The 1013998-nt window shown below is 50.7% G+C and overlaps 17 protein-coding genes, 1 long non-coding RNA gene, 2 other non-coding genes and 2 pseudogenes across 81 annotated transcripts; 13 read left to right on the top strand and 9 right to left on the bottom strand.

Annotated features, from left to right (window-relative positions):
- Positions 1 to 20409: 20409 nt before the first annotated feature.
- Positions 20410 to 20837, top strand: LOC132597347 (small ribosomal subunit protein uS8-like; annotated as a pseudogene).
- Positions 20838 to 25869: 5032 nt separating this feature from the next.
- NOP14 (NOP14 nucleolar protein) lies at positions 25870 to 46731 on the top strand. Its single transcript, XM_030876766.3, has 18 exons — positions 25870 to 26176; positions 28896 to 29030; positions 29529 to 29670; positions 32797 to 32939; positions 33768 to 33902; positions 34835 to 34957; positions 35730 to 35861; positions 36589 to 36847; positions 37711 to 37841; positions 38381 to 38466; positions 39348 to 39483; positions 40886 to 40987; positions 41488 to 41641; positions 43275 to 43434; positions 45362 to 45509; positions 46018 to 46136; positions 46279 to 46434; positions 46597 to 46731. The coding sequence occupies exons 1-18, from the start codon at positions 25982 to 25984 to the stop codon at positions 46694 to 46696; spliced, it is 2556 nt and encodes an 851-aa protein (XP_030732626.2). The 5' UTR covers positions 25870 to 25981; the 3' UTR covers positions 46697 to 46731.
- Positions 46732 to 48395: 1664 nt separating this feature from the next.
- On the top strand, positions 48396 to 53517 carry MFSD10 (major facilitator superfamily domain containing 10). Of its 5 annotated transcripts, XM_030876764.3 has the most exons (13): positions 48830 to 49491; positions 49922 to 50139; positions 50241 to 50337; positions 50577 to 50680; positions 50965 to 51123; positions 51208 to 51369; positions 51691 to 51799; positions 51918 to 52029; positions 52288 to 52396; positions 52489 to 52579; positions 52705 to 52752; positions 52831 to 52920; positions 53126 to 53382. In XM_030876764.3, the coding sequence occupies exons 1-13, from the start codon at positions 49221 to 49223 to the stop codon at positions 53236 to 53238; spliced, it is 1683 nt and encodes a 560-aa protein (XP_030732624.2). In that variant the 5' UTR covers positions 48830 to 49220; the 3' UTR covers positions 53239 to 53382. The 5 variants fall into 5 exon arrangements, with proteins under 5 accessions (XP_060154889.1, XP_060154887.1, XP_030732624.2 ...); XM_060298906.2 differs by lacking the exon at positions 48830 to 49491 and adding an exon at positions 48396 to 48506 and having other exon boundaries at positions 52489 to 52752; positions 53126 to 53343; XM_060298904.2 differs by having other exon boundaries at positions 48554 to 49491; positions 52489 to 52752; positions 53126 to 53343.
- A 512-nt stretch (positions 53518 to 54029) lies between these two features.
- Positions 54030 to 130664, bottom strand: ADD1 (adducin 1). Of its 9 annotated transcripts, XM_060298903.1 has the most exons (17): positions 130507 to 130664; positions 95122 to 95336; positions 91943 to 92105; positions 85345 to 85496; positions 77698 to 77778; positions 77304 to 77453; positions 75101 to 75244; positions 74898 to 74996; positions 73770 to 73946; positions 69202 to 69546; positions 66548 to 66649; positions 65783 to 65872; positions 64974 to 65066; positions 60516 to 60672; positions 57998 to 58096; positions 57268 to 57301; positions 55819 to 55959 (listed from the first exon to the last, which is right to left on the bottom strand). In XM_060298903.1, coding segments are annotated over exons 2-17 (2082 nt in total). In that variant the 5' UTR covers positions 95317 to 95336; positions 130507 to 130664; the 3' UTR covers positions 55819 to 55958. The 9 variants fall into 9 exon arrangements, with proteins under 9 accessions (XP_030732600.1, XP_030732602.1, XP_060154884.1 ...); XM_030876740.2 differs by lacking the exon at positions 57268 to 57301 and having other exon boundaries at positions 54030 to 55959; XM_030876742.2 differs by lacking the exon at positions 57268 to 57301 and having other exon boundaries at positions 54030 to 55959; positions 69295 to 69546.
- A 5984-nt stretch (positions 130665 to 136648) lies between these two features.
- On the bottom strand, positions 136649 to 177958 carry SH3BP2 (SH3 domain binding protein 2). Of its 6 annotated transcripts, none has more exons than XM_060298897.1 (13): positions 177845 to 177958; positions 152624 to 152763; positions 151367 to 151469; positions 149750 to 149867; positions 149324 to 149394; positions 148369 to 148457; positions 148040 to 148108; positions 145630 to 146281; positions 144124 to 144247; positions 143906 to 143961; positions 143392 to 143473; positions 142662 to 142721; positions 136649 to 142306 (listed from the first exon to the last, which is right to left on the bottom strand). In XM_060298897.1, the coding sequence occupies exons 2-13, from the start codon at positions 152757 to 152759 to the stop codon at positions 142169 to 142171; spliced, it is 1698 nt and encodes a 565-aa protein (XP_060154880.1). In that variant the 5' UTR covers positions 152760 to 152763; positions 177845 to 177958; the 3' UTR covers positions 136649 to 142168. The 6 variants fall into 6 exon arrangements, with proteins under 6 accessions (XP_060154880.1, XP_030732615.1, XP_060154883.1 ...); XM_030876755.3 differs by lacking the exon at positions 177845 to 177958 and adding an exon at positions 159282 to 159510; XM_060298900.2 differs by lacking the exon at positions 177845 to 177958 and adding an exon at positions 159296 to 159316.
- A 30424-nt stretch (positions 177959 to 208382) lies between these two features.
- Positions 208383 to 241347, top strand: TNIP2 (TNFAIP3 interacting protein 2). Of its 5 annotated transcripts, XR_009563896.1 has the most exons (7): positions 208383 to 208958; positions 228438 to 228722; positions 230589 to 230678; positions 231427 to 231693; positions 231799 to 231918; positions 233218 to 238305; positions 240867 to 241347. XR_009563896.1 is itself a non-coding variant. In XM_030876733.2 (6 exons), the coding sequence occupies exons 1-6, from the start codon at positions 208383 to 208385 to the stop codon at positions 233479 to 233481; spliced, it is 1602 nt and encodes a 533-aa protein (XP_030732593.2). In that variant the 3' UTR covers positions 233482 to 241347. The 5 variants fall into 5 exon arrangements, 4 of the variants coding, with proteins under 4 accessions (XP_030732593.2, XP_060154877.1, XP_060154879.1 ...); XM_030876733.2 differs by having other exon boundaries at positions 233218 to 241347; XM_060298894.1 differs by having other exon boundaries at positions 208590 to 208958; positions 231799 to 231903; positions 233218 to 241347.
- Positions 241348 to 243389: 2042 nt separating this feature from the next.
- Positions 243390 to 416432, bottom strand: FAM193A (family with sequence similarity 193 member A). 3 transcript variants are annotated; one of them, XM_030876723.2, is made up of 21 exons: positions 416387 to 416432; positions 343151 to 343396; positions 317923 to 318068; positions 317417 to 317584; positions 313900 to 314134; positions 308159 to 308283; positions 303247 to 303394; positions 293292 to 293369; positions 291590 to 291702; positions 291213 to 291455; positions 288714 to 288867; positions 288419 to 288598; positions 282878 to 283129; positions 271608 to 271806; positions 270369 to 270641; positions 268570 to 268843; positions 267779 to 267962; positions 266521 to 266751; positions 263041 to 263887; positions 252934 to 253015; positions 243390 to 244146 (listed from the first exon to the last, which is right to left on the bottom strand). In XM_030876723.2, exons 2-21 carry the CDS (start codon positions 343376 to 343378, stop codon positions 244053 to 244055), a joined length of 4254 nt encoding a protein of 1417 aa, XP_030732583.1. In that variant the 5' UTR covers positions 343379 to 343396; positions 416387 to 416432; the 3' UTR covers positions 243390 to 244052. The 3 variants fall into 3 exon arrangements, with proteins under 3 accessions (XP_030732583.1, XP_030732586.1, XP_060154876.1); XM_030876726.2 differs by having other exon boundaries at positions 317923 to 318065; XM_060298893.1 differs by lacking the exon at positions 291213 to 291455.
- A 13685-nt stretch (positions 416433 to 430117) lies between these two features.
- On the bottom strand, positions 430118 to 472467 carry RNF4 (ring finger protein 4). The gene is made up of 9 exons (XM_060298892.2): positions 472134 to 472467; positions 467921 to 467962; positions 452988 to 453148; positions 449310 to 449424; positions 447158 to 447237; positions 434105 to 434114; positions 433623 to 433782; positions 432874 to 432922; positions 430118 to 432301 (listed from the first exon to the last, which is right to left on the bottom strand). The coding sequence occupies exons 3-9, from the start codon at positions 452994 to 452996 to the stop codon at positions 432152 to 432154; spliced, it is 573 nt and encodes a 190-aa protein (XP_060154875.1). The 5' UTR covers positions 452997 to 453148; positions 467921 to 467962; positions 472134 to 472467; the 3' UTR covers positions 430118 to 432151.
- Positions 472468 to 475054: 2587 nt separating this feature from the next.
- On the bottom strand, positions 475055 to 518584 carry CFAP99 (cilia and flagella associated protein 99). Of its 8 annotated transcripts, none has more exons than XM_060298887.2 (16): positions 518560 to 518584; positions 512658 to 512784; positions 502707 to 502851; positions 502266 to 502360; positions 498673 to 498785; positions 496999 to 497164; positions 494047 to 494127; positions 493817 to 493891; positions 492853 to 492924; positions 492552 to 492643; positions 491699 to 491903; positions 478877 to 479018; positions 478609 to 478760; positions 477590 to 477795; positions 476485 to 476664; positions 475055 to 476346 (listed from the first exon to the last, which is right to left on the bottom strand). In XM_060298887.2, the coding sequence occupies exons 2-16, from the start codon at positions 512766 to 512768 to the stop codon at positions 476082 to 476084; spliced, it is 2100 nt and encodes a 699-aa protein (XP_060154870.1). In that variant the 5' UTR covers positions 512769 to 512784; positions 518560 to 518584; the 3' UTR covers positions 475055 to 476081. The 8 variants fall into 8 exon arrangements, with proteins under 8 accessions (XP_060154870.1, XP_060154867.1, XP_060154869.1 ...); XM_060298884.2 differs by lacking the exon at positions 518560 to 518584 and adding an exon at positions 517628 to 517737; XM_060298886.2 differs by lacking the exon at positions 518560 to 518584 and adding an exon at positions 517346 to 517472.
- Positions 517050 to 629831, top strand: ZFYVE28 (zinc finger FYVE-type containing 28). 19 transcript variants are annotated; one of them, XR_009563879.1, is made up of 14 exons: positions 563153 to 563301; positions 567547 to 567687; positions 575861 to 575998; positions 577241 to 577443; positions 578566 to 578655; positions 582519 to 582608; positions 588781 to 588882; positions 595704 to 596990; positions 622789 to 622922; positions 624461 to 624577; positions 625624 to 625728; positions 627878 to 627981; positions 628553 to 628912; positions 629658 to 629831. XR_009563879.1 is itself a non-coding variant. In XM_030876711.2 (13 exons), exons 1-13 carry the CDS (start codon positions 517131 to 517133, stop codon positions 628682 to 628684), a joined length of 2682 nt encoding a protein of 893 aa, XP_030732571.1. In that variant the 5' UTR covers positions 517050 to 517130; the 3' UTR covers positions 628685 to 629831. The 19 variants fall into 19 exon arrangements, 3 of the variants coding, with proteins under 3 accessions (XP_030732571.1, XP_060154866.1, XP_060154865.1); XM_030876711.2 differs by lacking the exon at positions 563153 to 563301 and adding an exon at positions 517050 to 517169 and having other exon boundaries at positions 628553 to 629831; XM_060298883.1 differs by lacking the exon at positions 563153 to 563301 and adding an exon at positions 548371 to 548565 and having other exon boundaries at positions 628553 to 629831.
- Positions 629832 to 638960: 9129 nt separating this feature from the next.
- On the top strand, positions 638961 to 653247 carry MXD4 (MAX dimerization protein 4). 2 transcript variants are annotated; one of them, XR_009563878.2, is made up of 7 exons: positions 638961 to 639160; positions 639269 to 639368; positions 642931 to 642960; positions 648409 to 648523; positions 649462 to 649624; positions 649937 to 650594; positions 651226 to 653247. XR_009563878.2 is itself a non-coding variant. In XM_030876709.3 (6 exons), exons 1-6 carry the CDS (start codon positions 639097 to 639099, stop codon positions 650089 to 650091), a joined length of 627 nt encoding a protein of 208 aa, XP_030732569.1. In that variant the 5' UTR covers positions 638961 to 639096; the 3' UTR covers positions 650092 to 653247. The 2 variants fall into 2 exon arrangements, 1 of the variants encoding a protein (XP_030732569.1); XM_030876709.3 differs by having other exon boundaries at positions 649937 to 653247.
- Positions 653248 to 657567: 4320 nt separating this feature from the next.
- On the top strand, positions 657568 to 673541 carry HAUS3 (HAUS augmin like complex subunit 3). 3 transcript variants are annotated; one of them, XR_011377462.1, is made up of 7 exons: positions 657568 to 657699; positions 658465 to 658520; positions 658893 to 659946; positions 660908 to 661347; positions 662889 to 663117; positions 669558 to 671778; positions 673203 to 673541. XR_011377462.1 is itself a non-coding variant. In XM_030876706.3 (6 exons), the coding sequence occupies exons 3-6, from the start codon at positions 659038 to 659040 to the stop codon at positions 669789 to 669791; spliced, it is 1812 nt and encodes a 603-aa protein (XP_030732566.1). In that variant the 5' UTR covers positions 657568 to 657699; positions 658465 to 658520; positions 658893 to 659037; the 3' UTR covers positions 669792 to 673541. The 3 variants fall into 3 exon arrangements, 1 of the variants encoding a protein (XP_030732566.1); XR_011377461.1 differs by having other exon boundaries at positions 673168 to 673541; XM_030876706.3 differs by having other exon boundaries at positions 669558 to 673541.
- Positions 671640 to 827964, top strand: POLN (DNA polymerase nu). The gene is made up of 24 exons (XM_030876705.2): positions 671640 to 671778; positions 684029 to 684108; positions 686038 to 686541; positions 693269 to 693465; positions 696860 to 696972; positions 707555 to 707712; positions 710227 to 710295; positions 711521 to 711581; positions 712278 to 712342; positions 725297 to 725380; positions 725693 to 725788; positions 733857 to 733913; positions 734808 to 734861; positions 735476 to 735541; positions 766780 to 766837; positions 767791 to 767865; positions 768762 to 768876; positions 805681 to 805763; positions 810540 to 810671; positions 815567 to 815677; positions 817922 to 818000; positions 824062 to 824129; positions 826549 to 826610; positions 827683 to 827964. Exons 1-24 carry the CDS (start codon positions 671640 to 671642, stop codon positions 827860 to 827862), a joined length of 2706 nt encoding a protein of 901 aa, XP_030732565.2. The 3' UTR covers positions 827863 to 827964.
- Positions 827965 to 829612: 1648 nt separating this feature from the next.
- Positions 829613 to 838445, bottom strand: NAT8L (N-acetyltransferase 8 like). Its single transcript, XM_030876704.2, has 3 exons — positions 837976 to 838445; positions 836479 to 836643; positions 829613 to 834421 (listed from the first exon to the last, which is right to left on the bottom strand). Exons 1-3 carry the CDS (start codon positions 838349 to 838351, stop codon positions 834054 to 834056), a joined length of 909 nt encoding a protein of 302 aa, XP_030732564.1. The 5' UTR covers positions 838352 to 838445; the 3' UTR covers positions 829613 to 834053.
- A 2777-nt stretch (positions 838446 to 841222) lies between these two features.
- Positions 841223 to 842640, top strand: LOC132597331 (uncharacterized). Its single transcript, XR_009563877.1, has 3 exons — positions 841223 to 841589; positions 841918 to 841997; positions 842139 to 842640. It is a non-coding gene; the product is annotated as an uncharacterized lncRNA (long non-coding RNA).
- Positions 842641 to 843438: 798 nt separating this feature from the next.
- On the top strand, positions 843439 to 886382 carry NELFA (negative elongation factor complex member A). 3 transcript variants are annotated; one of them, XM_060298878.2, is made up of 12 exons: positions 862698 to 862824; positions 872457 to 872548; positions 878074 to 878245; positions 879535 to 879696; positions 881367 to 881456; positions 882872 to 883002; positions 883092 to 883161; positions 883337 to 883425; positions 884200 to 884311; positions 885022 to 885305; positions 885395 to 885494; positions 885601 to 886382. In XM_060298878.2, exons 2-12 carry the CDS (start codon positions 872498 to 872500, stop codon positions 885783 to 885785), a joined length of 1446 nt encoding a protein of 481 aa, XP_060154861.1. In that variant the 5' UTR covers positions 862698 to 862824; positions 872457 to 872497; the 3' UTR covers positions 885786 to 886382. The 3 variants fall into 3 exon arrangements, with proteins under 3 accessions (XP_060154862.1, XP_030732560.1, XP_060154861.1); XM_060298879.2 differs by lacking the exons at positions 862698 to 862824; positions 872457 to 872548 and adding an exon at positions 843439 to 843684 and having other exon boundaries at positions 885601 to 886381; XM_030876700.3 differs by lacking the exon at positions 872457 to 872548 and having other exon boundaries at positions 862512 to 862824; positions 885601 to 886378.
- On the bottom strand, positions 844533 to 848136 carry NICOL1 (NELL2 interacting cell ontogeny regulator 1). The gene is made up of 5 exons (XM_060298881.2): positions 847973 to 848136; positions 846551 to 847119; positions 846106 to 846267; positions 845818 to 845906; positions 844533 to 844897 (listed from the first exon to the last, which is right to left on the bottom strand). Exons 2-5 carry the CDS (start codon positions 846621 to 846623, stop codon positions 844832 to 844834), a joined length of 390 nt encoding a protein of 129 aa, XP_060154864.1. The 5' UTR covers positions 846624 to 847119; positions 847973 to 848136; the 3' UTR covers positions 844533 to 844831.
- Positions 886383 to 886815: 433 nt separating the features above from the next.
- Positions 886816 to 963201, bottom strand: NSD2 (nuclear receptor binding SET domain protein 2). 8 transcript variants are annotated; one of them, XM_060298873.2, is made up of 22 exons: positions 962495 to 962615; positions 939214 to 939762; positions 936676 to 936838; positions 928953 to 929119; positions 927972 to 928454; positions 919746 to 919890; positions 917306 to 917424; positions 915716 to 915797; positions 914363 to 914487; positions 904394 to 904525; positions 904115 to 904238; positions 903473 to 903673; positions 902517 to 902696; positions 901977 to 902133; positions 901640 to 901845; positions 900592 to 900695; positions 898982 to 899251; positions 898013 to 898129; positions 892477 to 892618; positions 892083 to 892189; positions 891109 to 891313; positions 886816 to 890245 (listed from the first exon to the last, which is right to left on the bottom strand). In XM_060298873.2, the coding sequence occupies exons 1-22, from the start codon at positions 962588 to 962590 to the stop codon at positions 889944 to 889946; spliced, it is 4176 nt and encodes a 1391-aa protein (XP_060154856.1). In that variant the 5' UTR covers positions 962591 to 962615; the 3' UTR covers positions 886816 to 889943. The 8 variants fall into 8 exon arrangements, with proteins under 8 accessions (XP_060154856.1, XP_060154860.1, XP_060154857.1 ...); XM_060298877.2 differs by lacking the exon at positions 962495 to 962615 and adding an exon at positions 963111 to 963201 and having other exon boundaries at positions 889937 to 890334; positions 939214 to 939833; XM_060298874.2 differs by having other exon boundaries at positions 889937 to 890334; positions 962495 to 962614.
- On the bottom strand, positions 892725 to 892851 carry LOC115863770 (small Cajal body-specific RNA 23). The gene has a single exon (XR_004043663.1). It is a non-coding gene; the product is annotated as a small Cajal body-specific RNA 23 (non-coding RNA).
- On the top strand, positions 950265 to 950337 carry TRNAR-UCU (transfer RNA arginine (anticodon UCU)). Its single transcript has one exon. It is a non-coding gene; the product is annotated as a tRNA-Arg (tRNA).
- An 8597-nt stretch (positions 963202 to 971798) lies between the features above and the next one.
- On the top strand, positions 971799 to 972273 carry LOC115863756 (small ribosomal subunit protein uS12-like; annotated as a pseudogene).
- A 5242-nt stretch (positions 972274 to 977515) lies between these two features.
- LETM1 (leucine zipper and EF-hand containing transmembrane protein 1) lies at positions 977516 to 1010672 on the top strand. Of its 2 annotated transcripts, none has more exons than XM_030876687.2 (14): positions 977516 to 977821; positions 982006 to 982066; positions 988051 to 988462; positions 992237 to 992380; positions 992998 to 993135; positions 993782 to 993985; positions 999235 to 999354; positions 1000854 to 1000985; positions 1001299 to 1001442; positions 1001855 to 1001986; positions 1004896 to 1005030; positions 1005833 to 1006023; positions 1007097 to 1007235; positions 1008173 to 1010672. In XM_030876687.2, the coding sequence occupies exons 1-14, from the start codon at positions 977743 to 977745 to the stop codon at positions 1008320 to 1008322; spliced, it is 2181 nt and encodes a 726-aa protein (XP_030732547.2). In that variant the 5' UTR covers positions 977516 to 977742; the 3' UTR covers positions 1008323 to 1010672. The 2 variants fall into 2 exon arrangements, with proteins under 2 accessions (XP_030732547.2, XP_030732546.2); XM_030876686.2 differs by having other exon boundaries at positions 977518 to 977821; positions 1001852 to 1001986.
- Positions 1010673 to 1013998: the final 3326 nt, after the last annotated feature.

Below are 1013998 nucleotides of genomic sequence, written 5' to 3'. Positions count from 1 at the left end.
AGGCGGGTGGGCTACGGCACGTGAGCTCAGTAGTTGTAGCTCACGGGCTCTAGAGCTCAGGCTCAACAGCTGTGGCACACGGGCTCAGTTGCTCCGCGGCATGTGGGATCTTCTGGACCAGGACACGAACCCATGTCCCCTGCATTGGCAGGCGGATTCCTAACCACTGCGCCACCAAGAAAGTCCCAGAAACCTCCATTTCTGACAACTTCTTCCATTCATGTATTCTGTTGGAGTAGCTTGGGTACCTACGATGAGGGATCTGGAAGGCACCCTGATGAAGTGTGAAAATCCCACCGAGGCAATCAGTCACTGGCTCTGTCCTTTAGAAATCAGGTAACCTGGACCTTCGTAAGCAGCTCTGCTAAGCCTATATCCAAGTTTGTAAAGCGGACCTAATATCATAAAGGGCTGCTTATAAATATCCGTTCAACAATTATTTACGAAGCACCCACTATATACCAAACACCTTCAAAGTGCAGGAAATACAGTGGGAAAAAAAGACCATTCTAGTGAGGGAGAGAGATTAAAAATCACTTAATGACAAGTGATAAGAAAAAAATTAGCCAATCATATCGTGATAAACGGTGTGAAACAAAATCAAGCAAGGCACAGGCGCAGGCTGCTCTTTGGGCCGAGGTAGGACCAGGAGAGACCCCTCTGGAGGGTCACGCTTAGGCAGAGACCTGGGGTGTGAGTCTCGGGAAGGTCTGGGAGAAGACGACTGTCCCTAGCGAGACAAGAATGGTGGGAAAAGCAATTACATGATATTTTAGAAAGAGGTTTTTAAACAACTGACCTTTAAAAAAAGTTTAACTCCGAGAAATTAGAACCTTCGATTTTAAGCATTCTGAGGAACTGAAGTTTTACTGAATTTTATCCAAGAGAAGACATACAGTTTTCTTGTTTTGGTTTGGTTTGGTTTGGTTTTGTGATTATTTTTTTAATTAATTTTTATTGGAGTGTAGTTGCTTTACAATGTTGTGTTAGTTTCTGCTGCACAGAAAAGTGAATCAGCTATATGTATACATGTATCCCCTCTTTTTTGGATTTCCTTCCTGAACCCTACTCAGAGCACTGAGGAGAGTTCCTTGTGCTATACAGTAGGTTCTCATTGGTTATCTAAAAACATCACAGTTTGGGCCGGTGACTAAAGCCTCCAGGACTATTGGGAGGAACAGGGAAATCAGGAGGAAGGTCCTGTTTCTCGGGGAAGTGACGCGCTCCCAGTTTGGAGAGGAAGACACCAGAAGACGGGGGGCTGTTTTAGGCTCAGGAGGGAAGGCCTGGCTGCAGACAGAGATTTGACAGTGGCTGCCTAGTGGGTGCAGGTGGGAGACACGGGGCCTTCCTCCTCAGCCTTCCTTTCTGCTCCACTACTCCCCCCATTTCAACTGAGATCGTGAGCCCTGGACTTGCACCCACTCTCCGGACGTCCCAGAGCACCTCAAGGTCAGCTTCAAATTAGACTCATCACCTCCTGCAATCCAGTCCTCTTTCCACACTGAGATTCCTGCCAACAGCTACCATCTACCAGGCCAAGGAAGCAGGAAACTGGGGCACCATCTACCTCTGTCTGCTAAGCACCGCTGTCAGTCACTCAGGAGGGGTGCGCTGCTGTGGTCCTGCGTGCAGGGCCCTGTCAGGCACCAGGCACACCGTGCAGAATCACGGAGGCCAGCCCGGCCTTCAGAGGCGCTCCTGCCCCCCCCCCACCCTCTCTACTGTCCTTTCACGCCAGGGCCACCACTCTCCTCCACCTCCCTTCTAACTGGCCTTCCAACCTCTTCCTCCCTTCCAGACCCTCCCCACTGCTTCTCAGGGTCACCTTCCTAACATGCATATACAAGCTCACTTCTCCACCGCCTACAGACCCTGAAGGTGTCGCGGAGTCTGAGGATGAAGTGAGAACAGAGCGCAGCCCTGCCTGACACCATCCCCAGGCACACCGTGCTCAAGCCACGCCACTTACAAAACCTCCACTCGGCTCAAGCGGGACCCCCTCCAGGAAGCCCACCCTGAGGGCTGAAAGGAGGAGGAGAGTTAGGACAGGTCCAGAATACCCTCACCTCTCTAGGACCTTCCCACCTATGGACTTGTTCAATCGCCCCCTCGGATGTAGGTACTGCTACTAGTTAGTCCCTTTTCTCACATAAGGGACCCAAGCTAAGAGTAAATAACTTGCCACTGTCACACAGCTGGCGAGAGAAGAACCGAGACACACTCGGGCCTGCCTGACTCCAGGAATCCCGCTTAAACAGTCCTGTCTATTAAGAAGCAGTAAAGCTGCAACCAAAGCCGTTTTGGTTTTGTTCTTTTCTCTTGAAGCGCAAAAGCATCGAAACTAAAGATTTGCCATGAACACGTTTAGAAGTTAAGGTATGTTGGGACTTCCAGTAGTAAAGGTGGTCCAGTAGTAAAGAATCTGCCTTCCAATGCAGGCGACGCGGGTTCGATCCCTGGTCAGGGAACTAAGATCCCACGTGCAGTGGGGCAACTAAGCCCACACACCACAACTACTGAGCTCGCGCGCACCTCAACTAGAGAGAGAAAACCCACGCGCCAACTCAACTAGAGAGAAGCCCGCGCGCTGCAACGGAAGATCCCGCGTGCCGCAACTAAGACCCAATGCAGCCAAATAAATAAATATTAAAAAACGAAAAAGATATTAAGGTATGTGTGAAATGAAAATAAGAGTAAACCAAAACTCCCAAGATGTCAGAAATGGTTATGGTGATGGCCATAATAATGAGTAGCCCTTATTAGCATTTACTAAAAGCCAGATACTTTTCTAGAAGTTTCACAAGTCTACTCTCACTAAATCTTCCCATCAGCCCTACAAGGCGACTACTGTTGCTGAGCACTTGTTATAATCCTCGTTTTACAGGTGTGGAAACGAGGGCACAGATGTGTGGAATAATCGGCCCAAAGCTTTACAGCCAGTAAGCAGGGACGCTGGGATTTGAACCCAAGTAACTGCCCTGGACAGATGGGGACGCCACCTTTGTCACAGCAGCTGTTTTTCCATCAAGAACCAGGACTGCCAAGATAAATGCGCAATGTGAGGAAGAGCCGGCCCCAGTGGGTCCTGGATATTGAGGGGCTTGTGACGTGGTTTTATACCTTGAATGCCATGATTATTTTTATAACATATTTTGTGACGTTACACACCATCCAACTACAATCATGAATTTAGTGTGTATTATTCCAATCCATTTGTAGATATCTGCGTGTGTGTGTGTGTGTGTGTGTGTGTGTGTGTAGCCATGAACAATATCGTATTGTTTTAAAACAAGATTCTTAAACTGGGATCCACAGCAGATATCAGGGTGTCCCTGAATTCAAACTGGAAAAAGAAATCATCTTTATTTTCACAAACTTCCAAGCAAAATTCATCACTTCCTTCGGCTATAAATATAGACAAAAGTACAATCATATTAGCAGTGTCTGCGACTTTATCACCAGAATTCAGATTTTCGTGTCGCATCATCGTTATTAGAGGTAACTCAAAATATCTCGTATCTCAAACGACTTTGAAATTACAGTATAGGTGCCAGGCCAGCAGCCAGACTGTCTACAAGCACTCATGCAACACGGCCAACCGACTCGTAGGCAGCTCTGTGCCGGGCAGTTAATCGTTCAGACTGCGAGTGGCCAGGTCCCAAGTTCTCACATGGGCGGTCTAGCTATGTACTTTACTCTCTACAATTCCCTACAACTGTATTGATCAACGCACAGAAGGAGGTAAGTCAAAGGCCATCCCTCAGTTTACAATCCCCATTTGAGCTGATCAACAAGAGTCCTCACGCTGACAGATCTTTAAAAGACGACACCTTAACTTGCCTATGTTCTACATGTATTGCCCTGTCACTTAATGCTCGAATAAGAAAGCACATATTGTAACACGAATCCATTAAAAATTTTATAATTATTTTAATGTAATTGGCTTCCTTTACAACTGTAGGTAATTAATTTTATTTAGATTAAGAAGCCCTATTCTAGAGGTTGTTAGATTAACAGGAATGGTGTGTTACTGCATACATCACTCTACAATTTAGTATTTTTTCAAGCAATTCGGTCCATTTTGACACAACTGGCTTACTCCGTCCCAGTCTGTTCCTCCTCGACCCCCAGCCTCAGGCCTTTATTCCTGGTCACCCCACCTAAACTGTCATGCCCCACCTCACGTCCAACCCTTAGCATCTCCCTTCTCTGCTTCACTATTTCTTCTTAGCCCTTAACACTATCTACTACACAATCTATTTTACGTACCTTGCTGAGGACCTGTCTCCCCACTAGATTATAAACTCCTTGAAGAGAGGGGTTTTACCTGTGTTATTCGTAACTGTACCCCCGATATCTAGATGAGTATCTGGCATAAAATAACCACTCAGTAAACATTTGTTGAATGAGTAAATGAATTCGTTTTCATTACTATACAGCAATTTACTGTATGAACATCCACCCAATGTGAGAAAACAGCTACAAACCATATATCTGGTAAGGGATTATTATCCAGAATATATAGAGAACTAAAATTCTACAACAACAACAAAAGGCAACCAACTCAAAAATGTGCAAAGGAGTTGAATAGACATTTATTCAAAGAAGATATACAAATGGCCAATAGGCACATGAGGAGATGCTTAACATCCATAATCATTACAGAAACGCATATCAAACGTTGTACGACCTCATACCCATGGAGAGGCTAAATCAAAAGAAACAGAAAATAGCAAGTGTTGATGAGTGTGTGCAGAAATCTGAACCCTTATGCACTGTTGGCGGGAGTGGAAAACAGCACGGAGGTTCCTCAAAAAAATTAAAAATAGAACTACCATAAGATCCAGCAATTCCACTTCTGGGTACATACCCCAAAGAACTGAAAGCGGGACCTCGAAGAGATATTTGTACACTCACGTCCACTGCAGCACATTCATAATAGCTAAGATGTGGAAGCAACCCAAATGTCCATCAGCAGACAAATGGATAAGCAAAAGAAGTACATACTTAGAATTATTCATCCTTAAAAAGGAAGGAAATTCTGACACATGCTACAATGTGGATGAACCTTAAGGGCATTATACTAAGTAAAATAAGCCAGTCAGAAAAAGACAAATATTGTACAATTCCACTCATAGGAGGTATTTAGAATAGTCAGCATCATAAGAGATGGAAACCAGAATGGTGGCTTCCAGGGGCTGGAAGGAGGGGAGCATGGGGAGTTATTACTAATAACGGGGACAGTTTCAGTTGTATAAGATGAAAAGGGTTCTGTGGACGGATGGTGGTGATGGTTGCACAACAATGTGAATGCACTTAATACCACTGAACTGTACACTTAAAATGGTTAAGATGATACATTTTGTGTGTATTTTACCACAATAAAAATTTTTTTGAAAAAAAAAAAGAGAGATCTAGTCAAACAACATAAAGTCATTTGCGGTTTAAGTACTGAAAAGGTATCACCCAGCTCTCCACTTCATACGCCACCGGAAGTGAAGATGATGTGCAGATGCAGCAGCCTTGGTGAGGGAGTTGTTGGCTGTGACGACTAATGCCGTAGAAAACTCTCCAAGCACAGGGCAGAACGTGACCAGAACTGCTGAAACGGCAGACCAGGCCCCAGCTTCTTCCTGGACGCCGCTCCGGGGTTATCTCTCTTCCCTTCCTGCATCCAGTGTCAGTGTTTACCTTAGCACAGTCACTGCAAAGACGCAGGAAAAAATGCCTCTCAGTCCTTCCTCATCCCGTGAGAAAATCCCAGGGGGGATGAGAGAAGATACATCAGATTTCCCTCTAAGTACCTTACCTGGCCAAGTGAGGGGAAAAGAACACCTCGCCTCCGGCCCATTCGTTATCACAGTACTTCCTGAGAAAGGCGATTCTGATGCAAAAGAATCGCTGTACAATCTCAGAAGAAAGGGTGGGCTTCTTACTTGCACCCACTACACCGTTTGTGCTCTGGCACTTCTGTCCCAGGGGAAATGGAGCTGACAGACCCTCTGCTCCTTTTGCTTGTCTACCTTTATTTGCTTGTCCATACGGGGCTTCCCTTGTTTGAGCGCTTTCACCATCTTCTGGCTCTGAAAGAGCCCCTTCCCCTCATACCGCCCAACAGTAATCCTTTTCCTTAGTGTTTCTCTAAAACGCCTGCAAAGAGGAAGGAAGAGACCAGCAAAGTCACAGCCCCGGTGTTCCTGATGCATAAAAGCCAGTGAAGTGGACAGGCTCCTCCCAGGGAGGGTCACAGGCCAGAGGTGCAGGTGCTGCAGAGCGGTGGCCAGGACTCAAGGCTCTGCTTGGCCTCTGACTTCTGGGCCAGAGCACAGGGTGACAGTAGGTCATTTCCAGCTCCACATACTGACGAGGAGGCAGCCTATACCTGCCAGGCCGGGTCCTCCCTTTGCACCTGAGAAACCTTGATCACAGGATATCCGCTGACTAGTAGCAGCAGGGCTGTGACAGAAACGGAGCTGGCACAGAAGGTAAGCATCTTATTTGTCATTTTCTTAGGAAAGGCCCCGAATTCAGACTTTCACTGAGTCATACTGGCTTGATAATTCACGTGAACTCAAGTTAGTGAAATTCTGATGTACTTGATTTAATGCTGATGTACGTAAAGTCTTCGGAGAAAACATAAAGTTGTGTTTCAGTAAAAAGCTATACGTTGTATTCACCTGGCACCTCCGGCTAGGTTATCCAATTCTAGGCTTCCTTGTCTCTGAGCTGTCGTGCAGCTGTCTGTAAATCACAGGTGATGACGGGCAGACATTCGAGCCATCTTATCTGGTAGTTTCCATGGTCTTCTATAGAAAAATCATTTTGCCTCCATTTGCAATTCAATTCCTTTACTCCATAAAAACTTTAGCCTTTTTTTTTTAATATAAACTTGGTTTTTATTGATTTTTTTTTTTTCCCAGCCACGTGCAGCATGCGGGATCTTAGTTCCTCGACCAGGGATCAAACCTGTGCCCCCTGCAGTGGAAGTGCAGAGTCTTAACAACTGGACCTCCAGGAAAGTCCCAAATTTTAGCCTTCTGACTTTTTCCTTTGAACGGATCATAATATCTGCTTGGTTCACTCACATATGAGGAAAATAAAACGCATGTTCATTTTATTTTTTTAAATTTTTTAATTTTACTTTCCTTATTTTTTTATACAGCAGGTCCTTATTAGTCATCCATTTTATACACATCAGTGTATACATGTTAATCCCAATCGCCGAATTCATCACACCACCACCCTCATCCCCCACTGCTTTCCCCCCTTGGTGTCCATACATTTGTTCTCTACATCTGTGTCTCAATTTCTGCCCTGCAAACCGGTTCATCTGTACCATTTTTCTAGGTTCCACAGATATGCGTTAATATACAATATTTGTTTTTCTCTTTCTGACTTACTTCACTCTGTATGACAGTCTCTAGATGCATCCACGTCTCTACAAATGACCCAATTTCATTCCTTTTTATGGCTGAGTAATATTCCATTGTATACATGTACCACATCTTCTTTATCCGTTCGTCTGTCGACGGGCATTTAGGTTGCTTCCATGACCTGGCTATTGTAAATAGTGCTGCAGTGAACATAGGGGTGCATGTGTCTTTTTGAATTATGGTATATACCATAATTCTCTGGGTATATGCCCAGTAGTGGGATTGCTGGGTCATATGGTAACTCTATTTTTAGTTTTTTAAGGAACCTCCATACTGTTCTCCATAGTGGCTGTACCAGTTTACACTCCCACCAACGGTGCAAGAGGGTTCCCTTTTCTCCACACCCTCTCCAGCATTTGTTGTTTGCACGTTTTCTGATGATGCCCATTCTAATTGGTGTGAGGCGATACCTCATGGTAGTTTTGATTTGCATTTTTCTAATAATTAGTGATGTTGAGCAGCTTTTCATGTGCTTCTTGGCCATCTGTATGTCTTCTTTGGAGAAATGTCTACTTAGATCTTCTGCCCATTTTTGGATTGGGTTGTTTGTTTTTTTAATATTGAGCTGCATGAGCTGTTTATATATTTTGGAGATTAATCCTTAGTCCGTTGATTTGTTTGCAAATATTTTCTCCCATTCTGAGGGTTGTCTTTTCATCTTGTTTATGGTTTCCTTTGCTGTGCAAAAGCTTTGAAGTTTCATTACGCCCCATTTGTTTATTTTTGTTTTTATTTCCATTACTCTAGGAGGTGGATCAAAAAAGATCTTGCTGTGATTTATGTCAAAGAGTGTTCTTCCTATGTCTTCCTCTAAGAGTTTTAGTGTCCGGTCTTACATTTAGGTCTCTAATCCTTTTTGTGTATGGTGTTAGGGAGTGTTCTAATTTCATTCTTTTACACGTAGCTGTCCAGTTTTCCCAGCACCACCTACTGAAGAGACGGTCTTTTCTCCATTGTATATCCTTGCCTCCTTTGTCAAGGATTAGTTGACCATAGGTGCATGTGTTTACATCTGGGCTTTCTATCCTGTTCCATTGAGCTATATTTCTGTTTTTGTGCCAATACCATATTGTCTTGATTACTGTAGCTTTGTAGCGTAGTCTGAAGTCAGGGAGTCTGATTCCTCCAGCTCCGTTTTCTTCCCTCAAGATTGCTTTGGCTATTAGGGGTCTTTTGTGTCTCCATACAAATTTTAAGATTTTTTGTTCTAGTTCTGTAAAAAATGCCATTGGTAATTTGATAGGGATTGCATTGAATCTGTAGATTGCTTTGGGTAGTATAGTCATTTTCACAATATTGATTCTTCCAATCCAAGAACATGGTATATCTCTCCATCTGTTGGTATCATCTTTAATTTCTTTCATCAGTGTCTTATAGTTTTCTGCATACAGGTCTTTTGTCTCCCTAGGTAGGTTTATTCCTAGGTATTTTATTCTTTTTGTTGCAATGGTAAATGGGAGTGTTTCCTTAATTTCTCTTTCAGATTTTTCATCATTAGTGTATAGGAATGCAAGAGATTTCTGTGCATTAATTTTGTATCCTGCAACTTTACCAAATTCATTGATTAGCTCTAGTAGTTTTCTGGTGGCATCTTTAGGATTCTCTGTGTAGAGTATCATGTCATCTGCAAACAGTGACAGATTTTCTTCTTTTCCCATTTGTATTCCTTTCATTTCTTTTTCTCCTCTGATTGCCGTGGCTAGGACTTCCAAAACTATGTTGAATAATAGTGGTGAGAGTGGACATCCTTGTCTTGTTCCTGATCTTAGAGGAAATGCTTTCAGTGTTTCACCATTGAGAGTGATGTTTGCTGTGGGTTTCTGACATATGGCCTTTATTATGTTGAGGTAAGTTCCCTCTATGCCCACTTTCTAGAGAGTTTTTATCATAAATGGGTGTTGAATTTTGTCAAAAGCATTTCCTGCCTCTATTGAGATGATCATATGGTTTTTATTCTTCAATTTGTTAATATGGTGTATCATATTGATTGGTTTGCATATATTGAAGAATCCTTTCATCCCTGGAATAAATCCCGCTTGATCATGGTGTATGATCCTTTTAATGTGTTGTTGGATTCTGTTTGCTAGTATTTTGCTGAGGATTTTTGCATCTATATTCATCAGTGATATTGGTCTGTAATTTTCTTTTTTTGTAGTATCTTTGTCTGGTTTTGGTATCAGCATGATGGTGGTCTCGTAGAATCAGTTTGGGAGTGTTCCTTCCTCTGCAATTTTTTGGAAGAGTTTGAGAGGACGGGTATTAGCTCTTCTCTAAATGTTTGATATAATTCACCTGTGAAGCCATCTGGTCCTGGACTTTTGTTTGTTGGAAGATTTTTCATCACAGTTTCAATTTCATTACTTGTGACTGGTCTGTTCATATTTTCTATTTCTTCCTGGTTCAGTCTTGGAAGGTTATACATTTCTAAAAATTTGTTCATTTCTTCCAGGTTGTCCATCGTATTGGCATAGAGTTGTTTGTAGGAGTCTCTTAGGATGCTTTGTATTTCTGCGGTGTCTGTTGTAACTTCTCCTTTTTCATTTCTAATTTTATTGATTTGAGTCCTCTCCCTCTTTTTCTTGAAGAGTCTGGCTAATGGTTTATCAATTTTGTTTATCTTCTCAAAGAACCAGCTTTTAGTTTTGTTGAACTTTGCTATTGTTTTCTTTGTTTCTATTTCATTTATTTCTGCTCTGATCTTTATGATTTGTTTGTTCTTCTTTCTCTAATTGCTTCAGGTGTAAGGTTAGGTTGTTTATTTGAGATTTTTCTTGTTTCTTGAGGTAGGCTTGTATTGCTATAAACTTCCCTCTTAGAACTGCTTTTGCTGCATCCCATAGGTTTTGGATCATCGTGTTTTCATTGTCATTTGTCTCTAGGTATTTTTTGATTTCTTCAGTGATCTCTTGGCTATTTAGTAACGTACTGTTTAGCCTTCATGTGTTTGTGCTTTTTACATTTTTTCCCTGTAATTGATTTCTAATCTCATGGCGTTGTGGTCAGAAAAGACGCTTGATATGATTTCAATTTCCTTAAATTTACTGTGACCCAAGATGTGATCTATCCTGGAGAATGTTCCGTGCGCACTTGAGAAGAAAGTGTAATCTGCTGTTTTGGGATGGAATGTCCTATAAATATGAATTAAATCTATCTGGTCTATTATGTCATTTAAAGCTTGTGTGTCCTTATCAATTTTCTGTTTGGATGATCTGTCCATGGGTGTAAGTGAGGTGTTAAAGTCCCCACTATTATTGTGTTACTGTCGATTTCCTCTTTTATAGCTGTTAGCAGATGCCTTATGTATTGAGGTGCTCCTATGTTGGGTGAATATATATTTATATTTATAATTGTTATATCTTCTTCTTGGATTGATCCCTTGATCATTATGTAGTGTCCTTCCTTGTCTCTTGTAACATTCTTTACTTTAAAGTCTATTTTATCTGATATGAGTATTGCTACTTCAGCTTTCTTTTGATTTCCATTTGCCTGCAATATCTTTTTCCATCCCTTCACTTTCAGTCTGAATGTGTCCCTAGGTCTGAAGTGGGTCTCTTGTATACAGCATATATATGGGTCTTGTTTTTATATCCATTCAGCAAGCCTCTGTCTTTTGGTTGGAGCATTTAATCCATTCACGTTTAAGGTAATTATTGATATGTATGTTCCTATTACCATTTTCTTAATTGTTTTGGGTTTGTTTTTGTAGGTCCTTTTCTTCTCTTGTGTTTCCCACTTAGAGAAGTTCCTTTAGCATTTGTTGTAGAGCTGGTTTGGTGGTGCTGAGTTCTCTTAGCTTTTGCTTGTCTGTAAAGCTTTTGATTTCTCCATCAAAACTGAATGAGATCCTTGCCGGGTAGAGTAATCTTGGTTGTAGGTTCTTCCCCTTCCTCACTTTAAGTATATCATGCCCCTCCCTTCTTGCTGTGGAGTTTCTGCTGAGAAATCAGCTGTTAACCTTATGGGAGTTCCCTTGTATGTTATTTGTCGTTTTTCCCTTGCTGCTTTCAATACTTTTTCTTTGTCTTTAATTTTTGCCAATTTGATTACTATGTGTTTCCGTGTTTCTCCTTGGGTTTATCCTGTATGAGACTCGCTGCACTTCCTGGACTTGGGTGGCTATTTCCTTTCCCATGTTAGGGAAGTTTTCGACTACAGTCTCTTCAAATATATTCTCGGGTCTTTCTCTCTCTCTCTTCTCCTTCTGGAACCCCTATAATGCAAATGTTGTTGCGTTTAATGTTGTCCCAGAGGTCTCTTAGGCTGTCTTCATTTCATTCTTTTTTCTTTATTCTGTTCTTCAGCAGTGAATTCCACCATTCAGTCTTCCCGGTCACTTATCCATTCTTCTGCCTTAGTTATTCTGCTATTGATTCCTTCTAGTGTATTTTTCATTTCAGTTATTGTGTTGTTCATCTCTGTTTGTTTGTTCTTTAATTCTTCTAGGTCTTTGTTAAACATTTCTTGCATCTTCTCGATCTTGCCTCCATTGTTTTTCCGAGGTCCTGGATCATCTTCACTGTCATTATTCTGAATTCTTTTTCTGGAAGGTTGCCTATCTCCACTTCATTTAGTTGTTTTCCTGGGGTTTTATCTTGTTCCTTCATGTGGTACACAGCCCTCTGCCTTTTCATCTTGTCTTTCTGTGAATGTGGTTTTTGTTCCACAGGCTGCAGGATTGTAGTTCTTCTTGCTTCTGCTGTGTGCCCTCTGGTGGATGAGGCTATCTAAGAGGCTTGTGCAAATTTCCTGATGGGAGGGACTGGTGGTGGGTAGAGCTGGGCATTGCTGTGGTGGGCAGAGCTCAGTAAAAGTTTAATCCGCTTGTCTGCTGATGGGTGGGGTTGGGTTCCCTCCCTGTTGGTTGTTTGGCCTGAGGTGACGCAACACTGGAGCCTACTGGGGCTCTTTGGTGGGGCTAAAATGGTGGACTCTGGGAGGGCTCACGCCAAGGAGTACTTCCCAGAACTTCTGCTGCCAGTGTCCTTGTCCTCACAGTGAGACACAGCCATCCCCCGCCTCTGCAGGAGACCCTCCAACACTAGCAGGTAGGTCTGGTTCAGTCTCCTATGGGGTCACTGCTCCTTCCCCTGGGTCCCAATGTGCACACTACTTTGTGTGTGCCCTCCAAGAGTGGAGTCTCTGTTTCCCCCTTGCCACCAGGGAAGCCCAAGACTCCTCAGCATCTTAAGTCCTGATGACTACAGCCAAATAATCAATGCTTTATGCCAGAGAAAAGCCAAATATGTGTATTTTCCCTTGTCAGAAATTAGTAGAGGGACTTCCCTGGTGGCACAGTGGTTAAGAATCTGCCTGCCAATGCAGGAGACACGGGTTCGAGCCCTGGTCCGGGAAGATCCCACATGCCGTGGAACAACTAAGCCTGTGCACCACAACTACTGAGCCTGTGTGCTGCAACTACTGAAGCCCGTGCACCTAGAACCCGTGCTCTACAACAAGAGAAGTCACCTCAACGAGAAGCCCGTGCACCACAACGAAGAGTAGCCCCCGCTCACAGCAACTAGAGAAAGCCCACACGCAGCAACGAAGACCCAACGCAGCCAAAAAGAAATAAATAAAATACATTAAAATAAAAAGGATTAGTGGAAATGGCACACTAATGTGAATATAGGCTGTATTGGTTTTAGGGTAATTATAAGATACCTAACATGAAACCATTTTAAAAAATCAATTGCGGTATGAGTAATAGAACATTAATTAAAATGGAGGCTATCACCATATGATTTTCAGATTAACTTCCTGGTATTAACGTCCCAGGTTGATCTTTCTGCTTTGCAGTTTAAGTTAAATATTTATGAAGCACTAGGCTCCAACTCAGAGTGTGAGGGCAAAGTAAATTCATGGGGAGTAGACGCTTTCATTAAGTCCTGTCATGGGCCTGGGTCAGTCTGGCAGGCATATGGAGACTCAGCAATTATTAAATGACTTGTTGGTGTTTGCTTTGCATACAAAGTTCCCCAAGAATATTACACCCTTTCATCATGGCTTCACTTACTTAACCTGAAATTTTATGTCTGACACTTTATATTGGGTTTGCCAAAAAGTTCCTTCAGTTTTTGTGTAAAAATAAAAGACACATTTTTCATTTTCACCAAGAACTTTATTGAACAATGTATTCATCATTTTGTTCCACTACCTTCTGCCAATTTTCAGGCAACTTCGTAAGTCCATCTTTCCAAAACTTTTTATCTTTTTGAGCAAAGAACTGATCCAGGTGCCTTTTACAGTCTTCCAGGTAATTGAAATTTTTTCCATTATGAGAACTTTGTAAAGACCAAAATAAACAGAAATCTGAAGGTACAATGTCTGGTGAATAAGGCGGATGAATCAGAACTTCCCAGCCAAGCTGTGACAGTTTTTGCCTGGTGATGAAAGAAACATGTGGTCGTGCGTTATCCTGATGGAAGATTATGCGTTCTCTGTTGACTAATTCTGGACGCTTTTCATCGAGTGCTGCTTTCAGCTGGTCTAACTGGGAGCAGTACTTGTTGGAATTAAGAGTTTGGTTTTCCAGAAGGACCTCATAACAGAGGACTCCTTTCCAATTCCACCATATACACAACATCAACCTCTTTGGATGAAGACCCGCCTTTGGTGTGGTTGGTGGTGGTTCATTTCCATCGCCCCACAATCTCTTCCGTTCCACATTACTGTACGGTGACCACTTTTCATCACCCATCACAATGTTTTAAAAATGAAACGTTTTCATTACGTTTCAGTAAAGAATCGCATGCAGAAATACGGTCAAGAAGGTTTTTTTTCATTTAACTTACATGGAACCCAAACATCAAAGCGATGAACATAACCAAGCTGGTGCAAATGATTTTCAACGCTTGATTTGGATATTTCGAGTATGTCGGCTATCACCCACATGGTATAATGTTGATTGTTCTCAATTAATGTCTCGATTTGATCGCTAACAACTTCAACTGGTCTACCCAACCATGGACCATCGTCCAGCGAGAAATCTCCAGCACGAAACTTCACAGACCACTTTTAACACGTTTGATCAGTCACAGCACCTTCTCCATACACTGCACAAATCTTTTTCTGCCTTTCAGTTGCATTTTTACCTTTCTTGAAATAATAAAGCATAATATGCTGAAAATATTGCTTTTTTTCTTCCATCTTCAATATTAAAATGGTTACACAAAAATTCACCAATTTTGGTAAGTTTTTTTTAATGCACGCTGATATGATAACTGTCACAATACAATCTAACAAAATTGGTTTTTTTGTTTTTTTGGGTTTTTTTTGCAGTACGTGGGCCTCTCACTGTTGTGGCCTCTCCCATGGCGGAGCACAGGCTCCAGACGCGCAGGCTCAGCGGCCATGGCTCACAGGCCCAGCTGCTCCGCAGCGTGTGGGATCTTCCCGGACCAGGGCACGAACCCGTGTTCCCTGCATCGGCAGGCGGACCCTCAACCACTGCGCCACCAGGGAAGCCCACAAAATTGTTTTGAATGAAGTTAAAGACAACTAAGCACTACTAGAGCCATCTTATGGAAAAACACGAATGAACTTTTTGATCAACCCATATAGCTTTTGATGGTTAATGGCCTGAAACCTTTTATGATTTAAATATTTTAATTTGACTGATTTGTTCCCATCTCTGCTGTTCTGTGTGTCAGTCACTTATAAGTTTAGGATCTGATATCCTGTAAGTTAGAAATTATTTCTGTTTGTGGGTGGATCTGCTTTGGAAATGAAATTTGGGTTGAAGGTTAGAAGATGGCATCACAGCCAGGGAACGGGAATTTTGTGGGGGGGAGATCTGTTATAACCAGAGACCCAGGAGGCTTCCTGGGTCCTGCTTTCTCACTCACACCACATCCCATCTGTCACCAGGTCCTGTTGATTCTGCCTCCAAAATCTTCTTGCATCTGTTCCCTCCCCTCCTCATCGTGTTGTTCCTTTTGTCCATACTCTCAGCAACTCTAAGCTGAACCGGGCAAGAGCCTCAGCCCTGGTTTCCTTGCCTTCAGTCTGGTCCTCTTCATTTCATTTCTCAAACTACAGTCAAAGTGACCTTATCAAGCATGAACCTGATGATGAAGCACCCCTACTTGTCTCTGTCTCACCTCTCCTCTCCCTGTATTCTCCTTCTGCACCACTTATGCAAACGTCCACAGTCCCCTGAGTGCTGCCAGCATCCTCCACCCTTTGTGCTTTGTAAGCATACTTTTCTTCTGGCCACAGTGCTCTCTCCTCTTCTGTTCATCCAGAAAACTCCTGTTTATCCTCTAAGACGCAGCTCCAGTGTCTCCTCTCATGTGAAGTCTTCTTCCGTGTTCCCTTCACTTGTTGAAGCAGCCCTGGCCATTGTCCTCCTTATCACGTTGTCCTGCATGTCAACTATTCATTGTCAGGTCTACTCCTTCACCAGACTGTGAGCGCCAAAGAACAGGGATAATCTTTACACTTCCCACACTCAGACAAACAGTGGGTGTTAGAGAATTTTTCTAAAAATCTAGGGTACTAGAATTTATTAGATTGCTAATTGTAATTTATATTGACATAAAATAATTTAGCTTAGAAATTAATACTTACTCGTTTGGAGGAAAGACTTTACTTCTTCGGCATTTTTATTGCCTCTAGAAAAATATTTTCCAGTTTGTGAAGGAAACAATTTATTTAATGACCTGTGTTTCTCCTCATCTGATAAGCTCGTCAACATGAACAAATCGGTTTTCTAGAATTGTGCTGTCCAGCATAAGCACTACATGTGGCCGTTGAGCTCTGGATGTGTGGCCAATCTGAATGGAGAAGTGCTGATTCAGATTCTGACTAACTAGTATGACAATGAGAATTTTTGTTTTGTTTTGAATGAGTTAGTTGAATACATTCAGATGTGTTTCATTTGAAACATGGATCCCTATTCTCTGGATAACAGAATATGATTTGATGGGGTTTTTTTGTTTGTTTTTTAAAATATTTATTTATTTATTTATTTAATTTATTTAGGCCGCACAGGGTCTTAGTTGCAGCATGCGTGATCTTTAGTTGCGGCATGCAGACTCTTTAGTTGCAGCAGTCAGGCTTCTTAGTTGCGGCATGCAACTCTTAGCTGTGGCATGCATGCAGGATCTAGTTCCCCAACCAGGGATCGAACCTGGGCCCCCTGCATTGGGAGCACAGAGTCTTACCCACTGGACCACCAGGGAAGTCCCTGATTTGATGTTTTATGCACAAAAGTAAAAACACTTAAAAATGTCAATTGGGCTAAAAGTGAATGTTCACAATATAATATATACAGTGAGAAATGGAAGGGAAACAGAATTTCCACAAGCTGTGAAACCACATTACTGTACTGGTGAGAAATCTTAAGGGTTACTTCAACCATAAGGTTAAGGTGAATGTTAACATAGCTGACATGGCTGTTGGTCTGAAGAGGTCAAACAGTAAAATGACCTGAACAGCTGCAGGTCTGGAAACTTTAGCACTTTAACACTTTAGCACTCAATCTCTGTTGTTATTCTGTCAAAGGAGAGCATTTAAAAGCCACTCCCCAGCTCGTCAAGTGCAGACAGAACACAGAAGACCCAGGGTGCTGAGATTCAGGGAAGTCCGAGGGCTGCAGGGTCCCTCGCCTGGAAAGAGGACCATTCCCTAGTGACCAGTGGTGGGCAGTGGAAATTGTGCAGAGGGTACTGGAAAGGGGAAAAAGCCCTGACGATGCAGGTGATGATGACACAAGCAGAGGCGGAGGACAAAGCCTGGAACCCAGGAAAAGAGCCAACATGAAACAAGAATGATGACCGTCTCCAGTGAGGGGTCAGTCCAGGCAGAAGAGAAATAGCAACTAGATCTGAACAGGAGCTGGAAATATATGTATGTCTATGATTGCTGCCTAGTCTATAGACCTGTGTTTAATTTAACCAAAAAGTAAACTGTATTAAGTCTTAGTTCATCTAACAGTTATCAGTAAGAACAGTACACTACTCACAAAGTTCTACTAAGTAAGAGACTGACAAATATGTCTAGGCATGGGTGACCTGATGCAGAAGCTTATTAGTTTCTGGTCTCAGTTCTTTTTTTTTCTTTCAGAGATCATTGAAATTTAGTTAATCACATTGCATTTAGTCATAAGATACTTGTTTCCTCCACTTGCCTGTCACCTCATCAAAGGCAAATTTTCTGCCGAGTTCATGGTTCACTCCAGTACCTCCCACAGTTCCTAGCACAAAATAAATGGCCAATAAATTCTTGATGAAGGAATGGAAAAAAAGAAAAAGAGATATGGATTAAGCATTCAACTCAAGGCGGCAGAAGCCAATCAAAATAGAATAATAATGTAAGCAGAAATTAATAAAACAGAAGGCAAACATACAATAGCATATGAAACCAAAAGCTGGTTCATTGAAAAGACTAATAAAATAGAAACATCTTTTGCAAGTCTAATAAAAATGACAGGCACACACAAATAATACTCCAAATGAAAAAGATCACAATTGTAATTGTAAAATAGTAAGAAAACGTTACAAATAACGTTTATGCCAAATAAATTTGAACACTTAGAGGAAAATATTTTTCTCAGCAACCACACATTACCAAACATAGCTCAAGAAGAAACAGGAATCTTGAATATCACAATAACTATTAAAGAAACCAGACAGATAATAAAAAGAACCGTTCCCATCCCTTCTTCCAGAGAGGAAAAGGCACCAAACCTAGGCATTTCACAAGCAAGTTTCACCAATCCTTTAAGGTACAGAGAGTCACTATCTAATGAATTTTTTTTTCCTTTAAAAACAAAACTTTTACCAGATATAATCTGCACAATAATATGCACTAATCTTAAGGCTATTTCTTGATGAACTTTTACAAATGTATGTATGCACACAGTTACCACCTGGATCAATAAATAGAACATCCTCGCTGTTCCCCAAAGCTCCCTCCTGCCTCTTTTGTGTCACACCCCCCTTCCTGGAAGCAATCATGACTCCCATTCAGATGGCCGCGGGTTAATTTCACTTCATGCTCATGAAATCACTGAGGATTGTACTGAATAGTTTCTTCTGATTTTCCCCTCAACATAAGGCTCTTCAGATTTGCCCAGGCTGTTGCATGTGTCAGTAGCCAACGCTTTTCTATTGCAGTGTAGTATTATACTGTTTCATTATGTGTTGATCCATTCTCTTACTGAGAACACTTGGGCTGTTTCCAGTTTGAGACTATTAGGAATAAAGCTGGTATAAACCAGACTTTTTGTAGACGTCTGTATGAATTTCACCTGGGTATATCCTGAAGGGGAATCACTGGGCCATAGCATAGGTGTGTGTGTAACTTTATTAGAAAGTGCTATTTTCCTGTACTGGTCCGACCATTTTACACTCCAACAAGCAACGTGTGTGAGTTCTAGTTGCTTCTACTCGGCATCTTTGCTAACACCTGATATATTGTCAAGGAACGCAAGCAGCCTCTAGAAGCTGGAAGAGGCAAGAAAATGGATGGATTCTCCCCCAGAATTTCCAGAAAGGAACGCAACCCTGCTGACACCTTGACTTTAACCTAGAGAGACCCTTTTCAGACTTCTGACCTGTTAGATAATAAAGTTTTGTGGTAATTTGTTACAGCAGCAACAGGAAAACTAATACGGCAAGTCAGAAAATGGGAGACTTGTGCAAGCATATTTAGTATCCAGATTATATAAAGAGCTGCTACAAATCAATGAGATACTCTCCCCTCACTGGGCAGAAGATGTGAAGAAACAATTCACAAAGAGGAAAGCTGAATCACCAGTCAATGTGAAAAGATGTTCAATCTCCCTGGTAATTAGGAAAACACAAATTGAAACAGTGTTACATGGACTGACCTGTATCCGCCCCCTCCCATTCACATGTTGAAACGCTGATCTCCAATGTGATTGTATTTGGAGATGGGGCCTTTAGGGTAGTAATTAAGGTTAAATGAGGCCAGAGGGTTAGGACCCTAATCCCATAGGTGTCCCTGTAAGAGTAAGTTACCAGATCTCCCCCTCTCTCAGCCAACACACAGGAAAGGCCATGTGAGCACACAGGAAGAGAGCCCTCACCAGAACTCAACCATGCTGGCACCTTGGTCTTGGACTCCTGGCCTCCAGAGTTGTGGGAAAATAAATTTCTGTCATTTAAGCCACCCAGTCTGCGGTATTTTGTCATGGCAGCCCAAGCAGACTAATATACATGTAAGATAACATTTCATGCCCTTCAGGAACAAAAGTTTGAGAGTCTGATAACTCCACGTGCTAGCAAGAGTGGAAAGGAAGGAAGATGAGGGAGGGAAAAGAGGAGGAAGGGGACTTATACATCAACAAGGATAATAAAATCATACACACACACAGAGCAACAGCACCGACCTGAAGTTTAAATCACGTAAAACAATACACTCCATATTGTTACCTACAAACCTAAACAGCCAAAGTGCAGAGAGACCTTGGTTATCTCCGGGGAATGCGGGAAGGGCCTGGGACCTTGGAAAGATACACAAAGTGTCTCCAGTATATCTGCATGTTTTTTTCTTAAAGAAATGAAATGCAGCAAAATGTTAAGGTCTGTTGGCAGTGGGCACTGGGGTGCTTGTTATACTATCTTCTACACTTTGAACTCTTACACAATTAAAGAAACCACATTCACATTAAATTAGGAACGTTTCTCAAAACAGAAACAGATTCATAGACACCGAGAACAAACTGGTGGTTGCCAGGGCGGAGGGGGTGCTGGGGGGATGAGTGAAATAGGTGGGGGAGATTAAGAGGGACACATTTCCAGGTATAAAGTAAATAAATTACAGGGATGTAATGTACAGCATAAGGAATACAGCCAAGAATATTTTAATATCCTTGTATGGTGACAAATGGTAACTAGGTCTATCATGGTGATCATTTTGTAATGTACAGAAATACCAAAGCACTATGTTGTACACCTAAAATTAATATAATACTGTAAGTCAATTATACTTCAAAAAAAAATTAGAAATGCTCTCTCCGCCATCTTTCCGCGCCACCATAACAGTGGGCACGAATGCCCCGGCCGATGCTCTCAAGAGCATCAACAATGCCGAAAATAGACGCCAAAGCCAGGTTCTTACTAGGCTGTCCTCCAAACTCACTGTCCACTTTCCAACTGTGATGATGAAGCATGGCTCCACTGGAGAATCTGATCACCTGTGATCCCATGATCACAGAGCTGGGAAAATTGTCGTGAAGCTCTCAGGCAGGCCAAACAAGTGTGGAGTGATCAGCCCAGATTCGATGTGCAACTCAAAGATCTAGAAAAACGGCAGAGTAACCTGCTCCCGTCCCGTCAGTTTGGTCCCTTTGGACTGACAACCTCAGCTAGCAACATGGTCCATGAAGCAAGATGAAAACACACAGGAGGGAAAATCCTGGGATTCTTTTTCTAGGGATGAAATACATTCATGCAAATAAAATGCCTCAATGGAAAAAAATCAGAAATGTTTATCAATGTTTCAATTGTCAAAAATGAAAATACTTTTTCCCTTTTTTTTTTTTTTTTTGGCCATGCCACATGACTTGTGGGATCTTAGTTCCCCGACCAGGGATCGAACCCGTGCCCTCGGCAGTGAAAGTGCAGAGTCCTAACCACTGGACCGCCAGGGAATTCCCATACTTTTTCTTTTTTATTGGAAAACATTTTGGCTAAAATTATCATTACCAGAAGAAATCAAAGATGAAAAATCTAAGCTTATTATTTTTTAAATTTATTTATTTAGTTAGTTTTGGCTGCATTGGGTCTTTGTTGCTGCGCGGGCTTTCTCTAGTTGCAGTGACCAGGGGCTACTCTTCGTTGCAGTGCACGGGCTTCTCATTGCGGTGGCTTCTCTTGTTGCGTAGCATGGGCTCTAGGTGCGCGGGCTTCAGTAGTTGTAGCACGTGAGCTCAGTAGTTGTGGCTCGCGGGCTCTAGAGCGCAGGCTCAGTAGTTGTGGCGCACGGGTTTAGTTGCTCCGCGGCATGTGGGATCTTCCCGGACCAGGGCTCAAACCCGTGTGCCCTGCATTGGCAGGCGGATTCTTAACCACTGCTCCACCAGGGAAGCCCTAAGCTTAATTTTATTTATTTATTTATTCATTTATTTTTGGCTGCTTTGGGTCTTCATTGCTGCGCACTGGCCTTCTATAGCTGCAGCGAGCCGGGGGCTACACTTCGTTGCTCTGCAGCATGTGGGATCCTCCCGGACCAGAGCCCGAACCCGTGTCCCCTGCATTGGCAGGCAGACTCTCAACCACCACGCCACCAGGGAAGCCCCTAAGCTTAATTTTTTAAGTTATAAAGATAACCAATACAAGAATTAAAAACAGTGATGTAATTATATTGATAAGGGAAAAGAAGATGGAGTTGGTTTAAGTGAGCTATCTCCTCATGAGGCTCAGAAAAGTCTGAATTTGATCAACACTATACTTTAGAAACGCAGCAGTAATCAGGAAGATAACTAAAATAGAACCCAAGAAAAGGATCAATGTGGTGCACCTGGGGAGGTGTCTTTGTTTGGGCCACTATAATGGAATACCACAGACTGGGTGGCTTATAAGCAACAGAAATTTATTTATCAAGGCACTGGCAGCTTTGGTGTCTGGTGAGGACCTGCTTCCTGGCTCATAGACGGTGTCTTCTGTGTCTTCACGTGGCACGAGGGGCAAGGGAGCTCCCTGGGGTCTTGTTTAAAAGGGACTTGTAGCATTCCGAGGGCTCCACCCTCATGACTTAATCATCTCCTAATACAATCACACTAGGGATTATGCTTCAACATATGCATTCTGCAGGGACACAAACATTCAGTCTATAGTAGAAGGAGTAGAATGGAGAAGGTTAGGGCTCTTTATCAAAAGTCCTTCTATTCTCTGATTTTCAAAAATTATTGGTTATTTGGAAATGTGTTTTTAAACACATAGAACAGAAGCGGTGGAGCTGATTTTGTCCTTGGCTCTACGAGAGGCACTCCTACAAGACTGCACCATGTTTAGCCCACGTGAATGTGGGAGCATTGTTTTTCAAAACAACACTCAGAAAAAGAGATGTAGGTTTACAATGCAAAAGCTCAAGCACAGTGTCTCTGCCAGGAAGTGAGACTAGTTAGCACAGCAGTAAGGGGGCAGCAAAGGTAACACTGTCCTGTGTCCTCTGAACTAGGACTCTCTTTCAATTCGGTAGAGACAAAGATTTACATTCTGAAAGAAACGCACGCGTGCCTGGCCTTTGGCTAACCTCATAACTAGTGCTGGCTGGCCCTGCTGTCTTTGCTAGTGATGAACATGTAAACATGGAGAGGGAACCTACCGGCTGCACTGCAGATACAATTAAACACTTAATCCTGACTTAATAAGAAATTAACACAACACTAAATCATCCATACTTCAATAAAATTTTAAAAAAATGAATAATAAAATAATACTGATTTAATAAAAACAATAAAAACGTTCATTCAAAACAAAATAAAAAGCACTTAGCATTTACAAGTATGGAGCCAACTGACATCCCAAAGTTGAATAAAATCTCAGGTTTTGCTCCCTATTTCCAGACTGCTAGTCTAAAAAGATAGCTTATTTTGAAACTTCAATTTCCGGTTATCACCAGTACTGAGAGACTTCCTAAGATGTGCTCTTTTGTCCTTCAGCCAGCATTTGGAATTTGCAGAGAACAGACTGAGTGCCATTACAGCGCTGGGTGCCAGTGACACAGAAGGGGAGACCCAAAGCTGCCCCGGGGGATGCCCAGTGCAGCAAGAGCTCCTCCTGGGCACAGCAGTGGCTCAAGGGACGGAGCTCAAGGGATGGAGTGACCAGGCCTCTTGCAGGAATGTGGACGTTCCCCAGAAAAGACTCTGGAGCTGGAACAGGAAGGAAGAAGACGACTGCAGGCAGAAAAGAAAAGCCTGGAGGCGTGAAGTGGTGTGACACGCTCAGCTGCTGTGGACAAGGAGAGGAGAGCAGGCCAGTGGTCAGACAGGACCCTGTGGGCCATGATGAACTAAGGCGTTTGTTCTTGACCTGGAATGAAGCTCCAGGGCCAAATTTTAAACAGAGAACAAATCTGGGTTTTAGAAAGTGTTCTAGCAGCATTGGGGATGATAAAAGAGAAGCAGCTCTGGAAGTAGAGAGCAGCTAGGAAACCACTGCCCTCAGTCAACTTACGAGGTGTCGAGAACCATCTAAGGGGGTACTGGGTGAAGACAGAGACAAAGAAATGGACAACAGAAATAATGAAGCTTAAGGATAAACAAGATTCAAGGACCTCCTGCATGTGGGAATTCAGGAAGAGAAAAGCTATGCTTTTGGAAAGTCTAAGAATGAGACAAGGAATCAGGTTCAAGGTCAATTAAATGATCACAACTGCAATGTTAAAATGCCAGCTTTTCATCATGACTCTGGACATGATAAAATCTACAACCACAACTACTATGCTTATTTACTGAGCACTTTCTAAGCGCCAAGCACTGTACCACGTTATTCCATGCAGTCCCCTCGTCAACACCATGAAGCAGGATGGTTGTAAGTCCAGCTTTACAGAACAGGAGAATTAGGCCTAGGAACTAGCTGGGATAACGTCCATAAAGAATTGAGCACGATGCCTGGACAAAGCAATCCCTCATTAACGGTAGCTATTCTTAGCTATCAATCATGAGGCTCTGCAGCCATACTTGAACATGCTTTATTCCCTCCGTATCAAGCCAATCCTAATCAACACCTTTCCTCTTGAAAGGCACTTGGGATACAAACGGGAAGGGGGGGAGCTTAAAAAGAAAACAAACCCCCCAAATCTGAAATAGCTGTGTTCCAGGTTAATTTCTCTCACAGAACGTTATACACTATTCTAAGCACAAGATGAACTTATTGATGCTTCTCAACAGCATCCAAGTCACCAGGAGCACCACTTGGCCGACATCTGCGCCCAGGAATCCTGAAGCCCTGGGAGATGGAGCATAAAACACTTCTTCCAGGTTGTCTTAAATATACATCCTTCGGTGGGCACTTACGCTGTTCTCAGCACAAACATGAAGCAGCTGCTCCCACCCGGACTCCCTAAGAGGGAAGCTGCGGAAGAACTACGGGTGGTCCCTGCCGCCCGCTCTCCCATCTCTCGGGAGGCCGGAGAGGGGACGCTCGGTATTCCACAGAGAACTCTACTCCTGGGGTCTCTGAGCAGAAGGGCTGCGCCAACTGCTGCTTCTACGTTGCTATCAGGGTGTATTGTAACTAACGTGCTCAATCTATCTCTAAGTCGGGCTAAAACCCACTCCACACACCGTAAAGTCTCGGACACCACTAAACCTCAAAACCAAGAATCGATGTTAAAGTAACACTCTAAAAACACTAACGGAAGGGTCTCCCGGGTTAGTTTACAGGATTTTCTTCTTGGTCCTTTAAAGAGCACAAAGGCGCGGTTCTTGTTTGCTGGCTTCGCTCGCCGGTCCGGCTTCCTCCCTCGGGGACAGAACACGGCTCGCCTGGTGCTGAAGCCACACTGCGACCCGAGGTTCCGGAGGAAGAGCAGGACAGGGAACAAGCTCACACTAACAAGAGCAGAGCGCAGGCCACCTTCACCTGCGTCCGGAGGCGCCGAAAGGGGACGGGGCGGCTTAAGCTTTACGTGCCCAAGCTGACCACTCGCCGACTGACCACTGCTGAGAGTGAGGCTGCGCGGACCCCGGGTCCGGATTCCACAGAAAATTTGGGGTCCGCAGCAGGGTCGGGGTTCTGCTTGGGACCAGGGTTCAGGTCCCAAGGGGATCAGGACTCCAGCGGGGGTCGGGGCGCCGCTGTGCACCCACCTTGGCGCGCTTTCAGCAGCATCGAGTTGGCCAAGAGGTTCTCGAGCTCCATGGACGACCGCCGCCGCCGCGACCAAGCTTTGTGGACTCGAGGAGGCGAGGTGGCGACCGGGGGCGGCGGTGGGGCAGCCTCCGCGCATCGCTCGCCCAACGCCGGGTCCGGTCCCGCACTGGGCCGCCGCTTCTCCTCGTCCTCCTGCTGCTGTTGCTGCTTCTGCCGCTGCCGCCGCCGCCGCTGCGTCGGACGCTGCCGGCGCCGCGACGCCTCGCCCTCGGGACCCGGGACTGCGGCCCAGGAGGGGTCGGGCCGAGCCCCCGCGGTCACCCCTGCCGCGCCGTGGCCCGGGCTGTCGGCCCCATCGCACGGGGAGGCGCTCACTGGCCGGGGAACCACCCCCCGGCGACGACGGCTCCGGTCAACGGTTCCCCAGACGAGGGAGCCAGAGCGCTGCGCTCCACGGACCCCGAAGCTGGGGCGCTACCGCGCGGGCCGGGACCGCTCCCAGAAGGCCCCGCACGGGGCGGAGGCGGTGGGGCGCGAGCGCGGCCTGCTGGGAGTTGTAGTTGCTCAGCCTATGGGCGGGAAAGCTGAGCGGGGGCTTGTCAGTATTTTACCCAACGTTCCTACGTCTCGCTGGCTCAGTTATCGCGAGACGGGGGCGGGACTCCTAGGCGGCTGGGCCGCGCGGTAGCTCCGGAGGGAGCGCGCGCTGTAGCTGCCACCTCCTCGTCAGCGCCCCGAGGTGCAGCGCGTGTTGCTATGGGGAAGACCAGGTCTGCCGGAGCGCGCGGGAAGGCCCCCGGGGCCCCGGCGGGCGCGCGGGGCTGCCGGGCGAGGCCCAGCGCCAACCCGTTCGAGGTGAAAGTCAACCGGCAGAAGTTCCAGGTCCTGGGCAGGAAGACGCGCCACGACGTGGGGCTGCCCGGGGTGTCGCGCGCGCGGGCCCTCCAGAAGGTGAGCGGGGCGCCGGGCCCTCCGGGGTGGGTCCCCCCGGCCCCACCTGCCGGCCGGGACCACCCACGGCCCTGCTCCTCGAACCCCTGCGGCACCGAGGGGCCGCCGGCAGGCTTGGGCGAGCTACGGACTTACTTTCCGGTGCCCTTTTTCCCTTCTGTAAATCGGCCATGATGGTGGTACGTACATCCTAGGGCCGCCGGGAGAATGGGAAGCGTCCACTTAGAGTCCTCGGGACAGCGCCTGGAGTAGTGAGACGTCGTGTATCGTGTATGCCATGTGTCAGCTGGACTGTTTTCATCTTCGTGCCTCTGCTTCTGCGTGGGCGGGGACGACATTCCCCCGCAAAACCGCCGTCCCTCCTTGGAGACCCACACACAAGTCCAGCTCAGGCAGAGTTCGTCACTTCCGCGCTGCCGCGGCCCCTGTGCGAACCTCTTAAAACCTGCCCTCGTTGAGACTTTGAGCTCCGCTGGTTAGGGACAGGATAGGGGATTACATGCTCAGTAGATGTTTGAAGAAGGAATGTATCGGTCCTTTGAAGCGCACAACCTCGTCCCTTGCAGGGTAACTGAAATGCTGCCTTCTTGGAAAGTCTCGTAGCCTCCAGCTTTCCTGTGCTTACGGTTCCAGAGTATTCTGTACTTTGAAATTCAGTTCGGGTGGCATTCTCTCTGCAGCTTCTGAGACATGCTCATTGGTTTGTTTAACGATATTTATTGTTACTCTGAGGAGGAGACATTAGTAAGTTAGTGAACAAATTAAAGCACAGAAAGGTCAAGTAAATTTCCCAGGGTCACACAGCTGGTAAAGGCTGGGGTTTGCACTGGGTTTGGACACCTGTGAAGCCTTTATGTGCCACTGAGCACTTAACGTTTAAGCTGTGTTCTAGCAGGTGGAGAGGTAAAGGTAAAGTAACACCTGGCCCTGCCTTCATGGGCTCATAATCTGTGTTCTGTCCCACAGCATGTAATCCAGTTGATCTTTTTTTATATATAAATTTATTTATTTTATTATTTATTTATTTTGGCTGCCTTGGGTCTGTTGCTGCACGCGGGCTTTTTCTTGTTGCGGCGAGAGGGGGCTACTCTTCTTTGCGGTACGCGGGCTTCTCATTGCGGTGGCTTCTCTTGTTATAGACCACACGGGCTCTAGGTGCGCGGGCTTCAGTAGCTGTGGCATGTGAGCTCAGTAATTGTGGCTCATGGGCTCTAGAGCGCAGGCTTAGTAGTTGTGGCACACTGGCTTTGTTGCTCCACGGCATGTGGGATTTTCCCGGACCAGGGCTCGAACCTGTGTCCCCTGCATTGGCAGGCGGATTCTTAACCATTTCACCACCAGGGAAACCCCAACTGATCTTTTCTTTTTTTTTTTTTTTAATAAATTTATTTATTTATTTATGGCTGCATTGGGTCTTCGTTGCTGTGCACAGGCTTTCTCTAGTTGTGGTGAATAGGGGCTACTCTTCGCTGCAGTGCATGGGCTTCTCATTGCGGTGGCCTGTCTTGCTGTGGAGCACAGGCTCTTGCTGTGGAGCACAGGCTTCAGTAGTTGTGGAACACAGGCTCAGTAGTTGTGGCGCACGGGCTTAGTTGCTCCACGGCATGTGGGATCTTCCCGGACCAGGGCTCAAACATATGTCCCCTGCATTGGCAGGCGGATTCTTAACCACTGCGCCACCAGGGAAGTCCCCCCAATTGATCTTTGAATTGAATCAAACATCGTCCTTATTGCAAGGAGCTGGCAGTAATAGTAGACAAGACAAACTTATAGCCGACTCCGATGCACCCCTGCATCACACACCCCAGGGCAGGCTTGTGGGGGCAGATGTGGGGATGGGCATTGCATGGGCTCCAGACTAGACATGTTTTCCTTTATCATGTAAGCCTCAGTTTTCTCATTTCTCCTTAAGAGCCTGAGGTAGGAACTGCCATTCTCTCCTTTTTACAGGTGAGGCTGTAGGCGCTTCCCAAAGTCCTTGCTGGGAAGTGGTGCAGCTGGTGGGGTTCTGAGTCCTCACTCTCGACTGCACCTCCTGGGCATCACATGCATGTCCATGAATGACCCAGAAAGTGCTGAGAGTATTGGTTTGGGGCTACACGTAAATTTTACCAATAGACAAATACATAAATACGGAATCTGCAAATAGCAAAGAGTGACTGTATATACACATAATGGCACGTATGTAACAAGCAAAGAGCAGATAGGCAGTGCTGCTGCAGTCTGTGTCTGTAATTGATCGTGACGTCGTCATTGACATAAATGGCCTCTCAGATCATTGTTCCCTGCTCCCCTTACTCGGCTAGAACCTGAACTCCTCTGGCTTCTTCACCTGGGTGGAGTGACCTCTGCTCGATTGTCTGCTTTTTTTTGGTTGCCATCATTTTACTTTAACCTTTGGTATTAGGCATGGAAGTACTAACACACACCCTAGAGAATCCCCTGGGTTCCAGACATCATCCTCTTTGCTGCCGTTGTATGGCAGCGACCCAGTTTCTCCTTGGTAATTGAGATCAATCTTTCCAGCCAGTAGATTGGCCTTTTTTGGACTGTTTGTCTCAGGGGCCTGAGGCATAGAAAATGGCATTTTCCAGTTCCTTAGAGCCAGCGTTGTGTCCCCTTGTGGAAGCACCTCCCCTTTGGTGACTAAGACTGCCAGGCCGTCAGAGCTCAGAGTTGCCAGGACCGGTGAGAGATTGTTCTATGATCTGTTTTTCAGCGCACCCAGACTTTGCTAAAGGAATACAAAGAAAGGGATAAGTCCAACGTATTTAGAGATAAACGCTTTGGAGAATACAATAGCAACATAAGCCCGGAGGAGAAGATGATGAAGAGGTTTGCTCTGGAACAACAGGTATGGAAAACAGTCTTTTGCTGTAGTTTTACACAGAAGTCAAATACAAAGAGAAGGCCGTTTCCCCCTTGTTTGTTTATACTTTTGTGAGTGCACAGTGGATGGGTCTTCAGTCGTGTATCTTGCCTGTCTAGACCAAGGGGGAAGCAGCCTCTTGCACATACCAGTTAGGTGGATAAATATCTTAACCAGAGTGCCCGGCAGTGATGCGTCCTGGGGTTCTGGACTAAACTGCTGCCTTCAGCTGGGTCGAGTGGATTGTGGAGCATTCCTGGTGGGTAGAGCTGCACGATTTCCCAGTGCCTTAGGGTGGCGCATTGATTTATTTACCTTCTGTGGGTTCTGTTTACATCCGAATCATTGCTCAAATGACCCAGAATAATCTTAAAGCTACACCGTCACATTGCACAAAAATGGGGGAAAAAATCATTCTTTTTTTGATGTTAAATGGATGTGGAAATTTTAGGAGACTGATTTTCATTTTTTCTATTCTGTCAGCGACAACACGAAAAGAAAAGCATCTACAACCTAAATGAAGATGAAGAACTGACTCATTACGGCCAGTCTTTGGCAGACATTGAAAAGCATAATGACATTGTCGATAGCGACAGCGATGCCGAGGACCGAGGAGTGCTGTCGGGTGAGGCCTGGGATCAGGGGCAGTCTGCTTAGCACTGACGTTCTTTCTGCCCTGCTTGCACACCTAGAAAATGCAGGTGTAGATCTCTAAGAATGTGTATATGTAGATAAGATAGACAGCCTGCTGTCTGTCTGTCACAGAAAGCACCTCAGTGTCCCTCCTCTTGTTTGAACTTCACCCCAGCTTATTTTACCCGGTGAGCTCAGAGAAACAATATGATTTGACCAACCCGTGAGTCAGAGTTGTGGATAAAACCCACCTCGCTAACCCCTAGGACAGCTCTTCTGTACTAACCCACAGTGCTTTGCTACCACTGTTACCAGTTCTGACCCAATGTGTGCACTAACAGTGTTTACTTAGTTCTTTTAGTCTTTGTTTTCTCTGGAACCGCTTATGACAGTTTTGTGGGGGAAGTAACATTGAGCTGCTTCTTTTTAATTTCTTTTTTAAAATTTATTTATTTACTTATTTCATTTTTGGCTGCGTTGGGTCTTCGTTGCTGCGCACAGGCTTTCTCTAGTTGCAGCAAGCCAGGGCTACTCTTCGTTGCGGTGCGCAGGCTTCTCATTGCGGTGGCTTCTCTTGTTGCAGAGCACGGGCTCTAGGCGTGTGGGCTCAGTAGTTGTGGCTCACGGGCTTAGTTGCTCCTCGGCATGTGGAATCTTCCCAGATCAGGGCTCGAACCTGTGTCCCCTGCATTGGCAGGCGGATTCTTAACCACTGGGCCACCAGGGAAGTCCTGAGCTTCTTATTTATAGATAATAACAAAGCAGGTTAAACCGTGGCATTAGTTAACACTGATATACAACTGAACTGAGTTAGGACTCGGTTCAGGTCTGATCATCTTGGGCCCTTTTGTAAAGTTGCGGTCATGTCGTAAGTTAGCATCCTTATGATTTAGAATATCCTCTAGTCAGCATCTTCAGAACAAAGCTGCACAAAACTGAAACTGACTCAGCGGTTTTTCTGGTGTGTGGAAAGCCAAGCCGTTAAGCCCATGACTGCTTTTTGGTATTTGGGTGATGCGGGGGCAGAAGGCCTAGGAATTAGGGCAGCCCGTGGTTCTGTCCACAGCACCGGGAGGCGGACCTCAACTCTGCTGAGGCTTCGTGGTTGAGGAGGGGACATAGTTCACCTTGAGGGCCTTTCTCTGCGCACTTTCCATTGTTCAGGACTTTTTATGCACGCCTCGCTTTAAACACGTTCACCTTCACTGTCACCGAAGGGGACTGCCGTGGCACCTTAACGTTTGGCGGCCTGGTCATTCATCACAAGGTGTCGGCCTCGGCCTCGTTGGTATGATAGGCTGTGACGGTTGGCTGACTAGAGGAGAAGTTGGATTCCCATTCTGCCAGGTGTTGGGTCCTGGGGACTCAACTGTTTATTTGAGGTTTCCTATCCTCCTCTGATGTTTAGTATGAGCTCATGAGAATCCAGGGGACTTGCACATTTCCAGGTAACCTCTTATATTTGAAAATAAATATATTTGCCGTACCTTTTAAAATGAATCATTAGGAAACATTCTGTTTTGTTCAACTACATAGTTTATATGTTCTCCTAGATTAGGAGAATTTCATCTTAAAAATCAACCCTAGTTTTCTAATTAAATCCTATCATCAGTATAAACACACTGATGGATTTTTTTTTTATCTTTTCTCCGAGAATCCTTTTTGGAATCTTTTATATACTACCACCTCGTTAGTTAATGTTTTGTAAATTTTATTTTCAGAAAATATTGTAAACAATCTTGAATTAGTAGAATGCTAAATGATAGTGTTTTCTAATATGCTGAACTTTGCAGGAAGCAGAGGAGTCACTCATTCACTGATTCATTTATTCAGCATGTGCCAGGCAGTGCGCTTGGTTCTGGGGAAATAGCAGTGAGTAAAACCTACCTGCAGCTCAGTTTTCTGGGGAGACCCAGACAGTAAACTAAATAATCACTAAATCCCGCAGGCCGGTCGGAAGTAGAAGTGCTGTGGGGGAAATGAAGTTGGAGCGGTCTGGGACACGCCAGGCAGTCCTGATTAGGGTCACGAAGGAGGTGGCTGTCGTGCAGGCCTCTGGTGGTGTCACAGTCTGGGACCAGCCAGGAGCCTGGCAACTGGAGGGGGCGATGGTACAGACAGGTGGGCTGGGCCCCCGGGGCCACGGGAGCAATTTTGGCTTTTACTCAGGAACGGGAGCCGGAGGGACTTGAGTGGGGAAGGACAGAGTTGGCTAGGGCAGGCCAAGAGGTCTTCCTGAAATTCTCTTGTAGGCGAGGGTGGTAGAGAGGAAGCAGGATGCGCAGGGGTGTTTGGGGTACCTGTTAGCCCAGGGGAGGCATCAGGAGGGCAGTGGGCGCCCAAGTCCGCAGACAGCCTTGCCTGGAGGAGGGAGCTGCTGCCCAGAGGAGTGAGCGTTGGCCTTTAAATCGGGCCAGAGTCTACTGCAGGGAGAGCGAGAGCAGCTTCCAGAAGGAGGCATGATGGGGGTGGCGGAGCGCAGGCGCAGACGGCGGGTTGTGGGCCTGACGGGGTTAGAGGGCCACAGGCAGGAGCTGTTTCTCTTACTGGATGAGATCTGAAGTCAGTTGCTTAGCATCTAAGCCTCTGTTTTCTCTTCCAAGAAATTGGATTTTTTTAAAATTTCTTTCTCTTCCAAAATCGACGATTCCCAATGTTTTCTTTCTCTCTTCTTCCCTGGTAGCTCAGGCAGCCTAGGAATCGGTGACTCTAGTAGCTGGCTCCGCCCCCTGCCCCCGGGACTTTCTGTGAGACACAGGGAGGGTGTGAAGTGGCTCTGGTCCTGGGCACGCCCGCTTAGGACTCAGGCACGAGCTAGTTTGCGTTTGCCCATCTTCTGTGAGACGTTAACACATTGGAAAACAGGTTCTTGGTGTTTCCAGTCACTTGGATCACAGCTGTTTGGTCTTTTTATGCCTCTGGGTTTTCTCGGAGGGGCTCATCTTGGGGGTTTGTGTCGCTGTGCCTGTAGTCTCACCTGCCGTGGGTGAGAGTTTTCTCTTAAACGTGGAGTCTGCTCTTAGGACCGTGCTTGGAGAAACGTTGGCAGAGCGACTGCAAAACCCACTTCGCAGCCGGGCCTGGCTTCACAGAGGGGTTTTCTGCTCTCTGTCTGCAGCTGAGTTGACGGCGGCCCATTTTGGAGGAGGTGGTGGGCCGCTTCACAAGAAGACCTCTCAACAGCATGGCGAGGAGGGGCAACAGCCGAAGTCACGCAAAGAGCTGATCGAGGAGCTCATCGCCAAATCAAGGCAGGAGAAGGTGCGTCCGCTGCCGTTCTCGCTGCGGAGCAGCACCGCCCGCAGCCTCGCTGCTGAACACTTTCAAGTCTTTCCTCCCTGTGCGGTTTAGGCTGTGTCTAATATTTTCTATGAATTCAATAAAAGCATTCACTTTGAATAGGAATACAAAATGCATTTTAAGTTTCATCAAGCATGTACTTCCTCTTTTTTTTTTAATTTTATTTATTTATTTATTTATTTTTGGCTGTGTCGGGTCTTTTCTGCTGCGCGCGGGCTTTTCTCTAGTTGTGGCGAGTGGGGCCTACTCTTCGTTGCAGTTTGCGGGCTTCTCATCGCGGTGGCTTCTCTTGTTGCGGAGCACGGGCTCTAGGCACACGGGCTTCAGTAGTTGTGGCACGCAGGCTCTAGAGTGCAGGCTCAGTAGTTTTGGCGCGGGGGCTTAGTTGCTCCGTGGCATGTGGGATCTTCCTGGACCAAGGCTCGAACCCGTGTCCCCTGCATTGGCAGGGGGATTCTTAACCACTGCACTACCACGGAAGCCCCAAGCATGTACTTCTGATGGTTTCTTGGGGTTTTGGTTTTGGTTTGGGGGGAGGGTTGGTTTTAGTGTTGTGGCACGTATCAAGAGTCGCAAAACATCACTGCTTCTGCTAAAGGCAAACTGCTCAGAGCATCTAGAAGAGCAGTTTTACAGCAGGAAGTTCGTTCTGCGTGATGGGATCCTGAGATGCTGATTTCTCGTGGTCTCTTTCCCCGTCGGCATGTTGGGCTGAGCGGTTGTCCAGTGGGGCCTGGACGTCTGCTGGAGGCCGGCAGTAATGGGGTGCCTTCTGTTCTTTTTCCCCAGAGGGAGAGACAGGCTCAACGAGAAGACGCCCTTGAACTCACAGAGAAGCTAGACCAAGACTGGAAAGAAATCCAGACTCTCCTGGCCCGTAAAACACCCACATCCGAGAGCAGAGGTGGAAAGGAGAAACCCAAGGTGGGGTCAGCACCTCACAGGCAGCCTGGGCTCACGACCATTGACCCAGCCTTTCTCTGCAGAAGAGGGGGAGCCAGACATCTGTTCTCCCTTTTAGGACTTAAGTTTTCTGTTAAACTTTTATATTGAGGTATCTGACGTGTGTTACATCAGGGTGGAAATAGACTAAAAGTTACTTCACTATCTACTCCAGAATAATGAAAGTAAAGAAAATGGTTGTTTCTTGGTATGAGAAGACTTGGTATGTGTATTGATATATACATTTATTTATTTTTCCCCCTGGACAATATTTGGTTCCTACCACATTGCTTTTAGTCTAAATTGTCAGAGAAGGTGCATTCGTTTGAGTTGCTGGTTTCTAGAAAATACTTGGATTTCACCAGATTACCTTGCCGTGTGGCCATCTGCACATCTGTGAGTCGACCTTACTGTTGCTTCCCCCAAAATCCCATTTGGAGGCTTAATGCCTAGATGAGCAAAGTTTAGTTTTCTTTTTTTTTTTTTGCGGTACGCGGGCCTCTCACTGTTGTGGCTTCTCCCGTTGTGGAGCACAGGCTCCGGGCGCACAGGCTCAGCGGCCATGGCTCACGGGCCCAGCCGCTCCACAGCATGTGGGATCTTCCCAGACCAGGGCACGAACCTGTGTCCCCTGCATCAGCAGGCGGACTCCCAACCACTGCGCCAGCAGGGAAGCCCAAGTTTTAGTTTTCTTAAAGCAGACATACTTTAAGAATTTTCGAGGAGCAAATAGTTGTATATGACCTAAAGGCGTCCTCGAGACTGATTAGAACAGGCCTCTGTCACACAAGAAGAAAAGACTTAGGCCGTGGTTTAGCTTCTTCCATAAAGATGTCCAGCCACAATTGGGATGTGCAGGAAGCTCATTATGCAGGTCTTTTCTTTAAAAAAACAATTTCTTCTTTCTGCCCTAGCCTGACGCATACGACATGATGGTTCGTGAGCTCGGCTTTGAAATGAAAGCGCCGCCCTCTAACAGGATGAAGACGGAGGAGGAGCTGGCCCAGGAGGAGCGGGAGCGGCTCAAGTGCCTGGAGGTGTCTAGGGGGCGGGGCGAGGCAGGAGCAGGGGCAGGGCTGCTCTGGGAAGCTGCTACTACCGGAAAGGCCCTTTCCACCTTGTTGTGTTCAATGGGCTGGAGGTGTGCTGTGTTTTACCAGTGAAATCTTTTTAGTCTCTAAACAAGTTTGTTTTATTTTTTTTAACTATAAAAGGAAAAATAAATGCAGATAATACCCAATATAACAAATTAAAAATGACTTTCTTTCTAATCCCTTTACCTCAGAACAGCTGCTAGCGATATAGTGCACTACCTTTTCACTTCTTTTCTCTTAAAGGTTTTTTAAATTTCCTTACGTCACAAAACAAAAATGAAGTGGAGGCATACTGTCGTGCATCTGGCCTTTTCAGTACCCCCTCGTGGGCCGTCTCCTGTGGCCATTGCATGGCTCAGAGGGACAGAGTAGCTGAGCTGCTTGTTAAATGGATGCAGACCTCAGTGTAAGGTGTCCTGTTCCTCTTCTGGGGCCTGGTGGTGAGTGAAGCCGATGGTTGGCCACCATCATTTGGCCAGAAAGCCCCCAGGGTGACAGCTTTTCCTTCCTTGTGACGGGAACATGTTTCTGCCGCAGTATTTTTATTTTTGTTAAAATAAGTCTTCCACACGCTGCTTGCCAAGGGTTTGCGTGTCTGGTTGAAGAAAGCAGAAGGCAGGCCTGAAGCAGCTGTGATGGCCGAGGGAGCCTGGAGCGTGCGTCCCTGCCACGTGCTCACAGCACGGCAGACAGCTTTTCTGTCTTTCCTGCTCAGGCTGAAAGACTCCGGAGGATGCTTGGAAAGGAGGAGGACGAACGTATTAAGAGACCGAAACACATGTCGGCGGATGACTTAAGTGATGGCTTCGTACTAGACAAAGATGACAGGCGTTTGCTTTCTTACAAAGTAAGATGTTTGCCTTCGTTTCCTTTTTTTTTTTTTTAATTTAAAGCAACACATTTCCTGGTTTTTCACTTGATAGGTTTACCACAGGTGGAAATTGTGAGTCTTTTTAGAAGCAGTTTCTCTGGGGCTCTTTCTAAAGTTGGTGAGGTTTTTCATCCGCGAGCCCCATTAGCTCTATACTCCTCTCCCCTTTCAGAGCATCAGCCCCACTCGGGGCAGGAAGATAGGAGAAGGCCAGGGGTCTCGAGCAGAAAGGGTTCCAAGACGGGAAACCGGGTGCTCGCAAAACACTGGGTTATCTGGGGGAGTCGTCAGGGGTCACCCTCCGATGTTGAGGTCCCACCACCTCCGTGTGCAGCCCACATGCCAGGAAGCCCCAGCTTCCTGGGGCTGCCAGACACTCATAGCAGCCGGAGCCTGTCCGCTGGGGCGCCTTCCGCATCCTGGACCCCCGCCGCTCCCCAGCAGAGACAAGCCCTGCCCAGAGTCCTGGCGGCAGGGTGTGGGGACTGCGGTTCCCAGGCCTTTAGCCCCGTGACGTAGCAGCCCCGAAGGAGGTGGGAGAGAGGCCCCACGCCCGTGTACGGTGCAGCACCGGGCCGCGTGTTCCTGGCAGACAAGTAGCATAAAGCGTCTGCACGTGCACGGCCCTCAGACACGGTCACAGGCTGTGCCAGCTGCTGTCCCCTGAGGAGTGATGCCGCTGGTTCCCACACTCTGTTCCCAGGATGGAAGGATGAACGTCGAGGAAGAGCCAAGCGGGGAAGCCAGTAGCAGTGAGAGCGAAGGGGAAGAGGGCAAAGGCTCGAGCGAGGGGGACCCAGAGGAGAGCGATGGCCCGGACGGCCCCTCAGGCCTGGAGTCTGACGTGCAGAGCAAGGACGGGAGCGAGAGGACCCAGGAGGAGCAGCGTCCGAATCCCGGGGAGCGATCGGCAGCCGACGACCGGGAGGCTGCCAGGGCCGAGCTGCCCTATATGTTCGCAGGTAGACAGACAACTGGGGAGTGACCGCAGTGACCTGGTGGCGTCTGCCTCACGGGATGCGTCATGGAGTGGGACAGGGTACGGGCCTGGACACACGGGCACAGCCCGTCTGTGCTGTCCTGGCTGGCAGACAGGCACGGTCATCCTTCTCCGCGACGCCCCTGGGATCTGACCCGAGTGCTCTGGGCAGCACGTCAGCCTCTGCTATGTGGCTGCAGCAGTTCTGCAGGCCGCCGGCGGAGGTCCCTGCCGCTTGACAAGTCAGCCCTTTGTGGGCAAGGGTGGCCGCGGAGTCGGGCTCAGGCCTCGTGACATGGCATGTAGCACACGGTGGGCTGCTCTGTCCCACGTGCAGACACCCCATCCGGTTCCAGTCCGCAGGCCTAAGCTGTCCTGCGACTTAAGGGCGTTTCCAGAGCGGTTGAACCGGCGGGTGGAGCTGGCTGCCGGGGGCATCTCAGGCGTGACGCTGCACTGCTCGCGGGGCTCCTTCCAGCTTCCAGCCTGTTCTGAACGGTCCTGGCGGCCACCCCGCCCACGCACTGTCCCCTCCTCCCTCCCCGTGTCGGGCATTGGCGGGATTCCTCCTGGAGGGGAGCTTGGGGTCATTTCTTCGTCGAGGCTTGTTGCAGGCAGCCCAGTTTCCTCGAGCCTCACCCTTGGCGGGCACGCGGGCACACGTTAGAAGCAGTGTGGTAATTACACAAAATGAGTGGTTCTATAAAACAGGCGGAAGTATTTCTTTGGATGAAGTAAAAGAAGTTGTATTATTTAATTTGTGTTCAGTTTTTATCTCTGTTACCAGAAACGTAATTCTCATTTGACAAGTTAAGCGTGGAGTGTGTTTTGTGTTTATTTTGATAGCTCCCAAATCCTACGAGGAACTGAAGTCTTTATTATCGGGAAGATCGACGGAAGAGCAGCTTTTGGTTGTGGAGAGAATTCAGAAATGCAACCATCCAAGTCTCGCAGTGGGAAACAAAGCAAAACTAGAAGTACGCTGAGTCGTTTGTCTGCAGTGTTGGGAGTGTCAGGGAAGAGCCCTGGGTCTGTGTGGGCGTCGTAACCGTGAAGCTGGTGGTCCTGAAGTGCACCCCGTGCTTACGGCCGCGAGATTTCACGGTGGGGTGTGGGTCAGGGGGCAGAGAGCCAGGCCTGGGTGTGCGTCAGCTCCAGGGCCACGGCAGGCCCAGGAGGAGGCCGAGCTGTTGACCTCAGTTTACACTGAGTCCACCGCGCACACCGTCACGCAGCAAAGCCAGGCTTTGGGGAAGTAGATAGCTAGGAACGTGCCTCGTCCTCTGGCGCCCGGCCGGCGCGCTCCTGGTCTAGGACTGAGGCGTTGCCCGCCAGCCAAGGCAGCACCCAGACCCTGTGCTCTTCGCCCGTGTGCCTGCCTTGGGTCACATGCCCCCTTCGCTGGCCCTGAGGCCCTCGCCCCAGCCGGTGCGGGGGCACAGGGGGCAGGGCGTGCTGTGCCGCAGCTCCGTTCTGGGCTCAGCCCTGAGCTCTGGCCCCAACCCTGTTCCTGCAGAAACTGTTTGGCTTCCTTTTGGAATACGTCGGAGATTTGGCTGCAAGTGATCCTCCAGACCTCAGCGGAATCAACAAGTTGGTTGTGTAAGTGAAAACGGGGTGCCTTATCTGGAACGTGGGGCTGAGTTGAACAGATTTTGTGCCCTTTAGTAAAGTTGTAGAGTAACTTCGGAGTTATTAAGGCAGCCTTGCCAGCGGGCCCACAGCTCGCACAGCTGCGGTGACTTCCGTACGCCATCCTGCTCCTAAGTCGTGTTGACGCGCTGCTCCCGTTGCCCTAGAGATGGGATCTGCTTTTAACTGCAAACGAATCGACTTTAAGACAGTAGGGCCCCGTCAGTTTATTAATATTTGACGGCAAATTTTCTGTTTCATTCGCCCACCTGCTGCTGTCCTGCGCGGGGTCCCCGGGCCGGGCTCTGCACCAGGCCCCGTGAGAGCAGAGCAGCATGGTGGCTCCTGGCCCCGTGGTGGCTGGAGCAGGGCGCAGCGGGCAGGGTGCTCAGTTGGGAGGGTCCGTGAGAGCAGGTGCCTGGTGGTACCCTCGGGCTGGCCACCTGCACACGCCTCCACCCCGTGCCAGCCTCTGCCCCCAGGAGTGCTTGTGAGGTACCACTGGGTTCAGGACTGTCAGCCACGTCTGGCCCTTAGAATATGCCTCCCGTGCTGTTACTTGTATAAACAGAGCTACTTCTGCCACCAGTACTGAGAAGTTACGACCAGGTTCTTAGCAAATAGCAAAAATGATTATAGGTTATTATAAAACACTATTAGAAAAACTACCTGGATCACCGAGACGGCCAGCCAGGTGTCAGTAAGGAAAAGTGCATTCATCCAGGGGCTTCCAGCTCCAGCTCAGCCGGCAGGTGACTTCACAGGAAGATGATAAACGTGGGTGGTTTGAGGGGGTTTCTATGTTTTTGTTACCTACGGACATTCTCCCCTGACATGTCTCTGATGAACAGGCAGTTGTATAACCTTTGCCAGATGTTTCCTGAAGCCGCAAGCAGCGCCGTGAAATTTGTCCTCCGAGATGCCATGCACGACATGGAAGGAATGGTTGAGACCACAGGCCGGGCGGCCTTCCCGGGCCTGGACGTGGTAAGCCAGGGGCGTGTCTCATCTGGCCGTTGACCCGCGGCCGCCATCTGTCCAGTGTGCTGCCATGGCACGGAGGGGCTGGGGGCTTCAAGAGGGTGGTCTGCCCCAGAGCCTCCGCAGCCATCTGGAGGGCACGCTGGGCCAGACCTGGAAGGACTGCTGACCTGTTAACAACTAGCTAATGTGGGCTCAGGAGCAAAGTTCCTGGTTTGACTTCTCCGTGAACGGTGCCGTGTTTAGTCTTGATGGCAGACCCGGGGTGTGTTTTCCTGAGGACCTGAACCTGTGGGCTGGTTGCTCCACCTGCTTGTGCACAGCGACCTCTGACCTCTCTGAGGTTTCTGACCGTTTCACGACAGCCGTGGGCCGTGTCGTCAGCTCTGGTCACTGAAGAAGTACTGCTCAGTCCGTTCCATTTTCTGGTCTTCGTGTTGAAATGAGCTAACGGCGACGGGCAGGAACTTAAAAGTTCGGCTTTAGGGCTTCCCTGGTGGCGCAGTGGTTGAGAGTCCGCCTGCCGATGCAGGGGACACGGGTTCGTGCCCTGGTCCGGGAAGATCCCACATGCCGTGGAGCGGCTGGGCCCGTGAGCCATGGCCGCTGAGCCTGCGCGTCTGGAGCCTGTGCTCCACAGCGGGAGGGGCCACAACAGTGAGAGGGCCGCGTACCGCAAAAAAAAAAAAAAAAAAAAAAAAGTTCGGCTTTATGTCAGTGGGTCAGTAGACTCCTTGGGAAGGCATCTGAGCCAGTGTCTGTGGCCTCGGCCCCTTTCTCTGTGTGACCTGGGGTAGGTGGGTGCCCGAGCTGTGGCCGAGGGTATCCAGCCTTGCCTCCCCGGAGCCTGTCCCTGGCGAGGAGTAGTGGGGAGGCCAGGGGGGTTGGCGGGCTGCCCGGGCTTCCATCCTGGGCTGCGCGGGCCTGGCCTCTCCCGGCTGTAGGCGGTAGTGATGGCTCAGTGGTACCTGTCCCGTAGGCTGGCGTGAGGATTCATGAGTTGATGTTGGTACTGAACCAAATTGGGGCCCACCCTTGCCCGGCGCACAGCAAAGCCAGCCGACTGGTGCCAGGTTGTGGGGAAGAAACGTGCAGCGTTCACTGCAGGCAGCTCGTGCCCGAGAGACACGGACTCCCTGAGGGCCTCGGGAGGGGTTTTAAAGGCAACATCGAGGGTGAGGGTCCCAGGGTGTGTGACCAGCTGGTGGGCTTTCCTCTGAGTGGCTGGTGGTGAGCTGACAGGGTGATGTTCGGCCACTTGGCTCCCAGCGTCTGGGGCCTGGTGCTCGCGGGCAGCCTGCAGTCCCCGCCCCCGGCGGGTGGTGGTCTTGGTCTCCGCAGAACAGCCCAGAGGTGCGCGTCAGGCTGTCTCCCTTCTTTAGCCCGTGTGGTGGCGCTTTCTTTCCAGCTCGTTTACTTGAAAATTGCTGGGATGTTGTTTCCAACCTCTGACTTCCGGCACCCGGTGGTCACGCCTGCGCTGCTGTGTCTGAGCCAGCTGCTAACCAAGGTACGTCAGGGCCTCCCCATCGGAGCCAGCCCTCCCAGGGGCTGAGCGGGGCCGCGGAGACTGGCGCTCCTTGGGGCAGGAGTAGGAAAGGCTCGTCAGCGAGGCCTGCGTAGCAGCTCCTTCCCAGAGCTCCCGGGCGAGGTGGCAGAGGGTGTGACCCCAGAAAGCGCATGAGGGCATCGTGTCTGATCTGGGGTTCTGTTCCCCTCTTGGCTTTAAAAGTCCAAATAGCTCCGTTTTCCTTGAGGGGGCGTGTGATCGGTACCCACTTGCTGTGGCAGTTATCAGCGTTCCGCTCCGAAAGGGTGGGACCTTACGGTCACAGGGCTCTGTGCCTGATTGCATGCCACGCGCCTCGATCCTGCCGTGGGGGCGGTGCTCCCCTCCGTGCAGAGGAAGGTCGGGGCCTGCGGCTTCCCGCGGAAGCCAGGCTGTCTGCTTGGCGCAGTGTTGTGAATGTTGTTCCCAAGTGGACACTGTGCCCTGTGTTCCTTTGCCAGTGTCCCATCCAGTCCCTCCAAGACGTGGTGAAGGGGCTCTTCGTGTGCTGCGTGCTCCTGGACTATGTGTCTCTGTCCCAGAGGTTCATACCTGAGCTCATCAATTTTCTTGTTGGGATTCTTTACATCGCAACTCCCAACAAGCAGAGCCAAGGTGAGTTGATGGGAGGCAGCGTTTGCAAATATACTGTACTTTAGACTTTTAATAGGAATCGGTATTCATTGTAGAAAGCTTAGGATGTGGGGAAGTTAGAAAGAAGACAAGAGTCTCAAGTCTCATCCTCCAGAGTAGCATCCTTTTTTCCCTCTGTGTGGATGTGTGTAAACCCACATTTTGAAAACAATCAGGATCCCACTTTATCTGTCCAGCACAGTAGCCCATTTCCACGTGTGGGGAGTCTGAGCTTAGTGTAAAGTACCCCCCAGGTGGCAAGACTACCTACCAGAAATATATAAAATACTGAGGTTTACTGTATTGACTGTGTGTTGAAACAGTATTTGGGGGGGAGGGTAAATAAAATACATCCATTAAGATTTACCTTTTTGGGGGCTTCCCTGGTGGCGCAGTGGTTGAGAGTCCGCCTGCCGATGCAGGGGACACGGGTTCGTGCCCCGGTCTGGGAAGATCCCACATGCCGCGGAGCGGCTGGGCCCGTGAGCCATGGCCGCTGAGCCTGCACGTCCGGAGCCTGGGCTCCGCAACAGGGGAGGCCGCAACAGTGAGAGGCCCGCGTACCGCCAAAAAAAAAAAAAGATTTACCTTTTTGTTTTTACTCATTTTATGTGGCAACAAGAACACTTTAACTGGCGTAGCTCACGGTCTATCTCTAGTCAGCAGCACCGCTCCTGTAGTTCCTACAATGTTCTGAATGTTGGAAGGAGATCGTGGACAGCAGTATTCTGACAGGGTTTCAGCAGTTGTTGCTCTTCTGAACTATCACACCCTCCCCTCCCCTCCCCCACACAGGATGCTGACACTCTTCCCCACGCTTCTGCCCACTCACGGCTCCCTCGCCCTCCAGGAGCTGCCCACCTTTGTCCCCTCGCTCCTCCGTGTCTAGAGGGGCTGCTTTCCCGGCCTCCTTTTCCCTTCCCTGCCCTTCCACTTTCTCCTCGTAACCTCACATGGACACTTGCCTGATTTCTCTGAGCCCCACGCTGTGGGCTCCTCTCTGCCAGCCGTGGGGATGGGCACGGGGGGGACAGCCACACCCCAGGGAGACGTCAGGGTGGCTGCAGTGCTGGAGGAGGGGCCCCGGTGGAGGGCACTGGACGCTGGAGTCGGGACTGGTCAGCAGACTGGCTGTCACCCGTATGCCCCCCACCCTCTGCCCAGCCACCGCCCACTCTGCCGTGCCTGGACCGCACCCGGCCTGGCACCCTCCCCGGCAGTCCCTTCCGTCTGCTTCGACTGCTCCTCTGAGTAACGGTGGGCTTAAGTCCTGCTCGCTCCCCGGGTCTCTGGAGCAGGCCTTCTCTGGCCTGGTGAGCTCTGCACCCTGCCCCACCGCCCCAGCTCTCCTGACAAACCCACCTCACCCTCCTCTGCTTTTCCTTTGTCCGTCGTTTCTTACTGATACTCAGTCTAGTCTGCCCACGAGGGCAGGGGCCTAGTCTGAGCTTGGACTTGGCCCACACACCCCTGTCAAAGCTGTCGCTCGTCTCTGGTGGTAAGCACAGCACATGTTTGTTAGAATGAACTTCCAAAGGCTTCACCCTGCAGAGCCTGCCCTGCGAGCCCGGTAGCCTCAGAGGCCGACTCTGTCCCTGTCCCACTTGGAATCCAGGTTACACTCTGGTGCACCCTTTCAGAGCACTTGGGAAGAACTCGGAGTTGCTCGTGGTTTCTGACGAGGAGGCCATGACCACGTGGCACAGGAGAAGCCTCCCCCTCCAGTGGGCAGGAAGACTGAAAGCCCAGACTGAGACAGAGGCCAACCACACCAGGTACGTGCGGGCCTGGGGCTCCGGGCCGTGGTGCCAGCTTAGACCTCCGAGGGGCCAGGCTGCAAGCCAGACGTGACCCAGCACCCAGCCTTGAAGATGCACCCGGGTTATCTCTGTTCGCAGATGAAATGATTTTATATGTGGAAAATCCTAAAGGTTCCACAGAAGAGCTATCAGATCTGATAAGTGAATTCAGCAAAGTAGCTGGATACAGAGTCAACGTACAAAAGTCAGTTGTATTTCTACACACAAACAATGAACAGTCTGAAAGGAAATTGCAAAAACGATCCCATCTACAATAGCATCAAAAGGAATAAAATTACTTAAGAATTAGCTTATGCAGGGAGGTGGAAGACTAGTACGATGGAAACTACAAAACATTTGTTGAAAGTACTTAACAAAGACATGAATGAATGGAAACACGTCTGTGTTCCTGGACTGGTAGACATAATCACCTCCAAATACCACCACGATAGGGGTTCGGTTTCAACAGGGGGATTTTGTGGGGTCACATCCTTCAGTCTGTAGAAGTAGAATGAGGAGGGGACTAGGACTTTTTCTCCTAAGTCCTCTGATTTTTAAAAAAATTATGGTTATTTGAATTTTTTTGTTGACATTTATTTGTTGTGTTAAAATGCAGATAACATTTACCATCTTAACCATTTTTAAATGTATGGTTCGGTGGCATCTTAAGTACATTTACACTGTTAAGGAACCGTCACCACCCTCCATCTCCAGAACTTACTCATCTTCCCAAACTGAAACTCTGTCCCCATTAAAGACTAATCCCACGCCACACCCCAAGCCCCACCATCCTCCTTTCTGTCTGTGGATTTGACTCCTCTGCTGCATCTCATATAGGTGGAATCGCAGGATTTGTCCTTTTGTGACTTATTTTATTTCACTGAGTGTAATGTCCTCAATGTTCATCCATGTTTAGCAGGTATCAGAATTTCCTTCCTTTTTAAGGCTGAATCATACTCCGTTGTGTGGATGGACCACATTTTGTTTATTCATTCATCCATCAGTGGACACTTGGGTTGCTCCCACTTTTTGGTTATTCTGAATAAGGCTGCTGTGGACATGGGGGTACAAGTATCTATTCCAGTTTCTGCTTTCAGTTCTTTTGGGTTTATACCCAGAGATGGAATTGCTGGGTCAGATGATAGTTTTATTTCTAACTTTTTGAGGAACCTCCATGCTGTTTTCCACCACAGCTGTACCATTTTACATTCCCACCAACAGCGTATGAGGGTTCCAATTTCTTCACATCCTTGTCAACACTTAGTAATTTCTGGATTTTTGATGGTAGCCATCCTCATGGGTATGAGGCGGTGTCTCATTACGATTCTGCCTTGATTTTCCTAATGATTAGTAATGAGCATCTTTCCACGTGCTTTTGCACGTTCATAATCTTTGGAGAAATGTCTGTTCACATCCTGATGGCCGTTTTTTTCCATGAAAACCTAACTTTCCCAGAATGTGTGTGATTTTCAAAGTGTATCTGCTTGATACTGGAAATAGTTTTAGTAATTTAAAAACTACAACGGGGTTTATTTAAGATGAGGGCTCCAGCCATTGTAGTGAGTGAGTCAGTTTTCTTGGGTCTCTCCCAAGAAATGTATATGTGTTACTAAACTTTTTCTTCTGTTTAAAAAACAAAAAACACCGAGTACTCTTTCCAAGTTGTTGCTGCATTTCCCGCAACGTTCTTTCCTATTCAGGGAAGCAGGATGTTTTCTTTAACTCCTGATCCCATCAGCCATCGGGCTGCAGCCGTTGCCCAGGGCAGATGTTTGACCTCAGGGTCCTGCGGCCCAGGCCCACGAGTGGAAGGTTTTCATCTTTGCCAAGATGATGGGCTTTGTTGGTGACGGGGAGGGGCCCTTCCTTCCTGTTTGCCTGAGGCCGGGTGTCACCCATGCAGGCTGTCCTGCCTGGCCGTGTGTCTGGCTCTGGTGCAGCGCTGTGTGACCGTCTATGGCACCCTGCCCTCCTTCCACGACATCGTGCAGCCCCTGCGAGCCCTCCTGATGGAGCACCTGGCAGCCCGCAGCTGCCCGCCCGAGCTCCAGGTGAGGCCTCCCATGGCGCGGCCGTGTCCCGGAGTTGGGGCAGGCTGGCGGGCGTTTCTGTCACCGGGGTTCTGGCGCTAGGAATCAAGGCCAGCCGCCCCCCTCAGCCTGGGCAGCGGCTCCAGGCCCCGCGCCCCTCCCAGGTCACTCGGGTTCTGAGGATGGTCCCACTGCCCTGCACCAGGCGACAGGAAGCCATGAGGGGCACCTGCCTTTTGGCCTGGGGGCTCCCCTCTGTACGAATGGGCTGGTCCCCATCGTGTGCTCCCCACATTCCTCTGGGAGAGACCGTTCTGTTGCTCGATGGGTCTGGGGGTCTGAAGTCCCACCAGGCCAGATGCCACGAGGACGCTGCAGGAAGGTGGAAGCTTCGTGAGAGCTGGGCCGTCTGGGCACAGTGGCTCTGCACCTGCAGCCGCCGGGCCCAGGGGAAGGGGCGGCCCGGAGGGAGGAGCTCCGGAGGCCACGGTGGGCAGGCCCGGCGGTGTCAGCTTTCCTCACGTGTCAGGAGCTGAGTCGGAGCATTTTGACGGAAATGGAAAAGCAGCCGAAGCACTATCGGCCGCTGGTCTGTGAGAAGAGCAAGCCGGTGCCGCTGAAGCTGTTCACCCCCCGGCTGGTCAAAGTGTGAGTACGGAGGCCCCCCAGCACCCCAGCCCCAGAGGGGCCTGGGGAGTCCGGGGCTGTGGCTGGGGGCGGCCCTGACCGGGGCCTGGCAGGCTCTGGGTGCGCAGACCCTGCGCCCTCAAGGCCGGCTTTGCACCTTCAGCCTCGAGTTTGGGAAGAAGCAGGGCTGCACAAAGGAGGAGCAGGAGAGGAAGAGACTGATCCACAAGCACAGGCGAGAGTTTAAAGGCGCCGTCCGGGAGATCCGCAAGGACAACCAGTTCCTGGCCCGGATGCAGCTCTCGGAGATCATGGAACGGTGAGGGGCGACGGGGTCTGGCGGGGGCTGGTGTGGGTGCTGGGCCGGGGTGAGGGCGGGCCACGCGGATGTGAACTGCTATTGGGTCAGATAGGAAAAAGGGCAAGATGTCCTCCAAAATGTATCCAAAAATGGGCTTTTTTTTTTTTTTTTTTTTTAAAGGGACGCGGAAAGAAAACGAAAAGTGAAGCAGCTTTTTAACAGCCTGGCCACACAGGAAGGTGAATGGAAGGCTCTGAAGAGGAAGAAGTTCAAAAAATAAATTATGTTTTATGAATCAGACAAGGAGATGCTATGTAATGAATGCCGTAAGGGGTGCTGTAACGTCAAGTTATTTTCCTGTACTTCGCTTCATGTTAAAACGCCTCTCCTGACATACTGCACTTTGGGAACACGGCCAAGCTTCTGTGGGAGCTACATGCGGATAAACTGAGAATCACCTCTCTTCCTCACTTCCAGACAGTCCTCAGTTAATCACGAGGCTTGGGACTGATGGGATTCAGGCTAATGTTTTTGGTCAACCAAGCGTATTTGCCTTGAGGTGTAGAATTCAGTGTTACTTAATGTTACATGAATTTTCAGTCATCAGTGAAACAAGTTTGCACATAGTTTAGAAATCACCCGTAATCCCGGCACCCCAGCAGCCATGATCGGCTTTGCCCCAATCCATACCCAGTCTTGATTAATGCTTTGGAGTGCCAGGCCGCTTTCCTCACGTGTCAGGAGCTGAGTCGGAGCATTTTGACGACTGCAAAATGGGGTTGGGCTGCATCTGCATTGACCCAGGAGGCTTCATAAAGACACAGGAGCCACCTGCCCGCCCTCGCGGCGCTGGGGGCTACGGCCTTGCACAGAATGCTGCCTCCCTGCGGGGGTGCAGAGGTGGGCAAGTCCCCCAGCCCCTGTGCCCTGCCCCCAGTCTCTGAGAGTGAGGCACTGGTCCTCACACGCCAGGTGACCATGCGGCACGTGGCAGAGGCCTCACCCTCAGCTGGCAGCCCTGCCGGGTGGCCCTAACACTCACATCAAGAAACCCATCCTTGGGACTTCCCTGGTGACACAGTGGTTAAGAATCCGCCTGCCAATGCAGGGGACACGGGCTCAAGCCCTGGTGCGGGAGGATCCCACATGCCATGGAGCAACTAAGCCCGTGCGCCATAACTACTGAGGCTGCACTCTAGAGCCCACGAGCCACAACTACTGAAGCCTGCGCGCCTAGAGCCCGTGCTCTGCAACAAGAGAAGCCACGGCAATGAGAAGCGCATGCACTGCAACAAGGAGTAGCCTCCGCTCGCCGCAACTAGAGAAAGCCCGCGCAGCAACGAAGAGCCAACAGAGCCAGAAATAAATTTTAGAAAATGAAGCCCATCCCTGAGGTCACAGCCACAGAAGTGACCACGGAGAGATTGAAGGATTAGCGAGACTGGACATGTGGGAAGAGGGTAACTGATTCTGGCTCCCCCAACAGGGAGGCTGGTGGGGAGAATCGGGAGTTTGATTTGGGGCGCTGTTAGGCCGTGTTGGGGCTCAGAAGGGCAGAGGGACAGGGCCAGAGCGCCCCCTGGTGGCAGGCGGAAGGGACAGATGAGACCACGTTGGACGAGATTTCTGCATCTTTACCTTTTTTCTAGGATTGTTCAGAGATAGGTGTTTGCCAGGTGCGTGGCTCCACAGATCTCGAAGGCCCTAGCAGGTGTCGGGGCCACAAACGGGGCTGGCTTCACCTCGCTGTGTAGGCCTGGCTTGCTGTTAACATCGTGCAGACTCAAGACTCCACCCTCACGTAAACCCTCCTGCAGCTGTTGCTACTTAAATTCGCCGAGCCGCTGATCCCGGGTGGCGGTGGAACGTGCCAGCAACAAGCTGATAAAGCCCCAGCTTTGGGTCCTGGGTCGCCCGAGCACACCCACCTCTGCCCACCCTGGCCTCTCCACTCCACTGCAGGGACAGTCCTTGGAAATGTCAGTATCCATGTGGATGGCCCGTCCCAACCCTGCCTCCTACTCCTTGCCAAGGGGCGTGTGTAGAAGGGGTCGTGGAAGAAGGTGGTTATGAAGCCAGAGTGTTTCCATGTGAGTACATCTGCCGACATATTGCCCAGCTCTTCCTCCCCTCTGCCGCGCGCCCACCAGCTCTTACCTCCGCTGTGTCACGTGCAGGCTTCTAAGGGGGGGTAGCACGGCTCAGGTGGAAGAGGCGAGCATCCCCTGAGCCTCCATAAAGGAACGCGTGTCCTCAGGGAGAGCTAACACGTGTTCTCTTTGGTCGTAGGTGGAACAATTATATGTTAGGCAAAGTGTGACTGCTTGGATGTTTGAAATTTAGTGTCGTTTTCGGAGAGGTGCATGAGTGCTGAGCTGACGGGGTGGACTGTCCTTCGGGATAGTTCGGCCACAGACGCCTGAATTTCAAGGGACGGAAGGGAAGCAGGAGGTGCTGGCAGGTCCAGAAGTCCAGAACCTCCAGCTGCCGTGGGGTCTCCCCCGGCGCGGCCCCAGGACCGAGCGCGCCCTGGGGGCACCTGCTCCTCCCCGCTGACCCCGGGGCAGGCGGGGCACCGGAAAGTCCTGACCTCACGCCCCCTCCTCCTCGCCGGCCCGGCCGAGGCCCCAGGGTGGGCGAACCCGCGCCCCCGCGCATCTGCGGGCGTATTTTGGACGGGAGTGGACGATGTGAGGAGGGTCCGGTCAGGGTGGACCCCGCCCAACGGCCCTCCAGACGGAGCGCCCAAAACCCCGAGGTCCTCAGCGGGCGGGTCGTCACTCGGGCGCAGTGTCCGGGGGCAAATGGAACTGTGGCCTGTCAGGCGCCTCCGGTTGGATCCCTTCCCACCGGTAAGCCGCTGCCGGACCCGTTATAGGGCCAAGTCGCGCGGCCTTGGAGGACCGGCCGAGGCCCCGCCCAGCGGCCGGAAGAGGGCGCGCAGGGCCGCCCCCTTCCGACTGGGAGACACGCCCACTTCCGGGCGGGCGTGGCGTGGTCGGCGTGCGCTGTCCGCCCGCCGGTCCATTCCGCTTCCTTCCGTCCGTCCGTTTGTGCGGAGCGCGGAACCCGCAGGTGCAGGACGGGACGGGGCGCGTGACCAGGGATGGGCGGGTGTCTTGTTCTCCGGCTCGCGGGGCCGCCCCCGCCGCTCGCCCGGGCCTCAGTTTCCCCAGCCGCTCCGCCCGGGACCGTGGGGTGGCGGCGGGGGCGGGGAGGTACCGGAGCCGCGATGCCCCACCCCGGCCCCTGGGACGGTTGGCCTCCGGGGCTGCGGCTTCTTTGCGTAACGCCCGCAGCCTGCGTTTCCTGCTGCCCAGGGTCGGGGGAAGGGTGCACAGAGGGACTCCTGTGTTGGGTCACGGGGCAGGCAGACCCTTTAGGCGCTCGCTAGCTCTTCGCGGGTTTGGGGCACGGCGGGAGCTGGGGTCTGTTTCCCCCCCAGGTAGGTGGGTGTGGGGCTGGGGTACCCAAACGTGCCCTCGTGCGACGTGCCGTCTTGCAGAGCCGCCACACGCTCAGCCAGGCCGGATCGGAGCGGCCCCCATCATGGGCTGGGGAGCCGGCGGGAGTTGCACCCCGCGCCCGCCCATCCACCAGCAGCCGGCACCCGAAACCCGGGTGGTCGCTGTGGTGTTCCTCGGCCTCCTGCTGGACCTCCTGGCCTTCACCTTGCTGCTGCCCCTGCTGCCTGCGCTGCTGGAGAGCCACGGCCGTGCGCAGGTGAGCACCCCCGGTCCCGATGCCACTTCACCCCCGATGGCTGTCCATTGCTCCAAGCCCCTCAGGGACTCCCCAGCCCGTCACACTTCCTTGTGCCCTAGGATCCTCTTTATGGCTCGTGGCAGCGCGGGGTGGACTGGTTTGCTTCAGCCATTGGGATGCCAGCCGAGAAGAGGTACAACAGCGTCCTGTTCGGAGGTATGGTTCTTGAGCCGGGGCTGGGGGCCCATTCGGGTCCTGCCTTCCTGGTCCCTCCCTTCTCAGTCCCAGGTCTTGGTTCTCATATTCTCGCTCCTGGGTACTGTCTGTTCTTTCTCCAGGTGGGCGGTTTTGGGGCCGTCTCAGCTCAAGGTCCACGGCCTGGGGGTGCAGGGCCCAGCATGGTCCGACTCTTGGGGACTGGGCAGTGTGGTGACTGTGATCTCTGTGTCTTCCAGGTCTGATTGGCTCCATCTTCTGCTTCCTGCAGTTCCTGTCAGCGCCCCTCACGGGGGCCATCTCTGACTGTCTGGGGAGGCGCCCGGTGATGCTGCTGTCCCTGGTACGGGTGCCCACAGACAGGAGCTTCTTCCCGCCCACCAGCAGGGCCCCTCGTTGGCCCTCGTTGCCCCCTGGGGGTGGTGTTTGGGGGGGCAGTGGCTTCTGTGGCTAAGTGAGGCTGTGCCAGAGCTGCTCCTGCCACGGGGACGTTGGGAACACAAGTGGCCCTTGGATGCTGCAGAACAGGGCAGGGTCCCAGGGCACTGCTTGGGCTCGCTGGCCCCGCTGTGGGCTCCTCCTGGCCTCCAGTGACCATGCCTGCCCTTGGTCCCCGCCCTGAGGCAGGCAGGCCTGGCCACCTCGTATGCCGTGTGGGCCACTTCCAAGAGCTTTGCGGCCTTCCTGGCCTCCAGGATGATTGGGGGCATCAGCAAGGGGAACGTCAGCCTCTCCACCGCCATTGTCGCCGACCTGGGCTCGTCTCCTGCCCGCAGCAGGGGCATGGTGAGTGCACTCTGGGGGGCTTAGCGGGTGGAGGGGCTCCGGGGCCTGGGTCTCCCTGCTTGGCTCAGGCAGTCTTCTCCCCAGGCAGTCATCGGGGTGGCCTTCTCTTTGGCCTTCACGCTGGGCCCCATGCTCGGCGCCTCCCTGCCCGTGGAGACGGCGCCCTGGTTGGCCCTGCTCTTCGCGGTCTCCGATCTGCTGTTCATCTGCTGCTTCTTGCCAGAGACGCTGCCCCCGGAGAAGCGGGTAAGGTGGGAGCCAGACAGGCACAGGGGCTCGCTTCCGGGGCCTGCGGGGAGGCCCGTCGCGGGCCCAGGTGCTGGGGAGGCCGAGCTGCCCGCTTCTGGTGTCCAGATGCTCTTGGGACCACAGTGCCTCCTGGGGCCCCTGCGTTCCCCAGACCCCCTACACCTCCAAAGCCTGGCAGGTAGACTGGGGGCCGGGCCTGCCAGGGCCTTGCAGGGGGCAGGGGCCAAGCAGGTTCGGGTCAAGCCCCCTCCCCCCAGGCTGCGAGGCCTGGGGACGCCACCAGCCTCGTCACAGGCTCCTCAATCCTGTCCCCTCCAGGCACCGTCCATCACGCTGGGCTTCCGAGCTGCTGTTGACCTGCTCAGCCCTCTGGCCCTGCTCTGCTTCTCAGCTGTGGCACGTGGCCCGGACCCGCCCACCGGAGTCAGTAAGGAGCAGGCCCCCCTCGTGAGGGTGGGGCTGTGGCTCCCTCGGGCTGCCCAGCGTCCCCCCGCCAGCTGCTCGGGGCCCCCTTTCCGCTGACGTGCCTTTCCGCTGCTCCGCAGGGCTGGGCAGCCTGCGCCTGCTGGGCCTGGTCTACTTCCTTTATCTTTTCCTGTTCTCGGGCCTGGAGTTCACGCTGAGCTTCCTCGTGCACCAGCGCTTCCAGTTCAGCAGGTGGGAGTGTGGGGCCCCTGCCAGGACCCTGCCTGGGCACGCCCTGCCCTCTCCCCATCCCGAGGCCCCGCAGCCCCGCTGCTTCAGGGCTGACTCCCACCTTGGCCTGTCCCCCGGGGCCCAGCCCGGGATCCCGGGGCGGGCGGTGCCTCGCGCCGAGGACGGGTGACGCACGGGCCGTCACCCAGGCTGCCTGGCTCTCCGTGTGAGCAGCACGGGCGCAGCAGGGAAGGGGTGCTGACAGCTCGCCCCTCCCAGCCTAGAGCAGGGAAAGATGTTTTTCTTCATCGGCCTCACGATGGCCACCATCCAGGGCGCCTACGCCCGGCGGATCAGCCCTGGCGGGGAGATCGCAGCTGTGAAGCGGGTACGGGGGCTCCCCTGGGCGTGGGGGCAGGCGGCGCCCCGAGCTCTGCAGAGGCAGCGGGGTGGTCCTGAGACCAGCTGTGCCGCCCGCAGGCCATCCTGCTGCTCGTCCCCGCCTTCCTTCTCATCGGTTGGGGGCACACGCTGCCCGTGCTGGGCCTGGGGCTGCTGCTCTACTCCTTCGGTGAGTGGCCCTGCCCAGGCTGGCAGGGGTGCGGTCAGGGGCCGGCGGCCGGGAATCCTGGAGGGTCGCACCCCTGTCGGCCCCTCCTCCAGGCTGACGGGCGCCTCCCTGATGTCCCCTACCAGCCGCTGCCATCGTGGTGCCCTGCCTGTCCTCTGTGGTCGCCAGCTATGGTGAGAGGCCCTTCCCTTGCCTGAGGTCACCCTGGGTGGCCCACAAGCACCTGACGGCCTCTCCCCTTTCCCCCACAGGCTCTCCCGGGCAGAAGGGTGTGGTCATGGGCACGCTGCGAAGCTTGGGCGCCCTGGCCAGGGCTCTGGGGCCCATGGTGGCCGCCTCAGGTGAGGGCCGCGCGACAGCACTCGGGGCGTGCTAGGCGCTTGGAGAGGCCCCGCCAGGCCAGGGGGCTGCTGGCCCGAGCTGGAGGCCACACAGCCCCTGCTGGCGGCCTTGGTCCCAGCTACTGAACCCCTGGCTCAGCCCCACTGTCCTGTGGGCAGGGACCTGGGCGGGGACCGTCGCCATCACCCCTTGCTGTCTCCACAGCGTACTGGCTGGCCGGGGCGCAGGGCTGCTACACCGTGTGCGCGGGGCTCTTCCTGCTCCCCTTCTCCCTCCTGCGGAAGCTGAGACCGGCAGCAACGCTCAAGGCCGAGTAGCTGAGCCACGCCTACCCCAGAGCGGGGCAGCCAACGCAGGGAGTGGGAGGCCTGGGCCAGGACGGCTCCCCACTGCCCGCCTGACCCCTCCCTCCCCGCCCCCCAGCCTGGGGCGGCCCAGGACTCGCACTTGTGCCTGTGACACTCCTGTGTGGACCTGCCTGCTGGGATCAGACTCCGAAACCTTCCAGGCTTTCTGTTCACTTGTCTTTTATACTTAGTGACACACAGCGTTCAGCCAGGCCTCTGAATGACCAAATAAAGCAGCTGTTTGTTTTATACCCAGTGCCTTCCTCCAGTGCACAGCTCTGCCTCGACACACCCACTGCCCAGGGAGACCCCCCAGGCACCAGGAGAAGCAGCTTGAGCTGAACACACATTACAGCTCCACGGTCCGGAAGAGCACGAGGCTTTGCCCAGGCCCGTTTCCCTCCCTTCTGCACTGTAGGGAGGGGTGGACAGGCAGATGAAGGGCTGCCCCTGCCCCCGCCCCGGGGTCAGCGCTTACCAGGTGGTACATGGGGGGTGTCCTGCACCCTAGCAGACTGGGGAGGAGCGACCCTTCCGCTTGCCCCCCCCCCACCTCGCCTGGACCCTGCCCTCCGCGCCCTGTGGAAGAACAAGCGGGCACTGGGGCAGGGCACTTCCAGGTAGAGAGTCCTCCGTGGTCCAAAGTGACAAACTGCGTGGGAACTTTTTTTAGAACATAAGATAAACTTCTGAAGTCCTATTTTAAAGGAACAAAGAAAAGGAATTAAGATGCAAGACTGCTTCCCAAGTTTAGACAAGGAAACTGCTTAAAGAATTTTATTTGTGAGTAAAACATGTTACAGTGAAGAAAGGCTGTAGAAGTTGTCCTCCCGAGCCTGTGTCTGTATATGCAACTAAACTTCATGTTGTAATACAAAGAGTTAAACTACAAAAATGAAATTAAAGTCATTGCATACCTGGGGTCGGTCAGAAGAAGGGATGAAAGGAAGAGCCCATGGTTAACTGAGGTGCAGGGTGAGGGTGGAGAGCTCTACCACCATCTTGGCAATGGAACGATACACAGGAGAGAAGTGGCTTGCCTGCCAGTAAGCTCAAAGCAGAGGTCAGCGCCATGCAGCCGCTTCAGGTCCTGCCTGGGTGTCGAGTGTGTGGGACCTGAGCCCACGTCGGGCACTGGGTCCCCCGAGGGCCCCTCCCCCCTCCTGGGGACCTGTCTGGGAGACAGGCTGGCACTGGAGCTCCTGGGACAGGTCACTGTCGAAGAGACACCTGGCCACCCACTAGTTCCCACTAAGCAGCTAGCCGCTATCTTCCAGGGATGTGAGTGCAGTGAAATTCACCGTGGCGCTGGAGGGCAGGAGGTGGGCTCCACTAGTGACTGCACAGGGCGTCAGGTGGGACCCCTGGGGCCAACTCCTACCCCGAACTGCCTTCTGTCAAAGTGAGGGTACCCTCCAGGCCGAGCCGAGCCGCGGTTAAGAGCAGACCCCCCAGGACAGCGCGTGGAGCCCTGCTGCGCTCTGCCACAGGCCCTGGGGAGAAAACGAAGCACAACGCAGACCGTTCGCTCACAGTGTGTAGGGTGAACTGCAGACTTTCTGAAAGAACATCTAGAAAGCTCTCTTCCCCTCCTGATGCACCTTCCCTATGACAGGGAATCGAGAGCCCCCAGTGAGTAAGGAACGGAGCCCCAAGTCTGGCTTTGGCTGCGGGGGGCCGGTGAGACCATGCATAGGTTACCTGGGTGTACACAGGCCTGTCCGCTGCTGGGACTGCCGGCTCAGCCCAAACCCACCTCTCAAAAAGTCCGCCACGGTGGCCTGGGCCATTGGCGGGGACACGAGTGTTCTCACAGGACCAAGGCTTTGTGTATCCGAACAAATGAGATCACTGAGCAGATAATGCCAGCAAGAAGCTACAGGTGTGATGCAGTCACCCGAGACCTCGGGCTGAAGGGAGCCTAGCAGAGGTGGGCCGCGGATTACTCCACAAGAGAAGGACAGCAAGAGCGGTGGAGGCCAGAGCTGGCAGGGCCACCCCCGACCCAGCCAGAACCCGGACTTAGCTAAGCCCCTGGGGACAGCGTGTCCCCGAAGGGCTCATGAGATGGGCCGAGATGCTGGTCCCTGCAGGGCAGGGCTCGGAGGTGGACGCAGAGACCAAGTCTCCCCCAGCACCTGAGGCTGCCGGCTGGGCCGCTGCGCGCGCACAAGGTTAGCACCGGTCTCCGTGGGGATTCGGTCACGCCGCGAGGGGAGCGCTAGCTATGCAGGGGTGGGCCTTTTGCATTCCATTACACAAGAAGACAGGGCACAAGACACAATCGGGGACAGCCTGGTGGCATCGGTTTGTGCAGGAAGGGCCTTCAGGAGTCACTCCTTTTCTTGCTCTTCTTCAGGAAGGAGGGAGTGCGGAATTTCTTCTTCTTTTTGGAGGGGGACTTGCCCGGAGACCCATCACTGCCAGGGTCCACAGCAGCCCCCTCCTCGGCAGCCGGGGCGGCGGCCTCGTCAGCCGCCTGAGCTGTGACTGGCTCAGGGATGGCCGCTGAAGGGGACCTGGTGGGGCCCGCAGGGCCCCCGGCTTCACAAAGCCCCTCTTCCTCCTCCTCCTCCTCCAGTGTCGGGAAGCAGAGCGCTTCTGAAGGCTCCTCAGGGGACAGGTCAGGGAGAGTCTGCGTGAAGGTGGCGGCATCGCTGTTGTCTCCCGAAGCCGGCTCCTGCGGCAGGTCTGGGGGAGGGGTGGGAGAGGCGGGGTTAGAGGGCGACTGCCTGGACCTCCCAGGGGGATGGCCAGCGCCCTGCACCAAACAAGAGTGAGAAGCTGTCAGCAGGATCTACTCTGCTTCAGGCTGGCTGCAGCTTACAGTGCAAAACGGGGGCTCAACCTCAGGGTGGTTTTTAGCTCCTTCTCATGGACAACGTGCTGACAAAGCCAGACACCGTCCCAGGGCTTCGGTCCCCGGTCACAGAGACGGTGACGAAGGCAAGTGGAAACATTTTCAGTATTGCAACGTCTGCGCTAAACACCTGAACGCTTTTAAAGGACATGTGTTAGTAATCCTGAAATCAAGCCTAAATTTGTATCCACACCTGGTCTCCCCCAAGGAGACAACTATGTAAAGCTGCGGCAGCTGGTAGAAAACTACGAGCTGATTCCCAGACCAACATCAACACCAAACAAAGGCCATTTTAGGCTGGAGAGTTAAAAAAGAGATGAACGCTAAGGGAAGGGACAAAAAATTCAAGCCCCCTTAACAATTTGAACATGGAAACATAAAAGAACCAAATGGAACTTACTTTAAAGAAACAGCCTGAGGACTGGTTTCTAACTGACCCTGGGGGAAACCAGTTTTGTAGATTTTTTAAAATAGTCCACCAGGGTACCAGCCACTGGCAGGTTAGGCAACAGCAAACCTTCAGTGCCTGGAAATCTAGCCAAACGCCCGGAGGTGACCAGAGGCTGGGCTGAGCTGAGCTGCGGAGGCGCGGCTGCACGGGACTGGGCGGGAGCAGTTAGGACTCACTCCGCGAAGCATGCAGAGGTGGCCTGTGGGTGCTCAGGGGAACTCTGACCATCTGACAAATGTCACATTGGGAAAACAGCACTAAATGTCACTCTTCCACCCCCTCAAATTAAGCTTACGCACCCAGTTTAAGCAGAGATCCAAACACATGCGACCCCCGTGCAGCAGGTGGCAAAATCCCAGCCTGAGTCTAGTTTAGACTTGTCCCGAAGGCTCAGCAGGACCATGTGGTCCTTCTGAAACTTCTGAGACCCAGGGTGCTTGGAGCAGTGCCACCTCGGCCCTGGGGGGACTCGAGGACAGGCTGCCCACCGCACAGCTCAGGGGGACCCAGCCCCTTCCAGGAAGGCCACTGCCCAGAATGGAGGAACTGGGTAGAAGAAGGGCCTTTGTTTCTATTTTGAATAAACAAAAAACAAAAATTAATAAGCAACAAAGAAGCAGAGGAATGAGGCAAAGCACAGGGAAATTCCAATTAAACAGCAGAGGGCCAGGCAGCAGGCGGTACTTACTATGGTAACAGGTACTCTTTAGCACATCCACCTCCTGTTTGTAACGCAGCCACAGGAAGAGAAAAGCACAGGTAGAGAATCTATGCATTCAGTCACAGCCATCGGGTTACAGAAGGAGAATGGCCAGGCCATTCTTGTGGACACAGAAAAGGGCAGGAGGTGGGCCACAGGCTCCCGACAGGCACGGGAAGCACAACGTACAAGACCGAGGGACAGACACGCAGGCCACACGTCACAGAAACACGGTGGGTGGTCTGGGAGGCCAGGGGAGGCGGGCACTCTCCACGGACTGGGAAATATGGCCAAAGAATGCAGCCCTGTGGCCCAGACACAACAGAGGACGTTTCCGGGGCTGATCCGAGCACAGGAAGGTTTAGGAAACGTGCAAGCAGTGGGCAAAACTGACATCGAGAATGAAGGCAGGTTCCGATCCCCAACGACTGTCCTCCCACCTGTGACGTCACGCTAACGAATCTGTGTGGCCTCAAGTTACCCCGGACAGAACCAACACGGGAGCGGAGGAGGCTGGGCAAGCTCAGAGCGGATGATGTACTGGTTTCCATGCAAACGCACTCGGCTGTTACGTGTCAGTTCAACTACTGCCACACTCAGCTGCTTTTCTTACACAAAGCCACGAAGTTCGGCCCCTCCTGGCGATGCCGCCCCAGGCGGCCGTGCACCACCCTCCCACACGGGGCAGCCGCACACCCACCTCCACCCCAGGGCTCACCTTCCTCCAGCTTGATGGGGGCGCTCGGGGGAGCGTGGGGGGCAGCAGGGGGCTCTGGAGGGCTCTCTTCTTTGTCTTCTCTAGTCTCGTCCAGATTCTCTGCAGGTGCACAGAGGGCGGAAAGAGCACGGTGAAGGCCTTTGGACACGGCGGGCCTCCCCTCGCCCCCTCCTGGGCGGACGGGCCCTCCCGCCCTGCCCATCGGGCTGCCTCGGGGAGGGCGGGGGGGCGGGGGCGCTGCTCAGGCCGCAAGCAAGAGCCCAAGAAGGGAAGGGCTCGCAGCCGCTGGCCTCAACCTTTTCCCCATCCCTACCCAAGAGGACAAAGGAAGCCACTCCTGACTGGGCTGTGGATCTCGGTTTGAGAATCTGCCAGAGCTGCCTCTGTGACGGGCTGTGACCCGTGACCGCCCGCCTGTCCTCTCCTGTCCTCTAGTGAGGGGCCCCTCCCCATGTCCTCACCATCCTGCCTCTCCCACTGCTGGGCAAGAGCCCAGGGTCCCAAGCACCCTCGCCCTACTTGCCACCTCAGGCAACATTACAGGAGTGTGACCTTGGTTTTAATTTGTTATTTAGAGCATTTTCTACCAATAATTTAAACTTGGCAGTTGTAACACGTATTTCTATTTTCTATAGTGAAGTATGCTAAGGACCAGAGGAAAAATTACAAGAACTAGGTAGGACTCAGGACCCAGAAGATTCCAAGTCCACCTCTCATTTAGGGAAAAATATATACCAGTATTATCTTAATGCCTTAAATCTCCTTCTCTCATTGAAACTTTTCATGTTAATAGCTTCGGACCAACTTGCCTCCCCAAGTCCCCCAAGCCTGCAGCTCCCTTCCTGAAGCCAGGTGTCTCTAAACAGAGGCATTCACACCTCCTGCCTGAGGGAACAAATTCCTTCAGCCGGAAAAGCAGCCAAAGGCCAGGGGCTTTCTTCCTCGTGCCTGAGGTGCTGCCTCGCAGACAGCCTGCGATCACTGCGGCACACACTGCCCGCCCCCCACGCCGTGCCCAGAGCCAGCACCAGTGCTGGGCAGGGCTTTCCTGGCAGTGGCCCCTGGCTGCCACTCCCACTGCTGACAGCTCTGTGATCGCACAGCATGATCACAGCTGTCCCCATGCACATCCACTCACTTGCTGTGACATCACTCCTCATGGAGCCTCACATATAGAGGAAATATTTGTATCTTGTGGTTTAACTCAAACAAACAAAAAAAAAATCCAGGTTTCCCAGACACTGGAAGGGTCTGAGTCCAAAGGGAAGACACACATATATGTGCCCAGGAACTGGGATTAGGCTACAGGACCAATAGCTCAGGCCCACACACCAGTTCTTACTCTAAGGCAAGTAATTATGGCCACAGCTCAGACAGAGCTTTCTGCAGGGCTGCATGCACTGCTCAGGAGATGATCAGAATCAGTGCTGTGACCAGAAGATCAGGCTCACTCTGAATCTATGTGCAGCAAGCCTTAATTTTAATGTATATATAACCAAGCGACAGGCAGTGATGGTGTAACACACTGAAAAACAATTCAGCAGCAGTTTTTTTGCACAACTCAAATTCCAATAGCAGCTATGTGATGCATTATGTAATCGGTCTAAAACAAGACTAAAAAAAAAGTTAAATTGGGGCAAATCAGAGGTTGCGTTTGAAGCAGGAATAGTTCCCAGGATGGTCCCCCATCGACCTGGAGGGTAACTGTGGGATTTCCATTCCAGGAGGGCTGCTCCCAAGAGGAAGAAGCGTGGTCCATACTAAGGTCCCGGGGACAGCAGCATGAACTTCCTGGAGGGGACGTCATGCCCCAGGGTCTTCGTGGTAACCAACCCAGGGCACTCAGGGACAGTGATTCAGACCCATGAGCCTTCGTGTCAGAGGCAGTGGGAGGCTGGCTTCTCTCTTAGTTCTCAAAATGTCTGGATGTGCTTTTAAAAACCTGAAGTATACACCACTGTAAAGCAATTATACCCCAATAAAGATGTTAAAAAAAAAACCCTGAAGTTTGAAACAAGCTGCTCCCAGAGGTTCTGGCTCTCAGAGCCGTTTACTTTCCTTTGTTGTAAAATAGTCCCAACATGTTTTGCAAAAATATGACCTCCTATGTCAGTGAGCTACCGAGAGAAACAAAGGCTGCACCAGCATTGGCCACACCCTTCACAGGGTTTCGCTCGTCCCTGGGCCTGTGACCAGGCCCAGCCAGGGAGCTCTCGGGCTTATGGAGGAAAGGAGTCCGTCAGAAAACTCCAAGCCGTGACTTCAGCTGAGATGAAGGTGGGAGGAGACTGCGTGCAGGGGCGCAGGTCACAGACCCGGGCCGGCCTCCGCCACACGCGGCCTTGTTCTTGGGAACAGACTGCTCTATTCCGCTCTCTCCGGGAGCAGAGCAGAATGCGCACGGAATGGCGTGCTGCGCTTATCTTCCATGGCCACCTACAGTCGGCCCAGGACAGAGGAGCCCGCGGAGCACGTCCTCCTGCCTCCTCCTGCACCCAGGACCCACGGGGCTGCTCACCTTCGGGGCCCCTGTGCTTGCGCTCCACCGCTCTGCGGTAGTCGTCCAGCTCGCGGTCGGTGAGCGTGCTGAAGGGGTTGGGGCCCGTGGTGCTCACGATGACGTGGGGCTGGTACTCCTTCTCAATGATGGCCTTGGAGGCTGTCACCAGCTCGCCCTGCGGACAGAAAGGGACGGCTGGTCTACAAGAGCCCTGCCGCTCCAGGACTGTCCCTCCTCCCGGGCAAGGGTGGGGCAGGGCGCACACACATCCCTGAGAGGCCCTGAGGCTCAGGCTGAGCGGCAGCCTTCAGCAGTAGAAGACTGAGCAACACATGCAGCTGGGGAGAGACTCCTAGGAAAGTCCTTCAGATTTCAGAAGCAAAGGCACCAACGTGCAGATCTAGTGTGTAGAGCACCCCAGGGAGAGGCCCATCCCCTCACAGACAGACAGGGATGGATGGAAAAGGGGACTTTTAAAGTCGACTACCCTCCTCCCAAATGAGCAAACGGCATGACCACAACGCTCAGGTGGGTGTGCTCGGAAACGTGCTCATGCCCCAAGAGCGCAGACAAGTTCTGTCCTTTTGACTGTGCCTTTGATCTACAGCTAGATCCTGGTAACTTACCGCAAAACATTCAGAGGTAACAGAATGTCACAAAACGCCAGCACTTGTCTGAGGAATTTGGAAAAGTGTAAGAATGTATACAAAAGAAAAAAGAAAGCTTAAGCAAGGCGAAGCACACAGGTGGCCCGGCCCTCGAGGAGGAGGCCAACGCAGCCAGGCCGCACAGGCAGGGAGCAGCGGGCAGCCCTCGGGCGCTACGCCCGCCCACCCTCGCCTGCCCAGCACAGCTCGGTGCCCCGCAGCCCGCCAGCTTGGCCCCCACACCCTCTGGGGCTCAGTTTTGAGAAAGTTAACCAGAACCCAAGCACGTGCCCGTTACTTAATGAGAACTCCTGAAAGCCAGTGAAAACGGGAGAACCCACAATCATTTCGATGCCGGGCCTGGCCCGGCAGCGCTCTCCTCGGTGGGCGAACCCCAGAGGGAGAGGGCGTGCCAGCGACGTGCACGAGAGACAGGGCCAGGCCGAGTCCCAGGAAATTCAGCCCACCGGCCAACTGCTCCCCTGGGAACCTGGGCTGAGCAGTCACTGTCCAGCGACACGGACCCCAGGGGAGAGAAGGAAAAGGCTGAAGTCCGCAGCCTGTGCTCAGAGGAGCCTCGAGATCGGAAGTCAGCTGCCTAGATGGGGAGGGGGCTCCTTCTGAGCGGGCCCGACCCCAGGTCGACCGGCTTTTCCTTCAGAAGTAGCCCAGCCTCCCCGGACAGGCATCGGATCCTCGTCTGCCACGAGTTAGCTCTGTGGCCTAAGACAAGCGCCTTCCTGTCCATGGGCCTGTTTTACAGGCCTCAAGAGGGGCCTGCCGGGCTGACCACAGCTAAGACGTGCTGAGCACTAACATTCTAGGATCTACGGCAACTAGGGAACTGCGTTTGCATCCTGGTATCACCGCCAGTAAAATGAGATGGAGATTCGAGCTTTCAGAGAAATGTTTACATCACTTAAATCAAATGTTCAGTCAACTGCCACAGAGATGCCCTGTGGTCAAGCAAGGTCCTTTCTGTCTGGAACACCTGGCCCTCGAGGTGCAGCATGGCCGGCTCCTGCCCCCACCAGCAGGGAGCTCCCTCCTCCAGATTCCTCAGCCGAGGGCCGAGCTGCCTTCCAGACCAGCTCTTAACAGATACAGGGACACAGGGACCCTGCTATTTGGAGGGAAGGAGACACAGATACGCTTGAGATGCAGAGGGACGCAGGCCCGCTGTGGAGCAATCGAGGCCGAGAAACCAGGACGCGCAGCGGCTGCTCCCGCCAGCAGGCCCCGCGGAGACTCTCGCTGCTGCCGTCACTTGGAGCCACCACCACGGGCTCTAAGCAGGACAGACGCCCAGCAACTACGTCTGCCCCGACTGACACCACCTGTGTGGGATAACAGCTCCAGCTCCGAAGCTGTGCAAACCTGGTCTAGTGCCCTGACCTCTCTGAGCATCAGGTTTTCACCTGTAAAACCTACTCAGGTTTGAATTTACACTCCAGGTGCCGGGCCACACACACACTAGATGCTCAACACCAAGTGCACCGGGCGAGTCCACAAGCTGGGCCGCAGGCCTCCTTGCATTTCTACCATGCGGCAGGCGGCTGCAGGCACACGCACCAACAGGGACGCTTACGCTACACAAATCGCACAAGAGTTCTCCCCCGCGCTGGACAACTTTCGGCGTAGACTTTCCCACCCTGGTCTCTAACGACTCGATTCAGTCGTGATGAGGTCCAGAGGGCTGCATGCTGGCTTGTGCGGCACTGGAGCCAAGCGCGCCTGCAGCAGGGCTCAGCGTTCCTTTCAGAAACGGAGTGTCGGGGTGTGGCTGGCGACGCACTGCCCCTCCTCCGTCAGAAGACACCCCCTGCCCTGTGTGAACAGCTATCACCATGAGGGAGAGATGGAGGCAAAGCAAAGTCCTTCCAGAAAAGCCCCAACTTCCCGAGTCCCAAACACCTGTTCCTCAAGTTCTCCAACGGGCAGCACGTATCCATACACTTGCCTTACCGGGAAGAGGACGCGTTTAGGACATTAACAAGCCCAGGCCTTCCCCGGTCGAGTTAGAACTCAACTCGCCAGCAAGCAGTGCCATCTTCCAGGAGTAACGCCATCTGCACTTGAGGTCCACACGAAAGGACGTGGACACAGACCCGGCCCAGGACGCTGGTGGAGTCAAAGCACACTCTCACCGCTGGAGGGAGACACCCGCCGCGGGAAGAAGACCAAGGCTGCGAACGCGAGCGCCAGGAGGATGGGGGAGGAAAACCAGGGACAGAAGCCTGTGTCTGGGGATGTCGACATCCCCCCAGCTGGGAGCAGTCTCCTCGGCTAACCTCACTGGACACGGCACTCACAGCGGCACGCCGCTCAGATCTGCTGCGGGGAGGACGCCGCAATCTCCACGAGTCTCACTCCCACAGACTCTCAACTTCCCAGCCAGGCGTGAGGGGGGCCCTACGTACACCTCTTCGGGAAGCGGTCGCAGGTGACTGTGACGCGCCCCCAAATCCGAACACCACTCGGCAGAGCGAGAGCCAGACTGTAACTGGAGCCACGAGAGCTCCCTCCAGTGCAGCTCCCCGGCCCACCCTGCATACAGCCCTCACAGCAGCACGCAGAAACCACCAAGTGCAGTGTAATGCCGGAGAGACTGCACAGCAATGGCTAGGAATTTGGCTCGAGCCCACAAAGCTGGAGGTGGTTTGGGGCTTTCACAGTAAGCACCCTGGGGTCATGGACTCAACACACTTGGACGCATCTGAGAGAAAGAATTATGAACTAACAAGATCACAACAGCTTCTGGTCCAAAGGAGCAACATGAGAAACAAGCACCAGGGGTAAGAAGCCATCTTTCTCCCCTGCTCTGAGCAGTTCCTCTAAGAATGGCAGCTGGAAGTACTCTCTAAGGACAAGGAAAAATGGGGCCCACTGATTTAATATATAAATGTGCAAGAAAATTTTATCAGCAGGGCTTCCAGACAGGAATGTAGGATCATTAGTGCAAATCTGATTTCTCTGGCAATGGGAACATTGATAAAATCATATTTGCCTCTCACTGGGGGTGTATTAATCGAAAGAGACCCTGAAAATTCCCTTTGAACACAGGGTACACACCACTAAGACACTCAGCCACGTGGGCAGCCACTCTGGCTCTGCACATCAGCAGCCTGAGTGTGTAGAGGGTTTCCTTCCACCTGGGCAAGTTACACCAGATACATTTTCCACCTATTGTACATGTCAGGCACCCACGTACACAGAGAAATTACAATTCTGGGTTTCAAATTTTCATAAGTATTTCTTCCCCCTTGCAACATTTAAAACAATCTAGGTTTTTATTATTTTCTATTTTTTTAAGGTAAAAATACATTTCCTCAACCAGGGCTGGCAAAGACTGTCCTGTTTCATTTCCCATCCCTCTGAAACGACGTCTTTCAATCCTACATCCTCTGACTGCCACGCTCATTTCACCCGCGGTCACAGCTGAGAAGCGAAGGCGGTAGGTCTCGCGGGGGAGCTGACACGCTCGTGGCCCACCCGTGAGCCTTCTGCAGTTGGCACCTTGGAAAAGGCAAACTCCTCAATCCCCAAAGCATGCACCAGCCAAAGTCACATGCAGAACTTCAGAAACATCCCTAAGGTCAGCCATTTCTCAGCACAACATAAAAATGCTAAAAATTGTAAAAATAACCTCATACAAAATGCTGTATTTAAAGAAGCAGAACCTTTTGGACGATCTCACAAATAACTGAGAGATCTGTTTAAAGCTCCTGCGGTACCTAAGACAATACCTAGCGAGAGCAACGGGTGGGGGCGGGGGGGGGGTAAAGAGCAGGGTGTGCCGACAGGTAGCTGAGGACGGGGCGGTGAGTACCTTTCTAAAAGAGACAGACTTAGCGGGACTAAAGGTCTGCTCTGTACGCTCGAGCCCTTCGATTGTTTCCGTACAGTCAGAGAGGGGCGCGTCCTGCAACAGTAAACTGAGTCGTCAGAGCCCACCAGGCCCGGCTGTGGAACATCAACGAGAGCACAGGATGGAGCCAGCTGAGAGCATGCAGCGGGACAGCCGTCCACAGCGATGCAGCGGTGATGGCGGTGCAACGTGCAAACACGGGCCACAGAACCAGGACCACAGCTGGCCAACGTCAGAAAATGCAACAACAATCACCAACCCCGGTGAGTCATGTTTAAAACATTCGGTGGCAACTTCATTTTCAGAGATAACTACTTACACAATTATCTTCAATGTGCCATGAGGTACAATCCTTTTACAGAAATGCGTGTAAATGTGGACCACATTTACAGGAACCCTCTGCACTTTTCCCCAAGCAGCACTTTGTTGTGGACAGCAATCTATACAAGAACCAAAGTCCACGACATCCACCCTCTTCCAGCGTTGTACACAGTTCACCGCTAACACCGGGCGAACCCAGGCCCTGAGCCAGGCATGCACGATGTGGAGCTGGGCTGGAGGGGGACACGGCCCTGGGCATGCTTATGCTTGGTCTACCACTCAAGGAAAAGTGGCTGGGTTACTTCTTATCATGAAGACTTTGAACAAAGAAAACTGGTTGCCTAGGACACTTACCTCATAGTCATTCTCTCCCAGCTTAAGAATAATTTTGGAGCAGGCAGTCATTAGAGCCACCACCCACTACCGTCAGAGACATTCTGAGCTCTCACCTGGACGAGGCTCCTGTCCATCACTACACCACACAACACCTGGGACTGGGGGCCCGCGGTCTTAATGTCCTGTAGGTTCTGCTCTCGAATCTGAGGATTGCAAGAAGGGAAACACACATCAACAGTACAGAGAAACCTCGCTGTGGCTGAAAGTCACCGTTTGTGCTCTTGGGCCCCCAGCACAAGCTGCTATTCTGTTCTGCCCTGCACCCCAGTGGGTCCTGCGTGACCACCGTGCCCGCTTAACGGTGCTGGTCCAGCCCGATTAGTAATTCATGGGTCTGAGGAGATGGAGGGCCCCTTCCAGATGACTTCGGCAGGCACAGACCTCACTGAACTCACTAACTTGAGGGGAGGCACCCCCTGTGTGCCCATCTTTTAGTGACACTGTGAACACTGGTGGATCTCATGTTCCAATATACCAAACGTTCTAACTCTTCAAATGAACGCTGCAAGGCAGGGGGCAAAGGCTGTTCTTGCCAGGAACAGGCTCTGCACCTTCAATTCTGCCCTGCTATGTGAGCAGGTGCTGGTTCAACAACGAGGGCCAAAGCGTCTGCTGCTCACGCACTGCCACTGCACTTCGTCAGCACGGCAGCAAAGCAGTGTGAAGGGAGGACCTCGGCAGTCACGTGGTGGCAGCAGAGGTCCTCCTGGAGCTACACCCTCTCCCCCTGCAGCCGCAGGCCTCCTGCCCCACCCAGGGCTGCCTCCTCCCGCACACATGTCAGCTTCCACCGATTGCTGGTGGCAGTCAGTGCACACCTTGTTCCTCATCTCCTGGACCTCTTTTGGGTTGGTGTTCAGTGGGACGAACAGGTTGGGGACGGCAGAGGCGGGAGTCCTGTGTCCATCCTCTTTAGTCCACTGTAATAGCAAGGACAGTTGAAAAGTCAGAATCGTGACAACAGTAAGTGACACCACAGCATCCAGTCTGTCCAACTCCTCTCACATCTGGTCATGCACCGAACTTCACAGAGAGTGAACCAATGACCACACCGCCTGGGTCACTGCAGTGGCTGGAAACCAGTAATGCTGGAAGCCAGAGCTGTGACTGACTGGCAAGTGCCAGCCAGAGTGCCCAGCTGACATCTAGGGCGCGACACGGGCTGACGACAGAGCTATGCCCCATGACTCCCTCGGACAAGCCGTGGGGGACCCTTCAGAGCACACTGGTTCACCACTCTGAGAGTCCTCAACACCAAAGCCAGCTGGAAGCATGAGATGACAGGGTCATGAGAAGCGGTGTGATGCTGCTGTCCAGGTGAGGGGAGACTCTGTGCGGTGAGGCAAGAGTGGGCATCACCAAAGTTTTGCATTAAAATAAACTACCGCACCAGAATGTACTGTTTGCGTAGCTATTTCAACCCAAGAAGATTACTGTGTGAAGACTTATACAGCAGCTACCTGCGGAGGAGTTTGGTGATGTCAACACTTTATATAATTAATACTTTTGAGTGTTACAAAGGTGTCCCAAACGAACGTAAAGCGCTCATGGGCCCTTCCTGGAAGGCTGTTTTAGACGCCAGTGCGCGTTACACCAGCATGCTGCACCTTTCACGCGTACTGTTTTCGGACCTCCAGCCAAGTATGAGATTTTTAATCAAATTCTAATTCTTAGGCATGAGTAGGCACTGAACACTAAAACAAGCCCATCGTAGAGAGCAAATGTTATGCCTTTCAGAATATTTTCAAGAGGCAATAAGATAGCCATAAACCGAGACTTTAAAGAAAGCAGCAAAACCGTCCAATGCTGGGCCGCTGTGAAGGCAGCGTGGGATGGGCATGAGCTGCGAGATACTCACTGACGCTTTATCTCCTCAGATAGAAATAACTCCAGCTTCTTATTAAAAATAATTTTTAGTTAAAACATTAAAACAACAACCTCAGAAACTTGAACAAGTTTGAAAACTTAAGAATAATTATTATAAATTAATATACCAACCTGAAAACAGCACATGGAATTCGTATTACTCCAGAACAGTAAGAAACAAATTTAGAAGTTGAACAAAGTCTCCCCTTCAATGCACACAGTGACTAAAATACCTAAAGCAATTTAATATTTTTTTCAAGCTAATAGTAAATAAGGCTCAAAGCTGCTGCTACACATACACTTTGGAAAAATTCATCACAGCAATTCAGCACTACATATGTATGTGGTCAGCAGAAGTTGTTTTTAGGCCCACTCCCTTTAACAAGTGAAATAAGTTACAAACTAAACAAATAAAATGAAAAAAGAAAATAAGGGACAGAGGGAGAGAGAGAGGAAGTGGGTGAGAGGGAGCAGGAAAGGGGAGACGGGCTCAAACACCGACCGACCCCGGCCATATTCACGCAGAGTCTCTGCCACGTGACACATTTCCTTAGGAGCACAGAGGCTGTCTCAACAACTGTGCATCAGGAAAACACCAGAACCACCTGGGGAAGACAGAACTTATTTCTTTTAAATAAATCTATAAAGCAAAAGCACTGTTACAAGGGAAACAGGAAGGCCCGCTTTGCTTACTTGGTGTCCTGTTTCAGCACAACTAGGCTGATCTCTCCTCAACTCCTATGGAACTAATCATGCAGAGACACGTGCGTCCCAGCCTCCGTCTCTTCACAAGAGGCTCCACTGAGGGCCTCTCCTACTCTGATGCAGGGGCCAGTGGCCTGTCCAGGTCTAGCGCTGCCCAGGGACGTCTGAGCACCAGACGGCAAAGTAGCGTTCAGGGCAGCGTTACTCCTGACACGAAGCTCGCCTCAGCGCCTGTCGCTGGTGCCTGCGGATAGCCTGGCTGCACTTGGGTCATGCCACACCCAGCAGGAGTCAGAAGACTCTCCACTATGGCCGTCTACTCACATGCAACAGTCCATGCAGAAAGTAGCTGGCTGAGAGCGTTCGGAGGCTTTGGGACAGCAAACAGGGGAGGAGGCTAACGAGAAAGGACGAGGGTCAGCTGAGAAGATGCCCACGAGCCACGAGGGAAAACTGCTTAAGAAAACACTAAGACTTTAAAGAACAGACTTAAGTTAGTGACTTAATGAAACAGCTGAGTTTACGACATTAAAGTAAGAGGTTATGCTTCACCCATCTTTTTGTCCTGAAGTATTAAAGAGTCTTCAAATACAATTTGAACTGAATGACAGCTCCTACTTTTAGGTTAATCCATGTAAGTTATGTAGCATTTTTGCTGTGTACGGAGTTAGGTAATGCTGGAATGACTGCAGAGGAACAACATATCTTAAGCAGTTTCAAGCAGACAGTATTACTTGAATTATATCTGATGCGAAAGTGGGTCTGGGTTCAGGCTAAGGAAGGTTACTGGGGAAGGCTCGCCTAGCCCCGGGTCAGAGGGCCAGGTTCCCAAAGCCTCCGAAGCCCCAGCTGCCAGACGTGCTCTACATCATCTAACTATGAACAGTAAGTAGGCACAGACCAAGCAGTTGGTAATACAGCTTGGCACGCAGACACCGGACGAGAGAGACTGCAGCAAGGGTTTCACGTGATCGTGTGTAATGTTCGTCCACACCTTAGTCTTCGACTTGGGACTGCTTCCGTTCTGCCCTTCCTCAGAAGCATCGTCACCCCGGCCAGAGTTCAGCCATCTTGTCTTCTCTCGTTGCTGCTTCTGAAAACTGTGTCTGAGAGGAGAGCAAGTGCCCGAATCACCGTCACTCGCAAAGGGGTAACCTGTGACACTGGCAGGAACCTCCACGTCGCTGTATTTTTTAGATTTCTCTCTCAGAGCAGGGTATCGATAAGGGTAGCCAGTTCTGTAACCCTAGGGGCCAGAGAGAGAGACACAGTCAATATTTCAGATCTGAAAACAAGAGTTTCACTTTGGAAAATCGTGTGGAAATATCTACAAAAGCTGACTATATGCACACCCTATGTACATGCACGCCCAGGAGAAACGCAAATATGTTCACCAAAAGACAGGTATGAAAATGCTAACAGCGGCACTACTCCCAAAGCCCCAAGTAGAAAAACCCGAAGTCCATCAACAGTAGAATGGATGAACGGTGGTGTATTCACATAGCAGAGCATGACACGGCAATGAGAATATTACTAGGACAAAATGTGGGTGAATCTTCACAAATACGGTATTGAGTGAAAGAAACCAAATGTGAGAGAATATACTGTATGATTCCATTTATAAAAAGTAAAAAAGAGGCAAAACCAATCTTTGCTGTTAGAAGGATGCATAGCAGTCACCCTTGGGATGGGGTAAGAGACTCAAAGGGGGATACGAGGTTCTGAGGTGCTGGTATTGTTTTCTGATATGGGTGCTGGTTACACAGTGTGTTCAGTTTTTAAAAATAAACTGAACACTTAAACAGGTACTCTCTCCTATTCATATACATATACATATATATATATGTATATGTATATATATATATATATATCAACAAAGAGTTAAAATTTAAAAGACCAGGGTTTACTTGCTGCTGGTTACAGTATAAGTTATATTAATCAGCCTACTTAACATTTTTTTTTAACCTGTTAAGTCACAGTGAAAATCTTTCAGGAAGACCAAACAAGTACACCTCATGACAACTGGTACCTGGAGAAATTACTTTACTTCTGAACATAACAATATCTGCATTAACCTTCAACCCTGTTTCACGACCATTTGCTGTGCTTTAAAACACCTGCCCGACTAATTCCCGCCTCTGTAACGGCACTGAGCCCACCGTGCTGACCCACCTGCGTGCTAATAGCCCACAGACAGCATCTCCAAGGCAAGGATGATGTCTCACTCATCCTTCCTCTCCAGAGCTGAGCATTCAGAAGCTGTGACGGACAGACATTACAGTGGCCCCCCAAAGGCCCCCACCTCCTGTAAAGCCCTTCCCCTGCAGTGTGAGGGGAACCAGCGACCTGCTTCAAACCAGCGGAACTGGGCAAAGGTGATGGGATATGTTACATAAGAGTGTAGCACCCGTCTTGAGAAAGTCTCTCTGCCCATCGCTGGCTCTGAAGAAGCAAGCTGCCATGACTCCTGAGCTGTAAGGACATGAATTCTGCCCATGATGTGAGGAGTTTGGAATTGGATCCTCCACCAGTAGAGCCTTCTGATGAGAACCCAGCCCAGGCCAACACCCTGACTGCAGCCTTGTGAGACCCTAAGCCAAGGACCGAGCTCAGCTGTGCCTGGACTCCTGACCCATAGTTTCATACCTCGACCAGGTCACTTATGGCAGCTTCACAATGAATGACAAGAGAATTAAGATTTGAAAGGATTACACAGGGCTAGTCACGTAGGATGAGTCAGTGGCGGCGCTCTGCTTGCCAAGTACTGTAGAAGCATTCCTCTCAATTCGGGAGTTCTCCCCCTCTGGGTGATTGCCCTCTATGGGGGGTCACCACCTTTATTACCAATCATTCCCTTAATACATTCAAAAAAGGGTAGTAATAACCCCTGAATGGAGTTGGTTGTTGTTTTGTTTACTCTTGTTTCGTAACTACCCTCAGGAAGACAGGTAAATGTCTGCACTGGCAACTTCTCCATTTATGAACATGCTTTGCTGAAGAATAATAAAAGATAACCACTCAGCTATAAAGACAATCTTCAGAAAAATACAGTTCTTATTAACTGAAGTGTCCTCTTGCTGAGAGAGCTGGGACTCTTGAGTAATCTTCATGACTTCAGAATAAACCATCCAGGACATCACAAAATTTTATTCTGAGGGGGGATGGGCTTTTTCTTTATTCTTCTCCTTTAAATGCCAAACCAAAATCAGAAGCAATACTCAGCCCTCAGACCTCCTATATGGCTTATAGTTAAAAATATGGATTCATCCCTTCTTTGAGAAGCTGGAATGATATCCTGATCGGGAAACAAACTAGCATTTCTTCTGACTTTCTATGTCAGAAATGTTCATGGACTTTATATGACCTACTCCTTATAGTGTGAGAACCCTCAACTATTCTCTACCCTACTCAATTATTAGCAAACACATACAGTTGATCAGAATGTTAAATTAAAACAGGGACTAGCATCAGTGACCGCCATCCAACTTTACTTCTTATAAACCACACAGCCTTCTAATGTCAGAAATAACCTGTGCATGTTAAGCGCACTGAATAAAACACCCTTCCTGTCATCTCGCTTATTAATCTTTCATCCTTTATATTCCTCCCCTATCAAACTGGAGTCACTAATTTTAATTCTCTCTCTCTCCACCTTCCAGAATGTACTGAGTGCACAAGATGTGGCAGGCTGGTGTTCCTGATTTTTATTCCTCCCTCCCGCTCCCCGCCTTTTAGGTATAAGCGCAGTGAACGTCAAAGTATTTGCTAAGAGGACAGAAGAAGGGCCAGTAAGCCTGGGTCACCCCAGCGTTCCTCACCTTGCCGGGCCCCTTGGGGTATCGGACTCCGGATACAGATGCCTCAGCGATCACCACCCACTCTCAAACCTTCTCCGGGTGTGACCTCCCTGAGACTGCACTGTCCTGGCCTGCCTCTTTCAGCGTCTCGGTGGGCTTTCTTCCTCTTGGCTGCTTCCCTGGAAGCAGTCCCGGCTCACGCGCCCCCTCCGCCCTGCAGCTGCCTTCGTGCTCCGTCAGTGCACACGTCACAGGTGCCGGACTGCATCCGGGACTTGTTTGTCCATCTCCCTGACTAGGCCATGAACTCCCTGAGGGCAGGAACTGTGTCCTGGTCACGGCTACAGGCTCAAGACTAGGTGGTCAGTTAATGCAACCCACTTACTGAGCAAATGAATGCAGAAGTTATGGGAGGTTCACCCCTCCCCCACTGATCAAATCTACTCCTGTGACCATCACTTCTAGGCAGTTAACTCCCAGCTCTCCCTTTCCAGCAATGAACATTCTCCTAAGTCCAAAGAATTTCAGTGAGAAGAACCCTCTGAGGACACTTAGCATACCCTGAATCAGATCCATGAATTCTTTTTCTTCCAAGATCTTCCTGAAGCCACCCATCCCACCCGTGACCTGGTCCAATTGTGGCGACTTTCTTAATGTGAAGCTGGCAACATGCCCTTCCAGTGTCTTCTCTGTCCCACATGCCCACGACAGGTCTTTTTTTCCTCCAGCACCTAACATCATGTGGCAGTAGGAGACTCTCTTGAATCCTATTGAAGAGGTATGACACTGCAGCAGGAAAAGGGCCCCATCACAGAGTCATTTGTCTTTTAATGTGATTGCTTCGACCCTAAGTGCCTTGTTGTGAATATTTAGAGAACTTGGCGAGATCAGAGATGGACCTAAAAGACATGACCCTGTCGTGCTGCCATGTCTCCAGCCGTGCCCTCACCTCTGCTACGGATGCTTTCCTTCCCCCAACTCAGCCTGCCATGCTTCTACCTCTTCTTTGAGGTCCTTCTCAAGTGCCACCCTCTACATAAATTTCCTCCCTGATCCTTGCAAAAGGATGACATCCCTCACTGCAGCCACCTAACAGACCACATCCTGCCATGTACTATTAGAACGTTCTTATTATGCTAAAAGCCCCGCAGCCATGCTCCTGTACCACGTTGGGCTCCACGTCCCCGCAGGAAGCAGCAGAGGGTCTCCCACGCAATAAATTGGCAGCAAAGTGTGTGGAACGCAGCAGTCAGGCCCCGAATAGCTAGAATTTACTGTTAAAACAAAAACAAGACACTCGGCTGACTGATTTAGAAAGTCCCCTCGACAGCTTGCTTGCGGGATGACGGGTACAGGGCTGACCCTGCTACTCGAGGAGTTACTCATCCAGCAGAGCAGAGCATTCTCTGTGCTCCTGACCCCACACAGTCCAAACAAGATTACCTTTAAAAAACAAAAGGAGACAAGAAACCCTCACCTGTATATTCCATCGTAGTTTAGCTTAGAAGTTAAATTGCCCTGGTGCTTCTTCATGACTTGAGGGTGAAAGCATTCTGATGAATGAATGCATGAAGACAGCAATTTCACAATACTATTTCACTCACTATGAAAACACTAACATTTGTGCTGCTGGGATGAGCGCTGTATCATCAAGTGGTGGCAACATTCTTACCAGATTATCCAGCATCCGCATGAGCGCTTCAAACTCCTGCTCACCAATCTGCCACTTGGGAGGCGATCCGCTGCCCTCCCCTGCCGGGGACCCGGGGGAACGGGATTTGGCCTTGTACTTCCCAGGATCCAGGAGGACTAAATTGTCTGGCCCTCCCGCACTGGCCAGAGTTCGAACCTTTTCCAAAACAAGCAAACACTACAGTTGGAGTTCCTTGCTGATCAACGGGGTCAGATGCCCATGAGAGATCACTTCAACAGAAATGTAGGTTTCAAAAGAAACCAAATCATTATAAGAATAAAAAATGTGAGACAGACACTGATAGACAAATCACAAGGTAATCTTCAGAAGGTTTTCTTTAGCATGAAAAAATATTGGGCACTCATACTAGAAGGACAAAAGGGAAGACAAAGCCCTCCCAAGGCCATATGAAGGGGACTGGGGGCTGCATCACCACACAGACACAAGCCAGAGTGACAGTGAGGAACGCACATAGGGGCCGAGCAGACTCAGCATAAGCAGAGCCCACTGCTGTGAGACTGTGGGCACATCTCTACACCCTGCACCCACTTTTTCAAAAAGAGTGTGTGGAGTTCAAATGAAATGACATGTAGTTAACATAAATAAAGCACCTGATAGCAGGGCTGGCATATGCTAGTACTCCATCAATGGCAGTGACTTATGTATTTGAAAAATTAAAAGTTAGAAATGAAAAGCCCAATAATCATTTGCCAACTTAAATCAGTGAAATGGCATTTTCCCTGGTCATCTTCCAAATCCATGAGCTCATCTTTAGCAAAGAAATCGCTCACAGACTCACTGCTGCAAAACAAGTATCAAAAATCTATGGGAGGGCTTCCCTGGTGGCGCAGTGGTTGAGAGTCCGCCTGCCGATGCAGGGGACACGGGTTCGTGCCCCGGTCCGGGAGGATCCCGCATGCCGCGGAGCGGCTGGGCCTGTGAGCCATGGCCGCTGAGCCTGCGCGTCCGGAGCCTGTGCTCCGCAACGGAGAGGCCACAGCAGTGAGAGGCCCGCGTACCGCAAAAAAAAAAAAAAAAAAGAAAATCTATGGGAACCCCACAAACACCTAAGTATACTATAGACCAAACGGAACGGCCACCACCTACCTGGATCTCACATGCAACCACAAGGTTATGGATGTAATAGAAGGCCTCCTCAACACTCTCTCCAACGGATACAAGCCCGTGATTCCGGAGAATAAGAACCTAAAGGGAGGAAACAGGAAAGCTCTATGGACCTAGGCAAGAAGACAGATAACGTTTTTCTTCTTTCCTCTGTAATTTAAATACCAGATTAGATGCCTACTGACCTTGCTTTTAGGCCCCAAATTTTTCTGAATTAAAACTTTTTCTTCCTCATCAACCAGAATCCCGTGATAATCATGATAAGCCACTTCTCCAAGGGAAAGTGCCTCTGGGGAGATTGGCAAGAGGCCACATTTCATCGCAGAGACCTAGAGAACAAGCAGCACCATCAACGAAGACGAATCAGGAGCTCCACTGACGACACGGCAAATGCTTTCCTCAAAAACGTAATGGGGGGAACATATTTTACTCTGTTCTCCTTTCAGAAATGAATGAACCCATGAATTTAAGATAAACCTTACTTCTGGGGCTCACCACCAATCTATTTTTAAAAATCAAAGCCACCACTGTCAAGGAAGGCCTCAAAAGAAATTCCACATATTTCTGGATTTCTCCCACACTGACTGTAAACACCAAGTGAGCTCAGATTTAATAAGATGAGTCCTGGATCTACTGCAAGGAGAGACAATGGCTTCCTCTGAATGAGTCACAACATTGCAAAGAGGGGTTTCTGAAGAGCTTTAAGGTTTTGTGTACTTTTCATCTTAGGTTGTAGGTGAGATAGGAACACCTGAAAGTCAGATAAAAGGAGATTTATAAAGATTTAGGATATTATACTGTATAAATTCTCTACATTTATTTAAGTGAAAAATCAAAGTGTCCATATAGCCCTTTAATTTCCTTAACTTTCCCAAACTGACTTTAGAATATGCTAATGTTAAAGGTCTTCTACCTAGACTAACAGGCCCCAAAGATTTAAATAATACATATGTAAGTGTAACAATTTCTTACAGAAAAGTTAATCTAAAAAGACAATACCACAAAAAAGGCAGTACCATATTTAATTCCTTTCACAATATCAGCCTTTCTATAAGAAGTTATTTCCTTACAAAGTAAAGTTACTTTGATAATTTTTAAAACAAATTACATGCTATTTGTGATAACCACAGTCTCAAAGGTACCTCTAACGGTTCTTTAAAATGCATGGATTTTTCTTTTTTTTTTGGCATGGATTTTTTGGGGTTGGAAGAGCATGCATTCTTTTAAGAAAAAATTACATCATTTGGAGAATGATATAACTAATAAAACTGATGCTGACATCAAGAACCATATCTTCAAAGTAAAACAAACCAACCAGATCCAACATTCATCCCAACAACCCAAGATCTATGATATTAAAACATCAAGACAGAGTGAAATTCAGTATTACTTAATCAATGAGGTCATCTGTCAAACAAATAAGCCCAGGAAGTCATTAAAGTATAAAACTGGTGATAAAAAAGACAATTCTAGACAGTTCTTGAGTGCTTCGCTTTCACATGGCTGTGCCAACAACCAGAAAGTACACTTTCATACATACTGAGGGGTCCGAGGCTTGGTCAGGTGGCCTGTGTGCACCAGCAGGGTCCAGGCTTGGTGATCAGAATGGGGCAGGCTCCTGGCAAGCTCGGGGCTCAACGGCCAAGTCTCCTAAGAGTCTGCAGCGTCTGTGCCCTCTTCCCCCTTCTTTTTTTATTTTTTGGCTGCGCCACACGGCTTGAGGGGACCTTAGTTCCCCAACCAGGGACTGAACCCGGGCCAGGGCAGTGAAAGCGCCAAGCCCTAACCACTGGACCACCAGGGAACTCCCTTCCCCGGTATTACTCTCCCCAGTCACAATCCAGCCTGGGTTTCGCTAAATCCAGGCGGATCATCTGTGGAGGCTGGCCGGTGTGTCTCTCAGCCTCAACCTCTCCATCACAGGCCTGGCGCCTTCCCCTCAGACCGTCAAGCAGGTTCAAGTCTCCTGCATCCCACAAACCCTTGCCTGAGCCCAGCGTCCCCCACTTACCACCTCACTTCACCCTCCCTCCTCTTCCCACTTCTCTTCTCAACCAAGGAGTCTCAATTCACTGTTGTCATTCTGCACTTCCCAGTCTCCCATACGCTGAAATCTCACTCCCCTCTTCAACACTGATTTTTCTAATCGTTGAGTCTTACAACATTTTCAGACTTATTACATGTTTTTCAAAATCAGATAGTAAATGGACCCCTTAAAATATATTCTTTTAAGAAAGTCAAATGTAGTGAGGAAAAAAGATTTTTCTAATCCAACAAAATGAGGTTTGTTGACTTGGTGCAACAAGAGAGGGCAATTTGGAGGAAATGTGAAGTGCCGCTCACTGAACGGCTTTAAACTTGAAGTCTCTACCAGGGCAGCGCACTCACCGCGGCCCCTGCTGGTGTGTGAACGTGCACAACGCACTTCGCGTCTGGGCGTGCAGCGTAAATGGCAGAATGTAACGTGAAGCCAGCCTGATTTACCCCTAGATTAGTACTTCCACGGTCCACTGCCTCTCCTTGTAGACTGACTTTAACCTGAAATAAGAAAGCAAAATCTTAAATATCAAGAGGATTTCATGTTATCCTAACTAGAAATTACTTAAACCAAAGTTTAAAGTGTTTATAACTAATTATAAAAGTTTTTCCCTGAGTTAATCACACAAAACATAGAGTTTTTCCTCTTTCTTGGGTTTTACATGTCTAACGAGATTAGACAGTATTTAATTACCTAACATGACCTACATATACTTGATGCCCAAGAAGAGAAGGACATTCTTACCAAACTGGATGCAGTCACTTCGCTGTAGAGAAGTCCAAAAGGTACAACGAGGAAGTGTTCCTGCTCGGAGCTCACTCTGGTCTGTGCGGAGAATTACTGAGTTAGCTCAAAAATCCTATTGAAATTATTTGCATCTCTTTCAGTCCACAGACTCACGGTTTTTTTGTGAGCATTAACTGAGCTACATAGGGTCTCACTTAAATACAGTGCCTATCACAAAGCTAAGGGGTACTGAAAGCTTTCTGTTATTATGTTGTAGTAACTTACTGGGTACATGAAGTGCATCTTGGTCACATTCATGATAATTAACTTTATAAAGAAAAAACCTTCTGGTGGCTACCAAGCCAGTATCACGTGCAAAAAGGTGACACTCCTCAAGGGTGTAATAATGAAAACCAAACCTTACTTTTTAAAAGTCAAAATGTTTTTTTTTTTTTTAAGTACTCAAAACCTATAGGATAGTGAACAATCATAAAAATCACAAATAAGAGAGCGTTCTTCCTTTCTGCCTGACCAAAAGTCTCTACACATCACATCCTTACTCCCCTGGTATCTTTCTTCCTTCCACAATATAGTTTTCTTTCAACAATACAGATTTGTCACATATGATGGATATGTGCTAGATGCTAGTCATGTAGTGCGGGGTCGGGGGGAGTCCTGCCCTCACAAAAATTTAGTCTAATTTTTATCAATGTAATGATTTGGGGATAGACTCAAAAGACTTCCCAAAGCTATTAGGACGGAACACATTTACTACTGGGCTAAGAATTCTAACTAGGGTCAGGTAGGTGGAATTCAATGTTTGTTGAAAAGGCCTTATGCTGTTTAGTCCAACTTCCTAACCAGCACAGTGACTTCTATAGTGGCCCAAAAGAAACACACACGGGGCGGAGGGGTGTCTGCTTGGACAGTGCAGTGATGCCCTCACACGGCCGGCCTCGTTCCTTCATTCAGCAAATAGTCCCGGAGGCCTTCTGCACCTGGAGGCTAGGGTACAGCAGTAAACAAACAGAAGCTGGAGAGGCCTAATCATTGAACACTCTCTCTTACACTGAACAGAAATCTGTCTGTGGTGTGCAACACAGAACGAGGTCTACCTCTGCCCTAAACTGTAGTTTAGTCCTGGGACATCTGAAACTATCCCATCTCCTCCATGTCACCTTCACGCGAAACTCACTGGATTTCCTCAGCACACTAGAATGCGGACCCACAGTCATATAAGACCTGAGTTAGAACCCAGAACTGTCTATGTTGCTCTGGGGACCCTGGGCTCCTGGCCTCCTCACCCATGAAGTGGGGATGAAAGGGGCTTGTGCTCACAATAAAGCTTTCAATAAATGGCATCTCTTAACTATTACACTACTGCAGTATTATTAATGGTGGTAGGAAAGCCATCTCTACAATATCCATTCTCTATAAATCTCTACTACTAGGTCTCTACTCCTTTTTAGTTGTTTCAGAAATGCTGGGAATTCCCTGGCAGTCCAGTGGTTAGGACTCCACACTTTCACTACCGAGGGGCCAGAAATATTTGGGCCTTTCCATAATTTTGGGCCTTTCCCCCAAATATTTTCCCATTAATTTTAAGTTAGCCAGGTTTTTTAACGCTGAAGTCAGTTCTTTTATTTTATAAAAGATGTTGATCTTTCTAACTATCTAAATCAAAACTATGCAAATTCCCCAATTCCCAAACTGGGTCAAAACAAAACTTAAACAAGGAATTACTGTGTATTTATTGGCTGGGATGAAGAAAAATAAGGTTGGAAACAGGGAAAAATTAAACGTCAGATATTTTTAATTTCATTTATTTATTTTTTTGGCTGCGCTGGGTCTTCGTTGCAGCGCGTGGGCTTTCTCTAGCTGCGGCGAGCGGGAGCTACTCTTCGTTGCGGTGCGCGGGCTTCTCATTGCAGCGGCTTCTCTGTTTGCAGAGCACGGGCTCTAGGTGCGCGGATTTCAGCTACTGCAGCACGCAGGCTCAGTAGTTGCGGCATATGGGTCCTAGAGTGCACGGGCCTCAGTAGTTGCGGCGCATAGGCTCTTAGAGCGCAGGCTCAGTAGCTGTGGCACGCGGGCTCAATAGTTGTGGCTCACAGGCTCTTAGAGCACAGGCTCAGTAGTTGTGGTGCATGGGCTTAGCTGCTCTGTGGCATGTGGGATCTTCCCAGACCAGGGATCGAACCAGTGTTCCCTGCACTGGCAGGCAGATTCTTAACCACTGTGCCACAAGGGAAGTCCCAAGTCAGATAATTTTTCCTTATTTTAAAAGTTTTTATTTTGAAACATGCATGTAAAAAAGTATTTAGCAGGTATACGTACAACTTAAGTAAAATAATAAATCAAATGTCCATGTACCTTTCAACCAGCTTCAGAAACAAAATAAATCTAATATTTCTGAAGCTGTTTCTTTCTCCCCATATCCCATAAGTAATCACTATCCTGAGTTATGTGTTAAGCATTTTCTTTCTTTTCCTTACAGTTTTACTTTATATATATTCATCCCTAAGCAATACATTGCTTAATTTTTATCTGTTTGTGAACTTCATGTAATTGCAATCATACTGTATTTTTCGGTGACTTTTTTTCCTCAACACTGTTTCTGAGATTCCTGCAGATGATATACAACATGGCAATAATTTATTCATCCTCATTGCTGTATAGTGCCTATTGGATGAATATACAATTTATGTATCCACCTTCTGTCAATGGACGTGGTTTTCATTTTGCCATTAAAAACAATGCTATGAACATTCTTATACCTGTCTCCTAGTGTACATGGTACAAGTTTCTCCAGGGTAACAAAGTAGGAGGTGAAGCCAATTATTTTCCAAAGGGCCTAATTAAATGTACACTCCTGCTAGTAGTATATGATAGTTCTGTGCTTCTACAACCATCTTTCCTAAAAATTAAAATCTGATGTCTGTGAAATGGTATTCCATCGTGACTTTATAATTTCCCAGTTACAACTGAGTTGAGCAACATTTCATATTTTTATAAGCCAGTCTCATTTCCCCTTCTGTGAAATTCCTGTAAATTGCCTTGTCTTTTGTCCATTTTATACTGGTTGCTTACTGATAGTTCTTCATCTATTCTGGATACTAATTTCTTGTTGGCTAACCGTGAGGCAAAATCTTCTAGGTTGTAAGCTTTTATTTTCACTCTCTTTATGGTGTCTTTTAATGATGAGAAATTTGTTTACTTTAATGTAGTCAAATGATTTATTCATCTTTTCTTTTATGATAAGTGCTTTTGTGTCTTAAGACAACTTTCCTTAAGTCAGAGGTTAAAGGTAAGTGATTTTCACTTATACAGATCCTAAAATTTTTTAAGTATTATCTTTCACACTCAATGCTTAATTCATTGGAATTGCTTTGTGACTCTATACAGTATAAGGTAAGAATCCAATACAATTTTCCAATTCTGATTTTTCAATCTAATTGTGCCAGCACCAATTACAGCCTGGTCCATCATTCTTCCCTTGATGATCTGCAATGCAGACTCTTTTGTATATCTGATTTCTTTTTTTTTTTTTTAATATTTATTTATTTATTTGGGTGCACCGGGTCTTAGTTGAGGCATGCAGGATCTCCACTGCAGCATGCGGGATCTAGTTCCCTGACCAGAAACTGAACTCAGGCCCCCTGAACTGGAACCGTGGAGTCTTAACCACTGGACCACCAGTGAAGTCCCTGTATATCTGATTTCAGTACATAAAGATCTAGTTCTGGGCTCTGTCCCACTGGTTTATCTGTTTCTGCCTTTCCCCAAAGCACACTATTTTAGTTACCATCACTTTATAAGTTTGACACTTGATAGGAAAAAATATCTCCTTACCTAGTTCTTCAGGAGTTATCTATTCTAGGCCTTTTTTCCTCCACATAAGTTTTAGAAGCACGCTCATGCTATGAGGTCCCACATTAAAAAAATACTACATAGCCAGTTTTACTCACTTTTTTCTTTGTCTATGTGTGTGTATATATATATATATATATATATATACACACACACATAATTCATATAGCTATAAACAGTATACATTTTATATTTTCTCTTTTATAATAATTATTTTCCATGGTTTCAGATGGTCTTTATCAATTATTTTTCATAATATGTAACATTCCCTCAAGCTGATGTTGAATAACTGAGCCATTTCCCACCTACTGATGGATATTAAGACTCAAATTTTTTTATTATTACAGATAATGCTATAATAAATATATTTATACATCATGTTTTCTTCTTTGACTTCTTTCTTTAACATATATTTCCAAGAGTGAGCTTAACAGATCTACATATTATAATGGAAAAGCTTAAAATATACAATCTTCAGAATCTGAAACAAAAAGGAGAAAGTGCTAAATACTGATGTAGACTGAAAAAAGAGAGGACATTTCAAAGTAAGTTTTCTAGTCCCTGATGGCGTAGCACTGGTCTAACTGCGAGTCTTCCCACATGTAATGCCCCTTCTCTGTGCACAAGGAATGAGCGCTAACGTCATTCACCGAAAACACAATACACCCGACTCACTATCTCTGGCAGAGATCCCTATCATGTCCTCAGAACACAGTCACTGTGGACCCGCTGCCACCTCTGGAGCCCACCACCTCGGAGGGTTAGCATTCCTTGGAATCCAGAATGGAGGTGAACCTAGCATTCCACTGACACCCAGAGGCATTTAGGGATGGAAAGACCCTGCCATTGGCTAAGAGCCACCAAGAGAGGAAGCCCACCTCATGTGCCAACTGGGCTATCCTGTCTTTTGACACCCCCGCTCAAAAGCTTCTCTAAATCCAATGCAATCTTAAGACAGAGATTAATTCAGACAATCATCTCCAATCCTCTAACACCTGTTAGCACTTTTAAATCCCTTTAGCAGAAAATCCCTATTGCCCTCCTTCAAAGAAAGGGCACGATGACCTGTTGGCACTTTTTGGCTGCACTGATACTATTAATATTTCTTTTCTGTTAAATCTATATATGATAACGCCTAGACTGTGAAACCAAAATATGGATGCTATAAATAGTTAAAAAAACAAAAACTTTCTTCCTCAAAGATTTTCTAGTTCACAAGATATAAGAAATATGTTTTGTAACTTGAATTTCTTTTTTATTCAGTGTTAAGTCCCAAAGAGATCACTTACAGAAAAGTAAACACCTAACTAATGTTTTTTTAATTTTTTTTTTGCAGAACACAGGCCTCTCACTGTTGTGGCCTCCCCCGTTGCAGAGCACAGGCTCCGGACGCGCAGGCTCAGCGGCCATGGCTCACGGGCCCAGCCGTTCCGCAGCATGTGGGATCTTCCCGAACCGGGGTACGAACCCGTGTCCCCTGCATCGGCAGGCGGACTCTCCACCACTGCGCCACCAGGGAAGCCCCTAACTAATGTTTTAATTCTGCCAAGTCCTAAATAATTAAAGGGGGAAAAAAATGATCAATTTAAGCAATTCAAACTTATTTAAATAGCATTCATAATAGGACTAGTAGTAAACAGCTTTTAAAATCCCCAGAGAATGTAAGGCTGGCATTAAGCCAAGGATTACATTTCCTCTTAGCGATGTAATATTTTCATGGAACTAATTTTTAGGCAACCATTTAGCATTAAATCTCTACACAGGGGCTTCCCTGGTGACGCAGTGGTTGAGAATCTGCCTGCCAATGCACGGGACATGGGTTCGAGCCCTGGTCTGGGAAGATCCCACATGCCGCGGAGCAACTGGGTCCATGAGCCACAACTACTGAGCCTGCACATCTGGAGCCTGTGCTCCGCAACAAGAGAGGCCGAGATAGTGAGAGGCCCGCGCACCGCGATAAAGAGTGGCCCCCGCTCGCCGCAACTAGAGAAAGCCCTCACACAGAAACGAAGACCCAATGCAGCCAAAAATAAATAAATAAACTTATTAAAAAAAAAAAATCTACATAGACGTTCTGTCAAGTATAATTAGCCACAGAGGCCAGCAATTTCCACGCAGGCACAAGGAAGAGAGCCAGCTCTTGTGGGAGGCTAACTGGATCCACTGACCAAATATCAAAAGGCGCCTCCTCTGTGCCCAGCACAGGAATTCTTCCCAGGACACAGCCGGAGGCTCCTTTCATGGAGCTGATGTGGACGACGAACAAACGTACAGTATGGATGATGGTAACTGCTGTGGGGGAAATAAAGCAGGTGTTCTAGGGTGGAAGTGACATTCCACAGGCAAGACAGCATAGATACAACAGGGTCAGGTCTGCGTTTTGAAAGGTTCACTTTAGCGGCAATGTGGAGAAAAGAGGGGAGGGTAACTCGGTATATCTGGCAAAGATCCCTACCACATCCCAGAAGCACAGTGCACTAGTCACAAAGGTGGGCTTCAGACTACCATCAAAGAGCATTCCTTGGAGTCAAGAATGGAGCTGGGAACCTCCCTGGTGGTCCACTGGGTAAGACTCCGTGCGCCCAATGCAGGGGGCCCGTGTTCAATCCCTGGTCAGGGAACTAGATCCTGCATGCATGCCACAACTAAAAGCATGCCTGCCGCAACTAAGAAGCCCACATCCAGCAACTAAGATCCTTTCACAGCCAAAACAAATAAATAAATACTTAAAAAAAAAAAATGAATGAAGCTGAACTAAGCACTGCTGGTTATGAGTCCACAAGTAAAAAACACCTACACATGTGTATTAAGTACTGTGTGTACTGAGTGTGTTGAGTATGGAGAAAAGGGTAAAACGATTTAAACGTCTGTTAATGCTGGTTATCTCAAGGGGGACAAGAGTATTCACAGGATTATGATTTCTTCTTTCAACGTCTGTGTAAGGGACGCTTGCCACAATAAGCACACACTATATTAATAATTTAAAATATCCAATAAGGGGCTTCCCTGGTGGCGCAGTGGTTAAGAATCCTCCTTCCAATGCAGGGGACACAGGTTTGAGCCCTGGTCCGGGAATATCCCACATGCTGCAGAGCAACTAAACCCGTGTGCCACGACTAACGAGCCTGTGCTCTAGAGCCCACGAGCCACAACTACTGAGCCTGCGCTCTAGAGCCCTTGAGCCACAACTACTGAGCCTGTGCGCCACAACTACTGAAGCCCATGTGCCCTAGAGCCTGTGCTCCTCAACAAGGGAAGCCACCGCAATGAGAAGCATGCACACTGCAACCAAGAGTAGCCCCTGCTCGCTGCAACTAGGGAAACCCTGAGCGCAGCAACGAAGACCCAATGCAGCCAAAAACAAATTAAAAAAAAAAAAAGAATGAATTGAAGAAACTAGAGGTCCTGATAATGTTGAAAAATGGCTAAAACTGGAATATCTGAAGAAATAAATATGAGAGATAGAAGGCTTTGGTCCAAGTAGGAAAGAAAACATCTTCATTCTTGATTTTTTAGGCATAAAAAGAACTTTAGGAACTGCCTATAATTTGGTAAACACTCATTTATTAGGTGAGCAAGCAAGAAAGGAGTTTTAAAGAACTACTGTTCTCATAATTTTTAATTCAAACTGGCTAATTCTCAGATTATTATACTCTGCAGTCAGCAATCAGAAGGAAGGTGTTCCAAGATTTACTTCAGCTCAGCCAGATTCCCTCTCCCCCTAAATGAAAACAGGTGGTGCCAGACACATACTACTCCACTTATCATTCAGTTACTACCCCATTTAATACTCACTGTGATGTGATTGTAGATAAGCTGAGACCATCCAAAGAGATCTGCTAGTCGGTAAAACGCTGCCAGTTTACACCGCAATAACTTCTCCCCTTTGTCATAGGCAATAGAATCAGATCCTCTAAGGTCATTCACAGGAGTCACCATACCAAGACCTGAAATGAAAAAAGAAACAAGACTCAAAGATTTAATATTTCTTGTCAAATGTAAATCAAATAATAGTTGAGATATTAATCGTCCCACAATGGGCCATAAGGTAAGTCTTGAAAACGTCAAAGACTATTTCATAAAGACCAAGTTCCCCAACATTAATACAATTAAGGTAGAAATCAATAACAGAAAGGTAATAAAATTTGTAGCATGCAGTAAAGCAAAACTTAGAAGGACATTTACAGTATTAAACATATACATTATGGGGCTTCCCTGGTGGCGCAGTGGTTAAGAATCCACCTGCCAATGCAGGGGACACGAGTTCAAGCCCTGGTCTGGGAAGATCCCACATGCAGCGGAGCAACTAAGCCCATGCACCACAACCACTGAGCCTGCCCTCTAGAGCCCACGAGCCACAACTACTGAAGCCTCCGTGCCTAGAGCCTGTGCTCTGCAACAAGAGAAGCCACCATAATGAGAAGCCCACGCACCACAACGAAGAGTAGCCCCCGCTCACCGCAACTAGAGAAAACCTGCATGCAGCAACAAAGACCCAACGCAGCCAAAAATAATAAATAAGTAAGTAAATAAATTTATTACAAAAAAAAAAGAGGGGAGGGGAGGAGAGGGGAATATGGGGCTGGGAACGAGAGAAAAGAAAAGAAGAAAAGAGAAAAGACCCAGATAAAAGCAAGGGAGGAGAATTAAATAAGCTGCCATATTTTTTAGCACTTCACAAAAACAACAGAAGAGGGAGCTCTAGAGTCAGGATTCCTGAACTGGACTCCTCCAGGAAAACTAATTTCATGTAAAAATGAACAGAAAAATATCATGATCAAATACCACACAAAAATTATTCAAAGAGGGCTTCCGTGGTGGTACAGGGGTTAAGAATCCGCCTGCCGATGCAGGGGACACGGGTCCAAGCCCTAGTCTGGGAAGATCCCACATTCTGTGGAGCAATTAGGCCCATGTGCCACAACTACTGAGCCTAGGCTCTAAAGCCCACGAGCCACAACTACTGGGCCCACGCACCGCAACTACTGAAGCCCATGCGCCTAGAGCCTGTGCTCCGCAACAAGAGAAGCCACGGGGGCTTCCCTGGTGGCACAGTGGTTAAGAGTCCGCCTGCTAATGCAGGGGACATGGGTTCGTGCCCCGGTCTGGGAAGATCCCACATGACGCGGAGCGGCTGGGCCCGTGAGCCATGGCCGCTGAGCCTGCGCGTCCGGAGCTTGTGCTCCGCAACGGGAGAAGCCACAACAGTGAGAGGCCCGTGTACAGCAAAAAAAAAAAAAAAAAAAGAGAAGCCACGGCAATGAGAAGACCACGCACCACAATGAAGAGTAGCCTCCACTCTCCATAACTAGAGAAAGCCTGCACGCAGCAACGAAGACCCTATGCAGCCAAAAATAAATTAATTAAATAAATTTTAAAAATAAATTATTAAAAGAAAAAAGAGCAAAATCACATTCCTACACATAACAAAAGCACAAAAAACATATCCACAAAACAAATGAAAACTATAACCTATTATTTCATAAAAGATAAAGAAAGGCATTAATAATAAAAGATAAGAAAAATGTTTAATATAATTAGAAAAATTCAGAAATGAGGGCTAGAATATAAAAGGAATTAGATATAAATGAAAAATAATTTTAAAAATAAATATTAAAAACAGCGTAAAGGTGAAAGAGGAGAAAAACTTTTTAAATCATAAAGAAATGAAGAAAGTGATAAAAAGAACTTGAGAAAACGTTGACAGTTAAAGAAGTCAGACAAGGAAAATCCATCATGTGCATACCAGGAAACAAAAGCAAGGGAACAGAATGAATATTAAAAACCAATTCAAGAAAACACTCTGAAAATAAAAAAGGTTTGGAAGGGCACATCATCTGAGAAAACTGCCCAGAAAGACAAACACCAAGACATATTCTGGTAAAATTTCTGGACTCTAAAGAAAAAGGAAAATAGATTATGAGCATCAAGGAAAAGAAACCAAGTAACTTATATGGAAAGATTGTCTTCAAATTCTAAGAAAATGAATTATGCATTTAAGATACACAAAATAGGAAAATGTGAGCCAATGATTTTATACCCAAACTAACTAAACCAAACATATAAAGGCCACAACGCAAGAATGAAGAAATCCTTTCCACAAGTGTTTTCTGGGAAATCTACTATAAAAGCAACTTCAGACAACCAAATTGACTAAAGGGGCACTGATACAAGGACTGGTGGTGAGCATTAAATATATATTTATTACAGAATTAAGTTATTAATTGTAACACAAAATGAATGTAAAAACAAGACCATAACATATATTGGTTATATGCTCTGACAACAGAGAATATAACTATTTTAAAACATGAAGAGAGAACATATTATTGGTATAGGATTGATACTGTGTGGGGTATGTGAGAGAAAGCAAATGAGTTATTAATATTCTAGTTTTGTTATTCCTGGTGTCCTGGAGAACCAGAATTCTTGTTGTAGAAGAAAGAAAAACAAATGTTAGATAGAAGAGGTTAAGTAAAAACCCCTTAGACCTGAATTTTAATTGGAATTATAATTCCAATATATTTATAATTATACTTACAATTCCAATTTATCAATATAGTATACAAATCACAAGGTAATTTTTAAAAATAAATTTATTTGTTTATTTTTGGCTGCATTGGGTCTTCGTTGCTGTGCGCGGGCTTTCTCTAGTTGCAGTGCGTGGGCTTTCTCTATTTGCAGTGAGCAGGGGCTACTCTTTGTTGCAGTGCGCGGGCTTCTCACTGTGGTGGCTTCTCTTGTTGGGGAGCACAGGCTCTAGTTGCGCGGGCTTCAGTAGTCGTGGCTCGCGGGCTATAGAGCGCAGGCTCAGTAGTTGTGGTGCACAGGCTTAGCTGCTCCGCGGCATGTGGGATCTTCCCAGACCAGGGCTCGAACCCATGTCCCCTGCATTGGCAGGCGGATTCTTAGGAAATCTCCAAAAGGTAATTTATATTTCCTAGCTCTATCCACTAAAAAGGTCTAAAAAGAATAACTAACCAGTCAGTAGCAAAGAGCATTTCTAGCACCCAGACTAAAATTTCATTTCTCACAAAAAGAAATCAAGGTTTCTTAGAGAAATGGCTGACTCCAGATCTGGGGCAGGAAATGTACAAGATGAGCCTAGAACATCTCCTACAGGAGGTGGCCTGGAAGCTGTCAAAGACTACTAGGCTCAGGAGTCAACTTGGAGAGGTTCTCTTTAGTCAAAGGTGGGACAATGTGAGTAGTATCAAAAAGGATAACTGCAATGTTTTGAAACACATTAAATATATTTAAATCTCTGCAGGGACTTCCCTGGTGGCGCAGTGGTTAAGACTTTGTGCTCCCAATGCAGGGGGCCCGGGTTCGATCCCTGGTCCGGGAACTAGATCCCACATGCATGCTGCAACTAAGAGTTCTCATGCCACAAAACTAAGGAAGCCAGCGAGCCGCAACTAAGGAGCCCACAAGCTGCAACTAAGGAGCCCACAAGCTGCAATTAAGGAGCCCGCATGCCACAACTATGGAGCCCATGTGCCGCAACTAAGGAGCCGGCGAGCCACAGGAGCCCTCGAGCCTCAACTATGGAGCCTGTGAGCTGCAACTAAGGAGCCTGCCTGCCACAACTAAGACCCGACACAACCAAATAAATAAATTTTTTTAAAAACCTATGCATTCAAAATAATATTAAAGAAATAGTAACTGGTCACTTTAGAAGATGACAGGAAACCAACTTCTCGTTTTGAATGGTTACCTTTATACAAACCGTACCACGGGGTAAGCAAAAGAGCTGAGAGGAAGTTTCTTTTTGTGCGTGTGGGTTGAGGGCTGACTTCCAATAGATCTCAGCAAGGAAGCTGCTCTGCTCCGTATGAAACCCTGACCAACAAGCAGGTCATCTATGAATGGTTTAGCACCAGCCTCCCTGCAATCATGCGTTGAGTGACAGAGAATGAGGCGGCCCCCTTTCTGGTCATGCCCCATTTCCCAGAGAAGTTTCTCTTTACAGAAATGTTCTAACTAGTAAATACAGAAGAAGGAATGACAAAATTAAAATATCACCATCTTGGAACCTTTGTTAAATTAACGGATCTAGGCATTGAGCAATGATGGCTGCTACAGCACAAATGGCAACAAGCAGGCTTATGTGCCTGCGGGTAGAACACAGTGCCACCTATGCAGTGAGCTTGCCAAAGAACAAAATCCAAATACAGCCAAGCTTCTAGACCCAGCTACCAATTTACTGTAAATACAAAAGAAAAAAGAACATAATGGGCACCATGGAGATGGCATCAGTAAAATTCAAGACTGTAGCAAACTCTACAGGTCAACAAAACCCATTTCCTTTAAAGTGCGAGGAGAAAAAGAGAGATGGAGGGGCAACTTGTAGCTTTAAAAATGCTGAAGAGACAGTAAGTAAAAAAAGACAAATACTAAACCATAATATATTTAAGTATAACCATTTGGATGATAAAACTATAAAGAAAAGCAAGGCAGTGATACCATTCAAGTCAAGACGGTGATTCCTTTTAAGAGGGCAAGCAACTGATAAAACTTTATTTCTTAACCAGGGTGCTGGTTATAAAGGCGCTCACCTTAAACCACTCATACGTTATATATCTTTTTGTTCTATGCCATCTACATACATTATATTCCACAACAAAGGTTAAAATTCACATTAAAATTTTTTATATGTGAGAAGTAAACTATTAGATACAATTAAAACTAGATTTTTTTCTTCCTTCTTTTTTTGGTGTGGCACTATTAAAATTTCCTTTATCTCTGACTAGAAAACAATATGTGAGTAAATATATTACATTGTCCTTTATTATCTAATTCATATAAATATCACTAGAATCCATTCAGAATCCATGTGAGGACTTCCCTGGTGGTGCAGTGGTTAAGAATTCGCCTGCCAATGCAGGGGACACGGGTTCGACCCCTGGTCCAGGAAGATCCCACATGCCGTGGAGCTACTAAGCCATGCGCCACAACTACTGAGCCTGCGCTCTAGAGCCCGTGGGCCACAACTACTGAACCCACGCAACACAACTACTGAAGCCCATGCGCCTAGAGCCTGTGCTCTGCAACAAGAGAAGCCACTGCAATGAGAAGCCTGTGCACCACAACAAAGAGTAGCCCCCGCTCGCCGCAACTAGAGAAAGCCCGTGTGCAGCAACAAAGACCCACTGCAGCCAAAAATAAAATTAAATAAATAAATAAATAAATAAAAAAGAATCCATGTGAAAACATGAAAACCTAGTGACTACCATTCAACTTCAGGATGGAAGTGTGAGCTAGTAAATTACATGTGATTTTTAACACTCTCTGGACATTAATGATATTATCACTCAGGTGAATGTCAATCAACTTCTAAGAATACCAGAGAACAGACAGGTAAATAGCACATGGCAGGTGATCTAACGCAAACCAATACCTTAAGTTGGTAGTCAGAAGCTGATTAACCAACTAGAAACATCAGAGACTGATCCAGGGCACAGTACACAGCAGGTCACATTAGCTGATGCTCAAGGTACCCTGGGCTCCACCTTGTCATGTTAACGTTTACAAATTCAACAGCCACGGCAAAGCGTCATCTCTGCACAACTATCTTTGCTAACTAACTTTGCTCACATTCACCCACCCAACAGTTTTCTTCTAGCTTTCTTTTGGAATTTTTCTGTTTCTCATTCATTTGCGAAGAGCAGTGAGGAATGGTGGATAAGAAATGTTGGCTTGGGGCTTCCCTGGTGGCGCAGTGGTTAAGAATCCGCCTGCCAATGCAGGGGACACGGGTTTGAGCCCTGGTCCGGGAAGATCCCACATGCCGCGGAGCAACTAAGCCCATGCACCACAACTACTGAGCCTGCGCTCTAGAGACCATGAGCCACAACTACTGAACCCCGTGCGCCTAGAGCCCGTGCTCCACAACAAGAGAAACCACCGTAATGAGAAGCCCACGCACCGCAACCAAGAGTAGCCCCTGCTCGTCACAACTAGAGAAAGCCCGCGTGCAGCAACGAAGACCCAACACAGCCAAAAATTTAAAATGAAATAAATAAATTTATTTAAAAAAAAAAAAGAAATGTTGGCTTGACTGAAATAAGTTCAGGCAAAATCAAAATCAATGTGCTACTCCCCAAGCATTATTTCTAATTAGTTTTTTTTTTTTAATTCATAAAGGGTCTGAGAAGCCACATAAAAAGTTACCTGCCTGAGAAATAACAGTCCCACTGGCTCATAAAAAAGGAGCCCTCTATAGTCAAGACATTTTTAGGCCTATCTTTTACTACAACTAAAACTCGATTTTTAAAAAAACCTCAATTCTATGTATTACATAGTGTGTGCTCATCTATTTCACATTGGAAAACATTAGGAAATTTTACCCGGAAAATGACAAAGAATGTATACCAAGTCAGGAACTACTCACTCATGTTTAAGGCAGCCATCCCTCCCTGCGGAGCTGCCGGGTAGACATTCGGTACATTCGTGGTCATAAAATCTGCAATCTGCTGTAATGCCAATAGGCCTGTGGGATTCTTCCCCTTCTTAAATTGTTCCTGTATCATTGATTCCAATTCTTCACAGAAAGCCTAATAAAAGGCAAATTAAAACAATGAGATATCGTTTCTTTTCTGTTCCTTGGGAAGGCAAGGGTAACTATCGCATAGACTAATTTTCTGTTTGTTTTCATCCAGTGCTGGAAAGGCAAATGGATAGTCTCAATATGTCACTACCTGGAGCATAAATAAGTACATTCTTTTTGGACAGTAATTTAACAAGATAAAAGCTTAAAAATTTGAACAGGCATCCTATTCCTAGGAATCTTTTCTAAGGAACTCATCACAGATGTGCTCAAAGACTTATTCATAAGGATGCTCATTCCAGCATTATTACCAATAAAAGGGAAAACAGGTAACAGTCTACATTTTAAACAGTAGGGGACTGATTAAATACCCTGAGTCACCTTACAACACCTGACACTGTTCTAGGCACTGAGGACACATAGGAAGAAAATGGCTTTGCCATCAGGAACTTAAAACTTAGTAAGGAAAACACAAAAAGAAAAAATCCACAGTACAAAGGACCCTCTGTATCAACAGCATTCCAGATGACCTATATGTGCACAGTATGGAGCTGCGCTTAGCAACTACCAGTGAGTGAGGCCTGGAGCCACCCATCTGGACCCCAGACTCTTTCCTCAACCAGCAGTCACCAGCCAATGACCTTGCCTGCTTGCTTGTTTGGTCCTAACTCCGGATGGTTAAATATCCACACCCTCCCCTCTCAGCTCCCTGATCGCCTCTGCTCCGACGACTGTGTCATCCAATTCACCCCGGCCTCCTATTTCCATGGTCATGCCCTAGAGACCTGCTCATTTCTAGTAACTGGGCCCCTCTTCAGTCTCGGAGCCAAGCACATGCTCTCCAAACACCCTCTCCTAGTGTCCGTCTTGATCCTAAGACCTTATCACCATCCCGTACCTTCCCTGTGTCCTGACCTCTCTCACTCAGCTTAGGCCCTTGGTTTAAAACTATAGCCATTCCCTTGCTTACAACTTCAACTCTCTACCATTTCATCTGGCAAAATCCCAACCCCATGTTAAGTTCAACTCTTCACACCCTTTCTATTCACGCTGCTGAAAGTGGCTGGGGGGCAAAAACGAAGACCGTACCGCACTGTCTCACTGTAAATCCATGACCACTGACCTGAGTGCACCCTTGACATTAACCCAGGGATCATTCCTGACCTTTCTTGCCCATTCTCTCGCCTACTCTCCATGCCTTCTCTACACCACGCCCCGTGCCCATTCTAAGCAGATGCCTCCACTTGTTATTCCACTGAGAACAGAGAATCAGTCTGAAGGAAACTTCCACAGGTTCCCTCGCACATCTCCCAACTGTCAGCATCTGTACACACAGGGTGGGCCTTCCCACTCCTTACTGCAGTTGAACGATCCACGCTCCTAAAACCAAAAAACCAACACCGGGTACATTCTACTCAGTAAAGCCCAGGCCTTACCAGTCTTTCCTCTAGGGTTCTTTCTCTGTTCCCAGACCCCACAGTGCATGTGGATCAGTAACATTTTGATGCTGACTGTGTTCTTGACCCCTGTGGGTAGGGACTTGGCATCCCCAGTGCCCCCAGCACAGTGCCTGGCACATACTCGGTACTGAAAGTTTAGCTTCTTCACTCTATCCTTAGTGATTTTCACTTGGTTTCTTGTTGCTTTTACACAGGAAAACTGCTCAAGCCAAGTCTAGATGTTATCCTGATTCTTTTTTTTTTCCCTCACCTCTTCCTCCCCATCCATCAGCAAGTCCTATTTATTCCACCTTCAAAACAGAACACAAATGAGTTTACCTCTCTCCACCTCTACCACCACCACTCTGGCCCAAGCTACCACTACCTCTTGCTTGGAAAGACACCTTATTCTCTTGCCCTTTACGGTGCTCTCTGTATACCAACCCAGAATGAGTTACTCAAAGACTGAAGCGTGCCGTTCCCATCTGCACCGTACCCTGAGCTGGGCTGACACAGCCTCTGAGGCAACTGCCCCTTCCTCCCTCTCCAATCTCACACACCCCACACTCCCGCTTCCTATGCCCAGACCACACTGGCTGCCCTTGGACTCTTCAAGCTCATTCCTGTCCTGGGAATTTCATGTCTGCTTCTCCCCCATCCCTGCATGGCCGGCTCCTTCCTGTCATTCAGAGTTCAGGTCAAATCTTCCTCACTCAGAGAGGTTTGTTCTACCCAGTCACACTCAATCTAATCATCCAGCTGTTTCCTGCACTGTGCTTCTATTTGTTGCTCCTTGGTTATCTCCTTCGACTACAATGTAAAGTCTGAGACTTGATCTGGGCGTTTACACAGGTGTTATACATATGTCAAAATTCATCAAGCTGTACACTTAAGACTTGTGTACTTTACTGTAAGTTATATTATTGAGGAATAATATATGAATAATAATAACAACCAAACAAATAAGCTTTGTATGCTAAGTACCCAGTTCCTTGCAGACAGAGATGATCAACATTTAAAAAAATAACTCAAATGAATTATCTGCCAAGTGATACCCCAAAATATTAAGGAAATAAAACAAGAACAGATTAAAAGGATAAAAAGAATGAAGCACACATAAAGACAGCAGCATCAACATGAAAAAACTATGAAAACAGCACTACTTTACCTAAAGATGCAAACAGAAGACAGTTGGGCGTGACTGTGGTTCAAATGCCGACCATAACTAAAGGTAGAATCAATCAACAATCAGGTGTTGCTGAGACCTACTAAGTGCCCAGCACCAAGCTAGGTGTTTTGGAGGAAAGAGTAATTTTCAAATGGTCGTTATAAAGACTCTCTGGCGAAGCAGTGAGAGAGTGAAAAGGAGAAATGAACACCTCCTATCCTTTACGATAAGGAAGATTTTTCATTTGTGTGTCTGATAACTTGAACTAAACTGAACTCTTTAACAGCCATACATATATACGAGGCACTGATTTCCTGTGTTAAGGTAAACGGACTATGACACATACAACAGAGCATAAGAGCTGAAGTAGTGGAAGAAGGAAGAGGACACTTGGTCAGAGACAAAGCTTCTCTTACGGGACTTTGCAGAATCATGGACACCCTCTTTTTTTGCTCCATCATATTGAAGTCCTGGCGAAGGTCTGGTGCCATGTTCCTCTCTCGCAAGTATTCTGGATTGTTCTCATCCACTCTGTCGAAATACCTCTCTTTGTGAGGGGCTGTGGTCGGGGGTGGTGAGGTCACCACTGCAGCCCGAGTATCACCATTCATTGCACAATCTTTCTAGGTTCCTACAGAATCAAAACAAAAGACAGTATTGTTTTTGAATCAATGTCCAGTAGCATTTCATAATGAGAACATCAGCCTGATAAATACAGTCTCCAGCATGAGGATGCCCTGACTGACTGACCAGTCAGAGCCATGACGTGTGATGCTTCTTTGTGGCTTCTGAGGCATGTGGCTGGTCAGCCATCGCCCACCTGTCCACCAACAAGGGCAGTTTTTGTCCTTGCCACTGTTCTTCAGCAGACAACAAGAAAACAATAACAAAGCTAGTATATCCTCTGACAAACTGAAAAAATATAATTAGATATGAAAATTTTGACCACAAGATAGTTTCAAGTCAACATATTGTCCCAAACAGACAGGATCTTCTAAAAGCAGCACAGTTCATTTCTGGAGAAATGTGATTCATGATATTGTCCCCAAAAAGTACTGGTGGCAACCCTGCAAAGGATTTGCCACACAGGTCAAAGGAGAGAAGCCGCTCACACATCTGTATTCATGCAAATGGAAAATGCTCTTCATCAACATCACCTTCTTGGTTCAAAGAACAATAATAGTAGGCTCAGAAAATGTCAGCATGTCCTTGAGTTTGTGAATAACCTGAAAAGATGCCCAAATGGCTCAAATTTAAACATCTGCTAATATGGCTACTTACTTTACAGTCTTTTTTTTTTTAAAAAAAACTTATTTATTTATTTGGCTGCGCCAGGTCTTGGTTGCAACATGCGGCATCTTTGTTGCAGCGTGCGGGATCTTTAGTTGCAGCATGGGGGAATCTTTTAATTGCGGCATGGGGGATCTTTTAGTTGCGGCATGCAGGATGTAGTTCCCTGACCAGGGATTGAACCCAGGCCCCCTGCCTGGGGAGCTCAGAGTCTTAACCACTGGACCACCAGGGAAGTCCCACTTTACACTCTTTTTAATCCCAATCTTTTATTTGAAATGCTGTTTTGAACACACTAAATTATATTCATCTTTTAACTATAAATCTCTAAATAGCACCTTTACTAATCATACAAATAGTTCATTCTGCTTTTATAACCCACTGAATGACAGCTTTAACAATATATATATGCAATGTTTACTGAGCATCTTTTACGTCCACTGTGCTGGGCACAAAATTAATCAGATGTAGTCCTCACTCTAAGGAAGCTGGACTCACAGTCCAGAAGTGGAGACAGACTCACTGAGAAAGGCGGAGGTGCTGATGTGGAAGTCATCAGCACAGAGGTGGGGCCAGGAGAGGAGAGGAAACTGGCCAGCAGAAGCATGTAAGTTGAGAAGATGGAGCAGAACCAGCACCCAGAACCGATTTTGCCATATAGCTGGTATGTAACTAAAAAGTCTTGAATAAATTAAGAACAAGAAAGAAAGGATAAAGACACAAGGTGAGAAATAGTCTCAGAACCCACCGGCAGAGAGTTTTAATGGCGAGTGAGTGAACAACAGTTCCTCAAGCCACAGAGGATAAGCAACGTGGGGATTTAAAAGAGGTGATTAAACTAGCAACTAAAAAAGTAAATGGTGCTCCTTCTTACACCGTGTACAAAAATTCAGTCCAAACCGAACACAGACCTAAATGTAACAGCAAAAACTACAGAATACGTACAAGAAAGTAAAGGAGTGAATCTAAGAGACCCTGGTTTAGGCAAAGTCTTATGTGACACCAAAAAGATAGCAACAAAAGAAAAAAGATAATCTGGACTTCCTAAAAATTAAAAACATTTGTGCTTCAAAGGATACATAAAAAAGTGAAAAGACAACCCATAAAATGGAAAAAAATTTACAAATCATATATCTGAGAAAAGGTTTACATCCAGAATATACAACTTAATTAAAATAACAATTAAAAAACTTGAAAGTCATCAAGTGACCTCAGTAGATGCCACATAGAACAGAACTGCCCAGTTGTGCCTTGCCTAAATTCCTGACCCACAAAATCATGAAATATGAATAATAAAATAATTATTTTAAGCTGCAAAGTCCTGGGATGGTTTGTTATGCTGCAATAGATATCTAAAATAATGTTTGTGATAAGGGGAAGGAGAATGAAAGCAGCCAGAACTGTACGCTAGACTTCGTTCTTTACCTGTATTTGATCCTCTCATCTCCCCTATTTGTCAATATACTACTGTTTTTCTCACTTTACAGATAAGGGAACTTAGGTCACCCAGCTAGGAAGTTAACATGTCTGGGATTCTAATGCAGCCCTCCTGGATGCAGAACTCCTGTTCCTAACCTCTAAGCTATGTTGTAAATGATGATGATGGTGACAGTGAGAGGAAACAATGTTCCCAAAGTGATGGAATTGAGGGCATAGATGCCTTGAACAGGAGGATCCAACCAGGAATCTGGGGCTGGCATTATTAGCTTTTTAATGTGCATATGAATCGCCTAAGAATCATGTTAAGATACAAATTCATACCCAGTAGGTCTGAGATGGGGCCTGAGATCCTGCATGTCTCATGAGCTCCCAAGTGATACCAATGCCACTGGACTCAGACAGCAATTTGAATAGTAAGGCTTTAAAGAATAGTTTATTAAAAATATATATTTTGTGGTACCAAAAGCCAAAGAATCAGTTGAACATTTTTTTAAAGAAAAAGATCGATTTGGATATTGCTTTTCTGAAATCTAAAGATATGATAGAAGAGCATACTTGAAGTGACACTATTTCAAGGACTTAAAGACAAAGTATGAAAACAATCAGTGACTAAAAGGCAATAAAACAGAATAAGTGAACCAATGACCTAAAACATAGTCTTTAAAACTTACCCTTCTCTGAACATATCCTTTAAAATGTTTAGTGTCATCTGTTTACTTTAACCTAGTTTGTTCTAAAAGAAGGACCCAAAGAACAAAAACATTATTAATGGTTATCTGACATTTCTTCATTAGATATAAAAGAAGCTGACCATTCTGAGCCCATGATAAAAATGTTCCACTTCAGCATTTCAAAAAAAACAAAAAAGGGACTCCCTGACGGTTCAGTGGTTAAGACTCCACTCTTCCACTGCAGGGGGCTCAGGTTCGATACCTGGTTGGGGACCCGCATGCCATGCGGTGTGGCCAAAAATTAAAAAAAAAAAAAAAAGACAATAGGATATACAGTATTATGAGTTCTCTATTATCAAATGAGTCCTAATTTTAAGCTATTTTCATCAGTAAATAAGGACACAGGGGAACATTTTAGAGGCAACTATAGCTTCTTCCTGGTTCCCAGAGCTGACTGAAAGAAAAGAATCTTTGTAAAACCAACATGCTGATGATAAGGCAGAGATTTCTCTCATTTTATTACAAATTGCCATATGAATGGGAGAAGATAAAGACTGAAGACCAGATATGCATGTGGTCTCCCTTCAATAAGGAAGTCTATAAACTTAAATCAAAGTATACATATTCTGAGCCCAATAACCAAGAATAAACATAATTCCAACTTTTAACGTACAAAACCTGTACTTGGGGACTTCCTTGGTGGCGCAGCGGCTAGGACTCTGCCCTCCCAATGCAGGGGGCCCAGGTTCGATCCCTGCCCAGGGAACTAGATCCCACATGCATGCCACAACTAAGAATTTGCATGCCACGGCTAAGGAGCCCGTGTGCCACAACTAAGGAACCTGCCTGCCGTAACTAAGAGACCCAGCTCAACCAAATAAATAAAGAGAGAGAGAGAGAGAAAGAGAGAGAGAGACACTCTTTAAAAAAATAAAAGCCTGTACTTGGTTTTCGTCAATTACGGCTTCAGGTTTCATTGATGTCATTTCTAAGTGTGTGTTAAGACAGCAAATTTTTCTAGGAAGATCTCTACAAAGAAGTCATTACTTAATCCAGATTTTTAAAAAAGAAATGGAAAAAATACAGATGCAAAAAAACTTCCTGCAACATTATTTAGAATAATTTTAAAAGATCAACATCCAATAATACATGAATGGCTATAACATAATCTGCTCAATACAGTATTATGAAACTATGAATATTCTTTAGCAGAATACACATGAGACTGTAACATGTTTAAGTGAAAAACTATAAATTTCCTATTATATAAAGTTATCAATATTATCACTGTAGTCACATATAAACAAGATGATAATAATGGCAAATAAGCTGTATTAAAGTTGAATAAATTGATTCAAGAGAAGTAGGGATTAATGTTCCTCTATCTCAGCATTCCATAAAGTTGCTGTAATTTAACCTGTGTAAAAATGTTAAGATTTCACTAAACTTAAAATGTTGATACTGAAATCAATGAAATCTCTGGGAACAATACTTTCAAATAAACAAACATACACACCCAGCAGAACCCAAAAGTCTGGCTGAGCCATGACAAACAAGCTCGGCCTGCCCGGGTTACATCTCACATTCACCCACTTTTCTCCATCTCCACCACATCACTCTAATCTAGATAATTACGACTCACCTCCTGGACACACAGTAGCCTCCTAATTAGTTTCTCCACTTCCAGTCTCCTAGCAACCCCCACACCGATCCATTTTTCACAGTGAGGCCAGAGAGAGTTTCAAAATATAAGTCAGATCATGTCATTCATTCCCCTGCTTAAAACCCAACAGGTAATAGGAGGATCTCTGCCAGATCCTGATTCAAGTAAACTGTAAAATAAAAATCTAAAAATGACATTCGAGACAATTAGAAATTTGAACACCAAGTGGACTTGGATGGCATTAAGGAATTACTGTTAAAAATTTTAGGTGTGATATTATTATGGTTGTATTAGATACATACAGAAATATTTATGGATGAAATAATATGACATCTGGAATTTGCCTAAAACTTATATGGGGTCGAGGGAGAGTAAGGGTTACACAAAATAAACAAGACCAGCCATGAGTTAATAACTGCTGAAGCTGGATGAAGGATAAAGCAGGGCTCATTATACTATTCTATTTCGTATGTGTCTGAAATGCTCCATAATTTTCCTTGCTCATAGAATAAAGTACCTCCAGACCTTTCATAAGCTGGTCTCTGTCTGCCTTCAGATGAACAAATTTCAGCATGTTCTTTCAGACAGATATGACTGATACGGGATGAAACGATATTTTAAGATTAACCTCCCCTTTCTACTAACACCACAGAAAATACCACTCTGCCTAGAATGTTATTTATTCTGGAAATAACAAAAAGCGTGCCCTGGAATATTCTTTCTTAGCAAAGGTATTCCAGTCCCAGGACAACGCACCCTCACTAACATGTAACTAAACCTCAGATCAGAACCCAGACAAATTTCTTTTCTCTAACGTATCTAATGAGCTAATTCTAAAGCTCTGGGAGCAGATTCAATTATTTCTTGGCATCTCCCTTCTGGCACAGACATTCCGCTAACTATTCCAACCATTCACATGATTTACTTTGGAATCCCTAAAAACAGCACACTCAAACCAAAGGCTGAAGCAAGAAGGTGGCCGTTAACAAAATTCTCTGGGTCAGGCGAATGCTGAAGACCTAGAGGGTCTTCTCCGTTTCTAAATGTTCTTCAAACAATCTCAGAGAGCATAAAGACTGCCAGGTGATATTGAGCTATCACGCCATGGAAAATAAACCAGGAGGTATCAAACATGCTCATACGGTAACAGAAGTGGCAGCCTCTGCTGGTGTCCCTGGCCACCTCACAGCCAACTCCAGAGAGCCTTTGGTACCGTCAATAGGAAAACAAGGTAAGAGGTGACCTCTGCAGTATCTTCCTCTATTTCTGTAACCCCAGGTACTTAATATATCTCCACCAGAGCTACTTTCCACATCATGTACAAGGCAGCAGAGATAAAAAGTCACAAAATGAGTAGGAGACCACAGATAAATAAATGTAACCAGATACTCTTGGTGCCATGAGAGAAATCTACTTACATATCAGCAGGCCAAAAGTGTCCAGGGGGAGGTAGAAAAAGCAGAGAGAGGGTATTATGGGTTGAACTGTACGCCCCCAAATTCATGTTAAAGCCTTAACTCCCAGCACCTCAGAATGTGACCTTATCTGGAAACAGGTCACTGCAGAGGTAATTAGTTAAGATGATGTCATACTGGAGAAGGGTGGGCCCCTAACCCAATATGACTGGTGTCCTCATGCAAACAGGGCATCTGGACACAGACAAGACTACAGGGAGAGGCCATGTGAAGATGAAGGTAGAGATGAGCTGAGGTGAAGCATCTACAAGCCAAGGAACACCAAAGATTGCGAGCAAACCAGCAGCCAGGGGAGCGGCCTGGAACAGAGGCTCCCTCACAACCTCAGAAGGAACTGGCCCTGCTGACACCCTGATCTTGCACTTCTGGTCTCCAGAACTGAGACGATAAACTTTTGCTGTTCAAGCCGCCCAGTCATGGCAGCCCTGGGACACTGATGGAGCGGGCTGCCCCAGGACGCTGATGGAAAGCTTCACGGAAGTGACGCTTAGAGCTAAGCAGGTGCTTCCAGGTTGGCTTGGGGCAGGTGGCAGTCACCTGGTGAATGAACATCTCTGGGAGGGCTCCATAAGGTTTGCACCCAGAATGAAAGGGCACCATCAGGCCACACTTAATTAAACAGAAGGTGGTCTCACCAGAAAAAATAGAAATAAAAAAGCGCAGCTAGGTGAGGTGATAGATATGTTAAATAACTGGATTGTGGGAATCATTTCACAATATATACACATATCAAATCATCACGTTGTGTGCTTTAAACATATTACAATTTTATTTTTCAATTATACCTCAATAAAGCCAGAAAAAAGCGTAAAAAATAGAGTGGCGCCTTTGCTGGGAAGAGTGACAAGATTTTCTACAAGCTTGGCAGAGCTAACAGTGATGGCCAAGCCTAGGCAAAGGGCTGGGAACAGTGCTGCAGAGACAGTCCACACCCCGTCCAGCACCTCAGGTAGGAAAGTGGAAGAAACAAGGAAGTCCCCGCCAGAAATCCATTACAAATTCTCAGAAACCTTCAATTGTGGAAGGGGTGCCCAGCTAGTCAATGAAAGGGGAGTCTCTAAATCTCCTGACAAAGGAGCCCAACACTGAGCCCTCTCCCAAATAAAACAGAATACAACCATAATGTGTTACAACCCTCACTGCCAACATTACTAGCCTAGTTCTCCAGTTCCCCTAAAGGACAAACACCTACCTTATGTTTAAGACTCCTCTTCACAGCTTCAAGCTGAGTGTGCCCTGCTCAGGACTCACAGCTCAGTAAAAGCCTTTAATTGCTCTGATCGGATCATTTCTATTCCTGTGTCTCCAGATGTTCTCTTGCAGATGAAACTGCTCAAAAGTTCCCTTTAAGATAAGCACTGCTTACTAAGTGGTAATTACTGATCTAAAGCTCATCTTTTACATGTATTAACTCATTTTTCCGAAGGATAAGGAAACTGAGGCACAATGCAGTTAAGAGCCTGTAGTGGGGTTGCTAGGATCTGAACCCAGGCTGCCCAGCTCCAGAGCACCTGCTCTTAACTCTGCCACACACTACCTCTCACCATCATATGTCCAGGAAGCTCAAATTAGAAAAGAAAGAAATAAACAAAAAAGGTAAAATTGAATCAAAGCAGTGCTTCCTAGCCTTGTCGCCTGCTCTTATGCTCCTTTCATTGAGGAATTATCTGGGTGGGTCCTCTTGCTTCCTCTCCCCTTTAGGATAAATGATTTGTTAACAGATTCCCAGCCTAAATCTTCCACATTTTATGTTTTTATATAATTATATAGCAGCTGTTGTTTTTCTTTTACTATAGCACTTAATCAATCTTCTGGTGTATTATTACAGAGATTCCAGTTACTTGCTTAAGGTTACACAGCCATAGTGGAGAAGCAAGAATCTGAAATTAAGACTGGTTTAGACACAGGGAACTCTACTCAATGCTCTGTGGTGACCTAAATGGGAAGGAAATCAAAAAAAGAGGGGACATATGTATACATACAGCTGATTCACTTTGCTGTACAGCAGAAACTAACACAACATTGTAAAGCAACTACACTCCAATAAAAATTATTAAAAAAAAAAAAAGACTATGGTTTAGAGACTGCACTCTTAATTGCTTCTCACCAGATGGTCTTCCTGTGCTGATGAGAGGATTCTCCAGTCCAAGGGTCAGTACTGGGTAGTGGACAGGCCCTTGGGCTAGGTATCAGTGGTTAGTCCCACTTGTTCCACTGTATAATGTCATCACTTACGAAGTCCTCATCTATAAAGTAAAAATATCTCCCTAACCTAAGGATTAAATGAGACAATGTATCTGAAAGCACCTTAGGGAAAACATGATAAAACAGGATAGAGGCATAGTCATCATCTCCATGACTCACAAACTCCAAACCAAATATTCCCCAAATCCAGTTGAGGAGAATGCAACTAGCAAATGCAAAGGATCAGAAGAGTGACCAACACGTGAATTTTATGAGGACAGTACCACAGGCCACTGTAGAGTACACGCTTCCACACAGACTCGTTCACTCAAACAACCCTGCGAGTTCCCAACCTGCAGAGGAAGAGCTGACTCTGAGTTTCAAGTTCCTGAGGCCACAAGATAAATAAAAGGCCGAATCAGGACCTGAACCCAAGACCGCCTAAACCACGCTCATCCATCAACTGCCACACAGGAAGTCAAAATGTGGATACTGGCTGAGAGCAGGTAGCACACCGGGGTCTACTGTCTAACTCAGCACCATCTCCCCACTAATTAGCACATTAACAGGCCTCAATAAACATCGGGTAAGTGGGTGAATGGTAGAAAGGAATACACAATCATTCTCCATTACTAATTTCACAAAATTCTGCTTTCATCCAAAAAAAATGTATCTGAAGTAACATCCACTACTTTCAGATAGCACGTGAGCAAATATTGATCAGTATACTCTTAAGTGCTTTCAAGAAGAAATTCCACAAAGGAAACTGCAATTCAGATTTCAGGAGAGGAATCTGGGAGAAGTAATTTTATACATGGTGTCTCACAATTTAACAAATAAGCACCACAACACAGGACGGTCTCCACTATAGTTACTATACTGATGCACATATTGAGTTACCCACGCCCAGAACAGCTACATGTAGAAAAAAAGTAGAATTCAACTTTATCCTCTGACAGCATCAACCACTTTCTCTATTTTAGATCCTTCATGATACTGTTACTGTCCTTCAATTACTTTACTATTTTTATTTTTTTAACTATATTTTTGCTGAACTAATGAAGACTTTCAAAATTTATGGTTTTATTGAAACAAAACTTTTCCTGAATTTCATTCCATGAGGGTGCTTACAATGTAAGGGTTTGAGTTGGATTTTTGCTTATTTTTCTGGGAAGGAGGAAGGGGGGAAACCTTGGCAGGGCTGTAAGTAAGGAAGATTAAAACACCACAAAAACAGACTTCCCTGGTGGCGCAGTGGTTAAGAATCTGCCTGCCAATGCAGGGAACACAGGTTCAAGCCCTGGTCCAGGAAGATTCCACATGCTGTGGAGCAACTAAGCCCGTGCACCACAACTACTGAGCCTGCGCTCTAGAGGCCACGAGCCACAACTACTGAGCCTGCACTCTACAGCCTGCAAACCACAACTACTGAGCCTGCGCTTTAGAGCCCGTGAGCCACAACTACTGAGCCTGCGCTCTAGAGCCCGTGACCCACAGCTACTGAGCCTGCGTGCCACAACTACTGCCCGCACGCCTAGAGCCCGTGCTCTGCAACAAGAGAAACCACTGCAATGAGAAGCCCGCGCGCCACAACAAAGAGTAGCCCCCGCTCGCCACAACTAGAGAAAAACCCGCATGCAGCAACGAAGACCCAATGCAGCCAAAAATAAATAAATAAATAATAAAATAAAATGAAATCACAACAATTAGTCTAAGTAAAAATCTGCCAAAGGTAAATTTCTCTGAAAAGTAATCAGGTCAGCTGATGGAGACTGAAAACCCTTTATGCTATGAAATAATTATGAGCACACAAATTCTTAGATGGTCTCATTTTCACAAAAATAAAGACATACTATCAAGTGAAAAAAAGCAAGATACAGAGAATGATGTATTTATAGTACCACTTGGTGGGGAAAGGAGGGATAAGAAAAATACTCACATTTGCTTGTATTTGCATGAAGAAATGTAGGAAGAATGTACAAGAAACTTAAAATGTTGGTTTATACTTGTAAGGAATGGGATCTGGGTGAATGGAGGACAGAGATGGCCAGGAGACTCTTTACTGTTCATATATACTTTTTAAAAGTTAAATTTATAAAAAAAGAAAAATTTAAAAATAAAACACCATTAAGAACATAAATAAAATCATAAGCATCCTTGAAGGTATAAATGAACAGAGTACACAGTACCTTGTACTTCCAGCAGCATGATGACATCGAACATTTGTTTAAAGTTTAATATATATTCTGTTAAGTACTTTACTAGAGTGGCCCTATCCTGATTTTACAGGTGAGAAAATGTAGGCTCTAAGAGACTGTTTTACCCTAAGGCAGAGATAGTAAGTTAACCAAACTCTCAAGTTGAGTTAAGAATGTATAGGGTTAATGAGCCCCTCATAGTCAGTCCTCCAAAATGATTCTGTTCGTATCAGAAGCATTTACGGCTGAATATTTCCATAAATCAGTACTGGCTTTACTGTGCAGCCGCTACGTACTTCCATCTTACAAAAAGCAGTGGAGTTCCTGGCTTCTAAGCACAACAGAGCACTTCATCCTATAAGTAATCAAGGGGCTTTGATGCACTTCCCTTTGCACGTGAGGGTACGACAGGCAAGGTTTACTACTGAAGAACAGGGCACTTAGCACACTGGTCTCAAAGTCTGAAGCTATTAGGGGAACACACCATCCTGCTAATTCCAAGAGGCAGACCAGGTTTTCTGCCCTTCGTCGTCTGAGCATCTTACACTGCTGTCTGGTGCACAGGAGGTGCTCAATAAAAGTGTGATGAACTAAAGAGCTGCCAGCAGCAGAGCAGCCATGAGGACCCTTAGAGCCCTTCTGAGTCAGTGCTGTAAACATCTCCATCGTAGTTTAAATCTAACCCCTTCATTTGAAAAGTAGGAAAACTGATGGGACTTCCCTGGCAGTCCAGTGGGTAAGACTCCGCGCTTCCAATGCAGGGGGCGGGGGGGCGTTCGATCCTTGGTCAGGGAACTAGGATCCCACATGCCGCGTGGTGCAGCCAAAAATTAATTAATTAATTAATTAATTAAATTTAATTAAATAAAATTAGGAAAACTGAGGTTTGGAGAAGGGAGAAGACGGCCCTGGGCACACAGGGAGTATAACAGGCGGAAAGCAGCAGCCTGGTGTGTCTGGAGTCAGGCTGAGGCCAAGTCTGATGTCCACTGCGCTGCTTACTACTGTGATCCTGAACTTCTGAAGTTGTTTAACTTCTCTCTGGACCGCAGTTTCCTCACCTATGAACGGGTGTTGTCATGGCAACCTTGAGGGTTATCGTAAGAATCAGAAATGCCATTTGAAGAGCATTCAGCTGAGTGTCTGGTAGACAGTGGACACACATTAAAGGGTGGCTATGATTCCTGGGCAAGGCTAGGGCCAAAGTGTCCTGGCCAGGCTTATGGACATTCCACAACACCAAACTGCTTCTTGCTAACATGGTTTTTATTGTTTGTGACAAATAATTAAAAATTTCTGATCTCTGTCACAACTGCAACTGGTTTCAAAAATATATTAAAACATATTTTCTAGGGCTTCCCTGGTGGCTCAGTGATTGAGAGTCCGCCTGCCGATGCAGGGGACGCGGGTTCATGCCCCGGTCCGGGAAGATCCCACATGCCGCGGAGCGGCTGGGCCTGTGAGCTATGGCCGCTGAGCCTGTGCGTCCGGAGCCTGTGCTCCGCAACGGGGGAGGCCACAGCGGTGAGAGGCCCGCGTATTGCAAAAAAAAAAAAAAAAAATTTCTAGTATATATAATTTATTTCTCATTATCACTACCACCATAGAAATTTCCTATGTTAATATCGAAATAACTTCTGAAGCCTTTAAGAATTCCAAATGATATTTGAAGGGGAAAATTATGGAAGTCTTAAACCATATGAAAAAAATGGCCAAAAACAAATTGAGACAAAGGAAAATCATGCCTCAAATTGCATATATTAGTTTTTTTTTTTTTTTGCGGTACGCGGGCCTCCCACTGTTGTGGCCTCTCTGGACGCGCAGGCTCAGCAGCCATGGCTCACAGGCCCAGCCGCTCCGCGGCATGTGGGATCCTCCCGGACCCCGTCACGAACCCGCGTCCCCTGCATCGGCAGGCGGACTCTCAACCACTGCGCCACCAGGGAAGCCCCATATATTAGTTTTTACTTAATCAAAATGGCACCATTTCAACAAACATGACACTACTGAGGTAGAGGGGAGAATTCAAACTCTAAAAGGCTCCATCCACACTTGGGCCACAGACAGAGCGACAGATCCCACATAATTTTTCAAATGTAACTGAAGTAGAAGCCAAAGGATAACGTCATCAAATGCCTACTGCGCTCCTACCATGAAGCTAACACAGGCCAGGCACTGTTCTTCAATCTGGATGCTTGGGAGACGCAACGCACAGAACAAAGATTTCTGCCTTCAGGAAATGTATATGCTGGCAGAGGGGGCCAGGCAATAAACGTGCCACATAAGTAAATCACATAGTGCCATGGAAGGGGACTGGGAAGACGCGGGGGGGGGGGGGGGGGTCAGTGGCAACATTAAGAAGGAAAGGCTCCCAGAGGTGACATCACAGGTGGCAAGGGCGAGAGGCACTCCAGCAGAGGGACAGCTAGAGCCAAGCCAGGAGTGAGGACTGGCTTCTGTTTGGAGTGGGAGAGGGGGACAAAACTAAATCCGTTTATCATCATTTTCTTTAAGCACTGAGATATTTCAGTTATATTTTGGTAAATAAGCAAACAAAGATACAAGGAGGGCCACTCATACCTTACGTCCAAAACAGAACTCCTAATCTTCCCCCAGCCTAGTCTCCCTTTTTGGACTCAAACCCTTATAACTCATTCTGCATAAAAATGTAATCAAATCAGGTCCTGCCCCTGCTTAATTCTTATCAAGGACTTGCCATAGTCCCCAGAGTAAAATCTGAAATCTTGATCACAGCCAGCAAGGACCTTCCCAGTTTGGCCTCCAGACACCTTTCTGCCTTGTTGTCCCAGATACACTAGCCTTCCTTTGGTCTGCAAACACACCCAGCTCCTTCCTGCCTCAGAGCCTTTAGACCATTCTCTGCCCAGAACAAACTTATTCCAGCTCCTTTGAGCGCACTACTCCTTATCGGTCAAGTTCCAGGTCAAATTTCACCTCCAAATTCTGAGACCAAATTTTGAGATTAGGTTCCCTTACTCCCCTATTTAGAGTAGCCCCCACTCCCAGCCCTCTCAAATCACCCTGGGTTTTCTTTCCCTTCAAGGATTTATCCCTACTTTCAGAGCACAGACTCTGGAGCCAGACTGTTTGAGTTCAAATTCCAGCTCAGCCATTTACTGGCTCTGTAAGCTTGGGAAAATGTCTTAACTCCCCTGGTCTCAGTTTCCACATCTGAAATCATGAGGCTAACAAATGTACCCCCTCAAACAGTTAATGAATGTAAAATGCTTAGAACCAGTGTCTGACACACTAACTACACACACTAAGTGTTAGTTATTAGTACTACCTTCAGAAATTCACGGTCGGTCTCCCCTAGTAGACTGTAACCCCCCAGAGGGCAGCAGACTCACCTGTCTCAGTCACTACTGTTTTCACAAGGCTAACCCCTAGAAGTCCCTCAATAAACACACACTAAGGACCAAATACACATCCAGGTCTCACATCTTGGACTGGCAATGCTAATCCAAGTTTGGATTCCAGAGGCATCTGACTAAGAAAAGCCATCACTTTGCCTCTTTCAATCACAACTGACGTACAACTGAAGAGACTCTGGGGGTACAAGCAGCTACTGAACAGACTCCAAATCCCAGTCTACCACTCACAAGGTGGTTCCAGACTGCACACCAACAATCTGTATATCAAATTGGGTTTTGTGTTTTGAGTTACCTGGGTATTACGTTTCCAAGAATTACGTCAATTCCCAAAGTTGGTACACAAAGCTAAAGGTGTATCTGTGTCTAGCTGACTGCTTTTGGAGACTCAAGCACGTATAACTCCCAAAGGTCAGGAAGTAAGAAAAGGAGAATTCTAGACTTAACGGTACTAGAGTCAGGCCCAGAAAGACTGCAGAGACCCAGCTGAGCAAGTAGGAAGCACAGGTTGACCAGCCACATGTGAGTACAGAGAATTCTACGCAGATTTGATAAGGAAGAAAAAAGCCACTCTGCAATCTAGTTAAACACATCAGGAGGGACTAACAACATTAGCCTAAGATGAGAATGTTTTTACCTTGAATTCATACTTAGCTAAGCAATACTGTCACACCTAACCAGAACTTGATCCAGTTTTGAAATGAACAAATAATTCATTCTTTCCCAAATATAGTACACTGTGTGTCTAGGAAAATCTTGGCGCTTTGGCCTTGCAGCCTGACCTTCTGGGGTTAATACAGGAAAGAAATGGTCCATCTAGTCAAGTGTCCAACCCCAAGCCTCAAATGAATAATAATGCTTCATTTACTTAGGGGAGGTAATTCTCCGCTGGTGCCAAAGCCATGACATACTTCAAAATGATCTCCACACAGTTCAGAACACTTCTGAAAAACTACAGCATATCTTATCAAGCCAATAAAAATGCAAAGCACACTCTCAAATAACTGTAACAGCACGAATAAAATAAATATCCCCCAAAATGTGACCCTTTTAGAAAATCCTAGTTGCAGGACCTTGCCTAGAGTGGGAGCTCAAACAGCAGTTGCTAAACGAAACAGTGGAACATTGGAAAGGAAAGTTTACAGTATAAGAAACCCTCCAAATGGGTTAGGATTAAATATAAAGTTTCACTTCCTTTTTGGCTCACATACTCTGAAAAGAAAGCAGAGGTATCAGAAAAATTTCCCTTCTTTGATGGATCGGAAGTGGCTGCTTTATTTGGTATTTCTCTGATTAGTAGGTAAGAATGAATGTTTTTTATATGTTTATTTACATCTGAAATTTCCACTAGGGTCTATTAATTTCTCTGTCTACCTATCTATCTATTGAAATCTTGATGTATTTATTCCTACAAATGTGAAAAAAATAGCATACCTACACTGAACCTTTTATCATATTTGACATTCCCAGACTATTACCTTCTATAATTTTATTTTTCAATTAGCAAATATTTTAACATTTTACATATTTAGGTCTGCAGACCTTTTCCTTTGAATTCTTCTGCTTTTAAAGAGAAAGTTATCATTGCTTCCTAGGCACATGTCTAATAAAATGTTCCAAGAAAGTTTTAGGCATTACTCTGAAAAACATTTTACTTTGCTTTTTCTCTACAGTCTCTATAATTTTAAACATTTCTCCTGAATCCATCTGGAATTTATTTTGATGAATGTCTTCCAGTTATCTCATTGCCAATAATCCCTTCTCCCTGGAAACCTAGAGGTGTGTTTCTTCACCCCCCACCAGGCCCCACTGATGAACCTTCCAACTCTGCACCAGCAGCACCCCACGACTGCCTTGTCATCTACCCTATCACCTTTTCCACCTCAGTTTCCTCATTTGTAATAAAATACACTCCAGTCATGTTCCACGGTTGTTGGGGCAATCAGAAATAATAAGTGTGAAATATCTAGCACAATGTCTGGCACATAGTGGGTACCCTATAAACAGGAAATATTTTAATTATCTAGTATCTGATGAGGATGTAAAAGTAACATGCTAAACAAAGTTCATTTTAAAAACTTCAAGAACATTAAGTTTAACCAACTAAAAGTTAAAAAACATCATTTTAATTAAAAATAACATTTTATAAACACTATCGTGTTCTATCAACACATGGAGCACAAATTAATAAGTGAAGTTTCTCACTCTAACTCAATCCCTAAACCACTACTGCACTGTAACTTACTGAAAGAGATTTGGATGTGGTTTTGAAAACAACTCTGGGTGAGGCAACTAAAGATAAGTCAACCAAACATCTGTTCAACTGAACAAATTTAAGTGAACTTTAATGCACCCTATCCTGTTTATATTTCCAAAATATGTGAGATAACACTGGTACAGAAAGAATCTGGCTTGGGTCTTCATCAAAATCCCATTAGCCTCTCAATGCTAACTGATTAATAAATGTGCTCAATTCGTATCTAGAGTTTGGACCCTAAAGCCAAGCCGCCTGGGTTCTGATCCCAGTTTACCATTTACTAGCTATGTAACCTTAGGCACATGTTACCTCTCTCGATGCTTCAGTTTCTTCATCTGTCAATGGGAATGATATTATTAGCTACTTCCTTGGTTTAAGACTAAATGAGTTGGGACTTCCCTGGTGGTCCGGGTCTAAGACTCCACACTCCCAATGCAGGGGGCCTCGGTTCGAGCCCTGGTCAGGGAACTAGATCCCACATGCTGCAACTAAGAGCCTACATGCTGCAACAAAGATCCTGCATGCTGCAACGAAGACACGGCGCAGCCAAATAAATATTTTTAATAAATAAATAAAGTTTAAAAAAAGACTAAATGAGTTAATTTATGTCAAAAGTTTCATACAATGCTTGGCACACAGTAAACAATAGAATAAATGGTAGTCGTTATTATTATAAGCAGCAGCAGCATCTTTAAAGACTGACTGAAGCTCTTTCAAAAGAACCCTGGAAGAACATTCTATGACGGGCACTAATTAACTGTCTTCCTCAACGTGCACAGGGAACACACAGCCGCACCACTTTTTAGAGTTCCCTCTCACAGACTATATCACTGCTCTTTATTGTCAGTTTTTAATACAATTCCTAGACTTCAAGCTTACTGAGGCAGCAGCTATTACAATGCTTTACCTTCCAAAATTCCTAACACAATGCTCTGAACACAGATCTTAAATAATGCTTTTTAAATTAATATAATAGAAATAAAAAGCAGTAAGAAGAAACCTTGGCAGTATACATTTTTAGCACCAGAAAGAACTTGAGAAGCCACCTGATCATTTTACAGATGACGAAACTGAGCAAATGACTTTAGCCAAGTCTTATATGCTGGCCAACCTGTAGCCAGCTCCTTCCTGTACCAAGAACATCAACACCTCACTCACTCCACTGAACTCTAACTGTGCATTTTAGAATCACCTCATACTAAACATGCTTTTCTTAAGTTTTAAACCAATGCACAACCACTATTTCCATTACTAATAAATACCACTTGGAGATCTCAAGTAAGAAATATGCGAGGCCCTACCACTCAAATAAGATTTGCAAGTACGAAATACATAAAACCTCCAAGGGCTAAACAACAACTACAACAACAACAGCCAAAACCTTGAGACTAAAACTAGAACTCTGAATTGGAATCACTCACAGAAAGTGACACTACCAGAGGTCAAACAACAAAAATCTGCATTGGTAGAGGCAAAAAAGGAGGAGCTGACGAGCTGAACTCTGCAAGGGGATGGAAATGGTCTCAGGCTGAATAACCTTGGCTCACAGTAGAAGTAAATACAATCTTCTCAGGAAAAAACATCCTCAGTGTTGACTCCCCAGGTTCTTCCACAGGTTAAGATCAACCAAATAGAGGTCCAAGTCAAAAATTCAGTAAACCCAAAAACAATCTCCATGAGTGACAGGCACTGAAAAAAATAAATTATACGTCCAAGCCCTCAAAGACTTCAAATACTAGAATTATAACACAGAACACAGAATAACTATGTATGAAATGTTTAAAAAACAAATTAGTCATAAATACGACAAGTCACAGAGACTACCAAAAATGAGCAGGCAGAGCTGAAAAAGAAACCACAGAGAACTTTTAGAAATGAAATAATTTGAAAAAAAAAGTTTAATCAACTAATGAATTAGTAACAGCTTTGAGAGAGATTCCTGTTTACATACAGGAATCAATGAATTAAAAGACAGGTTTGAAAAAAATTATCCAGAAACCAGCACAGAGAGACAAGGAGATGCAAATTATGACAGAAAAGATATGAAGGACAGAATAAGAAAATCTACTACACATTTACTGAGTTACAAGCAGAGATAATAAAGAATAGAAAAGAGTCAGTATCCAGAGAGAATGGCTGACAATTTTACATAACTGAAAGACACGAATCCACAAATACCAAGCAAAATAAATAGCAATCCATGCCTCATAAATACTGTAACAAATCTTCAGAATAGCTAAGGCAAAAAATTTTTTTCTAAAAGCAGAGGAAGAGTGGCATGGACATATATACACTACCAAACGTAAAACAGTTAGCCAGTGGGAAGTAGCCACATAGCACAGGGAGATCAGCTAGGTTGTTTGTGACCACCTAGAGGGGTGGGATAGGAAGGGTGGGAGGGAGGGAGACACAAGAAGGAAGAGATATGGGAACATATGTATATGTATAACTGATTCACTTTGTTATAAAGCAGAAACTAACACACCATTGTAAAGCAATTATACTCCAATAAAGATGTTAATAAATAAATAAAAGCAGAGGAAAAAAAGACATCACCTACAAAGGAATTACAATTAGACTGTTGGCAAACCTGTAACAGAAACAACAAAAGTAGAGAAACTACTGAAAGGGAAATAACTGTCAATCTAGATTTCTATACCAAGCAAGCCTATCTTTCGAGAATGTATGTGAAATAAGGTCATTCCAGATAAACAAAAACAGAGGTACCTCCTACAGACCTATAGTAAAGGAGCTTTTTTTTTTTTTTGCGGTACACAGGCCTCTCACTGTTGTGGCCTCTCCCGTTGCGGAGCACAGGCTCCGGACGCGCAGGCTCAGCGGCCATGGCTCACGGGCCCAGCCGCTCCACGGCATGTGGGATCCTCCCAGACTGGGGCACGAACCCATGTCCCCTGCATCAGCAGGCGGACTCTCAACCACTGCGCCACCAGGGAAGCCCAGGAGCTTTTAAAGAAGAAAAAATGATCCCAGGAAGAAAATGAGAAATGCAATAAGCATTGTGAGTAAAGAAAACGGGAAAGTAAATCTAAAAATGTTTTTGAAAAACATAGTGATGATGCTGTCCAATTTATGAGGCTAAAAAAAAAAAGGCTAGACTAAAATACTGGATCAGAGTAGCATGTAACTTGATCATTGAGTTTAATTGGAATTAAAGTATTTTAACATCTTTGTTTTCTCTTGTAGTGGAATATGAAATTAATTTCACTTTGTTAAATATGCATGGTAAAACTTCAAGGGCAACCACTAAAAGAACATAATAGAGTATGTAATTTCCAAACCAAACAAAGGGAGTACATAATGAAAAACAAACAAAACTACTTGGTTGTTCAAAAAGGCAAGAGTGCAGGGAAAAAAATTACAAATAGAAGACAAATTGTAAGATGACAGAAGAAGTACAAATTTATCAGAATCACAATAAATGTAAATGTATTATGCCAGTTAAAAGCCAGACATAATACCCACTGTAGTAGGCTGAAGGATGGTCACCAAAGAAATCAGTCCTAATCCCTGGAACCTGTAAATGTTACTTTACATTGCAAAGATTGTGGAAATGTGATTAAGGTATTGGGAATGGTGAGATTATCCTGGATTATCTGGGTGGACCCTAAATGCAATCACCAGTATCCTTACAAAAAGGAGGCAGAGGGAGATTTGGCTACACAGACATAAAAGAGGACAATTTGATCAGGGACACAAAGATTGGAGTGATGCAGCTATAGCCAAAGAATACTGGCAGCCGTAGGAGTCAAGGAACAAATTCTCTCCTCTAGAAGGTCTAGAGGAAGCATGTTCCCTCCAACACAGATTTTGGCTCAGTGATTCTGATTTTGGACTTCTGGCCTCCAGAACTGTGAGAGAAGAATTTCTCTTGTTTTAAGGCACCAAGTTTGTGGTAATTTGTTATAGCAGCCACAAAAAAGCTAACATCCCCATAAAACGTAAGAACAGAACATAGAAAGTTTGAAAGCTAATGGATGAAAATAGGTATACCACGCAAACAACAACAAAAAAAAGCTGGAGTATCTATATTAATGTGAGACAATAAAGACCATGGAAAATAAAAGCATTACTTAAGAATGGAAGTGCTATCCTAAGTAACGAAAAAATATTTCAATTCAACAGGAAGATACATATATATGCCTATTAAAATGGTGTCAACACATATGAAGCAAAAACTATAAAAACTCAGAGAAAAATTGACAAATCTACCATCATAATGGATAGATTAACCCATAATGGGTAGATTAACACCAAAACATTGCTCAATTATGAAAACAGGCAAAGCAGTCAAAAAATTAGCAAACAGTAAATAGAAAAAAAAAGAATAATGTAATCAAAAGATCATTATAAGTATAGAGAACCTTGCACCTCCCTGCTTTCCAAAACAATTAAATTTTATGGGAGTTCCCTGGTGGTCTAGTGGTTAGGATTCAGCACCTTCACGGCTGTGGCCCAGAAATGAATGGGGAACTGAGACCCTGCAAGCTGTGAGGCATGGCCAAAAAATAAAAAATAAAAGCACAAACCACATGCTCCTTCACGGGAAAAAAAAACATACATCACATACGATGTAACTCATGTTTATCTATTCTTGCAACTATCATTCAGCCTTGATTTTTACTGAGAATAAAGATGATGTCATGGGGGACTTCCCTGGTGGTCCAGTGGTTAAGAATCCCTCTTGCAATGCAGGGGACGCCAGTTCAATCCCTGGTTGGGGAACTAAGATCCCACATGCTGCGGGGCGACTAAGCCCACGTGCCACAACTACTGAGCTCGCGTGCCACAACAAGAGAGCCCACACGCTGCAATGAAAGATCCTATGTGCCGTGACTAAGACCCAATGCAGCCAAAAAATAAATATTAAAAAAAAAGAAAGGCAATATACCCAAAACTGGATTTTTCCTTTTTGCCTTTAAAAAAAAAAAAAAGATGATGTCATGGCTGTTTTCACAGCGCAATAAATCTGGGGTCAAGAGCTGAAATAACGTACAAGTAACTCATTTTATGAAAAAGGTACTGGCAACCTGCCATAGTTGTAGTCAGCAAAATCCGCACTATTTTCATGAGGATTCTACTTCACCCTAGTGCATCACAAAGCAATCAAAATGAAAACTATCCACCAAGAAAAAGTAAAATATACTTTAAAACTGCTAGTTTGATTTTTATAAAATAGAAATGGTAAAAATAACTGTGAGTGAGTGATATGAAACATCTCAGTGATCTGGACACCTCTAACAGAGATCTACCTCGTGTCCCTACAGAGAAGGCCCTAGCAGGAGTTCCTGTGTACTCATCCTCATGGGCTTGCTTCCTCTCTGTCTGACCTGAAGAGCCAAGAGCCCTTGAAGTGGGACCTGTGTTCTTGTTATGTTTGATTCCCAATGCCCAGTGCAATGCCTGGCACACTAAAGGCCTTCTGAAAGTTCAGTGAATTAATAAATCTCCTAAATGTGACTACTGTCATTTACAAACTAGAGAAAAGAAAAGTCATACTATTATCGCTTGATGAAATGCTGGAAAAGAAATGTTTCCCTGAAGAAATTCCCTGCTTTCCAAAACAATTAGTCAAACACCCTATGCAGAAAACGGAGCACATTCAATATTCCAGACATCCTGGGTCAGAGACATTCCCAGTGGTTACATTGTCAATGTACGTTGTGCTTCAGTTCCTGAGGACGATTCTCAGAATAAACTGAGATAGAGAGTATCTGGATGGAGGGGTCATCTAGTTCCCCTAAAGATGGACGGACTACCTTCACATCTCTCCTACTGAAGTAGACACTCAGTCTTAAAAGGAGTTCATTCTATGAGACTCAAGAATCATTTCTAGGGCTTTCCTGGTGGCGCAGTGGTTGAGAGTCCACCTGCCGATGCAGGGGACACAGGTTCATGCCCCAGTCCGGGAAGATCCCACATGCCGCGGAGCGGCTGGGCCCGTGAGCCATGGCTGCTGAGCCTGCGCGTCCGGAGCCTGTGCTCCGCAGCGGGAGAGGCCACAGCAGTGAGAGGCCCGCGTACCGCAAAAAAGAAAAAAAAAAAAAAAAAAGAATCATTTCTATCCTCCCTTCTTGCCTGAAGCTCTATACAATAATAACCTGATTAATGGTATCACCTGGGAACAAGGTTGGCCTATTAACTAAAACATTTTCTAATCTTGGAAAGCATGGCTTAACCACAAAGTTCTTGCTAAGCTGCAAATACATACAGCTGTAACAAAACAAAAATATCTCTGCACATAGCTTTATTAAAAAAAAAGAGTGGGAGTAGCTAGTAAACAGGACTCTTTATTGCCTTTCTGTGCCTTTCCCACTTAACATCTGCTTCTCCCTGGTCTATACACTGGAAAAGGAGGAAAGGAGAGGAAACGCACACTGACAGCATACCTATGTACCATATGCATTCAGAAGTTCTCTCACTGTGGCCTCACAACACTTCTAGTTAGACAAGACTGTTACTATTACTACTTCTGTTTCAACCAAAGAAAAAAATGAGTTCAGAGAATTTCACCAGCTTGATCCAGGGCTACACAGTTTGAGTGGCAAATTGCATCCAGACACTATATCCCTAATACCCAGCACTATACCAATAGTTGACAACTAACTTACTTCAGTGAGAATAAAATGCCTAATGCAGCATTCGCATTTTTACAGCTTTACTGATATATATTCACATATCATAAAATTCACCGACTTAAAGTGTACAGTTCAGTGGGTTTTAGTATATACAGAGAGATGTGCAACCATCATCACGATCTAATTTTATAACATTTTCAACACCCAAAAAGAAACCCCACACACATTAGCAGTCAGTCCCCAATCCTATTCCTCCCCTCCCCTACCACCTCTGATTCTCTGGCTTCTTTCATTTAGCAAAACCTTTTCCAAGTTCATCCATTTGCAGCATGTATCAGTATTTCATTCTTTATTACCGGGTTTGTTTCCACTTTTCAGCTATTAAGAGTAATACTGCTACGGACATTCACATACCAATTTTTGTGTGAACATATATGTTCTTCAGCATTTGCATTTTCAAAGGGTTTTCGCAACATTCTCTCCTTTGCATCTTATAACTGTTTCATTTTGTGAGAGAGAACTGAGGCTGGGAGCAGTTAAGTGACTTTGCCACCCACTGCTGGGTAACCCTCAGTGAACCTGCAGTAAACTCGCACCTTCTGGCTGAAGACCTGCTCATTCCTTACCACCACACTGCTTTGTTTCCTCCACAAGACATTTCAAGCAACAGCATGCGGATGAGAAAAACCGCCTGCTTTGCTGAGGAGCTCCCTGAATCATTCTCCGTAAGTCAGTGCAAAAGGCAAATTTAAACTAAGCCTTATCAGATGAAGAGAAGGGGAGAAAAAGGGTTTGAGACACGGTATTCTACAGGTGCCTCCCAGCGCTGGCCTCCTCCCCCCCATGGAAACACTGAAGGTTGCTACTGCAGGGTGCTGCGGAGGCACACGTGGAGTCAACACCCACTGTGCGCTGCCTCTGAGGGCACCCCGGTCCTGTCTGCATGTGCCTGCGGGCTCAATTCCCACATCAGCCTGAAGCTCCCAGGTCCCCACAGCTCCCAAGGCCTTGACGCAGAGCTAAGCTGTTCTGAAACGGGGACAGTATTTGGGGAGCATATACGGTCAGTCGTATAAACCCCCTTTTCCAACCTCCTCAAACAGTTCCTAGGCTTATAATATTTTTGGTAATAAGGTTCAGAAACACGGTTAATAATTATATTAATAATATATAACAGCCACTTACTAGGTAGCTTTTATGCATTTAATTCATTTAATCTTCACAATAACTGTGTAAAATAAGTACTGTGATTACCTCTATGTTACACGTCAACACTTTCTTATGTGGGGAATACATGTAGTTGGTGGGAATATAAACTGGCATAACTCCTTAGGAGGGTAATTTGGAAACAGCTATGGAAACTAAAAGTACAAATATCCTTGAACCAGGCAATTTCACTTCTGAGACTATATCTACAGATATACTTCAGAGTGCTCAAAGACAAAGAATATTAACTGAAAAAGTTTACAACAGTAAAAATCTGGAAACTAATACCTATCAATACAGCAGTGATTAAACAAATTGTATTGTTACGACGAAATACCTGAGACTATTAAAGAGAACGAAATAGATTTATCTGTGCTGCTACGGAGTATTCGCCAAGATGTATTAAGGAGGAGTAAAATCAATATCATTATGCGTAACAATTTATTTTTTAAAGGAGGTATAGGTACACACCACCACTCTGGCTGTGTGCTCTTGGACAAGTTGTAATACTTAACCCGTCTCACAGCTCCCTCATCTGCAAAATGGGACAACAACAATACTTCCCATGGAGTGCTCAATAAAAATTAACTGTGGCTATTATTAAACTTCATGATTTAATTATGACACTACTAATAATAACAATAATTTTGTCATTATTACATGGGCTCCACCAAAACAATCAATGTCATATCTACACTACCCAGCGCCAGGCCTTACCCAAGTATAGGGAAACGGGCAAACAGCACATGCTCTGCTTCCCCATCGAGTTCACAGCCCACGAGGGTTTTCTTTTCCAGATGTCTAGCCTACATGGCCTGCCCCCACCAACAGGCAACAAGAAACCATGTACAGTGAGACGGGTCTCTGCTGCCCAGATGCCTTCCCCCAAATGCACACAGATTCGATCTCTGATCAAACATCACCTCCTTAGAGAAGCCTACCTCCCTCCCCAATCTGGAACAGATCCTTGCTGCCACCATTGTCCATTCCCTTATCCTGTTCCCTTAACCAGTTACATGGTCTTCACAGCAGTTGTTACTATCTGACATTACAGTATTTCTTCATTACATAACCTCTCTTTCTAGAATATAAGTTCCCAAGAAAGGAAAATGTGTCTCATTCCCTGCTCTGTTCAGTGCCCAGAATAGTACCCAGAGTACAGTAGGTGCTCAATAACTATAGGTGAAGAGATGGGACTGCAAGTTAATGAAAGCTACAGAATGGAAAACATGCTTGCAAAATAACATTTTAAAAATTACTGTCATTTTATCCTGGCAGACTACGTTCTCAAGACACTATTCAGTTAAAAGTTAAGTGACTTCCCTGGTGGCGCAGTGGTTAAGAATCCGCCTGCCAATGCAGGGGGCACGGGTTCAATCCCTGGCCCGGGAAGATCCCACATTCCGCGGAGCAACTAAGCCCATGCACCACAACTACTGAGCCCGCGCTCTAGAGCCCGTGCTCTGCAACGAGAGAAGCCACGACAATGAGAAGCCCACGCACTGCAACAAACAGTAGCCCCTGCTTGCCTCAACTAGAGAAAGCCCATGAGCAGCAACGAAGACCCAATACAGCCAAAAATAAAAACAAATTAACTAATTTAAAAATAAGTGTCCTCCACACTCCAGTCCTACTGTATTTAAAAATGCTATTCTTCTCCTATGTAGCTTAAATTCATACAAAATCATGTCAAAATATGCTCAACACTTTGAAGCTAACAGATATCAAAGACAATATTATACATTAGTCATAACACTTGTTTAAAAAGGTACTTCTGGAATAAATAAAGCTCAAAGGGCAAAACTGAGTTAAACTTGCTTCCCTTCATTCCTTCCAACTCAAGTTTCCTGCATGTAGGTCAGAACAAGCATTAACTATTAAACAGTTTTGTTAAAGTTTAACATTATGCTATGTTAAGATAACCTAAATATTTTAAGGAGCCATGTGTTAACCAGCAAGCACTGAACAAACTAAGCAAGTATTAGCATGTTTAATCTGTCTGCTACTTAACCAAATCTTAGATTCAATTTTTAAAACCTCAGACGATAGAAAATTCAAAAAAAGACATCCCTTCTACTTGCCAAAATAACTTGCCAAAGCATGGGGGGAAATAAAAAACAAAAGGATAAATATGATTCAAGGTAAAGTGCTGTTGTTGTTGTTTCACTAACTTTAGATTCTCAAGGAAGCTAGGAATTCAATATATTAAAAAGAAAAAGAAAATGTTGCCATTCACCATCTCCAACGCAGGAAAAATTCTGAAGTCCTACTGCTAACATAACAGAACAAAGCTTAAGAACGTTTATAGGAAGAAATAATGATTCAGAACCCAACAATGTAAAATTTACGATGTCTGAAATCCAATAAAAACTTACCTAACAAGCAGAGAAGCAGGAAAATATGACCCATATTGAAGAGATAAATCAATCAAACCAACCCAGGACTGAAAGAGGAGTTAAAATTAGTGGACAAGGCCACTAAAACAGTTAGTACAACTGTATTACATATGTTCAAAATCTCAAGTAGAGAGATGAAAACTATAAATATGATATGAATTGGACTTCTGAAGATGAAGGCTACACCATGTAAGATGAAAAATTACATTGAACAAGATCAATGATAGATTAAACATTGTAGAAGAGAGAGTAGTGAATATAAAGACAGAGCAACAAAAAACAACCAGAACAAAACATAAAGAGAAAAGACAAATAAATGAACAGAGCATCCGTGAGCTGTGGGGCAACTTTAAATGCTCTAACATGAATGGGACTGGAGTCCTCAAAGGCAACATGGAGAAGGAAACGTGAAAAAATAATGGCCAAAATTTTCTCAAGTTTGACAAACACTATAAACCCACAGATCCAAGAAAGCAACTCAATGAACCCCAAGCACAAGAAACATGAAAAAAACTACTGAATACAAAAGCACATCAAAATACTATAAAATTGCTCAAAACCAGTGATAGGGAAAATCTTAAAAGCAGCCAAAGAAAAACACATGTTATGTAGAAGAACAAACATAAGGATGACAGCAGACTGCTTGTAGGAGGTGATGCAAGCAAGAAGACAGTGAAGGGCTTCCCTGATGGTGCAGTGGTTAAGAATCCACCTGCCAATGCAGGGGACATGGGTTCGAGCCCTGGTCCGCGAAGATCCTACATGCCGCGGAGCAACTAAGCCCGTGCGCCACAACTATTGAGCCTGTGCTCTAGAGCCCGTGAGCCACAACTACTGAGCTCATGTGCCACAACTACTGAAGCCCACATGCCTAGAGCCCGTGCTCTGCAGCAAGAGAAGCCACCACAATGAAAAGCCCACACACTGCAGCGAAGAGTAGCCCCCCGCTCGCCGCAACTAGAGAAAGCCCACGCACAGCAACAAAGACCCCAACACAGCCAAAAAATAAATAAATTTATTAAAAAAACAAAAAACAGACAGTGAAGCAACATCTTTAAAGTAAAACTAAAAGATTTTACCCCAAGGTTTTGAGCTTCCAGACCTTTGGCTCAAATCTACAATTTTGTGTAGTAAGCTTCTGTGGCAACGGTACCTCTGAATTACAAGCATTACATTTTCTCAAACAGTATCATCTCATTTGGCAAGATGAGCTACAATATGCATAGCATCTGCTTTTTCAGTACAATGTTTCACACGCAAAAGGCATGAGATAAATAATTGTTGGGGGTGAATTTAAGAGAAGTTACTGCACCATCAGCAATGGTTCCTCTCTCCTTTTTGCCCCCAAGTATATTCTAAATATGTGATAATAAATCACACACTTGAGCAGCACCTATCACTTACAAAGTACTTTTTCATTTACTCATCATACAAATTCTTTGAAGTAGTTAAGGAAGGTATTATCATCACTGCACAAATGGGGAAACTGAAGTTCAGAAAAAGGGAAGTGATGTGCCCAAGGATAAGAGGTGGAGGAAGTGATGGAGGTAAGGATAGGAAAGGGGCTTTGCCATTTCTTGGGTTCTTCCTCTGGGCCAGGTTTAATGCTAGCTTAAGATTAATTTGGCAAAATTTACAGCAATATGGATGGACCTAGAGATTATCATACTAAGTGAAGTAAGTCAGACAAAGACAAATATATGATATCACTTATATGTGGAATCTAAAAAGATGATACAAATGAACTTATTTACAAAACAGAAACAGACTCACAGACTGCAAAAACAAACTTAGGGTTACCAAAAGGGAAAGGTCGGGGGAGGGATAAATTAGGAGTTTGGAATTAACATATACACTACCATATATAAAATAGATAATCAACAAGGACCTACTGTGGCACAAGGAACTCTACTCAATATTCTGTAATAACCTATATGGAAAAAGAATCTGAAAAAAAAGGATATATGTATATGTGTAACTGAATCACTTTGCTGTACACCTGATACTAACACAATATTGTAAATCAACTATACTCCAAAATAAAATAAAAATTAAATTAAAAAATATTAATTTGGCAAAGAAAGTTATACAGCTAGGTGTAACCAGGTGTTTCTAACTCCAAGTAGCTGTTACTATGGAACCACAGCTGAAATACAGTAAAGGACAAACATGAAATATAAAAATTCATTCTGGGATAGAACTAGAATAATGAAGTTGAAAATTCTACTCAAAGAAGAGTAAAGAAGATTTCTTGAAGAATGAACAGTCTTTATTTCATTTATTATAATGGACAAAGCCCCCAGTGATAGCCCTGCAACCAATACCATGTGGCATCTCAGGACAGTATTTCTCCTACATAGTTCCTTACTGTAGACCAAAGCAGGATGCAACGAAAGAAAGTCCACTGGCAGACAAAACAATTAAGTCCAGGAGGCAGATGTCTAGTTTGATCTAATGATAAAATTTAAACTCCGGGCAGAAATCAGCAAATGATGCCCCGCCTGAAGCCAAATCCAGCCCACTGCCTGTTCTTAAAAGGGTCACAAGCTTTGATTTTTAAAGGCTAAAAAAAATTGTATGAAACATAAATATATGATAGACACGAAAATCAATTCAAATTTCAGCAACCATAAATAAGGTTTTATGGGACAGTCATGCTCATTCACTTACATATCATCTATGGCTGCTTTCATGCAACAACAGCAGAGCTGAGTAGTTGCAACAGAGATCATACAGCCCTCAAAGCCTAAAATATTTATTATCTGGCCCTTTACAGAAAGTCTGTTAACCCCTGCTTTAAGGGAACAGATGAACCTTTAATAATTTGCCATGAACATTATTTCTCACAAATAAGCTCTTAAAAAATTAGGGCTTCCCTGGTGGCACAGTGGTTAGGAATCCGCCTGCCAGTGCAGGATACACGGGTTCAAACCCTCGTCTGGGAAGATCCCACATGCCACAGAGCAACTAAGCCTATGCGCCACAACTACTGAACCCACGCTCTAAAGCCCGTGAACCGCAACTACTGAGACCAGGAGCCACAACTACTGAAGCCCATGCACCCAGAGCCCGTGCTCCGCCACAAGACAAGCCATCGCAATGAGACGTCCGCGCACTACGACGAAGAGTAGCCCCTGCCTGCTGCGACTAGAGAAAGCCCACGCACAGCATCAAAGACCCAATGCAGCCAAAAATAAATAAATAAATTTATAAAAAAGAAAAAAATGCCATTATCAGACAAGATATTTGTGTTGAATGTTCATTAAAAAGCAGTCATATCTTCTTGAATAAAGTATGGTACAACCACATAAAGGAGCACAATGCAACTGGAAGAAGGAATGAGAAATATGTCTATATTATAGTCTGGCATGGATGCCAAATGGTAAGTGAAAAAAAGCCTGGTGGGATTAGGGAAATGCACATCAAAACTACATCAAGAGACCACCTCACACGCATTAGGATGACTATTATGGCTACTATCAATAAAAAGAAAACAAATGTTGGCAAGGATGTGAAAAAACTGGAGCCCTTCTGCTCTACTAGTGGGAATGTAAAATGGTACAGCCACTGTGGAAACCAGTACAGTGGTTCTCCCAAATTTTTTAAGCAGAATTACCATATGATCCAGCAATTCCACTCCGGGGTATATATCCCAAAGAACTGAAAGTAGGGTTTCAAAGAGATATCTGTACATCCATGTTTAGAGCAGCAGTATTCACAACAGCTGAAATGTGGAAGCAACCCAACTGTCTACTGAGGGATGAATGAATAAACAAAATGTGGTATTTACATACAATGGAATGTTATTCAGCCTTAAAAAGGAAGAAAATCCTGATACATTCTATAACATGGATGAACCTCGTGAACATTATGATAAATGAAATAAGTCAGACAGAGAAAGACAAATACCGTATGGTCCCACTTATACATGGAATCTAAAAACAAAACAAGACAAAAAGCAATTCCTTAGTCGGTATTTTATAATAACTATAAATGGAGTATAACCTTTAAAAATTATTTATCACTATCTATAACTTATATAATATTGTACATCAAATTACTTCAATTAAAAAAAAAGAAAAAAGATCAAAAAAAAGCAATTCCTAAACATTGAAAGCAAAATAAAAAACGAACACTATGCATCCAGTGGTGGCAAAATCATGGAGTAACTATTCAAAGTGACTTTAAAACACGGTAATTTGACTACATATTCCAAATAAGGATGCAAAAAAACCTCTTAAATACTTTATATCAGTTGGTGGTAGTGTTCATATTACTCTTCTGATACTGAAATATGTACAGTGTGGGATAAAACAATGAGTAGTTAGAATCAAGATGTTTGTCTTAGAAGAAAAAAAGGTACAGGTGCAAGATTAAGAAGGTTAAATAGAATTCTGTCCTCTTGCTTTACAACTAGAAGTATCAGTAATCCATGATGTGTGCACTGAAAAGACCTAGAAATAATGATCAACTTAGTAGCAATGAACAACTCCAGGGCACAGATTGTGATTACTAAATACTATTTTTTCATTAAAAGAAACCAAGGCCCATTGGAGAAATGATGATTCCAGGGCTGGGACAGAAAATGTACAAGGTGAGCCTGGTGCAGTTTGTCATACCAGAAAGAAGAGCAATCAAAGACCATTAAGAGTTGTGTCTAAAGGATTTAGGAGCCGATTTGAACAGATTCCTATTGGACAACGACGGAACAAGTTGAGCCTCAATAAGGGTCTACAATGAATTGAACCATATCAAATACGTTTAAATCCATGAATTCACAAGAACACAAATACATATACACAATTCATTGGCTATTTTGGGGGGACACCAACTCATTATTTTGAAAACTAATAAAAAATGGAGCAGAATTAAGCATTTATCTTGCCTTTCCTTAAAGAGTTATAATTCAAGATAACCAAATTACGAAGGAGGGGAAATTACTCTTTATAGAAATATTCAGCTAATCAATGATGAAGTTATATAATTAAATTATCAACATTTTTTAATGCCTCATGAAATAATGACTCTAAACATTGAGCATCAAGGGCTCCTAACAAGAAGAAAGACTACTTACAGCAACATGGATGTACCTAGAGATTATCATACTAAGTGAAATAAGCCAGACAGAGAAAGACGTATGATATCATATATCACACATATTACAGCATATGATATCACTTTAGTGAAATCTAAAAAAATGATACAAATGAACTTATTTACAAAACAGAAAGAGACTCACAGACTGAGAAAACAAACTTATGGTTACCGAAGGGGAAAGGGGGATGGGGTAAGATAAATTAGGAATTTGGGATTAACAGATAGTACTATGCATAAAGTAGATAAACAAGTGCCTACTGGATAGCACAGGGATCTATATTCAGTATCTTGTAATAACCTATATTGGAAAAGAATCTGAAAAGTACATGTGAATCACTTTGATGTACACCTGAAACACTGTAAATCAACTATATTCAATTAAAAAAAAAAGACTACTAATCCTTACCTGCCTACTAACCTATGAAGTCTTCTTGCCAAAAATAAATCAAACCTGAATCTGACTACTCCTTCAGCTCTAACTAAATTAGATTACATTTACAGCAAATTCTGTGTAAACTACAGAAGAATAAAATCCAGACTGTGTGTAATTCCACAGGACAAACCACCAATTTCAGCAACAAATAAATTACAAGAGATAACAAAAGATGGAGGAGCCTATGGATTAAAATAAGCCACAATGTATGAAGAGCATTTGGATCCTGATTCAGACTGTTAAAATCAAGAAAATTTCAACACTAGTTGGATATTTGAAGGTAATAAGGAATTCTGTGATAGTGATATCTGTATTTATCTTTTTAAAAAGATGTATATAGGGCTTCCCTGGTGGCGCAGTGGTTGAGAGTCCACCTGCCGATGCAGGGGACACGGGTTCGTGCCCCGGGCCGGGAAGATCCCACATGACGCGGAGCGGCTGGGCCCATGAGCCATGGCCGCTGAGCCTGCGTGTCTGGAGCCCGTGCTCCGCAACAGAAGAGGCCACAACAGTGAGAAGCCCGCGTACCGCAAAAAAAAAAAAAAAAAAAAAAAAGTATATAGATATACATACAGAAATACTTAATGGCTAAAATGATATGACATCTGGGTTTGGGGGTACAGATAAAGCAAAACTGGCCATGAGTTAATAACTGCTGAAGCTGGATGAGGGTAAAGAGACGTTTACTATACTAGTCTCTCTACATGTGTGGGAAGAATTAAACATGTAAAAATAAATAAACAAGTCCACATACTCAGCAATAAAAAGGAACAAAATTGGGTCATTTGCAGAGACACAGATGGATCCAGAGACAGTCATACAGAGTGAAGTCAGAAAAAGAAAAACAAATATCGTATATTAACGCATATATATGGAACCTAGAAAAATAGTACAGATGAACCGGTTTGCAGGGCAGAAACAGAAACACAGAAGTAGAGAACAAACGTATGGACACCAAGGGGGGAAAGTGATGGGGCTGGTGTGATGAATTGGGAGACTGGGATTGACATGTATACACTAATAAGTATAAAACAGATAACTAATAAGAACCTGCTGTATAAAAAAATAAATACAATAAAACTCAAAAATTCAAAATAAATAAATAAATAAACAAGTCCAGTTAAACTCTAAGTTTCACATAATAAAAATGTCTTTTTTATATTAACTGTCAAACTGTTAAAAAATTATGATGATCAATAAAATTTTAACACTGGCTGGATATTTGATTATTTTTAATTTTTTTTAAGTATCTTTTAAAGCATTTCAGTATTTTCTGATTCAATACAAGGACTACTTGAAAGAACTAACTAAAAACTAATAACCGATCTAAAGAAACAGTTTTTATAGTAAAATCAATAACAAAAAACTGAATACCAAACAAAACCTTACCAATATCGGATAGCATCAAAGAGTTAAAGGAGAAACGGTGAGGAGTATAAATTATATTTTAGAAAGGAAACTATCCCACCTTTTGGAGACTGGGTGGAATTTAGATTCCTGTCATTCAGTGAGCCTCTGTAACTAAAACCACACAAGCAGTAAAACAAATCATACCATTTGTCCTGCTGTAACCCACGTCAAAACTCTGAAAAGGGCTTCCCTGGTGGCGCAGTGGTTGAGAGTCCGCCTGCCAATGCAGGAGACACGGGTTCGTGCCCCCGTCCGGGAAGATCCCACATGCCGCGGAGCGGCTGGGCCCGTGAGCCATGGCCGCTCAGCCTGCGCGTCCGGAGCCTGTGCTCCGCAACGGGAGAGGCCACAACAGTGAGAGGCCCACGTACTGCAAAAAAAAACAAAACAAACAAAAAAAAAACTCTGAAAAGCAGTTGGGACTGCCAAAACCATCCACTTCTCTAAATAACAACTTTACTATGGAATATTACTCAGCCATAAAAAGAAACGAAACTGAGTTATTTGTAGTGAGGTGGATGGACCTAGAGTCTGTCATACAGAGTGAAGTAAGTCAGAAGAGAAAAACAAATACCATATGCTGACACATATATATGGAATCTAAAAAAAAAAAAAAAAATGGTCATGAAGAACCTAGGGGCAAGACGGGAAGACGCAGATCTACTGCGCCTTCTGCGAATGGACTGGAACAGATCTGCAAATGGACTGGGAACAAAGTGAGAGAGTGGCACGTACATATATACACTCCCAAATGTAAGACGGCCAGTGGGAAGCAGCCGCATAGCACAGGGAGATCAGCTCGGTGCTTTGTGACCACCTAGAGGGGCGGGATAGGGAGGGTGGGAGGGAGACGCAAGAGGGAGGGGATATGGGGATATATGTATACATATAGCTGATTCACTTTGTTATACAGCAGAAACTAAAACACCATTGTAAAGTAATTATACTTCAATAAAGATGCTAAAAAGAAAAACCAACTTTACTATTCTAGTTTAACCCACAGTCAGAATACTAAGATTCTGGATTTTAAAAAGTAATTTACACGTGGGCTGGCACCTGCCCATTAACTAAAGACTGCAGTTATTACAATCCCACCCTCATACAATTCACCCTCTTTGCCTGGGATGCCTGCCCTCCCCTCTTTGCTGCCTGCTGAACCCCAGCTCACTGACTCCGACTCGTTTTCACTGGGGGCTTCTACTGATGTGTTCAGCAAAGAGGACAGCAGCCTACTTCCTATCCCCATTAAGATTTAACCTATTTTTCACCCGCAAAAAAACCTTTCTGTAACAACTTATCAGCACTGCACACCGCTCTCAGCTATGTTTTTGGTTCTTGGGGATAGGACAAATTGCTTTATGTCATTTAGGCATAAAATCATATGGTCACACCACCAGCCGTTGGAGGTTAACCAAAATACTTTAAGGTAAGACTGCATGAAGTGAACACAAAGACCTGGTAAATATCTTGAGCCATGAATTACAGGAGCAAAAATAAAAGTAATTGCTAAAGGCAGAGACCCTCTGACACCCCCCCCCCCGCCCCACTAAAAGAAACGAAAAAGAAAGGAAGGAAGGAGAGGGCGAGATGACCAACAGCTCCTTCTCTAATAAAGTTGCAGGACAACCCTATTACCATCCGTAGGCAGATATGGCTTTTGTTTGGGCAGAAGCTGTCGTTTTTTCAACAACACGAGAGCAGACGGGCAGAACCCGGATGCCCGCGTCTATCTGCGTCTGTGCTCGAACCCTGGAGCCGTCAGCCCTGCGGGCCACTGACCCGGCGGCCGCGAGCACCGCGCTGACCCAACGTCCGGCCCGGATCCTCCTTTCCCACACGGGCGCCCGAAGCCCACCACCCAGTCCACCGACGAGCTGCCCAGGCGCTCCCACAGACTAGCCCGTGCGACGAAGGGTCTGCAGGGCGTCGGCCCCTCTGCGCCAGTCAAGGCCGACGGCCGAACGACGGGGACCCCACCCCCGCCCGCCCAGGACAGACCCCCGGGGCCGCCTCCACCCTCCGCGCCGCCGCCACAGGCCCCGCCGCCCGGCCTGGAGCCCCGGGCCTGCCGCCGTCCTGCACACGGGCCTCACCTCAGAGTCGAATCGCGGGCAGCGGACAGGCTACCAGCTCTGAGCGCGGCCGCCGCCCGTCGCTCCGGCTCCGCCCCCTGTCCGCCGCGCGTACCCTGCCGGCTGCCCCCACCGGCCTGCCCGGCCTCCCGCCCCCTCAGCCCTCCGCTCAGCCCCAGAAGCCCGAGCTGGGTGCGGCCTGAGGCGCCGCAGCCCAACAACGCACCACCCCATAGGCCCAGCCCTTGCTGCACCTCCCAGCAACGCGTGCTGCTATTGGCTGAGAGAGGGCGGGAGAGGTGGGGTGGGGCCTGGGCGGGAGGGGTTACAGCCTCTGGCCACCGCTTTTCCGGGGACGGACTTCGGGGGCCGCGCCCTCCCCCTGCGGACGAAGCAGGGTCCAAAGAGTGGGGACGGCCAGTTGCAGCCCCTCATGCCTCGTCGCTGAAGCAGGCCGGGCCGTCGTGCCAGCGGCGCCCGCTCACCCAGAGCCGCTCCGTCACTCATTCATTGTTGCTGGTCAGGCTCGTGGAGGTCTCCTGCGGGCCAAATTCGTGCGATGCGCAGGAGAGCTTACCAAAGGGTAGTTTGCAGGCCCTGCTCAGCCTGAGGCTGGGGGCCTCTCCCTGCCCTCCTCGCCCACTCCTCCAGCGGACGGACCCTGCCCCCTGCCCCCTGTGCCCAGCCCTGTGCTGGTCTGCATCCAGAAGCCCTTGCCAGGGTGCCCGGGACCACGGGCAAAGTTTGGGGTCGGGCTGGCAGCCAGGCGGGGCCCGAAGAGCGGGGCCTGTGGATCCCGATAAGGCTCCATCGACGCGGCCGCTGCCTGATGCCTGGAGCCTGGCCTGCTGATGCTGCTTGAAAGAGCACAGTCACTGCTGCAGAACCAGGGCATTGGTGAGACCAGGCCACCTGCCAGTGACCTGAAGGCAAGACTAGAGATCACATCAGCACCTGCCCCAAAACTGCCCCTCCTTGTCTCATCCGAGTCCCCAAAAGACCCGGGAGACATATGGGCTAGCTCCCTTTATACCCATAGAAAGTTGAGGCCCAGAGCTGAGCAATGGAAGAATAGTGTGGAATCCAGACCTTCCCTCCCAGCAGGGTCCCCTTTGGCCTTATCCACAGAGGGTCGGGGATACTGTCTATGGATAATAGACAGTAACCTCTGATCTCCTGGACACTGGCTTTTCTCAGAAGACTTTTCTGACAAGACTCCACAATTCTGCATCTATCACTTCTGTTTCCCTTGCAGCCAGCAACAAGGCCTGGCCCACAAGAGGTGTCAGTGGGGGCTTGCTGGAAGGAGGAAGGGAGGAGTAGAAGACGACTGAGCATGTTAAGTAGAGACATAGAAGATACAAAAAAGACCCAAGTCAAACATAAAGGTGAAAAACAATGTCAGAAATGAAGAATACACTGGGTGAGATCAACAGCAGATTAGACCCAGGGACTTCCCTGGTGGTACAGTGGTAAAGAATCCGCTTTCCAATGCAGACTCCGTGCTTCCACTGCAGGGGGTGTGGGTTCAATCCCTGGTCAAGGAACTAAGATCCCACATGGCCACGGGGCAACTAAGCCTGCGCACCACAACTACTGAACTCGCATGCCTCAACGAGAGAGCCTGCATGCTGCAAACTGTAGAGCCCATGCACTCTGGAGCCCATGCACCGCAACTACAGAGCCCACATGCCCTGGAGCCCACAGGCCACAACTAGAGAGAGAAAACCACGCCACAACTAAAGAGAAGCCCACACGCCACAACTAGAGAGAAGACCATGCGCCACAACCAGAGAGAAGCCCACGCACCACAAGGAAAGATCCTGCGTGCTGCAACTAAGACCCAACGCAGCCAAAAAAAAAAAAAAAAAAAAACCAGAAAAAAAAACCCAAAACAAAACAAACAACAGATTAGACCCAGCAGAAGAAAATCTTAGTGAACTTGAAGACATGAAAAAAGAAACTAAATGAAACAGAGAGAAAAGAGCTTGGAAAAGAATGAACAGAGTACCAATGAGCTGTAGGACAACTTCAAGAGGGCTAGTATAGATGTTAATTGGAGTCCCTGAACATAGAGGTGAGTGTTGGGAGGACAGAAATACTGTTTGAAGATATAATGGCTGAATTCTTTTAATTTCATGAAAACTACAAACCCACCCAGATCCAAGCAGCTCAAGAAGTAACTGGGGACTTCCCTGGTGGTCCAGTGGTTAAAACTCTGTGCTTCCACTGCAGGGGGTTTGGGTTCAATCCCTGGTCGGGGTATAAGATCCCACATGACATGCAGCATGGCTTCCCCCATGCTGTAACTTCTGGCTTGCTACTGAGCTCCGGTAGAAATGCAGTGTTTCTATGGGACATCTGAGGCCAGAACTGCCCATCACTTGGTTCTGTCAGACCACCAAGGCATAAAGCCAGGTAGATAAATCATCATCTGAAAGCATCTGATCCAGGATTGGATTCATGTACTTACTCTTATAGCTGTGATACCTCTCCCTTAGCTCTCACCTGTGGTCTCAGGGGATTCCCTGTGACACAGTGACAGAGGAGGAAAACGTATATGCTTGGTCCATGGGAAGGTTGGCTAAATATGTTGGTGTGGCCTGAAAATGGCCTAATGCTGCACTGTATCCCCATTCAGTGGTCACCCTGAAAGAAGGTGGCAAAGGGAAATCATCCCGATAGGCAAAGCTTGCAGTAGTGAACTTGACCACTCACTTTGTGGGAGGGAGACATGGCCTGAACTCATGGGCAGTGAGAAATGATTTAGCTGGACGGAGCCTGGACGGAGAAACATGGAAGTTCAGGGACAAGAGGTATGGGGAAGAAGCATTTGGATGGACCTGTGAGAACTGGCACAAAGGATGGAGATCTTTGTATGGCATATTAATGTCTACCAGTGAGCATCCACCACAGAGGCTCTAAACACCAAGCAGATGGAATGGCTCAGCCAATGGGGATCAGCTGGGATCTGTCCTCTGCCACCACAATTGTCTCATCAGTGAAGTAGCCATGGTGGCAGGGTGGAGGCTATGCATGAGCCCAACAGCACAAGCTCCTCATAACCAAGGCTGATCCAGCTACTGCCACTGCCAGTGTCTAACCTGTCAGCATCAGAAACCAAGGCTGAGGCCCCTGGAGGAGCCAACCGGCCACTTGGTGGCAAGTTGATTACACTGGATCCCTTCTACCCGAGAAAAAGCAATAACCCATACTCACCAAGATAGATTGCCATGTATCTGGGTGTGGATTTGCCTTTTCTGCCTGCAGTAATTAAGCCAGCACCATTATCAAGAGCTCACAATGTATCTGGTTTGCTGACCTGAAATCCCACATAACTGCCTAGCACTAAAGGACCTGCTTTATGGCAAAGTAGGTATGGCAATGGGCACATGACCTGGGACCCACCATTTCTACCACAAACTGTACCATCTAGAAGTTGCTGATCTACTAGAGATGGACTAGGCACATGAAGGCTCAAATGAGGCTCCAACCTGGAGATGGCATCCTGGGAGGACAGAGCACTGTCCTCCAGGAAGTGGTACATACTCTGTACCAATAAGTAACCACTTGGGACTTCCCTGGCGGTCCAGTGGTTAAGACTTCGCCTCCCAATGCAGGGGGTGCGGGTTCGATCACTGATCAGGGAGCTAAGATCCCACATGCCTCGCAGCCAAAAATGCAAAACATAGGGCTTCCCTGGTAGCGCAGTGGTTGAGAGTCCGCCTGCTGATGCAGGGGACACGGGTTCGTGCCCTGGTCTGGGAAGATCCCACATGCCGCCGCTGCGGCTGGGCCTGTGAGCCATGGCCGCTGAGCCTGCGCGTCCGGAGCCTGTGCTCCGCAACGGGAGAGGCCACAACAGTGAGAGGCCCGCGACCCCAAAAAAAAAAACATAAAACAGAAGCAATATTGTAACAAATTCAGTAAAGACTAAAAATGGTCCACATCAAAAAAAAATCTTAAAAAAAAAAAGAAGTAACCACTTCACGAGGCTCCGTCCCTAACAGGTGGACTACCCAGTCACCGCCTTGAGGAACTTGCACTTCCTGCTCTGCGACATTAGGTACTGAGCCTAGAGGTTTGGATTACCAAAGAGGACATTTCTACCCATGGACCTAGTAAAGCTGAAGCTATGGCTGCCACCTGGTCACGTGGGACAACTTATGTTAGTAGATCAGTAGGCACAGAAAGAAGTGGCCACGTTGGCAGGGGTAACCGACCCTCGTTGTTGTATGTAGGGCTGCCAGCCTCATGATGGGGGCAGGCAGGAGTGCCTTTGGCACTCAGGCATTCCGAGGGGCAGGGTAGCTCTTGGTTCTCCCATACCCAGTGACTGTAAACAGGCAAGCATGGCAACATGGCCCAGTGAGCACAGGCTCCCAGGGACTCGAAGAGCCAAAAGCCTAGCCATCAAGAAGAGAAATCTAGAAAGGGTGGTGGAAAAGGGAGGTGTTGGGTATCATTTGTGGTTTTGAGTCCAACTGCAGCAGTGGGGGCCACACAGTTCATCCCTCTACCCATCTCTCGGAAGTTCTCCCAGATACTGGGACCAGTGAGAATACTGAAGAGTCTGTGTCTGAATGGACTGAACTTAATATGAGAAACAAGTGGATCTCAGCACTTCAAGGGGTGGACTTGGTAATTGCCATTGATGCCCGGTCCAGACCCCCGTTCCACGTTGGTGCTAAAAGTGGCCCCCTCTCCAGGTGCTGTGAATGTTAGCTACTAATTGCCCAGAGAGCCCCTTTTGCCAGAGTGCTGCCCTTGCCCAGGAGATTATCTCCCTACCCAGACAACCCCTGGCCAATAATGCTGATCCAGGGTCACACAAGTCTGGTCCCCTCAAAGCAAAACCAACTCTGTAGGACAAGGCGCATTCCAAAGCTTCCTGTAGAACCAGGCTAAAGCTAGTCTCCAGCTGAGACCACCTCTTTCCTGTGTTTTTTCCTTTGCACTATCCTGATTCCTCCATTCAGCTTATCCTGAGACTACTTGCACAAGAGCAATAAATCACTTGCACAAGATCCCTGTTTCAGGTTTTCCTTCTAAAGAACCCAATCTAAGAAAACTGTATATAAGAAATACTGTCGGGACTTCCCCGGTGGTCCAGTTGTTAAGACTCCGCGCTCCCAATGCAGGAGGCACAGGGTCAACCCCTGGTCGGGGAACTAGATCCTTCATGCTGCAACTAAAGATCCCGCATGCCACAAGGAAGATCCCACATGCCACAACTAAGACCCGGGGCAGCCAAAAATAAATAAATAAATAAATATCTAAAAAGCAACAACAAAAAAGAAATACTGTCTACAAGTCAACACCAAAAAAGCAAACAACCCAATTAAGAACTGGGCAGGGCTTCCCTGGTGGTGCAGTGGTTGAGAGTCCGCCTGCCAATGCAGGGGACACGGGTTCATGCCCCGGTCCGGAAGATCCTACGTGCCGCGGAGCGGCTGGGCCCGTGAGCCATGGCCGCTGAGCCTGCGCGTCCGGAGCCTGTGCGCCACAACGGGAGAGGCCACAACAGTGAGAGGCCCACGTACCGAAAAAAAAAAAAAAAGAAATGGGCAAAGTGGAGTTCCCCAGTGGTCCAGTTGGTAAGACTCCGTGCTCCCAATGCAGGGGACCAGGATTTGATCCCTGGTCAGGGAACTAGATCCCACATGCCACAACTAAGAGCCAGCGTGCTGCAACTAAAAGATCCTGCATGCCATAACTAAAGATCTCGCACGCTGCAATGAAGATCTGGCACAGCCAAATAAATAAACGTTAAAAAAAAAGAAAAGAAAAGAAATGGGCAAAGGACTTGAATAGACATTGCTCCAAAGATATACAGATGGTCAATAAGCACAAGAAAAGATGCTCAACATCACTAAGCCTTAAAGTGCAAGTCAAAATCACCATGAGATACCACTTAACATCCATTAGGATTGCTATTATCTTTTAAAAAGAAAAGAAAAAATAAGTGTTGACAGGGATGTGGAGAAATTAGAACCCTTGTGCATTGCTGGTGGGAACATAAAATGGTGCAGCCACTGGGGAAAATAATATGGTGGTTCCTCAAAAAGTTAAAGAATTACCATATGACGTAGCAATTCCAATTCCTGGTATATACCCAAAAGAACTGAAAAGAGACTCTTAACACTTATTTGTACATCCATGTTCATAGCAGTGTTATTAACAATAAACAAAAGATGGAAGCAACTCAAGTGTCGTTGACAGATGGATAACAAAATGTCCATCCATAAAATGGAATATTATTTCTTTCCTTAAAAAGGAAATTCTGGGGCTTCCCTCGTGGCGCAGTGGTTAAGAATCCTCCTGTCAGTGCAGGGGACACAGGTTCGAGCCCTGGTCTGGGAAGATCCCACATGCCGCAGAGCAACTAAGCCCATGCGCCACAACTACTGAGCCTGTGCTCTAGAGCCCGCGAGCCACAACTACTGAAGCCCACATGCCTAGAGCCCGAGCTCCACAACAAGAGAAGCCACCGCAATGAGAAGCCCGCGCACCACAACAAAGAGTAGCCCCTGCTCGCCCCAACTAGAGAAAGCTCTCACGCAGCAACAAAGACCCAATGCAGCCAAAACATAAATAAATAAATAAATATTTTTTTTAAAAAAGAAGAAATTCTGACACATGCTACAACATGGATGAATCTTAAAGACATTATGCTAAGTGAAATAAGCCAGTCACAAAAGGACAAATGATGATTCCACTTGAATGAGGGAACTAGAATAGTCAAATTCATAAGACGGAAAGTAGAATGGCGGTTGTCTGGGCTGGAGGGGGGGAATGGGGAGTTACTATTTAATGGATACAGAGTTTCAGTTTTACAGGATGAAAAGAGTTATGGGGATGGATGGTGGTGATGGTTCACAACAACGTGAATGTACTTAATGCCACAGAACTGTATGCTTAAAATGGTTAATTTATATTATCTATATTTTATCATCATAAAAAAGTTTAAATGCTATTAAAGTACACCTTCCTTTTCCAAGAAAAAAAAGAAAAAAGAAATACTGTCTTATGTAGGAGTTTAAAAAAAACCCCAGAAAACTAGACACATACAACAATAAATATCAAGTAATGAGGAGCTCAATGAAGTTAAAAGTCACCTGAAGGGAATTCCCTTGCGGTCCAGTGGTTAGCACTCTGTAATTCCACTGCAGGGGGCACGAGTTCCATCCCTGGTCAGGGAACTAGATCCCACATGCATGGCACAACTGAGAGTTTGCATGCTACAACTAAGGAGCCCACATGCCGCAATTAAGACCCGGCACAACCAAATAAATAAATTAATTTAAAAAAAATAGTGGGCATGGTGTTATTTGGGTGGTGTCATCCAATAAACTAAATTTGAAAAGAAAAAAAAAGACATAATTAAGCAACAGTAAGTAAGAGAGCTTGGCACTGGTATAGAAACAGACAGACAAATAGAACAGAACAAAGAGTCCAGCCACAAACCTACACATATATGGATATATGGCAAGTGGCGTTGCAGATGGTTGGGGAAGGGACAGGTTATAAATAAATGATGCAGGGGTAGGTGGGGTAACCCTATGGGGGGAAGATGAAAGTGAATCTTTATCTCTTGCTATGTGCAAAAAACAATTATACAGTTGGAGAAGATATATATGATACATTTCGCTGACAATATTGAGGCTATATAAAGAATTCTTATAGACTAATAAGAAAACAACAGGAAAATAGGCAAAAGATTTGAATAGACACTTCACAGGAGAGAAAATCAAAGTGGTTAGTAAATACATGAAAATGTGCCCAACCTCATTAGTAATTCGCTAAATGCAAATTAAAGCCATAATTAAACACCCACCAGACTGGCAAAGATGAAGAAAAGTCTGACAATACCAAGTGTTAGCAAGGATGTGGAACCAAGGGAAGTCTCTTTTACTGCAAAATTCTTGGAAAACAGTGAAAGGCCCTAGAACTCAGGAGTGAGACTCCTAGGTACATACCCTAGAGAAACTTGTGCACACATGCATCACAAACACAGATAAGACTGTTCCTAGTAGCACTGTCTGTGATTGTCCCAAACTACAAACAAACTAAACGTCCATCCACAGTAAAATGGATCCATGAACTACAATACAGTCAATGGAACAGTTTTCAGCGATGAATCTGAACAAACTACAGCTACGCACAGCAACCTGGACAAATCTCGAAGATGTAACGAGCAGAAGCCAGACGCCAAAGGTTGCATCTGTATGATTCCATTCACATAACGTCCGAAAACAGGAAAGCACTGTGATGGATGAAGCCTTCATAGCAAAACAGGAATGTGAGCCTCCCCAAAGCGAGGGCAGGGGTTGTGAGAGAGGAAGGGGGTGGCGCTGAGCTGGGGAGGGCACACGGGGCCTGGTTCACTTCATAGCAATTTGTTACGCTGTACATTTGTGTTCTGTTCACTTTTCTGGATGTGTTTCATTCCACCGGAAATGAAAGGAGAAAGGAGGTGCCTCAGCTCTGAGTAGCTCAGAGCGTGACCAGGGATGCAGCTGGAGGGCGACGCAGGGGCAGCTGTCAGGCAGCCTCTGCAGTTTCTGAGGAGCAGTCTGAGGGAGGCAGACGGGTCAGGTCTGCTTTGCATCCCACAACTCTCCCTCGCGAGAGAGTGCTGGTGGCTTGATGCGGGATGGCCACTAGCAACCATCTCCGGGGCACAGACAGGGGGGCCCGATGTGTGTGCAGGTTGCCCAGCCAGGGGCTCCCTGCTTCTGAGTCACAGGCAGAGACAGGCTGCGGCCTGCCCCTCACTGCCTCTCTAGAGACACACAGATTTCGTTCAAGGGCCAGCTCTGCCTGATATTCCCCGGGTGGCCTTGCTGTCCTCTATGCCATGCCCTGCAGAGGCCAGCCCAGTGCAGCCCAGCGGGACGAGAAGCCCCTTGGGCCCAGGCCTCTGGTGCTCAGCCTGGGGTGCCAGAAGTTCCCCCTCGGACCAGCAGGGGGCGTCCATGCAATGGGACCCAGAATTGGCGTGGGGACTGGAGCAACCCTGGCTTGTTTTGTGAGGTCTCTTCTGGTTCTAAAAACATCTTTTGACAATAAAACTCTCTATGAACAGAAGGTACAGAGGCTCACTGCACTCCTTCCGATGAACTGCAGGAAAAGTACAACCATGTTCAGGGCTCAGCTTGGAGAAGCTTCCCAAAGCGTCCAGGGCCCTCTTCCCTGGCACAGGAATTGAACCATCTCTGGACTCACCATCAGGATGGGCAGGTCAGCGAAGCCTCTCTGAGCCTCAGTTTCCCTATCTGTAAGGTGAGGGAGCAGCACAGCACCTCGGGTGGGGCCCCCATCAGTTTACCCACAGACTGCGGCTGGGAGGACAGAACAGTGAGGCAGGTCAGCCTTGTCCCCCCCACCCCGAGCTGTGGCCCCCTCGCTGGGTGAAGGCATGCCCAGAACCCCGGGAGGCAGGCTAACCAGACACCCTAAAATGACTGTCCGAGGCCACGCGGGTGGCAGGGAGCTAGGCGGGGGCCAGGGTCTGGGCTCAGCAGCGAAGGACAGATCGCAGGGCTGCGTCTGGAATCCAGGCCTCCCTGAGCCTGGGTTTTCTCACCTGTAAAACAGTTCGCCTGGAGGGCAGCTGCTATTAGACCTAAGTCAAGTGTGCAGCTCAGCACCTTGAGTACAGGAAGTGCTCAGCCAGTGGTAACCACCCTCCAGCCCTACGTGAGGAATAGAACACTCATGGCAAGTCTCGGGGGAGTGGGACCCCTTCCAGCCCCTCCTGTGTGCTGCAGGACCGTGCCTGGGGCCCCATCCACTACCCTCCACACACACACTCTAGCAACCGAGGCCCTGGGCCTGGGGTGTGAACTCAGAGGAGGGCAGCTGTCCCGTCAGGCCCTGGGCTGGGCTCTGGGGTGGGCCTCTAGTAGCGACAGGTCTCATCTGTCCAGGTGGCCAGAAGGACCTATCACCTGGCTCTGGACACCAGAACCCCCCAACCTTCCAGCTCAGGGGTCTTCAAGTATGAGCTGGCTGCCAAGTGGCTGCGTGTCAGCTAAAAGCATTAGTGTCATGTGTCCTACAGCAATGAGCAGCACAGCAGACCCCAGAAACTGCTGGAAATGCTTCTCTGATTTCACAGAAAGGGAAACTGCAAGCCACAGTGGGGACTGGTGTGCGTCACTTGGGCTCAGGGCAGTGGACTGCAACTGCAGGAAGGAGGAACTGCTGGTTTCCCACAGATGCTGCGGAAGGAACACCAGGGGCTCCGGTATCCCCAACTCCACCGGGTGGCTGAAGAAGAAACATCTGTAGAGGTGGTGCTGGACACTCGGTTCCTGGGAGGAGACGGCTGCTGTCTTCCCTGCTGCACCTCCAGGAGCCTCCCACCTGACTGGACTTCTCTCTCCTCCTCCAACGACCTCACCCCGGGACACGCCCAGGGCAGAGGAGGGGACGTCCAAAGGGCCTTCCTCTGGGACCATTAATCAATGGCTAGTGGGCACATAGGCTCTTGTGGCTTGGCTTTTACATCGCAAATTCCTCATTCCCAACACAAAGTGCAGTGAGGAGCAAATGACCCTGGGTTCCCTGGCAGCCCTGACACCCAGTTGAGTCTGTTTTTATGAGGAAAAGAAAACATTCCAGCCTGGATGGCCACGCCAGGGAGAGCAGGCTGCTGGGATTCCGTGACAGGAAGCAAGGGGATGATCGGTGCTGGGCCTGCACCAGGCATGAACCAGACGACTTGGGCATCTGGGTACCACTGTCCCCACCCACCCCTGGCCGACACAGGGCCTACTCTTCCTGCAGCACTGTAACCATCACTTCCTCCAGGAAGTCTTCCTGGAGCCCCCAGCTGCGTTGCAAGCTCCCAGCCCCTGCACACCCCGCTGCCACAGACGGTGGGCGCTGTGCGTACCTTCTGCCCGGTTGTCTCCCAGTAACCACTGGTTAAGCCAACGAATGACCCGGTTACTGATGTGAGGGGCCTCTTAGCTCTGTAGCCTCACTGCCCTGGACCTGACTTCTGGCAGCAGAACCTGGCATTCTGGATACAGGCTCTGGGCCCAGATTGTCCAACTTTTTGGGTCCTGTTCTGTTACCAGCTGTGGACCCAAGGGTAAGTCATTTAGCGCCCTGTGGCCTAGAAAACAAGACCACCTCCTAGAGGTCCCGTGAGCTGACCTGCTACAGTCAACACTTGGAGGCTGACGTGCCCCCTTCCCAGTGCAGCCCTGGCCACCGGGGCAAAGGTCATCTGCGCTTTATTGTGCGGCACCGGCCCCTCTCGGAGCCTGTGTTGTAGCGTTCCTGGGGGTCCAGCCCCTGCCCAACCCCAAATACCTCAGCCCTGCCCAGCTCCCAGCCCAGTGCCGGGGGGGCGTGCCGGGGGGTACCAGAATTTCTGTAAATCAAGTCCAGACTGGGCTCAGTCCTAGGCTCCTGGGAGGTGGGCGGGGTGAGACAGGAGAGCCCCACACAATTCCCTGGAGCCCAGGGCCTGGCCGAGCCCCGGGGGACCCAGCCTGCTGGGCGGGGCCTGGCCTGGCAATCTCTGTGAGGTGTCCACCGGGGAGGCCCCGGGTCAGAGCACGGTGCTGGCTCCCGCGTGTTCTCCCGTGCAGGCCGGTCTCCTTCTGCGTGGCCCAGGGCTGTGGCCCCGTGGCCGTCTCTGCCCAGTAGCGTGCAAGCACAGGCGTCACCTGGGCCTGGCGTAACCGTAGGGGTGCCGCAGCAGCAGGCTCTGGTGGCCAGGCAGCACGTGAGTGTGGTAATGCTCCACCAGGCTGCCCACGCTCACAAACAGGACCTCGCCCTCCAGGTAGAACTTCGCCTCCTGGGTGGGGAGTGGGGCAGGGTCAGAGGGGCCGGCCAGCCCCCTGAGCTGTAAGACGGGGCGGTCGGCAGTAACGCTCTGCCCAGGGGACGCAGGCCAGGTCTGTAAATAAGCCTAGGGCCGAGGGCTGATCATCCCATCTCCTCTAGGGTCAGTGGAGGACACAGAGAAGCCAGGAGCGGGGGGAGGTGGGGCCACGGAGAGAGGGGACGGCGGAGGAGGAGTGTTTGGGGGTGCTGGCCTCAGACCACCCACTACCTATGCTCTCCCAGGGAGACTCTGCCCCGACCCCAGCCGAGCCCCGGACCAGGGCTCCCCTCCTGCCCAGGGCCCTCGGGTAGGCCAGCCCGCTCACCTTCTCAAAGATGCGGTAGTTCCTCACTTTGCTGGAGGTTTCGTCCCACACGACCAGAACCTGCGGGGAGAGGAGCGGGCAGAGGACGGCTCACTCCCCTCAGGAAAGACACAGACTCGGGGTGCGGGGGCAGCAGCGTCGAGGCTGGGTCCCTGGGAGAGGGTCCCCCTGCCCATGGACAGCAGGGTCAGGATGGGCGGCCCCTTGCCCCGGGACTCCTGCCCTCAGAGCGTCTGCTAAGACGCGAATGACAGTAGCAGGTGCCTGGTCCACACTAGGACCATCTCCGACACTCAAGGGGAAACAGGCTCAGTGAGGTCACACGAGTCACCCTTGGAGGGGCCCAGGCAGAGCCAGCAGACCTCCTAACGTTCCCACGGCCCCAGGCAGCCTCCCCTTCAAAGAGCAGGAAGGGGAACCCCCTACCCCGTCAGAGCCCCGGGCCCCCCAACCCTTCCTGTGCCTCACGCCCGTGCTGGGGAGTGGGCACCACTGCAGACGGTGCTGAGTTCCTGAAAACGGATGGGGAGAAGGGGCTGTAGACCTCAAGGATGAAACCTGGTTGAGAAGCCAAGTAAGAGGCTGCGTGGGGAAATGAGCTGCGAACTGTAGAGTTCTGTGCTCGCCTGTCAGCCCGGGTTATGTAGAGGGCGGCAGACCCCACCACGCAGCCGTCTTGGGGGCCTTTGCACAGCAGGGTGGCGGCTGAGCACCCTCCCTGGGTGCCTACCTTCCCCGCCTTGGTGGAGGAGTTCCGGATGCAGTAGAGGCCGTCCAGGGGCTCTCCCCGGGGGCTCGTGGCTTTGAACAGCCTACAAGAACACAGCCGTGTGAACAGGTGAGCCCCCCTCGGACAGCTCTCTCAAGGACCCTCCAGCCCCCACCACCACGTGGCTTTCTGTCGTCCCAGATTCTGCAGTTCAGGTTCCGAGAGCACTGGGGACCACGAGGGCCGGCCGCACAGAGCCCAGGGCGAGGCCAGAGCAGGGGCTGAACTGGCAGGAGTCATTCTTTCGCCGGGTTTCTCGTGGCACTCAGCTGTGTTCTCGTGCCAGTAACTGCCCAGCACCGAGGCTGGAGAGGGGGACCAAAGAGCAGGAAGACCAGAGGGCGTGCATTCATGCGTGTGTGTGTGTAGGTATGTGTGTGTGTGTGTGTGTGTGTGCAGGTGTGTGGGGGGGGGCGGCAGAGAACCTCAGGTCTGCCAAGACAAGGCCTTGGAGAAAGAAGGGCTTCACACTGACCTTTCCACTTCACAAGATTCCGTGGTGTTGATGAAAACGGAGCTGGGCAGTGGCACCTGGAGGGAGGCCGGCATGGTCAGCGTCAAGGCCCGGGTGGGGCTCTCCCCGCTGGCTGCCAGCCTGTGCCGGGAGCCAGGGCTGCGCACCGTGTCCCGCGCCCCCAGCTCCCCCGCGGCCGCCCATCCCGTCGGACATCTGGGCGCCCCACACGGCCTTGCCTTCTCGTAGTCCTCATCAGAGTCCTCCCCGCCAGCGTCCGCCTGCGGCGTGTCAGCCTGCGCGGGTTTCCGGGGTTTTTCAAAGGAGAAGCTCCTGAAGCTCTGCCCGTCGGGGGGTGATCTCCTGGACGGGAAGCAAACGGAGGAAGGCCGTGTCGCTGCCAGACGTGGGACAGGCCCCCTCTGCTCCCCCCAGACGCTGCTCCCCGCGCCTCCAAGTGACCACACCAAGCCTGGGGACCCATGAGGTCTGGCGCCTGCGGCCCTGGCGGCTGTCAAAGGCCCAGGACCACAGAGCTCTGGGGGCTCCACGCTGACCGCCCTGGGGTGGCAGCAGTCGCCTGAAGCCTGGCCGCCTGAGCCGGCATCACCGGCAAGGGGGGTCCTGGGCTCCAGACGCTGTGGGCAAAGGGCCCAGTGCTGCCATGGACCAGCTCTGTGACCTCAGCCACGTTGCACTCCTCCCAGAGCCACGGGACGGATGTGAATGGGTCGAGCCAAAGGGACACGCCCCTCACTGTGGCCACATGGTCCGAGCCTCCAGGGCTTCAGGGAGAGTTAAAGGAGGCCACCCTGGGATGGGCTGCCAGGCTGTGGGTGAGGCTGTGCTGTGGACGATCAGCTCTGCCACACGCAGCCCCGTGGCACTCAGGTCCAGACCCAGAGCACGAACACATGAGCCAGCCTACAACTCTGTGGCCCCTCACAAAACAGAACCATGAGTGTGCCAAGGGGTTCTCCCAGGCACTCCCGCACGGGTGGCAGTGCTAACAGAGCCCTAGGGAGAAGGGTGCCGTGGTCAAGAGTACTCAGGAGGAACCGTACTAGTATGCCCACTCAGGCTCCCCGCTGGGGCTCCCGGAGCCTTCCCTGCTGAGGGCCCTGCGGGCTGTGGGTGTGAGGACACACCAGGCTCCCGGCACTGCCCAGCAATAAAGCGGAAAGTGTTTCGAGCAGGCCTCGAGGTGAGTCACACACACGTCCCACATTCCACTGGGAACTGGCAGGTTCCCAGTCGGGAAGGGCACAAAGGCAGCCTAGGTGGCGTCAGAGCCAGGGTGGCATCTGGAGCCCCAGACAGGGCCAGGAAGGGCACTTCTGGCTCAGGAGGGCTCAGTCCCACACCTCCCCAGAGCGCCCGTCCCTGGGCAGGCTGGCAGCGCCCGGAGGGCCCTCACTGCACGGCAGGGGCTCTGGGAGGCTGGGGTGCCCAGAGTCCCGCCTCGCCCACTGCTCCCCAAGGCAGCCACGGGCTCCAGGCTCACCACCCACAGGGCTGGACCTCAAAGGCCAGGCGGGACACCCCTGGGAACCCCCGCGTCAGGTGTAGGGGAGGCCATTCAGCCTAGGCAGCCCAGGGCCATCAAGGCGCCTTCCTCCCCCCACCCAGGCCAGGGCCGCCTGGTGCCTGTCACGGGCTGTGTGCCAGAGGCAGGGAGGCTGGGTCACCGGTGGGAAGACAGGCTGGGGGGGTGTCCCAGTGGCACCAGTGCGGCACAGACTCACTGGAGGTGGGGGAGGGGCGGCTTTTCTGGCCTGGGCAGGATCGCGGGCCGGGCTGTGGCCTCGGGCGTGGGCAGCTTCAGTGCGGGAGGCCGGGGGGCCACGGCGGGCACGAAGAGTCCGGGCTTGGCTGCCTCCCTCGGGGGGGCCACTTCAGCCACCTTCAAGAACTTGGGCTTGTTGGCCGGCACGGGAGGGGGCTCAGGTGTGGGTGGCCCCCGAGGGGACAGGTGGAAGGACTTGAGCTTGTCACAGTTCCTGGAGGTGGTAGCAGCTGCGCTGGCAGAGCTAGAGGAAGAGCTGGCGCCGTGGCCAGGGACCCGGGGCTCTGGGCCGGAGCTGGCGTCCTCGCGGAAGCAAGGTGGCTTCCGGCTGGGCACGGCGGGCAGGCCGCCCGGTGGGGGTTCACTCACCCTCCGGGAGGGGGCGGGCACCCTGGGGCCGGGCTCGAGCCACCTCGGGCCCAGCAGCTCCCTCCTGGAGTCCTCGGGGGCCGGGCCGGCATCGGGGAGGCTGCGCTTAGGGGGTGCAGGTGGCAGCAGAGGGCCTGGACCCTTGGAGGAAAAGGAGTGGGCCCGGGGCACATCAGAGAAGACGGGCTTCCTGGGCGTGGGCACCGGAGGTGGGGGGTAGGCCGGTGGGTGGATCAGGGCATCTGCAGAGCGAGGAGACCCATCTGGTGAGCAAGTGTCCCCTGCTGGAGGCCAGAGCAGCAGCACCTCTGCCGGCAAGGGCCGGCCAGGGCCAAGCAGGCATGCAACCCCCCAGCGCCCAGCCCCCCAGCCCGGCCACGCGGCCTACAGCCCCGATGCAGCCTTCCTTCTGGGACGCTGGCCCACCCCAGGCCATCCGGCCCTCCCGATCTGTCCCCCATACGGCAGCCTGTGCAAACTTCCTGAAGCCCAGGTGTCACATCAGGAGCCTTCAGCTTCCGGGGGAGCGGGTCGGGGCGAGAAGGACAAAGGGGCAAGGAAGTCTCCCAGGACCGGGCCTCAGCTGGGGCGGCTGGGAGTCCCAGTAACAGAGGTGAGGAGGAAAGGCGGGAGCAGGCTGGGGGAAGCTGGGGGTTGGGTTTGCTCCTAACAAGTTGACAGTGCCCCGAGACACCTAAGGGACGTCGAGTGGACTCCAGGGGCCCAGGCCCAGTTCAGAGGAGGGGCCCCGGCTGGAAATGTCAGGAGTCAACAGCCTGTCGATGACACTGGCCGTGGCCCAGGAGTGACGGGAGAGGAGCGGGCCAGGCCTGAGCCCCGGGGTCGTGCGCGTGGGCACCCCGGGCAGCACAGGGCTGGGCGGGAGGGGACCTGGAGCACGAGGTGTCTGGGGCTGGCGAGGCAGGTGGGGGCAGGGAGGGGGCCCTGGGCCAAGTGCCACCCTCGGGCGCTGGGGTGGGAACCCTGACGAGAGGCGTTCTGGGTGAGGAGCTGGGAATGCGCAAGCAGGTGTGCAGGGGCACTGGGCCCCTGGAGGTCCAAGGTGGGGATGAGGGTGAGGCCTCCGTGGGCTCTCTCCAGCCAGGGGTGGGGCAGACGAGGCAGGGCTTCACCAGGGCTGTGGTCACAGGCCCGAGAGATGAGAGCCCGAAGCGGGCGAGCGAGGGCGCAAAGACCAGAGAACGGATGAGGGTCTGATGTGGGCTCGGTGCTGGCCTGCAGGTCCTGGTGGGCTGAAGGCCCGTGGGAGCTGGGGCCCCAGAGGGAGGGAGCCAGTAGGAGGGAAGAGGGCTGGCACCGGGCGCACTTGAGGGAGGCAGAGCTAAGAGGAGGCCACGAGGAGTTGGGGGGGGCAGAAGACAAGGTGGCTGGAGAGGAGGCCAGGGAACAGGGAGTCCCGGACCATGATGAAATCAACGAGAACAAGAGGAGCTGGGGGAGGAGAGCTGGGGGCGGAAGGAACAGTGAGTGATGCGACAGACGCAGGACAGAGGCGTGGCCCTCCCCCACCCGTCCCTGCGCTTCCCTGGGATGCCTGGTACAAGCCTGTCCCCTTGCCTGGCCGAGGGCTCTGGGGGGTGGGGGCAGGGTGGGGCAGTTGAGTGACCATCTGGCCGCAGGTGCTCACAGCGAGCTATCCTCCTTCCCTGTTCTCAGCCCCCAGGGCCAGCCCTGGCTCAGCGTCCCACGTGTGGGGCTCCCCCTCACCTACCTCTGCACCGCCCCTCCCCCATCCCAGGCGAACTGGAGGAGGTCAGAGGAGCAGGTGAGCAGAGCCAGCCTCTTCTGCTCCGTTCCTCCCAATATTTGGGTTGAAGGAGGAAAACTGAGGCCCGAGGTGGAGACGGTCAGGCCTCAGGCCACCCGGAGCCATACCCAGGCTGACAGCCCCAGCCCAGGGTGGGGGAGCCTCTGCTCCAGGCCTCAGCCCCTGTTCTCTACTCCCAGCGCTCCCCAGGCCCACCGGGTGCCCCACCCACCCTCGGGCTTCCCGGACTCGGGGCAGTCGGGTTCCATGTAAGAGTCGTCCTCATCGTCGTGCTCGTAGTCTGTGGGGCAGATGGAGGGTCGGACTCAGGGCCACCCAGGCCAGCTGCACCCAGGCCGGGGTGGCCGGGCGGGGCTCTCAGGACCTCGCTCCCTCAGGGGGGTCCAGGGCCAGGATGAGGTGGGCAGGATGGGAACCCAAGACCCAGGCTGGCTGGGGAAGCCGAAGGGACGGAGCAGGGAGGACAGCCAGCTACGTCTCCCTCCGGGGCAGCAGCCAGGCATGGAGAGGTGGCGGGCAGAGGATGGGGACGCGCCTCACCTTCATTGTCCGTGGGGTACGGAGAGAGGCTGATGTCCACGGGCCGCTCAATGGCACCGTAGAAGCTGTCTGTGTCCGAGCTGGAGTCGCTGAGCGCAGGGCGGGCAGGGCCGTGAGTACCGGGCAGGGGGTCTCCTGCACTCACACCCTCGGACACGCAGACAGACACACACACAGACAGACAAGGACGCAGCCACACGCACGTGCACACTCAGACACGCGGATGCAGACACACACAGATAAACACGAGAACACGCACGGAGACGTGCGGACACAGAAAGATCTAGACACACGTCTACACACAAAACAAGGGCAGACAAGGGGACTGGAGGCTGTGGTGTCTCCCTCCTCAGCCCCACCGTGGTTCTCGCTACAAGTACACCCCGACCGCCCAGACGGTGCCAGGCCTCAAGGCTGGGCCCACGTCCCCACCTGCTCCTGCCCTGGGGGCTGAGGCAGGGGCCTGCGGGACCGCCTAGGTGTACCCAGCCCTACCTGGGCCTCCCTATTCTCATGTCTGAAAGGCCCAGATGGATGCAGCTCCTGCCCAGAGAGCCCCCGCTGCTTGTTGAGCCACCTTCACCGTGCAGTCATCAACGCCCAGACAGGCTGGGCCACTGCCCCGGGCACTCAGCCTGCTCTCACTCCCTAGTGAGGGGCGCTGGGAACCCGAAGGCCTGAGCTGCTAGAAACGCCGGGCTTCCTGGGTGCGCAAGTAGAAGCACGTGTAATCCCCAAATAGGAACTACCAGCGGGGTGCACGCACACACATGCTTACACACTCGGGTGCACACACACAGGTGCACACCCCGCACACACGCGGCCCAGCTGGCACCTTCAGAAAAGCCTTCGAGGAGGGGATTCTGGGCCAAGCCCCCAGGGGTCAGGAGGCAGGCACACGTGTCAAGTCCAGGGCCCTAGTGACACCCACCCACCATCACACCCCCAGGCCCACCTGGCATCCAGAGGCAGCTCCTTCTTCTCATGGAAGTGGCCAATCTCCCTGCGCAGCAAGGCCATCCAGCTCTGCGGGTCAGTCAGGCCCTCAGCGGGCACGATGCTGCCCAGGGGAGGAGCCCCCCCTCATCCCTCCTCCCCTGCCTGCACTGGCTGGTCTGTGCCGACCACCAAGGTTGGGGAAGACGACCCTGGCTGGCCCTTCTGGGGCCGCGGCCCCCCTTCAGCCAACCCAGGGTTCCTCCTGAGACAGCGTGCTCTGAGTGTGAGGGGGCTGGCGCCAGGCCCTGGGCGTGAGGACTGGAGACCGGGGGACGGCACCCACCCAGCTGCCCATGCCCCAGCCACGGCCCCTCAGGGCCTGGACGGGGGCCCTGACAGTTCCCCGTCCCCACAAGGCAGGTCCAACCCGGCCCCCCATCACCTTGCGCTCGTCCTCAGAGGAGGCAGAGAAGAACCACGTGCGGTGCTTCTTGCTGATGTGGACGATCTTGAAGGGGAAGACGTTGCTGGACGTCGTCTCCTCAGCTGCCCGCATCACCCTGAGGGCAGTGCCAGTGGTCACCATGCGGCCCATGCCCGCAGGGACGGCCCAAGCACAGCCCCGCCCCTGGACAGGTCTTGGCACCCAGCACCACGCCCCGAGGGACATGGGAAGATCTGGACAGTTGGCCCATCGATGCTGCTGGCTGAAGGCCTGGATGCGTCAGGCAGAAGGAAGCGTGTGGGCAAGGGTGGGCAGTGAGCGGAGGGCACAGGGGTCCAGGAGGGCTTCCAGGGAGCAGCGCATGCAGGGCTCTGAGACGAGGACATGCCACCCTCGCTGCCCACCAATGCTACTTTACTTGGATGCCTCGGGCCCCGCCTGGTCCCTGGCCTACCTCCTGGGGACCCTCATGGGGCTCGTGTCACCCTCAGCCCTGCCCCTGCTGCCAGGTGGCTGGCCTGAGAACATTTCAGGGAAGTGACTCACTGCGGCCGCTCCTGCAGCCAGGACATGGAGTTTGCGTAGAGATCACAAACTCTACCATGGGGGGCGCTGTCAGGCTGGGCGCCTGGGGCAGGTGTGTCCCTCCGGCCCATCAGACGGCCTGGACCATCCCCTGCTGCAAGGCTGCACTCCCACCAGGCCAGGGGTGGTGTGTTTGGGGGAAGGAAATGTCCCTCCCCAGGGGACCCCAGAGTCTGACCCACCAGTGCCTGCTGGCAGCCACAGGGCCCTGGAGCCTCCCCTGACCTCCACCTGGGGGATGGGCACTGGGCTGGGTGCTTGGGGGAAGTTTCCCTACAGAGCTTGCGGCCAGCATGTGAGTGCAGGCCTAGAGTCACCCCCCCCCACGGGCGCCAGTCCTGCCACTGACACCACGGGACCCTCAGGTTCTCAGAGGCAGGAAGGGCTGGGCCCTCCCAGGGTGGGCAGGGGCACAGACTAATGCCATTGGGTGCAAGGCCTGGGTGGTGTGACACCAAGACCTAGAGTCAGGAATCACACTTGACCCCCCCCCGGCCCCCGTGCGTGCAGGCGAGGCCGTGGGTGGGCCCACACGTGCCAACATGCCCCATTCCCCGGGGAGGGGGGGAGGGGGAGGCCCAGTGCCCATGAGTCAGAGAGCTCCTTGAGGGCAGGCTCCTGGCCAAATGATAGACTGGCAGCCCGCAGCAGGGAACTGGCCCCAGCCTGGGAGGCCCCGGGAACCAGGGGGCCTGGGGCAGGGCCTGGGCTCTTGGCCAAAAGGAGGCGGAGATGGTTGAGGGGGAAAAGGTGGAGAGGAAGGAGGGACGCAGAAGTCACTGGGCTGAGACCGAATGGGGACTCTGCAGAGCAGGCTGTTGCAACCCTTGAGGCTGATAAAGCGGCAGGATGCCCCAGCCTCGACCCCAGGCCCTCGGCAACGGCCTGAGGCTAGGATGGAGCGGCAGAGGCTGGACCCATCCGAAGGGCTGGGGGTGTGAACCATCTCAGGAAAGCCTGGACTCGCCCTGGGTGGGAACCGGGGGCGAACCCACTGGCCGTGGGGCTGGGGGTCAGTGGGGCACTTACCGGTTGTAGCCACTCAGCGAGAAGGCGCCCTGCGGGGAGGCGGACGTGCTGCTCTTGAAGTAGTAGATGCAGCGCTTGTGGATGATGACGAAGCGCAGGGGCCCTGCGGAGCGGGGTGAGGGCAGGGGCTGAGCCTCCGGGCAGGCCCCACTCCAGGGACCACGCCTGGAGGCCCTGGGCGACTCCAGGCCAGGCCTCCTGCCCCCTCCCCAGGAGTCTACCACGGGGCCAAATGCTGACAGATGGATGGGCATGCTGGTCCCTCCAGGGCAGGGGAGATTCAGGGGGCTGTGTGGCGCTACCGCAGGCCCTAGGGACAAGGGACTAAAGTGGCTCAAGGAAGGGCAGAGCCAGGGCCAGAGGCCCAGGGAGGCCACAGAGCCGCCTTGCTGGGTGGAGCGAGGCTGGGGGCAAAGATGCCCAGAGATCTTGCCAACAAGAGCCACTGGTGTGGAGCCAGTTAAGGTGAGAACCCCTGGGGCTACTGCCCCATCCCCGAGCAGCCCCTCCCAGGCCTGGAGGCGGCTCACTTACAGCCCCTCCTTGGAGGCTCCCTGTTCAAAGAGGAGGGCAGACCAATCGGAGCCCACAGAGAAACCAAACCAGTCAGCCTGGGGCACCTCGACCAGGCAGCACAGGGCCAGGGAGTCCCTGGCAAAGGGCACAGCTTGAGCAAAGGCACGGGACGCTCGTGGCTGGTCAGAGGGGTGGGCGAGGCCCTGATGCTCTTGGGCTTCAGCATCTCCTAGGCCTGGGGGCTCTCTCCCTCTCCCAGCCTGCTGTCCTAGGCACCAGAGCCCCGGTCTCGTGAAGCTCTGGAGGTCCAGCACCCAGATGGCTGTTGGCCTGGTACGTGGGTTCATTGCAGACAGAGTGACTGCCTGACTCACTGAACACACACCTGATAAGGCGAGGGCACCACCCAGGGGCCAGACCTACCAGGCCAACGAGGGCTCCCGCCCCTGGCCACAGGCTGAAGCTCTCTTGTCCAGCTGGTCAGCACTGTGCACCAAATGCCCTCCTATCTCCACCCGCTGCACCACCCCAGACCCTTCCACAGTCCTGGGGGCTGGGGAGGCCAACCTCAGGGCCCCGAGGGGGTGCCGGCAGGGAGAGAAGGGAAACTCTGGAGGGCCCACCAGGTAAGGAAGGAAAAAGAGGCTCAGAAAGGAAGGGTGCTTGGCCAAGAAGGTCCAGTGGGGCTCAGCCCTGTCCCCACGTCCTCCCATTATGTTCCCCACCACTCAGGGGACTCACACTTGAGCAGCTGCAGCTGGGTGCCGCCCTTCTTGTGCAGGTAGCCAGCCTTGGCCACACCCCCAGGCATGGTCAGCAAGTTCTGAGCACCAATGGCCTTCATGGGGACGGGCCAGTGCATCTCCTCGGCCGCCATGAAGCTACAATAAAAAGGGAAGGGGACATGTCTCAGCCAGGGTTGGGGGCCACACCCTCGCCAAACAATCGTTTGGTGGGTTGGCTGGGATCCACAGTGTCCCAGTCAGCCTGGGGCATCGTTCGGGCAGGGGCCACCCAGTGCACGGTCTCCAGGGGCAGGCTGCCTGCCTCAGGGTTAACCCAGGCCCTCAGGGCCCTACATTCCAGGCCCGGCTGTAAGGCCCCGCTGCTCAACAGCCTCTTACTCATGTTCCAGCTGCTCTCCCAGAAACCTGGCAGGCTCTTTCAGTTTCACACTTCCGGCCTCTGCCTGGAATGACTGCCACCCCTTCTCACATAGAGAACTCCTACTCGCCCTTCAAGACCCAGATTCAGACTCCCCTCTTCTGTGACGCACCTCAATGCCCAGTCACATTCGGGGCCTCCCGCACCGCACCCCTGGTCCCTCTGAACAGCACCCACCCACCCCGCACTGTTTTATCCAGTGCCTGCCCCCACCCCACCCGGGGTATGGTCCGTCCGGGGGCCCCAGTGGAGTTGGAGGAGCAGTTCGGGTCAGACCCAGAGGCCCAGCCTTGCTGGAACTCCTGCCCCATCCCCAAACACACACACACACACAAACCCACTCCGCTTTCAGCAAACTGGCAGGCTCCAACAGATGTTTACCGTCTCCCGCCTCCCGCCTCCCCGCACGCCTGCTCCTCGGCCCCTGCCCAGGTCGCTCGGGCTGCCCGCTCCAGCTCCACCTAAGCACAAAGCCACCCCTCTGGCCTGCGCCCCAACCAACAGTGGAGCCTCCGACAAAGCGCGCCACCCCCGCGCCCGCCCGGCGGCCCGCACCGGACAGAACCCCGCGGGCGTAGGGAGGAGGGGGCCCCGCGCCCGCCCGCCCCGGGAGGTGCTGACAGACGGACAGGCCCCCGCCCCGTCCGAAGCCCCCAGACCCGCCGGAGCCGGCCCCCGCCCGCCTTTGTTCCCGCCGGAAGCGCCGGCTCGGTCCTCACAGCGTCCACGCGATGGGCACGGCCGGCTTCGGGGGGTCGGCCCGCGCCCGCCTCCCCTGCGCGCACCGACAGGGCATCGGGCCGCGCGCCCGGGCCGCCGCCTCGCCTGCGGCGCCCTCCTCCCGCCAGCCCCTGGCCCGCGGCCGCGGCCCCTCGCCCGCCATGCCGCCGCGCCCCCCGCCCCGCCCCGCCCCGCCCCCTGCCCCGCCCCGCCCCGCCCCCTGCCCGGCCGCCGGCTCCGCCCCTCGCAGGTGAGGCGCCGCCCCGCCCGTCAGCCCGCGGGGCCTCAGTTTCCCCGCCGGCCGCTGCGAGGGTGGGGCTGCGGGGGCGCGGGAACGCGGGGGCGCGGGGCGGACGCCTGAGGGGCCGCCCGAAGTCGGGAAGCCACGGAGGTAAACGGGCAGCCGGCCTCACGACCCCGCGCGGCTGGAGGGCTCCCGACCGCCCCCACACCCGGGCCCCAGCCCCTCCGGCTCCTGGCGGCCGAGACCTTGGGAAAGTGCCTCCTCCTCCTCCTCCCGGAGCCCCGGCCCGCAGCTCTGTCAAGGGTGGTGCGGGCCGCCCCGCCTCCCGGGGCTGAGCTGGAGTTGAAGCGGGGCTGGCTGGCGAGTTTCCCCTCCCCCCGGCCCCCCGGGGCGCGAGCACTCAGGCTCCCGGTCGGGGCTGCCGGTCCTCCCTCGTTCCTCCCTCGTTCCTCCCCCGTGGCCCACTCTGGGCGGGCTGCGTCGCCTCTCTGACCCGGGATTCCTTGCAGGGGTCAGGGCTCCGGTCCTTGGCAGCTCCTTCTGCCTGGAAGGATGTGGGCACCTCTCCCAGGAGCCCCCTAGGCTGGCTACAGGCTGGCCTCCCAAGCGTGCTGCCTTCTCTACCTCCACTTGCATACAGGCTGCCACCGAGATGGGCCACCTGCAGCAGAGGGTGGGTCTAACAGCTTCCGCCCTGCTCCCACCCAGCGGGAGGTCCCTGGTTTCCAGGCCTCTGCCTCAGGCCAGGGCTCTGGCCCCTTCCCGCTGCAACCAGCCCCTGCCTCTCACGCCTCTACAGCAGCCTCCCTACACTGAGGCTCCAGCCAGCCTCTGTGCCTGTTCCCAGTGCCCTTGCCAGCCCCACGCCCCCAGCATTCCCAGCCCTCTAGGCTGCCTCCTCGCAGCCCCCTGCCTGTGCCCCCCTCCACCACCTCCGGGCAGCCCCACCCCACCTCCTCAAGTCCCTCCCTGGCCTCCAGTCTCTTTCCTCCATCACCCTCCCCTCAGCACAGGCTCCAGCACACACGCCATGCCCATCACTGCTCTGTTCTAAAGCTCCAGGACCTGCTCATGTCCAGCTGGCCCTTCTGGATCCAGCCCCTGTGGACCTTTCTCACGGGCTGTCCTCCAGCCATCCACCTCCCGTGTGTGTGCCTGCACCAGCCAGGCCCGTGGCTCCTGTTACTCAAATCCACTGCGCTCCCCCCTTCAGGCCTCTGTCCACACTGTTCCCACTGCCTGCTGTTACAACTGAACTAACTCACCCTCAAGAGGTGGTTCAAATGAACACCAGTCCTTCACAAACTCTTCCCCAAACCGAAGAGCAAGGCACTCAGAAATTCTAAGAGGTCGGCGTGGGCTTCCCTGGTGGCGCAGTGGTTGAGAGTCCGCCTGCTGATCCAGGGGACACGGGTTCGTGCCCCGGTCTGGGAAGATCCCACATGCCGTGGAGTGGCTGGGCCCGTGAGCCATGGCCGCTGAGCCTGTGCGTCCGGAGCCTGTGCTCCGCAACGGGAGAGGCCACAACAGTGAGAGGCCCACGTACCGCAAAAAAAGAAAAAAAAAAGAGGTCGGCGTTACCTTGATACCAAAACCAAAGACCTCGCAAGAAAAGAAAACTACAGACCAATATCCCTATGAATGTCGGCGTAAAGTTCCTCACCAAAATACTAGCAAACTGAATCCAGCATCATATAAAAAGGATTCTACGCCACGTGGGATTTATTCTAGGAATGCAAGTTTGATCTAACATTCAAAATTCAAAAAATGTAGGAAATTGCGTGGTGGTCCAGTGGTTAGGACTCAGCGCTTTCACTGCCAGGGCCTGGGTTCAATCCCTGGTGTGGGAACGAAGATCCAAAAGCCTCACGGCACAGCCAAAACAACAACAACAAAAAACCCAAAAAACAAAACTCAAAGCAGGTAATACATTATGTCAATCTAATAAAGAAAAAAAAAAGAACATGCTTATGCTGACAGATGCAGAAAAAGCATTTGACAAAATTTGACAATCCTTCATAATGAGAACACCCAACCAACTAGGAGTGGGAGGAACTGCCTCAACCTGGTAAAGGACATCTACGAAGAACCGAGAGCTAACGTCGTAAACAATGGTGAGTGACTGAAAGCTTTCCCCTACAAGCAGGGACAAGGCAAGGACATCAGCTCTTGCCACTTCTATTCAACATTGTACCAGAGGTTCTAGTCAGGACAATTATGCAAGAAGAAGCAATAAAAGCTATGCATGGGCTTCCCTGGTGGCGCAGTGGTTGAGAGTCTGCCTGCCGATGCAGGGGACGCGGGTTCGTGCTCCGGTTTGGGAAGATCGCACATGCCGCGGAGCGGCTGGGCCCGTGAGCCATGGCCGCTAAGCCTGCGTGTCTGGAGCCTGTGCTCCGCAACGGGAGAGGCCACAGCGGTGAGGGGCCCGCGTACCGCAAAAAAAAAAAAAAAAAAAAAAAAAAGCTATGCAGGTTGGGAAGGAAAAAGTAAAACTATTCAAAGATGAGATGATTAGAAAATCCAAGGGATCCACTAAAGAAAGAATGATTAGAACTGCTAAACAAGCTCAGCAAGGTGGCAGGATACCAGATGGATACACCAAAATCAGTCCTATTTCTCTACACTAGCAACGAACAATCCAAAAATGGAAGAGGGTTAACTCAAGTGCCCCTTCTTTCAGGTGGTCCCACCAGCTCAGGCCCAGCACACAGGGGGCACCCAGGCAGTCCCAAAGGAGGTGTAGAATGCTGACCCCGCTGGGTGCGGGAGACTGCACGTTGCCTGGAAGGCGCAGGAAGCTGGAACAGCCCCACCCTGCTCCATTGCCTCCTCCCCCATCTGTAAGGAGACCTGGCATCTGTGTGGGGCAGGGGGTGCCAGAGGCAGAGCTGAGGATGATGGGGCCCACCCCTCGTCCTGGCTCCACACCTGAGCGAGCATGGGGAAGGAGCCGGGGTGGCGCGCGGTCCCACCCTGGTCAGCTCGGTGGCCAGGCAGGTGCAGGCCTGTGAGGGGCTCAGTCTCACCTAGCCTCCGTCCCTCTGCGGGCAGGAGGAGGGCTCTTGGGTGTCCACGGGCTGACCTTGGGTGGGGAAGGTGGGTTGTAGCAGGCCTGGTCGTGTTCCACCTTCACCTCCCCTGGGAATGTCCCTGCTTCAGGAACAGACATCCACCGCCCTTCTCCAGAAAATGGACCATCGAAGGGGAAGCTCATCCTGATGGCCGGATATCCTCTGGCCGCCCGGCCCTGCCCTGCACCACTGGGTGAGCTGGGTTGGGACCTGCCCAGGAACACAGTGCTAGGCACGCTCCCCAGTCTCTGCTCCGTGCCCACCCCCACCTTCTCTCCCAGCTGCGATTGGTCTGTGTGACCCAAGGCCCGAGGCTGTAGGGGTGAGGGCAGAACAGGCCGGAGAAAGCTGCTCTTTCCCACAGAGAGAGACAGCTCCGTTGGTCTCCAGGAAGCGCAGGCTCTGTGGCTTCCATCTGCCTTGGAGCTGCGAGCCTCTGGGGCGTGTGGTCACATCCCCTGCACAGGCCCACACAGGAGCCGTGGCTCCGCACACTCGGTCATTGTCACACACGGTGCACCCAGACAGGATGTGTGTATGAGCCGCACGGCCCGAAGGCAGAAGGTTCTGTGTGTGCACACGCGTGTGTACCGGTGTGAGCCTGTGCACCAGGTTGCCTGGAAGGTGCATGAGGAAGGCGCTGGAGGGCAGGGTTCCCTCGGCTCTCCTCTCCTGCACCCGCAGGTGCGGTCTCGGCTGTGGTGAGGGAGCTGGCACCTCGTGGGACCACAGGGTCGGGGTTCCGTCAGTGGTGACCAGGCCGCCCATGTGTGGGAGCTGCAGGGTGAGGAGGGTCTGGGGGGTCCCAGCCCCGAGGGAGAAGAGACCAGGTCCCCCAGTGCACTCACTCACACCTATGCACACACTCATTCGTCACAGGCCTGCATGCACGCTTATACACTCACGCCCGAAGACACACTCTCACATACCCACCTGCATATAATCATACGTGCACACGTACACACATGCACTCGCACATACACATGTACTCGCTCACACAGGCTCACACGCATACGTATGCACACACTCATCGCACATGTACACGCTCACATTCATTCTTATACATGCACTCATTTTCACACATGCCTGCTTGCACTCAAATGTACTCATACACACACACTGACTCACGTGTATATTCACACACACACACATACACACACACAGCCTCCAGGGGCTAGCAGGACCTTTCATGGGTGGCCCCAGTGCCCTGGGCAGGCAGCTTGGGCACAGGTCAGAGTAATCATCACTACCCCGCAGCCCTGCACTGGTGCAGAGCCAAGTCTGACTCGACAGCTCATTAAACCCCACAGGCGTTGCTTTACCTCCATCTCACAGACTAGGACAGTAATGAACAAGCTCAGCGAGTCGTCAACTCGCATGGAGCGCACCGGGCACTCACCGTGGGGACCAGACTCTGTGCTTCTCGAGGACCACCCCACGTCACCATCCTAACACCCCCTGACGTGTGAACCTGTGTCACCCCCACGACACTGATGAACACACCAAGGCTCGGAGAAGCTGAATAACTCAGAAGTCACACAGCCAGTGAAGAGTGGCGCGCTCAGCCTGTCCCGCCCGGCACAGAGCGGGCGCTAGGTGGCGCTGGAGGGGCGGGGCCGCAGCGCCTCTTGGTTCCGTCTCTCCTTTCAGTTTCTCCTCCCCCTTCCTCTTCCCAGAATCTTTCTCCATAAAAGAATGAAAACCAAAAATCTCCAGTGAAGGCCAGTGACGAGCCATGCCAGAGGGAGGGAGGGAGGCACGACCTGGGCTGGGGTCCCTGAGACCCTGAGGCTCTTCGGCTCCCTGCCAGGCCCCCCAGCACTGCGCTCCCAGGGCAGGCAGGCAGTGGGAGCTCACACAGCTCTCCGTGTCCCCGCAGTGCAGGCACGGTCACGCTGACACATCATCACACTCACACACGCACACACACAATGTGTGCACCCAGGACCCAAACGCCAAGGCCACCCAGGCAGGGCAGCACATGACCAGGGGGCGGGGTTGTCCTCTCTGGGCTCCCACTTGCCCCGTCCAGCTGAGGGCTCTCCTCTCCGCGGCTCAGGGCCAGCGTCCTGTGCGCCCCACCGCGGGCCCCGTTGAGGGGGGTTCTGACTCGTCACGGGGACTCCCTGAGCGGCTCTACAGGTGCTGGGCCGGCACCACCTCCCGAGCCCCCCAGCCCCAGGACCGCCCTGCTGACCTGGTGGCACTGACCCAGCACATGACTGTCTTCCTGCCTGGCGACGGCTTGGGGGCAGGTGTCCTGGGGCCCAGGAAGGCCATGTGGCTCAGGGGCCACGAGGCGGGGCTTCAGCCGGCCTCCCCTAGGCAGGCGCGGTGCGGTGCCCCGCGCAGCCCAGAGTGCTGGGCCGGCTACGCCCGCGGAGCCTCCTGCTGACAGCCGCCTGCTGCATCTGGGGCCCGTGGCCTCCAGGGCTTCCTCCCCGCCCAGGGCTTCCTGTTGCCGGGCCCCTGGGCAGCCCCGGGTAGCCAGGACTTCCTGCCTTCCACCCTTTGAGGTCCTGAGGCCCAGCGCTGTGCCCAGTCAGTGCCGTGTGGCCTGCTGGCTTTGGGCCACGCCCACTGTGGCCAGAGACCACAGCTCGCCAGGCCCCGGGATGAGGCCAGCTATGCCCCCGGGAGGCAGCTCCCTGCCGGTCCCCCCCAGGGCCACCTCTGTACGTTTGACTTCTTCCCAGCAAATCGCTGAAGCCCCAAAGCCCAGGGCGCCAGGCCTGGCCTCCCTGACCCCAGAGACAGCCACACAAGAAGTCGGTGCTTATGCCCCGCACGGGGAGCTCACTACTACCCGGGCGTGCTCCCACCACCACCACGGGCGCCGCTGCCCAGTTCTGCCTTCCGAGGCTACACGGCGCAGCTGTGCCTCTGGCACCAGAGCCTTCTGCGTTTCAAGGTGGCCACCTCTCTGCCCTTTGACACCAAGGGACCAAGGGATGGGTTCCGAGCCTGGGCCCAGGCGTCGGCCCGTCACCTTCCCTCCGTCCCCCAAGCCTTCTGCCCCACCCCATCCCCCCATACCAGGCACAGCCTCTGTGACACAGCTGCTGTGACAGAGCAGTGATCGCCACTCTCTGCTGCCTCTGTGAACACTTGGCTGGCTAGAAAGCACTTACAGCCCCAGTGGCAAAGCACAGTCCTGTCACTCCCTGGTCCCTGATCGGGTCCCTCCCAAGCCTGCTCTGCCCCACCAAGCCGGTCTTCCTCCCCCGCCCGGGTCCACAGCCAGGAAGCTGGGAGCAGGGATTCAAGCCCAGGCTGCTCGGTGCTGAGCCCCCAGGCCCCCTGCCTCTCCTCCCCCGAGCTTGGGTCTCAAGGTCACACCTCGCCCAGGGAGGACAAGACCAGCTGGAGGAAGGAGTGCTTTGGGGCCACGCCACGGCAGGATTTGAGGGTGACACAGGCCGCAGACTACGGGCGTTGCAAAGGCCTCGTCCTGCCCGCCAGGTTTACCAGGGCATAGCCCCACAGCCAGCTGTGCCAGTGCCTAGTCAGCCTGCATCCCTGTGTGTCGGGGCCTGAGGGAGGCCGGCCCTGGCTGGGGGGCCTCCATCTCCCAATGTGTGCACAGCCCCAGACCCCTGCCAAGGTCCCCGCACCACCTGGGGGCCAGTCTGGGGTGTGAGACTACCTGCTATCTCCTGGAGGATGGGGCTGTTGTGTACGAGCTGTCCTCAGGGCGGGACCCTGGCCTCCGCAGCCTCAGTGCCCTCGGCGGCAGTGGGCAGGCCATGCCTTCAGGAGAAAGCTGACCACAACAGATGGACGGGTGGTGGCAATGGGGAGGTTCAGTGGGGCCCCCTGCCCTTCCCCTTCGCAGCCTGCCCAGAGTGGGGAGAGGGCTCCCAGTCAGACTCAGCTGGGCACCCCGCCCACCTCTATCCTCTGCCAACTGTGGGCCTCAAGCTACTGACTTAGCCTCTCTGAGCCTTAGTTTCTTCATCAGTGCTGAGGGTTGAGATAAAATAGCAGGTTAGGAGCCCCTGGGGCTTGGGCAGCCAGGACAAGCCAGTGGAGCAGTTCTGGGACGGGGCAGGGGCTTCAAGGGGCCGTGAAGTCCAGAGGAGGTGCCCAGCAGGCACTGGATCAGGGGAGGCCTCCAGACGAGGGGCCAGGTTTGACTGAGAAGGAGTTTGCTGGGGCAGGGGTGGCCTGAGGAAGTCAAAGTCCAGCAGCAAGTGGCCAGAGCCGGGGGAGGCTGGGGGGGCGGGCGGCAGGGGGGGAGGGGGAGGGTGTGGGCACAGGCCTGCAGATGAGAACTGCCCGAAACGGGAGGCCGCCAGGCTCTCACTGGGACATCCCATCCCTCACTGGAGAGACAGAAGGATGGATCAGGAGGCCTGGGGTCTAGGAGCCACAGCCTCCCCTTGCCCCTGCCCCAGGAGGGCCACCAAGTACTATCCACAGCAGAGGCAGAGTAGGCAGAGGGCCACACCCGCTGGAGCCCCGGCTCAGCACTAAGAGGCCTAGGGGCAGTCACGCCCAAGCAGAGGAACAGGGGTCTCCGTGGAAGTCAGACCTGCGTCGACTCCTTCCCCAGCCCTACTCCCTCTGGGAGTCTGAGGTCAGGATTCCCGGGGTTGCTTTGCGACCTCTGAAGGCCCCGCCACTCCAGGCCTCTGTTCCTCCCTGTGCCCTCCCGTCTCCCGAGGCAGCATTTCATCCCTGCAGCAAATAACGCAGCGATTCACATTCCTCAAACAGAGGACATTCAGGGTCCCTCCTTCAATAGTGGGAGCTCCACGACCTTTCACACTGTGCTGAGAATAACCAGCCCCCAAGCAGCAAGCTGTGTGGGGCTGGGGCCCCTGCCCTCCGCAGCTCTGGTCTTCCACCCAACCCTCCCCAACTTGCAGCTCCTCCCCCAGCTCCCAGGGCGGCTGCCTCTAAGTTCCAGGCTTGCGGACCACCCACCATGCCGGACGCAGCACACTTAGCAGGGTGGGTGGGACTAGACAGCGGCGGGGCAGGGGCCAAGAGTCGGCCTGAAAAAGTGGAAGGGAGAGCCTTCTGGGTTCCAGGGGTCCTCAGCCTGCCCTGGAGCCAGGCAAAAGCCCAGGCAAATGCCCACCACCTCTGCAGCAGGCCATGGAGCCTGCCCCACCCTGATGCTCACAGCCCACTCACCTGCGGTGACCCTGGGGATGCTAGGGTTCAAAGAGCATGGCACTGGCCGGGCCAATGGTCAGGGAACAGAGGTGTGGGGACTGGAACCACGTCCCTGAGAACCCCAGCCCGGTGTCTCCCGCAGTCTCCCAGAGCCTTGTGCCCAGTCCAGTGCCCACCTGTCACTTTCATGCCAAGGAGGGCCTGCCAGGCTCAGGGAGGGCCCTGGGGCCAGGGAAGGGTGGCTGGCACCTCCATTCGTGTGAAAACCTCAAGCTCTCAAAATAAGACGCTTTGCATCAGTCCCTCACAAAGGAAGGGCCCAAGGCCACCCACAGCCACCCACCTACTTAGTCCCCACCCTCCGGGGCCAGGGCCACCAGCCTTTCCCCTGTCTGAGCCTCACTCCTCCCTGCACAGGTGCTGTAAGCTGCCTTCCTGCGCAGGGCTGCAAGGATTCCCGGGTATTTGGTCCTGGGTGCCATCCAGCTGGGCAGAGGGAGCGGGTGGCATAGAGGGCAGGGTCCTGGTCACGCCACCCAGTGTAGTGGGCTGAGTGGGGGCCCCCAGAGACATATGTCCAAGTCCTAGACCCTGGGAACTATGACCATGACCTTATTCGGAAAAAGGATCTTTGCATATGTAATTAAGGATCTTACCATGGGCCCTAAATCCAACAACAAGCATCCTTGTAACAGACAAAAGAGAAGGGGGAAAAAAAACCCGGAAAAAGAGATCAGACTTGCGGTTACCAGAGGCGGAGGGTGGAATTGCAGGAAGGTGGTCAAAAGGTACAAGCTTCCAGTTATGAAATAAATAGGTCCTGGGGGTGGAATTGCAACACGGTGACTGTAGCCAACAGTGCTGTATGATGTGCAGGAAAGTTGTAAAGAAAGTAAATCCTAAGAGTTCTCAACACAAGGAAACATTTTTTTCCCTTTTTTCTTTTCTTTTTATTGTCTCTGTATAAGAAGGTGGATGTTAGCTGAACCCTATTGTGGGAATCATCTCACAGTATATGCAAATCAACCATCATGCTGTGTGCCTTAAACTTAAAAATAAAAAGAGAGGGCTTCCCTCGTGGCGCAGTGGTTGACAGTCCGCCTGCCGATGCAGGGGACGCGGGTTCGTGCCCCGGTCCGGGAAGATCCCACATGCCGCGGAGCGGCTGGGCCTGTGAGCCGTGGCCGCTGAGCCTGCGCGTCCGGAGCCTGTGCTCCGCAACGGGAGAGGCCACAGCAGTGAGAGGCCCACATACCGCAAAAAAAAAAAAATTATAAAATAAAAAAAATTAAAAGAGAGAGAGAAAAGACACAGAGGAGAAGGTGATGTGAAGACAGAAGCAGAGATTGGAGTGATGTGGCCATAAACCAAGGAAGCTGAGGGCTGCAGGCAGCCACTAGAGGCTGGAAGACAAGGGAGGAAGGAAGGATTCTCCCCTGGAGCCTCCCGTGGGAGCGTGGCCCTGCTGACACCTTGATTTTGGAGTCTGGCCCCAGGACTGTGAGAATAAATTTCTGTTTTTTTCAGCCCGCAGCTTGTGGTACTTTGTTAGGGCAGCCGTGGGAAACTATTTTACACGGGGACTGGCTGAAGTTCTTGCCCTGGCTGAAGTTCTTCCCCTGGATGAATTCACAGTCAGTTTGAAGTCCTGGGCGTGCCAGCAGGGCGAGGCTCGCTCTGTGTGAGGCATCCAGCTGGATAGGGTAAATCTGAGCGCGTTTCCACAGCCTCACCACCTCCCACCCTCCCCGCGCACGGGGTCGGAGGCCACACCCAGCCTACACCCACCAGACTTGCTGGGCCCACCTCCGGACCCTGGTTCCCACCCCCGGCCAGCCCTTCCTTGGCTCTGTCCAGCCGTTTCCACCACGAAGCAGAGGCCAGGCTGGTTCCCTGGCTGAGTGTACGGGGTCTGGCCCCTGCTTGCTGCCTTGAGCCCTCGACTCTGGGCCTGTCACACAGGACCACCGTGCCCCACCCTGAGTACGCGCAATCTTCTCCACCTGGAAACTATATCCTCTCCAACAAATGCTCCCTCATCCTCTGAAAACAGAACCATCTAGAACCTCACCCCCTCCTCTGCAATCTCCAAGTCAGTGGCACAGCCTTGCCCACCAGGGTGTCACATGTGTTTGTATCCCTAGCACTCCCCATGGGCCTGGGTCCCACTGAAGCCCCAGAGCCCGGTGCCTGGCCCACAGAAGGGGCCAAGAGCCCGATGGATGGGTAGACAGGTGGGTTCAGCGTCACATCTACACACACAGCCATACCCCTGACGTGGCTATACAAGCACATGCCTGGACCTCAGAGCCAGAGTGAAGCACTAATCTGACCCCCACCAAGAACTGACGCCCAGTGGCTGTGGCAAAGTCCCATGGCCCAGGACCCCCCCACCGCCTAGTGAGGTAAGCCGCCAGCCAGCACTGGGTGAGCACTGGAGTCTGCTCATTGCAAAACAGAGAACAGGCCAGCATCCCCCGAAGACAGCAGTGTGCTGGGGTCTAGGAGGCCCCCAGGGGCTTCTCAGGGCTACCCAGGGTGGAGGCGAGAGGCAGTCCAGCCACTCCCGTGTCGGCGGCAAAGGGAATTAGGGGAAGCAGAAAGAGGCCCACATGCACAGCTGCCCACATGGAGCCTGGGCTTCAGAGGGTGGTGGCCAAATGGGGTTTCTACTCTGGGACCCTCGGCCCTCGAGCTCTGTCCCCATAGAGGACTCGTAGAGCCCACGTATCCCTGGATGCCCCCCACCCCGCCCCGTAGCAAGTTGGGGCCCTCCTCTCCAGGCCTGGCGTCTCTGCCTCTAGCAAACATTCCCAAACTGAGCAGCATCTCTCAAGGGCTGGGGTCGAGGGCTGGATTAGCCTGGGGAGCAGAGCTGGGGCCCCTCAAAGAGTCGGGGCTGCTGCGCACCGCACACCAGGTGCGGGACACACTCAGCAGAGCCCTGGGGAGGAGGGAGCTCGGGGCCTGGCCAGGAAGGAGCAGCACGTGGGTGGGAGGGAGGATGGCTGGGCAGGGGCTCCAGGCCCAGGGTCCCTGTCCTTGGATATGGCCATGGTGGGCAGAGGTCGGTCCGGGGGAAGCATAGGTTAGCATCGTCACTCTCTTGTCTCAAACCACAAGCCAGCAGAGGCGTTTCAGGATTCACACTTCAGTTCATCATGACACTGACAAGTTTCCACTTTTTAATTGCTTGAGGAAAAAGCTCTCCAGAGTGCTGACGTGTGGGCCAGGTCCGCCCCCGTGTTCCTGGCCCCTCGCCTGCCCGCAGAGGCTCACTGCTGCGCATCACAGCCAGCAGGCACCACAGGTTCCCAGCCCTGCCCGCCAGGACGGGGCTGCTCCACCATGGGACCTCGCTAGGCAGGACGGCGCGGTGGTGATGGCTCAGGCTTCCTTGGGGACAGGATGGGCTCAGTCCTAACCTTGAGGCCCACAGCTCCTGTGCGGGGCTGTCCTGAGGGCCACCGGGCATGGCTGGGGGTCAGGGTGACTCCAGGGATTCCGTGGGCCACGCCGTCATCACCGTCGCGTCAGGAAGGGAGAGCGCTCTCCTGAACCTCCCCTGCACAAAGCCAGGCGACACCTTCCTATCCTGCCCCCGTGGGTCTGGAGCCCCGAGTATTCCCGCCTCCTTGCTCACCACTGGCCCCATCTGAGCCAGGCTTGCAGGGTTGAAAATTCCACCTGAAGGTGACGGATACCTTTGCCCAGTGCTGTGCTCAGCCTGGAGCGACATCTCCCTTCCCCTTGGTCCCACCCCTGCCACCTCCGCCCCACGTCCAGACCCACTACCTGCACACACAGCCCCTGCCCTTCTCCTGCGTAGGCTCCGCCCACGTGCAGGGCCACACCGACTGCGGCATTTTCAGCCTGTCTGTTGACTTTCTGACCCTTCTTCGATACAGCTCGATGGGGGGTGACATGACAGCCACTCCTTGTGTCTGTCCCCTGCAGTGTCCCCAGCATGAAGCTGCCCTGGGCACCTCCCGCAGCATGAACAGATCCCACCTCCTTAGCTGGACACTCCCGACTCCACATGGGGTCCCATCACGGAGCTCGTTCACTGAATGAAACTGTTCATCTCTCCCTAAGACCCCCACTGCTCTGTCCCTGGGGGGGCCTCTGGCTGCAATGACAATGCCTAGTGCGGGGGCTCTGCCACCCACGAGCAAGGCCTGCACACCCCGGGAGTGACCTCGGCCAGGCGCTTGACCTCTCCCAGTCTCACTGTCCTTGTCCACAAAGCGACCAGCAGGCACCGGCAGGGCAGGTGTAGGGCCTGGACAACGCACCCTCACACCCCGAGCGCCCGGTGGGCTGAGCCCCAGGCAGACCAGGCTGCCCGACACTGCTGCCCACCCTCCAGGGGCCAAGGGGGTGTGGCTGGGCTGGAATCTGCAGAGCCCCGTTGTCAGGTCGCCCAGAAGGGGACAGACCGTCTCCTCTGAGGTCACTCCTGGCAGACGAGGAACACGCAGACGGCAGGACTTCCCCAAACCCAGCCCGCTCCACCGTCTTCCCAGCGGCCACCGTGCGTGCTCCTTGGGTCACGTCACCGTGCCTCCCTCAGCACTCCAGAGCCTGGCCCTCAGTGGAGGGTCTGGGCTCCGACAGCAGCCCCAGGCCTCAGGAGCACAGGCTACCACCAGCCAGACCCTCCTGGGGACACATGTACATGTCACATCCTGTGGGGCCACGTCCCCACTTGCTGAAGCCAAGGCAGGGGGGTCACAAAGGCTGGGGGTACTTTCCTGTCTACGGTCCACCTCTCGTGACAGGAGGGCCAAGTCAGTGCGCCAGGGCAGGGGGCACCCTCCGGGAATGTCCGCCCAGTGCCGAGCCGTCAGCCCCCATGGCCCACTCAGTCCCCGGCGGCCCGTCTCCTGCTCTCCCGATGAGGAAGCTGAGGCTGAGCGGGCTGCAGCAGTGGCCACACAGCCAGCACCACCCATGTGGCCCAGAGCCAGGGCCACTTCACCCGCCACATGCAGCCTGACACTTCCCACCAAGCCTGGGTCTCAGGGGCATGAGGAGGAGCCCCAGGGCCTACTGTCAGGAAGGATGCCAGCTCCCACCCGGCAGAGAACCCAGCAGCCCAGAGGAGGGCTCCAGGCTCCGGCCAGAAGGCTGGGGCACACGGGGCTGGGGATGCGGCACATGCCAGCCTGTCCTCGTGAATTCAGAGTCTGCTTCTGTTTTACACGTATCTCCGGAGCCCAGGGGGAGCTCGTCAGGAGACTGTCCCGGCCACAAGCCCCCACCCTGAACCCTGTTCACCGCTGTCCCCGGTGCTGGGACAGAGGGAGGCCATCAGGGCATCGCCACCTGTCAGCAAACGCCGCACCCTTCACCCCCGGATCCAAGCTGGGCTCCCGATCTGCTGGGGAGGCAGCCACCTCTGACTCACATGCTTGTGACAACGCTTCCACCCAGATGGGGTGACACATCAGGCAGCGTCCGCACGCCATAGCCAAGCAAGAAGGTTACACGGAAAGTGTCTTGAGTAGCAAAGAGCTTGTGCAAAGGGCCTGGGGTTGGGGAGAGAGGAGGTATCCAGAGAGACCTGGCCCCACTGCTCCTTGCAGGAGCCGAGGGTGGAGGCCAGAGGCTGGCCCTGACAGGCACGCTGCAGGGACACTTGCTGTCCGCTGGTGCCAGGCCAGGGCAGCTGTACGAGCCCTCCACACTGGCAACCACCAGCTGGGGCGTCCCAGCGTAGGCCACCAGGGGCACTGACCTTGACACCAGTAGCATCTGTTCTTTTACTCATCTCTTTAGGGTCTTTCGTGCCATGGTGGCCTCCCTCAGACCACAGGAACCAGAAAATTCCTGAGTGCCTTACAGCATTTCACCAAGTCAGGGCTCCCGGGTCAGGACAGGACAAAGGGCATCAGGACCCAGGGGCATGAGGTGTGGCCCCGCATATCAGCTGCTCCATATACCTCTGGGGGTCCCTGGACCACTCACTCACCTAGGAACCTGGTTCACCAATTGTCCAGCAGTATTTTGGTCTCCTGCCCACCCTGCCACAGGCTGGAGCCCGTCAAGTCCAAGTCCATACCACAAGGTCCCTTCCCTCCTTCTTCTCACTTCAGCAATTTAGGGTTTGGTGTCTCTTCAGTTTTAATCCATTTATTTTTATCCTTTTATCACTAATGTTCATTTTTTTCTTGGCCGCACGGCCTGCAGGATCTTAGCTCCTGGACCAGGGAGTGAACCCCGCGCCCCCTGCGGTGGAAGCGCAGAGTCTTAACCACTGAACCACCAGGGAAGTCCCCCTAATGTTAATATTTTTAGGCTGTTTTCAAACATTTTTTTCTTTGACGCTGTAGATTAACCTTCACTCTCTGAGTTTTCTATTTTTATATATATATATATTTTTTTAATTAATTAATTTTTTTTTGCGGTACACGGGCCTCTCACTGTTGTGGCCTCTCCCATTGCGGAACACAGGCTCCGGACGCGCAGGCTCAGCGGCCATGGCTCACAGGCCCAGCCGCTCCACGGCATGTGGGATCTTCCCGGACCAGGGCACGAACCCGTGTCCCCTGCATCAGCAGGCGTACTCTCTACCACTGCGCCACCAGGGAAGCCCCTGAGTTTTTTATTTTATTGCATTGTTTCTGCTTTTGCTCACCTTTTATTCCTCGGTCAATTTTAAGTTGGCCTCAGGAGGGTCTTGCCCTCTCACTGGCTACTTCCTGGGGTTCCCCACAGGCTTGGGGGGGGCGCCCCGTGACGGGGCAGCCCCTCCGCCGGGCTGCGGTGGATGGGGGCTGGGGGAGCAGGCCGCAGCCACTCCCAGGCCTGGGTCTCTGGCTGGACAGAGGCAGGGGGACAGAGACACACCCAGAAGGGAGGGAGCCAGAGAGAGGCCACGGGAAGAGGCACGGACTTGGGGGGGGGGGCAAAAGATGGAAGGAGGAGCAGGCCGGCTCCCCATGCGGTGTGGGGACCCGAGAACGCTGTTCCTCCTCAGCCTGGGAGCCCTGGGCCGGGCGCTGGATGGATGACTCACAGCCCTGGCTCCCCTCCGAGCCCCTCAGCTGGGCCCACAGGGGGCCTGGCTGGCCTGACTGTTCCCAGGCGCCCTCACACTGCCCCATTGTTCAGAGGCCCAGTGAGGAGAAGGGTCTGGCGGTGGGCCCAGGATGGCGGGAAAGGGGCCCAGCCCCAGCTCTCCTGCCCCTCTTGGGCAGCCTTGACAGACAGGACAGGGGACAGGAGGGGGTGGGGGAGGGCTGTCTCCATCCAGCCACGCTGCCATCCTCCCAAGGCCGGTGGTCCTGCAGGATGCTGCGCCCCGGCCCCTCTCTCTGAGCCGCTGTCCCAGCCACAGCTGGGAGGCAACTCTCAAAGGCAACTGGGCTCAGTCTCAGGTTCAAGGCCGTCACCCCGTTGGTGCTCAGCCACGATGACGGACGGCTCGCACGCCTTCCCTGACCGCCTTCCCTGACCGCCTCGTGCTGTCCCCACCCTGCAAACTGAGGTCACCCCGGGACACCCTGATGCCCCACAGTCAGGCTGGGGAGTGGTGCCCTCAGGGGACCTCAGAGCCCAGTGCAGGGCTGGAGGAGAGGGCCCCTGCTGAGGCCCATCCCCCCGCTCCCTTCCTCCAGGCCCACCCCTTCCACTGGCACAGCAGCCTTAGAAAGCGTCCCCAGATCCCACAGGCAAAGTGCCCGCGGGGCCCCTGTGGACAAGGCAAACGCTCTCATCTAACCCTCAGCCTAACTAAGCCTCCCAGAGGCAAGGTGGCTTCTGATGGTCAGCAGAGCCAGGGGTCAAGCTCCCGAGTGCCAGCCCCTAAGGCCTCCTCCTGGCTGGGGACCTGCCACCGGGCTGGGGACGCCTGCACCGGGTGGGGGAGGGGCACGGCTCGGTGGTGCTATAGGGACACCCTCCCCTCCCCAGGGAAACAGCCATGGGGTCACACCACTCTCGCCAGAAAAGCCAGCAATGAGGACTGGGTGTGCGGGGGACGGAGGGCAGAGGCAGTACGACCAGAGCCGGGTGCTACCCCACGTCTGCCTTCCCCCGGCCCTGGCGGCCCCTCAGCGAGAGTCACTGACTCCACCCTGGTCAGCTGAACCCCTGCGCCCACGGCACACCTAGCCCTCCTGCAGGTCCAATTCACCTGCTTTTGCCCAAGCTCCTACAGCCCCTGCTGCGGTGCGGTATGTGCGGTGGGGGGCAGAAGGCAGTCTTAAGACCCCAGAGTGAGCTTTCAAACCACAAACCAGCCCCTGCTCAAAACCCTCCCACGGGGGCTTCCCTGGAGGCACAGTGGTTAAGAATCCTCCTGCCAATGCAGGGGACACGGGTTCGAGCCCTGGTTCAGGAAGATCCCACATGCCGCAGAGCAGCTAAGCCCGTGTGCCACAACTACTGACTGAGCCTGCGCTCTAGAGCCCGTGAGCCACCACTACTGAGCCCACACGCCACAACTACTGAGCCTGCGCTCTAGAGCCCGCGAGCCACAACTACTGAGCCCGCAAGCCACAACTACTGAGCCCACGTCTCACAACTACTGAAACCTGTGCACCTAGAGCCCGTGCTCCGGTGGCAAGAGAAGCCACCGCAATAAGCCCCCGCACTGCAACAAAGAGTAGCCCCTGCTCGCCACAACTAGAGAAACCCTCGTGCACAGCAACGGAGACCCAATGCAGCCCAGAATAAATTTAAAAATTTATAAATAAGTAAATTTATAAAAAAAACCCTCCCATGCCTGACCTCTCAGCCTGGCCCCTCCTGCCCCCTTCCTGCTTCCAACCCAAGAAGGCCCTACCCCAAATGGCACCTCCTACACCATTCTTGGGGGCCGCCCCCCTGCAGGGCGAGAAGATGCCTGCTGCCTCTGCAGGGCTGGGCCTGGGGCTGCCTGTGGGGGGGGCCCCCGCGGGTCCTCCAGGCAGCAGGGGCATCAACACGGAGGCCACTGGGGTGGGGCCATCCCCTCCTGCTTCCCAAGGCCTCACTCTGGAACAACTTCCTGTTGGTGCCCGGCTGGCAGGAACCTTGGGCTTGGGGCCTCCTAGGTCCTGCGTGTGTGCGGGGGATCTCGTTCTCAACGCTCTTCCTTCCCCCGCGACTTCCTGCCCCAGAGCAGGCACGGCCACCACTGACCACAGAACTTCACCCTCCTAGTCACATTCTCGAGAGAACGGAAGGCTGATCTCAGAGAGCTCCCGTCCCAGGTGGCAAACCTTCCAAGGCTGGTGCCCAGGAACCCCAGGATGTCTGGGCAACTCAGGGATGGGCTCCATGCCTCACTCCATTTTATAACAAGTGGACACCAGGGCCACCGGCGCTGAGGCCCAGCTGGGCCAGAACCCGGGCCCTGAGCGCAGCCTGGGGCTCCCCCTTACCCCACCCTCAGGCCCGGCACACCTCCTCTGACAGAAGGACCGGGCATCGGCCTCCTCTGGCAGCTGCAGCCCAAGGTCTGGAACCAAATTAGGCTGGGTCCTGGTGAGGCCCCGAAGGGAAGTGATTCCAGAGTCTCCTGCCCCCGTGGCCCACCCCTGAGCAGCTCCCCTGTGTGGCAAGGAGCCGGCACTGGGGGCCCCAGCCCTGGTGCAGCAAAGTGCAGGGTGGGGTCCCCTGGAGCAGCACATCCTTCCCCCTGGGTGAGCTTCCAGAGAAGTCAGGAGGTGGGGGTTTGGGGGAGGACTTCGTAGGGTCTGGCTGCTTAGTGGGGCTGCAGCACAGCATCGACGAGCTCCCGAGGTGGGGGCTGTAGGGGTACGTGGTGGTGATACCTCCTGTGGGAGGCTGAGGCTCTATCCCCAAGTGCCTTCGGCCCCGCCCAGATCTGGGTGGGTCAGCAGGGAGGCTGTAGTGGCCTGGCGCTGACCCTGGGGGCTCTGAGGCCCTCTCGTGCATCCAGCTCACAGCCGGGCACCACCATGGATCCCGCCCAGCACCCGACGGCCACCCTGCGCTCCTAGAGGTCTCGGGCCAGATGGCGATGGCAATGGGAAGCCGCCTCTCGTCCTGTGCTGAAGGGCAGGGGGCGCGGTCACTCCGTCCTCTGCCTACCGTGGTCAAACCCACCAGCTGATCACTGACCTGCCTGCCAGGGCCCGGCCCCCAGCACTGTGTCTGCCTGGCCATCAGGGGACCCAGCGGCTCTGTGCCAGCTGCCCCTTGAGAAAGGGTCTTCCTTTTCTGGCCTCAAATAGGAGGAGAGGAAGCAGCTGGGGTTACGGAGGACATTCCTCAGGAGACAAGGTGAGTTTCCTGGCAGGCCTCCCTCCCCCTCCCACCTGTCCACGCAGGGCTCCGGGCCCGCTTTTCTGGCTCCTTCCCCACCACTCTCCTACTGGTGGCAGATCTAATCTTGCCAGGCCCCATCTGGGGCACGGGGTCTCTGGGACCCACAGACCAGGTCTCCGCAGTGGCCGGTGGGTCAGGGGAGTTCAGGCTGACCCCAATCTTGGCCCCAACATGTGTCTCTAGGAAAGAACAGCCACGGAGAAAGGAACAGCTTCCACTTAGGGTGGAGCGCCCCAGACTCCTCGCCTGTCTCCTCGTCTGAACCACTGCTGGGGCCCCTGAGACCAGGTGACCTCAGTGGTGACTATTAAGGGCTGTGGCTGCTGCAGCCCACGGCCTGGGGCCGTGATAGAAACCTGGAGGGGTTCACACAAGGCCAGAGCACAACTACCCACTGTGATCTGATTGGAAACGTCACCAGCCGGGCGGCAGACTCCTTCCAGGATAACGGGGCACCTGTGTCTCTGATGTGGAAGCAGGAGGTAAACACGCCAGGCTTCAGGTCTCTGGGAGCTCCTGGGATGCTCTACAGGGGGTCGTCCCTCTTCTGGGCCAGACCCACGTGGGCACCGCTGGGCAAGGGCACTCAATTGTGTCCCTGTCCTTCATGAGTCCCCGGTTGGGCAGGGAGAAGCAGATAAGTAGACAAGGTGACCAGGGAACGGGCTGGGGCTTGTAGAAGGCACCTAGCTCCGGGAAGCAGGGGCAGGGGCCAGGGAGGGTCCCTGAGCACCAAGCAGGACAGACACTTATGCCTTTTATTAAACTGCTTCCGAGGGAGAGAGTGGCAGGGTGGGCCAGACAGGCTGAGCTGCTGCCTATCCACGCCTGGCCCTGGGCTTGGTACACAGGGCACCCAGCATGAACAAGAGGAGCAGAGGTCTGGGGGCAGCAGCTTTCTGAAGGGCACAGGGGCCTAGGCAGGGAGAGCTGCCCCAGGAGCGGAGCTCGGAGTGGGGTGGCACGGGCCCAGGTGCCCAGCCAGGGCCCTAAGTGGACTGTGGGTGCTGCCCCTGGCTCCCAAGGCTTTGGGGTCAAGCCAAGGCCTACCCTGGTATTCCAGGCCCCTAGGTCGACCCCTGACCCCACATCACCTTGCAGGGGGCATCCAGCAGTGAGGGCTGGGGCCACAGGGGCAGCCGGGGTATGAGGACACAGAGCTCTCTAATGCCACAGAGCAATGTTGCCAGATTACAACATCCCCTTGGGCAAGGCTAGAGGAAATCCCCCAAATGGAGCTGCAGGGCCGAGGGCAGGGAGGCCCCGCCTGGGACAGGGCTCCGGATCCCACAGTGGGGGCTCCTCTGCAGCATCTCGTCTAACTTTTCCGAGGACACCATGAGTTGTAACTGTTTTTAACCCCATTTCACAAGGAGGGACGTGAAGTCCAGAGAGTCACTGAGACTTGAAGGGGACAGGCTGCTCCAGTGCTGGGAATGCGGCCCCCGACTACTTCCTGGGAGGAGCTGTGCTGGCTCCAAGAAGCCCCTGGGAAGCCTTCCCTGGGCCGGCCCAGCCCCCAGCCGTGGGGCAGCCCACCCTCCTCCCAGCAGGCACGGAGCCAACTCGGAGTGCTCACCCGTCAGCCTGGCAGCTCCTGGGGACAGGGACCTCCCCTGCCTCTGCAGGTTCCAGCAGGCAGACGCCCCACACCCAAACCAGCGGCCTGGAATATGGTTGGCAGTGGGCCGCCCCTACCCTGTTTACTGCAGCCAGCATGCAATAAACATCTGATTCACAAGGAAGCAGAGAGCACTTCTCGGAATTGCAGCACAGCTGCAGGGGAAGGAGTACGGATACCAGGAGGGTGCCCTGCCAACCCCTCAGGCCCCGCGACCTCCCCAAGCCAGTGTCTCGGCCACTGAGCCCACACCCTTCCCAGAGGCCGGCAGGCAAGGATCACTGACTGGGACCCGCTGTGCCTAGCCCACGGGGGCCAAGGATCAGTCGCCTCTGGACCTGGAGACTGGGTGAAAGAAGCCCAGTCCTGCCAGCAAGTTCCAGCATGGTTCATGACCTGGGACGGGGACGGGCAGGGGCTAAACTGCAGGTGGCCCCAAAGCTGGAACCTCAGGGCTTCCCTGATGGCGCAGTGGTTGAGAGTCCGCCTGCTGATGCAGCGGACACGGGTTCGTGCCCCGGTCCGGGAGGATCCCACATGCCGCGGAGCGGCTGGGCCCGTGAGCCATGGCCGCTGAGCCTGCGCGTCCGGAGCCTGTGCTCCGCAACGGGAGAGGCCACAACAGTGAGAGGCCTGCATACCGCAAAAAAAAAAAAAAGCTGGAACCTCAGAAGTTCTGCTGCCCAGGGAGAAGCTGGGCAGTGGGGGGACCTCAAGCACCGTGAGGCCCTCTCCCTGATGAGGGCCCAGACTTGTTTCGCACTTCACTGGGATGGCGCCTGGAGTTCAAGGGCAGCTCAGGAGCCTGGCTCCCGAGCCCAAATCCTTCAGTGTGGCCCAGAGCCAGGGGCTTATATCACTAAGGAGGCTCAGGTCTCCTGGCCGTGGCTGAGAGGCAGCTCCATTTCTCTAGGCATCATCCTGGCTGCCCTCCGGTGCCTAGGCCCAGGGGTCGTAAGGAGGCACCACGAGAGTGCCCTGCCAACCCCTCAGGCCCGGCCGACCTCCCCAGGCCCCCGCCTCAGCTACCGAGCCCACACCCTTCCCCCTTCCCGGAGGCCAGCAGGCAAGGACCAGGAGGTGGGCGCTGCTGAGCCTGCCTGCCTGAGGCTACAAAGAGCCCAGAATGCTCCCCCTCCCCACCTCTGGGACTTAAGTGGCCCACATGTGGGACTGTCCCCAGCCCTTGGATGACTGGTCAGGGCCACTGGAGAGATCCAGAGGCCTTTTGGAGACAGGCCACCTACCTGTGGGTAAGATTCCAGCGTCCTGACAGCCCCCTCTCCCTGCCTAGGCCCCTGTGCACTTTCATCCATGCCCCCATCCACACTCTCACCACATCCGGTACACACCAGGCCACTCTGGTCAAACTGGTCTGCCACTCTCCCCGCTGCCAGCCTCTGGCTCAGTCTCTTCCTACCTTCATGGTTGTCCGCCTGGCTCAGACAGCCCTCCTTCTGATTGCAAACCCTACTTTCACTGGCCACCTGCCGCCCACCTCCCTCAGCCAGGCTGCCGACTGCTGACCATGCTACCTGGGATTATTAGAGAACCACATATGTGCATGCCCAGGCCTTACTGAGGCCATCTATTAGCCAGCCAATGAGGGGAGAGTGGGGCCTGCCAGTCACTGACCCTTGGTGTCCCATGATAGAGCTTCAAGGACAGAAACCAGGAGGACCCAGGTGGTTCCCTGAGCACGGCCACTCCTAAGACACTCTAGCCTTTGCCATGAGACCCAAGCGGGCAGGGACCTAGGAGCCTGCCCTTTGCTCCAGATCTCTCCAGGCCCAGTCCCACCCCCACTCCCAAGCAGAGGTGGCCCAGCTATCCCTGCTCTCCAGCCCTGAGGGCCAGGGAAATCACCCCCAGTGGCTCACAGTTACTGAACACCAATCATGTGCCACCACCAGCCCCTGGACATTCAAAACCACCTATAAGGCAGAAAGTGGTTCTCTACCCCCATTTTACAGATGAGGAAACTGAGGCTCAGCAGTGTGAAGCCCCCTGGGCAAGATCACACAGCTAGTAAATGGTGGCAGCCGGATTCAAAGCCAGGACCCAGCCACTCTGTGTGTCTCTCTGTGCTCCCTCAGGCTTCCCCCATGTAGGCCTGCAAGCTTGCGGGCAACCATGGAAGGGGAGGGATGGTGGTGGCTGACTCAGCATCTCACTTTCCTCTGTCCATGTGAACAGGAAGGGCCAAGGGAGGTTTGGAGCCGCCCACCCTCCTATCTCTCCCAGGCTGGCCTCCTTGTTGGGCTCCTCCCTGACTCTGCAGGCCTGAGGGACTCTCCAGAAAGGCCAGGCCCTCTGTCAGCACCCCTCTTTCCTGATGGCCAACAGGGACTAGCCTGGGCCATCTACCCATCTGTCCTTCTGCCTGCTGCCTCTGGCCAGGGTGTGCCCCAACACGGGGAACAGAGCCAAGTAATGGAGTGGTGGCTGGGGGGGGGGTGGGGGAGGGAGGGGGAATTTGACAGAATTCTCACCTTGGAGCCCCCATCCTGGCCTCCTGGTCTACCTGGAGTGGAGCCCTGACTCCCAGAGGGCCCTCTGCGTGGGTGCCCTGGGTATCGGACACAGTGGGAGGAGAGCCAGGAGATAATGGAGCCCAGCCCCCTCCTCTGGTCTCGCAGAGCCTGGGCCAGAGAGGGCAGAGGGCCGACCCAGGGTTACACTGAAGTCAATGCTGGGCTAGACTTAAACCTGGAAATCTCCGCTGACTCCAGGACTTGCCATGCTCCCTTGGCTGTCAAACTGTCGTGAAAAAATTCTACACATCATCATCACGGCAAGTAACGTTTCCTGAGCCCCTCTGTGCTAGGGCCTGGTTACCTGCCTCGTCAGCAAGATCACATGCGTGTCCTCGACTCGGCAATCCAGGGGGTCCCACACGGAACCCCGCCCCAGGCCAGGGTCACTTAGAGGGGCCCTTTACTCCGCGTGACCTGACCAGCAGGCACGGACGTCATCAGTGTTGACAGGTAGGCAAACCGCGGCACAGAGAGAGGATGTGAGGCGCTCAGGCTGCAGCAGGGCGGCAGGGGGAGTGAGCTCCAGGCTCTGCAGCGGGGCTCAGGCCCCCTCAACACTCCCAGTGGGAACACTGTGTGCACTTCACCAGGGGAAGCGGAGGCCCAGAGCAGCAGGAAAGAGCCGGGCTGCTGGGAGGGGCCGGCCCACATGTGGAAGGACAGCTGTCCCTGACCCCCAACTCTCTGACACTCGCTGTCCCCCAGAATAAGAGTCGCAGACACCCCCAGAGCCACTGGGCTATCAGTCACTCACACTTCAGTGTGAGTCAGCTCCAACAGGCAGCTTTTCTCCACCCTTCGTTGCGCGGCTTGAGGGAAGGAAAGTTTGGATTACCGGGAGGAGGTGGAAGCAAATTCCCCGCCCGGGGCCTTCGGAGGCCGGGATGTGTGGGTCGTGTAATGCGGGCCTGCGGCGGTCTGCGAGCCCCAGGGGCCTGGGAAAGCGGAGGCCAGAGGGACGAGGGGGACGCGGGACAGACGCGACGCCTTCGCCCCCGCCCCTAGGCCTCCAGGGTGCACCCCGCGCACCCTCGAGCCCGCGCGCTTCCTCAGGCAGTGGCGCCGCCAGGCCTGGCGCGAGCTGGAGCTGACCGCCCCCCGCCCGCCCTACGTAGATGACCCCGGCCCCGGGGACTCCGGCCAGCCCGGAAGACTCGATCGCGCCCCGCCCGTCCGCGCCCCGCTGCCGTGCCTTACCTGCCGAGGCTCTGCTCCCAGCCCACGGGTCCTGCGTCCCGGCAGCGGCTCCCGGCTGGGCCGCCAGGCTCCCGCCCTCCCGGCGGGTAGCCAGGAGCCAGGTCCCGCCCGGAGCTGTGCCCGCCCCTTCTGCCTGGCCCCGCCCCGGCCCCGTGCCCCGCCCCGTCCTCCCGGCCCCGCCCCTTCGACCTGGCCCCGCCCGAGGTTCTGGGCCGCGCCCCTTCTATCCTACCCCGCCCTTTGACTCCCCTCCCAAAGAACCTGGCCCCGCCTCCTCGGACTCCTTGGGCCCATCCCACCAACTCCTTTTGCAATGCGGAGGTCGCAGACGCAGCCTGCCGTCCTCGGAGTTCGAGGTTGGGTGCGGGGTGGGGGGTCAAGACGTCGGAGTCCGGGGTATCCCCACCTTTCCCCACTCCTGGTCCCGTGGAGAAGGCGGGAGTTGGCTGCGGGTGTGGACAAGCCATCCCTGCACGGCACAGGATAGATGCGCCGTAAATAAATGCAAGTGGCACCTGGTGGCCCCACTGGAGAAGGCGCTGCCCCCCCAACCCACTGATCCTGATCCTGCAGCAGGAGGCGGCCTCTGACTCAGGTCAGGAGGCCAGGGGCAGGGGCAGCGGATGACCCCTCCCCCGCCCCCGGCAGAAGAGGGCTCGCTGGGAACCGAACCTCTGGAACCTCGCCCTTGTTTCAGAAGGGTCTCTAGGGCACTTTTCAGCCACTTCCAAACGGGGACACAGCCCTTGTACCAGGTCTGGACTCCCAGGGCCCAGGGTTCTGGTTCCAAGAGTGCAAGGCCCAGAAAACAGGGTACTTTAAATTTTACTTCCTGGGAGGTGCCCATCCAAGGCCCTTCCCCACAGCCATGGGGGGAGGGGGGACATAAGTCCAGCTTTAGACCCAGGTTACCCTGTTTAAGGGGCAGGGGCCTAGGGAAAAGGGGGCTTGTCAGATCCTGTAGGGGAAAGGGCTTTCTGGGAGGAAATGGCTTCCTGAGGGGAGCCCCAAGGGGTGGGGTAAGTGGTGGAGATAGAGTGAAGGTATTCTTGGGAGAGGAAACAAGGCCAGCAAGCTTGCAGGGGACTGGAGCCTTCCAGGGCAGGGGTCAATGGCTTGCGGCACGATGCGGTGGAGGGGATGGGATCCCTGGTCCCAGAGCCTAGGAAGCTGTGAGCAGGGGAAGGACAGGATCTGGCTGGGGCCTGAAGGGGCTGGGAGAGAGAGCAGAAGGCCAGCCCAGCAGAGGCTGAGCCTTGTCCGGGTGGGAGGCCAAGGTCTGCCCCTCTGTGCTGCACTGGGTACAAAGGGCCAGAGTCCAGCAGGGCAGCAACGGCAGGGGCTGGACCAGCTACTCCAAACCAGCAGGGTGGGGGGCATCCAGGGGCTGGACTTGGGTTATGCTGAGGCTGAGGTCCCTGGGGGGTGCTCAGAGTTGCAGCTGGACAGAACTTGGGCCATGTCACTGTCCACCTGTCCCAGAGCTGCCCAGCAACGGGTCCCACACCCCAGAAAGAGGAGACCTGGCTGCAGCAGCACACTCGGGGTCAGAGAAGTTAACTGAGGGTGGGGGGAGGTGGGAAAGGCCAGACCAAGTGGCTGTGTCCACTGGGAAAAGACACCACTGTACCCTCTGGCAGCTTGCCCGCTTGGCTGGGGACAGCGGGAAGCGAGTTCCCACCCACCCCAGACCCTCCAAGGGGAGGCCACTGGGAGTTGCCCTGGGCTGGGGCTCTGGCTCCACAGCCCAGCTGGTGAGGGAGGGGAGTGAGTGAGGCTGAGGGGCTCTGCCTGCTGCGCCGTGGGGAGGCCAGAAAGGCTGCTGCGGTGGCTGTGAGGCCGGGGCCCGGGGCTGGGACCCGCTCCAGGGGACTCGCTGCCAGTTTGTGCCCTGGCAGGGAGGACAGGCTGGGCAGGGGCCGTCCACCTTGGGCTCCGGGCCATTCCCACATCCCAGCCCGGCCCTGGTGCTCTCTTGCACCGCCTTGCCCTGTGCGGGAGGTGGATGTGTTTTGCCTTTGCTGGAACCAAAGGGGAGGGCAGCAGAGTGGGCACCAGGGCCAGAGAGTGGGCAGCGGAGGATGGCTCACAGGATGACCGTGCGCTGGGCTAGATATGGGGCGTGTCGTCCAGCCTCCGTCCGAGCCATAGCTCCTGCCGCTGGTTTCCCCTCTGCTCCCCGGCCTCCTCCCTCTTGCATCGCTTCTGGGCGCACCTGTCAGCCGTCTCTGGGTCCCAGCACAGGGTCCTCCTTCCTGCTCGGAGGCCGCCCTCAGCGGGTGGTGGCCCAGCCCGTGGGCTTGTAGTCGGTGGCCCGCTGTGAGCACCCGGAGGGCAGGGCCTGCACCCACCTGCCTGCTGCACCTCCTGCCCAGTTCCGGCCCGGCCTGAGTGCGTGGGTCAGCACCTCCTCGCCATCGGCCAGCGGGCCTGAGCTGGCCCTGGTGACCTGGAAGGGCTCCCCCGGCCGGGGCCCAGCCTCTGCAAAGCCCCAGGGCAGGAGAAAAATGGAGTCATGGGGCTGTAAGGCCAGCTCAAGGGCTGGCCAGTGCCCCCCCCCCTTTCCCCACAGGCTGCACCCTGACTGCGGGCCTCCATCAGCACCCCCAAGCCCGGATCAGCTGCTGCTTTTACTCTCTGAGAGGTTTGTTTGGGTGAATTTTCTACCTACCAGGCGTCAGGCAGGCCCCACTAGGAAGATCTATTTTAAAACACCAGCCCCGCAGGTGGAGGATGCGGGGCCCACGCAGACACTCGTGTTTCTATTTTTACTGCCTCCGGAGCCCAGTTTGGAGCTTGAAAGCAACCCATTCTATTTCGGGTGGCTTCCGCCCTCGTGGCGGGGAGGTGGGTGTTTTGTACACAGGAGCCTTCTCTGCCCTCCTCCCTCCCAAACACTCACGTCCTGGCAGCCCCTGCCCCCCCACCCCGTGGACCACGTGACTTCCAGGAAGGCACTGGGGTCGGGAAGGGGAAGCCCATGTGGGGCTTGGGAAGGGGAAGCTGTGGCCCTCAGGATGCAAAGGCCTGACGTCACCCTCAGGGGGCCCCAGTGGCCTCCCCAGCCCGGGGTCAGGGGCAGCCAGCCCTTCCCTGGACAGTGCTGGACACTGGGATGAGGTGCCTGAGGTGAGAGGGGGTGAGGTAGCCTCTGCAGCTGTGAAGCCCGCCTGGACCAGAGGTGGGAGGAACAAGGGTAAGCCTGGGCGGCTCCCAGGAACACGGACCCCCAGGAGGGACTCAGCTCCCCAAGGCCTGCCCTGCAGGCGACGTCAGGCTGCCTGGCAGGAGCCCACCAGGCTTCCGGAACCCACTACCTGGCTGGCCCCCTCTCTGGTTCTGGGTGGGTGTCCCCAGACTTTCAGCCAGTGGCTCAGCCCAGGGCCCCAGGGGGCCACCCCCTTCCCACTTTCCCTCGTCCAGCCTCAAGAGTGGATTTTGGCCTCCATTCCCACTCCTGTGGGTCCCTCAAACCACAGTAGGCCGCTTGAAGGCCCCCAGCTGCCGCCCTAGGTCACTGCCCTATTAAACATGCCACCATCTGGCCCATCAGCCCAACTTGTGAAAGGCAGCCTGACACCACAATGCCCGCCTGTGCTTCCATCACCACCCGGACTGAGCTGGGGGTCCCCTGTGCCCCAGCTTAGTACCCGGGCCAGCACCCAGCCCAGTAGCTGAGGATGGCTCGGTCCAGCCTGCCCTGCTTCTGAGCCCCTGCCCACAGCCCGCCTCCTCCTGTCCTCTGACGGTGGGATGAACAGGGTCCACCCCCAGAGAACTTGTGAGCAGTGCCCAGCCCGGGACCGGCCTGGCGGGGGGAAGGAGGTGCAGTCCTAGGGTGTCAGGGGAAGTGGGCAGAGTCTGCCTGACAATGAAGACTCGGGAGCAGAGAGGTTTCCGTCACAGGGAAGCTGGGATCAGCCTGTGAGGAAGGCCCGGAGGGGAGTGAGGTGGGACTGAACTGGGCCCAGTCTGGGGGGCGCACCCATGGCCTTCCCTGGGACTCCCGTGGGGGAGTGGGGCTTTAGCCCAGCAAGTCTGTCTGCAGAGCCTGTGTGCAGCTCCCACAGAACCACTCAGAAACACAAGGTCGCCTTTTTTTTTTGTTACATGTTTCAAAAAATTCAGAGCCTGCTTATCTCAAGTTGTGCCTGCTTAACTCATCTGTAAATAGTGTTGGAACGCCTGTTGATCATTAGGTAGAGAAAGAGACCTACCTCACATCTTATGCCAACATAAACGTCAGCCACACCAGAGACTTAAAATGCGAAGGGAAAAAACCCCAAAAACTTATTAAAAGAAAATGTAGATGATTCTATGCTATGGAGATGAGGCAGGATTTCTAGGTACCAAAGATAAAATAACTAACATTTGAGTGTATAAAGGAAAGAACCAGTAGGTATGGCAGCATAAAAGTGACCCCAAAAAGGTGAATGTCAAAAACACCACAAACAAAATTGAAGGGAAAACTGTAAACTGGGAAGGAATACATGCAAAGTGCATGCATTAACCAGGGGTAAATCTACAAAGCATTTTTATAAGTTATTTACAAGTTTCTACCTTGACTTGAAAATGGGCACAAGTAGCAATTCATAACAAAGAGCTATGTGTGACCAGTAAGACACGTTTAAACAGGTTCTACCTCGCTAGTAATTAAATAAATACCAATGGGAAAAATGAGATAGCATTTTTTGTTTTTGAAGATAAAACTCTCACGTGGCACCTCAATAGCCCACAGCAGCATGAATATACATTCACGTATTCCCCTATTATAAGGAGAATCTGTATTCACTCTTTCCAGGGCTGCCCCAGAATGAGTCCACCCTGAAGCACAAGTTCACATCCTGCTGATTTACCAACAAGGTAGAATTGAGCGCGTAACTCATGAGAGTGTGTGTGTGTGTTTGTTTGTTTGCTTGTTTTTGCCATGCAGTTTGCAGGATAGTTATCGAACCTGGGTCCCCAGCAGTGGAAGCACGGAGCCCTAACCACTGGACCGCCAGGGCAGTCCCTAGGGGGTGTGTTTTAAATTTAGTTTCTACTCATTATCCGAGTTATACATGCATGCAATTTAAAGAGCGAGTTTTACAAGCCTTCTTACAAAACACAGCAGTCCCCCAACCCTCATCTTCCAGTGCAACTTTTAACTCACTCTTTTGGTTTCACCTTTGTATCCCCAGACCACACACTTACACTGCGACTTCCTGACCTCGAAAATCATCATACCTTCATTTTGTTCAGATCAATGGCCATGGCTGACATCTTCATGTTACTACATAAACACTGTTCATGTCTGAGCCACATAATGTATTGTGATAACTTTTCCTTCCTTGCTCAACTTCTCGTTTCCCTGGAGTTAATGTCATATTTTTATTTTGCTTAATTCTCAGTACTAATTCAACTCCAAATTCTGCCAAAAGTTCAAATCTCCCCAGAGGCATCCCGGTGTATCAGGTATTCTATCACCTGGAAGTAGACTCTGCTTTCTCAGCGGGGGCACAGCCTGCAGTCTGGGACCACCACACCAGCACCCTGAAGTCCCCTTCATCCTTTGCTCCCCGGCAGGATCCCCTGCTTCCTGCTTCCTACGACTTCCTCTTTCTTGCTTTCCTCCCCCTGTTTGGTGGAACACACCAAGTAGCTTCCTGAGAAAAGGTGCAGGGCTGTAAATTTTTTGAGACCTTATCGTTCTGAAAATATCTTTCTTCTACCCTCACTCTTAATGGTTTGGCTGACTATAGCATTTTGGCTTAGAAAGCATTTAACTTCAGAGTTGAGAGATTTTATCCGTCGCCTTCCAGCTGTGAGAAGTCTGAACATTCTGATCTTAGTCATTTGTACGTCATCTGTCATTTCTCTCTGGACGCTTGTACAGTCTTTTCTTTTCTCTTTGTGTCCAGTGTTCTGAAATTCCCCTTTGCTGTGCCTTTACTGTGCATCTATTTTCGTGTTTGGATCTGAGCATTCAGTGGCTCCTTTCAATCTGGAAACTCAGGTTTAATTTCTGTGAAATCTTTTGGCCACATGGCTTGTGGTATCTTAGTTCCCTGACCAGGGATCGATTCCGGGCCCTCGGTGGTGAAAGCATGGAGTCTAGCCACTGGACTGCCAGGGAAGTCCCAAATTTCTGTGAAATCTTTTCCACTGTTTCTTTGATTGTTTTCTTCCCTCCAGTTCTCTTTCTAGAACTCCTATTGTAGAGATGTCAGATCTCCTAGACCAGTTCTCTAATACTTCCCTCTCCTGTTTTTCTCTTATTTTCAACTTTTTTCCCCCAGCTTTTTGCTCTACTTTCTTCAAGACTTCCTTAACCTCATCTTCCAACTCTTCTACTGAGTTTTCAATTTCCATGATTGTATTTTTTTTTTTTTTTTGGCCGCGTTGGGTCTTCGTTGCTGCGCACGGGCTTTCTCTAGTTGCGATGAGCAGGGCCTACTCTTCGTTGCGGTGCGCGGGCTTCTCATTATGGTGGATTTTCTTGTTGCGGAGCACGGGCTCTAGGCATGCGGGCTTCAGTAGTTGTGGCGCACGGGCTCAGTAGTTGTGGCTAGAGGGCTGTAGAGCGCAGGCTCAGTAGTTGTGGTACACAGGCTTAGTTGCTCCGCGACATGTGGGATCTTCCTGGACCAGGGCTCAATCCCGTGTCCCCTGCACTGGTAGGCGGATTCTTAACCACTGCACCACCAGGGAAGCCCTCCATGATTGTATTTTTAATTTCCAAAAGTTCTTTATATTCCGTAATGTTCCTTCTTTATAGCACCTGGTTTTTGTTTCATGAGTACAACATTTTCTCTTTTCTTCCTGGGGATGTTAACGACGGATTTTCTAAGTCGTCTTCTCCCAGCCATCTCTGTTTCCTCCCAGTTCCCATTTTCCTTGTTTTATCCCGATCTTCCATGTTACAGAGGTCCCTCAGACGTCTGCTCAAACTGGCTGGCTGCTCAGGCTGGAGGGTTGGGCCCGCTGACTGTGAGCTTTAGCAAGCGGTGACCTGGTAGGACCTCCTGGATGATCAGGTTCCCCCAAGAAAACCCCTCTGACATCCCGTCTCGAGGCAAGACCCGGTTTCCAGGGTTCTGGACACTGAGGGTGGGTGGCTGGGACACAGCTGGTGTCTCAGCGTTATGTAAATGTGCACTGATGTCCGCCAGTCCAGAGACCCTCTGTTGGCCCACCCAGGGAAGGAGCCTTCAGTGCGTGGCCTGGGGGTGGGGGTGGTCGAGAGGCCTGGCTGTGGATGAGGGCTGTGGGAGGATCTGGCTCTCTGCCCTATTTCCCACCAGCCCTGCTCATTCGTGTCCGTTTCACTCAACTTATAGAGGCTCCCAGGGCCATCAATTCTGAGCCTTTTCCAGGGGAGTGTGAGGCGCTGGGGTCATGGGGACATGGGGAGCCCTGCCTCTACCCTGGCGTCACCGAGGCTAGAGTTAGTCTCTCCCTCTGAGCCCCAGCTCCCCAGGTGCTCACGAGGATGGTATTTTCCTGGGCTGTTCCCTCCAGAAGGGACTTTACAGCCAGGGAGGAGCTTCCCCAGGAGCCTCAGTGAGCACTGCGGAGCCCAGCCTGCTGTGACCTGACTCGCCACCCTAAGAGCTTCCCTCCCTGGGTTTGCCTGCCCTCGTCAGACTCTGTCTTCAAAAATCTCTTTGTTATGGATAACTCCAATCAGCGTTAAGCTTTAACATCAAACATCTTAACTCAAAGGTAACACTTTGCTGTCACTCAGCACCAGAGTTAACAGGTAACAGCTTGGTTATCAGTGGACACCTCAAATATTAGCCAATACCCTTGCTGATAACCAAGAAAGAGGCTCTATCTGGGAATGAAATACAGACATTCCCCTGTGTGGGCGGGTGGCTCCTGGGAGGAGGAAAATGGCTCCAACAAGGAATAGAGGCAACAAAGACCTAAGAGGCGGGCTTCCCTGGTGGCGCAGTGGTTAAGAATCCGCCTGCCAATGCAGGAGACACGGGTTCGAGCCCTGGTCCGGGGAGATACCACATACCGCGGAGCAACTGAGCCCGCTGAGCCACAGCTACTGAGCCCACGTGCCACAACTATCGACAGGCGCCTGGAGCCCGTGCTCCGCAACGAGAGAAGCCACCGCGATGAGAAGCCCACGTACTGCAACCAAGAGTAGTCCCCGCTTGCCGCAACTAGAGAAAGCCCACGCACAGCCACGAAGACACAGTGCAGCCCAAAATAAAAAAATTTAATTAATTAATTAAAATAAAAAAAGAAGGTTTGTTTAAAAAAAAAATGCCTAAGAGCTACCATCACCATGTAGCCCAGGGACCACGGCACTGGGAGCTCTGGTGGGTATCACCCTCGCAGGTGAGGTCACCTCCAGTGTATAGGCACATTACTCTCATCCAGATGGGACGGCCTCTTTGGGAGCAGGGGCCACGAGCCACACTGTAGGCCCTCGATACAAGTGTGTTTAATAAATTATAAAAGCGGGCTGCACACGGCTTCTCTCCGTTGAACAGATGCAAAAAATGAGGCCAGAGAGGGGAGAGATGTGTCAAGGCTGCCTGCTCCAGGGCTGCGATGGTTTCCCGCCCTGCCCATCCTCCGTTGCCACGTCCCGTACCCACCCACCCCTGGAGGCTGCCAAAGGTGCCCAGCCTGCAAGTTCCCCGCTGGGGTCCTCACTTCTTCTCCTGGCCCTGGGGACCCTGACGGGGAGATCCCTGCCTTGCTAACCCCTTGAGAAGACTCCTACTGCCCAGGACTGGAAGGGCAGACTGAGGGTCCCAAGAGTGGGCTTCTTGGCCCAAGGTGGGGCTGTGCAGGCCCCTCTGCTCCCATAGGAAGGCTTAGAACCTTCCTGAATCCTCTCTCCAGGGCCAGAGGGTTCGGGAAGATGTCCCAGCACTAAACGTGTCTGGAAAATGGAGCAAGATAGAGACAAGTGATGTTCCCAGGAGGACTCTCAGGGATATAGTGCGTGTGCTGGGCAGGGCGGTGCCTGCAGGACCGGGCTAGGAGGCTGCCTGCGGGGGAAGGCAGCAGGAGGGGGCAGGCCACACCTTCACTGGGCCTAACCCTAACCCTGCGGTCCAGCCCGGGGATGCCTATCATGCTGGCTGGACAGGACAAAACGGAGGGAGCCCCAATCCTACAGGGGCCACTAGAGCTTGCTTGAGCTCCAGAGACTGGCAAGACCCTCTCCCGTCCCCCCACCCCCAGCTACCCCTTGAGCCTGGGGGTCCCAGGTCAGCCTCATCAAATCATTACTCAACCATGCATGGTATACGTATTTACTGAGCGCCTAAACATTCATTCATTTTGCAACCGAGAGCTGGCAAGGTGGCTACCTCCCACCCCACTCCCCCGCCCCAGGCGAGGGCAGCGCTACCCTCCTCGCTCAGGCCCATGAACCCAGGTCCTCCTCCAATTTCCCTCTCACCCCACCCTAGTCTGTATGTGTTTCCTCTGGCTGCTGTAATAATTACGTCAAACTCAGTGGCTTAAAACAACACAAATTTGTTATCTTACAGTTCTGGAGGGCAGAAGTCTGACACGGGTTGAAATCAAGGTGTCTGCAGGGCTGCATTCCTTCCGGAGGCTCTGACTTTCCCAGATCCTAGAGACTGCCACATCCTTCTGCCCTTCCTGCATCCAGGAGGCCAGCAACAGCGGGCTGAGTCCGGGCCTCTCCACAGCCGTTCCCTCTGCCTGGAGCGCTCTTACCCCAGAAGCTGCATTCCTCGCGCCTTCGCGTCCTACAAGTCCTTGCTCAAAGGTCCTCCTTCATGTTACCACCAACCTCTGTTCCAGCACCACTATCCCTCTTAGCCTGCTGAGGAGGGAGCAAGTGCTCCAACACCAGGGCGTGCTGCAAGGCAGCAGCCCCGGGCCTGCCAAGGCCTGGGGAGTAACTGTTCACGCTCCTTTCTCGCCCCCATTAGTGAAGCCATAGCTGAGCCAGGGCAGAACGAAGACTTCTCCCGTGGTGTGGCCGGGATGCTCTCAGTAGCAGAGCATCAGGAAAACAAAAGGTCACGGATTGTGGGGGGAGAGAGGACAGCTGAGGGGAGGGAAGTACCAGAGGCGTGTCCCACCAGGCTGCCCAGGGAGAGCCACAGTCCACGTGTTTAAGTATTTCAGAGCGACACGTCAAGCTCTAAACCATGAACTAGACATACTCTCTCCTTGCTTAACAGCAAATCCAGCTTGCAGCACCCTGCAAGGCCAGGTCTGTGTTCAGTCTTGGGCTCCCTGAGTTCTTTGCACGAACCTCCAACAGAGCAGGAGAGTGGGCCCTGTTCTGTGACCTTCAGGCTCCCCACTCTACACCCCCAAAGTGTCCACCCCAGCTCCCTGCTGAGCTCTGCCTACAGCTCACCAGGGCCACACAACCAGCGGTGTAATCCACCTTCAGTGTGACAGAGCTGGGGACGAGGCCTGCCCAGGGCCATTTGCCCAGGGAATTCCACGTCCTGCCCCCCAGAGGGTGGTCTAGTAGTGAAAAGCAGGCTCTGAATGACCATATGGACCCCTCGCATAGAGGGAGGGCATGGGCAGAGGAAGGCAGAGTGGGGTTCAGGGCAGAGGACGCCTGCAATCGGGAGGACAAGTGTCATCACCATGGAGACCAGTCAACACAAACCAGCTCACCCAAGGTCTGCGCCACGGCAGGGGCCGCCTTCCCCAAAGCCTTGGGACCCGTGAGTTCCCCTCCCAATCCTCCTAGACACCATCCTGGAGGGAGGAGCAGGGGAGCGGGGGGGCAGTGTGCCAGGGCCTGTTTCTTTCTTTTTTTAAAAAAAATTAATTAATTTATTCATTTATTTAATTTTTGGCTGCACTGGGTCTTCGCTGCTGCACGCGGGTTTCTCTAGTTGCTGAGAGCGGGGGCTACTCTTTGTTGCAGTGCGCGGGCTTCTCATTGCGGTGGTTTCTCTTGTTGCGGAGCACATGCTCTAGGTGCGCGGGCTTCAGTAGTTGTGGCACGTGGGCTCAGTAGTTGTGGCTCGCGAGCTCTAGAGTGCAGGCTCCGTAGTTGTGGCGCACCGGCTTAGTTTCATGTGGGATCTTCCCGGACCAGGGCTCAAACCCGTGTCCCCTGCAGTAGCAGGCGGATTCTTTTTTTAATGAAAACTGATATGTGAAAGCCTTTATCTTTTTAAATTTTATTCAATTAATTAATTAATTTTTATTTTTGGCTGCGTTGGGTCTTCATTGCTGTGCGCAGGCTCTCTCTAGTTGTGGCGAGCAGGGGCTACTCTTCGTTGCGGTGTGCGGGCTTCCTTTTTTTTTTTTAACATCTTTATTGGAGTATAATTGCTTTACAATGGTGTGTTAGTTTCTGCTTTATAACAAAGTGAATCAGTTATACATATACATATGTTCCCATATCTCTTCCCTCTTGTGTCTCCCTCCCTCCCACCCTCCCTATCCCACCCCTCTTGGTGGTCACAAACCACCGAGCTGATCTCCCTGTGCTATGCAGCTACTTCTCACTAGCTATCTATTTTACGTTTGGTAGTGTATATATGTCCATGCCACTCTCTCACTTTGTCCCAGCTTACCCTTCCCCCTCCCCATATCCTCAAGTCCATGCTCTAGTAGGTCTGTGTCTTTATTCCCGTCTTACCCCTAGGTTCTTCATGACCTTTTTTTTTTTTTTTTCCTTAGATTCCATATATATGTGTTAGCATACTACAAAGCTACAGTAATCAAGACAGTATGGTACTGGCACAAAAACAGAAATATAGATCAATGGAACAGGATAGAAAGCCCAGAGATAAACCCACACACATATGGTCACCTTATCTTTGATAAAGGAGGCAAGAATATACAGTGGAGAAAAGACAGCCTCTTCCATAAGAGGTGCTGGGAAAACTAGACAGGTACATGTAAAAGAATGAAATTAGAACACTCCCTAACACTATACACAAAAATAAACTCAAAATGGATTAAAGACCTAAATGTAAGGGCAGACACTATCAAAGTCTTAGAGGAAAACATAGGCAGAACACTCTATGACATAAATCACAGCAAGATCCTTTTTGAACCACCTCCTAGAGAAATGGAAATAAAAACAAAAATAAACAAATGGGACCTAATGAAACTTAAAAGCTTTTGCACAGCAAAGGAAACCATAAACAAGACCAAAAGACAACCCTCAGAATGGGAGAAAATATTTGCAAATGAAGCAACTGACAAAGGATGAATCTCCAAAATTTACAAGCAGCTCATGCAGCTCAATAACAAAAAAACAAATAACCCAATCCAAAAATGGGCAGAACACCTAAATAGACATTTCTCCAAAGAAGACATACAGATGGCCAACAAACACATGAAAGAATGCTCAACATCATTAATCATTAGAGAAATGCAAATCAAAACTACAATGAGATATCATCTCACACCAGTCAGAATGGCCATCATCAAAAAATCTAGAAACAATAAATGCTGGAGAGGGTGTGGAGAAAAGGGAACCCTCTGGCACTGTTGGTGGGAATGAAAATTGATACAGCCACTGTGGAGAACAGTATGGAGGTTCCTTAAAAAACTACAAATAGAACTACCATACGACCCAGCAATCCCACTACTGGGCATATACCCTGAGAAAACCAAAATTCAAAGAGTCATGTACCAAAATATTCATTGCAGCTCTATTTACAATAGCCAGGACATGGAAGCAACCTAAATGCCCATCGACAGATGAATGGATAAAGAAGATGTGGCACATATATACAATGGAATATTACTCAGCCATAAAAAGAAACAAAGTTGAGTTATTTGTAGTGAGGTGGATGGACCTAGAGTCTGTCATACAGAGTGAAGTAAGTCAGAAAGAAAATAACCGTAAGTTCTGAACCACACTTTAGATCAACAGGACCGAGGTCAAATTCTCCCCCTAGTGTACCTGGGCCCACGAGGGAGAGCAGGTTGGTGTCTCTACCTCTGAGGTGAGCTTGGAGATGAACAAGATTGTTGAGTGGCATGAGGAGAGGTTCGGGGCCAGCAGGGGTGGATTCCGAGTGCCCAGCCGCAGCCAGGAGTTGGGGTGCGGGCCCCAGTGCTCAGGCGTGGGGGAGGGGTGTTCACACACACTCTGGTTCTGTCTAAAGCTCAGGTCCCCAGTCCGCTGGCCCCTGGAAGTGCTGGGCCACATCACCCCCTTGTGGACACTCGCGGGAGGGCCCCTTCCCGCCCTCAGGGCTGAGGGTGCCGCCCCAGGCCTCCTGGGGCCCAGAGAGTGGTCTCAGGAAGGAGGTGGCCCAGAGGACAGCGGCCCTGGGTCTCCTCCACTGCGCCTGGCCCCTTCCTTGGTGTCAGATGGCCCTGAGCTCTGCCCAGGAGCCGGGTTGCCCTGAGGCACCTGTGCCCACCGGAACCGAACCGGAATCCCTCAGAATTTGCATTCTGATCACTCAGTCGAGAAACGACTGTGGGCACCTGGTCAGGGGTCGTTCCTCCAGGTGGGCCGTTGGTGGGCCCCTGGGCAGTGTGGCCAGAGGTCAGGTGGCCGGAGGGCCCTCCCAGGGCCTGTACCCACCCTGAGGGTCCTGTGCTCTCAGGCCTCCGGCTCTCCCTGCTGAGTCTCCACTGCCCACTGCCCATACCCACTGATGGGGAGAGGGGGTGAGGTCAGAGAGGTCACGTGCACAGAGGGGGCCAAGGGGACAGAAGCAAGAGGCCGCCTCCGGCTCACCGATGGTGCTTCACCCAGCTCAGCTTCAGGGGCCTAGACTCTTTAAGCGGCTGGCATTTCCTCTCTCTTGCCGGCCTCTCAGGGGCAAATGAGACGGTCACTGCAAGCTGCTCAGACACGGCACTGGGGTGACCTCCGTGTCCTTCCCCTGCTGTCCTGGTTCCATCGGCAGGACAAGGAGAAGAAGCTTCCCTCTGGAGCCAGGGGCGGGACAGCGGGAATTAGACGACGGAGCCCTGTGTGCACATGGCTTGCGGAGGGCTTTGGGGAAGACCCAGGCCCGGAGCCTAATGCCCACCCTGTCTGGTCCCTCCCACGCCCCTCCCGCTTGCTCCCCGCCAGCCGGCCCTTGATCAGGCCCAGCACTGGCCGCTGAGGCCTTGCCCTGGCCGTCCCCTTGCCTAGAAGTTTCCATCCCCAGATCCTGCACAGCTCCCTCCTCCCTTTTGGTGTCCAGTGACAGGTCACCTGCCTGTCCTGACCTCTCTGGACAAAGGCCGGGAAGAGTGGTAGGGGTAGAGCTGGGAGTCCTGGCGGGGGTCAGAGAAGGAGGGGCGAGGGACGTGAAAGGGTGGGTGCGGTGGGGACCCCGCCTGCCCCTAGTGCAGTCTCCCTGCTGAGCGGGACCTGGGGAGCCCTGGGGTGCTGTGGGGATTGTGGACGGGGGCGGGGACGCTGGGCCTGGAAGGGCCTTTCTTCTGGGAGCTGACCCAGCACGGTCAGTTCTGTGAGGCCCACCCCCTGGGCGCGCCACCCCTCCTTCTGCGCCCCCAATCCCAGTGTGACACACGTGCCAACCCCACGGTCTGCCACCACTTTCCGATGCGCGAAGATCCCACGCATCAGGGCAAAACAATACAAAACGGTGAACAAAGCCAGTAGCGCGGAGGCCGAGGCCCCTCCCCCTTTCACGGTCACACCCTGTGACATGGGCACAGGGCACCTGGGATCCAGGGGCGCGTGGGGAGCTGTGGGCGGAGGAAGGATCGCGTCCTCTGGGACGCTGGGTGACGGAGGGGGGGGCTCTTGAGCTGTCATTCTCAGCAGGGGTCTTGACAGAGTGGGGAGGGGTGCCACGCCCAGGCGGTGGGGCTCACGAGTGGGCCCGAGGCGGGCAGCGCGGACTGTGCCGGTTGAGCTGCTGGTGTCTGCCCGCTTCCGCGGTTTGTGGCCGCATCACTCCATGACGTTGTCTTCTCACGGCCTTCTCCTCCGTGTCTGGGCTTCTCCTCTCTGTTCCCTTATGAGGACACCCGTCATTGGATTTAGGGCCCATCCAGAAAATCCAGGATGATCTCATTTTGGGATCCTCAAATTAAATCCCATCTGCAAGACTCTTTCCACACAAGGTCCCATTCGCGGGTTCTGGGGGTCATAGGACGCGGACCTGCCTTTTGGGGGGCCACTCCCACCCACTGCAGAGAGGACCCACGCTGCTGCTCAGAGGACGCATCGTGTCATAGAATGCCTGCTGCTGGCCAGGAAAGCTGGACGAAGGGGGATCCACGACCTCATGGGAGAAACATTTCAAGCTGCAAGAGGGCAGGGGGACCAGGGTAGAGGTGGCAAGAAGCATACTCCGTCACCAACCAAACACGGAGGGCCCGGGCCAGCCTGGTGCAGGCTGGGTGCAGCTGCCTGGCCCACCCCTAGGTTTTCAGCCGCATCACCCAGCTGCCAGCCCGGGGAAATCACCCGGTCTCGATGCCGGTGGGCAGCGCTGATGTGACTGGCCCTGGCTACTCAACCTCCAGCCCCTCCGGAGGTCAAGATGATACATCATGGCCCACAGCCCCTGCCATACATCACACTGCTAGCACAGACTATCTGATGTGACCCGAGGCCTCCAGGTGAGCAAACATACTCTTGCCAGGCAGGATATTCCCGGGGCTTAGGGGCTGTCTCCCAGGAGCTGGTCCAGGGCCAGTCCTGAGAGCACTTGCCCCCCAGATGGCTCTGCTTGGTGGATAGGGTGTCTTGATGGGAACCCTGTTTCCTGCTCCCCACGAGGCTCTGGTACCCCAGAAGCTGGAAGGCGGTGTTACACACTAAGAAGTCCGTCTATAAAATTACATCCAGGGGCTTCCCTGGTGGTCCAGTGGTTAAGAATCTGCCTTCCAGTGCAGGGGACTTGGGTTCAATCCCTGGTGGGGGAACTAAGCCCGCGCACTGCAACTACTGAGCCTGCGCCCTCTGGAGCCCACGTGCCACAACTAGAGAGAAGCCCGACCACCGCAACTAGGAACCAATGCAGCCAAAAGTTAAAAAAAAAAAAAATTACATCCAAATCACCCAGTTTTTGTGTGGATTTTGAACTTGCTAAAAACAAGTGGACTTCACCTATTTGTGATTTGGGCTAATGGAAATCATGTAACAGTCTGCTAAATATAATGGATATGGGGAAGCTGATGGTGAAAGTCTTTTTTTTTAAATCTTGTAAGGCTGTCAAAGAGGGAACCCAAGTAGAAAATCAGCAAACGAGAGAGATGAATTGGATTTCTAAAGAGGTAGTGTGAAAATTGATAAAGGGAAACCTCACTAAACTGGAGTCAGAAGGCCAGAAGGGGGAGCTCTCAAATGCAAACCACTGGACATCCATACAGATCGCAAGGGAAGAGAGGAATCCTGAGTCTCCTGCAGGAAGGGACGCTACTTTACCCCCAGCAGGAGGAAGAAAGATTTTCTCCTTGCCCTGCAACACAGCCAGTGAGAGGCTGTCACAACCCAGCCAATGAAAAGCAACCATGCTGTAAAGCAATTATACCCCAATAAAGATGTTAAAAAATATATATATATATATTTTTTAAAAAGTCAACTGTTTAAAATAAATAAATAAATCATAAAAGAAAAAAAAAAAAGAAAAGCAACCATGCTTTGATCTCCCAGTTTCCTCCAATGGACTCTTTGTTTAGAACAGCCCCTCCCAGCTTCCCCTTTTCCTCTATAAAAGAGTTTCCTCTTTGCTCTATTGCACCTGCATGTAGTTTGCCAGGTTACGTGTCCTGAGTTGCAATTCCCTGTTGCTCCCAAATAAACTGGTTTTGCTGGTAAAAATAACTGGCGGTTTCATGTTTTGGGTTAACATGATACGGAGGCCCCAGGGCAACTCAGAGGCGGACGAGCAAACAGGTGCGGTACCCACAGAGCCCAAGGAGCTCACAGCTTTCTCGCCGACCCCCGAGTTGGAGGGTAAGTTTCTCTTTTGGATTTGAGTCCGTTCTTGCTGTGTTTTGAAGCTCTCCAGGTGTTGTTCGGGATCTGTTTAAAGGCTTTGTCTTTTCTGTTAAGGCCTTGCTTTGTCCGTAGCTACTCGTTTGGTACCTTGGCCTCTTTTTTGTTTTTTTTTTAAATACATGTATGTATGTATGTAGGTATTTGTTTATTTATTTTTAGCTGCACTGGGTCTTCGTTGCTGCACGTGGGCTTTCTCTGGTTGCGGTGAGAGGGGGCTACTCTTTGTTGTGGTTTGTGGGCTTCTCATTGCGGTGGCTTCTCTTGGTGCGGAGCACGGGCTCTAGGCACACGGCCTTCGGTAGTTATGGCACTTAGGCTCAGTAGTTGTGGCGCACGGGCTTAGTTGCTCCTTGGCATGTGGGATCTTCCCAGACCGGGGATTGAACCTGTGTCCCCTGCATTGGCAGGCAGATTCTTAAACACTGTGCCACCAAGGAAGTCCCTGGCCTGACTCTTGAAATCAGGCTGTTTTTACTGGAACTGTGACAGCCTTCGATCCGACTCCTTTTGGAACTGGGTGGTTCCTATTGGAACTGTGCTGGTATTCAGCCTGCAGGCTAAGAACTATTATTATTATTTTATGCTCTAGAGAAAAACCTCTGAAAAATGGGATTCCAGTTATTTAAATGTTTTGAGAGCACCCCTCATTCAGGGACCACAGCAAGTTTTGTTTTCTTTTTTGGCTGCACTGCACAGCTTGTGGGATCTTAGTTCCCTGACCAGGGATCGAACCCATGCCCCCTGCAGTGGAAGCGTGGAATCCTAACCACTGGACCGCCAATTCCTCCAGCCAATTTTATCTTCAGAAAATGCGGTCCCTCCCGTGTGCATTTCTAACTAAATTGACTGATTTAACCAAAAGTAATTTAAAATATCTGTGACCGAATCAAACTTGGGTTCGCTTGCCCAGGCAGTAAAGCCAATCTACTCACACCGGGTCATGGTGAAGGAAACTGCAGCGTTCATTGCAGGGCCAAGCAAGGAGTCTAGGGCAGCTGGTGCTTAAAAGACCTGAACTCCCCAAAGGTTTTCAGGGAAAGGTTTTTGAAGACAGAGTGAGGGAGGCAGGTCGCAGGAGTTTGTGATCAGCTGGTGGACATTCTTCTGATTGGTTGGCGGTGAGGTAACTAGGAGTCAACATCGTCAACCTTCCTGTTTCAACTGCTCTGGGGTCTACGTGATTATGAGAAGCGTACAGTTAACTTCTTCCACCTGGTGGGGGTTCTGTATCTGCAAAACAGCTCAAAGGACATGGCTCAGAATATTATCTATAGCCCTTGAGGAGGGACTAAAGGTCCTTGACTTTGTTTAATGGCTAAACTATTATTATTTTGTCTTGCTTGACTGATTTCCTTTCTCTACATTTCTCACTTCTGTGATTAAATTTATTCTTTGGAACGCGGGGGGGGGAAGGCCTACGAGGCTAAAGTTTTTCTACAAACAAGAGGCAGGTTGAGGACACGGGGGTGGGTGTGTCCCAGGAAGGCCCCACAGGATCTACTCGGTTACACATCAATGGCTCTTATGAGGAACTTTTGAACTCCCCAAACTTAACTTTCTTAAAACTGTGTTAGATAGCCATGGCTCGGAAGGAGTCAAAACTGAATTGGATGCCTATTTTGATTGTATTTTGAGGCTTCCAGACGTTATCAAGAGTTTAAAATGGACTTTCTATAAAATGCCGTAATTAAATTCACTGAGGCAAAGAAAGAATTAAAGAAAGACAAGGGCTTCCCTGGTGGTGCAGTGGTTGAGAGTCCGCCTGCCGATGCAGGGGACGCGGGTTCGTGCCCCGGTCCAGGAAGATCCCACATGCCGCGGAGCGGCTGGGCCCGTGAGCCATGGCCGCTGAGCCTGCGCGTCCGGAGCCTGTGCTCCGCAACGGGAGAGGCCACGGCAGTGAGAGGCCTGCGGACCGCAAAAAAGAAAAAAAAAAAAAAAAAAAGACAAAATGGCTTTTCATGTTCAGCTCTCCAATTTCTTTGCCTCAGGCTCCACTCTGGTGCCGTCTTCCTCCTCGGAACCTATCAGAACCTGCCTTTAAAGTTAAATCTTCTTAGGATCCAAATAAACCCGAGATTACTTACATCCCCCGGCCTAAGGCTGAATTGCAAATCATAATTAAAGTTTCCTAAAGTAACGGAGGACCCTATAGGTTTGCTGAAGATTTTAACATGGTTATTCAAACCTACCAACCTGGTTTCTCAGATCTATATCGGGCAGTCCACGTGCTTTTTGGTGAAGGTCAAGTCAAATATTGGGTGAAATTAGCCCAAAGGAAACACTCTGGAGGGGATTTAGAAGAGCAAACCCCTAACTTCTGGCAAGAGGCTGGAACCCTTGCTGGAGAACTCCACCAGCACTTACAGTAACTATTCCCAAGGCGGTTGATCGGAACCAAATTCAGGCTTGCACACAAAAATCTGATGAACCTTCCCATGACTATTATAATCAACTTCAGATTACTTTTAAAGAAAATTCTGATCTTCCTTCAGATGTTGAGTCCCTTAGGATAGCCTTTAACGCCATGTTTATTAACGGGCTGAACTGGGATCATTTCTAATAAAAAAAGACCAGGGTGGAATGGGAAACTAAGTACACTCCAGATTTAGTTAATTTGGCAAATCAGCTCATTCCAACACTGGATGAGTCACCAAAAGGAAAGACCGCCAAAATTCTTAGTGTTCAACACCAGCAAATGAAGGCTCCTAAATGAAACCAAAATTCTAGTTTCTGCTGTAATTGCAAAGAACCAGGACATTAAAAAAAAAAAAAAAAAAAAGATTACTGGGGCTTCCCTGGTGGCACAGTGGTTAAGAATCCGCCTGCCATGCAGGGGACATGGGTTCGAGCCCTGGTCCGGGAAGATCCCACATGCCGCGGAGCAACTGAGCCCGTGCGCCACAACTACTGAAGCCCGCACACCTAGAGCTCGTGCTCTGCAACAAGAGAAGCCACCACAATGAGAAGCCCGCGCACCACAACGAAGAGTAGCCCCCGCTCGCCGCAACTAGAGGAAGCCCACGCACAGCAGCGAAGACCCAATGCAGCCCAAAATAAATAAATAAATAATTTATATGTATAAAAAAGATTATTGTTATAAATTAAAGCATTTCAGGCATCTTCAGCCCTTTAACCAGCCTTTCCAGTGGCCTCCTAATGAAGGGGGTTTTTGAGGAAATACAGGGGCTCTTCTCACCCCTCCCTCTTAATCAGCTCAGAAAAACAACTCTCCAGATTGGGGAGGAATGTCTCTGTGTCCTTAGTGACACCAGAACCACACTCTTGGTGCTCAACCCCCCTGCTATAAAACAGTCCCTGCCTTGAAGTACTAAAATGACCCAAATCGTGGGAGGTCTCCAATACGCATCAACAGGTTCCTGCGTGTGAACCTATTCCCTTTCGTTTAGGCCCTTTGAGAGAGATGCATCTTTTTCTCCTTAGCTCCTCTGCCCCTATTCATTATGTTGGCTGAGACTTCTTGGAAAAATATCATGCTAGAGCTTCTTTCTCCCAAAAGGGGAAAACAATTGTAGAATATGACAATAGCCATCCAAATAGCCCACCAGGTGAATTAAATGACCCTTCTACCTCTTTTACTTGCTCTGTCTCTGATGGCCCCGGAGCCGCTGGGAAACACCGATCATTTATCCCCATGGAATCTGTTACCACCCTCCTTATGGGCAAAATCCACAGTGCACCTTCCATTTAGGCTCGAATAGATCTCTCAAAACTAGAATTAATCAATACCCTATAAGAAGTCCTTCAAGGTATAAAGCCTGTAACAGAAGATTCCAAGGCTCAAGGTCTCATTATCCCTGTACGAGTCCCTGCAACACTCGTACTTTATGTGCAAGAAAACCCAAGGGCCAAGGGTGGAGGTTTGTCCAGGACCTCCAAGCAATAAACAACATTGTTTTCCCTCAACAACCTGTTTTTACCAACTCCGACACACTACTGACGTCCATTCTCACTGGAAGCAAATTTTTCACTCTAATTGATCTAGGCAGTGATTTTTTTTTCTGTGTTCCAGTGGATAAGGCTAGCCAGTATCCTTTCACCTTCACCTGGAAAGGATAACAATACACATGTACAGTAATGCCCCAGGGTTTCACAGAAAGCCCTTCCTACTTTCCACAGGTCTTGAAAGCTGATTTGGATGATATAAAGTTTTCTTCAGGTTCTATGTTCTTACAATATACAGATGATTTGCGTCTATGTTCACCTTCTCAAACCTCCTTGCAGGAAGACGGCATCCACCTGCTAAAACTTTTGGCTTTAAAGGGACATAAAGTCTCCAAAGAGAATTGCAGTTTGCTCAAACTCAGCATGGATATTCAGGGCACTTGATCTTGGAACAAGGACGACATCTGGATCTGGACAGGCCTCGTGACGTCCCGAACTTCCCCAAACCTAAAACTAAGTGCCGATTACAAGGTTTTCTCGGGCTAGCGGGCTACTACTGACGGCTTTGCCCCTGTGTGCCTTATTAAGACCCAGCAAACCTGACCCTAATTAAGGGATCAAGATGACACAGCTTTTGAAGCCTTAAAGAAAAGCTTAATGAGACCACCTGCCCTTGGGTATCCTAATTACCAGCTTTGCTTTTTCCTTTTTGCATGGGAGAGGGAAGGCCATGCCCGTGGAATATTCACCCCAAAACATGGGCAAGGTCACCCACCCATCCATTTCTGATTAAGGCAGAAAGACAGTGACAGGAATTAGGCCTTAATCAGAAAGGCCACCGAATAGTTAATCATGGGATCCCCTTTAGCCATCTTCGCACCCCATGCAGTAGAAACCCTCGTGAATTCTCATCACATCTAACACTTGCCGGTCAGTTGCCCCAGCTCCTATGAAGTCCTGCTGCTAACAGCTCCTCACATGACTCTTTCACGTCGTAACAACCTCAACCCTGCTATTCTTCTCCCCCCCTTCTCTGACAAAACACCTCAGGACCGTCTAACACTGACAGGTCGCCTTCTGACTCCCCGTAGTAATTTACAGGGGACTCTTCTAACCAGTGCGGATTCTTCACGATTTACTGATGCCTCCTATTGAAGATGACGAAGGTAAACACCAAGCTGGGTGTGCTGTTACGCCTCCCCTTGAAATTGTCAAGCCGGCACTTTTATCCTTGGCTACTTCAACCCAGCAAGCTGAACTATACGCTCTCATTTGGGCTTGTACTTTAGCCAAGGGCAAAGCCGCCAACGTTTATACCATTAGTCAGTATGCCTTTGGGGTAGACCGTGAGCTTGGGATGCTGTGGAAACAATGAGATTTCCTTACCTCTAACGGGGAAAAGATTAAAAATGGCTCTTATATCCAAAATCTATTAGATGCCACGCTCTTGCCGGCAACCTTGGCTGTTATTAAGATCCCTGGCGTATCAGCTTGACATAGAGGATAAAAACCTACGTCACTGATAATCCTACCAAAATACTACTCTCAGGAATTCCCTGGCAGTACAGTGGTTAGAACTCAGCACTTTCACTGCCGGGGTCCGGGTTCAACCCCTGGTCAGGGAACTGAGATCCCACAAGCTGTGCATTGTGGCAAAAACACACACACAAACAAACAAAAAACAACAAAAATGCTACTCTCAAAGGAAGTAGCCAAACCTCTGTCATCCAAAGAGATGCTCCCCAAGATAACAGACTAGGAATGCCCAAAAATTGGCCCCAGAAATGGAAAAATGATATTGGAGCTCTAGTAACTGTTGGTTTGATAAAAAAAAAGAGAACTCTGGTTCGGGCCAAATAACAAACTGGTCCTACCAGAAATTCTAAGACTCCCACTCCTTGGCACTGTTCATGCATTGAACTGTTGGTCCACTGACAAATGATGGCATGCATGAACTAATATTGGTGGGAAATATATATATTTTTTAATATTATTTAGTTTTGGCTGCGCCCGGTCTTAGTTGCGTCACGTGGGATCTTCGATTTGGCATGCGGGATCCTTTAGTTGCGGCATGCACGCAGGATCTAGTTTGCAACCAGGGATCGAACCTGGGCCCCCTGCATTGGGAGCACAGAGCCTTATGCACCGGACTGCCAGGGAAGTCGCTGGTAGGAAATATTAATAAGGTCAAAATGAGTGCCGGTCTCACCTGCCCAAGTACAGTCCAGGGCAACCTGCTCTCATTTTGAATTGCCTTATGGGTCATTCGAGATTTGGCAAATGGAATTCATTACAGCTGCCCCATCTCATGGATGTACAGTCATACCTTGTTTTATTATGCTTTGCTTTATTGCACGTCACAGATACCGCATTTTTTACACATTGAAGGTTTGTGGCCACCCTGTGTCAGGCAAGTCTATCAGCGCCATTTTCCCAACAACATTATTTTTTAAATTAAGGTATGTACATTTTTTTAGACATAGTGCTATTGCACACTTAATAGATTATAGTATAGTGTAAACGTAACTTTTATACGCACTGGGAAGCCAGAAAAATTCATGTGACTTTATTGTGATATTTGCTTCAATTGTGGGGGTCTGGAACCAAACCCAAAATATCTCCAAGGTATGCATGCAAACATTTCAGTCATAGTCTGTATATTTTCTGATTGGACTAAAGCTTTCCGTTGTAGACAGGCCACTGCTTCTCTGTGGTTAAATTTTTGTTAGAAAAGATTATCCCTACCTGGGGAAACTCTTTTGAATTTCGTAGTGATCAAGGAACCCATTTTACTGGTCAAGTACTTTGGCAAGTTTGCGATGTTTGGCCGGTTTTATAATACTTTCATTGTGCTTACAATCAGCAATCCTCAGGGTTAGTTGAACGTGCTAACAGTGCTATTAAGACCCAACTGGTGGGACCTCCCTGGTGGTTCAGTGGGTAAGACTCTGCACTCCCAATGCAGGGAGCCCGGGTTCGATCCCTGGTGGGGGAACTAGATCCCCTATGCACGCCGCAATTATGAGCCCGCATGCCGCAACCAAAAGATCCTGCATGACACAACGAAGATCCCGAGTACCGCAAGTAAGACCCGGCGCCGCCAAAATAACTAACTAACTAACTAACCCAATTGGCAAAATTTGTAGATACCCTCCAAAGACTCTGGCCAAAGCCATTGCTGTTGGTCCTTCTAAATCTCAGAGCCACCCGTTTCGGAGCTCGTAAACTCTCACCCTTTGAGATAGTCAAAGGATGCCCAAAGTACCAGGCCCCTCCCTCTTTTGACCTGCAGCTGATAAAAGGAGATATGCTTCAGTATTGTAAAGGCATAATTGCTTCTTCTGAGAGTAGCCATGCTCTTGTCGAGCAATCTTTTCAGTCTCAGGAGACGAATACCTTCAGCATCACACCGTGCAACCTGGAAATTTCTTCTATTGGAAAAGGCATCTCCAGAAGGACTCTCCTCAGTCTCACTGGAGAGGCCCTTAGCAAGTACTGCTAACCCACCCTTGTGCCACCAAACTCCAGGGAATAGACTCCTGGATTCATGCGACACATCGAAAGAAAGTATCAAGCCCTGACTGGACCCATACACTATTTGGTGACCTGAAGGTAAAGAGTTCCTGGAAGTGAAGCAGATGATATCTGATGAGACAGCTTTCCCAAGGTGTCGAGATCAAGCCTGTTAGAAAGGTCAGAATTCACAGAAGTCTCTCTCTTTCATCTGGACTATAAACTGACTCTGGATTTTTATCCCAACTTATAGTCTTTGAATTTGCAAACTACAGGCTATATTCTCTGATAGAACATTTAGTTCCAAACAGTGTCTTTTGAGATAACAATACTGTTTACTCACTCCATGTTTATTCCGGCATTGTCTTCCCAAAGTGCTTGTTTAATTCCTGCAGTTTTGGTGTGCCCTTGCTGTATTCACTATTCTAAGGTACAGACTTTAGATGAGAAATGCCCGAGAGATCTCTGTCCTACCCATCCTTGTTACTAAAATGTAACCACAATAGGTTTCCAATCTGTGCACTTTCACTCCTACATGGGACACAACACCAGGAAAGGTCCTTCCTGGTATCAATGGACAAAAGGCCACTGAATGTTGGTAAAAAACAAACAAAACCCCTGATTCTTTTTTTTTAATTTAATTAATTAATTTATTTTTGGCTGTGTTGGGTCTTTGTTGCTGTGCGCCGACAGGGCTTTCTCTAGTTGTGGCGAGCGGGGCTACTCTTTGTTGCGGTGCGCGTGGTTCTCATTGCGGTGGCTTTTCTTGTTGTGGAGCACGGGCTCTAGGCGCGCGGCCTTCAGTAGTTGTGGTGCACGGGCTCAGTAGTTGTGGCTCGCAGGCTTTAGAGCCCAGGCTCGGTAGTTGTGGCGCACAGGCTTAGTTGCTCTGCGACATGTGGGATCTTCCCAGACCGGGGCACGAACCCGCGTCCCCCGCATTGGCAGGCGGACTCCCAAGCACCGCGCCACCAGGGAAGCCCCTCAGAGAAAGATCTTGATCAAAGGGGGGAAGTGGTGAAAATTAATAAAATGAAACTTACTAAACATGGAGTCAGGAAGACAGAAGGGGAAGCTCTCACACACGTAACACTTAACATCAATACAGGCAGACCTAGGAGATATTGTGGGTTTGGTTCCAGACCACTGCAATAAAGCATATAGCACAATAAAGTGAGTAACATGAATGTTTTGGTTTCCCAGTGCATATAAAATTCCGTTTACACTAATTATAGTCTATTAAGTGTGCAATAGCATTCTATCTAAAAAAATAATGTTGGAGAAGTGGTGCTGATAGACTTGTTCAATACAGGGTTGCCACAAACCTTCAATGTGTAAAAGGACAACATCTGCAAAGTGAAGTAAAGCAAAGCATAACAAAACAAGCTATGAATGCACAGAACCCAACAGAAAGAGGCTTAGCTTGCGTCTCTGGCAGGAAGTGACACTGTTTTTCTACTGCAGGCAGGAGGAGGAAAGATTTTCGCCTCACCTGGCAACACCTCAGCTACTGAGAGGCTGTCACAGTTCAGCCAATGAAAAGTCACTTTACTTTGAACTCCCAGTTCCCTCCAATGGACTGCTTGTTTAGAACAGCCCCTCCCAACTTCCCCTTCTCCTCTATAAGATAGTGTCCTTTCCTTCGTTTCACTAGACTCGCATGTGGTTTGCCATAGTTGCGTATCCTGAATTGCAATTCTTTGCTGCTCATGAGTAAACCCATTTTACTGGTAAAAATAACTTACTTTTATTGTTTTAGGTTAACAGTAATTAATCCATTACTTCTGATGTACAAAAGAAAGTTTATTGGTGGGTAATTTTTAAGTAAAATATATTTTGTTGTTTAAAAACGGGGGGGGCCAGTTTTTTCTTTGGAGTGAACAGGGTTTGAACACAACAAACCTGCAGAGTTGACGCTTTACTGCACAAATCCAAACACCGCAGAGGTGTAGGATGTGGAAATCCACAGCTCCCACCCAGCTTCACTCTGGGTCCCTTTGTGGAGCAGGCTTCTCATATCTTTGTCTCAGGTTATCTGAGGAAGGACAGTGGATTTGGTTCTGGACGTAGGAGAACCTGGGTAGCAGGTGAGGAGTTGGAGAGGGTCGGAGAAAGTGGCTGGACTGGGAGGCCAACTCACAGAGAGGGTAAGAATGGTGGGCAGTGGCCAAGCTGCCCCTAGAACTGAGGACTCTTTCCTCAACCTGGTGCCCTTTCTAACGCTCCAGTGCACCAGAAGCAAGGACATCACACACAAAAAGCAAACGGTAAAAAGAGTACCCAGTGGAACAGCTCATCACTTGTGCCGTCTTGGCTGGGAAGGCGTGGAGACACTTGGGAGACTGAGGTTTGCTTGTTCTTCCATTTGCCATGGCAGGTATGTCAGTTCCATACAGGAGCTGGAATGGGCTCCACCCAGGCTCTCCAGGACCACCCTCTGTCCCCTAGTCCTTCTCTGTGTTCCACCTCTTCCAAGGGCAGAGGGGACATACCTTCATATGTCAGAGACCTTACTAAAAAAATCTTTGTGCTACTCAGCAGCAACCTCTCTGTTAGGGACTGAATTGTGTCCCCCACCCCCACCCCAAATTCATATGTTGAAGCCCTAACCCCCACTGTGACTGTATTTTGATGTATGGCCTTTACAGAGGTAATTAAGGTTAAATGACATCATAAGGGTGGGTCCTAATCCCATAGGACTGGTGTCCTTGTAAGAAGAGAGACACTGGGGATGTGCACAGAGAAGAGGCCCTGTGAGGACACAGCAAGAAGGCAACTGTCTGCAAGCCAAGGAGAGAGGCCTCAGGAGAGACCAAACCTGCTGGCACCTTGAACTTCCAACTTCCAGACTGTGAGAAAATGAATGCCTGTTGTTTAAGTCTCCTTGTCTGTGGCATTTTGTTATGGCAGCCTGAATTGACTAATCCATTCACTTTCCTACAACTGGGAACTTTGCATTGTGAATACCTTGGGACCCATAGAAGGGAAGAGCTGGGTAGGGGAACATGACAGCAGGTACATGCATGTGTGAGGGTGGTTGCCGGCATAGGTGTGCCAGGGGTCAACCTCACTGGCTACTATTCAGTGGATGGGCTTGGCTCCTGGGGAGGCCCCTGGCCCCTCCACCACCTGCTTCTTGGCACAGCTGCTTCCAGAGGCTGATCACAGCAAGGGCTGAAGTCCCAATATCCAGACAAAGTGGGGGAAGGAGGCCAGGAAAAGGCCGCAGGCCCCGATAGGACCCAAAGTAAGACGCCAGGGGAGGGAGAATTTTGGAGGAATTTATATTTAGTAGTTTTCCATCAGGGGAGGAACCAGAGTTGAAGAAGCAACCCATCCCCAGTCTCTTCCTGTACTTTTCACCCCTCTCCCTCCTTCCTGGTCACCTCTGCAGGAAACCCCGTGGTTCTCACTGTTCTTAGAATAAGACCCAACCTCTGTGTAGGGCCTGACCCCTCCAGATCTGGCCCCTACCCCCTCCCTGCCCACCCTAGGCCGCAGTCTAGGGCATCAGCACCAGCACTCCCCGCCAGGCCGACTTACGTGTCCTCCCTCTGCTCAGGACCCACTGACTCAATTCTGTGTGGGCTCCTTCTCATCATTCTGGTTGCAGCTGAGAGTCCCCTCCTCTCTGTTTCTGTCCCATCGTCCTGTTTCTCCTCCTAAGCCTCTTATATGCTTACTTAAAAAAAAAAAAAAATTATTTATTTATTTTTGGCTGCGTTGGGTCTTTGTAGCTGTGCATGGGCTTTCTCTAGTTGTGGCGAGCAGGGGCTGATCTTTGTTGCGGTGCACAGGCTTCTCATTGCAGTGGCTTCTCTTGTTGCAGAGCACAGGCTCTAGGTGCGCGGGCTTCAGTAGTTGTGGCATGCGGGCTCAGTAGTTGTCGGGCATGGGCTTCGTTGCTCCGCGGCGTGTGGGATCTTCCTGGACCAGGGCTCGAAACTGTGTCCCCTGTATTGGCAGGCGGGTTCTTAACCACTGAGCCACCAGGGAAGCCCCTTTGCTTACTTTAGAAAAATATTTATTGATTGATTGATTTGGCTGCAATGGGTCTTAGTTGAGGCATGTGGGCTCTTTGTTGCGGAGTGCAGGCTTCTCTCTAGTTGTGGTGCACAGGCTCCAGAGCACAGGGGCTCAGTAGCTGCAGCACGCAGGCTTAGTTGCCCCAAGGCATGTGGGATCTTAGTTCCCCGACCAGGGATTGAACCTGCGTCCCCTGCATTGGAAGGCGGATTCTTAACCACTGGACCACCAGGGAAGTCCCAAGATTCATTTATTTCTTAAAGAATTTTTACCCCCTTTCTTTCCTATACAAAGTTTCCTTATCGTGTAATTTTTTTTTTTTGAAGGGAGGTCTGTCTCTGCCCCTAGAATGTTTGTTTGCCCATTAACCCCGTGCTTGATTCAGTCCCTGGATATTAGTTGAAGGCACAGGCATGTTGGGTACTTCCTACCTTAACTTACCGAATCCTCACAATGTCCTGTAAGGCAGATGTTGTTTGAATTCTGCCATCTCTCATCCATAATTCTGAAATCCAAAAAGCTCAGAAACCCAAAATGTTTTTCTCAAACTGGGTCGACATCTGACTTGAACAGCTGTAAGGCTTTTCATGGTCTTTATCGCACTTAGTTTGAATGGTCATCCTGTCTTTGCAGCAATGTTAATGTATCTGGTTTTGGGGTGCTGTCCAATGCCCCAGTGGGAGCACTGAGCAATATACTATTTGCTGGTTGCCTATTGCTGTGTAAAAAACGACTCCAAATGTTAGCAGCTTAAAACAATAAACATTTATTATGTCAGACAGCTTCTGTGGGCCAGGAGTGTGGAAGTAGCTTAGCTGGGTGCTTCTGGCCCAGGGTTTCCCATGAGGTCGCGGTTAAGATGCGTGCTGGGGGTGGTCCCAAGGTAGCTCAGTTACTATGGTGGGGAAGTTGATGCTGGCTACCGGCATGAAGTCTCATGTCCTCATCACATGGACCTCTTCACAGGGCTACTTGAGTGTCTTCACGATACGACGGGTGGCTTCCCCCCAGAGGGGACGATCTAAGAGAGGGCGAGGCAATGTCTTTTGGGACCCAGCTGCAGAAATCACTCCATCATTTCTGCAGTATCCTCTTGCTTACACGGGTCAGCCCTATTCACTGTGTCAGAGGGTGAGATCACAAGAGCACGAATCCCAGGAGTGGGATCCTTTCTGGATGTTGGCGACTCCAATTATATGTACCTATCTCAAATCCAAAGATTCTGAATTTCGAAGTACGTGTGACCCCCAGAATGTTAGAGGAGAGACTGGGATGCCCATTTTACGGGTGAGAACCAGGTTCAAGAGCAGTTGAGTGACATGTGGGAGGTTACACTTACATCAATAGCAATGACAACTCACCTATCTCTAACAGCTCTGGGGCCAGTGCTACTTGGTTTTCTCCATCACTGCTCCAGCCAACAAGAGTGTGTCATTCCTAACCTTAGTCACGTGGACTGTGGGCTCGCAGGGGCAGGAACTCTGCACTCCATCCTCTAATCCCTACAGCACACCTATGGGGTAAGCAGGGCAACTGCCTTTGACCTTCCCTCTGCAGCGGAGGAAGTGTGAGCTGTCTTCGCTTATACTTGTCTGATTCTACCAGTCTGCGGGTGTCTCCCCGGGCTCAGCCCAAGCTTGGTATGGGTTACAAAAATGGGAAAAAACGCCATGCTGCTCTCAGGGGATCTGGCGAGGAGGGCAGCTCTGGGTAGGGGCCGGCAGAGGAGTCTGTGGGAGGGAACCTTTGAAAGATCACACGTGTGCTTAGGCATCATTGCCGAGGACACTCAGACTTTGAAAAAGAAAATAGCCGTGGAGCCACGGAAGAACCCTCGGAGTTGGTCTGGGGAGCTGGGGGGAAGGAAAGGGATGGAGAAACGAGGACGGGAAAGGGCCAGCTCCCTCCTGCCTTCCGCCCTAAGAATAGTTCTTGCGACCTTAGACAGGGGATGCGCGGTCTGAACATGCTCAGCGCCTCGCTGGGCTCAGCTCGTGGAAGGTCGCCGTTTTCCTGGTGCTCGGCGTGGCCAGCCGGCCTGCAGCCCGGGGATTCGGACCTACGCTCGGGACTAACACTTGGGGTCGTCTTTGGCCCCTTCTTTCCCTTCCATCAGTAACTACATCGCAGGCCGTTTGACCCCTCTCCTCGCCCGGGCCCGAGTCTCCGAAAGCTCCCCGACTCGAGGCGATGGGGCCGGTGGGACACGCCAGTCACCCGCGGGCGGAGAGGCCGCGGACCCCGGGCGGGATAGGACTGGGGCGGGGCCACGTTCCCGGCGGCGGGCAGGGCCTGGCATCTCGGCGAGGGGCGGGGCTTGGCCTTTCGGCGGGGGGGCGGGGCCTGGCCTTTCGGCGGGGCGGGCGGGCCCGGGATCTCCGCGGGGGGCGGGGCGCGCCGGGAAAAGTTCCGGGAAGGTGGGCCTCCCGCCCAGGCCCGGCGCGGAAGTTGCCGGTGGTCAGTACCCTGTCGGCCAGGCCCGCAGCCATGTCGTCTGGGAACGCGGGGTCTGGCGGGCGGGAGGGCGCCCCGCGCGCCGCTGCCGCGCTCTGCGGCCTGTACCACGAGGCGGGGCAGAGGCTGAGGCGCCTGCAGGACCAGCTGGCCGCCCGGGACGTCCTCATAGCGCGCCTCCGCGCCCGTCTGGCCGCGCTCGAGGGGGACACGGCGCCGTCGCTCGTGGACGCGCTGCTGGAGCAGGTGGCGCGCTTCCGGGAGCAGCTGCGGCAGCGGGACGGCGGCGCCGCGGAGGCCGCGCTGCGCCAGGTGCGGGGCGGAGGGGCCGCAGGCGGCGGAGAGGCCGCAAGGGGGCCGCGCGAGCCACGCTTCCTCGGCGCGCGGGCCGCGTGCCCGCCGTGTCCCCGGAGTGCGTGCGCCCGTCGGGCGTGAGGGCTGTGTGGTCTGGTTGGGTCTGAGCGGTTTGTGTCTGGGGGGTTCTGGGCGGGTGCGCGCCGCGTTAGGCCTGAGTGTGTCGTGTGGGGTTCTGAGGGTGTGTGTCTGGGTTGTGTTCCGAGCGGTCTGCTCCCGCGTTGGGTCTGAGGGCTGTCTGCCTGTTTGAATTCTGAGGGGGTCGTGCGCTTGTGTTGGGTGTGAGGAGTGTGTGCCTGTTGGGTTTTGAGGGGTCTGACCCTTGTGGCGTTTGAAGGGGTGTGTATTGCTGAGAGGTGTGTGTGCCAGTGTTCAGTCCGAGGGTTGTGTGTCCTTTCCGGTTATAAGGGAGGTGTGTCGAGTTGAATCTGAGGGGCGTGTGCGCGTGTTCGTGTGTGTGCGGTGTTACCATGTTGGGTCTGAGGGGTGGGTGCGGCCACGTTGGGTTCTTAGTGTTGCGTGTGTCTGGCTTCGGAGGGGTATGTGTGCCTGTGTAGGGTCCGCTGGTCGTGTGTCCGTGAAGGTTCTGAGGAGCGTGTGTGCCCGTGCTGGGTTCTAGGGTGTGCTTTGCACCTGTCTTGGGTTCTAAGGGGTCTGTGCGCTTGCGTTAGTTACGGGCTGTGTGTCATGTTGGTTCTGAGGGGTGTGTGTTTGGGTTACGTAGAGGGTCTGCTCCCTCGCTGGCTTCTGAGGGTTGTGTCTGTCCGTGTGGGTTCTGAGTGTCGTGTGGGCTCACGTTGGGTTCTGAGGGCTGTGTGTACCTGTGGGTGTGAGGCTTGTTTTGCCATTGTCGGTTCTCAGGGGTGTGCCTGTCGGTTTTGGTTCTGCGTTGGTTCTGAGGAGTGTGTGTCTCTGAGTTGCGTGCTGGAGGGTGTGTATGCCCATTTCTGTTCTGGGGGTTGTGCACCTGGGTCTAAGGGTTGCTGTGTCCGCGTTGGTTCTCGGGTGTCCGAGTGATCTGCTCCCATGTTAGGTCTGAGGGCTGTGTCTTCCCGTGTTCAGCTCTGAGAGGTTTGTGCCTGTGTGGCTTCTCAAGGGTGTGTGTCTGTATTGGGTCTGAGTGGTGTGTGTCTGTGTTGATCCCGGATGTGTTTATCCCTGTTGGGTCTGAGTTGTGTGTGTGCCCCTGTGTAGAGTCTGGGGCTGTGTCTGCGCCCATGGTGGGTTCTGAAGGGTGTGTTTCCTCAGTCGTGTTGAGGGGTGTGTGTATGTGTTGATTCTGAGGGTTATGTGCTCACTTTGGTTCTGAGGGCTGTGTGCCTGTGTTGTGTTTGAGGGTTACGCGTGTCCATGTTAATTCTAAGGCGTATGTGTTTGTGTTGGTTCTGAGGCATGTTTGTGTGTGTTGGAGTCTGAGGAGTGGAGTCCTTGTTGGTTCTCGGGTGTGTGTGTTCATGTTGTGTCTGCGGGTTATGTGTCTGAGTGGTTCTCAGTGGTGTGTCTGTGTTGGGTGTTGAGGGTGTGTGTCTGCTCTGAAGGGCATCTCTGCATGTGTTGGGTTCTGAGCAGTGTGTTCCCGTATGAGTCTGAGGAGCGTGTACCCCGCTGGTTTCTGAAGGGTGTATGCCTCCATGTTGGGTGCTGAGTGGTGTGTGGGGGTGTGTGTGTGTGTGCGCGCGTGCGTGCACGCCTGTCTTGAGTTCTGAGGGTATGTGTGCCTGTTTGGACTCTGTGTGTATGTGTGTTGGGTTCTGAAGGTTGTCTGTCTGATGGTTTTGAGGGTTGTGTGTGTGCTGGTGTTAAAACTGATGGTTGTGTACCAGGTGAGTTCAGAGGGGTCTGCTCCCATGTCGGGGAGGAGGGGAACGTGTACCTTTCTTGGGTCTGAGGGTTGTGTGTCTGTGTTGGGTTGTGGCGTGTGTACCTGTGTGGTATATGAGGTGTGTGAGCACTTGAATTGGGTTCTGAGGGGTGTGTTCACCTGTGTTGGGTCTTCAGTTTGTGCCCGTTTTGGGTTCTGAAGGATGTGTGTGCATGATCAGTTCTGAGGGGTCTGTTGCCGTGCTGGGTTTTGAAGAGTGCGAGTGCCTACATTGGGCTCTCAGGGGTGTGTGTGTGTCCATGCTGGGTCTGAAAGGTGTGTGTACCTTTCTGAGGGGTGTGCGCCTGTGTTGGGTCTTAGGGATGAGTGTGCATGTTATTTGTGTTTGGGGCGTGTGTGCACCTGGAAGGTTCTGTGCACGTGTGTGTTCGTGTTGAGTTCTGCATTGTGTGCGCAGACATTGGGGCTGGGTGTGTGTGTAGGACATGCGTATAGGCTCCTGGTGTGTGTGTCTGAGTTGGGTTCTTGGGTGTGTTTGTGTTGTGTTGGGTTCAGGGCCACATGAGCCACAGTTATGTTCTGGATCTCCTTTAGCCCCAGCTGTGAATGTATCTTTCAGTAGTAACACTCCTGCTCTGCTGGGAGTGGTGACAGAGTGGGAGCCTGCCAGAGTGTCTGATAATAGACTTAAATCCTTACTTTTCCTCCTTCATATCCTTGTCAGCGATATTATGTCTATCTGTGTGAAATATTAAACACCCAGATCAGGAGTGAGAGTAACAGTATTTTTCTACAACAGTTTGGAAGTGCCCCAAACATTTTGGTGAACTCTGGTCTGTTATCCCATTCGGTGCATAGCTATTATCTGGGTTTTCCCAGGAAAGGAATTAGGCCTGCAAAAGACAATTTTCACTTCCAGGCTTGACCCTGCAGCCGGATTTTAGAGTGAAAAAGAGGCACGCCTTTTTTTCTTTTAATAAAAGTAATTTTGAATATCTGAAAAATAGAGGAAAGAATAAAGAATAAGATAACCACCACCATCCCACCACAGAGAGATGACCACAGAGCATAATCTCGTGGCCTCTTCCCTGCCTTTCATTTAACCGTAGGGTATGTATCGACTTGGCGTGTTAGAGTTCAAGCTGTCTATACAGTTTTACTTAATGTCATGTCAATATTTTCTCATCTGCATCATTTTAAACGCCTTTAGAAGCCAGATGTCTTCCTCGCTCCAGCTGTCTCCCTTTTCCTGGGCAAGGTGGATTATTACTCATCAGGGCAGAAGGAAGTCACCTGGTCTGCACCCCTGATCTTAGTGTCATGGACACCAGGAGCCATAGATGAGTGTAGATTGGGGACCAGAGCACATCCTACCCAGAACAGGACTCCGCTTGCAGTCTGGTGGCCATTGGTGCTCAGTTGACATGTGTCCCCAGCATCCTGTGGCCCCAGAGCCTCTAACCAAAACCCAGACAGAGCCAGGTCTGTCATCCTAGTACTATTGGTCCTTTCAGCGTAGGTTTTTTTTTTTTTTCTGTCTGCGTTGGGTCTTCGTTGCTGCGCGCGGGCTTTTTCTGGTTGTGGCGAGCGGGGGCTACTCTTCGTTGCGGTGCGCGGGCTTCTCGTCGCAGTGGCCTCTCGTTGCAGAGCATGGGGTCTAGGAGTGTGGGCCTCAGTAGTTGCAGCATGCGGGTTTAGTAGTTGCGGCATGCGGGCTCTAGAGCGTGCAGGCTTCAGTAGTTGTGGCTCATGGGCTCCAGAGCGCTGGCTCAGTAGTTGTGGCGCACGGGCTTAGTTGCTCCGCGGCATTTGGGATCTTCCCGGACTAGGACTCGAACCAGTGTCCCCTGCATTGGCAGGCAGATTCCTGACCACTGCACCACCAGGGAAGTCCCTCAATATAAGTTTTGTTTTAGGATTTTAAATTATTTCAGGAGCAATTTAATATCTGATGTCTTATGCAATTAAATATTTGTTGCTTACCCCTACATCTTTCTGGGGTTGGTCAGAGAACCTGGGGAGGAATGGAGATGTTTATCACCTCCCAGAGGCCCTGGATTCACTGAAGTAGCTGTGCAGCGTGAAAACAATGAGAGGAATTGGTCAACAGGTTGGTCTCATCAGTGGCCATGTCAGCCAGCTGGTTAGGAGCAGGGACCCTGGATTGGTGAGGACTGAGGGCTCCCAAAGAAGATGCTGAGGCTCACAGGTGTGGATGGACTGCCAGGTGACCAGTGCATCTGTGGCCAAGGTGTAGCCAGTGTGTGATGGGACCAGATCAGTCTTGAGAATTCTGGTCTTTTTTGCCACCACAGTGGGACTCAAGACGTTGCCTTATTTGTACCATGAGGCCTGGATGGATGACTCTGCAAAGCTCTTCCAGTTAAGATTTTCTGGAATGATGGCACTGATTCGTTGTGCAGGCTGTAACTGCTCAACCCCGTCTCACCACTGCCTTGGGGACTAGCCTCATGGACCCTGCTTGGTCCTGATGTAGCAACTTGTGGCTTTTCTTTCCCTATGCTGCCATGCCCTCTGTAAGTGGAACAGCGTACACTCTTTACAGTAGGTTATATTAGGTTTTGCGTGCGTGTGTGTGTGTGTATGTATTGTGTGTTTATTGTGTGTTTGTTTTTACCATCTATCGTCATACCTCTTTTGATCTGTACAACTGAAGCTCTATACCATTAAACATAATTCCCCACCTCCCTACTTTGTCCCCTACCGACCCCTCCCCTCCCCACCCCCCACTGGCAACCACCATTTTACTCTCTGTCTCTATGATTTTGACTACTGTAGATACCTCCTATAAGTAGAATCATGCAGTATTTGTCTTTTTGTGACTGGTTTATTTCACTTAGCGTGATGTCCTCAAGGTTCATCCATATTGTAACATGTGTCAGAATCTCCTTCCTTTCTAAGGCTGAGTAATACTCCATTATAGGTATAGACCACATTTTGCTTATCTACTCATCTGTTGATGGACACTTGGGTTGCTTCCATGTTTTAGCTCTTATGAATATCACTGCTGCTATGAACATAGGTGTGCAAATATCTCTTCGAGATCCTGCTTTCAATTCTTTTGGGTGTATACCCAGAAGTGGAATTGCTGGATTATATAATAATTCTATTTTTAATTTTTTGAGGGACTTCCATTCTGTTTTTCCACAATGGCTGTACCACTTTACATTCCCACCGACAGTGCACAAGGGTTCAAATTTCTCCACATCCTCACCAATATTGTTATTTTCTGTGTTTTTGATAGAAGGCATCCTAATAGGTGCATGGTAATTTAGTACAAAATGATTGTAGTGTTGATTTGCAATTCCCTATAATGATTAGTGATGTTGAGCATCAATTCATGTGCTTACTGGCCATTTGTATATCTTCTTTGAAGAAATGTCAAGTCCTTTGCCCATTTTTGAATTGGGTTATTTTGTTGTTGAATTTTATGAGTACTCTACATTCTGGATACTAATTCTTATCAGATATATGATTTGTAAATATTTTATCTCATTCTGTAGGTTGCCTTTTTGCTTTTACTTGTCCTTTGATGTGCAAAATTTTCATTTTTATTTTCATTAAAAAACTTTCCAATTTGTCTGCTTTTTCTTTTGTTACCTGTGCCTTGGGTGCCATATCCAAGAAATCACTGCCAAATCCTGTGTTATGAAGCTTTTGCCCTGTGTTTCTTCTAGGAGTTTTGTAGTTTTGGGTCTTACATTTAAGTCTTGGATCCATTTTGAGGTAATTTTCATGTATGGTTTAGATAAGGGTCCAACTTCATTCTTTTGCATGTGGATATCCAGTTTTCCCAGCACCATTTTTAAAAAAGACTGTCCTTTCCCCACTGAATCGTCTTGGTACCCTTGTCAAAACCATTTGACTATCTATGCAAGGGTTTATTTCTGGGCTCTCTATTCTGTCTCTCTGGTCTGTATGTTTGTCTTTATGTCAGTGCCACAGTGTTTTGATTACTGTGGCTTTGTAGAAGTTTTGAAATTAGGAAATGTGAGTCTTTCAGCTTTGTTCTTTTTTTTGTTTTTTTTCCTTCTAAGATTGTTTTGGCTATTTGGGGTCCCTTGAGATTCCATATGAATTTTAGGATGAGTTCTTCTATTTCTGCAAAAAAATTGAGCTTTTGTTTTGTTTTTGTTTTTGGGGTTTTTTTTTGGCTGCACTGCACAGCTTGTGGGATCTTAGTTCCCCAACCAGGAATTGAACCTGGGCCACGGCAGTGAAAAACGCCAAGTCCTAACCACTGGACCACCAGAGAATTCCCTGGGATTTTGATAGGGATTGCATTGACTTTGTAGATCACTTTGAATAATATTGACATCTTAACAATATTAAGTTTTCCAATCTGTGAACATGGGATATGTTTCTATTTATTTATGTTTTCTTTAATTCCTTTTAGTAGTATTTCATAGTTTTCATTGTACGAGTCTTTCACCTCCTTGATTAAATTAATTCCTAAGTGTTTTATTCTTTTTGATGCTATTGTAAGTAGAATTGTTTTTGTGATTTCTTTTGCAGATTCTTCATTGTTACTGTATAGAAATACAACTGTTTTTCATGTGTTGATTTGTATTCTGCTCAATTGCTGAATTCATTTATTCTCTCCAACAGGTTTTTGTGTGTGTGTGTGTGTGTGTGTGTGTGTGTGTGTGTGTAATCTTAAGAGTTTTCTACATGTAAGAGCATATCATCTGAAAACAGATACTGTTTTACTTCCTTTCTTATTTGGATGTGTTTTATTTCTTTTTCTTGCCTAATTGCTCTGGCTAGAACTTCCAGGGCTATGTTGAATAGAAGTGATGAAAGCCAATATCCTTTTCTTGTTCTTTTTTTTCCCCAGCTGCGCCATGCAGGATCTTAGTTCCCTGACCAGGGATTGAACCCATGCCCCCTCCAGTGGAAGTCCTCCTTGTCTTGTTCTTGATCTTAGAGGAAAAGCTTTCAGTCTTTTACCACGGGGTATGATATTTGCTATGGGTTTTTCTTATGGCTTTTGTTATGTGGAGGTAGTTTACTTCTGTTCCTAGTTTGTTGTGTGTTTTTATTATGAAAAAGTGTTGAATTTTGTCAAATGCCTTTCTGCATCAATTGATATGATCATGTGTTTTTCCCCCGTCATTCTGTTAATGTAGTGTATTACACTGAACAATCCCTCCCTTCCTCCCTCCCTTCCTTTTTTTCTTTTTGATGAAATATGTTTGTGAACTTAACCACAGCAGAGTAGTATATTACCTAAATCTATGTGGAACAAATCTGGTGAAAAATTTTCTGATTAGAAAAGTCTAATATCATTTTCATTTCATTCCAAGGGATTGATGCTGAGTCATAGAAAACAAACATCAAACACATAATTGTGCTTCATGTCCCTCAGAAGGCCTCATTCTCCTATCATTATTGTTTACTAGATATTTATCAACAATTATCTAATTGTCTTCAGATATTGTAAGTGAGACTCTAATGATAAAGTTAGGAATGTCAAGAACATGATCAATTTGCAACATCTAGAAAGTAGAACCAAAGTACAGATGGAAATAATTCAAGGCCTGTCATACATAATGAAACTGATGCTCAAGAACGGCCTAGTCACTTTGCTAAAATTGGTCTCTGAACCTTCTATACGGCTGCCCAGAAGATAAATATGCTGCACCTCTTATTCTTTTAAACAGCCAAGGATAACCTTAGTCATGTATTTAGTATTACCTTTTCACTGTCTTTAAGAAGAAACCATGATGAAGCTTGCTAAAATTTTCTTGTGAGAAGTTCACAGGGGTTTGTAGAACTACTTTGGGCAACAAAACTGGCTCTTTATTAGGCACCAATGAAAAGCAGATATTACACTGAATGTTGAAAAGCTGTGCACTTAAATCTGGTTCTGCCACTTTCTTAGCCATGTTAATTTGGGCAAGTCATTTAGTATTCTAGTTTTGTCACCAGTAAAACTGAAGTAATAATACATAGCTCATAGGGTTATTTATTCATTCATTCAGCCAATAGTTATTTGTTGAATGCCTGTTGTATGCCAGATGTTTTGGTAGGCCCTGGAAATGCAGAAAGGATTGAGAAAGGCAGATTCCTATCTTTATGAAGCTTACATCTTAGTTGAGAAAATAGACATTGGAGAAATAATCCGTTGCCTTTGTGGAAAATAGGACATAGAACACATGTATGGGATATTGTGAGGAACACATGATTTAACAGGTATATATGTATATATAATAATCTCATGCACATAATGGGGACTCAGAAGATGTGAATGTCACCTACCATAGCCACTCAGGTGTTTATTTACTGAGCTTGCATTTATTGGGCATGTTCCGTATGTAAGGGGAATATGTATAAGCAGGCATCGTGGGTTGTATTTTTCCATTTCTCCCAATAAGTATAGTACATTCATTTCACAACGATGTGTACACTATCAGGGTTGCACCAGTAGCAGTGTTAATCTATAGCAGTGTTAATTCAGTGTCATTAGAGTGAAGAGTGCGTAGAGAATAACACAGGAAGTGGCTATAAAATTAGATTGGGGGCAAATTATGATGGCCTTTACTACCTTATAAAGTTGTTAATTGCACATTCTATTAACCACTAGGCTAGGGGAATGCAAAGATGATCAGTATCCAATTCTTGCCCTCAAATTGTGGAATCATACATGGACATACATGATCACTGCTTGAAGCAGGTTGTAAAAGTGCTGGAGGGATGTGTAGTGGGGAAATACTGAACGTAGTGTAAGTATGGAACTAAGCCAACTTAAGTCTCCAAATCAGAACACCGGTATCATAGCGTCAACTGCTATTTTTTTCCTTTAGCTATAATTGACATATAACATTATATTAGTTTTAAGTGTACAGCACATTGATTCAATATTTGTATATATTGTGAAATGACTACCACAATAAGTCTAGTTAACATCCATTGATCATGTTTTGTATGTTTAACCACCCTTGCAGTCTGTGAAAAAAATGCCACTTGTTCATGGTGTATAATCTTTTTAATATGCCATTGAATTTGCCCGCTAGTATTTCATTGAGAATTTTTGCATCAACATTCATAAGGGATATTGGTCTGTAGTTTTGTTGTAGTGTCTTTGTCTGGCTTTGGTCTCAGGGTAATGCTGGCCTCATAGAATGAGTTAGGAAGTGTTCCTTCCTCTTCATTTTTTTTGGAACAGCTTAGGAAGAATTGGTATTAATTCTTCTTTAAATGTTTGATAGAATTCACCGGTGAAGCCATCAGTTCCAGGACTTGTTGTTGTTGGGAGATTTTTAATTACTGATTCAATTTCCTTACTAGTTAGAGGTCTTTTCAGTTTTTATATTTCTCTGTGATTTGGTCTTGGTAGGTGTTATGTTTCTATGAATTTGTTTCATCCAGGTTATCCAATTTGCTGGTGTACAGTTGTTCATAGTACTCATTTTATAATCATTTTTATTTTTGTAGAATTGTCAGTAATGTCTCTACTTGCATTTCTTTTTCTTTTTCTTTTTTTTTTTGGCCATGCCACGTGGCTTGTGGGATCTTAGTTCCCTGACCAGGGATTGAACCCGGGCCCTGGGCAGTGAAAGCGTGGAGTCCTAACTGCTGGACCGCCAGGGAATTCCCTCTACTTGAATTTCTGATTTTAGGAATTTGAATCTTCTGTATTTCTTTTTGTAGTCTGTCTAGCTAAAGGTTTATCCATTTTGCTGATCTTTTTGAAGAACCAACTTTTGGTTTCATCGATTTCTCTAGTAGTTTTTCTGTTCTCTATTTCATTTGTCTCTGCTCAAATCTTTATTCTTCCTCCCTTTTGCTAGCTTTGAGTTTAGTTTTTTCTTCTTTTTCTAGTTCCTTAAGTTGTAAAGTTAGTTGTTGATTGGAGATTTTTCTTGTTTTTAAATGTAAGTTTTATATATATATATATATATATATAAAATTTTTTTTTTTTTTTCGCGGTACGCGGGCCTCTCACTGCTGTGGCCTCTCCCGCCGTGGAGCACAGGCTCCGGACGTGCAGGCTCAGCGGCCATGGCTCACAGGCCCAGCCGCTCTGCGGCATGTGGGATCCTCCTGGACTGGGACACGAACTCACGTCCCCCGCATCAGCAGGTGGACTCTCAACCACTGCGCCACCAGGGAAGCCCGTAAGTTTTATATCTTTAGATTTCCCCCTTAACACTGCTTTCACTGGATCCTGCAAGTATTGGTATGCTGTGTTTTCACTTTAAGTATTTGCCTTTAAGTATTTTCTAATTTCCTTGTGATTTCTTCTTTGATCCATTGGTTTAAGAGTGTGTTTTCTAATTTCCACAGTTTTGTGAATCTTCATTTTACTTCTGTTGTTGATTTCTGACTTCATTCTGTTGTGGTTGGGGAGGATATACTTTGTATGATGTCAGTCTTTTAAAATCTTTTGAGACTTAATATGTAACCTAACACATGGTCTGTCCTGGAAAATGTCCCATGTGCATTTGAGAAGAATGTGTATGTTGTTGGGTAGAGCGTTCTGTAGATGTCTGTTAGATCTAATTGATTTATTGTGTTAAGTTCTCTATTTCCTTACGTATATTCTGTTTGGTTGTTCTATCATTGAGAGTAGGCTTTTGAGGTCTCCAGCTGTTATTGCAGGATTGTCTATTTCTCCCTTCAGTTCTGTCAGTTTTTCCTTCATATATTTTGCCTGTCTGTTATTAGGTACGTCAGTGTATATAATTGTTATATTTTCTTGCTGTATTAAAACTTTTATTAATGTATAACATCCTTTTTTGTCTCTTGTAGCGTTTTTTGAAAAAAAGTCTATTTTGTCTAATATTAGTATAGCTACTCCTGTTCGCTTTTAGTTACTAATTGCATGGAATGTAAATATTTTTCCATCCTTCTACTTTCTTTTTTCTTTTCAAAATTTTTAAAATTTTATTTTTGGCTGCGTTGGGTCTTCATTGCTGCACGTGGGCTTTTCTCTAGTTGTGGTGAGCAGGGGCTACTCTTTGTTGCAGTGCATGGCCTTCTCATTGTGGTGGCTTCTCTTGTTGTGGAGCATGGGCTCTAGGTGCATGGGCTTCAGTAGTTGTAGCTTGCAGGCTTCAGAGCTCAGGCTCAATAGTCGTGGCGCATGGGCTTAGTTGCTCCACGGCATGTGGGATCTTCCCAGACCAGGGATCAAACCCACGTCCCCTGCATTGGCAGGAGGATTCTTAACCACTGTGCCACCAGGGAAGTCCCCATCCTTTTACTTTCAATTTATATATGTCTTTGGATCTAAAGTGAGTCTCTTGTATATAGCATGTAGTTGGATCATATGCTTTTATCCATACTGCCAATCTCTGTCTTTTAATTGGAGATTTTAATCCACTTACATTTAATTAGTGATATGGATGAAATACTTGTTATTTTGCTATTTGTTTTCTGTATACCTTATAGCTTTTTTTGTTTCTCATTTTCTGCATTACTATGTCTTATGTTTTGTTTTTTTTTTCTGGTATGCGGGCCTCTCACTGTTGTGGCCTCTCCTGTTGCGGAGCACAGGCTCCAGACGCACAGGCTCAGCGGCCATGGCTCATGGGCCCAGCTGCTCCGCGGCATGTGGGAGCTTCCCAGACCGGGGCACGAACCCGTGTCCCCTGCATCGGCAGGCGGACTCTCAACCACTGCGCCACCAGGGAAGCCCCACTATGTCTTAGGTTTGATTTTTTAAATTGTGAAATATTTAAATTCCTTTCTCATTTTTTTGTGGGTATATTCTGTAACTATTTTCTTTGTGTTTACCATGTGAATTACGTTTAACATCCGAAAGTTGTAACACTCTAATTTGAATTTATACCAGCTTAACTTCAATAACATACAAAACCCCTGCTCCCTTATAGCTAAACCCCACCCCTTTTGGTTGTTGATGTCACAGAATTAAATCTTCATACATTGTGTGCCCTCAAACATAAATTAATCTTTTAAATGCATTAGTCTTCTAAATTATGTAGGAAATAACGTGTGGAGTTACAAATCAAAATTACAGTAATACTAACTTGTAGACTAAAAATTTAAAAAATATATATTTATATTAGTCTCTTAAATCATGTGGAAAACAAAAAAGAAGAGTTATAAACTGTTGTTACAATAATACTAGCTTTTATAATTGCCCAAGTCTTTACCTTTATTGACATCTTTATTTCTTCATATAGCTTTGAGTTACTGTGCTTTGAGTTAGTGTCATTTCATTTCACGCTACAGGACTCCCTTGAGCATTTTTTGCAGGGTAGGTCTAGTGGTAACAAACTCCCTCAGCTTTGGTTTATGTGGGAATGTCTTAATTTCTCCCTTGCTTTTGAAAGACAGTTTTGCTGGATATAGGATTCTTTCTTTCTTTCTTTCTGGCTGTGTTGGGTCTTTGTTCCTGTGCGATGGCTTTCTCTAGTTGTGGCAAGCAGGGGCCACTCTTCATCGCGGTGCGCGGGCCTCTCACTGTCGTGGCCTCTCTTGTTGCGGAGCACAGGCTCCAGATGTGCAGGCTCAGTAGTTGTGGCTCACGGGCCCAGTTGCTCTGTGGCATGTGGGATCTTCCCAGACCAGGGCTCGAACCCGTATCCCCAGCATTGGCAGGTAGATTCTCAACCACTGCGCCACCAGGGAAGGCCTGGATATAGGATTCTTGGTTGACAGTATTTTTTCTTTTTTAAAGTATTTATTTATTTATTTATTTATTTTATTTGGCTGCATCAGGTCTTAGTTGGAGCACGTGGGATCTTTGTTGCAGCATGCAGGATCTTTTGTTGCAGTGCATGGGCTTCTCTAGTTGTGACGTGCAGGCTTCTCTAGTTGCGACGTGCGGGTTTCTCTAGTTGCAGTACATGGACTTCTCCCTAGTTGTGGTGCACGGGCTCCAGAGTGCGTGGGCTCAGTAGTTGTGGCACGTGGGCTCTCCAGTTGTGGCACACAGGCTCTAGAGTACATGGGCTCAGTAGTTGCCGCGCGTGGGCTTAGTTGCCCCACGGCATGTGGGTTCTTAGTCCCCTGACCAGGTATCGAACCTGTGTCCCCTGCATTGGAAGGCAGATTCTTAACCACTGGACCACTAGGGCAGTCCCCAGCTGTTTTTTTTTCTTTTAGCACTTGAATATATAGGCCCACTGCCTCTGGCTTCCAAAGTGTCTGATGAGAAATCTGCTAATCATATTAAGGATTTCTTCTATGTGACATGTTGCTTCTCTCTTCTTTCAAGATTCCTCTTTTTATCTTTTGCTTTCTAAAGTTTGATTATAATGTGTCTTGGTCTTTTTGACTTCATCATACTTAGAGTTTATTGAGCTTCTTGGATGTTTAGATTCATATCTTTCATCACATTTGGGAAGTTTTCAACCATTATTTCTTACTTACTTATTTATTTATATGTATTTCTGTGTTGTGTCTTCATTGCAGTGCACAGGCTTCTCATTGCTGTGGCTTCTTGTTGTGGAGCACAGGCTCTAAGTGCATGGGCTCAGTAGTTGTGGCTCACAGGCTCTAGAGTGCAGGCGCATGGGCTTAGTTGCTCTGTGGCATGTGGGATCTTCCCGGACCAGGGCTTGAACCCATGTCCCCTGCATTGGCAGACGGATTCTTAACCACTGCGCCACCAGGGAAGCCCCAGCCATTATTTCTTCAAGTATTCTTTCTACCCCTCTCTCTCTCGCTTCTCCTTCTGGGACTCCCACAATGTGTATGTTGGTCTGTTTAATGGTGTCCCACAGGACCCTTAGGCTCTGTTTACTTTCCTTGAATCTTGATAATTTTCATTGTCCTGTTTTCAAGTTTGCTGATTCTTCTACTGATCAAATCTGCCTTTGAGTACCTCCAGTGAATTTTAAAATTTCAGTTAATGTACTTTTTAGCTCCACAATTTTTTTGGTTTCTTTTTAGGTTTTCTATTTCTTTACTTGTATTTCCATTTTATTCCTACCTTGCTTTCTTGACTTTCTCCATATCTTCTTTTAGTTTTCTGAGCGTCTTTAACATGGTTGTTTTAGAGTCCTTGTCTAGAAGATCCACCATCAGGTCTTTTTCAGGGACAGCTTCTGTTTTAGTTTTTCCTTTGAATGGGCCATATTTTCCTGTGTCTTTGAGTGCCTTGTGCTTTTTTTGTTGTTGTTTGTTTAAAACTGGACATTTGGGTGCTTCCCTGGTGGCACAGTGGTTGAGAACCTGCCTGCTAATGCAGGGGACATGGGTTCGAGCCCTGGTCTGGGAGGATCCCACATGCCGCGGAGCAACTAGGCCCGAGAGCCACAACTACTGAGCCTGCACGTCTGGAGCCTGTGCTCCGCAACAAGAGAGGCCGCGATAGTGAGAGGCCCATGCACCGCGATGGAGAGTGGCCCCTGCTTGCCACAACTAGAGAGAGCCCTCGCACAGAAACGAAGACCCAACACAGCAAAAATAGATAAATTAATTAATAAACTCCTACCCCCAACATCTAAAATAAATAAATAAAACTGGACGTTTGGATCTAGTAATGTGGTATCTCTGGAAATCAGATTACTCTCCTTGCCTAGGATTTGCTGTTTTTGTTTTTCTTTGGTTGTTGTAGATCGTCTCTGTACCAAGGATCAGCCTGAGGCATAAATTAAGGTTTTCTCAGCCTGTAACTGGGAATGTGTGGTCACTTTCAAGTTTTCCCCTTTTATGTAGTTGCTTTTGAATATCATAATCTTTAATGTCTGGCTCCCTGAAGCAGAAAAAGAAAAATTAAAAGGGGAAGGAAAGGGCACTGGCCCATTAAATCCAGTAGCACTTCAGTTGGAGGGGGAGGGTCCTATAGCAATGGGGGAGGTGCAACAATGGCCACCTGCCTGTTTGGCCACACCTCTGTGATCGGAAGTGGGACGCAGAGGTCAGAGCAGATACCCAGTATTTGGAGGACAGGGTCTTTTTTGCCCACCTTGGCTCCTGCAAGCTGTGTGTAGGCTGTTCCAGAAACAGGTGTATGGCCTCCAGTGGCATGGCTAGGGGTGGGATGGGTAGCTGCTACTGTAGGAAGAGCTGAAATTGACTGAAATTAACCTCAATTTACTGTCCAAGTGCTCAGATGGAAGTTGCAAGTCTTTAGGACTTGAGATCCAAAACAGTCACACTAGACAGATTTCTGCCAGTGCACTGTTTTTCAGGTGAGGAGAAGATTCCCGGTGCTCCCTCCTCTGCCATATTCCCAGAACCTTCCAGGCCGTGCTCGTTTTTGTCCTACCTGTTTGCCTGCCCCCCCCTGCACTCTTCCAGTGGGGAGGAGGTGTGCTGCGTCCTCATCAGTGCCTCCCCTGCTACACCTTCAGCGCATGGCACTTGTGGTGAAGGCCCAGTGAATTGACTTTTCTTAAATTCCCTGCTTGCCCCTGTTATCTTACTCCCCCTTCAGCTGCTGCTGCAGTCTGCACATGGCCAGCCACTGAGAGCTGCCCGGGGAGGAGAGAGGAGAGGACTGTGCTGGGCTGGAGAGTGTCTCCCCCAGATTCCTTTCCACCTGGAGCCTGTGATTATGACCTTATTTGGAAGTAGGGTCTTTGCAGGGGTAATAAATTTAAATGAAGTCCTACTGGCCTGGGGTGGACCCTAATCCAGTGACTGGTGTCCTTATAAGACAGCCATGTGAAGTTGGGGGCAGAGATTGGAGGGAGGCATCTACAAGCCCAGGGTTACCAGCAACCAGCAGAAGCTGGAAGAGACGAGGAAGCATTCTTCCCTAGAGTCCCGGAAGGCACATGGCCTGCTGACACCTGGATTTTGGACCTCTAGCCTGTGAGAGGATACATGTCTGTTGTTTTAAGTTACCTAGGTTGTGGACTTTGTTACGGCAGCCCGAGCAGACTAATAAAGGGATGAAGTCCAAGAGGCTATGCCTCCTTTTTTTTTTTTTTTTTTTTTTTTTGCGGTACGCGGACCTCTCACTGTTGTGGCCTCTCCCGTTGCGGAGCACAGGCTCCGGACACGCAGGCTCAGCAGCCATGGCTCACGGGCCCAGCCGCTCCGCGGCATGTGGGATCTTCCCGGACCAGGGCACGAACCCGTGTCCCCTGCATCGGCAGGCGGACTCTCAACCACTGCGCCACCAGGGAAGCCCTGAAATCACAGCTTTTGATTTGAATAACTCTAAAATGTAGTGAAAGTCCACTCTCAGGGCAGGTCTCTCTTTACCATCCGTGTCTACTCCAGGTACACTTCTGAGCCACTGTGGAGGGCGACTAGGTCCAGCTCGGGGGAGTGTGGCGTGTCTATCCCACCAGTAGTGACAAGGCCACCCCAGAGCTGTGATGCTGGCAGGGGGAGACAAGTCCAGGCGAAGGGTGGGCCGTGGCGGGCCTGGCATCTTTGACACTGGAGGGAGGGGCTCCTGCTGCGTTTTCCATGGTAAGGACGTGGGACATGGGCCTTGACCAGCTGGCACTGCCTTCAGAAGCGGCCAGTTTTTAAAGAGAACAAATAAATCCAAGGCCAGGAAACAATCAGCAGTGAGAGCCTGAGCTTTCGTTGGGGTTTGGTGTTCTTTTTCCTGTTTATGGTATTTTATGCTAAGAAGGCTGTAGTTGGTTCTCAGCTCTGTGAATGCCCCATCGCACTGTGTGGACGTGGCTTCACCCAGACCAAGTGACTTTGCACCAGCCGGCAGCCCCAGCTATGTGGACAGGCTCAGAAGGCCACGCGTGGTGGCCCCCAGCGCCCCCTTCCCAGTCCTGCAGGTGCAGCCTGGCGCCGAAGGGCCGTCTGCTGGGAGGAGGTATGGATGCCGACCGGCCAGCTTGCAGAGAGACGCCTCTTCTCCTCCTTTGGTTCAGGGGTGAGGTCGTCGGGGCCAAAAGGTGGAAAAATGAAAGTAATGACCTTCCAAGAGTGGGTCTCACCTGGCTTGACTGGTACCCCTGAGATTGTGACATCTGTGAGTCGAGGGCAGGGAGGTGTGATGGCGTGATGATGGAGTGCCAGCGCCACACGCCTTGGAGCGGAAGTCCCAGTTGACAGGCTCATTCCCAGTGATGTGTCACACCCGTCATCACCAGTCCTGCTACTTCTTCCGCACTCAGTGGTGGACATTTCCCACTTGCCGGGGCCTGACCTCCTCATCTCCCCCGCCGCCCTCACGGTCTGCCTCGCCATCTGCCAGGCCTCTGCTCTTTCCTGTTTTGAGTCCCTGTTGTGAAGTGCAGATCTAGAACAGCCTCTTCCTCTAGGCCTTTGCTAAGAGAGCCAAACCGGTCACTCTTACTGCAGTTTTTCTTCTTTCCTCTCTTTCTGTTCATTTCTAGAGCGAAGTCCAAGGAAAATGGGAAGGAGAGGAATCTTACACATTCCCTGAGGGAGTTCCCTGGCGGTCCAGTGGTTAGGACCCGGCGCTCTCACTGCCAAGTGCCTGGGTTCGATCCCTGGTTGGGGAACTGAGATCCCGCAAGCTACACAGTGCGGCCAAAAAAAAAATTCCTGAGAGAGGGAGAGGTTTCCGGAATGATTTCTGGGTCACCTGGCTGGAGTGGTTCGGTCACACGCTGGGCTTATCCATGGATTGGTTATCACAGGTGCACGGGGTGTCTGGGTGCAGGAGCGCGGGGAGCGGCCCTTGCCTCGTGGATGCGTGCGGGCCCAGGGAGCCGGGCTGGGACCCGGAGACTGGCTGTGTTCCTGAGATCCACCACTTGTTGTTTTATTAATTTATTTTGTTGAGGTATAGTTAATTTACAATGTTGCATTAATTTCCACTATACAGCAAAGTGATTCAGTGACACACACACATGCATCTATACATTCTTTTTTGTATTCTCTTTCATTACGGTTTGTCACAGGATATCGAATATAGTTCCCTGTGCTATACAGTAGGACCTGGTTGTTTACCCATTCTCTATATAATAATGTGCACCTGCTAATCCCAAACTCCCAATCCATCCCTCCCCCTTGGCCACCACAAGTCTGCTCTCTACGTCTGTGGGTCTGTTTCTGTTTCGTAGATAAGTTCATTTGTGCCATATTTTAGATTCCACATATAAAGTGGTATGATATGGTATTTGTCTTTCTCTTTCTGACTTTATTTAGTATGATCATCTCTAGGTCCACCCCACGAATTATTTCTTAACCCCAGTCTTAACCCAGCCATGTGACCTCTGGGCATTTATCCCGTGGCTGTATTTGCATAAGGGCACAAGGAAGCAGCCACATGTCTGCCAGCTGGAGGTGTGTGTTCAGTAAATCTGGAATCTGTCGTGAAGCTCCAGGCTGTGGTTGAAAAGAACAAGGCAGGTTCTGTGCTGCTGTGGAATAAGGTATATTGCTGAGGAGGAGAAAAGCGTGTTGTAGCATCCGTCTGTGTAAAAGTACGTGTGTTATAGATGCTTATAAACACTCTGGAAAGGTCCGTGCCCAAATAGTGAGTAGTTGCCTCTGGCGAGTGAAGCTGGGGGCAGAGGAGCTGCTGGGAGAAAGGAATTGAAGTTTTCATTTGCTTTCCTTCTGTATGTTTGAATTTTTTATAACCATGCACATGTTTTCATTTTAAAGCAGGTAAGAGAGTAGTAATTCAGGGTTCCGTTAGTAATGTTGGCCCTGTATTCCATTCCACTGTGCTAAGAAGCTTCTCGGTTCCTGGGGTCCATCCCTCCTCGTGAGCACGCAGGAGGTGAGCTTGAGCGCCTCCCTGAGTGGAGCCCAGATCCTTCTCCTGCCACTTCCTCACGTGGAGCTCAGGCTCAACCCTGACTTTTCTGAAGCTGTTTTTTCATTTGTAGGATGGACTGGTTCATCCTGCTTCACCCCTCTTATGTACTGTTTATGCTGGTGATTACTTTGAAAATGGGAAAGCACAAAACTAAGGCTGGGTTTAAAGTAAATTGTAATTTTAAGGACTTTTTAAAAAAAATTAAGTGGGGTTGGGTATCTTAGTTTCCTAGAACTGCTGTAACAAAGTACCATAAACTGGGTGGTTCACAACAGCAGATGCTTCATCTCTCGGTGTTCTAGAGGCCGGAAGCCCCAGATCAGGGTGTCGCTGGCAGAGATGTGCTCCCTCCGAGGCTCTGGGGGAGGGGCCTTCTTTTTGTCTCTCGGCTTCCGGTGGCTGTCGGCATCCCTGGTTTTCTTTGCCTTGCGGACACATCACTCCAGTCTCTGCCTCTGTCGACATGTGGCCGTCTTCTGTATCTGTGTCCATGTTTCCTTCTTCTTATGAGGACACCAGTCATTGGATTAGGGTCTATTCTAATCCAGTATGACTTCATTTTAGCTCAGTGCATCTTCACAGACCCTAATTCTAAGTAAAGTCACATTCCCAAGTATCGGGGGTTAGGGCGTGGGCATATCTTTTGGGGGGCTACCCGCTGCAGTGGAGTTTCTACCCTTCTCATCAAGAAGTATTTGGAATTGCCGCACTTAGTAATTTGATGATGTAAGATCTAACATTATGAATTTGCTCATGAAAATAGAATTTTAGATGAAGTTTCAGTTAGAACTTTATGGGCTGAAAACTCCAAAGTTAATTATTCGTTCAGAAGCCAACCTCCAAATGAGCGCGTTTATCACCTCCTGATGGGTGTCCGTGCTGGACTTCTGCTCTAGGAATGTTTGTTCCTGATATTGCTTCTTATAGTCAAATCAACTGTGCTTTTAAATCTGCCCCTTAGGAAATCGAGAGACTTTCCGAGCAACTAGAAGAAAAAGAGAGGGAGACGAAGCAGCTGATGAGCCAGCCGGAGCGGGAGCAGAAGGAAGTGGCCCTGCTGAGGAGAGGCGCGGCCCAGAAGGGGCGGGCCCCGGCTGCCAGCGACATCCTGTGCCGCTCCCTGGCCGACGAGACGCATCAGCTGCGCAGGACGCTGGCCGCCACCGCCCACATGTGCCAGCACCTGGCCGAGTGTCTGGATGCACGCCAGCGCGCAAAGGGGGACGCGGGGGAGAGGAGCCCCGAGGTAGGCTGCGGTGTCAGCACGCCACGGTGCGGACCGAGGTGCAGCAGGAGGCCTCGTCTCGCGCTCAGGATCCCTCAGCCGTCATGGAGGTCGAGGGGCGCCCAGGGCCCCCCCTGCTCTCCATAGTGAGGGTTGCAGCAAAGCCCGCCCATCCGGGGATTTCTTCTAGCACGGTGGGAGGTGCAGAACGTGACAGGGAAGCAGGTGGCCTGCGTCACCAGCTGCCACCCCCAGACCTGCAGGTGACCCTGGTCCTCGTGGGGAGATGGCACTGTGGTCTCATCAGCCTTCGCTGAGGACGAAGCAGTCAGAGCAGGGGCGGGAGGGGTGTCCTGAGCAGGTGCTGGCACGCGTGCAGGCGGGCGAGGGGCAGCGCCTCCAAAGGCCGCAGGTGGTGAGGAATCTGCTGGGCGGGCCGGGGCGGGGGAGGGCTCCATGTGTCTCAGCAGGGCTGGCCTCGCCGGGGCCCTCCTGCAGTGAAGGGAGGACACGGAGCCCTTCTGTGTACCTGGCGCTGTGACCCCTGGCCAGGCCGTAGGCAGGGTGGGGCCAGCAGGGAGGGAGCCGGGCAGGGGGCGGGGCCGGGGGGGCCCGGGGTCAGGGGCAGGCGGCCTACAGGACTGCGTGGAGCTGGGCTGTGGCTGTGTGTGCGGTCTGGTCGGGGAGGGGACAGTGTGGTTTCAGCATCAGGAATTCCCTACCTGGGAGATCAGGGGGCTCCTGGCTGGGGGTGTTGGGAGCACGGGGCGAGGCTGCCTTCCCTGCCTGTCTGATTCCACGCAGTGCACACCCTGCCCCGCCCAGCCCAGATTACTCTTTTCTAGGCAGTTCTCTGATCCTCAGGGGCTGCAACCAGGCTGACTCAGAAACGCGGGGGAGGCGGGGACAGGCCCTCCAGCCCCTTAGCAGCAGCTCCACTGGGAAGCCCGCTGGGGAGAACCTTGGTCTGAGAACCGGTCTGAGAACTGCCCGTCTCCGCGGGTGGATTCCACGAAAAGGGAACCTCAGAAAGCACACAGGCACATTTCAGATACCACAGTGCTCTCTGGGGGCAGGCTGTGACTCTGGGATTTTGAGTCACTGTGTCATTTCCCTCTGGGGATTTGAACACAGCCGCACGTTGTGTTTGGCCCGGGCAGGGGTGGGGCCGGAGCTCTTAACAGGCTCTACATCCGCGTCACTTCTCAGCCCTGGACTCGGCTGAGTCACCGGGGTTTCCCGGTGCCCGCTGGGTTAGGACGTGTAGTTCCCTTGTCATTCGAGGGGAATTCTCAAAAGTACTGGCACCAGCATACAGCCCACCGTACTGTTAAATGCACTGGATTCCTAGGATTCAGATGGACTTTTCGGCTAGCTCTGCCCACCGCCGTTAGGGCTGGTTTGGCACGTGGGTTTCCAGGCATGAGTCCCAAGACCCCGAGTGAGGCACGGGTGGACTGCCGTGTACAGAATCACTGAGGTCAACCCTGCTTGCGTGACGTGACACGACAGTGTGGTGGGCCCAGAGGGAGGGAGCCAGGTCCCTGGCCGGGCCTGCTCCTGGCGGCCCTGTGGCCCTGGGCTGGAAGGTTCTCTGGTTCTCTGGACGGTGAGATTAAGCTTCCTGCCCTCCCGACTCCCGTGATGATGGAAAGTCTCAGGCATGAGAAGATTGAGCAAGGCTTGGCCCCAGCGTGGGGTGGGCTCGGGCGGGGCGAGGACCACCCCTCCCCCACCCTCGGGAAGGGGCACGTCCCACCTGCCGCAGTGCGGGCTGCAGTGACCATCTGCACCCTCAGTCTCCAGGTGTGGCTTCCTACCCTCTTGCCGCACACGACAGTCACATTCGGTGACACGGTGTCTGCTCTCCGTCCCTTTCTTATGCAGCCAGCGTGTGCAGATGGGGACGGCTCTGTCCACGCGGTTGTTGCGAAGTTACAGGAGGAGAATCGACTGTTGAAGCAGAAGGTGACTCACGTGAGTGTCTGTTAGATGCCCCTCGGGAAGAACTTCCCCTCACGGCCCGCAGATGAGGGTCCTCTCCTCGGCTGTGCCCAGGGGTTGCCCCTGCCCTCAGGCCACTCCGGCTGATGTGCGCAGTCCCTGTAGGCCCGACATATTTGCCTGAAAGGACACGTAGAACACGCCTGTCATTCTCCGGCCCCAAGTTAATTCACATGTGGATAAATGAGGTACAAGAATTACTGTCAAGTACAGCTTTTACGGTGGGAAATTGTAGCAAGTCTGCTTCTGTCTACGGCAGTTGTTTGTGGCCATTGTTGCCACGTCCTAGTGTCCCCTCTGCACAGAGCAAACTGAGACTTTTTTTTTGGCCTTCATTCCTTTTATTTTTTTAAAATTAATTAACTAATGTATTTAGTTTTGGCTGCGCTGGGTCTTCGTTGCAGTGCGCGGGCTTCTCATTGCTGTGGCTTCTCTTGTTGCGGAGCACGGGCTCTAGGCGCGCAGGCTTCAGTAGTTGTGGTTCATGGGCTTAGTTGCTCCGCGGCACGTGGGATCTTCCCGGACCAGGGCTCGAACCCGTGTCCCCTGCGTTGGCAGGCGGATCCTTAACCACTGTGCCACCAGGGAGGTCTCCTGAGGCAACTTTCATTTAAGGGGAGACTCACTCTGCTCCTTGTTGCTAGTGAATAGCTTCACAGTTCAGGTTGGCTTGAGAGCAGGTTCTCAGCCGCTGCCACCGTGAGCGTTCCGGCCTCCTCAGGTGGAAGACCTCAATGCCAAGTGGCAGCGCTACGACGCCAGCAGGGATGAGTACGTGAGGGGACTCCACGCACAGCTGAGAGGGCTGCAGGCCCCCCTCGAGCCTGAGAGGCCCTCCCCGCCCGAGCTGATGAGGAAGGAGATCTCCCGGCTCAACACACAGTTGGAGGAGAAAATCAACGACTGTGCAGAAGCGAGGCGGGAGCTGGAGGCCGTGAGGAGGGCCCGGGACGCCGCGCTGGAGCGCGTGCAGATGTTGGAGCAGCAGGTGCCCCCCACCCCGGGGCCGGGTGCTGGGGGGCGCTGGGGGCCTTTCTCTGAGCAGAAACGGCGCTGCCGTCTGACAACCGGTTGAGTGTCTGTCTCCTCACAGATCCTCGCGTACAAGGATGACTTCACGTCGGAGAGGGTTGACCGGGAGCGGGCTCAGAGTAGGATCCAGGAGTTGGAGGAACGGGTGGCCTTGCTGCAGCGCCAGGTACCCTGCAAACAGGTAGAACGGAGGCCCATCTCCCCCGGTCCAGGCTGGGCGTTTTCTTTGTGTTTCTTTCATCGGTTTCAATCCCTTTCTGCGTCTGCCGAGACCCTGATTCTGTGCTCCGGGCAGAGCCGTGGTGCCCGGTGCCTGGGGCCTGGTGGCAGAAAACCTCCCTGTCGTACCGTGTGTGTCTGTAGAGGATGTTGGCGTGGTGGCGTGTGACCTCAGGGGTGGCTGTCGTGCCTGTCCTGCACCCAGAGGGCGCGTCCCGGGCCTCGGGCTCCCTACTGGGAGCTTCGTGCACGTGTGTCCCCTCCTCGCTGTGCTGCAGGGACCCTGGTCGCCCTGTCACACACACGCAGCCCCTGAGGCTCCAGGCGTCTGCTGGCGCCCCCCAGCTCACAGCCCCCGTGCACGGAGATGGGCCGTGCAGGCGGGCAGGCCCCGCAGCTCAGTCTGGGCTCCGTGCCGCCCCGCCACAGGGGGTGCTTCTTGGGAGGCCGGGCCTGGGTGGGAACTGACGGTTTCTCACTGCAGGACCCGGGCGCCCACACGCCTCTTCCCTGTTCCTCCCTGGTTCCGCCCAGAGCACCCGATACACATCCTCCTGAGGGGCTAGCACCCTGGCAGGGCGGGGATGCCGAGCTTACCCCGGAACCACCCTTCGTGGTTGGTGGGCGCCATCCTCAGTGCCCCATCCTGCGTGGCTGTGGACCCCACTGGTGGACAGAAGGGTGGCCCGGCCTGCCGAGGCCCGGGGCCTGTGCACCGAGTGGCCTCTGAGCCCCTTTCAGCTGCGGCCTGTGGCCGTCGAGCTTTGGGAGCACTGCTCGGCCCCTGGGCGACACCCCGGGGCGGGCGGTGGTGAAGCTGTGGGCCAGGAGCCAGGGTCCCGCCGCCTGGGCTGCGGCTCCCACACGAGGCGTGATGAGCACTGGGGGTCACGGCGCTTCGGGGCTGACGTCGGGGGCGATCATATCGGCCGTGCCACGGGCACCCCTGCTGCCTCCAGAGACCCCCCCACCCACCCACCCAGGAGGGACGCAGTTTGCCAGGCTCCCTCTCTGCACGGCGGCGTGTGGGGTGAGTCTGCTGGGGCTGCGGCGGGGGTTGGGGGGAGTGCCGCCCCCCACCCCCCCAGCTCGGGCCTGTTCCTCTGTGAGCACAGGCAGGAGGCTGTTCACGGAGCACGTCCTCATTTGGGCCCCAGCAGCAGGCAGAGCGAAGGTGCACGTCCCACTGTGCAGCAGGTGTATCTCTAGTTGCTGGAGCCCGAGGCCAGCCTCGTAAGCTGACCCTTTGCCTTTTTTCCAGGATCCTCGAGAGCCAGGCTCTTGCCGGGTTCATACTGGGGGCAAAACTCCCGGGTACTTAGAGACTGACGCTTCGGAGCTCGTGGCACCCGGTGGCTGGAGGCCTGGGACGGGATCCCAGCGGCCAGAACTCCCCGCAGAGGCCGGGAGCCCCGGAGCGACCCAGAGAGGCCAGGGGGACCTGCAGTGCCCTCACTGCCTGCAGTGCTTCAGCGACGAGCAGGGGGAGGAGCTCTTCCGGCACGTGGCCGACTGCTGCCAGTGAGCCCTGCTGGCCGGCGGCCCGGGGCCCGGGGGTGCTCCCAGCACGCAGCAGCGAGACGCGGGGCCCCCAGAACAGGCTGGGGGTGCTTCTGAGCCTTCCCCTTGGTCCCCCTTGGGTCAGGGGGCACTTCCGGTGGGGCTGGAGGGAGAGGTGGGGTTGGGAGCATTCGTGCCCAGGAGGGCTCAGCCTCGCCTCTGGTGTGGAGTTTGACGTCCGAAGCTGTCAGTCAGGCTGAGGCCGTGCGAGACATGGCGCGGGGTTCTCCCGGGCCCGCAGGACAGACCTGTCCCAGCCGCACCTGGGGATGCTGCAGGTCACTGGGACAAGGTGGCTGCCCGTGGGAAGTGCGCCCACGCCCACCAGGAGGCGTGCACAGCTGAGCACTGTGCCTGCGCCGAAATAAGGCTGCACTGCAAGAGTGGGTGCTGCATATCCGGAACTTAAACGTGTTTATGTCACATTACTTATTTTTGTAATAAATGCACTTGCTACAGCGACTGCTGCGAGTGTGCGCTGGGGGCTGGGGTGCAGGCACCCGGCACCACTTCCATCTGGGCCTGAGTTACACCAGCCGGGGAGGAGAAACACACTTTCTTACTGTTTGTCACCTGTTTGTTTGTTAGGGCATCCCGAGGGGGTGGTCAGCGGGAGGCCAGCCTGCCCAGCACTCTGCCGTCGGCCTGTTTTAGCTCCAGCCAGGATGTGAAGCGCTGGGGGTGAGGCGGGAGGAACCAGGCGCCTGGCGAAGGCAAGAGAGAGGCTTGCAGGGCAAGGACTGCGTGCATAGTCCTGGTGGGGTCAGGGCTGTGTGACTCAAGTTAACCTTCAGAACGGTCGCAGGAGGTAAGTACTTCTATCGATCATCCTCAACACAGGTGTGGAACATGAGGCACAGAGGGGTAAGGTCACTTGCCCAAGATCACAGTAGCAGGGGACAAAGCTAGGATGTAAACCCAGGCCATCTGGCTCCTGAGCCCACATTCTACTTCCCAACGTGCAGGAGCTGCCGGCACGGTGAAGGGCCAGCATTGGGTGCATGTGCTGTCCCTCCTGCCTGGAACACTTGCTCACCCTCTCCGCTGGCTAAGTAGGTCCTCCTCCAGTTGTAGTTCAGGCGTCAACTCCTCTGTAGGATCCCCGCGCACCCCACTTTCCAGGAGCCCGACTGGAAGGGATCAGTCGCTGCGGCGTGGGTGCTAGAACGTCACAGGAAGCCTCCGTCTCACTGTCCTGAGGAGTTGGAGGAGTTTGGAAATAGATGGGGACCTCCCGGAGAGAAGGGAGCTGCAGAAGGGGGAGCCCTCAAATCCTTGGCTGACCCCTGAACTGTGCGAGCTTAGCGTAAGACTCCAAGAATCCTGGGGCAGGAACAGCGGCTGGAGGGCAGGATGTGCTGAGGAGAGCTCCCAGCGGCTGTCCACCATAGGGTGGCAGTTCCGAAGTTGAGTCCCTTGGGGTTAGAGGGGCTGGAAAACCTTGGTTTTCCTTTGAAACCCTCAAAGGGCCACATTTTAGGAGTAAAGTTGACATCTTAGGGCCAAATCAAAACAGCCCTGCTCTTCCAGGCAGCCAACCAGTAATTCACTGGCCTGTTGGAACAAAATCCGGCTTTCTTCGGAGCCAGGACCTTGTACTATATTAACCACAGTCCAATACACAGTAAAAAATACTAGACATATGGGAAAAAAGGCATAATGAAGATATATTCACGCACACACACAGATATATTCACACAAGTACAAGCTAACAAAAATTTATATCCAGCAGATTGTAGGACAAGAAAAAAGTATACTGTGGAAATTACTCAGGCTAGAGGGAAATGATTCTGGATAAAAACAAACATAGAAAGGAATGAAGAGCATGGGAATGGGGACTTCCCTGCTGGCATAGTGGTTAAGACTCCATGCTTCCAATGTAGGGGGCCCGGGTTTGATCCCTGGTCAGGGAACTAGATCCCGCATGCATGCTGAAACTAAGAGTTCGCATGCCACAACTACGGAGCCCACGTGCCGCAACTAAGGAGCTGGCAAGCTACAACTAAGGAGCCTGCGACTAAGACCTGGCACAACCAAATAAATAAATATTTTTTTAAAAAAAGAGCATGGGAATGAGTAGATATGAATGAATATTGACTGTTTAAAACAATAATGTTGGGACTTCCCTGGTGGCGCAGTGGTTAAGAATCTGCCTGCCAATGCAGGGGACATGGGTTCGAGCCCTGGTCCGGGAAGATCCCACATGCCGTGGAGCAACTAAGCCCGTGCGCCACAACTACTGAGCCTGCGCTCTAGAGCCCGCGAGCCACAATTACTGAGCCTGCGTGCCACAACTACTAAAGCCCGCACGCCTAGAGCCCGTGCTCTGCAACAAGAGAAGACACTGCAGTGAGGAGCCCGCGCACCGCAACCAAGAGCGGCCCCCGCTCGCCGCAACTAGAGAAAGGCCATGTGCAGCAACAAAGACCCAACGCAGCAAAAGAACAACAACAACAAAAACCCCCAATAATGTCTTGAGGGTTTTAAAACATGCAAACGTGACCACAAGAACTTTCTAGGTGAGGGACGGGAGTGTTTAATGAACTTATACAAGTGTAGGGTTTTTGCATTGATTTGTGGTGGACTAATGAACTAAGGAAGCATAATCTCTAGGGTAACCACTAAAGAAGTAATGAAAATATCTAATTAGAAGGTTAATAGAACAGAAAAATGTTTTTATTAATCCAAAGCAAGACAAGTTAGGAGAACCAAAGGGATAAAGGAGAGACGAGACAAAGAGCAGCTGGAAGATGGTAGACTTAACCAACTGTATCAGTAATTACATTAAAATAAATGGACGGTGGGATAGGGAGGGTGGGAGACGCAAGAGGGAGGAGATAGAAATATGGGGATATATGTATAACTGATTCACTTTGTTATATGGCAGAAACTAACACACCATTGTAGAGCAATTACACTCCAATAAAGATGTTAAAAAAATAAACAGACCAAACACTCTGATTGAAAGACAGTGACTGTCTTACTGGATGAAAGTCTCACCTGTGTGCTCATTAGAAAAGATACACTTATGCCAACATTAACCAAGAAAATGAGAGTGATAATCAGACACAGTGGACTTTTAAGACAAAAAATATTACCAGAAATATAGAGCAACAGTGCATAATAAAAGGGTGAATTTATCAGGAATATACAATATACCTAAATTTGTGTAGAGCTAATAATATAAAGCAAAAGAACTAGACAAATGCATAATCATCGTTGGAGATTTTAGCATACCTTTCTCAGTAACTGATAGAAGCAGGGAAAAAAGTCAGTAAGGATACAGAAGATTAAACCTATCTACTTGGCCTAATTTCATATGTAGAACCTAAATTACACCCAAGGAAAGTTAACTATAATTCTTTTCAGGTGTACATGGAATGCTTCCAAAAGAGACAAATCTGTGGACCATAAATCAAGTCACAACATACTCCAAAGAACCTAATCATTGAATTCATGATCACTGACCACAGTGAAATTAAACCACAACTCAATAACAGAACGATAACTACTAAATTCCCAACACAGTTCTAAATGACCCATGGGAAAAATAAACGCAATGGAGATTAGAAAGTATTCTGAACTGAGTTAAAAATGAAAATACAACTTGCTAAAAATTATGGAATGCAGCTAAAGCAGTGATTAGGGGGAATGTATTAGCTCCAAAGGCATATATTGGAAATGAAGAGAGGTTAAACCTCAGTGATCCAAGTGTTCATCACAAGAAGCTAGGAAAAGAACCACAAATTAGGGACTTCCGTGGTGGTCCAGTGGTTAAGAATTCACCTTCTAATGCAGGGGATGCAGGTTCGATCCCTGGTCAGGGAGCTGACGCCAGCCACATGCTGTGGGGCAACTAAGTCCCTGCGCCACAACTACTGAGCCCACGTGCTCTGGAGCCTGCGCGCCACAACAAAGACCTGACGCAGCCAAGTAATAAAATTTAAAAAATAAAAAGTGCAAATTAAACCCAAAGAAAATGGAAGGAAATAATAAAAGAGCAGAATCAATGAAATGGAAAGCAGACAAAAATCAACAATGCCAAGAGTTAGTTCTTTTAAATAGTAATGAAACTGATAAACCCACAGCATGACTGATGAAGAATAGAAAACAAATTGCTAATTATCAGGAATGAAAGGTGGGCATCACTGTAGATCTCTCAGATCTTGAAAAGAGTATATACTATGAACAATTTATAAGACTGATAAATTTGACAACTTAGATGAAATGGATAAAATCCTTGAAACACACCACTTACTAAAATTGACATAATTAATAGAAAACCCGAATAGCTCTATGTCCATTAAATTGAATCTGTAATTAAAAATCTTTTCACAAAGAAAATTACAGTCTCAGATGACTTCACTGGTGAATTCTTCCAAACATCTAAGAAAGATATACCAATCTTACACTCAGGAAACAGAAAGTGGGAATGTCTCCCCATCTCATTTTATGACACCAAAACCCAAGGACAAGGCAAGAAAGAAAATGACAGACCACTCTCTCTCCTGAACATAGAGGCAAAAGTCCTAAACAAAATATTAACAAATTGAACCCAGCAATATAAAATGGATAATACGTTAATAACCAAGTGGAATTTTTATTACAGGAATACAGGATTGGTTGACATAAAACAAAAACAAACAAAACCCACAAAACTAATTTGCCAGAGGAGAAACCATAGGATCATCTCAACAGAAGCAGAAAAAGCTTACGACACGATTTAATACCCACTCATGAGAACACTGAGCGAACTAGGAATAGAAGGGATTTCCTCGATCTGATCAAGGTATGTGTCCAAAAGACCTATGGCCAGCTTTCTATGTGACGATGAAATACTGAGTGCTGCCCCTGCTGAATCCCATCAAGGCAAGGTGTCCACTTTTTAAAATTTTTATTTACTTTTTGGCTGCGTCGAGTCTTCGTTGCTGCGTGCGGGCTTTGTCCAGTTGTGGCGAGCGGGGGCTACTCTTCGCTGCGGAGCTCAGGCTCTAGGCATGTGGGCTTCAGTAGCTGTGGCTCGCGGGCTCTAGAGCACAGGCTCAGTAGTTGTGGCACACAGGCTTCATTGCTCCGCGGCACGTGGGATCTTCCCGGACCAGGGCTCGAACCCGTGTGCCCTGCATTGGCAGGCGGATTCTTAACCACTGTGCCGCCAGGGACGCCCCAAGGTGTTCACTCTTATTGCTGCAATTACACACTGTACAGGAGATACCCAGTGCAATCAGGCAATAAAAGGGAAAAAAGGACAGAAAAATTGGAAGAGAAAAAGATCAAACTATCGCTATTCACAGATGACAGACTGTGGATATAGAAAATCCCTAGGGGATCTTAAGAAAAAAGTTTAGAATTAGTCAAGTTGACCATCTCAAGATACAAAGACAATGTATGAAACATCTACTGTATTCCTGTATATCTGCAACAATTGGAAAAGAAAACTTATAAACCTGTTGTGGGTTGAATTGTGTCTCCCCCAAAAGATATGTTTACCAAAACGATGCTGAAGTCCTAATCCCCAGAATGTGTGAATGTGACCTCATCTGGAAATAGGGTCTTTGCAGGTATAATCTCAGGTGATGTCCTGCTGGATTAGAGTGGGCCCCAAATCCAATGACTGGTGTTCTTACAAGAAAAGGACAAGAGACAGACACAGGTGAGAACATACCGTATGAAAACAGAGGCAGAGATTGCAGTGATGCCTGTATAAACCAAGGACTGCCAGCGACCACCAGAAGCCAGTAGTGAGGCACGAAGAAATGTTTCCTCACAACCTCTAGAAGGAACCAGTTCCACTGACACCTGGATCTTGGATTATATCCTCCAGAACTGAGAGAATAAATTCCTGAGCCACCTAGTTTGGGGTGCTTTTTTATGGGAGCCCCAGGAAACTAATGCATAACTCTACTTAGGTAATGTCAAGGACCTAAAATGCTTAGGAGAAAATTATCAGAAGTGTGCAAAACCTTTACAATAAAAGCTGTAAAATATTGCTTAGAGAAATTCAAGAGCACACAAATAAAAGATACCATGTTCATAGACTGGGAACTCAGTAGTCCTTAAGATGCCCGTTCTTCCCAAGTTGATCTATAGACTCAGTACAATCTCAGTCACAATCCCAATCGGCCTCTATGACAAACTGATTTTAAAATGAGTACTCCCCCCCCCCCATTTCTTGGACTCCAGTTACATGTGTGTTAGAATGCCTGATATGGTCCCACAGGTCTTTATTTTTTGGCTGCGCCGCACGGCACGCGAGATCTTAGTTCCCCGACCAGGGATCGAACCCGTGCCCCTGCAGTGGAAACTTGGAGTCCTAACCACTGGACTGCCAGGGGATTCCCTCCCACAGGTCATTTTTTTCCCCCAGTCTCTTTTCTCTCAGTACTTCATTTCTGGTCGTTTCTGTTTATATGCCATCAAGGTCACAGGTATTTTCTTCCAGCGTTTCTCATCTGCTGTTGTAGTGTTTTTCATTTCAGATATTGTTATCTTTTGTCCTTTGGATTTGGATCTTTTATACATCTTCCAGTTCTCCTTCTTGTTCATGTTTTCCTTTATATCCTTCAGCGCAGTCGTAAGATTTGTAATGGTCGTTTTAAAGTCCTTGCCTGCAAATTCACCATCTTTGGTTCTGTTTCTATTGCTTGTTCGATGTTTCTTCCGATTTATGGTTTATATTTTCCTTCTTCTTGGGATGGCCTGCTAATTTTTTGCCTGGATTCCAGCATTTTGAATTTTACTTTAGTGTGGGATGGTTTCGTATTTCTTCTAAAAGAATGTTGGACTCTGTTCCAGCAGGCAGTTAAGTTACTTAGGACCAGTTTGATCCTTCTTAGGCTTGCTTTTAGCTTTAGATTCCATACTAGGGTAAGAGAAGCCCACTGCCGAGCTGAGACCCTTCTGAGGGCTCCACGCCAATACCCGTGTACAACCAGGTCTCTCCACCCTGGTTGGTGGAAACTTTCCCCCTGGATTTATGGAACTTTATGCCACACGTGCACAGATGAGTAGATTCGAGGGGGTTCCCTGCAGACCCGTGGAGCGCTCTAAGTGCAGCCCCTCCTGTCTGCATCTCTGCCCCACACACTCCAGCCACCCCACATGCTGGTCTGGTCTCTGCTTCCTCTGCTCAGCAACCCTGCTGGGCTCCTCCCAGTGCTGGGGCCTGCAGGCTGCCTCCAGGCCGGAAGCTGGGGCCCTCAGAGGCTCACCTTGTTCCCTGCCCTTCACTCAGGAAACACTGCCACGTGCTGCCTCTGCTCCAACATCCAAGAACACCGTTAAGAAAACGTCCTTGGCTTCACAGTTAACAGCAGGAGGACGGTTTCTGTAGCCACTCTTCCTCCACAGACGCTGCTGCTGCTGAGTTTAACAGTCCAGGCACATGGTTCTCACTCTCCAGACGACACCGCATTCTCCACCGAAGACAAGCCGGGGCTCCCAGGACGCAGCTGGCTCCACACTCAGCTACGTGAGTGGTCCTGACAGTTAAGTTCTTCACAGTCCTGAGGTGTCTGAAATCTCCTTCCGTGCTGCGTGTCTCCACCCCGCAGTGCTGTTTACTCTTAACACTTAGTAGTGGATCCAAAACCTGTGACTGTCAAGGTGAAGCAGCAGAACGTCACTTGCATTCTGTCATTCTCTGTGATGACTTGGAGGTTTTATTTTTGTTTAAAACAGTATGAACTGTGGGTTAAGTTTTTTCTTCTCCTTTTAAAAGATATGGTAATGAAATTGAGAAGTATCAATCCTTTCTGGTACCGTAACGTTTTGATTTTTTAATGGCATGAGTATGTGGGCAAACTTCAATAAAAGAACATTTTGCTGTTTTTTTAGCTACTGTTACTTCATCGTAAGATTACTTATCAACGTGATCTGAAGAGGCTCCCCCAGAGGCTGACCCCAGGTCGGGGAGTGACCTCATCGGGAACCTGAGGGGCTTGCCTGGGGCTTTGGTGTCCCCACCTGTCAATGTACGGACCGGGGCGAGGGCCTGGCTCACACCTAGACCACAGTAACAAGTCGCCAGAACCCTTGACCAGGGCCTGGGCCTCCCGGGGCCTGAATCCATCCTCTCTTCTGTTCCCGAGATGCCCCCCTGAGGAGTGATCCAAAGGAACATCAGGGTTGGTCTTGCAGGTTGGGTGGAATTTCCAGGGAACTCGGGAAGTGCGTCCCGGCAAGGAGAGAGGCCGGGTGGTCCTAGGGGCCAAGCGTGCAGACTCGGAACCAGGTGTAGACGGCACGCCCGCGTGCTGGGCGGAGCGGGGTGTGGAGGCGGCAGGGGCCCCTCAGGAGCCGTGTGGTGGGGCGGGTGGTGCTCAGTGCTGGGGCACACAGGGCTCCCCTCACCACGGCTCACCTCACAGCAGGGAACCTGTAGCTCTCAGCAGCCAACGCGGCCCACAGGGCAGACGAAGCGGAGGCTTACCTACGGGTGGCTCTGCCCCCGACGGCCTCAAGACTTCCCCGGGAGAACAGGGGTGGGCACAGGCGGGTCTCGGGGCCCGAGCGGGCAGCTCCCCCTAAGGGGTCCAGCCTGGACTCGTCCCAGGGTTTGCTCCCTGGCCCTGCCTGTGCTCTCACCAAGTGCCCGGCCTCAGCAAGGCGGGGATGAGCCCAGCCCTGGGCTTGGGGTCCCGGGGGAACGTGGGGGGGGGTCTCTGCCCCTCCCGAGGACACCCTCTGGCGTGGTCACAGCCCGGCCTCAGTTTCTTCCTTTGCTGGATCACCCCATCACCCAGAAAAACGAACCGGCCTCTTGACCCCAAAGCCCCTCTGCCTCCTGCCCCTCCCCCACTCTCCTGTAAACCAGCTTCCACTGGGCGCCGGCCAAGGTCACCTCAGCATCAGAGCCACGTGGCCAGTCTCTCCCTGCCCCACGGCCTCCAGGCTGCCCTCATCCTCACCTGCTCTTGAAGCCTGGTTCTGGGGCTCGAACCCTGGTCCCGTCCACACAGGTTCATGAACATTTCACCAGGTGCCTGATGGGCACTGCAGACGGGACCCCTCCAGGGACCGCAGCCCCTCCTTCCCAGAGCTCAGACCACAGCCTTGGGGTCCTCCTTGCCCCCTCTCATCCTCCTACCTGCATCCCGTCTGTCAGGAAGCCCTGTGGGTCCAGCCGTCAGAGTAATTCCGCAGGCCAGTCCCACTCACCCTCTCTCAGGCTAAGAGCCAGGCCGGGCACGGTCTCCACACAGAAGCGGGGCCCTCGCCGCTCCCCCTTCACTCAGGGACGAGCCATATCCTTGTATGTGCACAGAAGCAGCTTCACCAAGAGGCCGGGAGCAGCGGGAGCTATGGAGTGTTCTAGGGGGTGAGTGGAAGCCAGGCTGCAACCAGGCGGCAGCTCCACGCCAGCTTTCTGCACACTGATGACAGAGCTCAGAAGAAAGGGACCATGCTGGGATTCCTTTTGTTCACTCTAAATGCTATTAGCACATTGTTGCCAGCGTATACCCGATTAAATACTTGTAGTTCTTCATTGCTGTCTCAGAGGTCACCCTCCCTGCGCTCCCGAGACTGGGTGGGGGCACCCGCCTCCAAGGCCATATGGAAGCCCAGCCCACTCCCCACTCCCCTCTGCTGGGCCCCCCAGCCCCTGCTCCACACCCCTGCTGTCCTCTTGGCACTTACCACTGTGGCCCACCGACAGCGCTGAGTCCCTGGCTGGGCTGTGTCCTGGGCACGCGAAGGCCCGGGTGACCTGCTAGGTGGAGGAGGGTGAGGGCACCAGGAATCGAGAGCTGCCGCCGCCGGCGACCCTAGAGGTGCTCCAGGGCCAGGGCCCGGGGTCCCCTCGGGGGCACAGCCATCAGCTTGCCCGCCCCCTCCCCGCCGCAGCCCATCACAAAGCAACCAGACGAGGCCTCCTGCTGTACTAATGTATTCCATCTTTCAAAAAGAAAGACATGATTTTAATATTACTTAACAATATGTTAAAAAAGTAGCCAGGCAGGCCTCCGTGTTAATACAGCCGAACACTCTAACAGACTTGATGGTGTGAGTACTGGGTGGGTGCTTTGTGTTTGAACTTTCTCATTCTGCAAGGGATCTTACACAAGCTGGCTACAAGTCAGGGGGATCAGACACGGACAGCGCGACGTGTACACTCTTAAACAGTAGATTGTGGAGGAGAACGGAGAGCCCTGCCCTGCCCGGCCGCCTCGGGTGGGACGCAGGGCACAGAGAGCTGAGCGCAGCGACACCCCGGCAGGACAGGTGGCGGGACAGGGCGAGACACAGAGGCAACGGGCCACGTGGGGATGCGAACCCGTCCGGCCGCGGCCCAGGCCTCCGAGGCCGCGGCGGTGGAGAAGGTGGCAGAGCTACTGTTCCGATCCGACGGCAGAGCTACGGTCAAGGCGGCTCACTCACAGACTACACGCACACGAGCTAACAATGCGGGTCGAGCAGCGAGTTCTCGGTCGGGAGGGGGCTCGGGTGCGGCGGCCCACCCGCACAGCCCGGGGCAGGCACGGCAGCTCCGGGCCCGGCCCACCGCCCGCGTGTCCCTCTCCAGGCGGTCCCCGTTCAGTGGGCAGCAAAGGTGGCTTTTTTCAAGCTGAAATTGGACCAGTTGATGGACAGTCTCTGTCGGGTCTGCCTAGCGGAATCCAAACAGAACCTGCGAAGAAAAGAAGCCCAGCGGTCACGGGAGGAAGAGGCCCACACCCGGTATGCAGCCGGAGAAGCCCAGCACCCAACGGGGCTCAGCGTGCGGGACCCCGCTGGCGTCCACCGTCTCCCCACGCCTTGCTGCCGGAGGAACAGGGTCCCACCTTCAGGACACTGGCCAGCACCCTGGACATCTCTGGGGCTTTATGTCCTTTTCTCTCGTTCTTTAGGAAGCCGCCCGTCCCAGCCAAGCTCTGCCCACGGCCACCAGCCTGCCCTCATTTACCCACGAGGTCACAGTGAGTGTGATGTGAAACAAGCATTTGTATGAGACACAGTTACAACACTGGCCGGCCCCTCCCCCCGCCCCCACCCCCGCCTTCAGGGGCAGGTCGAATGCCCACAGGCCTCCAAGGCCAGCGCAGCCTCGCCGTCGTGCTGCCCCCTGCTTCCCAGGCAATGATGGCCGAGTTCCGTACTAGATGAAGCAAAGAACATTTTCTTTCAAAAGCCTTTACTTTTGCCTAATTTCTGAAATTCTCACCCTTCCAGCACTAACGTGGGTAGCAGGAATTTGGATTAAACTAGAAAATGGTGTTGTTGTCACTCGTGCAGCAGGTGAAATGAAGTGTTTCTGCTTCAGCTGTGGTTAAATCGCTGAACCAGTCATCGGTGCTGTGTGCCTGGAGGACTGTGTCCAGGTAGATGAAGCCCCCGGCCACCCTGCCCCTCGGCGAAGGGCTGCACCGTCTCCCAGGATCCAAACTCTCTTTCCCTGGACACGGCTGGTCAACCCCAAGTCCTAGTGGTGTCACCTTTTAAACCTTCTGGAAGCTTCCACCTCCTCCTCCACTGTCTCTGCATCAGCACGTGTGTGTCCCCACCCTTCACGCTGCAGCCAGAACGCTCGGAAGCACCAACCACGTCCCTGCTCCAAGCCGCTGAGAGGAGCTGCAGCCCGAACCAAAGCAGGGTCTCCACGGGGCCCAGGCCGCCTGGTCTGCGTCCTCCCCACACCCTGGCTCCACTCTGGACACCATCTCCCGTCAGGCCTCCGTACTGCCAACCGTGGACTGGGTCACGCACACTTACATACACGTGTACAGAGCACGTGAGTACAGGTAACTATAAGGCAAAAAAAGCCTGGGTACCCGCCCCCCGGGTCAGGAAAACCAACATTGCCAACCCTGGGGCGCCATGCTGTGCCCTCCCAAGCAGGGAGCCACCACCCCAGCCTTTGCAACCAGCAACCCTCATGGTTCTTTGTAGTTTCACGACTCGACGGTGGCTCGTGCTGATTCCTTTCTTTCTTTTTTTAACATTTAATTAATTAGTTACTTAAGGCTGTGTCAGGTCTTTGTTGCGGCACGCAGGATCTTCGTTGAGGCACGTGGGATCTTTTGTTGTGGCGCACGGGTTCCAGGGCACGTGGGCTCTGTAGCTGCACCACACGGGCTCTCTAGTTGAGGCGTGCGAGCTCAGTAGTTGTGGCACGTGGGCTTAGCTGCCCCGCGGCATGTGGGATCTCAGTTCCCCGACCAGGGATCGAACCCGCGTCCCCTGCATTGGAAGGCGGATTCTTTATCACTGGACCTCCAGGTAAGTCTCTCATGTTGATTTCTAAACACACAGGAACAGAACCGTACTGTATGTTTTCATGTCGCTCCTTTCATCCAACAGTACGTTCATGCGATTCCGCCGCAAGGCCACAGGCACGGTGGGACTGTTTGCTGGAGTATGTGGGGCGCACAACTTGGCCGCTGCAACTTCACACGAGCTCTTCTCCAAGGTGGTCTGACCTGCCCTGCTGCTCCTCGCCCGCGGAGGGAGTCGGGCCCAGCTGCTCCCCAGTGCCAGTCGGGCTGAGGCCGCCACAGTTAACTGGTCACAGGTTTTCTGCGACACCGTTTCATTTGCCCACTTGTCCACAGGTCTGTCTTTCCTTAATGGTCTGTAATGTTTACACATCGTGACACTAATCCTCTGTGATGTGCTGCAAATATTGTTTTCTCACTTTCTTTAAAGCAAACTGTTGATTTTAATGTAGCTCAATTTATCAATCTTTTGTTTTATGGTTGGTGTTTCTAAGAAATCTTTCCCTATGCTCAAAATTAAAAGGTTTGCATATGACACTTAAAATCTTAACCCATCTGAAGTCGACCCTGAGTGTGGTGTGATGCAGGGACGACACACCTGCACAGCTCCATTTATGCACACCTTCTTCCCACAGTGATCAGCCGACCCATCTTCTGTCACACACCAAAGCTCAGTGTTCGTACAGGCCTGTTTCTGGGCACCAATGTCACCACATTTTAATAACCAGGACTTTCCAAGTCCTTACAATGGGTAGGAAAAGGAGCCTTCCTTATTCTCCCTATTCTTCTAGGAGGATACTAGCGATCCTTGACAATTTTTTTCTTTTGTGGGTCAATGTAACACATTATAGCAGGGTGAATAAAACAAATGTATGACATGAAGAGTCATTATAAAGCAAATAGTGTGGATCACCAGAGTCAAGCTGGGGACCCCCTGCCTGGTGTTTCCTCTCCTCCGAAGTAATCACCATTCTGGCTTTTTACGTTGATCACTTCCGTGTCTTTCTTTCAAGTTTTAATGCCTACGTACGCATCCCTGAACATAGTTCACTTCTAAAAACATACTTTATTTAGGTATAATTTATGTACAGCAAATTGCAGTTAGTGTAGAGCCCACAGTGCTGACAAACATATACGTCTGGGAAACCATCACCTCAACCAGGACACAGAACGTTTCCGCGAAACCCCCAAGTCTCCTTGCCGCTCTAGCCCCAGGCAGGCAAACAGGGACCTCTTGGCCTGTGACCACAGATGAGCGTGTGTGTTCTGGGATTTCGCGTCAGTGGAGCCTCCGCACGCATTCTGTCTGGCTTCTTGCACTAAGCAGGCGCCTCTGAGGACTGGCCGTGTGCTGCGGCGGCAGCCTTTTACTGCTGAGTGGCATCCACTGGAGGGACAGAGCACCGTTTTGTTTATCTGCTCATCTGTGTGGACCTCTGGGTTGATCCCAGTTTTGGGCTACAAATAAGACTTCCAGGAACATTCAGGAACAAGTCGTCGTGCAGGCATCCACTCTGCCTTCTCTTGGGCTTTTGGGCAGCCCCCAGCAGTAGAGCTGCTGGACTGAACAGCAGGCATATTAAACAATGTACTTTAGTTCTGCCCAATTTTTAGTTTATGTAAACTGGATATCGCGTCCATTCTTGAGCACCGGCTCTTGTCTAACGTCCAGTCTGTAAGATGCATCTGTGCTGCGGACTGCTCTGGTTTGTTCCTTTCTGTTGCTGTAACACTTCTCCTTTGACTGTACCACAATGTGTCCAACCCAACCAGTTTTAGAAACACTGTGTTAAGTTCCACAAAACCCTTCTTGGGTTTTAAATCCACAGATAAACTTGCGGAAGCTGGAGAGCTTAAAGGTACTTTTTTTTTTGCTATGTAGTTCCATTTGTATGAAGTTCAAAAATACGCAAAACTAATGTATGGTGAAAGATCACCTTTACTTTGGGGGCGCTGGTGATGACTGGGGACGTGTGAAGCAGGCTTCTGGGTGCTGGTAACGCACACCTTGGCCAGGTGGTGGTTACCTGGATGTGCTCACTTTGTTAAAGTTCACTGAGCTCGAAGGCACTAATCTTCTACGCATGAACACGAAGAACCTGTGTGACCCGGGTCCCTCAATGCTCTCCTGTGAAGTCTCATCGCCTTCTGTGCACGAGTCTTGTGCAACTCCTACTAGCTTTATTCATGGACGCTGCACAGATCTTGCTGCTGTGATAAACGCTGTCTTCACGTAAACTACACTTCTGAATTATTGGTGGCGTAGAGGAAAATAACTTCCGTACACTTATCCTACAGCCAGGCTCTTGCTAAACTGTCCTGTTTTCTTCCGTCGTTTCCTATGTAGACAATGAGATCGTCTGTAAAATGAAATCCTACTTCCTCCTTTCCGTGCCTCATGCCTTTAATGTCTTGTCTGTCTTACCGTGCTCGCCAGGAACCGCGATTTAGGGTGGACCAGAGAGGACATAAGAGGGCGGCAGGGCGGCTTTGTTTTTGCACATGCTTCCACGTCTTTCCCGTTTTGGAAGACGTTTCATGTAGCTTTCTTTTCTCTTCTTTCTCTCCCTCTTTTGGTAAATTCCTTTTTTAGGGTTAAAGATATTTTCTTCTATTGCTTACTATTTAAAAAAGTAGTTACAAATGGGAGCTAAGACTTCAGCACAGGTTTTTTCTGAACTCACTGGGATGACCGCATGACTCTCCGTCACTATGTTAATGTGCCAGATAACACTGCGGAGTTCCTAACGTCAGAGACTCCTTGCATTCAGTCCTGGGGCAAAGCCGGTTTGGTAACAGGCTGCTCTTCGAAAACACCGTACACTGTTGGATTTAGCATGTGAATATTTTCGTGACGATTTTTGCACCTAATACTCAGGAGAGAAACCAATGTCTAATTTCCCATTTCCTTCTGGTGCTGTTTTTGGCAGATTTTGGTCTCCACATTTTACTTCTCTCATAAAACAAAGAGGGGAGCACGCTCCTGTGCTGCCTCATTTCAGTTCTCCGGTAGAATCTACAAGACCGAATAATCTTTCTTTGAAAGTCTTGGACAATTCTCTGTGAAACTGTCAGAATGTAGTTTTCTCACTGGGAAGACTCAGAACTGCTGCTTTAATCTAATAGTTACTGGACCATTCACGCTATTTTTCTATTGGGTTAATTTTGTGTCTTATTTAAGTTTTAAAGTTAATTGTTGTGAAGTTGCTTCCAGTCTCTGGAGTTACGTCCTCCTTTTCACTTACGTACTCACAAAATCAAAGAAACCTTTTATATTACAGAGAATTTCAAACACACCCAAAAGCAGAGAATGGTAAAATGAACAGAGCCACCATCCAACTTTGATAATTATCAACATTCTGTTTCTCCTTCCACCTAATTATGGTATTTTGGGTGTCTTTTTTCTACTTTTCTTGACTAGTCTCTCAAAGGTTTATTTATTTAATGTTTTCAAAGAATCAAATTTTGGCTTTGATGATCTTCTCTTTGTTTCCTATTTCATTATTGCTCTTATGTATTATCTCCTTTGTTTCACTTTCTTTGAGTTTATTCTATTGCTGTTTTCCTAATTTCTCAAATTAAATCCTAAACTCATTAATTTTCAGGTTTTTAATACTTAACTCCAGCATTTAAGGCTTCAGTGGAAGTGCTCCCAAGGGCAAACCTTTTCTTTTTTTTAAAATTTCCTTGAAGTGCAGTTGATTTATAATGTGGTGTTAATTTCTGCTGTACAGCAAAGTAACTCAGTTTTATATACATATGTATGTGTGTGTGTGTGTGTGTGTGTGTGTCTGTGTGTGTGTCTGTGTGTGTGTATCTGTGTGTGTATATATGTGTGTGTGTGTGTGTATATATATATATATATATATATATGTATATCCCTTTCCACTGTGGTTTATCATAGGGTATTGAATCTAGTTAGTTCCCTGTGCTCTACAGTAGGACCTTAGTTGTTTATCCATTCTCTATATAATAGCTTACATCTGCTAACCCCAAACTCCCACTCCATCCCTCCTCCCCCAACCCCCTCCCCCTTGGCAACTACAAGACTGTTCTCTATGTCTGTTTCTGTTTCATAGATAAGTTCATTTGTGTCATATTTTAGATTCCACATATAAGTGATATCATATGATATTTGTCTTTCTCTGACTTACTTGATTTAGTATGATAATCTCCAGTTGCATCCATGTTGCTGCAAATGGCATTATTTCGTTCTGTTTTATGGCTGAGTAATATTCCATCGTGTATATGTACCACATCTTCTTTATCCATTCATCTGTCGACGGACATTTAGGTTGTTTCCATGTTTTGGCTATTGTAAACAGTGCCATTACGAACATACGGGTGCATGTATCTTTTTGAATTATAGTTTTTTCTGGCTATATGCCCAGTAGTGGGATTGCTGGGTCATATGGTTGCTCTATTTTTAGTTTTTTGAGGAACCTCCATACTGCTCTCCATAGTTGCTGTACCAATTTACATTCCCACCAACAGTGTAGGAGGGGTCCCTTTTCTCCACACCCATGAGCAAAACCTTTTCTGCATTCCACAGGTTTTCACACTGGGTTCTTTCAAACATAATGTCAGTTAGATATTTACCTAGATTTATCAGGCTGTTTTTCATTCCTTCCTGTGTATGTTACAGTGATCTTCTGAGATCAATTTCCTTTTTCTTTTCTTTCTTCTTTTTATTTTTTTTGGGTCACGCTGCGCAGCTTGCAAGATCTTAATCCCCTGACCAGGGATTGAACCCATGTCTCCTGCAGTGGAAGCATGGAATCCTAACCACTGGACCACCAGGGAATTCCCGATTTCCTTTTTCTTAAAGTATACTTGTAGATGTTTCCTTTTAAAACAGGTCTCTTTGTAGCAAGCTCCTACACTTTTTCTTTATTATGGGAAAGAACAGTTTTGTGGGATACATAATTATAGACTGACAATCTTCTTTCAACACTGTAAAGATCACTCCATGGTCTCTGGTTTCATATGCTATGTCTAGAAACGGATTTTTGTTTGTTTATCCTACTGGTATATGTTGTGCTTTTGAATTTGTAGATTCAAATTTCCCATTAGTTCTGCAAAATCCTCAGGCATCTTATCTCTTTAAATCCTGCTTTTCTGTGGTCTCCATTCTCTCTCAGAGGGGCTTCCGTTAGGTGTATGTCAGACTTAGCCACTCCTCCATGTCTCTTAAGCCCTCTTTCACATTTTCTATTTTCCTTATAATCTTGGTGCATTCTGGGTACACTTTCCAGTTATATCTTCCAGTTCATTAATTCCCTCTTCAGCAGTGTCTAATCTGTTTATCAGGTATCTATCTACTGAGGTCTTGACTTTAATAATTCTATTTTTCATTTCTAGATTTTTATTGTTGGTCTTGGGTGTTTGATAATCTTTGTTTATAAGGTCATGCATGATTTTAAGGTGTGTGAATCCTGCAGGTCTACCTTGGGAAAATATTCCTCCAAAGCTTTGCCTACATCCAAGAAATGCCCCTGTTCCATCCCCTGCTCCCCAGAATCCAGCTTCAGAGCAAACTGTGTTAATAATTCAAGTAATTTAGGGACCTCCCTGGTGGTCCAGGGGTTAAGAATCCTCCTTCCAATGCAGGGGATGCGGGTTTGATCCCTGGTTGGGGAGCTAGACCCCACATGCCGCGGGGCAACTAAGCCCACGCGCTCTAGAGCCTATGCACCGCAACTAGAGAGACCGCGTGCGACAGCTACTGAGCCTGTGCGCCAAAACTAGAGAGCCTGCGCACTGCAACGATAGATCCTGCATGCCACAACGAAGATCCTGAGTGCCACAACTAAGCCCCGACACAGCCAAATAAAAAAATAAATAAGTCAATAAATAAATATTAAAAAAAAAAATTGGGGACTTCCTTGGTCGTCCGGTGGTTAAGAATCCACCTTCCAATGCAGGAGATGCGGGTTCAGTCCCTGGCTGGGGAACTAAGATCCTACATGCCGCAGGGCAACTAAGCCCCCATGCCACAACTACTGAGCCCGCACATACCACAACTAGAGAGAAGCCCGCGCTCCACAATGAAGAGCCCACTCGCCACAACAAAGATCCCGCAGGCCGCAACTAAGACCCAATGCAGCCAAATCAATCAATCAATCAATTTAAAAAAATAATTCAAGTAATTTAGCTACAGGTTCTTTTGGACTTTGTACAAACATATTCACATCATCTGAGAATGACAATGCCACTTCTTCATCTGAATCCTTATCCCTTTGTTTCTTTTTATTTCTTTAGAAATAGAAGTTGTGATAAGGGGCATCGCTGTCATCACTTCTTTAATCCCAAGGAATGGCTTGTAACGTTTCACCGTGACGTATGTAACACCTACTGATTTTATGGACGCCCTTCACCACGTTTAGGAGAGGCCCTTCTCGTCCTAGTTAAGGGTTTTTACTATGAATGCTTAACTTTAGCAAATGCTGTACCATCTGCTAAGATTTAAACACACACACACACACACACACACATACACACACATTATAAATGTATTTAATTTTAAGAAACATTTAGAATTTTACAATACTTCATTTATGAATTAATGACTTTTTGTACTGCAAACTGCTTTTGTGAGTGTGTGTGTATGTGTGCGTGCTTTCTGAAACCAAGAGATTAACGTACTTCCAAAGAGAGAACAAGGTACTTTAAAGAAAAATTTTCTTGTCATGACTCACATAGTAGATATTATTGAACATATTATGACAAATATTATTAAACATGTACTAATAAAGTCTGCATATCAGGAAAGCTGACTAAATTAACCGAAGTGTTACTTTTCTCCTCTAAAGCATGCCACATCACTGTGTCCCAATGCCAGCGCATATAAAGCTCAGCTGGGAGGCTTGTGAGAACACGGATGTCGGGTCCCAAGTTCCTAGGCGGTGCTGCTGGTCCAGGACCACTCTGAGATACGCTGCTAGAAACCAGTCTTTACACACACGGGCAGGGACAAGTGAATGAGGTGTGAGAGTGTGGGCGAGGAGGCTAGTACGTGTGTGCCCGGGCTGTGGGTGGGATGTGCACGGCAGGCCTTCACGTGCTAGAATGCTACAAGGCAGCCAGGCTGCTTGGCTAGCTGACACAACTTCTGTCCCAGACAAGCAGCCGTGCTATGTGGGAGGGTCACGCGTGGTAACCACGAAACCATCCCTTTTTCGGACCACACTCCTAACAATTACCTTTTGAAATATTCCACTTCCCTCTCTGTCTCGTCCATGTCCACACTGTCTAGGTCGATATCTTTAGGCAGAAAGACATCATCTGTAAGATGAAAGAAAAGAGGTAAGTCAGCTGAACAGCAGGCCATCTTAGCGGGACACAGCAAAGCATTTGGTTTTACTTAATTTCAACAAGTTCACAAACTAAAGATCTTTTCTAAAATGAGATCTTGCATGGGACTTCCCAGGCGCTCCAGTGGGTAAAACTCCGCGCTTCCAACGCAGGGGACGTGGTTCCATCCCTGCTCGGGGAACTAAGATCCCGCATGCCGCGGGGTGCGGCCAAAAACAAAAAAGAAAAAGAAAAAAAGAAAGTGAGAACTTGTCTAATAAAATTTTTTAAAAAATTTAAAAAATGAGAATTTGCAAATGGCCACAGGTGGGCAGACCTCTCTCATGCACTTGGGAACATCCAGGTCACGTGGAATTAGCGAACTCCTGTGCTGAGTGAAGGAACCACTGCTTCAGGTCCAAGAGAAGAGACATACCTGCTGCCGCCACCGGGAGAGCCCTTGAGAAGACAGAGGCTGTCTGCCCCAAGGCCCCGCTGGAGGGAGGGCAGGGGGGTGGGGGGAGCAGGGGCACGGCTGTCAACAGACGCCGCGGACGTGTCTGTACCCAGGACCCAGATGTCAGCCTCTGGAGGAAGACGGCTCTTCTAGGCATTCAGTTTATCCAAGCAACATCCAGAGACTTCACCAAAAAGCTTTTCCGGTTGTCCCTACCAAACGCAAGGCTATATTTCATTTTGCAGTTGAGCAACCCTCTTTGAAAATAGGCTACAGCAGGGAGACGACTGATGAGGGAGCCTTGGCACCTCTGAGGGTTTTAATTCCCTCCTCTGCTCTGCCCACCCTGTTTGGTACCTGCCCGGCGCTCAGAGGCTCCATCCGTGCACACCTAGGTGCTGGGGGGCACTGGCGGTGTACGCACAGCACCCGGCTCCACTCACGGATGAGTGCAGACCACCGACAGTGCTCTGTTAAAGCCAGTCTCCATTCCCTGTCCCCACCTTAGCAAGGGACAATTTTTCGGAATCCTCAGTAAAGGACCCCCGTTCCTCCCATCACTGGGCATTTGCACAGCGGTAATGAAGGTGTGGTTTACCTGCATACCAGCGGCTAACACTGCCGAAGACTCCCAGCGCCATGCGGAGTGCCTTCACATCCACCAGCTCAAGGCAACGCCGCGGGCACCGAGGAGCCCCCGCACGGCCCCCTGCACGACCACAGCCCCTCCGGCACAGACAGCTCGGGGCCTGGGTCTTCCTCGACTCCGCCCCTTGCCGCTGTATCCCTGTGGTTTCAGCCACACCTGGATACCAACACCACCAAACCAACCCCGCCCCAGACCTCCTTCATGAGCGGCTCGTCCATAAAGCCACCTCCTCTGTACATCCACCCTTCAGGCAGCCGACCCCCAAGGCGGGCAAAGCCGCTGTGATCTGCTGCGGCCGCTCCCTTTCTGACAGTGATCTAGAAATGATCCTCCCCCCACCCCCTTCCTCACACTCACGTCCCACCTGTCGCTCCGTCACCATGCTGGGCACGTTCCTCGTCAACAGTTGCAGATGCCTGTCTCCATCCCACTGCTGCTGCTTCTGGGATGCCCCCCCAGCCCCCGCCCAGGCTCCCTGGTCCAGGCCGCCAGCCCGCACAAGTCACCCTCACAACACGCTCCTTCCCAGCCACTGAGACCGTTCGTTCATCAGGCCTCCGCTGCACACCTACCGCAGGCATCTCCTGGAGGCCCACCGGCTGACCCTGATCAAGGAAACAGTGATGCACGAGGAGAGGAGAGGTGAGGGGGGCCAGGAGTGTTTACAGGTGTAAAGAAGGTAAAGTCTTAGAAAGGCCAAACTCAAGTTATTCCATAAACAAGTTCTAGAAGCGGAGTTGGTTCAACCACAGAAGCAAACACAGAGCAGACACGTCTGCTGGGAGTGCTCTCATTATAAAGCGATTTCTAATACTCTTCTAATTAGAACTGATAACCGGTATTAAAAATCTTGGCACAAGAAAAAAATGGGACAGAACTATAACCAGATTCAGTATCAGACAGACATTTTTCACAACAAAACTGTTATTAACCAGGGTGGAAAGAAAGAGCGACCTAAAGAATTTCGTACCCGCCGGGCTGTCTGTTCACTGTTCAGACCACAGGAAACAGTTTGCTTCGCCAGAGCTTGGAGGACTCTGCGCCCCTGACCCCTACTTGAGGACACGCGCCTGGGAACACCGCTACACGAGGACCAACACGGGCACCTAATGTATTCACGCGCAAACCTACAAATACTATGCGCTCTGACAAAGCAGAAACAAACGCAGCTGAAAAATGGGAAGAGAAAGGCCAGCACAAGCAGGCAGAGGAGAGAAAACAGGGTCCGTGCACGGCTGTCCCCCAGGCAGTAGGTGGTGCCACAGGCCCCCATCTGGAGCAGGGATGGGGCACTAAAGGTATAAGTGCAGGGGCAGCACCGGTACAGAGTCGCAAACGTTCCTAAACACCAAGGATATACAGAAAGAAAGGCAAACATCTCACACAGAGAGAGAATCAGCGAATATAAAATATAAAACAGAGGACTTCCCTGGTGGCACAGTGGCTAAGATTCCACGCTCCCAATACAGGGGGCCCGGGTTTGATCCCCGGTCAGGGAACTAGATCCTGCATGCATGCCGCAACTAAGAGTGCTCATGCCACAACTAAGGAGCCCACAGGCCACAACTAAGACCCAGCAGGCCAAAAAATACAAACACACACACACATAATATAGGTATGTATTAAAAAACTGATCTAATAATTACAAAATAATGTCAGGGCTGTCCTATCAATACATGGAAACAGGCTCACCTCACCTGTAGATAAGACTGTCAATGTGGCTCACACAGCAGGACTGAGGTGTCTCGGCTGTATGCAAGGGAATGACCTAAAACCAAGTGACTCAGATAGACCAGCAATGAAGGAATGAGGACAAAGGTGCCCCACCAGGCAAACAGAAACAGAGAGAAGGGGTAGCAATCACCATCTCAGACAAAGGAGAATTCGAGCCAAAAGTGTGAAACACGACAGAAAGGACATTTTTAAACAATAAAAACCAAATTCAATATAAGAAATTAGTTAGGAATATGTACCAAGTAACAAAGATACCACCTTTTTAAAGCAAAACTACAGGAAATGCAAGAAAACACAGAAACTCAATAATAAATAACAATATATGTCAAGAGGACAAAAAACAAGTAAGGATACAGAAGACCTAAACCTAAACCTAAATCAAAAATATATCATGGATATAAATATATATTTAGTTTAATACCATGATAGCAGAGAAAATACACTTGTATCTCAAGTGAACACAGAGCAGTCACAAAAACTAGTCACAAAGAAAATACCAGTAAGTTTCATGAAGCAGAAATATTACAAACAATACTCTCGGATCACAGTGTACAAAACGTAGAAATTATTAACATAAACGAGGCTCTCCCACCTGGAAACCTAAAAGCCACCTATTAAACTACTGGGTGAAAGAGGAAAAGAAAACCACATGGAAACTGCTGAATTTCTAAAAAAGAAACCAAACGGAAACATTATCATACACTGTGGGATATACTTAAAGGAATGATCAGAGAAAATTCAAGGTGCTAAATACTTTGATCAGTAAAAATGAAGGAATGAAAAGAAATGAACTCAATTCCCAAATCAAAAAGTTAGAAAGAACAATGAAGTAAAACAAAAGGAAGCACAGGATAAAAAGATAAAAGTAGAGATTAAGGAGGCAGAGAGACAAACAACAGTATACACCCAACTGATAAATCAAGAGCCTGGCTTTTGAAAACATTATATAGATAAACTATTAACTTTAACTGAGTCAAACAGAACAGGGAGAAAGAAAGCACAAACATACAAAATAAGAAATGACAAGAGGAAAATAACCGCTGAAAGAAATTTTTTAAAAAGTACGTACTCGGGCTTCCCTGGTGGCGCAATGGTTAAGAATCTGCCTGCCAATGCAGGGGACACGGGTTCGAGCCCTGGTCTGGGAAGATCCCACATGCCGCGGAGCAACTGAGCCCGTGAGCCACAACTACTGAACCTGCGCGTCTGGAGCCTGTGCTCCGCAACGGGAGAGGCCGAGACAGTGAGAGGCCCGCGCACCGCAATGAAGAGGGGCCCCCGCTTGCTGCAACTGGAGAAAGCCCTCGCACAGAAACGAAGACCCAACACAGCCATAAATAAATAAATTAAAAAAAAAAGAAGTATGTACTTCGCAGACATCTATGTGAACAAGCTGGAAAACTGGCTGAAAAGATAATTTACTACGGAAATACAGTTTAGCAAAATTAACCTCAGTGAAGAAAGAAATACTTAAATAGACCAATTACCATAGAGGACAGAGAGAATACCATCAGGCAACTTCTCCACAAAAAGCACCGGCCTGGGGGGCTGCACAGGAGATTCCTGTCAAATCATTAAAGCCTAAGTAGTCCCAATGGAAGGTGAATTGCTCTAGAATACTGAAAATGAAAAACAAGCAAAAAAAGCCTCCTAATTCTTTACGAAGTATAACAGGTCTAAGAAGAAAAATTATGTTTAATCTCCGTAGATACTAGAAAACCTTTGACAAAATTCAACACTCATTCCTGATAAAATACTCAAGAAAAATAGGAATTGCTGGATATTTTCTTAACATGATAAAATATATAAACCCTACCCCAAAGCCAGAATCTTAATGTAGAAACACCAGACGTTTCCATTAAGTTCAAGAATGATGCAATTAAACAAGAGAAAACAAGAAGCATAAGAATTGGAAAAGAAGTAAAGCTTTCTCTATTTGCAAATAGATGATAGAGTAGCTGGAAAACCCCAGAGAATCAACAATAAGACTCAAACAATGAAATAATCTGCTAAGGTAGGAGATATAAAGTTAACATACAGAAAGCAACAGCTGTCATACACACAAATGACCAGTTAGAGGAGCACCATCCAGTAGAAACACAACATGAGCCACATACATAACTTAAGATTTCGTAGTAGCCAGCTGAAAAAAATTAAACAACTGAAATTAATTTTAGTAATATACACTTTAATTAAATATGTCCAAAAGATTATCATTTCAATACGTAATCGATGTAAAAAATTATACTGGGACTTCCCTGGTGGCACAATGGTTAAGAATCCACCTGCCACAGAAGACCTAAACAGACATTTCTCCAAAGTAGACGTACAGATTGCCAACAAACACATGAAGAGATGGTCAACGTCACTAATCATTAGAGAAATGCAAATCAAAACCACAATGAGGTACCACCTCACACCGGTCAGAATGGCCCTCATCAAAACATCTACAAACAGTAAATGCTGGAGAGGGTGTGGAGAAAAGGGAACCCTCTTGCACTGCTGGTGAGAATATAAACTGATACAGCCACTACAGAGAACAGTATGGAGACTCCTTAAAACAACTAAAAATAGAGCTACTATACAACCCAGCAGTCCAGTCCCACTACTGGGCATATACCCAGAGAAAACCATAATTCAAAAAGATACCTGTACCACAATGTTCACTGCAGCACTATTTACAATAACCAGGACATGGAAGCAACCTAAATGTCCATCGACAGACGAATGGATAAAGAAGATGTGGCACATATATACAATGGAATATTAGCCATAAAAAGGAACGAAACTGAATTATTTATAATGAGGTGGATGGACCTAGAGTCTGTCATACAGAGTGAAGTAAGTCAGAAAGAGAAAAACAAATTCCATGTGCTAACACATATATATGGAATCTAAAAAAAAAAAATGGTTCTGAAGAACCTAGCGGGCAGGGCAACAATAAAGACACAGACGTAGAGAAGGGACTTGAGGACACGGGGGGTGGGGGGGCGGGGGGAAGCTGGGATGAAATGAGAGAGTAGTGCTGACATATATAAACTAGCAAATGTAAAACAGACAGCTAGTGGGAAGCTGCTGCATAGCACAGGGAGATCAGCTCGGTGCTTTGTGACCACCTAGAGGGGTGGGATAGGGAGGGTGGGAGGGAGGGAGATGCAAGAGGGAGGAGATATATGGATACGTATAGCTGATTCACTTTGTTGTACAGCAGAAACTAACACAGCATTGCAAAGCAATTATACTCCAATAAAGATATTAAAAAAAAAAAAAAAGGAATCCAATGCAGGGGACACGGGTTCAATCCCTGGTCCAGGAAGATCCCACATGCCGTGGAGCAACTAAGCCTGTGTGCCACAACTACTGAGCCCGTGCGCTGTAACTATTGAAGCCCGCACACCTAGAGCCCGTGCTCCGCAACAAGAGAAGCCACCGCAATGAGAAGCCCGCGCACTGCAATGAAGAGTAGCCCCCGCTTGCCTGAACTAGAGAAAGCCCGCGTGCAGCAACGAAGACCCAGTGCAGCCACGCCCCCCCAAATATATATACATATATATACTGAGTTATTTTACATTCCTTTTTTTTTCATACTAGGTTTTCAAAATCTGGTTATGTTTTTACACTCATAACCCGCACAATTTGGACCTTCCACACTTCGGTGCTCAGGGGTGACATGTGACTGGCTACTGCACCAGACGGAGTTGGAAGGTATGATTGCAGAAAACACCCCGTTAAAATTAAAAGCAAGGAAGATTAAATACTTAGGAATAAGCTCAATAAGAAATGTGAAAAACCTGTAAGAGAAAATTTAAAACATTCCTAAAAGACATAAAGTAGACTTGAACAAATGGAAAAACTCCCCTTGTTCTTGGGAAGGATGAACAACATCACAGACACCAATTCTCCCTAAATTATCTTATAAATTTAATGCAATACCAATAACGATACCAACAAGGTTGTTTTTTTCTTTTTTTTAAGGGAGCTACGCACACTGACACCAAAGTTCTTATGGGAATACAAACATGAAAGAACAGCCAGGAAAACTGAAAAAGGCTGTGAGGAGAGAAGAGCCCTTAAGTCATTAACATGTACAGAACCCCTGAAGCAGCAACTCAATGCAATAATGGCGAGTGAATGAACACAGAGGGAAAGAAAAGAGATTCCAGAACAGACCTGAGGACACACGGTGTAGCACGTGGTGGCATCCTGAGTCGCTGAGGCAAGATGAGCTTTTTAATAACTGGTGTTGGGACAACTGGTTAACTATTTGTAAAAGATAAAGCTGGATTCATGCATCACACGATACAAAAGAATAAAGTCCAAATAAAGGTATCGGGAGCTAAGTGAAAAAAGTGGAACCACGCTAATACTAGAAAAAACTTGGCACATTCCTCCTTAACCTTCGTGTTAGTATAAACAATCACACCTAACAACTACTTAAAATCCAGAGTGAACTGTGTATAAAGTAAAAGAGAAAACTTGTGCTTGGCTAAAAAGCACTGGAAAGAGTCAAAGACAACTTAAGGACCTGGGGTAATATCCACGATTCACAAGGAACTCTTAAAAAATGGAAGGAAAAGAGCAAAAACCCAATTAAAAAATGAGAAAAAGTTACGAATAGAAAATTCACAAAAGAGATATAGAAACAGCCCTTAAAAATATGACCTCACTATAATTAGAGAAAAATGCATATGACCACTTCAGGAATAAGTGCGCCTAACAGATGGGCTCAAGTTACAAAGCCTGACAACACACTCTCCCGGTGAGGCTGTGGCCAAACAGGGGCTCGACAGGGTGGGAGCAATGCAGGCTTCAGAGGAGCAGGCCACATCAACAAGCCCTGTCTGCACTGACCTCTGTGACCCAGCGCTCCCGCAGAAACACCCACGCACAGCACCTGCGCTCCGCCCCGCTGTGTGTCATTACAAACCCCGAGAGCGGGGCAGTGTCCAGCGGAGCCCACTCAGCACCTGAAAGCACAAGGAAGAGCTGCGGACGCACACGGAGGGCCTTTGGAATACAGGATGTGGGGAAAAAGCCACGGGGAAAGGCGTCTCTAATATGCCAACCTTCTGTGTAAAGAACAGAAGAGCAAATAAGAAACTAAGTAGGAATGGGATAGGGAAAAAGAAATCAGGATTAAGGAGGGGAAACAAAACAAAACAGATACAATCAGAAACAAAGGAAGCCGGCTGCACTTCCTAGGAGTCCCCGTGGCTGTACTAAACGTGCCGCACTAGGTCCTGTGGGGGGAAGAGACCTGCCAGCCCTCCGGCTAGAGAAGGAACCCTGAACAGACACGGAGGGCAGGTGCGCCGGCCGGTCTCCCACCGCGGTGGGAGCAGGCAATTCTGAAGCCACCCGTGTGTCCCCCCAGGACCGCAAGGCAGGAGACACACTGTGGACCGCGGGGAGGGGGCTGCAGGGAGCGCAGTGTGGTTGTTAAAATCAAGAAATTAACACTGACGCAAGACTGTTACCTAGCTGTAGGCTTATGCGTGTTTCTCCGTTCATCCCTTTAACGTCCTAGGAAACAAAGTTTTCTCCTGACACAGGATCCAACGCAGGGTCACCGTCATATCTCTTTAATTTCCTTTAATGGGTCAGTTCCTCACTTTCTCACAACCTGACATCTCTAGAGTATGACCCACCCATTTTTTAGAGTAAATGGCTATCTAGAGTAATTTCAGTTTGGTGCTGTCCCTTCACAGCCAGGTTCAGGTTACGCAGCGTTGGCGGCAGCGCCTTGGGGGTGACGGGTCTGTGTTGGTGGGTGCCCTGCCGTCAGGAGGCACACTGCCCGGTGTTGGTAACTCTCCTCCTGGACCGTGGTGCGTGCGGTCGGCCTGTCTCTCCTCTGCCAGGCTGACACCTGACCTGTGCTCACCCGGAGTGTCTCATGGGGAGACGAGTCCCTTACGCCACATCAGACATTCATCCACTACTTTTAGCATCCGTGGACGACAGTGTTGCCCAGGGGGATTATTACTGTGCTCTTTGCCTACATAATGGTGACTTTTCTGATGCCATTCCTTCTCCCTTTCTTACTCAACGTTCTGTAGGAAGAGCTCTTCTTCCCCACGTATTTTTTTCATTTACTTCATTATTTATACAAGGGCGGGTTAGTAGATGCTTTCTTTATGCTATAGGTTATAATCCTTTACTAACACTATTTCGATGCCCCCAGATTCAGTCGGTGGGAGCCCCCTCTGCATGGCTTCTGCACCCCGTTGTGCTTTGAGCACTTCTGTGCACAGTTAGATGTCCCGGCTCTGAGACCCAGAGCTGGTGTGTGGTTGGCAGGGCCTAGGAGGGGGAGCGAGTGTGTGTACGCAGGCAGGTGTGCACTCCTCGTGCCCCCCCCCCACACACATCTGTGTCTTTCGGTATCTAATCTCTGCAGTAAAAACCACCCGTTCACCCTGACAACTGCAGTCCGGCTCCGGTGCCACTGCGCTCCCTGCAGCCCCCTCCCCGCGGTCCACAGTGTGTCTCCTGCCTTGCGGTCCTGGGGGGACACACGGGTGGCTTCAGAATTGCCTGCTCCCACCGCGGTGGGAGACCGGCCGGCGCACCTGCCCTCCGTGTCTGTTCAGGGTTCCTTCTCTAGCCGGAGGGCTGGCAGGTCTCTTCCCCCCACAGGACCTAGTGCGGCACGTTTAGTACAGCCACGGGGACTCCTAGGAAGTGCAGCCGGCTTCCTTTGTTTCCGACTGTAACCATTTTGTTTTGTTTAGTTGTTAAAATCAACAACGACATCGTGCCCCCCCCCATCTGTATCTTGCTGTATCTAATCTCTTGTTTCGAGGAAATACACACAGCAGTATTTCAGGGTAAAAGGGCACTCTCATTTGGTTCAGAAAAGTAACCAAGAGGGAGAGATAGGGCACAGCAAGTGTGGTGACACGCTGAGCTGACGGGAGTATGTGGGAATCCTTCGTGCTCTTCCCTGTAGTTTGCGGGAAGTCTGAAATTATTTCAAGGTAACCGAATACAACCACAATGCCTACGCGTCCCTCACGGCTGGTGCAGAGGTCACACAAGGCACGAAGCCACGACATGGACGGCAGCACCCCCCTCCAGGAGGGGTGGACCCTGAGAGGCACCCGACCCAGCGCCCTCCTCGCCCCACGATGCCCCAGCTACACAGGCGCCCCCTTCTGCTCTGTGTTTATTTACCGATTGAGCCGCTGCCTCTGTCTCCCTTCTTCTTCTTGCTTTTCTTGCTCTTGCCCTTGGGCTGCGGAGAGTCTGCTGGCACCGGCTTGCCACTCTGCGGGTGCTCGCTGGGCGCGGCGGGCTCTGCGGGGCCCGGGCTCGGCTTCTCCTCCCGGACGTGGTTCAGCTGCTTTCTGTTGTTGTTGTTGCTGTTGACTTTCCTCTCCTCCCTTCTGTGCTCCGCCAGGGGCGTGAGGTCAAGCACTCTGGCCTTTGACTCAGCCTGGGGCCGGGGCCGGGGCTGGGCCTCTGAGGCTCTGGGGGGCTCCAAGGGCTTCCTCGCCGGCTCGCCGCCCGCTTTACTGCTGTGCTTCAGCTTCTGTTTGCTGTTTCCCTCCTTGTGCTGATGCATCATGTCCAGGAGGAAGGACAGCGGCTGCTGCTGCTTCCCGTTGACCCCCTTCGGCAGAAGGAGCTTGGAGTCTCTGGCGGCCACGGGGTCGGGGGTGTCCGCGTCGGCCCCCGGCCCCGGCCCCGTGTCTCTATGGTCCACGTGTCTGGAGGGGGAGCGAGAGGAGGTTTCCGGGTCTTCGCTCGGCTCCAGCGAGCCGTTGTGCATGCTCTCAGAGCCGGGCACAGCCTCCGCGGCCGCCTGCAGACTCCGAGCGAGCATGTCCAGCTCGGGACAGGCCTTCCTTGGCCTCTCCTTCTTCTTCTTCTTCACGGCCCTCAGCTTCTGAAGCTCCTGCAGCCTCTGGAGCTCCTCCTGCAGCCGCTGCTGCTCCTCCTCCCGCCGCCGCTCCTCCGCTCGCAGGTGCAGGTGCTCCCGGGCCCGGGCCTCCGCTTCCAGGCGTGCTTTCTCCTCCAGCTGCCGACGTGAAAGGAAAAGGCAACTTAGGACAACAGTAAGTGCTCTAAAAAAAGTAAGACACGCACACAAAAGTGAGATAAAACTGAATCGCACGATAAGAATAGAAACACTGAAAGGGGCTGTGACAGGTCAAAAGCTTAAAACACACCTCCATCAAAGCAGGGGGTGGCAGTCAACAGAACATCCCTTGTAGCCTCCGACCTAGCCCCGGGCACAGAGGACGAGGTCAGAGCAGCCGCCGTGCTCCTGCCCTGCGTGGGCTCTCCCGTCTGTGCGCGGCGGCAGGTGGGGGATGAACTGGACAAGAACAAGACTGATCGCGAGGCAGCAGTTACACAGCCGCACAGGTGCCGCCAGAACCTTTCCAGGTGGGGAATGCTGCTGATGCGTTCATGTGGGTCAAAGCGACATTCAAGAAAATGTGTACTGAAAAGCTCGGAATTTCTTTTTCCCACCCTAGCAGGTAAAATTCCCAATATATTTTCACTAGTGTGACAGAGCAAATGACTTCCTAAAATATTCAACATGACGTGGCAAATAGACAAAGGTTATTTCTGCTGTCCAACTGGCAGGAAATTAATTTTCAACTCAAGCGAAGATTGTATTTTTTTAGTGACACACATTGCAGGAGCACAAATGGAAAAGATTCCTTCTGATTAGAAAACAAACGAGGGACTTCCCTGGCGGTCCAGTGGTTAAGACTCCGCACTCCCAATGCAGGGGGCCGGAGTTCGATCCCTGGTCAGGGAACTAGATCCTGCGTGCCGCAACTAAGACCCGGGGCAGCCAAATAAATAAATAAATATTTTTTAGAAAAAGAAAAACAAAAACCCAGTGAGAATAAGGAGAACGGCTCCTCCATCACTGGGCTCCAGTAAGGCTCACGATCGTGAGAATCTCTGAAAAAAACATTTTGCATGGGAAAATGTAAAGGTCCTTCCGAATTTAAATATTCTTCATTATGTTTCAGAAGGCAATATTTTTTAAGAGACAACTTGCTGGTTTTGCTAAATAACTTAAACATAAAATTAGGTTAAAAATTCAATGACAGGTTTCAGAAAAATGTAACTTGCCAATTCAAGTAAAGATCATTTAAAATTCCTGCTCCATCTGTTAAAGGAAAGCTTTGCTGGAGGCAGCGCCTGACAGACGAACTCCCACCGTGTCTCCCGCAGTGGCCCCTGCAGGCACTCCAGGGCCTCCAGTCTGCAGGCCTGACCTGCCTCAGGACAGACTCTACAGCGAATCCAACCCCGGTGTGTGCTGCCTTCATTTCAACAAGAGACAAGGCAGCTTTGTGGGTCCCCCTGCAAACCAGGTGCTCGGCAGAGAGCACGAAGGGTGAGAGCGGGTGCCGAGGGCGACCCGGGATGCACCTGCAGCGTGGTCCGGATCCAGGCCGCCTGCAAGGACAGAGGATAGGAGTCCGGGTGGGGGCAGCCCTGAAAGCACCTGAGCCAGTCCAGAGGCTTCCGATGAAGCCCAGTGGCGACGGTCTCCAGGGCCTCGGACCACCTGGGACCCCGGGTGCTGAAGCACCTCTGGGTGGAGAACACACCTTCTCCCCACACCAGGTCTGGGGCAGAAGCAGGCCGCCCCCTCCAAGCCCCCTAATTAGACCTGTGGCCAATCCAGACCTATCTCAGGACCGGGGGTGGGTACAACAGCGGCAGTGAATCCACTCAGTTCAATCACAGCTACCTTAAGAGTCACGGCAACTAAGTTGGAAGCAACACCACACGACAAGTGGCCCGACCCTGGGTCCACTGTGGGCATGTCTCCTCCTTCACAGGGGCCTCACGCCCTCCCAAAGCAACCCATCCTACAGTCAGAGCCCTGTGGTCCTGACGAGTCCCCTCTGGGCACAGCCCACACCTGCCTGCTGAGGCGGGCTCGTGGAGCCTGACACCTTCAGGGAGCTGAAACCGGGAAGAACCTCCAAAAGAACTGGCGGGGGTGGGGAGGAAACCCCAGAGGAGATGCTGTTCCCATCACTTTCAGCGTCGCAGGAAGCAACGGATACAATTTCTCGCCTAGCGGCACAGTCTGCGCACCACGCTCCCGCGTTGAGACCCGCTCAGTCCGGCCGCAGCTCCCCACTGGGCCAGCCTGGCCAATCTCAGCAGCTACTTGCCTTTGTGGCAGCCCCTGCCCTAACGGTGTGGGGGCCTCCTTACTCTCGACGTCACTGCCACGTGCAGGCCCTCCTTCGAGCAGTACTCCCTGATCCTCCTCTGCCAGTGGGGCCGCTCGGGGCCCTGCACCAGCCTCGGGTCAAAGGCGCTCCTTCAGCCCCAGTCTCCAGAAGCCCACAGTGCCCCGCCCTCGACAGCCAGGGCTGCTTCCCCTGCTTTCCTGGGAAAGAAGTTCCTTCGACAGACAAGAGGCGGAGGGGCTGCTGCTGCCCCGACGCTGGCCAGCACAAGAACCGCAGGCCTGTTTTAGAGCCATTAACAAACCCCTGGCACGGGGGGGGCTCCACGGCCTGAAAACACAACCTGGGTCTTGAAGCAGCGTCCAGTTCAGGCTGGCAGGCGGTCAGGGGCTCCTGAAGCAACACTGGGAGGCTGTCGCCCAGCCCCGACCTCAGAGGCCCCCCGGAGGCCGCCTGGCGCAGACCCTCTGTTTACCTTTCTCTGCTTATGCCGTGCACGCTTGGCGGCCCGCGTGCTGCTCACGGGCTTGGTCTCCGAGCTGTTTATGAACTGGAGCAGGTCCTCCACCCTGCGATGGTCAACCACACTCTCCCTTTCTGAGAGCTGATCCGTTTTCTTAGGCTGCTCTTCCTTCCTCTTGGTCAGCCGTAAACGAAGCTTTTCCCTCATTTCTGCATAATTTCTACTTGTTGGCGCAGCGGGAGGCTAAGACCAACGGAAACATGACGCAATGCAAGTTTTCATGATTTTGAGTATACCAAATTTCAGACCATAGCATTAAAAGTGAAATTTTTATTGCTCAAGTGACACATGCTCATCCGGAAAAGTAACTAAATAGAAGAAACAAATGGCGAGAAAAAGAAAACCTTTCATCACCAATTACCCAAAGGTAGTATTTTGGCATTGACCTGTCAGGCTTTACATATTCACGAAAACCTCTGGCAGAGGATGTACAACTACGTACACAAATGGTTATTTTTAAACTAAAAAGAAACTATTATACGTGCTGTAACTGATCTACTTTTTATGTAATGCGGTGTGACTATCTTCTCGCATCAATAGATGTGTTTATAGCATTTTTCCATCCCCTCGCAGGTTTCCTCTTCAGAGCCGAAAAGCCTTCTCACTGACTACTAAAAACACCTGCATGAGCTGAGGAAACACGGAGAGACTAAAGCAGAAAAAGAACAGCTCCCGGCCCTGCTCTTCTCGCCGCCCAGCCCCAGACACCACGGCTGACACCTGCTTGTACGGATGGAATGACTGTCCTGGCACACCACACAGTGCGGATGTGCCTCAATGCACTGTGCAGTCGAGCAAGAGGAACCCGCCTGCACAGGCCGTCCACTGTGTGGACTCAACAATTCCCACGCCTGGGGAGTTGGTAGGTCCTATCTAATCAAATGCAAAAATGCAGAGATGAGATACTCAAAACTACGTGTCATTATTTCTTTACGACAACTACAACCTAGAAGTGGAACCACTGTTTTAGAGGGTATCTTGATTTTAATTATGCTCGCAACTAACGCTTTACACACAGTGTAACCATACCCTGAATTCAACCTGGTACATTATTCTTGCAAAGGAGTTTGCACATTTTACAATCCTAATTTAAACACGCAATTTACAAACACCCATGGCGAAACACTAATTTTACGCACTTAAGTGCGCGCTCCGGCACCTGCCCCTCCCCCGAGGAGGCCCTCGGCAGAGGAGAGGCCAAGGCACTTACCCCGCCATGCCCGAAGAACTCACAGTAGCAGCAGTCACAGTACTTGCCCTCCTTCTGGTTGGTGGAGGTGGAGGTGCTGGAGCTGTGCTCGGAGCAGCTGTCCTCATCCGCAGTCTCGTCTCCGTCGTCCTGCTGCGGGTCATAGACGCCGTTCTCGCAGCGATGCCCTTCACAGTCGGGGTCGCTGCAAAACCCCGCAGGGCCCGTCAGCAAGCAGCCTGCCCCTCAAGGGGTGCGAGCATGGCGAGCGGTGGCCGAGGTGGTTCTTTCCGACCAGCCTGCCCTCACCAACGAGGCGCGGGGCCTGCACGACCCAGGGGCCGCGCAGGCAGGACAGGCGCAGGCCGGCGGGCACACCCAGAGGGGCTTCTCAGGTGCACACACACGGCCTCTCCACTGTCCCTCCCACCACCATTTCATCCTGGGGGATGTCAGGGCGGGGGAGTGGCGGCAAATTCAAAGGTAACGAACACTGACTTTTTAAAGAAAGCTGTTGAGTGTCCGTTGCATTGTTCTTTGCTCAGTGTGTAACAAACACGACTTCAAAACACCCACGGGCCCCCTGCCGCTGCCGGCGGTCCGCGCACAGACCCACAGTGGCCCTGTGCTCTGCGGAACCGGCCGAGACCGGAGCCCGCCCCTCCCCGCTGCCGTCCCCCGCTGGTGAGCTGCGAGGCCCTGGGCGCCGGAGTGTCTCCGGCAGTCCTGCAGGGTTAGGTCGCACAGCACCCATTCTGAAGCGCGCCGGCCTCCCCCCCCCCACCACGCAACCCGCCCCGCCCCGGGCTCACCTGCAGACGCTGGGAGGCGCGCTGACGGAGCCGTCTGTGGTGGGGGCCACGGGAGCAGGACAGAAGCTCTTGCGTGAATCCGCAAACCCGGGAGAGGTGGCGGCCGTTTTGGGGAAGGACGGGGCTGCGAGACTGGCAAGGTGAGGCGCGGAAGCTGGAGAGAGGGCGGCGGGAGGGAGGGCAGGAAGCGGCACCAGACCCGTGGGGCTGTTCCTCGGGGCCGCCGGCACCCCGTGCCTGTGATCCTCCTTGTTGATGCCGTGAAAGACGTCACCTGCGTTCAGAGATGCCAGAGTCACTGCCAGTGGCCAAGGTCAGGCAGACGTTCAGGCTTCTCTAAGTTAAAACTTTTTTTTTTTTAAACCAACTTTTGGTCTGAAAATGTTCAAATCTATAGAAAACTTGAAGGAATAGTACAAAGAATACCCATACACCCTTCACCTAGACTCAAGAGTATTTATTATTTTGTTATATTTACTTTGTCTGTCTGTCTGTCTCTCTCACACACACACTTTATTGGTGGCTTAACATGTGGAAGCAAAGCTGCACTCACTCCTGAACATTCCAGCCTGGACTCCTGAGAACATGCACGCTTTGCCGTAAAACCTCGACACCAGCGCCAACTACAGACAATTAACCTCATGGTGACATTCTCATCTCACGTACAACCCCATCCAGACTTCTGGCCTCTCCCACAGTCCTTTGCGGCTTTCCCCCGAACCCAGCATCTTTTAAACTTTCTTTTTTTCCTTCCACAATACTGACATTTTTTGAGTTGAGGCCAGCTGTCCACAATTCTGGATTTACAGTCTCATGTCCGATTTAGCTGAAAATATTCTACGCGTGAATCCTGCAAAGGTTACGTTGGATCTTCCCATCTGATTGCACAGGAAGCACCTAACGTGTTTGCTGCCGTCGGTGAGGCTACATCTGATCAGGTGTGCAGGGGGGGCAGTCGGCACCTTATCTTCCCTTTGCCATCTGCCAGTCACCTGTGGGTGCTGCTCCCAGACACCGGCACTACTGCATTCCCCAAACTGAGATCCAACGTCCTGACGCCCATGAGGACGCTCACCGGGCCCCCTGTCACCGGCTGGCTGCAGAGTGGCCTTCTATCTGTACGTCTTGCACACGTCTTGCACACGTAGTCAGCAGCGAGCTTCCACCCAGACAGCTTCCCACCCGACTCCCTCTTTTGAGCGTCCCGAAGGATTCTCGACTTTAGTTGCGTGCTACAATCCGTTCCTTCATTCTTTCTGATGCTCAGACAGTCCTAACTTTGGCTAGTGAGGCCTCTCTGATCCGGCTCCCGTGTCCCTTTGACATTTGCCCCTGGTCTCTGACTGCCCCCCTTGCTTTCAAGCCCCCTCTTCGCTGTGCTCAGGGCAGAGTGTGACAGCGACACCACCTCCACACCAGTGACCTGCACGGCAGCAGGGGCTGCATCTCAGGCTGGTCAGCAGCCCCATCAGCTGACTCTCCGTGAGGCTTCTACTTTCAGATGCCTAAAAATTACTCCACGTGTTCAGGAAGCAAAGACCTCTCCCCACCACAGAACAAGAAGCGCAGAGAGGAAAGGCAGGACACAGTGTGGCAAAGCCCTGGAGGGTGTCAGTGTGACAGTGAAGTTCTCATCAGAGCCCTGGAGGACACGCTCTTTGTGCACGAGCGTTCTTAGGTGTTAATTACACTGACATCCCTGGCCAGGCCGAGTGAAAGGGAATTACAGAGCTGCTGAGGAAGAAGGAGCGAATACGCAGCGCCCACCCCGAGGGCTCCTGGGGGCTGGTGGGCCTTACCGAGGGAGGGCGGTCTCTTGGACGACACTCTGAACTGGCTGTTGCTCGACTGCACCGTGGTGGCCGTGCAGGACACGGAGGAGGTGGCTGACGACGTGGCCATCACAACTTTGTTTGCTTCCATAAAAGCATCTTGGAAATTGTACAAACATTTCTTTTTCGCAGCGTTTTTTTTCTCTTTGCTATCCGGAACTGCAGGCGTTTCATTGCTAGATGGAGGTGGAAGAGCTTCAGGTCTTGTTTCTGAGAGTGTTGGCCCTAATATGTCATTCCCTTCAGAGAAGAATGGGAAAATTAAGGCTTCTAAAAGAAAGAGCATTTAGCTAAAACCTAAAGGACATCTGCTGAATAAACTATTAACACTGGGGCTGCTACTTAAGTTAGGATTCCAATGGGATGACACTAGTCAACTAGTTTTCATCTCAGAAGAAAAATTTATTGAGCACCTACTATGTGCCAATTCCTGTGCTAGGTGCTTTCCAAAAGTTATTTAATGTCTTAAAATACTTTCTGAGCTTAGTACTATCATTCCTATCCTGAAGATGAAGAAACTGAGGCTCAGAGAGGCTAAGCAACTTGCCCAAGGTCACACAGTTAGAAACCCTTTCTAAGCACAGACCAGATGTCAAGTCTAGCTTGCTGTTCTGAGCACATGCAGGGGCGAGGGTGTGGGACCACCAGGGGCTCTGACCACGTGAAGACAGAGATGAGGCAGAGGTACCAACCCCTCTTCAGGCGTGCCCTGCCCTGCCACTGAAGAAACAGCTGCACCTCAGCAGTTGAGGCCGCAAGGAGGAAGGTGCTTGTTAGAGGGGACAGGTCCCATGTAGGGTCAGTGCAGAAAGAGAGAAAAGGAACGTAAGTCATAGCATTCAAGCCACACCACCCTGCTGCACCGGGTCGAGGTCTGCTGGTCACCAGTGCTCAAGAACCAAAGGCCCAACACTGCACCCTGGAGCCAAGACGCTCAGCAGCCCTGGGGCGGGAAAGACCCAGTGTCCGAGGCCCGTCCGGCTCCTGTGCCGGCAACGGGCCGCCAAGCCCAGAGCCTTGCTCCGCTCCTGGCGGCAGACATGGGTGGCTGGAGCAGCCTGAAGGGGCCAAGGGGCCTCCTGCTAGAGGTGGAGGTGAGGGGAAGCAGCAGCCCGGGCCCCTACTGGGGAACTGCAGCAACAGAGAGGGCAATCCACTCAGCACAGATCATTTTAAACTTTAAGAAAGTTTTAATGAGTTCCTTACCAGAAATTGTATCTGGCAAGAAAGTGCCAGGATTCCAGTTCTTATCATTCATCACTTCTGATCCCCAAAGACTTATAAATTTAGAACTATTCCACTCTGGAGTATTCCCAAAACAGCTCGGATAAATATGGTCTTGAAGAGATGCATTGAATACCTGATGTTTATTTGTGTGATTCTGAACAGGTGCTGGCGGTAAAGCCTACAAAAAAAAATGTTCTAATCATATATCAAAATTAATATTCTATTTACCTAAGTAGTTAAACTACAAACAGACAAGTCATTACTGAAACCCTGTGGGACGCGCCTGCCGTGAGCAGGTGTCCCGGGAGCACGTCTTGCAGAGGCTTACTTGAGTATTTATGAGGCTGTACGTGACGGGGCAAATCTGAACCAGAGGTAGATTTTAAAAGCAACTGATGCTCAAGGAATGTATCAGACAAACTTTAGACAACTCGGTGACTTCTCACATTCCTCCCTAGTCACATTTTATTTTATTTTTTTAAATAAATTTATTTATTTGTTTTTATTTTTGGCTGCCTTGGGTCTTCCTTGCTGCGCGCGGGCTTTCTCTAGTTGCGGCGAGCAGGGGCTACTCTTCGTTGCAGTGCTCGGGCTTCTCATCGCAGTGGCTTCTCTTGTTGCAGAGCACGGGCTCTAGGCGTGTGTGCTCAGTAGTTGTGGCTCGTGGGCTCTAGAGTGGGCTCAGTAGTTGTGGCGCACGGGCTTAGTTGCTCCGCAGCATGTGGGATCTTCCCGGGCCAGGGATGGAACCCGTGTCCCCTGCATCGGTAGGCGGATTCCCAACCACTGCACCACCAGGGAAGCCCCCTAGTCTCATTTTAAATGAGGCCCATTTGCATGAGATCTGTTCCTGTGGCTTCTTCTCATCTGACATTTTAAAAATCACCGTGCACCGCAAGGAAGAGTAGCCCCTGCTGGCCGCAAAGTCAACTTTGGAATCACTCATAAAAATGGTCAGCTCTTACGCTGTTCCCTCACACTTGGACAAAGTGCAGTGTAAGTGTGAAGAAAAGATGGATTCTACATTGAGCTCTAAACCACCCTCCCCGGGGCGGGGAGGGGAAGACCCTTGTCTGAAGGTGCCAAGGGAGGGCGCTGGGTCCACACATTTATGGGGTGACTGGCCGTCAGCTGCTCCCTGCACACGTCCTGGGCCGTCCCTCCCCTTGGTCCCCCTGCCCCCGCCCCCCATACTCGCAACAGTCTTCCCCACCGCAGCCAGAGTGGGCTCATGGAATGTGAGTAGGAGGGCGTCACTCCCACACTCCGGCTGTGCCACTGGTCTCCCACTGCTCTGACGTAAAACCCAAAGTCCTGAACGTGGCCGGCCGCCCCCGTCCTTCCTGATCACGAAGCCCCTGGACACACGGGTCTTTCCTTGGTCCTCAAACTCCAAGCTACTTCTTGACCCACAACTTGGCCCACACTGTGTCCACTTTCTAGGAGGTCCTAATCTCAGCTCAGACCTTGCTGACTTGCATTTATCCTACTGGCCACAGCCTAGATGTCACGTCCTTGGAGAAGTCATCACTGCCTTTGCTCTCACCACCCAGCACCCAGACCACGGGGGGCCTTCCCATCAAACACACTAAAGTCCATCAGTTTTCCCTCTCAGCACTTACCACAGTCATAATTCAAGACTTATCTTTAACCTATTGGTTTAACGTCTGCCTTGCCTCGAGTTACATAAACTGCAAGGGGATGGGGCCGCCTGGATCCTGGCCCTGCCGCCCCCAGCATCTCGCTGATGCAGCACACGGCCTTCCCTCTGCAGGTGTGTGCCCAGGCCCACCCAGACGAGCTACAGGTCTGTGCTGGGAGCGTCCCTGAGGACACAGGAATGAGCAGTGAGTGCTGTGAGCTCAAGTGGGAGGGTTTGGGGATGATTCCCAGGGCGGTGATGGTCTGGCAGAACCCTGAGGGCCTGGCTGGGCAGAGGGTCGAAGGGAAGGGTCAGAGCACGGGGATGGCCAATGTCCAGGGACAAGTGTGCCACCACCTGACGGGCTGCAGGGGCCACAGCAGAGACAACCCCGTGTGACTTCCGTCCTGAAGGGGCTGGGAAGCCACAGAGGTTTCTACGCAGCAGGGTGAGACGGTCTGGTCAGCTGATTAGAAACATGGATCTGTGGCAACCTGGTGAAGGAGCCAGAGGGGCAAGGATGACGCAGAGAGCAGTTAGTAAGGGGCCGGGGAGGGCTGGAGCGCTGGCGGGGCAGGTGGGGAGGAAGGGGAGGGTTTGGGAGCTCCAGGCCGGCCACGTCTGAGCTGAGACTGTGCTCAGGTCAGAGCTGCTGCCTCTGGCTCCACCCCTGGGAGGCGTGGCCAGTGACGGAGCTGGACTTCCGGGCTGCCCAGTCTGAGGGTGTTCAGGGCCAGCCCGCCCTTTACTAGCTGTGTGACCTCAGGCAAATTACTCAATCTTTTTGTGCTTTAGTTTTCTCATCTGTAATTTGGAAATACCTACCTCCAGGGGACGCGGTAAGAATTAAACCAGACAGTGCATGTCAAGGGTTTAGCATATGGCCGGGCCCAAAGGAGGCATTTCCCAAGTGCTAAGGTGGGTCTCCCTAGACACGAGCCAGGCCCCCACCCCACCCCCGCCCCCGCTTCCCTCCCTCAGCTCAGGCCGCTGAGCAGCTTAGCGCACCTGCTGAACGGGCTCAGAGAGATGAAGGTGGAGGGTGAGGCTGGAGCGGACTCAGGATTTGAAAGTGGGAAGAAACAGGGCTAGACTGGACGCCCAGGACCAAAGCAGAAGCCTGGACCAGTTGTTCTGGCGGAGCAGCCCCAGGGGCAAAGGGCGAGGACAAGAAACCTGTATTTCAACAGATGTCAGTTTCCACAAAGAACTGACAAACTAAGAGCTGCTTTGCTGAGAAGGGACGGATGAAAACTAACGATCAAATGGAAGAAGGTTTCTTAGTCTTGAAGACCTTCTGCTAAGGGCAGACATACCTGACAGGTGGGAAGCAGCCGCTTGCTCACCACGTCAGCTCTGAGAAGCAGCTCGGAACAGCAGAAGCACGTTGAGGGCTCGGAAGCTACTCAAGAACTTCGGAGACCCTCTGGGCACGGCCAAGCGTTGCTGGCTCCTTCCTCCCGGAGAAAGCCTGGCTGACCGCCGGGAGCCGCCGCCTGCGTCTTTCCAGAGAGCCTTTGCTCACCCTTCAGCACTCTGGATACCCGAGCATGACCTCTCTGCAAACCCACCCCACAGGCTCGGGGAGTTCTCCTTCAGTGTTACTTTCCTACTCCGCATCTACAATTCCTATTAAGGTACGTCATAGTATTTTGAGTTTTCAAATTTGACTGACTGTGTTTTTGTCTTCTCTTTAGACCGCGAGGTCTCTGAAAACAAGCACAAGGACTAACCAGTTTTATTTTTCTAGCATGTAGCACAGGGCCTGGCACATACCGGATGTTCAATAAATGGGCAGAATTTAACTTGGCGGAATAAGGGGATGTAGCCATGGAACTGTTATGCTGGAGACATAAGTCAGCGATTCTATACATCTGACTCACACACTTCTTCAGAAGCCTGTCTACTCAAAACAGGAGGCCCAGCTGTAGAGAGCAAAGGGAGCAGGGGTCTGTAACAAGCAAGCTGTATTTGTACGAATGCTTCTGCACAAGACGCCTACTAACTTCCATAGCTACGGGTTTCCTTCAGGGAAAGAACAGGCACCTGTCACCCAGACCATTCTGGGGCCAGGCCTCCATAAAAAACACTAATGACTTAAGCACCAAATCAGCCTCTCAACATGTGGCTAACGCTATTAAGTTGGAACACTGCTTTCAATCTTTACACAAATCCACATGGCTTCAATTAACAGAAGTTCTCAATTGTTCTCCTCTTTGAGACAAAACTGACTCACGGGAAAGCAAAATTTTGCTTTCAGTGGAAGCTCCGACACACACACTAACTGATGCCCTCACCACGCATGCCTCTGCGTTTATGCAGGAACCTAAGACCCAGCCCGTCTCACACCCAGATGTCATCCCAGATGCCATGAGCACGGAGCCGAGAGAGCACAAGGCTGAGCCACTGAGCACGGCGGGAGAGGCCGCTGACGCCCAGCGTGCAAACAAAAGGGTCCACTTATATCCCAGCAAACAAGAGAGTGACGACCCCTCTACTCTGCACTTCTTCTCAGAGGCTCTTCAGTACTCCTGCCAGAGGAGAAGAGGCAAGAGCCCCACCTCTGTTTCGCTGTTTCTTAGCGTCAGAAGAACTGAACTCTGCCTCTGAAATAAAACGCAGATCACAGGTCACAACATGACCCCCAGATGGCAATCTATTTATGTCCCTATTTTCCACACAGCATTTTTCTCCGTCGAATTCCAATTGATCTTACACTTGTACCACGTTTAACTTTATGAGATACTTCTGCAGTGGTTGTACACAAGTAACCCGGTGAGGAGGTGACAGGTTCACAGGCCCACAGCCACGTGGGAGTCACGTCACCAGGCTCCACTCAATGCACTGAACTCACTGACCATTTCCAAATAACCCTTATGCTCCCGTGGAGACTTCAAGACATGTGTCCACCTTCAGCTCCAGGCCCTCCCTAATGGGGCAACTGCTTCACAACACATTCTCCAGATGGAAAAGACACAGGACTTAAAGCTGGAAGCCTCGAGCACCGCTCCCGGGCCACGCGCAGCAGGGGAGCCTGCTCTGCTGGGGAGCAGGAGGTGTGGCCCATGCGCTCGTCTCCAAGGCCGCAAGTTCTCCCTCCCAGGCGGGCGTGGTCCAGTGAGGGGGGACGCTTCGCTTGACGTCCCAGATAACTGGCACCAAGCACTTTTGTAACAAAGGGCTGAGCTACGGAGAAAGCAAGGGAAACGGTCCACAAAGAACTGACAAGAACATGGCAAGAAAAACAGGACCCAGTGGAGGGGCGGGAAGGGATGGCTGCCCTGGGGACGTGTGCGCCATCGTCACCGTGAGGAGGGGATGGGTCTGTGGTCCCACGGGAGGAAGGAGAGCTGGAGACAAGGGGAGCTGGAGGGTCCCAGAGGGTCAGCTCCCTGCTGGCACCTTTGCACCAGCAAATGCGAACCCTCTCTTGAGGAAGCGTCCCCTATTCAGCACCTGCTCAACAAAACATGATCTCATGATAAAAACAGATTTAGGTCCTCAAGGTTTCATTCAAACACAGAATAACTGTGTGTAAAATGCTTAAAGAGAGGAAAGATGAAAGAAAAAGTGATCAAGGAACAAGAGAATATAAAAAGTTTCTAACACATTTGAAAAATAAATAAATTAAAGCTTAGAAATAAGAATTACAGGTGGGATTAAAAACTCAAACTTAAGGGGCACGTTAGACCCAATTATAGAGAACCACTTAACTGGAAGACTGATCCAAAAGAAGTTCCCAGAACAGACTGAGAGACGATTTCAGGTACAGAGAGACCATCAGGTGTGACGTGCAGGATGAGAAGGTCTAACCAGAGGTGCAGGGAGAGACAGCAGAGCGGTTAAGAGGGAATACAAACAAGATAAAATGGCTGAGAATCATCAGACGGGGGATTTAAAGTTACTCACACGCTGAGGGCTCTGACGGGAAAGGTACACAACATGCACGAACAAATGGGTAATGTGGGCAGAGAGATTCTAAGAAAGAATCAAAAAGAAATGCCAGAAATAAAAAACACTGTAAGAGAAACTAAGAATTGGTAGACTGGACACAGCCAAGAAAAGAATCAATGAGCTTCAAGATAGGTCAGGAGAAACTTTTCAAACTGAAATGCAAAGAGAAACAAGAATTTAAACAAACAAACAGAACCCCCCAAAAAACCACCACCAACAATGACCAAAAAAGTAGAACAAAATGTCCAAGAGCTGTGGCGCAATTTCAGCAGCCATTTCAGTGTGGTGCCTGGAGTCTGGAAGGAGGCGGAACAGGCAGGAGGGACATCCGAAGGACGAACAGCCAAGCACGTCCCAAACTCACAACAGGCACCAAACCACAGACCCAGGAAGCGCGGAGGACACCAAACAGAACAGATGCCTGCAAAACCCACACCAGGGCATATCACATTCAAGCTGCAGAAAACCAAAGACAACGAGAAAAGCTTGAAAGCAGCCTAAGGGGGTGGGGTTGGGCGGGGGGAGAAACCCCTGTACCTACAGAACGAGGAACACAATCACAGAGGACATCTCATTTAAAACCATGCAAGCAAGAAGCGTGGAGTTAACTGTGTTTTAAGTGTTCAAAGAAGAAAAAAACCCACCAACCTAAAATTCTGTATCCAGCGAAATTATCCTTCAAAAGTGAAGGAGAAATAATGACTTCCTCAGACAAACAAAAACTGAGGGAACTCATCTCCAGCAGACCTGCCCTGCGAGAAATGTTAAAAGATTCTCTTCAGGCAGAAGGAAAATAATATAGCTCAGAAATTTGGATCTACATAAAGAAAGGGAGAGCAATGGAGAAGGAATAAATACAAGTAAAATAAAATCTCTTATTTTTCTTATTATTAATTGATCTAAAAAATAACTTTGTTTGAAGTAATAATAACAGTGTACTAGGTGGTTAATATATGGATAAATGAAAATAATGACAGCAATGTCACAAGGGATGGGAGGGAGGAATTGGGAATCATCTGTTAACAAGTACCTATGCTACACAGAAAGCACAATGGTGGTCTCTGAACAGGGACTTAGATGAGTTAAAACGTATGTTCTAATACAACTGCTAAAGTTGAAAGAAAGGCATAATTAATATCTAAGAGAAGAGATAAAATGGAATCAGAAAATGCTCAATTACAAGTGGAGAAGGCAGGGCTTCCCTGGTGGCGCAGTGGTTGAGAGTCCGCCTGCCAATGCAGGGGACACGGGTTCGTGCCCCGGTCCAGGAAGATCCCACATGCCGCGGAGCGGCTGGGCCCGTGAGCCATGGCCGCTGAGCCTGCGCGTCCGGAGCCTGTGCTCCGCAACGGGAGAGGCCACAACAGCGAGAGGCCCGCGTACCGCCAGAAAAAAAAAAAAAAAAAAGTGGAGAAGGCAGAAAAAGAAGCCTCTGATAACAAATAGAAAACAGTTACAAACATGGTTGTTATTAATCCAAACACGTAAAAGAATCACTTTAAAAGTGAATGGTCTAAATACACCAATGAAAATACAGAGATTATCAGAGTATATTAAACAACAAGAACCTTCCCCCCTCCCAAAAACCCCAAGATCCAAGGATACCTGTCTACGAGAAACCTACTGTAAGTGGTGGGTGGGGAGAGATACACCATGGAACACTAATCGAAAGATGGTGGAATGGCCATCATCAAACACTCTAGAAACAATAAATGCTGGAGAGGGTGTGGAGAGAAGGGAATCCTCTTGCACTGCTGGTGGGAATGTGAATTGGTTCAGCCACTATGGAGAACAGTATGGAGGTTCCTTAAAAAACTACAAATAGAACTACCATACGACCCAGCAATCCCACTACTGGGCATATACCCTGAGAAAACCAAAATTCAAAAAGAGTCATGTACCAAAATGTTCATTGCAGCTCTATTTACAATAGCCCGGTGATGGAAACAACCTAAGTGCCCATCATCGGATGAATGGATAAAGAAGATGTGGCACATATATACAATGGAATATTACTCAGCCATAAAAAGAAACGAAGTTGAGCTATTTGTAATGAGGTGGATAGACCTAGAGTCTGTCATACAGAGTGAAGTAAGTCAGAAAGAAAAAGACAAATACCGTATGCTAACACATACATATGGAATTTAAGAAAAAAAATGTCATGAAGAACGTAAGACAGGAATAAAGACACAGACCTACTGGAGAACGGACTTGAGGATATGGGGAGGGGGAAGGGTGAGCTGTGACAGGGCGAGAGAGAGTCATGGACATATACACACTAACAAACGTAAGGTAGATAGCTAGTGGGAAGCAGCCGCATAGCACAGGGAGATCAGCTCGGTGCTTTGTGACCGCCTGGAGGGGTGGGATAGGGAGGGTGGGAGGGAGGGAGACGCAAGAGGGAAGAGATATGGGAACATATGTATAACTGATTCACTTTGTTATAAAGCAGAAACTAACACACCATTGTAAAGCAATTATACCCCAATAAAGATGTTAAAAAAAAAAAAAAGAAAGCCGGTGGAGCTACACTAACTGCAGACGGAGCCGACTGCAGAGCGAGGAAAGTTATCTGGGATAAAGAGGGCCATTACTTAATAATAAGGGGTCAGCTCTGCATGAACACGTAACAATCCTAAACATGTGAGCACCTAACAGAAGAGCATCAAACTACACGAGGCAAAGCCCGACAGAGCTGCCAGGAGAAACAGGTGGATCCACTATTACAGCTGCAGACCTCAACCTTCCCCCATCAGAAATGGGGAGATCCAGCAGGGAGGGATCAGTAAGGACACACCCGAGCTCAACAGCACCATCAATCAACTGCTACTTCATCCAAAACCAGCAGATTACACGTTCCTCTGAAGGAACATGGAGCATTCACCAAGGAGACCACATTCTGGGCCACAAAGCGCACTAACAAATTTGGAAGAACAGAAGTACAGTGTCTGCTCTCAGACCAGAATGTAATTAAAGTAGAAATCAGTAACAGAAAGATAGCTAGAGAATTCCCAAATATTTGGAAATTAAATTCCCTATCACTTACAATTTTAATTTTTTCTCTAGTATTTCATCACTATATTTACCTCCTGCAACTACTTTTAACTTTCAAATAACACATGTGAACACACAAATGAAATGTATCATTGGTATGAAGACATCTGAAAACAGAAATAGTCTTCAAGTTTTTCTAATTTCAGGAAAATAAAATTTTAACACTGCTCATTCCAAGCATTTTAGGTCTTAAATATATTTGCCCACGATGGCAAAAGTATGAATTAGAAGAATTACAACTACAGTGACATAAAGTCTTCAAGGCGACAGCTGTCATTTCACCAGACCAGAAATTTCTAAAGGCCCTGACAACACAGAAACACCAGCAGGTCAGAAGAGCCTCAATGGGGACGGTGCCCGCCACACTCAGCAACACCTCCCTCCTCCCAACTGTGTGTGGACCATCGCGCTGAGCCGTGCTGGCCTCTCTGAGAAACCTGCTCTGACGGAGCTGAGGGTGAGTCTGTGTCCTCCTAATACAGCACATTTCTTCTCTACCATCTCCTACGGGGCTGGGAACACACGACGCATTTAGGTGTAGACGCAGCCACAGTACTCAGGTTAGTCAAACTAACTCCAATAACACAAACCAACTTTGCAAAACCTGGTTTAGTGACAACGTAAGATTGTTTAGAAAAGCAAACATTTTTTTTTTGTTTGTTTTTTGCAGTACGTGGGCCTCTCACTGTTGTGGCCTCTCCCGTTGCGGAGCTCAGGCTCCGGACACGCAGGCTCAGCGGCCATGGCTCACGGGCGCAGCCGCTCCGCGGCATGTGGGATCTTCCCGGACCGGGGCACGAACCCGCGTCCCCTGCATCGGCAGGCGGACTCTCAACCACTGCGCCACCAGGGAAGCCCAAAGCAAACATTTTTATACCAGGTACAAATGAAGTATTCTGTCAAATGCATCTCAGTTTTCCAAATAAAAATGGCATCCAACTAGTGTATTTTAAATGTATTTGAATAATCTTGACATTAATACTAAACTGGCTGAAATACAGCTTAACAGCTTGTCCTCCACATTTGCCTTTCCAGCCACGAATCTTTCACATCTATCTACTGGATTACAGTTTAACGTATCAAATAAATAGATCTCGATACAGATGATGCTCCCCCGAAATGTTCTCCTTCCCCTTTACCTTCTATAGACTACTTACAACGTCCTGAGAAAAGGCCAAAATTCGGGGCGGGGCGGAAATCAGTTTTAACTAGAGGTCCCAATAGCCTTTGGGGATAATCAATTTCACTACTTTACTTGAAGATTTTTAAGAACTAATTCTTGAACAGCTTCCACCAGCAAGAAAGTATGAGAGACCATTCTATACTCTTTTCTCTGGGTCGTTCCCTAGGGACTAGAAACTGGAGCTCTATTCAGGTAAGAACGGGGAGCCAACAGCTTCCCGAACTCATACGTTCACCCAGAGGGCAAGGGCTGTGGATCAGGGAGACCATGAAAATAGCCTGGCCTTGAATACATACCTGAATAATGCTACTTAAAATCACCCCATTAACAAAGGTATCATTAAGTGTTCAAATTGAGCAATTCAATCTAATAAAATTTAAGCATAAATGTGAGTGGTCACCAAGCACCTATCATAAGAGAACATGACAAGCTGATTACACTCTGTTATAAACCAGTGGTTATAATCTCTCGCCTGTGCCCCTCCCCAGCTATGGCAACGTGTGGCCTTCTTGAGAAAGCCCCTTTCAGGCCACGTCCTCCCTTTCTCTCCCAGTGGAGAATCACTGCTTTAAGTAACGTTATCAGTAAAGCTTGGGGAAAATTCTACTTTTGACTGACTAGAACTAATAACACGAGGCAGAGTAAGTGACCAAAAAATAAAAATTCGCGATAAGAGTCAATAAAGGTAAGTTCAAAATAGCTAGAGAGGCACAAAGAACGAAACTAACCTGCAAATCTCACTGCAAAGTCTAAGATACTGAACATAAACCTGAGGTTCTCGGAGAAGGAATGCACGCAAATCACACTGTCCCAGCCCCTCACGACTCTCCTGGCCAGGCCTCCCGGTCTGCCCCCAGCCCCTCCCACTCATCACCTGCCCGGCACACGGGCTCGCACCGCATGGCACCCAGGGTCCCGCCTTCAAGCTTGTTCCTTTCTACATAAAAGTCCTCAGTCTCGTGCTTAGAGGACACTCATTTTAGACCCTGTAGAGCCCAGCCAGTGTTAGAGGACTCATGTCACATTCAAATTATTTTACCCACCACACTGAGAAAAAGAGCCAGGCCTCCAAAAGCTGCGGGTAGAGAACTGACCTGCTCTCTGGGTGAGGAGAAGCCCTGTGTGGAAGGTCCCCGAGCACAACCCGTCACCCCGGCACCATCTGAAAAACTCTTCACGTACTAGTTAATTCTGGAGGAATAAACCATGACTTTCATGATTGTTTTTACAAGTGTAAAGGTTGAAAATTCTGAGTTTAAGGTATTACGGTAAAAGGAAACATTTACAGACCCTCCAATCAAGCGCGGATGCTGTCCTACACAAGCTGCCAACTTATGGGTTTCCGTTTGTTTCAACATGTACCCCTCAAGGTCTGCGTGACGGGTGAGCTTTCCAGCCCTTTCTGCCCTGACTTACCTTACTGTGTGTGAAGGGGGGCGCTGTGTACAAGGTGGGGTGGATGAGAGGGCGAGGCAGGTGTGGGACGGCGTGCAAGGGCACATGTCCATGGATGTGGGGGTAAAGATGCAGAGCGGGGTGTGTGGGCTTCTCGGGGCTCAGGAACTGGTGGCCAGGAGGAAGGGCTCCAGCGGTCACTGCCGACGGCGTCAATCCAGACGCCTCTTGTTTACAGACGTGACATTCACAAGTGTTTGGAGCTTGCTCTGCCTAAAGGGAAAGAAAAAAGAAGTATTTAGTAAATGAGTATTTAGGGAAACAAAGAATTGTACGGACTGAATTAGAGCCAGTCACACGGCAGATACAAAGGCAGCAGGGCCCGTCCTGACACCCCAGGTTGACGGGTCCCTCCTTGTGAGGTAAACGAGGGCCCCCAGGACTGGGACTGAAGAGACCTGAAAAGAGAAGGGGGTGCGCACCTCCCCCCAGCTGGGTGTCTGCTGAGGCAGCAGCCACATCCATCTGCATCCCGCGCCTGTCTGAGCAGGGGCAAGGGGACTGGCAAGACGGCAGAGCGGAGAGAGGGAGCTGGGACCAAGGACAACAAGACCACCAGTGAGTGCCATGCTCCGCCGGGCTCACACTGCTTAACGGACGGTTACACAGAGATTCTTCAAAATGCACCAGAGATGGGACTTCCGGCTAAGGTGGAATGAAGCAGTCGGTGACTCTTCTCCCTCAAAACAAGTGTAAAACTGAACACAATTGTCAAAGGCAATCGTTTTGAGGCTCTGGAAATCAACCAAAGGAAAATAACAAATTGAGAAGCGTTTACTCATGCAAATCTGCTAGAACTTTCAGGTGAGAACAGAAGGGGTCTAGCCTTCTTGCCCAGGGCTCTTCCTGTTCCCAACTCCCCACACTCCTTAAAAAATTAAACTTTAAAACAAACAAACAAAAAAACGTAACTCAAGAATAAATAGCAGAATTAAAATGGTACACTAAAATTTTCTTTGATATGAAAAAAGGAAGTAAAGGAGGGACAGAGGTACAAAAAACATGAGACCTACAGAAATAACCAGCAAAATGGCAAATGTAAATATTGTCAATAATTACATTAAATGTAAATGACTCATTTCAAACAAAAGGCAAGGACTGATGGACAGGATAAAAATATGAGACCAAACTAAAAGACTGGAAGGCAAATTTTAGACTCAAAGACAGAAAGAAGCTGAAATTAAGAGCTGAAAAAATATATAACATAACAGTACTCCGAAGACAGGTGGAGTATTAATATTAGACAAAATAGTCTAAGATAAGAAGTATTAGCAGGGAAACAGTTCATAATGACAAAAGGGCCAATATGTTAGGGAGATAGAACAATAATTACGTGGATACACATTCAACAACACTGCCCCAAAATGCACGAAACAAAAACTGGCAGATTTGAAAAAGGAATAGACAACCTAAAAGGCATACTTGAAGACTTCAATATGTCTCTCTCAAAAATTTTCAGAACTAGATAGAAAATCAGGAAGGATATAGAAGACTTGACTAACGCTATCAATCAACTTGACCCAACTTTCATTTACAGGCCGCTCCACCTAATAGGGGCAGAATACAAATTATTTTCAAGTGCACCTCTAGGACAGACCACATGTTAGGCCATAAAACAAGTCTCAATAAATTTGGAAGCTCTAAAATCAGTAATCTAAGCTTTAGATTCAACCAGCTAGAAACAGAACAAACCAAACCCAAAGAATATAGAAAGAAATAATGGAGATCAGAACAGAAATCAATGAAAGAGAAAAGAGACAAACAGAGAAAAGTAACAAAACCAAAAACTGGTTATTTACAAAAATGGACAAACCTATAGCCAGACTGACTGAGGGGGTTAAAAAGGAGTAAACAAAATTACCCAAATCAGGAATTAACATTACTACAGACTCTACAGAATTAAAAGAGAGTATAATAAACAACCATATGATATCAAATTAGACAATTTAGATGAAATGGATAAATTCCTAAAAAGACACAAATTATTAAACTCATCCCAAGAAGAAACAGAAAATCTGAATAGACCTGTAGTAAGTAAACAAAATTTGAATTAGTAATTACAAAATTTCCCACAAAAAGAGACCAGGCTCATGGGATTTCACTTGTGAATTCTATCAAATATTTAAGAAATCTCAATCTTAGACAAATTCCTTCAGAAAATATATGCAGAACAAACAATTCCCAACTCATTCTATGAGGCAGGTATCACCCTGATACCAAAGCCAGACAAAGACATCGTAAGGATGGACAACTATAGACCAGTATCTTTTATTAGCACAGATGCAAAAACCCTAACAAAATAACCAATCAAGCAACATATGAAAAAGGGACTATGCCATGAGCAAGTGGAATTTATCCCAGGAACACAAGGTTGGTTTAATATACGAAAATCACTTGATGAGATACACCACGGTAACAGAATAAAGGATGAAAACCACAGGGTCTCAACAGATGCAGAGAAGGCATATGAAAAACCCAAAGCATGTTCATGATAAAACTCCCAAAAAACTAGGAGTAGAACAGAATTTCCTCAACTTGACAAAGGACATCTATGAAAAACCTACGGCTAGCATCATACTTTACTGGTCAAAGACTGAATGCTTTCCCCCTAAGACTGGGAATAAGCAAAGACATCTGCTTGCACCACTTCTACTCAACACTGTACTGGAGGTTCTAGCTAGCTCAATAAGGCAAGAGTAGGGAATTAAAAGAATCCAGATCGGAAAGGAAGAAGTAAAACTGTTTATTCACAGACAACATGATCTTGCATGTATAAAGTCCAAAGTAATCTACCAAAAAAAAAAAAAACCAACCCCAAAAACAACACCACAAAACTTCAACCCTTCTAAAACAAGTTTATTAGCAAAGCTGCAGAATTCAAGATCAATATATGAGAATCTATTGTATTTCTATATATTACCAACAGTCAATTGAAAATCGAAATTAGAAAACACCTTTACTATAGAATCAAAAGACATCTAATACTTAAGAATAAACTTAAGAAACATGTTCGAGAACCACAGACTAGAAATTTTTAAAAACCGCTGAGAGAAATTAAAGATGACCTAAATAAATGGAAGCAGCATGGTCACTGACTGACAGATTCAATTTTGTTAAGACTGTATTTTCCCAAAATTGATCCTTATCATCCCACAAATAAAAGATTAGGCCCAGAGAAGTTTGCTGATGAATTCTATCAAATATTCAAGAATTCAATGCAACCTCTATCAAAATCCAAGCAGGTCTTTTTGGAGAAGGTAACAAATTGTTCCTAAAATGTATACAGGGAATTCCCTGGTGGTTCAGTGGTTAGGACTCGGTGCTTTCACTGTGGTGGCCCAGGTTCAATCCCTGGTCGGGGAACTAAGATCCCACAAAGCCATGCAGTATGGCAAAAAAATAAATAAATAATAATAAATAAAACAAAAAATAAAATGTATATGGAAATGCACATAGATTTTGAATGCATTTAGACTTTGAAAAGGCTAAACAATTTTGAAAAAGGCCCACCAAGCTGCAGGGCAGATCCTACCCGATTTCCAAGCTTACAGTAAAGCAACAGTCAAGTAGAGTATGGGTTTAAGGACACAGAGATCAAATGAACAGGATCCTGAGTACAGACATTAACCCATACATTTATAGTCGACTGATTTGCAATAAATAGCCAATGCAATTCAACAGGGGAAAGGATGGCCCTTTCAACAAATGGTACTGGGACAACTGGATACCCAAATATGCAAAAGGTGAATTTGGACCCTAACCTCAGACCATAAGCAAAACTGAGTCAAATGGACCACAGACCTAAGTAAGAGCTAAAATTATAAATATTATAGAGGAAACGAGAGTTTTGTATTAGGTAAAATTTTCTTGGATATGACTTCAAAAGCATGATTCATAAAAGAAAAAATTTATAAACTGGAATGCATCAAAATTAATAACTTCTGCTTTTCAAAAAACACCATAAAAATACTAAGACATACCACAGACCAAAAGAAAATATTTGTAGATCACATACTTGATAAATGACTTGTACCAATATACACCAATATATACAGAACTCTTTTTTAAAAAAATATTTATTTATTTGGAGGTGCTGGGTCTTAGTTGTGGCACGCAGGATCTTCGTTTCAGTATGCGGGATCTTTAGTTGCAGTGTGTGGACACTTCGTTGAGGCATGCAGGATCTAGTTCCCTGACCAGGGATCGAACCCGGGCCCCCTGCATCGGGAGTGTGGAGTCTTAGCCAATGGACCACCAGGGAAGTCCCCACAAAGAATTATTAAACTCAAAAACAAGACAGAGAAGGAAATGCAACCCAAACGGCCCCTCAATATATGACAGAATGAGCTCAACTTTGCCCATAAAAAATGGAATGAAAACTGAAACCTCACGGGGTTACCACTTCTCATCTACCAGACTGGCAAGAGCTCAAAACTCTTCCAGGGGGAGGGGAAGGCATCACGCTGACCCGGTAAGGCCACTCCTGGTGACCGCTCCTAGGGACAGAACTGCCTACGTATAAAATGTCAGATATGTAAGGTTACTCACTGAATAGTTTATGATGGGGAAACAAACGGAAGCAAACACAAGTGTCCGTCAGCAGGGACTAAAAAGAAAAACAAAACGAAACTATGACACGTCCACATGATGGAATACAAAGAGACCAGCAGCGGAGCAAGAGGAAGTGCGCTCTGTACAGGTGAAGCTGGTCAGGACACACTGCTAGGCAGGGAAGAGAGCAGAGTGTGCATTAGTATAAGCCTTTTTCATGAAAAGGCGAAGAATAGTTGTATTTGCATAAATAAACACTGGAAGGACCTAGTTTTAAATAGGTAAAACTGGTTACGTATTGGGACTAGGGGGCTGGGGGTGAGCAGGCGCTGCAGCCGGTAGATGAGGAAGGAGGTGGGAGCGAGACTTCTCAGGGTAGTAACACCTTCTGGTGTCCTTTCCTGCAGATTTACACCACCTACTAAAATGGTTTTAATCAGCCTGGACCTTCATCTGTTCTTCCTTTCATTTAAAAACTGCTTGAGCGCCTATTATAAAACTCTGAGTCTCTAAGAAAAAATAACAGTCTGGTAAGGTACCCGCACCTCTGGCTAACAGAAAAACAGACACTATCAGGAAAGAAAAGCTCCCTTACAAAACCAACCTCTTCTGAAATTTTAACATTCCACTCTTTCATTTTATTAAAAAAAAGCCCTTCCCTTGCTTCCCAGACAAGAAAACCTCCCCAACACTTAAATATCTGGAGCCACTCTGCGGTGCCACAGAGTCAAGACGACACTGATCACAGATTCAGGAAAGAGGAACAGGACTGAAGGGAGGGAGCGAGTCACGTCTGCTTATTTGCAAGGATGTCTCGACTCTCTCCAGGCCTAATCTTCAGAAGTTTTTCGAAATAAAATAATTCTGTGTTCAATAACGCTCATGTTTAGAGAAACCAGAGGCAGAAAAGAGACCTCTGGCAAAACAAAGTTCGAAAAAATAAAATCATACCTGCTGAGTTGAGTAAGACGGGGGTGGACTGTCCACTTTACTTTCCTCCTTCCCAGGGCTCCCGTCTCCTAGAGCTGTGTCTTCCTTCGGGGCTCCCGGCGGCTCCCCACTACTTTCGCCGTCTGCCTCCTCGTCATCAGCCTCTGAAGAACTACTGCTGGTACTGCTTACCTGAGGGGACTTTAAAAACAACCGTTTGTAATTTACACTTTTTGAAACAGAAGAATGGAGGCAACTGACACACCAGACACCGTCTGATGTCACTTACTGTCACTATGAAGACGCATGCCCATACCTCGTCCTTCAGGGCCATGTTTTCCCCGCCACCGTTCAGTTCACCGTGGATTCCATTCATGCTGGCCACCACCTCGGCATCATCATAGTTACTCAGCGGATAAATATCAGCAAACTTAGCTGACAACGGCGCAACATCTTCATCGTCACTACAACTGAGAGAGCAGAGACGTCACCAGGGGGCCGCTCTCCGCGAGCACAGCGAACGTACCACCCGCCAAGCAGACACCGCGCTCGTTCACAGGAGTGCTGCACTGAGTGCCACGCATGCCCCTCAGCATCTCCTCGTAACCTGAACGCACGAGGAAACGCCTGGAAGATTACCATTTGTGCTGTTTGGAAGAACGGAAAACAAGACTCCAGAAGGAGAAACATTAAGGAAACCACAAAATTTAATCAGATTAATTGATGTTGCACATCTATTCAAGTTGAAGTGCCCTGGTGTACAACTGTTCTCTCCGCCATTTCCAAGCAGACACAATTTTTGATTCTAATTAAAGGGGTACGGAGAACAACCGTAGGTCTTCACCGTTTGTTTTTATAACCGCCAAAATTTCAGACACAGCCAGCTGAACAAAACATTAAAGGCACTTATGTGACAAAATACTACAAGATTTTTCACTACAAGGCCAGCTGTGGCCAAGTCCAGTCATAATCTTAATTACCAGCTTTAGCAAGACATCCAAGCGATGGGCAAATGGAATATCTACCAAAAAGAAGTAAGAAGACTTCAAGGCTAGAGCCTATGAAGACCACTTAAGACGTATGACCTTCCGGCACACGGAAAGAGCTGGTGCAGAGCTCCTGGCTCAGTGTGCACGGTTCAAGGCACGACTGCAAACGGACACCCCACGGGCCCACGCAAACATGCCACCGCGCCCGCCTGGAGCCTCAACACTCAATGGCCTCCAGAAGGAACAAGCCTAAGAACTGGAGACCTTTTGGCTTTAGGGAAGAGTGTCCAGAATTGCCAAACTCAGGTTCTTTCCCACTTTTAGGAAGACAAGAGTCAATAGACTACAATGTGCTATCATCCGGAGCTCATCACAGCAAGCACGGACAGTGCCCAGCAGGCCTCCTGGGGTCCCACTGCACCTGAGGTAACAGCAGGCTTTGCCCTGGGCTGCACCCACACCTGCTCCTGAGGTGTTAGCATCACCACGACCCAGAGGAGGAAGCCAAGGTGCAGAGATGAAGGAACTAAACCACGTGCTCCATGCAATGGAGGCGCCCCCAGAACCCGTGAAGTCCAGACAGCACTGCAGCCCAGCGACTAAACCGCCACGCTTCTATTTCACCAACTTAGAAGCGGCACCACGAGAGACAACACGAACCAGCGGCCACATGGAGCTCCCTGGATCACAGAGTGTCTACCGGGAAGACACGGATCACAAGGTGCTGGCGGCCAGATGCCCAGAGCATCCGCACATGGCCCTGGCTCCGCCACTCAACGCAGCATGGGAGACCACGGCTGGCGCCAGCCGCCAGGACACAGGAGCGGGGCAAACTCTTCCAATGTAAGTTCTTATTCGACTGCACACGCTGAACTGCGGGATGCTCCTGTGATGAGCTAGCTGGCAGCTGGCTGTGAAGCCCTCAACACTCTGCACCGGCTCCGAGAGCACAGGGCTTCTACAGCTACGAAGCACCTTGAGTTCAGTGAAAGGAGTCACGGGGTGCTCAGGCCAATCCCTTTACTATTCTTCTGTGTTTGAGACCAAATCCATATTGAGAATTGAAAGACTCCGAAGGAAAGCCTCAGAGTCACCGTGCGAAATCCAGACGGGGGAAGCGAGAAGTCTGAGAAATCCGGGGCACCATCCGTCCACTGGGAGCCATGGCCGGGGGGCCGGCCCCCTCCACAGGGTTCCCGGCACCCACACACACTGTGACATGCAGAAGGCACGTTTTATTTCTTCAAACATATACCCGCGTGCAGCCTGTCCAGAAGCTAGAGCAGGTAGCCTCAACACGAGACACGGCCACAAGTCCGAAGAAACATGGGCCCACTCCCCTCCCTGTGAACTGGCGACAGCTGCACAGCCACCTCGCTTGTACAAAACATCCTTCTAGGTAATGTGGGAACACGGAGAACAGAACCTTTCAGTCACGTGCTAAAGTGATCATCTGAGTTCTTAGCAAGACATGGAACAAGCATGGATGCTGGGCTGATGATGAGGCGGAATGAGCAGCGGGCTGGCCCCCCGTGATTCAGTGAGCGCGGGCCAGGCCGGCGCTGGGAAACACTTCCCTGCAGACCAGCATGTGTTTGTTTGCCTTACTGCAGTTATTCATTCACCTTCTTTTAGGCAGGTCATGAAACAGTGTCAAAGTTTGGGCTTACTGATTCCATGTTTTAAAATCTATTTAAAAGAATGAAGGGTCCTTTTTCTTGAAAAGCACTATAATGCTATCCATACTTCTGCAGACATTACTGTCTCTATTTCTCATCATTGGATTAGTTAAATTTCTGAAACCTTATGACAAAGTCACGACTTACAAAGTTGGTGCAGAGCCATTGTCTGTGAGGATGAGTCTGGGATGTTGCTGAACTGTAATGGGAGAGCTGGAACCTGACCCTGAGCTTGCTGATGACACGCTAGGTGGGCGCATCTCAGAGAGATAGTCGGGAGCAGAGTCCACCTGGAGTGGTAGCTGGTGAATGTGGATGTCGCCAGTGACGGGGGGGTCCATGATACCACAAGTGAGGATGTGTGAGAGGCTGCAGTCATCGCAAGCACATCTGATTGGGAATTAAGGACAGTTACCGAGACAGCCAACAGAGAAGGGCAGACCGTGCTCTTTAGAGGTTGGTGCCGGCCCTCTGTGGGGTCAGCGAGGGTCCCGCAGGCCCGCTGCGCGTACACGCAGGCTCACCTCCTCCTGTAGTTGCAGTTGGGGCAGTCGGGCATGCTCAGTCGCGACGACAGCACGTGCCTCATGGTGTCCGTGAAGCTGTTCTCGCCAGCGACGGCCTTCTTGTTCGTCAACTGGAGGAAATCACGAGACAACGGGTTAGTTTTACAAGACGCGCCGCCCCGTGACAGAGCTTATATTTTCCAGTAATTGTGGTAGTGTGTGTCACACTCAGAACCAATGACCACAGCTTCCTAAGGTGGGGCAGGGCCAGGAAAAGGGGCCGCAGATGTGTGAGGCACACAGCCGTGGGGCTGGGAGAGGCCCTGACACAGGCCAGGGACCAGTAACCCCTAACAGGCTTCCTCACCAGCAAACACGCCGCAGCGTCCCTCACAGCAGACACCCAGCCTTTACCCTGAATCTGCCGTGGGCTTGGTACTTGCTAGGTACCGGGAACATAGAGATAATCACTGCCCTCAAGGAGCTTACATTCTGGAAGAGGGGACAGGCAAGAAACCAAATTTGAAGACCGTGACGTAGAAGGTGCCCTGGGAGACCTGCTCAGCATGCTGGAGGGGTGGGGGAGCTGCTCGGCAGGTGCCAAGCCTCAGCAAGGCCCAGGTGCAGTCTGGTGATCCCATCAGAGGCAAGGAGGGCGTGCGGGCCAGCGAAGAGCACTGAGCCGGGCATCCCCTCACGAGACCCTTGGCCGCCGCTGAGCCTGGGCTGAGCAGGGGTGCGTCTCGGGAACAGCCTCCCCGCCATCGGGCCTGTGCACACAGAGCTGTGGCACCCAGCGCCCACGAGTTACACAGACGCTTATGAGGCACGATGGAAGCTGGACAGTCAGCACGAAGGCGGCAGTGGGCGGGTGGGAAGGAACGCAGCAGTGAGGAAGGCCAGCTGGAGAGGACGCCAGTGGAGCATGGAGGAGGGGGGACCTGGGAACCACCTAGGAAGCGGCCCCTCAACCTCCACTCGAGCGGGCGAGCCTCTGGATTTTAGAGAAGGAGCCTGTGGACTGGCTTGGGCAATGGGATGGGTGGTGGCCAGAAGAGCCATGGGACAGGACAGAAGCCACACAGGTAAGCGAGCGGAGCACGGCTGCCCTCTGTCTACCTGTGGAGCCCAGAGGAGACCACGCGTGCGGGCGAGGCTGGGGCCACCGACACCTAGGGAAGGCCAAGGGAGAACGCCCGGCAAGGGAGACTAACTGGGAGAGAAGCCAGCACATGCACGGGAAGCAAGCTTCCCAGTGAAGTCCAATGCCCTGAGACCACCACACCGCAGCCCCCGCGAGTTCTGCCAAAGCGGCAGGCAGAGGGGTGGGGGGAAGAGCCGCTGGAGGAAGGGGTGCGCTGGGGCCGCCAGCAGCCACGGCGAAGGCATGGCCCCTGGCACACGTGGCGCGCACCAAGTTTCAGCCCTGCGACTTCACTGTATGCACCCTGGCGAGTAAACTGGGGACACGCCACCCGCCTAGGAGGAGTCCGTGGGGACTCAGGGGTGGCTGTGGCCCGAGCGGGTGGCTCTGTAAACGCGGGTGTCCCCTGAGGGATACAGGAGAGAAGGAAGTCGGAAGGAAAACCAGTTTACACCACTGCCACGCACAGTGAGCAGAACATGCAGTGTGGTGCTGAAGCGCCGGTCTTTTGGAGCCGTCCACCCGCAGGGAGCAATTCCCATTCCTGTGAACCGCCCCTCCGGCCCACAGCCTCACCTGCTCTTCCATGAATCGCCTTTGTTTAAAAAGCTCCCAGTCTTCTGTTAGCATGCGCTGTTTGGTTTTCATTGTCATCTAATTCATGGGGGATGTAAAAAACAAAAAGTCTTAGTACCAGCAAGAGCTACCCCGGACATTTTCAAGGGGAGACTTTTAAAACGATACATACAAGAGACCGCGTCTGCGGACAGAAGCCACAGCACTACAGAAACGCTACCTTATACTCGATCTCAGCGCCTCACGTGACTCGCTCAAAATCATCGCAAATACTTTTCTTGCATGAAAAACACAGCGAGGAGTTCAGATTTTAAAGAGAAATTAACGTATCAGAGGCGGATCTGTCAATACGGTGAGTGGACAGTCACAGTTCACTGAACAACCGCGAGGGGCCCTGCACGTGAAGCGTGAGCCCTGGGGAGGTCGCCCTGAGCGCCACAGCAGGCACCAGGGGCTGCGCAGGGAGGGGCGGGGGCCGCTGTTTAAGCACGAGCTTCAGCTTGTGAAGATGAGAGAGCTCTGGAGCTGAACAGCGGTGACGGTCACAGCAATGTGAGCGCACTCAGTATGAATGAACTGTAGACTTAGAAACGGTTAAGGTAGTAAATTTTGAGTAACGTAGATTTTCCCACAACTAAAAAGAAATTGAGGGGAATAGGGAATTAAGAATGGGCTCAAGGCACTGCCTTATTTGAAGGAGGAGGCTACGAAATGATTAAATCTTGGTGTTTATATAAATGTATTCTTGTAAATTAACCACTGAAAGGATATGGGATACGTATCTTCAAAATTATTAGAAGAAAAAAAAAAACGGAAAAGGGTGTATATTCAGTCCTACAGGGAAGGACATACTACAACCAGCAGCGCTCCCAGCTGCTGGACGGAATGCTGCTCGACTCACAGACCACCTAATAAATAGCCTATTACATCTTCAAATTAAAACAAACAAACAAAAAACTGCCCGTTAAACCCTCCAAAATAAAACAAGAGTAACTTAATAAAATCAAATTCATGCACTTAAAATTTTTTAATAGTTTAAAAGTATCAGAGAAGAAACCAAAGTTGAAATTACAGTCTGTTTAGAAACAGCTGACAAGGAAAGCCCCACACATCAAATTTTATAAGATGAGCCCAAGACGCAGAAGAAAATGTACAGTTTAGTGGCGTTTATGAGAGAACAGAACAACAAAAAAAGCCTGAAAAGTATGCGTTCAATGGAAGAAGCCCAAACAAAATTAAACAAGAAATCAACTGATAAGCAATTAAAGGTAAAAGCTGAAATTTGGAAAACCAAGAAGTAAATGTGATCAATAAACCCAAAAGTTGGTTCTCTGAACTTCCTCCCAGGCCGAACAAGGGAAGAAAAGGAACAACAAAAATAGCGGGAGTGAGAAGGGACACGGACACATACAAAGATTTTCTAAAACCACAAGAGAAAACCCCTGTGCAATTCACGCCTTCCACATATAAGAGCAGCTGCCAACAGGTGGCTCGCGGCTATCTTGTCGGTCCTGCACAACGTGTTTTACAAGCTGAGCCAACGTGAAAAAGCCTTTGAGATTTCACCTAACAGTCTAGACTCCTGGCCTCTCTCGACGCTGGACAGCTCAGAGGGCAGGCTGTGGGCACAGCTGGGACGCCAGGGGCACTCCTTTTAGGGGAGCAAGTGCTCTCATTACAGTGCGAAGTTAGAGGCAGGGGAATTCTCCTGTAGCCATCACGCACCCATTTTCATCAGCTGCCCTGTAAGCACAAGCTTAAGCCCACCCCTTTATATGAATGATGTGGATAATTTCCCAGGCAAATATCAATTTGTAAAACTCACTTAAGAAGTAGGTTCATGAACACAATGTGTACTGAAAAGGCAGTAAAAGATACTGAGTCCTTGTTCCTTCCCCTGCAAAAATGAACCAGGCCCCAGAGTTTCATGGTAGGGTCTATGCAAACCCTTTGTAGATTAGGAAAGTTGAACTATTCCTAAAAACTGGAAAAACATGGAAAGTTCTCAATTCATTCTATGAGATTAGCATAATTATCCTTTATATAAAACAAACAAGACCTCAAAGATGAAAACTCAGTAATACCTCAGAATACAGATATAAAAATCCTAAATAAAATGCCTAATAATGGATTAAAGAATAATATATTATAATCTAGTAGGGTTTAATTCCAGGAATGCAAGGATGTTTCAAAATTAGGAAGCCTAATCTAATTCATACAAAAACACATAAAAAGAGAAAAAACATACAAACTTAATGTCTATTCCTGCTTTAAAAAAATTTTTTTTAATTAATTAATTTATTTTTAGCTGCATTGGGACTTCACTGCTGCACAAAGGCTTTCCTAGTTACAGCGAGCAGGGGCTACTCTTCGTTTCGGTGCGCAGACTTCTCATTGCGGCGGCTTCTCGTTGCACAGCACGGGCTCTAGACGCACGGGCTTCAGTAGTTGTGGCACGCGGGCTCAGCAGTTGTGGCGCACGGGCTTAGTTACTCCGCGGCATGTGGGATCTTCCCAGACTGGGGCTCGAACCTGTGTCCCCTGCATTGGCAGGCAGATACTTAACCACTGCGCCGCCAGGGAAGGGCTCTTTAATTTGCTAAAAAGTATCAAAAATTTGTATGGCAAGCATCAGACTTAATGTGAAACCTCCAAAGCGTTCCACAAAAGCCAGGAACTGAACAAGGATGCTGCTGCTAGTAACACTCTTACTCATGACGCTTTGAAGATTCTAGCTGAAGTGAAAAAACAAAACACAAAGTTCAAATGCTAATAAAGAGGATAAGACAAAACTATTATTATTTGTAAACGATGTCATGGTCTCCTAGAAAACTCAAAGCAATCAATTCCAGAACTATTTGAGAGATGATGACACGGTGGGATGACTGGACACAAAGCAGAACTCAGCTCGCCTATAAGGACCAGCAATAACTCCTTAGAAAATGTATTCCACCATCTAAGATGCCACTCGTGATAGTCCCTAAAACTGTGAAACACCTACATATAAATTCAGTAAGAAATGTACAAACTATAAGACCATAATATAGGCTATAAAAGACAACCTAAAAAAGGAGATATATACCATAGTTTTGAATGGGAAGATTCAATATTGGTGCTAATTCTCCCTTTACGTAACGTGGGTCTGCAGTTTTCAGGAGAAACATTTTTCTTTCGTGAGTAACTATTACTGTTGCAAATTTTAAAAATGATTTAAAATGAGCTAAACATTAGAAAAAGTAATCATTTCTTTATCTTATTACAGAGCTCAGTACAGAGTTGTTTGATAAATATAATCAACAGAAACCTCCTCTTTGACCTTCTCTTCGCAGCCTCTGGGATTAATTTTGTGGAACATTTGGGTACCTGTAGGCTTATATATGCGTCACACAACAAACAAAGGATAAATCTTTAAAAGCAAACAAGAACAACGGATTTCAAAGCTGTCAACTGTCTCCCCATGGCCATACGTATTTGTGAATGCTAATTATTTTCCAGATGTGCAACGTTTTGCAGTCTTGAATTACTACGTAGTTTCTAAAATGCTACTTGATGAGAAGAGACTGACATCCATTCCAAGGATTCTAGAATGACTGGTACCCTCTGGATGCAACTAAAATTGCTCGATTTCCCTAACTGGTATTAATGGCATCGTAGTTCCTTGACAGGTGAATGAAAATAAGAATGCACCTTTGGGTTGCTTTAATGAAAGAGGATGGCTTTCCACTGTGAAAAGACAGAGAATGCTTTCTTTTTTTTCCTTGTAAAATACGTGTAACCTAAAATAAACCATCTGAACCATTTCAGTGGTATCCCCTCTCTCTTCATCTTGCAAAAGTGAAACGCAGTCCCCGTTAAACAATAACCGCCCGCCTCCCCTGGCCCCCGGCACCCACCCTCCTACTCTCTGTCTCTATGGATTTGCCTACTCTAGGGACCTCAGGTGAGTGGGATCAGACAGGATGTCTTTTTGTGTGTCTGGCTTATTTCACTTAGAGTAATGTGTTTAAGGTTCTTCCACGTTTTTAGGTCTTCCACGCAGGTCCCTGATTCACTTTGAGTTCCCTTTTCCATATGGTATTAGATAAGGGTACAACTTCATTCTTTTGCAGGTGGATACCCAATTTTCCCAGCACCATTTGTTGAAAAGACTGTCTTTTCCCCATCGAAGGGTCTTGGCACCCTTGTCAAAAATCACCTGACCATATACGCAAGGGTTTGTTTCTGGGCTTTCTACTGTTATCCACTGGTCTGTATGCCTGTCTTTATGCCAATACCACGCCGCTTTGATCACTGTGGCTTTGTAGTAAGCTTTCAAATCAAAAGTGTGAGCCTCCAGTTTTGCGCTTTTTTTCCCCAAGACTGTTCTGGCAATTCTGAGTTCCTTGAGATGCCGTATGAATTTTAGGGTGGGTTTCTCTATTCTTCAAAAAACATCGCTGGGGTTCTGACAGAGACTGCACTGAATGTGTAGGCCACTTTGGGTGCTGCTGGCGTTCCCACAGTGTTAAGGTGTCCAATCCCGGAACACGGGAGTGTGCCTCCATTTATTGGTGCCCTCTTTATTTTCTTTCAGCAACGTTTTGTAGTTCTCACTGTACAAGTCCTCCACCTCCTTGAGTAAGTTAATTCCTAAGTATTTTACTCTTTTCAATGCCACTGTAAATAAAACTGTTTTCATAATTTCCTTTTCAGATTGTTCACTGTTTGTTTGTACAAATGCAACTAATTTTTGTGTGTGCACTCTGTATCCTGCTACTTTGCTGAATTCACTTACAGTTTTTAAATTCTAACAGTTTTTTTTTTTTGCAGAGTCGTTAGGATTTTCTACATATAAGATCACATCATTTGCAGAGACCGTTTTACTCTTCCTTTCCAATTTAAATGCCTTTTATATCTTTTTCTTGCCTAACTGCTGTGGCTAGATTTTCTAGTACTATGTTGAATAGAAGTGGTGAAAGCAAGCATCCTTGCCTTGTTCCGGATCTCAGAGGATTAAAGGCTTTCTTTTAAACTTTCACTTCTTTTAAAATTAATTTTTATTGGAGTATGGTTGCTTTACAATGTTGTGTTAGCCTCCACTGCACAACAAAATGAATCAGCCATACATATACAGATATCCCCTCCCTTTTGGACTTTAATCTTTCATTATTGAGGATGATGTTTGCTATAGGTTTTTTATACTTGTGGCTTTTATTATATGGAGGTAGTTTCCTTCTATTCCCATTTTGTTGAGTGTTTTTAATCATGAACGATGGTGAATTTTGTCAAATGCTTTTTGCTACATCAACTAAGATGATCATGTGGTTTTTCCTTGTTGATGTGGTATGTTATATTAATCAATTTTCATACCTTGAAACACCTTTGCATTCCAGGAATAAGTCCTACTTGATCATGGTGTATAATCCTTTAAATATGCTGAATTCTGTTTGCTAGTATTTTGTTAAGGATTTCTGCATCAATATTCATAAAGGACACTCACTGGTCCGTCGTTTTCTTTTCTTGTAGTGTCTTTGGCTTTGGTATCAGACTTAGGCTGGCCTCATAGAATGAGTTAGGAAGTGTTCCCTCCCCTTCAGTTTTCTGGAAAAGTCTGAGAAGGATGGGTATTAATTCTTCTTTAAATGTTTGCTAGAATTCACCTTTGAAGCCATTGGGTCCTGAACTTTTCTTTGTTGGGAGATTTTTGATTACTGATTCAATCTCCTTACTAGTTATAAGTTACTAGTTACTAGTAACTATTCAGATCCTCTATTTCTTCATAATTTTGTCTTGGTTGGTTCTTTGTTTCTAGGAATTTGTCCATTTCATCTAGGTTATCCAATTTGTTGGTGTACAATGGTTCATAGTACTCTCTGGTAATTCTTTTCATTTCTGTAGGACTGGTAGTAATGTCCCTACTTCATTTCCGATTTTAGTAATTTGTCTTTTTTCTTTTTCTCTTAGTCCATAAGCTAAAGGTCTGCCAATTTTGCTGTTCTTCTTGAAGAACCAACTTCTGGTTTCACTGATTCTCTCTTCTGTTTTTCTATTCTCTGTCTTTGTTTACCTCTGCTCTAATCTTTATTATTTCCTTCCTCCTGCTAGCTTTGGATTTAGTTTATCTTTTTTTTCTTTCTACAAGTTGCAAAGTTAGGTTGTTGATTCGAGATCTTTCTTTTTTAATGTAAACATTTATAGCTATAAGAACAAGTATTTTTAAAGAAACAAATTCGCTTTCAGTCTTACTTTTTAAGACCGTATTTTCCTTTTAGAAACAACATGTATGTTGCTATTTTTACACCCCCCCATTTTATCACAATAGCAGTGATAACACTGTGCATTATATTCCTGATTATTATATTCCTCGCAGCAAGGAGGTTACTGCTTAGCACAGTGCTTAGCACACTGCACAGCAAGCCACCATTTATCTTCTTTCTCTTCACCTGAATTATCATTTTAGTTACACCGTTTTTCTGAAATCATCTAAATAAGATCACAAGTTATTGATTGTCATCAGAAGCTTACACTGACACAGCATGATGGAAAAGTCAGGGATAAATCAGACCCCCACTCTAGCGCATGGCACCAATCTCTGCAGAAGGAACCACCAGCTGCAGTGGAAGCCCCTTCAGATCAACTCCAGACTGAAGGCTCCTCTGCGACAGACGGCGAGCCCCTGCTCGACACAAGGACCAGCGCTGCTTACATGCCCGCAGGCCTTCGTTTGCACTTGTACTCACGAATGAGCGTCTCCCCACTGCCACTACGCAACTCTGCAAACTCCCCGAGTAGTGCTCAGCATCAAACACAAAGTTCAACAAGCCCCACTGTCAGGGCCAGAGATGCAGGGGACCTCACAGGTCACCTACTCCAGCCACATCTAAGATTCCGATGTCAGGACTCCCCTGGTGGTGCAGTGGTTAAGACTCCACGCTCCCAATGCAGGGGGCCCGGGTTCGACCCCTGATCAGGGAACTAGATGATCCCACATGCGTGCCGCAACTAAGAGTTTACATGCCACAACTAAGGAGCCCACATACCACAACTAAGGAGCCAGAGAGCCGCAACTAAGGAGCCCGCCTGCTGCAACTAAGACCCAGTGCAGCCAAATAAATAAATATTAAAATAAATAATTAAAAAAAAAAGACTGCTGTCAATTCACTTCTGCACGTCTCCTCTCACAGGGAGGGGGCAGCTCTGTCTTCCTGTGTTTCTCCCTGGGGTCAGACTTCAATCGCTGGGCTGGAGGCCTCTCTCTCCAGACCTCCTCACAGCACTGAGGACAGGGGCTGCCCCAAGTTCCTGAGGCTGCACTGCCATTTCCTGTTGGGGTCTGGCCTGTTCGTAGATGCCTTGAGGACAGACAGCGCAGCCCTCACATCTGGACTCCAGAACTCTGTCTAGGACCCTCCCCAGCACAGGCTTCCAAGTGACAGTCTGTTTACCGCTGCCCATCAACGTTTCAGCATCTGATCCGCCCTCCAGTTGATTCGCCAGGACCCAGCTTCTCTCTACACGTCTGTTACTACTGTAGATACTAACGGGGTGGCAGAGGGGCCCAAGGCAGAGCTGCCAATGTCACTGTCCAGGCCCACAGCAAACACTGATGGGGGTGCCGTCTGGACAGACTGTCTGCTGTTGTCCTTGCAGCAGTTTATTGCCCACACGGACCCAGAAGGTTCTCAGGGGACGCGGCACATGGCTTGTGAGGTTCTAGGGTGTCCTCCCTCCTCTCCTAGTCCAGGGACCCTGAAGACAAACTGAGGCCAGTGTAAGCAGCAACCCTTGGTGAGGACAGACTCATCCTCAGTCTGCTGGACAGGGGGTATTTTCTTCAGCCTGATGTTGGGGACAGGGGTTCCGTGACCTGATGCAATCCACCCTTCCTGTAAGCCGAGACGGCAGGACAGAGACTTAGCAGGTGGCGTAACCTCGTGAGTTCCCACAAAGCAGCCCAGACCAGCTCCTGTTTCTCACACGTCTCTCTCCCTGAGAAGCCTTCGCACATCACTCGTTCTTTTAAAGCAAGAATGGCTCATCAAATTTCTTCTATCGTCAGCTTGGACCCCGACGACGAGAGTTCAGCCAGCGAGAGGCTGGCGTCTAGTCTTTGACTTTTTTCTGAAGGTCCCTCCTGCACAGAGAACTGATGCCCCAACGTCCCGGGAAACCAGGGCTCCCAATTCTCCCCTCTCCTCTGTACTCTGGATAAACCACCGCACTTAACTGATGTGGGGTTTCCTCTAAAGGTAACCCAGTAACCGGCTCGGTGCAGCTCAATTCAGAACACAAGGGACTGTTTACTGCGGTCCTGCTTTTTAGTAACCACACACACACAAAACTGATTCAGAATTATATAATGCAAAGGCTCAAACAGAACCAAAATGTCATCTAATCTGATCCTGCCATTTCACAAGTGGGAGACTAAGTAAGGCCCAGGGAGGGGAAAGGCTTGAATGAGGCTCACAACCAATCTGGAGCAGGGCCTGGCGCCAAATGCCCCTCAGGGTCCTCCGCAGGACCTGAGTCCAGAACACCCCGAGGAACAGGCAACAGCCCCCGTCCCCTGCAGCAGTCTCCCCTCCGGGCGCCTGTGCCCTCTGCTGCCCGGACAGCAAACTCCTGCAAACGGGCTGGTGCACGCGCAGGCGGCAGGGGGGAGGGAGCTGTCTGCTCCCCTGCCTCGGAGTGACTCAGCTGCCGGCCGCCTGGCTGCACAGGCCTCAGGGGCCGAGCTGGCTGCAGGTCCAGGTGGAGGATGCACGGCTCCCTGACCCCGTGCCTACATTTGCCAGCCTCAGGCGAGTCACGCAACCTGGGGCCAGCCCTGCCCCCACAGCGGCCGAAGCTGAGGCGTCAGTGGTCAGCAACGAGCCACAGCTGGAGAATTCGAGTGCCCCGGGGGCCCCAGGACAGCGGGGAGCGTGGGCCAGGCACAGAGTGGCTCCCGAGGCCACGTGCTACACGTGCAGCAACTGTGGAAGAGGCCAAGCGCATGGCGCCGGCGGGGCCACCTGCCCAAGACAAGCTCAGCTCAACAGCGCCGAGCTGTCGCGTTGCCAAGGCGCACCTGACAGAGGGGAAGGCCAGGATCACGCGGGAGAATATGGTCGGAACCGCTCCCCTAGCTTCTGAATGAGGGACTACTTAGAGTAACGGTCCCTGAGGCTGCAGAGGGAGAACTGCCACACGAAACACGGAGTGAGGCTGGAACGAACAGTGACGTGGGCACACGCCTGCCCCTTCCTTCTTCCCAATCCCTCACCACGCTCAGGTGGCAATGCCGAGACGAAGCGTCAGAGCCAGCGGCCAGGCGGCACCCAGGATCCCAGGCAGACTGCACCAGCACCCGCCTTACGCCAGAACCAAGGTTCTGTTTTCCTACAGCCTCAAAAGTACAACACGGAGCTGTCACTGTTCCCTTATTACTCCTCACACCCTGCAGTACCCTGGAAAAGATCCATGCTGAACGCCTCCCCTGCCCAACCCTCCTGGGGGTTTTAGAAAGGCGGGCTGGCCGGCCGGGATGCCGGCTGGAAGCCCTGCCCGTGGGCCCCATCCCCACAGCAGCGCCTGCCTTCCACCCTCCTCCACCCCTGCAGACCACCTGCCCAGCACAGCCGTGTGTGTTCGTGTCTGCACTCCCGCTCGACATGCTTAGGGACGGGGGGAGAATGGGCTCTGAAGCTCACGTGTGGCCAGTGTTCAGTAAACGGGTCCTGACACGGCAAGGTTCAGCCGTTTCCAAAGGCCTCAGAGGCCCCCGCCGGCAGCACCGAGTCTGGGCAGCAGCCTGTGCCCGTGACCGTGGCTGTACCCAGGCCAGCAGGGACCTGACCAGCAGCTGACCCTGCGGGCATGGCTGGGCGTCCCCTCCGGAGCAACAGCAGCTGGGAGCCCCCGCTCGCACCCCTCCCCTGGGCACGTGGCGCCTCGCGGTGGGCTCCTTGCGGCCGTCCCAGCGGTGCACACCCACCTGCTCGTCCACGTAGGCGTCGATCCTCTTCTGGCACTCCAGCCACTCCTCGGCCACCCCGCGCAGCTCCTCCTCGGAGCGCTGGTACCGCTGCAGCAGGGTGCTGTACGTGTCCTCGTTGCAAGTGTCGTGCGTCGTGGTCCCCAGCCTGGGGAGAGAGGCCTTTCAGCACCCTGGCCATCATCTCCCCTCCCGAGGTGGCAAGTGGGGCACCACCACACACCCCACGAGGCTGCTGTGCGGGATGAGTTAAGCACACAGCCCAGGCACCCACGACAGAGTCTGGCCTAGAGAAGACGCTCCAGGAAGCAACAGCTCCTAAGAAAAAAATGAGTGGTGAGTCACGCTGTTCTACAAAGACTAAGGGCCAGAGATTCAGTTCACTGGATGTGGGGTCGTAAACTGTTTTTCCCTACTGAGATTCACTGACACAGAGAGAACAAAACATTTAATGAGAAATACAAAATTTGGACCTGGTTTTCAAATCAAGTAAAACAGGAAATTCAGTTCAATAAAAAATATAATCATAGTTTCATTTACTCTGTGTATCTTGCTAAGAAAGATGGTAAGATGGCAGACGAGAAACTAAACAGAAAACAAAAGTCACAAATAGAGGTAAACACCTGGGCTTCTCAAGAGGAGGGTGGCAGGGGAGAGAAGGAGAGTGGGGGAGGGGTGCAGGCTCACAGGCAGGTTATCTTCAGACACCGTTCCTTTTCCTAATACCTAAACGTGTCAACATTTGAACCAAAGCAATGGTGATAAAGACCTCATAACACAGAATTTCAAAATCAAAGGCCACGTTTATAATCGCTGACGAGCACAAAGATGACGCGCGGGCTTAATAATCGCTGCTGTTCACACGAAAGAACTGGAAGTGACCCGCTGGGATCAGTGATACCACACCAGACACGCCTTCTAACCACACACTAAGTTACACCTATGCGCTCACACTCAGACTCAGACACACATGCATTTACAGACACATGTTCTGAAATGGAGATGCTCCCATGTTAAGTGAGGAAAGGACTACGTCACCACGTGTAAAGATGCACATGTGTGGGAGGCGTGGACACTGGAAAAAATCTGGAAGCAGCACCCAGTTGTTTATGGTACCTACCTTACCTACCTCTTCAGGGTTTCCTTTGCTTTCAGAATTGTATTGCAATGACAATCTAATAATTTTATAATGAAAATAAACAACAGCGATTTAAAAACAAGAACTTTTCCATGGGTGCAGACACCTTCCTTTCCACCCTGGTGACCACTGCACAAAGACGCACATCGTGCGAATGGACTCATTCTTGCCGAAGCCGTCTACACCGGCTCCATCACTTCAAGGAGGGAGCACGCGGAAAACAAGGTCACTGAAAAGCTGTGCAGGAAAGCCCAGAGCCAGGAAAGGGCACGACGCGACCCACGTGGTGATGGGGCTGGCTCAGACACCGAGGCTGTCCCCAGGAAACAGAAGTCCTCAAGACCCAGAATCCAGGGCCTCTCGAGGCCCCCCTGGCTCCACCCAGCACGTGGGTGCCTCCAGGCCTGAGAGCACGGCAGCCCACGAGGCAGCGGTCTTCTCCTCAACCCCTGCCTCTGCAACCCTGCTTGTCACAAGCTGATTTCCACTCTTCGTGCAAACCCCACCTTGCCCGTTAGGCCACCCAGAAGACTGGGGTGGAGGCGGAGGGGACTCATGCTCTCCCCCGCTCCTGCCTGAGGTGAGAACCGCTCCCCTCCTGTCCTACGCGCAGACTCTACTTAGAGCCAGTGGAGGGCAAAGCAGCCGGGGGTCCTGGGACTTCTGTGGTGGGGCACTCAGAGCACAAGCTGTAGGCACAGGGCTGGAGTCCAGAGAGGAAACAGGGAGCTGCTAGACTGCAGAAAGTGTCCTCAGGGTCAACAGCATCAATGGGTCAGCAGACAGGTTACTACCTACATATTCACTCTGCAAACACATGACAGTTAACAGCTGGTAATATCTATTATGAATATTGTCTATGTGAAACAATAAGTGATAAGGAAAATGAGATAAAATCAGTTCAGGTACGTTTACTTACAAGCCTAATTAAACATTCCCCTAACAATGAATATATCAATATACTTAAAATAAAGACCAAATTGGGCAATAGCTACTAAAACCACCACAACAAATAAGGAGAGACAACGGGGCTCCTGGTCTTGCCAGAGGGATGGAAGCAGACTCGGACAGAGCTTCTGGTTTCACACGAACTCTCAGGCAGCACAGACAGTGAGTGGCCTGCTGGAGGAACCAGACCCTGGCATCGCTACACGACAAACGGAGCTGGTTCCTTAATGGGTAAGTTGTGAGGGAAAGTGGATAGGGGTGGGGCCTGCATGTTAAAGCATCTCAAAAGGCAGGGAGAAAAAGGGGCCAGGAGTGGGGGTCAGTGTTTAACGGTGACACAGTCTCCATCTGGGGTGACATCCAAGTTTTGGAAATAGTGGTGACAGTTGCCCAATGTTATAAATGTAATTAATGCTACTGAATTGTACACTTTAAACTACTGAACTATATGGTGTGTGAATTCTATCTCAATAAAGCTGTTAAAAAGCAGAGAGACATAACTTTCCTAAATTAAGTCAGTTCCTTGAATGAAGTCAACCTTTGGGTAGATCATTTGTATTTAAAAAAAGAGAAAAAAAAAACGACAGCAAATAAAAATCAGGCAAGACTATGAAAATGCACATGAGTAATAAGAGAATAAAGAACGGGGGACTTCCCTGGCGGTCCAGTGGTCTAAGACTCCACGCTTCCACTGCAGGGAGCACACGTTTGATCCCTGGTCGGGAAGCTAAGATCCCGCATGCCGGACAGTGTGGCCAAAAAAAACAAAAAGAGAGAGAATAAAGAAAGGGAGTCACAGGATCGCTGTGCAAGACAACCGAGCGACAGCTCTGGGCGAGGCTCCTGGGCCCGGTGGGGCATGCAGACGGACTTGCTTCTAGGCGAGCACGCTGGGTTGGGGCTAAGGGATGTTCACCTGCTATCAATCCGTTCAGCTTACATTTATTTTGTGTAGTTTTCTGTATCTGTATTTTACTTTATAATAAAGTTAAACAAAATGCAGGCCCAGAGACAAAGTGTCAGTGTTACGATACTCACAACTATGGATTTTGTGTGCCACGGACACAGTTATCACTTTAGGGGGTAGTGTTTGTATATAAGTTGTCACAAAATTTTTAGGAGTTGTTAACTAGGTATCTGTAAACTAGAAGTTCAAATCTGAATTGTTCTTGGGTCCAACAAAGGTGTCCCCTGGGGAACTTGAAGGAATGGCTCCTTCTGGCGCCCCAGACTCCTGGGGAACGCCCTGCTTGCCTTCTCCCCAGCTTCCATCCCCATCTCTATGCACCCTGTCCCTCACCCGCTCCTGGGAGCAACTCTGCAGCTTGGCCCCAGGATTAACACTGAAGACTCTAAACCACTGCTGATCTTTGGAGACTGACCACCATTCACAACGAACAAGATGAGAAATCCAGAGCCAGGGCACAGGAAAAAGTGGGGTTCTACAACACGTTTCAGGTTTCTGCCACCCACCCATGGTTTGATGAGAGGCCCATCAAACTCCCTGGCTCACCAGAAAAAGAAAAAACAAGGCTAAATACCCTGGAATGCTGCTATAAGGACCCCACCCCCACCCCCCCCCCACGCACACACAAGATGCACGTCTTTTTATAAGAAGTGCTCTTGCTGGATTTGAGCATCGTAACTGGGCACAATCTCCATGAGGGTCGCTCACGTCTCATGGAGACATGGACACTCGTACAGGACACGCATGTCTCTGTGCACCCACCATGGAACGTAACGGCGCTGTCGGAGTGGTGCGGGAGCTGCTGGAAGCAGGGTGCGGGCCACACCAGTAACTCTTTGTCCTGACCACCTTGGCCCCAGTCCTCCTTCCCCAGCTGCTTTTAAGGTTATTCTTGCTCTGGAGGTAAGGGTGAGAAGTGGGAATAGCTAGGACCCCTCAAATAGGAGTTAGGAATACAGGAAACAAAGACTGGATTGAAACATGGATTTCAAGAGAAAAAAAAAATAGGTGACTATTGTGTAAGTTAACTACAACAATAATATACTGACGTAAAAATAATTCCCCTTCTTTGCGAATCTGGCCCAACCATATTTTGGTGTGGACCTTTAAACCAAGATGACTACAGTCTGTGCTGTTCTATGATGCGTCTACAGCCTGGGAATCTGTTCACAGGTGGTAAGCAGATGAGGAACAAAATGACCCGCTGCAGGGCTGAGGTAGCTCACACCTGGCGCTCTAGCACAGGGACAGCAGATCCAAGGAGGGGCCCAATTTGTCAAGCCACCTCGGAGCAAACACCCCCGGCTGCACTTTCCCCTTCCCCCTCACCAGGGCAAGCGACCTGAGGCTATACTTGGGACTCCGGGCTTGGCACACCTGATGAAGCCCCACGGAAGCTCTACAGCAGTAAGAAGAACCCAAGCCATGAGCCACGATGTGGAGCGAATGCTTGAGAGACCTGACAGCGTGTCTAATACCTCCCCTAGCGCCCCAGAGCCCCTTAACACCACCAGCCCTCCCCCGGCCCCCCAAGTGCCCCAGCACAGACCACACCACAGCCACCTGGCAAAGCCTGGGACTTGTCAAGTGAACTGCTATGTTTACCGCAGCTTTTCCTTATTCAGGAGAAATCTGTGATGCTAAACCTTAGTAGCAATGATACTGGGTTTATTATTTTAAAGTTCAATCGTATTACTCTTTGGGTTTTGAGCTTTCAACCAAACTGTATTTTCCCCAAGCCCGGTAATTTTCTGGCAAGAACTGCCCCTGCAGTGGCATTCAGGTGCGCACCTGCTGCACCCCAGGGACAGGAGCACGCCGTCACGCCAGCAGGACACATGCAGGTGAAGACCGAGTACCTGATCTGCGACACCAGTGCCGGCAGGCTGCTCTGGAGAAGTGGCTCCGAAAAGACCAGATCTTCAAAGAGGTGCTTATTGTGCAGCTCCCACGTAACCTGGAACTTTTTCAAGTGTTCATTTTCCTAGTGAGATAGATACACAGAAGATACATCCAATCAAAGACTAAAAAATTCCCAGAAGGGTTTCTCCCCCCGCCCCCAAACCCACATCCTCTGTCCAGGCCCAGAACATTCTGCTCATGAGGGGCTGCTACTCCCTGTGCATCCAGCCTCCCTTCCAAATGACTCGACACAAAACAAAGGGGTGGCGAGATGCACACAATGAGGGGACAGAAGAGAGAAACCAGCGTACACGGCCAGCAGCCACTTCTCATAGCCATGCCTCCCAAACGTACTGCAAGCCCTACCTCTCAAACAACTTGAGTAAACGCACACAAATCCTCTGATGCCGAAGGACAAGCACTTCCGCACCTGTCTCGAGAAGTCTCCCGTTCTGACAGACACAGTAACTTCCCTGCTAGTGACAATGCGGGGAAGGTCAGCTCTTTCTTTCCCTGCTAAACATGGGCAACCTCATCAGTTACTTTCGACAACAACTTTTGAACATTTGGAAGCATTCTGGCCATCACAGCGAGTGACCTCCAGAGAGGACAGGGTGACCGGGGCAGACAGCGCCACGACCTCCCCACGTGCAGCGTTCATATTCAACAGCTCTGGCCGCAACCACGCGTGTGTGAACCCACACGTCCATCTGTCAGTCACACGTACACTACTCGTGGCGCATCGCCTCGCACCTGGGGAAACATTCCTCACCTGAGTGACGGACGGTCTGGAGAGGCTTCACTGGGCATCACACTCCAGTCCCCTCTGAACAGGTGACGCATGCCGCCCCATGTACTGGTCTGTTCCTATTTACTGTGTAGCCCAACTGAGCTGAAATTATGACACCTGGAGACGTCAGGACACGATCTACACGTGGAGATCCCATTGCTCTGTGCCCTGATCACCAGTGGACGGAGGGGCTGAACGAGCAACTCAGGGTGAGCACACACCTGCAAGACGCTGCTGAGCACGTGTGCTCCTGCCCTACCATGCACGCACACCTGCTCTCGAGTTGCACGCAGCCCTCTGCCTGTACTCGAGACCCGCACAGAGACTCGGCAGGGCACCTATGGCATCTGCAGGAGGGCATCTATGGCAACTGCAGGAGGGCATCTATGGCACCTGCAGGAGGGCATCTATGGCACCTGCAGGAGGGCATCTATGGCATCTTCAGGAGGGCGTCTATGGCACCTGCAGGAGGGCGTCTATGGCACCTGCAGGAGGGCGTCTATGGCACCTGCAGGAGGGCGTCTATGGCATCTGCAGGAGGGCATCTATGGCACCTGCAGGAGGGCATCTATGGCACCTGCAGGAGGGCATCTGTGGCACCTGCAGGGAGCCTCAAGCCCTTGACTCTGGCAACGTTCCCAGTGCCTGTCCTCACTGCACGTTTAACCGAAACACCAGTGCCTCCCAGGTCTAAGTTTTATCATTCTTGTTTCACACGCAGCATCTCTCGGAGCAATTACGATACAGGAAAGCTGGGTGGGGCAGAAGACCAGGGCCTGGGAACCGAAAAACTAGGCCCAAGGCCTGGAATGAGGCCTGATTACAAGCACATAATTTTAAGAACGTGCTTGTAATAATGACATAGCCACCGAGGCAGTGAGGAAAGGACATGTGTCACACACTTCAGCAGAGACCACTCTGCACAGGCGCTGTGCCAGCACGAGGACACAGAGACTAGCGCAGCAGGTCCCTGACTGCCGCGAGTCCCCAGGGGACAGAGGATTGGCGACGGTCTGATTTATGATTTGTCTCCATGACAAAGGAGCTAAGGCAGCAGCCAGACTAGGCCCTCAGCCAGATGACAGAGGGTCCAGGGAAGGCGTCCAGGAGAGCCGAGGGCCTGCCTGGTCTCCCCTGTCAATCTCTGGGACAGAGTCAACAGTCCCTGCCCGCCAGCCTGTGAGCAACCCTGGGCACTGAGTTACAATACTTGCAAGGGTGGGACCACAGCGCTGGATTTGGGCTCACATTAACTAAAGGTAATAAAGGTAAAGACCGATTTATGAGGAAGATGTTTGACATTTTTTATGAAATCTGAAATTACACTTCCAGGTGAGTCATGCAAGAGAAACAGCAGACCCCAAGCTCGTTTCACAACCTCAGACCAACTTGGGACGACAACACATGCTAGTAGTGCGAGTACTTCCCGTGGGCCACCCTGAACTTGGTGCTGCCGCGCCCCATTCACAGGCCAGAAACAGTGTGCAGAGGCTGAGCAACATGCCCTGGGCCTGGGGGCACGGGGTGTGCGGGGGGGGGGGGGTGCTGCCACAGCTGCTACGAGAGACGAGACCCGGGGGTCGGCGGAGACTTGGTGCTGCCCCAGCCGCAGGCCAAAGAAAAAGCTCCCGGATGGCCTGAGCCTAGGCACTTCCACCCAAACCACTCTCACTTCTCACTTCACCTGCAGGGAGGTGCTTGGGGGTTGGAAGAAGAGGAAGTGTGTACAGTCAAGTCCTACAGCAGAGCTTGAGAAACAGCTGGAGATCCAAGATTCTTCTGGCCTTGTAAATGGAAATTCAGATTTCACAATTCTTACAGCCTGGGAAGGCATTTCCTAGGTGAACTGAGGCCTAACTTTGGTCCCAGCTTTATTTCAGTGTGTACAACATTAGAAAACCTGTGGCTGGTTTGATGCCCAGGACACGAGCACATTTCCCAGGAAAGGCATGTGTTTGAAGACACCTCTCTACGCCCTGACACGGTCTGTGGCCCTGCGGCGGCAGGAGGGCCGGAGGGGCTGTCTCCAGAGAGGCTAAGGGAGTGAGCACAGCGTGAGCCGGCAAGTGTGCACGGCGAGGGGGCTTGCCGCTTCAGGGACAACTGACCCCACTTGTGGCCAAGCCCAAAATCCGAGCTCTCAAGCAAACATCAGAACTTTGGAAAACTTACATCTGCCACTGTGGCCTTGAAGCTTCTCCACATTTAAAGATCTTTCTGAGGAGGGTCACAGGGATGGTGACAAAGGCCATTTTTTATATTGAATATCGTGTTGCCTAACATGACACTGAATATCTTCAGCAAGATCTGTGTAGCTCACTCGGTGAACCAGTGTTTTCAAAATGACCGACGTCTGATGCTAGAAAACGACCTGAGCCACACGAAGCGTGAGCCACACCAGTGGACTGTGACGGAACAGAGCCGGCTCAGCTCAGTGACCCGGTTTCAGGTTCTACACTGCAGCTAACCATTAAGAAGCACTGGGACTCCGGTGTATTCTCTCAAAGAAGAATTTCCACAACAAACTGAAAAGTCTATTAGACTATTCTTCCAAATACATATCTGTGGGAGGCCCAATTTTCTTCAAAAACTTCAACCAAAACAACCTATGAAGATACACGGAGCACAGAAGCAGATGTAAGAACACATATGTCCTCCGTTAAGCCACACTAAAGAGATGTGCAAACATGTAAACGGTGCCCCTCTTCTTACCAAACGTTTTGTTTTGGAAAACAGTTTTTTTATTTAGAGATATGCTGTCTATGTTATGCAATGAGCTGTTATTTTAAAAGTGATTTAATGAATATCTTTAAATTTCTCCGTTTTAATTTCACCACAGTAAATATTGATAGATAATATCTGCACAAAAAATGCTATTTGGGGCTCTCCGTTTTTAAACGGAAAGGCGTCCAAGTCCAAAAATGCTGAGACTCTGAGACACGGACTTGGAAGTTAAGCTCACCTCGGCTCTGTCAACTCCTACCCTGCTCAGATCACGGGGTAGACCCGGAAAGACGCTGTTATAAATCTGTGAACTGTTCTCAATCCGGTTTGAACACCCCAAACACAAAAAGAGATTTTTGAGATAACTGGGACATTTTTCTGAGCGCACAGAAATCACCATCAATTTTCTCAGGTGTGACAACGGTACAGTGGTTACATGGGATGAAGTGAGCTCGCAGAGGGGATCTGCGTGTTGCCCGACTCACTGACTTCTAGGTTTGGGGGTTTTCACATCACATCAACAGCCCCCCACCCCTGCCAAGGTCACCCTAGGCACAGGCCCTTGCTGTCCCTCCTGTGGGCAGGGTCTCTCCTGCCCCCTCACAGAAGCTGTGATCATCTGTGGTCCCAGCATTACGTGCTGGACCTAGGCTGTACCTCCTTTCTCCCAGGACGAGAAGAAATCTTTGGAGGGAATGCTGGCTTCTGAGCACATGACTTTCTCAGGATTCCACCAGCTTTCGATTTGTTTTTCCCTCCAAGGCTTCTTGCCTTTCATGCCAACTCAGCAATGCGTTTTAAAAGGTTCTACCTTGATTTAGCCTGTGTTATCCAGAGTTCAGCTGTCTCCCCTGGAGGAAGGAAGGGTCCAGGTTACTGGTGTGGTGTCTCACTGGAAACCAAAGTGAGCATCTCCACGTGCAAAGCCAAGTGAAATAGATCACTGACCAAACAGCTGTATTCTGAGCTTAGAGCTTATGCTCAATAAGCACGGTTCAAATTATTTTCCGGTAGCTGAGTAAGATGGCGTGCACTCTAACCGGCCGAGGAGGGTGAGGCTGAGCTGGCCCTGGCTGGCTGGGGGGCAGCAGCAGCTCTCCGCACCGCTCTGTGCACCAGGCTCAGGCCAGTGATGGCACAGGGGAAGCGGCAGGGGAGCTGGACTTCTGGAGGACGGGGAGACATTCAGTGAGCCAGGGGCGGGTGCTGCTTGGGACGCCCGGGGGTCAGCCCCTCAGGCTCGGTGCTGAAGAGGGTAACCGCCCGCCCATGCATTCACCCGCTCATTTTCTCACGGTGGGTGCTTCCCTCGAGGTTTTCGGGACTCACCTGCGGGAACGGCAATGCTCTACTGAAGTGATGCCGCTTGAGGAGCTCTGTGAACCCCCCGAAACTACCTGCAAAATGGTTAATTTTTCTATCGAGGTCTATCAACTTTAGAGTCACATAAAGACCTTATGCTTAAAACCTTCGGAACCACTGGTTACTGCATTTGTTTCAAAATGCAGTTTTACCACTAAGAAAGCACCCAAAACCAGCCCAATGAACTCTCACTTAACAGTAAAATTTGAGTGATGATGAGAAACTCCACAGACTATTAGTAAGTCGAGAAAGCAAAGACGGCTTGTCCCTCTGTCCAGCCGGCAGGTGCGCCTGAGGCTGTCGAGGACCAGGCCCAGGAACTGAGTTTCTACCAGAGGCCTCCTTCCACCCCGCTGTGGTCATCTCCCTTCTGAGGCAGTCAGAGACCGCCCACAGGGGGTCAGCGTCTCACGTGGTTCTATGACCCTATCCTCAGTCCAGCGCTGGGCTGGTGAGTAGATCAGTAATGGTGAGCCGGGGGGCCGGACACAGGTGCCCTGCCGTCCCCCATGCTCTGCACTCCACCTGAGAACACAGCCCCCATCTGCAGAATTCACAGCACAGCCACTCCTCTGTCTCCTTCCTACTGTCACCCACTCCGGCCCTCACCTCACACGGTCCCCACACCGTGCCCCCAGGACCCAAGGTCCCCGAGCAGTATTTCCGCTTTCATCCAGCAGCCAAGTCCAGAGGGGAGAGAAAGAGGAGAGGAATCAGGCCCCCAGCCCCGCCTGCACATCTCGGAGGAGGGGAGGGGCGTGACGGGCCTCCAGAACCCCCGCTCCTGCCCCCCGTCCCGGGCAGGGGACATAGCCGACTCACCAGGGTGCCGAGGAAGGTGCTGATGGTGCGCGCCGCCTGGCACAGGGCACCGTACTCCTCGAGGAGCAGGGAGATGAACTGGTGCGCTTGCGGGGGGCCCTGCAGGGCGGACGGCGACTTCACCCTGGACGCGGCCGACAGCTGCCGCAGGAGCCGGACCTTCATCTCTAGCACGTACTCTCTGGCCTGCTGCTCCAGCCGCTGGTACAGCTGGTAGGGGTCCCGCTCGCAGAGCCTGCACAGGAGAGAGAGTCACCACTCGCCCGCAGGGGGACCCTGGGAGCCTGGGGGTGCCCACCTAACAACGACCGCCATCTTCTCACAGTCAGCCTGCTTGACAGAGGGGGAGCCCCCAGAGTCACTGGCCAAACAGCAGTGACCGGCGTCCACTGAGAGCTCGCTGTCAACCCCCAAGGCGACGCCGGGTCAGACGCGAAGCCACATGGCTGGGCGAGTCCCCGGACTCAGGCAGCCAGCAGGTAGCAGAGTGGGCACAGCGGAGCCGCGCGGGGGCCAGAGAACTGCCAAGCCCGGGAGACCCCAGCACTCATCTCTGACCGCTTATATGCGGACAGCGGAAAAGCCACGGCCCCCAGAGGTGACACCTGGCTGCAGCACGGGAGCGGGCTGCTCTTCCTTCTTCCTAGGAATTCAGTATCTGATCCAAATGGGCTGCTTCTACTATTTTCATAATCCGAAGAAACTTTACAGACAGTGTATCTCCTTTTAAATCATCCCACCAAAAGGTACTAAAGGCGGTAAGAGAAAATGTGTAAGCTGAAGGTCAGAGACAACAAGTCAATACACGCCCCATCAGGCCACACAGCAACGACCATCTTCACGAATTTCTTCCCTAACTTGGAGAGCATCAGCTTTTACAAACTTGTTCTATAGTAACTGGCATGACTATGTTTCAAGTGACCACTCGTTTCAGCTGTGCACTTCTGAGGAGCCTCCAGATGGAAACCTACATCCGATGAAGCGACAACTACAGCACCCGCCTGGAGCCCGTCACCAGGAGGAGCCGCTGGGACAACCACAGCACCGGCCTGGAGCCCGTCACCAGGAGGAGCCGCTGGGACAACCACAGCACCCGCCTGGAGCCCGTCACCAGGAGGAGCCGCTGGGACAACCACAGCACCCGCCTGGAGCCCGTCACCAGGAGGAGCCGCTGGGACAACCACAGCACCCGCCTGGAGCCCGTCACCAGGAGGAGCCGCTGGGACAACCACAGCACCCGCCTGGAGCCCGTCACCAGGAGGAGCCGCTGTGACTTCCGCACCCACGCTGTACAATACATTAAGCTGTAGCTCCTGGATTTGGGTAGTGGATCCTTTCACCTCTGGGCACCACGCTGGGTCAAAAGAGAAGACTGTAAGTTGTCACCTATTCCACTTTTAAGTGACCACACTACCTAGGTTGTAAAAGACAAGAGCCGAGTGAAAATGGAACTTGTGTAGCCTTACAAAAAACGTGGCCAGAGAAACAGTAAGAACCGATGGGACTCCCACTGTGGTGAGTCTACTTCACACAGATATATTGACTTTCTAGCTTAGCATGACAATCATAATTTTAATTACCAGTATAGCAACTGTTCTCTGAAACAGAAGGTATTTCATCTCTTAAAGGAAAGTCACAGAAGACTCAAAATGACACAGGGACAATCGAACTTACAAGGAGACTGGATGCCTCCTTCTTGGTTCTCTTCGCCTGCTGGAATTAGACATGCGTTGCATTTTATTTCTTTGTCCATTTCTGTATCTTATAAATTTAATGACTTGACCACATGGTACTTTTGCAAGTAGACTTGTAAAAAGCGCTATGGCCAAGGGGCAGGAAGATGAAGATGCTGTGGAAGCTCACCCAGCTGTGCGTTCAACAAGCACTGGGCCCAGGCGGCTGTGTCAAAGCCACAGCAGGAAGACGCCAGGAGAACAAACTCTCAGGCCGCTGGATGCTCGGAGCACACACACATACAGAGCGTAATTCCAGGTAGTGGCGGCAGTAACACGATAAAAAAGAAGGGAAGGGTTGATAAAGAATGATGCGGGAGGCCCCTCGGAGTTTAGGTCAAGTGGTCTCTTTGAGATGGTGACTCTGAAGTTTAAAGTGAAGGATGGAAGGGAGGAAAAAGAACCCTGAGCAAGGAAGAACATTCCAGACCGAGCGAAGAGAAGAAACCAGCAGGTCTGTGGAGGACGGCACGAGAGCCAGTGTGGCTGAACGCAGTGATGATGTGCGAAAATGGGGGGCGGTGGGAGGGGGAGGCAGAGCGGCAGGATGCCAAGGGCCATGGAAAGGGGCAAAGGAGAATCGCCGCCAGCTGTCAGGTCCTAGACACGGCCTTTACAGACGGCCCTTCCCGGTGTGTGCTGGCGTTCAGACAAGAGAAGGGTCCTTAGACATGGAGACGAGGAAAAGCGTAGGACGTGGAAAACATGTGGAAAACACGCGACATATATATACCCGGACCTCAAATGGCGGCGTGGAATGTTTCCATTCTTAACGGTGTGTTTCGTTACTAGAATACTGCTGTTTCCCGAACCTCTCTGCCGTTAACGTCCCATCTGAACAATCGTTTACTGAGCATTTCCTTCCAACCGCCTCTGATTTTACTCTGGCCTCTTCCGAAGCATTCACAAGCTGTGAAGCTCCGAGTGTGACATGCAGGTTATATGTGCGTTCCTAATATTCACTAGGAAACCTAACTTCTAAAAAAGGCACACACCACCCAGAGCCATTTCACGTAGTCAAACCCTAGACACACCGGCCGAATCACTAACTAGTTAATACAGCCCATAGCCAGCCACCACCCCCATCTCCAGGAGGAACTCTACAGTACAGCGAACAAGAGGTTGCAGAACCCCAAAGGGGCTGCATTCAAAACATGAAAAAAGGACCAAAATGAGAATCAGTTCATGGACCGTCTCGCTCAAATTTACTGCCTTTATTGGGAACATCTCCAAACAGAGGAGACAAATGGTACAAACTCTAAGGGAGAATAAAAACTACGCCCACTTCAAACTCCGCGCCGGCACTGAGCACAAGGTCCCCGCCTGCGCGAGCGCCCTGCCGGAGCCCCGCCCAGTGAGGAGCACCTGTGTGAACGGGCCTGCGACAAATGGCTCTCCATCCGCCACCGGACCTCACGGGGCCTGGGTTTCCTCATCTCCTAAGCGGCATAACTGCCTCTCCTCCGCGGGGCAATAGAGCAGGAGTGCCTGAGAAAGTGCTCAGCGCCATCGCGGGCACAGCAAGTGCCCAGAAGGAGTCTCACTGTCAGCCTCAACACTAAGGAAGGAGACAAGTACGTTCGCTTTCATTACACAGGTAATAAGCCTTTCATCAGAATGAGAATCTGAGAGTTCACCCAGCCCGTCTGCTGCAGGCCTGCCACGTGCCCGGGGCCGAGCCCGCGGGACAAGCTCTCCCAACCCCGAGAGGGGAGTCCCCCCGAGCAGAGGGGAAGCCCGGGTGGGCGGCTGGTGGGGGAGGGCCGCGCCTGGGCAACACGCACCTGTCCACGAGCTCCTTCACCCCCTCCTTGTCGGGCACCAGAGACTGGTCCTGGTCGTCCGCCAGCGGGGTGCCCGCCTGCCGGTAGATGCAGCGGACTGTGTAGCGCACTTCCGACCAGTAGTTCTGCAGCTGCTGAGGTTCCCGCTCCGCCTCTGCCGAAATCTCCCTGAGGACAAACGCCCACAGGACCGGCGCCATCAGCCCCGGCACAGCCCCCAGGGCCCTTGGCTGTCAAGGCTCCCGTGGGCCCTGGTCCGCCTCGGCCGAGCCGGGACCCGAGACCAGTCAGGACCCGCGCGTCTGGCTCCTCTTCCCAGGCCTCTGGCAGCGGCAGTGACGGCCTCCCCAGCCTCCAAGTCGGAGGCATCCATCGACCTGAGACCCTAACTGTTTCGGGGAGGCTCCCGCCCTCTGTGAGGACGTGCCTCCTCCCACCAGTCGTCAAGGGCAGCAATGAAGGAGGACCCCACCCCCCGCAGGCGGAGGGCCCCCCCATACCCGTACCTGCGCTCGCTGCAGGCCTCGCAGGCGCACGCGGTGTCCGAGGGGGCGGCTGTGGGTAACGGCTGAGCGCCCAGGGTGAGCCTCCCGCCACCGGCCTCGGGCTGCGAGCTGCCGAGCGGGGAGTGAAGAAGGAAGTCTTGACCCTGCTTTAGAGAAAAGAGAACAGACTCATTATGAGTAATGCTCACGGCCCAAATTCGTTACTAAGTATTCAGGACAATGCCTTTTAGAAAAAATGGAAAACCTACACATCAAAAAGAAAATATTTCAACCGACACTACATAGGAAACTTTCTCTCTGACACCCAAGAATTTTGTCTGGAACCGATTATTTTTCTACCTTCTGATAGTCACATCATAACCCCACGAGGACGGTCCACGAATCTCCTTCACACATTAAAAAAGAGCGATTCTACTCCCAGTGCCCTAACTGGTACCTGCAACCACCATCCCGGGGGACGCCGCTCGGCAGAAACCTGAGCCTCTGCCCCACAACGTCCAGGAGGAGGTGGGCTCAGACCCTGACACCCCGCGGCCGCCATGGAGATCACGACCCCTTACCTCCCCCTGCCTAAGAACATGGTCCCATGACCCGCACAGCCGCCACCTGGTCCCTCGGGGACGTGGGCTCCAGGTTTAGGGCTGAGGACCCACACACAGTGCAGGAAGGTGCTTGCACGTCCCCCCAGGGCTCGTGAGCAGGGCAGCCAGCTCCGGCCAGCGCCCCAGTGGCCTGAAGAGAAGGGCCAAGTCACAGGAAAGGCTCCTGAAGGGAGGACAGCATCGCTCCTCCTCCCGTCACCGTCAGGTCAAGTGCAAAGGCTCTGAGACAAGCCCGGCTCAGCCCTCAGCCGGGTGCCAACGCCCCCGCCTGCAGCCCCACCCCATCCACTGCTGGATGAAGCGCAAGAAAGTCCTCCAGTGGAGGGGCTGGGAGCAGGGGAGCCACTCCCAAGCCACGGGTAGGGCTTGCGCCATCATTAAAGAACACCCCCAGCCCGAAGACGTTCCTGCTGGGTGAGCGGACCCCGGAGTTACACCGGGGGCAGAGCGGGGACGGGGGTGTCACACAGTCCCCAGCAGGCAGTCAGTGCAAGGGCTCGACTGAGGCCTAGGAAAACCTCGACAGGGCCTCCTATGGGCAAGAGCCACCTGCCATGGACGACCTGTGAGGACCGCAGGGCCTGGGCACCAGAGGGGACCACAGGGAGACCAGCAAAGAACGGAAGAGTGGGGGGCGGGGGTGGCAAGGGGAAGGCCGCAGGACAGGCACCGCTGCCCTCCAGCCCCGCAACATGCCCTTGGGTGACGCCGACGTCACTCATGGAAGCTGGGGGAGAAGCTCTGAACCAGATGAGACACTTGTGTTTTCTGCAGATGGGACATGCATTCCTGACAATGAGACAATGCGGATTCTAACTGTGCCTGGAGAGGCCACGGGTCTGACGGACAAGTCAGCGAGGGGCAGGAACGGGAGGTCAGACGAGACGGGTCTGAGGCGGTGGTGGAGGAAGCAGGCTGCTCCCCGAGAGCAGCGAGGCCGCGCGCCCTACCTCCACCCCCCACGCACCCACACTCCACCCCACCCACGTGTCCAGCCCAGCCGAGGCCACTGTCACCCACCCCAGGCCTGGATACCACAGTGCTACAGCCGCCTTGCACACCGAGGGTCCGTTCTCCAAGCAGCAGCCAGAGTGGTGTTTAACGCACGAATGAGACCACACAGATCCCTGCAAAGACCCGCCCACACCATCTGAACAGACTCTCATGTCTTCCCGCTGTCTTCAAGGTTGGCCAGGACCAACGTCTGCTTTTATTTCACTGCACTTGCTCCCTTCACCCAGAGGGCTAATCTACTAAGCCTTTGAATGGCTTCCGACAAAAGAAGAATTCTCTCCATCAATCACACCTCAGCTAAAAGATACCTACTCAGGGGGGCTGGCTGAACCAGTTCTCAATTCTTGCGTCTCAGCTCCAAACCCACCACCTTCTGCCCTGCAAACACTGCTCCTCTGCTGTGGTCGGCACCTGGCCTCTTCGGCAGAGGCCTCCCTCCTGGTCCCCGGATGCACTGGCCCACTCCTACCACTCGGAGGCCGAGGGACCAGGTGCAGCCCCTGCTCCGGCGAGCCCGCCGGCCGCTGCTCCAGCCTCCCAGCAGCCCCTCTGCTCCAAGCGTGTCCTCGAGCCCTCCCCTGACCCCGAGTGGCTGCTCCCTGGATGCACCACGACTGTATCCTTAGAGCTCCCTTCTCGGGTCTGGGCATGGGTCTCCCGTCACTAGCTCACCACCCTCCACATTCAAGTGACCCTGTTCACATCCGTGGTGCGCTGCCGCCTCCTGACCTTGGTCACCCTGGCTAATCTCTGACATCACAAACTGCTATCTGAATTCCTGGGGTTTTCCTGTTTTAGACCTGTCTCCACCACAAGAAGATCAGTTCCATGAGAGCAGGACCCGTTCTGACCCGCCTGCCACTGCACACGAGCACCAGCGACGCTGCCTGGTACCCTGGGAAGACTCGGAACAGCGGCCAAGAACCTGAAAAACCTTTCCTACTGACATGGGAGGAAGCTTCAGACCTTTCAAAACGGGGCGCGTGGCTACCATATGGTAAATCCTTAAACGTGTCACCTCACGGTGCACATCTTACATTTAACTTCAGTTACTGTGTTATGCCCAAGTCCAACACAGTTTAAAAGAATACAACAAAATCCAACACTTCAACAATGTGAAATATACAATGTCCAGCATCCAATAACAAAGCCAAGAGGCAGGAAAATACAACACATAACCAGGAGGGGAACCAATCCATAGAAACAGACCCCAAATAACAGAGACGATGCGACCAACAGGCAAGGACCTGGAACTGGAGACTATGAATAAACTCCATATGCTCATGAAAGTAGAGGAAAACAAACATGGTGAGCTGAGAGACCAAAGATGCAAAAATACGCAAATGGAACTTCTGGAGATGAAAAATAAAAAATATCTTGAAAGAAAAAAATACATGAGATAGACAAGAGCAGATTACACCCAGCGGAATATCAATAAACCTGAAGACAAGTAATACAAATAAATATCCAAAATGAAGCACAGCGAGAAACAGGATTGAGAAAAACAAACAAAGCATTTGTAAGACAAAATCAAGATGTCTAACACACAGGTAATTGTGTCCCAGGAAAAAAGGGGCTGAATCATTGACGATTTCCCAAATCTGATGAAACTGTAAACTGCCGTATCTTAAAAGCTCCTGCAATCCCAGCACAGTAAACCAAAGCTAACAACCGAGTCACACAGAGCAAAACTGTTAAACACCAGTGAGAAGCACACAGCTGAGAAGCAGGCAGAGGAAATCACCCCTTCGGTCTACAGGAGCAAAGAGAAGAACAACGACGCCACTGCGCATCAGAAACAGGGTGGGCAGCAAAGACCTGACCTACAGCCTAGAATTCTGAACAAAAGTAACAGTTAAAAATGAGGGCAAAATAAAAGCTCTCAGTCAGACAAACAGAGGCTTCCCTGCAGGACAAGAAATGTTAAAGGCAGTTCCAGTTAAATGGCCCCAAGTGGAGATGTGGGGCTACACATGATGAAGATGTGGGCCAAAGACCCCTCTCATTTGTAAACTCTTTTAAAAAGATAACTAACCTGGGGGGGTGGGGTGGGTGGGGAGAGGGATAAATTAGGAGTTTGGGATTAGTGGATACAAACTACTATATATAAAATAGATAAAAAACAAGGTCCTACTGCATAGCACAGGGAACTATATTCAATATCCTGCAATAAACCATAATGGAAAAGAATGTGAAAAAAGAATATGTATGTATAACTGACTCACCTTTGCTGTACACGAGAAACTAACACAACACTGTAAATCAACTCTACCTCAAAAATAAGAGAGAGACTAAGCAAACTATGATATCAGAATGATGGAATACTCTGCAGCCATTAAAATATGTATAGAGTCTATACAGAGATATGAAAAAAGCAAGTTAACTATTTAAAGCAAAAATAATAAAAATCTATGGTAAAGTTTACAAGAGATATGCAAAAAATATATGACTACACTAACACAAAAAACGGTGGTGCTCTGAGTACAATATTGAAAGGTTCTTACACTACATATTAAGTACATAATATTCTTTGAAAGTAGAGGCTGAAAAGTTGAAGATATATACTGTAAACTCTAGAACCATTAAAAATTATGAAACAAGGTGATATAGGTAATTAGCCAAGAGGAGGTAAACAGGGTCATAAAAATATTCGGGGACTTTCCTGGTGGTCCAGGGGTAAAGAATGCACCTTAAAATGCAGGGGACGCGGGTTCGACCCCTGGTCAGGGAACTAAGATCTCACATGCCACGGGGCAACTAAGCCCACGTGCCATAACTACTGAGGCCACGCACCTCCACTAGAGAACCCATGTGCCGCAACTACAGAGCCCACATGCCCTAGAGCCTGCACGCCACAACTAGAGAAGAGAAAACCTGCACACTACAACTAGAGAGAAGCCCATGTGCCTCAACGAAGATCCTGCATGCTGCAACTAAGACCCGATGCAGCTAAAAATAAATAAATAACAAATCTTAAAAAGAAAAAAAGAAAGAAAAATATTCAATTAATCCAAAAGAAAAGACGGAAAAGAAGAACAGCAAACAACAGATGGGAAAAATAGGGGGGGGGGAAAAAAGCAAGATGGTATATTTAAATCCAAACTACCAATAATTACATTAAATGGAAATAAATATTCTAATTGTTAGCAGAGATGGTCAGACTGGATTAGAAAGCAAGAGCCACTATGTTTTCTACAGGAGATTACAAAGACACAAATAGGTTGAAAATAAAGGTTAGGAGACAAATTCCATGCAAGCACTAACCAAAAAAAGCTGGGTGGTATTAGCATCAGCAAAAGTTGGCTTCAGAACAAGGAATATTGGCACCAGTGAAGGGGATGATGAATATGATGATGATAAAACAATAATGACAACAAGACTGATTCAACAAGAAGCAATAACAATGCTAAACGGGTAAGCACTCTAATAACAGAGCTCAAAATACGTGAGGCAGGAATTAAAAGGATAAATGTAAAAGTCCACAATTACGTCTGGAAATTTCAACACTCCTTTCAATTACTAGACCAGACGGAAACGTCAGAAAGGGTGTCAACGTGACCACCACCGTCAACCAATCTGATCTAACACTCACAGTACACTCTTCCCAACAACAGCAGAACACAAATTCTTTCAAGTGCACATGGAACATTAACCAAGACTGAACACAAAACAAATGTCAACACGTTAAAAAAAATTCAATCATATTAAGTACGTTCTCTGATTACAATGATAATAGTAATAAAGAGGTCAAAAGGTACAAACTTCCATTTATAAAATAAATTATGTCAAGAGGATCTAATGTACAGCATGGTAACTATGTTAATAATGCTCTACTGCATATCTGAAAGGTGTTAAGAGAGTATATCTTAAAAGTCCTCATCACACACAAAAAAACTGTTTTTGTAACTATGTATGATGATGGACGTTAACTAGACTTACTGCAGTGATCATTTTGCAATCTATACAAATACTGAATCATTATGTTGTACACCTGCAACTAATAGAATGTTGTATGTCAATTATACCTTAATTCTGGGAACTCCCTAGTGATCCAGTGGTTAGGACTCAGCACTTTCACTGCCAGGGCCCAGGTTTGATCCCTGGTCGGGAAACTAAGATCCCGCAAGCTGTGTGGCACAGCCAAATTAAAAAATACATATATATACATATACCTTAATTTAAAAAGACATCTAGAAAACACACCAAATTATAAGGAAGTTTAAAAACACACTTCTAAATAACCCATGGGTCAAAGGATAGATCATGCTAAGAGTAAGTATAAAATATTTTGAACAGAATGAAAAACACAACATATCGAAATTTGTGGGATGCAGCTAAAGGAATGCTTAGATAGAATTGTCGGGAATAAAACACACATCAGAAAAGAAGAAAGGTCTCAAATCAATGATGTAAACTTCTACCTTAAGAAACCAAGAGGGCTTCCCTGGTGGCGCAGTGGTTGAGAGTCCGCCTGCCGATGCAGGGGACATGGGTTTGTGCCCTGGTCCGGGAAGATCCCACATGCCGCGGAGCGGCTGCGCCCGTGAGCCATGGCCGCTGAGCCTGCGCGTCCGGAGCCTGTGCTCCACAATGGGAGAGGCCACAGCAGTGAGAGGGCCGCGTACCGCAAAAAAACCCAAAAAACAAACAAACAAACAAACAAAAAAAGAATAATAAATTAAGTATAAAGTAGAAAGAAAGAAAGAATAAACCTAAGAGCAGAAATTAATAAAATAGAAAATGGAAAATCAATTAAAACAAAATGTGGTTCTTTTCCCTTTTATTGAAAAGATCAATGAAAATGATAAACCTCTAGCCAGGCTCTCAGGGAGAAAAAGAGACAAAAACAAAACCCAAACAACTGATATCAGGAATGAAAGGGAGGGCACACAATCACTACAGATCCTGTGATAAATTTAAAAATAACAAGGGAATATTCTGAACAACTTCACACCAATATATTTGACATAAAAAGGGCGAATTTCTTTCTCTCCCCAGTTTTACTGAGATACAACTGACATATATCACTGTATATGTTTAAAATGTACAGCGAAACGACTTGACTTGCATATACTGTGAAATGATTATGCAAATTTCTTTAAAGACAAAAATTAACAAAGCTCACTCATGAAGAAAGACAATCTTTACTAACTAAACTGGACTCACAGTTCAAAACCTTCCCAATAATGCCAATTCTAGGTCAAGAGAGCTTCATGGTGAATTCTACCAAACATTTAAGGCAGAAATAATACCAATTCTACGCAAACTTTTCCAGAAAATTAAAGAAGAGAGAATACTTCCCAGCTTATTCTAAAAGGCAAATATTACCCTGACACCAAAACCACACAAAGATATTGTCAGACAAGAAACTTAGAGACTAATATCCTTCATAAACACAGATGCAACAATCTTTAGAAAAACAGTAGCAAATCCAATACAGCAATCTATAAAAAAGATAATACACCATAACCAAGCGTGGATTATCCCAGGAATGCAAGGTTCATTCAACATTTCAAAAATCACCATGATTAAAAAAAAAAAAAAAATCACCATGATTAATTTTGTTAACAAACTAAAAAAGAAAAGCTCTATGATCATCTTAATAGATGTAGGAAGAGAATTTGTCCAAATTAAATATCCATTCATGATAACTCTCAGCAAACTAAAAACAGAAGTAAACTTTTTCAACCTGATCTACAAGATTCTTCTTCTATACTTAATGGTGAAAAACTAAATGCTTTCCCCTTAACACTGGGAACAGGGAAGGATGTCTGCTCACACCACTTCTATTCAACATCATACTGATGGCTCCAGCCAACGGAATAACGAAGAAGAAAAAAAAAGACATACAGATTGGAAATGAAAAAACACATTATTTTTAGATGATGTGATCAACTACGTAGAAAACCCTACAGAGTCTACCAAAAGACCACTAGAATTAATAAATGAATCTTGGGACTTCCCTGGTGGTCCAGTGGTTAAGAATCGGCCTTCCAATGCAGGGGACACAAGTTCAATCCCTGGTTGGAGAACTAAGATCCCACATGCCGCGGGGCAATGAAGCCCAGGCGCCACCAACTACTGAGCCCACGCACCACAACTAGACAGCCCGCATGCCACAAATTACAACTCTGCAACTAAGCCCGTGCGCCATGACTACAGAGCCCACGCGCTCTGGAGCCCGCGTGCCACAACTAGAGAGAAGCCCACGTGCCGCAACAAAAGGTCTCGTGTGCCGCAACTAAGACCCAATGCAGTCAACAAATAAATAAATAAATAAATGATTTTAAAAATAAATGAATCTTCACAGGATATAAGGTCAATATACAAAAAACAGTTACACTTCTATAGACTAGCAATAAATGATTGGACACTGAAATTTTTTTAGAAGTACTATTTAAAATAGCAAGAAAAAGATGAAATGCTTTGGAAATGTTTCAATACACTGTGTGTAAAGCCTACATACTGAAGACTACAAAAGCACTCTAAGAATAAACTTAAAAACTAAATAAATGAAAAGTCATATCATGTTCATGGACTGGGAGACTCAATATTACTTTGATGTCATTTCTCCCCAAATTGGTCTACAGACTCAACACAGTGCCAGTTAAAATCTCAGTGGGTTTTTCTGTAGAAACTGGCAAGATGATTTTAAACTTTATATGGGAATGCAAAGGACCTAGAACAGCCAAACACTTTTTAAGAAGAACAAAGCTTGAGGACCTTTACTACCTAATTTCATAACTTACTATAAAAAGCTTCAGGAATCAGGACAGTATGGTACTGCCAAAAGCATGGGTATACACGTAGAGTGGAAGTCCAGAAGTAGACCCACACATACAGCATCAACTGATTTTTGACAGAGGTGCCAAGGTATTTCAATGAGGAAAAACAGCATTTTCAACAATAGTTCTTGAACAACTGCATGCCCATATACAAGGATGAACCTCAACCCTTACTTCACAAAAGATACAAAACTTCACTCAAAATGGATCAAGAATCAAACGCAGAAGCTCAAACTGTAAGACATCTAGAAAAAAACACAGGGCAAAAAAATCTTTATAAACTTTGGGTAGCAAAGATTTCTTATACAGAACACAAAAAGCCCAAATCATTTAAAAATTGATAAACTGGACTTGACCAAAATTAAAATTTTTTGATGTTCAAAACACAGTGTTATTGGGACTTCCCTGGTAGTCCAGTGGGTAAGATTCCACGCTCACAATGCAAGGGGTCTGGGTTCGATCCCTGGTCAGGGAACTAGAGCCCGCATGCCGCAACTAAAGGATCCCACATGCCGCAACAAAGATCCCACGTGCCACAAGTAAGACCCAGTGCACCCAAAATAAATGAATACATAAATATTAAAAACAACAACAACAACAGTGTTAATGTAATGAAAAGGCAAACCACACTGGGAGAAAATGTCTGAGAAACATACCTGATAAAAGGCTTGTATTCAGAATATATAAAGATTTCTGGCAACTCAATAGTAAGACAAACCACCCAATTAAAAATATGCAAAAGGTCTGAACAGTCACTTCACTAAAGAGACAGAAAATAAGCACATGAAAAGATGCTCAACAAGTCATTAAGAAAATGCAATTTAAAACCATAATGAGATAACACTACTAGCCATTATCAGACTGGCCATAATTAAAGGCTATCAATATCCAACCTTGGTGAGGATGGAGATATAAAGGAGAACTCTCACACGCGGCTGGGAAACAGTATAAGCGTTTTGGAAAACAGCATGAGAGGTCCTTATAATGTTAGTCACACACTTACCCACAACCTAGCAATTCCACTCCTAGGTATTTACCAAAGAGAAATGAACTCTGTCCAAACAAAGACTTGTGCTCACATGTTACCAGCAGCTTTATTCATGATAGCCCAAACGAGGAAACACCACTGTCCCTCTATTGGTGAGTGGATAAACTGTGGTTCATCCATACAGCGGAATACTGCTCAGAAATCATTAACTACTGATACATGCAAGAACATGATAAGACTTAAAAGCATTATATTAAGCTAAAAAAGGCAAAGACTACCATTCAGATTATCTTTCTGTGAGGCTGACTCAAGTTCTGCCCTCTTGATCTGACAATTCGTGGTAGCAGTGACACGTTTTATTAGCACAACCACTTTCATGAGGTTCATTACAAAGGAATTTTATATGTTTGCATTATGAACCAAGACTCAACAGAGCAAACATTCGAGATAAGGACGACTGTTAACAAACTCTTAAATGGTTGGTTTCAATTGGAACTACATGCCTTTGATTAGAACTGTGGTCATGGTAACCATTAAGAGAACCTGGCTACTTAGTGTAAAACGCAAGACTTACATTTTAACAATATATAGGTGAACGCAGACACAAATGCTAATGTCCACAACCAAAAGCCTTTATACATCAGTCAACCCTGAAAACAGGAAAGTAGAATATTAATTTGCTAAGTAGTCATCCTTGTGGCAGGATGCCTGAGGGCTACACAGGCCCCTTTAAAGAAAAAATAGGGACTTCCCTGGTGGAGCAGCGGTTAATAATCCACCTCCCAATGCAGGGGACAGGGGTTTGATCCCTGGTCCGGGAATATCCCACATGCCATGGAGCAACTAAGCCCGTGCGCCACAACTACTGAGCCTGCGCTCTAGAGTCCACGAGCCACAACTACTGAGCCCACGTGCCTAGAGCCCGTGCTCCACAACAAGAGAAGCCACCCCAATGGGAAGCCCACGCACCGCAACAAAGAGTAGCCCCCGCTCGCCGCAACTAGAGAAAGCCCGCGCACAGCAACAAAGACCCAACGCAGCCATAAACAAATAAATAAATAAAATAATAAATAAATAAAAGAAAAAATAATTCTCCAGAGTACCATCTCCCACTCCCCCACACCAGACTTAAAACTATTTTTGTTACTTAAACAAACACAAATGTAAAATGCAACATAATTTATGTTTTTAAGGCCTTTTTATAACTATAAAAAACCAAGCTGGTCTACAACTTAAATACAAAACCCTCTGAAAATCATTAAAATTCAAATTAACATTATTTTAAAGACACAGATGGGGGAATTCCCTGGCGGTGGTCCAATGGTTAGCACTCAGCACTCTCACTGCTGAGAGCTGGTTCAATCCCTGGTCAGGGAAATTAAGATCCCACAAGCCTCACAGCAGGGCCAATAAAGAAAGAAAAAAAAAAAGGATGATTCGTTGAAACCAAATTGCTAAATTCAACACAGCCTGGTTCTGACAACTAAGTGCAGGCAGGCTCTCCTGAGTGGGTCTCTGCACAATGTCTCCACCATCCCACCTCTTTGCCTGTCTGAATTTCTCCTGCACAGAGCGGGTCACACCTTTGATGGGTCTTTGCTTGGCTTCAGCAGAGAATGTGAATATCAAGACAACTGCTGCTGCTGCCTCAGTAACCCTGAAAAGCAGTGCACCCAGGCCCACAGAAGTCAGGGGCAAAGCCTTCCACACGATCTGAGCCTGCCTGCCCCATTATCAGAATACAAGCCATCAGAGAACTCACAGATCAGGAACACACGTCCACAGCCCCAACAAGGTGTGAACTCTACTGTACAGGAAGCATACTGTAAACATTCTTAAGTCCTGAAACATTACCTGTGGATACAAATCAAAGGAAGGCTCGGTCCTTCATTCAAAAATCATTCCCAGGTACCTGCTCTGTGCCAGGCCTGTGTAGACACCCTGAGATGGGTGAGACAGGAACCAGGGCAAAGGAGCTGCAGTAGAAACTCGGCGTGGGGTTAGGGGGTGCCAGCAGGTCGGAAGGGCTGAGGCGCATGCCGGCGGTAAAGGGTAAGCGACTCTGCTCTCAGTTACCCTGGGGCCAGGCCTCTGCTGAGCCTGTTCAGCCGAGCCGCCCTGCCTGGCTCTCTCTCCAACACCGGACGCTGCTGAGGGGGAAGGTCCTTGCCGATGGGCAGTGATGTCTCCACCTTCAACAAGCACCTCAGGCTGTCCAGCAACCCGGATGCCCCGTCAGCTCACTGTTCTCACTGAAACCTCACCCACTCCCTTGCTCCTTCCCAGTCCCCTCAATCCACTCTCGCTCTCAAAAACAAGTTTATAAAAAAATTCTGGCAGCAATTTTCTCAACTTCTACACTCCTCACCCGACCTTACTTGCATCCTCTACAGGCTTGCCTGCAAATCTGTCTCTTCCAGAATCAGGCTCTCCTGTCTTAGTGGGACCTCATGAGGGCACCATCTGTCTACCTTACTGCTCCCCCACCCCAGCCTCAAGCTCTGCCTCCCTGACGCCAAGCCGAGGTGAGAACACAGGCGACCGGGGCTCAAGTGCTGCTGGCGCTCACTCCAGAGGCTGGGGCTGCCTTACGAATGTGTCTGAAGTAGCTGTGACCCAGCAACTCCACTCCACAGATAAACACTCTGTGATGCCTGGGCTCAGGGATGCCCGGAGAGCTGGTAAAACATCCCTTCTGGGGGTGTCTGTGAGGTGTCTCCGGAGAGACCAGCACTGGAATGGGCAGGCTGAATACCGAAGCCAGCCCTCCCCAGTGAAGATGGATATCGTCCACTCCTCCGAGGGTCTGAACGGAGTAAAAAGGCAGAGAGATGTCCACCTTCTGCCCTCGGACACCAGCGCTTCCGGTCCTCCGGCTTTGCAGAATGTGCACAGTGAGACTTCTGGCCTCCATAACCACTTGAGCCAGTCCCTAGGATAAACCTCTTCTTTTCTTTTCCCTATCTATCTAACTATCCATCCATCCGTCCATCCACCCATCCATCTCCTGTTGGTTCTGTTTCTCTGGAAAATCCCGACCAAAACACACCCTAACAAAACTCTTACAAACGAGTACCAAGAGATGGATATATAGATGCCCGACGGCATTTTTTTTTAAAATAACTGCAAAACCCAGAAAACAACTCTGTATCTTCCAACAAAATTTGTTTAAGTAGTATTTTTTAATGGGCATTTTGTTTTCGATACTGGGCTTCAATATTTTCCCCCAGTTTTATGGAAAGATAATTGATGTACATCACTGTAAACTTTAAGGCATACAGCATGATGGTTTGATTTACCTATATTGTGAAATGATTACCACAATGGGTTCAGCTAACACCCATCTTCTCACACAGATAGAGGACAACCTTTTTCCTTGTGATGAGAGCTGTTAGCATTCACTCTCTCAGCAACCTGCCTATGAGTCATACAGCACCGTCGGCTACAGTCACCATGTTGTACATCACATCCCGGGGACATGCTTATCTTGTAACTGGAAGTTTGCACCTGTTGACCACCTTCTTCAATTCCCCATTCTGTCACCCTCTGCCTTTGGTAACCACAAGTCCGATTTCTTTTTCTCCAAGTCTGGCTTTGGGTTTGTTTTTTGTGTTTTTAGATTTCACATGTAAGTGAGATCATACAGTATTTGTCTTCCTCTGTCTGACTTACTTCACTAAGCAGAATGCCTTCAAAGTCCATGTCTATCCATGTTGTCCTAATGGGAAGGCTTCCTCATTTTTTATGGCCAAATAACATCCCATTGTTTTTATATGTATGTGTGTGTACACACACACACACACACACACACACACACACACACACACCCCACATCTTCTTTATCCATTCATCCAACAATGAACACTTAGATTGTTTCCATGACTCGGCTATTGTACATAATGCTGTTATGAACATGGTGCTGCAGGTACCTTTTCAAGTTAGTATTTCACTTCCTTTGTATATATTCCCAGAAGTGGACCTGCTGATGCGTATGATAATTCTATTTTTAACTCTTTGAGGATCCTCCATACTGTTCTCCACCGTGGCTCCACCATTTTACAATCCCACCAACAGTGCACAAGGGTTGCTTTTCTCCACATTCATGCCAGCATTTGTCATCTCCTGTCTTGCTGATGATACGGCCCTTCTAACAGGCCTGGTTCTGATTTGCATTTTCCTAATGACAAGTGATGTTGAGCATCTTTTCATGTACCTGTTGGCCTTTTACATATATTATTTAGAGAAATGTCTATGGGTCCTTTGCCCATTTTTTCCCTGGCTTATTTGGTTTTTTGCTGCTGAGTTGTATAGAGCTCTTGAAATATTTTGGATGTTATCCTCTTATCAGATATATGGTTTGCAAATATTTTTTCCCATTCTGCAGATTTTCTTCTTTTTTTCTTTCTTTTTTTTTTTTTTTTTTTTTTTTGCGATACGCGGGCCTTTCACTGCTGTGGCCTCTCCCGTTGCGGAGCACAGGCTCCGGACGCGCAGGCTCAGCGGCCATGGCTCACGGGCCCAGCCGCTCCGCGGCATGTGGGATCTTCCCGGACAGGGGCACGAACCTGCGTCCCCCTTATCGGCAGGCGGACTCTCAACCACTGCGCCACCAGGGAAGCCCTGTAGATTTTCTTTTTCACTTTGTTGATGGTTTCTTTTGCTGTCAGAAGCTTTTTAATTTGATGTAGTCCCAGTTGTTTATTTTTTATTTTGTTGCTTGTGCTTTAGGTGTCAAATCCAAAAAGTCACTACTAAGACCCATGTCAAGGAGCTTTATTCCTATATTAAGTCTGTAATCCATTTTGAGTTAATGTTTTTGAGTGGTCTAAGATATGGGTCAAGTTTCATTCTTTCACACGCGAATATCCAATTATCTCAGAACAATTTATTGAAAAGATTGTCTTTTCTCCACTATTCAACAAAATTATTGATGAATAAATTACAGTATAGCAACATATTGGATTATATGTGAATTGTATTATGTGAAAAATGAATGAATTATATTAGGGAAAATGCACAAACTGCAGCTACCCAGACAGCATGAGGAATCATAAACAGAGAAGACAGCATAAGCACACACTTTCATAGAGGTCAAAAACAAACAAAAATAAATAATTTATTATTTAGAGATACACATATAGGCAGTGTAACTTTTTTTTAAAGGGTTTAATAAAGTAAGGGAATGAGCAATACAAAAGGACAGCATTTACCTTGGAAGGGGAGAAACAAAGATGGAGAAGGGAAGAGCACCCAGGCACACAGGTGTTAGGGAGGGCCTGATTTTTAATGCTGACTGGTGTTCATTTTATCATCCCTCACAACATGTATACTGTAGACATAATTCATATATATATCAAATATCACATAGTAAAAAAATAAAATTTAAATGGGAGGAAAAACCTCTCCCCACTACGAGCTCTTTTCTTCATTATTTCAACATTTCCAAGTCCCTCCTCCAGCTGTGTCTGTCCTCTCCTCCCCTCACAGTCAAGCATCTGAAAGATCAGCCCCTTAACTGGACTTGCTCAGCTTCCTCTCCACTGAGTTATTGTTCACACAGTTCAGCCGGGCTTGTGCTCCAACTGAACACAGACCTATCTAAGGTCAGATACCACTTCTCTGCTGCCACACCAACACTCTGTGTCCTCTCGCAGCTAACTTTTCTCAGTGTCTGTCAGGACTGCTGGCAGAGTGTCCTCCAGGGACCTCCCAGGCTCTCCTCGTCCTGCTGATGTACCAAAGCTACAAGGCTCTGTCTCCCCTGCCCACTCCCCACGGGCCACTTCTCAGGGCTGTTTATGCAGCTGAGGACCCTGAGACAAAAGGCAGGCTTGCTTACTGCTTACAATAAAAGGGCCAGATCCCCACCCGCACCACCACCCCCAGCCCGTGCTCCTGAACTGGGACACAAACCCCCTGTACCCCCTGCACCGATGTGGGCCTTGGGGAGGGGAGGGGGTGAGGAGAACGGGATGTTTCTGCTGTGCCGAGTAACAAAGTCCTTCGTCTCTGACTCAGGATTCTCAAGTCTTCTGCCAGCACCCATGCAACAGGAACAAGCCAGCTTATTACCTTCAGGTAGGGTTAAAAAAAACTAACCCCAGACCCAACGACGACGACCTTGTGCTTGTCACACTCCCTTGCTTTTCGTTCTACTTCTCCGCCGTCTGCTGCTCAGTCATCCCTACCTCCACTGTCAGGTGTTCTCTAGAACTCCTCCTCAGGACTCCACTGCTCCCTCCACCCACTGACTTGGGTATCGTGCCAGGGACCAAGGTTGAGAAGAGGAGTAAAAGCCATCTGTTTGCTTGTTTTTTAAACTGAAGTATATAGTTTTGATTTACAATGTTATGTTAGTTTCAGGTGTACAGCAAAGTGATTCAGTTACACACACACACACACACACACACACACACACACACATATTCCTTTTCAGATTCTTTTCCATTATAGCTTATTACAAGATATTGAATGTAGTTCCCTGTGCTATACAGTAGTTCCCAAAAGCCGCCTGTTTTAACGACTGTTGCATGAATGACCAGCAAAGGACATCTGAGACAAACAGCCTGTAACCTAAAATTGCAGATCTTGAAAAAAATTTGGGATTCCACTGACAGAAGTAAAGTCAAAAGGCCTGTTTAACGTATATTCAGATGGGGGGTGTCTAGCAACGTCCCATTAACAACTTAAAAAGAGAAGTCAATTACACCTATACCAATAAAGTTAGAGGAAGAAAAATTAAAAGATATCATTTAAGTAGTATAAATAAGGGACTTCCCTGGTGGCGCAGTGGTTAAGAATCCGCCTGCTAATGCAGGAGACATGGGTTCGAGCGCTGGTCCAGGAAGATCCCACATGTCGCGTAGCAACAAAGCCCATGAGCCACAGCTACTGAGCCTGCGCTCTAGAGCCCGTGGGCCACAACTACTGAGCCTGTGTGCCACAACTACTGAAGCCCGCGTGCCTAGAGCCCATGCTCTGCAACAAGAGAAGCCACTGCAATGAGAAGCCTGCGCACCGCAACGAAGAGTTGCCCCCACTCACCGCAGCTAGAGAAAGCCCACACACAGCAATGAAGACCCAACGCAACCAAAAATAAATATAAGCTAATAAATAAATTTTAAATAAATAAATAAATAGTATAAATAAAAGTATGTATAGGTAAATGATTTTTTTAAAAAGGTGCAATGGGGGACCTCCCTGGTGGTCCAGTAGGTAGGACTCCGTGCTCCCAATGCAGGGGGCCTGGCTTTGATCCCTGGTCAGGGAACTAGATCCCACATGCCGCAAAGAAGATCCTGCAGGTGGCAACTAAGACCTGGTATAGCCAAATAAACAAATAAATAAAAGGTGCAATGGCATAATACAGAAAAATATGAAACACTTATAAATGGAGAAAGACCCCATACTTACGGGATTAGAAAACTCAGTATTCATAAGAAGTTAATTCTTCTCCTACTGACTTACAGTCAGTGCAATCCTGGTCAAATCTTAACAGGGTTTTTTTTTTTTTGGGGGGGGGGGAGGAATTGAGAAGACAATTATCATTTATACAGAAATGTAAGGAACCAAGAATAACCAAGACATTTTTGATGAGTACAAGGTAAGAGGGCTTTCTCTCTGAATACATTTGTTACAGAGCTACAGTAATTACCACAATATACACAGCAAAGTAGACTTAGTAGCCACTGTGTTCTTCACCACCACGTGCTTAGTTAAAAAAAGGCCAGTGCCACTTAAGAGTGTCCTAGATGCTGCAAAATCATGAACTGTATTAAATCTCAACCTTTAAGCACATGGCTTTTGAATATTCAATGTGATGAAACGGGAAGTCTGCATAAAGCATTTCTGCAATATTCCAGAGAAAAGCACTGTGCGCTGTGAGCTGAATGAGCCACTCCGTCCATGAAACATCAATTTTACTTGAAAGAATGCCTGACAGACCAATCTATGTTTATTCAGACTTGGATACTGTCAGACATCTTCTCAAAAATGAATGAAATAAGCCTGTCCCTTCAAGGAGAACAGCTGATGCTACTTGTGGCCAATCATAAAATCTGAGCTTTCAAGCAAAAATTGGAAGTTTGGAAAACTTGTATCCATCACTGTGGACTTGAACACGTATCCACATTTAGAGACCTTTCTGATGAGATCGGTGGTGGCAGTGACAAATGTGACTTTAATAACACAACAACCTGAATAATGTAAGGTGTCACTATCTCAAAGACCTCCCTTACTCAGTAAACAGCTATTTTACAAATGACCAATGTGTGGTGCAGAATCACGTGTGGGTAAGAGGTTCATTGAGAGTGCAAGATAGACAACGGATTTCAGTTTAACAGTGTAGGAAAAATCCTCTGATATCATTTCAGATTCTACATTACAGCTAACCATTAGGAAACTATTACCTGTCATGGTTTGGTGTGGTATCAAAGAATATCCAGTTATCTGAAGAAGCCATTAAAATATTTTCTTCATATAACTTCAGTCAAAACAACCTATCACCCAGAATGAACACAGAAGCAGGTATGAGAATTCAGCTGTTTTCTATTACCCAAACATTAAGAAGATTTGCAAAACAGTGCTATTCTACTTACTATTTTTGTTTTGGAAAATAGTTTTCATTAAAAAATATGCTATTAATCTTAACCCCATGACTCTGCAATTCCTTTCCTACATGTATATACAACAGAATGTGTGAACGTGTGCTCCAAGAGCATCATTCATGATAGGAAAATTTGGAAAACAACCAAAATGTAGTATAAGTTCACAAAGGTGAAGAGTATATAGTAATGAAAATGAAAAAACTACATTTATGAATCTCAAACATAATGCCGAACAAAATAAATCAGACACAAAATAATGCATACTGCATGATACCTGTATAAAGTTCAGAACACCAGAAGAACAGAACAACACTGCTTAGGGACGGAGGTGTGGGTGCTGTAACTAAGAAAGAGGAGCTGGAAAGACTGCAAACTCTGCAGAGAGGTGGGGGGGGCGGGAGAGACACAGAGGGGACCTAGGTGAAGGGCAGTGCTTGACTTGTGACCTGCACCGTAGCAGAAATAAACCCAAACAGATCAGCAATCACAGGAAGTGACAAAGATTAATTTCACCATTAAGAAGTAGCTTCTCGGGGCTTCCCTGGTGGCGCAGTGGTTGAGAGTCCGCCTGCCGATGCAGGGGACACGGGTTCGTGCCCCGGTTCGGGAAGATCCCACATGCCACGGAGCGGCTGGGCCCGTGAGCCACGGCCGCTGAGCCTGCGCGTCCGGAGCCTGTGCTCCGCGACAGGAGAGGCCACCACAGTGAGAGGCCCGCGTACTGCAAAAAAAAAAAAAAAAAAAAAAAAAAAAAAGTAGCTTCGTGCCGCACACTAGAGACTAAAGATACCACACATAGCAACGAAGATCCAGCACAGCCAAATAAATAAATAAATAATTTAAATTAAAAAAAAAAAGAATCAGAAGAAGTAGTAGCTTCTCAAATGCAAATCAAAACCACAATGAGGTATCACGTCACACCTGTCAGAATGGCTATTCTCAAAAAGGCCACAAATAACCACCACTGGTGAGGCTGTGGAGAAAAGGGCAGTCTTGTGCACTGCTGGTGCGAATGCAAACTGGTGCAGTCTCTGTGGGAAACAACGTGGAGGTTCCTCAAAAAACAAAAAATAGAACTACATACAATCTGGGTAGACAGCTGAAGAAAATGAAAACACTAATTTGAAAAGACACATGCACCCCAATGTTCACTGCAGCACTGTTTACAACAGCCAAGACAAGGAAGCAGCCTAAGTGTCCATCGACAGATACTGGATAAAGAGCGTGCGGTACATAGATATACACGTATACAATGGAATGCTACCCGGCCATTACAAAAAAGAAATTTTGCATTTGCAACAACATGGATGGACTTGGAGGGCATTACGCTGAGGGAAATAAGTCAGAGAATGACAAATGCTGCATGTTATCACTTACACGTGGAACTGAAAAATAAAACTACCGAATATAACAGAACAGAGAAACAGACGCGCATACAGAGAACAAACTAGTAGCTGTCAGTGTGGAGAGGGAAGGGGGAGGGGCAAGGTAGGGGCAGGGATTTAAAAGATACAAACTACTATGTATAAAATAGATAAGCAACAGGGATATAAGGATATATTGTATAGCACAGGGACTACAGCCAATATTTTATACTAACTATAAATGGAGTATAAACTCTAGGAATTGTGAGTCACTATGTTGTACACCTGAAACTTACTGTGTATCAACTTTACCTCAATAAAAAAATAAATAAGTGGCTTCTCAAAGGAGACCAAATTGAGTATACTTCTATGCTGACTGCACAAGGACACTTACAAGATGCAGCACAGAGCAAACGAGAACAAGAGGCTACGAAAAGCAGAGGAAGGGAGGGGGGGAGAGAGCTCAGCGACCTGCACAAACAGTAAACAAAAAGCCCTGAGGAGGGGCCACCACAACCAAAGGAACAATGTACTGAGATTTAATCAATCAACCTGTATTCATCCAGCACAGCCTTAAAACCTAGAGAGCAAAAATGGAAACATTTACAAGAAAAAGGGACAAATACACACGCACAGTGGGAGGTGTTAACTGACCTTACTCAGAAATCAGCAGATTAAGCACAACAAAATTAGTTAAGAACACAAAAGGATCTAAGAACACAATTAACAAGGGGTTGATCTAATGGGAGTACACAGAGTCCTCTATCTAAACGCTGAGAAAACATTTTCAAGCACACATGGAACTTTTATAAAAACCTAACCACATATTAGTGTAACTGACTGATAAGGGGTCACTGTAATACATGCCATGATCTCCAACTGTAACAGCATTAAATTAAAAGTCAATATGATTAAAGGTGATCCGAGAGATATATGTTTGGATATTTACAGATACTTCAAAACAATTTATGGTTAAAAACAGAAATAATCAAAATTGGATAACACTTAAAATTGAGCCAATACAACTAGCAATTCAAAATCTAGAGCAGTAATTAGAGGTTTCCAGCACACATCAGGGCAGAGTAAGAAAAACTGATGAGAAGAACTGCAGGTAGAGAGACAGAAGAGTGGCCACAGAGAAAGAAGAGACGAGACCTGTGGTGGCCTCAGCAGGGCTGTGTGGTGAAGGTCACCTGGCAATCAGTGAGTGGCACTGGGCTGTCTCCCATCCGCCCCCCAGCAGGCGGGCTGAGCAAGGCCAGGTTCCCGCCAGGTCTCTGGGGTGAGATAAGTACAAGAATGCAGCTCCCAAGGCAGCTGGTACCAAGCTCAGGCTCCCCAGACACTTGTCAGCAGCCCTGAGAAGAGGCCTAGAAAATGGAGAGTCCCCCACACTGACACGCACCCCACCTTGTCACAGCATCTGTACCCTGCTCCCAAGAACAAGAAACTGGGAGAACCACATGTCTCAACTTACTGACAGCGTCTGTCTGTAATTCGGGACCCTGTGGTGCTTGCCATCACTACCTTTCAGCACACTGAACAGAACAGAACATCTGTGGAGGGATAAACAAGAATCTGCCCACAAGCGAGCCTCTGGGAAGACAGAGAGGATGGTGAGGAGACACGGTAGAGGGATGGACTCTGCACCAGTCTCTCTGTGCTCCGGAACTTCTATCAGAGGCACCACAGCGTTAACCAAATACTGCCGTGTGCGCGTGTGTGCGTGTGCGCGCACACACACACACACAGAGTAGTAATTAATGAAACAGACAAAGTGAAAGAGATTTTAAAAATTAAAAAAAAGTTCTTTGAAAAGACGAAATCAACACACTTCTAGAAAGACTGGTTAAAAAAAGAGAAAGAAAAAGCACAAATATGAGGAATGAAAAGAGCTGTATCTACAGGTACATCACTACCTGGTGATGGTACCAAGTAGGAACTGAAAACAGACCACCCACACACAACTTCATACCCCAAATGACAATTTCTAAGAATGTAATTTACCACGACTAACTCGAATAGCAATGGAAAATCTCTTATCACTTAAAGAAACTGAACCAAAAGTTTAAAAGTTACCCAGAGACATGCCTGTCTGTGAAGGGAACAGGAGGAGGCTGACAGCAGGAGGCGCGAGGCCACAGGCAGACGACGCTAGAGCATCTGCACTCTGCTGGGCGCGAGCCGGACGGGAGCAAAGAGAGGGAATGAACAGCAAAAGCAACAAGGCCCTGCAGAGGATGGACAGGGGTGGGCACCTGGGAGGCAACTTCCCTCGGCCACAGGGGTGACCAGCCCAGCAGGGCCAAGTGGGTGGGGGGTGTTTGGGAAGAGAGGAGAAGGAAGGGAGTGCTCCATCTCTGCATCTGGGGGCGCAGTGACAAAGCCAGGGCGGCACGCTGGACGCCCTTCCACGACCTGGCACCTCGCAGTCGGGAAGCAGGACCCCAGCGGTGCTTTTCTCCAGTCACGTCTGCCAGCCAGGGGCAGCACTGAACCAGGCCCCAGGCAGACGAGTTAGCGGCTTTCCAAGAGAGAAATGACAGTGAGCTCAGAGGGACCTGACGGTGGGAAAGGGACCGAGGAGGTCCAAGAACTATGGCAACGGAGGACACTCAGGCAAGTGACCTAGAAAGACAGGATCCAGTTGGACGTGTGAACCGAAGTCCTCTTAGGTGTGTGGGCAGGACAAAGGTCTAGGCACAGAAGAGGAGGTCTCTGGAGAAATGGACAACGTGGAGCTGGGAGGCACAGAGCAGGGAGAAACATCAGTGCCCCACCACGACTGCCGGTAACAGAATGTGTATCTGCAAGAGAGCAATTCAGCTCCGGGTCCACTGTCCGTGCTCAGAGCCCTTACCCTGAAGATCAGAGACAGCGGGACACACACAAACTCGTAACTCTGGGCCCACCAGAGAGCACAAAGGACCGGCTGAACGGGACAAGTGTGACAGGCCACCTGGGGACAAGGCGAGGAAGGCAGGCAGCCATGAGTGGGTCGGAGGCCACAGCGCAGCATGTGACAAGTCCTTAAAGGTTGGGTGTGGCCGGTGGGACTTGCCAGGCCGGGCCCTTCTCTGGGAGCCAGCAGAAGCCTTCACTGCTGAGGTGGTGGGCGGTCTGCACCCGAGGCCCAGGCTGATCCTCCGAGAAGAGGGGACCGAGCCCTCCAGGAGACAGGCCCAGGACCCACACGGACACGAGCACAGGCCACACCCCGAGGCCCCTACAGATGCAGGCAGAGTCTGGCTGCCACGCGGCAGGGGCAGCATCACCAGGAAAGCTGCACCCCGAAGCCCGGGCACAGGACTGCCCAAGGCTCAGGCCGGACAGGGGAACCGAGGAAGCACCAGGCAGGAGGCTCTCGCCGCCGGCACACGGCGCGGGCAGAGTGTGGAGAGAGACCCCGCGGCCCGCACAAGCACAGGGGGCAGCAGCCGCCAGGGGGACGAGCCACAGCAGCCCCAGGGCCCGTCAGACTGGCCGAGCGGGCCCCCTGCATCTGCACGTGCTGCCTGGCACTGCCCCCAGCGAGAGCGAGGAGCAACAACACTGAAGGGAGAAGCAACACCAACACTACACAAACTCTTCCAGAAAAGAGGAGCAGGAACACATCTCAACTCACTTTACGAGGCCCTGAAAGACACAAAAGACAAGAAGACTTTAATGAGCCTCCATGGGCAGACCCTCTTCACAAGCACAGACGCGCAGTTCTCAACCAAACGTGACACGGACAAAGCATGTCCACGGAAAGACATGTGCAAGGACGTTCACAACAGCTTGACGCAAAGAACAGTCCAAATCTGGAAACAACAGAAACGTCCATCAACAGTGAACAGGTAAACAAACTGTGGTATATCTCTACAAGTTATTCAGCAATAAAAAGGAACAAACGACTGATGCACAACTCTCAAAGCACAACACCAAGAAGTCTACGGGACACCCCAGAAAAAGCAAATCCACGGGGACAAAAATCACGTCCGTGGTTATTACAAGGGGTTGGGAGGAGGGGAAGGGCTGCCTACCGAGGTGAACAAGGGAACACCTGGGGGTTCTGTATCTTAGCCGTGGTAGTGGTGTTTACACAACTGTATAAATCTGTCAAAACTCAGTGAACTATATACACTTTAAAATGAGTGAGTTTTACTAGGTGTAAATTACATCTCATTAGTTTAAAAAGTTCAGCAATTTTAACCAGCTTGAGCAAAGAGGCCAACTGTACAATAGCAACAGAAGGTTTACGTCTACAAACATAGGTCAACATTATACCTCTGTGGTCCCTGGTGTCACTTTTTTGATGAGGAGAGAAAGCCTCGTGTGTTGATCCATTATCCAGGACAAACTGGGAAGTCAGGAGATGAGACTCCCCTCGTGGCAAGACTAGTTATGGGAAATGACAGGCAATTTCGCTTCTGCCTCCAAAACCAGGATGAGCAACAGCAACCCTTCTCCCAAAGGCACAGTCAGGCCAAAACACAAGAGCAGGACTGGAAACAGGAAGAAGAGACGGCAAACTTCAAGAAGCAAAGAAAATGCGCTAGCCGGGGGAGACTCAAGAATGCTGACTGGAAGTGAGCAGGGAACAAATGGGTATCAGTAAGCTACACAGCCTTCCATTAGAAAATGGAAAACAGACCAAATACTTTAAGTGGACACAGGAAGAAAACAAAAGTAAAATCAAATGATAAAAGCACAAAGATCTGAGGGTGAAAAGACTTCAGACCGACTATGCCATCTTTTTAATCCCTAATTCCCGATTTATCCATTGCTTTGTTCATTCATTTATTTATTCATCAATTCAAATATTTTGGGTACCTAAAATATGCCAGGCTAGCACTGTTCTTGGTAAGAAAATACACAAAAAGAGCTGCCCTCTTGGAGTGTATAGTCCAATGAAGGAAAAAGACAACCAAAATGAAGAAGTAAAGTGCACAGTGTATTAGAAAGAAGTGCTGAGGGGAGAACAGAGCAGGAAAAGGGGTGGGGGGAAGAGGCTGAGTGAGAAGCAAATTTCTAGTTTGATAAACAACAGATTTTGAGTTTTAGCTACTAAAGCACTACTATAGAAACTGGCACGTGAGCTGGGGTGCTGCCTTCAAGGAAACCCTAAAACAGAAGCCGCTGGCTCGGTGGCGGGCAGCAAGGGGGCTCAGGCGAAGGGGCAGCAAACTGCCGGCGACCAGTGTGGAAAGCAGTCCCAGGTCAGGAAACAGAATGTGGTGCTGGGTGCTGCTGTCATCGGCCACGTGCAGAGTGGCATTAGCAGAAAGACAACAGCTCAGAAAACAATCATCAAGCAGAAATCAAAGGAACGGAAGAGCCCTAGAATGCGGGGCCTCAAATGGCTGCAAAAGCCAACTCCTTCCAGAACCCAAAGAGCAGGTTTGCAAGCCCTTTCAGAACCAGGGCCCATGCAGACACCGTCTGGGCTAAAGATCCTGATGTTCTCAAGAAGGCCTCATTTAGCCGAGGCAGGAAATCAATGGAAAAGGGGTGGGGGGGAGTCCGACTTGAGAATTGCATCTGGGAAAGAATTTCAGGCGAGTTACCAGCGCATGGAATTGTCTAGCACTAATAAGCACACGAACGCCTCTAGCTTTTCACCAAGCTACACTGCCAAAGACACCCTGAGAGCAGACTTAAAAAGCCAAAACCCACCCTGCGGGCCCCCCAGGCTTGCTGACGGGGCTGTCTGACCGAGGAGGGCAGGGCCCTTCCTACTGACTGCAGGTGTCATCAGGAAGAGGGGCGGGGACCCCAGCCGCTGGAGCCAGGGACGAGGAGATGGCGCGGGAGGGACTTCCTCCAGAAAGCAGACCCAAATGAGCCATCTCGCGCGCCGTTCCGCTCCGCCGGGCCGGGCACTCACCGCCGGCGGGTCGAGGCTGCCGTGCCGCTCCTCGTTCTCCACGGTGCGCCGGCAGTCCGGGCACACCCACAGAGGCAGGTGCAGCACGCTGTTGCCCTTGGGCGCCATGGACAGGGCCAGCTTGCTTGCAGTCTTTACTCCACTCTCTAAGAACGAAGAGTCTTTCCGCTCGCTTCTGCACAGAAGACAGTAATCCCCAGCGGGGTAGGGTGGTGTTCTATGATTCATGCCAAAATTAAAAGGAGTCTGGAACAGAAAAAAAATTTGTATTTTCAAAACATGAGCCCGAGAAGGGTCGTCTGCACCGCAGAGAAATCATCCTGAAAATCCTGAAGATAGGTTCGAGAGAGGGACACCTGGGCAACAGGTGAGCAGGGAAGCCAGAGTACACATGGGATGGAGCTGTCAGGACCCCCAGGCCTCTCTCCCATCTGGAGTGCCCCTACCGTGAACCCATCAGGTGGGAAAGTGCACCAGGACCCATGCCAAGCCTATTCTGGCTGGAACGTTGCCCAGATGCTCCCCCAGCCCTGCCCAGCCAGCAGCCCAGCTCTTCCCTCAGCCCATGGCTCTCTCCCTGTCTTCCTGTACCCAGGCTCGCACAGGCCATTGGCTGTACTCGTTACCTGGACTACGTATAAGCATGTACACGACTGGTACATGTCAGCCACAGCTGACAGAGTGCTCTCAAATGGGCCCCAGGCTCCATTATCAAAGCCTGGAATGACCAGGTATCAGGTGCTTAAACAAGGGGGCTGAATGGATAAATGAACAAATGAGTGATTCAAAGAATGAATAACGGGACTTCCCTGGTGGCGCAGTGCTTAGAAATCCGCCTGCCAGTGCAGGGGACACAGGTTTGAACCCTGCTCCAGGAAGACCCCACATGCCACGGAGCAACTGAGCCCGTGCGTGCCACAACTACTGAGCCTGAGCTCTACAGCCCACAAGCCACAACTACTGAAGCCTGCATGCCCTACAGCCCACGTGCCGCAACTACTGAACCCATGTGCTGCAACTATTGAGGCCTGCGCGCCTGGAGCCCGTGCTCCGCAACAAGAGAAGCCACTGCAATGAGAAGCCCGCGCACTGCAATGAGGAGTGGCCCCTGCTTACTGCAACTAGAGAGAGCCCACGCATAGCAATGAAGACCCAACACAGCCAAAAATAAATAAAATTAAATTAAAAAAAATTAAATTAAAAAAAAGAATGAGTGACAGCACCATTAAGACGCCAAAGACTTGCACGTATATTCTTACCTGCTTTCATAAACCAGTGATCAAAACTGCTTACACCTGTCACATCCACAGGGTTCCCTGGATTTAACCAAACCCAGCTCAGCAGCCATCTGAATGTCTGGGGTGCAAGGGGAGAGAACTGAGTACTATCTCCCATGGAAGTAGCTGTCTTTCTCTGTCCCAACAAATCCAAGCAGCCTGTCACCGACAGAACAGCCACAGCCTTCAAACCTCTCTAGGCCGCCTTGCTTACCCAGAGCAGAAGATGATGGGCCCCAAGGTTAGAAAGGTCCCCGAGCAGAAATCATAATGCTAAGAGCCAGAATTGTCTTGCGAGCACCCAGTTCATTATCCACTCATCTGTCTGTCTGTCCATCGTCCATCCATCCAGTGTTTACCGGAAGCACACCGTGTGCCAAGGCACAGGCCCAGGCACTGGAGACACAGTGGTGAATAAAACAAAAATCTCTGCCGTTAGGGAGGTAATTCTTGTCAAACACAAAGACAAAGTAAAAAATACAGAACATTAGATAGTGGTAACTGAGAAGGAGAGAAGAGCAAGAGAAAGTGTCTGGGGCCGGGGACGATGCCCTTCATTCACCGTGGCCATCAGGGCCTCCCTGAGGAGACATCTGAAGTGTGGGGCTGCTGGAAGCCGCACGGACACCTGAGAGCAAGCGCACAGGCCCCGGGGCAGAGACGGAGGGGAAAGGGAGCAGGGAGCCAGGCACGGCCTGGCCCCACTCGTGTCCTAACGGGGAGACAGGATGTGCGTGGAGAAGAGATGCAATGGCAGAAAGGAAGGGGCCCAGGAGACCGGGGTGAAGCCGCTGTGAAGGCAGAGCCCATAGGACGACCGAGGAGCCCGACGTCAGGGGAGAGGAGAGAGGCCAGACAGCCCCCCCGACTGTGGACTGCGCGTGTGGAACAGCTCCGAGGTGAGGAGGACCTCGGCCGTAGGCATCTGGAACACACTGCATGTCAGGCATCCTTACAGGTCAGGTGACTGGGTCCTGCTGGTCCCAGAGGGACACCAGACAAGCACAGACAGAACTAGCCAGCGCCCCATGGCAGTAAGTGCTCCTCCACCAAGAGGAAGAAATGAAGTCTCCAAGGGTGCAGAGTGGGACCAGCAGGAGAGCACGGCTTCAGCGAGAGCAAAGCTAAGCTGAGACCCAAGTGCTAAGGAAAAACAAACGGAAAAGAGCCGTGTGAAGACCCTGGAGAGGAGCGCTGGCGCAGGGAACTGCTGCGAACGCGGGCCTGTCCGGGGCAGGATGAAGGCCGGAGGCTGAAGCTCGTGCCCCGTGAGGGGCTGGAGATTGCTCAGAAGGGGGTGGCGTGACCCAATTTTCATCTTACAGGGAAACCTGTTGTGTGAACAATGGACTCTGAGGAGGTGACCACACGTGAGGCAGTTCCAGGTGCAGGCGGCCCTGGAGGAGCAGAGCGGTCAGGCTCGGGGGCTCGCCCGCCCGGGCAGTGGACCCACCAGCAACGGGGGGACAGGCTGCAGCGGTGGAAGGAGCAAGGGTTGGTTTTGGCCGCTGTGCGGTCAAAGTGTGCGTCAGCCACCCAGACAACGTGGAGCACGGCACCTGCTGGAGCAGCGACCGGAGGGGTGCAGCCGGATATGCAATTTGGGGTCTGTAAAGCCAGAGCCAGATGGGATGATCTGCGGAGGGCATGCAGCCAGTGTCCTGAACGGAGGTCAAACTTCTCGAGGCTTGACCACTATGCTCAAGAAGGAAGCGAGTCCTCTCGGGAGGTGAAGCTCTACTCTGCGAACCTCTTTCAGACAAAGCAAGTGACACTCACACAACAGCAAAGCCTGACTAAACCTCAAGCTAACCACATACTAGTGCTTGCCACATGGTCACCCTCCCGTGACTAAACGTGAGGGACAAATATAAGTCCCACTGGTTCTCGTAAAAACATTTTACAGGTGCACTGAAGTATAACTGAGGAACAATAAGCTGAAAAGATCTAAAGTATGGGACGTGAATAGTTCGGACACGTGAACACGCACGTGAAACCATGCGACAACCAAGATAATAGACATCGTCCTAACCCCGAAGGTTCCAGGAGGCCCTCTGCTCCCTCTTTCTCCCCGCTGCCTCTTCCCTCCACCCTTCAGAGGCCACCACTGCACTGAGTTCTGTCTCTGCAGATCACTGGGCAACTTCTAGAACTGTTTATAAATGACGTCACATAACATATTCTCTTCTGTCTGGCTTCTTTCACTGAGTGTCATTACCTGGAGATGATTCCATTCACAAGTCTGTTCTAGTCCTGAGAGTAGTCCATTGTGTGGGTGAGCCACAACTTGCTCATCCATTCTTTTTTTTCTGCCCTTAATTTGTATTTATTTATTTATTTTGCTTACCCATTCTGCTGCTTGGAACCATTCAGGTTATTTCCAGTTTTCAGCTATTACAAATAATAGTGGCTATGAACATTCATGTATAAATCTTGCTGTGAACACATGTTTTTGTTTCTCTTGCATAAATACCAAGGAATAGAATGACTGGGTTGTCTAACTTTTAAGAAAATGCCAGGACTTCCCTGGCGGTTCAGTGGTTAGGACTCCATGCTTTCACTGCCAAGGGCCTGGGTTCAATCCCTGGTCGGAGAATTGAGATCCCACATGCCACGTGGCACCGCCAAAAAAAAAAAAAAAAGAAGAAGAAATTGCCAAACCTCTCCCAAAGAGCAGTGTTAAAGAGTCCCGGCTAGCCTATATCCTCATCAGTAAGTTTTTAAATTGCAGCCACTGTAATGTGTATAGTATTGTCTCAGTGTGGTTTCCCTAATAATACGTTAAATATCTTTTCACAGGCTTATGCAGTATCTATTCAAACTTTTGGCCTGGCTCAAGGTCTATCAATTTTATTATTCTTAAAATAATCAGCTTTTGGTTTCATGGGTTTTTCCTTATTAAAAATCTTTCTTTCACTGACTTTTGCTTTTACGTTATTATTTCATTTCTTTGAGTTACTTTGGGTATAAGCGGCTTCTTCATCTTCTATTTTCTTAAGGTGGAAGCATAGGTCATCAAGCCCTTTCTCTTGCATAAAAAGGTGGTTAATGCTGTAAATTTCCCTAGTAAGCACTGCTTTGGCAGCATTTTACAAGTTCTGATGTGTTGTGTTCTCATTCTCATTCAGTTCAAAATACTTTCTAACTTCCGTCTTGATTTCTTCTTTGACTCATGAGTTGTTTAAAGTGTGGTTTAGTTTCCAAATATTCGTAGTTTTCTAAATATCATTCGGTTACTGATTTTTTATTTTTTTATTTTTTTATTATTTTTTTTGTGGTACGCGGGCCTCTCCCGTTGCGGAGCACAGGCTCCGGACGCGCAGGCTCAGCGGCCATGGCTCACGGGCCCAGCCGCTCTGCGGCATGTGGGATCTTCCTGGACCCGGGCATGAACCCACGTCCCCTGCATCGGCAGGCAGACTCTCAACCACTGTGCCACCAGGGAAGCCCTCTGTTACTGATTTTTTAAAATACAATTCCACTGCAGTCAGAGAGGATATTCTGTACTATTTTAATTATACCAAATTTATCAATACTTTTTTATGGCCCAGAATATGGTCTATTTTAGTAAATGTTCAATGTTTACTTAAAAGAATGTGTATGTATGCTGCTGTTGTTGGGTAGAGTGTACTATAAATGTCTGTTCAGTCACGTTGGCCAATGGTGTCATTCAAGTCTTCTTTAACTTCACTGATTTTCTATTTACCTTTTCTATCAATTATTGAGAGAGACATTAAAATCTCCAAACACAACTATGATTTGTCTATTTTTCCTTGAAGTTCTATCAATTTTTCCTCCATATATTGTGAAGCTTCATTATTAGGTTCAAAAATGTTCAGGACTGTTATGTCCTCTTGATGAACTGAGCCCTGTACCAGTATGACGTGACTGTTTTTACCCTGGTAACATTCTTTATTCTTTGCTCCTGTATTGATTTGTCTGACACTAGTACAGCCACTCCAGCTTTCTTTTCACATAAGCAATGCATATCTTTCTTTATAACTTTTTTTTTTTTTTTTTTGGCTGCACCACAGGGCATGTGGGATCTTAGTTCCCCGACCAGGGATCAAACCCGTGTCCCCTGCAATGGAAGCCTGGAGTCTTAACCACTGGACCGCCAGGGAAGTCTATCTATGACTTAACTTTTAGCTTACCTGAGTCTTTATATTTAAAGCAAGTTACCTGCAGAAAGCATACAGTTATGTCTTGTTTTTTGTTCCAACCTCACAATCTTTTAAAACTGGGATGTTCAAACCATTTACATTAAATACAATTACTGATATGATTGGGTTTTTTAAATCTACCGTCTTATTCTTTATTTTCCTACTGATTCATTTTTTTGTTTCCTTTTTCTTCTTTTTTAGCCTTAAAAAGTTGAATAATTTTTGTGGTGCTGTGTTATCTCTTCTGCTGGCTTGTGAGCTACTCCTCTTTTCTTTTTGAATTGGCTGCTTTAGTGTGTACAGTATACATTTTGCCTTGTCACAATCAGCGATCAAATAAAACTTTATCACCTTACGTTTCCCATCTCCTGGTCTTCTTTATGCTATTGTTGTCATACCTTTTACCTCTACCTAAAACCCCCATAACTCATTGTTATTTTTGCTCCAGACAGGAAATTATATTTTAAAGTAATTTAAAAAAACACATTTACCCATATATTTACAATTTCCAGTGCTCTTCATTTGTTTGTAAAGATTCAGATTTCCATCTGGTGTCATTTTTCTTCTGCCTGAGGACTTCCTTTAACATTTCCTGTGATGAAGAACCCCTGGTCATGAATTCTTTCAGCTATTTATGTATGAAAAATCTTGATCTCATTTTCTTTTTTTTTTTCATTTTCATTTTTGAAACATTTTTACTGGTTTAGAATTCTAGGTTACGTTCTTCCTCCTTTTACTATGTTAAAGCTGTCCTCCTTCTATCTTCTGGCTTGTACTATTTGCCGTGAGAAGTCTGCTATTAGTCTTATCGCTGAAGTTTTCTTTTAATCACTATTTTCAGCATTATAAAATTACGATGTGACTGGGTGCAGTTTTCTTCATGTTTCTTGTGCCTGAGGCTTTTTGAACTTCTTGGATTTGTGGCTTAGAGTTTTCATCAAACTTGAAAATTTTTCAGCCATTATTCCTTTAAATATATAAATTTTTATTCCTCATCCCCACTCTTTCTTTCTTTCTTTCAACATACATATAGTGTGCTGTTTGAAGTTGTTTCACAACTCATTGATGCTCTGTTCTTTTTATTTTGTCTTTTTATTTTTATTGTGGTACGCGGGCCTCTCACTGTTGTGGCCTCTCCCGCTGTGGAGCACAGGCTCCAGACGCGCAGGCTCAGCGGCCATGGCTCACGGGCCTAGCCTCTCCGCGGCATGTGGGATCTTCCTGGACCGGGGCACGAACACGTGTCCCCTGCATCGGCAGGCGGACTCTCAACCACTGCGCCACCAGGGAAGCCCTGTTCTTTTTAATTTTTTTAAAATTTCAATCTTCCAACTCTCTCATGGTTCTTTTTGGGTAGTTTCTATTCCTAGCTCTTCAAATTCACTAATCTTTTCTTCTACAGTGTCTAATCTGTTGCTAATCTTCACATAATGTATTTTTTATCACAGACTGTAGTTTGCAACTCAAGATGTTCATCTGGGTTTTCTTATATTCTGTTTCTTCTTAACACACTCATGCTTTCCTCTATCTTCCTGAATGTGGAGAACATCCAATAGCAATAACAACTGTCCTTATCTAGTAATTCTATCATATGTGTCATTTCTGAGTCTGTTTCTATTCATTGATTTTGCTCCTCATTGTGGACGGTATTTGCTTGCTTCTTTCTCTGCCTGGTAATTTTTGACTAGATTACAGTTTTATCCTGTTAGGTACTATTTCATTCCTTCAAGTATTTCTGAGCTTTGTTGGGGGCCATGGTTAGGTTATTTGGGAAGAGTCTGGTTCTTTGAAGGCTCACTTGTAAGCTTTGGGAGGTAGGATCAGAGCACCTTTAATCTTCCCCACTACTGAGGCAATACCATTGGGAGCACACACTGACTGCTGGGAACACTAACTACTTGGGGCCCTATATGAGCTCCAAGGATTGTTCTACTACTCACTTCCAGGGTTCTTTTCCTGTGCTCAGAGTTTCCACATGTGCACGTGCTCATCAGTACCCACATGAAGATTTGAGGGGAACGCCGTGTGTCTCCAGAACTCTATTTTTCTCTTTGCAGCTCTCTCTCTTCTCTGGTATTCTGCCCTGCAGATTCACTTTGGCCTCCCCAAATTCTCAGCTCGGTCTCCTCAACTCTGTTTGGGCTACTCCTCCTTCCTCCTCGAACCATGGCCTGCAAATTCTTTCCAGGTAGTAAGTTTGGCCAATCCTAGGGCTCATCTAGCTTATCTTCACTCAGGGATCATGGTCCTGCACTGTCTACTGTCCAATGTTGGAAAACTGGGATGTTTGTGTCCTTCATTTAGTTAAGGTAGGAGGATAAATCCAATCCAATTACACTGATCAAAATATCAATTTTAAAAAATGTACCAGAATGAACATAACCAAACAAGCGCTTTCTCCCAAATCCTATACAGAGAAAAGATATTTATACAAATATATAAAATGTATATATATTAAAGTAAGGGACTAAGGTAACCAAGAAAGTTTTCCCTAAGAGCATGTACATATTCCTAAAATGGTCATACTGCTGAAAAAACTTGAAAATGCACTACAACTGAGTCCCTACACCTACGGGGTAAAATATTTTACCCTTTCTGAGTACACGGATTTTCTACTCTGAGGTAAAAGCTACCATTTGTGGCCAGCGTTTGTGTGTACCAAATCACAAGTATTCACTTTCTTACTAAGCTTATACTCTAGCTCTGAAAGTAATTTCCAAAAGAAATTCCAAATTCAACATGAAAAACTCAGATTTACTCTTTAAAGACCTTACAGGTAAACTTCTTATAGACAAAAAGGAAACATGGCATTTTAGGGCATTAAAGACACTAAAAAGCCACAGCTTCGCAGGTGATAATGGCACATCTCAGATCACACAGCCAGTGAGGGCTAAAGCCAGGACTCTACTGTACACAACACACAAATGTGTCTGTTTTCACTGCATTATCATCTCCTGCCTAGAACACGACACGATTATCTCCTCCTGACTGGTCCCCAGCCTGCAGGTCTGTACTGTCTGCCTTCCACACATCCTTTGCCCCTTGCAGAGTGACCTTACACACTGCACATGTGACCAGAACATTCCTCTGCTTTGAACCCTCCAGCAGCTCCTACAGCCGAAAAGGATCAAGTATGATCACTGAGTCTCTGCCTCATTACCCAGATGAAATTCCTTCCAATTCTACTGGGTGGGCCAAAAGGTTCCTTCAGTTTTTTCCATAAGATGTGGCTCTAGTAGCACTTAGTTGTCTTTAACTTCATTCGAAACGTTGTTAGACTCTATGTGACAGCTGTCATATCAGCATGCATTTAAAAAAAAAGACCTATCAAAACTGGTGAATTTTTGTGTAGCTATTTTAATACTGAAGATGAAAGAAAATAGCAACATTTTTGGCATATTATGCTTTATTATTTCAAGAAAGGTAAAAACGCAACTGAAACGCAAAAAAAGATTTGTGCGGTGTATGGAGGTGCTGTGACTGATCAAACGTGTCAAAAGTGGTCTGTGAAGTTTCGTGCTGGAGATTTCTCGCTGGACGATGCTCCACAGTCAGGTGGACCAGCTGAAGTTGATAGCCATCAAATCGAAACGTTAACTGAGAACAATCAACATTATACCATGTGGGTGACAGCCGACATACTCAAAATATCCAAATAAAGCACCGAAAATCATCTGCACCAGGTTGGTTATGTTCATCGCTTTGATGTTTGGGTTCCATGTAAGTTAAGCAAAAAAAAAACCCTTCTTGACAGTATTTCCACATGCGATTCTCTACTTAAACATAATGAAAATGTTCCATTTTTAAAACAAATTGTGACAAGTGATGAAAAGTGGATACTGTACAATAATGTGGAATGGAAGAGATCGTGGGGCAAGCGAAATGAATCACCACCAACCACACCAAAGGCCGATCTTCATCCAAAGATGGTGATGTTGTGTATATGGTGGGATCGCAAGGGAGTCCTCTATTATGAGCTCCTTCTGGAAAACCAAACGATTAATTCCAAGGAGTTCTGCTCCCAACTGAAAACAGCACTCGACGAAAAGCATCCAGAATTAGTCAACAGAAACGCGTAATCTTCCATCAGGGTAACGCACGACCACGTGTTCCTTTGATGACCAGGCAAAAACTGTTATAGCCCGGCTGGGAAGTTCTGATTCATCCGCCGTATTCACCAGACAGTGCACCTTCAGATTTCCATTTATTTTGGTCTCTACAAAATTCTCTTAATGGAAAAAATTTCAATTCCCTGGAAGACCGTAAAAGGTACCTGGAACAGTTCTTTGCTCAAAATGATAAAAAGTTTTGGAAAGACGGAATTATGAAGTTGCCTGAAAAATGGCAGAAGGTAGTGGAACAAAAGGGTAAATACGCTGTTCAATAAAGTTCTTGGTGAAAATGAAAAATGTGTCTCTTGTTTTTACTAAAAAACCAAAGGCACTTTTTGGCCCACCCAATACACCCCTGCCCCGTTCAGCTATGGGGCCTTAGTACATGCCATTTCCCGCCCCAAAACACCAATCCCCCTCCTTTAACCAGGCAACTGTTAGGCATCCTTTCGAACCCCACTGTGGTATCCCTTCTTTTTCTTTTTCCCAGTCTCCTCCAACATGCTCTCCTCAGCCAATACAAGCCACCACATAGCTAATCACTCCAACTCCTGTAAACCTTTATGCTTACACAGGTTTTCTTATACTTTCACATGTCCATCTTCTCATTAAGTCCCATAAAGCACCCAGAATACAGAAGGCATCTAATAGATACTCACTAAAGGAATTGAAACTACTCCAAATCAGTAATTCACATTTTGTCTTCCCTATTTCAACTACAATTTTTCTTTCCTTATTTCACACACAATCTTTTATTAGCTGCCTGTGCTGAAGTCCAGGGATGACTCCATGTGTGGTCAATCCTTTCTGCTGCTTTCCTGAACTCTGCTCTCCCAAAGCACATGCAAATGCCTTGAGCAAGTGGCACTGCCTGGGAATAATTACTAACATTAAGACTTAAGTTCCCTCCTAACTGGTTACAAAAAAACTGTTAACAGAATCATACCATGAGTTAGGTGCAAAATTACCTTAAGTATTTAATGCTTTGTAATTTATGCAATCTTACAGAGTAAATATTTAGCAATTTATAGATTTCAAAGTTGTTCCATTTAAATTCAATAAAATTCAATAAACATTAATTATTGATTCCATATTATTACATTATTATAGCATCCTTCTTATAGTTAATGTAAAAATGAGTTTTCTTTAGGATTTTTCATTTCAGTTTTTATGTTAAAAAAAAAATACAGAAAGCCTACAGAAAACTGCAACTATTTTTTCTTACTGCTGCAAGTTAACTTCCTGAATTGGCCCAGCTCTTAACCACTAGTGGGCGTACAGAAGTAAATAGGGTGGTTCTGTGAACTAATGAGGCAAAGTGGTATTTGCTATCTGCCACAACCATGGTTATAGAAAATGATTTTATGCATGTAACTGTTATTAACATGGCTTTCCTTTACAAATGTAGTTATGTTTAAAGTCTAGTAAACAATGTAATTACTGTTACTTTTTTTTTTTTTTAAAGAATGGATCATTTTTATTTTATTTTTTGGCTGCGGGGCACGTGGGATCTTAGTTCCCTGACCTGCATCCCCTGCATTGGAAGCACAGAGTTTTAACCACTGGACCACCAGGGAAGTCCCTACTGTATGTTTTGATGCTACTTATCTGGAAGAAAATAAATGTCTGAGTAAGCCTCAGGATGCCAGGACAAGTTTAGTATCACTCACTGCTCCTTCATCTGACGGCGCAGCAATTCATCCATTCAAATATTTACAAAATACTTCAGGTCTCTGCATTCAAGTTCCACATGGCAAAAGAGGAACATAACTTGAATTTATTAATAGCAGCAAATCAGACAGTTAAAAGACTTACAGCTCTGGAAATATGTATTTCTTACACTTCTCTTTACCAATCTTTAAAATACAGCTAATCTACTACAGTTAAATGAAAAATTGATTATCAGAGTACTACTAATTTCTCAGACTGCAGTCTGCATCCCCTTATAAATCTGAAGGTACCTGAAAATCACAGCAGCCAGTCATTTTGTATAGGATGTTAACAGTGTTTACAACAATACATCAGAAGGGAGGGGAAAAAACCCACATAAATAGAACAGAGACTGGGGAAGGCTTTTGGTCAGTCCCTAAACGGGTCATCCACGTTTGAAAACTGAGTGACCTGGAGTAATTCCAAAGGTAGCCACTCACATGTTGGTGAACCCCAAGTCATCAACATGGCCCTGCTGACATGAGCAGAGAGGCCAGGGCCGGAACCCTTCATCCACCCCTCCCCCCCACCATCACCACCACTCACTTGGCCACAGGGAGGCAGCTGGCTCAAGGACAACCGAACCAGAGGCTGGCCAGGGACCTTAAGTACTGATGCCCACAGATGGTGCCTGCAGGAATTATGGTCCAGGGACTTTCCTGGTGGCACAGTGGTTAAGACTCTGCACTCCCAATGCAGGGGGCCCGGGTTCAATCCCTAGTCAGGGAACTAGATCCCACGTGCCGCAACTAAAGATCCCGCATACTACAACGAAGATCCCGAGTGCCACAACTAAGACCCAGAGCAGCCAAATAAATAAATAAATTCAAAAAACTGTTATGGTCCCAAAAATTCACAAGGCTGGGAGATGAGTTAGGGCGAGGGGCACAGGAACTGCCATCAGAGGGTTAAGAGTGTTAAGGGAACAGGGAGGGGTGCCTTTGGGCAGGAGCTGGAGAGAATGGGGAGCAAAGATGCAGACACCCAGCTCCGGGAAGGTGGAGCAGAGACGTACCCATGAACCACGGGCAGGGCACACACGTGGGCAGCAAGGGTAGGTGGGCTGGGCTCTGGGCCCCTATACAGACTGGGTGTGTCTGCTTCAACAGGGGATCCTGGCCAGGTGAGTAGGCGCCCGCCAAAACATTTGGTCTCCTCCAGTTTCGGAACAAGGGGAAACTCTGAAAACATTTACTGAAGATTACAAGGGCTCTTCGTGCTAGAGAGGGTGAAGGAAGATGGGTGTACTCCATACAGCTGATGGTGGCATGAAGGTGCAACAACCTTTGTGGAAAAATCACTTGGCAGTATGTTTCCACAGGCTCCCAGCCGTCTACCTGCACCTGTGCCCTCGGGCATGCCTACGCTACACGTGCCTCCTCACTTAGGTGAAGCCTTCTGCTCAGGCACCAGACTCTGCCAGCTGCCTGAGGACTCTGTTCCACTAATCGTCCCCTCTCTTTTTTAAATCATCGATTTTTCCTTCTTTCCTGCATCGTTTCCATTAGGATAAACAAAACACCCTCCTCTTAACCTCACTTCCACCTCCAGCTACTAAGTGCCTATCTTTTCCTTCCTTTTCAGGAACACTCCTTCAAAGCTCTCCACCCCAGCTCTGTCTAAAAGAAGTATGATGCAAGTCACAAACACGAGCCATGTAGTAAGTTAAAAACAACAACAAAGGTAAAAACAACAAGATGATAACACTCCACACTGGTCAGTATGGCCAAAATCCAGGACACTGACAACACCGAATGCTGGCTGCCGAGGGTGTGGAGCAGCAGGGACCCTCGTCACTGATGGTGGGAACCAGAATGGTGCAGCCACGCTGGAGGACAGGTTGGTGGTTTCTTACAAAATTCAACATACTCTCACCATACAACCCTGCAATGTGCTCCTCAGAATTTACCCAAATGAAATGAAAACTTGCATCCACACAAAAACCTACACACAGATGTTTATAACAGTTTTACTCATAGCTGCCGGAACTTGGAAGCCACCCAGGTGTCCTTCAGAAGGTGAATGGATACATAAACTATGGTACCTCCACGTAACGGAATAGTACTCAGTGCTAAAGAGAAATGAGCGATCAAGCCATGAAAAGACATAGAGGAACCTTCAATGCATAGCACGAAGTGAAAGAAGCCAGTCTGAAAAGGCTACAGACTGTATGATTCCAACTATACGACAGCTGGAAAAGGCAAAACTATGGAGACTGTGAAAAGATAAGCAGTCGGCAGGGATTGCGAGGGAGAGAGGGTGCATAGGCAGAACACAGAGGATTTTTAGGGCAGTGAAACAATTCTGTGCGATACTACAAAGATGGACACACGGAAAACCCGGACTTTGGGTGATGATGATGTGCCGGTGTAGGTTCACTGACTGTGACAAACCATGGTGGGGACACTGACACTGAGAGGCTGTGCACATGTGAGGATATATGGGAACTCTCTGTACTTCCTGCTCAATTTTTCTGTGAACCTGAAACTGCTCTAAAAAAAAAAAAAAGTCTATTAAACCCCCCCAAGAACACAGGTGAATTCTAGTAAGATTTTATTTAACTCAATATACGCACAACATTATCACATCGAAGGTAACCACGCCCACTCTCCAGCCGCCTACCTCCAGTAGGGCTCTCGCTCCCCACCAATCTTCCAGCATCACACTGCTCTCCATGGACATACGACACACAGCTCACCTCCTCCTATCTGATATTCTTTCTTAGACTGGCCTCCCAGCTGTCACACCCTCTTGGTTTTTCTGAGAACCCACTCCAACCCCAGAGGCTGTGCCCTAAGCAGAGACGGCAGATGTGCTTCTCCGGACGGGATTCTCAACTGCAGGGTCAGTCCCAGCCGAGCTCCTCGCTCTCTCTTCAGAGTTTGCGCCTCGTTTCCCTTCCCTCCCTGGTAACTTTCAAGGGAGAAGAGAGAAGAGAAGCCTTCCCCTCAAGTCCTCGGGGGTCTACAAATGGTGCCGTGGATCGGGAGGTGCAGGACGGGGGCCCACAGAACGCCCGCTTCAAGTCCCAGCTACATCTCAATGAGCGTCAGACAAAAAGCAAACTATCCTCAAAAGGGGAGTTCTAGAAGCTGAAAGGGCTAGCCAGCTGGTGACCTGACGAGTCCTGAGCTCGATGCCCTCCTGCCAGGAGGCGGCCACCTCCCCCGTTCAGTCAGGATCAAGATACCAGCTCCTGTGAGGAGGCGCCGGAGGGGACGGGGGCCAGGGGCAGGTCTCCAGAGGACAGCGTCGCGCGGACAGCAACACACCTGCACCCGGCAGGCCCTGACCTCGGCCCGCGAGTCCCCCCCGCGTGGACCCCAAGCCCACAGAGAACGACGTCTCCCATTGCCGACAGGGCACACAGGCCACCTGCACCTGTGGCTCCCAGGCTCAGGGAACAAACTCCATGGACTGACAAGCAGTGACAACCAGTAAGGGCCATCAAATGAGGAATGCGAAACCAACCTTCCCACAGGCAAGAAGGGTCACCACACCCTTACTTGAAGCCTGAGGCACAGACATTGTTGCAGGTAGAGTGAAAAGCTAGTATATCAGAATTTCTAGAAATGTACTGTATTTCATTTTCGGTATTTTCCTAACTATAATCTCATATTTTGATTGAAAAACACAGACTGTATTTCCTGTTACTATATGCTTAAGCATTTTTTCTGGCATTAAGTATGAGATACACAAGGTTATACATAAAATTGTACCTACGACATACAATGCTCACTATTATATATAAAACAATAAAAAGTTTAACAAAAATCTACTCCAAAGAACTTCTGAAATCTGTTTTTAACCCTAATGATCTCATCTCAGTTACCAGTAATAGCTTATTTCGAAAAGAGCAGAGTTATCATCTCACACCCGTTAGAATGGTCATCACCAAAAGACAAGAACTAGCCAGTGCTGGCGAGGCTGTGGAGGAAGGGGAGCCCTCCCTCCTGCACCGTTGGTGGGAATGTAAACTGGTGCCGCCACTACAGAAAACAGTACGGAAGGTCCTCAGAAAACTAAAAATACAGCTACCATATGATCCAGCAATCCCATTTCTGGGTATTCATCAGAAGAAAACGAAAACGCTAACTCAAAAAGATATATGCATCCCCATGTTCACTGCGTTATTATTCACAATAGCCAAGAAAGTTATGGAACAACCTAAGTGTCCACCAATAGATGAATAAAAAAGATGTGTATATACATACATATCTGTATCCACACAAACAATGAAATATTACTCAGCCATAAAAAAGAATGAAAGCTTTGCCATTAGAGACAACATGGATGGACCCTGAGGGCATTATGCTAAATGAAGATTACATCAGACAGAGAAGGACCAATAGTGTATGATCTCATTCATATGTGGAATCTAAAACAAACAGACAAAATCGAGCTCATTCATACAGAGAACATACTGGTGGTTGCCAGAGGTGGGGGGGGGGTTAGAGGATGGACAAAAGGAGTGAAGGGAATACAAACTTCCAGTTGTAAACTAGCAAGTCATGGGGATGTGATGCACAGCACAGCAGCTAGTTAATCCTACCTGCATATTCAAAAGTCACTAGAGTACCCAGGAAAAGTGCTCATCACAGGAAAAACATTCGGTAACTGTGTGAGGTGATGGGTGTCAACCAGACTTACTGTGGTGATCGCTTTGCAACATACACAAATATCCAGTCATTACATTGTACACGTGAAACTAACAATGTTGTGTCATTATACCTCCAAAAAAATTTTAAGAGCAAAATCAAAAGAAATATTAGATAGCTTTAAGATAATCGCCAAACTAACACAAGACTAGAGGTGCGCATCCAACTTAGTAGCCACCGGCCACAGCTGGCTACGGAGCACTTGAAACGTGACAAGTTCAAACTGAGACGTGCCGAAGTATAAAGTGCACGCCAGATTTCACAGACTTAGCATGAAGAAAGGAATCAATTCTTTAGTAATCATTTTTATACTGATTCCATGCTGAAATAATCTTGAGGCTACTTGGGCCACAAGTAATAGATACTAATAAAATTGATTATACCCGTTTCTTTTTACTTTTGTAATATGGTTACTGACAAATTTCCAATTACATACGTGGCTTACGTTCCATTTCTATCGGGCAGTACTGGGTTGGAGTGTCACTACTCCGCTCTTTTCCCATCTTCTGTGAGTGCTATCCAACACTGGGCACAGAAGGGAAGGAAGCCACAAGGAATAATTAATTTACAAACAGGAAGAACAGCTAGAAAATCAGGAGTTGACTACAGTCGACAATAACTCTATACACCATGTTGGTTTAAACCCCAAAGTCTTTTAACACAGAACCGTAAAACTTCTGTAAAACAAAGTTTTTTTTGTAAATACCAAACTTAGACAAAATATCTGCAACACAGAGGCAACAGGCCAATTTCCTAAATATGTACAGCAGCTTCCAATCACCCCAACAGCCCTACACTGTTAGTGTAATTATCATCCTCATTTCACTGAGAAGGAAACTAAGGCATGGAGTTTATGAGACTTGTTCAAGCTAGTAAGTATCAGAGCAAGGATTCAAACCCAGGCAAACTGGCTCCAGACCACTGGAGGGTGTGCTGGGGTCACTTCCTGGGCGAGGCAGCTTATTGGATGAAGGTCACCTTCCCAGAGAGAATGCAGCTGTGAACCCTAAAGCTCATCTTAGCTGGGACACAGGCACCGCAACCAGGTAAAGGAGGCTGAGCCTAAGCGGGCACCAAAGTCAAACACACGTACATTAGAGAAGATGAACAAAGCCAAAAGCTGCTTCTCTGAAAAGACCAATAAAATGGACAAATACCGGTAAGAATCATTAAGGGAGAAAGTACAAAACACCAAAGTCAAAAATGAAAAAGACATCATTACAGACCAAACGAACACTTAAAATAATAATAAGGATATTACCAGCATCTTTAGGTCAAACTTTAGGTGAGAGTTTGATGAAGTGCTCAAAGAATTCCTAGAAAATATAACTTTCCAAAATAAATAAATAGAAACTAGAGCGATATTATAATTATTAAATAAATTCAAACATATGTAACTCCAAGCCTAGATGGCTTACACAAAAAATTAAGTAAGAAAGCAATCTAATTTTAGACAAACTATTGCAGATAATAGAAAAGAGTACACACTAAAAACTAACCATAATCTGTATACCAGAATCTGACAAAGAGAAAGGAAAATCCCAGCTTACTCTCACTCATGAAAACAGATGAAAAGTTCTAAAGGAATTTATGAGCAAACCAAATCTAGTAATATGCAGAAAAGGATACTACTATTACCAAATGGGTTTACCCAAGAATGCAAAGTTAGTTTAACACTGAGCTGATTTTCTAATTACTCTGTCATACTACAGAATAAAAGACAAGTTATCATGTAATTAAAACAGATGCAAAAAAGGCTTTTGATAATATCGAACATCCATTCATTAGTAAAGAGCATTCTAGGAAATCAGGAATATAAGGTAACTTTCTTAAACTGATAAAGGCTGTCTTAAAAAAAAAGACCCTATTAACACTAAACACAGTTAAAGATGAAACAATGAAAGTTTTCCTCTTGAGATCAGGAATGAGATGACGGTACCTACAATTGTCATTTCTATTCAGCATTATAACAGAGATCCCAGCCAGCAGAGTAAGGTAAGAAAAAAAATAAAAGGACTAATGATTAGAAAGGGGGAAAAGAAGTGCCATTATTTGTAGATGATGCTATTGTACACACAGAAAATCCAAAAAGATGTAAAGATAAATAAGGAGAAGTAATAGTTTTCAAATGCTGACTTTTAAAAAATTTCAGATACCACTTAATTATAACATCTAAAAGAGAAAACTCAAGCACTGCCCTCTCCCCCTTGGAAGCTTTGGCCATCTTAGTTGGTGTGAATGAGTGGTGCTGAGGGGGAAGGACAGTCCTGGGTAGGATGCACCTGTCTGAGGTGCACCAGGGCTGGGAATGTGGCTGGCAGTTGGAGACTGGTACGCACAACAGGATTGAGTAAATAAGTAAACATGTTGAAGACAATGTAGCCAGGTTTTCCCTGTAGGAGAAGAGAGGTACAAATACAGAAAGGAGGAAGACAAATAATAAACTCCAAATGTTGGACTGGAATTGAAAAGATTCAGTGTGAACTCCTGGTTTCAATAGATTAAAAAACCTGATGAGGAGTGTGGGTGTCCACACACACACACACACACGCCCACCTACTTCCTAGCTCTTATACCTGTGAGGACATTTAGCACCCAAATTTTTTTTTTTTTTTTTTGTGGTGCGCGGGCCTCTCACTGCTGTGGCCTCTCCCGTTGCGGAGCACAGGCTCCGGACGCGCAGGCTCAGCGGCCATGGCTCACGGGCCCAGCCGCTCCGCGGCACGTGGGATCTTCCCGGACCGGGGCACGAACCCGTGTCCCCTGCATCGGCAGGCGGACTCTCAACCACTGCGCCACCAGGGAAGCCCAGCACCCAAATTTTTACTTGTAAATACTACTGTCCATTAAAAGGAACCGGGGCTCCTTGATTGCATGGCTGATTTCAGGACTTGAGAAAACTCAAGATGAGAATGCAACATCTGGTACCATAAGTAAGGAAATATTCAAAGAACGATGAAGACATGTCAAAAGGATTCGGCAGCCAGCCTGAAGGGGCTCCCACTGACTAAATCTGATATACACCGCATAAAACAGGAAACCACACCAAAAAAAACACCAAACAGGAAGCCATAAGTCCATACTTACACAGGGGATATACAAATAACAAGGAAGAAAGGAAAGTTCTAGCTCACTACAGAATTTCAATAAACGTAGAAGGAATAATGAAATTAGAAGATCACCATTTGGCTACCACTGAACTAATGGATTCAACCAAGAATTATCGATGGATGCTAAATTAGAGGGAGAAAGTTTGATGAGAAACAGGATATTTATGATAAAGTACTTCTCTACAAAAGACATATTAATTACTTATTATTAGTAAGCACAAAATATTACTAATTAACTTTACAGTGAAAAAGCTGGTCAGACACCACCTTAACCACGTGGTAAGAGTTACCACCACCTGTAACGGAACACATCAATGTCACAAACTCCTAAGATGATGTGCTGCAAAGAATACAGCATGACTTGTGTGGAATTCCCATCAAAATGCAAAATTTCAGTCCAATCATGAGGAAACATCAAATATACCCAAATTGAGGGTCATTTACAAAGTGCGTGGCCTGTTCTCATAAAAAATGTCAAGGTCATAAAGGACAAGAAAAGACGGAAAAACTCTTCCAGATTCAAAGGAGACTAAAAAATATGGCAACTAAATGCAATGAGTGATCTTGGAACTTATTCTGGACTATAAAGGAAAGGGTTGAAGCAAAGGTCTTTTGTTTGTTTTTGCTTTTAAGAACATATTTCAGACAAATGGCAAAATCTGAATAGAAACTTTGGGTGAGATGCTAACACTGTAATAAAGCTAACTGTCTGATTTTGACAGGTATACAATATATATAGAAAAGAGTGTCCTTGTTTTTAGGAAATACATACTGAGGGGTAATAGGCATTATGTTTGCCATTTTTCTTCAAGTAGTTCAGAAAAAAATTAAAAGATATATGTGGGGGAGGAAGGAGAGAAAGAAAAGAAGTGGGAGAGAGGAGAGAAAGAAACAGAGACAGAATAATAAAGCAAATGTGATAAAATGTCAAAAAACTGGGGAACTGGGGTCAAGGGTATATAAAAGTTTTGTACTATTTTTGTACTTTTCTATAAATTTGAAATTATTTCTAAGTTAAATCATTTAAAAAGTTATCAAGCACCAAAGGATAAATCTAAAGCAAGAGAGAAACCATACATACAGAGAAGATTATAAACCTTTATTGAGAAACGATGTTCCAAATAAATGGAGAAAAATACACAGACTAAAAAAACTCAAGGTGACAAAGTCAACATTCCTCAGAATGATCTATATATGCAATGCAATCTGAATCAAAATCCAAACAAATTTTCATGTGGTAACTGAGAAAGAATCTAAAGTTTATATGGAAATACAAAGGGCCAAGAGTAAGGCAGCACTCTAGAAGTGTAAGGAGGACTACTGAGACTTACCAAGAAGCTGCAGTAACTGAGAGAGTGTGGTGCTGGCCCAAGGACAGACAGAGGAAGGAACAATACAGAACCAAGGTACATATGGACTCTAAAACTATAACAGAGACTGCATTCCACAGCACTGGAAACAGTCTTTTTACATCATGATGCTGGTTCAACTAGGTACCTAATGGGGGAAAAAATTAAATCGAACCCCCATCTCACACCATATACAAAACTCAATTTCAGAATTATAGATCTGAATGTGAAAGATAATACTGGTATCCTCATGACCTCAGGGGAAGAAAAACATTTTTAAGCAAGATATCGAAAGCACTAAGACATAAAGGAAAAGATCAACAGATTCAACTCCTTAAAATTAAAACTTCTATTCAAAAGACAACATTAAGAAAGTAAAGGACTTCCCTGGTGGCGCAGCGGTTAAGAATCCGCCTGCCAACACAGGGTACACAGGCTCGATCCCTGGTCCAGCAAGACCCCACATGCCACAGAGCAACTAAGCCCGTGTGTCACAACTACTGAAGCCCGCGCACCTAGAGCCCGTGCTCCACAACAAGAGAAGCCACCACAATGAGAAGCCCGTGCACGGCAACGAAGAGTAGCTCCTGCTCGTCACCACTATAGAAAGCCTGTGCGCAGCAACGAAGACCCAACACAGCCAAAAATAAATAAATTTAAAAAATAAATTTAAAAAAAGTGAAAAAGCAAGAAAAATATATACAACCCAATAGAAAAAAATAGGCAAAAGACCCAAACATCACAAAAAAGGAAACCCACATAGTCAATTAACATATGAAAAGGTAGGGCTTCCTTGGTGGCGCAGTGGTTAAGAATCCACCTGCCAGTGCAGGGGACATGGGTTCAAGCCCTGGTCCGGGAAGATCCCACATGCCGCAGAGCAACTAAGCCCATGCGCCACAACTACTGAGCCTGCGGTCTAGAGCCCGCGAGCCACAACTACTGAGTCTGAGAGCCACAACTACTGAAGCCTGCGTGCCTAGAGACTGTGCTCCACAACAAGAGAAGCCACCACGATAAGAAGCCCGCACACCACAGCAAAGAGTAGCCCCCACTAGCCGCAACTAGAGAAAGCCCGCGCTCAACAACAAAGACCCAATGCAGCCAAAAATAAATAAATAAATAAAGTTATTTAAAAAACCAAAAACCTTGTTTAAATATATGGAAAGGTAATATTTACAGTGAATCACCACCATAAACCGAGCAGAGTGGCTAAAATGAGAAACTGTGACAAAACCGTATTTAGTCAAAAATATGAAACAATGGGGACTTACAAACTGCTGGTGGAGTGGCAATGTGTATAGCCATGCCAGCAAGTAAGCGTTATATTAAGACTGAGAACACACACACTGTGACCCAGCAACTTCTCTTCTAAATATATACCCTGCCTGATACGAAGTCTTACGTGAGCCAAAATACACGTACAAGATTATTCATACGCGCTCCAAACTGGAAAGAACCCAGATAAATTGTGGTCTATTCATGCAGTGAAATACTATTCAGCAATTAAAATGGACAAACTGTAGACCTGTTCAAAACAAATGTTAAAAATACTGAGTAAAAGGAGCTATACGCCAAAGACTACACGTAGTAAGCTTCCATTTATGTAAAGTTCAAAAACAAAGACAAAAAATCCCTATAGTGCTTGGGAATGTATGTTTAGCAGCTATCCACGAAAGGAAAGAAAGGGAACTGTGATCAGGATGTAGCCTTCGTGGGCTTTTGGAGTCCCCAAAATGTTCTATTTCTTTATCTGAATGGTGCTTATACCACGGATCAAATTAACATGACCTGCAGAGCTGTAAATTTTGTATGCACTTTTATGATATTTAACAATAAAAAAGTTCTGAAAAAAGAGAAATAAATATTTGACAAAGGAACAAGGTAATCCCATGGGGAAAGGAGAGGCTTCCCAATAACTGATACACAACTGGATATCCATCTGGGGGGGACACCTCCAACCTTACCACACACACCATACATAACAACTAACTTGAAATGGATAACAGACTTACACATGAAAGCTAAAATTATAAAACTTCAATAAGAAAACAAAGAATAAAATCTTCCTAATCTCAGAGTAGACAAACATTTTTTCTACTTAAATTAGACAAGATTTCAACCTTGGGGTAGAGAAATTTTGGGGGACCCCTAAAGCACTAAGCATACTTGATAAACTGGACTTCATCAAACTTAAAGATATCTGTTTCTCAAGACATGGTTCCTTTGGCTTCAACTCCAGGATGGAGACGGCCGGGAGGAGCACTGCTCCCACCTGTACAATAAAAACCAACCAGCCATGCAAATCCATGACTTTTTTGGGAACCTATCAGGAAACTAATGTCACTGAGCAAACTGCCCAAAACCTAAGTGCCTGCAAGAAAAGAGAACACACACTCAGCCAAGGTAGATGCAACCACACACTGGTAAGAAGAGTTCATTGAGAACAGATGACATACTGGTGAAGGCTGAGTGCAGGCTGGCAGGACAATGTCTGGGGTAACAGAAGTTGGGGGAGTCTGTACCCTTCTGCAACCCCCCTATGAAACCCCCCGGATGGTCGCTGGGAAGATCTGCAAGAGCCCTAAGAAGCATCGAGGGCGGTGCAGAACTGGGGAGGGGAGCAGCAGCCATGTGTGAAGGGCAAGCAATGCCACCCCATCCTTCTCCATATCCACTAAACCCACAAAGGAAAAAGCCCTTCCCTGTACAGATCATACAGGGAAAGGCGTTGGTGAACACTCACTGCAAGCTGGGAAAGGAAAAAGGGGACTGGGGGAAGTACTCCTGGAGAATGGGCAAGATTACACAGTGAGCCCACAACTACCGCCAAGGAAGGGCAGGAGAGCTGAGAGGGCTGTACCCCAAGACTCAGGGGCCCCATACACACCTAGGACTCAGCCTTACTCAGAATAAGGAGCCAGCACCACACCACTACCACACATGTCCAAGTCAAAAGCTTCAAGTAGGGAGTTCCCTGGTGGTCCACTGGTTAGGACTCCGTGCTCCCACTGCCAAGGGCACGGGTTCAATCCCTGGTCGGCGAACTAAGATCCCACAAGCCACAAGGCATGACCAAAAAAAAAAAAAAAAAACCTTACAAAAAGCTTCAAGTGGGACTTCCCTGGTGATGCAGTGGTTAAGTTGCATGCCAATGCAAGGGATACAGGTTTGAGCCCTGGTCCAGGAAGATCCCACATGCCACAGAGCAACTAAGCCCGTGTGCCACAACTACTGAGCCTGTGCTCTAGAGCCCGAGAGCCAAAACTACTGAGCCCGCACACCTAGAGCCCGTGCTCTGCGACAAGAAAAGCCACTGCAATGAGAAGCCTGCGCACCACAATGAAGAGGAGCCCCCGCTCGCCGCAACCAGAGAAAGCCTGCGCACAGCAACGAAGGCCCAACGCGGCCAAAAATAAAAATAAATAAATTTATTAAAAAAAAAAAAAAAGAATGCCCGCTCTAAGGCCAGACTGCCCGGTTTCACTTACTAGCACGTCAACATGGGTGTTACTTAACCTTCTGTCTCAGCTTCCTCATCTTCAAATACCTGCCTCACAGGCCTGCCATGAGGAGTGAGTGAGTGAACACAGGTAAGGTGCTCAGAGCCCCTACCTGGCACATAGTGAAGGAACACCACGTGTTAGCTAGCGTCACACAGGAGCACAGAGGTCTGCTCCTCGAGGGGGAGGTCACTGTCATCTGACCAAAGACTATCAGACTGAATTCTGAAAAATGACTGTGAAACAGGGAACTCCCTGTCACTTCAGCTCCAGGATGGAGACGGCTGTCACTACTGAGGGCCTGGGTTCAATACCTGGTCAGGGAACTGAGATGCCACAAGCCGCACAGTGTGGCCAATTAAAAAAAAAAATCATTGTGAACCAGAGAGCTCAAAAACATTCCACCTAGGCACTGTATTCATATTCTCTCAAGATACATACATTTTTAATTACTCTGTTTTGGGAGTTAAGATACAATTAACTTTTAAAAATATTCACTGCGTTTACGTTTCTCTAAGTGAAAAGAAACTAGATGATCATGAGCTGAGAGCCCTGGAAGCACCCCCTCAGAGAGGCTGGCTCTTCTGGAAGCACGTGGTAAGGGGCTGGGGCTCTAGGACTGAGCACTACCCACTCAAACCCGTGCCTGAAAGGTGTGGGCCACGTCCCGTTGAAGAGCAATCATAATGGTGCAAAACGGGCGGCCAAGCAATCACCCAGTGTCTGTTCGCACCTAATGGTCTGTGGTGAATGCAAGAAAAGGTAAATGCAAACAAAGCACATCACCAGAAATACACTCACAGAAATAAACCTCAGGGTTAGAAAATAACCCCCTTCTCCTACACTCCTACTTCTTCTGTGCAGTACAGGCAGTATTTACTGAAGATGTACAAGGTGCTGGAGACGGCTCCAAAGACCAATCTATCCTCTGGCCCTTGGGAAAATGGCATGGGAATGAACTGTTCCAGGAAAATGAAAGCCAGAAGAAGAGGAGATGACTCATCAGGCCACACAGCTAAGTGCCGGGCACTGTGCTAAACGCACTCAGCTGCTTCCTCCCCTAACTGTTACAAGGACTCCAAAGGGAGGCACTATTACCTCACTCTAAAGTCCTTAAAGCTTAGTAACAGGACCATAAAGTAACCGCACCTAACATCACAGAGCTAGGATTCAAATCCAGGCAGTCCAGGGGCTTCCCTGGTGGCGCAGTGGTTGAGAATCTGCCTGCCGATGCAGGGGACACGGGTTCGTGCCGCGGAGCAGCTGGAGCACAGGCTCCGCGGCGGGAGAGGCCACGGCGGTGAGGGGACCGTGTACCGCAAAAGCCTGCCGCAACTGGAGAAAGCCCTTGCACAGAAATGAAGACACAACACAGCCATCCATCCGTCCATCCATCAATAAATAAATAAAAATTAAAAATGAATATCTGCTTTAAAAAAAAAAATCCAGGCAGTCTGAATCCAGGACCTGAATTCACAACATTGTGATTAACTGCCTCTGCTGGTCTACTTCCTGGGAGGGTCAGGGAGGGCTTCCTCCTCTCATGACCCACCTGGATAATGGCTCTCATCTTTCAATATAATTCATGCATCATCTTCTCTTTAAAACCTGACTCATTTGACTCCCATTCTCTCCCAGTCTTATCAATTAGTAATATCCTCTGTCTGCTCACACAACTTTCTCACTAGGTGTGCCTGCCTCTCTCTCCCCCAGTGAATTGACGGCACACTCCTTGAGACCAGAGAGTTTGTCCCAATCACATTTCTTCTACTAACACCTTCCATAACATCGCTCACAGGGCAGGCAATGTCCACGGAATGAACAAGCAGAAGAAGACCCTTCAGTCTTCTTGGGCTTATCATCCATCACACCCAATGGTTTTCAAAGTGATGGCAGCAGATAGGAAAAGGTTGACTGCCTGACATGAGAGTTACCTGAACTTCCCATCAGGATAACTTATGCAAGAAGATCCTGAAATCACATGTATATTGCACAATCAAGTTGCTACACTGCAACTTCTTTAAAAATTACACCTAGGGCTTCCCTGGTGGCGCAGTGGTTAAGAATCCGCCCTGCCAGTGCAGGAGACATGGGCTCGAGCCCTGGTCCGGGAAGATCCCACATGCCGCGGAGCAACTAAGCCCATGTGCCACAACTACTGAGCTGGCACTCTAGAGGCCGCAAGCCACAACTACTGAGCCTGCGTGCCACAACTACTGAAGCCCATTGCCTAGAGCCCAAGCTCCGCAACAAGAGAAGCCACTGCAATGAGAAGCCCGCGCACCGCAACGAAGAGTAGCCCCCGCCCGCCGCAACTGCAGAAAAGCCTGTGCGCAGCAATAAAGACCCAATGCAGCCAAAAATAAATAAACCAATTAAAACAAACAAACAAACTACACCTATGGCCTCCTGGTGAGTTCCTTATGATCAGTAACGAAGGAAGAAAAATTTCAGTCCGTGTACAGAGAGTGGTAGATGATGTCCTGGCACTAGTCAGCAGTGGATGGCTGCAGCAAGACGCTGCAGCTCAGAGACGGTCCTGAAGGCTCCGATGAGGACGTGAGACCCAGCCAGTGAGCAGACACTCAATTAGTATGCGTGGCTGTACCCCTGGTCAGGAAGGAGAAATGGCCAGAGAGGCAAATCCACACCGACGCACTGACAGCAGTTAATGTTTGGCTGGAGGGTCAGCAATCTGGAAAGAACAAGGAGGGATAATCAGTGACAAAGAGATCTAGAGAAGGCTCTGAGAATGGGCAGGGAGTGCAAGGATAGTTGTGTCCTACACGAGTGCCCACAATGACAGCCACTGCAGAAGCAGGTGGACAAGATGACCTGCCCTGTGTGTCTCTCTCAGCCTCTCTCACCAACTCTCAGTGAGCTCACGAACAAAGAGACATGGCAGCAGGGACTGGAGTGATGAATCTGCTCAACGACATGAACTTCCACCAAGGATGACCTGGATTTTCCAATGTTAGGTATCCATCTGCAGGGCATAGCGTCTCGGGTATTTGGCATTATGTGCTTTCTCCAGCTCTGGACTCGGGAAGCAGCAACGTAGCTGGGAGCCCCAGAGAGCTGGGACCTGTGCCCCAGCCTCAGTTACTGCTTGCCGCACCCTCTCCTGGGTGCCACGCCTCCACACGCCAGGGGTCCTTCAGGGCTGGCTGTCTAGTGAGCCTGCTGCCCAACCTCTGTCCCACACAGAGCCCTAGAGCTGCCCTGGCCCGAGCGATACACAGAAGTGTAGGAGTTCCTGGAGAAGGGGGCTACTGCACCAGCAAGCAGCTCCAGCAGTGCTACCCTGACCCTTTCCGTGTGCCTGCCCACCAACCTTGGCTCACGTGAGCCCTAGAGGTGCATTTCCTGTGGCCCATCCAACACAGAAAACACACACCCCAGGACTCACTGAAAGGGTATCCTAGCTGCCTCTGTACGCCCACCCACCAGTCTCAGCTCACCTGAGCCCCAGATTGCTTCTGTGTGCCCAGTAACTGCGAACTAGCCGTGGCCCAGGCCATCCAGATGCAACCATACCTGCTCCAACAAGGTATGACCTCCAACCCTGGGAAGCAGTCCCCTTCCCAATGTGTCCTTCTTTAGGTACTATCCCTGAGCTCGAGAGTATAGAGTTCTCTTTCCAGTTTACAGTTATTCTGGGACTTCCCTGGAGGCGCAGTGGTTAAGAATATGCCTGCCAATGCAGGGGACACGGGTTCGAGCCCTGGTCTGGGAAGATCCCACATGCCGCAGAGCAACTAAGCCCGTGCACCACAACTCCTGAGCCTGCACTCTAGAGCCTGCAAGCCACAACTACTGAGCCCATGCACCACAACTACTGAAGCCTGTGCACCTAGAGCCTGTGCTCCTCAACAAGAGAAGCCCGTGCACCGCAACAAAGAGTAGACCCCGCTCACCGCAACTAGAGAAAGCCTGCGTGCAGCAATGAAGACCCAACGCAGCCATAAGTTAATAAATAAATAAATTTACAGTTATTCTCCTATCACAGCTTAGTAATTCCTTAATATATTAAATTTGCCTTGTTTAAATTACTAGTATACGGTTTTGTCTCCTTGTTGGGCCCAGACTGACACACTGTGTCTGCTCCCCAACGTCACCATCTATGGACTCGCTGCATACGCCTTATTCACTGTCATGACACCACAATGACCAAGGAGTTTGCTTCAGGGTAAAAGTGAGGTGATGAGCCCATGATCACTGGATTCACTCATCCATCACATACCTCACCATTCAGAAGCAACTGGCTCCAGAGTATGGTGGAATGGCCTACTGGGAACTCACCGCACCGAAGAGGGGACCTTGGGGTTAAAGAGCTGCCCCACAAGCTGCAGCTGTATACACTCTGCACAGATGGCCAACAGACGCTGCTACACCTCCTACTGTCCAGGAAAGAGGGGTCCTAATGAGAGCAGCATCTCACTGACACCTAATGACCAATCCAGGAAGTTTTCCTTCCGGCCCACTCAACTCTGGTTCTGACAGGTTAGAAGTCTTAGTACCCAGAAGCTGAGTGCTCGCCCAGGGTGACACAGTCTCAGGACACCAGAAGCCTGCCCGACCAGCTGGACTCCTAATGCCTTTGAACCACCAGACTAAAAAAAAATGAACAAACAAAAAAACAGTGACTAAGTACAGTGATGGTCAAGGATAAAGAGCACGTGAAACAAGCAGTGAATCCCAAAAAATATGTCTTTAAAAAGTATATGTATTTCTAGGGCTTCCCTGGTGGCGCAGCGGTTGGGAGTCCGCCTGCCGATGCAGGGGATGAGGGTTCGTGCCCTGGTCCAGGAAGATCCCACGTGCCGTGGAGCGGCTGGGCCCGTGAGCCATGGCCACTGAGCCTGTGCGTCCGGAGACTGTGCTCCACAACGGGAGAGGCCACAGCAGTGAGAGGCCCGCGTACCGCAAAAAAAAAAAATTAAAAAAAAAAAAAAAAAAAATATATATATATGTATTTCTAAACTAAGCTTCCTTCTAAAATGTTAACATGTCTTCCAAGAATAGTAACATTAATGCTGATAAATTTTTTCCAACCCTCTGAATTCCTCATGAAACAGAATGAAGAAAAATTAATAAAACATCACCCCAGAACTCCCCCCAAAAAATTCAGTCAGCTATGTTTTTGTTTTTCTACATACACATGCTTCTAAATAAAATATACCTAAAAACCTATGAAGAATGTAATGGAATAAATCAATGGGGGCAGACTAACAGAATGCCTTCAGTGTCTCCCTCAGCACCATCCACTGTCAAGGGCCGACCAGCACAAACGGATGAAGCATCGGTGTCAACTAAAGAAGAAATGGCAGGAAGACAGTCTTTTGGTATGAAGAGCCTGGGACTCTGGAGTCAGAATGCCTGGATTTGAATCCCAACTCTATCTCCTAACAAGCTACCTAACTTTGAGAAGTCACTCAACCTTTGTAGAACTCCTTTTTTTTTCTTCTGAGAAACTGACACCCCATAGGTGTTAAAAAATATTAAGTTTATTTTTTAAAACAACACTGAACTCTAAAGCTGCTTAGAAAATATACATGCAAAATAAAATATAGTACAACAGTGATTGAAGGCTACTCACTGTTTACCCTTAAGCAAGTCATTAAGGCCTCCAAGCCTCAGTCTCCTTATCTGTAACTGGAGGATTTTTAAAAAATCCACTCAGAGGGTTGCCATAGAATCAAATGAGATATTACAAGTAAAGTACTTAATAGAGAATCTAGCACATAGTAATCATTAAGTCAAATAGCAGCTATGTGTTACCATAAAATGACAAAAATTTTAAATGGGCAAAATAAAGCAGGTAACTGCAAATAAAATAAATGCACGGGTAGCAATATTAAAATCAGAAAAAATATAAGTAACAAAGATTACTCTGTTAATAGGAGGTAAAGTTTTAATGAAGACATGTTTATTTTCTGTATCAATATAAACATGTTGAAATACATAATGCAAAAACCATTAAAGTCTCCAGATAAAAATTAACAGAATTTACCAACAGTCATACAGGGTACCTATCAATATGTAACAAACCAAGTAAACAAAAACTTAAATGACAAATTTAAATAAGGCTTAACGGTTGGATTTATGTCAAGATTTAAACTCCATGGAATACTTCTTTTGTTAAGCTCCAGAAATACAAACCAATCAAACAATATTCTACCAAAAAAACAAACAAACAAAAACCTACATTTCAAAAGGCACAAGCTGTAGAGGCCATATTCACTTAAAAACAAAAAAAACGATGAAATATAAAATTCATAAAGTTGAAACCATATACTTCAAAATCCAATTCACTTCAATATTCAAAGCTCTCTCAGATAAATACTGTAACAAAGAATAAAATCTGTAATTACAGTCCCACCAATAATTAATACTAGAGAACAGAGATCATCATTGAATTCTCAGTAACAGCTGTAGTAACTAGCAAACAGTAAGTACTAAATGAACATTTGCTGAGTGAACAGATTTCGAGTAACAACAAAACTGAGAACAGTGTATCTCAACACTTTAGTTGTTAAGTTCACGGCTTTAACCACCAGTATTATTTTGAAGGAAGGGAAAGAAAAAAAAACTTTGGCTAAAGATTAGAACCAATTCAGAAAGGCCCAAAAGAAAACAAGGACAAGTTACTTTAAAATATGAAAAAGTTAATGACATATAAAAGAGAATTGTTAAACAGTAAAGAGTAGTTAAAACCTGGCAGTTCTCACTGAATTCTATACTTAAAAATGGTTAAAAAGGCAAATTTTATGTTACATATATATTTTACCACAATTAAAAAAATAATTTTTATACCTGAAACTAACACAGCATTGTAAATCAACTGTATTTCAATAAAATTTTAAAATAAGGACTTCCTTGGAGGGCCAGTGGTTAGGACTCCACGCTTCCAATGTAAGGGGTGTGGGTTCAATCCCTGGTTGGGGAGCTAAGATCCCATGTGCCGTGTAGCACAGCCCCCCAAAATTTTTTTTTAATTAAAAAAAAAAAAAATCTAAAAAAAATTAAAAAAGAGGGAATTCCCCTGCTGGCCAGTGGTTAGGACCCTGTGCTCTCACTCCCGAGGGCATGGGTTCAATCCCTGGTCGGGGACCAAGATCCTGCAAGTGCAGTGTGGCCAAAAAATCAAAAAATAAAAATAAAAATCTCGCGATAAAACGAAAAAATATAAATAAAATTAAAAAAATATTTTTTTAAAAAGGGCAAGTCTAAAGGGGGGGAGGTTATTGAAAATAAAATAATATTAAAAAACAAAGAGCACAAACATTAACTAAGCACCAAGTCCAGAAATAAGTCCCATTATATCAAGTCAATATATTTAAAAGGAAAATGAAAGGAATAAAGATTTTTACATTTTAATTAAACGAAGGATCAAAATTGACTCAGCCAGAAACATTAAACCTAGACCAATGACCATGAAGAAACTGAAAAATTTGCAGAGAATCACCTCCTTTAAAAGTTCCAGACCTGGAAAGTTTAACAAGTGATTATCCTTTAAGAAACAGAATATTCCTGGGGACTTCCCTGGTGTCCAGTGGTTAAGAATCTGCCTTCCAATGCAGGGGACGCAGGTTCAATCCCAGGTTGGGGAACTAAGATCCCACATGCCGCAGAGCAACTAAGCCAGCGTGCCACAACTACTGAGCCCACACGCTCTAGACTCTGTGCGCCACAACTAGAGAGAAGCCCGCACTCCCAACGAAAGATCCTGCGTGCTGCAACTAAGACCCAACGCAGCCAAATAAATAAATGAAACAGAATATTCCTGAGCACAAACAACATGCTTACTTAATGGAGTTAAAGGTTAAATACTCTTAAAAACGTCTTCAAGTTATGAATGGCACAAGATAATTAACATTTACTGAGTCCTTCTAAGATTATCACTCTCTCATCTACCTCAAACTACCAGAGCCATGGTTTTAAATAAATTTCTACCACTGTTCCACTATTTATGGATGTTCTGAAGTCAGTTTATCTTGTACAACAGACTCCTGACATTCTCAATGGACACATCAGGACCTTCAAGAACACATGATAGGGCTTCCCTGGTGGCGCAGTGGTTGAGAGTCCGCCTGCTGATACAGGGGACTCGGGTTCGTGCCCCGGTCCGGGAAGATCCCACATGCTGCGGAGCAGCTGGGCCCGTGAGCCATGGCCGCTGAGCCTGTGCGTCCGGAGCCTGTCCTCCGCAACGGGAGAGGCCACAACAGTGAGAGGCCCGCGTACCGGAAAACAAAAAAAAAAGAACACATGATATGACAAATAACTAAAACATTTAAATGACCTCATCAGACCTTTTAAGAAATATATAAGATTAAACCACGCACTGCTCTTTTTGACTTTACTTATTAATCTCATAAGATGGTCACTGTTCACAGGGCAGAAGAATCACAAAAAAGCTAAAATGAAATAGGTGTGGGGGGATGAGCAGTCCCCAGATACGTGACTTTCAGGAAAACCTAGGAACTTCAAGGTCTTCTCCATTCAAATTCATGCCTTTGTAAAATTAAGAACAGAATGGTACCAATTAGTTACACCCAAAATAATGAACATCTCTAAGAAATATTACATGGACTCCTTATATCCTCAATATTTTGAGGTATTTTAGTCTTCACATTAACTAAAAACCTTAGGTAATGTAACAGTGAGATGAATCCCTATACAAAGAAGTCTAATAACACTCAAGCAACCACATCAAGAAAGCTGTACGGAAATGACCCTCCAAACTACAGAGACTGCTCAGAGAACAGCGCATCTCCAGCCTAGGTTGCCCACACCTGTTACAGTACCTCCCCCAGGTACTGGACAGGTACAGGTACAGAGTCAGCTCCCAAAGCTCAGGTACTGCCTGGCTCTGGCCCCTCACCCCTAGCTGTGCAGCTGGCCTTGAACTAACCCTTAGGCTTTCCATGCCTATTTCGTCAACATAAAACGGGGATAACAGCACCTCCACTTCAGACTACTGAGGGCAAAAAAACATACAACCTAAATGGTTAGAACTTTGCCTGACACAGAGTAGGTGCTATATAAATGCCAGCTAATGTTTCCGCTGCTGTTGTTTTGTTTTCGGCTGTGCCACACAGCATGCGGGACCTTAACTACTTGACCAGGGATCAAACCCGTGCCCCCTGCAGTGGAAGCTCAGTCTTAACCACTGGACTGCCAGGGGAGTTCCTAAATGCCAACTAATGTTAATATATACTAATAATTGGGTTTGTGGCAGAGCTACTCAGCGATTACTAGATACACTGTAAATTAATGCCAACAGACCATATAAACTAATTTCTGATCTGTCTTCCATTATAATCCTGGACAGCTGCTACTTCTACCTCTCACTGCTGTCCCAACTCACCTAAAACATAAGCCTCCTGGGAGTTCCCTGGCGGTCCAGTGGTTAGGACTCAGCATTTCACTACTGAGGGCCCGGGTTCAATCCCTGTTCGGGAACTAAAATCCCGCAGCCAAAAAAAAAGCGTCCTGAGAGCAGAAACGGCTCCACGTGACACTTGCTTGCAACCTCGCCACGCCCAGCAACACCCAAGATTTATACATGTTCCTCCAATGTTACAATCCCAGGATCTAGCATGTACCCAACACATCAAAAAGCCTCGACAAATGTTTGCCCAGTGAGTAAATTTGCATTCTTTAAACTACACCAACTTGCAATCCAAGCTCCTGACTTGGCGAGTCTGGCCCTTGTTGCCACTGACCAGATTCTACTCATTTGTTGGGCATCAACCCTGACTTTGCTCACTCGGTACACTCACTCCAAAGCTGGCTCCCAGATGGTTGCTGTGGTTCGCTGCTCCCACAATGATGCGCTGTCCTTGCTCCCTCCCCTCCCGACAGGTCAGCCATCTCTAACCCAGGGCTCAAGCAAGAGGCAATGCAAGTGTTTGGGGTTGGGGCGAGGAGCATGACCCAGCAGACGGAGGGGGTGGGTCATGAGGCCTCCTTTCCCACAGGTGGGTCATGAACCCAAAAGGCTAGAAAGCTTTTATTCCTCATATTTTTAAAAAAGTTTAGTTCAGGGCTTCCCTGGTGGCACAGTGGTTGAGAGTCCGCCTGCCGATGCAGGGGACACGGGTTCATGCCCCGGTCCGGGAAGATCCCACATGCCGCAGAGCGGCTGGGCCCGTGAGCCATGGCCGCTGAGCCTGCGCGTCCGGAGCCTGTGCTCCGCAACGGGAGAGGCCACAACAGTGACAGGCCTGCGTACCGCAAAAAAAAAAAAAAAGAAAAAAAAGTTTAGTTCAGCTTCTCAATGCTTCCAATAGGGCAAAAGGCCTACTTCCTACCCAAGTAACTAACTGTTCAGTAGCCAGACTTAAATGATGAGTTAATATTGCTTCTGATTTTAATGTTTGTTTCTAAATTAGTGCAAAATAATTTATATAGTAAAAGATGCCGTGCAAGTAGTATTTTTTTAATATAAATTTTATGTATTTATTTATTTATTTTTGGCTCCGTTGGGTCTTCATTGCTGCACACAGGCTTTCTCTAGTTGTGGCGAGCGGGGGCTACTCTACTTTGTGGTGCGCGGACTTCTCATTGCAGTGGCTTCTCTTGTTGCGGAGCACGGGCTCTAGGCACACGGGCTTCAGTAGTTGTGGCACGTGGGTTCAGTAGTTGTGGCTCGTGGGCTCTAGAGTGCAGGCTCAGTAGTTGTGGTGCACAGGCTTAGTTGCTCCGCAGCATGTGGGATCTTCCTGGACCAGGGCTCGAACCCGTGTCCCCTGCATTGGTAGGCGGAGTCTTAACCACTGCGCCACCAGGGAAGTCCCTGTGCCTGTAATATTGAAAACTCCCGTGTTCAAATTTATTATGGCGGTTTAGATGTAAGCATTAATACTAGGAAAGAGGTCTCAGCTTCTGAACGTTAGAGAACCCTGAGGCCCTGGTCTTGGCCTCTGCTCACTCTATGCTGTCCCTCCGCCAGCCACATCCACTACCATCAATACACACACAATTCCCAAAAGTTGGTTTGCGGGGGACTTCCCTGGTGGTCCACTGTTTAAGCACCCAGCTTAAACGCAGGGGATGCCAGTTAAATCCCCGATCAAGGAACTAAAATCCACATGCCGCCGGGCAACTAAGCCCATGCACTGCAACTACCGAGCCCACGCACCACAACTAGAGAGCCCATGTAACACAACTACAGAGCCCACACGCTCTGGAGCCCGTGTGCCACAACTAGAGAGAAGCCCACGCACCACAATGAAGAGCCCACGTGCTGCAACGAAAGATCCCGCGTGCCACAACTAAGACCTGGTGCAGCCAAAAACTAAATTAATTAATTTATGAAAAAAAGAAAAAGAAGTTGGTTTGGGGGCTCAAATGTCTATGGTACAACTGTCTAATCTGCACTGCCCCCGCTTGGATGTCTCAAGGCACTTTGAGCTCAACATGTCCAAACCCAAATCTACATGCCTCGGCCTCTGTGGCAATGGTGAGCCAGAGCCCCTGGCAGCGTCCACCGCAAAGAAAACAGCAAGAGAGCAAAGGGACAGCCCTGCCCAATACAAGGAAGACCTGTGCCCTGATGAGACACCCACAGCCCGTTCTCCACATCCATCCCCCCATTTTCCACATCCCATAAGCAAAATTCAAGTAGGCACACCACATGCCCTGTCAAATGCCCACCCATGCCTGACACCAGGCCACTAACTAGTCTTCCTGCTTCAGCCTCTGCCCTTACATCCATGATGCATCTGCAATCACTCTTTTAGAACCTAAGTAACAGCACTTCACTCTTCTGCTCAAAACCCTCCCATGCTCCCATCTTAACAAGATAAAAACCGATGTTGTCAGAGAGACAGACAAGACCCTCTGTCCAGAACAGAGCCCGACAAGCAGGCACTCAGCAGACACTGGTGGGACGGAGGGACAAGCGTGACGTACACATGGCAACATCGGAACCCCAAAACGAAGCTGCGGGCCAAAGTAAGAGTAGGACCCGCACCCTACACCATTCGGTAATAAACACACAAATACATACAAGAGAATGAAGACCTGTCCCCCAGACATAGCCCTTCTGCAGTATCTCCTATCAGGAGAAATCCTTTCTGAAGTCAGACTCCTAAGAATTCGCTTTGGCCCTCCCACATTCAATGCACCTCATTCGCCATCTCCACTGCCACCGCCACCTCTCACGTGGGTTACTGAAGTGCCTTCCACCCGTCTCCCTGTAGCCACTGTCACCAAGCAAACAAACCATTATCCTCACTGCAGCCAGAGAGCTCTTCTCTGCTTTTCAAAGCCCACCAAGTGTCTCCAGGTGCTCTTAACCAAAAGAGCAAAACCGTCTGGCCCAGCCCTGCAGGCCCCACCCAGAGCTTCCCAGTCTCCCCCCCAGGCCCCTTGCTCCAGCACACCTGGAGGTGAAGCTGGGCATGGCACAAGGCTTCCCTCCTACCTGGCCTAGTGATAGTTCTAACCCACAGGCAGCCGCGAGGCCCAGCCTGAAACCTTTCATCCCACCTAAATCTCTCATTTTACATACCAGAGGAGGACAAGAGACTCTCTGGGTCACACCGAGAATTCCTAGCAAGGCTAGAAAAATGCCCAGGTCCCCGGTCCAGCCAGTGCTTGGAGGCTACATCCTCAGACAATCTGGTTTCCAGTAGGTGCCGTACAGGACCTCATTCAGGGGGAAAAGGTATTAGAAAGAAAGCTTGAAATGTTACTTTCAGCTTAACTTTTAGCTGAAACTCAGTCTTCATACTCTGTTTTGCTGTCCTGACCAAGATTTTAGAAAGTGGTAAATCAACAGTTCTGCTCTAGAATTTTACTTCTAGAGGTAAATTTTACTAAAGTTTACCTCAAAACTTTCTTCCGCCAAGACACCTTTAAATAAAATTAGGTTTTCTGCCTCGAGACCACTAACTTCCAAACTCATATTGCACATGTGAATTTTTTACAAATAACTCAACACAAGCGCACTGTCCTATCAGATGTGCATCTCCAAGCTTGCCTGCAAGGTGGCCCTCATCAGGGAAAGTGTCCCCACAGTCCCCCTGCCCTGTACTTCAGGCCCTGCCCTCTCCTTCATGCCTCAGAATGGATAATAAACCCACGGGGGAACAGGCAGCCCATCACAGCACGGTCGGGGACCCACAATGAAGCCTAGCATAAAAATATGATCTGGTCCACTTCTGAGAAACGTGAACCAAAATACAAAGCACAATCAGCCAGTAGTCATCGAAGGCTACCAGGAGGAAGAGCTGCGGCCATGGCAAGCAGAATGGTCCAAGAGCAGACTCTATGGGTAAGGTGGGCCAGGCCAGAAGAGGGAGGGGCTCAGGGAAGCTGCCCCACAGCAAGAAGGACCTACAGGACAGGCAGGGTGCCCGTGCGTGGCAATTCTTATCTTAAAGTAAGCTGAGCGGAGCAACTTTCTGTTTCGTGCAATCTAAAGATCCCTAAATACAACAGAGAGTGGGGGGAGGAGGGAAGGGTCAAGGTGAGGAAGAGGCACTGACGTGGCAGCACTTAGAGCACTCGACTTCCATCTGGGAAGCACGGCCAAAGGCAGCCCACCTGAGACTGAAGCCTAACAGAAACAATGATCCTCCTAAACCGGCAGCACAAAAGCTCCCAGCCCTCAGAGTGAGGGCTGAAAAGTAGCCTGGGCTCCTCTAGCCAAGCCCTGCTCTAAGCAGGAGCTCTCCAAGTGCTGCACCCATGGGGTAATTTGCACACCTTCTTCTAAATGGCACACAGCCTTACATCTAGATGTGGGAAGGTTTATTTCCTGTGTCACCATGGTATTTCAGCGATGAAGGGGAGAAAAGAGTTTCAATTATTCCAGTCACGAGAGAGGGCTGGAAGGCCCTTTAGTGCTGTGTGATACACCAAAGGACTGTGTGGTGACCCCTGCAAGAAGGAATAACAGGAGGTGACCAAGAGTATTACTGTTCTTCCCCAGTACATGAAATACTTAGGAAAAGTTTAAAATGTACTGAGAAAAAACATAGAGATTTCGTTTATTCTGATACCTCCTAAGCGTATCATCAAAGTTGTTTAAAAGAGATTTACAGAGATGCTTCTTCAGCTCAGAATGACCCTCTCAACTTAATAAAATGCCTTAAGAAATCCAGATGACCAAATCCACGATGGCTCCCAGAATGTACTACCTTCTTACAAATGGAAGATCTGAACACACTGAATCCAACCCTGCAGGCAGAAATAAGGCTAAGGTGATTTATCCAAGGGAGCACAGACCCAGACTGGTCCCAGGTCGAGCAGATGGCAACCAGAGACTCCACTCAGTGCTGCCTAAACGCCCAGAACTAATTCTGAAGAACTCCTGGGCTATTTCGTGGAAGAGGGTCACAAATACAGAAGATATTCCAAAGTGAACATTAGAAGTCATGCTTTAAGTTTCTGTTGCTTAAATATTACTTGTGAAAACCTCCAGATGTATGTGAATTATCCAGCATCTGACTCTAAGAGTACGGCTCCACTTTCAAGGGCATCTGAATGAGATGAAATCAAATTATGACAATATACCAGTCCTAAAATTTCAAGGATGAATGTATGAATCCCAAGACCATCCAGAAATTTCTGTCATCTTTAACTTCTTTTATCAGTGCCTTATAGTTTTTTTTTTTAATAAACCTCTTATTTTTTTTATTTTTTAAATTAATTAATTAATTTATTTATTTTTGGCCGTGTTGGGTCTTCATTGTTGTGTGCGGGCTTCTCATTGTGGCTTCTCTTGTTGCAGAGCACGGGCTCTAGGCACGTGGGCTTCAGTAGTTGTGGCACGTGGGCTCAGTGGCTGTGGCTTGTGGGCTGTAGAGCTCAGGCTCAGTAGTTGTGGCGCACGGGCTTAGTTTCTCCGCAGCATGTGGGATCTTCCCGGGCCAGGGCTGGAACCTGTGTCCCCTGCATTGGCAGGCGGATTCTTAACCACTGCGCCACCAGGGAAGCCCAGTGCCTTATAGTTTTTGAAGTACAGGTCTTTTGCCTCCTTAGGTAGGTTTATTCCTAGGTATTTTAGGATACCTTTTTGATGTGATGATAAATGTAATTGTTTCCTTAATTTCTCTTTCTGATCTTTTGTTATTAGTGTATAGAAATGCTGTGTATTAACTTTTTTTTTTTAATAGGAACTTTTTTGTTTTTTGGCTACATTGGGTCTTTGCTGCTGGGCAACGACTTTCTCTCGTTGAGGTGAGCAGGGGCTACTCTTCGTTGTGGTGCACGGGCTTCTCAATGCAGTGGCTTCTCTTGTTGCGGAGCATGGGCTCTAGGTACACGGGCTTCAGTAGTTGCTGCACGTGGGCTCAGTAGTTGCGGCACGTGGGCCCTAGAGCGCGTGAGCTTCAGTAGTTGCAGTGCACAGGCTTCAGTCATTGTGGCTTGCGGGCTCTAGAGCGCAGGCTCAGTATTTGTGGTGCACGGGCTTAGTTGCTCTGCAGCATGTGGGATCTTCCCAGACCAGGGATCACACCCATGTCCCCTGCACTGGCAGGTGAATTCTTAACCACTGAGCCACCAGGGAAGTCCCTGTGTATAAACTTTGTATCCTGCCACTTTACCAAATTCATTAATGAACTCTAGTAGTTTTCTGGTAGTGTCTTTAGGATTTTCTATGTATAGCATCATGTCATCTGCAAACAGTGACAGTTTTACTTCTTTTCCAATTTGGATTCCTTTAATTTCTTTTTCTTCTCTGATTGCCGTGGCCAGGATTTCCAAAGCTACATTGAATAAAAGTGACAAGAGTGGACATCCTGGTCTTGTTCCAGATCTTAGAGGAAATGCTTTCAGCTTTTCACCCTTGAGTATGACGTTAGCTGTGGGTTTGTCATACGTGGCCTTTATTATGTTGAGGTAGATTCCCTCTATGCCCACTTTCTGGAGAGGTTTTTTTTTTTTTTTTTTGCGGTATGCGGGCCTCTCACCGCTGTGGCCTCTCTTGCTGCAGGGCACAGGCTCCAGATGCACAGGCCCAGTGGCCATGGCTCACGGGCCCAGCCGCTCCACGGCATGTGGGATCTTCCCAGACCGGGACACGAACCCGTGTCCCCTGCATCGGCAGGCGGACTCTCAACCATTGCACCACCAGGGAAGCCCAGGAGAGCTTTTTTTTTTTTATCATAAATGGATAAAATACCTAGGAATAAATCTACCTAAGGATGCAAAAGACCTGTACTCCGAAAACTATAAGACGCTGATGAAAGAAAATGAAGATGACACAAACAGATGGAAAGATATACCATGTTCTTGGATTGCAAAAATCATTACTGTCAATACTGACCCAAGGCAGTCTACAGATTCAATGTGATCCCTATCAACTTACCAATGGCATTTTTCACAGAACTAGAACAAAAAGATTTTAAACTTGTATTTTTATGGAAACACAGAAGACAATGATAGCCAAAGCAATCTTGAGAAAGAAAAATGGAGCTGAAGGAATCAGGCTCCCTGACTTCAAACTATACTACAAAGCTACAGTAATCAAAACAGTATGCTACTGGCACAAGAACAGAAATATAGATCAATGGAATAGGTAAGAAAATCTAGAAATAAACCCACGCACCTAAGGTCACCTAATCTATGACAAAGGAGGCAAGAATGGACAAAGGAGAAAAGACAGTCTCTTCAATAAGTGGTGCTGTGAACACTGGGCACCTACAGGTAAAAGAATAGAATTAGAACATTCTCTAACACCACACATAAAACATAAAAATAAATTCAAAATGGATTAAAGACCGAAACGTAAGATACTACAAAACTCCTAGAGGAAAACACAGGCAGAACACTCTTTGACATAAATCACAGCAATATATTTTTGGATCTGTCTCCTACAGTACTAGGAAAAAACCAAAAATAAACAAATGGGACTTAATTATACTTAAAAGCTTTTGCACAGCAAAGGAAACCATAAACAAAATGAAAACGCAACCTACAGAATGGGAGAAAATATTTCCGAATGATGTGACCGACAAGAGACTGATCTACAAAATATACAAACAGCTCTTACAGCTCAATATCAAAAAAGCAAACAACCCAATTAAAAAATGGGCAGAAGATCTAAATAGACATTTCTCCAAAGAAGACATACAGATGGCCAACAGGCACATGAGAAGATGCTCAACATCACTAATTAATAGAGAAATGCAAATCAAAACTACAATGAGGTATTCACCTCACACCAGTCACAATGGCCATCATCAAAAAGTCTACAAGGACTTCCCTGGTAGCACAGTGGTTAAAAATCCACCTGCCAATGCAGGGGACATGGGTTTGAGCCCTGGTCCGGGAAGATTCCACATGCCGTGGAGCAACTAAGCCCACACGCCACAACTACTGAGCCTGCACTCTAGAGCCCATGAGTCACAACTACTGAGCCTGCGCACCGCAACTACTGAAGCCCACGTGCCTAGAGCCCATACCCCACAAGGAGAAGCCACTGCAATGAGAAGCCCATTCACCACAACGAAGAGCAACCCTGCTCACCGCAACTAGAGAAAGCCCGTGCACAGCAACGAAGACCCAACGCAGCCAAAAATAAATAAATACATTTATAAAAACCAAAAATCTATAAATAATAAATGCTGGAGAGGGTTTGGAGAAAACGGAAACACTGATGGTGGGACTATGAATTAGTACAGCCACTATGGAAAGCAGTAGGGGGATTCCTTAAAAAACTAAAACAGAGCTATTATATGATCCTACAATCTCACTCCTGGGCATCTATCCAGAGAAAACCATAATTTGAAAAAATACATGCACCTCTATGTTCACTGCAGCACTATTTACAATTGCCAAGATATGGAAGCAACCTAAATGCCCATCGGTAGATGAATGGATGAAGAAGATATGGTGTCTTTATGCAATGGAATATTACTCAGCCATAAAAAAGAATGAAATAATGCCATTTGCAGCAACATGAGTGGACCTAGAGATTATCATACTAAATGAAGTAAGCCAGACATAGAAAGACACAAATATCACAAAATGTCGCTTATATAAAGAATCTAAAAAAAAAAGGATACAAATGAATTTATATACAAAACAGACCCACAGACATAGAAAACAAACTTATGGTTATCAAAGGTGAAGGGGAGAGATACATTAGAAGTTTGGGATTAACATATATACACTGTTAATATAAAACAGATAACCAACAAGGACCTACTGTATAGCACAGGGAATGATACTCAATATTTGGTAATAACCTATAAGGCAAAAACATCTGAAAAAAATAGATATATATGTATGTATAACTGAATCACTTTGCTGTACATCTGAAACTAACACAACATTCTAAATCAACTACACTTCAATTAAAAAAAAAATTAGTGGGACTTCCCTGGTGGTCCAGTGGTTAAGACTCTGCACTTCCACTGCAGTGGGCTTGGGTTTGATCCTTGGTTGGGGAACTAAGATCCCACATGCCACGTGGTGCAGCCAAACAAACAAACAAACAAAAATTTGTGATTTTGTGAGCAGATAATATTTGAGTCTAACTGATTATGAAAGCATATTCATTTTAATTTTAATGGAATTAGCTAAAATAAAAACTGGGAGTCACAGGGCCTTGATTGACACTTGCTGTTCCCTCGGCCTCTTACCCAGATGTCTGCACAGCTTTGCTCTCTCACTGTCGTTGGGTGTCTGCTCATTGTTACCTTCTCAGGGGGGCCTTCACTGACCCCGCCCCCCACCACTTAACACTGCAGGCATCATGCGCACATGCCCCACCCCATCACCCACCACCCCACCCCACCCTACCCTAACTTACTGTCTCTTCCCATGCAAGGGGGCAGGGGGATCTTCAACTGCTTCGTCCACTAATGTATTCTCAGTGAGAAGAACAATCCCTGACACATAACAGATGCTATAAATATACGGTGAATGAACCAGTGATTCAATGACGCTAGATCTCAGGTGTGCCTCTCAAGCTCCCAAGAGTATTTCAGGATGGTAAACACCAAAATTTGCACTATTAACACTGACAAAGAGCAGTAACCTCACACCTGCACAGTTATGTTTAAATATGATGGAATAAACTACCTCTGGACTGGTTTTGTTTTACTGTTAAATAAAACCTAGTTTTTAGAAAATTATGTTCCACCACTCTTAGCAACAGAATTTCCATTACAATTTCTCAAGCCCACACATGGATTTCTAATCAACCTGGCTTTTTACAAGAGTCTGGATGAGTAAGCCCATGAGTGTTTCAATAAATAACTAGGATGATATTGAAACAAACTGTGTTTAACTTCCTGAACAAGCTAAAGACTTAATCCTACCAATCATGAGCTTCCATGCAACAGGAAAGGGAAGAAAATGATCTTAAGATTCTCCTATATTCCAGAATCAGAATTAACTAAATCTGGAATCAACTTTGCACACAAGGAAACATATTCGAGGCATTATCTCCTAAGACCTAAGTTCTAACTCTCCAAATAACCAACCCCCCCCTTTTTATTCCCCCCTCCTGTTTTGCCCCTTACCCTGTAGTCGATATACCTGGTAGTAACACACACTCCTTACTGCAGGAAACGCTGGCCTAGAATGCTTTCCTGTATCTTTCTCTTTAGCACTTTTGAACGTCTGGACTAAATTGGCTATACTGTCTAAACTCACATCATGGAAAATTTCTGCACTTCAAATGTGATACTGAAATTTTCAGATATCTTTCTAAAAATTTCTAATTCTACATTTCATTTGATCCGTTCAACAAACACCTATTGGGGAGGCGGAGTCAAGATGGCGTACTAGGAGGACGTGTAATTCGCATCTCCTCACAACTAGGGCATCTACCAGGCACTGGTGGGGAACCACAGACACTTAAGCGGCCGGGAGGAACCCCCAGCGACAGGCTTGCGGGATCATGGTTCCCAGGCTGGAGGTCAAGCCCGAGCTCTGAGTGGGAGCTCCAAGTACAAACCGCTGTACTAATAGAGAACCTCAGACCCCAGGGAATATCAATCGGAGTGAAGTTTGAACAGGTCCTCATCTCAGCGCCAAGACCCAGCTCTATCCAACTTCCTGAAAATGCCAGTGCTGGATGTCTCAGGACAAACAACCACTAAGACAAGAATTACAGCACCACCCGTCAAAAAAAAAAAAAAAAAAAAAATGAAACGACAAAAAAAAAATGTTACAGATGAAGGAGCAAGGTAAAAACCCACAAGACCAAATAAATGAAGACGAAATAGGCAACCTAACTGAAAAAGAATTCAGAGTAATGATAAGAAAGATGATCCAAAATCTCAGAAACAGAATGGAGAAAATACAAGAAACATTTAACATGGATCTAGAAGAACTAAAGAGCAAACAATGATGAACAACACAATAACTGAAGTTAAAAATACTCCAGAAGGAATCAGTAACAGAATAACTGAGGCAGAAAAACAGGTAAGTGAGCTGAAAGATAAAATGGTGGAAATAACTGCCAAGGAACAGAATAAAGAAAAAAGAATGAAAAGAATTGAGGACAGGGCTTCCCTGGAGGCGCAGTGGTTGAGAGTCCGCCTGCCGATGCAGGGGACGTGGGTTTGTGCCCCGGTCTGGGAAGATCCCACATACTGTGGAGCGGCTGGGCCCGTGAGCCATGGCCGCTGAGCCTGCACTCCGCAACGGGAGAGGCCACAACGGTGAGAGGCCCGCGTACGGCCAAAAAAAAAAAAAAAAAAAAAAAAAATCCTAGGGGTCCTGAAAGAAGAAGAGAAAAAGAAAGGGTCTAAGAAAATATGAAGAGATTATAGTTGAAAACTTCCCTAACATGGGAAAGGAAATAGTCAGTCAAGTCCAGGAAGCACAGAAAGTACCATACAGCATAAACCCAAAGAGAAACACGCCAAGACACATATTAATCAAACTATCAAAAGTTAAACACAAAGAGTGATTATTAACATTTATTAAAAAATACACACTTCCTGAGTTTGCCTGAAGATGGCGGAGTAGAAGGACATGCTCTCACTCCCTCTTGCGACAGCACCGGAATCACAACTCACTGCTGAACAATCATCGACGGGAAAACACTGGAACTCACCGAAAGAGATACCCCCACATCCAAAGACAAAGGAGAAGCCACAATGAGACGGTAGGAGGGGCACGATCACAATAAAATCAAATCCCATAACTGCTAGGTGGGTGACTCACAAACTGGAGAACACTTATAATACAGAAGTCCACGCACTGGAGTGAAGGTTCTGAGCCCCATGTCAGGTTTCAGTCTCTGGCAACAGGAGGAGGAATTCCTAGAGAATCAGACTTTGAAGGCTAGCAGGATTTGCTTGCAGGACTTCGACAGGACTAGGGGAAACAGAGACTCCACTCTTGGAGGGCACACACAAAGTAGTATGCGCGTCGGGACCCAAGGGAAGGAGCAGTGATCCCATAGGAGGCTGAACCAGACCTACCTGCTAGTGTTGGAATGTTTCCTGCAGAGGCGGGGGATGGCTGTGTCTCACCATGAGGACAAGGACATTGGCAGCAGAAGTTCTGGGAAGCACTCCTTGAGGTGAGCTTTCCCAGAGTCCGCCACTAGCCCCAACAAACAGCCCAGCTAGACTCCAGTGTTGGGTCGCAACAGGCCAAACAACCAACAGGGAGGGAACCCAGCCCCACCGGATCAGGAGACTAGTGGATTAAAGTTTTACGGAGCTCTGCCCACCAGAGGAACAGCCAGCTCTACCCAGCACCAGTCCCTCCCATCAGGAAACTTGCTCAAGCCTCTTAGATAACCTCATCCACCAGAGGGCAGACAGAAGATTCAAGAAGAACTACAATCCTGCAGCCTGTGGAACAAAAACCACATTCACAGAAAGACAGGCCAGATGAAAAGGCAGATGAAGGAACAAGATAAAACCCGAGGAAAACAACTAAATGAAGTGGAGATAGGCAACCTTCCAGAAAAAGAATTCAGAATAATGATAGTGAAGATGATCCAGGGCCTCGGAAAAAGAATGAGGCAAAGATCGAGAAGATGCAAGAAATGCTTAACGAAGACGTAGAAGACTTAAAAAACAAACAAACAGGGCTTCCCTGGTGGCGCAGTGGTTGACAGTCCGCCTGCCGATGCAGGGGACACGGGTTCGTGCCCCGGTGCGGGAGGATCCCACATGCCACAGAGCGGCTGGGCCCGTGAGCCATGGCCGCTGAGCCTGCGCGTCCGGAGCCTGTGCTCCGCAACAGCAGAGGCCACAACAGTGAGAGGCCCGCGTACCTCAAAAAAATATATATATATATAAAAAACACAAACAAACAGAAATGAACAATACAATAACTGAAATGAAAAATACACTAGAAGGAATCAACAGCAGAATAAATGATGCAGGAAAATGGGTAAGTGACCTGGAAGACAGAATGTGGTGGAATTCACTGCTGTGGAACAGAATAAAGAAAAAAGAATGAAAAGAAATGAAGACGGCCTAAGAGACCTCTGGGACAACATTAAACAGAACAACATTCACATTACAGGGGTTCCAGAAGGAGAAGAGAGAGAGAAAGGACCCGAGAAAATACTTCAAGAGATTATAGCTGCAAACTTCCCTAACATGGGAAAGGAAGTAGCCACCCCAATCCAGGAAGCACGGAGAGTCCCATACAGGATAAACCCAAGGAGAAACACGCCAAGACACACAGTAATGAAATTGGCAAAAATTAAAGGCAAAGAAAAATTATTGAAAGCAGGAAGGAAAAAACGACAAATAACATACAAGAGAACTCTCATAAGGTTAACAGCCGATTTCTCAACAGAAACTCTACAAGCCAGAAGGGAGGGGCATGACATATTTAAAGTGATGAAAGGGAAGAACCTACAACCAAGATTACTCTACCCGGCAAGGATCTCATTCAGATTCGATGGAGAAATCAAAAGCTTTACAGACAAGCAAAAGCTAAGAGAATTCAGCACCACCAAACCAGCTCTACAACAAATGCTAAAGGAACTTCTCTAACTGGGAAACACAAAACAAGGAAAGGACCTACAAAAAGAAATGCAAAACAATTAAGAAAATGGTAATAGGAACATACATATAGATAATTACCTTAAACGTGAATGGATCACATGCTCCAACCAAAAGACACAGGCTCACTGAAAGGATACAAAAACAAGACCCAAATATATGCTGTCTACAAGAGACCCACTTCAGACCTAGGGACACAGACAGACTGAAAGCGAGGGAACGGAAAAAGATATTCCATGCAAATGGAAATCAAAACGAAGCTGGAGTAACAAAACTCTTATCAGATAAAATAGACTTTAAAGTAAAGATTATTACAGGAAACAAGATATGACACTACATAATGATCACGGGGTCAATTCAAGAAGAAGATATAACAATTATAAATATATATGCACCCAGCATAGGAGCACCTCAATACATAAGGCAACTGCTGACAGCTATAAAAGAGGAAATCAACAGCAACACAAAAATACTGGGGGACTTTTAACACCTCACTTACACCAATGGACAGATCATCCAAACAGAAAATTGATAAGGAAACACAAGCTTTAAATGACACAACAGACCAGACAGATTTAATTGATATTTATCAGAAGTTCCATCCCAAAACAGCAGATTACACTTTCTTCTCAAGTGCGCACGGAACATTCTCCAGGATAGATCACATCTTGGGTCGCAAATCAAGCCTCAGTAAATTTAAGAAAATTTAAACCATACCAAGCATCTTTTCTGACCCCAATGCTATGAGATTAGAAATCAATTACAGGGGAAAAAAACATAAAAAACACACATACATGGAAGCTAAACAATACGTTACTAAATAACCAAAAGATCACTGAGGAAATCAAAGGGGAAATAAAAAAATACCTAGAGACAAATGACAATGAAAACACGATGATCCAAAACCTACAGGATGCAGCAAAAGCAGTTCTAAGGAGTAAGGTTATAGCAATACAAGCCTACCTCAAGAAACAAGCAAAATCTCAAATAAACAATCTAACCTTACACCTAAAGGAACAAGAGAAAGAAGAACAAACAAAACTCAAAGTTAGCAGAATGAAAGAAATCATAAGGATCAGAGCAGAAAAAAATGAAATTGAAACAAAGAAAACAATAGCAACGATCAACAAAAATAAAAGCTGGTTCTTTGAGAAGATAAACAAAACTGATAAACTATTAGCCAGACTCATCAGGAAAAAGAGGAAGAGGACTCAAATCAATAAAAGTAGAAATGAAAAAGGAGAAGTTACAACAGACACTGCAAAAATACAAAGCATCCTAAGAGACTCCTACAAACAACTCTATGCCAATAAAATGGATAACCTGGAAGAAATGGACAAATTCTTAGAAAGATATAACCTTCCAAGACTGAACCAGGAAGAAACAGAAAATATGAACAGACCAACCAATCACAAGTAATAAAATTGAAACTGTGATTAAAAATCTTCCAACAAAGAAAAGCCCAGGACCAGATGGCTTCACAGCTGAATTCTATCAAACATTTAAGAGCTAACACCCATCCTTCTCAAACTCTTCCAAAAAATTGCAGAGGAAGGAACACTCCCAAACTCATTCTATGAGGCCACGATCACCCTGATACCAAAACCAGACAAAGATACTACAAAAAAAGGAAATTACAGAGCAACATCACTGATAAACATAGATGCAAAAACCCTCAACAAAATACTAGCAAACAAAATCAAACAAAACATTAAAAGGATCATACACCATGATCAAGTGGGATTTATTCGAGGGATGAGAGGATTCTTCAATATACACAAATCAATATGATATACCATATTATTAAACTGAAGAATAAAAACCATATGATCATCTCAATAGATGCAGGAAAAGCTTTTGACAAATTTCAACACTCATTTATGATAAAAAGTCTCCAGAAAGTGGGTATAGAGGGAAACTACCTCAATATAATAAAAACCACATACTACAAACCCACAGCAAACATCATTCTCAATGGTGAAAAACTGAAAGCATTTCCTCTAAGATCAGGAACAAGACAAGGATGTCCACTCTCACCACTATTATTCAACATAGTTTTGGAAGTCCTAGCCACGGCAATCAGAGAACAAAAAAATAAAAGGAATCCAAATTGGAAAAGAAGAAGTAAAACCGTCACTGTTTGCAGATGACATGATACTATATACATAGAGAATCCTAAAGTTGCCACCAGAAAACTACTAGAACTAATCAATGAATTTGGTAAAGTTGCAGGATACAAAATTAATGCAGAGAAACCTCTTGCATTCCTAAATACTAATGATGAAAAATCTGAAAGAGAAATTAAGGAAACACTCCCATTTACCACTGCAACAAAAAGAATAAAATACCTAGGAATAAACGTACCTAAGGAGACAAAAGACCTATATGCAAAAAACTATAAGACACTGATGAGAGAAATTAAAGATGATACAAAGAGAAATACACCACGTTCTTGGACTGGAAGAATCAATACTGTGAAAATGACTATACTACACAAAGCAATCTACAGATTCAGTGCAATCCCTATCAAATTACCAATGGCATTTTTCACAGAACTAGAACAAAAAATCTTAAAATTCGTATGGAGACACAAAAGACCCCAAATAGCCAAAGCAGTCTTGAGGGAAAAAAACGGAGCTGGAGGAATCAGACTCCCTGACGTCAGACTATAGTACAAAGCCACAGTAATCAAGATAATATGGTACTGGCACAAAAACAGAAATATAGATCAATGGAACAGGAGACAAAGCCCAGAGATAAAACCACGCACCTATGGTCAACTAATCTATGACAAAGGTGGCAAGGATATACAATAGAGAAAAGACAATCTTTTCAGTAAATGGTGCTGGGAAAACTGGAGACCTACGTGTAAAAGAATAAAATTAGAATACTCCCTAACACTATCCACAAAAATAAACTCAAAATGGATTAGAGACCTAAATGTAAGGCCAGACACTATAAAACTCTTAGAGGAAAACACAGGAAGAACACTCTTTGACATAAATCACAGCAAGATCTTTTTTGATCCACCTCCTAGAGTAATGGAAATAAAAACAAAATAAAACAAATCAGACCTATGAAACTTAAAATCTTGTGCAAAGCAAAGGAAACTACAAACAAGACGAAAAGACAACCCTCAGAATGAGAGAAAATATTTGCAAATGAATCAATGGACAAAGGATTAATCTCCAAAATATATAAACAGCTCATGCAGTTCAATATTGAAAACACAAACAACCCAATCCAAAAATGGGCAGAAGACCTAAATAGACATTTCTCTAAAGAAGACATATAGATGGCCAACAAGCACATGGAAAGCTGCTCAAAATCACTAATTATTACAGAAACGCAAATCAAAACTACAATGAGGTATCACCTCACACCAGTTAGAATGGTATCATCAGAAAATCACAAACAACAAATGCTGGAGAGGGTGTGGAGAAAAGGCAACCCTCTTGCACTGTTGGTGGGAATGTAAATTGATACAGCCACTATGGACAACAGTATGGAGGTTCCTTAAAAAACTAAAAATAGAATTACCATATGACCCAGCAATCCCACTACTGGGCATATACCCAGAGAAAACCATAATTCAAAAAGACACATGCACCCCAATGTTCACTGCAGCACTCTTTACAATAGCCAGGTCATGGAAGCAACCTAAATGCCCAGCGACAGACGAATGGATAAAGATGTGGTACACACATACGATGGAACATCACTCAGCCATAAATAGGAATGAAACTGGGTCATTTGTAGAGACGTGAATGAATCCAGAGACTGTCAGAGTGAAGTCAAAAAGAGAAAAACAAATATCGTATGTTAACAAATATATGTGGAACCAAAAAAAATGGTGCAGATGAACCGGTTTGCAGGGCAGAAATTGAGACACAGATGTAGAGAACAAACATATGGACACCAAGGGGGGAAAGCAGTGGAGGGGTGGGGTGGGGTGGGGTGGGGTGGGGTCATGAACTGGGAACTTGGGATTGACATATATACCATATGTATAAAATGGATAACTAATAAGAATCTGTTGTATAAAAAATTAAATAAAATAAAGCTCAAAAACTCAAAATAAAATTAAATACAAAGAGAAAATTTTAAAAGCAGCAAAGGAAAAGCAACAAATAACATAGAAAGGAACTGCCATAACGTTAACAGCTTATTTTTCAGCAGAAACTGCAAGCCAGAAGGCACTGGCAGGACGTGTTTAAAGTGATGAAAGGGGAAAACCTACAACCAAGATTACTGTACCCAGCAAGGATCTCATTCAGATTCGATGGAGAAACCAAAACCTTTACAGATAAGCAAAAATTAAAAGAATTCAGCACCACCAAATCACCTTTACAGCAAATGCTAAAGGAACTTCTCTAGGCAGGAAACACAAGAGAAGGAAAAGACCCACAAAAACAAAGCCGAAACAGTTAAGAAAATGGTAATAGGAACATACATATCGATAATTACCTTAATTGTGAATGGATTAAATGCTCCAACCAAAAGACACAGGCTGGCTGAATGGATACAAAAACAAGATCCATATATATGCTGTCTACAAGAGACCCACTTCAGACCTAGGGACACATACAGACTGAAAGCGAGGGGATGGAAAAAGATATTCCATGCAAATGGAAACCAAAAGAAAGCTGGCACAGCATTTCTCATATCAGACAAAACAGACTTTAAAATAAAGACTATTACAAGAAAGAAAGAAGGACACTATAAAATGATCAAGGGATCAATCCAAGAAAAAGATATAACAATTGTAAATATTTATGCACCCAACATAGGAGCATCTCAACACATAAGGCAAATACTAACAGCCATTAAAGGGGAAATGAACAGTAACACAGTAATAGTAGGGAACTTTAACACCCCACTTTCACCAACGGTGAAATCATCCAAAATGAAAATAAATGAGGAAACACAAGCTTTAAGTGACACAGTAAACAAGGTAGACTTAATTGATATTCATAGGACATTCCATCCAAAAACAACAGAATACACTTTCTTCTCAAGTGCTCATGGAACATTCTCCAGGATAGACCGTATCTTGGGTCACAACTCAAGCCTTGGTAAATTTAAGAAAACTGAAATCGTATCAAGTATCTTTTCCGACTACAACGCTATGGGACTAGACATCAATTACAGAAAAAAAACTGTATAAATACAAACACATGGAGGCTAAACAATACATTACTAAATAACCAAGAGATCACTGAAGAAATCAAAGAGAAAATAAAAAAATACCTAGAAACAAATGACAATGAAAACACGATGACCCAAAACCTACGGGAGGCAGCAAAAGCCATTCTAAGAAGAAAATTTATAGCAATCCAATCCTACCTTAAGAAACAAGAAAAATCTCAAATAAACAACCTAACCTTTCACCTAAGGCAATTAGATAAAAAAAGAACAAAAAGACCCCGAAGTTAGCATAAGGAAATAAATCATAAAGATAAGATCAGAAATAAATGAAAAAGAAATTTAGGAAACAAGAATAAAGATAAATAAAACTAAAAGCTGGTTCTTTCAGAACATAAACAAAATTGCTAAACCATTAGCCAAACTCATCAAGAAAAAAAGGGAGAAGACTCAAATCAACAGAATTAGAAATAAAAAGAAGGAACAACTGACACTGCAGAAATACAAAGGATTATGAGAGATTACTACATACAACTATATGCCGATAAAATGGACAACCTGGAAGAAATGGACAAATTCTTAGAAAAGCACAACCTTGCAAAACTGAACCAGGAAGAAACAGAAAATATAAACAGACCAATCACAAGCACTGAAATTGAAACTGTGAATAAAAATCTTCCAACAAGGACTTCCCTGGTGGCGCAGTGGTTTAGAGTCCGCCTGCCGATGCAGGGGACACAGGTTTGCGCCCTGGTCTGGGAGGATCCCACATGCCGCGGAGCGGCTGGGCCCGTGAGCCATGGCCGCTGAGCCTGCACGTCCGGAGCCTGTGCTCCACAACAGGAGAGGCCACAGCAGTGAGAGGCCCGCGTACTGCAGGGGAAAAAAAAAAAATCTTCCAACAAAGAAAAGCCCAGGACAAGACGGATTCACAGGCGAATTCTATCAAACATTTACAGAAGAGCTAATAACACCTACCCTTTTCAAACTCTTCCAAAAAATAGCAGAGGGAGGAACACTGACCAACTTGTTCAACAAGGCCACCATCACCCCAGTACCAAAACCAGACAAAGAGATCACACATACACGCAAAACCACAGGCCAATATCTCTGATGAACATAGATGCAAAAATCCTCAACAAAATAGTAGCAAACAGAATCCAACAGCACACTAAAAGTGTCATACACCATGATCGAGTGGGGTTCATCCAAGGAATGCAAGGATTCTTCAATATACACAAGACAATCAATGTGATACACCACATTAACAAATTGAAGAATAAAAACCATATGATAATCTCAATAGATACAGAAAAAGCTTTTCACAAAATTCAACACCCATTTATGATAAAAACTCTCAGAACGTAGGCATAGAGGGAACCTACCTCAACACAATAAACGCCATATATGACAAACCCACAGTTAACATTGTTCTCAATGGTGAAAAGCTGAAAGCATTTCTTCTAAGATCGCGAACAAGACAAGGTTGCACACTCTCACCACTATTATTCAACAGTTTTGGAAGTTTTAGCCACAGCAATCAGAGAAGAAAAAGAAAAGTAATCCAAATCAGAAAACAAAAAGTAGAACTGTCACTGTTTGCAGATGACATGATACCATACATAGAGAATCCTAAAGATGCTACCAAAAAACTACTAGAACTAATCAATGAATTTGGTAAAGTAGATACAAAATTAATGCACAGAAATATCTTGCATTCCTATACACTAATGGTGAAAAATCTGAAAGAGAAATTAAGGAAACATTCCCACTGACCACTGTAACAAAAAGAATAAAATACCTAAGAATAAACCTACCTAAGGAAACAAAAGACCTGTATGCAAAAAACTATAAGACACTGATGAAAAAAATTAAAGATGGTACAAACAGATAGAAAGATACACTATGTTCTTGGCTTGCAAGAATCAACACTCTGAAAATGACTATACTAACCAAAGCAATCTACAGATTCAGTGCAATCCCTATCAAACTACCAAGGGCATTTTTCACAGAAGTAGAACAAAAAAATTGCACAATTTGTATGGAAACACAAAAGACCCTGAATAGCCAAAGCAATCTTGAGAAAGAGAAACGGAGCTGGAGGAAGCAGGCTCCTGGACTTCAGACTATACCACAAAGCCACAGTAATCAAGACAGTATGGTACTGGCACAAAAACAGAAATATAGATTAATGGAACAGGATAGAAAGCCCAGAGATAAACCCATGCACATAAAGTCACCTTATCTTTGATAAAGAAGGCAAGGAAATACAATGGAGAAAAGACAGCCTCTTCAATAAGTGGTGCTGGGAAAACTGGACAGCTACATGTAAAAGAATGAAATTAGAACACTCCCTAACATCATACACAAAAATAAACTCCAAATGGATTAAAGACTTAAATGTAAGACCAGACACTATAAAACTTTTAGAGGAAAACATAGGCAGAACACTCTATGACATAAATCACAGCAAGATCCTTTTTGACCCATCTCCTAGTGTAATGGAAATAAAAACAAAAGTAAACAAATGAGACCTAATGAAACTTTAAAGCTTTTACACAGCAAAGGAAACCATAAAAAACACGAAAAGACAACCCTCAGAATGGGAGAAAATATTTGCAAACGAAGCAACTGACAAAGGATTAATCTCCAAAATATACAAGCAGCTCATGCAGCTCAATATCAAAAATACAAACACCCAAACCAAAAATGGGCAGAAGACCTAAATAGACATTTCTCCAAAGAAGATATACAGACTGCCAACAAACACATGAAAGAATGCTCAACATTACTAATCATTAGAGAAATGCAAATCAAAACTACAATGAGGTATCACTTCACATCAGTCAGAATAGCCATTATCAAAAAATCTACTAACAATAAATGCTGGAGAGGGTGTGAAGAAAAGGGAACCCTCTTGCAATGTTGGTGGGAATGTAAATTGATACAGCCACTATGGAGAACAGTATGGAGGTTCCTTAAAAAACCAGTATGACCCAGCAATCCCACTACTGGGCATATACCCTGAGAGAGCGATACTTCAGAATATATATGCTCTAGGCAATCCCACTACTGGGCAAATACCCTGCGAAAGCGATACTTCAGAAAGAGTCATGTACCACAGTGTTCACTGCAGCACTATTTACAATAGCCAGGACATGGAAGCAACCTAAGTGTCCATCGACAGAAGAATGGATAAAGAAGATGTGACAGGGCTTCCCTGGTGGCGCAGTGGTTGGGGGTCCACCTGCCGATGCAGGGGGCGCGGGTTCGTGCCCCGGTCTGGGAGGATCCCACATGCCGCGGAGCGGCTGGTCCCGTGAGCCATGGCCGCTGAGCCTGCGCGTCCGGAGCCTGTGCTCCACAACGGGAGAGGCCACAACAGTGAGAGGCCCACGTACCGCAAAAAAAAAAGAAGATGTGACACATACATAGAATGGAATATCACTCGGCCATAAAAAGAGACGAAATTGAGTTATTTGTAGTCAGGTGGATGGACCTAGAGTCTGTCATACAGAGTGAGGTAAGTCAGAAAGAGAAAAACAAACACCGTATGCTAACACATATATATGGAATTAAAAAAAAAAAAGGTTCTGAAGAACCTAGGGGCAGGACAGGAATACAGACATAGACGTAGAGAAGGGACTTGAGGACACGGGGAGGGGGGAAGGGTAAGCTGGGATGAAGTGAGAGTGGCATGGACGTATACACACTACCAAATGTAAAATAGATAGCTAGTGGGAAGCAGCCACTTAGCACAGGACATCAGCTCGGTGCTCTGCGACCACTTAGAGGGGTGGGATAGGGAGGGTGGGAGGGAGACGCAAGAGGGAGGGGATATGGGGATACACGTATGCATAAAGCTGATTCACTTTGTTATACAGCAGAAACTAACCATCACTGTAAAGCAATTATACTCCCATGAAGATGTTAAAAAAAACAAAACAAAACACTTATTGGTCTATGAACAAGGTTACGATGCCCTTAAAACTTTTCTGCATTTAATAAACTTCCAACCTAGTAAAAGACAATAAATGTGCAGGTACACACAAATGTGTTACATGTCATAGAGCTAACGGCTGTAGCTGAGAGAGGATCAGGTACACAGAATGGAGAAGGCAGCATCAGGTTCACCCTGAAGGACCACAGGAGTCTTCGGAGGCAGAACTGGAAGGAAGGGTGAGGGTGAGAAAAGAGAGGAAGTGAAAGAAAAGCTTTCCTGGAGAGCAAAAGCGGGGAGCCAAGATCCAAATGAGGTGTGAGAAAGCACAGGATGATGGGAGAAAGGAAGAAGGGACCCAGCTGGCGAAAGGTCCTGCCTGGTCACCAGCACGTGGCACTCCTGTGGAAGGAGTCCAGTCAGGAAGACCTGAGCAGCCACATAACAGACTGTATGTCCAGGAAGGGCACAGGGTATGGCTTTGAGGTCATCCTGCATCTATTACCAGAAGCAAAGAAGGCACTCAGACTCAGTTGATGAATGTAATTTACATGTAATAAAAAATACACTCAAACCTACAAAGATACAATAACATAAAAACAAAATTGTATTTTTGCAAATTTGTCTTTCTTATTAATACTGAAAACATTTTATATCACAAAAACTCATGAGAAAAAATTTTAAGAAAACCAGTGTGACTGAATGTACTTTATTATGTTTTAAAATCTTGGTATGTTTGTGTTAAAACCAGATTTCTGGAGCACTATAAATTCAATTATTTAGAAAGCTAGCTTTACTGCCAGTCTTCACTGAAAACGGTGCTTCTCCTTTATTGACACACAGATCTAAAGGGAAGAAATACACTGCTGGCTGTATTTACTAAATCATGTTAGTCAATTTTCAATCCTATCAATCAACTGCACAAGGATTTTTGTTGAAATTCAGCTAGTCAATTTCCATCTTAATCACTGGAGTTCTTTGTTCTTAGAATCAGGAAGCAAAACATTCTTGTATTTTTAAAAAATAAGGTTAAAATTAAGTGTTAACAGGAAATTTTAAAACAGGCTAAAAGTTCATTTCCAAGTTTGAGGGTGCAGTAAAATGACTATTTACGTTATTCTTAGCAAAACAAAACAAATAACGAAGACAACTCTATATATCCAATTTCTAAATGCTCTCTAAAGCAAGAGTTTCTTTCAAAAAGCAATTTTCTATTCATTGTTAAAATGTCACCTTTACTTTGAGAAAGCAGATTAAGTATTTATTTTCTCAAAAATACTAAATTTGCTAGGTAGCTTTCTACTGACAGCCGCTCATTACAGAGGAGGTCCGCAAATCTGGACCACTTGTCCTTAAGTAAAAGAAAAACACTCAGTTCACCTCAGAATAGGCAACGCTTTCAATTTTGCCACAAGATAACCAGCAAAGCTCTGTGTCTTGCCAAGTATTTTCATAGTTACTCCCCATCTCATCATAAACATTGTGAAGATTTACTACTTTGTAAAGGTCTCAGGCTGATCCCTTCTGTGCTTCTGGCTTCAATTCGTTGCTTTAGGAACTTCTCTATGCATCATGCGCTGAATAACTTTCACGTGTGCTGTTCTTGCTGCAGTCCTACCCTATCCAAGAATTTTTTTTAAATTACAGTGGCTGCTCCATCACTGGTTATAGCTAGTTTTCGCACAAAACCCTGTTTATTAAAGAAGTCGTTTCAGAATATATATGCTCTAGGCTATTCAGCAGCTCACACACACACAAAAGTACTCAATCTGAATCTACCAAAAAGCATAAGCTGAAAACTGTTAAGAAACAACGGTGTTTGCATCATCCCAGGGCAAACCCTCCACACATCATTTATTCTAATAATTTACTTCTTGCAAATCTTCTGCAATATATTCTGTGAATACCCGCAAAGTATTTGCTATCAAAGGAATGTGTTTATTTTGTTGCCATTTTGCTTCCCGGGAATTTTTCAACCCTTCTGCCTACTTCCTCACTCCCAGCTAGAAGAGCTGGATTTCCCAGTGCGTGCCTGTGGCCCTTTTGTCTGTTAGTATTAGACAAGTACAGAAGATGCTGTGGATTAGCTTGACCAGCTCCATGGCTGAGTAAGGTACTTTTGTTCTGCAAATCATTCTCAGCAGCGCAGCCTAGAGACCCTGTCCCACCAGCCCTTTCCAAAATGTTGTATGTTCCTGATTCTCCGTATTAAATGCCTGTCTGTGCAAAACTGGCTGCAGTTGCTCCTGCAACTGAACCTTATAGAAATGTAAGTTGCCTCAGAAGGAGTTTATCCTTAAGCTTAATGAAATTTTATAAAGTCCTCGATGGAACATTATATGACTCTAAACACTGCTGCAAAATGCATAGGTGCTGTTTCTCTTCCGGATGCTCAGTCTGTACCTATTCTGCTGACTGTGAAGGCTATATACTTCCCTTCTCTAAATCTCAAGACAAGATAACCACTTTGGGGCTTCCCTGGTGGCGCAGTGGTTGAGAGTCCGCCTGCCAATGCGGGGGACACGGGTTCGAGCCCTGGTCCGGGAGGATCCCACATGCCGCGGAGCAACTAAGCCCGTGCGCCACAACCACTGAGCCTGCGCTCTAGAGCCTGCGAGCCACAACTACTGAAGCCCGCGCGCCTAGAGCCCATGCTCCGCAACAAGAGAAGCCACCGCAATGAGAAGCCCGCGCACCACGACAAAGAGTAGCCCCCGCTCACCGCAACTAGAGGAAGCCAGCGCGCAGCAGCAATGAAGACCCAACGCAGCAAAAAATAAATGAAATAAATAAATTTTTAAAAAAGATAACCACTTTGGACATGATTAGTCATTAATAAAAGTGGATATAGGGCTTCCCTGGTGGCGCAGTGGTTGAGAGTCCGCCTGCTGATGCAGGGGACACAGGTTCATGCCCCGGTCCGGGAAGATCCCACATGCCGCGGAGCGGCTGGGCCCGTGAGCCATGGCCGCTGAGCCTGCGCGTCCGGAGCCTGTGCTCCGCAGCAGGAGAGGCCACGGTGGTGAGAGGCTCGCATACCGCAAAAAAAAAAAAAAAAAAAAGTGGATATAACTCCACACTTCTAATAATCTTTGCGAGTCAATTATCAGTTCTGCTGAGATCATTTTCTCAACCTCATTACAGGGTTAATAGTTTGTGCAGGAAGTAGTAGCGGTGGCTCTGCCATCAATGTCCTTGTTGTTTCGTATGCTTTCGTTATGGGCAGTATCTCCAATCCAGGGTTTCTTTTAAGACTGCCTGTTTTGTGAGGACCAGTTTAATTAAAACTAGACAGCAGAAGTCATGAACGTACTTAATGAACACTCATTAACTGCCATGGGCGGCAACACTCCGTTAAGTGAACAAACATCCTCTATTGACTCCAGGTACCTCAGAAACCACACAAGACTCATGATTCTGAAGTACAGATCAAGTGAGGGTGTCAGTCTCGACCCACATACTAAATATCTGTGAAGTGTAATGTCTTACTTGAAAACACAAGGACTAATATGCTCTTCCTGCAGCACCAAGGAGCACCTTACTTACTCCGCGTGGGCCTCTGACGTATGCCACACGTTAGAGACCCTTGCAGGGGGCAACGCGTGGCCTCCCAAAGCGTGTGACCAGAGGGGTGGCGACCAGAGAGTCATAAAGTTGTAAAGGACGTCAAGGTCATCTAGCACAAGCTTCCTACCTGAGAGATGTGTCCAATGTACAACCACATACAGCTGGCCTGAGATCTTTAGAAAGAAGCTTCTCTTGATAAACTTTCTAGCAAACAAACCAGTAATACCTAACCACTACTTTGTAATGTGGAAAGAAGAGTTTAGTCTAAACGTGGACAAGCTGAGTTCACTTGGCACAGACGAGGGGAACACAGGCCTCCACCATCATTCTAGTGAGCACAACCATAGTGGCAGACTTAACCAACCGTGTGAGTTTCTAACTATGATCAGAAATCTCTACCAACACATGGTAAAAATATCAAGTATAAGTCTGAACTTGAGAGGAAGAATGGGACATAGACTCACCTGTAACAAGGTGAGTGCTGTTAAGTGTGGGGGGAGAAGAACCAGGACACGGCCATACAAAGAAAGGCAAAAGAGAGTTCCAGAAAGGCATGTATGATCAAGGTCAGATGCAACAAGCTCAAAGGGTATCAGAATTTAAAAACAACTACAGGATTTTTTAAGTATGATCACTTAATGACCTCTGGGAAGGCTGATTAAAGTGGTAGATGAAAGAGCTAGATCAGGGAGGAAAACAGGAGTTGAGGGTGAAGGAAGCAGAAGCAGTGTTAACCAGTATCATTATCCATTATTTCAAGTGATTTGACAGCAATGGGTAGGACAACGCCAGACAGAAATGTGCCTAAAATGGTTAAGCAAGGTCAAGAGACAGACTGAGGGGAAAGGGAAGATGGTAAACTCAAAATCTGAATGGAAAACAACCCAGTAGAGGAGGAAAGATTCAAGACCCAGGAGAGAAAGGACAAAGAGCTTTGGAAAAGACCCTCAAGTAACACATTCACACACAAATTTTGCCCTGAGTTCCCATGGGTTAATAGACTCACTCAAATCTATCAGTTAAGAACCTCTGGAGTATAGGATTAACTTTGAAAAAAAGGACAAATGCTTTCTTCCAAATTAGAAGACAAGGACAACACATTTCAGAAAAAAGGGAAAGAGGGAGAAATCGCAGGAGCTCACATCAGCTGGCCTGGATCCCAGAGCAGCGTTTTCTGAGTATGTACTATATACCGAGTAAGCCACAGAGCACGGTTTACAGAAAACATTCCAATAACCCAGGGAGTGCAATCCAGCCTAACCCAGGGTTGTGGCCAAGCTAAGGACAGGTACCAAGGGAACCCAGAGGGAGGCAACAGCCTGGCCTAGGGTGCTGAAGGCAACACTTCCCACACGGACGGACGGCACATGACCTCCTCCTGGAGAGATGGCAGTTAACTGGGCAGTGAAGGCAGAGAAACACTGCGCAGAAGCAGCACCGGGAAAGGCACAGCAGACACGGCCCGTTCATGCTATGCAGGCCGCACCGTACAGGCAGAGCAACATGGCTACTGTGGTGCCAGACAAAGGTGGTGGCAGCAGCGGAACAACAAGGCAGAAGGAAGCTAGCTAAGAGCAAGAAGGATGAGAACCTGTCCGTCAGCCAGTCTGGCAGACAAGGCGCCGTAGGAAGAACAAGTGAAGGTGTCATCAAAGAAAAGGGAAGGCTTCCAGCTACTCAGGCCAGCGGCAGGTTTATGTGTAGAAACGGTGAAGAAAGTAGCAGCAGAGCCTGACTTAGAGACAGACAAGACGCACAGACTGGGATGGGAATAAGCAAGACTAGAATAACAGGAGGATTTTATATCTTGGGTGACTACTGGTAAGTAATGAACGCCACCAGGAGCTGAAAGGTACAAGAGAGGACCCTCGCTAGGACAATGCAAAGAAGTTTTCAAAGTCAACTCTTTGGGCCTCACTTTCCTCAGCTAGCAAATACTGTCTCCGCAATAAATGTGTGTTCTGCTGTTGTCCCGCCCAGTTCTAAAGTTCTATGAGTCTATGATTTGCCAATCCCAGCATTCCAACCGGAACACTGGTGCGGGCACCAGTAAAGGTGCAAACGCATAAAGGAGCATCAGATCATGGTTTGCAGAGAGGCATGTAATTGGAATGACTGGTTGACAGATCCAACCTTGCTATTTTTCTTTTTAAAAGTGAGATACAATTGTTCTTTTAAAGGAAAGGAGTATATTGGGGAGTTCTCTGGTGGTCTAGCAGTTAGGGTTCGGCACTTCCCCTGCTGTGGCCCGGGTTCAGCCCCTGGTCGGGGAACTGAGATCCTGCAAGCCACCCAGCGCAGCCAAACGAAAAAAAATAACAACAGAGAATATTGACAGTAACTACAATTTAAACCACTTAATGAGTAATGCTGCTTTTTATGCTTTTAAAAACAGAAACCAACAACAATATTATAAAGAAAGTCAAGAATTCACTTATGGAATGTCTTTATCCAAGGCAACCAAACAGCTTTGGCAAAGGGCTAGTAACTCCCTTCTCTAAGCTGTCCTGAGCATCAACTAGGGATGTACCTGCACTGACAGGTCACCCCCTTCAGTAATCTCTAAAGAGGGGGCTAAGCTCTCAGCAGGAACTTGTAGACAGTGTTTCCCTTGCTGGGCTACTTTCACCACAGTGGAATAACAGCCAAGCACCTCTAGAGAAAAAAATTAGCTTGTCGCAAACTATTAAATAGTTAACGATCTCACTGAATTTTAAAATAAATATATAGGGACCTCCCTGGTGGCACAGTGGTTAAGAATCCGCCTGCCAATGCAGGGGACAGGGGTTCGAGCCCTGGTCTGGGAAGATCCCACATGCCATGGAGCAACTAAGCCCGTGCACCACAACCACTGAGCCTGCGTTCTAGAGCCCGCAAACCACAACTACGGAGCCCGTGCTCCACAACAAAGAGAAGCCACCGCAATGAGAAGTCCGCGCACCGCAATGACGAGTAGCCCCCGCTCACTGCAACTAGAGAAAGCCCGCGTGCAGCAACCAAGACCCAATGGAGCCAAAAATAAATACAATTTAAAAATAAATAAAATTAATATAATATTACTACTATATTTTAAACATAAGTACTAATTAGCTTTTGTAGAACATTCTTGAGGAAAATAAAAATCAATATTCCCATTCATAGATGAGGCAGCTAAAAATAATTAAAATTCTAAATCACTAAATGCAATGTGGTGTCCTGAATTCAATCCAGGAACAGAAATAGGTAATTTGTGGAAAAATCAGTGAAACCCAAATAAAGCCTGTAGTTAACAATATTGTACCAATTTTAATTCCTTAGTTTTGACAAATATACAAAGGTTAAGGGAGACGTCAACATTAGGGAAAGTTGGTTGAAGGGGCTATGAGAACTCTCTATACTAACTTGGAAACTTTTCTGTAAGTCTAAAATTACTCCAACATAAAAAGGTTGTTAAAAAAGTCCTGGGTCATCGGAAGTTAAATTCCTTAACTTCTCATTTAGTTTCAAGATGTAACTAATGTGCTCAAATCAAGAGAAAAATGTTCTCTGTGTTCTATGAATGAGAAAAAGTTAGTTTCCACAGGAGGTGTGATAGATAATTCAATGCCACAAATATTACTGGAATTACTCTAAGATAACCTAGAAACTAACATTGATTTGAACTGTTAAAAAAAAAAAAGTCTCGTAGGCTCATGAAATACAAATTATTCAATTTCAGCTCATTCTGGTTATATGGTCTCTAAAATAAAGTCACCTTGTGTCTCCATCTGTATTCAGAAAGCCTATAGAGTCAAAAAAAGTCCAACAGAGAGTCATACAATGCAGAGAAGCACCCCACACTAGCACCAAATAGATATTCAATTAGTAATCAAGCCAGGAAAAAAGGCCTCAAGTTAATAAACATATTCCAAGTAAATGAAATACAAGTAAAGGTGCAAATATGAATATGAATGATTAATGAAAATCAAGCAGCTGTCTATAAGAAACCCACTTCAAATAAAAGTATATAGGTAGGTAAAAAGGAAAAGAAGAACATATACCATGCAAATACCAATTAAAAGAAAGCTGGAATGGCTATGCTAGTATCAGACAAAGCAGTCTTCAGAGCCAAGAAAATTACCAGGGACAAGAGGAACATAAATGAAAAATAGGGTCAAGTCACCAAGAAGACACAACAAACATAAACGTATATGCACCAAACATGAGATCTTCAAAGTACATGAAGCAAAAACTAAACAAACTGTAAGGAGAAATGAAGACATCCACAATTTTAGCCAGACTTCAACACTCCTCTCTCAGCAACTGACAGAACTAGTAAACAAAAAATCATCAAGAATATACAATTAATGTATAACTGATCACTCTGCTGTACACCTGAAATTAACACAACATTGTAAATCAACTATACACCAATACAAATTTTTAAAAGGAAGGAATATAGCATTAAACAAAAAAATCTAGCTGACATTTGAGAGATCACTCCACTCAATAATAGCAGAATAGGGACTTCCCTGATGGTGCAGTGGTTAAGAATCCACCTTCCAATTCAGGGTACACAGGTTCGAGCCCTGGTCCAGGAAGATCCCACATGCCGTAGAGAAACTAAGCCCGTATGCCACAACTACTAAGCCTGCGAGCTGCAACTGCTGAGCCTGCGTGTCACAATTACTGAAGCCCGTGCTCCGCAACAAGAGAAGCCACCACAATGAGACGTCTGCGCACCACAACGAAGAGTAGCCCCCACTCACCGCGACCACGGAAAGCCCACGTGCAACAATGAAGACCCAATGTAGACAAAAATAAATAAATAAATAATTTAAAATAATAATAGCAGAATACACATGTTTTAAGTGCATAAGTAATACCAAGATAGACCATAAAAACCTTAAAATTCTTCAAATAATTAAAATCATAAAAGCATGTTCTCTGGCCATACTGGAATTAGACTAGAACACAGAAACATGATAACAGGAAATTCAAGAACATACTTTTAAATAACCTGTGAAACAGAAAGATTCAAGGGAAATTAGAAAATGTTTTAAACTGAATGAAAATGAAAGTACAACATACCAAAATTTATGGGATGAAGCTAAATTATGGCTAAGAGGGAAATTTATAGCATGTGTATATATACATATATATATATGTATACACACACACATATATATATAAAGATATGTATATTGAGAATATGTATATTAGGAAAGAAAAATAGCTTCAAATCAATAATCTAAGCTTCTACTTTAAGGAATTAGAAAAGAAAAATCAAAATAAACCCAAAGAAAGAAATAAGGCAAAGAATAAAATATAAAATTAAAATTAAAAAAAAATTTTTTTTTTAATAGTGAAATCAGGGCTTCCCAGGCGGCGCAGTGGTTGAGAGTCCACCTGCTGATGCAGGGGACACGGGTTCGTGCCCCGGTCTGGGAGGATCCCACATGCCGCGGAGCAGCCAGGCCTGTGAGCCATGGTTGCTGAGCCTGCGCGTCTGGAGCCTGTGCTCCGCAGCGGGCGAGGCCACAACGGTGAGAGGCCCGCATACCGCAAAAAAAAAAAAGAAATCAAAAAAGAAAGATAATAGAAAAAAATCAACAAAACTAAAAGTTGGTTCTTTAAAAAGATTATAAACTTGAGGAACTTCTACAAGACTGGCAGAAAAGAGAGAAGACAAATTGCCGATATCAGGAATCAAAGAGAGGACACAGACCTCCACAGACATTAAAAGGATAAAAGGAACACTACCGACAATTCTGCACACATAAACTCAGCAACTAAGTTGAAATGGACCAATTCTTTGAAAAGCACAAACTACTAAAATAGAAGGGAACGATTCTTAATTTGCTTTATGAGGCCAGCATTATACTAACACCAAAGCCAGGCAAGGACAATATAAGGAAACTACTTACGTATATCTTATAAAAAATAGATACAACAAAGCACAACAAAATATTAGTAAAGTGAATCCAGCAATTAATTTAAAACGAGTAATATACCACACTCAAGCAGGGTTTATTCCAGGAATGCAAAGCTGGCTCAATATCCAATAATCAAAAATGTGATCTACCACATTAACAGACTAAAAAAGAAAAAACACACAGTTATATCAATAGATTCAAAAACCACTTGGCAAATTTTAACACCTATTGAGAAAATTCTCAGCAAACTAGAAATAGAAACTTCCTCAACATAATAATGGGCATCTACAAAAAAACTACAATAGACATCACACTTTATTGTGAAAGACTGAATGCTTTCCCCCTAAAGTCAGAAACAAGGAAATTGTACTAAAAGCCCTATCCAGTGCAATAAAGAAAGAAAAAGAAATAAAAGGCATACAGAATAGGAAACAAAAAAATTCACTATTCACAGACACAATTACCTACACAGAAAACCTAAACAAATCCACAAAAAAACTCTCAGAATACATGATTTTAGCAAGATCAACAGACAGAAGTTGAACACAAAAATTAATCACATCTTTATATACCAGCAATGAATAAAAAGAAACTGAAATTCTTAAAAACACCATTTACAAAAGTTGAAAAAAAAATGAAATAATTTATGAATCTAAAAGACATGTACAGGATATGTATGCTGAAAACTATGAAACACTGATGAAAGAAATCAAAGATGTGCTATACATAAATTCTATCTCAATTTAAAAAAGAATCAAAGATAATCAAATAAATAGAAACACACACAATGTTCACAGACTGGAAGATTCAACACTGTTAACATGTCAATTCTCCATCAAATTGATCTACAGATTTAAGGCTACTCCTATCAAAGCCCAGCAGAATTATTTGTAGACCCAGACAAGCTGATTCTAAAATACATGCAAAAGCAAAATGACTAAATAGCAAAAACAATTTTTTTTTAAGTTGGAGGAATCACCTTGTTAATTTTTTAAGGCTCACAGTAATTAAGACAATGTGACATAGGCAATGGGATAAACCCACAGATCAAAGGAACAGAATACAGTCCAGAAATAACCCACACAAATAAGGTTAACTGATTTCTGACACAAGTGAAAAGTCAATTCTATGGACAAAGGGTATCCTTTCAACAAATGGGTTTGGAACAAACCTGACAACTATATGGGGGGAGGAAAAAAAGAACCCCTACCCAAATCTGATACCTTATACAAAATTAACTCAAAATAAATAATAGATCTAAATGTACAACTATGGCATTTTTAGAATATAGGAATAAAATCTTTATGAGGTTTTATAAAAGAAAGAGTTCTTAGACGTGATACCAAAAAGTATGACCCAAAAAAATAACTAGGAAGCCGAACTTCATCAAAATTTAATTTTTTTTCTTTGCAAAAAAAACAAACAAACCCAAAAAACAGTTAATAAAGTATAAAAACTAGCTACAGGGACTTCCCTAGTGGCCCAGTGGTTGGAACTCTCTGCTCCCAATGCAGGGGGCCTGGATTCTATCCCTGGTCGGGGAACTAGACCCCACATGCATGCCGCAACTAAGACCTGGTGCAGCCAAATAAATAATACATATTAAAAAAAAAAAAAAGACTAGCTACAGACTGAAAGGAAATGTTTGCAAATCACAAATCTGACATAGGACTCATAACCAGAATTATAAAGAACTCTCAAAACTCAAAACTAAGAAAATAAAACAACTCAATTAAAAATAAGCAAAGTCCTAAAATAAATAAATAAATAAATAAAAATAAGCAAAGTCTTAAACACTTTACCCAAGAGTATACAAGAATGGCAAATAAACAAGTGAAAAGTGTTCAATAACGGTAGTCACTAGGGAGGGACTTCCCTGGTGGTGCAGTAGTTAAGAATCCACCTGCCAATGCAGGGGACATGCTTCGATCCCTGGTCCAGGAAAATCCCACATGCTGCGGAGCAACTAAGCCCATGCGCCACAACTTCTTAGCCTGCACTCTAGAGCACGAGAGCCACAACTACTGAGCCTGCGCACCTAGAGCCTGTGCTCCGCAACGAGAAGCCACCGCAATGAGAAGCTCACTCACCACAACAAAGAGCAGTCCCCGCTTGCTGCAACTAGAGAAAGCCCGCGCAAAGCAATGAAGACCCAACGCAGCCAAAAATTAATTTTTAAAAAATAATTGGCACTAGGGAAATGTAAATTAAAACCACAACACCACGACACACCTATTTATTAATGGTTAAAATAATATCTACTGACAATAACAAGTGCTAGCACGGATGCAGAGCAACTGAACTCTCATCATTGCTGGTGGGAAGTCGAAATGGTGCAGCCACTCTGGAAAACAGTCTGGCAGTTTCTTACAATGTTACCACATGACCCTGCTCCCACTCCTTGGTATCTACCCTAGAGAAATGAAAATTTACTGTCACACAAAAACCTGTACACATATGTTTTACAGCAGCTCTATTTATTATCATCAAAAACTAACAGAAGCCCAATGTCCACCAATAGGAGAATGGATAACTGTGGTACATCCATACAACAGAATACTACTTGACAGTAAAAAGGAACAAACTACTCATACCTGCAACAACCTGGATGAATCTCAAAGTGACTAAGCTTAGTGAAAGGAACCAGCCTCAGGAAGTTACATACTAGGGACTTCCCTGGTGGTCCAGTGGTTAAGACTTCGGGTGGGGGTTGATCCCTGGTCGGGGACCTAAAATCCCACATGACTTGTGGCCAAAAAACCAAAACATAAAACAGAAGCAATACTGTAACAAATTCAATAAAGACTTTAAAAATGGTCCACATCAAAAAAAAAAAACTTTAAAAAAAAGTTACATACTGTATGATTCCATTTATATGACCTCCCCAGAAGACAAAAGCACAGTAAGTGGCTGTCCAGAGTTTAGGGGTGGGGGAAGAGTGTGACTGCACAGGAACAGCAGGAGGGAGCCTTTCTGGGTAATGAAATTGCTCTGTATCCTGACAGTGGTACATGAATCCACGTGTGTTAAAGTCCAAACAACTGCACATCAAAAAATATAAATTCGGGAGAGTTCCCTGGTGGCCTAGTGGTTAGGATTCCAGGCTTTCACTACTGTGGCCCAGGTTCAATCCCTGGTCAGGGAACTGAGATCCCACATGCCACAAGCCCAATATACATACATACAAAATATATTTTACTACACGTTAATTTTTTTGATTAGCGTACAGTAAAACCCCTTAGAAAACCTCTCTGGCAGTATCTACTAGAGTCAAACCACATGTATACCTAGCAAATCCACTTAGGGCATATGCTCAACAAAAAGGAACACTCTTATCCACCAAAAACATGTACAGGAATGTGCATATCAGCTTGATTCATATCAGCCATAAAATAAAATAAGCCAAACGTCCATCAACATCAGAATGGATAAATTGTGGAATATTCACGCAACGGAAAACTGCACGCCACGGAAGAGAATGACGACTTGCTACATCAACAACACGGATGCATCTCAAATATAATGTTCAGCCAAACAGCACCAGCACAGAGTACCTTTAAGTGAAATTCAAAAACAGGCAAAACACGTGAGAAAGTGGTAGGGATGACGAGGAAGAGAACAAGGGCACATTCTAGCATACTGGGAATATTCTTTATCTATATTCTGTATGTTGAAATATTGGTCCCATGTGTGTACACATACATAGAATATTGTATCACAGAGATGCTCTCTGCAGCTTTACCCACTGTCAAACTTAGCTAAATCACATAAGGTTCTAGATCTTTACTTCCTCAGGTCACTAAGGCAAATGTGCACTAGATAGTAATGACTAAACCTCATTTCGTCAGGGCAGCTATTTCTACAACACAGGGAAAGCCTCTAAGTGCATCCCAGTATACCCCAAGATATATAATCATACCATCTGACCACAGGATACACTGTATGGTGGCCTTTAAACATTAATAACATTATCTCCTTCTTGCCACCTTTTCAGCAATGAAAGAGGATTTACGTTATTACAAATGCTCCCTATACTACATGTTTCTCTGACTTTAAAACTGTAATATCACTGTTCGAAATGTACTTTGATCCCTACCCCAAACAGTTTCCTTTTATAAACCTCTAACAGCGTTACAAAAATAGCCCTAAATTCCCATTTGAGCTCTCCAAAAGTGTAAATTTTATGTAATTTGATATCCCAACAGCTAATAACACGGATCAATTTCCACAATACAAAAATTTTGGTAAATAACATGTGTATGACTTAATTTTGCACACCGATTCAACTACAGAATTCTGATGGTATAGATATTTTTATTGTGTGTAAATTCCTAAATGTTTAACTGTTAAAGAGTGGGAAAAGGCAAAATCAGTTTTATTTGAAAAAGCAAAATTATTGGTAATATAAGGTTGTAAAAGTATCATTCACCTTTTTGTCCATAAGTAATATTCATTGTAGAAAAGTCTTAAAGCTTGAGGCATGTGCCAAAAGGAAAAAAGAAAGCCATCAGAACTTCCACCACAAAATATTTTGATGTGTATACCCTATCAGACCTTCCTATGCAAATATATATACACACAGACACTTTACAAAAATGGCCATGCCATGCCGCCTGCAGGATTCAGTTTTCTTTTTTTTTTTTTGGCCATGCCATGCGGCTTGCAGGATTTAGTTCCCGGACCAGAGATTGAACCTGGGCCCTCAGCAGTGAAAGCGTGGATTCCTAACCACTGGACCCCCAGGAAATTCCCACAAACACTGTTTTCTATTTTGTAAGCTTTTCTCTTTCTTAATACATCATGAACACTATGCAAATTACATTTTAAAACAGAAATGCAAAAAAGTAAGATATTTTCATGATATCCTTCACCTACCAAGTTTTTACTCAGGGCTAACGCTTTATTGTCACATTAGAGCAGACCAGCACACTAGGCTGTTAAGAGCGGGACTTGTCCAAGCCGCATATCATCATTTTTACATCATCATTTCACAAGTGGGAACGCTTCATCAATAACATCCTGCAGCAGAGTCCTATAAAGCAAGCCAGGTCAGCCTCCTGAAAACAGCCATCAAGCACATGCACAGCACTGAGTGCCACTAGGCACTGTGTAAGCACCTTCCAGCCTCCACGCGTTTAATTCTTCCAACAACCCTAGGAGCCGGAAGCCACACCACCTAGAAAACACCGCCTGTGAGGCTCTGCCTGAGGGCACAGAACCTAACAAATTTGTGTCCCCTGAGCTTTGTACACCAGAGTTTTGTTGTGGGCCAAGAACTCTATAAGCTAAGTTATGTTTTCCTACTTATCCTACAGCCCTCATTTCTTTGTAGAAGCCACCTACATGCAAAAATGCCCTCTTTGCCTCAGAAGCCGCCTCTGATGAAGGTGGTCCTGGGTCTAACGCTCAGTGCTGTCCCCAGCACACTGGGCAGTGGGCCTAAGACCCCTCCTGAGAATCAAGACAGTCCTTACACTCTTACTTCTCTTAGACACCTTCTGCCCCGGTGACCCAATATGAAATGGAAACATGCACCCCAAGAATCATAAGCCTCTCTGGGAAACGGAGGGCCAGTACCCATTCACCATTACTTGTTGACAAACGCTGTCTTGGGTGCCTGTTCTGCCCTAGATAAGGTGTCCCAAAAAGCTCACCATCTGTAGGGAAACAATTCAGAGGTTTCAGAATTACATGAAGAATGTTTGTGATTGGCATCACCCTGTTACCATAAAAAGTATCTTTGATGCACTATTACTAAAACACTTGTGAAGAAATTTTAAAACTAAAGACATAGCTTTAAAACTTTAAAATATAGTAAAAGAGAATGTTTTTAAAGGTTCAGGTCACAACTCAACAGTACATAAGTAAAATAATATTAATAATTCATTAATAAAATACAACCAGCATTTTATTAATGAAATTGAACGAAAAAGAAAAGATCAAAAAGTATCAGAGTATTGTTTTGTAAAACCTGCTGTGTGAGTGTGTGTGTGGTATATTTTATTGCTGATAGTGGGTCATGGTCAAAACTCTGGATTCATAAGTTTAATAGAAAACAGTCTTGTCAAACAAAAATAATACTAGGTGTATGGTTGTGTGAGTTCAAAAGTGTGATTAGAATAATAACTGAGGGCTTCCCTGGTGGCGCAGTGGTTGAGAATCCGCCTGCCAATGCAGGGGACACGGGTTCGAGCCCTGGTCCGGGAAGATCTCACATGCCATGGAGCAACTCAACCCGTGCACCACAACTACTGAGCCTGCACTCTGGAGCCCGTGAGCCACAACTACTGAGCCTGTGCTCTAGAGCCCATGAGCCACAACTACTGAGCCCGTGTGCCGCAACTACTGAAGCCGCGCACCTAGAGCCCGTGCTCCACGAGAGAAGCCACCGCAGTGAGAAGCCCGCGCGCTGCAACGAAGAGTAGCCCCCGCTCTCAGCAACTAGAGAAAGCCCGCACACGGAAATGAAGACCCAACACAGCCAAAAATAAATAAATAAAAGGAATTATGAAAAAAAAATAGAAAAAAGAATAACTGAACGGTTATTTTAGCCAAATATTGCAAAGTAATGGCGAATTATTAAACCTGAAATAATGGTATGAAAGGCTAGCATAAGAATTTTTACTAAATCAATAAAAATGGGTGTATTTTACACCCAACTACAGCCAATATTATAAACACTTTTGTAAAGCATTTGTTTGGGCAGACCTCCCAGCCTCCCCTCCCCAGCAGCAACAAACACCGCCCTTAATTTACACTCCATCGATGCAAATGCATAAGCCTCACCCTGGATCCCAAGAACTACACCTGTTTCACTCTCCAGTGTACTGGAAAATGGCAACCTCCAGGGCTACAACCCAGCACCCAAAACAAATCTGACAACATAATCTAAAGGAAGCTCCAACTGCAGAGAACACTGTGTATTCGTATAATAGTATAAGCATCAGAGAGCCATGCCATATGCAATGATTTCTTATCTGCTCTCACTACATATCGTTTCCAACACAACATTTAGAATCCCGCATAAAACAATTTCTGTCTCGGAATTTGGTACACAAATAAATACTCCTGATGAGGCTTTTGTTGTTACTGTTGCAAATGTCTTTAAAACAACTTAATTTAACAGTCCTAACAACATAACTTTTGAAAAAACCCATTATCTTTCAGGAGACAACTGAATGAGTGGAAATGACTGCCAACTGCATACCCACGTACCAGTACCGTGTCTTGTAAAGTGTTGTGACCAAGAGCGGAATAAAAGTGGCAACAATCCACAACTGGCAGAGACAGTGTGTGCTAGCTGCCTTCAAAAGCAAAACAGAAAAAATTACTACGCAAATTCCTTAAGTTCAAACCCTAAATATATACCTGGGTAACCAGACGACCAATTACCTCTAAAAACTTTTTAAAAGCAGAGGTGAAGAGCCAGGGCCGCCACCTCCGAAGACTGTCAGGTATCTTTCAAATGACCGTTTTGGAGAAGAACAAGAAAACTTCTAGGAGGCACTTCCCGATGATCATTCGCCAGGCGTGGAGGAGGTGGGCACCGCAAGGGAAGCCCCGCTCGTCACCTGACTCACAATTATTCTGGAATTGCACCCGAGTAACCTCAAGGACGACCTCGGCGCGGGGCGACACAGCACCAGCCCGGATCCGTGACAGCGCCGTGCAGGTGGGCAGGCGGCGCCGCGCTCCCGGGAGATGCGGCACCTGGCGCGCTGCAGTCTGGCCCGAGGCTCGGGGCGCGGGTCGGCGGCGCCTCCCACCCCGGCCCGCGGTCCCCGCCGGCCCCGCAGGAGGCTGTCAGGGCGCCACCCGCCCGTGGCCCCCGCCCCCGCCCCACCGCCGCTTACCTCGAAGTAGCCTCCGGGGGCGGCGCCGCCCGCGCCCGCGCCGAGGGGCCCGTTGGCCGCCGCCGCGCCGCCCGGGGCTGCCAGGCCCGTGGCCTGGGAGCCGCGCAGCGCCGCCGCCGGGCCGGCCTTGCCGCCGCCCGCGCCGCCGTTGCCACCGCCCGAGCCGCCGCCGCCGCCCCGCTTGTTCTTCCGGCGCTTGGCCCCGCGCTTGGCGTCGGCCGGGCTCATGGCGGGCGGGCTGGCGGGCGGGGAGGGCGCGGAGCGGGCGCGGGGCCGCGGGCGGCGGCGGAGGGCGGGGAAGGCGGGGAGGCTGAGGCAGCGGCGGGGCGCTCCGGCCGGCCGCGGGCGGGGGGCGCTGCGCGGGGTCGCCTCCGGGCGGGGAGGGCCGGGCGGGTGGGAATTGCGGGGCGGCCGCTGGGCGGGAGCAACGGCGAGTCCACCGGGCCCGGCGCCGCCGCTGACCAGAGTTAGAGTCCAATATGGCGGACACAAGGGGAAAGGGATCCCAGTTTACGTCGGGGGAGGGGGAAGGAGCGGCGGGGAGGGGGAGGGGTGTGGGCGCCCTCCCCCCCCGCCTTACTCCGCCCTCCCGAGCGCCGCTCCCCCTCTGCCGCGCCCTCCCCTCCCGCCGTTAACTTGCGCCGGCACGCAGGCACGCCGGGAGCTGGAGTCCGCGCGCCCGCTCTGCTGCTGGGGGCGTCCGGCGCGGGGACCACGATTCCCGTCAGGACGCGCGCGACCGAGCGCCCGGACGGCGCGAGGGGCTGCGGCAGGGGAGCTGGATGCGGCGGTGACGTCACCCCGCGCTCGCGCCGCTCGGCCCCACCCGAACCGCGCGGCCTTCTGGGACCTGTAGTTGGGCGGAGTGGTCTGGCCAGCTCAGGGCCGCGTCGCCCGCGGTGGATGAACTACAAGGCTGGCGGCGAGGAGTTCCGCCTCTTTGACAGCCTCCCAGACGCCCCAGCGCCCCGCGTCCCCGCCACCGGGTCTGCAGGCCGGTCCTGTCCCTGGGATGCGCCGGGCGGGCAGCTTCGGCTCTGGCCCGCCAGGAAAGGCCCGGTGACCTTGGCCCTGATCTGGGTTCGAATCCGCCTCCTCCACTGGCTGGCTCTGTGATCTTGGGCCGGGCCCCTCGCCCGTGTCCAGGTGACTCATTGGGACGAGAATGACCCTCCTCGTGGGTTAGGCTGTTCCGGAGGGCGCCTGGAAAGCGCTGGCCCGGGCCGCCGTCGGGTCGGGGACCGCCCTGGGCGCTGGGGCTGCCGCGAACCGGAAGACCTTGCCGTTAGCTTAGAACCCCTGGCCCGGAGGCACCCTTCTGAGCTCGCCCTCTCCCTGAGGTCCCGTGCAGCCGTCGCCCGGCCTCCCGGTGCCTTCCGACCCTGCACGGTCCCAGGGTGGTCCAGCCATATCTCACGACCTCGCAATCACCCCACTGCAGAGGCCACGAACCCCGTCAGACCCTCCCGGGCCTCGCAGTGGGGCCGCTCCGTCTGGACCCTCTTCCTCCCCGGGCCCCTTGCCCATCATCAGCAAGCCCCAGGTACAGTTTTGCCCTTAGACCCGGACCACAGGAGTCCCTCGCCTGGGTCCCACCCATCGCAAACACCGAGACACAAAAAACATGTATGTGTTCCCCTCTTTGGTTCCATGGCTGGTTACGGGACCGAGATGCAGAGAAACTTGGTGCTAGGATGTGTAGTACGAGGGCCTCCATTTGCACTGTTTCCTGGGCCCCGCACCGTTAGCTCTGGGCCTGCCAGGTGCCACTGCCTGGCCGTTACCCTTGCCCCAGCTGCAGCCGCGGCCTTCTAATCTCCTGACCCATTCTTCGTTCCACAACCGGAATGAGTCACTGTGATCAAATTAATCCTCTCTTTAAAGCCTTTCAGAGATTCCATGTTATGTAGGCAGAATAAGACCCCTCACCCCTCCTGGAGTGTCTTGAATGACCCTGCTGCTGAAGGTAGAGTTTGAGAAGGTGGGTGGGGTGCCTGCCTTAGCACCCCACTGGGTGGGCAGTGTTTTGGGCTGCCCCCTTCCCCATACAGGCTGCGTCAGACACTCCCCACTCGCACAGCCCCTGTGACTTCGCCTGTCAGAGCACATTGCGTTGGATTGGGGTTCTTGGTGCTCACCAGTATCCCCAGAGAAGTCAAGTCTTGGGCCGGGGGGAGCATGGGAGTGTCTGCATCCTGCGCCTCTGAACCCCAGCTCCTGCCAGGCAAGGGCTGGGCACACATCAATCCAGTATTTGCTGGATGAATGAATGACATAATAATGACCATTTGTCAAGCAATTATGCACCAGCCACTCTGCCTCCTGCTATATCATCTCATCTAATCCACACAACCGTTCTCGAGATAGGCACCATTAGCCCTATATTATGGATGAGAAACTAAAGTTCAAAGATGGTGAGGGATTTGCCCAAAGTCACCCAGATAGTCAGAGGCAGGGCCCAGATTCCAATTCAGATGTGGCTCAGGTGTGACTTTTGTGTTCCAGCAGAGCACAGGGTGATACAGTGAAGAGTCCTTCTGGCGCCTGGGGACAGGAGCAGCCTCTCTGAGGAGGTGAGCTGAACCAGAGCCAATCACCGTCAGAGCAAAGAACTTTGAGCAGTGCGAGACTCAAGCAGGGGGAAGCTCAGCATGTCCCAGGAACCAACAAAAGCAAGGTTGGGTTTTATTCTAAGTACAGCTGAGAGCCATGCAGCGTTTTGAGCAGGGACTGTCATGGTAGGATGTATGTTTCTGAGAAAACTCTGGCTGTTATGTTGAGAATGGATGTCAGGGTAGCAAGATTGGAGGCTGGCGCAGCAGGTGGAGGGGGTGCTCCTGGCGGACAAGTTACGAAGCAAAGGCATAAAGCAGCGGTTCTCAACCTTTGTTTTTCATTATCTCCCCCCTAAGGAAAAATTAAGATACTAAGGAGAAAATACTAAGGAATAAGATTTTGTCTGGTAGAGTTGAGCTTTGGGAGGGCCACAAACCACTGTAATATCTACGATTTGTTTCTCCTCTTAAGAATCAGTTTTCACCCCCTTGAGAACCAATAGGAGATATATATATATACACACACACATATATACATACATATATATACACACACATAAATACATACATATATATACACACATATACATACATATATATACACACACATATATACATACATATACATACCTATATATACACACATATATACATACATATATACACACATACATATATTTATACACACATATACATACATATAAATACACACATATATAAATGTATAAATATATATATATATATTTAAAATAAGGAATTGGCTCACACAGCGATGGAGGCTGACAAGTCCCAAGACCTTCAGTCAGCAAGCTGGAAGCCCAGGAGACCCAATCGTGTAGTCCAAGTCCAAGTTCAAACGCCTGAGAGCCAGGAGGGCCAATGGAGTTGTTCTAGTCCAAAACCCAGCAGGTCTGAGACCCAAGAAGAGCTGATGTTTCAGTTTGAGTCCAAAAGGTAGGGGAAAAAATGATCCAGCTTGGAGGCACTCAGGCACCAGGAGCTGGCTTTTTGTTCTATCCAGGCCTTCAGCTGATGGTATGAGTCCCACCCACAGGTTTGTTTTTGTTTTTGTGTTTTTTAATTTATTTACTTTTGGCTGTGTTGGGTCTTTTGCTGCGCGTGGGCTTTCTCTAGTTGCAGCGAGTGGAGGCTACTCTTCCTTGTGGTGGATTCTCTTGTTGCAGAGCACAGGCTCCAGGCGTGGCCTTCAGTAGTTGCAGCACGTGGGCTCAGTAGTTGCAGCACACGGGCTTTGTTGCTCCTCAGCATGTGGGATCTTCCCGGACTAGGACTTGAACCCGTGTCCCCTGCACTGGCAGGCAGATTCTTAACCACTGCGCCACCAGGGAAGTCCTCACAGTTTTTTTCTGTTGTTGCTGTTTTTTGTGGGGTTTTTTGGCTGCCTGGCATGTGGGATCTTAGCTCCCCAACCAGGGTTTGAACCCATGCCCCCTGCATTGGAAGCATGGCATCTTAACCTCTGGACCACCAGGGAAGTCCCCCACCCACATTGAGAAGGGCAATCTGCTTTACTCAGTCTACCAATGCAAATGTTAATCTCATCGAGAAACACTCTCAACAGACACATCCAGAATTATGTTTAACCAAATGTCTGGGCACCCTAAGGCCCAGTCATGTTGACCTAAACTAACCATCACAAGGGAGAATGCAGGACATAGGGCCAGAAAGGTCTATGTATACTGTTAAAAATAAAAGCAGCTCAGTCTGGCAGGAGCACAAGTGGTCACAGACTTGTGGGCAGTGACCTTGGAGAGGATTTAGGCATGGAGATGGCCACTCAAAGCACCCTCATGCTCTGGAAGGCTCTTAGAACCACTTACAGGAAAAGGCAGCATGTGTTGGATATTTTTGTAAAAGTCAAGCTTTATTACTTTCATGTGCAGTAAATATTAACCAAGATACGAATATGTACTACTACACTAGTAACACCAAACAATTTTATAAGAAAAATTAGATATGTTCATTATCTCACAATTTATAACCAGGGAGCATTACATAATAATGAATCATTACCTAGAAAGCCTTTTCTAATTTCTGGCTTTATTAAGTCTGCAGAAAGAACAGTTGAGCACCTTTGCTCAAGCCATTTCCTTGCCCCAGGCAGAACTACGGCAGCAGGCTTCCACCCCCAAGCAGAGCACAGGGAATTCTCTGTAGAAACTATTCGATGCAAGAACAGCAATGGGCATATTAATGTTTGGGGATCCCAAAGAATCAGGCAGTCCTTGATGCTCACCCAGAATTGAAGCCCACAGCTCAAAAGCTCTGCCCACCTGGAGCTTCTAATCAGCTTTTAAAACATGGCACTTGTAAACATGAAGGGACAGTGAAAGATCACCAGTCATTTAAGAAATGGCTCAAGTGTGGATAGAAAAAATGTGTGTGCGGGGGGGCAGGCCAAGAAACGGTTAATGGAAGGAATCAAAAACTTTTTCAAAAACTGCTAATAGCCTCAGAGATGTTTAAGAAAGGAAGCTTGAAAATTAAAAATACAGCGAAAATTGTGAAAGAAATTCAATAGAAGGGCTGCAAGATAAAGGAAATTATTCAGAAAGCAGAACAAAAGACACAGAAAATCAGAGAGAAATTGAGACTTAAAATCTCAATCAAGGCGGTCCAGCAACTTTCCAATAAGAATTCTAGGGGAAAAAATGGAGGTAAATAACTTTTGAAAGAAATAATACAGGGACTCCCTTGGTGGCTCAGAGGTTAAGAATCCGCCTGTCAATGCAGGGGACACGGGTTCGAGCCCTGGTCCGGGAAGATCCCACATGCTGCAGAGCAACTAAGCCCGTGCGGCACAACTACTGAGCCTGCGCTCTAGAGCCCGTGAGCCACAACTACTGAGCCCACGTGCCACAACTACTGAAGCCCACGGCCTAGAGATCATGCTCCGCAACAAGAGAAGCCAACGCAATGAGAAGCCTGCACACCGCAACGAAGAGTAGCCCCTGCTCGCCACAACTAGAGAAAGCCCGCGCGCAGCAGCGAAGACCCAACGCAGTGAAAAATAAATGAATAAAAATGTTTAAAAAGAAGTAATACAGTTTACCAGAAGTAAGGTGTTGAATGTCCAGATTGAAAGAGCCCACCAAGGAAGATGGTTAACTGTAGAAAACCAGAGATGAAAAAAAAAAAACCAGCCTAAAATGCTCAGGAAGAAAAACAGAAGTCACATTAAAAAAAAAAAAAAAAAAAAAAAGGCAGGAAAAAAGAACCTCACTAAATGTTTTAACAGTAACATTTGAAGCTAAATAGTGGAGCAGGGCCTTCAAAATTCTGAAAGAAAATCAAATATACAATAGAATTGTATAGCCAGCCAAACTGTCAATTGTGTATGGAGACAAAAAACAATTTTGGATAAACTATATTTTTCAGGTAAACAGACTGCACCATAGTAAAAAACCCTAAAATACCAGTAGGTCTGTTTCTCACATACGGCCTAAGGCTGTTAAGTAGCTCTCCTCCACCTTTTAACCAAGATGAGGACTAACCAGGGACAGGTGCTCCAGTGCTCAGTGGGAAGCCCTAATGGTATCCTAAAGGTGGAAGTGAGCCAGTGGTGAACAGAACCTTACCAAACCACAATACCGCCCTGACGTAGCTTGGTGCACAGCCAGATGAAGGTGGGGAGCACCTGCTCCATTTGCCTAGCAGAGGAAAAGAGCACCTGCAGCCTCTATGATTTTTTTTTTTAGCTGCACTGGGTCTTCATTGCTGCGTGTGGGCTTTCTCTAGTTGTGGCGAGTGGGGGCTACTCTTCTTTGCCGTGCACGGCTTCTCATTGCAGCGGTTTCTCTTTTTGCAGACCACGGGCTCTAGGTGCGTGGGATTAGTAGTTGTGGCTCATGGGCTCTAGAGTGCAGGCTCAGTAGTTGTGGCACACGGGCTTAGTTGCTCTGCGGCATGTGGGATCTTCCTGGACAAGGGCTGGAACCCATGTCCCGCCTGCATTGGCAGGCGGATTCTTAACCACTGGACCACCAGGGAAATCCCTGATTTTTTTTTTTCTTATGCACAAGTTCAGCTTTCAATTAAAAATTTCTAGGCATATCAAGGCACATGGCCATTTTACTGAAAATAAAAAGACAAAAGGCTACAAAAACTCATAGGTGAGTCACATATTGGAGTTGGTAGGCAAAGACTATACAATATAATTAATATGTTCAAGAAAATAGAGGAAAAGGTGTAAAAAAAGACGAAAAAATTGATAATTGTAATCTATCAGGAAATTAACTAGAACTGAAAAAGTAACTGAAATTGACTTCAATAGATTAATAGCCAACTAGACACAGTACAAGAGAGGATTAATGAGTTAGAATTTAATATAAAACAGCACAGAGAGAAACAAAACAACTGATAAAACAGAAAAGAGAATAAAAAGTACATGAGACACAGTTGAAAGTTTAACATATGTGTAACTGGTGTCCCAAAAGGCAAGAAGAGAGAATGCCACAGACAGAAGCAGATTCTCCAAAATTGGTGAGATATTCACCCAGTTTCAAAAATCTCTGTGAACACAAAGCAGAATAAAAACAAGCAAAACCACACCTGAGCACATCATTACTAAACTGCTGAAGACAAAGAAAAAACTCAGCCAAAGAAAATATTCACGTATCTTCAAAGGTATGTGACAGCTGACTGCAAGAGAAATGAAGCTAGGAAAAAATAGGATGACAAAGAGTAATTGGGGAAGAAAACTGTCAACTTATAATTTTTAAAAATTGTAACGTATTTAACACAATATATTCAAAATATCATGACTAACACATGTAACCAATATAAAATTACTAACAACATATCTTAATACTCTTTTTTTATACTAAGTCTTCGGAACCCTGTGTGTTTTATACTTGCGGTCTCTCTACATTTGGATTCATCGTGACTCAAGTACTCAGCTGCCACGTGTGGCTCGTGGCGACCATATTAGACAGCGACCTGTAATTTTTTACTCAGAAACAAAAATATCATGCAAGAATGAAGGTAAAATAATGGCATTTTCAGATTAACAAAAACAGAATTTATTGCCAGCAGGAATTCACTAAAAGAAATACTAAAGGAGGGCTTCCCTGGTGGCGCAGTGGTTGAGAGTCCACCTGCCGATGCAGGGGACACGGGTTCGTGCCCTGGTCCGGGAGGATCCCATGTGCCGTGGAGCGGCTGGGCCCGTGAGCCATGCCGATGAGCCTGCACGTCCGGAGCCTGTGCTCCGCAGCGGGAGAGGCCACGGCAGTGAGAGGCCCACGTACCGCCAAAAAAAAAAAACTAACAAACAAACAAAAACAAACAGAAAAAAAGAAATACTAAAGGAAATTCTATGGGCAGTAGGAAAATTATTCCAGATTGAAATGGAGGAATAAAGACCAAAGACATACAAATGGGGTGTGTGTGTGTGTGTGTGTATATATATATATATGCATATATATGACTTTATATATAGATATATGAATGATAATAGTATGCTAGTATTTTTTTCATTTAAAAAACTTTGGTAAAATAATACAAAATTTACCATTGTAATCCCTTTCAAGTGTACAATTCAGTGGCATACCTACATTCACAATGCTGTACAACCATCACCTTTATCCACTTCCAGAATGTTCCACCATCCCAAGCAGAAACTCTGTACCCATTAAATAACAACCCCAGGCCCCGGTAACCTCTACTCTACTGTCTCTATGAATCTGCCTATTCTAGATACATCATGTAAGTAGAATCATACAGTATTTGTACTTTTGTGTCTAGCTTATTTCACTTAGCATGATGTTATCATGGTTCATCCATGTTGTAAGTATGTATCAGAATTTCATTCTTCAGGCTGAGTAATATTCCATTGTATGGATATAGCACACTTTATCCATTCATCTGTTGATGGACATTTGGGTTGCTTCTACCTTTTGGCTGTTGTGAATAATGTTGCTATGAACATTGGTATACAAGTACCTGAGTCCCAAGTGTCTGAGTCAATTCTTTTGGGTATCTATCTGGGAGAGAAATTGTTGGAACACATGGTAATCCTATGTTTAACTTTTTGAGGAGCCACCAAACTGTTTTCTAGATCAGCTTCATCATTTTATATTTCTACCAGTAATGCACAAGGGTTCTAATTTCTGCACATCCTCACCAACACTTATTTTCTGTGTTTCTGATAATAGCCAGTGGGTGTAAAGTGGTATCTGTGGTTTTAATATACATTTCACTCATGACTAATGATGCCGAGTTCCTTTCATGTGCTTATTGGTTATTTGTATGTCTTCTTTGGAGAAATATCTATTTCGGTCCTTTGCCAATTTTTAAATTGGGCTGATTTTTTGTGCTTGTTGAGTTGGAGAAGCACTTTATATATTCTGGTTATTAGGCCCTTATTAAATAGATGACATGCAAATATTTTCTCCCATTCTGTGGGTTGTCTTTTCACTCTCCTAATAGTATCCTTTGATGCACAAAAATTTTTAATTTTAATGAAGTCAAATTAATTTTTCCTTTTGTTGCCTGTGTTTTTGGTATCATGTATAAGAAAACTTTGCCAAATCCAAAGTCATGAATATTTACCTTCATGTTTTTTTCTAAGAATTTTATAGTTTTAGCTTTTAAATCTAGGTCTGTGATCCATTTCTTCATTAATTTTTATATACTGTTTAAAGACCCAACTTAATTTTTTTAAATTAATTTATTTTTATATTTATTTTTGGCTGTGTTGGGTCTTCGTTTCTGTGCGAGGGCTCTCTCTAGTTGCGGCAAGCGGGGGCCACCCTTCATCGTGGTGTGCGGGCCTCTATCGCGGCCTCTCTTGTTGCGGAGCACAGGCTCCAGCTGCGCAGGCTCAGTAGTTGTGGCTCACGGGCCTAGTTGCTCTGCGGCATGTGGGATCTTCCCGGACCAGGGCTCGAACCCATGTCCCCTGCATTGTCAGGCAGATTCTCAACCACTGCGCCACCAGGGAAGCTCCACCAACTTAATTCTTATGCACGTGAATATCCAGTTTTCCAAGCACCATTTGTTGGAGAGACCTTTCTTCATTGAATGGTCTTGAAACCCTTGTGAAAATCATTTGGCCATAGAAGTGAGGATTCATTTCTGTGCTCTCAATCCTACTCCATTGGCCTGTATGTCTGTCCCTAAGTCAGCACCACATTGTTTTGTTTCCTGTACCTCTATGATGTTCTCAAATTGGGAAGTGAGTCTCCCAACTTCTTTTTCAAGATTGTTTTAGCTATCCTGGGTCCTTTAAAATTCCATACAAATTTCTATTAAAATTGCCATTGGGCTTTGGTAGGGACTGCATTGATTCTATACTATATTGCCTTGGGTACTATTGCGATCTTAATACTGTCTTCCAACCCACAAGCATGGGATGCCTATTTATTTAGGTTTGCGTCCTTCAGCAATGTTTTGTAGGGATGTATGTGTCTCAGTGTACAAATTATGCACCTACTTGGTTAAATTTACTCCTTTTATTTTTTTTGACGCTATTGAAAATGGAATTTTATTTCCCTTTCAGATCGTTGACAGTGTATAGAAATACAACTGATTTGTGAATTTATACCCCAGAACTTTGCTGAATTTGTACTGTAACTGTGCGCTAACTTTGGGTTTAGTTTGTTTTTTTTTCAGTTCCTTAAGGCATACAGTTATTGATTTGATCTTCTAATGTAGACATTTATAGCTATGACTATCCCCCTGAGCACTGGTTTCACTGCATCCCATGTTGTGGTATGCTGTGTTCTCATTTTCATTCTTCTCAAAGTATTTTCTAATTTCCCTTGTGATTTCTTCTTTGAACCATTGGTCATTTAAAAGTGTGTTGTTTGGGCTTCCCTGGTGGTGCAGTGGTTGAGAGTCCGCCTGCCGATGCAGGGGACGCGGGTTCGTGCCCCGGTCCGGGAAGATCCCACATGCCGCGGAGCGGCTGAGCCCGTGAGCCATGGCCGCTGAGCCTGCGCGTCCGGAGCCTGTGCTCCGCAACGGGAGAGGCCACAACAGTGAGAGGCCCGCGTACCGCAAAAAAAAAAAAAAAAAGTGTGTTGTTTAATGTCCACGTATTTGTGGGTTCTCCTAAATGTTCATTCCCTATAACCCAGTAATTTCACACTTAAGTATATGTCCAACAGGTATGTGAGCAAAACTGCACCAAAAGATATACAGAATGTTCACATTTGGCTACTAATAGCAAAAAACATAAATCAATGAAAGAATGGATAAACTGAAGCATATTCATCTAATGAAATACTATACAGTACGGAAAATGAACAAACTACACAACATGAATCTCACAAATATAATATTGAGCAACAGAAGCCACCCCCCTCCTCCACAAAATACACATTGAGTGATTCCATCTATTTATTTTTTAATTTGGCCATGCCGTGCTGTATGCAGGATCTCAGTTCCCTGACCAGGGATTGAACCTTTGCCCCCTGCAGTGGAAGCACAGAGTCTTAACCACTGGACCACCAGGAAGTCCCCAATTCCATCTGTTTAAAGTGCAAAGAAAAGGCAAAAGTAAAGTACGTGAGTAGGATTGTGTTTTGGTAATTAAACTATAATTATAGTTAAAGGAGTGATTTTCATAAAAGTCAGAATAGCGATTACCTTGGAGGAAAAGGCAGACTGTACTGACCAGGAGGGAGGACAAGAAGGGGCTTCTAAGGTGTTGGTAATAGTTTCTTGTTGCAGTTGGTTGTTTCACAGGCTTTTGCTTTATGGTAATTCACTGAACTGTACTTTTGAAGTAATTCAGTGAGGTGTGCTTTTTGTGTGGTATATTTCACAGTATAAAAGATAAATAAATACAGTGGCCTTGAGTTCGTAACTAAGCCTTAAACACCTCATAAAAGCAAGGGTAAAAAATTAAAAAGCAAGGGTAAATACTTTCTGGAGGAACCCACCTTCAATTCAGGTCTCAAAGAATTTTCAGATAGTTACCAAGTTACCTGGGTTCAAAGTAAGGGAGAAAAAAGTTTACAAAACACACAAAGAAGGAAGTCATCATTAGTGAGAGCCAGCCGGAATAAAAGGCCTCAGAATTAGACCCACAAAGACTTTGGGTACTGGAATTAACATAAATAGAATATGAAACAGACAAATCTCTAAAACTGATTAAAACAGAAAGCATAAATTAGTATTAATGATAAAAAGATGCTGCAGAGACTAATTAGCTTACAAGAGAATATTTTGAACTTTATACCAAAGACTTGTAACGAGATGAAATACACAAATTCCCAGAAACCTGTAACTTAACTGACTTAAATGTGAATAATTTGCAAACATTAAAAAATCAAATCAGTATTTTAAAATCTTTCCTTAATAAAAATAATAGCCCAGAAATTTTATTGCTGAGTTCTACTAAACATTCAGGGAACAAATAATTCGAATCCAGGGTAGAGAGACAATTCTCCTTAGTCTCACTGTAGGGAACTTACTTTGAAACCAAAACCTGGCAAAGACAGTGTAAGAAAATGATAGGTCAATGTAACTCATGAACATGGGTATTTAGAAACCCTACACCAAATACTGGCAAAACAAAGTAAGAAATGTGTAAGATAAAACATCATGAACAAAGTAGATTTACCCATGAAATATGCTGGTGAGCACTGAAAAAAAATCACTGTGATACACTACATTAACTGATCCAAAGGGAGAACATCCTGTGTCTCAGTAGAAGTAGAAAAAGAACCAATAAGGTGATACATCCCTTGTGACAAAATAAAACAAATAAAATACAAACTCCTATCTCGTGGTTGGAAAAGGAACCTCTGTTACCTGTTATCTAACAAGTTCATAAAGAAGAAGAAAGTTCCAAGAATTAGAACATTCCATTGCAGATGATATGGTTGTGAACGTACAAAATTTTAACAGAATCCAGATTCTTAATTAGAATGAGACTTTGGCAAGAATGCTTACACAATTTACAAAACCAATTAAATTTCCATATGGCAACAACAAAAAAAGGTAGTTAAGATGCCACTTAAGTTTCAAAACTAAGAAACCTAGAAACAAGCCCCTTCTGTAGCCAGCTACAGAGGATGTTCTGTAGGACATCCTCTGCTAGTACACACCTGTGGTACACACTCCCCGCCCTTTCATGGGACTCTGCTCTCCTCCCTGGGCTTGCCAAGGGTGGAGGCCTCACCTGGCTCCTGGCTTCAGACACTGCTGGTCTAGGGGGGCCACCAAGGGAGTGTCTGGTCAATCACACCCTCAGGTCTCGGGAGGCCTGTACACTGCGAGGGCGCCAGGCCTGGGATCTGCACTCAAGGACCCTCTCCTCTTCTCTTTACCTAGACAAGTTTCAGACCTTGCGGAGCACAGCTGAGCATCTCTTCCTGTTCTCTTGGACTCCCATACCTCACCTTTGCCAGTTTTATTTCCCATTGGCCTGGGGAGCTGTCTCCCTCGATGATGTACGGCCTAGCAGGGCACGGGAGTTGGGTTTCTCAATACCCACCAAGCCAAGTGTGGCACCAGGAGCATGGCAAACGTGCAACGAGCATTTGAATAACTGTATTTTTTGTCTCTGGTGGTCTCCAACAGAAGGCAGGCAGGCGTCTGAAGTTCAGCACCTCTGTGCCCCCGAGCACCCAGCACATTAGCCTGTTCTGTCTCTGGGGACCACTTGACAGGAATGGAGAAGAGCAGGCAGGCAAAGGCCAACTCTGCCATCACTTACTCTCTGGGAAGTAAGCCAAGCCCATGCTGTCTTTTCAGCTTTCCCCGCACAGCTTGCTTGGGGCTCTAACGGGCCCGCCATGCACTCCTGGGCCCCCACTCCCACGCAGAGGGCAAACTGTATACAGTGGTTGGGGCAGGTGCGCTGCACTGCCAGGACCCCAGGTCAGTCCGAGTCCACACTGCTTGGAGCTCCTCTCCTGAGCTGGCACTGGCCAGACTGAGCAGACAGCCCACAGCCAACCTTGCTCCTTCAGGCCTGAGGTTAAGATTCTGCTCGTTTAGGGATTCCAGGGCCTGGACTTGGGGTTCTGCTCCAAGGATGACCTCTTACTTGCTGACTTCTGGGTCAGCAGATGACCAAGCAACTTTCTTGCACACATACTGTCACAAAATACACCAAACACGAGGCAGACAGGATCCCACACCTTGGGCAAGGGTGGGGGGTGATACTGATCCAAAAGAGCAAATGAATGCACACACGAGATACCTGGTTCAAACTGGTTTATTTCCGCCTGTAACACTAGCAGAGGAGAGTCCAAAACAGACTGACATACATGGATATAGTTTAAGTGTAACAAAGAAGATCTGAACTATGTACACGGAGGGAGGGAAAGGATTTTTCTTATCAACCTTTTCCTGTTTTGCAACTTCTGAACAGTAGAAACTAAACATTTTTTCCCAACTTAAGTTAGTATGAAGGAATACAACTTTTACGATCAACCATTTGTCCTTAAGCATAAAACGTGAGAAATTTTGGCTGCGGTTGTCTTGGCTCCTGAAGTCCGGGTATTGTCAGAACATAAGAAAAGAGATTCCATGAAGCCCAGAAGGAACTTAATGGCAACGATGTCCAATCGAAGGGCAGACACGCTGCACACCACGCAGATGACAACTGATGTCGGCCCTCCTCGACTCCAAGTAGAAAGCAGTACTTTCATCAAACGAACCGGAAGTGAGCCAAACAGTTAAAACGTCAGAATGAAGAATGAAACAATTCTTTTCACACAGAGGAGGGATACTCCTTCAGCCCCATTTAAAGTGAATTCTGTGCTGAGTCCCTGCTCCTCCAGAAGGAGAAACTGAAGGTCAGTTATTGCTAGCAAAGCCAGAGGTGGCCCCTTTTCCACCTCGAAGATGTTTCACACGAAAAGGCTGTTGGTTTGGCTTGAAGGCCTCGGAGGAAGGAGGGGTACAGAGGTGGAGGCAAGCCCTGTGCAGCGGGGGGCAGTTCAGGTCAGCTCGGGCCACCTTCTGCCTCCTTGAGACCAGAGGCTTTTACCCACGTGGAGTCGAGCAGAGGGTGTTATCTGGGCCCCTGGGGAGGAGAGGCCACCGTACTTTGCCAACCAAAACCTAAGGAGCAATCAAAGCCCAAAGGATCAAAGCCCAGTGGCCAGAAGAGCAGCTTCGGAAATGAATGTCAATTGCAGGGGTGGGGGGTGCCCAGCTCAAGTCTGGAGAGCCGAGGTCTTTGAAACGCAGGTCAGCTGTGACTTGGGCAACAGCATGGACACGGGCGGCTAATAAGGCCACAATTACTGCCACCACCGCCCAGGGTCTATGCTTGAGTAGACATGAGGCAGTGGGAACTGAGGACCGGAGGGCACGTGGTAAACAAAGGATGGATTTTTATCAGAAAAGAGAGGATACTCGACGACGTGCCTGCCCCACTGACCTTGCACAGCCTGCACCAGGTGAACTCGGGCATGGGTAAGGTTCCTGAGAACAGGTGGTGAACCAGACGGGGCGAGACAGGCACTGCTCTGTAGGCAACATGAGGCCTCTGAAGGACACTAATAGTGCTACATCTCCTGGGCTGCTGAAAAGTAGGCAAAGAACAGGCTTTATTGCACATTTCGTTCTTAGAAAACTGGGGATTGCCCTGCAGAGGTCCTTGTGATCTGCAGGAACCCGACATCAATGCAGATGGAATCACGGGTGACCTCTGAAACTCAAGGGAAGAAAAAAAAGTCCAGTGGTTGGTCTTTCCGGGGCCATGCTTGCACCTGGGATCCTCAGGCCACATGGACCCTTGTCTGGCTTGGTCACTGTGGTGGGCAGATGCCTGGGAGGAGGTAGCGTGCCCAGGAGAGCTGGGTGGACCTGTTTGCTCTCCGACCGGGGCCAGCCCTCGACACACTGCCAGCAGGAAGCTGGGGCAAACTTTCCAAATGGGGAAAACTTCTTGGCAACGTGCAGGTTCCGGAAAGAGGCTGGAACCACGATTCTCAATTCCAACGGGCCTGACTCCCTCTCTCCTTCCCTGGAACCAGACCACCCAGAGGAGCAGATGTAGACCCTGGGCTGGGAGGGCCCTGGGCCCAGCTCCACAGCATCAGACTAGAGGTAACAAAAGGATCAAAGACGGGGTGGGAAACGAGAGCAGTTTACATTACAGATGCTGATTCTGAAATAGTCTTTCTGAGCTCAAGAAACTGGCGGCAGATAGCCCACGTAAGGCCGTAGAGAACCCAGTCAGGCTCTGTCTGTCCATCCGTCCCCCGAGCAGCCCAGCACTTCATATATAAATGGGGTGGTACCGCTTGTGGCTGATCTTTTTCCTGCAAGTTGGGCAAGTGTTAGCATTCTTAAGGGAATCACGGAGGCACTGGCTACAGAAGACGTGGCCACATTCTGTAGAAACAATGAGACGTCCATTCTGCACAATCTAGAAAACATAAAAAAGAACAGGCTTCATGTCTGGCCTTGTACCAGAGCAGCGGGAGCCCCCAGAGAATCCACTCCCGCCCGTCTCTAAGATGCCGATTGAGAGGAGGGGGCCAAGGGCTGCAGCAGGAAAAGCAGGGAGATGGTCTGAAGAACTAAAGATGCTGCTCTGTAGGCTCGGGCAAGTATGAGCGGTGTCTCTGAAGCCGAGAGCAGAGGCAGCAGCCAGTCTCTGGCAGCGACAGTGCAAGGGGGTTTGACGAACCTCCAGGCACCCAGTGGGGCAGTGCCCTAGGGCCTGGGGCCACAGTGAACACTAGCAGCTTCCAATTAGGCCAGGTAGGGAATACACAGGACTGATGCACAGGGCAGCCCAGAGTTCAAGACTGTAGGGCCCAAGAAGATGGTACCCTCCCCCTTCACAGAGGTGTGCCAAGCCTTGTGCCAACCCAAGTGTGACTGCAAAACAGAGGCATCAAAAGCCCACCCAGTGAGGAGTGCTCTCTCATCTAATTCTTTCACTGAAGCAGTTTGAGAACCAGAATCAGGGAAGACACAGCTAAGTTTGCTTACCTCCGAGTACCCGTCCATGCAGATGGGACAACTGACAGTACCAGAGGGCCTAAAATCACAGTGCTCATGTCAGTTCCTCAGCAAACGCAAACATCGATTACTCTTAAGTGGCTTCATGTAAGCAGCCCACACCCCCTCACAAAAGCCTCCTCTGGCCCTGCCTTAGCACAGGCACCCGGGACACTTCCAAGATGGCCGGCTGCCCCGATGGGGTGGGGGGCTATGAGAAAGGGGAGGACAGAGGTGGGGGCAAGAGAAGCCACGAGCAACTGCAGTCGCCCTGTCCCCGCCCCGCACCTCTGGCCTCTGCTCCCTCAGAGCCCCCTTGCAGCCTCCCTGTCTGGGGCAGGGGCTGCGCCTAGCACCCCCTTCCTCCAAGGAGTCCTGCTGCAGAAGGCCGGGGGCCGCTGGGTCTGTTCTCCACCCAGGTGGCGGGGCTTTGCCTTCAGCCTGGAGCTATTCACACCCGCCCAGCCAGTGCCTGGCACGCCCTGGTCACAGTGGGAACAGCTGAGCCCAGCTCCAGATCCACCTGCCACCCAGATGCTACAACAAGCCCTTCTTGAGCCCAGGGCTGAAGGTCAGTGTCTCTAATACCCTGCTTCCTGCCCCAACCTCTCCACTGAAATATGGAGAGGAAGGAAGAGGATCCTCACTCCAGGGACGATGGGGTCCCACGGATCCAGAAGCTTCCCGGCAGAGAGCCTGTCCCCAGCACGGCAGCAGCAGAGCAGCGGGCACGCTGGTACCTGAGTCCGGTAGCGGCCTCCTCCCGGGCATTTCTGGGGGTGTGGGTGGTCACATACACGTCCTTGTCCCTGGGCAGCTCCTCGTCATCACTGCTCAGCACACAGCTGTCGGCGTGCTCCTGGCGCAGCCTCCTGCCGTTCCTCCTTGGCCGCCTCCTTTCTGAGATGTGAGCCCACGTTCAGAGCAGGGCCTCCCAGTCCTACCACCCTCACCACCCACCCTCCTTTCTGACTGGGAAAAGGCCAGTCCCAGCTGCACGGAGACCACCCTCCCATCTTCCCAAGAGAAGAAGCCCCCACCCCTGCTGCGTGCAGATGCCCAGGGGGACGTCTCCTCAGCAGGAAGGGGACTGACTGCAGGCGTGAGCAGCAGCATCCCGGGAGTGTTCCCACACCTACACGGCTGGCAAGGCCCGAGGCCCTGCCACCGCACCCTCGTCAGTCCTCCACCCAAACCCAAGGAAGGAGAGGAAACCACTCACCTTCAACAATCTTTGAAAAAGGAGAAAAACAAAAGAGAAATACACAATTAATTTGACATAAAATATTCTGTATTCTTTGAAACTCTTAAAACAATAAAATTGAAGCATTTGTTTCAAATGCAAAATCCTCGGGAGCAGCAAAGCCTCCCAGCAGCTGACACACTGCGCCCCAGCCTGCAGGTGTTTAGTGAGTCTCTGGGAGCTGCGTGACCTGGGGAAGTTCCATACCCTCAGGAACTGCCAACTTCCTCTTCTGAAAAACAGCGCCCCCTCGCTGCTGTGAGAACTAAGTGAGATCACAACGATGCCACAGGGCACCAGTGGCCTGAAGCTCCCAACCAGCTCCACCCGTTCTCCTTGTCTTCACTCCACGTGGGCTACTGCCGGAGACGGAGCCTTTACTGGCAGAAGGGTTTGCAGTGCTTAGTACTTTATTAAAAATAATTAAACAGCTGAAGTAGGCCATGCAGGGACTACGGAGAGTAGCATACACCAAGGACTGAGATCAATCCAATCCTGTGTTCGAGGCCTACAGAAAGAGCTAGTGAGAACCTGACAAGCCCATCGCCTGACTACAGGCACACCTGTGCTTTGCTTTACTGCGCTTCACAGATACCGCGTTTCGTACAAATTAAAGGTTTGTGGCAACCCTGTGTCAATCAAGTCTATTGGTACCATTTTTCCAACATCATTTGCTCACTTCGTGTCTGTGTCACTTTTCAGTAATTCTCACAACATGTCAAACTTGTTCATCATTATTATATTCGCTATGGCTATATGTGATCGGTGATTTCTGATGTTACTACTGTAATTGTTTTGGGCACCGTGAACCTCACCCATACAAGGCGATGAACTTCATTGATAAATGTGTGTTCTGACTGCTCCACAGAACAACTCTTTCATGACTCCCTCCCTCTTTTTGAGCCTCCCTACTCCCTACACACAACAATATTGAAATTAGGCCAATTAATAATCCTACAATAGGGACTTCCCTGGTGGTCTAGTGGTTGGGACTCTGCCCTCCCAAAGCAGGGGGCCCGGGTTCGATCCCTGGTCAGGGAACTAAAGCCTGCATGCTGCAACTAAAACAGCCCGCATGCCGCAACTAAGACCCAGCACAGCCAAATAAATAAATGAATAAATAAATATTAAAAAATATATATCCTACAATAACCTCTAAGTCTTCAAATGAAAGGAAGAGCTGCACATGTCTCACTTTAAATCAAAACCTAGAAATGATTAAGGTTACTGAGGAAGGCATGTCAAGCTGAGACAGGCCTAGAGCCAGGCCTCTTGCGCCAGTTAGCCCAGTCGTGAATGCAAAAGAAAAGCTCTTGAAGGAAATTAAAGTGCTACTCCAGTGCACACACAATGATAAGAAAGTGGAACAGCCTTATTGCTGATGTGTAGAAAGTTCGAGTGGTCTGGATAGAAGATCAAACCAGCCACAACATTCTCTTAAGCTGAAGTCTAATCAGAGAAAGGCCCTAACTCTCCTCAATTCTATGAAGGCTGAGAGAGGTGAGGAAGCTGCAGAAGAAAAGTCTGAAGCCAGCAGAGGTTGGCTCATGAGGCTGAAGGAAAAAACCCGTCTCCATAACACCATATTGCAAAGGTAAGGCAGCAAGTGCTGGTGCAGAAGCTGCAGCAGGTTATCCAAGGCTCCAGCCAAGACCATTAATGAAGGCGGCTGCACTGAACAACAGATTTTCCATGTAGACAACAGCCGCTATTGGAAGAAGATACCATCTAGGACCTTCATAGCTAGAGAGGAGAAGTCAGTGCCTGGCTTCAAAGCTTCAAAGGACAGGCTGACTCTCTCCTTAGCTGGTGACTTTAAGTTGAGGCCTTTTAAGTGCTCATTTACCATTCCAAAAGTCCTAGAGCCCTTAAGAATGGTGCTAAATCTACTCTGCCTGTGCTCTACAAATGAAACAACAAAGCCTGAATGACAGCACATCTGTTTACAAAATCGTTTACTGAATATTTTAAACTACTGAGACATACTGCTCAGAAAAAAAGATTTCTTTCACAATATTAGTGCTCACTGACAGTGCACCTGGTCAGCCAAGTGCTCTGATGGAGACGGACAATGAGATCAGTGATGTTTCCAGGCCTGCTAACACAGCATCCATCCTGCAGCCCCATGGATCAAGGAGTCATTTCAACTTTCAAGTCTTATAATTTAAGAAATATATTTTGTAAGGATAGCTGCCATAGACAGTAATTTCTCTCATGCATCCAGGCAAAGTAAACTAAAAACCTTCTGGAAGGGGTTCACCATTCTAGATGCCATTAAGAACATTTGTGATTTCACGGGTGAGGAATTTGGAAGAAGTTGATTCCAACCCTATCAGATGACTTTGAGGGATTCAAGACTTCAGTGGAGGAAGAAACTGCATATGTGGTGGAAAAAGCAAGAGAACTAGAATTAGAAGTGGAGCCTGAAGATGTGACTGCACTGCTGTAATCTCAAAGTAAAACGTGAACAGATGAGGAGTTGCTCCATACGGATGAGAAAGTGGTTTCTTGAGATGGAAGCTACTCCTGGTGAAGATGCTGTGAAGATTGTTGAAATAACAGAAAAGAATTAGAATACCACATAAACTTAGTTGATAAAGCAGCAGCAGGGTTTGAAAGAAATTCTGCTATGGGTAAAATGCTGTCAAACAGCACTGCTGCTACAGAGAAACTGTTCATGAAAGGAAGAGTTGATTAACTTCATCGCTGTCTTCTTTGAAGAAATTCTCACAGGGCCCCCGGCCCTCAGCAGCCACCGCCCTGATCAGGCAGCAGCATCAACATCGAGGCCAGACCCTCCACCTGCAAAGAGATTACAACCTGCTGAAGGCTCAGATGATGGTTAGCACTTAGCAATAAAGTACTTTTAAATTAAGGAAGGCAAGGGCTTCCCCGCTGGCACAGTGGTTGGGAGTCCGCCTGCCGATGCGGGGGACGCGGGTTCGTGCCCTGGTCCGGGAGGATCCCACATGCTGCGGAGCGGCTGGGCCCATGAGCCACAGCCGCTGAGCTTGCGCGCCCGGAGCCTCTGCTCCGCGACGGGAGAGGCCACAGCAGTGAGAGGCCCGCGTACCGCAAAAAAAAAAAAAAAAAAAAAATTAAGGAAGGCAAATTGTCATAATGTGCGATTGCACACTTAATAGACTGCAGTATAGCACAAACAACTTTTTTACATGCACTGAGAAACGCAAAGGTTTGTTGTGTCTTGCTTTACTCACTTTACTATGGTGGTCTGGAACTGAGCCCACCATCTCCAAGGTGTGCCTGTACTCAGAACTTGTTAAGATTCTTTTCTGCAACAGTTTCAAACCTGTCAAGTCAGCTCTCTCACTGAGCTACTACCTGTCTGTCTACACCATCACCAGTAGTACCCCTTTTCCCTCTCGCTTGTGTGTGTGATCAGCTACTTCAGGAGAGCTCTCAGGATTGCTGTTGAAAGCCCTGCTGCCACCTCTCCTTGGCTGCCCCCGTGTTAGGGGCACAGAGGCTGACCCTTTTTGGCACGCCATCCTGCCCCGCAGAGATGGGAAGCTCAACTCTATTCCAACTCCCTTGCAGTGGGGATTCTAGACACGAACTAAATTCCCTCAGTGAGATACACTCATGCTATTTGGAGGGCAGAAGGGTAGAGGACAATTTCAGCTGCTGTAGGTGGACACAGATGCGGGGATCAAGAAGCAGTCGTGGCCGAGGCTGCAATGTCCAAAGCCCAGGTCTGTCCTCCCAAGCAAGAAGACACAGTAGCATTTCCTTGAGCCCAAAGAGATTAGTACAGGTGGTAGCTGCCCCCTCCCATCCTTCTGCTTGGAGCAGAGGTAGCAGATCCCATGGTGCGTCAAGGCTGAGATGTCCGGAGTTATTCCTAGACACCTGCTCCTCCAGCCTTTACAACACCACGAAGCAACTCCTCCCGTGTATTTTTTTTAATTAATAAATTAATTAATTTATTTTTGGCCGTGTTGGGTCTTCATTGCTGTGTGCGGGCTTTCTCCAGTTGTGGCGAGCAGGGGCTACTCTCCGTTGCCGTGCACGGGCTTCTCATTGCGGCGGCTTCTCTTGTCGCGGAACACGGGCTCTAGGCACGCAGGCTTCAGTAGTTGTGGCACACAGTCTCAGTAGTTGTGGCTCACGGGCTCAGCAGTTGTGGCTCGCGGGCTCTACAGCGCAGGATCAGAAGTTGTGGCGCACGGGCTTAGTTGTTCCCGCGGCATGTGGCATTCTTTGCGGACCAGGGATCAAACCCGTGTCCCTTGCACTGGCAGGTGGATTTTTAACCACTGCCCACTGCCACCAGGGAAGTCCCCCTCCCATGTATTAAAATCCATTTCTGCTCCAGAATAAGTAGAGCGGATTTCGGTTTCTCCAGCCTCAACCCTGCCAAATACAAATGGCCATCACAGGAAGGAAGAAGGTCTGAGCATAAAGATCTTCATTTTGCAGATGAGAAGCCACTGAAGACACTTCCCCTTCCCCCCAGAAGAAGCTGGAAAGTGTGACTATGAAACTGGCGACAGTCAACTTCATCACCAGGACCATGAACTGGAAGACAAGCTTGGGCTGGCAGAAGGTGCTGTTCATATGAAGTCTATAAGGGGAGCTCTGAAGTTAGCCAAGAGCAGAAGGAAATTCTGCTGTGGGCAGGGAAGACCCCAGTTTTCCTCCACTCCAACACTGCTTTTACTGCCCTTTGCCAAGAAGGACCACTGACCAGGTGTGGATGCACCTGGAAGGAATGTGACGCCCCTGGGTCCCAGGCCACCAGAATGTGGCAACCAGGTCTCCACAGGCTCTTGTGAGCCAGACCCAGCTCGCCTCTTGGCAGTGCCAAGCTGAGGCCGGACCTGAACACTGAGCCCCCAGGAAAGTCCCAAGGCCCAGGATGCTGCTGGCACAACGGCAGGTGCTCCGTACTTAACTACTAGGTAAATGAATACACGGTGGCCAGAGAGCCTCCTTCACTGGTGATGACTCTGTCCCCATCCATGTTCAATGGAAGAACAGCTCAGAGATGAGGCTTCTTGCCCAAAGGGCAGAAAAGAATGGCACCACAGCCTGGCCTCCAAGCTCCATGACTTCCGGTGACCTGGAGCCACCTCCTAGCTGATGGAGGTGAGATACTATCACTGGTATTCCCTCCACCCAGCAGCCAAGTCACAACAAATCGAGAACTCTGGACTTCCCTGGTGGCGCAGTGGTTAAGAATCCACCTGCCAATGCAGGGGACACGGGTTTGAGCCCTGGTCCAGGAAGATTCCACATGCCACAGAGCAACTAAGCCCGTGTGCCACACTACTGAGCCTGCGCTCTAGAGCCCGCAAGCCACAACTACTGAGCCCACGTGCTCTAGAGCCCGCAGGCCCAACTACTGAAGCTTGCGCGCCTCGAGCCCGTGCTCTCCAACAAAAGAAGCCACTGCAATGAGAAGCCCGCACACCGCAACAAAGAGTATAGCCCCTGCTCGCCGCAACTAGAGAAAGCCCGTGCACAGCAGCGAAGACCCAACACAGCCAAAACAAAAACAAACAAACAAAAAAATCAAGAACTCTGCAGGTGCTCTGGAATGTCCCTTCCCCGTGGTCATAGCCCTGCAGGTAACAAAGTGCTTACCTAGCACAAGAGACAGAGGTGGGGAAAAGCACTGGGGCTTCAGAAATGTTGACTCCAGGAGTAAACAGATGCAAATAGGAATAATACCAGCTCTTGGACCTCTCATCTGGCTGAGAGGCCTTTCAAAGAAACAAAATACCAAACGGAAACAATTCCCCAGTCCCCTAGTATGTACAGCCAAATCAACACTGTGAAAAACTGGCTCAAGCTCAGACCACACATTCCACCCCACCTTCAGCCTGGCTTCTCTTTCCTGACTCTAGAATAAACTACAGGCAGTGTGTCGGAGACAAACACGTGGAGACACGTGGAGCATGAACAACCCACAGCAGCACCGGCGCCGCCTGCCTCCACACCCGGGCACACTGACTCCATGTCAGGCACCCAGAACCCCGGTGGGCTTCTGAAGCACAAGTGAGCCTCAGAACCCCTGCAAACAGCGACACCCGTGTCACAGACTCCTGGTCAGTGGGGCAGGATAAGCCTTTCTTCTTCTACTAGTGGACAAAACGCTTGGCATTCTTAGGGCTACAGCAACATGCTGGGGTTAAACAACAGAATGGAACCAAGTAGCAGGGTCCCTGGGGTCCTCTGCAGGCAAGCTGACCTCTGGCATTCCCAAGAAAGCTCACCCAGCTGGGAGCTCAGAGAGCCGCTTGCTCTAAGTGACCTTCCTAGGCAGCACGGCACATCATTCCACTGGAAGGAACAGCCACATGCAACCACCGTGCCCACGAAGGATACGCCTCACATCCAACAGGTGCTCGCATCACACAATTACAGAGTACTTTTACTGTAGCACCGCCACGAGCACCAAGAAGACTGTGCTGACGTGAACATCCCAGTCGAGTGAGCAATCATGTCAGATTCCATGGACAACTGTTTCACTTCCCCAATTCTGGGATATGATGTCTGGGTTCTTCTTCCTTCATATATAATTACACTGGTTCATTCACTCATTCTAGCAGTCACTGTGTACCTCTCATGCCCTTTACTATTCCCAGCCAGAGACGGACCAGGCTCTGTCCCTGCCTGTAAGGCTTCACCAAGCAGACCCTTTCAACAGTCTCATAAATCATAAACCAGGTGAGGTACAGAGTATAACACAAATAGCTCTATACATTAGTACACTATGGGAACAGAACAAAAAAAGATTCCAGGAAAACCAACCTGACTTTAAAAGAAACAATCTTTTGAAATTCGATGAAGGAAAATAGTCCAAGCAAGTCCCATTTTAAATAACTTTCCCCTGGAAGACTCAGTTTCTTAACGAGAGGAGTGAGTCTCTTTTCCATCACTGCATGACTTCCAGCTGGAACAGAGACTGGCATACTGCAAATGCTCATGAAAAGTGGTCTGAAAATTTTAATTCATCTATCAAACCAGATAAGAAAGCAGAAGGATGGGACTTCCCTGGTGGCACAGTGGTTAAGAATCCGCCTGCTAATGCAGGGGACACGGGTTCGAGCCCTGGTCCGGGAAGATCCCACATGCCGCAGAGCAACTAAGCCCGTGTGCCACAAATACTGAGTCCACGTGCTGGAACTACTGAAGCCTGCACACCTATAGCCTGTGCTCTGCAACAAGAGAAGCCACCACAATAAGAAGCCCATGCACCGCAAAAAAGAGTAGCCCCCGCTCGCCACAACTAGAGAATGCCCATGCACAGCAACGAAGACCCAACACAGCCAAAATTAAATAAATAAATTAATTAAAATAATGAAAAAAGAAAGAGAGCAGAAGGATGGAAAACAAGCAGAGACTTCCAATAAATGGCAGGCTGGTATTTCCATCCATTTTTCCACTGAAAACAACCAAAAACAAGATAAAACATACATATTTTTAAATAAAGAGGTATCAAAAAAAGAGAAGAATTCGGTCAACAGTATAGGGAATACAGTAACCCAGAGGGAAAAAAAGCACAGAGAATTCTTAAAAAATTGAAGCCTACTTTTGAAAGCCCCACAGAGAAACCAAAGCCCAGGCAGGAACCATGGGGGCAGGTTATCTAGTGAAGGCCAGCCATCGGGGGCAAGCCAGGCTTAAAGCAAGACCCAGTAAGTATCAAAGAACTGACATACAGAATGTTATTTTCTGACCAATACTGCAAGCAATCAATACCAAAAAGAAAATACCCATATATATTTGGAAGTTAAAAAATAGAAATTTGATAAATATGTTGAATTAAATGTAAAGTACCAGTAACATAATTTGTAACATATAGCTAAAGACAGTATAATCTTTAATGCATTTATTGGAAAAGAAATGATGAAAATTAGAAAAACAGCAAAATAAACTCAAACAAAGAAAGGAATAATCAATGAATGAAAAACTTACAAGAGAAAGGATCCACAAAGCTAAAAGTTGGTTCTTTGAAAGATCTAATAAAGCTCTGGTGATACTAATCTAAAAAAATAGAAAACACAAATAACCAGTATCAGAAATGAAAAAGGAGACATCACTATAGATTCCACAGAACACAAGACATTATGAACAAATTTATGCAAATAAAAGTGAAAACTTTAGATGACATCAACAAATTCCTAAAAAATGTAATTACCAAACCCTATTAAAACTCTAGGTTATGTACTTCACTGTCAAGTTCTAACAAACATTCATGGAAGAAATAGTCCAATCTTACAAAATCTTCTGTGGAACGGAAAAAAAGGTGTCCAACTCACTTTGTAAAGATACCAATATGCTGATACCAGAACTCTATAAGGAAAAATTACAGACCACCAATCTTACTCATAAAAACAGAGGCAAAATTATATATGAAACATTAGCAAACCAAATCTAGCAACATAAAAAGATAATGCCATGACCACAATGCTTAAGTGGTTTAACACTAGAAGCAGGGGAAAAAGCAACATTAGATGAAATTGTTAAATTTTGACATTGATTCAAGATGAAACTTATAGCCAAACAGGAAATAGAGAAACTTTTCCACTCTGGTAAAGGATATAAACAAATCGAAAAAACTTACAGCAGAAGTCTTATTTAATGGTGGAACTCTGAAAAGACTCTTTCAGATTTAGAATGAAACAAGAATGTCAATGACTGTCACCATTTTTATTCAGCCAGTGTTGAATTTTCTAGCCAGTGTGTTAAGGCCAAGGGAAAAAAAAAGGAAAATAGAGAAGAACCAAAACTTGTTCTGTGTACACAGAAATTCAAAGATTTACAGATTAAAGGCTCCCCTGGTGGCGCAGCAGTTAAAAATCCACCTGCCAGTGCAGGAGACATGGGTTCGAGCCCTGGTCTGGGAAGATCCCACATGCTGCGGAGCAACTAAGCCCATGTGCCACAACTACTGAGCCTGCACTCTAGAGGCCGCAAGCCACAACTACTGAGCCCGCGGGCCACAACTACTGAAGCCTGCACACCTATAGCCTGTGCTCTGCAACAAGAGAAGCCGCCTCAATGAGAAGCCCGCGCACCGCAACAAAAGAGTAGCCCCCGCTCACCGCAGAGAAAGCCCGCACACAGCAACAAAGACCCAATGCAGCCAAAAATAAATAAATAAAAATAAATTTAAAAAAAGATTTACAGATTAAGAACTGTTGTACTAAAAAAAAGAAAAACCAATTGCATTTCTTTATATTAGCAAATAATAAAAAAAAGTGAAAATTTTAAACACCATTTTTTTTATAGCATCCTAAAATACTATGTACCTAGAAATAAATCTTCTAACAAAAGACTTGCAAAATCACTCCAGGGAATATTATAAATCCATACACAAAGGGCTTTCCTGGTGGCGCAGTGGTTAAGAATCCGCCTGCCAATGCAGGGGACACGGGTTCCAGCCCTGGTCTGGGAAGATCCCACATGCCGCAGAGCAACTAAGCCCACGTGCCACGACTACTGAGCCTGCGCTCTAGAGCCCGCGAGCCACAACTACTGAAGCCCGCGTGCCTACAGCCCGTGCTCTGCAACAAGAGAAGTCACTGCAATGAGAAGCCCGCGCACCGCAACGAAGATCCAATGCAGCCAAAAATAAATAAAAATAATTTAAAAAAAAACATACACAAAACTCATATAGATTATAGACCTAAATGTGAAACGCAAAACAGTAAAACTTTTGGAGTAGAGGAACATATTTTTATGGTATGGGATTTTCATCAACAAATTGATAAGTTGAACTGTATTAAAATTAAGAACCTCTGTACATAAACCAAAAAGAGAAAAGACAAGCCTCTGAGTAGCAGATTCAAAACACAACTAATGGCAGGCTCATATTTAGAACTTATAAAGAATTCCTAAAAAATGAGACAAGGTCGACAATCACACAGAAAAATGAGTAGAAAAAAAGACTCAAGTGTTTAAAAAAAAAAGATTGCAACAGGCAATTCGCCAAAGAGGAAAATGAAACACCACTAAACATGAAAAGATGTTCAACCCCACCACTGATGGGAAAACACACATTAAAACCATGTGGGATACTCTAGACAACACCAGACTGGCTAAAGGTTACAGTGGCAGTGAGATGTGGAAGAACCTCCAACACTGGTGGGAGCGTAAACTGGTACATCCTCTCTGGAAAACAGCTTGTCACTATCTAGTGACAATCAAAGATATACATACCCTAGGACCCAGCAGTGACGGCCTTTTTTGGGTACGCAATGCCAAAAATAAGTTAAATTTTGAGGGAAAATATTAAAGCAGAGATGTACAAGGTCTCATTGCACCTTACAGCTTTTAAGACTTCTCCTAATTCATCAGGGGTTTAGGATTCCTTAGAGTTAGAATAACACAGCCTGTGTAGTTTCTCATCCAGTCTTAAGAGGGTTCACAAGAGTTCTAACGTTGTCCCTGGATCCTGGGATGTAAAGGATGCAGAGCTACTCCCAGGTGATATTCAGGTGGTACACTTAAGCCTGTCCCCCTGCATTCTGGCCGAACTGGTAAGATTACCCCAATTTGGGAAACGATATATTTATTCATTTCATACTCTCCTGTAGGCGGGGCCTGAGGTAACCCTAAACTTGTAATTCCTCTAATAGATGCTCCTTGATAAGCTAATAATACTATTAGGTTTTCCAAGTAGATCTGCTTTAGAGAGTGAGAATTTCAGTCTCGGGTATACTTCTCACTGTAAATTTTAAAACTGGCATTTGGATTTATTAAACACCAATAAAGAATGAAGGATGATTAGAATAAGGGGTGCTATTAAGTCCGAAACAATTATTCCATGTCTGGGGCCACTGAGGCCATGGGAAGGTAAGTCCTCCGACCAAACTGGCCAGTGCCTCTGGGACAAGAAGCGAGGACTCCTTCTCAAGTTAGCCTCCCCTTCACCTATCCACCTGCCCCTGGCTATCCACCCACTCCCAGGGCAGCTCCCCCAACTCTAGCATTCCCATCCTGGTGTCTCTCAATGACTCTCCACACCCAGAGAAACAGGAAGAAGGCTGGAAAGCTCAGAAAGGAAGCCCATGTAGGGAGGGCAGACTGGCCATCAAAACAAAACCAAGGCGTAAAAGGGGACATGATGACATGGGTCTGGCACCCAACAGAAGCCAATCCTTGTCTCCTTGAGGGCAGAAAATGCGGTCTTGTGAGCAGAATCCCGGCCATCTCCCAGGGCCTGGCACACTGCAGGTGGACACTGAATACTGGAGAAATTAAGGACTAGCAGCACTTTGAAGTGCTAATCAGCAACTGGGCTGAGGCTCCAGCCACGGTACCAAATCAAGCTACCTTTCCAGAACCTGCGGGAGCCCGCAGGGAGCAGCAGCAAAGCTGTATGTGTGGGCTTGGCTAAAAAGTTCATTCGGGTACTTTCCCATTAGATGTCACGGAAAATCCGGAACGAACTTTTCAGCCAACCCAATATGTGTGTACCTTAGAACAGCGGTCCCAGCCTTTTTGGAACCAGGGACCGGTTTTGTGGAAGACAATTTTTCTGCACACCAGTGGCGGGGTGGTGGGTGGCAGGTGGCAGGTTCAGGCGGTGATGCGAGCGATGGGGAGCGATGGGGAGCCCCAGATGAAGCTTTGCTCACTGGCTGCTCACCTCCAGCTCTGCGGTCTGGTTCCTAACAGGCCGCGGCCCAGTACCGGTCTGCGGCCCAGGGGTTGGGGACCCCTGCCCTAGCAATCACACTAATCAGGCCCTAAACCTGCTCAGGCTTATCTCAGAAAGTTCCGACTGGTCTCCAGGGAAATTACTGCCTCCTGTTTGGGGGCCACGGTCTCCCCGAGCATTCATCCAAAATCTGCTGGGGACGGTCTGATGACGCAGCAAGGGCAGCTGCCTCGCCTTTGGGATGGGGAGAGGGGAGGAATGAGAGGGAAGGACACACCACAGGACAGCCCAGCAGTTTCAGACTGACCAGAGTCTAAATCTCTTAATTTGTCAAGACGTGCCCTGTCCTCGCTCTTTTCTCCTTTTAAAGTCTTGAAGCTTCTCAGTGCAACCCTAGTCTACGGTTCTAAGCACAGCCAGGACAGCCCCAAGGCCAAGGGGAAGACTCAGCTCCTAGCAACCCCACTCGCCCCACCAAACCGCAGCCCTCAGCAGCACCTGCCCCCTACTGGCCCAAGACCGTCCAGGGTGTCACCACCTCCACTCCACACAACTGCACACTGCATCAAAAGGCACTGCAGAAGCATCCCAAGAGGCCAGTATGTCCTCAGGATGTGGGTCTGTGGGCTGACCAGACTCTCAGACCCACACACAGCTATGCGCCCCTGACCTGTGGAGCCAGGCTGCCAGAACCACTTCTCCACATGTCCCCTGACCAGCAGGTCTCCTTCCTGAGGGCCGCACAGGGGCAGGCATGCTCCCTGTGGGAGGGGGCACAAGCAGCCTCCCAGGTGCCACCCTCCCTGGAGGCACGACACAACCAAGGCATGAGGTGGCAATGCAGGGGGCCTGCATCCTCCGAGGCAGCTGCTTCTGGGACTCGAGAGATTTCCCACTGGCAGTGCTGAGCAAATATCCCCATTCCCACCAGCCGCGAGGGTGTAAACTCACATTTACTCAGCTTTACTGGGCACCACGTTAGGTGCCAGGCACTCACATACAGGATCTCTTTTAATCCTCACAACACTCTATTGACATGGATGGCATTATCCCCATCTTATGGACAAAGTGAATGAGGCTAAGTAACTTGCCCAAGGTCACACGGCTGGTGTTAAGCGTAGAATCGGGGACCAAAGAGAGATCGGGCCTCAGAGTTCTCCCCAAAAGCCTTTATGGCCAGCTATGTAAAGGACAGGATCGCACAGATTTACTAATGTGATTAATTTAAGCAATAATGTCGCAACAAATGACTTTCCTGAAACATTTTCCATCTTGAGCACCAGTCACTGAAAGCATGCCTTCTTTAGCCCAAGCTGTAGCCTGTGACCAAGGCCTTCAGACGTGCAGGCCAGGGGCCCACAGCCAAGAAAGGGCAATCCTCACGCTCCAGCACTTACCACGACTGAGTCGCTGTGAGTCAGGTCGACGACCACAGGCTCTAAAGATTCACAGGTGAGGTCCACTATTTCATCTCCAGCTTCAAAATAAAGCATTTGAACAAGCTTTAGGAGGAAAGTAAAGGACTACTGCTCTAAGTTTCATTATTAGTATGATTACAAACAGAGCACAGTCTTATACCAAACTAAAGTCCCTGAAGTACAGAAGTAACGGGGTGACAGGCAATGAATACTCTTCCAGAATTCTGCTGTGAGTAACAGGGTACGGGCTTTACAAATACACCATCCTGTGTGTGTCTGTGCACACGCACACCTCTCCCCGTGTCCTCACACTGCCACACAGCTAGGCCTCCGTGCCCCGCACCTGCTCAGCTCATTCACAGGGGAGAGGCAGCAACTTACCTGAGGTGGGATGGGGGGTGCACATCTGGGGAAGGGACCAAACATGCTCAGCTTGGGCTTTGGGATGGATCTGTCTGAAACCTCTGCTCCCCTCAGACCTCCGGTCATGCTTAGCTCTGCACCTTCATCAGTTACGTTTTAAACTCCATTTGGCTCTAAAGTGCTTCCCACTTGGGTGGACAACAAGCGTTTATTACTGGTCCCCTAGAACCCCAACCCACGCAGATGGGTTGAGCCTGTTCTGCAACTTGCCTTTGAGCCCTAGAGGACAGCGCACTGTCTACCTGAGCACAGGACAAGGGGGGGAAAGGCACGTGCCAAACCGTCACCAGCGCTTACATCCTGCAGGCAGAAAAGAGGGGCAGAGTACAACTTCCATTTATATAAACTGAAACAAGACTTACAACCATGTTTGTTTCTATTATTATTAACATTAAAAAGTAAGAGGGAAGAACTTTTAGAAATACTGTTTGTTTAATACTCAGGGAAAGTGACTTGTAATACATTTAACATATTCAAACTTGTTTTGTTCTCATGTATTAAAAAGTTTCACAGGAATAAAAACCACAATACATCAAAGCCGTCCAACGTAATTTATACAAAATGACTTCATTCTTTTTAAAGAATAGTCCATATATGGACATACCATAATTTACAGAACCGCTCTCTTTCTGATGGACACAATTTTTGGCTCCTACAAATAAAAACGGTATTCCAACGGGCAGCTTGTGCATACAGCCCTGCACATGGGTGTAAGACTGACTGAGGATGAGCAGTGCTGCAGTGGAAAGCAGTAGATCTTGGCCAGGTTGGAGATTCCACTTGTGGGTTCAGGGTCCCAAATGAGGAGCCTCCTGCACCTGCCTCTCCTGCAGGGTGGCAGAATTCAGACACCAGGGCATCAGCTTTGGGGTGGAGGGGAGGACGGCCCAGGGCTGTGAATTTATGTTAGAAGTGAAGCTCAGAGACCACAGAGACAATACAGAGAACTTCACTCCCCTGAAGGGCCCGTGAAATCTACAGACAAGCTGCTTGCTTCTCTTCTAATGTCAGTTTTCAGGCATCGTAATTATAAAAACAACCTTACTACCTGCAGAGCTGAGGCACTTGATTCAGGCCATCTGCCACTCCCGAGGCAGGAAGAAGGGGGAAAAGCCAATCTGGCCTCTGCCTGCACCAAACTCCCAACACACCCAGCTCTGCCAACAAGTCTGCCTGCTGGGGCAATTTTTTGTCTTAATGAAGGAGAGGAAGAAAGCGGAGTACTTCCCGAGGCCAAGTAAGTTGAGGCACAGTTTCAAAGAGAAAAGGTGGACCCACGGCAGTCTCCACTCCATGCTGCACACCCCTGAAAGGCTGGACGGTGAGCCCAGCTGAGTGGCCGTTTCTAAACCTGTGGAGTCTCAGGGCAACCAAGGAGGCAGCTCTTGCTCACCTTAGCTTTTTAAAGTTGCGAACGGTAGGCGAGTCTGAGACTGTAGGTCTTATAAATACACTGATATAAGCTAAACCTCGTATAGTGTTACGTGACAAGCACTGTTCTACGTGTCCTGTGTCATTGACTCATTTCAGTGCTATGATAACTCTACACAGCAGCTACTGCATATATATGCACAGCATTATCCCCCGTTTCAGATGAGGAAACTTAAGCCTGAGTTACAGGTTGTGTAACTTGCACAAGGCCCGTGGCTGGTAGGTGGCATGTTGGGCATATGTGCTCACTCATGCCCAGTGTCACTGGCAATCTTACCGCTTTCCACAAGTTCTATGGGTTCTGCCTCCAGGGCCATCTCAGGGGGGGAGGATGCTTCTCGAGTTCGCTTCTGGGCTTGTCTAGAATTTACTGTTCCTCCACGACGCTTTCTCTGAGGGTATCGGGGGAAAAAGAAACAGTTACATAAGCTCCTGACCAGTAAGATTTCAGCCAAAAGAATAAAAAGATCAACTCATTAAGAAGAACAGGGGCTTCCCTGGTGGCGCAGTGGCTGAGAGTCCGCCTGCCGATGCAGGGGACACGGGTTCGTGCCCCGGTCCGGGAAGATCCCACGTGCCGCGGAACGGCTGAGCCTGCGCGTCTGGAGCCTGTGCTCCGCAACGGGAGAGGCCACGACAGTGAGAGGCCCGCGTACCGCAAAAAAAAATTAAAAAAATAAAAAAAAGAAGAAGAAGAATAGGAGGCCAGTGAGCAGACCTGAGGTCAGGGTCCTTTCAAAACTTGAGATTCTATAACACTGAATGTTTATAGAGAGAAATCATCCAGAACATATAGTGAATACAAATTCTATAAAGTAAAATTTCTGTTATAAAGACTATTGGTCTGTCTAAAGTACATGACACATAACTCTATGGAAGCCTCTGGTCCAGGTTGGGATTTGGCCAGAAACCCCTTCTTTTAACCAAAAGTTACAGACCTATTTTCCTTGGATTTGTATTTGGCCTTACTGAACCCCTTCTGTTTTTCAGCCCAAAGCCCTTCAGTTTCCCAAGTTTCTATTCACTGTGAAAAGTGGGTCTTTCTTTGGGAAAGGTTTCTGGCCTCTAACCTTTTAGGATACTATCAAGTTGTAGTTTACACCCTAATAATCACCCGCCACAGCTCCAAGAACCAAAGTTTTATTTTTTTTTCTTGTGATGAGAACTTTTAAAAAAATTTTTTCATTGTAGTTAATTTACAATGTTGTGCAGTTTCTGCTATACAGCAAAGTGAATTAGTTACACACATACATATATCCATAGAGACCATTACAAAGTGCTGAGCAGAGTTCCCTGTGCTGTACAGTAGGTACTCTAAGAACCAAAGTCTTTAAAAGGCTGTTCCCAGGGTCTGCCCGAGAGACATGCCTCTGGAAGGTCTGAGCTGTTAACCAGCCTATCTGCAGCCCAGACCCCCTGACCAGCCTTTCTTCCATGTCCTTGAGCTGGTTTACCAATACGCTCCAGCATTTCTGGCCTGGCTGGGGCCTGGCTGGTCCTGAAAGACAAGTTGAGAACCCGCCCCCTGCCATCTTCCTCAAGAGACAGAACCTCCCAAGTGACCCGCAGCCTCATCACTCCCACCCTGTACGGCCCCACCCAAACCTAGCTCCCTGTGTTTCGGTGCTTCTTCTCTCCCCTGGCCTGTCCCACTCCTCACTGGCACCGGGCCTGCTCTGCTTCACACTGGGCGATGTGGGGCAGTTACTTCACTACTAAGTCTGAATTTCCTCACCAGTACCAGACTCGCAGAGCTCTCCTAAGGATGAGGCGACATACCATATGTACAGTACTGAGTGCTGTTAGAAGACAGCATTACTACCCTAGTTCCTTATACGCCTTAGTAGGCATCCTATCCCTGGAAATGCTGGAGGACAGGCAAGTGTCCATGAGATGTGCACAAGACTCAGGAACATCCATCACCCAGCCCAACTCTCTGGCAACAGAGAGAAGCCTGCTTCCTTTTGTGTTCTGACTCTCTTATCAAATGGCAGCTTGAGAAGTTTCGGAAATGTAGCTGGGTTGAGCAACTCCCACGGATCTAAGGAACAGGGAAGCATCCCCAGGAAGTCCCAGAGGCAAGCGACAGCAGCTGTTCCAAACAGTCCAGTGAGGAGCCGCTCTGTCCCTCCAGGGAGCTGGCATGAGTCCACTACCTGGTGTTTATATGAGTTTCCCCAGCAGCTACCAGGTTACTTAGGGCTCCTTAACTTTTACCCCATTCTCTTTGAAGTTGCCCTTGTATCTTCCATCCTCTGAAAAGGACCAAATCTGTCTTAGCAGACAATGCTAAACAGAACCTTCATGCCCCAACCTGTGCAGCTTTTCCAATGAGGGAGGTTAAGAAGTAGTCACAGGTCCTGGCCAAAGTCCAGGTGCTGAAGCCTAAAAGCCCCATCGTGGTCACTGTAGTAATGTGTCCTGCCAGCACTCACCCCCGCCCCCACCAACAGCAGTCCTTTCCTGGCTGCTCTTTCAGCCGCTCCCTGCCCTTCACCTGGCACCCTTCCCAGCCTGGATGACCCATCCCTTCCCTTCTTCACTCAGCCAGTTCTTACACAGCTTTCAGGAACCTACTCACTGTGAGCTCCACCATGAGGACGTTCCTCATGCCCTCCGGCTGACCATCTCATGACCCCCCACCCCAAGCCTCCAGAACCCCCACTCCACCTCCTCTTCCACCTGCACTCCCCGAGGGCAGGGAGGAGGTGGCTGTTAGCACAGGGCCAGGCTCAAGAAACCCTAGAATATGGGAAAAGACTTCGCCCCCTCTGCCTTCCTATTACTCTTGTCACGCTCTCCTGCTTTTTAATAGCAGAGCCCTCACAGCTTCCAGTTAAAACCGACCATCCAATCACCACCACACAAGTTATTCACACCACTCTGAGGAAATTTTAACCAAATTCTTCACACACTCTTATAAGAGGCTACACTGCTCAGTCTGTTCAGGTCCTGCCTGGGCAGAGCGTGGGCTTCAGAGGTGAGGTGCCCAGGCTTAGGAGGTTTCCTTAAGGTGAACTGTGGTGGCAACCTGCAGATACGGGACCAAGATGGGAGGTCACCTGCCCTTTAAAAAGATAGCTCCAGCGAAACAAAGGCCCTTTTGTGTATGAACGTCAACGGTGGGTCTGGAACACAGTGGGGGCCAGGAGTGGTCAGAAGGGATGGGCCAAGGGGAGGGGGTGGGGGTCGGTGAACAGAGTCTACAGGATTTCTACCACTGTTTCTATCACCCTGGGAACCGTTTTTTCAGCCTTATCCTGCACCCCCCACCCAACACCATTCACAGCACTTCTGGAACCTGGAAAAAGAGTATGAGTTTCACATCTGGTCCACCTGATGTGAATGCACTATCTCAGAAAACAGCTGTTTTGAGTTTAGATCATATGAGCAGCCCTGTTAGTAGGGAGTAAAGTGGGGAGGGGGACCTTCAGGCACTCTCCGGACTCAAGGGGCTCCAGGTGACATCTGGGTTACACCAAACCAGAGCTGCCCCTGCAGTCTGATAAAAGCTCTAAACAGGAGTTACAATGACTTACCAACTTTGGTCACTGACCCTAAGAAAACTCACCAAGGATTATTACCGCTACCGATGCTCACATTGGACCAAGAACTACACAGGGAAAAGAAATAGAAGGAAAAACGGAAGATTGGGCTGTAAATAATTAAATAAACCAGAGCCCTAATATTTCTGGGACACTGACAGCTGCTCTGGAGGTATAAAACTTCAAAACCCTCAACCATCCTCAGCCTTCTGTCTTTAGGGCACCACCCAGAACACTGGACTCTGACCTAAGACAAGCAGGTTGGTGCGACTACCAGAAGGTCCTGTGCACACTCCTGTAAGAACCAGGGTTACTTAGAAACACCTTTACGGTGCTCTCATTAGGGTACACAAGGGGTGAAGTAATTGTTTAGCCTGAAAAAATAAAATTCATGAACTTACAAAACTCACCGTACTCATTGTGCTCTGTGGTTCCAACCTATAGAGGAGAAGGTGATCTATACCAGGATTTGCAGAGAAGTTGAATGCTCAACCTCTCATGCCTGCTCATTACTCATCCTCTGGCTAGCATAGGAATTTGTAGCCAAACAGACTTCCAGTATCTTCAAGCCCTGAAAAACAAAGATCATCAAGTTGATAAATGCTGCCCCCTGCATCATCGACAGCAAAGCTCAGTTCAATCATTTACTGGTCTTTTCTGTCAGCTGCGTGCTTTGCTGAACACTTAATGCAATTTATGTCCTTAATCCATGTTCTTCTTAGGAAGCAAGCATTCTTGTAAAACACGGGACTACCTGACCCCAAAGCCTGCAGTTGGAAACATTATGCCACCTCTCGCCCTCCTTTCTGGCCGTTGAAACCCCCCCAGATTCTCCTCAGCCCATGGCACCCTCCCTGCCTGTCTGGACTTGCCCCTGTGAGGCCCAGTTGAAAGACAGGCTCTGGCCTTTGTCCAAGCTTGTGCCCACCCCCGCCCCACCAGGCTGTGCTAGGAGACAGTGCAAATGGCAGGGCCCCAGCCAGCTGCTGGGCATGGCATGATTCGCTCTGGTTAAACCCAGGCAGCCAGCATGGTGATGTTCTGTGACCCGCCGAGGGAGCAGGCAGAGGGGACAGAGCCCTGGTGCCTCAGTTAGAAAGGAGAAATCCTGAGCCCTCTCGCGCAACCTGTGCAGATGCGGCTTGCCTCACTCAGGCTTAGCAAAGCGGGTCCTGTGCCATTACTTTGACCGCGCGAGGCTAGGGACCCAGAGCTCACAGCCTTCAGTTCCTAGCTTCCCAGGATACAGTGACCGTGCCTCACTGCACATGCTCTGAGGATCCCTGCCGACTGGGAGGGTGGGTGATGCTGAAGCCCCCTCCCATCTTGAATCCTCTCTGGAGTAATGAGGAGAAGATCAATAAACAAATGGAAACCCCTCCACCCCACAAAACAAACAAACAAACAAAACCAAAACAAAAGAACACCCTCCTGCACAGTCCTGTACTAGCTTCTGGGAAAAGACAAGAGAATCAGAACTGCTTACACGTGACCTCACCAACACCTAGCAACCAGGAAGGAACAGAGCTTCCCAGGCCAGTCCAGAGCCCAGAGCCTCGGCCTCTTCCCAATGACTGGGAACTGTTGCTCTCTGGAGGAGCTGATAATTTAGGGGAGCAGATGAGAGCCACCAACCCTGATCCACCCTGTGTGCCCAGCTGAGACTTCTGTCACTGGCAACACGAGTAGACAAAAACCTAGAAACTGTGAATTGGGAAGCCAAGCAGGTTCCAGGAAGAGCAGAGAAGGCAGCAGATGCGGAGGCTACTGGAGAATGCGAGGCCCTTGCATTCACTCAGGGCCCACTGGAAGGTGACAACTAACCACGATATATCAGTGTTCAGGGATGTAGTGGATAAAGCAGCAAATGAGAAGCAAAAACGTGAAGCCAGGAGTCAGGGTGTAACCCGTGTAGAAGGGCTTCTAGCGGGGGAGGGCCTGAGCTCAGGGCAAGGCTGAGGGACCAGAGCAGAGTCAAAGCAAGGAGAAGGCTCTGGTCACCTGGTCCTGGGTGATAGTGGCTTGGACGTCAGGCTCACCTGGAGGGCTTGTTAAACTAGATTCTGATTCAGCAGGTCTGGGATGGGGCTCAAAACTCTGCACTCCTAGGCAATTCTGACGGTTCTGCTCCAGAGGCTACAACATGGGAACCCAATGGCCTAGGACAATGGCCTCGGAGCTGGGGAGAACTAGTCGTATCTGAGCGAAATTAATGCAGGACCACTCTCAAACCCATCTTTCTTCTCATCTCCAGTGCCGCTACCTCCTCCAAACGACTGCCCATCTCCTGGTATCCTTCTACCCTACTGCCAACGCGTCTCTCTAAAACATACAGCCGACCCCCACAGCCTTTCCCTGGTTCCCCATCACGTCCTAACTCCTAAGCATTGCCTGTGGAGGCAAGCTGGCCTTACAGTTAGAGCACTTCTCCAGAGCCAGACAGCTTGGACAGGGGTCAGGCTTCCATAACCCCTACTTGTGACCTCGGGCGAAACACTGAACTTCTCTGTGCCTTACTTCCTTATCTATAGAACAAGATAGCACCCACCTCAATGGTTGGGTGAGGATTACAGGAGTTAATGCAAAGAGCACTTGGACCAGTGTGCACAGTTTTAAAGGCTCAAGGACTGTGGGTGGGTATCACTGACTTGTTCTGCCAGCACCAGCCTTGCAGTCTCTCCAAATGTACCGCCCACTGAACAGCTCCACCCCTTTGCTCAAGCCCTAAAGTGCTGTGCAACACTGCACCCAATCCAGCTTTAAAAAAGAACCCAGGACTGCACATCTCCCCACCTCATTCACTTATCAGTATGGCTCCTTCCCCGGAATACAGCGATGAATAAATCCAGCCACCAGCTCCTATCTCGGGGTGGCTGCTGGCAGGCAGCTCAGCTGTGGTAACTGGGGCATATGAGCCAGGTGCAAAAGAAACCAGGAGGACAAGGAGAGGCCAGAGGAGGTTTGCCAGGAGAAGACACATTAATGGGACTGCCCAGATAGCCTCATCCAGCAGAGAGCAGACATCAGAAGCAACAAAAACTACAATCCTGCAGCCTGTGGAACAAAAACCTCATTCACAGGAAGACAGACAAGATGAAAAGGCAGAGGGCTATGTACCAGATTAAGGAACAAGATAAAACCCCACAAAAACAACTAAATGAAGTGGAGATACGCAACCTTCCAGAAAAAGAATTCAGTATAATGATAGTGAAAATGATCCAGGATCTCAGAAAAAGCATGGAGGCAAAGATTGAGAAGATGCAAGAAATGTTTAACAAAGATCTATAAGAATTAAAGAGCAAACAAACAAGAGATGGACAATACAATAACTAAAATGAAAAATACACTACAAGGAATCAATCACAGAATAACTGAGGCAGAAGAACGGATAAGTGACCTGGAAAACAGAATGGTGGAATTCACTGCTGTGGAACAGTATAAAGAAAAAAGAATGAAAAGAAATCAAGACAGCCTAAGAGACCTCTGGGACAACATTAAACACAACAACATTCGCAGTATAGGGGTCCCAGAAGGAGAAGAGAGAGAAAGGACCTGAGAAAATCTTTGAAGAGATTATAGTTGAAAACTTCCCTGACATGGGAAAGGAAGTAGCCACCCAAGTCCAGGAAGCTCAGAGAGTCCCAGGCAGGATAAACCCAAGGAAAAACATGCCAAGACACATAGCAATCAAACTGACAAAAATTAAAGACAAAGAAAAATTACTGAAAGCAACAAAGCAAAAACAACAAGTAACATACAAGGGAACTCCCATAAGGTTAAGAGCTGATTTCTCAGCAGAAACTCTACAAGCCAGAAGGGAGGGGCATGACATATTTAAAGTGATAAAAGGAAAGAATCTACAACCAAGATTACTCTACCAGGCAAGGATCTCATTCAGATTCGATGGAGAAATCAAAGCTTTACAGACAAGTAAAAGCTAAGAGAGGGCTTCCCTGGCGGTGCAGTGGTTAAGAATCCGCCTGCCAATGCAGGGGACACGGGTTCGTGCCCTGGTCCGGGAAGATCCCACATGCCACGGAGCGGCTAGGCCCGTGAGCCATGGCCGCTGAGCCTGCGCATCCGGAGCCTGTGCTCCGCAACGGGAGAGGCCACAACAGTGAGAGGCCCGTGTACCGCAAAAAAAAAAAAAAAAAAAAAAAGCTAAGAGAATTCAGTACCACCAAACCAGCTCTACAACAAACGCTAAAGGAACTTCTCTAACTGGGAAACACAAGAGAAGAAAAGGACCTACACAAGCAAACCCATAACAATTAAGAAAATGGTAACAGGAACATACCTAGCAATAATTACCCTAAACGTGAATGGATTAAATGCTCCAACCAAAAGACACAGGCTCGCTGAATGGATACAAAAACAAGACCCAAATATATGCTGTCTACAAGAGACCCACTTCAGACCTAGGGACACAGACAGACTGAAAGTTGAGGGGATGGAAAAAGATATTCCATGCAAATGGAAATCACAACAAAGCTGGAATAGCAATACTCATATCAGATAAAACAGACTTTAAAATAAAGAATGTTACAAGAAACAAGGAAAGACACTACATAATGATGAAGGAATCAATCCAAGAAGACATATCAATTATAAACACATATGCACCCAACACAGGAGCACCTCAATACATAAGGCAACTGCTAACAGCCATAAAAGAGGAAATTGACAGTAACACAATAATAGTGGGGGACTTCAACACCTCACTTACACCAATGGACAGATCATCCAAACAGAAAATTAATAAGGAAACACAAGCTTTAAATGACACAACAGACCAGATAGATTTAATTGATATTTATAGCACATTCCATCCGAAAATAGCAGATTACACTTTCTTCTCAAGTGCGCACGGAACAATCTCCAGGATAGATCACGTCTTGGGTCACAAATCAAGTCTCAGTAAAGAAAACTGAAATCATATCAAGCATCTTTTCTGACCACACCATGAGATTAGAAATCAATTACAGGGAAAAAAATGTAAAAAACACAAACACATGAAGGCTAAACAGTACGTTACTAAATAACCAAGAGATCACTGAAGAAATCAAAGAGGAAATCAAAAAATACCTAGAGACAAATGACAACGCAAATACGATGATCCAAAACCTATGGGATGCAGCAAAAGCAGTTCTAAGAGGTAAGTTTATAGCAATACAAGCCTACCTGAGGAAACAAGAAAAATCTCAAATAAACAATCTAACTTTACACTTAAAGAAACTAAATAAAGAACAAACAAAACCCGAAGTTAGTAGAAGGAAAAAAATCATAAAGATCAGAGCAGAAATAAATGAAATAGAAACAAAGAAAACAACAGCAAAGTTCAATAAAACTAAAAGCTGGTTCTTTGAGAAGATAAACAAAACTGATAAACCATTAGCCAGACTCATCAAGAAAAAGAGAGAGAGGACTCAAATCAATAAAGTTAGAAATGAAAAAGGAGAAGTTACAACAGACACCACAGAAATACAAAGCATCCTAAGAGACTACTACAAGTAACTCTATGCCAATAAGATGGACAACCTGGAAGAAAGGGACAAATTCTTAGAAAGGTATAAACGTTCAAGATCGAACCAGGGGGCTTCCCTGTTGGCGCAGTGGTTGAGAGTCCGCCTGCCGATGCAGGGGACTCGGGTTCGTGCCCCGGTCTGGGAAGATCCCACATGCTGCGGAACGGTTAGGCCCTTGAACCATGGCCACTGAGCCTGCGGGTCTGGAGCCTGTGCTCCGCAACAGGAGAGGCCACAACAGTGAGAGGCCCGCGTACCGCAAAAAAAATGTTGAAACAGGAAGAATTAGAAAATATGAACAGACTAATCACAACTAATGAAATTGAAACTGTGATTAAAAATCTTCCAACAAACAAAAGTCCAGGACCAGATGGCTTCACAGGTGAATTCTATCAAACATTTAGAGAAGAGCTAACACCCATCCTTCTCAAACTCTTCCCAAAAATTGCAGAGGAAGGAACACTCCCAAACTCATTCTATGAGGCCACCATCACCCTGATACCAAAACCAGACAAAGACGCTACAAAAAAAGGAAATTACAGACCAATATCACTGACAAATATACATGCAAAAATCCTCAACAAAATACTAGCAAACAGAATCCAACAACACATTAAAAGGATCATACACCATGATCAAGTGGGATTTATCCCAAGGATGCAAGGATTCTTCAATATATGCAAATCAATCAATGGGATACACCCTATTAACAAATTGAAGGGTAAAAACCATATGATCATCTCAATAGATGCAGAAAAAGCTTTTGACAAAATTCAACACCCATTTATGATAAAAACTCTCCAGAAAGTGGGCATAAAGGGAACCTACCTCAACATAGTAAAGGCCATATACGACAAACCCAGAGCAAACATCATTCTCAATGGTGAAAAACAGAAAGCATTTCCTCTAAGATCAGGAACAAGAGAAGGATGTCCACTCTCACCACTGTTATGCAACATAGTTTTGGAAGTCCAAGCCACGGCAATCACAGAAGAAAAAGAAATAAAAGGAATACAAATTGGAAAAGAAAAAGTAAAACTGTCACTGTATGCAGATGACATGATACTATACATAAAGAATCCTAAAGATGCCACTAGAAAACTACTAGAGCTAATCAATGAATTTGGTAAAGTAGCAGGATACAAAATTAATACACAGAAATCTCCTGCATTCCTATACACTAATGATGAAAAATCTTAAAGAGAAATTAAGAAAACACCCCCACTTACCACTGCAACAAAAAGAATAAAACACCTAGGAATAAACCTACCTAGGGAGAAAAAAGACCTGTATGCAGAAAAGTATAAGACAACGATGAAAGAAATCAAAGATGATACAAACAGATGGAGAAATATACCATGTTCTTGGATTGGAAGAATCAATACTGTGAAAATGACTATACTACACAAAGCAATTTACAGATTCAATGCCATCCCTAACAAATTACCAATGGCATTTTTTACAGAATTAGAACAAAAAATCTTAAAATTTGTATGGAGACACAAAAGACCCCGAATAGCCAAAGCAGTCTTGAGGGGAAAAAATGGAGCTGGAGGAATCAGACTCCCTAACTTCAGACTATACTACAAAGCTACAGTAATCAAGACAGTATGGTACTGGCACAAAAACAGGAACATAGATCAATGGAACAGGAGAGAAAGCCCAGAGATAAACCCACACACATATGGTCACCTTATCTTTGATAAAGGAGGCAAGAATATACAATGGAGAAAAGGCGACCTCTTCAATAAGTGGTTTCCTTCAATAAGGAAAACTGGACAGCTAAATGTAAAAGAATGAAATTAGAACACTCCCTAACACCATACACACACAAAAAACTCAAAATGGATTAAAGACCTAAATGTAAGGCCAGACACCATAAAACTCTTAGAGGAAAACATAGGAAGAATACTCTGACATAAATCACAGCAAGATGTTTTTTGATCCACCTCCTCGAGTAATGGAAATAAAAACAAAAATAAACAAATGGGACCTAATGAAACTTAAAACCTTTTGCAAAGCAAAGGAAACTACAAACAAGAAGAAAAGACAACCTCAGAATGGGAGAAAATATTTGCAAATGAATCAACGGACAAAGGATTAATCTCCAAAATATATAAACAGCTCAAGCAGCTCATTATCAAAAAAACAAACAACCCAATCCAAAAATGGGCAGAAGGACTAAATAGACATTTATCCAAAGAGGACATACAGATGATCAAGAAGCACATGAAAAGCTACTCAACATCACTAATTATTAGAGAAATGCAAATCAAAACTACACCTCACACCGGTTAGAATGGGCATCATCAGAAAATCCACAAACAACAAATGCTGGAGAGGGTGTGGAGAAAAGGGAACCCTCTTGCACTGTTGGTGGGAATGTAAATTGATACAGCCACTATGGAGGTTCCTTAAAAAACTAAAAACAGAATTACCATATGACCCAGCAATCCCACTACTGGGCATATACCCAGAGAAAACCATAATTTAAAAAGACACATACACCCCAATGTTCACTGCAGCACTATTTACAATAGCCAGGTCATGGAAGCAAACTAAATGCCCACTGACAGACAAATGGATAAAGATGTGGTACATACATACGATGGAATATTACTCAGCCATAAATAGGAATGAAACTGGGTCATTTGTAGAGACATGGATGAATCCAGAGACTGTCAAACAGAGTGGAGTAAGTCAGAAAGAGAAAAACAAATACCGTATATTAATGCATATATGTGGAACCTAGAAAACTGGTACAGATCCAGTTTGCAGGGCAGAAATTGAGACACAGAAGTAGAGAAAAAACGTATCAACACCAAGGGGGAAAAGTGGCGGCGGGGGTGGTGGTAGCGTCATGAATTGTGAGATTAGGATTGACATATACACACTAATACGTATAAAATGGATAACTAATAAGAATCTGCTATATAAAAAAATAGATTAAATAAAATTCGAAGAAGATTAAAAAAATAAAGATAAAAGGACTGCCCAGCCAGCTGAGCCTCTTTCTCCAGCACATGGTGGTCTGCATCCGTGCATGCCCCCCATCTCCCATTATCCACTCAGTGGTTTAGAGAGTTATCTCTTCACCGTGTCACTCTCTCCAGGGAGACTCGCGGGTGGCCTACAGCACAACATCTCCTGACAGCCCTCAGGCTGGCCCACAGGTGCTCTCACTCGAGAATGGCACAAATGCTTCCCAATGCAACACCACCCGAGATGAGGACAGGACACCTGGCTTGAACAGAAGGTGTTCAAGCCAGGTGTTCTGAACACCTCAACAGGCACTTAGGACTCACAAGACCAGATCACACATAGTCCCAGATCCGCCGTACTTCCTGTTGCTAACCACAAGAAGTATCTTATGTTTGAGTATACAGCCATGATGCAGCTTTTGGGGGAAACCTTATCTATCTCAGTGGTGTCTCTTAGAATTGAGAAAAATCTGATAAAAATGTCACTGACAGAGGAGGAAGAGATAGGTCCGCTGAGCAAAGGGAAATAATTTAATGCACATACCTTGGTTGCTCCATAAGCCTCTTGCCTCCTACTTGTTTAATTTTTAGGTTTTCAAATATGATCATTAAAGACATGTCCTGCAACCATCTGGAGGGGCCCCCATTCCTCAGCTTGCACACCCTCCCTGCTCTCTGAAACCAGCCTCCTGAGCCCCAGCGGCTGCTTCCCAGAGCTTCCTCATTCTCCAGATTCTGCCACGCCCTCCCATGCCCAACGCCAACTAGCAATTTGTTCCATATCTGTGTTTTTCTTTAGGGGATAATAAAGGTCAGTGGTCAGACGACATAAAAAGTTGGAAGGCTGGCCGCCTTAGGGAAATCTGCCAAGGGGCTGGATTTCACCAGAGAATGGAGGCGGGAAGATAGGAAGATGCGGGGGGGTTTGGGGGGGGTGGGCGCGGCATTTCCAGCAGACCAGTTTGGGGACATGGAAGTGCAGTGTGTGAACAGAGAGGCTAGGGGTCATGGGAAAAGTGGCTCTCGCCAACTGCAAAGGGTTCTGGATCATGCAGGCTAATAGAGGTCATCAGAACAATAAAACTAACGATAGCTAAAACTCAGAGGCCACTTCTACGTTCAAGACACTAAGCACTTTCCAAGCACCATCTCCTGTAATCCTCCTCTCACCAAACAAGGAGGCACGTACTGTTATGATCACCATTTCACACACAAGGGAGCTAAGGATGACCAGGGGTTAAGTAACTTGCCCGAAGTCCACACCGAGTAAACACTAGAGCCTAGATTTAAACCAGGGCAGTCTGATGCCAGAAGCCCCCCAGCCTTAAACAAAGTTAAGCCAGAATCTGATGTATTAATTCCAGAAACAGTATGGAACACAGATGTTTTCCAGGTTCCTCAAATTTAGTGTGTCCAGAAAGAAACTCCTTCTAACATGCCAGCACTCCATCTTAGCAAATGGCCCCACCACCCCTTGGTTTCCAAAGCAAACTGCAGTCATTCAGCAAGATCTCACTTTTTTTTTCTTTTAATTTATTTTTGGCTGCATTGGGTCTCCGTTTCTGCACGCGGGCTTTCTCTAGTTCCAGCAAGCGGGGGCTACTCTTTGTTGCAGTGTGTGGCTTCTCACTGTGGTGGCTTCCCTGTTGTGGAGCACGGGCTCTAGGCGTGCAGGCTTCAGTAGTTGTGGCTTGAGGGCTCTAGAGCACAGGCTCAGTAGTTGTGGTGCACGGGCTTAGTTGCTCCACAGCATGTGGGATCTTCTGGGAGCAAGGATCGAAACTGTGTCCCGTGCATTGGCAGGTGGATTCTTAACCACTGTGCCACCAGGGAAGTCCCAGCATGCCCTCACTTGATGGAAGTGCCACAGAGGATACTTTGTACCTAGCTCACCTCTTGCCCAAAGCAGATGCTCATGTTTACTGAAGGCTTGGAGGTGAGAGAGGAGTGGTAAATGTTGTCCCTGCCACTAAGAAAAGACCTGGGGTAGAGCTTGGCACTGGGAATGGTCAAGAAGGCCAGATGTCAGGAATCCCGAAAGCTCTGACAGGAGGGTGAGGGGAGACCAACCCATGCCAAGGTGTCTAACTGGTTATTCCATGGTAGTAATGCCATGAAACCGGGCTAGAGAAGGGATAAAAAGAAACAGGTGTCAAGGGTAGCCAGCTTTAGTTTTAGAAATGCTGCATGTGGGGTATCCAAGTAGAAAGGTCCAAAGGTAGCTGAAAAACTCAGAGGAGAGATAACTAGGGTGGAGGTAGAGGTTTTAGAATCTGTGTTAAAATCTGGGGAGTCAGGTAGAGAAAAAAGAAGCCTGTAAAGAGAATAAAAAGCCAGAAACAAAGCTTGGAGAACTTGGAGGTATCGGTTAGACAAAAGCTGGCATTTCAAGGAGAAAGCAGCAGTAAACAGGCAGGGGAACCAGAACGAGGCCAGTGAGCCGGCCACAGGGAGCTGGACACTGTCTACCAAGCAAGCGGAGGCCCAAACTGTTACTGAGGGCCAAGCTGGGCTGCGCGGAGGAAGTGACACTGAAGATGAGGCCAGAAAGTAACCGGACTTATTTAACAAACAAATCGGGTGGGCAGCAGGGCATCGAAGGGGAGAGGAATTATCTGCCCTAGACAAGTAGTGTGTCAGCAGTGAGAACTGAGGGCCACACAGTGGCGTGACGCAACCCCACAGGCCTCCTAACCCACACCCCAGGGGCAGGGCCATCAAGGGTTTCAGACAGAGATGCATCTGGAGACTGCGGCACCTGGGCGCTGAGGACCAAAGGGAAACTGGACATGTCAGAATGCAGACCTGCGTGGAGACTTAGAGGAACCCAAGCAAGAAGAAAGCCGTGTGGCTTGGAGGTAGTGGAAAGACGTGAGGCCCCTGACTAGATGGGAGGGGGGTTGGTGAGATTAGTCTTTCAGTGTTCTTACAGATTTAATGGTCTACTCAATTGTGACGTTACTGTTAGAGGTTGATTTTTCTTCCCAGGAAGCTATTATGGACACTAAAGATGATACCCCCCAACTCTAGTTAGGAGTGTGACACACGTAATCATATATATGTGACGCCTATGTGGATGTGATTATATGTGTACGTCTACACACATGATGGTTAGAAACAGACTGGCAGTGTTAGACTAGAGCCGGATTCTGTCACCGTATCTCCCACCAGTTTTCCCACAAGCCAAGAAAGGAAGAGTCAGCAGAAAAGGGGAGGGGAGGGGTGCACCAGAGACAGAAGGAAGCAGCAACTATGCAGCGAGGCCAAGGGAGATGTCTGGGTGAGCAGCTCTGTCCAGCCCAGCCCACGGCAGGCACACAGAGCCCTCACACAAGCCAGGGCAGCCAAGGCTGATATAATCACTCACTGAAAATCTGAGACCAAACTCCCCAGCACTGCTTCCACAAGTCCCAGGCAATCTGGATTCTAAGGTGGCTCCTTGTGCGTTTTCCTTCCGGGAGAGGATACTCAGACACACTGGGTCACTCACTCATTCTGTGGGGCAACTGTAAAGCAGATCTCACTGTAAACTCATAAATGGCCATTCTGAGACACAAGCAGAGTGAGTCCGACTGAAGTGGCCGGGGCAACCCCTTCATGTTGGCATGGTAAAGGCAGAGAAAAGCCTAAATCCTACAGAATCTCATCAGGGTGATGCCAATTTACCAGCAACTGATTAGGCACTGGCTAGTACCAACAGTCTAGGTCACGTCTCTCCTTTTTATTATTTTGGCTGCACCTCGCGGCTTGTGGGATCTTAGTTCTCCAACCAGGGATCGAACCCGAGCCCTAGGCAGTGAAAGTGCGGAGTTCTAACAACTGGACTGCCAGGGAATTCCCTTCAAAGCTTCTTAAATGAACTTTGATGCCACTGTCACATCAACATCCAGACCTTAGTACTTAAGAAAAATATGAACGTCTTGCTTGTTATACAGAGGAGGGTGCATGGTATAGAGAGCAATGATGAGACTGGCCAAATGAGCTCCAGAGCCCTGCACAAATACTTGATCTCCATGTCTCAGTTTTATCATCTTCAATGTCAGAAAAATATCCCTTACCTTGCAGCCGTGATGATAAATCAAAGGGCCCAGTAGGTTCCCAGCACCCTGGAGGCACCCTATCATCTGAGTAATTCAGCAACTATGTACAGGTGCCTACTCTGGTCAGACACTACTTCAGGGGCTAGAAATATAATGGCGAACAAGAGACATTCCTGGGGCTTCCCTGGTGACGCAGTGGTTAAGAATTGGCCTGCCAATGGAGGGGACACGGGTTCAAGCCCTGGTCCAGGAAGATCTCACATGCTGCGGAGCAACTAAGCCCGTGAGCCACAACTACTGAGCCCACGTGTCACAACTACTGAGGCCCGTGCACCTAGAGCCCATGCTCCACAAGAGAAGCCACTGCAATGAGAAGCCCGTGCACCGCAACGAAGAGTAGCCCCCACTCACTGCAACTAGAGAAAGCCCGTGCGTAGCAACAAAGACCCAACACAGCCAAATATATAAATAAATAAATAAATAAATTTATTTATTTATTTTTTAAAAGAGAGAGACACTCCTGGAGCATATACTCTAAGTGGAAAGACAATCAATAAATCAAGTAATAAATATGGATTACATCAGAAAAGCCAGAAACCATAGCTCTTCTTCCAAGTGTGAGTGCTACTAGATGAGAGCAAAGCAAACTTTCAGCCCCAGGAAGAAGTGGAACAAATGTTTCCGGCTCTCAGCAAGGCTTAATTCATTTCCAGAAAAGACTTGGCAGGATGTGGCTAATCACTCCTGCTTAGGCTTAAAGGAAGTTGACGAGCCAGCACTGAGGCAGTGGGGCAACCCTCTCCCAGTTATTTATTCCTAAAGCAGGCTCAGCAGCCTCGACCACCGATCTCCCGAGGTTTTTGCAGGGACTAGACTAGATCTGGCAAAAACAGAAAGCACCTAACTAAGCTGAGAGACAGTAACTGGGTCTTTCACACATTAACCTTATGACCCTGATGAAGCAGTCAGTCTCAGAAGCCTGAAAGGGACACCAGAGCCAAGGAGACTTCACACCTGCTCAGTGATTTGTCACTCAGGGAAGTTCTTTCCTTTTCTCCAAACAAAGGACCCATCAAGGATTGCCTTTTGCTTCTACTAGAGAAAAAGAACAGCTCTTTGGGCATAGCGATGTTCTACTTTTGTTTGCGATTCAGGTCTTGAGGTACAAGGCTCCAGAATTAAGAATGAACCTCAGCTTTTTTAAAATGATGAGAAAAAAAAATCCACAGTAAAAAGAATATTATTCAGCCTTAAAAAGAAAATTCTGATACCTGCTGCAACATGGATGAACCCTGAAGACATTATGCTCAGTGAAATAAGAAACAAAAGGGCAAACATTGCATAATTCCTCTTATCTGAGGTCCCAAGACATCAAATTCAGAGAGAGAAGTAGAATGGTGATTGCCAGGGACTAGGGGAAGGGCGAACAGGGAGTTATCCTTTAATGAATACAGAGTTTCTGTCTGGGAAGATGAAAAAAGTTCTGGAGATAGATGGTGATGGTTGCACAACAATGTGAATTTACTTAATGCCACTGAACACCTAAAAGTGGTTATAAATCGTCTATTTTACGTTATGTATATTTTACCACAACAAAAAAATTAAAAAATAAACTTCACCTAATGCTTTTTTCCTAGATAGTTTAAATAGGATTTAGTCGAGTATTCAGAAACACTCTGCAGTAGGTACAGCCCCAGAAACACCTGTAAAGAGCTCACCTGTATTGGGACCCTCAGTCTCCACCATGTCCTGGGATCTGCAGGACACACCTACGACTCTAACACAGCCAAAGAGGACCTTGGCTCATTCTCTACTCAGCGACACTGTTCTTAGAAATTTCTCCACAGCTTCACATGCAGGTTTATGATCAATTTCCCCCAAATACTAGGTTGACCCTTTTGTCAATGAAACCCCTGGAGCCTGGGGGCGGGGGGGTGGAGGGGTGCAGGCGGGAAGGGCACCTTACTTCTCTCACGGCCACGTCTGATGAGGCTGTATCAGTGATTGATTTGGAGGATTTTCACAACTGGGAGGGATATTAATAGACACCAAATTCAACCAACTAATTTTGGCAGCTCAGAAGCTGCCTACTTGGTCCTATAACTACTCCTTTGCAGAAGGGTTTCTCTGGCATAGCACAGAAGCAAAGCCGAGTGGCCTCTCCACCTCTCTGACCCCTAACTTCTGATTTTCTTTCAGTCACAGTGGTCTGGGCTCTGGAGCGGGCCAGTGATACAAACAAGGCAATTGCTGGGGGCCAGAAGCAAGGGTAATATAATGAAGGAAACCTAAGCTTTCCACCAGAGGTTGAAAAGATACCAGAGGCCAAGGGGACAAATTGACCTCAGGTGCTGAGGCCATTAACAACCTCCAACTCTAGAACTCACAGGAGGCAGGCATGCTGGGCCTGTGTGGATGGCACCCAAGCACAAAGCTAGGAATCTTAGCTGCTTCTACTGAATCATGAACCTGGGCTGGGCTGGGGTGTATGTGTGTGGAGTAAACCAAGAGCCACTAAACAGAGCCGACGTGCAGACTGTAGTGGCGGTGGCAGCGGGGAGGCAGAAGCTTATAAATGCTGCTATACCTACAGCAAAGGGCAGCCCAGCAGCGCCCCACAGAGGGAATTCCCTCATCTGCATAAGAGGGGAGCTGGTCTCAAATAGCACTGCCCCCAGAGCTCCGTAGCACAAGGCACAGCCTTCCATTCAGGCAGTTGCACAAGTGCGCTGGCTAATGAATGGATGCATGCAGTCACCAAATGGCTAGCCAAACCCAATTCTCTAAAGACATTAACCTTGGCAGTGAAATCCAGATCCTCTTCTCTTCAACTCTCTCCCTAGAAAGTAAAATATTAAGTCAATGGTCTTTGGCTCCCAGGACAGCAAGCACCTATTATAAAGGGAATGTTGGGAATGTTCTAAGAGAAAAAGCAGGAAAGCCGTAGGAAGAACATTAAGTGGGCCAGAGGAAGTTAAAAGCTTCACGTGGTAGCTCAAAAAAATCGGCCAGACTCCAAGAGGCCCAAGAATATTGCAAATGTTCCAAAATGATCGAACCCATTGCCTTCACGTGTATAGCCAACAACTCACCGGTCCGGCCTCATTTGTAGTTACAGATGTATGTTTTCCTAAAAATCACCATACGACACAAAAAGTCCACAGGGTTTATGGGAAAAAGTGGAATTAAGGGTATAACACCCAAAAACTTAAGATGGTAAACTTACACACACACGGTAAGAAGCTAACAAAAACCTAACAAAAATGACAGCACAGTTTGACAAATTAAATGGTTAAGAAATGCATACATACTACAACTATGGCACTTAACCAGGTCTGCAGCTCATGAGTTATTGGGAAATAGGGTGAGTGTTGTAACAAGAGACGTGCACAGGGTGTGGCTCATGGCACACACAGTCAACTGAGATAGCTGGTGGATGTCTGAAGTGTATATAGTCTACATGGCTTGGTTCAGCTGAGTTCAATTTTCTGTTTACCTATTACCAATGATGAAATTATGCACACTAAACTCAATATTCCCGTTATATTCAACTTGTTTCCTAAAGTATCAATCCCACTGGAACAAATCCATGCTTCCAAACAAGTGTTTAAAGCAGAACTGACTGTACCTTACTTTTCAGGTACCCTGGATGTCAGTATCAACTCCATGCTCTTTCCTATCACAGCACCATAATTTGATACATGCTGTTGCCTTGCCTGCAAAGGTTCCCCTACCCCCATTCCACTTTGGGGAACTCCTCATTGTTCAAGGCCTACCTCAAAGAAATGTTACTTACATTTCTCTCACTCCTGACCCTAAATTTCTTCCACTGTACAAGTATGCTAAACATAACTCTATGTCAAATACTGATCAGGGCATGCCCTCTTCTTTGCACACCACTTGGGACAAACAGGGTGAAAAATAATGATTTTTCCCATTGAAATTAAATTACCAAGCTCATTAGATGCTTGAAAGAGATAGCAGATACTTAGAAAAGATAGCATAAAGTGTTTTTGAGAGGGGGGAAAAAAGGATGACTTTCAGAGATGAGAAAACTGGAGCCTGACATTGCAAGTAAAAATATAGTCACCTTGGGCTTCCCTGGTGGCGCAGTGGTTGAGAGTCCACCTGCCGATGCAGGGGACACGGGTTCGTGCCCCGGTCCGGGAGGATCCCACATGCCACGGAGAGGCTGGGCCCGTGAGCCATGGCCGCTGAGCCTGCGCGTCCGGAGCCTGTGCTCCGTAACGGGAGAGGCCACAACGGTGAGAGGCCCGCGTACCGCAAAAAAAATATATATATAGATATAGATATAGATACAGATGGGGGGGGGAGAGAGAGAGAGAGAGAGAGTCACCATAAGGAAACAAAGGAAGACTTAAAAACAGATGATCATCATGGCATTTTCAACTTGGAAAAAGAGGCCAGAGCAAAAAGTTCTTAAATATTAGTTAAGAACTGAAAAATAGCAAGAAGGTGCTTAGAAAGAAAGCAAATTTTATACCGGTCTGCTATAGCAAGCAGGAGAATTTAGCAACAGTTTGGCTGAAGTAAGAAGGGAGGTGCAGCAGACAGACAAATGTCCGGGTCCTAAGACCACCTCCTTGGGTTGGGGGTTGGGGGGACTCACGAAAAATAACTAGAGTCCTCAGGAATACAATGCAGTCACTGAAAATTCAGCTTCTTGAGAATATTTATAATCAGACCCTTCCTGGGTAAACGTTACTTGAAAAAGAAACATAAAAATAAAGACAATATCCCCCACTTTTAAGTTTTATTTTCACTATTTAAAGCTACTAGAAACACCAGCCCTGTGCTTTCCCACCACAGAAAAATGTGAATGACATAACAAAGTCCAGCAAAAGGAACAAAGGCAACGGAACGTGAGGTCCAGATGCTAGGTCTCTTCTTACTAACTGTGTGACCCTGGGCAAGTGACTCTGCCCTTCCTGTGCTTCAGGACACACAAAATGGAACTAACCACAACTACCTGGCAGGGTGGATTTGTAAGTGGTAGAGACTACTAAACAGTAGACGTGGTATCACAAACCTAGAGTAACCCTTACAGACAACTGAGTTGCATTCCTAAAACCAGAAATTATGATTCCAAAACAGAAAGGCATTAGCAGATAATAATGCCATTTAGCAGGCATTCTTTCATTTTAAATTTGTGTATGCCCGGTAAATCTAAATATATATAGCAAGCTAATTTACTCAGCTATCTGGAGGTACATTCTACAGTTAATGTACCCTACAGGATACACCAGGAAGGCATGATGGTCACAATTTCTCGTTTGCACCGGCAGGCTACTGATAATACTCATTTTGAAATGTTTCCGGGCCTCTCCTACTCTGCATGATGTGGTATTCAATAAACCTGCCAATTCTTATTTATGCCGGGGGAAAAAAAATGCTTCCAAAGTAGATTCCATAACCCTATAGTGGCACCCTCCAACTTAACCTCAGATGTTTTTCTCACACTGGAACTGGGACCTCAGAGTAAGTCGGTATCTGTGCTCTGGGCCTTCCTCCTCAGAGAGGAAACCTCGAAATGCCTCGCCCTAAAATTCCCAAAGTCCTGCTGGGAAACAAGCTACTTAGAAAGTAAGTTAGAAGAGCGCATACGTGAATTATATCTCATAACAGAGTCAGCCCTGTAATATGCTACGGGAGCCACCTCATCCCTCAAAAATGCCTGATTTGGGGACGGTGAGAGATGCCCGTAAATCATTCCAAAACGAGGCCTGGGTGACAGATACACAAGAGCATACAAAGCCACTTCTACACAGCATACAAACCCATTACCCTGTGCACATATTTTCATCGAGTAGCACCCCAAAACGTTTCCAAAAATTGGCAGGGGTATAAACTACCGGACATGGACCTTGCTAAGAGCTTTTAAGTAAACAGCCAGGGAAGAACTGCCATGACTGGCAATCGCCATTACCAAATTCAGCGACTAGTCACTACCCTGGTCCAGGCTATCCTTTTCTCTCTTCCTAACTGGTCCTGAAGCCACTAGTTTTGTCCACCTTTCTAACCATCCTTCTCATAGCACAGTGATTTTTCTAAAACGCAATTTCCCCGCTTAGAACTCAATTTAGTGATTTCCCACCTGGCCTTAAGATAATTTCTGAACTCCTTATTGTGGAGGAATACCGGAGACCTTTTGTGATCTAGTTCCTGCTTACCTCTCCAGTCCCACCTTTCTACCATTTATATTTCAACCTCAGGGAATGTCTCTCACTCTCTCCACTCTGGCTCCTGGGCCTGTACCATGCCTATTTTTGTGCAAGCAGAAAGCTTGACATGCAGAAGACCTCAAAATATGATGACTTAAAAAATTAACGTACGCATTCTCAAAGGGGGCGAAAAAAAGCCCCCTCTTTTTATGTACAAAGCATAAACATGCATATAGCAAATAAAAAGGGCATACAGTGTGAAAGCAGCATTAAAATTTCCTGGAGTGGGCAATCAAGAAAACAACGTGTAAAAAAGCTCGGGTGTGCGGGGGGCGGGGAGCGCGGAGTCGTCGTTGTAAAAAGGTTTATAAATACTGGATTACAGCAAGATGTGAGTCAAAGTTGGAAACTCAAGTTCACGCAATACAGAAGGCAGCTACACATCTTTCTACTTGAATATTCCCATTTCACCTCAAACTCATACACAAAACTACCCAATGTGTCCCCCCATCCATCAAAAAACAAACCACCAGAAAGACAGCAAAACGATTCCCTTCAACGTTTCTGCCTCTCATTAGCAAACTCCTGGTCACTGAATTCAAAGGGCTAGCTAGCTCCGCAGTCAGGGAACCGAGGCTGTGACCTTGGGGAGACCACCTCGGTCTCCCCGGCCACTCAGGCAGCCTCAGCGAATGCAGGACCGCAGAGCTGAGACCCCAGGTCTGGCTCCGAGAACGTGGCGCAGAAGCACAAGGAAGGTATGGCCGTGACCGTCGATGGGAAGGGACTGGAGTTACACAAAAGCCAAAACCTCACAAAAACCCCTACCAAGGATCTGAACTCTCCCCTTCTCCCTCGACGGGTCAAAGGGTGTTAAGTGGCGTCCACTGAGTTCTGTGCTTCAGGCACCTGTCTCCAGGCGCCCGCGGGGGTCTCGGCCGCAGGACTCGGCGGCCACGCGCCCGGCCAACGCCCGGAAGCTGAGGACCTGCTGAGATCTGCCCCCGGCGGGCGCCCCAGCCCCGTCCTAGCCCGGAGGAGACTCCGCCCGGCCGCCCGAGGCGACTCGCAGGCCCCCGATGGCGGAGCGGCTGCGCGAGCACACAAAGGCGGCGGTCTCGGTGGGGACCAAACCGTCGCCCGGTGTTCCCGAACGCCGGCGCAGGCCCGCGCCCCGCGTCCCGCCCGGCCCTCCGAGTGACCTTGGGCGCGTCCCTCCCCGCCCAGCCTCAGTTTCCCCGGCGACGCTAAGACGAGGCGCCGTGGCCTGCCAGGGCGGCCGGCACCCGCGGCGGGGCCTCCCCACTTCCGTCCCCGCGCCGAGCTAGGCTTGCGCGGAGAGCGGGGCGGGCGGGCAGGCGAACAGGCCCGCGGGCCCGGGGAGGCCCGGTCGGAGGTCGGGGCCCGAGCGTGGTCGGCCGCGCCACGGCGGCTCCTTGGGCCGCGGCGCCGAGGCCTCCGCAGGCCGCGAAGCCGCCCGAACCCCGAATCCGCCCGGCCCTGCCTTGCCGCCCCCTCCCCGCAAAGTCTGGCCCTGCCTGGCGCTGGTGAGGCTCGGCAGGCGCGGCGGTCGACGCACCCAAGCGAGGAAGGACCTTTGGAAGCCGCTGAGAAGCCCTCAACAAGACACCGCCGCCTCAACAGAGACCCACTTCCGCTCCGGAGACCTCGGCTCCGCCCTCCGCGCGTCCCTATTGGCCACCGCTGTCCCTACTCCCGTGGTCGGCCGGTTGAGGAGGTATATTTTCAATCTTATTGGATAAGAAACCATCTATTACCACTTTGAAATGGGCCTCCTTCCGGCTCCGCCCACGCTCGTGAGCTCAAGCTTTTGCCTTCCCGCGAGAGAGCGGTAGGCGCCCCTCGGCCCGCAAGGCCTCCCGGGAGTCGTGGTCTGGGCTCCGGCTGCCCGGCTCGCGGCGCGGAGCCCGACGCGCCTCTCCCAGCCAGTTTCCTGGGGTCTCTACTATCGGCCTGGATCTGCAGGTCCTCCGGGCGCCCGCGCCCCACGACGTGCCAGGCCCTGGGCCTGCGCCTGGTCCCTGCGATCCCGGACTCTGCCAGGCTGTTGGTGGAGACGCGAGGGAAGTACAGCCCGGCCCATCTTCGGTATCCCGGAGGAGGCACTCAACCAGGACGTCTGGGAGGGCTCCCCGGAGGAAACGACCTGCGAACTGAAAGGACTAGAATGGAGGACAGAGTTCCAGGAAGAGGGAGCCTGGATGGGGAAAGGTGGGCTAGCATGTCCAGAAAACTGGAGGCTGCCCAGTGCGCCACGGGTTCAGAGGTTGGGAGAGGTTGGGGTTGGGGAAGGCACGAGTCAGACCTTGGAGGGCCCACATGCCAGGCTAAGAGTTTGGATTATCCCGAAGACAATAGGTGTCGGGAAGAGAAGGACTGAACCCGTGGAGTACTCTTCTCACCCAGGTCCGGTCCAGCCCCGTCCTGGGAAAGGGGCCATGGCCCAGGCAAAAGCCTGGAGGTCTCTGGGGCATCTGGTGCAACTCCCAGAATCAAGAAGAGAGTGTGGGCCCTGGATCCCTCCTGCCTGAGATTGAATCCCAGCTCCATGGTTCAGGCAAGTCTCACGTTTCCCTGGCCTGTAGCATGGAGATGATAGCAGTACTTATCTCGGGGAAGGTGGGAGTCGGGAGGACTCAACACTGAACACAGATGCATGCCAGCCCTGGGTGAGGCTGCATATCAGAATTGGGATTAGAGAATCTAGTGGTAGGTTCCTTGAGTTCAGCTCCCAGAACTGGACTTGGACATAAATTTGGCAACCAGAAAAGAGAGCCCAGCTTGTCTCTCTTGTTCTGAGAATAACCAGGTCATCCCAGCAAGGCCACCCTGGACATGCCCACACTGCGGCCAGGTAGAGAACAAGAGGGACCTCCAAGGCCACCTAGGTCCAGGCTCTAAACTGGTGCACAGCCAGCCCTGTTGAACCTTATTGGCCAAAGCAAGTCAGCCCGGATTCAAGGACTGGGGGAAATAGACTCTGCCTATTTCCTACTCTGTTCCTCGCCTTGGCAGGGGTCACAAGGCAAGGAGCATGGATACCGGGAGACATTGTTGCCATCAGTTTACCACACAAGGCTGGCTCTCAGCCCATAAACTCGGGGGATGGCCCAAGACCTGACCCTACGGGGGTTTGTATGGAGCCGAAGCCCCAGGTGCTCTCAAGGCAGCTCTGAGCAGCTGCCCAGTCCAGGAGGGCAGGTGGGGACCCTGTGGATTGCCAACCAGCATTACTCCTAATAGCACCCTGAGTCTGTTGGGCCACCACCTCTCCCCTCTGCTCCAGAGGCCAGTCTGATAGGTGAAGGGTAATTCTCTTCCTCTGCCACAGTGCTTGCTTCGGCCCCCATGTGCTGCAAGAGGCCCCATGCAGACCTTCTCCCACTACAGGAACTGGTTCAGCAGAGCATGTTCAATCCAGGCCAGTGAGACTGGAGCACAAGGCTTGGAGGACAGAGAGGTTTCCCTCCTATGAGAACTACCAGGGAGAGATGGTCCTTCTTCCTCCAGACATGTGAGGTTGGAACTGCTACCAGCTTGGAGACAGAGCTCCTGGATCAGGCATGTCCTGAAGTCTACCCTATTTTGGATTGCCGGTTATAGAAGCTAATAATTCCCCTTTTGAAGCCCTCAGAGCTCCTGAGAGCCTCTCTTGGGACAGGTCATCATCAACGTATTCCCTCGATATCAAATGAAATGGGTTTGAATAACAACACAGGATGTAAGAAATGCCATGTTTATTTTTTTTAATGAAATTTAATCTGCTCCCAGCTCTAATTTGACGGGGGTGGGAAATTCCTCTTTCTACCAACCTCAGTTGTGGGGAAGTCCTGGGGTTCTGACACAGTTCAGAGTATTGGGGGAGAACGCTGGTCTTTAGTCTGTTCTCGTCCCTTTGAGATGTCCACCCTCTTAGTCTGAATGTGCCCTGGGGTGCAGCCTCCCCCCTCTGCAGACCCAAGGAGGATGTAGGGTGTGGGGGGGTCTCTCCTAGACATCTATCCGCCTGGCAGTTTCCAGCCCCTCTCTTACTGCCTTGCACCCCATGGGCTTGCTCATTCTCTCTCCTGAGAGCTGCAGCATACTGTGCTTTATTCACCAGCAGGCTTTCACTCAGCCAGGCTGTCCTCACAGCCACGCACCTCCAGTCCAGTGATGGGTCTGAGGACCCAGGGGAATCACTCCATTCCTGTCCAGGCCCTGGGCCAGCTCCTGCCCAGTGGCTCTAACCTTGTTCCTTCAGTGATGCTGGAGAAGGCTGGGCAGTGCTCTAAAGGCATCCAGGCTTAGCTTTGGGTCCAGCTCTCCCAGCAGGTCACTTCACCTCTCAGCACCCGTGGCCTCATCAGCAGACGGGGAGTGGGAGACAGATCCTACATCCCCGGCCAGCTCCCCCCCATCGCCGTGAGGTTTGGGAGATAAGGCCGAGAAGGGCCAGTTCCCAGCGGCTCAAGATCCTGGTGACTTCTACTAATCGCACAAGAACAATCAAATTCTCAGTCTTGGGGGTTCCCGGATTAAGCCACCCGACTCCGGGCAGAGAATGGGGATTCCAGCTTTCCACAAGTAGAGCAGGCTCTGGGAACTCCGATGGGGGGGCATGGGCAGGAATGCCTAGCACAAGGCCGTAGGAAGGGCTAGAATCTGGGCTAGGGTGGCCATGTTTAGCACATAAGATACAAGGCGCCCAGATAAATTTGAATTCCAGCGGATCCTTCTGTTAGCATTAGCTTGTCCCACGCAATAATTGGCATTTTATTTGGCAACCCTGCTCTGGGCGGGAGGAGACTGGGGCGGAGTGGGGCGGGGGCGCGGCCAAGGAAGGGGAGGTGCACACCGCCGCCCAGGCTTCATTCGGGCGGGGGTCTCGGGGTCCCGGGGCGGGCCCCCGCCCAGCTCAGACGGCCCCCAGGCAGCGAGCGGGCCCGCGTGCCGAGCCTCCCCGCTGCAGCGCCCGCAGCCTGCGCTCCCGGCTCTGCTCCAGCTCCAGCTCCAGCCTGCGCTGCGCGTCCAGCTGCGCCTGCGGGCGGGCGGTGGAGGTCGACGCGGGGCGGGGCCGTCCCCCACCGCGGCTTCCCCGTCCCCCCACACCGCGCCCGGACCCCCGCTACCTCCAACGCCTGCGCTGCGCACCCTCGCGCCCGCCCCCGGGGCTCACCTGCTGCTTGGGGCGAGCTGCCCGCGGCGCCGACACGTGCAGCAGTGCCTCCTGCCCGCGGCGCTCGGCCGCCTTCTCCCGGAGCCTGCGCTGCAGCTCCAGCACCCGCTCGTCCCGGGAGGGCGCTCCCGCGGCCGCCGACTGCGCCTTCTTCTCCTCCCACCTGGGCGGGCGGCGGGGCTGGCTTAGGAGAACCCCACCGCCGGTTGACTCAAGGGATTTCGGTGCAGGTGGAGACGCCCCACGAGGACCGCTCGGGGCGGGGTTCCCCCCAGCGCCTCTTCCTTTTTGCTCCTTGTATTTCACAGTTTAAAAAGTATTCCATAGGTATTAACTATCTTGGTATTGGGGATAAAATGCGAACGCCCTTTCATCTTGCCCTCCCCTTGCCACTCTTGCCTAGAGATAGCCGCGGCTAATATTCTGCTATCTTTGCAGATCTCTTCCATACTTGGCCACAAGGGGCCGGAAAAGTCACCACAGTGTTCCTAACAAAGAGGGGTGCGTGTGTCCACGTGCTTTCCGTTAAAAGAGAGGAGAGATGTTTGACAACCAAATTTGATGTGTGTACCCCAACTAAGTCCTGGTTTAAAAGGGAAAAAAAGGGACTTCCCTGGTGGCACAGTGGTTAAGAATCTGCCTGCCAATGCAGGGCACACGGGTTCGAGCCCCGGTCCCGGAAGATCCCACGTGCCACGGAGCAACTAAGCCTGTGCGCCACAACTGCTGAGCCTACACTCTAGAGCCTGCGAGCCACAACGACTGAGCCCGCGAGCCACAACTACTGAAGCCCGCGCGCCTAGAGCCCGTGCTCCGCAACAAGAGAAGCTCCCGCACCACAGTGAAGAGTAGCCCCCGTTTGCCGCAACTAGAGAAAGCCCGCGTGCAGTGACAAAGACCCAACGCAGCCAGAAGTAAATAAACAAATAAATAAATGTTTTTTTTTTTTTTTAAAGAAAATAGTTGGGGGCAAGTGATTGCAAGGGAACTGCCTGGGCGGGAGGGTGGTGGGTTGCTGCGAGGAGAAGCCACCCAGGAGGGTGCAAAAGCAGGCTCCCTGCTCCTTGCCCACCCAAGGCGTCCACCCCGGGCCACGGGCACTAACCTTAAGGCTGCAGACCTCCCCATGGCTGCGCGGCACAGCGAGATCTGCTCCACCGTGTTCTGCAGCGCCCGGCTCTTGGCGCGCTTGCCCTGGATGATCTGGTCTCGCTTCTCCTCCTCCTTGCACCTCTGGGTCTCCTTGAGCAGGGCCAGCCGCTCACGCAGCTCCACGACCGACATCTCCCCTTCCAGGCCATAGCCAGGGATCTGCAGGGTGGGCAGGGGAGGCCCCAGGCTGGGAACCAGGCCCAGGCCCAGCCTGCCTGGCCGTCTCCAGGGCGCTGGCACCAGGACCAGCAGCCCTCTTGAGTGCCATAGGCCTGGCCTGCTGCCCAGGAGACCTCCTCCTGTCTACTCAGTGGTGCCTGTGTGACGTGTCCACCATCCGGCTTCTCCAGCCTGGGCCTGCTCTGCAGCCCTCGACCTCTGTGGGGACATCTCAGCTGGGTGCCCTGCAGGCCCCTCCGCTGTGGCAGGGCCCAAATGGAGCTCAGCACTGTCTCCCCAGCCAGGACCTGGGGGCCTGGGTAGACAGCCCTTTCGACTCTGCCCACCCCCCAGGACCAGGCCTTCCCGCACATCACCGCGCGCCAGCCTGGCCTCTCGTGGTGTTTCTCACACAGGCTTCCAGGCTCGGCTGCCCTTCTCTTAGCCTCCTGCTTGCCCAGCCTTGGGTCTTCATGCACCTGTGCTCTCCCTGCACTGCCCTTTCCACCCAGGCCTAGTGAATTCCGGGAGCTCCCTCAACGCGCCGCTCCACGAAGCCTACCTTGCCCACCCCCAGGGGATGGAGGCCTCCCTGGAGGACTGAGCATCTGGACCAGACCCAGGCCTCCAGCATGGCGGGCACGGGGGAGCTGGGCATGAGCAGATAGGTGGATCTCGGCCTGGGTCCAGACTGCCTTTGGCCTTGGTGGGAATTCTGCACACATCCTTCATGGCAATGCCAGGCCCAGTAAGACCTGGGGAAGCTCCCCGAGGTCGTCACATGGGCATGGGCTCCGGGGGCCACGTCCTCACCTGGGTCAGGTCCACCAGCTTGCCCTTGCGCGTGGGCTGAGTCTCCAGGGCTCGCAACTGGGAGATGAGCTCACAGCGCCGCCTCTGCTCCTCCTTGGCCGCCTCTGCACTGCGCTGTAGCAGCTCCCGGCTCTCCTCCATCACCTCCTGAACTAAGGGCCAACCAGGGGGTGCTGAGGGGGTCAGAGAGCAGCAGGGCCGGCGCTGGGCCCAGGTAGCTCCCACGGGAGGGTACCGAGCGCCCCCCCCCCCCCCCCGCCTGCTGTACCCATCTGCTGTCGGCCCTTCAGGAGTTTTGTCTGCGCCACTTTGACGTTCTTCTGCGTCTCCATCACCTGCTCCACCAGCTCCTTCATGGACCTTTCCTCTTGGAGGCGCCTCTCGGCACATTGCTGCATCAGCTCAGCTGTCTGGACAACCGGCCGGCCACAGTCAGAGCTGCTGCCTGCGACCCTAGGCCCGCCCCAGCCCCGGGAGCAGCCTGAGGTCTGGACGGCGGACCCAGTCCCTGACCCTGAATCACCCTGGAACCTGGGTCTAAGCTCGTCAGCGTCTGGAGGTGGGGCCTGCTGGGGAAGTCCCGCCTCACATCCTCCCTTCCTCCACTGTGGTCCTGGGGGTGTGAGCCCAGAACCACACAGCCACCCCCCCAGACCTGACAATAAGCTGAGGAGTGCAGCCAACAGTGTCCTGGGGAAACCAAGTCAGAGCCACTGGGTTTGCCCTGAAGCCCACCCACCGCTGACTCCACTCCAGAGAGCAGGGCACTGCTTACTTTGCAGCCACGTGGAGCTGGCTGCCCAGATTCTGCCCAGGCCTGTGCATAGGACACGCCAGCCCCCGGGAAGCCCCAGGCTCCCCATCACATGCGCCCCCGGGCACGCCCTGACGGTCACCCCACACCCTTCTTTCTGGGAGGAGCCTGAGAAACGCGCAGCTCTAAACCGCGGGGCGTGGTGTTGCCACTTTGAACCGCGCACAAACAGGACGCGCCCCGTGTCCTGGCTGCGGCTTCCCTCTTCTGCTCAGTATCTGGGGGTACTATCCTCATCCACGTTTTCACCGGGATTGCAGTTGGCTTATTCTCGTGGCTGTTTCGGGGAATATATAGCAACTCTTTGATACATTCTACCATTGACAGACATTCAGGTTGTTTCCAGGGTGGAGCTATTGTGAACAATTCAGAATATTATTTTCAGTCTTCAAGATACTACAAAGGACAGGGTGGGATGTATACCTCCTGTCACTGCCCAGCGCTGCCAGGGAGCCCCTGGACTCCCAGTCCTGGAGGTCTTGGCACCTGGGGGCTCATCTCCGACTGCATGGCATGTGCAGGGTCCATGTGTGGCAGCGTGGATGGCAGGCACACTGGGCAGGAAGGAAGCCTTTCTTAAAGCACTTTGCCAGCACATATAAAAATGGCTTTTGACCATCCCTTTCTGTGCAAGTTCATTCCAGGTTCTAAGAAAAGGAACCACGGTTCTTGGAGAAATGGCCATTTGAGGTCTGGGGCAGGGAAGATACAAGCTGAGCCTGCAGCATTTTATGGCATCATAAAGTAAGGAAGTGCTCAAAAAACAAAAGGATGGTGGGAGGCATGGGGGCAGGTCGAACGGACACAGCAGCCAGCCTGAAAGGGGTCCCAGTGGCCAAAGCTGGCAACAAAATACATCACGTCGTATTGGATTACAAGACAAAGTATAAGATAAATATGCATGAGTCCACACTGATATAAATGAGTGGACTGATATATATGGATATGTAAGTGAGTAAATGGGGGAGAAGAGACAAGCCTTCTGTGCTGAAGAATCCACATAACCTACCCACCTCCTTCAGCGCGGGCCCCGCTTAGAGACCCCTTCCAAGGAGTGCAACGTGGAAAGGGGGAATGACCGCAGTGAGAAGCCAGGTGATCAAGTCCAACCTCCTCAGTGACAAGTCTGCTGACGGCGGGCACCCTTGAAGGGATGGGATGAAAAGGCACGTGGCCCCTGTGGTCTTCCTCCTACACCCAGTCTGAGCATCTCAACAGACAGACATTCTACAGGACACCTGACCAGCATGCCTCACCACTGCCAAGGGCGCCAAGGACAAGGAAAGCCTGAGACAATGTCATGGCCAAGACGAGTCTGGGACATCTTTGGATGGGATTTTGGACAGAAAAAGGACATAAGTAGGAAAAAAAATGCTGAAATCGAAGTAGAGTGTGGAGTTTAGTTAAGTTATGTGCCCACATTGGTTTCTTGATTGTGACAAATGTACCCTGGTGTAGGGGGTTGGTGTCCCCCCAGAATTCACGTCCACCTGGAACCTCAGAATGTGATCTTATTTCCAACTAGTTAAGGATCCAATAAGGAATGAGTTAAGGATCTTGGGATGAAACCATCCTGGATTTAGGGTGGGTCCTAAATCCAATGACAAGTGTCAATATAAGAAGAGGAGAAGACCCAGAGAAACATGGAGAAGATGGCCACGTGAAGGTGGAGACAGAGATAGGGTGAGGCTGCCACAGACCAAGGAATTCCTGGGGTCACCAGGAGCCAGAAGAGGCTTAGAGCAAGCACGGCCCACCCAACACCTTGACCTCGGACTTCCGGCCTCCAGAACGGCAGCTAAAGCCCTCCAGTTTTCCATGCTTTGTTGTGACAGTGCAAGAAACCCCACAGGCACGTGCTGATGTAAGATGTGACCCGCAGGGGAGGGTGGGTGACAACAGGGGAGCCCTCCGTACTAGTTGCAACTTTTCTGTCACTGCTTTAAAAAGGTCCCAAAGTAAAACGTTCGTTTTTTTTTTTTTTTTTGCGGTACGCGGACCTCTCACTGTTGTGGCCTCTCCCGTTGTGGGAGCACAGGCTCCAGACGCGCAGGCTCAGCGGCCACGGCTCACGGGCCCAGCCGCTCCGCGGCATGCGGGATCTTCCCGGACCGGGGCACGAACCCGAGTCCCCTGCATCGGCAGGCGGACTCTCAACCACTGCGCCACCAGGGAAGCCCTAAAATGTTTATTTTAAAAAGTACTTTCGAAAACGTTGTAATAAGTTCGAGAAATGCTTGTGTGGAAATATGAGGTGCGAAAAAGTAGGCTACCGAAACTTGGAGGAGTCGCACCCCAAGTAAGTAAATTACGTGCAAGGAAAGACACCTGGGTTCGGAGGAGAGGCAGCTGAGCCGAGTCCCCGGACCCCCGGCTGGTTGTGGAGGCACAGAGACAGCTGGCAGCCTGGTCCGGGGAGTGAGGAAGGGGGGCGACATCTCCTGGCTCGGAGCAAACCCCGCGGAGCCCAGGAGACGGCGCAGGCCGTGGAGGAGGCCCCAGGATTCTAGCTCTGCCTCCGCCCCGACCAGCTGTGTGACCTCGGGCAAACCACCCCCTCCCTGGCTCCAGTGTGTCTGCTGGTGAGTGGGGACAGCGGTGCCACCTCCCAAGTCACGCCCGCACGGCGTCTCCGTCAGGCGTGGCATCGGTGTCAGCACAGCATCAGGATTTGGCGGAGAGGAGGACGGAGCACTCAGAGACTGAAAGGAGGTGATAGAGCTGAATCTGTGAGCAGGCAGAGGTGTTGGCGAGCTAGCGGTGTGGTTCTCTGAAGAGGCCACCAGGGTGGTGAGCGGCTGGCGGGGCAGCTGGCCGGCTGGAGTTCTGGGCTGACTCTTGGTTCTGTCTGCTCTGACATAAACCTCGGACCCGTGGTCCGGCCCAGGGTCCACTCAGGGGCCAGGCTGGCCTAATGCATCCTTGGGCCCTACTTGGAAGCCCAGCTGGGTTTTCCGCACATCTCTCCACCCCTCCCGCAACTAACACCACCCGAACGAGGGCTGCTGGCTGACCTTGCCCCAAGCAAGGGCTTTCAGCTACCAGCACGGGGACACCTTTAAAGTCAAGTGAACACAGAACACACCAGACAGCACTGATGTAACAAAGCCAAATAGAAAAATGCTGCAAAAGGGCCTCCAAACTAAATCCATCGAATACTTCGGTAAAATATACTCTAAGAATGGTCACTCGTGACAACCGGAGTGTGAAATGTTACTCACCCAGGGGATTTTGTGCTAATGTTGGTACTGCTACTCCGGATTAACTTCACTGTAATGATGGATTAAAAAAAAAAAAAAAGCGGGCTTCCCTGGTGGCGCAGTGGTTGAGAGTCCACCTGCCGATGCAGGGGACACGGGTTCGTGCCCCGGTCCGGGAAGATCCCACATGCCACGGAGTGGCTGGGCCTGTGAGCCATGGCCGCTGAGCCTGCGCGTCCGGAGTCTGTGCTCCGCAACGGGAGAGGCCACAGCAATGAGAGCACCGCGGACCGCAAAAAAAAAAAAAAAAAAGCAAGAATTATGTGAACTTTACCCATTTTTTTCCCAATATAGCTACTTATTTCTATGGTTCATCAAATTATTTTAAAAGGGGGATAAAGGTGGGAATTCCCTGGGGGTCCAGTGGTTAGGACTCGGCGCTTTCACGGCTGAGGGCCCAGGTTCAATCCCTGGTTGAGGAACTGAGATCCAGCAAGCCACGCAGCACAGCCAAAAAAATAAATAAATAAAGGGAGATAAAATTAAGTGAAGAAAATATATTCACACTGTTTATGAGGAAACAATGTCAGAGCTACACTCATGACTTTACAAATATATCCTTTTCAGCCCTGTTGCTAGAGCACCTTAATACTGGTCACCACGGAAGAACCAGGAAAGCTTCCCCTACCCAGCCCTCAGCTATGGAAATAAACACTGGGTTCTGTGGTGAGGGCCAGGGCCTCGGGGTGGGGGAGCGGGGGAATTACTGAATCTACGTCTCAAGAAGAGAAAATTCAGGTGGGCCCAAAACATCCTACCTCTCAAAAGAAAGGATGCCTCCTCGGGCTTCCTTGGTGGCGCAGTGGTTGAGAGTCCGCCTGGCGATGCAGGGGACACGGGTTCGCACCCTGGTCTGGGAAGATCCCACATGCCGCAGAGCGGCTGGGCCCGTGAGCCATGGCCGCTGAGCCTGTGCATCCGGAGCCTGTGCTCCGCAACGGGAGAGGCCGCAACAGTGAGAGGATGCTGAGAGCACAGAGGCGAGGAAGGGGCTCCCTCTGTGGGCCAGGCTGTGGCAACGGAACCTCCCATGGAGACAAAGTCCCATTAAGACACGGAGGCTGGGGACTTTCCTGGTGGTCCAGTGGCTAAGAGTCCACGCTCCCAAAGCAGGGGGCCCGGGTTCAATCCCTGGTCTGGGAACTAGATCCCGCATGCACGCCACCACAACTAAAGATCCTGCATGCCACAAGGAAGACCTGGCACAGCTAAATAAATTAATACTAAAAACAAAAAAAACGACACGGAGGCTGTGAAAGTCACCAGTTCAGCATGAACGGCGCACGAAAACAGTACAATTCCTTTTGTCTTCAAATGTTTAGCGCCGTCTACTCAGGTTACTTTGTTCATAAAACACTCTCATCATCTACATGCGTGTACCTGGACGTTCCAGGTCAGCAAGAGAAGCCTCTGGACCTGTGCCGGATGGTCCAGCCAGAGTTGGCCGGGCTTTGGGGAACACGGCTCGGGGCTCGGGGAGCTGCCCTAATTATGACGCGAGGCCGAGGGTGCCTGGGTGTCGTGGCTGGGCCGTCAGCCCCCACAGGGTGCCCTCTCCCAAGCTGTTCCCCGGAGGCCCACGACTCCTGTGCTTCTGACTGGAGGCCTCTGGCTCACGAGACCCCCGGGGTTGGGAGGGACGGAGCTGGACCTCACCAAGCCGCCATCGAGCCACGGGAGGGGCCTGTGCGGGCTGGAGCCCCTCCTGCTGACCTGGCGTCAGGACAGGCCGATGAGGGGAGGGGCCGTGGGGGCAGGCTGTTCTGTCCTTGCTGTCAGAAGAACAGCCCCATGCCAGGAATACTGAGAGAGCCCTAAGGAGTAGAAGGTAGCGGCTCCAAATGCCTTCCCGCCCCCGGGGCAAAGCCTGCGGGAGGGGCCTCCCTCCCTCCCAGCATCTCTCCTCCCTGGTGGAGCTGCTGCTTCTGCACCGCGGGCGGGTCGCCTGAACACAGTCCCTCTGCCCAGCAAGCCCGCTTGTCAGGCCGCAGCTTCTAGTCCAAGCCCTGGCTTCCAGCACCCACCCCTCTGATGGGGTCTTTGCCCCTCCAGGTGGACCTCTGAAGGTGACTCCGGGTGGCTTCTTCCGGGATCCTCTCAGGGTCTCTGGTCAAGGGAAGTGCACGGCTGCTCGCGACTACAGCCCACCTTTGCTCTCCACCCACTGCCTCCTGCCTCTGGACTTTCCCATGTGAGTCCGAGGACTTTCAAATTCCAGGGAAGCCACACGGGATTTGTCGCAGGAAGGCAAGGATGGGTCAACATTAAGAAATCATTAATAGGAATGTTACTCAGCCATAAAAAGAAACAAAATTGAGTTATTTGTAGTGAGGTGGATGGACCTAGAGTCTGTCATACACAGTGAAGTAAGTCAGAAAGAGAAAAACAAATACCGTATGCCAACACATATATATGGAATCTAAAAAAAAAAAAAAAATGTTTCTGAAGAACCTAGGGGCAGGACAGGAATAAAGACACAGACGTAGAGAATGGACTTGAGGACACGGGGAGGGGGAAGGGTAAGGTGGGATGAAGTGAGAGAGTGGCGTGGACATATACACACTACCAAACGTAAAACAGACAGCTAGTGGGAAGCAGCTGCATAACACAGGGAGATCAGCTCCATGCTTTGTGACCACCTAGAGGGGTGGGATAGGGAGGGTGGGAGGGAGACGCAAGAGGGCGGGGATATGGGGATATATGTATATGTATAGTTGATTCACTTTGTTATAAAGCAGAACCTAACACACCATTGTAAAGCAATTATACTCCAATAAAGATGTTTAAAAAAAAAGAAATCATTAATATAATTCACCGTATTAACAGAGTTAAGGAGAAAAATAATATGATTATCTCCACAGATGCCGCAAAAGCCTTTATCAGAATCGACACCTGGGACTTCCACTTCTGGGAAGATGAGTAGGGGTGCTTTTCCCTATTCCTCCCACCAGGCACAACTAAAACCCCCGAATATAAATTACTAAACACACAGAAGGCTATGAAGGGCGGAGGGAAGAAGGCTGGCTGGCTGGGACTGTGGGACTTGAAGGATGGCATGGCGGGGGCGTCCCTGGGTCTTCTTTTACCTCATGTGTCCCAGGCTGGGTGCTGGAGGACCCAGAAATGCCATAGGTGCAGACGAAAAAGCCCAACCAAAGCCTGCCAAGGGACCAGGAAAGGAGCCGCCACAGACACAGAAAACTGTGTGGCACAACCTGTGCTCCAACCAGACATCACAGGCAAAACCTGAGCAAAGGCTGAGTGAGCGCAAGACTTCTGCCCTCCCCAGATCACGGGGAGGTGGCACAGAGGAGCCTGAGCTGGGACCTGCCCCCGGCTGTCAGTGGTGTCAGAGGAGAGCTTGTGGCAACCTGGTGTCCACCCCCACCCGCGGGAACAAGGGTCCCTCCCCATCCCCACTAAGGTGGTGTCAGAGGAGGCTTAGTGCAGAGTGAGGACTCTCACCTCCATGCTTGCCACGTGACAGTGGAGGCCACGTGGGGGGCAGTTATAAGGTACTCCTCCCTCTCCCAGTCAGGGGGGGTATTTATTGATGGAGGTCTAGCTGGAGCCCTTACCCACAAATCATCAGGGGCCCCCTCTCAGGGGTCAACAGAGGCCACGTGGGGACGGTGGGTTGCTAAGCCCACCTGGCAGTAATGTGGCGGTGTCCCCCTTCCCCTGCCAGAGCAGCGTCAGAGAGAGGTTGCTCAGACAGAAGGCTTAAGTAACATCCACAGTCCTGTAACATAATACCTAGAATGTCCAGGTTTCAATCGAAAATCACTCACCATACCGAAAGCCAGGATGATCTCCAACTGAAAGAAGACACAATCAGTAGAGCACTGAGCTCTGATCTTAGCACTGAGATCACAGATGCTAGATTTGACAATGATTTGTAAAGAAGCCCTCATAAAAATGCAACAAGCAATTACGAAAAAATCTCAACCAATTTAAAATAAATAGAGCAGAAGAGTATGTTCAACAACCACAATGGAATCAACTAGAAATCAATGATCAAAGATAACAGGAAAATCTCCAAATGCTTGGAAACTAAACAACATACTTCTAAATAATCCATGGGTCAAAGAGAAAATCTCAAGTGAAATGAAAAAGTACACTGAACTGCGTGAAAATGAAATACAACATATCAAAGTTTGTGGACACAGCTAAAGCAACAAATAAAGGGAAATGTGTAACACTGAGAGTTTACAATAGAAAAGCAGAAACGTCTCATGTCAGGAATCTAAATCCCATCTCAAGAACCTAGAAAAAGAAGAACAAAATAAACTCAAAGCAAGCAGAAGGGAGGAAATAATAAAGAGCAGAAGTCAGTAACATTGAAAAACAGTAGAGAAAAATCAATGAAACAAGAAGCTGGTTTTTTGAAAAGATCAATGAAATTGACAAATCTCTAGCAATTCTAATAGAAAAAAATGAAAAAACATAAATCACCAATATTCAAGAATGAAACACTTTAGACCCTACAGACATAAAAGAGGATGGTAGGGCTTCCCTGGTGGCGCAGTGGTTAAGAATCCGCCTGCCAATGCAGGGGACACGGGTTCGAGCCCTGGTCCGGGAAGATCCCACATGCTGTGTTGCAACTAAGCCCACGAGCCACAACTACCGAAGCCTGCGCGCCTAGAGCCCGTGATCCGCAACAAGAGAAGCCACCACAATGAGAAGCCCGTGCACCGCAACGAAGAGTAGCCCCCGCTCATCACAACTAGAGAAAACCCACATGCAGCAACTAAGACCCAATGCAGATAAAAATAAATAAAAAATAAATGATTAATTTTTAAAAATTAAAAAAATAAAAAAGAATGGTAATAGAATATTACAAACAACTCTACATACATGAATTTGGAAACTTAGTGAAATGGACCAATTCCTCAAAAAATACAAACTACAACTTACCCAATATGAAACAGATCATTTGAATAACCCTATAACTTGTAAGGAAGTTGAATATTTAATTTAGAAAAGTCAGAAAAGAAACCTCCAAGCCTAGACGATTTCACTAGAGAATCCTACCAAATGTTCAAAGAATTAATACCAATTCTACACAATCTTTCCTAGAAAATAAGAGGAGGAAATGTTTCCAAATTCATTTTATGAAGCTAGAATTACCTGATACCAAAACCAGACAAAAGACATTACAAAAAAGAAAACTACGGACTAACACCCCTTATGAAACTATGTGCAAGAACAACTTTAAGAAAATCAAAATAGTAGCAAATAGAATTCAACATATATAAAAAGAATTATACACCGTAATCAAGCGGGGTTTATTCTAGGGATGCAAAGCTGATTCAGTATGTGAAATTCAGTCAGTGTAATCCACCATATTAACAGGCTAAAGAAGAAAAATCACATGACCGTATCAGCTGATGCAGAGAAGCATCTGGCAGAATTTCCTGATAAAAACTTTCAGAATAATAGGAATGGGGGGAACTTCATCAACTTAATAAAGAGCACATACAGAAAAACCTCCATCTAACATTACACTTAATGGTGAAAGGCTGATTTCCGCCAAGATGGTGATCTAGGCACAAATGTTCTAGCCAGTGCAATAGGCAGAAGAGGAAATAAACAGGCAGATCAGAAAGGAAGAGATAAAACTGTTCTTATTTACAGATTACGTGATTGTCTACGGAGAAAACCCCAAGGAATCTACAACTAAATTCCTTGTTTGTCCTAGAAAACTAATAAGGGAGTTCAGCAAGGTCACAGGACACAAAAACAACACACAAAACCAATCGCATTTTTACCTACTAGGATTGAACACATGGCCACCAAAATTAAAAATACAGCACCATTTACAACCACTCGAAAACAATAAAAGAAATACTTCGGTGCAAATCTCACAAAACTTGTAAAGGACTTACATACGGAAACCTAAATAACCAGATGAAGGAAATAAAAGATTTAAATAAATGGAGAGACGTAGCGCATTCATGGATTGGAAGACCCAACCGGCTGGCCATCTGAAAACGATAAAAGTGGATCCAGATCTCACACCGTGTACAAGAATAAACTTCAAGTGGATAGAGATCCAGATGTAAAAATGAAACCACAGAAATACTAGAAGAAAACATGCGTGAACTCTTGTATAACATGGGTATGGGAAAAACCTTCCTAATTATTCAAAATCCAGATACAATGAAAGAAAAGACTGATAAGTTTGATGACATGAAAATTACATTTACATGGCAAAAATACATCATTTAAGCACAGCCAAATGAGTACTTGGAACAAAATAATCTGTAACAACATACTATAGTTAAAGGGTTACTTTCCTTAATATATAAAGAACTCTAAGCTCAACAGAAAATGGAGATGGTCAACTAATCATTGACCAAGGCACCAAGAAAACTCAATGGGGAAAGGATAGTCTCTTCAATAAATGTTGTTGGAAGAGCCAGATATACAGACCCAAAAGAATGAAACTGAGCCCCTATCTTACACCACACACAAGAATCAACTCAAAATGGGTCAAAGGCTTAAATGTAAGACCTGAGACCGTAAGACTCCTAGAAGAAAACATAGGGGAAGAGCTTCTTGGCCTTGGTCTTGGCGATTATTTATTTACTTTTGATTTGATACCAAAAGCACAAGTGGGACTACACAAATGAAAAAGTTTCTGCATAGCAAAGGAAACAGTCAACAAAATAAAAAGGCAACCTACGGAATGGGAGAAAATATTTGTAAATCCTATATCCAATAAGGGGTTAATGTCCAAAATATATAAGGTACTCGCACAACTCGATAGCAAAATAAAATAAAATAACGTAACCTGATTTTAAAAATGGGCCAAGGACATGAACAAACATTTTTCCAAAGAAGACATACAAACAGCCAACAGGTCTACGAAAAGATGCTCCACATCGCTAATCATCAGGGAAATGCAAGTCAAAGTGACAACGAGCTATCACCTCACACCTGTTAGGACGGCCAGCATAAAACGTCAAAAGATAGCAAACGTTGGCAAAGATATGGAGAAAAGGGACCCTGTGCACTGTTGGTGGGAATGTAAATTGGGGCAGCCACTATGGAAACCAGTATGGAGGTCCCTCAAAACATAAAAAATGGAACTTCCGTATGACCCAGTAATCCCACTTCTGGAGGTACATCTGAAGGAAATGAAATCACTGTGTTGAAGAGACATTTGCATTCCTATGTTCACTGCCGTATTATTCATGGTAGCCAAGATACGGAAACAACCTAAGTGTCCATCGATAGATGAATGGATCAAGAAAATGTGCTATACGTACATAATGGAATATTATTCCGCCTTAAAAAAGGAGGAAATCCTGCCATTTGTGGCAACACGTGTGAACCCGGAGGACGTTATGCTGGGTGAAATAAGCCAGCCGCAAAGAGACAAATACTGTCTCATCTCACTTCTGCAGGAATCTAAAAATGTTGAACTCATAATAACAAAGAGTAGAATGGTAGTTACCAGGGGCTTGGGGGGTGAGGGGGATGGGGAGATGTTGGTCAAAAGGTCAAAGCTTTTAGTTAGAAGATGAATAAGCTTTAGGGACCTAACGTACAGCATGGTGACTAGAGTTAACGATAATGTTTTGTACACTTTAAATTTGCTAAGACAGTAGATCTCAGTGTTCTCACCACATGCACAAAAAAGTAACTATGTGTTAATTAGCTTGATTGTGGCGATCACCCCACGATGTATCTGTATATCAAAATATCATATTATACACATTAAATATATACAAATTTTACTTGTCTATGATACCCCAATAAAACTGGGGGAAAAAAAGAAAAGAAAATGACAAAAGACACGAACAGACAGTTCACAGAAAAAGACACAGAAGTGGCTCTGATATGGAAACATCCTCAAATTCACGTTTCATAGATGCAGTGCAAATCAGAGCTATACTGAGATATTATTTCTCACCTCTGAGACTGGCAAAAATTCCTGAACTCAGTACAGTAACCTCTGTGGGTGGGTCAGGGGGGTTGGGCCCCTTCCCCCGGTGCTGGGGCCTTGAAGTTCCTGCCCAGGGAAGGTGATGTGGCATCTCTGGTAAGACCTCAAAACCCCCAACAACAACAGCCACAAGAACAAGACAGAACCTCCACATCAGCTACTCTGACGGAGCAGTCCCTCCTCTAGCAGTGGGCCTCGAAAAGCCACCTCCACAAAGAGGAAGAACTTGCACATTATCCATTGCCGGTAAAGCAGGCTGGGACAGTCTATGTTAAGGAAAGGGGAAACAAGAAGTGTGTATACTTGCTTGGAAGGAAAGACAGAAATTCATGAAAATAAGGACTTGGGGTGGAGGTGGAAATGGGCTGTAAGTTACAGACTTACAAGAAGTAAGACTTCTCTGAGGCTACGTGTCATATTGTTTTGACTTTGTATTTTTAAGAAGTGAGCTAAAAAGGAAGGAAAACCAACCCTAACACGAAGAGCAGATACAGACGCGTCTGCCGGGAGAAGTAATTCTCGGGGACCTGGGGCACATCTGCCGACGGGCGGCCCTCAGTGGCACACGGCTAAGGAGAGGGGGCTACGGCTGGGCCTCTGGGCCCTGCAGGCTCCCGCCTCATCTGGGCCGCCGCCAGGCCCACTGGAAGGGACACAGGCAGGGAGGCCCCGGCCAGGACGTCCGTCCTAGGAGGAGGAAGGGCAGGACTGACGTCCAGAGCATCTGAAGTGGAAACGTGGGTGTCCACAGACCCTCTCGCATCTTATGCAAACATGCTGGCCTTCTGGAAGTTTCTGCCAGACCTCAGGTCCTCCCTCACACGTGGATGTGCGGACCAACTGACCGTGCTAGTGGGGGCGGGGGGGCAGTCTGGACCAGAAGTGCTGGCCAGACAGTCCACGCAGGCCAGCTGACCCCAGATGCTTCCAGAAGCCCCACCTGGTGAGATGGGGCCAGAGGAAGCACCTCGACTCTGTGGGTTTTAGAAGGAAATGCCTGGGGGCGGCAACCACAGGAACAGCCGGCCCAGGCCCCAGCCACCCCGGCCTGCCCGTCACCTCCTCCTTCTTCTGGTCGGCCTTCTGCTTCTTCTCCTGCACCACCTGCTGCCGTGCCAGGACGGCCTCCTCGTGGCTGAGCTTCCCCTGCAGCCGCCGACACTCGCCTGCGGCCAGCTGTTCCTCCAGGTCCTTCGCCTGTATCTTCCTCTGCCACTTGAGGAACTCGGAGAGGTCCCCGGCCCCGTCCATGAGCTTATCCACCCTGGGGAGAGAAGGCGAGAGGCGGGGCTGGGGGTCTCCTGTGGTGGCGCTGCATGGGCCACCAGGAGGCCACAGTTCCCCTGGGGGCAGTGGCCTTCACAGGCGTGGGCCGCCCTCTACCAACACCAGCCACCCGCTCCACGCACTGTCCACCCGTCCCGGTCCTGTGCGTCCGCCCTCCAGCCACATCTCCAGCCCGCATCCACTCGTGTGTGACCCACCTGTCTGTCCATCCGCCACCCCTGCCCACCTGTCTGTCCATCCGCCACCCTCTTGTCCACCTGTGCGTCTGTCCATCCTCTCATCCATCTGGTCAGCCACCCAAGCTCCCACCCGCAGCCCAACTCTTGGGGTAAGTGCAGGGGTCTGCAGCCCTGCTGGTAGGGGAGGGAGCATCAGAAAGGGATCCCAGGAGAAGGTGACCCCTCAGGGGACTTTGGGGTGGGCCAGGCTTCTGCTAAGCCTCCTCCTACCCAGTCCATCTCCCTCACTGAGTGCAGACTGTCTTCCTACGATGCAGCTGTGACCCTGACACTGGCCTGCTTGGGTGCCCCCCACCCAAAGCCGCCTCTGCAGGACTGCAGCTGCCAGGCGCCGGCCCCTCTTGCGCTCCCGGAGGGGAGGGGAGGCCAAGGAGCTGCCACCCCACCTCTGCAGCTCTCTCTCCACCTGCCGCTGGTATAAGGCCCCTTCTCGCAGGATGGCAGCAGTGTTCAGCTTGACCGGGGAGGCATCGTTGGGCTGCAGGAGAGAGTAGGGGCCGGCTGTGATGGGGGAGGGGAGCCTCGGAGCAGCAAGCGCCCCTCCGCCCTTCCGCCGCCTCCCCAGCGCTTCCTTCTGCCTCAAGGGCGGGGCTGTCCTCAGGGGAACAGGCCCGGAGGTGGGCCCCAGGGGGCGGGGTTGGGGCCTGGAGCCAAGGCCCCGAGCCGACAGTCAGGGGCACCGCTCACCCTGTAGAAGGTCAGTTTCGGAGCCTTGAGGATTCGAGGTGGAAATCGGAGCCGCAGCTTCGTCTTGGAGTCCTATGGGGGTCAGGACTTGGCACCTGTGCCCACAAGGTGCCCCCAAACACACCCCGGCTGAGCGGGGGGCCCTGCAGCCCTGGGAGGCCTGGCCCACTCCCCTCTGTCCTAACTCCAGCCGCCCACCCACGCTTCCAGCCCAGCCCGCCCCCTGCACTGGGTCCCCCGCAGCACCTTTGTCCTCCAAGGCCGTCCAGCCACCCAGGCAGGGGCAGGGAAGGTGCAGAGCCTGCCGGGCTGGGGACCGCAGCTCCTAGTCGGGGGGCTGGAGCCTCTGGGCTCAGGGGTTTCTCCTCCACTGCCCCCGGGGCTGGCCCCCAGTACCTTCCCTGGGCTGCTCCCTGCCCAGGCCGCTGCTGCTCTGCAGACACCCTCAGGGTGGGCACCACATCCACGGTGGGCGAGCAGCGGGTAGAGCTCCCCACCGCAGCACCTCAGCCATCACACCCTGGGGCCTGCTGCTCCTATGTGGGGTGCCCACTCTCCTGGGCTGCCCCAACTGCTTGGGGGGCTCACCTCGCCCCGTCCGCCGCCGCCCAGATGGGGCCAGGGCGGGGGGGCGGGGCCGGGCGGCTCCTCCTGCGTGAGCCTCGCTCAGCATCCACCCAGAATGGGCCCTCCCTATCCTGCTCCCTGACTTTCCTTATTGACAAACGCACCCTGGGGTTTTCCTCACAGAAACACTAAGTGCTCAGGATGGAAACTCTGGAGACACCCAGGGAAGGAGACGATGCACCTGCCCGCTCGGCCGCACTCAGCCTGGCGGCGCTGGGCCCCGCCCCTCCGTGGCCCTCGAAGTGTGGCCGCGGCCGTGGCACGGGGAGGGACGTGTCTATGATGTGAGAGGAGGCCGCCGGGAAGACCGGCCAGGCTGTGGGTGTGCTGGCGTTACCTCCACCGGGGGCTCCCCGCGGGGGCTGGGCCGCGCGCACCGCATCTCCTCGACGCTGGCCCGCAGAAGCAGCTCCTGCGCACAGAGACAGGCCGCTCCAGCCCGCCGGCCCCCGCGGGAGCCCCGGGCCGCAAAGGCACGGGCCAGCCCCGCCCCCGCCCCTCGCCTCCTCCCCAGCTGCCTTTCGCCCCTGACGCCCGCACAGGAGTCTCCTCGTACAGGGGGCCCACCTCAGCCTTGCGGCGATTGTATCTCTTGGTCGTCTCCAGGAGCCGCTGCTCCTTGGGCGGCCGGTAGGTGCTCCTGCGGACCTGGCGGCGCGGTGGAAGGAAGAGCCCTTGGTGAGCCGCGGCACTTTGGAGGGGTGAGTAGAAGTGCCCGCTAGATGTGGGTGAAGGAAGGTGCCAGGGCCAGGAGGGCGGACGGTGGTGCTCTCGCCAGGAGGAGCAGGGCCGGTGGTCACCCGCGGAGGAGAGGGGGGGACGCCACGCCAGCAGCAGGAAGGAAGGTGGCCAAGCACAGGGCCCAGGCCCAGCAGACGCTGGAGGGACAGGTAGGGCTGGGGGAGTGTCACGGACCCCAGAAAAGTGAGCGGCTTTTGAGGGGGAGGGGCTGCAGCAGTAACACTGAGACAGCAGGGTGGCTCCTGGAGGGGAGCAGTGTCCACAGCGTGGGTGGGGCAGAGCCCGGCTGGAAACCCCTGAACTCCAGACTCCTAACTCCGTGTCCCCTCCCCTGCACGTCTAATGTTCGTAGGAAACTCATCATCTCTAAACCTGAAACCCTCTCTGCCCCAAAACCCTCCCCTCCCCCAGCCTTGCTGACCCTGACTGCTGTCCATCCCTGGCCCACATCGAGGCCTTGGGGTCCTCCTCGGTGCCCTCCTCAACCCCTCTCGGTCTCTCACAGCCACGTCCACCTCAAAAACTGCCCACCTGCTTCAAGGCCACCCCTCACCTCCCTCCTTGGCCACCACAGCCAGAGGGACCCTGTGAGCCCATATCCTGTCTCTCTGCGCCCTGAACACCTCCCCTCCCATCCCCTCCTTCCCTTCCTGGCTGCCCCCTGACCCTTGGGGGAGGGATGGCACTGCCCCAGGGCCTTTGCACAGGCTTTGCTCTGTCTGATATGTTCTTCCCCCAGACAAATCCATGACTCATTTGCTCACTTCTCGTTCTTTACCCCACGGTGCTTCTCAGGAGGGCTTTCCTGGCCGTGCCGTCCAGAACTCCATGCAGCCCCTCCAACACTTCTCATCTCCTTTCCCTGAAGTATTTTTTCTCCTCGGCATTTTTCACCAGCTAACACACCTTACATTTTACTTATCCTTTTTTTCACTGGAACACATGCTCCATGAAGGCACAGTGCCTGGCACATACTGGGCATCCAGACACGTTTGTTGAATGAGTGACCTGGAGTGAGCTCTTAACCCAGGAGGCGAAGAGGGTCCTGGGCATGGAGCAGGGCAGGGAGTGTGGAGGGAACGAGCTTATGGTTCCAGCACAGCCATCTGTGGACCCCACGGAAGGAGACGGTCCACCAATATCTCATAGCTCGTGCAGCTAAGGAGCAGGGCAGGGGATGGGAAGGGGCCAGGCAGAGAGGGAGAGAGACGCAGGTGGTAAAATGACATGAGGTAAACACGCTTAGACCAGAGGACCTGGGGTCAGAAACGCTGAGGCTCCCACAGATTGGGTAACTGTGGGGTTGCTCAGCAACAAGGCCCATCCATCCATCCATGTGATCACCCATCCACTCACCTACCCACCATCCATCCATCACCCACCCACCTACTCACCCAACCACCCACCCATCCACCGTCCACCCATAAACCCATCTACACACCCATCTATTCATCCATCCATCATCCACTCATCCATCCATTTGTCCACCCACCCACTCATCCATTCTCCCACCTACCCACCCATCCACACATCCATCCATCCATCCATCCGACAGATATTTTCCAAGGGTCTGCTCTGAGCCAGGACTGTGCTAGGCACTGGGGGTATGGGAAAAATAAGATGGAGGTGGTCTGATAAAAGAGACAGATAATAAATAGACCCACAAATTACTAAACAACCCTAAAATCTAATTGATGCCGTGAAGAAAAGGATCTGGGTCAATGAGAAGGAAATTAAGAGATACCTGATAGGCGAGGGGTTCACGGAAGGCCTCTCTGGGCAGAGACTGTAACGAGACCTGACAGGTGGTGGGAGTGGTCTGGGACCTTGGCACCTCCCAGCACTATCCCCTTACCCTCCATGTAGTGCTTAGTTCTTTTGGGGAACCAGATTGGTTCTGGGAAGCCGAGTCCATCACAGATGTTCAGCGTAGAGCCCACGGCCGATCAGAACGTTACACTCCCAGTCACAGTGAGGAGTTCAAGGGTAGACATGCAACCTAAATTGGTCTAATCACACTTTCACAGGATTCTGGACCCCAGATGTCCTCTCATGCCCTGGATGATGTAGTGTGGGTGTGAGGCCTGGATGTTTTGCTACAATGAGGGAAGTTAGCCCAAAGATAAAGTTGACCCTTGGAAGGGACTAGGTGAAGAGAGTCACAGAGAAGCAGCTCTGGAACCCTGATCAAACTATGCCTGAAGCCTATCCTACTTCAGCCCTGAGAGTCAGCTGGTTCTCTGTTGTCTAAGCCAGACTGAGCTGCTTTTTTCTGTTACTTGTAATACAAAGCATTCTGACCAACAGAAGTCAGCGAGGCAGGGGAGGGAGAGGTAGAGGAAGAGGCCCTAGGCAGATGGGATAGACAGGCAGAGGCCCTGAGGCGCGGATAAGGTCACCCCCGCAGCCCGAGGAGCAGAGACCGGGACCTACACACGCGCATACACAGTGGGGAGGGAGCGGTACACTGCCACAGGGTTAAAAGCGGGCTCCGAGTGCCAAGTGCCAAGACGGGCCTGCGCCCCGCAGCCAACAGCTCCACTCCACGCCTACTGACCAGACCTCAGTAGGTGGGGCGCAGGAACCCACTCCGCTGGGCAGGCTCTGGGTCAGCTGGGCTTCCCTCTCTGTGGGGTGAGATGGGGCTGGGGAGGGTGATCAAATGCTCCTGCTCTGGTCCGGGCACCCTCAGCCCTGGAAGAGCCCAGCCCCACTGGCCCACACGATCCACTCTCCTTGCCTGGACACCCTGAGCCCACTGCGATCAGCCACACTTACTGGTCTGGTCTTGGCCACCACGGGGACTGGCTCAGGCACTGGGATGGCGCGGGGCCTGGGGGCAGTCAGGTTGAACTCCTTGGGCTCTGTGAGCTTGGCCTTGGTCTTTGGAAGAGGGGGCTGATTGGTCAACTGGTTGAGCAGCTCCTGGACCTCCGGCTGCCACCTTGAAGGCAAAGGTGGGAGCGGCCACGTAGGGTGACTTCCTAAGCACGCCAACAAGGGAACAGCCCCTCGGGACCTGAAGGACCCCCCAGGAGCTTGGGTCTGCCTGGGGGTGGGTAGCGGTGGGACCAACAGCCGCCCTTCACTCACGGGTGCCGGCTCCCCACACCCCAGAGCCACACGCACCAGCGCTCCCCTAGCACGGAGGAGGAGACGGAGGCCCAGCGGCATCCTCATCCTGGGGGGAGGGGGCGGGAGGATAGGGACAGGGTGGGTCCCCGCTGCAGGAATCCGGGGGCTCCGAGGACCCATGGAGCTAATCTGGTCCCCAGCAGGTGGCACAGGGGGAGGAAGCCAGGAGCAGGGAGCAGGCTGGTGATTCAAAAGGAAGGTCCGTGGAGCTGTGTCAGCGACAGGGGGAGCTGGGCTTCGAGAGGGGGACGGGGCGGGGAGAGAGTCTCAGAGTCTCGAGGTGGGGGGCCCCGGGGCAGGGGCTTCAGAAGGGCCCTACTGGGCTGCCCCAAAGTCTGGGCCCCCTCCGTGCCTCCACGCCAGCCCACCACTGCCCACCTGGCCAGTGACCCTCCTGCAGGGCTCCTCTGGGGAGACAGCTTGGTTTGAACTGCTCCTGCCCCAGCCTGAGGACCAAGGTCACCAGGGGGAGGAAGGGCACGTCTGAGGGCCAACAGGGAGTGGGGTATCGGGAGGGGCAGCGGGGGAAGGGACAGGTCTGTGATGGGGCTGGTCACAGAGCGAGCGGGGAAGGCTGCATGCGGGGTGGTGGACAGGGACGCAGGGCCCCGCAGGCCCAGCCCTGCGGACGGGCAGCACGTCCAGCCTGGCGGGGACAAGGGCGTCCCCCCGGTGAAGGGGCAGCTTTGAGGGACAGCCCGCTGCCCAGGGCCGGGCCTCCTCTCCCACACGAGGGCCTCCCACACATAGCTGGTACCTCAGGGGTCTGTCTGTGCCAGAGCCCTCTGCCTGCCTGTCCCAGCGAGACGAGGTGGCTCCCCCGGCCCCGTCAGAAGGGAAACAGCTGGAGGGGGCAGCTGCACCCTGGCCCTAGCAGGCCTCTCCCCAGAGACCACTGAGCCGGCCCTCTGCCTGGGGGTCCTGGCCTGTACCAGCAAAACCAGCGTGGGCCGGAGCCTGCCATGGGAGAGGCAGGGCAAGGCAGAGGGCAGCTCTGGGGTGCCAGGCCCAGGAGTGGCACCCTGGGGGCAGCTGGGGAAGAGATGTGGGCCGGAGCCCATCGGAGGCTGTTGCTACCTCAGCTCCCCACCCCACGTCCGCCCCTGCATCCCCGGACCAGCAGGGTCCCTGCAGCAAGGTGGCACCGGCACAGCGCCCTCCTCACCCAGTGGGTTCCAGGGCAGAAGGGGCCAGCTCCCAACCCCCTGATCCGGCTGGTCCTAAAGCCACTGGCCGTCAGGCCCTGCTGGCCTTTGGCTGGCTGCCCGCGTGGACGCCCCACACCCCTGCACCGGGTCGGGGCCCTGCACTGCCCACCTCATCAGGGGGTCGATCCATTGCTCCTTCACGTGGGTGGTCTCGTAGATGAGGCTCCACTCATCCTTGATCCACGAGCCCAGGTTCAAGGGGTTGAAGAGGAACCCCAGGAACTGAGGGAAGAGGGAGCCGTGGGGGTCAGGTGCCTCCACAGGGAGAGTCAGGGCCGAGGGGACCGGGTGTGGCCATTGCCCCCCAGGGGAGCGCAGCCCACAGCAGGCAGGGGGCCCCACCCCACTCGCCCCCTCCTGCTGGGCTGGGGGAGCTGCCGGGGCTCCCGCCTGAGCCAGTGGGTCCCTGCCTGCCGTGGGCCCCCGGGCTCCAACCCCTCGCCCCCTCTGTGGACCTGGGCCGACTCCCGCTGGAGAAGCCTGTCCGCCCCTCTCTGGCTGAGTGGCTGTTGGGGCAGTAAAGGCCACACGTGGGGCCTGGTGGGCTGAGCAGGCGTCCCTGCAGCCGTGGTGAACTCAAGTGGCTGAGCCAGGGGGTAGCGGTGGGCAAGGGCAGGGTCTCTGGTCCCCACGGCTGCCTCCCCAGGGGGGCCGCTGCCCCGCAGCCACGTGCTCACCTCCCACCTCCCCTCAGGCCTCCCCGCCCTTCTTCACGGAGCAGCAGCCAGGTGTCCTTCTAGAGTCTGCCACAGCTTCCCACCTGGCAGCCTGGCCCCTGCTCACCCCACCCCACCCCAGGGGCCTCTCCTCAGCTTCCCCGCCCTACCCTGCTCAGTGCCCCCACCTCTCTCCCACCCACTCTTTCAGCCCTGCTCCCCCTTCCTGTCAGAAGGAGGCAGTCAGCCCCGGTAGCTGGGCCCTGGGGTCACTGCACGCCCCCTCCCAGCGCCCCCTGTAGCTGGGCCCTGGGGTCACTGCACTCCCCGTCCCAGCCCCCAGTAGCTGGGCCCTGGGGTCTCTGCAATCCCCCTCCCAGCCCCGCCCCCCCATAGCTGGGCCCTGGGGTCTCTGCACTCCCTGTCCCAGCCCACCCCTCCATCCCCAAGCCCCCTCCTCCCACGCAGTGCAGCTGGTCTGTTGACCCCCACCTGGGGACATACTGCCCCCCGCCCTGGGGCTAGGGCCCTCCTAAAGGGGGCCTCCTTCTCTCTGCGGGTGTGGTGGAGGCAGCCCCCCCAGGGAACGAGCTGGAATGGGGGTGGGCTTCCGGGTGGGTTCCCTGCCGTCCAGAGGATTCCAGCATGTGAGTGTGAGCGTCCTTGGAGGGAACAGGATTGCCAGCACCCCTCCAGGTGCTGTCCCAGGGCCCCCTAGACTGGCCCACATACAGCACTGTCTCCCAAGGGGACCGCAGCCAAGGCTGCCCAAGCACCAGCTCATCTGACCACAGTGGTGACAGCACGCGGGTGTGGTCTGAGGGGTTCCCTGGGCAGCCGTCCTGTCCTCAACAGCTTGCTCCCTGTCTTTGAACCCGAGGCGGGCGGACCCTAATGGGACTGGCATTGTGGGGATTGGGGCATGAGGTGTGGGCCGAGGAAGGAGGGCCCTGGTGGGGTGCCGCACCACCTCCTGCAGCTCCCAGCTCCTTTGGGAGTGTGAATGGGCCGTTTCCATGAATCTTCTCCCAGAAACTCTTCAGGGAGATAAATGCCCAGGAACCTGCACTGGAGGTGCTGTGCTGGCCAAGAGCTGCTCTCCATGGGTTCTGCAGGCTCTGCAGGCCAAGGCGGGGCAGGGCTGGCTCCACCACGGCAAACTGACACGTGGGCCCCTTGCTCAACAGTTATTAAGAATTTCAAGACTCTGACAGCACAGCGTGAACCAAGTGCAGGCTCTCCAGCCGGGAAGCTGGCCCTGGGCAGTCTCCAAAGATCTCTCAGAAAATGCTGTCATAAAATTAAAGCCCTTGGGACTTCCCTGGTGGTGCAGTGGTTAAGAATCCGCCTGCCAATTCAGGGGACATGGGTTCGAGCCCTGGTCCGGAAAGATCCCACATGCCACGGAGCAGCTAAGGCCATGCACCACAACTACTGAGCCTGCGCTCTAGAGCCCACGTGCCACAACTATTGAGCCCAAGTGCCACAACTACTGAAGCCCGCACGCCTAGAGCCCGTGCTCCACAACAAGAGAAGCCACCGCAATGAGAAGCCCGCACACCGCAACGAAGAGTAGCTCCCACTTGCAGCAACTAGAGAAAGCCCGCGTGCAGGAAAGACCCAAGGCAGCCAAAAATAAATAAATAAATACATAAATAAATAAATTTATATAAAAAAAGTGAAGCCCTTGCTTAAGATAACTATGCAAATATTTACCCATTGTGAGTTGCTTACATTTGTATGTAGACAGAAAAACGAGTCATTAAAAATAACATGCTGGGGCTTCCCTGGTGGCGCAGTGGTTGAGAGTCCGCCTGCCGATGCAGGGCACAAGGGTTCGTGCCCCGGTCCGGGAGGATCCCACATGCCGCGGAGCGGCTGGGCCCGTGAGCCATGGCCGCTGAGCCTGCGCGTCCGGAGCCTGTGCTCCGCAGCGGGAGAGGCCACAACAGTGAGAGGCCTGCGTACCGCAAAAAAAAAAAAAAAAAATAACATGCTGCCTCAGGTTACCTGCTGGGGGAGGGTGCAGATCTCTGGGGCCTGTGGTCCTGGCAAGTGTCACTGCTCCAGGTCTCCCCTTCCCCAGGCGGGGGCAGTGGGAAGGCTCCTACCCTACCCTTCCTGAGCTGCCTCTGCAGAGCTTGCAGCCTCCTTCCAGAGAGGCCCCAAAGCACTCCTGGGGCCTGAGCTCTCCCCGCTCTTCTCCAGAGAGTCCCTGTCCTGGTCTGGTGACTGTGTGTGTGTCCATCACCCCCCCGCCAAGCCAAGTAAGGAGGAGCGAGCCAACAGTTGAAAGCCTGGTCCAAGAACTGGCTCTGCCACTCATGTGCTGTGTGACGTTGGGCAAGTTACCGAACCTCTCTGTGCCTCAGTTTCTTCAACTGTGGGATGAGTGCCCGTAGGAGTGACCTTACCCGGTCATTGTGAGGGTGAAGCAAGAGCTGCTTGCGGAGGAAGCCGGGCCCACAGCAAATGCCTTGTGGGAGTAGCCGGCAGAGGGCAGGACCCTCAGGTTCATTCGTGGTCCTGCGGGCCCCAAGGCCCAGGACTCCTGGGCTTTCTGCACAGGAAACAGACAGCCACAGGAGTGGTCCCAGGCAGGGCAGGGGGGTGGGCTCCTGCAGGCTCTCTCTCGAAGGGTACCAATCCTCAGACCCACTCAGAAATGCTCCCTCGGCCCCGCAAAGCCACACAGCCCCTCTTGGAGGAAGGAGAGGCTGCCCTGGGCCTGGAGCTTGGTCACGAGTCAGAGGAGCCCAAGAAGGTTCCAGAGGCCCGGACTGCACAGGCAAGGACTCCGTGTCGTGACTAACAGCTAGCATCCAGCAGCTACCACCCACCGGACCATGAGGAACGGAAAACAAATTCCCCAGGCACAAAAAGAGCACGTTTGCAGCAAAGAGAGGGTATGGGTTCGTTTTAAACACAGAACAAACCCAGCAGTTTCTTTCATTAAAGTGAGCCAGAAAGGTAAAAGGTCAGTGCCAGATGGGGCAGACCTTTGACCTTGGGTTTAAGAATAGAACTTGGGGCAGGTGGGGCTCACCTTGCACACCTTGTGGACGGGTTGGGACTTCATGATGCTACAGAAGAGCTGAAAGCCGAGCTCCTCCAGCTGGAAAGTGGCCAGGTAGCAGATCACTAAGGAGAGAGGGTGCAAGAGTGGGGAGGAGGACATGGGGGTCCCCGCCCTGGGCCCCCGGCATTTGACCCTGGGGGAGTCAGCCAGAGGCTAAGGGCCTGACAGGTGCACTGCAGGTGCAGCGAACTGAGCTGAAGGCGCCCGCCTCCAGCAGGGCGTGTGACCAGAGGCAAGCGCTCCATCTGGGCCCACGTGAAAACGATAACCTGATACAACAGTACAAATGACGTCGTCTCATACGGGGTGGGGGTGGGGGGCGCCATCGCTGTCGAGGGCCTGCGGCTGACGAGGAGGCCAGGGCCTGGCCCGCAGGGCCCCACACCGTGCCTGGCCACAGGCACCTACCCTCAAAGAGGCTGTAATCGGTCCACAGGCAGAGCCGGCCGTCCCGCACATAGAAGGCGTCCACCACGATGGTCAGCAGCTTCCGGTACTCGAGGCACCCGGACAGAACTTCCATGACGAACGCCTGCTCCTGGGGGCTCAGGGTCTGGAGGAGAAACAGCTCGGGAGGGGGCCGCCGGCCAAGCCAGGGGAGAGGGCAGCCACCTCCCGATGTGGGGGTCCCCAGTGCCCCCCGGAGCAGTGGGCAGCACCCCAGCCCCCAGGAGCACTGACCCTCGGACCCTGCAGGTCCTCCCCCAGGAATCGGTCCCACCGGCTCTCCTGGGCGGTGACAGTGCGGTGGGGCAAAGACGGACATAAACACGGAAAATGACCCCGAAGGAAAAGTCCTGTGTGACTCTGGTCATATGAGGCCCCTAGAGGATTCAAATTCCCAGGAGAGAAAGTAGAAGGGGGGGCGCGGGGGGTAGGGGGAGAGAGTGGGGAGCTGTTGTTTAATGTGGACAGAGTTTCAGTTTGTGAAGGCGAGAAGGTTCTGGAGACGGACAGTGGTGATGGTCACACGTGAATGTACTTAATGCCATTGAATTGTACACTTAAGAACAGTTAAGATGGTAAATTTTATGTCATGTGTATTTTACCACAATAAAAAAAAAAAACCAAGCAAGGAAAATCTCTGGGGGAGGGAATTAGTGTTTGCGGAGACTGACTTTTTTCTACTTACTCTTTGGAATATTGTGGGGTTTGTGACCTGTGTGTGTCACATGTTACCTATTCAAAAAACCAGTTAAGTTTTTGACAATAAGAAAAAAAGAATGTCTAATGTTGCCAATGCAGCAATGAGAAGGTCTGGTGGGACGGTGCTGGTGAGTGTTTCTGGAAAGCAATCTGGAAATATGTTTTAAGAGACTTGTATTTTCCATACACTTTAATCCAGTAACCACCCTTCTGGGAATCTAAGGAAACCGGACAAAAAGCAGAAAATATCCATGTACAAGCAGCTCAGGGCAACGGTACATGCAGTGGTTGAAAGTATTAACAGCCTAAATGTCAACACAGGGAATCAGATACGATCTCTCCGTGTTGTGGGTGAGTAGGACACAGCCATTACAATGAAGTTTCTGGAAAACTTATAGTAAGATGACAAAATACTTAATACCGTGTAAAACTGAAAATGTAGAACGGGATCCCAACAGATGTAAAACACATCAAAATAAACTCTTGCTAGCAGTATCATTCCCCTCCTCCCCCCAAATTTTTTTGGACAACCTATTAGATAAATTTTGGCATTCCCTTGCTTTATTTTGAATTTTTTATTATCAATGAAATTTTCATACATTTACTGGACATTTATTTGTATTTCTCTTCTGTGAATTATCAATTTATATCCTTGGCTAACCTTTTTTATTTGGATAATATTTTTAGGAGCTCTTTGCATATTGAGGGAATTAACATGGTCATTAGTGTGATAGTTATCTGTCGTAAGCTTGTAATTTTCCTTTTAGCTTTGCATAAAACATTTTTTAGCATGTAGAGCGTAGAGGTTTTTCCTTTGTTTTCTTTTTTTGGGGCTGCGCCATGTGGCATGTGGGATTTTAGTTCCCCAACCAGGGGTCAAACCTGTGCCCTCAGTATTGGGAGCACAGAGTCTTAACCATTGGACCACCAGGGAAGTCCCGTTTTTACTTTGTTTTGAGGTCAAATCTACCTTTTCCTCTGTGATTTCTTCCCTTGTCTTTACTCTAAGAAAACAACAGAGTAATGAGGTCATCTGAGGGGTCTTGGACGAGCCCAGGACCTCGGAGAGCCCCGGACCCCACGCGTGTGAGCGGGGTGGCTGGATGCCGGCGGGCAGACGGCATCATTCTCACTCCCTCCCAGTCTCTGCACCTCAGGGGCTGAAGGCCTGAGAGCCGCCTTCTCCAGCCACTTCTGGGGGGGTTCTGGGCACAGTTGGGTTCTGCTGGTGAGACATACTTGCAGGAGTGACGGGAGGCGAGTGGGGTGACGTTCCCCTCCTCCCTCGGCAGGGGCCGGGCCCGACATTAACTCAGCTGCCCTTCCAGTGCCCCGAGTGGCTTCTGGGCTCCTGCGGGGACCCCATCTGATCCGGGGTAATGACGTCCTCCTCCGACCTGACCTCTGACCTCTGACCTCCGCTCCCGGGCTCCTCTTCCTCTCCTCCACTATCTGCACTTGTCCCCTGGGTGAACTCATCTGCTGCCAAGGCTGACACGTGCTGATTTCAAACGTGCGCCAGCGCGGGCGGCTCTCCCTGGACTTCGGGAAGCGCTCTCTGCCCCTGTTCTACCTCCCTGCTTGGGTGTCTGACCCCATGGGCTTTGCCCAGACCTGCCCTCCCCCGCCTGCCCGGCTCCGTAAACACAATGCCCTGCTCCACCGTTCAGACCAAGCCCTTGATGCCCACCCCACCGTCCCAGGCATCGGCTCCGGCTATGGGGTCCCAGCTGCTCTCCCGCTTCTCCTCCTCAGTGTATTTTCAACGCGCCAGCCGCCAAGCAATTCTTTGTAAAATGAAAGTCAGATCGTGTCTGTCCTTCCTGAGAACACTCCACAAAGGGTCCTTAAAAGGGCCGGCAATGGACTTCCCTGGTGGCGCAGTGGTTGAAAGTCCGCCTGCCGATGCAGGGAACACGGGTTCGTGCCCCGGTGCGGGAGGATCCCACGTGCCGCGGAACGGCTGGGCCCGTGAGCCATGGCCGCTGAGCCTGCGCGTCCGGAGCCTGTGCTCCGCAACGGGAGAGGCCACAGCAGTGAGAGGCCCGCGTACCGCAAAAACGCCCCCCCCACCCCGGCCTCCGCCCCATCCTGGCTCCACTCCAGCCACACCGGCTGCCCTCTTTTTCTCCAATACGCGGGACGTGTCCTCAGGGCCTCGGCGCGGGCTGTTCCCTCTGCCTGCAGTGCTCTTCCCTGCACACTTGCTCCCCGACTCCCGTTAGGTCTTTGCTCAGATGTCACCTGGCCTGGGAGGCATCCCTAACCACCCTCAGGGTCAGACACAGCCTGGCCCCCTCGGCGGGCAGCGCACAGCGGGTTTATTGCCCCTTCCCTGCTGGAATGCCATCTGGGCGCTCACGAGGGAGGGACTGGAGCATCCTGCCTCCGTGGGAGGCCGTGGGGGCCCCGTGATGTCCCGGTGCGGGCGGGGCACAGAGTGGAGGCTCCTCCCTACGGAGCACAGCCAGGAGGGGAGGTGGGGGGCTCTTGCCTCGGGGTCAGCTCTGGTCTCAGCAACCAGGATCCTGCCTCCTGCCTCCTGCCTGAGAGGAGCCCCCTCAGGCTCCTCTAACCCCTGGGCTGTGCCCACACCAGAGGGCACGAGCCCCAGCTGGGCCCCAGTCCCTGCTTTTAACTTACTGCACTGGTCAGAGAAAGCCCGGGGGGCCCAGAACAGGCAGCTCGGAAAGCAGTGCGTCAGCAGGGCTGGCACGGAGGATGCCCTGAGTCAGCGCTGCCCGTGCTGAGGCTGCATGGCACCGTGGGATGCCTGCCTACAGCCTCCCCGGCCTCCCAGGCTCAGACAACAGCAGCTCCACTTCTCGTTCACTTGAACGTCTGTGTTTGGGGGGGTGAATGTGTATTTTTAATAAGGCCAGAGCCTTGAGCCTGCGGCTACAGGATGCCACCTGCCCGCGGTGAGGGGGTCAGGCAGGGCTGCATCGGCCCAGGGGTCTGGGAAGGTGAGGAGCCAGGACCTGACACTCTGGCCCGCATGCCAGGTCTTCTCCGCCGGGAAGGTCAGGCCAGCAGGTCACAGAGAGGAGACCGAGGCCCAGACGTGACACGCAGGTCAGAGGGCACTGAGCCCTAGGCCAGGTCCTCCTGGCCAGGCTAGCACAGAAGGCAGGGTGAGGCCTGGACCCCACTGAGGAGGCCCCAGCACGGAGCCAACCCCGAGTCCTGGGCCAGCCTTAGTCACTGAGGCCAGAGGGCTACACCCAAGGGCATCTGAGCTCCTGATACACTCTTGGGCCTTGGTCAAGTTCAGCACTCCTGAGTCTGGGGACCAGGGCAGGTTCCGGGGAGAGAGGCAAGTGCTCCGACAAGGGTCTCGTGGGCAGTCCTGGGGAGGGGCTGGGCTGTGGGCAGGGGAAGCAGAGGCCCACAGCCTGCCAGCTCTTCACAACCTGTAGTGATTCCCACAAGAGGTCCTCAGAGTTCACAGGCCCAGCTTGCCTGCTGGAGCCACAGGGAAAGGACAGAGCTAGACCAGGGGCCGGGGCCGGGACGCCGCTCTTACTGCAACCCAGGGTTTGAAATTCATGTCACCAATACACAGGGCCTCATGCTAATCAGTGACGCAAAGACCGAAGTCAGAAAAGTAAGCAGAGGAAATTGAGGCTGCCGGATGCCCACACTAGCCCCTGCCTAACAAGAGAAAGCTGTCTCGTTGGGAGAGGCAACGTGCCCAGCTAAAACTTTTCCAGGCCCCTAGTTGATGTGGCACATGGCTCCAATCAATGAGATCTGATGGCAAATTGCTAGGTGTGGCCTCCAAGAAAGCGCCTTGAAAGTTAGGGAGATTCAGCTGGTGCCTGCCTTATACTGTTTGTCCTTCTCCTCTTCTCTCTGGGATATGGACGCAATGCTGGAGTAGGGCAGCCATTTTGTGACTACAAGGCAAAGGGTACATTCTAAGGCTGGATAAGCAGACAGGAAGGAGAATGAGTTCCTAATGGCACCACAGAGCTGCTGAACCCACCCTGGACTGCCTATGTGCAGACTGCTTATGTGAGCAAAGATACCTCTAATTTCTTTAAGCCACTGCTTTCCTGGTGTTCTTATAGCCAAATACTGTTTCCTAACAGACACAGGTCCAAGCAATAGTTCAGAAAAAGAAATACTCATGAAAATATAACAGGAGAGGGACTACCCTCGTGGCGCAGTGGTTAAGAATCCGCCTGCCAATGCAGGGGACACGGGTTCGAGCCCTGGTCCGGGAAGATCCCACGTGCCGCGGAGCAGCTAAGCCCATGCGTCACAACTACTGAGCCTGTGCCCTAGAGCCCGCGAGCCACAACTACTGAGCCCGCAAGCCACAGCTACTGAAGCCCACGCGCCTAGAGCCCGTGCTCCGTGACAAGAGAAGCCACCGCAATGAGAAGCCCGTGCACCGCAACAGAGAGTAGCCCCCCGCTCGCCCCAACTAGAGAAAACCTGCATGCAGCAACGAAGATCCAACGCAGCCAAAAATAAATAAATAAACTGTAATAAAAGTATGGGTTTTGTCTTAAAAAAAAAAGAATATATTATAACTACACCAACTGCCTTTTCCCACCTATTTGGTTGGCAAAGATAACATTTGCTAGCACGCTACGTAAGCAAGCCATAGGGGAACAAGCACTCCCCACCTGCCAGACAGAGTGTCAACGTGGAGGTCTCTGTGGAGGGTCAACTGGAAAGATCTTTTGAAATCATGAGGGCCAATGCTCTCGCACGTGTGTTTTCTGGGACTTGACCCTGGGCGCATCTGGCCAGGTGCAGCGGGACAAGTGGGCCAGTCAGTCCCACGGTGATTTGCAACAGTTAAGGACTGGAAACAGCCGTGATCCCGTCCATGGGGGTGGCTGCGACGGCTCCGGCACAGCCAGACAGAAGGATGCTTATGGCTTCACGATAAGAACGTGGAACAGTCGCCGGGATATCTCGTTAAGTGAAAAAAGCAAAGGCAGGACTGTGTTACAATGCGCTACCGTTTTGAAATAGATTTTAAAAATACATATATAATTATATATAACTTTTAAACGTAAAATTGAGAGCTTAAACAAAATTTTTCCAGATCTATTATCTATGCAAGACAGGCCTGTACGGTCTCTGGAAGGAACCACAGGCCGCTGGTCTCCTGGGAGGGCCGGTGTGGGAGCGAGACCCCCGCTGGTACCATTTGGAACCTTTTGGGTTTTGGATCTTTGATGTCAACATATCAGGTATTTAAAAAATATATTAAAATAAAAAATATTTTCTGAGCCCAGGTTTTCTCTGACACTATGGACTAGAAAGTGAAACAAGGCTTTCTGGGACTTGGCCGCTGCCACCCCGCCACCCTGCCACCCTGCCACCCTGGGCCTTCCCGCAGGGACCTGGGCTGGTGTTTCCAGGCTCCACCCACTCCTGCTTTTCCCCCAGCCTCTTGCACAAGCCCATTCCGGTTTCCCTGCCCACCCTCCCCCCCACCCCTTTCACTCGGGCTGGGGAACCAGCCTTTCCCCACCCCTGCCTCACCCCCAGACTGTCTGACTGACCAGCTGCCGGGCACCTCTCCTACCAGCCCAGGGCTGAGTCTTTTGTTCCCCTGCTCAGAGCTCACCTGCCCTCCTGCCCACTGTTTTCTGAGTGGCTGGATCTCCTTCTCTCCCCTCCTCCCACCCCCAGGGAATCTCTCTCAAGGCCAGACACTTCTGCAAGGGCTACTCAGACCTCATGGGCTTTCTGGGTACCCCAAGCTGCCTGCTGTGCCCATCACACCTCACCTCTGTCCTGCAGGCCCGGGCAGTTCTCTGGACGTTCCTACACCCAACCTGGTGGTCCTGGTGCCTGAGCCGTGGTGCTGGGTAGCCCGGAGGAGTGACGCCCTCAGGCTCCATCCCCCTTATAGGTGGTGAACTAATGAAATGACGCTTGTTCCAAAGAGATATTAACCAGTGAGGGTGGGCAAAGCCTGGGGCAGGAGGGAGGCAGGGTGGGAAGCACCTCCTCCCTCCTGCTCCCCCCTGAGGGCCAGGCGCTGGCTGGCAGCAGTGCCTTGTCGCTGGTGCCGCCCCCTCCTGCCCTCCGTCCTTCCTCCAGCTCCAGGCCCCCAGCCGGGTCCTCAGTGCTGTTCCCAGACGTCAGGCCACTTCTGTTTCTACAACCACTCCACAGACTGGCGTCTGGAGAGGCTGCTCCCTACACCTTAGCCCCCCTCGCGCACCGTGCTGCTGATGGAGAACTTTCTCTCAACGGTAAATGGATCCCTTTCTGATCTTAGACCAAATCCTCTCCCACTGACATATGTTCTCTGTGCAGAAATGCCATCGGGACCATGCCCGAGGGAACCCCGTCAGAGGGCTGGGAGGCTGCTCTGCGTGTGTGTATGTGTGTGTGTGTGTGTGTGTGCGCGCGCGCGCGTGTGTGTGAGGCATGTGTGTGAGGCGAGGGGTTCCCAGGCTTCAGTCTAGAGAGGGAGAGTCACCACACCCTGCCCCCAATCCACAAATCCTTGGACTTTTCCCTATCTTGAGATTATTAATTATATCTGCAAAGATGGTATCTCGGAATAAAGTCACATTCACAGGTAACTAGGGTGAGGACGTCAACATTTCTTTTTGGGGGACCCAGCTGAATCCACAGCCCCGCCCTTCCCGGGACTCTCTGCCAGTGGGTCTATGTGCTGTGTAATTCTCTGCCAGGTGGCAGTCTTGAGCCCTGGCCTAACAAGATCGGTGTACTGCACCAGTTTTCTGACAGCTGGACGTAAAGGTACGTTGTCCAAACTGTGTCAGTTTCCAGTGTACCATTCCACTTGGACTTAGGATGGCTTTCTGAAGGGATGGAAAAGACAGGTGCATCTCTAAAAGAAGCTGCTTCTCCGTCCGTCCAGCATAGGCACATCTCAAAGACGCAGATGGCCCCGTTGGAAGACTCAGGGCGCCGCTGGGTTGGGGGCCGAGCTGGCATGGTGCCTCACTCCCCACGGCCTTGCACATGTCTGTCATCATGCCATGGCTCACCGGTGACAGCTAGGGCTCATTTACTATTAATAATCCATCGGATGTGGGAAAAAAATCCCCAAACTACTTTGTTTTTTTTTTTTTTGGCTGTGCCACGTGGCTTGTGGGATCCTAGTTCTCTGACCAGGGATCAAACCTGTGCCCCCTGCAGTGGAAGCTCAGAGTCCTAACCACTGCACCACAAGGGAATTCCCATCCCAAACTATTTGTTGTAACAAACCCACTTTCAGTAATTATTCTGGAGAAATAAGGACGTTACCATTTTTGCTGAGTGGTAAGGGATGCCTGGCAGGGCCTGGGGGGCCGGGGTTGGGGACAGAGAGAAGGACACCAAGGCGTCTCGTTGGAAATGGAGGGTGAGAAACGTGGGTGACACAGGGAATTGGAGTAGAGAGGTCTTTTTTTTTAGGCTGAGGGAATGCATAGCAGCTGTGGGTGATGGGAAAGACCCACTGAGGGGAGTGAGGCCGGACGGACAGAAGGAGTAGACAAAGGGGCCGGGCCTGCAGGTGGGGAGGGGCGGGCCGGCCGGGATGGGGCTGCGCTGAGCTGTGCAAGGCCAGCTCAGACTGGGAAAGAGAAGGATTGTGGATGGGCCTGGCCTTGGCTGTTTTCATCATTCCCCCCCAATGCTTAGGGTCTCAGGGGAGGGTTTGAGGAGGTGCAGCCCATGCCCCAGTCCATGCTGACTGCCAGGCTCCAGTTGGCAGAGACATCCTTTTCTGAATGACACAGGGGAGTAGGGATTGGGGCAGCGGTCCCAAGCTTTCTCTTGTGAGAGAGGCTTTGGTTTCCAGACTCCCCAGCTCTGCGTGCACTGCCGGGGCCCTGCCCCCCATCCTCCCAACCAGGTTTTCCAGCTGCTGCACCACAAGCCGGCTGATGGAGAAAGGGAAGGTGGGTCTGTCTTCGGCACAGCAGAGGCCACACCCCTGCAGGTGTATGGGGGTGGGGCCTGGCCACAGTCACATCCCAAGGCCAGCAAAGCCGCTCACGGGCCTCGTTAAGCAGAGTAAGGGAAGGCTGCAGCTGTTGATTCATGGCGAACATCCCCTAAGACCCCATTTGCTCCTCCTTCCTGGGGCGCAGGCGAGGGGGACGGGGGCAGCAGGCCGAGTGGCAATCCCCGAGCGCTTGCCTGGGTGGACTTAGTCTCCTCTGGATGCCCCGTCCAACGGAGTCCACGGCCCGGAGTCATGAAGGCGGCACCCCGGCAACGCGTACCCCTGTTCCTGGTACCTGTCCTTGATGGACGGACGGATGCGGGGTCAAGTCACAGGGAGGCCTCCGAGGTGCTACAGCGAGGTCAGACCTGGGCCCAGAGACTTCAGCCCAGGGTCTCTCTGCATGTGCTTGAAGTGGGGTGGGCTGTGGTAGGACAGGGACCCCCGGGGCACGGGAACAAGGGCCGAGTAGCTCTTCCAGGTGCGGCCCCTCTGCCCCACGCACATCCCTGCCCTGGGGGACGAAGACGTGCCCCAGTGGAGGGTGCTGGGCTGAGGTGCCTGTGAGGCTGACTCCCGTCCACCTTCGCCTGAGGGTGAGACGACCCCACAGACGCAACCCGAGTGACGGCGCCCATGTTCCCTTGTCACGAGAGTAGTCTGATGTACATTCTGGGAGGTAGGAGTGCCTCCTGAAGCAAAGAGGGGGTCCCATCCCTGAAGGGCATCCGAGATTCAGAGTGAGAGCTGACGTAAGCCTTTGGCTAGCTGGGAATCTCGCCTTGGGCCTCTCCTCGTGAAGGAAGGAAAGCGGCTGTTAGGAATGAAACTAAAAAGGTCCTGACAGGGCTCCCCTGGTGGTGCAGTGGTTAAGAAGCCTCCTGACAATGCAGGGGACACGGGTTCGTGTCCTGGTCCGGGAAGATCCCACATGCTGTGGAACAACTAAGCCCGTGTGCTACAACTACTGAGCCTGCGCTCTAGAGTCCGCGAGCCACAACTGCTGAGCCTGCGTGCCACGACTACTGAAGCCCGCACGCCTAGAGCCCGTGCTCCACAACAAGAGAAGCCACTGCAGTGAGAAGCCTGCGCACAGCAGCAAAGAGTAGCCCCGCTCGTCGCAACTAGAGAAAGCCCGCGCGCAGCAGCAATGAAGACCCAACGCAGCCAAAAATAAATAAGTAAAATAAATAAATTTTAAAAAACCCAAAAAACCTGACAGGCGTCACTGCTATGGCCTCCCCGTGAGCCCTGAGCTACCACTCGGACCTTACCTGCAGGGAGGTGGCCGCAGCCTCCAGGAACTGCTCGGGACTGTCCTTCTCAGGTTTAAATTGGTCCAGTAGCTTAATCACAGTTTCAATGCATTTTCCATAGTAGGCCATCTTCCCAGGTGGGACCCTAGAAGCAAACCGTGACAGGTCACGCCCTCCATGCGCCCTGGGCTGTCAGCTCGGCAGGTGGCGAAGGACCTTCACCAAACTGACAGGAGGTCCACCAGGGAGCCTGGGACCTTGTGGGACAAGGAGTGTTGGAGGGAAGTGGGGACCCCGGCGGGGGGAACCCCAGGCCCACTTCCTGGACTGTGTCCCTGCAGGCCTTGGGGAGCCCGCCCCCAGGCTCCCACTCGCCCATAGCCCCAGCAGCCCTCTCCGCCGTGCCCCTGGAGGCTCCCTGGCCGCCCCACGTGCCCCCAAGCCCTCCAGCTGTGCGCGGGTGGGGATGACCCCTGGGAGAGGCCAGGCCAGAGAGTGGAGGCATCTCGTGAGTCAGCCTGAGCGGCCCTCAGCCCAGCTGGGGTTTGGTGGTGGATGACTCAGCAGGCCCTGCTCGGAGGGAGAGGGGGACCTAAACACAAAAGTTTGGGGCAAGAAGAATCCTCGGGTCACCACATTCAATACCCCCATTTTAAAGGTGAGGTAACCAGCACCCAGAGGGGATGCATAGCTGGTAATTGGCCAGGCCTGAGCATTCCAGAAACAGACAAGCTCCAGGAGACTGGCTTGCTCAGAGCCCTTCTTTGGCTGACCCTGGAGAAGCCGCTTGGGGTAGGAATGGGACCCCAGGAAGAGGTTCTAACAGGTGACCCCCAAATTGTCCTCAGGGCAGGGTGGCCAAGCCCCCTGGATGAGAGAGGAGCTCCTCTCTCATCCCCCCCCCCTTGTTCCACACTGATTGAGCAGTTTCCCTGGGTCACCACGCTGCTGGCTTCTTGCGCCCCAGCTATTGGCAAAGCCAGGCTGCTAGTGCCCTGGGGACAGCAGGGGCACCTCTTCTCCACCCAACAAGCTGGAATGGCTCTGGATGGCAGCACCCAGACCGAGGCCCTCCAGGATGGAGACTGAGTGAAAAAACAAAAGCCACATACACTGACACTGGGGGTCACCAATGAGATGGCCAATCCCAGCCAATCACGGTCCACTGAGTGAGTCCCCCCCCACCATCACTTGAAAGAGAACGAAGGCCAAATGCCACCAGACACTGCAGAGAGCCTCTGACACCAAACATGGAAACAGAAACCAGCAAAAAAGGAAGTAGGAGAAAGCAGACAACATACACAGCAGGAAAAACCTGGAAACAAACAACTATACCACCTCTGAGAGATGGAGAAAGATACGGTATCCAAGAAACATCTGCAGGAAAAGAAAGAGTTCTTGGAAATTAAAATATGACAGCAGAAGTAAAGGTATAAATAGAAAAGGCAGAAGATAAAGCTGAGGAAATCTCCCAGAGAGCAGAAAAAGATGAAGATGTAGGAAGTAGGAGAAACACACCAAGAAAATCGGGAACCACTCCAGAGATCTGAATTCCAATTAACAGGAGTTCCAGAAAATGCGAGAGACACAATGCAAGGGAATATCCCAGAATCGATAGACAGGGTTCCCGAGGCACCCTGAAGCAGGTCGCGTAGGAAGGGACAGGAGGGGTGCAGGGTAGCCTCGGGCTCCCCAGTGATAACTCTGGGCACCAGGGTTCAGGGAACCCATCTCCAACCAGGAAGAATGATGGCTCTGTGGATGGGTGGGCCCTGCACCCGGCCCAGGGAGGGAGCCCAGAAAGGGGCAGGCTTGGGACTGGGAAGCCGGAGATTTTCCAGGAAGGTGACAGCAGGTGGCAGGCCAAGGGCCCCAGAGCACAGGGTGGGGGTGGGGGGACGACAGCCTTCCTGGCATCTAGGTATGCCAAGAAGTGGAAGAGTTTGAGACTTCCAGAAAGTCTCCTTGAAAGGGAGGAGCATATACTTCTTCTCTTTTCCACCCTGCTGCCTGGACTCCAGAGGTGATGGGAGGAGCTTAGGCAGCAATTCTGGATCACAAGGAAACAAGCAAAGATGGCAGAAGAGCAAGCTAGAGGAGCCCAGATCCCCGATGACTTTTGGGGTGCCTCCCCATGGACCTATTTTATGGACACACCGATAATCTTGTTTGGGTCACTATGATGTTGACATTTTTCGTTGCATAAAGCTGAATCTAATCCTAACTATACACCCATTTCCCTGAGGTCAGCCTCCATCCTGAGCACAATTTCAAACTGGGAAGCATAGGAAGGGAGGCTCTGAGCAGCAACAACAGTCCCAGACTTGGAGTAGGCCAAGGGCACACCCACAGAGAGTCTACCCAAGTTCTCAGACTGGAAACAGTGGCTGGGGGAAGAGCAGGATTTATGGGGGATGAATGGGAGTGCAGTTGGACACGTTTTGTTTGGGGGAATCTGGTAGACATCCAACTGGCAAAGAACAGGGAAAGGGGTCTAGAGTCCCGGGGCAAGGTTCAGGCTGGAGATGCAGGTTTGGGAAGGTCAGGAGAAAATGGTTGTTTATTGAACCATGTGACCACAGGAAGTCAGCCAGGGAGAGGGTGGATAGAGGGACTTCCAAGGACCGAGTCCTGGGGTTCTAGAGTCAGGATGTTGAGGAGCAAGGAGATGCCAGCCAAGGAGACTCAAGAGGAGCAGCCACAGCAGGAGAGGCAGAGAGTGAGACCTGTTCCAGCCAAGTAAGGACAGTGTGTCCAGGAGGGGAGTACTCAGCTGGGACACTTGTTCCTGGAAGAGGCGGGGCTGAGCTCTCATAGTTGGATTTAGCAACATGGAGGTCAAGTATGACTTAGTTAAAGAGGCTGGGAGGAGGGGCTGGGTGAAAATCTGATTGGAGCAGGCTCAAGAGAGAAAAGGTGGAAATGAATTGGAGATAAGAGGCAACTCCGGAGGGGTTTTGCTCTTTAGGGGAGCAGTGACTGGGTGGTAGCTGGAGGGGAGTGGGGAGGATCAATCAGGTCCTCAAAAACGAACCCGGAGGACTGCCAACACTCAGGGAAATCTCAGACGGCTGCCGGTGCCTAGACTCACGTTGACTCTAACGGAATAGAGGGGCCAGGGAGTCCAGCCCAGCTGAGCACCTGGACGCTGGGCCAGTGATAACATGAGCAGCAGAGAATAAATTCTCTATCAAGAGAGTTACCTCCCTCTTGTGCACCCTAAATCCGCACGTACCCGAAGTGCTGCTGGGTGGGGGCAGGGGAAAGCGCAAGGCGGTTGGGGGAGGGTCCCCTCCTACAGCCAGAGCGCAGCAGCCTCTTTGTCCCTGATTCTTCAGGCACCAGAGGGAGTTTCAAGTGAGACCACACACTTGTTTTTAGCTCTCTGCTTAGCACTTAATAGATTCTCAGATTTTGTTGATTGTTTTTATGGGTCCAAATTAGGGCATGGCTAGGGGAAGTAGTGAATACGGGAGAGTATCTTTTTAAAAAGCATCGTTTATTGTGGCGATTAAAAAAAAAAAAAAGCACCGTTAACTTTAGTCAAGGAGCTGGGAAGAAGACCAAAAAGGTGGTGAGCGAAAGCAAGAAGATGGGAAACAAGAAAGACGAGAACTGGCCCGCAGAGCTAGGGAAGTTGCACGTGGGTGGTGTTGGTGCTGAGGGGACGCGCCTCGGCCCCCTTTCGGGTCTCGCCTGCTTCCCTTCCCCCCGTACCTGTCAGCGGGCTCCGCAGGCGCTCCGGAACCTCCCTTCTCGCCACCGCCCGCCTCACAGAAATTGCAGGGCTAGCGGGCGCGAGGGGATTGGGGAATAGCAGTGGATCTCCCCTTCCACTTCTGCTCGGCCGGAACCCCGGCAACCCTCAGGGCAGGGGCGGTGCTGGGGCGCAGTTTGGGCGTTGTCACCTAGCAACCACTGTACGCTCCGGAGCCCTCCGAGGGGAGACTACAACCCCCAGAATGCACAGCGCCCGCAGCCCAGGAAGGTCGCCACATCCAGGGACCCTTCTTCCCCGCAATGCCCATCGGGACTTGTAGTTCTCGGCCCCTCCGGGCGCGCCGGGTCGCCTGCGGGGGAGCGCGCCTCGGGCGGGGCGCGGCGCGGCGCAGCGACCGGATTGGGCAGCCTCGGTGGCTTGCGGCTGGCCTGGGGCTCGCGGCGCGTCGGCGCATGTGTGGCTCGGGCGGCGGTGGCCGGCCGAGGCACCTGGTGTCAGTGAGCCGCGAGGAGCCGGCGCCCCCGTGCCTGGTCAGTCAGCGCGTCCGCGTGCCCACCGCGGTCTGCGGGTCAGTGCCGCGCGCAGCTCTCCGAGCATCTCCCGGCGGCGCACCTGCTCCGCGCACCTGACGCCGCCCGCCCGGCGCCCCGGGTCCGCGCGGGACCCCGGCCCGGCCCTGCCCCGCGTCCGCCTGCCCCGCGCCGCAGCCGGGCCCAGGCGCAGCGCTGCGGAGGTGAGGGCCGCCGGGGCCGGGCCGGGCCGGCGCGGCGATGATGAACAGGTTCCGAAAGTGGCTGTACAAACCCAAGGTGAGCGGACCCGTCCCTCGTTGCCGAGGCAGACCCCCTTTCCCGGTCGGGACCGGCCTCTCCGTGGTGCCGCCGACACCCTACCCTCCACTCCGCGACTTGCTCACACCGTCGCCCTCCCCCTTACACGGGTCCCCCCACCCCGCCCGGTCCCAAACCTCCCCTGCTGCTCTTACCCTCGGGCCGGGGTGCACTCCCTCCCCACGCCTGCCCGCTGCCAGATGGGCCCCTCTCCCTTCTCATTCCGGTCCTGCGTGGTGCCCTGCTCACACCTCGTGGTCGCCCGAGCAGACCCCCTCCTACTTCTCCTGGGTCCCGGAAAAACCTTTCCATCCCCCCTCCTTACACCAGGGATGACTCTCCCGTTCCTCTTCTGCCTCCCCCCCCCATTATCCTGGACCCGGAATGTACCTCTTAACCTCCCTCCGCAATCCGGAACAGACCCTCTCCCCACTTACCCCAGGTTCTGGAGGGGACCCCCATGTCCCTCTCCCGGGTCCCGGACGGACCCCTCCTTCCTTGTGTGTGCAGAGCGGGTCCCCATCCCACTGTCCCGGCCCTGCCTTCCCGACCCAGGACCGATCCGTGCCTCGGCCCAGTTCGCGTCCCCATCCTTGTCCCGTGCCCACTCGCGTGCTGTCAAATGCAGGGCAGTCCCCTGCCCGGCGGTGGCGGGGTGAGTGCGCCCGGGGCCGCAGGCTCAGCGGGGTCGGAGGTGCGGTCCTCCCGGCGCTGCGCCCCTCCCCGGCCGTGGGGTCGGGGTCTGGGCAGCGCGCCCTGCTCCTCGGCAGCTGCGCCAGTCGCACTGCGGGCGCTGCGTCCCTGCCGCCTGCCCAGGGCTCGTGTCCGCTGCGGCCAGAGCTAGTCCTAGTCTGGGTGCGGCGGTGCCCAGGAGCCGGGCGCAGAGTCCTGGGGGCACCCTAGGCGTCCGGGGGTCGGACCCTGGCGGCTGGCACCGCGGTAGGGCTGGGGCGCCGGGGTCTTGGCTGGGGGAGCGTCTTGGCCGGGGTGGGGCCAGTGGTCACGTCTAGGCGCCTCGGACATCCACAGTGTGCCTGAGCGACCCAAGGAACACTGACCCCGCTCCGCCCCCTGCCCAGGGCTGACCACTTCTCTGGGTCTGGCTTTTCTGCTCCCCTCCCCCACCGTGGGTGATCTCCCAGGGTGGGCTGGTGGGGGGGAGGTGTTCCTGAAATCTCTGCTCTCCTGCAGCGGGTCCGTTGGAGGATGGGCACCCGAGGTCCTGGGGCGAGTTCAGGGACCGGAAGGGCTCATACTTCATCGCCTTTGGGGTCGGAGAGTTCTCCCAGTGTTGGGTCGAGGGCTTTGGGTGCCTGGGACCGCCCCTTGCTCGGCCTTGGCCTGGCCCAGAGAGGATATGGGTTCTTACTTGCTCGGTGCAGCTGCGCAGCCCTGCTCCCCCTTGGCACCTCCCTGTCTTTGTAGCAGCTGCTTATTGGTGGTGTTTTGGTGTGACCCTGGTGCTTCCCGGAGCTGCCTGTGGTTTGGGGCCTCCCTGCCCTTGGCAGCCTCCTGCCCAGCCCTCTCCTTGCTGCAGTCCCCCCAGGCGGCTCTGATCCTACCTGCTGGTGCTGGGTAGGGTGCCAGGGGAGGGCGGCAGCCTGTGCACGTGACGTGTGTACGAGGAGTGGCTTTTTGTTTGTGTGACTTCTGTCACCAGTTAAAGACCAAGGGGACTTGTCAGAAGGCTGTTGTGAGGGTTATAGCAGCAGCAGCAGTTCTTCAGTGATAAACGGCAGGGCCAGCAGAGAAATGTATCATAGTAACGTTCTGGTGTCTCTGAAAACACATTTGCCAAGGGTACTAGGGCCCCGCATGCCTTTTTCCAGACGTGGCTGTGGAAGAGGACTTGCTTCTAGGATTGCCTAACTGTAATACGTTGTTGGAAGGGACGGAAAAGCAACGTGGAATCTGTTTCATCTGCAGCTGAATGATTTCAGTGGCCCTGCCTGTTTCAGTTTAGGGAAAAGTCTTTAAAAGTGGAAAATGATACTACCCATGAGACTGTGCCCCAGAATTGAGAGTCGTGTTCCTAATTTTCCCTCTCAGCAGGCAGTTGCCCTTCCAAAGCCAGCCCCCGGGCTGACCAGGGCAAGGTGGAGAGCTGGTGAGTCAGCCAATCCCAGCGACTCAGCCCAGAGCTGTGCGCCTTAGGAGAAGGGAGGGGATAGCGTTTCATCTGGTCCTCTCCTTTCCTTCACTGTGGTGTCTTGGCCTGCTGTCTGACCCCCGGACTCAAGACACATCTCTGTGTGTTTGCCCAGCGGTCAGTCTGAGCATGGTAGTTCCTTGTTGGACATCTATCTTTGGGGTTAAATGTCTTAATTATTTGAAGGGTTGGAGTGGGTTAGGTCACCCCAGTAGCTTTTCATTTTTCAAACCAGAGCTCATATATTGGCCTCAGGTTATAAATTGAATTTTATGCTTCCCCTTCCTGTCTGATTTAACACATTTTGGCACAAGTGAGAGCAGGAGTCAGTTCTGGGAGGTTTCCGGGCCTGGAAGAGTTGAAGTGTTAAATGTTAGCTGTGGGAGGATGTGTCTGAGGGAGATCGTTGCCTGTAGTTACGATGTTTTCCACTGTTGTATTTAGATGGATACACAATTCAAACTGAATTCTTGATTTAATCCCTGCTTTGGTTTAAAACTGAACACTGAGCTTCTTGTTCATTACAGTGCAGTGCAAAACATTCTGGAACCAAAAATATTCATTGTTCTTGTAGTTCTAAAAAGCGTTTGGAAATGCTTTAAAACATTCTTATATGACACTTAGAATTTTTGAGATCTGAATCATTAACAACTACCGAAGTTGAGTAACAAACAGACCAACCTGATGTGTACAGTAGTTATTTGCAGACTCCCGTATTTCCATTTATTTTCTTTAAGGCAGTCTTTTAAACAGTATTATGATTTTTTTCCATGGAAAGTGTTCAGGATTTCTAAGTGTCTTTGCTTTTGTTTAGGGAAAGGCTTTCCAAAAAAGAGTTAACGTTCAGAGGGGAAACATTTTGGAATACCGGGGTCTTCAGTTGAAACAAAAGTCTCAATACCTGTGTTTCATGCTGGGTTATAATTTTCTCGTTGATCCCTGCTGACTGTGCTAAGGTGTGAAATGCTGGTGCGGGGGTTGGAGGACCCAGACCGGACCCCACCAGGTCTTCTTGGCCACCATCAAAGAGCATGTTAGTAATGGTACAGGATGAACTTGTGTTTTCCATCTTTGAGGAAGAATTGACTGGCAGGTAGGTGGCATTGTCCAGATGAACGGCGATTACCACGCTCATGGTAATTACCATGGTAATTACCACGGTAATTACCACGCTTCATGTGCACCTCATGAAGAACTCTCTTGTCTGCACCCCCAAACCACTTCTGGGAGGTGGGTCATTGATCTTCCTTGTCCCCCTTCTTTGTGGGGAAGCATTCCTTGTAAGTACGGGGCTTTACCAAGTGATGTTTATCTGGAAACTTTGTCAGCATCCTGGGTTCCGATTAGGGATGAAATGACCTTCTCAGAGAGAAGCCGTGTAACCTGCTGGGTGTGTGCGCTTCTTGACCGAAGAGCCCTTTGATCTTTGCAGAGTTCAGTTCTGCCTGCTGTGGGCTGGGGGTGGGGGGATGTGTGTGGAGCTTCCCACGTGGCTGTTGATTTAACCCAGCCTCAGTCAGCAGCTGGGCATCCAGAGCCGTGCCCAGGGCCCCTCCCTCTCTCCAGAGTCCTGGTACACCCGGCCGTGGGCAGTGGGCATGGAGCTGCCCGTTGGTGGCTGGCACTCTGCACATTGACCACTGGGTGGAGGGAGCCACACCCTGGAAGTGCAGCAGCAGTTGGGAGCCCTTCAGGTGTTAAATGAGCGGCCCCCGGGGCTGGGGAAAGGCCTGGGCTTGTGTCTGCACGGCCCCCGGCACACACAGACGATGAACAGCCCACTTGTCCTTACAGGGCTCCCCCACGGGGGCTGAGGGTGAGCGGTGACGACACGGATGACGGGGACCCAGAGAAACTCAGCCACACGGTCAGCAAAGCCCCCGGTTCGGAGCATGGCGGCAGGGGTCGTGGTGGAGGCGAGTGAGACGGTGGTCTTCCCACGACCTGGTCCTGCTGCCCTGGGCTCTGCACGGGAGCCTGAGCGTGACCGTGACTGGGACGCGACAGCAGCAGCACGGGCCTCGCTCTCCCCGCTCGCTCGAGCGGGAAACGAGCTGCTGTCCTCAGAGCACTGAGTGCAGCCCTCGCTGGGCACAGACACGGCTCCAGGGTCTTGGGATTTTAGTGTTAACTTCTAGCCAGGCTGCTAACTAGTTCTTTCTCGGCCGATAAATTCTGAGTGCCCAGCTGCGGCTGAGGCTGTCCTTGGAGCTGCACGTTTGTCTCCGAGGTGAGCTGCAGGAGAGCCAGTGGTGCGGACGCCTACTGCACAGGCTGTGCCAGCGCCGAGCTCCCTCTGCCAGCGGGTGCCTGGCCCAGAGCGGGGCTCGGAAGCCCCAGGAAGGATGCTCTGCTGTGCTGAGTCAGAGTGGGCTTGGCTGGCCCAGTGCACCTGTTTTTTGTCCCTGAATTCAGAAAGCGCTGGGCCCCGCTCCCTGCTGCCGGGTCTGGCCGCCCCACCTCCCCCAGAGAGCCTTCCTTACGACACACAAGCATCGTCAGGCCTGGGCAGATGGGAGGGCCCGAGAGTCCACTTGTCAAGGAGGCTTGTAGCACCCATGCCGGGTCTGCTAGGTAGACTCAGGGGCAGCTCTCGCCTCCTTTCCCAGGCTTTGCTGTACTTCTGTCTGGGGCTGCGGGAGCTTGTGGGGCTGCACACGCCCAGCCTGTGCCGCCGGCACTGGCCGGGAGGGGAGAGGCTGAGCTGCAGACAGGCTGCGAGCATCAATTTCTGTGCCAACTCTGTGCCAACTCTGATGTCATCACTTAGGGGTCTGTGCTTTACCATCAGTGCATTGTATTTATGGGAAATGTATGATACGGTTTCTGTTAAATGGGTGAGTCACAGGCAGGGAGGCTTAAGCTTCGCCTAATTGATATCTGGCCTTGGCGTCCAGCAGGCGGTGGCATGGCGGGAAAGTAACCCTCGGTGTACTGCCCCCCTCTGAACGGGAAGTGTGTTGGGCGACTTCATTTGACCCTTCATTCTGAGGTGGTGATGTCAGGAGGCTTTAGTGCCTCTCCATAAGGCTGCCAGACATTCCCAGAACACCAGATACACTTGTTTTATAAGTGTGAAAATTCACATCTGAGAGCCCATAAGTGACTGAACGGTCATCTGCGGGTTTTGCAGGCAGAGTCTTGCTGGAGTTGACAGCATCGAGTAGCCACAGCCCTGAAGTGTGTGCCGTGTGCCCACACAAAGGTGGACAGAGGGGAGCTGATTCCAGTTCAGAGACAAATAAGTGTCTAGAATGTTGTGGGCTGTCAGCATTTCCCCCGTGTTTATTGCCCTCAGTCTTTGCGACCCACATGGCTTATGTGTTTTGATGGTGTTGAAGCCACAGACAGGGCAGCACGGCCTGGGTGGGAACCCTGACCGCCCCTCCCACAGCCCTGTCTGCCAGGCGGGGGTGAGGGGACCCGTTGCCTGGAATTTGAGGGGACCATGTCTGTCAAAGGCTCACAGTGATGGCTCAAGAAATGCCCTCTGTCACTATCAGCGGAACTTGCAGGTGGGCTGGAGGTGTGGGGTTGAAACAGAACCGTGCGTGGAGGACTTTTTGAAGTCCCAGAGGCCATCGTGGCTGCCGGCTACTCCTACTGGGTCATTTTGAGAATGAAATGTCTCGACGGGTGCCCCCCACCCCGACTTCTTTTCGTGCTCATTTGCTGGGAACAGACCCTGACTCAGGGCACTCCGGCGTCCCGGGGGTCCTTTTACCTGCGCCTTCCCCCGTAGCAGAGACGCTGCCTACCATCTGGATACCCTGTCCCAAGTGAAAGTCCTGGGACTGAGTTTTAGCCGGTGTGGGCAACAGTGGTTCCACCATGTCAGGCCCAACACCAGACCTCTTGAGCTGTCCTCCTGTGGATGTGGTCTGCGTCCCTGGTTCCTTGGCAGGAGGCTCCGGATCCAGTAGAGGACCCCAGGGCCATGGGGGAGTGAAGGAGCTGGGGAAGGGGCTGGGAGTGAGTGACAGCTTAGGAGAGATCTCTGTTGCTTAAGGCACTGAGGCTTTGGGGGTGCTTGTTAACATTTGGATTATCCGAATGCACCCTGTCTTACAAATGAGGTGAACTTGCTGGAGCCTTCACAGGCAGGGGGAGGCAGGACTGGGATTGAACTCAGGTCTGTCTGACCCCAGAGCTGGAATCCGTAAGCAGCCCGTCCTGAGCTGTGCACGTCCTGCGGGAATGAGCTGTCGCTGCCATCAGGTTTTACATGAGTTCCATTTGGTGAAACAATTACTTTTGTACTTTTTACAGTTGGATTGCAAAGAAACTTAGATATTGATGGGCAATTCAAGTGTTTGAAGGAGGAAGACAAAAATGAATGGATTTTTTCCCACTGATCTGAATAGATTAAGCAAAAGTAGAACAGAACATTTCATGTTATGGTAATTTATGTAGAGTAGTTGCTTAAGATGAATGGAATGTTTTTTTCCTTCTTACAGTAAGTATTTTGAAGCCCTTCCATTTTCTCATAGTTTTCGTGCTGGACGGGGACAGGGGAATGTTGGGGGCACTCCACATGGGGCTCCCTTCATGGCTGAGGGGGTCCTTTGAGCTCTGCATGAGGGGCTCTGTAAGTCTCTGCCGTGGTGGGGTTTACTCCAGCTAATGCCTTCCCCTTGACAAACCACCCTCCAACCACGGGGGTACACTGGCTGGGTTCTTGGGGAAAATGGGTTAGCATACCCATTGTAGGGATGATGTCTTTAGAACAGTAATTCTTTTCTTGCATTTTCAATTTTTGGAAATGTTTCCGATTGTTTTTAGGGATATTGTAGTTACAAAAAAGTCTAAAAGCAGACTCAACCACCTAGATGTTAGATGCATTTAAGAATTGTACACCCATGCGCACAGTAACATGAATAGCCAGGTGAAAACAGCCCCGATGTCCATCAACGGTGAACAGGGAAATACCGATAAAATGGGGTATATACACACAACGGAATACTATTCGGCCGCGAAAAGGAGTGAAGTACCCAGTGCAACGTGGATGAGCCTTGACAACCTGATGCTCCGTGTAAAGAAGCGAGACACAGAAGGACAAAGAGCGTGTGATTCCGTTTATGTGAAATGTCCAGGAAAGGCGAATCCACAGGGACAGGAAGTGGATCAGTGGTTGCCGCGGGGGTGGGGGGGGGATGAGGAACGATAGCAAAAACGTATGGGGTTTCTTTCGGCGAGGGCAATGAGAAAGCTTTAAAACTGGAGAGTGGACAACATTGCAAATGCACTAAACGGGGCTGGATTGCACGCTTTAAAATGGTTACTTGTAGGTTATGTGAATTTCACTTCAATTGAAAAAAAAGAATTTCAGCATTTTTGGAGAGATTTTTTTTTTTTTTTTGCAAATTGTAGTGTTTTTTTGAGATAAACAAGGGAAAAGATGTTTTGCAGCTGAGTGAAAAGATGCTCGGGGCCACATCTCTTGAGGGACTTGGCGTTCAGAGGCCCAGCTGCTTCCTGGTCCCCACGGGGCCAGCGCCCCATCGGGGGAGGGGCTGCCAACTCTCCCTCCTGGTGGTGTAGGCGTGGGGATGCTGCAGCCTGGCGAGCGCTCCCCGAAGAGGGGTGAGTGGACAGAGTCCTGCTGGGTCAGACGTTGAGTGCCGGCTGGGTGGGTTGGAGGGATTCACACGTGGAGCCCCGCCCTCAGTGGCAGGGAGCTTGGGAAAGTCTCCCCACCCCCCCACCTTTGGTGCTAAGAGTCACCTGGGTGCCTGGCGGAATAAAATGCAAAACCACCCCAGAAGGGCACCCCCCCCACCCCCAGGCAGCACCTCTGTGGTGGAATTCACAGTAAAAAGTTACAAAAGTCCCGAGAAAGTGGTTCCCCCTCAGCAAGAATCAGAAACAGCAAAGGCTAAGGGGACTGCCGTTTACAACAGTCCGAGACGTGGGGGAAAGGAGACCACAAGGCAACACCCAGGCTCTTTTAAACAAAGGCCAAATGGAGCTCCCAGAATGAAAAAGACAGTCACTGGGTTTAAAAACTCAAAGCTGGAACCCAGCCCGAGGAATGGGTTAAATGTTGGAAGGGGTTGCTGACCTGGAAGGTGGTTGCAGAGATTACCCAGCAGGTGGCCAGGGCGGTGAAAGGCAACCTGAGGGGGGATGGGACACGGAGGACAAGGTGAGGCGTTCAAGGTGCATCTGACAGGGCTTCCAGGATGAGAGGCCAGAGAGAAGGGGACGCTTTTGTCAGTTGTGTTGATGGATGTTCAGGTTCAGTGAAGGCCAAGTCCTCAACGGAGTAAACGGGACTAAGTAGACAGGCACGTTGGATGCACGGCGTGTCGGGACTTCGAGGGAGGACAGTGGGCCGGAGACTCTGGGGGCCGAGGGATCTTGCCGGGAGGAGGCACCTGGCTCCACGCAGAGTCCCCGCGGGGCTGGGCTGCCATCCGCAGAGGAGAGTCAGATGAAGACAGTTTTACACGAAGACAAAAAAGTAACCGCCCCCAAATCCTTGCTGAAGGGAACTGGGGAATGTTCTCCAAAAGCCAAGTCAAAGTCAGGAGGAGGGAGTGGGAGGCGAGAAGCAGTCAGAAGTGAGCGTGGGGGCAGATCCCGGGAGCGGAGATGCTGGCGACAAGGATCCTCAAGAGCCAGCCGGGATGGAAGCCCTGGACGGTAACGCCTGTAACGCCCTGGACGGTAATGCCCGGAACGCCCGGGACACCCGGGACGGCCTCGCTGGTTCAGGATGAGGCCGGAGGTGTTGGCCGGCTTCAGACCCTGAGCTGAGAGTGTGAGTTAACTCAGGCGAACCCTAGGAAAATAGCTACAGAAGGGTGAGTTCCAGACCAGGAGAGGGAAAAAAGAATAAAGAAGATGTAACCAATGCAGTCGAAGAAGGAGAGGAGGGCGAGAAGGCAGCAAAGCCAAGCACAGTAGATAAAAAGCAAGGAATAAAGCTTTAGGAGTCGTGGCAAATGCACTGCTATTCTCAGATATGCAGGTGGAGCAAGCCTGCCAGCTGGTGCCTCAGGGCAGCTTGAAGGAGGGGCAACCCCGGGGAGGGCTCTCTATCCCGCGCTGTAAGCTGGGCCAAGGTAACCCACCCACCCCACCGAGAAGTGGGTTGGCGGGAGCCGGGAAGCACGCTCCCGGGGATTTGCCTGCAGGTGGGGTGTTGCGGCTGCCTGGGGAGGGCCCTTCTCAGCCAGGGGCCGTCCTGGGGGCTGGGGGTGGGCCCCTCAGTCCTGGGGTGCGTCTGGGCCAGGGACGCGGCATCCCCTCTCCTCACTTCCATCCCTTACCTCTTCCGGGTCAGGCCGAGAGCCTCGTGCAGAAGGGCTGTGTCTGTTGGGTTGACTGGCCAGCACTGTGTAACTGGAGGTCCGTGCAGGGCCATCTTCTCCCCGCATTTGAGGTCGTGCACAGGTGTCCCTGACTGTCAGAGGAGGAGGTGGTCACACGTGGTCCTGCAGGCCGCTGCCCCCGGACAGGACCCTTGAACGTGGAGGACGTCTCAGCCCGGGACCTTCCACCCCGTTGGGTGTCTCTTGCGTCCTTGTGTGTCTTGCTGGTTTAGGCTCTTGTCTCCGTGTGGAGAGGGGTGATGAGTAGCCCGCGTCCCCTGCGCCAGGAGCCCGCAGGCTGCTAGGAGGCGTCTGTCCCCTACCCCACACCCAGGCCCAGCGGTGGCTTTGCTCACAAGCCCAGGACGTGGGCTCAGGACCCCGGGTCAGCTCTGGTCTCCTCACCCGAGCGGGTGACCGATGTGCTCCCTGTGTTGACGGGCTCTGTTCTTTGGCCGAACGGGAGGCCCTCGGAAGCCCCCAGGGCTGGCTGCCCACCCCCGCGGCCCCGTGACCTGGCTCCCGGGGACCCGGTCATGCAGGGCTGGCAGAGAGGACCCCGCCCAGACGCCCGCCGCTCATGTCGCTGATCAGGGACACTCGAGGTGCCGGACAAGGCGCTCATGGTGGGCCGTTTCCCCGCATCAGCCACGCCGGTGCCCCGGGCATCGTCCACCTGAGCGCCCGCAGCGCGCTCGTGTCTGGCCAGCGCTGGGCCAGCTGGGCGAGCAGGCTGGGGCTCTCTGGGACCGTGAGCACACCTACCAGCCCTTCACAGTCGGGGACACCCAGAAGGGACGGTGCGGGGGCAGCCAAGTGTCCGAGGCCTCCCCGGCGCCCCGTCCCACCGCGTGGGCCCCATCACGGCGGAACCCTAGATCACTGGCAGCCTGTCTTGTGGGTATTTGGAAACTGCTTTGAGAGAACCAAGGGGCCCACTTGAGTGACGGTGACTCGAATGCACGATGCTGGGCTCCATTGTCACATGGCGGCACCGCCTGGTTGCCCCTCCTTACCCTCCCGGCACCGACGGCACTGGGACCACCCCCCTGCCCACCGGCACCTTCCCTCTGACCAAGACCACAGCCTCGGGCCTGGCCCGCTCCCCACCTCTGCCCCCAGTGCCCCACTGTGAGCTGAGGGACGTGGTCGGTGTGCGGCCTCTGACGGGCGCTGGGGCCCTGGGGAGGTCTGACTGGTCTATGCAGACGTGCTCCAGATTATCGTAGACTCAAGGACTGTTGAGTGGACGCCCTGCCTCCCCACGGGGACAAAACCGGAAAGGCAAATGGCAGTGTCACGTGTGACACGTCACCTGTTTTCCCTGTGCAGCATGGCCTGTGGGGGGCTGGGGAGTCGTGGCTTCTGCTCCAAAGACTCGGACCCGGTGCGGGTGGACCGGTGCGCGTGCCCCGCTGTCTGGGGCTCCCCTCAGCGCCTTCCCAAGGATGTGCTTTGGGGCACACATCCGGCTTGTTGCTGAGGCCTGTTGGCGTTTTCTGGTTTTTTGTCATATATCTTGTTTTTTAGAAGAACTAGGTGGCATTCACATGACATACAGTGAACCACGTCAGAACGCACATTCAGTGCAGTCTCCCCCGGTTTACAAACTTTTCCAGCAGCCGCAGAAGCGCCCTGTATCCCTGATGTAATCTCTCCCCGCTCTCCCCTCCCCTAGCCCCCGGTAACCTCCAGTCTGCTTTCTGTCTCTGTGGATTTGCCTCTCCCGGACGTTTTGTATAAAAGGAGCCCCACAGTATGGGGCCTTTCGTGTCTGACTTTCTTCACGTTGTTTCATCCACGCTGTAGCACGTGTAGGACTTTCCTTTCTAAGGATGAGTCATATTCCACTGTACGGATAGGCCGCCCTTTATCTGTCCACTCATCCATCCACGGACATTGGGCTGTTTCCACCTTCTGGCCCTTGTGAATAAGGCTGCTGTGAACCTTCATGTACACGTTTTCGTGTAGACATATGTTTTCATTCTCCTGGGCAGGTACCCAGGAGCAGAGTCTGTGCCTAACATCGTGAGGAACTTCTAGACTCTTTCCCTGTTGTGGTTCTTGACAAATGCAGGGTGAGCGGTGGAGGAGGGGGGCAGGGCCTGTGAGAGCCACAAGGCGTCCAGACGGGGGACTGATGGCTGCCAGGCCTGTGTGCTCTGGCCTTTGGGCTGCCCCAACCCTGGTGAGCAGGTGTCCCGATGGGATCCCCACTTCTCGGTGCTCATCAACCAGGACAGACTCCTTGAGATCGCAGGCCTGGCGGTCCTCCGAAACGGGCTGTGCCCTCTCCTCCGACACCCCCAGGCTCATGGGGAGGCGTGCCCATGCTCCAGGAGTCCTCCGAGGACTAGTGTAGCGTGTGCCAACACTCCTCTGCATGACTGGGCCTTTCTCACACGGCATCCCCACACCCCCCGCCGGTCGCAGTGGCGAGGTCCCCTGGATGGGGGTGGTGGCGTTCTTTGTCTGCCTTGGGTCCCAGGAGCTGGTCGCAGCTGAGCAGAGAGTGGGGCTGCCCCTGAGCTGTTGCTGAGGGCAGTGGCTGTCTCTGGTGGTTCTCGGACACTGGGACACTTTGGGCCCTGGTGAGGGACAGAGTCCTCGCTCTGCATCTGGGTTCCAGCCAGAACCGACTGTCCACTCAGGCAGAGGCTTTGGCCCTGCAACAGGTGCGTGTACCGGGGCTGCAGGTGGGTGACGTACCTCTTAGAAGAGAGCTCTGCGCCGTCACAAGCGCCCGTGCAAACCAGGTGTGGGGGCTCTGAAGAGGAGCCAGACGTGGTGACATGTCCTCAGGAGGGCGGAGAATGGGGCCACTGTCACTACTGCTCAAACACCTGTGCTCTAACAGCCAAGAGATTCGCTTTGTGTGCGCGCTTTATGTAAACAGAAGTCATCCCCTGTCATTTGATGTTGCCAGATGTTCTGTGATGAACCAACAACACATAAAAACAGTAGCCACAAAAAAAAAAACCAAAACACTAGCCACAAGGCCCTTCACGTAGATGAATGAAGTGCAGTCAAGTTAAAAAAACACGTGTCCCCCCCTACCTGTGGTTGCCTGAGGCCTTTGGGAGGTTCTTGATGTCACTGAAACTCTGGAACCAGGGAGGGTCAGGGCTGTGTGCCCGTCCGGAGGAGCCGGCAAGCTTGTGTGGAGTGGCCGAAAAACCCGAAGGCTCCGGCCACCTCCGCGGGGAAGGGCCCTGTGTAGACAGCTAGCACGGAAGCGGAGCCCTGTGCGCTGCAGGGCGTGCCTGCCCAGCTGTGCGTGGTGAGCGTGTCCCTCGGGCTCCTTCTGGGGAGGATGTAGGTGATGGTGCGTCTCAGTGGGCGCAGGCCTGGCCTGCTTCCCTCCGTCCTGTGCTGAGGAAGCTTTGGCGTGCGTGATGGAGAACCCAGCTCCATGTGGCCCGGTGACTGTGGGCACCAGCTGGCGTGGCTCACGTCCAGCTGGGTTGGGCTCCAGACAACTGCCTGGCCCTGCTCTGAGATCTCCTCCGGGTAAGGGGACAGTGCCAGGGACAGGGGGAGAGGACCCCACGCAGATGTGCACGTGGGGTGGAGTCTCGCTGTGGCGAGAGAGGGAAGGAGGGGGGCGGTTTCCTTGTGGCTGTTCCCCGTAAGCCGTCTGGTGTGATGAAAGGAAGCCTTGAGCCCCTCCTACCCATCTCAGGACTGGCAGTTAAGGTAATCGTTTATTCATTCAACAGGCAGTGCTTGGGTAGGTACTTTGCTCCAGGCACTGGGCTGGGACTTTGGCAGAGACCAAGGCAGCAGAGGCCCTGGCCTCACATGGGACTTTCTCATGGGGGATAAAGCTGGGTGCCCGGAGCGAGTGGCAGCATGGTCACGGGTGTGGTGGGGGGAGAGTAGAGTGACCCGAAAGCTGCAGGGACACCTCCCTGTGAGCCTGTGGGATCCTGGCTTGCCCACACGATAGCTTCATCTCCCAGGTGGTTGGAAATCACCAAGAGCGTCCCCCAGGCATGTTCTCTGGCTCCCAGGCCTGCAGGACGCACAGAACAAGGCTGTCCAGTCTGGGAGATGGGCTTCCTGAAGCCGCCCCGCATTGGCTTGGGGCTGAGGGCCTTCATGGAACAAATGGGTCTGCGTGTGGAACTCGGCGTGTCTGAGACGCCGGGACCTCTCGCCCCCTCTGCACGTGACCCTGTGCAGTCACCCTGCAGGTGTGACAGCCCAGGGTCTTTCTTCAGGGGACACTGACCCTGGGAAGCCGCCTCTCTGGACGGGATGCTGACCAGCAGGGGGTCTTGGGGGTGACAGTCGTCGACACAGAAGGGACTAAGGGCACAGCAGATGGGAGCCAGCTGGAGTCTCCTCCATCCCGTGGGGCTGGAAAAGGGGCAGTGACTCAGGACCTGCGAGACGGAGCCTGCTCACCAAGTCCAGGTTTTTGAAAACTTTCGTCTTTAAAAAAACCCCAGCCTTTTAAATGGCGTTATTGAGGCATAAAGCACTTAATGCCGATTAACTCTACTCCTAAGAAAGGTTAGGATGGTAAATTTTATGTTATGTGTCTCTTACCACAATTAGTTTTTTTTTAAATGCCGGTGGGGTGATGGAGCAGTTCTGGATCCAGGGACCTGCCCGTGGGATACCACACGCACAGCGCAGTGCGCGGAGCAGACGGGACGTTGGCTGAGGTGGGCAGCTCCTGTCGCTGTCAATGTCCCGGTTACGATACGGTCCTGCAGTTTTTCCAGATGTCACCGTCGAGGGGAACGAGCGGGCGAAGGTGCATGGGACCCCTCTGTGCTGTTTCTTATGACTGCGTGTAAATCTACAACTACCTAAAAGTAAAACATTTAATAAGAATAACCTTTAAACAAGTTCATTGAGGTATAATTGACGTACAGTAAACGGCACATGTTTCAAGTGGACAGGTTAGGGTTTGACACCTGTGAAAGCGTCACCACAATGAAGACAGTGAGCATAAGTGTCCCCCCAGATGCGCCCTGGCCCCCCCGCATGCCCCCCGCATCCCCCCGCATCCCCCCGCATCCCCTCCGCATCCCCTCCGCATCCCCCCGCATCCCCCCGCATCCCCCCCGCATCCCCCCCGCATCCCCCCCGCATCCCCTCCGCATCCCCTCCGCATCCCCTCCGCATCCCCTCCGCATCCCCCCTGCATCCCCCCGCACCCCCCCGCATCCCCCCCGCATCCCCCCGCATCCCCCCCGCATCCCCCCCGCATCCCCCCCGCATCCCCTCCGCATCCCCCCCGCATCCCCTCCGCATCCCCTCCGCATCTCCCCCGCATCCCCTCCGCATCCCCTCCGCATCCCCCCCGCATCCCTCCGCATCCCCCCCGCATCCCCTCCGCATCCCCCCCGCATCCCCTCCGCATCCCCTCCGCATCTCCCCCGCATCCCCCCGCATCCCCTCCGCATCCCCCCCGCATCCCTCCGCATCCCCCCCGCCTCCACCCCCAGCCTAATGCTGGTCTGCTTGCCGTCATTATAGATCAGTTTATACTTTCTATAAAAAAAAAAGGGTGTTTAACTAAGGACGACCATGAGGGCCCCTGACCCTGCCACGGGGGTTTGTGGGGACTTACAAAGCGGAACAAAACAAGCTTCTAGAAAGTCCGTTCAGCGGTGGGACCATGGTCGGGGGTGCCGTGGACTGAATGTGTCCCCGAACTCACATGAAGCCCTGACCCCAGCGTGACTGTGTTTGGAGATTAGTAGGCAATGAAGGATAAATGTGGTCGTAGGGAGGGGCCCTGATCCCGTCAGGCTACTGCCTGAGGAGCACCATCTCTGCGCGAAGCACACGGTGACGGGGAGGCCTCGCGGGAACGGCCACCCGGGCACCTTGACCCTGGACGTCCAGCTTCCAGACTGTGAGAAATAAATGTCTGTATTTAAACCGCCAGGTCTGTGGTCTTCTCTCTTGGCCGGGGGGCGGGGGTTGACGTTACAGTTGTTGAGTGATTTCACTCCCCCCGTAAGGGAGGCAGGCTCATCTGGGGACGGTCTCCGAGTTCCCTGCGCTGGGACCGCCAGGCCTCTGTCTCCATGGGGCCACCCACCTTTCAGCACCGGCGCTGGGCTTCTGTCTACGGAGGGGCCAGTGGTCCAAGAGAGGGACATGATGCAGGAGAGCCCTGAGTGCTCACAAGGAGCGCTGGCTGCGTTCCCTCAGCCTAGGCAGGTCACGGACCAGCCCAGGTCCAAGGAGAGAAAGAGACCCCACTTCAGTGGGAGGAGAGGCCTGGCCACAGGGGAGGTGGGGCTCCATGTGCATCTGTGTAGGCAGTCTGCCTCCCCCCACACTGGATCTCACCGCCCCTTGTACACTGGATCTCACCACCCCATACACTGGATCTCACCCCCCCATCCATTAGATCTCTCTCCCCCCTTATACACTGGATCTCACGCCCACCCCTTGTACACTGATTCTCACCCCACCTTGTACACTGGATCTCACACCCTCCCTTGTAGAGTGGATCTCACCCCTCCTTGTACACTGGATCTCACCCCCCCTTGTATTTGGATCTCACCCCCCTTGTACATTGGATCTCATCCCCCCTTGTACAGTGGGTCTCACCCCACCTTGTACACTGGGTCTCACCCCCACATTGTACACTGGATCTCACCCCCCCCTTATACACTGGATCTCAACCCCCCTTATACACTGGATCTCAACCCCCTTGTACACTGGATCTCAACCCCCCCATACACTGGACCTCACCCCACTTTGTACACTGGATCTCACCCCACCTGTACATTGGATCTCACACACCCCCTTGTACAATGGGTTTAACCCCACCTTGTACACTGGGTCTCACCTGCCTTGTACACTGGGTCTCACCCCACCCCCTGTACACTAGATCTCACCCCCCCTTGTACACTGGATCTCACCCCACCTTGTACACTGGGTCTCACCCCCCATACGCTAGATCTCCCCCTTATACACTGGATCTCACGCCCTGCCCTGTACACTGGATCTCGCCCCCCCTTGTACACTGGATCTCGCCCCCCCCTTGTACACTGGGTCTCACCCCCCCATACGCTAGATCTCCCCCTTATACACTGGATCTCGCCCCCCCCTTGTACACTGGATCTCACGCCCTGCCCCGTACACTGGATCTCGCCCCCCCTTGTACACTGGATCTCGCCCCCCCTTGTACACTGGATCTCGCCCCCCTTGTACACTGGATCTCCCCACCCCACCACTGGATCTCCCCCGCACCTTGTGCACTGGATGGTCACCCCCTTTGCCTGTTCAGGGTTGTGGCCTGCCCTGTCCTGGTCTCCCCCAGTCTTCTAGGTCACCCCTTAGAGGAGACCCCTGCCGTGACCTCTCCTGTGTCTGAACACCAGTTGGGTCACCACCCTTCCTGCATAATGTCCAGCAGAAGACCTGACTCCGAGTACTGAGAACCTGTAGACCGCTGCTGTCCTCACCTCCCCAGCACTTCTCCCCCGGCGTGTAGAACCCTGCTCTCTTGGTTTGCGTCCTGTCTCACGGGCTGCTCCTCCCCTTGCGTGTCAGGCAACCCGTGAAGAGTCCAGCTGTGAGCCCTCAGTGCCCGACCTCACTCACACGTATATCTCCAGCCCTGATCTCTGCTGGGTGTTGGCCTCCCTGACTCCGCTGCCCACTCAGCACCTCCGTCGCACCTCCTGGAGATGAGGCTGCTCCCCGCTTGTCCGTCCTCCCCACATCCTTCCCATCTCTGCTCACACGGAGCTCAGGCCTGACTCTCCTGGTTTCTCGCCGTCTGTCCCCGCCAGCAGCAGACCCGGTAGGCATGCCCTGCAGCGTTTCACAGCAGCGTTATTCCAAGTGGCCATCGCTGGACGGATGGATGGCAAGATGTGGTAGGTACACGTATGACTCAGCCTTAACCAGGAAGGGAATTCTGACACCGGCTACAGCATGGGTGAACCTCGAGGACGTTATGCTAAGTGACATCAGCCCAACACAAAAGGACAAATACTGTATGATTCCACTTACGTGAGGTACAGAGAGCAGCCTAATTCCTTGAGACAGAAAGGAGAAGGGTGGTTGCCAGGGGTAGGGAGGAAAGGGGATGGAGACTTACTGTGTGATGGGGACAGAGTTGCAGTGTCGCAAGAAAAGAGTTCTGGAGATGGATGGTGGTAACGGCTGTATAAGATTGTGAATGTACTTGATGCCCCAGAACTGTAGGCTTAAAAGCGGTTAAGGGCTTCCCTGGTGGCAGTGGCTGAGAGTCCGCCTGCCGATGCAGGGGACGCGGGTTCGTGCCCCGGTCTGGGAAGATCCCACATGCCGCAGAGCGGCTGGGCCCGTGAGCCATGGCCGCTGAGCCTGCGCGTCCCGAGCCTGTGCTCCGCAACAGGAGAGGCCACAGCAGTGAGAGGCCCGCGTACTGCAAAAAAAAAAAAAAAAAAGTGGTTAAAATGCAGATTTTATCTTATTGTGTACGTTACTGCAATTTAATTTTTTTTTTTCTTTTTGGCCATGCCGTGCAGCATGTGGGATCTTAATTCCCCAATCAGGGATCGAACCTATGCCCCCTGTAGTGGAAGCGTGAAGTCTTAACCACTGGACTGCCATGGAAGTCCCTGTTACTGCAGTTTAAAATAATAAGTAATAAAAAGGCATTTCTGGGAGATGACCCTTTCTGATGCTTCCCACGTTCCCAGGCACCATCATCCCCCTGGGTTATGCAGGAGCCCCTAACTGGTCTCCCACCTTCTGCCCTTGCCCCGCACTCACCCCAGGCTGGTCTCAACACAGCAGCTGGAATCATCTTTTAAATTCTGATCTTGTCACTCTGCCCAGAACCCCTGTGACCCCCACCCAGAGTCAGGCGCCCCCTCTGACCTCCGCCCTCCCCGCCCTGCTGCAGCCCCCCTGCGCTCCGTGCTGCTCCCTAGTCACGCCCCTCCTCGGGGTCCCCTCTGCCAGGACGGCCCCTCCCCATCAGGTTGCCCTTTCAATTCCACCTTATTGGAGATGCCTGTTTTCTGTCTAATCCGGTGGTTCTCGGCCGGGGGTGATTTTGACTCTTAGGGGACATTTGGTGATGTTTGGAAACATGTCTGGTTGTCACACCTGGGAGGGGGACGTCCTGCTGGCTTCCAGTGGGTGGCAGCCGGGAATGCCACTCAGCATCCTGCAGGCCCCAGAGGTGACTCGTTCATCACTTCATTGACTAGTGCCCGCACGCTGGCACCTCGGCAGGTGTCAGAGCCGGGACACCCAACGTGTGACTGTCCCCATGACTGCAGATCCCATGTGCCACCGTCCAGACACCGGGCCCCTCTGCATGTGGACCGCGGGCTGGAAAGACTCGCCTTTGTTAGAAAGACGGTGTTGGTACGTTGAGAACCCCAGGTGTACCAGCTGGAGCCCCCGTGACCTGCGTGCAGGTCTGACCTGCTCAGACGGTCAACCACTCTGTGAGGGGAAGCTCAGCACCGAGGGGTCCTGGGGCCGTAAGTTACGTCCACAGCGAGATGCCACTCACCCCATTCAGCTGCCCCGCGAAGCCATCCTCCGCCCGGGGGGTTGGACAAGGTGGTCCTGGGATCTGAGACTCGGCTGCTGGGCGTGAAGTGGGGCGACCCAGAAATGCCACAGAGAAAGCGAGGTCTCTAGAAACTGGAAAAGGCAAGGAGACATTCTCTCCTAGACCCTCCAGAAGGAACAGCCCTTCTGACCCCTTGACTTTAGCACCGGCGCTGGGCTTCTGTCTACGCTTGGGCGCCGCTGAGCCCTGAGCTGGGTGCTGCCCTCCAGAATTATCCGTAAGATACTACGCTTTGTTGTTCTTAGCCACTGAGTTTGTGGACTGGTTAGAGCAGCTGCAGGACACCCATCCCTGTGTCCCGGGGCTGTGCCCACCCGGCCCGGGGCACTCTGCTTACCAAGTGGAACCCAGAGGAACCCGTGTGGCTGAGGACCCTGGGGGCAGACTCCACACGTGGGGCCGTGGTGGGACCGTCCACGGAAGGGCAGAGCGCACAGGATGTGACAAATCAAAAGCCAGTCCCCAAATATCACATACGCGTGACGTCCTTTTTATAGAGTTAAGAACAGCCAAAAATACATTTTAGGACAACGTATGGCAACAACAAGCTGTGTTAAAGGGGCCCTGTGAGTCAGCAGCCGGGTGCAGGTAGCTTTGTGGGGAGGCAGGGCGATGGGGCTGCAGAACTGGCGGGGTTCTACCTGCGTGTTGGGCGTCGGGCTCCTGGGTGCCTCCTGCACGATTCAAAGTAACTACTGCACTGCTTACCTCTTGTGCGTGGTTGAGAAACAGCCCATCTCTGGGGCCTGTGTGGCCTGTGGCTTGCCTCCTTCTGGAGCATCCCAGCCCAGGAGTGTCACATAGCATTGCCAGTAGCATTCTGTGTGGGACAGCGCGGGCTTGGTCAGATGGTCTGTGCCAACGAGGGGAGGGTGTGTTCTGGGTGCAGAGGACAAGGTGAACCAGGGGCCCGTTTCTGCAGCAGGGCTATGAGACTTGAGTGCCCGCCCTCAGCCTCCGGAGCTGCGCGGTCTCCCCGGACTCTGTGAGCGAGAACCCATCCACTCCTGTGGTCGGGAAGACGCCTTTGGTGGCGAGAAGGACACAGACTTTGGTCCTTGTAGTGCAAGCTTCGCAAGTTTGCTTCCTTCCAGGATAGGAGCAAAAGACCCCATCTGTTTTGCCTGGATCTGGAAAGGGATGAAGCCTTGTCTTTTCCGGGAACAGCAGGGTCGATTCTTTGCTGCGTTTCTGGAAATTCCTCACAGCTGAGGTGTGTGCCAGGCGGTTCTCATTACACTCATGGCCAAAGCCTTCTCCGCGGTGTCGGCTCAGCGGCGGGTAGGGAGGAGGGGGTGGGAGGGTGACAGAGGAATTAGGAGAGCGTGATGTTCCCTTTGATAACGTTTGCTTTGAGTTACTGAGGAGTTAAGTGAAGGGTAGAAAGGCTATAAAGGATGCATTGTGTGCGGCAAAATGGAGTTGTATTTAAGTGACCCTGTAAGGCGAAGGGTCAGTAAGACGCCCAGTGTGGTCCTCTTAGCAGCCCTAATTTACCTTCATTCACCGGAAAGGATAAGTCTATCCAGACTGGCTTGTAAACACTGGCTTTGAACAACCTCTTGCCCAAATTACACACACGATAAGCCTGATGAAGAAAAAAAAATAATATGAACTTAATGCACTTTTTTTGAGAGTCCTGCCTATTTTATACATTTCAGCCATTTTTAACGGTCATTTGTTTCCAGTGTAGGAGATACTTAGGCATTAGATTCTAGGTCTGGCCAGAAAGCAGTCGCTGGGTCCCGGTTCCTTAGGGGAGAAGCTAGAGGTCTGCAGCGTTCACGTTGGCGCGTGCGGTGCCGGGCCAGCCTGGCTGCAGGAGAGGGCTTCTCCCAGGATGCACTGTGCCGAGGGGCTGCTTTTTTCCCTCAAGGTGGTCCTTTTTTTTTTTTTATAACTTAAGGTGAAATACAGGTAAAATCACCCATTTTAAAATAATTTTTTATTTTAAAAATATTTAAAAATATTTTTAAAATATTTAAAAATTAAATATTTTAAATATTTATTAATTTTATTTAAATATTTAAAAATTTATTTTAAAAATATTTTTAAATTTTAAAATATTTAAATATTTTAAAATTTTAAAAATATTTAAATATTTTAAAATTTAAAAAATTTTAAAAATACTTTAAAAATATTTAAAAATATTATTTATTTTAAAAATAAAATCCCCCATTTTAAAGCAAACGCTTCAGTGGCACTTGTTCCTTCACAGTGTCATGCAGCCACCACCTCTGTCTCGTTCTGGAACCTTGCCGTCCTCCCAAGGAGACCCTGTGCCCACGCCCCGCCCCTCTGCACTCCTGCCCCTGCAGACACCCGTCTGCTGGGGAGCTGCCGTGGAAGGTGCACAGGAGCTGCTTTCCGTGGTTCAATTCGGTTTTGTGATGACTCATCGCCAGCAGCAGATTTAAGACGGTGAAGGTGCACGGCGCTGGGCGCTGGGGCCTGCAGCATCGCGTGCTGCTCTATGACCTGGACCTGGCCTCTCTGTGCCTCAGCTTCCTGTCCTCCGGACGGTGCAGGCTGGCATGGTGTTCAGGGCTGTGGAGAGAGGAGGGGGGATGGTGCTTGTGGAGCAGGATGGAGCCCTACCCACGGCAGCGGCAGGGAGCTCAGCGTGGGACTATGGCTGAGATGTGGATAAACCTACACTGTTAGGTGCCCAGCGCAGCAGCGTGAAGACTGAGAACCTGCAGCCAGGCCTCTTCTTGGCTGGAGAGCTGAGTCACAGGGGGTTGGCAGCCTGGTTCGAAGAATGGCCCCTAAGCTTCCCGGTCCCAGACCCCCAGGACATGGTGGGTTTCACGGCCTCGATCGTGTGTATGGCTGTGAGTGTGGCTCACAGCCTCAAGGAGGGGGATATCCGGGCAGGCCTGGGCTGGTCTTGGCAGCCCTCGAAGTAGGACTTTCTCTGGCTGGTGGCAGGACAAAAGCACTCAGATGGGGGCTCCACGCGCTGTTACCGCCTCCGTGATGGAGCGGCCGGGGGCCACACGGCAAGGATGTGCGCGCCCAGGAGCAGGGAGGCAGCCAGCACGGATACGGGGCCTGGATCTGCCAGACCCCGAGGAGCTGGGGCGCCTCCTCTTCCCAAGGCAGAGGCTCAGCCAGGCCGACGTCGGGGTTCCAGCCTGGAGAGGCCCTGGGTAGAGCGCCTTGCTGGGCTGGATGTCTGATCACACAGCTGGAGGCTGTGGTTCTGAGCTGCTAAGCTTGGGCTAACTTGTTTGCAGCCCGGAAAACTGACACTGGGGCCACAGGGGACCTGAGCTCCCGAGGAGACCAGCCCCCAGGGAGAGGCAGGCCTCTCTCCTAAGCTCCTGGGCGGCGGCAGCCTTCCTGGCTCGTGGCTGCATCGCGCCAACCTCTGCCTCTGTCATCGCGTGGCCTCCTCTGCTGCCTCTCTCGGGACGCTTGTCACTGGATTTAGCCCCCCCCCGGGGGGGGCCTGATAATGCAGGAGCTCATCACTGGATCCTTGACCTAATTACATCTGCAAGGACCCTTTTGCCAATAAGGTCACATTTGTAGGTTCCGGGTGGACCCGTCCGGGGGGCCACCATTCAGCCCATTACAACACCACGGGGGGGTGGGGAGAGGGGGGTCTGCTGTGGATGGCAGGGTGCACATCTGAGGCTGGAGGGGCAGAGGGGCTGCGTGTCCCAGTGCACGGCCTGCAGTGCTCAATGCGGGTGTCTCAGTGCCACGTCTCCGTGCGGACTCCGGCTGCTTTGTCACTCTGGTTCAGTTGCTGGGGTCCCCTGCAGAACAGAGGTTTCCTGAGGGGGCTCCCAGCTGCAGCCACACCCTGAGAAGGATGGAGGATCCAGATGGGGAAGGTGTGTCTGCGCCAGGGCTGCCGGTGGCCAGCGTCCCCTGTGAGCGTTGCAGGGAGCAGCCTGCAGCTTCTTCTGGGTCGTGGGAGACCGTGGGAATCTTGCGGGCTGAGGCTCCCCGTGGGGCTGGACGCCGAGGCCAGGGAAAGGTCAGGCAGTGAGTCTGCAGGCACACAGCACAGGGAGCCTCAGGTGGGCTGGCCGCGCACTGCACGATGCTGCCCCCTGACCTGGCAGCCTGGCGTGAGACCCAGTGGACCCTGGGTGCTCCAGAGCCGTGCAGGCCAGAACGCCCTCTGATAGGCGTGTGGGCAGCCCCTGGCCTGATAGCCCGGCTGGGCGTGGATGAGAGTGGGGGCTGGCTCTGGCCACCGGGACTGTGGGGCACGGGAGCCATGCTCTGCGGGAGGGGACAGTGCTGGTGGCGGGAGATAATGGGGATCCCCAAGGAGGGATTCGTGGGCTCCCGGGTCCTCCCTGCAAGAGCGAGACTGTAGAAAGGGAAGCAGCACGGCTCCCCGAGGGGGCCTGGGGCCTGCCTGCCCCCACTCCTCGCTCTGTGGCCACTTCCTTTGTTCTCCGCGCATCTTTTCCCAGGATAAGTCCCCTTCCTAAGTTGCAAATTGAAAACCCTAAGCTCCCTGCTCCCACCGGGGTGAATCCTGTGGCCAGGCAGGTCCCTGGGAAGCCGAGCCCTGAGACCTCCACTGCAATGCGTCCGCATCCCGGCACATCTCAGCCGCAGCGGCACTTGGTTTCCTAAGTGCGTTCCTTCCTCCAAAGCCTTCCTCTCAATAAACTCCAGCGGTCCCGTGAGCAGAGGGCCAGCTCTGGCGTGACGCCTCCCGGGGATGCTCTGGGCTGTCCCTCCTGCCTCTTCTGTTCCGTGTGGCGACATGGCGGGAATTGGGAAGGAGGTTTCCAAGCAGACGTGGGAGCCGCCCGTCGGCAGGCGAGTCCGTGGCTCTTCCTTTGTGTCTAGGATTGATTCCCGTGGGGTGATTGCGCTTGGGGTCAGTGTTACTAGGAGTGACCTTGAGAAGCTAATCGGGAAATGGACGTTTTGAAAGCCTTTAATTTGCCTCTCCCAATGGGCTCCATGTCTAATATGGTCGTAATTGCCAGTTTATATGTGTCTCGATGACTTAACTTTATGCTCAGGCTTTGGAGAGAATTTACGGGAGCAGCAGTTTCAGATAAATTGCGGGAGGCCTGCAGTGAGGACGGGGGCCCCCAGGCGGGTCGCTGGGTGCCGTGTCCTCCAGGGGTCCCATCCTTGCTGTGCCCGGGGCGGCCTCGCGGCCGTCAGCTCACACCGCAGCAGAGCTGCGTCCAGGCGGTGGGTGTCCAAGGGGCCTCTCTCCTGTGGCCACGTCGGTTCTGCTGACGCCAACACCCCAGTTCTGTTCCTGGGCAGCTCTGAGGCCGAGGTGAGTGGGGAGCCAGGTGGCCCCGACATGACAGCCTGTCATGAGGGACACTCACAGAGCCGTTCCTATTGTAGCAGATGTGGGAACTGTCAGCCCAAGGGGGGGTCCTGGCCCCCGTGCTTTGCTGTGTGGGGTTCTTTGAGGACGGCCGGCCTACCCTGACCAAGACCCTGACGGGTGCTCCCACGATGCTAGCAGACCCCTCCCCAGTGGGCCTGGGGTAGACCCAGGGGGCAAGCAGAGGGGGGGGGGCAGAGAAAGGCTCATCCCAGGGGCGGTTGGACCCAAAGGGGGAGGGGGAAGGGGAGGGGGAGGGGGAAAGACTCAGGGGGCAGAAGGGGGAAGAGCCATAGGGGACGGGATGAGGGGAGAGCAGAAGGGAGGCTGAGGGGCACACTCGGAGGAGGCCAAGCCAGGAAGACCCGGGGAAAGAACTGGGAGCAGCCCTGGGGGTAGAGGGGGCGGGGAGGTGTGTGATGAGGTGGGGCACAGCGCTGTGGGGAGCCTTCAGAGAGGTGAGCCCCGCCCCCAGCAAGGATGTACAGATGCTGGGCTGCTGCTGCTTCATCCTGGCTTGGTTCTCCCTCTGCCCGGTTGCCAGTAGCTGTCCAGCCCTCCCGGCTCTGTGCCGCAGGTCCCAGGGGACGGCTGGTGGCCTCAGCTCTGCTGTGTCTGTTCCAAGGCTCTGAAGCTCCCTCTGGCTCGTGGTCCCCACAGTTTCTGTTGAGACGAAACTGGACTCTGGGGGCTGCTTGGGAAGGTGAGATGGGTCCCTGCCAAGCTCCTTAAAGGAAAATAAATTCGAGGAAGGTTAAACATTTTACTGTATGAAAGAGACCATAAAGATGCGGAGTGTAGACAGATGTGTCTGTATCCTGCAATAAGGAAGGCCTTGGAAGGTGTGGCATCAGGGGCAGGAGGCAGAGGCGGCTGCAGAAGTGAGATTCAGCAACGTAAGAACTAACACATTTCCCCGTGGAGAGGACTACCATCGAGTCAAAAGACAGGTGCCAAAGAGGGGAGTGTCGGTGATGATACGGCAGGCAGCTTGTTGGCTTTGGTAACACACAAAAGCTATCACAGCACCTCCCACCCACGGGGACGGCCGCTACCAAAAAACAAGACAACAAGTGTTGGCGAGGATGCAGAGAAAGTGGAGCCCCGTGCGCTGTGGGTGGGAACGTGAAATGGTGCAGCGTCTGTGGAAAACAGTAGGGAGGTTCCTTAGAAAACTAAAAATAGAGCTACCATATGATCCAGCAATTGGATTTCTGGCATATATTCTAAAGAATTGAAAGCAGGGTCTTAAAGAGACATTTGTAGATCCATGTTCACAGCAGCCCTGTGCACAGCAGCGAAGACGTGGAAGCAACCTGGGTGTCCCTGGATGGATGAATGTGGTCCATCCACGTGATGCGGTATTTTATTCAGACTTAAAAGGAAGGAAATTCTAACACCTGCTACAACGTGGATGAACTTTGAAGGTATTATTAGGCTGAGTGAAATGAGCCAGTCGTGAAAAGACACATTCTGTATGATTCCACTCATATGAGGTACTTAGTTAAATTCATAGAGACAGAAAGCAGACTGGTGGTTGCAGGAGGCTGAGGGGAGGGGGAATGGGGAGTTAACTGTTTAATAGGTATAGAGTTTCCATTTTATAGGATGAAAAGAGTTATGGGGATGGATGGATGGTGGCGATCACTGCATAAAACGGGAATGTACTTCATACCGCTGAACTGTACACTTAAAATGGTCAAGATGGTAAATTTTGTCGTATGTGTTTTAACACAATAAAATGCATACTGAATGATAAAACAAAACAAAACAAAAATAAAATCTTACCACACATCACTTAGAGGAAGAGAATTGCTCCAGGGAAATATGGACAAGGGACACAGCACCCATTAGGGTTGGTGTGAGGGGCACACCACACTGTAATGTAACCCAGGGGCAGTCGGGCAGTGAGGCCCACGTGGTGGCCCGGCTCAGCCATCCTCAGTCTGTGGCTTACACTTCCTGAACCACGATGACTGCTGAGGGCCAGCCATCACATCTGCACTCCAGCCTACAGGGAGGAGGAGAGAGGAAGGCAGGCTTGCTCTCCCTGCTTATAACCCGTTGGCCAGAGCCTACATCTCAAGGTGGGAGATGCTGTGTTTCTTCCAGGGCACCATGGGAGCCTCTGAAGATTGGAGGGCTTTGCTCCCACAGGAAGAAGCGTGGAAGAAAGGTTATGGGGCGAGTGTAGCCTCTATCATAGACACAAACAGGCAGGTAGTACACGGTGACGACCGTCAACCTCACCAGCACTCGGGGGATCACAGAGGCACAGCAGCCTTTCCGCCTGTCGGTGACTGTGTGGGTCCCGGGCCGTGTCCTCTGAGCCCTTCTCAGCCTGCCCCCTGCCCAGCTGTGCGTCTGGGTGGGGATGCTGACCACCCAGCATCAACTGTGTTTCTCAGGCTCCTGGGTTGGTGGGCTCCCACCCGGCTTCAGCCAGCAGGAGGCTCTGGCGGGACACGGGCTGGTGGGGAAGGTACGTGTGCCCCTGTCTGGGTTCCGCCTCCGCCGAAGCTGCTGTGGTTCCTGCCACCGCTCCAGCCCCCATCCCCTCCCCCGGCTTCCTCTAGTGACCGCCCCACCCCCACCCCCTGAGCTGTCCCTCCAGCCTGGCCAGTGGCCGGTCCCCACTGACTTCTCAGCTCTGTCACTCCCTCTAGTTCCCTGCACCAAAGCCCCTCTGTTCCAGGTCCTCACGGGACCCTGCCTGACACAAGCGCTAACACCAGGGCTACCTGCCCTGGGGAGATGGGCCCTGCTCAGTCCTGCAAACCCCACGTTTGGAAATTAAAATGCATCCCCTTTTGTCTCATAACTCTGTACCAGAACGTACTCTTGTGCCTGAGTGGGAGGACACGTACCAGGTTGTTTAATGCAGTTTTGTTCACGAGGATGAAACACCAGCACAGCCTTCCCTTGGAAAGCCCGTTAGTAGTGAGGTTGGAAGCTCAATTCAGCTGCTTCCACTGCAGGGGGCCCAGGTTTGATCCCTAGTTGGGGAGCTAAGGTCCTGCAAGACACACGGCACAGGCAAAAAAAAAAAAAAAAAAAAAAAAAGAAATGCATTTCTAATAGAACTTTACCGTGAAATGATCGTTCACCAGGCTTTGTCTCATGTTTATGTTATTTTCTCAGTTGTATGCTAATACTTATCACAATGATGACTCCGTCTGGAAGAAACTTTTAACACTCAGAGCCTCGCAGGCACAGGAGATTCTTTAAAAAGTTTTAAATCCAATTCACATAATACCGATCAATTGAGATCAAATATTAAAATATTGATGGGTGGAGCTTCCCTGGTGGCTCAGTGGTTAGGAATCTGCCTGCCAATTCAGGGGACACGGGTTCGAGCCCTGGTCCGGGAAGATCCCACATGCCACAGAGCAACTAAGCCTGCGCGCTGCAACTACTGAGCCTGCGCTCTAGAGCCCGTGAGCCACAACTACTGAGCCCAAGTGCCACAGCTGCTGAAGCCCATGCACCTAGAGCCTGTGCTCCACAACAAGAGAAGCCACCGCAATGAGAAGCCCGTGCACCACAACGAAGAGTAGCCCCTGCTCGCCGCAACTAGAGAAAGCCCGTGTGCAGCAACGAAGACCCAACGCAGCCAAAAATAAAATAAATTTTATAAATAAATAAATATTGATGGGTGATCAATAAAAGACTTTGAAGCATAAAAATATAGTCCCTGAGGATACATCACACGAGGAAGTGGCGTGGAAATGGGAACTCAGGAAGGCAGAGGAGCCGTTCCTTGTGCAGTGGTCTGTCTGTCTGCTGACCAGGGGCAGTCAAGGCAGAGCTGTTTGGAGGCCACGAGTGATGGGCTCGTTTTATTGCTAAATGTCCACAGTTACACTGTGCTGGCAATCCCAACCTCTGGACTCCTGTAAACTGTAGCTGCAGTTTTAGCTGTCAGCTTGGTTTTTCCTGATTCTCTTGAGAGGAGAGATCTTCAAGTTTGAGGCCCTGGGATGGGGGGCACCTGCCCCTCATAGCTCCCCCTGTCTGGACAGAACCTGGGGTTCTAAGATTATCTTTATTTGGTAGGCGAGGAAACGATAGTCCCATTGTGGCTGTTCTATGATTTTGAGGGTCCTGCCTCTCCCTGGAATTCTCCCCCACCTGCACAGCTGCCCACTCTCCGCGTAGATCTCCAGCGGGACTGTGCGTTTCTGGGTCTCAGCCACCCTGAGGTGTTCTCTACCCATATGGCCAGCCCTCATCCAGCCCCTTGTCCTCGTGGGACAGCTCCGCAGCCTCCCGACATGGGCCAGATCTTGCCAAGCCAGTGGGGCAGGCGGGCAGGCCATCTTGCCAGTGGCTCACCAGGACATCCCCTGCCCCCAGAGGAAAAGCCCTGTGCTCAGAGCACCCCTGCACCGGCTCCCTCCCTCGTGGGGGCCCGGGATGGGGTGGGCAGGGGCAGGTGGGCAGGCCATCTTGCCAGTGGCTCACCAGGACATCCCCTGCCCCCAGAGGAAAAGCCCTGTGCTCAGAGCACCCCTGCACCGGCTCCCTCCCTCGTGGGGGCCCGGGATGGGGTGGGCAGGGGCAGGTGGTCCAGGCCATCTTGCCAGTGGCTCACCAGGACATCCCCTGCCCCCAGAGGAAAAGCCCTGTGCTCAGAGCACCCCTGCACCGGCTCCCTCCCTCGTGGGGGCCCGGGATGGGGTGGGCAGGGGCAGGTGGGCCAGGCAATCTGACTTGATACAGCTTGTTGAACACTCGGGATTGATGGCGCTCTCGCGGGACTGAAAGGCTGGGTGTAGAGTCTGCGGCTCCAAAAGGCAATTGTCTGGCTGGTCCCAGGATGCAGGGCTGAGTGAAGGGACGGAGGAGGGGTGGGGAGGGGCTGAGGGAGCTTTGCCGGGCCTTGGCTGGACCTGCTCTTCAGCAAACGTTTCCTGAGCTCCTGCCACGTGCCCAGCCCCGGGACAGGGCGGCCCGGCCTTCTTGGACCTTGCCATCAGCTGGGCAGAGACCCGTGCTGCAGTCAGTCCTGGGGAGAGCACAGAGGAACGCGGGGGAGGAGGGGCGCCTTCCTGAGGACGTACACGGGCCTGGGGTCGGCGACTGCCCTAAGGTGGACACGGAGAGATGGAGCCTCAGGTGAACAGAGAGGCTCCAGAGAGTGTCTCAGAGGAATCGGGACAGGAAGGGGGACCACAGTCCTCAGACTTCAGTCCTAGACTGTGAGTTCCAGGTGGGATGAATAAAAATAGATCCAACTGAGATGTGTGGGAAAACTGCAGAACATCGAGGTAGAGAGGAAATCTTAGCAGTTACGAGAAAAGACAGTGTAGCTCCCGAGACAGGGAAAGTCGGGTGGGCTCTCTCAACGACCCCAAGTGCCACAGGACATAGGAAGAGCCTCAGTGCGGAGACGGCGACTGCAGCCCGGCTTCATGCTGATGAACTCCTGCGCAGGGTGGGTTTCACCTTCTGTGGACCCTCCTTCTAAGACTTATCATCATCAGATGTGTGTCGGCAAGAGGAAAAGAGAACTCAGGGTTCTCCCTCAGCGGAAGGGACAGCAGAAGCGGCCACGAGGATGGAAACTGGCAAAGTGTTGACAAGTGTCATCAGGTGTTCATGGTTTGAGAACGTGTGTCTAAAGCAGAGGTGACCGTGAAGCTGTAGATGCAGTGTGAGCTCCGGGCACGAGCACGTATGAATTGTAGATTTTCTAGTATCCACGTTAAAATAAATAGTAAAAAGAAACAGGAGAGGAGGACTTCGCCTTCCAGCGCAGGGGGTGTGGGTTTGATCCCTGGCGGGGGAGCTGGGATCCCGGGTTCCTCCCTGCCGAGAACCAAAACTTAAACAACAGAAGCAATACTGTCACAACTTCAATAAAAACTTTAAAAATGGTCCACATGAAAAAAAATCTTTAAAGAAAACAGGTGAGATTAACTGCAATAATATATTGTATTTAATCAGCTAGATTTAAAATACTGTGCTTTCAGCATATAATCAACATGCAGACTACGGGACCCAGTACCTTCACGCCACAGGCTTTGATGTCAGAATGTTTTTCGCGCTGAAACCTCTCAATTCCGACCGCCCCTTTGCAGAGGGGTCGCCAGCCCCTGGGGTGGTGGCTGCCGCTGTGGAAGGGGAGCCTGGACGGCAGGACCAGAGGGAGGGGTCCGGGCTGTCCGCGGGCTGCCGTTGAGCCTGGGGACGTGCTGGCCTCGGCCTGTGACAGCAGGTGATGGGGGCACAGGTGTTATTCATACCTCGTGGATTTCCAGGCAGAGCTGAAGGTCTAGTGTTGGGGCGGCCGCCGTGCCCCGCCTGGGGTGGCGTCTCAACCCACGGGGGGGGTTCATTCCACATGGCCTCCAAGCCGTGACCATCTGGGGCCCGGGGGTTGGGCATTGGCTCTCCAGCTCGGGGGAGAGTCGGGCGGGTCCCTTGGGAGGTGGCCCTGGGGTGCTCCCTCAAGGTCAGCCAGGGTGACCGGGCCTTGTGGGAACTTAACCCTCCGTTTGATGCCAAGTTGCTTGAAATGAGTAGGAACAACTTGATTCTAACATTTTCCTGTAAAATCAGTGCTTGGGGATGAGAAGAGAAAGCCGCCTTCCTGGAGGCTTTGGAAAAAGGCCGGGACAAACCCCTCCTCATGCTTTGCCACCGCAGCAGCGAGGGCAGGGGCTGCGTGCCAGGGGCCTGGCGCGGACGGCAGTGCCAGGGAGAGGCCACCCGGCAGACAGCTCGGGACAGATGCGCTTTGTGGATGAATACTGGTCGTCTGAACTCATGTTCATGTCGTTTGAATTAGCGTTTTCATAAGCAATAGAGAAAGACAAAGGTTCTCGAGGAGAATTCCGTTCTGGAAGCCCAGAATCTCCTGTGGGAAGAGTTGGGCCCCGTCCTCGGCCACCCTCCCACCTGAAGCCTGTCCGGCTCAGCAGACGCTTCACAGCCCCACGTGTTCGGTGCACGTGGCCGTCCGCTCCCGACTGTTCCCGAGACCCTTGACAGAAAGGGGGTCAAGTGCCTGCCGGGATGTGAGTACAGCCGCTGCGTCTGCCGTCTGGGTTTATGTGGGTACATTTAAATTTCAGGTCTGTGCATAGATACTTTGGGCGTCTTTCCTTCTGAGCATACAAAGAGTTACTTTAAAACATAGGTTTCTGACAGATGTCTGTTCCTGTCTTAGCAGCTCTCAGCTCCTAAAAAATTAGAAGGCTTTTCTTTTTTGACAGATCTTTGCATCAGTTCTGGCTCTTTCTGTGTAATTGCACTCCGGTTATCCCTGTGGCTTTTTCTAAACTGAAGGGGCTGGACTACGAACAAGATGGGCTATGTGTGACTGCATATATCGTAATTGTAGGGTTGAAAACACTGCCTTCGCTCTGAAGGCATAGCCCCTCGGGTTTGCTTGGGGAGGGGCAGCTGTGTGGGCAACGAGAGGAGGTCACAGGGCAGTGGGCCTTCCTTTGCCAGTCCTGCTTCTTCTTTTTAATTGAAATATAGTTGATGTACAATATTATATAAGTTACAGGGGCACAGCACAGTGATTCACATGTTTTCTAGGTTATACTCCATTTATAGTTATTATAAAATATTGGCTGTATCCCCTGTGATGTACAATGTATCCTTGTAGTTTATTTGGTACATAATAGTTTGTGCCTCTTAATCCCCTACCCTTATCTTGCCCCTCCCCACTTCCCTCTCCTCCCTGGTGACCACTAGTTTGTTCTCTGTATCTGTGAGTCTGCTTCGTTTTTGTTATATTCACTAGTTTGTTTTTACTTTTTTGATTCCACCTATAAGCGATATCATGCAGTATTTGTCTTTCTCTGTCTGACTTATTTCACTTAGCATAATACCCTGCAAGTCCATCCATGTTGCTGCAAATGGCAAGATTTCATTCTTTTTTGTGGCTGAATAATATTCCATTTTATATCTATTTCACACCTTCTTTATCTATTCCTCTGTCGATGGTTGCTTCCAAATCTTGGCTATGGTAAATAATGCTGCTATGGACATTGGGGTGCATGTGTCTTTTCAAATTGGTGTGTTTTCATTTTCTTTGGGTATATACCCAGGAGTGGAATTGCTGGATCATAGGATAGTTCTATTTTTAGTTTTTTGAGGACCTTCCATACTGTTTTCCACAGTGATTGTACCAATTTACACTCCCACCAACAGTGTACGAGGGTTCCCTTTTCTCCACACCCTCTCCAGCATTTGTTATTTGTGTTCTTTTTGGTGATAGTCATTCTGACAGGTGTGAGGTGGTATTTCACTGGGGTTTTGATTTGCATTTCCCTGATGGTTAGTGATGTTGAGCATCTTTTCACGTGCCTCTTGGCCATTTGCATTTCCTCTTTGGAAAAATGTCTATTCAGGTCTTCGGCCCATTTTTTGATTGGGTTGTTTGTTTTTTGGGTGTTGAGTTGTATGAGCTGTTTATATATTTTGTATATTAACCGCTCATCTGTCATGTCATTTGCAAATATTTTCTCCCATTGAGTAGGTTGTCTTTTCATTGTGTTGACGGCTTCCTTTGCTGTGCAACAGCTTCTAAGTTTAATTAGGTCCCAATGTTTCCTGTTGCCTTTCGCCAGCTCCTGTTCTAACCAGACGCACCACCAGGCTGTCCTTCCCAGTCTGAGATCGCTGTGCTTTGGAGGACTCTTTTGTTTCCTCTTGGTCACGAGAACACACGACAGCAAATGAAACGGTCACGTCGTGTTCTGACAGGACACATGGCCTTTTTCCTGGGCTTCCTTCTCTGCATAGGCAGTGTCCCGCCAAGGACAGGCCTCACCTCAGAGCCTCCCCCCCGTCCTCCTTAGGCCCCCCCAGGCTTCTGCTGCAGGTGACCAAAGGGTTGTGTGTGGTTTTGTACCCTGCTGTCCCCCTGCCCCAGTGGGCTAAGGGCTGGGGTCTGTGGTCGCTGGGTTCCCGTGCGGCTGCCCAGTCCTGGACAGCCTCCTGCTCTGGACCGTGCCAGGACATCCTCAGCCGCTGGCCCGGCAGCCCCACCTGTGGCCCTGTCACTGAGCAGGCCTGGCTCCTGGCTCCTCACCCTGGGGGACGGGCAGGGGCTGACAGCTGCTGGGTCAAGGACCAGCCTCCTGGCACGGCCTTCCCGAGGGACTGTCAGCAGCTCGAGGGCAGCCTCATCCCATTTCCCCGTGGGCCCTGAAAGGCGGTGACAGCTGCCTGTCTCCCTGCCCAGTCCTGCCCCCTGTGCCTTGGTGGTCAGCCCGTGGTGGGCTTGGGCCATGGCCAGGAACCTGCCAGTGCACCCCCAGGGGCGTTCCAGGCATAACTGCCACAGGGGTTGGCCCTCTTCCTCCCAGAGCTGGGGGCGTCCCCGGCAGAGGGGGAAGTGGGTGGGTGACCTCTGGCCACATCGTCACGTCCTCTCCCTGGGCCTCCTGGGTTCACCCCGACTCTGCCCCTGGGCATCCTCGCTGACCCCAGGCTGGACACCCAGCCCCTCACTGAGATGGTGCCCTGGCCCGTCACCTCTGTCCCCAGGCAACCCCTGATCTGTATTCTGTCATTACGTATAGATTGCATTTTCCAGAATTGTGTATAAACGGCATCAGTCTACCTGGGTCAGCTTCCAGTCACCCTACATGTTTTGAGGCTCACCCACGTTGGAGGGTGTCAGCAGCTCCCTCCCTTTTATTGCTGAGGTGGGTCCCGCCGTGTGGACGGACTGCAGCTTGTTTGTCCATCGCAGGTAACAGACGTGTGGGTTGTTCCCAGGTTCTGACTGTTACAAATAAAGCAGCTCTGAACATGCGTGCGCAAGTCTCTGTGCGGACGGCGGCTTTCACTTCTCTTGGGACAGCTGGGTGTAGAACGGCGGGTTCATACGGTCGGTGAATGTTTAACTTTTTGAGAAAACTGCCAAACCGTTTTCCAAAGATTGGACCACTTAGCATCGCCACCAGCTGTACGAGGTTCTAGTCGCCCTGCACCCTTGCCAGCACTTGGTGTGCTCAGATTCTAAACTTTAGCCATCCTGGCGGGTGTGAGGTGGTAGGTCACCGTGGCCTGAATTTGCACTTGCCTGATGACCACGTGTTGAGCATCTTTTCGTGTAGGTCTCCTTTTTTTTTTGACATCTTTATTGGAGTATAATTGCTTTACGATGGTGTGTTAGTTTCTGCTTTACAACAAAATGAATCATTTATATACATACATATGTTCCCATATCTCTTCCCTCTTGCGTCTCCCTCCCTCCCACCGAGGTCTTCTTTAGTTGTGTCTGTTCAAATCTTTTGCCCATTTTAAAATCCAGTTGTCTTCTGACTGAGGTGTAACAGTTCTTCTGTATCTCAGGTGTAAGTTCTCTGAAATAGACATGTTTGACAAATATCGTCTCCAAGTCTGTGGCCTGACTTTTCATTTTCTTAGCAGAGCAAACTTCTGAATGTTGGTGAAGTCCAGTTTATTTATTTGTTTGTTTGACTAGTTCGTGCTCTTTGTGAGCTATTTAAGAAAACGTTGCCAAGCCCAGGGTCACTAAGATTTTTCTGTTTGGGGGTTGACGGTTGTGTGTGTGATGAGCGAGGCTCCAGGATCATTTTTTTGCCCATGGCTGTCCGATTTTTCCAGCACTTTTTGTTGAAAGGATTCTTCTTCTCCATCGCATTTCTGCGGTGTCTTGTCAAAAATCAGCTGGCCGTGTGTGTGTGGGTTTATTTCTGGACTCTCCATCCTGTGGCATCCCCAGGCACGGTAACAGCCAAGACCATCCCTCTCTATGCCCAAACGCCCACCTGGCCGGGCACTGACTGTAGGCTGGTTCTAAACATGGGAGCCCAACATGCAGCATTCACCCCGTTGGGAGGATGTAACCAGGTAGTGAGAAGAGGAAACACCGCCTTGTGACACTAAGTCTGTGCCCTTGAGGAAGAATATTCCAAGCATCCAAGGAGAAAAGGACTCTCCTTTGGGTAACCGTTCTGGTCTGGATGGCCCTGTTTGCCCTTCCTCCCCGACTCGGGCCACCTTCTCACCTGAGCCCTCAGGTGGCCCCCTTGTGGACACAGGCTGAGGGCTTGTCCCAGATGCTCTACCCTGCCTGTCTCCCAGATGGCCCAGCACTTAGGACCTGCCCTGCCCGGGCCCCCACTTCAGCCCAAACCTTCAGGAGGTGGCCGCTGACTGGTGCGTGGGCCAGCCTGTCTGCAGGAGCTGCCCAGGCTCCCGCCTCTCCCCACCTCGAGGGAGTCGGGGTGGGCACACGGCGGGGGTGGGGCGTCCAGAGCGGGAGCCCACGGGCTGTTCAGCTTTTGCCACTGTTGTGGATTCACGTGAAAAGTTTTAATTATCTGTCCACTATTGCTGAAGGGAGTCTTTTTATTTTGTGTGGCGTGTGGTTTTGCCCTGACCTGAGAACCTGCATCTGAATTATTTCGCCGCAGACCCTGTCCTTGTTCTCTGAGCAGACACCCAGTTGTTTCTCTTCTGCCGTATGTCAGAACATCCGCCTGTAGTTTTTCCTCTAAAAATGCATAAAAACCAAATACAGGCTCTTGCTGGACTATATTGCAGGTAACTTTTATCCTCTGGGGAAACGGCACATTGGTGAGAACAGGTGTTCCATTAGGATGGCTGTCTTTAAATGGTGAGAGCTCATTGTCTCTGATCCGTGCTGTTAGTGACGAGCAACCTGTGAGTCAAGTGCTTCTAAGTTTTATTTGATAAACTCAGCAGCAAGTGTAATAAAAAGGAGAATTTGCCAAGGGAGCTCGGTGTGGGCCCCAGCAAATCTGCAAGCCGACTGGACGGCCTGGAGCCGGCTGGGCCCACGGGTCCAAGGGCCCCTCTGCCCTCTCCCTGCCACCACCCCATTCCCCACTCCCTTCTCCCCACTCAACACCCCAGACCAGGCCCCTCCCCCTTCTCTCTGCTCCAAGTCGCCCCCCTGCTTCTCCCATAAGGAGCAGAATCCCAAACCTAACAGGTTTGAACACGAAGACCCAGACTCCAAATCCGTGTTGCGAACTCTTCCCCCCGTGTCGTGTTCCACGTCAAGACCCTGTCGCCTTTCCTGTGCAGCACTTGGGTGCAGTGGGCACCGTGTCCTCTTGTGGAACCATCTGGAACCCTCCGCATCACACAGAAAGGTCGGCGGTACTGACACCAGCCCTGCACGGACACAGGCCAGGGCGCAGTGCCCATCCTGCTTCCGTGGGGCCGTCAGAGGGAGGCCATCAGAGTCAAGGGCGGGGCAGGGGGACAGCCTCCAAGGGATGCGAGCTGGTGCCCTGGGCAGCACACCACGGGGGGCCCATGGCAGCACCACCGTGACGAACAGAGGCAGGATCCGGACCATGCCCTCCCTCTGGGCGAGCCATTCACCAGGCCCCTCCCGCATCCCTCCGGACTCAGCCAGCAGCGTTCGGGTCCGGGACCGCCTCCGTCCTGCAGGTGTGTCCCCTGCATTGACGGAAGGCTTGTGGGAAGAGAGTGTCCAGAACACGGGGTGAGGCTTGTTTTCGGAAGCACAGGAGGCGAGTGGGGAAACCCGCGGCCCCCTCGTGTGACCCAGGGCGCGTGAACCTGACTCCCTGTCTGCGGCCTGGGGCGTCCGGGCATGCTCTGGAGGACCCAGAGTTGTGGGCATTTTCACCTCCGTGTGTCCGTAGGGCCTTGGGCGGAGCTGCTGCCCAGGGCAAGTTCACACAGTAAGTGGAAAGAAGCTGGAAAAAGACACGGTGGTCCTCTCTCCTGCCTGCTTGTGCTGTGGTGCACCTGGTGGTCAGGGTGGGGAGCAGGGAGGATGCGTTCCTTTCTCGTGGCTCCTGTGACCACAAAGTAGGTGGCTGAGAACAACAGGAATGCATTCTTTCACAGCTCAGGAGACCACGGTCTGAAAGCGAGGTGTTGGCAGGGCTGGTTTCTTCTGGAAGCTCTGAGAGAGAGTCTGGCCCTTGTCTCCTCCAGGTTCTGGGGGCTCCAGGCGTTCCTCGGCCTGTAGACGCGTCACTCGGATCTCTGCCTGTTTCTCCCATGGCCTCTCCTCTGTGTGTATGTCCCCTTCCCTCATAAGGATACTTGTCATAGGAGGCGGGGCCACCCGGGTAATCCAGGAGGGTCTCATGCCAAGACCCTTACCTTCCTTCCATTGGCAAAGACCCGTTTTCCAAAGAAGGTCACATTCACAGGTTCCACGTGGACTTTTGAGGGCCACCTATCCCACCTGCTACAGGTGAGTAGGGAACACCTCGGGGGTCCCAGCGCAGGTGATGGGGAGCCCCTTCGCCTTGTCCCAGGGAGTCTCCGTACAGCAAGTTGGGTCCTGATCCTGGCGACGCTGCCGCACTGCACAGTCCACACCTGCCCACGGCTTTGGTGAGGTCATATGGCGGTTGCAGAGACGACCCTCATCGCTGCAGACAGAAGGCCCAGTGTAGACCGTGCGTCTGTCTACGGGGCTGTGGACGAGTAGATCTGGTCAGACCCGAGAGCGCCTCGGCAACTTCACGCGCGTGTGGAAAGATGGCGGGAGCAAAGGAGACTTACAGATAGACGAATGGCAGCACACGGAAGGATGCTGTACGGCGTCGGTCACCAGGGAAACGCAAGTCCAGGTGACACAGCACTTCACGCCCACCGGGACGGCTAGAATCAGAGAGCCAGACGGCAACAAGTGGTGGGGAGGACATGGAGAAATTGGACCTTCAGCGCTGTTGTTACGTGATCAGTTTTATTGAGATGTAATTGACATGCAGCGCTGCACGAGTTAAGGTGTGCAGCATGAGGAACTGACTTACACACATCCCGAAATGGGCATCGCAGTAAGTTTAGTGAACATCCATCTTCTCATATAGATACAACATTAAAGAAATAGACGACATTTTTTCCCTGTGATGAGAACTCCTAGGACTTCCTTAACTTTCACATATAACACACAGCAGTGTTAACTATATTTATCATGTTGTGCATCACATCCCTAGTACTTCTTTATCTTACAACGGGAAGCTTGTACCTTTTGACCCCCTTCGTCCAATTCCCCCTCCCCACACTGTCCCCCTTCTGTAACCACAAACCTGATCTTTTTTTCTATGAGTTTGCTTGTTTTTGAAGTGTAATTGACCTACAACACTATGTTAGTTCCTGTTCCACAACACAGTGATTTGATGTTTCAAAAGGATCCCCAGGCTACGTCTAGTTATGCTCTGTCACCACACAAAGCTATCACGTAGTTCTTGGCTGTATTCCCCACACTGTACATTTCATACCCGTGGCTCATTTATTTTGCAGCTGAAAGTTTGTCCCTCTTAATCTCCCTCACCTATTTCTATCCTCCCCTCATCCCCCTCCCCTCTGGAAACCACCTGTTTGTTTTCTGTATCTATAACTCTGTTTCTGTTTTGTTATGTTAGTTCATTTGTTCTGTTTTTTAGATCCCACATATAAGTGAAATCATACAGTATTTGTCTTTCTCTGTCTGACTTACTTCACAAAGCATTATACCCTCTAGGCCCATCCATGTTGTCTTGAAAGGCAACATTTCATTCTTTTTTCTGGCTGAGTAATATTCCATTGTGTATATGTACCACATCTTCTTTATCATTCATCTGTGGATGGGCTCTTAGGTTGGTTCCATGTCTTGGCTGTTGTCAATAATGATGCAATGAACACGGAGGTGCAGATATCTTTTTAGATTAGTGTTTGCATATTCTTCAGATAAATACCTAGAGGTGGGATTGCTGCATCATATGGTAGTTTTATTCTTAAGTTTTTGAGGAACCTCCATACTGTTCTCCACAGTGGCTGCACCAATTTACATTCCCACCAACAGGGCACAAAGGTTCCCTTTTCTCCACACCCTCGCCAACTCTTGTTATCTGTGTTCTTTTTGATGATGGCCATTCTGACAGGTGTGAGGTGATATCTCATTGAGGTTTTGATTTGCATTTCCCTGATGACTAGCGATGTTGAGCATCTTTTCATGTGCCTGTTGGCCATCTGCATGTCTTCTTTGGAAAAATGTCTATTCAGATCCTCTGCCCATTTTCTGAGTTGTTTGTTTTTTGATGTTGAGTCGTATGAGTCCTTTGTACACTTTGGATATTAACCCCTTATCAGATATATCGCTTGCAAACACCTTCCCTCGTTCAGTAAGTAGCCTTTTCATTTTGTTAATAATTTCCTTCACTGTACAGACACGTTTTAGTTTGATGTAGTCCCATTTGTTTATATTTACTTTTCTTCCCCTTGCCTGAGGAGACAAATCCAAAAAAATATTACTATGACCAATGCCAAAGAGCATACTGCCTAGGTTTTCTTTTAGAAGTTTTATGGTTTCAGGTCTTACATTTAAGTCTTTAATCCATTTTGAATTTATTTCTGTAGATGGTATGAGAGAGTAGTCCAGTTTGACTCTTTTGCACGTAGCTATCCAGTTTTTCCCAACACCATTTATTGAAGAGGCTGTCTTTCCCCCACTGTATATTCTTGCCTCCCTTGTCGTAGATTTATTGCCCATATAAGTGTAGGTTCATTTCTGGGTTCTCTATTATGTTCCATTGAGCTGTGTGCCTGTTTTTGTGCCAATATCATACTTTTTTGATTACTGTAACTTTGCAGTATAGTTTGAAATCAGGGAGTGTGATACCTCCAGCTTTGTTCTTCTTCCTGAAGATTGTTTTGGTTCTTCAGGGTCTTTTGTGTTCACATACAAATTTTCGAATTATTTGTTCTAGTTCTGTGAAAAATACCATTGGTATTTTGACAGCGATTGCATTGAATCTGTAGATTGCCTTGGGTAGTATGGTCACTTTAACAGTATTAATTCTTTCAGTGTATGAACACGGTATATCTTTCCATCTGTTTGTGTCATCTTCAGTTTCTTTCATCAGTGTCTTATAGATTTCTGAGTACAGGTCTTTTACCTTCTTAGTTAAATTTATTCCAAGTTATTTTATTCTTTTTGATGTGATTGTAAATGGGATTGTTTTCTTAGTTTCTCTTTCTGATAGTTCCTTGTTAGCGTATAGAAATGCAATAGGCTTCTGTATATTAATTTTGTATATGGCAGCTTTGCTGTTATATGATTGTTAAGTGGTGCAGCCACTTTGGAACACAATCAGTTCCTCGAAAATTTTAACGCAGTTACCACGTGACCAGGAATTCCACTTCTAGGTTTATGCCCAAGAGGAAACATAGCCACACAAAAACCTGTTCATAGCAGCATTATTCACAATAACCAAGGTAGAAACAAATGCCCACCACCTGATGAACGGATCAACAAAATGCAGTCCATCCACATGGTGGAGTATTATTCAGCTATAAAAAGGAATGAAGTACCGACACATGCTACTGCATGGATTAACCTTGAAAACACGCTATGTGAAAGAAGCCAGACATGAAAGGTCACATCTTGTATGATTCCATTTACTTGAAATAGGCAAACCCATAGAGACGGTAGATGAGGAGCTGGGGGAGGGATGACCGGAAATGGGTGTGAGGCTTCTTTTGGGGGCAATGGAAAGGTTCTAAAGTTAGATCCCGGTGACGGTGCAGACTCTGTGAATATACTAAACCCTCTGCACTGCGTACTTTAACCGGGAGGATCTTACGGGATGTAAGTCACATCTCAAGAAAACTGTTTCTAGAAGCCAGGATTACACTCTTTGGAGACAGGGTGGCTGCGCTCATCCCAACCCGTTGGAGCCACCTGTCCACAGGTCAGCACCACCCAGGTGGCCCCGGGTGAGCTGCTGTCAGAGGGTCTGGGCCCGAGGTGGCAGCAACCACTCTGGGTTTCTAAGTCCTTGGGTCCCTCAGGGGTCTGGAACTGTGCGTCACCCGCTCCTGCTCACCAGGGGCCTCCCTCATGGTGGCTTCCAGTGACGTCTGATCTCTTAGGTCCTCCCAGCAGGACATCCCTTGGGATTCCATGTTCCTCCCCAACCAGCGTGTCCCTAGGACCCAGGAGTGGCCTCTGCCAGTCCACTTCATCCCAGCCCGGTGGGGTGATGTGCCCAGGAGTGGGGGGGACCCTCATGGGCCCCAGGCTGGGTCGGCAAAGCAGAGATCAGGGTGACCACCTGCAGTGATCAACGTGGCCCGGAACCCGGGACCCCTGTTTGGGTCTTTTGATTGCTCCTCTGATTAAACAAATAAGTTCAGTTCACATGCGTTCTGATTAAGTCACTCAAATCCTTTTTGAAGGAGAGGAATAATTCGCAATAAGCAATTTAAATTTCCACTTCCCACGAGCGGACTTCCATCCGTCCTAGAAGCTGAGAGGATTGCGACCTCCCCTGGGCTGTTTCCTGGGCTGCTGTCCGCCAGGCCGGGCCAAGCCCAGGACTTGTCCCCGCAACGGGGCATGGCCAGTGGCACCCCAAAGGCCCAGGGCCCCTGGGACAGCGTCCTGTGGCTGTTAGCAGAATGTGAACAGAATTGATTGGCATCCTAACAGGTTTACTATGTAATAGTCTTAAAAATAACATGCTTTTTAAAGAATCTTAAGCCTATTGAAATTCAAAGACAAGATCTCCTGCAGTGTGAAAGCCCAACTGTCAGATACCATTTGTTCCATTTGGTGCTGCGGTGACACTCCCCCTCGAGGTCTGTTGCCACCCTGGGCTCTGTTCCTCTGCAGTTACGGAAGAGCTTCTTTCTGACCCACTGCAGCTGCTGCGGTTGAATTTCTTGCAATCAGTGTTCTTGGCGTGTCATTACACAGCACTTGATTGAGAGTTTTATCTGAGAATCCACTCTCCTTCTGAAAACCCTTCAGGCATCGTGTCTGCAAATACTGTGGCCAAGGCAAGTGTGGTCACCTGGGATGTTGCAGGGCCCCGAGCCCAGGTGCTCCCCTGGAAGGGGGGTGTCCAGCCCGATAGGGGATACCTCATCCTCACAGGGCCAGTCCAGCCTCCTCCCAGGGCTGGGGGCTTGATATTCCAGAGAACTTCCTCCCAGGGTGGGGGTCCGTCTCCAGATGAGACTACAGCAGAATTATAAAGGGGCCCCTCGCTGTGCCCCACGGGCAGGGACCCTCTGCAGTCAGAGGGTTTTCTCCTGAGCCGTTGCTGGGCTGCTCTCCAGAGTGGCCGGCAGTGAGGAAGCTGCCCCCTCGGAGCTGGCTGTGGATTTCACTACAAATGAGACCAAGTCAGCTGGGAGGAGCCCCGCTCGGTGAGACAGCAGGTGCAGGGAACTGACTTACTGGATGTCTAAACTGGTCCCAGAATCTAAAGCTTTCAGGGTACTAATTTAGCAGACCATCTGGGAAGCTGCAGAAGCCTGGGCTTGCCTCAGGGCAATCCACGGTCAGCTCTGCATAACAAGGTTCTTATAAAACATCATTTTGGACAACACTGGTTATAGAGATAAAAGTATTTGAAACAAAAATTTAGTGAGGTTTAAAACTGTCTCAGGGCTTCCCTGGTGGCGCAGTGGTTAAGAATCCGCCTGCCAATGCAGGGGACACGGGTTCCAGCCCTGGTCTGGGAAGATCCCACATGCCATGGAGCAACTAAGCCCGTGCGCCACAACTACTGAGCCTGCGCTCTAGAGCCGACGCACAACTACTGAGCCCACGAGCCACAACTACTGAAGCCCGCCCACCTAGAGCCCATGCTCCACAACAAGAGAAGCCACTGCAATGAGAAGCCTGCGCACTGCAACGAAGAGTATCCCCTGCTCGCTGCAACTAGAGAAAGCCCGCGGGCAGCAACGAACACCCAACACAGCCAAACATAAATAAAATTAATTAATTAAAATAAAATAAAACTCTGTCTCAGAATTTAGGTGAATCTCTTAGGTGTGGATAAGATTTCAGGACTATTTTTGCTGGGGTAACTGGACCCTAGGTGTAATTACATTTTGCATCTCCCCCGTCCCCCCAGATTTCTCTGGGATGTGGTGCCTTGTTTTTGGGTGTCCACGTTCAGCCCCAGGCTGTGTTGGGGGAGTGGCCTCGGGCAGTGTCTGAGCTCACTGTGAGGTTGGGTTACCTCCACTCACCTGGGCTTCCTGAGTACCACTCGACTGGTGTGGTGTTTCAGTCCTTGCCTTGCTGTGCTAAGGAGGAGGTGCCCCTCCCACCAGAGAGGGACTTGCCCTCTCACAGGCACCCCTCCTGTGGAGTAGGGGGGAGCATTCCATTCTGTGTCTGGACCATGTGTGTCCACTTTTCCTCCCAGAATTCATTCCACAGCTGGCTCAGTGGAGGTTTTCTGGAGTGGAGGTGCCTCTCCAAGCCCCCTAGCCCAGACTCCAGCCCAGGCCCCGAGCTGGAGGGCTTGGGGAGGGCCTCCCCTGGCCCACTGGGAACCAAGCCCATAGCCAGCGCTGCGCCATTTTTGAGCCTGAGTCTGGAGAAGTGCTTCCCACCAGCCAGGCCTGGCGCTGGCCACGTGGCCTCAGGTCGGGGCCAGGGTTCGGGGCTCTGAAGGGTCGGAGACTAGGGCTGGGCCTGCTCTGGGTGCTGGACTGTGGGCCAGGGATGGCAGGCCGAGGGGCCAGGTCCACTTCTGCAGGCGGGCGGTTGAGCGGCCCAGACCCCCAAGTCCGCGCCGGCGCGTAAGCGTGGGCGCGCACACACACACACACACACCCCCCGCAGGTGCACACACGGGCAGTGGGTGGTTCAGCGCTCCCTGGCGAGCCCTGCAGAGGCGCCGGCGTCCTTACCCTCGTGCTCGCCTGCGTTTCTGGGGCTGCTGGTCCTCGGCCTAACACTGCGACCTCCCCGCCTTCAGGGGCAGCGGCCCCGAGGCCCAGCCTCGCTGCGCCCTCCTGGCCGTCGCGACTTGGTCCTGCCCTGTGAGATGTGGGGGGCCCCGCGTTTGAGGCCCCAGTCTCTTCCTCCTTCCCCTCCGCACGCTCGCTCTTCCGGGCTCACCTGGACACCTGCGCCCCAGGGCCCCTCCGCGTCGCGTACCCTGCCCTCTACCCCTTTCCGGTTCTCTGCACCCCGGCCCTTGCGCCCTTGCCCACCTCCCCGCCCTTCTCTGGGCGCCCCCTTCTGCCTGACTCGAAGGACCCAGGGGCCCGTGGGCAGCGGGCATGCGCGGTGGCTGCGCCTGTCCCCGACCTGGGACTCCGGGTGGAGGGGTTGCTCGCACCCTCGCTGTGGGTCACGCCTCCTCCTGGGGTTGAGGCCCCCGTGGGGCTCTGCCAGCAGGACGTCGGGGCGTGTTCAGCCGAGTTCCGGGACAGGGCGCTGGGGGTGGCAGCGATGCTCGCAGGAATGACGTGGTTCCTTAGCGTCTCATTTCTCACTTATCACGGTCAGTTGACTCCACCGCCGCGATGACCGCACCAGGTGCAGATCCCCCGGGCGCCGTGCGAGGTACCCCGTGTGCTTTAAGCCCACTTTGCAGGTGATAAACTGAGGCCGGTAAGGTACTGAGCGGGACTTGAACCTGGAGCCCACCCTGGACCCGTGTCCAGCACGCATCCTCTACATTCGGTGCCCACCTGGTTCCTCTTGCCCCCTGAGCCTCAGACTCTGCTCCCATGCTCTGGAGGGCCCTTGATTCCTCTAACCTAAATGGCTTGTTTTGTTATTATTACCACAGGGGTAAAATAGTTATTGATGCAACTCGAACGTAAAGCCATCAGCCTTTCCTGGGCAAGCACTTGGCAGTGTTCTGCGGCAAAGGGCTGTGCCCTTGAGGCAGCAGGGTTCACAGTGGCCTGGCTGGCCTCCGCACAGCTAAGGACAGGCCACCTGTGGTGCCAGGTCAGGCTGTAGGCACGTGTGGGGCCAGCTGACTGTCTGCTGGCACCTGCCCAGGGTGGGTGGGTCCCGGGGTTCGGCAGTGATGTGGTCTGCAGCCCAGGACAGGGCCAGCCTCCCGGGGGGAGGGATGCTCCCTGGGCATACAGACTCGACACGTGATGTCTGTGCAAGCTGACCCCCTGTGGGCCCGCGAGCCTGGACCCTGAGCCACAGAGCCTGAGGCCTGGTGGGACCTGCTGGCTCACCCTCCGGGCCACATGGTGCCAGCCGGGATGATGGCTCTGTGCTCTCTTGTCCCCATCACCCAGCAGGAGCCAGTAGGGAAACTGAGTCACAGGAAGAGGCCTTCCTCTGTCGGGGGGCCAAGTGACAGGTGAGACTGCTTACTGGGTGTGGGATACTGGGTGGATTTGTGGATCTCGCTCTCTGAGCCTGAGTTTTTCCTTCTGTAAATTGTTGGATTCGGGGAGTTAGATGACACACATTCAGCACTGGGTGGTTATCTTTGTGATTCAACTGCACCCAAACCCTGCCCACCCATTCCTACAACCACCAGGGATGGGCCCCCCTCTAGTCTCGGTAGGAAGCATCTGGCTGCCCCAGGGGCTCCCTGATGGGGGGGTGCTGGGCAGCCTGAGCGAACCACGGGCATGGTGATGTGCCTCTGGTCGGTCCCGTACCTAGGCCTGAAGGCCACAGGGAGGGCAGGTACCCGAGTCCTGAGAGAGAGCAGGGGCCGGAGGGGCACCCAGTGGGAGCCCTGGTGGAGAAGCCTGGAGGGGGGAGGGGGCAGCTGAGTGGGGGTGGGGCGGGAGTCACCAGCCACCCGCCATCCACGGGCCAGATGGCAGGGCTGCCACCATGTGACTACAGGAGTGTGTGCCTATCTGGGGCGCCAGATCCGCTGATGGTGGCTGGCGGTGCCGCCGGGTCAGCGCTGGTGTACCGACGCACTCCTGTGGACAAGGCCGACCTTGGGGATATGGGTCATGGCCAGCCGGGCACTGCAGAACTCAGAGGGGACAGAAGCGTGGTGGAGAGTCGCAGGAGGGTCTGGGTGAGTGTTTGGAGGAAGCGAGGGGTCCCAGCCCTGGTGACCAGTGGTCAGTGGGTTTCCTTGGCAGTCCAGTGTGGCCTGGTCAGCTTCTCCCGCGCCCAGGGCCTGAGGATCAGCGGGTGGTCGGATGCACAGCACGGGGAGCAGCCAGGTTCGGAGTGTGTGTGACCTGAGGCTTTTCGCTGGTTTCTCTGCGATGCTCTTGGATTTGGGTGAGGAGTGGGGAGTCCGAGGCTTCACGGGAAAACTGGTCCAAGCGAGGCCCAGGGCCTGGGCTGGGCTCTTAGGCCCCCAGCCCTCACGCCTGAGCTCCCCGCGCTCTGTCCAGCTGAAAGGCCCACCTGGGGGTCCAGCGAGATCCGCAGGGCTCTCTTCTGCTGAGTGTCAGGGTGGTGGGGGTCCTGTGGGGTAGTACGTCTCGGGAACCAGCGTTTGGAGCCTGGGTCGTGTCCTGGGACAGCTGCTGGGGGGCTGCTGGCGGGGCAGGGGGCCGGGACTCTGCGCAACCGGGGCTGCACTCCATTGCTGAGCTTGCGAGGCGGGTGTGAGGGGGCTGGTCCTTTCTGACCTGGCCGTGCTGCCTGTCCTGCCATCTGTCCCGCCCACCTGTCCCACCATCTGCCTTCTCTTCTTGTTCCCGTCCTGGAGCTTGGCTGTGACTGTGCTGCTGCCCTGCAGTGACAAGGCATCCTTCTAAGGTTCTTCCGCTGCAGTGTTTACTTCCTATTTGGGAAGCGAGAGGCGTGAGAGAGCTCCTGCCCTGGTCACTCTCACCTCCTCCTCTCTCCCACATGGGCTCCTGAGTATCCTTAGAGTGAGACCTGGGCTGGCTGCCAGCCCTGCCGTGTCCACTGATGTGACCTTGGCCATTAGTCTTCTTCATCACTGGGCCACCTCACAGAGGGGTCTGGGTGTACCCGCTGAGGCACAAGCAGTGCTCCGCACCGGGCTAGGGACACTCGTGGTTCATGCCACATTCTGCCGCAGCCCAGCTGGCCAGCCTCACAAAGGCTGGGTCCCTCCAGCATTGTCACACGCCTGGCTCAGACGGGCTTCTGAGGGCGGGGCCTGAGCTCACACCCACCTACATCCTGTATCCCACATCTGCATTCACATCTGCATCCCGCATCCCCATCCTGCATCGCAGAACAGGTGTTAGAATGAATGGATAATTTCATCAGCTTAACAAAATTAGTTCTGAGTTAGTCAGCTTTTGCACTTTGGACTGATTCAGTACTGCTGTGTTTTGGGGTGTTTGAGGCTTCTTTGGGGCTGCTTGTTCACTACTCTTCTAACCTCCTAAGCTAAATGCTACCTTCATTAATTTTATTTTTGTCTTGTAACACTGGAATCTGTCATTGCTATGAATTTATTGTGAGAGAATATTGACATCGTGTGCCAAAAAAGACATTCCTACTGGGCTGTATTTTATTCTCTTATAGTTTTTATTTCAAAACTGGGTGAGTACTTCTTCGTATTTATATCAATTGATTTTCTTTGCTGTGGACATTTTACTTAGGGACATTTAAAAGTCTAATTTAGGGGCTTCCCTGGTGGTCCAGTGGTTAAGACTCTGCGCTCCCAGTGCAGGGGGCCCGGGTTTGATCCCTGGTCAGGGAACTGGATCCCACATGCCGCGACTAAGAGCCCGCACATCGCCACGAAGATCCTGCATGCCGCAGCTAAGACCTGGTGCTGCCAAATAAATAAATAAATATAAAATAAATAAATAAAAGTCTAATTTATAATTTGATTTTAAATGTTGTTGAACGAGGCTTCCTGATTCAAACCAAAGAGAGAGAGTTCCTGTTCCGAATCTTTACCTTCCTCCAGTCGGCAGGCCTTCGAGTTGGCCTGAGGGTGACCCTGCCCTGCTGGACCGATTTAGTCCTGAGTGATGAGCCGGCTGGAGACTGCTGTGTTTGCTTCATTCTCTGCATACTTAGAAATGGAAATGTAGCACCAAAATTTTCTTTTGGATTCTGTTAATCAGCACAGATTGAGTTTTGTAAGTTGTGTTCATTCATTTCCTGGACTTCTGCCCGGAGGTTCTGTCTCCCTAGCGTCTGGGGTGTCCGGGTGAGGATGGCGGCCGCACTCGGTTAAGATTCTCCTGCTGCTCCTTGGCATCCCCGGGAGACACAGGGAACTTTGGATTCTTCTTTGGAAATGCCAGTCCTGAGGGGGCTGGAAAGCTGTCTCGGAATATCACTTAAAATTTAAAAATCAAAAAAAAATTTAAAAATCACACAGATCTTTTGTGTCTCAACAAAATAAAGATAATTGTTAGGTTAAAAAATTTTTTTTATTCTCTAGCTTCTGCTGTGTGTGTGTGTGCTCAGCTCTCTTTTTGCTAATGGTCGACACATTCGTAGGTGTGCTGTTAAGGTCTTTGATTTACTGAAAACAAAGCAAGGTGAGCCCAAAGGGTTTGTCTCTGTGCATCGATTCCAAGGTGGCAGATTCCACCACGCCCACCCCGTGCCCTTCGCAGGGAGAGCGGGAGGCTGTTCGTGGTCACGGAGACGTTTAGCCCACGCAAGGCTTGTGGGGGTTGGCTGGGGTCCTCCAGGACTGGGTGCTGTTGTCTTCTTCCCTGGCCTCTCCCCGGGCAGGCAGGCCCTTTCCAGTTCTCCACAAGCCCCACTGCTCCCTTTTGTCTTCTCCCCCATGTAGGTGTCTGCCAGGCCCTGAAGACACGAGATTGAACCCTGGTTGGGGGGTCAGAGGGCAAGGGTGTCTCTCCCTCCTCCTAGCTTCTGAAACTAAGAGGAGGCTCCAGCGTGGGAAGTGGGTCCAAATGGGCCTTAATGGAGGGATGTGGGTCGGGGTCGGGGGAGCTTGACTCAGGGTGGCAGGGACAGTGGGTGAGGGCACCATTCAGAGTCAGCTGGCTCCCCACCTCCCAGACCCTCTCCTTCCGTCTTTCCTTCCGGTCAGCACAACAGGAAAGGGGCAAAAATACACTGCCAGCCCCTGACCCCAACCTGGTTCCTGTCTCATCACAGAGGGGTCACTGGTGGCCCTCCTGGGCGTGAGTCAGCTGAGCCCATGGCGGGGGCCAGGGTCTGGACCTGCCCCATTCCTGGCCATGTCCCCAGCCCTGCATCCTTGGCAGTGGGTGCGCAGGTGCCCTTGCTGGGTGTGTGCAAGGATCGGTGAATCCCCGCCACTCTCCTGTGGAAAAGTCCCAGGGAGGTCTCCCATTGGCCCTGCCTGGGTCACATGTCTGCCTCCTGGGCCAATCACTGAAGCCCCCCTCTCCCCTGCCTGAGGTCGGCTCAGCCTACCTGAGGGGCTTACTCACCACACCAGGGGTTTGGGCCAGCATCCCGAGTGACCCAGAGTCAGGCACTGATGAATGACCAAGTCCCCTGAGTAGAGGAAAGAACCACCCTGGGACGGGCCACGTAGGGGGAGGGGGCGGAATACGGGCTCCATCGAGCAGAGAGCTGAGAGAAATTACAAAAATAAGTTACCTTATGTTCAACAAAATGTAGGGTGTAAAGACAGCCATGTGCTGATTCTTAGGTAGAAGAAGGAGGGAACCGAGGGTTGATTGGGTGTCTTTCCTTCTCTTCTGTCTTTCTCTGTCCCATCCTGGAGCGCACCTTTTATAAAAACATGTTTGAGGGCTTTGCAACCCTTCCCGTGTGCTTGTCCTAATCCTGGAGACTCAGATCCAAGGGGACAGCCCTTGGCACCTCGGCTGGAGGGAGCACAGCGCCGAGGCCTGGGGTGGGCGTGAGCGTGTGGACAGGACAGCACGTGGCCGGCGGGGCTGGAGCTGGGGACAGACCTGGGCGGTCACGTGGCCGGCAGGACGGGCGGAGGCGCACGGAGCTGGGCCTTCGCTCCAAGGGTGGGGTTACGCCTGAAGACCCAGAATCAGAAGAATGCCCCGTGCCTTTCGTGGGAGGTGAGCCTCTGAGAGAAGCGTTTCCCCCCACAAAGCCCCGCACCTCCTGGGTCGTGGAAACTGGGCTGAGCGCTGGGAGGAGGCTGGGGAGCGGGCCGCGCCCTTCCTTCAGCGGCCGCCTTCATCACTTCAGTTTAGTTTAGGACTAAAACTCCTTTCTGAGCGCTGATTCCACCGTCCCGCGCCCCGGCCCTCCCCAGCCCTCGTCTGGGGTGCTTCTCCCCGCCTCCGGGGCCTCAGGGGAGCCGGCGGGGTGACGGGCCCCGCCCACGGTGGGGACAAGGCCACGCCCCCCCGGGCGGCGCTCACCCCCTCTCTCCCCGCAGCGGTCGGACCCGCAGCTGCTGGCGCAGTTCTACCACGCGGACGAGGAGCTGAGCCAGGTGGCGGCCGAGCTGGACAGTCTGGACGGGCGGAAGGACCCCCAGCGCTGCACGCTGCTCGTCAGCCAGTTCCGCTCCTGCCAGGTGAGCGGCGGGACGGAGGGGAAGGAGGGCGGGCCAGGGGAGCCGTCTCAGGGAGGGAAACCGGACCGGAGTGGGGCGGGGGGGGGACATCCCGGGGACAAGAGCAGGTTGGAAGGGGCGGGTTCGCGGGACACCCTCGGAGAGGAACGTGGGAGGACGAGGAGCCGGCACGGGGAAGGGGACGACGGCCCGCGGGGCCGCCGCAGAGCTGGCAGGGTGGCGACCTCCTGCTGTAGGGTTCAGCTGGTCCTGGACACCATGCTGGGAATTCCTCTCGGTTCCCTGAACCCGGGAGGCTTCACCAGCACAAGAGCACGTGGATGAAGCAAGTTTTGTCAAGTGACCGTCTGGGTCGTTCACCAAGTTCCAGAACCTTCTCCGTGTATTCAGCCCACCAGTCTGAGTCTCCACCGGGGAGGTGAGGGCTGTGCGTCCTAGATCACAGGGGTGGGTCTGGGGAAGCAAATGTCCCATCGTGTGTTTCAAGCATCAAGGGTTCTTACAGCATCCTTGAGGGGGCGGGAAGAGTACACCCCATCCCATTCCCATCTCTCAGGAAGGTCCAGGGACCAAGGGGACAGGAGGGTCTCCCGACTGGCTGGTTTGTCGATGCCCTGCTTCCCCACCGGAGGATGTCCTTCCTGTGCCCTCAGCTCGCCCACCGCTGGCAGCGAGGAGGCCTCTCTCTGCCCCTCCCCCCACCACAGGGTGGGGCTCCCTGCAGGGGGCTGTGTTTACTCCCAAGGCCGCTTATGCCCGCTCACTGGCTATTGTAACTGCATGTTACACAGAGTGACCGAGTGGGGTGAAACTCGGCTTGTGCCTTGCAGAGCCTCGTTAGGGAAAATCAGAGGGGGGGACGGCCCTGGGGGTGGATGCGTGTGAGGCCGCTTTAAAAAGGTCGAGAAACGAAGCATAAAAATCAGCCAAAGTAGTTCACGCTCACATAGCGACACAAGCATCTTTCACTTCTCACTGCTCTCTGAAGACCGTGTCGGGGTCCCCAAAGCCACGCTGGGCTTCCAGCAGCAGGACACGCAGGGCTCACGTATACTCAGGGCTCTGATCCATCGCAGTGAAGGGCTGTGAAGCAGAACCACCGAAGGGAGAGGGCCTGGGGGCGAGCTTCCAGAACCCCGTCCCGTGGAGTCACGCGGGCTGCGTTCCACCCCCAGCGACACGCTGTCCCCAGGGAAGCTCGTCAGAGGCTCAGAACCGGGGCTCTCATTGCGGGCCCGCAGTCTCCGCAGGCCCCTCTGCCGGGCACACACCGAACTCCAGCCCCGGGGAGGGGGGAAGGGTGTCAGCACAGACACAGCAGGGGAGGCCCAGGGAGCCCCCCATCCCGACACCCCAGCTCCCGGACGCCAGCCCAGGGCCAGCCCCGCACACAGGCCTCGCAGAGGGCGGCAGCCAGGCCCGCTGGGAGGACTCCTCTCCCCACAAACGCGTGGCTGAAAGTTATGGCTGAGGCATCCTGGGTGCTGGCTCTGTACTCAGCTGCCCGCCCCAGGAAGACGGACTTAGAAGAGGCGCCAAAGTGAGCCTCCCTGTGTGTACCGTGACTTTATAAAGGCTTGTCACTGTCCCATTTGTTTCACTGGCCGGTTACTGGGGCTCCTTGTCTTGTCAGGGGCTCGCACTACAGTGAATTTCTACAAAGCTCAGCTATTTAGGTTGGAAAGTCACTTTTATTTCTAACATCTCTCTTGAAACAGGTACTTTTTTTTTTTTTTTTTTTTTGGCTGTGCTGATCGGCTTGTGGGATCTCAGTTCCCCAACCAGGGATTGAATCAGGGTCATGGCAGTGAAAGCCCAGAATCCTAACCACTAGACCACCGGGGAACTCCCCGAAACAGGCATTTTGCCATTTCTAATTTTCATTGACCTTCATGATGCTGCCAGTTCATTTGTTCATTCATTCCTTCATTCCTTCATTCAACAGTGCTCACTTGCAGAGGTGCCCCTGGGCAGAGGGTGGATGATGTCATAGGAGGTGACATCCTATGTGACATAGGATGATGTCACAGGCAGGCGCAGGGGAGGTGGGCATTTGGCAGGCCGTTGTGGTCAGGGAGGGGCTTCGACAAAGGCCGAGAGCATGGGGTGATGTGTGTGATCCCAGCACGAGAACCGAGATAACATGCAGGTCTGACGGATGCGGCTGGCTGCAGCCCACTCTGCCGGGTCACTTGCTGGCCTTGATTTTAGAGCACGGTTGCCCTGGGGAGGTCACCCAACTCCAGATTTAGCTGGTCCCCCATCCCCTGAAGTTCCCAGCACCTGTGAGTCAGTTCTAGAGGATGTGGATGCCCCTGCCAAGTACCCAGAGGTCATGAATTTCTCGGCCCTGGGTAGTGGCTCAGCCCCCTGTCGGGGGCACCTCAGGCCTCCCAGGTCCCATCAGACCAGGTGGACCCTCAGCTGAGCAGGGGGCATCTGTGTAGAGCACGCCTGGCAACGCCAGCCTGGCCCGGCTCTGCTTCCCGGGGGCCCCTGCGGGTCCTCACGTTGGTCTCAGTGCCGCTCAGGTCATACCTTCTGTCTGGGGTCAGCCGGACAGGCTGGTTGGGTGTGGTGTTTTGAACCTTCTGACCCGAAATGGAGTCTTCTAGCTAAGTCTCCAGGCTGACCAGGCACGCAGCAGAGGCCCAGTGAACCGCAGCTTCTCCCGTGTGGCACTGTGGAGGGTGAGGCAGGTGCATTGCGGTTCAGCCTCGCTGGGCTGACTCTCATCCCAGTTAGAAGGAATCTAAGTAATGCGCCTTTGCGTAAACTGAACTTCCTTCAGGAGAATTGTGGGCTAGGGCACACATGAGTGTGCAGGTGGTTTCTGATGACGTTTGCACGGGTTTTCGTTTTCCTTCTTGCTTCAGAAAATCATAGAGGATTTAAGAAATCATGCTGATGGCGCAGTAGGATGAAATGAATTCTGGATTGTTGTTATGCACTGAAGTGTGTCCCCCGCCCCGCCCCCAATTCATGTGTTGAAGCCCTAACTCATAGCGCCTCAGGTGTGGCTGCATTTGGAGGTGGAGCCCTTAAAGAGCTGATTAAGGTAAAATGAGGTCACTGGGGTGGGCCCTGATCCAATCTGAGTGATGTCCTTACAAGAAGAGGCAGTTAGGACACAGACAGGCACAGAGGGACGACCACAAGAGGACACTAAATCCCTTATCAGACGATGACTTGCGAACATTTTCTCCCAGTCTGTGGAGTAGCTTGTCATTCTCCTAGCAGTTTTGCGAAGAGCCTAAGTTTCAAATTTTGATGCAGCCCAATTTACCTATTTTTTCCTTATATAGATCATCCTTTTGGTGTCATATCTAAGAAATCGTGGTCTAACCCAAGGTCATCAAATTTTCTCATTTTCTTTCAGAAAGAAAGAAAGGTTTTTTATTTATTTATTTATTTGGCTGCATTGGGTCTGTTGCTGCGCGCTGGCTTCCTCTAGTTGCGGCGAGCGGGGGCTACTCTTCCTCGTGGTGCGCGGGCTTCTCACTGTGGTGGCTTCTCTTGTCGCGGAGCATGGGCTCTAGGCACATGGGCTTCAGTAGTTGTGAGGTTTTATATTTAGGTCTCTCATCCATGTTGACCTAACTTGAGTATATGGTGTGAGCTTTCAACCAACATTCATATTTTTTTTTTGCAAATGAATTTTCAATTGTTCCAGCATCATTTGTTGAAAGACCATCCTTTCTCACTGAAAAGACTGTCCTTTTTGTACTAAATTGTTCTTGCACCTTTGTTGAAAGTCATTTGTCCATATCTGTGTGGGTCTATCTCTGGGTCCTCTAGTCTGTTCCGCTGATCTGTCCTAAGGCCAGTGTCACACTGTCATAATTATGGTAGGTTTAAAGTAAGTTGTAAAATCAGAGGGCGTCAGATCTCCAACTTTGTTCTTCTGTTTCAAAGTTGTTGTGGCTGTTCTAGGTTCTTTGCATTTCCATATAAAACTTAAAAACAGCTTGTAGATGTCTACAAAAAAGTCTGAGTTTTTGATTGGGGTCACATTTAATCTATAGATCAATTTTGGGAAAAGCATTGAGTTTTTCACCCTTCAGTGTGATGTTAGCTGTCATAGGGTTTTCATAGATGCTCTTTTTCAGGGTGAGGAAGTTGCCATCTATTCATAGCTTGCTGAGAGTTTTATCAGGAATGGATGGATGTTGGATTTTTTTCAAATCCTCTGTGTCTGTTGAGGTTATCGTGTGTTTTCCTTTCCTCTTAGTTTGTTGATATGGTAAATTACATTTAGATTTTATTAACTATTTTTATTACTGTCCACCCCATCACCCACAGCAACAGCAGCAGTAACAGCAGCTGATCCGGAGGGACAGATGGGATCAGCCCCTGTAAGGTTCCTACTGTATGTGTGAGGTGGTCTCGAACTCTTTGAAAGTCGTCTTATGTCTTTATGTCATACGTGTTCGTCTTACATGTGTTTAGACTCACACTATATTGTCAGTGTTTTTGTTTAAACAGTCAAATGTTTTGCAAAGAAAATTCAACAATAATAAAGGCCCTTGCATTTTTCCCGTGCGGTCGCCCTTTCTGGTCTCTCTGTTCCTTCGTGAAGATCTCAGTTTCCATCTGGTGTCTTTTCCCTGTTGCATGAAAGACTTCCTTTAGCATTTTTTGTAGTGCGAGTCTGCTGGTCATGCATTCTTATCTTGCCATCAATTTGGAAAGCTATTTTTGCTGGGTTTAGAATCCTAAGTTGTCATTTTCCCCTCAATACTTGAAAGATGTTCTTCCACTCTTCTCACTTGCATTGTTTCCAGTGAGAACGCTAATGTCATCTTACCTTTGTTCCTTGTATGTACAATTTTTTCTCTTGCTACTTGTGAGATTTTCTCTTTTTATTAGTTTTCATCAATTTGATTATGCTGTGACTTTGTATCGCTTTCTTTGTGTTTCCTGTGCTTAGGGTTCATTGAACTTCTTGGATCTGTGAGTTTATAGTTGTCATTAAATTTGGGGAAAAAATTAGTCACTATTCCTTCACATATTTTTTTGTTTCAGTTCTCCTCCTCTTGGGTCTTGAATTATACATATTTTGACATATTGAGGTTGTCCTAGAACTCACTGATGGTCTCTTCTATTATTATTATTGGTATTTTCTCTCTGATAAATTTGGGAAGTTTCAATTGCTGTGTCTCCAAGTTTATTGTTCTTTTTTTCTGACCTGTCTAATCTGAGGTTAATCCCATCCGGTGTATTTTTGTTTTCACCTCAGATACTGTAAGTTTTGTCTCTGGATGTTTGAGACCTTTTTGTTTCTTCATTGATTCCACGTAACTTTCTGAACACACACAAGTCAGTTATGACAGCTGCCTTCATCCCCTGTTCTATCGCCTCTGTCAGGTCTGGGTTGGTTTCGATGGGTTGCTTTTTCTTTTCATCGTGTGTCATATTTTCCTAATTCTTTGCAAGCCTGGTAATTTTTTAGATAATTTTTTAAAAATTATTTATTTATTTTTGGCTGCGTTGGGTCTTTGTTGCTGCACACGGGCTGTCTCTAGTTGCAGCGAGCAGGGGCTACTCTTCATTGCGGTGCGCAGGCTTCTCGTCATGGTGGCTTCTCTTTGTTGCGGAGCACGGGCTCTAGGAGCGCGGGCTTCAGTAGTTGCAGTGCACAGGCTTCAGTCATTGTGGCTTGCGGGCTCTAGAGCGCAGGCTCAGTAGTTGTGGTGCAGGGGCTTAGTTGCTGTGTGGCATATGGGATCTTCCCGGACCAGGGCTCGAACCCGTGTCCCCTGCATTGGCAGGCGGATTCTTAACCACGTGCCACCAGGGAAGCCCAAGCCTGGTAATTTTTTAATTGGATGCCCAACCTTGGGAATTTTACCTTGCTGAGAGCTGAATATTTTTTTCCATAAACTTTTTTGAGCTTTGTTCTGTGATACAGTTTGGTTACTTAGAAATGGTTTGATCCTTTTGCATCCTGTTTCTTTAAGGTGTTAGGCAGGATCAGAGCTGTGTTTAGTCTGGGGCTAAGAATAGTCCGCTACTGAGGCGAGACACTTTCGGTATCTACCCAATGCCCTGTGAACCGTGAACTTCTCTACTCTTCGGCCCTGTGCCCAGCTGAATGAATACTCAGGGGCCTCCCCAGAGGCTGTCTCCCTGGGCAGCTCAATTATGTCTGCTACTCTGTCCTCTGGATTCTGGCTGCCTTGGTCTCCCCGGGCTCTCAGCTCTGTCTCTTCAACTAGGGAGTTTGCTGGGTCCCACGTGGGTACCTTCTGTCTGTGCCACGACCTGAAAATTCCCTCCAGGCAGTGAACTGGGCAGTCATAGCTCCCACCTCATTTGTTTCTCTTCTCTCTGGGATCACTTATTGCCTGACGTCCAGTGTCTGGACAACCCCTGTCTCATTTGCTTCCATTATTGTTGTTTGAAGAGGTAAATTTCATGCATGTTGCCCCACCTTGGGTGGAATCAGACGCCCCAGTAAACGTCGTTGAGGGACACTGTGTGTTCAGCACTGCTCTATCACTGGGGACCCATCAGTGCAGGGAAAAAGCCCTCACCCTCAGGCAGCTGCCATCCTGGGGCTGGGCAGGGTGGGATCACTGCCACTAAAAGGCCACACAACTTTGGGTAAGCCCTGCCGCCTTGCTGGGCTAAGATTCCTGGCTCTCAATACCAGCTGACGTTTTCTGAGCCCTTGCTGTTATTTTTGCCACTGTTTGTTCATTACTTTGTTGAATCGTGAGAAAGAGACCTGCCCACCCAGAAAACCTTTTAAACAGAGCTGACAGTAGGACCACTTGATGTTGGTTGGATTTATTTTTATGTTTTGTGCGATTTCCTTATGGTGCAGAATTTCCTTCAGAGTTTAGTGCATCAGTTGTTTGCATTAGAAAGTCATGCTTCCCGCTCACATCTACTGCCTAAGAAAAATGAGACTCAAGCCTCAGAGGGTGGAGAGGAGGACTGTTGAGATACGAAACTGCTGAGGGTGAGGGTGTGCTGTCTTTTTTTGGAAAGCAGCTTGGTGGAATGTAATTAGGGCCTATAAATGCACTTCACACTCTGACTTTGTAATGGTGCTTCTAGGGATGAGTGGATTCTGAGGGACTAACCCAAAATTCAGTGTCAGGCACCGCCGTGGTGATTGCCTTACTCACGGTAAATTAGAAATGACGTAAGTGTCCAGCAGAAGAGGAAGCAGGGAGTTCAAAGGATGGTCCGTGTGCTGGAATCTTACGTGGCTCCCCGTCACAAGCTGGATTTGTGGAAAGTGATAATAACACGTCCCAACAGTAAATGACAGCAGCAGAGTACAAAATAACGTCCACAGATGATCCCAACCGTGCTGCGGATGGGAAGCAGCCCACGGGGACAAGAACCGGAAGGAAGCGTGCCACCTGCAGTCACTGTCCCAAGGACATTCCCTGCCCCTCCACTTTCCCATGTTTCCAGTTTCTCTGGGATGAATGGGTATTAATCTTACCTTTAACAAATTAAAGAAACAAACTAAACTTTCAACATTCTTACAATTCTACTGAATGGATGGTAGACGTTTAAAGAACAGGACAGTTTTGAGAAAAGAATGGGATGTAATTTAAGATGCAGTAAAAACAGGTTTGAGAAGACCAGTCTTACACGTGGTCTCCTAGTGATGTCTGTCCCGACAGCAGGTCTTGCCTGTGTCGCGATCATGCCCAGGGTGACACAGGCTTATATGTTAATCAAAGCAGCACAGCAAGTGGGCGGTGAAAATCCACTTTTTGTGTGTCTGTCCACCTAGCAATTCCATTCCTCCAGCTCTCTCCTAAGAAATTTGTGTACAGGAGTTCAGAGAGATGCTCGGGGCGGTCATCGTGGCTGAGGCTGCAGGGAGCCCAGGTGCGCGGCTCCGCAGGGAAAGGTACAGCCGTCACAAAGGGCGATGCACCATGAACTTGGTGACTGACGTGGGACGCGCCCTCAGCCCTCGTGGCGGGTGCTCTAGACACCTGGACGTGGGGAAGGGTGTGTTCTTCACTCTGGATACTTCTGGAAAGTTTGAGCTCCTTGTAGCAGTTGCAGAGCAGGCCCACGTGTGCTACCACATCACCTCGTCACCCTAACCTGCACTGGGCTTGCTTCTCCGACTTTCCAAGCAGTCCTGTCAGCCGCCAGCTGGAGCTGCGTCTTAGCGCACGTCCTGTTTCTGTTTCAGGACAACGTGTTAAACATCATTAACCAGATCATGGATGTGTGCATCCCCCAGGACCGCGCCCCACGGGATTTCTGTGTCAAGTTCCCCGAGGAGATCCGGCACGACAACCTGGCCGGCCAGCTCTGGTTTGGCGCCGAGGTAGTGGGTGGCTGCCGGGGTCCGGGGTCACGGTGCTGCAGGGCCCGGCGTCTCCTCCTCCAAGGGTTACAGATGGTGCTGAGCCTGTAGGGTGGCGGGGAGGCGAGAACATGCTCCCTGGAAACTATACACAAGCAAATATAGACACGAGGCCTCACATGTGATTTCTGTGAGGTTCTCAGGCCCCCAGACACGTAGGGCCTAAAAGCGGTTCTTATTACAATAATGCTGGTATTCGGAACAGCACTGCCCGTCCTGCACCCGCAGGACTGTTTCTTCTTGCGGGGCGGGGCGACTATGCCCTGGCCCACACTCCAGCTGCCACTCACAGAGCCCCTCCGATCTTGGTCTTCACCTCCCGAGGAGGAGCCTGAGGCACGGGAGGGAGGTGTCCGCCCGGGGAGGCAGGACCAGCCTCACCCCAGCCAGTGGTGACCCATGGGACACCCAGACGACCCCTTGGCCTTGCTCTCGGGACCCTAGGGGTGTGCGCTGCCCCGTCCTCCCCGCCTCAGCTCTGCAGGACTCCTGGAATGCCCCCCTCCCCCACGCTGCCGGGCCCTCGTGCCCACCGGCTCCCCCCTTTCAGCCCACTCCACCCGGCTCCTCTGAGCCGCACCTGGTTGGGCGTCCCTGCTGGGGCCCTGGGTAGGCCGTCTCTCCCCCCAGCCTCAGTGCTCAGCTCTGCAAAGCGGGTCCCAGGGTCAGGGGCAGCTGTGCAAGCCATGAGGTGATGCAGGGAGCCTTTATGGACACGAGGCGTCTGCTTCCTAGAACACCTGGATTTCCTGGGGAGCCGCAGTCAGTCCCGGTGCGGTGGACCTGGAGTAGGGCCGGAACCTGGCGTCTGTGGACCGGGTGGGGAGGGGACAGGAGTCACATGGCCCGGAGGCCCCTGCATGGAGCCCCCAAACCCGAGGGCACTTGTTCTCACCGCCGTGACGGCACTGCATCTAAGAGAAACCAGGAGGGAGCAGGCGCCCCAGAGCGGAGGGGGGAGGGGGGCAGGAATATGAGGGAGGGGCTCCCGGAAGGGAGGCCCGGGAGGCATCTCCGGGATGAGGCGCCCCAGCCCCGCCGTTGCTCTGCCATCCGGTCCCACTTCTGGCTGTACAGTCTTCTCGGGCGCTGTGGGGGGGGGGCCTTGCTCCGCGCCCGCTGTCGTGGGTTCCGGAAGCCCGCACGCTCCGGGCGCCGAGGACACGCGGGTGGGGCCTCCCTGACGCCCTCTGCCGCCCGCAGTGCCTGGCCGCTGGCTCCATCATCATGAACCGCGAGCTGGAGAGCATGGCCATGCGGCCGCTGGCCAAGGAGCTGACCCGCAGCCTGGAGGACGTGCGCGGCGCCCTCCGCGACCAGGCGCTGCGGGACCTCAACACCTACACGGAGAAGATGCGGGAGGCGCTGAGGCACTTCGACGTGCTGTTCGCCGAGTTCGAGCTGAGGTGACGGAGGAACCCTAACCCTTTGCCCCGTGGGGAGGGCTGGGGGTGGGCAGCTCCGCTGGCTCTGCGTCTGCAGCAGGAAAACTCCGCGGAGGGAGGCGCGGGCTGGTTCCGGGCCGTCGCGGGGGTCGGGGGCACGGCGTACGGGGAGGGGCGGAGGCGGGCAGAGGCGACCCAGGGACGCAAGGGACACCGGGTCCCGCCCAGCACCTCTGCCGCTGGTGGTCCTGCGGGTGAAGGTCACGGTCAGCACAACGCCCCGCCCCCAGCACATCTCTGTGCCCAGCCGTGGGACGCGGCAGGAGCCAGGAGAAAGTGGAGGTCGCTCGGGGGCCTGCTGGGGCCCCCAGCTCCGTGGGGTGAGGGGGGCGCCTCTCCAGCTCAGCGGGTCTGCCCTTCGCACCCCCACTAGCTCCCTGGGGCGTTCCCGCCCGCCCGCGGCAAAGGACATGGCGTGGTCCCTGGGGCCCTCACAGGACAGGCTGTGGAGGACCCGGGACTGCGGGGAGGGGCCTGCGCGGTGTCCACAGACACGGAGACGCTGGAGGTAGATGAGAAGCAGGACCCCAGAGCCCGTCCACGGTGGCCCGGTTAATGAAAACTGTCTGTCCTGTGCCGTGTGGGCCCCAGAAGGAAGTCAGGCATTCCAGCCGGTTCTCTAGGGAGTGGGTGCCACAAATGAGCTTAATAGCTTCGGCCGGCTCTGTCTGCTCCACATCTTTCCAACTGAGCTTTCATAACAAGAAAAAATAGTGACAGAAAAATGTTCTCACCTGGGGAGTGGGTGGACCCCCTGGCCCTGCCCTGCGTGGGGGCCCAGGGGTTGTCCGCCCGCCCTGCACAGGGTCATTCACTACCTCGAGGCTGGGGACCGTCGGGGCAGTGGGCAGTGGCGGTTCCGGGGTGGGCAGGGCTGTGGGATCCAAGGAGGTGCTACTTGAGGCCTGACCCTGGGAGGAGCTTTGGCTCAAAATATAAACGGTGATGCTGGGGGTGTGTGTTTATGAAGCTGCTGAGATGCAGCTGGGCTCCAGTTGGAGGGACCTCATTTGGTTGTCAGTTAAGACAACCTTGGTTCCGGGAGGTACCAGATGGCCCTCACTCCCTTCTCTCTGTTTGCAGCTACGTGTCGGCCATGGTGCCCGTGAAGTCCCCGCGGGAGTACTACGTGCAGCAGGAGGTCATCGTGCTGTTCTGTGAGACGGTGGAGAGGTGAGGCCACCCGGGAATGGCGGGGCTCCTGCTGCCCCGGGCCTGGGTGAGGGCTGCACCGGGACAGGGGCACCATGTGCATATGCCACGGGGCCTCCACTCACACGACTGTTCCTCAGCCCCAGTGTCCCCTTTCTCTGGGCGCAGACCCTGCAGGAAGAGCTGACGAGGTTGAGAAGGGCTCCATGCTCACCTCCTGACCTCCCTCACCTCCTCAGCTCCCTCACCTACCTCACCTCCTCACTTCCCTCACATCCCTCACCTCCCTCACCTCCTCACCTCCTAACCTGCCTCACCTCGCACACCTCCGTCACATCCTCACCTCCTCACCTACCTCACCTCCCTCACATCCTCACCTCCCTCACATCCTCACCTCCTCACCTCCCTCACCTCCTCACGTCCTCACCTCCCTCACCACCCTCACCTCCTCACCTACCTCACCTCCCTCACCTCCTCACCTCCCTCACCTTCTAACCTCCCTCACCTCCTCACCTCCCTCACCTCCTCACCTCTCTCACTTCCATCACAGCCTCACCTCCTCACCTCCCTCACGTCCCTCACCTCCTCACCTCCCTCACCTCCTCACCTTTCTCACCTCCCTCACCTCTTCAACTCCCTCACCTCCCTCACCTCCCTCACCTCCTCACCTCCCTTACCTCCATCACCTCCTCACCTCCTCACCTCCCTCACCTCCTCACCTCCCTCACCTCCCTCACCTCCCTCACCTCCTCACCTCCCTCACCTGCTCACCTCCCTCACCTCCATCACCTCTTCACCTCCCTCACCTCCCTCACCTCCTCACCTCCCTCACCTCCTCACCTCCCTAACCTCCTCACCTCCTCACCTTCCTCACCTCCCTCACCTCCCTCACCTCCTCGCCTCCCTCACCTCCTCGCGTCCCTCACCTCCCTCACCTTCTCACCTCCCTAACCTCCCTCACCTCCTCGCCTCCTCACCTCCCTCACCTCCTCACCTCCCTCACCTCCCTCACCTCCTCACCTCCTCACCTCCCTCACCTCCTCACCTCCCTAACCTCCTCACCTCCTCACCTCCTCACCTTCCTCACCTCCCTCACCTCCTCACCTCCCTCACCTCCCTCACCTCCTCACCTCCCTCACCTCCCTCACCTCCCTCACCTCCTCACCTCCCTCACCTCCTCACCTCCGTCACCTCCCTCACCTCCTCATCTCCATCACCTTCTCACCTCCTCACCTCCCTCACCTCCCTCACCTCCTCACCTCCTCACCTCCCTCACCTCCTCACCTCCCTAACCTCCTCACCTCCTCACCTCCCTCACTTCCCTCACCTCCTCACCTCCTCACCTCCCTCACCACCTCATCTCCTCACCTCCCTCACTTCCCTCACCTCCTCAACTCCTCACCTCCTCACCTCCCTCACTTCCCTCACCTCCTCAACTCAACTCCTCACCTCCCTCACCTCCTCATCTCCTCACCTCCATCACCTCCTCACCTCCCTCACCTCCCTCACCTTCTCACCTCGCTCAGCTCCTCAACTCCTCACCTCCTCGCCTCCCTCACCTCCTCGCCTCCCTCGCCTCCTCACCTCCTCACCTCCTCACCTCCCTCACCTCCTCACCTCCCTCACCTCCCTCACCTCCTCAACTCACCTCCCTCACCTCCTCACCTCCCTCACCTCCTCACCTCCCTCACCTCCTCACCTCCTCACCTCTCTCACCTCCCTCACCTGCTCACCTCCCTCACCTCCTCACCTCCCTCACCTCCTCGCCTCCCTCACCTCCTCGCCTCCTCGCCTCCCTCGCCTCCCTCACCTCCTCGCCTCCCTCACCTCCTCGCTTCCCTCACCTTCCTCACCTCCTCGGCTCCCTCACCTCCCTCACCTCCTCGGCTCCTCACCTCCCTCACCTCGTCACCTCCTCACCTCCCTCACCTCCGCACCCCCCTCACCTCCCTCACCTCCTCACCCCCCTCATCTCCCTCACCTCCCTCACCTCCCTCACCTCCCTCACCTCCTCACCTCCTCACCTCCTCACCTCCCCACCTCCCCACCTCCCTCACCTCCCCACCTCCCTCAACTCCCTCACCTCCCTCACCTCCTCACCTCCCTCACCTCCTCACCTCCTCACCTCCTTACCTCCCTCACCTCCTCACCTCCCTCACCTCCCTCACCTCCTCAACTCCTCACCTCCCTCACCTTCTCACCTCGCTCACCTCCATCACCTCCTCACCTCCTCACCTCCGTCACCTCCCTCACCTCCTCACCTCCCTCACCTCCTCACCTCCCTCACCTCCTCACCTCCTCACCTTCCTCACCTCCTCACCTCCCTCACCTCCCTCGCCTCCTCACCTCCCTCACCTCCGTCACCTCCCTCACCTCCTCACCTCTCTCACCTCCTCAACTCCTCACCTCCCTCACCTCCTTCACCTCGCTCACCTCCCTCACCTCCTCACCTCCTCACCTCCCTCACCTCCTCACCTCCTCACCTCCCTCACCTCCCTCACCTCCTCACCTCCCTCACCTCCTCACCTGTCTCACCTCCCTCACCTCCTCACCTCCTCACCTCCCTCACCTCCTCACCTCACCTCCTCACCTCCCTCACCTCCTCACCTCCTCACCTTCTCACCTTCCTCACCTCCCTCACCTCCTCACCTCCCTCTCCTCCTCACCTCCCTCACCTCCCACACCTCCTCACCTCCCTCACCTCCTCTCCTCCCTCACCTCCTTCACCTCCCTCACCTCCCTCACCTCCTCAACTCGTCACCTCCCTCACCTCCTCACCTCCCTCCCCTCCCTCACCTCCCTCACCTCATCACTTCCTCACCTTCTCCCCTCCTATCTCCTTCCTCTGCTTCACCTCCTCACCTCCCTCACCTCCCTCACCTCCCTCGCCTCCTCACCTCCCTCACCTCCCTCACCTCCCTCACCTTCCTCTTCTCACCTCCCTCACCTCCCTCACCTCATCACTTCCTCACCTTCTCCCCTCCTTTCTCCTCCCTCCTCCTCACCTCATCACCTGTATACCTCCTCACCTCCATTCCTCTTCTCCTCAGCTCCCCACCTCCCCATGTCCTCACCTCTTCCTCTCCTCATCTTGGTTCCGGGAGTCACCCGGTGGCCCGCACTCCCCCCCTCCTGCTTTCCTTTCGTCCACTCTTCTTCCCTACAGGCCAGGATGGAACCTGTGCTGAGCTGGGTTTTGGAGGTGAATCATCACTGTTCTCATCATGGCTTATATGGGTCGTGTGGGGTCAGGTTTGAAGTCAGATTTTCTGAATAGACTTTGGGACTAAGATTTAATCCAGAATGTTCCTTATATGTGACTTGCGCTTTAGTAGTAGGTAAGTTTTGAAGCTGTTTAATATCACATCGTCAGTTTGTTAATTTTAAAGACGAATTATTCACTGTTATACGCTGAGAGATATTTCAAGTCACTCAAGAATAAGATGACACAAATACCCTTTATTGAGAGCACGACGATGCCAGCAGCGCTTGCTCACGCACGTAGAGAAAGCGTTTCGTATACCTGCAAGAGAGAAGAAATCCAGGAGAGCAATTCGGGTTTCTTGGCAGTGTGAAATGGTTCAGAGCAGTGTTTCTACTCCTCGTTTATCCTCTCACTTTGGGTGCCTGACAGCATAGCTGTCCTCACTAGCTCCCCTCGGCGAGCACCTCTCACTCACCCCTGCTTCCTCCGTCAGCGGTGGGGTCGGGAGGTGGGAAGATGGGGCAGGCCAAGCGTCAGCCCCCTGCACCGGACCTTGCAGAGCGGAACTCGTCCAGCAGCTGGCCGCCAAGCGCCAACGTGGGTGAGGGTTGCGCGGCTGCCTTGCCCTCCCCCGTCTGGCCGTGGGTCGCCCCTGCTCACTGTCTCCCTCCCCTGCCAGGGCCCTGGACTTCGGGTACCTGACCCAGGACATGATTGACGACTACGAGCCAGCCCTCATGTTCACCATCCCCAGGTTGGCCATCGTGTGGTGAGTGTCCCCCTGCCTGGGACCGTCGTTTCTCAGAAACCTGGCAGGATCGTCGGGTCCGTGGTGCCAGGCCCCTCTGGGTGGTGGTAGGTGGTACTCGTACCCCGAAGGGGGCTGCTCAGCCCCAGAGCAGCTGCCAGGTGGTCCTGTCCTTGTCCCAGCAGACAAGGAACCAGGTGTTCCGAGTGCCTCCCGCTCAGCCAGCCTAGATGGTTCAGGACGGGTGAGCATGACAGCCACGTGCACTCCCAGCCCTGGGAAAAGGCCCCCACGCTCAGGCACAGGGGCCCCATCAGGGGCTGTGGGAGCTGCTTTGAAGGGACGAGAGGCGAGGTGCCCCGATCCCCGCCGGAGGATGTGGTGGGCGTGTTTGGAGGATTCATGGGCTGGCAGGGAGGTGGAGCCTGTTGGGTGAGGGGCAGGTGGGCGGCAGCTGGCCTTGCGATGGGGGGGGAGCACGGCTGCTGAGAGCAGGGGAGCGCTGGGTTAGGCCTCTGGGGTCTGTGGCCTCAAAGGCGTCATGGCAGCACGTGGGGTCGGTCGTCAAGCACGCTTGACGGGAAGTACTCGGTCATGTACTGAGCCCTGCGGAGCCTCTCAGAGCCAAGATCAGAGCCCAGCTGTCCTGGGCTTGGTCCACGCTGCTCAGCCGCACCTGGACTCCCAGACACAGACCACCTTCCCTCCCACCAGGTGAGGGAGCGTGGGGCGGGTGGGCACGGGCGCCCGGGGGGCAGCTGGGGTGCAGCTAGGCAGGGAGCCGGTCGTAGGTGTGGATGTCAGTGGACTGGCCTGGGGAGCGTGCAGGGGACACAGAGGCACAGGCCCTGGGGAGAACTCACTGCGGGTGAGCACCTCCTACGGCCGGTCCGTGGGGCGGTGGCAGCGCTGCAGGATGGGCCAGCCTCTGGGACAGAGAGGCGTCCCTGGACCGCAGGGAGCTGGACAAGTCATGTGCCGCGTGCGGGAGGGGTGGGGAGCAGGCCGGGCAGACGACCCTGGGCCGGGCCAGAAGCGGCTTCCACTGCCCAGGACTGTGGAGGTGTCGTGGTGGGGAGCCCGACGTGCCGTGAAGCGCAGAGCGGACTTGGCGAGGAGGGCCTGGGGAGGCGGGCAGGCGGGGTGGGGCTGCCAGTGCCCAGCACTCGGGGAAGCCTGAGTGGCCGCCTCCGGTGTGCAGGGTCAGCTCCCCACACTTGAGTCTTGCCTTGGGCTTGGGGACCGGCCTGGCCCCCACCTCACTCTTCCTGGCCTCACTGTGCTCCAGGGCTGCCTTCCCTCTGGGAGGTCTCTGCAGTGGTCTTGGGACGAACCAGAACCTTTCCAGAACCTCCCGTCAGTTTCCACTGTCTTAGAGGGAACCTGTTCTAAATATCGGGGGAGGGCCAGAGACTCTTAGACAGCACGCCTGTCTTAAGATAAAAGCAAGGACGTTGAACGGAAACACATGTTTCTGGGTTTCTGTGCTCGAGTCCGTGGTGTGTGCTCAGCTCCTTGCGCCTCCCGGTGCCGGCGGCCCAAGGCTAGGGTGTGCAGGGTGGCGCTGTCCAGCCTCGCCATGCTCACCGAGCTGGCCTTCCAAGGCCACTTCTCCCTGAGTGGGGTCACTGGGCCCTCTCTGCTGACCTCAGGCCACCTTCTGACACCTGAACTTGTCTGGGTCCTTGCCTCGGGAGTGCCCTGGGCAGGGCCTTTTTCCTGTCGGGTACCTCCTGGAGGCCTCGCGTGGGGTCCTCTCCAGCTTAGGCTGGAGGGAGGCCTGGAAGCGGAGCCGCGGGACCTCTGAGGTGATGAGGGGAGGCTCTGAGTCGCAGCGAGGAGAGGCTGGGTCTGAAGTTGAAGTGGAGGCGGGACAGGAGCCCAGAGTCTGGGGGCTTCACGGCAGCCACTGAGAAGCCCTCAGGCCCCCTAGAGCCCCCAGCCCCCCATCAGAAGCAGGTCTCCCACCTCACAGCCAGGCTGTGGGTCTGAGGATCTGAGGAGCGCCAGGCTTAACCAGAAGGGGCGGGGAGAACTGGCTTGTAAGCAGCTGGTCCTGGAACCAGCCGCCCCTTCAGGGACACTCACAGGGTTCCTGTGGGACCCACAGTGCAGCCACCCGGCTCCCTCTCTCAATTCCTCGCTGTCCACAGAGGCCACTGCTGCCCAGCTTGGGGCCCAGGACTCACTCCTTCCTGGATTCACCTGTGAGCATGTATTAAGCACCTACTGCATGCCGGCCCTGTGCTTGTCCCCAGAGGTATGGGGATGACCGTGAGGGAGGCACACACGTACACAAGGCAAGCAGTCGCCGTGGAGCATTCTGGATGCTGGGGTGCGGTTGGGGGTTTGCTGCAGGGACCCTCTGGGGTGGATCTCTTCTCCTGGGCCAGCGAAGGTTCCTGTCCAGTCCCCTGGCCCACCTGCTTCTTGGCAGCCGAGGGCTCAGGCCTTCCTGTGGCTCCAGCCCGTGGGAGCAAAGGCGAGTGTGGACAATGCCCCCTGCCCGGCCCTCCACATCGCAGGGTCCCCTCCAACCTTCTCTCCCCGCCTCACCTGCCGCCCTCTCCCTTCCTTGGTGCTCACCACTTTCTGCACAGGGTGTTCCCATGTTTCCTCCCAGGAGATTACTTTTAAGCCATGTTATTGAGATGAAATTCACATACCTTATCACTCACCCATTTGAAGTGTACGATTCAGTGGTTTTTAGTCAATTTGCAGAGTCGTGCAACCGTCACCACTAATTTCAGGGCATCGTCGTCACTGAAAAGATACCCCTTACCCCTCAGCCATCACCTCCACCCCTGTAATCCCACCTCTCTCTAGATGTGCCTGTTCGGGATATTTGGGTGACTTGTGCCTCCCCCATGGGCCTGTAAGTGTCACGGGGCAGGGGTGCTCACCTGCGCTCACTCACGTGTCCTTAGTGCCCCGCAGGTGGTAGCACAGTGAATTTTCGCAGAATTTTGTTGTGCTGATCTGACAGGGCACAAATATGAATTTGTAAAGTTTTTCACTGAAGTTTTAATCATAAAAATTTGACGGGGGGGGTGGTATAGACCTGGAATTAAGGGATTGATTAAAAATGATACTCTAGCTATTTAAACAACATTAAGGATGAATCCCAAACGTCAGGGAAGAACTCCTAGTGTATCAAGTACAAACATCATCACCAGTGCGTCTCTACTAAATTTCTGAACACGATAGGTATAAGTTTTGTAACAGAAATCAAAGCAATAAATGTTACATTTTATTGTGATAAAATATGCATGACGTAAAACTGGCCATTTTAACCCTTTCTGAACGTGCACAACGGCATTAAGTACATTCACCTCGTGCAACCGCGTGTGTGTGTTTGTGTGTGAGCACGTGCACGCGCGCATGTGTGCTGGTCACGTTTCTCTGGAGAACTCTGACCAACACATGGGTGAATCTTTCTCTTTTCTTCTTTTTCTTATATTTAATTTAATTTTTATTGGAGTGTGGCTGGTTTACAATGCTGTGTTAGTTTCAGGTGCACAGCAAAGTGAATCGGTTACACATACACATACATCCACTCTTTTCTAGGTTCTTTTCCCATATGGGTCATTGCGGAGTATTGAGTAGAGTTCCCTGTGCTCTACAGTAGGTCCTTAGGAGTTATCTATTTTATATATAGTAGTGTCTATATGAGGAGGTGAATCTTTGTCTTCTGAGATTTGGTGGTGGAATCTTAGATTTGACACCAAAAGCATGAGCAACAAATTTTTAAAAATAATACATTGGACTTTATCAAAATTTAAAATCTGTGCATCAAAGGACATTACCAAGAAAGTGAAAGACACCTAAAGAGTGGGGGTGGGGCGGGCCCTCCCTCCATGCCGGGCGTGCTCCCCCGGCCCATGCGAGCTGGACCTGGGCCGACCCCTCACCGTCCCCCGCGTTATGCCGGGCCCCCCCCGGGCCCAGCCACGTGCCTGCCAGGCTCCACTGTGGGGCTGCCTTGCATGGACGTGGGCTGAGCGGGCGCGATGCCCGGGTCACCCGCCCTGTGGGGCTGCAGCTCTCCCCCTGATGGCTTGTTTCCAGGCCTGGTTCCCCCCATCTCCCCTTCCCACCCCCGGCCGTTGCATCAGCACCCGGGCCAGCTGGACACTGAACAGGTGTCTGCTGAGCTCCTCCTGGGACACGAAGACCAGCCTCACCCTTGTCCGCAGGGGTGCCCCGTCGTGGGGACGCAGAAACGTGGCCGCCCCACGACCTCCTCTCTGCCTGTCCTGGCGGTTGGCGTCACTTCGCGGAGCTGCTGAGCGGGAGGGAACCCTGGGTGCTCCGGCGCGTGCGAGCACCGCTGGACAGAGCCGCGGGAATGGCCTAGGTCCCCCGGTCTCCCACCAGAGGGGGTGGGCACGGTGGCTTTAGGGGTTTGTGCACAGACCTCTCCTGCTGAATGGATTCTTTTCCGGGGCTCGCAGCTCCATGGAGGCCGTGCTGGGCAGGAGGGACCCTGCTTGCTCACTGGGGGGCAGCCCAGGCCTCCCCAGGACCCAGGAGAGGAGACAGGGTCCCTCCCTGCCCCCGTCGCTGCTTTCTGAAAGAGGAGATGGCCAGGATTACCCAAACTCTTTCTTCTGCCTGTTTTCACTCTGCCTTTGCACTGAGACCACTGCATTTACCCACCAAGTTAAGGCTCTGCCTTGGGAAATCGTCCCTCAAACACGGTTAATTGAACCATGACTGTTAGCTCATGGAAGATCCGTGAAGCAGCCCAGAAGGAATGGAGGCCTGGCCGTGCCCTCTGCCCTCCGCTGGCTCAGGACACAGGCCCTCGAGCTGGTCTCTCCTCGGGGCCTGGAGGCCACTGGTCATGCTGGTCACGGCCAGGTGTGCCCCAGGGGGGCCTCACAGCCCATGTTTTTCCTGTTTTTAGAAAAAAAGGAAATCTTTTTGCCCACGAAACCAACCTTTTCTTAGGGGAAAACAGTCTCCTCGTTCAACTTTGTTTTTCAGTTTTTCTCACTGAACTGGGTGTTTTCCAGAAGTAATGGGGGCTCCCAGCTGGATGGGTGACCAGACCCTGAGGCCTGAAATAAGATCCTGTTCGTCCTCAGAGACGTGCCAGCGGCTCCTCATTTACACAGACAGGCCCCCGAGGCGCCAACCTATGCTCCATGGGGCCGCGAGGGGACAGGCCCGTGTTCACGGGTGGACGGTCCCTGGGCACCCAAGAGGTGCAGGAGGCATCCAGAGAAGGGTCCTCAGGGATAGGTCCTCTCTCCGAGAGACGGGTCTGGAATGATGGTCACGCGCCTGGAGATGGGTGGGGCTGTGGCTACGCAGGTGAACACGGGACCCCCTGCCGCGGAATCGGGGCACCCGGAGCTGGCATCTGGGCAGAGTCAGATGGGCCGTGGGGCCCAGTCCAGTGAAGGGGGTCCTCTCGAGGCACGGGGACGCCCAGCAGGAGGGTCCATCCTGCCTGAGGGGTGACAGGAGGCTGCCCCCCTCTTGAAGGGTGCCTGACCGTGGGCCAGAGTGCTGGGAGGGGAAGGGGGCTTTGGAGACAGCGGCCGGGACACGACATTCACAGCCTGGCGGGGCCGGGAACCGCGAGAGCCTGTGGCCAGTGTGAGTCGGAAAGTCTCGGGCAGCCCCCGGACCTGGGGCGTGTGGACGGCACGAGGGAGAGCTGGGAGAGCTGGGAGGACAGCCTGCGGGGTGCTGTCTGGAAAAATCTCGCCCTGTCTGCGCCGTGCTCCTGCAGGACCCACACCCCCAGGGGCCAGCCCTGGGGTCAGGGCTCCACGCTGGTGGGGGGCCGGGCTGGGCTTCACCTCCAACTCCTGTTTCCCTTTTGGAGTAGATGGTTCCAGGGCCAGTTCTCACCAACCTCTGCATTTGTGGTATATTTAAACACAAATCCAGTGTTTCCATTTTCAAGGAGGCAGATGTTAGCAACAGACCTTGATGCTGATTTATCTGATTGCGGCTGGGAGGTGTGCAGCCATGTTTTTATCATTATTTTATGATCCCTCAAACAGACGTAGGCTAATCAACTTCGAAAGAGGATAAAATCTGGGTCATAATTTTCACTGCTTTTTTCTAAACTTATTTACGATTCGATCGCAGAGGGGAAGCATGTGCAGGGTGTGGTCTGGGCTGGCCACGCGGCTGCAGGACTTGACGTCAGGCTGGCTTTCTGTCTTGGATGCAGTGGCCTCGTGGTCTACGCGGATGGACCCCTGAACCTGGACCGCAAGGCAGAGGACATGTCCGAGCTCTTCCGGCCCTTCCACACGTTGCTGCGGAAAATCAGGTTGGCGGGGTGTGGGGGGGTGGGGGGGTGAGAGAGGGGAGGGGAGGGGAGGGTGGTGTTTGCCTCTGAGCCCCGTCCCTTCTGTGACGGCTCCTGGGGGTTGGCAATGACCTCTCTGGACAAGGCTGGTCTTGCTTTGCCTTTACTGGACACCTCAAGGGTGGGTAGCTTGTCCCTGCCGAGCTTCAGAGGGTGGTAAACCTCACACTTCTGTGTGAGCTAATTCTTTACCTTCTGTCCACCTCGGGGGTGCTGGGACCTTGGTCTCTGTCGTCGGCTCCTGGTTTCTACTGTTTGGAGCTCCTTTAACCCCACACTCTTCCTCCCTCACAGAACAAGTTCTTTGTTCTTGGCCGGTAGCGTTAAGACCTTTACACAGATGTCCGGTCCTAAGACAGTGGCTGCCCTGGCTAAGGGCCTGGAAGCCAGGCCCTCTTCTGGTTTCTCACAGAAATGTCTCCGTGGCCCCGCGAGACAGATGGGGCCTATCTTAGAGGCGAGGCCCTGAAACCGGGGTGGTGTGGGCCGGACCAGGGCCACGCAGCCTGTGAGGGGAGGACATCCCCCGGGCCAGGCCACGCCCTGCACGTTGGCTGGGGCTGGCGCCCAGGTTGGGGGCTGTTACTAGTTCTTTGACTAGTTTAGGGGGTGAAGTGCTCAGTTCTCTTGAGTGACCAGCGGGTGCCCACATGCTGTGGCTCATCCTGCCCACCCCCCAACCATCCCTGGGTGGCGTTGGCACCATCTGTGCTGTCCTGTGGGCTTGTGACGTCTGGCCTGGGTAACCGAGCTCTGCCCTGAGGGCTTCCCTTGCCCTTCAGCAGCCGGCCCTCCAGCCAGCACCCCTGACCTCAGCCTTCCCTTGAGAAACCTCACGTCAAGTTGTGTGGAGCCCTCACTGCTGGTGACCTCTGTGAGCTGACAGGGCCCGGCTCCTGCGGGGATGGGACAGCAGGGGGCTGTGGCCGCATGTCCTCTGAGCAGCTCCCTGGCCCCGTGGCCTCAGACGCCAAGGTCTTTCCTACCACGGTCCCTGGTCTCCGAGAAGCCCCCTTCCCAGGCTGTCGGTCCAGGGCTGACCCCGTGGACCCCTGCCACGCCCTTCCTGGGTCTGGCGGGACTTCCCAGCCTAGGGTGGCTTTCCTCTGCTGGTGCCTGTCCTTTCTGGGGGCCAGAGAGCACAGAAGCCTGCTCTAAACTGCCCTTTGCCCCATCGCGAGCCAAACGTGCTCTGAATCCAGTGAGGAGTGACCCGGGGGGTCCTTGGAGGGTCAGTGGGCACAGGGTGGGCGAGGCACAGTTGAGTGTCCCTAGCAGGACCTGACCCTGGACCCAGAGGCCGAGGCTCCTGCCCTCTCTGGGTGTCTGGCTGGGAGAGGAGACAAGGAAGGAGGGGAGAGGGTGGACGATGCTGGGCCAGGAAGGGAAACGTGTGGCCTGGGCCATGGCTGGGAATGGCCATGGGGGGAGGGGGAGGGGGGAGACACCAGATGCTGGAGACTTGGGCAGGGAAAGAGTCCAGAACGTCAGAGACGTGTGACGTACTCAAAAGGCTGACGCACATAACTGGAATCAGAAGGAAGGAATGGAGAAAATGGGCAGAAGCAGTATTCAAAGAAATAATGGCCAAGAATTTTACAAAATTGAAGAAAAATCTCTGTCCACAGATTCCACAGACACATCTGGGTATATCACAGTAAAATTGCTGAAAACAAAGAAAAAAGCTTAAACACAGCTAGCGGGAAAGGACATATTACGTTGAAAAGAGTGTACATCAACAGCTGTCTTCTCAAAAACGATGGAAGCCAGAGGCAATGAAATTATATATATTTAAAGTGCTGAAAGCGGGACTTCCCTGGTGGTCCAGTGGTTGGGACTCCGCACTCCCAATGCAGGGGACCCGGGTTCGATCCCTGGTCGGGGAACTAAGTCCTGCATGCATGCCACAACTAAAAGATCCTGCACGCCACAACTAAAGATCCCCCATGTTGCAACTAAAGATCCCCTATGCCACAACTAAGAAGAAGATCCCACACGCCGCAACGAAGATCCCACATGTGGCAACGAGGACCCCTCGTGCCACAACCTGGCGCAGCCAAAATAAATAAATAAGTAAATATTTTTAAAAATATAATAAAGTGCTGAAAGGAAATAGCTGCCAGTCAGGATTTTACAACCAGGAAAAATATCCTTCAAAAGTGCAGGTGGGGCTTCCCTGGTGGCACAGTGGTTGAGAGTCCACCTGCCGATGCAGGGGACACGGGTTCGTGCCCCGGTCTGGGAAGATCCCACATGCCGCGGAGCGGCTGGGCCCGTGGGCCATGGCCGCTGAGCCTGCGCGTCCGGAGCCTGTGCTCCGCGGCGAGAGAGGCCACAGCAGTGAGAGGCCCGCGTACCAGGGAAAAAAAAAAAAAATGCAGGTGATATAGTGGGTTATTCAGAAATACGAAGCTGAAGAAATCGGTTAGGAGCAGATTGCACATAAAGAAAAACTAATTGGAATTCTTCCTGCAAAGGAAAAAAATCTCAGATGGGAATGTGGAAGCACAGGAGACTTAAGACCCTGATGTGAATGAACATAAATGAATCTGCGCTGTACAAAACAATAATTGTCTTGTGGAGTTTAAATTATATACATCATGGTTTAACATTTGAAAATCAGTTTTTCTGTATTTTTTAAAAAGGAAGAAAAACCAAATCATTTTGAAAGTTACAGAAAAATAATTTGAAAGATTAATGCCTATTTTATGACGAAAACATCTCTTAGCAAATTAGAAATAGAAGGGAATTTCCTTAATCTGATAAGAGATACACACATATGCACACACATATGAAGTTGGACCCTTACCTAACACCATATAAATATGAATTAACTCAAAATCAAGGACCTAAATGTAAGAGGTAAAACTATAAAACTCTTAGAAGAAAACATAGGACAAAAGCTTCATGAGATTGCATTTTGGCAGTGACTTCTTGGATGTAACACCAAAGGCACAGGTAACAGAAGAAAAAAATAGACAAATTGAGCTTTGTGAAAATTTCAATATTTTGTCCATCAAAAAACACTACAATAGAGTAAAAAGGCAACCCATAGAATGGGAGAAGATATCTGCATATCGTATATCTGGTGAGGGGTTAGTATCTAGACTATATAGAGAACTCCTAAAACTCAACAACAAAAAGCCTAACGATCTGATGCAAATGGGCAAAAGACTTGAATAGACATGTCTCCAGAGAAGATACGTGAATGGCCACCAGCACGTGAAAAGATGCTCAACATCACGATCGTCAGGGAAACGCAAATCAAAACCACAATGAGACACCACCTCACACCCACGAGGAAGGCTACTATCAAAGAAACAGAAAACAAGTGCTGGGGAGGATATGAAGAAATTGGAACTCTTGTGCACTGTTGGTGGGAATGTAAAATGATGCAGCTGCTGTGGAGATTCCTCAAAAAATTAAAATAGAACTACCGTATGATCCGGCAGTTCCACTTCTGGGTTTATACTGAAAAGAATTGAAAGAAGCATTTGAAGAGATATTTGTACACTCGTATTCATAGCATCATCGTTCACAATAGCTAAGACATGGAAGCCGCTGTTGACGGATGGATGGGTAAGCAAAACATGGTCCAGCCATACACTGGGATATTATTCGGCCTTAAAAAGGAAGGAAATCCTGACGCATGCTGCAATGTGGATGAACTTTGTGGACATGCTAAATGAAATAAGCCAGCCACAAAAAGACAGATAATGTATGATTCCGATTACATGAGGTCCCTGGAGTCCTCAAAATCATAGAGACAAAAGGCATAACTGTGGTTGCCAGGGGCTGGGGGAGGGGAGAACAGGGAGTTATTGTTTCATGAGGACAGAGTTTTAGTTTTACAAGATGAAATTGTTACAGGGGTGGATGGTGGTGACGGCTGCACAACAATATGAGTGTACTTAATACCACTGAACTGTCACTTAAAATGGTTAAGATGGTAAATTTTATAAGTATTTTATCACAATAAAAAATTTAAATATCATCTACAATGGTGTCAATAAATATTAATTAGCATAAATGTGAGATGTCTAAGACCTCCACCAAAAGTTACAAAATGTTTTTGATACAAAATTTTAAAGACCTAAATAAATAGCTATCCCATATTCAGGGAGTGGAAAACTTTATATTGAGAAGATATCAGTGATTCTCAAATTAATCTATGAATTCAATGCAACCTCAATCAAAATCCCAGGAGGTTTTTTCTTTTGCAGAAATTGACAAACTAATTCTAAAAGTCCTATAGAAAGGCAAGGGGCCTAGAACAGCCAAGAAGAAAAAGATTGCTGGAGAAAAAGGACAAAGAAGAAGAATATCATTTATATGTTCTGCTCTTCATGGTTTTTGGGTAGCTTCCAGACGGTGCTGGTGTGACCGAGCTTGTGAACGTATGTGTGCATTTCTGCCGGGTGTGCTTCATTATAAAAGCAGAGCTGGAGACACTTCCTGCCGTATAGCTGTAGTCGTACTGGCAGAGACGTAGTGCACGGGGCATTCAACGGAACAGAGGGTCTGGTGCGACCAACACATGATTCATGACAGAGGTGACAGCACAACAGTGGAGAACGGTTGGCTTTTTCCAATGAGTGGCTGAATCAGCAAATATCCGTATGAGGACAAAGGTCCGTGATACACTCCTATGAACACGTCAGTTCTAGGTAGACTGCAGATACAAACGTGAAAAGTAAAAGAACGCTTTCAGAGGGAACCATCGAGTACATCTTTGTGATCTCCGAGTTGGCAAAGATTTCTTCACCAGGGCACGGAAGCACTAATCACAGAATAAAATGACATTTTGAACTTTGCTGGAATTTAAAACCTCAGTTCGTCAAAAGACACCTTTGAGAGAGTGAAAAGGCCGCAGAGTTGGACACAGCATCCAATAAAGAACTGAGATCCACAATACATAAAGAACTCCTGTCAGTCGGTAAGAAACGGACAGTTAACCCAATAAAAAATGGGTGAAAGTCCTGAACAGGCACTTCAGAGAGGCTGTCTAAGGGTCCATCAGCGTATAAATGGGTGCACGACCTCCTGAACGAGCAGGATAAAGCAGTTTAAAACCACGACGAGATACCACTGCACACTCACCAGAGACGATGAAGTGGAAAAGTGCAAGTGCCCATGAGGGTGTGGGGCATGCAGAACTGTCAGCAGATCCTGTGGGCTGTCGGCGGGGACACACCCCTCACCAGCACTCAGCACGCGTGCTTGCAGAAACACACCCCATGCTCCCCAGGACAGGGACTCAAAGATGTGGGTCCCTGGCAGCCAGGGCCCCTCCGGGGTGGGACAGCTTCAGAGGTGAACTGTGATGCGTTTCCACCAGGAGACGGAATGATCTACAACGACCGCGAATCTCACCAGAGAGGGTTGTCAGAGCTGGCAAAGGGAAACAGAATATGCGATTAAGGGGAGTTCTCTGGTGGTCCAGTGGTTAGGACTCTGCACTTCGGCTGCCAAGGGTGCAAGTTCAATCCCTGGTCAGGGGGAACTAAGGTCCCACAAGCTGAGCACCCCCCCCCAAAAAAACGAAAAACAAAGGCATAGGAAAAATAAAATGTAATTGCACATAAAGGTTTAAAAAAAAAGTGTGCAATTAAATTTAGATTTCAGATAAACGATAATACTTTGTTAGTGTAAATATGTCCCCAGTGGGGGCCATTTGGGACATACTTACTCTAAAAAGTATTTGCTGTTTATCTGAAATTCCAGTCTAACTGGGTGTCCTGTGTTTCGTCTGGCGCCTCTGCACAAACATAGCACTGGCAAACATGCCTGCCACGGAGGAGTGCAGACCGCAGGTTGCCGTCTGTCTAGAGAAGGAGAACAGGGGAGGCCACCGCTGTGGTAGTCGGGATCGTGACCAGGAAGGCACGTGGGGGGCGCCTGGGAGCCCAGGTCGTGCTGTATTTCTTGATCTGGGTGCTGTTGGCAGGGTGTGTTCAGTTTATGAAGACCCACAGCTGAGCGGTTCTGAGAAGTGCACCTTTCCACGTGCTTCCCCGACTGCACTGGGATGTTGAACCAGGCGCTGAGACCTCAGGCCTGAGCTCTTCCCGGCGGAGAGCAGCATACACCGGCCTGTGGGACCCACTTTGGGCTCATCCCCGTCGTTGTCATTAGAGTCACTCCACCTTGGGTGTCGGTTCAATGCCGCTCCCCCCAGGGGAGGTGCCCTGCTGTGCCCCCTTCTGGTGGCTCCTTCCTTGGCTGCTGTGGTCATTATTGTACTTCAGTCTTCCCTTGTAAATGTGTATTATCTGTCTCTTCCTACGGAACCTGCTCAGCAGGGACCATGCCAGTCTTCCTGTGTGTCACCCAGGGCCTGGCACATAGGCAGTGCTCAGTAATATTTGTTGAAGCAAAGGATGAAAATCTATATATAAACCAATATATATCCTTTCACTCCTGAAAGTTTTTATTAATTGATTTATTAATTTATAATTTTATTAATACAATTTTATTTTATTAATTTATTAACATATTATCACGAAGAATCAGGGTTTTCAGCAAGGGAGTTCAGAGTCTCATTTTTAAGCAAGGGCACATTCTAGAATCACCGTCAGCCACCCACACGGCTGTTGTCCTGACCCGCGGCCCGGGGGACCCCTGGAGACGCACCTCTTTTGGTGGAGGAAGCAACATGGTGGGAGGTTAATTGCAGGCAGTGGACACCGTGTTGCTCTCCTGCTGGTGCCGAGCCCACTCGGCCTGGGGGCTGGTGTGGCCTCTGGGACCGACACTCTTCCTTTCTGTCTTGACGCTTGTAGGGATTTGCTGCGGACCCTGACCGAGGAGGAGCTTCACACGCTGGAACGGAACCTCTGTATTTCCCAAGACGTGGAATTCCCCATCCGGGCGGACACCCCGGTGCCCCCTGCCCTGGAGCCCGCCCTGCCCGCACCCCTCGGCCCAGCGGAGCCCAGGCACGCAGAGGCGGAGCTGGCGTGCTCCGTGCAGGACGACGACCAGGAGCTGGAGCAGCTCAGCCGAATGGTGCACAGGGCTGGGGACGCGATGTCCTCTCTCCTGTCCCCGCCCAATGCCTGCCAGTCCCCCGCGCACGGGCCGGGCGCCGAGCGCGGTGCCCTCGGGCAGGCATCCCCGGGCGGACCACGGCTGCCGCCGGGCAGCGACGAAGAAGAGGGGAGGGTGTTCTTCATGGAGGATGTGGACGGGGCGGCAGAGCCCCCGGGCGGCCGGTGTGGGCGGGCGGGCGGCCCCCAGGAGAGAGGGCGGGGCGGGGAGAGCCGAGGGGCGGGGGCCGGAGCAGCCGCCGCAGCCGAGACGGCGGAGGACCTGAGCGGCAGCAACGGCGTGCAGGGCGACCAGACGCGGGCAGTGGGCCCTGGTTCCTGCAGCTGCTCGGACTCCCAGCCGCAGCTGGATGGCTGGGAGGCGAGTGCGGAGGACGCCCAGACGGCCGAGCTAATCGCCCACCGGACGGGGGGCATGAAGCTCTCGGCCACGGTCATCTTCAACCCCAAGTCGCCCAGCTCCCTGGACTCTGCCCTCGCCAACCCAGAAGTCCTCGGAAACGGCGTCTCCCCGGGGGAGCCGGCGGCCGAGGGGCCGGAGGGCGGCCCCCACAAACTCAGCGCCACGGCTACCAACAGCCTTCTGAACTCCTGCGTGTGCTGCAGGGGCTGTGCGGGCAGCAGGGAGGACGCGGCGGAGAGCCTGCGCGGCAAGTGCGGCTCGGGAAGCGTCATCCGCTCCTCTTACGTGGGCTCCGCCAAGGCCTGCGCCAAGGGCTCGGCCGCGGGACTGCTGGAGGTCCGGCCTGCCCCGGAGGCCTTGCCCACGGCGCTGGGCGTCCCAGACCCCGGGCCCTCCGAAGACGCCCCCGGCGGGCAGGAGCCCAAAGTCCCCACTTCCGACAAGTGCCTGGCACACACCTCAGGGCCCCAGGTGGACGCGGCAGACGGGCTGCCTGGAGGGGGCGGCGGAGCGAGTGAGCAAAAGGAGGCTGAGGCCCGGCAGCCCTCGGAGGCCGGGGAGGAGAGTCGGCGTGGAGGGGCGGCCGGGGAGGAGGCCCAGCACCTGCCGGGCTCCAGGTAAGAGCCGCTCTGGCCCCTGGACTCACCTCTAGTCGGTTTAGCTGCTGGTCAGGCCCTCCTGGACCCAGTTGCCACATCCAACCGAGAAGCGCCCCTCGTAGCCCCGACCGCCCCGTTTCTGGCGTGACGGGCGCCTTCAGGTGAGTGGGCGCAGCTTCGGGCCCTCGGTTCGCCCCTTTTCACTGCTGTGGTGTGACCGGCGTGTGTGGACCGGCCGGGGCTGGGCCCCAGCACCCACCTGACCGGCATGGCAGCTCCCGTGGGCCGCGGTTAGCCACAGAGACCCTCAGCCCTGCCCCGGGGGCAGCGGTGGGATCCCGAGACCACCCTGGGGCAGATTCTCGGGCAGTGCCCCCAGGACCCTGTTCTCCCCCAGAGGCAGCTGAGCGGGCAGGGCTCTGTGACACCCTGGCTCCTACACGACTGGCTCACGGCAGCTCTTCCTCCCCCGCCCCACCCCCGGGGCTTATCCTGATTGAAGCAGATTCAGCCAGCACTGCCCCGGTGCCCACCACATGCCCCCGGCCCCCATCCCGGACGTGGGAAAGGAGGAGCCGGGCTCAGCCTCGGGGCCTCACACGCGGCTGTTGCACTGTCCTCTCACCAGACCCTGCCTCGCAGGCTCCCATCCTGGCTTCACTGTGTGCGAAGGGAGGTGGGAGGATGGAGAGAGGAGGGGGCTCAGCCCGGAGGCTGGACAGGCCCCTGCCCGCAGCCGTGGGAGCTGTGCACAGAGGTCAGCAGGGAGGGGCCATCTGGGTGCAGGGGCAGACGCCTTGCAGGCCTGTGCAGCCACTGCCGCCTTCTTCCTGGAGCGGCGTGTAGCCAGCTCCTCCAGCAGCGGGCAGGGGCTGGCCGGGAGCCCGTGGGGCTCAGGGCCGCTCTTCCTTCTCGAGCTGAACGCCGAGGCTCCGCCGCAGCCTCTTCTGTGTGGGTTCTGTAGGCACCCCCCAGCCCCTCGCAGCCACGAATCTACTTTCTGGCTCCGTGAATTTGCCTGTTCTGGACGTTTCATAGAAGTAGAATCCCTCGTTATGTGACCCTTTGTGTCTGGCTTCTTTTGCTGAGCATCATGTTTTCAAGGTTCACCCACCTTCATGCAGGTGTCAGGATTTCCTTTCTGTGGCTGAATAATATTCCACTGTATGGATGGACCACATTTGGTTCATCTGTCGATGGGCGGGTGTGTCGTTTCCACTTCTTGGTTATCATTGAGTAATGCTGCTGTGAACGTCTATGTACAGGTTTTTGTGTGGTTGTGAGTTTCCGTTCTTTGGGTGTCTCTAGGAGAGAATTAGTGCTTCACACGGTGCCTCTACGTGCTGAGGAGCTGTCACCGGCAGTTCTCATTCCCTGGTCACGTGCGAGGCTCCTGTTTCTCCACATCCTCACAAATACTTGTCATCATCTGAGATTTTTTTAAGTTCTTTTGATCTCCAGGCGTATCCCACTAGAATACACAGCTGAGTGACTGCTTTCAACTCGATTGAAATCATTCTGTGTCTGAGGTCGTGCCCAAGTCTTACCCACAGCAGGTTAATTTGTTCCAGTTAGCATGGGCTGTATAGAGATTTCCATCTGCATTTAATTTAACTTTATGATTATGTGAAAAATTTGCCTGGTTCCCGGCCAGATCTACAAAATAAGATGTATCTAGAGAAATCTCTTTCTACCTTATTCTCCTTCTCTGCTAAAGTTACCGTGTTCCAATTTTTTATAATTTATCCTTCAATTTAAAAAGTAGAAGCAAGGATGTACACACACACACGGGCACACACACGGGCACACACACACAACACACGGACACTAAAAAGTAGAAGCAAGGATGTACACACACACACGGAAACACACACGGGCACACACACACGGACGGACGGGCACACACACACGGACACACACATGGGCACATGTTTTCCGCTCCCATTCTTTGGCAGAGGACCTCGTCCTTCTCTGCCTTGCTTTCCTGACCTGCTAACCTGAAGGCCTGTGGCCTGTCCATGACAGTTTCTAGAGGTGTCTCCACTGTCAGTTTCAGCCACGTGGGACCGCACTGTGTGGCTGGACCACCGTGCAGTCAGGCCCTGCCACCTGCCTCGTGGCTGTTTCCAGTCTTGCTCTTACAGACGGCGCTGTGATGAGCAGCTATTTTTTTAAAAATATTTATTTATTTGGCTGCGTCGGGTCTTAGTTGCGGGACGCGGCATCTTCCTTGCAGCACGCGAGATCTTTCGTTGCGGCGTGTGGGCTTCTCTCTAGTTGTGGCACGTGGGTCCAGAGCGTGCAGGCTCAGTAGTTGCAGCACGCGGGCTTAGTGGCCCCATGGTGTGTGGGATCTTAGCTCCCTGACCAGGGATCGAACCTGCACCCCCTGCATTTGAAGGTGGATTCTTAACCACTGGGCCACCAGGGAAGTCCCAATGAGCAGCTCTTTGTGATGAGGCCATTTTTTAGGTTCAAGCCCAACATCATAATGTCCAGCAGAATGAATTCTTGTCCACAACCTAAGGAGCGGCTTCCTTCCTCAGGGCCTCCAGCTCAGTGGCCCAGAGTTGACTGGTAAGGGGATCATTTTCCTACGAGGCTGGTATGAAGCCATCACAAATTCTTTAACCAGATACGTGGACTTTCCAGCTTTTGACCTGCCCCCCTTTTCTTGCTGTGTCCAGGTGACAGTCAGTGAACACTTACTCTGTCTGGAACCCCCTCCTGCTTTCCTGACGTGTCCTGCCGTGGACACTGCTTGTTCACGTCAGGCCGGCAGCTTCCCAGGCCTCCTCTGGCTTAGCACAAATGCAGAAGCTGAGCTGAGAAAAGGAAACAGCCTCCGTGGAGGCCTCGGGAGACGCTCCCATCTCCCAGGGAAGCATTTCCACAAGGTGCAGAGGGTCTGAGGGTGGCCAGGGGATCAGGGCAGCCAGGCCTTTGGGCCAGGACCGTGGACAGCGGCGCCCGGGGCCCAGCACCGCGCCAGGAGCAGCTGAGAATCAGGTCAGCAGGTGGCGCCCGTGCCCTCCGCGGGCAGCGCAGACATGGGGAGCGTCATCCCTTCGCGTCGCACGTGGGTTCCTGGGTGGCTGAGCAGGGTGCGGGGGAGGCGGCCCAACCTTGCAGAGCGTGATCTAACACGAATGGAGGGGCAAAAGCAGCCTGTTGAAACAGACAGACACAGAAGACCAGCCTCACACAGGCAGCAAGTTCACCGGAACTCGGACGGCGAGATCCCGGGCGTTGGTTGGCGTTAGTATCGTCTGTGCGCAGCCTCCCATGAACACAGCCAGGCTTGTGTCGGGTGCAGGTGACCCCCCCGCCCCTGGCAGACGGAGAGACGGACCCCGGAGAGTCTGGCACCCGCCGTGGCTCGAAGTGCCTAGAGGGGCTGGCATCACCCTTGACCTGCCTGAGCGAGAGCCCGTCTGTCTGGTGACGCGCTTGGTCATCACTAGGCCGTGACGAGCCAACATCCTGAGCTGACCATGAGGCTGTCTGTCCAGCAGGTCCCCCTGTGGCCCCTGCCATGCGCAGAAGTAGGAGTGACCGCGTGTGTGGCCCCGTGCGTGAGTCAGACGGGTGCAGCCTCAGACCTCTGTGCCACCTTTGAGTCGGGTGCCATGAAGGGGACGCACCAAGCCGCGACCACGAGTCTGCTTTTGGGGCCATGTTCCCTGAGGACGCCTGGAGTGTCACGTCCCACACAAGCAGCGCACAGCCTCCAGGTGGAAGGACGGGGCTGCCGGGGTACGGCGCAGGCCGGAGGTGGGTCCTGGAGCAAGGGCCCGGGCGGGAAGAGCCCTGCACGTTCCCCCAGGCCCTGTCTTCAGCGGCTGCACGCAGGCCGGTTCCAGCCGTGCTGTTGCCCGGGGTAGGGGACGTCGCCCCAGCACAGTCGTGGGCAGAATGTTTCAGAACCCAGTGTCCTTCAGATCTTTTCTTTCTTACCTTTTCCGTGCTTGAAGATTAACCTTTTGGGGGGAAAACTTAGCATTTTTAAAAGCTTCTTGTTTTTTGCCTAGACTCACCTCATCAGTCAGAACTGTCCACACTCTCGAGGCTGGCAGGAGCGCTCACTTGTCTAGAGGACGGAAACTCGCACCCTCTTGGGTCTTTTACTAAAGTGAGTTTCCAACCTTCTTGAAAAAATAACACTGACTCTTGCTTTTTTCTAATTACAATTGTGGTCCCCACTCGTTGTAGAAACTTATGAAAACATAAAGAAGAGTAAAAGAAGGAAATAAAAACCATTCCAAATCTGGTGAGCAGTTTTGTTATTTTTTTCACTTTTATTATTTTTTTCACTGAATATTATTTAATGATCATTTATCTGCAAAATTCATTAAAACACAGTATTCGTAGGACTTAACGCTAACTTGCTGTACGTTTTCCCATTTCTGTATTTTGTCGATTAGCCTTGTGGTCCCTCTCCTTACGGCTTTGTGTCTGTCTCTGGGAATCCACCCTTAGGAGTAGAGTCGCCCCAACAAAGGCATGACCCTTGCCGTCACACTCCCTTCCTCAGCAGTAAACCGCCCCCCACCCCCCACCCCCACACACCCCCCACACCCACACACCCACACCCCACACCCACACCCCCACAGCCCACACCCACACCCCCACCACACCCCCACACCCCACACCCACACACCCCCACATCCCACACCCACACCACACCCCACACCCCCACACCCACACACCCCACACACCCCACACACCCCCACACCCCACACCCACACCCCACCCCACACCCCCCACACCCCCACACCACACCCCCACACCCCCACACCCCACACCCCACACCACACCCCCACACCACACCCCACACCCCCACACCCCCACACCACACCCCCACACCACACCCCCCACCCCCCACACCCCCACACCCACACCCACACCACACCCCACACCCCCACACCCCACACCCAGCCCCACACCCACACCCCCACACCACACCCCCCACCCCCCACACCCACACCCCCACACCCCCACACCACACACCCCCACCCCCCACACCCCACACCCACACCCACACCACACCCCACACCCCCACACCCCACACCCACACTCACACCCACACCCCACACCCCCACACCCACACCCCCACACCCCACACCACACCCCCACACCCCACACCACACCCCCCACCCCCCACACCCCACACCCACACCCACACCACACCCCACACCCCCACACCCCACACCCACACCCACACCCACACCCCCACATCCCCCCCCTCCCCGGCAGCACTGTCAGCACTGACTCACCTGGGAAGTAAGGTGGAGTTCCCTGCTTTGCTTTGTGTTTCTCTGGTGATGGTGTCCCTGAGCATTTCCTCCTGATTCTTCTGCAAATTGACCCTGCCTGTCTCTTGCCTGTTTTCCAGTTGGGTTTTCGTGTCTTTCTTGCTGCCTTGGCAATGTTCCTTCTGCCTGGTGTCTGTTGCAGGTCGCTTTCCCCAGGTTGTTATTTGCCCTTTGGTCTCATTTGTTGACGTGTCTTCAGTTATTGTTATTTGCCCTTTGGTCTCCTTTGTTGCCGTGTCTTCAGTTATGTTCTGTGTAATCAAATTCCTGAGCATTCTAGAGACTCGGGTCCTCTGCCTGTCTTTCCCTCCAGTGGGTCTGCGGTGCCGGGGGACATTCCGCTCACTGCCTCCTGGTGTCCCAGGGTCTCCTTCTTTGCCATTAACTCTGCTCTGCCCTGGTGCGTAGTGAGAGGCCCGGGCCGGCTTGCCTTCTGAGGCTGTCTCCGGCCACTGGAGGGGGCCAGGGGGCCGGGTCCGAGGGCCATCGTGACGCATGGGCAGGCCCACCCCGGGCCCTGGCTCAGGGCTCAGGAACCGTCACCACTTGTGCCAGCGATGGGCTCGGCCTGCTCTGTGTTACTCAGCTCCGCGGCTGGCGGTGCCTTTGCCTCCCCACTCGGTGGGCCTCCCTGGCTGTCGTTTTGGTTAGAATGAAAAGAACCTGGAAGGGCACAGGCCTCTGAGCTTCTGCCCTTAAACTGGTGACCTGTGCCCCGACCACGCGCTCCTTCCTTGCTGAGCGTGGTGGTAATGGCAAAGGGTGGACCTTGGGGACATCTCCTCGAGGGGCCTTTCCGACGCGCGGTGCTTCCTCGCCTGCCTGGGGGGTGGCAGTGGAGCGTGTGTTCCTGCGGCGCGAACGCAGCGGGAGGGGGTCCAGGGGAGGAAGGGCGCCCGTGGGCTGGCGGCCACTTGAGGAGGGCCAAGGGCCTCTTGCTAGCGCGTGCCTCCGTGCCTTGTGGCTCCTCCGCGTCTCCCCCACCCTGGCCCTTACTCACCACTGCTGTTCGGGGCTGGGACTTGCCTCAGCCTTCGCCGCTACCAGTCCTGAGCCGCCTCGCTGCCCCATCACCGGTCTCACTGCTTCCTGGCCTCACCTCGATTTCTCACTCCCCACGGGTGGGGTGGCAGCTGGACAGGGTGGTCGCAGACGTTGCAGCGTCGCTTAGTCCTGGGCCGACAGCTCTGTGCTTCGCCGACTTTGCTCTTTTTCCGCCTGGCTCCGACTCCGGTGGACGCCCCGCCTTCCTGCTAGCCGCGGCCCTCCGGTGCTTCCACGCAGGCTCCACTGTGCTTTGCCGGGGTGGGGACCCCAGGGACCTGGGGATACCCTGGGTCCAGCCCTGAGCAGCTGGGGCTACAGAGAGGAGGCCACATCCTCTGTTCCTTGGAGCAGGGCTCCGGCCCCCCAAGGCCACTGCCTGCTTCCCTGTACGGAGGGGCTGCTGGGATCCTCCTGGGTCCCTGCAGGCTGCACCACGAGTGCCTGTGGGCCTCAGCCCGGCCTTGCCGCCCAGCCGGGGGGAGGCCGGATGCACTGGCACGGCTGAGCTTCCTCGAGCAGCATGTGGTGAGCGAGTCTCTGTCACTGGGAAACGTTCCCAGAGGCCCAGGGCTGCACTTCTGACCTGCTCTGTCCGCACTTCGCTGAATCGACTTTCCCTCCAGCAGATGGAGTCAGGGACCGGTCAGCCCCTGCCCTGTCCCAGGGCCGGTGCTGTCCACCAGCCTCCATGGCCTGGAAGGATGTGCATCCTTTTCCAGTGTACGATCAACACCCACAACCTCTGGTGCTGGCCGTCAGGACTGTGTGGGGTGTCCTGGGGCGCGGGTCCTGAGCTGGCACCCCCAAGGGAAACGGGGTGTGAACCAAGGCATGGGAGTGACAGGGACAGAGCACTGCCTGGACTGACTGACTGCTCAGTGAGCCGAGACTCAGGACTGCCCCGCTGCTGGGGGCCGCTGGGGGCTCCGCAGGGGACCACCTCCGGGATGCGGGGACAGGGTGGGGCTGGATCTAACCCTAACCCCTTCCTGGTGGCTGTGTGACCCTGGGCACCAGCTCCTGCCCCACCCCCGCCCCCACCCGGTGTCGGGGTGGACACGTCGCGGCTGTGTCGCCAGAGCCTCTCTGGGGCCGGGCAGTGGGCGCAAGCCGTTGTCCCGTGGCAGGTGTCCCGGCTGCCACGCGGAGCCCCGGGGTCTCCCACCCACCTCCTACCCCAGGAAGGAAAAACGAGAATGACTGAGCGGTTTAAAAATAGAGAAGAACTTGGAATTAATGAGACGCTTGAAAAACAGATTAGGCCTAATGACTGTCATCAGATGATGGGGCTCCCGCGGGGTGAGAGAGAAGCCAGGCTGAGTACCGGCTTGGGGTCAGAGGGCAGGGCTGGGTCTGGGGGTCCTGGGAGGGGTGCTGCCCTCCTCCTAGATGGGCCTCCCCAGCGTCTGGAGTCTTTCTAACTAACTCACAGCTGGGTGTTGAGCTGCTGTGTTCTGGGCCGGGAGGACGGCTTGGCCTGGGCAGCAGCCACTGTTTTGGGCGGGAGAGGCAGGTGCAGGGGCGCTGAGCCCAGCACCCAGGACAGCTCCTGGCCCGGCTGCCCCCCGCCCCACCTCACGATCCCACCCAGTGCCGGCCTTCAAGGCCCCTGGTCCCGGAGAAGATAAACTTGACTCCTAAGACGCAGAGTGCTGGCTGGGTGCAGGGTGGCTCCTTCAGCGAGCACCTGCCCTGGCAGTGACTTCACTGAGACCTGAATAGAGGGGCCCAGGTGCCAGAGGAGCAGAGGGGGCAAGAGGAGGTAGGGGTGGGGAACCCCAGAGAGCTCTGGAGGGCAGCAGGGCAGGTGATGTTTTTCTGGGAGGAAGGTCCGGCATCCGAGGCGGTAGCATGTAAGCACAGTGAGAACACAGTCTGGTATTTTAAAGTTGTTTTAAACAGCTTTATGGAAATATAACTGTCGTACGATGGACTGCAGCGTATGAGAGTTCCGGTTCCTCCACAGCCTTGCCAGCCCTCAGCATGGTCAGGCTTCTTACCTTTAGCTGTTCCAGTGGTGTGAGTAGTGTCTCATTGCAGTTTTCATGTGCATTTCCTTAAGGACTCGTGACATTGAGCACCTTTTCATGTGTTCACCTGCCATCGGCCTATACTCGTTGGTGAAGTGTCTATTCAGATCTTTTGCTGTTTCTTTTCATTGTGTTGTGTCCTGATTGAGTTTTGAGAGTTCTTTATTTATACTGTATACAAGTCCTTTATCAGATATATAATTTGCAGATCGTTTCTCCCAGTCTATGGCTTGTCTTTTCATTCTAAGAGTATCTTTTGAAGAGGAAAATTTCCTGATTTTGAGGAAGTCCAATGTATCCATTTTTCTTTCATGGATTGTGATTTTGAAGTCATATCTAAGGGTTATTTTCATAACCTAAAGTCACAAAGATTTTTCTTCTGTTCTAAAAGTTTTATACTTTTAGGTCTATGATCCATTATGAGTTAATTTTGTATATGGTGTGAGGTATGGATCAAAGTTTTATTTTGTTTTTGCATAAGGATAGCCAATTATTCCAGTATCATTTGTTGAAGACAACCCTTTCTCCACTGAATTGCCTTTGCACCTTGGTCAAAAATCAGTTGACCATATATTTCTGGATTTTCTAGTCTGCTCCATTGATCTGTTTGTCTATATGGACACCAACATCACACTGTCTTGATTATGGTAGCTTTAAAATGAGCCTTAAAGTCAGGTAGTATAAATCTACAACTTAGTTCCGTTTTTTCAAAGTTGTTTTGGCTCTTCTGGGTCCTTTGTATTTCACATGAATTTTAGAACCAGGTTGTCAATTTCTACCAAAAAAATAAAAAATCAAAAAAAAACAGGCCTGCTAGGACTTTGCTTGGAATTGTGTTTAATCTATAGATCAACTAGGGGAAAATTAACACTTTAGTAATACTGAATCTTCAAATTCATGAACACAGTATATTTCTCCATTTATTTAGGTCTTTAATTTCTCTCAGCAAAGTTTTATAGTTTGTGTTGTTGAGGTCTTGCACATCTTTTGCCAGATTTATCCCTAAGTATTTTATATTTTTGATGCTGTTGTAAATGGTATTGCTTTATAATTTCAGTTTCCAGTTGTTCATTGCTATAGAGATACTTGATTCTTGTATATTGATCTTATCTCCTGCAACCTTGCTAAACTCACTTTATTAGATATGGTAGTTTTTATGAAGATTTCATCAGATTTTCTACACAGATGTTGTCATCTGTGAATAAAGCCAGTTTTATGTCTCCTTTCTAATTAGATGTCTTTTACTTCTTTTCTTGCATTTTTGCACTGGGGGGGACCTCCAAGTACAACGTTGAACAGAAGAGTTGACACAGGACATTTTTGCTCTGTTCCTGTTCTCAGAGGGAAGGCATTCAGTATCTACCATTAAGTGTGATGTTGGCCGTAGGATGTGCATAGATGCCGTTTTTCAGGTTTAGGAAGTCCTTCTATTCCTGGTTTGCTGGACTTTTCTCAAGTACTTTTTCTGCATCTTTTGGGGTCGTCGTATAGTTTTAATTTTTTAGTCTGTCAATGTGATAAATTACATTGATTGATACTCAGATGTTAAGCCATTGCATTCCTGGGATGAACCTGACTTGGTCACTAGGTATTATCCTTTTCATGTATTGTTGGCTTCAATTTGCTAAAATTTTGTTAAGGACTTTGCATCTGATTGTGAGGAATGTTGGGCAGTACTTTTCTTTCTTTGTAATGTCCTTTTAAGGTTTGGGTATCAGAGTAATGCTGAGATCCTCAAATGAGTTGGGGAACATTCCCGCTTATTCAATTTTCCAGAAGATTTTTTGTATAAGTGGTAGTATTTCTGACTTAAATATTAGTTAGAATTCATCAGTGAAGCCATCTGGGCCTGGAGTTTTCTTTATGGAAAGGCTTTTAGCTACAAGTTCAATTTCTTTACTAGATGTAGGTGGTGGGTGTCAGCAGCTGCTTTGGGGCCCTGCCCAGCTCTGCTATACCCCCCACCCCCTTGAGCCCCGGCAACACTGTAACCTCATGAGTGAACAAAGCTGGAAGAGGCAGATGTGCCAGGGACTGGTGAACGCGTAGGACCTGCCAGGGCAGCTGTGGGATCCATGGAGGGGTCACCATAGCAACACAGGAGGCCACCTGCGGGGGCCGCCACCCCCCCTCACACGGCACCGTTGCGTCAGGCCCTCCCCAGCTCTGGAGGAGGAGCTGCCCCTTGTTCCACAGACCCACCTCTGGGGGGGGGGTGGCCGGCGGATGAGATGGGCCTGGGAGCTGCTGGCTGTCCCTGCCTCTGGACTCCAGGGGGACCAGCCTGGGTGGCCTTCCTCCTCTGAGCACAGCCTGTGGCCTGTGACGGGGGAAGTGGCTCTGACGGAGCCCAGGTCCACCCTGCTGGCTGAGGCCATGCCATCAGTCAGTTGCCAGGCCAGGATGGCTCAGTGAAGACAGCAGGCATCAGGCAGCGTGTCTGCTGTCTGTCCTCCCTGTCTGGGGAAGCCGCAGGTTCCCAGAACTTCCACAGCCCCTCAGGGCTCTGCAGAGTGTCCCTGGTGACGAGGGGTTGGCTGCGGCTCCCTGGCTGTTCCCCACAGGTGTCGCAGGGAACGTTCCTTCTGGATCACCATAGTGATGACCAGAGACTCCAGGTGGTCACAGTGGGACGTGTGCCCACAGACCAGCCTGGGGCAGACCTCGGGCACTCCTGGACTGGGCCCTGCTTGATGCCCAGCTCCTGCATGACCTTCTGGGGCTGGCCTCCTGGACCACGGTGGTGGAGGGAGCCTGTGGCCCTGAGGCCACTCCCCCACCCCCAGCCTCACAGCTGGCACCCCCGGCCCTTTGCAGAGGCTGTGATGAGCCCCGTGTTACAGACCCAGGGCCACACAGCACGAGGCAGACTCGCGCACCCACCGTCCCACCCCCACTGTGAGTCCTTCTCCAGAGGACCGTGGGTGGTGGTTACTGTTTTCCCATTTTACAGACAAGTAAACTGAGGTTCTGGGAGGTTACATCCTCTTGCCTAGACAGCAGGGGAGTGATGCCCGAAGGCCCTCAGCCTGAGCTGTCTGACCTCTCCTAACTTCCCAGCCGCACCCTGGGAGCCCTCCCCACGGCAGGGCCTCCCCTCCGTGCCACCAGCCCAGGGCCCATCGAGGGAAGGTGCACCCAGCTAGGGCCTCATGTGCCCCCACCCCCAACCCCGTAGCAGGTGCTCACCTGACTTCACAGACAGGGGCCTAACCTCCTTAGAGCCAGGCCCTCTTCCAGGCTCCCGGTTGGTTTTCCTGGGCGCTGGCCCTGGGGCTGGGATGGGGGCAGAAGCCCTTGCCCCTGGGGAGGGAGGCCGGTACTTCTCAGATGCTGTGATCAGCAGCTCTGTGGGGAAGTGGGCCCTGAGGCCAGAATCTGCAAGAAATGCCCCACCCGGGTACAGGCAGGGCTACGGGGCGTGTGTGCAGTGGACAAGCAGTGTGCCAGGAAGGTGGTGGGGAGGTGGGGAGGCGGGGAGCCGTGAGGGTTCCGGTTCTGCAGGGGTAGCAGGCAGCAGAACCAGGTCGGAACTTACAGGTGGCAGGCGCTGGGTGGGACTGCCCAAGGCTGGGGAGGCGGAGTCCTCGGGCGCTATGGGCCCCGCATGCGGCCCCCGGCTGGGGTCTTCGTGGACTTACAGACGGTAGAGTCACGCCTCTTGCCAGGCCGTGCTTCCTCCCCCAGGAAGCCCTCCCTGCTGCCTGGTGACTGTCCCCATCTGGCATAGGCGCTGGTGGGATTCTGATGACAGGATACTTGCTTCTGTCTCCCCAGATGGGAGCCCTGATGGGCCTGGGCAGGACAGGAGCCTGTGGGCTCAGACAGAGGTGGGCAGGGGACAGTCTGGAGAGCACAAAGGATGCTTGTTCCCTCCAACCGGCTCATCTCACGGGACATCAGTGGTCGTGCTGCTTAACTAGAGGAAACGGGAAATGAGCTGGTTTTCAGTGTCTTGTTTACATTTAGTATTTGGAACCAAACTGCAGTCTTTGCTGTCCTTCAGTGATCTCCCTGGGGGCCCTCAGAGGTCCTGCTGACCTCGTGGAATGGGAACAGCAGCCGTGAGGGCCCCAGGGAGGGGAGGCAGGGGGGTGGACTGCACCCCGAGCGCCACGGGATCCCACAGTGCGGATCTGTGTGTGACGGTGCCTTGTTAAAACCCTGTGTTGTTTTGACTGTGGACTCAATGCTCTATTTCCTTAATCTCCAGTCTTGTGGGAATCCAGTGGGAAAGTACTGCAGCTTCCGGAGCATTTGTCTTAGGCCAGGCACGTCCGCTTTCAACGCACTGTCCCTAGTCCTTGCCACGTGGGTGTAATTATTCCCATTTTATAGAAGAAAATGATGAGGCCCGAAACCATCCCTCGAGGGACAGCGTGTGAATGAGACCCCGGTGGGCACGAGTGCGGCACGTGGAGACCGCTGCTGTTCCCGTGGTCACAGGAGCCTGAGCGTGTGTGCTCTCATGTCACACTCGTCCCCACACCCACACGTGCCCCGACGGCTGTGCAGGCCTCCACCCTTAGGGGCCTGCCCACTCTCTCTCTGTGTGCATGTCGCTGTCCTGGCCCCCACCCCGTGGCCACAGGGACTGACCAGTGAGGGCCAGGCTCCTTCCCTGGGCCTCCCAGGGGGCTGGTGGGGGACCCCAGTGGTGCAGGCCCCTGGCTGCCCTGCCCTCCCCAGGACAAATGGCGCTGGCCCGCGGGGAGGAGATGGCTGAGGGCACAGTAAGTGGATGGGTCCAGCCTGACAAGCTACAATGTTTTCCCATAACGACGGTCTCTCTTTAGCATGTAACACACCTGGGATTTCATTTAAAGTCCTTTTTGGTACTTCCCTGGCGGTCCAGTGGTTAAGACTCCGCACTTCCATGGCAGGGGGCGCAGGTTCGATCCCTGGTCAGGGAACTAAGATCCCGCAAGCCACACAGAGTGGGCACCCCCCGCCAGAAAAAACCTCTTCACTTTTAAAACATGACAGGATTCATTTTTAAAGGGATGCACAGATAATATGCAAATAAATTATATCTTCTAAAAATATGAGCTCTAGCGCAACGTGTTCTAGAAATGGGTTTGAGAACCGCCGTAGAACCAGGTCTGGTCACAGGTAGGCAGGACTGGAATATGTGAACTCGAGGTTGCAGCCGGTCCTCAAATGAGATGGAAGTCAGGGCTTGTCTGGGCAGAATACGTGTCGGGTCGCTCATAGGGGGGGTGAGCCCTCGGGGTTGTCCTCGTGAGCCCTGTGGTCTCTGCTCGGAACTTTGGGGAAGATGCAGCTGTGATCTTCTGGGCGGCTGTCATCACGGGTCTGAGCGGCCCCCACCCCCTTGCTAGTTCGGGGCCCACCGGCTGAGGGGAGACCCAGGGGAAGGGCCGTCTCACTCCCAGAGAACCCTGAAGGTGCCCCGTCTGTGACTTACGTCGGTGTGCCCGCTTCTTTGGACACTTCCGTCACTCGGGCCCGCTCGCTGTGGCCTCACGCTGCCCCACCAGCGCTCGGGCACCGGGGCGTCCGCCATGCGCCCGCCTTCAGACGTGGTCGCCCTTGTTCTCACTGCGCCCACCCGCGATGATTTTACTGCCCGTTCTGGGCCTGAGCAGCAGGGTCTGGGCCACGTCACCCCCTGGGTCGCCCGACGGGTGAGAGATGGACTCGGGACTGGACCACAGCCTCCCCTCTGGACTGGTGTCCTGTGGTCCCATACGGGGCACTACAGACTGGGCAGCTTCAACAGCAGAGATGTATAGTCCCACAGTCCTGGGGCCCAGAGGTCGAGCTGCGGGCTGGGCTGCAGCCCTGCTGGAAGCTCTAGGGGATGGTCCTTCGTCACCTCTTCCGGCTCCTGGCGTCTCCGGCGGCTCCTGGGCTCGTGGCTGCGTCACCCCAGTCTCTTCGTCCTCCTCACGCAGCAGTCTCCCTGATTCTGTCTTCTCCCCTTTCCCTTGTCAGGACGCTTGTCATTGGGTTTAGGGCCACCCAGATAATTCGGGATGATCTCATGTCAGGATCCTTAATTTACTTACATCTGCAAAGGTCTTTTTTCCAAATAAGGTCACGGTCACAGGTCGTGGGGATTGGATGTCGACATATCTTTTGGGGGGAGGGGGGGCCCTCGCGAGGAGTCGTTCCGTCAGACACATTTTCTGGTTGCAGCAGAAGAGGAAGAGGACGCAGAGACAGGAACCTCCAAAGCTGTGAGGTTTCAGGAGGCGCTGCGGGTTGATTTTTTCCTGAATCCGTTTAGCACTCGATCCCAGGAGAAAGCCTTTATTCCCACAGACAGCCCACACCTAGTCTTCCTCTGTGTCTAATGAATTTGTGCCGTGTGTTCAGTGGACACAGATTGGGAGGCTCGCGGGGCGGGGGGTGGAATGTCTTTGATGCTGGGCGCAGAGCGGTGAACAGACAGACGGAAGTCGCTGCGTGGCCGGCCCCGCGTTCTCCGCAGTGAGACTGCTAGTCGGCACACGCGTGCTGCGTCAGGGGGACAAGCACCCCAGGAGCAGTAACGCAGGGTGGGGGAAGGAAATGGAGGTTCTGTTGATGGCCAAGGAAAGCGTCTCTGTTAGAGGGTGCTGGGATGGATACCAAAAGAATGGGGGCCTCTGGGGGTGTCCAGACAAATGCATTCTGGGCCTAGTAATGTCCATGCCCTATGGCCGTAGCGCGCTTGTCTTGTCTGTGACAGCAAGGGGCACGGCTGGGAGGCGCCTACAAGCATAGAGTGGGAGAGGAGGTTGACAGAGAGGGGTCCAGAGCACGCCGGGCCCCTCAAGCCTCAGGAAGGCTTTCTGGCTTTTACTCCAAGTGACCTGGGAAGCAGGGAGTGAGACGTGTCTGCAGAGGAGGGATATGGTCTGAATTTTGGTTGAGAAAGTTTTCTATCCGGGGCCTGCGGGGTCTTGGTAGGAGCTGCAGTTCCTGTGGCAGCCCCTGACAGGGTCAGGGGAGTTGTGCCTGGCGGGTTCTGGGTGCTGGGCTCCCCGCCAGGGGCCGCCCTGTGTGCACACCGCACTGGGAGGGGCTCTGTAGCAGCCCTGAGGCCTGGCCTCTGAACAGCTCCCCACTCTGGCATTCAGTCCAGGTCTGTGGTCAGAAGCAAAGCCCCAGGCTGCCTGGGCCTTCCCCACCCTCAGGCCCTGCTCAGAAGTGAACACGCCCACAACCCCCAGAGTCCCCAGGCTGCCTGGACCCCCAGCAGCCCTCATCAGCCTCCTGCCTCGGCGGGGGTGGGGACAGGCCCCGGCAGATGGTGTCGCGTGTGGAGACCGGGCGTCTCCCTGTAGGTGTGAGCGCCCCTCTGTGTTTAGCTTGCGTGGTGGCCACTAGAGTCCTGTGCCTGCCGTTGGTCAGCAGTGGGGGTGGCTCTGAGACCAGCCCCTGTCCCCCAGCACCAGCCTGCAGTGCGCTGAGAGGGTGTCTGTCCCTGGGCAGTGTATGTGGCTGCGCCTGCCGTGGGGGACCCCTCACTTACTGTCCACTTGCACAGGCTCCTGTGGAGCCTCAAGCTGAGCAAGAGCGTCAGGCACAGGTGCTGGGTGGCGGCCACACTTCCTCCTGCTGCTCCACAGGACCTGGGCTCTGGTGTGGCGACCTGCACAGACTCAGGTGAGCCCCGGGGATGCCCCGAGCCTCCCAAGACAGGAGCTGTTACTGGACGTACCCGCCAGGTCAGTCTTCTCTGCACCAAAGCGGTTTCATTTTGCTTTCAGTCCTGACTCAGGGTGCCGGCCTCCACTTGGTCACTCAGTTACAACATCTGCCCAGTTGTATTAGTCAGCCATGCTGCGTAACAAATTACCACACACTTAGTGGCTTCTGACAGCAGCCGTTCATCATCTCACAGTGTTGGTGGGACAGGTGTCTGGTGTGGCGAGATGGGTTCTCGGCTCAGAGTCTCACTGGCCAGGCGTCGGCCAGGCTGCGTTCCCATCTAGAGTTGTTGGTGTTTCCGTTGGCCATCCCTTGGTGAGAAGAGACTGAAACAGCTCCTTTGGGTTGTTTCCTGGGTCGGCGCCAGCCCTCCCGGTCCCAGTCATTTCTTGTTCTCTTGTTCCCTCTGTGGACCTGAGCCGTGTGCTGTGGTCTCCTTGGCGAGAGGGGTTTATCCTTCCTCCCCCTCCCTCCCAGCCTGTGCTCACCCCAAGGGGTTGTTGCACTGGAGTAAGTTGTCTTCCTTCCAAACGCAGAGTCACTCATTAAAACCACTAGAAGAAAGACTTTGCAAGTGGCTGGAGAGTAGAGGAAGCAGGGAGATCTGGTCTGTTCACAATAAATTAGCATAGTTGCTGCCCCAAAGATATTTGTGCTGACGCCCCCTGGGCAGCCTGGGCCTGTCAGCTTTGTGCCATCACGTTTGTGTTCGTTTGTAGGGTTGCTGTAACGAAGTACTACAAACTGCAGGGTCAACCATAAAAATGGATTGTCTCAGTTCTGGAGGCCAGAAGTCCTGGATCAGGGTGTCAGCAGGGTGGTTCCTTTTGAGGCCATGAGGGAGGATCTGTCCAGGCCTCTGCCCTCTCACTTCTGATGGATACTGGCAATTCTTGGGGCCCCTTGGCTTGTAGATGCTAAGCTCTGATCTCTGCCTTTTCTTTACATGTCATTCTCCCTCTGTGTGCACCTGTGTCCAAATTTCTCATTTTTTGAAGAACACCAGTCATATTGGATTAGGACCCACCCTAATGACCTCATCTTAACTAATTACATCTGCAGTGACTCTATATCCCGATAAAGCCACGTTCTGAGGTACTGGGGGTTAGCACTTCAACATATGAATTTGGGGAGACACAGTTCGACCCATATCAGCACACACATACCTCCCTGCTAAATCCTCACCATACTAGGATGGATGGATGGATGGATGGATGGATGGATGGATGGACAGATGGATACATGGATGATTGGGTAGATGGTTGGATGGATGGATGAATCAATGGATGGACAGATGGATACGTGGATGATTGGGTAGATGGTTGGATGGATGGATGGATGGATTGATGGATGGACAGATGGATGGATGGACAGATGGATATGTGGATGATTGGGTAGATGGTTGGATGGGTGGATGGATAGATGGATGGATGGATTTTGTAAGGAGGAGCTAGCAGGGCCCGAGCTGGCTCATTAGAATTGGTATGTGGCTGCGCAGATGTCCAGACTTTCCATGTCCCCACATCCAAGCATAAACCTTCCTTCTGGATTCCATCAGTCCGTCTTGCTCCTCCTTGTTTTTCTCTTACTGAGGCCTTTACAAAGGGTTTCAGAGGCTCAGATTCATCCATGGGATGTCATAGCCAGAAACACCTTGTGCTGCTATTAGTTTTTCCAAGTTGTACTATCTCTTATTTCACAGACCCCTAGAACTTCAAAATGACAAAGTCCTTTTCCTGTCAAAAGGCCATTTTTTCTACTCTGACCGTGGAATCAGATACTTCTCCATGTGTGCCTTTCAAGGGTGCCCTTTGGAAAGTTTGCCACTATGGACCGTGGCCAAAGACACAGGCTGGACAAAACCTTCGGTATGAATGTAACTTTAGAATTGCACTGTCTTTTGCTACTAGAGAATTGACACTTCCTAGTAATTCAAACCTAAGTGGAATTGTTACGGGGAATATGTGCTGCCTTCAATAAAAGAGAGTGGCAGGAAACAGAATCCAGCTGGGCATCGGTCACAGAAGGTGCTGGATTTTTCGACATCCAGGTGACCGTGCAGATTTGAAGTTGAGTGCCTGGGTAGATACGGCTGGTGACAGGAGCTCAGACTGCTTGGGGAGGCAGAGGAAGCCCTTGGCAGGTGGGTGCCCCTCACGCCTTCACCCTAGCCTCTCTCGCCCACTTTTCCTCTGCGTCTCAACTTCCGGCCATGTCTCACCCTCACTGTTCCTGCCCTCACCATAGACCTGGACCACTGGGCGCCAGCCAGCCTCTCAGCTCTGTCTTGTTAAAGCGTGTGGCTCCCCGACTAGACTGGGCTGTTGGGGGCCACACACAGGGTCTGATTCATCCTTGGAACCCTCTTCCGTGCTCCCAGCCTGCTGCGTAGCAGCTGCCCATGGAGGACCAGCGCCCTTCCAAAAGGGTGGCCCTGGGCAGTGTTCCTGGGGCCCCTGGTGCCCAAACAATGCCCATCTATGTGGCCCCTAGGACTGGGCTGACCCAGCCGGGCCCCAAGCTCAGGCCCCAGGTGACGTCCCAGGCCCCACTCCCAGTGTTCTGTTCTTTTGTTCCCGGTGGCCCTTCCAAGCCCAGCTGGGTTGCCCGTGGGCAGCACCTTGTTGGTTCTTCTGCCGAGGACCAGGCTCTTCATGGAGCCTCTGGCTCTCTTTCCATCCACACCCCCCCCCAACACACAGACACACACACACACACACACAGACACACACACACACACACGCCCCACTCTGCGGAGCAGCAGGAGAGGGCTTGAGGGCTTGGGGTTGAGACCATGGTTGCCATCTGACCCACCCACCACCTGTGGGCCAGCCTCGGTCTCAGTCTTCTGGGAGGGTTCATTGCTCTTTTAAGGCACAACATGAACCGCTGGCTTCGTAGCTCTCAACGCTCAGCTGACAGTCAGGGCCCTTCCTCTGGTTTCTCGCAGGCGAGCTGCCTGCCAGCCTCAGCGCCTTGTCCAGAAAGGCTGCCCCACTTCCAGGGCTTTATCTGAGGGGCGGGGGCTGCGGGGCTGAGCCCCAGAGCATGCCTTCCCTCCACTAAGAAACAAACTCTGTGCCTCAGGAGGGCTGCAGTGGCTCCTGCTGTAGGCGCTGCCTCTCCTCAGCCTAACAGTTATTCTTCTGGTCATAGAAGTAATACTGAATCTTAGAAGATGCTCAGAAAAGAATCCGTAGTCCTACTATGCAAATAAATGTAATGTTGATGCTTTGCCTTGACTGTGTGTCCCCAATCTCATTTATGTACATATGATAGCTCTAATTTTTAAAATGCTACCTTTTTATTTAACATTTTGGAATTTCCAGCATCATTAACTGTCCTTTGTGGAAACTGTATGAGCTAATTTACTGAATCAACCCACTATTGATGGGCATTTAGCTTGAGCTCTTTCTTGAATATGAGTCGCTAGATGATTACAAGGAAAACATCCTTTTATTCTTTTTAAAGTGTACAATTCAGTGGTCTTCAGCATATTCACAGAGTTGTGCAACTGCCACCGGTATCTAATCTCAACATTTTCATCACCCCATAAAGAAACCCCAAACATCCTCCCCTCCCTTCTGCCACTGGCAACCATTAATCTACTTTCTGTCTCTTGGGTTTGCCTAGACTTTTCTAGACTTTTCAAAGAAACGGAATCATACAATAAGTGACCTTTGTAGCTGGATTCTGTCAAATAGCCTGATGTTTTCGAGGTTCATCCACACTGTAGCACCTGTCCACACTTTCTATGGCCAAAAATTAATCCCATGGTGTGGCTAGACCACATTTTGTTTATCCATTTGTCAGTTGACTGACGTTTGGGTTGCTTCCATGTTTGGCTAGTAGGTATGAACATTCACGTACAAACTTTTGTGTGAATCTATGTTTCAGTTCTCTTGGGTAGATACCTTGAGGTGGAATTGCTGGGTCATACGGCACGAGGAGCTGCTGAACTGTTTCCCACAGTTCCGGTAGCACTTCAGATTCTCACCAGGGATGTACAAGGTTCCAATTTCTCCGTATCTTCACCCACACTTGTTATTTTCTGTTTCCTTTTTAAACTCTTACAGTTCTCGTAATGGATATAAAATAGCACATTATCATTTTACTTTGCATTTCCTAAATGACTAATGATGGCATCTTTTCATGTGTTTACTGGCCATTTGTATATCTTCTTTGGAAAAATGTCTTTTCAAATCCATTGTCCATTCTTTAGTTGGGTTATTTATTTTTTTATTGTTGAGTTGCAAGAGTTTTCTGTATTCCAGATACTATACCCTTGACAGATACATGATTTGCAAAAATTTTCTCACATTCTGTGGGGTTTTTCACTTTCTTGAAGGTATCTTTTGAAGCACAGAAGTTTTTAATTTTTGTGTGAATGTGTGTTTCAGTTCTCTTGGGTAGATACCTCAGGGTGGAGTTGCTGTGTCATACTGTCTGAGGAACTGCTGAATGAGATATTTGGTTTTGGTTGCTGTGTTTTTGGTTTCACACCTAAGAAACTGTTTCCTAATCCAGGACCACAAAGATTCCTGTTCTTTTCTAAGAATTTTTAAGAATTCTTTTAAAGAATTTAAAATTCTTTCTAAGTTTAAGAATTTTAGAATAGATACAGACCTTTGATCTATTTGAGTCAGTTTTTGTATATGGTATAAGGTAAGGTCTAACTTCATTCTTTTGTGTGTGGAAATGCAGTTCTCCCAGAAAAAAAATTTTTTATTGAAGTATAATTGATTTACAATATTGTATTAGTTTCAGGTTGCATGACATAGAAATCCAATATTTTTATAGATTATACTCCATTTAAAGTTATTCTAAAATACTGGCTGTATTCGCTGTGCTGTTACAATATGTCCTTGTAGCTTATTTATTTTGTACTTAATAGTTTGTACCTCTTAATCCCCTACCCCTATCATGCCCCTCCCTCCTTCCCTCTCCCCAGTGGTGACCACTAGTGTGTTTTCTATATCCGTGAGTCTCCTTCTGTTTTGTTATATTCATTTGTTTGTTTTATTTTTTAGATTTCTACATGTGAGTGATAACATATAGTATTTGTCTTTCTCTGTCTGACGAATTTCACTTAGCATAATACCGTCCACGTCCATCCATGTTGTTGGAATTGACAAATTTTCATTCTTTTTTATGGCTAAGTAATATTCCATTGTATGTATACACCACATCTTCTTTATCCATTCATCTGTTGATTGACATTTAGGTTGCTTCCATGTCTTGGCTATTGTGAATAATGCTACTATGGACATTGGGGTGCACGTATCTTTTCTGTTTTCATTTTCTTTAGATATATACCCAGGAGTGGAATTGCTGGATCATATGGTAATTCTATTCTTAGTTTTTTGAGAGACCTTCCATACTGTTTTCCAAAGTGGCTGCACCAATTTACATTCCCACCAACAGTGTGGGAGGGTTCCCTTTTGTCGACATCCTCAGCAACACTTGTTATTTTTGGTCTTTTTGATGATGGTCATTTGATGGGTGGGAGGTGATATCTCATGGTTTCGATTTGCATTTCTCTGATGATTAGCGAAGTTGAGCATCTTTTCATGTGCTTTTCATCTGTATGTATTCTTTGGAAAAATGTCTATTCAGGTCTTCTGCCCATTTTTTAATCTGGTTTATTTTTTTATTTTTTTTATTGAGTTGTATGAGCTGTTTATATATTTTGGATATTAACCCCTTATTGGTCATATCTTTTTCAAATATTTTCTCCCATGTAGTAGGTTATCTTTTCATTTGGTCGATGGTTTCCTTTGCTGTTGCAAGAGCTTTTAAGTTTAATTAGGTCCCATTTGTTTATTTTTGCTTTTGTTTCCTTTGCCTTGGGAGACAGATCCAAAAAAAATATTGCTATGGCTCATGTCAGAGAGTGTTCTGCCGGTGTCTTCTTCTAGGAGTTTTATAGTTTCCAGGCTTCCATTTAGGTCTTTAATTCATTTTGAGTTTATTTTTATATGTGGTGTGAAAAAACGTTCTAATTTCATCCCTTTACGTGCAGCTTCCAGTTTTCCCAGCAGCACTTATTGGAGAGACGGTCTTTCTCTATCTCAGCACCATCTTTTGAAAAGAGCGTTCTTTCCTCGTTGGATGATCTTGGCACCCCTTTGGAAAATCAGTTGCCCACAAACGTGTGGGTTTATTTCTGGACTTGCAATTCTCTTCCGTCGTCACGTGTCCTATGCCAGTGCCTCAGTCGTATTTACTGGCGTTTCATGCTAAAGTCCACGTCATGAGTGTGAGTCCTCCAGCTTGTTTCTTTTTCAAGATTGTTTTGGCTGTTCTGAGTCCTTGCGTTTCCGTACGAATTTTAGGATCAGCTGGTCAACTTCTGCATGGAAAAAGAAAAGGCGGCTATCTTGACACAGATTGCATTGAACTTATTGACCAATTTGGGGAGTATTGCCATCTTAACAATATTAAGTCCTCAACCATGAACATAGGGTGTCTTTCCATTTATTTAGGTCTAATTTATTTCAGTGACGTTTTGTAGTTTTCCGTGTGTCACTCTTGCACTTTTTTGTTAAGTTTATTACAAATATTTAAATCTTTTGGATGCTATTGCAGATAGGGTTGTTTCTTAATTTCATTTTCAGTTTGTTTATTGCTACTCTATCTTAATATAATTGGGTCTTCAACAGTAACTGCTTTATTGGTATATAGTATATAGACCATTCAGTTCACCCTTTAAAAGTGTATAATTTTTGCTGTACGCCCGAAACTAACACAACATTGTAAATCAACTATACTTCAATTTTTTAATTATTAAAAATATGTACTATACAAGTGTATAATTTAATGGTTTTTAGCATGTATTCACTCTTAACCTGTTGTATTGATGCCAAATCCATCAGCTCTCTTCGCTACTTAACCTTTCCAGTCCCCTTTCCTCTGCCCTCCCCTGTCCTAAATCTTTTTTTTCCCCTACTTTTTAATTTTGGCAAAATACATCTAACATAAATTTTACTCTTTTAACCATATTTAAGTGTACAATTCGGTGGCATTGTACACATTCACAATGTGGTATAACTGCCACCACTCTTTATTTCCAGAACTTTTCATCATCCCAGACTGAAACTCTGTCCCCACTCAAGCCCCCTTCCCCAGCAGCCGGCACCCACCATCTGCTTTCTGTCTCTGTGAATGTGACTCCTCCAGGGACCTCACGTAAGCGGAGTCACACGGTGTTTGTCCTTTTGTGACCGGCTTCTGTCACTGGGCCTAATGTCCTACAGGTGCGTCCATATGGTAGCTGGTGTCAGAATTTTCTTCCGTGTTAAGGCTGGATAATATTCCATCGTATGGAGGGACCACGTTTTGTGTATCCATCATCTGTTGACGGGCACTTGGGTTGTTTCCCCTTGGGCTCTTGTGAATAACGCTGCTGCAAATAGTGTGTGTAAATATTTGCTTGGGCTCCTGCTTCCCAGTCTTTTGGGTGAGGCTGTGAACTGAGACTGGGGGCGTTGATGGAAGCTGACACCCCGGACAGTGATGTTGCATCCCCCTTCTTTACTCAGCTCCCAGGACAGGGGCCGCCAAGTCCACACCCCCCAGGCAGAAAGTCAAGGGCTTCGTCTCTGGAAACCTGGCAGGGGGTCTGGGAGGGCAGAGCTGTAGATCATCACAAGGGTCCCAGCCTCGCCCTCAGCCTCCCACCGCTCCTCCACGTTCTGGTGAAATAGTACTGATAAGGGCACTTCCCTGGTGGCGCAGTGGCTGGGAATCTGCGTGCCAAGGCAGGGGACACGGGTTCGAGCCCTGGTCCGGGAGGATCCCACATGGCGCGGAGCAGCTGGGCCCGTGCGCCACGGCTGCTGAGCCTGCGCTCTGGGACCTGCGAGCCACAACTGCTGAGCCCGCATGCCACAGCTGCTGGGGCCTGTGCGCCTGGAGCTTGTGCTCCGCAACAAGAGAGGCCACCGCGGTGAGGGGCCCGCGTGCAGCAACGAAGACCCAATGCAGCCAGAGATAAATAAATAAAATAAATACACTTTTTTAAAAGAAATATTACTTACAAACCAATGTTCACGTCGCTAGAGTGTGCCAGTCGGACGCGCACTCGTCTGAGCAGGGGGAGCCCATGAAGCCAGTCTGGGGCCCTTTCCAGCCCCAGCGCCCCCTGCACTGAATTCTCAGGCGCGTCACATCTCCGAGCTTCCTGATGGTTTGACACCAAGGGACGTGCCCCTAAGTGAGATATCGGGCGGCTGTGCGTGTCTCTCTGCCGTGTCGGCGAGGGTCGTCCACGTCCACAAGGGGCCAGGGCTGCTCACCCGCTACAATCAGGCGGGCCACAGCATGACAGGATGACAGTGGATTCTCCCCCTCCATCACTGGTGGATTTTACTGGAACTTCCAGAACGGCCCTGAAGGTTCTGCCACGTCTGCAGTTGCACAGGGCAGGGTCTTGGGTGTGTGCCAACCACGGCCCCTGGGCTGAGGAGTGTGCCAGCTTCTCTGAGGTGATGCCAGAGCACCTCCCCAAAGTCATCCACCAGTTTACACTCCCACCAGTGATGCGAGGGCGGCCGCTATTCCGCCATGCCAGGAGGCCACGCCAGGGCCTCTCTCTGACAGGGGTCTCTGCATTTGAGGCAGGCATGAAAAAACCAACTCCCCCACAGAAAAGCAGAAACAGAGATAGTGCAGGCCACCAAAGGCAACTTCTAAAAAATTATAATGACGGACTTCCCTGATGGTCCAGTGGTTAAGACTCCACGCTTCCACTGCAGGGGGCACAGGTTCAATCCCTGGTCGGGGAACTAAGATCCCGCATGCCTCGCGGCACAGCCAAAAAAAAAAGAAAAAGAAAATCAGAAAAAATATATAATTAATGTTTCTAGATAGATAAAATATTTCACATCCATGAAACAACAGAGAGAGCAGGAAATTAAAAACCTGGTAGCAAAAATGTCGAGGGGAAAGTCGGAGGAAAAAAGAGGAAATTTCCCAGAAAGTGGGACAAAACGGCAGAAATAGAAGATGGGAGATAAATGATTTAAGAACAGGACGGTCAGTGGACGCCCTAACAGTGTAGGCTCAACTGCGGCCACTACTTAGGGCCGCAGGGCGACCCCTGAACAGCAGAGCTCGCAGCACCTGCAGCAGGACCCCTGGGCCGTGGGAAGGGAAGTGCATGGTGGGGACGAAGGACAGTCTTAGTAAAACAGCACCACGACCTGGGGGCTTAAAATAACAGAAATCTCTTCTCTCGCAGGCGGGAGGCCAGAAATCTGAAATCTGACAGGGCTGTCCCCGCTCCGGAGGCTCTCAGGGAGGGTCCTTCCTGCGTCTTCCAGCTTCTGGTGGCTCCGGGCACCCCCAGGCTTGTGGCCACATCACCCTGATCTCTGTATCGTGGCCACTTCACCTCCTCCCCTCCCCCGTGTGTCTGTGTCTCCTCTCCCGTCTCCCACAAAGACACTTGTCCTTAGATTAGGGCCACCAGGTAATCCATGATGTCTCCTCTCAAGATCCTTACCTTGACTGCAGCCGCAAAGCCTTTTCTTCCAAACGGGTCCTGCTGGCAGGTGCAGGGGTTAGGGTGTGGACACATCTTCTGGGAGCCCATCAGCCCCCTGCAGAGGGTGTGAGTAGGGGCGGTGACTCTCCCACGGGAGGAGCTCAGCACGTGGCGTTAGCCCCAGTGGGCTCCCGCGACGGGGGGGGGCCTCCGGGCAGAGATTTTGCCTTCCCTCGTCCCTCCACCTGCGCTCCTGTGTTTCCTTCTCTGCACAGCGGCTTCACGGCCGGCTCCTGCCCCTCAGACGAGATGGGGCCGGACGCAGGCCCCGTGGCCATCAGAGAGAAGATCCGGTCCCGGTTCCACGGCAGCCACGACCTGATCCACCGCCTGTTTGTCTGCATTTCAGGTGCCACTTCTGGGCCTGGGGCGGGGCGTGGGCTTGGGGACACACAGGGGTGGGGGGGGCGTGCTTTAGCGGAGCGGCTGGCCCAGGTGCGGGAGGTTCCCCGCTGATGCTGGGCTGCTCGGGTGTCAGCCCTGCCTTGGGCCTTCCTCACCACATCACTTCATCCTTCACCCGCGAGCCCCGCCATGAGCCCGGCCCGGTAAAGAGGCGGGCGTCGTGCTTTGCCGGGCCCTCCCGTGGGGGGTGGAGGACCCCATTCTGGTCCCAGTGGCCCCTCACTGCTCACACAGGGAGGCTCTGTTCAATGTGTGGGTCAGAGTTCATTGTGCGTCCTGTCCCAACTGATGTTTCCTCTCTTGGGGTGGCAGACAACAGGACGATGACTGTTGTCTCCCTGGGGAGTTCAGTGAGGGGAGTGAGCACAAGCGGTGTCTTCGTAGCAGCGCTTTCCCTAGATTTGTGTGTTCTGAATAGCTGCCGCTTTCTCATGGTTTAAAAGTATGACAAGTGTGCAGTGAAGTCCACCCTCCTGGCCTCCTGCCTGCCCTTCCCCGACACCTCCCCGGGGCAGCTGGGTTCACACAGTGCCCGTCCTGCAGCCCAGCTCCCCTCGCCTGGAGTGTCCGCGGCACGCCCGGGCCCCCGGGTGGAGGGGCAGCCGCGGGGCAGCCTGTGGACTGGCGGACACTGCAGGTCAGGATCATGATCCCCCGGGGTCACTCGGCACTGCCCCCGGCCAGGCCAGGTGGGGGCACGAGGACCTCGGGGTGACTCTGAGCTGCGGTTCAGACATCTGCCGGAATCCACTACACGGGTTTGTTTAGAGGTCTGGGGAACGTCATGCCAGCTGGTACTCAACACGGCTGCTGGCACGCAAGGAAGCCCCCGGAAGCGCCGGCCACGGTATCAGCGCAGTGATGGGTCCCGGGGCGCCCATGTGCTGCTGGGATGTGCACGGTCACTCCCTGGCTTTGCTGTTAATGGCAGCCCCTTGTGCCCCTGAAGAGCTAGCAGCGCTCTTCACTGAGAAGGGCCGAGTCCACCTAATTGAGAGACAGAGGAAACCTCTGCAGGTGAGGGTGGGAGAAGCCTTGTCCGGCCAGGCAGCGGGGGCCGGCTGGCGGGGGGTGCCGAGGAGCCGGCGCTGGGCCCCATGTCTGGGCAGGGTCCACCCTCGGCCCCCCAGCCACGTGGAACCTCACCGCATCCCCGCAGTCGAGGTGGCCGTGAGGAGAAGGTGCTGCCACGCCGGTGGGCACAGCTGGGGGCTCTGGGGTTGTCCCTCAGTGAGAGGCCAGGATAAGAGCACGAAGGCGAATAACTGGCCCCCGGGGGAGGGCTGCTGGGTACTCTGCCCCCCTCCGCCACCTCCCCTTGACTCCTGAGCTTTTGCTTCTGCCAAGGGAGCTGTCACGGGGGCGGGGCAGCCTCTTCTCGCGCCCACTCACCCGAGGACACGTTGGTCTCTGACCACGAGCCCCGGCTGGGTTCACCAGCTGCCAGGACCTAACGCCCCCTCCTCGGGCGTCCTCCCCCAGGCGTGGCCGACCAGCTGCAGACCAACTACGCCAGCGACCTCAGAAGTATTCTCAAGACCCTCTTCCAGGTCATGGCCACCAAGCCGGAAACGGACGACAAGGAAAAGCTAAAGAAGGGTGAGTGCCAGCTCGGGACAGGCTCTGAGGCCTAGGCTGACCGTCGTGCCCACCCCGCCCCGGATGTGGGGGGCCTGCGGAAACCTGCACCCCCAGACCTGGCCCGGCACCGCCACCCGGCTTTTGTGGGCAGAGGGACACAGGCCCTGGGTACCCCGAGAGGTGGGCTTGGGGACGCATGGGGGTCACAGCCCCACGTGCCCACGCCCCAGCCAGGCCACCCCACTTGCGACAGCTGACGGGCCTGGAGACGGGACCCGGAAACGGTACACTGTCACTTCTACCAAACTCCGTCTGTCGGAGCAGCCAGGGGCCAGCCCACAGCCAAGGAGGGGACGTGGGTCCCCTGCTCGGGGGAGTGGCCGTCTGTGAGATGCCTCACATACTCACACACGCGTGCACACACACACGCACGCAGAACAGAGTTACTTGGTGAGGGAGCAGGTGTCAGGCAGGGAATGCTAAGGCACAGGGAGCTTGGCCCCTCGCTCCCTGGAAGGAGGTGGCAGGGTCCGAGCGTGGGGAAGGGGCCCGACCCCTGCTTGCCCACCCTCTGCTGGGCTGAGGCTCCCATTCTGGGCGAGCGGCCTCTCATCATAGGGGCTTCTGCTCAAGAACGTCTGGACACACGGGGCAGCCGGCCCAGCCCTGGAGGGCACGTCCTCGCCCACAGGAAGGAGAAGTCTGTCCTGTGTGCCGACCCAGCTGTGCCCCCCAGGGTCCACACCACTGGACCACACTGCCCCCACCTGTCAGGGGATTCTGGGCGGGGCTGCCTTCTGGGGCTGGCTTCTTGCTCTCCAAGCAAGGACGGTGGGCCCTGGGGCCGGGGGCCCACAGGCAGGACCAGCTGCACACCTGAGGGCACTCGATGGGAAGGCCCCCTGCAGGGTCAGCACCCAGCCTGCGGGGACGGTGGGTGAGGGCTGCGGTGACCCACTCCACACGCGGGACTGGGGGTTGTTCGGGGGCTACTCCCCGCTGGCGGCACCTCCCAGGGACAGGTGGTGGCCCACTGACCCGAGCGGCCACCCTCTCTCTTCTAGTCACCCAGACCCTGCGGAGCGCGGCCTTGGAGGACTGTGCTCTGTGCCAGGAGACCCTGTCATCCTCTGAACTCGCAGCCAAGACCCGAGATGGAGACTTGGAAGGTGCGTGAGGGCCCGGGAGCCGGGGGCCAGTGCACTGCGTGCCGAGCGGGGAGCAGGAGCCCTGTCTGGATGTTTCCACCGCTCTGCCCTGGACTGCAGGCTTGGGGCGGGCAGCGCTCCTCCAGCGGGGGCCCCTCCCCAGACACCTAGACGTGCCGCTTCCCAGGGGGTGCAGCCTCTTACTCCAGCTTCCCTCCTGGGCTCCCAGGGTGGGCACAGGTCCTCTGAGCTGCCGCCACCTAACCTCAGGCCCATTACTGAACATCTCAGTCTGGGGGGCAGAGGGAGGGCGTGAGGAGCACTGAGATGCCGGGGTCCAGGCCGTTGGCCGCAGCTGTAAGTGGCTGGTCCCAGGCCACAGGCACACTGCCGACCCCCCAGCGTTCACCTGCCCCGCAGGAAAGGCCTCCCCTAGCGGCCTGCTCCCCCGTTAGCCTGGAGGTCGGCCGGCTGCAGGCCCGGTGGCTTGGCAGTCAGGGAAGGAGCGTTCAGGGTGGGCTGGGGGCACTGGCAACACATCTGTGGGGAGGGGGCTGCCCAAGGCCTTTGGAAGGGGCCGGAGGCCTGGAGAGGTGCTCAGACGGGCAGCGGCAGACGGGCCTGAGCGAGTGTCGAATGCGACTGGAGCTGAGAAGGAGGCGGCTGGCCCCGGTGTGCCTGGCTGGTCCCGGCTCAGGGCCTCCCTCGCACTGCCTGGTGACCCAGGTGTGCAGTGGGGCTGCCTTGGCCGGGATCCCCTGGGGGCGGCCGCACAAGCTTCCCTGCTTCCTAAACGCCCTGAGCCCTGGTCTTCTCTACCCTCCTGTGAAAATCGCACACAGTGCCATAACTAGAACGCCCGCCGGAAACTCGGAACCCCCTGCTCGAGGATCGTGCAGGTGGTGGACTGCGAGGTCTGGAGGGGCCCGGCCCACTGCCAGGGCCATGTCCCCCCGTGGGCCGCCAGTCCAGCCCCCTCCTGGGAGTGGCTCGCAGGGCAGGGCCTGGACCCAGCAAGTCCTCAGGACCCTCACCATCCTCCTCGGGCGGGGGTCTCGACTTGTGTGTTGGAGCTGGCCTCGTGGCCCGGCGTGGCCCCGGAGCTGCCGGGCGCCGTCAAGGGCGTCACTGGGGCCGGCCAAGGATTTCACATGGGGGCGGGGGAGGGTGGCAAATGAGAAGCCATCTCCCTGCAGTCGGGGGTGAGCTGATGGGGTCCGGAGCAGAAGCGGGAGAGCTGGGTGGGAGGGGTCGGGGGGAGGGGCGGTTCTGTGCGCAGGGGGGGAGGGGCAGGTCCTCTGGTGCAGGTTGGTGAGGAGAGGGGGCGAGAGGGAGGCGAGGAGACCCCGGTCTCTGGTGGGCAGGCGGCCTTGCTGAGTTCCCTTGGGGGTTGTGTGAGAGTGGACGGGAGACCCCTGAGCCCACACTGTGGCCCCAGGGAGCCATCCAGGTGTTCGTTCTCCCTCTGGGCGGCGGTACTGGTCTTGGAGTTGGTACGCAGTGGGCATCTTATGTCTGGGGTGGGAGGAAAGGCATGTCCCCCCGTGCAAGATGGCTTCTCCCAGCGCCGACACACACCCTCCCACCCAAATTCCAGAGCAGAGGCCCAGAGGCTTCCCCCGTGATCGCCTGGAGAAGTGACATGGGACAGGCCCACAGGCAGCTGCCAGGCTGCACAGGTGTCGGGAGAGGCCAGGGCCAGCCTCGGCGCCTCTCCTCAAGAACCTGAGAACAGCCCTGGAGCTGGGGTGGGCGGGGCTGATTGACGGAGGGGTCCACAGAGGGGACTGATTTCTTCATTTCCCAGCCCCCATTTTTGCCCAAGGGCCCTGCCAGGCTGGGTGCCGGCCGGGAGAGGGTTGTCCGGGTGGACGCTCCCTGCCCGTGCCCCGAGTCCTGGGGCGAGGTGCAGGCCGCAGCTGGGGTCCGATCGATGAGCACGGCCGACAGCTGCAAAGACTGACCCGTCCATGGGACACTGTCAGTTTCCTGAAACCGCAGCCGGTACCGAGCCTCAGGGAGGACCGGAGGGGGGGAGTGGGGGGCAGGCTGCCCCACCGGAGGCTCCTGCACAGCGCCAGCCTCCGACCCCCACCCCAGTCACCGGTCCCCACTGCCGCCACCGCACGGGTCCCTCTGGCTGACGTGTCCCCTCCCTGTGTTGTCATAGACCCGCCTGAGTGGGTCCCGGACGAGGCCTGCGGCTTCTGCACCGCGTGCAAGGCCCCCTTCACCGTCATCCGCAGGAAGCACCACTGCCGGAGCTGTGGGAAGGTGGGTGGGGCGGCCGAGGTCGTCCCGCGGCCCCTCGGGCTGTCGCTGCGGGCATCCCAGGGGCTGTCACAGACGTGGCGCCGAGGTCCGGAAGTCCGGACCGATGCCCCGGGGTCCTTGTGCAGACACGCCTGAGCCCTGGGCCCTGCTCTGCCTTGGCACAGGGTGTGGACTCCAGGCACTCCGCCCACTGGGTGTGATGGTGCAGTGCCCAGTCCTGGCCACTTCAGACCTGAGGACGGGGAGGGGATGGAGGGTCTGAGTAGGAGCCTGCGGCAGCCTGGGTATGGGGCCAGGACCCCCTCCGTCGGCGCGGCCTCCTGGCCAAGACCTGCGCCAGGTTTTCCTGAAGCTTCCAGCCCCACGGGGGGGGTGCCGGGAGACACCCACCCGCGCACGCCCGGGATGCTCTGGGTGGGAGGAAGGGCAGGAAGGCCGGCGGCACCCGGGGCTCCGACCCCGTCCTTGCTGCGCGCCCCTGAGAGGCCAAGGTCAGGAAGGGGTGAGGCGCAGGGGCTGCTGGGAGCCCTGCCCAGCCCACTGGCCCCGCCTCCCGCCCTTCGCCTTCCAGATCTTCTGCTCCCGCTGCTCTTCGCACTCGGCACCGCTGCCCCGCTACGGGCAGGTGAAGCCCGTCCGCGTGTGCACGCACTGCTACATGTTCCACGTCACGCCCTTCTACAGCGACAAGGCGGGCATCTGACACGGTGCCCCAAGCCCGCGAGGGCCCCAAAGGACGCCAGGGAGGAGGTGCCGAGGAGGAGGCCTCCGGCCACGGGAGGGTCTTCACCGCATTTCATCCAGCTGCCGCCATCACCGCTGCCAGGGCTGCAGGCCGCCCTGACTTCCAGAACGTCCAGGGCCTCCGCCCCACCCGCCCTGGCCTCCGCACCCGTGGGGACCCCAGGCCAGCCGCAGGGGCCAACAGGAGGTCAGCTTCAGCCAGTGGGGGGACCTGGGGGTGCCAGGCGGCTGCCTGGGCAGGGTGGGCTTTCCTCCCGCCCATCCGCCTGCCCCCCTGCCCTGCTGAGATGCGGCCTTGAGGCTGGACCGTAGCAGAAGGTCCGCCCTGCAAGGGGAAAGTAGGGATGGTGTCTGAGCTCAGGGCAGCCTCGGCCCCTGGGGCTGAGTCTGGGGAGATGGTGGACACCTCTGGGGGCCAGCGGGGTGGGGGGGCCTGGGGCACTGCCGGGCTTCGCCACACGCTGGCCAAACCAGAAAGACTAGGCTTTTCTCTCTCCAGGGCCCTGAGCCCACAGCTGCCTGCCCCCTGCTCCCCTCAGGACCTTGTCTCAGCAACATGAGTCTCATTGCTTGTCGGAGAGGGGACATGCAGAAGCAGGCCTGGTGGTCCTCTGGGCAAGCAGGCGCGCCCCTGCTGCGGTCTGCCTACCCTGGTCCACCAGCCGATGGCGGGGTCAGGCGGCGGGCAGAGGTTTCCCAGCTTCCGAGGCCAGGGCTCTCCAGGGGGCTGAGGACCCCCGGATGTTGCCCGCTTGGCTGCCACTTCCCCTTCCCTCTGCACCCCTGGGACCCTGGCCCACCTCCTCAGACCCCAGAGTGGCCCCGGGCCCCAGCACAGACACCTCCTCAGGCTTAAATCTCAGGCTTCACATTGCAATGACGATTGCAGTTTTATTTTTAGAGAGATGACATACCTACTGCTTCTTTTATAGGATAAAATCCAATTACTATTTGACACTGGAATACACACGCACAAAAACAGCTTCTGTGGGAGAAGAAAAGCATATAATGGAGGGTATATTATGTATGCAGATTATTTTTATTTTCTAAATGCTGTAATTCAAAACCATTTCCATAAATCTATTTAAGGATTGCAGACACTCTTATTCCTCATGTGAACATGGATGGACTTCTTTTTCTCCAACTGGCAGGTGACGGGGCTCTTGCTAAAGTTCATTGTCCTCTAGGAAGCTGGGGGCTTCTGGACTCCTGGGACAGTCAAAGGGCAGGACTTGACTTCCCACCAGCCCCCAGGAGAGGGGTGGCCGCCCCCCACCCCCAGCTCCCACTGCCTGCGACGGCTCCAGCCTCCCCACTGCCCGCCCACCCTGCCCAGCTCCTCTCCTCGTGTGTCTTCAGCTCAGACCCCTGACGTCTGTGTGCATTGGGGTGGGCAGTGCTCTTGGACACCCCACCTGGGGCCCTGGAGAGAATGCAGGAGGGCAGACCAAACGCTGGGGTTGCCAAGGCGATGGGGCCTTCCCTTGGGACTTGGGTGTCCCGTCCCTCTGAGGTGGGCGTTGGGAGGCCAGAGAATGGGGGCGTGGCTGCAAGAGGCCCCAGTGGCCACCACACCCATTTTCTGGTAGGTGAGAAAGTGTTTCAGAGCCCGGGGGCTCCTCTGAGCAGCGCTGAGTCCTTTGGGAGCAGAAGAGGAGCGGCATCCAGGGAGACCTGTGTCCTTAGCTGCCCAAGACCAGGCCTGCCCACCTGGACGGAGTCCCTCCCACTCCTGTGGATGGCGGTGCCTGTGTCACTGGCTGGACAGCAGTGCCTTCAGGAAGTCAGCCCCCTGCAGGAAGCCCCCGTGAAGCTACACTCGGGGGGTCCCCCTCCCTCTACTCTAGGTACCCGCAGTTGTCACCTTCCAGACCTGGGACGTGGTGGTCCTCACTCACCAGGTCGGGGTGGGAGAGGGAGTGGAGACCCAGGAAGGAGGGTCTGCCCCGATGCTCACCCTCGGCCCAGACACAGCTGCCCTCCAGAGGGACGACCTAGACCCCAGCGGACAGAAGGGTGGTCTCCAAGCCAGCCTTGGGCCGCTTTTGCACAGTGGGAGGGGGCGGCAGCCCACACCCCAGCTGTCCTGCAGGAAGGCCTGTGGCCACGGGAGCGCCCAACGAGGGTCAGTAGCCGTCCCATCTGCCCAGAAATTGGGATTTTCCACGCTAAGTGGGGGACGTGTGGTCACTCTGCCCTTCTACAGGGCTGTCCCCACCCCAAGGGTAGAGCCAGGACCTGGGAGTGGGGAGGGGTTGGTCCAAGGCAGAGTTTCCCGCTCAGGAAGGATCTAGAAGGAATGAACTGCTGCCCCCCTACAGCAGGGGCTCGGGACTGGTGGGGGCAGGGGTTTGGAATTAGCCCTCGGGAGCCAGCCTTGGACCTCGAGCAGGTGCCCTTCCGGAGCCTCAGCTTCCCCGTCGTCACCGTCGTTGTCCTCGTCCCTGCTTCTGTTTCCTGAGGGCCGTCCCCTCCACTCCCCATGACAGTCCTTCGAGTGACACTCCCTTGAGGGGGCAGGATCCCATGTCATAGATGGGGAACCGAGACTCACAGAAGTTAGCAGGCAGCCCATCCGGGCCACGGGCCTTTAGAAGGGTCACGCGAGAGGCAGAAGGGAGCCCTGTGACCTGGGGATGCTGGGAGGAACCGGCCCAGCTGGCTGTGCCTGGAGGGCCACCTCCAGGGAGGGCAGCTTGGACACACAGCGCCCATGGCACGCCGTGGTTTGGTGGCTGGAGAGGGGCTGGGGAGCTGCCAGGACCCCGCCCCACCACCTTTCGGGGCAACACACAGGCCTGGGGAGAAAGCCACGGGAGCACTCCAGCACCTCCCCCCACGAGCTTCCGGCGACAGGAGGGGGGCGGGGGGGGTGGGTCCCCCACAGGCTCTCTGGACCCAGACGCAGGCTGCAGCATCCCCGCAGGGCAGGCCACCAAGTCGAAGGAGGGAGGGTGTAAGGTGGGAGCACCCAGAGCTCTCTGTGTCCCAGCGGTCGGGGAGGCTCTGGGACAGGAAGAGTCCCTGAGCCTGGTCCCCGGGGAGGTGGGGAGAAGGCCGCCTCCTCTCCCGTCCCCGTCCTGCCCCTTCCACCGCAGGCTCGGCTCAGGCCACTCCCACACACCCTGGCCTCTGGAGGTGCCCCTGCTGCCGGCCCCCACCCGTGACTCATCTGCCCCACAAATATGCCCGCATACGGCAGCCTGCCCCCAGGCCCGGCCCACCCCCCCAGGCAGGCAGGCAGGCAGGCAGGCAGGTGGACACCCACACGGGGCGGGGGCGCGGGAAGGAGAGGAGAAAGACTGTCAGTGCCCTGGAGGCTGATGATGCTGGTGGGGCACTATCACCCCGGAGGCGGGTGGGTGGGGCAGGGCTGGGGGACACTACCCTTTCCCCACCGGGGCACCAGGTGGGCTCCTCCGAGGTCCCTGCTGCAGCCCCTAATGGCCACCAGGGGGCGCCCCGCCCAACACCTCCTCTCCCACTGTGGCCCGGCGGCCAAGGCGTTGGGGCAGCTGGAGCGCTGCCTGCAGGAGCTGCCCCACTGTGGGTGGGCACTCCAGGTCCAAGCAGGGCCCCCCGCACAGACGCACCCGGCGGCCAGGCCCTAGTGCTCCAGAGAGCGTCCTGTCCCAGAAAGGACCACAGGCAGGGCAGACCTCGCCCCAAATGGCTGGGGGAGTGGGGAAGACGGGTCCTGGTCTGGGCTGGGCATTTCAGACCACCAGGGCTGGGGGTGGGGGCTGACACCCCACGGCGGGGGGGTTGGCTTCCCGGCCATTCCCAGCTCTTCCTGTTCTCTGGAGTCTGCAGTGGAAACTGGGGGAAGGTGAGCAGGACCCAAAGCACCCACCCTAGGCCACCGCCATGACCTGACCCAGACCCTGGCGGCTCTTGTCTCCTCTTAGGCCCACCCAGAGCCACCTCCTCCAGGCAGCCTTCCCAGACAGGGGCACCACCCAGCCCCCACCCTCACACACATTTTCGGAGCAGAGTCTGGGACCCTTTGCAGGAGTCAGCGAACCTCTCAGAGCCTCTCCTGCCTCTGAGACTGGGGAGGGGCGGATTCCAGGCCAGCACAAGCTCAAACTTAACCTCACCCCAGAGACTTAACATGTGGCTTGGGTTCTGCTGGTGTGCTCATTTGCTTCCAGGAGTTCAGGACAGCTCAGGGCTGGATCCTGCACCTGAACTGGGCAAAGATGAGCACCCAGACCCTCTAGACCTGCCCTAATCCTAACCCTGGGGGGCTGCAGGTCTGGGAGCGATGCAAGCTGGCTGAGCTGACTGGGCCTTGGCGGACGGGCAGGATGTCAGTGGAAAATGGGGTACCAGAGCTACTTAGAAATGGTGATGATCCCATTGGAGAGGTGAGGGTGGAGCGCAGATGGGGAGCAGGACTGGGTCCCCACAGGCACCAATCCTGGGCTTTTGCTGAGCAGGGGAGGACATGGGCAGATTTGTGGTTTGGGCCCCTCGGAAGGAGGAGGAGTTGGTGGGGCCGAAGCCAGGACCCCACTGCTCCATCAGAGGCAGTAACACGGCTCAGCCAGGGTCACTGCTCTGACCTTGCCATGTCCCCCGCCCCCATCACTCAGGACCCTGTTGGGCTATGATCTGAGAGGCCTCTTCACCCTCCGACGGAGGCAGCTCAGGGCACACTCACCAGAGCCTGATCTGCTGCCCTCTGGGTCTAGAAGCAGCTGGATGACTGACGGGGGGCCTCAGCGTGGGGGGCAGGGGTGGGTTTCCCGGACTCAGGCCCTCAGGGCATCCAGCCTGAGACTAGGAGGTCTCCATCTTATGATTGTGTGTGGCAGCCAGGGCCAAGTGAAGGCCACCTGGGCATGGCCTGGAAGGCCCGGAAGGCTTCCTGGAAGAGGTAGGGAAGCAGGCCAGGAAGGCCTAGGCCAGAGAATCCTAGATGGTGGGACTGGGAGAGAGGTGTTGGGGTGAGTCCCGAAGCACCTATTGCTCAAGGAAGGGAGATCTGCCGGTTACTCCAGGTTCATCCTCCCCAGGCCTCGGGGAAGAAAGGGCGCTTAGGAACAGCCATTAGGGCCCCTGGAGCAGCAGCGGGGCCAAGCCGGGCCCCTTGTCCTGCCCCACCTGAGCCTGGGTCCAGCCCCTGGGACTGGAGGAGGCCCTGAGCTGTCAGAGGTCCAGACCCTCTCATTTTTGGAGGCCACACCTGACACCACAGCAAGTGCCTGAATCTGCGTTACATCCCTCCTCCATAACCTTCTTTTCCTGTAAAAAATTTTTAAAAGAAAATTTCATTGTCTTGCTTTTGGATATTTTTGGCTACAAGAAATTAATTCAATTTGTCTAAATTGTCTAAATTGTTCCAGGGTCATTGAGTAGAGTGGGAAAATCTTGTAAGGTGAGAAAAAAATCTACCCTACACATTGTTCACAAGTATAATGAACTTTCTTCTTATTTTAAATTTAAAAATGGTGTTGACATTATGTTGACTATGCTGACGTCTATTACATCTTCATGCATCTTGATTTTGCTGTCTTCTTGTATTCTGGAGACAGTTTTTTCTGAGTGATAAACTTTTTAGAAGGCCCCCAATGCCCTTGGCATTGATGTGACTCTGATACTGACCGATGGTGACTGGACAGGCCCTGCCCCACTTCCCCTTGTGGAGGGCCCCGGGTTAGAAGCACTTGCTGATTTGGGGCTGATGTTAATATCCCTGCCACTTCCTGCCCCCACCCAGAGCCCACTGCTCCCCAGGGCTTAATGCACATCCTTCATCACACCCCACAACCACCCTAAAAGGTCGCTACTGCCAACTCCGTTTTATAGCTGGGGAAACGGAGGCTCAGAGAGGTTTAAGGGACTTGGCCAAGGTCTTGTGGCCAGACTAGAATCCAGGGCGGCTTTGGGGGAGGGACCCAGTGACAGAGACCCCCAGAACTACCCCTGGTCCTGGCACACACCAGGCCATCTCAGTGCAGGGGAGCCAAGGCTTCTGGGATGCCGGTCGCAAAGCTGGGCTAGGCCTGGCCCTCCAGCACCTGATCACCCTAGAAGTCATCTGTCCCCAGGCCTCACAGACCCAGAAACTGCCGGAAGGGAGCTGTCTGAACCTGCCACTGCCCGGGGTCTGAGGAGCGGCAGCGTCTGGCTGGGGGAGGATTCCAGCCCTGACCCTCACTCCCAGCCTCCTGCCCCGAATGCTGGGCCTGGGGACTCTGGTGGCAGCTGGAATCCACCCCAGTGACCGACGATGGGGCAAGAGAGGAGGCAGGGTCAAGGCCAGGTCATCCTGGAGGTGTGAGGGGCGTTCTGGAGGAAGAAGGGCCTCACACACCTCCTCAACCTGGGTAGCGGTGGGGGTGCTTCCTGATGCCGCGGAGAGCCACGGGCGTGTCCCCAAATCAGTGTGTGTGGTGGCCAGGTGGGCGGGCAGGATGGGATACGGGGCCCGGAGAAGGGGAGCCCAGGCCCAGTCAGCATGGGGGAGGCTAGGAAGTAGTCTCCCAGAGGTCTCCTTCCCTTGGGCCTCCTCAGAGGGACCCCTGGCAGGCTCCCGGGGTGGGGGCAGGGGGAGCAAGCCAGCCTTTCCCAAGCTTCTCACCAGAATCCTTCCCCCAGTGCCTGGAGCTGGGCACAGCCGTTCTCATTTGAGGGCCAGGGAAGCTGAGGCTGGGGTGGGAAGGTGGAGGAAACGCTGGGAGCAGACCCCGCCTTCCCCCAAATCCCTAAGTCCCTTCTGGATTCAGGCCCCACCCCTTCTCCCAGAGCCCCTGGCTGGGAGCTCAGGGACAGGGACGAGCTGGGCTTCCCCAAAGGGCAGTGAGGAAGAACAGTCGGGAGGATGGGCCAGTAAGGGGAATGCGGGCTGGTCCAGGAGGGATGCACTGCAGGGGGGGCCCTAGGAGCCTGGGTGCAGGAGAGGGGATTCAGGGCTGAGGGCAGGAGCGGCCCAGGCTCTGTCTTCGGCTCTAAAGGAAGGTAAGGGTGGGGTCCTGGGCTCCCAGAGGGAGGAGGCCTGAGATGCCCGTCTCCTCCCTCCCCGGCATGGCCTTTGCCGGTTCCCACTCGGAAAGTCCCCGCACAGGAGAAGGTGCAGTAAGAGCTGGGTAGGTGAGGGGTTAGGCGAGGAGGCAGCAGGCCCAGCCTGGGCTCCGAGAAGTCTTCCTGGAGGAGGTGATTCGGCCCTGTTGGAGACCTGCCCTATGGAACAGGTCCTAGGGGCGGCCCCTCGCGCTTTCCTCGGGCCTAGACCAGCCAGCGCCGACCCAGGGCCGCCAGCGGCGCCCACACCGCCCCTCCCACCTGGGGGCAGGGGCTCACTGAGGCTCCGCGTGTGGAGACTTGACGGGTCCTGGGCAAGGCCATCACCCCATATATCCTCCCCCGTCCCAGCACCCCAACCCGCGGTTCATCGTCCTCCGGAATCTCCCCGGGGAGCTCTGGACTCGCGCACAGCTGCGCGTCGGGCCGGAGCGAGGTCCAGCTCGAGGACACGCCCGCTGCTCCCCTGGCCTCTCTCCTCCCCCCATCCGCCGTCCGGCCCACGCGGCGCCGCAGGGCTCCCCTCGGCCTGGGACCCCGACGTTTCACTCACTTCGTCGGCCCCGCCCACTTCTCCCCGCACTCCTCGCGGCGCGGTGGTGCCCACACTCACAGGCAGTGTGGACCCCGCGGGCACCGGGAGGTGGCCCGTCTCGGGTATGGCTGGGGGAGGGGTCCCCCAAAAGGCCTAGATGTAGTCGGAGGCAAGGTGGGGACCACGCCCCTCCCCTGCAGTTACACCTCGGCACCAGCACCTGTGCTGTCCGCTGTGGCACAAAGCGCACCTCACGCCCCGCGGCAGGAAGGACGGTGGGCGTCCAGCAGGTGCACTCACACCGGCATAAGTGCAGGCTTTAGGACTGGGGCCAGCAACCCACCCCTCACATAAGCAGGGATGGAGTGACCTTGCAAACACCAAGTGGTGAGCCAGGGGTCCTGTCGCCCACACCCAGAGCCCAGAATGCACCCAGCCCTCCCCAGAGCTGGGCGCCCTCCGTTTACCCGCACAGCCCTGAGCAGCCCTCCAGAGTAAGCTGGAGGGGCGCAGCACCCAGCCTGTGATAGGGCTCTGCCCTGGCCCTGGGGTGATTGTGGAGCAGGGGCAGAAAGGGCCAGGGTTAACGTCGAGGTTTTTGGTTTGGGTTTTGTTATTTTTATTTATTTTAAAAATTTATTTATTTCATTTATTTATTTTTGGCTGCGTTGGGTCTTCGTTGCTGTGCGCGGGCATTCTCTAGTTGCAGCGAGTGGGGGCTACTCTTCGTTGCGGTGCACGGGCTTCTCATTGCTGTGGCTTCTCTTGTTGCAGAGCACGGACTCTAGGCACACGGGCTTCAGTAGTTGTGGCACACGGGTTCAGTAGTTGTGGCACACGGGCTCAGTAGCTGTGGTGCACAGGCTTTGTTGCTACGCGACATGTGGGATCTTCCCGGACCAGGGCTGTAACCCGTGTCCCCTGCATTGGCAGGCATCCGGATTCTTAACCACTGCGCCACCAGGGAAGCCCTGGTTTTGTTTTTGGGGTGTTTTTTGGCTGCGCGCGGCATGCGGGATCTTCATTCCCCGAACAGGGATTGAACCAGGGCCCTCTGCAGTGAAAGCGCAGAGTCCTAACCCCTGGACCGCTAGGGAATTCCCTTCAGGTGTTGTTTTAATGTCCACACAGAGCTGTCTAATGCCAGTTTCCAAGTTCCTCACTGGGCCCTGACACCCTAGGGGGGCACACATTCCTAAGCCCATTTCTCAGATCAGGTTGTGCTGGTCCAGGAAGTGATTTGGTCTCCACGCTCCTGTGTCACCAGTCCTGGGTCACGTGTATGACAGCCCTAATCTCCATTCCGCTGGGACTGCTGGGAGACCCTGGTGAGTCCCTAAACCTCAGGATTCCCAGCTTCTTGTCTGTAAATTGAGGGTGTGGAAACCCAAGGAAACCCATATAGAGCAGTCAATAGGTCCTAGGACTGAAAGTGTTTGATTTTTAGTTTTCGTTCTGTTTTGTTGGCAGCAGCAGTGCGGGTGGGGTGTGGTGGGTGGGTACAGTCACTTATACCCCACACTCTCCAGCCTGAAGGTCCCCTCCGCAGAAGCCCCCAGGCCATCAATCTCAACCACCTGTGAGAGGGGACATCAAGGGGGACTGAGGCCAATCCGGGTTTGCCCCCAGGCTGCCAGTCCTGCTCCTATGGGCCAGCTTAGGGTCAGGAGTCACCAGGGCCATCGGCCAGCCAGCCAGCTGGGAGCTTGATGAGGAGCTCTCTCCCCTCCCAGGAAGGGCAATTCTCTTCCCTAGAAAGCGCTTCCGTGGCCAGAGGGGACAAGTGCTAGGCTCTTGGAATGTCCCCACCCTTTGGGCCAGACGTGAGCACGAAGTCCTCCACTCACGGGAGCCCTTCTTGGACTGTGGCGGCAGATCTCTGTCCCCTTCTCTTCTCAGACCCTTCCTTCCACTGGGCAGCACTGAGGCATCCCTCCTGCTCTGGGCCTCAGTTTCCCCACTGAGATCCTCAAGGAGGCCTGGCTCTTAGGCTCAGACCGTCTACGCCCCTTCTCCAAGCCCCAGCCTTTCCTGGGGTCGCGCTGTGTCCGGCGGGGAGGGTTGTAGTTTTGCAGCCCCACGGGAGACCCCGAGCTTCCGCGAAGCCAGTGTGGCAGCAGGCCCGGGGCAACAGGTTCCTGCGTAGAGGGTGCAGACCCGGCAGACCGACGAGGGTGTCCGGGACTCTCCCAGCGCCCTAACGGGCCCTCGCACGGGGCCCGGCGGCTGGCTGTCCCACCGCGCTCCGCTTCCTCTCGGCAACGAGTCCGGTCGCGGAGCCCTCATTGGCCGCGCGCCCCGCGACCGGCCATTGGCCCGCCGTACCTACTTTACATAGACCGCTCTGGGCCAATCGGCGCGCGTCGCCTACTTAACATGCACGCCGGCCGCCAGTCAGCGAGCGCGGGGGCTGGGCCACCACGTGCTGTTGCTAAGCTTGCGCTTCTAAATTGTTACTATCGCGGCGGGCCTATCGGAACCGAGCTTCGCATCTGTCAACATTCTCGGCCCGGCCCGAGGCGTTCGGCCGGCTCCCATTGGCCCCGGCCCAGCCGAGCGCCCGCCCCCGAATCCGCAGTGCCGGCTTCCATTGGCTGCATCGGCCGTCGCTCGCCCTTATGTGTCAATTTGAGAGCCTGAGGCGGAGGGTGGCGGCCGAGCGCACAGCTAGTCCGCGGGAGTCGGGGAAGTGGGGCCGCCGGGCGCGCGGGGCGGTCGGCGAGCGGAGCCGGCCGGAGCGGGCCGTGCAGCGGCCGCCGCCGTCCCGGAGCGCGCGCGTGCGCGCGGTCGGGCTGGTGGGCGGGAGGATGGAGCTGAACTCCCTGCTGATCCTGCTGGAGGCGGCCGAGTACCTGGAGCGCAGGGACCGAGGTAGCGCCCGCGCCCCTTTGTGCGCCGGGCCGCGGGCGGGCGGGCGGGCGGGCGGCGGCGGGGCCGGGGTCGGGGCGGGGGCCCGCTGACCGCGCCGTCTGTCCGCAGAGGCCGAGCACGGCTACGCCTCGGTGCTGCCCTTCGACGGCGATTTCGCCAGGAAGAAAACAAAGGCGGCCGGCCTGGTGCGCAAGGCCCCGAACAACAGGTACCGCCCCCCGCGCGGCTTCCCCCGCCCCGGCCCGACACCAGGGCCTTACGCCCCCGGAGCGCCCTCCCCAGCCCAGACCCCAGCCTGTAGCCCGGCTGCCGCCGCGCGCCCCGGCGGCCAGCCTGGAGGAGGAGGCGCGTCCGGGCCGCGGCAGCCCCGCCCGGCCGGCCCCGCCCGCGCCGTCGCCATCTTCCTGCGGGCCGCGCCTCCTCGGCCTCTCGCGTAAACAGTGCCACGCGTACAGCGCCCGCCGCCCGGGGTCTCCTCCCGTAGCAGCTCCCCGCCCCCAAGTTGTTCTGGACTTTTCCGGGCAGGAAAAGTGTTGTCAGGGCCGCTGGCCGGTGCCCCGTGGGTCTGGGGAGACTGAGGCTCGGCGCATAGCAGCATGGAGCTGCCCGCCCTGACCTCTGCTCGCCGCGGGCGGGTGGGCTGCATCTCTCCGACTGTCTCCGAGGGCCGAGCCCCGCTACTGGGCTGAGTCCACCCACCCCCAGGGGTTTGCACGAAGAAGGCAAGAAGGAGCGTGGAGGCCCTGCCCTGGGCCCCCACCCCTCGCATGGTGCCCACCGCCCCCACCCAGCCTCCTGACACAAGTGAAACTCCAGCGATCAGGGTAGGGGCACCCTTCTTGGGTCAGAAGGCCTTTTCTAAGGGACCGGAAGAGGCTGCAGGCTGCTGTGCAGCAGCCTCTCCTGGTGCCAGTAATCCACCCCTTCCTCTGGCCTTGTACCCAAGCTGTGGAATCCCGAAAGCCGGCGTGCACGTCCCTGGGTGGGAGAGAGGACCCTCAGCTAGGGCTCCCATGGGATTCCACTCTCCTGGCTGCCGTGGGGACCACAGCACACCTGGCACGGCACAGGGGCCCACTTCGGCCCTGGACCATGTCACCAGGCTGGGAGCCATACTTCCAGGGGCTTTGGGGCCCCTTGGCAGAGGGTGTGGCTCATTCCTGTGGCCTACTTGTTCTTGGGAAACAGAAAGGCTGGCACAAGAACCCATCTCCTGTGACGTCCTGGCGCCCTGGGCCTGGCAAGGAATTGGTTTAGTCTCCATCTGCTCTGGCTGGACATGCCTCTGAGTCCCAGCCCTTGGTGCCCTGCTGGGGACAGTTTGGGAAAGGACATGCATGGGTGGGGGGACACCACTGCCTCAGGCGTCCTTAGTGAGCGAGCTGGGCCCCTGCTGTTGTTTCTCACTTGTTGGTCCCAAGTGCCCTGCCACCCGTGGAAAACTTTGGGCTGTGACCCTTTACTTCCGTGGTATAGGGTAGCCAGAGCTGATAACCAGAATCATAGCTGAGGTTCTCACACGCGTGCTAGTTAGTAGTCACCCCACCACCTGAAGGAGATGTTATTTTTGTCTCTACTTTAGGGCTGAGGCTCAGGGAGATTCAACTACTCGCTAGGGCCACCTTCCCATCTCTAGGGCTCCTGTTCTGAGGTGGGATCCTGGCCTCCTACATTCTGCTGGGATGGAGACCTTGAGGGCACCGCGGAGGGACCGAGAGGGTCTCCCAAGCCAGGGTGCACCTCCCTGCTGCTCCTCTGGGTGGAGCCCGGCTCCCCCAGTGCTTCAGGCACCCCACGGCTCACAGGCGGCCCTGCGCGGCTGTCCTGGCCTAGCGGGGCCTCAGCCAGCCCAGCCCAGGGTCCAGAGGATGCAGAGCCCTGACTTGGCAGGGCAGCTCCACACCTCTAAGGCTCTGTGTCCCCTGAGGTGAGGGGAAGGAATGGGCGCAGCAAGGACCAGCATGAGGCGTGAGTCATGGGGCAGAAGGGCAACCTGTGTTGGAGGAGACGGCAGCCTCCACGGTTGCCAGGGCTTCAGCCAGGGCTTCAGCGAGGGCTTTTCGGGGGCAGTGGTTCAGCAGGAGGGGGCTGGAGCCAGCCTGCCAGGGATCAGGTCCTGCAGTGAAGTGGGCAGAAGGGTGCCTACTTCGAGGGGTTGAAGGCATGAGTGAACGGTGAAGCTGGGAACCCACTTAGCACGGCCCTGGCCAGGGAGTCCCTCCCCTCCCCAGGCCACTGTGCTCCTGGGACCTGAGTGACCATCTCCCCACAAGGCTCTACGAGTGTCTGGACCAGGGGAAGGCTTCAAGAGGGCTTTGGCCCCTCTGCGTCCCCCGGTTGCCCAAGCAGCGCCCCGTCCGTCCAGGATGGGGTCCAGCCCAGCCGTGAGGGGCAGGCTGGCAGGCTTCTCTGCACTGAGGGGCACTCGCTGCCCCTCACATCCCTGACAAGTGAGCAGACCCACAGATCCACAGCGCCGGGCTGTGGTTCAGGCCAGCGAGGAGCCTGACGGCTGTGCCCCCTCCTGGCCCCAGCCAGCCCTGGCAGAGGTTCGGAGGCTCCTTGCCCAGCCTATGTGACCAGCAAGGCCCTCGAGGCCCTGGAACCTGGGTCTGGAGGTTCTGAGGCTGCACAGGGCAACCCGGGAGCCGGCCGCCCTGCTGGGCCCCACTTGGCTGTGGTGGGACCGTGAACCGTGGCAGGTGCACAGGCAGGCAGGATGGGCAAGCTGGAGGTAGGGATGGGAGACACCTACTCCTGAGCTCCTGGGGCAGGAGGGAGTGAGGGCAGGTAGGCAGAGGCGGCAGAGTCTCTGGGAAGGAGTGCGGGGTAGGGGTTGCAGGGCCTGCTCTGGGTGTGCTCCAAGGGGACCTGGGTCCTCTGTCCCGTGTGAGGCAGCCTGGGAAGCCTCGGAGCCCTGGCTGGCCCACAGGATTCCTGCCTGGACGAGGAGGGTGACCTGGAAGTGGGAGCTGGCCTGTGCTGCCTCCCTGTCACCGTGCTCCTGCTCTCTGTGGCACTCAGACTCTGTGCTCCTGTCTGCAGGCGGGCAGGGCTTGGGCAGCAGGTGGGGCTGCCGCCCCCAGAGAGGCCAGTCCTGCCAGGCCCTGGCCCCTCAGGGAAGCAGAGGGGCCAGCCTCAGTCTCCCCACTGGCCCAGAAGCATCCCTATCCCAGAGGCCCCCTTAGGGGCTGATCCCTCTGTTGCCAGGTGTCCCCGTTGGCATGGTGGGCTGTGATCATGCAGGTGTATGAGCCGGATGGGGTGGGGATGGTGCTCTGTCTGGTGATACTGGGCCAGGACGCCCGTGTCCAAGTCCTGGCCTCTGTGGTCACCTGCCCTTGGCCTTGTGTGCCAGCCCAGGTGGCTCCCAGGACACCACTAGCCTCGGGGACTGGGGAGCTGAGAAGGCAGGTGGCTCAGTGCCCAGGCAGCCTTGGATGCGCTGGGTGGCTCAGCCCCAGGACCGGCTACTGCGGCTCCTCGGGCCCGGCCCACCCCTTCTGAAAGGGACCTGGACCCTCCTGCCAGCCGGGCACCCTGGACACGGCTGCACCTCTGTCTCTCTCATGTTTGTCATTGGGTGTGAGGTCTTCCAGCTTTTGGTCAGTAGCTACTCACCTGCCCCAGCGCTGCCTGTCTTGGGCCATCCTGGGGCCCAGACGCTCTCCACACTGTCTGCAGGTCCCCGGGCCCCTGAGTAGGGCCCTCATCCTGTGCTCTGATGGTGGGCAGTGAAGTGAGCTCTGTCTTTGTGTCTCTCTAAACAGGTCTTCACACAATGAACTAGAAAAGCACAGGTAAGTGATCTCCTGTTCCGCACGCTCCGCCACATGAGCCGCCTGGTACATCCCACCCGCCCTTCTGCTGCGGGGGTGCTGTGGCCAGCCGCCACCCCCTCTCCCTGCCTCTGTGTCCTGGCTGTGGCTCAGCACGCTGCCGGGCTGTGCCACCGTCTTGGGAAGGGGCCTTCTTGACGGAAGAGGCCAGGCTCTGCTCTCAGGCATTCCCATGCGAGCAGGCAGGGGTGGGGGGCCAGCCCCTGCTCTTGGGAGCTCAGCCTGGGGTCCGGAGCCAGGTGGGGGTCAGCGACTTGGGGCAGGGCCCCTTGTGCTGTGTGTCATTCAGGGCCGGCTCCCTGGAAGAGGAGCTCTATCTGTTTTGGGGTGTCTGAGCCCTTTTGGGAGCAGGTCCTTAGCCCTTAGGATGCTGGCCTGCCACCAGGAAGGTTCAGCCCTCTTGGACTGGGATCTCTTGTGCTCTGGGGCCTGCCTTCCAAGGAGTTCCCAGTAGAGTCTTGTCCACGGGCAGTGGGATGGGCAGCCAGTGCCTGGCCACGTGGGCCTGGTGGGAAGCTCTGGCCCAGGGCAGGATCCAGGGGAGTCCACTTCATGCCCACCCATCGGCCTCGGGGATGGGTCCATTCTTGTCCTCCTCTGAGGAGTTGGGGGGCTTGCAGTGAGAAGGAGGAGGGGCAGCGTGGCTTCCCGAAGAGCCTCTGCCCCCCAGCCCTAGTCCGCCCAGGGCCCTGTGCTTGTGACTGCCGTCCTCTCTCCCTGGCTGGCTCAGCCCGCTGCTCTAGCTCCGGGCCTCCCTCTGCAGTGGGGACGAGGTGCGGTGGACAGGTGTCCTCATGGCCGATCGCAGCCAGGCTGTGTGTGCGTGCAGGAGCCCTGAAGCCAGACCCAGGGGTGACTCCCAGAGAGATGCTCACGGTAGCTTTCTCCGGACCTTTGCTCCCATCTCCGGAATGGGCCAGTTCTTTCCTCCTTTCTTGGCTTGGGATGGGGTGGGGAGTGGGGATCTGCACACAAGATGAACTCTCCCAGGCTGCCGTGGAGCTCGGCCAGCCCTGTGTCCCCACCCCCACGTCTGCACCCACGGCAGCGCCAACTGCTTCTCCCCTGGGACCAGGGCCTCTGCTGGGCGGCGCTGAGCGGGGACAGAACGCTCTGTTCTCTGGAGGAGCCGCACTTCCTGGACTGTTCCTGTGCGTTTGGGGGGTTCCTGAGAGACCATGGAGGTGGGGCAGGTGCAGGGGCCTCTGTTCCTGGCTGGCCCATAAGCAGGTGTGGTCCGCCCTGAGGAGCCCACAGACCTGGGGCTTGGGACCCTGTTGGGGCCCTCGGTCACGGCTGTACCTGCGGCTGCCTGATGCTGACGCCGGACGCTCCTGGTCGCTGGCCACAGGAAGGCCGTGTGCCGTCCCAAGGAAGGAAGGAAGCACCTGGCTGGGTCACCCGGCTGGCCTCAGGGAGGTTGGCCCTCGATGTCGCCTTCCCTGGGAGGCATGCCACGTTGGGCCTGCGGGACTTCCCCTTGCCGGTGCTGGGAGCTCGCTGGGAGCCAGTGGCCCACCCTAGGCCCACTCTAGCCTGCCCTGTTCCTCCTCCCCTCCCTCCCCTTCCGCTCAGAGAGCAGCTCCAGCTGGTCTGCTCAGGCCAGTGCTTGGCTCCTGACCCCGGGGACGGGTTTGTGACGGCCATGTGTTCCCGCCCAGGCTCAGCTCCAGGCTTTAGCTTTTGTAGGGGGGAGGGGGCCATCAGCATCCCCCTGGCGGGGCAGGACCCATCACAAAGGCCAGCCCAGGGCCCTCAGTGGAGCTGCCCACCTCTCCCCAGCATGGAGATGGTTATTCGGGTCCTGGGTGGGTCCTTCCGAGGGAGGCCTCCTGTGCAGCTGCCCCGTCTGCCTGATGCAGCCATGCAAGACCTCACAACAGCTAGGAAATACAGGGGGACAGGGACGACCGGGCTACCTCACTCCCCGTCCCACCCGCTGAGGAACCACGGGTGGGTGTCCTTGTCGCCTCTTCCCCGAAGCCAGGCTTGGGGAGGTTCAGAGCCTGGCTTTGCCCGGCGGCTGGGGGACCTGATGTGGGAGCTCTGGTCCTCTTCTGAGGAGCAGGGGGCTCTCGGTGAGAAGCTGGGTAGGCCTGCGTCAGGGCTGGGCTGTGGCCAGACGCACGGGCAGGAGCTGCCGTTCACAGCGATGCAGGTCTGCACAGGGTGCCTTCAGGAAGTGGCGGGTTTTCAAAGCTCCCAGGAATGCTGGGCGCAGCTGAGGGGCACTGGCGCAGGGCTGGGGCACTGTAGCTGCTTCAGACGAGGGCCGAGCGCAAGCCTAGTGTAGCCCGGGTCCTTGGCACCCCCTCCAGCGCCAGGGAGGTGGTGGCGATGCCCACTCCCCACAGGGGTGGGACCCTGAGGCTCAGATGGTTGGGGGCCTGCCTGGGGCCCCACTGGAGCTGCTTCCCAGCCTTGCAGCCCCGCTGGACGCTCTCCGGGAGTTGGCTTGGCGTGTGGTCCGGTGTTGAACATGGCACGGCTGCAGCCAACGGCCTCTCTTTGTCTCTCGAGAAGCCTCTGCTTTATGATTTCTAACGCGGTGTGTTCATGGACGTGCGAGGACCCCCCTGCGCCCCACCCCAGAGACAGCATCCTAGGCAGTGGGGTGGCCAAGCCTGCATTCTCCTCCTCCGTGCGGGTACTGAGGGATAAGAACAGAACTTCGTTACCTGCTATTTCCTAACTTGACCTTTCCCCAGACACCCCGCGGGCCCCGTGCACCTGTGTCCGTGCATTCTCCTCGTCCCCTAGGCCGGGTGCCCGCACAGGACATGCAGCTGTACCGCAGGGTTCTGAGTGATGGCTCTCCAGTAAACACAGACGGTGCTGCAGTCTGCTGGGTCTGGAGCCGGGGGGTAGATTTGTGGGGCCGAAATCCTAGACCTAGACATGCCGGTTGAGGGCTTGAGTCGCCTTGGTGGCCCTTCTGAACTTCCCTCCCACCAGGGAAGCTGGAACTGCCCGCTGGCCAGCTCGACAGCTAGTCGCACCTTTTCATTTCAGCCCAAATTACCATCTCTCCTCGGTAAGCTTTCCTGTTCTAGATCGCTGCCAGATGGAGTTGGTTTTGTGTTAGGTTAGCTGTTTGTGTTCTGCAACCTGCCTGTCTGTGTCCTTTGCCTGTTTTCACGTTAAGATCCTCCTCTTTTTCATTTTGGTGCGTATGAACTCCAAATGGCATGAATACTAACCGCTTGTCTTCTACGTGTATTTGCAGATGTTTTTTTGCTGTTACTTGTCGTTTACCTGTGTTTTTTCTTTCATGTACAAATATGTCCTTTTCTGATTGTAAAAGTGTTATGTGGATTTTTTAGCATAGAAAATCTGGAAAGTACAAAAAACGCACAAAGCCGAAGAAATAAACGTTGCCAACCACGTCACGTGGAGACGCGTGCTTCCTGCTCTTCATTGTGTCCCGTGGAGTCTCTCGTGTGCGTCTGTTGCTTTATTTTTTGACCCTATCTTGGGTCAGTTGTCACATAGGTGGTTTTGTGTTCTGATGTTTTCACTTCTGTTCGTGATGTGAAAACGTGGAATATACTGAAACGATGACATACTTGCCTCTGGGTGGTAGAATTGGGGGGGTAGTTTTCATTTATTTTTTTCTTTTGATTTGCATCTTCCAATTTTCCACAAAGGTCACGTACCGTGTACGTACTCGAATGGTAGATTGTAAGAATCGCCACTCATAGATGAGTGGACAGGGGACCCCCGCTTGTGAACTTGGTGCATGTGGTGGGTCGGGGGTCTCTGATTGTGAGCTGTGCTTGAGCACATAGCACCATTGGCTGGGGGGGCTTTGCGCCTCCTGCCCCACAGTCCCAGCACCTTGGAGGCGGGGAGGCTGAGGCTGCCAGGCCCTGGGGGCCACGCGGCAGTGAGCCCCCTGGTGTGCCCCCTTCCGCAGCCCTGTGTGAGCGTGGGGCAGGGCTCCTCTCTGAAGATCCTCCAGCCTTGAGGTGGACCCTGGGGCCTGCTCGGAACGCAGATCCCTGGTGTTCAGGCTTCAGGCCGCTGCTCTGCCTGGCCTGGTGGCCGAGTGCAGCCTCAGTCTCGTGTTCTAGAAGTTCTTTCTAAGGTCAAACTCAGGTTCACCAGGAAAACTCTAGGCCCCGGGTGCCAGGGGCTGGGGTGCCGGGTGGGGAGGAGCTTCGTCAGCAGGAGGGTGCCGTGTGGACGTGGGTGGCAGACGTAGGGCCCTCCTCCCGTCGGGTGGGGCTGTTATCGCAGCTCTGCAGATGGGCTGCTGCCCTGCACTGAGCTGCCCACTCCCTCCCTACGCTTCGGGGGGCCCCCTCTGTTCTAGGGACATGGCCATTGCTGCCCGATTTCCTTCCAGAGTCTAAGGGAGACTGGATTTGCCAGGGCTTTGGAACATGGGGGATGACAGGGGCGCCGCCAGGGTTGGCGTCCTTGCAGGAAGGAGCGCGCCGACAGTGGTGATGGGGGGCAGCGGTTCGTCAGAGCCTCGCGGGGAAGCCTGCCGTGTGCCCTTGCGATCCTCTCATAAGAGCTTCGCCTAAGCAGGGCATCTTTGTTTGGAAACCACCTGGGCAGCCTGCAGGGGCTCCGGTGGGTCACGTGCCATCAGCGTGCTTTGGGGGTGAACCTTGGCCGCCCTGTGCCCCCACGCCCCCGTGGCCTCTGCCACCCACCCTCCGCAGACCAGATGAGCCAGGGAAGAAGGGCACATCTAGGTCACAGCTCCTCGCCCTGTATGTGAGCAAATGCTGTTGACTCTTACGGTTCCAGTTCCGTGGGAAAACTGCATTCATCTGCGTGGACACGGGGACAAAATCTAGAACGAAGCAGTTTCCAAAGGGGTCCCAGACTCGAGTAGGAGGGGTCTGTCCTTGGCCTTCCCTGACTTGGACGGACTCATGTTTCTGTGGTGACGACAGTGACCAGAGAGCTCCCTGCACTTGGCGAGGTGGGGGACGGAAGGCTTGTAGGGGGCGTCCCTGATCTCCGCCTGGGACAGCGTGACCAGCACCCCGTGCCTCTCCCCCTCCAAGTTTCCCCCCACCACCTTCCGGACCCCACTGGAGAGGGTGGGACAACAGGGTGAGCTGGGGCTCTGGGAGCCTGGCTGTAGCACTCGGAGGCTCTGGGGGCCATGATGGGCTGGCTGGCCACACGGGCCCAGCCACAGGCCCCGCCCTTTTACTGGGGCTTCTGGAGGGCCGTGGGTGCCAGGCTGCTCCAGGGGGCTGGAGGCGCTGCCCTCCGGGCTGGGAGGGGAGCCCGGGGAGGGACCCTCAGCAGGTCCGTGCAGGCTTCCGGCTGACCGCCCCCTACCCCCTCCCCCCGCCCTCCAAAGCTCTTGGGCTGCTGTGCCGCACGGCCACCGTGCCAGGCTGTGCCGCCCCCGCCTGACCGTTCCGTCTCTGGTTCTTTCAGACGAGCCAAACTCCGGCTCTACCTGGAGCAGCTCAAGCAGCTGGTGCCCCTGGGCCCCGACAGCACCCGCCACACCACGCTGAGCCTCCTGAAGCGTGCCAAGATGCACATCAAGGTGAGCAGGGCCGCCCCCGTGCACCCGGGGGAGTGGTCAGAGGGCCTGAGGGTGGGGTGGGGAGCCCGCCCTGCAGGTGCGCAGCGGGCCAGCGTGGGGGGCACGGCAGTGGGAGCCGCTGAGGGTCGAGGTAGCGGCAGGCGCAGGCTGGGTTTTGTGGGGTGGGGGTGGGAGGCGGGGGTGGGCTGCACGTCGCCCCCCGGGCCCTGGGGTGTGAAGTGGCAGCAGCTGGAAGGAAGGCTGGCTCCTTCCATGCCGATGCCACCGTTGGAGGCCGGTGGGAAGCAGACGGCCCCGGCGTGTGCGGAGTTTCTGGGGCGAGGGGTAGGGGTTGCTCTCTAGGGGCTGGCGGTGGGGTGTAGACTGAGTGAGACGCTGCCTGGGGCTGGCCCCCTAAGTCTTAAGACTGAGACCTACTGGGTTGGGGGTCTAGGGACACTTGGGCCAACCAGGGAAGGTCTCATTCCTCCCGCCGGCCCCTCCCGAGCCTGCGCAGGTGTGGGCTCCCTCAGGCCCCCGACGGAGAGGCCGCCCCCGACGGAGAGGCCGCGGCTCAGTGCCTGGGAAGGTGTGGAGCAGTTGGGCGGGCAGGGCGGCCGGATTGAGCAGGGAAGAGCCCCTGTGGGCAGGGCTGTTGTCTGGGACGGGTGCCAGGCCACGGCTGGGCGGCGCTGTCCCAGGGCTTCAGGCCCACACGTGACTCGGTTTGGCCAAGCTGGCTGGTGGCTGTAGGCCTTCTGGAGCTGGTCAGCAGATGCAGAGCACGGGGCTGGGAGGCGGCACCTACATAAACTCCTGGTGGGCGCGAGGAGGGGGTGCATCAGGCCTTTGGGGCCCAGGCCGAGTGGGGGATGGGAACCTGCCCTGGCCCTTGTGCCCTGGCGCGTCCCGGTGGCCGGGGGTGCCCCGCCCCGGGCTCACAGCTCCCGTGCCCCCAGAAACTGGAGGAGCAGGACCGCCGGGCGCTGAGCATCAAGGAGCAGCTGCAGCGGGAGCACCGCTTCCTGAAGCGGCGCCTGGAGCAGCTGTCGGTGCAGAGCCTGGAGCGCGTGCGCACGGACAGCACAGGCTCCGCCGTCTCCACCGATGACTCGGAGCAAGGTGGGGACGTGGAGGCCGCCTGCAGGGACTTTGGGCATGGATGTCGTGCAGCCCTGGGTGGGAAGCTGGGAGGGTGGGGCCGGCCTGGTGGAGGCCCCGGGGGAGGATGGGTCGAAAGTCCCCGGCATGTCAGAGGCACGTCAGGGCCCCTGTGTGAGGTGGCAGAGGGGACGGGATGAGGAAGGTGAGGCGTGGAGGCCTGGTGACCTGCCCACGTGAGGGCCAGAGCTAGGCTCGGGCCCGGCAGCGTGCCTCGGGAGGCCTGGCTGGCACTGGCACGGCGTCTGACCCCACCCCGTCTGTTCTCTGCAGAAGTGGATGTAGAGGGTGTGGGGTTCGGCACCGGCGAGCTGGACAGTGTTGGCAGCGGCAGTGACGTGGACGACCACTACAGCCTGCGTGGCGGCTGCAGCCACGGCAGCTACGGGCCCCCCTGCAGGCGGCCTGGCCGCCCCGGCCTCTCGTAGGCCCTGCCCTCTGCTCCTCGGCCCGCCTGCCCGCCCGCCCGCCCAGCCGAGCGTGTCAACCCTCCGGTCCTTGAAGTCTCTCCACGGGCCCACTGCTGTGCCATTCTGGAAGCTCCGGCTGCCGCCTGGGCTGCCCGCCTCCACCTGCCTGCCGGTCAGGGCCTGCCGCGCCGCCCACTCCTCCCACCCAAGCAGGGACCCCTATGGGGAGGCGGGGCCCAGCTCCCAGGGCCCGGAGCCCAGCATAGCCGCCCACGGTCTGTTCTCAGATTCCTAATCATTCCAGAAGTATTAAACATCATTGCTGCAAACCTCGGCGGGCGCCGTGTGAGGGGCTTAATGACCACCTCGGGGAGCTCAGACCCCAACCCCGGCCCCCAGGAGAAAGGAGCGGACCGAGGAAGGAAGGAAGGCGCGGCTCTCCGTCCATCCGTCCGTCTATCTGTCGGTCCACGTAGGCTCCTGAGGCGTGGACAGAGGGATCCATGAAGGGCGGGACTCGGGTGAGCACCCTGGGGCAGGTGGGCGGACGGGGTCCTTGGCACCCCCAGGTGTCAGGAGCCAGGGCTGGGCTTCTGGGGGCTGCCAGGCTACCCCACTCTGATCTGGGCAGCTTCTGCTCTGTTGTTAGATCCCTCAGATGTACACACGCATATGCACCTAGGCACACACGCCTGCCCGCACACACGTGCACGCATGCAGACACACGTGGTCACTGGACCCAGAGGTCCTTGGGAGCCAGAGGGCGCATGTCCTGGGGCCTTCAAGGGTCAGTTGGGCAAATGCTGGCCCGTGGCCTGTGCCTGGCTCCCCCTCCCACCCCCCCACCCCACCCCCCCGGCTCCCCTGCCCAGTCTGGCCAAGGCAAGGGACCTCTCCTCCCAGCAGGGGCTGAGGAGTGCTGGGGGCTATGAGTTGAAACCACTGGGTCCTCAGAGGGCTTGTTTGTTTCCCTTTAAAAGACAAAAACAAAACAAAAAGTTGCTGCACTGCCCAGAAGCCCAGAACGAGGCTCCCGGGAGAGAAGCTTTTCCCAAAAACCAAGGAGAAACATTTTTAAAAAGAGAAAGAGGCCGTGGTGCCGGTGTGTGCCGCCTACTTCCTGTACGAGATTTTTCTACTCTATTTTCCTAGCCGTTATCGCGTCCTTGTTTGCTGAGGGGTGGGAGCGACCCAGCGTCTCAGGGACTCGTCTGTCTGTCACCGTTGTCCAAGCGTGCCTTGTGTCCCGTGTCTGGCTCCACCCGACCGCCACCACCAGCATCTCCCGCGTGGCTCACGGGACGCCCCCAGGTGCCCTCCTGGCCTCCTCCCCGTGGGGCGCCCCTCCTGGCAGCCAGGTCAGGTCGGCGGCTGTGCAGCAGCAGGGCGGCGCTCTGTCACCTGGTGGGAGGGGCCGTGACCTGTGCAGCCTGGCCTCCTTGGGGCCGGGGCGGTGTGTGTGGGGTGTGGGTGCGGCCGCTACCAGAGAAGTAGGTTCCTCCCTGCACCTAGCTTGAAGCCTGCCTCCTCCCGACCTGAGCAAGGGCTCCGGGTGTCAGGCGTTGGCAACTGCTGAGGACAGCTGTTCACCCTGGGCGGTCCGGCCTGGGCATTAGGAGGCTTCTCCTGGCCTTTTGTCCCTGGGTCTTTGTCCCCGGGGACCACACAGCAGCGTTCAGGTGGAGGGCTGTTGGGCTGACTCACAGCGTCGGCCTCCCTGTCCGGTGCACTGCAGACGATTTCCAGATCGCAGGGGCAAGATTTGTGTTTATCTTTGTCACGCTGACGGACACCCCAGGTGGGTGGCCTGCTGAAGCAGAAAGGGATCCCTGGAAACAGCTCTGGCACAGAACCTGCCCTCCACGGGCCGGGGATGGCGGTGGAGAGCAGGCTTGTCGGGGGGGCGGTGCACGCGGCCGGGGAGACCATCTGAACGTTTTGCCGGTGGTTGCAAGGCAAAGCGCTGTGTTGGCACCTCCCCCCGGCGCCCTCGGGGTCCCCTGGGGTCCAGCGTGCCCGGGAGGGGCTTCCGCCGTCTGCCAGAGCACGCCCACTGAGCGCTCCTTGCGAGGACCCCGCACCACCTGAGCGGGGCAGGAACACCCATGTCTAAGAGCCTTCTTCAGGAGATACAGCTCCAGGTCCCCGGGATGGCCCGTGTTCTGAATTCTTAAAGCATCCATTCTCTAGCCAGCCCCGACACGTGGGGGAGGTCCTGCTCCCCTCTCTGGCCGGCAGAATCCTACCCAGGTGACTAGCTGTGGCCCTCAGCCGACCTTCCGGGCAGCTCAGCCCATGGCTTTTCAGGCCTCGGTTCCCATGTGGACCGGGGAGTTGGCCTCATTGGCCATCCAGAGGTGCTGGGGTCCCAGATGCCACTCCTCGCCACCAGCAGACACCAGTGAGGGTCTGGTGCTAGAGCTACTCACGTACCCACACCCCCCTTCCCCGGCCCTCGGCACAGTCCCTGCTGCTGGCCAGGGGGACCCACGGGGTTGTTAAGAGCAAACCTGAGTGTTGTGGGGCCCGTAGAGAGCCAGCGGGACCAGAACAGGGCCCCGGGCGTCCTGTGCCCTCTCTGCGTGTGCCCTCCCACGCCCACCTGGGCCTCGGTGGACGAGAGCTTGGAAGCCCAGGCTCAGGTTTGGGTCCGCGCCCTCACTGTGAGGCGGCCCTCAAGCCTCAGTGCAGGCCCAGCCGGCTGGGGCGGCTGCAGGAAGGCTCTCCCCCCACCCCACCCCACCCCACCGTGGGCCCTGACTCTGTGACTCTGCCCGGGCAGAGCGGGTCTCAGAAACACGGCGCCCAAGCTCACTTCCTCGGGCGGATGGAGCTATGGCCCCGAGGGCCCCCGCCCTCGTGTCTGCCCCAGACAGTCCCCACCTGCTGGGTGGGAAGGCTCCTGCACTCTCCACCCCGTCTCTCTGGGCCAGCTAACCGGGTCCCCGCCACGGCCGTGCACAAAGGACTCTGACCACACGCAGCCACGTCTTGGGCGGTAGGGCAGGTTCTGCGCCAGAGTCTGGGGCCGCCCAGGGGGCCTGGTGCTGGCCAGGTGGGCATGTTACAAGAGCCACGCTGGACAGAGATGGGCCGCCCACCCGCCTGTTCACCGGGAGGGACTGTGCTGTACCGTTCTGTCTTTGTAACATAAATACAGATTTTTATACCTCACCTCTCTGGCTTCCGGTTCTTTCCATCACCATGTTGGGCTCCCCTCCCCTCGGCCTCCATAGGGAGCCTGAGCCCACTGGCGGGCTTGGTGGTCCTTAGCACCCTGCCCATAGCCTTGGCTTTCTGGGAGTCCCAGGAGACCACGGGCTTCCCAGAGGGCTAGGTCGGGTCCCAGGAGACCTACTAGTCGGCCACCAAGACCCCACCATCACAGCTGCCTCTCTGGACAGTCACCTGGAGATGAAGGTGGGGGTCAAGGTGGAAGCCCCGCCCCCCCCAGCCTTGGCCTGTTTGCCAAGCAGGAGCTCTTGCCGGCCTCAGACTTTGCCTCTGGGGCTGGGGCACTGCCCCGTGAGGACAGCTAGGCCCTCAGGGTGCTCCGTGCCAGCCAGGTGTCCTCTGCTGATGCCCGCAGCCCACCCGCGCGTGTCTGTGCCCTTTCTGCACAGCGGCTGCTGGCTCTAAGGGCTGCAGCTCGAGAAACCCTCCTTGTCCCCAGGACGTCCTGTTGTGCAGGGTAGGGGTGTGAAGCGGTGTGGCCCCAGGGAGCGCAGCCTGGGGAGGAAGTGCCCACCCAGAGTCGGGCAGCCAGGATGGGACTTTCCCGGGGACCGGGGCTGCCATGCTGGGCTCAGGCACGGCGCGCACAGGCGGCTCCACGAGACCTGCCCGCGGGTTTGGTGCGCGTCTGTGGGAGAGGACCTAGAGGGACGCTGGGGCATCTGACTTGTCCTCCCTCCCCCAGCAGGAAGCAGTATTCTGGCCTCTTGAACCTGTGTGAGTCCCCTGGGGGCACCTCTAGAAAAGAAGGGAATCCTACTTGGGATGCAGCTGGGGCCTTGAGCCGCCAGGACTCGGGCATGAATGTAAGTGGGAGTATTTGAATCTAAATATTACTATGACTTTAAATCACCATCACTTTTTATTGAGGGCGTCAGGGCTAAACACTTGAGGTAGTTAGCACCTGAGGTCCTCACCCTGGGCCTGTCTCACAGGTAGCTGAGTCTCAGGGAAGGTGCCTGCCTTAGGTCGCCCGCCGGAAGGTGGTGGCCCTGGGACCCGACCTAGCCCTCTGGGAAGCCCTTCCACAGCCCAGTGCCATCTCTGAGTGTCAAGCCTGGATTATAGCAAGCACCACCCACGCCCCAAGCGGGAGGACACCTGCCTCAGTCTCAACCCTCCCGCCCACGCTCTCCTTGGCAGCCAGATGGCTTCTGGTGGTCCTGTTGCCCCCATCGCCTCCAGGATCAAAGCCAGGTGCCCTGCCCTCTCCCCACCCACTCCTGTGCCTTCAGCTCAGCCCAAGCCCACCCCGGCTCCCTCCCCCGTCCCTCCACACTCACCAACCCCTCGGCTCCCAGCTCCCGGTTCCCAACTCCTCTGGGAAGTGGGTCTTCCTATCGCACTTTTGCTGGGGTTATGGCCGCCCAGATCGGTGCTGGGGTAAGCTGGCTACTCAGCGGCCAGGCCCTTTTCAGGCTGGTTCCTTCCCTCCTTTCCCAGCTCCTCGCCAGGCCAAGCCTCAGGGCACACTAGCCTCAGAGGGATCTTTCCAGAATGTCACTGGGATTATCTTCTTACCCGTCTAGTTTGCGGTCGCTCTCAACCCCTCCGTCCTCATTGCCTGCCGGCTCCTCAGCCTGTCCCGGTGATCCTTAGGAGCTGCCAACCCCCTCCAGGTGCCTCGCTGCTCCCACCCCCGCCGGGTCGTCGCGGGCAGCTCCTCACCCCCAGCCACTCAGGAGTTTGAGGACTCAGTTTTCACCTTCGCACATGATTGTCAACGTGATGGAGGACAAACGCGCTCTCCTCCCACCCTCCTCCAGCCCTACAGTGTAAGGTACACAGTGGTGTTCTTCTGAAGGGGAAGGACCAGGAGGGAGAAAAGGAACCAGAGCCACTTCTTACTCAGCTGCACACGGACAGTCATGCAGACTCTGGCTCTCCCTGGCCATCAGGCCCCAGGCGTCTGCCCTCCAGGCTGCTCTCTGCCCTACCCACCCATCTTCACCCCCAACCCCCGCCAGTGCACAGGATGCTCCCAGCATCTGTCTCTTGCCACCGATGGTCACTTTCGTGACTGCAGAATCGAGCTTCTAACACTGTGTGAGAGTGTCACTCCCCCACCTGAAGGATGGACTCCCACCACCGTCACTGAAAACTATCCACACATCTGAAAACAAAAGATCTTCAACATCAGACTGCAGTTTAACGTATCTGAAAAGAAATCGTCCAAAACCTAAAATTCTTTTTAATATCAATAGGGGAAAAAAGATTTCCACAGGAAGAATGGAAATAACAAACACACTCACATTTTGGTCTGTTTAGTCCAACTGAGTCTCACGGGCTTTCGCAGGGAAGAATCATACCGGTTCCCTTTACCTTTTGACTCCCTAGGTTCTCCACTAAAAGCCCAAATGATTTTGATTGGAGGAAAGAAAGCTTGTCCTGGGAGTACGTGTAACACGCTTGCTTTCTTAAATTCCGAATGCAGCCTCAAGTAGAGAAGTACCCTAATAACTCCAGTTCTCAAGGAGAACTTTCTGAGTCTGGGTAGTTAACCCTCTAGTATTTGTCATTTGTACCCTGGAGGCTAACACCGTTGTGATTTTTACTTTTTATATTTTTAGGGCTTTTTTTTTTTTTGACTCCACGAACATCTTTCAGGCAAATAACTGCGGTCAGCATTTCAAAGTCATACGCGGAATTTTGTGGGCCCAGGAAACGACGCAGGAGTCACTAGGAAAAGTGGGCTGATAGTTCAGCCTCCGTGTGCTGGGGTCTCACCCTCCCACGTCCCAGGGATCTTTCATGAAAGCAGCCCTTTTCTTTCTGCATCCTTACTTCTGTCTCCTCTGAGTTCCTCCTCACAGTCTATAAATATCCCCAAGTTCCTCCCATCTTAAAACAAAACAAAACCCAAGCCCTCCCCCCAGCTCTGCATTCCCACCCCCTCATCTCCTGTCGTCCTGCTGTTTTCTCTCTCCCTCAGTCTTTGCCTCCTCAGCAGAATTTCTTGAAGGCGCTGCCTCCACAGCCTGCCCTTCCTCCGCAGAAAGCTGCTCGGTTCCTCTCCCCGCAGCTCGCCCCCATCCCATCCCCATCCCCACGGCTGGGCAAAGGAGTGAGTCTTCCCGGGCCCGGGGCTCTAACCCAGCCTCCCACCTCACACCAACAGGACCGTTCCCCGCCCGCCCGGGGCCAGGGCCCTGCTTTCGGGCCGGGCACTGCTCTGTGGATTTTTTCTCCTGTAATGTTTATTTTTCCGATCATTTTAGGCTTTATCGTCTTTCGGAAGAGGAGGATTAAAAAAGTAAAACGAATTAATAAGTATGTGCAAGTCAAGATTATTTCATGGCATCTGCCCCAGAACATTATTCTTTCTCTTCTTAAAAATACTAAGGAAAATTACCCGGAAAGACTTTTGCCCTTACGACGTCGCACTAGACAAGGACATTGTCTAACAAGCCACCTTAGGGCCATTTGATGCTGGGGGTGGGTGGGGGGGTATTGACTATGTAGTAATGACCAGGGCCCCAACCTTGCACATTTAGATGTTAATTTGTAGAAGATTGGTAACTTACAAATGATTTGTGTCTGGTAGAGATGCAAATGAATTCTGCCCAATACAAATGATAACCCCCAAAAGTCTGGTTTCATTGGACGGTGGGGCGTCAACCAGATTTGCATCAAACTCGGCAATCTTATTTGAGCACTGCTCCTTTCGCTGACCACACATCTTCCGTTTCCGGCATCCTCCTTGGAAACCGTCTCCATCCCGACACATATCCACTGTATGTCTATATGAGTTATAGTTTCAACTTTTATTTAAAAGTCGTATGTGGAAAATGGGATTGTCAGGTGAGGGCTTGGTAACTAAGCGCTCCTGCAAAACAGCGTTCATCGTAAAAGGCTGTGAGGCGAGTAAGTCCGCTCCGCGAGCTCGTCCACGCGCACTCCGGAGTGGAGCGCGGCCCCGCGGCCGGGGAGGACGGGACACAGAGGCCACGGGGCCGAGGCTGCCCGGTCACAGGGCGGCCGGCAGGGCAGGGCAGGGCGGGGCTGGCTCCGGTGCGCGCTCCCGACCCAACGAGGCTGCGGCTGAAAGCCGGCTCCTCAGAGGGTGCAAACGGGGTACTGCGTGCAGGCGCAGCGACTGTGCGAGGCCGGACCTCCCGCCTAGGCGACCCCCAGACCTCACCCCACCCCTCCCCCTCGCGCGCCCCGGCCCCGCCCCTGAGGCAGGGAGTCAATCAGCTCGCTCCCTGCTGGTAGACGTCAGGCCGGGGGCCCGCCCCATCCAGCCCCGCCTCTTCCGACCCTGCGCCTGTGCAGAAGGTCGCCCCGCGACCCGGGCTCGGTCTTCTGCGCGCGCGCGGGGGGCGGCGTTCCCGTGAGGCCGTGCGAGGCGTGGCGGCGGGCTGTTGAGGGGCACAAGCCGAGCTTTCTGAGGTATGTGGCGGCCGCCTCGCCGTTCTATCAGGCGGGAGGTGGGGCTGTGGGAGCGGCGCGGGTCAGTGGGCTGCGTCTTTCTTCCGGGCGTCCCTGGGGACGTCCTTCGGGCGCGCAGGTACTTGCCCGCGCGGCGCAGTCGCTGTCCGCAGGGCGAGGGCCCGGGGGTGCGAGTGGGGGCCGGGTGGGTGAGGGGAGCGTCCGGAGCTTGGCGGCTCCAGTGCGGTCGGGGGGCGGCGCCCGGAGGGTTGAGGAGAGCGGCGGGACACTGGGGGCTCCCTCCGGTGCGGGGGGGGGTGCCGGGGGCGCGAGTGAGGGGCGAGGGGCGCGGCCGGAAACGGGGGGCTCCAGTGTGGGCGGGGCGGGGGCGCCCGGGGCCCCGCCCGTCCAGGCCCGACCCTGAGGCGCTGCTAGGACGCGGGGTGGCGTACCTGAGCCCCGCAGGCCGGCCGGGCACCCGCCTGAGGTTTGTGCAGTTTGTCTTGGCGCCGATTCGGCGGCCTCTGTGGACGAGTAGTTTATTGACGCGCGTCCCAGTCATCGCTGAATGCATCACCCCAAATCACCGAGTGCCGCAGATGTGTTACTGGGGCCCTCCTCTGTGCCTCCTGTTTACGTCCTTGGAGTTCGCAGCGTGGACAGGTGGTCCCTGTGCTGAAAATAATAAATGCCTGAAGTACCTTTATTGAACGACTGCTCAGTCCTTTGGCTCTTCTCGAGTCGGGGGTGGTTCTTAAACCTTAAGCCTGATTTTCTCTGCACTAGGTTCGTCGTATCTGACTGGTTCTTGCGTGAATGCGGATGCTGACTGAGTTATTCAGGTAAATATTTAGTTGACTCTCGTAAAAAACTTACCATATTTATTTCTGTTTTCTCAGGAAGGACAGGGAAAGGAGGCTGCTTAGCCGCGTGATGGCTTGGATATATTTACATCCATGTATTTTGAATTAAAAACTGAACTGCTGCTTTCTAAAATACAGCGTATTTTAAACCGTGTTATCTTTGGAAAAAATAGGATTTCCTTGTTAATTAGGTTTTCATTACTGTTGCATTGTTCTAAGTAATACCCTAATTGTTTATCTTCATCAGACTTTCCAGCTACAACTGTATCTTGTGATGTTTAGCTGTATCATCCTTTCAAAGATATAGTCGCCCTATTTGTGGTCTAACACTTGTTTTTTTTCCCCCCCCAGGAGAAATTATTATAGAGTCTAAAAATATATTTCCCCCTTCTCTGTGGACTTAACATAAAATTAGTTTTGTATGTATTTGGATTCATTTTCTAAATATCAACACTATAAAACCTTATCAGTTACAAAAAATTTGGGTAGTTAAACCATGAGTTGTGGAAAGGAGTTTGTGGAAACGTTAAAAAAAATTGATTATCCCAAAGCTGATATTCTTAATGGGGAAGATTTTGACTGGTTGTTTGAGACTGTTGAAAATGAATCATTTTTGAAGTGGTTTTGTGGGAATGTGAGTGAACGGAACGTATTATCTGAAGAGGAATTGGAAGCTTTTAGCATTCTTCAGAAATCAGGCAAGCCCATCCTAGAAGGAGCAGCGTTGGATGAAGTTCTTAATACCTGTAAAACTTCTGATTTGAAGACACCTACCCTGAATGACAAAGAGCTGGAGAAATTAGAGGATGAGGTTCAAACTCTGCAGAAATTAAAGAACCTGAAAATTCAGCGACGTAATAAATGCCAGTTGATGGCTTCAGTAACTAGCCACAAGTCTCTGAGGTTAAATGCTAAAGAAGGAGCAGCCAATAAGAAGCTGAAGCAGAGTCAGCGAATTCTAAATGCTACCAATACTAAGATCAGTAATGAGCTTCACGCTCTTACTGATGGAGTTGCAAAATTACTGGTGTTCTTCAGACATTCGAATTTGGGTCAAGGGACAGATCCACTGGTGTTTTTATCTCAATTTTCATTGGAAAAATATCTAAGCCAAGAAGAGCAAAGCACAGCAGCATTAACCTTATATACCAAAAAACAGTTCTTTCAAGGTGTACATGAAGTAGTTGAAAGTTCAAACGAAGAAAATTTTCAACTTTTAGATATACAAGCGTCCTCTATTTGTGATAATCAAGAAGTTCTTGAGGAGAGACGGCTAGAGATGGCTAGGCTGCAGCTGGCATATATTTGTGCTCAACATCAGTTAATTCACTTGAAAGCAAGAAATTTGAGCCTGAAGTCAAGTATAAAATGGGCAGAGGAGAATCTTCATAGCCTCACTAGCAAGGTAAACATGAGAAATGGGACTGGATTCATATTGAAATTGTTGTTGATAATGGAGTAATACTGATAGTAAAGTCTTTAGAAATGGGGATATAATAAGGAATCACAGTCTCTTATTTTCTGTTTGTTCAGTGTTTAGTTGTGATCTGTGTCATTGTTTCGTACAAATAGATCTTCATATTAGCCGAGGGCAGAAATAGTAATTATAACCGGACCACGTTATCTAGTTCATTTTAAACAAAAGTACTTTTGCATTCTGTGTTGGTTCAGATACAGATGACCCTGACATTTCCTTTTTTATGATGAATGGGTAAAGAGCCTTATTGCTGTGTTACGGGTTTTCTGCCTTGTTTGCGCTGACCAGAGGATGGTGCTAATGAAGTTAGAGATCCGGTTCAGTGGATTGAAACCCTGATTCTTTTCTAAGAATGTATAGATGTATTATAGTTAGCCATCTGCACTCTTGGGAAGCTTGCTTTCTTGGTAATGTAACCACTAGATAGTTGAGTAAAAATAACAGCTTTTCTGAAGCTGAATACCTATAACTGACACAAACTTTGGAATGATGTGTGAAGTCCTGTTATTCTGTAGAAGTGCTGAAATCAACAGGCAGGCTGGGAGAATAGCTACTGAGATTATTTTAATTTTAAGAAAAACTTAAATAGTATACATTAGCATTCGGTGAGTAGTGTGATTTTTATTAAGACAAACATGACAAGATGTCCATTACTGTGTCTAGTATTTTACATGGTAGTAATAGCATTAAAAGTTAGCAATTCATAATGGCTTTACCCTTGGCTTAGTCTACACTTTGCTTCTTTAAACTGTGATTTTGGCTTCTGCTAATATGAAATAAGTGTTAGTGAGTATGTTATCTGATAACCTAAAATGGAAAGTGAAAATAATTTAAAAACTATTTCAACTTTATACTTACAGTTTGAAATGTAATTGTTTTCTTTGTGTAGGTTCTTGGCAAAGATATTTTGGATGCTAAAATTTCTAGCTTGAACAGTGAGATTCTGAAACTTGAAGAACAAATCACTCATATAAAAGACAAAATTTTGCCTGCTGTGGTAAGAGAGAATGCCCAGTTATTGAATATGCCAGTTGTAAAGGGAGATTTCGACCTGCAGATTGCTAAACAAGACTATTACACAGCAAGACAAGAGTTAGTTTTAAATCAGTTGATAAAGCAAAAGGCATCATTTGAACTTGTACAATTATCTTATGAAATTGAATTGAGAAGGCATTTGGACCTATATCGTCAGCTTGAAAACTTGGTTCAAGAACTTAGTCAAAGTAATTTGATGCTCCACCACCAATTAGAAATGCTGACAGACCCATCTGTATCTCAGCAGATAAATCCAAGGAATACCATTGATACCAAGGATTATTCTACTCATAGGTAGGCTTCATTGTTTCTTTAGTGAGTAATTATTTTTCCATTCGTTTTTGTAAAATACTAGAGTTTGAACTAAAATTGTGGACGTTTAAAGAATTCTTTGCACTCCGTTTTTGGCCTTTGTATTCTGTTCTTCCACCTTTCTGTTATATTCTTATATGTTTCGTTTTCCTTTTTAATTCTTGCTCTCTTTTTCATTTATGTTAAATCTGGAAATAGCTGGTTTAGAGGTGAAGTGGATGGGTTGGAGGATTGAAAATATACAATACAAGGTCTTTATTCATGTTTAGGCACTATTTATTGATAGATGTTTTTAGATTTGGGGCAGGAGTTTAACTTACAGCAGGAAGTTTGAATACAGCTGGGTGAATAGCAAGTATTGCAGAGCAGAGAATTGACTTCATGTGGAGAAGGCAGCAGTAGAGAGGAGAGAAGACTTCATTTTTGCGTCTAGTCAAGGTGAATCAGCAAGAATGAATGCTAGCTTCCAGTCTTTTCTGGATGTCTAAGCAATTGATGGTATGGGGATACTGAAATTGGAGGGCTAAAGTAGTCAAAGGACTCAAAAATCTCGATCCTACTCCTGATTTTTCTCTAGGCTAGAAGAAAATCATCTAATACTTTGTGTTCTTATTAATGAAATGAAGGGCAGGGATAGGGCTGCCTCACTGCACACTTTCAGAGGTGGCATTGACCTCATGATTCTGTGTAAATGGTGCCCCCTGGAACTGTGTAGTGACATTCCACAAGAGCAGAATTAGCCTTAGGCTTGAACCTATTTTAGGAAACCTGTTGCAACTTGTTAAAATAATACATTTAAGAAAAATTCTGAGGAAAAGAGCAGGCACTTTTTGTCATAAATATGTAGAAAGTGCTGCCTCACATTTTTCCATTAGTCTTGTAGGATATTTCTGCCATTAACGTTTGAAGTGTTAAAGTGACCTCATGGTTCATTAGGAATTTAATTTGTCAAGCAAATATGGACATGACTGGAGTAGCAAGTTTACTATTTACGTGGCTCTTTACTGTTCACTTTTTTAAACATTTTACGTTGTTTATATTTTCATTTTTTCTCTTTTAAGTTTACCACAGTCCTTTAAAATTAGGTAGGTATTACGATGTGAAAATTAAGTCTCAGAGGTTGACTTGACTTAGGTCTTACATGGCAGCCAGAACTCAGATCTAGGTCTTCTGTTTCAAGTTCATTGCTGTTTCTACTACATCATAGTTGTGTTCTGTGAAAGAATTGTTTTCTAGGGAGGTACCTCTGAAACGTTTGTTTGAGGTAGGTTAATGGCAGTTTAAGTCAAAAAATTTTTTGTCTAAAACTTGGAAGATGGGAAAACTGGGGATTCAGATACAGTAATTAGAATACATATTTCTGTAATGAGGTAGTATTTTAGTTGGAATGTTTTTAGTTGTTTGATTAATATTTATAGGTTGTTAGCTTTCCCCAAAGATGCCCCAATATATAGTGGATTATAATTTTGAAAACTGTACTGACTTGAGAATTTTTTTCTGTAATTTTTAATCTTACATTTTAGGCTTTATCAACTTTTAGAAGGAGAGAATAAGAAAAAAGAATTGTTTATAACCCATGGAAACCTGGAAGAAGTGGCTGAGAAATTAAAACAGGACGTTTCTTTGGTACAAGAGCAGTTAGCAGTATCTGCTCAAGAGCATTCTTTCTTTCTGTCCAAACTAAATAATGATGTGGACATGCTTTGTGATGCTTTGTATCAAGGAGGAAATCAGCTTTTGCTTAGTGATCAGGTGGGTGTTTGCTATAGTAATTAAAAATACTTAAAAAAATAGTGTTCAGGGCTTCCCTGGTGGCGCAGTGGTTGAGAGTCTGCCTGCTGATGCAGGGGACATGGGTTTGTCTCCCAGTCCGGGAGGATCCCGCGTGCCGCAGAGCGGCTGGGCCCGTGGGCCATGGCTGCTGAGCATGCGCGTCCGGAGCCTGTGCTCCGCGCAGGAGAGGCCACAGCGGTGAGGGGCCCGTGTACTGCAAAAAAAAAAAAAAAAGTGTTCATTGTAAAAGATGCTAAAGAAAATGTTAACATGAGGAAAATATTACTCCATATCTCATTGCCCTAATAACATTTTCATACCTCATTTTTATTCATATAAAAACATAAATATATTTTTCAGATCGTTTTGATCAGTGCACACAGAATTTTAAAAATTTATGAAATATTTCAGATGTAGAAGGATATATAATGTTTATGCTAAGAATTAAGAAAAATAAAACCACCCCTGTATTCTTTTCACCTATCTTAGTAAATAGAGGATTGCCCTTACATCTCTCAAATCCTCTGTACACTTAGTAATAGCGTGCTCCTCCTAATACCATTCCCCTCTCTTCTTCAAGGAGTAACTACTACGCTTAATTTTGTCATTCGCTTTCTTTTGTTTATAATACAGACCATGTGTTATTTAGTTTTGTATGTTTCTGAATTTTATATAGATTGTATTAATGTATTCTTTAGTAACTTGCTTGTTTCTTAATATGATTTTGAGATTCATCCACGTTGATATTTGTAAAGCTATAGCTCATTTATAGTTCTCTCTTTTGTATAGTTAGTATTCTCTTATGTGAAATTCCACAATTATCTGTTCTGTTGACAGACATTTAGATTATTTCCAGTTTTTGCCGTTGTAGATCATACAGCTATGTATAGTCTTGTTGCATGTCTTGTAGATGCATGCCTACACACACACACACACACACACACGCACGCACACACACTCTCACACTCACACATCACTCGCTGTCCCCTCACACAGGCGTGGAATTGCTAGATAACAGGTTCAGTTTTACAGTGTACATCAAACTGGTTTCTAAAGGGGTTGTATCATATTGTACCAGCGATGTTTAAGAGATGCTATGTATCCATATCCTGTTCATCACGTAGCACTGTCTGATTTATAATTTTCTCTCACTCTGTAGAGATGTAAAATAGCGTCCCGTTGAGATTGTAATTTGCATTTCTCTGATGGTTAGGGAGGTTGAACCCCCTTTCAGTAGGAGTTATTTATGTATTTCAAATACCAGTCCTTTGTCAGTGATGTGTGTTATGTATATTTGCTCCCTATTTGTGGCTTGTTTTTTTCTTTTTTACTGTTTCCTGTTAGTTTATTTTTGGCTTTTTTTTTTTGATGTTTTAATGTCATGTCATTTAATCACTCTTAAAGTTTGCCCTTTTTTATATCTTGTTCAGGTTTGCCCATAATATCATAATGATAGTCCCCTTTACTTTATCTTAAAGTTATGCTGTTCAAGTTCAGTTCTTTAATCCACCAGGAGTTTATTTTTATGTATGACATGAGAGGTAGAGTTCTCATTTTATTTTTTCCCTATGAATAACCAGATTGTCCCATCACCATTTATTGAGGCATACAAATTTAAAATCAGTATCTTTCTGGTGAAGGGACCCCCTTACATTATGAGATAACAAAAGGATCCTTAAATGCCTTCTGCCTTCATGTATGTTTTGTTAGATATTTTGGGCACCACCACTTCTGAACCATAAACTGGGTTCAGACTCTGTTTTCGGAGGACCCAGGTGACTCCTATCTGGGCTGTAATTCTAACCAAGGGCTCTTCCACCTCTGGCCATCCTGATCTTAAGATTGTTGGTGTCCTTGGAGTCCTTAGTTTATTATGAAGAGTCTCCTGTTTGACTTCCCACCTTCTGTGGACCTTGGACTTTGATTTTTCTCCCAGGAATCATGGATTCTGATTTTCCAAGATTGGCAATTGAATAAGCACCTCCTGGGCTTCCTTACCAACCTGCATTGTTTTATGGTCTTGTAGTTTCTTTTAATGTCTTGTTACCTCTTTGTTGCTTTTGTTTTGTTTGACTAAGTACTTCATTTCACCTTTCACATTTTTTCCTATAGAAGAATTGATCTGAGTAACTAGCTTACTTCTCTTGAAATAAGGCGGCTTATGATTAGTTTTTTTAAATAATTTTTTTACTGTGGTAAAATAAAGTGTAAAATTTACAATTTTAACCACTTTAAAGTGTGCAATTCAGTGACATTAAATACATTCACAGTGTCGTGCAACCATGACACCATACATTTCCAGAACTTTCTCCTCATCCCAAATGGGCCAATCTCTGTGCCTGTTAAATATTAACTCCCCATTCCTCCTTTCCCCCATCCCTGGTAACTCTGTTCCAGTTTCTGTCTCTATGAATTTGCCTACTCTAGGTACTTCATGTAAGTAGAATTGTATAATATTTGTCCTTTTGTGTTTGGCTTATTTTAGCATAATGTCCTTAAGTATCATCCATATTGCATGAGGTGTGAGAATTTTATCCCTTTTTGCGGCTGAGTATTCCATTGTGTGTATACATCACATTTTATCTGTTCATCTGTTTAATAGACACTTGGGTTGTTTACACCTTTTGGCTGTTTTGAAGAATGCTGCTGTGAACATTGTTGTACAAGCACTTGAGTCCCTGTTTTCATTCCTTTTGGGTATATACCTAGGAGTGGATGCTGAGTCATGTGGTAAGTCTCTGTTTAACTTTCTGAGGAACTGCCGAACATTTCCACAGCACCTGCACCAGGGTTCCAGTTTCTCCATGTCCTCGCCTACACTTGTTATTTTCCCTTTTTAAAACATATGTAACAGTCATCCTAATGGATGTGAAGTGATATTTGTGATTAGTTCTTTAAAGTCTCCTATTAGTGATTTTTATCTTCTTGATCTTTTAAACAATTATGTGAAAATCCCATGATGGTGGATTTGAAAATTTCTCCTTGTAGTTCTGTCAGTTTTTTCTTTATATTTGAGTTTATTTTATAAGTTACATCCAAATTTAAAATCGCAGTGAAATATTCTGGTAGACTTAAATTGCAGTGGATTGAACCATTGAGCATTATATAATGACCTTGTGTTGTGCTTTTTGTCTTAATATTCTCTTGTCTGATATTAATATTCCTATGCTATCTTTCTTTTGGTTAGTATTTGCAAGGTGGATGCTTTTTTCCTTTACTTAATATATCTTTCATGTTCTTCCTTTATACTTAGCCTTATGAAATAAACATTTCCGTGCTAAACGATTTTAATTTTTAAAGTTTATAATACTCTTGATTTAATTACTGTGTCATAATTTGTGTAACCAGTCCACCATCTTGGAGTATTTTGATAGTCTTCGTTTTTTTCTTTTGTTTGCTCTTGAATGAGATCATGTATATCTTGTGTATATAGCTTTTTGTTGTTGGATACTTTCTTTTTTTTTTTTTGATACATTCATTTGGATGAACTCTTAGAAGTAGAATTATTGGATTTCTTGGGTATACACATTATTTTTTGGCCTTTGATACTGCCATATTGCTTTTCAAAGGAGTTGTACCTACTTACAATGTCACCAGCACTATTAAATGTCTGCTAGACACCACTTATCATATGATACACCATAATTTCATGAATTTCTAAGAAAGAAAAAACTTGTTCAGTTAAACTGACACAGTATTTCCTTATTTAGAATTTTTATTTCATGCCTATTAGAAGATACCTTTTAGGTGTGGGTTTTTATCATATCACTGTTGAATATACATTAAAAGGGAAAAAGCCAATTAAAATGGTTAAGGTGTTTCTAAAGCTTCACATTTAGTGTCCACTTCTATGTTATATCTTGACTCAAAGTACTTTTAATATTTTTCCACATTATACATCAAGAATGTTGGTGATAGCAGAAAACTTAATAACCTGATTTTAAAATGGGCTAAGGACTGGAATAGACATTTCCTTAAAGAAGAAATACAGATGGCCAACAGGTTTATGAGTAGATGTTCGATTATCTAATTATCAGGGAAATGCAAATCAGAACCACAGTGAGATAACACCTTATGCCTGTTAGGATGACTGTTATCAAAAATCAAAAGACTAGGATTGGTGAGGATGTGGGGAAATTGGAACCCTTGTACATTTTTGGTGGGCATACAAAATGGTGCAGCTGCTGTGGAAAACAGTATGGAATTTCCTCAAAAGTTTTTAAAATAGAACTACTGTTATAATCCTGTAATCCTACTTCTGGGTATATATCCAAAGGAAATGAAAACAGGATATTAAAGAGATGTCTGCACTCACATATTCATCGCAGCACTTACTCATAATAGCTAAGCTGTGGAAACAACCTAAAAGTCCATCAGTGGAGGAATGGATAAAGAAAATATAGTATACACATACAATGGAATATCATTCAGCCTTAGAAAAAGAGAACTGCAAAATGCCACAACAAGGGTGAACCTTGAGGAGATTATGCTAAGTGAAATAAGCCAGTCACGAAGAAATAGTGCATGATTCCACTTATATGAGCATCTAAAGTAGATTTATTAGAAGCACAGAGTAGAATGGTGGTTGCCAGATGGGAAGTTGTTGATCAACAGGTCTAAAGTTTCGGTTATGCAAAATGAACAAGTTCTAGCCATCTGCTATACAACATTGTGCCTGTAGTTAACAATACCGTATTGTACTCCTGAATTTAAGAGGGGAGATCTCATGTTATGTGTTCTTACCATAATAAAAATATATATATATATTGGTGAGGGAATTCCTTGGCGGTCCAGTGGTTAGGACTCGGCGCTTCCACTTCAGGCGGCGCAGGTTCAGTCCCTGGTTGGGAGAACTAAGATCCTGCAAGCCTTGTGGCATGGCAAAAAATAAAATATTGGTGATAAAGTGCTTCTAATGAGTGTCTGGTCAATAACAGTTACATGATGCTCTTGATTGTACAGTGCATGTTGATTTCAGTTATATTAAAATGTGAAAGATTCCATCCTAGAATCACTAAAATATGGTGATTTCACTATAATGTCATTGGGTATCATTATTTAATGTTTTTCCCTATCCCAGTGAGGTATAAAGTGTCATCCATATGAATTTTAACTTGCATTTTTATTAATGAAGTTGAATATTTTTCAGTATTTGTAGGAGTATTATTTTAGTAACTGTTAAGATCTTTAGTATTGAAACTAAAGGTTAGATGTTTCTGATTGTATTCAAGTTTACAGAGTTTTTCCTCAAAGAGAGACCAATTAATGTGGATATTACTTGATTTTTTTTTTTTTAATGTAGTTAGTTTAAGAAATACTCTCTGGAACTGACATTTATGACAGGTGTGAAGCTGTTATTCATGAACTTGTACGTTAGAATCACCAAGGAGCCTGTTGAAATGTAGCTTCTGGCCCTGTTGCAGAGTGATTTAGTGTAGAATGAGGTGCAGGAAACTATTCTTAACAAACTCCCCCAGGTGATTACCATGCTGTGGACCATGCTGAGAGGCTGTGGGAGGTTGAGGTGTAGTTACAGCTACAGATTTTCTGAGAACCTCTTTGGTAATACTGGCTGAAAAATCATAGGAGTAGAATACATGACTAGAAGGCCATGGAAACTTGTTAATAAACTGCTTTTAATGTTAAGAAGTGAAGAATTTCAATTATTAACTGTGAAGGGTCCAGCATGTCTAGGTTTTTGAGAAGAATTACACGGTAAGTCAGGATTGTTGAATGTCACATATAGTTCCATCTTCTGTAACAATGTGGAAAAAGAAAAATGAGATTTTTGTTAAGGTAATTCTTTTATATTGGTAATTGCTTCATTTCAAGGTTTTCTCAGAACCTGTGATGTCTAGAGTAAACAGCTTAGGCTAAAACAAGGTTTGATTACTTAAGCAGAATGTAAGTTCCAGGAAGGAAATGGTGCTCATTCTTCTATTTGTAGACTCTAAAACAGTGCTTGGTGCGTGGGCATTCAGTAATATTTGAATGTATGAATATGCAGAACAGTTTACATATCAAGTACTCTTCAGGGAGTAGGAGTTTGCTTTGAATCACTTAAAATTGCCTATAGGAAGTGGTTGCAGTGGGTCTTATCAATACATAGACTTTTTATTAATCCTGCTATGGATTTTTTTTTTTGCCCGGGGCCCGTGGCCTGTGGGATCTTAATTCCCCGACCAGGGATGGAACCCCCCCCCCCCCACCCGCTGCAGTGGAAGCTCGGGGTCTTAACCACTGGACAACCAGGGAAGTACCCCCTGCTATGGATTTTTAATTGAGGTTCATTTATTGTTGAGATTGTGGGAATAATCATTATATCATTTAGATTCTTCTTATGTAAATTACATTTTAAATTTATAATTGGTAGTATGAATAGAGCTCTTGAATTAAAAACATTACTGTTTTCCTTTTAGGAGTTAATGGAGCAGTTTCATCAAGTTGAATCTCAGCTAAATAAGCTAAATCATCTTCTTACTGATATTCTTGCTGATGTGAAGACAAAAAGAAAAATTTTGGCATCTAATAAACTGCATCAAATGGAAAGAGAATTATATGTATATTTTTTTAAAGATGAAGATTATCTGAAAGATATTGTGGAGAATTTAGAAAACCGGTCAAAGATTAAGGCTGTTGGTCTTGAAGATTGAAAATGAAATCTTTACTGCACGTGCTGTGTTTTAATATTTTATATATTAGGAGGAGAATATAGCTAATAAACACTGAAAATTTTAAATTCGAGGTCAATGGAACGTTTCATTTAATGAATTCAAGTATTATATCAATTTGGTTTATTATATGTTTGTTCAAAGTCCCAGTGCTTTTTATGACTTGAACATTTGCTTGGTGGTACTTAGTCCTGGTAATTTTTAAGTTACAGGGAAAAAGCATTATTATATAATGCAGATATTTTTTACAGAGTTAATTGTATCTCTTTTTTTTTTTTTTTTTTAGAGATAGAAATTTCTGCTGTTAAATATTTTAAAAATTTGTAGGACTTTGAATCAGCATTGTTAAAGCTGTAGACCTTAATAAATGGAATAGTTAAGTCCCCTCATATTTGTCTATGAAGTAAAATTCTGCCACTCAAACTGTATTCACCCATAATTCCCTGCTGTAGACTTCGAGACTTAAATTTTAATGTTCCTGCTTGTACCACAAAGAATGTCAAGTCTCCATTGGCCATTGCTCATTTTAGCGGTTGGGTCCTAGGGATTCAACATATCTTCAGGACAGATCTCAGCAGTGCTTTGACTTCAGTCTGACTTACATATAATGAATGTCTTTCAAAATGAAATTTCAAAATTCCATGGAAGTGGTTGCTCAGATGATGTATAACACTATTTTAATCAATTTCTTAAGAGTGAAAATACCTAAGGGTTGGATTCTATTGGTTGGGATACAAGTGTAGTATTTGGACAATTAGAAATTATTTTAAGAGTTGAGGTAAAATAATTTGAAGTAGCTTATTTATCAGTTATTACATCAAATGATTCTTGAGTGCCTAGTTTATATGTGACCTCTGTTACATACTAAGTAAGCTTTATGGAGAAAAGAGAAGATTTAGACACTACTTTCAAGAAATATTACTGCTCCAAAAATGTATTACCTGCTTGTAATGTGGAATGCCTGTCTAAAGACTTCACATTTTAGGTGATGTTTATGGAGTTTTTTAGCTATAACCATCAGAAAATGGGTATGCTTAGATGACATATGGGCCTTGACAATTTTGAATTTGCTAATTATTGTATTTGTACATTTTTCAAATTTTGTATTTGTTAAGTAGATCTTAATATGCTTGAAAAATTTGTAGCAATAAGTTTTGCCTAAGATTTTGTTATTAACTCCTCACAGGTGACCTTTGTTTGTTCCTGTTTTTCCCTCTGCCCTACCTTGGAATTGAGAATTTACTTGAAATTTTTCTCCTCTCCAGTAATGTGGGAAAATGTCACCTGGTTTTCTGGTTCATGAAACAACAAATTCTGTTTAGATTAGTGCCAAATACATTAGATGTATTACCAGCTACTCGATGATTTGTACTGTCCCTTCTAGACCTTCACCTGCTCAGCCCAGGGGACCAGTACAGCCCAGCAGTGCGAGTGAAAGGATGTTAGGTTATGTGTCTGTCATAATAACCCAAGTCAGTTAAAAATAATTTTTATGTTACTAGATCTGTATGTTTGAAGATTATAATAGCCGTTTGTTTCAAACCTCAGGAAGTAGGAAATATTTGAGTAGATTGCTTGCTTCAAGATTGGAGATACATTCTTTACTTTGTTGTCTATTTACCATAATACCCAGTTGAGCCTCTAAATGTTTCACTTTCTTCTTACTATCTTATCTGTATTATGGAGACAATTAATACCTATTTCCTGTAGTGGTGAATATAGTAATTTTTATGAATGTCTCTATGTAAAAATTTTTACATGACTTGTTTCTTATTTTGAAGTCTCAAAATTAATATATGGGTATTATGTTTATCTTACGTTTAGGATTTTATGAAAATGGAAGGTTACGAGGCATTTGTAGGCTTTGACCTCTGTAAGATACCACTCTCCAGTGTTGCTCAGAAGATTATGTCTGCTATGCATTCAGGTGATTTAGTGGAGTCTAAGAATTGGACAGAGAGTGAAAAGAGTGAGTAATTTTCATGAACCTTCATATTTTTTGTTACCTTGAGTCTTAATTATTCTTAAGACTAAGTTTTGAAAATCATTGACCTTAAAAATGAAAGAGTTATTTTACCAGCAAAAGTGGGTTTACTCGAGAATAGCAGAGAATTGCAATTTGGGACAAGCATGCTATACAAAGGCCAAAGGCAAGTCTGACAAAGGAGAGGAACATTATTTTATAGAGAAAAAGGTGGATGTTGGCAGGGGTTGTTTTGAATCAAAGTCCATTGGAGAAAAGTGAGAGTTCAAAGTGCTGGTGGTTTCCGGCTGAGTTGCTGGGGAAGTGGATTTCTTGTAGGAGATGCCCTGTACATCTTTTCCTGTGGGGACCTGTAATTGATGATTCTTTCCTGTTGATTCTTCCTCCTGCTGACTTTGCGTGGTACTGCATGAGAGCTCCCCCTTCTGGTCTGCCAACTCCATTTTAGTGAGCCTTCTTATTAATTTTCACAAAACGAAATGTAGCAGAGTTTTTCTATAGAACTTTTTATTGTGTAGGGAAGTTCCTGCCTACAAACAGTCCAGCTTCCCCTTGTTTTAGTCTCATTCAGTGATGACTGAGCTTCTGCTCACTAAATTTTATATTCTCTTAGCCCTTACTGCTTTGAAAATGTGACACTCTCTTCGTTGTTTCAGGCATTTCTGCCAAACATTCCCTTAGAATCTGGATCAGCTGTTTAAGTAACTTCAAAGAGATGGGCTCTTTCATAGTGTCCATTTCTAAACCCTTAGCTCTCAGGTCATTGAACCTGTATTTGCTTATTTGTGGTAGACAAGAGAAGTGTTCTTGACAGTATGTGTATTATACCGCCGTAGAAATGTATAAACTGTTACGTGACAGATCAGTGGATCTGTGTACATATGTTTATGACATATGATATAATAGTAAAAGCAGTGACATATGCTCACAAGTGTGACTGAAATGGTTGGAATACCAGGTGTGTTTTTTGTTGTTGTTGTTGTTGTTGTTTTTTTTTTTTTACTAGCAAAGCAGTTTTTATTTTAAATTGTAAGTCTGGACCGATAATTTGTTTTTCTCTTCTACAGAGTAGGTTATAAGTGAGTGAGATACAATTAATTATATTGAGATGAAATAATTGAGAAATATTAACACATAGTGCAAAAGCTGTTATAAATGCAGTTTGTCGATTAAGATACAGTAACGCTTAACGTTTCAGTCTATTCATATTCAGACATCTGTTGCCCTTGTTATGGGAGTCAATAATGAAGAGTAAGAATTTTGGGGTATGGACTACATACCTAGCAATTGATAGTGTTTTAGGGGGAATGTTGGTGCTGGGGGAAGTAGTAAAGAAAGTTAACATCAAACAACAAAGAGCCGGGACTTCCCTAGTGGCACAGTGGTGAAGAATCCGCCTGCCAATACAGGGGACATGGGTTCGATTCCTGGTCTGGGAAGATCCCACATGCCGCAGAGCAACTAAGCCCATGTTCCACAACTGCTGAGCACACGTGCCACAACTGCTGAAGCACACGTGCCTAGAGCTTGTGCTTTGCAACAAGAGAAGCCACTGCAATGAGAAGCCCGCGCACCGCAACGAAGAGTAGCCCCTGCTCGCCACAACTAGAGAAAGCCCGCGTGCAGCAACGAAGACCCAACACAGCCAAAAATAAGTAAATAAATTAATTAATTAAAAAAATATCAAAGAGCCTTCTCCTTTATTCTGTATACTTGCTTTCCAAAATAAAAGAGCAGTGTGTACTTGACAGAGTTCAAAATATACTTACCTTCAAAAACTGAGAAAATAGGGGCTTCCCTGGTGGTGCAGTGGTTGAGAGTCCGCCTGCCGATGCAGGGTACACGGGGTCATGCCCCGGTCCGGGAAGATCCCACATGCCGCGGAGCGGCTAGGCCCGTGAGCCATGGCCGCTGAGCCTGCGCGTCCGGAGCCTGTGCTCCGCAACGGGAGAGGCCACAACAGTGAGAGGCCCGCGTACCGCAAAAAAAAAAAAAAACAAAAAAAAATGATAAAATAATAAAATGCCTCTTGAAGCAGTAATGTGAGTCTCTGTTGAGAAAAATTAATGGCAGTCAGCCCCTGTCATGAGCTGTCTTGTCATGCTCTTAAAATACCCTGTTAAAATCCTAGTTTTCGTAAATTTATTGAGAAGATAAGGTATTTTCTGTCAAGTGTTCTTGGATTTGGAAAAAGAGTGGAATTTTCACAAAGATTATATTTGTTCCTGTGTCACACTCTTACTGTGAACTTAGTTAAAACAACACACATTTGTTACCTCATAGTTGCTGTGGGTCAGGAGCCTGGGCACAGCTTAGCTGGGTCCTCTGCAGGGCTGCAGTGCAGGTACCAGTCAGGGCTGGGGTCTCATCTGCGGCTCGAAATGGGAAGCATTTGCTTGTAAGCTCACACGGTTGTGGGCAGAGTTCAGCCCCTTGTAGGCTCTTGGACTGAGGGTCTCAGTTCTTGGTGATGGTTGGCTAGAAGCCACCCTCAGTTCGTTTCCACGTGATTCTCTCCATAAGCAGCTTTACGTTATTGCAGCTTTTTCAAAGCCGGCAAGAGAGTGTCCCTGGCAAGACTGACGTTACATTCCTATGTAAGGTAATCACATTCTGTCACTGTTGCTGTATACTTTTGGTTAGAAGTAAGTCCCACCCACACTCAAGGGGTTACACAAGGGCATGAATACTAGAAGGCAGGAGACGTGGGACCACCTTAGAGTCTGTCTGCCACACGGTCCCACCAGTTTTATTCTTATTTCATATAAATCTGAGTTAAAGTTGGATTGCTCGTGGGTTGTTGGTGAATGAATGATGCTGAACCTGAATTGATTCCCGGACTCTTGTCACATGCTGAGCTGTTATGTCAAATCCTTCTCTCTTATAAATAAAATCGTAAATCAGCATTTCATTTCTAAAAGCCCGTTTCATACCAGATAAATAGCGAAATTGAACTCAGAAATCAATGGAAATAAACGACAAATATTTGCTTTTACAAAAATGTATTAACTAAAACCAAACAATGTTATATGTCATTTTGGGATATAATTTTCTGATCTGCTAGACTGACTGAGGTATACACACCCAGTAAGAATTGAACAGTGTGTATCTTCTTGAAGCAAGATTGGTCTTTAAAAACCCTTTGCTGTGAAAAAAAGATGCAAAAACTTAAAATACAGCTTAATGAATTAATATAAAGAGGACATCATGTAACTACCTCATGCATTGCCAATATCTCAAAATTTCCTTCTTTTCCTGCTCAAAGGTAACCGTTATGCTGACTTTTATGGCAGCCACTTCCCACTTCCTAATCATATGAGGGAGTTTTACATTGCTCCAAAGGCCTTTCTGGCAGAGATTACTTGTCCGCCACACCGGAGTCCATCCATCCTCCTCGGAGGCATGCCAGCCGGTGACGTGGCTGAGTGTCCCTGCAGCCAGGTGTGGCCAAGTGGCAGGTTCCTGTCAGCAGGGTGTGCTGTTGCCAGGGCAGTCCTGAAGACACCTGACTTGCTTCCCAGCTGGCCTTTTTCCTTCCATCCAGTTGGAATCTGGAACGACGCCTTTCCAACCTGCAAATGATAACAGTGTCCTAGAGGACTGTGGACCAACGTGCTGGAGGGACCCCGGGTCCAGAGTGACTTCATGAAACAGCTGCTCCACCAGCTGAGACCACTCACCTCAGAACAAGAGAGAAATAAACTTCTGTGGTTTAAACCATTGTATGGGTGGGTCTTTTGTGACTATGGCTTAGCTTTTTACCTTAACTCTTACACCTTTAAACTAGATTCAGAATTGGGTTTGTCTGACTTGAATTTACATTGCCAGTTTTTTTGTTGTTTTTTTTTTGCGGTACGCGGGCCTCTCACTGTTGTGGCCTCTCCCGTGGCGGAGCACAGGCCCCGGACGTGCAGGCTCAGCGGTGATGGCTCACGGGCCCAGCTGCTCCGCGGCATGTGGGATCTTCCCGGACCGGGGCACGAACCCGTGTCCCCTGCATCGGCAGGCGGACTCTCAACCACTGTGCCACCAGGGAAGCCCTACATTGTCATTTTAGTGTTTAGTAATGCCACTGAAAGTCTTTGGGAAATACTAGGGGAGGAAGATTTTTCAGGGTGATTTCAAGGTTGTCAGCTGGCCTGGTGCTATGTATAACATGCATTTGATTAAGCACATGTTTATTAGACTACATCTCTGTATTTTCTCTAAGTACCTATAGAAATCAAATAACGTTTTCTAGTACACATTTATCCAAAATTGTTTTTAACTTAATAGAGCTTAGGGGTGAATATGGGTTTTTTCTAGTAAGATAAGAATAGTTTTATAGACATTACATATTTTTCTTTAAAGGGCCATTTTATTTAATTAATTTATTTAGTTTTTGGCTGCGTTGGGTCTTTGTTGCCGCACGTAGCCTTTCTCTAGTTGTGGCGAGCAGGGGCTTCTCTTGTTGTGGAGCATGGGCTCTAGGCACATGGGCTTCAGTAGTTGTGGCATGTGGGCTCAGTAGTTGTGGCCCGTGGGCTCTAGAGCGCAGGCTCAGTAGTCGTGGCGCACGGGCTTAGTTGCTCCACAGCATGTGGGATCTTCCCAGACCAGGGCTCAAACCCGTGTCCCCTGCATTGGCAGGCAGATTCTTAACCACTGCGCCACCAGGGAAGCCCAGGCATTACAAATTAATACGGGTGTAAGGCTCCTCAAGGTAAATACTTGTCAAAATCCAATTCATTAATGTGAAGTGTGTCTTTAGTCCCACCATGTAGTGGAAATCTTTGCAATTTCAAGGACGGATAACATAAAGCTAAATGACAAAGTAGATTTATTTTTATTATATTCATTCTGGTCAAGAATAATGTGGATAAACGTTTTTATTTCTATCAAATAAACATAAAATCCTTATGTCCAGTCACTTAGCAAGCCCTGCCAGGTGTTAGATTCCAATTCCCACTGCTCTAATTCAAGCCTTCGTTCCTTCTCACTTGAAAATTTGCAGAAGTTTCCTAATTGCCGTTTGCCGTCAATTTATTGCCACTTTGCTCCTGCCTTTGCACTGTTGCTGGGATTAGCTCAGCTCTTGTCCTTGCTCTCTGCAGAATTTATCTGTAGAAACATCCCCATGTGTTCCTACAGTGCAGCCTGGCCCTTGCCTGCCCTTTAAGTCTTAATGTCCCATCAATTTCCTTCTCTTTATGCCCCATTCAGATTTTTTTTTAATTAATTAATTTAACAGCAGGTCCTTTTTGGTTATCTATTTTAAATACAGCAGTGTGTACATGTCAATCCCAAACTCCCAATCTATTTTTCCCCCCACCACCCTTCCCCCCGGTACCCAAGGCAATCTACAGACTCAGTGCAATCCCTGTCAAATTACCAATGGCATTTTTCACAGAACTAGATAAAAAAATCTTAACATTTGTATGGAGACACAAAAGACCCTGAATAGCCAAAGCAATCTTGAGAAAGAAAAACTCAGCTGGAGGAATCAGGCTCCCTGAATTCAGACTATGCTACAGAGCTACAATCATCAAAACAGTATGGTACTGGCACAAACACAGAAATATAGATGAAAGGAACAGGATAGAAGGCCCAGAAATAAACCCATGCGCCTGTGGTCAATTAATCTATGACAGAGGAGGCAAGACTATACAATGGAGGAAAGATAGTCTCTTCAGTAGATGGTGCTGGGAAAACTGGACAGCTACATGTAAAAGGATGGAACTAGAATATTCTTTAACACCATACACAAAAATAAACTCAAAGTGGAATAAAGACCTAAATGTAAGACTAGATACTATAAAACTTAGAGGAAAACATAGGCAGGGCACTCTTTGACATAAACTACGGCAATATCTTTTCTGATCCTTCTCCCAGAGTAATGGAAATAAAAACAAAAATAAACAAATGGGACCTAATTAAACTCAGGAGCTTTTGCACAGCAAAGGAAGCCACAAACAAAACAAAAAGACAACCCACAGAATGGGAGAAAATGTTTGCAAATGATGCGACCGATAAGGGATTAGTTCCCGTTCAGATTTGACTCTTAACTTCCAAACACGCGTCATTTCCTGACTTCATCCTCTGCTTACCTTTTCTTTCTCTCCTTCGTACATGACTCCGAGTGGTGAAATCATAGCATTTTACAAATTTCTGCTCAAATGATGCTTCATTACCAGAATGCCTTATTGGAAGTAAACTGCATTTGATTCATTGGCAACTCAGTTTAGAGAATTTCCTGTGATGTAGTTTTGGGTTATTTGCATAATGCTTTAACTCTTGGTATGTTTTGAGCTTTTTGAAGGCAGGCAAAGGTGGTCTCATCTTTGATGCTGCCACAGGTGGGTTGATCTGTGAATTCAGCTCTTACCGATTTGTAAGAGCTTCATACAGACATGTAAAATATATAGGAAGGACTTTACTATTTCATTATTTATGTTGTATTTTCCTCAACATTTTGGGGGGTCTGTTTTTGTTTGTACTACTTCAGAAAAAGTTTTTTTTTTTTTTTAAACAGAAAAATAAAGTCCATAATCCCACATTAAAAAAAAATTGGGGGTGGGGGACTTCTCTGGTGGCGCAGTGGTTAAGAATCCACCTGCCAATGCAGGGGACATGGGTTCAAACCCTGGTCTGGGAAGATCCCATATGCCGCAGAGCAACTAAACCCGTGTGCTGCAACTACTGATCCTGCGCTCTAGAGCCCGCGAGCCACAACTACTGAGCCCGCGTGCCACAACTACTGAAGCCCGCATGCCTGGAGCCTGTGCTCCACAACAAGAGAAGCCACCACAGTGAGAAGCCCGTGCACTGCAACAAAGAGTAGCCCCCACTCGCTGCACTGCAACAAAGAGTAGCCCCCACTCGCTGCAACTAGAGAAAGCCCACATGCAGCAATGGAGATCCAAAGCAGCCAAAAATAAATAAATTTATTTAAAAAAAAATTTTTTTTTTTTTTACATTTATTTTTTTCACACACACAGTGAAAGGGTTTATATGTACATTGTTTTCTTAGTTCAGGCTTTTTCTTTGTTGAAACATCTCCCCTTATTGCTTCCCTGTGTTAACAACTTAGCGTATGCCTTTTATGTTTTTGTTTTCATGATAGTAATTATAGCTTGTGTGTGTGTAGCTGTGTTGTGCCACCCAGACCTCCGCCTCCTTGGATGAGATTGGCTGAGGGCTTTGTTGCAACTGTATCACATTTGAGCTTGCACTCCCTCAGTCCTGCTCCCCAAGAGCATCCCCAAGTAAACGTTTGCAGGAAAAGCTCAGTCTGGTCCCCAGGGAACTTGATCTATGCAGTGGGTGCCAGTAGTGGTCTGAGAAAGCAGACATGGCATTTTGGAATTTGGTCACCCTTAGGTGGGCTGGCACTGATGACTTCATCACAAGTTGTAGGTGAAATACGGATGGCAGCGGTGCAGTTAAAACTTTTACTAGGGGTGGCTGGTCTGGCATACCAGTGCAAGCAGCTGTGCAAGCTGCTGGGCAGTACTATGTATTTGAAAAGAATAGGACCATGGAAGAGAATGGCATTGGTGGCTGTGGCTGGATCCTTAGGAAAAAGACAAAGGCCAAGCGTGGTTAATTAGCAATTAAAGGGTAAACGTGATAGCCAGAGGGCTCACCTGCTAGCCTGTGAAGAGACCACCTGCAGTCACAGCCCCCCCCCACCCCCACCCCGCCCCCCCTCCCCCGCCCCAGCCTAGTATGGCTGGTAGAGCTCCAGAGGACGTTGGATGCTCAGCCCTGGCGGGTGTTCTACCTCAAGGTCAGGGCCTTGACCAGGAAGAGGGACCTGACCCTGAGATGCAGGATGGGGACGTCTCGATTGGTGCATTCAAGTTTGAATCCCAGGTACCTCTGGGACCTGCAGAAGTAGCTACTCCTCTCTGTTAAAGGCCAGCCCCCTTCTCTCTCTACCCGCCAGTTCCCCAGCTTAAAGACAGTGCAAGAGGGTTCTATCTTGAGAAATAACACATCCTCCCTCAGGAAATGCCACCTCCTCTTTTGGCCATTAAGTCACTACATAACCTGGCCAAGAGGTACCAGGGCCTGTTAAGGGAGTGGATGAGACGGGCTGGTCAGGGAACAGAAACCCTATAGTCATTGGAACAGGGAAAGTTTAAAGCATTATTAACTAGTAATGGGATTAGCTGACAAGAAGTAAAGAAAACTGAGGATTACAATAATAGCAGACGCAGGGAGCATCTACCTGCGGCAGTGTTGAAGGAAGGAACAAAACTGGAATGACCTGGCCAGGTGACGTCCACCAGCCTCTGTCATCTATTGTCCCTGTATGGGCAACTTGGGCTCTTTACTGGAGTGATCATGGGGCTGGGGCAGAGGCTATGCATGTGCCCAACAGCATGGCGCTCCCACTCCCCAGGGCCGATCTCGCCGTTGCCTCTGTTGAATTTCCAATGACACACTGAACTCTGGGTCCCCAGTAGTACTGAACTTTGAGAACAGTCACTTGGGGGCTAGTTGGCAATACTGGACCCCTTGTGCCCCCAAAGGTGCCGTTATTCGTCTTGACTCGAATCCACACGTATTCCAGGCACGGGTTTGCCTTTCCCATACGCAGGGCCTCAGTGAGCTCCGTAATACAAGGCTCACAGAGCCTTTGACCCACTGACACAGAATCCTGCATAGCATTGCCCTGGATATAGGGACCCACTTTACAGCAAAGGAGCTGCAGTGGGCACATACATGATCGTGGGACCCACAGGTTCCGTCACAGCCACACACCCAGAAATGCCAGCCCAACAGAGTGGTAGAGTGGTGGGTAGCAGGCTGAGCTCAGGTGACCTCCAGGCTGCAGTATACACTGTACATCAGTGACCATTGCAGGATGCAGTGTCCCCAGTATAGATAATTAAGGGCTCTGGTAGCCAAAAGGTGGCAGTGGGAGTGGCCCTGCTTACCATCACTCCCAATGCCCCTCCCAATAAATTTGTGTTTCTCTCTCCAGATACCTCTGGGTTCTGCAGGTTTAGTCTTGACTCCCCAGGGGAAACCCACCAGGGACAAAGGAAGAGTACTGTTCGATTTCAAGCTATAGCTGCTGCACAGTCGTTCAAGTTCTGTACTCCAATAGACTGGCAAGCAAGTGAGGTACTCTCCATCCTGCTAGGGGTGACCTCCTGTTCACCAGAGGTCAGGGCTGCCGTTACATAATGGGGCAGGAAAGCATCTACGTGGCACCCAAGTGATGTGATTGGCCACCTCTTGGTCCTCTGACCAAATTTGCTGGTAAATGCAGTGGCCGTGGCCTGAGAAGGGTATGGTGACCAGGGACTTACACCCCTCAGGGATGAGGGTTTGGGTCACGATCAGGCAAGCTACCTAGACCAGCAGAGGTGCCAAGCCAGGGTGAGGGGAACCTCAGAATGGGTAGGAGAGGGAGGTGAATAGCATTTGCAGCTTTGAGACCAGCTGCAGGACAAGGACAGGCAGTTCACCCCATTAACCTTCCTTTTAAGTTCCCTCAGGAAGAGGCCCAGCAGAGTCCCGAAGGAGCTGCTCCCAGAACATATCTGAGCTGCGCAGTGTAGTGAACCGTAGGCAGGACTGTAGTGAACACTGTGGATGCCCCGAGCCCCCCATTCATCACCCCAGCTGCTGCTCACCACACAGCCCCTCCCGGTGGTTGCCTCAGCTGCAAAGAGCTTCTTTGCCCAAGGGCACACCATTTTCCCAGGAGCAACCAGGTAATGACTGGTGGGTGCTGGGGAATAAAGGCTCAGCTCCCTTGACCCTGTGGGGGACAACTATACAGGACCATGCCAGGTCCAGAGCAGGCCTTTGTAGCGGCCGCATCTTGGACCAGTCCTCCCTCCTTCACTCCCCTACAGACGTTGATCCTGAGAGCGCTACCCCAAAACCTTTCTGAATGCAAGCCTTCATCTCAGGGTCAGCCTCCCAGGGACCAGACCTGTGCCAGTGTATGGGTATAACATACTCATGTACATAAATGGGGAGATTTGGTCATTGTTTTAAAAAATGGGATCATATTTTCACAGATCTCTGCATCTTCAAGTCAACTAATACAGCTCATTCTTTTCAATGGCTCTGTGCTTCATGGTGTGGATGTTACATAATTTATCCATCGACTGCCCTCATGATTGGTATCTCCTTTGTTTTCAGTCCTTTGCCGTAAAGCAATACTGTCATAAATGTTTTGCTTTAAACCTATTTCCTGTTGCACATATTTCTGTGAAACGGATAGCCGGGAGTGAGGTGGTTTGGTTAGATGATTTATACCTCTTTGTTTTTATTGAGGTTACAACACACACACACAGAGCACAACTATCCTAAGATTATAGTTCAAAATTTCACAGACTGAACACCCGTATCACCTTCACCCAGATCAAGAAACAGAACATTGGTAGCATCTCAGAGGCCCATCTTTCCTCCCTTTGGGTTCGTTCTTTGCTTCCCGACTCCTGAGAGTGATGTGCGTATTTTTAATTTTAGTAAGTGTTGACACTGTGCTTTCCAAAAAGATCCTAACCATTCACATTTTCACCAGCAATGAGTGAGACTACCTCTTCTCCTCTATCTCCAACTATATTTAATTTGTGTTTCCCTGACTACTAGTGAGTTTGAGTATTACATAATGTTTGTTTGCTTTTTGGATTTGCTATTTTGTGTGTTGCCTCTCCCTGTCTTTTGCTCACTTTTCCATTGAATTGTTTCTTTTTTGGTCAGTGTAACTTGTATAATAAAAATATTAACCCTTTGTCTTTTTTGTCCCAGTTTTCCCAATGTATTATTTTCTTTCAGAAGTGGTGCTAGTTGTACTATCCCTATTCATTAATCTATCCTTCTCTACTGCATTAAAATACCATCTTCGTTGTATATTAAATTCTCATAAGTCCTGGGGTCAGTTTCTGGATTGTCTACTCGGTTTAGAGATCTTTTTGTCTATTCCTATTCAAATACCTTGTGGATTTGATTACAGTGCCTTTATAGTATGTTCTGATAATATGGCAAGGCAAGTCTTCTTTTATTTTTTTAAAAAAACTTACCTTTCTGGGTCCTGCCTGGTGGTCCAGTGGCTAAGACTCCACATTTCCAATGCAGGGGTCACAGGTTCGATCCCTGGTCAGGGAACTAAGATCCCGCATGCTGCACGGTGCAGCCAAAAAACCCCCTTACCTTTCTTCTCTATTTTCAGACATTTAATATTTCATATGTACTTTGAAATTATTATTTCTTTCAATTAAAAGAACCCTGTAGGGTCTCTGATGAGAATTACATTAATTAAAAAAGATATATATATATATATATTTATTTGGCTGTGCCGGGTCTTAGTTGTGGCACACGGGATCTTCATTGCTGCGTGCAGGATCTTTTAGTTGTGATATGCGGGGTCTTTAGTTGAGACACGCGAACTCTTAGTTGCGGCATGTGGGATTTAGTTCCCTGACCAGGGATCGCACCCAGCCCCCTGCATTGGGAGCGTGGAGTCTTAGCCACTGGACCACCAGGCAAGTCTCTGCATTAAATTTATATTTAGGAGAATTAAATATTTTGTTCATATCTCAGTGCTATGTATTTGCATTTGTATAGATCATGCTTTATGCCATTTTATAAGATTTTAAGTTTCCATCATTGAGTGCCTTGTGCTTTTCTTGTTAAATTAATCCTGAGTATAACTTTCCTCTATCGTAAGTGAAAGATTTCCCCCATTTGCATTTCATCGTTGTTATCGTTGCTATAGAGAGAACGTACATCCCAGAGGTTACGAGCCGAAACTTTAGTCATGTTGCCTGGGGTTGAACCCAGGTTCCATCACTTCCTGTCCAGCCCAAACTTATTAAAATTAAAACAAAATCTAAATGAGAAGTTTGTATTAATGATATTTTACTGAAGTTGTAATTGTTCCATTACAATATTTTTCAGTCTAAGAATTTCTTCACCTTTAATACTTACAAGCTTTCTGTAAAATGGTGAACTTGGGTTTTCAGAATCAAGTATTCAAATGCAAATACCAGGTACTACTTTTTAATAAACACTGCATGATTACATAGATCTGTCTCCAGTTAATTTGAAGATACTTTGCATAAATTTTATTACAATGGTAGTATGCATTTTGGTTGTAAATTTTACTACATTGTTTTAATTAAGTAAATAATGAGTAAATGATTATAGAGGCTATTTTCAATGTTTAGCTAATTATATGATTTTAATTTCTTTATTCCCTCATGCTTCCTTTCTGTGTCTTTTAAAGCTGCAGAAGTGGTGGACAAATCCAGTGTTAGGTATTCAGTACTACCTGAAGATGGGAAGAATCAGTCACTGGAAAAAAAGGTGAAACCTTGCAAGTATGACTAATTCTAAACAGATAACTTTCATTCATTCAATAAATACTTACCAAGTGTCTACTATATGCTAGGCACTGTGGATGCAACGGTTAAAAAAAACGAAAGGAGTTCTTCTCCAGGAGCTGATAGTTTAATTTGTATGAGGGGACTAGGAAGACAGAGAAGCACAATATTTCTCTATGACGCGGTGAATTAGTGTCACTATAGGAGACAGGGCCAAGTGCTTTGGGAACGATAGGGGAGATGGCTAACCCAGTTTTTGTGCTGTTTCGTTCCGCTCTTTCTGGGAGGTGGGGAGAGGAATCTGGGACGTTTGTCTGAAGTATGAACACTCTGACTTGAGGTGTAAACGATGACCAAGAAATGGTCAGTCTAAAGAGCCTCACCTTTAGAGAGTGGGGGAAGGACTTTGGGAAAAGTTTTTAGGTTAGGGGAAGAGAGCTTGGAACTTTGGGGTAGTGGAAATAAAGAGAAGTTCAGAAAGCAAGGGGTATAAAATTTGCAATGGGTGAGTTACGTGGTTTGGGCTTGGGAGAGAGATGAGAAGAGGTCATGTTATTAGGAAGCAGTGGTGGAGGTGGCGTAATAGTTAAGAGAGTGGGCTCTGGAGCAAACTACCTGTGTCCAAATCCAAATCTAACTTAGTCTAATGTAAGCTCCCTTAGTAAATCCCTGGATTGATGGGATGGTTATTTGCCCCTGAAGTGGAAGGAGCGGCATCTTTGACAGAAAAGGGACTGTGCAGCCCTTTGAAAGTGAATGGAAATTCTCTCTCCCAAAGGTGTTCAAACTGTGCTCCTTCGATCCCTAAGGCAGAGGTCTTCAAATCGTCTTGCTCCCTTTCTCACAAAAGCCTTTTGAAAAGCCATGTATCTCCTGACATATTTTTAAGTTGACGTTTAAAATATTTATCACAAGTTTAAAAAGTTTCATAGGACATGATTTCTGGTGGGTTAATAATGTTGACATTTAAAAAACTTATATCACAGTTTAAAATATGTCCACTAATATCTAAATACTATACTCTGATAACTTGATATCTACAATCATTCCTTTAAAAAATACATGAGCAGGATATTCTTCAACAATCTGAATTTTTATATTTTCCTTTTCCTTCTTGACTCCTTTTCTTGTATACTTCTCCACAGAATTTTTATTTTGATATAATTTTATGTTTGGAAGTCTTTTCTTAAAAAGCATATAATATTTCTCTGCAATAAAAATGACTATAAGTTTAAATTTTCTGTGATCACGTGACTGTGTTAAAACATTTTCTTTCAAAATTATTTTTAAAGTATTATTGGTATACGTTTGTTCAGAATAGCATAAATATATCATAAAATCTGAAAAATAAACATAAAAAATAAAATTTTATTGTAAATGAATCCTACAATGAAACGGAGAGATGCTTTTTCCCCCTCAGTCTGTGAACTGATGAATGAATATTGCACATTGCTAGATCGAAACAGGAAGAGGATTGCTGCCGAGCTGTATTTTTAAAGAAATTTTAGTAGGTAGATTAACATATTATCGACTAGTTGTGGTGATTTAATTTTCTCTATAAATGGCCTTTGGTTGGAAGTTGTCAGTGATTCATCCTCACTCTTACGCACATGTGCAGCACACTCCCCTCCACAGCATCTCCTGTTACACGCATGGTGCCAGCGCAGGGCTGTGGGAGACTTTCTAAACTAACTCCTGCCTATTCCAGCCCAGGATGCAGATATGCACTCCTACCTGGTTGAGAAAAACCACTGCTCTGGAAGACACTCCATAGTTCATTAGAAAGTTGGGTCATAGTTAATGTGAAGCTGTGTTCCCACTTTACCTTAGATGAGTTTTATCAGATTTTACTTTGGTTTAGACCTGTCTTATGAATCCATATTCTAGTGAAATATTTTCCATTTTTCTATAGAATCTTAATTCTCTTACGAGCCAGACATCAAGAGTTTCCATCGAGTTCTCGTCTCAGTCCTCCAGTATCAGACTCACAGATCAAGTGTCTACTGACCAAAACCAGAAGAATATCGGCTCATTGGCTTCTTCCCGGTGTTTAATTCCACAGTGTGACCAAGAGGCTTCAGTTCTACAGAGAATGGAACATAAGAGAAAACACGTACCAAAGGAAAGCATAAATAATGAAAACAATGAAGAAAGCATGAGTCTGAAAAGAAAACATATCACATGTAATAATTCATCAGAGAAAACAAGTAAACTTATGGCATTGGAAGAAGATGCTGATGAGGTTGAAACCTACCTAAATTCTAGGAACTCAAAAGCATTCACAAACAATTTTTGTGATATTAGGTATTTGGATGCTTTGGAGAAAAGCCAGCTGATTGAAATGCTCAAACAGGCAGTAGCTCTGGTGGTGACTCTGATATATAAGGATGGCTCAACTCAGCTGAGAGCAGACCAGGTTAGTAAACGGTGTTGGTTTTTGTTTGTTTGTTCTGTTTTGTTGGCACCATGAAAGAAACCCATTTTCTTAGTGTCTGATTTTGATAGGAGAGCAAGAAGTAAGATTTTAAGCCTTCCCCTTTCCCCCAGGGGTGAGTGACTGACACTGCATAGTTCTCATGAGGTTGTTAAGAAACTGCTGAATGGTTTCCATTTTCTATTCCACCAGCAAAGTGTGAGTTTCCAAATTCTCCACCTCCTTGTCAATACTTGTCTTTTTTATTTTAACCATTCTGCTGTGTGTGAAGTGGTATTTCACTGTGGTTTTAAATTGTATTTCCCTAATAACTGGTGACATTAAGCATCTCCTCATATGCTTACTGGCCATTTGTGTATCTTCTTTGGTGAAACGTCTTGAAATTCAAGTCTTTTGCTCATTTTTAAATTGGGTTATTTGTGTTTTATTTTGGATCTGTAAGGGTTCTTTATATATTTTAATACCAGTCTCGTCAGATATATGATTTGCAGTTCTCCAAATCTGTGGCTTGTTTTTATCCATTTCCTGATGGTGTCTTTTGAAGCACAGAATTTTTTAATTTGATGAACTCCAGTTTACCAAGTACTTTTTTATTGCTTCTGCTTTTGTTGTTAAATTTAAGAATGCTTTGGGACTTCCCTGGTGGTCCAGTGGCTAAGACTCCGCACTCCCAATGCAGGGGGCCTGGGTTTGATCCCTGATCAGGGAACTAGATCCCACATACTGCAACTAAGAGTTCGCATCCTGCAACTAAAGATCCTGCATGCCGCAACGAAGATCCCACACGCCTCAAGGAAGATCCTGCATGCTGCAACTAAGCCCTGGCACAGCCAAATAAATAAATAAATATTGCTTTTAAAAAAAGAATGCTTTGCCTATACCAGGTCATGAAGATTTACTGTATTTTCTTCTAACAGTTTATAGTCTGAGCTCTTACATTTAAACCTGTGACCCGGGACTTCCTTGGTGGTCCAGTGGTAAAGAATCTGCCGTACAATGCAGGGGACGTGGGTTCGATCCCTGGTCAGGGAACTAAGATTCCACTTGCTGCGGGGCAACTGAGCCCGCGCACCACAACTACTGAGCTTGTGTGCCTCAACTAGAGCCCACGTGCCGCAAACTACAGAGCCCATGCACTCTGGAGCCCGTGCACCACAACTACAGAGCCCACGTGCCCTGGAGCCTGTGCGCCACAACTAGAGAAGAAAAAAAAAAAAAACCCACACGCCACAACTAGAGAGAAGCCTGTGCGCCACAGCAAAAGATCCTGTATGCCTCAACGAAGATCCCGCGTGCTGCAACTAGACTAACTATGGCATACCCCACCTTCCGGGTTTCCATTTCTAGAAAACTGCTCCCATCAGTAAACCACTCAACCTCAGGGCTGTCAAGAGGCTCATCTAGAAGATCAGGCCTGCTGGAGTAAGTTTGCTCTCTGGTCTCTATACACTGATGCACTAAGTCTCCATTCTCGGCCGCTGGAAACAGAGTTGCTGGGTTCAGGGTTTGACACACCTTTAAGGGAATGTCGGGGGTTCCATTAGGAGGGCCTGATATCTTGTTAACCTTCCTCCAGTCAACTAATGATGTCATTTGACTTCTAGCACAGATTGTACCTGATGAGGGGTTAACACATCTAAGTGTTGTCCTAGGGTGAGCTTGGAAGCCTCATTAACCAATAGAGCCATGGCTGCTACTGCTCACAGGGAGTTTGGCCATCCCAGGGGCACCGAGTCCAGTTGTTTTGAAAAGTAAGCCACCAGTCTTTGATCTGGCCCCAGCTTTCAGGTCAGAACTCCGAGCGCTATCCCTGACTTCTCATGGAGTATAGGGTGAGGGGTTTGTCTGACGTTGGAAGCCCCCATGCTGGTGTCCTACTCAACTCAGTCTTTAGAGTCTCAAAGGCCTACTGGTGGCCCCTATTCCCTTTCTTCCCCCTTCTGAGCCTCATATAGGGGTTTTGCTGTAAGGCCATAATTTGGAGTCCAGATACAATAGAACCCAGCCATCCTGAGAAAGCCTTGGAGTTGTCTCTTCGTGGTTGGAGATGGTAGTGCGCTAATTGCTGTCTTTCAATCCATGGCCAGGACTTGCGCTCCTGGGGGTCAAAATAAATCCTAAATACTGAACACTGTTGTGAAATCTGAGCCTTTCTCAGAAAATTAGGACCTTAGCAGTATTCTGAGCTGAAACTTGCTTTGTCTCACTACTTATTAGCAGATCATCAATATATTGTAATAGAGTTCCATTTTTCAGGCTTAGTTCCCTCAATTCTTTTGCTAACGAGTTTCCAAACAAATGGGGACTATCCTGAAAACCCTGCGGAAGCACTGTCCAAGTGTATTGAGTAGCCTCCAGAGGGTCAGGGTCCCTCCGTTCAAAGGCAGAACAGGTATTGAGGGACTTCCCTGTGGTGCAGTGGTTAAGAATCCACCTTCCAATGCAGGAGACATGGGTTCTATCCCTGGTCGGGGAACTAAGATTCCACATGCTGCGGGACAGCTAAGCCCACAGGCTCTAGAGCCTGTGCACTGCAGTGAAGATCCTGAACGCCACAACTAAGACCTGATGCAGCCAAATAAATAAATATTATATATATAGACAATGGGGTTTGGGGCCCAGCTTCAAGCTTTTGTAATTTCCTCCTGATATGAGGAGAGGACTGGGTGATAAAATGCATGGCCAATAGTGACCTCCCTTGTGCAGACTCAGGGTCTGTATTGGTGTACTTCCTGAATGCCTCTGTCACCCGACTCAGGAAGACTGCTGGGTTTTTATCTTTTTCCTGTGTAATCTCTTGGACCTTATCATAATTTACAGGCTTCACCATATGCCTTTTCATTCCTTCTGATAAACAAGTAATATAACGTCTCATCCTGGCTTGGCCTACATGATCCTCACAATCCCAGTTGGGGTCCTGTTGTGGGATTGCGTCACCAGTTCAATTAATCTGGTGCTGTGGGTTGGTGGCCACTCGGCTGTCTGTGTGTTCCCTGGCCTTTCTTAGTATACATTCCTTCTTGTCCAGGGGGCAACAGTGGTTCAGAATAACTGTAATTCTTGCCATGTCAGGGAAAACATTAACCCCAGCATGGTAAATTTGTCCCTAAACTTGTCAGGGTTCTATGAGAACCTGCCAACCCCCTCCTTACGGATTCCTAAGTCTCTCATCAAGAAGGAGACATGCACTCTAGTAATTCCCTATTCCCATCAGCTGCTTCCCAGAGGGGGTAAAGGCCCTGTGGTGTGAAAGTGGGGGCTAATTTTGAACCTGATCAGGGCCCCATTGGGGACAGCACTGGGGGCTCTGGTTTCAGGGCTCCTGGCTAAATGGGGTAAGGTGGGGGTCGAGGGACTGAAGGTGATGTTGAAGGGGAAGAAGCCCAATGAGAAAGAGGCCCCATGTGCCAATGACTAGTTGGCGGTTGAAAGGGGATCTGTGAGAAAGTGTGGCTCTAAATCTTCTGGGGACAAAACAGAAATAGAGGCCACACACACAACAGGAATCCCTCAAACTGGGGTCTTGATAAAGTTTCATAAAGGCCTGCACGTAAGGGACCTCCCCCCATTTTGGGGACTGCTTACAATATTTTGGTCCAGTTGTAAAATGGTGCTAAAGTTAAGGGATCCATTCTGTGGCCAGTTCTTCCGGTCACCCAAGGCATATTGGGGCTAGGCTGTGTTGCAAAAGAAGATGGCTTTTAAACCATCTAATTTAAACTGTCCCGAATTTTTAAGAGTTTTAATCTTTGGGGGCATTTCCCATGTTTACATATAAATCTGGCGGCTAACAAACTGAGATCCTGCAGCTGGATGGAGTCCTCAAGACCCGGCATAACAAAACCAAAGGGTGAGATGACAAAGGAGAGCTCAGAACTCCCTTCCCCACAGTTGAGCACAAAGGACAGAGAAATATTGGGGGGTTGTGTAAAGTTCACCTCAACAGGGGCCTCGGGGGCTGGGGGTTTAGATGTATGAAGTAAGGAAAAAGAAATAGGAGAAAGAGAGAAAGCCTGCTGTTTCAGCCTGCCCCTCTGCGTGTGTCTATTCAGGCAGTTCCAGTCTGCCGTGCTCTTCCACAAGGGCCAGTGGAGGGAGGCACTCCGTCCACCACCCACCAGGGTGATCAGACCCAGAAACCAGTGCTGGTGGGACTCTAACCCACACCTGGGACTTTAACCCAGGAAAAAGAAGTTGAGAAGTTTGTGACGACTGGGCTTCCAGCCACTGCACAGTATGAGGATTGAACCTCTGTCACTCTCAGAAATCTCCCCTCAAGGAAAGCCCACCGGACCAAGATCTGCACGGTGTGAGGCAAGCCTCTCCCACCTCTGTCACCTGTCAGGGTGAGCCGGCGCCAGCCAGAGGGAGCATGGCCTCACCAGCTAAGGAGTTAGGCTGTAGGTGCCCAACACTCACTTCTCAGAAGGATGCGACAGAGAAGTAGGAGAGGACAGAGCAAGGAGTTGTAGAGAGAGAGAAAGAGATCAGGAGAGGGAAAATGGACAAAGGGAAAATGGAAGGGGAAAGCTGCCTGAATGAGGATAGTGACACCCCTGGGGCAACCGAAGGCAGACTTACCAATCCCTGCAGCACTGAAGCAAAGATTCAGGTGGCCACGTGTCAGCTGCAAGGAAGCTGCAATCAGCTATACCAGATGGGCCCAGATCCTCTCTCAGAGGGGCAAGGAAAAAAAGAAGGCCCCACAGGTCCCAGCAGAGTTGCCAAAAAGTGTTACCAACCTGGGCCCTTGGACTCTTTAATCAATAGAAATCGACAAGAGACCAGATGAGAATTTCAGGCAAGGCTTCATTGGGGCTCGTGCTACAGCACAAGGGAGCAAGAACAAGAGACAGGTTCCCTTGCCTGCCCCCTGAGAGGACCTGCTTGGGTCCTTAAATGGGATAAAAATGGGGGTGGGTCTGTGCGTTGGGGTCTGCCCACCCCCTTGGTGCCATGTGCAGAGATGATGCACCGTGCCCTGCTTTTGTTCCCAGCACCTCAGAAATGGCAGTTTGTTTGTGGCCTTTTTGTATCCTATTGCTTATTATTGTCCCAGCTTGCCCATGCATGCCGTTATTTTTAGTCACTTGTAGTTTCTTTGTATCCTATTGCTCACGGAGACGTTTGTCCAGGTGCAAGCACTCTGGTAGAGGATCCCAAGTCCCAGCCTGGCTCAGTTTTTTTTTTTTTTTTTTTTTTTGCGGTACACGGGCCTCTCACTGCTGGGGCCTCTCCCGTGGCGGAGCACAGGCTCCGGACGCGCAGGCTCAGTGGCCGTGGCTCACGGGCCCAGCCGTTCCGCGGCATGTGGGATCCTCCCAGACCGGGGCACGAACCCGTGTCCCCTGCATCGGCAGGTGGACTCTCAACCACTGCGCCGCCAGGGAAGCCCCTGGCTCAGTTTTGCCATCTTAGCAGTATTGAATTTTCTGATCCATGAACAGGGGGTGCCCTTTCATTTATTTAAAACTTCAATTTCTTTTAGCAATGTTTTGTAATTTTCAGTGTAGTGTATAAATCTTGCTTTACCTTTCACTTTTTTTTTTTTTGCGGTACACGGGCCTCTCACTGTTGTGGCCTCTCCCGTTGTGGAGCATAGGCTCTGGATGCGCAGGCTTAGCGGCCGTGGCTCACGGGCCCAGCCGCTCCGTGGCATGTGGGATCTTCCCGGACTGGGGCACGAACCCGTGTCCCCTGCATCGGCAGGTGGACTCTCAACCACTGCTCCACCAGGGAAGTCCTACCTTTCACTTTTGAAAGGCATTTTTATGCGGTAAAGAATTATAAGTTGATAGTTTTTTTCTTTCAGTAGTTTAAAGATGTTATGCTGCTGTCTTCTAACTTGCTTTGTTTCTCATAAGAAATCTACTATCACCCTTATCTTTGTTTCTTTCTAGGCAATGTGTCCCATCCCCCCCCCCCCGGCTTCTTTTAAGGTTTTCTCTTTATCACTGCTTTCAAGCAATTTGATTATGATCTAACTTGGTGTAATGTTTTTCATGTTTCTTGTACTTGGAGTTTATTAATCTTCTTGGTTCTACAGCTCAGCTTGGGAGAATTGACATTATTATTTTGAGTTTTGTAGTTCTTAAACATGTATGTGTCTCTGTTATGGAGGTCTTCTCTGATTTCTTTCATGAGTATTTTATAGTTTTCAGTATACAGATCCCATACATGTTGTATTGATTTCTATCTAAGTATTTAATTTGGTGGAATAGTTATTATAAATGGTAATTTCTTTTTTAAAAAGTTTATTTGTACATGTTCATTGTTAGTGTATGGAAATATAATTGATTTTTGTATTTTGATCTTGTATCCTGCAACTTTGCTAAACTCACATATTAGTTCCAGGAGGTGTTTTGTTTTGTAGATTCCTCTGGGTTTTCTACACAGACATTTATGTTATCTGTAAATAGGGACAGTATAGTTCTTCCTTTCTAATTTATATGCCTTTTATTTCTTTTTCCTGCTGTATTTCATTGGCTAAGACTTCCATTATGATGTTGAATAGGGAGGAGACCAGATTTGGAGAGTGAGATCATGGGTTTGGCTTTTGACCTTGATTGTCATTAAAAGAGGTGTTCATTTACAAATTTTAATTTTAGGCCTTTTCTTTCTGCTTAATTAAAAAACTTGACAGATCTTTCTTGAATAAATGCATTGTTTATGTTTGATTTTGGAACTTTATTTTATTGTGTATTCACAGGCTCTGGTTTCCTCTGTTGAAGGCATTGTGATGTTACCAAGGAGCCATGCAGAGAAAGGCAGTGGTCCTCTGGCTGCCCCAGCCTCTGACAGTGTTCTGGAGGAAGGCTTCATGCCCAGTGATCAGTGTATCTACATAAAAACTGAGCCCTCTTCCATTTGGGACCAAGAACAAGAGGCACATCATCAATTTGCCAGGTAAGAAATCTTCACTAATTACCTTAAATCCTACTTATTCACCTGCTTTATCCTAATTTAGAGTTTCCCAAGCTCCAGGTTTAGTTATTTAAACTTTCAGAAGTTTTGTATGAGCACACGAAAATAAAATGGATCTAAATGACAGAAACCACTACAAACACCCTCTCTCCCTCAAAGAGCTTCTGGAATAGAGGGTCCATCCATGGGAGCCTGCTCCGGGATTTGAGTCAACATCGCAATGAGAGGTTGGTGAGAAAAGCATCATCTTAAGGCGTGAAAACCCACTGTTGCTGCTGGAGCCCTGGCTGATTTCCTCATTACACTTGTTCTCTCACTCACGGCCTTAGAAAATGAAGTTAACACTGCCTTCAAAGGGCAAATAGTCCTCAATACCACCAAGATATTACTAATTTCAAAGCTTCATTCTGTGAAAATAGAGAAGAAATGTCTCACTTGTATTTGCCTTCCTAGAATCTTAGAGTTTCGGAACAGGCAGGGATGCTTCTGCTGCCCCTTCTCAATCCTGAGAAGTCTCGTCGTGGGTTGGAGCCTGTGCCCCTCATCACTGTTTCTTTGCTCACGTTGTCAGCCTGACTCACTTCTGCTTTGGGTGGGGACATCCACTTCCTGTTTGCCCAGCCCTCTGCACTCAAGTCAGTTAGGTGCCTGGAAGGAGCTCCTTGAAGCCACTGCCCTGAAGAGGGTGAGAAGGTGGGGGCCTGGTCCTGGCCCTTCCTTCCTAATACATTCTCGCTGGGCTCTGGGTGGGTTTTAGGTAGTTGTTGTGTCGGTTCCAGCCTACAGATAGTGATGCTCTCTAGGCTGGGAGTGCCTGAGGCACTGGTTCCGCCTGTATTCCTCACACCAAGCCCCCACAGACATTTCCTCCATAGGGGCCAACGCTGTAGCTGGACCAGCCCTTGTGGTTCTTATGATCACAGGACACGCTTCAGCAAAAACCATTAGGGAATTTGAGGAACAAGATTTATCATTCACAAGTTCTGGAGAGTACACAGAGAGGTTATGGGTAGAGAGAGAGAGAGAGAGAGAGAGAGTGCATGGACCTGGGCCTCTGCCTTTATTAGGGTTTGAAGGTGGGGTGTCTAGGTTTTCACGGATTCACTCTTTACTGGCTAATTTAAAGCATAAGAGCAGGAATTAGGGCACAGGAAGGTTGAGAAGCCATGTCATCACACAGTCAGTTATCTGGGTTACCCAGGGCTTTCTGGAAGAGGGAGCTTCATCTGGTTCCTTCTCTGGTTGTTTTGCCAGCAGCTGTGTTACATAGCTGGCAACATGTCTATTCAGGATGGATGTCTTTGAAATGGATGCCTTGGCAATCAAAGTGTGATGTCAGGCATGTACACCACAGTGTGTACATGGGATGATGTTTGACAATAGAGCACTCTGCTCCCAAGAACCCGTAACCCTTTTTTCCCATAATTTTCTTTTGAAAGAACAATTGGGCAGGCTTTTTCTACGGAAGACCTCTGTGAGAATAGGGTCCTAATATTTGGACAGCGCTTTCTGAATTCTGGATTTATATATTCTACTCGACATTCTCCACTTGGACATCTGATGGTCACTTCAGCTCCGATCCTCCCTGTGCCTTTTGTTTAGCAGATGTGGCATAATTGACTTCTGTAACTGACTTAGAAAATACACTGTGTTTTAGCCACTTTGTCTTACAAGATATTCTTTGTGTCGCTTGTCCTTTCTTAAGCTAGAAATCAGCTAGGGTTTGTCTCTTAGTGGGAGAGATCATAGTTGTTAGATGGCCTTATTGAGAACTTCTGGGTTTCCAGCTACAAGAGCATCAAAGTGGGAGGACGCTCCAGCAGTCCCAGCTTAACTCCCTCATAAGCTGCCCCCACTCCTACACACCTCTCCAGGTCCAGCAGAGGCAAGACCTGAAGCTGTGCTGTCAGCAGTGGCCCTCTTCAAGGAAAACCAAAGTGAAAGCACACAGAAAAATGGAAAAAGCCTGAAAACGTCTGCCTGCGGAGCAAGCAGAGCTAATCGGACCCCAGGTTTCCTTCTTCCTCAGCCTTCTGAAGACCCTCACTGATGTGTTAATAAGCAGTTACCGTAAAGGGGGATTAATACCTTGGGCCCTGGCAGCAGCAAGATCGGGTCTCAGACCTCAGCTTTGCCATTTCTCAGTTGTGTAAGGCTGGGAAAATTGTTTCACCCCTCCGAGCCTCAGTTTCCTCATCTGTAAAATGGATCTAGTGCCTGCCTAATGGGATTATGATGAGGTTTCAACACAACAATCCTCGTGAAGTGTTTAGTGTGGTATTCGCACATGGTAAGTGTTTGATAAACGTCAACTATTATGAATCCCATATTCAAGGAGCTCGTGATTTAATGGGCCAAGGTAAATTACGGTATCGCAGATGTGGTCCCCGCTGTAGCAGGTGTGTGGCCAGGAGTACTAAAGGAACCGGGCAACTCCCTGCCCAGGGAATCAGGCACCTGAGCAGTTTGTAGAAATTGTGGGAGGGAAATTTTAGGCAGGAATACAGCATGTGCCTGTGGCCCTGGAGTGTGAGAGGACGTGCACAGTCTGGTGATGGAAGAAGGAGAATCCAGTGTGGGCAGAGGGTAGACTGGGGGTGTGTTGGGAGCGCAGGCTGGGGCCAGCTGGGAGGAGTCCAGGGTGCATCAGCTCTGCTCAGGAGCTGGAGGCTGAGTCTGTAGGTCATTGTGCTGCACCCAGGGATTGGCTCTGAACAGTTGTGTGAACTTGAGTTCATTACTAGCCTCTTTGTGTCTTGGCTTCATCATCTGTAAATTGCAGATAATAAGTAACACCTACAAAAAATAACGCAGGAGACTGCATATAAGAAGTTTATTTGGGGTCTTAAGAATTGCAGTTCAGGAGACAAAGATTCAGGAACCCCCGAAAGAGTGTTCTGGGGAAGAGAAAGAGTCAGGGACTTATAAAAACAAAAAGCCACAAGATTGTCAAAAGTTGCCTGGCAAGAATTGGGGATTGACTCTGATACAAGTCAGAAAACATTTGTCCTTAAGGAATCACAAATTGTTGCAGGGTAGGGGTCTGACAAGTAGATAGGGTGTCCCGGGTTTCTGGCAGAGGTTCTGGATACCCTCACCAGGTTGAAAGGTCAGATTCCATCCAGGCTGAGACACACGAGTCCCACTTCCTCAGAGGCCTCCTGGCTCCGTTCTGGGGACTGAGCAATACCGTCCCTGTTTCGATTTTCCTTCCACACCTCTTAGGATTTGAGTTAATCTGTGGAAAGCTTGCAGAAGAATGTCTGCCCATAGAACTGCATAAGTGACAGCTGTTAGTGGAGTAGTAATAATACTTTCCCAAGGTGAAAAGCTCCAAATTACTGTGTCAATCAGTGAATGTCTTTTCATCTTCTAGGAAGGTGCTGCTTCAAACACTGAAATGTAAATGTCCTGTTATTTGTTTTAACGCCAAGGATTTTCTGAGAACAGTGATGCAGTTTTTTGGTGATGATGGCATTTGGAAGTGTGGTATGTTTTAGTTTTTATAATCTCCTAAACTTAACTTTCCAACAGTGATTCCTCCTGGGAATGGGAGCACCACAAGGGCTGCTGTGTTTCACAACTCGTGGGTTGGGGGTGGAAGGGAGGTCGCACAGCTGCGATGCACTACCTGTGTGGCCATGTGCCCTGAGCGTGAGAGGCACTTTCCCTCTGTGTTTTAGATTATTTGAATTTTTTCAAGTATATGTTACTTTTGTAATTTAAAACAGGAAAGAAGTAAATTATGCAGCATGGGCAGATGGGATTTGTTGTTACCACAAATAGCTTATATATAAACTTTCTAAGAATTAAACTAAAGTCCAGAGTAATTAACATCAAAACAATATGAAACACGTTTTTTATCTTTCATTTAAAATTGTAAATAAGAATTTTTAAAACCTTTTTTTATTAGATGCACAGATATGTAATAAAGCAAATATTGAAAGAATGTTCATTGTAGATTCTAGGTAGTAGATATATGAGTGTTGACTGTACAATTCTTTTCAAGTTGAATGTTTGAAAATATTCATAACAAGATACTGGAAAACTTTTTATTGTACAAAATTTCCAACACGTACAAAAGTGCCTGTGATACGACAAGAAATGTATATTTGGTCTTTGTCCCTGGTTCCCAGCACTCAGCTCCCAAAACCCATATGGTCTCCAGAGTGAGGAGTGTCTTTTGTATGCTGATGGAGGACTGGTGCCTGGAGGCCCCCATGGCTTTAGGGTGGGCGTGGTCAACAGGAAGAAGAGGCACCATTAGAGGAGTGGTGCTCAGGAAGGGGAGCAGGGCTGGAGAGCAAGTTAATCACCAGTGGCCAGTGACTTAATCAATCATACTGATGTAACAAAACCTCCATAAAATCCCCTCAACGGTGGGGTTCCTAGGTGAGCTCGTCAAGGTGCTGGGAGCGTGGTGCACCTGGAGAGGGTGTGGAGGTTCTGCGCCCTCCCTATGCCTTGCCCTACGCATCCCTTCCAACTGGCAGTTCCTGTGTTGAAGCCTTTATGATAAACGGGTGTCGTAAATAAGGTGCTTTCCCGAGTTCTGTGAGCCATTATAGCAAATGATGGACCCTGAGGAGGGGTCGTGGGAGCCCCTATTTATAGGTACAGGAGGCCCTGGACTTGGGGCTGGTGCCTGAAGTGGCGCCATCTTGTGGGGCTGAGCCTTGACCTGCAGGGTCTGCACTAACCCCAGGTAGTTTGTGTCAGAATTGAATTGAGTTGTTGGACACTGGCTGGCGTGTGCAGAGAACAGCAAGTGTGTGGTGGGGAAAACGCAACAGAGTACACAATACCCAATTTCAACAGCTATTGACTATGTCCAGTCTTCTCTCCCCTATAACTTCCCACATTTCCAAATCTCCATCCCCTGGGTTATCTTGTAGCAAATCCCAAGCGTCATATTATTGACCTGTAAATACTTCAATTAGATGAGTAAAATATGAGGATTTCATTTTTCAGATGATGCCGTCATCATCTCCCCACAAAATTAGCCATAATCTTTTCATATTATTAGCTATCCAGTCAGTGTTTGTACTTCCCCAGTTGTCTTTAAATATTTTTGTTTGTTTGTTTTTGTTGTTCACAGTTTGAACTGGGATCCAAACAAGGGTTAGTGTTATCCTATACTTGGGTTTGGTGTTTCTTTTACTCTGTATATTCTCTCCGTCTGTTGTATTTTCTTGCAATTATTTCGTCGTTTTTAACAGACCAGGCTTTTGTCCTGTAGGATTTCCCTTTCTTGGCATTTAGCATGTTCTCTCTCTTCTCTTTCTTGTAAATTGGTAATGAGATTCAGTGGCTTCATCAGATTCAGGCTAGATTTTGGGAGTGCAAGACTGCTACATAGTCCTGACCCTAACTCCGAGTGGTGCTGTGTCCTTCTGTCAGGAAATACATAATGTCTGGTTGTTTATCTTTTTTGTGATGTTCAAATTGTTATTGTGACTTCATATGTTGAATCTTCTCCATCTTTCTTATTTATCACTTTACCTAGAATCCAGTTTCAGTCTCTTCATTTTTTAATTTAAAAAAATTTCCTCTTTCCCATCTTCATTTTAAGAAAACTTAAGGGAGTTCCATGATGCTCTAGTGGTTAGGATTCGGCACTCTCACTGCCATGGCCTAGGTTCATTCCCTGGTCAGGGAACTGAAATCCTACAAGCCACATGGTGTGGCCAAAAATTTTAAAAAATGAAAATAAATTTAGGAACTTCCCTGGTGGCACAGTGGTTAATAATCCACCTGCCAATGCAAGGGACATGGATTCAAACCCTGGTCTGGGAAGATCCCACATGCCATGGAGCAACTAAGCCCGTGTGCCACAACTACTGAGCCCGTGTGCCACAGCTACTGAAGTCTGCGTGCCTAGAGCCTGTGCTCCTCAACAAGAAAAGCCACCACAATGAGAAGCCCGCACACCACAATGAAGAGTAGCCCCCACTTGCCACAGCTAGAGAAAGCCCACACGCAGCAACGAAGACCCAAAGCAGCCAAAAATAAATAAATAAATAAATAGATTTTTTTAAAAAAGGAAAAAGTTTAAAAAAACTTTTTTTAGGGCTTCCCTGGTGGCACAGTGGTTGAGAGTCCGCCTGCCGATGCAGGGGACATGGGTTCGTGGCCCGGTCCGGGAGGATCCCACATGCCGTGGAGCGGCTGGGCCCATGAGCCATGGCCGCTGAGCCTGCGCGTCCGGAGCCTGTGCTCCGCGACGGGAGAGGCCACAGCAGTGAGGGGTCCGCTTACCACAAAAAAAAAAAAAAACAAAAAACTTTTTTTAAATATAAAAATACTTACGGCATTATCTATTGCACTTATTTGCTTTTGTGTATTGCCAGTTTAGTTTTTATTTCAGAAATTTTGTTTTGTTTTGTTTTACTTTGCTTTCCTGAATTCTTTCATTTCTTCATTAAGCTTTTCTTTTACTAAGTCACCTAATCTCTAAGTATTTCTAATTCTGAGTTCTTTGTTTTTCATAACTTCTATCATTCTCTTAATTTTTCTTAGCTCATTTAAAATCTGTTTTGTTGGCATTTATTTTTCAGTTACTGCCATTCTCCCCAGTGTGAGGCTTGTCCTGGTGGCTTTAGTTTATTAGTTATAAGAGTTTATAGGGACCAGCCCCCAGACCACTCCAGTGCTGTCAGAAATTCCCCACGGATTTTTCAAAAATATATGTTGAGCAGGAGTTCTTCTCGCCCTGCCCTGGACGGTGCCCCTGGAGCATCCAGGTCACCCCTCAGGTGCCTGAGGCTGAGCAGTGGCATCATTTCGTGTTCCCAGCGAGCCCCTTGGATCCCCACTGTGGTGGTGCATCCAGGGAGCAGCTTTCTTGGGGATCAAGATGCCATGTGGCTGACAGGGTCTTGGTGCTCCAGCTGGGTGTCAGGCCTGAGCCTCTGAGGTAGGAGAGCCGAGTTTAGGACATTGGACCACCAGAGACCTCCTGGCTCCAGGTAATATCAATTGGCGAGAGCTCTCCCAGAGAGCTCCATCTCAAAGCTAAGACCCGGTTCCACTCAACAACCAGCAAGCTCCAATGCTGGATACCCTATGCCAAACAACTAGGAAGACAGGAACACAGCCCCACCCATTAGCAGAGAGGCTGCCTAAACTCATACTAAGTTCACGGAAACCCCAAAACACACCACTGGACACGGTCCTGCCCACCAGAAAGACAAGATCCAGCTTCATCCACCAGAACACAGGCACCAGTCCCCTCCACCAGGAATCCTATACAACCCACTGAACCAACCTTACCCAGTGGGGGCAGACACCAAAAACAACGGGAACTACGAACCTGCAGCCTGCGAAAAGAAAACCCCAAACACAGTAAGTTAAGCAAAATGAGAAGACAGAGAAATATGCAGCAGATGAAGGAGCAAGGTAAAAACCCACCAGACCAAACAAATGAAGAGGAAATAGGCAGTCTACCTGAAAAAGAATTCAGAGTAATGATAGTAAAGATGATCCAAAATCTCGGAAATAGAATGGAGAAAATACAAGAAACGTTTAACAAGGACCTAGAAGAACTAAAGAGCAAACAAACAATGATGGACAACACAATAAATGAAATTAAAAATTCTCTAGAAGGAATCAATAGCAGAATAACTGAGGCAGAAGAATGGAAAAGTGACCTGGAAGATAAAATAGCGGAAATAACTACCACAGAGCAGAATAAAGAAAAAAGAATGAAAAGAATTGAGGACAGTCTGAGAGACCTCTGGGACAACATTAAATGCACCAGTATTCGAATTATAGGGGTCCCAGAAGAAGAAGAGAAAAAGAAAGGGACTGAGAAAATATTTGAAGAGATTATAGTTGAAAACTTCCCTGATATGGGAAAGGAAATAGTTAAACAAGTCCAGGAAGCACAGAGAGTCCCATACAGGATAAATCCAAGGAGAAACATGCCAAGGCACATATTAATCAAACTATCAAAAATTAAATACAAAGAAAACATATTAAAAGCAGCAAGGGAAAAGCAACAAATAACATACAAGGGAATCCCCATAACGTTAACAGCTGATCTGTCAGCAGAAGCTCTGCAAGCCAGAAGGGAGTGGCAGGACATATTTAAAGTGATGAAAGGTAAAAACCTACAACCAAGATTACTCTAGCCAGCAAGGATCTCATTCAGATTCGACGGAGAAATTAAAACCTTTACAGACAAGCAAAAGCGAAGAGAATTCAGCACCACCAAACCAGCTTTACAACAAATGCTAAAGGAACTTCTCTAGGCAGGAAACACAAGAGAAGGAAAAGACCTACCATAACAAACACAAAACAATTAAGAAAATGGTAATAGGAACATACTTATTGATAATTACCTTAAATGTAAGTGGATTAAATGCTCCAACCAAAAGACACAGACTGGCTGAATAGATACAAAAACTAGACTCATATATATATACTGTCTACAAGAGACCCACTTCAGACCTAGGGACACAGACAGACTGAAAGTGAGGGGATAGAAAAAGATATTCCATGCAAATGGAAATCAAAAGAAAGCTGGAGTAGCAATTCTCATATCAAACAAAATAGAGTTTAAAATAAAGATTATTACAAGAGACAAAGAAGGACACTACATAATGATCAAGGGATCAATCCAAGAAGATATAACAATTGTAAATATCTAGGCACCCAACATAGGGGCCCTCAATACATAAGGCAAATGCTAACAGCCATAAAAGGGGAAATCAACAGTAACACAATAATAGTAGGGGACTTTAATACCCTACTTTCACCAATGGAGAGATCAACCAAAATGAAAATAAATAAGAAAACACAAGCTTTAAATGATACTTTAAACAGGATGGACTTAGTTGATATTTATAGGACATTACATCCAAAAACGACAATACACTTTCTACTCAAGTGCTCAGGAAACATTCTCCAGGATAGATCATATCTTGGGTCACAAATCAAGCCTTGGTAAATTTAAGAAAATTGAAATCATATCAAGTATCTTTTCTGACCCCAATGCTATAAGACTAGATATCAATTACAGGGAAAAAAAACTGTAAAAAATACAAACACATGGAGGCTAAACAATATGCTACTAAATAACCAAGAGATGACTGAAGAAATCAGAGAGGAAATTAAAAAAATACCTAGAAACAAATGAAAATGAAAACACAATGGCTCAAAACCTATGGGATGCAGCAAAAGCAGTTCTAAGAGGGAAGTTTATCAGTACAATCCAACCGCAAGTAACAAGAAAAATCTCAAATAAACAACCTAACCTTACACCTAAGGCAATTAGAGAAAGAACAAAAAATCCCCAAAGTTAGCAGAAGGAAAGAATTCATAAAGATCAGATCAGAAGTAAAAGAAAAAGAAATGAAGGAAATAATAGCAAAGGTCAATAAAACTAAAAGCTGGTTCTTTCCAAAGATAAACAAAATTAATAAACCATTAGCCAGACTCATCAAGAAAAAAAGGGAGAAGACTCAAATCAACAGAATTACAAAAAAAGAAAACTACAGGCCAATATCACTGAACATAATACTAGCAAACAGAATCCAGCAGCACATTAAAAGGATCATACACCGTGATCAAGTGGGGTTTATCCCAGGAATGCAAGAATTCTTCAATATATGAAAATCAATCCATGTGATATACCATATTAACAAATTGAAGGATAAAAACCATATGATAATCTCAATAGATGCAGAAAAAGCTTTCGACAAAATTCAACACCCATTAATGATAAAAACTCTCCAGAAAGTAAGCATAGAGGGAACTTACCTCGACATAATAAAGGCCATATATGACAAACCTACAGCCAACATTGTTCTCAGTGGTTAAAAACTGAAACCATTTCCACTAAGATCAGGAACAAGACAAGGTTGCCCATTCTCACCACTATTATTCAACATAGTTTTGGAAGTCCAAGCCACGGCAGTCAGAGAAGAAAAAGAAATAAAAGGAATACAAATGGGAAAAGAAGAAGTAAGACTGTCACTGTTTGCAGATGACATGATACTATACATAAAGAATCCTAAAGATGCCACCAGAAAACTACTAGAGCTAATCAATGAATTTGGTAAAGTAGCAGGATACAAAATTAATGCACAGAAATCTCTTGCATTCCTATACACTAATGATGAAAAATATGAAAGTGAAATAAAGGAAACACTCCCATTTACCACTGCAACAAAAAGAATAAAATACCTAGGAACAAACTTACCTAAAGAGACAACAGACCTGTATGCAGAAAACTATAAGACACTGATGAAAGAAATCAAAGATGATCCAAACAGATGGAGAGATATACTATGTTCTTGGATTGGAAGAATCAACATTGTGAAAATGACTCTACTACCCAAAGCAATCTACAGATTCAGTGCAATCCCTATCGAACTACCAAGGGCATTTTTCACAGAATTAGAACAAAAAATTTGACAATTTGTAAGGAAACACAAAAGACCCCAAATAGCCCAAGCAATCTTGAGAAAGAAAAACGGAGCTGGAAGAATCAGGCTCCCTGACTTCAGACTACAGTACAAAGGTACAGTAATCAAGACAGTATGGTACTGGCACAAAAACAGAAATATAGATCAATGGAACAGGATAGAAAGCCCAGAGATAAACCCACAAACATATGGTCACTTTATCTTTGATAAAGGAGGCAAGGATATACAATGGAGAAAAGACAGCCTCTTCAATAAGTGGTGCTGGGGAAACTGGACAGCTACATGTAAAAGAATGAAATTAGAACACTCCCTAACACCATACAGAAAGATAAATTCAAAATGGATTAAAGACCTAAATGTAAGGCCAGACACTATCAAACTCTTAGAGGAAAACATAGGCAGAACACTCTATGACATAAATCACAGCAAGATCCTTTTTGACCCACCTCCTAGAGAAATGGAAATAAAAACAAAAATAAACAAATGGGACCTAACGAAACTTCAAAGCTTTTGCACAGCAAAGGAAACCATAAACAAGGTGAAAAGACAACCCTCAGAATGGGAGAAAATATTTGCAAATGAAGCAACTGACAAAGGATTAATCTCCAAAATATACAAGCAGCTCATGCAGCTCAATAGCAAAAAAACAAACAACCCAATCCAAAAATGGGCAGAAGACCTAAATAGACATTTCTCCAAAGAAGATATACAGATTGCCAACAAATGCACGAAAGAATGCTCAATGTCATTAATCATTAGAGAAATGCAAATCAAAACTTGAATGAGATACCATCTCACACCAGTCAGAATGGCCATTAGCAAAAAATCTACAAACAGTAAATGCTGGAGAGGATGTGGAGAAAAGGGAACCCTCCTGCATTGTTGGTGGGAATGTAAATTGATACAGCCACTACGGAGAACAGTACGGAGGTTCCTTATAAAAGTAAAAATAGAACTACCATATGACCCAGCAGTCTCACTACTGGGCATATACCCTGAGAAAACCATAATTCAAAAAGAGTCATGTACCACAATGTTCACTGCAGCACTATTTACGATAGCCAGGACATGGAAGCAACTTAGGTGTCCATCGACAGATGAATGGATAAAGAAGATTGGCACATATATACAATGGAATATTACTCAGCCATAAAAAGAAATGAAATTGGGCTTCCCTGGTGGCGCAGTGGTTGAGAGTCCGCCTGCTGATGCAGGGGGCACAGGTTCATGCCCCGGTCTGGGAAGATCCCACATGCCGCAGAGTGGCTGGGCCCGTGAGCCATGGCCACTGAGCCTGCGCGTCCGGAGCCTGTGCTCCGCAACGGGAGAGGCCACAACAGTGAGGGGCCCGCGTACTGAAAAAAAAAAAAAAAAAAAAAAGAAATGAAATTGAGTTATTTGTAGTGAGGTGGATGGACCTTGAGTCTGTCATACAGAATGAAGTAAGTCAGAAAGAGAAAACAAATACCATATGCTAACACATATATGGAATAATTTTTTTAAAAAGGTTTTGAAGAACCAAGGGGCAGACAGGAATAAAGACGCAGAATTAGAGAATGGACTTGAGGATACAGGGAGGGGGAAGAGTAAGCTGGGACAAAGTGAGAGAGTGGCATTGACATATATACACTACCAGATGTAAAATAGCTAGCTAGTGGGAAGCAGCCACACAGCACAGGGAGATCAGCTGGTGCTCTGTGACCACCTAGAGGGGTGAGATAGGGAGGGTGGGAGGGAGACGCAAGAGGGAGGGGATATGGGAATATATCTATATGTATAGCTGATTCACTTTGTTATACAGCAGCGACTAACACAACAATGTAAAGTAATTATACTCCAATAAAAATGTTTTTAGGGCTTCCCTGGTGGCGCAGTGGTTGAGAGTACGCTTGCCTGTGCAGGGGACACGGGTTCGTGCCCTGGGCCGGGAAGATCCCACATGCCATGGAGCAGCTAGGCCCGTGAGCATGGCCACTGAGCCTGCATGTCCGGAGCCTGTGCTCCACAACAGGAGAGGCCACAACAGTGAGAGGCCCACGTACCACAAAAAAAAAAAAAAAAGTTTTTAAAAAAGTAAATTGTAATTAAAAAAATGTTGATAAGAGCCCTTAATTTTGGAACATGACAGCTTTGAAAAGGCAAGTAGAATGAAATAATCTGGCTCGGTCAGTGTCGGCAGACATGGTTACATGAAGTCATGACGGCTGACTTGGGCGGCAAGTAGCCAGAGTGCCTACAGGCTTCCTGTCAACCCAAGTTCCATATCTGCCAACATAGGAGACGTCCCACGCATCAGACAAAAAAGGGATGATACTGGCTGCTTTGGTAAATATAAATCTCTTAGACTACTATGATTTAAAGGTGCCAGAAAATATATTTAGTGTGATGTAATCTAAGATTACAGTTTTATTTAAAGGCAGAGTCCTTGTTTTTGTAAATCACACTTCAAAATGTTAAAGTAACTTCAGAAAGCTGTCACTTAGGATTCAGACTTACGTCCTAATTTATCAGTCTCCCCATCCTTTTATAACTCCTCTCCATGTCTAAAATACTCTGGTACTAGAATGTATTTAGCAAATACCACTTTATTTTATTTTTTTAATAATAGTAGGACATACTCTTATAGGGCTCTTTTTTTTTTTTTAATTTGGTTGCACCAGGTCTTAGTTGCAGCAGCGGGCTCCTTAGTTATGGCTTGTGGGCTCAGTTGCAGCAGGCGGGCTCCTTAGTTGCAGCTTGCCAGCTCCTTAGTTGCGGCTCATGGGCTTCTTAGTTGCGGCATGCATGTGGGATCTAGATCCCTGACCAGGGATTGAACCCGGGCCCACTGCATTGGGAGCATGGAGTCTTATCCACTGTGCCAACAGGAAGTCCCCATCACTTTTATTTTTTGAAAAGCACCTTCATATGTGTCCCATGGATACTTACAGTGACTTTTCTCCCAGTTTTCAGACAAGAAAACTACACTTAAGGGGTGACGTGGCCTCCCAGGCTCACAGGCAGCCTTCTACCACCACTCTTTTCACACATCACGGTGCAGCACACGAGCTGGCTCACAGGGTTTCCTCACCTCAGGGTGACTGAACAGAATGTCCGGTATCTTCATCCTCGCGTACACTGCCCACCGGCCACCATGTGCTCAGGCGGCTCCACCGCTCCTCCTTCACTCGAGAGACTTTTTTCCTGACACCCCGATGCAGGGTTAGGGGTGGCCTGGGAGGCAGCCCAGCAGGAGGGTGGAGGAGGGGAGGGTTGGAAAGAGTGGACGCGGGGACATGTGTGGTTGAAAAGAGGTGTGTGGGGCAGAGAGGCTCCAGAGCAGGGAGAAGAGTTGGGAGGAGAGGGCAAGGGTGTGGCTGAGGATTCTGACTTCTGTCTCTTTCAGCATTTTTGAGAGAGTTACTTTGGGATGGATTCCCCATGGAGATTGGCTGTGTGGGACCCGGTTTGTGGGGGCCACTCTTATCAAAGGCTCAACATTCTTTAGGAGTGAGGGAGCATCACTTTGGTACTTAGGTCTGTGATTTGAGGGGATGGTAGTACCATAATTATTAATTTGAACCTTGAGAACCTTGTTAAAGCAGGGAAAAGTGTAACTATTCATTTTTCTTAGAATGATTAAATGATCTTTTTCTCTGTAGTTGCTGATTTTGTAGGGCTAGATCCCAGAATTGCTGCATGGCTTATAGATCCTACTGATGCTGCACCCTCTTTTGAAGATTTAGTGGCAAAATACTTTGGAAACTCCGTCACAGTTAAGGTGAACAGCACATATGGAAATTCCTCAAGAACGACTGTGGTGAGTTGTTTTAAGATAAGGTTTATCAACCTTAATACAACCCAAATTTTCCTCTAGGAACTTCTTCTACTTCATAAATAGTCCAGTAGTAAAAAAAACATTGCTGACATTCATTTTTACTTATTCAGCAGAAATGCTGTTTACCCTGACATTTCTGGTAGAGGATACTGAATAAAGATGGGTGATCTCTGTCAACTGTTCCTGGGAGGTGCCGTCCGAAGAGTGGTTCTTCTAAATGGATTCTTTGTGTCAGAGAGTCGCCAGCTCTGTGAGCAGAGAGCTGCTTGTTTATAAATTCTTCATGCTGGTGACACAGCTGCTGTGGCCGAGGCCTGGGAAGGCCTCTCCTCAGTCCCAGCGGGGGGAACTGTAAGACTGCCCAGGTCTGTCTCTCTGACCCCCTCTTTCAAGATGCACCCAGTTGTTAGGAACCACTGTCTGGAGAAGCACGGGTGCTTGCAGCTCTGGAACCTGCCCGGAGCCCAGCAACAGGGACACTTGACATGGCCGCACAACAGGGCCAGAGGAGGCGTCCCAGCGGGAGCAGCGCCGGCCACCATCAGGCCACTCTGTTCAGACTTCCCGGGTGTAAGTTAACAGGCACATGTTAAAAGCACGACTAGAAGGCCACGCAGGAGGCCACGTGAGCCTGCCCTGCGTGCCGGGGCTGAGCTGGGGCTGGTCGCTGCTTGGGGTGCTTGATCCTACAGACCCGCAGTTGAGGAGGGATCTGTGTCAGATAGAGGCTTGGGGTTGGAAATACAGAAACTCAGTCTCCCTTAATTTAAAAAGAGATTTGTCAGAGGAATGTGGGGTAGCTCAGAGCCTCAGAGGAAAAGCAGAACCAGGCTTTGGGAAGACAGGCGTCAGGTGGGTCTGGGGACCCAGGCAGCAGGAGCTCACGGGCCGGGGGTCAGCAATGAGCTGTGATCATTTTCTCTACACGTCACTTTTGTCCAAGATTCAAAGTTTTAGCACTTAGAGTCTCCTTTCCACGACTGTGTCACATGTCCGCCCCTCGGCAGGGCAGGCAGGGTGTGGAGATTGGCAGTCTCCCCAGATCCATGCTGCTGGAGTGGGAACTTCCCCAGACACAAGCCGAGATATCATTGCTGAAGGAGGGAGCTGTCCGCCTCTGTGTTAGCCCAGGTTTACAGAGGAGAACCCAGGTGCAGAAGGGTTCATGTACACGCACCTTGCCCAAGGTCACGGTTCAGTTCAGAGTTTGAATTTCTGACTCTAAAGTATAGTTTCTTTCCAGTATACACACGTGCAAGTTAGGGATGGGAGTGGCTGCGCGGAACAAAGCACCAGCTCCAGCGGGTGTGTTTTCTCCCTGGCGAGAAGTTGGAGCCCCTCACCCAGGCCGAGCAGCTGCTCCCAGAGCTGTGCGACTCAGTCGCTCCCCGCGCGCCGTTGCCTTATGGTCCCACCGGGAGGCTTCGCCCGAGGCCCTCCTCCACACACCGGGCGGGAAGGAGGCTGCCTGGGATGAACTTCCGCTCGTATCTTGTTAAACAGGGCAGCAATGCGTCTGCTGGAGGTGGAAGGCGTCCCGCTGCTCCGCAGGGTCTCCTGCTGCCCTGGAGCAGTGGTACGAAAGGAGGGGAAAGGAAAGCGCGGTCCGGGTCAAGGAGCAGCAGGGAAGCAGTGAGGACTCATGAGAGTGTGGCTCCTGTCGGGGAGGCGGGAGACCTCGGATGGCGAGAAGGAAGATGACGAGCTCCGTCACCGAGCGCGAGCCGTCCCGGGGAAGCCTCGCTGCTCAGCGCTGCCGTCGGGGAGGCGCGTTCAGGCAGCAGGGCGGTGGCCGTCTGCCGGTCACAGCTGACGCGTTCACGCGGACGTGTTCGCGGTGCCTCCCAGCTAGTGGTTCCCGGGAGAGTCAAGACCCGGGATGGCGGCAAGACAAACTCGGGGTGCACAGCCAGCCGCCGATCATCGTGGTGGGGGTGGCGGTGTGTGTGTCTCTAAACTGAGGCCAGGCACCTGGAGTCTGGGGGGTCGTGTGGCAGCAGGAGGGGTACAGTGGGGACACAGGGCTCTGCGCAGGGGGGCAGAATTCGACTGTCGGGGCCGCGGCTCACCACCGCCCTCTTGGTCAGCTGGACACAGACCCTGTTGGCCCACCTCCCAGGGTCTCTGTGTGTGTCTGGGACGGGGACCGGCGGTGAGTGTGGACGAGGCACTGGCTCCCAGACGCCCACGGTGGGTAGAGGGGCAAGCCGAGGGGCCAGGTCTGTCTCTACCACCATGCGATCTTTGCACTTAGCTCCTTTGTGGGTCATTTCCTGTAAAATGAGGAAAACTGGGTTGGGGAGAAAGTAAGAAAGCAATAGGTAGCTTGAATTTGCCTGAAAAGTATCTTCCGAAGTGTGGGACCTGCTCTGCTTGAGGCGATGGGTGGCGGCACCAGACATGTGCTCTCTGCCGAGGAAACACTGCCGCTTCCTAGATTGTGATGAACGTTGCTGCCAAATGTGCCTAATGTTGAATTCTTTTGATCTTTTAAAGAATCAGAATGTACATGCGAACCTGAGGGTGCTCTACAGACTTACGATGGGCCTTTGTTCCCAGCTCAAGGCAAGGCATTTCATTGTAACTTCACTGTCCAAGGGCTGTCTTTCATTCGCAACCATGCTCACAGGAAACAGTACCCTCAGTGTCTTTGTGCAGGAAACGGGGTTCTGAGGCCAAGTGAACCTGCGCATCACTCACAGAAGGGCAGTCCAGATGATAAGACCTGAAAATGTTTAAATGTTTTCTATAGGTTGACAACAATTGTAACATTTTTTTAAAGACTCAATTCAATTGGAATGTTTCTAACTCTGCAGTTAACGTAAAAGCTAAGAGTTTATTTCAGTTAGTAGTGATGGACACAGCTCCACTCAGTCTCATTGGGAAGCAGAGGTCATTTGAAGGACCTGTCAGGAAGGGTTGAGTGAAGGCGCTGTGAACCACAGCAAGGGCAGGAGTCAGGGGGCCAGAAGGGACGGAGAAGTCTGCAGGGCAGGCACTGGCTGGAAGCTTTCCACCCCTGGGCTCAAAGGGCGGGCTGTTACAGGGACCCTGGGAAAGCAGTGGCCATGCAGGGGGCTGCTGGCCAGGAGCTGGGTGCCAGAAGTGGTGGCTGCAGGCCAAGGACTGGGGCCAGAAGTGCACCATGGGCTGGCGCAGGGGAAACCCGCTTCCCTCTCCTCCTGCCCCTGAATGGGCAGAACCAGCCTGAGGGCAGAGAAGGAGCCCAGCTGATGTGGCCTGGAGGGTATCTACCCTTCTTCCAGGGCCAAGAGCAGGACAGAGGATGGGTCCTAGGGGCAGCCGAGAAGGTGAGGGCACAGCAGAAGGACAGACGAGGCAGAGGGCTCTCAGATGGAATCCCTGATAAAGAGCGTGGGAGGTGATCCGAGTAGATGAAGGTGGTGCACGTCTCCCCACGTTAATTTATAAAGTCTGTGCAAAATCGAGGAAAATTCGAGTTAAATTTTTGGGAATTCAGAAAACTATTTTGAAATTAAAATGGGAGACTAAAAGTCCACAAATACCTAAATCACACTTAAAAATAAGAAAGATTAGAGAAAAGTGGGAGTGGGACTTGTCCTGCCAGGTATCTCTGAATATCTCTACTGGGGCTTGGCAATAAAACAGGTACTTGACAAAAATAGGGATTTTATTAGGAAGGAGGATAGGGGAACCAACCATGCCCACCAGAGGAGTTGCTCAGTGAGATTAAGTAGGCTGTTCAGCAAACGCAGGTAGGAATAATAGTTTCAAAGTAACACTGACGTCATTTCTTCCTATGAAACAGGTTTACGGTTTATGGCAACTGTTTTGTACTTTGGAGCTTCCTCTGATACCAATTTTGGCAGGTAAGGTACCCTAAAGATGATGCCCAATCATCCTTCTAGAGAGTTCTTTGTACCTTTTGGGAAGACTGTTTTCTCTTGACTTAGTTTGGGGTGGGCAGTGCATCATATGGGCACCAAAGAGGTAGTGAGCCCTTAACTTTCCCTTTCTCTAACAAGAGGGATTGGACCGCATCACCTCTTGGGCTAGAAGGACTCTAAGGTTCTAACATCTGGGTCACGTGGTATCGCTTCTGTACTGCCTGTTCTGCAGGTGTCCTGCCGGACTCCCACAGCCCTGAGAGCAGTGGTGGGGGGAGGAGTCCTGTCTGGATGTTTTCCAGGTCAGCACTTGTCCTGGTCCTGGACCCTTCTGCTGGACCCTTCTGCTTCGTGAGAACCCCCTGCAAGCACTGTTGCAGGCTCTGCTCTGCCTTTGCTCTTAGCCCCTGACCCGCCCTGTCCTGCTGGGCACCTGGGAGAGCAGAGCCTCGCCCAGCATGGCAGCTGAGCAGCCGGGGGTGACTCTCCATCCAGTGTCCCCATGCCCACTGCCACCATTGCTGGGCTCCAGTACTGACCCTCATGGACGCTGCCGAGCTCACACTGTCATCTTGGTCCTCATCGGGGGATGAGGCTTGCTCCTGGCACTGCAGTCTTTCTCAGAAATGATTTGTTGCTGCAGTACAGATTTTTATCTGCTTTGGTTTTGAATCACAGTGATGGAAAGCCACAGCATTCAGGTGAACAAGGAAGAGATGAAGAGGACTTCAGCACTTCTTGGGGTACATTCTTCTGTCAGACTGTTTGCATGTGTTAGCTCTCTCCTGTCTGATGAGTTGGTCCCCTTGGCAGTTCTCGGGTGACTTTCCTTTTCTTCCCTTCCTTGTTTGTCCCAGACTGATGTTGGCACTGTTCCTCCTATCTCTGACTCCTGCAGGGGAGTACCACGCTTTGAAAGGATTGAAACAAGCGTCACATCTGGGTACTCTCCATGTGGATGTGTGCATGGTTTAATGGATACCCACTGACCTTCTCCAAACTTAGGTTCTTGCAAGGACATTGCCCCTTGTAGTTAGTGACGTTTCTTGGATTCTTTAAAGAAGCAAAATCAAAGTTTTCTAACTGTGAAAAATAAAAAATACAGAGCGATGCATAAAGATGCATAAAAAAGATGCATTAAGTTCCACTTAAGTTATTTTAAAGGAAACTCCAGTATAACCATCACTTAGGTCAAAGCAGAGAATTTCCAGAAGCCCTGCTTGCCCTGCCCTATCAGAACCCTCTTCCTGCTGCCAAAAGCAACCGCCGTCCTGACTTTTATAGTCGTTAGTTGTTGGGTTTCTTTACAGTTTTCCACTTCAAAACCTAAGTGATATAGTCATCTCTCCTTTTGAAGGAACTGTAAGTTAGCGGTGGTGTCTGACCTCTCTCACTCAGCCCCTGTGTCTCAGCTTCTAGTCCATGTCCTTTGGTGCCTTGTCCTCCGTTGAAGGACTCCATCCCACTGTTGATGGCATCAGGGTCATTTCCAGTTTGCAGGCATTACAAACTGTGCTGCACCCCTGAGCACATCTCCTGGGCCCGTGGGCACATGCTTCTTAGGGTACAAGGCAGGGTGGGCTGCTGGTGCAGCTTTATCAGACAACACCGAATTGCTTTCCAAAGTCACAGCTGCCAGAATTGCACGCGGGGTTCTGTCTTTGCGCATCCTCCCTCGCACGGGTCCACTGGCCTCTTAGTAGAGCCATTTTGGTGAGGACGTAATGGTATCTTGTTATGATGTTGGTTTCTATTGTCCTGATTACTGAGGAGGTTGAATAGCTTTTACTTCATCGTTGGCTATTAGGAGTTTCTCTTTGGTAAAGGATCTGCTCAAAATTTTTACCTTTTTTTTTTTTTTTTGCGGTACACAGGCCTCTCACTGTTGTGGCCTCTCCCGTTGCGGAGCACAGGCTTCGGACGCGCAGGCTCAGCGGCCATGGCCCACGGGCCCAGCCGCTCCGCGGCATGTGGGATCTTCCCGGACCGGGGCACGAACCCGTGTCCCCTGCATCGGGAGGCGGACTCTCAACCAGTGCACCACCAGGGAAGCCCTTTACCCATTTTTATATTGAGGTTTTTGTCTATCGCTTTCTGATTTTTAGGACATCTTGATATATATTCTGGTTACAAGCCGGTTACATATACCTTTGCCCTCTCTGTCTTACCTTTTTATTCTCCTAATGGGGTCTTTTGACCAACAGAAGTTCTTAATTTTTAATGTAGTGCACAATTTATCAGTCTTTTTCTTTATGGTTAGTGCTTTTTGCATCTTGTTTAAGAAAGCTTTCCTTACTTCAAGCTCATGAAATACTCTCATGTGTTATGTTTGAAGCTATTTTCATTAGCCTTCACACTTAGGTTTATAAACCTGCAACTGATTTTTTCTTTTTATGTAATTTTTTATTGAGAAAGAAATTATACACAATTAATAGTGCAAATCTTTTAAAATTTATTGTGATAAAGTACACTTCACATAAAATTTATCATCATAACGATTTGTAACTACACAGTTCAGTGGTATTAAGTACATTGATGTTGTTGTGCAGCCATCACCACCATCCATCTCCATAAATGTTTTCATCTCATAAAACTAAGACTCTATACCTATTAAACAATAACTCCCCATTCTCCCCCCCATACCCCCGCAGCTTCTGGCAAGCACCACTCTTCTTTCTGTCTCTATGATTCTGACTACTCTAAGTGCTTCATATAAGTGGAATCAGACAGTATTTGTCTTTTTGTGACCAGCTCATTTCACTTAGCATCGTGTCCTCAAGGTTCATCCATGTTGTAGCATTGCAGAATTTCCTTCCCTTTTGAGGCTGAATAATACTTCATTGTAGGGACTTCCCCGGCGGGCCAGTGGTAAAGAATCCGCCCTCCAATGCAGGGGACGTGGGTTTCATCCCTGGTCAGAGAACTAAGATCCCACGTGCCACGGGGCAACTAAACCTGCGCGCCACAACTACTGAGCTTGCGCGCCTCAATGAGAGAGCCTGCACGCTGCAAACTACAGAGCCCATGGACTCTGGAAGCCGAGCCACAACTAAAGAGAGAAAAACCCCATGCCACGGCTAGCGAGAAGCCCGTGCGCTGCAGCGAAGACCCGATGCAGCCAAAGAAATAAATATTTTTTTAAAAAAATACTCCATTGTATGTATATACCACATTTTGATTATCTGTTCATCTGTTGTTGGATGCAACCTAGGTTGCTTCCGTATTTTAGCTATTGTGAATACGGGCTATGAAAATGGGTATACAAATATCTCTTTGATATCCTGCTTTCAGTCCTTTTGAGCATATAACCTGAAGTAAATTGCTAAATCTTGTGGTAATTCTGTTTGTAATTTTTTGAGGAACTACCATACTTTTTCCACAGCCCCTGTACCATTTTACATTCCCACCAACAGTGCACAAGGGTTCCAATTTTTTCTATATCCTTGCTAACACTTACTGTTTTCTGTTTTCTGATAGTAGCCATCCTAATGTGTATGAGGTGGTATCTCATCGTAGTTTCGATTTGCATTTCACTAATGATTAGTGACGCTGAGAATCTTTTAATGTGTTTATTGGCCATTTTTATGTCTTCTTTGGAAAAAATGTCTATTCAAGTCCTTTGCCCATTTTTGAATTGGGTGGTTTTTCTTACTGTTGAGTTTTAGGAGTTCTCTCTGTATTTTGAATATTAATCCCTTATGAAGATAATATGATTTCAAATATTTTCTCCCATGCTATGGGTTGCCTTTTTACTCTGTTGATACTGTCTTTTGAGGCACAAAAATTTTTAATTTTCATAAAGTCCAATTTAAAATTTTTTTCTTTTATTACCTGTGCCTTTGGTGGTGTATCCAAGAGGTCATTGCCAAATCCAATGCTGTGACGTGTTTTTCCTCTCTTCTTCTAAGAGTTTTATTATTTTAGATCTTACATTTAGGTCCTTGATGAATTTTGAGTTAATTTTTGTATATGGTGTTAGGTAAGAGTCCAGCTTCATTTTTCTGCATGTGGACATCCAGTTTTCCCAGCACCATTTATTGAAAAGACTGTCCTTTCTCCGCTGAATGGTCTTGGCACCCTTATCAGAATCATTTGACTATATATGCAAGGGTTTATTTCTGGGCTCAGTATTTTATTCCCTTGGTCTGTATGTCTGTCTTAATGCCAATACCACACTATTTTTTATTATGTAGTTTTGTAGTAATTTTTGAAAGCAGGAAGTGTGGGTCCTGCAGTTTCGTTCTTCTTTTTCAAGATTGTTTTGGCTACTTGGTGTCCCTTAAGATTCCATATGAATTTTAGGATGGATTTTTTTATTTCTGAAAAAAAAATGTCTTTAGGATTTTGATAGGGATAGCATTGAATCTGTAGGTCACTTTGACTAGTACTGACATCTTAATATATTGCCTTCCAATCCATGAGCATGAGATGTGTTTCCATTTATTTATGTCTTTTTGAATTTCTTTCAGCAATGTTTTATAGTTTTCATCATATAAGTCTTTCACCTCCTCGGTTAAGTTAATTCCTAAGTATTTTACTCTTTTTGATACTATTGTGAATGGAATTGTTTTTGCAATTTCCATTTCAGATTGTTCATGTGTAGAAATGAAACTGATTTTTGTGTGTTGATGTTGTATCCTGCTATTTTGCTGAGTTCAGAAAGTTCTAACAGTTTTTTTTTGTGGAATTTTTAGAGTTTTGTACATATAAAATCATGTCATCTGCAAACAGGGATAATTTTATTCCTTCCTTTCCAATTTGGATGCCTTTTATTTCTCTGTCTTACCTAATTGCTCTGGCTAGAACTTCCATACCACGTTGAATAGAAGTGGTGAAAGCAAACATCCTTGCCTTAGAGGAAACGCTTTCAGTCTTTTACTACTGAGTGTGATGCTTGCTCTGGGTTTTTTATTAATGACTTTTGCTATATGGAGGTAGTTTTGTTCCATTTCTAGTTTTTCTGAGTGTTTTTATCATAAAGGGTGTTATATATTGTCAAATGCTTTTTCTGCATCATTTGAGGTGATCATGTATTTTCCCCCATCCATTCTGTTGATGTGGCATATTACATTGATTAATTTTCGTACGTTGAACCATCCTTGCATTCCAGGAACAAATTCCACTTGGTCATGGTGTATAATCCTTTAAATATACTGCTGAATTCTGCTTGCTAGCATTTTGTTGAGGAATTTTGCATCAGTGTTCATAAGGGATACTGATAGGTAGTCTTGTAGTGTGTTTGTCTGGCTTTGGTGTCAGGGTAATGCTGGCCTTATAAAGTGAGTTGGGAAGTGTTTCCTTCTCTTCAGTTTTTCTGAAAAATTTTCAGAAAGATTGGACTACTTCTTTCTTTAAATGTTTGCTGGAATTCACCAGTGAAGCCATTGCATCCAGGGCTTTTCTTTGTTGGGAGATTTTTGATTACTGATTCAGTCTCCTTGCTAGTTACAGGTCTATTCAGTTTTTTTTGTTTCTCCATGATTTAGTCTTGGTAGGTTTTATGTTTCTACGAATTTGTCTATTTCATCTAGGTTATCCATTCTGCTGGTGTACAGTTGTTCATAGTTCTCTCTGATAATCCTTTTTATTTCTGTAAAATTGATAGTAATTTCTTTTTTTTTTTTTTTTTTGGCCTCACTGTGAGGCTTGTGGGATTAGTTCCCTGACCAGGGATTGAACCCAGGCCCTTGGCAGTGAAAGTGCGGAGCCCTAAACACTGGACTGCCAGGAAATTCCCTGATAATAATATTTTTCACTTAAATTTCTGATTTTTGTAATTTGAGCCTTTTCTTTTTTCCTTAGTCTAGCTAGCTAAAGGTTTGTCAATTTTGTTGATCTTTTCAAAGAACCAAATTTTGGTTTCATTCATTTTCTTTTATTGTTTTTATATTCTCGATTTCATTTAACTCTGCTCTCATGTTTATTATTTCCTTCCTCTGCTATCTTTGGGTTTAGTCTGTTCTTTTTCTAGTTCCTTAAGTTGTGAAGTGAGGTTATTGAGTTCAGATTTTTCTTGTTTTTTAATATAAGCATTTATAGCTATAAATTTCCTCCTTAGCACTGCTTTTGCTGCATCCCATATGCAGGTATGTTGTGGTTTTGTTTTCATTCATCTCTAAATAATTTCTAAGTTTGCTTTTGATTTCTTCTTTGATATTTTGGTTGTTTAAAAGTGTGTTGTTTAATTTATACAATTTTGTGAATTTTCTAGTTTTCCTTTTGTTATTGATTTCTAACTTCAACTTGCTGTGGTCAGAGAAGATACTTTCTATGATATCTGTCTTTTAAAATCTCTTGAGACTTAATTAGTGGCCTAACATGTAGTCTATTTTGGAAAACATCCCATGTTCACTTAAGAAGAATATCCCATGCGCATGTTATTGTTGGGTAGAGTGTTATGTACATGTCTGTTAGCTCTAGTTGGTTTATCATTGCTTAAGTTCTTATTTCCTTACTTACCTTCTGTTTGGTTGTTCTATCCATTATCATGAGTGAGGTATTCAAGTCCCCAACTATTGCTGTAGAACTATCCATTTCTCCCTTCATTTCTGTTAGTTTTTCTTCATATATTTTAATGGTCTGTCATTAGGTATGTAAATGCTTATATTATATCTTCTTGCTGTACTGAAAATATAATGTCATCCTTTGTCTCTTGTAACCAGTTTTTATTTAAGTTCTATTTTGTATGATATTAATACAGCCATCCCTGCTCTGTTTTCATTAATATTTGGATGGAATATCTTTTTCCATCCTTTCAATTTCAACCTGTTTGTCTCTTTGAATTTAAAGTGAGTCTCTTGCAGACAGCATATAGTTGGACCATGGTTTTTTATCCATTCTGCCAATCTCTGCCTTTCAATTGGAGAGTTAATCCATTTACATTTAATTAATTACTGATAAGGAAGGACTTCTATCATTTTGCTATTTGTTTTCTATATGCCTTACAGCTTTTTTGTCCTTCATTTCCTGCATTACTGTCTTCCTTTGTGTTTAGTTGATTTCTTGTAGAAATGTTTAAATTCCTTTCTCATTTCCTTTTGTATATATTCTATAGTTTTTTCTTTGTGGTTACCATGGGGATGACATCTAACACCCTAAAGTTATAACACTCTAATTTGAATTTATATGAGCTTAACTTCAATGACATACAAAAACTGTGCTCTTTTACAGCTCTGTCCCCCCACTTCCAGTTATTGAGGTCACAAAATTACATCTTTATACATTGTGGGTCCCAAAATATAAACTAATAATTTTTTAAAATTATGTAGAAAGGAAGATTTGGAGTCACAAACTAAAGTTACAGTACTACTAGCTTTTATACTCATAATTGCTTTTTCTTAAATCATATAGAAAACAAAAAGCATAGTTACAAATTGTTATAATACTGGCTTTTATAATTCACGTATTTACCTTTATTGAGATCATTATTTCTTCATTTGGCTTTAGGTTACTGTATAGTGTCCTTTCATTTCACCTTGCAGGACTTCTTTGAGCATTTCTCCCAGGGCAGGTGTAGTGTTCACATCTCCCTCAGCTTTTGTTTATCTGGAAATGTCTTAATTTCTCTCTCACTCTTGGAGGACAGCTTTGCCAGATAAGGATTTTGGGTTTACAGTTTTTTCTTTTAGCACTTTGAATATATTAACCTACTGTCTTCTGGCCTCCAATGTCTCTGATGAGAAATCTGAGGATAATCTTATTGAGGATCCCTTGTATGTGATGACACTTTTCTCTCGTTGCTTTCAAAATTCTCTTTTGTCGTTGTCTTTTGAAAGCTTGATTATACTATGTCTTCATGTTCATCTCTTTGAGTTCATCTTACTTGAAGTTTTTGAGCTTCTTTGATGTTTGCATTCATGTATTTCATCAAATTTGAGGAGTTTTCAAAAGATTCTACCAGAAAACTACTAGAGCTAATCAATGGATTTTGTAAAGTAGCAGGATAAAAAATTAATGCACAGAAATCTCTTGCATTCCTATACACTAATGATGAAAATTCTGAAAGAGAAATTAAGGAAACACTCCCATTTACCATTGCAACAAAAAGAATAAAATACCTAGGAATAAACCTACCTAAGGAGACAACAGACCTGTATGCAGAAAACTATAAGACACTGATGAAAGAAATCAAAGATGACACAAACAGATGGAGAGATATAACATGTTCTTGGATTGGAAGAATCAACATTGTGAAAATGACTCTACTACCCAAAGCAATCTACAGATTCAATGCAATCCCTATCAAACTACCAAGGGCATTTTTCACAGAATTAGAACAAAAAATTTTACAATTTGTAAGGAAACACAGAAGACCCCAAATAGCCAAAGCAATCTTGAGAAAGAAAAACGGAGCTGGAAGAATCAGGCTCCCTGACTTCAGACTATACTACAAAGCTACAGTAATCAAGACAGTATGGTACTAGCACAAAAACAGAAATATAGATCAATGGAACAGGATAGAAAGCCCAGAGATAAACCCACACACATATGGTCACCTTATCTTTGACAAAGGAGGCAAGAATATACAGTGGGGAAAAGAGAGCCTCTTCAATAAGTGGTGCAGGGAAAACTGAACAGCTACATGTAAAAGAATGAAATTAGAACACTCCCTAATACCATACACAAAAATAAATTCAAAATGGATTAAGGCCAGACACTATCAAAGTCTTAGAGGAAAACATAGGCAGAACACTCTATGACATAAATCACAGCAAGAAATAGGTAGCTAGTGGGAAGGAGCTGCATAGCACAGGGAGGTCAGCTTGGTGCTTTGTGACCACCTAGAAGGGTGGGATAGGAAGGGTGGGAGGGAGGCTCAAGAGGGAGGGCACTTCCCTGGTGGCGCAGTAGTTAAGAATCCGCCTGCCAATGCAGGGGACACGGGTTCAAGCCCTGGTATGAGAAGATCCCACATGCCACAGAGCAACTAAGCCCATGCACCACAACTACTGAGCCTGCACTTTAGAGCCCGTGAGCCACAACTACTGAAGCCTGTGCACCTAGAGCCCGTGCTCTGCAACAAGAGAAGCCACCATGATTAGAATCCTGTTCACCACAACAAAGAGTAGCCCCCACTCGCACAACTAGAGAAAGCCTGCGCACAGCAACAAAGACCCCACACAGCCAAAAATAAATAAACAAACAAACAAATAAATTTATTTAAAAAAAGAAGGAGGGCATGGGGGATATATGGATACATATAGCTGATTCACTTCGTTATACAGCAGAAACTAACAGAACATTGTAAAGCAGTTATACTCCAATAAAGATGTAAAAAAATTTTTGAGGGGTTTTCAGCTATTATATCTTCAAATATTCTTGCTATCCTTTTCTTTCTCTTCTCCTTCTGGGGTTCCCACAGTGTGTGTATTGGTCTGCTTGATGGTATCCCACAGGACCCTTAAGCTCTGTTCACTTTTCTTCAATATTTTTTTCTTTCTGCTCCTCAGCCTCAATAATTTTCATTATTCTCTCTTCACTGATTCTTTCTTCTGCCTGCTCAAATCTCCCTTTGAACCCTCAAGTGACTTTTTAATTTCAATTATCATACTTTTAAGCTCCAAAAAATTCTTTTTTAGTTTCTTTTTACATTTTCTGTCTCTTTATTAATATTTCTATTTTGTTCACACATTGTTTTCTTGACTTTCTTCACAACTTTCTTTAGTTCTTTGAGCATCTTTAAGATGGTTGTTTTAAAGGTGTGTGGTATATATCTGCCATTAGGTCTTTTTTTTCAGTGATAGTTTCTGGGTTTTTTTTTTTCCTTTGAATACACCATATTTTCCTGTTTCTGTGTTTGTCTTGTGATATTTTTGTTGAACATTGGACATTTGGATCTAATAATGTGGTAACTCTGGAAATCAGATTCTCTCCTTTCCCACAGTTTGCTCTTTCTGTGTGTTATTGTTTCTGTTTATTGTCTTGGGTTTTTTAATTTGCTGCAGGTTGTCTCTGTGTTGAGGATCAACCTAAAGTATAAACCTAAGGTCTTCACAGTTCTTTTCTGAGCCTTTTCCTTGGCATGCACGGTCACCTTCTAATTTTCCCCATGTATGTGAAGTTATTTTTGAATGTCCTTGTCTTTAATATCTGGCTTCAAAGGAGAAAAAGCAAAAAATGCAGAGGGGTTAAAAAAGGCACTAGCCCTTTAAGTCCCCTGGAAGTCACTTAAGCTGGAGGGAGAGGGTCTTGCAATAATGGGGGAAGTGCAACAACAATGGCCTGTTCATCTGCACCTCTGTGATCAGAAGCAGCAATCAGTGATCAGAGTAGAGGCCCCCAATATCTGTACAGGGTCTTTTTTGCCCCACCAGTTCCTGCAGGCTGTGGGCAGGCTGCTCCAGAAACAGGTGCATGGCCTCCTGGCCTCGGGCCTCCTGTCTGGGGGAGGTGGGGTGGATAGCTTCTATGGTACCAAGAGCTGAAACTGACCAAAATGAACTGCGGTTTACCATCCAAGGCTTCCCCTGGAAGCCATCAGCAGACTCCAGAGTTCCCAGACGATTACATCAGAGGGTTCTTCCCCTGCAGTTGCTGTCCAGGTGGGAGATGAAGTCTCACCTCACAGGTGCCTCCTACTCTGCCATCTTCCCTGAATCTGCTTGGTACAAATCTTAAGTGTACAGCTTGACGTATTTTTATATACGTACACATCCATGTAACCTCCACCCAGATCAAGGTATAGAATATTTCCAGCACCCGGAAGTCTCCTTCCTGTCCCCTCCCAGTCTGTACCCCCAGATAGCCATTCATCTGACCCTGTCCTTGGTGATTCTGAGCTTCATGTAAACCACACAGCATGGGCTCTTTGGTTCTGGCTCCTTTTGCTCACATTCTGTCTGTGGGATTCACCAGTTTGGTTGAATGTAGCAGAAGTGCATGCCAATGAAAACTGCTTGTAGCACCTATTGTAAGAAGGTGCCATAATTTCCTTACACCCTCTCCCACTGTTGGGCACTGTGATCGCAGTGGCTGCGACTGTCCATGTGGTGTAACTGTAACCTGTGGTGGATAAGAGAGCTCTTGGTTTTCCATCCAGAAGTGGAATTGCTGGGTTACAGGGTATGCGTATATTTAGCGATAGTAGGTGCTTCCACATAGCCCTTCAGATTGGTTGTAACATTTTCTAGTCCCATTTGCTACATCCTCACCAGCACAGTACTGTCAGTCTTTTTCACTTTAGCTGTCCTGGGGGGTCTGTAGTCGCATTTCACTGTGGAGTTAATTTGCATTTCCCTGGTAAGTAATAATAGTGAGCACCTTTTCATACGCTTGATGGTATTTTGGATATATTCTTTCTGTGATCCAATTTTTCAAAGAATTTGCCTATTTAAAAGTTTATGTCAGCTTTTTCTTATTTACTTATAGGAATTGTTTATATATTCTGTATGTGGGTCCTTTGTAAGATATATTGAAAGTACTTTCTCCCAGTCCAGGGTTTGACAAACAGTGGTCTATAGGCCAAATCCATCCTGTGGCCTGTTTTCATATGGCCTGAAATTAAGAGTGGTTGTTACAATTTTTAAAAAACAAACAGAAGTAGAGAAGAATATGTGACAGAGACCATATGTGACCCATAGAGTCTGAAGTATTTACTGTCTGGCCCTGTCTTTGTCTACAGCTTGTCTTTTTACTCTCTCAGTAGCTATGTCCTTTGATGAACAGAATTTCTTCATTTTCATGAAGTCCAATGAACCATTTCTTAAATGTTTGAGAATTTTTGTGTGCTAAGTACTCTTTGTCTGACCTCTAGTAAAGATATTCTCCTGTGTTTTCTTGTATAAGCTGTATTATTTTAAGCCTATCCTCCACTTCAAATTAATTTTTCTGCATGGTATAAAGTACAGTTAAGATTTTTCCCAGATGGATTTCCATTCATTTAAGCACAATTTATTAAAAGTGCCACTGTTTCCTGCACTACGAATTACAGTAGTGTCTTTGTCATAAATCAGGTCACTGTGTATGTGTGGGGTTTTTTCTGGACTCTTTTCTGTTTTTTTGTTTTGTGTGTCTGTCCCTGTGCTAATACTTCCCTGGCTTAGTTACTGTAGGCTTATAATATGTCTTGATATCCTACAGTCTTCCATCTTTGTTCTTCCACATGGTATTTATCAATCCAGGTTCTTCACATTTCCATATAAAATTCTCTGATCTACTTTTTAAAAACCAGCTGGGATTTTGATTGTACTTTCAATGCGTGTGATAAAAGACTCATATGCAGACTCTATAGATAACTCCTGTCAATAAGAAAAAGCCACTTAACACATTTAAAAAATATTTTATTTATTTATTTGGTTGTGCCAGGTCTTAGTTGCGGCAGGTGGGCTCCTTAGTTGCAGCATGCGAATTCTTAGTTGCGGCACGTGGGATCTAGTTCCCTGACCAGGGATCAGACCCATGCACCCTGCATTGGGAGTGTGGACTCTTAGCCACTGGACCACCAGGGAAGTCCCCATTATCTGTTTTTTCATGCTTTGTTCCTTGTTCTTCTTTTCATCATTTGTTCCCTTGACTATAGAATTCTGGCTTACCTTAACTGAGGCCATTGTCTGTGGGTTCTTCTTTTTGCCTAGTGCTAGTTTTTTGTATTGTACTTGTCCTGCTCCTATTTGTAAACGTCTTTCAGTATTTCAGCCGAAAGGCAGTTCTTGTCTGATAAAGGTAGAGTGCAGATGATATTTCCTCAGAGTTGGTTGATTTACACTCTGCTCTCTCTTTTCTTTTATAATAATTTTTTTTTAATAATAATTTTTTAAATATGTAAATCTATGTGTTTATTTTTGGCTGCCTTGGGTCTTCGTTGCTGCGCGCTGGCTTTCTCTAGTTGCAGTGAGCAGGGGCTACTGTTTGTTGTGGTGCACGGGCTTCTCATTGCTGTGGCTTCTCTTGTTTTGGAGCACGGGTTCTAGGTGCGTGGGCTTCAGTAGTTGTGGTTCGTGGGCTCAGTAGTTGTGGCTCATGGGCTTAGTTGCTCCACGGCATGTGGGATCTTCCCAGACCAGGGCTCAAACCCATGTCCCCTGCATTGGCAGGTGGGTTCTTAACCACTGCGCCACCAGGGAAGTCCCTATAATAATTTTTTAAAAGTCCTGGTCATGTTCTCCTTTTCTTCTGACCAAAATGGTGAGGGGGTGAGGGGTTCATAAATTCAGCATGTCCTACTGCTCTGCTCAGCACCGTATTTATCAGCTGTTTTCCCACCTGGGCCTTGCATGCCGCCCACCCTTCGCCCTGAGCTGTGCCCCAGTTTGTGTGGTTGTTCAGAGCGTTGTTGCTTGTTTCCGCTGCAGCTGCTCCTCTGTTGGGAGGGAATGTCCTGCATCATGATCACTGTGGTCACCATGCAGTTTGGTCCTAGCTCTTCTGCCTTGGGATACTTTGGAAGTTTTGAGGTTTATGGTTTGATGCTGGATCCGTTTACTTGTCATAATGTTGCTGGAGAATTCCTTCTTCTTTCCCTCCTTCATTTTGGTGTGTTATTTACTATTTTTACTTCTTTAAGTTTGTTTCCTTGGGTCCACTGCACTTAAGAGAGTGATTCTGAGCCTGAGTATTGCATCATGAGTCAAAATATGTATTTTGTAATGTCCATTTTGGTAAATTTTAGATTATTTTTTATTCTTGCAAGATCTCATGTTGAGAAAAATAATCTTAAGTTGTGAAAACTATTAATAACATTGTGTCTGTCACATTCATAGTCTCGTCTCAAGGAACTGGAGCAAGAAGCCCATTTTGTTGCAGGAGAACAGTTTCTTATAACAAGCAGTAATCAGCTTCGAGAGGTAAAGCTAAATTTCAGTTCTTTTATTAAATATACTTCCTGTTCAGGGGTTAGAGGGAGATTTATTCTGATTTTATAAACATTATTTTATGTGATCATCTGAAAAGTATGTAACTTGTTCATGTCTTTCACAGTGAGATTCATTACTTCAAAGCCTTTACATCTAAGGAAAGTACTGAATCAGAATCTAAGCATTTTGTCACACCTAGTCAGGTGTGTCCCCTCTGGCTGGTTGCTTTAACTCTGTTATAGTGATGTTCAGGTCCTCTCAAATCTGGGACCCGCTCATCACGTGAAATGGCTTTTGTTGCAGATCCTGTTTGGCAAGCTGCAGCTGCACCTGCTGCGTCCACAGGAGACTCTTCCCAAAACTGGGCTCCGGAGACACCCGTCCACATCAGAAGCCGTGGTAAGGGTCGACAAGTGTCCCCTCACTCTCCGAGACAATAGCACCTCCCACCACGTGCGAGTCCCTTGCAGAGCCCCGTGCTCCTTGTGGTGGCACAAGCCGGCAGCAACCACCACGGAGCAGTTCTGTTCCATCACTTCCTTTCAGCGGCAGGAGAGGTGCCCCCACCCCAAGGTTGCCCTTCAGTTATGAAGGGAGGACAAAGAGGCTTATGGTACAGTTTTCCAGAGGCGATAAATTGCCTTGATTTCCTGCAGAGGATAATTTGATGGAACTTTGTTCTGGAAACCAAATTCTTGACAATGTAGTCATGACTTCTTTGCTTCATGCCCTCATAAGAGACTGGAAATGGGAAAAGTCATCAGTCTTCTCCTTTCCCCAAGTTTGTTTTAGAAAAATTTAGCTGCCCTTCCCTTGAGAGGAATGCATTTTTTAAAAGACAGGGTGTAGTGAGATGCTGCTTTAATCAAATGGCAGAGTGTGAATAGATATTCAGAACCCCGTGAGTATAATGATACCGCTGGAAGCCTGCAGCGAGGAGCTTGGCCAGTGGGCGAGAGGACACGTGTTGCTCTGCTGAGGGCCGGCTGTGGAGGCTCCAGCTTATCCTTTCTGTGCCTTGCTCAGCGTTGGATTTTGCAGCCGAGGAACGCTTCCCTCCAGACTCCTCTGTGCACATCGCCCTTCCAGCCCCGCACTTCCTGCTCGTCTCAGCCCTGGCGGGGCACCACGCTTGCCAACTGTCCCCACACCTGGCCCTCGGGGCCCAGGCATCAGTCACCGAGTGAACGCCCACCCCTGGGGAACGCTGCTCCCGAGAGGGCCTCGCATCTTCCCTCTTCCCCAAGTCTTCCCCACCCTGGTCAGTGTCCCCCTCCTGGTCCTTGGGAGCCAGCAGTGAGCTTACCCCTGCTGGGACTCGTCACATCCAGGCAGAACGATCTTTTAAAAGTGTTAGAAAAGTCATGTCTATCCCCTGCCTTCAACTTCAATGGCTTCCTTTTTTTCTTTTTTTTGTTTGGCTGTGCTGGGTCTTCGTGGCTGCACGTGGGCTTTCTGTAGTTGGGGCGAGTGGGGGCTACTCTTGGTTGCAGTGCATGGGCTTCTCATTGCGGTGGCTTCTCTTGTTGTGGAGCGTGGACTCGAGGCTCACGGGCTTCAGTAGTTGTGGCACACAGGCTCAGTAGTTGTGGCTTGCGGGCTCTAGAGTGCAGGCTCAGTAGTTGTGGCGCACGGGCTTTGTTGCTCGGCGGCATGTGAGATCTTCCTGGACCAGGGCTCGAACCCATGTCCCCTGCATTGGCAGGCAGATTCCCAACCACTGTGCCACCAGGGAAGTCCCCCAGTGGCTTTCCATGCCACTTAGAATCACATCCAAGCTCTCGAGTGTGCCTCGCCCAGGCCCTGGGTCTGGACTTGGCCCTTCTTTGACCTCCCTCACTCCTCACTCCCAGCACCCCACTGACGACACTTCTCACAGGCTCCTTCCTCAGTCTGGAAACTTCCCATGGAGTGTGCTCAGCTGTCTTCTGATTGTCAGCTTAAGTACTGCTTCCAGAAAGTCCTCCTCTGGTCACAGGTGACAGTAAGACCCCCAGCCACAACCTATTCCTTCACCTCGATTTGTTTTCTGCACACAACTTGCCAAAATGCTGGAGAGGGCGTGGAGAAAAGGGACCCCTCCTACACTGCTGGTGGGAAGGTAAGTTGGTACAGCCACTGTGGAGAACAGTATAGAGGGTCCTTTAAAAACTAAAAAGAGAACTACTGTATGATCCAGCAGTCCCACTGCTGGGCATCTATCCAGAGAAAACGATGGTTAGAAAAGGTGCATGCATCCCAGCGCTCACAGCAGCACTGTTCACAATAGGCAGGACATGGAAGCAACCTAAAAGTCCATCAACAGAGAAATGGATAAAGAAGCTGTGGTACATATATACAATGGAATACTACTCACCCATAAAAAAATAATGCCATTTGCAGCAACATGGATAGACCTAGAGACTATCATAATAAGTGAAGTAAGTCAGACAGAGAAAGGTATATATCACATGATATCACTCATATGTGGAATCTAATTTTAAAAAAATGATTTAAATGAACTTAATTTACAAAACAGAAACAGACTTACAGATATTGAAAACAAACTTATGATTACCAAAGGGGAAACGTTGGGGGGAGGGATAAATCAGGAGCTTGGGATGAACATACACACACTACTATATATAAGATAGAAAACCAACAAGGACCTACTGTATAGCACAGGGAACTCTACTCAGTAACCTGTGATAACCTATATGAGAAAAGAATCTAAAAAAGAAGGAATATATATATATGTATAACCGAATTACTTTGCTGTACACCTGAAACTAATGCAACATTGTAAGTCAACTATACTCCAATAAAATTTTAAAAAATAAAGTTACCTAGTCACTTGTTTGCTTGTTCCAGTAGGATGTAGGTTGCACAGATCAAAGACTTCATCTGACTTGTTCACTACATCCCCAGAACCAAATGGCCTAGAACTAGCACCTGCTGGGGCTGAACTGTCGGCTGTGTGTTCACAGAGCACAGCGAGGGCAAGGGGCAGGACCCACCTTGCTGGAGAGACTCTGGAGTGGGTTTCAACGCCACATGGCAGTGTGCCCTCAAGTCCCAGGGGTGGCAGAACCTGGGAAAGCACACGTTTCCACTCGGACTGCACCTGAGCTGGGGGTCTTGGCCTGATTTATTCTCCATCTGGGCACCAGCTGGCAGTGTTGCCCTTCCCTTTGCTACTCCTTAGCTCTCCCAGACAACCAACAACAGAAGAGAGGAAATGTGATTCTCCTCTGGTGTCGAGGTGCTTCACTGTGCACAGAATCAGACAGTGCCCTGAATTTTTCTTCACAAAGACATAATCAACATGAATCGTATCATATTAGCTTTAATCTCTTACTTAGCTGAACAAGTCACACTACTCTGTACGTTTAAAAAGATGAACCTGCGCTAGGCGACATGTGCACATGGTTCTCAGTTCAAAATTAGGCCTCCTTCTTCCCACTTCCCTTCACCCTCCCTGTTCCCCTCCCCGTGGGAAGGGATGTGGTCTTCTGGTGAGATGGGCAGCCTGCAACAATTCAAGTAAGGGCGCAACTGTGAGCTTAGATATGCTTTTATTAGACTTTGTTTTTTAGAGTAGTTTCAGGTTCACTGCAAAATTGAGCAGATGGTACGGAGAAGTCTCATATACCCCCTCCCCAGCCCAAACACACACAGCCTCCTCCACCATCAACATGCCCCACCAGGGGCTACATTTGTTACAGCTGATGAACCCACACTGACACATCATCATTGCCCAAAGTCTGTAGTTTGCATTAGGGTTCCTTCTTGGTGTTATACAGGCTATGGGTTTGGACAAATGTGTAATGACACGTATCCACCATTAGAGTATCGAACAGAGTGGTTTCACTGCCCTAAAAAGCCTCTGTTCTCCCTATTCATCTCTCCCCTCAACCCCTGGCATCCACTGTTTTTACTGTTTCCATAGTTTTGTCTTTTCCAAAATGTCATATAGGAATTATACATTATGTAGCCTTTTCAGATTTGATTCAGCTAGCAATATGCACTTAAGTTTCTTCCACATCTTTCCACAGCTCATTTCTTTCTAGCACAGAATCATATTCCATTGTCTGGACGAACCACAGTTTTATTTATCTATTCACCTATTGAAGGACATCCTGGGTGCTTCCAAGTTTTAGCAGCTATGAATAAAACTGCTGTAAAACATTTGTGTTCAGGTTTTCACGTGGACATAAGTTTCCATCTTATTTGAGTAAATAAATAGCCTGATTTCTGGATTGTATGGTAAAAGTATATTTAGTTTTGTAAGAAACCACCAAACTGTCCTCCAGTGTGGCTGCACCATTCTGGTTCCCACCGGCAGTGACGAGGGTTCCTGTCACTCCACACCCTCGCCAGCACATGGTGGTGTCGGTGTCCTGGATTGTGGCCGTTCTGACAGGCGTTAGCTATGTTTTAAAAAGACCACTCTCGTCACTGGTTGGAGAATGGAGGAGTCCCATTAATAGGCTGTCGCTGCAGTGTGGGCACTGCTGGCTCAGTGTCCAGGCGATGGCAGTGAGGATGGAGCAGAGCAAACACATGCTCAGAGCATTTTGAGAACAGAAACGAGCTTCTCTGAGTGTGAGTTCACATGAGTGTGAATGCAGAGTAATTCCTGGTTTCCTTAGTTGTGCACCTGAGCAGATAGTGATGGCCGCTGCCCAGAGAAAACCAAGAGAGGAACAGTTTACGGGGGCTGGGGGTCAAGTGTTCAGCCTTGGACATGTGAAGACAGATGTGTGCACAAAACATCGATACAGAGCAGTTGGGTCTGTGAGGAGAAGTCCTGTGCTAGAGATGCATACCTGGAAGTAGTTGGCCCTGGGATGGTCGTCCTCTACCCTGGCAGGAGCTTTGGAAAAACACTCATGCCCAGGCCCACAACTGATCCACAAAATCAGAGTCTGTGGGCTGCGTGGCCCAGTCCGGACTTTTTTTTTTTTTTATGGATTAGTCTTGCTTAATAATGTCTTATTTATCTATCTATCTATCTATTTATTTATTTATTGCTGAGTTGGGTCTTTGTTGCTGCACGTGGGCTTTCTCTAGTTGCGGCGAGCGGGGGCTACTCTTCGTTGTGGTGCGTGGGCTTGTCATCTTGGTGGCTTCTCTTGTTGCAGAGCACGGGCTCTAGGCGTGTGGCCTTCGGCAGTTATGGCGCGCGAGGGCTTCAGCAGTTGTGCCTCGTGGGCTCTAGAGCACAGGCTCAGTAGTTGTGGCACACGGGCTTAGTTGCTCTGTGGCATGTGGGATCTTCCGGGACCAGGGCTCGAACCTGTGTTCCCTGCATTGGCAGGCGGATTCTTAACCACTGCGCCACCAGGGAAGCCCCAGACATGTTTTTGAAGCTCCCCCGCTGATTCTAGAAGCAGCCAGCACTGATAACCACAGAACTGAACTCTGAGAAACTGACATTTAGGGGTCAGAGAGAGAAGAGGTGCCAAGCAGAGGCTATGGAACGACCACAGAGAGAGAAGGGAGCTGAGAAGAATGTGGGGTCAGGAGCCAACAGAGGGAGCGTTTGATAAAGCTTGTAGAGTGGCAACGGCCACGGCACTCCGCCTCTGATCATGAACCAGCGCGGCAGGGCTTTATCCAAAGCGTTATGAGATCAAACACTTCATCCTTTTCAAGTGTTCTCAGACAGCTCGATTCGAGATATACAGGGAGACTGTGGTTAGAAAGTTATTTTGTGAGTAAGGTATCAGGATAAAGAGAGTTAGTTGATCTTAAGCAGTTTTCTTGGCTAAGATTTTCATGCACTTTCATCCCGCTAGGGATAGCTTTTCTGAGAAACTGCAGTTCTGGATTACACCGAGGCAGGAGTCCTCCCCCTGGGTAGAGCCCTGCTCTGAGGACACCAGTGTTGGCCCTCCTGTTTATGTTCTATGGCTGGCCAAGACCTCAGTCTATTAAATAGAGAGTGATGCAGTTCCGTGGCTCATGCTAGTACATTAAAGTTATGTCATCAGTTCTCCCCCAAGTTGATTTTTAGATTCAGAATGATCCTAACTAATACCCTAGCAGGAACTTTTGGTAGAAATTGGCAAGCTGAATCCCAAATTTGTAGGGAAATGCAAACAACTAAGAAGAGCCAAGATAGTCTTGGGAAAAAGCACTATTGAAGGACTTAGTCTGTTGGATATCAAGACTAATCATGAAGCAATAGAAATTATGAGGAATTAATTAATCAGTACGAAGTAGTGTCAATTCAAGGATAAGCAAATAGACAAATGGTCCAGGATAGGGAATCTACAAACAGACCTGCACATGTGTGTATAAAGTGCATGTTCTCTGAGAGGGAGGGCTCATTACATAAGGGGCCAGTGCATCTTGACCCCTGTTTCACACCATATACAAAAATAAATTTCAAATGAATTGTATATCTGAATATAAAAAGTAAAACAAAGATTGTAGAAGATACCATAAGAGAATATCTTCAAGGCCTTGAGGTAGTTAAACATCCTTAAACAGGACACAAGATGCATCAGCCATAAAGGAAGAGATTGATCAATTGGGCAATAGTAAAATTAAGAATTTCCATTTATGAAAAGACACTATTGGACTTCCCTGGTAGCGCAGTGGTTATGAATCTGCCTGCCAATGCAGGGAACACGGGTTCAATCCCTGGTCCGGGAAGATCCCACATTCCGCAGAGCAACTAAACCTGTGCACCACAACTACTGAGCCTGCGCGCTACAGCCCATGAGCCACAACTACTGAGCCTGTGCGCCACAACTGCTGAAGCCTGAGTGCCTAGAGCCCATGCTCCACAACAAGAAAAGCCACCGCAATGAGAAGCCCGCACACCTGCAACAAAGAGTAGCCCCCGCTCGCCCCAACTAGAGAAAGCCTTTGTGCAGCAACAAAGACCCAATGCAGCCAAAAGTAAATAAAATTTTAAAAAATAAATAGATAAAAAAGACACTATTAAACAAATAAAAGAACAAGCCACAGAGGGGTAGAAGATATTTCCACTAAATATAGCCAACTAAAGAAAACCCTGTCCAGAAAAATGAATTCCTACACATCAAGAAGAAAAAGACATACAAACCAACGTTTTAAATGACAAAAACATGAACAGGGTTTAATGAAAGGAGATATACAATTGGTCAATAAACATTTGAATCATGTCTGACTTTATTAGTCAGGGAAATACACACTAAAACTACATTGAAATGTCACTTCACATTTGCCAGAATGGCTAAAATTAAGACCTAGGAGAACATGTGTTGGCGAAGATGTGGAACAAGGAGAACTTTCATGTGCTGCTGATGGGGACAAAAACCATTGTGTTTACCTTGGAGAACTGGCTGGTATCAGCTCTGCTACAGGTGACCCAGCGCCTCTCTCCTCTTTACGTACATGTTCAACAGAACCGTGGACGTGTGTTAACCAAAATCTGTGTACCAGAATGTTCACAGCAGCACTCTTTGTAATAGCCCTGCAGTGGAAACAGCACACGTGCCCATCGGGGGTGGAATGGGTAAATAATTGTCCTGCATTCAAATAATTCATACAGCAGTGCAAGTAAATCATACAACAAGGACCAACCTTAAAACCAGAATGTTGAACGAAAGAACCCACACACAAAGAGTATCTATCCTATTCCATTGATACAAAGCTCAAAAACTGGAAGAAGGGCTTCCCTGGTGGCGCAGTGGTTGAGAGTCCGCCTGCCGATGCAGGAGACACGGGTTCGTGCCCTGGTCCGGGAGGATCCCACGTGCCGCAGAGCGGCTGGGCCCGTGAGCCATGGCTGCTGAGCCCGCGTGTCCGGAGCCTGTGCTCCGCAACGGGAGAGGCCACAACAGTGAGAGGCCCGCGTACCGCAAAACAAACAAACAAAAAACTGGAATAAGTGGTCTTGCTGGTGGAGGCCAGGGGGCTGGTTACCTCTGGGGGAGGGCCAGAGGCCTGCCTGGGAACCTGGGATGTTCCCTCTGGGGGGCAGTACCCAGGTGTGTTCATTTTGTGATAATTTAACAAACCGTGTTTACATGATCTTGTGCTTTATGTACGTTGTATTTTGACTTTTTAAAATTAAATTTAAAACCCATAGTCATATTCCAGTGTTACCTCCCTGACTTTGTGCTCGATAACTGTGATGCAGATGTTGGGGTTCCTAAACTATTGAGTTACACATTTGGAGGCATTTTCCTAGTTTACTGTCCTACATGGTGCTTTACATGCCCTGGATTTATTTCAGGAATTTAAATCTCAAGAGGAATCTTACTTCCGAGCTCATGTGAAGTGCCTTTAGCTCCCAAGTGTACAATAATGATTCTATAAGGGATTAAAATTAAGACACTTGATAAACTGAGTTTATTATGAGTCTTCATTTTGGAAAATATGCTCAAGATAGACCATTTATTATTAGGACTTTTCCAGCTGAAAATAAGTGTTTGGAATGTTAAAATTAAATGAAGGAATTATATTGGTGATATTTATTCTTATTTTTTAGTTAAATGCTCTGCAAGACCTTCATCCATTACCCAAAATTATTTTGGAATATAGGCAGGTAAGTTAGATTTTTTTTTTTTGTCAGTAAGTTGGTAATGAAGGGGGCCCACATGGCACCGTCTCTGTTCACAAAATCCATCATCGCTGAAGTAGCCCTGACAGTGTCCTAAAGGGAATGCAGTTTGTTCACGTGGACCTCATATTAGCACTGCTTCTTGTACCCAGACATGATATTCCTCAGGGCTACAAACAGCCCTGCTGTGAATCAGAGGAGTCGTAAAGGGAAGAGGACAAACAAAAATTCTGAAGGAAGTATTTGGTGTGTCATCCTCGTGTGGCCACAGTGTGACTTCGGCTTCCATCAGCGCCGAGTTCAGAGGCCTGTCACACAAGCCTCCTCCCTCTCCCGGCCTGGTGGTGTTTTATCATCTCGCATTGACACTTACTGACTTACGGACATGCCCCTCTCTCTAGCTACCCTTCTAGCTCCTCCTCTTTTCCCCGTTCACATACCTGCCATCTGTTCACAGGTATGACTTGCTGCCGCTCGGACCATCGTTATTTACTGCTGTCCTTGTTAGGGCTGGGCAGCTGTGTGTGCGTGGGGTTGGGGGTGGTGGTGGTGAGTAAATGGTAGCACCTGAACTGAAAGAGGCCCCACGGGGGACACTGGGTGCTGGGACTCGGGAACTCTCCCTATATCTTTGCAACTTTTCTGTAAAAGGAATTATTCCAGGACAAAGTTTATTTTAAAAGGGGTAGGGTGACGTCTTTCTCTGTTGGTCATTGTTATTTAATTCTGGGCACCACATAAGGCCATTTCAGGGCCTCCTGGAGTCACCTGAGGTGACATCAGTGACACATGCCCAGCACTCTGTGAGACACTGCTTTGACACTTGTTCCTAATTTAAACACTTAAACACAAAGTGATTACTTTTGTCTTGTAATCTAGGTTCACAAGATCAAGTCAACCTTTGTAGATGGATTACTAGCTTGCATGAAAAAGGTAACTAAAGCTAAGAAAAAAGATATCATGATTGGGAATATGGCTTACACATGGGTTCAGATACATGTAGAATTTCTTTAAATAATCTAACATTCTTGAAACTATGAACCATGATTTTGTTATCATTTAGGTCTATAGCATAAGTTGACATTATACCTTAAAATCTCATATTCATGTGGAAGCTCTACTGCTGACCACGTGCTTTCACATCTGTTACTGCATCTCTTTTCCATAGTCATTTGAGGGACATGTTGTTTTAGTTCATGCATGAGGAGTCTGCAGTCAGAGGTGTTCTGTGACTTGTCTGCGGCCACACAGCAAGTGACAGCCCCGGTCTGGGGTGCACAGCCCCACCTTGAGTCCACGCTGTGACCCCCATGGCACGTCAGCCCATGTGTCCTACTGCAGCTTCTGCATAGCCTGAGGGAGAATCTCCTTCACCCTGATCACATGCAGGAATTTGTAACCCCACGGACATTGGGTTGGGAGTGTAGGGCCCGTGGCTCCTGGTTCTCTGGACAGAGCAGTGAGCGTTGTGTGCTGAAGGGGCCAGCGTGTTTGTGACTTCGCACGGCACTGTCAGAGCATAAGCTGATTCTTTCCAACTGATAAAGGGCTCCGTTTCCTCCACGTGGAACCAGACTGGAACCGTGACCGGAAGGCTGTCAGCCAAGCATCCTGTAAGTTAGCTCTTGTTAAATGCCTGTTTCTATGTCGGGACTGCAGTTTTGCCTAGATGTGTGTTTGTCTGTGCACTTTTTGTTTGTTAGAGGAGACCCCATACTGATAGGCTGTGGAGTTTTTTCTGTTTATTAATTCAGCCAATGTTCATTTAGCACATACTATGGGTTTTTTTGTGGTTTTTTAAAAAAATTTTTATGGTAGTGTATAGACGTCCATGTCACTCTCTCACTTTGTCCCAGCTTACCCTTCCCTCTCCCCGTGTCCTCAAGTCCATTCTCTAGTAGCACACACTATGTTTTGGGCACTTAGTGGGGGATCAGGACACTACACGTGTGAAGTGTTGAGTTAGTGGGGGGGTCTTCACATCCAGAGAGTCACGCACTCTGGTGCTGAGGGCAGGAGGGACAGACACCTCTTCCCACCCCATTCTTCATTTTCAGATTTGTACTGGACAGGTGGCTTCCCCAGATTCTCTCTCTTTTTTTTTGGCTGTGTTGGGTCTTTGTTGCCGCGCGGGCTTTCTCTAGTTGTGGCGAGCGGGGGCCACTCTTCATTGTGGTGTGCAGGCTTCTCATTGCAGTGGCTTCTCTTGTTGCAGAGCACGGGCTCTAGGTGCATAGGCTTCAGTAGTTGTAGAACACGGGCTCAGTAGTTGCAGCTCACGGGCTTAGTTGCTCTGTGGCATGTGGGATCTTCCCAGACCAGGGCTCGAACCTGTGTCCTCTCCAGGTTATCTCTTGCTGAGCTTTATTCCCTTCCAGAAATTTCTCACGTCTCGGGCTTGCGGGTAGCACTCCTCCCAGGTTTTCTGGGATGCTGTAGTTTTACTTATTTATTTTTCTGTTATTTCAACTGAATTTTTTGAAAAAGGAGATAAACATCATGTGTGCATTTGGCCCCCACCTTTGACTCAAAGTGTACATCATCATTTTAACAGCTGCATTGTACTCTACTTAGTGGCTGTCCCTACTGAGGGTCATTTAGATCGTTTTCAGTTTTAATTATTTTGTATGTGCCATAAACTTACTTGTACGAATATTTTTGGTATGTTTTTCTGTTGATTTCCATAGCATAAATTCCTGGAGGTGGAACTTCTGAGTCAAAGTGTTTGTGTATTTTTAAGGCTTTGCATTGCCAAATTGTCCTCCAGAGAAAAAAGAGTTTTACGTTCCCAGTCAATTTGTAAAGTGTTTGGTTCCCTACATCCTTGCCAGTACAGGGAGTCTTCATTTTGATTACTAGTTCATGGCTTGATCTTTAAATATCTGTTCCTTTAAACATTAAGTGAGGTTGACTATATAAAAGTTATTCTTCTGTGAGTTGTCTGTTCATGTCATTTTGCACATGTCTCTGGAGGATGTATATTTTTTTCTATAGGTATGGAAAAGCTCTTTATATAATAAAGATCAACCCTTTGTAAAATACTGAGTTCTTTTTCTCCGTTTGTCTTTTGCCCCTTAATTTTTAAAATATATAATGTTTGCTATACTTAAAATGGCTTTTTCATTATACAAATAATATATAATTCTAAAGACTTCAAACAATAGATAAAAATATAAATAACAAAGTAAAAGTCACCTGAAATGCCACATCATTAACATTTTAGTGACCATACTCTATTTCTTTATGCACACACGTGTGTGCGTGCACTCACACTGCGCATACATTTACATGACTGGGATTATATCATACATGTTTTTTATTGCAGACACTCCCTCACCACACCCATATCTCAGCCCCTCACCCTCAGGCCCAGTGCCATTGGAAGCTCATGTTAGCAGCCTATAGAGTGTACATCCATATTTTCCTCCAGATTTATAATAAAATCTTATACAGACCCATATGTATCTATACATACATACATATATATATATATATATGTATATATATATACACACAGAGACACAAAATGACTTTGTCATTCTTATTTTACAGAATTAGAATTCTATTTTTCTGCCTCTCGCTTTTCTCTCTCAGCAACAGCTCGTGGAATCCCTGCAGTTCCTCTGACAGGGTCCTGTTCCACCTTTTTTAAAAATTGAAGTATAGTTAACTTGCAATATTATATTAGTTTTAGGTGTACTACATAGTGATTTGATATTTTAACGTTACACGCCATACAGCGTTATCACAATATCTTTGACTGTATTTCCTGTGCTGCACATTACATCCCTGTGAGTTATTTTAAAATAAATGCCCTGTTTCTCCATGTCCCTTTTGGAGTTGGGACCATCTTTCTTCTTTCCTGATGTCAATGGAAATAATTAATTAACAATCTAAAATAAGACAGAAAAGAGTTTTATTTGACCCAAACTGAGGACTGTAGCCCAGGAGACACAGATTCAAGAAGCACTTGAGTTGTGTTCTGTCAGACTACAAAATGGGGGAGGTGTATGAAGGCAAAATACTCAAGGTTACAGTTAGTTGCATGAGTTGTCTATAGGGAATTATAATTGGATGTGGCAAGAAGTAAGGGTGCTTGTTAAGCATGGATTAGTTGGGGTCTGAGATGGTTGCATAGTTACAAGCGGGGGTGGGGGGGGACCTTGAGACCATAAGGTTGTAGCTGGCAGCTGCTAGCAGATATGGTTTTGAGAATGGCTGGCGGTGTCCTGGAGCTTTATACAGTTCAGGAAATTCACATTCTCAGTGATGTAGGAATGTGTCTGAAACCACATCCACACTGGCCACCCAACTTCATCCTGGATGCCTGAACCACAGTTGCCCCATTTTGATTTCTAAATGCATTCTTTTCTGTACTGGTTAAAGCAGATGTACAATGCCTATTTGACAGGCCATAAGAGAGGCTGTGCTAGTTAGCATAAAGTTCAAGCCAAATCATGTGTAAGCCAGGATGACTTCTCCAAACCTCAATATGTGAAAATTTCTTCCATCGCCTGATATAGGCATTCAGTGATATAAATTTAATCCCAGGTACTGCTTTCTGGCATTCAGTAAATTCTGGTATGTTGTATTTCACTTTCATTTAGTTCAGAATCTTTTCTAGTATGTCTTCTTTGACCCATGGGCTATTTAGAAGTTTGTTACTTAGTTTCCAAGTAATTGGTGATTTTCCAGTTATCTAACTGTTACTGATTTCTAATGTAATTTCACTGTGGTCAAAGGATATACTCTGCATGGCTTGAATCCTTTTAAATTCATTCAGACTTGTTTTCTTGCCCAGAAAATGGTCTATCTTGGTAACTGTTCCATGTGCACTTGAAAAGAATGTTCATTCTGTTAATGTGGGTGGAATGATTTGTAAATACCAATTAGATCAAGTTGGTTGACGGTGCTGTCCGAGTCTACTATATCCCTGCTGATTTTGTCTGATTGTTCAGTCCATTGTTGAGAGAAGGGTATTGAAGTCTGCAGCACAACTGTGGAATTTTCTTTTTCTCCTTACAGTTCTACCTCTTCTATATCCTTGTAGTTTTTGCTCTTTTATAAGGAGCAGAAACATTAAGAATTTTGTCCGCCTGATGAATTTACCCCTTTATTTCTATGAAATGCCCTTTTTATACCTGGTAATATTTATTTGATCTGAAATATATTTTGTCTAATATTAAAATATTAATTTAAAAATAATTAACAAAATACATCAAAGATAATTTTAGAAATAATAAAATTAATAAAAATGTAATTTAATATTAATGTTAAAATAGCCACTGCAGTTTTCTTTTGACCAGCGTTAGCAGGGCATTTTCCATCCTTTTACTTTTAAACTATCTCATTATATATAAAGTACATTTATTGTAGGAAGTATGTAGTTGGTCTTGCTTTTTTATCCCTTTTGACAATATCTGCCTTTTGATTAGGATGTTCAGTCCATTTACATTTTTTTTGAATTTTTGAATTTTATTTTATTTATTTTTTTATACAGCAGGTTCTTATCAGTCCATTTACATTTATTGTGATTATTCATAGGATTAGATTTAAGTCTGTTATCTTGCTTTGTGTTTTATATTTATCCCAATTGTTCTTTGTCCCCCTTTTCCTCTTTTTCTGGATTTGGATTGAGTTTTTTAATGATTTTTTGATTTTTAATGATTAAAAATTTTTAAAGTTTAAATTCATTAAAGTTTTTTAATGATTCTCTTTTATCTTTTTTGATGTATTAGCTGTAACTCTTTGTTTTGTTATTTTAGTGGTTAATTTAGGGTTCACAGCCTACAACTTTAACTTACCACAGTCTATCTTCAAGTAGTTATGTCATCCCACATATAGTATTGTATAAGAACCCTACACTAGTACAGTCCCATTTCTCCTCCTGGCCTTTGTGCTATGATTGTCTTTTATTTTACTTTATACCTAAGTTATAAATTCCACAATATATTTTATTTTTGTTTGAATAGTCCATATCTCTTAAGTAGATTTAAATAATAAGAAAAATCTTGAATATTTGCCCATGTAAATTTTCAGTGCTCATTTCCTTGTGTACATCCAGATTTCTACTTGGTATCATTTTCCTTCTGCCTAAAGGATACCCTTTAACATTTCTTATACTGTGGGTTTGCTGTTGATGAATTCTTTCAGCATTTGTAGGTCTGAAAATATCTTTATTTCACCTTTGTTTTTAAAAGTTACTTTTGTGAGGTATAAAATTCTCAAATTCTCAGTTGAAAGTTTTTTCTTTCAACACTTTGAAGATGTTACTTCACTCTCTTCTCTCATTGTTTCTGCTGAGAAGTCTGTCATCATTATCTTCGTTTCTCCATCTGTAATGTGTCTTTTTTTTCTGGCTGTTTTTAACATTTTCTCTTAATCACTACTTTTGAGAAATTTGATTATGATGTACCTTGGTGTAATTTTTTCATGTTTCTATGTTTCAGTTTCTTGGATCTGTGGGTTTATAGTTTTAATCAAATTTGTAAAATGATTGGCAATTATTTATTCACGTACTTTTTGTGTTCCTTCTTTCTCCTCTCCTCTGGGAACTCCACTTATAATTACATATAGTAGGTCACTTGTATTTGTCTCATAGCTCACTGAAACTCATTTTTCCTCTTTTCCTTGGATATTTTTCCTGTTTCAATTCGTATAGTTTCTATTGTTATATCCTATAGTTCACTAATCTTTTATTTTGTCATGTCAAATCTGTTGTTAATCCCATTGAGTATCTTTTCCACGTTAATTATATGTTACAGTTTTCATTTATAGAAATTTACTTTGGATCTTTTTTATGCCATCCATGTCTCTACTTCATCTTTAATATATTAGATACAGTTGTAGTAACTGTTTCAGTGTCTTTGTCTGTAATTTCAGCATCTGTGTCCATTATAGATGATGTGTCCATTCAGTAGATGATTACTCTAGTTAGGACTCCATTTTCCTGCTTCCTTGTGTGCGTGGTCATCTTTGTTTGGATACCAGACACTGTGGATTTTACATTATTGGGTGATGGAACTTTATGCATTACTGTAAATATCCTGAGCTTTGCTCTGGGTTAGGTTACTTGGAAACAGTTTTTTCCTTTCTGGTCTTGGTTTTATGATTTGTTGGGCAGGCCCAGAGAAGTGCTTCTTATAAAACTAATTATTCCCCATCCCTGAGGAAAGACCTTCTGAGTATTCTACCTATTGTCTATAGATTATGAGTTTTCTAAGAATGGCTGATGGGGGACTTCCCTGGTGGTCCAGTGGGTAAGACTCCACTCTCCCAATGCGGGGCGCCAGGATTCAATCCCTGGTTGGGGAACTAGATCCTGCATGCATGCCGTAACTAAGAGTTTGCATGCTGCAACTAAAGAGTCTGCATGCTGCAGCTAAGAAGTCCACATGCCACAACTAAGAAGCCTGTATGTCTCAATTAAAAGATCCCGCATGCCACAACTAAGACCTGGTGCAGCCAAAGTATAAATAAATAAATAAATAAAAGAGCTTAAAAAAAAAAAAGGCTGGTGGGAACAGGAGACTTTCCTGTCCCTGTGTGAGTGTTGTACACAGTTTCCAACCCCTTTAGATGGCTTTTTCCTAGCCTTTGGTAGTTTGCTCACAGGCGTGCACTATCAGTTCTCTGTTGGATACTCAGCTCTCTGCTGGGCTCAAGAAAATGATGATTTTATAGATTATCTGTCTTTTCTAATTATTAGGGTGCTTTTCAATTGTATACTTCCCAGGTGGAAGTAGAAGCTCCCATCTAATAATTTTTAATCCACCTAAAACCCTGCATTCTTTCTGTCCTCTTCGCCTCGGAGAGTACATTAATCAGTATTTGTTTTATCAGAACCTCAGTCTTGTGTCCCTCTGAGGTAGTCCCTGAACTCCTCCTTCGTGATGCTTATTACATTGTGGTTTAACTGCCTGTTTACTTCTGTGTACCTCACTGGATTGTAAATTTCATGAGAACAGGGACCTTTCCCGCCTGCTTCACTGACTATTTCCAGGCCTGGCTCTGTACCTGGAACACGGTAGGCGCCAAGTTTTGATTGAATGAAAAACTGGACGTGTGATCCACTCTCAAGTCGTCTTCCAGTGTCTCAGGGTCACCTGGTTCAGGACATCATCGAGATGGCAACGTGTTGACGATGGGGACCAAACCCTTCTCCGTGCTGGACCATCACGCCTTCGTCCCTGGCCTGAGTTGGTCATTGGTCTCCCGTTGGTCTAGATTCCCCTCTTCCCCTGACTCTGATACTTCAGGGGTCACGCCTGTCAGTCTGTTTTGTGCGTCCCTCTCATGCCTACTGTGTTTTTACAAGACCTTCTCCTGGGAAGGTGCCGAGCACCTGCCAGGAGCCGCATTCTTACCATCTCTTCATCATCTAATACCTCCTTATCAGGCATGGCTTTAGATGTCCCTTCTAATGTTTCCACGTCGACAAGGCCAGTTTTTGTCAATGCCTGCATTTCACTGCAGTGCCATTCGCGGTACTGGCTCAGAATTTATCAACATTTTGTAATTCAAAATATCTGACCTTTCACATTGTATTTTTATGAATTCTCTAGTATCCAGAGTCCTCATTCTTCTTCTAGTTAGTGTTTAAAAAAATTTTTTTAATGTTACAGTTTTAAAAATGTATTGATTGGAAATGTTAAAATCCAGCCATTGTTTAGCTGGATTTTTGCTTTAGTTCCTTTGTGAATCTTTTTTTTTTCACATCTTTTTTGGAGTATAAATGCTTTACAGTAGTGTGTTGGTTTCTGCTGTATAACAAAGTGAATCAGCTGCACATATACCTATATCCCCATATCCCCTCCCTCCTGCGTCTCCCTCCCTCCCTCCCTATCCCACCCCTCTAAGTGGTTGCAGAGCACCGAGCTGATCTCCGTGTGCTGTGCAGCTGCTTCCCACTAGCCATCCACTTTACATTTGGTAGTGTGTATATGTCAGTGCTACTCTCTCACTTTGTCCCAGCTTCCCCTTCCCCCGTGTGCCCTCAAGTCTGTTCTCTACATCTGCATCTTTATTCCTGCCCTGCCACTAAGTTCATCAGTACCGCTTTTTTAAATTCCATATATGTGTGTTAGCATACGGTATTTGTTTTTCTCTTTCTGACTCACCTCACTCTGTATGAGAGACTCTAGGTCCATCCACCTCACTACAAATAACTCAATTTCATTTCTTTTTACTCATGAGTAATATTCCATTGTATATATGTGGCACATCTTCTTTATCCATTCATCTGTTGATGGACACTTAGGTTGCTTCCATGTCCTGGCTATTGTAAATAGTACTGCAATGAACATTGTGGTACATGTCTCTTTTTGAATTATGGTTTTCTCAGGGTATATGCCCAGTAGTGGGATTGCTGGGTCATATGGTAGCTCTATTTTTAGGTTTTTAAGGAACCTCCATACTGTTCTCCATAGTGGCTGTATCAATGTACATTCCCACCAACAGTGCAAGAGGGTTCCCTTTTCTCCACACCCTCTCCAGCACTTATTGTTTGTAGATTTTTTGATGATGGCCATTCTGACCGGTATGAGGTAATACCTCATTGTGGTTTTGATTTGCATTTCTCTAATGATTAGTGATGTTGAGCATCTTTTCATGCATTTGTTGGCAATCTGTATATCTTCTTTGGAGAAATGTCTATTTAGGTCTTCCACCCATTTTTGGATTGGGTTGTTTGTTTTTTTGCTATTGAGCTGCATGAGCTGCTTGTATATTTTGGAGGTTAATCCTTTGTCAGTTGTTTCATTTGCAAATATTTTCTCCCATTCTGAGGGTTGTCTTTTCACCTTGTTTATGGTCTCCTTTGCTGTGCAAGAGCTTTGAAGTTTCATTAGATCCCATTTGTTTATTTTTGTTTTTATTTCCATTTCTCTAGGAGGTGGGTCAAAAAGGATCTTGCTGTGATTTATGTCATAGAGTGTTCTGCCTATGTTTTCCTCTAAGAGTTTGATAGTGTCTGGCCTTACATTTAGGTCTTTAATCCATTTTGAATTTATTTTTGTGTATGGTATTAGGGTGTGTTCTAATTTCATTCTTTTACATGTAGCTGTCCAGTTTTCCCAGCACCACTTATTGAAGAGGCTGTCTTTTCTCCATTGTATATTCTTGCCTCCTTTGTCAAAGATAAGGTGACCATATGTGCATGGGTTTATCTCTGGGCTTTCTATCCTGTTCCATTGATCTGTATTTCTGTTTTTGTGCCAGTACCATACTGTCTTGAGTACTGTAGCTTTGTAGTATAGTCTGAAGTCAGGGAGCCTGATTCTTCCAGTTCCGTTTTTCTTTCTCAAGATTGCTTTGGCTATTAAGGGTCTTTTGTGTTTCCATACAAATTGTAAAATTTTTTGTTCTACTGCTATGAAAAATGCCATTGGTAATTTGATAGGGATTGCATTGAATCTGTAGATTGCTTTGGGTAGTATAGTCATTTTCACAATATTGATTCTTCCAATCCAGGGGCATGGCATATGTCTCCATCTGTTTATGTTATCTTTGATTTCTTTCATCAGTGTTTTATAGTTTTCTGAGTACAGGTCTTTTGCATCCTTAGGTAGGTTTATTCCTAGGTATTTTATTTTTTTTTATTCTTTTTGTTGCGATGGTAAGTGGGATTGTTTCCTTAGTTTCGCTTTCTGATCTTTCGTTGTTATTGTATAGGAATGCAAGAGATTTCTATGCATTAATTTTGTATCCTGAAACCTTACCAAATTCATTGATTAGTTCTAGTAATTTTCTGGTGGCATCTTTAGGATTTTCTATGTATAGTATCATGTTATCGGCAAACAGTGACAGTCTTACTTCTTCTTTTCCGAGTTGTATTCCTTTTATTTCTTTTTCTTCTCTGATAGCTGTGGCTAGCACTTCCAATACTATGTTGAATAAGAGTGGTGAGAGTGGACATCCTTGTATTATTCCTGATCTTAACCTGAAATGCTTTTCAGTTTTTCACCATTGAGCATGATGTTTATTGTGGGTTTGTTGTATATGGCTTTTATTATGTTGAGGTAGGTTCTCTCTATGCACACTTTCTGGAGCGTTTTTATCATAAATGGGTGTTGAATCTTGTCAAAAGCTTTTTCTGCATCTTTTGAGATGATCATATGGTTTTTATTCTTTAATTTGTTAATATGGTGTATCACATTGATTGTTTTATGTATATTGAAGAATCCTTGCATCCCTGGGATAAATCCCACTTGATGATGGTGTATGATCCTTTTAATGTGTTGTTGGATTCTGTTTACTAGTATTTTGTTGAGGATTTTTGTGTCTATGTTCATCAGTGATATTGGTCTGTAATTTTCTTTTTTTGTGATATCTTTGTTTGGTTTGGGTATCAGGGTGATGGTGGCCTCTTAGAAAGAGTTTGGGAATGTCCCTCCCTCTGCAATTTTTTTGAAGAGTTTGAGAAGGATAGGTGTTAACTCTTCTCTAAATGTTTAATAGAATTCTCCTGTGAAGCCATCAGTACTAGACTTTTGTTTGTTGGAAGATTTTTAATTACAGTTTCAATTTCATTACCTGTGATTGGTCTATTTATATTTTCTAATTCTTCCTGGTTCGGTCTTGGAAGGTTGTACTTTTCCAAGAATTTGTCCATTTCTTTCAGGTTGTCCCTTTTATTGGCATATAGTTGCTTGTAGTAGTTTCTTATGGTCTTTTGTATTTCTGTGGTGTCAGTTGTAATCTCTCCTTTTCATTTGTAATTTTATTTATTTGAGTCCTCTCCCTTTTTTTCTTGATGAGTCTGGCTAAAGGTTTATCGATTTTGTTTATCTTCTCAAAGAACCAGCTTTTAGTTTTATTGATCTTTGCTATTGTTTTCTTTGTTTCTGTTTCATTTATTTTTGCACTGATCTTTATGATTTCTTTCCTTCTACTAATTTTGGGTTTTCTTTGTCCTTCTTTTTCTAGTTGTTTTAGGTGTAATGTTAGATTGTTTATTGATTTTTGTTGATTGAGATTTTTCTTGTTTCTTGAGGTGAGCTTGAATTGCTATGAACTTCCTTATTAGAACTGCTTTTGCTGCATCCCATAGGTTTTGGATCGTCATGTTTTCGTTTTCATTTGTTTCTGGGTATTTTTTGATTTCCTCTTTGATTTCTTCAGTCATCTCTTGGTTATTTAGCCTCCATGTATATGTGTTTTTTACTGTTTTTTTTCCTGTAATTGATTTCTAATCTCATAGTGTTGTGGTGTCCTTCCTTATCTCTTGTAACAGTCTTTATTTTAAAGTGTATTCTATCTGATATGAGTATTGCTACTCCAGCTTTCCTGTGATTTCCATTTGCATGGGATATCTTTTTCCATCACTTCACTTTCAGTCTGTATATGTCCCTAGGTCTGAAGTGGGTTTCTTGTAGACAGCATATATAAGGGTCTTGTTTTTGTATCATTCAGCCAGTCTGTGTCTTTTGGTTGGAGCATTTAATCCATTTACATTCAAGGTGATTATCGATATGTATGTTCTTATTACCATTTTCTGAATTGATTTGGGTTTTTTTAAAAAATAAATTTATTTATTTATTTATTATTTTTGGCTGTGTTGGGTCTTCGCTGCTGCATGTGCGCTCTCCCTAGTTGCAGCAAGTGGGGGCCACTCCTCCCTGCAGTGGCCTTTCCCATTGTGGAGCACAGGCTCCAGGCACATGGGCCTCAGCAGTTGTGGCTGGCAGGCTCTAGAGTACAGGCTCAGCAGTTGTGGCACACAGGCTTAGTTGCTCCACGGCATGTGGGATCCTCCCGGACCAGGGCCTGAACCCATGTCCCCTGCATTGGCAGGCAGACTGTCATCCACTGAGCCACTAGCGAAATATCTGGGTTTGTTTTTGTGGGTCTTTTCCTTCTCTTGTGTTTCCTGCCTAGAGAAGTTCCTTTAGCATTTGTTGTAAAGCTGGTTTGGTGGTGCTGAATTCTCTTCGCTTTTGCTTGTCTGTAAAGGTTTTAATTTCTCCGTCGAATCTGAATGAGATCCTTGCTGGGTAGAGTAATCTTGGTTGTAGGTTTTTCCCTTTCATCACTTTGATTATGTCCTGACACTCCCTTCTGGCTTGCAGAGTTTCTGCTGAAAGATCAGCTGTTAACCTTATGGGGATTCCCTTGTACGTTATTTGTTGCTTTTCCCTTGCTGCTTTTAAAATTTTTTCTTTGTATTTAATTTTTGATAGTTTGATTGATATGTGTCTTGTCCTGTTTCTCTTTGGGTTTATCCTGTATGGGACTCTCTGCACTACCTGGACTTGATTGACTACTTCCTTTCCCACGTTAAGGAAGTTTTTGACTATAATGTCTTCAAATATTTTCTCAGTCCCTTTCTTTTTCTCTTCTTCTTCTGGGACCCCTATAATTCAAATATTGGTGTGTTTAATGTTGTCCCAGAGGTCTCTGAGACTGTCCTCAATTCTTTTCATTCATTTTTCTTTATTCTGCTCCCTGGCAGTTATGTCCACCATTTTATCTTCCAGCTTACTATCCATTCTTCTGCCTCAGTTATTCTGCTATTGATTGCTTCTACAGTATTTTTTGTGTGTGTGTGTGTGTGTGGTACGTGGGCCTCTCGCTGCTGTGGCCTCTCCCATTGCGGAGTACAGGCTCTGGACGTGCAGGCTCAGCGGCCATGGCTCACGGGCCTAGCCACTCCGCAGCATGTGGGATCCTCCTGGACCGGGGCACGAACCCGCGCCCCCTGCATCGGCAGGCAGACTCTCAACCACTGTGCCATCAGGGAAGCCCTTGTATAGTATTTTTAATTTCAGTTATTGTGTTGTTCATCACTGTTTGTTTGCTCTTTAGTTCTTCTAGATCCTTGTTCAATGTTTCTTGTATTTTCTCCATTCTGTTTCCGAGATTTTGGATCATCTTTACTATCATTACTCTGAATTCTTTTTCAGGTTGGTTGCCTATTTCGTCTTCATTTATTTGGTCTTGTAGGTTTTTACCTTGCTCCTTCGTCTATAACATATTTTTTTGTCGTTTCATTTTTTTGTTGTTGTTTTGATGGGTGATGCTGTATTCCTGTCTTACTGGTTGTTTGGCCTGAGGCGTCCAGCACTGGAGTTTGCAGACAGTTAGATAGAGGTGGGTCTTGGTGCCTATAGAGGTTAGATAGAGGCCTCTGGGAGGCCTCACTCCAATTACTATTCCCTGGGGTCTGAGGTTCTCTATTAGTCCAGTGCTTTGGACTCGGAGCTCCCACCACAGGAGCTCAGGCCCTACCTACAGCCTGGGAACCAAGATCCTGCAAGCCGTGTGGTGTGGCAAAAAAAGAAAAAGAAGAAAAAAAAAAGGAGCAATACAATAACAAAGAACAAAAATAAATAAAATTAGAAAGATAAGAACTATACTAGGAAAAATTAAAATATAATTGAAACAACTGCAACAAGGTAAAATAAAACCACAACAGAAAAAAGAAAAGAAAAGGGGGGGGGGAACAAGCCAAAAGGAGCAGAACAATAACGAAGTGTAAAGAATAAAATAAGGGCTTCCCTGGTGGCGCAGTGGTTGAGAGTCCACCTGCCGATGCAGGGGACACGGGTTCGTGCCCCGGTCCGGGAAGATCCCACATGCCGCAGAGCGGCTGGACCCGTGAGCCATAGCTGCTGAGCCTGCACAACAGGAGAGGCCACAACAGTGAGAGGCCAGCGTACCTCAAAAAAAAAAGAAAAGAATAAAATAAAAGATTTATTAGAAAATATATATACATAAATGAATCAACAACAATGAACCAACAAGGTAAAACAGAACCCCAATCTAAAAGAGGAAAAAAGAAGCCTTGGTGATGGGGGCGGAGTTTAGGCAGGGTTGTAACTTAGGCAAGGGCGGGCTTTGGGGTGGGGCGGGACCTAGGCGGGTGGGGGTTGACGTTCAAGCGTGGGGCAGGGCCTCTCCTTAGGACCTGCTCGGGGAAGGGGAGAGGCAGCACGTGGAAAGGAGGGCCTCTGGAGTGTGGAGTTCCGAAGTTTGGAGGTAGGGCCCTGAGTGAGGGTGTGTGGGTGGGGTTTAGGCCCAGCCGTTCTAGGGGGTCTCAGAGGGGGGTCTCCGAGTGTAGAGGTAGGGCCCTGGGTGGGGGTGTAGGGGCGGGGCTTGGGCTCTCCACGCGGGAGGGAGGCTTCGAGGGCAGATTAGTCCAGGGTGCCCAACAGGCTCCCCAGTGCCTAAGTGGACAGGGAAAGCACAGGGCCCCGTTCTCTTCTGTTCCTTCATGCCCCTCCCCCACTGTCCCTCCTAGGGTCTTCCCCGTCCCCGCTGGACCCCTCACCGTGGGTGGGTCCTGCTGGGTGTAGGAACTCCTTCCCTCCCCCAGCCACCCCTCAGGGGTGCCGGTCCCGGAGGTCCGGCCTTTACTTTTGCTCCCCCTTCCCTCCCTCCCACTCACTCAGGATTCATGTGGCTGGAGGGGGCCTTGGTGGGCAGAGGATCAGGCCCAGGATCTCAGCAGGCTCCTGGGGGCCCAAGTGGGCAGGGGAAACCTGGCCACACTCCCTTTGGACCCTCTGCCCTCCCAATGGTCCCCCAATTTCCCCCTTCGGGTGTGGGATCCCCTCCCTTCCCCCAGCCACCCCTCAAGGGCGCCAGCCCCCTCCTGCCTCCACTTCTCCTCCCTCCTCACTCCCCCTCATGCCACACATCCTACCCTGTCGCTGGGGGTTCCTCCGTCCCCTTAGGTGTCCGTGGTCCCCCACCGGTGCCTGGTAGGTGCCCTACTTGTGCGGAGACACATCCTCCTAGTCCACCATCTTGACTCCACCTCTCCTTTGTGAGTCCTTTTTCCTCTTAGTTTTCTTTATTTTTCTAAATGTATGTCCAATATTTTATGAGCACATTTGTACTAGCCTTTTGGTATGTGAGTTGGAGCCAAATTAAGATTTTGTCATACTATGGGTGATAACTTCAAGATGGTTGATGATTGCTTGACCCCTCATGCTTCCCCCTGCCTTGAGCCTTTGTTCTCCTTACCTCTGTTAGATACCTTTTCCACTCCTAGATCCCTCAGCATATCCTCCTCCAGGTACGAGTGGCAATTTAGTTTTTGGGTTTTTTAAAATTTATTTTATTTTAGTTTTTTGGCTGCGTTGGGTCTTCATTGCTGCGCTTGGGCTTTTCTCTAGTTGTGGTGAGCAGGGGCTACTCTTCCTTGTGATGCACGGGCTTCTCACTGTGGTGGCTTCTCTTGTTGCGAAGCACAGGCTCTAGGCGCATGGGCTTCAGTAGTTGTGGCACTTGGGCTCAGCAGTTGTGGTGTGCGGGCTCTAGAGCGCAGGCTCAGTAGTTGTGGTGCATGGGCTTAGTTGCTCCGTGGCATGTGGGATCTTCCTGGACCAGGGCTCAAACCCGTGTCCTCTGCATTGGCAGGTGGATTCTTAACCACTGTACCACCAGGGAAGTCCCAGCAATTTAGTTTTGAAGACATCTGCGGTTTTCCATGTTTTGTTTATTTGTTTGTTTTTTTGCGGTACGCGGGCCTCTCACTACTGTGGCCTCTCCCATTGCGGAGCACAGGCTCCAGATGCTCAGGCTCAGTGGCCATGGCCCACGGGCCCAGCCGCTCCGTGGCATGTGGGATCTTCCCGGACCGGAGCACGAACCCGTGTCCCCTGCATTGGCAGGCGGACTCTCAACCACTGCGCCACCAGGGAAGCCCTCTGTGTTTTGGCTATAATAAATAAAGCTGCTATAAGCATTGATGTACAGATTTTTGTGCAAACTTAAGTCTTCATTTCTCTGGGATAAGTGTCTAGGAGTGCAATTGCTGAATCATATTTTTAAAAAATATATGCTGAATTTTATGTGCTAATATTTCAAAAGGATTTTTATGTGTTTATTCGTGATGGATATTGATCTGTTCTTATCTGGTTTGATATCAGAATAATACTAGTTTCATAAAATGGGAAATGTGGAATTGTGTTAATTCTTTCAATATTTGGTAGAATTTGTCAATAAAATCATCTGGGCCCAAAGATTTATTTTTGGAGAGCTCTAAAATTATGAGCTCAATTTCCTTAATATTTATTGGCTTATTGATATTATGTTTCATATTGGATGAATTTTTATTGTTTGTACTTTTTGAGAAATTGGTCCTTTTTTTCTGAGTTGTGAAATTAATGTGTGTGTAATTGTCCATTAGCACTTCCTTATCCTTTTGATGTCTGTAGGGTCTGTAGTGATGTTCCCTATTTCATTCCTGACATTGGTAATTTGTGTCTTCTCTCTTTTTTCTTTGTCAATCTAGCTAGAGTTTTGTCAATATTATTGACTTTTTCAATGAAGCAGCTATTTGTTTCATTGGTTTTTCTCTGTTTTCAATTTTATCAATTTCAGTTTTTCATTATTCCCTTTCTTCTACTTGATTTGGGTGTATTTTGCTTTTCTTTTTCTAGGTTCTTAAGGTGGGATATTAGATTATTCCTTTAAGACTTTTCCTTTTTTCTCATGTATGCATTTTTAGTGCTATAAAATTTCCTTCTCACTGTTGCTCTAGCTGTATCCCACAAATTTTGATATGTTGTATTTTGTCAAAGAAAAAATGCACCAGACAGAGTTAAACAGGCAAGGAAGAGTTTATTCAGGATTATTGCAATAAGGGAGAGAGATTGAACTACTCCAAATGCAGTGAAGACAGCAGGAGATTTATAGCTAATGGGGAGGGGAAGGGGTCAGTGGGTGGAAAATTACTAAGAAGAACTTGGTGAGGTACGAGGGGTTGGGGGGATTCTTGCTAAACTGCTTGCTAAACTTGCTAAACTCAGCCACAGTTTTTGCCTGTGATATTTGAAATAGTACAGTTCTTGTCTAAAAATTTCCTATCCTGCTAGAGAGTGCAGGCCTTTGTTGGGGCTTTTGGTCAGTGGCCATCAGCATGTCTAGGTTACTGGCTTCTTCAACACCCAGTCTGAGAGTTGTGAAGCAAAAGGAAACCCTGGGCCTCAACTTCATGTAATCCTTGGTCCTGTGGTCCCTGGCCAGTCTGCCTTCCTCTCTCCACTTGCAGAGCTGTCTTGTGTTTGTTTTACACATAATGGCTAGGGTTTTAGTTGTACCAGTGGGGGAAGAGGGGGAGTGTCCGTGCCGTCCTCCTGGAAGTGCAGTCTCCTTATTAGCAGCATTAATGGAACAAAAGATTTGCTTGCACAAGGATGGTTTCAAAACACTGTCTGCTGTGTATTTCATTCCCAGCACCTCTTGCTCCTATGAGACTGCCCACCCTTGGGGCTGAGGCCTCTATTTCTTCAGAAGGAGAGGGGGATACAGCTGAGGATAAAGAAGTCTGTGTTCAGCTCTGGCTTTCAACACAGAACTTGTGAAAGAGCACAGCAGAAACAAGAAAGTATCAGAAATGAAGATCAGAAAGTGTTTGGGGTGTTTTTTTTCTTTTTTTTTTTAAATTTCAGAAGCTTCCCTTTAAATACCAAGACTCAGAGACTTGTATTTTCAGAGTTTATAAGGTAAGGTATGCAAGATATGCTATATGGGCAGGTCCACTTCACTGGGAGGCATGAGAATGACTTGTGGGCTTGGAGGAAATGCTGAGAGGGAGACAAGCACTAGTGAGTATCTCCAAAAGGGCTCTGGCCTGGCCCCCTGGGGGAGAAGCCCAGAGGAGGGAATAGACCCCTGTAGACTATAACCCATGGGGATGAGGCTTGGCTTCTAGCCCAGAAGCCTGGGAGTTCCAAGCCAAGACAGGGCATGGGCATTGGGCAGGGACCCTGAAGTGGCTTTCTCCTGCCAAGTCTCTATGGGCCCCAAGGGGCGTGAGTGAGAGCTGGAAAGTTCCTGTGGCCCCTTGGTCCTGTGGTCCTCTGTTGTGGAAATGCAGGACCACCATATTTGTCTGGGTCTGACTGGGCCACAGAGTGGGGCTGTGAGGTGGACAGTCCAAGGTCAAGTCCACACAGAGGAGGCATCTGAGTTTCAGCAGATCAGCAGTGTCAAGCAGAGCCAAGGCCAGGACCAGGTCATCAGGGGAGGGGCCGTTGGATGCTGGCCATGGTGTGATAACAGGCTTCACCAGCAGAAGCAACAAGGGCAGCTGGCCCCAAGCTGGTGACGTAGGACCCACCCCTTCCTGATACCATGCGGTTTGTGGGCTCCTCCCCGCAGACACAGCCTGGGGCGGGAGGAGCATGACTGAGAGGGAAGAAAGGCTGGGCTTTGAGGACTGTGGGTCCTACACTGACTGACTGCTTTTCCCCAGGAGTCTAAACTGGTGATTAAAATACCTCTAATCCACGTATTCGTTCAAATACGTTCAGCTGCAAATGACAGAAAATCAGACTAAATTGATCTAAACAATTAAGGTCTTTCTTAGCATACCTGACTTAGAAGTCCAAGGAAGGGCTGGCTTCAGGCAAGGTTTGATCTATCAGTCAAGTCATACAGGCAGGTCCCTCTTCTGTCCCCCATCTCTCAGCCTCTCGTCCTCAGCATCCCATCAGGTCTTGGGGATACCTGCTTAGTTTCTCTCCATGTAGCTTCCATGAAAGGAAGGGGAAACATCTTTTGCAGACGCCCTCAGCAAGCATCTCCTTGCATCTCTGTCTGGAACTAGGCCACCCTTGAACTAGTCTCATGGCCACAAGATGGGCTCTGCTGGCTGGCATAAAGAGGGGAGAGCCCTAGTGAAAATCTGAGTGCCATTTTCTAAGGAAAAAGAAAAAGCATGCTTCAAGGCCCAAAACAAAGGGCAAGATTATGATATTTTTCATGCTCTCAGCAGAAATAAGGGTTACACATTTTAAACCTACTACGTAAGATAAATTGAACCAGTATCTCTTTGAATGCACTGAAGGAGGGTAACGGATATTTATTACTTATCTTTCTAGTTCTAGCAGCAAATGTTCTTCTATTCTGTCTGCCTCTGTGCAGCCGTCCTTACGTTGTTATTTGGAAAAGAGCCTTAGGAAATTTGTCTTCAGGCCCAGACTGTGCCACCAAGTGTAGAGGCCTGGCTTTCCTGGTACAATATTTAAGCCCTATGTTCATCAGTACCTACATAATGTTACAGTAGGTAATTTGGAAAAATTCTAATCATGCTCTTTACATCGTTGGCTTGTGAATTTTTCAGCTTTGCTTATGAATATCCCTCCTACATGGTATTATTTAAATATCAAAATATTTATGAGCAAGATTTTTATAAATCAAATAATTATTGCTAAATCTGTGTCACTGCTGGAAACCCAAATGAGATTTTTAAGCCTCTGTCCTTTGTCATTTTCGTGATGTATGACTTTCCTGTTTCTATTTAGAGTGAAATGAGTAGTTCCCTCCTTGTCCACGGACCGTGTCACAGCACTTTTCGTGCATCTCCTTTTGATGGGGACCTTAGCAGCTAGAGGGTACCAGGAGCGAGTACCACTGTGAGCAATGCACAGTGATTCTTTATCCTATTCAATTTCATCTTCTTTTTTAATATTTATTTATTTATTTAGTTGCACCGGCTCTTAGTTGCAGCAGGTGGGCTCCTTAGTTGTGGCTCACCGGCTCCTTAGTTGTGGCACGCATGTGGGATCTAGTTCCCCGACCAGGAATCGAACCCGGGCCCCGGCACCCGGGCCCCGTGCTCCATTGGGAGCATGGAGTCCTATCCACTGCACCACCAGGGAAGTCCCTCAGTTTCATCTTTCAAAGCACTGGTGGTGACCTGCAGCTAAACGGACCATCAGAGCCCAAGAGCCGGCAGGGAGAGGTGCCTGTTCCTAAAGCCACTCTGCCCGACTGCCTCTCGGCCGCACTGGGCCCAGCCCCCTTCCCTGCTAGCAGAGGCTCACCCTTTCTCTGGCGGCCTCTCGCTCCGCCTGCACGGTCCCGCTGCTGCTGCTGGGCCGGGCTGCTGCCTAGTTCTGTCCTTCCTCCTCGCCTGGCTTGGTCCTCCCACATCTGTCCCCTCTCCTCCAGGGTGGCCCCTCAGGGGCCTGTTTCCTGCTCCAACCCCCTCCTCCTTGCTGCTCTCATGCAGCCTGGTGCTCCTCCCTCCTCTGAGCCCACCGCACACGCCACTCCTTCACCAGCGGCTTCCCACTTACATGCTTACGACGCTTGCATCTCTCTCTTTACTTAGCTCTCCTTCAGGTCTCTCAAACAAACAGTCACAGTCCCTGTCTCGGCTCCCTGGTAACTCAGGCAGGACCTGCATGTCTAGGATCACCAAGTACGTGGGGGTCTGCCTCCTGGTCCCCTCTGCTCCCTACTGCCTTCTCATTCCCCCTCCTAGGTCTCCACGCTCTAGTCCGTCCACCAGCCGCCTGTGCAGCAGCCAGAAAACCTCTCAGGTGGTAGCCTGATGCTTCTTCAGTCTTTAGCCGCTGCCAGGCCTCTCAGGGGGAAGTCTGGACACCCTGCCTCCTTCTCCAGCCCATTTCCTGCTGCTCCCCACTCACTGATTCATTCACGAGCACGTCGTGTGTGCCAGGCTGTTCATGGAGCTCGTGCTGAATGGACCGAAACCTCTGCCCTTGTGGAGTCTGGGGGGCTGGAGGGCACGAGCCAGACAGCAAACATACTAAATTAGTCATGATGTGGAAGATGATAAACACTGTGGACAGCACAGAGTCGGGGAAGGACCCAAAGCACAGGGGAAGGTGGTGTTGGCCAGGGCAGTCAGAGCAGGACTGATGGAGTAGGCTGCGTCCAGGGGGGGGAACAGCTGTTCATTTATTCCCGACGGGCCAAGGTGTCTCACAGAGCGCTCAGAAGATGCTGGAGCTGCTGTCACGTAGTAACCAGGACAGCGGAAGCCAGCATGCTGGCTGTGGCCCCGCTGGATCCTCTGAGGACCCACCGAAAAGATGGGGCTGCCGTCACGGTGCCTGTCCGTCTGCAGCCTCCTCCGTGTTTTGCCTCCAGCGTGGAGACTGTGGCCAAACTGAAGGTGGCTGATCCCCAGACCAGCCGTTCTGCCCAGGCCACACATGCTGAGCAGAGACGCTGTGGGCCGGGGCCCATGGGTGCACCTCCTTCCCCGCAGTTCAGACTATTGCCTGCTTGGCATGTTCACTTACAACTACTGACAATCGAACAGACGCCAAAGTATAGACTTAAAACGTCACCTCTGCACCTTGCCTTTTGCTGAATGTGAAGCGAAGGCCGTTAACATTGAATTTTTCCAGATCAGTTCTCTTATTTTTTCACACATGCCAGAGTTCACCATGAAAACGAATGCTAGGAGTGTGCCCAGTCTTCGTCACTCCAGACACCAACGGAGCCTTGGGCTGTGCAGAGCAGTTGACAGAAGCTGAGAAAAGGGGCTTGCTGCAGAGCACAGCGCGTTTCCTGCAGTGGGTCTCAGCGTCCTGGAGAATCTGGCTGAGTTTGTTACACAAAGGACTTGGAAGTGGTTTTCATACATTTAAGTGTCCACATTAACGGCAGAAAATGTTATAGCTGACAATTTGCTTTCAATTTCCACAGTTTGGGTAAGTTTCAGAACAGTCCCCCTGACGTGTGGTCACATTGCTGTGTGCCCACGCTGATGCTCACTCTAGAGAGTCCGAGAGACTCATGGACCTGGTCCTGCCCACTGCACCTTGGACCCGGGAGAGTAACGTCATCACTGATGGTGGAGCCAGGTTTCTCATGTTGCAGTAGAGAGGAGGTTTGAACGACCCATGTGGTGGATTAGAGTTGGAGACAGCAGTGTGGACTCATGTGTGGCTTCACACAGACACAGATGGCTATACCTAGAAACATTTATAGGTACGACTACACAGGGCAGCATATGCGCACATATCTCCTTGCTCTGTCAGCTGAGAGGACCTAGAAGCAAGGACACCCCCTAGCACCCAGATCTTGGCTTCTGATACCACCTCCAGTAAAAGCAACCAGGGCTCCTTGAGAAACGGCTGATTCTACGATTGTGGCAGGAAACACACAAGATGAGCCTGGAGCATCCTATAGTGCCAGAGAGTAAGGAAGTGATAAACACACAAACACACTGAAGAGGTTAAGTCAAAGGGACACAGGAGCCAAGGGAAAGAGCTTCCACTGGCCAAAGCTGGAATAATGTGAATAACAAAATAAACAATGTTATGTTGGGTTATAACCCAAAGGATAGAATAAATGTCCATGAGTTCATACGGATATAAATAAGTGACTGAATAAATACATAAATAAGGGAGAAAAGATGAATCCCCCATGTAGAATAATTTGTGTAGGTATTAATACTTTGCCCTCAAGAAGATGGAGCATAACTCCCCACTCTCTAAGCATAGGGACTCTTTCCAAAGAGTATTGTATGAAAAGAGGAGAAAAAGGTAACTTTACAGTGGAGAAATTGAACAAACACACCTCAGCCAAGTGATCAAGGCCAGCATCAAAAGTGATAAATCATACTGCTAGTAAGAACACTTATTACTACGATGTGCTGAGACACAATTTACCGCTCCAGCCTTATCCCCATTCTAATCATGAGAAAAGCACCAGACAAACCCCAACTAGGGATATTCTACAAAACTACCCGACCAGCAGTCCTCATTTTTGTCAAGGTCATCAGAAACAAGCAAAGTCTGAGAACCTGTCACAGCCCAGAGGAGCCTAAGGGGACATGACAACTAAATGCAGTGTGGGATCCTGGAACAGAAAGTGGACATTAGGGAAATACTGAGGAAATATGAATAATTTATGGACTTTAGTTAATAATAATGTATCAGTATTGGGTTCGCTAACTGTGACCAATGTACCATACTAATGTAAGATGTTAATAGTAGGGAGAACTGGGGGTGGGATATATTGGCACTCTACTAGCTTCACAGTGTATCTCTAAATCTAAAACTATTCAAAAATTGAAATTTCATTTTTTAAAAAAGGAAGTCAATATTCATTTATGATAAAAGCTCAATAAAGTGAGTATAGAGGGAATGTATCTCAACATAATGAAGACCATATATGACAAGCTGACAGCTAACATCATACTGAGTGGTGAAAAGCTGAAGGTCTTTCCTCTATGGGCAGGAACAAGACAAGGATGCCCACTGTCACCACTTTTATTTAACATTGTATTGGAAGTCGTAGCCAGAGCAATTAGGCAAGAAAAAGAAATAAAAGGCATCCAAATTGGGAAGGAAGAAGTAAAACTGTCACTATTTGCAGATGCTATGATGTTATATATAGAAAACCCTGAAAACTACACACACACACACACACATACACACACATAAACTGTTGGAAGCAATAAATGAATTCAGTAAAGTTGTAAGATACAAAATCAATATTAAAAAATCTGTTGTTTATATACACTAATAAACTATCAGAATGAGAAATTAAGAAAATAAGCCCATTTTACAACTGCATCAAAAATAATAAGATACCTCGGAATAAATTTAACCAAGGAAGTGAAAAACCTGTCTGTGAAAACCATAAAATGATGAAAGAAACTGAAGGCACAAATAAATGGAAAGATATTCCATGCTCATGGATTGGAAGAATTAATATTGTTAAAATGTCCATACCACACAAAGCAATCTACAGATTCAGTGCAATCTTTATCAAAATTCCAATGGTATTTTTCATAGAAATAAAACAAACAATCCTAAAATTTGTATGGAACCACAAAAGACCCCAAATAGCCAAAGCAACCTTGAGAAACAAGAATGAAGCTAGAGGCATCAAGCACCCTGATTTCAAACTATCTTACAAACCTAGAGTAATTAAAACAGTATGGTACTGGCATAAAAACTGGCATATAGATCAATGGAACAGAATAGAGAGCCCAGAAATAAACCCATATATATATATATATGGTCAATTAATCTATGATAAAGGAGCCAAGAATATACAGTAGGGAGAGGATGACAGTCTCTTCAATAAATTGTGTTGGGAAAACTATACAGCTGCATGCATAAGGATGAAACTGGACCACTATTTTACACCATATACAAAAAGTAACTAAAAGTGGATTAAGACTTGAATGTCAGACCTGAAACCATAAAACTCCTAGAATAAGACATAGGTGGTAAGCTCCCTGACATCAGTCTTGGCAATGAGTTTTTAGATCTGACACCAAAAGCAAAAGCAACAAAAGCAAAAATAAACAAGTGGGACTACTTCAAACTAAAAAGCTTCTGTACAGTAAAGGAACCATTAACAAAATGAAAAGACAACCTACCAAATGGGAGAAAACATTTGCAGATCATATACGTGATAAGGGGTTAATATTCAAAATATATAAAGAACTCATACAACTTTATAGTAAACAAACAATTCAATTTTTAAAATGCACAGAGGATCTGAATAGACAGTTTTCCAAAGAAGACATACGGATGGCCAATAGACATATGAAAAGATGCTCAACATCACTAATCATTAGGGAAATGCAAATCAAAACCACAATGAGATATCACCTCACACCTGCTATGATGGCTATTATCACAAAGACAAGAAATAACAAATGTTGGTGAGAATGTGGAGAATAGGGAACACTCATACATCTTTTAGTGGGAATGTAGATTGATGCAGCCACTATGGAAAGTAGTATGGAGGTTCCTCAAAAAAAATTTTTTTTAAGATTTAATTTTATTTATTTTTGGCTGTGTTGGGTCTTCATAGCTGCACACAGGCTTTCTCTAGTTGCGGTGAGCGGGGGCTACTCTTTGTCGCGGTGCACGGGCTTCTCATTGCAGTGGCTTCTCTTGTTGTGGAGCACAGGCTCTAGGCGGGCAGGCTCAGTCGTTGTGGTGCACAGGATTAGTTGCTCCATGGCACGTGGGATCTTCCCGGACCAGGGAATGAACCCGTGTCCCCTGCATTGGCAGGTGGCTTCTTATCCACTCTGCCACCAGGGAAGTCACCCTCAAAAAATTAAAAATAGAACTACCATATGATCAAGCAACTCCACTGGGTATTTATCCAAAGAAAAATTTTAAATTAATTTGAAAAGCTATCTGCATCCCCATGTTCATTGCAGCATTATTTACAATAGTCAAGACAAGAAAACAACATAAAGGTCCATCCATGGATGAATGGGTAAAGAAAATTTGGCATATATATACAATATAATATTATTCAGTTGTAAAAAGAATGAAATCTTGCCATTTATGACACATGGATGGACCTTGAGGGCGTTATGCTAAGTGAAACAGATGGGACAGAAAAGGATAAATACCATATGATCTCACTTATATGTGGAATCTTAAAAAACAAAACAAGAAAAACAAAACAAAACAAAAAAACGAACTCATGCATATAGAGAACAGACTGGTGGTTGCCTGAGGCGATGAGTGGGAGGTGTGTGAAATGAGAGAAAGGGGTCAAAATGTACAAATTTCTAGTTATAAAGTGAGTAAGCCATGGGGATGTCACGTACAGCATGGTGACTATAGTTAACACTGTATTGCATGTTTGAAAGTTGCTGAGAGAGTGGATCTTGAAAGTTCTCATCACAAGAAAAAATGTCTGCAACTGTGTGGTGATGAATATTAAATGGACTTTTTGTGGTGATCATTTTGCAGTATATACAAATATTGAATATGTTGTATACCTGAAACTAATATGTTATGTCAATGACACCAAAATTTTTAAAAGGAGGGGAAGGGGAGCCAGGATCACCAAGGGGGGCAGATAGCATGCTGCGCTGGGGAGACTGCAGGGAGCTCGGGTTGGCTGGAGCTGGCGTGTCTGTGGGGCAGTGGTGAGAGATGGAGTTGGCAGTGGTGATCAAGATCAAATCGTACGGGCACGAACTCTACCTCTGGGATAGTGCAAAACCACTGAGATATTTGAAGCCAAGGGGTGAAAAGGTTGGTTTAGTGTTTTTGCAAGCTTACCCTAGTGGTAACCCCGTTCCCAGCCTGGGTGACTCTGCTCTGAGGGGTGCTCTTTGGTTCCCCCTCCCAGTCAGAATGACAGCACCCTGTTATCGTCCTGCATGGGCACAGTTTGTAGTGATGCGACTTCTCTCTCTCTTTGTCCTCGCTAAACTGCAGTGTAAGCCCCTCAGGGCAGGACCCATGTCTGTCCTGTTTTATTTATTCTTTGCCTCTCCCCACTAGGATGGGAGCTCCATGGGAGCAGGGACTCTGCCTGCCATGTCCACCACTTGTTTTCCCAGCTCCTAGCAGAATATCTGGAATAAACTAGGAGCCCAATAAACAGTAGTTAACAGAGGGAATGATAGAGTTGCTTCACTCGTGGTTGGGAGAGTGTTGTTAGAACCCACGTAAGGTGTGACCAGGACACGGGCAGCGGAAAAGAGGCAGAGAATGTGGAAGGTCAGACGTCCAGGAGGAAAAGCAGGTCTGGGCTGTGCGGGGAGGGGGCCAGGGGGGAGGGTGCAGAGAGTGGACAAGAGCATCTGGAGCATCTAGAGACACATCTGTTGGACTTGGGAAACCGGCTGGAATGGAGGCACCATTTGTTAGCTGGTTCATTCATTCATTCATTCACTCATCCTGGGGGGCAGGTGGCCCATGGCTGTGTAGATACATAACACATTTACATTGTGATGAGTGCCAAGGAGAAAATAAACAGGGAAATGGGAATAGAGAGGGATGGGGGTGTGCTGCTTTGGCTCAGATGTTCCAGGAAGGCTTCACTGAGTAGGTGACATTTGAGCTGTGGCTTCAAAGCTGAGAAGGAGCTGGGCCTGCTAAGGTCTGGAAGAAAGACCATCTAGTCAAAGGCTCCAAGTCAGGATCACTTCGGAGGCTACGGCGCCCTGTGAGATGCTAGAAGGCGCTCTGTGAAAAGGGTTCCACAGCCGACTAGATCTGAGGGGTGCTGCAGGCCGAGCTCCTTTCAGGGCTTTACTTCACAGCGTAGTTGAACGATTACCTGGTAGGGAATTTGCACAGCTTGAGTTGCAGCCCCAACTGTGCCTCTTGCTGGCCTGAATCCACCTTTTGCTGCTGCAAAGCTCACCTGTCTCTGTCCGCGCCAGCAGCGTCCGTGCTGCGACTGACATCAACCCTCCCTCCTCTGGCACTGCTGCATGGACTTCAGTTTGCTGTTTGGTCAGTTAGTGTTCTCCCCGGATGGTAACCTTTCTCACAACACCACCCCTCTCACTTTGTCTCTGTCATTGCACGCAGAAAAATACTTTCTGTGATCACTTCCCACCCTTAAGTGAAGGCTGTGCTCAGAAACTTGATTTCAAAGAGTACAGCATAGAAACGGGGAAATAAAAAAGGAACTTTTCAATGCAGAACTTAGCAAACACCGCCTCAGATCAAAGTCGACATCAGCAGTGATAGGTCATGTCGACAGCAGGTGCCGTTGACGTGATGGGGCACTTTATCTCTGGGGTCTTCCTCCCCAAACCCGTAACCCCAGTCTAACCATGAGAAACAACAAGCAAATCCCAACGGAGGGATATTCTGCCTGACCAGTGCTCCTCAAAACAAGGTCGTAAAACACAAAATCTGGGAAACTGCCACAGCCAAGAGGAGCCTAAGGAAACATGATGACTGAATGTGTCCTGGATGGGGTCTTGGAGCAGAAAAAGGACATTAGGTGAAAACTGGTGAAATCCAAATAAAGTATAGAGTTTAGTTGATAATAGTGTATTGATGTTGGTTTCTTAGTCGTGTGAAGGATGCCCTAGAAACGTAAGATGCTAGCAATGTGGGAAATTGGGTGAGGGGCATGTGGGGACTCCCTATACTATCTTCCTAACTTTTCTGTAAAACTGTTCTCAAATAAAAAGGTTATTTTAATTTAAAAAAAAAACATTTAACATAATAGAAGATTCCGTAGATGTTTTTGGTCCCCTCCATCAAAATATTCTGGTTCCATTTTTATCAGCTGAGTTATTTAATTTTAATAACTGTTTATCTCTAGACATATTTGGGACACTTCATAAAAGCAATTCTGATTGAAAGTCATGTATGTTTTCTTATTCGGTGACTGTGTGCTCCTCTAGTCTCCAGTCAGTGTGCACAGCATTTTTATTGGCTTGTTTAAGGTTGGCTTACGGGAACTACTGTTCATCTTCTTTCCCTGCAACTTGACAGTGAAAGACAGTGTTCGAGAGTTCCTTGGTAGCCTAGTGGTTAGGATTCTGGTTTTCAGTGCTGTGGTTCAGGTTCAATCCCTGGTTGGGGAACTGAGATCCCACAAGCTGCACAACGTGGCCAAAAAAACACAAAAAAACCAAAACCATATACAGAAAGAAAGAAAGAGAGCGAGAGAAAGAAAGGAAGGAAGGAAGAAGGAAGGAAAGGGAGAGAGGAAAGGAAGGAAGGAAGGAAGGGTTCATGGTTGAGGTTCTCTGCTGTAGTCAGATGCCAGAGCACTCATTCATGCCTCGGCAAGTCACCGTGAGCAGAATGGCCACTGTGGGATAATAGAAAAGAAGATGCCATTTGAGACTAGTGTGAGTGCCTGGGAATTGGGCTCATGTCTATCGGCAACGGTGGAGAAAAAAAGAGCTAAAAACCTTCAAGTGCCTTCTTAGGATGCATTCTTCCGTATGGTCGAAGGATGAAATATACATTTTAATTTTCCTTAAAATGTTCAAATTGGGTCTTCCCTGGTGGTCCAGTGGTTAAGAATCTGCCTTCCAATGCAGGTGACACAGGTTCCATCCCTTGTCGGGGAACTGAGATCCCACATGCTGTGGGGCAACTAAGCCCACGTGCCACAACTACTGAGCCCACGTACTCTGGAGCCTGCACACCACAACTAGAGAAAAGCCCATGTGCTGCAACGAAAAGACCCCACAGGACTTCCCTGGTGGTGCAGTGGTTAAGAATCCGCCTGCCAATGCAGGGGACACGGGTTCGAGCCCTGGTCCAGGAAGATCCCACATGCCCTGGAGCAACTAAGTCCATGCACCACAACTACTGAGCCTGCGGGCCCTCATGCCACAACTACTGAGCCCACACACTGCAACTACTGAAGCCCACGTGCCTAGAGCCTGTGCTCCGCAACGAGAAGCTACCGCAGTGAGAAGCCCACGCGCCACATCGAAGAGTAGACCCTGCTCACTGCAACTAGAGAAAGCCCGTGCACAGCAACAAAGACCCAACGCAGCCAAAAAAAAAAAAAAGGCCCCACATGCTGCAACGAAAGATCCTGCGTGCCGCAACTAAGACCCGACGCAGCCAAATAAATATTTTTTTTAATGTTCAAATTATAGAACATATTTAACAAAGTGTGCTATATAGGTTAGATATTTAGTGAAGTTTCTGTTATTTTATTATTTGTTATATTGTAAAGCATAAAAAGTGGCATTTAATTATTAAAAAGCTTCCTTCATATTCTTCTGAAGATAATCAATTTAAACTTAGCATTTCTGCTTTCTCAGGACAAGTAAGAAACTTATTTATCCCTCTTTCCATTGGTAAAGGAACTTTCATTAAAAGTGATGTTTTATGTGCTGTGGGAGGGAAATGATTTCAGGAATCACGCCAGACGACCCTGACACCACGCTGTGCTTACCAAGAGCTTCTAGCTGGGCACGTTAGTTACAGTCTGGTCTGATCCTGATTTGACATGCTATTGGATAGAGAACACATTCTGTTTTATACAGCTGTAGACGCTGACATTACTCAAAGTGAGTAAATTTTATAGATGTTCTCTTATGAGTTTGAGAAAAGTCCCTTCTTTTCCTAGTTGAGTTGTTTTAATATGAACGAGTGTTGGATTTTGTCGAATGCTTTTTTTTTTTTTTTTTTTTTTTTTTTTTTTTTTGCAGTACGCGGGCCTCTCACTGTTGTGGCCTCTCCCGTTGCGGAGCACAGGCTCCGGACGCGCAGGCTCAGCGGCCATGGCTCACGGGCCCAGCCGCTCCGCAGCATGTGGGATCATCCCGGACTGGGGCACGAACCCGTGTCCCCTGCATCGGCAGGCGGACTCTCAACCACTGCGCCACCAGGGAAGCCCTGTCGAATGCTTTTAATATTCTGTTGTGGTGGTGATGTGCTTTTTGTCCTTTATTCTACTAATCTGATGTATTATATTAATTATTTTTGGATTTTAAACCAACCTTGTATTTCTGAGATAAATCCCACTTGGTCGTGGTGCATAACCCTTTTTACATGTTGCTAGATTCAGTTTGCTAATATTTATTGAGGATCTTTGTGTCTATTTATGGAGGATGTTCTATTTGGTGTCCAGCTTTAGCGTCAGGATAACACCTCGTAGAATGAGTTGGCAATCTCCTCACTCTGCCATTCTGGAAGTACCTTTCATTGCTGAATTTTTTGAGAGTTCTTTATATGTTTTGAATCCAACATGATTTGCAAAAAAAAGTTTGATGGAGTCCAGTGTTTCACTGTTTTCTTTTACGGACCATGCTGACGGTGTGTATCTAGCAACTCTTCATCTAACCCAAGATTACAAAGATTTTCTCTTAAGTTTCCTTCTAAAAGCTTTAGAGTTTTACATTTTACCTTTATGATCCGTAAATTATAGAATCAGCTTCTTGATAGCTATGAAAAATCCTGCTAGTATTTTGATTGGGACTGTATTAAATTTATAGATCAACTTGGGAGTCATTGGCGTATTAAGGTTGAACATTCTAACCCATGAACATGGTATATCTTTCCATTTATTTAGGGCTTTTAAAATTTCTTTCATCAGAATTCTGTAGTTTTCAACATACGGATTTATACCTAAATATTTTGGGGTGCTATTATAAATGGCATTGTTCATTTAATTTCAGTGTCCAATTATTCATTGGTACTGTGTAGACATAGAATCGATTTTTGTATATTGACTTTATGTTGATCCTTTGGTCAACTCATTTATTAGTTCTGGAAAGCTTTTTTGTAGTCTCCATGGGTTCTTCTACATATGAAATCACATCTAGTGAATAAGGGTCATTCTACTTCTTCCTTTGTACTGTATGCTTTTCATTATTTTCTCCTTCCTTATGGTGCTGGCTAGGACCTCCTATATTATGTTGAATAGAAGTGTGGGAAGTGGACATCCTTGCCTGCTCCTGATTTTGAGGAGAATACACTGAGTTTTCCGCCATCAGGATGATGTTAGCTTTAGGTTTTGTCACAGGCTCTGCTTATCAGGTTAAAGGAGTCCCTTCTGTTCCCAGTTTGCTGAAAGTAGTTTTTGTCACGAATGGATATTTAATTTTGTCAGATGCTTTTTCTGCATCTATCAAGATGATCATGTGACTTTTCTTCTCTAATCTATTAATATGCTGAATGACACTGATAGATTTTCAAATGTTGAACCAGCCAAGGCTGGGGTTTGGGGGATTAACCCCACTTTGTCATGACGGATTGTCCTATTGTTGGATTTGATTTGCTGATATTTTGTTTAGGATCTTTGTATATTCATGCAGGATATGGGTCTGTAGTTTTCTTTTCTTGAAATGTCATGTCTGGTTTTATTAGGATATTATTGACCTCATAAAATGAGTTAGGAAGTATTTCATCCTCTTTTTTTTTTTCTGGTAGGGATCGTGTAGATCTGGTACAGTCAGCAAGCACTAAGACCAAGGCTGGTGCCAAGTGCCAAGAGCAATAGCCTTGGTTAGAGTGGAGAGACCCAAATACTCATCTTAAAATAGCTTTTTAAAGGAAAGTACGGTGTACAGATTTCACAGAAATCTACATTAGCATATTATGGTAGGAATTTTAAAGGTAACTAAGTTCATAATTCAGGCTGCTGATGAAAGAATTACTGTATATAATTATGATAAGGGTCACACAGGCTAAAGTCAAAAAGAATTGTTCTCATATTTGCTGATAATACCTAGTGCTATACCCATCAAAATTATGTTTCAGTATTAGTTGTATTAAGTGTCAATACACTTATGCATAATACATTGGCATTAGTTATTTTGTTAATGTTTAATAAAATGTGACACATTTTAAATACCGTTAAATAGTACAGATTAATTTAAGAGAAGATATTTCAACTAAAGCAATTTCCCTCTTATTATTCACAGAATATCCAAGGCATCTCCAAGCACCCAATTCAAATAACTAGACCTCAAAATTTTCAAGGTAACACATTTCTTTCTACTTTGCAGAAGTCTTGGGTAACATTTTCTAAAAACCTAGAGATGTTGTAATTGTTTTTCTGTGTAACTAACTGCTTTTCTTTCCTGAAGTTCTCCTCTGTATTTGCATGACCAGGATTTAAATATACATTGGAAAATAAAACACAGCTAAAGTGATATGGTACCTCCCCTTTAGCACTTTATAAGTTAAAATACATGATAATTATACAAGGGAAGTAGCTCCCCTCCTACTATCTCTCCCCCACCAACTTCCCAACAAAGAAAAAACAAACAGACATACAATAGAACTGGCTTTTATTAAAGTCTGAAAATTACTGGAAATGTTTATGAAAGCATAGTAACACTCTTCTTTCTCTTAAGCTCTTCCACTGTACTGCTGATGGTTACATTTCTAAAGAAGAAAAAGGTCAAATCTGAGCAAAGTAGGGCTCTGTGGCCCATTCCCAGTAAACTCCTGCCCCCTTTGCTTTGGGAACTGCTGCTTCCGGAAGGTCAGGGCCAAACAATGAAGCGCGATGAGCAGTCCTCTTTAAAGTACACACAATCGTGCGTGAACACAACTCATGGGAGGTGAGCAGCAGCTCCGCCTCCTCCAGCCCCTGTAAAATGCACTCAGCGGGGAAATCTTAGAATTTGTGCTTCCACAAAGGAGATCTTCTCAGCGGAGAGGCCAGAGGGTCTCTCGGCGGCTCTTACTGCAATGTTTGACCTTTTCTTCATTAAGAATTCTGCACAGAACAGGAGACTTTAACAGCAGAAAATGTAGTTTACTTTCAGTAGTCTTATGATGTTTTAAAATTACATTAAAAATATTAAGAAAAATCAGAAATCTAGACTCTTCTGACTTTAGAATGATGTTAAAATAACTTTGTATGAGGAATAGCTATGAGTCAGCTCATGACCAAATTCACCAAGTGCTCTTGAAATATGATTCAGGTAAAGACGAACTCCTTACCATCTCCCCGAGGGCCGTGTTTGTTTCATCCGAAGGCCACACCTTCCTAGCAGCAGGTATGTGCGGGCCATGGTAGAGACACCGTGTCACTGGATCCCATGTTCAAATATTTAGAAATTGAATAATCCAAAGGTGCTTACAGAACTCATTCTTTAAAATAAGTCCTGGCAAATATTTATATGAAGCAAAGATTTCTTATGCACAGTGAGAGCAGCTCTGCTTCCTGGGTCCCTTCACTTTACCATGACTAGATCCCAAGTTCCTCTGCCTGGTCCCGCTCAGTCTGCCCCCCTTTCTCCTCTCTGTCCCCATCACCCGTGGTGCTTTGCCCTGCTCCCTTGCTGCAGTCCTGCTGGTCCCTGTGCTGTCCCCCAGCAACCAGCCAGCTCCACCTCGGGCCTGCATGGACCCCCCTCCCCAGATGAGGTCCCGCTCCCGCCTCCACCTCATACCTCTGCTGGAAGGTCACTTTCTTGATGACACTTTACAGCAGCTCCCTCTACACACACTGACTCCAGAAGCTCCTTCTCTTGATGGATCTGTGCCACTTCATCTCTCACCTTCTAACACGCTGAGTAATTCGAATTGCCTCCCTCCCCTCAAGTGTAAGTTCTACGCAGGAAGGGATTGTTGCCCGTTTTGTTCACTAGCATACCCCAAGCACACAGCCTGGCGCACAGCAGGCCTTTTAAATTCTGATGTTCCAATGAACTGATGAATCAATACAGCCCACCCTGGAGGCATGGGCAGTCTTGCAGAAGAGGTCTCGGGACTTTTAGACCCAGGGATGGCCAATAGACCCGAGGCCTAAGGACCCTGGCATATGAGAGGTGGGCACGCTGACCTTGATTCCTCAGTGGGGAGGGAAGATTGAGGGTCCCCTGGGGGTGGGTAGCAACAATGAGGGGCATTGTTCCTAGATTCTGAATTAATGCAGAGCTCTATCTAACAGACTTTTCACAGATTGAATTGCGCATTCTTGCACACTTATCTGGGGATCCAGAGCTTTTGAAGTTATTCCAGGAATCTGAAAGAGATGATGTATTTTCCACCCTGACTTCACAGTGGTAAGATATATGAGCTCATAATAGTATCAGATCCGCAGGAATGCTGACACGATTTTAAAAGCCTGAAGTTGTTCCAAACCTATTTTCATAAGAAAGAAATTATACTTTTCTCTAGTAGTTAATCTCTTTGAAAAGAAGAGTAGGTAACAAGGATGCCAAGAGTTTCCTAATTATGAAAGAAATGGGAATACTTCACCACTAGAAAGGAAGTCCATTGCAAAAGAATATAATAGAAATATGGAAAAATCAAACGTGAAAGGCACGCACGCCCTCCAGATGAGTGTCACTCAAGACAAAGCCCAGTGCCTGGCAACCTGAGTGGCAGTCGTATCTTCAGCCCCACTGAAGCCCTCACTTGCTGTTTGGGTACAAAACAAGTCTACACAATGCTATGCTTTCTCACTGCCGCCTCATCCTTGCTTTTTTGAGTAAACTTTCATTTTGCCTACTTAGGCTTTTCTTCTTTCGGTTTGAAGCCTGGAACTCCTCCCATCTAAGGCCATGAATGCCTTTCTTCAGGGTGCAGTTGGTCCCGAGGTCCAAAGCCAGCAAGAGCAGGCTCAGACCCTGCCTGCCCCTCCCTGCCCGCCCCCCAGCTCAGCAGCTCTCAGCTTGGGTTGACGCGGTGCCACCAGGTCCCGGTGCTTTCGCCCCGCCCGCCGCTCCCAGGGAGCCACTCCCAGCTGCTCCCGCGGCTCCTCCCTTCTCCTTGGTACGCACTGTTTATTCTTCTTAAAACTGAGATATAATTCACAGACCATAAAATTCAGCCTTTCAAAGTGTACAATTCAGTGGGTTTTAGTACATTCACAAGGTTTTGCAACCATCATCACTGTCTAATTCCAGAACATTTCCATTACCCTAAAGAGAAACCCCACACCCAGTAGCTATCATTCCCCAGCCTTCCCTCCCGCCCGGAAACTACTAATCTATTTTGTCTCTATACATTTGTCTATTCTGGGCATTTCACATTAATGGGATCATACAGCATATGGCCTTTTGTGACTGTCTTCTTTCACTGAACATAATGTTTTCAAGGTTCATCCATGCTGTAGCATGTATCAATACTTCATTCCTTTTCATGGCCAAATAATATTGCATTGCATGGAATAATGTATTCTGTGTATTTCCGTATAAACAAAAAATAATATTCCATTTATTTATCCATTCATCAGTTAATGGGTATTTGGGTTGTTTCCACCTTTTGGCTGTTATGAATAATACCGCTGTGAACATTCATGTACAAGTCTTTGTGTGGAAATATGGTTTCATTTCTCTTGGGTAGATACCTAGGAGAAGATTTTTGGGTCATATGGTAATTCTATGTTTAACTTTTTAAAATTGTGGTAAAATAACATAACATAAAATTTACCATCTTAACCATTTTAAAATGTACAATTCACGTCACAACAGTGGCAACTATATTGAATTTTTTGAGGAATTGCCGGAACAGTTTCCAAAATAACTACTCCATTTTACACCCCACAAGCAGTGTATGGGTTTCCAGTTTCTCCCCCTTCTTGCCAATACTTCTTATCCTGTGTCGTTTTGATTCTAGCCATCCCAGTGGGTGTGAAGTGGCAGCTTTGTTGTTTGATTTGCACTTCCCTGATGACTGCCAATGTTGAGCATCTCTTCTTATTCTCTGTCTTTGTCTCTTTCCCTCCTCTACACCTTTACACAAGTGCACCTGGGTGTTTTGCTCACCCCAGCTTTCTCTGCGTACTTCCTACCAGAAGATGGTCTCTCTTCTGTTTCAGTTCCTGTCCAGTTAGGATGTAAGATAACATAGAATTTTTAAGGCATGTGATAGATTTAATAATACCCCTGCCCTCTCTCCCGAGGCGTGGAAAGTCTTAGAAGATTGTTTCTACCTAGGAAGGAAGAGTATTTTGCTTATTTGTTTCACATATGAGCTTTGTTGCCATCTTAATGCTTTGGTGGAAGGGTGCTATAGATATTCTCCTTGACAGTGTGAAAGAATCTATCTGTGATTCAAGGTGAGTGCTTGTACATAGATCACTAAGCGTGTTTTTTGTTCAATGGGCCCAAAGCTACTCTGGCTGTTGCTGACCAAGTGTTACAGAAAAATATTTTTGTCAAAGTATCAGGCAAAGGATGCAACTAAAGCAGTGCCAAGAGGGAAGTGTGCAGCACTGGTGCTTACATCAGAAATGAGGAAAGATCTCAGATAAATCATCAAACTTTCTGTCTCAAGAAACCTGAAAAAGATGATTAAGGAGGAAGAAGGAAGGAAATAGTAAAGATAAGAGCAGAAACCTATGAAATTGAAAAGAGAAAGCAATAGCAAAAATCAATGAAACAAAAGTTGGTTCTTCAAAAAAAAATCAATAAAATTAATAAACTCTAGCAAGACTGAAAAAAATAAAAATAGAGAAGACACAAAGCACCAATATCAGGAATAGAACAGAGGATATTAGTACAGATTCTGCAGACATCAGAAGGATAATAAGGGAACACTATGAACAACTTTATGCTCAAAAATTCAACAATTTAGAAGAAATGGATCAATTTCTTGAAAACCACGAAGTATCAAAACCCAACTATGATGAAATAGATAACCTGAATAGTCCTATAAACGTTAAAGAAATTGAATGTTTAGTTTAAAATCTCCTGAGAAGGAAATCTGCAGGGCCAGATGCCTTCCATGGAGTATTTTACCAAAATTTAAAGAATTAACGCCAGTTGTATACAACCTCTTCCAGAAAATAGAAGAAGGAACACTTCCCAATCATACTGTGAAGCCAGTATTACCCTGATACCAAAACCAGACAAAGACTAAAAACAAAATAAAACACAATCCCATGCAGACCAATATCACTCCCAAATTTAGATGTAAAAAGTCTCAGCAAAATATTAGCAAACGAAATCCAACAACATCTTAAAATGTTGTATGGGTATAATTATACGCCATGTCCAAGTAGGATTTATCCCAGGTACGCAAGGCTGGTTTAACACTCAAAAATCAGTGTAGTCCACCATGTAGTCAAGCTAAAGAATAAAAATAATATGATTTTATCAATTGACCTACTAGACAAAGCATTTGACAAAATCCAACGCCCATTCATGATAAAAATTCTCAGGAATTTAGAAATAAAGGGGAGCAACCCCAACTTGATAAAGAACATCAGCAAAAAACCTACAGCTAACAGCATATTTAATGGTAAAAGGCTAAATGCTTTCCCCCTAAGGTCAGTAACAACTTATTAATATTGAATATTGAAGTTCTGCCCCCACTAAATAAGGCCAGGAAGAGAATAAATGGTGTATAAATTGGAAAGGAAGGAATAACACTGCCTCTATTTATAGACGATATGATCGTCTACATAGAAAGTCGCAAAGCATGTATAAGAAAAACATTTTTTAACTCCTAAAACTAGTAAGTGAGTTTAGCAAGGTTGCAAGACACAGTATCAATACACAAAAGCGAATTGCATTTCTATAAACTAACAACAAACATGCAGAAATCGAAATAAAAAACGCAGTACCATTTACATTCACTCCAAAGACAATGGAATACTTAAGTATTCAGTTAACAAAATATGTATAGTATCTGTATGTCTAAAACTACAAAATGCTGATGAAAGGAATCAAAGAAGATCTGATAAATGGAGTGGCATACTGTGTTCGTGGAATGGCAGACACAACGTAGTAAATATGTCACTTCTCCCTAAATTGATCCATGAGTTTAATGCAGTCCCTATTAAAGCCCAAGCAAATTCTGTAGACATAGACAAGCTCATTCTAAAATTTAAATGAAAAGGCACAGGCCCTAGAATACCTAAAACAATCTTGACAAAGAAGAAAGTGGGAGGAATCACACCTGATATTAAGACTTAGTACACAGCAATTGGGAACTTCGCTGGCGGTGCAGTGGTTAAGACTTCGCCTTCCAATGCAGGGGGTGCAGGTTCGATCCCTGGTTGGGGAGCTAAGATCTTACATGCCTCAGGGCCAAAAATCCAAAACATAAAACAGAAGCAATATTGCAACAAATTCAATAAAGATTTTAAAAATGGTCCACATCAAGAAAATCTTTAGAAGAAAGTGCAGAGTAATCAAGAGACTGTGGTGTTGGCAGAGGAACAGACACATAGACCAATGGCACAGAAAAGAGAACCAGAAATAGATCCACACAAACACGCACAACTGATTGTCGGGAAAGGTATAGAGTCCAGGCAGAAAATAATTCTCTTCAGATTCGTGTTAGGCTGATCACTCACAAAGCCAGCTTGGGAAGTTCATTTCTGCCTTGGATATTGTATATGTCTTTCCTGCATTTTTTTATCTTGTGGTGGTTTTGGGGAGAACTTCAAAAATAAGAAGCTTCTAGTATTTGCATGGTGGTCGCTTCTAATTTCCTACCAGCAGTAGTAATCCAACACTTGTGACTTATACTATAATCAGTTGCTTTGGAAATGATTTTTATGTTCCAAACAGAGGACTAGAATAGCACATGGTTGAAACAGCAGCAAATGCACTCTTAAAAATGTTTATTTCATGTAAATGCCTTATTGTTTGAAACACAAAAAGCAAAAAGGCAATTAGATGTACTCTGAAATATTTAGTAACATTTTCAAAGAATAACAATTTTCTTAAAAAAACCTTCAAGAATATGTAGATCATGTATAAAAATGGAGACTTGGAAGAGGTCTTGGAGATCATCTGTAAAGCTATGATGTGACTGATGAAAGTCTGACCCAGAGAGCGGGGCCCTGCCCACGGGTGCACGTCTGAGCCGGGTCAGAGCTGCCTCCTCCAGCTCCAGTGTTTTCACCTGAGCTCGGAAGACACAACCATTCTGCACGGAGGTGGCTTCCTTCACAGTAATCACCACACATGTGCCTGATTAGGTGGTTTCCTAAAAGTTCTACAAGGCAAATAAAAAAGCATTTCTTACTGGTTGTACGTTCAACTCAACATTTTCAGACTGAAACTTAAAAAATAATTTTTCACTGCAGAATATATTAGTTTTTCTTCTGCTTAAGGCTTTTCTTGAGTGCTTTGCTGAGATATTCTCTCGTAAGGCAGGTGTGGTAGATAGTCTTGTGGGCCTCTCTCCTTCTCTGGGGGAAGATGGTGCTTCCCTACCTGTTAGATGTCAGACTTGGGCGTGTGACTTGTTCTGGCTAACAAAACATAAGCAAAAGTAACAAGGGTCATGCCTAAGCTGGGGCTTTAAGCAACTGCACACGGTTCCTCTTGATCTCTTTTGTCTCTATTTTGGCAAAATTGACAGAGGCTGCTCGATCATCCTGCATTATAAATGGTGGACCAGAATGTGATGGAAAGGTGGTGAAGAAGAGAAAGTATTCTTGCTGTAGGCAGTAAGGTTTCAGAGTGATTTATTATGGCAGCATAACTTGACCTATCATAGCATCTACAGGACTGGGTGCCAGGACTAAGAGGCTGCTGTAATGAATCCTGAAACGCGTGGCACTGGCTTTGGGGCCAGGTGGCAGGCAGTGAGATGTTTATTGGAGGCTGGAGGATGGCACTTGGTAAATGGTATGACATTTGGCAAGACTGTCACCTGTGATAACTTGTGAAGCAAATAATACCCTAATGAGCTGAGGTTTGGGGCAGAGTGGGCCAGCAGAATGCTAGAACATGCTTTGGTTGCTGTTGTCTGCATGTGACAAGGTACCATAAGAAAAAACTCGGAAAAGAACTGGCCAGTGTACAAGTAGGAATGAAAAGAAATAAGAAGATTACAGAAAATTGGAGTTTTACATATTTGAATATAGAAATGATTCTCATCTCCAACCAGTAAAAGATGAATCTGAAGAGGGCTTTGAACAACAAAGGCCAGTTAAAACACTGCCTTTAACAAATGAAAGGTATGGCTTTGATGCCTACTGTTAACATCTCTGAAAGAAGATGGCACCCATACATCCTTACAGTTAGACAACACAGCGCTGAACGAAGAGACTAATGCTAGCTTTCCCCCAAGTTCCTGATAAGCTCCAGGCACCTGCGGTGGAGTCTGGAGAGAGGATGCATCTCTAAGCGAATTGTGGGAACGTCTGTTGGCACGTGGAGCTGACTGGAGTTAAATAGGACTTACTGTGTTTCTGAGCACTGTACTTACCAAAGAACCTCCAGTCTGGGCCAAAGGAGACTGTGATTGCAAACCTGGGCCCCACGTATTCTACAGCCAAGAAGCAGTCCGGGAAATACGCTCATTCCCCCAACGAAAGAAAATCCTTCAGTGCCCTCTTCCATGCAGCCAAGAAAGATAATGGAAAAAGAAGTCCCAGGAGTGGAGCAAATGGCCATGGTGAGCAAGGGACTGAGCAAGGGTCCTTTGTGAGAAGGGCCCCTTCAGCACCTACCCAGTGAGAATTCAGAGTTGCTGTGGACCAATGACGCCCATGTGTCTCCCACTCTTCCCCTTTCCACATGGGAGTGCTTATTGTGGGCGTCCTGTCCCTGCCCCACCGTTGCATAGCACATGTGTGGAGTGAAAGGTAGACTTGACCTTGGCCTCCAGATCAAGAGGAGCCCTGTCAAGACCTGATATAAAGATGATCACAAAATCCTGACGCCCTATCAGATGGAACTTGGAATCGTCACTCTTGTCAAGGGGGAGGAAAGCCAGTATGTGTGGTCAGAAGGGCGGAGTGTGGTGGAATGTATTATTATTCAAGCATATTTGCTATCCCTCCCTAGAGGAAGAGTGTACTTCCTTGCCCGTTGACTCAGGCTTGGCCATGTGACTTGCTACCCATGACATGTGAACAGAAATGACATTTGTCACCAATGGGTAGAAATTTTAAGAGCCAACACATGGTTATCCGTATTTTCTTCTTCCTCTGCCATGACAAGCATCATTGTTCCAGATGTAGGCTAGACTCTGCTCCTGAATCACAGAATGCAGATGACATGGAGCAGAGCCTCAGCTGACCTGTGTTGGACATGTTGCATGAACAAGAAATAAGCCCTTGTGTTTGTAAGCCTCTGAGCATAGCCTAGCCTGTCCTTACTGTACAGCAAAGGTGCAACCATTTGTGTTGTCAGTGTTTGGGTATGTCTCTCTTAAAAATGAGCTTAAATACCACATCCTATCTGAGTGCATCAGGAGGAAGGTGTAGGGGAGGTCGTGCTAACGTTCAAGGGCATGTGGCCTATGAACTTGGTTTCACTATCATGTGGCAGTGTGACCCAGGACCCTAAACCACAAGGTCCCAAGGAGACTTTTCATCACCGTTAGTGGCAACCCAAAAGAGCTCCCCTCCAAAGCTGTTCTTGGCCTTCCAGGCAGAGACCCTCTCAGGTGGTCACCAAAAGTCAGCCTAGAGTACACAGAGCACTCACATAATTCTCTTCAACACTAACCTGCTTACCCAGAGATTAATGAAGCCTTGTACAACTCAGTGATGAAGTACTGGATTATATGTCCTGAAACATAGCTAGTTTAGTTTTTTTAAGTTGTAATTTATGAGAAAATTGAAGGATGAATTTCTAGTTAAGATATAAAAAAATCATAAGACTATTGCTCTAACCCTAACAATCAAACCAAGATAAATAAACTACAAAATTAGTTTTTCTAAACTTACCAGAAATCTGAGGATACAGCTGAGTTACAGAGCTCCAGAAAGTGATGAGCCCTTCACAGAAAAGAAGAAACCCCTGGCTTCTCTCATCCCTGGTGGAGTGGCAGGAGGAGGAGGAATCTGCCATAGAGGGGATAAGAAGAGACCATCTAAACCCTACTTGCACATGGGCTAGTGTGACAGAATTCTAAAGAGAACCTTGAAAGCCACCGGAGGGAAGAAGACATTATATACAAAGAACAACACAAAATACAGCTGACTTTTTACAGAAACGACAGAGACCAGAAGACGATGGAACAAACATCCTTACCGTGCTGAAAGAAACATTCAATCTAGATTTTTAGATCCAGACAATTATCTCTCAAAAATTAAGGCAAAATAGAGACAATTTAAGATTTACAAAATCTGAAAGAATGTGTCTTAGTAGACCTGCTCTACTAGAAATGCTACTAGAAGTTCTTCAGGCTCAAGAGAAATGATACCTCATGAAACTGGATCTTCAGGAAGGAATGAAGAACACCAGAATGGGTCAATACCAGGATAAATATAAAAAACATTTTCATCTTTATTTTACATAGTTTATTTTATATATATTTTATATAGTTCTATGTATAATTTATATATAGTTTGAATTCTTGAAAAGACTAAGATTTTTAAAAAGTTTGTAACATAGATCTAAAATATAAGGCATTAAAAAGTACAAAGGGTAGGAAAGGGAGTAAATGGAATTATACTATTTTCAGGTTCTTACACTGTGAAGTATTACAATATTATTTAAAGGTAGACTATGATGACTTAAAGATGCATACCGTAATTTCTAGGGCAGCCTCTAAAACAATACCAAAAGAAGTATAACTTAAAAAAATCAGTGGAGGTAGGGGCTTCCCTGGTGGCTCAGTGGACTCCATGCTCCCAGTGCAGGGGGCCTGGGTTCCATCCCTGCTCAGGGAACTAGATCCCACATGCATGCCGCAACTAAGAGTTCATATACCGCAACTAAGGAGCCCGCTTGCTGCAACTAAGGAGCACACATGCTGCAACTAAGGACCCCGCCTCTTGCAACTAAGACCTGATGCAACCAAATAAATAAAATAAATTTTAAAGTAAAGTAAATTTTTAAAAAAATCAATGGAGGCAATAAAATGGGATGTTAAAAAATATGCGATTCACCCAAAAGAATTCAATGAAAGAGAGACAGAACAAAAGGCAAATGGGGCAAATGAAAATCAAATACCAAGATGGGATGCTAACACTGCAAAACAAAGAGTGTGACCAGAAATAAAAACATTTCATAACGATGAAAGACTGACTCATCAAGAAGACACAGCAGTCCTAAATTTGAATGTATCTAATAAGAGAACTTCACAATACTTGAAGCAAAAATTGACAGAACTAAAGAGAGAAATAGAATTTACATTTCATTCATTCCTCCACTGAAAAGTCTTACTGCATTTCCCAGAAGGGAAACTTATTTTCAAATGAGGTTTATTTTATTTTTTTATAAATTTATTTGTTTTATTTACATATTTTTGGCTGCATTGGGTCTTCATTGCTGCACGCGGACTTTCTCTAGTTGCTGTGAGCGGGGCTTACTCCGCTGCGGTGCGTGGGCTTCTCATTGCAGTGCTTCTCTTGTTGCAGAGCACAGGCTCTAGGCACACGGGCTTCGGTAGTTGTGGCGTGCAGGCTTTGTTGCTCCGCAGCCTGTGGGATCTTCCCAGACCAGGGATCGAACCCATGTCCCCTGCACTGGCAGGCAGATTCTTAACCACTGAGCCACCATACATAATTAGGATGTCATGTTGTATCATTTGGATTATTGCTCTTTTAGGATACAATTTATGGCACTGATTTCAAGATACACGCATTGTTAAACATTTGATGACCACAGATTATTATTTTTTTCCTAGATCCTGTGCAGTGCTTCCATAAGAAAGTTCTGCCATAATGATTAATTATAACAAAGGACTCTTCTCTTGATTAGCTCTGCTTCAGAGGTTTTGTTTTGTTTTTTCTTATCCAGTCACTTTCTCCTTAGTGGTATTGTTTAATCTTTCGGATTCTTCTATTAAAAAGTTGATCAGGGACTTCCCTGGGTGCAGTGGTTAAGAATCCGCCTGCCAATGCAGGGGACACGGGTTCCATCCCTGGTCCAGGAAGATCCCACATGCCTCAGAGCAACTAAGCCCACACGCCACAACTACTGAAGCCCGTGTGCCTAGAGCCCGTGCTCTGCAACAAGAGAAGCCACCGCAGTGAGAAGCCCATGCACCACAACGATGAGTAGCCCCTGCTCGATGCAACTAGAGAAAGCCCGCGCACAGCAACGAAGACCTAACGCAACCAAAAATAAATTAATTAATTTAAAAATACTATTAAAAAAACTATATAAAAAAAAAGATCAGATCTCTGGCACACTTAATTCCTACCAATATTCCTACAAGTGCTGGCAATTTTAAAACAGTTTAGTGTTTTATCACCTCTCAGAGCTTCCTAAGGTTACATATTCTCCCAGACAGGACAGTAGTGACATGCACAGGTTAATAGACAAAGCAAAATCGCCAACGCCTGTTGACGAAGAGCCACCACCTTCAGTGGGACGGAGTTATTACTATTCTTCTTGTCAAAGAGGAGAGAGTCCTGGCCTGCCCGGTGACCATAGCCATGTGGCTGATTCCCCGCCGAGGTGCCGAGAGCTGTGTGGCTCGGATAGGGCCACCCCCAGCCTCTGTCCCCCGGGCAGCTCTGATCAGCACAGCTGAGTCTCAGCATTTGGGCGACAGAGTCTCACTACACCCCTCAGGGTGGAAAAACTGGGACAAAATCGCCTGGAGAGTTTTCTCAAATTGTAAAGGACTTCAATACACGTAATGCAATGAGTACCTTACTTTGGAGCTGTAATAGAGATTCAGAAGGAAAAGCAGCAGAATCTGCACTTTGTTCTGACTGCCTGTGCCCAGGAGGTTTCTCTCCCTCTTTCTTCTCTGCTTTCTATCCCTTTCACGGTAAAAAAAACCACAAAACACGAATTCTTGCTGATTCTTACTATATGCCTTGTGTTGTTTCAGGCACATCTCACTTAATGCCTGTGACAATGTTATTCCCCACGTTTTGGATAAACTGACACAGAGGTTGTTAAACTTGCCAGAGGTCACAGGGTCGCCGCCTTAGCAGCACGATCCACAGCCAGCGGGGTGGGTTCTAGGGCCGTGGTTCTTAACCCTTAGGGTTTCAGGGAGTCCGTGCCCCACACCTCTTTCTCAGCCTCCTACGTCTAGAGCTGTGATAGTCAGAGCCTCCACCAGGATTTCAATTTCAAGAGGGGCCATTTGCAGAGGTGTGGCTGGGCGAGCAGCCAGGAGTGCTTGGAGAAAGGCAGTCCCGGAGCCTGGTGAGCGCCGGCAGGGCCCCGGGCAGCTGGTGACAGAGCCCGGAGGTCACATGAGGTCACAGACGCTGTCAGGGCAGCAGCAGCCAGGTGAGGGGCAGGAACACTCGGCGCCTCCTTCTCACCTTCCCACCTGCCGGTGCCCCTGCTGGCCTAACCTGTGATGCCAGAGGGCACCAGAGCCATCTGCGGAGTCCGGTCCCTCAGGACACAAGACAGTGCAGGGATTTAGGGAGAAACCCCACTGAGAAGGATGTCCAGGGAATGAAATCCAAACACTGCCAGCTTTATTCTGATGCAGCCGATGGGAAAGCACAGCTTGCACCGTGGTCAGATGGACTGGTCCCTAAACTGGACCCAAGTCCACACGGCAGAAGTTGCCCTGCAAGGGCAGGGCTCCCCACATGGGAGGACAGACCCGAACGCGTCCGAGCTGGAGCCACCTGGCCAACTTGCCGGTTAGCCAGGCCGCCCTCCCACAGGGATAAGAGAGGAGACATGGGCGGTGGGGCCTGCACCTTCTGCTCCCAGTGAAGGGATTCCCAAGGCTTTATCCAGGGCCCTTTTCCCTCCCCTGGTTCCATCTGGGCTGCAAGTCCACCTGTGCCCTTGGCTACTGGGAATAAGGACGCCCAGCTCCTGGGATGATCATCCAGTTGCCCGCTCAGCAAATAACTGAATGTCAATCACGCGTTGATACAGCTGCGAGAAGACGGCAGCCATGCCCACAGAGCCTGCAGAGGACATTGCACAATGCAGCCGAAAATTTCGTTGTGATGGTCTAGAGGCCATACGGGCGAAGTCCAGGGCGCCGCACAGTCAGGAAGCCTTCCTTGAGGAGGTGAGGTGGCACTGGGCTCTCGGGAGCGAGGAGAAGGTGGGGAAGGAAGGTGGCTGACGGCACAGGGAGCGTGGAGACCTTGGAAAACAGTGGCGTGTCCTCACAGCACCTCTGTCCTGAGCTCCAGGCCAGCGACTCTGGGTCTCAGCGGCGGTTTCCCTGGCTGTCCCAGGACACTTCAGACATGTCTGGAGAGAGCTCGGCACCGGGGCCCAGTCCCCGCAGGGGCCGTCCTGACTCTCCCCTTCCTCCCTCCCAACACCCTGTTCCAGCCAGGCCCGTGGTCCACTTACTGGGCCTCTTAAGTCTGCGACCTCAGCTCAGGCCTCGTTACTGCCCACACAGCTTCCTGACGGCCCTGCTCCACATCCACCTCCAGCTTCCTCCACCTTATCTCTCCGAGATGCAGTCAGACCACGTGGCCCCTCTAGGCCCCCCCGGCTGATGACTGTCACCCACCCCAAGCCAACAAAGCACAGCAAGCCAGGCACGAGCCCCAGAGCAGCCCTGCGAGACCCAGGACCCAGATGAGCGGTTCACCACCACTCTCCACGGTCGCTCTGGTTGGTGTGACAGAGGAGAAGCGTGACAGCCGGAAAGGAAGAGGCAAAAGGACCATTTGGGGCAATGGTGGGATGGCCTGCCTGGGAAGCTAAGAGAACAAACTGAAAGAAAAGGTTGGTCCTAGGATCCGCAAGAAGACCAGGTACAAGTGGACCTACAGAAATTGCTTCCCAAATATAAACAACAACGAGTTAGAAACTATAATGGTAAAAAGCATGCAAAGAGAAAGACATAATACCTATGGTAAACTTAAGCAAAAGTGTGCAAAATCTAGATGAAAAGAAGTTAAAAATAGAGAAACACAGAAAAGAAGATAGGGAATCTCATTTTTATAAAGATATTATTTACACTAATGTATAGATATAGAAATGTCCTAATAAATGTGCCAGAAATACCAGTAGGATTTTTTAGTAACTAGACAAATTAATCTGTAGTTTATGATGCAAAAATAATCCATAATAATCATGAAAAAAATTTTTAAGAGGAACAATAAGGAAGGCCAAGTCCTACGAGATATTAAGATTTATTATTAAAGCCACAGTTACTAAAACATCATTATAGGATACAAAATGGGATAGATCAATTTAAGAACAAAGTCCCAGAATAGACATACACACACACGCACACGCACACGCGCACACACACGCACACACACACACACACACATAAATTAATACTTGATAAAGGAGATGTTAAAGTGAAAAATGGGCTCTCAAATGATTTGTTAAATAATCCTCTGATGGCCGTGGATTTTTATTTAACCAATATTGTGTGTATTGGAAGAAGAGACTGCCAGTAACACTTTTCTTATTTGACAGCCAAGTCTTATTTATAAGTATTTATACGAATTAGGAACACAGACATGCCAACTTTAGCATTATTCCCAGGGCAAAAAAATGATCAAGCAACAACCTATCAAAATGACAGGAGTCTTTTGAGATGATTCCCACAGGACCCAGCAGCAGACTGTGAAGTCTGGGGGCCTTTCGAGACTTCCGGGGGAAATTCGTGAGAGAAAAGGGACGTTTGCTGCTGTTGAGGGATTCATGCCGGATTTCATACTTCTTGGAAAACCAGGAAGGACATTCATGTGAAATTCCCCATTTAGCGTCTTTTCAAATCGGATCTATGAATGCTGTTTCTTCCTCCACAGCTGCACAGAGGGAACATCTCCTTCATTTCTTTCTTAGATGCTTTTTTTTTAAATTGTAGAAACTTGCACTTTTATGGCCAGACTCGAATTTCTTTAATTAGCATCGTGAGCACAAAGCAGACCCGTAGGGATGACCTTGGTGAGAAGAAGTGCGGAGGAACCTGAGGAGGGGTTTACGCACCTAAGTGTCTTCTTCAGGGTCGTCCACGTGCACCCAGACTAAGGGGCTGCCCCGTTCGGTCACACGAGGGTCGTGGGAGCGCGTGTGGAACCAGCTTCAGAGGAGTGGCAGGCAGACCTCGGTGACGCGCTCATCCGTTCATAGTTCAGAGTGACATGAAAGGGTTGGTCAGAGCTCTCTGTTCAAGAGCGGAGTGTTGGCCTGTGGGCCTCACTTCAGAATGACCAGGCTCCTGGGCACAACACACTGGGGACCCCCCAAGCACCCAAATACAGAGGTCACTTTTCTAGGGCCTTCAGTTTCTGTAGAGAGTTCTCTGGTTCATTTTACTCATCATCATCATCTCTCTGGGGGAGCAGATGCCCGGCTAGACTCATGTTGACCGTGTGGGGCTGGGGGCGATGGGTGGTGAGTCAGAGAGAGGGCGCCTGACCATCTGTCCCCCTCCTGCCTTCAGCCCCTTGTCTCTCTCCTGCCTGGGGCTGTACCTGATGGATGGTCCCAGTTGCAGAGCCTTCCTGGGCTCCGCTGGGCCCAGAGCTCCCCCTGGGCTGTCACCCCTTGTGCACGTCCTAAGATGCAGCTGTGCCTGCTGAAAGCCCCTCTCCCATTCTCTTCTTTCTCGTAGATTTATACCTTTCAACTCCTTTGCTCTATTTTAGTGGAATCTCAGGAGGGAGCAGGTAGACATGTCTGACTAGTGTGCCATCTTTAACTAGGACCCTATCGATTGGTTTTCAGCAAGGAAGCGTTTACATTTCACTGTGGCTCTTGTGGGGGGGAGAAAGGCAGAGGGGCTGTTTCGTCTTCTGGGCTCATGTCGGGGAGAAGTCGGTAGAGGTGGCAGAGCCAGCAGGTGTGGAACTGACCACACCTGGGATGTGGGGAGGGGGACGGTGAGTCCAGGGTGAGCACTTGGTGGGTGAAGGGCAGGTGAGAAGCCGGTGTGGCTGGTGGAAACAAGAGTCTGGTCTTGAACCTGGGGAACTTGAGCCGTCTCTGCAGCATCCACGTGGAAATACCAAGAGGGAAGTTCCAGGACCGAGGCCCAGAGGGAGGCCTGGGGACTTGGTGGACGCTCAGCAAGTGGTCACTGTGGGACCACGAGTGCCCTCCTTGTGCACATATCTGAGGGGGGCCAGTCTGATTCACTGTCGCCCTAGCAGCCCCTGAATGGCCCTCACCTCACCTAAACGGGGGTGAGCAGGCGGAGGGGTGCAGGCTGCATGGGGGAGGGGGGAAGGGGTGGCAGTGAGGCCTCGCCTCTGGCCAGAGCTTGGAGTCAGGCTGGAAGCTGAGGAGTGCAAGGCCCTGACCCATGACCCAAGGCCATAATCTGCCATCAGGGTTCGCCTCTTCCCCGGGCCACAGAGGAGACTGCCGCGGCTCACGTGGTCTGACGAGGCAGTAGTAACCCCGCGGCTGGGCTCAAGGGCAGCAGGGGCCTCTGCTGCTCAATCAGCTCTCCCTCTGGAGAGCGTGCCTCACTCATTAAGGGCTCCAGGAGCGTGTTTTCTGGGGCAAAATTTAGTAAAGAGCTCAAGGACTGATCTTCTGCTTTCTCCGGGATAAAAGTCATCAATTCTTTTTTTTTTTCAAATTTGTTACAGGAAATCAGGATTTTTTTTTTTTTTTTTTGGGGGCCACATTGGGTCTTCGTTTCTGTGCACGGGCTTCCTCTAGTTGCGGCGAGCGGGGGCCACTCTTCATCGCGGTGCGCGGGCCTCTCACTGTTGCGGCCTCTCGTTGCGGAGCACAGGCTCCGGATGCGCAGGCTCAGTAGTTGTGGCTCACGGGCCCAGTTGCTCCGCGGCACGTGGGATCTTCCCAGACCAGGGCTCGAACCCTTGTCCCCTGAATTGGCAGGCAGACTCTCAACCACTGCGCCACCAGGGAAGCCCCAGTCGTCAATTCTTATACATGGCTGGTGGGTAAAATGCTGTAGCCACTGTGGAAAACAGCCTGGCACTTCCTCAAAAAAAGCAAATGTAGGGCTTCCCTGGTGGCGCAGTGGTTGAGCGTCCGCCTGCCAATGCAGGAGACACAGGTTCGTGCCCCGGTCCGGGAGGATCCCACATGCCGCGGAGTGGCTGGGCCTGTGAGCCATAGCCACTGAGCCTGTGCGTCTGGAGCCTGTGCTCCGCGGCGGGAGAGGCCACAACAGTGAGAGACCAGTGTACCGCAAAAAAAAAAAAGCAAATGTAAAGTTACCATATGACCCTGCCATTCCCTCCTAGGCATATGTCTAAGAGAAATGAAAACATGTCCACCCAGAGACTTGTACTTGAGTGTTCGTACAGCACTATTCACAACAGCCGAAAGCTGGCAACAACCCAAATATCCACCAACAGCTGAATGGAAACCACAGTGTGGTCCACGCACATGGTGGACTGTTATTCAACCATAAAAAGGAGCAAGGCACTGATGCACGTTACTACACGGATGAACCTAGAAAGCATGCTGCATGAAAGAGGCCAGTCAGAAAAGAGCACATGGTGTAGGAGTCCGTTATATGAGATGAGATGTCCAGAGCAGGCAAGTGTATAGACAGAAAGCAGAGCAGTGGTGGCCAGCAGCTGGGCTGTGACAGGGATGGAGAAGGACTGATTACTGGTATTGGGTTGGGTTTGTTTTTTGACTAATGAAGATATTCTGGAATTAGATAGTACTCATTGTTGACAGAGCATTGTGAATATACTAAAAACCACTGAATTGTGCGTTGTAAAAGGATGCGTTTTACAGCATGTGAATTATATCTCAATAGTAAGAAAAAGGTGGAAATAATCAGTTCCTCCCCCTCACAGTATTTTTAATTATAGTGAGAAATGAATGGAAATATGGGTACAGAGTTTCAGTTTGGGATGATAAAAAAGTTCTGGAAATAAATACATAGTAGTGGACTTCCCTGGTGGCGCAGTGGTTAAGAATCTGCATGCCAATGCAGAGGACATGGGTTCGAGCCCTGGTCTGGGAAGATCCCACATACCGTGGAGCAACTAAGCCCATGCACTACAACTACTGAACCTGTACTTTAGAGCCTGTGAGCCACAGCTACGAGCCCATGTGCCACAACTACTGAAGCCTGCACGCCTAGAACCCGTGCTCCGCAACAAGAGAATCCACTGCAATGAGAAGCCCGCGGACCGCAATGAATAGTAGCCCCCGCTCACTACAGCTAGAGAAAGCCCACGCACAGCAACAGACCCAACACAGCCAAAAAACAAAAAGCCAAATAAATAAATGCATAGTAGTGATTCACAACATTGTGAATATACTCAATGCCAGTAAAGTGTGCAGTTAACATGATTAAAATGATAAATTTTAAGTTACGTATATTTCATAATGACTCAACCGAGGGAACCATTCCTGAGTTGCGCACAAGCCATTGTAAATGAGAGCCTTCGGACACGAGGAAATTCAGAGGCCCTTACAAATGTCTGTAAGTCCTGGCTCGAGTGGGGCCTGGAGAGGACAGCTCCTGCCTGGCCGCCCTGCCCACGATGGCCGCCGGCTGTGAGCCTCTCGTCCCCTCTCTGCAGTCACACTAGTTCTCTGCCTGCCTCAAGGGCGGGGGAGGTGCAGACAGGCCTGGCCAGTGGAAAGCACAGCTGCGAGGTGCTGTCCGAGGTCTGGGCGCGCCCTCAGGCCTGGCTCTCGGGCCAGTGTCAGATCCCCAGGAAGTTCGCTTTGGCCGGAGGCCAGTGTCTGTCTGCTTCCACGAGCTGGACGGCGGGTTCGAGTCTGCCCTGCGTCCCTCCCCGCCCCCCAGCTGAGCCCCGCGCTGCGCCCAGAACCTGTGTCCTCTGTCCTGGCCTCTCCTCAGTGTGCGCAGACTTTGTGTTTGCCAGTCTCTTCTGTGGAAAGGGATGTCTTGTGATCTGTTTTTGCATTTTACAGGACTAATAAGGTTCTCTTAGTTAGCCCTTCCAATTTCTACTTTTAGAAATTATTTGTTTGTATCTTTTGCCCAGTTTTCTATTAGCTTCTTTTTCTTAATGACTAGTAGAGGTTCTTTGTATATTCTGGATATCACCTTATTTCCCCAGTGTATAATTTTTAATTTTCTCTTAACTTATGATGCTTTTTATCATACAGGATTTTCAAATTGTGATGGAGAGTACTTTATCATTATTTCTTATTATGGTTTATATTGTTTGTGTCTTTTTATCAATACTCTTCTATTTGGGAAACTTATATTCTCCTTTGTTTTCTTTAACTTGATTTAAAATTTGCTCTTTTTTTTTTCATGTGTAGGCTTTTAAATCCATCTGGACTTGGATTTTTTGATTTTGTGATACATGAAAACAAAGAGCTAATTTGATCTTTTCAAACAGGGCAAGTCAGTCGCCCCAGCACTATGTGTGGGCATATCTGTGCTGTACCCACGGCCGGCCTCTGTCATGCACCGGGGCCCACGGGCTACAGGCCTGCCTCTAGGCTTTCCGTGCTGTTATGTATACATGTTTATCCTCATATTTTCTTGATACCTTCATTTGTCTCTAGCTTATTTTTGTGTATGATATGAAGTAGGCATTTAACTTTATAATTGTCCAAGTAGTTAATTAATTCCAACCCAATAGAGATTTGAAATGCCAAATCATAGACTCTACTTCTATGTACACTGTGGCCTGTTTGGGGCTTTTCGTTTTCTTCTGCTCACCTGTGTGTCTTCCGTCAGTGTCAGTACTGAGCTTTCCCTGTCGTACGCGACCGCCATTACCATTTGTTCACCCTTCGTAACATCATCAGGACTGTTCTCACGTGGATTGTTTTCGGATGGACTTTAGAATCACTTTATAAAGTTCTCACTTTAGAGTCGCACTGATACTCTAATGATAAAACTTGCCATGGGGACTCGGCGTCTTTTCAGTGTCTTTTCAGTGCAGTGTCTCATCTTCAGGAGCGTGGCCTGCTCTCCATGCACCCCATGAGGTCCCCTCCTTCATAAAGAGCTGGCACATTTCTTCTTAAACTCACTGTCAGGTATTGGGGGGTTTTTTGCTATTGTGAATGCTGTCCTTTTATTATATTTTCTATCTCAGTACTGGTAGGAAAGTTGCTGATTCTTTTGTATTTACGGTGAGATTTTTTTTTTTAATGGCCTAATTTTTCTGTAGAATTACTATTGGTTAGAAAACAGTTTAATTGCCAAATGTTAAAAATAACAAGAACCAAATAGCCATAAGCCCACTAGAGTTCCTCTTGTTTTTTCCCCACATATTTGTCTACAGTTTTGATTAAAGAAACCAATCATACTATATATGCTATTTTGTAAACTAGAGTAGTGTTATCTATTTTTAAAATAAACTTTTTATTTATTTTGGCTGCGTCGGTTCGTTGAGGCATGTGGGATCTTTCGTTGCAGCACTCGGGCTTCTCTCTAGTTGTGACATGTGGGTTTTCTCTCTCTAGTTGAGGCGTGCGAGCTCAGTAGTTGCGGCACGCAGGCTTAGTTGCCCCGAGGCATGTGGGATCTTAGTTCCCTGATCAGGGATGGAACCTGCGTCCCCTGCATTGGAAGGCAGATTGTTTACCACTGGACCACCAGGGAAGTCCTCCAAAATAAACTTTTTATTTTAGAACAGTTTTAGATTTACATAAAAATGGCAAAGATAGTACAACAGGTTCCCATATGTCCCACACCTAGTTCTCTCTATTATTAATCTTGGATTAATATAGTACATTCGTTACAGTTAATGAACCCAGTGCTGATATATTATTATTATCAACTAAAGTCATACATTATTCATATTTCCTCAGTATTTCCATAATGTCCACTTTCTATTCCAGGATCCCATATTGCATTTAGTCGTCATGTCCCCTTAAGCTCCTCTGGGCTGTGACAGGTTCTCAGACTTTGCTTGTCTTCAATGACCGTGACAGTTTGGAGGAGTGCTGGTCAGGTGTGTTGTAGAATAGCTCTTAACTGATGTTTGTCTATGTTTCTCTCGTGGTTAGACCCGGGATACGGGTTCCGGGAAGGGAGACCAAAGAGGTGGCGTGCTTTCTCCTCGATCACGACAAAGGTTCATACTGTCAACATGACCTACCACTGTTGGTGTCGACCTTGATCACCTGGCCGAGGTGGTGTTGGCCAGATTTCTCTACTATAAAGTTCCTCTTTTATCCCCCTAGTCACTAACCGCAGCCCACCCTTATGGAGTTGGGAGTTAGGCTCCGTCCTCTTGTGGACCGAGTATCTATGTGAGTTATGTGGGATTCTTCTGCATGGGCAGTGTGTCTATTCTCCCTTATTTATGTATTTATTCAGTCACTTATTTATATCCGTATGAACTCATGGACATTTATTCTATCCTTTGGGTTATAATCCAGCATGACATTGTTTATTTTGTTATTCACATTATTCCGGCTTTGGCCAGTGGAAGCTCTTTCACTTGGCTCCTGTGTCCCTTTGACTTAACCTCTTCAGTGTGTGTGTGTGTGTTTATCACTTCCTTACTCTCTGGCACTACAGGATGCTCCAGGCTCATCTTGTGTGTTTCCTGCCACAGTCGTAGAATCAGCCGTTTCTCAAGGAGCCCTGGTTGCTTTCACTGGAGATGGTATCAGAAGCCAAGATCTGGGTGCTAGGGGGTGTCCTTGCTTCTAGGCCCTCTCAGCTGACAGAGCAAGGAGATATGTGTGTGTACGCTGCCCTGTGTGTGTACCCATACCTATAAATGTTTCTATGTGTAGCCATCCGTGTCTGTGTGAAGCCACACATGAGTCCACACTGCTGTCTCCAACTCTAATCCACCACATGGGTCATTCTAGCCTCCTCCCTTGCTTATCTATCTGGCATAAATTTAAGTTTACCGAGACCTCTATAGCATATTTTCATTTCAGTAAATATTCTTCTACAAAAGTGTCAAATAGCTATATGGGATTTCACTGTATAGATATGCACTAATTAAAACAATTTCCCAAATGCCTTCTTAATAAATATCTTCAAACCAAATCTATTTCCTTAGGATAAATTCCTAGAAAAGGAATTTTGGGGTCAAAGAGTATATGCTCATTTTAAGGATTTTGATGTATACTCCCCAAATGCCTTCCAAAATGGTTGTAATAATTTACTCTCCCACCAGAAGTATATCGCAGTGCCCTTTGACCTGCACCTGTGCTAACAGCACGTATTTCAGTTTTGCTTAATGTTTGCCAACTTGCTAAGTGAAAAACTCTCTTATTAATTCACTTAATTGCATTTTCTTAATTATTTTTTTGAATTTATTTTATTTGTTTTTGGCTGTGCTGGGTCTTCGTTGCTGCGTGCGGGCTTTCTCTAGTTGTGTCGATGGGCTTCTCATTGTGGTGGCTTCTCTTGTTGCAGAGCACAGGCTCTAGGTGCACAGGCTTCAGTAGCTGTGGCGCGTGGGCTCAGTAGCTGTGGCTCGTGGGCTCTACAGCGCAGGCTCAGTAGTTGTGGTGCACAGGCTTAGTTGCTCTGCGGCATGTGGGATCTTCCCGGACCAGGGCTTGAACCCATGTCCCCTGCATTGGCAGACGGATTCTTAACCACTGTGCCACCAGGGAAGCCTGCATTTGCTTAATTATTAATGGAAGCTGAACTTTTATTTATTCATTGATCATTTCTTTTTCTTCTGTGAATTGCCTGTTCATATCATTTGCCCATTTATATCAGGATTTCTTTTTCTTATTACTTTTCAGGAGCTCTTTCTGTAATAAATGTTATTAGCCCTTCAGCAATTATGAAATAAACATTTCTCCGTGTTTTTTAATTGGCCTTCAATTATGTTAATTTTTTTTAATGTTCAAACATTTAAAATTTTATACCATAAAATCTATTAGTCCTTTTATTGCTTGTTTTTGGTTATCATCTTTAAAATACTATTTCCCATCCCCAAATCATATAAATAGTCAAGTGCATTTTTCTGTCTTTGTGATTTAATTTGTTAAATCGAAAGGTTTGATCCATATGGAATTTATTCAGCTTATGGTGATTTCTAGGGGATCTGCCTCCATTTTGTGAGTTTCAGGTTTACAAGGTTGAGATAATCATACTCAACAGTTAATGACACATGATCATATTTGGTCTTGGAAAGGCCCTTTGCTGTTAAAAAAAATCATAGGAAATTAAGAAATGTTTGGAAATTAATGATAATAAAAAATACAATATGTGAAAACTTGTGGGACACAAAAGCAGTAGAGGGAAATTTAGTACTTTAAATACATTTTTCAGGAAACGGAAAGTAAAAACAAATGACATAAGTGTTCAACTCAATAATCTGGAAAAAGAACAAGTCCAAATTTTTCTAACTACACAAAAAAGTCATTTATAAAGGGCAGCAATTTTAAAAATCAAGAAGAAAATCAAAAAAAATAAAATACTAATTATTTTCCTTTTATTATTAATTTATTAGTGTATTGTAGTATAGTTAAGAATATAATTTGTGTAATATGGGTCCTTTGGTAGTTAATGAGGCTTCATTTTTGGCCAGGTATGCATCCTTACTTTATTGGTCGTGGAGTTCTATGTATGTCTCACAACCTGAGCTTATTAATTGCTCTGTTCAGGTCTTAAATTTCTCTTTTTGTTTGCTTGCTCACTTGTTTGACCTACAAGTTTCTGAGAGGAGTATGCTAGAATATCCAGTTTTACAATTGTTGATCTATCTGTTTCTCCCTGTGGTTTTGTTTTGTTTGGTTTTTGGGTTTTTTTGCGGTACACGGACCTCTCACTGCTGTGGCCTCTCCCGCTGAGGAGCACAGGCTCTGGATGCGCAGGCTCAGCGGCCATGGCCCACGGGCCCAGCCGCTTCGCAGCATGTGGGATCTTACCGGACCAGGGCACGACCCTGTGTCCCCTGCATCGGCAGGCGGACTCTCAACCACTGCGCCACCAGGGAAGCCCCTTGTAGGTTTTTTCTTGAGAGGTTTGAGACTGAATTGTTAGGTGTTTATATGTTTTTGATGTATGTATCTTCTTGTTTTATTTTCAACAGAATGTAATCTTCTTTGTCCTTTATGACTTTTTCTTGGTTTAAATTAAATGTTGATCAATGTTAAGATTTCTCTTGGAGCATACTTGTATTTTTTTTTCTTGTGCTTTTATTTTAACCTTTATGTATCTTTTTGTACGTTATATTGAAATTTGCATATTCAGTCTATGAGTCCCTTTCTCTTAACTGGTGAATGAACATTTCTTGTAATTACTGATATATTAAGCCTTTTCTATCTTCTTATGTTATATTTTCATAACATATATGAGTTTCCTTTTCTTTCCTATTTTCCATTGATTAGATCATGCTTTCTTCTGCTAGTTTAAGATTTTGCATCTAAATTTATGCAAGCAGCCTGGCCATAATTTTCCTTTCTTTTAATTTCCTTGTCAAGTTTTTGAGTTAGGAAGTATTCCTTCTTTTTTTCATTCTCTGGAAGAATTTATGTAAGAGTGGTCTTGTCTCTTCCTTAAATGTTTGAAGGAAATCATCAGTGAATTGGCTGAACCTGGAGGTTTTATGTGTGGGATACAACACACAAAACAGCTATATGACTAATAGCTATGTGGCTGCTCAGATTTTCTCCTATTTCTTGTATAAGTTTTGGTTTACTGTGTTTTACAGTGAATTTGTCCATTTTGTCTATATTTCCAAATTAATTGACATGAAGTTGCTCATATATTCTCTTTTTATCATCTTAACGAATATAGGGTCTGAAATGATATTCCCTTGCCTTTCTTGGCATTGATAACTGTGCCTTCCTTTTTTCATTTTTATTCAGCCTTTCAAGGGACTTTTAAATTTTATTAATTTATTCAAAGAACCAATCACGTCTTTGTTAAATCTCTTTATTATACATTTATTTTCTATTATATTAATGTCTTCTCTTTATCATTTTCTTCTTCCTACTTTCTTTGAACTCAGCATGTTATTCTTTCTTTTTCCAACTGTTTGTTATGGTATTTAGATCATTGCTTTTCAGTCTTCTTTTCTAATATGGATTTAAGGCTATAATTTTCTTTCTGAGCATGACTTTATGTAGCTGCATCTCAAATATTTTGATATATCTATTTTCACTGTCATCCAGCTAAAAATATTTTCTAATTTTTATTGTGGTTTTTTCTTTGACTCAAGACTTATTTAGAAGTACAATGCTTAATTTCCAAATATATGGGAATTTTCTAGTTTTTGCTGTTACTGTTCCTGATGTGATTTTTAGTTTAATTCCACTATGGTGAAAGAACATTGTAGGATTTTCAGTCTTTGAAATGTGTCTTTCTTTTTTCTTTTTAAAGTATAGTTGATTTACAATACTGTGATAGTTTTCAGGTACAGCAAAGTGATTTGGTTATATATGTATATATTTATTTTTTTTTCCTATTCTTTTCCATTATAGTTTATTACAAGATATTGAATATAGTTCCCTGGGCTATACAGTAAATCTTGTTGTTTACCTGTTTTATATATAGTAGTGTGCATCTGTTAATCCCATATTCCCAATTCCCTTCCCCCACCTTCCCCCTCTGGTAACCGTTAAGTTTGTTTTCTATGTCTGTGAGTCTGTTTCTGTTTTGTAAATATGTTCATTTGTACTATTTTTTAGATTCCACATATAAGTGATATTTTATAATATTTGTCTTTTTCTGCCTGACTTACTTCACTCAGTATGATAACCTCTAGGTCCATCCATGTTGCTGGACATTATTTCATTCTCTTTAATGGCTGAGTAATATTCCATTGTGTATATATACCACATCTTGTTTATCCATTCATCTGTTGATGGACACTTAGGTTGCTTTCATGTCTTGGCTATTATTATAAATAGTGCTGCTATGAACATTGAGGTGCATGTATCTTTTAGAACTAAACTTTTCATCTTTTCCAGGTGTATGCCCAGGAGTGGGATTGCTGGATCATACAGTAACTCTATTTTTAGTTTTTTAAGGAACCTCCATACTCGTCTCCATAGTGGCTGTACCAATTTGCACTCTTACCAACAGTGTAGGAGGGTTCTCTTTTCTCCACACCCTCTCCAGCATTTATTATTTGTAGACTTTTTGATGATGGCCATTCTGACCAGAGTGAGGTGATACCTCATTGTACTTTTGATTTGCATTTCTCTAATAATTAGTGATGTTCATCTTTTCATGTGCCTGTTGGCCATTGATATGTGTTTTAAATGGGTTCACAGACCAGCCCAAGGTCAGTTTTGATAAGAACGTCTTTAATAAGAACGTCTCTGTCGTCCTTTCTGTACGCGTCTGTTAGGTCAGGCTCATTACACGAGTCATTCTCATGTCTTATGTTGTTGCTAATATTGTGTGCCTGTTCTATGAGTATCAGAAAGTCGAGTCAGTCTCCCATTGTGATCATGGATTTCTCTGTCTCTCCTTCGGGTTCTGTCAATTTTTGCTTCATATTTTTGAAACTATATTAGTGGGCATATATAAACTTACAACTATTTTTTTCTGATGTAAGTACAGCTGAACCAGCTTTCTTTTGGTTGGAGGGCATGTTATCTTGCAGTGGTTTTGTTTTTTTTTAATTTATTTTATTTATTCATTTATTTTTGTCTGTGTTGGGTCTTCATTGTCACACACAGGCTTTCTCTAGTTGCAACCAGTGGGGGCTACTCTTCGTTGCAGTGTGCGGGCTTCTCATTGCAGTGGCTTCTCTTGTTGCAGAGCATGGGCTGCCATTTAATTAATTAATTAATTAATTTCTGTAGTTTTCAATTCTTTACTTAAATTCTCAGCTCATCATCTAATCTCTGAAACATGTTAATCACAGCCACCCTAATGTCTATAACTGATAACTGCAATACCTATGTCTCCCATAGATCTGTTTCTATTGTTTCTCTCTTGGTTTTTAGTCATTTGATCTTGTTTCCTGGGATGCCAGGTGATTTTGGATCAAATAGTGTGAATGAAAATGAGAGGTTACAGCTATGAATAGTGTTATCTTCCTCAAAAGATGGTATAGTCTTGCTTCTGGCAGACAGTCAGACTGAGGGCAGATTGCCTTAGTCCAATCATGGGTTGATCCATTGGGAAGATGAGCTTCAGTCTTTGTGAAAGCTAGTAAATTTCAAGATCACATTTTCCCCTAGAGTACCAAGGATCCTCTTTCTTTTTTTTTTAAAGATTTATTTATTTATTTTTAATTTTTATTTTTGGCTGCGTCAGGTCTTCATTGTGGCACGCGGGATCTTCATTGCGGTGCACGGGCTTCTCTCTAGTTGTGGCATGTGGGTTTTCTTTTCTGTAGTTGCAGCATGCAGGCTCTCTAGTTGAGGCGCACGAGCTCAGTAGTTGCGGCGTGTGGACTTAGGTGTCCCAAGGCCTGTGGGATCTCAGTTCCCTGACCAGGGATCAAACCCTCATCCCCTGCATTGTAAGACGGATTCTTTACCACTGGACTACCAGGGAAGTCCTGGATCCCTTTTTTTTGATAAGCCCTGAACCTCAAGTTGTTCTCTAGTCCCCTAGACTTCAGGAAGCTAAAATCAGCCTTTCAACTATCACTTCAAAATCAGCAAATTCCTCAAGGGAGAGTGTGGCCCCAAACATCAGGCTTACATTTCTACATGTTCCTTTCTCTGAAGCCATAGCCTTTCAAGTTCTTACTGCCTTGGGCTTGTTTCTTACTGTTCTCTCATGCCTTCAAACAGATGCTTTTTAATATTTTCTCCAGCAATTATAATTGCTCTACATGGAAATTCATCTACAACATGCTAGTCTGCCACTACCAAAAGTAGACAATGCTCCAGATTGTTTAAAAGTTATATATTTAAAACTTGTTCTTATGCTTTTTGCCCTTAAGTATCATACCTATTTATTTCTTAGCTCATTCACTCACTAAACACTTATTGAATATTTTCTGTGTTCCAATCACTGTCTTAGGTGCTAAGGTAAATACTCACGTTCTTTTGTTCGTCCTTTGATTACTTAAAATGATCAATATTTGCATCTTCTTTCTAATAAAACACATAATTTAGCATGTCCTTATGTCCCTTTAATATCCCCTTTCCACGCCACTCCTTTGTTAACATTGTCTAGAGTTTCTGTCTTGCAGTTACAGATTTCTCTGTTTCATTTGATCTGAGCTTTTTTTTTTTTTTTTTTGCGGTACGTGGGCCTCTCACTGTTGTGGCCTCTCCCATTGCGGAGCACAGGCTCCAGACGCACAGGCTCAGCGGCCATGGCTCACGGGCCCAGCCGCTCTGCGGCATGTGGGATCTTCCCAGACCGGGGCACGAACCCGTGTCCCCTGCATCGGCAGGAGGACTCTCAACCACTGCGCCACCAGGGAAGCCCTGATCTGAGCTTTTTTGAGAAAAAGAAAAGCCAACAATGAATCTGCCAAAATATTGTATTCCCCTTACCTCCCAGATCTCTTATAGCAACTCCTGAAGTTGTTTATTTTATTATGGAATACTCCTTCTGAAGTTTTCTCTGAGGAGCTTTGCATGGCAAACTTTCCCAACCGTCAGGTGTTTATCAAGTTCAGTTTCCTGAAGAAGTTCTTTCTGGAGCTTCTGCCCTGTTCCATCTGGACTGATTGCCCTCTTGGCCTGGCGTGTACCGTCAGCCTGTGCTTCCTCTCACCATCCTCCGGGGCCCCTCTGCTCCTCTGCTGTACTGGACTCCCTTTCTTGGGTTACTCCGTTGCCTTGGTGGAGCATATCCTTATTTGGCTCCCTCAGAAATGGTACGTGGAAGGTTAATTTTTAGAGAACTTACCTGTCTGAAAATGTCTCACATTTGGTTGATAATTTGGCTGGGGATAGAAATCTATGTTGGAGATGGTTTTCCTTCCGATTTCTGAAGGCAGTGTTCCATTATAATATTTAGTGGGGTTTTTTTTTCTTCATTTGCTAGAAGTTTTTCTTAACAGGTCTTTTCCAAGGTCTATCTCTTGCAAAAAGAGAAGTTACCATGTACAGCTCTCTGCTAACTAATGTGTAAGTTTTAATATAAATGATTTTCTAGGAAAATACAAATTACCTACAAGGATCCGAGAAAAGGCAGAAAGCCCAAAAGACCAATAACCTTTTCAGAGGAAACAGAAAAAGAAGGAAGAACTGAAGTTCCACAAACATCAAAAGAAAAAAGCATCCAGGCCAAACAGTGCCTTCAGACCTGCAAAGGATGGATGATTCCTGTGGTTTAAGCTGGTCCTCAGGCCCAGAACATGGAACAGCCCCACCCTTCTCTCTTTGGCTGGTCAGGGGAGTTGTTTCAGGAAGGCAGGGTGGCCGCCTATAGGAAAGCGGGTTGGCAGAGTCAAAGGCAAGCCCACGACAGGGTCTTCCGACTCCTTTCTGTCCACTGCATCGCCGCCCAGTTCACAACCGCAGCCGTAACAGCAAGTCTGCCTCTGGAAACCAGCCTGTTACTCCTGTTTTCTCCAGTCGCCGGCACAGGAACTGGGTGCTGCTCTCACCCCAGGGACAGAATTCACAGAGAGCCGCTGCCTGCGGTTGTGAGGGCTGCACGTTCTCTCTTGACAGTGTTTGCCCGGCCCTTTCTAGCTTTGGGATAATCCCCTTTCACCGAGGAAACAAAAGCAATAAGGAGCCCGTGTCCCTGGGCTCTCCCGTGTCTGCAGCCTCTGGGTGGGGGCGGGGGGCCATGTCTGTGCTGGGTCGGCCTTGACCAAACAGCCTGGCTGGTGGGGGGTGGGGGGCAGGGAGCTGGGGGAGCGGGGACACTGCCTCGATGGTACTGAAGCAGTCAGGCTCTTCCGTAGGCTTGGGGGCCACCTGCAGCTGCCGCTGCCCTGTCACACATCTCGGGCCACTGCTCCCAGGAGACAACCAGGTGGGACCTTAGAAGGGGACGCCTGGGAGCCCATTCCTTCCAAGCCGGTCTGCTCTTCCTCTGTGCCTGGGCTGTTGACCACCTCTGCTGGCCATGCCGTGGAGTGCACACTGGAGGCCTGTCCTAGCAGCCCTGATGCAGGCAGTGAGGCGCTTTGGCCTCCTTTTCCCTGTGGGATTCTGACTTACCTGCCCTGGCCCCTGAGGGGCCCCTTGTGAGCTTCTTGTGCTCGCGGGTGCAAAGCCGGCCCCTCTGCACTCCCTGCCCCCTCTCTACCTGGCACTCGCAGGCCTGACTGCAGTGTCTCCCCTGCTTCTCAGCTGCCCAGGGGCGGCCTCTGGCATAGCTGCAAGGTCGAGCATAGGTTTGACAAAGATTTAGGTAGAATTTTACTTACATAATTTTTGTACAGATCTCATTTCATTTTTCTATTTCTCACTAACGAACTGGAATCCAGGCTTGGCCTCATTGAATTGGGGAACCTCTGACCTCTCACACACCCTGGCCTCTGGACCACCCACTGTGACTGCATCCAGCTGTCGTTCATGGGCCAAGGCCACGTATGGGGGGCACTTCGTTCCTCACCCCACATCCAAGTCACTGTGTCCACTCAGCTTTGTCTTCCTTTGCCAGATTCCATTCCTGTCCATTCTTTATCTGTCTCGGCCTCTGTCTCTCTCGTACACACACTTCTGTGCTTTTGATTCTTATTCCTTTGTTTTTTTGTTTTTGGTTTACAAAACCTGGATCTCATTGTGTAAGCATTTTAAGTATTTTAAGGTTCATATGCTGTGGTAATCTGAATAATGGCCCCCCAAAGATATCTGCATCCTAAACCCTGGAACCTGTGAAGGTTGCCTTATATGGGAAAAGATCTTTGCAGCGTGATTAAGTTAATGATCCTGAGATGAGAAGGTTATCCTGGTTATCGGAGTGGGCTCTAAATGCCGTCACAGGGCCCTTGTAAGAGCCGGATGAGAGGGACTTGACACAGAGGAGAGGAGGCCCTGCGACCACAGGAGGGAGACTGGAGGGATGTGACCAAAGGCTGGAAGAAGCAAGGGATAGATTCTTCCCCGAGGGCATCCAGCAGGAGCAGGCCCTGCCGACGCCTTGATTTTGGCCCAGCGGTACTGACTTCAGACTTCAGACCCCCAGAACGGTGAGGGAATAAAATATCCCTTGTTTTAAGCCACCAAATTTGTGGCAGTTCATTACAGCAGCCACAGGAAACTAATACATATGCCAACCTCTCAACGATTCTTTCAAGCTCCAGGTGTATGGAATATCTGCTCTGTATCTACTTAGTAGTGGCCACTGCAGCAGGTAAATGCAATTAATGAAAAGTTTATACTTTGCTCCTGGTATGCAGTCCCACGAGAATACAGGTGGCTTCTTTCCCTGTCATTGTGTCTGAGGACAATACAAGGAGCCAGAGAAACGTGCACTTCACAAAGGCCCCCAAACTCTCCCTAAACCTGGAGCTGGTAACGGGAGACACAGTGTGCAGTTCAGTGGGTCAGAACATAGACTAAAAGCCAGGAGATCAGGACTCACCAGATAAACATTTGAATGGCTGTTTTAGTACCAGACAGTTAGATTTCAGGGCAAGGACTATTGCCAGGGACAGAGAGGGACACTTCATAAAAGGGCCAGTTCATCAAGAAAACATAGCACTTCTATATAGGGTGCATCTAATAGGACGGATTCAGAATACATGAAGCAAACCTGATGGAGCTGAGATGAAACATGCAGAGATCCACAAGTCCAGTTGGAGATTTCAGCACCACTTGCTTAATAATAACAAGTACAAGGAAGGTCAGAAAGGTATGGAAGACCTGAATAACATTATCAACAGTTGCAGAATATGCTGCATTTTACATGCACAATAAACCATTCATCAAGATAGACCGCATGCTTGGCCATAAGACGAGTGTCAGTAAATTTAAAAGGACTGAAATCGTAGAGACTACGTTCTCTAATACAGTGAAATTAAATATGGAATCAAGAACAAAAATATGTATAGAAAATCCCCACATATTTGGAAATAAAGAAGACATTTCTAAATAACCCATAGGTCAAAGCAAAAAGTCAGAAGGGAAATTAGAAAATATTTTGAGCTAAATGAAAATGAAAACACGTCAGAAATTTTGGGGGGCAGCTATAGAAGCACTTAGGAATTTATGACATTACGTGTCTTAAGCGTCCACCTTAAGAAGCTAGAAAAATAAGAGGAATTTAAATCCTAAGTAAGTAGAAGGAAGCTAGGAGGAGTGGAAACCAATTCAATAGAAACAGAAAAACAGTTGAGAAAATCAAGGATTTTCCCACAGAAGCAGGATTTTCGAAAAGATGAATAAAATTGGTAAACCCCTGGAGAGACTGATCAAGAAAAAGAGAGAAAACCCACAAATTACTATCAGGAGTAAAAAGGGTGCATCAGGGGACTTCCCTGGCGGTCCAGTGGTTGCGACTCCGTGCTTCCACTGCAGGGGGCGCGGGTTTGATCCCCGGTCGGGGAACTAGGATCCCGCAAGCTGTGAAGCGTGGCCAAAAAAAAAAAAAAAGTACATCAGCATGATCTTTACAGATACTAAAAGAATAATGGGGAGATGTAATGAGCACGAAGACACACACACACAACAGATACGTTGATTAACTGTGTGGATGACGATGATTTCACTGTTCAGTGCATGGAGGTGGATCATCACAGGGTCTCCGTCCTCATTGTCCTCACGCTGAGTGATGGGCGGGGGGCGGGAGGCAGGAGAGGCAGGTACACCTGCTGTAACATCACGGAGATACGTCGTAATCTCTGCCTGACTTTCCTGCTTTTTCATTTCTCTAAAGATGTTTCTATACAGCACCAATCCTTCTTCCAGCATTTGCTTCAGTTTCATAGAGGAGTTCACGTCCCGAAAGAAGTCGAAAGCAGCCTGGACTATCAGAGCCCTTCTGCCAGGTCATCTAACGTCAGTTTGTTCCTGGCGCTGCTTCTTCTATGTCCTCCTCTTTGGCTGGCGCCGGTGGGGAAGCTCTCATCTTCATGGAGTTGTCGTCTGTTCACTTCTCTGGTGTGGTGTCTGTCAGCTCTTGAATTTCTCCAAGACCCGTATGTTGAAACCCTTCGCCCCCTACCTTTTTATGCCCAGCTCACAATTTCTTTCATGATTTCCTTGGCGGACTCCATCGTAAATCCTGTGAAGTCATACACAACACCTAGTCACGGTTTTCTCCAGCAGGATTTTATTGTTTGGGGCTTGATGGCTTTCACAGCTTTTCTGTAATGATGATGGCATCTTCAATGGTGTAACCCTTCCAGGCTGTCATGATGTTGTCTCTATCAGGGTTCCCTTCCATAGCATTGACGATCCTTTCCGTAGAGCACCGTGTATAATGAGCCTCAAAGGTCCTTATGGCCCCTGATCTAGAAGCTAAATAGAGACGTTGTGTCCGGGGGCAAGTAGGCCACTTTGACACCTTCGGGGCTGCACCCATGGAGTTCTGGGTGGCCAGCAGGGCATTGCCCAGTATCAAAAGAACTTTAAAGGCAGTCCCTTCTTGGCAAGATACTTCCTAACTTCAGGGACAAAGCATTGATGGAACCAATCCAGAAAAAGGGCTCTCACTGTCCAGGCCTTGTTGTCCAATCAAAAGCCTGACAGCTGCTGTTCATCGTCTCCCTTTAAGGCTCGGGGGTCAGCAGATTGATAGGTGGAGGGCGGTCCTGACCATAAGCCTGACTGCACTGGTACCAAACAGGAGTCAGCCCTTCCCTTCCTGCCTTAAATCCTCCTGTTCACTTCTTCCTTACCCGTGAGTGCCCTTTGTGGCACCTTTTTCCAGAATAAGGCACTTTCATCTGCGTTACAAACCTGTTCAGGCAGATATCCTTTCTCCCCAGTGATTTTCTTAGCAGCGTCTAGGACCTCGTCTGCTGGCCCTTAGTCAGCAGAAGCTGCTTCTCCTGTTATCTTTACGTGTTTAAAGCCAATCCTTTTACTAAAATTATTAAACCATCCTTTGCTGGCATTAAATTCTCCAGCTTTAGATCCTTCACCTTCCTTTTGCTTTAAGTTGTCATTGTAATGACTTCACTTTTTCTCGAATCATATTAGAGTCTATAGCAATCCTGCACCCACATAAAAGGTGCATTTTCAATACAAGATAAAGAGGTATTTTGCAAAAAGTCCAAGGTTTTTGTGCCTGCTGGCATAGCTGCAGCGACTACTTCACGAATTTCCTTTTCTTTTCTTACAATGGTCCTTACGCTGAATTCAGTTATCTTGAAATGGCAGCAGCCACAGCTGCAGACCTCGATCTACTGTACATATCATGCAATTCAACTTTTTCTCATAACGTCACAACTTTTCTCTGCTTCTTGGGAGCACTTCCAGCAGCACTAGTGGCACTTCGTATGGGCTCCATGGTGTTACTGAAGGTTTACGATATTGCACTAAACATGATGAAAAATGTGTGAGGACCATGAAAGATCACTTCTTACTGCAATTCCCGATTTACTGGAGAGACAAACTCCCCACATGGAAATGACCAGCGTCACGGGGCATTTTAAGTGGACACTTGAAACACTTGAGCTCAGCACAGTAGCCACAGGAGGAGACTAGGAAATTGTTAACGGCAGCACAGGGTACACTGCAGTTCATTCATACGGGAATGATTTCATACTGCAGCTTCACTTTGTCTGTCAACGGCACCGTGTACGTTCTGTGTTTGTGTGCTTAAGTTTTGATAAATTTTAACATTTTATAATAGATTTGTGTCCATTTTATGGTAGTAAATGATAAACTAAATTATTATCTACATATATTTTATGCATTCATGACACACCTAACCTTTTCTTAATATTTTTCAATATTCAGGCTACAAAGTTCATCTCCGAGTTTTTTCAAATTGTTGCAAATCTCCAAAAAAATTTTCAATCTATTTATTGAAAAAAATATACATATAGGTGGACCCACAGAGTTGAAACCTGTGTTCTTTGAGGATCAACTATACTTTCAGAACAATGTTAAATAGTGGAGGTAGTGGGCATCCTTGCCGTGGAGCTTCCCATGATAAGAAGCTAGCTTTAGGAGTGAGGTGTATTGCTTTGTGAGTTTAAGGAAGTATCCAGCTATTCCTGTTTTCTCAAGAGTTTTTACTAGGAGTAGGATTGGATTGGATTGGAGTTGGAATTTGTCACGGGGTTTTTTTCAGCAACAATGTAGATGATCATGTCGTTTTCTCCTTAGTCGTATTCATGTGGTGAATTATATTAATGGACTTCCTAACACTGAACCAGCCTTGCTTTCCTGGTATAAACTCTGCTTGGCTGTGAGGTGCTATTTTCTTAATGTGGAGTTGGACTCTGTTTGCAAATATTCTATTTAAGATTATTACATCAATCAATATTCATAAATTTTATATTTTGAATAAATTTTAAGATTTTTAAAGAAAAAAATCAATATTCATAGGCAGTATAAGTCTATAATTTTCCTTTTTTATGCTATCTTTATCATGTTTTGGTATAACTGTTATACTTAATAAAATTAATTTGGAAGGTTTTGTTCATTTTCTACACTCTGCAACAATTTGCACAGCATGGGGACTCTCTGGTCTCTAAAGGTTTGACAGAATTCTCCTTTGAAACCATCTGAGCCTGGTGTTTTTGTGGGATAGTTCCTTAATAATTTTCTCTATTTCTTCTATAGACATTGGTCTGTTCAACTTTCATCTCTACTGGAGTCAGTTTTTGTAACTGTGTTTTCTTTAAGAATTGTCCGTCTCACCTGGGTTTTAAAATGTACTTGCATAGCATTGTGCAAAATAATTTTTAAGGTTTTTTTTTTTCACTTCCTACATATCTGCTGCTACTTTCCCCCGTTGTTTCTTGTTTTGTATATCTGTGTTTGCCCTTTTGATTAAACTACCTAATGGTTTATTTATTTTCTGTAAGAACCAGGATTTTTATTTACTAATGATCTGTTTTGCTGTTCTCTACTTAATTTCTTTTCCTCATTAATTTCTGCTCCCATCTTTTTTCTAGCTTTATTATTTCACTCCTTGTGTATTCTTTTGATTTTCTTGTTTTTTTTCCTTGTGTTTATTTAATTCATATACTTTTATTCTGTCATTTTTATTAACATAGGCATTTAGGGTTATGAAATTTCCTCACTGTTTTAATGTAATCCATTGGTTCTGACATAGGGTGTTTTCATTAGAAACTATGTGATTTCTGTTTATATTTCTCTTCAGTCAAAAGTTGACTGATAGAAGTGTTTTCTGATTTATTTCTAGCTAGATGGGCTTTGGGGATTTTGTTTTTGTCTTTGATTTCTAGTTTTCTTATACTGTCATCAGAGTGTTATTTTAATATTCCTACTATGTGCGGCCTTTTGAGGTTTTTTGTGTGCCCTGGTGCATGATGTGTTATTGTGCGTGTGCCCCATGTGCTCAAGGAGAAAGCATGTTCTCTGTTATTGGAACATGATGTCTGATGTATGTCCCTAGCATCTATTCATTCTGTCACACTTTGGTTCTGGGAAGAAGCAAGTCCCAGGAGAGTTAACGCTGCTCCCTCAGACAACTTTCCAGCCCCGGATAGAGCGAAGGGGGTCCCTAGTGTGGTTTGGTTGAGGGGCACCTGCTCCAAAATGCCTCCCTTGTCCCCTCCCTGCAGTGTCGCCAGACCCATTTGTTTGGGCCAAGCCCTCATCTGCCGTCACTGCAGGTGGCCCTGAGCAGGTCATGGGGAAGCTAGTCTTAGGTAAGCTTTTCAGCAATGTCTTTCCTGAGCAGGTTTGGAGCGCCTGTGGGATTTCCAAAATAAAGGGAGTTCAGTGAGGACCAAGGGTGGCTGGTGACACAGGGGTTGACACACGTTTGTTCTGGGCTTGGGTGCATTTTGGTGTTTGGCTTCTTATCTAAATACAGCTGTTGACAATACCAAGTTCAAGGGTGGGATTTTAAAACGTGGGCAAAATAGCTTAACACAGAAGGAAAAGGACAAAAAGAAATGTATCAGTACTTTAAAATCAGGTGGAAAAATGAATGCACTCTAGGACACCAATGCAAATGGTGAAGCAGGCAGCTCTGAGGGCCTGTCCACCAACAGAAGCATCCACAAATCAGGCAAAAACTGTTAGAACCAACTTGGCAGAACGCTGAAAACCAGTCCGCAGTTTACAGCAACCAAGCAAGTTCTGAATCAAGAAAAAAGCAGCTGAAAACAGTTAGGAGGGCTCTGTGGTGTTTTCCTTCGGCCCACACCACTCCCACGACTCAGCAGCCTCCTGCCCAGAGTGGGACCCTGTCCCTGCTTCCAGGCACAGACCTTATTCGCAAAGAATAGTGTTTGTTTGTTCTAACTTGTCTGGGGGCTGACACGGGCATTGTTTCCCCATCTCGGAACTGTCTCCAGTCAGAAAAGTGGCCGCGTTGCTGGAAAACATCCTAAGGTCAACCACAAGAGACCTCAGTCGAGGCAAATAACGGAGGCTGAAAGCTTGGGAGGAAAAGCTGGGGAGAGAGGGTCTTTGGGAAATAGGGCATTCAAAGCCCCGTGCATACCGGGAAATCTAGAAGCCACGTGCAGGCCCGGGGCAGCCCATACACCCCAAATCCCTGCACAGATCCTAAGCTTCACCCCATGGCCACGAGTGGAGGCCAGCCCTGCAGGAGGGCCCAGCACAGGGCTGCCCACAGAGGTTGGACAGGCTCCTTTTTCTTCCTTTTCTCTCTCTCTGTCTCTGCTGATCTGACGTGCTCACTCCATCAGGGAGACTTGGGGTGTGCGCACGGCTAGGCGAGGATGGCCTAGCAAGGAGGAGGGGCCCTGGGTGCCCACCGGCCCCTGTGCTTCTCAGGCTCAGCTTTAATCTTTGGAGAGCGGCACGATTGCACGCTGCCGGGTGTGGAGTTGGTTCTTATTCTGTCTGAACGCCAGGACAGGGCCCTTCCTTCTGTAGGAGGCAAGGCACAGGCTGCTCATCCAATCCTGCAGGAGGCCCAGAAGCAGCCCCTACTGCAGCACCCACAGGCGGGCCCCAGGCCCCAGGCCTCCTCCTGTCTGCCTGGCACTCCGGTGGTGGAGCCACTTTTTGGGTTTGGGGTGTGGATACCCCAGAACCTGGCTGGCATCTGTTCGGAGGGGCCAGGCTGACACAGATGCTTTAGATGCTGACTGTCTCCCCTACCGTACTACAGGCCTGACCTTGAAGTGGTTCTTGGGGTGTGAGGGGATGTGTGTGGTTTGGACCCTTGAGGACCTCCTCAGACAGGTGCCAACGTGCCTGACAACGTGCCATCTTTCCATGTAGGAAGGACATTTCCCCAGAGCGTGTGACGCACGCAGACAGGGAGCAGACCAAGAAGGTGGTGTACTCGGTGGTCTATGGAGCAGGTAGGCTGTGGGTGGGCCTGAGGCCTTGGTGTCACCTGTAGGCCAGACGGAGGTGCTCTAGTTGTGCACCTGCATTGAAATGTGGCTGTGACTTACAGAAATCACTCTCAGCCCATGGAACTCATCCTGTGCATCCCTGTGTGCCGCTGTTTACACACATGTTGATGGTATTTGTGATGCACCAGACACCAGTCAGACCACTCACGCCCTCAACCCTCAGGGCTCCCAGCAACCTTTGCACGGAGGGTGGACGTGCAGAAGTGAAGGCCGACCAAAGCCTCCCCCTACCCCACATCACACCACCTGCTGGGGGCCACTCCTGTGCTTTGAGATGCTCCAGGAGCCCTTGTCGTCACCCTGTTCCCCTCCCCTTTTCCAGACCCAGGACCCCAGGCAGAGCAACCTGCTCCCCTCCCCTCTCCCACCCTCTCCTCTCCCTTCCTGACCGTGGGCTCTCTGGGCTTTTTAAATTCTTTCTCCCTCTCGGTCTTGCTGCATCAGTGGGCCTGACACCCCTCGGGAGCTGAGGGAGGGGGTCAGGAGAGGCTGTGGCCTGGAGGCCAGGCCTGCGTAGGCCCCTCCTGGATCAGTTCCATTTTGAGGAGCAGGGCTTGTGTAAAGACACGGAGAATAGGGTCCCTCCCTGCCATAGGAACCCTGTGTCCGTTCAGGGAAGAGCTGCCAGCGCAAAACCCTGGGCAAACGTGTAGTCAGCTGCAGGTAGGAGCCACCTCGGGCTTCTCCAGTGTGACTGCGGTGCCGTGTGACCTGCTTCCAAAGCGCCTCTTCCTGGACCGACCTGCTTATGATGAGTCTGAAACCCGCTTCAAACCTGCCAGGGCTGTGGTCTCAGCCAGGGCTCGGGCAGGGGCGCTTCGGCTCCAGTCTCTGGCGGCGGGCCTCCCCCGCTGCCCCCGCTACCCGGTGCACCCAGAGTCAGCCTTTGTTCCTGCAGGTCTGGCACCTTCTGGAGTATTCACTTTGTTATTTTCTGGGGAGGAAAAGAGCTCCACTTTGTAAATAAGCAATGAGTCATTAGCCGCTGCTTTGAGCCCTAATGCTGACAGGGTTCCCACCCCGGGCCTCGTGTCTGCCGCTCCCGTCGCCACCTGACAGCCGGGCTTCTGTGCACCTGTCGGGCTGCGTCTGCCTCGTGTGTGAAGTGGGGCCTTCGTCTCCTGAAGGGCCGGGAGTCCTGGGCTGCTGGGGCCCTTTGGAAACTCAGCAGAGAAGCCTTCAACCGCCTGGCTCCTGTGGGTTGCAATGCTGCGATTTCACCTAAACACGAGGAGTCTGGAAGCGGCTGCTCTGGGTGCTGGGGGCACATGGCCCCGGCCTGGCTTCGGGGTCATGGTCACTGTGAGGATGACAAAAGGCTGTAGAGGGAGAGCAGGACCAGGACAAGCGAGAAGACGTACCCCCAGCCCGCGGGCAGCCTGATCCCCACGCCTGCCTCAGCCCCTCTCCCCAGGGCTTGGGAGCCGCCAGGCCTCTGCCACCAGAGACCTGTCCCCCCCGAAATGGGAATGCCTGCCCGCCTGCAGGCCTCGGCGCGGAGCGCAGGCCCTGGGCTCACCGCTGCCCTCAGCCCACTGGATGCAGCCGCCTGCCCAGCACTGTGCCCCCCCAGGCCCGCTGGCAGCAGAAACCCCTGTTCCTCCCGTCCTGCCCTGAGCTCCTGCTACTCTTAGAGTCAGCGTGACCCTTGATTCTCCTCGCTGCGCATCTTAAGCTCACTCCACGTCCCGTCACCGGTGCGCACCGAGTGCCGGGCTCCAGGCCTCCTGCTCCAAGGGGCCGACGCTTGTCCGATGAGACACACGAGCAGGCCTGCGGGGACGGCACTGAGTGATCGGCGACATCCAGCATGACTGCTGAGCCCAGGGGAGGCCCCTCGCCAGGCCGGGCTGAGCTTTAAAGGATGTGCAGGAGCCGGTCAGGCCTGTGCCAGCATCCCTGGAGGCCCACGAGTGCCAAGCTCTCACGAGGCCCTGGAGCTGTAACCAAGAGTGAGAAGCTGTTCTAGTTCAGCATGGGGCAGAGAGCACGTGGAGGAAAGGGAGTGAAGGTTTCCTTCCCAAACTTAGAATTGCACCACACACACACACACACACACACACACACACACACACACACACACACGGGAGGCAATTAGCCCTCTGTGGGGAAAGCCAAACTGTATGTTCACGTGGGACCTATGAGGTGGGGTACCTCGTGCTCCCACCAAGGGGATCCGTGCTCCCAGGGATGCACCTATGGAGACAGGCCTGCATTTTCACAACTGAAACAGCAGGAACCTGATCAGCTGAATCAAAGTGTGAAGGGAAGTTGTGTCGGAAGTGGGGACCCATGAACACGAAGCACGGAACAGAAGCCCTCACAGAGCCAAACATTGTCCTACTTGGGGGGCAGGGGCATGGTGGCCTTAGAGTGTGACAGACCCCCCAAGGGCATGGGGAATAAGGACCGGGGCCTGGAGAAGTGACCAGACCCTCAGTCTCCGGCTCAGCCCATCTCTGCTTCTCTCAGAGTTGCCACATCACCGGCTTCTCTCGGAAGCAGGCTTTCTTCCTGTACAGAGACCTTGGGATATCCCAACAGCTCTACAGAGGAAGGGAAAGGAATTCCTTCTCAGCCGTAGACACAGAAGGAGAAATGTGACTTCCGGCAGTGGCCATGGCACTCCGATCAGACCACCCTCCCACAGATATCAACTAGAAAGTATGCTAAAGTATAATAAACAACTACCTAAAGGTACTGAAAAGTGACCAAAAGCAGACAGAAATTGGAGGTGGGTTAACACTTGGAAGGAAGGAATAGCACAGGGTGAATTTGCCGTCTTGTAGCTCTTCACCTGAAGGCAAGCCTCTGTCCGTGTTGTGTGTGGCTAAAACTCCCCGACAGAAATCCAGGGTCTTACTGGCTTCAAGAAGCAGAGGACAGGGGCTTCCTTGGTGGCACAGTGGTTAAGAATCCACCTGACAATGCAGGGGACATGGGTTCAAGCCCTGGTCCAGGAAGATCCCACATACCACGGAGCAACTAAGCCTGTGCGACACAACTACTGAGCCCACATGCCACAACTACTGAAGCCCATGCACCTAGAGCCCATGCTGTACAACAAGAGAAGCCAGTGCAATGAGAAGCCCACGCACCACACGCACCACGCACCCGCTCGCCACAACTAGAGAAAGCCTGCGCGCAGCAACGAAGACCAAAAGTAGCCAAAAATAAAAATTAATTAATTAATTGGGGAAAATAAAAGGCAGAGGAAAGAGGTCAGGGCAGCCAGTGAATCTGGAAAGTGAAGGGAGAAATCTCAGAAAGAGGAGAGTCAAAGGAGAACCCCGAATTCTGGGCTTGAGCTCTGCCCAGATCTCTGGCTGAACCCTGACTGTGTGTGAAAAGGGCAGACTTCAAACAGCCCAGCTACTGCTGAAAGGACTGATGCGCGCTTTCAGCTGCTGCTGACTGCAGCGGGACAAAGTTTGAAGTTTTTTGTTTTTTGTTTTATAAATCAGCACTGCTGAGAGAAACATAACAGAATCTAGAGTGTCTACAACATATCATTTATAATACAATAGCCAGAATACAAAACGTATGAAGAAAGAGGGTAACCCGGTCCATGCTCAAGAAAAGAGATGTGTGTAACTGAGTCCCTTTGCTGTACACCTGAAACGAACGCAATGTTACCAATCAACTACACTTCGATGCTGAAAAAAGCAACAGACTCCTGACAGACTCTTGATACAGCTGTCAACGTGGATGAACTCAAAACATTATGGCCAATGAAAGAAGACAGCCAGATGCAAAGGAGTATTTATAGTGAACAATTCATTACACCCTTCATACGAAATTCTGGAACACGAAATTAATTTACAGTATGGCATACTTTGTGTTATATATATTTTACCACAAAAAATAATGAAAAGAAAATCTGCACTGATAGAAAGCGAACAAGTGGTTTCCTGGGATCTGGAGTCGATTGCAACTCGCGCGTCGTCCTGGAACTCGGGGTGCTGTCCTAGAACTCGGGGTGCCGGCCTAGAGCTTGGGTGTCATCCTAGAACTCAGGTGTCGTCCTGGAACTCGGGCTGTCATCCTGGAACTTGGGTGTTGTCCTAGAACTCGGGATGTCGTCCTGGAACTTGGTGTGTCATCCTAGAACTCAGGGTGTCATCCTAGAGCTTGGGTGTCATCTAGAACTCGGGGTGCCATCCTGGAACTCGGGTGTCATCCTGACCAGAGATCTTGCTGTAAGAAGCTTCTCCAGAACGCCTGCGTCCTCTAGGGACCAAATATTGGTCTGGACCAAAAGTTTTTGTCTCAAAAAAACATTCCAAGGGTGGGAGCTCCTCGTATTTTGGCACTGGAAACTTCCCTTCCTCTTTTATTTGCCGGCCCTCTCCAGCCTCCCCCAGTTCTGGAAACAGGCTCCCTTCTGGACAGGCTGCAAGCAGGGACTACAGCTCCTTCACCAGGGCTTCACCTGCAGCACCTGCCAGGCCCTCAGTCAACATTGTTGAATAAATAAATGTTTAACAGGCTCCCGTCCAGACTGGCTGGCACCGAACACTTGGTCTGTGAAGCCAAAGCCAACACCATCCTGACCAATCAGAAGAGACCAGTGGTGCCAGTTGGGCCTTGACGCAGCGAGTCTTCCAAGATCCCTTCTGTGGGCTCACTTCCACGCGTGGTGGTCACTGCCTGGTGGCTCGTGTCCTGGGAGCCCGCTGGGCGAGAGACTGGCCTCTGATCACGCTTCTACTCACACAGGGAAGGAGCGACTTGCTGCTGGCCTTGGAGTTCCCGTTCAGGAAGCTGCCCAGTTTTTGGAGAGTTTTTTGCAGAAGTACAAGAAAATCAAGGACTTCACCCAAGCAACCATTGCCCAGTGTCACCAGACAGGTCAGCCAGCTGCTGCCAAAGCCGTCGGCAGGTCCCCCTCCCTCTCCCACGCCCTCTCTGCAGTAGCCAGGTGGTCTCCCAGACCCTGCTCCTCCGGTGGGTGGGTGAACAGATGGGAGGGTGGGGGGTTGTTGGGGGCTGGGTGGGTGGGGACTGGGTGAGCATCCAGCCCCTGCTGGATAAATGGGACCAAAAGGCTCCACGTAAGGAGGGTCCAGAGCCAGGCTCTTCTGGAGGCAACAATACTAAGCTTGAGCTAGAAATGATAGATGGATAGATACACAGAGAGAGATGTCCTGCACCTAAAAATGGAGAACTGTGTTCTTAGGAAAAGCATGTGGTGTATCCACAACATTTCGCCACAGTTTGGTCACAGATTTCAAAGAATGTCAAACAGAGCATGTTCTGTGACCACAGTGGGATAAAAAGGTAGTTTATATCAATATGTGTGGCCATCCATCCATCTGCCTATTTGGAAAAATCCTTGCACTCCTAAATGATTTAAGATTTTAAAAAGAAGTCCCAAGCCAATGACAAGCATTTTAGCAATAAATGACAGTATAAGTATCTCAGTGAAAAACCGTAAGACATGGCCAAGCGGACCTTCACTTAGAGATGAAGGAATTCTTTAAAAGAGTGCTTTAAAAGAAAGAAAAATTTCTGAACATAAATGACTGTATTCAACACAAGACATTTGGGAACGAGCAGCAGAGTAGATTAAAGAAACAAGAAGGAAGGAAATCAACGTAGGAGCAGAAGCTCATGAAACAGACGCAAAACAGAGAGCAGTGGTCGCCACAGAGCAAGCGGAGAGTCAGCGCACTTGGGATCACGGAGGATTGGCGCATCCCGCAGGGCCCGGGATCCTCCCGGGGGCTCACTGATGACCTTTCTCTCGGGAGCCCGTGAGTGCAGGGCGGCCCCACAGGCTCCCCTGGGCCTGGCCGCACATCCCGACAGCAGCCTGTGCGGGGTCAGCGCTCAGCTCCTGCAGCCTCCTGGGGGCTCGAGAAAGCCGGGAAACCGTTTCTATCCCCCAGTGATCATCTCACAGGCCTCGGCTCCTGGGCCTGGGGGTGAGCCGTACGGAGGCTGCACAGCCCGGGTCGATGCCTACAGCCTCCTCACTGGGGCCCCACGCTTGGGAAAACTAAAATACTATCAATTATGAAATGTGAAAACAGTGATAGAACCCAGCGCTGCTGAGTGCACGGAGCCAGGGTCACTGCAGGAGGGGGGACAGCCACACGCAGGCCCTCGTGCCGCACAGCGCGGCCAGGCGTGGTGTCCACGGCTGCCCACAACTGGCTACGTCATCCTCACTGCAACTCAAAAGCTTGGGTCACATCGTGACCCTGCTTTACAGGTGAAGAAAATGAGCCCCGAGAGGTCAAGTAGCTTCCTGAGTTCACACAGCTAACAAAACAGGCAGTGCCAGGCCGGGACCCACCCACCAGGCAGCTTGGCCCAGCCAGTGCCTCTCTGCTGCACGGCTCTGCATCCCTGCCCTGCACTGAACTTTCTCGAAGGGCCGTGGAGCTTTACGCTTGCCAGCGTGAAGCACGCATGTCCTTTGACGCAGCAATTACATTTCTGGGCAGACGCTCAACTGTCATTAAATTATGCTACAGACATTTTTTGGGTGCCTACCCGTGTCAGGCACTGTGTTGGCACCAGGGATAGGACCTCCTGGCTCTCCTGGAGACACAATCCAGGGAAACGTAACCCACAGTGAGCAAGTACATCCAGGCGGTGTCAGAAAGATGGGATCCTGGGTGTGGAAGAATCCCGGGGCACTGGGCAGAGAGCAGCAGAGGGCAGCCCTGGGGACGGTCAGCCACAGTGACACAAAAAGAGGTGACACCTGAGCAAGACCAGGTGAGAGGCCAGGGAGAGCCGGCAGGGAGGGGCGGGGCCAGGAAGAGGCAGATGTGCGCCCAGACTCTGCACAGCACCACACGGGTCACGAAAAGAGCCTGGGTTTCATTTTTCGCAGATTGTTCCAGCAAGAGTGTGGAAAAGAGGTCGGGAGGGGAGCTGATCAGAGCCAGCACCTGGGAGCAGTGACACGGCTGTTAGCTCAGGAAGTCCTGGGAGGTGGGATGGAGGGGGACCACTGGTGAGAGGTAGACAGCAGGGCGAGGAGGGAAGGAGGTGGTGTGAGCCTGCGCTCTCCCTGCAGGCTCACTGACCTGCCCGGGGGTGGACAGGTGAGCCAGGCAGGTTGACCATGATGCTGATGAAGCTGTAAGTTCAGGGTCCTCCTTGTGTGGGCCCCTCCTCCCAGGCCCCGGGAGAGGCCCTGCAGTGTGTTCACGTGGTCACATCTTTTGTAGAATTGGCAAAAGCAGGGTACTTTAACTGCGATTGACTAAGACGCCGTCTCTTCCCCTCCACCCTCCTCCACCGTACTCCTTTCCATGGTATGTGGCATTGCCGTGGCCACAGCTATATTTTGAATCCGGCTTAAGGGGAAGTCAACTTGGTGCCTCATTTAGTTCGGATCTCAGTGTGGGTATTCCTGAGGTTTGTTGCTCTTTCCATGCACGGTTGAGGGGTGCTAGCCATCCTGGCACAGGGATGGCTTCCGGGAGCATTCCTTCCATGCCCTCCCACTTCCCGAGTGCAGTAACAGGAAGGTGCAGGGCCAGAGGTCATCTCGCAGTGTGAACAGGAACTATAATCGCCAGGACCGCAAGCCTTGGAAACAAGATTTGAAATGTATGGAACCAGGGGCTTCTGCTTTGGGCCGCAAAGAAGTTCAGACTTTCCTCCCACCATAAACAACTAGAAAACTGGGCAAAATGTATGAAGCAACTGTTCCAGACACTGGATCATAGGCAGTGTATTACTCTGGTCTCTGATAGAACAGAAGCAAAGGAGGGGAGCCCTCTGACACCCTGTGTCTAGGGCCACAGACCATAGTGCAGGAGGGGAGCCCAAGCAGATTACAGTGGCCTCGCTGAGTTGAGGAGACAAGGATTGGGTCTGGGAGGCAAAGGCAACCGGATCTTGCAAGGTAGACTATCAGAGAGGAGGAAGTTATAGAGAAAAAGTCTCCATGAACCTTCAGAGGAGTCCCCCGTCTGTCCTTAATACTGAGATACGTGTGCAGAGAGTGAAACGCCACAGGACTAAGCAGAATCATTTCTGGGGAGCAGAAGGCTGAACAACCTCAGAGTTCACACAGGGCCAGGAGATGTTTGGGTTCTGACCATTGGAATGGAGGGTGCTCAGTGGATATCTGAGACATTCACCCAGAAGGGTAACACTTCAGCAGTAGGTCTAAACTAGCCCTAGATTAAAGCTGCTCTAAACCCACCCTAACAAAGCTTAAAAGTCGGCCTCAAAAGGATCAGGCGATCTGCAGGTACCTCAGGCCTGCCTAACACTCTTGAAAGGAAAACACCAGGGGCTTCCCTGGTGGCGCAGTGGTTGAGAATCTGCCTGCCAACGCAGGGGGCGCGAGTTCGAGCCCTGGTCTGGGAAGATCCCACGTGCCGTGGAGCAGCTGGGCCCGTGAGCCCCAACTACTGAGCCTGCGCATCTGGAGCCTGTGCTCCGCAACAAGAGAGGCCACGATAGTAAGAGGCCCGCGCACCGTGACTAGAGGGAGCCCTCGCGCAGAAACAAAGACCCAACGCAGCCAAAAATAAATTAATTGATTAAATAAAAAAAAAAAAAGGAAAACACCAAACCCCATCACTGAACAACATAAAACGCACAATACCCAGCATCCGGTCAGAAATCACTAGACAGGGCTTCCCTGGTGGCGCAGTGGTTAAGAATCCACCTGCCAATGCAGGGGACATGGGTTCAAGCCCTGGTCCGGGAAGATCCCACATGCCGCAGAGCAACTAAGTCCGTGTGCCACAACTGCTGAGGCTGTGTGCCACAACTACTGAAGCCCACGCACCTAGAGCCCGTGCTCCGCAACAAGAAAAGCCACCACGATGAGAAGCTTGTGCACCGCAACGAAGAGTAGCTCCTGCTCGCCACAACTAGAGTGAGCCGGCACGCAGCAACGAAGACCCAACGCAGCCAAAAATAAATAAATAAATATTTAAAAAAAGGAAAAATCACCAGACACGCACAGAGACAGAGACTGGAATGCGCCCGTCAGAAGCACGGCTCTCCCTGTTCTCGCTGCCTGTCACAGTGAGGGGACTTTAATTATACGTTGCCTGGCATTGGAGCAGGTGCTTAACACACTGTCATTTTTATAATTATTGTGTATGTGAGAAATTCTTCCAATCCTCAGACACATAACGTGTAAGTTGGGGATTTAGTTCTTACCAACACCTAGTAAAACCAAAGTTCTCACTGGTCAGGAACATAACCATTGCAGCACCTCTGCATTCATTCTCTTAAAGAGGACCCCAAATTATGGAAGCTTTGGGCCCCACAAAGCTTGGATGTGCCCTCATGTGTAGGGATGTGGTCTCTGACGCAGACCATCAGCCCCTCCTTGAGTGAACTAAGGATTAATGCTTTTCTCCCCAACTCCAGCTGCCACACTGTCCAGAATTACTTCTGTCCCCAAGAATCACAAGTGGTTTTTCACCTTTAGAGTGTAAAAACCGCCCTTCCTGTCCTACATCAGATCTAAGCACGGCTAGAAGTTAGAAAGTGTGCAAAACATGCCACCGGGCAAGCAAAGGCCACTCTGCTGCTGTCCTTGCTTTCCCACCACAGAGCCCACCTGCCCTAGAGACAGACCCAGAGGCCTCAGGGCGGAGCTCCGGCACTGCTGCTCCGGCTGCAGCAGGGAGGGTTCCCGCGGGGCCCCAGGACCTAGTCTGAGAGCAGCTGTGCCCACAAGGGGAGGGTCCAGCAGGGCGCCGCGCCGCCCGCTCACTGCTGCTCTCATCTTGCTCTTCCTCCGTGTGACACAGGCTGTGTGGTGTCCATCATGGGCAGGAGGAGGCCGCTGCCGAGGATCCGCGCGCACGACCCGCAGCTCCGGGCTCAAGCAGAGCGGCAGGCGGTGAACTTCGTGGTGCAAGGTGCCAGAGCCCCTCTGCTTCTCGGTTTCCAGCCCCAGGAGATGAGTGCCAGGGTGTATCCTGCTCTCGTCCTCCTGGCGGTTACTGCTGGGAGCCGCAGGGCAGGTGCTCAGCACCTGGTCCCCTTCCTGACTGCGACGCACCCCACGAGGCCAGACGGGAGACAGGCTCCAGGAGGTCATCCGGCCGGCGCCAGGGCCAGACCTGGAGCTCAGTCCCTTGACCCTCGGCCTGGTCTCTCCGCCACAGCCCTCATCCTTGGCAGGCATCCGAACCCTAGTGCACCCGCCACGGATCCGTCAGTCTTCCTTAGAATGGCCAAAGCCACAGTCTCTGCGTGGAGGGCAGGTGTGAGGCGGCGCTAGGCGCCGTCCTGATGAGGCCTTGGGGGCCTGGGGGTCGGGCAACGTCCCCACCTGTGACCCCAGCGGTCACGGATGGAGAACCAAGGTCCCTGGGCCCAGAGACGAAGACTGGAGGTACGACCCCAGCCCCCGAGGGGTTTCTGCAGCAGGAGGGTGGCCCGGGCCCAGCAGACGCGGAGTGCGAGGCGTGGATGGTGGAGCAGGAAGGTCAAGTCCCCAGCGAGTGCTGCACAGAGGCCGGTGTGGCAGCGCTGCCCAGCTAAGCTCAGCCTTGGCGAGCAGGAGAGGGGGTGGCAGCTGCGGGAGGACGGCTGGGACCGGCTCTGGGCTCAGTGTAGCGTCTTCCCGGGTCCTGCCCTGCTGTGACCACCCAGACGAGAGCAGAGCACAGCGACAGCCTCCAACCCTGAGAGGTCCCTGCGTCTCAGGCCGGCTCCCTCACGCGAGGCCGTGGTTGGCTCACGACCACCCGCCTCTGTCCCTGGCGGCCTTGAAGCTGGTTTGGAGAAAAAACTGCACATAGACCTCTCCACATGGGACCAGGAGGCCTGGCCACGCTTTGAGCTCCCCCGGAGAGGTGATCTCCCAGCACGGGACAGCACGGGACAAGTGACCTGCCGTTGCCCGTGCTGAGCTGAGCCGCCGGTGCCCACCAGGGAGCTGTCCCTCCACCTGGGCAGACACAGGGCCCGGCAGGCCTGCTCCCGCATCCCACCCCACCCGCGCTCTGCTCCCCCCGCCCCCTCACCTCCTCTCTCTTGGCTCTGCTCCTCCTCCTCAAGTAGCAAAGCCTCCCGACGTCCCAGGCCCGGCAGAGGGTCCCCGTGGCGCTGAGACCCCTCGCGGCCGGCAGGTCAGCCGCAGAGACCAGACTTGCACGTCCAGCATTCCTGCTGCGCTCGTGGGAAGTGTGGCCCTGCAGTGGAGGGAGGCGGCCCACTGACTGGGGCCTTTTATTTCTTCGTGAACCTCAGGAGCCTTGAACAGCTAGAGCAGCTTAAAGCCAGGAATGGAAACCTGAACTTCAGTCTGGTTCCCGTGATCCGAACCGGTTGTTGAGACACCCACTGTTTGCCTGGCGCTGGAACAAGCGTGTCCCCTACGCTGGCCAGCACCTGCAGAGTGCCTGACTGACCATGTGATTGATCCCGCCCAAGCCCGTATCATAGCCCCACTCCACACACTGGGAGGCTGAGGTTCTGCCAGGTTCAAGGGCTGCACAGCGGGAGGGCTGAGGGAGCGGGGGCTGAGCCCATGGCCGCCGTCCGGGCTCCGTCATCCTGTCGGCTGGTGCAGCGGGCACAGCCCAGGTGTGGTCAGAACCTGTGAGCGTGCTGAGACACTGCTCCCAGGGGCAGGTCGTGTTACACGGCAGGTGTAGGGTCCCCAGTCAGCTGACTTGAGCGTATCAGAAGGGGACATCCCAGGTGGGCCTGGGCTGATCAGGTGGGCCCTTGAAAGAATGTTTAGGGGTCAGAGTCAGCGATTCTGGCCGTGGAGGGGCAAACACGCTGGGGAGAGGGCCGTGGCACAGACCTGAGGGTCACAGCCGCCAGGAAACGGGAACCCCAGTCACGGGACTGCAAGGAAATGAATTTTGCTGGCAACCTGAGGTCATCTGAAAGTGGGCCTTCCTCAGGGGAGCCCCAGATGAGGACACAGCCAGGTCCACACCGACCTCAGCCTGCGAGGCCCTGAGCAAAGGCACAGCCACACGTGCAAGAACTGAGAGATGGTAGATCCTTGTGGCTCTCACCTGCTGGGTGTGGGGTCATGCATTAGGCAGTGTAGAAAATTCAGACAGCCCTCCTGGGTGGGCAGGGCTGCGGGGCCCCGGGCCTCACACTGTTCCTGAACCAGCGCCCTTTGTGCCTCACAGGCTCGGCCGCGGACCTCTGCAAGATGGCCATGATCCACCTCTTCACAGCAGTGGCCACGTCCCCCATCCTGACGGCCAGGTCAGTGAGTGAGCGCCAGCCGGCCCAGGCCCAGCCCAGGGCGCGGACCTGCCCTCTGCAGGGCTCGGGTGGGCGGCCTGCTGCTCTGCGCCTAGCCCACGGGCAGACGCCGCCAGGACGCGAAGCCACAGTGGCCACTTCCCTCCGGGGCTTGGACCGGACAAGCTCGCTGACCCCCACGGAAGGACCCACTTCAGCCAAGGTGCTCCCAGCACTCCCAGGAGAACGCTTTGTTCCCAGCTGGGGCTGAGCAAGGCGGCCAAGGGCCCGCTCACCCCGGAGCACGCTGAGTCTCCCCAGGTTGCCTGGTGCAGAAACGTGTCTCCCCTCGGTGAGCCCGAACCCCTTCGGGCACGGCCCCAGGGGTACACACGCCTCAGAGTTGGGTGGGCCCGCGGCCCCTCAGACAGGACATGGGGCTCCACACTGCGTCCGCTCCCAGCCCCTGATAAGTGAGCCAGAGGCCCGGCTTCTGCTGCCGTCCCCTCCCCGCAGGCTCTCACCAGGCTCCACGTCTGCGTCGGTTGCTCTCCTGGGCACACACCCCGAGCAGAGGGAGTGTCCGGGTGACCAGGTGTGCTCGTCCCAGGCTCTGCTGGCCCAGAACCACCCCTCGGGCCGCCCAAGGTCCTGGCCTGGGTGCAGGTGGGAGGGGGTGGGTTCTCCTCCCAAATCCCAGGATCCCCTCCTGGCGGCCCACCTGGGCTCCCCAGAGGAGTGAGTATGTCCGACCCCAGGAGGTCTGCCTCCCTCCCTCTTTGGTCTCTATGTCTGTTTGCCACCCCTGCAGGCCCTCCCAGGCTCCACATGTGGGCCAGCGGGGGCCTGCCTGCTCAGGAGCCCTTCCCGGGCGTCAGCCTGTCTGCACCTGGGGAGGAAGCTCATGGCGGGTTAGGTGATGAAAATTTATGAAGCGTTAAGTGGTCTCATGGGCCGCACCCTGAGGGGCGTCTGCTCACTCCGCTGCGCTACGGGGCGTCACCAGCACAGAGGACAGCTGGCCCCTCTCCCGCCACCTCTGGGCCACGGGGCCTGCTGGCCTGTGGCCACCCTTTTCCATGTGAGCTTACGGTTTTCTCTAGGCTTCTGATACTATTTTATATCCTCAAGGCATGGGATTTTTCCTTGCCTGACATCTTTCATCTTTGCTTAACAAGCTTCCGCCTTTACTTCTTCAGATGTTTCCTCCTGTTCATTTTGATGTTCTAGCCTACGTTCTTTTGTCAGTTTCAGCAACTTTGTAGAGAAGTGTGTCCGGGGCAAAGGCCCTGGCCTGCAGGGTCGTGTCCTAGTAAAGGAGACGGGAGAAGACCTTCCCAGGCTCCACCGCTGTTGGCCTCCGCCTTCACAGCCCCTGCCCCGGGGCACTTCCTCTGGTCCATGGTTCACCTTACACCCCTGGGAAGGAGTAGCCACACCCCGGCTGTCACCCCAGGGCTGGGAGGAAGGACAGAGGGTGAGAAGCCTGAGACCCGGCAGGATATAAGTGCTACCCCAGGTGCCCTGCGGTAGCTGCGCCAGGGTCTGGGCTGCTGTCTCCGGTTCCTGCAGCAGCTGCGGGAGGTGAGGGGGCAGGAGCTGAGTGGGAGATGCTCTCCTGTCGCCAGGTCTCTCCTGCCGGCCGTCCCCAGCACGCACACGCCGAGGCCAGACGCCTCTTCCATCCAGGGCTCCTCGTGGCTTTCTGCTCGACTCCTGCATCCTATTCACTTGTGCCTTTTCTGAGGGTAAAATGCGCGAGGGTGTGTGGGGCCTGCGCTAGCGCCGGTTGTTCCGCGTCCGCGATATCTTACGTCTAGGAGGTCTGGTCCATCTCCAGTTTCTGTGGGATGGGTAAGGGAAGTGGCATACGAGGGCCTGGGGCTTTTTGGTGACAGTCCTCATCCAGGCATTCAGAAACCCGGTGGCCATCCCTTTTGCCAGCGCTGTGTTGTCTTCAGGAAACGCGTTTCATAACAGAACACGTTAACCGCTTCGTGTCGTTTCAGAAACCGAAGCAGGCCAGTGTGGAACACGGCCGTCCACACTGTGCGTGTGAACTTGAGTTGTTCTCCCTGGAGTGGCAGGAAAGGTCTAGGACGATGTCGGTGGTCGGGGTGGTGGGGGGGACAGATGCGGGCCACGCGTGAGCTGGTATCTGCCTGAAGCAACGTGACTGGAACGCGTCCCTGGGCTCCTGGCACCTGGTCCAGTCGCCCCGAAGTGCCCCGCGGGCCGGAACCACAGGACGGCCTCCACTCACTGCCCACGGGCTGGGGAAGGAATGCCAGGGGGCTTGTGACCCCAAGCGCTGCCGTTGGCCGAGAGCTCACTTGGCCTTGTGCTGAGCTGTCGGGGGGCGGGGGGGCAGCCTCCTCTCTTCCGACGTGAGACCCCCACGACAGGCCCTTCCAGGTTTCAGACCATGTTGGGGCTGGAAAGAAGCTTTGGAGGCTGTCGATTCCAACACCTGCATGTAGAGAAGGGAACCCGAGAGCATGGTGCAACACAGCCCAAATCACCAGAACTAGACCAGCACCGGGCCCCCCGGCACGCTGCAGACTCTCCTCCCCTGGGCTCGTGCAGAGGACCGCAGCCCCACTGCTTCCCCACTGGACGGCGTGGCAGCCTCAGGGGACACTTACCCTGCTCCTTTGCCGATGGTTACAGGACAGCAGGGTCATCCCACCACACAGGCAGCCCTCTGCCCTCTGCCCACCTGGCAGCAACCCGAGGGCATCTGTGGTCAGGCTTAGCCCGGCATGTGGGCTCTTGCTCTCCCCATCTCAGGAAGGGGCGGAGAAGGTGCCCGGGGCCCAGGGCAGGCGACAGGACCAGCCAAGCAGCGAGGAGCGGCCTTGAGGGACATGGGGGCAGCAGGCCCTGGACTTCGCATGGTGACAGGGCAGCAGGTGGAGAGGGCTCTGCAGCACCTGGGCCCTTGAGGATGTATGGGAAGCAAGGCTGGGGCAGCCAGCAAGCCCCTGGACCATGGCCTGGACCACAGCAGCCACTGGCCAGAGTGGACGGATGGGAGGCTGGGCCTTTGGGGGCAGGAGGACGCCACGCTGGTCCAGCAGGAAGGACGCAGAGCCGTTAACAAAACCTGACCTTGACAGCACAGAGGGACTGCGGGGGCACTGAGACCAGGCTCCCCAGAGCGGCCATCTGTGGTCACCTGCCCAGGTCAGGACAACAGCGTAACGGCAGGGGCGTGGGGCCTCGCCGTGTCTCTCAAGGACTGTGGCCAGGCCGCGGGAAGGCCTGGGGCTCAGCCACCGTGCGCCTGTGCTCTCAGATGAGTCCTCAGGGTGTGCTCAGGGCTGAGGGCGCCTGGAAGGGAGGTGAGGTGAGGAGGCCACAGCCGGGAGGTGAGGCGAGGCGCTCCTGGAGCGTCCCCACGAGAGCATGGTTACGTGCGGCCTGTCCGCGCAGGACAAGGGGACGGGAAGTTCCTCAGCCATCAGCTCGCTTCCTGGGAAACAACGGGTCTGACACCTGTGTTCACCTGCCCCACCCGGGCGCCTCCTGTGCGTTTCCTGTGCCCCAGTTTCCAACTGGAGATATGGTAATGTCGCAGTCAGCTGTGAGAGAGACGTGTGAGTGACTAACAATTCAAACCTATTCTTAGGTTGCTGGCACGCCAGCAACTCAGAATTTCACAGTGTAATTTCAAAAAGTATGAAAACTCTCGGGAGCCTGAGACCCCACCAGAGGCCTAGAAGTCAGTTCAGGAAAGTAAATGGCAATGCTGCCAGCCCGACCTGGCTGCCCGGAGGACAGAGCCGAGAGCCCTTGGCCAGAGGCTGCACGTAAAATACAGGCCCCCTCCTTGCGGGGACTGCGGCGTCTGCCGGCCAGCAGCCTGCGGCCTGGGCTGGACCCAGCATGCCCTGGGGATTCACTCCCACGAGCAGGATGGGCTGTGCCTGCTCACGGCAGCTCAGACGTAAGTGGACTTTCCCCCATCGTGAGGGATCCAGTTGCTGACTTCGGTTCAGAGGCTCAGGGCGGCAGGACTGAAGTTCCTCTGGCTCCCTGGCCGTTTCCCTCTTGGTGCCTGGATAGAGGTGGCCACTCCAGCCATCACAGCGCATGGCAGGCAAAAGGAGAAGGTAGTGGTGTTAGAAAGGGTACCTGCCCCCGTCCCCCGGCACGCCAGCCCTTTCAAGAGCCTTCCTGGGAGCTGGGGGGTACCCACCGCAGGCGGCTGGGGACACAGCCTCATCTCCCCCCGACCCAGCAACAGAGAAAAGGGGAGAGTGGTTCAGGGTAGAGCTCTGTGCTTCTCGGTTGCAAAGTCCTGCACAGCTTCTGAAAGCGCCGGCACAGTCCGTCTCTGCACTGGGCTTGAAGACTGCTCCCTGCGCCCGGCCGGACTCACCACTGTGGTGACCCCTGTCCGGGGGCCTCGCCTCCCCTCCCTGTGCAGCCCCAGCTCCCTGGTGCCCCTGGGCCCACAGCTCTGCCAGGCGCTGCCTCTGCCTGCCGTGGACAGGCAGTACGGTGACAAGTGTGCACAGGCTGTACGGTGACAAGGACAGGACATGGTCCCTTCCCTCGGAAGCAGTGTCCTAGAGGCAGAGACCAGGTCACACAGAGGGCAGAGCACATGCCCCCCCACCCCCCACATGCTTACCCTCCCTGAGGGCTACAGGCCCTCAAGACCATCCTGCACCACGCCTCCCCCCTCCCTGAGTGCACAGGGCGAGCCTCCTTCGTCCGCCCCAAGGAGGGGCTGGCACCGGGTCTGAGGTCACAGCCCCCAGTAGGTGTCAGAAGCCAACCCAGATCCTACCTTCTTTTTTTTAATCAATTTATTTATTTTACTTATTTATTGTTGGCTGCGTTGGGTCTTCGTTGCTGCATGCAGGCTTTCTCTAGCTGTGGCGAGCGGGGTCTACTCTTCATTGCGGTGCAGCGGGCTTCTCATTGCGGTGGCTTCTCTTGTTGCAGAGCACGGGCTCTAGCTGCATGGGCTTCAGTAGTTGTGGCTCGCGGGCTCAGTAGTTGTGGCGCACAGGCTTGGTTGCTCCACGGCATGTGGGATCTTCCCGGACCAGGGCTTGAACCCGTGTCCACTGCATTGGCAGGCAGATTCTTAACCACTGCGCCACCAGGGAAGCCCCCAGATCCTACCTTCTAAGCGCGGGGCACGCCTGGCCCATGCTGGCCAGATCCTTGCAGACCGTGTTCTGTGCGGCCAAGGAACAGCTTCCAGGGCCGATCCCTGGGGTGTCCCCCTCCTCCATCCCCACCCCATGCACACATGCGCACCTGCCAGTCCCTGGCGCTTGAGTCTGCGTCCTCCCAGGAGCCCTGCCCCTCAGCAGCACTTTTGTTGCCTACACACCTCCTTCCACTGCAGCGTCCACACCCCCCCCCCTCTTCCTCACCCAGAGGCAGGTGGGGACAGACACCCCTCAAGGGGGTGCCTGAGGGGGCTCAGAGAAGTGGGGCATCGAGCAAGGACTTGTCCAGCGGAGTGGGCTGGAGTGAGTGCTGACTCCTCCCCTGGAGCTCAGCCCTGGGCCCAGACCCAGGCGGGGAGCGTGGTGTCTCGGGGACAGGGAGTGGCCAGGAGGGCAGCAGCAAGGTGCCCAGGCCGTGGGCCAGGACCCAGGAGCAGGGACATGCTGGGGTCTTGTGCCTGCAGAATGGCCTCGAGTAGAGCCCCTGCCCCCGCGATGGTCCAAGGGGGGCTCTTCTTCCTCAAAATACTCAGCCCCACTGTGTCCTCGTCAGGCTCCCTAGGTTGTGGGGGGCAGGGGGTCGCCCGGACCCTCTTATCCTGGGCCCTCTGCCTCCAATGCATCATTCTAACCTGTGTTCTCCTTCTGCAGGCTGTCCTGGTGACGGTGCCGTGACCCCCGCCCACCAGCCCCTGCCTGGGTCCTCTCACTCCCCACCGAGCCACATCCTCACGGGCACCTTGTGCCAAAACCTAGGCGGATTGGCCAGCACCGGGCAGTGCCCCACGTGCCCCCGTGCACATGCCCCCCACGCGCCCCTTGTCACAGGCAGGGACAGAGCACGGAAGGCCCACGCACGGGGGTGACTCCCTCTACCGCATGTCTTGCAGGTTGGTTGCCCAGATTCACGACGAGCTGCTGTTTGAAGTGGAGGATTCACAGATTCCTGAGTTTGCAGGTGAGCCCAGAGGAGCCAGGGTTGTTTCTGTGTCACGAATAGTTACAGTATCTCCCTGGGGGCTCACAGGCCCCCTCCCTGCACCTGCTGTGTGCCCCCTGCAGAAGGGCCAGCCTTGTTTGGGGGCCCTTGAGAGGTCTGGACAGCCATTCCCTGGCCAGGGGAACGGTAAGTGCCCTACTGGGGGCCCTGCATCAGCCCCAGGGGCCCCGGAAGGATGGGGGCGACATTGGGACCCCAGGCCGGCGGGAGCCAGGCGGTGGGGCCGGCAGCAGGGTTAGTGCTGGAGCATCGGGGTGGCTGAGGCCCACAGGCTGAGCACAGACTCCAAGCCTGGGTCCCACCCTGCCCCGCGACAGGCACCACCCGCTGTGAGCCCTCCGGGATTCTTTGAAGCTAGAGACCACCTGTCCCCGACTCAGTCCTCAGGTTGGGCAGGAGTCCTCCCCTAAACAACTACCACTGCAGTGGGCATGGGGGCCTCTCTTCTGCCTCTCTAGTGAGAGCAGGAGCCCTAGGGCCCTGGTCCTTCTAGGCCCTGCAGGGCCTGTGAGGGAGGTGGCCGAGGGTGGAGAGAGTACAGGGCTGGGCGTTAGGGCTGGGTACCAGCCTCCCAGCCAGCTCCCAAGTGACAACTGGCCAAGCCCTCCCCCAGCTCCGCCACCACCTGCAGAGACCTGCCCTGAAAAGTGGTGAGACCACTGTCCTCAGCGCCCCAGCCTACACACACCTCCATCTTACAGCTGGGAAACCAACCCATAGCAGGGCCCCATCCTACACAGGGTCCTGTCCTACACGGGGCTTCAGCCTACACGGGGCTTCAGCCTACACCAGGCCCCATCCTACACCGGGCCCCATCCTACACAGGGCCCCATCCTACACAGGGCCTCATTCTACAGGGGGGCCCATCCTACATCATCATTTGAAATCTGTTTGGAAATAATGGGCCTGAAACAAACCATTTGATGGAATTGGCGGGTGCTCAGCTGCTGGTTAAAAAGGAAAGAAAAAGTCCTACATCTGGAGGGAGCCGTCTTAGGAACAGTCCAGTTCCCGTTCATCCTGGGGGCAACTGCTAACTGTTTCAGGCAGGCATCGAGGCTCTGCTCCCTGCGGCTCCCTGAGGGATGCAGGGGCCTCGGCCACAGGCCAGCACTCAGAGGCACCACCTGGCGCTGTGCTGGGAGAGCTCTGGGGTCTCGACCCAGCCACGGACCACGAGACAGGTGAACCCGGTGTGGGCCGGGGCTGGCTGCCATCTCTGAAATGCTGGGTGGTCAGGACACACCTGATGGCGGCCCAAAGGGCAGACCCAGGATGGGGCTCTGGGGCCCCCAGCCCAGGGACCCTGCCCTCATGGGCCATATGGTGCAGGCCGGGGACACGGGTCACCTCAGGGAGAGGCCTGGGAGAGAGCCAGCTCTGCCCGACTGCCACCACCCCTCTGCCCAGTGGTTACTCGGGGTCACTCGTTTAGTCAGTCGCACAACGGAGGGGATACACAGGAGGACCTGGCGTTGTCTGCACACCCAGTGAGGGGGTGTCAGGGTCCGACTCCTCCAATTAGAAGCACCTGGACACCCTGCAGCTCCCCAGGGAGGCCGGGCCCTCTGCAGTGCTCCCCTAGAGTGGGCTGGGCCCACGCTGCCCGCCCACCTCCCCACAGCCGGACCCAGGAGCCACAGCAAGTGACTCCCCACTCCCCGGCCACACCAGTGTCCCTCTGCAAGCACAGAGAGGGTAGCAAGGCCTTCGGGCAGCAGCTGATCCTGCGTCAGACACCCCAGGCCCCGTGCCCCCGCGAGTCAGCCAGGGACCCCTGAGGCCGCGGAGGACAGAGGACAAGGCAGCCTCTGCCCATTCCTTGGGCGTTCCTTTGGCGATCTTTGTACTGAAATGTCAGATAACTTAGAGCAAACCCTGAGGAACACTGAGCCAGCCAGCCCCTCCCGCCGGGCTGCTCCCGGCCCAGCCCCCAGTGCCATGGAGTTGTCCTTGCAGCGTCACGGGCACGTGAAACTTCACAGGGGTTTCGGCGGAGGCACAGGTCGTCCTGCCCGGGCTGCTCGGGCCAGCGGGATTGCCTGGCCTGGCCACCCGGGGCGGGGGGGTGGGGTTGGCACAGGGGGCCCGCAGCTGCAGACAAGCGTGTGGGCGGGGCTACAGCGACGCTTCGGACCCGAGGGCCCTGCTCGCGGCACCCACTGTTGGGGCCCGTTAAGGCGCCTTCAAGCACGTGCCAGTGGGAGTTGGGACCAGTCGGGGAGAGCCGCAGTGGCTGCCAGAGCAACCAGTACAGGTGACCATGACTGTGGACTTGGGAGAACCGGGGATTCTGGGGGCTGGGGCCCGGGTGTCCTCCTGGCGCCAGCTCTGCCAGGCAGGCTCGGGCTGCCCCTCTGTCTTGCCTTTGTCCCAGCCCTCGTCAGGGGAACCATGGAGGCCCTGCAGCACGTGCCGGCGGTGGAGCTGCAGCTGCAGGTGAGGGGGCGGGGCAGGAGCTGGGCGGGGCCGGGCAGGGCCGGGCGTGAGGGAGGAATTCATCAGCCCTCCCCCCAGGCCACCACCACCTGCCCCAGGTGCACCTGGACGTGCCAAGCCAGTCCCAGCCAGACTGCTGGCTGTTGGCTCTCAGAGGGGCTCCAGGTCCCCACCAGGAAGACCTTCGGGTCCAAGCTCCCCCAGGGTGGTGGGGAAGGTGGAGGAGTAACAAGGAGGTGAGAGTCCTTGAAGTCTTGCACATGGGCCGCACAGGGTCAACAAGCACCTTGGAGCTCCTGGAAAGGCTGCAGGGAAGGATGGCTTGCCCCTCGTCCCATGGTCGCTCCCTCCTCCCTGCCGTGGAAGCAGCCATGCTCTGTGCCCCTGGGGCCCCTGCACCCATCCCACCGTTAACTTCACCCCTCACCTCGCCCTGCGGGCGGCAGCTTGGCAGCATGAAGCAGCGCCCACACAGGCCCAGCCAAGGACGGGAACTCCCGTGTTCTGGAGTGGTTGGCGTTTGCTCCTGTGGCAGGTGGAGACGTGGGGGACCCGAGGTCCCCAGGAGCCCAAGAAGCCCCACCTCACCCCACTAGTAGCCCTGCAAGTGGCAGGGGGCTGCAGCTGTGAGCGGCCCCCTCCCGTCGAGAGGGAGCTCTTGAGCCGTGGTCAAGGGTGCTCTCAGGATCAGGTCCCTAGGAGGGCTCTCCAGACTCCTCTGCACCTCTTGAAATCAGCTGATCCCCCTGGGGGACCCCAGGTGGCCCCAGGACACACCTCCCTATGCCAGAGCCCCCTGCCTGGCCAGTCCCGACAAGCTCCTTGCTGCACAGGGGCCCTGGCTGGTGAGGGGGGTTCACACAAGGTCGAGGCATCGTGACAGGGTGGGTGTGCGGTGAGCCCGTTTACCTGGTGCCGTGTGTGCGTGTGAGCGTGTGCGAGTGTGCGTCTGTCCGTAGCTGAGCTGCTGTGGCCGTGTCTAATTGTGTGTCTTGGGGCAAGTGGCTGCCCGCGTGGGGGTCTGGGCGGTGGCTGGGAAGGTCTGGCGCTCACCTCTGGCTGCCACCCGCAGGTGCCCCTGAAGGTGAGCCTGAGTGTCGGCCGCTCGTGGGGACACCTGGCACCACTGCAGGAGGCCCCGGCCCGTGACCCCACCACCGTCCTGCCGAGTCTCCAAGCAACCGCCCGGCCACCGCCGGCCCCCGAGCGCCTACCCCCGTGCACATGTTTTTCGCCTTCATTTGGTCTGTAGCCCCAGGCAACAGCGGGGAAGAGAACTGGTTTCCACCAGCCCGCTGTGTGGCCTTCCCAAGGTCAGAGTCGAGCGCTTGGTACTCGGCTAGGGCCACCTTCCCTCTGGAGCTGGGGCAGCTGTGTGCCCCCCCGGAGTAAACGCCTCTTGTGAATGTGCTCGGCCCTGTCCGCGTGAATTCTTCCCTTGGGTGGGATACGCCATGTGTGCAGCTCTCGGCCGCTTGGGCACAGCCAGGGCAAGCACCCCAGGCAGGAGTGGCCCAGCCCTAGGTTGCCCCAGGCTGACAGCTGCTCACCACCTCGCGGGTGCCCAGGAGCTGCCAGCAGCCTAGCTCCCAGGGCCTCCAGGGCCGGGGCAGTGACGTACTGGCCAGAGATCACAGCCTGACCGCCCTCCTGAGGGCCAGAGGGGCCCATGCACAGGTGCTCGCCGGCCAGGTGTCCACGCGAGCTGGTTCTCACAGACCCCCAGGGCCGAGGGAGGGCATGGCCCGTGCACCCCTGGAGCCTCACAGCAGCAGCCTGTGACAGAGGTGCCACCCCCTGGCATGGTGGGGACACTGAGGCAGGGGAAGGTCACCTCACTGGGACAGGTGTCCCAGCAGGACTGCAGCTGGGCTCCCCCCGACCCTGCCCCGCACCACTGCCCAGCCGCCTGTCTCATCCCGGGGCCCCATTCCCAGACCCTGGTCTGGGTCCAGGCTCCGCATGCCACCCTCCAAGTGGGTGCAGCGCCTACCCAAGGGCAGGGCGAGCATGTTGACAGGGCCCAGATGCAGCTCCAGGAGTGGGCACGGGTCCCCACCCCCCCACCGGCTGTGGACTCTGCTCCTGTTTAATGGCAACTAGAGCCCACGGGACATGGCATCATCTTTTCTGAGTGACGTGGATCGTCACAGTTTATCATGCCCAGGCCCGTTCTTCTCATGGCTTCAAGATCTCGTCACCGCCATGTGATAGAACATTCCAGAACCTGGAGAGCTGCCAGGGCCCTCCACGCCACTGCCTCTGTTGTGTGTCCGTATGTCTGAGTGGCAGCCTGTCTTCATGCTCTGTCACCTCAGAAGCAAGACCACTGCCGGGCTTCACAAGGAGCATCTCACTCAAGCAAACGACCATCCTTGGGAGCTGACATCTCTGGGCCAGCGCGGACCGCCGTGTGCCTTGTGGGGGGAAGCCACGTGGGGTGGGCACGTCCCAGAGCGTCCCAGTCGGACCCGCGAGAAGGGAACACGCCTGACACCCTCGGGGCTGGGGGGTGGATGGACCCTGCGAGGACGTTCCCTCCCACCCAGAAGCCGGGCCAGGGCAGGAGAGCGCAGCCGGGGAAGGCCTGCTGTGGAGAGCCGTCCATGCTGGGTGGGCTGCAGGAGCCTTTGGACACGGCTGGGTGTATGTCCACCCTGAGCCCCAACGTCCCTGCCCCACCCCCGTGCCCTGCTCTCCAGCCTGACACCCCCATCCCATCACCCTCCCTTCCTTACAGACACTGGGGGTCCCACACCTCATGGCATCCCTCAGAGCCGACCTGCTCCAAGGAGGCGTCAGACAGACAGGCAGACCCCCAGGCCTGCAGGAGAGCCCGGCCGGGGCTGCTGACACAAAAACGGGGGCCTCTCAGCCCACAGGTCACCCAGGCACCTGCTCCAGCCTCCAGGAGGAGGGGCCCAGCATCTCCAGGAAAGCAGCCCTTCCTGGCCCAGCGTTGCGCAGACGACACTTCAAGAAAGCATGGAGCCCGGTTCCATCAACTCCGGTTTTATTGAAAAACAGCAGCATTGGGGGCTGGGCAGGCGGAGGGACACTGCTCCCGGCCCCTCCCGTCGCTCACACACGCACAGGAAGCCTGGGACCCTCTCCCCAGCCCTGCAGCCTGTCTCCTCTGGACGCAGTGCACGGCCCCTCCGGGCCCTCTCGGGGGCTGTTTGGTACATCCTGGGATGTCAGGACAGACGCGTCAGTCCTGGGCTCACAAACGGTAAACACAGTAAGTGAAACCAGCCACCATGACACGTTCTGGGCTCTGCCTGCCCAAGGACACCGCGTCCACGGCAGCCGTGGTCCAACAGATCTGATCTCGGCCAGTCTGGCTGAGTGTCACTGCCCTTGCCACCCTCCCCACACGGCCAGAGAGCTGGGCAAAAGCTCATCCTGGTCACCCCCTTCACACAGGCCGTCCGGCACCCCTGGCCAGGGAGGAAGGAGCGCTAGATTCAAGGTCCGCTGGGTCCGAAGAAGGAGCACGAACGAGGCCTCAGGCCAGCCGCACCACGAGCACCTCCCGGCTGCCCCTTCCCAGCCAGAGCAGGCCCTCGGCCCCCAGGCTTCCTCCCTGCACACGCACACACGCACACACGCAGAGGCACACACGTGTGCGCGTACCCACAGGCACACATGCGCACACACAGGCACACCCCTTCTCCAAAACGGCTAATTATTGCTGTTAAAAAACCACATCCAACAACAGTTAGCTTGGGGCTCCCCTCCCTGACCCCGGGCAGCCCACTTGTCAGTGGACCTCACGCCATCACTGAGAGCCTGTCCTTGGCACCATGGAGCAAACACAGTCCAGGATCTGCCCCACACCCAGCCCAGAACTCGAACCCAAAAGCCTCGGCCAGAGGGCCACCAGCACAGGTACACAGCCTGTGGCCAAAATGATTCACAGAAGCGGCTTCAAACAGACACAGGAGCAGCAGGAACACGGAGGACATGGCCAGGGAAAGGCAGCAGGCTCCCAAGGCCTGGGGCCACTGTCCAGCCATCCCCCAGACACTGACAGGAAGGCGGCCCCAGCGGTGTGCCCAGCACCCGAGGACGGGCAAAGACCCACACCCACAAGTGTCAACATGCCTCCCAGAGGCCAGAGCCAGGCCCTGTGGCCCAGAGAGCCTCCCAAGCACTTGCCCGATGCCAGAGGGGCCACCTGAGAAAGGACACACAGAGCAGGGTGGGGGCCGCCCCAGGATCGTGTGGCCTCCCAGCCCAAGCCTTCTGCCCCCCGTCCCTCCCCCGCTCCACCCAAGGGCAGCAGGGGCAGGCCAGGCCGGACACGATGGAGGTACCAGGTGGGAGACGCTGCCACGGCCCTTCCTGGGGCCGGGCCACCTGGCTGGCCTCAACACACGCACACCACCCACCCTGGCTGCCCACCGTCGGGGGCCAGCTGTCTGAAGAGCCCATACCTGGGCAGGGGGAGCTACCCCTGGGATGGCCCGCCAGCCACATGCCAGGACCCTGGTGGCACTGGGCCATCCAGAGGTGCTGGAGCCTTCAGCTGCCCTGGATCCCACTGCCTGGACGTGCCCATCGGGCCTGTGTTCCAGGCTCATCTAACGCAGACATCCTGAGCGCTCTGCCTCCCGCTTTCCGCTCCAGACACAGACAACAGAAGCCCTGGAAGCCCGACCCCTGAGCACGGGTGCCGGGCCCAGGGCTGGCTTTCCAGTCTGGGAAGGCCCAGGAGCCAGCAGGGAGGGGAGGGGGCGCAGGGCCGCCCAGTGCAGAGAAGCTGCTCAGACGCATCACTGGGCAGGACCCCAGGAGGACGCTTCACAGAGGTAGAAGAAGTAACATCAGAATTTCTACAAAGGTATAAAATTCACATCTCAGTGCATGTTTGTGGAGCAGTCAGCTCCCAGGCTGGGGGAGGACGGGAGACCTGCCCCCCGTGCTCCCCAGGAGCCCGGGAGCCGCACGCCGGCCGGGCAAGGGTCCTGACCTGGGCTCAGCAAGCACCCAGCCTGGGGCACATAGGTGCCTCTGCCCACCTCAGGGGCCAGGCAGCAGCTGGACAGCAGAGTTCCGGACACATGGCCACCCTGCCACACCCCTCCTGGCATCTCTCCTGGCAGCAGCAAGAGGGCATAAGGAAAGGTCAAGAGCCCAGCCAGCACGCACCAGCCTCCGGGCCACCGACTGGGGCGCGGGGAGGACGCAGCATCGACAGACACCAGCAGGACGGGAGGGGCCACACCACTGCCAGAATCATCACCAGAGAGGCACTTCGGTCGATGCCAGCAGACGTGGGCAGCCCGGGGGCTCCGGCGGCCCCACCCACGGGCCCCGCCCCAGGGACGGGAGGCCCAAAGGCACAGGATCAGAGGAAGCTGGCAGCGTCCCAGTGCCACCGCCTGACACCTGACAAGACACGACCCACCACGCGGACGTCATGGGCCCCCGCCTGCCCTTCCCACCCGGCCAGGCCTCAGGTCAGCTGCAGCCCCAACTTGCCCCACGCCAACTAAGGCCACCCCAAGCCGACACCGAAGCAAACAGAAAGAGGAAAAAGGCACAACTGTTTGTTTTCCGTTTTGCTAAACGCTTTACGTCTGTCTGTATAATCCGGATTAACAAAATCTGAGAGCTGCAAGAAAATAGGTACCGATTTCTGTACAGTCTACAAAATTCCCACCCCCGAGCGGGGCCGGGCGCCACCGGGGAGTGTGCAGGGGAGCACGGGGTCTGTACAGTGTTCTGCAAGTACCTCAGTTGCTGACAGCACAAAAGGCCCCTCAGGAAACTAGGCTTGTTCCGTCCATCTGCTTACTTCCAAAGCGCCTCTTTAAGAATGCTCCCTCCACGGTCCCGCGCGCGGGACCCAGCTCAGTGGCCCAGGACGCCTGCCACTTCCCCTCCCCCAAATCCCCAAATAAGGGGGTCTTGGCGGGCATCTCTGCCCTCCTGCCACCAGGCGAGGTCCGGGCTTACAGCTGGATGTGCGGGCACTGCCAACCACCGCCTTCCTCTCCCCCTCTGGGCCACCCCCGCACCCAAAGGCCGCTGCCTGAGACCTCAAGAAGGAGAGGGTGGAGGCACAGGTCTCCCAGAGCCCACAGTGAACTCCTGCACTGGGAGGCTGCCAGGAACTTGCTCCCATCCTGCCCTCCGTCCTGCAACACGAGAGCTCGACAGGGGTAGCCCGGAGCCTCCTCACAAAGCAGGAATGCTCTTTGGGGGAAATTATGTGAAGTCAGGGTCTCCCTCCAGATTCCAAACTGAAACCCTCCACCCACCCGGCCACCCACCCCCACCCAACTGGGCCAGAAATAGTGCATTCTAGACCACACAGGTGTGTGTGTGTGTGTGTGTGTGTGTGTGTGTGTGTGTGTGAAGGTATAAACTACCGTTTTGTCCCAAGAATTAAAGTCATGCAGAGTGCTATTCTGTCTAAATAACTTATTAAAAAATAGGTCGGCTTCAGGCTGGGAGAAGCTGCGGGCTCGGTGGTGCAGGCAGCAGCCTGGGTCGGTAAGATTCACAGGACAGAGCCCGTCAGCCGCAAGGCAGGAGGTCCTCAGGGAGGTCTGGGGGAGGCCACCGGGATCAAGTTGGCACTGGGGGAGAGATGACCCCGTGACTGCCTCCTACCCTGCTCTCCTGAAGGGCCCTGACCACGGCTGTACAACATGTTGCCATGGGAACCACACCTGGGCAATGCCACCCATCGGCAAAGCCCGGGTGGAGGAGGGGCAGGTACCGAAAGGAAAGACAGGTGATCCGATGTCAAAGCAAAGCTGAACTGGGTGAAGCAAGGGGCAAGGTGGACAGTCAGGCCTCCCAAGAGGCTGGGCTGGGGCTGGGGGCGCTCACCAGTCTGGGTCCAGTCCAGGCAGGGCAGGGGGCGGGAGGCTGTGGGCATGCGGCATGCTGCAGCCAGGCCACGGCCTCAGCATGCACAGAGCAAAGCGGGCCCGCAGCCAGCTCGGCGCCCCGTGGGGCAGTGGCCGGCCGGTGCAGCAGGCCACACCTGCTAGGGACTGACGGCTGAGCCACCGCCTGGCTGGCGGCCAGGGGTCTGCCGGGCGGGGGCCTCACTACAGAGGCTCTGTGCTTGGTGGGCAAGGCTGGGCCCGCCCCCACCCCGGGGGTGGGCTGGAAGGGGCCCCTCGCGCCAGGGCCGGGCAGCCGCGTGGGCTCGCGGTGGTCCACGCTGTCACTCTTCAGGATGCGGCCCCAGCAGACTGGGGAGGGCAAGGGGCGTGGCTGGGAACAACCCACCTCCCCAAGTGTCACGGATGAGCAACGGCCCCGCACCCCCCCAAGAACCAGCCAAAGAACCGTGTGGTGCCGAAAAAGGAAAAACCCAACACAAACGCCAAGGTGAGCGTCTGAAAGCGGCCCGGGCGGCGGGCAGGAGGGCACAGGCGGACGGAGCGGTGGGCGGGGCAGCGGGCAGGTGGGTGGCGGTCACTCCTCGCGCAGCTGCAGGCGGTAGCGGTGGTAGCGGACCTGGAAGAAGAGGCGCTCGGCCAGCGAGAGGGTCATGCCAGGCATCACGTAGCGGTCACTTGAGCCCATGTGCCTGAAGCCCAGCGACTCGTAGAGCTTGTGGGCGGCCACCTTGACGGCTGTCGTGCCTAACACTACCGCAGAGTAGTTGTGCACCAGGGCGAACTCCAGCACCTTACGGCCCAGCGCCTTGGCGATGCCCTTGCCACGGAAGCGTGAGTCCACCGACATGCGTAGCAGCTCCACCGTGTTGTCCGCCGCGTGGGCCCGCGCTGCCACGATGCCCACCACGTTGCCATCCAACACGGCCACCCAGAAGCAGGAGCCTGCGGGGAACGGGGCGGTCAGGGCCACGGGCACTACTGCATGACACAGCCACCCCGGCAGAGGGAGCCAGGCCCAATCTGCCTGCTGCCCGCAGCAGCCCTGGAGCCTCCCTGACCCTGGGCCTGAGGCTGGGCAGCCAGCCCTGTGCTCAGGCCAGCCGTCCCCACCCCCGGCCCAGACCAATCGCGGCCCCACGCAGGGCAGGAGGAGGAGGGGGAAGACCTCAGGGAGATGAGGGAGCAACAGGGACAGAGGAGTGAAGACCAGAGGGGAGGGGCCTGCAGGGCACAGGCCACGGGGAGAGCCATCTCCTCTGGGGGCCCAGGGCCCAGGGGCTACAGGAGGCAAGGCCAGGGGGCAGTGCCTGTTCCGAGGAGCCCAGCCTGCACACGCCCTACCCACGGCCACGCCAGCCTCCACTGCCACGCCAGCCTCCACTGCCGTGTCCTCCCGCCAGCCACCCCCCAGGCCCCCGCCCCAGCCTCCCTCCTGCAGTGGCCAAACCCTCCCCCGCTAACGCTCCTTCCCCGGACCCCCGCCCGGAAGAACTCTTCACCGCCCTACGCCTGGGGGTCCCCCACTACCACATCTGCCAACGCGGCCCCCAGCAGTCCGTCAACTCTGCCGGGCAGTCTCCTGTCTCCTTCACCGTCAGACCCCAAGACTGAGACCGGGCACGTGGCCCGAGCTCAGGAAGGAGCTGACCGCCCCCTCCACTGGCTGACCTGCCCACTGTCCGGGATTTCAGGCTCTCCCAACCTGCCCGGGCCCAGGTCAGAGGTCAGCACAGTCCTGGGAGCCTCGTGCCTCCCCAGGCCTTGGTTCCCCCGTTGTGGGAGCAGCTCCCACGAGTCCAGCACGGCCCCACCAGCCGCTGTCCAGCCTCTCTGCCCCTGCGGGATCTTCCTGCACACCCACCAGACATCTCAGGAGGGGCGAGCAGGGCCCAGCCCCCCATCTCACACCCAAGGACACTGCACTCCAATGAGGGCAGGGCCACGCTGGGCCCCAACCCCTCTTCTGCTCCTGCGGCCTGGGCTTTGGTGCCAGGTGGGTCTCACGCTTCTGTCCCCTCCCGTCCTGGGGGGAGCCAGGCTGAAGCCAGAGCTCCATGGAGGCTGATAAGATGCTTTGTTTGGGCTTGGGAAAGGGTCAAGGAGAGCCAAAGGTGCCCAAGGCCAGCCAGGCAGCCTCGGGGCGGGGAAAGGACCAGCCACCAGCGCGCAGGAGCTGGCCGGGCCAGAGCATGTCACCGCTGCTCCAGGACGCCTCGCCTCTCTTGTCCCCACTGCTCTTCCCTGGCACCCACCAGGATGCTGCTAGACCCTCACCAACCAGGCGCACTCTGTCCCTCTCCTCAGGGACCTTCCTGCACCTGGAAGGCCCTCATGCCCCAGCTCCAGGCATGGAGAAAAGCAGGACCCTGCCTCCCAGGACCCACCCTGCCTCAAGGCCAGCCTGGAGAGTAAAGAATGGCTGCAGACCAGGTCCCAGCCCCTCCCTCTACAGAAGGCCAGGGTCGGGGCGAGACCCTGGGCTTACTAAGTGGCCCAGAGACCAGAAGTGGGACCCCTGTTCTCCTAGGGTCCTCATTGCCCCAGCGTGCTCTCTGCCCTCTCCCCACCATATGGCCCTCTGCCACACAGGGCCCTAGCATTCCAGGCCGGCCCAGGATCCAACAAGGCAGCCGAATGGGACCGGAGAGAGGTGAGAAAGACCCCCTTCCCCCCATGAAGCACCAGGGCAGCACAAACAGCGGGGCCAGGACCCCATGGCCCAGGGCCAGCTCAGGCCACTCAGAGCCCTGCCCTCGGAAGCCCGGCCATACTCAGGGCAGAGGGCCTGGTCCTGCCAACCCCAGCGCCTGCCAGCCTGCGGCCAGAGCCCTTGGGCACCCAGAAGCCTCGGGTCACGGGGGTGCCCCAGCCCAGGCTGACCTATGCCCAGCCCCTGCCCCAGGCCCGCCCCGAGGTTGCTGCGCTGGGGGCAGCTCTGCCAGCAGGAAGGGCAGGAGGGGGGAGGGGGGAGGAGGAGTCCAGAGACCCCCGGGACTCACCAGGGGGCTTCATGTAATACTGCTCGATGTCGGCCATGTCTGTGTGTAGCGCGCAGTCCAGGTAGGCGAGGACCACCTTCCGGCTGTAGTAATAACGCAGGCCCAGCAGCCCTGCCGGCACCAGGCACGTCAGCAGCAGCGAGCGGGTCAGGGCGAAACAGAGCGCTGCGGGGAGAGGTGGCGCCCGGTGAGTGGTCGGTGGCGCAGAGCCCGTGGGGACAGCCCCGCAGACCAGCGGCCCGCCAGCCCCTGGTAAGTAAGCCAGTGAGGGACATGCGCAGAGAGAGACCATGCCAAATGCGCCAGGCCTGTTTTCTCCGGAAGAGCAAAGAACATCGCGGCTGCTCCTCCTACTTTTCCCTATTATCAAACTTCTCACCATAGGACGCGTTACCTTTATAACCTGACATCATAGGATTTCTTAATACGCTGAGCACCGCAGTGGCCTCTGGGCAGGCTGCCCTCAATAGCTGGCGGGCACAGCCCAGGACAGGGCTACTGAGGGGTGGCCCCTGCCCATCGCCCCGGCCCGCTAGCTGGGGAAGGGGCTCTGTCCACAGCCTGGCCCACACGGGGCGGGGCGGCGGAGGGGGCCAAAGAGCTGCCTGGCCAGGCATCTGCAGGCCGTCCCACCCTTGGGAAGTGGGGGCCCCGCCTTCCAGCAGGAGGGCCCCAGCCAAGAGCCCTCCCTGGGCCAGCCTCTGGGTGCTGCGAGGACAGGGGCCAGGGGGAAACTGCTTCCAGCCTAGGCTACCAGGATGCAGACGTGCCTGCAGCGAAAGTGCCTCTGCTGCGTGACCTTGGGAAAGTCCCACCCCGCAGCCTCAAGCTCCTCACCTCTGAAATGGGGAGAACCACCCGCCCGCGGCAGAGCCTCAAGGGGCAAAGCCCCAAGGCCCCTGTCGGGGCCGCCCACCGTGAGGGCCCACTGCCCCCTCGCTCTGCATCCTCGGCGCACACCCTCCCCCGGAACCCCAGGGAGCCGGCTGTCTTCCCCTCATAAATTAGCGCTCAGAGCCGCCGAGGCAGCCTCCCCCGCCCCGCGAATTATATATAGTTACACGCGCCAGGCGCTGGGCCTCGGCAGCGGGCGCTACCTGCCGTCACCCCGCCCCCACCGGGATGACCAGGAAGGGGACGCAGGTGGAGACCCCAGTTCCCCGCCCGCAGCCCCTGTACCCGGCCCGCACTGGTTCCCACGCCCCAGCCCGGCGCGCCTTGGCCGCGAGCCCGGGCCGGCCCCAGCGCTGGGGGGCCACCTCGCCCCGGGCCTCCGCAGAACGCGCGGGTGCGTGTCCGCGCGCGTACGAGGCGGGGGGCGGGGGTCCGCTTCCGTCCCAGGACGAGGCCCGGGCCCGAGGCGGGGGCGAGCGGGCCGGAGGAAGTCCCGCGCGCGTCCCCAGAGGGCCGGGCGGGCGCAGACTGCGGCAGGCGGGGGTGCGCCCGGCCGGCCGCGGCCCCGACCCCGCCTTCCCCGCGGGGTCCCCGCGCACTGACCGGCCAGCAGGGCGTAGAGCAGCTGCGTGCGCGGGTGGTGCCGCAGGCCGCGGAAGGCCGTGTTGGGGATGCGCTCCATGATGCCGTCGTAGAAGATGCGGCGCGCCGCCTCCTGCTCCGCCGCACGGATCTCGCGGATGTACACGCCGCGCCCCTCCGGAGGCTCCGCGCCCCCCGCGCCGCCGAGGGGCTGGGGGCCCGGCGCGGGCGGGGGCGCGGCGGGGGCGGCGGCCGGCCCAGGAGCGGCGGGCAGCGGGGGCCACATGGCGCCGGCGGCGGCGAGCAGCGCGTCCTTCTTGGCCCCCGGCAGCGCCTCATGGTCCTCGGCGGCCACGATCTTCGTCTCGCAGACCATGTCGGGAGGCCCACAATGCATGCACCCGGCCGGGCGGCGCAGCGCAGGGACGCGGGCCGGGCTGCGAGCGGGCTCAGCCCGGGCCCAGGGCAAGGGCGCGGCGCCCTCGGACCCGCGGCGGCGGCGGCAGCGGCGGCGGCGGCTGTTCAGGAGCGCGGGGCGGAGGCGGCGGGCGGCCGGGGCGCGCGCAGGGAGCTACGCCGCATTTTGGAGAAGTATTTATAATGCAGCGGCGCCGGTGCAGTCGCGGCGCCCGGGGTCCCGCAGGGTCCTAGCGTCCACTGCATTGGCTGCCGAGGGTCACCATGTGATCTCGAGGGTGGGAGCAGACGCCGCCTCCGCGCCCGCCCGATGGCACACTTGGGCGCTGCGCGGCGGCCGGGAGGGGGCGGCGCGGGCGGCCCGGGGCGCGACGGAGCGGCCGAGCCCCGCGAGGTGGCCGGGGACGAACGAGCGAGCGTGCGGCCGGGGTCCGGGCCCGGAACGGGCACTCCGCGGGCTCCGGGTTGGGCGCCTCCCGCCTGGCCCCTGCGTCCCCGCGCCGCCGCCGCTCAGCGCGGGCCTGTGAGCGCCCGGACCTGGGGCCGCGCCACCGGAGCCCGCAGCCCTCGTCCTCCTCCTCCTCGGCCGCCGGGCGCTGTCACGGAAGCATCTCCATCTCCATCTCCCGCCCCTTTGTCTGAACGCGGCGCCTGGCCGGGGTCCTGGGGAGGGGGCGCCCCGGCTTCCCCGGGCCGGCGCCCCTGGGAACCTGCGCCCGGCGCCGCACGGGCTGCAGGCACGGGGACGCGGTCAGAGAGGGGTCTGATGCCCACGTCGCCCGCAGCCCAGCGCGTCCCAGCGCAGCGCAGTACGCCCCACTCGGATACCGGATCCCCACCGCCGGCGCGGGGATGCGGGACCCACAGGACCCATCCCGGCTCGGCCCCCGCCCTCCTCGGTCCGCGCATGCGCCCCACGATCTCGGTGCAGGTGCAGGGGGGGCTCTCGGCGCGTGCTCCGGGTCCCTGCGAGCCCCGCTGAAGCTGCGGGCCGGGGGCGAGGGGGAAGGTGAAAGCGGGAGGACAGGTAGTCCCAGGCCCGCCCCCTGCACTTTACGAACCCAGCCCCTTGCATCTCAGAATCCCCTTTCCTGCGTCGCCCCAGTTCTCCGCAGGTGACCCCACAGGGCAGCCTGGAGCTGAGTTCATACCCGCGCAGGTGGAGATGAGGCTTAGGGGTCCAGGTCTGAGGACCCTCAGCCCCCGTTGGGGCCCAGCGAGGCAGCTGTGGTCACCTAGAGGACAGGAAAGAGACTACCCCTCGCGGCGTCGCGCTGAGAGACCCAGGCGGAGTGAGAAGAGGGAGGACCCCGGACCCAGGAGCTGATCTGGGCCACAAGCCGGACCCGAGCGCTAAGTCGTAGGGGGAGGGCCAGCCAAGCTGGGAAGTCACCCCCACGCTGTGCTTCGGAGATGCCAGGATTTGTCTGGGCCCGGATTGTGACCTTCCAAGGGGGATCACGGAAAAGCTCAGAGGCACTCATCCATCCATTCAGAAACCCTCCACGTGCTGCCTGGGCACGTGCTGCCTGGGGGCCGAGTGACACTGACTGGACACAGCGGGACTAGGCTCTGAGGCGTCCTGAGGATGGCCAGCCGGATGGCAGGAAGCACGTCCGAGCGGAGAGGACAGCATGCAAGGGGTCCAAGAAGGAAACACCCAGAAGGGGGTGGGGGAGGGGCGGTGATGGCAGCTGGTGGCCTGGAGGGTCAAGGGGCTTCCAAGAAGGCGAGGCTGGGCTCGAGTGCCAGACCAGGGATCAGAAGGACACTCGTCATGCTCCCTGATGCGGGCCAGGAGGGAAGAGAGCCAGGCCCACTGTCCAGGAGCTCTTGGGCAGCAACCTGACCCTAAATCCAGGTGTGAAGGGGTCCCTCAGAGCAGAGCGGCCCGGTCCCTACAGGGCCACAGCCTCTGCCGGCTACTACCCACCCCACCTAATCCCCAGCCCTGAGCGGGAGGCTGCCCCTCCTCCACCCCCAACAGCCGCGCGGCCCGGGGTCCCACTCAGCCTGACCTTGTGGGGCGCCCTCCCGTCCAGGTGGCCTGACCTCACGCTTCAGCCCCCAGAAGCCCCCGAGAGCCCCCAAGGCCTTGAGGCAGTGGTCCAGCCCCTGGTCCAGAGGGTCCTGGAGAGCGCCAGCACCAGGTGGGGGGCAGGGGCCGGACTCAGCTTGGAAGGGCCAGGGCTGGGCCCCAGGGAGGGCCACGTGGGAGCTCTGGGAGGTCTTGGTCCTGGACTTTAAGGGGCTGCGAGTTGGGGGCGGCCTGAGTGGGAAGAGGTGCAGGCAACGGGGTGGCCCCAAGCCCCGCCGATGAGCCTCAGTTTGGGGCCCAGGGAGGTGGCTGCAGTCACCTAGAGGCCAGGAAGGGGACTGTCCCTCGCGGCATCGCGTGCTCAGGGACCCAGGCGGAGTGGGAGTGCCGGGAAGCACGCCCTGTCCTGCCGTCAGGAGCCCATTTTACAGAAAACCTGGGGGGCGAAGTCAGGGGTCTGGTCTGTCCTCCCAATGCCGGGGTGCCCCCCCCCGCCCCACCGAATTCCGCCCACTCCTCTCGCTTTGGCTGCCCCGACCACCCCGAGATTCCCTGGCCTGATACCACTGCCAGAGCCCTGCAGGTCCCTGACAGGGGTGGCAGGGGTCCTTGGCGCAGCAGCGAGACCACCGCCCCCAGATCCCAGGGGCCAGAGTGGAGAGGGCGCCCTGGGCCTCCACTGCTCCTGCGGGGAGGTGGCGCCCAGCACTGGCCGGTTCATTTAGCAAAACAGCCCTCCACCCCAGATGAAGAAAGGGACCCGCGGGCAGAAAGGTCGAGGGGGGCCTGGGAGGAGGGACTGGGAAGGACGGCAGAGGCGGTGGGAGTGCAGGAGGGAGTGGATCAGAGGGCCAGGGGGTGGGAAGGAAAAGGAACCAGGGCCAGGTCAGAGGCAGCCAACAGGAGCTCCTCCAAGAGAACACGAAGGGGAGGAAACGAGAAAATAAAGGTTATTATCAACACTATCTCCCCAACCGAAGGACAGAAACTCCTGCTTAGAACCTGTGCGGCACCTTGAGTGGCCCTGCAGTGCTGAGAGCCTCCTGAGGGCAGGAAGGAAGCGAGGCTCCCGAGACCCACCTGCTGCGGGCAGCTGCCGCCGCTGGACCCAGGCCGCTCGCTCACCTCCTCACCAGGAGCCCAAGGCCCACCCCCCATCCTTCCCTTCAACACACGTTGGGTGAGCGCCTACCTCTATGGGGCCCTGAGAAGAACGAAGCTCAGTTCTCCTGGCACTTCACAAGCCGGGGGGTGGGGTGGGGCAGGAAATACACCAGTAACAGAGATCAACACTCCAGCATCCCTTTGGGACAAAGAAAAATGAGTTGGGATAAGGGGCTAAAGAGTGAGGTGGGTGGTGGAGGCCAAGGGGGGAACCCCAAGGAGACGGGACAGCATGTACAAAGGCCCTGGGGTGGCAGGGGCTATGAGCTGAACGTGCCAGCAGAAGATACCGTACTTTCAGACAGGCCAGCTCAGGAAAGGTTACTTACCACACTGTTTTCTAGGAAGCTACCTGAAGGGATGCCACAGGGAGAAGGTGGCATGGAATCTAGGAAACAGTGGCTCCAAACTAGAAGAGTGCAAGGTGGGCAGTGGGCAGTGGGAATGCCCAGCTGGCTGGGGGCGGGAGGGCACGGGCCAGGGAGGGGACGTAACGGGAACGACTTGACTGACAGAGAACGTCAGAAGCAGACGAGGGGAACAATAAGGCAGACACAATCTCTAGGGAAAACAAATGCCGTCCCAAGGATAATGCGTTCCCAGCATGGAAGATGCTCTTGACCCAGTCAGCCAGAAAGCAGTATGGCAGCTCCGGGACAGAGCCTGAACGCCGTGGGCCCTGACCACACGCACGGCTAAGCTTTGCCAGTCATCTGTGCTGACTCTCCGTCTACTTCTCTAGTGACAACGCCCTTCAGGCCTCCCCCGCCCCCGACCGACCCTGCTCTTGGCAAGGCTGGCGAGGACCAGGGCTGCCCGACCCAGGGGTCCAGCCTTGGGCCTTGCTTGACGTCGGGAGCGTGAGACACGCTGACTTCTTTCCTAAGCCCTGGCCAGTCTCGGTTCTCTTCCTGTCTCATGAGAGCCCATCTCCTCGGGGGTCTCCCATCCCCCTGCCCGCTCAGCACATCGCTCCTCTGTCCACACTCACCGCAGGGCTCTCGGCCAGCACTTGGGGCCCAGCCTTCTCTCTCTCCAGCCCCCTTCCCAGGTGTGTCTGTCCGGTAGCCTCCTGGACCTCTCTGGTAACTCCATCCCTCTTCCCCTCACCCCCTCATCCCTTTCTCTCAAAAAAAACACACCCGCGGTTCCCACTGGCTCTACTTTCAGATACACCTGGAGCCCAGCTCCTCCTCTCACTGCTGTTCCCGCTGCCACCGCCCAGCCCCGGGCCCTCTTCAGCTCTGATGGCTTCATCACATCCCCACGGGCCCTGATTCTGCCCCTGACCAGAGTCCATCTTCAACCAGCAGCCAGGAACGTCCCGTTCCAACAGACGTGGGCTTGCCCAGACCCCACAGGGCTCCGGGGAGCCTCCGTCCCTCACACTGCCCCCTGCCCTCCTGCCTGACTCTGCTGGGCAGACCCTACACAGCAGCGTCCCCGGCCCTTCTGCCTGTGGTTCCACACCCGTCCGCCTGGGCTGTGCCCCTCCTCCCTCCCAGAGGGCAGCTCCCCTAAGACGCTTTCTATGGCCACCCTCGGCTGCCCCCATCATTTATGGTAACAGGAACCCCAGTCCGGGCAAGGGTTCATGGCTGCCCACAAAATACACGATGCCCAGTTAAACTTCAGTTTTGGATAAACCAATAATTTTTAATTTAAGTACGTCCCATATTGCATGGGACATGCGTATGCTAAAAAGTACTTATACTAGAAGTACTTGTACTTTTCATACTGAGAAGTGCTCGCTGGTCCTCTGTGTCTGTGAATCTGGCCGCAGGCCAGCAACACAGGCTGCATCCCGCCCGCCCGCCAGGCAGCCAGGAGTGGCCACATGACAGAGGCCAGCCAATGGGACATGAGCACCGTCTGGCAGCGCCCTGATGGGAAGGCACCTGCCTCTGCCACCCTCCGCTCCTTCCTGGGGCCCCAGGACAGGTGGATCCTGAGCCCTGCCCCTGCACCCCGCTCACAGCCAGGCCCGAGGGCCGGCCTAGGCCTGCCACGGCTTCAGCAGCCCCCACCGCGGGCGTTCTCTGGCCGGATGTAAAGCTCACAGGCTTCCTCGCCACCTGACACCTAGAGCTCGGCCTCCCACCACGGCCAAGGTAGGAATCTGGTTTGTTCACTGTGATCCTGACACCTGGATCGGCCCCTGCACGCCGGGCGGTTCCCGCAGAAGAGAACCGAGGACAGAAGAGGTCAAGGTCAAGGGTTGGGAAGCCCGTTGGGCAGGGAAGGACCTGGGGCAGAGGGTCTGAACAGATGCCTGCATGTAGATCACAAAGACAGGCCAGGCCAGGCCGGGCTGGGGACTGGTGCCGTCGTCCAGGCAGTGGACCAGGAGTGTCCGGCTCCACCAACCCGAGACGGCAGAAGCGGGCGGGGCACGTGGCACCGAGGCGGCCACAACCAGGGAACTAAAGCCCTTGAGAGGCCAAGTGTCCCATAGTGGTCACTTCCAATCGCAGCCCTGCCGCGTTCCTGGATGTTTCTTACAGTGTGCATGCGTTACTTTGAAAAACAAGTATTAATTTTTACTTTAAAAACCGTTCCCAGAATGAACGGAGGGAGGGAGGGAGGCCTCCCACCCGGTGCTGTGAGCACACGTGTGTGGATGCGTGTCTGAGCCAGGAGCTCCTGGTGCCCACGGGCCGGGCGGGGGTGCGCAGGAGGGACCCAGCAGGCAGGGTGGAAGCTGGGGGGAGGGCCCAGCCCTCTCTTCCCAGAGGAGCCCTCCCCCGCCACCCAATCACCCCTCTCCCGACACCCTCAGGCTCCTTGGTCACAGTGGCCTTGCCGTGTGGGATCCACCGGCTGGACCTCCAGGGAGACCCTGACCACAGGCGTCCTCACTGCGGTACAGAAGAGCCTTGGGAGGGTTGGCACCGGGGCAGCTGCTCCAGGGACCAGGCCGCCTCTACACCGCCCCCCTCCCCCCGCCTCAAAATAAGTGCAGGCAGGCAGGAAAGAGGTCCTTGGAAGGCGGACTCGCCGTGGCCACCGTGCCCGTGGGTGCAGGTTCACAAGTGTGGCCGGACATGCATACCCTCAACTGTGGCACTGGTGTGGGACAGGTGTCCCGAGGGCCTCAACCCTCACGGAAGAGCTGCAGAAACCTAGGCCCAGAGAGAGTCCCAACTGGGGACTCCAGGAGGCGGCGATGGTGGGCTCTGGTGGCCAGAGCAGGGAGACAGGACACAGGCATGCCGGGCCAGGTGTTTATTGGTGAGGAAGTAGTCTGGCTGAGGGTCCTCAGCGGCCGGCCGGCCAGCAGGCGCACAGGGCCCGGCGCTCGGCCTGCAGCAGGAGGGTCTCTGTCTGAAGAGCAACACGAGGCCGTCAGGGCACCGCCCGCTGCCCCCCCCCCCCAGCAGCTCCCGAGGGCCTCCCAGCTCCCGGCTTCCCCCCAAAACCCACTGGCAGTCCTGTCTCCACCCGTTCCCAAGACTCTCCGAGCCTGAACTGGACTCTGGGAGGACACCCCCAGCCCCAGTTCTGCAGACTTTGACGGCAGGGGACCCTCTGCTGCCCTCCAGACGCCCCCCGCCCGGCCCGGAGCCTCTGCGGTCCTGGGCCAGTCCTGCCTCCTCAGCCCCACACCGGGACGACTTTTCCCAGCTTCCGCTCGGCTCTCAGGGGCCCCTCTCACCCCTCCCCCGACCCCCAGGGTGGGCTGGGGCTGCTCCTCTCAGGAACCCAGCTCCAGACTCAATGAAACTCAGGCCCCTTGGCCCCCAGGGGGCGCCACAGGTCTCAGGCCGGGCCCTTGGGAATTGGCCAGAAAAGGGGAGTGGGGGGGGTCTCCCCTGCTTTCTACTTCTAGGAATGCTCTCCCTTTCTCAGGAGGAGTACATATATCTGTCACAAATGGAAACTCCGTCAGCTGACGGGGCTGACCCCTGGCCCCTGTGCACGCACCCGTCCCTCCCCAGGTGAGGCCGGGGGCAAGGAACCCCCCAGACAGCTGAGCCCAAGCTAACGTTCCGTGCCCAGCAATCCCTACGCACCCCCTTCCGACCACCTCTTCCCCCGCCTCAGTTTCTCCCCTCCCACTGGGCCTCAGCACTCCCCCGGGGCAGGCTGCACTGGGATTGGGTGACCCCCGGGGAGAGTGCCAGCGAGGCCGTGGGGAGCAGGGGAACGGGGCTGCCCCGCCCTCCCACACTGGCACCAGAAACTGAGTGTGGCGGTTGAGGGGGCGTCCCTCCTCCCCACCCTCCTCTCCTCGGGAGGCTCACCCGTGCGTCCAGGCTGCAGGCCGTCTTCCGCAGGTCCTGCAGGGCGCGCTGCATGAACTCGAAAGCGTGGCAGTCCACGCACGGGCGGCCTGCGGGGGACGCGGGTCAGGACGCGGGGCGCGCTCCCAGCCCGGACCCACCGGAGCAGCGGCCTCCATGCGCCCCCCACCTCCCACCCGAGGGGGCGCGGGGCCCACCCTAGGAACAAAGGCGAGCCACGCCCCTCCCGCACGCCCGGGTGCGGTCGGGGCCAAGGGGGAGCCCTCCGCACACGCGCGCGGCACCTACTCTGCGCGGGGACGGCGCTCCCGGCGGCGGGTTCCGCGCGGGCCTGGGCGCCCAGCAGCGCGACGCTCAGCAGCACCAGCAGCAGCAGCGGCGGCGGCGGCGACCGAGGGGGCCTGCACGGCGGCGAGGGGGCCATGGCCGAGCGGAGGGAGCCCGGGCGCCCTGCAGCGGCCGAGGGTCAGCAGCGCCCGCAACTCCGGCCAGCGAACACCCACCCCGGAACCCGGCCTCGCGAGCCCCTACCCCACCCCGACCTCCGCGGACCAGCGAACCCACCTCCAGGGCCCGCCCCCCGGGACGAGCGAACCCCCCCCACCCGGCCCACCGGGTCTCGCAGCTCCCCACCCCGGCCCCTCCACCCCCGCCACGCCCCCCGGGCCCAGCGACCCCTTCCCTCTCCCTCCCCACCCCACCCCGGCCCAACGAACCCCCACCCCGCCTTTACCGCAGTTGGGGACGCCGCGACAGCAGCGCCGGCGACTCGGGAAGACTTGCGGCGTCCGGCGTGCACCGCGCATGCGCTCCGACCCCGCCCGGGTCCCCTAGCAGACGTCGTCGTCATGGAAACCCCGGGACTGCGCGAACAGCGGGCTTAAAGGGACTGAGGTGGCTCCTGGGCTCCGTGTGCCCAGCCCCGGGCGGGATCTGCGCCCAGAGCGCCGTCAGGCCCACAGGCCACGGAGTGGGGAGGGCTGCTTGGAGGAGGCTGCGCCTGGATAACTCCTCCAGAGCCACTGCCGGCCGGAATTAAGCCAAGGAAGCGGGAAATCTGCCGCGGGAGCTCGGCGGTCCCGGGGCTTGGGGTGTCCCTGGGCCAATCCTGAGGGAGGGGCTCGAGGCACGCCAGGGACTAGGGGCCAGTGAATGCAAAGGCGCGGCCTCTGCTCCCGGGCCAGGGAGGTCCAGTCGGGTCGGATTGCTCGGGGGAGATCGGGGCCAGGAGCGACCCAGGCCCGTGGGCCGGTGGGGATCCGCTCTCTCCGCTCCTGACTCGGGCCCAGGCTTGCCCCTGCGCTTCAGGGGAGAGGGACAGGTGAGAAGTCCATCGGCCTGCCGGGTCCCCCCTCCGCCACTCCGCGCCCTGACACCTATTTGCCACACACCCCCACCCCCGCTGCATGACCTCGGAGGGGTCACTTGGCCCCTCTATGCCCTTTGCTCCCTCGTGACCACACAAGGTTGTTGGAAGTAAAGAGCCGAGTGTGGCCCCCGCGGGCGCCCCGATGCGCGCGGGTTTCAGGTCCCCGCCAGGCCCACGCGTGCGGGGGAGACCCGGTCCCTCTGAGAGGGAAGGTCTCCACTTGGCGTCTACTTGGTCTCTACGAGGCGCAGCACTGATGCAGAGGCCGCGACCTCCGGAGAGTGCGCCCAGGCCCGCGTCCCCGCCTGAGTGCCGGAGCCCGTGCTGTGCGGGGCAGCGCCCGGCCCCCTTCCTGGTGGGCAGCGCCGGGCCAGATGCCCTCTGCCCCACCCCCGGGCCTTGGGTCAGCTGTCGCCCCGGCACGGGATGGGATGACCAAGGCCCCGACCGGACGAGGGTTTGCTGACCTAGGGGAGGGGGCAGTGCTCGTGAGCGCCACTCTCTCCTCCCCGTCGGGCTCAGGGTCAGGCTCGCGCTGCAGCCCGGGCCTGGGGGTGGGGCCTCCGGAAACGCGGGCCGGCCCGGCGCAGGGGCTGGGGGGCCAGCGGGCGGCATTCCCGGACGTGCGCATTTCCGCGCCCTTCATCCGGAGCCCAGTGCCCGGGTCGCAAGATCGCAGCCACCAAGTGGGGCGGGACGCGGCGGCCGGCCTGAGCAGCAGCCCCGAGGGGCCACTGGGTTGGGACGTGTGGCCGGAAGGCGCCACACGGCACGGGCTTTTTCTACCTGTCGTCCCGTCCCGGTGCCTCCGGATCGCGGCCGGCTCCTGCCCCGCTGTCCCTGCGCGCGCATGGGCAAGGCTCGGGGAGACCTCGGCGGCGGTGCGGTGGGAGGCACAGCTGCGGACGCGTGGATCCATCAGAGTGTCCCTTCTCCCGCTTCCCCAGCGCGGCCCAGCCTGACCATCCCTGCCCCGCACACCCTCGAGCCCCTGGCCGCATCCTCCCCGCAACTGTGCTTCTCTACCGAGGGGACCGCGCCACCGGTCCGCCGGGCGGAACCGCAGGGCTGCCCGGGTCCTGAGTGCCCGGCCACACACTTCTTCTCCGCCCCCCGCCCCGCCCCCCATCCCTCACCCTAGCCTGCGTCCTCCTCCCTCTCCCCTCCCCAAGGGTACGGATTTTCCTTACCCACTGGCTCTTCAGCGAGCAGGCTGTGATTTCTTTCACATTCCAATAAGACAAACTTCGTGAGCCCCTGCCCCCCCATCACCTCTCCTGGCTGTGCAGTTTCTCCCCTTCTCTCTTGAGCCCACACCTGTCCAGCCAGCACTGCCCTGACCCACCTAAAGCATCCAAGGGCCAGTCCTCAGGCCTCCCCACTGGCCATCAGTGGCCCCGTGGCCCCCCCCTCCTTGCTCCATCTTCGCCCCCCACCTCTTCATGTCCCCTCCTCAGGGCCATGTCCTTTGTGACCTTGTCCAATTGCAGCTGTAAAAACCAGCCATGCAGTTCCAGGTGTCCCATCCAGCTGCCCTGGACACCTCCACTTGGAGAATAGACTTCTCAAGGTCAGCATGTCCAAATCTGCTGTCCCTCTTCCCCCCAGAATAAAGCCCAACAACTGCCCACAGCCTTCCCCATCTCTGGTGAGGGCAGTCCATCCTGGCAGATGCTCAGACCAAACCCACAGCAGTCCTTTTAGAAATCCTGTGCACTCCACTCTCAGAGCCACCAGAATCATTCTCCGAGCCAGGCTGCAGGCCCCTGGTCCACACTGCCCCTCACCTGGACTCTTATTTTTTTTTAATATTTTATTTATTTATTTTTGGCTGCATCAGGTCTTAGTTGCAGCAAGCGGGATCTTCGTCGCGGCATGCAGGCTTCTCTAGTTGCTGGGCACAGCCTCTCCAGTTGTGGTGTGCAGGCTCTTTAGTTGTGGCACGCGGGCTCTTCAGTTGCCCCACGGGCTTAGTTGCCCTGTGGCATGTGGGATCTTAGTTCCCTGACCAGGGCTTGAACCCGCGTCCCCTGCATTGGCAGGCGGATGCTTAACCACTGCGCCACCAGGGAAGCCCTTCACCTGGACTCTTGAGCCCTCTCACCATCTCTGTGTAGCTCACCTCCTTGTGGTCCAGTTGCCCTGAGACAGCCAGAGGGACCTTTCTTATTTTCTTTTTTAAATTGTGGTAAAATCAATATAACATAAAATTTACCATCTTAACTATTTTTAGGGGTACAGTTCAGTGGCATTAAGTATGGTTCACGGTATTCACCATATTGTGCGGCCATCACCACCACCCAGGAGCAGAATTTCTTCATCTTCCCACACTGAAACTCTGTCCTCATTAAACACTAATTCCTCTCTCCCCCAGCGCCTAGCACCCACCATCTACTTTCTGTCTCTGTGTATGTGACTCCTCCAGGGACCTCATATAAGTGGAAATGCCCAGTATTTTGTGCTTTTGTGACTGGCTTGTTTCACTGAGCAGAATGTCCTCGAGGTTCACCCACACTTTAGCAGGTGTCGAGATCCCCTTCCTTTTTAAGGCTGAATAATATTCCACTGCGTGTATGGACCACATCCCCTTCCTTTTTAAGGCTGGATAATATTCCACTGTGTGTATGGACCACATCCCCTTCCTTTTTAAGGCTGAATAATATCCCACTGTGTGTATGGACCACATTCCCTTCCTTTTTAAGGCTGGATAATATTCCACTGTGTGTATGGACCACATTCCCTTCCTTTTTAAGGCTGGATAATATTCCACTGTGTGTATGGACCACATTCCCTTCCTTTTTAAGGCTGGATAATATTCCACTGTGTGTATGGACCACATTCCCTTCCTTTTTAAGGCTGGATAATATCCCACTGTGTGTATGGACCACATTTTGTTTCCATTCACGTGTGGGTGCTTCCATGCTTTTGCTGTTGTGAATAGTGCTGCTGTGACAGAGGGACCTTTTCAATCATCATCAGACGCTGTCCCCTCTCTGCTCACAGCCCTCCATGGATCCCGTCTCACCACAGTGACAGTCCAAGCCCTGATGTGGCTGGGAGGCTGTCTGCCTGCCAACCTTCCCTCTCACCCCTTACCTGCCCACGCCATGCCAGCCACATAACCTCCTTGCCAGGCCGCTGGGGACACTCTGCTGCTCCTGCCCCAGGGCCTTTCCTCGAGCTGGGCCCACCTGTTTCCAAGGATGCCACAGCCTTCTTCCTCTCTCCCTTGAGGCTCTGCTCAAGTATTTCCTTCTCTGTGAGAGCCAGCCCACCCATCCTGTGTACTATAGAGAAAACAGAGGAGAGACATCCAGGGAGCAAGCCTCTGGTGTCTCTTCCTAAAAGGACACTAATCCTATCAGATCAGGGCCCCACCCCACTGACCTCGTTTAGCCTGTTTTCTTCCTTAGGGGCCACATCTCCAAATACAGCCACCTTGGGGATTAAGGCTTCGACACATTAATTGGGGGGGGGGGGTAACAGTCCATAACAACATCCCATCCTCTCCAGTGCCTCTTACCCCATCCTACATTTTTCCTTTTCCTTACACTCTCACCTGACTCACTATGTAATTTATTAAGTACGTTGATCCTTCCTTGTATCCAGAGCTCTTGGGGGTGGGGGGCAGTTTTGCCCTCAGGGATACTTGGCATCTGGAGGCATTTTGGATGGTTGCAGCTGGGAGGAGAGGTGCTACTGAACCCACTGGGTAGACGTCAAGGGTGCCGCTGAGCATCCTGCAAAGCAGGACGACCCCACAAAGGATGATCCAGCCCAGACTGTGGACGGAGCAGCAGTTGAGGAGCCCCGGCCTGTATCTTCTCGCCAGAAGGCCAGGCCCTCCCTCCCGGGTGCTCAGAAGATGCGCAGGAAGTGTGACTGCGTGAGCGCGGGCCCAGGTGAGCAGGAGACGGGCCTACGCAGGCAGAGAGGCGCTGGCTGTGCAGCCCAGGCCTGGGAGGAGCTGCTTGTCCAGGGCTTGGACCGGATGGGACGAAGGGGGCAGGAAGTGGGAGGAGGGCCGTGTGGGCAGCTGGGGAAAGGAGCAGCCCTCGGGGTGGGCAAGTGAAAGGGTGCAGGGTGAATGCCTTGTGGGGCCTGGGTTCCGAGCCGCTGTCCAGCTGGAGATTGAAGCACAGAAGTCAGCATGAACGTGGCCTGCACAATGACACCAGGACGCTCTGGGCATGAGCCCCTTTGACGCCCCAGAGCCCTCATCCCCTCCAGACTCTCCCCGGCCGCCACCACTGTGGGGCAGAGGTGGGGGTCCAGGGGCGTCTCATCAGACACTGGGAAGAGGCTGCTCGTGCTTGCTGTGGGCTCTGCCCAGGACGGCCTCTCAGGGACCTTCTCCCCTGTCCAGAGCAGATCTGCCCACTGCCCCCAACGCTCAGCAGTCAGGTTGCCTCACCTCTTCCCTGCCAACCCTCACCTCCCCCTTCCACCTACCTCCCTCGCCAAGGGAGGTGGAGCCCAGGGGAGTTGCCAATGACCCCGGAGGAGGTGGGGAGGGACTGGCGGGGGTGGGTTCAAGGGGCAGAGGTCATCAGGTTAACTCTGCCCAAGCCCTGCCAGCAAACAGAGCTGGCAGAAGAGGCATGAGAGTCTGAGCTTCGTGGCTCCGGGGTTAGCGGTTTAGGTCCAGAGTGAGTCTGATGCACACACACCACTCGTTCAGCAGGGAGGGGACACCAGAAGTAAGCCCAGGCCTCCTCTCCTGGCCTGCAGGCCTGGCAGTGGGCTGTCTTGATACTGAGGGTGAAGGGAAGAAGGGTTGTAACACAAGAGCTGGCTCCGGCACGGAGGTGCTCCGGGATACGCCAGGAAAGTGGAGACAAGGAAACTATCTGGAAATGGTTCTGGACTCCTGACGATTCTCGTGGCAACTGGCAGAAGAAAATTCAAATGATCTGTAGCAGGAAGCACCCTCCTCTTAAGCCTTGGAAAACCCAAGCAGAACGGATAGAAACACATGACCTACCTCTATGCTGCCTGCAAGAGGCTCGCTTAAATCCAAAGACACAGATAGATTGAAAGTGAAAGGATGAAACAGGGTATTCCCTGCAAAGAAAAACCCAAAGAGAGCAGGGGTGGCTAAACTGCTCTCAGGCAAAATAGACTTTAAATCGAAAAAGTTTACAAGAGACAAAGAAGGACATTCCACGTTAATAAAAGGCTTGATACGGCAAAAAGATATGACAAACATAAATGTTTACACACCTAATGACAGACCATGAAAATACATGAAGCAAAAACTCATGGAATTAAAGAGAGAAACACAGTTCTACAATAACAATTGGAGACTTCAATACCCCACTCATAATATTGGATAGAACAACCAGACAGAAGATAAGTAAGGAAACAGAGGACCTAAGCAACACAGTAAAGCAACCAGATCTAACAGTCATGCCCAGGACACTCCACCCAGTGACAACAGTACACACATCCTTCTCAGGTGCACATGGGACGCTTTCCAGGAGAGACCGTATATTAAGTCACTGATTAAGTCTCAACAGTTTTTTTTCTTTTGGCCGCACTGTGTGGCCTGCGGGATTTTAGTTCCCTGAACAGATATTGAACCCGAGCCCTCGGCAGCGAGAGCACAGAATCCCAACCGCTGGACCACCAGGGAATTCCCTTCAGTAGATTTTCAAAGCTGGATACCATAAAAAGTACATTCTCTGACCACAGCAGGATGATGCTGGAAATCAATAACAGAAGGAAAAGTGGAGCATTACAGAACCAAAGGATCAAAGAAGACATCAAAAGGGAACTTAGAAATTACTTGGAGAGGAATGGAAACAAAAACAAAACATACCAAAACTTATGGGACACCATGGAAGCGGCGATAAAGGGGAAATTAGAGCTATAAATACATTTTTTAAAAAGATCTCAAATCAACAACCTAATTTTACAACTTAAGGAGCTAGAAAAACAAGAACAAACTAAACCTAAAACTAGCAGAAGGAGGGAATTCCCTGGTGGTCCAGTGGTTAGGACTTTGCAGTTTCACTGCCGAGGGCACGGGTTCGATCCCTAGTTGGGGAATAAGATCCCACACGCCGCGAGGCACAGCCAAAACAAAACAAAACAAAACAAAAAACTAGCAGAAGTAAAGAAATAAAGGGTAGATTAGGGTGGAGAGAAATGAAATAGAGAATAGAAAAACAATAGAGAAAAATCAAAGAAACAAAAAGTTGGTTCTTTGAAAATACCAACAAAATTGACAAACCGTTAGCCAGACGGACTAAGAAAAAGAGAGAAGAGACTCAGTTCACTAAAATCATACATGAAAGTGGAGGCATCACTACCAATTCAACAGAAATAAAAGGATTACAAGAGAGTGAGCAACTGTACACCAACAAATTGGATAACCTAGATGAAATGGACAAACTCCTAGAAGCACAAAACCTACTAAGATGAAACCATGAGGAAATAGGAATTCCGAATAGACCCATAACTAGTGAGGAGATTGAATCAATAATCAAAACTCTCCCAACAAAGAAAATCCCTGGATCTGATGGCTTCACTGGTGAATTCCAGCAAACATTTAAAGAAGTATTAACACCAATCCTTCTCCAACTTTTCCAAAAAATTGAAGAGTATGAAATATTTCCTAACTCATTCCATAAAGCCAGCGTTACCTGATACCAAGGCCGGAGAAGCACTGCAGACCAACAGTCCTCACGAGCATCGATGCAAAACTCCTCAACAAATACAAGCACGTTAAAAGGACTGTACTGGGAGGGGTGCAGGGGTGATGCCAAGGCGTGCGTCATCCTCTGGTTCTTGCTTCAGATGTTGGAGACACAGTGTGCTTACTTTGTGGAAGTTCAACTGTATATTTATGATTTCTGCACATTTCTGTATGTATTTACTTAAAAAAAAAGATTACTTATATTTTTAAACAAAGAATGAGACAAAATAAACACATGTTTACTCAGAGACAGAATGTCCTTAGGAAGGAAATTCTAAAGGATGTAGTTCAGGCTGAGATAAAGAGCTCCTAGACAGAAGATCTGGAACTCACTCGGGGGCAAAGTAAGAGGAAGATCTGGGGGTAAATACAGTATAAAGAGGCCATGACTCCACTAAACAATAATAAAAAGATAGAATTAAAATATGTGGCAACATATAAATCAGGGAGGGGTTAATAGAGTTAAAGTGCTCTGGACAAAATACCCAAAGGATCTGGTAGGAGGCTGAAAGTATTATTAAATTTATTTTGTCACTCTTTCATAGGTTCATTCAGGTGTGACTGACATGCAATACACAATTAGATCGATTTTGATGTATACATGTGAAAATTAATAAAGGGAAACCTCACTGAAATGGAGTCAGGAGGCCAGAAGGGGGAGCTCTCATGCAGTACCACTCAAAGTTGGTCACAGGAAGAATCATCAATTACAGGTCCCCACAGGAAAAGATGTACAGGGCATCTCCTACAAGAAATCCACTTCCCCAGAAACTCAGCCAGAATCCAGAACCACTCTGAACTCTCACTTTTCTCCAATGGACTTTGGTTCAAAACAACCCCTCCCAACATCCTCCTTTTTCTCTGTAAAATAATGTTCCTCTCCTTTGTTAGACTTGCCTTTGGCCTTTGTATAGCATGCTTGTCCCAAGTCACAATTCTCTGCTATTTCCCGAGTAAACCCATTTTTGCTGGTAAAACAACTGTTTCATTTTGAAGGTCAGCATGCACGTGTGATGCCATTACCACCATGAAGATAAGGAACATACCCACTGCCACCCAAACACCCTCATCTCTCTTTGCAATCTCCCCTCCTGCCTCTCACTGGCACCTCCCCCCAAGATAACCACCAATCCGCTTTCTGTTGCTAGCTTGCATTTTCTACAATTTTATGTAAGTGGAATCATACAATATATTCCATTTTTTGTCTGTCTTCCTTAAATTAGTAAAATTATTTTGAGATTTGTCTATGTCGTTGGGTGCATCGATAGTGCGTTCTTTTTATTGGTGAGTAGTGCTCCACTGTGTGGAAAAACCACAATTTGTTGCGCACTCACTCGTTGATAGACATTTGGGTAACTTCCAGTATTTGGCTACTACAAATAAAGCTGCTGTGGGTACCCACATACAAGTCTTTGTATGGACATGTATTTTCTATTTTGGCTGCTTCGGGTCTTCGTCGCTGCACGCGGGCTTTCTCTAATTGTGGCGAGCGGGGGCCACTCTTCGTTGCGGTGCTCGGGTTTCTCATTGCAGTGGCTTCTCTTGCTGTGGAGCAGGGTTTCTAGGCGTGTGGGCTTCAGTAGTTATGGTGCTCGGGCTTAGTAGTTGTAGCTTGCGGGCCCTAGAGCGCAGGCTCAGTAGTTGTGGCACGTGGGCTTCAGTAGTTGTGGCACGCGGGCTCTGGAGCGCAGGCTCAGTAGTTGTGGCGCACGGGGTTGCCCCTTGGCATGTGGGATCTTCACGGACAGGGCTCAAACCCGTGTCCCCTGCATTGGCAGGTGGACTCTTAACCACTGCGCCACCAGGGAAGTCCCTGGACATGTATTTTCATTTGAGGTCTTTTATAGCCCTACTTAACATCTTTTAATCTTTCTCCTACCTTCCTGGATATTTCACATAGTTATAATAAACTTTAATGCCCTTGTCTCCTGATTCTATTATCTGTCTCATTTCTGGTTCTGTTCCAATTGATTGATTTTTTTCCCCTTTATTATGAGTTGTATTTTCCTGCTCCTTTATGTTTATGGTAATTTTATCGGATGCCAGATATTGTAATTTTTACAGTGTTGGGTCATTGGGATTTCTTTCTTCTTTATATGGTTTTGAGCTTTGTTCTGGCATGCAGTTAGTTACTTGGAAATAATTTGATCCTTTTGGTCTTCCTTTCAGGCTTCGTTAGGTGGGCTCCGAAAACCCCTTAGTCTGAGCCAGTTTGACCTTAATACTAAGCAGCAGCTTTCTGCGCGCTCTACTCAGTGCCCCGCGGCCATTGGGAACCTCTTTCTGGCCCGTGTGAACTCTGAGGATTGTTCCACTTTCCCTGTTCCAGGGTCTTTCCCAGCCTCGGGGCACTTCTGTACGTGCTGAGAACTGGAGGGGACACACTGCAGAGCCCCAGAGCTGTGCCTTTTCCCTCTGCAACTCTGCCCGAAAAGTTCTAGTCACCTTGGGCTCCCCGGATGCTGAACTCTGTCTCTTCAAGCCACGGGCATAGCCAGCTGTATTTGGGTTCTTCCTCCGTGTCCTGCAGCCTGGGACGTTCCTCCAGGGGCAGGCTGGCCAACCACGGAACTCACCTTGCTGTTTCCCTTCTCCCAAGGATCACTGTCCTGCAGTGCCTGTCGTCTACTGCCTGAAAACCTTTGTTTCATATTTTGTCCAGTATGTTTAGATTAAATATTTAAAGTGATGGGCTGCCATGTGGGAGCCCTCCAGGTGACCAAAGCCACATAATGTCAATAGCTCGTTCATCTGTCCATGCCAAGTGCTGTCATGGGACAGCAACGCAAACAACTGCTGAAGTGAGAGTGACCAGGCTGGTTCTGGATCCCTGTTTATTAGAGGTTGCTGAAGGAGAGCGTTCTTGATTACATAAGACATTTGAGCTGAATCTCCAAAAGGATTTTATCCAGAGGACCAGTATCTTAATAAGCGAAAAACCTCCTTTGCCCACGATGCTCTCCAGCAGTGCACCGTGGGGGTATTGTGCTCCTCAGAGCTCTACCTGTCCCGCGAACAAAGCACGTGGAGCGTGAACAGGCTGAGACCATTTTCAAGGTGGGACAAGTCATAGATCTAGTGACCGGAAAGCGCTGTGCAGGAACCACCTGGACCTGGAGAGGCCGGTCGGTCTGGAAACCACCCACCTAAGCAAAAACCTGGAAGAACTTGATCCCTCTTCAACACAGTGAAGGGGGATCAGAAAACGGAGCCAAAAGGGAAGGATTTCTAAATTTGCTTTATGGAAAACGTTTTCTCTTTCCTCACAAACCATCCAGTTTCTCTTCTGGTATTTATGACATAGCTAAAAGTAAATGAAATGAAGACCTTGTTATAATTTTTCATAAAGATTTATGGTCATGTTTCAAAAATTAAAAATAAAGTGGTAGGCCAGGGCTTCCCTGGTGGCACAGTGGTTGAGAGTCCACCTGCCGATGCAGGGAACACGGGTTCGTGCCCCGGTCCGGGAAGATCCCACATGCCGCGGAGCGGCTGGGCCTGTGAGCCATGGCCACTGGGCCTGCGTGTCCGGAGCCTGTGCTCCACAACGGGAGAGCCCACAACAGTGAGAGGCCCGTGTATCGCAAAAAAAAAAAAATAATAATAATAAAAAAAATAAAGTGGTAGGCCATATGACCATACATGGAAATCGGTATTATTCATTTCATTTTATTTTTTTAAGATTTATTTATTATTTAAAAATATATATTTATTTATTTATTTATTTTGGCTGTGCCCAGTCTTAGTTGCGGCACACGGGCTCTTCAGCTGCGGCATGCGGACTATTTAGCTGCGGCACGTGAACTCTTAGTTGCTGCATGCATGCAGGATCGAGTTCCCTGATCAGGGATCGAACCCGGGCCCCCTGCATTGGGAGCGCGGAGTCCCACCCGCTGGACAGCAGGGAAGTCCCTTATTTATTTATTTTTATTTTCTTATTTTTGGCTGCATTGGGTCTTGGTTGCAGCACGCAGGATCTTTCGTTGCAGTGGGTGGGCTTCTCTCTAGTTGTGGCACACGGGTTCCAGAGCACCTGGGCTCTGTACTTTGTGGCACAAAGGCTCTTTAGTTGAGGCACACAAGCTCAGTAGTTGTGGTGCAGGACCCTGCCCCAAGGCTGCACTATTGTTTCTCGGCAGCTCCTCCCTTGTCTCTGCATCCCCTCCCTTCCCTGATTAGCAACTGTTTGGACCTGCCTTTTAGGACTCAGGGAAGGTGGTGGAGGCTGAAGTCTATTTCCTACAAACAAGAAATGGGGGACACAGAAAGGCTTTCATGCCCAGGAGCCCCACAGGGTTCTGCTTGGTTTCAGAAGTGCAGGGTCTCTGTTTGTATGTATCTATGCACGTGTGTTTTGTAGATGTGTGGTATTGCCAAAACTAATTTGTAAAAGAGCTCTATTTAATTGGCTTAAGGGAAATTAAGTGCTTATGTAGATACTCAGAAATATAAGACTAACCTAAATGAATTTCAGGATCATATCATCTAGGATTAATTTTTAATGAATGAAAACAAGTTTGGTTTAATTAATACAGACATGTCTTTAGACTCATCAGCATTAAGTGTAATACTTTTATTGTACTTAGCTTTACTACAAGTCAAATTAAGATCTGATTATTCCTGTTACAAAACTTGTCAGCAAGAAAAATAACTTGATATGATAAAACTGAAACAGAGCGGGACCCTGTGAGACTCCTGGGCATGCAAATCTTTCTTTGTCCCCCGTTTCTTGTTTGTAGAGATCAGACTCCAGCCTCCATGACCTTCCCTGAGTCCCAAGGGGCAGATTTGAACAGCTGCTAATCAGGGAAGGGAGGGGATGCAGAAATAAGGGAGGAGTGGCCAAGAAACAATGGTGCAGCCTTGGGGCAGGGTCCTGGTTCCCCCTCAAGGGATGCACATAACAATATCATTGAGCTCTTTACAGAACTAAAACCCCCAACAAATGGAAGATGTTAGCATTCTTCATTCCAGAGAAGCTCATCAAGAGACCACCTGAGGCCAGATTAAAGGAGCACAGGCCCTGCACACACTCAGATCCTTATCAGCAACCTGCCTTTGAACCATTGCTATAAAACTCACCAAATCCTGCCGGGTTGGGACAGTTTTGAGGGGCATGAGCCCCTGTGTCCCCCTTTGCCTGGCAAAGCAATAAAGCCATTCTTTTCTACTTCACCCAAAACTCTACCTCCAAGATTTGATTTGGCACTGGTGCACAGAGGCCAAGTCAAAACTTTTAAGTAAATTAAGTGTATATGAGGTAAGAGTTTTTAGATGAACTCTTTAGGAGTAATTATGTTCTAGGACTGTCTTCTTAAAATGGTTCCTCCAGGTTTTTAGTAACTTGGAACTGCTAAATTAAGTTAGATGGTGTAGACTGAAAAAAAAAAAAAGCACAACCTAAAAGTTGAGTTGTTTTATTTGGTGGACAAAACTGAGGACTTAAGTCCAGGACACAGCATCTCAGATAACGCAGAGAGACTGCTCTGAAGAGGTGAGGGAGGGGCCAGGATGCAAAGGGTATTTTGTAACAAAGACCAGGTAGTCGGAGCTTCAAAGGATCACCGTTAATGACATCATTCCTTTGCTACGCATCGTAGCCATCTGGGGCCAGTATCCCGTGCTTTGGCAGCCTGAGTTTCCTCCGGGTGCCCTGTGTGGGGCGGGGCAGATGCAGCGGCTGACGGTTTGATGGTGGCGTCCTGTCTCCATCCTGAGCTCCCTCGTGGCTCACCGTCCGGGATGCGGCTGTAGCGACTGATGGCTACAACATCCTTTGTTTACTGACATGACATATTGATAGGTAATATCTTCCATTCACAGCAGGAATTCCTCGAGTACCCAGGTCATTCCCAAATAAGACACTGGAACATTAACTGCTAAACAAGCCTAAGTTTTGCTACTTTTGCTTTTCATTAAGAGAAAAACTAAAGATGTTTGGGTTCACTGGACATGTACTCCACTGAGGAAAGAAATTAGGTTACAGAATATGTTTATACATCGTGTGTGTGCTATTTACAATGTAATGACTACGGACACAACATACTTTTAAGTTTAATCTTCATTGTTAGCATTCTCTCTATCACTTTAAGTCTAGACAATCAAGCCCTGATCTGTGGCATTTGCCAATATCCGTGGTGTAAGTACTCCCACCTTTGCTGCGTTCAAGCTGCCAGTGTGTTATCTGTGAAAGTGGGGTTCGATGAGAAGCGCAGTGTACAACGTTATACAGACCTCTACCATCCCAGTCAGTTACAACAGACAGAAATGGGTAATAGTGAATGAATACAATACAATGAAGTTACATTTTTTAAAAAATTTATTTTATTTATTTATTTTTGGCTGCATTGGGTCTTTGTTGCTGCGCGTGGGCTTTCTCTAGTTGCGGCAAGCGGGGGCTACTCTTCGTTGTGGTGCACGGGCTTCTCACTGTGGTGGCTTCTCTTGTTGCGGAGCACGGGCTGTAGGTGCACAGGCTTCAGTAGTTGTGGCTCACGGGCTCTAGAGCACAGGCTCAGTAGTTGTGGCACACGGGCTTAGTTGCTCTGCGGCATGTGGGATCTTCCCGGACCAGGGCTTGAACCCGTGTCCCCTGCACTGGCAGGCGGATTCTCAACCACTGCACCACCAGGGAAGCCCTGAAGTTACATTTTTAACAATGGCAGTGTTTAATGACAAGCTTATAAAATTCCTGAAAATTTAGCAATTGGCTCTCGCAAGCCTGTGTCAACTGTGGGAAGTGAACCAGCACAGTCCGCCTAGAGAACTTTTAGCAGCCCTCTTTAACACTACCTGGTGACCTCTGGCCAACACCCCGACTCTGGGGCATGCACCTCCCAGACTCTTACATGTAGTCTGAGAGGGCCTTGTAGGAGGGTCCTCACTGTAGACTGTCCATAGGGTGGGGCAACTGGAAGCAAGGTGAGGGTTTCATCCTAGGGGGATGGAAAGCTAAAATGTGGATACAAGATCAGCACAATCGCACCTGTCCACCAAAGACACCAACATACACGTAACAGTACTTTATGTCTGACACACACATCAGGACACAGTTTCAACACATAGTGCTGGGCTTCGGGATTGCTGGCGGAAGGAAGAAAAACCGACTCAAGTAGAATAAAAGCAGCGTCGGGCCTCACTCCAATCTCGGAGGACAGCAGGCTTGACGGGAAGGGTCTGGACTGCTGACCTCTCCACCGCCCAGGTACCTGAAGACGGGTGAGGCACTGGGTGCTCCCTGACCCTCTCCCCTCACAGGTCTGGATGAAGTGCAAAGGCCGGGGCGCTGTGGCTCTGCTGGCAGAGGGGAATCTGAAGGGGGGCTCGTACACAGGTACGGAGATGATGAGGTTCGGGTCCAAGCTGTGGGCGGGAGGGAGCAGAGGAAGAAACATAGCGGCTGGGACGGGAGGAACCAGGAGGCCGGGCTGGGGGCCCCCCCTGCACCACGAGCTGCCCCCTGTCTGGGGCACCCTTCCTCCTGCTCACTGCATGCGACTTCTTTTCACTTGAGGGGCAGCGTGCCCTCCTCGGAAAAGGGCCCCGGCCACGCCTGGTACACCAGTCCCCACCCCTCTCGGTCTGCCAACAAGCTTGGGAGCACCTCCAAGTTTGCTGTCCTCATCCACAAGAGGTACTAGCCCGATTCTGCGCTATGACACAGATCTCTGGGCGCAGGCAAGGAAGCCGGCCTGCGGGGAACAAAGGGGTGAACAAAGGGGTTGGCCAGGCAGGAGCTCCCTCCCTCCAGGGAGAGGGCACCGCTGTGGGCTGAAGCCCCAGTTCTGTGCTGTCCTTGATTATGCACAAGCCTGGCTGGGGTCTGTGGCTGGTAAGAACCGCCTCCCAAGGCAGGGCTGACTCCCTGGGGGCCGGACCGCTGGTGTCCCCCCCACCCCGTTCTGGCATCTGGAAAGGGCAGGCCCAGACCCGGTAGGTGCGGGGCCGCGGTACCTGGAGAAGGTCGCCTGCAGCTAAGCCCGAGGACGCGGGTCAGCCGCGGGCGTCATCACTCAGTCCTGTCTTGGGACAAAGCACTGGGGACCAGAGAGGTTGCCAGGCTTGAGAAAGCTCGCCCAGGAGCCTGCAGGCCTGATGTGCAGGGTATGCGGCACTCCCGTCACTCGGTCCCCTCGCCCGCCTCCTCTGGATCGCCGACCCCGCAAGGGCGAAGGTTTGGGCCCGACTCGCTCACCGCTGTGTCCCCAGCAACTGGAACTGTGCCGGGCACGTCGCAGGTGGTCAGCGCACGCGGGCTGTCTAGGGAACGGACGAGAACTGGACCCCACCCGACTCTATTTGGCAAATATTTCCCTAAATGTCTTTCTGACCTCGACAACCTCGCTCCCAGCGGCGCGGGACCCCGGCGTCCTGGCCGCCCCCCGGCGGCCGTCCGTGGAGGGGCGGGGGCTCTCGCCAGCCGCCGCGTCGGGATTCCGTCCACTTCAGGGCTGAAGGGGGCGTAGGCCGGCCGAGCCAGCCCACTCCTCTGCAAACGTCATCTTCCGCGGCCCTCGAGATCCGGCCACGGGCGCCGCCATGTTACGTTACGGCGGCCGACGGCCGGTCCTCGCGCCGCCGCGAAGCGTCTCTCCGAGGCCCCGCCTCCTCTGGTGACGTCACCGCCGTTCGCCCTGCGGGCGCCGCCATGTTGAGGGTCCTCGCCGCGGGCGCGTAGGTGTCCTCATAAGATGCCGGCTCGGCGGTGGCCGGCTTTTTCCCCCTCAAGATGGCGTCCATGCGGGAGAGCGACACGGGCCTGTGGCTGCACAACAAGCTGGGGGCCACGGACGAGCTGTGGGCGCCGCCCAGCATCGCGTCCCTGCTCACGGCTGCGGTTATCGACAACATCCGCCTCTGTTTCCATGGCCTCTCGTCGGCCGTGAAGCTCAAGCTGCTGCTAGGGACGCTGCACCTCCCGCGCCGCACGGTGGACGAGGTGAGGCGGGCGGCGGTGCGGACGCGGGGCCGGCCTCCCCCTCGGGGCCGCGCCTCCCCGGGACCCGAGACGCCGGCCCTAGCGGACCCTCCTCCCCCGCTCCCGTCCCCTCCCCTCCCCCCTCCCGCCCCCTCCCCTCCCCCCTCCCGCCCCTCGGACCCTCGCAGTCCGCGGACCCGTTCCCCTCCTCACCGCCCCCCCGCGGTGGACGCGAGCCCTAGCCGCCCGCCTGCACCTGTCGGAGCCGCGGGCGAGGTGCCCGGACGGGGGGAGGGGGGTCGGGCTGTCGGGGGCCCGCCTCGGGCTCAGCGCCCACCTCGGTTTTCTTGCTTTCACCTGTCGGGGTACCCACCCGGTTCGGTCACCCTGCGCTCTGGGTTCTTGCCACACGCTCGTGTTCTTGCATCGTTCTCATCAGTGGGTCTGTCCGACTTCTTCTCTGCTTGTTTTCCTTAACGGTAAATTGTGTCGCTTTGTGCGCCAAGTAAGTAGTTTTTCAAAATGTTGAGGCGCCGTAGTTGTTTAAACGTTCCCCAACTACTGTCGCAGTGACTGCCCCGTTATTATAGTTGATAGTTTTTTTTATATATATAACGTGTACAAGAGAAACAGGATAAAGCTGTGTCCAGAGACCTCCCCCACCTGTGCCGGGTCACAACCCTTGCCCTCTCCCCTCGCTCACTTTGGGAGGTGATCACTTCTCTGCCATTCCTTGCGATTTATCAGTTGTATAGGCGTTTTTCAGCAGTACAGTTTGGTTTTGCCTGGCTTGAACTTAATGTTACGGTATCATATCGTGTGTTTCGCGTGAGTGATGTGGGTGTGTCTGTCCTCTTCGTGTTGTTGACACCTTGACACATTCATCCAACCTGCGGCCCCGCTGTGGTGTAATTTTCACTGCTGAATAGTGTTCCATTCTCTGAGTATGCCTGTGGTTGGGCATCTTTTCATGTGCTTATTCATTATTTGATGTTCTTTTTTGTTAATTGTTCAAGAAAAAATTTTCCCCCCATGTATTTTTTTCATTGCTTTGTAGGAGTTTTATTTATTATTATTTTTTAAACATTTATTTATTGCTGCACGGCGCGGCTTGCAGGATCTTAGTTCCCGGACCAGGGATTGAACCCTAGCAGTGGAAGCGTGGAGTCCTAACCACTGGACCTCCAGGGAATTCCCGCTTTGTAGGAGTTTTTTAAAAAATAAATGTTGAATAGCAGCCTTTTTTCGGATGTGTATGTTGCAGATTTCTTCCAGTTGTGATTGATTTAGCTTTCTCCATGGAGCCTTCAGAGTCACAGAAGCTCTTAGCCGTATCTAAGCAGGTGTACTCTTAGGATATGCTTCCCTGCTGGGGCGCCGGGGGAGGGAACTCCCTGTTGTCTTGTCAGAGATGTCCAGTTTTGCCTTCCGCCTATACAGAGTCTTTCTCCTGTGCAGAGTGCTCCAAGAACGTGGCCTGGGGTGGGTGGAAGTTTGTCTCCCGCATAACCTGTTTATTAACCATACTTGTCCTGAGTTCACGGCCAAAACGTTAAATAAGAAAAAGCCATTTTTGGCCGAAGCCGTGTTGGGATCGAAGCCTGGCCACAATGCTTGCCCTTGAACAGGTCTCAGTAATTAAGGATCTTAAGGGAAGTGAGAGAATGCAGGAACAAAGGAAAAGCCGTTAAGAAATGGTAGTTCGGCGATAAAGCAGAGTCCTAGTTCTTCCTCCAGGGATGTAAGTAGTAATCTGATACACATCTTTTGAGTTCTGCAAGAACTAAGACCCCCACCCAGGCGGAGGATGGAATGCTGACATTGAGCCATGTGACTTCCGTCAACCACCAAAGCCCCCTCATGAATATGCATGTACCCTTAGCTTAAAACGTCCTCACTTTTGGCTTGGGAAAGATCCTGCTGTTCCCCTTACTGGCTGCAAGGAATACATCCTTCCTTCTTTGGGGCTTGGTTGTGTCTTTTGGCTCAACACTCATCAAGAGGTGAACCCGGTTTGGGGGTAACAATTGTAGTAGATGTGAACATGAATGAATATTGAATTTTATCAAATGTTTATAATGTCTATTGACATATAGTTTGCCACATTTACAGAATAGCATTGTGTTTTTTGTTTTTGTTTTTTGGCTGTCTTGGGTCTTCATTGATGGGCGGGCTCTCTCTAGTTGCCGCCAGCAGGGGCTACTCCTTGTTGCGGTGAGCGGGCTTCTCATTGCGGTGGCTTCTCTTGTTGCAGAGCACGGGCTCTAGGCACGTGGGCTTCAGTAGTTGTGGCTCGCGGGCTCTAGAGCACAGGCGCAGTAGTTGTGGCGCACGGGCTTAGGTGCTCCGCGGCACGTGGGATCTTCCCAGACCAAGGATGGAGCCCGTGTCCCCTGCGTTGGCAGGCGGATTCTTAACCACTGCGCCACCAGGGAGGTCCCAGAATAGCATTAGCTGTTAACCAACCTGGCATATCCCTAACTTGGTCATTTTATATGTAGGATTATGTTGTTCTGGTATTTTGTGTAGGAATCTTGTATCTGTGTTCATGGGTGAGATTAACCTCTAATTTTACTTTCCCAGACTGTCTTTGTCAGATATTGGTGTTGAAGTTATGCTACCCTTATAAAAGGAGTGGTAATGTATCTTCTATTTTCCCCTTCTTTGGAAAGTTTGTCTAACAATGGAATTATTTCTTTCTAAATGTTTGGTAGAACTTAGTGATAAAGCCATCTGGGGGCCTGGATTTTCTTTGTGGGAACATATTTTAGTGTTGATGCTTGGTTTTATGTTCTTCGTAAGTAAACTTTTCTGGATAATTATATATTTTCTAGTGATTTGGCAGTTCCTATTAAAACTTCGAATGTATTAGCATAAAGTAGATAATAACATTCTCTTATCATTTTTTTAAAAATGGTTATTTATTTATTTTGGCTGTGCTGGGTCTTAGTTGCGGCCTGCGGACTCTTAGTTGCGGCATGCATGTGGGATCTAGTTCCTTGACCAGGGATTGAACCTGGGCCCCCTGCATTGGGAGTGCAGAGTCTTACCCACTGGACCACCAGGGAGGTCCCACAGGTTATTTTATTTATTTATTCGGTTACACTGGGAGTTAAGTTGCAGCATTCGGGCTCCTTAGTTGTGGCATGTGAACTCTTAGTTACGGCATGCATGTGGGATCTAGTTCCCTGACCAGGGATCGAACCCAGGGTTCGAACCCTGACCAGGGATCGAACCCAGGGTTCGAACCCTGACCAGGGATCGAACCCAGGGTTCGAACCCTGACCAGGGATCGAACCCAGGGTTCGAACCCTGACCAGGGATCAAACCCAGGCCCCCTGCATTGGGAGCACGGAGTCTTATCCACTGCGCCACCAGTGAAGTCCTGGTTATTTTCTAATCACTGCATCCTACGAGTTTTGATAGTGTTTTCATTACCAAGTCACAATATTTTGTAATTTCTATGATGATTTCCTCACTGACCCTTTTGTAATTTAGAAATGTTTCTTAATCTCCATACATTGGAGGGAGGGAGGTTTTAGTTATGTTTTTACTAGTGATTTCTAGCTGGGTTGAGTGCTTGTCAGCGAATATAGTCTATATTATTTCAGTCATTTGAAATTTAAGATTTGCTTAATGGCAAAATAGATGGTCAGTTTTTGTAAACATTGCAAGTGAGTTTCAGAAGCATTTTTATGATCAAGTTTTGTGATCCATTGCCCAGTATATGTTCATTTGGTCAAATTCGTTTCATCGTGTTGTACAGGTCTACTGTATTCTTACTGATTTAAAAAATTATCAGTTAATGAGGGGATGTGTTTATCTCTGTTGTGATTATGGATTTGTCCGTCCTTATAGTTTTATCAACTTTTGCTTTCTGCATTTTGAGGTGATGTTATCAGGTGCTCACAAGTTTGGAATTGTTACTGTTGCCGTGTGAACTGAACCGTGGGTCTTTAGATAGTGGTCTCTGTAGTTGGTAATGTTCTGTCTGCTTTTGTCCAGCATTGATATAGGTGTACCAGCTTTCTTTCATTGATTTTTTAAAATACATAGTTTGTTCTTGGATTCTGTCTGCATTACAAGAAATTATAATGAAGAACTTGCTTAGCTAGGTTGAAAATGAACTAGGCCATTCTGGATAATTTAGTTTTCTGAAAGGCATTTTTAGTATATATTCAGTTGTCAAACAACAAAACAAAACAAACTTTCCAAAACATCCCAATTCACTTAGCTATTTTAATTATCTTTCTTTAGGGTCTGATGCCTTAGGGGATAACATTCTGAAGATGAAGCTTTTTTACATAGGACCATAGATACAGGGGGACTAGATGGCTGGGCTGCGTGTGTTCTGCACTGTATTAGCCAGGGTCTCCAGAGAAACAGAACAAATAGGATGCGTGTGTACCTTACGTATACGTATATATAACACATGGGGGGGGGGGGAGTGGGGAGAGATGCTGGTTTTTATTCAAAGGAATTGGCTCACAAAAGCCTCCTGAAAAGTCCCAGGAGCTGCAGCCAGAAAGCGTGAGACCCAGGAGAGCTAAAGTGTAGTTCCAGTCTAAAAAGCCAGCTGGTCGGAGACCCAAGAAGAGCCAGTATTTCATCCAGGTCCCAAGACTGGAAAAGACCAAAGTCTCAGCTCAACAGTCAGGCAGAAGGAGTTCCATCTTACTCAGCCTTTTTGTTCTGTTCAGGTCTTCAATTGATTTAATGAGGGACACCCACATTAGGGAGGGCAGTCTGTGCAATTCAGATGCTAATCTCATCCAGAAACATCCTCATAGACACACCAAGAATAACTTTTGACCCCTTGGCTGGGACATATAAAAGTAAACATCGTACACAGCGTCTGCTACAACTTGAGTTTCTTAATGAAATCTCGAAACCAGTTCACTTGTTTTGTGATGTATCTATTTCTCTTAAAAGCTAAGTCAGCAACAGTTGTTAACTAAAAGGAGGGAAGAGGAAAAGAGATTTTAATGGTCCAGTATTTTAGTTTATTCAGTGAGGGGCACAGAAGTGATTTAGGGCCCCTGCTCTCAAAGAATTTAGAATTTGGTCCAGGAAGTAAGAATGATGTCAGGAGGCAATGTACATGAGGTGTTTTGCTAACTACAGAGTGTCGTAAAATGTAAATGCGGACTTCATGTTTTAGCTGTATTTGAAAGGGCCTTGAGGAACCTGTAAATGCTGCTACTGATAAAACCAGTGACCCCTCTTGTCCAAGTCCTTAGCATTGCCACCAAAGGAAGTTTTGGGGAGAGTTTTAGGGCTGCCTGAGGTAACTCTTTAGTATGTAAAATTATCCAACTCATGAGACTGCTGTGGGAAGCCTAGGGATTCCAGGGATCAGTGACTGGGATAGCTACATATTTATCACCTGGGGTAACAGGTCAGGCCAGCTGCCAAGTGAATAAGAAACAGTGTTTCCCCAAGGACATGTCACAGTTGTGAATCGTCACAGCATGCCCTTTAATCACTATGGCTGCCTTATTCACTGAGATACTCTGTGGTCTAAAAATCACAGACTTGGGCTTCCCTGGTGGCGCAATGGTTAAGAATCCGCCTGCCAACGCAGGGGACGCGGGTTCGAGCCCTGGTCCAGGAAGATCCCACATGCTGCGGAGCAGTTGGGCCCGTGTGCCACAACTACTGAGCCTGCGCTCTAGAGCCCGTGAGCCACAACTACTGAGCCCACGTGCCACAACTACTGAAGCCCATGCGCCTAGAGCCTGTGCTCCGCAACAAGAGAAGCCACCCCTCACCACAACTAGAGAAAGCCCGCGCACAGCAACAAAGACCCAACGCAGCCAAAAATAAATAAATAAATAAATATTTAAAATAATGAAGATCACAGACTCTCGGAAACTGCTGTTTAAAGTCGTATCAGTAATAGTGAAACACCCCACTTTTGCTTGGAGGATCTAAGACACTTTGACACAAAGAAGCAGCCTCAGTTTCCAGCCCAGGCGCAGAGGCTCGGATAAGGGGTGTGTGAGCATGACACCCACGTCTCTCACTGTTGTTGTTTCTAAGGAAACTGGACCAGGTCCACCTGACAGTTCTGACACTGACCTTTTACACACAGACTCGCCACTTCATTGGAATTTTACCTAAACTCCACTGTCCCCCAGAGTCAAGTACCTCAGTCATTTCCTTTCTGTGGTCAGGTGCCCATAGTGCCTCTGGCGTGGGACTCCAGTGGTCCCAGCGAGTCAGTAACTTGATGTCAGGCCATAGGATTGCCCCTGAGGGCCTTGGGCCCATTGGCCCAGGACAGTGGCTTCACTCTGTAGTTCTGTAATTTCCTAGGATGTGTTTTGGTGAAAAAAATTTTTTAAATTTTATCCTACAAAGTCTGTTGGGCTTCTTGAAATTGTGATTATCTTTCATCTGTTAATTCTTAACAGTTTCCTCTATAGACCTTGCCTTGGTCCCAGTTTCTGTTCCCTTTCTCTCTGAATCTCCAGTCAGGTGTGTGGGAGACTTCCCTCTGTTTTCTGTGCAGCCTCTTTGGTGTTTTCAAGCCGTTTTTTTTCCTGCCTGTTATGATCTGGGTAGCATCGGACTTATTCCGTCTCTTTCTTATTCTGTTGTTAAACTTATTTACTGATTTCCTTTCAAAGTCTCTTCTGTTTAGCTTCTCTGTTTTATTCCCACATCCTACTCCACTTTCCCCATAGGTGGCAACTTGCCCTGTTCTGTTCTATTACGTGTTTTTTTGTGAGTGTTCTTTAAAGATGTGTATTGTTTTTAGGGACTTTTTTTCATTTGAAGTATAATTGACATAAACATATTGAAAGTGTAGTGTGACATGTGCACACCTGTAAAACCATTACAGTGAAGATAGCATTCTCCTCCTGCCTCTTTGTAACCCTCCTGTCCCTCTCCCTTGCTGAGTAATCAGCGATCTCCTTTCTGTCTCCATAGCTTGGTTGGCATTTCCTAGAATGTTATATTAATAGTGCTGTTTTTGTCTGGCTTTCGCTCAGCATCCTTATCTTGAGTTCACGCTTGTGTTATGTGTGTTAGTAGCTCGTAACTCTTCCTGCCGAGTAGTGTCCCTCTGAATGGACGTGTTTACACGTATGGACAGGTCCTTGTGTGGACTGTCGCCATTTCTCTAGAGGAGACGCCTGGGAGAGGACGGGCAGGCCCCCTGATAGGAGACTGCCAGACTGCTTTCCAGGGTGCCCGTATCATTTCAGTATCCCCAGAGGAGTGTGGAGGGCATGGTGGGTTTTTTTAATGCAAACACTCTAGTAGGTTTCAGTTTACATTTCCATGGTGACTAAAGGTGTTGAGCCTCTCTGGTAAAGTGTTTGCTCAAATTGGGGTGGGGGGGTGCATGTATTTTTAATTGATATAAATTCTATTGTCTTACATATCTCAGTGTTTGTAAACAAAATGTGTTTTTAACATCCACTTGTGTTGCGTTCATCCAACCCTAGGGTTGGCAAACTGAGGCCTGTGGCTTGTTTTCTCTGCAGTCTGTAAACTGAGAATGTTCTGAGCATTATTAAAGGGTTAGTGAAAAAAGATGAGACAGAGCTGCGTAGCCCCCAGGGCCTGAAATAGTCAGTCTCTGGCCCTTTACAGAAAAGTGTGCCAGCTCCTGACCTGCTCAGCTGCACCCCGACTGTTGCCACCCCCATGCATGCCGCCCTCCAGCCCTGGTAGCAGGCTGCCCCCAGCTCACAACAGCAGTCATGCTGTGACACAAAGCTCCTTACCCGTGGATGGCTGTGAACACATACTTGGAATCTATGCCCAGGGGCGGGATTGTTGGGTCATAGAAGGTATTTGCGTGCCCGCACTGTGGGCACCTGTGCGATCTCCCTCACCCCCCAGCACTTGGCCTTGTCCACTTTTCTGCGTTTGCAAATCAGGGGTTGGAAAGTGCTGCGGTGTGTTCATTTGGGTTTTTTTCCAGTTCACTTGAGGTATCTGTGGCTGGGTTCGTTGCCGTCTCAGATTTCCTTTTTGTAGGTTGCCCATTAATAACACCTGCCTGTGTTTTATTGGGGTTGCTATCCTCTTGTTGGTTTGCGGGGCCTCTTTGTATATTTTAATGTGGAACACTGCTGGTTTTGAACATTACAGATCCATCTGCCTGCTAGACTTCCCATTTGCTCATCACCTTTCCTTTAATGCACAGTAATATGTTTTTGGCTCATGGTTTGTGTTTTGAAGTTTTGTTTAAGAAGTCATTAACTGTGCTGCTTTTGTTTCTCCTCACTTTGTAGCTCTCCTGTTCAGAGATCCACGTCTAATGCCTCAGTACTACACCTCATTGGTGTGGGTGGATGGGGAGAAGGTGTTATTTTTCTCTGTTCTGAGCCCAGGGTTCCCAGCCATGCGTTGAAATGCAAGCCAACTCTCCTTTTCTTGTGGATTTGCGGTGCCACGTGTGTCTGTGTGTGTGGTGTTCCAGCAGCCCACGCCAGTCTGCCCTCTTGGCAAGAACGGGAAGCCCCTCACTTACTCTGCATCTGTCTCCCCCAGAGACCCATAAAAGCTTGTTACCACGAGAGTGCTAAAGGCAGGATTCTCACTGATGATTTTATTTCATCTAAAGGCTCAGGCTCCCATAACAAAAATACCATAAACTTGGTGATTTACATAATAGACATTTATTTTCTTACAATTTTGGATGACGGAAAGAAAGCCCACGATGAACTGTTCGTCTGAGCTGGCTGATTCAGTTTCTTGTGAGGGCCCTCTTCCTGGCTTGCAGATGGCAGCCTTCTGGCTGTGTGCTCAGCAGCGGCAGGAGAGAGCGAGCCCTGCCCTGGGGGCTCTGTTATAAGGACACTAATCCCATTCATCAAGGCCCAGCCCTCACACCTAGTCACCTCCCAAAGATTAGGGTTTCAGCATGTGAACTTGAGGGGGGACACAAACATTCAGCTCATAACAGTGGTCTTTTTTGTCTTTAACCCGCCCTTTTTTTCTCCTCAAACGTTTTTGTAAAATCTTGTCCAGTTGCCTCATGGTAGTTGTATTAGTTTGCGGTAAAGTACCACAGAGTAGATGTCTTAGAACAACGCAAGTGTGTTGTCTCACAGCTCTGAGTGGCCAGGAGTCAAATCCATGCCTCTCTCCGAACTTCTCGTGGCCTCAGGTGTTCTTTGGCTGGTAGGGGCGTTGCTCTAGTCCCGTGACCGGCTTCTCCACAGGAGCCTTCACGTCATCTTCCCTCTGTGTGTGTTCATCTCTGTCCAGATATCCCCTTTTTATAAGGATGCTAGCTGTGTTGGATTACGACCCATTTGAATGACCTCATTTTAACTCGATGACCTCCATAAAGGCCCTGTCTCCAAATAAGGTCAGATTCTGAGGTCCTTGGGGTAAGGACTCCAGCAAATCTTGAAGGGGCACAGTGCAACCTGTAGCAGTAGGTTTTTGTGAACACAAGGGAGTTCTCAGTTTCTTTAGTGCTCACCTGTGAGCTTGTTGAGACCAGGTCGTGTGTCTTGTGTGTCTCTGTATCCCTAATGCCCCCCTTTGCCAGGCCCTCAGTGGAGGGGCCCCCGTGTGTGTAGGATGGATGCGTTATAGAGATTCACGCTAATTGCAGCTCCGTCTTGGTGATGCTTCCACACCAGTGCCCACGCCGTAGCTGCATTCTTTTTCCTGCCTCACAGGACCTACTTTATCTACTTGGTCTCCCGTCCCGTTGGTGGACATGCAGCTGTTTCCTGTCTTTTGCTGCAGTGAATTCTCTCAGGTGTGCAAGGTAACTAGAGGATAAATTCTTCTTCTTCTTCTTTTTTTTGTAGTTTTTATTTATTTTTATTGAAATGTATTAATAATTGACTTAACAGTGTTGTGTTTCAGGTGTACAGCAAAGTGATTCAGTTACGCATACACACATACATACATATTCTTTTTCAGATTCTTTTCCCTTATAGGGTATTACAAAATATTGAGTAGAGTTTCCTGTGCTATACAGTAGGTCCTTGTTGGTTATCTCTTTTATATATAGTAGTGTATATATTTTAATCCCAAACTCCTAATTTATTTCTCCCTCCCCTGCTTTGGTAACCATAAGTTTGTTTTCTATGTCTGTGGGTCTATTTCTGTTTTGTGTGTAAGTTCATTTGTATCATTTTTCTTAGATTTCACAAATAAATAATATATAATATTTGTCTTTTTTTGACTTCACTTAGTATAATAATCTCTGGGTCCATCCATGGCATTATTTCATTGTTTTTATGTCTGAGTAATGTTCCATTGTGTACATGTACCGCATCTTCTTTATCCATTCCTCTGTTGATGGACACTTAGGTTGCTTCCGTGTCCTGGCTGTTGTAAGTAGTGCTGTGGTGAACACTGGGGTGTGTGTACCTTTTAGAATTAGAGTTTTCTCCTTATATATGCCCAGGAGTGGGACTGTAGGATCATATGGTAGCTCTAGTTTTAGTTTTTTGTGGAACCTCCACAAACTGGCTGCACCAGTTTACATCCCCACCAACAGTGTAGGAGAGGGGTCCCTTTTCTCCACAGCCTCTCCAGCATTTATTACTTGTAGACGTTTTGATGATGGCCATTCTGACCGGCGTGAGGTGGTACCTCATTGTACTTCTGATTTGCATTTCTCTAATAATTACCGATGTTGAGCATCTTTTCATGTGCCTTTGGGCTGTTTGTATGTCTTCTTTGAAGAAATGTCTATTTAGATCTTCTACCTGTTTTTTGATTTGGTTTTTTTTATGTTGAGTTTTATGAGCTGTTTGTATATTTTGGAGATTAATCCCTTGTTGGTTGCATCATTTACAAATATTTTCTCCATTTTGTAGGTTGTCTTTTTGTTCATGGTTCCTTTATTTTTGTTTTTGTTTCCATTACTCTAGGAGATGGATCCAAAAATATATTGCTGTGATTTATGTCAAAAAGTGTTCTGCCTATGTTTTCCTCTGAGAGTTTTATAGTATCGCGTCTTGCACTTAGATCTCTAATCCAGAGGATAAATTCTTGGAAGTGCTAATTGCTCAGGCAAAAGCACATACGTCATAAATTGTGATGAGCATCACTAAAATAAAGTTAGTAGAGGGAATTCCCTGGCGGTCCAGTGGTTAGGACTCCATGCTTTCACTGCCGAGGGCGTGGGTTCGATCCTTGGTCGGGGAACTAAGATCCTGCAAGCTGCGCCGTGCGGCCAAAAATTTAAAAGAATAAATAAAATAAACTTGGTAGAGGTTATGCCCAGTGAAGTTCTTGTCAGTGTGTGGTCGCCTGCTCCCTGGGAGGTGTTCTCGCTCCTGCCAGACGCTGTTCCGAGTGCCGAATCCCCAGATGACTGCAGCCACTGCTGCTAACGCACCCCCAGGCTGTCCTGGGAGCGCTGACAGATTCGGGGTTCGGCCTGAGATGGTTGGACTCAGGAGCGTGTGCCACAAAGCCCTCCGCCATCATGCCCGTCCTCCCAGGCGGGCCAGCAGGGGCCACCCGGCTCCGCCCTGCCCATCCCTGAAGTGGGAATTGTTATCTCCTCCTCCGTTTATTTTGCATTTCTCTTATGTTGAATGAGGCTGAGCATCCTTTGCATGTTTTAAAGTGTTAAATCATTTTTCTAGTGGTAAACTTTTAAAAAATTGACATGTAAGATCAATCTCTATATATGTGTGTTTGTTCTTTATATATATAGACATCTATAAAATATACACACTCATATATGTGTGCATTTTTTTTTAATTGCCTGTGATAGGAGTTGCAAAGTATTTTTTTCACCCAGTTTGCCATTTCTCTTGATTTAATTTAGGGAATTTGGAGCTTTTTGGTGGTTTTCCATGGGAAACATACTTAAGTAGTAAAATTCAAATGCATGTCTTTTGTGGCTCCTTGGTTTAGAATCGTAACTACAGAGGCTTCTTCCTTAGCAGTCGTACAAAAGAGAGACTTCTGTGGTTTCTCCTGTGCTGTTACAGCCTCATTTCTCAAATTGAAATCTGATGCATTTGAAGTTTATCTGGGAATAAAGTGAGAGGTAGGGAACGTATTTAATCACGTGGCATTTGTAATTTTAATGTGTGGTAAAATCGATCTTTCTCTTGTTACCTTAAAAAAATTTTTTTTCTTATTTTTGTTTATTGCTTTTCTCATAGGAAGTTTAGAATCAGATTGTCCAGTTCTGTGAAGAAAATATTTCTGCAACTTGAGTGGGGTCACCCTAGACTTATGAGGGAAAGTGTCCGTCTTTATGGTATTGTCACAAAGATGACAATACACCTTGTCAATACACCATAAAGATGACATCCATACACCTTGTCATCCATTCAGGCATTTTGGGGGGCTCCTTGTCATTGTAATGCATTCTTAGAGATTTAGTGACGTCTTAAGTCTGTTTTGAGGTATGGTCTTTTTATTGATTTTGTTACCTCTTGTTGTCTTGCTGTGTCTTGAACTCATTTCTCTGCTTTATGTCCTTATTTGAGAGAGTTTAAAAATTCATGGCGCTCTACCTGGTCATAAACATCGTATGCTCAGTAGAGGCGTGTCTAGCGGTTATTGGTGTTTTCTGTCCTGTCCTCTTTCCGTTTGACTCTCGGTTCCTTGTCTGCTGGTTCCTCCACTATTGTGACTCCTCTGGACTGAAGCACATGCTTCCTGGCCCAGCTTTTACAGGAGCTCCGTGTCAGGGAGGGCCAGAGCCGTGTTCCAGGTGACAGGGACCATCCCTTGGACACAGGCCGGTCCTTGCCGGCCCACTGCCAGGCTGCCCCCTCCAGAGACAGCTCAGCTGTGCTTCCTGGGCACCCGGACTTCTGACATCTGGGAACATGGTGCCCAGCCAGGGCCAGGGACACTCCTGCCTCCAGGCAGGAGCCCAGGTGTGACGCCAACTTTGGAGACGTCTGCGGGCTTTGGCTAAGCTTGCCTTATGGCCCCCTGTTTTTTTCCTCATACAGTTTCTCAAACTGAGATATTCACATAGGATTCATTCTTTCAAAGTGTACAAATCAGTGGTTATGGTACATCACAGTGCTGTGCAGTCGTTGCCACTACCTGATACCAGAACGTTTTCGTCTCTCTGAGAAGGAAACCCCTAGCTCACTGGCAGCCACTCCCTGTCCCCACTCCAGCCCCAGGACCACCGTCCCACCTCCCGGGCCTGTGGGTGACCTGTCCTGGACGTTTCACACGCACAGAGCCATCCGGCGTGTGCTCTCTCAGGTCTGGCTTCTTTCACAGAGCTTCCTGTTTTCACGGTTCATCACATTGTCACGTCGTGTGTCTTTTTATTGCCAAATAACGTTTCGTTGTATAGATAAACCACATTTTGGTCATCCATTCATCAGATGATGGCCTTGGAATTGCTTCCACTTTTGGGTTGTTACCAATACAGCCAGCCATTCACGTGTGAGTTTTTGGGTAGACATACGTTTTCAGTTCTTTCGGGTCTGTACCTGGGAGTGGAGTTGTTAGCTCACGTGGTTATCTGTTTGTCATTTTTCTTTTAAATTTTGGCCGTGCGGCCTTGTGGATCTCAGTTCCCCGACCAGGGGTTGAACGCGTGCCTCAGCTGTGCCAGCACAGAGTCGTAACCACTAGACCACCAGGGAGCTGCCTGTTTGTCTTTCTGGGGAAGCGCCAGATGGCTTCTCTAATGGCCGCACCATCTTACAGCCTGCGCCCTGCCCCAGGCAGCGTCAGAGGGCTCCAGGTGCCCTGCCCCTTGGCCCTCTGCAGTTCTGGGCTCGGGCGTGGGAGGTAGCTCCTCCTGCTGGGCCACCTCAGCTCCATTTGCAGGCTCCCCCCTCCCCAGCACCTGGGCGTCCCCTCACGCGCAGTGTGTGTGTCTCTCGTTCCTAACGCTTTGGGGTGACTGCCGAGGGCGCAGCCTGCCATCTGGGTGGAGCCACTTAGTTTGAGACTTAGGTATGGGGGGGGCTTCTTTGTTATGTTTTTTACATAACTTTAGTTTGCCAGGGACACGTTTTCACTCTTTAACTCATAGTAAGTGACAGATAAAATTGTTTTTCATTTCGTGCCTTTTGTTTTTGTTTTTGCGGTACACCGGCTTCTCACTGTTGGCCTTTTGTTTTTAATGTAGGAAAGAGTTGATAGCTCAGCTAAATACAGGGGGGAAGGTGGTGGACGGGCTCATTCTTCTAAAACATCAAAAAAGCCCCCAGCACAAATGTTAAAAAATAAATAAGCGTTTACCATTTTTGCCACACGTCGAAAGAACTTATTTCTATGTATTTCAAGAGACAGCCTTTTAGAGTTGGGTCAGCTGGCACCTGGCCCTGTGCTTGGCCAAGGGGAGGCGCCCAGCCTCAGGCGGGAATGCCAGAGCCTTGACGCTTCGACCTCGGCTGCGCGTGCGCCTGGGGGGGATGCGGGGCTCAGCCAGGCATTCTGTCTGGACCACCACTGGAGGCAGGCGGGCCGGGGCTTCCGGGGCAGGTGAGGGGATCCTGATTCCTGAGGGTGGTGGGAAGCTGGGCATGAGGGTTAAGCCAGAGCCTGAGGGGATGGATGGGTCAGCGCAGGCGAGGGGGAGCTGCCAGGTGAGGGGTGACAGGTGGACCAGGAGCTTGGGTGGGAGAGGGCAGGTGCGAGGGGGGCCGTATTCAGGCTTGGGCCCGCGTCTGGGCCTTAAGCAGCGGTGACCGCGGGCCGCTGTGGCCACTCGCAGCTGTGGGAGGAAGCGGCACCTCGAGCGCAGCAGACACGCCGGCCACGGCCTGTCCCCGGAGCCAGGTCCCCCAGGTCCTCGAGGGGGGGGACCCGGCCTCCTGCGGGCTCTCCTCTGTCACGTGAGCCCGTCACATGGCCATGGGGCGTGCGGGGACTTGCCCCTGTTCTCCCGGCGGCCTTTCGTACCCAGTCCCTTCCCAGCCGCCGCAGGTGCCGAGCCGCGGCGTTGGCCTGCCCACCCCGGTGCTCCCCACACCCCAGACGCCCCAGTGGCAGGTTCCCCAGCAGGGGGCGGGAACGGCCCCCCGTCTTGGGCGGCCCTTCTGTTTGCCGGGCCGCTGCACCCGGAGGCAGTGGGGAGATGCGGGGGCAGCCGGCGAGGTGTGGGCATGCGGCGGGGCGGGGCGGGGCGGGGGGGGGGGCTCTCCTGAGGGCGGGACCGGCATGGGGGCGGTGGCTGAAGAGACTGGGTCCCGCCCCGTGCGCGCAGAAGCTCCGGCGGGCTTGAAGGGGGCTCCTTCCTGTGTCTGAACGAGCAAAGGTGCGCCCCACAGACCTGAGCCAGGGGTGGCAGGGTGGGGTCGGCGACAAGGACTGCCATCTCTCCTCTCCCGGCAGATGAAGGGTGCCCTCACAGAGATCATCCAGCTCGCCACCCTGGACTCGGACCCCTGGGTTCTCATGGTGGCCGACATTCTGAAGTCCTTTCCTGACACCGGATCTCTTAACCTTGACCTCGAAGAGCAGAATCCCAACGTTCAAGATATTTTAGGAGAACTTAGAGAAAAGGGTAGGTTGGGTGTGTTTGCTTTACGCTGGGCGGAGGGCGATGGGTCTTCCTTTAAACCCTCTTTTGGAACATGAGTTTGACTTCGAGAGTGTCGCACGCTGTGCTGTGTCGTGCTGGCTGTATCCGTGCACCCCTGCCCCGGGCGCTGCTGGCTGGCTTTTGGCCAGTCTGACAGGGCAGCCCAGAGGCTCCCTCCTCACTGTACGTGCTCTATCCTTCACATTCAGGCACCCCTCTCCGCACTCAGCTCCATGAGGGCACGGGCTCTGCCCACTCAGAGCCTAGAACATTCCCTGGCACGGAGTAGATGCTCATAACTGTGTGTTGAAAATATCAGCAGTTTACTTGTCTGGAACACGAACTGAAAACCACTTAGAACATATAAAGATGGGAAGGTCTGTTCCTCCCTGAATTCCTCTCCTAGTTTGGAGAATTGGAACTGCAGCCCTTTAAAGATGGAACCTGTGCTCCTGCGGTCCCGCAGGGGCGGTGGCCTGGCCGTCCCCAGGGGTGGCTGCCAGTGCCTCCTCTTAACTGTGAGATGATCGCTCTTACTCGGTAGGCTTTCGCTTGACTTGTAACTGCCCACAAGCTACATGGATGCTTCCAGAGCATTGGAACGCAAACCCAAGATGTTTCTGTCCTGGTGATTAGCTTGATGAGGGTCCAGACAGGTCCACGCCCTCCTGGGTGTCCTCTCTCTGGTGGGAGGGGCCTGCTCTGTCTTCTGCCCAGGGGCTTCTGGGCGTGCCTCCCGGGGGCAGGAAGAACAGCGGTGGCGCTGGTCTGTGCTCCCCACCCAGGGCCTTCTCCCGAGCTCTAACTGCCTGGTGAACCCACAGACCTGGGGAACGTGCCTGGGTGCTTCTTGTGGGGGCCAGGATTCAGAGGGTCCAGGAGAAACCATCCGCGGGGGCCGTGGGGACTGAGGGGGAACCCGGGATGGCCCCGGGCTTCCCCTTCCTACGGCGCTTGCTCTAGGGGTGCACAGAGCCCCTTCCAAACGTAGCTGATGGACATCTGGGGTGGGGCCGGGTGCTTCTGCCTTTAAAAAGCCCCACAGGGATTCTGCTGAGCCCTCCTGTCCTGCCCTTGACCTTTGGCCCAGGTTGGTGGCCTTGACTGCTGGCCTGTGGCAGGCAGGCAGTGGATACTTGTTTTCTGTTCTGAGATCGAAGCAGAAGCTCCACTGCTATAAACAGGAAACTGTGCGTTTTCACGTTAGCGGTGAAAATCGGGCCTGCGTAAGGGAAATGCACCTCCTAACATGTTGGTTCTCGAACGAGCAGTGAACGAGTGTGAGGCGTCGGCCATGCTGCCGCTGGAGTGCCAGTACTTGAATAAAAACGCCCTGACGACCCTCGCTGGGCCCCTCACTCCCCCAGTGAAACATTTTCAGTTGAAAAGGAAGCCGAAGAGTGCCACGCTGAGGGCCGAGCTCCTGCAGAAATGTGAGTCCCGCTGTCGGCACGCGGGTGTGGGGCAGGTGCGCCTGGCCTAGGGCGCACGGGGACTCAGTGCCCGCTGTCGGCACGCGGGTGTGGGGCGGGTGCGCCTGGCCTAGGGCGCACTGGGACTCAGTGCCCGCTGTCGGCACGCGGGTGTGGGGCGGGTGCGCCTGGCCTAGGGCGCACGGGGACTCAGTGCCCGCTGTCGGCACGCGGGTGTGGGGCGGGTGCGCCTGGCCTAGGGCGCACTGGGACTCAGTGCCCGCTGTCGGCACGCGGGTGTGGGGCGGGTGCGCCTGGCCTAGGGCGCACTGGGACTCGTCGGGACCCTCCTCAGCGGGGGCTGCCTTGCCCGGCCTGGAAGGTCCAGCAGATTTGGGAAAACTGACTGCCGAGCAAATCATGCTTTTGTCCTATGTCTGTAGTTTTTATTTTTAGATTTCTTTTAGGTTTTATGGTACCTAACTGTCTTTTAAAGACAGAGTTCTACGTAGTTTTTTTCTTTTTTTATTAGAAATTTGTTGATTGCTACGCTGAGCTGTGTGTTCTAAAAATCTGCTTTAGAAACTTCCGAATTTTCAGGTTAAAGTATTTGTAATCTTTGTTCCAAAAATGAGATCTACCAACTGAGTCACACGGGTGATGAGACAGGCAGCCTGGAAGAGATTGGAGAGGCTGCGTCCTAACCCCTGTAGCCCTGCCTCATTCTTGCAGATGATCTCAATTTGACTTTAAAGATGTTTGGTCATTTTATTCATGTTTTTTTAAGTAGTGGTTTCTAAAATGTACATGGAAGACACTTGCTCGGAAAAAGGCCAGGAAATGGATTCCTTTGACTGGTAGCAGAACTTTTATTGCAAGTGGTTATGGTATTGGTATTAATAACCCGTATAAATGCCCCGTTTTCAAAGAATCCCAATAAAACACAGCAGCCATCGTGACTCTCGGTTCCAGATGGACAGCGTCCTGGGGTCAGCACTGCGCTGTGGCTTCATGGAGCTGGCAGTGCGCGGCCCGGGCCCCCAGCCCCCTGGGCAGCTCCCAGGCCCCTCCGTGCGGTCAGCAGTGGCACCTGCCCCCAGCCCCCCATGGCAGAACCTGGTGCCGGGTGGGCGTGGGGCTCCCGTCCCTCCCCGAGCTTGTTTCCTGCCTCGCGTTGATGCTTCTGTGAAGGGAAGGGTGAGGTTGTGCCAGGCGACCACCCACCAGTGAGGACGCTTCATCGGGGCCCCTCCCGCCCCCCCACCCCGGGAGGTGCAGCCGCCAGAGCCCTGCTTGCTGCAAGTGTGGTTCTCTACACCAGGCGTCCCCAACCCGGGGCCATGGACCGGGACCGCGGGCTGTTAGGAACCGGGCTGCGCAGCAGCAGGTGAGCAGCGGGCAAAGGAGCGAGCGAAGCTTCGTCTGCCGCTCCGCGCCGCTCGCATTACCTCCTGAACCATCCCCCGCCAACCCCAGTACGAGGAAAAGTTGTCTTCCACGAAACCGAAACCGGTCCCTGGTGCCAAAAGGGTTGGGGACCGCTGCCCTACACAGAAAGCGTAGCTGTAACGTTTGAAAGCAGACGAGCGAGCGTCTGTGCTCCAGTCCTTGCAACTCGACCTTCTTTGTAAATCCCACGGATGGAGGCGCTGTCGTCGGTGGGCGCTGACGCAGGCCACCTTGTCTTACAGCCACCGAGACCGCCCAGCAGCTGAAGAGGAGTGCGGGGGTGCCCTTCCATGCCAAGGGCCGGGGGCTGCTGCGGAAGATGGACACCACGAGTAAGGCCGGGCCGCTGCGGGGTCGGAGGGGAGGGCTCGCCCTTCCTCGGGAGCTCAGTCGTTGAACTTTGACCTGACTGGGCCACGGGCCCTGCGGTGCTGCCGGCTCTGTTGTGTGAAATGAGGGGGTCTCTTCCGCTTACGGAGGGTCCGGAAGGCTCCACCTGAGATGAGGAAAGACCGGGATTGGAGGGAGACGCTCAGTCTCGGTTCTCGCTCGTCCTTATGGCCGTGGAGGGCATGGGCCGCCGCCTCCGCCCCAGGTCCTGCCGCCTGCGGCCCCGTGCCGGCCCCAGGTTCTCCGTGGGGCGAGGGCTCTACAAGCTCGAGGCTGACCGGGCCGCCGTCGTGTCGTCGGGTCTGCGCCCTCGTCCCTCCCTCGGGGCCGGAGCGCACCTCTTGCTCCCTGCCCACCCCACGCTGCCCAGGCCCAGGGCCGACCGGACAGGGCAGGTGGGTCGGTGAGAGCAGCAGCCAGGCTGCCACGGGAGCCTGAGGGGCTCGTGGGGGTCCTCCCTGCGGGGCCCACAGCCCACAGCACTCAGGTGGGAGCTGCCGTCTTGGTGTCGGCCGACTCAGCACTGTTGGGGGGGGCCCAGCCCCGTCTCCTCAGGGCCGGCTGTTGCCTTGGGTGGGGCCCTCACTGTAATGTCCCTGCCTGCCCCCCACGTGCCAGTCCCCCTGACAAAGCTCCCCTCACCTTCCTTCCCACACTCCGGCCGGGCGCCCCGACCCAGCGTGCCCACGGTGCGGTTCAGGGGTGCTTCCTGCTTCCCTGCCCTGTCCCATTGGCCGTGCCAAGGGGCCACCTGTGCACCGGGCCTGGGACGCCGTACATGATCTTGGTGTGAGTCAGCCCTGGTGTCTGCTCGCTGAGCACTGGGGCGGGGCCCAGTGGCAGGAATGGGGAGGCACTGGATGCCTGGGGAAGGGGCCAGGCCCCCTTCAGAAGGAGCCGTTCCTCATGTGTCAGGTGCCTTCCCCTTGAGAGAGATGAGGGGCCGGGCCCAGGGGAAGAGGGAGGGTGATTCTGGCTGCAGCGTGGGGCCTCTAGCCTGTAACACATCTGTTAACCCCGAGGTGCAAGAAAGAAGTGGAAGCTGAGAGTCCTGTCTGTGGTGATAAAGGACTGGGTGTGGCGTCTCTGTTGGTTTGGCATCTTGGGCAGAGACGTCAGTTTGGCTGTGGTGTCGCTGGTTGCCACGGCGTGCTCTTCTGGGCAGGCCGACCCGATGCCCCGGTGCTTGGGCACGGGGAGGTGCCCCTGGCACCTGCCCTCGCGGAGGCGCAGCACTTCTGGGGGAGCACTTGGCAGGCCAGCAGGGGTGGCTCTGGCGGAGACAGGCAAGCGGAATACGCAGCGGTGGCGGAGTAGCCGCTCCGCGAGGCCCCCTGACGGCCCGTCCTCTCCGCAGCCCCGCTCAAAGGCATCCCGAAGCAGGCGCCCTTCCGAAGCCCCACCGCCCCCAGCGTCTTCAGCCCCGCGGGGAACCGCACTGCCATCCCGCCGTCGAGGACGCCCCTGCGGAAGGAGAGGGGCGTGAAGGTGGGCGTGTCCCCTGGCAGCCCCGCCCACGCGGGACCAGCCGCGCTCCTTCCGTGGGGCTGAGGGTGGGCTTCTGTCTGTGTCGGCAGCTCCTCGACATCTCCGAGCTGGATATGGTCGGGGCCGGCCGGGAGGCCAAGAGGAGGAGGAAGACCCTGGGTGCGTATTGGGGCCCGTCCGCCCGCGGAGGCCCTGGTCTCTCGTCTACCGAGACGGAGACCGCCTCCGGCTGGAGAGGGGCAAGCCTGCGGGGCAGACCTGTCCTCAGAGTCGCCGCCGCCTCGGGCCGGGAGGGCCGCCGCCCGGGGCGCTGAGGCCTGTGCTCTGCCCGCAGACGCGGAGGCGGTGGAGAAGCCAGCCAAGGAAGAGACGGTCGTGGAGAACGCCACCCCCGACTACGCGGCCGGCCTGGTGTCCACACAGGTAAGGGCTGCAGGGCCGCGGGCGGCCGGAGCACATGCCCCCATTCCCAGCGTTAGCCGCGGAGGCACGTTCCGTGGGAGCACACGCGCGGATGCACACGTATGTACGTGGACACACGCAGAAGAGGTGGCGCCGCCGGGGCGCTGGCGTGCCCGCGGGCCCAGGTTTGGACAGCGCCACGCGCTCAGGGCTCCTCGGCGTCCCCCGTCCCGCAGGGGTGGTAGGGCGGCCTTGCGGGAGGCCCCTCGCTGCCGGTGCGGCCTGCCTGGAGGGGCTGGGCAGCCAGGCGCCCTGTGTCTGTCATTTCTGGGTGGTGGGAAACTTCTCATTGCAGAGCTGTGTTTTCTTACTTTATTGAAAGGAGTGTCTTCCTTTTCTCATATGCTTTTGTGGTTTAAAAAAAAAAAAATTTCTTCTTACCTCAAAGATGGCTGGTTTGGGAGGGTCCCTAACCAAACAGGGACAGCCTCGCCCCACTCTGCGCCCTCCCAACAAGGCAGCTCCAGGATGGGGGCGGCGGCAGGGCCGGACGCTTGGGGTCCAGCACTGCTGAGCGCGGGGCCCCTGGCCTGGAGCAGTCTCTATCCCTGGGGACAGCAGTGCCCCCAGTCCTGCTCCCGGGGGTGGGGGCCCTCCTGTGGGGCTGGAGGTTCGGGTTCACACTGGGCCGGGACGCTGAGGCCCACAGAGGAGCCGGCCCCATCCAGGACTGGGAGAGGCTCACGCTGAGCCCCCGGGCTGCTTTTGAGAGGAACCATGGTCTCTGTCTTCTAGAAACTCGGGTCTCTGAACAACGAGCCTGCGCTGCCATCCACGAGCTACCTGCCGGCTACGCCCAGTGTGGTCCCTGCCTCATCCTACATCCCCAGCTCCGAGGCCCCGCCAGGTGAGCGGGCACCCAGAGCAGGCAGCACCCACCAGGCAGGGAGCAGCATCTTCCCAGGACTCGCCCACGTGGTGCTTCCTTGGGTGTCAGGACCTCTGCTGGTGCCGCCGGGGCCGGAAGACCCTCCTGCCCAGCACGAGCTTCGAGAAGTAAACCCAGGGGTTTCAGCTGCTTTGCCCTTCACGGGGCCAGACAGGCAGCGCCCCTTCCCTTGTGCGGTGCCAGGTGTGAGGCCCAGTTTGTGAGCGGGAGGGGGGCTGCTGAGGTTACAGTGCCTCAGGGTCCTCATGTAGCCCTACAGTTTGAGAAAGAAGGCGCGGAAGGAAAGGTGGAGGGGGATCCGTGGGTTCTGCCCCGAGGCGTTTGCTCCCCGGGCTCAGCGTCGCCTGCCCGGGGGGGAGCTTGGCCTCGGGGAGGGGGTGGCCAGAGAGGGCCTGGGGGTCAGGCAGGCTTGCTGGGCTCCAGGAAGCAGCCCTCCGTCCCCTCGCCAGCGCCCAGGAGCCCATTAGCGCCTGGACGTCTTCCCTGCTGGTCTCAGAAGGCCTGAGCCCTCTGGCTCCCTGCTGGGGCTCTCGGGGGCGTGGGCCCCGTGCCCAGAGGTGCCGCCCGGGGCTCGCACCCCAGCTGCGGGTAGGAGGGCCCAGGCACTTCTCTCGGAGGCGGGGTCCCTGGCCCTGCCGGCCGCCCCCCAGGCCTTGCTCTGCTTGCAGCCCCGCCTGCCCGGGAAGCCAGCCTGCAGGCCAGCCGGCCCCCCGAGGAGCCCAGCGCCCCCAGCCCCGCGCTGCCGGCACAGTTCAAGCAGAGGGCGCCCCTGTACAACAGCGGCCTCAGCCCTGCAGCGCCCACACCCGCGGCGCCCACCTCGCCCCTGACGCCCACCACGCCCCCAGCCGTCGCCCCCGCCACCCAGACGCCTCCGGTGGCCATGGTGGCCCCCCAGGCCCAGGCCCAGCCCCCCGCCCAGCAGCAGCCCAAGAAGAACCTGTCGCTCACGGTAGGTGTGTGGGGCGGGGTGTGTGTGTGCGGCCCCGCCCACAGCAGGGGCGCCGGGGCCCAGCACCCAGCCCTGCTCCTCCACTGCAGAGAGAGCAGATGTTTGCCGCGCAGGAGATGTTCAAGACGGCCAACAAGGTCACACGGCCCGAGAAGGCCCTCATCCTGGGCTTCATGGCTGGCTCCCGAGGTGGGTCTGCGGCCGGCCCTGGGGGGTGGGGGGGCCTGGGTCCTGCGGGGGTGGGGGACGCCCCCGCGCCCCCAGGCCTCTGCCCAGCGGCCCCTGCCCCCCTCAGAGAACCCGTGCCAGGAGCAGGGCGACGTGATCCAGATCAAGCTGAGCGAGCACACGGAGGACCTGCCCAAGTCGGACGGCCAGGGCAGCACCACCATGCTGGTGGACACGGTCTTCGAGATGAACTACGCCACGGGCCAGTGGACGCGCTTCAAGAAGTACAAGCCCATGGCCAACGCGTCCTAGGGCCGCCGCCGTGCCACCGAGGCCCAGCCCGCTTGAGCTTTGGGTTCAGTTTCTCTGGGGTGTTTTGGACTTATTTTCTAAATTTTAATATGGGTCCCTTTTGTGTGATTTAAGACACTTTTTTGCATTCAGTGTTACAGTTCTGAATGTTAAACTTAGCCCCGAAAGGTGTAACTTCCTAATCTTGGCACCAGCTCTGCCTGTTAGACTTCCGTCTTTTCTCATTTTTTCTTCAGTCCCACTGACCGCGAGAGAGGGCCTTTCTTGCTCGTGCAGCCCCTCTCCCCGCCCACGCGGCTGAGGGACCAAAGGTGGCGCCTGGTGTGTCTGAGAACGGGGCGGGGACGGCCGCCAGTGCCCAGGGATGGGGGATGCCAGGACACGCTCACCACCCACAGGTTTTGTATTTGTCTTTTGTACCGTTGTGAGCATTTAAGACCAGTCCTTGGGTACCTGTTTTCATTGTAAAAACTATCTAATTAAAGTTTAGCTTTTCTAAAGAAAAAGCACCAGAGCTGTGTTTCCAGCCAGCTCGACCTCTCTGCTCTGGGGCCCCAGCCCCTCTCTGGGGTGGGTGACGTTGGGGTCAGCCCAGGGGTCACTCCTGGATGGTGCGGGCGTGGGGAGCACGTCAAAGGGGCCTGGGGCTCAACCACCTGCGGGGCTGAGAAGAGTCTGCAGCTTCCTCTCCCGACTCTGTCACCTTTAACGGGGGTTTGGGAACCAAATTATAACAGGAACAAAAGCCTTTTCCCCAAATCGGAATGACACGCACTATCTACGATACTTGTTATACGTCCAAGGCCACGTTGGCCTCTCCCCAGATGTCAGGGGACTGTGCCAGATGCTTCAGAGTGACGACTCAAAGTGACTGGCAGCGGGACTTGCCTGGTGCTTCCACTGCAGGGGGCGTAGGTTCCGTCCCTGGTCGGGGAACTGAGATCCCGCATGCGGCACAGCGCGACCAAAAAAAAAAAAGAAAGAAAAGGGACTGGGGGAATGGAAGAGAGACCCAAACTTCAAAATGCAATTCCACATAAAGAAAAAAGCCTTTAAATTTTTTAATACAAAAATACTCATACACAATCTTCCAAACACAACTTCCGACCTTAAATCCTATTTCCCCGCAACCAGCAATTCTCAAATCTACATTTCAGTATCTTCCCCCAGAAGTGAATTTCAAGTTTTTTAAGTCTGTCAAAATTGGCGGTAGCACCTGGTACACCCCCCCAAAGGCGGAGCCTGGCCGCGTTCCGTGCGACGCTGAGACACCAGTAGGCACGTTGAGGTTTCTGTTTAATTTCACATCTCAACAGGGTGCGGTGGACACGACGCCTGCGGACACAGCACTTTACTCACTCATCAAACGCTCCACATCTCACAGGATCGAGAGTTCGGCAACTGACAGTCGTCTGTGTTACCTTTCATAAAAACAGGCTTATCTTTTCTTATTCCTGGACATACGGCAGTTCTAGAAGATGGCGCCGCACACACTGCAGTTTATGTGTCAAGGGAAACACTGGGAAGGCGCCGGGGCGCAGACCTGAGGGTGAGGCAGGGGGTCCCGAGCATTCTCGGAGGACGGGACCCGGGCGGGGGCGCCAGGCGGCCTCCCCGTGGTGCTCGCAGCTTAATCACCCGCTTTGGACATGCGCCCACGACCCCCAACGGAGAGAAGCGTCCCCGTGTCCAGAGGCCCGCGCTGGCGTCGACACGACACACGAGGGGTCCTGGTCAGCTCCTGATGCTGAGGAATCCTGAGGTGTTTGGGCGGTTTTCATTGTGTTTCTGCTTCACATTAACGACGAAGGGCTGAAGCTGACGTTCAGGAAAGACCGACTCCCCCGAAGCAAGCTCCCCTCAGACTCGGAGCAAAGGCCTCGGCCCCGTCGGGAGGGCCCCTGCAGCCCCACTGCTCCTGCAATGCCTTGTGCTCAGATCCATAAACTGGTTTTCTGGAGATTCTCAGAGTTAGTGTTATTTGCTCATTAGTTTAACAGTTTTTGGAAAGAGGGCAACCATATCTAAAATAAGTTTTCCAGTATTTCCTTCAGAAAGGTTATAAAAGAATTTGGAAGTAATATCAAAGTGACTCAAAAATCACACAAAATTTTTACTACTGTCAAATACAAAAATAAGTTAATCTGCTCCCCAAAGTGCACTGCAAAACCAATTCTGATGTTCTGACTTAGGCAGAAGTCCCTCACCGGCAGGAAAGGGCGAGTGACGTCAGCCCACACCGAGGCCCCTGGCTCTGAAGGGCGGGGCTGCGCCCGCGGCCGCTGCGCTGGCACCAGGCCTCGGCGCCCCTCGTGCCCAGCCCCAGAGCGCGCAGGCGCCAGGTTCAGGGCCTAAGGAGCATGAATCTACGTCAATCCAGTATTTTCTTAAAAGACCATTTGAAAGAAACAAGAGTTCTGAACTGAACTACCCCACGGCCCCTGCGTCTCACCGAGCAGGCGCGTTTCCAGAGAACCGAGCCGCCCGTGGAAGCACCAGCTGAGGACACGGCTTGTTTTTCCTTTGGTCCTACGTCACTTGCCCCAGGGTCACCAGAGAAGGGCCAGCAGGACGGCCTCGGTCAGCCGACTCTCCTAATCCGTGCCTGGGGAGGCCCGGGCGCCTCGCACCTGGAGCAGGTGCTTCCCCAGGGGTCCCGGCCTGGCCGAGACCGCCCCCTCCCCCCACAGCTCCCGTCGCAGGACCCCGGAGCAGTAGTGAACTTGGGTCCAAGTGCTGGTATATCCTGCAATTCTCCGAGGCGAAAACGGTAAGAGAGACCAACAGGAGACCTCCGTGGCAGTTTTCAAGAACGGTTGTGTAAACTTTTCTGCAGAGGAGAGATGCTCTCCTCAGGTTATTTTAAGAAGAAGAGGCTAGAAAAAAGCACCTGCTGCTGAGCGCCCCCTTCCCTCCCACCGCGAGTGGAGACAGGCAGGCACGCGGGCTCCTGGCAGGGCGCTCCCAGCGTCCCGGGGTCCATGGGAACGCTGTGCTTCGCAGAAGCTTCTCCCTGCGTGGGGCTAACGGTCCATGGAAATCTCCCAGGGGACAGTGTCGGCCGGGCTGTTCCAAGGCTGGGTGCCCACGCCCGGCAGGCCGGCCCGAGTCCCAGGACAAGCGCTCCTCCGAGGGGCCCTGGCCGAGGGCGTCTGCCCAGCGCGGCTCAGGCTTCCCGGGAACAGGCCCACAGCACGCGTGCAGTCACTTGGGGTGACGATGCGCCTGAACTCGCTCTTTCCTCAGCCCGGGAGGAGCGCCTGGACGCACAACGTCCCCCCCGAGCTCCGCGTCCCGGGGTGTGTGTGGGAGGGGCACGCAGCAGTGCCCTGCTGCGCGACCGTCACCCGAGACGCCACCGGGCAGAGCGCCGGACAAACCGTTCCCCTAAGTGGCCGCGTCACACAGCTCAGCGGGTCACACACGCATCAGTAAACACGCATTTCAGTCGGTGGTAATTTGTGAAACAAGTTTAGCAAAAATATATTGAGAATAAAAGCCAGAAACTGGTAAAGAAAAGCCACCCGAAAAAATGTACAAGCTCTTCCCCCAAGTGATGAGACCCTCCGGGGAGGCTGCCCCACGGGAGCCTGTGCTTTAGAGGCCGACGTGGCAGCAGCGCTTGCCTCAAGTCCACGGAGAGAAACACGACAGGGGAGATCCCACAACAACACTAGCTAGTCACCGTCCTGGGGCCGGCTCCTCACGAGGATGGAAAAGAAGCATTCTGAGGAAAAACTTCACATTAGTACAAAAAAGAAATCATACAGCTGTTCCATAAGAGCAGAATCATGGTTCCCAGGGCACCCGGGGTCTTGAGTCCTTGCCCAGGCCCCACCCTGGTCTCCTCTCCTGAGTGATGGCAACGGGGAAGCAGGCTGGGTGACGTTGTCAAGATTAAAAGAGGTAAGAGTGATCCTCCGAAAAAATACTACTCTACATCTCAGGGGAGACAAAAGCATTTCGTATGCCAATTACTTTTCCGTTGTAACTTTAACCTAGCAAAGTAGAGCGGGAGGGCACCTTGACGTTCTGAGATTCAAGTGTAGCTGTAATGCTGTGTCGTCAGGCTTGTCTGTCCTGGGGCGTCCGCACCTCGCGGCTGGAACCACGCGGCTTGGACGGTCAGTGCGGCGCAGCGGGCGCTGCTGGGATGGCTCAGTGACGGGAGGCGCCCCCTCCCGAGGAGGCCTGTGCGTGCGTCCCGGGGGCTGCGGGCGGCGTCCTCCGGCCCTCTGCGCACAGGGCGGGCCGGCCACGCGGGGCCCCCGATCTCACCCCGCCCCGGCCTGGCGCTATTTGCCCTCCGTGACCCTCCGCCAGCACCTCCTCTTCTTCCTCCTCCCCTTGGACTTGGGTTCCGGGCAGGGCTGCTCGGCCGGCTCTGCCCGCAAGTCGTGCTCGCCGCAGTATGGCCGCCCGTCCTGGGTGGAGCTGAAGGCTGCCCCGTCCTGGTGTTCCTTGCAAAACGAATTGGGGCAAAAGTGGCAAAATGAAGTGGAAGGTTTCCCACACACGTCACAGTGATGCCAAGGACATTCCCACTTCCCTGCAACGAAACAAAGTATCACCAGACAGAAGAGAGGAATGGCAACTTGTAACACTGTAACATTTCCATGGTTGAAAACTAACTTTAAAACTCAGTCTAAAAAAAAAAAACAAAAAAAACTCAGTCTAGTCAGATGAACACAAACTACTAAACCAAGACAGCGCTTTCCAGGCAAGCGTCGAAAGGTACAGAGAAGCTAAAGCTGGTGCTCAGAGGCCTGGGGCCGGAGGGCAGCGAGCAGGCCCCACCTCCGAGCCCAGATGGCCCAGCGGCACCGGCGGCCCTGCCGCCCGGCTGCTGTCCGGCGACGGGTGTGCAGCCGGGCCGGGTGTTTCGGGGGCCCCGATCTCTCTGGGGTCCGCCTGCAAAGGCTCTTAGCGCGGTCTGGGGAGACCGGCACGCCCGCCGTGAGCCTCTCTGCCGCCCGCCTGCTGGCCCTGCTGCATCATCTCGTGCCACACACAGTGTTTGTTTCACAGTCAAACACAACTGACGTCTCCTTTTCTAGCTTTGCCGCTTCCGTCTCCGGGTGAGGGCCTCTCGGCTTCCCTCCCGAGGTGACATGGCCGCTCTGTGCACGCCGGAGCCCATCATCTCTCTGAAGGGCAGACTCCAGCCCCAGCCCCAGCCCCTCCCCGTCTTCCCAGCTGAGACCCAGGGGTGCGGGGCCCCTCGCTCCCAAGCAGCTCCTCCCGGCACCTTCCCCCAGCCCCTGCCGGCCCCCAAGGGCTGCGCCGGGTGGTCTGGCCTCGGCTGCCCGGGCTGGGGACCCACCGAAGGGCCGCTTGCCCAGGCCCAGGCAGGGCAGGTGGTAGGCCTTGGTACAGGACTTGCGGTCGCACAGCACCAGCTGCCCGCCGTCACCGCAGCGGAAGCACTCGTCCTCAGACAGCTTCTTCCCTTCGCCTTTCGTTCGACGCCTCCTGGTTTTTTTCTTGGTCTTTTTGCCCTTTTCCTCCGAGGAAAGGGATGCTGAGGTCTAGAATGAAGAAATAAATGCAGTTCACTCAAGGGAGCTGCGCACACTGAGGCCAGCTGTCCCGAGGGGTCACCAGGGCCAAGGTCAAGGTCGGGAGCGCCAGGGACCCCTGAGGATGGTCTCACAGGAGAAGAGTGGGGGTCTGCAGCCGACAGGGAAAATGCAGGGGCCCGACCTGTTCCCATTTACTGCCTGTAGGAAACAACACAGGCCGCCGGCCGCAGCGCCGCTCAGCGGGCATGCGGCCCAGGGCAGGCTCTTTCCCCACGCGGCGCGTCTTTTGAGAACAGATGAGAAAAGCCAGGTGAAGCGGCAGGCCCGCTGTGGACATCCCACCTCTGGGCCTGGATGCCTGCGGCCGTCCAGAGGCTTCAGGCCCGCGTTTTACCCAGCACAGGGAAGGGGCTAAGTGTGCTGAGTGGAGCCGTGTCCCCCCCCCTCACCCCGCCCCAAAGCCACGTCCTTCCTGGAACCTCAAATGTGACCTTGCTTGGAAGTAGGGTCGCTGCAGATGTAAAGCAGCGGGCCCTAACCCTGCACAACCAACCGGCGTCCTTGTGAAAGAGGGAAGGAGACGCGGAAACAGACACGCAGGCAGAACGCCACGTGCCGCCAGGCGCGCACGGAGGCTCTCACTTTGGATTCCCGGCTCCAGGCCGTGAAGCCCCAGCACGCTGTGGCCTCTGCAGGGGCAGCCACCGAGTCTGGCGCCTGGCCTCCCCTGCCGTCCTCGCCCCGCCCGGCAGACTCCGCTCCCGCCACCGCTCACCTTGGGCCTGTCCCCGAGGAACCCGCTGCAGTTGGAGGCCCCGCACCGACAGACTGTTTTCTCGTTGCCCAGACAGTCGAGGTTGTAGTTGAAGGTCAACTCTGTCCCTGGGTGAGGGAGACAAGCCACACTGGGACACTGCCCTTCTCCCGACCCTGCCAAGAAGCCTGCATCAGGTCTACGAGCCCTGCGCCTGTCAGCGCACCTGTACTGTCCCCGCACGGCTTTCGATTCCACGCTGCAAGGTGCACGTTCCAAACAAAACACAACTTCCAAATCGCCAGCCGCCCGCCCTCCCCGAGCCCGGCGGTCCGGCCACACACAGCATCGGACAAGGGCCCTCCACCTGCCCGCTCGGCTGGGAGCCCCACGGGGAGCCCCGGAGGCACGGTACCTGCAGGAATGTCACACACGGCAAACAGGCCCACGCGCGTGTCACCGTTCACTGTCCACTTGAGGGTCTCGCAGTTGGGCTGGCAGCTGTGATTCATGAACCGGGAGTAGTTTCCTTTGGGGCCGGCGTCGATTATACGGTCCTGTAAGGCACAACTCAAGTTTCAAGCAGCATCTACACACGTGGGCAACTCTCAGCCATCACGTTCTCATTCAAAGGGAATCGTCACCGTCGTGCTGGACACCTGGTGTTGCACTGAGAACCGTGGTCTCCCAGGTCCACTCAGATGGGACACCCCCAAACCAGTCCTGTTTCTCTTGCTCACGGAGGGCAGGCAGGTCACACCACACGGAGGGACCGAGCGCTGGTGAGCGGGGGACAGTGAGCCGAGCTCCCCGACGTCGGACGGCAAGTGAGGGAGCCGGACACCAACAGCCTGACAGAGGACAGGACTGACCGCTTACGACACAAACCAGCCAGGAAGTCGAGACAGCCCAGCGGTGGAGGAAACAAGGAGAACGTCCTGAGGCCGTGAGGCCACGCTGGCTGATGGGAGGGGGGCCAACCCCTGCGGCAGCAGCAGTCTTGAGACGCACCCGGGCAAAAGCGATGAGGGTCCCGCCTTCATGCTCCCGGGACTCGACCCCCCGAAAGGCAAGCGCCTCTGTGTACACGGAGATGTACTCCTACTGTGGCAAAACCCAGACGATGCACTCGCCCGGCATCAGGGAGCGGTGACCTCGCCTTCCTCACCCTAAGGGTCTCTCATCGACCGCGCGACTGCAAGGGACGGGAGAAACGTACCGGAGGCGGGAGGGCACTTAAAACTAGGCCACAGAAAGCATCACGGCCACGCGGTAACGCCACACGGGGTCTGTGAGCGGGGGACAGGACGTGTGCACAGGCACCCCAGGAGCGTGGCATTGACACGCCTGCCAGGCCCCCCTGCCCTGGACGGGCGGCCCCGGGCGGGGGCCTCAGCCACACGCTCACACCCGGACGCTAGCTGCTCCTCTGAAGGTGGACACACCTCAGAAGCACGTGCTCCTGCCTCACTGAAAGGAACCGCCGAACCTGCTCTGAGCAGCTGCCTCGGCTCCTCAGGGCCGGGATGCTGGTGCCCAGCCGTCCTCTACTGATGAACCTGCCGCTGCTTCCCGTTTCCGCTGTCCCACTGCTGCGGCCACGGGCTCTCCGCACGGCTGCTTCTCTTTGTAGTTGGTGCTAAGTCCATGCTGATTCTCTGCCTAGGGCCTCTCGCTCCAAGACGTGGATCCTCACTTGGCTGTCTCCTGTGCCTCCCTGAATTGTGGCTCTGGGGGGTGGCTGCGCTGTTATTTGGGGCACACCCTGCAGGATGTATCCTGGTCCCTGGCGGCGCTCTTGACGTTAAAAGGCCTTCCTCTGTCTCACTGAATGCGCTGGGGCCCAAATTTTGCCTTGTCTGAGAACAATTCTTTTTTAATTTGACTCCACCTGACACACTTTTGTGCACAATTTTATTTTCAACTTTCAGGATCCCTCTGTTTCTTAGATACAGCAGAGAAACAGGCTTCGCTTTATGAACCAATCTGGAAATCTTTTAATAGATGAGTTAATCCCACTCCCTTTTACAAATATGACTCACATGTTGGGCACAATTCTATCAATCTAATTTGCTTGTTTATTTGGGTTTTAAGCCTTTTGCTATGAAGTAATGGGGTTTTTTAATTACTCATTTTCCTGTTATGTTGGGAACTTTATTTTCCCTGCTGGCTGTCCTTTATCGAGGGCATCTTTGCCTGCATACGGCGCCCGCAACCTCCTCTTGCAGTGGTCTCCCCTGACCCACCTCCATCCTTACAACCCAGTTTTCCGCGGCATTCTTACCTTGATACTTAAAAATGCTGAAAGCTACTCCTACTTGTCGTACCAGCTGACGCTCAGGCATCAGCATCAGAGGTGAGTTTACCTCACTCTCTGGCCTCCCCTGTTGCTGTCGGGAGTCACAGTTCGGCACAAGTTCCCGATACCTGTACCACCACCAGTCGCTTTGCGGGGGTCGCCTAGAACCCATCCTTCAGCAGCTTCCCCCAAAGGACCGGTGCCCTCAGCTCCCGTGTCCACACCTGTCACTCTGACATCTACGTCTACAGAACCAGTCGGCTGGAGAGAAAGTCTCCAGTTCACTCTTTCCTTGAAAACCTTATCAGTGCTCCTCTGTGCTCAGGCGCTGGATTCTGCCACGAGAAGCCTCGAGACGGCCTCACTGTCTTCCCCTTACAAGGAACTCAGTTTTTTGGCCGAGCTGGCCAAAGGGTTCCTTGCTATGTCCAGTAACTTTAATGAGGTATTTACCACGTCGACCACTTTGGATGGACTGCCCCTGAAACACAGGGTATTCCTTCAATACCTAGACTCCCGTCACGCAGAGAGACCCTCCGCGGCCTGTCCCCCGGCCACGCTTTCTTTCTAACCTTCCTCTCTTTCCGCCGTGCCGTGTCCATCCTGCGTCTGCTCAGGTGCCGCTCCAGGGGTTTAAGCTTCAGAGATGCTCTGGCTGCGGCTCGTTTCACTCTCAGTCTCCGGGTTCGAGGTCCAGCTCAGCTTGCTAAGTGGCCGTCTCTAACCCCTTGTGCTTCAGAAGTGCACGCCGACTGCTGGGGCACGATGTCCCCAGCTCTGGCCGTGTCTCCCCGGCCGCAGGGAGCTTCTGCTGCTCTTTGTTGACAGATCCTCTCGAAACGTGCTGGGGCTCCTGGAGCAGCTGCTGGCTGCATTCTGGGTGCCCTGTCTCTGGGCTCCCTGCTCTGTGGCCACCTGATGGCCCACAGCTCCCCAGGCTCTAGAGCCTTAGGCCCCCTCTCTGCCTCACAGAAAGCTGCCGTACTTTGGAAGACGGTCCTTCCGAGGCCTGTCACCACAGGTCCCCACCCACCCCTCTTTCTCTGAGGCCCCCTTCTGAGACCGCTGGATATACGTCTACTAGTTCATCCTCTTGTGCGACTGTCAGCAGTAAGGAGGCGAGTCGGGACCGCTCAGTTCTGCTGGGAGCAGGCACCTCGGGGGCGGGGGGGGGCCTAGAGGCGTCAACTCTGCAGCACCTCAGCCTCCGAGTCCCCTGCTCTCAGACAGCGTCTTCCGTCTGCTCGTGGGTGACGAGGTCCTTAGTTTCACTGAAGATGTACTTGGTGTATCTTTTTGTTGCTGCTTTGGAATTGAGCACCGCCATCTTCTACCAAGATCCTACGTATAGATTTTTTAATTTCATTTTTATAGATTAAGGGGTTTTTTGGCAGTGCCTTGTGGGATCTTAGTTCCTCGACCAGGGATCGAACCAGGGCCCTGGGCAGTGAGAGCTGAGTCCTAACCATGGGACTGCCAGGGAACTCCCTACCTCGTGTTTTCTGATTACTATCTTTTCTCCTTTTTTCCTCCCTCCTCCCTCACTTTCTATTGACGGACACTTTTCTTCATGCACTTTCCCACTCTCTCACAAGGTGGAAGTTACACTCTCCATTTCTACTCATTCAGTCATTTCCTGCGTATGCCTGACAAAGCACGAGTTAGTGAAGCCTCCCCTCCATCCACAGCAAACACGCAGCTCCCACTGGCCTCGCCTCTCTTCTGACGCCCTCTGTGGCGCCATCCCGGCCCCGCTGCCCCGCATTCACCAGCACTCAGCACCTGTGACAGCCACACCCGCACGCGTGCCACCTCTTGTCCACCATCCTTCTCGCGCCTCACACGTAACTTCTGAAGCCCCTGAAGAACCTCCTTTACTATCTCCTCCGCCACGTGACGCTGATGGTCAGCTCGCTTGGTCCCGGCCCGGAGGGTGCGAGGTGCAGGGCCAAGGGGTTTTCTCCCTGAGGAGTAGAAGTGTCCCTGGTTTCCATCATACTAGGAGGAGGCTGACCATCTGACTGTCGTTCCCTGGAACACGCTCCGTCTTTTTTTTCTCGGTTGTCTTTTTCTTTTGTTTTGGCTGCACTGTGCGACTTGTAAGACCTCAGTTCCTCGACCAGGGATCGAAGCTGGGCCCTCAGCTGTGGAGGCGCCGGGTCCTAACCACTGGGCCCCCGGGGAGTCCCTCTGTTGCCCTTCATCCTTGTGGTGTGCGGCGTCTCACAGGCGTTTTGTTTAAGCAGCACGCCTAGGTATGGATTTCTAACAGCATGCCTAGGTATGGGTTTATTTTTATCTGTCCTGCCCAAAACTTCTTCAGCTTCAGCCATGGAATGATCCGTGTCACAGAGGTTCCATAAATTCTTTCTCCGTCCCGCCTCTCCCCCAGGTCTCCCTTCCGTCTTCCTTCTGGAACATCTACTGAGCGTCTGTCTTCCCGTCTCTCGGCCTCTTTCTCCAGCCTCATCGCTCCATGTTCCCGTGCCGCGCGTCCAGACGGATTCGCAGAAGCTCCTTCTGCTGCAGTCACTTCCCTGCTGCGGTCTAACTTTTCTTAACCCGTCCACTGGGTTACTTTCAATGACTATATGTTAACTCCCAGTTTTAACTGTTGGTTCACATCTGCCTGATTCATCCCTCAGTGTCTTGTTCCCGTGTCTCTAAACCTCCTTTTATGGCTTTAACCGTCTGTAACGTGTTGATTTAATCCTTTCTTTCAGATTTGATCTCACCCCTCAGATTCTCACCGACGCTGAGCCTCCTATGTGAGGTCTGCTCGCGGAGGTCCTGCTCTGTTGCGCTTGTACCGTGTAGGGAGGTGCGGCTTCTTCTACTCTTGCAGGAAATGGATGAGGGATGCATTGTCTCAACGTCTCATGCGTCGTGGAATTTATCTCGGCTTCAGCCAGGTGCCCTCGGTGAATCATCATTTCAAGGACTAATTTGTATGTTAAGTGACAACCTGGCATTTTCCACAACATGTAAGTAGTTCAAACTTAGACGCCTAAACACAGGAAGGCATAGGCCTAGGGTTCCCATTGCTAATCAAATAACCCCCCTCACCGCCACCACCCAAAAATGAGGGCGGATGGCGGAGGGTACATAAACTCGCCACCTCCTGGGGTTGTGTCTCCTTGGAGCGACCAGAAGGGGCCTGTCAGCTGGGCACCCAGTGTCCCGGACGTGCCCATTCTTCTCCACCCGCACGTGCTGACAAATCGTCTTACCCACCTGCTGAGAACGCTGACAAATGTTCACAAACCTGGGCTTCAGACACCTAACAAGCAGCCCAGAAGACCACTATGTACCTGGAAGGATGTGCAATTCCCCTAACCATGCTCTTCTCTGACCCTGGGAAAGACTGTTCAGTGTACCCGTCACGCATCAGAGGGACACGTGACGCTCCAGGAAGTCCCACGCCGAGAGCCGGTCACCCTGGCCCTCAGGCGGTGGCCAGAAGACACTGCGCTTAAGGAGACAAGCACAGGTGCCTGAAACACACCTACGCAGACGACGTGACAGCGTCACCTGGTGTGCAGTCCGACGCCGCAGGAAGCCCCGTGCGGACAGACACGGGCCCTGAGGACGCAGCGCGTTACCTTGTCTATGGTGAGCAACAGACACGGGCCCTGAGGACGCAGCGCGTTACCTTGTCTATGGTGAGCATGTAGAAGTGGGTGATGTCGTTCTCGTGTGCGCGTCGGATCCTTGCCATGCACTCCTCCTCGTCGATGAGCTCCCCCACGTACTCATTCACAAACTCTCCCTGGAAACCAGAAGCGTGCGCTGCTGATGACCAACGGCCCGGCCGCGCCTCAGCACTGGGGCCCAGAGCCCACGCCGGGAGCAGGCGTCGGGCAGGGGGCTCGCCAGGTCCCTGGACGTTACGGCCAAGTCGGGCAACTCTACGCCTGTCTCGTGGAGGCTGTCACTGAAGCCTGCACCCGAGCCTTCTTCTGGAAGCAGCAGCACGCTAACCCTTGCTTCCCAGCACTCCCGTGTCTTGGGGGCGCTTGTAACCGTCAGCCCCCAGCTCCCACAGAAGCCGCCCTCACCGCTCGACCTCCCCAGCAGAGACAGAGCGGGCGTGGAAACACTCCCACAAGCTCTCCTGCCGGAGCCTGGATGAACCAGCCGGCAAGGCAGGTGCAGGAACAGGGCTGCTGGGATCAGCCGAGCGCAGTCCCGGGTCTGAGGCTGCCGCGCTCGCTCGCTGCGACAAGCACGCATCCCGCCATCCAGCCCGCAAGCGGAGACAGGCTGTGCGTGGTCCCTGTCACCTTCCGACAACCTGGTCCCACACTGTCCCAGGACGGCCCCCACGGGAGCTGCGTCCACGACGCTCTGCTTGGCGACCCTCCTGGCTGCCCTTCTAAGCAAACCTTTCCCTTCCCCACGGCAGCCGTCAGAGTTCTGACTGAGGGCACGTTTCAAGGAATTTAAGGGTTTCACTCTGATAGATATCTTTCATGGAATGTTTTACAATCCTCAGTTGTAACAACTCAAAAACGGTTTTCGAAATACTGTCCTCACATGAGTGCAAGAGCACCACGGGCAAAGCCAAGTCCGAGGAAGCGGCGAGCGAGCCCTGGGGACGGACACGCGCGCGCACACACACCTTCCTGATGTCCCTCTTGGCCACCAGGCCCCAGCCTTTGCCGTCCGTCTTGATGATCTTGGTCTCGGGGTACTGGCGCTTGGTGAAGCACTGGTTCTGGCAGGACTCGCCCGCGGGGCACACCTGCGGGTGGCACTCGAACATCAGCATGCGGTTCAGACACTCCGAGTCGGAGCCGCAGGGGTTCTCGTCGGTGGGCTTGCAGTTGCACTTGGGGATCTCGGAGATGTCCGCCGTGTGGATCTGCACTTTCCCGTAAGGCTTGTTCACCTGCAGGCGAGAGCCGGCGCCTCAGCCCACTCGCCCCCGAGTGCTTCCAGAGTCCCGGCTGCCGCGCCTGCCCCACCCACCCAAGCCTCCCGGCGGCCTTTCAGACTCAGGCCAAGTGGGGACGCGGCCGGGAGGCAGGCGGAGGCGGGCCCAGCCCTGCCCTGGGAGCTTCGCGAGGTGGGCTGCAGGGCAGTCCCCCCAACACCCCGTGCTGGCTCATCTTAGCACTGTGTTCTTCGTTCATCCGAGAGCCAGGCCGTGGTCGGAGGAGAGAGAACCGCGTGGGACCGCTCAGTGATGCGGGGCACCCAGCCAACACCACGAGACCTGATCCCCTCGCAGACCCCCTCACCCAGCGCACAGAGGCGCCCAAGGAGGCGGGCACACGGCGGCCCCGCCCTCGTCAACGCACAGCTCCTTGTTAAGAAACCAGAGCAAACGATAAAGCAGCAGCGAGGATTGAAAAGAAACTAAAGCAGAGATGAGCAGCTCCGGGGAAACCGTGGTGAGAGACGCCCTCTTCCCCGCTGGGGGAGAGACTGCAGTGATGCCAGCGCGTTGGGGGAAAATCCGGAATAGGCCTCAGGAGTCCCAGTTTCATGCTCTCTGACCCAGTAATTGCATGGCTGGGAACTCATCCCAAAGACAAGACTAAACACACATTAGTAGAGGGAATGCTTCCTTCACACAGACATTGACTGCAGTCCAGATTTTAGGAGCAAAGACCGAGCCCCTGAGCTGCCAGAAGTTGGCCAGCACGCGTCAAGAGGCCGCGGGGCCCCGGGCAACAGGGTGCGGGTGCACTGGCTTGCCAAGCGTGGTCGGCTGCGGGGCTCCAGGCCCACGCACTGGGGAACACGGCCCCTGCCCTCCCTCCTGCGCTCCCCACACCCCGAGGCGGAAGGGCGCTCTATCAGGGGCTCCGGCCGCGCACTGGCCTGGGGGGGCCACCGCTCCTCTGAGCCTGTCTGCGGCACTTGGTGACGGTGTACGTGGTCTGGGAGGTCGGCCTGTCCCTCTGCCCCTCCTGCCTCAGGCAGCCTGGCCAGGACTGTAGTTCTAGCCCCCGCTGACCAGCAGGCTGAGCCTCACCCGGAGGCAAAGCAGAGACCGCCTGGGCAGAGACCCCTGCCCACACCCCGTGCCCCCGTGTGGCAAAGGACACGCCGGGTGGCGACGGCATCTTCTCCCCGCCTAGGACGCCTCGTGCAGCTGTCCTGGGCACAGACCCTCGCTTGTGGCCAGCCTCCTGGCCGCCGAGCCCAGCCTGGGGAGGAAGAGTCCGCGGGCCTGAGAGCGACTCACCCCCACCCCCGCCCCAGCGCCGCCAGGATGGTCACCTTGATGTGCTTGTAGGGTGGGGGCCTGCGCGCGCTCTCCTGCGTTTCTCGGGCTTCCCTTTGAAGCTTGATTTCACGGAAACGAGCTTCGGCTTCTTGCAGTGCTAAAAAGTCAACAATGTGTGAGTGAAAGATTTTAGCAAATCAACACATCCGCCCTTTACGCTCTGCATTTTAACGGTTTAGTCTAAACTTCCATCTCACTGCTAAGTGTTGTCTGCGGTTTCCTTAAGACCAGAGGTGGGCCGCACGGCATCCACACAGACGGGAGCTCGGGGACGCCTGCTGGCTAGAGAACCCGGGGGCAGCTCGGTGGGGCCTCTCGGCGAGGGAGCGCGGCGCGTCCGCCCTCCGCACCTGCCAGCCGACCCTAAGCCCCCACACGCGTCCACGTCCGGCGACCTCCCTTTTGTAACAATCCTTGAGAAAGCTGAGGGGTCAGCTGTGCGGAGGCCCCAGGCGAGCAGAGGGCCCGCGGCCACCTCCCCGGAGGGGGCGAGGGCACAGGCCCCACTTCCCCACCGTCCTCACTTGCCGCCCGTCCCGTCCCCTCTGGTCAACCGAGCGAGACCTGCGTGCCGTCTTCTCTGTCCCCACCCAGGCTGTGGAGTTGGGGGCAGGGCGTCCTGTTGACCTGCCCACACCTGCCCCTCCGGGCACCTGAGTGTCTGCTCATGGGCAAAGGGAGCCCGCAAGCCGGTGCACAAGGCCCGGACCGCAGGCCAGTTTCCTGCACGCCGCCATCTCACGTAAAGGCAAGCGGTAAGGGATTCCTGGAAATTAGTACGCAGATAATTTCTTAAAAATAGCTTTAATGCGTGTTAGTGAAAGTCACCACAGACCAATGTTAGAAAAGTCATTAAACAGTACCTCTTACCCTCTGCTTCGACAAACCAGTCTACAGACCTACTTTTTTCTAACGTAAAGTACAGCCGGAATGCTGAGTCCAGCGTTTTCTACAGAAGTCAAACATTTGGAAGCAGAAATGAGGACTGGCAAGGGCACCCGAGCGCGCTGTCTCCGACCACCTGGGAACCAGCCTCCGTACCGTTTTTGAAGACTCTTCCGATCCCGCTGACCCCCTGGTAGCGGCTGCCCCGGTCCCCCTCCATGTACGGGAACACTCGCGCCTGATGCGTCCAGTAATAATCTTTAGACCCAAAGAAAAACACAGGGAATTCTCCAATCTCGTGCTTCATTTTCTGAATATTTGGGGGAACATTTTTGGGATGGCAAACTTCTGCCGGCCACCATCTATTATAAATATTAAAAACAGGATTCACAGACTCTTCAGAGAGAGTGACAGTAATTTCAATGCGTTAAGTTCTGTAAAGTAAAAGAAGACATTTGAACAAGGAAAGAGGGGCAGGCGCCTCCTCCCACACCTGTAGTTCCCCAGCTTCACCCAGATGATGTCCTGGAAGTGCAGCTTCTTCCCGGCCCTGCAGTCGTTGCAGAACCAGCTGCCGTCGGGCATCTCGATGTTCAGGCAGTCGGGGTGGAAGGCCGCCGGGCAGGACTCGCAGCACAGCAGGCTTCCCCCTGCACAGAGGGCGCCGTTTAGCCGCCCCTCCCCCCCCCCCCCCGCCCGGCTCAGCCCCGCGGCCTTCCCAGTCTACAGCTCTTACCCTCTGACCCTCAGACAGTAGCTTAAAGAGTCACCTGCACGTTAACACAAAGCACGTTTTGTTTTCACCACTAACGATGTCCCACAAGCCTGTGAAACGGTCACAGTTAACTCAGAGCTCCCACGTATGCGACTCTACATGTGCAAGCACGGGGCGGCGGCAGGAGGGTGGAGAGCCAAGGCCCGAAAGGCGCTGCAGCCGGGCCCACCCTCGGCCCTGGGAGCCAGGAGGAGCAGCGCCCCGACCGTCCAGATGGACCCGATGGGAGCGCAGGGCCGGCCGCAGGGGGCTCCTCACCTTTGGAGCACACGAAGCACCAGCTCACGTTGACATGGGCGTGATGCCTCTTGCCCTTCCGGGCAGTGAAGTGGTTCGTGCAGATGACGCTGTTGGACGCGATCACCGAGCATCCCGCCGCCAGACACGCGTCCCCACCATGGTAGGCGACCGGGCATCGGACACACCGCATCATTTTACCTGGAGAAGGGGAGACACCCCAGAGCCCAAGGCACTGAGCAGAGCACCCCAAGGAACCAAGCCTCCACAGGTGTGCAGGGCTGCTGCGGAAATACACTGGAAGCAGTTGATGAACAAAATAACTAGAGTGGGAGGGTAAGGATATTTATTAGACGTCATGAAAACACATTTCCTTAAGGCGACGGTGCTTCTAAACGATGTCAGAAAACCGTTAGGCATTTAAAACGCTGTTTTCTAAAATGAGGTCAACCAGGGTTTCTCGGGGGCCCGCGGGGCCGTCCTGTGCATGGGACGGTGTTTAGCAGCACCCCGGCCTCTAACCGCTGGGCGCCAGCAGATACCCCGCAGCATCTCCAGACACGGCCGTGTGTCCCCTGGAGGGCCGGCTGAGAACCGCTGGCGTCAGGAAGCAGAGGTAACCCGCCACCCCCAATCCCACAGACCTAACGTGACAATAACGTAGACGTGACTGGATTTTAAAATATTTTTCTCGCACGTGAAGGACCATTAAAGCCAGAACAAACAGAATCCATCAAAATGGCTCAAAGGCCTCCCGCTCCTAAAGCCAGGGATCTTTAAGACGACACTTAGGGCAGGAAGGAAGGAGACTATCAAGAAAGACCCTAACCCCACCCCGTGCGGAGTCAGTGACAGGAGAACCACCAACCGTTCCTCCAAATCCACATCCGGGGGGACAAGCCTGACAGCCCCTGCCTGCCCTCTACGCGCCTAGGACCGTGTCAAACCGGCACGGAGGCTCTCGCTCGTGTCTGTACCTTTCGACGGCCTTGGGTTCGAGGGGTTGGAAGCATGGCAGCTCAGGCAGCTGTGCAGAGGGCAGCGGAAGCCCCGGCTCTCGAACACCGTCAGCGGGAACTTGCGCACGCAGGCCTCGTGGTAGAACTTCCCACACTGTGACACGACGCAGCGCTTGACGTCGGTCTTGCTCTCCTTACACACGAAACACGAGTGAATCCCTGACGGGGTCGGAGGGGCGGAGAGAGGGGCACAGAACAGGACCTGAGCTGCAGCTCCTCGTGGCTGGAGCACCGGCTCCTCCTTCAACCCCGCCGGGATCTGAGCCCCGGCTCTGCCGCAGGGACAGGCTCGTCTGACCAGGCGGCCCAGGCGGGGCGCGTCCTCAAACGAGCGAGGAGCTCTGGGGAAGGGGCTCCTCCCAAGAAAGGCTCCCACCCTCCCTCCGAGGGCAGCAGACCAACTGCAGAGGTGCCCCACGGCCGGCCCCGGGGGCTCCCGGGAAGGCTCCGGGTGTCCTCCCGACACGGCACCAGTTGTGAAGAGTCCGGCCAGGGGACGGGAGGTGGACAGTGACCTCAGCCGAGAGCCGGAGCACACGGCGGGGCGGGGCGGGTCACGGAGAGACGGGGCGGGACGGGGCGGGGCGGGGCAGGACGTACCTGAGGTGCACTCGCTGCACGTGAACCTCCCCTCCGGCCTCCGGGAGAGGCCCAGGCAGGCCAGGTGGAAGGCGCCGCAGCAGGGGCCCTCGCACAGCACCAGGCTGCCTGGCTTCTCGCACAGCTGCAGGCGACAGGGGCGCGAGACCAGGTGTGAGAAACAAAACTCCACACGATCCCCCGGACCCCCAGGGCTCTGGGGCCCCGGCTGAGGGGTGGGAGGAGGGCCGACGAGGCCGGGCTCCCCGACCGGCTGCTCAGAGGCCGCCCGCCCCTCACCTGACACACGTGCTCCTTCTTGGCGGTCACTCCTCGTTCAGACCTTTTAGACGAGACGGACACTTCGGTCTGGGTCTCGTCCGCACTCTCGTCTGGGGACTCCGGGGGCTCGTCTCCGGGGCCATCCGAGACCTGGGAGGAAAGAGGCGGACGACAGTTCACAGTGGCCGCCAGCAGCCCCGCCAGCTCCCCTCACACGCGGCCACCACTGGTGTCCGTGACAACACACTTGCCGATAAGCTGTGTACAAATTCGGAAACGGGCTCCAACCCGCTTGATGTCTGGTACACAACGTGCGCAAGGGGCACAAGGCTTAACAGCCTCTCCCCATCCCTTAGCAGTGAAGTAACGTTTATGAAAACCCAATTTGGCCTAGTAGTGACCTAAGACGGGCTTGGGGACCCAGAATCTTGGCTTTTCTTACCCGATCTGCCAAAGGTTCAACTACCTTAAGGGAAGGGAAACAAGTTAACCTCCAACATGCTTTTGTGTCAAGTGCAGGCCTTGGTGGCGCGATCGTGTCACTCCGACCGTGGTCAGACGGTCGGCGACCCGGGACGCGCGTGCTCACCGAGGTCAGGAGCCGGTCTTCCAGACTCATCGCACCCGTAACTGACCGCCCGCCCGTTCGCCTCCCCCCACGGGGACAGGTGGGGAGGGGGCACACGCTGCCGCCTGTGCCCACGGCAGTCCGCGCGACAGGCGGAGAGACGGGGACTCGGAGCAAATGCGGTGACTCACGGGCCGTGTTCCGTCCGTCTCGCCTTCATTTACCAGCGATGAGTGAGGCCGGGCTACAGCCTCCCCTCATCACTGTACACGGCTTTTTCCCTCACTTGACCAGCAATAGCAAATCTTTAAATAGAAATCAATAAATCTTTAGTCAGAAAACTTTCTCATATATAAAATTCAGGTTTGTTTAAAGCCTAAAAACACATTTGGTATTTATCTGATGTTTATCAAATAAATGTTGAAAACTGAAATTTTCAACAGAGCAAACGTATAAGCTGCATTTCCTGCACACCTCAGTAATCACAGCAACCAGTAAGTATGATCTAGGCTTGCTGGTTGCCGGTGAACACAAAGCTAGAAATGGAATCGGGCCACACTGTTTTTTAAAAAAAAAAAAAACACCAAAAACAAAAGGAACCCCAGCAGGCCATTGACCCAATTCCGTAGCCTCAGCAGTGAAATGTTCCCAGATTTACCTCCCTGAAATTACGGGGAGCAGCAGAAGGAAAAGCCCTGATAAAACAAAGGGGTTTTTGCTGACTCAGAACCTGGTGTTAAAGTGGGCTGACTTTTTCGAGGGATGTGTTGGCTGACTTGGCACCGGTGGCAGGGTGACGGGTGTGTGGGCCACCGTGCCAGCCTGGATGCTCTCCTAGGCTTGACAGCGTGAACAGCACTAAAGCACAGGTCTCAGCCCGCTGCCACGAGGCTGCCCAGTGGAGCCCTCCCCTACGGCTCACCTCCTAACCCTCCACACTGACACCCGAAAGAAGGCAGTAAACTGGAAGAATGCTCTGAGTTCAAACCCCAATTCAACGTGTCCGTCAGATGCAGGGTCACAGATGGGGGCGAGCACCTGAGGCGAGTCTGTAGCAGGTGCTGGGGCAGCCGGGCACTGGGAAGGGCAGCAGCCCCGCTGGCCCTGGTCCCACTAGGCCGCCTGAGAACCGAGGCCCAAAGAAAGGGCCTTCACGTGGGCTCCAGGGAAGAGCCCGGTGCCCGACCCACCAACCCAGGTTCTTCCCTCAACGTGGCTGCAACAAATTTAAAAGCTAAAAAAAAAAAAAAGAAAAAAAAAAGAAAAAGAAAAAAAAAAAGGAAAAAAGAGAAAGAAAAAATGCACGGAGAGAAAGACAGAAAACACAGACCAGTCCTGGGTCAAAGGAAGGAACAGCACCTTTTATTTAAGATTTACAGAAAAAGTGAGCACGTTTCCACTTGGAGATATTTCCTAAATTAACAAAGTCTGGTTTGAGGAAATAAACACTGAATACATATTTTGAATGGAAGTATAAATGTTCACGACACACACGAGGCGCATGTCCTGATGGGTCTAAGATACACACACAGCATCAGACCTTACAACAGCACAGTCCGTGACGGGCGCGGGAGGGTCCAGCTTCCATCCCACCGCACCCCTTCCCCGCGACTCAGCGGACCCCTAGCACGCGGCCGGCCGGGGGTCTGAGGGCAGAGCGGGCGGGCACCTGGCTCCGGCTGCAGGCTCCACCTCCACGTGCACCAGGGGCCGGTACTTACTCGGAGATGCGTTTGTGAAAGCGACACATTCACCTGCACGGTCCCAACACAGTCCCAAATCTCAGGCTACGACCTCTACGGTCTATTCCATATCCAATAGGATGCATTCGGAAAGAGAAAAACGCAGTGACTGAGTGGACGGACGCGGACTGCCGGGCACTTCCCGCCGCGCCCGAATCCGCCAGAGCCATGCCTGCAGCTGCTCGACCAGCAGCTTAGCTCCTGACTTTCCAGTTTCCTCCAGTCTGAAAATACTCTACTCTACTCAGTATGTGACAGCACGGAACTGCCCGTTTGCCTCAGAAATACATTCCTCTACGGGCAGAGAATGCGGTCTCCGTGATCATTACAGGGATTTTTCAGGATGATTATTAACGAACATAATGTAACCTAGTGAACACATTTAAACCGACTTCGAGAAGCGACTCGTGCGCATCCCAGGCAGGTCCCTCCCTGCCGGGGCTGGAGAGCAGTCCCCTACGCCTCGGACAGAGTTACAGTGAGGTTCAAATCTTTTAACAAAACACATCCCTTCACAAGTTGAACACTACATCATTTTTAAAATACAATTACAGACCTTGAACAACAGATATTTCTATAAACCAACATTACTTTTATGTTTAAGTTATGCTTTTGTAAAGGAAGAAACAGATAACTAGAAGTGTGTTCACATAGGATTTTGGATTGACAAATGATACGAATCCTGTGCCCAGGAGATTTAATGAGCTTAAAGTCAAAAGACTAATCTCAAACAGGTCTTCCAAGTTAATATCACAGTGAAATATTAGGGTGGGATTAAAGTAATTTGTAAATTAGTCATTCATCACCTGAAATACTACAATTCAAACAAAAGTTATTGAACTTGTATTAAAGCAACCCCTCTAGATGACACAGCTCGACCCTTCCTAGCTGCCCCTAAAGTCCAGGTCTGAGTCATGGGAACACACCCTGGCACTATCCTCACACCCACCTTCTAACCAGGCAGCTCCTGTGAGAACCGACAGCCCCAGGAGGCGACAGTGAGAACCACGTGGTGACCAGGCAGGCCGTGGGGCTGCTGTTCCAGACGCAAGGCCAGCCCTCGTCACAGATAAAATGAGTCTCTAAAATGTCCTATCAACCCAACATTGTCCCAACTGTGTCCCCAGCGGGGGCTGTCCCACAGAGAGTGGGCTAGAGAGGGGAGCTGGGGAGGGGCCAGTGCTGAGCGACCCACCCCACCCCCACTGATGGGCCGGGCTGCCCTCCCCAGCCTCAGCCGTTTCTGGAAGGTGCAGTATGCCCCAGACGGTTAGCACATGCTTCGAAACACATGCCAAAGGAGTATATGCAAAACCCCAACACCTACATTCAGGCCAGAAAACACTGTAGCCATGGATCTACCAGGTAACCAGGTAGCTACAAAGGCATCTCACAAGATGAGGCCTGTCTGGTTCCTAAACAGACACTGAGCAGGCGGGAGGGCCCCCCAGGGTGTCCTCGCTGGTGGAAATGCCCAAAGTGAGTGGCCCCTGACCCTGGCAGTACAAGCAACAAGATGGAGGGATGCAAGGCATGTGTTTGTTACCTGCAAAGGCCACCCAACTTCCCATCACTGGCAAGCAAATCAGCACTAATTTCTAATATTCTAGGTAAAACAGCAAAAACAGTACTTAAAAGGATGAAAATCAATTTCACTGACCAAAAATCCTAAAATATACAGGAGTCAGCATATTTCTTAAAAAAAAAAAAAAGGAAAGCCAATCATAGATTTGAGAGCATTTTGAGAAACCTTTTCTAATAAGATAGTGATATTTCGGTTCTTTCAGCAGAAGACTGTAATTTAGATTCATAATCTAAAAGATAAAACTGAGTCCTCAACAACTACTACTTCTGTTCACAGGTTTCTAAAAGCCGAGGTGGTGAAGCTATTGATTTTAAAGCAGAAATGCTAGTTCCACACTAAGTCAAGGCCGCTCTCACACGTCCACATACAAACGACCAGCTGTGACCAGAACAACCTTCAACGTGAACTAACACCTGAAAGGAGCAGAGGAGCTTCAGAAAGGAGCTGAGTCAGAAACCACCAAATGGAAAAGGGATCGGGCACACTTGCCGAAGTCACAGTGACGGTCCTCCCCAGCTCCCCTTTCAGACAGGAGTCCCTCCTGGGCCGGGGCTGGGGGGGTGCCTTCTTGCCCACCTGGGGCCGCACGAGGCCTCGCCCAAGCCAGCCAAGAGTCACCCTCCAGGCAAGCACTGCTCCTTCTACTGGACTCATCAAATGGACAGAGGACGCTCCTTTATATAAAACACTTACACTGCTACTGAAATGATGAACAAAATCTCAGCTCTTCATCTGCCACAGTGGGCCCAACGTCAGGCTTTTGGTGGAGAACCCTAATTTTAAGCCCACACCTGGGCACCTTTTATGTTTTCGGAAGTGGATGCTAATTTACAGTCTGGCTTTTCGTTAGAACATTTCTAAGACAGACTCGATAGGTATGAGAGTCACCCCCAGTCTGGCCATGCTCACACAACCCAGACCTAACCCTGGGGGAGCAGACCAGGGCCCAGGAGACCGAGAGGGGCGGCAAACCTCGCCTTTCCGCTGTCCTCTGCTCCGGTGTATTCAGCTGCTCCCGTCCCCTACCACGGCAACTTCTTGAAATGGCCAACCCCCCCCCCCCGCCCCCGCCGTCCCACTCCCCGGCCCTGAGCACTCCACTTGAAACGTTCCTGTGGTTCTGCGTGGACTTCCCATGAAAACCACGGCATCAAGCACAGCTAACGCTGGGACGGGGACCTCACAGAGACCACCCGGGAGCAGGCTAACCCTCCCACACTCACACACGGCAAAAAGCCACCCTTTTGCCTTACGTTTCTGAAACTCTGCTTCCTTGTGAAACTTCACTTAGGTTTCTTGTCGGTTTTTAGGAATATCCTCTTTAAAATGGTGAGGTTACTTTCAGTTGGGAGGCATAAATGTGCGAGATGCTAAAGAGAGGGCTGAGAGGCAGCCACCTAAGCCCCCCACAGCTGAAGACTCTGGGAAAGGTGCACAAGGAGACAGGAGTCCGGGGCGGCAGTGGGAGCAGCTCTACCCAACACGGCACGGGCCCAGGGGGGCCGCTCCAGTACCGCGGGCTACCTTCATCTCTGGAATAGCTACCATCTCAGCTTCTGTACACTCAGACTAGTGTCCGCCTGTGGCCTCCCGTTTTGTTCCAGAGGCCCTCCTCGCAGCCACCTCCCCACCAGGCCCAAGCGTGGCACGTGGAAGGAGCGGTCACGGCAGTGACTCTGTGCATGGTATAGCCAGTCACCTCAACAACTGTCAGCTCAAATGACCAAAGACCAGGGTGAATCAGCGTTACTTTGACCTTAGGAAATGAAGACATTCCGCGCTAAACAGCAGCGTAATGAATCTGTACTCCTGCAGACAAACTACTGCCTGACCCTAAGCTCTTTCAAAGCAGGAGCCCCTTCCACTCCCCTCCTTCGGGAAGCTGTGGGCAGGCCCTCTCGGGAACTCTGCCCCCCACCAGCGCTCCTCAGCGAGACCACAACAATGCTGACTACATCTGCCTCTGCCTGCTGGGCACCTTCCCGCCTGCCTTGGGATGAGCTCCCCCCCCACCAGCGCTGAGACACACTGCGTCGCCCCCTCCCCCTCTCCTGCACTCACCCCTATTTACTCAGCTGAGGCTAAGTCTACGCTGCTCCTGTGGACACAGCATCGAGTCATCGCCATCAAAAAGGAAGGCGCCCCTTTCTCTGCTGGCTCCTAACCCACCCATCACGTGTCGGTCGCTGGCTGGCTACCAACTCAAAATCCATCATGCCATAATTTCAAACAAGTCTCTTAATCCTGACTGTCAAAGGCCTTCCAGGCTCGAGTCTTTACTTTGGGTAATGGCTTCTTGAACTAGGGTCATTTTTACACCACCGTTCTTCCACATTTTAAAATTTAGTGACTGGTTCTCTGAGAACCCTCATCAGTCCCGAGCTCCTCCACGTCCCTTAGGGACAGCGTGACTGAGGCCGTCCTGGAGGCCCCGTGTCCACGGAGTCTGAGCAGAGTCGCGCCCCCAGCCACCGTCCAGTACCCGGAAGCATCAGTCAAGCCCGGCGTGTGCCGCTTCTAGGGTTACTTTATCCCCGCGCGCACAGTGCAGTCAAGAGGATTGCTTTTCATGCCGAAGCAAAATGTATACTTTTGGATAAAAATGGAATGATGGTGATTTTATTATTTTTATTGTTATAACCATTATTGTCACAATAGCGAACCACTAAGTCCTTGCAAGGCGCCAGGCACCCCAAGTGTTTTACATGCGTTACACTACTTAATGGTTTAGAACACAAGTATTAGTGAGAAACTCTCATTAAAGGAAAAACACACCTGAAGAGTCCACTCGGAATGAACCGAGTGCTACCGGCCTGGTAACGTGAAGAGCCCTCCCGCCTCTATGACCTGAAGGGCACGGAGGCCTTTCCTCACCATGCAAACATGCGGACACCCTGGGGCACACCAGGTGGTCACCCAAGATTGAGACATTTAATATAATGGCTCATGTTCTACAAAAGCAACCAGTGAAGAGGTTGGTGTAAATAACCTGATTATAGGACCCCCCCCCAGATAAGGGTTATTGAATCAAAAGAGTTAAATGGTTCACAATGATACTGTAAATGACATTTTTTTCCTACAAATTTACTATAGCTAGTGTCATAGTAAAACTGTTCAGTAAAAAAAGACAGAATCAAAAGTCTTCCTGCCTTTTATGTTGGAAATTAGTTCACTATCTACAGGATTGAATACATTCCATTAGCAATGAGAACAGTCAACGAGGACTCTTTTTAATGTGTGCTGTTTGTTCATTTTTGAAGGTACAGGTGCTGACATTTTTTTCAATAAAAATTCAGTTAAGTTATGAACTAGAGGAGAAAAACGACCTCTAACAGGATGAACCTCTTCAGTGTGCTGTCCTTGTCACACGCCCAGGACAGCCCCTGATCGAGGGCATCCTTTCAACTTGAAATCTACATTGACCACTGGAATATGAATGTGTTTCTGTTATGAGATGAATGTGATTGGTTAAATGGCCTTGATTAGGTATCTTACCTTGGTCTTAAAATTTGTTATCTGTTTTCTTCATTGTATGTGTTATTAATACCAGTAAAAACAGATTATCACACATCTTCCATAACTGATTGTGAAAGGAATGCCACTGAGTGTGCACGATGACACGCCGCCTGCAGCAGACATCTTGGAAAATTACATCATTTTAAGTGCAGTACAGAGCAGCTGAGTTCAAATCCAACTTGGCTGGTGTGGGCTCCCATAAAAGCTGTTACCAGTAAAGGCGAAAAAAATAAGAATTTGCTCTACTAAGGGAATAAGAAATGAAATTACAAAACACTTAAATCACATTAATTACTTCCCAGGCCTTTGTCATGCAAGTGTGTGATTTTAATCTGTCCTCCTCATTAGGGGATGCAGTACTACTATGGAATAACTATTCTAATGTAAGGTTATATTGATCACATATACCTTGTGTGAGAGGAATTTAGACCACACCATGACCTAAAATGTCTTGAAACACCAACCCTATGAAAATTCCTTATTTTAATCAATGGTGTTGAAAGGAGAGAATATAAACATGCAAAGGGCATGTGACTCACCCCGAATAAGGGGCCAGTCTGAACCCTGCACACAGCAGCCCCATGGTCGCCCAGTGCCCACCAGAACCGGACCTAGCGGCTTCTAGAATGTTTCTTTACAACACTGCGCTTTGCCTCTCGTGCTAAAAGGCACTTAGCCTGGCAGACGTCGTAAGTGTGCACTGTAGTTCAGTAGTGTTAACACAGAAACAGACAAGCCTTCTTGTTCACCTAAAGCGCTTTTAATAAAAATGAACTCTAATGTGAGATTTATATAAGCTGCACAAAAGTGGCCTGATAGAAAAAGCCTAGTAACTTAAATGTTTTTACGTAAGGAACAGAATGCACACTACGGAATCTATGTACCACCTTCAAGATGCAAAATGGTGTATGATTTTAATGTATTTAATATAAATGTATTTAATAATCTACTTCTGAAGTTCTAAAGAATTAAACATCAATTAAGCCTAATGATTGTAAAATGCTTCATCTAAGTCTTCCCAAGTTCAGAACAAATGTCTCAGCCAGGAAGATGAAACGCATCCTGGTCAAAACCAATGTCAGACCGCCAGGTGTGTCTGACAAACATGTTCCCCCTCTAGCCGCCATCCTGGCCCCGCGGTGAGCTGCTCTAGATCCACGCCTCTAACCCACACGACTCACGACCAGGAACAACAGACAAGATCCCAGCGGCCTCAGTGTTTTTCTTTTGATGGTATCTGACAGCAGTGGAAGTAAAAACTCCACCAAATACGTGGGCCAAAATATGATGCCAGAAAAACTCATTAAAAAGTGTTTTGAACAAACTGCCTTAAGTGACAGGGTCTGTGGAACTGAAACTTCTAGTATTCCTCTTTAGAACTGCAGACCACCTTTTATTTAACTTTTTAGGATACTAATCTGAACTTGGACAAGAAAACTAGGAAAAACGTTTTGTATAGAATTTGCCTTTTCATGTCTCAGTAAGCTCCCAGGAGCTCAGCGAATTCTTCCTGTGTTGTCTTGACCGTGCCCAAATGTAAGAAATGTTCAGTTACCTACACCCACTAAGACTGGCCGAGAGCGCCACCCCACACCGCCCCGAGGCCCCTGCACGCCTGCGAGAGCAGAAGCCCACCCCCGAAGGCCCGGCCCCCTCTAATGGGCATAAGCAGCTGATGCTGAGAGAGCAGGGGACACCCCGTCCCCACCATGGACCACAGTGGAGACCACATCAGAAGTGTCGCCTTCTGACCCACTCCCTGCCTCACTACCCTGTTCCGAAAAAGCCCAAGGTGAGCATCTCTTCACAGATAGTCTAAAAACAGGACTCACGTCTACAATGAGAAGAAGAATCACAGGGAACAAAATAACAAGAAATTAAGACTCGACAACAAGCTCCTTGGGTAGTCTCTACAGCTGGGAATCCCAGACTCCCTCTGGACAAAAAAGGGCCATACCTACATTCTGAGGCTGCTTTTCATTTTGTTTTTATTAACGGCAAAGACTTCAGATTTGATGATGCTCTAGATGTCATGATACAGTGAAGTGTGAGAGCCTCAAACAGCTACAATTTCACTAGCGGATACTTTCCGAGTCCAGAAAAGAGAAGTCACATTATCACGGCAGTCCTGACTCACCTCGACACTCAGGGACCTAAAAACACGCCAGAATTTAAAGGACCAAAGCTGTGGACCCAAAGTCACGGAAGGCACAAGGCACGTGCACAGCGTGTGGGCCCCGCCATCCCGCTGCGTGAGCACACCAGCCCCGCGGGCAGCCCCGCTCACGCTGTCAGGTTAGGACCGGGTGAAAAATCCCAGAACCAACATCTTGAAGACAGATTTCAAGCACAATTAAAAGCATCAATACTGAAGTACAGCCACGTACATTTACGCATACACCGTGTGCGTGTGTATTGCTCTCTGAAACAGACACGGCTCAGAGCACCTAACCTCCCTGCGTCTGTGGAGAACACCCGTGTCGCGCTGATTAGGTCTGCCCTTTATCACACTCCAGTGTGGGGAGCTAAGCGGCCTCTGTGTGCGTGCGTGGTGGTCACTATTATTATGAGTTTACCTCGTTCTCAGTTAAGGACGCGGAAGGAGAGGAGCTTTTGCTGAAGGCGAGCGACGCAGACGCCGCTGCGGGGGCCCGGTGCCGCTTCTTCAGGGGTTTGCAGGCGTCAGACAGATGTTTTGTGGCTGTAAGATAATTTTGGTTTATGAAGTAAAGTTTGAAACCTTAAACCCTCAATCTCTTTCCTGCTTTAAAAGTACCCCGCTAATAAATGAAGTTTCTGAAGATGGATTTTCTGGGCTTAACTTTTTGTTGTGGAAAAATCAGGGCTGATGAGCTGGACAGTGAACTCCCACGTCCCCCTGCCCGGTCCCCAAACCCACGCCTGGGCCACACCAGTCTACCCACGCCTGGTGCCACGTCCCCTACCCCGCCCCCAAAGCCCCGCCTGGGCCACACCAGTCCACCCAAGTCTGATGTCAGGGCCCCCTGCCCGGCCCCCAACCCACCACCTGGGCCACACCAGTCCACCCACGCCTGGCGCCGCGTCCCCCTGCCGGCTCTTCTGCAGCAGATCCCAGGCATGTGGTTTTACCCATGGGAAGCTAGAGCGCCTCTGCACGTAAGGTCTGAATGCGGCCACAACAGCACTATCACACTTAAAAGTAACAACCCTTTCTATCATCAAATGTCCACTCAGTGTTCAAATTGTTCACAAACGTCTGTTTTTTTAAAACAGTCTGTTCAATTAATTTTTAAAAATCAGTACAGCTCTTTATGCAAAATAAGGGAAACAGAGCCATTTCCAATCTTCACTTACTCTGAATTTTATTTTCCTTTCTTATTATGATTTGGAGATGGTAAGCTTTCTTTAATGAACTACCAGACAGATACATCAAAAAGATAATTAATGAAAAGGTAAAAAGTGACCTGATTCCCCCTTCATTGTTCTGACAGTTATTTTTCACAAACATTTTAAGCTAGTTTCTTCAACATGTAGAACAGAAATAACCAGTCATTACTTTTGCTTTTTAGCTAATATACATGGAGAATTGGGTACTAAAAACAGTGGGATTTACAGCAACAACTGGTGCCATCAAGTCAGAAACCTGGACATTTCTGATTCGAATCACTTCTCTAATATAATTTAAACTGAAAACAATACAGCCAAGTAGAAGTCAGCAGAAGAGTGACTTCAATGACACTTGCTGACCATGAAAACAACTTCACACTAAAGCACTTCACCCTTAACCGCATGAGAACCTCCTCCCACCGCCCCCTCTAGGTCCCAGCTTCCTGCTCACACGCTCATCCCTGGCTCCACCCCCCCCCAGGGGGGCTCCCCGAGGACAGGACCAGGCCGGCCGCCCACCGCCAGCCCAGGGGACCTGGAAGGAGCGCCGCCCACATTACCTGCCTGGCTCTTGAGCGAGGAGGCTGCCTCGATGGCCTTGCAAGAGCCTGTGCGGGATGTTTTGTCTGTGAACGTCTCTCTCTGTTATAAAAGGGGGGTTTGGGGGGGGGGCGAAGGGAGGAAAGAAGGAAGGGAGAACAAAGAAAAAGAAAAAGGAAAGAAAGGGGAAAAGTCTCCAATGTGAACGAACACAGGCTGCTGAAAAGCCGTGTGACAGAAACGTCTTCCTGCGGAGGCGTGCTCTGCACAGACAGTCAGCGACTGTGGCCGCCCAGCTGACACCCTCTCCGTCACTGGGCCGATCCTCCCCTGCCCACCCGCCCCACTCTGACAGCTGCTGGGAGGGAGGGGCAGGGGCCAGGCCAACCCTGACCTAACCAGCCACTCTGAGAACCTGGAATGAGGCTCCTCGACATGCTACCAACCGTCCTCTGGGTTCAGAGTGCAGCGAACCGGAGGGAGCGCCACTTCTGCCCTAGGGGAGCCCAGTCCATGAGAAGTGCGCCCGGTTCGCTCCAGCCCACCAGGCGGACCATTTCCAATCCTGAGATAAGCCCCAGACAAAGCTCACAGACAAAGATCATCCGAAAGCACATTTCACAACAGAAAAATAGCGCACACACAAAACTATCATGAAGACTGGTCTAGCGCTCAGAATTCAAACAATGTAGTCTGGACAGCACTGGGGCACCACTGCCTCACAGCCACCCTGCCGCCCAGGAGGCCGAGTTTGCCCCGGACTCCAGCAGGGATGGGTCACAAGACCGGGGACAGAGTAACAGGTGCCCAGCACTGGGAATGCTACCTGGCCCATCCAAGTGCTCAAAGCATATTAGGAATTATACCTGATATGGCTTATCAACTTGGGTTTATAAAAATCAAACTCAACACTACTCTCTTTAAAAATCATCTGCTATTTCCTGAGCTACTAGTTAGTAAAATTTCTGTCTAGCTACTTAATGTGAATTTTGGTATTTCAAATGTCCAGGGTCACACACATTTTTTTTTTTTTTTAGGTAAATCCTTTATACAAATATTTCAAAGCAACCAGTGTCAGCATGACTGCCAGTAAAGGACCACTTCAACGGCAGGTGGCCAGAGGAGAAACTGAACATGTGCTCCCAGGTAATTGCACACGTCAGTGTTACCTAGCTCATTACCTAGCTCATTGCTGGACACCTGACAGGTGCCCCGGGAGAGTGCTCTCCTGTCCATGAAATAGGTTCATAAAACCTATTTCAATGCCTTTAATGGATTTTTAAACTCCTTATGAAGCATAACATACAGTGGATTTTGATGTTCTCCTGTCAACTCATTATTTATACACCGAATAATATGCCCTACATTCAAGAGTCATTTTAAGTACACAATTTTGTTGAATCTGAACATCAAGAATCATTCAGTGTTGGGATGTGTTAAATTCCCCGGCAGATAAAAGCTTGCTCTCCTCAGCGGCCTTCTTGAGGAAGCTCCAAGGGGAAGGCCAGCCCCAGCCTCCAGCTGACGCCTGCGGAGGACGCCTCCCCGCATCCCGCCTGTGGCCCGGGGGAACTGGTTCCCGCAGCCAGGCCCACCCAGGACGTAATTACCTTCCGAAGACTGTGCCTGTCGGTCCTGAGTCTCTTCCTGGGAGCGTCCTCAACTTCAGCATCTTCTATAGGGTCCTGTGTCCTCTTCGTGTGGTTTCTTTTTTTCCCATTTAAGTTACCTTGGAATGGGGATGGGGGAAACTTACATGAAAAACCCTCCACAAGCTGTCCTCTAGAGCACCGAGCAGCTGCCCAGCGCCTTCAGCGTGTAGCTCCAGCAGCGATGGGCCTCCTGAAACCCTGTTCATTTCCTCAGGGCCTAAGTACCACAGGTCAAACCTCTGCACTTTCCAAATGGCAAGCAGAAAATCCTTATCTCATCTAGGGATTATTATATTGGTATCTGTTACACTTTAATGTACTATAGCATTAAATCTAAATATAACCCAGTATTTTTACAAAATCCGTTAACACATTTCCTTAAAGAAGCATCTTAAGTGAAACAATCCATGTGTATCTGCAGACTAAGCGCCTTCTACATGTTTGCTTAACTGTGCCACATGTTAGGTGTCCTCAGGGAGACCACCTAATCTGAGACTTAAGGTGTCCGAACAGTACTGACAGAAAAACAAGACGTAAGGTAAGAATGCAGATTCTAGAGAGAGGACTAATTTGAACACGCCAAGGTTTATTTAACACAAATCCAGTGTCTCCATTTGCAGGACTGCTTTACAGAGGTTCAGGGTTTGCTCCTGGACTGTTCACCAAACATCTCCTGGGAGGGCAGTGTTGTCCTCAAACCCTACGGAGGGGGGCGGAGCACACCCGCCAGGAGGCTCAGGTCCCTGCGTCCAGCAGCCCTGGACTGATACGGGCCCGGGGCTCCGCCTCAGGTCCAGGCCCAACATTGCAAGAGAAGAGCAGAACCGGAGCGCTGGCCTCACCAGCTGCCAGTACCAGACTGGCATAAGCCGGCCTGAGAGTGGCCTTCACTAAGCTCTGGGCTGGCCTCAGGGGAACACCAGGAGAGGCCTGTGGAGCGGTGGCTGTGGATCCACGGGCCTGCCAGCACCTCCTCAGCACGTGTGCACTAGGTACAGCCCCCAGGGGAGGTGAAGTTGTAGTCCTTCGCCCTCTACATAAGGTCCTCCCCCTGTGTCGGGATGAGGCAGCGGTCGTTTCTTACAGAGATGAGCAAGATGGGCATCTGTCTGAATTCCTGACACTGAAAGGATGGGACAGCTGACACCATGGCCCATCATCTTGGGGTCCCTGAGAGGGAGGGCTCAAGGCCTGCAGGGCAAACACACATCTTACACACACTGGGGGCAGGGACCACCCATGCTCCTGTCTGCCAAGTACTCGGGATGGTGACAAAGTGGGACACACAATCAAGTCACACTCACTCTTCAAGGATAAGGTGAATCTGGCTTCAGTAAAACCTGACTATTCTTAAATCAGCAGTCACTGAAAAGGACACTTTTCTAGATGTAGCGTACTGATAGAGTCTGGTAAACTTCTTGCCTTTTAAAGAAAATACACAAATCCTAAACATCCTCCCTATTCTAAATCGTAGTATTCGCAACAAACCCTGAACAACTTGAATGAAGTTCACTATTGATATCATTAGATGGTTGCTGTGGAGTTCTAGAAAGCCCTAAAATCAAGATGGGAACACGTGCGAACAGAACAGGAAGGCAACACGGATGTAGGCCACCTCGGTGCTGACCGAGCTCGTGCCCACGAAGCTCGTGCCCACGAAGCACCCTGTCAGGCGGGTCTGGAGGCCTCTGCACGACTCTTCAATGACGAGCCTTGAGAGATGCAGAATTCTTTCGTATGCCCAAACACATCACACTTATCTTCCCATTACAGGTGTCAGTTTCCCACAGGCAGGGAGGACACACCCAACCGTGGTGACCTGTCTTCCCCAGAGCTCACAGCATTAAGCCTCCCTTCTCTTACCATAGCCCAGGGCAGAGCGGCACTTTTTGTTTCTTCGCCCTGAAGGCCTAAGAAAAGAACCAGAGGCTACCCACATTCAACGTCAGTCCACGGTCACCCTCCTCACCCTGTGAGCTCTCAGGCCAACAGGCCATGAACGGCCAGCCCCAGGGCCAGAGCGCCTGCCCACAGTGGGAAGCCCCCCACAAGGTGCAGGCGCAGCCCCAGCCGGGACGGCAGCCTCGCTGCAGGACAAAGGCCTGAGGTCTGACCCCGGCCCGTCACGTGAGCCTCGGCCCTGGAGGGCGCCTGGACTCCGTGCCTCCCTTCTGCTCCCTCACCACACCTCCCACACAGGCTGCAGGGGCAGGAGAACGAGGGGCCCGCAAGGCCACAGAGGATCCCATGGAACAGCTCTGGCGACAACGAGCAAGGAGACCAGGCAGCAGAGGTTGCTTTACTGTGACCGCTGCACTCGGGTCAGAGCCGGAGCGCAGGCCGCCACACGGCACACACCACGGCTACGCAGAGGACATGAGCACAGAGCTACGGTTACCAGAGTCTTCTTCAGACGGGGACGGGGCCACGAGGGCAAACTTGGTGTGATAGCGTGCTTTCTGTTTCTCGTTGAGCATATTCCACTGGGATCCAAGCAGCTCTTCAATCTCCTCGGCAGAGGCGTCCGGGTGCTCAGCGACAACCTGCGGACACAGGAAAGGTGCGATAGGAAGGTTGGACGCCCGAACTCACACAATGCGCACGGCACGGCCCCTGGCTACTCAGCACGTGGTGCTCTCACTCCCACGTCATGGAACTATGTCCCATAAAGGCTTCAAACAAAAACAGTGTTTAACTGATGTGTAACTCATTGAAAACAGCGCTGGTGGAAACAATTCCAGCTCATTTGTGTAAATGCAGGCAATGATGAGTGATAAGAGAAAAAGTAAACTTTTCCAAAATCACTGAACTGTCGGTAACTTGCAATTTCCTAGGCAGCCTTGAGTAGCCAGCAGGAGGAAACACCACCTCCGGGTGCAGGGGCGAGCCCTTGGCTGGTTTTCTCACTGGCTGTAGCACCAACCCTCCTCCTTTCAGGTCCGCGCTCAGGAGCCCCGCCCCGATGCACCCTGAGACAGCCACTCCTCACAGCCGGGACACAGAGCTCCCAGGCCCTGCAGCACACAGGAAATGCAGATCCTCAGGCCCCGCTCCGGGGACGCGCATCTTCACAAGGTCTCCAGAAGAGCCCCGTCACTGGGCTGTGAGGAGTGGGTCCGGGCCGTGCACTGTGATAATCGGTGCGGGGGGCGGGGAGGGGGTTAGGGTGTAAAACTATGGTGCTCAGGTCCCTGCCAAGGCCGCTCCAACCCAGCGGACCTGCTTCTGCTATTTTAAAGGTTTCCCATGGGTTCTAATGTGCCCCGACTTTGAGGACCACCAACAGCAGGGTGCGAGGTCCGTAAACCGCAGCCACAGAGCAGATCTGACCCACCTTCCTGTTTTCGTACGGCCTATGGACTAAGAATTGAGTTAACATTTTTAAATGTTGAAAAAAATCGGGGAACCCCCGATGGTCCAATGGTTAGGACTCAGGGCTTTCACTGCTGAGGGCGCGGGTTCAATCCCTGGTCAGGGAACTAAGATCCCGCAAGCCACACGGCATGGCAAAAAAAAAAAAAAAAAAATCAGAGGAGAAATATTTCATAGCACGTGATAATTAGAGGAAATTCGAGCATCAATGCCCACAGTAAAGTCTTCTCTGAACTCGGCCGCAGGCATGAACTCCCAAGTCCTCCGCGGCTGTTTGCAGGCTACGACAGCAGAGCGGAGGAAGTGCAACAGAGACCTCTGTGCCCCAGGCCCTTCCAAGAAAGCTTTGCCGACTGCGTCCGAGCACTGGCTGCTGGCTTGGGAGCCAGAGCCCAGGTTCAATGTGGCTCGTCCGCCACAGCTCTGAGAAGTAACTTGGGTAAGGGAAGGTGTGTCTCCACTGCCCTCTGTGACGGACTTACTGTGACACTTCATCAGTGGGTTGGTTCCTGTCACCACCTGGACCTACTACTTGCCCAGCCAACACGGCAGCCTCTGCCCCCAAACGCAAGCCCCGATCCACAACTCCGCCCCACAGATGGCTTCCTACGGCCTCCAGGGTCCCCGCGCCTCAACACGCCCACCTTGGCCCTGCCAGACACCAGCACCCCAGCAACTCTGCACGTCAAAGCCCGGCTCCGGCTCCCACGCTCCCCCGGGCATCCCTGTTCCCATCCTGCGCCTGCCTGGGTGTCTCCAGCCCCACACACGCCTGCTCTCTCCTCTCAACTTGGGGCACCCTCCCCTCCCGCCCAGCCTGCCTGCCACCCCACCCGCGGCCCCCAACACTTCCAGCATCAAAGATCTGAGACCCTCGCGGCAAAGGCTTCCATGCAGAGCTGCAGATCCAAGACTCCTGGAGCACAGCACATGCGTCTGCGGGGCTGTCGCCCAGCCCAGGCCACAGCATCCCCGATCAGAATGAAGGGTAATGTAAGTGCTCGCAGCTGCTTCCCCAAACAGGACTCCGAAGCCCCAGAGGTCACCCTGCCCCTCGCACCTGAAGCCCGTGCCAGGCTGGCCCGCTCCGCTCCTGCACGTCCTGTGCCTGCCCACCCTTCCTGGCTCTCCATCCTGTCCGCTCACCGCTGACGCTCCATCCCAGAGGGCCCCCAGCCCAGGCCGCCGCGGGTGGGACTCCTGCCGCTGCGCGCCAGCCAGGCAGAGGTGCACCCACTCCCGTCAGCCCGCACCCATGCGCCTGAGCCACACGCCGGACGGCCCCCCACAGGCTGGGCGCACAGCAGGCTGGACCCGCTGACTGCACGGGCCCACGCGCCCGGAGACCTCCCCCTCCGCAGGCCGGCTGCAGGCGTCCTTTCAGCTCTCAGCCCGGCGCTGCCCGCTCGCACCCATGCAAGCAGTGCTCCGCCAGGACAGGAGATGCGCTGGCCACAGCTGCTGCCGGGCCGCGGTGCCCGCCTCCTAGGAGCGCCCAGGCGTTTTCACCCTCACCTCTGCTGGGCCCACGAGGGCCACGACCGCTCACCCCAACGCACAGTCTCATGAGGACGCCACACAGCACAACCGCTACAGGCTCTGCACGCGGGCACAGTCGGGGCCGGGTCCCGGTCTGCCTCCCGCCTGTGTCACTTCACTGCGGAGGGGTGGCTTCACCTCCTCGCGCTCAGCCAGGAGACAGGGCTCGCTGTGCTGTCACGAGAGCCGAACGGTTCCTCACGACAGTGTACTGGCAAGGTCTCCAACACGCGGAGCGCTCCACCACCACGGCCACCACTGTGTTTCTGATAAACTGTTTGAGACACACAACAGTACGGACAAGCAGCAGTCATCACGGCTGGCGCGGGCACAGCCGCCTGGCAGCCTCGAGCCCAGGCGCGGCGCCCGCAGGGGAGGAGGGGGTCGGGGGAAGCAGGCCCCGCGTGGAGCGAGGTGGTGAGATGCCTGCGCGCGGCTGGGGGAGGCGGTGGTTGTCCTGGTGGACACTTCCACAGTAGGTGTCCAAGCACAGCCTGGCCAAGAGCAAGGGCAGCCCCCGGAAGATGCCTCAGAAAAAGCCCGACCACACGCCGACAGGCTCGGCGGGCCGCAAGGCTGCCCACAAGCTCGCCCAGAAGCTGAACGCCCTACTGCGAAGGGCGGATCCGTGTCGACGAGTCCTGGACCCCGACAGGCAGCATCACTCGCCCCACCGCCAACCTCATCGCCAGCAGGAGCCGCAGGTCCCACCCTGCCCGTGCCCGCGGCTCTTCCTCCTCTGCTCACCCAGGCCCCTGTCCTCTCTTGTCCCTCAGACCTTCTCCTGACCATTGCTGATCGGGGGGGGGGGGGCTGCTCCTTTGTGAGGGTCTCGGTCCCTGGAGCCAGCAGGCCCTGGCCCCTCTGTGACAATGCTGTCTGGGGACCCAAGAGCTGCCCCCTCCTGTTCAGTCCATCTACCCTTCCAACCTCTGACTCCCCTGCCTGGTCCTGGGCCTCCCCTGACCTTGGAGGTCGGCTGGCTGCCTCAGGCCTCCCCGCTCTGGCAGCACTCAGCCCCTCGCGGGGAGGGGAGACTTGCAGGGACCGCCCTCCAGCTGCCTCTGGGCCTGGGAACAGCTAAGCAGGGTGGAGCCCCTCCCCTCCTCCTCAGCCACTGAAATGGGCAACAAAGGCTGGATTGGGGGTTTGTGTCCCCCTCACCCAGTCCCTTTGTAATGTTCATTAAAGCCTTTCCACTCCTTGGGAAAAAAAATATATGGAAAACCAAATACCCACAAACCCACACAGCTAAAATGTCACCAGCACGACCCGGGACGCCGTGGGCTCCTCAGAGGTTACTCGCCCCTCCCCCGGCCTCCTCACACGTCTTCTGAGAACCTCCCGCGAGCCTCGCCTCTGTCCCCGGGCCTCCCTCCTGCCATCCGGCAGAGCCACTGGACGGTGCAGACACGGCCACACAGGACTTCCAAGTCTAGGGCGTAGAAGGCCTCCACCTGCCCCCTGTGACCACCTGCTGGGGGCACGACTGGCCTCCGAGTGGAGAGCAGCACCTTGCAGGAAGGTCCTCTGGCCCACTCTGGCCTTCAGATGAGGCTGCAGCCCCAGCTGACACCCTAACTGCGACCTCATGAGAGACCCTGAGGCAGCACCACCCAGCTGAGCTGCTCCCAAACTCCCGACCCAGAAACACCAAGACAAGCAATGGGTGTTGCTCTCTTAAGGCACTAAGCTTTGCGGTGACCTGTCACGCGGCAACAGACACCTAACACAAATGTTCATGCGGAGCTGAGACCTAAAACAGTGGTGCAACTCCAATGAAGCTGTAAAGATCAGGGTCAGAGAAAGTGGGAAGAGGCTTCAGAAATCGGAAACTGAGGCGAGAAACACCTGCTGATAAAAGTGCTACCAACACTGGTGCCTTAGTAGACTCTCTCCCCTCGCGGGAGGCCTCACCCAGCCACTCTCACCTCCTCGTGTGCAAACCACACACGGGCACGGCACGGCTGCTGGCAGCTGTCCACCGGCCTCGCCAGCTCCTCACAGGCCACGGACCCGTCTCCCAGCCCACGCCTCTCCCCCACCTCCAGCCCCTGGAGCGGCATTCAGGAGCAGAGGGAGCTGCACGTCCAAGCTAAGCCTGCTGGACGAAGACGGACCATCAAAACGTGTTAACAAAGAGCTCAACCCGTTTCAAGAAGCTCTTCATTTGCAAGAAGAAAGCTGGAAATGTGCAGCAAAAAAAAGGAGGCAAGTGGCAACCAAATGTCCTTGACAGTCACAGTCTTCTATCTAGTGACCCCAGAGAAGGAGGCTCCGCCCGCTCTGTCCCTCAAGGGCTGGCCACTGATTAACAATTACCAACCAAACAGAAACCATCCTTGGGTGCACCACCACTCTCCAAAAAGAAACCCCTAGAAAGACCCAGATTATTCTACAGGATGGAATCAGGGCGCAGCTTCCTCAATTCAAGTCTAGAATTACTCATTACAGGGCCAGCACAAACAGGCAAATATCCTAGTAGCCATCACTTTTCTGACAACATGGAATTATCAAAGCCCACCAGCACCCAAACCCAGACAGGAGGGGAAGGGCTCATGGGGCTCACCCCCCGCAAAGACCAGGGAGAGGCAGCAGGACTGAACTGTAACTGTGCACCTTCAGTTTGGTGTTTGCACTGAGCGTGATGCCCATGGCAAAGCTGTGCAGAATGGGCTCTGGAGGGATGCTCAGAGGCAGAGAGGCTGTGCTGTGAGCTGCAGGGGGTCTGGGTGCACAGCACAGCCCCACGCGGCCGCCTCTGGCGTACAGCTCGTGAGCAATCTCCGCAGTGATAAACTTCTTGGTGCGTCTCGCAGTGCTGGAAGGGTTGACGGAGAGCAAGTTGGTTCCGCAGAAGTAAAAGGGATGGTCTTTGGAAAGTGGTCTGAATTCTCTTTCACACTTTCAAACGAGTGGAGACTGCGCGGAGATACGCAGGGACCAGGAAGAGGCCGAGTGCGGCCGGCTGGCGGTGCTGAGCTGTCACGGCCACGCCCTGCTCCCGGCTCCCCGGGCGTGATGGGGGTCCAGCTTCAAATACGGGTGTCGCACAGCCTGACCTTACAGCTCGCACCTCACTCACGGCAGGCCCGGCGCGGTAAGTGCACACTGCTCCGTGCTCCGGCTGGTCCCCACCCACAGATCCCCGCCAGGTGTCAGCACCTGGACAGAGGCGCGGACCTGGAGCTACACCCGGACTCTGCGTGGATGCAGGTAGGCAGGTAGGCCAAACAAAACAGTGGGTATGTTGTACTTTTCACACTTTCGGTGACGGGATCTGCACATCCTTCAGCAACTTACTCTCCTCCTGGACGTGCAGTAAGTCTAGAGTTACGTGGCAGGACATGCCACCATCTGTCATTCCTTCCACAGCGTCTTACAGTTCTGAACACTGTGCTGCCTCCTTGGGTGCGAGGGCAAAACTCCTCAAGGGTAAATACCTTGCGGTGAAGTTACAAGACAAAGAGAATGTGCATCTTCAATTTCACTGGCTATTGCCAAATTTCTCTTGAAGCTAGGTGTAAGGAATGATCCTCTGCCAGCCCTGCATGGGGACTCCCATCGTGGCTTCATCTCCTTGACCACAGAGGCGCTGGGCTTGTGCCCACTCGCCTCACTATGACCGCGACACGAGGTCCCCTGCTGTTCCCGGGCTCAGCAGCCTCTCTTTGGGAACTCACTGGCCATCCGGGTTCTTCTGTAAACTGTCCTTCTCAAAGCCTTTCCACTCTGCCCTTCAGGGTCGCTTGAGCTCTGCACATATAGCTTTCATCTCATTTTAACGCAGCTCCTTTATGATCAGTCTGCCTTAAGAAACCCTCCCCCACAGAGACAAAGCTCTTCTCCCGTGTTGGCCGAGCTCTGACCTCACCGGTGCGGTCCCAGTGCCTGTCCTGAGCAGCGGCCCACTCAGCTGGCCAGCAGTCCTCTCCCATCTGCCTCCACACGCTTGCGAGTCTGCTTCTGGGTTCTGCTCTGTGCAGTTTTCGGTAACAGAACTTCCTCTGTGTGGGGCAAGTCCTCCGGCTGAGCTCTCTTCAAACGTGGCTATGCTAGCGTCTACTTAAAAAGGCAGAGAAGTGCCTTTTGGGAGTTCTCCCAGGATGATACTGGATTTACAGTCTAGCAGAGGAGAGGTGACAACGCCGACCCCAGAACACCGCTCTGAACACCGTGCGCCTCCTATTTATCTCTGTTCAGGTCTGCTAAAATACCAGCCATTCTTCTCCAAAGTTAGACGTATTCTGTCATATTTATCCCTTGGTACCTTATTTTGTTACTATCACAGACACCACATTTTTGGCGTTCCACTTCCCCTCTGTGTGTTGCTCTCATCTCTCCCGGTGCCGGGAACTCTTCCTGAGTCTCGAGGTCTCCTGTACACTCCCTTGAGTCTCCACATGGACCGCCTCCTTTACAGTCAGGCCTCTCTATTTTTTTCTCCTCTTACTGTACTGCCAGTACTTTCACTACAACATCTAATGTCAGTGGTGACAGAAGGGTATCCTGCCTTGTTCATGATTAGAGAGAGAATGCTCTACAGTTCCTTCAATACGTGTGATGCTTAAAGTTTCTGATAATCACCCTTCAGCAGATTAAAGGAAGTTCCCTTCTAATCCTGGCTTGCTGTGTGTGTATCAGAAAGCAATGACTTGGGACTTCCCTGGTGGCGCACTGGTTAAGAATCCACCTGCCAATGCAGGGGACAGGGGTTCGAGCCCTGGTCCAGGAAGATCCCCCGTGCCGCGGAGCAACTAAGCCCGTGCGCCACAACTACTGAGTCCGCACTCTAGAGCCTGTGCTCCGCAACAGGAGAAGCCACCACAATGAGAAGCACGTGCACCGCAACGAAGGGTAGCCCCCGCTCGCTGCAACTAGAGAAAGCCCACGTGCAGCAACGAAGACCCAATGCAGCCAAAAATAAATAAATTCAAACAAACAAACAAACAATGACTTCTGGAGAATTCCCTGGCGGTCCAGTGGTTAGGACTCTGCACTCTCACTGCCAACGGCCCAGGTTCAATCCCTGGTTGCGGAACTAAGATCCCACAAGTTGCGTGGCTTTTCTCAAATGCCTTTTCTCCACCTACCGAGATGATCATTTAATGTGCGACAGCAAATCACAATAACAGATTTTCTAACATTACACCTGCCTTACATTCCTGAGAAAAGTCCCACCAACCCACTCACTTCAAGTAACAGTGAAGAACCAAAGATGGCGGCCTAATCCCTTTAGTTCCTTACAATGGAATCAAGCCTGGACCATGTCCAAAGAGACGGTTTATTCTATAAAAATGATTAAGAACGCTAGTCAAATGTCTTCGTCACTGACACGGTACTGCCCTTCAAACGCCATGGCGCCAGTGGCTGCGTGCGGTTCTGTAACCGCCTCCTGGAGAAGACGCTAGCCCAGGACCAGACGTCCAGGATAAGGCCGAGCTTCCAGCAACGAGCAGCCTGCCTCCCGCTGTCCCTGTGGGAGTATTTTCATAACCCGGAGTGCAAAGGTAAATATCGTTGCTCCCAAGAGTTAAAATGGCCGTTCCCTAACAACACTTGCTTATTAGATCTAAAATCGACAGAAGGCTCGCTACAGACTGTGCTGATAAGGCTGAGAAACAGGTGACTCTGCACTGCAAGGGATGTCCCTCAAATGCAGAAACTCCCCAGAATGAAAACACAACCACTCAGAAGCCATCACAACACCGACCTCGTCCCTGTGCTTTTGACAGAAGACCAGAAACTGGGACGCCGCATCGCCCTTCCTGCTTCTCGGAGTGGAGGCCATGGCCTTCTTCCTCCCTGGAGGAGACCCCACTCCTCGCTTGGGCTCGGCCTCTGCCATCTTTTGAGGAGTGTTTTTTCCTGTCCCCGGGTCACTGTCTTGGTTCTCAGCAGAGCAGGACAGCTGGGCTCTCCGCCTCCTCTTGACAGGAACGCCCTCTTCCCTCGTGGACTTCGGGCTGTCAGCAGCTTCTTCCCTGACTCCTGAGGACCCTACCATTTCTCCCAGAGACTCCACAGCAACGCCTGCCTCCTTGGCCACGTGGGGGTTGAGATGGAGCTGGTCCCCCACGTAAAGGAAGGTGAACTTGGCTTTCCTCTCCTCTACGGACATGCTTGCAGCTGCTTCTGCCTGAACGATGCCCATTGCCCACTGGGCCCTCAATTTCCCTGAAATAGGTTTCAACAGCTGAAAAGAGAACATAAGACATTGTAAGTTTCATTATATAAACATAAAAGTTAACCCACTTTAAAGAAGAATACTTTTAGAATTTCAGATAAATATAGAAATCAAAAACTACAAAAACCCATTAACTCGAAGGTTTTTGACAGAGTTCAGACCAGTAAAACTCTACTGTTTCTTTAAACTAAAAATCAATTCCAATTACATTTAACTAACACTCATATATAATATTATATACATGTTTATATATAGATATACATAAAGGAAAACAAAAATTATAAAACAATTATCTCTGGGAGTCATCAAAGGAGTAAAAAGGACAACCTGTGTCTCTAAAGAAACCTGCCATACTGTATAACACAGCACACTTGGCAAAAGTAAACAGTGACAGACATAAGAAGCCGTTACAACATTTCAACCAACCACAGGTTCAAAACAAGATAAATAATTAAGAATAGAAATAAAAGTTTTGGTCTAGAATTATACTTAAGGAACGTCTATCACCTTAATTTTCTCAGCTTTCGTGGGTGCCTGCTTGGCACTTTCCTGGCATAAGTTTGCAAACTGTCCTTCTCCTTCAAAAGCTACAAGGCTCTTCTCAAATATCCAAGCTCTTTCTGGGGCATCACCAAAGAACTGTACGTGATACTGGCGTGCACTCTTTTTCTGACCTAGTTTTTAAAATAAAATGTTAGAACTTGAAAGTTGGAATTTGGGATGAAATTAGGCAAATCTATTAATAATTACTGATGCAAAGTTAGGAGCTGCTTTGAAGTTGCTTTACTGGGTGCTGCTGGAACCCGCTAGCCTCAGAATAAGCCCTGCTCTCCTCCTCCCCACCGCGCTCCCCCCCCAGAAGGGGGGGCACATTTACGAGACTTGGATGAGGTTCACGACCGACTGGGAAAGGACGCTGACCAGATTCGCTCCTCATCCCCTCCCTTCCAAGAGCCACTGAAGAAGACTCCAAATAAGTAAGACGAGAGAGGACAACAGCAAAAGGGGACCGGGCAGCAGTGAGGCGACACAGGCTACTGTTCACAGCCTGGGTTCAAATCCCAGCCCTCCCACATACCAGCCGGGTGGCCCTGGGCCGGCCACTCACTCACGGCGCTCAGAGAGGGAATAAGGGCATTGATGACCTCCCAGGGCAGCCACGAGGCCACAGAGTAACCCCTCACACGTGCACCGCTGTTACTCTTAGCAGGAAGAAGCAGCCACATCCTCAGTGCAGACAGAAGGAACCTGGTCCCCAAACCCAGAAGGAGGAGTGCCAGATTCGGCTGGGGTGGAGTGAGGTTGAAAACAGCTGGTTCAAAGGTCAGACCTCTGTGCCAAGGTGGGGAAGAAAGGCAGATCTCCACTGGGGAAATGCCAGTCCCTGTTCCCTCACACAGAGCACTGGCCACAAAATATCACAGGACACTCCCAAGAGAAGCCGTGCACCAGAGGAAAAACCCCTCCACTGTGTCTTTTCTCCAAAAGTTGGAGCTTCCCCCAACTAAGCGACCACCAGCCAGCCAGACCCTGTAAGATAAGCTAACAGTCTCCCTACACACGGGCTGCAGGCAGCTGAGTGCAGCCCTCTCAGACACAAGCACAGCGCCAAGGTCTGCCCCCGCAGGACCCAGAGAAGCCTCTAACATGAATGATTCCAAAACACACAGAAACAAACAGGCTCTGCAGGACCACAGACACTATGCCAGGAAGAGATGACACCTGACAGAGGGGAACTCTAGTTTGCTATGAGAAGAGAACAAAGACAAAGAAAGCGCTACGAGAAATTTTAAAATACAGTCATGAAAATAAAACTCAAGAAGAAAGCTTGGGGCTTCCCTGGTGGCAAAGTGGTTAAGAATCCTCCTGCCAATGCAGGGGACACGGGTTCAAGCCCTGGTCCGGGAAGATCCCACATGCCACAGAGCAACTAAGCCCATGTGCCACAGTTACTGAGCCTGCACTCTAGAGCCCACAAGCCACAACTACTGAGGCCGTGTGCCACAACTACTGAGCCTGCACTCTAGAGCCCGTGTGCCACAACTACTGAAGCCCGCGTGCCTAGAGGCCGTGCACTGCAATGAAGAGTAGCCCCCGCTTGCCCCAACTAGAGAAAGCCCACGCACAGCAACAAAGACCCAGCGTAGCCAAAAATTAATTAATTAATTAATTGGAAAAAAGAAGAAAGCTTGGATGGAAAGTTAAGAATAAAATAAAATCCAAAAAAATTTAAAAAGTTAAGAAATCTCCCAGAAAGAAGAAAAAGATTAAAATGAAAAAATCTACTCTCATAAGAAACCCACAGGATCAATCCAGGAGGTATGATACCCAAATAACTGGCCTTCTAGAGAGAGAAACAGAGAAACTCATCAGAGAATTAACAACACAAGAGCACGTCTCAGAACTAAAACCCCCCCCTAAGTGCCTCATCCAATGGGTGACCCACATCAGGGCACATCCTTGTGACATTCAAGCTATTGGGGGAGGGGAAGAGAACAGCTTCCATGTTCATGAAATGAGAAACAGAATGGCAAGGTACTTCAAGAGCAACTCTGGATGCTAGAAGGAAATGGAGTAATACCTTCAAAATTCCGAGAAGAATTATTTTCAACATAAAATTCTACACCTAGCCAGATCATTAATTGAGTGTGAGGAGAGCGAAGCAGCACCCTCCGAACCACAGGAACTCAAATGTATCAATACCCACCATTTACACTTCCTTAGGATGCCAAAAATGTACTCCAACAAAAAAGGAAAACTGACCACGGAAGAGCACAATGTGGCACCATGGAAAACAGTGCATGTAACTCAGTAAAGCATCTTAAAGAAAGTCTAAGATTACTACTCTGCAAAAGACAGAGTGCCAGTAATAGAGCTAGGTAGGAGAAAGGGAGATTCTAGGAGAGAGCTCCAAGGGAAGAGAAGAGGAGAGGAAAGAATCCTTCCACACTGAAAGAAAATCTTGGCAGCAAGGAAAAAGGTTAAAAAATGAGATCTGGGCTTCCCTGGTGGCGCAGTGGTTGAAAGTCTGCCTGCTGATGCAGGGGACGCGGGTTCGTGCCCCGGTCCGGGAAGAGCCCACATGCCGCGGAGCGGCTGGGCCCATGAGCCATGGCCGCTGAGCCTGCGCGTCCGCAGCCTGTGCTCCGCAACGGGAGAGGCTACAACAGTGAGAGGCCCGCGTACCGCAAAAAAAAAAAAAAAAGAGATCCAAGAAGCAGAAAAGGAAAATGGGAATCAAACAAGGTTTTCATTTTTTCCCCCAATCGGAAAAACTAACTACATAATAGGATGAGTTTTAAGGACAGAGAAATAAATACTTGAAAAAAATTAAAGCTGTATGGACAGCAAAGTATACAATTTCAAAAGAAAGGCAATAATTAACTCCAGGAAAAACAGAAGGTTGTACAAGAAAGAAAATGCAGTTAAAGAACACAGCTCAGTTTTTCACTGAATGATACTTACATAGTCAAAATTATGTGAACAACTAAGTTTGATGTAATAAAAACAGTGAGTTAATTATATGGGGAGGATGAAAGGGAAAGAAACAGGAAATGATTGAAGAGATTAATCTTCATCTTCCATAACAGAAAGTCAAAAGAAAACACCTAAATGATAAATCAAAAAATAGTTCAAACTGGAAGAAAATGTTTACAGTTAAAAGTAATTCCTTCTGGGGAGGGAAGGGGACTATTTTTCACTATTAACCTCTCAGTACAATCTGACTTGTTTATAAGTGTGTACACTTATTGGATTTTAAAACAGCTAAGGTTCAAAAATATGTCGAGAGATTTGTGTCTGCTTCAATTATTTTAATACTTCGAAAGAACTTCCCTTGGTCATAAAAATGAATATAAATATATGTCATAGCATTTGCATAATGAAGAAAATCTATTACAGTACATATGATGAAATAATATGAACGCACATCATTTTTTAAAATAAACAGTTAATGACAGAAAAAATGCTCTTTACATGTCAGCTGGAAAAAAAAGCAGAGGAGAACATGATAGGCTGATCCTAAGTTTATAAAATTAATTAAACGTTTCTGAAGTTCTTTCCTGCCTGGAAATTTGGTAACAAATGTAACCCAACTTTCTTGTATTTTTAAGGTTTTTTTTCTAATTCATATGAATTTTCTTTTGGTCCAAAATTGACAAGTGAATCACTCATTTTTACCACCGTAATTAACCAACTGTCCCAGCACCATTTGTTAGTAACCCTTCCTTCCTGTGACTTCTGATGTTCATCAATCACTGTTGGTATGAAAACATTTATCACTGATGCCCCACCCACTCTCCCTTCTAAGAGAACGTGGCCTCCACCAATAGCCCAGGAACCTAATTTTGTACTATGTTCGTTTCCTCCCCATCACGGCACATTAGACGCAAGGTGGCCCCTGACCCCCTGGGCTAGACTGAGCCAGAGTCTCTGTCCAGATTCTGTGGGGCCTTTGAGTTGACAACAGCCATTCATGCATGCAGAATGGACCCCACAAAGAGATAAGGCTGCCTCAGCGCTGCAGATACAGAGAGGAAGAGAAGCCACAACAATGCAGACGAGGCCAGGTGTCTACTGGAGCAAGGGACAAAATCACAAGGACAAAAGGCCACAGAATTCCACAGGAAACAAAGAACAAGGATCACCGCCTGAGTTTCCTGGGTCAGTCCCTGGGGGTCCAGAGCCCCCGAAGTAGGTAAAGCAGAAACTGACAAAATTTCAAGTAGAAAAAGGCACATCCATTATCCCAGTGGGAGATCTTAACACACCTCTCTTCGTAGCCACAGAACAAGCAAAGAGGAAAAAGTCCTATTACAGTGTCTAATAACCCAGAACATGAGAAAGTCAGGGTACCTACAATATTTTTAGAAAATGCTGGGATTTAGAAAGAGAGCAATGAGGGTTCCTTTCCATGACACAGAAAAGGTGAAAACAAAAATCTCCACAACAGAAGATAATTCGACTCGATACCCTGGTAAGAGAAGACTAGTAGGACCCAGGTGCACCAGGGAGATGGTGGCGTTCCCAGCTGCAAAAGAACCCAGTCTTCTTCACAGCATAATACCCAAACCACACATTTGTCTTGTTCCCAGCTTAAGGGGTTAGGCCTCAAAGCTGCTGGTTAATCCATCTAGATGCCCTGGGAGACGGCCACCAAGACAAGTTCTGCTGCTACAAAGCACGAAAATGCTATCAGATTTTCAAAGGAAACCTGAACTCTCCAAAGAGCTGTGCTCTCTTCTGCATGTAGATTATACTTCAATTTTTAAAGCTTAAGTGCATTACTACTGATCCAGATTCAAGTAATCCCAAGTATGATAAATAAAAAGAAGTACACACACACAAAAAGAAAAAAAAGAAAATCGGGGGTGGGAATCAGGGGTAGGGTGAGGGAGTTCCATCTTACAGGGAAAAAAAAGTTCCTGCTTCCCAAGACCCCCTGCTCAGCCAGCCCCATGCCAAAAGCCGACCCTCCGCCACAGCCCCGCCCTTCCCCTGCAAGGACGCCTAGCCCCTCAGGCACGCCCAGCACGGGGTGCTGCACAGGGAGCTGGGCTCAGCACTGCCAGGAGACCTGCCTCACACCCCAGTGCCCCTCTGTCTCCCATGGCCTTGGACACAACCAGAGCCCAGACCCGAGCTTCCATACACCACTCTCTACTAAAAGGACCCAGGGGGCTTCCCTGGTGGCGCAGTGGTTGAGAGTCCGCCTGCCGATGCAGGGGACACAGGTTCATGCCCCGGTCCAGGAAGGTCCCACATGCCGTTGAGCGGCTGGGCCCGTGAGCCATGGGCGCTGAGCCTGCGCGTCCAGAGCCTGTGCTCCTCAACGGGGGAGAGGCCACAACAGTGAGAGGCCCACGTACTGCAAAAAAAAAAAAAAAAAAAAAAAAAAGGACCCAGGTTTCTTCTCAGAAACAGCTGGTTCCAGGACTGGGGCAAAGAAAGTTCAAAATGAGCCCGGAGTGTATTTAGTTGGGCGACACATAAGGAAGTGCTCCAAGACGGATGGAGACGTGTCAGAAGGACACGGCTGAAAGGGACTTCATGGGCTCCCACCGGCCAAATCTGGGACGATTTGAGCATTAAAAAGAGTGAAGACTGTAATACATAAGTAATTTTTTAGGAGGGAGTTCACCTTCACAGAAAAACGCCAGCCCCTTAACCATGAAACGCATGGTAAAAATGAAGAGCTAGCATTCAATAAGCCGATGGATCCTCAGGGAGGATTAAAACCACAGAGCAAGTAAGGCTATCAGGGAGCCCGGTCCCAAGCACGGCCACTGATGATTCACCAATGACAAGCGGGGCCGTGCCTTCCCACTGGAGAGCTCTTGGCCACCACCTCCTGGGCAGGCGCCGGCTGCACGTGTCCTTCTGCCACCGCCAGGTTCTCACGGGTTCCTCTGACCCTTTGTTTTTCAAAGGTCATCTGAATGCCCTCCAGCTGCCAGGCCTGCATCCTGGCTCTCTCCCTACTGAGCCGCTTTGCAAATGCACATTGCCAGCCTTCAGAGGCTGGTCTGTGATTACGGAGGCTGTGCCTCCCGGCAACCCAAAACCATGCCTAGAGAAGCGCACTGCTGGGCTGCACCCTCCTTCCAAGTTTGGGCACCTTCCCACAACAACTCCTGCCTGGCCGTGCGCCCTGAGTCTGATCACGAGACCAGAGCAGCCTGAGAGAGTGGGGCTGCTCGAGACCGCAGAGGCTGGGAAGGCACCCTGATTCAGCCTCAGGGTGAACACAAGAGCAGGGGTGCACCCTGGGGCCCCTGAAGCCTGGTGGCAGGGACTCCCTGATGCTGGCAAGCTGAGGATGCTAAATGCCCTCCACCGAGTCAGAGCCAAAGCCAGCCCACAGGCTCCTCTCCAGCCACCGCCTTCCTGCAGAGTGCATGCGCACGCCTGGGCCTCGGGGCAGGGTCCAACCACCCAGGGGGCGGGAGGCCTGGCGCCTGGGGCTGAGGACAGGTCCTCTTCATCCCAAACCTGCACCCCCTCAAGCCTGTTTGCCAGGGAGCCACCAGTGTACCCCACTCCCAGCAGCGCTGCCCCGGCGAGAGCTCAGGCCTCCATCCAGAGGCCAAGAGAGGCCACGCACTCACGCTGAGGCCATGCAAGGCCAGCCCACAGCTCCAGCCACCCGCGCTTCTGGGGGGCACAGGTCACTTGGGCACCAACGTGGTCACCTCCAGCTCTGTGTCACCACCTCTCACCTCCCTCAGACCAAATTCAAACTGTAGAGCAACTCTTCAGGAGAATCTCAAAACCACCTCATTTGAGGGTTTTTTCCCCTCCAAAAACACATGAGTTTTTATGTGTTTCATGAACTGTCCAATTATTATTTAAATTAGCATCTGCTCTAATCAATAACATACATTCTTAATATGTTCTTAACTGTTCTGTGTACTGATTTACGTCCCCAAGTTTCATGACACCAAAAAGATGGTCATTTCTAGTTTTTTTCCTTCTTCCCACAGGCCTAATAAAATAAACTGGGACTTTTTTTTAAACTAAAACTTAGTATAAAATACTAATTCTGAAAATCATGCTGAAGCAGTGGCTGTATATCTAAGTAATAATAAATTACTTATCATAAAACCTGAAAAGCAATAAAAGGCAAAGACTGCTTTCTCTTTTAATACTAATTCAATCAGATAAAGTACGTATCTAATTTGGATATAAAAAGAAAAGGCAATGTGTCACGTGTGAATCACTAACTTTAGGCAAAGTTGCAAAATGAACCACAAAAAACTTAACAACAACCCACCCCACCCCCACCTCCAAGCCGATTCAAACCTTGTTGTATGAATGGCCACTAAGCACACGAAAAGATGCTCAACATCACTGATCACTAGGGAAATGCAAGTCGAAACCACAGGCAGCAGCAGATAGAAAGTAGAGCAGTGGCTGCCAGGGGCTGGGGAGGGGGCACTGAGGACCTGCTACTTAACAGGGACAGAGTTTCAGATTTACAGGATGAAAAGAACTTTGGGGATGTATGGTGGTGACGGCTGCACAACAATGTGAATGTATTTCATCCCACTCAACTGTGCACTTAAAAATGGTTAAGATGGTACGTTTTATGTTTGTGTATTTTAACACAATAAAAAAGAGAAAAAAAGAACCACAGTAGGGCTGTTTAAGGAAGAGTAATAAAGAAGTTTGGAGATGAAAACAATTAAGTGCAGAAGATAAAGATGGAAAAACAGCCCCCCGAACGCAATACCTTTCAGTTTGGTGTAGCTGTGCAGGAGCGGATCGTCGGAGACCATGCATGGCCACCAGGGGTAACCGGACACCTTGGACCACACCAAATCCCCGACGTTGTACTTCAATAGCTGGTCTTTGTCTCTGCTGCTATTTGGACAGGATTCTTTCTTAGCTGGAATCTGAAAATGAATAACAACAAAAGATACATCTAGTACCTACCCCTAAATCCAGCCTCCTATCCATAGAAGACCAAGGATTAGTCAGACAAGAGATTCCACACACACACACACACACACACACACACACACACACACACACCCCTAAAAAGAAGCATGCTTTCCCTCACTGTTTTTCAGGTAACAGCCCTGATATCACTTCATCAAAATCGTTCGTCTCTTGCCCTCAGCTAGAGGTCAGCAAGTGCCTAGCACACTGCAGGTGCACAGCATGCCCGCAGCTAAAGGACTGCAGGTGCACAACATTACGAGCATCTCCACGTAAATCTATTTCCTTGGCCTGGTGGGTGATCGTTAATGGAGCTTATTCGCAGGTTGGAGAAGAACCGTCACGGAATTCATACCCTGACCCTCCCGCCCCTTCTGAGCCCTCGTCTGACAGTTACCTGCTGGAGAGAGGACCCAGGGTGGCGAGGACACGGGGGCCTGGCAGCAAGTCTCAGCCCCACCACCCACCATCCAAGGCCTGGGGCTCTTGGAGTCTCGGTCTCTCCGTCTTAGAGCCCAGGCCAATTAGGAGGCTGAAGGCTGGCAAGAACAACCTTCTCTCCAGGAGGACGAGCCCAGTCAGCACGGCCCCAGGCCTCCCTCTAAGACCGCCACCTACTTGAGCAAATCGCTGAACTTCTTTGGGCCTCAGTTTCCACATCTGTAAACCGAGGAGAACCCCGGTTGTTACACACATCAGGTGGTGAGGGCTGACACAGAGCTGTCACAGTACACGCTTTTATATATGTGCTGCCAAAGCGAGCACTCTTTACACGCTTTTGAAAAAATGCTGGCTCTCACGTTATTCCACAACATCCCAGTTTTACACTGACGGTGTCATCAAAGCCACGTGACAACCCTATCAGGACAAGTATAATATTATTGTCCCCACCCTGAAGAGTCAAATGAGACTCTAAGAGTCAAAATCAGGTGATTTACCCAGGTTTTACCAAAACCAAGTGGCAGAGAGCTAGGGATAACTTGCACCGGCCTCTTCCCCCATAAAAGAGTGAGGTTCCCTACACCGTGGGTGCTTCAGAAAAACCATTGTATCAGCCCAGGTCACTCAACTAGGCTTTTAAATAATTCACCGTTATGCTTACATTAGAGCCCTTGAGCAGTCAAAAGACATTTTTTTAAACCCTCAAAGTTCTTCGTTATTTTAACTTTTCAGGGAAATTTTGGTCCTTTCCCTTCCCACCTGTGGGATTGTAACCAAGATTCCTCAACTATATTGTTACACTAATTATTCCAACCTTAGTGATGATACAACCCAAACTGGTCTCGAGTCCCCTCTCCCCACTCCTGCAAGTGGGCCAGGAGCTTTGGCTGACCAGTGAGCACAGGACGTGTTCCAGACCCTGTTAATCTAGACCATCAGCCCCTCGGTGAACAAGGGCGGCTACAGAGCCCTCCCCAGTTCCTTCTGCCAAGGTCAAGGTTCCCGAGTGTCATTTAAGACTTGGTGGCATAAACCACCACGTTTGTCATCCCACGTTAGGGGGTCTCCACCCCGGCCTTTGATGAGTGAACACTCATTCACGCGCACTCAAGAGATGCACTCTGTCCTGGAACCAAGAACGTGAAGGCCTGAGGCGCAGCCCCAGCCCTCAAGGCAGCGGCCCATCTGCAGGGCCACCAGGGGAGGAGACCTGGGAGTGACGGTGAACCGCGGGGCAGGAAGGTAGGAGCACACCTGCACAGCGCGGCCCGCTCCCCTCCTCGGACAGCACAGACTGAGGAGGCCCCCACTCGATCCCCATGCTCCTCTGCCAACCAGATTCAGGCTAAAGGGCATCGCTGGAGAGGAGATCCATGAAGACAGGACAGCCTGAAGGTCAAGGGCTTGGGAACGGGCCAGGCCTGGGGTCAGACACTCATTTCATCTTTTTTTTTTTTTTTTAATTAAAGTTTTTGTTTTTGGATGTGGACCATTTTCTGAAGTCTTTATTGAATTTGTTACACTATTGCTTCTGACTTCTTTTTATGGTTTGGTTTTTCGGCCCTAAGGCATGTGGGATCTTAGCTCCCCAACCAGGGATCGACCCCGAACCCCCAGCATTGGAAGGCAAAGTCTTGACCACTGGACCACCAGGGAAGTCCCCTTGTTTACTCTTTATGCTTAATCTCTAGGCCTCAGCACTGCTCGGCAGGCTGCTGTGAGTGTCTGCCGTTGCCACAGCCAGGGGCCCGAGCTGCAGAGCAGGCCTCGGGGGGCTGAGCCCACCTCCTCCCGCCCCCCGTGCACCATGCATCCTTCGGGGCCCCCCTGTGCCGGGAGCTGGGGCCGCCCTCTACCCCGGTCAGCAGAACTCCTCACTCGCAGATACCTTTTCGGCCGAGGGGCTCAAGGCCCGGGACGCCAGGGCCGCCTCGGCGAGGCCCCGCCCCAGCAGCAGCTTCGCGCTCCTCTTCCTGGTCCGCCGCGCTTTGCTCGCTGGTCTCTGTCCATCGTCTTCCGACTGGGACACGGTGGCAGCACCATCGCCACATATGGAGGACTCAAAGAGAGGTTTCCCGTTCATGTATGTTTTGGTGATTTTCAGCTTGATCTCTGGAGAGCCATTTTTGACAGGGGTAGTGTCAGGTGGTGTCCCAAGTCCCTTCATTTCCTGGGACTCCAAACGCAATTTGGCATCATGAGCACCGGGGTCTCCATTAAAGACGCGGGAGGTGAGGTCTTTCAGCCTCTCAGCTGGGATAAAAGGAAGAGCGTCGTGGCCATTGAACTTCTGCACAACTCCCTCCTGCAGACCGGCGGAGAGCTGGGCTTTGCTCAGAAACACGGAGCACTCACGACTCACTTCACAGCTCGGAGTCTTTCCGTTCGTGTTGCCAAGGATCTCCGGTGCCTGCTTCATCTTCACGCACTTTACAACCTTCGGAACAGAAAGAGGACTTTTTTTGATGCTGAATTCCATTCAGCCTAGATGCCTCCGTTCTTAGAACACTGCAGCATTAGAAAAAGAGAAAGAAAAGAAAGCTATTACATTTCAAACCTAAGATGAGTACGCCAGTGAAGCTCTCTACCAGTCTGTAGAGTTGGGGGGGGGGGCGCTGAGGCAATTTATGATGGCTCCTATAATGACTTAGGTCACAGGAGACAGTTCTAATATCCCAAAAATGACAGGAATCACAGTGACAAAGTGAAAGGAACAGGACTAGTTTCTAACGAGAGTCAAGCAGGGACCGCCACTAATGAGCTGTGTGGCCGTGCCCCCCTTGACCTCAGCCCTCGGAAGCAGAGGTCGCCCCCTGCCCCCTGTCGCGAGGGCAGCGCCCGAGGTGGCCAGCACAAAGCCAGGCCCGGGCAAAGGACAAAAGGGAAGCACCTGAGACACAGCTGAAGAGGACTCCAGGCAGGGGCTCGGGACACACCCGCGATTACCGGTAGGCAAAGCTTCAGCCCAGACAGCCGGGGGAGGTGAGAGCTGGACCTCTACCGCCCCCCCGCCCCTCCCCACCCAGGCCCAAGTTAACTGCCGGTGACAAGCAGCAGGGCAGCAACATCAAGTGGAGTCAGCTCTCCGGGACTGCGCTAGTCGAGCAGCAGGGCCAGGCCATAGCGCACCACCCACAGCGCCCTCCACGGGATGGCCGCCCGAGGTCCACATGCAGAGGGGTCTCCTCCCCATACAGCCGCAGTCCCTCGTTGGGGACGCCCCACGAAGGCGGCTTGGAACAGGGTACTGGCAGGCGCCCACTCCGCTGGGAAGACGTCCCAAGAGTGCACCACGGCCCCAAGGGGGCCAACGGTGAGAGAGCAGGGAGAAGTGGGGCGCCTGGACCGGGAGCCCAAGGACGTAGGTGCTCAGCCACTGTCACCGCCTGGGGGCCGCTGGCTACACCCCCTGGGGAGGGGCCAAGGATGCAGCCCGGGACAACCCTCCCAAGAGAGCCTCGGTGGAAAGGGCCCAGTCTCCGAGGACGCCAGGCCGGGGCAGGAGCCAGGCAGTGGTGGAGGGTTGGCCCCGGACACCTGGAGCACCGGGCACACACCAGAGCATTTGGTGTGCCCCACGCGGTGTTTTTTTCAGGTAAATCCGAGTGGGTTCCCAGTCCCGCTTGCATCAGACCAACGGGACAAAAAGAGAAGACAATGACCTAAAGGCACTGGAGAGAGCCCAGAGCAGGGGGCGTGGGGGCGGCTCGGGAACGCACCCAGCAGGCCCGGCACCGGGTGAACAGGGAAAGGAGAGCCTTCGAGGGGGGCCCCCGCGCACCGCAGACTCCCCACCGAACCCCGGAGTCCACGCAGCCCAGCTTACAAGACAGCTGAAGCGAGACAGAAACAAACCGCAACACCACTCTGAGGATAAGCAGCAGACTTCCAGAGCTGGCCAGTGGTTAGGACTCCGCGCTCTCACTGCCGGGCCTGGGTTCAACCCCCGGCCCAGGAACTAAGCTCCCGCAAGCCCCACAGCAAGGCCAAAAAAAAAAAAAAAAAAGTATCAAAACCACAACGAAATGCCGCCTCACACACACCCCTGAGGATGACTACCTACTACAAAAACAGAAAACAGGGCTGCCCTGGTGGCGCAGTGGCTGAGGGTCCGCCTGCCGACGCAGGGGACACGGGTCCGTGCCCCGGTCCGGGAAGATCCCACATGCCGTGGAGCAGCTAGACCCATGAGCCATGGCCGCTGAGCCCGCGCGTCCAGAGCCTGTGCTCCTCAACGCGAGAGGCCACAGCGGTGAGAGGCCCGCGTACCACACACACACAAAAAAAGCAGAAAACGGGTTGGCGAGGATGTGGAGGAATTGGAAACTTCGTGCACGTGGGTGGGAATGTAAAATGGTGTGGCTGCTGGAAAATAGCGGGGGGGGTTCCCCAAAGAATCAAAAGGACCCAGCAGTTCCATTCTGGATACACACCCCAAAGAACTGAAAGCAGGGACTCACAGAGGTATCTGTACCCAATGTTCACAGCAGCATGTTCACAACAGGCAAAAGGTGGAATCCACACAGTGGAATACGATTCAGCCTTAAAAACGAAGGAGATTCTGACACCTGCTATGACATGGATGAACCCTGAGGACGTTACAGCGAGTGCAATAAGCCACTCACAAAATACTGTAAGCCTGCACTGTTATGAGCAGTCAAATCCATAAAGACAGAAAGTAGGATGGGGGCACCAGGATCTGGGGGAGGGGAGAACAGGGAGGTGTTGTTTTAATGGGGGCAACGTTCCAGATTCGCAAGACGAAGAGTTCTGGTGATGGCTGCAACAGCGTGCATGTACTTAATACCACTGAACTTCACACCTAAAAACGGTTAAGCTGGTAAATGTTACGTGTATTTTAACACACCTGAAAATAGAAGACCACTCTTAAGAGCATAACGGAATAAAGAGTGTCTACAGCACGTCTTTCACATTACCCAGGAATTACTCAATATATGATGAAACAGAGAAGCAGCAGAAACCAGCCCCGAGACGGCCCAAATACTGAAGTTCAGCAGGATTTCACAGCGTCTATTATAACCATGCTCAAGGACATGAAGGAAAGTGTACTCATAAAATAATAAACTGGAAATAGCAACAGAGAAACAAAAACTATGAAAAAGAGTCAAATGGAAATTCTGTATCTGAAATTAAAAAAAATAAATCATTGCATGGCCTTAAAAGCGTATTAGATATGAGTCAGGAAACTTGAAAATAGATCAGTAAAAATTATCTAAAAAACAGAGTAAAAATTATTAAAAATAAAAAGAAAGAAAAGAAACTGAGCCTCAATGATCTATAGACCAGCAACAAAAGGTCTGGGTTCCCACTCCCACCCAGAAGGAAAGGAGAGAAACAATGACACAGAAAAAATATCTGGGGCGCTTCCCAGGTGGTGCAGTGCTTAAGAATCCGCCTGCCAACACAGTGGGTGCAGGTTCAAGCCCTGGTCAGGGAACTAAGATCCCACATGCCACGGAGCAACTAAGTCTGCCCGCCGCAACTACAGAGCCCACGCACTCTGGAGCCCACATGCTGCAACCTGAGAGAAGCCTGCATGCTGCAACAAAAGATCCCGCACGCCACAACTAAGACCCAATGCAGCCAAAAATAATATAGAAAATAAACAAAATAAATATTCCTTTTTTTTTTTTTTTTGCGGTACGCAGGCCTCTCACTGCTGTGGCCTCTCCCGTTGCGGAGCACAGGCCCTGGACGTGCAGGCTCAGCGGCCATGGCTCACGGGCCCAGCCGCTCCGCGGCATGTGGGATCTTCCCGGACCGGGGCACGAACCCGTGTCCCCTGCATCAGCAGGCGGACTCTCAACCACTGCGCCACAAGAGAAGCCCCAAATAAATATTCTTTTTAAAGTCAGTCATTTAAAAGAAAAAAAGAAAAAATATTTGGGAAAAAATAACCAGAAAAACTTCCCAAATTCAGTGAGACATCAATTTACAGGTTCAAGAAGCTCAGCAAATCTCAAGCAGGATGTATATAAAAGAAGCTACACCAGGTGCACATCAGCTGAAATGCCTAGAAACCGAGATGAAGAGAAACCCTGGAAAGCAGTCAGAGGGAAAAAGACCCGGTACCTACAGAACAGTGGTGTGGGTGATTATTTACTTCTCAGGAGAAACAGAAGCCAGATACGATCTGAGTAATGGGGAAAAAACAACTGTCCAACCGGAATTTGATATCCAGAAAAAATATCCTTCAGAAGTGATGACAAAATACATTTTAAGAGAAATACAAACTAAGAAATTGTTGCCATCAGATCTTCACTAGGAGAAATGCTAAAGGAAGTTCTTCAGGTTGAAGAGAAATGACACCAGACTGAAACTGGGATCTTTAGGAAGAAATCAAGGGCACCAGAAATGGCGAATATATGAGCAAATATAAAAGACTATTTGTTCCTCTTAGTTTCTTTAAAATTCAAATAATTAAAGCAAAATATATAACACTGGAGTTATAACTTAATAGATGTAATACATATGGCAGCTGTAGCACGGGGAAGGGAGTGAATCAATCTACACAGTTGCAAGATTCTTGTATTTTATACCCAGCGGCATATTAACTCCAAGTAGCCTGTGATGAGTTAAGGATGCAAACCGCAGCCCTAGTTAGAGCAACAGCTAAGAAAATAATATTAAGAAGTAGAGCCAGTAGACAGATAAACAAGACGCTTTAGTTGCCAACAATTAAAGTTTGGGACATTTTACACAAAAATTCAGATTTCTGGCTTCTCTTAAAACATACCCAGGGTCATGGGGTTCGGATCTAACTCCAGGCCTAGGTCCCTGGTAATCATGACGTGTATGTGAACCACATTTTCAAGATTGCTTGTTCCTGTTGGAATTTTCAGGTTTCTTTTAAATCTTTGAATATATTAAACATAACTGTTTTAAATATCTGGTCTTTGCAGGCCTGTGTCTCCTGCTGTTGCTTTTATTTTCATTCATGGTACCTGTTTCTTCGGGCGTTTGGTCTTTTTTCCCTTCCTAATCTGATTGTGGGCTGCTTACTTTCCAGGATTCCACCCGGGACAACCCTTGAAGGCAGGGGCCCGCAGAGAGGGTCCGCCTTCACTTCCAACACGGCACTGCACGCCACTGACCAGTAATTTGATCTCTCTAGGAGTTTTTGGTTTTTTCAATCAAGGTTATACCAATAAATTAGAAAATCTTTCACTTTGTCTAGCATTTCAAGAAAAATATAAAACCTAACCAAGAGGTAGAAAACCTACAGAGCCCACAATAACCATAAAAGAAAGGCCCAGAGAGCTTCACTAGGTTCATGTGATGATGCCTCAATGGCCAATCGTTCTTATATTCGGTAGCGGGGGGGGCAAGTTTCAAAAGCAGAAAAGTGCAAAGAACAACAGGACACACTTGTATACTCACCACTCCAAAATGACAGTTTTCAGCATGTTGCCACATTTGCTTCATGTCTTTTTGACATGAAAAAAAGAAGACCCCCGGACAACGGCAACTGCAGATGCATGAGCCGAGGACAGGCACAGTGGGCACACGGCACCCGAGGGCTCCCAGACGGGAGAAGCCAGGCTCACCCCCACAGGCCGCCCACCGCCCACCACACGCCCGCAGCAGCATCCCGGGATTCTGGTTCTCCACGCCCACGTCACCCACCGTGAGCCCCAAGTCCAACAGCGAGAAGCCAAAGCTCCCGCTGCAGCTCCCACCTCCCGCAAGCCTCGCTCAGGGTGAATGAGTAAAACAAAGATGACATCTGCCTTTCAGGAACCCTAAGTTCCACTTACTCTCCCCATCGCCAGTTGACTACGCATCCTTCCAGTCTACGGGAGGTACCCAGGAACAGAGAACTGCTGCCTGCCAAGCAGCAATGCTACCACACTGGACTTGTGCTCTGCGATTTCATCAATCAGCACAGCTTGATCTCCCCCATGTTGATGTAAACAAGTGTAGCTCAGTCTTTCCGACTGCTGTGTATTATTCATCACATAAAAACAGCATTCCTATTGTTTAAATTATTCCAAAACATGGAAAATGATGGAGAGTTTCCCAAACATTATATAAGGCTGGCATAACTCTCATACCAAAACCAGAAAAATGAGTACAGAAAAGAACTACAGACCAAGATCAGTAGAGTATGATTGTAAAAAAAAATTACAAAATAGAAATAAATCAAACCCAGTCATTACCATATTAAAATAAGATATCACAGCTAAAGAGGGTGTATCCAAAAATGCTGATTCAACATTAGGGACTCTATTAACATTCCGTCACCATTTTAACACATTTCAGAAGATTTCTGGTGAAGGTAGCCAAATTATTATTTCTTTAACAAAAAAAGTTAGCTACATCACTTAACTGAAAACAGGAAAGGGCAAAATCTCCAGGTCCAGAGGTGAAGAGGGAAGAGCAATCAGCCTTACAGGGCCCGGCCTGCCTGGGCTCCCGCGCAGCTGCAGCGGTCGGAGGGCGTGGGGAGCTGCAGGGCCCCGGGCAGAGTGTGGAGGCCACTCTAGGGCTGGAATCTGGCCCTACCACCTTCCAGCTGTGGCAAGTGACCACACCCTCTCACCCAGCCTCCAGCTCACAGGCATCACCCAAAGCAGACCAGAGTGTCAGCTGCAACAGCGCTGTCACCTGAGCCACACCTCCAGCCAGCCCAGGGCTGGGGCCTCAGCAAACACCCACCAGGGACCACTGGGGAGACAGAATCACCCTCGAGAACTCTGCCTCAGAGGCTGTGGTGCCCCAAATCCTGAGCCAAGAAACATACGTAAAAATGGGTCTAGCATGAGTGACGCTGGTAGAGCCCTGCAAAGGCAACTGGGAAACTGCTCAGGGGGCGGTTCTACAACCCAGAGCCCTCCCGCAAGACCTACTGTGAAGGCACGGTAATTAAGGCAGCCATTCCACACCCGTCAGACGGCCAGGCTCCACAACACTGACAGCGCCACGTGCTGGCGAACCCTCATCACTGCCGGTGGGAACGCCGAATGGTGCAGCCACAATGGAAAGACAGGTTGGTGGTTTCTCACAAAACTAAACATACTCTTACCATACGATTCAGCAATCCCACTCCTTGGTATTTACCCAAGGAAGCTGAAAACTTATGTCCACACAAAAACCTGCACACAGAGGTTTATAGCAGTTTCATTCATAATTGCCAAAACCCGGAAGCAACCAAGCTGTCCTTCAGCAGATGAATGAATTGATAAACTGTGGTACCTCCAGATAATGGAATATTGTTCAGCCTTAAAAAGGAATGAAGTATTGAGACATACTACAACATGGATGAACTTTGAATACATTATGCTAAGTAAAAGAATCTGGTCACAAAAGGACAAATGTGTACCATTCCACTTTTCTTCTTTTTGGCCTCACCACATGGCATGCGGGACCCTGGTTCCCTGACCAGGGGTTGAACCCACGCCCTCGGCAGTGAAAGTGCGGAGTCCTAACCACTGGACCACCAGAGAACTCCCTGGTTCCACTTATATGAGATCCCAAGAGTAATCAAATTCATAGAGACAGAAAGTAGAAAGGTAGCTGCAAGGGAATGGGGAGGAGAGGATGAAGAGTTAAGTGTTTAATCGGGAGTTTCAGTTTCACAAGATGAAAAAATTCTGGAGTGGATGGTGGTGACGGCTGCACAATAATGTGAACGTACTTAATGCCACTGAACTATACACTTAAAAATGGTCACAATGGTGATTTTTCGTTATGTATATGTTATCACACATACACACACACATGAAGAATACTCTGCCCTCAGGGAGTTTACATTCCAATGGAGTTCCAGGAGAAACGAGGGAGGATGGGGGTAAGGTAATTTTCAAAGGGATAATAATCGAAATTTTCCAGAGATGAAAGGAAACTCAAGTATCCAGATTTAAAAGGGTACCCAGGGTTCTGAGCAAGATAAATAAAAGCAAATCAATACCTCAACACATAATTTCTGAAACCACATAACATGAAGGATAAAAGGAAAACCTTAAAACCTAAGTACCCATAAAGAATAAGTTAATTCACAGACTTCAGCATGAGAAAAGAACCAGAAACACAGACCTTTGTGCAGCCTCAACAGATAGGAGTAGATGACGGAGCCTCTCTAATGTGTTAAGGGAAAAAATAATTTCTCATCTAAATTATCACTGAACATGAGGCAAAATGTATTTTCAGACATGCAAAAACTAAGGGAGTTTAATATACATATCGCTTTCACAAATGAAATGCTAAAAGAGGTACTAGAGCAAGGATATAAACCCAGAAGGAGCACAGGGGAGAGTGGTAATTCTAAAACCATTTTTATATTTAAAAAGAACGTGAGGCCTCCTTTCTCACATTTACCTACACTCCATGCAGAAACCCCAATTAAAATGACAGTAAGGAATTTCAAAGGAAGGGTAAACCCGCAAGGGCAAAGACAACAGAGGAATGAGTTAGAGACGCCAAACGCCAACAATGGGGAAGCTGACGGGGAAGAGTCGCTCGGCGAGAGGCACGCTGCTGCAGGAGTAAGGCCCGTGGCTCGGGGCTCCTCTTGCCCACGAAGCCTTTCTCTTTTAAAATGTCTAAAATGACAAAAGGTGGGGGCTCCTTGGTGGCGCAGGGGTTAAGAATCCACCTGCCAATGCAGGGAACACGGGTTCGAGCACTGGTCCAGGAAGATCCCACATGCCGCAGAGCAACTAAGTCCATGTGCCACAAATACTGAGCCTGCGCTCTAGAGCCCGTGTGCCGCAACTACTGAGCCCGCGTGCCACAACTACTGAAGCCCATGCGCCTAGAGCCCGTGCTCTGCAACAAGAGACGCCACCGCAATAAGAAGCCCGCGCACAGCAACAAAGAGTAGCCCCCCGCTTGACGCAACCAGAGAAAACCCGCACGCAGCAACAAAGACCCAACACAGCCAAAAATAAATAAATAGATTTTTTAAAAAAGACCCAATGCAGCCAAAAAGAAAGAAATAAATATTTTTTAAAAACTAAAGGTGGGGCTTCCCTGGTGGCGCAGAGGTTAAGAGCCCGCCTGCCAGTGCACGGGACGCAGGTTTGAGTCCTGGTCCGGGGAGATCCCACATGCCACGGAGCAACTAAGCCTGTGCGCCACAACTACTGAGCCTGCGTTCTAGACCCTGAGAGCCACAACTACGGAGCCCATGTGCCACAACTACTGAAGCCCATGCGCCTAGAGCCCGTGCTCCACAACAAGAGACGCCACCGCAATGAGAAGCCCGCACACAGCAACAAAGAGTAGCCCCCGCTCGCCACGACTAGAGAAAGCCTGTGTGCAGCAACAAAGACCCAAAGCAGCCAAAAATGAATACATTAATTAATTGATTTTTAAAAAATAAATAAATATAACAAAATGTAACATACAATCATTGTGCAAAGGAAAGAAAACACTGACACACTTAAAGTGAAAAATGAAAATGTGGAAGTTAAAACAGAAAGTAACAGCTCAGAGTTATCAGTGGTTTTCCAAGGGGAGCAGGAACAGGGTGGGGAGAGCCGAGCATCATCTTGCTGCTTCCTGTAATAAGCTTTAAGAACTATATAATTAATCCCTTACATTTCACAGGCCTCCTACAACATGAGCTGACACAGTAAGTGGCTGGGGGGGCTAGGCAGCCCCTGCAGGGCCACATGGAACAGAGGAGGGGTCTCCAACATAAAGGGAAAGGCACCACTCTCAAAAGAAGGGAAAGGTGACCTGAATGACAACACTCAACACTGAAAACTAGTCAAGGAGCACAGGCCCTGTCCCAACATTTGGAGACACAGCAGTAAACAAAGCGTGTACCTTATTCTTGTGGAGCTAATATTCCAGAGGGGAGAGACAGAGATTTTAAAATACAGATATAACATTAGGGAAAGAGGAAGGAGAAAGATGGGGTGGAGGATGGAAAAGTGGCAGGAAGAGTCACTGGAGCAACCCCCAAACTCCCTTCCCCGGGGCTCCGACCTCAGGCACACGAGGCCCCACTCTCTCGGCTGCTCAGAAATCCAGCTGCAGCCCGCTGAGTCCATTCTGCGAATCTGAGCAGAGGCATCAGGGAGAAGTCTCAATGCTGGACAGCAGGAAGGGCTTCAGGACGTCCCCCAGAGCCCAGCCAGGACAGGGACCAAGCTCCAGTCCTTCTTCTGGAGGCAGAAGAGAGACTTAGATGGAAAAGTCAAGTTTGCAAGTGTGGTTAAAACACACACACACATTCCCTAACATTCCCTTTGTTCCCAACATTTCACACTAATCTACCTGGAATAGATCTTGGTCCCACCTTCACTGAATGATGACAGGACCTCCAGTCTTACAGCAAAGAGCTCTCTGTAAAGAACAATGAGATCAGTACAGAGTCTGCTACAGAACAGGGGCTGAGGGCAGTGACGGCTCCATTACTCCGTAAGAACTCTCTACTGAGAAGCTTTATTTTATGGAATTTAGAATTGACTCACAGCAGAAGTCTTGCTTCTTCTGCAGAAATGCACCTATGACAGTAAAGACTTTATAACTGACCTATTCCTTGTTTTGTTTTGTTTTCACTGCAAAGAAGCTTGGAACCACAGACAAGCTCAGGGTCAGCCTTGGGCCCACCACCTGTGTGCCTCTCTCCCCGCGGCCCCAACCTTAACCTTATGACGATGCATGAGTTGCTATCTTCCCTGACTCCATGCCTGTCTGTTCCCTCTATCTTCTCAGTGTAATATGACAAATCTTTGGACCCCTTACACACTGCCAGGGGTATGGAAAGTGGTGCAACTGCAGCGGGAAACAATCGAGAAGTTCCTTAGCTGCCATGTGACCCAGCAATTCCACTCCTAGGATCTACCCAAGACAGAATTGAAAACATGTTCACACAAAAACTTGTACAAGAATTTTCACAGAATTATTCAAAAAACAACCCAATGTCCAACAACTGATAAACAGATAAAAGAAGAAGTGATCTGGACTTCCCTGATAGTCCAGTGGTTAGGACTCTGCACTTCTACTGCCAGGGGCCCAGGTTCAATCCCTGGTGGGGGAACTAAGATGCCACATGCCGCGCGGCAGGGAAAAAAAAGAAGTGTGATCTATCCATACAGTGGGATATTCAGTCATAAAAATGAATGAAGTAGGCTTCCCTGGTGGCACAGTGGTTAAGAATCTGCCTGCCAATGCAGGGGACACAAGTTTGAGCCCTGGTCCGGGAAGATCCCACATGCCTCGGAGCAACTAAGCCCATGCACCACAGCTACTGAGCCTGCGCTCTAGAGCCTGTGAGCCACAACTACTGAGCCTGCGTGCCTAGAGCCCGTGCTCCACAGCAAGAGAAGACACCGCAATGAGAAGCCCGCGCACCGCAACAAAGAGTAGCCCCCGCTCGCCACAACTAGAGAAAGCCCGTGCATAGCAACGAAGACCCAATGTAGCAAAAAATTAAAAATTTTTTTTAAATGAATGAAGTATGGAGACATGATACAACACAGATGAACCTTGAGAACACTGTGCTGAGAGAAAAAAGCCGGTCACAAAAGGCCACATACTACGTGATTCTATTCATATAAAATGTCTAGAATAGGCAAATCCGGAGACAAAGTAGAATGGTGGTTGCCAGGGGCTGGGGGACAAGGGGAAATGGGGAGTGACTGCCCAATAGGCACCAGGCTTCTCACTGAAATGACGAAAATATTCGGGAATTGGATAGTGGTGATGGTTGCATTAACCACCACTGAGAATGTACTACAAAACCAACGAATTATATACTTTAAAATAGTTTAATTGATGAATTTTAGGTTAATCTTATCTCAGTTTGTAACCTATCAAATCTTCTGTTGAATAGGAAAGGTATTAAACATATTAAGTTGTATCATTCACATGTCTGTAATGTATTTTCCTATTCTAATTCTAACGCGTGCCTAATGCATAACGATAAGTCACTGCACATAGCAGGGGCATGTGCTGCACACACTGGGAACCCTAAGTCAAAAGAACTGGATCGAAGTCCACATAACGCGCAGTCCCTGACCCACCCCAGCCACGGCCTGGCAACCAGCCCCACCCCAGCAGGAGAAGAACCGGAGTGTAGTCTAAGGACAGGGCACACCGGAGGGGGCGCTCAAGGCAGTGAACTACAAGACACAGCCAGCACGAGGACACTTGCCAAGATCTAGGGAAAACACCTGCTGATACTGACGGTGGGTTCTGACCAATTGGCCCTCAGTGAAGCCTCCACCCAGGACCTGCCGTCAGCTCCCAGACCTCCGTCTCAACAGTGGGCCTGCAGTCGAAGGCCATCAGACGTCTGAGGAAAACTTACCATGAGGATAAGAATTTAAAAGCAGGGACTTCCCTGGTGGTCTAGTGGTTAACAATCCACCTTCCAATGCAGGGGACGTGGGTTCGATCCCTGGTTGGGGAACTAAGATCCCACATGTCACAGGGCAACTAAGCCCGTGCACCACAACTACTGAGCCCACGTGCCGCAAGAAGAAGATCTCATATACCACAACTAAGACCCGACGCAGCAAAATAAATAAATATTAAAAAAAGAAAAAGATGTTGCAAGAAGAAAGGCAACTGGAAATTCTAAAAACTAAAAAAATAAAATAAAGATGGCCAAAAATTTATTGTAATTCCCCCACCAAGAGATAAAATCTATTTCTCCACATTCTTGATTCTGGCCTGGGCCTGTGACTGCTCCCACCAACTGAATATGGCAAAAGTGATGCCAGACCAGAGCCAGCCTCGCCTTTAAAAGGACTGGCAGGGCTTCCCTGGTGGCGCAGTGGTTGAGAGTCCGCCTGCCGATGCAAGGGACACAGGTTCGTGCCCCGGTCCGGGAGGATCCCACATGCCGCGGAGTGGCTGGGCCTGTGAGCCATGGCCACTGGGCCTGCATGTCCGGAGCCTGTGCTCCGCAATGGGAGAGGCCACAGCAGTGAGAGGCCCGCGTACCGCAAAAAGAAAAAAAAAAAAAATGGACTGGCAGACAGGGAGTTCCCTGATGGCCTAGTGGTTAGGATTCCAGGCTTTCACTGCCATGGCCCAGGTTCAATCCCTGGTCGGAGAGCTGAGATCCCACAAGCTGCATGGTACGGCCTAAAAGTAAAAAAATAAAAATAAGAAAAAAATAAAAGGACTGGCAACTTCACTTCCTCCTTCAGGAACCAGCCACCATGCTATGAGGAGGCCCAAGCAGCCTCACGGGAGGCCTATGTTGGGGAGAATGGTGGACCGTGGCCAACAGCCAATTCCAACACACAGACACAGGAAACAAACTGACACCACAAGAGCAGACACAAGCTAACCCTGGCGTACAACGTCCAAACTGCAAAACTGTAAACAAATAAATGTTGTTGTGCTTTCAGCCACTAAGTTCTGGAATAGCTTATCAGGGAGGAATAGATAACCCAGACACCACAATATTGGGAAGAGCTGGGGAAGGGGAAGTGGGAGGCCAGCGGGAAAGAAAGCTAAATCCTTATCTCCTGTAGACAGAACTTAACACATGACATGTAAACCGCAAAGTTCTCAGCTCAGCAAAGTTAGGAAGTTTTTTTTTTTTTAAGTACAGATAGATACCACAAGAAACAGCTGGAAGAGCAGAGCAGTTGTCTCCTTGGAATAGTTACCTAGACTGTTACCGTTTGACATGACCCTCGCAGAGGAAACTGTCTTTAGGGCACCTGGTTCCGTCTGATCAATGAAAAGGTAAACTGGAAATACACCTAAACATTTGGTTGGTAAGACTGTAGTTATTACAGATTTTCCATAAAATGTACTTTCTGATTATAAAATTAATAATAATTAAGCTTTCTATTTTTCCTTGATGATGTGTCAAGAAACTGCACATCCTTGAAAATAAGATTTCTATAAACTCTAGGCTGGAATTCACAACTCAGTTTCTACTACATCATTCCCGTGCTGGGAACTCACTAAGGGAGGAGAGAGGTGAGAAGGTGCCAGGATCTGGGCACCAGCTGAAGGACCAGCTCTGAGACCTCCAGCCAATAGCAGAGAACAAGAGAAGCAGTTGGTACAGACCCAGGGAAGCAGCAATGGCTTCTAGGAGACAAGCCCACAACGAGGGCACAGCCAAGAACAGGGGCCAGGCTCCACCCAAACACCCAGGGTGCTGTGCCCGGCCCCAAGGAGTTACCTTAGAGTCCTCGAGAGGCAGAGCTGTAAAGCCAGGGCAAGGTCCTATGGAAACACGTTTCATTCCTAGTGGGCCATCAAGACACAGGTTTCCTCTATCTCAGAGGTCTACCAACCTACAAAAATGAACAGGGCCCCTCTCCAAAGGAAGCGGAGAGGGTAATTACCCATGATGTGCTCTGACCCTTTGCTGATATAACTGTTAATTCACAGAAATCCCTAAAGCAGCCAAGAGCATACTGGCATCTGAGAAATGCACACAAGCTTAGCCTCCACGTTGGACAAACAAGAACTACCAATATTTTTTTCGAAGAAGTTATAAGAAGTTGAATTTTAAGAAATAAATACTTTTTTATATAGATTTCAGAACTCAACAAAAAAGAATCCAATAAGCTGTTAACGTGACGCTCAATCCCAACTCATCTTCCACAAATAAGGCACACAACTTCAGATGCAGGACAAAAGGGAGAAAACCCTGACATGCACCGTCCTCCATGCCTCCTCTGCAGCTCTCCTTCTGCGCGGTGCCGCTCCCCCAAAACAAGCCTTCCTTCCGCAGCTGAGGAAGAGGAAGCAGCCTGAAGCCCGCCAGCTCCTCCCCGTGCTCAGGCCAGCGCCCGCCTCCCCCCGCCCCAGAAAGAATCCAGCAGCTGAGAAGCCAGGGGCCTGGGGCAGGGCCCAGCCCGCGGGTCACAAGGACAGACCACACACCCCTCCGCGTCACACGCAGGCCTGGAGTGGGCTGCCTGCTCCCCGACACGGCACAGGGGCGGCCGCGGCGCCGACACACAGGCCAGTCCAGGCGGTGGAGCGCGGGCAGGAGCCGCGCAGTCCTGGGGGCACCGCCAGGAGCAAGAGCTTCCACTCGAGTGGGGGCAGATGGGGGACAGCAAGACTGGGGGTCAGGAGAGCAGAAAGGGCACGATGACAAGTGGGGCGATCAACGTGAGAAACTGATATGTGAGTCAAGGACTCAATGAAAATTTTTTAAATTCCTCAATAGGCTTTTCCTTGCTCCCGAACCTCGAAACCCAAGTAAACGTAACGCTTACAAAAATACTGTCTAGACAGTGAGTGGCGCTTCTACCTGTCTGCTTTCGTCAGACAAAACTCAGGGCCGTCACCGACACCCTCCCTATGCCGTCCCTCCCCCCCAGCCCACAGGCCTCAGCCCTTTTCCTGCAGAGCTCTTGCCCCGGCTGACCTGACGAGGCTGGCTCCTCCTGTCACAGCCAGAAGCCCGTTGCTGGCGGGCCACCTCCACCTTGCACCAGCACCACAGGCCCCGAGCCGGCTGACCAGCCAGCAGACCCGAGGCAGCAGCGCTCCACTCCGCGGGCATCGGAGGGCACCGGCCCCACCCCAGAGCTTAGGACTCAGTAGGTCTAGGGTGGGCCCCAATACGCGTGTCTAAGAAGTTCCCAGGTGACAGATGCTGTCAGTCTGGGGACCACTGAGAACCCCTGGACTAGGTTGCGGGGCCGCAACCTGGCTCAACCCAGAGGTTTCCCTCATGCTCATAGTGCGTATCATGCGCTTCCACAGTGAGAAGGAGAAAGGGACATCATGGAAGCACGCGACTCTCAGAGCGCCCAGTCAGAGATGACGCGTCCCTTTTCATTGTCCAAAGCAAATCACGTGGCCGCGCCAAATTTCAACGGGGCAGAGCTGTTCAGTCCTACAAGGCACCCAAAGCAGGGACAGCTGGAAAGATTCTAACCCGAACACACAGTGAGCGCAGGCCGGTCTCCTGCACCCTCTTCCCTCTCCGGAATCCGAGAGGACTCCAAGAAACGCACTTCCCAAAGCAAACAGATTCATGTCCGTCTCCCTCTCCCACACACACACACACACACACACCCGCTTAAAACCCTCAAGGGCCTCACATTGCTCTCTGGATGAAAAGCCTTACTACAGCCTCAGAGAGCCTGCCCTGCCCCACCCTGCAGCCTGGGTCTACACATAGCTCCCTCACCCTCAGCTCCAGCCTCGTCAGCCTTCTGTCCACTCCCGTCACAGGCTCTCTGCACTGCCTGCTCCCTCATCTAGAACAGCCACACCACCCTTACCAAGCCCACCCTCTACCAAGGCCTCTTCTGCTCTCCGCTCCAGCCTCAGTCCCGTGAGGAAGTCCTTCCTGACACCCAACCCACAGTGAGGCATAACCTCCTTATAGATGTACTAAATGTACCCAACCTCTCCTTCGCGACTTTTCCTCCTTCGTCAGGGAGAATTCTGAACACACATAAAGGTAGAGAGAACAAGCAGGGCCCATGGACCGCACCACCATCACCCCACACCAGCCCTGATCCAGCCACACCCTCACGGCTCCCTTTCCACAGAACTGTGAAGCCAATCGCAGATGGTGTATCATTTCTTTGATAAATTCTGTATGCATGCCTACAAGGTACAAATTCTTTTCTTAAACAAAACCAAACCACTATGGCAGCTAAAAAAAACAAAAAGAATTCCTTAATGACAAATTGAGTCAGTGTTCCAATTTCTAATTGTCCCAAATATCATAAACAGTGTTGAGTCACATCTCTAACTAACTGGCCCGTCCTGGATGCACATAAGCCCTCCGTAGTGCAATCAGCCTCTTGTCCACATCCCCCTTCTTTTTCCTCGTGGAAGAGACCTGGTCACTGGTCCTGCAGGTTCCCACGTTCTGAGCTCCGCCGGTGGCAATCCCACAGTGTAATGTGTTCCTTTCCCCACCCCCATATCCCCATTAATCGCTTGTGGGAGGTAAAGGCCTGATCAGTTTCAGGTTCAGTTATTTAGCAAGACTATTTCACAGGTTTTTCTTTTTTTCTTTTTGTTATTTTTTAAAATAAATTTATTTATTTATTTATTTATGGCTGTGTTGGGTCTTCGCTGCTGCGCGCGGGCTTTTTCCACTTGCGGCGAGCAGGGCTAGTCTTCGTTGCGGTGCACAGGCTTCTCATTTTGGTGGAGCACGGGCTCTAGGTGTGTGGGCTCAGTAGTTGTGGCTCGCGGGTTCTAGAGCACAGGCTCAGTACTTGTGGCGCACGGGCTTAGCTGCTCTGCAGCATGTGGGATCTTCCCGGACCAGGGATCGAACCCATGTCCCCTGTTACAGATTTTTCAAAGATGCAATCTTTTGTCCACCGTTTCTCCTGTTTCATCCCTCTCACAGGTCTGTCAAGTCCATGAGACCAAGGACATGGGTGTTTTGGCTCATCACTGGAACACAGCTAATTTCTTAATTCTCAGTGAATGAAGAAATGTCCCCAGAAGTACACTGCCATACTAACTAACAAAATACACTGGCCCACCCTCCTATTTATATAGAGACAGCACAGACAGTCTTATGTGCAACATGCTGCCATGACAGGGCCTGGTGCTCAGAGGAACAACCAACCTGGGAACAGAAAACCAAACACACCTAGTGCCATGGGCGCAGCGTCGGCAACACTAGAGGAAACAAATGAAGGTGGAGCTGTAAGAGCAGCTCAGCAAGGCCAACTGGGACGCCTTAGGAAGGAGCCACAGCAATGCAAGGACCGTGAGATGGAGCACAGCTCATCCCCGAGGGGCAGCAGCATGGCGATGAGATCTCAGAGCAGCTACAAGGGGCCAGGGAGCAAAGATGCTAGAAAACACAAAGGGGCCACATGCCACGCTCAAGACCTAAGGCTTCCTCTTCTGGGTGAACAGGAAGGCACAAGAGACACATTTTCAGCTGGTAGGTGACATCAGTTTCTTTTTGGAAGGAACCAAGGTAGATCAGAAACGAGGCCCACCTTCAGTTTCACTAGTTCACAGGGAGATAAAAATGGTGCCCTCTCCACCCAATCTTTCAAATTGTGAATATTAGGATCACCTGTGCCTCTTTTTAAATTTTATTTCATTTATTTATTTTTTGGAGGTGTTCGGTCTTCCTTGCTGCACACGGGCTTCTCACTGTGGTGGCTTCTCCTGTTGCGGAGCACAGGCTCTAGGCGCATGGGCTTCAGTAGTTGTGGCACGTGGGCTCAGTAGTTGTGGCTCTTGAGCTCTAGAGCACAGGCTCAGTAGTTGTGGCACACAGGCTTAGTTGCTCCTTGGCATGTGGGATCTTCCCGGACCAGGGCTCAAACCCATGTGTCCTGCATTGGCAGGAGGACTCCTAACCACTGCGCCACCAGGAAGTCCCCAACCCTCCCCTCTTATTCTGAGCCCCCATGCTGCACCCCAGCCCATCAATGCCACTACAGCCCTCTCTCCTGCATCTGTTCACTCTTCCTACCCCACCTCCTGTGCCTGGGTAAGGCCACCGTTCTCTAGCAGTGGTCTATGAGCCTCCTCTCTGACCTCTCTCACCTGCCCATGGCCCTCCACCTTGCCAACCTCACACTAGGGCAAGCACGCCTACGCCAATCCCCTTTATCCACACCACTTCTTATACGTGAGCCAGCACACAAGGGGCTGAGAGTCTGTTCATGCAAGCAGTCACTCAATGTCTGACAGTCATTAGGGTACTGTCCTAGGCACTGGAGGTATCACAGTAAGTAGAGCCAAAAAGAGAAAAATCTCCACCCTTATAGACATCTTGATGCAGTCAGGCAGGCAGACAAATAAGGAAAACACCCAGAATGTCAGAGGATAAGAGTCATGGAAAAGAAGCTACAGCAGATGGGCAGAGCCAGACAGCAAGAGGGTGTCTGAAATCAGTGGTCAGGGACGGTGCCTGAGAAGGGGAGGTTTGAGCAAAGACCTAAAGGCAGGTAGAGAGGAAGCCAGGCAGGTGTCCAAGTAGAAGGAATAGCAGGTACAGCAGCATGGCTGCAGTACCTGAGGCAGGCCAGAGGCCAGAATGGCTGGAGCAGAGTGAGAATGCAGTGTGCAAAGGTGAGCGAAGCACAAAGTGTTCAAGACATACCTACAAGGGCTCCCAAGACTGGCAGGGAGTCTGGGGTCGTTTTCTAGGAGTGAGGTGCAAGCTGAGAGCTGAATGAGAAGGAATTAATACGAAAAGCCAGCTGTGCCCACACATGCACTGAAGTGTAAGTGTGTGTATGGGGGTCACAGGGGAGAGCAGGGGCAAAAACTGACCATGCCAAGGCCCAAGGAAAAAGCATGGCAGCAACAGATGGGCTGAAGAGGTCAGGTGAGATCAAAATAAGAAGTGCAGGGGACTTCCCTCGTGGTGCAGTGGTTAAGAATCCGCCTGCCAATGCAGGGGACACGGGTTCGATCCCACATGCTGCAGAGCAACTAAGCCCAGGCACCACAACTACTGAGCCTGTGCTCTAGAGCTCACGAGCCACAACTACTGAAGCCTGTGCACCCCAGAGCCTGTGCTCCACAACAAGAGAAGCCACCACAATGAGAAGCCCACGCACCGCAATGAAGAGCAGCCCCCGCTCACTGCAACTAGAGAAAGCCCGCGCGCAACAACGAAGACCCAACACAGCCAAAAATAAAAAATATAATAAAATTAAAAAAAAAAACAATCTAAAAAAAAAAAAAGAAGTACAGTGAGAGGCAGAAAACCCAGTGAGAGATTGGTCTTGAACCCCAAAGGGCACTGGAGCTCCTGGAGAAGGGGCCTCACATGATCACACGTGCGTTTTAGACAGACTAGGCAGGGTGTGGAGAGCTGAGCGAGGGTCGCACAACTGGAGTCAGAGACATGCTTTCTGATCTGTCCACCTATGTAACCAGCAGCACAGCCCAAGGGAAAAACTCACCAAGATGTGAAAACTGCTGACATAAACATACCCTTAACAGCATGACACACTTCATCCAGATCATCAATTCTTTCTATGACAAGCCAGTCAACTTAAAAATTGAGCTCCCAGGACTTCCCTGTGGTCCATTGGTAAAGAATCCACCTTACAATGCAGGGATGTGGGTTCGATCCCTGGTCAGGGAACTAAGACCCCACATGCCGCAGGGCAACTGAGCCCGCGTGCCACAACTACTGAGCTCGCGCGCCTCAACTACAGAGCCCGCGTGCCACAAATTACAGAGCCCACGCGCTCTGGAGCCCGCACGCCCTGGATCCTGCACACCAAAACTAGAGAAGAGAAAACCCGCGCACCACAACGAAAGATCCCGCATGCCTCAGCAAGGATCCCATGTGCCACAACTAAGACCTGAGGCAGCCAAAAATAAATAAAATAAATAAATAATAAATCTTAAAAAAAAATTGAGCTCCCAACTCCTCCAGTAAGATAAAACATTGTTTCTCTACACACCCACTAGGGAAGTCTCACTACTGGGGCTTTTGAGCTGCAGGCCAGCACTCAGCTCAACCACTACTTAGCAGTTTCCATCCTTGTATGTCTTGTTGAAACTATTAGGTATTACAGACATTAAGATGCTTTGAAAACTCATCTTTGGCCGTTTGTTTTCTGGAAGACAAACTCAAGAACAAAACTACTTCAAGACAGTCTGAATTTTTAAAGTAGCAAACCAAATCTCATCAAATCAGTTCCTTCAAAAGCTATACTGCAACCGACAGACAAATGCAAAATGCTGACGAGTCCCCGGGGTAACTAATTTAAGTCTTTTTCTCTCCAAAAGAAATACGTTTTATGTAAATAACAGTTCCTAAAAAATGAAATTAACAAATCACATAAAGGCAGTTTGTAAAGTATAAGCATAATCCTGGGAATTTCCATGTCACCTCTTGCTTTTGTGTACTTTATATTCTTTTTACTTTGCCCAGGGATACAGATAAGTACAGTAGAAACATCACTGCTTGATTCATCCTGGTGGTGGACACAGGTCTACTCTATTATTTGTTTGCAATATTTCATAGTTAATTTTGATTTAACATTTGAGTTACCTATGATGAGAAAAGGAAAAGAAACAGCCCTGCCTAGCAAACAGTGTCTTAGCTCCCCAATTAAAGTAGGGTGACCTTAGGCCAGCCCCTTACTTTCCATACTCAGCTTCTTCCAGAGGGTCCCTTTCTGCTCCAACATGACTTACAAAAAAGAGAGACAAACAGGCCACATGCTGGCATTAAAATGGGTTGTTTATCCCAAGTCATATGCCCATTTATTTATTCAGCATTCACTGAGTGCCTGCCATGAGAAGGCACCAGCAGAGGCCAGGCTGCCCAAGGCTATAAGAGTCCTACCTCAAGAGCTCTCCAACAGGAGAGAAAAGTCACATATGGCCACTGAAGGGCTGGGTCCTCTGTGCTCAAAAGGGAGGACAAGCAGTGGTCCACACCCAACAACAGTCCATGCAGAGGCCTGGGTCAGGACAGGGCACCACATATTTGGGGAACAAGGACACATTTAGTGCAGTCCAGCAGAGATAAGAGTGAAGCTCAGAAGACTAAGATGCTTATCCAAACCTGCATCATTCTATAGCCAAGCAGTCCAACCCAAAACAACACCAACCAACCAACCAAACACTGCACACTAGAATATGCATGGGAAAAGCCTTGTATCTTCAGCTCCCACTGATTGATTAAAGTGTTTCCTTAGAAAGGTTACTTGTGTAGCTTAGAAAGGGCAGGGCAAAATAAATGTGGAACTTCAGCATCATCTTAGCACGCCCATCTCAAATGTGTGTGCTCAGTGGCCATCCTGTATCTCATATAGTACACATTTTATTAGTGTTTTCTACCCTCTCACCAGCACTTCTTAGTAAGTATAACTCCACCTATTTTTACATGTTTTACACTGAAGCATCAAACCGTAAAAAAGTAACTAATTAGCTTCCATTCTGCCATATGAGTAAACCTTTTAAAACTGTACTACTTGTAGGAGGAGAAGTCATCCGAAAAAATGGAAGGCTTGGCCCACTCTTCCATAACTAGGCCACAGGGTCTCTAATTCCTAACTTCTCACAATTCTGACTTATTCTCCCCATCTGATTCCTCACATTTGAGCAGGTACTATTTTAACGGCCCTGTGTAAATCGGCTGAATAAAAACCATAAGCCTAGTAGCCACACGTGGTAGCCTGTTTACCTTACTGTTTTGTTCTGTGTCTCCACAAATTTCAAATTATGGTAGTTTAGACGTTACATATCAATATATCATAAAAGTGCACACAGAATAATAAACTGCCCATCACTTTTTATTTTTTATTTATTTACTTTTTTGGACATGCCACACTGCGTGCGGGATCTTAGTTCCCCGACCAGGGATTGAACCCGTGCCCCCTGAACTGGAAGCACAGAGTCTTAACCACTAGACCGCCAGGGAAGTCCCATGCCCATCATTTTTTGAAACTCAGAAAGTTATTTTTCTAATACTCTTAAATTGGAATGTTTACCACTGGAATCCCAGGCCAGCCTGATCTGTAGTAATGCCGTCAGGAGGGGAGGATTTTTGTACTACATAGATCACAGTTCTTCACAAAAGCTTACGCAAACTCACAACCCTGCAGAAAGTCCTCACTTTACCAACCACTGGCCCAAAATTGAAGGCTGCTGGGCGTCTGAGAAAATGGAAGAAAAGGAAAGGAAATGACTCAAAGTAATCGTGCTTAAGGCATGAGTCCTCTTCACTTCCAGTCGGCAGTTTAGATTTGAACTACGGTCGGTGGTGAGGTACAGGAGCACACCAACCACGCCAGGAAAGGGCTGTGCTCCCAGGACTTGTTTCCCTCGTGGTGCTGATTAGAGCTGTGCTTCTTTAATGGTGCTCTCGTCACATTTAAATATGTAACGAAGATATTTAAAACAATTGGGAAAATAAAAGAGTTAAATTCCCAGCTTCATACATGAGATGGCTCCTAACTTATTTTCCATCTTAATAATCTCATTTTAAAATACATAAAGTAAGAGTCGGTATAATCGACGCGTGGTAGCAACGTGAGGTTTTTAAGTTGTTTAGTGATTAGGGAACACACATCTTGGCGTTTAAGTCATTTAAAAGTCAAGGCCTTGAAAGTCTGAGCGCGGGCTGTCAGTCCTGAAGAACTTCCCTAACCTCGCTCTGAAGTCACCCTAACCGAATGGGTCCCCTGTTCTGCTACACGCGCACACGCGCACACACCCCGGAGCCCTAATTACCTGCCTGAGAATGATTAACGTCCCAGTGAGACCAAGTTTCCCCCCGCATGTCAAACCTGTGACCACTCACGTCCCGGCATCGGCGAGAGGGAGAAAAAACTAAGGCTGCACCGGGTCCTGCGCCTTCTGCCCAGAGTCGAGAGCAGCAGCATCGCTTAAACGCCGAGATTTTAAACCGCCCTTCTGGCGAGTGGGGCAGAGTCGGCCGTGCGGCCGGGCCGCTCCGCTGCGCGGCCGGGGCCTCGGGGCCGCCGTCTGGCCAAGCGCGGGGGCCGAGGGCCGGCAGCCCCGGGCGGGGTCCCCGCGCCTCCACCTGCCAAGGCCCGGGGCTCCGGGCGCCCGCGCTGACCAACGGCCGACGTCCGAGTGTCACCCGGACCCTCCGCAGACAAAAAGCGCCTCCCCGGCCCCGGCCGCCCCTCCCACCGCCGCCCGGCCCCGGCCCCGGCCAGCGCCTCACAAAGGCCGGCCCGGCCCGCTGGGCGCCGCAGCGAACAAAGGCCGCCGGCCCGCGGGCCGGCACAGGTGCAGCCGCCGGCCGCCGGGCCCAACATGGCCGCGCCCGCCCGCCCGCCCGCCCGGCCCCGTTAGCCCGCCCGCCCGCCCGGCCCCTCAGCCCCTCAGCCCTCCGCCCCTCAGGCCCGCGGCGGTTGGGCCGGCGGCGCCAGTGACCTGTTGTGCGGCGCATCCTCCGGCGGCGGCGGCTCTCCGGTGCGGCGGCTCCGGCGGCGGCGGCCGGGGAGGGGGCCGGGGCCGGGGCCGCGGGGGAGGGAGGGAGGGAGGGCCGAGGGAGGGGAGGGGGCGGCGGCGGCGGCGGCGGCGGCGGGCGCAGCGCGGCCAGGCCGAGGCTCTCCGCGCGCGGCGCCGACCCCGCCCCCGCGCCTCCCGCCCGCCGCCGCCGCCGCCGGGCCGCCGCCGCCTCGCAGAAGCCGCGGGAAAGTGCGCGCCGCTGATTGGCTGCCGCGCTCGCGGGGCTGCGGCCGGGCTTTTCAAATCCGCGCGGGGCGGGGCGGGGCGGTGGTGGTGGGTCCGTGGCGCGGGCGTGGGCCGGAGGCTGGGAGTCGGGGGCGCAGGCCGGGGCCGGTGATCGAGGGCACGGGCCGGGGCCGGGGGCGCGGGACCCCGCAAGCCGCCTCAGACCGGCGCCGGGCGCGCGCCCTGCTCCCGCTACTCGGCCGGGCGCGCGCCAGGCGGCGGCACAACCGAAAGCCCGGAGCCTGGAGCCAGAGTGAGGAGCGCGCGCGCGTGGTGACGTCACGGCCGCGCGCCCAATCGCCGCCGGCGAGGCCGCCCCGCGCGATCGCGGCCGCAGCCCGGGCCGCGCGGCCCTGGAGCTGGGAAGTGGGAGGCGGCTCCCTGCCGGCCGCCCCGCGGGCCCTGCGCCCGTAGCACCACGCGCAGGGTCAGCCCGCGCTGGCCGCAGGGCCCTCACCCAAGTGGTCACCCACGCCCCTGCCTCGGGGCGGAGAGAAGGCTCCCGGGTCAGGAGGCGCTCTGCGCGGGGCCTGGTCGAGCAGCTGGGATCCGGGAAGGCGGAGGTCAGGTTGAACTGGCCCTGCAGGCGAGGCCCAGCTGGAGCTCGCAGGGGAGCACTGTGGAGGGAGCTCCAGGGACTGCCGAGCAGGGTGCAGAGGTCCCCGCCGTGTCTGTGCTCCTGGAACGCACATTACAAACTTGGCATAGATGGTCACAAACAACGACAGGGAGCGGGGATTGCAGGCCGGAGAGAGACTGGCCGGGGCGGTGCGGGCAGAGGGGGGGGCGTCTTCTGCAGAATATCTGCAGGGCGAGGATTCAGCCGTTCCCCTCACCTCCCAGGCTCTGGTTTGGCCTGGATCTGGGAGCAGTGGGGTAACCGTGGACAGAGGCAGGACTCCCAGGCCCTGAAACTGCTGGGGCTTGTGCCATTCTAGTGAGGCTGGGGTGGGGAAGAGGGACAGGGCAGGCCCAAGAGTGCCAGCAGCTGCAAGCTTCAGCTGCTTCCCACCAGAGCAGGGGGTGGCCTAGCGGACGCTAGAGCCAGGGGGAGACCCTCCCCCGTGTCCAGCTGAATGGGATTACAGAATTTTTCACCCTTCCATCCAAGAGCTATATGGTGAGGTCCTACTGTGTGCTGCACCCTTGCAGCATTCTGGGGAGCCTGAGCAACCAGAAGAGACGCCCTTCCCCCATCGTTCACTGCCAGGACTCACCTCTGGCCACCAGGAGCCCCTGGAAGGTGTCTAGCTGGGTGCTGGCCCATTCACATTTGCATTTTGCCATATCTCTTGGCTGTGGGGAGGAGAACAGGTGCCCTCTCTGGGCCCGGGATCCCTCTGGGGCACAAGCCTGAAAACTGTCTACCTCCCCAGTACCTTTAAATCCCTGCAGTGCAAGACAAATACCACCATATCTCATTTGATTTCACAGATTTGGAATTAGGGCTCCTCTTCAAAACCAAAAAAATCTGCATTTAGAATAGTGCAATCAACATGTAAATTTATTCAAAACGTGAAAGTGTGTGTTTGGATTTTCTTGAAGAAAGTTATTTGGAGCAGGCTGATCTTTTCCCGCCTAGGGCAGGCCTCCCTGGGCCCAGCCCTGCTGTCTTGTTGGGTCCTAAGCCCTTTTCATCGAGTCGGCCAGCTGGGCAGCCCCAGTCCCGCACACACTGCGGGCCCCTCCCGTGGAGAGTGGATTTCCGATGATTGGGTCTCCCTCAGTGCATAGGAAAAAGAGGCCCTCACAGGACTGAAGGAGGCCCTGGGCATGTAGATTCCTCATCTGCACGTTTGCGCCCCTTGCAGGTTGGGGAGGGCCATGGGAGTGGAAGCCCCAAGTTCGGTGGGCCCAGAGGGCTGCGGGGCACTCAAAGACATCAGCAGCTGGGGCTGAACCTTGTTTCTGTCTCTTTGAGGCTCTTATCACTTCTCTAAATGAAACTCTGCACTCAGAGAGGAGAGACTGCAGAAGACCAAGGGACTGGGAGTCTACTCCCGGTATAAAGTAGCGAGCACAGAGGAAAGGCGTTTCAGGGGGCAAGGGCAGTCTGCCGGGGTTCAGCTGCCCTCCATCGCAGCTCCCCCCTGCTGCCCCCCACCCAGCCTCTCAGGCCAAGGCTGGACTGGGCAAGGCATTTAGGACCAGGGTATCCCAGGCCTTCCTGCTAGCTCAAGGACCAGCCCGGCAGCCGCAGATCAAGGGGTCAAGCGGAGCTGGGAGTCCCCTGTCCAAAAGGTCTGTAGCCACGCCACCTCTGGCTGCCTGCCGTCTGTTACCATCCACGGGGCATACGGCTCTAGAAGGCACGGCCCACTCCATGATCTCTGTGTGGCCCAGGCTGGAGCCCACTCTGCCGCCCTGCTCCCCATCGACACAGGTCCTGCAGCTCCTGGCCCAGACCTCCCTGTAAGAGCTGCTGCCAAGGCAAAACCCAGGCCCCTTAGCCAAAGGAGCCCCCGAGCTCCGGCTTGGCCTCCGCATCCCCCACCAGGGCCGGGGTCCCCCAGGGGCCAGGCTCATCGCTGTTTCCATGGGAATGTATGCACTCTGACCCCAGCCTTTCTCCATCCCTGGCCAAATAAAGAGGGCTTCCAAGTGGAAACCAGCAGTCTCAAGCTGCCCCTCCTCCCGTGCCCCAGGTGGCCCCTCTCTCCAAGGGGGGGGGAGGAGAGAGGCTTCCTTCTCAGCCCAGCACAGGCCCAGAGCCAGGCCTAGCAGTGGCAAGGGCCTCCCACCCCCAGACCTTCTCGGCAGCCCCTTCCAAGCCCAGACCGCTCTGTTCCCCAGGCTGGAAACTTGCCTTTCTAAAGGCCCGGCATTGCCTCAGCTCCTGCCCAGCCCAAGGACCACTGCAGTTCACCGGGCCAGCCCACAGGAGCCAGCAGGCTGTAAGGCCCCTTGGGTCACATGGGCCAACCCTCCCCTGTGCAGGGCTCCCTGTCGGGCTGGGAGATAGACCAGGAGACTGAAGCCCTGCTGAGAAGCCCCCCATCTAAGTCCCGGCTGGGAGGCCTGAGCAGTAGGCCTCCCCGCCTTCTCTGCCCACCCCTCTCTCCATCCGCCTTGGGGCTGACCTACAGGAGCCCCTGAGAGGCCTGAGGTGTCTGTCATCAGTCTCGGTGGTCACCTGCAGGAACAAACCACAGCCCAGGATCATGGTCGGGTCCTGAGGGCAACCTCAGGACCATCTTCCCTACCTCCCCCACCCCCACCAAAGGCTGCTTCCTGGAGATTGCACCCAAGCCAGCCTAGGGCTCACCCCTCCTCAGGATTCGACTTCCTAAACCCTCCTCTAAGCCAGCCTCTCCTCCCCTGTCACTCTGCCCGCCGGCCCCCCTCCCGCCCCCGACCAGGGCCTTAGTTCAGCTTCTTACTTGGAAATAAGGGGCAGTTTTCGGGGGCTTCCCTGGTGGCGCAGTGGTTGAGAATCCGCCTGCCAACACAGGGGACTGTGGGTTCGAGCCCTGGTCCAGGAAGATCCCACATGCCGCAGAGCAACTAATCCCGTGCGCCACAACTACCGAGCCTGCGCTCTAGAGCCCATGTGCCGCAACTACTGAGCCCACGTGCCACAACTACTGGAGCCCGTGCTCCGCAACAAGGGAAGCCACCACAATGGGAAGCCCGCGCACCACAACAAAGAGTAGCCCCTGCTCGTCACGACTAGAGAAAGCCCGCATGCAGCAACGAAGACCCAATGCAGCCAACAATAAATAAATAAATAAATTTTTTTTAAAAAAAGAGGCAGTTTTCGACTCACTGATTCCCCACCTGCTTTCTCCCCCTTTAGTTCATTCTCCGCACCCAGCCAGGGGAATTTTTCTAAACCACAAAATTGGCCATGTCACCCACCTGCTTAAAATTCTGCTATGGCTGCCCAGTGCCCCTCACACCAATCCCACTCCTCAGTGAGACTTGCATCCCACTTTCAGGAATGCGGAGGCCATCCAGTTCTGCCTCTCCAGCCCAGCCCTCTCTCCAGAGCTCCTGGCCAATAAAGTTGACTCCTCACTGGATGTGTCCCCTTGGACAGCCACATGGACCCACCCCTGGACAGTTACCAAATTGAACTTCTCCCCTTCTCATCCCCATGCCAGGTCTTAGCGGGGATACTACTTGTTCCAGAAGCCTTCCCTGATCCCCCCTTAGGCTGGCTGAGTCCCCTGGGGGTACACACAGCCCATGCTCATCTCCAGGTGCCAGGGCTGCCTGGGATGGACTGCCTGGCCTCCGGTCCTGGTTCCCCCTGTGCTGGTACCTGAGGACTGCTGGTAAAGTACCACAGAACAACACAAAGTTGTTCTCTCACAGTTCTGGACGCCAGAAACCTGAAACCAAGGTGAATGCACAGTCACGCTCCCTCCAGAGGCTCTCTGGAAGAATCCCTCCTTGCCTGTCCCTAGCTGCTGGTGACGCCTCAGTCCTTGGTGTTCTTTGGTTTGAGTCAGAATCACTCCACTCCCAGGATCTGTCTTTACAGAGCCTTCTCCCTGTGTCCACTGGTCTCTGTTTTCTCTTCTTGTAAGGTCACCAGTGACTGGATTAGGGCCCACCTGATGACCCCGTCTAAACTTGATGACATCTGCAAAGACCCTATTTCCAAATAAGGTCACATTCACAGGGCGGAAGTTTATGAACACACCTTTTGGGAGGACACAGTTCAACCCACAGCCCTTCTCTTCCTAGTTGCACGACCTTGGGCAGGTTGTAAGGCCTGTGTGTGTGTGTGTGAAATGGTGACACTACTAGGACAGTGTCCCCTTTGGGAGAGGCTGCTAGGCAGGAACGGCTGCGCCGGGTTAGAGCCCGCCTCCCCGGAGGGCGCGAGCTCGCACCTGCCAGGCTGCCCTCCTCCGGAACCCGCAGGGTGGGGACAGTGGGAACTGGGCGCGGCAGCGCCTGGGGCTCCAGGGTTAGGGACCTGCGGGCCGGCGGGCCGGCTGCAGGGCTCCTTCCGCGCTGGCCCCGCCCCCCGAAGTCCCGCCCCCGCATTGGCCAAGCGCCGCGAAGCCACGCCCGCCGCCCCCGACCGCACTCTCCCCGGCGGCCAGCCGGGCTGCTCGGTTTTTGCAGTTCCGGGTCTCTCGGAGAGAAGGATAGGACACCCGAGAACGGAGAGCGATGGTGAGAAGACGGGTGACCTCTACCTTGCCCAACACCCCGCCTGCGGCCCCTGCACCCCGATTCTCCACGGGACTGCCCAGATCCAGGACCAGCCAGGGCAAGGCCCTCCTCCAGCGCTCACCACTCGCTCAGGCTTTGGCTAAAGAAACATTGTTTTGTGCTAAAGCAGCACTTCTTTTTCTAATTGTGAAAATTGCATGAAATTAAAACCCAGAACAGCAGAAAGGAGAAAATAAAAGTTCTTCCTAAGTCCTGGGCCTGCAGCGAGAGATATAAGCGCTGGTAACAGCTTGCGGAGCGCTTTGGACCGCTTCTGTTCTGGACAGATGAGGGGCTTCACCAGCCTGAGTTGGGGACTGACCAGGAACAGCAGGAATGGCCACTAGGAGCCACTCGCCTTCCCCTGCCGCCCAGCCAGACAGGTCCTCTTTATTTATTTTACTGGAACAATTTTACATTTACAGAAAAGAGGCAGATATAGTATAGGGTCCCCCCCGCCAACTAGGTGCTTCCCCTAGTGTCAACACCTTACATTTCCACAGCTTTGTCAAAACTAAGACACCAAAATTGGTCATTACCGTTAACTAAATCCCAGACTTGAGTCAGAGCTCACCAGTTTTCCCACAAATGTAGAAGACTCTCTTAAAAAGCAAATCTGATTGAGACTTCTGCTGTGGGCTATAACAGAAGCTGGGATCTGACTGCACCTCCCACTGTAAACAACCATAACGTGGACAAAAGAGATGAGGCAACCGTTTTCAGGTGGTGGGGGAAGGGAAGGGCAGGACTGCGCTCCCCAGGGAAGAGAACTTTATGAGGCACGCCTTGACCGCCCCCTGCCCGCCCACCCAGCTCTCTACCCCTCCTGGCACAGAGGGACAGAGTCCAAGTGGGGCAGCCTGTACCACTGAGCCGAGGGCCAGTGACGCGGCTGGAATCTGTGGGGAGGACACTGGAGGAGAGGCCACTGTGTAGAGGGGAGTCTAAGATGTTCCACTGCCCTTGGCTGGGGTGAGAACCCCAGACGGACCAGAAAACGACTGCTGTGGGAGCTCTGGCCTGGCCCGAGTGGGGGCCTCATCAAGCCCTGTGTACGTCCCTGGCTGAGCCGCTGAGACACCAGGATCCATGCCCTGGGAACTGGGGTTGCACCCTGGAGCAAGACATCCTCCAGTCTCACCCTGTCTCACTACCTACTGCTGCATATAACATGACCCCAAAACCCAGTGGTTCAAAACACCAGTGAACACCGATTATCGGATGCAATTGCTTTGTCAGGAATTTGGGAGTGGGGGAGCTGGAAGGTTCTGGCTCAAGGCTCAAGGTCTCCCATGAGGTTGCAGACAAGATGTCACCCAGGGCTTCCATCATCTAAAGGCTTGACTAGGGGGACTTCCCTGGCAGTCCAGTGGTTAGGAGTCCACGCTTCCACTGCAGGGGCCATGGGTTCGATCCCTGGTTGGGGAACTAGGATCCCGCATGCCACGTGGTGAGGCCAAAAATTTTTTTTTAATAAAAAATAAATAAAGGTTTCACTGGGGCTGTGGATGGGCTGCTGAGATGCTTTACTCAGGTGGTGCTGGTCATTGGCAGGAGGCCTCAGTTCTTCCCCACTTGGGCTGCTCCGGGGACTGCTCGAGTGTCCTCCTAACATGGGGGCTGGCCTCCCCCAGAGCAGGAATCCAGAGGGGCGGAAGGCAGAAGCTTCCGTCTCTGGTGGTCTGGCCTCTTGGAAAGCACATGTTTTCATTTTCAGAGGAAGATAACAGTCTAGAGACTGTAACATATCATCCACAACAACCAAAATACAATAAAAAGTCTCTAGGCAAAGAAAAGAGAGAATGTGGCCAAAATCAAGGGGAAGAGCGGTCAATAGAAACCACCCCTGAGCCCAGTGTTATTAGATTTGACAGATGGAGACTTCAAAGTCATTGTTTTGAGATATTCAATAATTCAAAGAAAATTAGTGAGTGAGTGAAAAGGAATCTATCTCAATAGAAAAAATGGAAGCTGTTAAAAAAAAGCAAATGAAAGTTCTGGAAATGAAAAGTACGTAACTAAAATGACAAAATCACTGAATGGGCTTGACAGACGATTGAAGGTGACAGAAGAAAGAGTCAGTGAATTTAAACACACACCAATAGGACTTCCCTGGTGGCGTAGGGGTTAAGAATCCACCTGCCAAAGGCAGGGAACACGGCTTCGAGCCCTGGTCCAGGAAGATTCCACATGCCGCGGAGCAACTAAGCACGTGCGCTACAACTACTGAGCCTGCGCTCTAGAGCTCGTGAGCCACAACTACTGAGCCCATGTGCCGCGACTACTGAAGCCCGCGTGCCTAGAGCCTGTGCTCTGCAACGAGGAGCCACCGCAATGAGAAGCCTGCGCACCGCAACGAAGCGTAGCCCCCGCTCGCCGCAACTAGAGAAAAGCCTGCGTGCAGCAACGAAGACCCAACACAGCCAAAAATAAGTAAGTGAATAAATAAATTTTTTAAAAAAGACAGACCAATAGTAATTATCCAATCTTTTTTTGGCACGTGGCACGTGGGCTTCAGTAGTCGTGGCACACTGGCTCAGTAGTTGTGGTGCACGGGCTTAGTTGCTCCGCGGCATGTGGGATCTTCCCAGACCAGGGCTCGAACCCGTGTCCCCTGCATTGGCAGGCGGATCTTAACCACTGTGCCACCAGGGGAGTCCCAGTAATTATCCAATCTGAAGAAGAAATTATCCGATCAGAGAGGCAAACGTTGAAGAAAATAAACAGTCTCAGGCACTTGGCAAACAATATTAAAGGGTTTAACATATGTGTGTTGGAATCTGAGAAGGAGAAAAAGGTAGAAATGGGACAGAAAAAAAATATTTGCCAAAATGATGGCCAAAGGTTTTCCAGAGTTGACAAAAACATTGACTTACACATCCAAGAAGCTCAGTGAGCCCCAAGCAGGATTCAGCCTGTTGGGATGCAAACCACACGTAAGCATTTCATAGTCAAACCAGAGGGACAGGCAGGAAGAAAAGAGACAGTGGACTTAAACAATAGCAATCAATCCAAATATCACTCTTCTGCCCACTTATCCAAAAAGAAAAGAGCCGTGTGAATACACTGACTTGTCTGGGTCTCATGCAGGGGCCTCCTTAGCTTCCGGGTGGCTGTGCCTCTGATGGGGACCCACCATGAGCAGCGTAGTGGTACAGGGAACAGCTGACCAATGAAAGAAGGACAGCTTTCGCTCAGGCCCGTGGCACCTACAGGATGGGCAAGTGTCACGGTCTTCGTACTGCCAGGAAGCCCCACAGCCACCGACAAGACCAGAAGTGGCATGATAAACAGTACAAGAAAGCCCATTTGGGCACAGCCCTGAAGGCCAATCCTTTTGGAGGTGATTCTCATGCCAAGGGAATTGTGCTTGAAAAAGTAGGGGTTGAAGCCAAACAGCCGAATTCTGCCATCAGGAAGTGTGTCAGGGTTCAGCTAATCAAGAATGGCAAAAAAACACAACAGCCTTTGTACCCAATGATGGTTGTTTGAATTTTATTGAGGAAAATGATGAAGTTCTGGTTGCTGGATTTGGTCGCAAAGGTCATGCTGTTGGTGACATTCCTGGAGTCCACTTTCAAGGTTGTCAGAGTAGCCAATGTCTCTCTTTTGGCCTTATACAAAGGCAAGAAGGAAAGACCAAGATCATAAGTTTTGATGATGAAAGCAGGATAGTAATAAATTTCCGTATGCCAAAAAAAGAAGATGGAGAAGGACAGACAGAACTTGGGTACGTGACAGAGGGCCACGGCCGATTGGGGGAAAGGAGAGACCGTTCAGTAAGGAGGCCTGGGAAAATGCCGCGTTATCTGTAGGGTAAGAAAAACGAAGTTCGGCTTGTACCTCACACTACATGCAAAATTTCCTGGAAACTCTTGATGGGTCAAGGTATTAAATAGTAAAAGAAAATCTTTAAATCTTTTGGTAGGAGATATAAGTGAATACCCTTCTGACCTTAGGTCAGGGAAGATTTTGCTAAAAGGACAGGGGAAAAATCTGATTTTAAAAAAAAAGGGGCTTCCCTGGTAGTGCAGTGGTTGAGAGTCCGCCTGCCGATGCAGGGGAAACAGGTTTGTGCCCCAGTCCGGGAAGATCCCACATGCCGCGGAGCGGCTGGGCCCGTGAGCCATGGCTGCTGGGCCTGCGCGTCCGGAGCCTGTGCTCCGCAGCGGGAGAGGCCACAACAGTGAGAGGCCTGCGTACCGCAAAAAAAAAAAAAAAAAAGTCACAGAATAGAGTCCCATGCACACGTGGCCACCTGATTTATAACAAAAGTGAGAGTGTAATTCAGTGGGACAGATTAGTTATTTGCTTCTGTAACAAATTCCTGTAAACTTAGTGGCTTAAAACCACCCAAATTTATCATCATAAAGTTCTGTAGGTCAGAAATCTGCTAAAATCAAAGTGTCATCAGGGCTGCATTCCTGTCTGGAGGGTCTAGGAGAGAATTCATTTCCTTGCGTTTTGCAGCTTCTAGAGGCTGCTTGCGTTCCTTGGCTCAAGGCCCCTTCTCCATCTCCAAAGCTGGCAATGGCTGCTTGAGTCCCCTAATACCGTGTCACTCTGATCTCCTCCTTGTGGTCAGACCTCCCTCCGCCCCTCACTTCTTCCTCCCTCTTCCCTTCCTAAGGACGTTCACGGTTACATTGGGCCCAGCGGGATAAACCAGAGCAAACTGCATCTGAAGATGCTTCATATAATCCCTTTTTCTGCGAAATCCCTTTTTCTGTGTAAAGCTGCAGAATCACAAATTCCAGAATTAGATGGAATGTGGACATCTCTGAGGACCATTATTCTGCCTACAGAAGGGGAAGGAAGATGGTCTTTTCAATAAACGGTGCTGCATCCATTCTGTAACCACAGGGGAAAAATAATCCTTGATCCCTGCCTCACAACACACAAAACAAACACCATTCCAAATTATCATAAGCCTAAATGTGAAAGAGAGAACAATTAAGTTTCTAGAATAAAACATGAAAATATCTTCAGGACCTTGGGGTAACAAAGACTTCTTCAATCACAAAAAGCATTCACCATATAATAAATAAATAAATAAATAAATGAACCCCCAAACCAAAAATCTAAAAGCATTCACCAAAAAAGATATTAAAGCATTAAAATCAAGAGCTTCTCTTCATCAAAAGACACCATTAGGAATTTAAAAGGTAATCCTGAATGGGAGAAAACGCTTGAAATGCATATAATCTAAGGGTATACAAAGAACTCTTAGAAATCAAAAAGAAAAATGCAGATGACCCAATGGAGAAAGGGATAAGAAACTAGCCTTACACAGGCGCTCCAGGAAAGAGGAGGTCCAGATGTTCAAGTGCCTCCAAATTCTTAGTCATGAAAGGAATGCAAAACGAAGCCACCCTAGGCCCCCACCTTCGGGAGTGATTACCATCACAGTAACCACAGCACCAGGGTCTGCGGGGATGCGGGCGGAGCGCTGCTTCCGCTCTGCTGGTGGCCGGGTAAGCTGGGAGCAACACCCTGGAAACCACCTGTCAGTACTTACTAACGTTGAACTTCAGCACACCCTCTGACCCGCAGTTCTACTATCAAAGGCGTACGTGTGTGCAGCAAAGCCACGTGTGAGAATATTAATGGCAACGTTAGTCAGAAGGGCCAAAAATGGAGGGTCCATCAACCACAGCATTGATAAACTGTGGTATAGTCATGCAATGGGACATTGCATAGCAATGACAAACAGCAAACTTATGTTACCCACAGCGCTGAAGAATTTCATAGACATAATGCTAAGTGAAAGCAGCCAGATTAAAAGAAAAGTACACACTATTTGATTCCATTTATATAGAGTGAAAGAACAGGCAGAAGTGATTTTTGAGGTGGAAGTCATAGTAGAGTTTATCTCTGAGAAGGGGGGACGTCGGGGGCGGGTATGGGGAGGCTGCTAGAGGGCTGGCAGCCTTCTGCTCTGACTGGAGTGAGGGCGGCGTGGGTGTGTGTACAGTGGAAAAACGCTTCAGACTGTACACCTGGGACATGGCCACTTCACTACACACACGTTGAAGTAACATTAATTTTAATATTAAAACTTTTAATTTTAAAGGTTTGCAAAAAGATTTTTCAGTAAACCCAGGGTTCCGCTATGAAGAGGCAAGGATAGGGGGGGTGTCGCTGCGAGGAACCAGTAGGCGCAACCTTGGTCCATGGACCCCATCCTTGGGTTCTCGACTCAAATGCATGTCCCTCCCATATCCAGCCCACAGCCACCATCTCGCTTGATCAGGGCGCTCCGTACACCAACGTGGCTGAGGCTGCTGGGGGAAGGCACCTGGCCCCTCTCCTCAAGGACCTTGCCCTCCAGCCTCACCTCAGCCTCTTCTGGGCTCACACCCTACCCCTCGCCTCAGCCCACAGGTTCAAGCCACGCCCACCACCCCTGTTGTGAGCATCCCTCTCGGGCCAGCTCACTTGCTCTGGTACCCCACTCCAAACTCCCTTCAGGCCCAGCAGAACCCCACAGGCCGATAACCCTGCCACCTGCCACCTGCCACTGTCCCAAGCCGCCTCCACCTTCTCCCCCTTCCCCTCCTCCCCAGTCTGAGCTTCCTGATCGAGCCTTATATGAGCCACCCTATTGCACACACACCTTGACCCCACTGTCCCTTTCTTCCTTCATCACACCTCTGGGCCAAACCCCAACATGGTCCAATCCAGCTCTGCTTGCCCTGCACCAAGGCGTGGCTGGAGCGCAGCACACAGCTCTGCCCAGGCCTCCTCTGGCACCCTGACCCCTAACCCGATTCCCTAAGCTGATCTATAATCTGACCCCCCTAATCGGGTCCCTAATTTCATCCCTAACCTTATGTGATCTCTAACCTGACTCCTTAACCTGATTCTCTAACCTCCCTAACTGGGGCATTTGTGTTGCCTGGACATCCCACCGTGTTTCTCTCGACTCTGTCACTTGTGTAAATGCAGAGCGACGAGAGAAGTTTATGTACAGTATGTGGGGAGCACAGAGAAGAGGAAAAGAGAGCCGCCCAAAAAGAGAGGGAAAAAAGGCAGGAAGAGTTCATAATTTTAAAACAAACTCGCTGCGCCATGATTCTGCGTTCTTCTTGCATGAAGGGACGCAGGGCAGGAAGGCAGCCTTTCATCGCTTTAAGGGTGTGCATGCAAGTCAGCAGGATGCCAGATTTCTACTCGTTTCTTTATATTTATTTTTATAGACCTGAATGGCTACAGCGAGCATATGTTCTTCTGATAATCAGGAAACCCAATAAAGTTATTGATTGTTGAAAAATGAATTTCTCTAAAACTCCACCCTGCCCAGGTTGCTCAGAAGCCCCAGACACAGCACCCTCACCGCTCTACGAAGACCCGATTTTTGGTTTCTCCTTCTCACCCCACCTGGCTGGGCAGGGGTGAGTCACCCAAGGGCAGTGAGCAGTGTTGCTATTCAAAGTCCTGCAAACAGACGGACACTCATGCCCATTGGTCGGTCACTGCCTCCTGCTCTGCCCTGTCTCGGGCCAGCTGGAACCCTGAAGCATTATCAGGGACCAGCTTTGATCCTCGGGCCCCCTGTACGGCTTCCCTCTCTGCCCCTCGACAGCTTTGGGACAGAGCCCTCAGGAGCTCAGGGCTAATGTCAGTTACTAGTACTAAGACCAGCATACTCCTACAATTTGGACATTAAAAGTCCCGTCCTGTCCAACCCTGAGCGCCTGTTGGCCCTGGCTCAGGCCTAGCCCAAGGACTGTCCTTCCTTGTGACCCCCCCTTCCCCTCCCTCTTCCGAGGCTCATAAAGCCAGGTAGGAGCCAGGCTTTATGGTTTGTTGGCAGTGGGGGCGTGGGTTTCAGGCATCTGTGAGCTTAGACTAGCCCTGCATTCTAAGTCTAGAGCGCTCACTGCCCAGGGCCAATACAGGCACTTCATGTCATCTTTAAAGGGCCCTGCACTGACTGGCGCCACCTGAGGCGGGGACTCTAGGCCTATCCCGGTCCAGCACCTGGCAGTTCTGGCTCAGGGAGGTTCAGGAAAACCACCGCAGGCAGGCTACTTCCTCCAGACAGTGAGGGCTTAGTGCTGCGGGAGCCTCCCAGGGAGACTGCCATCCAAGCAGCCCCTGCAGACGGGCGCCTGCTGCAATCAGGAGTTCCACACTCCCGCACCGCACAACACAGATGCGCGCTGCGTGTGCACTGCAGGACCTCGCCAAGCAGTGCCCTGGGGTCACATCCGCGAACAAGACAGGCAGAGGGCGAGAGAAGGACTGCAAAGCACTTCCAGGAGGAGCAGGGCCTTAGAGCGGCAAAGGCCCTGGGGAAGCAGGGTGGGGAGTCCCGGGGAAGGATTGAGGTGCAGGCCGGTGGGCGTGACCTGCTGGGGAGGCGACTACGGGGCCCCAGGAGCCGCCGAGCCCCACATTCCCCCAGCGTGCTTTCCCTGCATCACCTCATCGACCCTCCACGACCAACTGACCGCCTTTAGGGAAGGGGAAGGTGGGGCCCAAAGATGACGGCTGCCGGGTCTTTCCCGCCCGGGGGCAGACGCTCGAGCGGTGAGCGGCACTGGGGGCGCCGCCCGGAAGCCGGGGCCCTCAGCGTTACTAGCGGCGGCCCGGGGCGGAGGCCGACCGGGGGCTCGGCCAGAGAGGCCCGGCCGCCGACGCCCCTCAGCCCCCGGCGGGGACGGTCCCCAAACGTCCCGGAGGTATCTGCCGCCAGTCGGTGCGGGTCTCCGTCCCGCCGCACGCCAAGCCTTACGCAGCCGCCGCCGCCCGGACGCGGAAGGGCCCAGCACGCATGCGCCGCCGGCTTCCCGAGTCCCTGCAGCCGGCACGCTGGGCCGAGCGTCGAGCCGCGACCCAGAATGCAGCGCGCTGCAGGGGCAGCCGCCCGGGGCACGCCGGGACGGGCAGTCCGCGGCGGCGCGGGCCCGCCCCTCACCTGGCCGGCGCCGGGCGCCTAAGGGTCCAATGGGAGCGGCGGCCAGGCCGCCCCGCCCCGCGCCACCGGACGTCGGCCCCGGGACATGGCCGCCGCCGGTGCCGGGTCCTTGAGCTGAGCGCCCGCCACCTGCAACCAACTACCGTTCTCATTCTTCCGCTGGCGGGCGGAGGCGCCGCGGCCGCCGCGGGGGAGGAGCAGCAGCATCAGAAGGCCGGCGGCCGCCGCGCAGGGCACATGGCGTCCATTTTACTGAGGAGTTGCCGCGGCCGGGGGCCCGCCCGCCTCCCGCCGCCCCGCGCCGCCGCTCCGAGGGGTAAGCGGCCGGCTCTCGGCCGATGACACGGGGCCGGGGCCGGGGCCGGGGCCGTCTTGGGCGGACCGGGGAGGGCCTCCGGGCCGGCCCCCCGCTACCCTCAGGTCCGGGCGACTCCCCGCTGGGTGGATCGCGGCACTCGGACCGAGCCCGGAGCCGGGTCACGCCGCGAGGGGCCTTGCACGGCCTTGCCCGTCCGCCCCGCCCTGGCCGGCCGGTCGCCGGGGGGTGGGGAGCGGCCGGGCCGTGACTTCCCGCGGGGACCGCGTGTGACTCATCCGCGCCGTGACCTTAGTTGCTCTGCCGCCGGCCGCTGCTTCGGGAGCGGGGTTGGGAAAGTTTTGAAGGGAGCGCGCTGACAGCCAGCCCTGGGACGGTGTCGGCGCTCCTCTCGTGGTTAAGCCCCGTGGACCTGGCGCCCACTCGCGAGGACACTCTTGCCCTCGGGCCACGTTCGGGGCTCTAGAGATGGCGGGGGCCACGGCGGGGTCTGGCACACACTGGCGAGCAGGCTCTGCCGGCTTGAAGGGCGGACGTTCCTGGGACCGATACCTTTATGGTGTTACGGGCGTCGTGCAGGGTCCCCAGGCCTTTTCGCATGGCCTCAGGCAGGTCCCGCTGTACCTGGAGCCTCAGTGACCCTAGCTGTGACACGGAGATCACACATAACGCGGGGCTCTTAGGGGCTCGCATGTAGGGTGCCTGCAGTGACCCTCACTCCATGTCTCTTTTTACGTTAACCTTTCTGAGTTTGTGGCTTGTTATTTGTCCTATGAGATTGAGGTTGTCAAATAGAATTATGTGTTTCAAGGTGTTCACAGTTTGTAAAGGCACCCTGGAAAACACGCTTCTTGTCATTTTTTAACAATAATGGTTGATCAGCTGCTTAGACCTTTGGAGCCGGCAGAAGGGCATGCAACAGCAAGCACTCCTTTGTGAACGGTAGTCTGGTTGCCCAGTCCAGCTTTTAGTCCTTCCCTCTGCTGTCAGGGCTCTCTATATCTCTTGCCTCTTAAGTATGGTGATAAAAATACTTTGGGGGCTTCCCTGGTGGCGCAGTGGTTGAGAGTCCGCCTGCCGATGCAGGGGACACGGGTTCGTGCCCTGGTCTGGGAAGATCCCACGTGCCGCTGAGCGGCTGGGCCCGTGAGCCATGGCCGCTGAGCCTGCGCGTCAGGAGCCTGTGCTCCGCAACGGGAGAGGCCACAGCAGTGAGAGGCCCGCGTACCGCAAAAAAAAAAAAAAAAAAAATACTTTGGCCACACACGTTTCTTTTTTTTTTGATATATATTTTTTAAAATTTTATTTATTTTTGGCTGCATTGGGTCTTCGTTGCTGCGCGGGCTTTCTCTAGTTGCAGCTAGTGGGGGCTACTCTTCGTTGCTGTGTGCAGGCTTCTCACTACGGTGGCTTCTCTTGTTGCGGAGCGCGGGCTCTAGGTGCATGGGCTTCAGTAGTTGTGGCACGTGGGCTGGTAGTTGTGGCTCGTGGGCTCTAGAGTGCAGGCTCAGTAGTTGTGGCACACGGGCTTAGTTGCTCCGCAGCATGTGGGATCTTCCCGGACCAGGCTCGAACCCGTGTCCTCTGCATTGGCAGGCGAATTCTTAACCATTGGACCACCAGGGAAGTCCCTCCACACAGGTTTCTGTAGCATGTTTACAGTTTAAAAATCAGCTGAATTTGTTTTGTGGTTGTATCATTCCAGGAACACAGGTGTGTCCCATGGTTAGCACTGTTCTTTATACAGACACTAAGGGGCTGAGTGTTGGTCAGACGACTGATTTTCTGTAGGACCTACAGGGCATCCAGAGCCTGCAAGACCCAGGGCTGGACCGTGGGGAGCCAGTCCTTGAACCCTTGGAAATGAGGCTCCCAGCTGGGTGTGGCAGCCCTTTTCTGGAGAACATTTCCCCCATTATTAACATCTTACATCAATTTGGGTCATTGTCATAATCAGTAAACCAACGTTAATACATTGTTATTAACCGAGGTCCACAGTGTATTCAGATTTCCCTTATTCTGTATATACTTTATTCTGATGTCCTTTTTTTGTCCCAGGACCCCATCCAGGACACCCATTACATTTAGTCACCATTTCTTTTTGGTCTCCTGGCTGTGACAGTTTCTCAGACTCTTTGATAGTTATGAGGAAGACTGGCCAGATATACTGTAGGATGCCCATCTATTGGGATTTGTCTGATGTTTCTGTCATGGTTAGACTGGGGTTAAGGGTTTTGGGGAGGAAGACTCCAGAGGTGAAGTGTGTCCTTCTCATCACATCTGTCAAGGGTGCCTGCAGGTGTTAAGACCATGGCTGTGCTGACCTCAATCACTGGGCTAAGGTGGTGTCTTCTCCAGAGTTGCTTCCTGCCCTTTGCACACTGTACTCTTTGGGAGGAAGTTGCTATGTGTGGCACGGACTTGGGAGTGGGCTGGGACTTGTAGAGGTGGGCTGACCAGATTTGCCAAGGACTGGGTGTGAGAGCAGGCCATTATTGAATGGCCATTATTGGTCTGGCCATTATTGAAACACGGGGGCACGGGGGAGGAGCAGGCTGGGGGGGCCGGGAGTTCTTGGAGCTGTTGAGTGCGAGGTGCCCATCGGACTTCTGGGTCTCGTGTATCCTCAGGTGTTCAGGTACGGAGTGCCTGGGGAGGATCTGGAGATGGGGCAGGGAGGATCCTCCCTGGAGCAGCTTAGGGAGGAGAACCCAAAGAGCCTGGTGTACTGGAAGCCAGGTTAAGAATGGTGTGGGATAGGAAGAAATAAGTTTGGTCCCTTCTGCCCCATCGTGGGTTCCTGGCAGAGCGCCTAAAACCCTAGGAATTTCTTGAATGATAAGAATATCTTTTGTTATTCATAATGAGTCCCTTTCCCACACCCCAGAGTTTATGCTAATGAGGTACCTGTGATTAGAGGATTGGACCTTCCAGACCCACACCCAAACTCCAGGGAGGGGAGGGGGTCTGGAGATGGAGTTCAGCTGCCAGTGGCCAAGGATGTAATCAGTCATGTCTAGGCAGTGAAGATAGGAGCTCTTGAACAGGGAGGCTTGGGGAGCTTTGGGGTTGGTGGCACGTGCCAGTCAGTGGGGACAGAAGCCCCTGTGCTCAAGGACTCTCCCAGACCTTGCACTATATACTTTTCTGTCTGGCGTTTCATCTGTATCCTTTATGATAAACTGCAGTAGTGAATAGAGTACTTCCCTGAGTTCTGTGGGCCATTTTAGCAAATTATCAAAACCGAGAGGGTCATGGATACTCCGAATTTGTAGTTGGCAGGAGTGTGGTTAGCCTGGGGACCCCACTTGCAACTGGTGTTTGAAGTGGCGGGCCGTCTGGGGGCCCAGGACTAACTCTGGGGAGTTAGGGTAGCAGTGAGTTGTAGGAGACCCAGCTGGGGTCAGAGTTCAGGGTGGTTGTCGGGAAAGAGACACAGAAGGGCCTCGGGAGGAGGGGGTGGCACACCCACCACCTTCTGTGCCGGGGCGGGGGGCGGGCAGAGCCTGGAGCCCACCCCCGGGTTTGCTCTCCAGGCCTTCAGAGTGGGAGGGCATGGGAAGGGGCCGGCAGGGCGGCGTGCGGGGGGCAGGCAGGCCAGGGGGCTCTGGGCGCTGCGGCAGCTGGTCTGGTTGCCGCGGGGCCCGTTTCTGAGTTAAGGTCTCGAGGTGCGGGGCTTCTGTTGGGGGAACAAGGAAAGCGGATCCGCCTCAGCTGGAGGAAGGGCTTGAGAACTAGCGTTAGAGAAAGCATCAAAAGCGTGTGAAAATCCTGAAAACGTGCCGCGCACTCCTCAGTACTGTTTATGCAAGAACTGGGTCACTCTTGGCGTCGGTTGTCCTGGCAGTTCTCACGGCCCCCACCGCTCGTGCGGGCAGGGGCGTGTTGGGACATTGGGACGGGGCCCTGCCTTGCTCTGTGTGCTGGGGGTCACGTGCGCCCTGCGTCTGCCCGCCAGAGGCAGCCGGGGCTGGTGGGGGGCGGTCCCAGCTGGGGAGGCCTGAAGGGCCGCCAGGGCCTGGGCCCCAGGGTATGGTGCCTGCGCCCCGGGACTGCCTCCAAGACACTGCGTTCCAGCTGGGGCAGAGCCTTCGCTCAGCTTCCGGAGACTTAGCCTACAAGAGATGGTGCCAGTGTGAAGCTCCTGGTTTGAGGCTGACTTCTTTTTTCTGGTTTCATCGCAGGTCGTGCGGGGGATCGTGCCTGCCTCAGGTGTGCCAGCACCGCGGGGTTGACGAGCTGCATGTAAGTAGATAAACGTCACCCTCTGCCCGTTTGTAGGTGGGGGCTTGAAAGTGCTCAAGTGACGCGCGACTCTCGGTTTGGGGAGGTGGTAGAGCCTACGTTCCTGCTCTTTGTTCTTTTAAACCTGTATCTTTTCATCTTGAAATACGTAACCACATACATTAGTGAATATTTGGAAAATAAACACTCATAATCCCAGTACCTGTTACAGAAATTATTAGCCTTTTGGTATATTTTATTCTGGTTTTTTTCCTTATGTATCTGTTTTTTGAAACATGCAGTGGTAACCACAGTCTGCGTACAGTATCGAGTCTTTTCCACACTCACACAGCTGCCATTTCCAGTGGCTTTTCGTGTGAACACACAGACAAACCCTCCCTGGCACCGCGCTCGGTCCTTCGGAGACGGCCATGTGGATGGACCGCTGGCCACGGGACCTGCCCTGATGGTCCTGGGGCCATATCTGGAGTGTGGTGGGAGCTCTGTGGCACTGCTGAGAGGCTGGAGGGCTTCCTGGAGGGAGTGGCACCCACACTCCCCTGTCCACTGTCACCCATGGACTTGAGCTTCCCGCAGGGCTGCTGTACTCTCCTCGCCAGTCATCATCCCTGCCCAGCCCCTGAGCTTAGTCTCCTGACGCCCTCACCTGTGTGGTGGGGCACCCAGACCGCTGTCAGCACCGGGTCCATGTCCACCTGCCCCGGGTACCTGGAGTGGAGCTCGTGCCTCTCGACACGCCCGATCCTTCCTCTGTGAGAGTGCTGGGCCCTTACGACCCCTTGTCCGTAGAGCTGTGGGCTCCTCGGGTTTTCTCATTCATTTGAGATCGTTGATGTGTTGCCTCATCTTGGCTATGAAACTTCTGGAGGATGCTCCCTGGGACAGATTTCATTCCCTAAAGCGAACAGTACACAAGCTGTACGTGAAGACTGGATTGCTGTTAAAGCAAAAGCGTATGTAAGCGGATTTCCAGTTTTCTGGCTCTTACACAGTCCTAAAATGAGTAGCCGGGCCCAGCCTTTCCACCCATGAGCAGGTGTCTTCGTGGAGCAGAATGGGCGCGTGGGCAGTGTTTGGCGGGGACACGACAAAGTATTTTCAGAAGCCCCTCCCAGCAGCAGCCTCTGCAGGCCCCCACCTGCTGCCGGAGCGCTCCCAGCCAGCTCTGGGCTTTGATTTTAATTAGGCTCCTCTTCTTTTTTTTTTTTTTTTTGCGGTGCGCGGGCCTCTCACTGTTGTGGCCTCTCCCGTTGCGGAGCACAGGCTCCGGATGCGCAGGCTCAGCAGCCATGGCTCACGGGCCCAGCCGCTCCGCGGCATGTGGGATCCTCCCGGACCGGGGCACGAACCCGTGTCCCCTGCATCGGCAGGCGGACTCTCAACCACTGCGCCACCAGGGAAGCCCTAGGCTCCTCTTCTGATAGTCACCAGACTTTGTCGCCACGAAACCTCTTTTTGTGATGTGGAGGCATTAACGTATGAGTGTAGAACATCTTTACTCTTTCTGGATTTCAGAGTTCTAAGTGAACTCTTTAATCGGCGGCTGGCGTTTCAGGGGCTTGGGGCCCAGTGGGTGGCTGGAAACGGGTGACCGGTGACCTGGGGGTGCGGTCATGGTTGCCGTGAAGGATGTGGTCCCGCAGGGTCAACTGTCAGGGTTTTTCAGGAGAAGCTGGAAGTCTGGGTCTCGGTGTGAAGTCTCTGGTTTTAAAGTACTGAGCGCTGAGGCAGGTTAGTTCTGCTGTGTGGCCTAGCTCTTCAGGTGGTGGGGCGGCGCCACACATGGGTCAGTGACCCCGGTGCTTGCGGGGCTGGCGTGCCTGCCTCTCCTGCAGGGGACAGTCTGCACCTGTCACTTGCTGGGGGCCAGGCCTCCCCTGCCTCCTTTCTCCACAGTCCTTCTAGACCAACTTTTGAATTATTTCCATTCTAGGATGGTCTTTTGGGGATTGTAACTGGAATGTCGTTAAACCCATAACATCACTGGGGAATATTAACTTTTAAAATCACACGTGGTCTTTCTACCTGTAAGTTGTTTTCCCTCTTTCGGAAAAGGGTCTGTCGTGTTCCTTATGCAGGCCACGTGCATGGCCTTTAAGACAGTTCCCAGATGCGCTGTACTTGGTGGGGCTGAGGGGGCTCGCTCTTCATTATCTTTTCTAAGTGATTGTTGGCGGCGTGGAAGTTACTGATTTGGGTACGCTTTCTTGTGCCCGGCCACTTCACACAGCTCTGTTGATTGTTTTAGCTCTAATTGGCTGCCTAGTGCACAGCAGTGATTTTTTGTCTCTTCCTTCCCAGTGCGTTTGCTTCAGTTTTCTTTCATCTCAGTAGCCAGCTCTGTTATCAGAGAGCTGTAGTCATTCACGCATTATCATGACAGCAAAAAATAGAGACTCTAGTGTTTTCTAAGTTCACAGTGTTTAGAAAGTTAAACACTTTGATTAGAAAGTGAAACAGGGAGAACTGTAAGGCTGTCGTCCTGAGCTCACGCACTCCAGGTTAGGAATTATAGATGAGAGTTGAAGTCTTATGTCAGTCTCAGCATCCAGGAATTTTTATTGTTTATTTTGATCGCACGACGTAAGAAATCTTGAGTCACACAGATAAGTGGTTGTAAGTGGTACTCGTTTGTATTAGTTTTTATTAACAGTCATTTTGCAATCTCAGGGGTTTTTTTATATATAAATTTATTTATTTAAGTATTGGCTGCGTTGGGTCTTTGTTGCTGCACTGGGGCTTTCTCTAGTTGCGGCGAGCAGGGGCTACTTTTGCAGTGCACGGGCTTCTCATTGCAGTGGCTTCTCTTGTGGAGCACAGGCTCTAGGCGCGCGGGCTTCAGCAGTTGTGGTGCGCGGGCTTCAGTAGTTGCGGCGCATGGGCTCAGTGGTTGTGGCGCACGGGCTTAGTTGCCCCGCAGCATGTGGGATCCTCCCGGACCAGGGATCGAACCCGTGTCCCCTGCATCGGCAGGCGGACTCTCAACCACTGCGCCACCAGGGCAGCCCTGCAATCTCAGTCTCAATGGAAACAGTCCAGACCCCTGAAGGGTGAGTGGGGGGGTTTCTGATCCAAGATAACATCGTGGACATTGTCTAGCTGCTCTCACCTCCCTTATCATAGAAACAAAGGCAGAGAGGAAGCACCCACAACTCGAATGAGCCGTCAGACCGTGAAACAGCAGGCGGTTCTGAGACCCCCGCAGGCGCCGAACCCCATCCAGTGGGAAAAGCTGAGCTGATGAGCTGCTTCTGTTTTTAAGCCTCCCTTAGCGGGAGCGCGTGTAAGGTTCGTTGCGGACGTACTGAGCTGCTGGTGACGGTGCTGCCCTCGCATGGATGTCCTATGGCCCCGAGGGCTCCAGGTCCCGGCTGAGGGGCATGTTGTCCTGCAGGCAGTCGTGGGGTCCCCTCTTGTCTCTGGGCACCTGCACTTCTGGAACACCCTCTGGGTCGCGGTGCCTGTTGCTACATCCCGCCTTCCCTTTCCTGCCTGCCCTGAGGAGCTGAGGGGCACGTGGAGGGTCGGCGTCCTCCCTGGCCCAGCCTCAGGCTGCTGTCTTGGCATGCTGTCCCCCTGGGAAAGGGACGTTCCCATGTGTTGGCAGTCAGGGGAGCGGGCACTTCCAGGAGGCTGACGCCTGGGCTCTGGTGGGCCAGGGCAGAGCAGGAGCTGCCTGCTCGAAGATGCTGTCTGTCCCAGCTCCCCGAGGAAAGGCAGCAGTGCCCGCGTTAGTTTTGTTATTTTGTGCTTTTGGAATGTAGCTGAATCTTTCTGGCTAGACGGTTAATAGTCTCTCTAACATGTGAGATGACAGCCAGGTTTGGGGGCCCTGATGGCCCTCGCTGGGCGCGCCCCATGTCTCTCTGCTTGGTCTGTTTTCATGGGTCTCTGTCCTTGCCTCTTGGCTGCCCCTCGTGACTGACATCGCACCTCGAGGAAGTCACTTGCTTCCTTGGCAACTGGGTTGGAAAACTGGTTAATTAAGCTTGATGAAGACAGGAGGTGTGGGCATGATCATCTCCTGCTTTGAGAGGTGAGACTGAGGCACAGAGAGTAATGGCTGAGCCAGCGGTGCTGCCGTGCCCTGGGCAAGGCTGTTCCCCAGCCTGTAGGACTCAGGACAGGGCGGGCTCGAGGGACCCGCCTTTCCTGGCTTAGGTGTTGACTGCGGGGCCGAGGGGCTCGGGACAGAAGAGAGGCCGGCGGGGGGTGCCATCTGCCAGCTGTCTCCGCCTGTACAGGCCAGAGCCAAGGTGGGCCGTCCCTGCTTGTCCTTCAGTGTTCCCCGTGCATAAAAGGAGCAGCTAGGGCTTCCCTGGCGGCGCAGTGGCTGAGAGTCAGCCTGCCGATGCGGGGGATGCGGGTTCGTGCCCTGGTCCGGGAAGATCCCACATGCCGCGGAGTGGCTGGGCCCGTGAGCCATGGCCGCTGAGCCTGCGCGTCCGGAGCCTGTGCTCCGCAACGGGAGAAGCCACAACAGTGAGAGGCCCGCGTACCGCCAAAAAAAAAAAAAAAAAAAAAAAAAAGGCAGCTAAACTAGACATGTCCCAGCTTTCTTCCAGCCCTGACTGGTGGCTTCTCAACTGCTTTAACGGGGCTTGCCGTGCCCCAGGCACAGTTCTGGGCACTTCCTGTGTATTAGCCCGCACACATCCACGAGGGGTGCTCTTGAAGCAGAGAGGTTGCTTGTCCAAGGTCACGGAGCCGTCAGTGGTGGAGCTGGAGTTTGACCTGGGATGGTCTGCTCAGAGCTCGGGTCCTCGCTGCTGGCAGCAGGCCAGGTGCACAGGGATGACTGGACAGGTGGGAAGAAGCTGGGGTGTGTCAGTGATAAACAGCCTCTCAAGTGAGTGGGCCTTTGGCCACCCAGTGGTGGATTCGTGCGTGAGCAGGGAGAGGTTTCTGAAGCGACACGTGAGATGAGAAGATTGTGAAACACGGAAGGAGAATTGTGTGGGTAAATTGTTCCAGTGTTGGGATGTAAATGGCCTTCCATCACGTGTTGCCATTGGAAGGGGACCTCTTCGTCATGCCCAGACCTTGGGCTGTGCCAGGTCTAGTGGGCACCGAGAGCTGGGGAGGGCCGGGTTCTGGCTGCAGAAACTCAGGCTGCAGCGAGTGGCCCTCCTCGAGCGGCTGTCCTGCAGGCAGACACCGAGGACACAGCTGCCTGGGGCCCGGCAGAGCAGACTGGCCTTCTCTGGCGGCCGGGGGTCTGGGCAGCCCTGTAGGCCTGCTAGGCTGCCGATGGAGAGGGCTCTGAGGTGCCCACTTCCGGAAGCCCCTGCAGCTTCCCGCTGTGGTGTGGAGGCGGCTCCCCACTGGGCCTCGTGGAGCCCATGGTCCAGTGGGAGGTGGCCCGCGTGTGAGCATTTGAGAGGGGTGGGCATCAGGGTAGCCCCGCAGGTTGGGGGGCCCAAGGAAGCCCAGGGCGGAGCCAGCACCTGTGGGGTGTCCAGGCAGGCATGGCTGCAGAGGCTCTGGGCCTGGGGTCTGCCGCCGCGCGTGGGCAAGGAGGCCAGTGCGGGAGCCGAGTGAGCCGCAGGGGGAGGAGAGGGAGGCCTGGGCTTTGTGTCCTTTTGCCCAGAGGCCTTCGGTCAGCTGATGCACAGATCCGGGTCACCCCGATTGGAACATCCTCCCTGGTTTTCATGACAGACTTGCTCAGGAACCGCAGGTCTTTGTAGAAAGTCACCTGCTGGGGAGAGGGCTGGCCTGGGAGACCCACCCAGAGGTTGGGTCTGTCTTGTCTGGAGGTGAAGCCTTTGCTGGTTGTTTGTGTTTGACCTGCTCCTTTGAGGCCGTGGGGACTGGCTCCCCACAGTGAGTGTATTTCTCTGGCGTCAGGAAGGGGCAGGGAGTCTGTCCTACACGCTGGGACGTTGGGTGTGAGGTTTTGATCCGGCTGTGGTCTGTGCTGCTGCCAGGAGGTCATAGCAAGGCTGGCCCCTCACCACTGGCTTCTTTTTTCCCTCTTCAAGGAAACTTCTTTTTGGCGGCTGCAGTCCCATCCACCCCGTGTACCTTTCCTTGCGAGGCGATCCCCTCGGCTGCTGGACTCTGAGGCCCAAGCACACGTGCGTGGTGGTCGCAGGGCCGAGGCTCCTTCCTGTGCGCTGCTGGCACTCGTCGCCCCCGCTGGGCGATGACTCTGTGGTGGAGAAGTCCCTCCGGTCCCTAAAGGACAAGAGCAAGAAGCTGGAAGAAGGAGGCCCCGTGTACAGCCCCCCCGCAGAGGCGGCCGTGAGAAAGCCCCTGGGGCAGCGGGTCCTGGATGAGCTGAAGCACTACTACCACGGCTTCCGCCTGCTCTGGATCGACACCAAGATCGCCGCGCGCATGCTCTGGCGCATCCTCCACGGCCACAGCCTGACCCGCCGAGAGCGCAGGCAGGTAATGGGCGTGTGCCCCTGCTGGGGTCACCTGTCAGTTGCTTTAAGTGTCTAAAGTCACAGCAAGAGATTGTCCTGCAGTAGCTTTAGTTCTCGCCTGAGTTAGCTGAATGTTTCTTTCAGACGCCTCAGGGTTCCTGATTTTCCGCTGGGGCTGACGCAGCTCTGTAGAGGAGGTGCAGCCATAACCACGTTGGTGGGCTCCCCGGGGCTCTGTTCTCTGCCTGAAGTGTGCTCACGGCTCCTCCTTTGGAGTTTGTGGGGGGGTTTTGTTTGTTTGTTTTTTTAATAAACTTATTTATTTATTTTTGGCAGCATTGGGTCTCCGTTGCTGCGAGTGGCTTTCTCTAGTTGCGGCAAGCGGGGGCTACTCTTCGTTGCGGTGTGCGGGCGGGCTTCTCATTGTGGTGGCTTCTCTTGTTGCGGAGCACCGGCTCTAGGCGTGTCGGCTTCAGTAGTTGTGGCTCGCAGGCTCAGTAGTTGTGGCTCACAGACTCTAGAGCGCAGGCTCAGTAGTTGTGGCGCACGGGCTTAGTTGCTCCGCAGCCTGTGGGATCTTCCCAGACCAGGGCTCGAACCCGTGTCCTCTGCATTGGCAGGCGGATTCTTAACCACTGCGCTTCCAGGGAAGTCCTCCTTTGGAGCTTTACTTGCTTGCTTAAGGTGTAGCATGTTGAAGGATTGGCACCCTCACCATATAAGTGATTCTTTTAGAATGATTAAACTGCTAATCCATCCTTTTATGCCAAGTGCATTGTTGAAAGTTACCCCCCAGTTTCTTTGAGTTGTCACAGATGAAGCTGTTGTTTTGTGACTTAGTTTCTGCCTTTGTTAAATTGCTCTCGTCAGATCCTTGATCCTTCATGCTGTCAAACCTTCTGCTCCCTTTCAGTCTGGGGCCCCAACCTAGCAGCAGTGAGCACCCTTGACTCCCAGCCCTTGGATCTAACCACCCCCATGAATGGGAACCGGGGCTGTTTGGAAGCATAACTGATCAAGGGCTGGGACAGCAGTGGTACTAGAATAACCTGTGTCAGAAAATAAGAAAAGGCTGGAAAATAAACAACGGGGGCCCTTCTGGGGATGGCCAGTGGGGAATAAGACGGGACTTTTTCCATTTCCCTCAGCAATAGTGTGTGGCTTCATATTTTTTATGGTATTGTGAATGGAATTTTTTCACTGGTGAAATACACAACCTAAAATTTACCCTTTTTAAGCATTCTAAGTATACAGGCTGTGGCATTAAGTACATTCACACTGGGGTAAAGTCGGTACCACCATCTGTCTCCAGAACTCTTCATCTCTTGTCATCTTCCTAAGCTGACACTGCACCTGTTAAATAACAGCTCCCCACCCCTTGGCCCCCAGCCCCCGGCATCCATCATCTACTCTCTGTCTCTCTTAATCTGAACCCTTCAGGGACCTCATAGCAGTGGAATCACACAGGATCTGTCCTTTGTGACTGGCTGGTTTCACTGAGCAGAATGTCCTCAAGGTTCACCTTCGCCATAGCAGGTGTCAGAATTTCCTTCCTGTTTAAGGCTGAATGGTACTCTGTTGTGTGTATGGACCACAGTTCGTTTATCCATCATCCATCCATGGACACTTGGGTTGCTTCCACATTCTGTCTGTTGTAGGTAAATAGAATTTTAAAAATTCCATTTTCCTTTTGTTTATTGCTCGTATATAGAAATACAGTGGATTTTTATATATTGATCTTGTATCTTGCAGACTTACCAAACCCAGTTATTAGTTCTAGTATCTTTTTTGTAAATTCCATCAGACTTTTTATCAGGAACAGATTTTGGATTTTGTCAGATGCTTTTTCTGCATCTACTTTTTTTACTATTTATTTTTAATTTTTTTGAAGTATAGTTGATTTACGATATTGTGTTAGTTTTAAGTGTACAGCAAAGTGATTCAATTATGTATATATTTTTTTCAGATTATTTTTCATGATACAGGTTATTATAAGATATTGAATATAGTTTTCTGTGCTATACAGTACATTCTTGTTGTTTATCTTTTCTGTGTCTATTTAGATGGTCGTATGGTGTTTTCTTTTTCTAGTTTTATTAACTAAATGGTTGATATTGTCAGATTAAATAAAAAAGCAAGACTGAACTCTGTGCACTCTACAAGGAACACATCTAAATGTAAAGACACAAATAGGTTAAAAGTAAAAGAATGGAGAAAGGTAAGTGGTGCTAACACTAGTCCAGGAAAGCCAACGTTAATATCAGACAGAGTCGACGTTAGAGCAGGATTACCAGGGCAGAAGAGGTCACTCATGGTGACGAGAGGGTCAGGTTGCCAAGAGGACATGATATTCCTAGACATTTATACACTGGTAACAGAAGCTGGACGCTGGCTCTGTGCATGGAAAATTTTCAGGAAAAGCAAAGTTGTAGAAAGAAATCAAATCCCTGTTTGCCTAGACCCCAGAGTGGAAATGGAGGTTAACTGCAGATGGACACAGTGGGACTTTTTGTCACGATGAAAGTGTTCTAAAACTGGGTTTTAGAGATGGTTTCAGTCTATAAATTTACCAAAATTTATTGAATTACATACTTACAATGAGTGAATGTTACGGTACGTAAATTAAACCTCGATAGAACTGCTAAAAATAATTTAATGGAAGAATGTTAAAAAACATAGGCACCAACTTGAAGGGTCATATCTGGGATCATTTGAGCATAAAAATATAGATGATAATGAATTATAAACAAATGAAAAACATGGGAATCCTTGAGTCCATTTTGGTAATAAATAGAAAAATGAAGGTGCAAAGCGAGGTCGATAAATGGGGAGATGGGCTTGAGTTAGGAAATTGCCGTTTTGTGACCATCAGAGTAGAGGCTGGTTTGGGAGGAACCGTGATGAGTGTGTCTAGGGAGAGAGATGGGTGTTTATTTGCGTGCTCTCAGGGCGTTCCCTCACAAGTGGGGAGAACAGCCTGTCCAGGTGATCACAGTGACCGCTGTCGCAGGGTGGGTGGCGCCTGACCCCCGGGGAGGGCAACCATCATGGAAAGTGGTGCCAGCCAGAAACGAGGCCCTTAGTAGAAATGACGTCACTCCTCCAAAGACGGTCTCGTCAGTCACGGTGGAAACACAGCTGGGGATGCGGGGAGCGTAGTCTCGGCTGCCGTGCACGCAGGCGGCTCCGAGTGGAAGGAGCACGCGTGAGCAGGCACTGGCGCGGGGGCAGGTGAGCTGCTGGAGGCCTGGCAGCGCCCGCTGTTCCCGGGGCTGTCGGCTATTTCACGTCGCACGTCTCTTTAATGTCTCCAGCAGTGGTTTGTTTGCATCAGTGAGGCACTTGGATTTTTTCCCTGATCATTGCTGTGTTACATAGTCTTAAATCTAACCGATTGTGGCGGGGAACACAAGAGAAGTGCCCCGCCAACACTCGGCCCTCCTTTCCGCAGAGCGCCTGGAGTGCGTGCTGTGGCCGCAGCCTTCCCCGGAGGCCCTCGCTGCTGCCAGCAGTGGCCAGTCCTCCGTCTGTCAGTCTCGTCCAGCTGTCTGCCAGGCCGGTGGGCACCTGGCAGACGCCCTGGGGGGCGGCTCACTGGCAGCATCCAGTGATGGGTGCCTCTCCACGCAGGGAGGTAGCTTCACCCAGCTTTTCTGAAGGCCGTCGCCTTGTGGTTTGGCCTCAGGGGGCCTCCGGAGCCCCGTCTGCTCCCTGCGAGGCGCCTGCTGTTGCTCCTGCGGACGACTGTGCAAGAAATGCTCCCCAGTCACCCTCTGGCCCCTCCACCCCTTTCCAGTTCCTCCGGATCTGTGCCGACCTCTTCCGCCTGGTGCCCTTCCTGGTCTTCGTGGTGGTGCCCTTCATGGAGTTCCTGCTTCCTGTTGCCGTAAAGCTCTTCCCCAACATGTTACCGTCCACGTTCGAGACCCAGTCCATCAAGGTGACCGGCCCGTTTTGACCCAGTTTGAAAGCAGTTACAAGGCCGCATTGTTTTATGACTGACATTTCAGATGTTAGATGTTTTTAAATTTTATGTTTTCTTCATAATTCAGTCATGCTGTGCTGTGATTATTTAATAGATGCTGGTTTCAGGTTTGCTTCTCTTTAAAATGTGTCTTAAATTCTAGTTTCTCTCTACCAGTGTTCCTTGAGCCACAGGTCGAGACCCATTCGTGGGGGACGAGACGGGTCTAGGGCAGGGTTGGCAGACTTCCAGCCCACGGGCCATTTTGGTCAGTAAGGCCTCTGGGGACATGCCTGCCTGTCGTGTGTGTATTGTCTGTGGCCTCCACGTTTCACACGGCTCAGCCCGCAGGGCCTGAAAGCGTTACATGCCAGCCCTTTATGGAATTCGCCGGCCCTTCTCTGGCGGGGGTGGGGGGAGGGTCACACAGAGCTCGTGGGTGGAGGAAGCGCTGTTCAGGAGGCGTGTGGCGGCGCTGGGTTGGGTGTACATGCACTTCGTGCTGGGGCTCGAAGCAGCTGCCGGACCGGCGCCGTCCAGGAAGCCGTGCGGGGCGGGAACCCAGGAGTGCAGTGCCCTCTCTGACTTCGCAGGAAGAGAGGCTGAAGAAGGAGCTGCGGGTCAAGTTGGAGCTGGCCAAGTTTCTGCAGGACACCATCGAGGAGATGGCCCTGAAGAACAAGGCAGCCAAGGGGGACGCCACCAAAGACTTCGCCATGTTTTTCCAGAAGGTGCTGTGATGCGTCGTCCCTTGAGGCCTTGCCCTGTCGGTCCCCAGTGCTGGTTAGCACCTCTGGGCTGCCCGCCTTATCTGGGGAGCGTGCCTTGTCTCCTTTCTTCCCTCCTTTTCACTGTGCACGATGGGGGCGGGGCTCCTGGAGGTCAAGCCTGCTGCCCCGAGAACGTGAACTTACGTTCACAAGCCCTGGCCTGGGTCTCCGGACTTTGCAGCAGCCCTGGGGGAGGTAGAGTTTGGCAGGAACCTAAGACCCCACAGTTGTGACCAGCAGGGGGCTGGGCTGGGAAGGAGGGGGCAGACTGCCCCATAGCCACGCCCACAGTGCGGGAGCCCAGCCCAGCATGGAGAGGCCCCAGCCTCCTCCCGGCCAGCCGCCTCGGCTCCGCTGGTGTAGCAGACAAGGGCCAGGGACCGGATGCCATCCCCTGCGCGGACGCCTCGCTCGCAGGAGCCCAGCCAGGCAGCGCTCAAGGCTTTGGGTCGCAGGGGCCACTCCCGGTAGGAGATGTGAGCGGAGCCGAGGGAGGGTGTGGGTGGCCCCTTCTGCTTTGTTTCCTGACTTGAGGCGTGTGACCCGAGGCCGTGGGGGTGCGGGGGACACGGCCCACCCGTGGTGACCCTTACCATGGCTCCCGCAGATCCGAGAGACGGGTGAGAGACCCAGCAACGAGGAAATCATGCGGTTTTCCAAACTGTTTGAGGACGAGCTGACCCTGGACAACCTCACGCGCCTACAGCTGGTGGCGCTGTGCAAGCTGCTGGAGCTGCAGTCCATGGGCACCAACAACTTCCTGCGCTTCCAGCTCACCATGAGGCTGCGCTCCATCAAGGCCGACGACAAGGTGAGCACCCACAGCCCGCTCGGGGCTCGTCTGTGTCTCCTGGGGTGAGTGCTGGGATCACACGGTTTCCAGCCGCCGTGACAGCACACCTTCCCGTGGTGGGACGTAGTCGCTGAAAAGGTGGATTTTAAAGGCAGCCTAATGTTTCATTATATGAACGTGTCCTAGTTTATTAACCGTCACTTTAGCTAATCTGCTACCCTAAAGAAGCCTCTAATAAATACCTATTAATGTGAATTATGCCCCAGATCTTTGATAGGTCCTATAAAAATAGTGACCTAGAATGGCGGCTCCTGAGTAAAAAGTGCAGGAGGCCAAAAGCAAGTCCTGGCCCGTGACCAGATTGCTCCGGAGCTGTGCCGCCTGCCTGCCCCCGTGCAGTGTGTGTGTCTCAGGAAGTCACGAAGTGCCCCTCGTTCTCCCTAACGACGCTGCCTGCATTGAAGTCTGTGGCGCCTGGTCTTCTGATAGCTCCACCAGCTTGCCTCTGGGCTGATCTTCCCTCTTGTTACCTACAGGCTTCCTGAATCCTCTCTGCCTTGTGTTTGTTACTGTTTTCATCTGCTCTGACGACCCTCTGTCTTACAGTTGTAGTATTTAGTCCATACTCTTTTCCTGTTTGTCCTGTGTGTTTCATGTTCCACTTTATCTCTTTTCTTGCCTTCTTTTGGATTAACCAAACGTTTACTCTTCCATCCGCTCTCCATTAGCTTGCTCCTTATTTATTGTTTTAGCAGTTTCTCTGGAGTTTACAACGAGCTTCCTCGACACACAGGAGTCTAATGGGACTGCGTGCTTTTCCTGCCACGCGCCAGGTCCCAGCTGCACTCGCCGGCCCCGCCTCTGCGTCGCACGCGCTTTTGCTGCTGAGTTGGTGTGTGCACCACGTATTCACCCTCCTGACCCCCTTCCTTCCTTCCTGCGTTTCCACCCGGACCGTTTCCTCCGCTTGAGGAGTCCCCTCAGTGGCGTTTGTATGGATTTGTCTGTATTAACCTTCCATTCTGCAGGGTATTGCTGGGTGTAGGACTCCAGGCTTGCAGTTCTTTTTTCTACATTTAAAGATGCCACTGAGGGCTTCCCTGGTGGCGCAGTGGTTGAGAGTCCGCCTGCCGATGCAGGGGACACAGTTCGTGCCCCGGTCCGGGAAGATCCCACATGCCGTGGAGCGGCTGGGCCCGTGAGCCATGGCCGCTGAGCCTGCGCGTCCGGAGCCTGTGCTCCGCAGCGGGAGAGGCCACAGCAGTGAGAGGCCCGCGTACCGCAAAAAAAAAAAAAAAAAAAAAAGATGCCATTGAGTGCATGTCAGCTGGCAGGCCTATTATTGTTCCTTTGAAGGTGTCCATCTTTCTCCGGCAGCATCCGAGATGTTTGGATTTTGTTACATCTTGTTTGGATTTTAGCAGCTATACAGTAACGTCCCTAGGCGTGTCTGTGTCTGTGCTTATCCTATTTCCTGGTTGTGGTGCTTCCATCATTTCATTAAATACCCCCCTACCCCCCCGACATGGGTTATGTTCCCCTTAGACCGCTCACGGTCCCTGCATCACATATGCTCTTCCTGTATTTTACATCCTTTTGTACGTGTGGTTTACTTATCCTCTCTTCTTGGTCTGATCACTCTTAAACCCATCCTCCAAGATTTCCGTCTGCAGGTAAAACTGTCTCTCTTGTTCTCCAGAAGCAGATCATCACTGCATTTTGTAAGGATGAAGAGAAGTTGTCTCTCTGCTCTGCTGGAGAATTTGCCGTGCGGCTGCCCCTCCTCGGGAGAGGCAGCGTGAAGGCAGGAGGCCTGGGTTGTGTCCTCGCCACTCACTAGCTTTGTGAAATTGAACAAGTCACCTCACCTCAGTGCTTCAGATTCCTATGAGGTGGGGCGGTGGCCAGACCTCTGCTGTTGAGAAGGTGGAGGGGGCATACTTTCCCGTGGACGTTAAATGGTAAAAAACATACATAAGAAGATTCTGAAAAGTGGGGAGAAGCCCCTGGGACCCCAGGAATGACACAGGAGGTCTTTGTGCCTCATAGATCCAGCCATGGGGCTGAAGAAGCCAGAATCGCCATCCTATGGTCAGAGGAAAGGAACGGGGCCACCTAGCAGGACAGAAGACTTCAGAGAGTGATGGCTCTGCTCCAGCCAGACGCCACAGGAAACAGTGTCTCCCCACCCCGACCCTCCCTGGACCCCCCCCCCCAACACACACACAGTGGTGGTGGGGCTGGGACCGCCACCCTCAGGCTGTAGCAGCTGGGATGGTATCGGGGAAGGCCGAGAGGAGCTGGCTCATTCATCCCCGGCCCCCTGCCCCCTGCCCCCTGTGGTGTCAGTAGAGACCAGCAGGGGGCCTGGCCTCCACCGGCACCCGACAGTCTCAAGGCACTCTCCATACTTCCCTGCTGGAGTGGTGTCAGGAGGGGCCAGTAAGAGGTTCTCCCGCCCCTCCCAGCCAGGGAGGCATGCAGAGCCTAGTGGGGAGGCCAGACTCCACCCACCCCTCCCAGTAGACTCAGAAGTACCTCTCCCCCTGGCCTCAGTGGAGGCCAGATCTCATCCGTTCCAGGATGTAATTTACAATGACTGAGTGATGCCACAGAGAGCTCAGGGCTGTTGGAAGGAAGCTGTGCTCACAGTTCCCCAGAAGAGGGGACCAGGACGTGAGGGGAGGGAGGAGTCGAGACAGCCTTCATCACTGGCCAGCGGGAGTGGTCAGCTGGAGGCGTTTTTCATTGGGCAGGACGTGAAGCAGAGGTCAGAGTTTGTGGTTGGAGGATTTGAAATACGATTGTAGCACGCCCAGGAAAGCCAAGCAGCAGGGGAGACGTAAACAACTTTGTCCGTTGGTTTGGATCAGTAGATGCCAGATTGTCAGTTACCCCACCTGCGAATGCTGCGTAGAGCACCCCCCTGCCAGGCGCTGTCAAGAGGAAGCCAGTTAGGGCCGAAGATGGGAGTGAGCGCCAGGGTCGCCTAGCGCAATACCCAGAGTTATACCCAGAACGTCCAGCTTCAGCTGAAAACCACTCCTCGTGCTGAGAACCAGGAGGACCCCAAAGCGAATGAAAAGAAGACAAGCAGTGGGTGCCAGCGCCGTCCTGACCGTGGGCCACTCCCCAGATTCGGTAAAAGGCATGCATCCACAGATTGAAGACGCTGAGTGAACCTCAGACCGGATAAACACAAAGAAGGCCACACAAAGACCCATAGTCAAATGAGCAAACGTGAAGGACAAAGAAGGAATTTTGAGGGGCTTCCCTGGTGGCCCAGTGGTTAAGAATCTGCCTGCCAGTGCAGGGGACACAGGTTTGGTCCCTGGTCCGGGAGGATCCCACGTGGCGTGGAGCAGCTAAGCCCGTGCACCACGACTGCTGAAGCCCTCGCGCCTCGAGCCCATGTTCCGCAACAAGAGAAGCCACTGCAGTGAGAAGCCCACGCACCGCAACGAAGAGTAGCCCCCACTCACCGCAACTAGAGAAAGCCCACGCGCAGCAACGAAGACCCAATGCAGCCAAAAATAAAAATAAATTTATTTTAAAAAAAAAGAAGAAATAATTTTGAAAGCAATGAGAGAGAATGGCATCTTACCTGCAGGAAAAACAATTCAAATGACAGTGCATTTCTCATCAGAAACCATGGAGGCCAGAAGGAACTGGAAAGTATTTTTCGTGTGCTGAAAAAAAAGAACTCGGTCAATTCAATCCTAGATTCAGCAAAAATAAAAATTAAAGATAAAAACGAGGGAGGAATCAAGACGTTCCCAGGTGAAGGAAAACTACAACAGTTTGCCACCAGCAGAGCCTAGAGGAACCTTAGGGCGTCAGGAAGAAAGAACACAAGCACCAGGCTTTGCTTCTGCTCGTGTGTCTTCTAAGTAAAGTGCGATGGTGGAGGCAAAGATGGGGCACTGTGTCAGTAGGTGACATTAGGATGAGCTTGACAAGCGCGGGAGGATAAAGGGGGGAGGCCACCACGTTCCCTCCATGATGAGGTGGGTGCCTCATGTGATACCAGAGCAGCCCCTGAAAATGGACGCAGACATGTGCTCAGAAGCGCAGGAGACAAGTGCAGATGGGATCCACGTGCCCCACGGGAAGACGGGGAAAGGAACCAAACCACCCAGGTGTCCTTCACGGACGAACGGTGAAACCAGGACGTTTGTACCAGGCAGTGTACTCACGAAGGAAAGGAGTGGGTTATTACTACACAAACCACGTGGATCCTCAAGGAGTCCCCAGAGGCTCTGCGCTGTGCAGTCCCATCCCTGTAATGCTCTTCAAGTGAAAGAATCACAGGGACGAAGAGCGGATTGGTGGTTGGTTCCCAGGGGTCAAGACGGGGTGGGAGTGTCTGTGAGGTCCTCGTGGGGACAGAGGTGTCTTCTGCCTGGACTGGCTCGGCATCGCGTCCCGGCGGTGGTTTGATATTGCACGTTGCAAGGTGTTAGCCACGGGGAGGAGCCGTGTGGCTGCACGTCCACCTACGGTTGTCTCACAGTTGACGCAGGTAGCGGTCGTGTCCTCCTCACAGGGTCACTGGGGGGTTTAAATGGGGGGAGCAGGTGGCACTGTTGCCCTTTGTTCCTCCTCTCCTCTCCCCTCGTCCCTGCACAGTGCCGGACGGGAGAAGCGTGGGGTTCGGGCAGCAGGGCTGCTCCCTGGGCAGAGAGCAGGCCCTGAGTGGGTGTCTTCGCATCTCGAGGTGGGTCCTGGCTGTTGACCCTAAGGTCCCACCCTCTGTCAGAAGGTCTGATCACTGCAAACCTGGAATCGGGGCCTTGGTAGTGGGGGTTTATCTTGTGTTTGGCAAAGCATAGTAGGAAGGTGGTTTCTTTCTTTTTTTTATAAATGTATTTATTTTATTTATTTTTTTTGGCTGCATTGGGTCTTCATTGCTGCGCACGGGCCCTCTCTAGTTGCAGCGAGCGGGGGGTTGCAGAGCACGGGCTCTAGGCGCACAGGCCTCAGCAGCTGTAGCACGCGGGCTCAGCCGTTGTCGCTCACAGGCTCCAGAGCGCAGGCCCAGCAGCTGTGGTGCACGGGCCCAGCCGCTCCGCGGCATGTGGGATCTTCCCGGACCGGGGCTCAAAGCCATGTTCCCTTCATTGGCAGGTGGGCTGTCAACCACCGCGCCGCCAGGGAAGCCCAGGAAGGTGGTTTCTAATCAGACACTTAGTTCCCAAGCGTGCGAATGCAGACAGCACAGACCCGTAGTGACCCTTCAGGAGGTAACTGCTGGCTTCCTTTGACAGCTGATCGCTGAGGAGGGTGTGGACAGCCTCAACGTCAAGGAGCTACAGGCGGCGTGTCGGGCGCGAGGCATGCGGGCCCTGGGCGTCACGGAAGACCGTCTGCGGGGCCAGCTGAAGCAGGTGCGTACCTGCGGCGTGGTGGGGGGCCCTTCCGTCCCAGCAGGGGGTGGGAGGTGCTCCGGCTCAGCTGCCGCCTGGGCCGGGGCCTGTGTGCGCTCCGCTCGCGGTGGCTGCCCGCCGCTCCTGGGCGCCGCTCCCATCTCCCTCCCCAGCTCTTGGTTGCCTTTGCTGTGCTTGCTCTTGCCTCCGCCCCGTCTTCTGTGGACTCACGAGGACGAGGTCAGCTTCCTTTGAAATTCCAGTACGACTCTCAACTGAGGCCAGGGGTGTTTGGGGAAGTAGGACCCAGGCCAGGCCGACCTCCGAAGCCCCTGCTCTTGGCAGCCTGGGTCTGAGTGACCCTGCTTCTCCGGCCGCTCAGAGGGGGCCCTCGGGCAGAAGCCAGGGGCCGGCTCTGCAGGGCCACAGGCCTGCCCCGCCGGCATGGGTCTGAGTGGATGCGACGATGGGTAGGCAACGTTCACAGCAACGCAGCCTTCGTATCAAAAGGGGCAGGGCGCCAGCTGGGCACCCCCTCGGGTTGTCTTCCCAGTGTAGACAGAGATCTGTTGACACCCGCTGCCCCCCCTGCTGACACAGACGGTGCTTAGTGGGCGGTGCCTTCTCGTCCTTGTCTTCACTGCCCTTGTCTCCGACAGGGTCCCCTCGCAGACCCTCCTCTGTGGGGGGTGCCCTGGGTCCGCCTGGGCTGGAGCACACCTGGGGCACTCGAGTGTGGGGCACTGTGCCCGAGGGATGTCAGGATTCGGGGGGTTTCGGTTTCCAAGGGCTCAGGTGTCTTCCTTCTCTCGTCGTTTAACCTGTGCTCGGCATTTTCTCCCCGTTCTGAGAGTTCTTCTCGCCCCATCTTTTGTTCTGTGTCTACCTTGTGTCCAAGCATTGTCGGGGTCTCTTTTGTCAGTTTGAACATTGTCTGTCACTAAAATAGCCTCAAACAGTGCCCAGCTCACGGTAGCTGTGCAAACCTCAAACGCCGAATGAATTCACCAGCGCCACCTTTGGAGTTTCTGTGCCATTGTTAAGTGAAGAACTTTGGGAACGGGACCTGGCCGTCTCGCTCAGTGTTTTATAAGCCCTGCAGCCTCGCTGCGGGGTGTCTCCTGCTCCCGTGACTGCGGCGGGCAGTGGGCGTTAGCACATCGGCCTCGCTGCGGGGTGTCACGTGACTGAGGCGGGCAGTGGGCGTTAGCACAGCGGCCTCGCTGCGGGGTGTCTCCTGCTCCCGTGACTGAGGTGGGCAGTGGGCGTTAGCACAGCGGTAAATAGGCCCTTCGGAGCTTGCGGGGTCTCTCCCGGGAGAACTCGCTCGAGGGGGCGTACGGGTCCGCCCACTCAGGTGCCGCTGTGGTTGTTGCCACCAGTGTCATCCTCCTCCCCTCCCCTACGCAAACCAGAACAGAGAGGGAAGTTCCAGGGCCAGAAGCCCTTGCCCGGGTCACAGGAAACGTGGGTGGGATGAGGCCGGCAGGTGAGTCTGGGTCTCCACCTCCCACTTCCAGTGGCTGGAGCTGCACCTGCACCAGGAGATCCCGACGTCGCTGCTCATCCTGTCCCGGGCCATGTACCTTCCTGACACCCTCTCTCCCGCCGACCAGCTCAAGTCCACCCTGCAGACCCTTCCGGAGATTGTGGTGCGTGTTACAAGGCCCCCTTCTGCTGCTCACTCTGCCGGGGGCCCTCTCCCTTCTGGGGGAGCCCCCGGACCCACCACTCGCCCCCTCCTTTCTTGTCTGCCCTCTGCACGCTGAGGGCCCTGCGGTGCGTGCAGAAGGTGACCCTTGGGGTCCCAGGGCGTTTCCCAGCAGCCGGGGTTCCTGCTCCTCGGAGAGCAAGCCCTGATGGCCAAGACACCCCGAGACCCGGGCCGGGCGCCGTGTGGGCTGCTCTGGTGGGGGTGTGCCTGCCCCGCTTCCAAGTGCGCTCACGGGTGTCCCCTCCCTGAAGGCAAAGGAGGCCCAGGTGAAGGTGGCCGAGGTGGAGGGCGAGCAGGTGGACAACAAGGCGAAGCTGGAGGCCACGCTGCAGGAGGAGGCGGCCATCCAGCAGGAGCATCGCGAGAAAGAGCTGCAGAGGCGGTCCCAGGCGGCGGTGAGCGGCAGCGGGGCGGTGGAAGGGCTGGGCCCGTGGGCGGGGTGGGGGCACGGGGAGGCAGGCTCACTCTTGTGGCTCGGGCGCCAGTCAGCGCAAGCGGCCGGCCCTGAGGCCCCGAAGCTGGGGTTCGAGGCTGTGGCGACCTGACCGAGGCCTCCGGCAGCCCGTAGGTGCTGGGGCGTGGATGCAGAAGCTGCGTGACTGCGCTCATCACGCGCTGCGCCCACGTGGAGGGTCCTGCGGCGGAACCGGGAGGAGGCAGACCCCACTGCCAGCCGGCCGGGCTCTGTAGACCTTGCCCCGCGCCTGGCGGCCCTCTGGCCAGCGGCACGTCTGCCGGTGTGGATGCCTGGGAAGGCCACGGTCTGACGGGTAGTGCTGAGCCGGCAGCGGCTTTGCGTTTCAGAAGGAAGTGGAGCCTGAAGTGGTGGCAGAAGGTGCCCCTGGGAGGCTGGTGGTCGAGCCGCAGCCGGAAGTGCCTGATGTGACCCTGCCGTCCGAGGCCCTGACGGACAGCGCGCCCGTCCTAAAGGGCTTGAAGGTAACGGCGCCCGCCTGGAGGGAGCGGTGTTGGAGCCGCACCGCAGGGCCAGCGAGCCCGCCTGCAGGGTGGGGGCTCCCGAGGAAGCGGGGCCGGAAGGCCGCAGCCTGGCTTCTCAGGGTGACGGTGGATGGTCGAGGGGCGAGGAGAGCGAGGCCGGGGAGGGTGAGGCGGCCCTGCCCTGGCTGCGGCCCCTGTGCTCTGCGTGGCAGGGCCCCCAGCGGGGAAGTCCCCCTTGCTGTCCCCTTCCCAGCTGCCCAGCGCAGGGGGCCCGACGTGCGGTGCGCGCTGGGGGTGCTCGCTTCCGGCAGCCTCGCCGTCGTGGTTGTAGCCCATGTTCCTCATGAGACGCCTTCTGCCGGGGGAACCGCCAGGTGGCCCCTGGCACACGGAGCATGATGGGCAGAGCAGCTTCTGAAGGCGTGTTGGGGGCAGGAGGTGTTTACTAGATGGGCGGCAGCAGCGTCGGGCAGCTGGAGTAGGAGACAGAAACCAGGACGGCAGCTTTATGTCTGGGGATTCCCAGCGAGGTCCCGGGGTGGGGCGGGTGGGGGACCACCGCATTCAGAGGGGTCAGAGGGGGGACGAGGCTGTGGTGGGGGGTGTGCGTGAAGTCGAGTGTGTTGATACCTGGGTGGAGGGGTGGGCCTCGTCACGTGTCCTGAGGGCCGGGTGGATGGGGACTGACCCCTGATGGGCCCCGCGGGGTCATTGGAGGTGGAGGGAAGGGCCCCACTGCAGGGCCTCAGGGAGGAGTCTCCTCCAGTCCTGTGCGTATGAGAAGAGAAAGCATAAAGCATCAACACCAGGGGTCTTGGTGAAGGGAGCTGTGGGCTGCAGGGCTGGTGTGGTGTGGTGGGAAGGGGCTGGCATAGCCTGGGATAAGTCGGGTGAGCCTCTGTTCACCTGGTGATGGCCCAGGAGACAGATGAAGACCCACACGCTCTTGTCACTGAGGAGAGGCTGAGAGGAGGAGGGTCCCGGAGCCTGGGCTGACCTAGGCTTGAAGGGTGACCCTGGGAAGGGTCAGGAACCGAGGTACCAGCGTCATTTTGAAGGCAGTTTGGGGCTGAGGCCAGGAAGCTGAACAGAGGCGGGGCCTGGTCGGGCCCATGGAGCGTGGTCTGGGATTAGGGGTCACTCGTCAGCAGTAGGGCCAGGATGGTTGGCTGTCTCCATGGATACAGATGCATTCCATTTCCAGTGGATTTAAGACTTAGATGTGAAAGGACATTTAAACTTTCCGGAGAGCTTATGAACTAAGGATCGCCAAGGATTTCTTAGCAAGGAGCACAAACCTTTAAAAACTTACACTGAAGAACCTTGGTTTGTTGGAAAGATGCCACAGAGAGTCGGGGCACCGCCGTTTCCTATTTGCAGCACAAGGCTGGGTCTTACCGGTATTGACCATTTACTCGGACAGAGACCTGAATAGCTCTAGGAAGTTGAGTTGGTAGCTGAAGAACCTCTCCACAGGGAAAGCCCCAGACCCACATGGCTTCAGGGGTGAAGTTGCTGGTGAGTCCAAACATGTAAAGAATAAACCCTTCCCGTGCTACACAAGCTCTTGGCGGAAAGTTGAGAAGAGCATATTCTGAGATGAGCTGCCCCTGATGCCAAAACCAGGTGGATACGAGACAGCTACAGACCAGCATCTGTCCTGAACACAGGTGTGAAATTCTCAACAAGTTTCCAGTAAGTGAAACGCAGCTGTTCTGTAGAAAGGATAATACACTGTGACCTGGTGGGGTTTGTCCAAGGAATACAAAAATGTAACGAGCACATTAACAGCCTCAAGAGAAAACCCATGTACGATCATTTCAGCAGATGCACAAAAAGCGCTTGGCAGAATTCAGCATCGCTTCTCAATTGAAAAGGTCTCTCAGCAAACGAGCGGGAGCGAACCTTCTCAACCCCACTTAAAGCAGCCAGAGTGGCCCCTGCGGCCACAGGATCCCTAACGGTAGCACGGGCGTCTGCTGTCACCACCGGTTCAGCATCGGACTGCGGGACTGGCCAGGATGGTTAGAGAAGAACAAGGAAAATCGCACAGAAGCGAAGCTATTCACGGATGACGTGAGCACCTAAAAGGTCATTGTACTTGTTTGTACTAGTAACGAACAATCAAGCTGAAATTCTAAGAAGCATATCACACAGTAGTATCCAGAAAATGAACTACTTAGGGGTAAGTTTGAAAGTAGATATGAAGACCTGTACAGGATGCTGTAAAGTGTTGCTGAGGTAGAGTAAAGCAGTAACTAAACGGAGAGCTTCACTGCACTCGTGGATGTGAAGACTCGGTGTTGGTAGGATGTTAATTCTCCCCAGCCGATCTATGGATTCAACACCATCAAAATCCCAGCAGGCTTTGTTGTTGACATTGACAGACTTACTCTAAAACATATACGGAAATTCAGAGGACCTAGAATAGCCACAACGATGGAGAGAAGCAGGTTTGGCGTATCTGCGGATGGAATTGTACACGGCGGTCAGAAGGAACACACCGTCACGTGGGTGAATCTCAGGGTGACGGAGCTCGAGCCATGTGATACCGTTTGTCAGAATTCCAGCAAACGAGGCTGTCGTGGCAGAAGGCAGGCCAGTCGGGTGGGGGTGGGGACGTGGGCACAAGGAAACCTTCAGGGTGACGATACTTCTCTGTCGGGTGGTGGTCGCTCCGTGGCTATGCACGTCTGCCGGACACATTTGCACAGGTGCGCTCGGGTGCAGGAGGCCCCTCGGAGAGCGAAGACGGTGACTGCAGGTGCCTGTCGCCTCGCCCAGAGCCCAAGACTGGCACGCGCAGTGTGGACACGGGACACGGATAGAAAAGTGGCCAAGCCTTCGGGGGAAAGCCAGTTACTCCCCTTCATGTAGGGTTTCAGTTTGCTTGTTTATTTTCTTTCCAGGAAGAGGAAATAACTCAGGAGGAAATTGACATACTCAGTGACGCCTGCTCGAAACTGAAGGGTCAGAAGAAATCTCTGACGAAAGAGAAGGAGGAGCTGGAGCTGCTGAAGGAGGACGTCCAGGACTACAGCGAGGTGCGGCGTTGGGGGGGGCGGGGCGGGGCTGAGGCTACACACAGAGTAAACCCAGGCTGCATCGCCCCGAGTGTTCAGTGATGCCTCGTCAGATAAGGGAAAAGCAGGCCAAATGGTCTTTGGAGAGAAAACTGAATTTAAGTAAATCTTATTCAGTAGCTTTTCTAGTCATCCCACTCTGTCACTTTCCCCTGGAATGCTGGCCATTCGCCCTTGTCGATGACACGCATATATCTTTTTAGTTTCTAAACACATGAAGGTATCAGATGAACAGTCTGGTCACTTGGTATATGAAATCTTATTTTTGTTCATGATTCCCCAAAAGAGACTTTTTTCTTACACACTATTTATTTATTTATGTATTTTAAGATTGGTAAAAATAATCTGTTATTTTCTGAACTTTGTCGTGGCAGCCCTCTTGTGTGGGTTCTCCAGTCCCCACCTCACCTCCCGTTCTTCCCTGTAACACTTGCTCCTAGGGAAAACCACAAGTTGGAATTTAAGAAGGCACTCACCATTCCTGGATTCTTTCACCGTCAGGAAGAAAGTCGGGGGTTCAGGACAGAGTTCATTTCCTTTGCTACAAAAACAGTGCTTGAGTTTGCAGTGAGAACCCATTTGCATGATAGACAGCAGTAAGCCTGCTGCTTCGTGGCCCCAGTTAATGGGGCTGCTCCGCGCACAGCCTAGACCTTCCACCTTGATGATGGAGTCTGGGTTAACCCAGTACTTCTGCAAGGTGAACTTAAGGTTTCTTTTTTAGTTTTAAGGCAGTCTTTTTACAAGCAAACAATTTTATTAGGACTTGCAGGAGATCAAGAAGGAACTTTCAAAGACTGGCAAAGAAATCTACGTGGAAGAGTCTAAAGCCAGCAAGAGGCTGACGAAGCGGGTACAGCAGATGATCGGGCAGATCGACAACCTGCTCACGCAGCTGGAGGCCGATCAGAAGGCTGGCAAGCTGGGCGTGGCCGCCGAGGGCTCGCCTGCAGGGTGAGTGTGCGACGCGGTTGCCGGGGGCCTGGAGCCCGGGGGGGGGGGGGGCCAGGGCCTTTCTGACCGGAGCGCGTTTCTCAGCTTTGGTGACCAGCTGCCCCGCCCTTCTGACCTAGCGGCTGCAGCCAGAACCCAGGTGTCCCCACTTCTCCACGACACTGTCACTGAAGCGGCCCCAAGTTGGGTCTTCCCTGCACGCGCGTGTGCTCACACACACAAGCGCACGCACACACGGTGCAGCGCTGTCAGCCCACGTCTGGAGGACCTGGGCTGCGGCTGCCTGCTCTCCCTGTGTCCACCGCCCCTCCCCCAGCTCTCTCCAGGCTGTTGTCACCGGTCCTTCCACAGTGTCCTTCGGATCACAGCTCCCTTGGGAACCACCAGCCTCTCCCTGTCCCTTCTCCCCTTCCTCCAGCCTCCTCCCTCTTCCTGAACCCCTACACACAGGCAACTCAATAATGACCCCCTGCGTGGGGGCCGGCTCTGCACTGGTGTGTCCCACATGCCTGGGACAGCGGCCAGCGGGGGCCAGTGTCGTGTGAGTGGCTGCCGGGCAAATGAAACCCCCCCAGGTGGTAGCGACTGACACTCGGCGCTCCCGTGGGCCAGACACCGCACCACGAGCGCCCACGTCTCCAGGGGGCAGGCAGGCGGGCTGGCTGCAGGGCCCCCGCTGTCCTCAGGTCAGCGGCCCTTCCCCCCGGGCGAGGCCAGTGTCCCCGCTTGGATTGACCTGCTGTGCTGTGTGGGCCCACTGCCCTCCACCTGGGCGGAGGGCAGTGTGGCCATACTCAGCCCCTCCCACCCTGACCAGGGCGCAGGCAGGCCTGAGGGACCCACTGGCCTCGTCCCCACTGGAGAGGCCGGGCTCGCTGGGCGGCTGCGCACACACAGGAGACCCTGGACAGGGCGGTGGTTTCTGTTTCTGTGTCCAAGTTGGCTGGGTGTTCCCAGAGGACGGGGCGAGGGAGCTCTGGAGGGAGGGGCTGTCCAGGGCAGGTCTGACCCACGGGGCCCCAGTGAGGCTGTAGGGGGCGCCAGCTGTGCCGCATGCGGGCTGTGTTCCCCAGGGAGACCGTCATCAGCGTTGCTGAGCTCATCAGTGCCATGAAGCAAATCAAGCACATTCCCGAAAACAAGCTCATCAGCTTGGCCTCGGCCCTGGACGAAAATAAGGACGGCAAGGTCAACATCGACGACCTCGTCAAGGTGGGTCGTGGGGGTCTTGCTGGCAGCCTTTTCCACCTGTGCGTCCACCCGAGAGGCCCCTCGGGCTGGTCTTGCCCTCGCCGCAAACAGAGTGGAGTCAGGGCAGTGAGGCCGTCCGTCCAGAGCAGGCCACCGGCTCTTGCTTGGCCTCCCCTGGCCCAGCCCTGGCCGGGTCTGCGGAGCATGGTGTTGGGGGGGCTGGGCCATGGCAGCCCGGAGGGGATGCCTGTGGCCCTCGGGGCTGGGCCTCGGGACCCCTGGGGGTGGCCGGAGGCCTGAGAGGGTGCCGGGAGCTTGGGCAGCCCAGGCGACCTGCACGGGGCTCCGCCTCCACAGGACGGCCGTGGGCTCTGGCGTTCCTGTGGAGAGCACGCCTTCGCCGGCAGCTCTCATGGCTCCAGGGTCTCTCCGGCCCGTCGGGGACTTTCCACTCAAACGTCTACCTAGAATGTCAGCGGACGTCACTCTGGTCGGGAGCGCGGCCTTCCCCGCTCGGGGGCCGAGCGCCATCACCCTGGCGGCAGCAGTGGCTGGGCAGGGCCCGTCGTCTGGGGCCCCTCCTTGGTGCCCAAGGCGCTCTGCCCGAGCAGGGCCCGGCCCGGCAGCCTCGCTGTGTCGTCCATCCCACCTTCCTGCAGCCCTGCGACCCGAGGGAGGCACAGTTGGCGCCCTCACCTGGGCCCGCTCCCTGGCGGCTCATAGCCTGGGCTGGGGCTGTGGAGCCTGTTGGCTCCGTGCGGGTGGGGGTCTGGCCCTCAGAAGACCCGGGCAGATGGAGGACCCAGGGCCCCCGGCGGGACAGCGTGGCCTATGGGTGCCGAAGGCCATCCCAGCCTGGTGGCCGTGTGCCGTGTGCCCTCCGTGTCCTGAGGGGAGATTTCATGCTGTGAAGGGGCAGAGCCACCTCTGAGGCCCTCATCCCTTCCCGTGTGTGCAGGTGATCGAGCTGGTGGACAAAGAAGACATCCACATCTCCACCAGCCAGGTGGCTGAGATTGTGGCCACGCTGGGGAAGGAGGAGAAGGTGGAGGAGAGGGAGAAGGCCAAGGAGAAGGCCGAGAAGGAGGCCGCAGAGGTGAAGAGTTAGGGCCTGCCGGCTCGCAGGTGCCTTGGTGGCCCTTTGTGTGTCTGCCGCGGCGGTCCTAACGTGACAGTTATTGCTTTGAAGTGATTCTTAGAGACAGATCTAATATTTTGTCTGGAATAAATCAGAGACTTCATAATCGGTAATTTTTAATTTCCATCATTCCACGAAGATTCAGCCAGTCTGGATCCCTGAACCCCTCCAGGGAGTCTGCTCTGGATTCACGCGGTGGCCCAGTGCTGGTGTGGTCCCAGCTGTGGCAGGCAAGCGTGCGGCCTGCCGGCAGCGGGGGTCGTGGCCCTGCACAGCCCCCTGGGCTCCTGAGGCGGCTCGGGCCTCCCCGCTTGTCCCCTGGCGGTGTCTGCTGCGGGAGGAGAGAGGACCGGCCGCGTGGACTCCCCGTGCCCATGGAGCCCCAGGCGTGGGATTGGAGTCGTGCAGACACAGCCGCCTCGGCCTGGAGAGGACGCTGCGTGAGTCGTGGGCCTGGATTCGCACAGAGCAGTGTGAATAGGAGCCACTCGTGCGCGCTCCCAAGCTCACACCTGCAGCGAGTGAGCAACACGCCCGTCATCTCCGTGGCCTCTGGAGGGCCGCGTTCTCTGACGCGGATGTCAGGTCTCCTGGAAGTTCGCTCTGACGTGTGTATCCGAGCTCTTTCTTGAGTTCTCTTTGATTCTCACCTAACCCTAACCACTTAACTGGTACAGAATTTCCTCACATGACAGTCTGCCCACCTGAGTAAATCCAACGTAATTATGCCAGGAGAAGTGCTAATGAAGCCCTGGACAGTGAAGCATCTCGGGTGCAGTCATTTGTTGTGCTTTTAGGAAGTGTCCTCATTTGGGGTGTTCGGAGCGGGTGTCACCGCGTGTCCGGTGATGGGTCCACAACTGGCAGCTTGGGGAGGCCGGTGCTCCGTGGCGGGGTGGGGTGGGGGTGCTGGGCGGCCTGTGGCCCCAGCTCTGTCCGGCTGCCCACGCGAAGGCTGGGTCAGGTACGGCAAGAACGTTCTTTGGGGGAAAACAGACATAGGAATCGGAAGACGTGGGCCTAGAGTGGCCAGATGAGCTGAGGGAGGACGACGACGAGATGATCGCTTCCAAGTTACTTGAAACTTTCTACCCAGCCACTAAAGAAGAAACTCGACAACATAAGCTTCTGCATTCTCGGATGTAAACCTTCGTAAAGGGACAGTGGTTCTAAAGGGTTCCTCGTTCGGTTATTCAAGAGGCACGTTCCCCACGCTTAGTTGATACTTCCGAGTCCTCTCACACGTGTTTCAGCGGCCTGGTTTTCCGCTGCGGAAGCGTGCTTGCTCGTGAACTTCGTGGTAGCCGGCGTGCCGCGGATGGGGTCGTCCTTGCCGCCTCCGTCCTCACCTCGCTGCCTTCGCCAGGCGCCCGGGGCGTCCCCGTCGCTGCCATCGCACACCCACCCCGCACCCCCCCGCCCTCCCGGATCGTGCGTGTCTGCGCCCCCAGTGCAGTGGGACCCTTCGCTGGTGTTTGTACCGTGGGCCACGGTCTGCTGCAGGCTTCCCCCTTCGCGTTGCTTGTTTTTACTGTCCTGAACTTTATTTATTGCCGCTGACAGGGGTGCCCGGGTGCAGGTGTATGGAACGCGGCTCTGGGAACGAGAGTCTTATGTGACGAGCGAGGCGTCAGGGCCGCCGTCTGTTGACTGAGTGCCCGGTGCCTGTGCCCGGCCTTCCCGAGCTTTCTCAAGAGGGCGCCTGTGTCCTCGGGATCTGTGACGTCCTCGGGATCTGTGACGCGGAATGGGAATTCTTCTTTCGCTCCACCTAAACACCGGTTTCTTCATTAGGGATTCAGGAAGTTGGCACGTGGCTTCCAGAGTCGCTTTGGAATATCCAAATCCAGACTTTGAGAAGGAAGGGCACCTGGTAACTTGCAGAGAAGAACCTCTAGGCGGTGCTCCTCACGGCGGGCCCTGGGCCGCTGGCGGCTCTGTCTGCGTGTCCGCCAGGGGCCCAGGGCCGGCTTGGCCTGAGGGCCGCCTCCTCGGGCTGTGTGTAAACACCTTTTTTAGAAATAGTGTTTTTATTAAAATATCAAATTCGTGTTCCTGTAACAGCTCAAAACCAGGTTTGTGAACCGTGTGGCCCACCGGCAGTCAGGGTGGGAAATGGCAGAGATGTCTGAGCGTCTGGTCCCAGCCTCGCGGCAGGAGAGCGTGACGAGAGGGCCTTCCAGCGCTCTGGTCCTGGCCTCTGGTGTCCTCTTGTGCTGTGACCGCGTGCCCTGCCTGTCCCCTCAGACTGTGCTGGTGACTAGGCACTCGAGTTGATGTAAGGAGAAGGTTGAATAAAGCGCTGTCGTGATGGCCTGTCTTCCCTGTGACGGTCTGTCTGTCAGGTCGGCGCAGCAGCCACTGCCTGACCAGGCTTTCCTCTCCCCGACCCTCAGAGGCCCCGGGGTGGGGGGTGGTCCCTGGTGGGCAGGGCTGGGACCCTGGCCAGCCCTAGGGGGTGGAATTCTGTTCTGAGAGACTGAGGGCCCCTGGGATCAGGGACAGCACTGCCTAAGGGCTGTGCCCTCCACTGTCTGAGGGGGCCCTCAGGAACTGCGGTCTCCCCGACACCAGGGCAGGGCCCAGAGAGCCGACGGGGTGTGCGGACCGGGGGCCAGCCCGCAGCGCCCCCCCGCCCCGCACCCACTGCCTCTCCGGCCCTCATCTCTGGGCTCCAGGGGCAGGGGGGCCCTACCCTGGGCAGAGAGCTGAGGCCCAGCTGGGAGGGCCGCCAGGCAGAGGGTCCTACCTCCCCATCCTCCCAGCGTGGACAGACCGCCCCCCGTGAGCTGGGACGTCCAGCCTGTCTCAGGCGGCCTCACCCCTGCACCGGCCCCAGGTCCTGTGGGGGCTCCTTCTACCCTTGCTGAGCCCCGACCCCTTGCCCAGGGTCGTCCTCACCTGCACCCCATCTCTCCCTGAGCCTGGCCTTGGCCACAGTCTGCCCCAGGGATTCTGCGGGCTCGCACGTGGGTCGTGACCCATGTGGAAGGGAGATGTCCCTGGGGGTGCAGGCGCGGGCAGGGGGCTGCTGGGCCTCAGTGGCTTCTGTCCAGGTTCATCTCACCCCCGGCAGGCACCTAGTCCCCTCATGCTGAGGACTGAGTGTGTCCACTGCACTTGGACCCTCCTCAGGCCGGGCCCCGGGAGAAGGTGGCCGGGGTCGGGGCCGTGCGAGTCTTCAGGTACCAGCCGGTGCCCCAGGATTCGAGGCTTCTCACTTCTGTGGTTCAGAAGGTCACATCGAGGGTCACCAAGGGCTCTGGCAAGGCTGACCCAGGGCGGGGGCAGGCAAGGGGGCTATATATAGTCCAGGGACACCACAGCCAACCTAAAGGGACACTTCGGGCCAAAGCGAGGACAGAGTGAGTAGCAAAAAAAGACAAAATCGATCATAAACAAAAATCCACACACCCAGCTGATCCTCAGGAAAGTCTTTCCCTGCTGATGGAGATTCTTAAACAGCGAGAACAGGTGACAGGAAAGAATTGGGGACTACCCTGTTTTCTCAGGAGGAAATAGAGCCCATCCCAGGAAGCTCTTCAGGGAGAATTCCAGGTGGTGGACAGACGGGAGAAACGCTGGAACCCACCCGGATGGCTACCCTGGGGTCACGGGGGTGGGGAGCTGGGTGTGCGGGGCCGCTGGCTGTGTGCCCCAGGCACTGCCCCAGACACCCAGCCGGGGAAGTCTCATGACCCCCCACAGGAGCCGCCAGCACGTCCATGGCCATCCCCCTCCAAAAGCCACACGTAGCGGGAGGAGGGACAGCCAGATGGGGTCCTGATTTAAAACCTTTAAAACCTGCATCAACTGCAGTGGGGGGGGCGACTGGGGACGTTCTGTTCCCGGTGGCGTCACGTGTTTTTACACGTGGTGATGCGGCCCCCTGAAGACCATGGGGCCGAGAGTGTATTCAGGCACCCGCCTGGGGAAGAGGACACCGAGAGGTCGCTGTCCAGCCTGGCGACACTGCAGGGTGGGAACAAGATTCCGGAGGCCAGGGGGCCAGGACAGAGGTGCAGACGCACATACCAGGCGAGTCACCCCAGGCCGCGAGGGGAAGGCAGAGGGCAAGGCCGGACCTAGAGGTCCGAGAATGGGGGCTCCGGACCCTCTGAGGGCGGGCGGAGTGCTGGCGCCTTGCTCCCTAAGCCCCGCAGCAGCCCGCCCCCGGGCCTGGGCCGGACCCCACCGGCCCTGGGGCTCTGAGAAGACGCCGGGCCGCGGGTGGAGGCGGGGCCGAGGTGGGGGGCGGGGCCAGGCGGGCGAGGGGGCGGGGCAGTATTGAGGAGGGGCGGGGCTGGGCGGGGAGGTTCCGGGGAGGATTGAGCAGCTCCCCTGTCGGGCCCCCCAACCTGCCCACCTGGGCCCGTCCCTCTCCGGCCAGCGCCCCCCCCCTCCGGGTCTCCGTCCGGTGTCCCGGAAAGCCGCGCCTCACCCACAGCCAATCCACTCGGTGTCCAGAGCGCGCACCCGGAGCCCAGCCGGGTTCAGGCAGGACAGAGGCCGGGGGCAGAGCTGGGGCTCGGCCCGGCCAGCGCTAGAGGGCCCCGCACCACGCCCGCACTGCGCCCGCCTCGCCGCCTCCCCGCCTCCTGGCCTTGGCCTCCCTCCAGACTCTGGCCTTCGCTGGCCTCCTTGCCATCCCCGTCACTATCGCCGCGTGTCTCCCGAGCGTTGGACACAAACACGGGGTCTCTGGCAGGCTGGAGGGGCTTGGGGGCCGGGAGCGCTTTCCCGAGTTGGGTCAGGTATTGGGCGGCATCGTTATCCAGAGCCAAGCTCCTAGCAACCTCCCCGGCTCTCCAGAAAGAGGCCCCAGAAACCCCCTCAGTTGGAAGGTGAGTTGGACACAGCAATAAGGGGAGCGAGTTTCTTAGAAGCCACAGTAAAAGTTCACACCGTCCAAGACCATGAGGCACGAGGGACAGAGGGAGGGGCACCAGGTGGCAAAGCAGGGGCTGGGGGGGAGGGACAGCCAGCCCTGGGCAGCGCTGGGTCCCAGGGAGGGCGTGAGTCTGCATAGCCACCTGTCCCTGAATCCACCCGAGTCCCCCAGTTGGCCTGGGCACTGCTGCCTCCTCCACGAAGCCTTCCCAGACTTACTCCCACCACTGCTGGCTGGGTGCCCTGCTCGGTCTTCCCTCTCCCTCAGGCTGTGAACTGTGCAGTAGACGGGCCCAGATGCTGTCACTGGGTCCTCAGCACCCCAACGAGCTGAGCATCAGCGTGCAGCACCTGCCCAAAGTTGAAGGAGTGGCGGTGGCGGAGCGCAGGGGACAATGGTGGGGCCCAAGGCGGGTGCCAGGCCCGGGAGGGGGTGGGAAGCCAGCCAGGAGCAGGAGTGTGGCCAGGAGTGCAGACGGCTGACTCAGGGCGCCAGGTGAGGGCTTGGTTTACGTGGGGCTCCATGGGGGGGACCCACCTAGAAACGTCCCCCTCCCCCAGCTGACAGGGTAGGCAGACACCAGGGGCAGGGTGAGGAGAGGGAGGCCTTGGAACCAGCAACAGTTACCTGGATGTGACCCTCAGGGCCCCTGAACTCCACGAGCTGGGGGCAGATAGGGGATGGGCAGGCCCAGAGGATTTCCCCATTGCCTTCTCCCACAAACACATCACTTGCATTCCCTGCCCTTGGAGACC

The sequence above is a fragment of the Globicephala melas genome, chromosome 5 (assembly GCF_963455315.2).
Source record: "Globicephala melas chromosome 5, mGloMel1.2, whole genome shotgun sequence".
Lineage (NCBI taxonomy): Eukaryota > Metazoa > Chordata > Mammalia > Artiodactyla > Delphinidae > Globicephala > Globicephala melas.
This window is presented reverse-complemented; position numbering and strand designations above follow the sequence as displayed.

Coding starts and splice junctions, on each gene's coding strand:
- NICOL1 (XM_060298881.2), bottom strand. CDS start 846,623: ATGCGCGGTGCACGCCGGACGCCGCAAGTCTTCCCGAGTCGCCGGCGC. Junction 846,268..846,550: donor TCGCGGCGTCCCCAACTGCG/GTAAAGGCGGGG, acceptor CGGCCGCTGCAG/GGCGCCCGGGCTCCCTCCGC. Junction 844,898..845,817: donor CCTGCAGCCTGGACGCACGG/GTGAGCCTCCCG, acceptor GTTGCTCTTCAG/ACAGAGACCCTCCTGCTGCA.
- NAT8L (XM_030876704.2), bottom strand. CDS start 838,351: ATGCATTGTGGGCCTCCCGACATGGTCTGCGAGACGAAGATCGTGGCC. Junction 836,644..837,975: donor GCTCTACGCCCTGCTGGCCG/GTCAGTGCGCGG, acceptor CTCTCCCCGCAG/CGCTCTGTTTCGCCCTGACC. Junction 834,422..836,478: donor GTATTACATGAAGCCCCCTG/GTGAGTCCCGGG, acceptor CGTTCCCCGCAG/GCTCCTGCTTCTGGGTGGCC.
- MXD4 (XM_030876709.3), top strand. CDS start 639,097: ATGGAGCTGAACTCCCTGCTGATCCTGCTGGAGGCGGCCGAGTACCTG. Junction 648,524..649,461: donor GTGCCAAGATGCACATCAAG/GTGAGCAGGGCC, acceptor CCGTGCCCCCAG/AAACTGGAGGAGCAGGACCG. Junction 649,625..649,936: donor CACCGATGACTCGGAGCAAG/GTGGGGACGTGG, acceptor TGTTCTCTGCAG/AAGTGGATGTAGAGGGTGTG.
- NOP14 (XM_030876766.3), top strand. CDS start 25,982: ATGGGGAAGACCAGGTCTGCCGGAGCGCGCGGGAAGGCCCCCGGGGCC. Junction 26,177..28,895: donor GCGCGCGGGCCCTCCAGAAG/GTGAGCGGGGCG, acceptor TCTGTTTTTCAG/CGCACCCAGACTTTGCTAAA. Junction 43,435..45,361: donor ACAGAGGCCAACCACACCAG/GTACGTGCGGGC, acceptor TCACCCATGCAG/GCTGTCCTGCCTGGCCGTGT.
- RNF4 (XM_060298892.2), bottom strand. Junction 447,238..449,309: donor CATAGAACTTGTGGAAAGCG/GTAAGATTGCCA, acceptor TTTATTTTGAAG/CTGGAGATGAAATAGTGGAC. Junction 432,302..432,873: donor GCATGGACGGGTACTCGGAG/GTAAGCAAACTT, acceptor TATGTTTTCTAG/ATTGTGCAGAATGGACGTCT.
- MFSD10 (XM_060298904.2), top strand. CDS start 49,221: ATGGAACTGTGGCCTGTCAGGCGCCTCCGGTTGGATCCCTTCCCACCG. Junction 50,140..50,240: donor AGAGCCACGGCCGTGCGCAG/GTGAGCACCCCC, acceptor CTTGTGCCCTAG/GATCCTCTTTATGGCTCGTG. Junction 52,921..53,125: donor GCCCATGGTGGCCGCCTCAG/GTGAGGGCCGCG, acceptor CTGTCTCCACAG/CGTACTGGCTGGCCGGGGCG.
- LETM1 (XM_030876686.2), top strand. CDS start 977,743: ATGGCGTCCATTTTACTGAGGAGTTGCCGCGGCCGGGGGCCCGCCCGC. Junction 982,067..988,050: donor GCGGGGTTGACGAGCTGCAT/GTAAGTAGATAA, acceptor TCCCTCTTCAAG/GAAACTTCTTTTTGGCGGCT. Junction 1,007,236..1,008,172: donor ACATCGACGACCTCGTCAAG/GTGGGTCGTGGG, acceptor CCGTGTGTGCAG/GTGATCGAGCTGGTGGACAA.
- FAM193A (XM_030876723.2), bottom strand. CDS start 343,378: ATGAATCATAGAACACCACCCTACCCCGCTGGGGATTACTGTCTTCTG. Junction 271,807..282,877: donor CCCCCTTCACACACAGTAAG/GTAAGTCAGGGC, acceptor TTTTTTTTGTAG/GCTTTACCGCCAGCACCTGT. Junction 253,016..263,040: donor CAGAGGCAGCGGCTCAATCG/GTAAATAAACAC, acceptor TTCATCTTACAG/ATGATGTCTTTCTGCCTAAA.
- ADD1 (XM_030876740.2), bottom strand. CDS start 95,316: ATGAATGGTGATACTCGGGCTGCAGTGGTGACCTCACCACCCCCGACC. Junction 92,106..95,121: donor CCATGATTCTGCAAAGTCCC/GTAAGAGAAGCT, acceptor GCCTTTTATTAG/GCTTTCTGTGAAGAATTGGA. Junction 74,997..75,100: donor ATTTGGGGCCTAAAAGCAAG/GTCAGTAGGCAT, acceptor TCCTCCCTTTAG/GTTCTTATTCTCCGGAATCA.
- ZFYVE28 (XM_060298882.1), top strand. CDS start 563,227: ATGGGTCATGGCCAGCCGGGCACTGCAGAACTCAGAGGGGACAGAAGC. Junction 625,729..627,877: donor CCGAGATGGAGACTTGGAAG/GTGCGTGAGGGC, acceptor GTGTTGTCATAG/ACCCGCCTGAGTGGGTCCCG. Junction 627,982..628,552: donor ACTGCCGGAGCTGTGGGAAG/GTGGGTGGGGCG, acceptor TTCGCCTTCCAG/ATCTTCTGCTCCCGCTGCTC.
- POLN (XM_030876705.2), top strand. CDS start 671,640: ATGAAAATGGAAGGTTACGAGGCATTTGTAGGCTTTGACCTCTGTAAG. Junction 725,381..725,692: donor GCAGTAATCAGCTTCGAGAG/GTAAAGCTAAAT, acceptor CTTTTGTTGCAG/ATCCTGTTTGGCAAGCTGCA. Junction 733,914..734,807: donor TTATTTTGGAATATAGGCAG/GTAAGTTAGATT, acceptor CTTGTAATCTAG/GTTCACAAGATCAAGTCAAC.
- SH3BP2 (XM_030876752.3), bottom strand. CDS start 153,929: ATGGCGGGCGAGGGGCCGCGGCCGCGGGCCAGGGGCTGGCGGGAGGAG. Junction 152,764..153,765: donor GTGCCCATCGCGTGGACGCT/GTGAGGACCGAG, acceptor TTTTTATTGTAG/CTTCATGGCGGCCGAGGAGA. Junction 151,470..152,623: donor CCAGCTGCAGCTGCTCAAGT/GTGAGTCCCCTG, acceptor CCCGCTCCGCAG/GGCCCCTGCGCTTCGTCATC.
- HAUS3 (XM_030876706.3), top strand. CDS start 659,038: ATGAGTTGTGGAAAGGAGTTTGTGGAAACGTTAAAAAAAATTGATTAT. Junction 659,947..660,907: donor TTCATAGCCTCACTAGCAAG/GTAAACATGAGA, acceptor TTCTTTGTGTAG/GTTCTTGGCAAAGATATTTT. Junction 661,348..662,888: donor AAGGATTATTCTACTCATAG/GTAGGCTTCATT, acceptor CTTACATTTTAG/GCTTTATCAACTTTTAGAAG.
- NSD2 (XM_060298872.2), bottom strand. CDS start 962,590: ATGCTGCTGCTCTCGACTCTGGGCAGAAGGCGCAGGACCCGGTGCAGC. Junction 904,239..904,393: donor AGAAGGAGCACGTGTGTCAG/GTGAGGGGCGGG, acceptor TGTCGCCTGCAG/CTGTGCGAGAAGCCAGGCAG. Junction 900,696..901,639: donor CGGAAGAGTCTTCAAAAACG/GTACGGAGGCTG, acceptor TTGACTTTTTAG/CACTGCAAGAAGCCGAAGCT.
- NELFA (XM_030876700.3), top strand. CDS start 862,615: ATGGCGTCCATGCGGGAGAGCGACACGGGCCTGTGGCTGCACAACAAG. Junction 881,457..882,871: donor GCGGAAGATGGACACCACGA/GTAAGGCCGGGC, acceptor TCCTCTCCGCAG/CCCCGCTCAAAGGCATCCCG. Junction 885,495..885,600: donor CTTCATGGCTGGCTCCCGAG/GTGGGTCTGCGG, acceptor TGCCCCCCTCAG/AGAACCCGTGCCAGGAGCAG.
- TNIP2 (XM_030876733.2), top strand. CDS start 208,383: ATGGGGCCGGTGGGACACGCCAGTCACCCGCGGGCGGAGAGGCCGCGG. Junction 228,723..230,588: donor CGGGGGAGAGGAGCCCCGAG/GTAGGCTGCGGT, acceptor TTTCTTATGCAG/CCAGCGTGTGCAGATGGGGA. Junction 231,919..233,217: donor GCCAGGTACCCTGCAAACAG/GTAGAACGGAGG, acceptor CCTTTTTTCCAG/GATCCTCGAGAGCCAGGCTC.
- CFAP99 (XM_060298884.2), bottom strand. CDS start 517,713: ATGGGGACCCGCTCTGCACACACAAGGAAGGAGGGGTCCGTCCGGGAC. Junction 502,361..502,706: donor CGATTACAGCCTCTTTGAGG/GTAGGTGCCTGT, acceptor CTCTCTCCTTAG/TGATCTGCTACCTGGCCACT. Junction 494,128..496,998: donor TGGTGGCCAAGACCAGACCA/GTAAGTGTGGCT, acceptor CCGCGCCGCCAG/GTCCGCAGGAGCACCTACCG.